This window comes from Paroedura picta, chromosome 7 (assembly GCF_049243985.1).
Source record: "Paroedura picta isolate Pp20150507F chromosome 7, Ppicta_v3.0, whole genome shotgun sequence".
Classification (NCBI taxonomy): Eukaryota; Metazoa; Chordata; class Lepidosauria; order Squamata; family Gekkonidae; genus Paroedura; species Paroedura picta.
Genome location: NC_135375.1, coordinates 110,545,772 through 111,699,204, shown reverse-complemented (window position 1 = coordinate 111,699,204; position 1,153,433 = coordinate 110,545,772). Strand labels below are relative to the sequence as shown.

General features: G+C 47.0%; 5 protein-coding genes across 21 annotated transcripts in view; 2 read left to right on the top strand and 3 right to left on the bottom strand.

Moving 5' to 3' along the window:
• Nucleotides 1–41,492, top strand: part of LRMDA (leucine rich melanocyte differentiation associated) — a 941,975-nt gene extending 900,483 nt beyond the window's left edge. For all 3 annotated transcript variants that reach the window (XM_077345966.1, XM_077345968.1, XM_077345967.1), the window contains one exon: nt 40,540–41,492. In XM_077345966.1, the coding sequence (XP_077202081.1) occupies nt 40,540–40,619 (80 nt within the window). In that variant the 3' untranslated portion in view covers nt 40,620–41,492. The remainder of the gene's footprint in view (nt 1–40,539) is intronic.
• Nucleotides 41,493–184,402: 142,910 nt separating this feature from the next.
• Nucleotides 184,403–766,353, bottom strand: KCNMA1 (potassium calcium-activated channel subfamily M alpha 1). 9 transcript variants are annotated; one of them, XM_077345959.1, is made up of 32 exons: nt 765,998–766,353; nt 629,154–629,321; nt 504,506–504,567; nt 442,307–442,400; nt 440,680–440,791; nt 419,704–419,779; nt 412,706–412,781; nt 409,362–409,532; nt 407,159–407,250; nt 377,112–377,222; nt 374,679–374,784; nt 373,326–373,408; nt 365,652–365,721; nt 364,202–364,357; nt 353,332–353,441; nt 347,773–347,841; nt 338,289–338,300; nt 331,172–331,258; nt 329,034–329,110; nt 323,563–323,571; nt 314,618–314,791; nt 279,796–279,889; nt 262,899–263,022; nt 257,522–257,746; nt 251,688–251,880; nt 229,019–229,132; nt 221,808–221,938; nt 213,002–213,196; nt 211,462–211,580; nt 210,377–210,601; nt 207,413–207,441; nt 184,403–193,986 (listed from the first exon to the last, which is right to left on the bottom strand). In XM_077345959.1, exons 1-32 carry the CDS (start codon nt 766,349–766,351, stop codon nt 193,835–193,837), a joined length of 3,870 nt encoding a protein of 1,289 aa, XP_077202074.1. In that variant the 5' UTR covers nt 766,352–766,353; the 3' UTR covers nt 184,403–193,834. The 9 variants fall into 9 exon arrangements, 8 of the variants coding, with proteins under 8 accessions (XP_077202074.1, XP_077202068.1, XP_077202069.1 ...); XM_077345953.1 differs by lacking the exons at nt 314,618–314,791; nt 323,563–323,571 and having other exon boundaries at nt 184,403–193,989; XM_077345954.1 differs by lacking the exons at nt 314,618–314,791; nt 323,563–323,571.
• On the top strand, nt 718,638–1,042,930 carry RPS24 (ribosomal protein S24). 3 transcript variants are annotated; one of them, XM_077345963.1, is made up of 7 exons: nt 718,638–718,644; nt 1,033,932–1,033,998; nt 1,035,661–1,035,870; nt 1,037,784–1,037,894; nt 1,038,495–1,038,513; nt 1,041,489–1,041,512; nt 1,042,856–1,042,930. In XM_077345963.1, coding segments are annotated over exons 1-5 (396 nt in total). In that variant the 5' UTR covers nt 718,638–718,642; the 3' UTR covers nt 1,038,501–1,038,513; nt 1,041,489–1,041,512; nt 1,042,856–1,042,930. The 3 variants fall into 3 exon arrangements, with proteins under 3 accessions (XP_077202078.1, XP_077202077.1, XP_077202079.1); XM_077345962.1 differs by lacking the exon at nt 718,638–718,644 and adding an exon at nt 1,033,456–1,033,590 and having other exon boundaries at nt 1,033,933–1,033,998; XM_077345964.1 differs by lacking the exons at nt 718,638–718,644; nt 1,038,495–1,038,513 and adding an exon at nt 1,033,456–1,033,590 and having other exon boundaries at nt 1,033,933–1,033,998.
• DLG5 (discs large MAGUK scaffold protein 5) lies at nt 845,409–969,800 on the bottom strand. 4 transcript variants are annotated; one of them, XM_077345946.1, is made up of 34 exons: nt 969,395–969,800; nt 935,632–935,700; nt 930,622–930,790; nt 922,597–922,740; nt 917,230–917,413; nt 903,072–903,331; nt 901,288–901,600; nt 899,458–899,688; nt 898,911–899,095; nt 897,441–897,566; nt 895,210–895,342; nt 894,215–894,342; nt 893,814–893,989; nt 892,036–892,139; nt 890,197–890,289; nt 887,955–888,980; nt 882,741–882,879; nt 881,117–881,261; nt 880,337–880,458; nt 877,626–877,718; nt 874,968–875,136; nt 869,451–869,528; nt 868,628–868,790; nt 867,293–867,426; nt 866,399–866,563; nt 865,158–865,341; nt 864,737–864,885; nt 862,797–862,967; nt 860,919–861,115; nt 858,931–859,074; nt 858,095–858,222; nt 856,563–856,672; nt 855,091–855,200; nt 845,409–847,121 (listed from the first exon to the last, which is right to left on the bottom strand). In XM_077345946.1, the coding sequence occupies exons 1-34, from the start codon at nt 969,798–969,800 to the stop codon at nt 847,018–847,020; spliced, it is 6,252 nt and encodes a 2,083-aa protein (XP_077202061.1). In that variant the 3' UTR covers nt 845,409–847,017. The 4 variants fall into 4 exon arrangements, with proteins under 4 accessions (XP_077202061.1, XP_077202062.1, XP_077202063.1 ...); XM_077345947.1 differs by having other exon boundaries at nt 877,626–877,715; XM_077345948.1 differs by lacking the exon at nt 869,451–869,528.
• Nucleotides 979,323–1,033,303, bottom strand: POLR3A (RNA polymerase III subunit A). Of its 2 annotated transcripts, none has more exons than XM_077345951.1 (31): nt 1,033,134–1,033,303; nt 1,031,582–1,031,717; nt 1,031,203–1,031,340; nt 1,028,336–1,028,507; nt 1,025,332–1,025,486; nt 1,022,118–1,022,357; nt 1,020,837–1,020,999; nt 1,018,762–1,018,898; nt 1,017,778–1,017,881; nt 1,015,893–1,016,034; nt 1,013,911–1,014,051; nt 1,013,140–1,013,209; nt 1,011,655–1,011,782; nt 1,009,698–1,009,836; nt 1,006,881–1,007,045; nt 1,005,710–1,005,882; nt 1,004,796–1,004,907; nt 1,003,038–1,003,156; nt 1,001,538–1,001,675; nt 1,000,023–1,000,193; nt 999,224–999,337; nt 994,621–994,707; nt 993,376–993,458; nt 991,696–991,866; nt 989,216–989,309; nt 988,439–988,531; nt 985,908–986,072; nt 984,175–984,339; nt 983,868–983,999; nt 981,683–981,815; nt 979,323–979,954 (listed from the first exon to the last, which is right to left on the bottom strand). In XM_077345951.1, exons 2-31 carry the CDS (start codon nt 1,031,696–1,031,698, stop codon nt 979,806–979,808), a joined length of 4,110 nt encoding a protein of 1,369 aa, XP_077202066.1. In that variant the 5' UTR covers nt 1,031,699–1,031,717; nt 1,033,134–1,033,303; the 3' UTR covers nt 979,323–979,805. The 2 variants fall into 2 exon arrangements, with proteins under 2 accessions (XP_077202066.1, XP_077202065.1); XM_077345950.1 differs by lacking the exon at nt 1,033,134–1,033,303 and adding an exon at nt 1,032,345–1,032,518.
• Nucleotides 1,042,931–1,153,433: the final 110,503 nt, after the last annotated feature.

The following is a 1,153,433-nucleotide window of genomic DNA, read 5'->3' as shown; positions in this document are numbered from 1 at the left end:
GAGCAAAGCACATGTAGTTACCTCCCCACACCCCCGGCAAAGATACTGGAAATTACAAGCCAGGAAAATGTGAATTTGGGGAAGCCCCTGGTTTAACACTGCTGCTCTGTCCTTATAGCCCAGTCCTGTCTGTGTTGGATTGCCCTGACTCCACCTGGTCTTTGTCCCAAGCTAGGTATTTTTCCTTACCTTGTTTTATTTCTTGCCTGGCATCATTTTTAAATTCCATTAGCCAAAAGCAATGCATCACACCATGTATTTTTTTTTCCCCTGCAGAAACTTTTAACTATCACATCTTGGCAGTTGCGCCCCAGTTTGCATTTAAATTGTTAGTGCAAGTAACACAATATTGTAAATTGCCCATTGAATGAGAACAGTGGGTTTAAAAACAAAAAGAAATCTCAGGAAAGTGCTGAAAATACAAATAATGATTAGGATACTGAACACCAGGGTGTAGCTATTCTCCTTCCAGAGAGAATACTGAACTTAATTTTTTTGGCATGCAGAAATGTTTGTCGCTAATTTGAAGCGGCTTCTCGTGAATGGCAGCTTGAATTGGGAGCTGAAAAATGAACCCGCTGAAGTTGTCAAACTCGCCTAATGAGCCCTTCTTTCTTTCTTTCTTGGTTTTGTTTTTGGAAGGTTAAAATGCTCAACAACTCCCATTATTCAGATTCCAAACCATCTTGAGATGATGCTCCATTTGCGGCCGTCCACCCAAGTTCTCGCAGGCTTGCTTCTGCTCTTCTCTGCGGGACTTCTCATTCCATTTAAGCTCTTTACATTCAACTTTTCAACTAACTGCCCTCCCCCCCCACCCCCCAGCCTCAGTCCTTTGCCAAAGCACTTTTTATTTGGAGTTGCCAGAAGAAGTGAGCGATAATGTTATCTTGATTAGAAAAGTGCATGGAGGGGTGGCGACTCTGGAGCCCACTCTTAAAAATCAGATTTCGGCCTCCTCTGCTTTCTGCAGTGATGATTGCCTTATCCCATTTCTTTGTTCTCTGTCGCTTAAGGTTTTGGCGTAGCTTCTTGTTGGAGTCCCCTCCCCTGAGAGAAGACCTTTTCTTCAGACTCTTTAGCTCCGCCCCCTTGCTCTCTGCTCTCCGCCTCAGAACGTACTAGTCACGTTTGGAACATAATCGAATGAACGCTGGACAATAAAACAACACCATTTTCGACCCTGTGTTTAAAAGCACTACGGATGATGTTCCCATTTTCAGTGGCATAAACTATTTACTAGCCACCTTGGTCCTTCTGGAAGTCCTGGCAGCTTACAATATAAATGAAACAACGATTAAAAACACAAAAAGACATCCTTATCCATTGTTGCTCCTCTCTATATTTATGAAACAGCCTAGGGAGTGGGACGTGACCTGCTGTCCAGGTTGGAATAGGGCCAATCAGGGTGCCGCCAGCTTTGTCCTGATTGGCCCTGCCCCTGCAGCTTCTGCCCTCCGTCCCTGGACTTTAGCCTCTTTGCTCTCAGATGCCTCAGTGCCTGGAGCCAGCAGCAGGAAAGGGGAGAGGGCCCTGGGCAAAGGGTCATGATGGAGGGCTTGCTAACGAGGGCCTCCCGGCCTGCTGACTGACAGCTAAGGAGCTCTGTCTTGGGCCTGCTAACGAACTGCCCAGCCCCCACCCGCCCCACTTGATTTGGCTGCGAGCTGCGGCCCAAACCCCCCTTAAGCTGCCTGGCCAGGGGCCAGGGGAGGTGACCCGTGCAGGGCCCGTTTTTAGGAACGGGCTTTGAAGCTAGTTATGAATAAAACATTAATCACTAAAACACATAAAAGGAACCAGTTTTAAAACTCCCGTCAGAACTGCCAATAAACAAAAGCCAAATCAGATAAAAACCCTCTTCACTTGCCTCCTGAAGATCAACCATGGAGGAGCTAGGCCCACGTTCCTGGGATCTGTAACCTATAATCCATAATAACACTCACATTTCAAAAAAACCTTTAATGGCATATAAAAACATCATGAAAATAGGGATAGAATAATAACACTCTATAAGTAAAGCTTTAGGAAAATGAGTTTATTATCCCTGATTCACCTTTCTTCTTTCTGCTGTGAAAACAACTCTGGGCTTTAAATAATGCTGGGTAAATTTCATTTCTTCTGGATTAAGGTCCAAACTACCAGTAACCGTGGGGTCAGCAGGGGGACTTTGAAGCAGGAGGCAAGCTGCAGGTTCTCAGCGGACACTCCCACTTAGGAGTTTGCAGGGGCCTCAGTTGGATTGGGACCTCAGCAGGGGGGGTTGGGGAGAGGGGGGAGGGGCTCCTGCATTCCTTTGCACAGTTTTCCCACCCAAAATGGACTTGGGAAAATTTTGGTGCCGAGCACGGAAGGGAATGCTGCATATGTGTTGAACGTGCAGAAAGGTGCCTGATACCCAGCAGGTCTTTTCAGATTGGGAACAGGGCAAGGGACCCTTTGCCCCCTACACCACAGTCCCAATACAAATTGGGCTCCTGCACCACATCTCGATTTGGTTCCCATGGGGAACTCAAATTAAGTACTCTGCTGCGAATCCCCTTGGTGGTCACATGGTCTTTGTAATGTGTGGTGTGGCCCTCACATGCCGCCTTTTGTGGTTGTGTGCAAAACCCCTTGGGAATTTTACTGATCTTAATAAAATGGATTCAAAAGGGTAGCCGTGTTGGTCTGAAGCAGCACAACAAAACACAATCAGAGTCCAGTGGCAACTTTAAGACCAACGAAGATTTATTCAAGGCGTGAGCTTATGAGTGCAAGCACTCTTCCTCAGGATTCAACTTCCTTAAGAAATGTCTCAGGTGATTTGCCTGAAAGACAAACCTGCCCACTGACACCCAATTTCACTTGAGGCAACATCTGGTCATATGACCAGAAACCCCTTGTGAGATTTTGCTGGGGTTTCTCTTCTCTTTTAATTTCCCTCAGAATCCTTGCAGATGGCCTTCCTGAAGAGAATGGGCTTGCTTTGAATCTCGTTCTCATGAAAGTTGGCAACGTCTCCAGCTGCAGATGTGCAGAGAACCCCTATTAGGACATTTCACTTGTCCCAGTAAAATGTTACTTCCTTAACATTTCTCCATGGTTTTGCTTTGGGAAAGACTATCCAAATCAGTCTTTCCTTGTAGATAAAATTCAGTTGTGTTTTAAGGATGGATGATCCCGAGATTTAATCTATCTAATAAAATGGTAATTCCACAAATCTTTGCAAAATTCTTTTAGTGTCTATCGAGGGTCCTCAGGTTTCGTTTCAGGAGGAAAGTTCAAATTTGTGTCAAAAAAATAAATAAATACAACTTGTTTTGCAGGGGAGAAAAAAATATATTTTAATTGTCTGAGAGAGATCATTTCATCAGGAAAAGGTATATATTTAAAGACAAATGAATTATCTTCTGAGACTATAATTTCCAGGAACATCTTAGAGACCCACATGACTTGTGGGGTGGCAGGAGTTTTCAAGAGTCAAATCTCTCTGATGAAATCTTGTCAATTTCTGGGGTGTTCCTGGACTTGAATCTCACCATCTGTCTTCTACAGGGACATTTTCAGAAGGTCACTGTGTAGGTCTTCATGAGAACAGCTATGTTTGATTTCAGAAGCACCTGAGAAAACACCAAGATTTATGGAGTATATGCTTTTGAGAATCAAAGCTCTCTGATCAATGAAACTTTGACTTTTAATTTCTAAGCTCCTTCTGGACTTGAATCTCACTACCAAACTTCTGCGGCTCTTCTCCCCAACTTCTTATTCTGCTGCCCAATATAGAGTTCCTTGGCAATCCTTTCCTCCTGTCCCTAAAGCTGGGGTGGGCTGGAGGTCCAATCAAAGCTGGTGCCACAATAGCCAATGAGGTATAGGGAGTCAGCTATCGCACAGACAGAAGTAGTAAGACTCTGTGTCCCTTCAGATCTCAAGGTCTACAGGGTGTCCTGGCCTGGTTAGTCTAGGCTACCTCAAGCTCGTCAAGATCATAGAAGCTAGGCCAGGGTCAGCCCTGGCTAGACCTCCAAGAATACGCGGGTTGTGATGCAGAGACAGGCAAGGGCAACCCACCTCTGGGTGTCTCTTGACTTGAGAACCCTACTTGGTCACCCTAAGTCAACGGCAACCTGGTAGCACTTCCCACCATGCCTTACAGGTAGACAAGATTCCTTCTCCTGCATGCATTCCTTAGGAATGTTATGCCTATCTTTCCCATCACTTTGAAGCCCAGCTATGATATCCTTTGTATGAAGAGAGATAAAGTAAGGGAAGAGAGGTTCCTTTTTACTGTGTTTATAGCAGGGGAAGGAGTATTAAAAATCGGGGCACTGATTTATTAAAAGATTTGGTGGGGGGATAGTGAACTAAATCACTTTAAAACTTGGTTCAAAGGGGCTGCTTAGTCCAAGGAAATAAGACCAAGCGTGCGCTTTATATACTATAGAATCATCGCATGGAAAAAATATTATAACAATAATTTTGTGGGGAGAAGGTTAAGCACATCTTTATGGGAAAAAAAGGGGGGGGGGACAGTGTTGTACAAACAGCCCCTTTTCTGGTCCTTATTGTTTTGTGGTGCTTGCAATTCTAGGTCATAGCTAGTGCAAACCAGACAAACGTAAGCCGTGATGAGTGATATCAAGCGGGGCGTAGGGGGGGGGGTTGCTTGTGCATATCTGGGTTGTCTCAAGTAATGACCCCAAGCAGAGATCTAGGCTGTCAAGGATGTTGTAGGCCTGCAGGGAGGCGATCTGCAGTGAACGTCTGCAGGGATTGTGAGTGATCAGTTCCAGACAGGGCCACCTTGACAAAGGTATTAGGTGCAGCAGGACATGCTGGTGTGGGGAACGCGCCGGCAGTTATGAGCTTTTAAAGGCAAATGTTTCTCATTTCTCTTTGTCCCCCCCCCCCCACCGCCCCTCGGCCTTTCTCTTTGTTTGTTAAATTGGGTTGGGTGGCTGGTGCTGAAACAATTTAATCCACGTCTGCAGAGCAAAGCAAAGAGGAACCATTATTGCGTTCCTTCATCGCTGATTGCTTTATTGTTCTTGGCGGGGGCCTGCCTTTCTCTCCCCCCCCCCACCTCCACCGAAGTTTCATTTTGCATCCAGAGCCGTAATATTTTACATGTGTTACACATGCCTTTCATTGCAAAAGCACTTTGCAGACAAGATAGCAAGGAAGAGGCGACCCTGCTGCCCCCGTGACAGAGGGGTGGCTTTCTGTTCCGGATCGCCCATCCGGCCTTTCTTGGTATGGTTGCGGCTGTCAGAATTCCAGACTTGTAGACAAGAAAACATCTTTGTGGAAAGTTTCTTGATTTGCAACCTGCAGCGTCTAGCATGGCATCGACAGAACGGGAAATCACAGGCAAAGAATGACAATATGAAACCCAATCAACCCTCCCTTGGGCAGCTGGTAACTCAGGTGTCAGGGTGAGACGTAACATGGAGCTATCTCCCTGTCAGGTGTGGCTTCTGGGAATAATGCCAAAGTGCGATGTTTTGAGAAGCAGGGGCACTAACTAGAGACATGGCCTTGAAGCTGTGAGCAGGACCTAAAAGCAAGAAGCTGGCTAAGCAGGGAAAATGGATGACTGATGCAGGGTTAGGGTTAGGGTTAGGGTTAGGCCAAAGTGAACAAATATGGCAGAAGACACAGGATTCGGACAACGGCCACATCCATGAGCATCTTTCTCTACTTTTCCATTTAATTTTCTCAGAACACATAGCATGTTGATCAGTGCTATTACTCAGTGCTTTGAAAGTTCAGTCGCAATGAAACAGGGATGCCACCCTGTTATCTGAAACCTCCAGGGGGATTTTGGTGTGGGAACAGGCATACCATTGTCATGGCAGTGTATATCTCTTCTGGTGCAAAACAGGAATTGATGTCATGATGCTGGGGTCACGCCTCCTCTCCCTACCCCACCTCCTTTTACCATCAGGTCACAGCTAACCTCCAGGGATGTAACGGGGATTTCAAGGCAAGACACGGTTAGAGGTGGTTTGCTGTTGTCTGCTTCCAAATCCCGACATTGCTATTCCTTGGCAGTCTCCCTTCCAAATACTGATTGAAGCCTGCCCTGCTTAGCTGTTGAGATATGATAAGGCTAGGCTTTTGTTTTTGTTGTTCTCAGCCATTCATAGAATCATAGAATCAAAGAATCATAGAATCATAGAGTTGGAAGGGACCTCATGGGTCATTCAGTTGGATCCGTCTCTTGATAATCCCGTGACTCAGCTGTAGACATGATCTCCAATCCCGCACCGCCTCCCTCATCCGTGCAATGCTCTGGCTTGTGTCCACCTCAATCGCATCCAACCACCGTGCCCTTTGTTGGCCTGCTTTCCTTTTTCCATTGAACCAATCCTAGCACAATTGTTCTATCCAATGAGTTGGATCGCATGATACGGCCAAAGAAAGTGAGCCGGAGTATCGTGATTTTGCCTTCCGGTGATGGATCAGGCTTTATGCGCTGCAGTATTTCCTCGTTTGTGACTTTTGCTGTCTTTGGAACCCGCAGAAGCCTTCTCCGACAACAGAGTTCAAACGAATCGATTCTTCTCTTGTCTGATTTTGTCATCATCCAACTTTCACCGCCATAAGTGGCTACTGGAAATATGATAGATCTAACTAATCTGCATTTGGAAGTCAGGCTTGCTTTTCTGTGTCCGGTTAAAGCTTGTCGTTGCTGAGCGGCCCAGAGCAATTTGACATTTTATTTCCATATGCAATGGATTCTAGCCTGAGCCAGAGGTCTGGGTGCTGACCCTTGAGAACTCCCTTAAACTCATGGCTCGCTTCCGCCTTTGTTTCTCTCCCTGAGCCCTTTGAGATGCCAGTGGGCAAGGCAGAGGATGCCCAGCAGGTCTTGTGCTGAAACAGGAGATCTGGGATCCCTATAATGCAAACAGGGTATCCCCCACCTCCCTGAAGATTAAAGGTAAAGGGTAAAGGTATCCCCTGTGCAAGCACCGAGTCATGTCTGACCCTTGGGGTGACGCCCTCTAGCGTTTTCATGGCAGACTCAATACGGGGTGGTTTGCCAGTGCCCCAGTCATGACCGTTTACCCCCCAGCAGCAAGCTGGGTACTCATTTTACCGACCTCGGAAGGAGGGAAGGCTGAGTCAACCTTGAGCCGGCTGCCGGGATTGAACTCCCAGCCTCATGGGCAAAGCTTTCAGGCGGCTGCCTTACCACTCTGCGCCACAAGAGGCTCCCTGAAGATTGCCCATCTTCAAACATATCAATTAAATGTAGAAAAGTATATGTTCATTTTATAAACAGTGAGGAAAGGTAGTGACCGGGTGCAACCTGTGAGTCCTAGGCCTAGTTTGCACACATAAGATAATGCACTTTCAATGTGCTTTGGCAGCTGGATTCTCCTGTGCAGAACAGGAAAATCTACTACGAAAGTGCATTGAAAGTGCATTATCTGTTGTGTGCAGACTAGTCCGCAGATCAGTGATAATTCCAGGAGAACTCCAGACCACACCTGGAGGCTGACAGACCCAGTAACATTTCGCTAATGGAATTGGGTCTCTTGACATAGTTTACCACCTTAATCCATCACTGTCTGCCACTCAAAGCAGATTGGCCCTTGATGTTACCCAGGAATCTCACACATCCTTTCTGGGGCTGAAGATGATTCTAGGTATATCATGTCCCCAGCAGGATGGATTTCCTGAGGAGGTCAGGAAGACTCCCACTTGCATGGCTTTCCTTAACTATGCAACGCTGAATTACTCAAGGGGACTCTTCTGCACTGTCTTGTAGAGGACTAAACAAATGACTAGAGATTGTGGTCTGTTATTGTTAGTTGCGAAGTCGTGTCCGACCGATCGTGGCCCCAATGGACAATGATCCTCCAGGCCTTCCTGTCCTCTACCATTCCCCGGAGTCCATTTAAGCTCACACCAACAGCTTCAGTGACTCCATCCAGCCACCTCCTTCTCTGTCGTCCCCTTCTTCTTTTGCCCTCAATCACTCCCAGCATTAGGCTCTTCTCCAGGGAGTCCTTCCTTCTCATGAGGTGGCCAAAGTATTTGAGTTTCATCTTCAGGATCTGGCCTTCTAAGGAGCAGTCAGGGCTGATCTCTTCTAGGACTGCCCGGTTTGTTCTCCTTGCAGTCCAAGGGACTCACAAGAGTCTTCTCCAGCACCAGAGTTCAAAAGCCTCAATTCTTTGACACTCGGCCTTCCTTATGGTCCAACTTTCACAGCCATGCATTACAACTGGGAAGATCATAGCCTTGACTAGACGCACATTTGTTGGCAGGGTGATGTCTCTGCTTTTTAGGATGCTGTCTAGATTTACCATAGCTTTCCTCCCCAGGAGCAAGCGTCTTTTAATTTCTTTGCTGCAATCCCCATCTGCAGTGATCTTGGAACCCAGGAAAATAAAATCTGTCACTACCTCCATTTCTTCTCCATCTATTTGCCAGGAATTGAGAGGGCCAGGTGCCATTTTAGTTTTCTTGATGTTGAGTTTCAAGCCAACTTTTGCACTCTTCTTCACTTGCATCAGGAGGCTCTTTAGTTCCTCTTCAACAAGCTATACATGGTAGTCTATACTACTATGTATAGCTTGTTGAAACTAGAGCACCACCATGGAATTTTGCTCCATTTTGTGAGTGATGTTAATTGTTATGCTTTATTTCAATTCTGCTTTCAGACCTCTAGTTGGTACCATGACCAGGACCATGTCCTACTGGATTGTTTATGGACCGTCCCATCTGTTGATTGTGTTGACTGGGAATGGGCACAAGTGCCATTGTTGTAGTTTGATTTGTGGCTCATCGCTGAACCATGAACCAGTATGCTGGTTCACCAACTGAACCAGTTCATATCAGTTGGTGAGTCATTTAAAGTTTAAGCCCCTGCTTTCTGCTCCCTGTGGCTTTTCTCGGGGAGCAGAAAGCAGTGGTTCAAATGGTTCCATGCCATTTAAGCAGCTGAGAGTCATTCCCTAGCACTTAACTCTCCCGCAATCCCTGTATCCTGCATCCAAATTTGTGGAAGTTAAGGACAGATCACTTCATGAACTGTGAACCAGTTAAAATTCATGACACACTTTTAGTTTGTCCCATAATTAGTTTGTCATCCGATTCATACTCACCCTGCGTAATCCACTTTGAGTTCAAGTGAGAAGGCTAGGTTAGGCACCAGGATCCCAGTTCAAGCCTTAGATTCCCTGTTAATCTGAAGAGAAGTTATCAGAATTCATTTTCACATTTCATGGAAACCTTTTGACAATGATTGTGAACTGGTTTAAAGTGGCAATGGTCAGGGTTATGTTGTAGGATGCTTATGTATGAGTTTATTAAGAGATGTCGCAATAGAAATTCAAAGCCATAGTTACAGCAAGATTGCATTTTCTTTTTTTCTCCTTTATGTAATGCATTAAAAAAAAGCATGCAAGGTAAATTATGTAACATTTCCAAACCCTTTCTTACAGACCCATTATTGTGTTTGAAGCCCAGAGGAATAGGTCCTGCTGTCTTAGGGCATCAATAATTCAATGTAAACAAAATAATTTTAATGTCATTTAAAGGTCTGATTCAAACTGACAAAAGGCAGGACTGGTAAAGTTGAAGGGAAATGATATCCTCTCGCTGAGCAAAAACTCACTGCAAACTAGTGTAAAGAGAAATCCAGAAGAAAGATAGATATCCAGGTTTGCTGGAACGAAAAGCCGATGGTGAGCATTCAGGCCCATTCCGCACAAGGTTCAATGAGGCAAATTGCTTTCGGAAAGAAAAAACGGAATTTTAAATAGTGGAATTCGGCGTAACGCATACCTGCCTTTGTAGTGGAATCCAGTTGCGTTTCAATCGTTTCCCACAGGTTTCCGGTCTAGAAAGGAAGCGATTTTTAACGTGCTTCGTTCTGCCCCTGGCCGTCAATCAAACGAGCAGCCAATGGGCAGTTGTTACCATGCTCCAGAAAAGCCCCCTTGCCTTTAAGAACAGGTTTTTTTAAAAAAAGAAAAACACATGTTGCAACGAATATGCCTTGATTCCTTGATTCCTTGCTTCCTCCTAACATAGAGACTCATCTAGCTGGCAGCTGGCCTGTGAGCTGTCGATTCCTCGTTGCCACGCTCTGATCAGGTTCTAGGTTAATGGGTCCCCTTTTAGGGTTCTACCTGTCCCACTTTTATAAGAAAGGAATGTCAAATAATTGTATTCTTCTCAAGATTTGGAATAGAAGAAAAAGTGGGACCCACAACATAGGTGCAATTTATTAATGTTAAGTGTTGGGAATGCAGCTGGTACAGGAAGAGCAGACAGTTTTGACTGCTGGTGGTCTTAACTGGGAGGAATGGAGCATGATGGAAAGAGTGTCTTGAAACAAACTGCGGCAATAACTGGGCATATTCTTTACTACGATGTCGCTGGGATTTCTGGCCACTGTTGTATGACATAAGGATGTAGAACTAATCATGGTGATTGTAAGTGGCGCACAGGTTGAGAGGGCTTCTTAATGGGAGATCAGGGAAATCAGATGTCTGAATTAATACTTTTATGGAAAATCTGGAAGATAGTAGACATTATAAAATTGGCTTATGTTGGAAATAAGAACTGGAAAAATGATAAAGGCACAAGGATGGGTAGTAAAGGAAGTAGTAAGAATTAACAACTTTCAGTTGCGTTGGATAAAGGTAAAGGTAAAGGTAAAGGTAAAGGTAAAGGTATCCCCTGTGCAAGCACCGAGTCATGTCTGACCCTTGGGGTGACGCCCTCTAGCGTTTTCATGGCAGACTCAATACGGGGTGGTTTGCCAGTGCCTTCCCCAGTCATTACCATTTACCCCCCAGTAGCAAGCTGGGTACTCATTTTACCGACCTCGGAAGGATGGAAGGCTGAGTCGACCTTGAGCCGGCTGCTGGGATTGAACTCCCAGCCCCATGGGCAAAGCTTTCAGACGGCTGCCTTACCACTCTGCGCCACAAGAGGCTCTTTGCGTTGGATACATTTAGTCAATATTGTTGTTCAAGATTTCATATTGTTGTTCAAGATTTCACCTCCTTGAATATTCACAGAATCAGCCTCTCTGCCAGCCTCTGTTTAAAAATTTCCAAAGACGGAGAATCCACCACCTCCCGAGAAAGCCTGTTCCACTGAGAAACCACTCTAACTGTCAGGAACTTCTTCCAGATGTTTAGAAGGAATTTCTTTTGAATTAATTTCATCCCATTGGTTCTGGTCCGTCTCTCAGGGGCAAGAAAGAACAACTCTACTCCATCCTCTATATGGCAGCCTTTTAAATACTTGAAGATGGTTATGAGATCCCCTCTCAGTCGTCTCCAGGCTAAACAGACCAAGCTCTCCTCATATGCCTTGGTCTCCAAACCCCTCACCATCTTAGTTGCTGTCCTTTGGACATTCTCCAGTTTGTCTAAATCCCTCTTCAACAGGGGTGCCCAAAACTGAACACAGTACTCCAAGTCAGGCCGAACTGAACACAGTACTCCAAGTCAGAGTAAAGCGGTACCGTCACCTCCTATGATCATGGACACAATACTCGGTTTGATACAGCCCAAAATCCCATTTGTCTTTGTAGTCACCGAGTCACACTGCTGACTCATGTTCAATGTGTAGTCTACTAAGACTCCTAGATCCTTTTCACACATACTAATGCCAAGACAAGTCTCTCCCATCTTATATTGGTGTATTTGGGTTTTCCTACCTAAATGCAGAACTTTACATTTGTCCTTATTGAACTTCATTTTATTCAGTTTAGCCCAGTTCTCGAGCCTATCAAGATCATCCTGTATTCTGATTCTATCTTCTGTAGTGGTTGCTACTCCTGCCAGTTTAGTATCATCTGCAAACTTAATAAGTATCCCCTCTAATCCCTCATCCAAATCATTTAAAACTATGTTGAACAACACAGGACCCAGGACAGATCCCTGGGACACTCCACTAGTCACTCTTCTCCAAGAGTAGTGATCCCCAACCTGTGGAGGTAGGCCACGAAGGACGCCTTATCCCCCCCCCAGCCCTTTACTTCATCCCCTCCAGCCCTTTACAACACACTTCGGGTGTCATTGTCTCCCATCACTCCCAGATGGGACTATCTCGTTGCAGAGAAACAAGCTCAGGGTTCCCATTGATTTGTCATTGTCGTGAGTTAAAATTTCCATGAAAATAAAATGTTCCTTATGTTCAATGTTGTGGCGTGTCTGTATCTTATTTTGAAGGGATGTTTAAACATTACCATAGCAATCAGAGAGCGTTAGGGCAGTGGTTGAGAGTAGAGGAGTAAACTACCCCCCCCAATCGGGTCTCAGTAAAAGGTGTTGAGTGGTCCCCGGTGAGTGGTCCCTGGCGTTGAGTGGTCCCCGGTGATAAAAAGGTTGGGGACCACTGTCCAAGAGGATGCTGAGCCATTAACTGCCCTGTTTCCAAGAAAAGAAAAGAAAACCTTCAATGTTTTTGTGGGATATAATGGAATTAAGAAAGAAAAAAAAAGACTAGGAGATACGTAGGGCTAGACCGCTTTCTCCGAAGGTTCACCAAACAAAACTTCCCCCCAAATTAGAATATTGAAACCATTTTATCCATGTATTATTTTGTTTGATGTTACATCCTCATATTTCAGCTGAGAAATCAGGCAGGTACTTTGCCTCCACCCCATATACCATCTCAAAAGGGGACATACCGATACTCTGATGAATTCTATGGTTATATGCAAATTCTGCAAAAGGGAGATACTCTGCCTAGTCATCCTGTTTATAATTGGTAAAACAGCTCAAATACTGTTCCAATGCCTGATTGACTATTTCGGATTGACCGTTAGTCTCTTGATGATAACCTAAGCTTAGACCTTGCTCTACTCTCAACAGCTTTAGAAACTAGCTAGCTGCCATGATTGGAAATTATCCTTGTGGGAGCAGAATGCAAAGAATAGCTATGATGAACAGAGATGCCAGCTTCTGAGCAGTGGGCTTGTTAAGAAAATAAGTCCACCACCACGCAAACAATTGGCTTTCCATGACTAGGGGGCGGGTGAGTGATAAAGTCCATGAAAATTACTGACAAAGTAAGAGGGGAGTCTATAGAGGCTGCAACAAGCCACATGGCTTTCCCCCACTCTGTTTTGCCATGACACAAGTAACACAGCCCTGGACATAAGTTCCAATGTATTTCCTTAAAGTTAATGACAAAAATTGCCATCAAGCCAAATGCAAATGCTGTGACATAACTGCAGGGCCTGTTTTCATGACCCTGCAAGGACATACAAGTGGTTCCTCTTATAATATAGTCCACTAATCTCTTGTATATCCCCCTTCAAATCTTTGAATTCCTGGAACACTTGAAGAGTCTCCTCCCAGTCTTTTGCCTGTGCAGTTTTTTGCTTGGTTGTAACTGTCATGAGTCCCATCTGTTGGGAGGTAAACGAAGACTCAGTGACCTCTTCTCAGCTACTTTCATGTTGGGGAATTTGCCAATCCTAAAAAGCTGTAACTGCCTTCAGGTGCAGTGTGGTGTGGGGCAGAATGGGGGCAGCAGCCTCCAACCTAAAACATTCTTTACTTTGGTGCCAGTTGCGTTAGTTTTGTGACCTGGACTTCTACTGTTAGGGAAGCATCCAGGATCATGCCCAGGTTCCTGGCAGAGTGAGCTGTTGAGAGCTGCACACCATCCAGGGTGAGCAGATGCATTTACTCACATGGATCCTTCCTACCCAGCTACAGGACCTCCGTCTTTGAAGGATTGAGCTCCAGGCAACTCTGCTTGAGTCATCTCATCACTGCTTCCAGGCAGCTGGCTAATGTTTCTCGGGGGGGGGGGGTCAGGGCAGCCATCCATCTGGAGGAAGAGCTGGGTGTCATCTGCATATTGATGACAACCAAGCCTGAACCTCCATGCCAGTTGTGCAAGAAGGCTCATGATGTTGAATAAAATAGGAGAGAGGATTGCTCCCTGTGGGACTTCACAAGTTAGTTGTCAGCAGTTTGATGTTCTTTCTCCTATTGCAACCCTCTGTCTATGACTGTGGAGGAAGGAGATCAGCCATTAAAGGTCTGTCCCCCATATTCTGGAGTCGGGAAGGTGGCGAGCTAAATGTTTGTGGTTGACTGTGTCAAGCACTGCCGAGAGGTCTAGTAATATCAACGGCGCCAACCTGCCTCAATCCAACTGGCGACAGAGGTCGTCCGTCAGGGAAATTAGCACTGTCTCTCTCCTATGGCCAGGTCGGAAACTTGACTGAGATGGGTCTAGGACTGAAGCATCTTCCAGAAATGTCCATAGTTTATCCATTCGAAAAATATAGACGCACTGGGAAACCAATATGGCAATAAAATATCCAAATTGGACTTATATAGAGTCTTCTCTCTTCAGTGATTCTTTATTCTTATTATTTCACACAAGTCCTGACGCGTTTCACGTTTTCAAGGGACAATGATTCTTGGAAAATACAAAGGTAACATTAGTAGTTGTCCAACATTGATATTAACAAATTAACAAGTAATGGTCATGAATACATACTTTACATTTAAGGACCAACTTCAACTTATTAAGGAATCTCTTGATAGAGTATCTAAAACAGAAATACAATATTCAAATTATTCTGAAAACAGGAGTAAGTATATTTTTTTCAATAATTATAAATATATATATAGTTTATCCATGACAGCTCTTTCCACCATCTTCCCCAGAAACACTAGATGCAAGACGGGTTGGTAGCTGTCCGGCTCTCATGGATCTAAAGATGTTTTTTTTTTCAGTAGTGGGCATACCCACTGCCTCTTTCAGTCCGAGAAATCTCCCATTGTGAGAGATAGATTATCTCCTGAAGGGGGGCCCTTATTCTTATATCAGGTGTTTTTAGGATCCATGATGGGCCAGGGTCTAGTGGACATGTAGCTAGCCTCGCTGCTGTTAGCATCCTGTCCACTTCAGTCAGCATGAGTCATCTGAAGTCAATCAGCATATTCTCCAAAGACAGCCAAGGGTCCTCTAGTTTACTTCTGTGTCTAAGGTTGGAGGGAGTTTATGGCCGAGTATCGAGAAATGATTTGCGAATGCCTCACAGCTGATATCCAATTGACTACTGTTTTGTTGCCCTCCTGTCAGTGCAGTGAGAGATCAAACTGTCCTAAATAATTGTGCCGGGCATGAGTCTGCAGATGCAATGGCAGCCGAGTAAAAACTGTGTTTTACTGAATTCACCATCATCTCATAGGCCTTCATCTTCATTCTATAAGATGCTCTTGAGGCTTTGTCGTGAGTCTTCTTCCAAACTTGCTCAAGCCATCTCAGTTCCCATTTCTCACTGCGAAGCTCTTTGGTGTACCAAAGGGGGCGGAGAGGGCATCAGGGAGCTATCTCGTCAATGGTGGCCAGAATTCTGTCATGCCAGTCTCTGACTAGGCCATTGAGAGAAATGCCAGGATGCATTGGTTCCCACAGAGTATTCAGGAATCCCATAAGACTCAGCAGGCAAGCTGAAATTTGCTCGGCGCCCAACTGAGGAGGGGTACCTTCAGAGTATAGTGGTCTGACCATGGCCTGGCATATTCCGTGCCCAGACCCATGGCGAAAATGAGAACCAGGGAGTGGCCTGCTTGGTGGTTGGGGCCAACAACAAATTGCAAGAGCCCTAATGTTGCCATGGTTGACACCAAGTCTGCCCATTTCTGGAGAATGGCTGCTCAGCATGGATGGGGAACTGTAGTGTCCAGGCCACCACCACATCCAGCAGGGCTGGCAAGGCATATGGGAGTTCATTGGGCGTAGTACACTAACCAGATGGCAATGGTCTCAGTTGATCCTCTTCCAAGGCCAACACATTCAGTGCCTGGGATTGATGGCACGGGAAGGGCTCTAAAGGAGAAACCCTCCTGGGTTAGGATTGCCACCCCTCCTCTTCACCCAACAGTCTATGACTGGTGGAGGACAAAGAACCCGGCACGGGCTAGTTCTTTAAGGGCAACTGGTTCGCCCTCTCTGGCCCAGGTTTCTGTCATATACACCAGGTCTGCTCTTTGTTCTTCAAAATAGTTTTGCAGGGTAGGGGTTTTGTTGTTTATTGATCTGACATTGCACAGCACCAGTGCCAGAGGTGAGTTGTTCACCTTTGCCTCCACCCTAGTGTTGCAAGGGATGGGGCAGAGTTTGAAGGAGGCTCAGGTGTGATTGAGTTTCGAGCCCCTTGATTTGTCCTGTCTCCACTGTCCACTGTCTCTGCCTCTTCCCCTTATTATTGGGATCCCTGACCCTTTTGTGCCCCATTCTTTTGCTTCTCCCTCTGTTCCTTTAAGAATAGGTGGGCTATCCATAGTTGATGGTTTGTTGTTGGCCGTTCTGTGTCCCAATGGAACTCTATTGGTTTTAGTTAGTCTTAGTTATTTTGATTTTGGCTAGGGTTGTTATTGACCCTGGTTCTGTGCTTGTTAGGATATTGGTTTCTGATTGGTATGTATTGGGATTGTGTGATTGTCTACTTTTGGAAGGTTAGTCCTGATCGCTATTTATGGTATCTCAGTGTTGTCCAGTTCCAGCTGTTTATTTTGTGTAGGGTGTGATTTGTTGTGTGACGTTTGTTTGCATCTGGAGGGGTGGGCCCCCATCACCAGCTGTGGCATCTTAGGTTGGCCAGTCCAGATGTGTATAGTGTGTATATAATCAAGTGTTAGCTTATGTTGGGGTTTTGGATTAGAGTAGGTTTGTGGGCCAGAGAGGGGCAAGAAGGATAAAGAGGGCTCAGCCTCAGAGGTCTGGGAGAATAAGTGGGCAAAGCTCACTCTTTCTTGGAAGCAAGACATGGACCACGGGACTAGGAAGAAAGTGGAATTAAATCTCTCCCTTCCCAAATCTGAGACCTCCTCCATGCTTCTATGTTAAGAAGCGGTGGCTGAGAGAGGGAAGGGCAGGTGGTGGTGGGGAGACAGGGAGAAATGTAAGTCTTGTGCTGTTTATCTCCCTGAACTCTATGGAAGAACCATGCATGTTTAGCATTTTCTCTACACCTGTATTTGTTCCCATTTTTGGTCTTCAATATGCACTTCCTATCACTAGAAGGGTCAGCAGGGCAAAGTTAGCAGCCAGATGGCTTACCTCTATCCAAAGGAAACATAGTGATAGTTGGGCATTGTACCAAATAAAGCCCAGATCAGAAATTTGCAGTAAATGGGAGAGTCGGTTTATATATTTAAAAAAATACTTGCATTTTCTTGCATTTACAAGCCCTTTAAGGCAAAAGGAGATTCCCTCTGTCACTCTTTATAGCTCCCCTCTCCCCATAACTGCATCTAGAAGAAATTGGGAGGGGGGAACTGGGGAATTTGTGTGACTCATTTTATTTATGGTCCTTCGCTCCAAAACAAGTTTCAGTTATTTTAATCTAAATGAAATAAGAAACCGTAATCCATAGATGAAAAGACAGCGGACAAACTTGGTTAAATCATCATGAGTGCCCGAAGGACATATACTTTGCCCACCCACCCCCGGTCTTTATGCCCCTTTCTCTCCCCCCCCCTTCCCTGCCACCCTTACTCCCAACTTTAACTTTTGAAAAGCCAAGCAGTTTAAGAGGCCGGGCCTGGGGAACTGATTGGTATGCAGCACCAATTTCAGGATCTGTTCCCAAGCCTGTGCAGAGTGAAAAATGGCCTGCATTTTCTTGATAGCCCATGTGGTTGTAAAGAATAAATGGCTAATGAATTACAGATGAACATTGACGCAAATTAATCTTCCTGATGTCCCTGGGTTATATGGCAGCCATTTAAAAGTTTAATCAATACACTAAAGTTGAAAACATGCGGGCTCTGCAGTTGTTTGGATGTAATAAACATCAGAGGGAAACGGGAGGCTCGTACCCAGTCCATGTATCATAATGACAGGTATTTATGTTTAATGGACTAAATATTTTTTATTGGAAGAGAGCAAATGTCAGCCTAACTTTGTAAGCCCTGCATTCAACTTTCCTTTGTGGTCTGTGAAAGACGGCTGACATAGCACTGGAAATGGAGGGGGGGGGAGTGCTAATACGGACAAAGCCAAGGATAAGGAGCCCCATTTGCAAGAGAGAGAGAGAGAGGGAGAGAGAGCACTGAACTTTTTTTTTTTTTAGCGCTCTGCAACCGTTCATTAAATAAAAATGTTAACTCCATTTCTAGCCTTGCTGTAAACCGCTTTACTGGGGGAAAGGCTTTTAATGGTTATTAAGGAAAATGAGAACCGACGGCTGCCAGAGGTCCTTTATTTTCTCACAAGAGGATCGTTTCCAGGGTCTTCTTGCAAGTTTCAGGTTTGGAAAGGGTTATAATTGGTGCCCCATCCAGCCAAGTGAGACAAGAAGAACCAAGGAAATGACTTTGGAACTTGCATATCCACAGTCGTGGCCTTTGGAGCTGAGTCATCACCAGTATGCATCCATCCCCAAAGAGTCAGATATTAATTACACTTATCCGTGCATTTCTGAACTGTCAGCGTTCTTCTTCTTCTTCTTCTTCTTCTTCTTCTTTTTTGCTGTAAGCAGAAGAAGGGAGTGTGGTACAGACAGGCTTGTGTATAAGTTCCTCTTATCCTGTCATAAATGTTCAATTGCAGGGTGCTGCAAAGTTAATTATGAGAACAGTCCACTCCTACATGAGTGTGTGATGGAACAGAGTCATGGAGTTGGAAAGATCAGCCTCAAGGTTCCATGATAAGGTTCTGTCCAACCACTGCTTGAAGACTGCCAGTGAGGGGAGCTCCCCACCTCCTTAGGCAGCCCATTCCAATGCTGAACTAGATTCATAGAATCCTAGAGTGGGAAGGGGCCCTCCAGGCCATTTAGTCCCACCCCCTGCTCAATGCAGGATCAGCCTCAAGCATCCAGGATAAGGATCTGCTTGAAGACTGCCAGCGAGGGGGAGCTCCCCACCTCCTGAGGCAGCCTATTCCACTGCTGAACTATTCTGACGGTGAATTTCCCCCTGATATCTAGCTGATATTGTTCTCCACGTACCCATTACTTCTTGTCCTATCCTTTGCTGACCTCCTCTAAGTGACATCCTTTAAAACACTTAAAGAGAGCCATCATGTCCCCTCCCAGCCTCCTCTTCTCCAGGGTGAACAATCCCAAGGACCCTGGCACTGGATCATCCTTGTTGCCTTCCCTTTAAATCTCCCCATCAAAGCCCATCCAGAGGAGAATTAGAGCATGGGAAATGTTTCATTTACAGGAATTTTTCTAAATATACATAGAAGCGGAGGATGACAAACTCATGTGCTTGTCATTTGTTGGGACGCTTTTCTTCTACCGCATCTATCCCGGATTTCTGTGAAGGTAGCTCAGAAGAGAAATCGGGTTGAGAACCGTATTGGTTTCAGACCCATGGCATTTGGACCCCTATTCTTGTCAGCCAAGTCAGGAATCAAGTACCGTCTGTTGCTTTTGAGGCTCCATAATGAGAATATTCCAAACATGGAGGCAATCTTTGACACTCACCCTGCAGATTTAACTTTGCTGTCACGCCAAATCATACAAGATTTTATTTGGACAGGGAGAGAGTGCTAGAAAGGGGAGGGACATCCATCCTCTTCACAAAGGTTTAGCAACGGAACAAAAGCCCACCCTTTCTCAAGGAACTGTTTTGTACGGCTGGTTGTTTGCGGTAGTTCAAAGGGCAATGAGAAAACGCAAAGGCCCCCGGTCGCAATATGTTTTAATAACGATTGGGTCTGCCTAGCATCCAGGCCTCCCCATGCAGCCCATGAATAATGCATAAAGGACAGTGTTGAAAGAGCAGGGACGCTCACACGTCATTTGAAATCTAACATAACCCCATCGCCGGCAGACTCAAGCACGCAGCAGGCTGAGCTCCAGCCGATAGGCGCCCAAGGAAGTCCCCGCACATTGAAACTTATTAATTACATCCCTTGCAGATTAAGATGGGGGGGAGTCCCATGCTGCCCCTAACGCTGATCTTCAAAAAAAGTTCATCGGGGGGAGGGGGGTGGGGAGGGACTATATGATGGTTCCAAAAAAACAAAGAATAAAAATGGTGAAAATTGCTGAAGATTGTCTCGGCATAATCCTGCCTTGATAACATGCTTTGTATCCGAATCCAACAGCATGGGGTGGTAACAGAGGACGAAACCCAAAGAGAAATAAGAACTGAGGAAACGGGTAGAGAAAGAGAGAGAGATTTGCAGGGCCCAAGCAAGCCTGCCTCTTCACCATACATGCGCTAATTGCAAAAATGCAGCTGTTATGTGCTTAAGGGACTGGGAAGAGTAGCTTTGCAACATTCTACTATCTAGAGACATAATAAAGATAATCCAGAGGACACTGTCTGTGGTTATTGTGTGTGTGTGTGTGTGTGTGCACGCACACGTGCATGCATGCAGAGGAAGCGTCTGTTGTGTTGTTTTGTGCTAATGTTTGGAATCCAGATGAGGAGATGAAACAGAACATCTCAAATGGATTTCTCCTTCCTCAAATGCTTTTTGTAGGTTTATCGTCTTTTACTTTTAACCTCTTTGCTGCACAGTGTGGGGGGAAAAGTAAAAAAAAAAAAAGGTTTTAGATGAAGCAGCCTAATTCTTTTCTGGTATTTCCCTTTCTGATGCCTGCAGGAGCACTCAAATATTAGCTTAAGTCGAGGTGTGTTTGAACACTGATCTCTCCTCTACACCGGGAGCCAAATCACTGTGGGGCTTCTTCTTCCGACCTTTCACTGCTCTGTACAGAATCTCAGAAAATCTCTTTGAGCACAAAGGGGTTAATGTTTGTTATTTTGATGCTCTTTTAAAATCCTGGCTCCGGGGAACAGTATTTCAGTGAGAGCTGAGTGTAATTGCTCAATAATACAGTCGCTCTTGTCTTATTTTAAATGAGTAATTCTTGAGTCGTAACTGATGCTACCGTAGATGTGTAAACCAGGACTATTCTTTTCACAGTGTTTGCTGGTGCCAGAGATGTAGGCGTTTACAGATTTAAGTCTCTAGATTTTCAAAATGTTTCTCTGCAGCCTTTTTTTTTTTTTTTTTGGCTCCTTGAGAGACGCTCCAGATTATGTATAATTGATGGCCTGCATTTACTGACACGGGTGGTATACAGATGTAAATGTTATTATAGCGTTTATATTTTATGTTCTTCCTGAAATATCGCTTTGTCTTTGAATAATATTCCTGTTCAGGTTTTTTCCTGGGGGGTGTTAAGTGTGGAAGCAGGCACGGACACTCTATACATGTGCCTTATCTCTAAAATGGAAATATGCATTGGATATCACCCGTCATATATTTCTTAAAAGTAATTTGGAATTTTTAGGGTATAAGATTGGCGGTGACTGATAGGCTGCCCGGATGAGCTATACCCTGTTGAAAATAACCGTCGCCAGAACATGCCTACATCTGTCTAACCTCATAATTCACTTTCACATTGGGTTATGGATGCTTGCATTCAAAGAGTCTATCTCCCCTTCAGGTATTATTTCAGCCCTTTGAGATAATAAGGAAAGTTTAATTGCGTTGTTAATTGATTTTTTGCACAACATTATTACCTTGATTGATTGCCGAGTTGATGAAAATGTTAGACACGGGCGGGGTAATTCGGCGGCTCCGGTAAGCAGTGGAAGCCTTGCGGAGAATAGATAACCTTGGATGTTAAGAGCTATATCCTTCAGATATGTCTTCCCCTGACATATTGATGGCCCTTGAAAAGGGAAAAGCTGATTGTATGCAGAATGCAATCATTAAACCCACTTCAGCCAGCTCTTGATTAATTTGTTTTTTTTTCCTGAAGGATCTCTAGTTAAAGAGAAGGCCTCCCGAGGAACAACAGAAGCCGTTCCCCAGCTCACCATCAGAGGAGTCTTTAACCCTCTGTGCGTGGAAATGGAGGGGAGGAGATGGTGGGGCAGGGCCTTCCTCTTGTCTCAGGACATTTCAAAAATGTTACGGTGCTTCAGGCAATTAACAAGTTACTTGGGCCTGGAGTTCTCCTGGAATCAGGGACCCGGAGACCAAGCCCCCTAGGAGGGACTCGGACCTGTTCAGCCTGGAGTAGAGGGGGCAGGATTGCTCTCCTTCAGGATCTGAAAGGTGGTCACTTAGACCAGAGGTAGTCAATCTGTGGTCCTCCAGATGTCCATAGACTACAATCCCCATGAGCCCTTGCCAGCGTTTGTAGTCCATGAACATCTGGAGGACCACAGGTTAACTACCTCTGACTTAGACTATTTCTGCATTGGAGGCTTTGTTGCCGGGCTGGAGTTTGAGTTGGGGCAGATTGCTCCGCCTCTTCTTGCTCCTGCACAGGGGAGCATTTGACCCGGTGTTCCTCATCCGCCCCGGATTTGTGCTCCTGCACAGGAACAAAGGCAGTGCAAAAACAGACAGGAGAGCAGGGAGTAGTTCCCCTTGGCAGCAATGGGCAGGATCTGCAAAAATGTGCTCATATTACAGGCAAAATGGTCCTGGCTAGGATTCTTTTAATATAGAGAGTTGTTCAGCAGTGGGACCAACTCCTTGGGGAGCAGGCATTGGTGATCTTCAAGCAGCAGCTGGACAGGTACTTATCCTGGAAGCTTGAGGCTGATCCTCCATTGAACAGAGGGTCGGACTGGATGGCTTGTGTGGCCCCTTCCAACCCTATGATTCTATAATTACAACTGGTTTCCAGAGATCAGTTCCCCTGGGGAAAAAATGGCTTCTTTGTAGGGTGGACTCTGTGGCATTACACTCTGCTGAGGTCCCTGCTCTCTTCTGCCCCAAACTCTGCCCTCCCCAGGCTCCGTCCTCAAGTCTACAGGGATTTCCTACTGGAAATGCAACTAACCAGGGCCCATTTTGCACAGATAGAATAATGCCCTTTCAATGTGCTTTGGCAGCTGGATTTTCCTGTGCAGAACAGGAAAATCTACTTCTAAAGTGCATTGAAAGTGCATTATCCTGTGTGCAGAATAGGCCCAGGAGGGAAGCTGGACCGGTTGGTCTCCTGCCCTGGCCCCTCTCATGGTGTCTCAAGTGCCATTGTCACAGCTGATTGGAGGGACTGCACCACTGTGTTGGTGATACAAAATGGGCGTGAAAAGGCACTGTAAGACTTCCTACACCCTCAGGTCTCTTTCACAAGAAGGCCCACAGAGTTGACCTGTCTACTGAAGCTTGCTGGTAGAGGTTAGTGTACTTTGCCATGCATTTACATGGGATTTTCATTTTTTCTATCTTATTTGACAGCATTTATAACGTTGAGCTGCCTCTTCCTGGTGCAGCATGCACGTCAAACCTTATACTTGGCTTTCTTGGTCTTAAAGGTGCCACTGGACCCAAAATTTATTTTATTGCTTCAAACCAACACAGCTACCCACCTGAACCGATCTGCAGACTACAGCTTATTTATTAATTTATTTATTTATCTAAAATAATATTTCCTCATGTCTCTGGTAAAACCGGTTGCTTTGGAAGGTGGATTGCATGGCAGAATCCCTCCCTTCCCTAACCCCCCTCCCCAGACCACAGCCTCAAATCTCCAAGTGTCAGCAACTCTGCTGTACTGTCAGATGGCCAGGCTGACCCTCCTTCACTGAGATGAGAGAATCTTCACTGCAGTCTTTGGTTCCCATCACGCCCTACACGGACACAGTCCCCTTCTTGACTTTTGCCTCTTCTTCCCCTCCGGTTATGAAAAGCCAACTTTTGGGATGACAACTCTGGGTTTGGACATTCCTGGATATTTGGGTGTGGAACATGGGGATGGTGGTGGTGAGGGTCCTAAGTAAGTTGTGACCCCATGGACACCACCTTCCAAAGCAGCCATCTTTTCCAAGGAGACTATCTCTGTGGTCTTGAGGGCAGTTGTCCTCTCAGAAGGAGCGTTCCATGGCCTCACCGGGAGGGTGGCAGCCCCGTCTTCACTCCCTGGTTGATGTTAGCAGCACAGGTTGTCTCTCTATATCCCCCACCCCACCCCAGTCTTCTGGAGAGTCAAATGGTTCCACAACACAGGGCAGTTTTCTGATTGCTCTTTTGTTTGTGGTGTTTTGTTTTGGAAAGGTTCTATTTTCAGAGCACCCATTTATTCTGTTTGACTTCCCACATTCAAAAGACAGCTGTTTAAATTCTTATCACAGTCACAGCATCTGATCTTTACTCCTGAGAGAGTAGGGGAAGGCCACCATGGAGAACAGGTTGGTTTTTAGCAAGGCCCATGTCCACATGCATACTAGGGATGGCAGTCAATACTCTGGTTTAGTCCATGCACACCTAGACATTAGCAACTAGATGAAAATCCCATAGGAGATCAACAAGGCCTTCCCTCTCAGCCCCCTACTTCCTTCTGCTTGGATTGGAAGGCCTCAGAGCTCTCCAGTCCCAATTAGGATTTCTCTCTTGAAAGCCCCCCCCCCCCCAATCTTGCTCGACTCTCTCCTGGGTTGACTCTGCACTCCTATTTTTTCCTGCTGTTGATCCTGTTGAATTCTGATCAATCCGAAGCCGGATCTTCCAACAGATCTGTAAGCTTCCTCTTTCTCCCAACCTGAAACGTGTCCCACTAAGTCTGTCCCTTCTGCACTGAATTTTGTCCCAATTGCCAATCTAATAGAATCCTAGAATCATAGAGTTGGAAGGGGCCATACAGGTCATCTAGTCCAACCCCCTGCTCAATGCAAGATCAGCCCAATATCCTGTCTCCTTCTTGCTTGATTGGGGAAGCTAGAGTGTGGAGAAGGAAAAAGTGGCGGTTGCATGAAACTCCAGCCAAATTTTTCTGCTTTTTGTCTCCCGATTCTACAACCAGAACAAGCCGGGGGGGGGGGGGGTAGAGGAGAAGTGGAGCATGAGGCTCCTTGTTTGTTTATTTATTTTATTTCCATTTGTGTGAGGGTGTGTGTGGAGCATCAGTATCAGGAGAGAACCAGGGGAAAGGGGGGGGGGAGAAATGGTAGTGTCACCATGGACTTGATCATTGATGTTGCAAAGTGTACGATATCAAAATGGAAATCAAATAAGGTGTGTGTGTGTGTGTGGGGTGGGAGGGGGGTATTCAGACTGAGAGAGGGAAAAAAGCCCAGTGCAGAAAAAGCCCTGGGCTCAAATCTAGCTGCTCTGCTGCATGCCTGCATGGCTTCCTGTGGATCTGTGTAAACTTGAGTTTTCTTTAAACAGGTGTTGAATAATTCTTGTATCATATTCAATGCATAATACGGGAACTTGAGGGCAACCTGTGAAGCTGATGGGCAATAGGTTTGGGTCAGACAAAAGGAAATATTGCTTTACTCAGAAAGTGGTTACTCAGAAAGTGGAATTTACTACCACAGCATGTAGTGACGGCCACAGGAATGAACAGCTTTAAAGGGGGATTGGAGAGAATAAGTCTGGCAAAAGAAGATAGAACTATAGAGGATAAGTCAGCCAGGATGACTGAGAGGAAACTCCACATTCTGAGGCACTAAATCTCTGAATCCCACGAGGCAACATCCAGAATCATAGAATTGGAAGGTACCTCCAGAGTGATCTAGTCCAGAAAATTCAAAGCTACTTACCCACCCACGGTGACCCCTATTCCATGCTCAGATGATGCCCCCACCAAAAAAACAGAATCCCTGGCTTGTCTGTCCTGGAGGCCAGCAGGTGCGGAGGGGAGGGGAGGGGAGGGGTGTTGACAGTGCCCACATGGGCAGTGGCTGGTGCACTGCCACCACCCCTCCTCTCTGCACTGCGGTGCTGGCTGCCTCGGGCATCAGTGCTCTCCGGAGCGTGCCGGAGTGTGCAACCCTAATTCCAGTGTTATTTGGGAATACAGTTATTTGGGGGGCTGCTGGAAGCAGCAGAGAGACCAGGGAATGAGCTTTCAAGAGTCGGCACTCCCTTCACCCCTGAAAAACTTGTTGGTGTCTCTCAGCTGCCACTGGACTAGGCTCTGGCCATTCTACCAACACGACTACCTCCTTGAATTATTTTCAGGGCAGTGGTCCATGGAACGGAGTCTTCCTGTGGAGTGACAAAAGATGACATTGCAGTGTCAGGCTCATTGACAAAGTATAAACTAACAAGTCACCGGATCTGACTGGCACAGGCCCAAGAGGTCTTAATCGACTCCAACATGAAATCCCTGATCTTCTCATGAAACTAAAAATCATTTGTCACTAAAAATCAACCGGAGGACTGGAGGGTAGGAAATGTGATGCTAATCGGTTTTATAATATGAGCTTGGAAATTACAGGCTAATGGTTGTTCCGGGTAAACCGGGAGCAGGTTTTCATAGAATTATTTCACATGCAGAGGGGCAAGACGTGCTGAGGAACTCCTGGTACGGATTCTGCAGAGGGAGATCTTGGGGAACAAACTTTTTGGCGGCCCCTGCGGGTTAAGCATATAAGAATGTACTGCCGACATTTTTTGACCCGGTTCTTCATGAAAGGGTAGTAAATGCAAAAATAAGTGATTGTGGCTAGGGAGAACTCTCGCCCATCACTTATGGGTCTCTCCGATTGACAAATTAATGCTGCCCTCTAGTGGCCAAGGCCCTTACTACAGAGGCATCACGATGCGGAGCGGTGGGAATTCATCTCCCAAGTCCTTTGGGAAGGCAGCTTGCCTTTCGGAAATGCATATCCGTGGGGTTTCTTCCTAAGCTGTGTGTTTGGGATGAGGGGTGTTAATGATGAATGGCAAATCTGGATCCTACACAGGAGCATCAATCCAGTGTGAAATATTATCATGTCCAACTACAGCTGTGTATGTTAAACTTTTTAACATTAAAGGACTGCCTTCTGATCATTTGAACTAAGTTTGTGCACTTTGATTCGGTTGGGCCATCTCGGTGATCACCGACACCCGAGTCGGCCAGCACAGCAGCACACAGAGGAGGGGCGGCCGCAGCACGCCAACTGGTGCCTATGTGTGCCCACCGGCTGGCATGCTGCCACTGCCCCTCCTCTCCAAGCCGCAGCGCTGGCCTCCTACGCGCTTCTTCGGGCTTAATAGATTGCCGAAGCAGCCGAACTGAGCCGAAGCGCACAACCCTAAGAGCCTTTCTAAGGGATGGCAGAACTTGGACAGATTTTAGTTGATGGAAGGGTTACCACATAGGGAGGCCAGCATCTATGGCATTCTTTACTGGCCTTAACCAAAGGCCTGGTGGAACGGCCTTCCGGAACTGTTTAAGAGTGAATCCTGCAGTACAGAACCCACTTTTTGTGTTTTAAGTGTGGGTTTTCCTTCTACTCCTCTCTCTTTCTTTCTGAAAAAAAATGAGGGCACAGTATCTTACTGAGAGGCAGCTTGGCATAGTGGTTGAGCGTGGTATTCATTGCCTTCCGCTGCAGAGCCTTCCAAGACTTATGCCCACCTCAGCAAGGGGCTTTCAAGGCATGTGGGTTGCATTCCCTCCCAAGTGGCTACTTACCACTGGGAAAATGGTCCTCAGTCATCCCCCTTTCCCACCAATGTCAGTTTAAAAGGGTCTGTTCTTAATAAGAAAAAGAAAGAATGTAAAGCAATATGCTCCTTCTCTCCGGAGAGTGGATCTGTAGGCAGCAGGTGCCAAGATCAAAGATCGCCATGTCACTGTCATTTAAGGAGGAAGAGACTCTTTGTCTCTTGGTTTCCCTTTCCAAACTCAGCATGACTCTAGAGAAGTGGGTGTTGTTGGTTCCACTGCCCGTGTTTGCTTTGGTTCGGAGACCCACCCCCTTTTTCAGACTCCTTAACACATTATAAGCCAGGGGTAGTCAAACTGCGGCCCTCCAGATGTCCGTGGACTACAATTCCCAGGAGCCCCTGCCAGCGAATGCTGGCAGGGGCTCCTGGGAATTGTAGTCCACAGACATCTGGAGGGCCGCAGTTTGACTACCCCTGTTATAAGCCCTCAAGAAGGATCTCACCCTGGGGGACGAATCAAGTAAGCTATTGTTTGTAGCCCAGTTTAGATTGGAGTCCTGGCACAATGCGACGACATACTAGTCAATATCAGCTGGGCTAATTTCCAGGTATTTGGATAAATGCCTCAATAATTGATGTGGGAAATGTGTTTAGAAATAATCTTGAAGCATACCTCCATCCCATTTCCCCACTTTAGAAAGAGAAGGCATGCTTGACCTGTGACTCAGGCGGGAACTCTGAAATACATTGCTTTGCAAAATTTATGATTCTGCTCTTATTGCTTTCCATTGCAGATTTTTCCAACCGGGACTCTCTGTCGTTCCACAAAATACACAGAATGGAAAGCTTTGGGAGGGAATTCTTATAATGCAACTAGAATTGTAGAATGGAACTGCTCAGAAGAGCACCTTCATCTGGGAATAAGGTCCATAGTCCACTGAAGTAATTGTTCTTGGTACCAGCTGTTCTTGCAGGGGTCATCTGGCATTTCCTGCATTACCCTATACCAGGGATGGCCAAACTGTGGCTCTCCAGATGTCCACGGACTACAATTCCCATGAGCCCCTACCAGAATCATGGCAGTTGTAGTCCATGGAGATCTGGAGAGTCACAGTTTGGCCTTATACCTTGCTTTATACCTTGTGACCCCCCCTGGTGCCTCATACACATGATACTTGGCCTCAGGCAGTTTCCCTTCTCTGTATTTCTTACCTTGTCTGTGAATGTTGTGTCCCTGGCCATGTCACTCTATCCCTGGGATGGCTTAGGCTTCATGAGGACATCTTCTTTTCTCTTCCTGGACTCTGTAATCCAGTGGGTTGCCAGCTCTGGGTTGGGAAAGGCCTGGAGATTTTGGGGGTGGAGCCTGGGGAGGACAGAGTTTGGGGTGGGGAGGGACCTTTGCAAATTATAATTATTATTCATATTCGTTACTTACCCTTTCTCCACAGACTCAGGGTGGGCTACATCACACAACATGACTATTTAAAATAAAAATACAATCTACAATAAATGATTAAAATGTCAACAGCCAAAACAATTCTGCCCTTAACTGCATATTTCTCATCTTTCAGAGGCAGGTGGGGAAGAGGGCAGAGAAATGTTTTATCCGCTCCAGATGGAATGAATGGGCCAGTTTTATTCATTGGTGTTTATTGGGGCTCAACCATTGGCCTGGTGGAAGAGCTCCATCTTGCAGGTCCTGTGGAATCATTCAAGGTCCCACAGGGTTCTGATCTCACCTGGGAGAGCATTCCAGCAAGCTGGGGCCAGGGCTGAAAAGACCCTGACTCTAGTTGAGGCCAGTTTGCTTTCCCTGGAACCAGGGACCCTAAGTAAATTCTGTTGGCTCAATCTTAATGCCCTTTGGGGGTTATAGGGGAAGAAGTGGCCCTACAGATATGATGCCATGCAGCCCACTCTCCAAAGCAGCTAATTTCTCCCGGGGAACTGATCTTTATTTTTTTACATTTATTTTTAGATTTCGCCATTCCCTACAGAGCTCAAGGTTGCTGTGGAGATCAATTATAATAGTGGGAGATCTCCAGTTACCAGCTGGAGATTGCAAACAAAGAAAAGGAACAGTGAACTACTGTACAATAAAGGTCTTTTAATGAATAGCAAACTCCTAGTGTCTGTTATAAATAAACAGAAATGGAAGCTCAGCCAGAACGAGGCCCAGAGTTCACTTGCATTTTCACAATCAATAGTTTTGGTCAGTATCCTAGCTATTCCAACACTGTGATATATGTCAAGTTCATAGACTTCTTGTGCGTGTGTATGTGTATACACACACCCACATATATATGTGGAGGATCCCATTTCTTCTCTCAATTTTTTAGAACGGAGGCCCCATTCTAAAAAAAGGACACCATTCTAAAAAAATAAATACATTGATAGAACAAATGGTATTCTCCATTTTATATTGAGCTTGTAGTCAAATAGATACTTGAAGGAGTATATCTACAAGACATATATTACAGGGTTGGAAGAGCTAAGCTTCTGACGAAAGGTATTGTTCGTGAAAAGAAGAGTGAACTCTGGACCTCATTCTGGCTGAGCTTCCGTTTGTGTTTATTTATAATAGAAGAAGAGGAGTTGGCTCTTATATGCTGCTTTTCTCTACCCAAAGGAGTCTCAAAGTGGCTTACAATCGCCTTCCCTTTCCTCTCCCCACAACAGACACCCTGCGAGGGTTGTGAGACTGAGAGAGCTCTGACCTGAGAGAGCTCTGACCTGGAAACCTTGTATAAATGTTGCCAAGAAAATGCTACGCAACAGCTCTCAAATGATTTTGATAGGTTGTCCAATGCTAAGTCCCTCAGGCCAAAAGGTCCCCAACAAGTGACTGGGGAGAAGCAAGGACCTGGAACAAGTAACCCTGGATTTTATGACTTGCCTGGGTCAAATCCAGTGGGAACCCCAGGTGCTGATGCGGACTGACTCAAGGAAAATTGGGGATTGTTTGGCTATTTTGACAAAGGATTATCATTGGCTGTATTTGGTTGTGACACAGTTTACTGATGTGACAGAATTGATTTTTGCTATATATTCCCTATCATGTAAGAATATCATAGTCTGAGGGATAGTGCCTGAGGGATAGTGCCTGCACTCGAAAGCTCATGCCCTGAATAAATTTTTCTTGGTCTTAAAGTGCTACTGGAAAATTTGAAATTGTCAAAAGAAAAATGTTCAGGCTGGACATCAACCTCATTGGCATTAGTGAATTACATTGGACTGATGACAGTTTCAGTCGGAGGATTTCACCATCCACTATTCAGGATGCAACTCCATAAGAAGGAACAGCATGGCTTTCATTGCAAGCAACAAAATTTTCTCAAGCAGTGGAAAGTTTTTCAACCATTAATGATTGAATCATGACAATTCGGATTTGTGCCAAGCCAATAAATATCACAGCTGCCCAAGTATGCACTCCAACAACTGATGCAACAGAGGTGGAAATTGAAGACTTCTATACTTCTATACTGCCATTCAAGACACTTTAAAACAAGTACCCAAGAAGGATGTCATTTACATAATGGGTGACTTTAATGCAAAAGTTGGCACACAAGCAGAGAGAGGCATTACTGGCAACTTTGGACTTGGAGAAAGGAATGATGCAGAATGTTGTCATGAAAATCAGTTTTGCATCATAAACACTTAGTTCAGACAGCAAAAACGTCACCTATGCAGATGGACATCACCAAATGGACTACACCAGAAGCTGATCAACAATATCTTATGCAGCTGATGATGGACCAGTTTGATTGGTGCGTGTAAAGACATATCCAGCTACTGATTGTGGCTCAGATCATGAATTGCTATTGACTAAAATTAAAACAAAACTCCGCAATATCAAAAAGACGTCAGGGTTAAGGAAGTTCTATGTAAATAAAATTCCACTCACATATGCAGTGGAGGTGAAAAATCAATGTAAACTATTGGACATAACGGAGAAGATCCCCGATGAACTGTGGCAAGAAATTCAATCAACTGTTGTTGAAACAGCTGTTAAACACATACTGTACAAGAAGAAAAGATTGCAATGGCTCTCAGATGAAACCATAAGAATAGCTGAATGTAGAAAAGCAGCAAAAGCTGCAGGTAAATGAGAGGAAGCAAGAAAATTAAATGCAGATTTTCAAAGAGCAGCAAGAATAGACAGTGAAGCTTACTGGAATCAGAAATGCAAGCAGTTAAAAGAAGATTACAAAAAAGGACACGAGAAATGCTTTTGCACAAGTCAAGAGGTTCCGAATGCAATATACTGATCGCAAAAGCATTATCAAAGATAAAGAAGAAAAGTAACTGACTGACCAATAGAGCATCAAAACCAGGTGGTGGGAATACACAGAAGAACTTTACACATGCAGAAAGGAAGTTCATTCTCTAAAACATGATAAATAGAAATAGAACTTCAACCAGCTATTCTTGAGAATGAAGTTGAACAGACTTTGAATCATCTGCCAAACAATAAAGCCCCAGGCATTGGCATCATACCTGTGGAACTGCTGAGATGTGTACTAATCAAAACCATTACAGCTTTTTGCCAGAAAATCTGGAAAACTAATAACTAGCCAAAGGAGTGGAAATGATCTGTGTTTATCCCACTACTGAAAAAGGGCGACTCAAAAAATCTGTTCCAATTACCATACAATAGCCCTCATTTCCGATGCTAGTAAGATCCTGCTTAAAATCATACAACAATGCATATCGACAATCACTTAAAGGGAATTACCAGATGTTCAAGTTGGCTTTTGACAGGGGCACGGCACTTATGACCACATAGCAAATCTGTGCTGGATTTTGGAAAAGTCATTGGAATATCAATAGGATGTCTACTTCTGCTTTATTGACTAAATGAAAGCTTTTAATTGTGTGGATCAAAACATTTTGTGGAAAGCCCTGCAAAATTTGGGGGTGCTAATGCATTTGATCAAACTGATGCAATCCCTCGATATGAACCAAGAAGCTATTGTACGTACACCATTTGGTGATACTGACTGGTTCAAAATCGAGAAAGGGTGCTCCAAGATTCTATCCTTTCCCCCTTCATGTTTAACTTGTATGTTGAGATCATTATGAGAGAGATTGAATTCAAAGAATCCAACACTTGAATTAAGATCAGAGGAAGGAATAGAAATCATCTTTGGTATGCTGATGTCAGAAACTAAGGAAGGCCTCGAACACCTGATTACAAAGGTCAATGAAGTAAGCAAGAAATTTGGCCTTTTCTTAAACACTAAAAAGGCAAAAATAATGACCACTTCAAAGAACAGACAGGTTAGAATAACAGTTGATGGTGAAGAGATCAAATGCATTCAAGAATTCATTTTTCTTGGATCACAAATTGACATGACTGGTTATTGCAGTATGGAAATAAAATGTCAAATTGCGCTGTCCACTCAGCAATGAAGAGCTTGAACTGAACATGGAAAATCAAAGACATAAGCTTTATTACCAAATGTAGATCTTTCATATTTCCAATAGCCACTTATGGTTGTGAAAGTTGGATGATGAAAAAATCAGACAAGAGGAGAATTGATTTGTTTGAACTCTGGTGTTGGGGAAGGCTTCTGCTGTTTCCAAGGACAGCAACAAAGAAATACTACAGCGCATATATCACTGGTAGGCAAACTCACAAAACTCTGGCTCACTTACTTTGGCCATATCATGCGATCCAACTCCCTGGGGAAAGCAATTATGCTAGGTCAGTGCAAAAAGGATACCAAACTGAAAAAGAGCACTGTGGCTAGATACAATCAAAATGGACATTGGCCAGAACATTACAAAACTAAAAGAAGTGGTGCAAGATTGAACTTCAGGGCAACAGCTGAGCTATAGGACTGCCAAAAGTTGGACTCAACTGAATGGCTATCATCACCAGGTTCATGCCTTGATTTGTACAGGAGTTGGTGTGAATATGGGCTCAGATGTGCTTGTTAGCTCAGTGGGTTGGCTTCAAACCTCTCTGGCAATTCTCACCCATTCTCCCTTCCAGCCGCAGACCTATATCCTGCCCTCTCCTCAACAACCTTTGAAGCCATTTCCCAGCACAAACGAGCCTGAGAACATCATGTGATCCAAAGACCACCACAGAACCAAAGAAGCAGGCCACAGAAACAGGCCAATGCAAAAGATGAAACAACAAAAGAGGGAACAAAGCAACCCAACCTGTCTACACAAGCTTGGAACCTAAAAGGTTGAGCAGCAGCCAAATAAGTATTAAATATTAAAACACAAATATTTATTGCAATACATGTGCACGTATAAAACTTTACAACATCAACGTCTATCATGCACTACTGCACCAATCCAAAACCTTTTGGCACAGGGATAAATGACAAGAAACACGTTTCAACCCCTCTTGGGATCTTCTTCAGTGGTCTAATATTGAAATACAAACATGTGATGTAATAATAGGGACTCTAAGGCGGCGAACAATATGTAAAAGCCTGTATTCTCATGTGTCTCATGGAATGTAGTTCAGGGGTAGTTAACCTGTGGTGCTCCAGATGTCCATGGACTACAATTCCCATGAGCTTATGGGAATTGTAGTCCATGGACATCTGGAGGACCACAGGTTGACCACCCCTGATGTAGTTGACACATGAGAATACACTCAGGCTCAGAGAGGACTCCTACAAGGATGACATTTTGAAGAATAGTTATTCTAATTGGCGGGCTCCCAGAGATATATTTGGATCCTTTTCACTAATGTGGGAGCCTCTCCTTTCACAGAGGAGGTTTCCCTAGCAAGGGAAAAATATCCAGGTCTATTGCTTCTGGCATCCAGTAGGGCTGGGAAGCCAACCAGACTGGAGAAGAGCACTCTTGGCCATTATGAATCCAACCGATGGGATTTCCAGTTTACGAACATGCTCTTCTAAGGGAGAAAGTGACTTGGCCTTCATGGTATTTTTGCTTGATGAAGCATTGCTCATCCAAGGCATGAAGGAACCCTTAACCGGGAATTGTTTTGGAAGCACACATGTGAAAAGTAAGAACAGGAGAGTCCCATAACTTTAGGGCGGCCGTTCCAAGTTGGGAAATAACTAGAGATCGTGTAGGGGGGAGGATGGAGCCTGTTGAGGGTGAAGTTTGGGGAGGGACTTCAGTACCAGAGAGCCAACCTTCCAAAGCAGCTGCTTTCTCTAGAGCAGGGGTAGTCAAACTGCAGCCCTCCAGATGTCCATGGACTACAATTCCCAGGAGCCCCTGCCAGCGAATGCTGGCAGGGGCTCCTGGGAATTGTAGTCCATGGACATCTGGAGGGCTGCAGTTTGACTACCCCTGCTCTAGAGGAACAGGTCTCAGTGACCTGAAGATTAATCATAATCCCAGGAGATCTCCAGCTGCTACCTGGAGGCTGGTTTGACCACATAATCTTAAATATTATATTTTGAATGAAGCTTGGCATAATCTCACCTCTTGAAAAAGTGCCCCGTTTTCTTACTAGAAAGAGACCCAGAATTTTTACTATCGGAGCAATTCATGCTTGAAAGTGGAGGGGAGGGGGGACACACGCATATCCTTTAAAAAAAATCCAGTATGCATGCACCTTTATTTGTGTGGACAACTGGGCCTCCCACCCTCTGCACCGCGGCCCTGAGAGGTCTGTCATGCTGACATTACAATGTAAGCTTGGAGCGGAGACCGATTCCTCTATGCATGGGAGCGATTGCGAGATTGTTACTTACCCGGTATAATTAGAACATCCATTCCGCAGAGGGAAAACATTTAAAAGATAAAGAGTGTATTTAAAAATGAATCTTCCCAATGCAATTTTTTCATAATTATAGTTTTAACAGCTTATGGTGATGGTGGAAGCGGCTACTTAAGAAAAATTAGGAGCCTCATTTGGGGGAAGATGATCCCTCAAGAGACCCTCTGGGGCCATTTTTCAAGAGCTTGAACAGATAGCTCGTTCCAAATGGCACTCACGGCTTTTGATGCATTGGAAGTATACTTAGCTTATTATGACCAGTGCTGGATATTTTAATTAAAAATGCCACATGTGTCGTGAAATGTGGCGGCCTCGTTCTCTCCCGGCACACGCATTTTGGGGATTATTTTCTGAGGAAGCAACTGATGTGAACGCGTCGCTAACCCATGCGGCTATGCAGAGTGGGGGAGCGGCGTTCCCCATGGAGATAAAAGGGGCATGTGTCTTAGGTGTGTGCGCATGGTGTATCCAATCAAGCGCTCTTTTACAGAACCCCCTATAATTTTCACAGTTTCTGCAATTGCTGTGTGTGTGTGGGAGGAGGGAGATGTGTGTATGTGGACAAAATGAGGGTGAATTGCTGTCGCCTCATTTGAATGATAAGGAGGCCTGTTGTTTCCCAAATCCCCTTCACGATCAAGTCGCCAGGCACTGTTTTTGGCTGTGCTTTCATCAGGGCCCTGCAAGGAGGGGAAACGGGTCCGCAAATCCACCCAGCAATCGAATCGCAGCGGCGGGCCTTGGTAGAGATCCTCGGTGTTTGTTAATTTTAAGCAATTGTCGGCTGCGGGAGCTCAAAAAGGAACAAAAAGCCCAGCTGACTTTAAGTGTCACCAGCCCCAGCACCTTCGTCCTGAGGCGAGCCGCGGCAGCAGCTGGATCCCCTTCCTGGCTGCCAGACTGCCCACCATCTTGGCGGAACGTCCGGGTAACGGCGCCCCTTCCCGCTCCGGATTGTGATTCAAGGCGACAGCTCCTCACACTTAAGCGTTCAGATCACCTCAAGTAGCTGCGGTCGCCGTGAAAACGAGAGCGCTTCCGCCGCAAACGCCAAATTTGGATTGACGGAGGTTGCCCGTGGGCCTCCAGGACCCGGCGTCCCTGACAGAAGAGGCCTGCCAGGAACTTTAAAACTACCGCGGAGTTTGTAATGATGTCTGGGGAGAAATCTTCCGCGGGAAACCGCAGAAAATACGATAAGTGATAGGAAAGGATGTCAGGTTGCGTTAGGGCTGGCGACAGTGTTAGAATATACGTGGCATAATATGGCACCGGTATCTCTGTCAGCATCTCTGTTTTCTGTCACCACACACAATCCCGGGCCTGTCTGGAGCCCTGACAGTGTCTTTTCATATCAGGTTACTGCCAGCCCAAAGACTCGCTCCATGCGCTGCCAGAGAGCCCCCTTTGTCTGAAGCCTGCCCTTTCTGTCATTAGCGCACTTGATGTCTATTTAAAAGCGGAGGGGGAAAGCCGTATCTGTTTTCCTGTCAAGAGATCATTGACAATATTAATACCCCATGTCCTTGCCTCCTTTTCCGAACGCTGACACCCTGCTGCAGTCTTCGGCATTCTTTCTCTATGAACAGGGTTGTGCGCTTCGGCCGCCGAAGCGCACAACCCTAGTTGCCAGTGTCGAGACACATGGCGGCCCTCCCATGCAGTTCTTAGAATCAAAGAATCATAGAGCCACAGAGCTGGAAGGGGCAATAGAGGCCATCTAGTCCACCCGCTGCTAAAGGCAACATCGGCCTAAACCAGGGGTAGTCAAACTGCGGCCCTCCAGATGTCCATGGACTACAATTCCCAGGAGCCCCTGCCAGCGAATGCTGGCAGGGGCTCCTGGGAATTGTAGTCCATGGACATCTGGAGGGCCGCAGTTTGACTACCCCTGGCCTAAACTGACCAGACTCTGGTGCTCCAGATGTCCAAGGACTACATTTCCCATGGAGCCTTGTCAGCATGGTGCTGGAAGGGGCTTGTGGGAATTGTAGTCCCTGGACACCTGGAGAGCTGCAGTTCCGCCACCCCTGACCTAAAGCATCCAGGATATCTGTCCAGCTGCTGCTTGAAGACTGCCAGTGAGGGGGAGCTCACCACCTCCTTAGGCAGCCCATTCTACTGCTGAACTATTGAATGAATTTTATTTTCCTGACACCTAGCCAGTCCCATTCTACATGTACGCTATGGGGCCTATCCTCTGCAGCTAATAGGAACCCTTCCCTGTACCGTCCTCCAAGTGAAAGCCTTTCAGATACTTCAAGAGAGCAGTCATGTGCCTCTCAACCTCCTCTTCTCCAGGCTGAACATTCCCAAGTCCCTCAGCCTTTCCAGACAGGACTTGGTCCCCAGGCCCTGGATCATCCTCATCGCTCTCCTCTGCACCCTCTCCATTTTGTCCATGCCCTTTTTGAAATGAGGCCTCCAGAACGGCACACAGGATTCCAGTTGGAGTATGTGTAATGTGAAACACAGAGGGGAATGAATGGGCAATGAGAACTCGTAATAAGAATAGATTGCCATCTGATTATTGTAATGTAAGGGGTGTCTTTAGGAGGTTTTCACTTGCTGGAAACAAGGGTTTGGAATCCTTTCATTAAAATTATCTGGCATAATTGTGGATCCCCTTGACCCTTTCTTTCTTGCCTAGTTTAGGATGTTTCACTTGCAGAAATCAGAAGAACTATTTTTAGCCATTTTTAGATATTTTAACGTTTTTTCTTTCCACTGCAGATTTCCCCTTGACTCTGTACTCAGTTCCCAGGGGTCCACTGACTCCCAAGCATATGATTTGTGTGGTCCAGGGGAGTGGAGGAAATTCCCTATCTAGTGCACCTCAATTGATGCTAGATTGGATCCACTGTTGTACAATCTTTGGATATGAATGGAAGTGTAGAGCAGTAAGAATGGATATGCATTTTGAAAATTTATTTGCTGATTTATCTGGACCAGGATTCTGTTTACAAAGGCCGCCAACCCAAACTTTGACTAAGGTCATAAGGGAAACCTGTACTTATGCAGGTGGTTTGTAGGGTACATGATGGTATTCCGAGCTTGTCTATATAGTCCTAATTTCATTGTGAAGATGAGTTGGTTTTTATACCCCACCCAAAGGAGTCACAAAATGGCTGACAATCAGCTTCCCTTCCTCTCCCCACAACAGACGCCCTGTGAGGTAGGTGGGGCTGAGAGAGCTCTGACAGGACTGCTGTTCGAACAGCTCTAACAGGAGTGTGACTAGCACAAGGTCACCCCGCTGGCTGCAAGTGGAGGAGGAATGGGGAATCAAACCCAGCTCTCCATAGTCGAAGCCACCAGTCTTCTACACCAAGCTGTGTGGATTGTTGTAACACAGAGATTTACATAAATGATCACCCTTACATAAATGACCTTAATGTGACCTATGTCACAAGGTTGTTGTGGGGATAATTGGGGGGACAGCCACATACACCTCCCTAAGTGGATCAATGTGTTGTAATGGTTAAGAGTGGTGGACTCTAACCTGAAGGGCTGAGGGGTTTGATTTCCTACTCATCCTCCACACCAGGGGTAGTCAAACTGCGGCCCTCCAGATGTCCATGGACTACAATTCCCAGGAGCCCCTGCCAGCATTCGCTGGCGAATGCTGGCAAGGGCTCCTGGGAATTGTAGTCCATGGACATCTGGAGGGCCGCAGTTTGACTACCCCTGCTCCACACGAAGACTGTTGGGTTCCCTTGGACCAGTCACTGTCCTTTCTGAACTCTCTCAGCCCCACCAAACCTCACAAGGTGCCTCTGGGGTGGAGAGAAAGGGCAGGTGATTGTTAGTCTCTCTCGGACTCCTCATGGTAAAGTGGGGTTTCAAAACCTACTCTTCTTCTTCAAGTTCCTTGGAGAAAAGCCAAGATAAAGAATAAATCAATCTCTACAATAGTGATGGCCATCCTTTTGGTTTTTGTTCCCAGTATTTGTTCCCAGTATTCAGGAGAGCTAAAACAAATTTATTTTTGGAAATTCTTCATAAGTCTGTGAATTGTGATACCAGGTATGGGTGAAAAATGCTAAGAACGCTCAAATATTTAGGAAGGGGGGCTCCATCCATTTACCTGTGACAACCTATAATATTCGAGAGATGATATTAGACAATTTTTAGAAGTTGTTCATTTAGCATTTAATATTATTAACCGGCATATCATATCTGACAGGGATTGATAGATGACATGCAAAGATCTCTTCTGTCTGGGCTTGATGACTGGCACCCAACAGTATTTAATATTGATTGTTTTTATACTGGATGTGAATTATTATTTAATAAATAACAACATTTGATAGACGGCAGTGATCCACGTGAGCTTCCCCATTCGATACTTGCCAAAACTATGGAAGTATAAATCTCAAAGTCTAAATGATTTGAATAATGAATGGACAGTCTCACACTAAAAATTCAATGGGGGGGATCAGAATTTGTGTTGAGTGTGTTTAATTTCATCTCTGGCATCAAACCCACTGCCTCCAGACACAGAAATCTCATTGAGCTCCTTGGCAAAGGCCATTTATTCACCCATCCTCCATTCATTCCGTCCTTGCAGACTTGGATCTGTTTTGCTTTGGTCGAAAGAAGCTGCAGATGAAAGGCCCAGCTTGGAGGATGCATCTCCCCAGCTCTTGCCATCCTATGAGAGGGGGACCAAATATAAGAACATCAGAAGAGCCCTGCCGGATTAGACCAGGGAGGGTCCATCTAGTCCACCATCTTGCCTCACACAGTGGCCTCTGGAGGGCCAGCAAGAAGGCATAGAGGCCAAGGCCTTTCTCTGATGTTGCCTCCTGGCCAGAGCATTCCGAGGCTTAGTACCTCTGAATATGGAGATTCCCTTTAGCTCTCATGGCTAGTACTCATTACTGGAATAATTCTCTGTCTAATCCCCTTTTTATGCCACCTGTGCCTGCAACCGTCACTACATCTTCTGGCGGTGACTTCCACATTTTGATTGCACACTGCGTGAAAAACTGTTGCATTTTCTCCATTCCTGCAGAAGCATAACACACAACTAGGGGGTGAAGAGAGGATGCCTGATAAGCACAATCATGGATAAAGCACTGGAATCAACTTCCATCGTTTAAGATGATTACTGGAATTTTCCCATATCTAATCAGTATTCTTCTAATTTGATGTCTCTCATAGAATCATAGGATCATAGAGTTGGAAGGGACCTCCTGGGTCATCTAGTCCAACCCCCTGCACTATGCAGGACTCTCACAACCCTATCGCTCATCCACTGTCACCTGCCACCCCCTTAAGCCTTCACAGAATCTCATTGGGTGCCGAAAAGGACTGGCGCCCCCAGTGGCCAGAGTGGGGAGGCTCTGCATTGCCTTGCCCAGGCCCAGGGCTAAATTTCCACGCAAAAGATTTCTGACCATCCTGAATCCCCAGCTTTCTTCTCCAGCCCCTTTGCAGTACGTTCTCATCCATCCCCAATGCTCAATGTTGCCTCTTTTCTCTCTTTTGTGCTGCAGGTGTTCTAGGGAAATGCCGCTACGTCTATTACGGGAAACATTCGGAGGGCAATCGGTTCATCCGTGACGACCAGCTCTGAGACGGCCAGCCGGGCTTTGGAGTCCTCCGCGAGGGCACCCGTACCACACACAAAAGCACAAACTGCATCTTATCTTCTTCTTCTTTTTTTTTTCAAAGCCACATGTAAACCAAAGTCCTCCAGTACCTTCTGCTGACTTTGCTAGACCTGTCAAAATCATCCTTCTGCTTTAGCCTGAGTAGTCACACAGAGATTGACATGATTGCCTCTAAGCAGGTCCCATCCAACAACGTGACAGACAGCTGCGGCGGAGCACGGGCCCTGACAGGAAGAGCACCAGGATGATGGATGGCTGAGGCCCCGTTTCTTCTCTCAGAGAAGAGCAGAGGTCACACCTGGGGCCTCACTGGGCATGCTCAGCTGCTTTTAACAAAAACAATCTCCCCCATCCTTTTATCTGCAGCCTGTCGAGTGAGAAAGCACCGTGTTTATCAAAAGAATTGACGGCAGTTTTGAGATTTTGTCTGATACCACCATTTTCGTATCCATCTTTGGGAGTTAGGTGGATTTCAGTAGCTACATGGCAAGCAGATTGTTGTAGCTTTAGTCTTCTTTTCTGGGGGAAACCCATCAGGTGTCTTATATAAATGCTGCAGAGGGGAAAAAAATTACTTGATAAACCTTGGGGACGTTTAGAGTTATCCCTGGCTTCGTTGGGCAGAGGTACTGCTAATTTCTTTTCTGTAAGTATTAGGTTCCAAAATGGGGGGGGGGGGGGAGAAGAGATATATACAGGGATATGGGAAGAATAGAAGGGCTATGCAAAGATTAATTTTAGGAATGGGAAAGAGGCTTCACGAGTCCTTCATGGAAATCTGAGCCATGTAGATCAGTTAGAGCAGGGGTAGTCAAACTGCGGCCCTCCAGATGTCCATGGACTACAATTCCCAGGAGCCCTTGCCAGCATTCGCCAGCGAATGCTGGCAAGGGCTCCTGGAAATTGTAGTCCATGGACATCTGGAGGGCCGCAGTTTGACTAACCCTGAGTTAGAGCATCCTTAAGTCCTATGGGTGGCCATGCTATATTCATCGCTCATTGGTATGCATGCCAATGAAACAGATATTCCTTTTTTTTGGAAAGCTGTTCAGAAAAGACTCTCTGGGCTCTAATTGCAGAAGGAACTGAGCACTCTTTTAGATATCCCACCACCAGCAACCTGTGTTTGCACTGATGAAAGCCATTTACCTTCTTAGGAGCATACAAGGCATTTCCAGAAGCTGTTAACAGGAGCCACATGGCAACCACCAAAAAGAGCAGACCCATGTTTACTCCTCCTCCTCCTCCTACTCCTACTTCTCCCTTCTGTAATATCAACACCAATGCCTGCCATGCTGAATTTTGTGACTCTGCCACTTGCAAAAGAATTTGATGACAAAAGAAAGAAGGGAAGCAGGGCTGCCATTTTCAGTGGCCACCTGCAAGCGCTTTAACATCGATCTTCAGGATTAATTCTGTTCCCAGGTGAAGGACAAGCTCACAGTGTGGAAGAGCTGATCATGTGCCATAACATGAGGGACAGACCATATACTCAGCCTTGGCTTAACTTTTATATTGAAAAACAATGTTTATATACACACAACGTTGATCAGTATTTGGTGACCAAGATTTTCTTTACTTATTCAGTTGTGGCCACCGCATAGTACATCTTGTCTGCACTTTTCCTAAGTATATAAATCTGTACACAATTTAAACTGTGAACATGGAGTTCATTGTGCAGAAGTGAGCCATAACTATCATGGCCTTCTGATAAAGTTAATGTTGTGGCATGATTTTCCTTCATCCCTTCCACAGTAAATTACTTGCCCACAATGTGGATCAAGGCCAAAATTATGTGCTCATGATGTGACCAACCATTCATGTATTCACTTTATTCATTCTTCAAAATGTGTCAATGTGGCTCTCAACATAGGGGACCATGGAGGTGAGAATTGCCCATCAAGAGAGGATGGGAAAGGATCTGACATGTGATGGGTTCAGAAAAAGCCATGGGAATATGTTCTGTTAGGCAGTTATGAAATGGAATTACAGTGAAAACAAGAGGACAGAAGGGGTGGGGGGTGGGGGAGTCATGTCCTAATCTGTTTGCCCCAAATAACCACACTCTGTGCTTGTTTACATTCTGAATGGAAAGAGCTGGCCGCAGAAGTGTTTGGAATAACCTTGTGTCACATTCAGTCTGGTTGCATCTCTTGTCTTGTCTACATCAAGGGCTTTGTAACCCTGCCTCAAACAATAAAACGCACTTGCAAACTGACCGCATGACTTTTTGTGGTTCCCCCCCCTTCACTTGTTTATGTATGGTTTTTTTCCCACTGTCAAAAACATATGCATCATTCTCAGAAATATTTCCTCCCCACAACCCGTGTTCTTTAGAGTCAAACCTGTATTAGGAAGTATTTGTGTCTGCGGTTCAGCATCATTCTCAGCTTAATTTACTGGGCGTTTTGTTTCTTGCAATGTTGCACATAGCAATTTTAATTCAAATATGCATAATTAACTGTGCTGTTCGGTTACACGGTGAGTTAGATCCTGGGTTTTTTTGGTCGCGACAGATTAAAAATCTGTCTACAGTTTTCCTGCTTTGGTCCCTTGCCGTGAAATGGTAATTCAAAGTCTGTATAGGAGGCATACTTCTTTGACCAACTCTTGTTTAGTTATTTCTCCCCTGTCTCAGAGTACATACAAGACCACAGATTTCAAAATGAATCAATATTCATTCATTCATTCATTCATTCATTCATTCATTCATTCATTCATTCATTCATTCATTCATATTCCGCCCTCCCGTGAGGCTCGGGGCGGTTTACACGGAACTGGAAAAAAACAGTACAAATAACATGATAAATTGAACTATAATGATACAGTCATAGCAAGAGAACACTTAAATAATGGAACAAACATGGTGAGAACGTCCATTTAACTGTAACATACTGACAGCCCCATGGGATGGACATATTGGTGGTAGTTTTCATGGGAGGGGGGCTCAGGGGCCAATGGGAGGTGATTGAATTCAGGTCGACCTCAACCAAAAGCCTGGCGGAAGAGCTCCCTTTTGCAGGTGCTACGGAACTGTTTAATCTCTGCTAGGGCTCTGATCTCCTCTGGAAGCTCATTCCGCCAGGTGGGAGCCAGGATGGAAAAAGCTCTGGCCCTGGTTGAGGTCAAGCAAGCTTCCTTGGGGCCAGGGATCACTAGGCAGTTGGTAGTATCAGATCATAAGGCTCTTGAGGAGTATAGGCAGGGAGGCAGTCCCTCAGGTACACTGGGCCCAGACCACAGATGGCCTTAAAGGTGATTAAGCCTGATCTGGAATTTGACTGGAAGCCAGTGCAGTTGTTGAAGGATGGGCTGAATGTGGGACCTACATGGTGTTGCTGTGAGGACCCAGGCCATAACGTTCTGGACCAGTTGTAGTTTCAAGATCAAGGTTAAGGGCAGGCCTGCACAGAGCAAGTTACAGAAGTCTAGTCTAGAGGTGACCATTGCATAGATCACTGGCTAGGTGTTCTGGGGCCAAGCAGGGAGCTAGTAGTTTGGCTTGGCAAAGGTGGTAAAATGCCATAGTGAGGCATCTAAAACAACACCCAGGTTCCTGGCAGTGTGAACCACTGATAGCTGCACTCCCACCAGGTTGGGTAGGCACACTTCCTCACTTGGGCCCTTCCTGCCCAGCCACAGGATCTCCATCTTTGAAGGTTAAGCTTCAGATGACTCTGCTTGAGCCACCTAGTCACTACTTCCAGGCAGCTGGCTAATGCTTCTGGGGGAGAGTCAAGGCAGCCATCCATCAGGAGGAAGAGCTGGGTATTATCAGCATATTGGTGGCAATCCAGCCTGAACCTCCACACCATTTGGGTAAGAGGGCGCATAAAGATGTTGGATAGAACTGGAGAGAGAACTGCTCCCTGAGGGACTCCACATACAAGCTGGTGACGGCTTGAGGAGCTCTCTGGCCACAATCCCGGAGGCTTGAGGAGCTCTCTCTGAGGGACTCCACATACAAGCTGGTGACGGCTTGAGGAGCTCTCTGGCCACGATCCCGGAGGCTTGAGGAGCTCTCCCTGAGGGACTCCACATACAAGCTGGTGACGGCTTGAGGAGCATCTCTGGCCACGATCCTGGAAAAAGGAAATCAGCCACTGAAGGGCAGTCCCTCTGATCCCAGCGTTGACGAGGTGGTGAGCTAAAAGCTCATGGTTGACTGCTGGGAGGTCTAACAGTATGAACTGGCAACAGTCATCCATCAGGGAGACTAGCGCTGTCTCTATCCCATGGCCAGGCCAGAAACCTGACTGGGATGGGTCTAAGACTGAACCTTCTTCCAAGAATGCTGATAGTTGGATCACTACAGCATTGGCATAACATTCCAATTGCCCCTAATCCTAACCTACCAAAACCTAAAAATTATGGGGCTCTTCCCAGCCAAGATCGGATCTCGAATGACTTCATGAAAGTGGTGGGTGGAGTCGACTAGCACTAAGATTAGAGTTACCAGCCTTCAGATGGGTCAGCTCAACAAACAAGACAGGAATAGAGAAGTACGTTCCAGAAGTATACAAAAAGCGGAGACTCTTCTTCAAAACACACAGAATGCATTAACAAATCATGTTGCATTACATTAACAGTCGTCAATAATAACCCCTGAAATCCTTAGCTCACACACTGCACAAAAAGCCTTGATTAAATTCTTTCTTTGAGAGTTATCTTTTCTTTCCTGGTGGAATTTTCCCACAGAGTCATAATCTCTGGCTGCCGAAACAAATGCTCCAAAGGATACGAGACCAACAGAACTCCCAGGCATGTTTACTGCTTCGAATATCTTCTTCCAGGGTCAATTGCAAACACATCTTGTTGTTTTTATAACACTGACAAACAATAACAGTATCAAAACGTTAAGAGGCGTTACAAAAGCACCTCACACACCGTGAGAAGAGAGCTCAGTACTCACATCCAGGGCTACATGTGCTATCTCGTCTCAGCATTCAAACCCCAAAGTGATGTAGATACTGTAGCTTGGTTGTACGGTGTAAATCCAGGAGTGGAGCCTGCCTGTCACTAGTAGCCTTCAGACGGGGCCTGGGAACCTCCTGGAATTGCAGCTGGTCTCCAAATGGAGAAAAGGGCTGCTCTGGAGACAACCGCAATGGCCAGTCAGTCAGTTCACCTCCACTGGCATTCTAAAGGTCCAACACGAATATCATTAGCCTCAACAACCCACCGACAGAGTTCCATATAATCATCAAGTAGGACCAAATTGAAAACAACAGAATTCACACAACCCAACCCCAAGTTATAAAAATGACTTTCACCAACATAAGGGATCGTGGGAATTGTAGTCCATGGGCATCTGCTGAGCCAGTTTGATCACTCCTGTACTATAATAAGGATTACGTTTGGTCCATTTTAGTGGCCCAATGACAGTATAGTGGAACCTGCCAGTGACTAGTGTCATGCTTCTGATGTTCTACCTTAAGGTCTTCTTGGTGGCATCATAGAGTCCATTCCGGAAGTTTAACTATGTTGTTGCTGTTTTAAGAGTCGCAGAGAGTGATTGGTTCTGTCCAAGTTTGGGTTGCCAGGCCCAGGCTGGGCAGGGTGGAGACTGAGGAGGGCAGGGTTGGAGGACTTTGAAGAGGTATAATGCCATGGTAAAGGTAAAGGCATCCCCTGCAGACTCAGTACGGGGTGGTTTGCCAGTGCCTTCCCCAGTCATTACCGTTTTACCTCCCAGTAAGCTGGGTACTCATTTACCGACCTCAGAAGGATGGAAGGCTGAGTCAACCTTGAGCCGGCTGCTGGGATCGAACTCCCAGCCTCATGGTCAGAGCTTCAGACAGCATGTTGGCTGCCTCACCACCCTGCACCACAAGAGGCTCATGGAGCTCCCTGCAAAAATGGGAATTTTCTCCAGGAATGCTGATCCCTGTTGTCTGGAGATAAGTTGTAATCCCAGATCTCCAACCAACATCTGGAGGTTGGCAGTCCTAGCCCAGGGTTGCCAGGGACACACCCAGCCCTTAGTTGTTGGCTCCGGGAGGGCAAGAAGGGTCTGCTGCCCAACCACTATGCCACTGCTGCTCCTTGCCCTCTGTAGACTAGGGTTGGGCACTTCGGCAGCCGAAGCAGCTGAAGCGCCCAACTGTGCCAGTGTAGACCTTTTGGGTGAAGGGTGGCAACACCGGTGGCTGGATTATAGCTGACACAAGGTTCCAGCATTGAATCCTCCATCTTCCTCTTCAGCCAAGCACCCTCACGAGAGACCAGGGCTGAATCTGCACTTACTTTATTTAGTCCTGTTGAATTCAGATCCATTTGAGCTCGGGTCTTCCTGGGCTGAATCTGCACTTACTTTATTTAGTCCTGTTGAATTCAGATCCATTTGAGCTCGGGTCTTCCTGGGCTGAATCTGCACTTACTTTATTTAGTCCTGTTGAATTCAGATCCATTTGAGCTCGGGTCTTCCTGGACTGAATCTGCACTTACTTTATTTAATCCTGTTGAATTCAGATTCATTTGAGCTCGGGTCTTCCTGATTATTTCCCCCCGATTGGAAACAGAAAGTGCTCTGCACTTGATTCGGGGAGGGCGGAGGATTTCTCCTCTGTTTGACTGCCCATGGAGAATCAGCTGGAGGCTCCGTGCGGGGGGGGGGGGAGCCGGGAGCCGGGAGCCAGGAGCCGGGAGCCGGCTCCTTGTGCTTTCTCTCTCACTCTGGGACTTACAGGGAATTTGATCCATCTCACAGGGAAAGCTTGCAGCCGTCCTTTTGAAATAGGAGGCTTGTCTAAATTGCAGATACTGGAAGGTAAACACCACCGGCTCCCTTCCCCTCCCCTTCCCTCCCCGAGTTTGCAATAACGTTCATTAAAAAAGAAAAATGAAAGCCAGCTAGCCAGCAGCTTCTCAGAGAAGAGGCAAATCCAGAGGGAAACACATTCCAGAGGGAAACAAAGAGAAACAATACATCTTGGGAGGAAAGTTTCGTAACTGGAAGCATTTGAACGGACTCCCTGACCAATTGGAGGCTCGGCAGCTTTTAGTTCGGGGAAACGCAAACAGCTGCATGTTTTCGGAATGCGATTTTTAATTTATCCAGGGTTAAAAGCACTCCAGGAAATCGCGAAGAAAAGGTAGAGTCACTCCGGATCAATCATTTCTGTTGCAGAGGGAATATTTAAATCGCCCCAACTCAAAACGGAAATCGCATTCCGTGTAGAAGGCAGGGACTGAATCGACCTGGAAGTGCAATAAAAGCTCCATGCAGCTTACACCCAGGAAACCTCTGGAGGGCAGGATGACTGGCTTAGGGTCTTTCTCATATAGCAGGGGTAGATCAATCCCCTCCCCAGATTGGGAGCCCTGGTTCCCAATTCCACCCTCCCATGCCTCACAGATCTATTGTTTTATTTTGAGCTGAACTGTTGGAATGTTTGAATAGCAGGTGATAAATTTGACAAAGCAAGGAAATGACCTGAATGCACGAAGCTTGCACAAAACTCTGTGAATGCCCTTCTTCTTTTAAAGACCTGATAAGATCAAGTGTCGTAAAAGGCCATTTTCAAAATAACAGTGAAGGTCTGGGTGAAGGTTTGGATTTTGGATTTTAGTAGTGAGAAAGGAGGGCTTTCCACTACAAAACCAGTTGGGGGACGGGTGTCCAGCAAAACGGACTCATGCTTTTGTTTGAAAGATAAATTACAGTCTCACAATCAGAGTTTTATGACCTTGGATTCCCAAACCTGTTTCCTTTTTTTTTATCCACAATTTCCCCTTGGGGGAAAAAAAATGTTCTCTCTTTCCCTTCTGTTCCCCTTTGTATACTTAGCAGATTCCTATGACAACAGGTGAGGGGGATATTTCTGACACTTCTGGGGTTGGTGAAAGAGTGTTTATGGCCTAGGCTTGCCCGTGAAATTGTCACTTCCCCAGCTCCTCCAAACTCAGTTGGTCCAGGGAGAATCAGTCCTCTGTTGCATTCCCAGCCCCTCTGTATAACCAATTAGGACTGCTGTGTCTGGAAAGCTGAGCCTTACAAACTGGGCTTGCAGTTCCATTCCAAGCTCAGGAGAATGAGGGACACTGAGTGGCATTCAAGGAGTCAAAAAATCATCCAACAAGGATTCTCACCCCTTATGTGGAACATCTATACAAGGGGTGAGACTCCTTGTCCCCTGGCCCCTCCCTCCTCCCCTCCTCCCCGTCCTTAACCGCTGGCATGGCTCGCTGGGCTGGCCCCACCCCTGCCAGTCTACCAAGCCTTCCCCCACTTTCCAGAGGGTGGGAGAGGCCTTGGAAGGCCAGCGGAGGCAGCGCCAGCCCAGTGAGCCCTAGCGCTGAGACACGCCTTCTGCCACTACCCCCACCAGTCTTCCAAGGCTGCTCCTGCTCTGCGCAGGGCGGGAGCGGCCTCGGAAGACTGGCAGTGGTGGTGATGCCAGAGCAATGAGAGTGCCTCACTGCTCTGGCATCACCTCCGCCGCTGTGGTCCATCTAGTGGCGTGATCCCTAAGGCGGGTTGACGGACATCATGTCCGGCTACATTTCCGTTTGACGGAGCGCACCAGTAGATGTTCCATATTAATAACCAGTTTTTAAAGGGTCTGAGCAATGACTAGCTTCATATGCCATCCTGGTTCTAGGCCTTGTACTCTGGAGGCCTTGTATAGATGTTCCTGATGTGCCTGTGCATGTGTGGAGGGAGAGAGGAAAGCACCATGCTGCCTCCTGACACCTTTCCTGGTGCTCATCCAGTGCTTTTTAGAGAGGAGGTGGGACAGGGTAGGGCTTGTGCCCAGCAAGGTTTCTGATTGGCTGTTATTGATTAGTGGTGTAGTTAAAAAAACACACAGCTTTGGCAGCAGTTGCCACCACAGAAGAAAGATCTTAACTGTGTAACTGAACATAAGCTGTGGCAGCTGTTTTGTGGCTGACTTCATCTCGAGTAGGCATGCTGGATTGGGGATGTTGTCCCCCACTCCCAAGCCCCCTCTCCACTGCTGATCAACTGACTGGCAATGGGGGGGTGCCACAAAAGAACAGCTGACATTTTCGCAACATGCCTCTGTGACATCAGTGTAACCCAGAAGTGACATAGGCATGTCAGGGATTTGGGGGCAGAAGCTGTTGTGTATGTTCTTCTGCTGAGGACCGAGCTTGAGGTCCAAGGCAGAATCTAGGCAGATGCGAAACCAGCCAATGCACTGCAAGGACCCCTTCTGCAGGATCCAATCAGTTTAAATTAATCATGTTCAATCCAGCCAATCGTGTGCATCCGCGGGTGATTCTTCTGTCTGCTTTGTGTATTTAAGTTGGGAGTTTCTCAGTCTTCTTGTTGCCTGCTATAATATGCACTCACTTCTGAAATCACTAATAAAGAGCTGTTTGTTTGCCCAGTAGCCTGGTGTGCCACCCATGAACCCACAAATTTAACACTGGCATCGAGCATGGGATTATGATGCTAAGTATGGAACCTTGGTAAGCAACCACATCCACCATTACCTCGTGGCCAATGCTATCACCTATGGTAACCAAAAAAGGTAGGTGATCCTGAGCCCTTATGGGCCAGCCAGCTATGACCTCACACATGATCTCTTTTCTCCAAATGACATAGACATCATGGACCTGGAAGATATTCTCTGGCAACTGCGGGAACACTAAAGCCCCAACTGGGAGAAATCGCTTGCTGCCATGTGTTCCAACAATACGTCCAAAAAGAAGCTGAAGCCATTGCTAATTTCATCAACACACAGCAGCTGGATTCTGCCTCTTCACAAACCTTGGGGAGGTTCTTCAAGCCGGACTTGTCTGAGTTCTCCAAAACAAGTGGTTCCAGTGCCAACTCTTTGCCAGGAGAGTACGTGCTGTAGGACATTCCCAGGAAGCCCACTCCCCATCCCCCCCCCCCAGCTGCCCTGAGGGACCTTGCAACCCTAGCCTCCTGTGGTCACCATTTTGTGTCTGTGCTCACCCGACATTGAAGTCTCTCCTCTCCACAAGCCCCACCTTCCCCAGGCTCCACCCTCAATTCCCCAGCTATTCTCCAAGCGTAGCTCAAGGGGTTTCCAGGCCTGCTTCAGCCACAAGCTTCTTTTATTCTTCTAAGTAGTGTGGCGGATAAGCAGCTTGCTTACCTCAGAATCTCGGAGTTCAATTTGAGTTCTCCAAGCGTGCCAAGAGTTAAGAGTCTTCCGTCACAAGCAATAACTGGCCATCCTTTTGTCAAATTGCTCCAACCCTACAGCAGCCATACGCACAGTACAAAACGTGCCTTTGTGGGGATCTTGGTCGATTTGCAGCCACTCAAAGCTTTTATTCCTTGGCAGCCTCCCGAAACAAAATAAGGCCATGTCCTGCCAAGTACCTGACAACGGGTGGATCTGAGGCATTCCACTGTCCGACAGAAAGGCCAGGCTGGAAGATCAAAGGCCCAGCCAGCCACCTTAATGGAAAACACAACAAGGCAGATTCAGAAGCCAAAAAAAAAGGGAGAGTTCCTCAGTTTTGTTGGAAGTGTGGGGTGAGTCTTATGAAGGGCCAGTTGACTTATGTGAGTTGCCAACCACCAGGTGGTACCTGGAGTTCTCCCACTAATTGTTCTTTGAAGAAAATGGCTGCTTTGGAATGTAGACTCTGTGTCACCATACTTCTCTGAGGTCCCCAAACCCTGCCCTCTCCAAAATCTCCAGGTATTTCCCAACCCGAGTCTGCTTTGCACCCAGTGAAGAAGGAAAAGCACCACACTCTCACAGGCCCCACTTAGGATGCATCCACACCCCACTGGCTGTTATCCCATAGCCAGCTCTCCTGGAAGGCAAGACAGGGCCCCGCAAAGGATTTTCCCTTTTTGTCACAACTGCAATTACCCACCTATCCCAGCAGGAAATTAAAAAGAAGAATATAATCCACATCCTAGTTAGATCCAGACCCCAGTAAAAACCTACCCAATCTGGAGCTAAAACTGACAAGCACAAGATAGGTTAGATTCAGTTCCAACAAGATTTTCGGGGTTTGATATTTCTGGAGTCACAACTCCTTTTATCAGATACTCCTTTCATGAAGCTGCCTTATATGGAATCAGACCACCGGTCCCTCAAGTTTAGTATTGTCTAGTCAGACAGACGAGGGTCAGTCCTGAGACCTCCTGCGTGAACCTGAGACCTCCTGCATGCCAAGCCAAAGGTTCATACCCCTAAAATGTTGCAGGTCCTACTGGACCGTATCTAGCTACCCTCTGAAGTTGGGCACAAGGTGATTAAACTGAGTAAAAATAAAGCTTACCTAAGGAAAATGCACAAATGGTACATAAATGAGTGATTTATTTAGTCTCAAGATTTATTTAGTCTCCCCCCTAAATAATCTCCCCCACCAGTAACAGCCTAACCCCCCCCGCAAGGCTTCTGATTGGCCGCTAGAGACTTGATTGATGCGCACATTCTTAAAAACATTGCTTTAACTGTAGCTACCACAACAACATAAGGATCCTCATGTGAGACTGAAGGTAAGCTGTGTCTTGTTGTAATAGAGTTGCTGTCACGTTCCAGTCAAATTCTCCAATAAGCAGACTCTTTGATGAAGAAATCTCTTTATTGAAGGGCTAATGAAGCAGGCACATGAAAACTCTTTGCCAAATCTGAGGATAGCAAAAACCTGCCTGGATTTAATTATTAATTTTTATTATTATTTATTAGGTTTGTAGCCTTCCCCCCCCCCTTTCCTGGCAACAGTCCTGGGGCAGCTGACAACATAAAAAGCTCATACATTCAGCAATTTAAAAACAAATTAAAACAAGTTTTATACTTAAATATAAGGTGCTCTGTGGCAAAGTGCCCCCTCTTCTGCTTGCTATTTCAAGCAGGGAGGGGCAGCTAATCCCTTGCTCACCCCCTTTCAAATGTTAATTGGCCTGGGAAGGAAATAGGCACCTGCAGGGTGGAGAGGTTTCTTATTCCTGGACTTCCCTAAAAGAAAGGACTTCTTGAGGGAGGGAACAGGGAGGTAGTTTTGCTGCTGACCAGAGGAAGAAGAGATCTTTCACCTGCTGACCATGAAAGTACAAGCTTGCTCGTAGCAGAAGAGGTGAGCAGCCGTCTTGGACAGGTATGAGACAGGTTGGTAGTTGGCGGGCTCTCGCAGATCCAGATGTTTTCTTTCAGCAATGAGCATACTATAGCCTCTTTCAGCCCTGTTGAGAAGGAGAACCTAGAGGGAAGCCTGGGGACAGCAGGGCATGGGCTTCTTTGGGGCATAATTTACTTATTTTATTTATTATTGAATTTCTTACCTGCCACTCTCAGCAAGGCGGCTCATGGTGGGTGACAGCACAAAACCCCACAACAACAAAAAAGCCCATTAAAATAATACAAAGCATTCCAAAAGAACCTGGTGGAAAAACCCAACCCATGCCATACGGTCCTCCTGCCACCAGGGGGCTATGTCAACCAGTCATAGAGTCCACCTTCCAAAGCAGCCATTTTCTCAGGGCAACTGATCGTTATAGCTGGAAGATCGGTTATAATTCTGGGAGATCCGTGGCCACCACCTAGAGATTGGCAAACCCATGTGGCAGGCATTCTGGAGTTGTGTCATACAGACTGAAAGATGTGGGGATGTTTGGAAGTGGGGCTCAGTGAATGAATGTGGCCAATGCATAGCAGAGTGGGAACTCAGCTCATACAATCTCTTTCTCTCTCTTTCTCTCTCTCTCTCTCTCTCCCCTCCCCCCCTGGTCAGGGTTAGCCCTGGTCTGCACTGGAATGGGAAGTCCAGGGTCCCTACTATCCAGAGGCAGGCAATGGCAAGCTACCTTGGAACTTCTCACGCTAGGAAAAAGTAGCCACAGCCCCCCTCCTGCACCCAAATTCCTCTCTGCCCCCCTGGAACCCCCGGGGGGAGTGTACTGCCCAATTTGGGAACCCCTGCTGTAGCCTTTCCTTTTCCTCCTCCTTAAAGGTAAAGGTAAAGGTATCTCCTGTGCAAGCACCAAGTCATGTCTGACCCTTGGGGTGACGCCCTCCAGCGTTTTCATGGCAGACTCAATACGGGGTGGTTTGCCAGTGCCTTCCCCAGTCATTACCGTTTACCCCCCAGCAAGCTGGGTACTCATTTTACCGACCTCGGAAGGATGGAAGGCTGAGTCAACCTTGAGCCGGCTGCTGGGATTGAACCCCCAGCCTCATGGGCAAAGCTTTCAGACGGCTGCCTTACCACTCTGCGCCACAAGAGGCTCATCCTCCTCCTTACTGTAGCACAATTATTATTTTTTGCAACTCTTCAAACAACAAGGGTTCGCGTAGCCTGCCTCTCTCCACGGTCCTCCAGAAAGAGCTGAGCTGTTTATCCGCAGAAGATTAATCCCGTTTTCATACTGGTGACTTTGAGGAGCTGTTGGAAATAAGAAACCCCACTCAGTCATGTATGGAATTAGCACATGTTCTCGTTAAGTTCACAAGGTAAGTTCACGGTTCGGGTATTAAGCACAGCACATCTTTCTGAAGGCACGGTTTGACACGCTGGCAGGAACACTGGAGCTGATTTCCAGGACTCGCTACGGACACGGAATGCATCATGCACCACTCCTGCCAGGACAACTCCTGCATCTACGATGTGATTTCTCCCCCCTCCCCTGCTGCCGAATTTGGCATGAGCTTTATGCATCTGAAGCTCTGTTCTCATTTCTCTAGCATTCCAGAAGCTCCTGGCCAAGGAGTCAGGGAGCTTCCTGGGAGGGGGGGACACAAATAAATGATACCTGTAGTGATTCTTCCCCACTGCTTTATCTGACAAAGGTTCAGGCATTTTAATATTATTCTTAAAATGTTTTATATTACATAGTTTGTGTTTGTCTTATCTAAGAATGACTGGCATTATGCCATATCTGATTCATTCATTCATCCATCCGTTCGTTCCTCCATTAATTTGCCCATTTGTCTGTTTGTTCGTCTGTTTGTCTGTTCGTCTGGCCGGCCGGCCAGCCATTCGTTCGTTCGTTCGTTCGTTCATTCATGCAGCATCTCTGTTGATAGCTTTCCTCCATGGCTGGCTCCAACAGACTCTGATTCTCAGACTCCCTCAAGGCATCCTGAAATCCAGCTGAATCCAGTAATCTCTGTTGGTGGAGCAATCCTGACTACTCTGCCATGAATCAGCAAAACATCAGTTCATAGATGACACCATATGTATTTCTTTAAACCAGTCTCTGGAAGCAGCCATCTCTGTTCTTGACCATGGGTGCCAAGCTGTAGAGTGACCAAAGGATGATGAGTTGTCTAGACACGGTGGAGATTGGCAGTGAGGGACATTTTTCCCTCTGGGTGGTATGAGCCTCTTATTTTTTGACTCCATTAGGATTGTGGTGGTGGTGTAAAGTGCTATCAAGTCCAGCTGACTTCTGAAGACCCTATATGGAAGAAGAGGAAGAGTTGGTTCTTATATGCCGCTTTTCTCTACCTGAAGGAGGCTCAGAACGGCTTACAGTTGCCTTCCCTTTCCTCTCCCCACGACAGATACCCTGTGAGGTATGTGAGGCTGAGAGAGCCCTGATATCACTGCTCAGTCAGAACAGCTTTATCAGGGCCGTGGGGAGCCCAAGGTCACCCAGCTGGCTGCATATGAGGGAGTGCAGAATTGAACCCGGCATGTCAAATTAGAAGTCCACACCCCTAACCACTACACCAAAATGGCTTCCAAGGCAAGAGACCAACGGAGGTTATTTGCTTTTGCCTGCCTGTACATAGCAACCCTGGCCTTCCTTGGTGATTTTCCATCTAAGTTCTAACCAGGACTGACTCTGTTTAGCTTCTGGGATCTGATGAGATCAGACTGGTCCATGCCACCCGGGTCAAGTCATAGACTTACAAATAATGGCCTGCCATTTCCTGCCTCTGTGTTATGACCCTGGACTTCCTAGGTAGTCTCCCATCCAAGTACTAACCAGAGCCAAACCTGGGCTGATTCTGCACTTACTTTGTTTATACCGTTGTGGATACTGCTGAATTCTTTTGAATTTGATTTGAACTTGAGTCTTCCTCCTCCCCAGCCCTCCGAATTGAAACAGAAAGCATTCTGTACTTGATTAAGCAAGCTTAGAATGGAGGAGGGAGACATGCACAGCAGGAGCCTCTTTCTTCCTTTTCTTGAAGGGGGAGTGAGAGAGAGGATTGGAGTCAGCAGAGGAGGGGGAATAAATCCACAAGGAAAATATCTGCCAAGAGAAGTTAGGGATTCTCCTCTAAGAGAAGCTTGCAGCCTGGGAACGAGAAAGCCTTTGAACTGACGCCCTGCCCAATCAGGGTTTTTCCACAGTGTCGAAGGCTCGGCAACAAGTTAGTTCGAAACAAGCATACAGCTGCATGCTTTCTCATGCCGATTTTTCAAATATTGAGTGTTATCTCCACTCCAGGATATCACGGGGAAAAGGCAGGGTCATTCCGGATCAATCATGCTTGTTGCAGAGGGAACATTTAAATCGAAGGAAATCAAAATGGAAATCACATTCAGTGTGGATGGCAGGGACTGAATCAATCTAGGATTGGAATAAAAGCTCCATGCAGATTGAGCCCTGCTTAGCTTCCAACTGTGAGAGTTCAGACACTTGCCCCCAATAAGCAGACTTTGACGAAGAAAGGATACAATGATACTTACATCTCAAAACCCTAAGAATAACTACCCAGAATCCATTACTCTGGTCTCTCACACACAGCTTCCCAAAACTGACTTTCCCATCCAGTAGGCATGCTTCTCATTGTTGCGACCCAGATGTAGAATTCTGCACTTCTCCTTCTTGAATTGCATCTTGTTCCTATTTGCCCACTTTTCCAGCATGGTCAGATCTCCCTGATCTCTATCTCTGTGTTCTGGAGTGCTGACTACTCTGCAAATTTACTGAGGAGTGCCCCACCTGCTCATCCAGATCATTGATAAATATGTTGAAAAGTACCGGACCCGGTACTGAGTCCTGGGGCACCCTGCTGCTCACCTCCCCCCAATCCGATGAAACATCATTGACAACTATACATTCTACGCCTTCCTGCCCAAAACAGGCCATGCAGGAGCTTATCTCCCCCACCCCCATTCTGTCCTTAAGGCACTAGGCAGCCGTTTGGAGAGCTCAGAAAATGACCCCTGTACCCCTCAGAAAGGAGCCGGTTGCCGGTGTGATGTGAAGTGCATCAAGAATGACAAACTCAAGGATTTTATTCCATTCCCCGAGATTATTGCTCTTGCCATTTCTCATCTCCTGCCTCCAGGCAGTTCACTCTGATTCATGCGAGGGAGGGAACGAAGGACCCTTGAAGCTTTGGTGATCCGGTTGTCCTTATCCCATCGCCCTGAGCTGCACATGCTAGCATGGGATCATAAATTTACCCTCACCTCCTTTAATAACCTCGCTGCTTTATTTAGCCCTCTGACCCGCCACTGCAGTGAATTCTGGGCCTGCCTGGGATGGAGCAGGATTTCTTTGCATTATGCTGCTGCTGCTGCTCCCCACCTGCTAGTATTTCTCCTGCCTTCCTGGGATGGAAAGGGGCTGGAAAGAACAGAGGGAGCTGAATTCCAAGGCCATGTCGTTTCTGTCTGTGACCTCGGCTTCTCCAAGCAGGCCACTTTGGAGTGGGAGTGCTGAGGGGAAAGGCACAAAAGACAACATGTGAGCCAAATGACACTATCAAGGAAGCCAAGACCTCATTGTGAGGCTCCTGTGATACTTCCCAGGGCAGTTGGTAACCCAAACAAAGCGGGGCATTTGCACATTGCAGAGAATACACAATTGAAATCTGTCCCCAGCTATACTGAACAGAAATACAAACTGTGTCCAATGTACACTTGATTGTGCATTGTATGTGCACGAATTCTCATGTTACATGGAATCATAGAATTATAGAGTTGGAAGGGACATCCAGGGTCATCTAGTCCAACCCCCGGCACAATGCAGGAACTCCCAACTACCTGCCCACCCACGGTGACCCCAATTTCATGCCCAAGTGATCCCTCCATTCCACACATGTCCAGTTGAACATGTAATTTAAATCCCACATTTATCCAGGCACTAGTTCCTGGTTTAATTTGAAAGTTGAATGCACATTGGGAGCAGGAAGATCTGAACACGCTGGAAAAGTGGGCAAATGAGAACAAGATGCAATTCAATAAGGAGAAGTGCAGAGTTCTACATCTGGGTCGCAAAGATGAGAAGCTTGCAGTGTGTGGGGTCCTTGTGGACTGGAAGCTAAACATGAGCAGACAGTGTGATGTGGCAGTAAAGAAGGCAAATGCAGCCTTGGGCTGTATCAACAGGTGCATCACATCAAAATCCGAAGATGTCTTAGTCGTGCTGTATATCGCATTGGTCAGACCCCACCTGGAGTACTTTCTGGAGGCCTCACTTCAAAAATAGTGTGGACTAAATTGAGATGGTTCAGAGGAGAGCGATGAGGATGATCTAAGGGGACTGGGGACCAAGCCCTGTGAGGAAAGGCTGAGGGATGTGGGAACATTAAGCCTGAAGAAGGGGAGGCTGAGAGGGGACAAGATGGCTCCCTTTAAGTATTTGAAATCTGATGAGCTGAATGCCTTGTCAATTTCTTTTGGGTATCCAAGACTAGTGTTCAACTCATAACACTAGACTTCTCCCGTTTTGGGAGAGGGGAGAATGGAATAGATTTTCTAAACAGATTGGGGGGGGGCATGATTTTAGGGTTAGCAGTTCCTAGCGTTAATGCTCTCAGGGTGATAAACTGTGTTGCTGAATTCCTTTTTTAGGCATGGCCACTGAAAACTCTTGAACTGGGGTGGCAGTGAGGGGGGAAGGGGCAGAGCCCACTGCCACTGTAGGTGAGGCTGAGAGAGCTCTGAGAGAATGGTGACTGGTCCAAGGTGTCCCAGCTCACTGCCTGTGGAGGAGGAGGAGTGGGGAATTAACCCCTAGAGCAGGGGTGGCCGAATTGTGGCTCTCCAGATGTCCATGTCTATGTGGAGGCCATATTTTTCTCTTTTTACTTTCTTTATTCCTCAGGATTGGGAATTTGGAGCTGGGAGTAGGCAATTCCCTGACCCAGGTGACCAAATGGAAGGCCTAAGAACCTGGAGGAAACCCAACCTAGTGTTCCTGTCTGAAATGGAACAAAACTGCACTTTGTTTGAAAGCCTTGTATTTTCTTTTAAATAAGAATTCCAAAATCTTTCCTCTTGAATGATTTCAGTTTTCCTGAATCTGAAAATCATGGCATTCCAGAGTTGCAGGACGGGGAACACGGTAAATTTACACAGCCACCCTTTTCCCCCTTTTCTGCTTTTCTGGGAATATACTGATTCTGCCACTCAAATAGCTTTCCTTGACACAGAGAAGGCCTGTTTGTGTGTTCCCCCCTGCCCACTGGTTGATTTATCACCCTGTCTAGGTAGTCAAATGATTTAAGTGGAAACCAGCTTCAATAGCCTGTAGGAATCACTGACTTTTTAATAAGAGGGAATTTTGTAAAAATGCCGCTTGCCAGAGGAGTCACATTATCACAGCCTGATTGTATTTGGAGCATGCGAAAATTAAATCCACAGAATTTCACCTCCCAGGCCATTAGGTATTTTATAGAAAAGTGTTGTCCCTATGAAACTGGAAGTTCGGCAAAGATCACAGCCTCGTTGTCTGAAATCAAGGACAGACTAATTGTTCACTGTCTCTTGAGCAGAGTCTGCCCATATGCTCTGTGCTCTGCAAGCAGCTCACTTTAACTTTCAAAACACCCACCAGCATGGTTTTGGCTGCAAAACAGATCCCTTTCAGCAACTACACTGGCTCCGCAATAATAACCGTTGATCCTTGGACTGGCAAGCAAACGTTCAGCTTCTGAATTTTGTTACCTATATTGTAACAAGAAGGCCAGATCCTGAAGATGAAACTCAAATACTCAAATACTTTGGCCACCTCATGAGAAGGAAGGAGCAAGTTTGGTGTAGTGGTTAGGAGTGCGGACTTCTAATCTGGCATGTCAGGTTTGATTCTGCGCTCCTCCACATGCAACCAGCTGGGTGACCCTGGGTTCGTCACGGCACTGATAAAACTGTTCTGACCGGGCAGTGATATCAGGGCTCTCTCAGCCTCACCCTCCTCACAGGGTGTCTGTTGTGGAGAGAGGAATGGGAAGATGACTGTAAGCCGCTTTGAGCCTCCTTTGGGTAGGGAAAAGTGTCATATAAGAACCAACTCTTCTTCTTCTTCTTCTTCTTCTTCTTCTTCTTCTTCTTCTTCTTCCCTGGGGAAGAGCTTAATGCTGGGAGCGATCGAGGGCAAAAGAAGAAGGGGACGACAGAGAATGAGGTGGCTGGATGGAGTCACTGAAGCAGTCGGTGCGAACTCAAATGGACTCCAGGGAATGGTAGAGGACAGGAAGGCCTGGAGGATCATTGTCCATGGGGTCGTGATGGGACGGACGCAACTTTGCACATAACAACAACAATGTAACAAATATTTACAAGCTAGTGACTTGAACTTGAATCCCTGGGGCAATTATACTATCAGCAGATCTGGATAGCCCCGTCTGGCCTGATTTGATCATATCTCAGAAGCTAAACCATACTTGGATGGGAGACCTCTAAGGAAGTCCTGGCTGCTACACAGAGGCAGGTGATGGCAAACCAACTCCCAGTGTCTCTTGCCTTGAAAACCTTTCAGAGCTGACATAAATCGGCTGCAACTTGACAGCACTTCCCATCACCTGACTTGGAAATCTGGTGGAGATCCAGATCTTGTAACACAGATCCCTGCTGTTCAACAGCAATGTGGGAAAGCAGAGAAGTGGGAAACACTTCTCTTAACTCTTTCCCACCCCCCACCATTTCCACCTGGAAGTTCTCCTCCTATCTACTGTCCCCCCCCCCCCCCCCGCCCCAGTATGATTCCCGAGCCATTGGGAACCTGTTACTTGAAGCAGACTTGTCTTCTGAATCTGTGATTAGTCAATTAGTGATTCTAGGAGACATGCCAATTGAGCTGGGTAGCAAGTCAGAATTCTCCACTTGGGTGTACAGAGGGAGCATCCCAGCCAGAAACCTCAGGCAGAGGCAAACTTTGAAATTAAGGATTTTATTGCAAAACAAAAAAAAGGTCCCTAACGCATTTTGTGCAAGCATATAAGAAAGTAATGAGTTGAAATAGTGCAAAACAGGATTGATATTTTGTGCCAGGAAAAGAGCAACATGGAAAAACAGCAAGGCAACCCAGCATGCCAGCGGGATGTGTGTTGTGGATCCAGAAACAGCACTTACAAGACCTGTACCGATTCCGCACAGGCAGAGAAAACCGGGCCAGTGCCTGTATGTCAGCGGGGCTAATCTCTGTGGCCCTCTTCTAGGCCTGGCATGCGTAAGGCACTCCATTGCCTCATGGCACTGGAACACGTGCAAATAAATAATGCTCAACTTTACCCCCATAGCACTGCAAAGTGCTGTGGAGCTGAGTGGGGCATTTTCTGTCCCTTCCAAGGTGCGACCCCATCTTGGTGTAAATAGCCCCCTGCTGCCCCACTGGGAGGCCGAACTATTCTGCCCTGGCTTCATCTATGAGGAGGCAGTAATCTGGGGCAGATCTTGTCCCCTGTGGGGACGCAGGAAGCAGCAGAGTTTGTGGCTCCACCACAACGCAAGGCCAAGCTTGAGGTCCGAAGTAGGATCCAAGCAGACCTGTAATTGACCAATGCACCACTCAATCCTGTCTACTGGATCCAATCAGTTTAAACCTGAAAACTGACCAATAGAGCTCACTGGCGGGAAGATCCATTGTCTGCCCTGTGTATATATGTTGGGGTTTTTTTGTGGTGAGGGGTTCAGTTTGGGTCTTGTACCATTACGCTAAGGTCTGATCGAACTCCTAGTGTCCTGGTGTCTTTTGAACCCACGGATCTAACACATATATTGACATATATTTTGATATAAAAGGTAAAGGTAAAGGTATCCCCTGTGCAAGCACCGAATCATGTCTGACCCTTGGGGTGATGCCCTCTAGCGTTTTCATGGCAGACACAATACGGGGTGGTTTGCCAGTGCCTTCCCCAGTCATTACTGTTTACCCCCCAGCAAGCTGGGTACTCATTTTACCGACCTCGGAAGGATGGAAGGCTGAGTCAACCTTGAGCCGGCTGCTGGAGTCGAACTCCCAGCCTCAAGGGCAGAGCTTCAGACTGCATGTCTGCTGCCTTACCACTCTGCGCCACAAGAGGCTCATATATTTTGATATACAATATACCAAATATTTTACCAATTACCAGAGAATTCTGAGGTGCCAATGATGCCAGCCTAATATGCCAGCTGAGCAATACCATTGCTGGGGGTAAATTCCCCACCAACTGGGGATGCCAGTGGTCCTGGGATGCCATGTTCCTTTCCCACTAAGCCGCAGCTCCTCCTTGACAGGTAGGCCTCAAACCAGAGGTGGAAGAAAATGTGGCTAATTTGGTTAAGGGCAACTGAGCAGTCAGTTCCTTGCAAGCCACCGAATGAGTATGACTCTGCTAGGACTTCCACGGGGCTAAATGTTCAACTCTGCAGCTGAAATGCTCCACCTGCTGTCGAAGAGCTGTCCTGAGTAGAAACCTTGAATGACAAATAACCAGGCGAATCTAGACTGTGCTTTGATCAGAACAAAAATCTGCCACCTGAGGGCCAGGCAGGAAGAAGATACAGACCTCCTAGTCCATGGTATGACAGCCTCCCTCTCGAGGCATGAGAAGTCAGGTGACTCATCTGGGATACACAAGCATGGCATCGCTTGGGAGCAGCTGAGGCACGGGCTGAGGCCTGGGCAAGACGGACCATTTCTTACAGGGAAACAGTATTTCTGGGATGCAAAAGGGGTCGAGGGCTTGACAAATTACCGTCTGTGACTTGGAGGAATTAAGCCAGAAAAGCAAGAAGAAGAAAAAAATCTTCCCTGACCTTCTGCGAACACAGATTGTGGGTGCTCTGCTCAGCATTCTGGCTGCTTCATAAGATCAATTAGACGAGGAGGCGTTGTTTTAAGTTTCCAAAACACGGCTATGGCCTCCGTCCATTTATCTGTGTTTCTTCCCGCTCCACCCTGCTTTCTCTAATGTGGTGTGACGAGGATTCGATGTGACACCCACCAAACTTTGAATGTCCCGCAGCTAGCTTCGGTGGCTCGGGTGCTGTCATTTCGAGCCACATCAGAAGCACTGGCTCAATGGCTGCCTCGATGACACATGTCAGAAACTTTTAAACGTCTGCTCTTTTTTCTCTCGTCAGGCTGCTCCTCCATCCTTGTGAGGGAAGAGCTGACATTTTCTGTTTGGCTGGACGGTGCGGCAGTCCCCTCTCTTCCTGCCTCCTCTAACTGTCAGCCCAAGTTTCCCCTCAGCATGTCAAAACGCAGCCAAATAAACCTTGTCATTTAGAAATGTATTCAGTAGTAACCAGACTTTTACAACCGTGTGTGTGTGTGTGTGTGTTGGGGGAAAAAAAAGAAAAAGAGAAACAACTTGGGCACATTTTGTCTTATAGAACAGATGCACTCCATGAAACAGCACCAGGCTATCTGTGACCTTTCTAATGTGCTGTGCTCCGAGACTGATGTTCAGAGAACTCAGCTACACATGGGTTCCTTAACATTTATGGAGTCCCCCCCCACACACACACACACTCTATTAGTGGAACAATTTTACATATGCAGCACACAATATAGTAGAGGTGTTCCATGCCCGATCTTTTTTCAATAGTTGGAGGAACCAACATTTTGATTAAAAGCCTTTCATTTAAGTATAGAAAAAGAGGGAGGGGCGAACTAGTCTGCATATAAATACTGGAAATTAAGGGATGACTTATTGTAAACCCTCCACAGTCTCCACAGTTGGCATTGTGTTCTGTTTAGAGACTTGAAAGGCCCCGGTTCAGATTCTCAGTAGATGACTCTTAGCGCAAACGGCCTCACAGAGGTAGCAAGCTTTTTCACAGTACATTGCAAACAAAATAAATTCAATACAATTTTATCGTTTAACGCAGGGGTAGTCAAACTGCGGCCCTCCAGATGCCCATGGACTACAATTCCCATGAGCCCCTGCCAGCAAATGCTGGCAGTGGCTCATGGGAATTGTAGTCCATGGACATCTGGAGGGCCGCAGTTTGACTACCCATGGTTTAAGGGAACATGCTTATGTTGGGAGTGGGTGGCAGCAACGACCTTTGCACATTTATTTATTAATTTTTTATTGGGAGTACACGGACAGATAGGAAGGGGGGACTGGATTTGGGAGACCTATCGTCCGTTGCTGTGCGTCTGCGTTATGGGGGTATTTTCCCCGTGCTTAGAATATGCAAAAAGAAAATGGCCATAGAAATGTGTACGTATTGCTCTGCCACTTCATGAAACGGTTGGCAGACAAGAAAGAAATTTCCAATCTGGCGATGGGAGTATTTTTTATTGGGAGTACACGGACGGGTCTATTAATATCAAAGGCCCTTCCAACCACGATGCCATGAAGTCAGTTGGTAGAAGCAGAGATGACCCGTCAGCCAAAGATGAGTAGACGAGAAAGAAATTTCCAAGCTGGCGGTGGCAAAAACTTTATTCAAACAATAAAATGAGTTCCTAGGTATAAAGCCTTGGTTTTGTATTTTACTTCGTCGGTGAAATTATTTCTTAATTGGTTTTTTTTTCAGGGATACTAACAAAGTCTTCCACAAACTATTTTATACTTTATACCTTATATTTTATATTTTAAGCCATATAACTTGGGTCTATTAATATCAAAGGTCCATGAAGATAACTATTTGTTACTTTTTTATTGGGAATACACAGATGGATCGGAAAGGGGGCTGTATTTGGGAGACCTATCGTCCATTGCTGTGCATCTGTGTTATGGGGGTATTTTCCCCATGCTTAGAATTCATAATTTTTTTCACTTTAATGGCCATGGAAATGTGTACGTATTGCTTTGCCACTTCATGAAATGGTGGCAGCCTTGTGCTCCTTGGAAGAGAGAAACGTTGCTAGGGATAACTCAAGCCAACTCATGATCTTCGTAGTCAATTGACTTGGCTGGCGAGGCTCTCAAACTAATCAGGAGATGAGAATCCACTTGGGTGGCACAAGGCGGGAAGAAAGAAGAGGCAACCAGCTCTGTTTTCCAGCCATTTTCTGTGAGCAGCTGTACAGATGGGCCAGATTCAAGCTCCCAGGCACCATCCAATCCATCAACATCACAGGTGACCTCCTTCCTCCACCTCTCAGGCATCCTGCAGGGGACCAACATGGAGGGGCATCGAGGTTAGAGATCTCCTGGCCATCTTCTCCAATGAGAAGGTCCAGGGGGCTCTCAATGCCTCTCATTGTAACCAGGATGCCTTCAAGAAGGTGGCATGCCAAATGAAGGCTCTCAGGCGCAACAAGACTGGGCTTGAGTGCCACTCCAAGAACAATTCCCTGTGTCATGAGTACTTCCATTGTGTGAACCACAACAAGGGCTCCAGAGCCACACCTGTGACTTGCCCCTACTTTCCCATCCTTAGGGTCATCCATGGATGGGGGGGTTGGCACCAGCTGAAGTTAAATTTAGTGCAGCATTGCTCCCACGTCTGCTGGAAGCCCCTGTTGTCTAGCTTTCTGGCCACCACATATGCACATCTGGTGTGCCTGAGGGCGCTGGCCATGAGACGTTGGAGGCTCCTGGAACACAGGACCATGTTCAGAAGAGCCTCTATCTCTGACCTCTGCCAGAAGGCTCTTCTATGTTGTCCTGGCATGATGGCAAATGGCAATTTTACAGGAGAGCAACGCATAAACTTAATTTTTTTAATCTCTCCGCCCCTCCACCCCTCCACCTACCCCTCCATCCATCCAACGTATCAGCAAATGTGTAGAAAAATGAATTTTATCTAGTGATTTCTGAAGTAATAGAGTTCAGAATACCACCCAGCCGTTTCCTTTCTTGGATTTACTATTTTAAAAAAGGATCCTTAATGGACCTCACTATTAGAGGACTTCCAAAAATCAACTTCAAACAAAGAAATAGTTTTTTTTTAATGTGCTCAAGCATTTCAAATTTTACATCACAAAAAGTTTGTACTTTGTGTTATTATATTATTAAGTTTTATTTTAGGTCTGTTTTCAGATTTTTCTGCAACCCTGTAGCTTTTCTTGGGTTCGTAGCAAGCTCTGTCTTGCTTTCTACAGCCTCAGTCTCCATCTGGATTGTATAATTCCAGGTGGTGCTGCGGTGAAAATTATATATACCATCAAGTGGGAACTAGGGTTGGCTCTTCGGCTGCCGAAGTGGCCATTCCAGCTCATGGGAATTGTAGTCCATGGACATCTGGAGGGCCGCAGTTTGACTACCCCTGGTTTAAGGGAACATGCTTATGTTGGGAGTGGGTGGCCATTCCAGCCCATGGGAATTGTAGTCCATGGACATCTGGAGGGCCGCAGTTTGACTACCCCTGGTTTAAGGGAACATGCTTATGTTGGGATGTCCATGGACTACAATTCTCAAGAGCCCTGCAGCATGGGGTGGGAGGGGCAGTGCTGGTGCCAGCTTCTCTGGGAGAAGCTGGAGGGGTGTGGAGGGATTCTACCTTCTGTAAATGTGGCCTCAATTTGTAGATTTAAGTATCCACAGACGAGGCAACAGTTGAGGATTAGGTATACTGTTGCTTGGGAATCATTACACACTTTTGACAAAGACTTTATTTTGTAAGAAGAGTAGGGAGGGCCTAGACTATGACTGAAAGCAACCTATACATATTATAGGGGACTGCTCAAGGCAGTCCCCTCTTTTAAAAATCCCCCAGAAGACAGAGGCGCTACTATGGCTACCTCTGTGGGGTGCTTCTAAGGTACAGCAGCTGCCCATCCAAAATATCTTTCACTGCTCATGTAGCTACCTGTACAACTGAATGGAAGTGCGGCAGAGCTTCATGAATCACAGCAAATTAATTGTCAGGCAATCACAGTAGATTAATGGCTCAGTTTAAATTAAAATTTTCAAAAGCCTGCAAGAGCTTTTAAATAAAGAAATCCTTGATCCCGCTGGTCCCCTGACATCCAAACCGGCTGCGGAGAGAAACGCAGTTTTCAAGAGACGTGAAGACAGACCCTGCCCCACCCTCCTGCCGGAACTGCCCCCTTCTGCTCTGGCTCCATTCCCAACCCCTATGCTGCCGGGAGGCTGGCTGGGAGAAGTTTGGAAGGCAAATACCAGTGCCGACAATGGAGGAGAGATGTGGATCTCGTAATTCAGTTGTGAGATGATGTTTCATAGAATCATAGAATCATAGAGTTGGAAGGGGCCATACAGGCCATCTAGTCCAACCCCCGGCTCAACGCAGGATCAGCCCTAAGCATCCTAAAGCATCCAAGAAAAGTGTGTATCCAACCTTTGCTTGAAGACTGCCAGTGAGGGGGAGCTCACCACCTCCTTAGGCAGCCTATTCCACTGCTGAACTACTCTGACTGTGAAAATTTTTTTCCTGATATCTAGCCTATATCATTGTACTTGAAGTTTAAACCCATTACTGCATGTCCTCTCCTCTGCAGCCAACAGAAACAGCATCCTGCCCTCCTCCAAGTGACAACCTTTCAAATACTTAAAGAGGGCTATCATGTCCCCTCTCAACCTCCTTTTCTCCAGGCTGAACATTCCCAAGTCCCTCAACCTATCTTCATAGGGCTTGGTCCCTTGGCCCCAGATCATCTTCGTCGCTCTCCTCTGTACCCTTTCAATTTTATCGACGTCCTTCTTGAAGTGAGGACTCCAGAACTGCACACAGTACTCCAGGTGTGGTCGGACCAGTGCCGTTTACAATGGGACTATGACATCTTGTGATTTTGATATGAAGCCCCTGTTGATACAGTCCAAATGTTTCTGCCTGTGGAATGACGAGCACATTTTGCTTTGCTGCTCCTGTTAAAAGGTCCTTTAAATCAGGGGTAGTCAAACTGCGGCCCTCCAGATGTCCATGGACTACAATTCCCAAGAGCCCCCTGCCAGCGAATGCTGGCAGGGGGCTCATGGGAATTGCAGTCCATGGACATCTGGAGGGCCGCAGTTTGACTACCCCTGCTTTAAATATTATTACATCATTCTCACTGGGGCAGGCCTTTAGGGACTCCCTGACAGCTGGAATGAAGCCACCAAGGCACATGTTCAATGCTGAGCTTAATGCCTCTTTCCATTTTAGTCATTTTCTTCAGGCCTCCATTTGACGCCCTGCTGAGGGAAAGAGAAAGAGAGAGAGAGAGAGAGAGAGAGAGAATGCCAGAAGATTTAATAGAAGTAAGATGTATTTGTTTTTGGCTTTCTAATTAATCAAGATAACATCTCTTTCAGCCATTAGACAGTAAAATCAATAGGCCGGGGCAGCTTGACTGTCATTTAGACTTATATACGAACACCTATTATTGGCAAAATAGTGATGCATTTAACCATTTCATTGTTCATTATATTTCAAATAAGGATCAGTCTCCACAAGAAGGAGATGAACCGAGCACCTCGGGAGGGGTTGTCGTGCTAGCAACCAGACCCTCTGTGTGCTTTCCAAGGTAGGTTTCTCTTAGAGATTCCTTTAAAACAAACAAACAAACCCGAAACAACAAATGCAATCAGTCAGAGTTGCCACTTATTTCTGCTTCATCTGAAATGCAAGGCAGAGTGTAGGAGGTGGACAACACACTGGAATTTCTAGGGTAGCTAAAACAAGGAGGATCCTGCTGAGCGGAACACACCTGACTTGTGCAGACGTTTCGAAATGTCAATTCAATACCCTGCTTCAGCCTCTCTGTAATACAGATCCTTTTGTCTTCTTCCGAAGCCACAGATGCCTTCTAGGAAGCAAAGATGCTAGATCCAAAAGTTCACGGCACTGCTGTGCAGCTGGCATAATTTGATGCAAATAAAATATATCCATTTATCCTATGCTATATTCGAGGAGTGGAGAGCAGTATCGATATTTTCCCTTTCTTTGTTAATACCCTTGAGGCTCCTGGGGGGGTGGGTTAAATTGAAGACAAGTGACTGATACAAGACTGAAAGGTGGCATCCGCACAGGTGCTTCTACCTGGAATTAAGTGTGGTTGAACTTAAAGGTGCCACTAGACTCAAATATGGTTCTTTTGCTTCAGAGTTCCACCTGAATCTAACTCCAAGGTTATCTGGTGACTTTATAGAATCCTAGACAGAGAAGGAGCCATCCAGGCCATCTAGTCCCACCCCCTGCTCAGTGCAGGATCAGCCTAGAGCATCCAGGATAAGGATCTGTCCAGACTCTGCTTGAAGACTGCCAGTGAGGGGGAGCTTCCCACCTCCTTAAGCAACCCATTCCACTGCTGAACTACTCTGACTATGTAAATTCTTTCCTGATATTTAGCCAATATTTTCCTTGTAATTCAAACCCATTACTGTGGGTCCTACCCTCTGCTGCCAACAGGAAGCTTCCCTTGCCCTCCTCCAATGACAACCTTTCAAAGACTTCATCATTTCCCTCTCAACTTCAACTTCTTCAGGCTGAACATTCACAGGTCCCTCAGCCTTTCCTCATAGGGCTTGGTCCCTAGGCCCTGGATCATCCTCATTGCTTTCCTCTGCATCCTCTCAATTTTTTCCACGGCCTTCAGAACCGCACATGGTCTGACCAATGCGATATAAATTGGGACTCTGGCATCTTGTGTTTTTGATGTGATGCCTGTGTTGATAAAGCCCAGGACAGGCAGCGGGGGAAGATCAGAACTTAGATCCTCAAAATTCTTCTCCAACAGTCTAATCTTTATGCCAAAAATGGCCCAGGAGTATTTTTCTTGGTTTTCCACCAATGTCAGAAGAGCTCTGATCATCATTCTTTGCACCATCCCTCTAGCTTACCTTCTACGGTGGCTAGTTAGGTATCCTGCAATTTCTGCCATCTTTGTTTCCATGATCAAGGTTCCATTGGCCAGTCACATCTACTGCTGACAAATCTCATCTTTCAAAAACGACCAGCATTTCATAGCAGTCAGCAAACATTTGTCAAACTTTGGGGTTTGGAGAAGGAAGGAGTGGCAAAGGGGTTTAGCAGAGAGTATTATATTCCTCAGTTTGGATTTTTGGGTTAAAAACTAGCAATTCCATTCCTTTAAAAACCACTTATAGAATAAAAAGAACAGCACAGTCTTGATTGTGAACCAATTTATTCCTACATAGGTCAAACCCTTTAGATTTCCTGAGGACCTCTAAGACGAGTTCACCCTTTTCCAGGTGAACTTGATGTGTTCTCCCATTTTCCTTTTGGCTGTTGTCCTCACAGATCCCATCAAATCAGAAAGACGCTAGTCAATGTCTCATCAAACTGCAGAGCCAACTGGATTTGGCCACATCAGCAAGCAGGGCGATTCAGAGTGAGGACAAAATAAGATGAAAAAAGATTTTGGGCCTCCCTGAAATGTTGATGAAAAGCCGTGAGGAGTTTTGGCTCAGCTTTCCCATATAGATTCTTCTGGGGACCCTCACTACCCCCATTCTCCTCTTCACTCCTTAATGTAAATTAATGAGAACAATATTTTCCTTCTGAATAGGTTAGACAAATGCTAAATTATACACAGGCTGTATCAGTAACTAACAGCCAAATGTGAGTTATTCTCAGGGCACTGTAACAGCCGATGATGGAGCAGCCTCATTTTAGCAAATCTCCAAGGCTTAAGGCCTGTGTGTGTGTGTGTAGAACTTGTGTGCAGATGTAGGAAGCTGCATAATATGTTGGAGAGGTCTGTAATTTTAAGTAGGTCACTACTTTGCAACTGGGCTTACCAATCTCTAGATGGGACCATGACTACGACTGATCTCCAGGTAAGAGTCATTGGTTCTCCTGGAAAAATTGACTGCTTTGGAGGGAGGATTCTGTGGCATGCTCCCATCCATTTAAGGCTTATTCAAAAAAAAATACCCATCTGTGATCGTTTATGCATCTGCCAGGATGGGAGCATTGAGACATCTGAACATGTATTACTCCAATGTAGGCTATACGATCAATTCAGGGGAGAACTTATACCTTCCCTACAGAATAAGCCCAACTCAGAGGCAATCACAGACATGTTGTCAGACAAAAGCACAGAAATAACTTCTGTTGTGGCCAGATTTGTTTGGAGAGCAATCAAAACAAGGAAGAGCTGGTTGGATTCGGAGCAACTTAGGTAGAGATAGTCTCAATTGCTTGAGACAATGGTTGTGAGTTTTAAAACCAGAATGATTCTTATAGCTGGAATGTTTTTATCTTTTATAATATTTAAGTTATCAATGATTCTTTTATCTTGTTAATGCCAGATGTTTTTATGTACCTTGTAATTTGACTACTGGACTAGTACCATAACAATAAAGACTTGACCTGTGGCATTGTATGCTGCTGAAGTCCCACTCCTCACCAAACCTCTCCCTTGCATGTTCCACCCCCAAAATCTCCAGTTATTTTCCCACCCAGGACAGGCTACCCCATCCTCAACATTCCCAAAGACCTCGTGCCTAAGCTTGTATTTTGCTTAGCATACGGCCACAGAATTGCATTCTTTGAGCTTTGCGAGCCACCTTCCCACCCACTAATGCAGGAGTAGTCAAACTGCGGCCCTCAAGATGTCCATGGACTACAATTCCCAGGAGCTCCTGGGAATTGTAGTCCATGGACATCTGGAGGGCCGCAGTTTGACTACCCCTGCACTAACGCATCGACTAGATAATTGGCAAGACATATCCACTGCTTTAATGGCTCCCAATCCAAGGACTGTGGTTCATTTGCTTGGCATAAGAAGGTTCCAGGTTCAATCAGCAGTTAAAAGCATCAGGGAGGAGGTGATGTGAAAGCATGAAGAACTTGGGTAGGCTGGTGTGGCTCAGTGGAAGAGCCTCTGCCTTTCATGCAGGAGGTCCCAGGTTCAATCCCCAACAGCATCTCTAGTTCAAAGGAACCAAACAGGAGGTCAAACCCTGGAGAGCCACTGACAGACTGAGTCAACCCGGCTTTCTCAGCCAGGGTTTCATGAAACCCTGGGGCTTCTTGACAGCCCTGGATGGGTCTCTTAAATGGGTTGGGAGTTAATTAATTTTTTTAAAAATTTTTAAACATTTATCATGTGATATGACCATCTGTAAAACAACAAAAGGGGGAACAAAGTAACCCAACCTGTCTACACAAACTAGGAACCTAAAAGGTTGATCAGCAGCAGAATTATTAAACACAAGTATTACTTGTGTTTTAAGTATTAAATATTGAAACACAAATATTTATTGCAATACATGTGCACATATCAAACTTAAAAACATCAACATACATCACACACTGCTGCACAAATCCAAAACATTTTGACATATGGATAAATGACAAAAAACCAGAAAACCAAATGTGTTTCAGTCCCTTTGGGGTCTTCTTCATACACTCATGTGATATAATAATGGGGGCTATTACATTCCATGAGACACACGAGAATATACTCAGCCCACTCAGATATAGAGAGGGCTCCTACAAGGGTGGCACTTTGAAGAATAAATACTCTACTTGGGGGCCTCCAGGAGATATATTTGGAGAGCCAGTTTGGGGTAGTGGTTAGGAGGGCAGACTTCTAATCTGGCATGCCGGGTTCGATTGCGCTTTGAGACTCCTTCGGGAAGAGAAAAGTGGCGTCTAAAAACCATCTCTTCTTCTTCTTCTTCTTCTTCTTCTTCTTCTTCTTCTTCTTCTTCTTCTTCTTCTTCTTCTTCTTCTTCTTCTTCTTCTTCTTCTTCTTCTTCTTCTTCTTCTGCTACTGTTACTGCTACTGCTACTGCTACTGCTACTGCTACTGCTACTGCTACTGCTACTGCTACTGCTACTGCTACTGCTACTGCTACTTTTCATTAGTATAGGAGTCTCTCCATTCATATTGATGACCATATATGGTCCTGTTGACCCTTCCCCTCCTCCCCAAATGGCCAATGATGGGCCTGGAGGGGGTGGGAAGGGGAAGGGCCCTGGGTGGGCGTGTCTATGGCTCTGCTTCCCAACCACATTCTGCACGACGATGCCACTTCTGGGGTTTCTTGAAGCCTGAAGGATGTTTCAGTGGTTCCTCAATGGTGAAAAGGTTGAGAACGGCTGGAGCAGACAATAGTAGCCTTGATGGACCAGAGGTCTCATCCAGCAGAAGGCCTTTTCATAGGTTCAGGTGAGGCTGTTCCATGGACATGCACAAGCTCAAGGGATATCAACGGACAGTCTCAAGGCCTTCTACTTGAGTTTGTCACCCCACCCGGACATGCTTCCGAGACATGCTCACGTCCTGCCTTTTTTGTTGCATGCCTTATTCCTGTTCTTCGGTGTGGTTCTTCTGAGTCTCTAATATTAATAACTCAGTATATTTCTTGCTTGAGCTGGAGGATTTCAGAAAACAGGCCTTTATTTGACGTGATTCCAAATTAGCAAGCTCCTCTTTCGGCCGCACCATCTCTTCTGCATCCAGACTCGGTCCTCTTGCTTTCCTGACTCCTTGGCCATATTTTAATATGCAGTCAATACATTTCCAGGTATAATAGGGGTTTGGTTCTCTCCTGGATTCTTGTTGTCTTGCTTCATGAAAGAACAATGGCCATCGAAAGAGGGCCTCCAGCAGTGTGCAATTTATAGGTATGGAGTGGTTTAAATAGCCAATTTGTAAAAGCTTCAGACTCAATTTATGTGCTTGGCTTTTTTTTCCCCCCATGGCGTTTACTTTGAAAAAAGTGTGCCAGACTTTGATTCTGTTGACTCCTCTTGTACCTCATCAGCTCACACATGGGGGAGGAGGGCCTGCTCAGTGCCGGCTGAAAGTCCATTTTGTCACCCAAAATGATCAATTACAAAAAATGCTATTAAAGCCATAAACTGAAGCACTTACTGAGCCATTGCTGAGCTGCTCCAGAACCTACTACAATTTTGATCTTGGGGGCAGAAAGTACAATTTAGATAAGGGGTAGCCATTCTTCTCGAAAATATTGCCTGTGGTTGGCGCTCCTTTCCCTTCCACTGCCATGGGTGGCAGAAAAGTCCTGGGATCTCTCCCAGCCCTGTTTTGTTCAACATATTCATCAATGATTTGGATGAAGGAATAGTGGGGGTGATTGTTAAATTTGCAGATGATACTAAACTGGGAGGGGTAGCAACCACAACCGAAGACAGAATCAGAATGCAGGATGATCTTGACAGGCTGGAAAACTGGGTGAAAATGAACAAAATGAATTTCACTAGTGAAAAATATAAAGTTCTGCATTTAGGTAGGAGAAATCAAATTATAGGATGGGGGAGACCTGTCTTGGCAGTAGTATGTGTGAAAAGGACATAGGGGCCATAGGAGACCATACACTGAACATGAGTCGGCAGTGTGACTCAGTGGCTAAAAAGGCAAATGGGATTTGGGGCTGTATCAAACAGAGTATAGTGTCCATATCACACAAGGTGATGAAACGGCTTTTCTCTACTCTGGCTAGACCTCGCATACAGTATTGTGTTCAGTTTTGGGCACCACAATTGAAGATGGATGTAGACAAACTGGAGCAGAGGAGGGCAACAGAAATGGAGAGGGGTTTGGAGACCAAGAAGTACGAGGAAAAGTTGAGGGAGCTTGCTCTGTTTAGCCTGCAGAGAAGGTGACTAAGAGTTGATATGATTACCATCTTCAAGTACTCGAAGGGCTGTCACATAGAGGATGGAGCAGACTTGTTTGGTGCCACCCCAGAGGGTTGGATGAAACTATTTCAAAAGAAATTCCATCTAAACATACGGAAGAAGTTCCTAACAGAGCAGTTCCTCGGTGGAACAGGCTTCCTCGGGAGGTGGTAGATTCTCCTTCCTTGGAAATATTTTTAAAAACAGATGCTAGTTAGCCACCTTACAGAAATGTGATTCTGTGGATTTAGGCAGATTGGGCCATGTCCCATGGAGGGAAGTCCGGCAGCTGCCCTCAGAACCAGCAGAGAAGAGTCCCAGTCAAGGGGACTGTAGCAAAAGTTAGTCTTTATTAAAGGCACTTTGCAGGAATAAGGAGGAGGTACACACAGAGCAAGGAAACTCGCAAAGATGGAGCACAAAGAGAAAACAATGTGCAGGGGGTGGGAACCAGTTCCAAAGACAGAACTGTTTGATCCACCAACAGTGTTAAACTTGGAGACCAGCCACCTAACCACCATGGCCAGATTGCCTCAGCTACCTCTCACAGCTAGTCCTTGACACCCCCCCTAAAAAAAAATCCATGTCCAGTCTGGCCATGGTTTTTTTGGGTGGGGGAGGACACTCTTCAGATTGCATAAATTTTTTTGCCTTTTTTGGGGGGGCATCATCTGGGCATGGAATTGGGGTCTCTGTGGTGGGCAGGTGGTTGTGAATTTCCTGCATTCTTCAGGGGGGTGGACAAGATGTCTTCCAACTCTGAGACTCTATGATTCTAAAGTCAGGTTGGCCCATGTTTATCCACTCTTATCAGGGTCTAGTTCTTGGATAGGAAACTGCCAAGGAAATACAGGGTCGCTATGCAGAGGTAGGTCATGGCAATCCACCTCTGAACACCTCTTCCCCTAAATTAGATGATACAAACTAGCCTGATCATGCCAGATATTGGAAGTTAAACAAGGTCTGCCCTGGTTACTATTTGGATGAGAGACCACCAAGGAAATCCAGGGTCACTCTGCAGAGGCAGGCAACAGCAAACAACCTCTGAACCTCTCTTACTCTGACCTGGATGTTCTTTGCTATCCTGATCTCATCAGATCCCAGAAGCTAAGCAGGGTGGCCCTGGCCAGGGCCTGGAGGGGACACCAGGCAGGCCATTGCAAGCCACCTCTGTACGTCTCTTGCTTTGAAAACTCCATGGCAGTGGCGGCCAAAGTGTGACTTTCCAGATGTCCATAGACTACCATTCACCCCTGTCCTACAGGGATGCCATAAGTCAGCTGCAGCTGCTTTGATCTTCTCGGAGGCATTCTGTCACAAGAAGCCATAACTGAATCAGGATCATCGGAACTTGGAAGTGAAGCAGGGTCAGCTCTGGTGAGCACTTAGATGGGAAATCACCAAGGAACTCCAGGGTTGCTAGGCAGACGCAGTAGCCTCTCTTGACTTGAAAACCCTGCAGGGATGCCATTAGCCAACTGTATCTTGATGGCATTTCCCATCATCACATGCCCCTTGGCCTCCTTATCTGTCCCCTTCTGAAATGGAATGCCCAAAATGTCACCTACGACGCCTATGTCTCCACCGCATTCTCCACCCAGCCTCCCCTCCATGGTTTTGGTTTTGCAAGATGGAAGAGCATGCAACCCCCCAACAGTACTGCCCCTGCCCGTTTAAGTGCATCAGATGCCAAAAAAGTCTCAGGGGCTGTGTCCTGGTATCGCCGTCCGCATCCCGACTGTCCCCGTCCCTTTCAATCCGGCTGCTCCTCCTGCCACGGCTTTGAGTGACGTGCATGGCCCAGTGCATATTCCCTGAAAACTGGTATCAGGAAATGACATACAGTTTGATAACATAAGATGCTTAGAGGGTTTTTTGGCTCAAGTGAGATGTTCAGAGCTAATAGCGCCGGTGAGCGGAGTTTCAGCTGCGATCTGTACCTTGAGATATCGGCTCTGTCTAGCTCAGGGAAAAAGGGGGAAGAATGAAAGCTTATTTCTAGAAAAGGCTTCCGATGAGCCGCATTTGTCATTGAAGGGGAGATGGGTATAATTAGCTTGTCAGTCTCGTTTGGGCTGACTTGGCTTTCTGCGCTAAGAAAGATGGACTAACTGCCAGAGCTGCTGACAGGTAGTCGATAATGCAGCAATTAATGTCATAAATAATTCTGGAACCAATTATATCAAAATGGACTCTGAGCTTTGAAAAAGATCAGAATTCCCTTCTTCTTCTTCCCTGCTCACAGCAAACCTGAGCTTTTCATTTTTCTCCGTAATTACTTTTCATTGTGCGTCGCCGTATAGTAGGGCCTTTTTCCTTTTTCTCCATATTTTTAACACCCCTTGCAATCCTGGGCCCCCCTCCCCCCTTGTTGCCCCTCTTCACCCCCTTCCCTCCCAGAGGATTCGGTTGTTACAGGAGATCTTGAGTGTGAGCACCGTAATCTTTTAGCCTGGCTGCTTGCAGGATAACTCCCGCCACACTGGAATGATTAAGAGCCACATTTTCTCAAATGTCACGAGCAATGACAGCAAAGAACAGCAAAACAATGGCATTTGGAAATGAAGACGTTTGTGGAATCAATTGATTTGTCTTATTATTTTAAAGGTTGTTCTGATTTTGCTTACACGGAACCTATCGATTCGGGGGTTGGCCCCCTCCACTGTCTGTACGGTTGAAACCAGCAAACGTGAACCTAGCTTATTCCCCCCTCTTTGCCACAAACACAATTTACTGCAAGTCGAAGGGCTCTTCTGTAGCCATTTGCAGTTCCTCCAGCCTGCGAGAAAGGGGACGGCAGGACAGGGGATGCCTTGTTTTGTGGGAAATGGCAGCCTTTGCTTTGTATTTTTGTCTCAACGCATGCTTCCCAGGTCTCCTCTGGCCAATGGCGGAGTGCTAGAGCCAGGCTAGAAAACTTCTAGAGATTTGAGGATCAATCCTGGGAAGGGCAGAGACCTTAGTGGGGCGCACTGCCTATGGTTCACCCTCCAAAGCATCCATTTTCTCCAGGGGAATTTGATCTTTTTAGTCTGGAGCTGTAATTCCAGGGAATCCCCAGGTCCCACCTGGAGGCTGGCATCCCCAGCACTAATTGTACTGCAGGGTCGGGTGTTGTACTAAAGCAATCCCACTACCATGTTGGTTTGTTGGGAAACCTTTATAAGCTCACGGTTTCCTCTGGGATAACTGGGACCCTCGATCAGGAAAACGGTGAAGGGAGAACAGCTATAGCCCCTCCCCCCTTATGCCACAGTCCCAATCAGAATCGGGCCCCTGCAGCATTGCAGAAGTAGGTTCCCACAGAGAACTTGCAAGCTGCTATCTGTCGGCAAGTCCCTGTGGTAGCCGCTCTTTTAGAGGTCACAATCAGGAGATTTTCTGTTGAAGGGGAAGAAGCTGGAGATCACCAAGCTGGAAAAAGCTGGAAATAAAGCAGAGTTCTCTTCTTCTTTCGTTATTAGGCTCCTCAGATAAAGATAAAATAGAAAGCAGTCAGCACTAAAATCCAGCATACCTGTAATGCCAAAAATTTAGCAAAAGAATTTGTTGTGTCTGGATGGGTGCCTGACACCCAAAGAAGAGATCGTATGAGTGTCAAGTAGGGAAATGCTTGGAAATTTGGAACTTGGGGTTCAGGAAGAGGAAGGACTTCCATGGAATATCATGCCATAGAGTTCACTACCAATGCAGCAATTTTTTCCAGGGAACTAATATTGGATGTCCGGAGATCTCCAGGAGTCACTGCCCTGCCCTGAGGAATAATTACAGCCAGTAGTTAGCAGATTCTTGCAGAATAATCTGCCTTTGCCAGCAAATGCATGGCTACTGAGGTTTACTGTATTTTTCAAAAAAGATACATGTCTCGAGGTATCTGTTACGTTGTCTAAGTAGGTATCCACAAGAGGCACAGCTGGTTCGATCAAACTTGTGAAGCAACAAAGACGGTCCAGATTTTTTAATTTTGGTTTTAGAAAATCCAGACGCCTGCTCTGTCAAGAGGGCTGAGCATTCTTCTTGAAAACAAAGCAGGGAGGTGATGCGGCATCTGCTTGGCATGTAGGTTCAATCCTCGGCATCTCCAGTAAAAGGGTAGGAAAGACCTCTGCCTGAGCCTCTAGAGAACTGCGGCCTGTCTAAAGGGTCAATAGTGACTTTGAAGGACCCAGAGTCCGATGCAGTAGGGCAGCTTCATGTTGGAGGGACTGTGGCTCAGTGGGAGAGCATCTTTTTGGTTTAGAAGGTCCCAGTTTCAATCTCTTGCGAGCCTGGATAGCCACTGCCAGCCGAAGAAACCAATACTAAATTTGGTGGACAGATACACATGGAGGAATGAATACAAGCAGAGAAAAAGCGGTGACTATTTCTGCACCAAGGATATTGTTTGAGCTTCCATTTTTAAGGGCTTGAGGTTTTCATCCATTTCTGCACGGAAATCTCCCTCTTCGGGTGCAGACCTGAATTGACCCCTCACGTGCCCTGCAGCAAAGGAATCCACAGAAAACCAGTTTTCCTTTTTAAAAGTGGGGACTAACAGGGTCTAATTCAGGGCTGCCAAATATGGAAATGCATGCAATCAGGTTTTTCATGCACCCACCAATTTGAGTTGCTTGGGAATGCTCCTTTCCTCATTGCTGTCTTCCCTCCCCCTTCCCTCCCTCCCCCTTCCAATTTGCCAAAAAAATCTGCCTTAAAAAAGTGAGATCACATTACTACACTGTTTCTAAGTTTTTTTTAAAAAAGCAGGTTTGCAGTCTTGCACAACAGTGTTATGATGTTATAACTCAGTTTTTTTTTTTAAAGGATTACATTCAGGACATTTTAGGAGAAGGGGGAGGCAATCAAGGGCACAGAATGGTGAGATTAAGGGGCGCAGTGAAAACAAAGATGCAAGCAGGCACCATTTTGCAAAAAAAAATCATGTTTCTTGGAAAGGGGAAGGGAGCAAAGCATGATGGGAGGCTGCCTCTGTCAGACTCAGTGTGGAAAGCATGTCACGAATTTCAGCCTAGGAAATAAGGGAGGGAAAGCCCATTTATGGAAAGGCTACAGTCGACACACAGTAGCCAACGAAAATTCAAAGCAAGGCTAAAACAAGGTATGTCTCCTAATGCGGAAATGGTCAGAGTGGCTCAGCTGACTGATAAATTCCTATGTTTCTACTAGAGGTTAACATTAAGCATGAAGAGAAGTTCTTGTCTTCAGAGTCTTTAACAAGACTACACTCCCACGTAATGTGGGAAACTTTTCCAGCTTTATAATGATTACACGCGACCAAAAAATTCAAACCGCGTACGACTCTTGGAAACAGAATAGAGATTGACCTCTAAATCTGTTTCCACAAGTCGCTGTGCTCTGCTTGAATTTTTTGGTCAAATGCAATCATGAATATGGAGGCTCCTTTGAGTCACCCTGGCTAATTGCTACTGAGTAATTTGGTGTAGTGGTTAGGAGTTTGGACTTGTAATCTGGGTCAAGTCTGCACATAATAGATAATGCACTTTCAGTGCACTTTAGAAGTAGATTTTCCTGTTCTGCACAGATCCTATGTGTGCGGAATGGGCCCTGGCGAGCCAGGTTTGATTTCCTGCTCCTCCTCCACATGCATCCAGCTGGGTGACCTTGGGCTCGCCACGGCACTGATAAAGCTGTTCTGACTAATCTCAGGGCTCTCTCATCCTCACTTCCCTCACAGGGTGTCTGTTGTGGGGAGAGGAAAGGGAAGGTGACTGTAAGCCACTTTGAGCCTCCTTCGGGTAGGGAAAAGCGGCATATAAGAACCAACTCTTCTTCTTCCATGAAGCTGCCCCATTTCAAACCATTTCTGTGTTTGTGGAAATCACTGTACGTTCCCTAGGAAGCACCATTTTAAGATTAACTTTTTAAAAAGTTTCCATTTTTTTATTCCAAATCCCTTTGAGGAGGGTTGAGTTTAGAATTTTCAACGCGCCCACTTGATCAGCAATTTCTCCTGGGTGTCTAAAGCAAAGTGTCTTCCTTGCTACAATTTGAATAACCGTTCTTGTTCCCTCTGCTGCTTTAGTTCATCATCCAACAATTACTAGCTGGTATGTTCTCTTTCTTTCTGCCCTTCCCATTTTTTTTTAAAACCCCCAAAGTCAGCTGCGATCCAACACATAAGAAACAATAAGGCGGATATATGAGTAATCACCAATGAAAAGTCATAACTCCTATGGTTGTAAATCACACCGGAACAATGCACTTTTCTCTCTGAAATACCTTTTCCCACATCAGATCCGCAAACATACTTACTAGGCAGATAATGAATAACTTATTCTTGGACGGAGTGGCTGAGGTTTGATTTATCTCTCTGTATAAATAAATAAGAAAAGGCTGTCAGATCCGGGTCCATAAATCTCGCCTCTCCTGTAAGGCTCGGGTATTAGGGTGAAAGGGAGGCGAATCAGTGAACAGGTGCTTTTAATCTAATTGGAGATGTGGGATGGGATTAACCCTGTGTGGGATGGAGGGGGGGGGGACTCATGAGCTTGTACAAGTGTCTGGAGATTTTAAAGGGCCAAACAATCTTATTTTAAGTGACAGTTTGATCCAATTTTCCTTAGGGCAGACTTTAAGATGCTCGAACAACCTTCCTGGGGGACCCGTGGAGCGAAGATGTTGGAACCGTCCTTGAGAAACTGAGTGTTGTTGCAGCGTTAGGTTTTCTCACCCAAATTCCTTGGCTAGTCTGCCTGAGCAAGAATCTGCATAGTGCACTTCATGCTCTGCTTGATGCAAAATATGACCAGAGCAAGTGCTCACTGGGGACCATGGCTCAGGGGTGAAGCGTATGTTCTCCATGTAGAAGGTCCCAGGTTCTCCCGGTAAAGCTTCTCCAGGTGAAAAGGATCATGCAGTTGGTGATGTCAAAGGCCTGTTCCCAATCAGAGTAGACAGGGTGTTGCTTATATGCTGGAAGTCACTTCTGACCCTGGTGACCCTATGAATCCATGTCCTCCAACATGTCCTCTTGATAACAGTCTTGCAAGCTGAAGGCTCTCATGGCTTCCTTGGCTAAGGCCATCCATCTCAGGTTGGGTCTCCCTCTTCTTCTGTTCCTTCAACTTTTCTTGGCATTATTGTCTTTTCCAGTGAGTCTCCTCTTCTCTAATATTACTGTTTTGTCATTTAGTTCCTGGGAGAAATTTAGGTTGATTTGATCTTGAACCCACCAGGAGAGGGATGCTATAAACACAACACTATGCCCTTGATAAACCAAGGCTGTAAGTGTAAGACAGCCATCTGCCAGTTCATTCATTGTTCATCATCTGGAATGAAAGAACATCTCCTTTAGCCATGCCAGGTTCCCACATTGTTGGGGATTCATTCAAGCAAGACGCAGGAGTAACACTGGAAGAAATAACTCCAGTGCATTTCCAGTTATCTTTGTGATCAGTTTCCAGCAAAAAGAAAAGAAAAAAAGGCTGGGCTTGTTTAGGAGGACTGGGTGGCCTGCGGTGGACGACAGAAGGTCATTTCACCCAACAGAAGAGGCTGGTAAAGATGGGGAGTTCGTCCCAGACATTGAAGGGAGAAAGTGCCCCTGCAGGGGCTGGAGGAGGGTCAGCAAATGAACCTTTCATTTAGGAAGTTAACCCTGCAACAAAGGAGAACAACATGGTGGTGATCAAATGGGCACAATCTTTGCAGTCATCTCAATGAATCTTCTCACTGCTTCTCCTGGAAGGCGCAAAGGGATGAAGGAAGAGGCAGTCTTTGGTGTGAAGGACAAAGCCATCATGATCTGAAAGTCACATGTCTTGGGTGACTTCCTTGTTTAATTCTCTTAAGCCTAGGGCTGAGTTGGGGAAGAAATTAAGAAGCAGACCCTCAAAAAAACCAAAAAAAAATTATCCAAACTGAATTTCTACCCCACATGCTACAAAGGAGGAACTGGGCAAGGAGGACTAAGGGGGAAGATTGAAGGCCATTGGACTAATGCTTGACAGTGTGCTGCCCTCCTCCCTCTTATTCCCTGGCCTTTTCTCCTGCAAGATGGACCCTGGCAGCAGTGGAAAGGGCAGCTGGCTTAAGGAGAGCAAGGCAAGAGAGGTTCAGAGGTGGTTGGCCATTGCCCATGTCTGTGTAGAGAGCCTGTCTTTCTCGGTGGTCTCCCATCCAAGGACTAAAAAGGGCTGACCCTGCTTAACTTCCAAGCTCTGACAAGATCAGAGTCACCTGGGCCAGCCAGGTCAGAGTGAATTGTGCCTAGCACTTGTTAAGGCCCCAGAACAGCGTTTTCTTTTTAATAACTTCCTTCCTTAATGGTTTATATAAAAATAGGATGGCATCAATGCAATGCTCAACATAAAAAAAAATATAGCTAGACAATTCCCCCAGCCCTGGACATTGTTGCTTGGTTGTATTACAGCAGACTGTTGCATGCAGCTGTGGGCTCTGCTTTGTGAGATGTACACCAGGGAGGCTGCATTTTGCAGACTATCCTCCTGCAGGGGAAATATTAGCTGTGACGATCCAGGTGAGCCTTCTGCAAGGCCCAAGTTAAATCCCCGGCTGTTGTCTCACCAAGAAGAAGAAGAAGAAGAAGAAGAAGAAGAAGAAGAAGAGTTGGTTCTTATATGCACTTTTCCCTATCCGAAGGAGTCTCAAAGTGGCTTACATTCACCTTCCCTTTCCTCTCCCCACAACAGACACCCTGTGAGGTGGGTGAGGCTGAGTGAGCCCTGATATTCCTGCTTGGTCAGAGCAGTTTTCTCGCTGGTTGCATGCGGGGGGAACGCAGATTCAAACCTGGCTCGCCAGATTAGAAGTCCGCACTCCTAACCACTACACCAAGCTGGCTCTCACCCACCAAAGACACCTACTCCATGGGCAAAAGGTAGGACAGACAACTGCATAAAGTGAGGTTTTCAGTGAGAATCTCTCTAAACTGACACTGCCACCACCTCCCCCCCCTCCCCAATCTGTCTGCGTCTGTCCTCTCTGATAGATGAGCCTTAGTCAGAAGAACTAGCATAAAGGATGCAACAATCCTGGAACGCAACGAAAAAAAGTCACACTGATTGGAAGGGGAAGCTGGGATTGGCTTTCTCTGGCCTAAGTTCAGCTGCTTATGTATACAACGTTGGCAGCAGTATGGATGGGGGAAGCATATGTTGAATACCTCTTGAGTGTCTTGGGTCTCTGAAGGTCACTCTGAGAAAGTAATATATGGTGCCAAGATTGGTAGCTCAAGGTCAAGTCAGCTTGCCGTTTCATACTGCTTAAACCTGAAGCTCTCTCAGACACCAATCATCTGACCTGCAGCCTTGGAACAAATATTTTACTAAGTAAATCAGAGGCCAGGCTGGCATTTCTATTAACCTTCAATGCACTGGTGACAGGAAATGAATAATGATAAATAATAACTCAGGCTTGTAAATCATACTTAACATCACAGGCTGGAGGGGGGGGGGGGGTTGATCTCGGTAGACGACCATCTGCGAAGAGGAAAGCCAGAAGGGCTTGCTCAGAGGAAACAAAGGGGAGGGGGGAGCGACTTTGCCCTCTTTCCCAAAGATTTCCCAAGGTGTCCTTACAAAGGCAGGGATGGAAACAGTGACTGGGATCTATCTAAATTCCTGAATGGGACTGAAAGTAGATCCAGGAAGGAAACTTTTGCATGTAACATTTGTACTAAATGAGGGTCATTGGCCACTTCCTTGAGCATGAGCCATGTCTGTGATGTGGGGTTTCCAGTCTCCAGAGAGCCTGGAAGTTTCCCGGAATTCCAACCTAGCTCGAGAGTACAGAGACCAGCTCCCCTGGAGAAAAGGCAGCTTTTTATTATTATTATTATTATTATTATTATTATTATTATTATTATTATTATTATTATTATTATTATTAGATTTATTTCCCGCCTCTCCCAATAGGCTCGAGGCGGGTCACAACAACTAATCCCATTAAAATTCCCATTAAAACATCACTCTACTAACATGGCGGCTAAAAATCCCATCCCTCTCCCAATTATTAAGAGGTGAGGAGGAAAGGATAGGGGAGTAGTGTACACTCCGACTCCTAGGGGGGGAGCGATGTCCCTGATTTGCTGACCCCAGCCTCAACCATAGACCTGGTGGAAGAGCTCCGTTTTACAAGCCCTGCGGAAAGCTGACAAATCCCGCAGGGCCCGCAGATCACCCGGGAGCTCATTCCACCAGGTAGGGGCCAGGACTGAAAAAGCCCTGGCCCTGGTCGAGGCTAGGCGCGCTTCCTTCGGGCCGGGGACGACCAACAGGTTCTCACCCGCAGAGCGTAAGGCTTTGGAGGTGGACTCTTAGGCATTATAGCATGCTGAGGTTCTGCCCTCCCTAGGCTCCACCCTCAAATCTCCTGGAATTGCCCTGCCCTGGATTTGGCAACCCTGTATGCAAATGAATCAAGCCCTTCAACCACACCGAGCTGCTGCCAGCGTGTAGCTGCATGCTCCGCAGCTTTTTGTGTCCCCCCATGGGACGCAGCTGCGGTGGAGAGGTTCCGCTGTGCCGGGGGCGGGGGTAAAAATGTTGTAGGGAGGTGGGACTGCATGAGAATGTGATCCCACCTTCCTGCAAAAGCTCCAGCCCACCCCACGGCACCAAGAAGCACCACAAAATGGACTGGGGTATTTCTGCCTCCTCCCGCCCTCTGTAGGGCAGGGAGGAGCCAGGAGGATTTGTGGCAGGCCCTGGAGGGGGCTGAAATGGCAGGGACATCATGTGGAGATGGGGATTAGCTTGGTGTCCATACTGATGCTGCCCCAGCCTTTTCTGCCTGTGTGCAGTTGGCTCCTAAAAACCTTACTGCTACTGCTACTGCTACTGCTGCTGCTGCTGCTGCTGCTACTACTACTACTACTACTACTACTACTACTACTACTAGTAGTAGTAGTAGTAGTAGTAGTAGTAGTAGTAGTAGTAGCAGCAGCAGCAGCAGCAGCAGCAGCAGTAGTAATGTTTGCAAACCTGGCTAGGCCCAAATTTGGTCAGGTCTTGCCTTTGGCTGTAGGCTGACATAATTCCCGGAAGGCTGTGGGAGATGTCTTTAGTCCTGCCCTCCCCTGCTCTGGTTCTCCCGAGTGTAGTGCAGGTACATAGTCATCTCATTGCATGTTTTGCCTGAGCGACTGGCTCAGTGTTTATGTTAATCCCGGGGACTGTGAGAACTGTGGGTTGGTGTAAGCTTGAAACATTGTTTAGAGTTCAGTTGTTCAAGGTTCAGTCAAACACCTTTTATATGCCTTAATCTTTCGCATTAAATTGTTTTTGGATAATTATGGAGGTTTGTCTTTCAAGGAAGGCAACAGTTTTGGCCAGAGTGTTTTGGGTTGGTTAATAATCCAGTCTTCTCGGTTGGCTGAGGGAAGCGTATTGAGTTCAAGAGATGCTGCCGTGTTATGCTAATGCTGTTAAAGGCTGATTCCGCACGGTGGCAGCTGTACTGGGCTGCCACCGGTATATTGCTGTGGAGCTGCATGCTCCGCACCAGTCTGCGTCCACATGCGGGACACGGCAGAGGCAGATTAGTTCCATCACACGAGGGGGGGTGTGGGGTTGCGTGGAATGATCTGCTCTGTAGCACAGCAAAATGCCACAAAGCCAACCAGGTCAGTTTTTGCCCTCTCTGGGACAGGGAGGAGTGGGGCCTTGAAAGCCTGGCTCTTCCCCATCCATGCAGGACAGGCCCTGTTGGCCTCCACAGTGGGCTAAGGGAACTCAGAAGAGTACATGTTCCCTTAGCCCAGGGCTTCTGGGGCCTGATCTGCCCCAGGCAGGAGAATGGCAGCCTGGTGGCAACATCATATAATTTTTTTCTGCTTCCATATGACTATCTTGTCCTTTTCTGCCCGTGTAGAATCACCTTTAAGTGCCTCTAGAGATTCAGTGTTAATGAAGATGCCTTAAGCTTTAGAATAATTAGATAATTGTGTTCTTGCTTTTGAATTGAGCCTCACTGAAGTCCACTACTTAATTGACCATCTGTTCCACATTTGTTCCACATAATATATTTCTGGTAAGGCCTAGGAGGAGGAGCGTGTCTCATGGCTCAAGTGCCACTCAGTGCTTAACACCCACTCAGGGCGGCTGTCCCGCCCCTGAATGCCTCTCCTCCTTCCACTCAGAGGCTGCAGATCCCTGCCACGTGAGAGCTGCCCCTGCAGGTGAGTTTCCTGCCCAGGGACCTCCAGATTGCAGCCTTTCCAGGTCCTGGGAGGAGGTGGAGGCCTTCTGCAGAGTTCTTCCACTCCATCCCCCCCCCCCAAGCTAGCACCCATTGTATTCCTGAATGCAATCGGCTTGGCCACTAGTTTGAGAATAATCTGCAATTCGTTCTTGGAGATTCCTGGAGATGTCTGAATTTCATGTCAGGTGCAATTGCCTTTGGTTAAGGCAGCCTTTCTTAAACTTTTTACCATTGAGAAACCTCAGAACCATTCTTCAGGCTTCAAGAAACCCCAGAAGTGGTGCAATAGTGAAGATTATGGTTGGGAAACATACCTGTGGACATGCCCACCTGAAGCCCCTCCCCACCCCCTCTAGGCCCATCATTGGCCACTGGGGGGGGGTCAACGTGACTATATATGGAAGCCTTTTCCAACTTTTTTTATCTTTAAGAAACCCCTGAAATATTCTTCTGGCTTCCATAAACCCCAGAAATGGCACAATCAGGCAGAGTATGGTGGGGAAGCATACATGCCCATCTGGGGCCCTTCCCCTCCAGGCCCTTCATTGGCCATTGGGGTGGGGCGGGTAGACATGACCATATATGATGATATCACCCAATAAATGTTTAACAAATTTTTAAAATATATACAAAATTGACTCTCACCCATTCGGGATACTCTTCCAGGGCCCTCAAGAAACTCCAGGATGACATGAAACCCTGCTAGAGAAAGGCTGTGTTAGAGATCTTTAAACCACGTTCCTGAAGCTGTTTTAAAAGTGATTTTCTGTTGCCAATGTGTGCAGTGCCTGTTTGTGCTTTTATAGCATTGTTTGTGTATAAGCCCAGCTGCAATGATAGTTCTCCTTGGGAACTGAAATATAGTCTCTTCCTTCTGGAATCAAGCCATCAGTTTTAGATCTCGTTTGGTCTGGACTGACTGGGAAGGAGTTCAGCTCTTTTCACTTGGATGGGTCCAGGATGTTTCAGTTAATAGTGAGTAATTTTTTAGAGCTGCCTAGTTAGTGAGGTGGCTGTTAGGTAGCCCTGATGTGCGCAGTTGACAAATTATGCTTTGTAAAGGCATGATTAGTAGCCTATATCAATACATGTTTGTTCACAGTAAATGGTCTTGGACGATCTAAGCCAGGAATAAACCTGATGTTCATGCTATATCTTCAGTAAACTCTCTTGAATACCTGTGGAATAGCAGAAGCAGATATTGGGCTACATCAGCTGAAGGTACAAGGTGGACATTGGCTAGATATGAGGGGGGGAAAAACATTTTCACAGTCTGAGTAGTTCAGCAGTGGAATGGGCTGCCTCAGGAGGTGGTGAACTCCCCCTCACTGGCAGTCTTCAAGCAGTGGCTGGACAGATCTCCTGGATGCTTGAGGCTGATCCTGCATTGAGCAGGGGGTGGGATTAAATGGCCTGTATGACTTCTTCCCACTCTAGGATTATATTATTCTAGTTCAGCAGTGGAATGGGATGCCTAAGGAGGTGGTGAGCTCCCCCTCACTGGCGGTCTTCAAGCAGTGGCTGGACAGATCCTTCTCCTGGATGCTTTAGGTTAATTCTGCATTGAGCAGGGAGTGGGACTAGATAGCCTGGATGGGCCCTTCTCACTCTAGGATTCTGTGAGTCTAGTTCAGCCATGGAATGGGCTGCCTAAGGAGGTGGTGAGCACCCCCCCCCCCCCGCCCACTGATGGTCTTCAATGAACAGTTGGGCAGATACTTCTCCTGGATGTTTGAGGCTGATCCTACATTGAGCAAGGGGTGGGACTAGATGGTCTATATGGCCCACTCTAGGATTCTAATACTAGCAGAAGTAAATGAGTTACACATGGTCAGGGACAGCTTTCATATACCACTGATCTCCTACACTCCTTGCTGCTGGTGCCATCCCATCCCCAAGCCATCCCTACTGTTTCCAGGGCAATTTGGGGGCAACATTATAGGATTCGAACCTGGATCTCCCAGATCCCAGTTTGAGACTCTCTAACCACCACATAATTCTCTCCAAACACAAAGTGGGGGTGGGGAGATGAGGGGCAATTCAATTATTGGAATTGTTGGAATTTTATGCTGCGTGGAATAAGTGGAATAATTTAATATTCTTCATTTTTAAAAAAGCAAATAATAACATTACCTAGGATTGAGTGTGCGGGTTGTCAGGAGGCCTTGAATTCTGTAATTTTAACAATTTTGAATTGCAAGAAGCAGCTCAGGTAACTCTCAGCAAGTTTCTTTTGAATACATTTGTTAAATTGCAGAAAAGAAGTCTCCATATCTCATAATAACTATAGTTTTGTCATTCATACTGGTGAAACCTGTCTTTACTCCTTTCATGTGCATCCTTAGTACATAAAAACTTGCTCGACTGTTTATCAGAGTCATTCTGTGTCTCTATAACCAGTCATTTCGTGGAAATCGGAGGTGTTCCTGAGGAGTAATGGCCTGGAGACTGATCCGAGGGCTGCCAGCTCCCTCCTGGCAACTGGTGGGGGATGGGGGGCTTACTGGAAGCATCAACTAGGCTCATCCAATGTACACTGACATGTCCACATCACTGCCTATGTGACCCCAGCCTGGGTTTTCTTTTTCACAGCAGTCCTGTCTACCCCCCCCCCCCCCAAAGTAGCCAATTCTGCCCATATAGTCTGGAGATGAGATGTAATTCCAGGAGATCTCCAGGCCCCACCTGGAGGTTGGCTACTCCTGGATTAGAAATATTCCTTGAGGTTTGGAGGTGGGGCCTCAAAACAGCAGAATAGTCCATCTTCCAAAGTAGCCATTTTTGCCTGCAGAGCTGATCATTATAACTGAAAGATGAGCAGCGATACTAGAGATGATGGTAGAGAGGCTTGCAGGCTGAGGTTGGGGTGAAGTAGTGCAGGTGTGTCCCTCCTGGGCTATGGGCTTTGGACAGCCTTTACCAGCAACTGGACAGCCTTTACCAACAAACAGACAGAGAGATGCGCATGAGTCCTGAGATTCTGGATAGTGCAGGAAGATCTAAATAAAGAATACTTACAGTCTGAAACTATAAATGGTGAACAAGTAGATGGCTGGAGAGACATGGGAACTGAAGTGAATTTTCTCAAGCTTGGCCTGGTAAATAAAAATACGTATTTGCCAGGAAGGTCCTACAAAATCAAAGGCATAAGTAGGCCAGAATTTCAAGTGGAGTTAGCTTTACAGGAAAGTAGACAGTGAGACTTTGCGGGGAACGAGGTGATCCACTTTCATTAGGCAATGACTTGGCCTTGTGGACAACAATAGGGACTGCAGTTGCCGGCAATAGGCCTCAGGCTTCAGAAGGACAGACATCACCAGCCAAGCAACAAACTGTGATAGCCAAGGGGTGTCTGTGGTCTTTTGAAGGAGTGCATATGAGGGGAGAGAGCTTTCACTTCAGCCTATCTGCCTGGAAATGAGCTGTACTTCCAGGGGATTCTCAGACCCCACCATGGCTGGAATCCCTAAACCTCAGTGGGATACAGTGCTACAGAATCATCCCTCCAAAGCTGCCATTTTTGCCTGGGGAGCTGATTTTTATAGCCTGGAGATGAGCAGCAATTCCAGGAGATCTCCAGGTCCCACCTGGAGCTTGACTGACCCTGGTCTCTAAATACTCCTTGAAGTTTGGAAGTGGGGCCTTAAAAGTGTGTAATGCCTTCTCAGCCACCTAACCAGTCACATAGCACTCCCTGACCTATTTCTGGCCAAGAAAGCATTGCAAAGAGGAGGTGAGGTTGCCAGATTGGTGTAGGTTTATGTTATTGGAATTCCATGCTACCTAGGTATGCATAAACCTGACTAGGGTCAAGACTGTTGTGCACAGAGAGACCTCCTCGTAGGGTTGCCAGCTTCCAAGTGAGACAGTAAACCCACACCAAAACAAGAGCTAGCGCCCATTGCATTACTGTATGCAACGGGCTTTACTACTAGTTTTAAATAAAAACCGAGGGTTAATGTGTAGCTGAGGATGCTTATAGCAAACCTACAAATGCATGGAAGAAAATTCACCTGTTTAATTACCAAAAATGTTTCATAGGGCCTAAAGGAACCTTAGTTTCTTTACCTGTGAGGGGTGTGGTAGTGAAAAATGTCATTAAATTGCAGACAAGTGATAGTTTTTTTTATAGGTGAACATCTTGTCAGTGACCACTTACCTCTGATTATGACTGTTAATCTCTCTACCTCTTCAAGGTCAATTCTACCTATCTACCCCCCAACTCCTAGTGAGGATTTAGATATTCAACCAAAAACATTTCATTTATTGACTCAATACAAATGACTCACTAATTATTTAAAACCAAAACTTTTTTGGCACTCAGATCTACCATAATTGACTTAGATAATCCTCTACTAATTATTAAAGAATCTGAGAGCCAGTTTGGTGTAGTGATTAGGAGTGCGGACTTCTAATCTGGCATGCCAGGTTCGATTCTGCGCTCCCCCACATGCAACCAGTTGGGTGACCTTGGGCTCGCCACAGCACAGATAAAACTGTTCTGACCGGGCAGTGATATCAGGGCTCTCTCAGCCTTACCTACCCCACAGGGTGTCTGTTGTGTGGAGAGGAATGAGAAGGCGACTGTAAGCCGCTTTGAGCCTCCTTCGGGTAGGGAAAAGCAGCATATAAGAACCAACTCTTCTTCTTCTTCTTCTTCTTCTTCTTCTTCTTCTTTTCTATGTCAGCTATCCCCTCCTATACTTGGCATGAATATTTTTAAAACATGTTATGAGGGAGGGACTGATACCTTTCAACCCTCTGAACTGTCTTTAGAAAATGTTTCTGATTGCCCCCTAGTGACTGAGGAAATTAAGATATTAATTGACCAGTTAAAATCAGGTAAAGCCCCTGGTCAGGATGCAGTTCCCTCTGAGTTATTTCAATCATTCTGGAATTGGTGGTTCCCTGCGTTGGCCGCTCTTTTTACAATGGTAGACAGGACTGGCTTTATGCCAGCTGTTTGGGTAAATGCAACTTTAGTTTCTATATTCAAAAAGGGTGACCATTTGTCACCTACAAACTATAGACCCATAAGTCTTCTGACTGTAGCAGGGAAGCTATATGCTAAACATTAGGCAAACCTCCTGGATGTCGCAATATAGGATCCTGGGCCCTGAACAAATCGGGTTTTGTCAGGAGAAATCTACATTGGATTACTGTGATGGCTCTAAATTAAAACTGCCTTTCTAGATCTGAAACGGGCTTTTGATTCAATCCCTAGAAATTTACTCTGGGACAAATGAGCAAAAACAAATATTGATAGGAGGTTGGTGTTTCTAATTAGGACATCATATACATCTACAAGTTATCAAGCTAAATGCACCTAATCAGGGAAACTTACCCCTAATATCCCAGGAAACAAAGGAGTTAAACTGGGTTACATTCTGGCACCTATTTTATTCAATATTTTCTTGGTGATCTTGCTCCAACGTTGCTTAATACTGATGTCCATAGCCCTAGACTAGGTTCTAGTAATGTTCCCCTACTCTTATATGCAGATGACACAGCTCTCTTGTCCTTCTTGAAGCACCTTTTGAACTGGTTCCATGAATATTGTACAAAGAACAGCCTTGCCTTGAATCATGCAAAATCTAAAGTTCTTGTTTTCTCACAAACTTGGATTCCTTCTAGTAGAAAATCAATGTTTAATGCTAAAGTAAGCTCACAATTGTTATATGAAGTACCAATTTGGATTAACACAGTTGGTTGCTCATTGGAAGGCATTCAATCTAGATTACTGTGTAAAATCTTTACTATGCCCAATTGTTTACCATATGCTGCTATATCTTTAGAAGCTGGGCAAAGAATATTTGAATCCAAGGCATGGCTTATAACTGCCAAATATTGGCTACAATTACATTTTGACTCTGATATTTCCAGCCTTGTCATACAATTGCTTACAGAATCTATGTCTTCCAACTGCTTTGCCTATACTGAATATGAAATTAAAATGCTGGGTTAATCTTCAGACTTGTTGCATATGTTATCAGCAGCATTTTAGGTAATAAAATGCAGATTTTTGAAATTAAATTAAATTTATTTTATTTTATTTTTGTTTATATTTGGAGAAGAGCCTAATGCTGGGAGCGATTGAGGGCAAAAGAAGAAGGGGACGACAGAGAATGAGGTGGCTGGATGGAGTCACTGAAGCAGTCGGTGCAAACTTAAATGGACTTTGAGGAATGGTAGAGGACAGAAAGGCCTGGAGGGTCATTGTCCATGGGATCATGATGGGTTGGACACGACTTTGCACCTAACAACAACGACAATATTTTTATGCCCCAAGATTTGTATGCCCCATTAAACAAATTAGCAACATAACATAATATCAAAATGGTGGACAATACAATACATACTCACTCCCCTCTCCATTCAGCATGGGTCTATCACTCTCTATCTGGGAGTGAGGGACTTAGTTGATTTCAGCTTGAGATCCTCAGCTGACCATGCCATGTCTCACTCTGGCCTGAACCAAATGCCTGGCGGAAGAGCTCTGTCTTGCAGACCCTGTAGGAAGCTGGCAAATCCCACAGGGCCCATAAATCTTCTGGGAACTCATTCCACCAGGTTGGGGCCAGGGCTGAAAAAGCCCTGGCCTTGGGGCTAGGCATATGACCCAAGGGCTCGGGACAACCAGTAAATTCATACCAGCAGAGCAAAGAGCTCTGTGGGAGGTATAAGCAGATACACGGTCCCGCAGATAAGTAGGACCCAGGCCACGTAAAGCCTTCAAGGTTAAAACCAGAACCTTAAATTTGATCCAGACAGGTAACCTTTGCAGATGGCGTAGCATCAGCAGTATATGGGCCCTCCATGGTGTTCCAGTGAGGACCCTTGCAGCCGCATTTCATAAACTTAGGAGTGCAGCAATTAAAACCTGCCCCTCTAGAATTGGGAATTCCATTAAATGCAAACCACATGGCCTTTTATCTGAATTAAGTATACCACATCAATGAATAGTATTTTCTCTTGCCAGATTCAATGTATTGTCATCAGCCATTTTGTCAGAGAGATTCGAAAAAATCCCACATTTAGATAGGCAGTGCCCTTGTACAGGAAAGTGTGTTGAAACTATATTGCATGTCCATCAATAAGGTGGTAATCTTTTTGCAGTGTGCTCTAAGGCTGCACCATCAAAAGGTTACGGGATGAGTTCTTCTTTTGTCTTATCTTGTTTTATCATTTTATTCCCCAACTAACCTATTATGTATCAACTAACTACATTTATATACTTTTAGTACTTTATCTGATTAATATTATAATGTTTTACATGCCAATATAGGATGATAGTGATGAATACTTGAAGCACTAGTGAGCACTTAGGTACAGCTCAGCTAGCAAGAGCAGCCAGTCAAGACTCCCTATTAGGGTGGAGAGAAATTAATGAATCACTAGTTTTAACCCCACTTAAAAAAACAACAACAAGGAAAACTTTAAATGCCTAAGCAATACCTGCTAAGTCTCCTGCTAAAGGTAAAGGTAAAGGTATCCCCTGTGCAAGCACCGGGCCATGTCTGACCCTTGGGATGACGCCCTCTAGCGTTTCCATGGCAGACTCAATATGGGGTGGTTTGCCAGTGCCTTCCCCAGTCATTACTGTTTACCCCCCCAACCTCATGGACAGTCAGCTTCAGACAGCATATCTGCTGCTTTACCACTCTAAACCACAAGAGGCTCTTAAGTCTCCTGCTACCCTACAGTAAACACTTCTGGGAGAATCTCTTCCTATAAGTTTAAAAAACACACCCATCTGAAACTGACCGACCACAAGAGACCAACTAGGGGGCACAACAAAAACAACAATCCGGTGCTGGACACTATCTTCCTTTTCTCTTTGCAGAACACATAATCTGAGATTTAAAAGCATGAAAAAGGCAAGGTGGGAGAGGGAAGGCAGTCACAGAATCCAAATTAAAGCTATCCTGATGCCCGTTCAGTGATAACCTGAAGGAAGCTGTGTGTGCAGAACGGGTGTGGGTCTCCCATTGCTGAATGTCCCCTCGGAAAGCCCCTAGAGAATCCCAGCTTCCCCCAGTTGGAAAACTGCTTCCATTTTCCACTCCAGGGTTTTGGGGACATGCCAGTTAGTTGCCACGTTCCTATCCACACTCTGTTATTGTTCCTCATGGGGGAGGGTGAATCTTGACCTCCAGGGACCTCTGCAGTTGCTGATTTATTCTCTCCATTTCTCAGTCCCGGTTCTCCCCAGAGAAGACCTTTCCAATTAAGCAAAAATAAGCCCAACGGTCTATTGTGCTCTGTGATGGAGATTGGCCTTTATGCAAGGCAGACAAATTAATTTTCAAGACTTAAACATCTGTAACCAGTTCCTGAACAGAAAGCTCAGCATTTTGTCCCCTTAATCTCTAACTTCCACTTTTTCAAATACAAATGAAATCATTTAACCGTGATTTCATAAGCACTAGAAAGTGTAATGAAGTGGGTAATGAATAGGAGCTCATATTTTCTAAATCCACTTGGGACCCAATCCATGATGCCCTCCTTACTTTCAATGGGGTTCCCACAAGTTGACTTCTCTCACTGAGTTCGGCCTTTATTTGTGTACAGTTCTTGTTCTTTGGAAACACATAAGGATAACTCACGACGATAGATAATGAGTTGGACTCATACTTGGCTGCAGCATGGGTATCGAAAGCACCACAAAAGCACATCCCTGCCCTAGATGGCCCAGGTTAGGCTGATCTCCTCAGATCTCAGAAGCTAAGCATCTCAGGGACCCCTGTGATGGATCCCCCCCTCATTTTAAATCTGTTTGGGTTATGTTCAGCCTATGACCGTTTACACACTGGAGGTTTCATGCTGGGCTGCAGGCTGGAATTTTGCCCCACCTCTTTCTGCACCCACACGTAGGAGCATTTGGCCCCGTGCGCCTCATCCGCCCCCAATCTGTGCTCCTGCACGGGAGCTGGGGCAGTGAAGCTCCCAGTGCGTAAATGGTCTATGGGAGTTCTTTGTAAGTGAGTTCTGTTCCCCAGGCATGGGAACCTTTGAGGGAGGCGGTGAGCACTTGGAAGACAGGCTCTCTGAGGAAAGGCTAGCTCTGCTGTGGAGTGAGGGAGGAAGAGTAAAAGGGGAAGAAAGTCTTCAGGAGCCTGGTTCAAGGCAGAACAGCCTGGTTATTTTCTTTCTCTCAGGTAAAAGTTGCAATTACTCTGCCCATTCATGTTACCCTTTCCTTTTCAGACTGGATGCCCCTTTTTGTAGTTTAATAGATCGATTGTAGTTCGGTTGTTGTTGTTGTTTGATCTTGTGCTTTTGTTACTTTGTTGAGTGACAGGATTAACTTTTGCTTATATATTCCCACTGTCATGATGGTCAGTTCATAGTCTGAGGAAGAGTGCTTGCACTCGAAAGCTCACGCCTTGAAGAAATCTTTGTTGGTCTTAAAGGTGCTTCTGGACTCTGATTTTATGAAACCAAGGAAGTATCTCTTCCAGGGGTCAGTTGACTGTCCAGGCCATTCCACAGCCAGCTGGACAACTAGGGCAAAGGAAAAATAAACAAAAATAAATAAATCCCAGCCCTTAAACCAGGGCCCATTCCGCACACATAGGATAATGCACTTTCAGTGTGTTTTGGCAGCTGGATTTTCCTGTGCGGAACAGGAAAATCTACTTCTAAAGTACATCGAAAGAGCATTATCTATTGTGTGCAGAATAGGCCCAGGACTCCTCCTGGTGGCAGCAACCAGAGAGGGAACTGCAGGGTGGGGTGTGAGTGAGGGGCTGAGAGTGGCAACCAGGGGATGGCACTCACCCCCAGTTCACCACCTGAATGAGAGATCACCAAGGAAGGTCAGGGTTGCTACACTGACACAGGCAATGGGAAGAATAATTTGTTTTTATACCCAGGTTCTCTCTACCCTGAGGAGTTTCAGAGAGTAGTCCTTGAACAACTGGAGGGCCACAGTTGCCCACCCATGTTCTAGAGCAGTGGTCCCCAACCTTTTTATCAACGGGGACCGGTCAATGCTTGACAATTTTACTAAGGCCCGGGGGGGGGGGACTCTTTTGCCGAGGGATGTTGCCACTGCCTGAGCCACTGCTCCACTTGCTTTCCTGCTGGTGCCCCTGATTTCCCATCACCTGCTGGGGGACGCTGCCAGCAGCAGCTGCGTAGTGCCACGCCAAGAGGGAGCCCCAGCCATGGCGGCCTCTGGAGAGCACCAAAGGTGAGCCAGCGGCAGAGTGGCAGGGCAGCCTCCGAGGCAGCAGCCGGGGAGGAGGACGAGGAGGAGCTGCATCCAGGTACCAACTGATCTATGGACCAGTACTAGTCCCCGGACCGGGGGTTGGGGACCACTGTTCTAGAGCATTGTGATATAACTTCTGGGTGCAAACTAGATTCAGCATCACTCCCCATCCCAGCTTCTTGCTCCCACTGGAGTGAAGTTTACCAGAAGGGTCTGGAGTCAAGAGCTGGGCCTATACTAGAATGACATGGTCCTGATGACCCATTCCAGTCAACACAGTGGCCGCAGCATTCTGTGCCAATTACAGCTTCCAGACAATCTTCAAGGACAAATCGACATAGATTACCATACTATACTGGTTGCAGGTAGGACTGACCCCACTGCATAAAAAACAGTTACTTTTTGCTGGCATAAAGCAAGGCTTAAAGGCTGCCAGTAATATTGTGGTTGTCTAGCAACAACTACAAAGAACATTCATTTCTTAGTTACTGGCTGTGCTTCTATTGTTTACAGGGGCTTTTCCAGATTTTTCTACAAACCTGGGACATTTCCCAAGTTTGTAGAAAGATCCACCTTGTTTGTTCATGGCTCAATCTCTGGATTTAAGTAACACCTTGAGAATTCATTCGTTCATTATGTTTATGCCGTCAGTTGACCTATATAAATGATACATCTACATAAAACAGCAATTAATAATAAAATTAATAATCATGACATAAAAAATACAAGAATATTGCTACATGAAATATTAAAATAGTAAAAAAAAAACAATGTTAAAATACTGAATTGTTGGGAACAACCTTGAGAATTAAATATGCTACAATTGTGAAAGAACCCTGTTGGGAAATGCCCTCTATTCAATTAACAAATTAAATATTCAATTAACAAAAAGGATGTGGACAAAACTGAGAAGGTGACAAAGATGATATGGGGCCTGGAGACTGTGAGGAAAGGCTGAAGGACTTGGGACTGTTCAGGCTCGAGAAGAGGAGGTTGAGAGGGGACAGGAGTGCTTGCTTTAAGTATTTGAAAGGTTGTTACTTAGAGGAGGGCAGGGAAAGTTTCTTGTTGGCAGAACCAGCAGTAATGGCTTAAAGCTACATGTAGAATGTTACTGGCTGGATATCAGGGGGGGAAATCCAGAATCTGCATAGTTCAGCAGTGAAATGGGCTGTCTAAGGAGTTGGTGAGCTCCGTTCACTGGTGAACTTTAAGCAGCAGCAGCTGGACAGATACTTATCATGGGTGCTTTAAGCTGCATTGAACAGGGGGTTGGACTAGATGGCCTATACGGACCCTTCCAACTCTATGATTCTATAACATTTTTTGCAAAATTGTTCTCCCCCCCCCCAGCTTAGTAGTACAAACAGCAGTTAGTTGTTACCGTTAGTTGTTAGTATGAGCTCTATTAAGGAGAAGAAAATTGCTGCTGCTGGTTTTTAATCGGCCAAACCCAGGGGTGGGGGGGAAGCAAAGTTTAAGAAGTAATGCTGAGAGGACTGGCTCATTCATACATTCTCTCTCCAAAAATCATGCTGTGAATTCCGAGCCCCACCCCACAGACCCAAGCATCATATAAATGCAAAAATGCAAGACCAGGCGACTTCATGTGCAGGCACAATCCACCTCCCCCCCCCCCACACACACATGAACCCTCCTTATGACACCAGAGTCGACTAGAATGAATCTTCAGATTAATTAAAACGAAACTGCGGATATTCATTTTGCGCTGAAGAGCCCGTGATGAATAGCTCTGAAACCCACGTCACTGCTAAATAAATGGCCCTTCATTTATTCCGGGTGCCCATCTTGACACCTTGATGTATTGCCTCCATAGATATCTCAATGAATGTAATCACTTGATCATAATAGATCATGTTGCATTAGGATCTGTCCAGAGCCGTAATTTACTATCCAAAGTGTGAGGCATTAGCATAGCTGGAATCATCTCTCCGTGGAACAGAGTGCTCCGAATGCATTATGCACAGGCTTTGGACTTTAAAACGTTAATAATATTGTAAACTAAAGGTACACTTTGTGTACCATAAATCTAAGTGTCGACTCATCCTTTGCGCTCAATAAATATACTTCTCATCAACTTTTAATTATGCTGTTTACATTATTCTGTCCTGAAGAGGATAACGCTCCGTAAATCACCAGCTTCTAGTGTATATTGCAGCATAAGTTTAGTTAATTAAACCATATATTTTATCAGTTCTTGCACTTCCTTCTTATAAACATAGACAGTGCTCTTCCGGGGAGGGGGAATTAGAGAGGTCTTTATTTATGCCGGAGTCAGAGACAGTGACAGAGAAACTGTATGTCGTCTGCGATGAAGGCAACCTTGTGGCTTTCTTCTGAGTTCTCAGCCATAGCAAACTCCTCTCAACCAACAGAGGGCACCAAAGAGCAAAACAAGCAGGGGTCACGGTTGTAGCTGCCACAAAGTGTGAGAAGGCGCCATGACAGTTGCAAGGTGGGTGGGACCAGACGCCAAATCAGAAGGCATCCTCATAGTTCAAGGTGTCTTTGTTTGTAACATTTCTTTTCTAGGGCCTAGTCTGCACACACAGGAAAATGTACTTTTAATGTGCTTTGGCAGCTGGATTATCCTGTGCAGAACAGGAAAATCTACTAAAGTGCACTGAAAGTGTGCAGATCTTATTGTGTGCAGACTAGGTCCAGGTCCTCCTCCGGTAGTAAGTTGTAGTTATAAAAATTTTAGTGTCTACAGCCAAGGCTACTATGTACAATTCAAATGTTAACAAAGAAGGGGGGGAGGGACCCACAACAGAAAAAAAAACAATTAGATAAAAATTAATAGGAAGATTTGGATAGGACTCAAAATTGTGATTTAATCAGCTAGGCAGACCATCTCCCTGTTCTGCTGGATATATCAAAGGAAGATAACACACACCAATGCTATGCACACTGCAATATAAATGAGAAATTGTGCAGAAATGTGAAAGTGGGGGGTGTCATTTCTTTAAATAAAGAGTTCTGACAGCCTGACTTTCACAGGTATGTGGAACATATACCTGTTCCAGAGTTGTTTGGCCCCTCCTCCTCTCCCCTCCCTCCCTCACACACACACACATGACAACTCCTCCCTCCCATCTCCACCTCCCCACTCCCTCCTTCTTGCTAGCTTCCTCGACCTCCTCCCTGGTCATGGGGCAGCCCCAGCAGCATCGGGGGGGGGGGGTACCCCGCCCAGCAGCAGTTGCATGGCTTGTGGGGCAGCCCCAGCAGGCTTCAGGGGTGGTGCCATCCAGCGCCACCTTGGTCCCAGCCATGAACACAGCTTTGAATAGCTACTCTGAACGTGGGATGTGTCATCCCAGACTCTGCCATGGAGCTTCAGTGGATCCTTATCTGTTCCAGAATTGGTACAGAGGTCCTTATCCTGATCTGGCCTCCCAAAGACTGTAAAGAAGGGTGGTGGTGGGAATGCCTATCTTCATTACCTGCAAAACAGAGGTAAGGTGGCTGATGCATGACCCTGATGGTGTCCCTGGAAGAATATCTAGCAAGTGGTCATGAAAACCCCTTCATCAGATGTTTGGTGAGAGTTCAAAGTGGGGAGAAGATCATTTCCCCCTTGGGAGGGAATGTCAGACATGATTGCGTTCTGAGGCTTGTTTTGACATTTTTATCGGTGGCCTGGGAAATGTCAGCCTTCACCAGAAGCTGATAGGAAAGAGGATAAAATTTGGAACGCTCTTTCCATCGAGGCAGCTCTCCGCTCATCCTGCTTGGCTTTTTAGACAGTTGGTCAAAACAGTTTTCCTTCTCAGAGCATTTGGGGTAAATGGATTTTGAGTTCTGTTTGTATCCTGTAACTGCTACTGGTTCCCCACCACCACCACCACCACCACCACAATATTTTGAGCTTCTCTCTGTTTCACGTTTGCTACTACACATTTATCTGTGTTAATTCAGATGGGTTCTTTGCTGCTTAATTAGGATTTAGTCTTGCTGTTTTATTAGGGTTGCCAGCCTCCAGGTTATGGCTGGAGATTTCCTGGGATAACAACTGATGCCCAGGCAACAGAGATCAAGCTTAAGGTCTTCGCAATCACCTTTAAGGCCATAAGTGGGCTGGGCACAGTATACCTGAGGGGCCACTTCGCTATCTATACCCCCCAAAGAGCTCTGTGCTCTGATACTTCCAACTGGCTGGTGATCTCTGTCTCCAAAGAAGAACATCTGACCTCAACCAGGGCCACATCTTTCTCTGTCCTGGCCCTCACCTGGTGGAATGAGCTCCCAGAAGAGATCAGGGGCCTGCCGGAGCTTGTTCAGTTCTGCAGCTCCTGCAAAATGGAACTTTTCCCCAAGGCATTTGGTTAAAGTCAACCGAATCTACTGGGTCTCCCAGAACCCCTCCCCCTGAACTATTGTTAATGTTGCTACCGTTAGTTTTGAATTATTATGAAACCATTGTTGTTCAGTTGATGTTATTCTGAATTATAATGCATCTTAATGTTCTCCTATGTTCTATGTAAACCGCCCTGAGCCACAGGGGAGGGCGGTATATGAATGAATGAATTCATAAATGAATGAAAGGAGACAATCTTATCTCAAAATAATTTAAAGGAGAATTTCTCCTTACTCTGCTATTCTTTCTTTCTTTCTTTCTTTCTTTCTTTCTTTCTTTCTTTCTTTCTTTCTTTCTTTCTTTCTTTCTTTCTTTCTTTCTTTCTTTCTTTCTTTCTTTCTTTCTTTCTTTCTTTCTTCCTTCCTTCCTTCCTTCCTTCCTTCCTTCCTTCCTTCCCTTGCTCTCTCATTCTTTCTTCCCTCTCTCTTTATCTATTTGTTTGTTTATTTCCTTCCTTCCTTTCCCCCCCCCTTTCTCTCTCTCTTTATTTCCCCCCCTCTCTCTATTTATTTATTTATTTCTCCCCCCCCAGGCAGGAAAAATGAGCCCTGGTCAAATGCAGGCACAAAGTGGCCTCTGGTGCAACCTCTCCAGTCAACCATGCCCTGAGAGCCCTTTCCAGAATGCTTATTCACTTTTAAAAATAACCGTTGCCCTCAATCAATCTGCTCTTTGTTTTAATCCTGTGTTTAAGCCCTAAATAGGTATCAGACAATGCAAAGAGCCATGAGCGCTGCTTATTCTCCCCATTCCTCGGCCTCCCTCCTTGCGGGTGATTGTGGATTTATCGACGGAGCGCAGTCTCTCCCTAACCCCGCTGCTGACTGCTCTGTAGTTAATACAGAATTGGCCCGGAGCTCTCAGTCTGTATGCTTGACTTTAAACGCAAACAGCAGAAATGAAACCTCACTGAAACACAATGGCATTTATTCCATATTGCTCGCACCAGACAGAGAGGGGTCACCAGAGGAGTAGCCGCTCTCTCGAAAGACACACACGCACACCCCCCGCAGGAAGAAGTTGTCTCTGTAATGGATCCCGCCTGACTGGAGCTGTGCCTTGATATTCCCCAGTTGAAGAGCATCTCCAGTTTGCATGGGGTAGGGATGGGGGGGGGGAGTGCGTGACAGACGTGAGCTGAATTGACAGACGTGAGCTGAATTCGGCCCTGAGTGCTGGTTTCAAAGAAAGACACACCCTGTGTGGTCGTGTCTCCTCTCTGTCCCTCTCCCAGATAGCTTTCCTCTCTTGCTTTTCATTACAGGCCCTCACATGTACCTCTAAAAGCCTTTGCTTGCTACCGGTTGAGATTAATTAAACGCCTCCCGCAGGAATGAGACACATTCCCATCGAGCGTCTGGGCTGACTCAGACACTGTGCGGTTCTGTTCGGGACGTTAATTGACAGCAGCAATCGTGGTGAAAGCATCCAACAGGAAGGAGTGGTCCATGGAGCCAAAGTTTGGCCACTGCTGGACTAGGCCAAGGATGGCCAACATCTGTGCCTATTAGAGCCGCCGTGTTCTCCAAAGAGTAGATGTGGTGCTAGGAGTGGACATCCCAGCACAGAGTTGTCAGACTTCACAACAAAGTCATTCCTCTTGAGCCAGGCTGGCAAACAGAAGTCGATATATGTTTGTACAATAGATCAGGGTCCCCTATATGGTGCCCATCGGTGCCACAGGGTCTGCTGATACCTTTCCTGTTGTCTACCAAGTGTTTATAGAAAGGGGGCAGGACCACGTGGGAATTTTGCCCAGCAAGTTTTGGACATTTGATGGGCTGTGCAGATTTTTTAAAAACTGGTTCGGCAGCAGCTGTCACCACAGGATCTTCATTTTGTAAAGAAGGAGAGTTGGTTTTTATACCTCACTTTTCATTACCCAAAGCAGGGGTCTTCAACCCCCGGTCTGCGGCCCGGTACCAGACCGCTAAGGCCTGCCTTCCCCCCCCCCCCACAGCAAGAGGGGGAGAAGAGGCAGGCGCAGCAGCGACGCAAACGCGCACGCGCAGAGCCGCCGCACATGCGTGTTTGCGCCCCCTGCTGGCAAAAACGCGCACGTGCGGCTGTTGTGCGCATGCGCGTTAGCGCCACCTAGTGGCGAAAACGCGCATGCACGGCAACTGCGTGTGCGCGTTTACATGCAGCTGCTGTGGCCGGGCTGCCAGCTCTCTCCCACCCTCGGAGGCGGTCCCCGACTACAAGAAGGTTGGGGACCGCTAACCCAAAGGATTCTCAACTCACCTTACAATCGCTTTCCCTTCCTCTCCCCACAACAGACACCCTGTGAGGCAGGACTGCCCTGTGAGAATTGCACTATCAGGACTGTGACTAGCCCAAAGTTGCCCAGCTGGCTGCATGTGGAGGAGCAGGGAACCAAACCCAGCTCACCAGATTAAGAACTGTTGCTCTTAAATCACTACATCAATCTGGCTCTCAAGGGAACATGAAAGAACATAAAGAACAGTCGGAGTAATTGAACAGTGGAATGGGCTGCCTAGGGGGGGTGATGAGCTCTTCTTTACTGGTTGTCTTCAAGCAGCAGCTGGACAGATACTTATCCTGGGTGCTTTAGGCTGAACCTACATTGAACAGCGGGTAGGACTAGATGGCCTGTATGGCCCTTTCCAGCTCTGTGATTCTATGATATGATTCGATGATTCTATAAACTGAAGTAGCCATTTTGTGACTGGCTGTGCCTCATGAGGCAGCCATTTTGTGTCAGAATTCCAAAGGTGTCCACAAGCTCAAAAAGGCAGTAGGTACACAATCTGAAAAAAGAGGTGTAAATATAAAAGTGCCATATCTCCATGTCTCCTTTTTTCTGTAATGAAACTGAATCTAAGCTTCTTTCTACATCTTGACTAAAAATAGGTAGGGTTGGAACTAGCTTGCAAGTCAGTTGACCATCCATGATCCAGATGTCTAAAATGACACTTTTCTGGTAGAGGACAGGTAATCAAGCTGACCCTCTGACATATTCTCTTATCATCCTCTTCAGTGGGTGATGGTTCATGTGGTGAGCAAAACTGGACCCCATGGCCTTTGAATAGCTCCTTCTCAAATACAATTCTGCTTTCTTGGGAAATGTACACTCATAGCCCTGACCTGGATGGCCCAAGCTAGCCAGATCTCATTAGATCTCAGAAGCTAGGCAGGGTCAGCCCTGTTCGTCCTGGTTAGTAGAGACCTGTTCAAAGGAGCTCACAACAACAACAATTCAATAAAACCATATCACTATTTAAAAAGAAGCCAGAGCATAAAAAACAATCCATTAAATATAGAACACAATCCTCAGGCAAGAGCAGACTATAAAAACCATTTTAAAAGATCAAGCCCTTAACGAAAGACCTGAAATGCCTTCATGTCAGCAGAAAAATCTGATTTAAAAAAAATGAAATTGTGATGTTCAAGAATCTCTGGAGCTGGAGGATCGAGTGGTGGTGAACGAGGAAGTGCAGAAGAAAGAACCTATGGCATCTGAACAGTATTTTTGGTCGCACTAACAATGTGAAAATGTGGTGGCTGGCAATTGCTACGTGGATCAGGTAAGGAAGGGAAGCTGGTGCATGTCCCTGATCCCAGCCACTGTCTTCTGAGGTGAGTGGCAGGTGGCCTCCTAGGAGGACGGGCGTGTGCTGAACCTGGAATGGGCAAGGCTAGGAAAGAAGAGAGAATGAATGAAAGGGCAGGCAGGTGATATGGAGAGGAACTGGTTAGTACTGAGGAACCGGTTACTGAGGAACTGGTTAGTACTGGTTAGCAACAGAGTCAGTGGTGAGTGGCTGGCCACCGCTGTTCACATCCCCTTGGGAGGTTGCTGCTGGCGGGTTGTGACTTGATGTTATTTTCCACTGCCAAATGCATGACCTACCCAATGGCTTACATTTTGATTGGAAAGAGCACTTTCTGAGACGTGAGGAGGGTTTCGCTAGAAGAGATTATGGAAGACCCATGTATGACTCTACTGCATGGTTCATCTTAGTCAGTAGACCTGGGGAACCCACACTCAGTTCAGGTAGGATGTGCAGTATGGAGATGGTGCTGTTTTCCTAATCGCAACCCTTCCTTCTCTAGAAGTGGTATTTTCTCTTTTGTCGTTGTTGGGGGTGGCGCCAATAACAGCTCTGGGGAACCATTTAAGCCACTAATAATGGTACAAATGAGAAGTGCTATCTTCTTTCAAGCGCATTTTGTCCCCACATAGAATCATAAAATGGGAAAGTCGTCTAATCCAGCCCCCTGCTCAGGCAGGATCAGCCTAAAATTAATTAGGTCCTCTTACAGCTGCTGTTAGTGAGGGGAAATGCGCTGGAGAGCTCTCCCCCGCAGAATGTTCGTCTCTTCATCTTGTTCAGCCCTAAGAAGCATATTGGCAGAGCCAGCAAATGATAATGGTGAAGCAAGGTTGATCTATCCATTTTTGTTTTGTTTTGTCTTCAAAGCCTATTTAAAACAGTCTGAATAGAAAGGCAGTCCTCCACACAGAGAATCACTCCTCACCCGAAACTGTCAGGGAATTCTTCCCACAAACACAGCCCAATGTACAATTGCCTACTTGGAAATGGCTCACGATGGCAAACTGAAAGACTTCGAAGTGCTTCATGCTGTGTAAAATTGTCCGCATGCTGTAATTCCAAATGATTTTGGCCAACACAGTTCAAGATCCTGAAAATTCACTGCTCTTCAAGCGTTTACAAATAAGAGGCCGGTGTCAACCAAAAGACTAGCTGTCTCCAAATGATGTCCAGCAGTCCAGCATGGTGAGACATCTTCATCTGGAATGGTTACAATTTGCTGATGTAACTCAAAGCAGGCAGAAAAGGGTAGGAAGGAATGGAAACATTCTTCTCGCCAGATGTATCATCTATACAGGAAAATAAATATTTTAAACTGTTTGGCTGAAGGAAATAATAAGTTCATGATGGCCAGGGATGTGAAAGCTCACCCCTTTAGAGAGCCAGTTTGGTGTAGTGGTTAGGAGTGCAGACTTCTAATCTGGCATGCCAAGTTCGATTCTGCGCTCCCCCACATGCAGCCAGCTGGGTGACCTTGGGCTCGCCATGGCACTGATAAAACTGTTCTGACCGGGCAGTGATATCAGCGCTCTCTCAGCCTCACCCACCTCACAGGGTGTCGGTTGTGGGGAGAGGAATGGGAAGGCGACTGTAAGTCGCTTTGAGCCTCCTTCAGGTAGGGAAAAGCGGCATATAAGAACCAACTCTTCTTCTTCTTCTTCTTCTTCTTCTTCTTCTTCTTCTTCTTCTTCTTCTTCTTCTTCTTCTTCTTCTTCTTCTTCTTCTTCTTCTTAAGGAACACTATACCTTTTTGGGGTCTGGGTTGACTATCCATGAAAAATTCAGGCACTGTAAAGTGCTGGCACAAATAGGGTGCATACCCAGAGGTAGATGATTCCCTTTACGTTCAATGGGAGGTGCATTGCAAGATGCTCATCTTCATCTGGCTTGGGCAGGAGGACAACCATGAAATAAGGAGCCTGAGGCTGGGAAGGGCAGCCATAATGGAGCTAGATAAGGTTCTTAAATGAAAGGATGGGTTGCTAGTGACCATAGTATTTTCCATTATCATGTATGGGCATGAAAGTTGAAGAAAGCAGATTGAAAGTTAATTCATTTGAAGGTTGGTTTTGGATAAGACTTTTATGAATACTGTAGACCACCCAAAAGATGAACAAGTGGCCCAAATCAAACCTGAATTCTGCCTAAAAGTTGAAATGACGGAACGGTGGCTCCTGTACTTTGGTCACATTCCAAGAAAAAGACAAGAATGCTTGGAAAAGTTGATTGCAGTGATTTGTGACATTCATGTTGTGGTAGAATGGCCCTTTAGTGTGCTAAAGACAATAAACTTGCAGGGGATCTCTGGCCACCTCTTCTCTACTTGCCTCCAAGTTTGGTGAGTATTGGATTTACAGAGTTCGAATTATATTCCCCCAAAGAAGGTACCACTATCCTCCATTGTTTCCTATGGAGAGGGGAAGCAAAAATGTAAGGGAAATAGAAGCCCAGCAGAACAAAATCAAAGTCCCAGAAAAGCTCTCCATCTGAAACTGAAGATTGGGGGGGGGGCATTTTTGCAAGCCCAGTAGAACCAGTGCAATATGTGGGGTGCTCAGTAGTACCACTGCAATCAAAGAGTGACCAATGTAATTGTGGCTATGCCAGCTTAACAAAACTGGTGTGATGTACAGAATTGTGATCCTAACCGAGGGCAGGGGGATTGGAAACCCAGCACAAACAGTTCAGTCGACAGAATGCCCAGCAGAACCCAGTGCCACTGTAACAATGCAAGTAAAAGTTGAATGATGTCAACATAGAGGATCAAACTAAAGAGGGGCATTTTTTCAAGCCCAGCACAACCAGTTCAGTGTACAGAATGCTCAGCAGAACCCAGTGCCACTATGGCACTGCAATCGTAAAAGGACTTATCTCAAAGCAGAGTCACAAAAAATCCAAGCAAGGGGGTGGATTTTGCAAGTCTACCACAACCAGTTACAATATGCAAAATATCATAGAATCCAATTCCCCAGGCATTGCAAGATTTAAAGAACTGTTCTCAAAGCACTAAGTCAAACATCCAAGCAACCATCTGTCTGGAAACTTATCCATTCACAAACCAGCATGGACCTCCCTGAAAGTTTGTGGAAAGTTCGTCCTGTTTGACCTGCTCAAACTTCAGTTTGCACATCATGAATATCTCATTAATTTTTGTTCATGAGCCAGTTTGTGCCCATCTCCTAAATGACATAGATTGACTCAATCAAGAAAGCCATGGACCAAAGTTTGCAAGACATAAGCAAGACTGTTGATGATAGGATGTTCTGATTACCATAAGTCACAAATGGCCTGAGGACACTGACACACACCTCCACATATTGATATATTCCCCCCCCCGAATTTTGTAAAAAAAAAATGACAAAATTTGGAAGGAGATTGGCTAGCTTCTCTTCCACAAGCAGCAATCAGTTGGTTCTTTGGAAATTTGGATCTGTCTGATGATGTTCTAATTCAAATTAGTCCCTTTATCTGACATTTGCTTTAGGTTATGGGAGACAACTGTGCAGGAACTAAGTGTAGACTGCCTCTTTTATTTAATTGGAGGGTCTTAGTCCAAGAGGAGAAAGACCCAATTTCTTTGTTCGCTTGTTTAAATCTGAAATGCTTGTCAGGTTTTCTTCTTGGTTTTATTAACGCAACTGCCAGAGGCTGGTCAGAGAATTATTTCTCACTTCTTTAAAATGGCAAATATTTTAGCTGTGACTTCAATCTATTATGTGTTTTAGGAAAAATTACTTGTGGGGAAAGAATGGCCATATTGTCAGAGCTGGGCTTAGAGTTTCACAGTGCGAGAAATCCAGGTAGAAAATGTTATCCAGACAAATCCTGTCCTATCCTGGACATCTGTAATGGAGGACAAGTCCAGTAGAACCTTAAAGGCTAACAGAATTTGTGGTGCAATCTGACTTTTTGTGAGTGATTTTTTCACGTAAGAAGTGACTCACAAGAGCTCATACCCTGCTACAGATTGTGTTAGTCTTTAAGTTGCTCCTGGATTCTTGCCCTTTTCTGTTGCTGCAGACAGACTAACCTGGCTATTCTTCTTGATCTATAACAGAGGATAGTTGCTATGGTCTGTTTCACATTACCATTCTAAAGCTGATGATATGAATAAAGGTTTCATACGCTGAATTTCTTCCCTTATTGAGCCATCTCTGAAGCAATCTGGCCATTTCAAGCAGTGCTGTACTTTTCCCCTGCCCTTTCATACCACGCAAGCTTCCTTGATAGTTTTAATTTTGTATCTCGATGATTCCATGGCATTGTAATTGTGCTGCTGTAGCAGTGAAATGCTCTATTGGTCTAGCACTATAGCACTCAACTTTGGAACATTTTTTTTTTTAAGTGCGAGGAAGATTGCGTGCTGAAAAAGGGCAGGGTGGGAGTGTGACACTATTGGAGGTGCTGCTGCAGACATTTTATACAGCACTACAGCAATTCAGAAGCGCAAAGAAGAGGTGAAAATGGAAGTAAGCAGTTTTCTCAAGAACGGCTCAACTGCACCGCTAAGCGGCTTTGTATGAAAAGGTAAATAAAATCTGTTAGCAGCAGGTTGCTAAAACAGTTGTGTCTGAAATGTCACAAAAAATCCATTTGCAACTGGTACAAAAAGGGAATAACAAGGCTGCCTGAAAGGGACCATCATTCTTGATTTGGCAGAGGTATTTGTCATCAGGAAGCCATCGTAAAGGTGTCCCCCATGTGGTGCCCATTGACATCATTTCGGGCACCCACCAAACACCACAAAAGAGACAAACTAATTTGGGAAACCCCAGCCATGAAATGACAGGGCTCAAAACGACAAAGGGCAAAACCAAAAAGAAAATAAAAGGGACAGGTGGGGATATCCCAAAGGCCATGTTTTATCTAGCCATTTGTCTCTCCTTCCAAGGGTGCCCTAGATCTTATATCCTAAACCTCATCCCTGATTTATAGAAAGTGCGCATTACCCTGGATAGTACCATCTTTTGAGTTATACATCAACAGGGTGACTCATTCTGATGATGTATTCTAGAAATTCATCACCAAAGCACCTTGTTCAGCGGCTGCACTAATGACATGTTACTGTAATAGATCACTGGAGTGAACTGCACTGAAGACATCTGACTTCAATGTGGATGGCATTAGATGAGTAAAGGGTGAGAGATCAGGTACAACTTTGCACACAACCAAAGAGAGAGAAAAAACCCAGTCCTCTCTGAGCATGAGCACTTTCCTGGTAGTCTGGCTGGTTCTTATTGAACAGGACAACCATGGTCCACAAACTTGGGAGTTGTGAACAAATTAGGTTTGTCATGCTCTTCCTATAATGGCTCCCATGCAGCCTCTGCAGAACATTTGCTGTTCATGGTCTATTGTCATGCTAGAGCAGAGGTCCCCAGCATGGTGCCCATAGGTGCCAGGGTCCCCATCTAGGCCTTTCCTGGCACCTGACAAGTCTTTCAGAAAGTGGATGGGACCAGATGGGGCTTTCCTCAGCCAGATTTGAGGTTCCAGGTGATATTCCCAATAAGGAGACTTTGGAGAAGAACATCTCTTTATTCAGGAACAAGCAAAACAGGACATCTCCAATTCCTTGCTAAGACTAAAGTATGGCTACACAAGCACCCCTTTATCTCCAAACTCCTGTCCTTCCCCCCAGTTCCAGCTTCAGACATGAAACTCCTGATGACACTACCTCCCATTGCTTCTCAGGCTGAAACAAAGCTAGCCCCCGGACAAAGCATCCCTCTCCGGTTCCAAGGTCACAGAGATAACCTGGGCCCAGGCACCAACAGACTTCCTATCTGCCCTTCCTGATGGAACGGCAGAGGCAGCAAATACCAGCTCCACACCTCACACATTCTTAACACATCCCAGCCATGACAGATCTAAGCAGGCACTACCATCAAGGAAAGACACAACCGTCACAACACCCAAGGCAAAAGCCAGCCCATCCTTCTATGTCCCAAGAGTGTTGATGCCAGTTGGATGTCAGTAGATAGAATCATAGAATCATAGAGTTGGAAGGGACCATACAGGCCATCTAATCCAACCCCCTGATCTACGCAGGTTCAGCCCTAAGCATCCTAAAGATATGTAAGTTTGGAAAGTAGTAAAGGTTAGAAATGACAGCGGTCTAAAATTTGGTGAAACAAAGTTGCAGTTTAAAATAAAAGAATTCATATGAGAAGGATGTGGAGTCCCTGAACTCAAAATGCATTGGGTTTGGAATTCCTAGAGTTCTTATTTCTTTGATACTGACGCTCATAATGGAAAGTACATAATTTGGTGTATGCCCTTGCTTGGATGACCCAACCTGATCTCATCAGAACTTGGAAACTAAAGAGGGTCAGCCCTGGTTAGTACTTGGATGGGTGACCTCCAAGGAAGCAAATACCACTGAACACGGAGAGTGATTGAAGTGTGGTATTTCATAGAATCATAGAATCATAGAGTTGGAAGGGGCCATACAGGCCATCTAGTCCAACGCTGGATCAGCCCAAAGCATCCAAGAAATTTGCCGCTAGAAGATGTGGTGATGACCACTAGAATATCCTGAAAAGTGAATTAGATAGATCCTCAGAAAAAAATGTCTATCAGTGGCTACTAGCTATGGTGGCTGCGGGAATCCCAGAGCCAGAAGGCAACATCAGGGGAAGGCCTCAGCCTCTATGCCTTGTTGTTGGCCATCCAGAGAAACTGGCTGACCAGGAAGAATGCTGTTCTAGATGGTTTGTTCCTGTAGGGCTCTTCTTATGTTCTTAAGAAATGCCAAGGTTGCTATGCAGAGGTAAGGAATAGCAAACCACCCCTGAACAACTCTTGCCTTGAGAGGTTGCCATGAGTCGGCTGCAACTGGATGGCACTTCCCACTCTTGCATGGTGCCATGAAATTCCTCATCGGACTTCATCAGCACACTGGACTTTTCAAGGCGGTAGTTGTGTTCACTATTCAGCATGCATGCCTCTTGCCCTTCAGTAGTACTCTTAATGGCTTCTACTCAGCAAAGTACTCATAGTCAATATGAATCTAATTAGCATTTCTTTTCCTGGCAGATCCATACTGGCCCATTAGCACTGGTTTAACCTTTATATTTCGACCAAATTAAATGGAGAAGTGAGACTTTGTTTGTTTTCAAGAAGGAAATTTTGGAGGAGCTGTGGAGGAGAAATTACCATATAGGCTGCCTCTCAACCTCCTAGAACTCAGGAAAATTGACAAAATATCTCCCTGGTCTATTTCCAAAGTAATATGTCAACAGATGGCAGTTCTGTATCCTGAGAATGACCCCTGGTAGATCATTGCTGTCTAGGATTGCCAGCTATGGGAAATTCCTTGATATTTGGTGGGTAGAACCTGGGGAGGGTGGAATTTGGGGAGGAGAGTATATAAAGGTTTGAAGTGTACATTGTTGGACCACCTTCTCCACCGCATTTGGAAGTGCGCATATTTTTTTCCACCATGTTGGGGGCATTAAAATTCTTTTAATGGGAGTTTTAATGGGGTTTAAAGACAATTGTTACCCACCACGAGCCTGTCTAGGGAGTGGCAGGAAATAAATAGAAAAATAATAATAATAAAAAATAATAAGGTAAGGAGTCCACCCTACAAAGCAACCATGTTTTTCTGGAGAAACTGATCTCTACTAGCTGGAGATCAGTTATAATTCAGGGAGCTGTCCAGACTACATAATGAGCTGCAACAACAATATTATTTTTATTTTACAAATATTTATTAAACAAAGTTCACTGATTCAATGTATTTAAAACAACACATATCTAATTGCACATGGCAAAATGGACCAAATGCTTTTCGACCCTTGGAGGTCTTCCTCATTGTTCAAATTATTGTATGCAATGCTCTTTTGTACAAGATCAAAGTTTAAACGCTTGCTGGGTGTTGCTGCAACTAGTCTTTCTAAAGTATCTGATTTGGAGCCCACCTTCTAAAAGATGTACTATCTGAGGCCAACACTCTTGGCTTTTACCCAGCTCTACATCAAGAGTACATTCCCATGTGTGCCAGAAAAAGTTCTGTCATTCAGGATAAAATAGATAAGGCAATGGTCTTATGCATGAATCCACTATCGGGTAGTTTCACATCACAGGATCACAGTGTAAAAACTGGAAACAGACAATCACTGTGATTAATGGCTCCTGTGTTTATAATAATTGCAAAGAAATTGGACAAATAACGAGGATAGCAGAACAGTCAATGTGATCCTGTAGCATAAACTTAAGAAAGTCCTAATTTTATGATACTGCAGAAAAGTTGCTATAATGAGCTGAAAAAAGCAGACAAGAATCCCAGTGTAATAATCCTGTAGACAAGCAATAATCCTGAAGACAATCAAAGAAGGTGATTTTATTCATACTAGGTGTTCCTAGAATTAACCAGGATCATTACAACTTAAAAAAAAATCACACAGCTGAATGGAATTGAGGTATTCTACTGTAATATAAACTTGCAATGATTATAATGCAGAGGAGCCATGAATCACAGTGATTGTTTGTGTCAAGGATTTCCTTATAGCAGCTGGATGTTTGAAAACATAGTACCAAAAATTCAGTCTGGATTTCTGGCATGGTTTGAACATCCAAAATTGCAGTGGCATGGTCAAGTATGGGCAGGAAAGCAGGGAGCTGTTCCCTTGGTTGAGTAGCAGGCTGCTCAGGGAGTTGTGGTGTAGCCTGGTTGGAAGGGCCAGTTTTGCTGCAAAGCAAAATGGAACTTGGCACAGTCATCCTGGATTCTGTGATCTTTCGTTATATTAGGGCTGATGAGATTTCCAAGCCCCTGAAGGATATAAGGAGTGTAAAGACACCAAGCTTTGACTGCATCCATAATGAGTTCATAATCAACAGCAGCACATTCACGAAGAAGTGGCTCACAAAGTTTCTCACTGATATCATGAAAACAGGAAGACTCCAAGAAGAATTATAGAGAGCAAATACGGTGTTCTTCTGCAACCTGGAAAACCAAAGTATCTGTAAATATTATGTATGTATTCATATTACATTCATTCATGCTTAAAAATCAGATTAAGGGTTTCTTCAAACTATGCTTATTAATTTATGTGCAGTGTCCAAAAGACTGGCCCAAATAGTGTGCTCTGTACCATTTCATAGCAATATTTTGGTAGTATCACTGCACATGATTCTTGCTTTAGCACAATTATTTTATCATTAGGGAGATTTTGCAGTATCCATTTGTCAACCACCTATGACAACTTTGCTGATACCTTGGCTCATTTACATTGTATAGGAAATACTTTAGAATCACACAGAGCTGTAAGAGACCACAAACAGCCATCTAGTCCAGCATCCCACCTTCTAAGAGACTTTAAAATCACACATTTCTCACAGGTGCTCATCTAATATCCTCTTAAGAACTTGCAAAGAAGGAGACTCTACCATCCTCTAAGACAGGACATTCCATCTACAAACAGCCCTCAATATCAGAAAATGTTTTCTAATATTTAAGTGGAACCTCCTTTCTGTAATTGGCTCCTAGTCTTTGTCTCTAAAGTTATGGTAAACAGGTTGGCCCCCTCTTCAACATGTAGTTAAAGACATCTATCATATTACCCCTTGCCCTCCTCTCCTCCAAGCTCCACATACCCCACTCTCAACTTTTCCTCATACGGCATGGATTCCAACCCCTCAACCATCCTAGTCACCCTTCCCTGAACACTTTCCTCATGTCTGTGTTTTGCATAACTACACAAAATAGACACACATGAACAAATGTGCACGCATTTCTTACATGGTGGTCTTAGAATTTACATTTCCTCTGTGAGACTGCTGCTGTAGCATGAACTTCCCATTAATGTAAGTAATCACATGTTATTAGTTTTGATATATGTGACTTAAACACTTTCTCATAAATTACTTAAAAGGTTGTGTAGACAGATCCACAGTCTCTCCCCTCCCTCCCTTCCCGCTGCCACCCCATAGATATATTGTTAGTGCTGTCTGACAGTACCTGCTAGGAAGCTGACAAAGTACCGGCAGTGCCATCCTAGGTCCCTCTGGGCAGATGTGGTAATAGGTATTGAAATCCATGCTGTCCAGTAGAAAGAATTAAAAAGTGTTAAGTTCCTTCATTTGGGAAATGACTTAATTGGGGGCTGTTAATCAACCTGACTGGCTTTCACTAATCTTGATTTACTTTCCACTGATCTTGATTTACTTTCCATTCTGAGAGGGAGGGTAGGAAAAAATTCTCTCTTACACACACACACACACACACACACAGAGAGAGAGAGAGAGAGAGAGAGAGAGAGAGAGCAAGATTCTGAGATCTACATAAAGGCTTCCATATTCTCAAACATAATACAAAATCCTACTGGATACTAGCCAAGAGTATAAACTGTAATCCTTTTTTTATTATTCCAATGGCACCTTTAAGTGCAACAAAGTTTTATTCAAGGTGTGAGCTTTTGTGTGCATGCCCACCTCCTTAGACAATGAAATATGAAAGCTCATACTGTAAATAAAACTTTCTTGGTCTTAAAGGCACCATTGGACTCAAATGTTATTCTTTTACTTCAGACCAACATGCCTACCTGAACCAAACTGTAATCTAGTTATTTTAGAATTAACAGGATGTGCTAGCATAAGAGCACCAAGCTTTCCAAGTAAAATTGGGATTGGGGTCTTACACCTACACACCCAATCATACAGGCAACCAATCAAACCAATCCCACCCCCACCCCACCAACAACAAGCCCTATCCAGCCTATTGGCAGTTTTGTAGCTTCTCATGCTAAATTCCCAAAATTAGGGAGGATGGTGTGTGCTCTCTCTTCTGCCTCCTGCAGACAAGTCATGCAATATATCATATTCTCAATCTGGGATGTGAAATGGGGGTCAGTTTGGCTATTTGGCTAAGTACATAGCTGATGTACTAGCTAACTAATGCACCAGCTGCTAGCCTGTTGGGCCTGCTCAAGACAGCCACCACCAGGGCATTGCAGTACCCAAAATTTATTATACTCATATGTCATCAGTTCTCTAGCAGCTACATCAGGATTAAGGTGTTGGTAATAACCTTTAAGGCTATTCACGGTCTGGGTCCAGCCTATTTTAAGGTACCTTGAGTATACCCCCTGAAGGGTAATCCCCAGCCCCAAAGAAGTGCATTTTGTCTTGACCAGGGCCAGGGCCTTTTCAGCCTTCACCCCAGCTTGGTGGAATGAGCTCCCAAGTGAGATCAGGGCCTTGTCGGAACTCCAGCCATTCCATAGGGCCTGTAAAATGCAGCTCTTCTGCCAAGCCTTGGTTGAGGCCAGCACAACCACATTGCAGATATTGATAGGCCACCCCCTATGCAAACACAACCCAGGAGTTGACCATTACATGGATCACTGTTGCCAGGTGATCCCAGGACATATAGGGCACTAGTAGCTAAGCTTCATGGAGGTGGGAAAATGTCAAGTGGGCCACTTTAGTGTCCTGGGTCTCCATTGATAGGGAGGCATCCAGAATCACACCCAAATTTCTGGCCTTAGGTGAGATGCCAAGCTGCACGCTGTCCAGGATGGGAAACCATGCTGGCTGACCTGGACCCTTCCTGCCCGGGCACAGGAGGGATTGAGTTTCAGGTGACTCTGCTCTAACCATCCAGCTATGGCTTCCAAACATCTGGCAAATGTATCCATGGGAAAGTCCAGGTGGCTATCCATTAGGAGATAGAGCTGGGTGTCATCTGCATATCGGTGACAACCCAACCAGTAACTCTGGGCCATACATTCCCTAACCTATTTAGAGCGAGCTACAGGAGAGCAACCAGCAGGCAACCAGCAAAGGGAATGTATGGAGGCTCAAACGCACTAAAGGCACCTGCCCTCACACCCGCCTCCCTCTTCCTTGTTCCCAGGGATGGGAGTCTCTTTTTAAAAATGTCTAACATCCTGGAGCAACAAATAGGCGGACAACTATGTTGGCAATGCCTGAAATATTTTTTCCCAAAGTAGTAACACAAAGCATTCCTCTCTCAAAAATCAGGAACTAGATTAATTTTAAAAAATATTTTAAACAAAACTCTCCATGACTGCTGCAAATCGATGGAAACCAGCAACCCATCTCCGGAGGCAAAACTCCCTACAAGGATTTCGTTACAGAAAGGCAAAAAGGTGTTGGATTTGGTTTGCAACCCCCCCCCCCTTCACAGCTGCAGTGACAGAAGGGTTAACAACAGCGGGTATATTTTTAAGTGACTGTGACAAAGGCAAATTTGCCTGCCAGCCCGCCAACCAGCGCACATGCATGCACAGCCCAATCACCATATCTTGAACCAGGGTATCAAATAGTGCTCTTAGGAAGTTAGATTGAACAAGTTGTAATGCCCACATTCCATAGCACATCTAAGGTAGCACTTTTGCTCTATAAAGTTTTAATGCAGCAGGCACAAAACGGGTACCTTCCCTCCTAAAATAGGCCAAGATGGCAAAGGCACTTCTTTCCGTGAGACAGGCTGCAGCATGAATGTGATTAACTGAGCTACCATTGTAAGTAAAGGTTACCCCAAGATACTTATAATTTTGACTTGCTCAATGTCATGGCCATTAATTCTCCAGTTGTATTTCATTAATCTTTTGTGAAAATGCATGACCTTTGTTTTGTCAAAATGTATAGATGGCCCTTCTTCTTCACATTGATTGGCAAATGTCAGAACTGCTTTGTTTAAACCAACTCTAGACACCAAAAGAAAGAAGGCATCATCAGCATATAGCATTGGTAGTTTTTTCTCTGTGGCTAACTTTGAGACATGCACATTAATATTCTGCAAATTAGTTATCAAGCAGTTCACAGAAATTAAACAGGAAGGGGGCAAGTAGGCAGCCTTGTGTGACTCCCCTTTGAGTCTGAATTGATTTGGAAAATTTACCTTCAGATGAATATTTTACCTGCAAAAAGGTGTTTTCATGCAATCTATACATTAGAAAGAGAAGTCTTGTATCTATTGTTGTGATTGCCAATTTTGCCCACAATCTTACCTAGTTGACTGAATCGAAGGCTGCCTTCAGATCCACAAAGGCAGCATATAAGGCGCCCTTTGCTTGACATGCATATTTTTGTATTAAATAATCTAGAACAAGGGAATGATCCAAGGCATATACAAATCCTCCTTGCTCAGCTTATAGTATTTGCTCTTGATTTAACCAGTGGCTTAGCTTAATACATAAATGCTTGGTGTACAATTTGCAGATTGTGTTTATAAGACTAATGGGCTTATAATTATTTGGATCAGAGCTACTATTTTTCTTATAAACCGGTATTATTATGGCAAGCCCCCACTCCTCTGGAATTACTCCTGTCTGGTCGATGTAAGTGAACAAGTTCACCAACAATGGAGCCTGCCAATCTAGATTTGATTTTAGAAGCTCTGCTGTGACATAATCGCTTCCAGGTGCTTTCTCATTTTTCAAGTTATTAATTAGAGACACTACCTCTTGTATTGAAACCTGATTCCATTGTGGGGAAAAAGCTTAAGCTTAAGGGTAAAGGTAAAGGTATCCCCTGTGCAAGCACCGAGTCATGTCTGACCCTTGGGGTGACACCCTCTAGCGTTTTCATGGCAGACTCAATACGGGGTGGTTTGCCAGTGCCTTCCCCAGTCATTAACGTTTACCCCCCAGCAAGCTGGGTACTCATTTTACCAACCTCAGAAGGATGGAAGGCTGAGTCGACCTTGAGCCGGCTGCTGGGATTGAACTCTCAGCCTCATGGGCATCAAATACAACATCAAATTTGGCTAGGTAATCCCCAAAAGGTTTATGGATAGGAGAAAGAGATTGTGTGATAAAAATGACAATTGCATTTGACTTCTTTATTCCAAATCCTTGAAATTGAATTAAGAATTATAATGTGTCAAATAAATATTCACCGTATTTCAGTTTCTGTAGTCAGTCCATGAACTTTCTATCATTCATTTGGTGCTTTTTGGTTACGCGTTCATGAATTTTCACTTTGGGTATTTTGCTTTCCCCTCTTTTTTTATCAAAGGTGATTGTTCTTTGGGCTTTTATGTATTTGTCTATTATGTTTTCAGCAACATAAAAACAACAATGGGGCTACATTCTCCATGATGTCCTTGTGGAAATTCTGTCACAAGGGTTATGGCCAGCAGTCAGAGGTGTGAATAAAATAATTCTCACTGTGGAAAGAAACAGACAGACAGAAATAATAATTGACAGGATTGAAAGTGAGTTTCTTTTAGCTTTGGCAAAATGTATTTTAGCTCCAGAGGGAAATTGTGCTGGTCTGCAGTAGAACAATTCATATTCGGTAGCTCTTTAGAAACCAGCAAGATTTTCAGGATATAAGGTTGGGTTTTCATCCCCTTTTTGGTTTTGCATCCCAAGTCACTCAAGACAGGGTGGGATATACATTTAAGAAATAAAATAAACAAATAAACAATCTGTTCTCCATCTATGGGACTGAACATCTTGCCCTTATCTGATGTTATGCTGGGGAGTATTTTTTTTTAATGACAATGTTCAGCAACAAGCAAAGAAACCTTGTATGCCCTGAGTTGGCTTGCGCAGAGGGTGGTCCAAAAATCTAAAGAAAGAAAGAAAGAAAGAAAGAAAGAAAGAAAGAAAGAAAGAAAGAAAGAAAGAAAGAAAGAAAGAAAGAAATGCCCTTTTTGAGAACTAGGGGAAGCTTTAAAGTGGGGTAATAAGGTTCAGTCATTTGGAGGAAGGATTCAGGACTCACTGCCTTTCCTTAATTAATGACATCACAGTGTCATCATGTTAATTGATTCCTGACTGGTTGGGATCACTCAAGGAAAAGAATGCAAGCACAAATGGGGAGAAGAAATGTTGTTGAAGCAACAGGAGAGAGATGAATTGAATGGCAGCTTACAGCAAGTGCCATGTGAAAGGGTGGGGCTGAGCGAGCTCTCTGACTAGCCCAGGGTCACCCAGTTGGCTGCATATGGAAGAATGGAGAATCAAACCCGGCACTCCAGATTAGAGTCCACTGCTCTTAACCATGACATCACTGATGTGTCGGTCCTCCTGTCAGCCAGAAGTGCTGGCAGATGCAGATTTTCTGCCTCCTCCCAGGAGTCCCATTTGACCCAAAGATAGTGACCCCTTAGAGTCGTGAGACTCATGCAAATGACCACATAAGTGGGGCATGCCTCATATAAACCATTTGTCCTTTCCTCTAAGAATCCAGAAATTGCTGGATACAAGCTAGTTGGTTCATCCCCTAATAACAGGCAGTAACTTAGGCCCAACCATCACTTTAGCTTTAGTTCCCTAACTCAAGCCAACCTGTCTGTGGACAGAGTATAACTGGCAATTATTATTATTATTATTATTATTATTATTATTATTATTATTATTATTATTATTATTATTATTATTATTATTGAATTTGTTACCCGCTGCTCCCAACAAGCCTGATCCGGAACGCAATTGGTAGCCAATGCAGCTGCCTCAACACCGGCTGGATATGGACCATCCAAGGTGTTCCAGTGGGGACCCTAGCAGCTGCATTCTGCACCAGCTGTAATTTCCTGGTCAAGGACAAGGCTAGGCCCGTGTAGAGCGAGTTACAGAAGTCAAGGCTGGAGATTGACTGTTGCATGGATCACTGTGGCCAGGTGCTCAGAGGGCTTGTTGGGCTAGTTTTGTGACCTGGGCCTCCAGATAAGTAGGCATCCAAGGTCACACTCGAGTTCTGGGCGGATGATTCCATGTTGGGTAAATTCCAGGCTGGGTAAATGCGCTTCCTGATCTGTGGGAACAAAATGCCAGGAAAGCCTCATAACAATGCATTACAGACTTCCTGGCTGAGTACCACATCCCAAGCTGAACACTGAATTCAAGAGAGGCAAGTCCATAAGCAACAGGAAGGGGATTTCTATTTGATAAGAAGTGAAAATAAGAAATGTAATTCTGGAGGAATCTAGTGTTGGTTACTGCTTATTTTAGTTTCTTTTGTTTATCTAGACTATGTAATTTTATCAATTAATTATAATTATGAATTACCCTTGTTCTTATAATGTTTTATATGCCATTAAAGGTTTTTTGAATTTGAATTTGAATTTGAATTTGAAATGTAATGGGCCCAGAGCAGTGGTCACAAACCTTCTCATGGCCAATCTGAAAGTTTCTTCTTTCTGCCAACTTCATGGATCTCACAGAGCTGGGATCAAAAGGCGCCCTGTTTGGCTTAAAGGTATCTCAAGGTTTGACATTGGATGTTAAAGATAAAAGTTGGCTTGCTGATTTAGCCTCCCCTCCACTGCATTTCTTAAAACACCAAGCAGATGATCTACCACCGAGTCTCGGCATTGCATTACTCAGAAAGGGACTGAAAACTTTGATGTCTATCTCAGCAATAACAGCAACCCTTAATGCTGTTTTGATTGTAGATTTCCTTTAATGCTTCTTGTATCATTTATCTATTTACAGAATGCGTATCCTGCCTTTCTTCCCTAACAATGCATACATGATAAAATTACATTTTAAAACCATTCAAGTCAACCCAAGAACACACACCATTAAACATTTTTAAAACAGGCTTTACCTGCTGGCAGAAGAATGCAACAGAGGGGGACAGATGAATTTCCCTTGGAAGAGAGTTCAAGAGCTTGGGTGCCAGAACTGAGAAGACCCTGTGCTGGATTGCTACTTGCCTCATCTCAGAAGGTGGGGTCTCCCAAACTATGACTGTCCTTCTTGGATGTTGGCCCCATGACAGTGGAAAGAACAGAAAAAAGTCACTAAGGAATTCCAAGGTCGGTAGGCAGAGATAGGCAATGACAAAGCTCCTCTGATAATATTTTGCCTTGAAAACACTACACAATTCAGGCAGATGTTCAAAAGGCACATTTTTGAAATGGTCCATTGAGAAGCTTCTTCGGGTCCCAGTTGCTACTTCTTTATACATCCACCCCTTTCCGTATTGTTATTTATTTGCTCCTAGCTGTAATGGTCATAAGCATTTCCCCATTAATTTCCCCTTTCACATATTGCCACAGAGCAGCTGTCATGGAGGCAGAATTGAAAGGGGTGAAAGACTCTGTAATCCATCAACGCACACTTCTAAAAGAGCTCTTAAATGTGGGAGGCCAGAAATAAAAATGCTACAGAGTTGTAGCGTACATCGGGTGTGTTAGAATGGTTACCATATGCAAACGCTGGAAAGTCAGCATCAATCTACGAGCAGAACAAAAGTGCAACCTCTTCTTGGGCAGTGATTTATTACATGTGAAATAACTTTTATCTCCAGGGCCGTCTAGGAATCGTAGTATGTAAAATCATCAGCCCTTCCTTTAATGACAATTATCCTGGCAGGGTGAAAATGGTCGTTATCCACAAATGACCAAATTTGGTAATTAATCCTGTCAGTGTGTATTGAGACTTGGTGAAGATGTTAGTGTATGAGGATCTCTGGATCTTTTTTTTTGTTTGTTTTTTCCTAAAACAGATATTAATCCTGTTGAAAAAGTCCTATTTTATGGATTAGTCAATGTAAATTCATTAACTTCATGTCATGTCTACAATACAAGCTGCCCTAACCCTGCCAACTGGATGGGATTGCATTAATTATATTTATGCAAGACCAAATACACATAAAAGGCCAAATACACATAAATCCTGGCCTCCGGTTGACCGAATGGAAGCTATTTAGCATCAAAATGGAAACTGCAGTCTGCTGCCTGAGACCCAAGACAGCAGACATTGCTGAGTCTGGCTCAAATGAGTGGCTCCATAAGTAGACAAAAGCACAAGATGCATTTTTCTCCGGCCACGAAAGTAGTCACTGTGATCCTTCTCATGTCTTCCTCTCAAGATTAATTGACACATTGAGACAGGCAACCCATTCTTTCAAAAATAATGTCAGTTTCTACATCGCTTTTAATATCTTACATGAAGGATGGAATACCAATGATTTTAAGAATCCGAATTAATCCAAGAGTTAATGTGAACTTCAAAGTGAAGATTCTTCTGACTTCTGAACATGGGCAGAACATCGACATAACTCTGAGCACAGGGACTTCCCAGGTGATGTACAGTAAATCACATACTGCATTATTAAAGATGATTTGAGGGAAAATATTTCAATTTCAGTCCTCCGTTCTGTAAATCAGACCATGATTATTGGGGTTTTTTAGTATATACTTTTATTTATTTAGAAAGATATGAAGAAAGGAAAAAATAAATACTGCATATTGTTATATACTATAAAACTACTGCTTAGAAGAAAAAATATTCATATAGCTTACATTTAACAATACATAACCTATTTTTTTACATTACCTTTAAGTTACAACCCACATACTACATCGTTCCCATAGTTTACATATAAAATCTGAGGATTGCTTTTTTCCTTTCAGTTTAGATTCTTCTGTTCAATATAGTCGAATATTGGCCTCCATTTTCTTCTGAATTCCAATGTTGACTTGTGTATCAAATACATAGACTTTGCCATTGCCCCGTAATTCATCAATTTATTTAACCAATCTAGTGATGATTCTTTTTTCCATCCTGATGATCTTAGCAGCTGTTAGCATATATTTTACAATGTCATTATACATTTTAACATTATTTTGTACCATATTTAATAACCACATTTTGGATTCAGCACAAATTTAATTTTCAATATCTTTTGCATCTCATCATGGATCATAACCCAATATTTCCTCACTATCTGGCAGGTCCAGAACATATAACAGAATGACACATTTATATTTCCAGCATTTGTCATATTTTCCTTAGGTAGCCCCTTCCACTGCTGAACTAGACTCACAGAATCCTAGAGTGGGAAAGAGCCATCCAGGCCATCTAGTCCCACTCCCTGCTCAATGCAGGATCACCCTCAAGCATCCAGGCTAAGAATCTGTCCAGCTGCTGCTTGAAGACAGCCAGGGCCATTCCTCTGGAATACCAACCCACCTGAATTTTACCACACACACACACACACACACACACACACACAAATCAATCCACCTGAAATTGAAAAAAAAACCCAAAGGTAACAGAACCAAATAAGAATCAGAACCAGGGCAAAAAAAAAAAAAGAAAATACCTGGAAATCAATCAGTTGACAATTCAGGGAGAAAACATCAGCCATGGCTAGCTCCCAAACACCAAGCTCTTCTAAGGATACAAAAACACCAAAAGGGAACCCGGGGGTCGGGGATCCCAATAATAAGGGGAAGAGGCAGAGAAAGCGGTGGGGGGAGGCTGGACAATAGAAGGGGCTTGAGTTCACCAAACTTGAACCCCTTCTAACCTCTGCCCCATCTCTTGAGCCACTAGGGTGGAGGCAAGGGTGAACAACCCACCTCCAACAGTGATGCGGTGCAATGCCAGGTCCATCAACAACAAAGTCTCCACTCTGCAAGCGTATTTCGCAGAACAGGGGGTAGACCTGGCACGTGTGACAGAAACCTGGTCCAGAAATGGCAAAACAGTCACTCTCAAAGAGCTGGCCCCTGCCGGGTTCTCTGTCCTCCATCAGTTACGGATCATGGGGCGGGGAGAAGGAGTGGCAATCCTGATCTGTAATAATATCTCCTTCAGGGTGTGGACAATCCCAGAAATTGAGTGTTGCCTCAGGTGGGGCACACCTGGCCTCAGGTGGGGCACAACCAAGAGCATGGCCATGTGGCTGCTGTATCACGCACCCAATGCACCTCCAGATGCCTTGCCTGCCCTGCTAGAGGTGGGGGACTTTAATGTCCACGTGGAATTGCCATCTTCTGGCAACGGGGTGGACCTTGTGTCAGCCATGGTGATGCTAGGGCTCTCACAATTTGTTTTTGGCCCTACCCACCAAGCAGATGACACCCTGGACTTGATTTTCAGTGCAGGGTTGAGTATGGATCCGGTCACGACTACTGCCGTGCCATGGTCGGATCACTATACCTTGAAGACTTGGCTTAGGTTGCCACCTCCCCCTCAATTGGGTGCCGAGCACATTTCAGCTCGCCTGTGGAGACTTATGGATCCATTTGGATTCCTGAATGCTCTGCGGGACCCAGTGCCTCCCGGCACTTCTCTAGATGGACTGGTCAGCGACTGGCATGACAGAATGCTGGCAGCCATTGATGAGATAGGTCTCAAACGGCCTCTCCGACCCCGTCTCAAGCGGGCTCCATGGTATATGGAGGAGCTCTGCCAGAAGAAACGGGAACTGAGACGGCTAGAGAGAGTTTGGAGGAAGACTTGCGACGAAGAATCGAGAGCATCTTATAGAATGCAGTTAAAAGCCTATGAGGTGGTGGTGAAGTCAGTGAAACGAAACTTTTACTTGACTAGCATCGTGTCTGTGCACTCATGTCCGGCACAATTATTTAGGATAGTCTGATCTCTCACCGCCCTCAATGAAGGGCACCAAAAGAATAGCCAATTGGAGATTAGCTGTGAGACATTTGCGAGTCACTTCGCAGACAAAATCTCATGGCTTCGTCGTGACCTTCCTTCAACTTTAGAAAGTGAACTAGAGGCCCCTTGGCCATCTTTGGAGAGAACGAGTCACTTCAGACGACTCTCACAAACTGAAGTGGACAGGATGTAGCAGCAATGACGCCAACCACTTGCCCACTAGACCCATTCCTATCATGGCTCCTAAAAACAACAGACAGAAGAATAGGAGCCCCCGTCTGGGAAATAATTAAACTCTCCCTCTGAACAGGAGAATTCCTGGAGGGATTAAAAGAGGCAGTGGTATGCCCATTACTCAAGAAACCATCTCTGGCCACACAAGACCCTGACAACTATTGCCCTGTTTCGCACTTAGCGTTTCTGGGGAAGTTAGTTGAAAGGGTTCCTGCGGACCAAATATCAGCATTCCTAGAGGAAACTTCAGCCCTTGACCCATTTCAGTTGGGCTTCCAACCTGGACATGGGTTGGAGACAGTGCTAGTCACCCTGACGGACCACCTCCAATGCCAGCTAGCCCGAGGCAGGTCAGCACTGCTCATATTATTAGACCAATCAGCAGCGTTTGGCACAGTAGATCATGAGCTTCTAGCTCACCACCTCGCTGACACCGGAATACGGGGAACAGCCCTCAAATGGCTGAATTCCTTCTTCTGGGGCCGTGGACAGAGGGTAGTGATAGGAGAGAGAATATCTAACTAACACCAGCTCAAATGTGGAGTCCCACAAGGAGAAGTCCTCTCTCCTATCTTATTTAACATCTTTATGCACCCTATGGCTCAGGGGGTGTGGAGGTTTGGGCTGGGTTGCCACAAATATGCGAATGACACCCAGCTCTTCCTCCTGATGGATGACCACCCTAACTCCCCCCCCCCCCCAGAATCCTTAGCCAGATGTCTGGAAGCAGTGACAAAATGGATCAAGCAGAGTCGCCTGAAACGCAACCCTACAAAGATGGAGGTCCTATGGTTGGGTAGGAAGGTACCATGGGAGGAAACATGTCTGCCCACCCTGGACAGTGTGCAGCTCTCACCAACACACTCCACCAGGAACCTGGGTGTGATCCTGGATGCTTCACTTACAATGGAAGCCCAAGTCACAAAGGTAGCACGGCTGGCATTCTACCACCTCCACCAAGCCAAGCTACTAGCACCCTACCTGGACCCAGAACACCTAGCCACAGTGATCCATGCAACAGTCACCTCTAGGCTGGACTTCTGCAACTCGCTCTATGCAGGCCTACCCTCATCCTTGATCCGGAAACTACAATTGGTGCAGAATGCTGCGGCCAGGATTCTCACTAAAACATCATGGAGATCCCACATCTGGCTGACACTCCAACAACTTGGCTGGCTCCCAGATGAATTCCGGATTAAGCTTAAGGTTCTGGTAATCACCTTTAAGGCCATACCCGGTTTGGGCCCAGTGTATTTGAGAGACCGCCTCCCTGCCTATACACCCAAAAGAGTCTTACACTCCAGCATCTCCAACTGGCTGCAGATTCCTGGCCCCAGAGAAGCGCATCGGACCTCAACAAGGGCCAGAGCCTTCTCGGTCCTGCCCCCCCCCACCTGGTGGAAGGAGCTCCCTGAGGAGATCAGAGCCCTGCCCGAACTTCCACAGTTCCGCAGGACCTGCAAGAGAGAGCTCTTCCACCAGGCTTGAGGCCGACCGACTCAGAACATCTGCTGGTCCCCCCAGACGCCTGCCCACGACTCTCCCAATGTTACTGTTAATTGTTATTTATATTATAAATGTGGTTTTGTAATCTTTTAATGCTTTATTGAAAGTTGTTTTGATGTTATATTATGTTCCATGTAAGTTATATAATGTTCAGTGTAAACCGCCCAGAGGTGCAAAGAAATGGGCGGTATAGAAATCTAAATAAATAAATAATAATAAAAAAATAAGTGAGGGGGAGCTCACCACCTCCTTAGGCTGCCCATTCCATTGCTGAACTAGACTCATATCCTAGAGTGGGAAGGGGCCATACAGGCCATCTTGTCCAATCCTCTGCTCAATATTGGATCGGCAAATGTAAATAAGACACACGAAAGGTAGGTGGGTACATGGAGGGAAATAGCAAAAGCTTGTGATAGCAGGCAATAAACCTTCAGAGGTGGTTGGTCACTGCTTGCATCCAAATCATGACCCTAGTTTTCCTTAGAGGTCTCCCCTCCACATCCTAACCAAGGTCAGCCCATCTTAACCAAGGCCAAACCTGATGAGGTGAGCATGCCTGGACTTTAGAAAGTCAACTAGAACTACCTCCACTTCCATCTATGTCTTGTGGCTAATAGCCATTGATAGACCTCTGCACCATGTAAGAGAAGCCATGTTGAATGAGGCCTGTGGTCCAACCTAGTGCAACTCTCTGTCCCTCAGACTGTTTCCGCACTGGGAAATTTGCTGCCCCGGATCCCATATGGGAGCACAAATCCAGGGTGGACGAGGTGCACTGGGCCAAATGGTCTCCTGTTCAGAAGTAGGAAGAGGCAGGGCAGCCTTCCCTACCTCAAGCACCAGCCTGCAGCCCAACACAAAGCCTCCAGTGTGGAAATGGTCTCAATGGTTAAAACCCAGGTACCCTCAGGAGGCCCACCAGCAGGGCCAGAACTCCAGAAGCCCTCCCACTGTTATCTCCAGCACCAAGAATACAGAGCATTCCTGCCCCCAACAGTGCTCCATTTAGTCCTTGTTGCTAATAGCTCGATGCAAGCCCCTGCAGGTTCCTTGCTTGCAAAAATAATTACTTGCAGAATCTTTGCTAGCAAAACAAATGGTGATACTCTTGGTTATCACTACCCAGGCTAATTCATAATTTTAGCAAATGACTTTTGGTTTCCCTTACTCTGGGAAACTCCCTTACCTGCCAGCCACTTGGTTGACTCTTAGGCATTTCACTGACTTTGCTTTGATCTTCCGTCACAAACTTTTAAAGCAGACCACTGCTGTCTAGGAGTTTCCTTTCTGACTGATTGCTGTGATTCTAATGTAACTTCTTCTCTTTTTCAGAGGTTTCCCTTTTGGATGATTGCCTTCAACCCCAGCTGTATTATTCTCCCACAAATATTTTGCCGTTTATATTGGCAATTGTCACACAATTCAGTTTTAACTGGTGATTCATGTGGAGTTTTGCCCAGGATTGTTGAGAAACTACCAGCCCTGGAACTTTCATCTTCTTTCATGGTTTATTTTGCCTTCAGGAAAAAAAAGGGAACATTGAAATCCAAAATAATTAACTCTCTTAATTCGCTATCCTGGCCTAGCTTGCCTGTTTCCAGTATTCTCACAGATGCAAAATGATTAGTCATATTATTGAGCCCTGTATGTTTTAACTTCAAGCCACAGTACATTAGTCCAAAAGTTAGCTGCAAAGTAAATTTCCTGATAAACATTTTTTTGGAGTGAGCAACTAAACATTCCTGGACAATAGGGGGTGCTACATCACTCTGTGTGTGTCATCTCCTTTTGGGGGAGCTTCCCTCTAACTCCTACTTTTACTCTCTTTGTGTCTTGGTGTAGTGGTTAGGAGTGCCGACTTCTAATCTGGCAAGCTGAGTTCGATTCCCCGCTCCTCCACATGCAGCCCGCTGGGTCACCTTGGGCTCGCCACTGCACTGATAAAGCTGTTCTGACTGAGCAGTGATATCAGGGCTCTCTCAGCCTCACTTCCCTCACAGGGTGTCTGTTGTGGGGAGGGGAATGGGAAGGTGACTGTAAGCCGCTTTGAGCCTCCTTCAGGTAGGGAAAAGCGGCATATAAGAACCAACTCCTCTTCTTCTTCTCTTCTACTGTTCTCCTGTTCTGCACTTGACATCAAATGATGGTTGGTGTCCACCACTAGTTATAAGCTTGGCAACTAACCCGGAGAGTCCAAATGTTGCAAAATGTGTAGGACCTTAGGGGAACCAGTGCTTGCCCAACTGCCTTGGCGTCATATGGGAGACCAGATTAGATTTAAGTTTGGGTACTGACCTGCAAAGCCCTAAATGTCTGGGACCAACGTATCTGCAGGACCACCTCTCCCAGTATGTCCCCCAAAGAGCATTATGGTCAGCAGTCCAAATTCTGCCCAGGGTCCCTGACCCCAAAGAAGTAAGTCTGGCCTTAACCAGAGCCAGGACCTTTTTAGGCCTGGTCATTCCCTGGTAGATTGCTATTCCAAATGAGATAAAGGCGGAAATCAGCACAAACAACATGGAAGATCATTCCCTTAATAAGACCCAGTTCAGAGTATTGCATGTTTCTCTGGTCCCTAAATTGTCCCTTAGCTAGGTTTCCCCACCCCCAGGAAGCACGATTGGCCCCAATCAGGGCCAGGGCCTTTTTGGTCCTGGCCCCTACCTGGTGGAATGAGTTCTCAGAAGAACTAAGGGCCCTGCAGGAGCTTTCAGCATTCCGCAGGTCCTGCAAGATGGAGCTCTTCTGCCAGGTCTATGGTTGAGGCCAGGCTGCCAGGAGAGAATGGGGACCCCCCTGGGACATCTAGTCAGTGGCTGGGTACTATTGACCCCTCCTCTTGCCTCCCTGGGGAGCTAGTTTTTCTAGAACCAGGTAAATTGGGTTTAATCGCCGTTGTTCTTTTTATCTGTTATTGGTTATTGTGTTGTTGTGCTTTTAGGGGACGGTTTTATGGGGGTTTTAAGCACATACTGTAACCCGCTGTGAGCCTTGTGGGAGTGGTGGGTAAGAAATAAAGAAATAAGAAATAAAACAAGTAAGTGGTCTTCTTTGGGGCATTATAGAGAGATGCAAGAAAGATCTGACAATATATTCATGATTGAGAAAGGGCAGCAGGGGAAAGGAGATTTAGTTTCCTCAGCATCTCTGATATTTCTCGTTAGCTGCCATGAAGATGAAGAGCTGTCAGCTCACAGTTCCCTTTTTCTTCTCGTATCATTCTCCCTTCTTGTTTGATTGAGTAGGTCAGTAATGCAACCTGAAAAACTGGAGGGAAACATGATGTGGACATGAAGAGTTTAATCAAGCTCATCATTTTGGAATAGTCCTCAAGTTAAAAGGAGGGGGGGGGACTGTGGTGTGTGCTGTACTAAGTCAGAAAAGTTGTGACTTTTACAGCATACATGCATAAGGCACATGAGTCCATGTGAAATGTCTAACCTTCTCCAAAGGAAAGCTTGCCGCTATTTTTTATAGCCTTTCCACTTGTCACTGTGAAATTCAGTCCATAACTTTCATGTTTGTTTAACATTGGTGTTTTTTTTTAATTCCTACCTTCATGGAACCCGTTTCACATTCACTAATTTGCTGTTTATCTCTTGACAATGTTCTGAGGCACATCCCAACATCTCTTGTCAATTCACAAAGAGCCCCAGCCAAACTAGACCTACTGGAGATGCTGTTCTTCTTTCTACGTTCCTTTCGCTGTCCTCATGGGCAGACAGCTTCAGACAGCATATCGCTGCCTTACCACTCTGCGCCACAAGAAGCTGGTAAAGTCTGACATTAGACAGCCCATTTACCAGCTCAGTGAATCCAAGGTGATGTCATGACCCCAAAATATTCAAAATGGTCCCTGTATGCCTATAGTGAAATATATTGAAATGGCATTGCTGTTAACATGGCAGAGTTGGGTAAAAAGTATCACTTAGGGGGAATATCAATTCCTTGAGGTTCACTGGCAAATTTCATTCAGATATTGATTTCCCACTCACCCACCCCCAGGATTTTTTCTTAATCCTGCCATTTCCTGACTCACAGATAGTTGATTGTTTGAAATATTCCAGGAGGAGCTTCTGTTTCTCATGACATCCCTTTAGTGATCATTTGTTCTGCTTTTTAAAAATAGCCATCAGATTTGCGCCCATTTAGCACAGATCTTTACATTTTGGCATGAGGTGTATGTCTATCATTTACCTAGCATCTATATCTATCTATCTATCTATCTATCTATCTATCTATCTATCTATCTATCTATCTATCTATCTATCTATCTATCTATCTATCTATCTATCTATCTATCTATCTATCTATCTATCTATCTATCTATCTATCTATCCATCCATCCATCCATCCATCCATCCATCCATCCATCCATCCATCCATCCATCCATCCATCCATCTATCTATCTTGGTGTAGCTGTTAGGAGTCAGCTTGGTGTAGTGGTTAGGAGCACCAACTTCTAATCTGGGTAACCATAGGCTCGTCACAGCACTGATTAAGCTGTTCTGTCTGAGGAGTAATATCAGGGCTCTCTCAGCCTCACCTCCAGCATAGGGTGTCTGTTGTGGGGAGAAGAAGGCAAAGGCGAATGTAAGCCACTTTGAGACTCCTTCAGGTAGAGAAAAGTGGCAGATAAGAACCAACTTTTCTTCTTCTTCTTCTTCTTCTTCTTCTTCTTCTTCTTCTTCTTCTTCTTCTTCTTCTTCTTCTTCTTCTTCTTCTTCTTCTTCTTCTTCCTCCTATGTATCTATCACAGATTTACCTCACACCTGATTAAAAAGAAATGCACCCTCGCTAGATTGGGAAACATTTCTCAAACCCAGAAGAGAAACTAAGAAACCCTTGTGTCTATTTCTTGTTGTGCTTTAATTCTGTTAATCGCCCTGGGTAAAGATTAGCTGCTGTTGTCAATTTAATTCAGCCTCAAACAAAGCAACAAGGTCACTTCTTTCCTTTTCTCCTTTTTTCGCAAACAGGATTGAGTTGTCATGTAGTCCTAATAGGCAGCATGGGGAATCATTAGTCCTCCTCGACTTCCTGACTGATGGGCATTTCATTTCAATCATCTGACGAAGCTGGAGTGGGCCAGTACTATTGACACCATGTCAGGGCTCAGAGCTAGAAGCCTTAATCGCCTTAGACACTCTCTGCATTGATTTGACAAGTTGCCGTAATGACCTTCTTGGTGTTTCCCCCCCCCCCACCACCACCCTCCTTCGGTTTCCTGAAAGATTACTGTTTACCCAAGGAGTTGGCTGGAACTAAATGCACCACATTGTCATGGAAACTATTATTGTTACATCTCAACCCCATTAACGCCGTGGTATGTGACACTGATATGAAACCCTGAATATTTCAGCATGCAGGCTGCCTTCAATATCACTAATCTCTCCCCATTAATCAGGCTTTTGCACCATTCGTGAGGAGGTTTTCCCTACAGCTGAGCCAAGATGCCATATGGTGTCTTTTTTCATGGCAGGGTTAAATCTGTTTTTGGTTTTTCCCACATCCTTACACTCAATTCAGGTTTTCATGCAGTGGAGTGGACTGTACTCTTATGCACGGAAACATGAATTCCCCCAGTTCCAGCAACTGGAACAAGCAGTGCAGTGTGTATATGGATTATTCATTTTCACTATTATTAATATTAATTGATTTTTAATTATTATTTGTATGCATTGGGGTTGGCACCAGATCTTTGTAGGCTCTAGGTAAGAGAGTAAGAGAGGGATTGCTTGGATGGTTTACTAGAAAACTGGGGGGGGATTATCATTTGGGGCACCCCAGTTGAAGAGGGTGCCAACAAAAGTGCGTCTAGTCAAGGCTATGGTATTCCCAGTTGCAATGTATGGCTGTGAAAGTTGGACCATAAGGAAGGCCGAGCGTCAAAGAATTGAGGCTTTTGAACTCTGGTGCTGGAGAAGACTCTTGCGAGTCCCTTGGATTGCAAGGTGAACAAACCGGTCAGTCCTAGAGGAGATCAGCCCTGCCTGCTCCTTAGAAGGCCAGATCCTGAAGATGAAATTCAAATACTTTGGCCACCTCATGAGAAGGAAGGACTCCCTGGAGAAGAGCCTAATGCTGGGAGCGACTGAGGGCAAAAGAAGAAGGGGACGACAGAGAATGAGGTGGCTGGATGGAGTCACTGAAGCAGTCAGTGCAAACTTAAATGGACTCCGGGGAAAGGTAGAGGACAGGAAGGCCTAGAGGATCATTGTCCATGGGGTCGCGATGGGTCGGACACGACTTCGTACCTAACAACAACAAGTTGAAGAGGGATGTAGACAAACTGGAGCATGTCCAGAGGAAGGCAACAAAGATGGTGAGGGATTTGGAGACCAAGACGTATGAAGAAAGGGTGGGGGGACTTGGTCTGTTTAGCCTGGAGAGGAGACAACTGAGAGGGGATGAAATTAATTCAAAAGAAATTCCGTCTAAACATCAGGAATAAGTTCCTGACAGTTAGAGCGGTTTCTTAGTGGAACAGGCTTCCTCGGGAGGTGGTGGCTTCTTCATCTTTGGAAATTTTTAAGCAGAGGCTGGATAGCCATATGACGGAGAGGCTGATTCTGTGAAGGCAAAGGGGTGGCAGGTTACAGTAGATGAGCGATAGGGTTGTGAGTGTCCTGCATAGTGCAGGGGGTTGGACTAGATGACCCATGAGATACCTTCCAACTCTATTATTCTATGATTCTATTATTCTATGACACACTATGATGGATCACTGTCTGCATCCTTCCCCAAACTGAAGTAAGTTTCCTTCAAAACAAAGCTCTCTGTCCCACCCCATCACTGTCTGATCTCGGTAGCTTTGTCCAGCCATGGGAGCATCTGGGAAGGGGTAGAGCTGTCTTTTTCACTGAGGCGATTTAGAAGCCAACCAGTAAAAGATTTTATTTACAAAGAGGGAAGGGTGGCTGGAATCAAGCTTTTCTTTATACAATTCCATTCTTATTCAGTTAGAAGTTCTTAAGTTACAGGTTATACATTCAGATGTCAAGGTTTCTTTTTAATGGAGAGGTTTCCTTAGTGTGTTTCCCCACACAAACCTTTGTTTTAGTTTGATCTTGGATGGCTCCATTGAACCATCCTCTGCTTCTTAGAAAGTCTGCACTCTGATCCTGAGCCACAACTTCCCCACTTCCTGGATGAACCACACCTTTCTCCCTTCTTGAGATGAATAGAGCTCTACCTCACAAAAACGTACCTTTGGAAATACACCCCTGATTTCCCGTTTTAACTAAGCTGGTTCCACCTTCTCTTTCCTAGATTTCATCTCATACTTTCGCCTAATTTGGGAGTGTTCTCCTGATGCCCCCAAAATCTCTCTGCCTAATGATTGCTCTAGTTGCCAGACATTGTGTGGATTAACTCTCTATCAAAAACGCAGTGCTTTCAATAGAGTTTCTCCTCAGAGGAGTGTTTTGAACCTGAGCTCTCCCTGCCAGTCTCAGACTGAACTGAACTTCCCTCCAGCCTGCAGCCAATAATATTCACTCCCTCTCAGCTGTGGCTGGACAAGCAGACCCCATATGTAGCCCTGGCTCATACACTCTAGGCCAGGGGTAGTCAAACTGCGGCCCTCCAGATGTCCATGGACTACAATTCCCAGGAGCCCCCTGCCAGCGAACGCTGGCAGGGGGCTCCTGGGAATTGTAGTCCATGGACATCTGGAGGGCCGCAGTTTGACTACCCCTGCTCTAGGGAGTATTTTTAACCCCAGAGCTGTTGTTACAGACCTCAGAACTTTTAAGCTTGTGCGCTTCGGCATGCTTTAGCCACTTTGGTGGCCATTCAAGCCTGAGACACACACAAGCCTACTAGCCCACAAACCAAGAAAAAAACCTTTACAGCAGAACTGTAGGGCCGTTCCTAGATACATCAAACTCAATGCCCTAGATGACAAGTCATGGGTCTAAAAGCCCTTTGGGTCCTGCTCTTCAGGGCAGACTCCTGGCTGCTCCCTGACTGATACCTGCAGTTCAGATTAGAAAGCTCAACTATTATTATGAAATCTTTCTGGAACTAGCCTCCAGGTAGCAGCTGGAAACTTCGAGGGTTTACAATTGACCACCAGGTGAGATCAGTTCACCAGGACCAATTCTACACGGGTGGAAAGGGCCAGGCTAGCACTGTTATGTGTGGCTGGAACCTGCTCAATAGACTGGAATGCTGTCCCCAGCAACCAGTGGCTCCCCTCAACCATCTAGGCTTACGCAAAGCTAGACATTGTGTTCATAGTCTGCCAAGACCCAGTTGGGCCAGACTCCATCTTCTCTTTAGCTCGTTCTAAGCCACAGATTCAACATGATAGCTACAGCCTGAGATACGTCTTGCCTTCCTCTCCCCCTGCCCCCAATGTATTGCTGATCAAGTGGCCGGCAGATCAAGTTTGCCTACAGGCTTCTAGGCAACTTCCTTTGTCTTTTCACCTCTGACTCAACCACAATCTTCTAGGGGAAATCACTCCCCCACCCCAAAAGCTAGACCTATTGAGACATGATGATTCCCTTTCTTTGATCTCATTAGCACCCATCTCCAGACCCAGTCAGGCCATTTCCCAACTTCTCACCCATGGAAAATCCCATCATGCACTCAGCTTGGCCCTATCACTCCCCCATCATGAGCCAAGCATGACCTCCTCCTCTGCTCAAAAAGATATAAAAATTCTGGCTTTACTAAGCCAAATGGTGCATCTGATCAGGATCCATTCAGGTCACCCTTCATGCTGCTGGCTGGTTGTATCACTTCTCTTGACTTCCCGCTCTTCAGGACTGGTAAATATACTTGTTGCAATCCTTGTTCCCCTTAAATTCCCTATCTGTGTTAGTGTGCCTGATATATGTTTGTCAATTTCTTTTTATTATTTCCTTACAAATAAAGATTGCTTGCCATTTTGCTATTACTACCTGTTGTCTGCCTTGAGTTCTAAAGGGTTCAATTACTTTGTAAAGGTTGGCAAAAGATCCATTCACTATGTTACCAACCTCTCGCAAGCCATTCTATAAATATACAAGTGTCTTGGACATGTGTGCATTTTTGGTATCAACGTCCATATGGCATCAGGGATAATCCCCAAACAACATCAGCACCGGTGGCACACTTTAGCCCTCTGCTGCTCTGTGGGGGTCAAGTGCTATGAAGGCCAATGGGGCCTATCCAGCTGCAGGCCCATATGGATGCAGGCCCTCCTATGGTGTCCCAGAAGCTATGAAAAATGCCCCACTTAGCTCCACGGCCCTTCACAGACAGTTTGGTTTAGTGGTAAGAATGGTGGCTTCTAATCTGGTGTGCCAGGTTTGATTCCCCACTCCTCCATAGCCAGCTGGGTTACCTTGGGCTCACCATAGCACTGATACAGCTGTTCTGACAGAGCAATAATATCGGAGTTCTCTCAGCTTCGGCTACCTCACAAGGTGTCTGTTGTGTGGAGAGGAAAGGGAAGGTGCTTGTAAGCAGCTTTGAGACTCCTTCGGGTAGAGAAAAATGGCATATAAGAACCAACTCTTCTTTTAAAATTTACATGAAGGTGGGATTGCATTGGCACGCAATCTCACCTATGTGCAAATAAAAACAGTCCCGCCCCACAAGTGGCAGAACCATTCCGCCCCAATTTCTAGTTCAGTCTAGTTCTAGTCTGGAATGAGCTGCCTAAGGAGGTAGGGAGCAGGGGGTTGGACTAGATGGCCTGCATGGCCCCTTCCAACTCTATGTTTCTATGATTCTCTCCCTCACTGGCAGTCTTCAAGCAGTGGCTGGACAGATCCTTCTTCTGGATGCTTGATGGCCTGGGTAGCCCCTTCCCACTCTATGATTCTATGAGTCTAGTTCAGCAGTGGTTTGGGCTTCCTAAGGAGGTGGGGAGCTCCCCCTCACTGGCAGTCTTCAAGCGGCAGTTGGACAGATCCTTCTCCTGGATGCTTGAGGCTGATCCTGCATTGAGCATGGGGTGGAACTAGATGGCCTGGATGGACCCTTCCCAAGCTATGATTTTATTATTCCCTTCTATGAAGTATTCAGAATCTGGTATTCATCTTGAGGTGAAAAATATGGCAGAAGTGATACACTTGCTGGCTTAATACCCAAAGGCCTCCAAATGTAGTTCATACGGGTGCACATGATCCCAACCATGGAAGCAGCATAAATTCTATTTTATCCTCTTTTTTTTGGCATATTCTGTTTGACAGGGATTCAAGAGCTGATTTTTTGATGGAATTTTCATCCTTTATTTAACTGGTGCATGAATAGGTGACAGGGCCATAGCCAGAAAAGTTTTGTTAGAGGGGAAATTTTTTGGGTGAGGATATTTTGGGTTAGAGCAAAGTGGATAGCAGCCCATTATGTGTCTATACATTTATTTGTATATAGCCATAGGCCTTTACAAAATATAAAATACAAATTTACTAACAGTAAAATAGAATAAAAGGAACTGTATAAAAATATAAAATTTAAGACCAAAAAACTGAAACAGCATACAAAGTGCAAGAGTGTTAAGAGGCTGCCTTAGTGGTTGTAACATTGGCCCTTATTTTCCTTGCAGCCAAGGCAAATAGGGCGGTTTTATATGTTACATCATCAACCTGGTCAGATAAAAGATAGATTATCTTTTCAGCAACGGAGTGAAGGTTAGAACCCCGTAAGGTCTCATTGAGGAATTTGGCTCTGGGTTGGGCATAAAGTAAGCAGTCAAAGATGTAGTGGGGTAAATCCTCCAGAGCTTGTGCACCACAAATACAGAAACGCTGGTTTTTTGGCGTACAGCTAAATCGACCAGCCAGTACCTCTGTAGGCATCGTTTCGAATCGAAGTGATGTAAAAGCTACTCTGAGATTATGGTTACTGATTTTCATTAGATAAGAGGATCTACGATGGTTATATTTAAACCGCTTAAACCATGTTGCTGTCTTAATTTCCAAAATTTGCATTCTGTCTAACTGGGCATCACTTTTGAAGATCCAGTCTCTAAGGTGAGAGTTATTAGCTGAAGGATTTAGGAGGTCATAGGGGATGGAGTAGCGTGCAATAAGGCTATTAATAAGGCAATGCCGTGCTGGATCCTTAGATAACATTATATTAAAGGACTGATGACTAAATTTGTTTATGTTGGCTAACCTGAGGTTTTTCCACTGTTTTAAAATTGCCAAATGTACTCGGGCACTAAGAGAAGGCAGACCTGTTTCTGCCCTCATCAGAACAGCCAGAGTTCCCCTAGGTAGGGCTAGAATTCGCCTTAAGAATATATTTTGAACAGATTCTAGCCTAGGTATGAACTTTTCCTTCCATCCCCAGACCTCTACTCCATACAAAAGATGGGGGATAACCTTGCACTTGTATAATTTGAGGGCTGGATCGATGAGGAAGCCTCCTGTTGTATAATAAAACTTCAGAATAGTGCCCACTAGGCGTGTTGCAGAGGCTCTAATGGTGTCCAGATGAAGTTTCCAATTCAACCTCTCACTAAATGTGATACCCAGATATTTAAATGAGTTGCACTGGCTAACAGAATTTCCAGATATGCTCCAAGAGAACTTTGTGTCTATACAGTACTATCATGCTTATACGTCTACCCCAGTTTGGTGTAGTGGTTAGGAGTGTGGACTTCTAATCTGGCATGCCGGGTTCGATTCTGCACTCCCTCACATGCAGCCAGCTGGGTGACCTTGGGCTTGTCACTGCACTGATAAAGCTGTTCTGACCGAGCAGTAACATAAGGGCTCTCTCAGCCTCACCTCCCTCACAGGGTGTCTGTTGTGGGGAGAGAAAAGGGAAGGCAACTGTAAGCCACTTTGGGCCTCCTTCAGGTAGAGAAAAGCAGCATATAAGAACCAGCTCTTCTTCTTCTACTACTTCTTCTTCTTCTAAACAATAGGGACCGTCTGCATCAGCCTACTCGCTTTTTATTAGACTTACTGGACATAGCCCTAGAACATAATTGCTTTGAGAACTGAGGGGAACAATATTTACAGACTTCCAGGTTAGCAATGGGAGCTGCCACCGTGCCCATAGTAGTAAACCTATTCTGATGCATCTACCAGTTTTAAAAAGTGCAGGTTCGTTTTAACCTATTATGAGGAGAGATCCAAATTATCCACAATGCCAGATAATTCTTTCAAAATACCATTTAAATAGCTGCAGCATTAAAGGGGATGGCACTGTGTCATGTCTAAAATCCAGCATCAACCCAGAGATACACTGGGTACAGTTTTTTATATAGTCGGAATAACACACCCAAATTATGTCATTATCTAATTAATCACTCTAAACAACGTTAAATAAATATTTGTCTAATCAATGCTGGCCAGCTTACCTGAGTACCTTCCCTGTCCTGGCCAGCTTCCAGGGACTTCCTTTAGGCAAGCTGCCAAGACACCTTGCAATTATCTTGGTCTGTACAAAGTTCACTCTCTATTTCTAATGGCAAGAGGGAAAACCCTGGTGGTTACTCCATCAGTATTCATGCTTGAAATTGAGCAAGCCTAGTTATGTAATGCATCTGTAACTCCTTTTTTTCCAATCTATAATTTTCTATGCCGGATATGTGGATGACATTTAATGATTTTTTTTGTTTTGTTTCAGATAAATTAGTGAACTCCTGTACATGGGTAAATACATGCGTGCACACACACACACACTATGCTGTCTCCAAGCAGGCAGGAGTGGGGGCTGGGAAGGAAGGCAACGAGTGTGTGTTGCAGGAACAAAGGCTGATGCTCCTGGAACCTTCCACACATAGCAACAACAAGGCCAAGAATCCCTACTTCCAGCTCCCGCATCCAAACTCCAACCTACAGTCTGGCACAAAGCCTCCAGTGCGGAAATGGATAGTAGAGGAGATATATTATCCTGGATATTTAACTTTCAGAATTCATCAAAAGGTCCTTTGGGCCATCCTTGAGGAGGGCTAGCAGGAACTGAATAATAACTGGGCCTTGCTGGATGAAATTTTCAATAAAACTAAAATTTTCAATAAAACTTCCCAAACAGTTCATTCCTCTTAGTGGGTGATTTTAGCACAAGAATAGGGTTCTTGTGTTTATTCAGAACAAATCTGCCCCTGTCCCCTAGGTCAGAGCAGTACAGTAGCACATATCCTTCTGGAGTGGCCTTTGCACATTCATCTCAAGAGGCACTATATTGTACTGTTGTTTGCAAGTTCATTCAGACATATATTCCTACTAGGTTCAAAGCCCATTCCTAAGAATGGGACTTGAAAGGGTCCCCTCCCTTGGACCCCAGCCAGGCAGCTTCAGGTGGCTTTGGGTGGCAGCTCGCAGCCAGATCAAGTGGGGTGGGTGGGGGCTGGGCAGCTCGTTAACAGGGCTGGGACAGAGCTCCTTAGCAGTCTGCTAGTCAGCTCCTTAGCAGTCCTTAATGAGCAATCAGCAGGCTGTGAGGTCCTCGTCAGCAGGCCCAGCCTAGCAGGCCAAAAGGCCCTCATTAGGAGGCCCTCCACCACAACCCTTTGCCCAGGGCCCTCTCCCCTTATCTGCTGCTGGCTCCAGGCACTGAGGCGTCTGAGAGCAAAGAGCCTAGAGTCCAGGGACGGAGGACGGGAGCTGCAAGGGCAGGGCCAATCAGGGCAAAGCTGGCTGCACCCTGATTGGCCCTATTCCAACTTGGACAGCCGGACACATCCCATCCCTGAGGCTGTTCAATAAATATATAGAGGAACAACAATGGATAAGAATGACTTAATTATATTTTTACTTCCTGACAGGGATCAAAAAACGACTAAAAGTTGCAAGAGTTGTTTATTCCGTTTGACAATTGGGCGATAAAGTAATTAGCAATGACTGCTTGAAATTGATGTATCATAGAGTTTTTATTGGGTAAAAGAAAAGGGGGGGGGGAGTTACATTTGACCGCCAAAAGCATTCCATGGGAAATTCATGGCGTCCTGAGGAATAATACACAGAATAATAAACTTCCCCCAAACCCTAAGTACCATTTCATGCTTTTCATGCCTGATTATGCACTTAAAAGCTTATTAAAAATACAGCCCTGCAGTTGCACAGGAAAAAAAAACAAAACAAAACACCACAGTATAAGCATAAATAAATATAATTAACAGCACGATGCATTCACTCAACTCTTCCGGGGCTACCCTCATACATTAAAAAATATGTCTGTGTACATATTGCATAGACAAGGCAAGATTGTCTACAAATACACATTTGTACACATGATGTTGGAACGGAAATGACAGGAATATGTGCAGTGTTCAAATAGATCATAGAGGGGCTTGGTTAAGTATAGATTAAGATGACAAGACTCCAACTGCTATCCAGCTGGAAACTGCTAATAGTATGTGGTTTCCGTGGCGCATTACCAGTGATTCAGATTAAGGATGGAACAAATGCGGGCTTATGGTGCGTCACTTTCAATCGTTGCTCACTTTGGCCATGGACAAGGGCATCAGTGAAGAATACTTATCTGGCATCAACTCACAGCGCAGAGAACAACAGGCACAAATGACATCAAAATTAGGGGAGAATGAGCCTAATTCCTTGAATGGAGGCCCTCGGGGCCGGCATGGAAAATGCAGGCTGAGTTTGTTCTTTGCCTTGGCCCTGTCCTTTTCAGTTTGCTATTTGCCTCCTACTAGAATGGAACTTCACCTAACGACGCTCAGTAGCAAGCCACACTGGGTCTGATTAAAATGGATTTTACTCTAGGGCTGCTAATGCAGCCATAGACTGAGGCATGCTCGCTAAGTTCCAGGGATCCAGCAGACAACTGAGATCATAGAATCATAGAATCATAGAGTTGGAAGGAGCTATTCAGGCCAAGGAGCTAGTCCAACCCCCTGCTCTATGCAGGATCAGCCCTGAGATCCATTTAATCTTTGCTTCCCCTTGGGAGTTTAGGTTCCCACATCCAGCCTATGTCTGGAAATAAGGCTGCCCACCTCCAGGTGGTAGCTGGAGCCCTCCTGCCATTACAATGGACCTTCAGGCAATTAGTTCTCCTGTAGAAAACAGCCACTTTGGAAGGTGGAATCAACTGCATTAGACTTCACTGAAGTACCAACTCCAAACCCTCCACTCTGAAAATCTCCACTGGTTTTCCAAGCTGGAGCAGGTAGCCCAGATGGAGAAGAGGCCTTTATGCAAGCAAAGCATAGGATTGATGGAGATTTCTCAGCTTTCATGCAGTGGTGGAGGCTGGAGCCCTCCTGCCATTACAGCTGATCTTCAGCCCCTTCTCTGTCACGGTAGCCAAACTCTGGAACTTCTTCCTCAGGGAGGTTAATCTATTGTCCTCTATTGGAGACTTTTGCCAGCAAGTGAAGAGCCTTTTTTTTCTTGGCATCCCCCCGATAATGCTTACTGGAACTTCTTCTATTGTTGTTTATGCATTTTTATTTGCATTATTTAACATTTTTAATCACTCAAGTGTGGTAACATGTTTGGAATAAGGCTGGAGTCTGGCAAATACTCCAGAAGACAGAGACAGAGTTCAATGAGATCTGAACACAATGGAAAAATGGGCAAATGAGAACAAGATGCAATTTAATAAAGATAAGTGTAAAGTTCTGCATCTGGGTCAGAAAAATGAAAAGCATGCCTACTGGATGGGGGATACGCTTCTAGGTAGCACTGTGTGTGAACGAGACCTTGGGGTACTTGTGGATTGTAAACTAAACATGAGCAGGCAGTGTGATGCAGCGGTAAAAAAGGCAAATGCCATTTTGGGCTGTATCAACAGGGGCATCACATCAAAATTACAAGATGTCATAGTCCCATTGTATACGGCACTGGTCAGACCACACCTGGAGTACTGTGTGCAGTTCTGGAGGCCTCACTTCAAGAAGGACGTAGATAAAATTGAAAGGGTACAGAGGAGAGCGACAAAGATGATCTGGGGCCAAGGGACCAATGAAGATAGGTTGAGGGACTTGGGAATTGAGAAAAGGAGGTTGAGAGGGGTCATGATAGCCCTCTTTAAGTATTTGAAAGGTTGTCACTTGGAGGAGGGCAGGATGCTGTTTCCGTTGGCTGCAGAGGAAAGGACGTGCAGTAATGGGTTTAAACTACAAGTACAACGATATAGGCTAGATATCAGGAAAATAATGTTCACAGAGTAGTTCAGCAGTGGAACAGGCTGCCTAAGGAGGTGGTGAGCTCCCCCTCACTGGCAGTCTTCAAGCAAAGGTTGGATGCACACTTTTCTTGGATGCTTTAGGATGCTTAGGGCTGATCCTGTGTTGAGCAGGGGGTTGGACTAGATGGCCTGTATGGCCCCTTCCAACTCTGATTCTATGATTCTATTCTATGATTCTATGATTCTGAGTGAGTAAGATGGATTAACTAATTCAGGTCAAACTTTGGCTTTGGCATTGTTCTGATAAGAAATAAGTAAGTGAAAGTCAAATATTATCTGTCTGTCTGTCTGTCATCGTCATCGTCATCGTCATCGTCATCGTCATCCTCATCGTCATCCTCATCCTCATCCTCATCCTCATCCTCATCCTCATCCTCATCCTCATCCTCATCCTCATCATCATGGAGAGCCAGTTTGGTGTAGTGGTTAGGAGTGCAGACTTCTAATCTGGCATGCCAGGTTCGATTCTGCACTCCCCCACATGTAGCCAGCTGGGTGACCTTGGGCTTGCCACAGCACTGAGAAAGCTGTTCTGGCCAAGCAATAATATAGGGCTCTGTCAGCCCCACCCACCTCACAGGGTGTCTGTTGTGGGGAGAGGTAAGGGAAGGCAACTGTAAGCCGCTCTGAGCCTCCTTCAGGTAGAGAAAAGTGGCATTTAAGAACCAACTCCATCAGGGCCCTCAGCTCTTCCAGGAGTTCATTCCACCAGGCTGGGGCCAGGGTTGGAAGATCCTGGCCCTGGTTAAGGCCAGGCAAACTGCACAAGAACTAGGGATCTCCAGTCTGTTAGTGACCACAGAAAGCCCTGCAGGGGGTAGGGGGGGGGCTTAATGGTCCCTCAAATACATTGAGCCCATACCACCTAAGCCTTGAAGGTTAATACCAAAACCGTGAATTTGATTCTGTGTTCAACTGGTAGCCAAGCAGTTGCCTCAGCACAGGCCAGACATGGGTGTCTATCTTACCAGCTCTGGGTTAGGAAATACCAGAAGATTCTACAGGTGCAGCCTGGGGAGGGCAAGGTTTGTGGAGGGAAGGGACCTCAGTGGGGTATAATGTCATAGAATCCATTGTCCAAACCAGCAGTTTTCTCACAGGGAAGTGGATCTTTGCCATCTAGAGATCAACTGTGATACTGGGAGATATCCAGGCCCCAACTGGGGGCTGGCTGCCTTAAGGGAGAGACCATCTAATGATGGCATTCAAGTTAGAAAGTTGGCCGGAATGCTGGCCTCACTTAGAGGGCAACCTGCGACTTCTAAAAATTGGCAATAGGCTCACAGCTTGATATGAAATAAATGCTTGTGTTTCTTACCTTCATTCTGTGAGAGAAACTGTTGACTTCCTGCAGCCCTGCAGAAGCTTAGACTTGTGAATTGGTTCTGGATTTAATGCCTTCACTTGTGGACTGAATGGGGAAACAACCAGTCTCCTGAGTCTGCACTAAAGGGCCACACACCTTGCTCAGCTGATCAACCACTTGGCATATCCCATCACTGCCTTGGGAAATTCTTGGAGATTTGGGGGCACAACCTGGGGAAGGGAATGTGGTGTGTTTCTTTCTCGAATGAGCCAAGAGTAATTTATTCCCTTTCCTCCTAATATTTCCTTTGCTTTTTGCCAACACAGTTTCTTAATTGTCCACATGTACAAATGGGTTAAGTTACAAACTCGGTTGCCTTTGACCAAGAAAGTCTGCCTGCCCTTCTCTTCCCCACCGCCTTAATGAATGCCCCCTTAATGAATGCCAAAATCGTCAGGCAAGCACAGCCCATGAATAATGCATTGTGGTCCAATTAAATGTGGTGGCTACTCTCGTTCCTCGCAAGAGCTCTTTGATGCCAACAGCTACCCAGGAGTCAGTGGCACCCTCTTGACAGACAAACTGACAACTTGTAAACACCTAACCGCGTTGGGGCTCTATGCATTCAAACGGCTCCTTGCTTTCAAATCTTTCCGATGGAAACCATTTCGCCTTTTAAAATAAACTGTAACGCTTAGCTGGAAAAGAGGATTTGTTTATGCTAGCAGGGCATGCAAAGCCAAAGGCTCCCCGTTTCAACTGACATTACTCTGCAATTACCATGATTAAGAATGCTCACAATAGAACCTTCAGCCTTCTGGAGCCCTGATGCTCTATAGCAGGGGTAGTCAAACTGCGGCCCTCCAGATGTCCATGGACTACAATTCCCAGGAGCCCCCTGCCAGCATTCGCTGGCAGGGGGCTCCTGGGAATTGTAGTCCATGGACATCTGGAGGGCCGCAGTTTGACTACCCCTGCTCTATAGTAACAGAGGAAGGACGCATAGCTGACACCTCTAGCTGAGAGAGGGAGGGAAGGTGGCTTGATACTGCCTGATCTTCTTGGAGCTTGTAACCTAAACAGGGTTCGTACTTGAAATGGAGACCCCCAAGGAAGACTGTCCAGAGGAAGGCAACGGGAAAATACCTCTCTTCTTTCTCGCCTGGGAAGCTCCTTGCTAGAGTCAACACAAGTTGGTTGCCACTTGCCAGCAGTTTACACATACTAGGCATGTGCAAAATAAATAAATAAATGAATAAAAATTCTGACTGTTTGGGGTTCAGCCAAATCCGAAATGGATGAATACTCCTTCATCTTTTGGGATTTGGTCCAATTGATTTGGTGGAGTCTGGAAAGTTTTTTTTGGGTCTAGCTGATCAGTGCGCTGGCCACTTCCTTCTGCAGCCAGCACACTGATCATCTATTGAGGATAGACACCCCATCTGCTTGTCAGCCCACCCCTCACGGGCGAATTGGGCGGTGTGCAAAGCGTACCTTCCAATTCTGACCTCGGACCCGCCATTGCCATCGCGTCACCACTCACCCAGGGGTCAGGCCCTACTTTGCGCCCGTGGCACTCTCCCACCTCCTTCAATCCCCTTCCCCTTTGGTTCAGTCTAGCTCCATATATGAACCTGCTTCAAACTGTGACCTATTCAACGTCTGGAGTTTTGTTACTGGGGGCATCAGATATCCCATAGTGCACCATCTATTCCAATCTGGTCACATTGCTTTATATGCCACTTTCCCACAAATCCAATACATCTCAAGGCTGTCAAACAATTATGACCTATCTAATTATGTAACCTTCCTCTATACCCATCTGAGACCAGCACCTGCTCCCGGGCAAATTTTCCCAGTCCATGTACCTCCATCCTAAAATATGACATTCTGACAATATGCAGCAAGTATAAACCCCAAACAAGAACCTGTTCCCTCAAACATAAAAGCAAACAAACAACATGAGGAGATTTGTCCTGCACTTCGTAAATGGGCATTCTTTTAACTTCCAGAATAACTTCCAGAAATCAAAATGGCTTATTTGATCATGCTCATTCCTAATCCATGTGGAGGAAGCTGCTAAGTGCAGATAATGGAAGTACATGGAATTGCCTATGTCTCTAAACAATGGTGGGATGCCTGACTGCAAAGCCAACAATGTCTAAGACTGGCTTCTGGACTGGTCCTAAAAGAGAAGTGCAGAAAAGCTCCTGAATGATGGACTCTAGAATCAGGAGAACCCAGAAGCAAGGCATTGTTGGCTCTTGTCCTCATTGTTGGCTCTTGTCCCCTGTGTGATTGAGAAAGGAGGTTGAGACTCAATCCCCAAGGGCCAAATTGCATGGTACTCAGCACTCCCAAATTGGTGTTTGTGCAGGCCACAAAAAGTGCCGATACCTAGAGAAGGGGACAAGGTTCTAACAACCAAGAACCATTAAGCAATTCAGGCTCTTGCAATTCACCCAATTACTTCTATTAGCAATATCGAATCAAGAATGTGTTCAAATTCAAGGTTGAGATGAACGGTAACATTTGTAGGCTTGTGATTATCCATCTACTTTGTAATGTTCACACCAATGCCCTGGGGAAAAAGAGAGAGCTTTGATAGTTCTTGAAAATCATGCACCAAACTGTTATGGGTCATCACAAGTAAGACAGTAAAATTATAATATTTATTTGTGTGATTGTGCTTTGTTCTCTCTCTCTCTCTCTCTCTCTCTCTCTCTCTCCCTGACCACTTCCTGGTCAGGCTTGTGGCGGGTAACAACAGTCCTAAAATCCCATTAAAACCACCATTAAAAGATTTTAAAACTCCCAACATGGTGGAAAAATATCCCACTCCCACTCCCCCTACCAAGGCAATGAGAAAATGGAGAGGAGATATGTGCACTTCAGCCACCCCAGGGAAGGTGTAGTAGGCTTTAAAACAAATGAAAGAACAGAGCTCTCGTGGGACTAATAGTCCTAAACAGGGGACCCAGTCACACAAACCATTGAACTCTGGGATGTCTTCATACCCAACTATGAAATATTAATCCTTTCCCCAAAGTCCATTGCAGTTTTCAATATTTGAACCATGTATTTAATAGGGGGGATTTCCTAGTTGTTCAAAGATAGGGTAAGTACTTGGTCTTTTTCAAAAAGTTATTCTCAGGCAATGTTGGGCATTTCATCTTTACTTTCATCAATTGCCCTTTATTTATAGTTCTGGAAAATTGGTACAAGATTGGGATCTTCTTTGAAATGACCTCACCATCTTGTTCTTCCCACAAGCTGTTCAAAGAGGGATATTCTGTGCTATCCAAAACCTCCTAAAGTTTGCTTGTTAAATTTATCTGCTGTCCTTCTCCAAAGGCTCAGGGGGTTTACAGCATATACAATACATTTTCAGACCTTAAATTATTGCAATTGCTAAAATTATTAAGATTATAAATTATGTCAACAAATTTCAGACATTTCATCTTCCTACTGTCCCTTAGAGCAGTGGTCCCCAATCTTTTTATCACCGGGGACCACTCTTGACAATTTTACTGAGGCCCGGTGGGGGGGGGGTAGTGTACTCCTCTACTCTCAACCACTGCCCTAACGCTCTCTGATTGCTATGGTAATGTTTAAACATCCCTTCAAAATAAGATACAGACACGCCACAACAATGAACATAAGGAACATTTTATTTTCATGGAAATTTTAACTCATGACAATGACAAATCAATGGGAACCCTGAGCTTGTTTCTCTGCAACTGGGAGTGATGGGAGACAATGACACCCGAAGTGTGTCGTAAAGGGCTGGGGGGGGGATGAAGTAAAGGGGGGGAGAAGGCGTCCTTCGTGGCCCACCTCCAGTTAGTCAACGGACCACATGTGGTCTGCAGCCCACAGGTTGGGGATCGCTACCTTAGAGTCCTTTTCAAAAAAGGACTCTGGGGCTTTGTCTGACGCTACATCTGCTTCTCTTCCTGGTTCGCTGGCAAGAATCCAAAAGGGAGCAAGGTTCTCTTTTCACCCTAGAGTGCTGCAAACATATGTTGCCTCCTACTTTGAGAGCAGAACTTGCTCTGGGCCTTTCCAGTCGTGTTTCAACACCATATGGTTCCAAGTTTTCACATGGGCCCAATCTGCAGGTTAATGTTGGTGGACAGAGATATCAAGAAGGATTGGTTGTCTCACCACTGCACAACTGGAGAGGAAAGACAAACAAGACTGCAAGTCAATAACATCACCCATTACAAAATTTAATTTATAAAGTGACTTCTATAGTCTGAATTTATAGTTTCTGGATGAGGAAATCTTGGAATTATTTCATTAAGGAGATGTTTGGCCACATTGCTGGAGGTGGGTGCTGTGCATGGGCCAGCCAGTCAGCTGGCTTATCCCCACCAAAAAGTATTTAAATCCATTCTTCTTTGGCATCTCTGTGTAGCTAAATGCAAATTTCTTAAGAGAAATAAAAGACAAGGATCAATCTAGAATTCTGCAGGTTTGTCCCAGTTTATCTCTGGGGATGGAATCAAAGGACATCTTTAGATCTATGAATGCCACAAACAATTTTCCAGCCTTTGGTCAGGAATACTTCTCACTACAAAATGACAATATGGCACATGGGTCAGCCAGTCAGCTGACTTACCCCCACCAAAAAGTATTTGAATCCATTCTTCTTTGGCATCTCTGTATTTGTTGTTGTTGTTAGGTGCAAAGTCATGTCCAACCCATTGCGACCCCATGGACAATCATCCTCCAGGCCTTCCTGTCCTCTACCATTCCCCAGAGTCCATTTAACCTTGCTCTGACTGCTTCAGTGACTCCATCCAGCCACCCCATTCTCTGTCGTCCCCTTCTTCTTTTGCCCTCAGTCGCTCCCAGCATTAGGCTCTTCTCCAGGGAGTCCTTCCTTCTCATAAGGTGGCCAAAGTATTTGAGTTTCATATCTGTATAGTGCACTTGAATGCTTTGGAAGAGTCAGGATACCCAATCTCTTGCTGTGCTGGTCAATTTCCTTTTCCTGCCATGCCCCCTTACTCACATTCCCCATGCTCTTTCAGTTGTGGCCTTTTCTTACACAGAGGAAATGGGTTATGGTCTTCACAATTTCACAATGGCTTCTATCCTACTAAGATATTTTCATGGGGGCTTTTTGCACGCCTTCAAAATCGCACAATGGTTGCCAATTGGAAACGCTATTGATTTGCCATAACGCACAACGTCGTAGACAATCTGCCACACACCTGAAACCAATCTGCAAAAAGCGCTTCCTTGTAGCGCTTTCAGGGGAATCCCAAAAAGTGGATTCACCCTCCGGAAAGCGCTACACTCTTGCAACCAATCTGCAACACTAGCGAAAAAGACCTGTGCGTTAACATTGTTGCGGTTTCTTCAAAGTCCCTCCTCCTGAGCCTGTCCGCCAAACTTCCGGCGAAGCGATCGCCATTTTTTTTTCTCCGAGCGAGCGGGGATAAACGCACCAGCGAGCCTCTTTCTGTTTAGAGGCTTCCCTGGCTTCAGTCCTTCACCTTTAGTCACTAAGCACAAACCACAGAAAAGCCCGTTTGCTGAAATAAAGTCCCTTTATTTTTTACACATTAATTCAGCCGAAAATCGGGCCCGTGAGGGGGGGGGGATTTTTTTTTCACTCGAGGCAGCGTGGCAACGATCATACGATCAAACGACAGCTCACATTAGGCAGCTGGATGGGTCTCTCCGTTGCAACGAATCTACACAGATTCGTTACAATGGGTCTGTTTTTTTTTAAAAAAAACTTTTCTTAAAGGGAAAGGGGCTGTTTGGGAGCATGCTAACGGCTGCCCATTGGCTGCTTGATGGCCAGGGGCGGGACGAGCTTGGCAATAGTGCTTCCTTTCTAGCGATTTCTGCCGAGACCGGAAGCTGTGGGAAATGCTACAAAACGCAACTGGATTCCACTACAAAGGCAGGTATGCATAACGACGAATTCCACTATTTTAAATGGCGATTTTTCATTCAGTGACCAATTTGCAACAAAGATCCCGGTGCGTAAAGCCCCATGGAGTTTACTCAACTGACTTCCATCTTAGTTTGCATCAGTTGTTAATTAATTCTTCAGCAAAGCTTTCAAAATATTGATGACAGATCATTCTTGACATCTACATGCAACATTAATTTTTCAAGCTCTTGTGCAAACATTGCTTCACAGGCCAGAAAGATTAGAAGAGCAACTCTCCCATAATAAGTGAGCACGGTGTCATTGAAGACCATTTCTATGGTTTTCTGAAATGTTGTGGGGAGAAGAGCCCCTCTATAGGTAAAGTGCACATGACAATGTACAAGTAAGCCTAGACTGTTATATAAACTGCAGGCGGGAGGGAGGGATGACCTTGGGCTGGCCATAGCACTGATTAAGCTGTTTTGAAAGTGCAGGAATATCAGGGCTCTCTCAGCCTCACCTCCCTCACAGGGGGTCTGTTGTAGGACCGGTCCGTGAGGTGGGGGGAGAGGGAGGAGTGAGTTCCAGTGTGCCAGCGGGAGCAAATGCGCATGGGTGCTCACGTTTGTGCCTGCCGGACCTAGACTTGAGCAAATCACCTGCTTCGTCAGCCGATTGCTCCCAGCGCAGCGAGTGCTGCACTGTGGGGGGGGGGAGAGGGAGGCACCTCCCTCCCCCCGCCATGGCCCGATACCGGTCCACAGCCCAGGGGTTGGGGACCCCTGGACTAGATGACCCAGGAGGTCACTTCCAACTCTATGATTCTATGATTCTATGATTCTATGTTAAATGTTTGCCTATCTTTCTAGATGTTGAGGAGGGTTCTCCCATTTTCCATTTTGTCTCCACAATCAGCCTTTGAGGGAAATCAGACTGAGAGTCTGACACTGATCCATGATTCCTCAATGAGCTCTATAGCAGCTATATTGGGTCAGCTCAGTGGTCCTTCTGTTCTAGTGTCCTGTTTCCTATGGTGGCCACCTACATATTTCCAGAAATCACTCTTTGGGTGAAGCATAGTGCAGCAGTCCAATCTCATTTTTACGTTCCAACTTCATAGCAGGAAGTATCAAGAACAAGGGTTTCCATAAGCCAACCAATCAGGGATCAACTCAAATCCCCACGGTCCAACTCCAACCTTGTGTTCAAGCTAGCTGTGCCCCATCATGGCTGTTCCTATGCCAACTGCCAGGAAGGGCAGGTGTCAAGGGCATGACCTTTGCATTCCCCGAAACCTTTTCTGATCCTTCTAATCCAACCGGGCAATGCTTACAGTCAGCATGATGAACGGCTCCCAACCTCCCCTCCTTGCCTGCCTGATCCGTTGCTTCCGTTAAATCACCCACCTTATCTTGAAGAAACACATCTTGTTCTGTATCCGAACCAGGTTGCTTATCTCACATCCAGGAGCTGCCCGTGAACAGAGAGGGTGCGTAGCAAAATGACTTTGCCGGCTATCGGGCTCAATTTGCGGCAGCAAGCACCCCCCATCTCAAGACCAACACATAATTCAGTTGGCTTTGGCAGATGGTTAAAAGGAAGGCTAGACTTGCGCAGCCAGGGTGACTGAATTATATCAGCCTGAAATCGGCAGGTCAGGATTTGAGGACACAAGAAGAGGCTTGTATTTGGAAGGAGCGACTGTTTTGGAAAGTGGACATTTGATACAAAGGGGGGCAGCCTTTGATTACCAATTTCCTCCCCGTAACTGTTAGATGAAATACGAATGCCATGGGGCACTATTTATAGTTCTCTTATAGCAGGGGTAGTCAAACTGCGGCCCCCCAGATGTCCATGGACTACAATTCCCAGGAGCCCCCTGCCAGCGAACACTGGCCGGGGGCTCCTGGGAATTGTAGTCCATGGACATCTGGAGGGCCGCAGTTTGACTACCCCTGGGCCAAACGAGGTAAGATTCAGGAGATTAAGCCATACTACCACAGCTACAACTCTTTGGTGCTGGAGATGCAAGCAAAGGTGACACTCGCCTCACTAGGGACCGGGACTCTCAAAAACACAAATATGCTGAACATATTTGCTCTGACTTTTTCAGCATGCCTTATTGTAGTGCCACGGATACACTTCTCCTGAGATATTTTAAATTTTGGCCTGTGAACCCATTCTTTTCCCCCTAATTGTCCCTTTTTCACCGTTATAACTTATGCTCTACTAACCTTATAGAAACATCAGTTCATGCATGTCTGTGGGTCTGTTTGTTAGTCATAGATTCATAGATTCATCATAGATTCTATGTACGTGCATGCTTTGATTTATTGGGACCCCCCCCCCCTTCCAAATCCTCACAGAAGATTCTTGCAATATTATTAGCAATGGTTGGCCAAAGAACTGGTGTTATCTATCTTCTGCAAGGAAAATGTAGGCCAAGATAACACATACTCAGATTCTGACCTGAGTCTAAACCATAATAGGATAAATTGATGATGTTATCCTTTCAGTCATGTCCGACCCTCGTGATTCTATAGGAAAGTCTTCGCCATGCGTCCCTGTCTCTGACTGCTTCTTTTAGTTGGTTCATGGTCATCCCTGTGTCGGCTTTGATCGTGTCGAGCCAGCGGATCCTTTGGCGACCACGTTTCCTTTTTCCTTTTCCTTTTTGTCTCTGTGTATGAAGATACCCTAGAGCAGGGGTAGTCAACCTGTGGTCCTCCATATGTCCATGGACTACAATTCCCATGAGCCCCTGCCAGCTTTTGTTGACTACACCTGCCCTAGAGTTTAAAAGCCTGGACTAACCCAATCTTGTCAGATTTTGAGTTGTCCCTCCATCAGTACTTGAAGCCCAGGCTGAGGCAGATGGTGACCATCTCCTGCCTTGAAAACCACATGCGGTTTCCATACGACAGCTATAACCTGATGGCAAAAAGAGAGAGAGAGAGAGAGAGAGAGAGAGAGAGAGGGAGGGACAGACAAGAAAGGGCAGAATGTGTCTATTTGGGACATTTGGAGTCATGGAGTTATCCTGTTGGAACAGGTCAAAAGGCTGTGATTCCCCCAGCTGAGTGTTCATGTGTCATAACCACAAAGACCGTTTATGCACTGGGCACTTCACTGCCCCAGCTCTCATGCAGGAGCACAAATCGGGGGCAGAAGAGGTACACTGGGCCAAATGCTCCTTCATGTGGGTGCCGGAAGAGGTGGATAACTTGCCACGACTAAAACTCCAGCCTGCAGCCCAGCATGAAACCTCCAATGCGTAAACGGTCAAAGTGATTTTCTTTCTCTCCCACATCCTTTTGCGAATATCACAAAGCCGTTCTGTTCACAAGGCTCTTCCCCCCCTCTCCCCCCCCCATCGTTCCACCATCCCTTTAAGTTACCTGCCTCCCTACTGATGGGGAACAGGATAACTAGAACAAGCTAATTTGTAAATCCCAGATAGAAAATGATGGCTCGACGGTTTCCGTCATTGAGCGCACGGCCGCCTTAAACAGCTGATAGTCAGCTTCTGTGGAATCGACCTGCATCCGTTCCACCTGCGTGCTCCCACCAGGAGTCACTTTATTGTAGATCAATCATTCTGAAAACAACTCACAAAGGGGCCGGTCTTCCCTAACAAGCCATCAATTTAACCTGTCTGTCTGGAGCACACTGCCAATTAGGAGTGCAGCAAACATTTATTCAAAAAATTATGGGCAAGTTTATGCTGTTTATTTTCGTCCTCTTCCTATAACGGTATCTTTTTCTGTACCCCGTTTATTGAAAAGCTTACATGGGGAGGGGGGTTGTCAGTTTCTGGAATCGAGCTTTGGTCATGTTTGTGACAAAGGAAACCCGTTCAGAATTTTAACAAAGCGAAGGAACAGATAGCCCCTGGAAGGGAAAGCCAACGTTAACAGGAACGCTGAAGTTTTATGTCTTGCCCTGGTGCCTCTGGGGTGTTAAGATCAATCTGGGAAGGGAAAAAAGTTCTCCTCATTCTTCGGCGGACAAATTGCTAACTTTCAGCCGGGATCGTGCTAGTTAGTTCCAAATGGGCAGGACGAGGAAAAGTCACCCAAAAACGTCTCTGATTTAAGACATTTCAAACTATCCCTAAATAAGGGGGAATGGAAACAGTTTTTTTCTAGCGATTCTCCCTTTCCTGTTTTTAATTGGCCTGTCTAGGTGTTTCCTTGCAGGTAAGGAGAATACCATTTGGAAGCTCTGCTTAGCAGTCACTTCTAATGGGGTGAAGTGGGACTGGCAGAGGTCAGAACAGCCACATGACTGCTTTAAAGCATGGGCTGAGTAGCTTGAAATCAGCTCTGTTGGAATCTGCTCTCCCTCTAACACACAATGAAGGCTTTTAAAGGACTTAACACCACATCCCGAGGCAGCTTGGCAGGCAATCCAGCCACGCAACGCACGTGAAGGAAGGACGCCCATACCTTTCACCCCTCCCCAACAGCTGAAAATGTGGGAGGATATAAAATATGGGTCCTCAGCCAAGGCACCCAGGAGCAAAGTCCATCTGTCCAGAGTAAGCAGAAAGACATGGTGGCTCAGAGCTGCAAAGTTTCTGCAAACTGCGCCAATAACGAATCCTTCTTGGTATAAAAGATTGATTTATTGAAAGTGTGCAAGCAAACCAAATCAATACATTGTCAGAACTGGCCAGTAACAATAAAGTTTCAGTTTTTTTCCTAGTATTCCACCACCACCCTATTGGAATCCAGGTTTCGGTGGGAGAACATCAAAGTCAAAACAAATGGAGCAGTGTGGAATCAACAGGTTCTTATCAAGGTCACTATCCTGTTCGGTCCAGAACATGTAGAAGACAGATGGGAGATAGTGTGAAAGAAATTGAGCCTCCTTTGTCTCAGGCCACCAATCATCTCTCATGGAAACTCACCGGACTTTTCTAAGATGGCTGAGCAGGTGGGCTGGCCGTGGACTTCAAAGGGGCTACAAAATGGAGGAAGGATGGCCAAGGGAACTGGGCTATACAGTCAAGATTTGCAACGCTAATCAGGAGCAATTTTCAATTGCCTTGGGCATGCAGCCTAAAAGCAGAGAAGGAAATTATCTGATTTTGTCTTCACCTCCGATAGTCACCAGAGACTCAAGCCGGAAATTGCCCATTCCAATGGAGAGGGACCCTGTCTCCTTCCTTCATACTGCTTTATTACTGCTGCAGTCAGCCCATTCTTCAGAAATGCTAGAGGAGTGCAGTGGGAAAAAAAATAAATGGTTTCTTTAGCCTCTGCTTGTCTTGCCAACTGATCCTTGGAATGCCTTTTGCTATAACTCACCGACGCTCTCCCTTGAAATTATGGAGGCTCAATGCTCAGAAGCGACACCAAGGGCTTTGTATTTACTGTTTCAGCGCCAGGCAGTGACACACAGTTTGCAGAAAAGAAATATAGACACAGGCCAGAATGGAGCAGGGAAGGATTCACAACTGGGAACAGCACCCACCGGAAGCGGGCGCTGAGATGTTGTGACGCCACTGTGATCCTTTTGGGCTGGCGTTTGCAGACTGTGCCGGGGACGGTCTCAGACCCATCACCTGCATGGACCCCACCTGGCTGTGGTGGACTCTTGGCCCATGTTGGGCTCCCCTCCACCTCCAGTTCCCACGCCTGCAGAACAGAGGAGGTGAACACGGACAGTTCCTCGCTACCTCCAGGACTTTGTGTGCGACTGGTTAAGTGGCTGTCTTAGGGGGGAGGAGTGTTGTGTATGCAAACCCGGCCGGGGACCGAGATGAGGTCTGGGGCAGTGTTGAGATTCATGGCCTCTGATTGGCTCATGTCTAGTTGGCTTCCCTGCAGGAACCAGTGGATTCAAACGGTCTTGTCACAGCCTGTATGGTCGGCTCACGGCAGGATCCTCCAGGGATCAGTTGGTTTAAACCTTAGTGAGTCTAACCCCCTGCAGCCAAGGGTGCTCTATTGTTCTGTACTGTATCTATTGTTGGGGGATTTCTCAGTGAAGCCTTGGTGCTACTTGAATTCTGTGGGACCTCCATTGCCTCTACTAGCTCATGCCCAGCGCAATTGTTTAAAGCAATCCAATTTCCGACATCTTTGCCCAAAGGACCATCCAATCAAAACCTGAACGTAGTCAGGGGCTATGTATAGCGGAATGCTTTTACTATACTTATACCGGCTTTAAAGATTTCATTGTTCTTGTTACCCACCCTGAGCATGGGAAGGGTGAGATATTAAAAAGTGGTTATTATTATGCTATTACTGTTATCTTTAGGAATTGCCGGAAACTCTATTGTAAAATTGGGAATTCTCACCATCCAGTTGCTGGTATGGCCTGACAGGGTGGTAGAGGAATCTAAATAGAATCACAGAATCACAGAATCATAGAGTTGGAAGGGGCCATACAGGCCATCCAGTCCAACCCCCTGCTCAACGCAGGATTAGCCCAAAGCATCCTAAAGCATCCAAGAAAAGTGTGTATCCAACCTTTGCTTGAAGACTGCCAGTGAGGGGGAGCTCACCACCTCCTTAGGCAGCCTATTCCACTGCTGAACTACTCTGACTGTGAAAAACTTTTTCCTGATATTTTCCTGATATTTTCCTGATATTTTCCTGATAAATAAATAAATAGATGGATAGATGGATGGATGGTGGGTGGGTGGGTGGATGGATGAGGAAGAAGTTCCTGACAGTTAGTGGCTTCTCAGTGGAACAGAGTGGTATAAGAATCTAAATAAATAAAGAGAGAGAAATTTAAAACAGCAGCAGGAGCAGGAGCTGCTGCAGAGCATGCTGAAGCAGCCCTGAGTGTCTTTTTAAACATGTGGGTACCAGAAATTTCAAAGACCATCCGTTTGGGTTTTCTTGGGGGCGGGGGTGGAGGGTGAATGTGTGACAACAAAAACTTCTCAGCCATGCAGTCAAAGGTTACATTTTTCAGAAGGCCTCCACTTAATTATGAAACGAACTGTTCTCTACAACAGTGGTCCCCAACCTTTTTATCACCGGGGACCACTCAACGCCTTTTACTGAGGCCCGGTGTGGGGGGGTAGTTTACTCCTCTACTCTCAACCACTGCCCTAACGCTCTCTGATCGCTATGGTAAATAAGATACAGACACGCCACAACAATGAAGTGTGTTGTAAAGGGCTGGGGGGGGATGAAGTAAAGGGCTGGGGGGGGGAGAAGGCGTCCTTCGGGGCCCACCTCCAATTAGTCCAAGGACCACATGTGGTCCGCAGCCCACAGGTTGGGGATCGCTACTCTAAAAGACAAGTAGAACTGCTCCAGCAGCTTCCGTGGCACAAAGCCAAAGTGCAGCCAGGGACCAAACAACAGCAATTGGTTCTGGGCCTTGGAAGAGCTGTGATGACATTAAGAAGCGAATCAAGCAAGCTGCCCCAGGCTTCGCAAGTAGTTGCAACAAGGCCCTTCCGGAGCAGCCGTTCTCTCCAGGGATTCGGTTGTCCGTAGATCTGTTGCAATTCCAGGAGATCTACAGCTGCCACCTGGTGGTTAGCAACCTTGGGGTTTGGTCTCGATGTGTGCTGGGCAAGTGCAAAGTCCAAGCTGAGAAAAGGGCCGGCCCGGCTCAAGAGGGCAGAACACAGAGATGGCAAAATCTCTGATTTGTTCTGGAGCCCCCAACAGACTCTCTGATGGGGAACGGGGAGCTTATGTAATCACAATAACTGTTTATGCACTGGAGGTTTAATGCCAGGATGCAGGCTGGAGTTTTAGTTGTAGCTGATTGCCCCACTTCTTCCTGTACCCACATGGGAGAGCATTTGGCTTGGTGCACCTCATCTGCCCCCGATTTGTGCTCCTGCACAGGAGCTGGGGCAGTGAAGTTCCCAGTGCATAAACGGTCAATGAAAATCCACTCTGAATGAAAATCCACTCCGATTTTCTCAAGATCTCTATTGTTGTTGGTAAACTTACCCTTCCTAGGTAGGTAGTCTGGCCCCATCCTCAACTTCCCAGGACTTCCTCAGCCTGGATCTGGCAGCCCTCCTGAATGTCGATCCTGCTGCAACTGTTCCTGGGATGATCCCTTTTGAATGGATCCCATTTAGGCTTGTGTGCTTCGCCCGTTTCGGCCACCGAATGGTCACCGAAGAAGCCGAAGTGCACAAGCCTAATTTCCTATTCAGAACTCTGTTCTCTGATTCTCTCTCTCCCTCTCCCCCCCCCCCTGTATTCTTGAGGCTCTCTTGAAATCCTCGGATGGATCCCCGCACCCCCCATCGAGCTGCTGTACTCCCAACCAAAAAGCTCTGCATGTTCCCCCACCAGCTGCTCGTATTGGAATGGATCCTCCAGGGTTACCTCTGGAGCCAGATGGCTCGCCCTTGATTGACTCCTCAGATGTCAACTTACATTGAGATATCAGAGCCGGCCTCCCTCCCCTCTGTCTTGTATATATGTAAAGACATGGTTTTGCCACTCCCCCCCCCCCCGAAATGACAAGGATTTCTGGTTTCATTCCAGGTATTATTCAATAAAGGCAGCTCAGGAATGGCAAGGAGCCAAACTGTTTTGCATGTTGACTGAGCTGCCTTGTCACCCTACCGGGGGGTGACGGACATCTCCCAGGATTAGAAGAAGAGTTGGGTTTAAAACCCTGCTTGTTTACTAACTGAAAGACTCTTGAAGGGGTTGACAATCGCCTTCCCATCCTCCCCCCACAACTGACACCCTGTGAGATTGGGTGGGACTGAGAGAGCTCAGAGAGAACTGTGACTGGTCCAAAATCACCCCGCTGGACGCATGTGCTCGTTGGAAGGCTCTTAGGAATACCTGAAGTGTCTAGAGCAGGGGTGGGCAAACTGTGGCCCTCCAGATGTCCATGGACTACAATCCCCATGAGCCCCTGCCAGCTGGCAGGGGCTCATGGGAATTGTAGTCCATGGACATCTGGAGGGCCACAGTTTGCACACCCCTGCTCTAGAGGATTGTGTCTGGGAAGACTGAGAGTCCAGCATGTTCATCAGTGCACCAAGATTCAAACTGAGAGGAAGGATTGCCAGGGTAGCATACAAATCTGCTTGTAGTTTTTCCTTTAGTTCCAGCAAGCTCCATTTCCATCAAGAACGAGATTTCTTGTGTACCACAGATATGCTTATTGGGAACCTGAGCGAGGCTTTTCCATGATGCGTGCAGCCCAGCAGTACGATTCACCAGGCTTGACCGTGGGCTGAGAACCACTGGCCTAGAGGCTAGAATGGCCACATTGAGGTTGGTTGCTTTGGTCGCATTACTACGTGGTAAGTCTCACTGGAAAAGACAATAATGCTAAGAAAAGTTGAAAGACGCAAGCCATGGCTTGCAAGGCCTGAGCAGGGCTGTTAATGATAGGATGTTTATTCGTGGCATCACAATGAGCTGGAAGTGGGTTGGCAAAACTTCAGAGAGAGAGAGACAGACAGACAGACAGACAGACAGACACAGAGACAGACAGAGACAGAGAAAGAGAGAATTCTGCCATGTAACCCATTATTTGATGCTGAATATTGATGAGTGGCGCAGAGTGGTAAGGCAGCCGCCTGAAAGCTTTGTCCATGAGGCTGGGAGTTCAATCCCAGCAGCCGGCTCAAGGTTGACTCAGCCTTCCATCCTTCCGAGGTCGGTAAAATGAGTACCCAGCTTGCCTGGGGGGTAAAAGACTGGGGAAGGCACTGGCAAACCACCCCGTATTGAGTCTGCCAAGAAAACGCTAGAGGGCGTCACCCCAAGGGTCAGACATGACTCGGTGCTTGCACAGGGGATACCTTTACCTTTACCTTTATTGATGAGTGGCCCAGATATGCAAAGCTATCGACACAGCTCCTATTAAAGATGCATTTTTAAAGGGTACACATGCCTGCTATCGTGTGGTGGGAGCAATCTGACTCCCCCTGACTACCACGAAGCTTTGTTTGAGCGTTTCCCTAAAAACAGATTCCCCCCCCCCCCCTCCCAGCCTTCTGAAGCAGGAGTGTCAGTAACTGAGCAAGTCAGGTGCCGGTGAGGGACACTTTCCAGGGCTTGCCTGTCTGGCATAATCTTAAATTGGTCCCCTCCAAGCAGCCAAAGAGTATGTCCTTCAAATATCAGCTCGTTCCCCAGGCACTGGAGATGGTTTCTAACATTGAGCGGTAACACTTCAGTCCTAGGGAAATTAAAGCCAATTTCTGGACAACCCAGTTCGGGTTTTTTTTTTATTCATGCGTCGAGACAGCGTGGAGACTGCCTTGCCATGTACTGACACAAAGGACAAATAGACCTAGTTATTATCTGTGACACAGCGAGAACCCGGCTGACATGCTCCGACAGTGTCTGAAAACAGCAAAATAGAGATGTTGAAAGGGACTGGTGTTAGGAAGCCCCGGGGACTGTGGCAGGAGGGTGGCAGAAGGAGGTCTAGCGCTCCTTAAAGCAGCCTGTTTTGGGCCCTCAGGTCACCACAGACGTGTGGTGACCCCGTAGGCTTTTCAAGGAAAGAGACGTTCAGGGGTGGCATGCCAGGGCCGGCCTGTGGACTTGCTGGTCTCTCTTGCAAATACTAACCAGGACCGACCCTGCTGAAACGGATGGGGGCAGGACAAGCAAGTCACAAGCGACATGAGCTGAATTGCTCCCTTGAGCAGATGTATTTTCTTCATTTCATAGAATCATAGAATCATAGAGTTGGAAGGGACCTCCTGGGCCATCTAGTCCAACCCCCTGCACTATGCAGGACACTCACAACCCTATGGCATTAGACTCAAGTGGCCGATTTCTAATCTGCCTTTTCTCCCCAATGGATCCAGAGCAGCTTGCAGCATTCTGCCCTCCTCCGTTCTACCCTCACAACGACCCTGTGAAGTAGGCCTGGCCAAGAGTGTGCATCTGGTTCGAGAAGAAGAAGAAGAAGAAGAAGAGTTGGTCTTTATACCCTGCTTTTGACTACCCGGAGGAGTCTCCAGGTGGCTTAAAAACATCTTTCCCTTCCTCTTTCCATGACAGACACCCATGGGAGGCAGGGTGGGGCTGAGAGAACAGTTCTGTGAGAGCAGAACAGTTCTGTGAGAGCAGCTCTTACAAGGCATCCTTGGCAGCATGGAGATCTGAACCTGGGTCACCCAGACCCTATCTGGACGCCCTGCTACACCACAGTAGCTTACATGAGAGCTCAGCACAGCACAAACTGAAGCGCACTCTTTCTGGAGGCTTCTGCCGGTTCATGAATCTCCAGGCTCCAAGCCCTGCCAGTGAGATGTGATGAGACCATGGTGGTGAAATTAGTAGACCGGGCTCCTCAGGGTACTCCTGGATCCTAACACTAGGATTGATCATAAGACCCCCTGTCATTGCTGTTCTTGTGGCCTGCTGACCTTCCTGCAGGGTTGCCAGCCTCCAGGTGGGGCCTGAAGACCTCTCAGAACAACTGTTATCCAGTTTCCTTGGAGAAGATGGCTGCTTAGGAGGGCTGGACCTATGGCATTAGACTCAAGTGGCCGATTCTGCACCAGGACCGACGTCAGTGCGATGTTGCAAAGCTGCATGCTCTGCAGCGTGCTATGTCCCCACAAACTGCACCAGGCCTGGGAGGGCAGCACGCTGACAATCACATCGTATGGACACAGGGATTAGCCAATGCCGCCCCGGCCTTTCCTGCCCATGTGGAATCAGCAAAGTGAGAGATGTCTCCCCCTTCCCAAACCCCACCCTCCCCAGGCTCCAGGAATTTCCCAACCAACAGCTGGCAACTCTAGCCATGTGTGAATAAAAACGAACCAATGAAGACGATAAAGGGAATTTTAAAAGATGAGGATGCGGTGGTGTGTGTGTGTGTGTGTGCATGTGCGTGTGAGCGTGCGTGGGGAAGAGATTTCTCGTGCATCAGTCAATCAAATTCAGCCGCCTGCGGAGATGGGAAAGATGCATAATGGGAGAAAGCTTGGTAGCTGAAACACGTGCGGTGGAACCAACCAATGAGGAGATAGCCCCGGATAGCTTTACAGCTCGGAAAGCTCTTAGCCAAGTGGCTGTCCCCTTCATCATTTTTAATTTTAGTTTTACTGCCCTTCATTTACTTTGACGGGTTGATGTTGCCATGGTGCGGCTGAAATTCTCATAAAAGTGCTGTTACCCTTTTCAAGACGGCTATTTTTTTCCTAGGGTTTATGCCACATTTTATGGCTATGTCAGAAGGTTTACTCGGTTTATGAATTCTGCTAGCGCCATGATTGCTGTGAAAACACGGATTTGCTTTTGGACCGTCGCCATTTCACGGTTTAAACTTTACATTGCCTCCCTATCAATGTGTTATGTCCTCAAATAATTAGAAAGCCCATTTCTAAATATGGGAGGGGGAGCTTAATAGGGGCATAGAAAATGATTTATCCATACACTATCTGTTTCATATGGAAAAAAGATTGCTGCAAAGAAGTTTCTCATGGGGTGTTTTTCGGGGAGAGGAGCTGTCCTGTGTCCTTAAAATCTTTTTAAAAGGCTGCTGGTGTAGTCTGCACGGGGATTTTTATCCACTGCCAGCTTGAATAAATACCTGCCATCTACACTGAATTCGCTTTCCACTTTGATTTGGGGTGCTTTAAATTTTCCCTCTGCAACTTGCATGATTGATCCGGAGTGACTCTACCTTTCCCCTGCAATATCCAGAAGTGGATATAACCCTTGATATTTGAAAAGTAAATGTGCAGATCTGTTTTTAGTGAATTAGTTTCCTGCCTCGTGCATCCAATGCTGACGTAGTGAAGCACTCTTCCTCGATTGGCCAGTTCAAAGACTTTCTGGCTCCCAGTTGCAAGGCTTGTCTTAAAGTGACTGCGCTCCAGAAGCCCTAACAGCAGAGATTTGCCTCTTGGATTTATTCCCCCTCTTCTGCTGTCTCCAATCCTCTTCCTCCTCACCCCCCATTCAAGAAAAGAAAGAAAAAGAGTCCTGCTGCAGTTGACTCCCCTCCCCACTCTGAACTTTTCCAATAGAGTGCAGAACACTTTCTGTTTCAATGGGGGGGGGGGGGTGGATAGAGGAAGATCTGAGATCAAATTGATCTGAATTCAGCAGAATCCACAATGGAAAAAACAGTCAGTGCAGAATCAGACATTGGCCAGCAAGGCTTTGGAAAGTATCAGATGACAATGCCACTGGACACAAACCTTCATCGGACCAAAATGACTCCCTACCTGTTCTCCTGCAGGCCGATGTGGCTGCCTTCTGAAACTTTTACAGTTATGCTTAGATTTAGCAAACAGTTAGCTGTTATAAAATACGTATCGATAATGTTCCTGGCTTCAACGAGATCCCTTCTAGAAGCATCTGGGTATGCACTTGCATAGGTTCGTGGGACGGCAGCTGCGTTGCCTCTGAAATGTATTTTTGTGAAGCCTGTGAAGTCTCTACCCATTGGCCAAGTCATGGATCCATCTCTGCTTCAAATATTCACAAACCTGTCCACAGTACACAGAATAGCCACAATCTCCCCTAACCTGGCCAGATGACTAAGGCTTCAGTGTAGTTCAGTGGTTATAACAGCTAATTTTAATGTTTCGCCATGTTCCTATATTTCCTTATTGTTATCTTTTTTCAATCTGTTGTATGTAGTTATGTCAATAAAGGTGTCTTGAGTCTGTTGTATGTTAATCATCACATGCATTCGGTTGGCTGGTCTTTGATCCTATTAATAAATCTGATCTGATCTGTGGTTTGGGGTAGTGGTTAGAAGCGTGGACTTCTAATCTGGCATGCCAGGTTTGATTCCACGCTCCCCCACATGCAACCAGCTGGGTGACTTTGGGCTCGCCATGGCACTGATAAAGCTGTTCTGACCAAGCAGTGATATCAGGGCTCTCTCAGCCTCACCCACCCCACAGGGTGTCTGTTGTGGGGAGAGGAAAGGGAAGGCGACTGTAAGCCACTTTGAGACTCCTTCAGGTAGAGAAAAGCAGCATATAAGAACCAACCCTCCTCCTCCTCCTCCTTCTTCTTCATAATGTGGGGCATAAGCCTGGGTAAAGTGAGCTTCAGTCTGCCATGAAATTCACTGGGTAACCGGGTGGGCCAGTTACTCTTTCCCGGCCTAATTCTCAGCCAGCATTACTAGTAACTCCAAGCTTACTCAAGTTGGGGAGTATAGAAAACTAACCCAGGGAGGAGCCAGGAGGACAGAGTGGCTTTGTGCTCATCAGTCTGGTCTGTGGTGGCATTGTTGAATGGAATTGGAAAAGGAATGGGAGGGAAGAGCTGAATCTGCTGCACTACCCCCCATTGGCCCACCCTCCCCTCAAATTGTTTCTCAGAGCCTCAACAGCAGAAAATGGCTGGAGGAAAGCAGTTGCAAGCAAAGGGATTCAAATAGTCAAGCAGGAGAGGATTGTGTTCAGTCTGCCCTCCGAAACAGCCATTTTCTGCAGGAAAACTGATCTCTATAGTCTTGAGATGAGCTGTAATTCCAGATTCCACCTGGAGGCTGGCATCCCTAGTTGAGAGCTACTACACCTGGATCCAGTGGATCCAGTACAAGGAGTGTGCACAGCCTGCACAAGAATCCCTTTCTTCCCAGGTTTCCCCTTGCCCTGACAGCCATTTCCACCCCTAGGAAAATAGATTCTCAGGTCTTGCTAGGGCTGCCAACCTCCTGATGGTGCCTGGAGAGCTCCCAAAGTTGCAAGTGATCTCAAAATTGCACTGATCATTTCCCCTGAGGAGAACTGCTGCTATGCATGGTGGGCTTTATGACAGCTAAGAGTAATGCTTCTTTGTTTTGCACAGGCAAGTTACTGCACACACAAAAAATGAAACTAACTTCTTATTTAACTAACATTTTATTTCATGAGCAGTGCCATGCACACTATTAAATATGTGACTTCTGGGGACGTGGAAGGGAAGTGTATCCAGCTGACTCATTTCAGGGTTTACTTCATGGGCAAATGGTTGAGAAATGCTGGCCTAGTCCAAAAGCTCGTGTAGTGGTTGAAGTGTCAGACGAGAATCTGGAAAACCCAGATCTGAAACCCCATTCTGATGTGGAAGCTTGACCTACTCACACTCCCTCCCAGCCTGCTGTGAGGGGAAGAGGGAGGAGTGGAGAACCACGGAATCTGCTTTTGGTCCCCACGGGGGAGAAAGGCAGGAGATGAGCAAGTAAATGAATGAAATAATCTTTCTCAGAGGGTTGCTTTGAGAGTGGAGTGGGGAAAAGGAAGTGGGTGTGCGTACGAGCCCCTTGGACAGCCACATGTGGTGGACAAATATCTAAAAATAGCTGGTCCATTTGTTTCGTATCAGATTTAATGTAGGGTCTTCAAACAGTAGGCGAGACTCCAAATGGGCGGGGCCTTTTGAAATAGTCCATTCAAAATACAAATTTCACTCCAGCTCATAAGGCGCACAGAGAGACGTGGCCATTTCGTACACTGTTATTTCAGGTCATCAACATTTCAGAAATGATTCTGGGTGATTGAGTATTGTCATAATGCTACACTGTCTGTTCCTTCAGCTTAAAAAAACAAAACTGCCTATTACTCCAAGCACATTTAAAATGTTTGTTTCCCCCTGTAAATCCTTAGAATCTTGCCCCCAAGTGAAACCCACTCAAGAATGAATATCCTCCTAGATCAGGGCTCCCTTTTCCAGTCTGTGAGCTGTTTTGGCATTTTGACACAGTGTGGCGGGGGCAGCCACAAAATGGCTACCTCAGGCGGCTGGACCAGCCACAAAATGGCTGCAATGGCTGACCTTCAGGTACACAGGGAAGAAGAAGAAGAAGAAGAAGGTTCTTAGATGCAATTATGTTCTAGGGCTATGTCTAGTAAGTCTAATAAAAAGTGAGTAGGCTGATGCAGATGGTCCCCATTGTTTAGAAGAAGAAGAAGAAGAAGAAGAAGAAGAAGAAGAAGAAGAAGAAGAAGAAGAAGAAGAAGAAGAAGAAGAAGAAGGTTCTTAGATGCAATTATGTTCTAGGGCTATGTCTAGTAAGTCTAATAAAAAGTGAGTAGGCTGATGCAGATGGTCCCCATTGTTAAGAAGAAGAAGAAGAAGAAGAAGAAGAAGAAGAAGAAGAAGAAGAAGAAGAAGAAGAAGAAGAAGAAGAAGAAGAAGAAGAAGAAGAAGAACAAGGTTCTTAGATGCAATTATGTTCTAGGGCTATGTCTAGTAAGTCTAATAAAAAGTGAGTAGGCTGATGCAGATGGTCCCCATTGTTTAGAAGAAGAAGAAGAAGAAGAAGAAGAAGAAGAAGAAGAAGAAGAAGAAGAAGAAGAAGAAGAAGAAGAAGAAGAAGAAGAAGAAGAAGAAGAAGAAGAAGAAGAAGAAGGTTCTTAGATGCAATTATGTTCTAGGGCTATGTCTAGTAAGTCTAATAAAAAGTGAGTAGGCTGATGCAGGTGGTCCCCATTGTTTAGAAGAAGAAGAAGAAGAAGAAGAAGAAGAAGAAGAAGAAGAAGAAGAAGAAGAAGAAGAAGAAGAAGAAGAAGAAGAAGAAGAAGAACTGGTTCTTATATGCCGCTTTTCTCTACCCAAAGGAGTCTGAAAGCGGCTCCCAATCACCTTCCCTTTCCTCTCCCCACAACAGAACCCCTGTGAGGCAGGTGAGGCTGAGAGAGATATTACTTTACCAGTGCTGTGGTAAGCCCAAGGTCACCCAGCTGGCTGCATGTGGGGGAGTGCAGAAACAAACCCGGCATGCCAGATTAGAAGTCCACAGTCCTAACCACTACACTAAACTGGCTCTCATAAGGTAGATCCATGTGCTGTGGTGGCAGCTACGATGAGAGCCGTTTTCAAAAATCATCTGCAAATTTAATGTGGCTTCCCTCTGCCCACTAATTCAGATCACTGATAAAAATGTTGAAAAGTACCAAATACATTACCGAGCCCTGCGGCGCCCCACTGCTCACCTCCCTCCAACCTGATGAAATGCCATTTACAACCACACCTTAGGTGTGATTTCCTAACCAGTTTCCTACCCTCCTAACCATCCAAAAGTCTGCAGTCCTCCAGTTTCCCCATGAAAACATTATGGAGAACCTTGGAAAAATCCTTGCTGAAATCCAGGTAAACAATATCCAGTGAGTTTCCACAATATAGTAAACCTGTCACTCGGTCAAAGAAAGAAACCAGGTTAGTCCGTTGGAGACAAATGCATGCAGATTTCCCTGGATCAGCTAATTGTTCTTCAGATGTTGAAAACCTGCTCCATTATCTTTCCTGCAACTGAGGTTGGACTTACTGGCCTGTAGTATCCTGGGTAATCTCTCCTCCCTTTTTTGAAGATTGGGATAGCATTTGTTCTCTTCCAGTCCTCTGGCACCTCTCCAGTCCTCCAAGAGGTCCTAAAGATGTTGGGTGGTTTCCGCAAGCTCTCCCGAAAGTTCTTTCAGTGCTCTTGGGTGCATACCATCTGACCCAGGAGATTTGAACTCATCCAGTACAGCCAGGTGCCTCCAGACAACCTCTCTGTCCTCTCTGGCCATGTCAACCCACCACCCAGACAGTGTACCTTGCCTACGACCATCGCTAGATGTGTCCATATTCTTCTGGGAAAACACAGGCAAAATACCTACTGGGCCTTTTTGCTTTGTCTTCTTTCAGTCTCTCCATCTTCACCCAACAGCAGCCCTATTCCTTCACTCACCTTACATTTGCTCCTCAGATAGCTGAAGAAGCTTTTCTAATTATAGTGGGCTTCCCTGGCCAATCTCAGCTCACTCCTTGGAGGTCTGTCCTCCTCTCCATTTCTTGAACATTTCTTTCTCCTTCCTTGGCTCCTCCTGAAGTTCTCTGTTCATCTAAATAGGCTTCTTAGAACCCCTACCATATTTCCAACTTGCTGGAATCGTCATGACTTCAGCATGCAATAGCTCTAGTTTGAACAAGTAACTTTTATTGTAGCTTTATAGCGGCACTTATTGCTTAACAAACAGTGAGCCGTCATTGGTCTCCACCTTGCTCAATATTTCCTTCCTTAATTGCCTTCCCATTCAAGCCAGAGAAGCAGACAGCCTCCCTCCTTCCCTCATTGGTTCATTCATGGTCATCGGTTTTGAGTGTCCTAGAGGAGCCCCTTAGTAAGAAACGATCCACAGAAGGCGTAAGACGGATGGTGCTCATCGTTGGAACATCATTTGAACAAGAGCACCTGACTGACAGCAAATCTATCCGAGGGAATGTTATAGAATTCTATTTTATCTTTAAGGAACAGTGCTTTAGAAAGTAAGATATTTAGTCCTGTTGCGGTAAAGAATTTAAGTAGAAAAATTCACTTCAATGCTTGTTTGACTCATAGTAGAATGATGAGGCAAGGCCAACGCATAGATCAAGCAACTAGAGTGGGAAAAGGAGCGGTGGTTTATATAGTTTGAGCTGAGCAGAGAAATGAGTTGTGCGGTTGCCGGCCATGTCTGTTGTTGTTGTTGTTAACTGGCACACCTAATGTCAGTAGACTATTCACTGCGTATACTTTGCTAGCTTCCTTTGATATGTGGGCCTGTCAGTGTTCCTCATAACCATCCCAGCCATTCTCCTTTTTGTATGAACAGACTATACGCTGGTGACTTTACAACAATGAATCACTTGAGTATAAGTAGCCCCATAATACTCTGCACAGTTGTGTTTTTGTGGGTTGCAATTGTGGGATGACCTTGAGGAGACATTCACCACTGGATAGTTGCAGAGGGTAGCCATGTTGGCCTCCAAGAGAACAGCTAGATAGCAGCCTGGAAGCACCTAAGAGACTGACAAGATTTTTGCCGTAGGAGCTTTTGGGTGTCAACGCTTTCTTTGTCAGAGACAACTCTCGATGCTTCTCCCCTGAAAAATCTGCTTCTCAAAAGCTCACCCCCACCAAATCTTGTTTGTCTCCTAGGTGCTACTGGGCTCTCAGATTGCTGTTGTCCCTCCTGGATATCATTCTGGGGCAGAAAGGACATAGCCCTGGGGTCTCAGGGCTATGTTCAGAAAGGTCAGCTTGGTTCAGGGACCATCGCCATTTGGCCTACTGTCGAGCCATGACTTGCCCATTAGCCAATCAATTTTTAGTCCCACCTTTCCTGCAAAGATCTCAGGGTGCCGAACTTCCCCTGTTTCATTGACTCAACAGCTTTGTGAGGTAGTGAGTCAGGTGCCACCCAGTGAGCTTCATGACAGAACAGGGCTTCAAACCTAGACCTCCTGAATCCAAGCCCAGTGATGTGATTGCTTCCACACACTGCTTCTGTCCCCATGACGCGGACTGTGACAGTTCTTATATCACTGATAGGACTTCACGTCTTGGTTTCTGGGAGATCCCTACTTTCCCAGTCATAAAGGTGTCTGAAAGGGTGCTCAGGTTGTCCAGAAGTGAGGGGACTGAGACATTGGGGAGGCCAGGGGAATTATGGGGTGGGGGGGAGTCCAGGGGGCCTTAGGAGATCAGTAGATGGAACATATACAGACAGGGCAGGCATGACTCAGGAGTAGAGCAGGAGGACAGGGAAGGATGGGAGAAATACCCTTTCCTTCATGAGGGGCAGTCGAGGGAGGGAGGGAGGGAGGGATGAAATTGGGATCTCCAGTCCACCTGAGGAATAATCAGCCAGAGATAAATTGAGGGCTCTGACACCTCAAAGGTTACACAAGGGCATCAAACTTGAGCTTTCCCACTCTTTCTGACACAACTGACAGGGGGAAAGAAGCCATTTTGAGCCAGGAGTAAAGCCACCGTGAGGCATAGCTGTCAAGGTGACTCTACTGCAGCAGGACTGAGATTCAGGGATGAAGGCAGTTTGGACCTGAACAGTTTTATTGATGAATTACATTTTTTCCTGGGCCTATATCAGGTCAAAACATGTCTCTGGCTGGTGCTTTATCCTACAGGGGGAGAAAAAAATTCTGATGTGTAGTAAAGCATTTGAAGGAGTGTCCGGATACGAGGCCAGGAACACAGCTTCCGTGATGATGGCTCTGCACAGCAAGCAGATCGCAAATCATTCTGCCTGCAGAAGCGGAGCAGAACGGAGGCCACCGCTGCTGCCGCTTAATGCGCTTTCCCAGCCAACCCCTCATAAAATTCATGGCATCCACCGACCCCAGTTACCGGGCCCTTCCCTCGCTGTCTCTCGTTTAGAGGCCAATGACCTGCCTCCGAAAGACCAGTGTGGTGAAGAGTGACGTGGAGAGACTCGTGTTCTCTTCAGCAAAAGATACAGGAGGTGAGGACACAGTCAAACAGTTGATTAAATGTCACGGTGCATTGCGCCGTCTCCGAGACCCCTGACAGGATTTATTTCATCCTGTCTCCACAAAAAGAACCTGACCTGACTCTACTCTCACAGCAGAGGTACCTCTAAAATAGGGGTAGTCAAACTGCGGCCCTCCAGATGTCTATGGACTACAATTTGCCGGCAGGGGCTCATGGGAATTGTAGTCCATGGTCATCTGGAGGGCCGCAGTTTGACTACCCCTGGTCTAAAATGTTGCTCTGAGATGCCCCGCACTTTCTGCTGAGGAGACATTTCGAATGACGCCAAAAGAGTTTTCATGAGCCTTGAGAAAGGACGTCTCAAGCCCTTTGCATTTGTTCCTTGTCTGCCACGGTGTGCAGATACACATTAGAACGAGGGGCGTAGGGAGTCCTCCACAGGTATTAAATACACCTGAAGGCACTTTGTGCTGATTCGAACTCTTGTTCCAGCAAAGTCAGCATTTATTGGCTGAAGCTGGCACAGTAGCTCTCTGTCAGGTCCCAGGCGAACTTCCCACAAGCAGGCTCTTTATCGAGAAGGGACAACTGAGAGCAAGGTTTCTCTCACTGACACTGACTGGCAAGTAAGATGGCATATCTGTATGGCTGCCCGCAGCCCCTTCCCCCCATTTGAATCCTGGCACGCTAATTAATTGGCGGGTTCAAACGATCTGTCCAGCCACGTCCCCACACGAGAGCCCACGTGAGTGATACTAGCTGGTACAACATTCCAAGCAAACTACCTCAAGGTCCAGGCAAGGAGATGTCACCGGGGGAAATTTCTGTGAGAATTTACCTCACAGTTAATTGAGGTCAGCGGAACAAAAGAACATAAAGTGATCGCGTGACAGAACCAAAGGAGCAGGCGAAGGTCTACAGGTTAATAAAACATCAGCACAATGCATGATAAACCTTACCTGATGAGAACTTGCAAACATATCTTGACGCTTTCCAAGGTCTCAGCGAGAGATATCTTCACATCGCCTCCTACCTGGCCCTTTCACTTGAAGAAGCCGGGATTGAACCTGGGACTTCTGGATGCCAAGCAGATTGTTGTGAGATTTACCCAGGTTCTGTAAGCCTGGATAGGCTCGAGTTCATCTGGGTCTTGCCGTTGAGGCTTGGCTGCCTCAGAGAGCTCCCAGAGTGCGTCCCATCTTCTTCTGTTCTCTCATAAATAAGAAATAAAACAATAAATTGCAGTGCAGGTGGCATGTTTTGCCTGGGCATCTAGCTCAGTGCTCTCTTAGTTCCTGGAAGTGAGTGTGGAGACCCTGTTTGTCTTGCAATCCCAAAGCCTTGAAGTGTGTCTAGTGAAGAATTGTATGAACAAAAATCTTATATAGGATTAAAATGTTGATTATTTATTTTACTGACTTAAATACCACCCCTCTTGGTCTTGCCATCTTGGGGCAGCAAACAACAGATTGGAGCTACGTCAACAGTGAAATTACATTAACAGTAATTAGTATTGCAAAACTTTAAAAACAGTGAATTAAAAGCAACAGCACCAGTAGTTACTTACATTGTTGGAAATTTGCTAAGCATAGATGCCAACATCACCCTGCCAACAAAAGTGCGTCTAATCAAGGCTATGGTCTTCCCAGTTGCAATGTATGGCTGTGAAAGTTGGACCATAAGGAAGGCCAAGCGTCAAAGAATTGAGGCTTTTGAACTCTGGTGCTGGAGAAGACTCTTGCGAGTCCCTTGGACTGCAAGGCGAACAAACCGGTCAGTCCTAGAGGAGATCAGCCCTGACTGCTCCTTAGAAGGCCAGATCCTGAAGATGAAACTCAAATACTTCATGAAAAGGAAGGACTCCCTGGAGAAGAGCCTAATGCTGAAGAAGGGGATGACAGAGAATGAGGTGGCTGGATGGAGCCACTGAAGCAGTCGGTGCGAACTTAAATGGACTCCGGGGAATGGTAGAGGGCAGGAAGGCCTGGAGGATCATGGTCCATGGGGTCACGATGGGTCAAATACGACTTTGCACCTAACAACAACAAGATGCCAATGGAGGTAGAAGTTGGAGGGGAGGGAGGGAAGAGACAGGGGGAGGCCTGATTATTGAAGGATGCCTTTCTAACCGTCCTCAGCCATAAGCCCAGTGGAAGAGGTCCATCTTGCAGTCCCTGCAGAACTTGGCCATTTCCATCAGGGCCCGGATCTTGCTGGGGAGCTCATTCCACCAGGGCTCAACCAGGGCTCTGGTTGAGGCCAGGAGTATTTCTTTAGGTTCAGGGATCCTAACTGGTTGGTATTGCTAGATCAAAGTGCTCTCTGGGAAATATATTCAGATGCTTGAGGCCCTGACCGTGTATGGCCTTAAATGTTAGAACCATGAACCAGATCCAGAACTCAACCCGGAGCCAATACGGCTGCTACAAAACAGGTCTTATGTGGAATCTCCATGGTGTCTGTTTGAGGACCCAGGCAGCTGCATTTTGGACCAGCTGTAATATGTGGAGAAGGGTCAAGGGTAGGCCTGTGAAACTCATGACCTTGCTAGTGACTTACTGATAGTCCCACCAATCAAAGAAACACATGGACATACGAATCTGCCTTATATAATCAGAGGCTTGTTCCATCGAAGTGTATCTTGTCTAACTGGATTGTCAGTCGCTCTCCAGGGTCTCAGGAGGAGGTCTTTCATGTCAGGGGTAGTCAACCTGTGGTCCTCCAGATGTCCATGCTTATCCCTGATTCAGTCCCTGACATCTCTACTTAAAAGGATTAGGTAGGAGGCTTCATGAAACAGGGGTAGTCAACCTGTGGTTCTCCAGATGTTCATGGACTACAATTCCCATGAGCTATGGGCGTATGGAAGTATGACTAAATAAAGTATGGAAGTATGCCTAAATAAAAATATGTCTGTTGACACATATCCATATCTATAGCTATGTCTATGTCTATGTCTATGTCTATGTCTATGTCTATGTCTATGTCTATGTCTATGTCTATGTCTATGTCTATCTATCTGCAGGTAAAGGTAAAGGTATCCCCTGTGCAAGCACCTAGTCATGTCTGATCCTTGGGGTGACGCCCTCTAGCGTTTTCATGGCAGACTCAATACGGGGTGGTTTGCCAGTGCCTTCCCTAGTCATTACCGTTTACCCCCCAGCAAGCTGGGTACTCATTTTACTGACCTCAGAAGGATGGAAGGCTGAGTCAACCTTGAGCCGGCTGCTGGGATTGAACTCCCAGCCTCATGGGCAGAGCTTTCAGAATGCATGTCTGCTGCCTTACCACTCTGCGCCACAAGAGGCTCTTACATCTATCTATCTATCTATCTATCTATCTATCTATCTATCTATCTATCTATCTATCTATCTATCTATCTATCTATCTATCTATCTATCTATCTATCTATCTATCTATCTATCTATCTATATCTATCTATCCTTAGTGGATCTGGCCAAGCATGGTGGATGTCTTTGAATATACTGGCTCCCGTAGGGAGACCAGCCAGGCACAAGCCAATCAACAGCACAGGATCCTGCCTCGGACCTCAAGTTCTGGGGTTTTAGCAGATCCACATTTTTCACATCACCTGGTCCTTTTAACTGAAAACCCTGGGGATTGAACCTGGGGCCTTCTGCATGCAAAGCAGAAGCTCTACCATTGAGCCACTGCCCCCCTCAAAACTATGTATACTGCATCATACCATCAGTCTATCAATGCCAGTATTGTCTACTCTGATTTGCAGCAGCTCTCCAGGGTCTCAGGGTCCTTTTTAACGGAGATGCTGAGGATTCAACCTGGGACCTTCTGCATGTCGAGCAGATGATCGGCCACTGAGTCACGACCTCTCTCCTCAGTAGAGTTGCCGTACTGTCGCATACAGTGGCCAACTTCCTGTCTCTTGCTTCCTGTCTGGAAGTGCAGAAATAGAGCACCGGAAGACTTCCATCCTTGAACACCGGGCTGCAGTTAGCTTGGTGGGTCATGTTGTGCTTCCGTAGTAGAATGTTATGGTCAGGAGAGGTGACTTCAATGCAGGTGGTGGTAAGATCTCAATCCACAGGAAAAAAAGATGTTCCGGATGGTAAAGGCATGAGCCCGTAGGCAGGTTTCTTGCAGGGCAGTAAAGTCTCTCCTTGGTCATTTGTAAACTGTCGTCATAGTCCTGAGACTGACCACAAGGGCAAACTGAAGGAGCATCGCCTCTGGATACATTCCATTCATCAAACTAGAAATAGAATGCGGCACGAATTGGCTCTTCAGACATCGTCTTCATCCCAGACCACATAAATGTGTTGGTGCTTAAATGTCTTCGTTTATATGTGAGGATACGAAAGATTGGTCTTTAATTATTTCTGGCACATGTCCTTTAAATTCAAAGCTGGAGAATCGCAGCGGGCAAAGGGTAATACTTCTTAACAGGTTACACTTCCCTCAGGATTTCTTGATTGACATCAAAATTGGTTTTTTTCCCCCTCCCTCTCTCGCTGAGATTGACAGGATGGCAGGTGTGAAGTGATCGTAGAGTGCTGTAATAATGTGTCAAAAGACCTTAAATCAAGACTAATGTGGCTTCAGTGATGGGTTCCCCACATGCCTCACATGGAATTAAAGGGACCCAATCATCCGGGGGAGATGAATATTTAGATTGCTTAATACCGCATCCCTTTAGGAGAATTTGGAGAGAGGTTTAAAGGGAAAAGGCATTTTGGAATCTAATTGAGAAACACTCCAATTGCAAAAGCTCCCACATTAAAAACTCCCATTGCAAATGGAGGATTCCACAATGAAGTGGAAACCAATCAGTCAGATATATGGGAATACACAGATCCTCTTTTAGACATTTGAGCCACTTTGATCCAAGGTATATTTATTATTTTTATGACGAATCGTCACATCTCCCTTGCAATTTCCGGTTAGGTTAAGGGACACTATCTCTTTTTTTGGTTTTTGGATAACGATTTTATGTATACAAAACCGAGTCACGTTAGAATTACAGATTCATGAGAAATACAAATATGAAAAGAAAAAGGAAGACATGAAAGGCGATGCTCTTATCCAGTTTGCCCCTTGTACATTTCACAAGCCCCGAACTCCCAGAATTCATGGCTGGTTAAAAGCTGATGGTCATACAGTAAAGCAGGGGTAATCAAACTGCGGCCCTCCAGATGTCCATGGACTACAATTCCCATGAGCCCCTGCCAGCGAACACTGGCAGGGGCTCATGGGAATTGTAGTCCATGGACATCTGGAGGGCCGCAGTTTGACTACCCCTGCAGTAAAGTTTTGACTATCAAGCCACAGGAATGGTTATGGGGGTGGGGTGGGGGGTGGTTCCAGGCATGTTGCTGCTTTAATCCAAGTTCTTTTAGGGAACACTTGGTACCTTCAGAAATTTTGCTCAAGTAATAATCTTAAAATTTATTCTGATGCTCGCTCACAATGTCCTTTTCTCATCTTTGATTCCTCGCCCCACCATGACTATCTTTTTTTTTTTAACCCTCAGTTTTGTCATCTTTGGAATGGTGCCCAGGGGTGCTGTTCTATCCGGGGGTTTCAGGGATGGAAAACTGGATACCGGGCAAATGAACCGCTCCTTATTAATGATCTCAGCCGTGAGTCCATGTTGTAGCAGGTGATAACAAGAACCCCCCAGGAAACCCCAACATATACACCACAAGGCCCCTTGGCTACGCATGATTGGCTAGATCAAGCACGATTGATTTAAACCTATTGTATCCTGAAGATGGGGATCCTTGCAGCGCATTGGATGGTTTTATTTTATTTTCATATATATTCATATTTGTTCATCGCCACTCCCGGACCCCGCTGGCTCGTGATAATTTACAATAAATATTTAAAACCCTCATAAAATGCACATCAGTACAGTATAAACAGTAAAACAATACGGGCTGCAAAAAAAGGAGAGGAAAGGACACGCAGTAATGGGTTTAAACTACAAGAACAACGATATAGGCTAGATATCAGGAAAAAAATTTTCAGTCAGAGTAATTCAGCAGTGGAATAGGCTGCCTAAGGAGGTGGTGAGCTCCCCCTCACTGGCAGTCTTCAAGCAAAGGTTGGATACACACTTTTCTTGGATGCTTTAGGATGCTTAGGGCTGATCCTGCGTTGAGCAGGGGGTTGGACTAGATGGCCTGTATGTCCCCTTCCAACTCTATGATTCTATGATTCTAAAACAAAAAACCAAAAAAAGACTATAAACCTCCCTCCTCCCGCCCATCCATACCCTGTGGTAACAAGCACCAACCATGCCCCAGGGGAAGGCATTTCCTGGTGATGACCTGCCTATGGGGCCTATACCGGGAGGGACCCGATCTTCCTCTCTTTTGTATCTGCCTGGATCCTGCCTCAGAACTCAAGCTTGGTCCTCAGCAGATTCATATACACAACAATTTCCACAATTCCGCAGGGCCTGCAAAAGGGAGCTCCTCCACCAGGCGTTCGCTTGAGGCTGACAGACTTAGAACATCTGCTGGTTCCCCCCTCCCCCCCCCCAGACGTCCCTTCCATGACTGAACAATTTGATCTCCTCAGGGGTATGCCAGTGTTGTTATTCATGTTGTTTTGTGATTGTTACCTGATAGATTGTTGTGATGTTGTATGAATTTTTGTGCAACTTTCCATGTAAACCGCCCAGAGCCATAGGGAAGGGCGGTATAAAAATCCAAATAAATACATAAATAAATACATAAATAAACAACAGGTTCTATGGCACTATTGGGTTAAATATAAATATAAATACATACATATAGTATTCGACTTGGAAGCACAGAAGGTTAACTCAGCATTCCCGATCTTCCATATTTCACAGTAAAGGGAAAAATGGTCAAACAAATTACAAAGATGATCCAAGAGAAGAGAAAGACATTTTTCTTACAACACATCTTACATGTCATATTCATGTAGGTACATTTAACTTATTGTGAACAGGTTAAATTCAGAAAGGTTAACTTGCCACAATTCCAAGCCCAGGTAAGAGAGAAGAGTCAATGAAAGTCCAAATCAGATGTGGAGAATTCAAGATCTTATCATCAAGTAGGCAGCTGTTCAAGTGGTCCACACGTTTCTCCAGTGTAGTGAATAACGGAGTGATATAGGATCAATCTGCTTCTGCATAGATAGCTCCTTAGGGACTGGCCAGAATCCTGTGGAATTTCACTCACTGGAGGAAGTTTCAGATAATTTGTTGCATCACCTCTTAAGTTGGTAATAGAATCTAGAGAAGCATTATAGCCTCTTGTGGTGCAGGGTGGTAAAGCAGCCGACATGCTGTCTGAAGCTCTGACCATGAGGCTGGGAGTTCGATCCCAGCAGCTGGCTCAAGGTTGACTCAGCCTTCCATCCTTTCGAGGTCGGTAAAATGAATACCCAGCTTGCTTGGGGGTAAACGGTAATGACTGGGGAAGGCACTGGCAAACCACCCCGTATTGTGTCTGCCAAGAAAACCCTAGAGGGCGTCACCCCAAGGGTCAGACATGACTCGGTGTTTGCAGAGGGGATACCTTTTAATATCAGTTAGGGGGGGTAGAAAGCCTGTCCATGGCCTCTGCGTCCCCTCTTTTGTGACCCACTTCTCCCTTGGGATGATTTTTGTTAAAATTAGAATGAGCTACCTTTTTCACAAAAGTGGCTATATCTACTCATTCTTAAATACTCAAACAGGAAAAATCCCCTTTAAAACTAGGAAGGGTTTGCCTTGCAAAAGCTGAGCAGGTACATTTGGATCTTTGAACGCAAGAAGCACTTTTAGAGTCTGGTTGAAATCATTCAAAACTTCTACTGCTTTTAGGTCAACATGGAATCTCGACAGACTCTGTAGCACACTCAGATGCAAGGTCACCACATACATAGTAGTCCATGAGATATATTTACCTTTATAGTAACAAATAGTGAGGCAAATCTTGGAGGGAACAAACACCAGCTGAAAGTTGGACTTGGTATGCATGGGCAGCTCACGAAAGATTGTAGAAATTAAACTCAGAAGACCAGCAACCGTTAAAGAGGTTCAACTGCTTACTGTACCCAAGGAGGAGAATTGTCTTCACTCTTTCCCTCCCAGAGTTGTGTGCAGAGTTACAGTATCCAACATCCCTTCTTAACATCGCATACAAAAGTTCTCAACTTGCAGTTTATCTTGTGGCTTTTCAAATCTCTTAATAGAGTTTGGGTCAGGATGTAAGCAACCATCTCTTCTGTCGAACAGTCCTCTATCTCTATGATGGCCTTCTCAGGTCACACACTGAAGTGAAACTTCACACTAATGTGCCTCTGACTGGGAAATCTGAATGCAGCTTTAGTTGTCTTTCTTTTTGCTCATCAACTCCAACGTCCTTTAGTCACTGGTCTAGTCCAAGTAGTTTTAAGCATGCGTCTGCAGATGCTATATATTCAGTCTCCGTGGAAGACAAGCTTACTGATGTTTGCTCTTTACTGGCTCAGGCGACTGGCCCACCTCTGTACAGGAACTAGTACCCACTTGTGGACTTACCGTCTAAGATGGCTCCTGCCCTATGGTGGATGGCAATTTCAGTTTCAGAGTTAAAGTTCTTTTTAGATAACTAGCCACCCTTTTTACTTCAGTAACAACAAAAGGGTGCAGTGACTACCATGATCACATGGGAACCCGCACTTTTGGGACACTGAGGATCTGCAGGCACTTGTGCATGTTATTTCATATAAAGACTTTTGACTGGGGTGAAGAATTGCAGAAGACTGGTTGATCGAAACATCGACAATTTCTTTATTATTAAAACCAAAGATTCTCCAGGCAATCAGTCCTGGTTTTTATTAAGGATATTAATAATAAAGTTATACGAATACTTTATTTTATAGTTAATGTAGTGACTCCGGTCCCTCACACAGGATTTTATTTTTGTGTAACCCTTTTTACTTCAACCTATTCTTTTTTTACTAGGTGTACCTGTCTTTCTACTAAGTATGCCAAGACTGGTTGCAATATTGGGTCTGCTAGTGGTGCTTAGGTATAGAAGTTTACCTGTGGTGTTTCTGTAGTGATTGTTTTTAGATGAAGGCTCGCTTATTTTGGTGTTTTTAAGAAAATCAGTTTCCATTGGTGTCGCTGCTCTGCTAGCATTTTCAAACCTACCATCTCTAATAGTTCAATTATATTCTGTTTCTACTTTAGGAGAAATGAACCATCTGCCTCCTTTTCCATTTACCTCCCCAGATATTAATGGACACCCCCTAGCACCTTAAGTTCTACTTCTCTGTTTAGGCAGTCTACCACACTGTTATAGTTCATTTGCCAAGTCATCAACATACACAAGAATAAAAGTACAATGTCAATCTTTGTGTACAGTGTACAGGAATCAATATGCTTCTCCTTGCACTATAAATGCTGTATAATTTTTTTTCATTGCAGGCACATGCTGCCTGATTTAGTCCATATTTTTGTGAGACACCTTTAGCAATTAATCTTGCTTTGTAGCATTCCACATTTCCATCTGCATTTTGTTTGACCTTAAACACCTTCTTGAATTCCATAATATTATTTTCTGATGGCGGCGTCATCAAGGTATATATTATATTTTTTGTTTAGAGCATCCATCGTCAATTGTGCTGCCATCTCCCACCAATGGCTTCACTTGATGGCATTTGTTTTACTTCCTTTCAGGTAGAAGGTTCACATGGTAACACCAACCTTGTGAGGTAGGAAAAGCACAATGCTGTCATGCCTTCCTTTTCCTATGTGTTACTACTCTGAATCTATGGCACAAATGCTTCAGAGTCTGCCTTATCAGGTTGTGCATCTTCTTCTGATGTTTCACCATTAACACTAGTTTAAGGTCCAAAAGCTGGTACTGGTGGTCAGCCTTTTCTGATTCACATGACTCAGTGCCTTTGCTGCTTTCATCAAAGTGAATCCAATACCTAGCATAGAGTTTACTTCTTTCTGGGCACTGCTTTATGCCTTACTACCACAATCATATCCCACAAAAAACTTTCTCTTTTGACCTAGTTTTTATCTTTTCTTCTTGGGTTCAAATGCAAAGGCCTAGCTGCTGAATATTTTAATGTGTCCTATGTCTGGCACCATTCCGTGCTCTATTTGCTCAGGTGTATGTGCTCCCTTTTGTGGCCAGTCTCTTTTGGAGATGGTTTGCAGTCAGGAGTGCTTCACCCCACTATTTGTTGTATAGGCCTGCACCCATGGGTATGCATTTGCTCGTCTCCAATAAAGATTTCAATTCAATTCTCCTCAGGTGTAAAGCTCACTGACTTCCCATGCAACCAGTTTTGTGTGTGATGTTATATAAACTCACCACCATTATCCTTCCAGGGGATATGAGTTTTCTTCCATGCTTGTTAGAAACCACTTGGGGAGAGCTCTTATATAAAATGGAACAGACAAAAAAGCTCAGCATGTAACCAGTGAGAGGATGGGGCCAACTGCCAAGTGTACCTGAGTGAGAGAATTCTCTTAATCCCAACACTCCCAAAATCCTCATGCAAGAAGAGTTAAAATAGGCAAAAGGCACTGACCAACACTTTTCCTGGTGCCCACCAAACGTTTTTAGAAAGTGGGTTGACTCAGGCTCTCACCCAGTAAGGCTTCTGATTGGCTATTAGAGGTCTGATTTGCTGTGCAGCAAAAAAGAATGTTGCTTGGGTAGCAGCTACCAGTACAGTGGTGAGATTGTTCCCTCACACAATCCCAGTGTATTTTTTAAAAACTACTTCTCCTATTCTCTGCATGTGGACTTTGTGCATGTGTGTGTGTACACACACATACATCTGCAGCCATTTTGTGGTTGTGCCCACCACCCATAGCAAAAGTGCTCTCAGCTCAAAAAGTTGTAAAGACTAGAGAAAAGATATGAGAGGGATAATGTCTATTTGAGAGAAATTATGTTTATTCTACTGATACAGTCACATTCTAAATTTATACCCTTTTCATGATATTCTACAATGGGGAGCTTCTCTGAAATTTGTAACTTTAGAACCACAAGAAATTTCAACAAATAAGCCATCTTGGCCAATACTGCATTTTTGGAATCTTTAACCTCCTTCATTTCATCATCTATCAACTCAGGATATTTTGTTCCATTGTGTTCATTAACTTGATTCCTCTTCTGTTTATTGAATCCAGCAAAAGTCTATTTCTGGAAGCTTTTTACCCAGTTTATGCTGATTAAGATAGTTATGTCATGACACCAGGAACATGGCATAATTGTGCAAATCACAATGGTTTAATGTCACCAATTTCAATTTTTAAAACAAGCAAGCAGTCTGGAGGTTGACAATTGGCTTTAATTTCCCCATGTGTTTCAAAGTGCACATCTTGAGAACATGTTGAAATAGTAGCCAAAGGAATACCCACGCACGTCAGAGACTATGCTTCAATTCTGTGCAACACAAAGCAAGAAAGAAAAAAGAAAAGGGAACGGGAAAAAAGAAGCAAAAAAAGAAGAAGAGGAAGCCCTTTCCCCCAAAAAAGAGTTTTTTTGTGGGGAGGGGAACCAAACAGGACCAGCAAAGAAATGGGAGAACTGTGAATTCACGAGTTTCCAGTTCTTCATTTGGGGGCGGGGGGGCGGGGGGGCTGATCCTGGGAAAGGTGGGGTTTGCGGATGGGAGGGATCTCAGTAGGGCATAATGCCATAAAGTCTGCCCCCCAAAGCAATCATTTTCTCCAGGGGAACTCGGCTTTGTCTTCTGGGATCAGCTATAGTAGCAGATCTCCAGGTGCCACCTGAAGGATGACAAACCTAATGTGATGTTGTCTGGTATTCCTGTTGTAACTGCATGTATAAAGGATTTCATTGGTCTGGAAGCCCCTGTTAAGAGAAATATACACATGGACATCTCTACCTAAAAAATAATTATCATTAAGAAAATATAATACAATAATTGCTTGTGGGTCATAGGTTGTGATTCGAACTAGTTGGAGGTACTGGAGGTGCTATGGCTCAGTGGCAGAGCCTCTGCTTGGCATGCAGGAAGTCCCAGGTTCAATCCATGGCAGCATCTAACCTAGCAAGAAGTGATGAGAAAGACTGTTCAGCCCGAGACCCTGAAGAGTCCTGCCAAATACTCCATTCTGCTGTTGTGGTCAGTTGCCCTGGGTCTGGTTTTTGTCCTGTTGCATCTGATGCACATCCATGAGATCAATTTGTTTCATGATTTTCTTGCTTGGCACCAGAAATTTGTGCATCTCCAGATATTTTTTACACAAGTGGATCTGAACACAGGATAGAGTAAGATACAAAGTCATTCCACATTCAGAAAATATAGTGAGATACACTCAGCATGGTGAGAAACTCAATGTAGACTCTAGGAACCATTGGTCTGATTGAGCATGGCTACCCTGATGTTCTTAGAAGAAGAAGAAGAAGAGTTGGTTCTTATATGCCGCTTTTCCCTACCCGAAGGAGGCTCAAAGCGGCTTACAGTCGCCTTCCCATTCCTCTCCCTACAACAGACACCCTGTGAGGTTGGTGAGGCTGAGAGAGCCCTGATATCACTGCTCGGTCAGAACAGTTTCATCAGTGCCTTGGTGAGCCCAAGGTCACCCAGCTGGCTGCATGTGGGGGAGCGCAGAATCGAACCTGGCATGCCAGATTAGAAATCCGCACTCCTGTCCACTACACCAAACTGGCTCTTATGCTCTTAAACCTTCCTGCTGACTACTCCTTTTCTTCCTCCCTCTCTTGACTTGCATTTCCCCCAAGACTGTTTCCAAATCTGAATAAATCTGAATGTCAAGCAAGGCACACTTCCTTCTTCAAATCCTGATCTGAATCTGAATGTCAGGGCCCTGCACAGGCTTAGTTACTCATAGGAGCGTTTCTCGCCTCTCTGGAGGAGTGATTCGGTTTCTCTGTATTGCATTAGACCGCTGTCATTAAGGAGAGGGGTGTCATTTTGATGCGATCGGCGAGGCAGCCAAGTCTTTTGATGTTGAAAGATAGAACGGACATGGGCAAATTGTGCTCAGAGTGCGCTGCTATTGCAACCATTATTGCTGGCAATTATTTCGCCAAGTGACACATCTGATAAGAAGTCATCTGGGTTTTTGCAAAACACACAGACAGAGAGAGAGTTCGTGGCAGAAATGTGGTAGATTGGTTGAGTCTTTCTTGTAAGCAAACGGCTAACAAAATCCCATCAGTTTGAACTGCCTTTGTTCTTTCTTATGCTGTTTTCCATTGGTCTTTACACAATGTGTCTAAAGGTCAAGATTCTGTCTTTCCAGCAATGGATGACCTAACTTACCTGCACGTCATGAAGGGGAGGAAGATAAGCCAGCAGGAGAGATGAAGATGGCCAGGTGAAGCCTAGAGTATGCCTATGGTGTGGCAGCCAAAGCACCCTGGGCAACTTGGAGGATGCTGGTCAGCCAGCTTTTGACCCTCCTTTAGGTCCCTCAGTGGCAGGCAGATTCAGGAGGTTTGGGGCTTGCCAGGGTCACCCAGGGTTCAAGTGGCTCTAGTGCCACCTATTTGCCTGGCTACCATGCCCTGCCTGGCCTAACCCATGGGAACAGCAGCAACGGTATGAAACAGAAGCTCCTCCCCCGACACAAAGGTTGTTCATCTTGAAGGGGCTTCTGGGCTCTGCCTCTTTTCTGCTGCTACAGACTGACTAACATGGCTGCCCATCTTGATGTATCTCTAGGGATACTGCTGTGGGAGAGCTTCTACAATATGAAATATATCCTGAGACACAGGGTTGTTGTAAAGATTTCTGAAGAAATATATGTGATGCTCTTGGAACTCTTCCCAGAGTCCCAAACATTGGAATGGCTGCACCCGACTGAGATGTGATTAATTGTTCCATTCAATTGGCATCGATTTGGCCCTGATCTCATGCAACGAGGAGAGGGAGGGAAGGGGGGAACCCAAGGTCAAGGACAGAAAGCCAAGACAGAAAGGGTGAAGTTGTTGAAGGCCAAGGTCAAGGAGAGAAAGCCAAGACAGAAAGGGTGAAGTTGTTGAAGGCCAAGGTCAAGGACAGAAAGCCAAGATGGAAAGGGGAAGTTGTTGAAGGCCAAGGTCAAGGACATAAGGGGAAGTTGTTGAAGGCCAAGGACTAGGACAGAAAGCCAAGGGGAAGTTGTTGAAGAAGATGGGGGCACACAGAAATGGAAGGAAGCAATGGAAAGAGTGTTGATGGAAGTCCCTGTTCCCCAGATTCTCTGTCTTGGGATGTGTTTTGCACAGGGACACATAATGGAGGAAAAAAGAACACAAATCCACACCGCTCTCTCTCCTTGGTTTTTAGGACACAAATACATAAATTTTTAATCTGAGAAAAATACAAAATGAAACCATGTACAAGTTTATGTACAAACCCTTTTTACAAGACAATATATTTATCACTGGATATTACAGATGACAGAGTCAGGTAGATCATTTCTGAGCACCAGCTTTTGCTTTTGCTCTTTCCCTCGCCAGTCTTTGATCAAACAAAAGGAAACGGAAATGTTGACGCCACACTCCTTTTTCTTGATGAACTTTCGCCTTAATGTCCCAGGCTCTCAGCTGGCTCAGATCCCTTGAGAAGGGACACCCCCTTGTTTGTGTCACTGGCAGGTGAAGGGTGGGAACAGGCAGGCCACATTGGACCAGTCCAACAACCTCAACACTTTTGCCACTGAATTTTTACAAGTTGGTATTCTGAATCCTATCCCTGCTTTGGTTGCCTCCTAGATGGGTGGTGGCAACCTGAGAAAGGGCTTTCTCAGTCATGTCATGGCACCAAAACTTTGGAACTCTCTACTCAGGGAAATTCATCTGTTTCTAATAATTGATGCCCCCCCCAGCTAGTGGAGACTTCTTCGTTTTGCTTGGCATCCTACCCCCCACCAATGGTTATCATCCCACCTCCCTGGTGCTGGGGTTGTTTGTTCATGTGTTTGTTTTGAGTTATTTTATCATTTACAATTTAGTTTTATTGTTCAAATGTTTTAATTTTTTTTAATGTTCACTGTCAGGGGACCCTGGTTAGGTGGGGAAAGGCGAAAAAAGAAAAAAGAAAGAAAGAAAAGAGAGAGAGAGATGTTTTGAATAAATACATACAATGTGCTATTGCTATTTCAAGTGGGCCCGGGTTGCATTACAGAAGATAAAATGCTTAAAATCGCATTTTAAAGCCACCAAACATCGCCTTCGGAATATCTGGAAGAGTTACTGTTTGTGATCTAGTACTCTTGTTTAAAATTGTATTTCTAATTAGATGTGTTTCTATATGTTTCTTTCCCCTCCCTCCCCTGGCTTGGTTCGAAAAGCTTCTAGATGAGAAACTAATTGGGAATGGAAATTAACACAAGACAGGCAGCACATGAAGTGATAGCTGTAAAAAAATTCCTTTGCTTCACCAACCTGCTAGACACATGGATAAAGCATGCATTCCTATCAGGTTGTGATGTTTATGACTGCCCCAGGCCATAATAAGCAAATAAACAAAAGGCCCTACCAAAGGTCATGCAGCAGAAGCTGTCTAGTGAGGTCTTAGTGGGAGAATGCAAGCAACACTGCCAGAACAGATTTCATAAAAACGGGATATTTTGGGACTCTGTGATTTAAGGGTAGGTGCTTATGGAATGTATGGAAGCATGAACCCAATCTGGAAAGAAGGCTCTATGTATGGAAGCTAGATCATGCATCATTTGCATGAAGTCACCTGGACCTATTGATTGAATGTGAATTTTTGTTTCCAGGAATTCTGCAGTCAACTTATTGCCTGTGATTATGACTGGGTTAGAGATGTTGGGCTTTTCTGTACTCTTGTTTTCCTCACTTGTAAATTCCTCTTTCTTCAGGGAGAGGGTGTCCTATTCTCCCTATGTTTTGTTCCCTCAAGTGGTCAATTCATTATTACACCAGCTTATGTCCCAAAAATTACCCTGCAGATTTAACCTGAAGGTTTTTATGCCAGACATTCATCGATGTAATTTCAAATTGACCACTAGAGGGAGCAAAACACGTATAGAACAAACCCACCCCTGTCAAAGAAACAGGAATTTACAAGTGAGGAAAATGAGGTCGTGGAAAAGTCCATTAAGTTCTGTGTAACTACACAGTTCTGGCAACCTTGACCATGGTATGCCACAAAACGGAGCCCTTATCAAATGCTACTGTAGTAAGTTTTGCTAGAGGCAGTGCCTAGCTGTGGACTGTCCTGGGAAAGAATGGATAATGGATCACTGCAAATTTTTTGCTCATACCATATGATGATTTCTGCTGCATATTATTATTTTTTAAGCAGGGAAAGGAATTGACATGACTCCCCGATCCCCTTTGGCTTTTCCCCTTGGTTCCTCTAGAACAGTGGTTCCCAAACTTTTTCAGGCTGCCACCCTCTTGTCTCCCAAGCCACATCCCTTGTGTCCCCCCACACACATGAACACACACCTCTTTCCTGGCATTTGGTATACTGCCAATTCAAAACACATTATATTTTTGACACTTCTTTTTTGGTTGTTGTTCAATATATGGAAAAATATATAAATACTTTCTAAAAGTCATTTGTAAACGCCACTTTGGATCCTCACTGGGGAGAAAGATAGATGGAGGGGGGGGGAGAGAGAGAGAGAGAGGGGGGGCAATGGAAAATAAAATGGCCAGGAGCAAGCAAGAGAAGGCTTTTCCAGCCTCTCAAAGATGGAGGATTTTTGGTTAGGGTTGCTAATCCTGGTTTAAATCTTGGGTGGAACATGGGAAGGACAGAGACTGAGGAGGCAAAGGAGCTCAGCAGGAATGTGAAACCATTCAGCCCACCCTCTGAAGCAGTCATTTTCTTCAGGAAACTAAGTAGGTTTGGCCCTACTCAGGACTGGGATAGGAGATTACCAAGGAGGTTCAGGGTCACTACTAGACAGAGGCAGGCAATGGCAAGCCACTGTGGAATGTGTCTCACTGCTATTGGAACAATGACACTTGCTAGCCTTATGTCCTCAGATGAGTCTGTGAGCTTTTCTGCATCCTCATTTTCCTTGCTTGTGTATTCTTGCTGCGTAGTGGTTTTTCCCCTAGTCTGCACATGTTTTGCTCCCTCTAAATGTTGACCTTGTATTGCATCACTTTGTATTCGACATAAAAACCTGCAGTTTAAATCTGCAGGGAGACTTGCTGAATATAAGCTGGTGTAATAGTGAATCAAACACTAGAGGCAGCAAAACACATGCTGAATGGAGCCCTTCCCATCAAAGAAACTGGAATGCACATGTAAGGTAAATGAAAATGTGGAAAAGCCATATGATATGAAAATGTAATGTAAAGATCCTGAGGATTTAACTGGTGGTATTATAAGTGGTCCACTGACAGAATAAGATCCAGCTTGGAGTGCTGGGTTTGATTCTGTGCTCCCCCACATTCAGCCATCTGGGTGACCTTGGACTTGCTACAGCACTGATAAAGCTGTTCTAACCAGGCAGTAATATCAGGGCACTCTCAGCCCCACCTCCCTCACAGGGTGTCTGTTGTGGGGAGAGGAAGGTGATGTAAGATGCTTTGAGAATCCTTCTGGTAGAGAAAAGTGGCATATAAGAACCAACTCTTCTTCTATTTGACCAGTCAGTTAATTGGCATCCCAAGATGCCTATCATTCTAGCCTTAATTAATGCCCCATCTTTCTCCCTAGTGTGGATCCCAACAAGGTGTCCATAATTCTCCCCACCTATGTTTCCTCCTCATAACAATCCTGTGATGTAGGTTTTGCTGTATGCATTTAACTGGCCGCGCCCCCCCCCCACCCCCTCATAGAGCTTCCATGGCAAAATGGAGATTTGAAGCTCCCATATCCTAATCTGAAAATCTAACCACCACCACCACCCCACAGTTCTTTGACTGGAATTAGTTCTCTGGTTGGAATTAACACAGTGTAGGGTAAGAGTTTAGGATGGAAGAATCAATGTTTTGTGGACACACGGGTGGTTATTGTGACTGCATTTACATCACTGCAATTCTGAATAAAGACTCCACTAAACTCTTCAGATGTTAAGGTTTCAGCAGCATCTATGTTTCTCTAATTCTTTAAAATGGTATGGGAAAGGGGTTCCTTCCCCATGGCATGGCTTTTTTTAAAAGCACTTTTCCTTAGCTTAGTCTCGTTTAATTTATGGCCAACTTATTCATACTTTTACACTTTAAATCTACCTGGGAATATACAACACTGAATGCAGAGGGTCTTGTTTCTGATTGCACACACATACAATTGCATTGGTTCAATACTGGATTCATGGTGAACCCATGCTGGTTAATTGGTTGGAAATATACGGAAGCTTTAACACATCCTAGGGACAGCTTACAGAGCACAAAAGTGGCTCAGAGCATGAGGAATCAGTTCACAAGCCCTGGTTCCATCCATCCCATGGATTATCCCTCAACATCAGGGAAGGAAAAAATCACACCAGACTTGTGAATGTATGCTTTGCTATAGTTCGTGGTCAACAAAGGGCTCTCATAGCTTCCTTTTTGTCACTTGTGTGTCCCTATTACTTCAAGGTTGTTCATGCCGGGCATCATCTCAAACTGACCGCTAAAGAGAAGAGCCCTTCCCCAAAGCAGCAGGGACACACAAGTGATGAAAGTAAGATGGCTGCCTTTTGGTTACTCCTTTCGCTCAAAGGTAGTGTCTTCGTGGATGTGGCGTTCCTGATACTTTATATTACCTATTGGTGGAGTGCCCCAGATTTCTCCACTTGCAAAAACCACTAGTCAAATATTGGAAAAAAACCTAGAATTTTAGATTAAAGGGATCCAGAGATCATTGAAGTACTGGCTAAGGTATTATAAACAATATTAAGGGTAAATCGCTGATCTGAACCCATATTGGCTAAAAAGCAAACTACTGTGAACTTCATTGCAAACTTCACATCATAATATGACCACCTCATAATTTAGCACCTACCACTTTATAAATTACTGGAGTATATATTGCTTTAGGAGGCTTTGGGCTGATCCTGCATTGAGCAGGGGGTTAGACTAGATGGCCTGTATGGCCCCTTCCAACTCTATGATTCTATGATTCTATGATTATTTTCTTGTACTATTCTTGTTCTGTATTTGGTTGTGACACCGTCTACTGATGTAACAGAATAGATTTTTGCTATATATTCCCTGTCATGTAAGAAGATCATAGTCTGATGAAGAGTGCTTGCACTCGAAAGCTCATGCCCTGAATAAATTTTTATTGGTCTTAATGGTGCTCCTGGATTCTGATTTTATTGTATTTTTGTTCTACTGTTTCATTGTGTATTATGCCGATAAAATTATTCTGTATTCTGTTCTGAGAAGGTGAAAAGGCCCTAAGTGTGCTTGATGTTTCACTAAAGGGAAATTCATAATCATAGGTGCCTCCCCAGGAGCAACACTGGACCCCCACTGTGGTAATAGCAGCAAATAGAGCAGGAGGGACTGGAACAAGATCCACAAGTGCCTGGTTCTGTACCACTTGCTGCTGCTCAAAGGACTTCTTCCCTTCCCCTGCATCAAAGGCAAACACAGCAGGCCCTCCTCCCCCTGAATGCTGAACCCCCCCCCTCCTCTTTCCCCATGGAGCCATACTCTAATGCTCCAGCTGGTCTTGGCAAGGAAAGGGAAGAAGCCCTCCTGGCTCTCTGTGTGAATGAACCAATTGTGGATTTGACTGACAGCAATTCCTATGCTTGACCAGGGAACTGGAGGAGGTATTGTTCTGACTATCAGATGGGGATGGCTGTGGGTTTGATTTGGTTCTCTTCCCCAGGGCTACTTTGAACTTCATAAATTAAGATTCTTTGTCCAAGCAATCTTTACAATGTCATCATATGCAAGTTAATTCAGCCAGTACTAGACAGATATCCTTTCCTTTTTTCAAAGGAAAAGGTTAAGAAATTTCTAAATGATGAAAGCAGACAAATAACTCCACTGCCAAATTCTGTGATGCTGATATTAAATTGTGAAGTTTATATACAGCTCAGGAAGTATAACCCTCAATCTAAACTGAATTCTGTAATGAGCTGATGTTTTGGAAATGTTGTTTTAATGTTGTATTTTAACAACAATTAGGTTTTATATTTGATAATTTAAAGTTTTAAGTTTTTGTACCCAAATATTTTTGTATATTCCTGACATTCAAAATGTATGACCATAATTAAAATTGCTTGTTTGTTTGTCCAAGCAATCTAAATTCTGCACTAGAAAAGGCTGAAATTCACAATGTGCATCAGTTATACAAAGTGGGCCAAGTAGACCATTTCTCTTTCTCTTAGGCCAAGGATTCAAGAGTGTTTCCTTTCTTGCATAATTGACTTCCCCCCTCTCTTGATGAACAAGGAGCTATGCAGGGTGGTAACATTCTAATGATGAATTTTTGGAATTTTGCACATTCTTATTTTCCTCACTTGTAATTTCCTGTTTCTTGGGTGGGAGAGTTCTCTTCTCCTCATGTTTTTCTCCCTCTAGTGGCCAGTTCAATATTAAACCAGTTTATGTCCAGCATATCTCCCTGAAGATTTAACCTGCTGGTTTTTATGCTAGACATAAACATTGACCATCAGAGAAATCAAAACACTTGGGGAACAGAATCTACTCCCCCAAAAAACAGGAACTTAAAAGCAAGGGGGTGCAGAATGCATAAAGGCACCTGGGGAAGCAACTTTCTGCCCACTTTATTGACAGGTGAAATCTCAGCAGGTTTTGAACAGGATCTGGTAGAACAGTCCTTATATCACTGGAATAGCAGTTCTGTTGCCAAAGACGTGGACAATGTTGATCCCACCCCTTTGGAAAACTGTGACTTTTGTCCCTCCACTGCTCATGAGGATCCTTTTACCCATGGGAGAAAAATTTCAGTGGTCTGCAGAAGAGGAAAGGGCAGGAAATCTACACTTACGAAGGTCACTCTGTTAGTAGTATTTCAGATTCAATTCAGAGACCTTCTAGGCCATCTCTGCAGCCATAAGGCTTTGCCTTAGAAGTTAAATGAAAGCTTGGACTCTCAGGAAGTTGGGCATTTAACAGAGCATTCACTTCCCCATTTTGTTGCACCCAAAAGTTATGGCAGACACACAGTTCAGTCTTTACTGAATGCACTATCAAAAGAGGAGAGCAGTAAGAAACCACCCATTACAATTCCAATATGGAATCCTCTATGCATGAATGTATTAGTTAGCTATAGTATATATCTGGACTGCCCCCATACACATTTCTCAATTAAGAAATTGCAAGGAAGCATCACCTACTATTTAAGTGCAATATTTTAGCTTTACTGTTCAAAAATTGTTTTTGTTTTGTTTTATCTAAATGTGGCCTTTGAATGCAGTAGGATGAACTTCAAAAGAAAAGAGAGTTTCTTACTCTGTAGTAACTTCCTGTCCATTTTAGCTGAAATTAAATCAATTCCTTTAGCCCTGAGGCAGATGGGACTTTTGCATCTTGCAGTTCATGAATGAAAAAGGAGCGCAGACTGGGTAAAACCCACATTTCTCCCCACCCCCCGCCGCTAGTGAGGCTGCATCAGATATTCTCAGTGGATTGTGCCCTGTGAAGAAAGTTAAACAATCAAATACAAACTTCCCCAAAACTCCCGTTGGGTTGTCAGCAGTGATATCTTTCTATGGCTCACCATTGTTTTAGGTATTGTGATATGGCTAAACAAAACAGATTTGCTCTCTCTCTCTCTTTTAGGAAATTGGTGAAATAAGTACTTCTGAGAAACAATCCAATTTTTCCAAACTTTATATTCACATTTCTCTTTTTCCCCCCTCCTTGGTTTTGAATAGCTAATTCTACAAAACATTATGACAAAGTAGTCACAGTCCAAGAAGTCACTCTGCAGTAAAGCCTATTAGTTGTGAATATGAATATATTTGTTAACTGCAGCCTGTAGACAAACATTAAAGCTGAGATAAGTTTGAGCTTAAAATATTGGGTTATATAGTGGACACCTTTTATTTGCTCAGTGCTCATTTGATTCACTGATAGTACTCTAATGATAACAGTATCACAGAATGTTGAGATTTCAGCATTTGTACAACTTTGCACAATTACAAAGCCTGAAATTAGCTTGTGTGGTGGGACCCAAAGCCAACCATTTGCCTCTGCCCTGTTTTAGGAGACATCAGCCCCAGCGTGATAGAGACACAGTCGATCCTTTAAACCCAATAGGATATTTGCTCCATGGCGTTAGCTCCTCAGATGCTGGGGTGATGATATACTGTAGCAGAGATACGAAACATCACCTCCCCACCCCACCCACCCACCCCATAGCTAGGAAGCCTGATGGCCATTTTGTGAAAAACCTCTGACTGAGCAGGAGGCGGTCCTTCAAAAGGCCTTTTGTACATCACATGAAATACATTCATTGTTCTTGGTTTCCAAGTTGATGCTTTGTTTCGATGTTTCCTTTTTTGGTGGAGTCCCAAAAGCTTGGCAAATAAAAAGCAGATTTCTATCACATCAGAGAGAGAGAAAAAAACAAACAAATGGGAGAGACAGACATTAGGTGGCTATCGGACGGCACGAGCAGAGGCTGGACCAGACTTAGTTATTTGCATCACAGTTAGAGCTCACCTAAGATGCACTCGTCTTACGAACGAGGTGCTGGATTCAGCCTTCCATAGCACGAGGGCCAATGGTGCAAAGGGATGTGCAACTCCCTTTAGCACCTCTCAGAGCATTGTGGGAGAGGAATCCAGGCCTAACTCCAGCCATTTAAAAAAAATTGCATAAAATATCCTGATTATTTATTTTTTAGTGGTCTGAATCAAAGCCCTCTAAAGTCGGGTGCGGAACTTGGTGCTTTCACGGGTGACCTCTTTCCATTGTGCCTTGCTGCTGTCAACAGGAAGCAGAACATAAAAATAGCCTCAAATGTCTTTTTGGAAGGATCCAGGATTAGACCGTGGTCTAGGTGCTGCATTTGTTTTCTGCTAGTCTTTTACTACCTTGTTTTTGACGTTATATTTGTGACAAAGATGTTCGGTATGAACATCTGTAGCAGCGATGGTGGAAAACAGATAATTTGAAAGAATGTTAAATCTACAAAAATATGAATTTTCCCCACTTCTTTTTTTTTTTCTTTTCAAAATAAATATGCTTCAGTTTATTAAGAGCTGGTGTCAATGCTAAACAAAATACACATCTTCCAGGAAAGAAACATTCTATTAAACTCTTCTTTGTTTCTTCTGCTTCTTTGATTTACTAAAAATACATGGTGGACCTTCTAAAATACATTTTTAAATGTTTCTCTTAATTACATTTTTGTCCTTTGAGTTGTGACCATCATTCTCCTCAGACAAGGCAAGAAGGAGCAAGAATATATAACTTTTCTTCTTTTTTGTACCCCTCCCCCCCCTTTTTTTTTTTGCTGGAGTCTGGCCACATTTGCAGCTGTGCTGTTAAGGGAAAATACTTGACAATAAAATAAAGAAAAAATATATTTTCTTTCTAATAAATAAAAATAATTTAAAACGCTAGAGGCTATACATGACTGCTTGGATTATGTTCTTCTTCTTCTTTTAATCAGTGAGACAGTTTTCCAAAATACATGGAAGCCAAATATTAAAGGCAGACAAACAAAGATCTGTCTACTTTGCTCTCCAGCAAATTCCATCAGTGGTTGAGCATGAAAAGAATAATAAGTGTCATGTCACCATTCATGAGTCTGTCAGGCTTATTAAAAATATATATATATATAAGTTCTGGCCTTCCGTAAGTCAACATTCATCTTCAACTTCTCTGATTGGTGGTATCAGGCTGCTTGTAGACTTATACTGGTTGATCTGATTGGCCATGTGGGTACTCATTGGCTTGATTTGAATGTTTCTGGGATAGGCATTGTCCGGCTCATCTGTAAACCATTTCTTTTCTGCTGAAGAGCAAAAATGGGTGGAGAGAGAGAGAGAGACACAAGAAGGGAGGAGGGAAACAAAAAGTTTAATTAGTGTCCAGCCAAAAGCAGCGGAGAGAAGCGGGGTGGGGTGCAGGGACAACAACAGAGCAATCAATAGAAAGTGACTTGGAATGATGGCTTGCAGTGAAGGATAATAGATTCAATAGACCTGAAAATACTGATTTAGAAGAAGGTTGGACAAGTTTGGAGGAAAGGGGTTAAAGAGAACTTGGCTTGTGACTGATTGGTTAGTGAAAGACCCTTGAGAGGGGGGTGGCCAAAGAGCTCCTCTCAACATTGGAGTGGTTAGTGAAGCAATTAGTGATGAGGACATTTCAGAAGGTCCTGTTAGAGTTCAAATTAGAGCTCAAATGAATTTGCTGCCATGCATTCTCCTTGGGAATTAACATGATGACTGCTAGTCTTCCCTGAAAAATTGACAGCGGGGTGGTCTGCAGATCAGATCTTTATAGGCTGCCAACTGTGGGTTGGGAAATTCCTGGAAATTTGGGAGAGGAGCCTGGGGAAGGCAGGGCTTGGAGAGGGGAGGGACAGTTGCCATAGGTCTTACCCTCCAAGCAATAATTTCCTGCTCTGGTAGCCTGTAGATCAGTTGTAATTCTGGAAGATTTCCAAGTCATACCTGGAGGGTGGCAACCATTGATCTTTTCCCACAGCTGGAATCCAATATCTATGGTTGACATTTGATAGGGGGCACGTCATCGTGTCTAACAGTTGCTGGGTTTAGTTAGCTGTTTTGAAGTATTTTCATCTGTACTTGGCCCATAGCGTGCAAAGGTTTTTGAGAGATGAGAGATGATGGAGTGACACTAGGAAAGCACTGAGCACTGAACGGGGACAGTTCATGAGATTAGGAAGGGAGGACTGCCAAAGCCCAAAGCACACAAACCTTGCATCATAAGAAGGAAAGCTCTTTATGCCAATAAAGGTACTTTGAATCTGAATCTGAATAAGAAGGAAAGCACATTAAAAATATAAATTCAAATGGGAAATTTTGATTCAGCCTCTGAATGGCAACTCTGGAAAAAAGTATACTCGATAGTTTCAGCACATTCCGGATAACCTGGCTTTCATATTCCACCATTTCCTCCTGGAATAAGGTCATCATATTTTGAAGATCTGTTGCCAACTGTCCAGATACTTCCTCAAGGCCAGGGGGCAGCCGAGCTCCTCACCACAGAAGATGTTGGAACTATTCCCTTCCCATCTATTCAAACGTATCTTCAGGTCATTATTGATTGATTGATGTGGAACACATCTTATGCTGCATTTGGGGCTGGGGTGCAATGGAAGTCATAACGGGCATGACATCAGTCTGTCCCGCCCCCTGCCTGAGTGCGGCATAAGAGGCAGGGAGGTGGCCAATAGCAGTGGCCGCAGCAGTGCCACTGCCGCTGGCAGTGGCAGCTGTGGAAGCAGAGGCGGCACCCACAGTGGCAGTGGTCATGGCAAAAGAGGCAGCTGAGCGAGCAGGGCTCATTGCTAGGCCTGGACAGCCACCGCCCTGTCCATCCCACATCCACCCACACTTCTGGTAGGTGGTGACAGCAGTGGAGCAAGCCCTGGCCAGCTGCCACTTGTCTACTGATGTCATAGGAGGAATGGGTGCTGTGGCGGGCACGGCAAGGTGCTTAGCTCTGCTCACACAGCTGCCACTGCCACCCATCTTCTGCGGTCCTCCTGGCACGGCAGCCACCAACGACAGCCAGCTTCTTTCAGATTATGTGTTTCACGTAAATCTTTTAAAATCTGCTTATCAGATTATTTAATTATTTAATTTCTAATCAGCCACTCCTAGCCAGCTAGCCAGACCAGAACGTGATCTCCTTTTTCTCAGGTCTCTGTTTTATGTTCTACAGAGGTTTGGACACGGGAAAATGGGTAGGCCCCATTGTTTATGTGATGACCAAGTATGGCTGGGAGAGAATTCCTGTCGGTATCTAGCCCTGAGGAGGTTCTCGGTGCTCACAATAATTTTGCCGGTGTGGGATTCATCTGAATGACATGACTGGTTTGTAGAGGAAATTTGGCCAGGTTCTTCTGTAGATTAATTCAGAATTCTCTGTGAATATGTTGTTGTGGCAAATGCAACAGAGGGTTGGATCCATTTAGCTTTTCCACTGGTGAAAATGGGAGGAGGGAGACCCCTTTTGACAGATCAAAATGGCTATGTTGGTCTTAATGAGACCTACATAGACAAGGTGTATCTGTGTGGGATGGAAGGGGTGGGGGAGAAGCTCTCTAGACCTAACTTAGAGGCATGTTTGTGTTTCCTTGGCTGCCCCAGGAACACCCTGAGCCTCATCAGTGATTTGGCCAATGAACTAGACCCCAGAGATTCAGTCTTACTTTTCGTAGGCATTCTACTTTCATTTGTGTGCTCAAAAGAGCTAGGGCCCTAGGGGGATTTACTATTTCTTTTGGAAGCTATCTTATTAAACAAACTCTTAACTCAATATTTTGTATCTATTTATCTACCCTTGAGCCAAGTCTATATTCTTCCACTAGACATGATTTTGGGAGTAGCTCCTACTACGCTTGCTAACGAAGTTTGCCCTGATTTGAACAGATTGGCCGGTTGGAATTCATAACATTAAATCCTGCATAGCAAAGCTAACTGATTAAGTGCCTTAAATTATTCTTCCTGACAAAATGATAAAGTTACAATCTGTTCTGAGATGATCTATAGTTTGCCAGACTCCTACAGCTTTTTTTCTATATTCATTTATCTTCTCTCTCTCTCTCTCTCTCTCTCTCTCTCTCACACACACACACACACACACACACACACACACAGAGGGAGAGAGAGAGAGAGAGAGAGAGAGACTCCATCTATAGATCTTTTAAAGTCATCAGAATTCTTAATGAGGCTCTAAGGGAAAAGTCCCTTTTGGGCCAGTTTCAAAAAGCTTGTAGAGAAGATGGGGGAAGAAAATCTGGGAAATGTGTACACATCAAAATAATTTCAGCTCCATTTAAAAACCATTTAGCTCAAGTGTGACACCTGAACCATTATGCATTTGTGGAAACCAATTTTGTATGATCTACGATTAAGCTAACCTTTCAGGGAGGCATTAAAGTGTGATGGCTCTCTCATGATTTAAAAGCCTTGTGAGATCACACAAACAATTTCAACCCAGCGTTTACCCCCTTCAAATGCTTAGTATTTTAAATAATTTTGAGAGGAATCAAGAACTGTGAACTCCTAATCTCTGTCTCTTTGCTCGTGATCATTTGTCTGCCATGCCACCTTCTAAACTTCCCTTAACACCTGAGGAGAACTTGGGATGAGAGACACCAGAAGAGTCTGAAGAAGGAAATGCTGCCTCCCAAGCCAACAGGTGGAATCCAGAGTGTAAGAACCCCTAAACCGGCTCCATGGCACTGGCCATTTTAAGCTAGCCTATGAAAATTGACTCATCAGCTACATTTGTAGCCTAGGGAAAATGTGCATTTGGGGTCGGAGACCAGTGAAGATCTGCTTCCCAAGTCCTGCTCTCTGTGCCTTGACCTGTGAGGGTTGCCAGCTTTGAGTTGAGAAAACCTGGAGGTTTTGGGAGTGGAGTTGGGAGTGGGTGGGAATTGGAGTGGGGAGCGACCTCAGTAAAGTAAAATACTATGGTGTCCACCCTCCAAAGCAGACATTTCTCCAGGGGAACGGATCCCTTTAGCCTGAAGATGACCTGTCATTCTGGGGGGATCCCCTGGTCCCACCTAGGGACTGGCATCCGTAGCAGGGCGGGAAGTTGGGTTGCCAGCTATGGGTGAGAGTCTGACGACATACGTGCCTGTGAAGAACTCTGAGACATAATTGGAATTCTGATGAAGATTTATAATCTGAAAGCAGTGTTAACCGGAAGCTGTTTAATTCTAGACAAGCTAGTCATAAGGGAGTTATTGAGAAGCAGATGTCAAGAAAGAAACTTCTACTTAAACTCTTACTACTACAAAATAAACTTGGAACTTTCATTATACATTTGCCTCTCCTGGACTTCATGCTTAGCTATCCACCTGGAGGCTGGCAACCCTAACAGGGAGCAACCAGCGAGGGCCTTTTCCATCGTGGCCCCTCACCTGTGGAATTCTCTCCTCCTTGAGGCTTGCCTGACACCTATTTTACCTTCTCTTTAGTGCTAGGCCCACACATGTGGCTTTTCATTAAGGGGACTTTGAATTAAGCAGCAGAAATGCTGTCTGAAGCTGCCTGTCCATGAGGTTGGGAGTTCGATTCCAGCAGCCGGCTCAAGGTCGACTCAGCCTTCCATCCTTCCGAGGTCGGTAAAATGAGTACCCAGCTTGCTGGGGGGTAAACGGTAATGACTGGGGAAGGCACTAGCAAACCACCCCGTATTGAGTCTGCCATGAAAACGCTAGAGGGCGTCACCCCAAGGGTCAGACATGACTCGGTGCTTGCACAGGGGATACCTTTACCTATAAATATCCATGTTTTTATACCCTAGCTGTTTTTCGCCGGGTTTTAGTAGTATTTGATGGTTTATTCTGTTTTCTTGTGTAAGCTGCCTTGCTAGTGAGTAGGCTTGTGCGCTTTAGCCTACTAGGGAGTCCGCTAGGGAGATGGCAAGAGGGAAAACCCTCTAAAGAAATGCATCCCCCAAAGTGCTGCAGCAAGTCTTGTAGGGATACTATTAACCGCTCTTCCCTTCAAGGAAAAAATGAAATAATTTGCTCAAAGGAGTTGAACTTTAGGGACGCTCAAATCCTTCCAGGGACATCTTCCCTTGTATTTGATGCACAGTTTTTCCTGAGCAAGAACTATACCAGGGGTAGTCAAACTGCGGCCCTCCAGATGTCCATGGACTACAATTCCCAGGAGCCCCTGCCAGCGAATGCTGGCAGGGGCTCCTGGGAATTGTAGTCCATGGACATCTGGAGGGCCGCAGTTTGACTACCCCTGAACTATACAATCCACCACAAACTTTTCTACCACATTAACCCATTGGTCTGGAGATCGTCCCTTGCGTGGGATACACCCCTCAGAATTTTCCTTCCACTGGCTAACATTTTTCTTAGAAATCAGTGGCCTGCATAGTCCAACTAGCCCAATCCTGGCAAAGCTTTAATACATAATCCCCAAAATTCCTAGGGGCTACCTTTACTGTGTCCTCGTCTAGATAGCACAGGCTAGTTTGACCTTGCCTGATCTTAAAAGCTAAGTCTGGCTAGTGATTGGATGGGAGACCAGCAAGGAAGTCTAGGGTTGCTCCACAGAGGCAGGCAAGGGCAAGCCCCCTTTCCATGTCTTCTTTCCTGAATAGCTGAGCAGGGTTGGCATGATTAGCCCTCAGATGGGAGACCACTGAGGAAGTCCAGGGTGGCTATGCAGGGGCAAACCAGCTCTCTTGCCTTGCAAAACCCATTCTCCGAGGGCCGCCATGAATCTGCTGCAACATGACAGCACACCATGATTAAGAAACCAAAAAGCTGTTTTAGACCATCACAGCACTGGAGCCCAGGACTTTTAACAGTTACTTCGTAGAGAGACTTTTGAGTTGGGCCCTGAGTGATGCCCTCTGGCCCCAAAGTGCTGAGGGATGGTTTGCCAATGCCAGATGTCACTGCATTGTTGAAGCAGAGGGATTCACTCAACAAGCTGGGAAGGGGAACAGGAAGGAGACTCAGTGGGGATTAAAGCTTGGCTGGATAGTGCCCCTCTCAGTTCTAGAGGAATGAGTCAAGTGTGCATGGAACAGAACTGAAGAAGAGTTGGTTCTTATATGCCACTTTTCTCTACCCAAAGGAGTCTCAAAGTGGCTTACAGCCTCCTTCCCTTTCTTCTCCCCATAATAGACACCCTGTGAGGTGTGTGTGGCTGAGAGAGCGCTGATATCACTGCCCGGTCAGAACAGTTTTATCAGTGCCGTGGCGAGCCCAAGGTCACCCAGCTGGCTGCATGTGGGGGAGTGCAGAATCGAACCCGGCATGCCAGATTAGAAGTCCGCACTCCTAACCACTACACCAAACTGGAGACCAATCCAGAAGTGCTGTGTGACCAGAAATTATATCACCACCCACTTTAATAAGCAGACTCAAGGAGAACTGGGGGGGGGGGGAGAGGAGGTGGTTTAAGGTGGGACTAGGTGTGCAAGCTCCGTGGCCTCCCAGGCACAGAATCCATGAGAGAACTCACGCTCGAGAGGGGGAAGGGGGAAGCAAGGAAGCAGCCATCTCCCTGATTTGTGGCTGAGTCAATTAAGGAAGAAGGGGACAACTGCAGATCCCCTCTGGAGCTCCGATGCCCCCCTTCCTGGGATCCTTGGAGCCCTGGTTGGGAATTCCTGCTCCAAGGAGTTCAGATCTCCCTCCACTCGAGTTTATCCTCACAGCATCCCTGTGAGGGAGGTTAGGCTGAGAGGGAGGTTTGTCCAAGATCACCCAAGGAGCTTCACGTCTGGGTAAGGACCTGAAGGGGGGCTGGCTTTCCTAGTTCTGGTCCCTACTGTGTGTTACTGGCTTTCTTCAACACCGTGGTTTCCGAAAGGATGTTTTTGTCATGACAACAAAAAAATCTGTGTTTTTCTTTTTAAAAAATCTGCTGTGATCCCCATCAAGACAACTGATTACTTCGTAGGAGTCTTGTTTTAAATTAAAATGGCAGTGTTGTGGTGGGAGGGCACGCACAGTTAGCTTGCCTCCAATTCCCCCCTCCTGGCAAATATTAAACATCCCACCACCCCCACGCCTGTTTGTTTGGCAGGGAGTAGTTTTCTTGCAGTTGTTGGAACTCAAACTGCAGGGAGGTGAAATGGGTCTCATTATCTCTGAACTTCTGTGACTGTTCCCAACATGATTCCCCCCCCACCCCCCGCAAACATATTTTGCGGCATGAAATATTACCAGCTGGAGTTACATGCGGCTGCTAAATAAAGTTTCCAGCGTCCACAAAAGAGGAAATAGATACCTGCTCCCCTAGTTTGAGGCCCTCGGTTTTCTGGGGAGAGGGGAATGAGATGGCAAAGCTGTGTCACTGGCTTTCTTTTCACAAGTCTGGACTCTTTGCACAGAAAGTTGGGTGAGATGAGAGGGTTGCTTTTTACATCAAAAACAAGTTGATTTTAACATCCCAGATGTACAGAAAGAGGAATCATGGAGTTGGAAGGGACCTCCACGGCCATCTAGTCCAACCCCCTGCACAATGCAAGAAATTCAGAATTCAGAGAGCCAGTTTGGTGTAGTGGTTAGGAGTGCGGACTTCTAATCTGGCGTGCCGGGTTCGATTCTGTGCTCCCCCACATGCAGCCAGCTGGGTGACCTTGGGCTCGCCACGGCACTGATAAAACTGTTCTGACCGAGCAGTGATATCAGGGCTCTCTCAGCCTCACCCACCCCACAGGGTGTCTGTTGTGGGGAGAGGAATGGGAAGGCGACTGTAAGCCGCTTTGAGCCTCCTTCGGGTAGAGAAAAGCGGCATATAAGAACCAACTCTTCTTCTTCTTCTTCTACTTGCCCACCCACAGGGACCCCAATTTCATGCCAAGATGATGCCCCCCCCCCAAAAAAAAAAACAGAATTTCTGGCCAGTCTGGCCTGGAGAAAATTCATCTCCCAATTGGCATTCCCTGGGCATGCAAGAAAGGGCCACAAGAGCCAAGCACCGACAAAACCCTTCCTGCCCACCAACCCACTGTCATGTGCCATGTCAATCTCTCCTGTGTTTTCCTGGGCTGGAGTTCAGTTCCTCCCCTCCACCCCTCCCTCCTGTTTTCTTTGTATTTTCCCCACAGGCATAGTTCTGCTGATTCCTATGAAACACATATCACTATTTATGTCCTTGCTTTGAGGTGTAAACATCTGAGCTAGCTGCTAGGGGCAGCTGGGGCAATCTGGCTATGATGGGCAGACTGTTTGTCTCCAAGTATCCAAGTTTCACACCTTTGTTGATCAAACGTTTCTGTCTTGGGAACAGGTTTCCCTGGTGGGAACCCAAGTCTATGTAAGTCCCATTCTTTCCCTCACCCCCCATCTTCAGCAATTCCTGATTCTGTGAGTCCCGACTGATGCTTATTCCTAGAAAGTGCCTTCAATAAAGACTAACTTTAGCTGTATTCCGACCACCCGGGACTCTGCTGTGTTGGAATTGAGAGACTGTGCCTGGACTACATTTCTCAGTTTGTCAAAGACAGTTCAATACCCCGTAAACCCCTCTATATCCATTCACCTCTCAACCATGGAAGTGGTGATGGAGGTGGGTTCAGGGGAACAACTTTCCTATTCTAGTGATGGCTGAATCTCCCAGTGGCTCAAGGAGGAGCAGAAGGACTTCACATTGCCAAGAATTGGACGCAGTCAGGCCTCAGGTTGGCAGTCCACCATGCCAGTCAGCAGCCAGACTGGACTGGAAGTTCACCTGGTATTGGACAGTGTTGTAGCTCCCAGGCCAGAGGTCTCAGTGCCCATGGGAGATGGGTTGATTGCCCTCTGAGGGGGCTACATACAATTGTGGACCTAGGCCCCATGTAAGGGGCATGGCAGGGGAGTGGAACATGACCATGACTCATGAGGTCATGGCTCTCCAGAGTGGATATGCACTGTCCAGGGGGTTGGCCCCGTCCGAGTCCTGGTCAGAGAAAAACGTGTACTGGTGAGTGGCGTGATAGAGGACCCCCGGTGCATAGAGGCTGCGGGATTTGCAGCAGTTCTGTGCCATGGTGCCACCGGCCCAGGGTTATGTCCTGGGGATGGCAGCAGGGGGGTGACCAGCTGCGAATTCCACCCCAATTCTGATGGGTCTGTGGACAGACTGCCTTATTTCCTGGTCCAGGTGCCCAGTTTCATGCAGGACTGGGGGGCCATCTTTCACAATGAGGCCAAGGTGGTATGCATGCTGGGATATAACCTAAAGGGGGAAGCCAGAACCTCCATGAGTTGCAGGGGCCTGAACTTGTGAGCGTCCAACAGTTCCAGGATGCCCTGCAAGGACGCTTTCCATGAGCAGAAAGCCCGAGCTGAGCTGCAGCAGATGAGCCAACAAGGTTGCATCCTGGCACAATAGATCAGCATTCTCCACACCTTGTTCACCCAAGTCCGAGCGTCAACAAGGAAGGCAGGGGGCCAGAGTGGGTTCCAGTCACTACTCCTGCATGTCAAATGCAAACTGCTTTCGATCTCTTGCATTAAATACAAAATAAAGCAGATACTTCATCTTTCAAGTGCTGCTGCTTTAGCTCTAAAAGCATATGTTTACCAGCACTGGAATTTTCCTGTAGAACCCATTTCCATATCTAAGCCTGGTTTTCTCATTTTATTTACTGTTGAGAAAGCCCTGGAACATTCTTCAGGCTTTGATAAACCCCTGGAGGGGCACCATCATGCAAAATATGGTTGGGAAGCAGAGCTGTGTGCATGGCCACCTGGGGACCCTCCCCTTCCCACCCCCTCCAGGCCCACCATTGGCCATTTTGAGAGGGGGGAGCAGGTTGACATGATCGTATATGGTCATTGTTGTTGTTAGGTGCTAAGTCGTGTCCAGCTGTCATCGAAGCAACATTAAAAAAAAAATCTGCACGGCCAATCAAATCTTCATTAGTCAATCAGAAGTCCTACCTGGCCCCGCCCACTTCCTAAAAATACTTGGTGAGCACCAGAAAAGATGTTGGTGGATGCCAGCCGCTGTGCCCATGGGCATCGTTTTGCCATTTTTCAATGCCTGATTTAGGTATAAAACATTCCAGACTGGTCAACAGCATGAGCCGACCCCTAGTCGTTCCACAGGTGAATATGGCAGTTAATGAAGAATGAAAGAGAAGCTGGGCAAAGATTAGGCGTGCCCTAAGTTTGCTTTGACTTCTGCTGATGATGTTGGTCAAACTGGGGGTTGGAAGCATTTGTTTTTAGTTGCGAAGTCGTGTCTGACCCATCGCGACCCCATGGACAGTGATCCTTCAGGCCTTCCTGTCCTCTGCCATTCCCCGGAGCCCATTTAAGCTCGCACTGACTGCTTCAGTGACTCCATCCAGCCACCTCATTCTCTGTCATCCCCTTCTTCTTTTGCCCTCAATCGCTCCCAGCATTAGGCTCTTCTCCAGGGAGTCCTTCCTTCTCATGAGTATTTCAGTTTCATCTTCAGGATCTGGCCTTCTAAGGAGCAGTCAGGGCTGATCTCCTCTAGGACTGACCAGTTTGTTCGCCTTGCAGTCCAAGGGACTCGCACGAGTCTTCTTCAGCACCAGAGTTCAAAAGCCTCAGTTCTTTGACAATTCTTTGTATATGGTCATATCACCTGGTAACTATTTAACAAATTAAATATATAGATTTTGAAAAATTAACTCCCACCCATTCAGGAAACCCGCCCAGGGTTATCAAGGAACCCCAGGGTTTCACAAAACCCTGGTTGAGAAAGTCTGATCTAAGCAATAGAGAGCACTTTGTTCTTATTGTAGGTCATGCTATTTGCTCAGCTGTCAATAAATATTCAAACTGAGAAATGAATCCTGGCACTCTTGTAGTACAAGCTAGTTGTTAGTGGGTGGAATTTAGTTGGGGCATGGGGGGGAGGAAGCTCCAGGACACTCGCTAGAAATTCAAGGATCACCCCATTAAAAATAACACATGCTCCATCTCTAGCCTTTGTGGTTCTCCACCAGTCCATGGACCTTCCTTTCTAAGCCGGTAGCATTTTATGCAATCACATTTTCAAAATAATATACAGCTGGGAACACATCTGCCAGCCACAGTTCAGCTATCATTCACGGGGGGAGAATATGCATGAAAGATTAATGCTGAATTATGCCGTGCAGCTGTGCCCATCTGGCTCCTCATGGCAGAAGTCTGTCTAGAACAGGGGTAGTCAAACTGCGGCCCTCCAGATGTCCGTAGACGACAATTCCCACGAGCCCCTGCCAGCATTAGCTGGCAGGGGCTCATGGGAATTGTAGTCCACGGACATCTGGAGGGCCACAGTTTGACTACCCCTGGTCTAGAAGGTGGGACCATTTGCCTGCTTCCAACAGAAGTGGAAATGCCCCCAGCTAGCAAGGACAGCTCTAGGCTGGGAAATAGAAGAAGAGTTGGGAGGTCAGGGCATGGGAAGGGGAGGGGATTCAGAATGTTGAGAAAAGAAAGGGGTGGGAACAGCAGTGGTGCATGTCAAGAAGCAGACTTGCCCTGGAGTTCCGGAGCCACCAACATATGCCACTTTGACCTTCTTCATGTGTGTGTGTGGAGGTACTTCTCATGCTTGCAAACACTTTGAGTGAAGAGCATTCCTTCCCATTCAAGACTGCTCCTTCTTGAACCAAGTGTAGATAACTACATGTGCTTGTTAGGCCAGTTTTCAAGATATCATTGGTGTACCATTGCTACTGAGTGACTGTTAAAGATGGGCTAGCAGACTGGTTTTCTTATCCCTCCAATGCATTTGAATCTGGTCCTCCTTCCATCATGGAAGTCCGGTCAGTGTATGTCAGGCTCCAAGAAGGCCTCTCATCTAGATGCTCACAATACACATCTGCTTTGGTAAGACTGGGTTCTCTTGTATCCTCCAGCTTTGTCATGAGACCTTCTGAAGTCCATAATGACACATATGCACCCCTGACGGTCAACCCAATGGAAACCAATGACATTTGCTTCCAAGGACACGTGATCAGGGCAGGTTGGCTGGTGCAGGGGAAGGCAACAGGTATGAAACAGCACTGTTGCCTAGTTAGATCAGTACACAGAGCTGGAGGTAGCAGGTGGCAAACAACAGAAGGATAATCTGTAAAGCATATAGAAGCAACCATCCAGAGGCAACAGTAAGCGCCCAGTGAAACCCTTTCTGGCTGAATTTGGGACCCAAAAAGTCCCCCTATGCTAATTCCATATACTCATGATGTGGCCCCGTGGCCAGATATTCATACTAATTGTGAGAAGCACCATGTGTTTGAGAGGCTTTCACTTGGACGAGGGCAGGGAGCTGTTCCTGTTGGCAGCAGAGTACTCACAAGAATGGGTTTAAATTACAGGTGGGAAGGTACCAGCTGGATATAGGTAAAATCTTTTTTTACAGTCAGAATAGTTCAGCAGTGGAATGGACGGCCAAGGGAGATGGTGACCTCCCCCACACTAGCAGTCTTCAAGCAGTGGCTGGACAGATACTTATCCTGGATGCTTTAGGCTGATCCTGTATTGAGCAGGGGGTGAGACAAGATGGCCTGCATGGCCCTTTCCAGCTCTATGGTTCTAGCGAACCACATCTCAAATGTACAAAGTGCTACCTAAACCAAAGAGTTTTAATAATTACGGTTTGGGTGAGATACCACCAGAACAGGGGGCAGGAGGAGGGGAGGAAAGCATAGGTTTCCTATTCTTTTCTTTTGCACACAGTCTTCACATGTAGTTCACCTTGGCAGAGCTTTCAGGAATTATTTGCACTTGGACCCTGATCCAAAACCCAAGAATTTTCATATCAGTCAACACAGCCAGGACCACGCATACAATTTTTCCTTAAAGCAATCTACTAGTATACTGAAAACAGTGAAAAGATAGAAGATAGAACAGGGTAGAGTCCAGCAAGCTGTGCAGTGTTTCTCAGAAATATCTAGGAGGTTCCTGTGGCCAGAGTCCCACTGGAAATGGGAGCAAAGGGGTTTTCTAGACTGGGCCCTTAGGGGCTGAATTTTGGGGTAGCTTTCACTGAAAATTTCATTTAGGGACAGCATTTTCTACTCTGTCCCCCCTTCCCAACACCAAGGAATTGTCTTCTGTTGTATCTACCGCAACAAACAAATTATTGATTGTTCTCCCACGGCTCTCAAATTCAGGCAACAGCTGCTTTCCTATGGATATCCCTTCCTCGGTCAGAGGAAAAGAGGATATGGCAGTCACAGAAAAGCAGTTCTGGTGGCAAAGCAGCAGGTCTTCTCCTCCAGGCCCTCCTCAGAAAGGGTCTTTCTCTAAACAAATCGGCAGCGTGAAGTCAAGTCATTATCACTGTTATTGAGGAGACAACCGGGGATGGGTGTACAAAGACTGGGAGGAGAGGGGAAAGACGTGGTGGCCACAGCAGGAGAACAATTCCACTCAAGAGTGAACACGGAGATGTTCAGGAGGAGAAGGAGGGGGGGGGAGAACACTCATGCAATGGGGAACGCAAGCAGATGAAGAAAGGGTTCAAAACCAAAACGAACAAATCACAAGGGGGGGGGGGAAATCAGCAACAGCAGCAGCAGCAGCCACAGCAAAGTTTCCTCTGGGTTTAGAAATGAAGCAAAAAAATTAAAATTACGACAAGTTTGAAATCAAAATAAACAAATCGGATAACTGAATCAAGTTTGGTAACTTGGTTTTTTTTTAATGTGTCACGAGTTTTCACAAGGACAAAAGTTATAGAAGGAAACCCCACAGCAGTGTTTCTAAGCTCATGCACAACCATCGATTGTCATACCTTGGCCCATTCTATTCATCCTTGTCGCACTTTAGAAAGAGAAGTAAGCTAGGTAAGTTTTACAAAAGGCTTTTTTTTTTTTGCAACTCTCACATGTCCTGTTGAGCACTTTAACTGGCACATCCTTGGCAGGAGTCGGGAAAGGCCTCATGGCAAAACATTGGGGACTTTCTTTCTCAAACAAAGCTCAAGAAATTGGTCTCTGTGATCAAGGGCTATGCCGGGGAGGCAAGGGGGGGCAGCAGTGCTGCTGGGGGGGATTGGTTGATATGGGGGGGAGGGAGTGGAATGGGACAGTCGAAAGCAAGCTAAGTTCAAAATACTTTTCAGTGATAACCAACTTACAGTCACCCTTCGGGCAAGGAGATGTTTTGGGTGCCTCCTACATTGTACCAAACCAGAGGTTGTCAGTAAAAGTGCTTGGCTTCATTGTGAATTCACACAGCAAGCTTCTGTAATCATCATGCTTTTAGGGGGCGGGGGAAGGGGTGGAAGGAAGGAAAGGCAACACTGACCATAAAAACCACTTTCTTATACCCAGAACTACCTGTCTGCTTAGCAACTACCCTGTCCCCAGTATAAAGTAGGAAACATACAACTTATATTTGTTAAGTAAATGGCTAGCTACCTAATGAAAATAAAGGTGGGGCAAGGGAAAGAGGGGTGCAAGAACAGTGTGGTTCTGAGGGAGGCACCTGAAATGCATGAATAAGGCTGTGCAAGAAGTCAAGGCATCATCCAGCTAGGTTGAAAAGCTCAGCGTTTTCTATGGATGTCCAGTTCTTCAGACTGTATGCCTTCAAGCATAGCTTGGCTAGCTCTACATGGTTACGCGCTCCTACTTTCATCTAGCTAAGATGTAGGGTTTCCTTGCAAGTAAATGAGTTTTCCGTCAGGACACGTTACTGATCGGGACAGACAATGTCGAGGCAGAAATACCTCCTCTGTCCTCAGTGTCGTGATGCCCAAGCCATAGGCTGGATCAAATGAGGAGGCGGTGGGGTGGTTGGGTAGAGGCATGCCTTAACCAAGGAAGTTGCTCTCTCGGTGGTTGTTCCCACTGCTTCATTCATGTTATAGTGGGGAGATGCCTCATGGCACCAATTCACTCTCTTGCCAAAATACAGGTAAAGAGAGAGCCCCCTCCACTGCAGAATCCAGGTGCAGGATCCTGCACTACATTTGGCACGTATAAGGCATTGCCAGTATCCAGAAAATAATGTCCTCTCAGTCCTCGTGAGCTGGGTGGTTAAAGGTACTGGGAGACAAAGTGATCTGGGATTCTGTTTATAAGAATAGAAGGAGATCCCTGTTGGATCCTACCAGTGGTCTGTCCAGTCCAGCTTCCTTTCTCCTACAGTGGACCATCAAGTACGATAGAGGGTCAAATGAACAGGGCATAGACCTGAGGCCTTCCCCTGCTGTTGCCACCGGGTGCTGAGAGTCAGAGTTTTACTGCCTCTGAACTTGGAGGTTCCCTTTAGTCATCGCGGCTAGTAGCCACTGACTGGCCTATCGGCCATGACTCCCTCTTCCTGAATCTGATCCACAAATAGGCTGCACCTCAATCATGGTTTGAGACTTATGGTTCAATAGTTCCAAGGCAGCCCCATCCGAGGCTGCTATTCTACTTTCTAAGGCCAGCTGATCCTTTCCTTGGAATTTCTGAAGTGAATGGGGACAATTCAATTAATGCCCACAGATGTTAAGCAAGGAACTCTCTGGCTGTACACTTTTGGCAAACCCGTCAGCTTATATATGAGCCTCGCTTTTCTGAAAAAGACAAGAAGTACTTTCTGGAGGTTTTAATGTCACAAAATTAAGCTATCAGAGGGGAAGAAAGAGTTCTCTTGGGACTGATACTTAAGCATGGAAAAATACTTGCTCTCCCCCTCCCTGAACATTATGAGCATGATCCTCTGCCGCACATGGGAGAGATCGCACCCCATTTGTTCCGTACACAAGGTGACTAATTCACCTTCTAATAGACATAAATCCTCAGGAAGGAAGATTCTAATGAGTTGCATTCAATATTGATGATACACGTGGCTTTTCATCTCAAATGTCGAAAATGAGAGGAGAATATAGTTATTCGAGCGGCAGTATCAGTTAGACAAGAATTTAATATGCAATTAGACTCTTCAAAAAAAAAAGTTAAACCATTAGAGCTGCAGAACTCCATCCCTGGTCATCTTTTAGTATTTTAGCATTAAAACAAAAAAAAGGCATTCATCCTTCAAGAAACGATGTGTTTAATTTTTTTAAAGAGTCTGTCGGTGTAATGGAGAATCTGTGACACTTTAGTACAGGGGTAGTCAACCTGTGGTCCTCCAGATGTTCATGGACTACAATTCCCATGAGCCCCTGCCAGCAAATGCTTGTAGTCCATGAACATCTGGAGGACCGCAGGTTGACTACCCCTTCTTTAGTATACAAAAGATTAAAGATTTGTGTTGTTTTTCACTCCCAAACATGAAACTCCTCTCTCCCTGCGTACCCATGGGAATTGGGACTCTTTATATGTGCAAATGTTAACATCCGTATCCCTTTAACAACAACACCTTTGTGCTCCATAACTATCTTCCTCTAACTGACATCACAAATGGATCATATTCATGCTGCACATGCTCTGAGCACCGATATGCAAAGTAGCTAGTTACAGCAGTATTAGACACATCTGCTCTCCCCCACCGTAAATAACTTTTTTTGGTCCGTCTGCTTTGTTGCTGTTGTTTTGAAGGGTTTTATGGTATTGAAATAAAAATGACAATCACATGCACACTGTTCTACGTACGCAAAATATGTGTATAAAAATGGGGATTCCATGGGAGCGTAAGGTGGGGTTGGAGAGAATGGGGAAAGCGACTCTCAGACACACCGATGGGGAGGGCATGGGTGGTGGCTACAGCGGCACACATGGTGGGAAGTGGGGACACATATCAGAGTCTGTCTTCTTGCACATACTTCTGCTTTTCCCGTGAGTCCCTGGTCTTTGCGCGGTTCTGTCGGTTTGTGGTGGACGGGATGGAGTGAATCGACGAGCTCTTCTTGCTGGAAGCATAGGAAGAATGGGAAGAGTGGGAGAGGCTGGCCCGGGACTGGCCAGCGTTGTGGTCGAACTGCATCAAACAGAAAATCAAGTCCGTCGGCACGAGCTCAAACTCATAAGGTGGGTTGGCTATAACAAAACTGAAAGAAAAACAGAGAAGAAGGGTGTTACTTCCCTCCAGTTGGATTGGTTCCTGCAATCTTCCAGTCAACCTGTAAGAACATCTTACTGAAATCCAGGAAAACTACATCCTCTGAGTTTCTAATTAACCAATCTTTTTGTCCAGGACCAGTTTCAAATACCTAAACTTTCTTGTCTTTTGACATTTGGATTCAGAATAATACCTAAAACAATATTAGAACTTTCCCCCTCTAAAAATCACCACCATTGTAAATGCTTCCCAAGTTTAATTGTTTTAACCTATTTTAAATATTTTTTTCTATTTAATTTAAAATAGTTGTCAAGCTTTCTTATCTTCTTTTTTAAACTTCATTTTAGTAAATTTCTAGCATATAATTTCAGAATATTACAGTGTTGAGGCCGGGACGAGGCACATCTGCTGGGTCCCTCCTCTCAGCACCCCCCTCCTTGTGACATGGGGGGCCTGATGGAGGGCCATTGAGCGGACAGGAGGGAAGGGGGTTGGGTTGGTTAGGGTTGGGGAATTCGGGTTTCATATTTTAAAGCACAAGCCACGAGTCAGCTGGACTGGGGGTGGCTGTCAACAAATACAATAAATTAAGACAAAAATACATCAACGTTAATACTATTATTTTTTTTCATATGAGAAAAACTATCACCATCAGAGGTACCTGTTATAAGCAAACTATTTCTCTACTTTCTAATATAATTTTGCAACCCATGGCTTGAGATCCTAAATCTTATTGCTTCATAGGTTATCCTGAGGTGTCTTTGACTTATTGTTCCAGGTGGGGGCCAGAACCCTTCTGGGAGATCATCTGCCCAAGGACGGGTCCAGACAACCCAAGGTGCAACGTACCGCTTTGTGCACTGACTAGGGCTGTTTTGATGGAAATCCCTCAATCGGTATATTCCAAAGCAGAGCATATTGTAGGTTTTCAGAGCTTTACAAAACAGATCTCCATAACAACCACCATCCTAGGAGACAAAACAGAACATAAATGAAGCGTCTTTTCAAAAATCTTCACCCGCCCCAAAATCTGACAATGACAAAGAGGGGGAAGGAGATATTTTAAGCTAGTAGTTCTGTGCCAAGGGGACAAGGTGTTAGACAATCTGTTGTTTACTTGTCGCAAGTGAGAAACAATTAGTGAGGAAGCTGTCCCATTTAAAGGCTGGAATCTTGAAAGTAGCTAACAAGTGAGTGCATGGGAATGTTCTCTCCCGGTGACTTTATTAGCAAAAAAAAGAAAAAAAGAAAAAGTGATTGACTTGCATTTTAATTGAGCATGCACGCTTTGGGGACCAGCAAACAGCTTATTCCACAAATTAAGAGCAATGTAGTCTTGAAGAACTAGATAATTAAGAAGGTGTGACTTTTCTTTTCTTGCGCCAGTCTTGGAAATTATTGTGTCATATGGCTCAGCTTCCTTAACTGGGTTGTCAATTTTCAGCAAGATGGTTTGGAGTTCTCAAGGGAGAAGAACACATTGACACTTAGTAGGTCTGATTTCCCCTTGAACCTGCCTCCCCCCCCCCAATTTCCACTCCTGAAAACAAATCCCAGAATTTAAAAAGGAAGAAGAGGAAAACACATGTTTGTCTCTAAGAAATGCTGCCACCTATCAGGATTGTGTTTGGTCTATATGCCAAGCATTTGCTTTGAGTAGGGGACTCAATCGGCATTCAGTGTGGTAGCAGCAGGAACTGATTCTTGTGTATAATGCTTCCTCATGATTCTTGTGCGTAATGCTTCCTCATGAGGCCACCTCATGAGAAGGAAGGACTCCCTGGAGAAGAGCCTAATGCTGGGAGCGATTGAGGGCAAAAGAAGAAGGGGACGACAGAGAACGAGGTGGCTGGATGGAGATGTGAACTTAAATGGACTCCGGGGAATGGTAGAGGACAGGAAGGCTTCTGCTGATACTCGCATGCTACCTCTAGAGCAGGGGTAGTCAAACTGCGGCCCTCCAGATGTCCATGGACTACAATTCCCAGGAGCCCCCTGCCAGCATTCGCTGGCAGGGGGCTCCTGGGAATTGTAGTCCATGGACATCTGGAGGGCCGCAGTTTGACTACCCCTGCTCTTAACTGAAGTTAAGCTGTGGCAGCCGTCTTGTTGCTGCGGCCACCATGGCGGAATTCCAAATGTGTCTGCAGGCTCAAAAAGGTGTAAAGGAACATCAGGACAGCCTTTCAGCTTCACTCCATATAGAAAATGCAAAATGTGATGCTGGTGCTTACACGCGTGTACACAGATACACATATGCGAGCTTTCCCATTCGAAAAGGGAACGGAAGAAACAGATGGTACGGGTGCGGATCCAACTCATTCTATTCTATGCCTGTTCCAGGAGTCCTAAAGCGTCCCTCAACCTCCTTTTCCTGTCTCAGCCTTACCCCAAGGTCTGCAAATGGCCCATCTAGCAATGCCAGCTGAGCCACCCGACACCGGTCCCTGTTGGCCAGGGTCTGGGGTGTGCTGTAGCCCCCCCTCAGGGCGTTCTCCTCGGCAATCAGCGCTTCTAGCTCCGGCGTGGCTCCTCCCGTTACCAGCGTACGTATCAGCGTGAGAATATTGTCGTTGAAGTATGTCTGCAAAGATAAAAGAGAGCTCTTTAAGCAAACACCATTAAAGTCACAAGTGAAGACATCCAAATTACAACTTTTCGAGCTTTCTGCTGTTTAAAGTTCTTGGCTGTCTCTTCAAATAATTTCCCATCGGAAGTGAAAAGACAGCATCCCCCAATTACTCTATTTTCTTCTGTCCCATTAGGCTCCTGCACTCGATCCTTCGCCTGCCCGGCCCCCCTAAAAACACACACACGCACAGACCGATTCAGGGTTGATTGGTATTAAAGAACAAAAAATGTGAATCATTTATATTTCCTATAATTGGTGTTATTGGCGAAGAAATGAAGTACTGCCTTCCTTCTCGTTGCCTTCATGTCTAATAACGGCTTTTAGGACGGGTAATTGTAAAATCCAGACCACATTTAAAGCTTACAGTGGCTAGATTGCCTTTTTATACTTGTCACCAATCCGCTGGGGAGCCGCCTCTGCGCTTCAGATGTCATTACTTATTACAGCGGCTGGGCCCTCGCAGCCTTCCCAGTGCATTGTACTAAACATCTTATTACGAAGGCTGACAGTGTTCAGACACAAGCAGGTATCAATTAAACATCTTGAGTTCGTTCCAGATAAATGTATGATGAGTTTAGGATCCTGCCGCGTCCTTTTAAAAAACTCTAGGGTATAGGGTAAGTGTAGTTTATTAGGAAAGATTTCCTCCGCAGTGACATTTCGCCAGTGCCAGAAGCTGCACTGGCCTGTCAAGCAAACAATGGGCATTCTAAAATATTAATTTAATGCCAACAAAAGGGAGTTCATTTAAAAGTGTTGGAAAAGGCAATGCCTGGTGTACAAAGAAGAAGAGAAGAAGACCCTGCAGGAGGCAGCAAGAAGACAATTGGATAGGATAGTGAAGTTAGCGACTTCTCTCCTTTAAAGTGACATTCCTTGTCTGTCACCAGATTGCTACTCTCAGGGAAATTTCCCCCTTATTGTCGGAAGTGCCACACTCAGCCTTACCCTCTCTCTCTGCTAGTAATCTATCTCTATCTCCTGTCTTTCCTATCAAGTATGTTAATTCCTAAAGAAACGTTTATCTACTCTTTAATCAGATTGTATACTGTTGTTGTGTTAATTACTATGCCATCAGGGGTTATGGGCCCAGATTAAGCACATCTCTTGTTAAAGGTAGAAAGATCACTAGAGGTTCTTGGCACAAGCGGATGAGAGCAAAGGGACAAAGATTGTGACCTCCAGAGGTGCACAGCATGGTCACAGTGAACAATTAGGCAATGGCAAACCACCTCTAAATGTCTCTCACCTTGAAAACCCTATGAGGGGTCACCGTAAAAAGAAGAAAAGGGGTTTTTTTTTGTCTCTCACTTTTTACTTATCTTTTTTATACACATAGAGCCTCTTGTGGCGCAGAGTGGTAAGGCAGCAGACATGCTCTGACCACGATGCTGGGATTGAACTCCCAGCATGGCTCAAGGTTGACTCAGCCTTCCATCCTTCCAAGGTCGGTAAAATGAGTACCCAGCTTGCTGGGGAGGTAAAACAGTAATGACTGGGGAAGGCACTGGCAAACCACCCCGTATTGAGTCTGCCATGACAGCGCTAGAGGGCATCACCCCAAGGGTCAGGAATGACCCGGTGCTTGCACAGGGGATACCTTTACCTTTACCTTTATTATACACATATAAACAAAAACCAAAACCGGAAAACACAACAGATTAAACCTTCCAATAAGAGCTATAGGAATAAACCATCATGAAACAGTACTGTTCTGTCCAGTAAAGAAGGACACACAAGACGTAAAAATATATAATGAAAAAAAAAAAAAAGAAACGAAACCATTAAACCAAAGAATCTAGGTGGGAGGGGGATTTCAAGTTGGTATTCTTTTTACATAAAGTCATTGAATCCAATTTTGAACAATATTATATACATAATTGTAATCCAATATCAAATGGAAAAATAAGGCCTCCATCTGATTAAAGAACGAAATAGATTCTGAAAATTCCATCAAATATTTTATAAAACCATTCCAGTTAATCATAAAGTCATCTTCCTTTTTTCTCTCCAGAATTAATTTTACTTGTCAGTTTCTCAAGTCCTTTATTTTTGCACATCATCTTTTAAAAGTAATCCCTACAGCATTCTTCCAACATTGGCTAATAAGCAATCTAGCTGTGACTAAATGATAATTAATCAGCATTTTTGTTTACATTGGGAGTTTTATTAAGATATATATGATGAACAGGGCCAATTCAGCAGTAGGTTTTATATGTTCCTGGGTGATTTTAATAATCTTTATAAATACTGATTTCCAAAATTTGTTTAAACTTGGACAAGACCACCACATATGCATAAATGTTCCTACTTCATCACAACCTCCGCAACAGTTTTTATTCTCTATTTTCATCATGTGGGCTATCCTTACTGGAATCATGGAATCATAAAGTTGGAATGAGGTTGTTTGAGCCAATTCACCATGGCTTCCAGACAGGTGGCCAAGGTGTCTGGGGGTATGGATGGCTAGCCACCCATCAACAGGAATAGCTGGGTTTCATACCCTTGCCAAGCCCCAAACCCTGGACCACCTTGAAAGGGGGTGCATGTATATGTTAAACAACATTTGGGAAGAGAATAGCTTCCTGCAGGACCCCACACAGTAGAGTTTGTCACCAAGAGGTTCTTTCCTCTAGTGCTATCCTCTGTCTCCAGTCCTGGAGAAAAACTGCAGCCATTATAAGGCTGTACCTTGAATCCCCACATGAGCTAGGTGTTGGGCTAGTAGTGCATGGTCTACAATGGGGATTCCCAACCAGAGTCCATGGACCCCAGGGGTTCATACCCTTTCCCCTCCTGCCTTAATGGACTTCGCCACAAGCTAGGGAACTACATGCGTCTGCCCAGAGTGCTTGGTGGGTAGGCCATGGGTGTAAAAATCAAAGGGGGAGAGTTGGTATGGGGGGTGGCTGTTTGGGCTATCCTCTTGGTTCCTGTCCTTCTTTCCATCCTACACAAGGTGGAGCCACCACAGTATTAGTAAAGGTGGGGGAAGAGAGCAAAAGGAAGGAAAAGGATGTGGGTGGTTATGGCAAGGCTTTGAGGACATCACTTCAGGGGTCCTCAAAGCCTGAAAGCATACTTCAGAGGCTCCTCAACAGTCAAAAGATTGACAAAAGTTGGTCTAGAGTGTCAAATGCTGCTGTCAAATCCAAGTAAAACAGCAGCACCAACTCAACTAGATCCAGTTGCCTCTGGAGGTCATCTGTGAGGACAACCAGAACCATCTCCACCCCATGGACTGATCAGAAACCAAACAAGAAAGGATCAAGAGTTGAACTTTCATCCAAGAAACTTCACAGCTGTCCCATGAACATCTTGTTCAACCATCTTATCCAGAAATGGCGGATGTAAGACTGGGCAATAGTTGGCTGGGTCAGAAGGGTCCAGGCCTATTTTTTCAGAAGTGACCTAACCACAATATCCTTTAATCTCATTAAGAAGGTCCTTCAGACCACGGATAGGTTAATAATCTCCTAGAGAGGGACTTGACTCTCATCACTGCTGGCTTTCACCCACCATTTGAGGGACATAGATCTAGGGGGCATGTGGTTGGCTGGATAACTGCCAAAGTTCTGTCTATTTTGGCCAAAGAAAGCAGACTGAATTGGTCCAAAGTAGGACCTTGAGACAGCCAAGGGGCCCCCAGATCACTAACTGTATGAAGCTCAGCAGATAGGTCATGGCAGAGTGACAAGAGTTATCTGCAAAAAAAACCTCATAAAAGCCTCACAGCTAATGTTCAATTGAGCAATTTTGGATGATCCATTAGATACGGATATGAGAGACTGAATTTTTTGAATAATTCAGCTGGGTGTGAGCTAGTGGAGGCAAAAGATGTTACAAAATCTTTTATAACCTTCAGTGAAATCCTTCATAAGCGTCTTATAAAATGTTCTTGATACCTCGTTATGAATTTTCCACCAAACTCGCTCTAGCTGTCTCAGTTCCTGTTTCTGTTTGAACAGATCCCACAGAGCTGGCTTGGCAAGGGAACGGAGAAGGCATCAAGGAGCAATCTCATCAGTGACTTAGGAGAGATGACTGTGCCAGTCTTCAATTAAGACTTTTGATAAGGTTCCCAATGATATTCGTATTGGCAAATTGATAAAATGCAGTATGGATCCTATTACTGTTAGGTGGATCAAGAACTGGTTGACAGATTGCACCCAAAGGGTGCTTATAAATGGTTATCTTCTTGGAGAGGAGTGATCAGCAGAGTGCCTCAGGGATCTGTCCTGATTTGGATGAAGGAATAGAGGGGGTGCTTATTAAATTTGCAGGTGATACTAAACTGGGAGGGGTAGAGAACAGCAGAAGACAGAATCAGGATACAGGATGATCTTGACAGGCTGGAAAACTGGGCTAAAATGAATAAAATGAATTTTAATAGTGAAAAATGTAAAGTTCTTTATTTTGGTAGGAAAAATCAAATGTATCACTATAGGATGGTTGAAACTTGTCTTGGCAGTAATACGTGTGAAAAGATCTGGGGGTCTTAGTAGGCAATACACTGAACATGAGTCAGCCATGTAACTCGGTAGCTAAAAAGGCAATTGGCATCTGGGGCTGTATAAGAAGAAGTATAGTGTCCAGATCACGCAAGGTGATGTTACCACTTTACTCTGCTCTGGTTACTTGGAGTACTATGTTCAGTTTTGGGCACCACAACTGAAGAAAGATGTAGAAAAAACTGGAGGGTATCCAGAGCAGGGCTACAAAGATGGTAGGGGGTTTGGAGACCAAGTCGTATGAGGAAAGGTTGAGGGAGCTTGGTCTGTTTTGCCTGGAGAGAAGGTGACTTAAGAGGTGACATGATAACCATCTTCAAATGCTTGAGGGGCTGTCATATAGAAGATGGAGCAGAATTGTTTTCAGTTGCCCAAGAGAGTTGGACCAGAACCAATGGGTCAAAATTAATTCAAAATATTTTTCGACTAAACATCTGGAAGAAGTTCCTGGCAGTTAGAACGGCTCCTCAGTTGAACAGGCTTCCTTGGCTGGTGGTGAGTTCTACTTTGGAAGTTTTTAAGGAGAGGCTAGATAGTAATCTCACAGAAATGTCAATTTTATGAACTTAGGCAGAAAGTGGGTGGGCAAGAAGGGATGTGCCAGTGTGTGTCTCTTGTGGGCCTTCCTCGCATCCCCAGGGAATTGCTGATCACCACTGTGGGATGGTAGGTGAATTTCCTCCAGGCCAGGCTAAATTCTGAAGATTTTTGGTGGCGGGGCAGAGGGGAACACTTGGGCATGAAATTGGGGCCACTGTAAGTGGGCAAGTAGTTATGAGTTCCTGCATTTTGCAGGGGGTTGGACTAGATGACCCTTGAGATCCCTTCCAACTCTATGATTCTACGATTCTATTCTATGAACATATCAACCAAGTCACTGGGAGGCATTGGATTTCATAATAAATTGTGGAAACCATTTGAGTCATAAGTCTCCTTAGGAGAGCATACATCAACTCTCTGCCTATCCAGAGAGACAGCAGAGTATTGATCCAAGCTGCACTTGACCAATATTTATCCTTATCCCAAACATCCAATCCTGGATGTGAACTACTTGGCGTATGGGACCAGTACAAATTGGAAGAGTCCCAGTGTTTCTATGCCATACACAAGGTCCCAGTTCAAGGAGTAGTCAGTCATCTCCCCATGGACACTGAAGTCTCCCAGAACAAATAGTCTGAGGAACCTGGCCAATTGCCCTAAGAAATGTGGCAGGGCAATGGCAGGAGTGTTAGGCGGTCGGTATGGCAAACAGATGGCCAAACTCTCTACTGCAGGGGTAGCTCCCAGGAGCCCTTGCCAGCATTGTAGTCCATGGACATCTAGAGGGCCGCAGTTTCACTACCTCTGCTCTACTGCATCCCATGCTAGGCCCACACATTCAATTCCTGGGATTGCTGTAATAGGGAGTGCCCGAAAGGTAAAATATTCTCATGCCAGTTTCACAACCCCCACCCCCCAATCTTTTGTCTGGGATTGGTAGAGGGCTGAGAACCCAGGCGGAGCCTTTGAGGACAACTGTTTTGCCTTCTCATGTCCTTCGAAAAGAAGGAGAATATGGTTGATGCAGTGGCAGGTGGGATTCCTTTACGAAGTATCAGATTCTGTATTTGTCTGATGCTGGGTAAAGGCATTTAAAACCATGCTCTCCTTGTTCTGTGAGAGAGGGCAGCGTGGCCCAGATGTTCTCACAGTGGTAGTTTAACACAATCCCTTTCAAAGGAAAGCACCAAATTCCTGTGGTTAGGTGTGTTGATGTTATTAAGGGTGTGAAAAAGATTCTTGACTTGGCTGTCGCTAATGAGCTTCCAGCATTCCAGCATGGAAAAAAGACGATACGGAAGGGACAAAGATGACGACGACCTCAGCAAAAAAAGGCTGCCGCTTCTGAGCCCCATCTTTGAGCCTGCAGTGCCCCCTAGCCCATTTCCCTGAATTGCAGCTCTTGTGGATGGTAGTTATTGGGATACTGCTTTCCAGGCCTCTCCCTGCACTGTTTAATATAGGTGAGTGAGTGTGTGTGTGTGTATATAAGGAGAGAGAATTACATGATTGTATAGTTCACTATTAATGCTGTCCTGTCTGGTCTTTTACGGAAAATTGAACTGAAAATTAACAGATTTTTAAAATACTTTCTAATGACATTTTGCCTTTCAAGAATCATTAGTATTGTTTTCTGCCCAAGGTTCTATTTCCACAATATTTGCTTGTGTGCACAGATTATAAAGAGCAAACTCCAGGGCCCTTTCAACGGCACGGTATTTTTTACAATATGTACTTCAAGGCAATCATCATGTCTGAATACACACGCCGCATTCAATTTAAGAGCCTGAACCACTAAATGTGGACAATCCAGAGCTGAGATCGCTACCTGGAGTCTCCTGACATCACAGAGGCTGAACACAGCCAAAAATCAAGCATTCATTAACTTATTATATTGCAGATTCAAATGGGTAGCCGTTTTTGGTCTGAAGTAGCACTGATTTTATTATTATTAGCTTAGGGCTAATCCTGCGTTGAGCAGGGGGTTGGACTAGATGGCCTGTATGGCCCCTTCCAACTCTATGATTCTATGATTCTATGATTCTATGATTATATTGCAAATGTACAAGACAGGCTCCTCAGGTTTTCTATGATGCTTTCATAAGATTCAATCGGGGAGTGGCCTTATTGCTTGTTAACAATACTTCTGAACAGCAGGGAACAAACAGTTTAAGATTTGTGATTTTATTGTAGTTGTCAGCTAACATAGAACAAAAACAAAGATTTTGTCTAGGTAGCCTTGTTTTTGATGGTTGGCTACCTTAAATAAATCTACATTGTACAGTATCTTGTTTAGGATCTAAAGGACAGAGTCATTTCTTTACTGTAGCTCAGGGGTAGTCAAACTGGCCCTCCAGATGTCTGTGGACTACAATTCCCATGGGCCCCTGCCAGCGAATGCTGGCAGGGGCTCATGGGAATTGTAGTCCACGGACATCTAGAGGATCACAGTTTGACAACCCCTGCTGTAGCTCTTTACAGGGCCTTTTGCTTCCCCTGCAGTGGTTATCCTTGGTTATCCCCCCCCCCAGACCTTGTTTGCTAGGCTTCTCAATCATCCATTTCCTCCTTCCCTTTACCCCAAACAGCTATTCCCTATTGGTCTAGCTCCATCTCAGGTCTAGGCCTCTTCCTCAGCTTTAACCCACATCAATTATAACCCCCAAGGAATTGCAGGGAAGAGAGAGGTGAACCCTTGTGTAACAAGCAGAATTCTCTAATTTTGGAGTGAAACCCCAAAGAAAATGTTTGTTCCCCACATCATATACAATATGTGTCTCTGCTTCCCAAAGACCCGTTAAGTCAACCAGGCATGGAACCATCTTTTCTCCATGTGGGTTGCTAACCAATAGGGAGGGTGGGAGGGTTTGTGGAGGAGGGCAGTGTCCTGGGTGATAAATTCAACAGAAAAATAAGGCCACATCTACTTACAGGAAGTTTTTACCATAGAGTTCCTACTGACTCCTAGAGCTACTTGGAAGTGACAAGTGGTAGATCTAAGAAGCATCGAAAACTCTATGGAAAGAACTTCTTTTTTGAATTTCCCCCCATTGCCACTTGCAGCAGTGATGTGCATTGGGACTTGGGGGGAGGGAATTCCTGCCAGGAGTTTGGCAGCTCTACTAGTCAGCCTTCTGAACTACTAGTAGAGACCAGATGGTACCTGTTCAATGTTAAGGTCTTTGTACTCATGAAGTTGTACAGAAAGGCTCAGTTAAAGAGCAACCAGTGCTGAGCCCACCTTCCCCCTTACACTTGAGTATTCCCATTCCATCAGCCTGGGCAGAGAGGCATCTGGGGGTGCTTACTCCTAGCTGGAAAGTTTGCAAATTCCTTCATCCATGCCAAAGGAAAGGCACACATGCAGAGCATGACATTATATAAATAAGAATGCAAGAAATACCTTTGCCCAACTTGACCACGGGATGAATGTGGAACTGTAATAGCAACTGGGGGGGGGGGGGTTCTAACCCATTACAAAGACACAGAAAACAGGGGGAGGGGGGGCTTACTGCGCTCATGAGAGAGTCCAGTACGCTGACCGCAAATGCAGTTCCACACGCAAAGGGCTGTGTGAGATACAGTTCGGTGTCGGGGTCGTCGTCATCGTCTTGGTCCAAAAACTGAACATTTGAATCATTCACTAAAAAGATAATAATTAAATATATATACACATTAATACTTATACACAAAGATCTTTCCAAGCACCAGCAGATGGCCTTTACATACTACATGCGAAAGAAATCACAGATTGGCTATGTCTAGAAACACAGGCGTGTCTTGAACTTGAAACAGATGGGAAATGTGCATTTGAAGAAACTGAGTGGACCATTACGAAATGTGAATATCCCCGAGGGCCAGAAATGATTTCCTCCGGTGGGGGCTTTGTGACACTCTCTGGACAACACAGAAATCCCACCAAACCCACTCTGAGCATTTGTCTGGGGCAGTGTGCTTAAAGCATGTGTTGTGCTGGAATCTGTGCTGTACAACACAACTCAGGAAACACAATATAGCGGCGGGGCGGACACATACAGATCCGGGCGGACCTTCCATTTTCTGTTCCTGTTTTAGTTGTTGTGATTGCAAAGGCAAGACCTAAGGGGGGGAATCATAGTTTGTTGCTAGAAGAAGAAGAAGAAGAAGAAGAAGAAGAAGAAGAAGAAGAAGAAGAAGAAGAAGAGGAAGAGGAAGAGGAAGAGGAAGAGGAAGAGGAAGAGGAAGAGGAAGAGGAAGAAGAAGAAGAAGAAGAAGAGGAGGAGGAGGAAGAGGAGGAGGAGGAGGAGGAGGAAGAAGAAGAAGAAGAAGAAGAGGAGGAGGAGGAGGAGGAGGAGGAAGAAGGAGAAGAAGAAGAAGAGGAGGAGGAGGAGGAGGAAGAAGAAGAAGAAGAAGAAGAAGAGTTGGTTCTTATAGTCACAACACACCAAAAATATTTTTTTAAATATGTAAATAAATCATGTCAGACTAGATGACTGGAATGAGGAGCTGAGGGCAGCAAAGCATATTAAGACTGCCATATGACCTCTGGGGGTTGGGCACCATCGACCCCAAGGTCCTGTAGCCTGCTGCAGTAAACAATCTAAAATTCACTGGTGAGTAACAGCATCAGTTCTGGGGGGGACTCATAAGTGATGCCACTCCTCTGAACGAATCATGGGTACTCTATGGTTTTATAGCGTTAATTCTTGACATTGGTGCTTCTCTAGGATGCTGATTTTAATTTCAAAAACAAGTCTACACAACACAAACTTTGTTATGAGTATCTCTTTATATCATGAACATTCTGGCAAGCCCTTGCCACAGATTAGGCCTCACTAAAGCAGTTTATCTGTGTCTTGTGGGGTTGCAATCTCTGGGTTAGGAAATATCTAGAGCCCAGGGGGGTGGAGCCTGGGGAGGGTGAGGTTTAGAGAGGGGAGGGGCTTCAGCAGGGTACAACGCCATAAACCCCACCCTCCAAAGCAGCCTTTCCCCCCAGGGGACCTTATCTTGATCCGCTGGAGATCAACTGCAATCGCAGGAGATCTCAAGGTGCCACCTGGAGGTTGGCATCACTAGTGCAGGCTATATGATTTTAAATTGCAGATGGGAAGGTAGGCAACTGTATGATCTTTTACATACACACATACACAATCACATTGTATAACAAAGTAGCATGTCGGAGAGATAGCTCGCCCAGAACAACTTTCTCCTGAGACCTAATTTCCTTTGGAAAAGAGGCGTGGGATTTTGGATTTGTTTTGCTTTTGGTATGGATAAGTACATGTCAGGCCTTAGAATACTACAGGCAAGGATTTCACTGACTCTGTTCCAATGACTATATTACTTATTTTATTGACTGATTCTTTGGACTTCTATGCTGCCACTCCTGAGGTCGCCGGCTCGTGGAGGCTCCCACCATGCAAGTATACAATAAAGTTAATACATTAAAACCACCCATAAAATAATCCAACAGCAACATAAGGCAGAATATAATAACAGGAGTATAAACTGCAGTTAAACCAAGCTGTGGACTTCCAGCAGTGTGAGGCATCCCAGATTTTGAGATTTGTGTGTGTGTGGGGGGGGGAGGAAAGATGGAAGATGTCGCTATCCTGGCCTCAACTAAATCCATGGCGGAAGAGCTTCGTCTTGCAGGCTCTGTGGAACTGAGTCAGAGCCCTCAGCTCTTCCGGGAGCTCATTCCACCAGGTAGGGGCCAGGACTGAAAAGGCCCTGGCCCTGGTCGAGGCCAGGCAGACTTCTCTTGGACAGGGGACAACCAATCTATTGGTGTTAGAAGAGCAAAGAGCACTCCGGAGGGCACAGACAGACAAGTGGTTCCTCAGATATGCAGGATCCAGACCACGTATGGCCTTAAAGGTCAAAAACAATACCTTGAATTGGATCTGGAATTCAATTGGCAACCAATGCAGCTGCCTCAGCACCGGCTGGATATGACCTCTCCAAGGTGTTCGAGTGAGAACCCCAGGAGCTGCATTTTGTACCAGTTGCAATTTCCGGGTCAGGGACAAGGGTAGGCCCATATAGAGCAAGTTAAAGAAGTCTAATCTGGACGTTACCATCATATGGATCACTGTGGCCAAGTGCTCCAGGGCCGGATAGGGTGCTAGTAGTGTTGCGTATGTCTAAATAACCAAATCAGTCATTATACCCATTGAAAAATGAGACACAACAGGTTTACAACAACTGTTTCTGACATGAAAGGGGTGTGCTAAGAACTCTTCTTCCTTTTGTGGTGCTAACTAATGCAGAATCTGTTCCACATCAAATTTTATTTATATTTTGTTTTATTGACTGCCATTCCCGGTCCAGCTGGCTCCAGTGTTTCCTTCCATCTTCCAACTAGGAATCCTTTTTAACTGGTTCTGGTTCCTGTGCTTTTGAACTTTCCCTTTCCAAAGCAATTTGCTATGAGTTGGAGAGGAGGGACCTTGCTTGGGAAATGGAAATATAAAGGCCTTTGACTCAGGGAAACACTTCAGTATTTTGGGGATCTTGACCTTAGCTTTCTTCTTCTAAAGCTTGTATTTTCAATTCACAACGAAAAACTGATGACCTGGTTATTTAACTAAGGGAACCCCCGTAGTGACACAAAACCAAGAACATAAAAAGCGCCCCTCTTGAACAACCAGCGGTTCATCTAGTCAAGCATCGTGTCTCATACAGTGGACAACTAAGTCTTCGGGAGAGCCATCAACAGGGCACAGAGGCCGAGGCCTTCCCCAGTTTTTTGCTTCTGAATGTTGTCACCACCTTTAGTCACCATGGCTAGTAGCCACCAATGGACCTCTCCTTCATTAATTGATCTAATCTCTTTTTAAAGCCATCTCTGCCCTCTGTACAAAAGAGGGCTGTCTGAATGTCTGCTTGTCTCCATCCACTGGCAACAAATGACTTATTTTAATCGTTCGTTGTGTAAAGGACCAAGGCAAACTAGGCAGGGTCACCCATGCCAGTGGGTCATTTCTCTCTCTGTGATCCCAGTTTTGATCCACAGGGACTGCAGTGTATGAGAAAGCATGCCTGTGGAAGCATCAACCACAGCACGTGGTGGCTGCAGCAGTTTTTTTTGGGGGGGGATTTGGCAGTGTGCTTTAGCCCACGTAACCAAAGCCATGGCAGACTTGAGACCAGAGCAAGTCGCTTTAGTTCTGTCTCCCTCTCCGTTTCCTTGTGCTCCAGATTGTGCCTCCTGATGGACCATCGCTGTAGAAGAGCAGCTTAATTTGAACAGTTCCACATCCGATAAACCAGTGGTCCCCAACCTTTTTATCACCAGGGACCAGTCAACACTTGACAATTTTACTGAGGCCCGGGGGGAGTAGTCTTTTGCCGAGGGATGTCGCCGCCGCCTGAGCCCTTGCTCCACTTGTTTTCCTGCCAGCGACTTCCCGCCACCCGCTGAGCCAGCAGCAGCTGTGCAGTGCCACGCTGAGGAGGAGTCCCAGCCATGGCGACAGCTGGAGAGCACCAAAGGTGAGCTGGCGGCAGAGTGTCAGGGCAGCCCCCGAGGCAGCAGCCGGGGAGGAGGATGCGGAGGAGGACGCGGAGGAGCCGCGGCCCGGTACCAAAGGATCACCGGACCAGTCCCAGTCTCCAGACTGGGGGTTGGGGACCACTGTGATAAATGACTATTTGAAAGAGTGCCTCGCCCTTCAAAGTTTACCTCAGGGAAAGGCCTTTTTGTAAATGGTAAAATCAACTGAGGCAACCGTCTTCAGGGGCACCGAGCAGGCTACCTGTGACTTCAAAGTTTACCTCAGGGAAAGGCCTTTTTGTAAATGGTAAAATCAACTGAGGCAACCGTCTTCAGGGGCACCGAGCAGTCTACCTGTGACTTCAAAATTTACCTCAGGGAAAGACCTTTTTGTAAATGGTAAAATCAACTGAGGCAACCGTCTTCAGGGGCACCGAGCAGGCTACCTGTGACTTCAAAATTTACCTCAGGGAAAGGCCTTTTTGTAAATGGTAAAATCAACTGAGGCAACCGTCTAAAGGGGCACCGAGCAGGCTACCTGTGACTTCAAAATTTACCTCAGGGAAAGGCCTTTTTGTAAATGGTAAAATCAACTGAGGCTACCATCTTCAGGGGCACCGAGCAGGCTACCTGTGACTGGCAGACTTGTAAGAAGGATGGATATCTCACACAAGCCTAATACCTGACACAAAATCTTCTCCCTATCTGTTTAGTGGGTGACAATTTCTGAGTCACCGCAAAATCCCGGGAAACTCTTGCCCATGGATGCCCTTAGCCTCAAGCTTCCCTCAAGAGCTTTATCTTTTATGGCCTCTGTTGTCCTTGCGATGCTTTGGTTGATAGATCTCTGGGTTAAGAGGGGGGGGAACGATGGCAGGTGGCAGCACCACTTTTAAGAGTGAAGCACTTTGCAGAAGCAGCTTAACCAATTTTAGAAGCTTTGGAATCTGAGCTCCCCAAATGAACAAACAGTTTATGGAAAGGTATGGTGCTGGGACTCCTTTCTTATTCTCTCACCCCCCCCCCCGAAAAAAAAAGCTTTTATTTCTTCTTCTTTGACTCCTGCAACAGCGGTTAAGACATGTCAGTCACACTGCTGACAGGTGGCTGGAGTTTTCAGAAAGGAAAGAAAAGAAAGCCAAGCCAAGGGGTGAAAAAGAAGAGAAGGTCTAGACCAAAGAAAAAGGAATTGGTGTGAAGGTGCTATGAAAACAGCCGGCAGGTTGGATGGGTGTGATCAAAGATTTGCTGATGCTGCGGGTGGAAAAGGGGGGAATCATTAAGAAACACCGGAGACAGACAGCTGACTTCAACTGGAATCACAACATAAAAACACTCTCGGAGCGGTGCTGTGAGGGCTGCCCCTTCTGTTACAGACAGGGAAATAAAAAGAGAAAGCCGACCACGGTTGGAGCAGCAATAACGCAAACAGGGCGGCCGAGGCAAAGGAAAAAGGCGCGTCTTACCCAGTTCGGTTATCATTAGAATGTGAGTCCCACTGTTTTTGTCCTGACTGATTGAAACCAAAGGCAGAAGTTTGCCCGGCTTAGCTAATAAGCGAAGTGTTTAGGAGGAGGGAGGGAGAGGGGACGGGGATGGGGGAGGAAGGAAAGAAGACATAGAGAAAGCAAACTGTCAGGGACTGAGACAGGTCAGGTCTGAAACTGAAAGGACAGAGAGGGCGACAAATCTAGCTGGCCTTTGGTTCGCACACGCCTTCCGCAACCGTCTCCTCTATAGTGCTGCAGACAGAAGGAAGCCGGGCAGTCCCTCAGCTCATCCTAAACGCGCCACCCCGTGGGTCCCCAGCACCTTTGGGGGCTTTAGAGGGCCGAGTGAGCACCACCCCAAAATAAGAGCTGTCAAAGCCAAAATGGCTGACTTAGGAAGTGCAGCTGAAGGGAACACCTCCCAGCTCCTGGGAAGAAGGAAGGCCTGAAGGGGGAATGGAACACAGGTTGGTTCAGGAAGGCTCAGGAGCTTAGCAATCAGTAATAAGCCTTGCCTGAGAGCACCTTCACCCACTTTCTGGAAAGCTCAGTGGGCACCAAGGGAAGTACTTGTGTAGGTGCCAAGGTGCCCACGGGCACCCTGTTGGGGAACAGTGCCCGCACACCATTCAAGTGCAATTTTGTCATGGATTTGTTTGCAGGAGCAGGAAACCGAGAAGGCCAGCTGTGAGGTCAGTGGTGAGGCTCCTGGACCAGGTTGCCTGGGATAACAAACAGCCCACCCACTGCAAGCAACCCAAACCCAGATCTGCCTGCAGGAGCACCAGCGCTGTAATGCAACGGGAGGCCACATTCACGATTCAGTTTCGCAGAATGACCATGCTGCATGGGGGAGGGGGCTGCAGAGAGTGTCTGCATGGCAGGCCAAAGGGTCTCGCTGACAGTCTTAGACAGAGCTGCCCTTAAGGGGCCAGGCTGCCATTAAGGGGCCAGGCTGCTTCATGTGTTTGGGGGGTTGAACCACACGGCTTTGGACATGACCCTATCCCTGAGCTAGAGCTGTCATTTGCAACTGGATTCCCTGGGCAAGGACAAGGCAGTCCAGTGGCAAATGACTGCTAGAACACCAAGATAGTGCAGTAACCAAGGAGGTGTGCAATACACTCCTGCACAGATGCAATTTCCAAGGAAAGTTTGCTGTTTCTCTTCTAGGCAGAGGAGCAATACTGAAAATGAGGAGATAGTATTGACCTGAGTGTATCATATCCCAGGGGTGGCCAAACTGTGCCTCACCTGAGGTCCATGGGAAACAGAGTCCGTGGACATCTGGAGAGCCACAGTATGGCTACCCTTGCCATATACCATAGCTAGGTTGAGGTGCCCACTTACCATAGGCCAGAAATGCTACAAATCTATGCCACTATCTCCTTCAGCATCCGTTCTGCAGGTCAGCCATTCATGTCCTTATGCCAACAGAATCTCATGTAGGAAACCTTTCCGCTCTATGTATAAGCATTATTTTTTCCCCCACAGGCAGCAGTTCTGTTTCTTATGGGCTACATTCTGATGTATTATGCCCGGCAAGCACGGAAGGAAATAAGCAAACTCATGCTAATGCTTCCAAAGGAGATCCTGCATAACCATTGCTTTGTTTGGCCCTTCACAAAAGGCATTCTGCGCCAGTGGGTCAGTGAAGAAATACATTTCCCGACACCTGCCGTCACGGAAAGAAAGCAAGGACAGAAAGGCAGAAAAAAAAGGAGGCGGGCAGATCACCTTTTGTTTTACTTACCTAACTCAGTTATAATTGGGATATTAACCCCCGTTGTGATGGAGGGCTGGCGGAGGAGGCCATGGACGGGACTGTTGTCTGGGGATGACCTGTCCATTCCTGGTGGAGTAAACCCTGAGAAGGCAAAAAAGCATACAGTGAAACATTACATCTTGCAAGTTACAACTTAAAAAAATTTTTTTTAACACCCTCTTGAAATATTGGAGACATATTTTAGAGCACAAACAGATATTTTTCCTAATTCCCAATCAGAATGACTTTGAAACTGAACCAAGCTTAGTTATTTATTTATGTGGCATACGTGTTTAAGGTAAGATATAATGAACTTTGCACTTCATTCTGTAGGTATAAGAGGAGAGATGGAAGCATGCTTTGTTAGGGATTTCCAGCATTCTCATTTTCCTCCCTTGTAAGTTCCCATTTCCTCAGGTTTCTTTTTTGTTCTGTATGTCCTTGGCTCCCTCTAGTGGTTGACCTGATATTACATCAAGTTATGTCCATCATATATCCGTGCAGATTTAAACTGCAGGTGTTTATGTTGGACATAAGCTGATGCAATAGCATATGGACCACTGGAGGTAGGAAAAAATGTGTAACCCCCCCCCTGAAAGATAGCGTATATCTCAAGGAACCATTCTGTGAGGTTTCTACCAATTGCCTCAATCATGTACTTTGACGGTGCACATTGGGGTTATGCTTTTTTAACCAGTCCAACATCAGCATAAATGGGAAAGCTGCACTGCATGCCACCACTGGCTGTACTTCTTCCCAGCACCCCCTAGCATCCAAGCTCAGCAGGGCAGTGTGGTGGGTGTTTATGAACCTGATGAGGTACTCCATGATCTGCTGCATAAGGGAGTCTTGGCAATCTGTGAGGTTTCTACCAATTGCCACAATAACAGACTTTGACCTGGATCAAAGATTGATGTTTTGGGAGAATACAAGTAGACCTGATCAATATGTTGGCAAGATTAAGAAACAATAGCAATGGAGTGCTTATATCAGTTTCCCCATGCCCACCCCCCTTAGTTCCAGTTTTTGGTGGGAAACAGGCTTTGTGGGATGAGAAACTAAAATAAAGGCAGAGAGAGAGAGAGAGAGAGAGAGAGAGAGAGAGAGAGAGAGAGAGAGAGAGAGAGAGAGAGAGAGAGAGAGAGAATAAAGGACACCTAGCCCAGCCCGCATTGCCCCCAGCTGTCCAGCAGTAACACTTAGCAAGAGAATGGGGACCTGAGCCTGGACCAGATCAAAGGGTACCAACTGGCTAGGTACATATCAAAGGAAAGGAAATACTATCGGGATGCATAAAGGAATACATGACAGCTGAATGAATACATGGCAGAATCGACCACTTCTGATATTTATTTTTGTAACTTTAGCAAATGTTCAAGGATAGAAAGAAACACAAACGATTGCAGAGCAAAATCAGAAGCTTCTTGAGACCTTTGTAATGGATAAGCAACTTGTCCGAGTAAGCAAATGGCACCAAGAGTGTAAATCCAGTTCTGAAGATTTGTGGGGACTGAATCTAGGGGTGGGCTGATCCATGCTGAAGCTTTCCGAGTGAATCAGCCTTCTGGTGGGCATTCCATCTTAATACATGGATGGGAGACCATCATGGACAATTGAGGCCACTACACAGAGACCATCCATGGCAATTCATCTCTGTCTCTTGTCTTGAAAACCTTGCAGCTGTCAAGACTGTGTCAAGACCCATGCAAGTGCACGCTCCTGCCATGACTACTGTGAGTCCATTTTGTCTGTCTGTGCTTTTAGTGCTTGTTTAGGTCTGTAGTGGCTGGGATGAGTTCAACTAGGATTCAGAAGACTGGGAGGGGCAGGTAGTGAATCTGCTGGGTGCCTGGGCCTGGATCATCTCGTGTCCTTGGAACCCAAAGAGGGATGCTGAGTCTGGTGGCAAGTTTTGCTTTTTGGGAAGCATGAGAAGATACAAGAGGTGTGTCATCAGGAGTTCTTGCTCCTGAATTTGGAATCTGGAGGAGGACAGGAGTTTGGAATTCTAAGGGCACTTGTATAGCCATGCTCTACTCATAGCAAGAAACTGTAGATATCCTGCTTCACTTGTTCCTGAATAAAGAGATTTTCTTCACCAAAGTCTACGTATTGGGAATATCAACCGCAACCTCTCAGCAGCATTGTCATGAATCAGTTGTGATTAGAGATGTGCAAATTTTTGAACGGTACTTTTCGGTTTGGATCTACGCCCCCCCCCCCAAATTGTTTGGGGGGGGATTCCCCCAAAATCCCAGATCCAAATATCAATATGGAATTTGGATCCAGGATGTATTGGAGATCCTGAATTTTTTCACATCCAATGACCTGGACCGAAGAATGCCAGTCAAATATATCAGCTTTATCCTGCGGCTGGCTTGGCTTGTCCTGCCATCCAATATGAACTAAGTTGCAGGAGAAGGCACCCCAGTGCTATTGGCTGCCTGCAGGTACAGCGATCCCAGCTGAGTTTCCCTCTCTTGCAGCCCACCTAGTTTAAATTGGCTGGCAGAAGGCAAAGCACAGTGGCATGGGGGAGGAGCAAGGGTGGAGTTCTTTACTCCTCATCAACCAAGCTAACCTGAGACCAACTTCTCTTGTAGCCAAAAATCAAAATTTTCAGCATGGCACTCTTGACTAAAGCCTAGTAGATGCTTCAGTGTGTGTGCATGTGTGTGTGTATTCTAGCCAGGCCACTCCCTCTAAATTTTAGGATGGAGGTTACAAAACGGACTTCCCTTATAGGGTTGCTAGGGATTAGCACAAGATCATGTGTGCAGCAGAAATGCTAATTTGTGATGATTTCCATATCTAAGGGAAGAAGAGAAACAAGTGGCAGGTCCTTATTATAACCTCCCAGATGCATCCTTCCTGCGGCTTGTTTTCAGGTCCACAAGCATGAATTTTAGATGCTGTCTATTTTCTTCCCTCCCAGGGAAAAAAAAAATAGTGACGGAAACTTAAACTGTTTTATCGCAACTTTCATTTGAAAGCATGAAAAACGGCAATTGACAGCTGTGTGAATTCAGTGAATGTGAAGTTTTTGAATTTCTTCCACTTGACAAGTAAACACCTTAAATCGGTAATGCTATATGCATAATACATGGCCTGTATTTTGACATCCATCATCAAATGCTGACTTGAGAAAATACAGATTTGTTCGTCAAGAAATAGCACCCATAAAGCAGGCAGAAATTCGGGTCGCAGGGTATTAGGAAAACAGTATTTCATTCTGGCATTGGAAAGAGGCTTGGCGGGGAGCTATTTGATGCCGCAAAAAAAGAATGCCCTTCTTCCACATGGGGCCTTATTTTATTCAGACCCACAGACTCATAGAGTTGGACGGGCTGATCTCCTTTCTCCGGGGTCACGGACAAAGAGTAGCAATAGGAGAGAGACAATCAAGCTGCTACCAGCTCATATGTGGAATCCCAAAGGGACGGATCCTCTCTTCAATCCTATTTACCATCTTCATGTGCCCTCTTGCTCAACTGGTGTGGACATTTGGGCTGGGATGCCATCAGTATGTTGATGACATCCAGCTCTTTCTCCTGGTGGATGACTGCCCTGATTCTCCCCCAGAAGCTTTAGCCAGATGTCTGGAAGCAGTGAAGAGGTGGTTCAGGCAGAGTCACCTAAAGCTCAGCCCTTCAAAGACGGAGATCCTGTGGCTGGGCAGGAAGGATCCAAGTAACCTGGATGGCGTACAGCTATCAGTGGCTCACTCCGTGGCCAGGAGCCTGGGTGCGATCCTCGATGCCTCCCTATCTAAGGGGGCTCATGTCACAAGAGTAGCGTGGCTGGCATTCTTCCACCTGTGCCAAGCCAAACTACGAGCACCCTGCTTGGCCCCGGAATACCTAACCACATGTGATGATCACCTCTAGACTGGACTTCTGCAACTCACTTTATTTAGCCCTACCCTTAGCCTTGATCTGGAAACTACAACTGGTTCAGAATGCAGTGCCAAAGTCCTCACAAAAACACCATGGTGGTCTCACATCTGGCCTGCTCTCCAGCAACTGTACTGGTTACCAGTTGAATTCCAGATCAGACTTATGGTCTGGCCCAAACAAGGACTGGACCCAGTATATCCAAGGGACTGCCTCACTGTCTATACCCCCTGAAAGAGCTCTACGCTCTGCTACTTCCTACTGGCTGGTGATCCCTGGCCCCAAGGAAGTACGTCTGACCTCAACCAGGGCCAAAGCTCCCAGAGGAGTTCAGGGCCCTGCCAGAGCTAGAACAATTCCGCAGGGCCTGCAACTGGGAGCTTTTCCACCAGGGATTTGGTTGAGATGGACTGGACCGACAACATCTACTGGGCCCCCCAGAACCCCTCCCCATGAAGTAAGCATCCTGAACTGATCAACCCTGAGACTGTTAACATATTAATGTTGTTCAAGCAATTACTGTTATTACTGTTATTTATTCAGTGCTGTTACTGACTTATATGGTATTGTTCCATGTTCTCCCATGTTCCATTTAAACTGCCCTGACTCGCAGGGGAGGGCGGTATATAAATATAAGAAATAAATATAATAAATCTAGTCCAACCCCCTACTCAATGCAGGATCAACTGAAAGCATCCATGCCGCTGCTTGAAGACCATCAGTGAGGGGGAGCTCACCATCTCCTTAGGCAGCTAATTCTACTGCTGAAGTACTCTGACTGTGGAACATTTCCCCCCCTGATATCTACCATTCTACATGTAGTTTAAACCCAGTACTACAGGTCCTATTCTCTGCTGCCAAAAGGAACTGCTCCCTGCCCTCCTCCAAATGACAGCCTTTCAAATACTAAAAGCGAGCAATCCTGTCTCCTCTCAGCCAGTTTGGTGTAGTGGTTAGGAGTGCGGACTTGTAATCTGGCATGCCGGGTTCGATTCTGCACTCCTCCATATGCAACCAGCTGGGTGACCTTGGGCTCGCCACTGCACTGATAAAGCTGTTCTGACCAAGCAGTGATATCAGGGCTCTCTCAGCCTCACCCACCCCACAGGGTGTCTGTTGTGGGGAGAGGAATGGGAAGGCGACTGTAAGCCGCTTTGAGCCTCCTTCGGGTAGGGAAAAGCGGCATATAAGAACCAACTCTTCTTCTTCTTCTTCTTCTTCTTCTTCTTCTTCTTCTTCTTCTTCTTCTTCTTCTTCTTCTCCAGGCGGAATATTCCCAAGTCCATCAGCCCTTCCTCAGAGGGCTTGGTCCCCAGGACCTGGATCATCCTCATCGCTCTTCTCTGTACCCTCTTAATTTTTTGAAGTGAGGCCTCCAGAACTGCACCCAGGACTCCAGGACTCCAGGTGGGGTCTGACCAATATGGTGTACAGCAGGACTATGACATTTTGTGATTTTGATGGGATGCCTCTGTTGATACTGCTCAAGACTGGGTGATCTCAACAGGATGGAGCACTACAACAGAATATTTAAGAACCTTCATGACCATTGATCTGCCATCTTTGTTTCATATGTTTCTTACAGCAAATTTTGGTCTTTTGAAGGTCTGTTATTAATTATTCCTCCTTGCAGAACATTGTAAGAGCCTGGAGAACTCTTCTGAGTCCTTCCTTGGAATGGGACAAATCAACTGCATTTAGTAAAGCAGGTATGGTCCTGTTTGCCAGCTTTGGTGGATGGAATTTCACTTTAAAATTGCAAACCATATTACTAGAGCTCACCTGTAGTGGACAATCACAGACTCTCCTTTTTATATGATGGCCCGTGGATGACGGCTACAGTTAATTTGCAGTTTTAGATATTTTAGAGGGAGGCAAATAGATGGTGATGCATAGATTGGGAGAGACGTTGAAGGTCTCTCTTCAACCATAAAGCCATCCTCTATGGATTTCCTTCATCACTTTTTAAACTTATCTCAGCATTTGTAGCGCATCCACAACTCTTGTTTCTGCGGTGTGCTTGCTTTTAACAAAGTTCTGAGTATAAAACGGTGGTTATCTAAGCTCCCTTTGTTTTAATGATACAAGTCATTGTTAGATTGGATATCAGAGCCCAAAAGAGTGGCTGGAGCCAACCAAGTCCAATAAATTCAGCTCCATCATGAGGTCTGTTGAGACAGAAACTCAATAAGCTGTAAATGGGACGTTCACCGTTAAAAATGGATCTTTAAAGACTAGTTAAGGGGAAGATTCTGCATCCGCCTGCCTTCTCAGCAGAGGGAGGCGCAAGAGAAAAGGAGAATAATAAAGTGGGGAAAAGAGCTATGCAAACAAAAATATTTTGCTAAGCACATGTAGCTGGTGCGGTTGAACACGTGATTGTCAACTACTGGTATATTAATTATAAAAATTTCCCATTGCCACTTATGGGGAAATTATGCAGATTAGAATTTGATTAGGCTTATTTCAGGAGACTCAATTTGAACTTTTAATCTGTTAAGAGCCAATAAATGAGGCATCTGAATAGGTCCCCTGAGCAGCTGCTGTAATAACCTCTGCAGTCATTTTTTTTAAGGGGGGCAATCTGTATTCCAACCGTTTCTTTAGCAGATGAAGTTTAAGAACATTCCGGGCCTTTGAGTACAATTACGTCTTAACTAGAATGTAAATGTCAGGTGTGCCTGGAAAGAATGGAAGCCTTCGAATATGCTTAAGTGGCTTTTCGGAAACAAAAATCAGCCATGACTTCAGCCACCTTTGCGCGAGGGGTGGCGTGGCGGGGAGGACTATTTCCCCCTTTCGGTTCTGGTTTGCTTCCTGGGTGGGTTCAGCAGACCTGAAAATGTCTAGGACTGCAACTAAGCGGCAATTAAAAGGAGAAAAACACTCCTGCTGTTATGGCTGGGCAATGCTTCTAGAGGGTTTCTGTGTGTGGAGGCTGGACCAACTAGGGCTACCAGCCCCAGGTTGGGAAATTCCTGGAGATTCAGGGGGTGAAGTCTGGGGGGGGGGTGGAGTTTTGGAGGGGGAGCAGGTTATAATGCCATTAAGTCCATCTTCCAAAGCAACCCTTTTCTCCTGGAGAACTAATCTTTGCCCACTTGGAAACAGCTGAACAGCAGTGGCACCCCTACTGAGCCATCCATGGTGCAGAAATGCCCTACATCACAGTATTCATGTCACAGTTACAGTAATTGGGGCTGCACCTTTTACGTACTCAAAGTGCCTCTACAGATTAGCAGCTAGCAACTGGAAGCTATGTGAGTGCATTTAAAGGGAGCAAGAAGAGGGAGGGGTGGTGTCAAAAATAAATATGTAAATAGAAGCAAAATTAATATTTCCCCTGACCTCTGTTGGAATATGCAAAAATTATTGTGTGCATGATACATATATGGAGAATATCCTACACAGGACATTGGAGGAGATGGGTAATTAGCAGATTTAGATCAGTAACTTCCTGGTATTTTTCAAATAATCTCCTGATTGGCTCAATTAAAGACTGCCTGCCACTTTGTGCACACTTCCTTCCTTTCTATTCTCAATGAAAAGCTATTTATTCTTTATGCAGCTGGTTCTTCACAACTTTGCATGTTTAAACTCTGCTGCCACCGTCACCACCCTCCCAGGAACTCAGAGCAGCATACATTATTCCCCCTTCTCCATTTTATCTTCACAACAACTCTGTGAGGTGGATTAGGCTTACAACGGATCTTACAATAAATGTAAAAAGTGGGCAATATTGGGAAGCATGGCAGAAGGTGCACATTTGACCATGAGGCAAACGGCCAAGCCAGGAGGAAGACTGGCTCACATTACAGGTGAAGGATATGCTGCAGCGGCTCAGAGTTGGATGGTACCTCCAGGGTCATCTAGTCCAACCCATTGCACAATGCAGGAACTCACAATGACCCCAATTTCATGCCCAAGTGATACCCCCCTTCATAGACCTTAAGGCAGCATTTGACTCTATCTCACATGTTAAGCTTTGGGAGAAACTAGATTCTTCTAATGTTGACTTATGCAGCATTTGATCCAAGCATTTCATGCAAAAACTTGAGAGTTAGATGAAAGAGACAAGGCCACCTCTCAGAAGAAATAAGGACACAAAAGGGGGTGAGACAATGGTTTTTGTTGGCTCCCCTATTGTTCATTTATTATATAAACGACATATTAAAGTTGAACACCTCCTGCCAAAGTCAGCTGATAGTCATCTATCTGTTCTCCTTTACGCTGATGACACCGGCGGGGGGGGGGGGGTGCCGATCAACACCCGTTCTTATGAACAGGCTTTGTACCCTAGTTATTCTATGATTCTATGATTCTCATCTCCAGACCACAGACTATAGGATTCAGACTATAGGTGATTCTGTAAAGGCTCAAGGGGTGGCAGGTTACAGTGGAGGAGCGATAGGTTTGTGAGTGTCCTGCATAGTGCAGGGGGTTGGACTAGATGACCCAGGAGGCCCCTTCCAACTCTGATTCTATGATTCAATGAAGTATTTACTTTTGTCCATCCTGACTAGAGCTCATCTGCTTCATGGGATGCTTTGGGCTGATCCTGCATTGAGCAGGGGGTTGGACTAGATGGCCTGTATGGCCCCTTCCATGATTCTATGATTCTTTGCCATTGAGTTGTTTTTTTTTAAGTAATTGACTCAAATTCACAATGTGAAATGTCACCTGTCCTATCCAAATTCTTTCTGCTCTCTTCATCTTTGCTCAGTTTTTTCTCTCAAGTAAGCCTCTCCTGATTGTTCTCAGAAATGTGGTGGGACTGCTGGTCCAGAATCTTATCTACTATTCACCCTCTACAGAAAGGAGCTTCACCAGCTCTAGACACTGAAAGGGTTTCCAGTGCTGGCAAGAGAGAGATATTATCCATGACACAGATTGTAATGATGGTTTCCGAGGACATTGGGAGCCATGTCCACCTTCTCCCATGGTGGTGGTGGTGGAAAGTGCCATCAAGGTACATATTTTGTCCTTCTTCCTCCGGTGACATTTTAGAAGGAATTATGGATGAGTATTCCCCCACAAAGAGTTCCTTCTGAAGTAAAGAGAAAGCCATGCAAAACATGGCCTGGGAATTCATGGACTTTCCTAAAACAATTGCTCAGCTGCACATAAATAACTATTTATTAAACAAACAATATGTGCTAGAGCAAGGAAAGGTAACGGAATTATGCTCAGGAGGTTGACTGGGAGGCACAGTAATTTAAACCACACTCATCAACTAACAATATATTATCGGTATGTCCCATTCTGACGAAGCCTTCTTCATAATCAAGACACTCTCACAGCTGCTCTGGGCATTGAAACTATTTTTAATTTTAATTTAAAGAGCAATTAAAGAAAGACAATGGATACACAAGACAATAAAGTAAGTGATTAGAGGCATGCAAACGACACCGGCTAACGATAATCCCCTGCTCTATTCTCCAAAGGGCCTGTGGAGAGACCCCCTCCTACTCAGGGGCTGTTCGGCTAATGCGCCTCAACCTACAATTACAACATTGCTGACACGATTAACCACTGAAACAACATCTCCTCCTCAAAGCCCTTGTTGTCTCATTAAAATGTAAAGGGTCAGGTAATTTACCAGCGTTGTATGCCTAGTTTGGTTGTTGATAATTAGTAAGCATTACCCAGAATAGGCTCCCTGTGGGAGCTACTGGAACTTTGTGAAATATTCAGGAGGAAACTCTTTACATTTTTTCCCCTGTAAATTGAAAAAGGATTTGCGGTGGCCTGGAAAAGAGTCTACATGCCAGAAAATGGGGTTTTGCTCCTGGACGCAAGGACAAACCGGGGGAAAAGGGAACTGAATGCCTGTTTTCATTTGGATGAACATGATTTTGATGAAGAGTGGAGTCTAAACATGGTTGTTTCGCTCAGTTGGCCAGGAACGTCGTGTGCAGAAGGGCCCCTGAATCAGAGGAACAGAGCAAGGGCAGAAACACGGAGGCCCTTGGAAGTCACTTCCACTGAATCCAGTAGACTGACTGACTGAGTAGGATTAGATTTACAGGCCCCAAACCATAGCATGATTTATTTACAGCAGGCGATTGAGAGAATCCGTCTCAGAATTCCCATTCCTCCTTTTAATATAAGTTTCCTTCCATAATTTTACGGCGGCTCCGATAACATTTACCATCCAACATTTACCACCAAGTGGTGTCCCGCTCTATTTAAATAGATCTTTTGCAGGCATAAACTACATTCTAATAAAAAAAAAATAGTGAAGAGAAAATTATGAATTCATTAAACCACTTTGGTATCTTTGGCGCTACATAGAATATTTATATTCCAAATCCCGTAAAAATATGCTTTAATATCTTTAGGCAACTATAAGGGCTTAAATATTTATAAAATGGCTAAAGATAATGCATGGCCCTCTTATCCTGACATACAGATGATGTAGGACATGCAATCAAAGACAATAACGGATCCCACCCATTTGTCATCTTAAAGGAGCCTTTCGAATCGGGCTCCCTTGTGTGCCATCTGCAGGAGAGCTGCTGCCTTCACAGGGTACTCCGGAGGAGTTCGCTCCTTAAAAACTACCAAGAGTCCTATACTTCACATAAAAACAGGGGTTTCGGAAAACGGAGACTGCCCCATAAATCTACAGACCAAACGGCTCCGAGTGGGGCTTCAAAATACTGCTGTATTTATCTCTGGGACATCTGGGAAACAGGAAGCATTTTTGATTTAATATTTCATAACACAGAGGCAATTGCTTCCTTGCCTGGTGTATAATTAATGCTCATAAAGAGAGAGCTTGTGTGTGTGTGTGTGTGTGTTTAAATTTTGTTCCTCCATGTCAGAAATAAAAAAAAATGCACCTGCATATTAAAAGATTTTGTTTTAAGATGCAAAACAAGAGATAGTAATAAAAAGGAGATGCCACTTACATTGCTGGGGCTATTTAAATGTTTGAGACTGCATTCTCTCTCTCCTCTGTGCATTTTTTCCCGTTCTCAGTTGCTCATTTGGCCAGGACTGGTTTGCCTCTGGGGCTGCCAGTTCTGTGTTGGGAAACACATGGCGATTTGGGGGGAGAGACTGGAGAGGGCGGGGTTTGGGGAAGGATGTGACCTCAGCATGGTCCAGTGCCATAGAGCCTACCCTACAAAGCAGTCATTTCCTCTGGGGAAGCTAAGCTCTGTAGTCTAGAGATGAGAATCATAAAATCATAGAATAATAGAGTTGGAAAGGTCCTCATGGGTCATCTAGTCCAACCCCCTGCACTATTCAGGACACTCACTTCCCTATCGCTCATCCACTGTAACCTGCCACCTCCTTAAGCCTTCACAGAGCCTCTCCGTCATATGGCTATCCAGCCTCTGTTTAAAAATCTCCAAAGATGGACAACTCACCACCTCCCAAGGAAGCCCATTCCACTGAGAAACTGCTCTAACTGTCGGGAACTTCTTCCTGATGTTTAGACAGAATTTCTTTTGAATTAATTTCATCCCATTCATTCTAGTCTGTCCCTCTGGGGCAAGAGAGAACAATTCTGCTCCATCCTCTATATGGCAGCCTTTTAAATACTCAAAGATAGCTATCAGATCCCCTCTTAGTAGTCTCCTCTCTAGGATAAACAGACCAAGCTCCCCCAACCTTTCCTCATACGTCTTGATCTCCAAACCCCTCACCATCTTTGTTGCCCTCCTCTGGACACGTTCCAGTTTGTCTACCTCCCTCTTCAACTGGGGTGCCCAAAACCAAGAAGTAAAAGCAGAAGTCATCCAGGACCCAGGAGGCTGGTAACATGAGTGACTGGACTTGCCTTGAGATCTACTCTAAAATGAGAAAAGAGAAGCAGTGGTGGAACCACATCTAAACGGTAAGCAGGAGTACAAAGTACCTGGACCCAGTAGTCATTAATGTACAATAAAATCAGAGTCCAGTAGCACCTTGACAGGTGGGCTATCTTTACGCAAGAGTTATTGCATGCTCAAGCCATGGCTATTCCAATAAGATGGAAACGGGGCATTAGGCCTGCTGTTGCGTGAAGACGGAGAAACTCTGACAGAGGACAGAGAAAAAGCAGAAAAGCTACCTATTTTGCCTCTGTATTTTCCCAGAAGAATATGGACACTTCTAGGGATGGTAGTAGGCAAGGTATAGTTTCTGGGTGGCAAGTTGACATGGAAAGGTTCCTGTTGGCAGCAGAAGTAAGGACCTGTAGTAATGGGTTTAAACTACTTGGAGAATGATTATCACCTGGATATCAGGAAAAAAAATTTCCACAGTCCGAGTAGTTCAGCAGTGGAATGGGCTGCCTAAGAAGGTGGTGAGCTCCCCCTCACTGGCAGTCTTCAAGCAGTGGCTGGACAGATCCTTCTCCTGGATGCTTTTTAGACTCATCCTGCATTGAGCAGGGGTTTGGATTAAATCGCCTGGATGGTCTCTTCTCACTCTAGGATTCTGTGAGTCTAGTTCAGCAGTGGAATGGGCTGCCTAAGGAGGTGGGGAGCTCCCACTCACTGGTGGTCTTCAAGCAGAGGCTGGACAGATCCTTATCCTGGATGCTTTAGGCTCATCCTGCATTGAGCAGGGGGTTGGATTAGGTGCCTGTATCACACCTTCCCACTCTTATGATTCCATGACATTTTCACTTCTGCCATTATTATCATTACGGTGGTCAGTTCAGCATCCCCCCCTTGGGGGGATTCACACCTTCCTCCCTGCCTGTGTCCCCCCCCCTCCCCACAGGTTGCTTCATTATTCAATTTAAAGTGGGACCAATTTGTGTCTGGGTACCCAGGAGAACCCTACATCATGATGCCAATAGTTGCAAGTGCTGAGGGATGATCTGATGGTTCCACTCAAAGCTTGCTTTCCCTGGGCCATCCATTGCCCTCTGTCTTATTGCAGGGCCCATTACAAGGACTGTAAATTGAGCTCGCAAAACGACTCCTCGTGTGGTTGAAATGCAGGTCCCTGGGAAAACAGGAGAAGTCATTCAGAAACGGTTCTCTGAATGCTCTCAGTGCTGAACTACATCTGAACTGCTACACTGTGATCTGTCTTGGGAGGCCTTTGAGAAACACACACTCATACAAAAACAAAAAACGTTACTCAGCAAATCCCTCTTTCGGCCCCCAACCCCGGTTCAGACCTACTAGAAGCTGGCCTTTTAATGTTCAGTGAGCCATTTCAGTGCAAGATATTGCCCTTATCGCTCAGGTTTCAAAATAACAGCTAAATCATTAGATGATAAAGTAAAATTATTCGGCTGGATATCCAAACGCTCTACCCAGGAGCGTTACTCTGCAGTAAATATAAATCTCGCCACAGTTAAGTATAATTGTCTTTATGTATTTGCGAAAGAAGCTGCCAAGCCGTTTCCATTACAAAGAGAGAGAAAATATTTTGTATCAGGTGCTTTTCAGCACGAATCAGCAGGTTTCCGTGGAAGAAATACGAAGAGAGCATATTAAAAGAAATGGGATGCTGTATCTCTACAGTTGTGAGTGTGGCTTGGCAGCGTGTCTCTGCAGCCCTGAAGTATACAAGGTGGCAGGGGACAAGAAGAGCAAAAGGGTCCACGCATCCACAATACCTCCTCCTCAATCTTGTAGGGAGTTCTTAGGGGCTTTTTGCACGCCTTCAAAATAGCACAATGGTTGCCAATTGAAAACGCTACTGATTTGCTGTTTTGCACAACGTCGTCGACAATCTGCCACACACCTGAAACCAATCTGCAAAAAGCGCTTCCTTGTAGCGCTTTCAGGGAAATCCCCAAAAGTGGATTCACCCTCCGGAAAGCGATCCACTCCTGCAACCAATCTGCAACACTAGCGAAAAAGACCTGTGCGTTAACATTGTTGCGGTTTCTACAAAGTCCCTCCCCCTGGCTCTCTTCTCTGATCTTCTGGCGAAGCGATCGCCATTTTTTTTTCTCCGAGCGAGCGGGGATAAACGCACCAGCGAGCCTCTTTCTGTTTAGAGGCTTCCCTGGTTTCAGTCCCTCCCCTTTAGTCACTAAGCACAAACCACAGAAAAGCCCGTTTGCTGATGTATTTTCCCTTTATTTTTTACACATTCATTCAGCCGAAAATCGGGCCCGTGAGAGGGGGGGGGGATTTTTTTTTTCACTCGGAGGAAGCGTGGCAACGATCAAACGATCAAACGACAGCTCAAACACACTAGGCAGCTGGATGGGTCTCTCCGTTGCAACGAATCTACACAGATTCGTTGCAATGGGTCTGTTTTTTTTTTTAAAAAACCTGTCTTAAAGGGAAAGGGGCTGTTTGGGAGCATGCTAACGGCTGCCCATTGGCTGCTTGACGGCCAGGGGCGGGACGAGCTTGGCAATAGCGCTTCCTTTCTAGTGATTTCTGCTGAGACCGGAAGCCTGTGGGAAACGCTACAAAACGCAACTGCACTCCACTACAAAGGCAGGTATGCATAACGACGAATTCCACTATTTTAAATGGCGATTTTTCATTCAGTGACCAATTTGCTACAAAGATCCCGGTGCGTAAAGTCCCTTAGTCTGAGGAAGAGTGCTTGCATAAATCTCTGTTGGTCTTAAAGGTGCTACTGGGCTCTGATTTTATTGTCCTCCTCAACCTTGTTCACCATGCTAGTTCACACACGTGTGTGTAAACCAGGGAGCCCCAAGCTTTTTGAGTCTGTGGGTGCCCTTGGGATTTTTAGATGGGGTGGTGCTTACAGAAAGTTTACACAGGAAGTGGAGGCCACTCCAACTGGATGCCTCAAGAGGTGGCGTCAGATGGAATTACCCCTCTACTCACACTTCCTGGAAAGCAGGACATCTTGAAGGGAGAACGGACTCTGGAAGCCCAGCTGCTCACCAGTCCTCCACAACCGTCAAGCCCTGTCTCAAAAATGGCCCCGCTCATTTCCCAAGAAGCTCAGTGGGTGCTGGGGGAAGGACCAGTGGGTGCCATGGGGGCCATGTGAACCACACTGGGGCACCCTGGCACCAGACAGCAGATATAAACTAAGCAAGATATGGTTATGTTGGCTTTAATTCTTTTCGGCAGCAGCCATGGGGTTGGGGGGGGGGCTTATATGACCAAACTGTGTCACTCTTTTTTCTTTTCTGCTCATGTCCTGGCCCTTTTCACATTCTCAATTCTGCTGCTTCTGTGCCCCTATAGCTTTGTTTGTTTACTTTTCCATATGTTTTACTCCTTCTAGTGGCTGCCCCAGTATTTCCTCACTGCCTCTCCAGGTTATTTCAACCACTTTGCAAGATACTTGCGGAAGGAATCTCTGACTCTCAAAAGCTTACCCTGCCCCCAATCTTGTCAGCTCTAAGATTTTGTGGGACTTGGATTTTGCGCTTCTCCTGGCCGAGAACGTTTATCATGTAAAGTAATCTTTGAGAAATCTTGAAAAAACCCGAAAAGATTCCAGCAAACCAGAGAGAGGCTTAGAGAAAGAAAGAAAAACGAATGAATCACGATCAACCGAGAAATACACACCAAACAGGAATCATACTTCTGCTCCACAATCCTCAAACACAATTTGAACAGGGAGGGAGGGGGGAATGAGCGGAAACTTGATCATTAGTTCTGCAAAAGGCCGGCACACTGGGACGAGGTTCAGGCAGCAGAGATCACAGGTTTGCAATCCGAAACAGCATTAATGAATGGTGTTGGACTGAAAAAAATGGAATTCAACCAGGAGAAATGACAAATGCTACATGCGGGAAAGATAAATCAATTGTTGAAAGGGAAACCAGGGCGTCGCCTAGCTATACTATTGTTGGGAGAAAACCAAGCTGTGAAGAGAAAACGCATAAGCCAAGAACATACAAAGGGAGCTCTTCCACCAGGCATTGGGTTGAGGCCAGGCACAACCAACAATATCAGCAGGGCCCCTGCCCCCCTCCCTCCCCCCCCAGAAATCCATCAAGACTCCTAGACCTGTTTGTATTATTATTATTTAATGTTATACTGTTATCCTGTTATTATTAGTTAATAATATTAATGCTATAGTTATTTGTATGTATGGCTTCTTGTATAGTTTTCAGTTCAGGGTGGTACATAAATGTAAATATACAAACAAACAAACAGAAATGTAATATACAAGCTTCAAGGGGGGGAAAATGTAAGCTTCAGAAAAGTCCTACTTTGTATTGATGGAGCATACGAAGTGACCCATTGTGTCTCGCCCAAATACCAAAGCCTCCTGTGTCACTGGCAACACAATGACATCATTCCTGGGGCGTACCAGAGGTGATGCTCTGATAGTGCCACTTTAGACCTCCCCTGCTGTGGGTAAGGACCACCAGGGTCTGCTGGTGGCCAGGAGGAACCCGGCTACCCCACAGCCAAGAAGGTTTACCTGGTTCTCACCCGCTGGAGGGGAGGCAATTTTTCATCCTTAGTGCAGCCGAACCCCATAGAATGCGGATTTTGGGAGGGAAAGGACATTTAGAAATGGTGTGGACGTCAACCTCCTCCATTAGCAGAAAAGGACCTTTGAGATCCATCAACACATTTTGAGAGGGGCGTCAGATGAAAGCAGATGATGAAAAAGACAGCAGAATATAGGATTTTGTTGTTGCTTTTGGAAGCATAATCCAAAGAAAACAGGCAAAAAAAAAGTACGTAGAACCTTTGATCTTAGTCAAAGGCCCCTCTGGAATTATGTAGATAGAGCTGTCACTAGATTTCACCCGGAACAAGATAATGAGGCCACTCCAGACTTTCCTCCTCAGGGCCACACAGAATTCACAACACACACAATTCCTTGACTATGTTGCTCAGTGTCATAGGCTTTCCCCAAAAAGAAATTCTTTGAGGTGGTCGGCGACATGGCTGGATCTTCTATCGCAAAATGACTTCAGACCATATTAGTTATCTAACAACAGAAGGGGCTCTTTCACATTCTCATTTTTGCTGCTTGTGTTTCCCTATTGCTTTGTTTACTTTTCCATATGTGTTTTACTCCACCTAGTGGCTTATTTTATATTACATTGCTGTGTGACCAACTTATTTCCCGGCACTATAAATCTGCCAGACATACACTTACAGGAGGGCAGAAAAAGGTTCTTGCTGGCAGCAGAGGATAGGTCCCAGAGTAATGGGCTTAAACTACGTGTAGAACGTAGCGACTAGATATCGGGGGGGGGGGAATCACAATTAGAGTAGTTCAGTGGTAGAATGGGCTGCCTAAGGCAGTCTTCATGCAGCGGCTGGACAGATACTTATGCAGAAGAGTTGGTTCTTATATGCAGCCTTTATCTACCCAAAGGAGTCTCAAAGCGGCTTACATTCGCCTTCTCTTTCCTCTCCCCACAACATACACCCTGTGAGGGAGGTGAGGCTGAGAGAGCCCTGATATTCCTGCTCGGTCAGAACACCTTTCTCAGTGCTGTGGCAAGCCCAAGGTAACCCAGCTGGCTGAATGTGGAGGAGGAACACGCTTTGGATTGTGTTCTAATATGTCAATAGTTAGATATATATAAAGTTTATATATATAAAGAGATCTATATTGAATGTCTTTTAACCATTTCAACATAGACTGTTTTTTTTTTAAGTGCTTTAAGAGATGTTTCCTGAGCAGGAAGACTGGAACCCCTCTTTTTCATAAAATTGTACAGAAAAAGATTCTAAAGGATTTCTTTCCATATGAAATGAGCCTAAAAGGGAGACAAAAGTGTCTCTTTACAGTTGCTTATTTGAACCTGTCACTTTCAGAGTTGTCCCTTAGCATTCCTTTGAAATTGCCCATTAAAGTACAGAATTTTGAAAGAATTATTGTCTGGAATGGCTGTTTGGCTCCAGGAATGATTTACAGCCCCAGAATAAACTGTCCAGATCGCAAACAGCTGTTGGGACCCTTGACAGCTGCCCAGCTTCGCTTGTTGCTCCTTTTTCCAGGAGGTGACACAGAAATGTGCTTGGGCACGGGCCCTACAAGTACAGCTGGCCTCTGTCGGTATGCACATGTGCGGGGGAACGGCCCTGACGCCACTCCTCGCTCCCCACACAGGGCCTCTGAGCCACGTGATTTTATTTAAAAGTGTTGTCATGTCAAACAAGTGTCCTGGCGGGGGACAAGTCAAAAAGGAAAGGACTAAGCAGTTTTCCCAACTTGGATTCAGTAGAAGAACAAACCATCAGGTGGCTCCTTAGAAATTTTTCTCTCAGGCTAGGCTCCTCAAGGTGTTGCATGGGGGTGTCTTGGCACCCACCAGTATTCCCCCTGATGCCCACCATGCTTGAAAGAGTGTGGGTGGAGCTCCTCTTACTGGCGTCTCTCATTCAATTGAAAGAGTTTTCCACTAGACTAGAGGATGAGAGGTCAAATGGGCTTTCTTTTGTCCGAGAATGGTGCCATTCCCCTTTCACGATTTCCTTCTTCCCAGGAGGTGCCTGGAGAGAGATTTTCCATTTGGCTCTGTGGCCATTTTCCAGTGGCAATAAACAGCCCCTCTCAAAATTCCAAAGGAGCCCACAGCCTCAAAAAAGGTTGTGATGCATGCACTAAGAATGCCCTGTTTTGGCCTTAGATGGTAGGAAATTGGCAGCGGTGTCTGTGTGTGTCTCTGTGTGTGTGTGTGTGTGGGGGGGGTAACTAAGGCCTGGAAGAGGGGAGCTGGCAATGAAGGGCAGGAGTAGTATTATGGCACAGTTGGGAGGGAGCAAAATGACGAAAGGTAGCTCTTTAGGATGAGAAGGTGAGGGGGAGCTTTTGTCAGGAATTAAGCCTGCTCCTGCCCATCAACACCTGGACATTTTCAGTGAAAAGTCTGGGTGTGACCTCTGGCATCTTCTAGCCAAGAAACAAGGCCCTCCAAATCGGTTTTTGGTTTTTCTGTCAAATAGAAGTTGACATGGTGACCCCCTGGTGGGGTTTCCAAGACAAGAGACATCCAGAGGCAGTTTGTCATGGCCTCCCTATGTCTAGCAATTCTGAACATCTTCCTTGGTGGTCTCCTATCCAAGTACTAAGCAGGATTGACCCTGCTTAACTTCTGAGATCTGACCAGCCTGGGCTAGCCTGGTCCAACGAGGCCAGGGCTCCAAACCATCGGCCACCTTTATTTCTGGCTCTGCCTTAAATTGTGGATCAGGAGTTGGTGGCATTTGTGAACCACATGGCTCCATATCTGTGACCAATTCTGGGTGTTGGACAACTGTTAAAGGCACAGAGCAGGGGAAATGGCAACTAGTTTTATGGTTGGGGGTGACCACAACATGAGGAACTGTATTAAAGGGTCTCAGCATTAGTTGAGAACCTGTTTTAGAGGGAGAGGGGCTTGCGCACGAGACTTTCCCTCACTGGACGGCTCCAACCACATCTCACAGACACAACTGTCACTCCGAATCCTGTTTCCACCAAAGCTGACGCCACCCCCTTTGATCTAATTGCTTCTGACAACGTGAATCATGGTATTTAACATCCTTCAAGGAAATCTCCTGCTGTGTCGGCAAAGTGCCATGACAAGATTGGAAGTGGTGTCCGAGGAAGAGGCTCCGTCCTCTACAAGGCTAGGTTTGCTCTTCTGAGGAGATCCAAAGAGTCGACCCTCAGCAACGTGTGGCTTCTCCTCCCAATCGAGAGCTCACGTTTCTGATCAGGCCCTGGTTACTCAAGCCTCTGCTGAAACGCCAGCTCTAGAGACTGGATCTGTTTGGGATTTTTTTCAGAGTGGCTTTTGTAGCAGCCAGTCGCTCAGGGACTGAATGCATGGGCCTTGTTCCATGCATCAACCATTGGCCAATAAGACAATGTATTTAAAACAACAGTGGTTGCTTGAACAGATCATAGGGGACCGAAAAATGGCAGCACAAAAATGCTTTGTTGAGAAGACAAAGTATTGTAAGCCAACCACTAGTCCCTTCAGCCTGGGAGCTGCCAGTAATTGTGGGCCTGAGCTCTGGAGAACTATTGTAGGTCCCTGGACACAAGCCCTTCAGACTGCCCAGATCCAAACCCATCTCTCCTGAAAACAAACCCATGAGGCAACAGGGTGATCCAGAGACCTTGTGTCCCCTTCGGTCCACCCCTCTCGTTGGCCTTGCTCCCCCTTTCTGCAGCCTTCTATTTTCTTTCATATTCCATCTTCCCTTAACAAAATTTAAACGCTAACTGAAGGGACTGGTTCAGGTGCCAGGGGGGTGACCCTCCTTAGACATTGTTCACAACCCAACAGCTAATCAGCCACCTCCAGTCCTTAAAACGGTTAGTCACAGGTCCTTAATTCGCTTCGATTTGCATGAAATGAGCAGCTGAAAAGGTGACACAGGGTATTTATAAAGGTAAAGGTAAAGGTATCCCCTGTGCAAGCACCGAGTCATGTCTGACCCTTGGGGTGACGCCCTCTAGCATTTTCATGGCAGACTCAATACGGGGTGGTTTGCCAGTGCCTTCCCCAGTCATGACCGTTTACCCCCCAGCAAGCTGGGTACTCATTTTACCGACCTCGGAAGGATGGAAGGCTGAGTCAACCTTGAGCCGGCTGCTGGGATTGAACTCCCAGCCTCATGGGCAAAGCTTTCAGACAGCTGCCTTACCACTCTGCGCCACAAGAGGCTCCCTTGGGTATTTATAGAAGCTATAAACAACAACTTTCTTTAGCAGGGCATGCTGGGATGAGCGAATCCCTGTTCATGGAAATGCTGAGTAGTCAGCTTGTGAAAACGCAGGCTTATTCAAAGTCAGTGCTCAGTAATACACTGTCCCTTTTGCATTTTTGGTGCACAGAATTCGGTAGGTTTCATTTCTTTCTAAAACAGAGGCCCTGCATGGTTTGAAATGGGAGACTTTGGAAGAGCTTCCTGCCTGGGAATTAAGAGGGCAGGGAGGGGCCCTCCTGACTGTCCCATCAATCAAAGAAGCTCACCTGGTGGGTACATGAAAGAAGGGCCTTTTCAGTGGTGGCCCCAGTGAGGTGTGCCAGGCCATGACATTTCCGCTCTTTAGAAGGCTGGTGGAGACAGTTTTATGCATTTGCTTATGTTGACTAGCAGTCCCGAGTTGTGATTTTAAATTTTGGCTTGCGTGTATTTTATCTATGCTGCAAACTGCCTTGACCTCTGTAAGGGGAACCAAGGGTGGCTGATTATTGGTTTCAACAAACAAAAAAATCCAAGTTTCCTAACATCACAATTATGCAACACAGCCTGGGAGAAGGAACGTCCGAATGCCAGTGTGCACCCAGTTCCGCCCTGGGCTAAGTCAGCATCCCAGTGGGATCACTGGCTTGAACAGCTCTCCTAATGTCAGAAAGCTTTGCGCTGCCACCCAAGCATCTGGGCCCGACTGGCCAAGCAGTGGCTCTCCAGAGGTCCATGGACTGCAATTCCCATGTGCAATCGGAGACCCAAGTGATGTCAGCCTTTGTAGGCCTGGGGGGAACCAGAAGCCATGTACAAACATTCGAAAGGAACAATTTGGGGTGGAAAACTGCAAAATGACAGCAGCAGCAGCAAGAACAAAACCCCATGATCAGCAATGTCTGCTAGAACTAGAGGCTGGGGCAGGATTCAGTGGTGTCTTCTCTCAGGATTTCCACTTAAATCTTGTTGCCTGAGCAGAGTTTGAGAGCATCAGCAAAAGATGTGAGCACTGATTGTATTTTGTTTAGTGGCGGGGGGGGGGCGTGTTTGGTTGCTGTTGCAACTCTTTGTAATGCAGTGCGATATAAAGGAATATACAGACATATTACTTGTCATTGGATTTACCACTGCTGTACTGGATGTGCATGGTCCCAGCTGTGGCATTCTGTTTTCCACACTGCAGTGCTGGGATTGGTGGCAAGCATGCTGGAAGCACACAGCCTCGTCTATGGATTACCATTTTACAAGATTTTTAAAGATTTTATCCCCCCTCCCCAAATTGCTTTGTCGTTTTGTTTGTTTTAACCCTCCCCATGATCTTGATACAGCATTGATGAAAAAGAAAAATGACATAAGGTCACAACGGAGCCCTCTGTTAATTCCTTTATTGGTTCCAACCGAGAAATCACTGAAAAACCTCAAGAGACCATGTGAGAGCTTCGAAGGAGATTTTTGTATAACTGCCCTCTTTACAAGTCCTTCCTTCCTTCCTTCCTTCCTTCCTTCCTTCCTTCCTTCCTTCCTTCCTTCCTTCCTTCCTTCCTTCCTTCTTCCCTCCCTCCCTCCCTCCCTAATTACCCCCTTTCCTTCCTTCCTTCCTTCCTTCCTTCCTTCCTTCCTTCCTTCCTTCCTTCCTTCCTTCCTTCCTTCCTTCCTTCCTTCCTTCCTTCCTTCCTTCCTTCCACTATTCTCTACATTGCATCTCCCTCCCTCCCTCCCTCCCTTCTTTTTCTTGCAAGGTGTTCTCAATACGAGCATGATGATTGTGCTGCATGGCATTTGGCTGCAAACACCCTTGTCAGGCGGAATGTGCAATTATCCCATTTTGCATCCTGCAGGAGGACGACTCACCTCCGGCCGTGTGACATGTACCATTGTGACTTTAACAGCAATGAACCAGCGGGCTGTGGAACGGTGCAGGTTATGCCCTTGCCTCTCTGAGCGCAAAACAAAATATTCTCTGCTTGGTCCTTTCTCACTCCCCCTGCTCAGATCCCCCAAACTGGCTTGTGTGTGTGTGTGTACGGCAGAGAGGTGTTGCGACCGTCCCTTTAAACACCCCTCCCCCCCTACCCATACCAATCAGCAGGTTTAACTGTCAGGCGAGCTGATGTAAGGTCCCTTTGAATTACTGAGTGAGGGATATTCTTCTTGCCAGGTCCTGTCCCCCACAGGCACCATCGAGAAGTATTATAGGGCAGTCCTTACCTTGGGAATTAGCCTGCAAGACCCCGATGCTGTCATCAAACTGCATAGACTTGATGTTGAGTGACGCCAAGATGCATTCCTTGTCCTGCAGTGAGGAATCATCAATATTATTCTGATTGGCTGACAGGATTACGCACATGTCGCAGAGGTTGATGTTGACAGCCCTTAAATCAGCTCGGCTTAATGGTGTACCCTTTGGCAGAGAGAGCGAGAGGGAGAAAGAGAGAGACAGGGAGGGAGGGAGGGAGGGAGAAAGGGGAAAAAAACAAATTAAATACCGAGAAGGAGCTTTGGGAAATTATTTAACAAGTATTCTTTTTATGCTCTGACATTAAGCTGGTCTAACTATGTGCCAGGGAATAGGACGGATGTGCTAATCTAAAGGGTAGCGGGTGCTGACGGCCGCGTTTTCGCGGGAAGTCTCATACTTGGTCAACCGTTTACGAACAAACAAGGAAGAGGGACGAGGGTGCCAGCTTGCAGCATCTCGCCTGCAAACTCGGAGCCGTCTCGATTTCCACGGCCCTTGTTCAGTGAGCTCAGCTATTTGGGGCGTTCGAGACGGGAAGGTTGAGAAATTGAGTCAACTAAGCTCTGGCCAGAAGAATCACCATGGGAGTCAGGGTTGGCTTCGTGAGCCTCAATGCCAGCAAGGGAAAGCCATTTGTCTAAATATCACAAACACGGACTACCCGAAGGGATCTGCAGGGAAGGTTCATCGTTTCCTAGTAATCCCCGCCCCTGCCATGTGATTCAACTAACAGTCAGATATTGAAAAACCTTGGAGAGCGGAAGAGGACACCAAGTCAGTATGGACCACTGCTGTCCTCTGTGTTGCTGAGTAGACAATGCAGGGATGCCCGTGGAGGTGGTGGTGGGGGGGGGGGAGGGGACACCTGCCTAGCCAGCCAGATCAGCTGAATCAGCCCTAGCAATCAATGGAGCAGCCAGATCATCCTCACATTGGCGCACTCGGGGGAAGAGAACGACCATTTCAGATAGGAAGAGTGTAGCATGTTTTGGCCAAGGGGACACGAGAGCTGCACTCCCCTGCTAGAACCTGCAAGCAAGCTCAAGGACAATGCAGCACTTACTTTAAAATGCTGTGATGCTCCCTTGGTTTCTTTTGTTTGTTTTGCTCCTAGCCCTTCAATCCTAAAATACGTTTTGTTGGAAGAAAAGGGGGACCTGAGCACAAGGTGATGGTTAGACCTCACTTGGAGTACTGTGTTCAGTTTGTGGCACCACAACTAAAGAAGGATGCAGACAAACTGGAGCATGCCCAGAGGAGGGCAACAGGTGAGCAGGTGAGGAGTTTGGAGACCAAGATGTATGAGGAAAGGTTGGGGGAGCTTGGTCGGTTTAGCCTGGAGAGGAGACAACTAAAAGGTGATACGATAGCCATCTTCAAATACTTAAGGGGCTGTCCTATAGAAGATGGAGCAGAGTTGTTTTCTGTTGCCCCAGAGACTCTGTCCAGAACCAGTGGATTCCGGAAGAAATACACTTCCGGAAGAAATTCCTAACAGTTAGAGCATTTCCTCAGTGGAACAGGCTTCCTCAGGAGTTCTCCTTCTTTGGAAGTTTTTAAGCAAATTCTAGATAGTCATCTGAAAGAAATGCTGATTTTATGAACTTAGATAGATAGTGAGTGGGTGGGCAGGAAGGGATGTGCCAGTGTTTGTCTCTTGTGGCCCTTCTTTGCATACTCAAGGAATTGCTAATCACCAGTGTGGAATGGGAGGTGAATTTCCTCCAGGACAGGCTGGCCAGGGATTCGGGAGGATATGGGGGGAGGGGCACCATCCTGGTATGAAATTGGGGTCCCTGTGGGTGGACAGCTAGTTGTGAATTTCCTGCATTCTGCAGAGGGTTGGACTAGATGGACTAGAGATCCCTTCCAACTCTATGATTCTACCACTTATATGTTGCAGCCCTTCTGGACAGAAGGCTTCCCTACAGAGAAGTGAATTTTTTTTTTAAAGTTCCGGTCTCCCTGCCATTGTGCTTCCATAGTCCTTGGGCTGGAGCGAAAAGCCTGAAGAATATTATGCAAGGAATCCGGAGCACCTGTGCCAGGCGTCCTTAACCTTTTGAAGCCTGCAAACACCTTTGAAAATCTGCAACAGCATGATGGGGGCATCCTCCAGATGGCTGCTGCAAATATCTGCCACAGCATAACTTCAGTTACGCATGACAGCTCCTTGTGCTGAGGTGACCGCTGCTGCCAAAGCAAGGACTATAACCATCTGCACAGCCAATCATCTCTCGTGGCCAATCAGAAGCCCCACTGAACAAACTTTATAGCCACTTTATAGTGTCAGTGAGCACTTGTGGGCACCTCATTGGGGACCCTTGGTCCAAACAGCACAGCAACTTATGAGAATTCCATTTGGCCACGTAAACACGGTGCAATGTGAAAAGGAGAGCAATCTTTGCAGAGCAGTAGCCCCTCAACTGGAGAACTGGGTTTGATGCCCCAGTCCTCTTCCACCTGCAGCCTGCTGGGTGACCTTGGGCCAGTGATAGTTCTCTCAGTGCTCTCCCCGCCTCACCTCCCTCACAGGATGTCTGCTGTGGGGAGAGGAAGGGAGAGGGGTTTGTAAGCTGCTCTGAGACTCCTTACAGTCGTAAGAAGCGGGGTACAAAAAACAACGCTTCTCTTTCTTCTCGAATGGTGGGGAAGTAAACCAGGAGCTGGGGGGAGATGCTAATGCAGGGGTAGTCAAACTGCGGCCCTCCAGATGTCCATGGACTACAATTCCCATGAGCCCCTGCCAGCATTCGCTGGCAGGGGCTCCTGGGAATTGTAGTCCATGGACATCTGGAGGGCCGCAGTTTGACTACCCCTGTGCTAATGACATCTCCCTGGCATGTGCCCTTGAAGGTGCCAAGGTTCCACTTCATGTTGCATATGTTTAGCGCTACAAACACGAATATGTACACAGCCAGCCAGCCCCAAGAGGAGATGTTGGAATTTGAGTCATCTGATCCTAAGCAGAGGACATTCCTTTTACATCCCCTGACTTAGAAGAGGATAAGTCTACTTAGGGTTCCTTCGTGAGTGGCTCAGGGCCAAACTGAAGTGACCTGGTAGATGTGCAGAAGTAGGGTTGGGCGCTTCGGAGCGCCTTGGCCGCTTCGGCAATCGTGGAAGTGCCTGAGGTGAGCCGAAGCGCCCAACCCCGTGCAGAAGGCACTCTCACCTGTGGCCTGGTGATGCACCAAAAGGGCTGTCTCTTTCTCCATGCCCTGTGCCTGCACATCAGCATGGTTTCCCCCTGGGCACACACAGCCTGCATGAGCTGGCCTAAGTGCCCCAAATAATAAACCTGGAAAACGGAGCCTGCCTGGGCCACGTGGAACTGATTGTGAATGACCGCCTTATGCGTGGCCAGAACCTTGAGGAAACAGGGTGTCAAAGCCAGGGACATGGGCAGCAATTCCGCTATGTTATTTTAAAATTTGGGGACAAAAGGTGCCGCGTAAAAAGCTGCAGCTTTCTTTCACATTCCAGGTGGGTTTTTTTTTTAAAGAGCTGTTGATTTTCATGAAGGAAAAAGCAAAATGGTACAACCCCCCCCCCCCACACACACACACACACACAAATGCACAGCATCTCATGTGGAAATCACTGCCATTCTCTTTGCTGCACTGCGCCTTGTTCACTGAACATGAACAGCACTGCAACCGAAATCTGCACTCCGGTTAGCAGTCAGGCATAAATGGCAACCACACCGATTGAAGGATTGGGGCTCTTTGCATTTGGGGGCTCGCCGCATTAGAAGAAACTCCGCTCGTCCAACCGCCTGAATCGCCTTAAAAAGATAAAATGCCACTGTCAGGCTGTTAAATAAAGCAAAGCCAGCAGGCCGGCATTTCGAAGGCCCTTTACGGATACAGACAGATGAGGTAGATAGACAAATAATACAAAATGCTTTCAAAGGGTTCAGAGGCATAAATAATGCCATAAGTAAAGTCTGTCATTCTTGTCAGGAAAAATCATAACATCAAAATTGGCGGCACGCAGGGCGTCTTGAGTCGGCGCTCAATAGATAACGGGCTAATATATTTGATAGCCGCTGAAATTCATCCCTGATGAGGGACCAGGCGGGCCGGCAAATTCCTCCTAATAAGGTCTCCCTGGGCTGAGCTCTCACAGATGCAGCAGGCGGGGAAAAGGCCAAGTCCTCGGGCCGAGAACTGGAGAAAAGTTAAAAGGAAGAACAAAAGTCCAAGATCAAAGCCATGGTGTCGCCACCCAGCTGATCGTTTCGGAAGGGAGCCGGGCTGGTCTGCAGGAGATGGATTTGAGCCAGGAGGCCCTCTGAGACCTTCGGGGGAGGAGATTCCAAGAATCAAAGCTGTCCTTGTCAGATATCTGACAAACCTTAAGCTCCAAACATCTTGCGAGTCCCTATTTTGCTCCTGGACGCAAATCTCACTGTCCTGCTGGAGAGCTACACAGCTCCCCTCTGAAGCCAACCAGAGGTGTTTTCTGGCTACGCCCGCCAAGAGCTTTCCATAAAAAGCCTGACATGAGGAAGTCGATTTTGCCCAAAGTACCCACTAGTTTAAGCACATCAGCCTTCCCTGTCAGTTAGTTTCAGAGGGTAGCTGTGTATAGATGGCAGGAGAAGAACTGATTTTTCATATCCCACTTTTCACTACCTGAAGGAGCCCCCAAATCAGCTTACAATCACCTTCCCTTCCTCTCCCCACAACAGATACCCAGATCTTTTCTGCACCAGGAATTTGCCCTGACTCACCGCTTGTTCGGTGATGGGGCAAATTCCCGGTTCTGCTTGATATTGACGGCCCAACTCAGACCCTAAGCTGCTCCTGGGCAAGGGAATGTGGATATATCCGCATTCCGTTTTTTGCCCCTAGGTGGCAACAGGGTCTATGTCGGGCCTGGGCCATCTGGAAGGGAAGAATCATGCCATCCTGGCCAAGCTCCTTTTCACCCATGGCTGCAAGTATGGTGTTATGGAAGGGACAAAATGCCCTAGGTGGCTCCGCTGCACAGTCTGACACAGCTGCTCAGGGCATTTTTATATTTTTTTAAGAATGCAGCATGGCATTGGCATGTAATACCACATTCTCTCTGCAGTACAACAGAACTCGCCATCCCAGCTCCAAAGTGGGAGCACAAATCCAGGGCAAATAAGCTGCACCGGGCTAACTCATTGGCAGCAACTGAACAGATATTTATCCTCAATGGACTAGATGACCTCTATTGAGCCTTCCAACTCCATGAATCATAGTTGGAAGGGACCTCCAGGGTCATCTAGCTCAACCACCTGCAGAATACAGGAAATACACAACTACCTGAGCACCCACAGTTACCTCAATTCCATGCCCAGATGATCCCCCCCCCCCAAAAAAGCCAGAATACCTGGCCAGTAGCCTGGAGAAAATTCACCTCCCAACCCCAAGTCTGGCATGACTTGTTCTTGAGAAAGCCATGCTGACTCTTAGTAATCACAGCCATCTGCTCTAGCTGCTCAAGGACCGACCGTTTGATGATTTGTTAGACATTTTTGCCAGCTATAGATGTCAAGCTCATGGGTCAGGAATTAACCAGATCCTCCTTTTCCCCATTCTTGAAGATGGGGACAGTATTTGCCCACCTCCAATCTTCCGGCACTTCACCTGATTTCCAAGAACCGGTTCTATGGTTCTACGAGTTGACTCTTAAAAACTCCTAACCTGAGTACCTTGTTGGTCTCCAAGATGCTCCCAGATTCAACTCCAGCTGCTCGATCCCACTGGTGTCTTTATAAAAGGGGATGGGGAAGAAAAGCACAAAAAATGCAGCTTTGGGGACTTACAGGCAAGATGGAGACCTTGGGGAAATTATGCAGCGTCTCCCATTCTCTCCTCAGATATTCGAGCGAGCCCACAAACACAATGTGCTTGAGCTCGTGGTAGTGGAAGTTGCTGGCTCGCAGCGGCATCACGAAGTTGCGCAACCCGATCAGCGCCGATGTCACATCCCCAAATATGCAAACAACCACGTGTCCGCTTAACACCGTCATGGCTGCTTCACTTCGGGTCTGGTAAAGCAAAACAAATTGGGAGGGGAGGACAACACAGGGGGGATCAGAGAGAATTTTCTTTTTCTTTACGACATGAATGCCGATGCCACCAAAACCTAGAGTCCGTTCCATGTTGACAGACGTCACTGGAATACCCAGGAGAAGAAACAGCACATGCTATGTGCACAATGTGGTCCTGTAGTCCAAGTTTAGTGGAGCACATTGTGTTCATCAGACAGATGGGAATGACCTTTCCAAGGATCGCTAGACACATAGATCCCTCAAAGGACTGGCCGTACAACAGAAATATCTGTACCCGCCCTAATAAGATGGTTATCAGTTCAATGGAATCCCATTGATTTTGATGGTGGCATGTTACATGGAGCCCTGTTGCTTCAGTGGACACCTACCTCCTGATCCCTTTAGCCATGTCTAAAGGAGTATGGAAGTGAGAACAGAAGGAAGAAGGCCAGTAAGTACCCAAATCGCCCTGCCTAAAGCTGGGCCATTGCAAGAAACCAGCTAGAACGATGGTATTACAGACACACGTGGTGTAGCTGTTTATTTTATGCAAGGGTCAGGGTTACTACAGCACACCCACCGATGTTAGCATCATTTCTCTGACATCAACTACAGTACAAACAGCAGATGCAGCCCTAACGGCACATGAAACCACTGTACATTGGAGCAACCTTAAACAGAGACACTGCTTTCTAACTGCTTTGACTTGAATGGACAGAAGGATACAGCTTGTGAAACAAGAGATGTTTCCATGAAAAGAACAGACGCTCCAGCATAGTGTAAATTGTACCTTTTGAAATAAAAAGTAGAGTGCAACTCTGTTCAGGATAGCACTGCAAGTGGATGACTTGTTTGGATCATGCTCTCCCCAGATTTGGGGGAGGGGAATTCTTGGTCTGACTATGCACTCAGCTTCCTCACAATAACACTGTCCTCTTCTAAGACCAACATTTGTTTGTTTGTTTGTTTAGTTATTTGGATTTTACCACCCATTCTTTACGACATCAAAGCCCAGTCATGCATTTCTCACTGAAGACAGCAGACATGAGCTCTGGAAGGAAATGGAGGGTGGCCAACACCCTTCTTAGTCCCTGCCTAGTGTTTTTAGAAGGTGGTCAAGGTCAGGTGGGGCGTTTGCCCATCAAGGCCTCTGATTGGCCTCTGGAGATTTGATCAGCTGTACAGGTTTTTCTTTTTAATGTTGTTTGGCAACAGCTTGACATCTACAAGATGAGGATAGTCACAATGTGATTTCAGGGAAGTTGTGGCAGCCATTTTGCAGTTGGCCCCACCTCCTCCAGCAGCCATTTTGTGCCGGCACCCACCACCCAGTATCAAAATTGCAAAGGTCTTTACAGGCAGCCCCAGTTTAAGGTTTCAGGGTCTGTAGCAACCAGAATCAGTTTAGCGATCTGCGGGACCTTAGCAGAGCACACTTGGCCCTGTTGTTATGATTATTTATTAAATTTCTATACAGCCCTCCCAGAACCGGCTCAGGGTGGTGTACATCATACAGCTACAAATAGTTAAAATGAGATAACATAATAAAACATTAAACCAGTTTAAAACGTATCAGCAGCATCTACAACCAGTGGCAACATCATTTATTGTCATTCAACCCAGCCACTGGTCACGATCATAAGATCATCCAGTTTAAGATGTAACAATTGGGGTCTTTTTTTAACTTGTGCTCTAACAACAGGGCACCCTTCCCAGGGGTAGTTGGAGCTTTGGAAGCAACCGACAGCTTCTTTCCCACATTACTGCAGACCACAACCTGCAGAAGTCTGAAGACCCCCTAAGAATCACAGTGTGAAGACCCCCTAACTGTGGAGCCCCTGGAACTGTGGAGCCCTTGCTACAAATGCTACTAGGATCAATGGCCTCTGCTTATGGGCTCCAAAAGGTTGGGGGATCCCTGGGAATATAATTTAGCCCAGGGACAGATCAAATTAGCCTTGGGGTGAGAGGCGGAAGGTGAAATTGTTCCAACCAATATTACCGAAGTTGTGAATACCCCCTGCTTTTTTGGGCCAAGTCAAAAATATCGCTTTGTTCAGAGCCGCTCTTAGCAACAGGGAAGCTGACTCCCGGCAACTGAGTTGATCCGACAGCTCCCACGGGGTGTTTACATTGTCCACCTTGCCCCCTACCCACATTTTCCATGCAAATACAGGAAATTAATGTTAAGTCACAATCAGACAAGGAGGGCGCTCCCAATGTCATTTTTTTTTAAACATGCAAACTTTTAGCAGCGGAGCATTAAGGTCATTAGTGTCGTATCTGTTTGAGATATATTTAAAATATCCTAGTTGACATCTGTCGCCCTCAGTTATTAAGCAATGCATGGGAGAGTTGTCTCCAGCGGTCTAGTGCAAACGGCGGGATGCGTATCAATTTAAGCACTTTGGAATCAAACTCGTAACAATTTACTCAGCGGAATTGACTGGCGCATCGATTCCTTAAATGCCGATATTGCAATTGCAGACAATGCCATGGTTATTATACCCACTCCCCGAGGGATGCGAGGAATGAGGTTTTGTCTCCTGATTGTGAGAGTAAACCAGAGCTGTCACCATTACTGGCCACACCATTTGTGGGCTACAGTGGAATTTTGAGAGAGCGGACGCTGGGGAAACATCATCCACTGCAGCCACCCCACCAGGGAGCTCATTCCGCATCACTTCCGTTTTGTCTCGGAGTTGAAGAGCTGGTTCCTTGCTACTCTTTGAGTCGAGAACATGAGCATAAATGACACCACCTTCCACTGAACTTAACCAAGTAAGAGAGGCCTTCCCATTATAGTTAATTAGTGGAGTTAGTTAGATGGTCGACCCGCACTTAAAGCATAAAAGGAACACGGAAAGAGCCCAAAACAAAGATGTGAAGATCAAAGGCAGCCTCATGCTACAGCTGACGGGTTTGAAATGGGAACTCCAAGTTTTGAGGCTGCAGTTGGAAATGGAAGGGGCAGAACTCCATTGCAGGGATGCCATTTTTGACGGCAGGACTGTGTCTCGTGTATCTAGGTCTTCCTTGAAAATGCCTCAAAGGGAAGGCAGTTATGGCCGGGGAAAATGGATGAATGCTGATGGTTGCGACCTGCAAGGGTCGTTTTTCCTCCTGCATTGCAAGTTTGTTCTAAAACACCAACTGACGGGCGTAAAACTAAACGTTGTCCCCACCCCACCCCCATTTAGATATTTCTACCTTGCTTCTTCCCCTGAAGCATTGTTCTCCTCTCCTCCGATTCTTCCTTACAGCAACCCAGTCAGGTAGATGAATCTAGCGAGCTTCCCTGACATCCTAGCATGTCCAGCAGGAGCACTAGGTTGTCAGAGGTGAGGCCACACTGAGGCAACAGAAACCACTGGTCTCAGGGGGAACCCGCTGACCCCCAGAAGGCTGTCTTTCCGGGGCCCAAGTGGAAACTGTGGCTCTCTCTGCACTCCTGGGGCAATGGGCACTTGGGCAGCCATGGTTTCAAGATGTTTAGGGTTCCAATCTCATGACATTTGAGAACTGCTTCTCAGTGCTGTAAATGCACAAACTGCCTTTAATACTCAAAGCAGAGCCCAGCAGAAAAAGGCCTAAACGGCCACCTGTGGAGGTTCCCAACTGCAAAGATTAACCAGCTCGCTCATAAATCAGGTTTAAAATGTTGCTTTTAAAAATTGGACTTGATTATTAAACTGTAAGGTCTGCTCAGTCGTGTTGACGGCACCGTTATGGATGATCTCTTGTGGAAGATGAATGGAAAGGATCACACGTTTCCCGTACCGGGTTATAGATTCTCTGCAGGATGGATGGCTTGTTTGTAGGTGTTCGATCAAGAAAATTAATGTCTTCCTGTTCAAATTATCATTTATACTGTAGAGTTTTACTGTATTATGTTAACTTGATGATTAAGGGAACTTCAGAACCCTGGACCAATCTGCACATCTGCAGTTATTTATTTATTACTTGAATTTCTATACCGCCGTTCCCATTCGGGCGCATGGCGGTTTACACAATAAAAGAATAAAATGCAATAAACCCATTAAATACCCCAATTACATTGTTAAAATTATTAAGACTCAAAGATGGCGGCAAAACTAATAAATCAGTTTATGCCCTTGACCAGCCAGGCCAAAGTCCTGCTATCCTAGGCTGAACCTGCGCAAGAAGGTGAGGGATAAGCTCCAAGAAGGTGAGGGATAAGACAATCTAGCCTGAGAGTCCCCAACTAGGATTGGGTGCTTTGGCATGCTTCAGCCACTTCGGTGATCGCAGAAGCCCAAGTCAACCAGCACCACAGCACAGAGGGGAGAAGCGGCTGCCTCGGTCTTCCATGATCACCAAAGCGCCCAACCCTATCCCCAACTTTTTGAGTTTGCAGATAGCCTTGGATTTCTGCCACAAGGTGGGGAGGTGCAGGCACAAAATGGCGACAGCGGGAGGTGGATCCAGCCCCAAAATAGCTGAACAATTGACCTTCAGGGACATCGTGAAGATCCTTGTGGGGTAGTAGCAGCAGCAGCTGCCAAAGCAGTGTTTTAAGAAATTAGCACAGTCAACCAAATCTCCAATGGCCAGTCAGAAGCACTGCTGAGCACAAGCTCCCATCAGGCCCTGCTTTCTAAAACACTTGGCAAGTGTGGGGACAGATGCTGACCGGCACCATGCTGGGATCCCCTGGCTTGCTCCACTGAAGACACAGTAGTGAGAAAGGCGTGTCTCTAGGATTTAGAATTGCACCATTGCCCAGCAGTTTCACGTGAAGCAAGGACTACTTGTGCTGTGAGAGGGAGTGGCACCATGCCATGCACGGGCACCCTATTGGGCACCCCTGGCCTAAGCCATGGTAAATGAGGACTTGGTGAACAATGAGAGGTAGAACTTGGTCCCAAATGGACAAGGCCGTCGTTCCTACTCCAAGGAATTGGTGGCCTTTCCAAAACGGTCTGGCACGCCACCATTTGCTCCTTAGTCCATGCGTTACTCACCCTTGGACTGTTAATCAGTTCACTTGGCTATAAGCAAGATAACCAACCAGTGGTTAACAACAAACTAAACACAGGTGGTTGGAGCCCATGTATCTGCCAGGAAAGAATATTTGCCCTGGGGGGAAGAGATTTGAGTCAACAAGGTGTTCCTTTCAGATACCCACCAGAATAACCTTTTCAATATCCTTGGCTATACACCAGTGAAACATGCCCGTGGAGTCATACTTTTTCACACTGCAGTCCATGTTGTCCACTTGTTCATTGCCAGGTATTAACAAGGGGTCATGTCTGGAGAAGGAAGCACAACAAGGTTAATACGGGAGGGAGTCGCAGCAGACAGCGTGCAGGGAGCAGCAGGGCAGGGGGCACGGGACACCCCCCACTTTACAGCCACTCATAAAACCAACACAGACGTGTGTTTTTTAAGCACAGGGAACTGAAGGGTGGAGAAAGAAGCTGGACATTACCTTTCACCCTTAATCTCTCCGGCTAAACTCACAGTTCCGACCCCTTAAGGCTCGTGGAGATTTCCCTTCTCCTCCCATCCTCAAAAGAAGAATTTCAGGAGGCTCCCTTAGCCCGGCGACAGAGGGGGAGCGAGAGGGGCAGAGCCCCCATGCTGACTGCCTCGCAAGGAGATGGGAAGCCCATCTCTGGCTTTCTCAGCAGACCACATCTGACGCGACGCCCTTCGCATTAAAAGCTTTAACAGGCAGCATTTTAAATATTTCAGCAATTTGCCCAATCGCATTTTGCATTCCAAAACTGAAGGCCTTTAAAGATTCAGCAGTGTGTCACTTTACAGCAAGCTGACTAACAAATGCCCACATCAGGAATACATGATTTTAATATTAAGCAACAGTGTCCATTTCCCCTCCGACTGCTATAGCATTCACGTCAGCCTTCAGAGCCACTAATAATAATACCACCAGTACTTTTACTTCTGCTATGAAAGGGGTAGTCAAACTGCGGCCCTCCAGATGTCCATGGACTACAATTCCCAGGAGCCCCCTGCCAGCATTCGCTGGCAGGGGGCTCCTGGGAATTGTAGTCCATGGACATCTGGAGGGCCGCAGTTTGACTACCCCTGTGCTACGAGCACCTCCAGGTCAGCTCCAGGCAGCAGCGTTTGCCTGTAACAGCCAAAGTCTACGCCTCCAGATCCCGAGGACTTGGCTAAATCTCAAAATGCAGAACAGCATCTACCAGTCAAGTAGCTGGCTGGGACAATCCATAACATCAGCAACAACAATCCATAAAGACTTTTGTCATCACACTTGGTTGAGATATCAGGAGGCAAACCTACTAACCAATCTAAACTTCTTCTCCTTGACTATGCCCCCCAAAGAGCTCTACACTCCACCACCCCCAACCGGCTAATGATCCCTGGCCCTAAAGAAGCTTGCTTGGCCTCGACCAGGGCCAGAGCCTTCTCTGTCCTGGCCCCCTCCTGGTGGAACGAGCTCCCAGAGGAGATCAGGGCCCTGACGGAACTAAAACAGTTCCACAGGGCCTGCAAAAGGGAGCTCTTCCACCAGGCATTTGGCTGAGACCAGGCATAACCAACAGCGACTGAAGGGCCCCTGCTCCCTCCCTCCCAAAAATCCATCAATGTGTTCTGTTCCTGGACCTGTTTGTAATGTTTTACTGTTTGAATTGTTGTACTGTTACCACTGTTCTAATTATAAATTAGTAATATTAATGTTATGGTTATTTATATGTTATGGATTGTTTCTTGCATAGTTTCTATGTTCTATGTAAACTAAACCTCTGGGGGGAGTGGTATATAAATATAATAAACAAACAAATAAATAGTTTCTGAATTTTGTTTTATGCATTTTCTCCCTGTTGCAAGTCACTTTGAACTACGTAAGGAAGAAAGGCAGAGTGTGAATATATATTTTAAATTTTAAATAAATAAATAAAACCCTTTCTTTTGCCATCATCTCCTCTTGAGCTTGTCCACAATTCCGTCCTTCCACCAATTTGACCTTCTCTTATTCCTTAACTGCAACATATGGTCAACGGAGAAGACAGTTAAAGGCAGAAGAGCTAGATCTGAGTCCAGTAGCCCCTTCGAGACCAACAAGATTTGGGGAGGATAGAGCTCCCTTTGACTCTGGAGAGCTCATACCCTAAATCTTGTTGCTCTTCAAGGGACTACTGGACTTGAATCTAGCTCTCCTAATGCATGCCAGCACAGTTCTCCTCTGAGAACTCCTCTCCAGAACGACACTCTAGTGCTCTGATTACAAGGCCTCCCATTATCTGAGATCCAGGAGGCTGGAATTGTAGATCAAAGGGGTGGGGGTACCATGTTTTCCAAATGGCATTCCAGTTGGGGGTTCCTCGGAAGGTGACAAAGTGATCAGTGGTGGTGGAAATGTCCCTGGAATGTGCATGGCCCACAATGACCCATCTTCTCCTGCAGTAGACTGCAACTGGGGACCCCAGTTCACATGAGGTGATGCTGGAGTCTCCCAGGGATGTCTCAAGTCCCAAGCAAGCCAGGCTGTTGCAGGACCCGGGGGGAAAGTCCCCCACCCAAACTGATATATCCTGTGGAAGCAAACCACATGACCTGCCTGGTTCTTTGGGCTAAGCTGGAATTTGGCCCTGCTTGCCATTTGAACATGCACTGGAGTCCATGTCTCAGAAGCTAGTACATTGTGCTGTGGCTCCATGGCTGAAGGTTAGGGGTTCCTTAGTGGTGGCAGCAAGTGTGGCCAAGTTGCTGTGGACTTAGGGAAACCCCACATGGGATTTTCAAGGCCAGCATCCAGGTCAGGGCAGAAACAAGCAGAGGCGTAGCTTCTGTGTAGCAACCCTAGACTTCCTTGGTGGTCTCCCATCCAAGTAGTGCCAATCCTACTTAGCTTCTAAGATCAAGCAAGACTGGGCTAGCTTGGGCCAACCTGGCCAGGGCATGCAATGGTTTTCCTTGGCCTGCCTCTGCATAGTGACCCTGCATCTCCTTGGTGGCCTCCCATTCAAGTTCTAATCAGGACTGAACCCATTTAGCTTCTGAGATCTCATAGGATTGGGCTAGCCTGGCCCATCCAGGGAAGAGCATGGGTTCCTTAGCAAACATGAAAACTGTTTCCCCAAAGTGGGAAGTTTGAAACCCACTTGGTCACTGAATAACACCTACATTTCCACTTAAGAGGTTGTCTTCAATTAACCTTTATGGCCTCCCATCCCACATGCCTGCAGTGCAGTCTTGCACATACTTTAGACTGAATAAAGTAATGTGCTCCCTTTCCCCTCCATCTAACTTGCCCTCAGCTTATCAGAGAAGCTCAGGGACGCGTGCATTACTGCAAAGGCATGAACTGAGAGTCTGTGGAAACCTTTAACAGAGAGGAAAGGAACTCTACCAGTTCAAAATTAAGAGCATTATTTTAAGCTTGCTAGCCAGAGGCTGTAAGTTCTCAATGTGCAGCAATAACCACAATTTTTGTGCTGGGAAAATAAATAGAGACCAATTGTACGTGCTTCAGAAAAGCTACCGAGCCTCATTTCTCACATCTCTCTCTCTCTCTCTGACCATATAAATAGCCTCCACTTTTCTTATGGCAAAAATTATGTGCGCCTGAGTTAAAGCGAAGAGGAAAGCACAATCTTTTTCAGGGTTTTTGCAGAGCATATAATGCCACTTAGCGTCAATTAAACTCAAGAGAGACACTAAACACCACGCTGCAGTCACAGCCCCAAAAAGCCTGCCTGGAAGACAACAGCCTGGAGCAAAACTGCAAATCCCTTTCTCAGAAAACGGGCGGTGGGAGAGCCAGCATTCAAAAGAGCCTGGCTCCTAGTTCAGGCATTTTGTAAGGATGCTAACATATCTCGTTGGCATTTTAAGGTCCATAACATCTTCTGACTGACCTGGAAATGACAGGGAAAAGTCAAGAGTAGTTAACATCTCATGGTCCCTTTTCAAGTTCTCTCCAATGTGGGCCTTCTGAACATTCTGGGAGTTCTGCTCCTTCTAACATAGATAGATTGCTCACACAAACACACATGAACACATGTGAAGCTGCTTCTACTGAATCAGATGGTTGGTCCACCAAGGTGTCATAAAAACATCAGAAGAGTGCTTCTGGATCAGACCATCTTCCTAAACCACTGGCCAACCAGTTTCTCTGGAGGACCAACAACACAGCAGAGAGGCTGAGGCCTTCTCCAGATGTTACTTCTCAACTATGGGATTCAGAATGTCATTGCCCGCTGTATACTGCATTGGCCAGACCATATCTGGAGTGCTTTATGCAGTTCTGGAGCCCTCACTTCAAAAAGGATGTGGACAAAATTGAGAAGGTGCAGAGGAGACCAATAAGGATGATTCAGGGCCTGTGGACCAAGGCCTATGAGGAAATGCTGAGGGGAATGTTCAGCCTGGAGGAAGTTGAGAGGGGACATTGCTGTCTTTAAGTATCTGAAAGATTGTCACTTGGAGGAGGATAGGGAATGGTTTCTGTGGCAGCAGTAGATAGGACCCACAGTAATAGAACTGTGTGTAGAACTGTACTGGCTAGATATCCAGAAAAACATGTTCACAGTCAGAGTAGTTTAATAGTAGAATATGTTTCCTTAAGGAGGTGATGAGGTTCCCCTCATTTGTGGTCTTTAAACAGTGGTTAGTCAGATATGTACCATGGATCCTTTAGGCTGATTCTTCATTGAGCAAGGGGGTCAGACTAGATGGCCTGTATGGCCATTTCCAACTCTATGACTCTATGATTCTACACTGACTGCCTCTGACCGTGCAGGTTAAGGACATCAGAAGAGCCCTGTTGGATCAGACCAGTGGTCCATCTAGCCCAGCATCCAATCTTAGCTCCTACTCCAACTCCCTCTTTTTTGGAAAAGGAGGTGGGTCTCACTGTGTCTCCATGTGCAGTTTTCCATTCCTGCTAAATGTGATGACCCTATTTGCATGGGCTTTTGGGGAAGGGGGCCAGCGCCTGCCAACGGGCCCTCGCCTTTCGAGAGGCAGTGGGTAACATCTCACGCCTTCCCCACTTCCTCTTACAACCGCCCTAACAAATTGTGGCAATTAACATGCTGTTAGTGTTAGATGTCGGCAGCAAATGCAGGTGCTAATAATTGAAAAAGCATTTAGAGCTTTTACACCCCGGCTGAATATTTCATCATGCGCTGGATGTTTCACTCTCCGCTCAGTGGGTCTCTGTCACTTCAATCTTCCCTGACCGCTTTGACTGGCGCTCCAAAGCTCCGCCAAGACAAGAGTGACGGCTCATCACAGGACGGGCTCCGTCGACAAGTGTGGCGGCTCGCTGGGACCGGCTGCAGAGGTTGTCACGCGGCTCTGATGGAACTCTGCAAATGTTTTGTGACTAATACACCCAACATTTGTCAGCTAGCATTAGCCGTTCCCGGTGACCCTTTTCAGTCTGCACCGACGGCATTAAGTTGTAATGAGAATTTGTCACCAGCGCGTGCGCGTGCGTTGCACTAATGACACTCTCCGGCTGACCTTTACTTTCACAAACTTAATCAGCAGCGAAATTTCCAAGGGGATTCAGAGCACGGACGAAAGGAGCCGTCTTAGGTAGGAAGCGCACAGCAAGAAGGAGAGAAACGGCCACACTTCCAGTGGGGCTCTGGTGGGAGCAGCCTTCCTCCGGAGATTCCAGCTGGGCTCTGATATCCCCAACTCACAGGACAGTTCTTGATAACCCAGATCTGACGTCAGTGTGCAGCGGGGACATTCGGATCCTTTCACTCCTGGTCTAGCCACAGCATCGCACTGTCTGCTAATCGGTTTTCAGGCCTGAAATATGGACACTTAGAAGAAGTGTAACAAGGTTGTCCATATTGGTGAAATTTGTTTCCACTGCTTTCCGACAGGATAGCTTAGAAGGGGGTGCTATGAAAACAACAACCGTCTCCTGGATGGACCAGGCTAATCCTGAACCGGTCAGAAGATAAGCAGAGTTGACCCTGGTTAATACTTGGATGGGAGACCACCAAGGAAGCCAAGGGTCACTACGTAGAGGCAGGTGCTATTTCCTGCCTTGAAAACCCCAGGAGGGCTTGCCGGGAGCCAGCAGCAGTTTCTTGGTAGTTCCCAGCTCCAGTAGGAGAACAACATGGCCATATTTGACCTATGGGCTCTCTTTTCAATCCTCTTGTAGCTCTATTGATTGCAGTAATCTGGGTGTATGTTCCTGTGGGTGGTATGTGTGGGGCAGCCCCTAGCAAAACCAGCCTGCTCAACGAACCATTTGATCTTAAGATTGCCCTTAAAAATCCTTTAAAGGCAACATGTACCCCTGCTTAGGATACTTCGTATGACTAAGAACCATCACCAGATAAGTCATCGCCCTGATGAGTTACTTGACTTTCCATGTGAATGGAATATGCAAATCTTCTGTCATTGGTTGTTCAGCATGCACTAACTAGGAGGGAATCAAGCAGTCAGCTTCCGACTGCGGTGAGCTGGCTGTGTGGAACATGGCTCAAGGTTAAGCATCAGTGAATTCCAGAATTCGATCCATGGTGACTTCAGCACCTGATGTTGGACTGGATACTACTGGTCTGAATTTACACAGAAGAATTGCATCGGTGTGCATTGGGGCTCCCTCCCCACCCCCCAGATGATGATGGTTTGATTCCTTTTCAGCCAAAGACTGAACATTGAGCCAGTGTGGATTAAAGGCTGAGGTAGAGAAATGGACAGGCAAACAGCTCCGCGATTGCTTCAGCCTCCGATTTAAAGTTCTACAAGTGATGCCTTACTGGGCACCAAAGTCTGGGATGGCATTTCCTTTCTCCTCCTGCTTGTTTCCCCTTCTCTGTCCAACAAACTCAGTACAATGCAGAGCAATATACTGATGGAGACATTTGCACTTTACAATTCGGCTTGAAACAGAAAAAGAGGGCACGCTTTTGTGTGGTAGAAGCAAAGCCTCCAAAGCAACGTGAGCCATTCAGAGGGTAGCCGTTGGTCTGCCTCTTGGGGACAAGCACTGTCAGGGAGGGATGCTTTGTCTCTTCACATCTTCTACCCCCTACATCTTGTTGGTCTCTTAGACTTACACTGAGTTGAGCAAAACCTGCCATGGAGAATGCCATTGCAGCCTTCCTCTTACGATTGCATTTCTGTATTTATACGTAAGTACGCCTCACAATATTTTTTTGCAAAGTTTGCCAAATGGCTTCCCCTTAATCTGACAGTCCACGCCAATCTCCTATGTCCAGCTTGGGTTGACGTGGGCTGAGGGTGGTCAGATTGGAGGGACATCCTCAAGGTTATGAGATTCTCCTTGGTAACCAAGAGGAACCTTGGTAGCCCTCCTGCCTCTGTAATTTTTGCGTGCAATCAGGGACACAAGCGATAATGACCCTTCCCTGAGAATACTGTTTGTCTAGAGGCCAATGTCAAGTGTCCCATTCAGCTGGAAGTGGACACGGACAAACTATTTGTTTGTTCCTCAGGCCCCTGGGCCCTGTCACAAGCCATTTGCTTCTGCATTAAGAGCCATTGTCTCAGCGGCTCTGGCATTTCCTCCTAACTCTGAGCGGTGGATTCATGCAACTGCAGCTCCCAAAGCACCAAGGACTCAAGGGACAATTCCCCAGGAACTCCTTCTGGAGCAGAAGCTCACAAGAAGAGAGGGAGATAACAGCTGGTACCTGCTCTAAATAAACCCCACCTATTTTAACCCTCTGGACAATTGTCCTCTTCAACCTTGCCAGCAACCAATGACAAGTGGAATCAGTGTGGAGTTACAGAGCTGGAAGGGATCATAGAGGCCATCTAGCTCAATGCCCTGCTCAGTGCAGGACCTGCCTAAAACATGCCTTTCAAGTGTGCATCCAGCTGCTGCTTGAAGACAGTGAGGGGGAGCTCAACACTTCCTTAGGCAGCCCATTCCACTGCTGAATTTATATTTTTATTTATTTTTAAATTTATTGATTGCCACTCCCAGACCACATGGGCTTGTGGCAGTTTATAGTAAACCTGATAAAACAACAGTAAAATTACAGTCTCTAAGAAGCAAAATCCAATCTATTCCCACCCAGCTCACCAGTCCACTCCCAGTACATAATGCCCACCAACCTCGGGAGGGGGCATTGCATGCCCTAGATCAGGGATAGTCAAACTGTGGCCCTCCAGATGTCCATGGACTACAAATCCAATGTACTAGAAATCATGGGAATTGTAGTCCATTGACATCTGGAGGGCCGCAGTTTGACTACCCCTGCCCTAGATGGTCAAGGCACCTGAAGGGTGTCTGGAGGAGGGATCCATATCTTCCATAGCCTGGCTTCAACCAAATGCCTGGTGGAAGAGCTCTGTCTTGCAGGCCCTGAGGAAATGAGATAGCTGTGTCAGGGCCCTTAGCGCTTCTGGGAGCTCACTGCACCAGGTCGAGGCCAGAACCAAAAAGGACTCTAGTAGCCTTATTTTGCACCAACTGTAATTTCCTCGTCAAAGGCAAGGGAAGGCCCAAGTAGAGCGAGTTACAGGTCTAGTCTAGAAGTGACCATTGCATGGATCATTGTGGCTAGGTACTCTGGGGACAGGGAGGGCGCTAGTAAGCTCACTTGGCCCAGATGGAAAAATGCCAGCTGGGTTACTCTGGTGATCTCTGCCTCCATAGACAAGGAGGCATTGAAGATCACCCTCAAATTCCTTGCAGTAGGCACAGCCACAAGCTGCACCCCATCCAGAGAGGGAGGCGTAGTTCCTGATCCTGCCCCCTTCTGCCCAGCCACAAATCCTCTGACTTGGAGGGGTTAAGTTTCAGGTGACTCTGCCTGAGCCATCCAGACACCACTTCCAAACATCTGGCAAATGTTTCCGGAGGGGGGGGGAGTCCGACTGGCCATCAAGAGATAGAGCAGGGTGTCATCCACATATTGGTGACAGGCCATTCCTAAACTCTGGACCAGTTGTGTCAGAGGGCGCATATAGATGTTGAAGAGCATAGGAGCACAAATGGGTGTGGTGACTCTTTATAGCCACCCACTTTGTCCAGTTTGTCTGGGCTATTAGACTGGGTCTCCCTCTACCCCTGGCTGCTGGGTCTGGTATTAGATTAGTCCTGGATGATGGTAAACTATTCCCGGTCTTCCATCAAGAGCATTATGTTTGGACCCATGCTAGAAACCATTATTATGAATTGTCGGGGAAAGGAATTTTATATTGTATTATCCCTGTCTTGGGTGTATATATTTTTTGGGTATTAATGATTGTATTGTAATATGTTTTTAATTTATGTTTTATATAATGCTTTTCTGTGAACTGCCATGAGCCAGCTTGCTACGTGTGGCGTATACAAGTCTAAGTAATAAATAAATAAACAAACAAACAAACAAATAAACAAATAAACAAACAAATAAAATGGTTGAGAAGCATAGGTGTGTACACACCCACCCAAGAGCCATCATTGGCCATTTTGGGAGGGGGAGAAGGTCAACATGTCTATATATAAATATAATAAATCAATAGTCATATCATCTGATAAATGTTTAACAGTTTTTTAAATATATATAAAATGAATTAACTCCCACCTATTTGGGAAACCCCTCCAGGGCTGTCAAAAAACCCCAAGGTTTAATGAAAGCCTTTTGGCTAAGATCAAGTGTGTGTAGAAACCCTGGTTGAGAATGCCTGCCCTATATGTTCAGCTTTGACCACTTAAAGCATATTATTGTTTTGTCACTTACTGGTCATCATTAAATGTGAATAGGTACATATTCAAAAAAATTGTATGTGTGTTTCTTTTCTCTGCCCTTTTGTTTTTAGGTTTCATTTCCTATTTATAATTATATTAATATATTTGTTGCAGTTGCTCCCTTTTTTTTTTTTGGTTTGGTAGTTGTTGCCATGTTCTTCAGAACGATTCTCTTGTGTTCATCAGTCCTAGTTCTACTAAACACATCTGCATCCATGGGTTGGCTGCTTCGGCTGCCGAAGCGCCCAACCCTATGACCACTAAAATTAGCCCATGGGAACCATGGCTTTGTTCTGAGGCACAACAAAGTTGGTTTTCTGGATCCCAGCAATGCTGTAGGACATTTATTTTCATCACTCACTGGATGCAACATGGTGGCAAAGTTAACATTGTCAATGGGCAAGCCATATATTATTTCAGAATCTGTCATGCATCTTTAGATATAGAACTCTTTACTTTGTTCAGGAAATGGTTTTCTAAAAAAGAAAACCCAAGTTTGCCATATTCACAATTTTGCTTAAGTTCATCTTCAACTATCTTATGCCACTGCTGGCTACTTGAAGGGAAACTACTTTGATCACATCTTCTAATGTATGCAGAGAATAACCACAATCATTTAATCTGTGCCCCTGTTCTGTATCCATAAAATCAGTGGTTCTCAACCAGGGAGTTGGGACAATTTGGGGGGTCGAACAATCCTTTCACAGGGGCCGAAAAAACAATTTATATACAATTACGAACAATGGATCTTCATACCATTGGTCAGTTTCGGTTTAATTTCTGTGAAAGAACACTTGAATAATTTTATGGTTGGTGTCACCACAACATAAGGATCTGTATTAAAGGGGTGCGGCATTAGAAGGGTTGAGAACCACTGCATTAAATGTTTTCAAAAACCCTGGGGGTTGACTGAAATTGTTGCATGTTAATAACTATTTACTTCTTGGTTGAAGTCTGATTCTGGAACTGAACTTTCTACAGAATCTCCTCCTCCTCCTCCTCTTTCTGGTCCTGTGCAGTATAACAAAACCTCTGAAACAATGGTCTCCACTCTTCAGTTCTTTTCCCTCAATTTGCGACTGGTTGTGGTTTATTTTGTTTTTTCTTCCCATAACTGTTTGTGAGAGCAGCTCCACAAATATACTGATGACTAGTTCCATCCAAAGACAACATGGAATACGTTAGAAGGGAAATGGTTCCTGATTACATCATTTTTAATTTAAAAAAAATGTGCCTGAACCATTGTTGAATCGCCTGTCATCATATGTCAACAGTTTACACTGGAGGAAGTGAGGGAAATTACTATTATTAATGGCTAGAGTGATGTATCCCTTCAAGGCCTGCTTGGTTCTGTGAATTGAAACTGGGCCCCTGATGTTGTTGCTAGCATTTGGAAAAGAAAAAACATGAAAGTGTGGTCTCTCAGAACCCATAATTTTTCATTTAAAGTGCTATTTGTAAGAACATAAGAAGAGCCCTGCTGGATCAGACCAGTGGAGGTCCATCTAGTCCAACATCCTGTCTCAAAGAATGGCCAACCACAAGGCATAGAGGTTGATGTTGCCTCCAGGCACTGGTATCAAAACAGTTAGTAAGATGGAGGCTGGATCCCTACTCTATGCACTGTGGAACAGTCAGACAAGAACTATGGGTTCTCCATTATGTCTGAGTGCAATTCAGATGTGGCAGATGTGGAAAAGGGGCTTCAAACCTCTCCGTTGTATACATCATTTTAAAATTTAATTTATTTGTTTGTTTATTTATATGCCACCCTTCCCGAAGGCTCAGGGTGGTTCACATAAAACAGAAAAAATACAGATAATTTAGATTAACAACAATGAAGTGATAACAAGAAGCAACATAACAGTAGAAAAATATGGAAAACATTAAATTGACGCATACTGATAGCCCAGTGGGTTGGGGGGAATTGTAGTGGATGCCATGGGAGGGAGGCTCAGGAGAAGGGCCCATGGGAAGCGGTGGTTCAGGTTGAACTCTACCAATGTTTTCTGATACAAAACCATTCAGAGGCACTATTAGGCCCAAAGAGGGCCCCACATGTGTATGCATGGGTGGTTATTGTAAGCAGACTTTAAAAAAAAGACAGTACAAAAGTTTTAAACAGCTTTTGTAAAGTGAATATTGTTTAGCATACCCTTTCAAGAAGAAGTACCAGAAACTGAAGAGCAGAGAAGCCTTAACAATAAATAAATAAATGAATGAATGAATAAATAATATTTCCCTTAAAATGAAATTTGAGGTGTCTGTGAAGGCTTCCTGTCTGTATAAAAGTGTAGGGGCAGTCACAGAGGGATGTTTCACCCATTCCTAATTTGACACCCTGAAGGTCAAAGGAAAATAAATTTGGAGATTGGTACTCAGGTAAACATATGTGGAACTTCGAATGAAGAAAATATTTCAGTCAGGCTACAACATATCTGAGGGCATGCCCATGCACCTTCATCTTAGGCTTAATAGGCCCTCACACAAATAATTATGTAGAAGAACAGTCCTGTTTCTGTCATTCTCTCTGAGAGCCAGTGTGGTATGGTTAAGAGCAGCGGATTCTCATCTGGAGAACCGGGTATGAATCCCCAGTCTCCTCCACATCCTGCCAGCTGGGTGACCTTGGGCTAGTCACAGTTCTCTTAGAGTTATTCTCTTACAGCTCTCTCAGCCTGACCTATCTCACAGGGTGCATGCCATGGAGAGAGAAAGGGAAAGCAGTTTGTAGGAAAGCCAGCTTGGTGTGGAGAGTTTGGAGTAGTGGTTAGAAGTGCAGACATCTAATCTGATGAGCCGGGTTTTAATCTGTGCTTCCTCCATATGCAGCCAGCTGGGTGACCTTGGACTCGCCACGTCATTGAGAAAACTGCTCTAATCAAGCAGTCATATCAGGGCTCTCTCAGCCTCACCCACCTCAAGGGTGTCTGTTGTGGGGAGAGGAAAGAGAAGGCGACTGTAAGCCGCTTTGTGACTCCTTCGGGCAGAGAAAGTGGCATATAAAAACCAACCCTTCTTCAGTAATATCAAGGCTCTCTCAGCCTCACCCACCTCACAGGGTGTCTGTTGTGGGGAGAGGAAAGGGAAGGCGACTGTAAGCCGCTTTGTGACTCCTTTGGGTAGAGAAAAGTGGCATATAAAAACCAACTCTTCTTCTTCATCTTCTAGGCTGCTTTTAGGCTTCTTCAGGTAGTGCTAAGCGGCGTATAAAACAAAGCAATTCTCCTTTTTAAATCAAAAAGGTGATATCTCTGGTTAAGAGACTATGATGAAAGTGGAGAAAATCGGCTTGCCAAATGGAAGATTAGCAAGTCTTCTTTTAGACTGGATCTGGGCTATCAAATGACAAGGGGCGGTTGGGCGTGGCAGGGGGAAAGGCCGAGGCTGGCCACCAAGGAAAGGTGAATCCTGTCCTGGGAAGGAGGACGCAAGACAAGCAGTCTGGTTCTGGCAATACACCCCCCCACACACACACACACACACACATGCACACTCCTTGCCCTACCGATGATTAGCAATTCTGATGTGTTCCTGAGCAGACAGCTCCAGCTCTGGATGAGTAATCTCCCCGAGTCCCTCTTCAGCAGGCCATGAAAGCCAGCTCCCCTTTGAAAATTCTCCCCCCATCATGCAAGCTGACACAGGCATGCTTTTCAAAAACCCACAGCCAATCTGTTGATCATTACTTATTTACAAAGGCCTTCGGGCAGAAAGTCCTGTAAAAACCATCCTTGATACCGTATACACTGGCTTTTTCGGCTTGTGGAAGAGGGGAGGGGGGAGTCTCCCCCTTAGGCTACCTCAAACCATCACTTTCTATTGCGCATAAAATGTACCGCGGAACACTAAAGTATTTAATATATATGGTATAATATATCTACAGGAAAGGCATTTGTGTAGAAGTACGTTAGCCTGCATTTGGTAATTTGATGTTTTGCTGAAGGCGATGAATTGAAGAACGGCTGCACCTCGTGCACAGGACCTGTCATCGCGGTACCCAAGAGCCAGCAGAATAAAGAAGTACCCTAAAGCGGCAAAACTTTGACACAGCTTTGAAGCATATGAAAACAGTATAACTCTCTAGAATTATTATGACTCCCGATCAAAGGAACGAGGCGTACTTTACATAGCAAACAGGGGCAGGGCACTTCCCTCCGAATGCTGCTGTGCTCCCAACCCTTTCCCCCCCCCCTGGTTTCTTTTCTTTCACTTTTATACTACGTTGATCAGATGATGGAGGAAGAAGCGTGCATTTGTGTGTAAGGAGGAGAATACCACCCCCCCCTTCCCCAATTTCAGCTGGGTAAACCTAGTGGTTTGGGCCAGGGGAGATGAATTGGAGGGCAAGAAAACTGAAAATGAGGGCTTAAAGGCAAGAGGCATCATGAAAATTTTGAAGTTGGTGGTGCGTCCATTTTACCCTTTCTCCTGTGGATGGCCATAGAAACAGAGGCTTGGATGAGCTGCCAAGAAGCCAGGGCATTTCACCCCTGAATAATCTTGTTTGGCGTTTAGGATCGCTGGACCAAAAGGGTGCAGAGGACCCTTGGTGAATCAATTTGGGCCTTTTGGCCCAGTGATCCTAAACATCAAACAAGACGATCTGGAGAAATACAGGTGCACATACATCTCACCCTAGTTTGCAGGGGCAATAAAGAAGAAATGGATCACTTCCTAAGCCTAACCTGGATCCAGGTGGGTCGTTGTGTTGTTCTGGAGCAGCAAGACAAGGTTTGAGTCCAGGGGCACCTTGAAGAACCACCAAGTTTTGTTCAAGGTACTAGTAGTAAAGTCTGTTGCACCCTGCTTTGGAAGGTGGACTGTGAGGCATTGTACCATTTTGGGCCCCCACCTCCAAACTACAACCTAGGCAGCTCCCAGAATCACAATTGATCTCCAGGTTACAGAAATCAGTTCCCCTGGAGAGGATTGCTGCTTTGAAAGGGGGCTCCTTGACATCATATACACAGATGCCAGCCTCCAGTTGGAACCTGGGAATCGTGCAGTTTTGAAATTGGCTGCTTTGAAGGGGGGACCTCATAGCACTAAACCCCACTGAGGTTCCTCCCTGCCCCAAAACCTGCCAACTCCCAGCTCTTGCAGCAAAACTCCAGCAACTGTCCAACTCAGGGCTGGCAACCTCCTCCCTAAAGCAGTCTGATTGATGGTGGCTCTCCAGGGCACTGGCCAATCCACCCCACCAGTGTGACTGCGGCCGTAGGAAGGTGCAATCCAGGCCCAGCTGAGTGAAATATGCTTCCAGAGGCATTTTTTTTAAATTCCAAAAATCTGCCATAGACGATTGCCAAAGATAAATTATGATTTTGGGGCCTCGTTCCGGAAGGGAAGCAGTACGATAATGAAGGAAGATGACAATGATTCGCTACATTTCTTAGGTGTGGTGTGTTTGTGGGTATCTAAATAGCTGGATGGCTCGAGCAGAGTCGCCTGAAACTCAACCCCTCCAAGACGGAGGTTCTGTGGTTGGGCCGTAGGGGGGCAGATCAGGAAGCGCGCTTACCCTTTCGGGCCGGGACGCAACTTAATATCGCATCTCAGGCCAGGAATTTAGGGGTGACCATTGATGCCTCACTAACACTCGAGGCACAGGTTAAACAGGTAGCTAGCCGGGCATTTTTCCATCTTCGCCAGGCTCGGCTACTAGCGCCCTATCTGTCCTCCGAACACCTGGCCACAGTGATCCATGCGACGGTCACCTCTAGACTAGATTTCTGTAACTCGCTCTACACCGGCCTGCCTCTGGGCTTGATCCGGAAACTGCAACTCGTCCAAAATGCGGCTGCTAGAGTCCTCACAGCTACACCATGGAGGGCTCACATCCCGCCAGTTCTGAGGCAGCTGCATTGGTTACCGGTCGCCTTCCGGATCAGGTTCAAGGTTTTGGTTTTGACCTTCAAGGCCATCCGTGGTCTAGGCCCAGCATATATGAGGGACCGCCTTTTGCCCTATATCCCCCGCAGGGCTTTACGCTCTGCGGGGGCTAACCTACTGGTCGTTCCCGGCCCCAAGGAAGCCCGCCTGGCCTCGACTAGGGCCAGGGCCTTTTCGGTCCTGGCCCCAACCTGGTGGAATGAGCTCCCGGAAGAGCTGAGGGCCCTGCGGGAATTACCAGCATTCCGCAGGGCCTGTAAGACAGAGCTCTTCCGCCAGGCTTATAGCTGAGGCCGGGCGGAAAGAAGATCAGCCCCCCCCTCACAAACTGGCGGTAGAGAGCATCACCCCCCGCCGTAGATGAGGATGCGGAGAGCAAATGAGTAGATTACGCCATCGCTGTTACAATTACTGTAAATTATTGGTTTTTATTGTCATTTTATGGTTTTAGGGGACGGGGTTATGTAAGCCGCCTCGAGCCTTTGGGGGGAGGCGGGGTATAAATATAATAATAATAAATAATAATAAATTGTGATGACCAGATTTTGCCAAAAGTGGCATTTATCTGAGGATTTAACAGTGTTCCCAGCACACCTACAGCCTTATATAACTAATATCCATCTACAAAAGGGTCCTCTTCAGGATCTGCCCTAGAAATTTTGCTTTTGATCTGTCTTACAAAAATCAATCATATGAGAGTGAACCTGATTGGACCGCCCCGCACCAAACGAAACATGGGGATGGGGGGGGGGGAGAGAGAGAATCACCCACCAAATGTACTTGTCTTTCCAGGATCTAGGCTCCTTTTTAAAAACCCTCTTCTTTTCATAATTAATATGGCTTTCATCCCCGGTAAAACCGCGTTCGTTCTGAACTTTGCTTAAGAACCACATAGATTATCAGGTCTTTTTTTTTTATTTTTTAAATAATCAGTCAAAATCAATGAGAGGAAATTTGATTTCAATCGACAGGATAAAAGGAAGGTAATATTCAGGTTCATTTTTGATTGTGATGATACATCTCACATATGGCCTTAAGTACAGAAAACAGTCCTCGGAGGGATTCCGACAAAAAGAGAACCGCCTCGGGCAAACTAACCACACGAGTTCTTCTGATTGGTTGCCACTATCATTAGTGCCACTGCTGTTTAAGAACTACACACGGACAGGCCCCGGTGACAGCCCTGACTTTAAAGCCTATGTATTTTTCAAACGGCTTTTCAAACTGTTTTTCGTGACAGATTTTTTTTTCCAGCTCTATCATTAACTGCTGACAAGCTGACAGAATAAATACTTCAGCTTTTCAGAAAGCATCTAACAATCTTCTTCGTTCCCCACCACCTTGCCATGACCCCCTCCCCAATTCCCCCCCCCCTTCTACTCAGGGAGGAGGGAGGGTTGGGGGGAGAGGACGGAGATAGAGAGAAGGAGATAAAGATATGAGTCGTGTCGAGGCTCACCTCATCATCTTGGGCGAGGAGTTGGGCGAATTCCTCATGCCTCCATTTCGCTGTTTCTTTTTGGGTGACAGCGTCGAGGGCTGCTCGTCTTCAACTGGAAATACAGGCAACTCGTGAGGTTACGGACCCCTCCCAATCGACACATTTCACAAAAGAAAAGAGCATGGGGAAATATCCAAGGACACACACGCAGATCCCATTCACACACTTTTACTCAGTCGCTACCTCGTCTCTAAGTTCAAGGACCAAATCGGTGTTAGTCAAAGAGGTCAATTCAAAAGGGGACGGGAAGGCAGGGAGAGCAGAGCAGTGGCTGAAGAAATTTAGAATATAGCCTCGTAGTTTAGTGAAGTCTTATTGTCAGTTAAGCGGTATCTTTGGGGGACGGAAATACGTATTCTGCAGGGTATGCAAACAGATAAAATACTACTCAGAACCCAAACATAGACGGCTGGCCTGCACTGGTTACCCCTCCTTAAATGCCACATCACAGTCTTCCCAGAGAGATGTAAAAGCCTTCAATGCTTTGATACGCAATGCTGCAATTTAATCAAAACTACGCCTTCGTATCCAGATCTCCAGTAAAACTCAGAACTCATTGATTCAGCCTTTCTCGCAAATGGGGGGGGGGGGGACGCGATCTCAGGAGCAAGCCGCATGATACCGAATGACAGGAGAATGCCCTGCATAACGAAGAAGGGAAATTGTCGAAGATATTCTTTTAATGAGGATAAAGTTCACATTGAGTTGAAGACCATTTTCTTAATAGTAAACAAAAGGTTGCTAAAGAGAGTAGATTCCCTCCGACAAACTTTCGGCCACGAAGAGTTTACCGTAACCGCAATTACAGCGAAGCTTCTAACAAGCTACCAGCTACAATTTAATCACTGTTACTTATGCACGGAACGGTACCCTTCAAGGCTGTTTGGAGATGGACATTGTGACTGTCGTAAAAAAGCTGCTCCGTGCCAATATTTGTCCTGGTAAATTCATTTGCAGACCACCAGCGCCACAACAAGAACACACACATAATAGGCTGTCATCCTATAACTAACAAACCCCCCCCCCAAGGTCTAACTAATAAAGTATCTAAGAACTAGGTGATAGTTACTTTCAGGGTCAAAGGAAATAATATTTGCATTCATGTACAAAAAGAAGAATGGGGGGAAATCTATTTGCAGCGGGGAAAGAAATCCTCCTGGGTCAGTTTCTTTGGTAAGTTTTATTTATTAAACTGTAAGGTTTTAAATGCCATTGTATGTAAGTCCTTTGGAGTCAGAGATCTTTATATAGACAAAGAATATCAGGGAAGACAAGCCTATTCAGTTACTAATTACTCCAGATCCCACTGAGAACGAAGTAAACAATCTTTTCTGGCCCCACTCCTCAGCAGAAACTAATTTAAGTCCTACTGATTTTGACCAGGGATGTGAAGTCACGGGGTAGATAATTCAAAGCCTGGATCAATTCGGCCCTCTTTTTATTCTAACTAATCTGAATCAAAATAATAATGGCACTTGAAATCACTGGGGAAAATATTAATCCTTGTTGCTACGCCACGAACGTTCGAAACACATGCATTAAGAATGCTTCCCAGGAGCAAATGGCCCAATCAGGACCATGAGGCATCAGGAAAGGGGCTTCATCTTCTTCCCCCTTCCCTGATGCCATTTTCCAGGCCTGAAATGGTCTGGAGAGCAAGTAGCTGCTCCTTCCCATCTCTGAAAGCTGTTTTAGGCCAAGGGGAAGGCAGGAGGGGAAGCTGAGACCCCATCTCCATGTGCGCCCCAGTCCTAATCCAAATCAGAAACTTCCCGGAAAGCAGAGAACTCCCAGTACATTAATCACACAAAGTCCTCGTGGTAGCCAGAAGGATTACGTAAGTGTGTGAATTGGTCTAAAGAGTTATAGAAGATCAGAAAGAGAGGTGTGAGCAATCAACATACATGTAAGGGCATATATGTATGCCAATCATCAGAATCACACACAAATTCTGCGACAAAAAGGTTAGCACTCACAGATGTGCCTTTCCAAAGTGGCATTTCCACCAGTCACAATTACTAGCTGAGAAGGAGGTATTTTATTTTGATTCCATAAACACAAATGCTTCCTGTTTTCTTTCTATTCTTTTCCCTCTTGGGGCTGGGTCTGCTGTGCCAAGGTTTTGCTTGCATACGCTGGCAGGCAGCACAGCAGATGTGCATGGGATAGAAAATGCCACATTAGCTCTCCTTGGTAACAAGCACACCTCCTGCTAGGCAGACCTGACAACAGAAACATGTGGGCAGTGCTGCAGACTGGGGAGAGGGGAGGACGACTCAGTCCCCCACCCTTGATTGCTCTACTGAAACGGAGCCTATAGGATACCCAATGAGCAGACAAGGAAAGGTTCTTTGTAGAGCATCTTAAATCTCCCCGCTTTTCTCTGTGGTCCTGGTAGGTAATGGGGTTATTTTTCTTTAAAGTCCCATACATGTGCACCTCTATCCCTGTGAGATCCAGGGGTATCAGGAAAAAGACAATTATGCGCTGCAAAAGAGAAACAAACAACTGAAAAAGATAATCAGAAAGACCCATCTTTAGGCAAGTAAAGGTTTAAACGGTGAAGAACTGCAATAATAATAATAATAATAATAATAATAATAATAATAATAATAATAATAATAATAATAATAATAATAATAATAATTTGTTCCTATGACCATTTTCCCCAATACTGCTGGTTTTTCAGGAGCAGCTCAGGTCCCTGCTCTGGTTGCTTTACAGAAGATCCTGCTTCCAGTAATACATGAGGCCTCTATCCTTGTCACCCAACAGAAGAGCCTCTGTCTTTCAAGAAAGGTCCAGGAACCTCAGTCTCTGACCCAGGTGATGACCAAGCTGGTATAGAGTTTGCACTCAGTTTTCGCACCATATTGAATGGGGTTTTGGAATGCATTTGCCTGACTGCTTAGCAGAGGCCTGTCTACCAGGGGAGATCCACTTGGCAGCTCTGCTGCTGATAGCCTAGTCCTCTCCTTCACTGGAACATAGAAGACCCACCAGCACAGGAAGCTGGCATCCCACGGGGGGGGTTGAAGCATATGAAGCAGTGGCAGCACAACAAAAACTGCAATTAAATCCACACTTGCATGGGCAATATTTGAAAGAGAATAAAGTTGATAACAAAAACACCTGGAAGTGGCTCCAAAAATGGGCAACTGAAGAAAGAAAGATTTTTTTCTATCTACACCAGAGCAGGCACTGGAAACATAATATGGAAGTCGAAAGCCAGAAAACCTGTGATGACAGGAAAATCTCAGCTCTGCAAGGCCAAAGCTGTTACAGTTGACCACATGGTAAAACAGCTCAAACCGACACTAAAGAACATCACCGTAGAGTTGCAGCTTTGCAAGAAGAATGGCTCACCGTCAGCCAGAAATTCACGGGAACACAAACCAGATGCTTTGGGACTTCCCTGGCAAACCCCTGGCACATAACACTCCTGATACCGCAATTGTAGGGGGGGGAATTAAGAAATAGGGTTTCGATCATTGACACTGCGATCCCAGGAGACAGCAGAATAGAAAAGAAAGAACAGGAGAAGTTCTTAAATGAATAGACCAGGGGTAGTCAATCTGCGGCCCTCCAGATGTCCATGGACTACAATTCCCAGGATCCCCTGCCAGCGAATGCTGGCAGGGGCTCCTGGGAATTGTAGTCCATGGACATCTGGAGGGCCGCAGTTTGACTAGCCCTGGAATAGACCTTCAAATAGAGTTAGAGAAGAAGGTGAACATTGTGCCAGTTGTCACTGGAGCCTCAAGGAACACCTGAACATTGTGGGCACCGGACAAGTAACCCCAGCTCAGCTCCAGAAGACGCTGCTGCCTGGAACAGCAAGCATCCTGCAACGAGACACTGCCAATTCCCCAGAACCTGGCTACAATAATATAATAATATATAATAATTGTTTATTTTAAACCCACCTTTCCGAAACTCTCAGAAAAACTACATAAAAAGTTTTAAAGACGTAAAACAATTACAATATACAAATGACCACCTCTAAAATTTCCAGACAGGGGAGTCTTCTAGCAGGGAGCAGATCTTATGACCTCCTCCTCCTCGTCCTGGCGATGGGGCCAGCTGTTCCGGAGGATGTTCTTGTGGGCCTTGACCATAAGCCCCATCGGAACAGCCCCGTCTTACAGGCCCTATGAAATTGATTAAGGTCCTGCCAGGGCCCTGATCTCTCCCGAGAGCTCTTTCCACCAGGCTGGGGCCAGGGCCAAAAAGCCCTTTGTCTTGGTCGTGGCCAGTTTCACTTCCTTCAGGCCATGGACCCTGAGCCGATATTGATCCACAGATCGTAAAGCTCGTCGGGGCTTATAAGTGAAGAGGGGTTCCTCCAAGCACACTGGCCCCAGACCGTTTGGGGGTTTTAAAAGCTAGCCCCAGCACCTTGAACCGGATTTGGTCTCCAGTCTGATCTTGAATTGCAGAGCACCACCCACCAGTCACATACTTGAATATGACAATGCCTCGTCCCCATCATGTGACATCCACCTGAGGTGCCAAAGGATGCTGAAAGACTGTGACAATAAGCCCTGCAGCACTTACTGCAAAGCACTCTAAGCCTTTCATCGTGTATTTACTGACTGCCCCAAAAACCAGGTGACCTTGCAAGAGCCTACTGTCTCTGGGTGTCCACGGCCACATCACTAACACTCTATCTCTCCCCAGAGACTCACACAGCCTGGCAGAACAGGCAGGTTTAACTAAGAGGGTGAAGGTCAGCAAAGAAGATGTGTGGTGGGTTTCTCTAGGCAACAGATCCCATAGTGGCAGTATCACCAAAGAAAAGATCTTCAAAAAGGAGGCGGACAAAATGGAGGGTGCAGAGGAAAGGGATGAGGATGATTGGGGCCTGGGGACCAAGTCCTGTTGGGAAAGATGAGGGACTTGGGAATGATCAGCCTGGAAAAGAGGAGGTTGAAAGGGGACAGGATTGCTCCCTTTAAGTATTTGAAAGGTTGTCCCTTGGAGGAGGGCAGGGAGTGGTCCCTGTTGGCAGCAGAAGATAGGACCTGCAGTAATGGCTTTAAACTACACGTAGAATAGTACCGGCTAGATATTGGGGGGGGGGGACATTCAGTCAGAGTAGTTCAGCAGTGGTATGGGCTGCCTAAGGAGGTGGTGAGCTCCCCCTCACTGGTGGTCTTCAAGCAGCGCTTGGACAGAAACTTCTCCTGGATGCTTGAGGCTGATCTGACATTGGGACTAGATGGGTGAGACTAGATGGGCTAGATGGCCCCTTCCCACTCTAGGATTCTATGAGTCTAGTTCAGCAGTGGAATGGGCTGCCTCAGGAGGTGGGGAGCTCCCCCTCACTGGCGATCTTCAAGCAGCGTCTGAACAGATATTGATCCTGGATGCTTGAGGCTGATCCTGCACTGAGCAGTAGGCTGAATTAGATGGCCTGCCTGACCACTTCCACTCTATGATTCTATGAACTTGTGCTAGAGTCCACACCTTTCTCGCGGATGGCCTTGGAGCACAGCCTCATCAGATGCAATCTCACCAAGGTCATCCATGATTTGTGAATGTCTAAATTAGATGAGTGCTTTGTGTGACTGCCCTTGAAAAGGATTCCAAAGATGACACCGGGTTGAGAACAGGAATTTGGAGGGCATTTTAGGCTGCTGCAGGACAGGGAGACAAGACAGTTGTCTTCTCTGACTCTGTATCCCTCTGCCTGTGGAAATGCTTTGTGGGATCTAAGCCATGGTGGATGCTATATGATCTGGGCATATCATACCCAGAGTTCGAAGACTGACTTGGGGTACAGTTCAAAGAGCTTGAAGTTGACCTCTATAATGCTAACTTTTCTGGGATTGTGGAGTCTCAAGTGCCATTGTCTACTGTATGAACATCGGTGTTCACTTAGCTCATCGCTGGAGGCCATGCTCCATGTGCTTTCACCAATGATAAGAGAAGGGCAACCAAGGACAGCCTTCAGTCTTCGGAACACCCTCTCCTGGGCAGTTCACCTTGGTATCGACACTTCTTCCTTTTTGGCACCATGCGGAAATGGTTCTGGGCAAGGTGCCCTGAGCCAAGAGAAATGGCTGATAATAAATATTTTCCTCATGTAATAAGGCATAAGGTGGAGGAAGAGTACAAACCCTTCTGAATGACATCTGATGTTCTATAGAAAGGCCTGGGGAAAAACATCAATCCTGAACTTACTTTCTTTCTTTCTTTCTTTCTTTCTTTCTTTCTTTCTTTCTTTCTTTCTTTCTTTCTTTCTTTCTTTCTTTCTTTCTTTCTTTCTTTCTTTCTTTCTTTCTATTGCCACTCTTGGCCAGTCAGCTCAAGGCAGTTCCAAACAAAAACAGAATACAATTTAAAACAGTAAAACCAACCCACTCCCACCAAACCCCATCTGGAGGGCAATGGGCTGCCGATGCCACCTTGTGCCTCCGGGTGGGGTATTTAGGTGGGTGGCATTAGGTGCTCCAACTACCCAGACTCAACCAAATTCCCGATGAAAGAGCTCCATTTGGTTTGCTGGATATCTTTAATTGTAACGTATAATGTACAATCCTTGCATCAACCTAGCACTCACTTTAGTTTAATAGGGACAACATCTAAGGGTTTTATATGGAGAGGTAGACGGTGTAGGGAAAGTGACAGACGACAGCTAATGAGACTTCAGACACTTCAGTTCCAACTGCCGTTTAATTTAAAAGTCACCCGGATGTTTTAAAATCCGAATAAAAAAGAACTCATTATTTCAATGACATAAGCCCGAGACAATGTTCTGCGAATTGATTTAAGATGTGCTGGTAATGTGAATGGCCTTTGCACAAAGATGAACATCTGAAACAACATCTTACTTGGCTTCACTCCCTGATCCTTCCTTTAAGCACAATCAAGGAAACGTCTTCAAAGGAACGGCGGTCAAGATCTTGAGCTGTTTGGATTATTTTTTAAAGCTTATAAAAATAAATCTAGCCTCTTCATTGCCTCGTCTATGTCACCAACAAGACACGCTAATGCAGGTTTTTAACAAAACCCAGGGTTTTTTTTTTTTACTGCCCCCTCCCAATGCAGTTATCAAATGTGATTAATGAAACGTTAATGCTGACTTGCCAGGCCTGTTAAATGGAGAAGGTAAAGCTTTCCAAGCCACCACACAGAACACACAAAGCCAACCAGAAACTGCTTTAGTTGACGATCCATCTCGATTAAAGTATTAATCACTACATCCGGAGAAGGCCATCTGCAAGGACTTAGTGGAGCACTAGTGAATTCATTTTCACGTTGAAAACTCTCAGGCTGCACAAGCCATGCAACAAAACACAACACAACGAAACACCAGTCTCTGTTGCCAGATGCATTTGGTTATGGGGCTACCTACGGAGCTCTTGGTCCAAACCCAGATTTTGGTTTTGCTCAGGGAGACTCAGAGCCCTTTGCAGTCTACAATAGGAAGTGTCCCCTTGGTCTACTGAGCCCAACCAGTTAAGGTGCGGCAGTGAAGGTCTGTTGGGTAGGAGAAGGCTTCCTTTACGATTATTAACAAGCGGGATCGATTCTGGGATTCCATCAGTGGACTTGGTGCCAGCTACTGCATAGGTACTTGCCCTCTTGCACTGAACTGAGCGGATGGGATAACTTGATTTAGCTTCGTTCTTTACTTCTAAATAATGAGAAAAAGTGCATATTAATGCTTTCTGTGTTTTAAAAAATCCTCATACTATCTCAAAAATCGGTTGCAGTATTATACAACACTGTTGCAGTAACGTTGGCTGCCTTGAAAATCACAATTCACATGGTATCCCTAGAGAAAGGGAAACTCTTGCGTGAATTTATCAATCTCCTTCTTGAACTGCAGTGCCCAAAACTGGACACAATATTGCAAATAAGGTCTAACCAATGCAGAATAGAGTGGTGTTCTAACTTCCCTTGCTCTAGATTCTTTGCTCCTAACAATGCAGCCTAATAACGCATTAGCATTCTTAGCTGACATATCACACAGCTGGCTCACATTCAACTTATTGTCCACCACCAACACTCCTAAGTCCCTCTCATAGGCTCTTCCACCATTGGCCAGGCAGATCAGAAAGTTGCATGTGTCTTGACACTTAGCAGAGTTTATGTCCCAACACACATCAGGGAAATTGAAGTCACACATAATTACAAGCATCTGTTGCTTTGATATTCTATCAAGCTGCTCAAGGAGGGCAGCACCCATGTCCTCACCCTGGTCAAGTGGCCTGTAGCAGATGCCTCCCTTATCTTCACCCAGATACTTTCCACCAGAGTGTCACTCTCCTCCTCTATTTTTTTTTTGTCAGGCAAGCCCTCTCCTTCAATACAGCGCCATTCAACCTCCTCTTCAATCTTTTCTGGGTTTTTTAACAACTCCTATCCATCCACTACTGCATTCCAGTCATGAGAATCATTCCACCGCATCCCAACTGAGCACCACCAATGCTGCCAGTGGTTCATCTCCATTATGTTCTGCTCTCCATTCTTATTCCTTGTATCCCCACTGAAGTAATGGTGAAGTAATCACTGGAGTGTTGTCACAATACACTCAGGAGGTCCCCCAAATCCCCAGCTTTCATTTTTTAAAAGTAACTCTCGAGTCCTTCCCTCACCAAGATATGTTTTATTCCTTAGAGCTCCATAACAGTGGCTAGAAGCTTTCTTTAAAAAAATAAAAAAGGAAGGAACCCGGGGAACCAAAGAAGCTCCTCAGCCCATTGTTGCAAAACTTCCCCAATATACCAATATTTTAGTGCCACTTCAGGGTGGGGTTAGGGGAGGGAGTGGCTTGACCATGACAATACAATTCTCAAGCAGTGGCCTGAGGGGGAGTGGTCTCAAGTGGAATGGGAAAGGAGGGGGGCGGAATTCAGGGGAATAAACTGAAGTTGGATGTGGGGCCAGAACTGATGAAAAACCGCATGAGGAAAAGCCAGGCCAAGAATGCAGAGGTGCGAGGAAGGGTCCTGCCAGGCAGAGATCAGATGCAATGGCATTCCTCCCAAAGGGTGTTTGTGTGTGTGGGGGGGGGGGGTCTGGATGCTGCTGATTCTTCCACCCATAGGGCAGAGCAAAGAACATGGTATCCAGCATATTTGATGAACCAGCACCTGCCTCTGTCTGTGAGGGCTGGATAAGGAAGCATTACCATGGCAAGGGAGGGGGGAGATAAAATGTGAAGCTGCTGGTTTCATCAGCAACTTCACATCTTGCAAAAAGAGATTTTCAGACGATAGCCTGTAGGAACACTTATATGCATACGGATGCCGTCCTTTAGGGGGAGTGTTTGCTGGAGATCTCCACGAATTACTGAATCTTCAGACTACATACATCACTTATTAATTATTTATTTAAAATATTGATTCTTCTACTGGAAAAAAAGACTGCTTTGGAAGGTGGACTGCAGGACATTTGACCCCTCCCCTCCCTAAACTCGACCCTCAAATCTCCAGGTATTTCTGTACCTGGAGCTGGCAACCCTATGTTGGGTGTGATCACACCCACACCACTCCAACAGAGCTCTTATTTCAGCAGTATCCTGGGAAAGAACGTTGTGCTGAAAGTTTGAATGATATCAAGATAATCCAGTATGTCCCTCAGTTTCTTTGTTTCCCCTCTTGGTATCTATTTGCAGTATTTGGGTTAATCAGAATGATAATTGAGTCTCAAAGTATTTCTTTAAAGCAATCTTTGTGGATAATAAGAGTATTTCTACGCCTGTGGCAGTCTCTCCTATATTCCCTTTGAATGTGCAAAAGTTTTTAAAAAAAACAACAACAAGAACAACACAACACTGGCTTTACATAGCTTCAATTTAAATGCAACCAGGCAGAATACCAGCACAGCATTTGGGAAGAAATGGCTCTGGAGTAATTTGCCTGGAAGCAGCAGCAAGCATGCATTTACCGAAAAGAAAAGAGAAAGGTAATTAAAAGAAGACCCAGCCCCCCCAGTGTCACAGCTACTCTAGTTTGGAATGGCTGAATATTCAATAATCCTGTTTCCCCATATGCCAGCAAAAGCACAAATAGTTCTTAATGGTGGAACAATCATATTTATCTCTCTTTTTTCACCCTCAGATCTCCTTAATCTCCATGAGCAGTTCTGCCACTGTGTTTCTTCCATAACCTCATTTCTTTCTTTTATAACCTGGCTCTCATTTTAGAAGCGATGTTAACTCCCCCCCCCCCATTGACATGGTATTAAATAACATCCCGAAAGTGACCCGTTTCCACTCTCCTGTCACCTGGCAACTGCAGGGCCGAAATGGGTTGCCCATTCTCAAACGAAACAATTAGCAGATTAAGCATCTGGTGGCCGACGCTCTCTTTGATCTGGTTGTTGTTAAGCAATGAGCAATTCCTCGTCCTTCCGGGACGGGTGATGGCGATTTTGGGCTCATCAGCTTCCCCCTCTGAAAACACCCACAGACGGTCCCTTTAAACTGTCAGCTACGGCTGTGATCCCACCCAGCAGCCCCTTTACAAGACAACAGATTAACCATTAGACGAGATATGTTGAAAATACACAGCTTCAACCTTTCCCCAGCTAGCTCAGAGCGATGTATAGATGATTATTTCAACCGTCAGCTGCCGCATAGACTTAAATTCCTGCACAATAACTCCTGGATTCATCTGCCCCTTGTCAAGCTCCCGCAAACTTACTTTGAGGAGACAGGGGATGGCAGTTTCACGGCGGATCTCGAATAATCCAGACGGCCACTGTCTCTTTGTGAACAGGAAGCTCGGATGATGAGTTTCTAATGCATTCCTTATCAAAGGTAGTTGCACAAAAAAAAAAACAGACTCCGTCCGTTTGGGTTGGAGTTTATCATATACTCAAATGGAAAGTCAAAAGTGTTTGAGTTTAGTCGAGGGAGATGGAGGAATCCTCGAGAGAGCATCTTTAATCTCTCCCCCACACACGAAGATTTAATTACATACTGGCCATCATTACTTTATTTTCTCTAAAAAAGATTTCTAAGCCCAAGACGGATAAAATTATTGACGAGAACCTACACAACAACGGTGTAAAGCAGGGGTAGTCAAACTGCGGCCCTCCAGATGTCCATGGACTACAATTCCCAGGAGCCCCTGCCAGCATTCGCTGGCAGGGGCTCCTGGGAATTGTAGTCCATGGACATCTGGAGGGCCGCAGTTTGACAACCCCTGGTGTAAAGGTTTCATTCCTGAAAACTGCAGAGGTCGATGGAAGGAAAGGCTTGCTTGGAGGTGAAACAAATATCTGTCATTTCTTGCTCCAGACAAGAACATCTGGGGATCCTTTCTTGCTACCAATAAATGCCCCTCAGAGGGGCTGTCCAGAAGGCCAAAGGTGGACACAATGTCGTAAACTCAGACAATGCTAATCAATAGGCTGGAGAGAGTCTGCGTCTTCCCCAACCCCATTCTTGATTGTGGCTGAGTTCTGAATAAGAAACAGAAAGCTGCAAAACTCACACCGGGGATGGAAATGGCAGCAGAACCCCAGAATGACAGCTCATCTCCAGAATCTAAAGATCAATTCTCCTGGAGAAAATGACTGCTCTGGAGGATGGCACTTGGATCCCTCTGAGGTCCCTGTCATCCCCAAGCTCCAGCCCCAAATCTCCAAAGGTTTCCTGGCCTGGAACTGGCCATTGCACCCCTTCATCCATGGGGGGATCTGGCAACCCTACAGACAAATGCCTGTCTTCCCCTTGGCTGGGCTGCACTGAACATGGTGGAATTCTGTCTAGGGAGACAGAACTGAAGCTACAAACATTCACATTTGTCCCCACCCCCCACCCCCACCATGGATACATTCAGTGTTAATTCCTGAAAATTAAAATTATAATTTCCTTTCCCTTGTCCTTCTGGTATTATTGAGCTAGGCATAATTTGGAATCCCTCCCTCCCCAGATGCTACCTTGACTTTCCAGCCCTCTACCTTGTGCTTCCTTCCCCATTTATGAATTGCTATCTGTTTATTCAAGCCATTGTAGTATTATTGGCAAACTGTCAAATGGAGATAGCAGTGGATACTTTTTTCCTGTCAATATGAACATCCATAAACGTTCATGCAGCTGTGATAGAAAAAAGTTATGACTAAATTCTGTGGAAAGAGAAGGGGGAGGGGAAGATGCACCAAGGCAAAATGAAAAGGAAAAACAAAATGGTGTCAGAGGAAAGGAACTTTTAAACTTCGTAGAGGCCATCTGCTATGTTTCACCCTGTGTATGTATGGGGATGGAATTATAAAGAATCTGAAAGAAGACCCCCCCCCCGACAAATCTGCAATTATAAAAGATTATTTTCCTTCTGCAGCATTTTGTTTTTTTATTTAAGTTCTGTAGGGGCTAGGCTTTCCCCCACTATCACTAAGAAAACACAGTGAGAATATATTTTGATGATGGCTCCAAATGCCTAGAATCATGGAAGAACATCCTTGTATTCAACTCAAGAAAAGCTTGGTGAAGCTTTGAGAGGACATGCTTGGCATGCAGAAGGTCCCATGTTCAATCCCCAGCATCTCCCAGTAAAATGACTTCTGCCTGAGACCCCGGAGAGCAGCTACTGGTCTGTGTAGACAAGGGGTGGGCAAATTGTGGCCCTTCAGATGTCCATGGACAACAGTTCCCATGAGCCTCTGACAGCGCTGACCTAGATGAACTGGTTGTCTGATTCAGTATGGCACCCTCATATGTGTAAGCTTCAAAAAAAGAACAATGCAGCATAAAAACTGCCTATGCTAAATCCATTCCCCATCAAATATATTTCTGACAATTCTGTAGTCATTCAGAATCTCCTTTTATATCTACAGAAAGAAATTCTGTTCAGGCAATATAAGTAACAAAGGTACTAGGCCAAACTGTAGTTTTCTGGATGTCCATGGACTAAAATTCCCATGAGCCTCTGCCAGTTTGGCCACCCCTGCCCCACGCCCACTGTAGGGAAACACAGTGGGCTGATTGATCATGCAGCTGGCAATTTGGTGGATCAGTTGGGAGCTGAGGGATTCAATATGGATGAGGTGCATCATATACCCTGGCAGCTGAGCTGGGGTATGTTGACGTTTACATCAGCAGTTTCTCACCTGGTTCATGACACCTGGGAAAAAGAACCTGCATATCTAACAGACAACAGTGTGTGTGTGTGATGCTGTCAAGTTGCAGCTAACTTATGTCAATCCAAAAGGGTTTTCAGGGGGAGTGACAATCAGAGTTGGTTTGCAATCCAGGGCCCATTCTGCACATATTGGATAATGCACTTTTAATGTGCTTTTGCAGCTGGATTTCCCCATGCAGAACAGGATAATCTACTTTTAAAGTACATTGAAAGTGCATTATCCAATATGTGCAGAATGGGTCCTGGACTTCCTCAGGGGTCTCCCATCTGAGTATGAACCAGGGACAACCCTGCTAGCCTACACCAGTGAGGTGAAGGCAATGGTGTCATCAGGTTGCAGCCAAATCGAAAGAAAGATAATAACTTATGATGACCCCATAGGGCAGCGGTGGCCAAACTGTGGCTCTCCAGATTTCCATGGACTATGATTTCCATGGATGACAATTTGGACCTCCCCTGCCATAGGGTTCTCAAGGCAAGAGATGAGCAGAGGTGGTCTGCCATCGCCTGTCTCTGTGCGGCAACCCCGGACTTCTTCCTTGGTTGTCTCCCATCCAAGTGCTAACCCAGGATGATCCTGTTCAGGTACTGAGTTCTGAGGAGCCAATTCTTCCTCGGGCCATTCAGGTTGGGACATCTGTGTGCATGTTTGATTTCAACTGTGTCACTGCATCCTTCCCTTTTTGGTACTTTTATTTATGTTTTACAAATGAATTTTCTCTAAAATTCCCAGGAGAGTATATATCTTAGAAGAAGAAGAAGAAGAAGAGTTGGTTCTTATATGCCTCTTTTCTCTACCCAAAGGAGTCTCAAAGCAGCTTACATTTGGCTTCCCTTTCCTCTCCCCACAACAGACACCCTGTGGGTGGGTGAGGCTGAGAGAGCCCTGAGATTACTGCTTGGTCAGAACAATTTTATTAGTGCTGTGGCAAGCCCAAGGTCACCCAGCTGGCTGGATGTGAGGGAGGAACAGGGAATCAAACCCAGCTCACCAGATTAGAAGTCCGCACTTAAACACTACACCAAACTCGCTCAGAGACAAAAAGTGAAGGACAATTTAAAAAACTGAAAAATTGCTCTTGGTTGATGCCCCCCCCGTCCCCCTCCTGCTGGTGGCTGGGCCAGCCCTGGCAAGCTCTAACTGGACCAGGCCTGGCAAGTTCTAACACCACCTGTACCATTTGTTCTTTTGCCCAAGAGAACGTCAGCCACCATGGGCAAGGACTGGCATCTTCCCCACCATCTTCCCCACCGTTAGCTGTAATCATGCTGACCTATACTAGGGATCTGTCCTACTATGGTTGAGCTCCAAGCACTACCAGAGGTTGACCTGTTGTGGCCAGACAGAACCAGTGCTCAGGTCAAGGAAGTTGCCTCAATGGTCCACAAGCAGAGAGGAGAGGGGTTCCAAATTTCATCCAAATTGCATCATCCCAAATGTGCTCATACTTGTGCCTGGGATGCCAGTAACTGTTCCTGCTCATCTGGCCTTGCTACGAACATAAACAAAGAAAGATACAAGCACTAAGAGAAAAAGAGAGCGAGAGCAGGGCCCTTGGTGATAGTTCTGTTCATCTGGATGTAGACGGCTTCTTTATTGCAAACAATGCATTTGACAAGAAACTAAAGTTATTGAGTACGGAGGGAAAGGGGTCTCCAATACACGTACGGCTACTTCTCCCTAGCACTTGGCTATAAATCTGGACTCCAGGCTCAAACTTTCTTTCCTATTATCAGATAGCCTGGCAATAGCACAGGTAAAATTCTACCCCAGACAATGGAATTGGCTTGTCATGAAGGTTCATCTTCAGCTGGCTCAGGAGACACCTTGCCAACAAAAATTGAGCTGTGTTCTTTAAGCCAGATGCCTTCAACTTTTTCAGACTCACCCAATTTTACCATGGGACCCATTTTAGAGGTCTACCACATTTCCCCACCTTTCTCCTTCGCTCTTCTCTCTCATGAAGATACGGAGTCGGTCAAAGTCAGTCTTGTCTACTCAGACCAGCAGTGGATTGCCAGGGATTCAGCTAGAGATCCCTTCACATCACCTCCTACCTGGGCCTTTCACCTGGAGAGGCTAGGTTTGAACCTGGGACCTTTTGCATGCTAGGCAGATCTTCCACCTCTGAGCCACATCCCCACCACCACCTGAAGTCCTTCCACTTTCTCATAGAATCATAGAATCATAGAGTTGGAAGGGGCCACACAGGCCATCTAGTCCAACCCCCTGCTCAACGCAGGATCAGCCCAAAGCATCTCCCACTTTCCAAAACTCTAAAACAACAACCAAGAAAGGAAAGGACAGAAGAGCTGCTCCTGAGCCCCAACCGAGGTCGGTCTCCACCCACCTGCCCGAGACTAACGTTCTAAGTGGTAGCGCGGCATTGATTCCTCTCAGCTTCCTTTGCAAAGAAGTTATCGAAAGAGTTGGGCCTTTGGAGAAGGGGGAAGTGAGGAGAACAGCAAGATTCATCATTAACAAATGCCAGGAGACAGTCCAATTATAGCAGTCTATTGGTGCTCCCGGGCACAATCTATACCCCTTTCAAGTAAATGGCAATGTTGCCATTGATTTTGCTTTTTGAGCCGCATGGTACCCACCGCTCATGAATAATATTCCATAATATTTTTGCCAAGGGTTGTCTTAAACAACTTTGTTGTTTATGAGATTATAGACGTTACAGTTTTGGTGTACGTCTAATCCTAAAAAATTCAAAGTGCAATAACAGTGAAGGCATGTGTGATCACTGGGGAGCTGGGATTGACTGTAGCTCCCGGTCAAGACTCAAGGTAACTGCTGTATAGTGTGCAAAATGCCCAGTGATTTCCCGAAATTGCAAGTACCTCTCCCAAGCTTAACCTTTAAAAGCTCTTAAAAGACTCATCGACTGCTGATAACCTTGATTCTCCCTACTCATGGAACCCTGTCATGGTCCCCTGAGTCCTGTAGTTTATGGAAATTCCTTCCAAGGGATGCCTGGACACCTTCTAAAAAGCGTTGTTAAAGTACTTTGTTTAGACAGCTTCCTATGAGAAATTTCAAGCAGCATAACTAAGTGCTGACTTCTGTGTACAAAAACAACGCAAAGTTTGAGTCCGGTTTAATGCTGGATATAAGCTTTTGTGAGCATGTAAACAAGAGCTTACACTCGGGATTCAACTTTGTGGGTCTTCAGACGGCCACTGGACTCAAACTCGGTTCTGTTGCTTCAGGGGTAGTCAAACTGCGGCCCTCCAGATGTCCATGAACTACAATTCCCTTGAGCCCCTGCCAGCGAATGTTCTCATACTTCTGCCTGGGATGCCAGCGAATGCTGGCAGGGGCTCATGGGAATTGTAGTCCATGGACATCTGGAGGGCCGCAATTTGACCACCCCTGCTTCAGACCAACATCACGACCCACTTGAAAAACTAAGCAAAGTATGGATCTATAAGGCAGCTTCCTTTACAAGACTTCAACTTCTCTCCCAAAAGGGCATTGCAGAGATGGAAAAGGTACAGAAGAGGCCAACTGGGATGATTAGGGGGTCAGAGCCCCATCCCTATGGGAAAAGGCTGAAGTGTTTGGGGCTTTTCATTCGACATTTTAAAAAAGGCCACTAAGACAGGACATGAGAGAAGCTTATAAATTAATGCATGGGGTGGAAAGCGCTGACAAGTCCTAGAACTCAAAGGCATCCCATGAAGCAGATGAGCTCTAGAGTCAGGATGGACAAAAGGAAATACTTCTTAGAATCATAGAATAATAGAGTTGGAAGGGACCTCCGAGGTCCTCTAGTCTAACCCCCTGCACTATGCAGGACACTCACAACCCTATCGCTCATCCAATGCCACCTGCCACCCTCTTGAACCTTCACAGAATCAGCCTCTCCGTCAGATAGCTATCCAGCCTCTGTTTAAAAATTTCCAAAGATGGAGAACCCACCACCTCCCGAGGAAGCCTGTTCCACTGAGAAACCGCTCTAAATGTCAGGAAATTCTTCCGGATGTTTAGACGGAATTCCTTTTGAATTAATTTCATCCCGTTGGTTCTGGTCCGTCCCTCCAGGGCAAGAGAGAACAACTCTGCTCCATCCTCTATATCATGGGTAGTCAACCTGTGGCAAAGCTGGCAGGGGCTCCTGGGAATTGTAGTCCATGAACATCTGGAGGACCACAGATTGACTACCCCTGCTCTATATGACAACCTTTTAAATACTTGAAGATGGCTATCAGATCCCCTCTCAGTTATCTCCTCTCCAGGCTAAACAGACCAAGCTCCCCCAACCTTTCTTCATATGTCTTGGTCTCCAAACCCCTCGCCATCTTTGTTGCCCTCCTCTGGATGAGTTCCAGTTTGTCTACACCCCTCTTCAACTGGGGTGCCCAAAACTAAACACAGTACTCCAAGTGAGGCCGACCCAGAGCAGTGTTTGCATGCCCATGTAGGCGCATGATTACAGATATGTCCTAATATATCCAAAGGTGTGCTTACTACAATTAAAACCAACCAACCAACCAACCAACCAACCAACCAACCAACCAACCAACCAACAAAACCCCCATGTCTTGGACAGCCTTACCGGGGTTACTTGATTCCTAAGATGTGAGCACCATCTACTGGTAATAACGAGTTTTAAGCTACTTCTGCAATTTTATATAGTTTTTTTTTTAACACTGTCGTTCAGGAAATGTACACTAAAATGCCTAGTCATATTTCTAGGCCCCTGTTAACGGTAGCAATTTTATGATCAGTCTTTGGGCATGTAGGTTATTGTTTAATAATACTCTATTACCTGCATAAGGTCTTCCATAAAGACAGGGAAAATGTAATTGCACCGCAATTAATTCTTGTATGTAAACAGTATAAGACACCACGCAAAATCCCAAATAAATGGGGGGAGGGGTGGGGGGGGGAGAGGACAATTTTGTTGCAGCGACAGTTTGAAACTAAAGATCCCATAAGATAATTTAAGAAAATTAGATACAGTTCATGACACTGAGAGAAGAGGAAAAATATCCACCAGGCATTCCCCTGAGACTGACCAACCCCTCAGACACCTCCTCCATGGCCTACACCAGACTGACCTCTCTGGGGGTTTATCTGTCATTCCTGTTATACTACTGTTGATCAAATTAGTTGATATTATGTTAATTTAAGTCACTGTTGGATTATTGTTGATATTATTTTTGACTATGTTCTACGCTTAGGTTGTTCCATGTATTACCTCACAATGTTATATGTAAACCGCCCTGAGCTGTATGAGAGGCCAGCATAAAAATCTAAATAAATAAATAAATAAATTGTGTGTGTGTATATGTATATGTATATGTATATGTATATGTATATGTATATGTATATGTATATGTATATGTATATGTATATGTATATGTATATGTATATGTATATGTATATGTATATGTATATGTATGGAACACAAATACCTCTCCTTTGTCACAGTGAAATGCCTGTTATTTTTTTTGGGGGGGGGGGGAGGAAAGGTTGGAATTGGAGAAAGAAGAAGAAAAAGAAGAGTTGGTTCTTCTATGCCGCTTTTCTCTACCCGAAGGAGTCTCAAAGCGGCTTACAATCCCCTTCCCTTTCCTCTCCCCACAACAGTCACCCTGTGAGGTGGGTGAGGCTGAGAGAGCCCTGATATCACTGAAGAAGAAGAAGTGTTGATTCTTATATGCTGCTTTTCTTTACCCAAAGGAGTCTCTAAGCAGCTTCCAATCTCCTTCCCTTTCCTCTCCCCAATACAGACACCCTGTGAGGGAGGGGAGGATGGGAGAGCCCTGATATTACTGAAGAAGAAGTGTTGGTTCTTAGATGCTGCTTTTCTCTGCCCGAAGGAGTCTCTAAGCGGATTACAGTTGCCTTCCCTTTCCTCTCCCACAACAAATACCCTGAGAGGTGGGTGAGGCTGAGAGAGCCCTGATATTCCTACTCGGTCAGAACAGCTTTATCAGTGCTGTGGCGAGCCCAAAGTCACCCAGCTGGCTGCATGTGGAGGAGGAGCGAGGAATCAAACCTGGCTCGCCAGATCAGAAACCCGAACTCCTAACCATTACACCAACCTACAGATCACCATAAAGCCATATTTTCATCCCCAAAATTGAGAGCGATGGACCAGTTCTGTGCCCCTGACATTTTCACAATGAGCTTGACTTTATCATTCCCACCTAAATGAACAGCAGCTTTCCCATAAGAGAGAGAGTCAAGAGGTCTTAGGGACATAGCCGCATGTTAAAATTTGTATCGCCCAGGGGTCTTGCCTAATTTCAGAGATATTGGCAGATGTTATGCTCCACTAGAAAATAACTGAATAAAGGACTTTCACTTTATGCTGTACTGAGGAATTCTTATGTTACATGGAGGAGCAATAATATTGTACCAGATGTAGTAACACTTCACTTTGTATACGAGAAATAATAGGCCTTGTTACACACAATACTTTGTTTTCAGTTTGTTGTGCAGCCCCTATGAGCAGGATGGTGAGCCAGCGGGGTGTTGTGGTTAAGAGTAGAACATCTAACCTGGGTTGGATTCTCCGCTCCTCCTCCACATGCAGGCAGCTGGGTGACCTTGGGCTAGTCGCAGTTCTCTTAGAGCTGTTCTGGCTGGGCAGTTTTCCTAGAGGTCTCTCAGCCACATCTCCCTCACAGGGTGTCTGTTGTGGGGGAGAGTAGGGGAAGGCGATAGTACGCCACTTTGAGATTCCCTTGGGAAGAGAAAAGTGGCATATAAAAACCAACTCTTCTTCTTCTGCTCTGACCGAGCAGTAATATCAGGGCTCTCTCAGGCTCATCCACCTCACAGGGTGTCTTGTTGGGGGGAGAGGAAAGGGAAGGCGACTGTAAGCCACTTTGAGACTCCTTTGGGTAGAGAAAGAACCAACTATTCTTCTTCTTCAGTAATATCAGGGCTCTCTCAGCCTCATCCATCTCACAAGGTGACTGTTGTGGGGAGAGGAAAGGGAAGGCGACTGTAAGCCACTTTGAGACTCCTTTGGGTAGAGAAAGAACCAAGTCTTCTTCTTCTTCTTCAGTAATATCAGGGCTCTCTCAGCCTCACCCACCGCACAGGGTGTCTGTTGTGGGGAGAGGAAAGGGAAGGCGAATGTAAGCCGCTTGGAGATTCCTTTGGGTAGTGAAAAGCAGGGTATAAAAGCCAACTCTTCTTCTAACCTAATTTCAGATATATATCCCAGAGTGCATGTTTATTTGCTCTCTCCTCCAGAATTCAGCTGGAGCCAACCACCATCCAGGGCCCATTCTGCACACATAGGATAATGCACTTTCAATGTGCTTTGGCAGCTGTATTTTACAGTGTGGAACAGGAAAATCTGCTTCTAAAGTGCATTGAAAGCGCAATATCCTATGTGTGCGGAATAGGCCCAGGTAGCCAACACCTGCACAGCTCCAACCATTCTTTTCTCGGCATGACACGAGCGACACAATGTACCTTGGGGAAATGGCTTCTGCAGCTGCTGATGCCAGCTGTATCTTTTACAGACTTCAGTATCTGTTGGGACGATTTCATTCTTAGTAAGCCCTGCCCCGACCCAAAGACCGCTGTCTCTTGGCATATGCATGAAGGCAACAAATAACTCAAATTATAAATAGCAAAGACTGCATCCTTAAAACATAATAGCAAAATCACGGTGACCGAGGATGGCAGAGCTGAAGCCGGTTTCAGCAATATGGAGCAGGAAGTCAGGGGTGGCTGGTCATGTCTGGGTTAACAGAGAAGAGGCCAAGCCCCACAAAAAAAATGGAACAACACATATACAGCAGCCAGACTATATTGGATTACCTTTGCAAACCAACAAACAGAAGACCTCTTCCTCAAAGAATATATATTAGAGCAGGGGTAGTCAACCCGTGGTCCTCCAGATGTCCATGGACTACAATTCCCATGAGCCCCTGCCAGCAAATGCTGGCAGGGGCTCATGGGAATTGTAGTCCATGGACATCTGGAGGACCACAGGTTGACTACCCCTGTATTAGAGCATCCAACAAAGCATGCGGCACTTTGGCTGGTAATGGATGAACTCAGACTGGCAATTCCGCAAGAGGCAAAAAAAACGTGCGCTGCAAAATCTACCCGTGATAAGTAACGGCTGCATGGCTTACAACAGCGATCTGATCTCTAACAGAGAAAGTCTGCCGAAGGATGGATGCATGTGGGCCAGGTCATTTGTTCACAGGAAAACAAAACAGGAGCGAGATGCTTCTGCAGAACAACAGAGGGCCGTTCTGGGCCCCTCCTGATTCGATCGCTAACAAACATGCTACACCGATAACACGGGCTCCAGAGGGTAGCTAAGAAGACTTATCGGTGGTGACACGGAGGGGAAGTCGCGTCTCATACAGCCGCCGAATGGGAGGACGTCTTTTCAAAGTTATGGAAATCCCTCTCCCCTCCGCCGGTGTCACCAGACCTCCGAGTCACTCACACGTCACACGTCAAAGGAGCTAAACGTCAAGGCTTGGCTTGTTATGCTGGTGACAGGAATGAAAGCAGACCCCCATTACGCTGCGTGACGTGGCCTCTGACTTATGGCGACCCTGTGGATTAACATCCTCCAAAATGTCCTCTCCTTTAACAGCCTTGCAAGGGGGGGGGGCTCCTTCCTCTCAAGTTTGTGCTCCCTCTTTTTCTGCTGCCTTCAACTTTTCCTTTGCTGATTGTCTTTCCTAGCGACTCTGGTCTTCTCATCATGGAACCAAAGAACGCTGGCCTCGGTTTAGTTGTTTCAGCTGGGAGGATTCAGGCCCGATCCCTAAAAGCTGATTCATGTGCCAGTAGGCTGTAAAGCAGGGGTAGTCAAACTGCGGCCCTCCAGATGTCCATGGACTACAACTCCCATGAGCCCCTGCCAGCGAATGCTGGCAGGAGCTCATGGGTATTGTAGTCCATGGACATCTGGAGGGCCGCAGTTTGACTACCCCTGCTGCAAAGCATTGGATGCCACAAATTTCCCTCCCCTCTTTTTTGGGCTGGTCAAGGTGATGGGTTTCAGTGGCAGCTCTACTGTTCCTTAAAGTTTGAGTCCAGGGGCACCTTTAAGACCAATAAAGTTTAATTCTGGGTATAAGCTTTCAAAACAAAATTTGTGCATGCACATGAAAGCCCGCTGGATGTAGTGGTTCAGAGCGGAGGCCTCTAATCTGGAGAACTGAGTTCAATTCCCTCTCCTCCTCTAGATGCGACCAGTGAGGTGACCTTGGTCTAGTCACAGCTCTCTTTCAATTGTCCTGGCAGAGCAGTTCTCTTGGAGCTCTCTCAACCCCATCTACCCCTCAGGGCATCTGTTGTGGGGAGAGGAAGGGAAGGCAACTCTCAGCTGCTTTGAGACTCCATTGGGAATTAAAAAAGCAGGGTTTTACACACACACAAACAGCTCTCCCCTGAATTGATCTTAAGGTGCCCCTGGACTCAAATGTTCTTCCATTGCTTCAGACCAACATGGCGGCCCACCTGAAAGTTTCTTATAGTGTGTAGTTTTGCCCTGACATATTTTTTCAAGCTATCTTTTTCATCAAAGCTTTGATAAAAAAACAAAACATGGCTTTTGCTGGGACTGAACTCCTTGAGTTGTTATTCTAGAGGGCACTGATGGGAAGAAAATTGTTTTGTTCTGTTTGCTACATAAGGGAATTTAGGCCCAGCAAATGAAGAGACTGTTCGGCATGCCGCAGAAGAGGGAGAGGGCCATCGAATGCAACCCACGGCTTTTACGCAAGAGCAGACAAGGGGAATTATACCCGGCTGGCCCGGCAAGGCTGTACCATTTCAAAGCTCTCCTGCAAAAGTTTTGGCCCCCTCCTCCCTATCTGTCACAGGCCCCTTTGGGGGCTTCTATTAAAAACTAGAGATTAAAACTTGATGAAAATTCTACAGGATTTGTCTGTTTATTTCAAGCTCATGTTTCCCAGCAACAACATGATGGGGGGGGGGGGGATGTTTCTGAATCAAAACATCTGGAAAATTGGTTTTTGCCATTTGCTCCAGTGAAGCCAGTGTGAAGTACGGGCCCCGGCAAAGCAAAAAGGGAGACGGAGAAGCATGTCTATGAAAAACATCCTCCACAGGTCATATTCAAGGAACCAATTTCTTCCATGTCACATGATGTCTAGTGCTTTAGGATAGGGGTAGTCAAACTGCGGCCCTCCAGATGTCCATGGACTACAATTCCCAGGAGCCCCTGCCAGCGAATGCTGGCAGGGGCTCCTGGGAATTGTAGTCCATGGACATCTGGAGGGCCGCAGTTTGACTATCCCTGGTCTAGGATCTTGCAGGCCTGGGTTCAAATCCCCAGTGGCCATGGAAATGTCACACTGGGTGCCTTTGTGCCAGTCACCCTCTCTCCATGTGACCTGCCACAGTACATTGATGGGGAGGGGGAGAGGGGGGAGAAGGAGTACGTGGGAGAGAAAGAGGGAAATCAGTCTGCCAGATGCTGATGGACTGAGGGGAAAACCAGTTCTCCAGGTCTCCACATTAGAGGACCCAGCGTGGTATTGGGGTAAAGAGCGGCAGCCTCTCATCTAGAGAGCTGAGTCTGATTCCCCACTCCTCCTCCACATGCAGCCAGCTGGGTGACCTTGGGCTAGTCACAGTCCTGATAGAGCTGTTCTCACAGAGCAGTCCTTCCAAGGCTCTCTCAGCCTCACCTCCCTCACAGGGTGTCTGCTGTGGGGAGAGGAAGGGAAGGCAAACGCAAGACAGTTTGAGACTCCTTCGGGTAGCGAAAAAGGGGGTATAAAAAACAACTCTTCTTCTTCTAATTCACCTCAGAGGCACACTATCAAGTTTGCTAAAACGCTCAATGCGGTGCAGTCCGTTATGAACTAGACCCCATCAGTTTGCCCAGTTCCATAAGCAACCGAAAGGAGTGGCAAACGGCGAAAACAGTGACTCATTGCAGCCTAGGCAACGGCCCCCTAAACAGTACAAGGCCTGCGGGAAACCGTTTTTAGCAGGCCTCCGCCTACCGTTTTCAAGTAACTGCCAAATTCAAATGAGCGCTTGAGCTCTTCTTCAGCATCTTACCCATTCAGCCTTCTCCTAAGAGTGCATGACCCTGGAGTTGATTTGAGCCAAGTGCCCAATCGCAGCCCTACAAATTAGCTCCAGACACCAAACAGTATTCAATTTGGAGCTGGCGGAATCTATCCTGCAAATTGGCACCGGGGACTTTCCCCGAACACTCGATGTGCCTTCTCAACCCTGCCGCAGTTTCCGCAATCTCCCTCCCGAAGGCCCATTTAGGACCAAATTAAATGTAACTTTGACTTAATTAACATTCTAAAGGATAATGAGCACAGTGTAGCTTCATAGGAAACATTTGTATTGTAAAAATGGATAAAAATTTAATAACTCTTTGTTAATAAGGGCCGTCTCTCCAGACCAGTAAAGCCTCGGGCGTTCCGAGGCTCTCCTCTGAGGTCTAATCCGGGTTCCCTAATGCAGGTGGAAGAAGAAGAGTTGACATTTGCTCTAAGCCTCCTCTGGATCAAGGCTCTGCTTCTTCATAAGGACTTTATTTCATCGAAGTAAAGGTCAGAATTGGGGCTCAAGGCAGGGCGACGACAGGAGCGCTCAAGAGGGAAGGGAGCCCGTCCTGGCATCTGTCGCTTGAGATTGCTCAAGAGGAGGAGAGACGGAGAGCTAACTGGCTAGCATCTGTCCTACACCGAGGAGGTAACACGCAGAATCTGCTGCCTGGTGGTAAAGAACTGTCAGGGTGAGTTTTGTGACAACCAGCCACACTCAGGAAATAAAAATGCAAACATAATTTCCATGTCGCCTTGCATAAAGCCCTCTCTGGAAACCCGTTCCATGGGCTGAAGACAGATCCCCCCCCCCTCCTCCTTCTAGCCTGTCCCCATCAAGGCAATCCACTCCCTAGTCACTTTCCCATGACCCTACTAAGAAACACTACCCCAAGTAGGGGGCCAAAGGGTTTTCTGAAAAAGACTTCACTCAGCCTCCTCTCCTGCTTCCCTCCCCTGCAAAGATAGGGCCGCTGAACTTGGGACTGCTGGCTTCTTGTAGGTAAATTCCCAGATACAAGATTCCGGGGTTTGCAGATGTCAGGAATCAGCCCAGCCCTACGGTGCACTACAAGAGAAACCATCAACTTCCTTCCTCACATGGCTTAGCAATCGGAAACGACCAATCCTATCGATGTGTAGCATCCACCATTCTACTGGAGGTGAATTTCTCCATACCCACAAAAGAAGAAGAAGAGTTGGTTTCTATGCCCTTCACTGCCTGAAGGAGTGTCAAAGCAGCCTACGACCGCCTTCCCTTCCTCTCCCCACAACAGACACCCTGTGAGGTAGATGAGGCTGAGAGAGCCCTGAGATTACTGCTTATAGAATCATAGAATCATAGAGTTTGAAGGGGCCATACAGGCCATCTAGTCCAACCCCCTGCTCAACGCAGGATTAGCCCTAAGCATCCTAAAGCAATTAGTCAGAACTGAAGAAGAAGAGCTGGTTCTTACATGCCGCTTTTCTCTACCCGAACGAATCTCAAAGCGACTTACAATCGCCTTCCCTTTCCTCTCCCCACAACAGACACCCTTTGAGGGAGGAGGGTCTGAGAGAGCTTTGAAAGGACTGTGGCTGGCCCAAGGTCACCCAGCTGGCTGCATGTGGAGGAGGAGGAGGAGTGGGGAATCAAACCTGGCCCTTCAGATTAGAGGCCACCACTCTTAACTGCGACACTATGCTGGCAGGGGCTCATGGTCATTGTAGTCCATGGACATCTGGAGAGCCACAGTTTGGACACCCAACAGTACCCAGATAAATGTTTCATGTCTCCTTGGCACCCTTGTCCCTTTTAAAAGAATTAAAAGAATTAAAAGCATTAAACTCTTGTTTTCTTTTCCTAAACAGAAGCAGTATGTTTTTGGACTTCTACCGCCATTTGGACACCCAGCCCTTGTCTCAATAATGGCCATTTACTTTCAAAACTTCCAAATATTTCCCTAATCCGGAAGTCTAAACCAGAATTAATATAAGTGCACTGTTTTTGTTGCGTTTGACTTGCTTCCTTTCTTAGCCATGGTCTAAATTTAGACTGCCAGCACTTGAGGGGAGTGGCTTGCAGGGTCCGGTCATGTCCTGTTCCCAAACTATAAGTCAATAAAGATGGTTGTGGTTCTTGTTTTATCATATTTTGGAGGCATGGTGCTGGAATTTCTTTTGAATTAATTTCATCCCATTGGTTCTGGTCTGTCTCTCCAGGGCAAAAGAGAACAACTCTGTTCCATCCTCCATATGGCAGCCTTTTAAATACTTGAAGATGGTTATCAGATCCCCCCCCCCCTCAGTCATCTCCTCTCCAGGCTAAACAGACCAAGCTCCCCCAAGCTTTCCTCATACATCTTGGTCTCCAAACTCCTCACCATATTTGTTTAGAAAGTTAGATGGTTTAAATGGACAAATTGTTTTCCTTCTGAAGTTTTGCCATAGACCTTTCCCATCAAATTATTTCCAAATTACGTCAAATCAACTATTATTTTCCATTTCAGACCCTGTCCTGTGGTCAGCAAAGAGTGAGCAGGAATCTTTTTCTACGGCAGCCAATTCTGATGTGGTGTGGTGGTTAAGAGTGGCAGCTTCTAATCTGGTGACCCAGGTTTGATTCCCTGCTCCCCCACATCCAGCCAGCTGGGTCACCTTGGGCTCATCACAGTCCTGATAGTGCTCACAGAGTAGGAATATCTGAGCTCTCTCAGCCTCACCTCCCTCACAGGGTGTCTGTTGTGGGGAGAGGAAGGGAAGGCGATGGTAAGCTGCTTTGAGACTCCTTTGGGAGATGAAAAAGCAGGGTTTAAAAACCTACTCTTCTTCTGAATTGTACCAAACTTCTCTTCACGCCGTTGAAAGAAAGGAAAGTATTCCTTGCAACCTTTTACGACTGTCCATTATGGAGTTGCAGCTTACAAAATTGTGCATGACAGGATTGTTCGTTACAGAATGGCTCCAACCTTCCAGATGGAGGGCATATCTGGCCCTGGAACTGTCAGGGACAGCACTGTTTGCCTGGTCTAGTTGCCGGACCACTGGGCCAGGTCGAGTCCCCGCTCAGCCACGGAAGCTGACTACGTGCCTTGGGGTCAGCCCTTCCCTGGCAGCTTAGCCTCCCTTGCAGGGCCGTTGAGAGGATAAACTGGAAGAGAGGAGAGGGACACCTGCTGCTTTGGGTCCCCATGGGGGAGAAAGGCAAGGCCTAAGCAAAGCAAAGCAGTGAATACAACTCTGCCCCAAGAAAACCTTTTCCCTCCCCCTGTAATTTGAAAGATGAGGAATTGGATGGTGCTCTGCTATACCCCGTCTCCGTGCAGACGACTGCCCCACCGAAATCAGGGGGGCAAATACGCACAAGATCACGATCCAGCACAGCTCCAACCATCCCTTTATTCGGTGGCCGACAGATCTGTGGGAAGGCATGCTTCAAAAAGAACCGAGCTCAAACATTAGCACTGCTTCTTCTTCTTCTTCTTCGCAACAGTGCTTACACCACCAGCAAAGCACACGTGGGGTCATGCGGAAAAAAACAGCCGACGTGCTGCCCCCTAAGCCTCGATTTGCTAGTGCAGCCGGTCTGAGGCTGAGGATCCGTCCGTCTCCTTCACGGGCATGACAACCTGGCTTCCTTTTAAAAGGCTGGGTATTTGTGACATGCCCCCCTGTGTGATTAGTCATCTCTGTAGGCTGGAATTAATACGATTTTTACTGTGTCACTCTGCCCTTGGTTTAATTGTCTTTTTATATTAGTCTCGCCGACAGAATGTCAGGTCCCAGCAACGCTGATGCTCTCCAACCGAGACCGGCCGGCTTGTTTCATAAAATCTGGGTTAGGGAAACACAGCTGTCTGGTTACGATCCCTTGCATCGCCCTCTAACAAGATTTTCCCGGAGGAGTTACAGTCATCTCCCCACACCCTTCCCCACAACAGTTCCCAATCCATATCAAGTAAAAACCATTTCTCCTTATTTACAATAAAATCAGAATCCAGTATCACCTTTAAGACCAACAGAGCTTTATTCAAGGCGTGGGCTTTCGACTTGAATACATCTCTGTTGATCTTAAAGGTTCTACTGGACTCTGATTTTATTGGGCTCCTTCAGACTGAAATGGCTACTCATTTGAAGCTATCCTTATTCACAGATTGGGTTTCTTCCATTCTGCTAAAGTCCTGCTCTCTTGCCTCTACGCCAGAGGTAGTCAAATTGTGGCCCTCCAGATGTCCATGGACTACAATTCCCAGGAGCCCCTGCCAGCAAATGCTGGCATGGGCTCCTGGGAATTGTAGTCCATGGACATCTGGAGGGCCGCAGTTTGATTACCCCTGCTCTACGCAATATGAAAATAACAATAGTCAAAGGGCTGGAGACATTTCACGACTCTCTAACGGTGACAATACCCCAACCACAAAGAAGTCCTCCAGCACGGGCACTGCTGAAAAGAATGTCCCAAATAATTGGGGGGTCCTGCTTTAAAAAAAAAAATTAATTCTTGATGCAGTTTGCCATCCTGTTTCATTATTATGGCATGTTTGTTTCTCTTATTCTTGAAAATGAAGAAAGTAGAAGGGGAGAGAGAGAGAGAGAGAGAGATGAGAACCACATTAAGCGATCTTAGAAACACACTCTGAGTCAACTGGAAAGGGGAGGGGGAGCCATGACCAAAGCCAGCCCTGTAATAGTATAATGACCTTTAATGAGCGTCTTGGGAAACAATACAGGCCTACCATAAAAGACAAAGGGCAAAACCAATCAAGGCCTGGCTGACACTAATTCGAAATGATTTTCAGAACAACTGAAGAATGTCAGGGAGGTAATCGGATCCACCAATCTGACCCCACTTTGATTCCAGGGCCTTCTTGCTGCCATTCCTAATTGCCACGCACTCTACATTTCACATCTGCTCATATTTAATGAAAAGCTGACTTTCACCACTGTTCTTTGAGCTAACCAGCGCTTGTCAAAATGGGCATCGTCTGACCTCTCCTCGCCGGGAAAGGACATAATGATGGCTATTGAAGCCTTGCCAATGAGATTTTCCAGGGGGTGGGAGTGTGAAAATGTAGATATTACAATTGGGGATACCACCAGCTAATCAGCAAGCTTTGGCTCATGAGGGGCCTGAATCAATGTTGTCTTTATTTGCCTGTTTCTGATGATTAACCATCAAAGGTGAGTTGGTCACTCGCAGGAAAGGATGGGAATTTGTTTCTGGCACGATGAGGGATGGGAAGAGGAAGAAAGGACCGCTAAAGACCTCTGGAGCTGTCAATGTGAGTTTCAGGCCTGAAAGCAGGGGGTGACGAATGTGTTTTTCAAAAACTAAGCGGGCGTGTGTGTGTGGGGGGGGGGAGTGATATCACAAGCAGGATGGTTTGGGGCTGAACGGTAACACAAAACCCAGCCTATGTGCTTCTTCCACAGCCAACCGAGCCCTGCCTAATGCTACAATTTCTCTCTGCGTACCACAGATGCAAACATACTCATTTGTGGTGAAACGGATTCACTGAACTCTGTTGCTCTAAGCATCCTGATTACACAGTTCTATGTAAATTGTTCTGTCCAATGCTTAAGAGCAGCCCTGGGATGATGGCTGCTGAATGCCTCTGGGGAGACAGAGTTTGGGGCCTCTTGCCACCAAAATCCCACACTCTGCTCTCTGTCTACTAGAGTCAAGCAGCCCATAAAGGAACTCCTAGCATGGCATCTTCGCCAGAGCCAGAGGGAACATCTTCTCACTTGGCCTCCCGCTGTCCAAAGAGTAGAAGAAGCTCTTCCTTGGGAGGAGTGGGCCTCAATCCGAGCCTTTGGGTGTAGGGGAGGTTGCCCAGGGAAGGTTGCCAGGCCTGGGCTGAGGGTGGAGCCTGGAGAGGGGAGGGGAGGGGGCTTTGGGGAGGGGAAGGGCCTCAACAGGGCATCCTGCTATACAATCCACTTTCCAAAGTGGCCATTTTACCCAAGCAAATGGATCTCTGTGGGCCGAAGATCAGTTGTAATCCTGGGAGATCCCCAGCCCCCCCTGGAAGCGGGGGAGGGTGGCATTTCTGTTCTATTTCACTTCTTAATGCTCTCAATGCCTCTCGTTGAGATGGGGAAGTAGGTTGGGAGGTTATCCGCCATGTTATGGGTTTTTAAGTCTTTTAATGGGGGGGGGTTTAATGGGGTTTTAAGACTATGTTACCCGCCATGAGCCCATTGGGGAGTGGCGGGATACAAATTAAATTAAGTAATTAATTAATTAATTAACCCTGCAAGTCTTGACCTGTTTACCCATCCTGCTACCTGATCTTTTTTTAGTATCATTTTACTAGAGTAAGTCTCTAAAACTGACCTTGGTTCCCTTCTGGCCTCTAATTTAATCAACAGTTACACGTTTTGATCTAGCTGTAAAAATGCTGAGCTTCCGTGACTCCCACGGAGCATCCAAAGCAGGTTCCCTGGCATGAGTCTTCTACTCCACAAGGCATCGGCTTGCATTTGGTTTGCTGACCTTTCCAACATCCTGGTTGCATATCTAATGAAAAGTACACACCCCTAAGCCCAACTGTTGAGAACTAGCCCCGCCCTCTTGGAGAGTGGCAGAGAACGCTAGAAGCACGACTAAACGGACACAAATTGCTAGCCTCTGTTCCCTATCAATCTGTTTGTTAATCTTCTCTTTTCCTTACCAGCTAATCTCCCTAGGAATCAGGACGTAACAGAGCAAGATCCTAAAGAGGCTATGATAGAAAAGTGGGATACAGTTTAATTAAATCGATAAATGAATTAAAAACAATTAGCCACTAAGGAGAGAAAAACATCAATCAATGAGTGACAAAGAAAGTAGCCCTACAATCTCCACTAGATTTCTCCGGTCACTTCTGAGACGCCTTCAGGATCCTCCATAGTCAGAGACTGGCTGCTTTCCACAAGATGGGTGCCAAACACAGTCGAGTTCTCAGGATTAGTTCAGGTATATGCTCAGCCCCAGCACAGGCCTGTGTTCAGCACGGAAATGGGTTTTGGGGCTTTTCTGCAAGTTCCCATTTTCCTCACTTGTGTTTTCTGCCTCTAGTGGCCAGTTTGATATTACACCGGTTTATGTCCGGCATAACCACCTGCTGTTTACATTTGCAGTGAGAGAATGCTGGATGGAAACCAGTGTAATATCAAATGGACCACTAGAAGGAGCAAAACACATGCTTCAGCAGAAAAATCAAGCCACTGAAGAAGCAGCAACTTACAAGCAAGGGAAATGAGAACAGGGAAAGTCACTTTTCTACAATAAGAGAACTTGGTAACAGCACACATTATTGCTCTTGCCTGGCCACAACTTCTTGATTTGCCATTGGGAGCTGCCTCCTTGAACGAGATGCTGCCCAAGGATTGTCCTGCTGTTAGCCAAGGCAGTTAGGCTGGCATTCTTATGACAATATACTCGTGCACGAGAAAATCTTAAACCTCAACACAAACATTCTCAGCACGCGTTGCCATCTAAATACCAACTTGAATCTTGGCCTCCAGCTCCTTCACACATCAAGGACAACTGGAAGAGATCACGGTGGTAGAGTTTTCAGAAAGGGGGCCTGGGTTTTAAATACTTCAATGGAGCATCCTTCCGGGAACACCGCTCTCCCTTTCGGCTGTGCAGCTGCCAAGGACACTGCTCACTGGGACTTAAGAACTCGCCCAGCTCTTACCGTAGTGCCAGCTGCTGCCTTTCTTAGGCTAAACCATAGAAGGGAAGGCCAGAAAACTGGAGGCTGGCGTACTCAAGAAAGTATGTGCTGCGAACTATTTTATGATGTCAAGGAGGCACAAGGAAATGTGGCCTAGTTTTGCTTCCGTGGTAATTCAGCGGATTACATCTTGTGTTTGAAGACTCTCCACCAGGCATTTGGTTGGGGTCGGTCTGTACGATGGCTTCCAAAGGGCCCTCCTCCTGAGCTCCCTCCTACGGGCTATCAGGATGAGTTGCTTTAATGTTTAATTTTTCTACGGTTCCTTGTTGCTTGTTGTTTCATTTCATTCATCATTGTTAATCTAAGTTATCTGTACTGTTTCTGTTCTGTTTCATGTGAACCGCCCTGAGCCTTCGGGGAGGGTGGTATACAAATATAATAAGTAAGTCAGTAAGTCAGTAAGTCAGTAAGTCAGTAAGTAAATAAATGTTCTATATGTTGCAATTGTTGAAGTTACTGTTCATAACTACACTGCGATTGGCTGAATTTGTTTAACTTGGAAATTGTGAATAATATAGAAGAGATTCACAAACTAATTTGCACCACATTCTTTACTGAGTAAGCTGGATTCCAGTTTTCCAGCATCCTTGCTACGGACTTTCTATGGTGCTCCCCCCCCCCCGCCCCCCAGCTTTGGCCTTTCTTAGACTGGCAGGACTTGGCTGAGGTTGTACATTGATCTCATATCATTGTGTCCTGCACTCTCAATACAAAACATCTCTTACGGGGGGGCTTATGACATTCATTATAGCAAGACAAATCCAATAATGTAAGAACAAATCAGCATAACAATCCATGAGAATGGCACCAGCCATTGAGTGCAGCTGGCATGGGGGGAAGCCATGACTGAGAGCAGAAATCCACCGGCGTTTAAAACTAGCTGTGAACCAGGGTCCCTTCAGGGTACTGCCTCCCCCCCCGATGTTTTGGTTCTTTTATCACAAAACTATTCCCAAGCATACCCAGGGAAACGTTAGTATAACGAGGTAATTGATACAGTCAAGCACTGATGCATTACATTTCCACACAAAAAAGGATACTGAGTGAGGAAAAATAAGAAAAATGCAACACTAACTTCATTTCCTCTCTACTTCTGTCCCGCTTGCACTGAGTGAATATCCTTGGCTGCTGCCTTGAGACTAAGGCTTTCTTGCTCCCATTTTGTTAAGAGCCACTCCTTCACTGCCTTCTCTTCTCTGGTGCTCGTTGCTTTTCATCGTCTCTAAAACAACCTTAGGATTGCCCAAGTTCTACTAGTCAGGTGTCCCGTTTCCCAACCTGGCCCCAGCTAGCTTTGTAAGCAGGCAACCAGGGCTAAAGAGAGCATCTCCTCAGAGGCAGGTGTGGTGGCTGGCAGATCCCACAGCTGTCATTGGGTGAGTTTTGAGCAACCCCATGCAGAAATCAGTGGCCTAACGCTGCATAACATTACTCCCGGGTCTCCAACCTTTTGGAGTCTGTGGCCACAGCTATGGTGGACCCAGCCACAAAATGGCTGCTGCAGCTTACTTTCAATCACACACTGAAGACCCTCGTTGTGGCTACTACTGCCAAAATATGCTTTTAAGAGTCTGCACGGCCAATCAAATCCCCATGGCCAATCAGAAGCCTTGCTAGGCAAAGGCCCCTCCTGGCCACACCCACTTTCCAAGTGGTGAGCATTCACACCATTGAGCTATCTTAGTACCTCAGGGCCTGGAATACAGAGCTCTTCTGCCAGGTCTTTGGTTGAGGCAGGGTTTCAGGGACAGCTGGGGCCCTTCGTCTGGCCAACACTATGCCACTCTGCGAACCTATGCCTGTGATGGTTGACTGTAGATCAGGGAGGATTGGGGGTTATGCCGCCATTTTATGGGTTTTTACAGGTTTTTATGGTATTGGGGGATTTAGGATTGATTTTACTGGGGTTTTAATCTATTTTTGTGTAACCCACCATGAGTCCACTGAGAGTGGGGGGATATAAGTCAAAGTAATAAATATAAATAAATTAGAAAAGATATCTGTGGGCAACATGGCAGACACAGAGACCATGTCAGAGATTCCGGCATCACCCCTATTGTATAGGGTGACCAGATTGTCCCGCTTTTGGAGGGACATCTGGGGGTACCTGGCAAATTGTACTTAGGTTGAAATTAAATATATATATATATATTACAATACTATTTTTGTGTTCTATGCATTCTATGAAACTTTTTGTTGCTCCATATAGACCAAATTTTTAATCAAGAATGCCCCCCTCCCCCGGTCAATGGTGTCCCACTTTACTAGTGTTGAAATCTGGTCACCTTACCAATGGGCCACACATGTATCTCCCTATGCGGCTTGTCTCTTATTCACTAACCGACCGATGGAGATTCGAATGCACAGAGGGCACCTGCATCTTTCCAGAAGGCATGGGAAAACCTCTGCTACATTAACTACAGGTGATCCATACCTCCATACTTGATTGAAACAAAAGGCGAGCACATTGCCGGCCTCCCAAGGTAGCCTCAAGGTTAAACACCATGCACTCCGTACCACATACTACCCAACCCATGGACAATCTTTCTGGACCCTCTTATAGCATTCTCCCCAATCTGTTGGCTATCCATCCAGGACAGGAATGAAGCATTAATTGCACATCATCAACAACTGTTCACAGTGTGTGTCTCAATCAGAAGCAAGATGCCGGTCAACGGCCAACTCAAAAAAGCTCACAAGCGTGCACGTGTAAGCAAACGTGAATATTCTTTTTTAAAAACGAAGTACATTCCAGAATATACAAAATACATAACAGTACCAGCCAGGATCCATAAAGAAAGAAAAAAATGTGCCAGTACAATTTATTTGGGGGGAAAATCAATAGGACCACAACGTACGACACAGGACAGAGATGAGAACCACAGACACCACAGACACGGAACAGCGTGCACTGGCGATCCAACTTACAGGCACGAAAAGTAGTGGAGCAATCATTTACAGAGACAGAAGAGAGTGGGAAGGCGCTCTCAAGGGTGTCCACGTGACTAGGCACGCGACCTGGCATGCAAGGGCCCTCACGCTCAGAGCGTCCACCACCAAAACAACATGCCAGTTTGAGTCTCTTGCAGATGGACATCTGGGCTATAACCACGGTTGGGATGGGGAGGAGAGGAAGAGGAGCAGGTTAATGGAAAGGTCAGAGATCACAATGCAGCTCTGGAAGGTCATTCCAGGGGTTTAACAGACAGGCCTTAGTTTATGACAATCTTGACCCAGGGGCAAAGAATAATCTGTAGTATTATTTTTTTTAAAAAAAACAGTTCAAACCATAAGGGGTTGACATTGCATCAAAGGGGGGGAGGGGAATCACAGGACAAGCGTTATTATTCACGTGGGGGTGCGGGAGGGTTGGTGAGCGAAGGGGAAAAATCAGAGGAACCAGGTAAAGTCAGGAGCCTGTGAAGACTCACCAGTACATATACAGTCTAAAGGGAGAATTGTTGAGGAGAAGGAGTAGGGGGAAAGTGCCAATCAAATAAATCACTTTCAACAGCTTGCTTGTTTGGTAGCTGTTGGCCTTGTGAAAATAAACGTTTTCAGTGTTAAACAATGTCTGAGATCAACGTGATCGTTACTGAGTTCACCTTCTAGACCTTTTTTGAGGGGATAAAAAGACTTTGAGAGGATAAGCAAAGGCTCTCCCTGTGAGAGATGCTCCTTCCCGGAAGGAATGCCGGGGACATCAGAGGCAGCTCACTTCGCAGGGGTCACCAGTAGCAAAGCCAGGAAAGGTCCCCTGGAACCCGGCGGGCCAGCAGTCACAAGCCCAGCCTCATCCTGTTTCTGCAGTGGATTTCAGCGTTGCAAACACTGCGAGAAATCGATTTGGAAAGCCATCAAATGTCATCAAGCCATTGATTTCTCCCTTTTCAGCAGGGCTGACAAAAAGTAGGGTTGGGCGCTTCGGCCCTCAAAGCAGCTGTTCCAGCCCGAAGCAGCCGGCGCGATGGCTGAAGCACCCAACCCTAAATTACTCAACAGTTATTGACAGGCCTACAGCTTGCTTTTATACGGAAGCATGGCCAGGAAAGCTTCTTTGGTCTGATTCTCCTAAAATGATTTCATACACACACACAAATGTGAAAAACCAAAGCATCTCTTGTCATTGTTTCCCATGCTGCAATGGGCCGTACTTATTGGTAAGGGCTGAGCATAAACAAATTTAATTTCAGTGACATTGAAACAGATTGCAGGCAGCCAAAAAGCACAACCGTTAAGAGCAGATGTTCCCAAAAAGTTTTTTTTTGGTTAAAAAAATTGGCTCGTCATAACCTTACATAGAAACAGTCGTTATTCCACATTAATTTAAAACATTTCCCAGGGTGGTACAATTCTTTTTTTTTTTAACAAGAAAGGAGGACGTAAATCTACCCAAATGGGTCAAGCCCTGTTCTAAGGCCTATAAAACCTGCCATACACAGTATATTTGTCAAGCATAGGGTAACGTCACAGGTGTGGGAAAACAGGTACTGATGGGGACGAATGAGCAATCTCTTCTGCAGGGACTTGGTTCCTCTAGAACAGGGGTAGTCAAACTGCGGCCCTCCAGACGTCCATGGACTACAATTCCCATGAGCCCCTGCCAGCGAATGCTGGCAGGGGCTCATGGGAATTGTAGTCCATGGACGTCTGGAGGGCCGCAGTTTGACTACCCCTGCTCTAGAACTCTGCTTGCCTTTCTTGTGGCAGGGACTCTTAGCATTCCCTTCACATTATCTTGCAGCTGTTCAGAAATGTCAACCAGCCATGTCAAGCCTGATCAGCACGCCATGCATCATTCCCCGCAGCCCGGGTTTTAGAATAAAGGCGGGATCACACTACAGTTTTTGACAGGCAGCCAGTTCGGCTAGTAAGAGAAATTTGGAGACAGGAATATGTTTCCCAGAGTTCCGCGTCTCCCTCTCTACAGATCATTTAAGAGTTGCGGAGAAGCGGGGCCAAAAACCATGATCATTTTAAAAGATTACGTTTGTCTATGTGTATTTTTTTTTAAGATTGTTCCTTGTTTAAGGGGAGAAAATTAAGATTTTGGGTCTGAAATACACTCCCAGTTGGGGAGAGGAACCAGAAAGTTTGTCTTTGTTTGACAAACACCTGGCGTCAAAGAACCTTCTTGTAATCCAGGGCAGTCACAAAACTGAAGAAAACACCCGTGGGATAATGTTTTGATACTGGTTAATAACAGTCCCCGGTTTTCATTCCTGTCTAAAGTGGTATTTTGTCAAAAGCCGATAATAGAAGAAGCCACAAAGGGGGAAAAAAAAAAAAAACAGGAGAGGCAAGCATTTGAAGAACCAGCTTCTTCATCACTTTTATGCAGCAATGGAATTGGCCTAAATTAAGACTCAGTGAATTTTGAGTACTGTTTCTTTCCCCAAAAAAACTATTAATATATTAATGATTCTGAGGCCATGCATCATTTCTTCTTCATTGACTTTGTCAACATGCAGGGAAGCATCTTAGATCTGATAACAAACACATCAAAGTGGACTTGTTTTTAATCCATCCATATGCGAGCCATCGTATCATCAGAGAAACACACTTTGGTAAGCCATTGTGCTCATTACTCCTCATTCCTGTGGACACAGTCATTTGGCACTCACACTAACGGAAGGACAAAATAAATATTTTGAAATGCATCTGAACAGGCAACAGGATGGAGTCATCACGAAGAAACGGTGGCCGGGCAGATTACCGGGGTGATGGAATGATTTAAAACGGCACATCCACACACGGACGGTTTCCCATTAAACCACCATAAACGTTAATTAAATAAGGCAATCAGCAAAGAAAGACAGGAGACTCTTCCATGGTGGCTTCATTAATCAGTGCTTCACAGTTCTCCCAACACCTCAGAAATCTCTTTAAAAGCCAAGCCTTCTCTGGACCACCCTTGGGAGAAGTCGCCCAGGTATCCAGCAAGCTTCCGAGTTTGAGAGGGGAAACAAAGAGGTGTAAAGGCCTTCTCCTTCTCTGCTGATTACCCATTTTTTGTTACCATTGTCTCTGCAAGTCCACCACTCCCCTAGTCTCCTTGGAATAACAGCAATGGTAACAAAAAGTTGATCTAGGAGGACATCTAGTGGATCTCCACCAGACAGCAGCTGCCTAAAGAGATCTGGGACTCCTTGTCAGTCCGCTGAGGGGTGAATAAAAAGAGAGAGAGAGAGAGAGATGGACTCCCTTTAAGAATTGAAATGGATACGACGTCATTTCAATTCCACTCCTCTTATGATCCACAGCAAGAGGTAAATGACAACAAAGAGAAACTTCACAAAGGAATTACGCTCACAAAAGGGGACTGTGGTGTTACAAGAACAGCTAGGCTTGATTTAATTTTGCCCAATGGCGATGCTGGATAACATCATCGGACTAAAGAACTGCAAAGGGTTCCTCGCGGTATGGTTTCAGGTTTTGGATTTTGGGTAAAAAAAATACAGCAGTGCGTCTTAAAACGAGTTGTGACCATTAATTTCCCCCGTCTTTATGCGCCATGCTTACTGTGCCGTTGGCTTGAAGGCAACGAATCACAGCCTGCGTAGACGTTAAATTTTTTTGGCTGTTTCTCCCTTTCGGAAAGTTCTGATGTTAAGAAACGTCAGTGGAAGGGAACTGTGTTTGCTGCTTCCCCTAATCAGTTAGCAACCATCAAAATTCCTTAATTGTGGGTTCCAGCAGACAGTATCAGGCGCCTCTTCCACGTTCAGCTGCATGATGGTCTCCCGTAACGTTTCCTACCACTGAAGTTTAACAAACTGTTGGGTTTTATGTTTCTCGCTTCTCTTTCATTATACATGATGAGACAGAAGAATGCTTCCTCAGAGGCAAATATTTTATTCCCCCTTTTTTAAAGCAGAGAATTAAAACACCAACCAAACTGTTTTGTTTCTACTCCGAGCGAAGAATTGTGCTATGCGCCAGTGGAGAATGCTTATTTAACATGCCTGGCTCTCTGCAGCCCATTTTTTCTCCCACACAACTGAAGCAAGGGCGTGTACAAAGGGGGTGGGGCAGGGGTTTCACTCCCCCTCCCAAAAGAAACAATACAAAAAGCTACTCATTGAAAAAAGGAAAACCTATTGAAAATGGTACGAGAGAAAAATAATAGAAAAAGAGTTCAAAAATTTAAGGAAAAAGTGAGAAAGTACTAATTAAGAAGTTTCATGAAGGTTCTGGAATATATTGTAAACCCAGACCCCCACTTAAACTCCTTCTTCGTGGGCCTGGACTGATGGTCATTTCTGAGCCAAAACTGTTTTTCATGAGCACTTCGGCCAGTTTGGTGACTTCCAAGGAGGGTTCCTCCAGTCCATCTGTCCACCACCCATCATTCAACACATGGCAGATTCCCTGCCATACCAATGGATCCTTGCCAGGGTCATCTTTCTGAAATGGGCCTTTGCCTGCCTCAGAAAATTCAAAACCCCAAGTGACCCTGCGGGGCCTCCTGAATTACTCATCAACATGTGCACACCTGTGCTCATTTATTTGGGGGAGTGGTGATGCCTTGTTAAAATTCAACTTGGTTTAGTTAGTTTTGTTTTTGTGTCAAACACTGTTCCAAGCTTAGCCTAGTCTGGTGTGGCCAAACTGTAGCTCTCCAGATGTCCATGGACTACTGCCAGAGGCTCATGGGAACTGTAGTCCATGGACACCTGGAGAGCTACAGTTTGGCCACCTGGCATAGAGTTTAGAATTTGGGCACAGCTAGTTTCCGCAAGCTATGCTGTAATTTTCTTAAACCCAGAGGCGCATTGGTATGTTTGCTTCCTACTCTGCCTCCTGGTGGTTGTTTTCTTAATGTGGACAGGCAGTGAATGGGAATAATCATTTACATCCATGTTAATAACACAGGAGGAATTAGAACAAGGTGATTTTTTATAGGGACATAGGACCATAGAGTTGGAAGGGACCTCCAGGGTCATCTAGTCCAACCCCCTGCTGAATGGAGGAAATTCACAATGAAATTCTCCATAAAAACGGCAGCAAAACTCTGGCTCAGATCTCGTAATTCAGAGGCAGGTTCCATAAATTGCGTTACAGCAGTTCTTTTTTGCACTAGATCTCGCGCAACAACATTCAGCTCTTTCTTCCCTTGCTCTAGCGCAGGCAGAAAAAATTGGGCTCTTTCTCTTTAACAGTTCTAGATTTTACCTTTAATCGCCCATTCGTTCACTAGGTGCCCTACTTCTAAAGAAATCCTGGACCCATCCAGAGCCCTCCTTGCTCCATCTGTGAACCACGTGTGTGGATGCCAAAGACAGAGCAAGTGAGATCTGACTCTTTGATCTTTTATGACGTTGGCTGCGCCTACTGCATAGGAGATGGAAATCGACTTCACAAGACAATAAGGAATTGTCCATTTCCTGACCGTCTTCAGAATAGCCTTCCTAGTTGCAGCCTCATCTCCTCCCCCCCTCCCAGGATTTCAGATGCTGCTAAATTTACATCTATAAGTCAGATATCATTCTTTACAGGTTGTGGCTAACAGGACATGTGTTTGAATGGGGTGTTTATTTATTTTTTTATTAGATTTATATACCGCCGCTCCCCAGCAGGTCTCGCGGCGGTTTACATAATAAAATATTAAAAATACAATAAAACCCCCATAATTTGCCCAATTAACAGTAAAAAACAATATAACAGGCAGCAGTGGACATCCTCTGTAACAGGGGTAGTCAACCTGTGGTCCTCCAGATGTCCATGGACTACAATTCCCATGAGCCCCTGCCAGCATTTGCTGGCAGGGGCTCCTGGGAATTGTAGTCCATGGACATCTGGAGGACCACAGGTTGACTACCCCCGCTCTATAATCTATTCTAATCCCATCTTGTTCAGCCTGAGGCCCTACCATCCCTCCAGTGAGAGGGGGAGCTGGTCTGATAGACCCTGGGATCCAAGTTGGAAACCTGGGACTCCACCCTGGCCTCAACCATACGCCTGGCAGAATGGCTCCATCTTGCAGGCCCTGCGGAAAGCTGGTAATTCCCTCAGAGCCCTCAGCTCTTCCGGGAGCTCATTCCACCAGGTTGGGGCCAGGACCAAAAAGACCCTGACACTGATCGAGGCCAGGTGAATGTCCCAAGGGTCCAGGACAACCAGTAAATTCCTACCCCCAGGACAAAGGGCTCTGCGGGGAGCATAAGCAACCAAGCAGTCCCACAGGTAGGCAGGACCCAGGCCGCGTATGGCCTTAAAGATTAATACCAATACCTTAAACTTGACCCAGAAACAGACTGGTAACCAAGTGCAGATGATGGAGCACCGGCTGAATATGGCCCCTCCAAGGTGTCCTAGTGAGGACCCTGGCAGCCGCATTTTGTACCAGCTGTAATTTCCGGATCAGAGTCAAGGGTAGGTCCGCGTAGTCTAGTCTAGAAGTGACTAGACTATGGGGGAAAGTTCACATTTAGTCTAGATAGAAATGTAACTAGAACTTCTGCAGGTAACTGATAAGATTGCAAATGGTTTTGAGAGACCAGACTGGCTCCCATTTTCCTGACCAAAGCTCTTTGCTTATAATGACTGCACAACCACCAGAACTGAGCAACTTTCATAATCTAATGGTTATTTTGGTATCATTTTGCTTGTTCTTTCCTCTTGTTGGTCAACAACCGCAGTTAATGGTGCCACACAACTTTAGGATTTTCTTTGCAAATCCAGTCATGTGTAAAGTTGGAAGAAGACATTTGAAAAGGGAGAATCTGGCAGGGGTTGCTATTTCCTCCTCTCCTTTGCCATAATGACAGGGCAAATGCCTGCACACCTCAATGTCTATAACAAAGTCTGTAGGCAAAAGGAGAAACGGCTGGAGGAGTCATGTGTTTTTAAGTGCATGGTCACCCTCTCTAACATGGGAAAGGGGGGCTGTTTAAAATACAAAACCAAAAATGGAGCCAGCAGGTGAGGGGAGGTCCATCCCACCCTACAGCCCACCTGACTATGCCCCCCTTTGTTGCCTTTAGTGGTTTCCTTTCAGCTCAGTTAACGACTGTGCCCAGAGAGATGGAGCTAGCTTTCCCAAACCAAGCTTAATCTCCTGAGAAGTTCTAATCTAGCAAGCAATGCAGATAACTTTCATCCAGAATCCTGACCTGTCATGCGCTGGTTTTCTGATGAAGGTTATGCTGTGAGTACTCAGTGAGAGGCCAAATGAGCAAGAGGGAGAAGATTATTTGGAAAAGTACCGATGCAAACTTCATCACCTCAACTGTTCTCAGCTTTCTTAACATTGAGGCTTCTAGAACCCCAGAAGTGGTGCGATTGTGTAGGATATGGGTGGGAAGCAGAGCTTACATGCCCCTCCTGAGGCTCCTCCTCTTCCCATCCCCTCCAGGCCCACCACCGGCCATTTTGGGAGGGGTGGATGGGTTGACATGACCATATACATTCATATTGTCCAATAAATGTTTAGCAAATTTAAAAATATGTTCAAAATTAATTAACTACCACCCATTCAGGAAACCCTTCCGGAGCAATCAAGAAACTCCCGGGTCTCCCAAGACCCTGGTTGAGAAAGCCTGTGTTAGACAGGACCTACTGTGTTGCAGACTGGTTATGGAGGCCCCTTTGTAATATCTGAAAGCATTCTTTTCTACACTGTGATCTCCTAACTCAAAAGCTTAAAGTAAGAGGGGACAGAGTGACAAGGGGCCCAAAAGCTGAATGCCCAATTTCAAGGGAGCTCTCATGGTTCAGGTAACATGGAGAAGACCCAAGACTATGGGTGGTGTCCCACCATAAGTGTCCTGAGTAAAAACCCAATGGGTGGGTGTGGCTAGATCTCTGGGAAAACCCACACAATTAGTCCCATCACAGCCTGGGCATGTAAAATTCTCCCAGCCACATGGGATCCACTCCCAGATAAGTGGCTCCCCCTGGCTTGGGAAAACATAGAAAGATCTCCTAACTGTGTTCAGTAAGACTGCTCTTTGCTCCAGGGTTGGGGATAATGGACCAGGGAAATGAGCTAGGATTAAACTATTGTTTTCTTGATTCACACAACATGATAAACCAGTTAACCGCAGTTAATACCACAGAAACCATGGTTTCAGATAGAATCATAGAGTTGGAAGGGGCCATACAGGCCACCTTGTCCAACACCCAGCTCCTGGTGTGATTGATACTAGCTAAACATACTGGCTTTATATCTCTTGACATCTCTTTAATCCTAAGATTCCAACATGTAAAACCATAGTGAAGGCACTATATGAAACCACGGTTTCAGATCGTAGTGTGATGGTCCCTAACCAACAGAATTGGCTTTATAACTCTTTAACAGGTATGGCTCCTCCCCACCTGCCCTGAATCCTGAAAATGGTAGATGGGAGAAGGTGCTGAGAATTCTCTGCTAGCAGCCCTAAGCCTTTACCTCCCATGAAATATGGTTTCCCGAGGTCCTTGGAAAGAGGGAATACTAAATCTCCTTATGGTATGCCTATGCCCCAAGCATGAGATTAGAAATATGTCCAGAGACGACTCTGCTTCACATGGACAGGCAGTGAATGGAAATAGTAACTTACCTCCACGTAATAACGCAGGAGGAATTAGAAAAGGGTGATGTTTTATATAGACGATATCTCATTAGGAAGAATGAAAATACAATTTAGAGGGCGGGGCAAGGCCGAGAAGAAAAAGGGCAGGAGAAGACAAGCTGAAAGACTGCTGTATTTTCTTCAACGTCATTCCTAACCCAGATGGCTATACAGAATGAGATGGGGGTTGGACACCACTGCTAACATGCAACACTAAAGAAAAGAACCAGAATACTGAACAAAACAAAGAATACTCTCTACTGGAAGGAAGACAGGTTGGAGTGCACTCAGGGCTACAGGGAACCCGTTTTTACTCACAATAGATCACTACCAGTGTGCGGTTAAAATAGAGTAGGGGGCCGTGCCGTGTCCCAAGGCAGCAAGAGGAAAAACAAATCAAAACATTGTCAATGATCAACGGTTAACGCAATTCCCATTAAGCGCATCAGCATACCCAAGAAATGGCCTTGGATGGGGATAGGATGGGGGGTGGGGAGTGGGGGGTGGGGGACCCACCCTGTTCCGAAGGAGGCATCATGGCTGAAAAAAGAATTGTTACAAGTATATAACAGAATTGGTTAATACAACAGTGCAGGAAGACTATCCGCTGCCGGAATTTCCATCCCAGAATGACCGTGGCTGGTGGGAAGATAAGGGAGGTTTATGTAAATCATAGCTGATGAACCATATTTTCAGTCTGTTTTAAGCCTGCATACATTTACTTATGAATAAAACAATAATTCCGATAAAGAAGCATATGCTTTTTGTTTTCAGATGATGCGTGCATTTGGCAGGGGACAGAGTCTGAGAACAAGTCCTCTCTCTCGTGCAAGAGAGATGGAAGAACGGATGCCTCTTTGAGACTGGTGCCTGCCACTCATGCTTTTTGGCATGAAAACAAATCCCTCAGAAGTAATCTGCTGCTGACTCATCTCCAGGCATCCTAGTTCAATTGATCTATGAAGCAAAGTGATTCATTGACTAAACATTGCAGTTCTGATAAAGATCTATGCATGTAACTGCCATCTCTTCACGTGTATTAATTCTGGCTCTTGCCTGGGAAGTCTGCGATGAAATTAACAGGATAACAAGTCTGAAAGCATGATACACCACGAGGGGCCCATAATCCTGTGGTGTGCAGAATTTTCGCACCAGAATTTCATTCTGGACAACGTGACATGAAAATCTGCAAATTGTACAAAGGATGGGGGAAGAAAATGAATGGAAGGTGGTGGTGGGGAGGAATCTATGAAAGGAAAGCACGGTTACTCTAATTATCTCTGGCTCTGTGAAGCCGCGGAGCTCTGTGCTGAATTATTAATATTAGGCCTAACAGGTTTGGACAAATAGCTATGTGGGTCAGGATCACTTTTAGACCCTGACAATGCTGAAGCTAATGTTCAGACAGCATCTGAAGGGACGGGAAACCTCAGATGCATTATTAAAGAACGTAGCTTTCAACTGTCCCAGGAAACTGCATGTAATTAATGCCGCCATAATTAAGATTTCCTTGCAAGGAAGACATTTTCTTTCCTGTTTCATTCACCTGGATGCACGGGTTTATCCCCATGCCTTTGTTTCATCTTATGCATTCCATCTGCACCCACAACTGTTTCTGTTTTTTGTCATGGTGCTCATTAATTAGCAAAAGGAAAGGTGAGTCCTTCTCAGCATCCACCGAAATAAAGTGGCCAAAAATATGTGCTAGGGATGCCCCCAAGTCCAGCCTCCAAGAGACCGGGTTGTCATTCCACAGCAGAGAGGTCCATGTGGCAAAGAGGGCCAGCACAGGTTGAGCAAATGGATATGCTTCTAGGCTAATATGTTTCCCATTCCATGCCCCCCAAGAAATCCCACTAAAATCAGTGGCTCTACACCTGGAAAGCACTGCAGGTGGATGGTGGTCCCAAGTTTAGACTCTGATGAGGGGACACAGAAGACTGAAAAGACCCCTGTCGAGCTCTACAATGGCTGGATTCAAGACTTGTTACCAGTAAGAGGACATCAGTGGCTTTCCTGCCTGGAACCCTGAAAGATTACTCAGTGGGACCATCTCTACTGGCAAACAGCCCTCTTCAGAAGAGAAACTGGCCAGTGCTACCAATTCCCCCCACCCCCGGAGTGCACAGACTGAGAGGCATGCTGGGTATGCTCTAAGGTAGGGGTGGCCACACTGTGGCTCTCCAGATGTCCATGGACCACATCCCATGAGCTTCATGGGAACTGTCATCCATGGACATCTGAAAAGCCACCATTTGGCCAGTATCTAGGGGATGCTCAGTTCATGTAGGCTGGGTGAAGTCACGGAGCACAAGGTACATGCTAGATATGGTACCCAGAGTTCTCTGCAAGATATAGTGGTCTTGTGCTGATACACAGAAGGGAGACTGATGTGGTCTAGGTGGACCAGTCCTCTGAATAAAGATTAGGAAAATCCTTAGAAGCTTATTTCAACACAAGTTCTGTTTGTTTCTAATTTGACTTAAGTGAAAGGCTGGGAAGTAATAAATTGAAAAAGTTGGGGGCATATTTTAATTGTACTTAGGAATCAAACATAACATAGTCCACGTAATATATTTTATGATGATGGTGAGTATTATTGGCCCCCAAATCACAGCTGACTTATGGTAGACTGTGTAGGGTTTCCAAGACAACAGACTTTCAGGGGTGGTTGGCCATTGGCTGCTTCTGCATAATGACCCTCAACTTCCTCCATCGTCTCCCATCCAAGTGCTAACCAGTATCAGAGCTTCTGAGTTCTGGTGACATCACACTAGCATGGACCATCCAAGGCAGGGCAGTCCTTCTTATTAGCACCGGACTCATGATACAACTGGGCAATCTCACAGTTGCATCTTGTAAGGTTGGTCCTAATAAAAGATATTTTGGGGATTGGGTTCTGGGTTTTCAGATTTGTTTCCTTTTGGACCAGCATGGCTGACAAGAAGGGCAGCCCAGGAAAAAAAAATACCAGTCCATGAAAAAGCTTTACAATTGAATTTTTCTGACTATATAAAGCAGAACAACATAAATCCCATCCCACTTAAATGAAAACTTCTACTGCTAGCCCTGGTATGGTGGTGATAAAGGAGATAATTGCAACCTTCTAATTGGCCATGCATGAGCCTCTTGTGGCGCAGAGTGGTAAGGCAGCAGACATGCAGTCTGAAAGCTCCGCCCATAAGGCTGGGAGTTCAATCCCAGCAGCCGGCTCAAGGTCAACTCAGCCTTCCATCCTTCTGAGGTCGGTAAAATGAGTACCCAGCTTGCTGGGGGGTAAAGGGTAATGACTGGGGAAGGCACTGGCAAACCACCCCGTATTGAGTCTGCCATGAAAACGCTAGAGGGCGTCACCCCAATGATCAGACATGACCCGGTGCTTGCACAGGGGATACCTTTACCTTTACCTTTACCTTTAATTGGCCATGCAACTATTGGGAATTGGTTTTGGTTCCATAGTGGAGGATCTGATCTCTCTTTCTGTATTAAGATACACTTTTCACCTACAGTGAAATGGTTTATGCTAAAGGTTATGTTTTGATGAAGATTCTCTGCCTTCCAGATAGGGCTGTGCCTTGAAACAATTGCTTAGGGAACAAGTTCTGTTTATTATAAGCTTGAATTGAGAAGTGCTGACTCAGTGACCCCCGTGCTATGTCAGAAGCTCCAGTTCTGGCCTGGAGACTTTGGGGGCGGTCCCAGAGATGCATTGGTCCACGTCTGAACCAGCCCTATGCGACAGACATATACAATTCTGCAAAACCCTAAAGATGCATTTTAAAGTTTTCCGGTTACACTAGGCAAGGGCCCTTGGGTCAGGATCTATAGCCCTGATGATTTCATCATGTGTACATGCGGAGGAGGTGCATTGATAAGAACATGTGATCATGGAAGCTGCACAAGAATTCTGATCTTATTGCAGGTTTGTCCTCATACAAAGATAGTAGCTGAGTGCACCCAAAAATGTGCTTTCCCACAAATTCCATGTATCATTAGATGATTTTCTTTCTCGGATATCTCACATTAGTCAAAACAAAACTGGGTCGCCAGGTAAGCTTCAACTGACACAGATGTCAGTTTTGCATGGATTCCCAGACATTAGGACAGCCCGCCCCGACCTTTTTGAGCCTGTGGACACCTTTGGATTGAATCCTGACGCAGCATGGCTACAAAATGGCTGCTGTAGAATAGCTCCCCGAGGAGGAAGTGCTAGACTCAAAATGGTTCCTGCAGTTCATCCTTATGTGAACAGTGAAGTTTCTTGTGCTATGGTGGCAGCATAGCGTTTTTTTAAAAAGCTACTCAACCAATCAGAAGTCTCACTGGGCAAAACCTCTACCTGGCCCCACCCATGGGGGCTGCCAGGAGAGGTGTTGGTGGGCACACGAGAATCACACAGGGACACAATGGTGTGGTCAGAGGAAGTGACTTTTAACACACTGCTGGTGGAAGGGCTTCCAGAGGACTTTCAGTCCTTCAGGGAAAGTCTGTGTGCAACCATTCTGCACATGCCGACAGCACATGGCGCCAGGAAGAGCTGTGGCCACCATGGTAAATCTCTGGAACAGCTGGTGTGGACAGCACACACAGAGCATGTCAGCATTAGCAGGAAAGGATGAAGGGCCCTGTCATGTGCCCAGAACAGGGAGCTTTCCCATGCTTTGTCATAGTGAACAGGTTCCCAAAAACTAAGAATGGGGAAAATAATTTGCATATATGTTTGCCAAAAGAAACAAAACCCTTTATTTTATTCCAGATAGGTAATTACGCTAGTCTGTTGTGGGAAAAATAATCAGCAATATTGAGGGACTAACAAATGATCTGGCCCTCCAGCACTTCTAAAGTTTCTTATTTAAACAATAAGTAAAATCAGAAGCACAGGGAAAAGTGGGGCTCAAGAGCAAATGGCTGACTTTGGAAAGGAGCATGGCTCAAGCACAGTGCTGTATGTCATGGCTACCACCATTAACAGGCTGAAGGCTGTTTTTTCCTGTGGGAACGAGTGAGATGGACCCCCATTTAGTCTTTGGCAGAAGAGGCAAAGATGGATTTTCACGCAGGGTAACTTGGGGCGGGGTTTGATTCAACACTGCTAAATGTCTATAAATGCTAGGGTGTGAGTGTGGGTGTGTGTGTGTGTAACCATCAAGCGCATTAAATGTCGGAATTTGTACCGTGCACATGTAATGTTACAGAGCCATTTCAAGTACAGTAGCACCTCAGGGACCAGCAAGATTTGGGATTATGCGATTATCACAGTTCCCTTCATGGTCTGCAAGATTTTGGGGGGTAGGAACTACTGAGCTGCAAGATTTTCGGGGTATTAGCTGTTAAAGAGTCAAAGCTCCATTTTTTTATCTGCAAGATTTTCGGGGTATGAGATTTCGAGAACCAAAGCTCCCTTTTTGTCATCTGCCGACTAGAGCTTTCACCGTCCAAATCTCATGCCTTAAAATTGGTCTCTTGAGTGCTGCAAGTCTCAAATCAAGCTCTTCTACCACGACAAACATGGCTACCCTTGAAAATATAACATGACAATTATCGGAACTTTGTTACCTTGAGTGCCCAATGATGGTGAAAGTGCAAACAAAACATGCAAAAGTGAATTTTTAGAATATGGGTTTGTCACAGTAACCAGCAACACTTAACTGATCAGATCGGTATGTAAAGATTTCCTGGTCTCTCCCTACAACTGTGCAAAAACCTTAAGGCTGAACAGTTCTTTCATTGTGTGTGTGAGTGTGTGTGTGTGTGTATGGGGGGCAGGGGGGGTGTTTGACATTACTTACGTCGTTTGCAGCCGCACTTTTTTATCCTTTTGGGATCTGTGATGTCATCGTGACAGGCCTTGCAGTAAAAAAATGCCCTAGAGAGGGAGAGAGAATGGAAAAACTGACACATTTCTTAATCCATACAAATGAAATTAGTCCCACATTTCCTGCCTTGCTACAAGTGCCAAATTAATGAAACATGCCAGCCCTAATTTCCTTTAATCTTTTGAAAGGTTTAGACATTTAAAGAAGGCAGTGTTTGCTACGAGACAATTAATTTCAAACACAAGGCTGGGTGATTTAAGTCCGTGGTTCTTTTAATAAATTTAACTCAAAAATAATTGGGGGAATGGTTAATAAATATGACACGGCGGATCAGATCGTGCGGCTTTCATCTTGGGAAAGTAGCATCCAAAGTGTCTTTATTATCCAAACACAGAAGTGATGAAGAACCTTTGGCTTGGCAGGAGAATCGCTGTCTCAAAGACTTCTTTATTTTGGAGAAAGGGTCAGTAAAAGATGTGGAAAGGCCATTTGCTCCACTTAGTTCACTCAGTTTCGTGTTCTGGAGGGATTTAGACGTCCTCATGAAATGAATGCAGGGCACTTATGCAGATTCCTGCAACTACAGAACTAGGGTAACTCTGGCGTTCTCAAAAGTTGCTTTGGCTTCAAAGAACCCAGTGATGCCAACGGAAGCTCTTCTGCCTGCTATACTCCTCCAGTGCCCACCCACCCTGTTTTCAACTAGCTCTCTGCTATAAGGATCATAGAGTTGGAAGGGATATAAGGACCAACTCTTCTTCTTCTTCTTCTTCTTCTTCTTCTTCTTCTTCTTCTTCTTCTTCTTCTTCTTCTTCTTCTTCTTCTTCTTCTTCTTCTTCTTCTATCACTATAAGGGAATTGATCTGCCAGTCTCTTCTTTCACTCTCTTCTGTTGACTGTTCTACAGAGGAAGTCAACCTTGTATTTTATATTGCATATTTTTTGCACTTATTTTATACTGCTAATGATTTCTATTGTTATGGCCCATGGCCAAACACAATAAATTCAACTCCTACTCTTCAAAGATGGGGCAAGTCCAAAGTCAGCTGGACCCAAGAGGTGAGGCTTCGTTTGGATGTCTGATATCACATCTCCAGCAGCATGCCAATGGGGACTGTGCACGCAAAGGCAAGAATAAGACTCAATCCACTGAGACGCACGATTCTGTGGTGGCTCGTCATGAGGTTTTCAAGACTAGAGACCTTAAGAAATTGTTTGGTATGGCCCATCTCTATGTAGCAGCTTTAGGCTTCTTTTGCAGTCTCCCATTGGAAGACTAACAAGGCCCAACCCTCCTTAGCTTCTCAGATCTGATGGGACCGGGCAGGCTTAAGAGGGGTATGAAAATGACAGAATCATAAATAGTGTGGAGAAAGTAGGCAGAAAGAGATCTTATCCCTCTCCCAGCATTCTAGAACACGATGAAATTGATTGGCACCAAGTCCAGAAAAAAAAGGAAAGGAAGGATTGTTTCACAAGGTGCATATTAACTGAATGGTGATGGCCATAGCCCACTGTCTGGCCAGAAAGATAATACTGTATGGCTTAAAAGTGGACTTGACAGTTTGAGAAGCTTATATAAGAACGGTGTAAAAGGGAAAGAAATACCCAAATGTAAATGAGAGGAAAGGACATGAAGAAGCTTGATTTCTATTGGTTACTAAGTACCAAATTAAAAGGCACTGACAGGATTCAGTGGAATTTCTCTGGCAGGAATGGATGATGAAGAAGAAGAGTTGGTTCTTATATGCCAAAGGAGACTCAGTGGTTTACATTCGCCTTCCCTTTCTTCTCCCCACAACAGACACCCTGTGAGGTGGGTGAGGCTGAGAGAGCCCTGATATTACTGAAAAAGAAGAAGAGTTGGTTCCTATATGCTGCTATTCTCTACCCAAAGGAGTCTCAAAGTGGCTTACGTTTGCCTCTCCCTTTCCTCTCCCCATATCTAGCCGGCACTATTCTACATGTCGTTTATATCACACATTTTGAAGCATGTTTTAAGAATTTGCTTGCAAGGTCAATACAGATTAGCTTTTAAGTTACACAGTAAACCAAAGGTCAACCAAAGTAGAGAAGGCATAATTAGTATTCAAACCCTAGCAAAGACCTACCTTTTTACTTCTTTGGCATCGCTTGCAATGAAGAATCCTAAGGTACCCTCTTGAATCTTCACCTGGTTTCCAGGATTGATTAATATACTGTCCGATGAAACAAACAAACAAAAACACCCAATTTTTAAAAATAAAAAGACCCCAAGGACACGCCATTAGACCATGCTTTTTTGTTTGTTTGTTTTAATTACTAACCTGAAGAAATCATTTCATCTTTGTTTCATTATAGGGGGCCCATTAGTCAAAAATGGATTGGTTGTTTTCGAAATTTAAAAACAATTTGAATGGGAAGTTTCAAATCTGACCAGGGCTTCAACATTTTTTTAAAAGAAGGTATTTAATTAATCTAAATCATAATCTATGGCAGGTGTTATATCATTGACTTTCACGTCTTATATAAAATCATTAGTTGTTTTGCATTAGGGGACGGAAAATCTGGAAAAGTTTTGATTTCTTGCTTTGTATTGAAGATTGGGGGGGGGGGACATTGTGATTAATGAAAAGTGAAAGAGTTTCTGAGGAAGAGTTGCTTAGCAAAGCCCTCTTCTCGTATTTAATGTCCTGTGTCCCCTTGATACCAGTTTTTGTTACCAAAAAAATCATACTTATTAATGGGCTCCCTATTAGTATACATTCCATTGTTTATGGCAGGGGTAGTCAAACTGCGGCCCTCCAGATGTCCATGGACTACAATTCCCAGGAGCCCCCTGCCAGCATTCGCTGGCAGGGGGCTCCTGGGAATTGTAGTCCATGGACATCTGGAGGGCCGCAGTTTGACTACCCCTGGTTTATGGTATAGTACACACCCACACCCACACACGCACACACACATATATATTTACTCAAGGGGAATGGTACAAGCAACTGGTTACCATTGCTAAAGAGAATGTACAATGATTATGATCATATAGTGGTTAATAACTCCCAGGTCCCCAGAACCCCTTTTCAACGTGTGGCTGATGGATAAAAATAAATTACTCATCATTCTTGAAAAATTGCAAGGGATACATTATAACTAGCTGCATCAGGAGGAGCTGAATTTCTGTGAATTTGGTATACGGGCATCAAATCTGGTTTGGGGATATGGTTGTAGTTTAGGCAATAATCAGAATAATCCTGAAACCTTTCACAACCAGCGTGAGAAATAGGACTCTAAAGGTTTTAATGATTCTTAAAATAATTTTTAAAACGTTCTCCCATATCGCTTGCCTTCCTTCTTCGAGGCAACTCTACGACTTTTAAGAAACATCTCCCTAGCCACTTAGATAGGCCAATAGAATGGAACATGTGATCTATTTGGGATCCTTTTTATTTTTTGACCCTCTGGCCGTTAGTCTTCTAGAAAAGGTGTTGATCGGTTAAATCAGAGGAGAGTCAACATCCATGCACAATTTGTAAGTGAGGCAAAGACTGGAATCGGTTTGGACTTAACAGAAAATATGTTTTCAAGGAATGAGGTTGATAAAAGGACAGTCCAGGAACATACGAATGAACAAATGGCACGCAACAGTGCAGCTTTACACACAGTACAGCCTTCTAGCTCTAGACTTTCATAATACATGAAGCCTTTCTATTAAAAAGTGTTCTCATATTTACTGCTCAACGGGTCATCTGGAATATTTTGAAATGCATGCGGTTCCATGAATGTGGTATAAGACTGCTATCAGATATCCTACAATGCCCCCTATTGCCACGTTCTGTAGGAACAAGATGACTGCTATAATTGACACGGAAGGGATGTGCAGATATATGCCCCCTTCTCCTTTATAGGTCAATACACTCAATGGAGAGTAATGAGGCATGATATCATTGCTTCCTTTTCCTGTCAATCATACCAGTACTTTTGCACTAATTTGCTAGAATACTGGAATCAGTGACAGGAACAAAGTCATTTGATAGACATCCCCAAAGCCACAGGGCGTTATATGAACAATTAGTATCTATGATGGGAGGGGGGAGAGTGACTTGTTGGTTGACCATCTGCTTTATTCTGTTTGTTTTAAAAGCTCCCTGATTACCCCTGGCCCCATTGTGTGGATTTTTGATACATACTACAAGGCCTGATTTAGAGTAAGACACAATGATAGAACTGGTTTGTGACCATTCTCTGATGCATTTCCAAAATAGTAGATCCATTCACGTATTAAATGCTGTTTTGCATTCTCATTATCATGGCTTGTAAATTACTGGGGGGATGTTGGGGGGTTGTTCTGCATGTGTTTTTGCTCCATCTGGTGGTCAATTTAATATTACACTGTATTATGTCCAACATAAAAATGTGCAGTTTAAACCTGCAGGGAGATGTGCGGGACATAACCAGGTGTAAAATAAAATCAATCACTAGAGGGAGCAAAACATACCTGGCACCGAATCCCCACCCCTCAAAGAAACAAGAACTTACAAGCCAAGAATACGGGAATGTGGAAAAGACTATTTTTTTCAGATTGCATTTAAGAAAAAAAAATCTTATATATATTTGCATATGAAATTCAATATGTGAAGGAAGCTTCAGCTGTTCTTGTAATTTCCATTAGGGGGGAGTGCTTCAGCATGGTTCATCTGCCTCGGTACTCACCGAACCCCAAGACAGCCTGCGTCATGGATGGGAGGGGTGGTGCTGGCGCGCCAGTCAGTGCCCGCACGCAGGTGCAGAGCTCTGCACCTGCTTGAGGCTGGCAACTGGCGCACTGATGCCGACGCCACCTCTCCCCTCCCTGCCATGGTGCTGGCCACCTCATGCTTCGGTGAGCACCCAGGTGGCCGAACTGTGTCAAAGCACTCATCCCTAATTTCCATGCTGTTAGCTGCTTGATTCCTGAACATGTTTCTAGAATCACACAGTTTTTAAGTTGGAATCTGAGTACTTGTTTATAATGCAGGCCATAATGCATCTCTATTAACTGCTTCCAGCTTCTAAATGAAATATTGATAGCCTATGGCATTTCCTACTTGGAGAAAGGAGGAATCATGTTACAGGAGACTACAGGGTTAAGTTTAATGAAATGACGGACAATCCACACAGCATGCTTCCCCCCCCCCCCACCTTGAATTACATTCTTTGTCAATATCCATTTGGAAATGGTGTCTTCAGAAAGAATTTCATTTACACCAGGGTCCCAAGTAATTGCAAAATGAACATGTGGTGAGTGGTAACAAAATTCAGCTGGTAGCGGGTATCTCAGAAGACCCAGTTCCATAAGGATGTCTAAATAAAATGGCTGTGGTGGTGTAGAACTGACTGTGAAGAGGAAATTCAAAACTACCCTCAGCCATTCAGAATCACATGATAAACATTGTCATGTGCATGGTACATCTGCATGAACCAAATAATCTAAGAATATCACAGATTAGACACTACCATTAGGAGTGGGAGCATGTATGTGTGTGTGTGTGTGTATATATGTATGTATGTATGTATGTATGCATGTGTGTGTGTGTGTGTGTGTGTTTGTGTGTGTGTGTATATGTGTGTGTGTAGGTTTTAAATATGGATATTTCCATTCAAACCACTCAACAATTGTTGAGGTTTTTGTAACTGTAGGTCAGACTTTCTCTATCATCATCATCATCATCATCATCATTACCTGCCAGTCACAGACGACCAGCTCATGATGGGGGTTAAAATAAGAACCAGGGTTTCCTGAAAGTCTGGGGTTTCTTGACAGCCCTGAATACGTGGGAGTTAATTATTTTGTCTATATTTTTAAATTTGTTAAATATTAATCAGGTGATATGACCATATATGGTCATGTTGATCTACCTCCCCCCCTCCCAGAATGGCCATTGATGTGCATGGAGGGGGTGGGAAGGGGAGTGGCCCCTGGTGGGCTTGTCCACAGCTCTGCTTCCCAACCATTTTCTGCATAATCATGCCACTTCTGGGGCTTCTTGAAGCCTGAAGAATGTTATTATTATTATTATTATTATTATTATTATTATTATTATTATTATTATTATTATTATTATTATTATTAGTATTAGTATTAGTATTAGTATTTAGATTTATTTCCCGCCACTCCCCGTAGGCTCGTGGCGGGTCACAATATTATCCCAATTAAAATACCCATTAAAAGACTTTAAAAACAATCCCAACATGGCAGAAGTTTCAGGGGATTCTCAATGGTAAAAAAGTTGAGAAAGGCTGCTGTAGGTACTCAATGAAAATAAAAATGACTAATGTCTTCTTAATGAAGCGAAGAACTTGTGGACCTCATTTCTGTCTGGCCAGGACACTACTGGGAGCCAGGATACTACTGGAGCCTCCCATGGCATGGTAGGTAGGAACTGCATAGAGGGAGGACGTTTCTGGTAAACATCTTTTTGAGTCAAAGGGAGCAGTTCCTCAGTGGAACAGGTCTCCTCAGGAGGTGGCAAGTTCTCCCTCTTTGTACGTTTTTAAGCAGAGGCTAGTCATCTCACAGAAATGTTGATTTTATAAACTTAGGCAGATTGAGAGTGGGTGGGCAGGAAGGGATGTGTCCGTGTTTGTCTCTTGTGGCCCTTCCTTGCATACCCAGGGAACTGCTAATTGCCACTGTGGGATGGTAGGTGAATTCCCTCCAGGCCACGCTGGATTCTGGAGATTTTCTTTGGGGGGGATCACTCAGCCACGAAATTGGGGTCACTGTGGTTGGGCAGGTAGTTATGAGTTCCTACATTGTGCTGGGGGTTGGACTAGATTAACCCGGAGGTACCTTCCAACTCTATGATTCTTTTCTAGGGTAGCATCTCCAACAGAAGGAATGGTTAGTGTGAAATGCCCACATAGCTGTTAAGTCTACATGCATGAGTTGCAGGTTCATGCATGTGAAGTGCACGGAGAGTTGCAGGTACAGGCATGTGAAGTGTGCCACATCTACTACCTATGCATGTCTATTCTGAATCCATGTGTAGGACAAAAGCCAAATATCTGACTGGATGAGTGGCAAAAGAAATTCTATGACACATGACTTCCATGGCACGGTAGATGTGCTGTACCATTCCCCATTCAATTAAGATCACAACAAAATATATTATTCACCACTGTATTGTAATAGCCATATATAATTGAGCAAACATGGGATATTCTTGATCAGTTATCACAAAAAAAATGGTTTGGTTTGGTTTTTCTATCCGTGCTGCGCCCAAATGTCAAGGCCTGTTGTAATGTGGCAAACAGCTCCTTAAAAACAAAAAATTTGGTCACTATGGCAACTATGAATTATTGATGTACTTAAAAAAATCTTCGTGGATTTTTTGCAGGGCATATTGACAAACAACGTGGGAGGTGAGCACACACATCTCGCTGGGGAGCTGTGTGTCTCCCGGCTATCGCTTCTTTCTTCTTGGCTCCCTCTGACTGATGTTAATATAGATTCCACATATTTATATTACACAGAAATAATTCCACTACAGACACAAAAAGAGAATGCAGACAACAGGCAAGGCAGCTCCATCAAAGTTACAGAATACTGAAAGCTCCCGTTGCACCAAAGCAGACACATCACAAAGAGATTGCTTGCTCCCAGGAGTAAAAGCCTTTGGTTCAAAAAAAGAAAGCGAAAGAGGAAAAGAAAGCCCGCCGCTAATGGATTGCAGCATTGGCCTAAACTTTAGGCAAGCAAAATGGCGGAGAAAGTGCCAAACGTTTGCAAGCGGTTGAATTGTCTGTTACTCGTGGCCGTGAAGCAACTCATGGTCATGTTAGCAACATGTGAATCAGCCAAATGCTAGTACCTGTTTATTCCGGGAGCAAGCCAGTGCATTTAGTTATAAACCACACACGTTTCTCACACTGCTCAGCATGCCTTTACCACTGGGTTAAACATTACAGGAAAACGGGAAGCCAAACAAGAGGAGTGCAACAACTGCAGATCCATGAAGATGCCAAGTGTTGCAGTAACTTCTCTGCAGTTGGATCATATGAATAATGCCAAACTGACAGGAAGCTACCTCTCTTTATTTGCATATCTACTCCAAATCCAGAGGCGAGGATTCAAAAAGAAAGGAGGGCAACACACTATGCAGAGGAGCGTGATGAAAAAATGGGAGGGAGGGGAGGAGAACCAATGAAGGCAGAGAGATGCCGTTCAGGAGGAAAGAAGAACATATTGAGAATGAGGAAGGACCCAGGATGGACGCCCTGAGGAGGTCAGGAGAAGGTTAAAAGGACAACGACGGAGAAACAGAGGGAGAAAGGGGATTTGGTAGTTCATGCCTTACTTAGTTCAAATCCAAAACAGCAGGATGGCACGTAAGCTAGAAATACCGCTGAAGATCAGCGTGGGAAAGTAATATGCCAAACATGCCGCTGCAAGCTGGGGGTGGGGAAGAAGCCAACTCATCCAAAGGTTCCAATCAATGGCGGCCTAGTCTGGAATGAATATGAACATGGAGTACAAAGAGCTACCCGGAGCGTGAGGAGAAGAGATTATGGCAGCCTCCGACACATGCCCCCTGAGTCGATGCTCTGTCTAAAACTTAAAAAACGAAACAAACCGACCAAAGCGAAGGGCGACGGAGATAATCGTCTGCTATTAATGAAAGGCAAAATGGAGGGGGATGGGTGGGGAAGAGAACATGAAGTGTTGTGCAGGACATGGATGCTGAAGGGGGGACCTGGGGATCTCCCCATACAGAAATGAAGGCTAAGAGACAGGGGAGCAGATGTTGTTTTAACGCAAGGCAAGTAAATAAAACGGGGAGGGGAAGAGCGTTGAACAGGCGAGACAATTTTCCTAAGGAAATTAGCTGGTGCACCCAGGACGTATTGCAGTCTAAAGCTCGTATCTCAATTTTGTTTGCACATCCATAATACATATTTATAATATAACTACTTCCTGCAAAGAAGTTAGTGCATGAGAACCGACAATGAAACAAACTGTTGCTATAGAGTTCTCTCTCCTCTTTGGAACTGTGGGGAGGGGGGCTCATATATAAATATACATATATATGTATATGCGTGTAACCATGGGCATGTATATATGGGGGACGATATAAGTATATATGTATATATATTGAGAGAAAGATAGACAAAGGTGTTATCTTCCTGAGTTCTTGGCAAGGGGTAAAATCCTGAAGCTGGAAGGAGTGGAGGTAGGGCGGAGGTTGGAAGGAAAGGTAACGTAGGAGGGCGTACCGCTTTCGGCTTCTGCAAACGACAAGAAAAAAATGGCAAATCAAACACTTTGATCAAAAACCAACCGACACCAAAAAACAAAGGCAAAAAAAACCCTTTTATTTCAAATCCTCCGAAGACAGCGACATTTTTGTTTGTTTGCTTTTTTTAGGGGAGGGGGGAAGGTTTTTCTGCAGGAAATGGGGAACGACAAATAAAACGGAGAGACAGGGAGAGCGTGTCACAGAGGAGTAAAACACGGGGGGGGGGGACGACATGAAAGAAGGGAGGATCGTCTTTCCATTTTCTTTTCTCCGGTGGGGGAAAAAAGGACATGGTAAAACTGTAACCTGAGGAAAGGGGGTTTGGCTTTGGGCATCCCAATCAGGAAACAGGGAGTTTTTCACTGATCCAAGTGTTGGTCTGAAGTCGCAGAGCAAAGTTTGAGTCCAGGGTCACCTTTGATGACGTTTTATTCAAGGTGGAAGCTTGTTGTGCAGAGCACACAGACTCGGTGGAATGGGGATTACAAGACCACGTAAATATAAGGCCATGGAGGAATGCACGGGATAATGAAGATGTTTTCCAGTTACCTTACAGTAGGTTCTCTCAGTCAGGGTTTCGTGAAGCCCTGGGGTTTCTTGAGGACCCTGAAAGGGTTTCCCAAATCATAGAATCATAGAGTTGGAAGGGATCTCATGGGTCATCTAGTCCAACCCCCTGCACTCTGCAGGACACTAACATCCCAATCGCTCATCTACTGTAACCTGCCACTCCCTTGAATCTTTGCAGAATTAAGCTCTCTGTCAGATGGCTCTCCAGCCTCCATTTAGAAACTTCCAAAGATGGAGAACCCACCACCTCCTGAGAAAGTCTGTTCCACTGAGAAACCACTCTGTCAGGACAGTTGGGTGGCAGTTACTTATTTTTTAAATATATCTTTAAATTTATTAAACGTTTATCAGGCAATATGACCATATACGGTCATGTTTTGAAGAGCTGGAGCTTTTTGCTACCAGAAGAAGTCATGGCTTACAATCCAGATACGGTCATGTTGACCTGCCCTCCCCTCCCAAAATGGCCAATAATGAACCTGGAGGGAGTGAGAAGGGGAGGGGCCCTGGGTGGGCGTGTACACAGTTCTGCTTCCCAACCATATTCTGCACAGTCCACAATAATACAACATCTAATTTGAACATGAACAGAGCTTGCAACAAACCCAGATCCGATTTTGCTGCCACAAAGGCACCAGATCCTGATGGCCTATTTTGGGATGGCCTCCCATTTTGTTACAGGTTATGGACCAAATCACAGAATCTTCAGACAAGGAAATTCCGATTTCATGGGAACAAGCTTCAATTGCGCTCATACCAAAAGAAGTAATGGACTTATCATTACCACAATCTTATAGACCCGTTTCACTTTTGAGTGTTGATTATCAAATTTTTGTTAAAATTTTGATAAAGGTAAAGGTAAAGGTATCCCCTGTGCAAGCACCGAGTCATGTCTGACCCTTGGGGTGACGCCCTCTAGCGTTTTCTTGGCAGACTCAATACGGGGTGGTTTGCCAGTGCCTTCCCCAGTTATTACTGTTTACCCCCCAGCAAGCTGGGTACTCATTTTACCGACCTCGGAAGGATGGAAGGCTGAGTCAACCTTGAGCCGGCTGCTGGGATTGAACTCCCAGCCTCATGGGCAAAGCTTTCAGATGGCTGCCTTACCACTCTGCGCCACAAGAGGCTCAAAATTTTGATAGAAAGGCTGAAAAGGTGTATCTCGGAGGTGGTGCATGAGGATCAAACAGGCTTCATGCCCAAAAGACTCATGAGAAACAATATATGTTGGATCATAACCGCTATGGACTATGTTCGAAGAACACAGCGACAAACAGCTTTTATTTATTTAGACACAGAGAAAGCATTTGATAATGTACAATGGGATTTTTTGTTCGCTACCTTACAAAAAAGAAAGGAAAAAAAAAACATTTGCTGCCATAGACACCCAATCACTGGACCAAACAGCATCAACGACACCATCAAAAATTATTTGCATGCTCGTCTTCTTAAAATTGTATATGCAATTAAATACTAATGATGCCCTTCTGTTCTCTACTTGCACAGCAAGCTGGGCCTAGTATGCACACAATAAATAATGCACTTTCGACCTAGATTTTCCTGTTCTGCACAGGAAAGTCCAACTGCCAAAGCACATTGGAAGTGCATTATCCTATGTGTGCGGAATGGGCCCTAGTCAAACCCTCCACCAAAGGATAAATGAACACAAATCTGGCATCAGGAATCACAAGTCTGAGAAACCTGTAGATCAGCCTTTCTCAATTTTTTTACCATTGAGAAACTCCAAACAAACCATCAATTCCATTGAGAAACCCTTGAAACATTCTTCAGGCTTTCAGAAACTCCAGAAGTGGCGCGTTCATGCAGAATATGGTTGGAAAACATAGCTGCCCACCTTCCCACCCCCTCCAAGCCCTCCAGAGGAGATCAGGGCCCTGACAGATCTAAAGCAGTTCCACAGGGCCTGCAAAAGGAAGCTCCTCCGCCAGGCATTTGGTTGAGGTTGACCTGTACATCGCTTCCAATTGTCCCCAGGCCCTCCCCTCCTACCATGACTGTAAAAAAATCCACCCAACACCTGGGCCTCAGTATGAGTTGAGCTAAGGCTCTTGCAGTTGCAGTTTCACCTTCCTTTAATGTTATTGTTGTTATTGTTATTATGTAAATGTTGTTGTTGTTGTTACCACCTCACTGTTACTTGAATGATATTACCTGTACTATTTTGTTGTTTCCTGTAAACCGCCCTGAGCCTTCGGGGAGGGCGGTATAGAAATACAATAAATAAATAAATAAATAAATGTCAACATTTTAATTTCTTTTCCTAGTCCCCCCCCTCAACCCTGAGTTGCCCAAATGAATGATGATGACCTAATAAATTTAGCGTGTTATTTCCGCGAGGCTCTTGTATCAGGTAAACCTCTTCATTGTGCTGTGTGCCCATCCCTGGCCCTCTCTCTGCTTAGGTACGCGGTCCTGTAATTTCCATTTCATTGTGTCTGTCAATGTATGCCATGCACACGAAAGCTTCCCCCTTGAAAAAAAAAATTTGCTGGCCATAAAGGTGACCCCAGACTCAAACATGGTTCTAGTTTCCCACAAACATTTTGAGCATCTTTCCCTTGAGGATGCTCTGAGATGGGAAGTTTCGGGAACCTTTTGGCTATGAACGTCCTTGAGCCATCATTGAAGCTTCAGAACTTCTGGAAATGGCACACACCCCTTTGACAAGCTCAGCAAAGTAGGCCCAGGTGACGCAGCCTGAAGTGTACCCTTAGGTACCATTGGGGAAGCCTGGGAAATTCCCACAGTGCAAAATCCTCGTGTCCTCCATGCATCACAAGTTCACTGTGTGTTACCCAGGACCATGCAGCCCAATTCAGAGAAGGACTATGGCATGGCCGTGGCCGAGACTCCTACAACCAGGCCATTTGGCTGACTTGAAGCAGCTGCTTATGTGTAATGACAGCTACATGTACATTCCCAGAGCCCTTTCAGGCAGGAAAAGGGTGGGGGAGAGCAATGCCCCTTCTCCATGCGCCCAAAGGTCCCAATCCCAATACGGCCTGGAAATGCTTGGGAAGTGCAGAACTCCCAGTGTTCTCCTTAGCCAAAGGGCACACCTTATACTCCACACTCTGTGCACTGGCCCTGGAAATAGAATTGAAATCTTGCTCCTAAATACATACTCTGGTCATCATCCCACCGATTTTAAGCGTGTAGATGGTAAGCTTTGCGAGCCCTGGTGATTGTTGCTCAGGACACACACCCACACATACAGTTTTTTGATTGGTCCTGTTTCAAAACCCTACAAACCTCTTTGAACAGAGCACAAAGGGATGTGAAAGAAATCAAGATGTGTACTGACACTAAAACGCTAGGGGAGGGGGGGACATCAGTGGACTGGGCCTTATCAGCTTTCCCACATGGTGGAGGGGGCTCTTTGGCATCCATGAGGGCTATGCTGGGGCCTGTATGGACCAGACCCGCCTGAGATGATGGTTACAGCAACAAAAGGAATCAGAAGCAGCTGAGCAAACTGCAATCGCATTGGCTAACAGAAACATTAGTGACCAGTTACGACACTGATAAATGTTCTCATAGTTCAATGTAAGGCATTCTTCTCGAAGACTAACTTGTGGAGATTTAGGATAGCACTTGTGAACACAAGAGGTATGCCCATAATCTGTGGGCAATGGTGAGGAGAAGAAAGATTTTATTGGTCCTGATATGTGGTTAATCCACATTGTTAACTCTTTCAAGCTTTTGAATGATGTTTAGACATAAGTCATGAAATCCGAAGGCATTTTATAAGGATTAATAGTCTAAAATGGCTAGATTTTGGTCCAGGAACAACTTAGGAGACAACAAGATTTTCTCAGAGTAATCTTTCACGAGGCAAAGGGAGCCTTGATTCTCAAAAGATTTTTGCCCCCAAACCTAGTTGGTCTTTAAGGTGCTTCTGGACTTCCGTCCAGCACTTCTGGCTCCCCTTTGAAAGGGTCCGAAACTGATTCCTTTGTTGACAATCACATTTTGTTAGATGCCCCGATTCTCTGGCTGTCATGCTGCTTTTCAAATTCCGTGGGTCATGTGAGAATTCGAAACAACTAGGCTCGAATTCAAACATCCTCACAGAGCTATCTTGGAAATGAATTCTGTCAAGGCCTCAGACTTCTTGTGCAGTTTCACGTTTGAGAGGAAAATGGATGCCAGATGCTGGCAAAGGAGGGGAAATAGTGTCAGGAACGGCCAGGGGAGGATGATGCCTTGTAGCAAAGCATCATGGGATGGGCCAGTTCTTTCAGAAATATTAGCAGACACTCTGAAGACAAATTATTTGGACAATGACCCCATTCGGAAGCGAGACTCACCTATAGCTACTTTGGATCCAGCATAATTCTAAACGGTTACATCTTTTTAAGACATGAGTTTTATACAGGGGTTATCTCTGCTTAGGGCTGCGTTGGAGATAGTTTCTACAACACAACTAAAATTGGTGTATTTTCAGTACTGTTTTCTGACTAAGGCTTTCTCTTAGTCCCCTCCGAATTTTATAAAACCATTCCCATTAATTTGAAAGGAAGACAGATTATGAAGTCATTTGTTAATCCGGGGGGGGGGGGGGAGAATGCGTGATAATCCACTTTTTAAAAATGTATGTTAGTCAACGGCAATACAAAATTTTACAGCAAACGATTGGAGCTGAGGTTCTTCAGTAGAAACATTTTTGGATGCACCACTGAAGAATACTGAACATTCCTTTTCCCGGAAGATAACTTTAAAATATACAAGTCTTAGTATTTGACAACAGAAGACATCCATCTGGAATCACACACCCCCTTTTGACCTCACACATCAGCTGAGGGTACAGGAGACAGGCAGGACCCAACATATACATGGATTTGGTCCAACCTGAAGTCTCAAATGTTCTCAATGAAATGGTGACCCATTTGACAAGATCGTCATATAATGACCATCCTATGTTTTCTCTGAGACGGGTGCAGCACAGAAGAGCTGCCTTAAAACCCTGCCCGGTGGTTGGACACAGGGCAGAAGAGACACAGTGGTGCCATGGTTAGAGTATCAGGGTCAGGCTGGGAGGACGCGGGGATCTCAGTTATATTCTGCCGCTGTGGGACCTCGGGTCAGTCACTCTCTCTCATTCTAGCAGAACCCGTGACAATCGAATGAAAGGGAGGGACAACTATCTCTTACCCTGAAAGTGAGAGAGAAGTGTGAGGAAATGAGGCCAAAGGCTATGAAGCAGGAAAAGAGTACCAGGAAACAATGGCTGACCAGGGCCTATTCTGCACACAATAGATACTGCACTTTCAACGCACTTTACAAGTAGATTTTCCTGTTCTGCACAGGAAAATCCAGCTGCCAAAGCACATTGAAAGTGCATTATCCTATGTGTGTGGAATGGGCCCTGGAGACAAAAGGACACTTCTGAACACACAGCAATATTTGGTGAACTGAAGTTGGCCAGATTTGCTTGGACTCTGTGAAACAGTTTGCTTTCAAGGAGAATATTGAAAACAGGCACCATGGTGGTGTAGTTGGAAGTGAATACTTGCATGTTAGCAAAGACTTCCACAAGATTAATTCAGAGAAGTAACTTTATTTATTCATTTACTCAATTTTTACCCAAGGTTGTGACCTGTCTTTGGAGAGGCTGTCGTGGGCGTGGTTTAGAGCAGTGGTCCTCAACCTGCGGGCCGCAAAGGCCATGGCGCCGGGCCGCAGTTCCCTCTCCCCTGCCCCCCCACAGTAAAAAACTTCCCAGGCCGCAAGCTTGGTCAGTTTCGATTTAATTTCTGTGAAAGAACACCTGCATGATGTTATGGTTGGGGGTCACCACAACATGAGGAACTGTATTAAAGGGTCGCAGCATTAGGAAGGTTGAGAACCACTGATCCTGAGGGGAGCATGGGTTTTAGCCTCCATGTGACACAGAGTGTTGGACTGGATGGGCCATTGGACTGCTCCAAGATGGCTTCTTTGATGTTCTTATGTACTTCTTGATCTCTTTAATCTTCCTCAAAAGCAACCATGAAGGAGGGCCCAATTAGGACTTAGGCTACAGTAGAATGCCCAGAGGGTTGGCTGTTTTCTCGTTACCTCAACTCTGACAAATCCCCCTAGTTTGACACACTGCCCATTTGCCCGTTTACTTGAATTCCCAAAGACCTCTCTCTGAAAGCCAAGACTTTCATTGCCTATAAAATGTGGATAATTTTTCTGTCTGAAATTTGGCAGGGCAAATCCTTTGGGGGGGGGGAGGAGGACATTCTGTGGCCATTCCAATTCAAACAGAAAAGAGGGAAATAAACAGGAATGTGTTTCTCTTTGAGTCTAACGGACACACACAAAAAACCTGAATGATAAAAAAATAATGAATCTATTTAATGATGAATTTCAAGAGAGCAAATCAGGGTTTCAAAAGTAAAGAAACTACAAATAACAGCCAAACAAACAAACAAAAACCTCCACCATGCACAAGTGGAGAGTGAAAAATGGGTATTTTCTCATTTTGGAAATAAAAATAGTCTGGAAGAATAAGAGGGGAGGGGAGGGAGAAGGAAAATATGTACATTTTGCTTTTACTAGCACTCCTCTGTCAATAGGGTTGCCAACCTCCAGATGGGGCCTGGAGTTTCGTCAGCATTACAGCTCATCTCCAGGTAACATAAATCAGATCCCCTGGAGAAAATGGTTGTTTTGGGGGGTGGGTTGAATGGCACTCTAGCCTGTTTTGGCCCCTCCCCTCCTCAGGCTCCATCCCCAAATCTCCAGGAATTTTCCAACCTAGAGTTGGCAACTCTCCCTGGTAAAGGCCACTATGGCCCTTCAGACCTCTTGACCAGGTCTGGAAAAGGCTTCTTCTTCTCTTGGCTTCTCCCCACTGTTCCCTGATGAGTTGGGTTTCCAATTATAGCTTGGAAGACACCTGGAAATTTGCGGGTGTGGCACCTGGGAGGGTTGCCGGTACCATACCAGAAAGCCCACCTGGCAAAGCTGCCATTTCCTCCTGATATTTATCATCTGGAGATCACTTGTGACAACAGGAGATCTCCAGCCGCTACCTGGAGGTCGGCAACCCTAGTTGTCCCGCACATCTGTAGACAGCCACAGGGCCTTTGGGGTTCTAGAAGGCCACTATCACATGTCCTTCCCTAGGCAGAGGGGTAGGGCCTTTCCAGTGCACGCTGCTCATCGTACCCTTTTGTGCATTTAATGTTCTCTCTGTGCATGCAGCCCTGGCCCGAGCACTACAAAAAATAGAATAAATTCACCTTCCGACTGTCACAAAGAGCAAGAGGGAAAAGTATTTACTGGCAACAGTCTTCACTAGCACAAAATCTGATTCTGACTTGCTGGCAGCATTTCACCCATACGTTGGCTGATATTTACTTAAAAAGTTACCTTTCTTTCAACGAAAGTGGAGAGTTTCACAGGCCCATTTGGGCAGCTCACATGGGATAAACCCCTTTCAGCAAATCAGCCTGATTTTCAGAGCTCATTATTAGTATTAGTACCTGTCCGTACCATTGTCAGGGAATATGAATACAGATGTAACGTCTACAGAGTTCACACCTAGCTTTCCCTCCTTGTCTGCTTTGCCTTTGGGCGTCAGGGAAAGGCCTGGATCCTACCACTATCCTCAGCAAGGCCCTTCCTACGACCCAAGGCACCTTCTTCCGGTTGAAGAGGCTCCGCTGCCTTCTGGCTTTGGGCAAGAGTCTCCAGATTGACAGTCAAAGGGCAAAACAGGCCTTGGAGAAAGCTCATGCTGGTTCAATAAAGAACAAACATAGAAAGACCATGTAATATGTGATTCTAAGACGTGGTGGGGAAACAATTATCATCATTAGCATTATTATTACACCGTCAGTGTCCACGGGGCATTCGCGGCAGCTTTGCACCTCTCTGTTGCTGCTATATTCCTACATAGGGATTAAAACCTACGTCCTTAAGGGATGGGGCAGACTGACCGTTTAACTCACAGGACATTTCCCCAGAAGGCTGCTGGTGACCCCATGAAAGCACGGCCAGCCCCAGCAACCCAGCCAGAATCCCAGGAGCCACTTGGCCAGAGCCATCTTTAGGGTTGCCAGCCTCCAGGGAGGATCCAGGGATCCCCTGGAATTTCAGCCCACCTCCAGACTACAGAGAACCGTTCCCCTGGAGAAAATGGGTGCTTTGGAGGGCAGATGCAATGGTGTAGCACCCCACTGAGGTCCCTGTCCTCCCCAGGCCCTTCCCCTAATCTTCAGGAGTTTCCTAACATGGAGCATTCAGCCTGAGTCATCTTTGTCAGATCTTCTGTACTGGCACCAGTTGGAAGGAGAAGCCAAGGGGCGAGTTGATGCCCATTGCCACCACGGTTGGGCTAAGAGGCCCTGCAGCCCTGGTCCAGAGAGCTACCATGGCTGTTCACTGGGTTTGTTTCGGGGGCCATTTGCGCCTCCTTCTCCGTATCCCTCCCCCTGCATCCCCCCCCTTCCCTGTTTTCTGCTGGCTCCTCTCATGGCAGCTCCTGGAGCCACAGAGCTGCGTTCCTGCCGAGCACGAGATGAATAATAATGGTAATCATAATAAATGAGCAAAAGAATTTGGAGCCTCTGACAGCCAAGTCCCAGGATTTCAAGGGAAGGAATTGCTTATCAAGGTGAAAAGAGGGGAACCATCCCTGAAGTTTTTTGACAAAACCAAGAGTTCAAAGCAGTAGAAATCAAAACCTCCTTTTGACCCACTTCATGGGCCTTTGGTTCAGGAGGAGAATGGTAAGGCCATTGGACTGGGCTAATTCAGCTGGTGGAAGAGATATCGCAATGGCTTAGGACAGAGGTAGAAAAAACCATTTGGGGGAAGGCCGGAGAGACATCCAAGGTGCCCAAACCAGTCCATGCTTGTAGAATGTTACGTACCTGCTTTCCCGTTTTTCCGACTTATATTCTATGGCTATCATTAAGAGCCTCAACTTCGCAAAGACAAGTCTGTCAGAAAATGGGGGGGGGGGGAGAGACAAACAGACATTTGTCAACACAGTGAAGGTGTAAACAGAACATTTTTATTATTATTATTATTTATTATTATTATTTAATTTTTAGACCGCCCTTCTCCCAATAGGTCTCAGGGCGGTTCACAACATAAATAGTTAAAACACAATAAAATCCCCATAAAAACCCTAATTAAAAGTTACATATAACATATCACATAACATATAGCGGCAGTGGTCACAATTCTGATCTTAGTTCAGCCTGGTGGAGAGAATAATGTTCAGAAGAGGGTGGCACCAATACAATACATCTAACCATGATCTCGGTGTTAGAGATCTCAATATTTATCATTACAAATGCTGTCAACACCACCATTTCTGCAGAAAACAGGCAGTCACTTTGTCCCTGTTACAATTCACAGGATCGCCAACTTCCAGATGGTGGATGGAGATCACCTGAGATTTGGGGGCAGGGCTTCGGGAGCCTGAGAAGGGCAGGGCTTGATTAGGGGAGGGACCTAGGGTCCGCCTTCTGAGGCAGCCATTTTTTCCAGATGATCTTTGTGGTGGGAGATCCCCAGCTACCACTTGGAGGTTGGCAATTGTAAGACCCATGAATGACTCCTTCATAGCACCATCAATGGTTGTGGTCTGTTAATACAATAACTTTAGGGACAATGCCCAGAGGCTGTAGAAGGAGGAGGTTCAGGTCTTGTGACCACAGCTGGTAGAGGAGATAAGAGTTCCTGAGGTCTAGCAGTTGCCTATTCTGTTAGCTGACTCTTCTGTTGCAATAAATGCAGTTCTTGTAGCTACAACTTCCTCCAGGAGGCATCCATTCCCTCCTTAAAGGCCTACCAATTGGGATTCCAGAGAGCTGCATTTCCCAAGTCTGTCAATGGCCTTGAGAGCCAGATGCTGCTTGTGCCAACAGGCAGGGATTGGTGCCTAGCAGGGACACAAACCTTGCACCTGAACAAAGAAATTACACTGGCTGAAGAGTTCCCCATTTATTATTAAATCCATTTCTCTTTCCCATCAAAGCTGAATAAGAGAGCAGACATAGGTATAACTTAAAGGACAAAAGGCCTGAAAAAAGTTTGGCTACTGCTAATGTAATTTTAACATGTAAATTTAACTTTCTAGATCTGCCCGTCCTTTGGTGGGGGTGGGGGAATCCCCAGGTTTGGAGCCCCTCCCTCCGCTTCAGAGCTATCAGGAAGGGAGGGGAATTATCCCCCAAACAGGCAAGAAGCCGGAAATAAATGTCACGTGCCTACAACACCGGGGACTGATGTGGCCCTCCAGAGAATATGGTTGGCCACTGTGTGAGTCAGGAGGCTGGACAAGATGGACCACTGGTCTGATCCAGCAGGACTCTTCTGATGTTCTTATGAAGGCCTTGACCTCCAGACAGGATGTTGGACTAGATCAGGGGTAGTCAAACTGCGGCCCTCCAGATGTCCATGGACTACAATTCCCATGAGCCCCTGCCAGCATTTGCTGGCAGGGGCTCATGGGAATTGTAGTCCATGGACATCTGGAGGGCCACAGTTTGACTACCCCTGGACTAGATGGACCACTGGTCTGATCTAGCAGGGCTCTCCTGAGGTTCTTATGAAGGCCTTGTCTTCTCTGTTCTGTTGTGGGCCCTCCAGAGAATCTGGTTGGCCCGTGTGAGACCGGATACTGAGCTAGATGGGTCTTTACTGGTCTCATTCAGCAGGGCTTTTCTATAGTTCTACATTCTATAGTTCCACATTCAATGGTTTAACAGAAACTTTCTCTTCCCAGGGATCCTTGGAAGCATTCTACTTAGGAAAAACTCATGATTTGAATTCAATATATAAGGTTGTATTATAATCAGGATGTGAGGGAAAGGCTTTGTACTAGCAACAGAATGACTGTAAACCAGCTGGATTGCTTCCCGCCTTATGTTAAGTACCATGTTGAGATCAACAAAAAAGTGACAATGACATTATAGGGAGTTTTAATCTCTTTCCCTCAATTTTAACTACCAACATCATTTATTAACAGGAGCCATCTGAACACAGATGTTCCTGAACAAAAGCTCCAAAGGAGCTGGGGCCAACTGTGCCAATCTGCCTGCCCAGAGGGAAATAAATTCTTCTCCTAATTAAATCAGGATTTTTGAGTGGCTGAGATCCTCACTCGCATAAATTAGCAAGGAAACCTTCTATATTGTTGCTTTGCTAAAACATCCGGACAAGAAACCAGGGACGCATCTATTATCTCTGCGTTCTATCACCTGCTGTCACCACAGAATGGGCAGACGCAAATCTGCCTTGACGTGGGTTATCTTTTGAAAATTAATGTAGGAGAACAAAAAGGAGAGTCACCATTTTACATTCACTTTGCCAAGGGTCAGTGGGTGGGAGAATGTAATGGTCAAAAAGCGAGGATTTAGAGGCGAGAGCAATAAATGCCTTTGCAGAGCCATTAACCCCATACACAGGTACACTCGGGAGCTATGCAAGAAGAAACAAGAACTGAGATGGCCAGAGGGAGTCTGGAGGAAGAGGCACAATGAAGCTCCAAGAACGTCTTGTAGGACACATATGAGGGCCTATGAGATGGCAGTAAAGGGTGGAAAGAGATAATTTTACATGACCTCCATTGCATCCGCAAGCTCACACCCAGCACAATTATTTAGGGTTGTTCGGTCCTTCATTGTCCTTGAAGAAGGGTATTCAGATGATAGGCAATTGGAAGTTAGCTGTGAAGTATTTGCAATCCATTTTGAGGATAAAATTTCAATGGTCTGCCATGACCTTCCCCCAACAGGTAATACAGAAAGGGAACTGAAGGCCCCTTGGCCACCTCCAGTTTCGACAGCTTCAGGTACTTTATTCAAACCGAAGTGGATGGGTTGCTGGCAGCAGTGAGACCAACCACTTGCCTCCTAGACCCCTGCCCATTGTGGCTTGTGAAAGCAGGTGGTGATAGGGTTAGGGGACCCCTCAGAGAGATAATAAATCTGTCCCTAACATCAGACACCATTCCGTGGGGCGTAAAGAAGATAATGATTAGGCCTCTGCCATCTTTGAATCCATGGGATCCTGCCATCTACCGTCCTGCCTCACACCTTGCATTTTTGGATAGGGCAGGGGTAGTCAAACTATGGCCCTCCAGATGTCCATGGACTACAATTCCCAGAAGCCCCTGCCAGTGAATGCTGGCAGGGGCTTCTGGGAATTGTAGTTCATGGACATCTGGAGGGCCGCAGTTTGACTACCCCTGGGATAGGGGGACTGAGCAGACAGCTGCGTACCAACTGCAAGCATGCCTGGTGGAATGAGCTCCCAGAAAACATCATGACCCTGTTGAAGCTCACCGAGTTCTGCAGGGCCTATAAAATAAAGCTCTTCCACCAGGCCTATGGTTGAGGCCAAGTGCCCTCGAATTTCCTCAGATTTCTCACCCAAGAAGGGACACCCTTTCCCCAGAAAGTTGTTCTGGATTTTCCTTGGTAGTTTCAGATAATCTTTTCTTTAAAGATTATCGACCAATATGGAGCAGCAGTAGCCACTTCAAAGGGTGCTGAAGCATCTACAGATGGTTTGCCATTTCAGCTACTCCGATGGGGTATAGTTTTTAAGATGGATGATTGCTTTAGGGTGCTTAGGGCTGATCCTGCGTTGAGCAGGGGGTTGGACTAGATGGCCTGTATGGCCCCTTCCAACTCTATGATTCTATGATTATTATTGCTGTTCTATCTGGCCCAATTCTATAGTGACCAAATTACTTCCCTTTCCAGGAAGAAAACAGAAAGCTCATCTTGATATCTTCCGTTATCGTGGAAACAAACAGCTATCCCTTACTGCAATGGAAACGTTGACACACTGATCATGGCACTGCGGAACTGCCACATTCTAATTGCTACTGAGCTTTAATTAATTTGAACGGAGGAGTGACATAATCATTAACGTGTTGGTTAGGCTTGACTTACGGCCTCTCTTTAATCTAAACCCGAAAGCAGATAATTAAGCCTCCAGATAATCAAATGCTTCAAGAGCATGCCAATGTTGTGAGGCACGTCCTAAAACTCATCCACAGCACCTTCTTTATGGCTGGCTGTGCCTTCGCTGCACTAGCGTGCCATGTGAGAAATAGCTGTGGATTCAGCACAGGCACATCGGGACACGTTTCCAAGGGCCATATGGACATGCAGCTGTTTTGACAGTGGAAAGGGCTTGGAGGCCCAGCTCCCAGGGGTCTGCTTCACATCGATCCCGCCCGAGGGGCCACAATCAGCAATAATGCAAAACGATACGAGAAGCATTGGAGATTGCGTGCTTAAGCAGGTGCTCTTTTCTGCCCGGATTCATACAGGAAAGGCATAAGTAACACTAACACTGACTCAACAAAAATAGCACCTTTAAGACCAACAAAGATTGATTCAAGGCGTGAGCTTAAAACTAACTAACCCACCAGAACCTGCTGGCAAGGTCTGTGCAAGGTCTGTGCATGGAAACCATTGATGTTTGAGCATTAAAACTGAAGGCATGTTATGGATGCTGCCATCAAAACACCAAGGAGAAGGTGAAGAGGTAGGAGGTCAACCGTGTGTGTGTGTGTGTGTGTGTGTGTGTGTTGGGGGGAGGACCAATTATGAGAAGGGTGAAGATGGTCCACCCTGGTAATTCTTCATGCTGCCATTTGTTTGTTCATAATGACATTACATGAACTCTTCGGGGTCTTCCGCACTCGTTCAAAATAGCACAATGGTTACAAATTGAAATCGCTACTGTTTTGCTGTTATGCACAACGTCGTTGACAATCTGCAACACTCCTGAAACCGATCCGCAAAAAGCGCTTCGTTGTAGCGCTTTCAGGGAAATCCCCAAAAGTGGATTCACCCTCTGGAAAGCACTACACTCTTGCAACCAATCTGCAACACTAGCGGGAAAGTTCTGTACGTTACTTTGCAAAGTCCCTCCCCCTAGCTCTCTCCTCTGATCTTCTGGCGAAGCGATCAACCAAGATACTGTGGGATTTGCACATCATGCATGCTTCTTCTGGGCCCTGGCTTGCCACAAAGCCTGGAGAGTAAAATGTTCTGCTACTTTAATAGAGACATAATGCATGGACATGGGCAGCTGGTTGCATGAAGGTAAGTTACATCACCTAGTAAATAACATCTTATTAAGCCTCTGTTAAAGGGGCAGGGCATTTTATCTCCTGGCAGGTGACAACCCTGAATGCAGCTTAGGAAGAATAGCCACAAGAACAATATCAAAATATTTCCTAGCTATGTTGTTAATGTATTTCACGTTCTGATTCAACACATTTCCATGGAAAGAATTTGCATTTGAGGATGCATGTTCTATAATGCTATACACTTGAAATTTAATTCCTTCCCCTAGCTATGTTTTGGATTTCGGAATCCGAAATGGGTCTTCTCCGTCCGCTATCTGACTTGGGTTTAAAAGAAGGACTGGGTGTTCATTGTGCCGTGACTACTTACTCACAAACAGCAGGGAAGGACAAACCAACAAAGGCACTAGAAAGATACTCTGTATACATTTCATTTGCAACTCCTTCCAGGTAGTATTTCTGCCACGTATCCTCCTCAATCTAGAAAGAGGGAGACACAGAGACACACACACACACAAACAAAAAAAAAAACATTGCAGATTTTGAAAATCACATTCTGTAAAAATTAATCGAGGTGATTAAGCCCAAATCAATGCTTAGGTAATTGGACGCAGTATCTCAGATAATTGTTTTATTGGTTAATAATCGCTGATAAGTTTTTTATGGGATAATACTCTTTCCATAATCACCAGCAAACCCCCACCCCCCCGGCCGACTTTCAGAAGTCATACAGATAACAGTCAGAGATTAGTACTGTTTGGCCTACGGCAAGGAAAGAAGTTTTATGGGATTGCTGAAAGGTATGTTTACCGTTGGGGGAAAATGACTAAAAGATTAGATTTATGAACAGTACCACCTTAAAGAAAAACAAGATTTGGGGAATAGGTTCCAGTGGGTAGTCGTGTTAGTCTGAAGAAGCAGAACAAAGCTTGAGCCTAGGTGCACCTTTCAGATCAATGAAGTTTAATTCTGGGTAGAAGCATGCATATGACCCAACATGAGACGGATGGATGGACTCCGTCAAGGACACCTCCTATCTCCATTTGCAAGACCTGAGCAGGGTTGTTGAAGAAGAAGAAGAAGAAGAAGATTTGGTTCTTATATGCCGCTTTTCCCTACCCAAAGGAGTCTCAAAGCCAGTTTGGTGTAGTGGTTAGGAGTGCGGACTTCTAATCTGGCGAGCCGGGTTCGATTCTGCGCTCCCCCACATGCATCCAGCTGGGTGACCTTGGGCTCGCCACGGCACTGATAAAATTGTTCTGACCGAGCAGTGATATCAGGGCTCTCTCAACCTCATCCACCTCACAGGGGGTCTGTTGTGGGGAGAGGAAAGGGAAGGCGACTGTAAGCCGCTTTGAGCCTCCTTCGGGTAGGGAAAAGCGGCATATAAGAACCAACTCTTCTTCTTCTTCAAAGCGGCTTACAGTCACCTTCCCTTTACTCTCCCCACAACAGACACCCTGTGAGGTGGGTGAGGCTGAGAGAGCCCTGATATTACTGCTTGATCAGAACAACTGTGGCAAGTCCAAGGTAGTTGTATGTGGGGGGAGGGGGGGCGCAGATTCAAACCCGGCTCGCCAAATTAGAAGTCCGCACTCCTAACCACTACACCAAGCTGGGTCTCAGGAGAGGAAGTTCTGGAGAACATTAATTCATAGGGATCCCATCAGCCATCAGACTTGACAGCTCTTGGCATATACGTACAATTAATGTTACATCTATCTATTGTGTGTGTGCGCGCATATACACTACGCACACACACACAGAGTGTGCATTTGGCTAATCCGAGCTGGGGAAAAAACACCTGGAAAATAGTCAAGCTTGAAAACCCCTGAATATATATATTGGGACCACCAGAGAGCTGCGGTTAAAGGGTGCCACTGAAGTTCCTACCACCACAGCTTGCAAAAGGCTTTTAAATTTTAAAGGGACCATGTGTCCTTTAAAGCTTAAATGCCTTTCCTCCCTCCATTGGAAACAATGCAGGATGGAGCACATTCAAGTGTTTGGCCAGAGAGACCTTGGGAAAGGGGCCAAAATTGATTATTTGGGCCACTCAGAAATCAATCAGAACTATCCTGAGAACCACTTCTTTGTTTCTGTCCTGCTCCAAGGCAGTGGTTTTGGAAAGGACTCAAACCATGTCAGCAAAACACAATACTTCTCATCAAAGAATCAGCTATGTGTTGGATGGCCAGGGCTGGGGGGAGGGGGGGCACATACCTTTCGGCTTGTATTGTCTGTCTTCCTGCCAACTGAACCCTGTTGTTCCATCCAAGAGTGGAGTGGCCTGTGATAACAGGGGAACTACCAGGGAAAGTGTTCCTGATCTTGGGCTCCGTACCCCTCATCTTCTTTCCCCTTCTCTTCATCCCATTCCTAGGGTCTCAGGGAACCTTCCTAGGGCCTAGTCTGCACACACGGGATAATGCACTTCCAATGTGCTTTGGCAGCTGGGTTTTCCTGTGCGGAACAGGAAAATCTACTTCGAAAGTGCATTGAAAGTGCATTATCGATTGTGTGCAGATTAGGTCTAGGTCTAGGTCTTCCTGTGCATGTCCACCATGATATCTCACCATGGTACTCTTTCCCCCAGATTTATACTTAGTTAACCTGAAATTGGAATCCTTCCCCCACCCCCGCAAAAAAAAAAATCTTATGCCTCATTGTTCCTTCTGCCATTTGCTAGAATTTAAGGGATGGACTGTTCTCACCAGTCCCAGTCCTTCAAAGTCAACAGCAAAAAAGAAGTGACTTCCAGGTGGTCTGACAGAGAAGAGCTGGATTCAAGTCCAGCAGCACCTCAGAGACCCAAAGAGATTTTGGAGGACACAAGGTTTTGAGAGCCAGAGCTCCCTTTGCCAGTCATGCATTGGAGTGAAGGTCCTGGGAGGGAGAGAAGAGACCTCTGCTTGTACTTGCAGCTGACAACTGGTGCTTGGCCTCCTGGAAGCTAATAACCCAGGACACACATCTGTTAGAAAAGGAGACTCCCAGAGGTGGTCAGACATCCGAACAAATCATGCTTCTGATGATGGGTGGCCAAGGAGAATCATAGAATTGGAAGGAATCTTGAGGGCCATCTAGTCCAACCCCCTGCAAAATGCAGGAAATTCACAGGTACCTGCCCACCCACAGCGACTCCAACTCCATGCCCAAATGATGTTCCAAAGAACCCAACCTGAAAAGAACATGTGGGCTGCTGGGAGCAAGTCCAGTTCTCCCAAAGCAATGGGTTGCAAAGATTCAAAGAGAAATTCTTTTTTTCCAGAAAGGTATACTTGCATCCCCTAAATGCATAAGTTACTCCAAAAGGTGACAACATTTGCTTAAGGGGTACGCATGTAGACAAACTCCAGCGTGTACTTTTATCCATACCAGAGTCAGAGTACCTATACCCACTCTGACTCTTTATCCAACAAACCGTCTCAGCTCATGGGAATGGCAGGGCCAGCTGAGTGGAATAACGGGATTTTTCCTTGAAAAGACTGGAAAATACTCAGCGCCATGTGGCAAGATGCATTGCCAGTCCATGCCATTTCAAGAGCAGTTTTCCATTCATTTATCTGTAGTCCGCTTCTCTTACGGCAGGGATAGTCAACCTGTGGCCTTCCAGATGTTCATGGACTACAATTCACATGAAGGCCTGCCAGTTTGTTAGGACTTTCAAAGGGGTCTGCATTGGCAGACATCTTTTAAAGTGGGGGCAAAGAGGAGAGAATTAGGGTTTTCGGTTTCATGTTTGGTTTTAGCTGGAGATGTCTATTGTTGTAAGCTGCTGGGTATAAAGGCAGTGGGTTTTATATCCTACTTTTCACTACCCAAAGGAGTCTCCAAGTCTCCTTACTCTCCTCACAACAGACTCCCTGAGAGGTTGGTGGGGCTGAGAGAGCTCTGACAGAATTGCTCCAACAGGACAATGACTAGCACAAGGTCACCTGCTGACTGCATGTGGAGAAGGAGTGGGGAATCCAACACAGCTCTTCAGATTAGAGGCCATGGCTCTTAACTACTATGCCAAGCTGGCTCTCTAAAGCGAGAGAGAGAGAGATGATAGCTAGGTAGATGATGCTAAGCTATCAGTGCAGCCTAGAAATTCCTTAGAAATGTAATCCATTTTCATGATTGAAGTCACCACAGGAAACATTTCAAAAGTGGCTCACACATTCAGGTCTTTTTCTTTAAATTTTACTCAACCTCACTCCTGCCCCTTGTCATTTCGCAAGTAAAGATCCATCTTCTGACGCCAGCAAAAGCCCCTGAGGCACATCTAGAGCCTCGGCTCTTAAAATGAGCCCAACACATCGGCAGAAACCACAATGGAGCGGGTGATAAACCCCTGAAGTCCTCAGTCTGGCATATCTGAGGGAAAGTAACACATCCATCTTCTTGAACTCTCCAATACTTAATAAAGAGAGATTTATAACCGGTATCTGAATGAGTTTATTCAGCAAAACAAACAAAGGTTTTATGGCGGCAACCTTTGCTCTGAAATGGAATCCATTCTCGCTGGTTCGACTTTATTGTCCCCCATTGGACGGGAGGTGGATGATTTAAGGTGCCAAAATCTGCTGCCGTGAGGGCTGGAAACGACGAGAGCTCCAGCAATGCTTCGATTGACAAGATGGTGTCTTGATAAAGGAAGACAAAAAGCTGCCTCTTGCATCACCCTGGGCAGACATATACGATTTCACTTAAAGCCTTGCTGATGGAGTTCAGCTGTGGAGCTGGTTTTCCTGCACAGTCACAGGAGATGGCATTGGGCACATCCCTTGGCATGCAGCGAGCTGTTCATACATCTAATGGGATAAGGTCCCTGTATGCCACACGTGTTCCTGTTGGGAAGGCGAGACAGCCCAGAATCTAGGAAGCCACCAAGCTTTCCAGTTACCTCGGTGGTTAGCCTTTAGCCAACCAGAAAATGGGGAGAATCCATTATTAGGATGATTCTTCTGAAGAATAAGAAAACAAGAGATCCAAAGCATTGTGCACTTTTTGTTTTTTGTCCTCATTATAGGTGCACTTATTTTCAGGCTCTCTGACCTCCTAATTGATTCCGCCTCCTCTTCTAAGCTAAAAGTCCATGAACACTTTCCACAAAGAGAGATTCAAGTGGCTAGCCGTGTTGATCTGAAGTAGCACAACAAAATCAGAGTCCAGTGGCAGAGTCCAGAGTCCAGCTCCCTTCAGACAGAGACAGTGTGACCTCCAGAAAATCCACATTCTGAGCAGGGCAGCCATGAAGGAGATAGAAAAGATCCTTAAGTGCCAGGCTGTGTCGTTGGTGACCAGGAGCAAAATAACTTCTGTTATCTTGCTTGTTATCTGAAAGAAGTTCCTGACAGAGGGGTTCCTCAGTGGAACAGGCGTCCTATGCTGCCCCTATCTGGCTGCACCCAGTGGCAGCTGGGCAGGAGGTGCCTGGGCTGCAGAGTCTAGCCTGAATCCACACCAGAGCAAGGTCAATGTCCAGTCCGGGTCGTTACATTCCGAAGCAAGCAGAGTTAGGGGCGAGGTGAAGAGTAGTCGAGGGACAGCCAAGGTCAGAATCCAGATATGCATATAGTCATCAAAGCCAGTCCAACTATCGTGAGGGTATTCAAGAGCCGTATGCCAGAAGTCAGGAAAGCTGATATGGAGTCACAGGAGTTCACAGAGCCAAAGGAAACCAAGCCGGATGGGAGGGTTTCTGCATAGATTGCACCCACGTCGAAACGCTGCTGCAGCCCTGCCTAAAAGCAGCCCTGCTAATGAGCTGAGTGATTCCAGCTCAGTCATCAATCACTATCCTCCGAAGCTGCATCAGCTGTGTCTGGTCTATGCTGACATCGAGCCAGCAGCCTTGCCCTTCTACGTCTTTCCATTGCCATTGCTCATCCCCTCTGTCTCAAGCACCCAATCAGCTCCTCTGGGTTGTCATCTGACTCTGGCTGTGCTGGGACTGAATCTGGGCACATGACCAGCTCCTTCCTTTCGCTCCCTGCTTGCTCTGCATTGGGTTTGAAGGACTCTTCAGCTGACACTGGCTGCCCAGATGATGGATGTGGAACAGCTGGCTCTGGTTGCTGTGGCAATGCCTCAGAGGGCCGAGGAGGCATTGGTGGGTGCATGACACCTCCTTGGGAAATGGCGGCTTCTCCTTCTTTGGTAGTTTGTAAGCAGAGGCTAGCAAGTCATCTGACAGAAATGCCAATTCTGTGAATTTAGGCAGATTGTAAATTGGTGGGTAGAGGGGATTGTTTTCATGCTTGGCTCTTATGGCCCTTTCTTGCATGCCCAGGAAATGCTGATTGCCACTTGGGGGTCAAGAGGTGAATTTCCTCCAGGCCAGACTGGGGCATCATCTGTACATGGAATTGGGGTCACTGTTGGTGGGCAAATAGTTGCGAATTTCCTGCATTCTGCAGGAAAATTGGACTCGGTGATCCTGGAGGTCCCTTCCAACTCTATGATTCTAACTCCTACCACAGTATTCCACATTACTATGCTCAGGGGTGAAAGCTGGGCAGTGAAGAGAGCTGGCAGGAAGAAAGTTGATTCATTTGAAAGACATTGCTGGAGGAGAGTTTTACGGATGCTGTGGCTCGCCAAGAAGACAAATCAGGTAGTGGTTGATGAAATCAATGGCCAATCTGAGGTCATCATTTTTTGGTCCCATGATGAGAAGGCCAGGGTCACTGGAAAAGGCTGTCAGGCAAGAAAATGCTGAAGGTGGCAGTCGAGAAGAGGGAGACCCAGCCTGAGATGGGCAGGCTCAGTTCAGGAGAGCCTCCCCTTGGCAAGACCTGACCGATTCTGATCATGAGAGGCTGTTTTAGAGGCCATTCATTCATTTGTAGGGTCACCATAAGCTGGAAGTGACTGGATGGCACAGGACTAGGGACGTGTGCTTTGGCTCGGCCACCTTGGCAATCACCGGAGCCCGAGGAGGTGCGTAGGAGGCCAGCGCCATGGTACAGAGAGGAGGGGCGGCCTCCTATGTTCCGCCTCGGGCTCCGGTGATCGCCGAAGCGCACAGGACACATACTAAGCAAGTGTCACCAGACAGCTTCAAAGACTTCTTACGCTGTTTAAACTCTTCCTTTCCTTTTAGACAGTATTTCCAGAACTTGTTCAAATCACGCACTTGGGCTGCACTTATTTGCCCTGGGTCTGATTTGATGCCAAAATAAGAGTTTCCATATGGAGAAGGTCTTTATGAAAGGAAAAAGGAAAATATCAGCCTGCAAAACCAATGTTTTGAATCTCCCAAGTTTGTTTTACTGCTTACGTTGGGCAAAAGGTTTGCGCAAACAATTCGGATGCAAAGTTAAATGGTAATCAGTTAAACGTGCGCTCTGTCGCATGTAATCCCATGCAATCGTCCTTGATGGACCAAATATTTATGATGTACTCGACCGCTTTGTAATCAGGCAAGGGAGAACGAAGAGGCGGAAACTTTCAGCTTCAATCGCTTCTTTGAGAATGACAAGGCTTCCGCTAACATTTTTGTTGGCAATCTTCTAAGCACGTGTCTTCCCCCTAATATTATTTGCCGGGAGCATTTTATACACAACCTGGGACCAACTGAGAAATAGTGTTCAGTCAAGGGAAACGTTTCCCCTTCTGCACCCTTTCAGTGCTAACTTAGTAGTTCCGAGATGCTTACGAACTTTACACATTAGCAGCTTCTGAGGTCAAAGAGAATGGCGGAAGAAATGCTGCTTCTGTTTGAAGGCACTCCGCTGTTGACAGTGCAACTCCTATAGCAGCCTGCAATGCGCAAGGGTCTTTCTCACATGCCACCTTACTTTGTGTCATGAGCCAGATAGCCAAGGCTGGGGGGTATGCTGTTTCACTCAAGGAGAATTGCCTTCCCAGGAAAGAAGGGGTTAAGGGTGGCGGTGCAAAGTGCCAACACACCACAATGGACTTACGGCAACCCCTTGTGGGGTGTTCCAGGCAAGAGACATTCAGAAGCGGTTTGTCATTGTGTGCCTTTGTGCGGTGACCCTGGCATTCCTTGGCTTGGAAACCCTACCCTACAGGGGGGCCATAAGACAGCTGCAACTTGACGGCCAAGAAAAGGAAAGGAAAGAAAAGACTAACAGGCAAGCCTTCTTGTTCCCTTATAAGTTCTCTCCCCTTGTTTCTTCACGTGGTCCAAGGACTACATTTTCCAATTGCCAGCAAGCCTGATTTCAGGACTAAGTGAAGGGGCTGCAAACAGGTAACTGTGGCACCCCTGCACGAGACTGGAATATACCAAAGAGTTACAAATTGACTACTGCATAACAGTTGATGTACTAGAGCATTTCTCAGTGGGACAGGCTTCCTCAAGAGATGGTGGATTCTTCTTCTTTGGAAGTTTTTAAGCAGAGGCTAGATAGCCATTTGACAGAAATGCTGATTCTGTAAACTTAGGTAGATTGTGAGTGGGTGGGCAGGAGGAACGGTGTCCATGCTGGGCTCTTGGGGCCCTTTCTTGCATACCCAGGGAAATGCTGATCACCTCTTTTGGATCAAAAGGCGAATTTCCTCCAGATCAGACTGACCAGGGATTCTGCAGTTTGTTTGTTTTTGGTGGGGGGGCATCATCTGGACATGGAAATGGGGTGTGAGGACAGTTGAGTAGTTGTCCTCTACATAAGCACATGGGAGAGGGGGGGAGAAGGCAACTCCTGGCAATATATCTTTATCTGCCTGGTGACATCTCAGCCGAATTTCTGATGCCATCAAGATTGCTCTGCATGTGGCACCTGGAAGTTATTGCGGCCATCTGGCCCTTGAATTGCCTGGACTTTGCTTCATCAGAGTTTTTCGTTATTACATCTGGTGGGGTGGTTCTTTGTTCGTCAGCCTCATCGCGAGCCTTACTCCCAACAGCAAGGGCTCCTTGAGTTTGGACTCTGAGTTGGGAACATTTTCTAGAGAAGACAGAAGCCCTAGATCCCCCAGACGTGGGGTGGGGGGGATGAGAAACAGTTAGGATTTTTTTCTTTGAACTCAGGCACATTGTTTTATTTTTTTTTACCTGGCTTTCTACCTTATACTGTTGTAGTATTAGTATAACTTTTTCTATACCTTTCTACAAACACTTGTGTGATTCCTTTCATTCTCAGGATCCTGTGTGACCCACAAAGGGGGCAGTTTGAGTTTAGGTTCTCCTCCTGGGGTAAGAGGGTAACCCAAACTACTTTCGCATAGGGTCACTGTAGTTGTGAATTTCCCACATTCTGCCGGGGCTTGAACTAGATGACCCTGGTGGTCCCTTCCAACTCTATGATTCTATGAATCTACTATTTCTTCTACCCCCTTGGTTTCAGGAGACAGCCTGCTTCCCCCTCAAACAATGTGAAGTCCAAATTTGGGGAAAGCAATAACTTCCCGGACCTCTGTCAAGGGCAGTGGATTCCTAATTGGTGGCCCGCCATCTGAACCATTCAGCGGACAAGAGGGGGGACTTACCAGTAGTAAACTGCAGCCTAGTCCTTTGCCACTGCTGATGTGGTGACATCAGTTCCAGCATGCACCAGAAGTGACATCATCACCTCTACAGCAACATGTGGACACTGGCATTTGGACAGAAACAGCAGCCCAAGCAAAGTGAGGACAAATTAACACTGCAGGCTCAAGGGAGGATCTAGTTGGGTATTCCAGTACACCTGTTTCCTTCTTTGTGATTATTATCATAATTATTATTGCCACATAAACCTTAAAGGTCTACTTCAGGGGTAGTCAAACTGCGGCCCTCCAGATGTCCATGGACTACAATTCCCAGGAGCCCCCTGCCAGCGAATGCTGGCAGGGGCTTCTGGGAATTGTAGTCCATGGACATCTGGAGGGCCGCAGTTTGACTACCCTGGTCTACTTGATTGAGCGGGAATAAATAAAGGAAGGAATTAGTGGTGTTAAAAGGTTGAGCTTTGGTAGAAACATGTGGCTCCTATTTATCCTTTCAGAGAGAGATCCACTGGCCACTCGGTAGGGAGGGGAAAAATGTAAAAAGGCAAAGGCCAAGAAGAGAAGCAACCAGCCAATTTCTATCAACTTTTCATTATCACGCAGAATGGACAGAGATAGTTTTTTCTATTCTTTTATTTTTTTTACTCAAAAGCTTTTCCACATTGTTAAACATATGGTTGATCTGAAATAAGTTAGAACGTTGAAAGCTTGCATTTTGAACAATATTTAATAGCTGTGGACGTGCCAAGTGAAAACAAAAACATAATTTTGAGGGGGATCTGGCTTCGGGCCCAATTTCTAATAGGCTGTGGGGTCCTTTCCCCCCTGCCCTAATTTTTGAAAATGTTGTTTTATGTTTTATCTAACAGGACGTCATGGAACAGCCAGGCCCTGGAGACAGCTCTGTCTCCTCTGATGAAGAACAGCTGGATCTCATGCCTAGCAGCAACCAGCCACCAGCAGCCAAGCAATCAGATGAGGGAGCGCAGTTGTGGTGTGCGTTTCATTCCCCCATCCGGAGCTGACAGTTCAGGATCAGGCAGCTGCCCTCTCTCCTCCAGGATCCCCAGGTCTTCAAAACCAACGTTGGCGCAGGTGTAAGGCGACCAGATTGTCCCACTTTTGGAGGGACATCTGGGGGCACCTGGCAAATTGTACTTATGTTGAAATTAAAAATATATATATTGCAATACTATTTTTGCATTCTATGTGTTCTATGAAACTTTTTGTTGCTCCATATAGACCAAATGTTTAATCAAGACCCCCCCCCCCCGGGTCAATGGTGTCCCGCTTTACCAGTGTTAAAATCTGGTCACCTCATGCAGGTATAAAGCGGATTTATAGTCCTGACGCAGATCAGCTTGCCTCAGAGCTCCGCACTGGCAATCAGTTGCAGAGGAAGAAGAAAAATCACAAGAGGAGGAATGGTGGCCGCTATAGGTGTGGCATAGGGCTCAAATCATATACAAGTACGGGGGAGGAGTCCTTCAATGTGGCTTCAACAAGTACCTTTAGACACCACTGCTGCAACAGTCTTGCTTTTTAGAAAACTGAACTTCGTCTGCTTAGACAACTATTATACAGTTCACAGGTTCTGTTTATTAAACTCTTAGATCCTGCCTCTGAGAACCTGCTCCTGTCACCTGTCTGAATTGACTCTGCATATGCCGGAACCTGCCTGAAGCAGAAAACAGGGCTGTGTCCTCTCTGTTTTGAGTTTAGATCATGCTCTCTGCTCAGCCTCCTGACAAATGGAATTCCCCTTGTTAGCCTCCTCTAAGGAGCTGAGACCTTACCTTTATGAACGACCTCATGGAGAAGAGGTTGGCCAACATGGTGGATAGGCCTGGGGCCAGGCAGCTCTGGGCAATGAAGCCCAGCTTCAGCTCTGCAAGGCAAATTGCATCGTCCCCTTCTTTCCAGTTCCAGCTCGGGATATTGAGCAGATGGGCCTGCAGAGAGGGAAACGATGGTAAATGGACTCCCCTCAAGTCAAATAAGACGTGCACCTGTCTTTGGCCAACACAGGGTAGGTCTCCTTAACAAAGCGGTCCGTGCTTCATTTAAACCAGGGGTAGTCAAACTGCGGCCCTCCAGATGTCCATGGACTACAATTCCCAGGAGCCCCCTGCCAGCATTCGCTGGCAGGGGGCTCCTGGGAATTGTAGTCCACGGACATCTGGAGGGCCGCAGTTTGACTACCCCTGATTTAAACCATTTTGATGCTATGTCTTATGCCTGTCAAACAAGCAAAAGAACATTTCGTGCGTTCCCTACGTTAAGCGAACGGGCTACCGTTTCACACATTAATTAATTTATTGGCATTATTTATAATCCGCGTTTCTGACTCAATGGAAATTAGCACAATCAATACGTCGAATAAACAATGCAAGAGGACTAGGAATTGCAGCCATCAGTAGGAGCACAGTGGACCAATTAGTTATGACATGTTATGATGTGGCCCTATTTCCTTTAAAAAATGCTCCCCTGAACAGTTATAATTTACAAAGTTTGCATTACTAACTAACCAACTAACCAACTAACCAACTAACCAACCAACTAACCAACTAACCAACTAACCAACTAACCAACTAACCAACAAACTAACTAACTAACTAACTAACTAACTAACTAACTAACTAAATAAATAAATAAATAAATAAATAAATAAATAAATAAATAAATAAATAAATAAATAAATGGACTGAATACCCCTGAGCAGGTCTTCATACTTCCTCGAAGAATACATTCTTGGGCAAGTTTGTTTTAAACACATATTACCGAATGCTGAGAAAGAGGAATGTAAAAAAGTTTTTCTTGCCACTGAAGGATGTTAGCCTACATTGGATTCCATTGGTATCGTGAACAAATACCACTCCAATATATAATACATGACATCATAGGCAGAGTGGGAAAGCCAGGTTAGACTCCGCCTCTTTGGAAGATCGGCCAGTGGGAGCTGTTGGAACGTTGGTAAGAGAAAGTTACAGAGAACTTTTGGTTCAGTCGGGAGGGAGGTGGACTGAGAGAACCTGTAGAAGGGCAGCTTCTTGCTGACAGGAGAAAAGGTCAAAATGCTATGAAGAAATCCAGATGCCTAAACAGGGAGATAGTTCAGTGGTTCAACGGAGTAGAAACTGTATAACCTCATCTGGCATTTCTCCAGTGCTGTATTCAAATCTCACATAAAAGTTAACTTCTTGTGTTACAACACAGTTGGGAGGGGCTTGTTCCCCTTTCTATTACCTTGTTGTGATACTGCAGCATCTGGGTGATTATTCTTATTTTTGGATGGTAGTTCTTGATGGAAATTACTCTGAAAAGAAAGCAAAGAAAGCAGTGTTGACTATTTTTGTTCAAGTTGACGAGGGCCCTCCTGGTGACGCTATCACAATTAGCGTTATGCGCTTCGGCACTGTTTGGCTGCCTCGGAGATCACTGAAGCCCGAGGCGGCCAGCACCACGGCACGAAGAAGAGGGGTGGCGCATCAGCCGGTGGCCACATGCAGCCGCAGAGTTATGTGCCTGCGTGCGGCCGCCAGCTGGTGCGCTGCCACCACCGCCGCCACACCTCTCCGCGCTGCAGCACTGGCCTCCTATGCGCCGCTTCGGGCTTCAGTGATCGCCAGAATGGCCCAATTGTGCTAAAGCACACAACCCTAAGTGCAATCAAATACAATGAGGCTGCATGACTAAGTGACATCATCTGCTCATTATGTGGATCTACAACTGGGTGGAACAATCCACATGGCTACTGCCTGGAGATATTTACTCTCAGGTTGGTTTTGTTGAGCTCAAGTGATAGAGAGTGTATGAGATTCCTCCTACCCACAATGCAATTTAATGACTGAAATCCCCCACCACTTTCAGCCCCAACTCCAGACGGTTTACAAACAGCAGGAAAGCAAGTTACTGTTGGAGTGAGCAATTCAGCTTGCCTGGACATTGGCCGTGGGCAGGGCACTACACACACTGTAAGGGAAAATAGATGAAAATCCCTCTGAATGGGATGCCTCTCTGGGCTCCTGTAGGCATTGGTTATATATACTGGCTAGGGTGTGGCCCATAAGGCCTTGCAGAGTCTGGTTCACCCAATGGCCTTGCCTGTGCCTTGGCCGATCTCCCAGTGTGCCTTGCCATAGATGGGAAGCTGTCTTTGGGTAGTGTGCTCTGTTCCCAGGAATGGAGCAGATGGCCAGTGATTTCCCATGTCTTTTTGACTAGGTCCTGGCCCTAGTGATATCTTTACACTCCCATGGTCAGACAGGGACATGGAAATGTGGTGTCTTGAAGGTGGGATGGGAATATCAGTCCAAAGGATTTGAATTGGCATCCTGGAGGGAGGGAAGGCTGAACCCATTGATTTAGCTTCTATTATTCTTTAAGCCTTTTATATTAATGTAGTTGTACAAAGTATTGGTTAGCATATTCATCAGCTTGAACTGTCTCTTACTGTCTATATGATTGCAAAAGTCCCCAAGATGGGAGGAAGGCAAAAACTTATCTCACTAGCAATGAAGATGGTATATGGATTCTACCCATTGCTTGGAAAGGACTCTTAAAGTTTTCTGATTCTTTAGAAAAACAAGCAGGCCATTAAACCATATCACTGACTGGATAATTTTACGACAATGCAGAAGCAAATAAGTCTTGGATGAATGCCAAAGTGGAGTCAGACTTCTTTCAAAATGTGATTCTTCACATTCTTTCCCCCCTTGCATAATATTCTCCCAAAGCATCCATGCAAGGGAATATTTTAGTAGCAAATGAGAATTTCCAAGGAAGGTGGAAGAAAATATATCACTCGTTCATTCCACAGTCAAGCATGAACTCACATAGCTTGCTTTGGCAAGCAGGATTTATTGATTTTGATTTTTTTAATTTATTATTTGATTTCTATCCCGCCACTTCTCCAAGGACTTGTGGCGGTTACAAGATAAAAACATAACACCATAATTTGTGATATATCTTTATCCCAGTCTAATTCTCCATTTAATTTTTTTTCTGGTGAAGCATTTAATTAAGCATTCAATTTTATTGAATCAACTTGTTTGTTCTGCAAATACACAGGAGAATTCTGTTTGCCCTCCCCCCCCCTTTTTTTAAATTAAGTATGTAGGATCTATTTAAAAGCCTGCAAATTTGCATCTGATTTTCTCTCTAATTTATTTATGTAATTTAAAATCAAAGCAAGCATTCTCTCGGCAGAGTAAAATGTTGGTTTCAAAAAGAAATGTTTTGGGGCAAAATCTAGAATCTGCCACAGATCACAACATATTATTAATGGTCTTTTGACCTTCTGAAGCTAGGGTGGCCAACCCAGTGCTGGAACCCAGCAGAATCTGGGGCTGTGGGGACCTTCTTGATCAGGGGTAGTCAAACTGCGGCCCTCCAGATGCCCATGGACTACAATTCCCAGGAGCCCCTGCCAGCGAAGCTGGCAGGGGCTCCTGGGAATTGTAGTCCATGGACATCTGGAGGGCCGCAGTTTGACTACCCCTGTTCTTGTTCAATACCTTGCCAATACTGTGACATCACTTCCAGTGAGAACCAAAAGTGACATCATGGCACTGGTGCAATGTCAAATCTTGTCCCCCTTAGGGAATCTAGATGATCTGACCTCACTGTCTATAGCCCTCTCCCCAAATTAATAATACCTAGGATTCTGAAATCACACAGTCCTGCTGAACTGCTGCTTATGATGACACTATCTAAACAATGTAATTTTTGTTCGAAAAGGACAATTATACGGACATGTACTGGGATTGTTCATAATACTGGGGCTGTATTCATTATTATTTTAAAAACTGAATTATGCCAATAAAAGGTATTCTATCCATCTATCACTAAGCCAGGAGGGAAAGGAAAAGACTGCTAGAGCAGCCAGGTCTCTTAGATTACTGGAAGACCTCACCATGGCAACTTTACTAGTAGCGTTCTGTGCCTACAGTCTCGGGAAATGAGTCTGCCCAATTGTATTAGCTGTGAGTAAGAAGGAGGATTTGTGGATCACTCCAGTAGATTGATGGCCAGGACAGGGGCAGATCCACAGACCAACTGGAAGGTATGCTCCCCAATCTGGAGAGGTCAGTTGCTTGAGCAAGGGAGTTGTTGTTGTTATGTGCGAAGTCGTGTCCGACCCATCGCGACCCCATGGACAATGATCCTCCAGGCCTTCCTGTCCTCTACCATTCCCCGGAGTCCATTTAAGTTTGCACCTACTGCTTCAGTGACTCCATCCATCCACCTCATTCTCTGTCGTCCCCTTCTTCTTTTGCCCTCGATCGCTCCCAGCATTAGGCTCTTCTCCAGGGAGTCCTTCCTTCTCATGAGGTGGCCAAAATATTTGAGTTTCATCTTCAGGATCTGGCCTTCTAAGGAGCAGTCAGGGCTGATCTCCTCTAAGACTGACTGGTTTGTTCGCCTTGCAGTCCAAGGGACTCGCAAGAGTCTTCTCCAGCACCAGAGTTCAAAAGCCTCAATTCTTTGACGCTCGGCCTTCCTTATGGTCCAACTTTCGCAGCCATACATTGCAACTGGGAAGACCATAGCCTTGACTAAACGCACTTTTGTTGGCAGGGTGATGTCTCTGCTTTTTAGGATGCTGTCTAGATTTGCCATAGCTTTCCTCCCCAGGAGCAAACGTCTTTTAATTTCTTTGCTGCAGTCCCCATCTGCAGTGATCTTGGAGCCCAGGAAAATAAAATCTGTCACTATCTCCATTTCTTCCCCTTCTATTTGCCAGGAATTGAGAGGGCCGGATGCCATGATCTTTGTTTTCTTGATGTTGAGTTTCAAGCCAACTTTGGCACTCTCCTCCTTCACCCGCATCAACAGGCTCTTTAGTTCCTCTTCACTTTCTGCCATTAGAGTGGTATCATCTGCATATCTGAGGTTGTTGATATTTCTCCCTGCAATCTTGATCCCAATTTGTGACTCCTCTAATCCCGCATTTCTCATGATGTGCTCTGCATACAAGTTAAATAGGCAAGGCGACAGTATACAGCCTTGCCGAACTCCTTTCTCAATTTTGAACCAGTCAGTGATTCCATGTTCAGTTCTCACTGTTGCTTCTTGACCTGCATATAAATTTCTCAAGAGACAAATAAGATGCTCTGGTATTCCCATCTCTTTAAGAACTTGCCACAATTTGTTGTGCTCCACACAATCAAAGGCTTTAGCATAGTCAATGAAGCAGAAGTAGACGTTCTTCTGGTACTCCCTAGCTTTCTCCATGATCCAGCGTATGTTGGCAATTTGATCTCTAGTTCCTCTGCCTCTTCGAAATCCTGCCTGTACTTCTGGAAGTTCTCGGTCCACATATTGCTGGAGCCTAGCTTGTAGGATTTTGAGCATAACTTTGCTAGCATGAGAAATTAGTGCAATGGTGCGGTAGTTTGAACATTCTTTGGCATTGCCCTTCTTTGGGATTGGAATGTAAACTGACCTTTTCCAATCCTGTGGCCATTGTTGAGTTTTCCAAATTTGCTGGCATATTGAGTGTAGCACTTTTACTGCATCGTCCTTTAAGATTTTGAATAGTTCAACTGGAATGCTGTCACTACCACTAGCTTTATTGTTGCTCAGACTTCCTAAGGCCCATTTGACTTCTGGCTCCAGGTCAGTAACTACCCCATTGTGGTCATCAGGGATGTTAAGCTCGCTCTTGTATAGTTCTTCTGTATAATTTTGCCACCTTTGTTTGATCTCTTCTGCTTCTGTGAGGTCCCTACCATTTTGGTCCCTTATCATACCCATCTTTGCATGAAACGTTCTCTTCATATCTCCAATTTTCTTGAAAAGATCTCTGGTCCTCCCCATTCTATTGTTTTCTTCTATTTGTTTGCACTGTTCATTTAAGAAGGCATTCTTATCTCTTCTAGCTTTTCTCTGGAATTCTGCATTCAATTGGGTGTATCTTTCTCTTTCTCCCTTGCCTTTCACTTCCCTTCTCTCCTTAGCTATTTGTAAAGCTTCCTCAGACAGCCATTTTGATTTCTTGCATTTCTTTTTCTTTGGGATGGTTTTAGTTGCTACCTCTTGTACAATGTTGCGAACCTCCGTCCATAGTTCTTCAGGCACTCTGTCTATCAGATCTAATTCCTTAAATCTATTTGTCACCTCCACTGTGTATTCGTCAGGGATATGATTTAGTTCATACCTGAGTGGCCTAGTGCTTTTCCCTACTTTCTTCAATTTAAGCCTAAATTTTGCAACAAGAAGCTCATGATCTGAACCACAATCAGCTCCTGGTCTTGTTTTTATTGACTGGATAGAACTTTTCCATCTTTAGCTGCAGAGCACATAATCAATCTGATTTCTGTGTTGACCGTCTGGTGATGTCCATGTGTAGAGTCGTCTCTTGGGTTGCTGGAAAAGAGTGTTTGCTATGACCATTGTATTCTCTTGACAAAATTCTACCAGCCTGTGCCCTGCTTCATTTTGTACTCCAAGGCCAAACTTGCCTGTTATCCCGGTTATCTTTTGGCTTCCTACTTTAGCATTCCAATCCCCCATGATGATAAGCACATCATTTTTGGGCGTTGCTTCTAGAAGGTGTTGTAGGGCTTCATAGAACTGATCAACTTCATCCTCTTCAGCAGCAGTGGTTGGGGCGTAGACCTGGATCACTGTGATGTTGAATGGTTTGCCTTGGATTCGAACTGAGATCATTCTGTCATTTTGGGGATTGTATCCCAAGACTGCTTTTCCTACTCTCTTATTGATTATGAATGCTACTCCATTTCTTCTGCGAGATTCTTGTCCACAGTAGTATACCTGATGGTCATCTGAATTAAATTCACCCATTCCTGTCCATTTTAGTTCACTGATTCCTAAAATGTCGATGTTCAGTCTTCTCATTTCTTGTTTAACCACGTCCAGCTTGCCTTGATTCATGGATCTGACGTTCCAGGTTCCTATGGAATAAAAATCTTTACAGCATCGGACTGTCTTTTCGCCACCAGTTACTTCCACAACTGAGCGTCCTTTCGGCTTTGGCCCAGCCGCTTCATTCATTCTGGCGCTACTCGTACTAGCCGTCTGCTCATCCCCAGTAGCATATTGGACACCTTCCGACCTGAGGGGCTCATCTTCCAGCGTCATATCGTTATGCCTATTGGAACTGTCCATAGAGTTTTCATGGCAAAGATACTGGAGTGGTTTGCCATTGCCTTCTCCAGTGGATCACCTTTTGTCAGAGCTCTCAGCTATGACCTGTCCGTCTTGGGTGGCCCTGCACGGCATAGTTCATAGCTTCACTGAACTACGCAAGCCCCCTTGCCACAACAAGGCAGCGATCCTTGAAGGGGGTGAGCAAGGGAGTAGACCCTAAAATTGCAGCAGGCAGAATATATCCTTTGTGATAAAGCAAGGGTATAAGTCCCAAAGTCTGTGAAAGTTGGACAGTGAAAAAATCAGACAAGAGAAGAAACTATTTGTTTGAACTCTGGTGTTGGAGAAGGCTTCCGCGGGTTCCATAGGAAGCAAAAGTCACAGACGAGGAAATACTACAGCGCATAAAGCCTGATATATCATTGGTAGGCAAAATCACAAAACTCCAGCTCACTTACTTTGGCCATGTCATGTGATCCAACTCAACAGAGAAAGCAATCATGCTAGGACTTAGGCTTCACATCCCGCTCATAAGAGCGGGCTTTGAAAGGGGGGGGCGTGGCAGCGCCCCCCCCTCCCCGCGCCTTCAAGTTATGTTTGAAGGAAAGATGCTAACAAATAGGCTCTTTTTAAGCAATGTGCATACAAGATTTAAAGATATCCTGGCCTAGTTTTAAAACTTTTTCCTATGTAAACATCACAGAGGAAGTACCTAATGTAGGGGAAAGTACTGTGTGTTTTAACCTTTTCATTATACCCTTGCTATCCAAAAAGACTTGAACAGATTGTTTGTGATCTTTTTATTTAATGTTTATTTAATTGGCCATTTTTTGGGGGGGGGGAGGTTGACATGATGATATATGGTCATATCACCCCATAAAATAAAACAAAATTAAAATATATTAAAGATTTAATTATTGTCACCTCCCTATCTGCCTCTGGGTTGCTCCCCCTAGACAAGTTGGGGTCCTTGTGGTTTTCGGTCTATAGCCAGTGACCCCTAGCTTCTCAGAAAGCATGTCACACCCACTGAGGCAGTGTCAGCCATGCTGGTGGGGCTATGTAAAATTGGTTTTGTCTGTTTACATGCGGGAAGATCCTCCCTCAATTCTAAAGATTCCAACATGGCTCAAAGTGAAGACGACGAAGATGCTTCATCTCAGGGGAAGAAAGATAGCCAAAACACTAATGTAATGAAATGGCAAGTTTTCGTTTTATTTGCATTTTGCTCAAATGCCATGTGCAGAAATAAGAACAACATCATTTGGGGCAAAAAAATTTTGTGGTTCCCTGCCATGCATAATACACCCAAGAGAGGTAATCATGAATTCTGTTCATCATAATATAGACCCAGGGTATTTATTGGCAGTGTACCTTTATCTCACTGGCTGTAAACAGGTGTTTATTTTTTTGAGGGGGGTGTTGTATAAGGATATTTTTGTATGTGTGGGTTGACTGACCTTCATTGACCTATGAAGAAGATCCAATTTGATCAAGATGCGTCGCATCGTTTTGTTATCTGTGGCTTATTTGGGGGCATTATGCGCGTTGTTCAAAGCAGAAATAAGAAAACTGAAATCTTCCAAAACCAGGAAAGCTTTCCAAAAGGGAGGCAGAGGGTACCCACGGCAAGAGGCCCTTCCCCTCAAGCCACAGTTTCCTTGTGACATCTGAATTCAGAGACTGAAATCTGTCGTACATGAGGCAGCAAAATGATCACTGGCATTCACTACCAGTCTTAAAGTAGTTCCTTACACAGGGGCACTTTTTGAGCTTCATGAACGAAAATGAAATTTTTAAAAGTACCTCATAATATTGGAGGCATCCTCTGCGTCTGGATCCGGGCAGTATTTGTTGGCAAGGATTAGGCACGCGTCTGCTGACTCTATCTGAGACACCAAAGGAGACAATCGACATAAGGAGCACTCCGACATCTGGAGAATTATTTCCCCACCACCCGGAGCTTCTTGGAAGGGCGATATAAAAATGCAGTAATAAATAAATAAATAAAACCAAAAGGACTTCCCCACCTCCCCTAGAACGTGCTCATCTCGGTATTTCTCCGGAGGAAAGGAAGAGGTCTTCTCTGGGAGCCGCCCCGAGGCTGGGACTGCCTCTTGCGTCATCACTACATCTTAAAATTGTCATTGTGACCCTCTTTATTTCCCCCTAGAGATTTTTTTTGGGGGGGAGGAGGTTGGGGAAGTTTTACTGCCATGTTGATATTTTTATTGTAATTCTTGCTGTCTACTTTAATGGGGTTTTATTGGGGTTTTAATGGAGACTTGTAACCCGCCACGAGCTGTTTCTGGGAGTGGTGGGCAATAAATTTAATAATAATAATAGCAGTAGCAGCAGCAGCAGCAGCAGCAGCAGCAGTAGTAGTGGTAGTAGTGGTAGTAGTGGTAGTAGTGTATGCTTGGGGTGAGAGATTCCAACCCCCCCAAAACTCTGTTAGAAGCTATTTTTACCATAGAGAGTTTGCCCAAATACCAGAGCACTGCTGTGCTGTGATGATGTCACTCCTGGTGTCCACCAGAAGTGATGTCACTGCATTGTTGATGATAATGGACACTCCTAATGAGTTCTGGCAACTGTACATTAGAAGCAGAAGATTTGTGCCTTACATTTCCTGTATGAACCTATATTAGCTTTATACCAGTTTAACCGTTATGGCTTTTTACTAAGCATTACTGGAGTTGTAGTCTGGTGACGAGTCCAGCCTCCCTAACAGAACATCAATGTCCAGGTTCCCCTGAGACATGGAACACTTATCTATATCAGTTTAAACTTTAAAGGTAAAGGTAAAGGTATCCCCTGTGCAAGCACCGGGTCATGTCTGACCCTTGGGGTGACGCCCTCCAGTGTTTTCATGGCAGACTCATTACGGGGTGGTTTGCCAGTGCCTTCCCCAGTCATTACCGTTTACCCCCCAGCAGCAAGCAGGGTACTCATTTTACCAACCTTGGAAGGATGGAAGGCTGAGTCAACCTTGAGCCGGCTGCTGGGATTGAACTCCCAGCCTCATGGGCAGACAGCTTCAGAAAGCATCTCTGCCGCTTACCACTCTGCAGCACAAGCAGCTCGTAAGTTTAAACTTTAAGCACAGGTAAATGTAAGCAGCAAACGAAGAGCTAGAAAACAAGAGGGAGCTATTACCTTTACTCTCGCCAGGTCATGCGGATTAAGAACTGAACCCTGAAAAAATTCCACCTGAGTGAAGTGCCGTTTAAAAAGAGCTTCCAACTCAAGGTTAGGGGAGATACTAAATTGGGAAAGAGAAGACAAAACACAGGAGCATCAAGTAGTGAACATCACCCTTTCTTTTATCCAGGCAAGGCACAAAATAAAATCCTGTCATGCAAGCTAGCACTTTTTGAGGAGTCATCAGTTGTTTATGTTTAGGGTTTTTTTTTAAACTTTTCTTTTCCTTCCCTCTTCTTATGTGCTTTATGATTGCCCAAGGAAACAAAAACCCTGTTGGACGGTCACCATACCAGCAACATTCAGCGCCAGGAAAAGAGCGTTTTCATTTATTTCTCCACATTCAGCAAGAAGACATTTGAAAAATGAAAAAAAGAAAAGAAGAAGCAGCAAGGTATCCTTCAGAGGCATTGTGTCCAGATAAGGAATGCACCAAAAGCCGGACTCCTCTCCTTTCAGTTGCAAGGATAATTGGGGCACATGCCTTGCTTTACGTTCCCTTATTTTTTATTTTTAAATTTATTCTGACAATCCTGTGTTTGGCTAGAGAGGTAGTGGCGGGGCCATTCTGAAGATGGGCTGATACACTTTTCAATGCACAAAATACTTCCTTACAAACAGAAGCAAACCTAGCTGCTTGGGTTGCCTCCTTTGGGTTGAGAAATATCTGGAAAATTGGGGGGGAGGGGGGCTTGGTGTAAAAGGGTTTGGGAAAGGGAGGGACTTCAGTAGGGGACCATGCTGTGGAGTCCACCCTCCAAAGCTGCCACCTTCTCCAGGGGAACTGATCTTGGTTGCCAAGAGATCAACAGCAATACTGGGAGATCTCCAGGTGCCATCTGGAAGTTGGCAACCCTACTAACCCTTCACATGTCTTGGCGTCCATTATGCTGCTCTTCCCCCCCCCCCCCTTTCTCTGTTATGTCCCCGCCTTCCGATCCTGCCATGTCATTTGCTGATCACTGATCTCTTTCTTCTGGAAACCAGCCCCAGCTCTCCTTGCAAACAACTCCCTGCTTTGTCGCAAATGCCGATTCAGACACGGAATATTAAGGACATGCCCATGATAAAGAGCAATGCCTCCAGGCTTTCACAACTATTGGCATCGACTTTCCTAGACACCTTGGAGGGCCCATGTCCAGTTGGTGCTGAGGCAGCTGCATTGGTTGCCAATTGCAGCCCAGACCAATTTCAAAGTTTTGGTATTAACTTTCAAGGCCATCTGCAGTCTGTGGGACTGCCTATCTCCTGATGCCCCCTATAGGCTCTTTGCTCTGCGGGTGCGAATCTGTTGAAAATCCCTGGCCTGAAAGCAATTCACCTGGCCTTGACCAGGGCCAGGGCCTTTTTGGTCCTGGCACCGACTTGGTGAAATGAGCTCCCAGGAGAGCTCAGGGCCCTGCTGGAGCTTTCACAGTAAAATGCAGCATTTAAGATCTAGGGCCCCTCCCTGCCAGTACATCGGAACTCCTTTGTCATTAGCTCCTCTATGGCACAGGAATACAGTCTGAGATCGGGGTTGGTGGGCAGTTTTCATGCTACTTCAGGGGGCTGTTATAATAATTGTATGGGTTTATGGGGTTTTGTATTGTTACCCGCCATGAGCCACTTGTGGGAGTGGCAGGATATCAAACAATTAATTAAATAACATTTGCTCCCACCACCGAATGAGCAGTAAGGTGGGGCAAATTTCCGGTGTGAAAATGATCCCAGTGACTAAGGGGAACCTCCATGTTCAGGGGCAGTCAACTGCTGAATCCCAGTGCCAGGAGACAACACAGAGCTTCTGTCTTTATACCCTGCTGTTGGACTTCCAATGGAACTGGTTGGCCACTTTATGAGACAGGATGCTAGACTAGAATGGAATACTGATCTATTCTGGCAGGACTCTTCTAATCTTCTTATGAAGGCTTTGGCCTTTTGTTGGCCTGCAAGAGGAACTGGTTGTCACTGTGTAAGAAAATATGCTGGACTAGATGGACCTTCACTGGTCTGATCCAGCAAGGATCTTCTGATGTTCTTGGAAGGCTTCTATGCCTTGTTGGCCCTTCAGAGGAACTGGCTGGTCACTGTGTGCAACAACATATTGGATTAGATGGACCACTTGTGTGATCCAACAGGGTTCTTCTTATGTTCTTTTGAAGGCCTGGCCTATTGCTGGCCATCCAGAACCGGATGGCCACTGTGTGAGACTAGATGGTCCACTGGTCTGATCCAGCAGGGTTCTTCTTGTGTTCTTATGATGTCCTTGGCCACTGTGCCCTGTTGCTGGCTGTTTATAAGTGGTTGTCCACTGTATGAGATGGAATGCTGGATGAGGTGGACCACTGGCCTGATCCAGCAGAGCTCTTCTCAGGTTCTTATATTCTAGTCTGAAAGGCTACTTACTTATGCAGAAAGACGATCTCTACGTTGACATCATCCCTGTCCTTGTGTAGGAAGTCCTTCAGGAAGTTGGAGACACTTTCCAATGTGATGTGACCACAGACAACTATGTGCCTGGGACAGAAGAAAGGGCACAATTAGGTTTTCTGAGAAAAACAGGGAGGAGCCAAACACAAACAAGAGTGCCATATAATTACAGAAGAAGGAATTTGCCGTGAGTGTCTTAAAGGGAGAGAAAAAAACAATTAAGGTGAAGATTCTCCACTGCATTCCTGGGGGGGAAAGACAGGAAAACACGAACATCATGAAATATTGTAGAGACCAAAGTACTCCTGGGATTCCTCATCAGTTGCAGAAAATGGCTCTTATAAACTGAGGCCCAACAACTTTAAATAATGAGGCTGGGGTATCTTCAGGTAGGCCTCTTGGGGGTCAAAGTGGGGGAGGCAGCAACATTGAGGGAAAGGGAGCAGTGGGTTGGTACCTCTGGGTTGCAAGGGAGTTGAAGCTGGAAGAAGGTGAGCTTTGGGGATGGGAGGGGAGGTACCTCAGTAGGGTATAATGTTCTCTAAAGAAGCCATTTTCTTCAGAGGAAATAATCTTGGTTGTCTGGAGTTCCATTGTAATAGTTAGGAGGTCTCCAGATTGCCACTTGGAGGCTGCCAACCCCACTCCCCCCCTCCATATTGGCCCACCAGCTCACCCATCCCCATTGTAGAGCTGGCCGTTCCTTCCCAGGAGTCAGCTGTGGCCCTTCTCTAAGCAGCCCCGCCTGGCACAATGATGCTCCTTCCATTAATATCATTCTAATAGGAAGCATCATCTGCAAGAGGGCTTGACCAGGCCCCCAAAGCACTCTGCATTCATTGGCTCAGTTCAGGCAGGAAAACGAAACCATCGTTCCTTTCAAGTTGTCTTGTTGTCGGAGACCATCCAAAAGCCATGGGTGGGAAAAGGTTCAGGATGTCCACATTTGTACAGCACAAAAAGACGGACTGGTCAATGAGCCAGCTTGAGGTCCTCTTTTTGGATAACAGCCTGTGACCCTGAGGAGCCCTTCTTTGAACAATCTCCCCTAATCCCAGTTAATTGAATTTAAACCACGGTTTCTCCTTTGGTCTGAATTGAGCCCGTGTCTTGTACGGTCCTTCAAAACAGGGCCCACCAGAATGCAGAGAGCAGAGTGGAGGGATGCCAATGGTCTAATTTACAGATCATGCAGAATCCCCCAGCTTGGGGACTCCGAAACTTTTCATCCCTCCTCACCTCTGTATTCAGATTTACTGTTTTTTACACCATTGGCTGTTATACAACAGTACCTAAAAGGAGAATGCAAGTAGCCTTGTATATAATAGATAGAGGACATAAAGCTCGACTCGTTCATATCGCTGGAACCAAGTTGCAGCATGTTGCTCAATATAAGGCAAATAGGTGGCTCTACTAGATGGTAGAAGATCCCCAACCTTTTTATCACCGGGGACCGGTCAACGCTTGACAATTTTACTGAGGCCCGGTAAGGGGGGGTAGTCTTTTGCCGAGGGACATCGTTGCTACCTGAGCCCCTGCTCTACTTGCTTTCCCACCGACCCCCCTGACTTCCCGCCAACCCACTCAGGAAACCTTTCCAGAGCTATCAAGAAACCCCAGGATTTCACAAATCCCTGGTTGATAAAACCTGTATTAGAGCATGTCACATGGTAAACTAGGTTAATATCATTGAGCGTACATGATGCTGCCTTATGCTGGGTTAGATCCATCAAGATCAGTATTATATGCTGTGACTGGCAGAGGCTCACCACACCCTCAGGTAGAGGCCTTTCACATCATCTATGTCCTGACTTAAAAAAAAAAAAAACCACACACACAGATGTGCAAGATCAAACTTGGGACCTTTTGCATGCCAAGAAATCCCTGTGGGATTTGCCATGTTTAATGGGATCCGGTTTGGTTGATTTTCTCGCCTCTATGATGGGTACCATGTTGCAATGTTTGTTGTACTGTTTAAACCCCTTTTGTTTAATGTAAGTCAGCAGTCATTCTGTCCTGGGATTCTCAGACGTAGCTCACATCTCTTAGTCAGTTACCTTCCTCCCCACTGCTGGGTTCCTTGCCTTTTACACCGGGGGTAGTCAACCTGTGGTCCTCCAGATGTCCATGGACGACAATTCCCATGAGCCCCTGCCAGCAAACGCTGGCAGGGGGCTCATGGAAATTGTAGTCCATGGACATCTGGAGGACCACAGGTTGACTACCCCTGTTTTACACCATTTGTAACGTCCCCTCAAGGCAGCCCTCAGCTGTTGCTACTATCTTCTTCACTTTCTCTTCTGATAAGTGACCAGCCCCCATCACTACCATGCCAACCATCTGGAACTGAAGGCGAACCATTGCCTTGTGGGAGGAGTGAGGGTGGTATTCCAAAAGCAATCTAGGATCCGAACTGAGGATCCATTCTCAGTTCCTGCAGAAGTGTGAATGTTGCTGCTCCAAAGCCACCTAATTAAGAAGTCTGATTTTACAATCAAGAGTCTTGTTGGTGTCTACGGGGGGCAATCCTCACTGTCATGAGAAAAAAGTGACAGATACATGATGGACAAGCAGAAATACTCCTTTACGTAAGAGATTTAAATGTGGAATTTGCTGCCAGAGGTATAGATGGTTTTATTTTTTTGGGGGGGGGTTTGACAGATTCATGAAGGACACGTCTATCAGAGGTTACTATCCATGGTGACTAAAGGAACACCCACTTTCAGAGGCAGTCATTTTCTGAATCCCAGAGCCAGGAGGCAACATCAGGGAAAGGTCTTGGACTCTGCACCCTATTGATGGATGTGTGAGACAGGAGGCTGGACTAGATGGACCCTCACTGGTCTGGTACAGCAGGGCTCTTCCGAGGTTCTTATGTTATGCTATGATATGCACACTGTAGCAAGTCACCACTTGGTCAAGGCTCATCAGTATTCACCTACGAAGGTACAAAGAAGCACTGTTCATGGTATCAGGGCAATCGCCCCAGCAAGCTGCTCAGTATTCTGAGTTCATAAAGCGGCAGCCAAGCCCCCTTCTCAGGTCAGGCAATATGGGCATTCTTGTTGGCTGGCAACCGAAGAGACGGCAGGTGGCAGATAATAAGCAGAGCCCTTTCCAACGTAACGTTTAGACGGCTCAGGTCACTCCTACTCCGTAATTGTTCTGAGCGCATTCCAATAACCATGGGAGGAAAAAAAAAAGCTGGATGGAAGCGATGAGAGATGGGGAGGGGAGCGATGCAATCACTAACCATGTAATTTGCCATTAGGGCCCATTAGGCATGCTTGCCCTCATCTCATAATTCCATGCTTGACTACGAATGTGAGGAATAATGGTCTGGGTCATGTTGGGGGAAGGATAGTGATGCAGAACAATGGTGAGATCAATAACAGGCACAAAGGCATTATGAAAATCACCACCCGACGCAGGAGAACTTGCGGTGGTGTCATTAGTGGTAGAGAAAGTGCAGCAGGATTGAAATGCCACACATCTAAACGATAATAAGTCTAAATAATAATCTTATACAACATTGTGCGATTCAATGGGCCAGAAAGAGCTTGTCGTGTGGTGGTTTTTTAAACATATACCTCTCGTTAAAAATATCCCTGTATTGTATTGTCAACTTTATGACAGTATGTGTAAATACAATCACAAGATCTAAGGTAGAGGCTAAGGTGCAGAGCGGAGGGAGTTGAATTGGTGGGGCCTTCCTGGTCCCCTCCCCCTGGAGTGTGGGGTGGGCAGGACTGCAGAAATCGGCATTGTGTAATGCCATAACATCATTTTCAGGTTTGAACTCAGACATGGCATCACAGTGTCATGCAACAGTCTAGGGATTCCCAAAATCTTGATGGTTTTTACCACAGATATTTGGGGACTAGAGTGTTGCATTTTGCGGCTGTCCCCCCATTTTGCTTTCACTGGTCTATCAAACTGCAGCAGAGCCCTGACACCAGAAGGCTGCTCACTATAGAAGGCATACTGGCATCCATAGAGGCAAAATCGAGAGATGGAAATGCAATAGGAGCTGCATTGAAAGGAAAAAGTAATCCAGAAGGAGGAAATGGGAAAGAAACAAACAGTACATAAGAAGAAAACAGAGATGGTAGCTTTAGAGAACAGAAGTGCAAAGCATCAGGGCTGATTCTCACCACAAGAGGAACTCCTCCTAGAGTTAGCTGAGTGAGCTTCACTATTTGTTCCATCCTTGTTCCACCATCCCTCCCCAGCAAAAGAGTACTTTGCTAAGGATGAGAAAATACCTTGAACTAATCCCATCAATGGTCAGAAGGTGTCAAGAAGGAGTGCTGATGCTTTAGATCCTCCCTCCAAAAGCTACTTCTGCTCTCCTTTTATGGGGGGAAATCTACTACTGCCCAGTGGAACTCCCCATCATCCAATAAGACAAAAAGAGTGACCCCCCCCCCACACACACATTGAGCAGCTGCAACAGCAGCCATGGGATGGGCCATCGGAGTCATCTTGAGATGATCATCTCTAACCTTCTCCTCAAAACTTCTTTAACATAAGCCCTTAGGAACTGCACGATCAAACATTAAATTGTGATTTAGCAGAAACAATGAAAGGACATCTGTCGATATCAAAATATGCCTTGTAATGCTTCAGAAGTGCTGTAACCAGACACGGGCGGTTGGCTCGGATAAGACTAAAAGTACCCAAATCAGTGCTGAACTGCCCATTCCATGCATTCAAATAATCTAAATCAGGGTGGCTGAAATGGTTCATGGCTGAAATGGCTGAAATGGTGGCTGAAATGGCCATGATTCAGCCCATCTGAATGAGCCCCACACTTTCTCAGGCAGTACTTGAGAAGGTGGTGGAGATGTCAGCATACTGGCCTGTCCCTTTAAATGTTTGTCCCATCTTCAGAAGCAAAACTGCTTGCAAAGTTGAGGCAAGCATTTAAAGGGAGTGGCCAGTGTGCCATAAAGCTGATAATGACAGGCACCCCACCCGCTCCCTTTAAATCCTTTCCAAGTTGGGGAGGAATTTAATAAGAATGGCCCACCTGTCATTATCAGCGGTTTGGTGGGCACACTCCCTGCCTCCCAGGCAGCACAGATGCTCTCTGCTGCTTGGGGGGTGGGTGGGAAACATGTGCACAATCCCCCCACTCCAAAACTTCTTGAATTTGGGTTAATTGATTTGGCTGAATCTGACAAGGTGAAGGGGTAATTTTGCGACTCGGATTCTGTCCAGATAGTTTCCGGCCAAATCTGAAATTATATGATTTTTGGGGGGGTGCACATCCCTAGCTGTAACATTCTTACAACTATATATTTATGAACATCTTTGAATGTGGTGTATTCCTTTTAAAATACATTGTTTAAGATATAGCTCCCTTGCCTACCACACTGTGTTCCCATTTTGTTATCAAACTGGTTGCAGTTGCCAAGTTAATCAAGGAAAATGAGAGACAGAAGTGCAGGGAAGGCACGATAGATTTTTAAAAGCATTTTCGAATGTGTTTTTTTTTAATGTAATGGAACGTGCAATGAAATTCCAGCACGAGGCACCTCAAGCAAGTTCTAAACTGCATTCCAAGAACAACTGTACACAGAAACACTATTCAAGACTCAACGGAACACACAAAATTCAGTTCCAGGTGATGCCCATCCCTGCCATCACCACAGCAAAGCAAAGTCAGATTCCAGATGAACCAAAAAAGGCAAAGATTTATTAATACAGAAACCAAAGCAAAATGATGGCCTCAGACATAGAAAAATGTTATCAGCAGCCTTATTGAACCTGTAATATGACCTGGATAGCCCAGGCTCATCTGATTTCATCAGACCTCATAAGCTAAGCAGGGTCAGTCCTGGTCAATATTTGTACGGGAGACCACCAAGAAAGTTCAAGATCCCTTTGCCAAGGCAGGTAATGGCAAACCACCTCTGTTTGTCTGACTTGACGGGAGTCCCAAGTTAGGCCAATCTCATCAGATCCTGGAAGATAAGTGCACAACCCCGGGTAGAACATGGATGGGAGACCACCAAGGAAGTCCATGGATGCCACATCCAGGCCAGCCATGGCAAACCACCTCTGAACATCTCTTGCTTTAAAAACCCCAGGAGGGATTGCCATGAGCCAATTGTGACTTGACAATTGTTTCTACCACCCGGTTTGCTATTAGTATAGATCTACTATTATCTATTTGGTCAGGAGCTTCTTGTGAGCTTGAATTTATATGCAATGGAGCGTTGTGCTTCTTCTTTTTGCTTCGCCCTACCTGCTCCTCTGCTCTGCTTTCACCAGACTCTCACCTACACGAAACTCACTGCTTATTTGTCAACACCTCTCCTAACACCTATCCCCTAGTGCTGTGCTCACTACTTTTACAATGCATGTGAAAATACATCCTGAGCAGCAAGACCAAGAAAAATGAATGTCCCACAGCAACTTAACCAAGGGGACACGGATGAGTTGCACACAGAAGCCACATGTGGGCTCTGAAGATTTTGACAACAGGGAAGTAGGCCTTAAGGTTTATGGCAGCCATCAAGACACCTATCCTTCTATCCTCCCTATGTGTGTTACCCATTCTTTGTTTTGCTCATAAGGAGAGGGGCCAAGAGCCACATCCTGAGCCCTCTGAGGAAGAAACCTCTCCCAGGACAGAACTATTTTCTTGATTTATACTTGCCAAAACTTCAACCAAATGAAGTCCAATTACCACACAGCATAACTAAATCACCCCAAGTTAACCAAATGTAAGGGCTTCTATTCTACCACTCTTCCCAGTCAACTATGAAGCCTTCCTTAAGTTCAAGAAGGCTTCCTTGGATGGAAGAGATGGGTCAAAGGGAGACTTCCAGTTTGGCTGAGCAGAGTAGTGTGGTGTGGAAGAAGAAGACTGCCAAAAGCTGTAGGAACATGGTACTCCAATTCTGGAGCCTACCTAACCACTTCTTCACATCCTCTCTCTTGCTTGCAGCCTGAGTTTCATCCTTGTTTTGTTCCAAGTTTTCATCTTTGCAACCAAAATCTATAATAACCTCTCTCTGCAGCTCAGTCATCACTGTGCCATTGGTGTGGCTCTAATGCCAAAGGGAAAGGTGAAGAAAAGACAGCATTTTGAACAGCAGACATCTATTGGTCTCTGTGTGCCACTTGGCACAATTCAAGGGTGTGGACAGAAGGTCAACCTCCCCATTAAGTAGAAACTTGCTTGCCTGCCCACCTTCATTCTCCAGCTGTCTCCCCACATATACCTTCTACCTGTTCTTGACTATATTCAACACAACCTGTTGTCCTTGGCAGATCACATCTATTATCATCCTATCATCTCCTTTGGCCTGGTTTCCTTCCCCCACAATCCACCACCATCTGCCTAGATCATCTGCTTCGGTCCAAAGCTGTTTTCCTTTGAACAATCCCACATATTCTTCTGATTTAACGCTATGCATCAAACCTGGTGACTTTCCTGTGACCCTCTTTCCAGAATTCAGCACTTAAATAGTAAGCTGTGAGCCAATGATTTTTACATGAGGGGCTGGTGGGCTGGTTGCCCTCCTTTAACAGTGCAAATATCCTGTGCAGTAAAAATGGGTAGACAACCACAATAGGAAGTTCTTCAGTGTCTGCCTATTAGTTAAGAAGTAGGGAGGAATCATGTTCTTGCTACTTCTCTTGGTGCTGGTTTTTCATATTTGAAATTATATTTAGATTTCTGCCAACCTGCCCTGGCATGTCTTTTCTCTAAACATTTGCACAGCCAATCAGTTCTCTAGTGGACTATCTTAAGCCCCACGTAGTCCATACACCTTTCTAAAAATGCTTGGTGGATGCCACTGGGAACCCCAATCCACTTTCTGCCATTTTTGTCCTCTGCTTGTGGCTACTCCACTCCAAAGCAGAGAGAGGCATCCTTCCCTCAGGGGTTTCTGGCCCCCAGAACTTTAGCTGTGCAGACAAGTCGTGACAAGAAATCAGCCGTTTCTCAACTTTCCTCTTGGACTGAAAAAGATTACTGCCCCCTTCCTTACTGGGATCAAATTTAGGCTATAGGTAAGATTAAAACCAGGCTTTGCATGCTGAATGAAAACGATTAGGTACACTCTTTTAGAATCTTTGGAGGAACCATAATGTTCTAATCATCTGATCTGAAGATTTACAGGTTCCTTTGTCCCATGCCAAAAAAAATCTCTACATTATGCTTATTTGTTTTTTTCCAGGAGCCATCATAATGACAATTTTAAAAGGCCAAATAATAAAGCACTGGAGTGGTAATTTTGGAGGCAAGGTAGACGTTTCCGTAGGAGCATATTTTATAATGCATGGTTGTAGTTAATAAAGATATGCCCTTGGGAGGAAACTAATTAAAACCCCAACCAAATACACTCTGCTTGACAACATTATGCCAAATCCAAATTCAAACCAATGGTGGTCTTCCGAAACAATTAGGTAACGTCGCTGCTCTTTGGTATTCTCTTGGGCCTTGCTAATGTCGTTTGGGTTCAACAAGACCAGGGGGAATAAGAATAAGGGGTGGAGTCAATGCAAGCGACAGGCATGTTGGCCTATCAGCAGAGTGTGGATCAACCTCAGAGCTGCCATGAAAAAGACTGTGCTTGTAGGCTCCTCTGGACTATGGTACAGGATCTGGTACAGGCAGCAGCAGGACTGCCACTTGGGAGACTATGTGTTAATTCAGCCTTTTTCAAACTTTTGACCGTGGAGGATTCCCTGAAATATCTTTCAGACTTCAAGGACCCCCAGAAGTGGTGACCTGCCCTTTCAGAGAAGTGAACATGAACCAGGAGGGGTAGGAGCCAGTGAAGGACCAGACAGAGTAGCTGTTTATAGAACTGTGATCATAGTCTTATTCTCTTTTAAGAGACTGTTTCTCTAAATTGAAGTTTCCAGTTGAAAACATTTTGAAATTGATATTTTATTTATTTATTTATTTATTTGTTTGTTTGTTTATTTATTTAAATTTATCCCTTGATAAAGCCACTCAGTGAAACGGGATTTATTTAGGATTCTGGATATTAACGAATCAACTGGATCTTGAAGACTCCCTGGAAGTCTGCTTATTATCTGTTCCACATAATATATTTCTGGTAAGGCCTTGGAGGAGGAGTGTGTCTCATGGCTTAAGTGCCACTCAGTGCTTAACACCCACTCAGGGCGGCTGTCCTGCTTCTGAGTGCCTCCTCCTCCAACTGGCTTGCCTGTCTGTCCAAAAGCCAGCCAACCGCCTACCGTCCCCCACCCCACCCCTCCTCCTCCCACTTCCCTCTGAGGCTCAGAGGCTGTAGATCCCTGCCGCATGAGAGCTGCCCATGCCGGTGAGTTCCCTTCCCGGGGGCCTCTAGCCTGCAGCCTTTCCAGGTCCTGGGGGAGGGAAAGGCCATCTGCGGAGTTCTTACGCCCTCCCCCCAATCTAGTGCCCATTGTATTCCTGAATGAAACAGGCTTTGCCCCTAGTATTGTAATATTTGATGAACCATATTGTAATCCCAGTGCCCTATTGCTTGCTTACTTTCAGAGAAGTGGGCACGATAGTAAGATGTGGGAGCCAGCTCATCTATAAATCATTTACCATTTCCATTGTGGCCTGTAGATCAACAGGGAGAGTGAACTCCACGAACATCTAGTGATGTCAGAGGCCATCCAAACTTCTGGGAAAGTCCGTGTTATCTCTGGGGAGCTCTCACCTAACCCTCAAGTTTCCTGAAGCCCTGGTTGGGAATCTCTGTGTTTATAGGAGTTCAGTAGCACTTTAAAGATTAAAGAATAATTTTGCCAGGCCAAGAAAAAGTCCCAGGCTATCAGTTGTTTCCCCTACCAGAAGGGCAACCAATATGTGCCAGTGGTTCTTCGGGTTTTTTATGCCCTTTGGGATCCCCTTGTGGATCCATTCTCTTAATAAAGACGCTGATGGTATGGCTGCAGCTTTCTTTTGCGGGAGTTCAGGCTTACCTAATTCTGTAACCTCCTCTACTCTACATGCTGAGCTGGGCCTCCATACTATAGAACTCGAGCTTGGACTATATCCATTAAATACACGCTGCCTCCATCTATTTTTTAGACATCCTTTAAAAGCTTCCTTATAGTCTCAGATATTGTCTTTAAAATTAAATCTAAACCTAGATTCCTTAGCCAACTCTGGAGAGGACCATATATTCCAAACGGTCCAAAGAAGAATCCAGGATATTGACCTCCAGGTCATTTATGCTGGTGCAGGGGGTCTCTCCTAAAATCCCTCTTGGTCTCTCCTAAAATCCCAAACTTTATGGCACTTTATATCTCCATCCTAATAATACCATTGTGTTGCAGAGTGTTTATGTTAGCTAGACTACATGTATTTTCCTCTGCAGTAGTCGAAGGCAGATATGGGAGAATTCTCTGTAAAGAATCTGTCATATCATGTGTATAACCGACAACGTCATGATTTGATTTCCTTGTTTTTATCTCCCCCTAATGTTGCAGATGTAAGGTCTTTTACTTACAGCTGATAAATGCTTAAAGACTGCTAGACTGGTAGCCAAGTTTTTTATCTATAGTCATGGCCCACAGGCTAAAGTAGTAATGAAAAAAGCTTTTGAAGACTTTTGTACCTATTGTTTACTGGTTGAGCTTACATCATCAAGTGTACAAATTGCACATTAGATAGTGTCCAAGTTTGGAGAAAAATCTGTCTTATATCAACGTGGATCTCATTTGGTGGATATAAGTATCTGCAATTAACCCAAGATTTAATATTAATATTAGACTATAAGATAGTTATCCTTGAAGGTACCTGTACCAGAAAGCCAGGAAAAGAAAATAATTTGAGGAGTGGCCAAAGAGAAATAAATCACTCCGAGCGAATGCGGTCCACTTACAAACATGGATGTATAAGTAAAATTGGATTAATATGATAGCTAATCCAGGGAAGCACAGAGTGAGACTCAATCAGAAAAGGATAGGGACCATATACAGGCTAGGAGGGTGCATTAATACCTGTAGGTCAATTTAAGATCCGGTAAATAAGAAAGTTAAAATCCTTGTTCAAATTTGAACTTCTTAACGAGACTCCTTAAGATATCTATTAGAATATCCCTTTGAAGTTGTTTTGCAGGAGAATTCCATCAGCCACAGATGGCCCTGGAGTCTTAAAATGTATATCCATGGGTTTCTGAACATTATGGTTTTAAATGTCAGAGTTGTAACAATTCACTCTTTTGTACAAGTCCTGCTTGTTCAGCATGGACCAAAGGAAGGAAATGTTCCTCTGCGCATTTATGAGTCTTGCTGTCACTCAATGGTATGTTTTGCTCTTTTCTGGAGAACAAACTTGAGTAATAATAAAAATAAAGATAACAAAGGACATATTATAAAGCAGGGGTAGTCAACCTGTGGTCCTCCAGATGTCCATGGACTACAATTCCCACGAGCCCCTGCCAGCATTTGCTGGCAGGGGCTCGTGGGAATTGTAGTCCATGGACATCTGGAGGACCACAGGTTGACTATCCCTGTTATAAAGAAGAAAACACACTTGAAACTACCATCCATCCCATTTTTCTTAGGTAGGGCAGGTGCTGTGGGATGGCCAACTCTTGTCAGATCTTGGAAGCAAAGCAAGTGTCAGTCCTTGGAAGAGGCCCACCAAGGAAGACTCTGAAGAGGAAGGCAAGGAGGCTGCCAGAAATCAGCCGCGACTCGACTGGAACTTGACCCAACAATTGCATCATCTTATTTCAACCAAAGGTCTGCATGTTCCCTCCCTTGCAAATTTACTCGCAGGATCCATTATCAACGCTATTCTACGACACGATTCCTAAATCCACTTTCTGCAAACACCAAACCAAAAGCTTCCGTTTCGATGAATTGCAGCTGTGCGCGCAGACACAAAGGTCTGCTTGAGCAAAATAAGGGATGATGTTCTGCTATTTAAAATAAAATTAAAAAAAAAAAACAGCAACGGGCAATTAGGAACCCAAAGTCAAGCGTTTCATAAGGGGCCTCAACACTGCATCTGCACTGCATCTATTTAGCACTGCATAAAGAGCCTGCTTAATTTTCAGCAAGCTGCCTGCGGTTTATTATGATTTTATATTCTCTTCTTTAAAAAAAAAAAAAAACCCAGAAAAGCTCCTTCCAAATCCTTATAAATTTCACACTTAGGCAAAGGTTTAATCACTGCAGGAAATTGTCTCTTAATGCCGCTGGGCCTTCCACTTCCCCCCTTGTCATTACAGCAAGGGCAGGCATAGCTGCCAACTCTATGGCACTGGTTGTTTCAGGCTCGAATGGCCGCTTCGGCAAAGAGCACAACCTTAGTTTCCAGCAAGAAAGAGACAAATTACTTCTCCCAGAACTTTTCCCCTGCTCAGTTCCCTGGTGGACGGGTCATCGCTGCTGATTCTGTCCTGCAGATCTGAGACACCCACCCCCAAACACACACCCCAGTCTACTGCAGAGCAGTCACCGGATACATTTTCTACTCTTCGACGTTAATCAAAACACTACTGTACAACCAACCTTCTTACCTTCGCAATTATACGCCTGGTGTGATTAATGCAGAGAGGGGACAGAAAGTATTATTCGTAGCAGTGATATTAGTCATTGTTATATTTTTATATTTATTAACCTCTCTGCATCCAGGCTCCCCCGAGAATGGGTGTGTCCCTACTGAGGGATCCATTGGGAACTTTTAACTTCTCTCTGGAACCACCACTGGAGCTAAATGCATAGGACTCCGAAGGGCTTCATATAATCCCTGTGTAATGATGGGTCTCTAACAATCTAATTGTATGTTGGACAACGGGGATAGGCCTGCAACAGGAGGGTGCATTTGTGGCAAGTATGGGGTGTGGCCCCCTGGATGGAAGACCACTGAGGAAGTCCCTGGCTGCTTCACAGAGGCAGGCATTAACAAGCCACTGCTGAATGTCTCTTGCCTTGAAAGCCAGATGGGGTCACTAGTGGTGTTCCCTCTAAGCCAGTGGTTCTCAACCATGGGGTCCCGGCCCCACATGGGGTTGCCTGGCCTCTTCCGCGGGGTTACCAGTTTGGTGGCCGCTATTGCGGCTGGCAGCAGCTGACGATGGTGGCCGACAGCGGCAGTAGCAGGTGGCGGCAGGTGGCACCAGGTTGTGGCAGCGGTAGCAGGCAGTGGCAGGCAACAGGTGGTGGTGGGCGGCGGCAGGCAGAAGCAGCGGGCAGCAGGGGGTGGTGGCAGAGGCTGGCAGTGGCCGGCAGTGGCGGAGCCATGGCAATGGCCGCCTCCATGCTGCCTCCATATTTTTCTGCACTTGCGTGCCCACCCCCATGCACCTGCACACCCCGCACGTCTGCGCACTGCTTCCGCCACACTTGGTGTCACGGCCATAAGGAGGTTGAGAACCGCTGCTCTAAGCTCTATGCATGAGCAGGTGCTCATGAAAACAGGAAGCCCTGTTCAGCTGTGATCTGGAGCCGCACAGGGTCTTGCACTGCCCATTGCTCAGGTTAAGAGAACGATAATTATCTGCTGCTCAGGATGTGAATTGCTCCACAGTAGTGGGGGAGGGGTAATTAGAGGGGACATTGGTCGCTGTAGTCATCTGTGCCTTGACGGCACATTCCAGCACCCATCATGCATCTGCATTTCATAATATTATATTGATGATTCATGATATTTTGTTATTGGGGGGTTGTTCCTTGTAAGCTGTTTTGAGCAAGACCTGGACAAGTGGCATACAAAATTCTAAAATAAATTAACATAAATCTCAAGAAGGCAAAACTAGAGCAAGGCTTTATCCTTAGATGCAACAACCAGAATCTTCTGCAGCTCAGTAGGTTTGGATGTATTTCAGCCTTTAATTTAATCCACATTTGAGGCCATGGGCACCTTTAAGACCAACAAAGATTTATTCAAGGTGTGAGTTTTTGTTTGCATGCCCATGAAAGCTCACGCCTTGAATAATTATTTGATGGTCTTAAAGGTGCTGTTGGACTCACATTTTGTTGTGCTTCTTCAGATTACTTCAGACTCGAATTAATGTACATTTGGATCTCTGTGGTAGCCTGATCATCAACCTCAGTGGTCAGTCAGTTTAGAAATACTTATGAAGAAGAAGAAGAAGAAGAAGAAGAAGAAGAAGAAGAAGAAGAAGAAGAAGAAGAAGAAGAAGAAGAAGAAGAGTTGGTTCCTAGATGCCGCTTTCCTCTACCCAAAGGAGGCTCAAAGCAGCTTACAGTCGCCTTCCCTTTCCTCTCCCCACAACAGACACCCTGTGGGGTGGGTGAGGCTGAGAGAGCTCTGATATTCCTGCTCAGTCAGAGCAGTTTTATCAGTGCTATGGTGAGCCCAAGGTCATCCAGCTGGCTGCATGTGGGTGAGTGCAGAATCGAACCCAGCATGCCAGATTAGAAGTCCGCACTCCTAACCACTACACAAAACTATGAGGAGAAGACCCTGGGTGGATGGGGTCTGCTTGCACAAAAGGTGAACTTTCTTTTTCCTATATGAGGATACTTGCCAACAACAATTGCCAAATTAGCTCTATCACCAAAGGAGATTTGAGACCACGCTAAGGAATGCCTTTGGGGAAATTACACTGAAGACCCAAGTCAACTATCCTGTGGATAAAACAACATCAGCCACAGTATAATCCTCGAGGTGGGATCTGGACTTTCTGTCCACTTGTAGGGAAACGACGACACGAAACTCTCTGGGCTGTTTATTTTCCAAGAAAATCACATCCATTCCATTGGAACAAATATAAAGAGCCTCTTCAAAAAAACCCCCAAAAAAACGAAACAGAAAACAAAAAAAACCCACCCGTGCCAACCCATCACAGTAAATTACAGAGAGTAAATCGCAAATTCTGTTCCACATTCACTGACTACATTGTATTTTTTTCGTCAAGCAAGTAAATGAATTGTGACATATATTGATCTAGATGTCTCTGGGTAACTATAATATTTATATCAAATACATATGCTGGGTTTTTCTCTTTTCTCCCTCTCCCTTCTTAAGCTTTCCAATCAGGCTTTCGTCTGCCGGCTGCCCATCATCTCTGCCCTCCCTCGCCCTTCCCTTCGCTCTGCCCTCGAGTTCTGAGTGGGCCATCCTGAAGAGCACTCCAGGTGCGATAAGATGGGGATGGGCGGAGGTGGTGGCTAAGATCAATTCCCATGAAGGCCATGATGACAGAGAGAAGGCCGCAAAGCAAAGCTTGATCTCGTCAGATCTAATAACCTAAGCAGGGAGATCACCCAGGAAGGCAATGGTCAACCACCTCTGCTTCCTACCTGCCTGGAAAGCCTCTTGTTGGGGTGGCCATAAGCCAGCTGCTAGGGTTGGGTGCTCTGGCGGCCGAGGCACCCAACCCTAGCTGTGACACTTGACACACTCATCCTCATCCTCTTCAGAGGCTAGGAAATGCCTTTCCTATTAAATCTCTCCGAATAACGCTCCTGTCAATGATGACTTCACGCAGATTAAAGGCATTATATATTTTGGGTTTTAGATTCCAGGAAATCGCAGGGGGAGGGGGTTGTTATTTCCTTCTTCAGCAAAAGCCACATCACTGATTGCTTCGCCCCGGCTCCCATAGACTTTGTGCTGATTTCACTTATTCAGACCAAATTTTTACAACCCACATAAGCGACCTCAGATAAACATTTTGGTTTTGATTTGATTTTTTTGAGTTAGAAATGAGAGAGACCCACAAGGCCTTGCAGGGGGCACCTCGTTTCCCCCTCCCACCTCACGGCATCTTTGGATTCCCTGGTAGCACTTCTCGCTTCTTCCACCCCCCTGCTTTCCTTCCTCCTTCCTGCTCACCAGCAAGCCTACTTTTATTGGCTTCCCGGTTTCCATCTTTTGCTCCTCTTCCCCCTCCCCCAACTCCCCAGCAGCTTCTCCCTGGAAGATTGTCTACCTGCTGATCTGGGCCCTCTTGCACTGCAGAAAAGCTACAAGGCCCTGAGGTGTGTGGGGGGGGGGGACATCATATTCTTCCCTGAAGCTTCTTCCCTGGATGGTTTTCTCTTTTCCTCAGCATGGCAGCCCATCTCCTCCCCTTCCCCAGCTCCTCCCCATTCACCAACCGGCATGTCACAAACATTTGGCTGACAGTATGGAACGAGCCCAAAGTCACCTGGGAAGCATCCAGGCAGACTGGGGATTTGAACCTGGGACTCACGGATCCTAGCCTGCAACTCTAGTAACCCCTACACCACAGTAGCTTTTGTGGGGCATCTGCTTTTGAATGGAATCAAGCATCCCTTGGGCAAGTCATGCAAACCGGGAGGCAGCCAGCCGCTTGGCGGTAGCTGGTGGGTTCGGCCCCAATGAGTCCTCCCTCAAAGGCCAGAACAGTCCACGAAAGGGCCTTGCCCCCTTTCCCTGATTTTACTGATAGAAACCATGGTTAGAAATGGCTCATAATGCCTAACAGGGTATTTCTTTCTTAAAGCTACAGGCACTGTTTCTTTAATTTGGGGGGATTAACCCACCCATGTTTTTTTTTGGGGGGGGGTATTATTTTTTTGTTTTAGATTTCAGACTTTTCTGCAAAGCTTGCTGGGACTTTTCTCAGGTTTGCAGAAAGACCGGACTTGACTATGCATGGCTCCAATCTCCATATTTAAGGATCAACAGATGGGGCCACACTGAGAATTTCATATGCTGATGACGTTGAGGAATTGAGACAGAAAAACATACATTACCTTAAGGTATCAACGGTGCTTGGAGTTGCCCAATGCAGATGTGGGGTGTAGGAACAGGAGCACCCTTGCAAAACTGGAAGTGACATCATTGCATCAGAACAATGCTCTAAGTTTTGCCCCAAGCTCTATGGTTTAACCCATAGAGTTTTGGGTGACTCCTAAAGCACTGTCCCAATGCAATGACATCACTCCCAGTTTTACACAAAAAGTGATGGCAACCCCCACTGCCCGCCCCCACTGGCCAGTGCAGCAGCACAGGGGCAAATGCTGGGAGGATGCCTGTCCCCCCCTACCATCAAAGGTATTTCTGGAGCAAATCACTAGCAGCATCCAGAAACACCAGCCTCTGTTAGGTGGCAGCCCCACCAGGAAGAAGGAGTGGTTCTCCTTGAAGCCAGAAGCATGGGTGAACCCTTCAGCCCTTCTAGAGTCCTCCGGCTGTACAGCCTGAGGTGTTTCTTGGTCTTAAACTTGCCTTAATCAGGGCTTGGCATATTCCAGGCTCCATATGACCAAGGAGTCTAGAAAAGTCATGGGAGTGCCTAGTCTGTTCAGGATGTATTGTGCAACAGTATCTCCTGGCAATCTGTAGCAGAAGGACCCAGTTTATTACACTTTCAGGGCTGAATGGTTTCTTGGATGACATGACAATGTCTGGGCAGGAACTTCCTCCTGACGTGCCTTCCTTTGGATGTCAGATTAGGGGTTCCTAACATGGTGCCAGGGGGTGATGGCATTCGCCAGATGTTTTTAGCCAGTGCATGAGGCAAGATGGTGCTTTCGCCCAGAAAGGCTTCCGATTAGATCAGCTGTGCCAACTTATTAAATTACTGTTTTGACAACAGCAGCATAGCAAAAAGAACTGAGGTGATGGCAGCCCTTCTGACGTTGCACCCACCATCCTGCGTCAGAATTCCAAAAAAAATCCTCCAAGCTCCAAAAGGTTGGGGACCACTGGGTTAAATGAATCCATCTCCTTAACCGGTTGCTTTTTTAAATACCAGTTCCAATTGCAATTAAATGGCAAGTTGAAAAGTGATAAGGAAATGACAAGAAATTGGGGGAAAATTAGGCTAGGGGCTAGAGCAGGGGTAGTCAAACTGCGGCCCTCCAGATGTCCATGGACTACAATTCCCAGGAGCCCTTGCCAGCATTCGCCAACGAATGCTGGCAAGGGCTCCTGGGAATTGTAGTCCATGGACATCTGGAGGGCCGCAGTTTAACTACCCCTGGGCTAGAGATTGGCCTCTCGTTATGGTGATGACAGTCATTTCACACTTTGATGGGAGAGAAAATGGTGGCAACTCTCTGAGATGTGTTTTGCACCAAACTATAATCTTTCCCCCCAAAAAGCGAACCAAGAAACAACTACAGGGTCTGTGAATAACCCCCTTTTCAGCTGCTGCCAACCACATGGAGATCTGTCTCCACCACAAATATTTTGTACGGCCCATTGTGATGACACGGAGAAACAAATTCTAGATTAGGGTTGCGCACTCCGGCTGCTTCGGCAAGCACTGAAGTCCAAGGCGGCCAGCACCATGACGCGGAGGGGAGGGGTGGCACCGGTGCACCAGCTGGCGCTCCTCCTCTCCCCTCCATGTTGTGTCGCTGGCTCCTTCGGGCTTCAGTGCTCGCCGAAGCACGCCGGAGCGTGTAACCCTGGTCTAGATCTTCATTGGCTAAAACCTTTGACTGAAACCAAAAGACAAAGATGTTAAGTGTGTGGTCATGCAGTCCGAAGGGCATGCTAAGTCAGCGGGTTTTCAGGACACCAGAGGAAGTCCCACGCTTCTAGCGCCAGCACACCAGTATCAACCAGCCTTTAATTTACTGCTCTAATCCTTTGAAACCCCAGAAATTCTCAAGCTCCAGGAAACAACAGTTAGGACCAAACAAAAGACACCCTGCTATTATTGGGCAATCAACTCAAACTATAAGGAATCTATTGTGCTCCAGCAGTCTGCATAGAAAAAGTGAAATTCCACGGAATCATCAGAGCCAACCGCAATACAGATTTGAAGTTATAATTGACCTTCCTGCCATGGAGAAGGACTCTTTTCTAGCTCTGCAGTCTTTCCTCCATTTATTTGGGAATCTACTAGAGCTTGTTGATTAATCCATGGAAATAAACTGTATTATGAAATTGTTTCTTTAGTTCACTGGGGCTCAAAGTGAGGAGGCAGATTTCTGTTATAACCTAATGTGGTCCTGGTGAATTTCTGTAATGGCATATTCAAAGTTAAAAGGAAGAAGTTAAAGACGGCCTTCTAAACAAAAAGAAGTGTGACATTCTAAGTTATGCACTGTAAAAAAAAAAACAGTTGGTTTTCCTATCCCACTTTTCTCTACCCTGAGGAGGCTCAGTGGCTTAGAATCATAGACTCATAGAATCATAGAGTTGGAAGGGGCCATACAGGCCATCTAGTCCAACCCCCTGCTCAACGCAGGATCAGCCCTAAGCATCCTAAAGCATCCAAGAAAAGTGTGTATCTAACCTTTGCTTGAAGACTGCCAGTGAAGACTGCTTCTAATCACCTTCCCTTTCTCTCCCAACAACAAACACCCTGTGAGGGAGGTGAGGCTGCGAGAGCTCTGAGAGTATTGTGACTGACTCAAGGTCACCCAGATGGTTGCATGTGCAGAAGGAGTGGGGAATACAACTAACTCGTCCAGATGAGAGTCCACCACACTTAACCACTGCACCATGCAGGTATCCCAAAAGGTATTGAAGTTGTGGTAATGTGCAAAGCTCATTCCGTGCAAGTATTTAAGTTAAAAGCAGGGATCAGTTGAAGCACTTCAGCTGATGGACAACCTTAGTGTTTCCATGTGGCTTTTAGGAGATAGTCTTGATCTAGTAAATAAGCACGGAGAGTTCATGCTCCTGCCTTGATTGTCCAAATCAAGGGACTAACACCTGTGACAAATGCAGGTTTTTAAATAGTTAATTAGGGATAGCTAGGTTCACTCCACTTTGCTTCAGATCTCCTTTGACTACTGGCATCCTGTCCGACTCCCCAGTTCCATACACATGACAACTGGACAGAGGGGGTAGGTGCTACCCACGCTGATGGATCTCATGGTAGCATTCACGGTTTGTCATGAGCTTCTTGCTCATTGACTCACTGAAGTACAAAGGACAATAGCTTTCCTCCAGTAGCCTTCCACCAGGGTTGTGAACAGAGGGCTGCAATGAGAGGCACATGCTACCTCCATGTGGAGTACCAGAGGGCACAATTCTCTTTCCTACTTCATTTAACATCTTTATGCATCTCCTAGCCCAGCTAGGTATGGGATTTGGACCAGCATGTCATCAATATACAGATAACACCAAGCTCTACTTCCTAATATACAGCTGGCCAAACCCTCCCAAAGTCATATCATTAGACTGGTGTGATCATAGAAAGTAATCTAAGTGGCATTTCAAAAACAAAAAAGATTTTATTCCATCACAAATTTTCATGGCCTAAATGCCTCTTTGTCAGATGTAAGTGGATTCCAGACCATGAATGGCTGAGGGAATGAAACCATGTTAACCTTGAAGATAAAAGGTAAAGGTAAAGGTATCCCCTGTGCAAGCACCGAGTCATGTCTGACCCTTGGGGTGACGCCCTCTAGCGTTTTCATGGCAGACTCAATACGGGGTGGTTTGCCAGTGCCTTCCCCAGTCATGACCGTTTACCCCCCAGCAGCAAGCTGGGTACTCATTTTACCGACCTCGGAAGGATGGAAGGCTGAGTCAACCTTGAGCCGGCTGCTGGGATCGAACTCCCAACCTCATGGGCAAAGCTTTCAGGCGGCTGCCTTACCACTCTGCGCCACAAGAGGCTCATTCCCTTGAAGTACCTTGAAGATACTCATGACTATTTTTGTTGCGACAGACTCAAATGGCTACTTTTCTAGAATTATTATGATAATAAGAAATCAAGAGTTGAAGACCACATCAGTGACAAAGGTGAGACCTCAACCTGGCTTTCCAAGTCCTCAATATAGCCCTTTGTCAATTATGTGGCAGTTCTTATTTTATTTAAACAAAATGGAGGCAGAAAGGGTCATCAAGTTGCAGCTGACTTACAGCAACCCCTAATGGGGTTTTCAAGGCAAGAGATGTTCAGAGGTGGTTTGCCATGGCCTACCTCCCTGTAGCAACCCTGGACTTCCCTGGTGGTCTCCCATCAAAGTACTAATCAGGACTGACCCTGATGAAATTAGGCCAGCCTACGGCATCCAAGACTAGGGGTGCACAATTCAGTTTAGCCAAGCGAAAACAAAAACCCAACCAGTGTGGATTCTTGTTTTGTTTTGTTTTCTTTGCTATCTGCTCAACCAAACTTTGATTCTCTCATACGATTCTCTCATTTGATTCTCTAAACGCCAAGCCATTTTGTCTTTCAGTTCGGATGACTTGGGTTTCCCAAATAGATGCTCTGCCATTCCAGTGCTCATTTTTGCTTCCTTCTTTTTGGAAGGCAGGGGAAGCGAAAGGGAGACCTGAAATGGCTGGCAGGCGTTTACATTTAACAGCTCAACTAACCTGCCAGTCAGAAGTTAAGCTGAAATGTCCAGAAGTCATTTAAACCCTCCCTTTCACTCCCGCCCACCCCCCTTCCAATGGAAGGAAAGAGAAAAGGACTGCTGGTTGCCAGGCAGTGCTCCCCGCGGTGGGAGAGTACAAGCCACCCTTCCCCACATAGCTCAAGGTGATCATGCATGGATCAGCTGTTTGCCAGGCTGTGCAGAGGGGGGCAGTATGAATTGCCCCCCACACACAGCCGAACAAACAGCTGATCCATGCAGAAAAGTCTCTCTGCAGAATCGGCTTGGCCTGTGAAGGGGGGGATGGTTTGACTCGCCCCTCCCCCTCCCCAGAATTCAATAGCAGTGAGTAGTCCCTTTCGTTTTCTGCCCTTTGGAAGGGGGGTAAATGAAAGGGGCAGTTAAAATGGCTGATGGCCATTTTAACTTAACAGCTGACTAGCAGTTCAGTTCAAAACAGCCCTCCCCATACAGCTTCACAAACAGTTGTCCCATGGAATGGCTTCTCTCCCTGGGAACAGCTTTGGCTGTGCGGGGTGCGCCTGTTCAAACCACCACCACTCCAAAGCTCGATAAACAACTGATCTGTAGAGGGACTTCTCTCCTTAGAAATGATTTGGGCTGTGTGGGGAGAACCAGTTCCACCTACCCCACCCCCAGCCAGACAAACAGCTGACCCATGAGGAGAAGCTACCCCCCCCACACCAGATCAGCTGTTAGTTGAGCTGTGCCGGGAGTGTGTGTTTAAACCGGCCACCCATGCAAAGTCTAAGCCGATCCCACTGAAAGGCATTTAAATGGACATTTAGGTAATCAGCTTGAACTGAGCAGAGGGAAAATATTCAGGCACAAAATATCAGCATCGTATGTCTCTATTCCAGGGGTAGTCAACCTGCGGCCCTCCAGATGTCCATGGACTACAATTCCCATGAGCCCCTGCCAGCGAATGCTGGCAGGGGCTCATGGGAATTGTAGTCCATGGACATCTGGAGGGCCGCAGGTTGACTACCCCTGCTCTATTCAGCCTGGGGGAGGGAGTCCAATGTTCTAAACATGCATGTAAGTTCTCAGCAAGCTGGGATATAACGCAAACATGTCCAACTCCTGCTCTTAACTCTTAAACAACCCTCAGAGTCAACATAGCATTAGTCTCGGATCTGGAAACCTGGGCTGGAATCCTTACTTTGCTATGGAAGCAATATCATCGGAGAGCAGGTTAGCTGCAGTCAACCTGTCTTTCCCATGAAAAAAATATATTAATTTCTATGCCGTAGGGCTATCTGTAGCGTGTTACAGCTATGCGAGACCCAGAGAAAATTGACTAAAGATTAGGGTTAAAGGGGGGGGGGTCAAGTCATTCTGTATTTCAGAATCAAACCAGGATGTCTAATGGATCCAAGGTGGCCTGTCCATTTGCATTATCTGTTTGTCTTTCTGTTTACTTTGTCTCTTTGTGGTCTCTTTTTTATGTCTGGGAAATATAGCTGTTCGGGATCACGTTTCCTTCTGAAAGGGATCTCTAGCAGATTATCCTTCCTGATGATATGTTGATTATTTGCTGGTTTATGGCACATAAATTAAAGAAATCTGAAGACACGTCTATGAACTGGAGAGAATCCTGAGCAAAGAGAAACTAGAGAGCTTTAACTATTTTTTAAAAGTTCAGAAATGAGGCTTGGTTAAAACACAGAGCTTTCAGGCATATGCTTAAAGTTGCCACATGCACAAAGCACACGGAGTGTTTTGCCGTGGCCCAGAAGTCAAGAGGACCCAGTTGGCATCACCCCAGTGTGGTCAGGTGACATTTTTAGAAGATTTCTAAAGATTTCTTGGCCCTGGGAGATTTCTAGGCCCTACCTGGTGGGTGGCGGTCAATAATGACCACAAAGTATTTTACAGTTTCATTTATTCCAGTGGGAAATGTTTAGGGACATACTCCAGTCTCAAAATTAATGAGCCTTAACAGCAATTAAAGTCATGTCCGTTCATATCCTTCCAGTCAGCAAATATTGTACATCCCAAAAAATACGAGAAAGAGAGATTTTTGGATATTCTGTTATGGTCTTCTTCTTCACTTCTAAATCTTTTCACAAATTTCTGCCCAAACTTTAAATATGTTCTTTATAAAAAGTTTGGAAATGGCTAATCGCTAAACCTGTTATTCCATATTCTTTTATCTTACAAAGGAACACACGCTCCATGAAATATCACACTACACCCTTACATATCTGAAAGAACCGCAGACAGCCAAAATAATTCAGTCAAGCAAAAAACATTCAGACAACTCCTCAAACAAGGTTACAGCCACGTGGGACTTTGTGTGTGTCTGTGTGGTAAAAGGTAAAGGTCAAGGTATCCCCTGTGCAAGCACCGAGTCATGTCTGACCCTTGGGGTGACGCCCTCCAGCGTTTTCATGGCAGACTCAATACGGGGTGGTTTGCCAGTGCCTTCCCCAGTCATGACCGTTTACCCCCCAGACAGCTGGGTACTCATTTTACCAACCTCGGAAGGATGGAAGGCTGAGTCGACCTTGAGCCGGCTGCTGGGATTGAACTCCCAGCCTCATGGGCAGAGCTTTCAGACTGCATGTCTGCTGCCTTACCACCCTGCGCCACAAGAGGCTCTTATGTCTGTGTGGAGGGGAGGCTAAATTGACTTGGATGACCGAGCGGTAGTTCTGCTTTTATTTCCATCTATATTTTCATCTGTAAATCAACCCTAGTCCATCGCCTATTGAAAGTCAAAGTTCTGTGTCCTTATATCCAGTAAGAAAGTGGGAAAGGCTGCAGAGAAGGGGGTAAGGATGCAAAGGTCCAGTGCACATTGCGACCGGCTTGATTATGGCAGAGGAAAAATGCTTACAACGGCCTTTCTCAACTTGCTGACCATTGAGGAACCCCTGAAACATTATTCAGGCTTTGAGAAACCCTGGAAGTGATGCAAATCATGCAGAATATGTTGGGAAGCAGAGCTGTGGACATGCCCACCCAGGGCCCCTCCCCTTTCCACCCCCTCCAGGCCCATTGTGGCCATTTTGGGAGAGGGGGGCACATATTATTATTACGGACAAGCCATCTTGTGGCATGTTACATAAAAATACCCCACAAAAATACATAAGTTGTCCCTGAGGCACAGGGAGGGGAAATACTCCAAAGGTATATTACTGTTTCCTATCAATGGCTTGGAAACAGCGATTCTTCCACTAGTCTTACAAGGACTGATTGGACAGTACTTGGAGAGAGAGAGATGGAGATGGTGGCAGTGCTGGAAGTCTTTCCACTGCTTTATTTTTTCATGGATCCCCCCCCCCTCTCTGGAATCCCATCCAAGTATTAACCAGGACTAACCCTACTTAGCTTCTGAGATCTGATGAGGTCTGACCTGGGCTATCCAGGTCAAGAGACAGGACATTGACTAAGGACATTGGCTAAGGGAATTTTCCCAGTTGACCTTAAAGGTCATTGCAGATCACAAGGAATCTTTAAGGCATGCCTAGAAAGCCTATGGCTCACCTGCTCGCATCTTTGAAAGCCTGTCCAGCTTGCTTTGTCCAGCTTGCTTTGTATTGACCAATAAGGTTGTTCGGCATATGGAAGGCCAGAACACGAGGCTGGTGGCCTGTACTTGGCCTGATGGATTGTATGTATTGCAAGCCTATTCTTGGGGCTTGTTTACTTAGAGCCGGTGTACCTGATGGCATCTTTGGACTCTAATGTGGTGAGCTCATGCACAAGATAGCTGCGATCCCTGACCTTCAGGCAACCAGAGAAGAGCCTGGTATGGCATTGCTGGCTTCTGCCAAAGCAACATTTAAAAAAATCTGCACAGCCAATCTGATCTCCAGTGACCAATCAGAAACAATACAGGGCAAGATCCACATCTGGCCCACTTTCTTTAAACACCTTGACCTCAGGGAGGTGTTGGTGGGTGCTGTGGGCACCATGTTGACTTATGGCAATAAAACTTTTGTTGTTGTAAGTGTGCACAGGATCTGCTCATTCTGGAGGGTGCCCATGGGTTCCATGTTGCAGACACATGACTTTGAGATATGCCAACAGAACGTTCACTGTTAAAAGTGTGCACAGGATATGGTATTCCCCCCCCCCTATCTCCTTGCACGTCTGTATCTCTGCACCATCACATCAGGATTCTATTCAAGCCTTTACTTATTTATTTACTTATTATATTTGTTCTCCACCCTATCTCTGAGGACTCAGGGTAAATTATATCACAAGTAATAGAATATACAATACAGATAAAATATACAGATAATTTTTTAAAAATCAATAAATTAAATCAATTTTAAAGTCTTAAACATAAAATCAGCCAGTTGCCTAGTTCTTTATATTGACTGGAAAGGTGAGGAGGGCAGGGGGTAAGAGTCAAGCCTGCCCTAGCTGGATGGGGAGGCCAGCACATTTCTGAGGTTGTTGACGTGAAACATCTATTGGTGCAGTCCCTCCAACAGAAGCCTATGGACATGACGTCCGTAGTCCCGCCCCCGGGGACTGCACCCATAGATGGACTGAGGCAGCGGCACCCGAGCACTGAGCTCAATGTCTGGTGATGCCGCCACTGCCAGTCTTCTAAGGCTGTTCCCATCCTCCAGAGAGTGGGGGCATCCTCAGGAGACTGGCAGGGACGGGGCCAGCACATAAACGCACAACGCTGGCCCTGCCCCATCCTACAGACATCCCAGCAGGTAGGCAGGGGGGAGGAGTGGAGGCAGGAAGCAAGGATTCTCACCCCCTATGTGGATGATCCACATAAGGGGCGAGAATTCTTGTTGGTTGATTTTTTTTAGACCACAACTGTAGGCCCGGTGGAAGAATTCTGTCTTGCAAGTCCTGCAGAACTGCTCAAGGTTCCACAGGGCTCTGATGTCACTCAGGAGAGCATTTCCCCACATTGGACCCAGGGCTAAAAATTTGAATAATGCATTCCTGTTTCATTCATGCACTTGTTCAATCTCTGCAAATACATCCCTCTTTTAATTTTTTTTATCTATTGCTGTTTGATTTATAGAATAGGCAAAAGTAGGCTGAAATATTAAAAGATGTGATCTGAAAATACGGCAAGCTCACACATCAAATTCCAAAATTGATTTTAGAAAAGTCTCCAGTTTAATCTGGAAGGTGAGCAAAGCACAACAACAAAGAGGAAAGCAGAAAAGGGAAATTCAGCTATCCCTATTTGTCCTTCAACGACATGACAATTTAAATATATTATTTAAATAATTATGGATGCCCAAAAAAGATCTTAATGTACGCTGCTTCCTGGGAGAGGGAAACACAAACCGTATTTTAAGATTCTGAGCAATGTCTGTCGACAAAACTTCAGCGGCTCCAGCATTTGCAAATGCATTCAACTTTATCTGGAAACTTTTTGACATCAGCAATCGCAGAACTGTACTTTCTCATTATGTTTCCTGCCAGGATCTTTGTGGAGTCACTCAGCTAAAGACCTTCCCTGGCTAATTACTACCACATGCCTCCTATCCCAAGCAATAGAAAAATTATTGGTCCTGACAACCCGTCCTCTCAATGCTGAATTCCAAAGGAAAACTCAAATTTTGGCCAAACATAACATTTCATCAATCTTGTTCTACTGACTATAAAACCAATATCAAACATTGCATGCTAATGGTTTTTTACTTTGCCATTCCCAAGTTTATGCGCCCTGATGAAAGATGTACGTGAGTAAAGGGCTCCTCCAAAGTACTTAAAAATTAGCTTTCTGAACCAGGAAACAAGGCATAAAGTTAAATCGAACAGGCTGTGTTCTGGTGACAGAGCTCAGCTTCAGCCAAAATAAGGTACAGGCAAGCAGAAACAAACGGACAGATGCAAAGTTCATTAAATAAAAGATCTAAAGCTTCCAGAAATTGAATAACATTAAGCAAGCAAGCCTAAAAGCTCGCGGGAAAGCCTGATATTTAGGGGCTGGGGTCATCCTGGACTGGGAACGTGGTCGATCAAGTGTAGAGAGTAGAGAGCAATGCTGGCTAACAGGGACAATGGGGACCAAAACCTCTATGACGTATTTCTCTAATCCTGCTGCAACAAAATTACTTCATTGACTAGGTTCAGGTGGGTAGCCAGGCTAGTCTGAAGTAGCAGAACAAAGTATGAGTGAGAGAAAAGCAGAGAGAGGAAGGGAGAGAAGGAGACAGAAAAGCAAGAGAGAGAGAGAGAGAAAGGGAGATGGTGACAGACAAAAGAAGAGGTGGACAGTGAGTAGGGAGTCCCATGAGGGACTGGGGATCCCTGTTACTGGGGGTTGAGGGAGGCATGGCAGTGGGAGAAGATAGTTTAAATGAAGGGAGGGGAGATATGGAGATACTTGCATCCCTTCTAATCTTCATCCCATCCCAAGAGACAAATTTAGAAGGCCGAGGAGAAACAGTGTCTCTCTGACATTGGCATTGCATAATAATTCACCAGACAGTGGCTCAGAGAAACATGTGGACCAGGCCAATATGACTTAGACTGGGTATGAGAAGGTGAGACGGTAACCTTGAAAGAACTGATCCCACCTGTTTTCTCAGACATTCTCCCTTAGGATGTTGTCCACCCCAACAATTCCAGGCATTGAATAGATGAGTCTGGAATGGGACACAGTGGAGAGTTTTGCCAAATGTCTGGAGTACCAACCGCCTAATGCACCAGCAGAAGCCCTGGCATCTTTTCTGGAGCTGGTGGCTGGGTGGGCCTTGCAGTTCCTCAGGCCCATGTCCCCAGGGGCACTTCAATCCATGCAGGGAAGTCCACCCAGGCTACATCCCAGAATTAATCTCTTGGGCAGAGATTCAATCTACATGAGTACCACAGTTAGGACATTTTGCCTTAAGGGATCGATTCCAGGTCTCCCTCCCTGTCCAGTCAGAGAGCAGATTTATGCTCACCCAAAGAGACCAATGGATTCAACTGGTTTCCAGAAGGCTCTATGGGAACCAAAGCCCCTGGCAACTCGGCTGATGAACTAGTGGAAGTCTGGTTACTAACTGGGTTTCCAAAGCCATCTGTCCCAAGCCAGCTCCATGGTATACATAGAAACAGGAATTGAGCTGGAGAGAGCGGGTTTGGAAGAAAACTTGTGACGCGGCCTCAAAAACATCTCATAAAATGTGTGTGAATGCTTATGAGATGGTAGCGAAGACCACAAAAAGGTAGCATTTTGCAGCCCTTTCACCTCCACTAACTCACATCTGGCACGATTATTTTAAAACCATTCAGTCCCTGGCATCCACAATTACTGGGGTGTCCAAAATTTCCGGATTGGATATTCACTATGAAACTTCAGCACACAAGCCTACTCCAGACCAACCTCTAGAGATTGGAATTCAACATGTTGTCGGGGGGGGGGGGTTGATATCAAAGATGTCTGAATAAAATATTAGGGTGCTAAGAGATCTGAATCTGAGAATGGATTGCCTCTGGCAAAACTTTTATTAACCTCTGATGAGATGGGGATCTAATCACCCCGCCCCAACATAGCCTTCCTTCAACCTAAGGAGGACACCCAGGCCAACTTCAGCGGCTCTCTATCCAACTGAGCAACTCTCCTTAGATTTTAATGTATGGCTTTAATAATGTTTAATAAATACATATGCAAACTCCTCTCAGTGTAGTAGAAGGACATCCCATTAGTTATACATTGGGCATCTGCACACTGATTTCTGTCAATGCCACTAAAACAACACTTGCTTGTCGAATGCCCAGGACAGAGATTTCATCTACGCCATTGGCTAATGACATTGACTGAGGGTTGGCTCACACTCTAGCAGGTCACATGGACCCTTGAAGCTGCCTTATACTGAATCAGATCCTCGGTCCCTCAAGTTCAGTACTGTCCTGGCAGACTGTCAGCAGCTCTCCAGGGATTCAGGCAGAGGTCTTGCCCACCACCTCCTTTCTAATCTTTGCAACTGGAGCTGGTGGATATTGAACCTGTGACCTTCTGAGTGTCAAGCAGATGCTCCACGAGTGAGCCACAGCCCCTCTCTAAGAATGGGGATGGCATCGCACGGTATGAATTCTCTACCATGGTGAACCAGCACCACCCTATGGGAACCATACGCACGTTAATGTGGGTAAGTGCTGTAGACTCCTTGATGGGGTGGGGGGCTCTGATCACACAATCATGGCGGTGAGAAGGTCGAGATGCACTGGAAAGTCAAGACTGACTAAAGAAAGCAGCTACAGAAGTATACACGCACCAAATCAGCTACAGAAGTATACACGCACCAAATCAGCTACAGAAGTATACACACACACAAAACCCCTTTGATATGCCAACTAAATGAGTACCATAAAGTAACTGCAAGTCAATAATAGCAGGGTTGTCTTCTGGATTGTACCAACTGCGTTCGAGAGCTGTCCCCAGAGAACAAGGAAAACCCTTGTACTTCAGCCTCATGAGCGGTGTGATCATTTGCTGTTCTTGAGGAGGAAACATCTGAGGTCAACAGGACACACCCACACCCACATATACCTGCAGCTCAAGAGGGTGTGTCCGCGAGTTCAAATGCCACCCCCTTAGGGACCTGATTTCAGGCCACACAACTGTCCCTGGGACTTACTTTTGCTTCCCATGTTTTTTTTTTTTTTTTTTGGTTTTTTTTTTTTTAACTTACTTTCTGCCTCGGGTTGCGTTAAAAGTCCCGCCGTATTTCTTCCGATTAAGGATGAGAGCAGCAATTTCTGGCACGTAGCGCGCAAACATTGCCTACATGCACGAAACAAAACAAAACAAAAAACAAAACAAAAAAAAAGAAAATGGCATGCAGGGAGAGCTCGGCTGGGATACTTACTTTCTTCCACTAACCGCGCTATAGGACCCACCATATTTCTTGCGGTTTCCTATTAACTCTATGATTTCGGGGACGTAGCTGGCAAACATGGCCTAAGGGAGAAGATAGAAGACAGAAGAAAAGACTAAAAAGAGAGGCCAAAGAAAGGGTGAGTGATGAATGTTTTTTAAAGGAGATATATCGGCTTCAAGATCCGAAAACGTAAAAGGCTTAGATCGATAAAGTTTGCTTTCTTTTTCTTTTTCTTCTTTTTTTTTTTTTCAAAAAGGGGATGAATTTCTAAAAAGGGTTGATAAAAACCAAGAGGAGAAAGTGGAGACAAAAGGTGGTCTTGAAAGAGGCACACACCCGGGCCAAGTCGTGGGGGAAAGAAAAGGGACGCAAAACAAAACAGATTTTTTATTTTTTTTTAAAGAGCAAAATGAGATCCAGGGGGGGTATCTAAAGCAATAAAGCTCGTGGCTCCTGACAGGGGGCGAGTGGATATATTGTACGACGACAGGCCGCCAAAGTAAAACAAAAACAAAAACAAAAACAAAACAAAAAAACAAAAAAAACATACCAAAGACGAAGCAAGCCAAAACCTTGAGATATATCAAGAGGGTGAGTGTGAAATTAATTTTTAAAAAGACGAGGGGGTTTTACATCATCATCACCAAAGATAAAAACGTGACCATATCAAGGGGCTTTTCTCTCTGTACATCAGAATGAACATGGTACTACTATGATTATATATATATATATACACACACACATATATATATATATCCACACACACATATATATTAACATATGTATATGTATACACTCGTCCATATATACATATACCTTTTTAAAAGTTGACCTTTCACAAAAGTTGATAAGGACATGTAGGGACATGTAAAAGAAAAGGGTGATGAGGAGAAAACAATATATATAAATCTGCCATGTTTTGTCCAACAAACATTTGCCAGGGGCTGGATGCTTCTAAGAGCCGCTGCTGGTCAACCTAGTGTTTTGTGTTAACACGCAGATGTTGCACCCGAACATGCAATTGACCTATGACACAGGGCATCCCTATAGAAAGGAACATGAGAGAGAGAGAGAGAGATAAATCCGTCAGCCCTCATTCCGCCTACAGATGTACATGGACTGGGGATCAGCACTTACCTTACAGAGGGGAAATGCTGGCACTAAAGATCTGTCCTTTTTAAAAGTCAGGCAAAAGTGACAGGTGCTGTGCTGTCTTTGGCTCGAATAGAAAACGAAGATTCGATTCTAAGGTTACTCCCCCTCCCCTCCCAGAATGTATGTGTGGGTGTTCTTGCTTCGCTGGAGAAGCATGGCAGGGGGACCCCTTGCTGACGGGCTAGGAAACCTGCACCTACGTGGGTCCGCACCCCGCTGTCTTGCGTGGCTGCCCCGGTCTGGAAGGAAAGCGGGCCCAGCTTGGCCACGGCCCGGGACGTGCAAGCGGCTCTTGAAAGGTGATCCGAAGCCACGGTGTTTGTTGGAATGTTGGGAACGGAACACAGAAGGGTTGGGAGGGTTCTTGAAACCGCAGTTGCCTTTTAGACTTCACCGTTCACTTAACGCACAACTACCAATTGTTGGCTTGAAAAGTAGCGGCTTATGAACCTGCAAATTCCTAGGGCCCTATTTCCGGATCGGCATGCATGGCTATTGATCAATGGATGCTTATTTTGCGCCAAAGCCAAATGCTTTAACTTTCACACAACTTAACTTTACACAAACGGTTTTAAAGGGACTATCGTTAAGGCCGCTACTTAGGGTTGCCAGCCCCCTGGTTGAGAAATTCCGGGAGATTTGGGGGGTGAGTCCTGGAGAGGGCCGGGTCGGGGGTGGGGAAGGTAGAAAGTCATGAAGTTCTCCTCCCAAAACAGATACTTTCTCCAAGGGAACCGATGGCTGCTGGCTGGGCTTCAGCCATAATTAGGGTTGTCATCTCTGATGGGAAAGGCCCGAAGGTTTGGGCGGTGGAGCCTGGGTGGTAGGGTTTGGGGAGGGGCCTCCGGAAGGTACAATGTCATTGAGTTTCCCTTCCAGGGCAGCCGTTGTCTGATCTCTGTATTTTGGAGGAGGTTGGCAACCCTAGCTGTAGTTCTGGGAGATCCCCAGTCCCCACCAGGAGGTTGGCAAGCCTAGCCACTATGCTGCAGCTTAAGAAAACAAGTCCACTGGGGAAACAACGTAAGCATTTTACCAATCCACCGAGGATGAAGAAGACCATGAAAAGGCGACCGAGGGTGGTTTTTGCATAAACGTCTCCGTAACCGACCGTGGACATTGTAACCATCAGTAAATAAACACATTCCCAATATGTAAGGGCTTGGTTGTTTCTGAAGTCTTCCCACGGATCCCCTGAGTTCTCCACCTGCAAGAAAAGGACGGAAGATGAAGAGAACCTGAAGCACGCAACAGAGGGATGTCAGGACCTCCGCAGGGCTCAAAGGCTGCCACTCAAGAATGATCACTTAAGGACTGCCGACTCCCATTCGAACCGACCCCCATCAGACTGGTCTCCTTTGGATCCCCTCTTTCAAATGCCCCTGTTATTAAAGGCCAAACAGGTGGCAACGCAAAGAAGGTCTTCTCGGTCATTGCCCTAGCACAGGGGTAGTCAAACTGCGGCCCTCCAGATGTCCATGGACTACAATTCCCACGAGCCCCTGCCAGTGAATGCTGGCAGGGGCTCGTGGGAATTGTAGTCCATGGACATCTGGAGGGCCACAGTTTGACTACCCCTGCCCTAGCATGATGGAATTCCCTCCCCAGTGAGATTCGTCTGTTCCTTTCCATCCCTGTCTTCCGCTAAAAGTTGAAGCCTTACCTCTTTTCCCTTGGCTTCTCTCCTTCCCATTCATGTCCTTTTAATTGTTCTTGCTTTTCAATTGTACAGCTCTGGATTTAGTTTCCTTGGGTCATTTGACACAGAGGTCCTCCCCCCTTCCGCCCCCTACAAAGGACTAGGAATGACCCGTTACCTTGCTCATGGGATGAGGCCAGCCCAGCCACTGCCGGGGCTGGATCAGGGGGGATTTGGCCCTTGGCTACTGCCACGGACACACCGCCATATGCATCAGGGGTTGGAACAAGAAAAGGTAAACCCCAAAACGGGGGGGGGGGGAGTGAATCTGGGTGAAACCCAATGTTCTTCCACTGTAAGAATGTTAAGGGGGAATGCTCCATTTTCCTTCTGTTCACAGCCCTTCCTTGCTTCTTTCACATGCTTGCTGCTCTGAGGGACAGCGCATACAGAGCCGAACATGGATCCACATTGCCATTTGGATGCAGAGAACACTGATCCATACAATTGGGAACTGCCAACTCTGGGGTGATTCCTGGAGATTTTGGGGGTGGAGCCTTGGGAGACAAAGGGCCTCAGCAGGGTTTTGGGCCAGAGACCCCCACCTTCCAAAGCACTCTAGGGTGGGGGCAAAATGGAGCTCTTCCGCCAAGCTTTTGGCTGCCAGCAATGGGGCCTCCCTACAACGCGGTCCAATCCCTGCGAAGCAACTTACAGATATACCCTGTGTCTGTAAGTCTATGATCACTGGTCCTTGACAGTTATGATTTCTCTCTTATATCTGTGGCAAACGCTCCCATGTACAATGTTTCTAAGTTTATAATTGCTGTTTTGACTGTTATAATTCTTACTGTGGCTGTTCTATGTTTGCTGCTCCGAGCTATTATGGTGAAGGGTGGTACACAAATTAATTGAATAAATAAATAAATAACATTTATGGAGATCACTTGTAATCCTGGGGGATCTCCTGGCCACACCTGGAGGCTGGCAATCCTAGCACTGTCTCCCTCTGGTTGGGGGGTCTTCATTTTAGCCTGCACAGGGAAGTCCGTCCTGGCTTCCCAGTGATAGGGAGGTGCCCCCCTCCTCCCCCTAGCACCATAAGATTTAATTATGATTAATTATGCATTTGTGACATTTCTGAGCTTCCCTTCCACCAAAACAGGGTCCCAAAGTGGCCAATATCAAACATAAAAAAACAGTTCACTGTTACAACCACATTTAAAATACAGGATATAAAAATATCATAAAAACACAAGACCTGAACCAGGGAGAAGGGCCAGTAATGCGGATTGGGGTTTGCCAAATGAAACAGAGCTGGCAGAAGAAGAGAGACCCATAGAACAGGGGTAGTCAACCTGTGGTCCTCCAGATGTTCATGGACTACAATTCCCATGAGCCCCTGCCAGCAAACGCTCCAGGGGAGCTGAGCTCTGTAGTTTGGGAGTCAGTTATAAGGCCAGGAGACTGGCCACCCTACTGGGACTCCACTGCCGGGCAACCAGGACTGTGCCCCTGGTTCATGGGCTGTGGCCAAGACATACAAAACTAAACCAACAGACCACAGACTCCATATTCTTCCTGTGCTTACTGTTCTGGATAATGCTTCCCCATGCTAAGATGGTGATTTCAATCAAACCTTCAATAATTCTGGTGTAGTTTGGATTTTTTATACCTACAGATGAAAGTTTCAGCCAACAGAGTTGTAAACGTACCCCACCTCAAATAGTTGGTGGGGGTAGGGAGGGCAGAAAGAATGATGGGAAGAAACTAAAACGTTATCTGATGTAACAATTAAGGATCCCTTTGAAGAGTTTTTAATCTTACAGTATTAACAGGATGCAGCTGTTTGTTCTTATAAGGCAGGGGTAGTCAAACTGCTGCCCTCCAGATGTCCATGGACTACAATTCCCATGAGCCCCTGCCAGCGTTCGCTGGCAGGGGCTCATGGGAATTGTAGTCCATGGACATCTGGAGGGCCGCAATTTGACTACCCCTGTTATAAGGTATGGTATCCTTACTTCATACTGGAAGTATGGTCTCCTTACTTCATATTATTAAGGAAATATTGCCACCTTGTGGCCACTATAGAAATCTCAGACTGCGCCTGAATTATGTACCAGTGTACTAATGATCAGAATTGTTGAGAGCATGTGGAAAGATGTGGCTCTATTGGCTGCCCCTGAAGCGGCAGCACTGCTCATCTGCATTTTGATGGCGACAGATGCGTCCCAGATGTTCCGGGGCACACAACTGATAATTGCTTGACCTGCTTGTCCCAGGGCAGACACACAAATACGAACGAGAACCGCATATTCCCATGCATGTAATTCATCATGTGCCAGAGCCCGGCTCCCCGTCACCGTTTATCCGTTGGCTTCTATAGAGATGGCAAAGCTGCCTTGGGAAACTTTAAAAGACAAAAAAACACACACACACACACAACTCCCTCTAATCTACTGAAATTTGAAGCAGCAACAGATGGCAGCAGCTGATCATTAGGGTACCAACTCTGGGTGGGGAAATACCTGGACATTTGGGGGTACAGCCTGGAGAGGGTGGAACTTGGAAGGGGAAGGGTCCTTTGTGGTGTATCCTCCCCTCAAAGCTACAGGGGAGGATCTCTGTCGTCTCCAGGGGGATTTGATCTCTGTCGTCTCCAGGCTCCACCTGGAGGTTGGCAGCCATATATCATAAAATATCTCCCCCCCCCCCCTCAGACCAACCCGAAGCACACTTACCAAATGTATAAATCCAGCCGCAGTCAGCCATGTGCTGATAAATATAGAGCACAGATTCACCAACTTGATGGAATTGCTGGGGAAAGGACAGAAACAGACAGGTGTTCTCAGAGGTTTCTCTCTGCCAGGCAGCCCCTCCCTCCCTGGCCACCCTCCCGGAGCCTTCAGGAGGACCAGGTGGCAGAAGTCCAAATACCCTGAATTAAGCTTTGTGGGTCACAGAGGTGTCACCGGTCTCAAAACTTTCATCAGGCATTGCTTACAAACGCTGCACCATTGAAAACGCCACACAGACAATTAGAAGAAGAAGAAGGAGAGTCCTTTTCTCTGCTCGAAGAAGTTTTCTCTGCCCGAAGAAGCTTAGGGCTGATTCTGCGTAGAGCAGGGGGTTGGACTAGATGGCCTGCATGGCCCCTTCCAACTCTATGGTTCTATGATTCTAAGTCTCAAAGCGGCTTACATTCGCCTTCCCTTTCCTCTCCCACAAAAGACACCCTGTGAGGTGGGTGAGGCTGAGAGAGCCCTGATATCACTGCTCAGTTAGAATAGCTTTATCAGTGTTATGGCGAGCCCAGGGTCACCCAGCTGGCTGCATGTGGGGGAGTGCAGAATCGAACCCAGCTCACAAGATTAGAAGTCCGCACTCCTAACCACTATACCAAATTGGTTCACAAGTCTACATATGAGAAATCAAGTCATAGAAGTAGCACAGAGATGCTCATTCAGAAGAAGCCCACAGATCATCGTGTGAGGAAGTCAAGCCGCATCCAACTCTATTATTCTATGATTCTATGAAGCTGCATTTACAGGGTCAATTGTACAAACTCTTATTAAAGTCTGACACTGAGTCTGAGCAAGTTAAACATTGTATGGTGAAACGGATGATGAACTTGAATCGTACAAAACTGTGAAACGGACAAAATGTCAGCTATTAAGAGAAAATCGGTACAAGATGTTTTATAGTTGGTACGTGACTCCTAAGCAGTTCGGTAAAATTTCTGGAAACTTTGAAATAAAATGCTGGAAATGTAGGGGAAAGGTTGGTTCCTTTTATCATATGTGGTGGACATGTCAAAAAGTTCAAAAATTCTGGGGGGGTAATCATCCCGCCTTGGCTGCTCAACTTGAGCAACCGGCGGATAGACATTCCCCTGAAAGATATTTTGAACCTCTCCCTGTCATCCAGGGAGTTCTCTCAGTGGCTCAAGGTGACAGTGGTCTACCCTCTCCTGAAAAAACCATCTTTGGACCCACAGCATCCTGCCAGCTACCGCCCAGTATCACATTTGGTGTTCCTGGGTAAGGTAGTTGAAAGGGCTGCAGCAGACCAACTTTTATTGTTTTTGGATGAAACCTCAGTCCTGGATCCATACCAGTCGGGCTTCTGTCCTGGCCACGGGGTGGGGTGGGGGAGACTATGCTGGTTGCCCTGTTGGATGATCTCTGGCACCAACAGGAATGAGGTGGGTTGGCCATTCTCATGTTCTTTGACCTATCGGATGCATTTGATATAGTTGATCACGAGCTCTTAGTCCACCGCCTTGCTGACACGGGGATAGGGGCAATGGCCCTTAAGTGTCTGGCCTCCTTTCCTGAGAACAGGTCACAGAGGGTTGCAGTGGGAAATGACCCCTTTGCAGTACTGTGCGGGGTGCCACAGGGGGTGCTCTCTCCCACCTTATTTAATATCTACTAACAAGAAAGGCCATTGCAACCAGGGCGCTAGGACCCAGGGGACTCTGGCAGGCACAAATCTCTTTCTCTCTCACACACACATAAGAGGTAATCAGGGCTCCTTCTAGCAGGGATGCAAGGGTCGTTTGCAGTTTGGGGCTCCTTTGCAGTTTGTTTCTGTCTGTCTGCCTGTGTCTGTCTGTCTCTCCCTCACAGCAGGAGCCATAGCAGATAATCAGGGGTCGCTGGCAGTTTGGCAGGGCTCTCTGTGTCTCTGTGTGTGTCTCTCAGGTGTCTGAGAGAAGGAGGGCGGGAGCTGGAGAGGGAGGGCCAATCAGGTTGTGGCCAGCAAAGCTGGCTGCATGCCCTGATTGGCCCTATTCCATCACGGACAGCCAGGAAGCTCTCCACCCCCAAGGCTTTTTCACAAATATTAAGAGGAGGAACAACGGATAAGGATATGCACCCTCTTGCTCAGTTGGTCTGCAGTTACAAGCTGGGATGTCACCAGTATGCAGATGATACCCAGCTCTATCTCCTGATGGATGGCCGGCTGGATAGCCCCCAGAAACATTTGCCAATTGCTTGGAAGCTGTAACTGGATGGATCAGGAAGAGTTGCCTAAAACTCAACCCCTCCAAAATGGTGGTCCTGTGGCTGGGTCAGAAGGGACAGGAAAAGAAAGCCAGGAATCTGGGAGTGATTTTTGATGCCTCTTTTTCTATGGAGGCACAGGTCACCAAGGTAACTAGGACAGCATTTTTCCATCGACGCCAAGCCCAGCTACTAGCACCCTACCTGACCTCAGAACACCTGGCCACTGTGATCCATGCAATAGTCACTTCCAGATTAGACTTCTATAACTTGCTCTCCTATCCCTGACCCGGAAATTGCAGCTGGTACAGAATGCAGCTGCACAGGTCCTTACCAAGTCTTCTTGGAGGGCCCACATTCTGCCTTTAATGAAACAACTTCATTGGTTACCAGTTTGCTTCCAGATCAGGTATAAGGCAGCTGTCCCCAGCCCCCGGTCCAGGGACCGGTCCCGGTCCATGGATCAGTCTGTACTGGGACGCGGCTCCTCCTCGCCCTCTTCCCCAGCTGCTGCCTCGGGGGCTGCCCTGCCACTCTGCTGCCGGCTCACCTTTGGTGCTCTCCGGTGGCCACCATGGCTGGGGCTCCCCATTGGTGTGGCATTGTGCAGCAGCTGCTAGCAGTGCCCCCCAATGGGCAGCGGGAAGTCAGGGCACCAACGGGAAAGCAAGTGGAGCAGGTGCTCAGGCGACGGCGACGTCCCTCAGCAAAAGACTAACCCCCCTCGGGCCTCAGTAAAATTGTCTAGTGTTGATTGGTCCCCAGTGATAAAAAGGTATTGGTTTTAACCTTTAAGGCTTTACGCGGCTTGGGCCCTACTTACCTACAGGACTGCCTATGTTCTTATGGGTATGAATCTTCTGACAGTCCAAGGCCCCCGGGAGGTATTCCTGGCCTCAACCTGGTGGAACAAGCTTCTGGAGTTGCTGCAAGCCCACCATTTTATTTGTTGTTGTTGGGGGGGGGGGATTACAAACTTTTATTAATCAGGTTGTATAATTTTTATATTGTATTTTATGACACTGTTGTAAACTTTCGTGAGACAGTTCACTGGGTGTGGTGGGATAAAAATTCCACAAATAAATAAAATTTAAAAAGGAGCTGACCTCTGTCCTCTGGAAATCAGTTGCAATACCAGGAGATCTCCAGGCACGACCTGGAGACTGGCAACCCTTCTGGCCTACTGCAATACCTTCGTTGCCCCAGAAGGGGAACCTGAGCCAAGATCTCATCTCTCCACAAGACTTTAATGCAAATTAAACAAACTCTTCTCTCCCACTCCACCCCCACCTCTGACTCTCCCCCCTCAAACGTAAGTGGCCCTCCACTGGTCAGACCTTCACCTGCCCCTCCCCCCCTCCAGCTGGCTGTTCTCACCGGCTCCTGGTCTGCCAGGATGCATTTCTGTGATCTACTCTATGATTCTCTCCATATCAAAGTGTGGAGTATGTGAACAGTTGCTGGGCATTTTATTTTATTTTTTGGGCGTGAGGTGGGGGTATAATGCATCACATTCCTGCCTTACCTAGGAGACTCCCAGGGGACGGATAGGAACCTGGAAGTACGTTTCCTGTGTCAGGGTGGAATTCATTAGTAAGTCCATTAGGAAGTGTTTTTTGTGGCTGGGTGTTCATTAGAAAGTCCATTCGTTAAGGTCATATCTGATGTATTTTGAGTCCCTAACAAAAAAATTCTGGTGTTTTTTAGGGCTGGTAACTAGGCTTTCCATATAGTAATTGAAGGACTTCTGTCTTACAGATTTGTTGATGCATGTTGGGGTGAAGTGAGGAATTCCTGATCAGTAATGATTTTGCTGGTTGGAGAATTTGCTCCCTGCTCCCCTATGAAATGCCCCTGTCTTTTCAGTCCAGGTTCTAAATATAGAGGCAGGATTAGTCACCATCATTTCCTACTGTTTAAGCTCTTTGAAACAGCTGTGCTGTTCCTAATTCTGACCCAGCCCAGCCTAAGCTGCTATAGTTTCATTGAAACATCATAGAAATCGGAGGGGCGGGGGTGGGTGGGGATATTAACAACAATAATTTGAATAGGTTTCCTTGACTCGATTTACTAGAAGAATGGAAAATAAATACGACAGTTCAAGTCAGTCTGTTCAGCCACATGTACGTGACGCTTGGCTTCCTTTGCACTTAGCTACCTATCAGGGTGCTACATTAGCAGTTCCCTGTTCCTGCCTGACTAGGAGAGGTCTGCCCACATGCAAATCCCTGTTTTATCTTGCCCACACTGCTCCGAACAGTTGGGGTTTTAGGAAAGTGTTTATCAAAAGTGGGCGGGGCTTCTGATTCCCCAGTGGAGGTTTGGTTGACTGCGCAGATTTTCAACAAAGGTTCATTTGGCAGAAGCCACCGCCATTAAGGATCTTCACCATGTCTTGAAGCAGCCGCCATTGGGGACTGGTATTTGCAGATGCACCCACCGTATTGCACCAGGACCCCCTGCCCTAGCAGCTCAGAAAGGGAGGCACCCCCTGCCCTAGAATAACAGGACAGCCGTTCTGCACATCAATAAGATGAACATCAATAAGATCACTCTGCACATCAATAAGAAATTCTGGGTGGCTTTTTTCTTCCTTTCCTCCCCTGTGCTATTGATTGGTTGGTTTCCTCCAGGATCAGCCCCTCTCACTCCCAGTGGCTCCATTTTAGTCCCGCCTTCATTTTGTCTTTGCTTTTATGCAGTGAAGGCATTTCTCCCTGCCTTATAAACTCCCTTAAGTAATGCAATAAGCATATCAGGCATTAAAAATGAGCCCATCTTTCCCTCAGTTTCCTTCTCTGTTCTCCCAGTCTTGACCCATGCTTCATACAGGGGGCGGGGGGGGGGGCGCTCACCAGGGCTGACTTATCACTGTTTTTACCTCCTTCCCGTTCCATCCCAGCCTAGCAAATCTTAATTCTTTCCTCTCTTTTTTAAACTTTTGAATAGTTCATGTTTTTAAAATGGACAATTTTTAACTTTGAAGCTCATGCTTCACAAATGGTCCATTTACTTTTCAAAAGTAAAAATAAAGGGATAAAAACTACGTGGGAAAAGATCTCATGGATTTTGACGGCACCACTAATCTCCAATTGAGCTTCTGCCCAGCATCCTGACCATTACATCCGAGCCAGGCACAGCAGCGAATGTGTCTGCTTTCTATTTGTGAGCTGTTGCAACTGATTCACAGATGATCACGGTCTTACGAATTGCCTTTGCAAAGAGGGCATGAATGAAACTGGATTGGCTCTCTAGTCCAAACACTTTGCTTCCTCTATCCACTGAGCTTCTCCCTCCCTTTGACTTTGTGCAATCCGAAATTCTGGTTTTTATAGGCTGTAATCTGAAGGACAAGGGAGGGAGAGGCCAAGCAGAAAGCCTGATCGGTTTTCCCCCTTTGTTATATTGGGTGGTCTCTCTGTACAAGAGGAAATCGGTGACCATTTAGTAGCCGGTTACAGAGTGCTGGAAAGGGGGGGGGGATAAAAGAATGATGCACATGACTGCCAATGTCTATTTTAGGTTATAGACTAATTCAGCCTGGGATCCATCTATTTTAGCTAACCATGCATATTGACTGTGCTGTACAAATTTTAAAAGAGATTAACTTAGATATAGGCAGACAGATATCCTGCAGTTCCAGATAAGGCACAATTGAAGATCACACGAAATTGCAGATCTCTGACTCCTGAAAGTTCATATCCTAAATATCTTGGTGGTCTCCAAAGGGCTTTTGGACTCAGATCAATCGTTTCAACATAACGTGTCGATGCAGACATCCCGTTTTCATTCTAGTTGGTTCTACAGCAGCATACTTGAGCAGCCTCCAGACAAAAGCAGAGTTTACGAAGGCTGACCAGAATTGGAGTGATTACGTGCATTTAGAATTCATTCTTAAAAGATATCATGGATTGGTGTGGTTTGTGAATGGAGCCAATAAGCAACAAGAAACAAAAAAGGGGTTCTGATTCTGTTCACTATGGCTAGCACCCCTCCGGAGCCATTATTGCTGGCCCTTGTGTGAGATGGGAAGCTGTGTGAACCTTGGGGCTCAGATTGTTGCCAGACAAAGACTGTCAGCAGGTTCTGGAAGGCTGGCCTAATGACTGTAGGCTGTACCCAGGATGTGTATGTGTGTGTGTGTGGGGGGGGGTAGAGACCCCAGGCTATTGGCCCATCCTGCTAGAGCATCATCTTTCCCAGCCTCCAAAGAAAGGGTATTTAACACCATGTAATTCTATTGTTCAGCATGCAGATTTGGGAACTCCCCTGGGTCTATTTTTGCTGCAGTAAAAAATATATTAAAAAGGCTTCCCTCTCAGTGTGATAATTGGGGGCATTGCACTGGGCAGAAGGGCCCTGATTGGACTGCGAGGCCATCAGCTCCGCAAATGTCAAAGAGACTCCCTCAACTCCCCCAAAGACTGTTTACGCACTGGGAACTTCAATGCAGGAGCACAAATCAGGGGCAGATGAGGCGCACAGGGCCAAATGCTCCCCCGTGTGGATGCAGGAAGAGATGGGGCAACCTGCCACGACTAAAACTCCAGCCTGCAGCCCGGCATGAAACCTCCAGTGCATAAACAGTCATAGAGACTCCCTCAATGCTATCTAAATCGAGGACTCACAGAGCAAGTGCATCAAAAGAGGGAAAGTACCGACTAAATTGGTCCTTCCATGTCCCCCAGAACCCAAAAAGTCAACAGAACCCAAAAAGTCAACAGCCTTACCTTGTTTTAAGGATATTCAGAAACTGCAAAATTTCTGAGAATTGAATCAGCCTAAGCGCTCGTAAAAATCTTAAGCCTGCAATCACAAAAGAACAAACAAACAAAAAGAGAGAGAAAAAAATTAGGTTATGTTTAGCCTTTTAAGACTTTCACATGAACACATGAAGCTGCTTTATACGGACTCAGCCCCAAGCATCGGCTCTGCTCCCTTCTCAAAATACTGAAATCCTATCTATTTTTTAAACTCTTGGTCACCAGGAAAAGTGTAGGGGGGTGTCACAGCCCCCTCGGGCACCATGTCCAGGACTCCAACTGGCTGACCTTTGAAAGGGCCATCCACAGTGAGCACCCCAAAGCATCAGTCACCTCCTAAGCCTGATGGACAAAGACAATGTGCTATCCGGGAACTTAAAGCCTTTGAATTCCAAAAGCTCCAAAAGGAGAGCCCTTGCTTCGGAGATGCAATCATGAAAGTGTGGAGTACCTTGCCCCTCCCAGGAATCTCCCTAAAAAGAGAAATGGTGTGAAAACCTGATTTTAAAGAGGACCCCTCAGAAGACATGTGCAATTTCAGGTGATAATTCCGTGTGAGGCAATTAATTTGTTAAAATACTCCACTCTCTCTCAAAGCCCCAATGCTTAAGCTGGATCTCCAAGCTAGAAAGCTGGAAACGTGTGACAATTAAGACTACAAGGTAAATGAGAGTAGGCAAGAAATGTGTTTTTTTTTGGGGGGGGACGGGTTCCTGGATGTCCCCCATGCCATGCCCTGATCTACATGGGCCTGGCTAGCCCAGTTCAGTAACTCAAAGGCTGAGCAAAAAAATATATTAAAATTAAAATACAAGTATTTATTATTACGTGCACATTAAGATTAAAAATCATATGAAGACGTGCATTCAGGATTGAACCCCGGCCTTGGACAGAGTGGTGGATCTTGGCCATTTTGATTCTTTTATTGTGAGCTCCGCATCTGGGATTAAGACTATACTAATTCAATGCGCATTCAAAATGGGCTGTAGAAGGCAGGGATGAATCTGCATGGAGCTTTTATTCCAATCCCAGGTCGATTCAGTCCCTGCCATCTACACGGAATGTGATTTCCCTCTGCAACAAACATGATTGATCCGGAGTGACCCTACCTTTTCCCCACAATATCCTAGAGTGGATATACCCCTTAATATTTGAAAAATCGGCATGAGAACGCATGCAGAGTTCTGCCTGTTCCAAATTTGCTGCTGGACTCTGTGGTAGAGAAGCCCTGATTGGCCAAGCTTCAGTTCCTCGTTCACAGGCTACAAGCTTGCCTTAAAGGGGAAGCCCTAACTTCTCTCAGCAGAGTTTTGCCTCAGAGGAGGTTTTTTTCTCCCTCCTCTGCTGTCTCCAATCCTCCCTCCCCCCCCCCTGTTCAAGAAGAGAAAGAAAGAGGCTCACCCCTCCCCTTCTGACCTTCCCATGTGCAGAACTTTTCTGTTTCAATGGAGAAGGGGGGGAAAAGGAAGACCCGAATTCAAATCGATCTGGATTCAGCAGAATCCACAACGGAATAAACAAAGTAAGTGCAGACTCTGCCCAGGAGGGTCAGGAGCGAGATGATGCTGAGTTTTCTGTACTGAGAAAGAGTCTCTACCCAGTTTCAACAGGGGTCAGATTGGGACTGAGTCAATGAGGGGTAGGAAGTGAGGCTTGGGGTGGTCAAACTGTGGTTCTCTCCTGGTCTATGGTAACCAACCTCCAGGTGGGACCTGGAGTTCTCCCAGAATTATAACTCAAAGAGACCTGAACAACGGAAACATTGCCATCAGGCAGCATGTGTTGTGCAGTGGCTGACATGTTGAACTATTTGTTTCTATAAACAACACAGAAACTGGAATGACGATATAAAAAACCATGCAGTGAAAGCCAGTGATGATGACAATAACTGCTGCAGTGGTCTGCCATTCTATTCCATGCTCAAGATGCCCCACCATCCCTGTTCCACTCCTCTACCGTTCCAGTCTCTTTATAAAAACGCCCTTCTTGCAGATATTGCCGGATGACAGCCACACCTGTGGTTCTGGGGCTCAGAGGTTCAGTGCCCTTGAATGTGGTGGTTCCCCTCAGTCAATGCTAGCAGATGCAGATAGATTTATTTTCCCTGAGTCTATCTAATCCCCTTTGGAAGCTGCTTATTCCTGTGGCCATCACTACATCCTCTGGCACCAAATTTTCGATCACTCTCTGTGTGAAGTATTACATCCCCCAGTCTGTCCTCAGCCTACTGCCCCCCCCCCCAGTTTTATTGGATACCCTCAAGTTCAGGTATTTTGGGACAGGGAGAAAAACTTCCCTCTCCTATCAGGCTGCCTTCTACTGAATCCGACGTGGGCTCATCCAGGTCAGTTCAGTCTGTTCAGAATGGCAGGGGCTCTCCAGGGTCTTCCCCATCACCCTTAAACGGGAGATGCTGCTAAGGATTGAACCTGGGACTTCCTGCAAGCCATGGCCCCTCTCCATCCCACGCAAAAAGCCCCCCCCCCTGAGCCATCTCTTCGGGGTCAATTATAATTTCGGGAGCCCTCCAGGGCCCAGCTGGAGGCTGGCGGTCCGGGCTACCGGGCTGGCCTGATTAATTTGTAAATCACTTGTCAGTAGAGAGCTGATTGGCTGGGAAGTCAGAGAGATTTCTCTATTTGGCGCAGGGAACTGCTTTGAAGCAGACTCCTAGTTCTTTCAAATCAGCCAGATTCTTTGGGACGTGAGAAAGTAGCCAGGATTGAGGAGTCACCCCCGAATGGGCATGTTAGTCCAACAAAGGACTTTCTTCGGGCTTGGATTCTGCCTGGATTTTCTTCCTTTCCTTTTTTAAAATTTGTTTTTATCATTCTTGAACATTTGGTGCAACAACAGAAAAGACACAAAACCTATGAAACACTATTACCAACATCCCACAATAGCCTCCCCCAATATACAAAAACATACAATGACACAAAAAAAACCCATTTAGAAAAGACCTCTGACCATCTACAAATCAGGTTCTTTCGTTTTCTAGTACCACATGCCCAAAAAAGGTTATTAGAAATCAAAATTTCACAATTACATCTTTCATTCATAATTATAGTAAAGTTAAAGGTAAAGGTATCCCCTGTGCAAGCACCGGGTCATGTCTGACCCTTGGGGTGACGCCCTCTAGCGTTTTCATGGCAGACTCAATACGGGGTGGTTTGCCAGTGCCTTCCCCAGTCATTACCATTTACCCCCCAGCAGCAAGCTGGGTACTCATTTTACCGACCTCGGAAGGATGGAAGGCTGAGTCAACCTTGAGCCGGCTGCTGGGGTCGAACTTCCAGCCTCATGGGCAGAGCTTCAGACTGCATGCCTGCTGCCTTACCACTCTGCGCCACAAGAGGCTCGTATAATTATAGTACATGTCCTTTAAAAAAATTATATATATATGAAATACATATTTGCATCTATTAATTCTTCACTTTAGAATACATTTTACTCTCTTCTTTCTGATAAATACTCCATCCTAGTCTTAACTAATTTGATTCTGCCTGGATTTTCTCAGGCACAAGGATGGAGGAAAGTTTATCTGATTGCCCCCTCTTGCAAGAGACCTCAGAGCCCCCCCCCTTTATGCCCCATGCAGGAATAGCACTGGGGGGGGATGTGGGGCTTTTCTGAGATCTGAGTTACCGAGCATAAATGTGGACAGATCACTTCTACAGTGGCATCATGCTTGATCACAGGATAGGTTTGTGATGTAGGTAGGGGCTGCCAACCTCCAGGTGGTGGCTGGAGATCTGCCACAATTAAAACTGACAGAGATCCACTCCCTTGGTGTAAATGGCTGCTGCGGAGGGTGGCCTTGATGGCATGGTGCCCGCCCCCAGCACCACCCTCCTCAGGCTCCACCCCCAAAATCTCCAGGTGTTTCCCAAGAAAACACAATCCGGAGATTTATCCAGCCACAATTTGTCTTCGGGAGGTGCAAGAACAAGAGGAGGGTTCCATCCTGCAACCTTCACTCAGTACTGCTAACCAAAGTCAGCTCTTCATTCATTCATTCATTCATTCATTCATTCATTCATTCATTCAATTTACATACCGCCCTCCCCGGAGGCTCAGGGCAGTTTACATGGAACACATGAACAACACATGAAACAATCTATAACATATGAAAAACCATACAATAATATTAATAACGGATAGTTGTAACATTAGCATTTGAATGGAGAAAAGAGCTCAACACGTTCTTTTCTCCTTTCAATTATCAACCTAAAAGGTAGGAGAATGATGAGACCAAATGGTTCGCCCGACTCTTTGACCAGCTTGTCTGTTTGAGCCCGAAGCCAATCACGTGCCAATGAACATGCATTGGGACCTTCCGGGAGTGCCCTGGGGGATGCCAACTCCGACTTGAGAAATTCCTGGAAATGTGGGGGAGGTCCCTGAGGAGGGGAGGCTTTGGGCAGGAGAGGAGTGTGGCTGGCGAAGGGACTGCACTCCAAGATTCCTGTTTCTCTCAGACTGAGACCCTGCAAGTGGCCATTTCCTTCTAGGGAAATGATCTTTGGAGTCTGGAGGTCCGTTGTCAGTCTCCAGGCCTTCGTCTCCTTCAGTGTTATAGCCTGCCCCTCCCATTTGGCCCATCTGGAGGGCCAAATGGGAGAAGGAGAATGAGTTGGGCAGAAGGAGAAATAAGACAAATGCAACATTTCTGACACACATGTCCTACTGAAGAAGAAGAAGAAGAAGAAGAAGAAGAAGAAGAAGAAGAAGAAGAAGAAGAAGAAGAAGAAGAAGAAGAAGAAGAAGAAGAAGAAGAAGAAGAGTTGGTTCTTAGATGCCGCTTTTCTCTACCCGAAGGAGGCTCAAAGCAGCTTACAGTCGCCTTCCCATTCCTCTCCCCACAACAGACACCCTGTGGGGTGGGTGAGGCTGAGAGAGCCCTGATATTCCTGCTTGGTCAGAACAATCTTATCAGTGCAGAATCGAACCCGGCTCACCAGATTAGAAGTCCACACTCCTAACCACTACACCAAGCTGGAGAAAAGCTGGAGTCCAGTGGTATCTCTAAGAATAACAAAGTTTGTCCAAGGTATGAGCTTTCGTGTGCGCGTGAAACGCCATCTATGCCAAATTTTCCCATCCTGTAAAAGATAATGAGGGTGTCTAAGACAGCCCTGAACATGGGAAGTGCTACAGAATACTGGCAATGGGGATGCCAACCTCCAGTTGTGGCCTGGAGATCTCCTGGAATTACTGCCTGTCTTCACACTACAGATATCCATTTCTCTGGAGAAATGGCACAGCCTTCTAGCCTTTCCCAAGACCCCCTCCTAAGCTCTAGGAATGCCCCAGACTCTCAGTGATATCCATCCACGACTTATTTAGGGACTGGGGCTTTCACCCCAAATGCCTTTGGATTTATGGGAAAGCAGCAAACATAATCTAGGTCATGGAAACTCATAAATCTCAGGGAAACAGCATTGAAGATTTTAGCCAGACATTTCTGAGCCATTACAATCTACTTGGCTAAATGCACGTTTTTGATAGGATTAGCCAGCCCAAGAGCTGGCAGAGCTTCCCATAGGCGCTAAGTCACATCGCGAGGAACTCCTACGCAAAATAATCAGAACATCAAAAAAAAAAAGTGTGTGTGTGTTGGGGGGTGAGGAGACCAGGCAGTTCCCAGAGATAAACTGCCCTGTGGCTTAGAAGGCGTTTTTGGAAAAGCAAAAAAGAGGAGCTGTTTGATCCCAACCAGTGATCCCTGGGCCAAATCTCACGTTAAATCCCCCTCCTATGGATGCTGTGATATTTGCTACCCACTAGGAATGTTTCTAACCTTCCAACACAAAAAGAGGTCCATTTTTTTTAAAGGAGCCCCAAAGAGTATGGACACCAACAAAAGAGGACGCGTCCTCTAAGGAGGGGAGATCTGGCCACCCTGCTCTCAGCCTCAGATAAGGGGCAGGCCTCCTGCCCCTTCACGATCCCCACTGCTTACGGCAAAGCAAAGGGTTACCTTAAAACAAATTTCCCAAAGAAAGCTGCTAGAGATGCTTCCCTGACTAAGGTTGTCAACCTCCAGGTGTTAACTGGAAATTTCCTAGGACTGTAACTGTCTCCAGTGCACCTACCTGGCAAGGATGATGTAAAGATTAAATCAATAGGAGTGTGGGCCAGTGAGACTTTGGGGAGGAAATTCCCTCCTCCTTTCACCACACCCAGCACAGCTTTTGAGATTTTCTGACAACCACTAAAGATAGGTGTATTCCTCACGCTTTTGCAGAAAATTCTATTTTACTTTTGAGCCAATTACCAACCCTCCCTGCATTGCTGTTGTTGTTGTTTTTAAGATTTCAGATGTTTCTGCAAACCTGGGGGGGGGGGGTCAGCCATGTTTGCAGAAGAATCTGATATAGGTAAGTGTGGTCTCAATTCATGGATTTATGCATCCAGAGGCAGGGGCCACACTTGAGAAAAAGATACTAAGATAATGATATGAAACGATAATAATGCTTCTTCAGACATATGAGGAGCAAACTTAAGGTAAACAAGGCCAAAGGCCTGCTGTTGGGGGAAGATGGAGAGATGCAGACAGAGTACAGAGAGGAAGCAGAAAGGCTCAGTATGTATTTGGCCTCTGTGTTTTCCCAGAAGAACATGGACAGCTCCAGAGTTGGTGGTAGGCAAGGGATAGTGTCTGAGTGGCAGGTTGACATGGACAGAGAGGTTGTCCAGAGGCAACTGGCTGCACTGGTCAGATGGTGTGCACCTGAAAGTGCTCAAAGAAGTTTCTGGAGAGCTTGTGGAACCTTTGTCCATTGTATTTCAGACCTCTTGGAGGGCTGGAGAAGTGCCAGAACAAATGTTATCCCAATACTCAAAGAAGAGAGGACAGTGACTCTGATCTCAGTTGCAGGTAAGATAAAGATTTTAAAGGAGGCAATCTGCAAACATCTGAAGGACATTAGTCGATCCAGGGAACTCAGCATGGATTTGTCTCCAACAGGTCCTTCCAGATGAGTCTGGTTTCCTTCTTTGGACAAGTGATGGGCTTACTAGATCATGGAAACTCAGTTGATTACCTGGATTTCAGTAAGGCTTTGGACAAAGTTCCCCATGATGTCCTGATGGATCAACTGGAGGACTGCAGACTGGATTTTTGGATGGTTATATGGATAGGGAACTGGCTAGAAAACCACACCCAAGGAGCGGTTGTCAAAGGTACTTCTTCAGATGGGAAGGACCTGAGCAGTGGCTTGGTAGTAGGTCATGTACTTTTCAATATTTTTATCAATGATCTGGAAGAGGGGGTGGAGGGAATCCTCATTACATTTGCAGATGTAATTGGGAGGAGCAGTGAACACCCCAGAAGATGGAGATAGAGTCCAATGAGATTTGAATACTCTGGAAAAGTGGGCGAATGAGAACAAGATGCAATTCAATAAGGAGAAGTGCAGAGTTCTACATCCGGGTCATAAAAATGGGAAGCATGCATACTGGATGGGAAACACACTTCTGGGTAGCAGTGTATGTGAACGAGATCTTGGGGTAGTTGTGGACTGCAGGCTAAATATGAGCAGACAGTGTGATGTAGTAGTAAAGAAGGCAAATGCAGTCTTGGGTTGTATCAACAGAGGCATCACATCAAAATAGCAAGATGTCATTGTCCCATTGTATACCACATTGGTCAGATCACACCTGGAATACTGTGTAAAGTTCTGGGAGCCTCACTTAAAAATGCACATGGACAAAATCGAGTTGGTGCAGAGGAGAGCAAGAAGGATGATCCGAGGACTGGGAACCAAACCCTATGCGGACAGGGTGAGGGACTTGGGAATGTTCAACCTGGAGAAGAGGAGGTTGAGAGGGGACAGGATTGCTCTCTTGAAGCTCTTGAAAGGTTGTCACTTGGAGGAGGGCAGGGAAAGGGTCCTGTTGGCAGAAGAGGGTTGGACCCACAGCAATGGATTTAAACTATGTGGAATGGGCTGCCATGTGTGGTGAACTGTCCTTCACTGGAGGTCTTCAAGCAGAAGCTGGACAGATCCTTCTCCTGGATGCTTGAGGCTGATGCTGCCATAAGCAGGGGATGGGACTAGATGGCCTGCATTGCCCCTTCCATGATTCTATTATTCTAATGTCAGCCCTAATTAGTAATGGCCACAGGTCTGTCATTCATAGATTACGAATAATTTGAAGATCTGCTATCCAGCAGCTTTTAAGTTGGGACTTATTCTTGCAAGGTCAAAGTAGTTCACACCCAAAATCTGATAGAATTAAGCCAATTAAACGATGAGGTGAGATCAGAATATAATGTGACTACTTTAGGCTGATTTGGCACTGCAACTGTGTTGGATCAGCAAGAGGGGGTCTCATTGATCTTCACATGGGAATCTAAAATGCAATTTAAAAGGTTTTATTTTCCTAGCCAATGAAATGATCCCCAAACCCCCTACAGAGAATGGAAAGTAAAAACATGGAAAGATCCAAAAAAAAAATACAGGGTTGCCAGGCCCCGGTTGTGAAAGTCCTGGAGATTTGAGGAGGACAGAGATACAATGCCAGTGAGTCCCTCTTCCAAAGCAGCCATTTCCTCCAGGAGAGCTGACCTCCTTCACCTGGAGATCAATGGCATTTCCACACGGTTGGCAACCTGAACTTCACAAAGGGAAGAGGGAAGCTCCATGCTTTACTATCAATCAAACTGAGGAGCGATCTTGGAAGCAACCATGGGCAGGGGGAAAGTCCACCAAGACTGTGATATTTGCAGTGCCATCCTCAACAGTTTTGCCCATCTAAGGCCAATGACCTCCATGGATTTAGTAGATACAAGTCTACCTAGGATTGCACTGCGAAGAAATACTTATTTTTAGAAGTCATCAATGAAGTCATGAAGGAAAAGGCTTTCTTGAGACAGGAAACACATACGAAACTGACAATCCATCATCCAGAATTTTGTGGTTTCTCTGACTACTTCAGACTGCTTGGGTTTTTTTTTGGGGGGGGGCAGTCATCACCTGGGCATGGAAATAGGGCCACTATGGGTGAGCAGGTAGTTGTGAGTTTCCTGCATTCTGCAGGGGGTTGGACTAGATGACCCTGGAGAACCCTTTCAGCTCTCTGATTCTATGATTCTATAGTGTCTTAGAAGCCCATAGTTATAAGAGGTTTTTAATGTTACAAAACAATTTAAAGTCTCCCCTCCTGGAATACAAAACAAGATTATGATTTTAAAAAAACTAAATAAAGTCAATAAAACAAAAACGGAGTGAAGCACACACAGACTGTGAGATTGATCACCAGGATTACCTTTTTATGTTTATTATAAGGCAAATTTTCTCAATAAAAAATCCAGCTTCCATTAAAGCAACAACAACAACAACAACAACAACAACAGTATAATCATCTGGAAAAGTACTTTTACTAAATGAAAGTTTCCTAAGGAATCTCCTGGAAGTATTGACACCCAATTCTAAGCTGCGCCCGCAAATGCAATCTTGTCACCATGATACAAATCTTGTTGGAAATCAATTAACATTAGTACCAGAACTACTACAACAAAGAAATCACACTGGGCCCTGCATCAGGAAACAAAACCCTTTAGAAGCTCCTTACCCCAGTAGGAACCGACCCTATAACAAGACACCAACGTCTGTCGAAAAGTATGTTGATCTTCTTTGTCTCGATGGCCACGCCCAGTCCTGATTCGGTATCCATTTTTGAATAAGTCCCCGTGAGACTTCTTCCGACGTCGGGGAGCCGTGTAGGTCTCCGTCCGCGTGCCCCCAGGGGGGTTGTGATACACCAAAATCTTGCTGGGAATCATCCCGTCAGGGCAAAAAAGCAAGGGCAAAATGGGTTTGGCCTAAACTTTAGGCCACATCAGAATAAGGATCCCTTTAAACCAACCAACCAATCCTGCAGCACATGCGAGGGCTCTGGGCACTCGGGACTTATGAAGAGAGCAGGAAAACAAAAGATTACGTAGTCACTAAGTAGCCTGAGGGAGAGCAAAAGATTATTATTTCTATAAAAATAGAGTCAGTGCCTACTTCCTCCTTCACTCAGGCTTTCTAAAGCAGAATGTCTCCAAAATACGGAGACAAATTGCTGAGAGCTAAAAGCCAGCAGTACAGACACTCTTCTGATTTGTGTTGTGTACCCCAGCTTAAAAGCCATCTTCTAGCCGGATATTACTACATAAGCCTCTTTTATGCCCTCCCCCGGGCTCCCCCACCCCCCAGCTACAGGAAAGAGGACAGATGACTCTTTCTGCAGAAAGGAGATGCTCTGAGCCACTTGCTCACTCTCCTGCAAAATGCTGCTGCCAGCTGTGAAAACTGCCCCTTTCACAGCACAGTACTGACCCCCAGTAAAACGGGGGAGACTGCGGGCAAAAATCACATCTGACTTTTGCACATGTAATCCATGTGAAGGAGTGGGTGGGGACACTGTGGCACCTTCAAGGAATTCTCAGTTAAGAGGAACATTCAGGTGCAGAGGAGTAGGTAGAAACAAGCTACATTCAATACTCCCTAGCTATGGGTGACACCAATAAAACCTGTTGTTTCCAACTAGGGTCTTATTCAGATGAAGAAAACGATAATTCAGTGAATTCGATTTTGTTAAAACAACTATTTCACAAAAGAAAGAAAACAAGCTAAGCCTTCACGCACGTCAGGAATGATGACTTATACAATCCATAATAAATGCAGATGTCTGTTCCTTTTTAAGCAGGTAGGCCCAGACATGATACAGTGATGCCATCACATTTGGGACATTGGATCAACATCCTGGTATTTGAGCAAAAACTCTATGGTAAATTTGGCTTCTACTATAGAGGTTTTGCCCAAATACCACAGCATTGCCCCAATGTCCAGGATGTGATGACACCACTTTCTGGTCATGTGGTCAAATGGGTCCTCTTTTGGGGATAAGTCCCCCACAACAGCCAGCTGATCATCAGCAGGCAAGTGAGGCATACCAGCAGGTGACACTCCCCCCCATCAGGGGTCTGGTTACTGAATTTATACCTACAGCAGAGGATACAAGCCTTGTTCTCTGCTATGGAGGAAGCAGGCGACGTGGGGAAAGGTTATAGGTGCCACACATGCACAATCCTATTCACTGATATACCTTCTAAGTACCGTTATTTATTCTAGTAGGACTCTACAGTAAAGAATTTCATCTAAGTACGGCGACTGAATAGTGACAAAGAAGTGTAGTTTGGTGCCTATCCTTTTATTTAATTCATTGATAATGTGGAAACACATCTACTGGTTTGGTCAGGGAAACGGAAGTGAATGCAGGCCAGAAAACAAACGCTGCAGAAGACAGGCACCAGCGCTGGTGCAAGGGTTGATTAACTCCTCTCAGATGCTTTCTTACTACAAGGTAACTTGGCCGGGGCCCTCCCAAATGATGCTGAGACCTCTGATGTCTTTCCTTCTCTATCCCAGATCCTGGCAATGCACTGCTTTCCTCACCTTGAAAATTAGCCATGTGCAAGTTAGGTTCTGCAGGCTTATCGTGGCCTTGGCTCATTCCCCTCTCAGCTCCAAGGGACTACAAGGAGAGCCAAGATAAACAGTAGAGGGGTGTGGAAAAGCAGACAGATGCTCTGCTCACTTCTCCAGTTTGCTTTGCTATTCTCGGGGGGGGGTGTAAGATGGAGCTCTTCCACCAAGCATTTGATGATTCCAATAACATCAAATGGGCCTCCTTTAATAACCTTCTGTGCTGAATGTCTCCTGAGATTTTGAAATTTTCAATACTGTGTTATATTTATTGCTTTATGGTTTTTAATACAATATTTACGTTTTTGGAATGATTGTTGTACAGTGCCCTGAGCCGCAAGGAAGGGCAGCATGTAAATATAATAATAACAATAACAATAGTAATAATAGTAATAATATTAGTATCAGCAGCCTTGAAAACCCCTTGTTGGGGTGGCCAGAAGTCAGCTGCGACATGAAGGCACTTTATGCTTACAGCAAATACGTTTTGTTAAAATGAAAATTGTATCTTTCACGGAATATGTTGGAAGTTTCAATAAGAGCGTGTATCGAATAACAAGGTGATTCAGCTCTGTTATTAATCATAAATCTTCCGTTAGCCAAAGATGTCTCTTCCCCAGAGTACCAGCTCTCTTTCTCGGACTCTACCTCAGCTGTTATTGAAACTGGCAGTTGTCCCTTCCAGGGCAGCCATCAAGACCACCAGCACATTTCAGATTTCTCCAGGGATACGCTTTTGAGAGTCAGAGCTACCTTCATCAGGTGACTCTCGCAAGCTCATCCCCCCCAGTGCCCCCCCCAATCTGGTTGGTCTCAAAAATGCTCCTGGACTAGAATCCACCTCTGAAACTGTGGTGTATACTCTATACCATTTGTTGAAGGGTATATTCGGTTATTTCTGTACATTATCGTAATGCCACCAGGAACGTGTGTTTGTAATGCTACATGCAAAAGACGAATGAAATGGAAACAAAGGAAGCAATCAGTTTGGGAAAGGTGGGTCTCACCCCCACTTATTCTGGCCTCCCCATCTCCTCCCACATGCAAGTAATGTTCAAAGCATTTCTTATGCCCCAGCCGCATTCAGTTTGAAAAGGACATTTCTCTTTGTGAGGAAGGGGAGAGGGAGAGTGCGCCCTTCCGAAATCCCCACCGGCATTCCCAGGACTCGTTCAGCTGTTTGGCGGCAGCGTCTGTCCAAGGCCTGCACTTCTGTGGATTACAGGATTGTATAACAGCTCTTTTAAAAAATGTTCTCTAAAACCACGCCTTGCATTTATTATCCCCTCATGCTTTCTTGGGGGAGAAGTTACAAATCGTCGGCATACCTGAAGAACATTAAATAATATATTTCATTTTCATAGCCTGCCCGTAAATGCTCAGGGTGGGCAACAACACGGGATAACATCAACAAAATATTTTTAAAATCACAAAATATAACGCAGTAAAACCTTTTATAATTCAGTTTGTCCCTCGCTGGTTTTAATGGGGGGGGGACCTCCTTGGAGACAGCCCTTCCCTCAGTTTCCAGGGGGGGATCACCATTTCTTGGTGGCCCATCAGGGCCTTAACCGTAGGCCTGGTGGAACAGCTGTCTTGTAGGCCCTGCGGAGCTGGTTAAGGATCCACAGGGCTGTAATCTCTCTTGGCAGAGCATTCCATCAGGATGGGATCAAGGCCAAAAAGGCCCTGGCCCTGGCTGAAGCTAATCTCACCTCCTGTGGGCCGGGGATCCTAAGCAGATTTCCATCAGATGATCTTAATGTCCAATGGGGGGGCATAGGAGAAAAGGCAGTCCCATAGATCCATTACTGGAGATCCCCAGCCCCAGGGAAGTGCGCCTGGCCTTAATCCGGTCCTGGTCCCGACCTGGTGGAATGAGTTCCCGGGTGAGCTGAGGGCTCTACGGAGCTGGTACAGTTCCACAGGGCCAGCAAGCTTGAGCTCTTATGCCAGGCCTTTGGATGAGGCCAGAGCAATGTGAGATCAAAGGCCCCTCCACAGGGTGGACCAGCTCAACAGAGTACGGTAACTCATCGGGTGAGTTGCCACTCCCTCCCTATGACAGGTGGTAGGCTGCTGGGCTGGGGTGGATGGTTACTATTTGCCGCTAAGCTTGTGGGTTGATCTGCTGAATTTTAATAGGAGTTTTATTGGGTGTTATCTGATTTTTGTTCCCCGCTATGAGCCATCCTGGGAGTGGCAGGCTAGAAGTCCAGTCAATCAATCAATCAACCAATCAATCAATCCCAGGCTGTTTAGGACTTTGAAACCTAATACCAAAACCTTCAGCCTTATCCAGTCTCCAATCTGGAGCCAATGCAACTGGGAGACCACTGGTTGTCATGTGTGCCCTTTACTGGGTTCCCATGAAGTCCCGCGCCATCACATTTTAAACCAGCTGGGGTTTCCAGAGCAGCCTCAAGGGAAACCCGGCACCGAGGGGGTTGTCGTGTATGCGGACCTGCCGAGGACCACAGCTTGAGGTCCGAGGCACGATCATAATACATCCCTGGCTCCAACCAGATGGAAAGAGCTGCCAGTGGAGATCCGGGCCTATTGGAACTATCAAAGTTCCTCTAACGGGCCTGTAAAACACGCTCTTCCACGGGGCATACGGCTTAGGCCAAATGAGTAAACAGAACATCATATCAGGCCCCCTCCCCTCCTCTCCCCTTCCTCACTAAAGGAAATAGTAGATTTAAACTGAACAACCCTATTAACTTATTTACAGGAGCCCCACTCTTATCAGTCGAATTAATTACTTATTGAATAGTTTCAAACTGTGTTTTTACGTGTTAACTGTGTATAAACTCTGATGTAAATGGCCCCAAGTCGCCTGTGTAGGGAAGAATGGACTAAAAAACAAATCAACAAAATAAATATGGATAGGATGTCCCTCAGAGACATCAGCATCCTGGTGGAGACGGGAGATTTCCTGGGATTACAATCAATTTCAAGGCAGCAGAGATCAATTCCCAGGAGAAAATGGCTGCTTTTCTAAGGTGCTCCCTGGCATTGTAACCCCCTGAAGTCCTTCCCTTCCCAAACCCCGCCTCTCCTTTCCAAACCCCGCCCTCCTCAGGCTCCACCACCCCCAAATCCCAGAGCAGGCACCTCTACGGATGACCCTTGCCCAATCTCTTGTCTGTTGGCAGACGCCAATCTGGAAGGGACACGTCCTGCTGCCAAATTCTTGTGGCTTCTTGAATCTGCCATGGTGTATTTTAACATCTATTGCACTGTGTTTTATTTGGGATCTGTGTTGACTTTGCTATGGGAAGGTGACCCAAGGGAATGTTTTTGCCAAGAGACAGCGAGGCAGTCTGTCATGTGGGTTAAGTATTATTCTTTCATCTCTCCATCATTTGAGGTGATGAGCCACTTTATCTCCATAAGAGATTGGCAGGAAAAGGGGGGCTTCCAGCCAAGTGCTGGCGGAGACATTTTCCCATCCAGTTCGCTGATGGGGCTGAAGAACAAGCAGGTGGGAGGAGAAAACGTCAGGGCTCTCCTGGCGCTAGGCCAGGCCTTCTCAACCGCGAATGGTGAAACCCTGGGGTTTCCTGACAGCCCTGGAAGGGTTTCCCAAATTGGTGGGAGTTAATTTAATACATTTTTAGTTAAAAAAATTATTGGGTTATATGATCATAAGGAAAGCCGAGCATCAAAGTTGAGGCTTTTGAACTCTGGTGCTGGAGAAGACTCTTGCAAGTCCCTTGGACTGCAAGGCGAACAAACTGGTCAGTCCTACAGGAGATCAGCCCTGACTGCTCCTTAGAAGGCCAGATCCTGAAGATGAAATTCAGATATTTTGGCCACCTCATGAGAAGAAAGGACTCCCTGGAGAAGAGCCTAATGTTGGGAGCGATCGAGGGCAAAAGAAGAAGGGGACGACAGAGAATGAGGTGGCTGGATGAAGTCACTGAAGCAGTCGGTGCAAACTTAAATGGACTCAGAGGAATGGTAGAGGACAGGAAGGCCTGGAGGATCATTGTCCATGGGGACGCGATGGGTCGGACACAACTTCGCACCTAACAACAACAAGACAACCCCTCTCCTACCTCCCAAAATGGCCAATGATGGCCTTGGAAGGGGTGAGAAGGTGAGGGGTTATGCTTCCCAACCATCTTCTGCACAATGTCAACACTTCTGGGGTTTCTGGAAGCCTGAAGAAGGTTTCAGGGGTTTCTCAACGGTAAAAAAGCTTGAAAAAGGCTGCACTAGGCAGAGGCCAACAAGGACTGGGAGAAGAGGACAGGATGGCTCTCTTGAAGAAGAATCTGAAAGTTTGTCACTTGGAAGAGGGCAAGGAGCGGTTCGTGTTGATGGCAGAAGAGAGGACCTGCATTAATGGGCTTAAATTCCATGGAGAACAGCACCAGATGTCGGAATCCTGTAGTTTCTGCCATGATATTATATTGTTTATTTAGGTCACTAGCTATGTAGGGTCTGTAGTGGATTGGACCTGTTGGCCATTTTATTGTCCTAATGTTCATTTATTATGGTGTGCTTTCCTGCATTCCTACCAACCCACCCCCCTTGTATCTCTCACCGCTTCCCTATCCATCGCCATTCCCTTCCGGAATGGAACCTTGGGATCTCCCTGTCTGGTTCTTATTTGAAGCCATCCTGCCTTCCTTGGGTTCCCATGGGGGGGGGGGGGTGTGTCTGGAGTTACATGTTGTATGCCATGTATTTTGCCTCCATTTCAACAATGCATGGCTGAGTGTACTTGCTTCCCTCACTTCAAGCAGTGGCTGAACAGATCCATCTTCTGAGGCCGATCCTGCCTTGAGCAGGGGGTGGGACTAGCCTGCATGGCCCCTTCCCACTCTAGGATCCTATGAGACTTGTTTAGCAGTGGAATGGGCTGCCTAAGGAGGTGTGGGGCTCCCCCTCACTGGCGGTCTTCTAGTAGCAGATGGACAGATCCTTACCCTGGATGCACTTCAGGATATGTCTACCCTTCTACTTGCCTTTTTTTTCTCCTTTACTCCCATTTATATTTCATGGGGTGGGGGCATATTGCCAGATCAACTAGTTTTTTTAAAGAATAAGAATTTTGTTCAAAGGTTTCTTAAACTATAACATCTTCCTCAAACCACTCATGGATCTTGCTGGCTAGCAGGCAAAACTTTCCTGTGTAACACACTGCAGCCCAGGACTCTTGGTTCAGGTACTGCAGCTGGGTCCTCAAAACACTCACAAAGGATCTGCATGAACATATCAAAGTCTTCCACCTTCAAGGTACCCAAGTCATACAGAGCCACCAAATTTGAATTAATTTCATCCCACTGGTTCTGGTCCATCCCTCTGGGACAAGAGAGAATAATTCTCCTCCATCCTCTATATGGCACCCTTTAAAATACTTGAAGATGGTTATCAGATCCCCTCTCAGTCATCTCCTCTCCAGGCTAAACAGACCAAGCTCCCCCAACCTTTCCTCATATGTCTTGGTCTCCAAACCCCTCACTATCTTTGTTGCCCTCCTCTGGACACGCTCCAGTTTGTCTACATCTCTCTCCAACTGGGGTGCACAAAACTAAACACAGTACCAGAGCAGAGTAAAGCAGTACCATCACCTCCCATGATCTGAACACAATACTCCATTTTATACAGCCCAAAATCCCTCAGGTACAATGTCGTGGAATGAAAAATAATCAGCTCAGACTTCTAGATGAAGTCAGAGGGCAAATTAACATACGGCATAATGAAATTGCCCAGGTTCTGGAGATACACAGGAAAAGATAGTAATTAGGATTTGTTTGCATTCACCTGGGATTGAATTGCATGGGAAACATTTGGCCACAATAAAAAAAAAATGCAAATCTCTGCATAAAGAGAACAATGGGCAAACAGATGGTCCCTTTTACCACCTGCCTGGCCTCTAAAATATAGAAGCAGCTAGGTGTTTCATATTCCTTGAACCTGGGCAATTTCATTAGGCCTTATGTTAATTTGTCCTCTCCCTCCATCTAGAGGTCTGAGCAGATTATTTTCATTCCGTGACATTCATCTGAGGAGGTGCACGTGCCCACGAAAGCTCATCCCTTGAATCTTCGTTGGGCTCTAAATTTGTTCTGCTGCTTCAGACCAACACGGCGACCCACTTGAATCTATGTGCGACGAAGTCACTTCCAACTTCTGCCCACCCTATGAATTAATGCTCTCCAAAACCATCATCGGCCCAAAGGGAGAACGCAACCAAGGGATCAGGAGACTGGTCAGCATGGGAAGGGCTGGCATGCAAAAGCCAGAGAAGAGTCTTAAACAGAAGGGACATGTTGCAACCACAATCAAGATGATTCATGCCATGATAGTCCCAATTCATGCAACGAAAATAAATTCAAGCAGAGCTCAGGGGCAGCCAAACGGTAGCTCTCCAGATGTCCATGGACTACAATTCTCCAGATGTCCATGGAACTGTAGTCCATGGACATTTGGAGAGCTACGGTTTGGCCACCCCTGTGTCTAGAGTAACAGAAAAGAGGTTGCTGGCAAGCCACAAGTCAACAAGAAATCATTATAAACAGGTGTTAAGGGCAAGGACTGAAGTGTCTAAATCAGCCACTAGATGGTGCCATTGTAGCAAAAGCAGTTTTATTCAATCCTTATCCATGGTTCCTCTTAATATTTGTGAAACAGCCTGGGGGGGGGGGGGGTTTGAATGTGTCCGGCTGTCCAAGTTGGAATAGGGCTAATCAGGGTGCAGCCAGCAAAGCTGGCTGCTCGCTGATTGGCCCTGCCCCATGCAGCTCCCGCCCTCGGTCCCTGAACTCTATCCTCTTTGCTCTCAGACGTGCCTCAGTGCCTGGAGCCAGCAGCAGGTAAGGGGAGAGGGCCCTGGGCAAAAGGTCGTGGTGGAGGGCCTGCTATCGAGGGCCTCTTGTCCTGCTAAGCAGAGCCTGCTAACGAGGGCCTCCCGGCCTGCTGACTGCCTGCTAAGGAGCTCTGTCCTGGGCCTGCTAACAAGCCTGCCCCACTAGATCCGGCTGCGAGTTGCAGCCCAAAGCCACCTTAAGCTGCCTGGCCAGGGGCCAGAGGAGAGGACCTAGTATGATAACATAATAACAAAACAGTCCAGTGGCACCTTTAAGACCAACTTATTCAAGGCAAGCACTCTTCCTCAGACTATAAACTACCATCATGACAGTGGGAATATAAAGAAAAAAATAATTCTGTTAATTTAGTAAACTTTGTCACAAAATCTAAATACAGCCATATGGTAATTCTTTGCCAAAACAGCCCATCAGTCCCCTTGAATTCAGCTGTAGTATGTTTTTGTGAACTGAATTTGAGGGGACTGATTGGCTGTTTGGGCAAAGAATTACCATATGGCTGTATTTGGATGTATAACACAGCTTACTAATTTAACAGCCAAGTATCGAGGATTGCCAACTCCGGTTTGGGAAATCCCGGGAGATTTTGGGGTGCAGCCTGGGGAAATCAGGGCTGTGGGAGAAGAAGGACCCCAGCAGGAAATAAGGTCACTGACCCTGCTCTCCGAGGCAGCCATTTCCTGCAGCTCTGGAGGCCAGCAGGAAGTCCAGGAGAGCGTTCAGCCACAGCTGCAAGGGGGGAAGCCCTACAAGTGACTCAGATCACTATAAGCCAAACTAGCACAACGAAGTCAGGTTTCATGTCCAGCCTAGACTCTTTAAAGGTAAAGGTATCCCCTGTGCAAGCACCGAGTCATGTCTGACCCTTGGGGTGACGCCCTCTAGCATTTTCATGGCAGACTCAATACGGGGTGGTTTGCCAGTGCCTTCCCCAGTCATTACTGTTTACCCCCCAGCAAGCTGGGTACTCATTTTACTGACCTCGGAAGGATTGAAGGCTGAGTCAACCTTGAGCCAGCTGCTGGGATTGAACTCCCAGCCTCATGGTCAGAGCTTCAGACACCATGTCGGCTGCCTTACCACCCTGCACCACAAGAGGCTCATCTAGGCTCTTTACACACCACCAATTTCACACACTCGGTTATGCAGCAGAAAACAGGCATCATCTCTAACTCCTGGCAGAACATTGTGTGTCTTTTATTCAATCGTGTGGGATGCCACCCTCCAGATGGGGCCTGGGGATCCCCCGGAATTACAGCTCCTCTTGAGGCTACAGAAACTAGTTCTTCTGTGGGAAAATGACCACATTGGAGGGGGGGACTCTCTGACACTGTACCCCACAGAAGCCCCTCCCCAAACCCCACCCCCAAATTCCCAGGTATTTCCCAACACAGAGACAGCAACTCTATCTGGTTGGCATGATACAAACCCTAGGACAGGGGTAGTTAAACTGCGGCCCTCCAGATGCTGGCAGGGGGCTCCTGGGAATTGTAGTCCATGGACATCTGGAGGGCCGCAGTTTGACTACCCCTGCCCTAGGATGAGCCCCACATGCTGAGAAAATGGTTTGCAGAAGGACGTTCCAGTTGACCAGCAGCACAGTAAGGGCAGCTCCTTGCCTGCATTACTGGGCACTTTTCGGAACTGAAGCATCAGGCTTGGCCTATTGATAAGCGCTCTCCATTTCCAAAGAGGACGTCATGCCTCATGCTGACCAGCAGATGGCAGGAACAGGCTGTCGTTTAAGCCCCATGGCGGGGAAGCCCAGCCGAGAACTCTCTGGCGGCTTCCTCTTCAGTCAAAATTAAAGTTTCGAAGCTCAGCGTCCGGCTCACAGACCTCCGGCCATCCCCCTCCCAACATGGGATGCAGCACCTTTCCCTTCTGAACCGCCACACACAAACGTTGTGGCTGAGAAAGCCACGGGGCAAGGGGCTTGTGGACAAAGCTGGAGGTGACTGCCGGCCTGCTCTGAGAGGCCTCCCGGAGGCCAGTTCTACCCACAGGGATGATGGAGAGGCAGAAGCCCCCTGCAGTGAGAGAGTTCGGCCAGAGATGGCAGCATGCCGGAAGGAAGGAAGGTAGTCTGGTACCCACCTGAGGCAGCTCCGGCAGGGCAAAGGAGCAAGGGGTCAAGGCAGCAGCTAAGCAAGAACCAGCCCACACACATGCACTGGGGGTGTGGGTGGGGGGATGGGGGTGGTAAGTGATTTCAAGTCACAGCTGACCTCTGGCAACCCTGCAGGGTCAGCGAGGCAGAGGCGTTCAGGGGTGGTTTGCGATTGCTTGCCTCTGTGTAGCAACCCTGGATTTCCTCACTGGTGTTCAGGTACGGAGCCTGGATGCTTGAGGCTGATCCTGCATTGAGTGGGGAGGGGGGGGACAACTAGGTGGTCTGGCCCTTTCCAACTCTATGATTCTCTGATCCTATGAATTCTGGCGGACCCTGATAGCTTCCGAGATCATCTAATGAGACAGGGCTAGCCTGGACCCTCCCGGTTTGCCATGGCCTGCCTCCTTGTAACCACCCTGGCCTGCCTCAGGGGTCCTTCATCCCAAACCGGGCTAGCAGGTACCAGCCAGGGCAAATAATAGATGTCAGAGGAGAGATGGTGACTTACCCAGCCAACTTCTGTTTAAATACACGGAAACGAATACAGGCGGGACTGTGAAGAAATCGACCACTGAGTTGACTTCCAGCCAGAACCACAGCTTGTCGTTGGCCGCTATGAACTGGGGGAAGAGGAGATGGGAGAGAAATGGGAGGAAAAAACATTAAAAGGGTGATGATCAAGCTTTCGTTAGCAAATGTATAGATCCACCTCCTGCCGCGGACACAGATTCTATGTCAGCATTTAGAGAACAAGAGGATGGAGCAGTGCCTTCCTGAGGATGGACCACAAACAAAATCCGTAGGAGTCTCCACCGGGGGAGGAAGGGCTCGAAGGCATAGTGTGTGGGAAGTGCAGTTAGCCTGCACCTGACTCACAGCAACCCCAGCAAGGCTTTCCAGACAGGCGATTGGCCATTGCCTCCTTCTGCAGACCCTCCCTTGGTGGCCTTCCGATCAATCACCAGATCCTGCTTAGCTTCCAAGATCTGATGAGATCAGGCTCTACCATAATACCGTTCCACATCTTGTAGGGCAGCAGTGGGCAAACTGTAGCTCTCCAGATGTCCATAGACTACAATGCCCATGAGCCCCTCTCCAGGTGTCCATGGACTATAGTGCCCATGAGCCCCACTCCAGCTGTCTTTGGACTACAATTCCCATCAGCCCCTCTCCACATGTCTGTGGACTACAATACCCATGAGCCCTTCACCAGATATCTGTGGACTACAATGCCCATGAGCCCTGCTCCAGATGTCCATGGACTACAATTCCCATCAGCCCCTCTCCAGATGTCTGTGGACTACAATGCCCATAAGCCCATCTCCAGATGTCCGTGAAATACAATTCCCATCAGCCCCTCTCCAGATGTTCATGGACTACAATTCACAGACTATATCCCCCTGCTATAGGGCATATCCTGGGCTGATCCTTTGGGCTGATCCTGCATTGAGCAGGGGTTTGGACTAGATGGCCTGTATGGCCCCTTCCAACTCTATGATTCTATGATTCTATATGACCATAACTAGGTGGTTTGGGATTGGCATACCTTCAGGGCCATCTATCCCCATATAGACAGGTGACACCCTCACAGTCATCTTTTGAGATTCTGACTGGGGTGCGCCCACCCGCAGAGTCCACCCAAGAGATGATAGCCCTCTTCTCAGTCATGCAGCCATGACGATGGCATGATCGTCCTGAAGCCAGACAGTCAGAAAGACCTTTGCTTCCTTTGGGCCTGCCCTCAGTGGCCTCTCCTTCCTGTCTGCTGAAAGAACTTGGGAAGACCCTTAATAGGAAGACCCTATAGGAGTGATCGGAGGAGCAGTAGTGAATGCCAACAGCGCCCTCTATCTCCCTCCCCTCTAGAATGGTTTCTTTGGGGTGGGCTGTAGTTAGCTATTGTTTTTACCGCCACATCTTTGTACTGTGTTTTATTGTGTATATAGAGCTTTTTTATTGTGGCTTTAGCATTGTAACTCGAATCAAGCCTTTGGGGAGAGGTGAATAATACATTTAATAAATAACAATAATAACAACAATATAATCATAATCGTAATCGCAATCAGTCACCATCACCATCACCAACTTTATTCTTATTTCCAAACCCGCTCCCCCAGAGGCCAGTGGGCACTTACCCGCAAGCCAAAGTAGAGCAGGAAGAACACGTTGAAAGCCATGTCGATCTGTAACGTGAAATCTTTATAGAAATTCTGGCAAGATTCTATTGGGCTGTTAGGAGGAAGAAGAGGCAGGAGTCAGTGGGGGGAACCAATCTGCATATGCAAATGTAGCATTGCCCACCCCTCCCCCAGCTGCCCACTGTCCTCTTGATAAGGCCCCAGGCCGAACCCCCCCCAAACTCCGCCCAAACCACCCAGGCGCTTGTTGGAAGGGACCTGGATGACCAGGCGGTCTTCCCCTTTCCCCCGTTCAAGGAACAGCGGAGGCACCTGCATACAGGTGCCCTAAAGGGAGGCCAAGCAGGAGAACCTCCCCCAAAGTAGTCGACCCTTACAGAACTGGCTCCAGATGCCCGGGGCCATTTTGTCACAGGTTCCAGTGATGGTTGCCAGATTTTCTGACCAGCTACCGGCCTGTTCTGCTGCGTCTGGACAAAATCAGGCAGCCGTCCTCCTGCTGGGAAAAGCTTCACTGGCTAATTGTCCCAGCACTCAGGTTACCAGCCCTGGAGAATTGGGGGGGGGGGCATAGCCTGGGAAATGCTGAGGCTTGGGGCGAGAGGCAACTTCATTGGGATATACACCGGAGAGTCCAGCCTCCAAGGCATCCACTTTCTCCAGAGGACCTCGTCTCAGTTGTAATTTCTGGAGATCTCCAGGCCCCACTTGGAGGCTGGCAACCAGATCACTCCCCATTTCTTCCCCATGATCAGCCGGCAACCCTAGGTCTCACACCTGCGACTGGATCTCAAGATGATATTTTTATAGATTCTAAACAGAAAAAGGCTTTGAAATTTTTTTTTACAAATATTACTACAGGGAGTCTTATAGCAAAGTTACCAAATAACAAAACCAGGACATCCTTTTGGCCCTGGGATAGAATCTTTTATTCCCTCTTTCTCCTGTGACAGGGGTGCTGCGACAGGTTTTTCTTACGTACCAACTGTGAGGTTTTGTATTGGGCAAGACACTTGTCACGCTTAATATCCCAAAGATCCCTGGGAACGGCAGGATCGGAAGCAGTCTGCATGCAACAGCTGTCTCCACGTCCCCTCCTCCAGCCTCTCCAAGGGCCATCCCATGGTTTATGTTCATTTTGCTCACAATGTAATGCAACCCTGTAGCCCTGGCCATACAAACTGGTAATGCAGCCGAGGCTCAAGCTACTGAGACCACTGTCCGCTGAAGGAAGTATATCTGGGGACTAGGTTGAGACATTCCCAGAAGAGGACGGGGGAGATTTTGGGCTACTCTGCCACCCACTCCCCCCAGGTAAAGGAGCATAAGCCCACAGGCAAACCAAATTTCAAATCCATCAGCATCACCAGCAGGAAAAATACTTTCTTGGGATCCGGAATCTCTGAAAGGGTGGGTGAGGGGATACTCTTGAAGAAACAAAACCAGACAAACAAAAATCCCTCAACTTTACTGGCACAAATGGAGCACCAGGTAACATAACAGTTAGTAGCGCTGGAAAGGTCAGGCAAAATGGCTTGGTTGCCACTCTTTAAGACAGGGGTAGTCAAACTGCGGCCCTCCAGATGTCCATGGACTACAATTCCCATGAGCCCGGGGCTCATGGGAATTGTAGTCCATGGACATCTGGAAGGCCGCAGTTTGACTACCCCTCCTTTAAAGTAACAGTGGTGACCTAATCAACGGCAGCAAAGGAAATGAGGTGACCCATGTTCTGAGCAGGCAGCCAGGCTCCTGTGGACTTGTGGACATCACAGTTCCAACACAATCACAGTGCACCCATTTGGGGTCCACAGACTTCTTGTCCTGGCCTGAAAATGTCTCTTTGAAGAATGGTGGACTCCTAAGAGTGCAGTCCTGTGCAGAGTCAGTCCTTCAGCCGAGCCCACTAAATGAATGCCCTTGGGTTGGGTTGACTTGGCAAAGGATTGCACCCTCAGCCCCATGCACAGCCATGTTTGACGAGCTTTCCGAAATACCCAAACACACTCACGCATCAAGTTGTTCAAAGCTGTGGCATAGTTACTAGAATTTCATGCTCGACTGCCCAGAAAAAAACATAATGTGATTTCCACCCACCCTGAAAACATCTCCAGGTCCCACCCAGGAGTCACCCACCCAACCCCTGGACAACACAGATGACAGCCATCATTACTCCTCATGTGTTTCTCTAACCCGCTCTTCCATTCTTCTCAACTAGGGACCATCCCCACATCATGAGCCAGGGAGCGTCATGAAAGTTATTCAAGAGTTGTACATAACAGGATTTCCACTTGTCTGTTCTAAGCCAACCCCAATTGACTAATTGGATTTCCCTGTCAGTGCTCCCACCTGCCCCCAAAAGGCTTGCCACAGCCTGCAAGCCCATCAGTGGGGCTTTTGGGGGAGGCAGGGAGAGAGGAGGGACTGCCTGCTGCCACCTCCTCACATTGGCCCCAGAAAGCCCCGCCGAGGCCTACGCATCAGTCAACGGGGCTTTTGCGAGTAGAAGGGAGGAAGAAAGGCCTGCCTGCCTGCCACCGCCTCCCCCCTGCCACGGAAAGCCCAGCCACAGCCTGCGCAGCCCTTTGGGGGGCAGGGGGGAAGGCTGCTCAACAACGCCTCCCTCCACCCACCCCTAGCCCAACCAATGCCTCTCCAGTCCTTGGCTGGCCTGCCCAGTGTGGGGGTGCCTAGAGCCCGTTGTATTCCTGAATACAACGGACATTGCCTCTAGTAGATATATAAAACTGCTTCCATGTCCAGCCCTAACTAATGATCAATGAGGAGAACAATGATGACTGAGGCTTTTTTGGTGCCTCACTGCCAGAATCCACCCACCGCGAACACGATCAGGAAGATCAGCTCATGGGAATTGTAGTCCATGAACATCTGGAGGACCACAGGTTGACTACCCCTGCTATACAGGACACACACCCACACCCCCAGAAGTACTAATCTTGTGTTTGTGGGATGGTGCCAAATGGACCTCAATGTAATATATAAAAGCCAGAAGGCGAATAATCTCATGAAGTTGTAAGAGATGAAAAACAAAACCTTAGCTGCTTTCTCCACTTCTTAGAGGGTCAAATGGACCCCTTTACCTGTTGGGGGTTAGGGCAAGGAACAGATTGGAAAATGTAGATGGAAAATGAGGTGAGTGGGTGTGGCAGGGTTGGTCTTAGCCTAACAAAGCTGGGGCTTATTAACCCAATGGGCACTGACATCAGTATTGGGTGGGCAGTGGGATTCTCTGGTGTCCTGGCCCTGGAATCCCCTACTGACACTTTCCCTGCAGATAAGATGCACTTCACGTGGCTATTTTTCAAGGACCAGTTCAGGTCTGGGAGCTGAGGAGCTATTTTAGACATACCCTGGAGTCTGGGCATGGCCTCTCGAACTTTTGTCATCTTCTTTTATATGGAAAGCCTTCATGGAAAACCTCCTTAATTTATAGGGGGCTTAAGGGCCACTGTAGCAAGAATCCCAAGATGTAAATGTGGAATTAGGTTCTAGTTCTCTGTGGCCCACATGCAGTAAACGTGGGGGGGGGGGAGTGTCCCAATGAGCAAACAGCTTTCCCTAAAATCCTTTAAAATAGTAGAACAAATGTCTCCAGGAGGAAGTGACTAGATCTGCAGGAGAGATGGAGCACTCTACCTATCTGGATATATTGCAGAGAAAGATCCATAGCATATATTGAGTTTTGCAGAAAAGATGAGAGATTTATGAGCCTGAACAGCAAATCTCAGTGATTTCTTATGGGCTGAAGGCTGGTTTTGCCGAACTAGATGGACGTTTTCTTTTCTCTTTCTTGCTAGCCAGTTTATTTTCCTTAGCAGACTGAATTCAGGGCTCACATTAAGAACTCCGCTATAACCAAGCCAGTGATTAAATCTAGCCTTATGCCACTTCAGGACTGTACATCATTCGATGGTGTTGGGGAAATAGTAATTCTTCAGCTCCGCGTGCTGTTTGGTATTATCACTCTAGCATGTCCATAAAGCTCTATCTTATCTGCTAGGATACACACACATCTCTGGGATGCATACCTAATAAATAATGATAAAAATAATAAAGAATTTAGAGTACTTAACATTATCATCAGGAAAGCAATTAAGTTGTGATTGCCATCCTCTTCAAGGAACAATGATATGAACCTCTCTCTCTTTTTAATTGGAAGTATACATTTGTAATCATGATTCTTGAAGGGTGACCGACTGCAGGGAAACATAAATATGTGTAAAAGCATTTGCTACAATTAATTTAGTTATTTTCTGGCTCCCCTCTCACCATGTAGCATATACCTCTCTCTACTGTCAAACCTCCTAGGGTACATTAATGATCATATTGGTCAGCCTTCTGTGCCTTAGTCACAAATAAGCATTGTCTGCAGCACCCAGTTGCCAAACAAAGGCATTTCCGCATTGTCACTTCCCTCTGTTCCTTTGGGAAGAAGGGGCATGCACTGTTACACATATGCTGTGTGATCCCTATGGTGGTCCATTCTATATTACATCACTTTGTGTTTGGGATTTCTTCCTGCAGATTTAAACTGCAGGAATTTAGGCTGGACGTAGATGGAATATTGAATTGGCGACAAAAGGGTCCAAAACATGTGCAGAATAGAAACACACACACACACACCAAAGCAACAGGAACTTACAAGAGTTGAAAATCAGAATGGAGAACAGCCCCAAGAGGCCGAAGAAGGATAAGGAACAGTATCTGTATCAAAAGGATAAGCAAGCAGGGAACCCTGGAGAGAAGATGTTGTGGTCCTTGGCCAGCCGTGACTCTCTCTGCCTCTCCCCCCTTCCCACAACCTTCCCATTTCACAGGAGTATCTGCTGTGGGTCCGTCAAACAAAACATGAGTTGGTCTGTTCTGGGATGAAATTTCCTTGGGCCAGTATATTTACAAAACGTTTTCTTTCTCGGAACATGACTGTGCCACCTTCTGTGAAGGAACACCAACATTTAAGCAATTCAGAGCGCCCACCCTAAAGTATGCATAACATACTGGCACTGCCATGAATGCCAGGCCACATGGGCAATGAACATGAATTGAAAAGCAGCAACTTGAAAATGCATATCACTTCTCCACCGAAGACCAAGAATGCTGGGCAGGCTCTCTCTCTTTGTATGGTTGCAAGGTCAGAATTCTTCACAGAAGAAACTCTAACGTGAGGGTCCTCAACATGTTGCCTGTGGGTACCATGGCACTCACTGTTAGTTTTTCTGGTGCTCACCAAGTGTTTTTGGACAGTTTATGGGGACAGGTTTGGCCTGGCAAGACTTCAGACTGGACCTCAGAAATCTGACTGATGGTGCAGATTTTTTTTAAGTGTTGTTTCAACAATGGATGTCACCTGGGGATGCCCGACCCCTACTGGGGCTTTGGGATCATCCACTTTGGCACCACTCCCCCCCCACACACATTTCAGGCTCAAGAAAGCAGGGGAAATCGCCCAATCCCGGCCACCCAAAACTTTCAGAGCCTCTGCCTGTGGATCCCCGGCCATCATGCCCACCACCCTCCAAAATGTGCAACGTCGCTAACTGTGGCTCCTCCACAGAGATCTCAAACCAACCACAGACCTGCAACTTTTGAGGAGAGCAGGTGCAACAGTGGCAGGGGGCATCCATGGACAGTGGATCCAGAAGGAGAGGCTCTACAACTTTTTTTGCAGTGGAGCTGCAAATGGAGGCACCATAAGTTTTTGGGGGAGCACGCATGATGGTGATGGGTGGCATAGCCACAAATGGAGGCTCTGCAGTTTTTGGGTAGGGGTAGGGGAGTGGCTGCAAGACACAGTAGCTTCTCTGTTGCTGTTACTTCAGCCTTTGTTGTTGTTGTTTGCTCACTAGATGCAGTGAAGAGAGAAAGGTCAACGGAAATGAAGTCCTCATCCCATTTCCCGATTGTGAACGATAAAAGGTAGCATGGGGCCATTTCTAGCTCTACCTCCACGGGTTTCATCTAATCCACAAAGCATTTTTAAACCCCCATCTTGCTGCCAAGAGAGAAAGTTCACCTGCCTGGACTAAGCCTCACTGGTGGCTGATCAGACTCTTTTCCTAAGTGCAGAGGAGCAGCTCAGCTCCTGACCATGGTTGTCACCTGGAGGAGGGTCCTAGACAAACCGCGGTTCAGCAGTAAAAACAATTCAGGAACTGAGGCTGTTTGAGATATTTTTGATGAGAATAAAACAATGCTGACAAACAAACCTAGAGGTTCTTCCGCGTCCCACGCTGAAAAGGAAGTTGTTTTTTATACCCCGCTTTTCACTACCCAAAGGAGTCTCAAAGTGGCTTACAATCACCTTTCCCTTCCTCTCCCCTCAACAGACATCCTGGGAGGGAGGTGAGGCTGAGAGAGCTCTGGGGAGCTCCTCTTCCTCATGCCATGCTCTTTACTCCCCCTTTGAGGAATGAGCCAGAGCCCAGAACCAGCTCAGGGTGGGTCAGGATGAAGTTGTGAGTTAATGTTCAAATATTAAAAGCAAGCCAGCAGATAAGATGACACAATTTAATACAATTGCAAAATCTGAATTCTTGTAAATGCCGGCATCTTAACCTTTAGCTTTAGGTCTGTATACCTCTCCTGCTGCATAATATTATACTGTTACCTGCTCAGTACTACCCAGGATGCAAGGGAACGAGGGAGGGAAATTGAAGTGTGGTGCTGAAAACAGACACACACAAAAACACCAGTGTGTGTGTGCTGATTTCTCAGACTGGCCCCTGCCAGTCACTTCCTCAGATGCATATCCTGTACAGATTAGGAGTGTGCAATTTTTTCCAAAGCTGTTTTTTTTGGTTCAGGTCTACTGAACCCCCCAAAATGTCAGGAACCCTGGGGGGGGGGGGGGAAAAACAAGTTCCAATACCAGTAAAGTATGTGGATGCCCCCCCCCAGAAATCCTGAATTTTCTTTTAGTTCAGTAGACCCAAAGTGAAAAACACCGAGAGGGGGAAAAAGCAGCCGCAAAGCCTCTAACAGCAGCTGACCCACGGCTCAGCCGGGCCTCCTTTGGGCCCCTTTAAACCGGCAAACAGCAGATTCTGTAAGGAGGCTGGGCTGGGGCTCTGCTGGGAAGCCTTGTTGGGGACAGACAGCCCAAAAGATCCTGCCAAGGAGCTAGTCCAGTGTGGAGAATTCCCCCCCTCCTCCCCAACTGTGGTCTCTCCCCACCGTTTTCAGCCCTGGCTGGGAGTTTTCAGCATTCGTGGCCCCAGCCAAAGAGGCTTGGAGCTCAGCTACTCTGCCCCAACTGATCGGGACCGCTGAATGTCCCCAACTAGAAGCCCCCCCACAAAAAGTGGGCTTTTATTTGGGCTCAGCTATACTGGTAGCTCAACAGATCCTCTGATCTGTAATTGGCTTAAATAAAACCCCTGCATTCTGCCTCGGGTTGGACTAGGTGACCCTTCTGACTCTATGATTCTAAGACTCCAATACCCCCCACCACAAATACTGATAAATTATTTTGGGGGTATTTTTTTTTTAAGCTCAGATTAACCAAAAGCACACCCCTAGTGCAGAACCATCCCAATGGAGACTGAGACATGGCCCAGATGATGAGATTTCAGCATTTGGACAGCGTCCAGGAGAAAGCAGGGAAGTTCCTAGGCCTGCATTTAGGGGGTAGGCAAGGTGAAGGTTTAACTTGCCTTCGTCTTCACTAAGGTTTAACCTGCCTTCATCTTCACCAAGAACTGAGCTGAATTGTCTTACAATTTGCAAGCTGTGGTCCTGTGTCTTCATCAGCAAGCCTGGGGCTTAGAAACTCAATGAGTGAAGTCTTTCCTAGAATAGTAGTCAATCAATGGGGAGATTCTTGCTTTCGAAATGTTGCGTGCTGGGCTTATGGCTGCCGCCAAAATGGAAATGTTGGCAGTTCTGACACTGAAGGAAGGCACAAGCGCCCACTTCCCTGTCTCAATATTGTTCTCAAAGGACCAGCTCTAAAACCATAAGAACAGCCCTGCTGGATCAGACCAGGGAGGGTCCCTCTTGTCCAGCCTCCTGTCTCACACATTGGCCAACTGGTTCCAATGGGGAGCCAGCCACAGGGCATAGAAGACAAGGGCTTTATAAGAACATGAGCCATGCTGGATCAGACCAATGAGTCGATCTAGTCCAGCATCTGGTCTCACACACTGGCCAACTGGTTCCTTTGGAGGGCCAACTACAGGGCCTAGAAGCCCTCAATGAGCCCTGATGGATCAGACCAATGAGTCCATCTAGTCAAGAATCTGGTCTCACACACTGCCTAATCAGGTCCTCTGGAGGGCCAACCACAGGGCATGGAAGCCAACCAGCCTCCTCTTCATTTACCTCTTCCTTCATGACAGATGCTGCCTCCCTAATTTCTCCAGGCATCAAGGCCCTTGCCCTGCACTCTCTTTTGATTCCCATGCCCCACTGAATAATAGGGCCACTGTTCAATGTAGAACACTAAAAAGGATGACACTGCTGACAGGTATCCTCCAGGGAGGGGAACCCCCCCCCCCGAGGGACTGGCTGCTTCATCACTCTGCTCTCAGCAATAGGAAGACCCTCCCCATAGTTAACAGATCTCTCCCCTGCTGTGACTGATGCCCATTCTTGCCCCTGACAGTCTGCATAGAGTCAAGTGGGCAGGCAGAAAGATCTCAGTCACAGTGGCTGCCCTGGACATCCTTATCATCAGGAGCATTATGCATACAGTACCAACATTGTAATGCAATCAAAGGGATGGGCCCTTCCCTTCAAGTGTGCTCTTCCCTTTCCCCATCCCCAGCTAAATGCTGGTGCTATCCCGGGCAGGTAGGAGGATTTCGACCAGGCAAAGGAAAGTGAGGCGAATTAGGTGCAGTGATGCAGCCTGGAATAAAGCAGCGGCTTCAGGTGTGGATTGGGGCTGTTATTGGCCTCACTCTGGCCATCAGGGATCACAGTTGTCCTTGTGAATCCACTAAGTCAGCATTCGCTGGCAGGGGGCTCCTGGGAATTGTAGTCCATGGACATCTGGAGGGCCGCAGTTTGACTACCCCTGCACTAAGTAGCCAAACAGCAGCCAAAAGGCAAAAAGACTCAGCACAGGCTGCCTCTCGCCCACACTGCAGGGCGGCCGTCAGCTCAAAGCATCGCGTACCCCCGGTCTCCGCTCCCCATTCGTGCACTCAATGCTTCGATGGCATCCCAGCAGGCTGGCATGCACCAAGCAGAGTCTGCATTCCTCCCAGGGCAACCAGCAGGGGCAGGGAGGGGGAAAGGCAAGGCTGCACCATGCAGAGGAAGCCAGCCGCCTGGCCTCGGCTGCCACATGCAGAAAGGAAACCGACATCACTGAGTCTGCCGAGCAGCTCCTAGGCGAGAGTCGATACGGCAGAGGTGGGCTATTTCAGCAATGACGAAACACATGCAAAGTTTTATACTGCTGTAAAAAGACACTGTACAGAGCACAAGGGCAGAAGTCCATTTTACTGAGAGCATATTCAAACTTGTGTGTGTGTGTGTGTGGGGGGGGGAGACACACACCTAAAAGCTGTGGGTTAAATGGGGATATATGCTGGTTCCCGGAACAGCCACGCTGCAAGGTAACTGGGGGAGTTCCAACTGGTTGGAACATGTTGAAGGGGCTTCTCTGCCTTGAAAAGGGTGTCCTTTCCTTAGATGCCAATTCTGGCATGGAATGAAAGGGGAAGGCACCTTAATTTTCTATTTTGCTTCACAGGTGATACTGGACAAGAGTCACCCTGTGGGGACAGTACCACGTGCTCCACCGCCTTCATCCATTCAGAACCACACAACTCAGCATTCTCCAGAAATCTACATTGTGGAGATGTACCAAAACAGAGCAGGGGGATGGGGACTGAATGCGCCAAAACCTGACAGCAAAACAGCTGACTTTGCAGAGAGAAGGCGCAGCTACCACCCTGTCCCCCAAAATCCAGTTTTACACACCCAGGGCATTTCACGAGGCCACACCCCAAAATCTGATCAGCAACCTATCCTCTCTTCTGCTGGAGTGGTACAGCCCAGTAAACAACACCTCTGATAAAGCCACTAATGTAGCTTTAAGGTTCCTCAGGGAATATTTTGTGTCTGAATCAAACGACAAGTGCAAAACCATCCTACATGAAGATGTCAGTTGGATACAAAGACTAATCTAGAGCTTAAAGTTTTCCTACCATAGATATTAAAAAAGCTAATGCTGGCATCTGGCTGTAATCGATACAAGGTGCCCACTGCATGGGTTGTTTCAGACTAAGTTGTCTGTCGGCTTCCAGATCAAGTTTAAAGTTTTGGTTTTGACCTTTAAGGTTATACACCACCTGGGTCCCACTTATCTGAGGGACTGCTTATCTGCTTATGCCCCCCGCACAGCTCTTCACTCTGCAGGTATGGACTTGATGGTATTCCCGGGCCCCCAGGACATTCACCTGGCCTTGGCCAGGGCCAGGGTCATTTTGGCCCTGGCCCCAACCTGGTGGAATGAGGTCCCGGAAGAGCTAAGGGCCCCGACAGAGCTTGCTGGGTTCTGCAGGTCCTCCAAGATGGAGCTCTTCCCTCAGGCGTTTGGTTGAGGCCATGGTGATGTCCAGAAATTACATCTGTGGATCCCTCCCCATATGTATGATTCTTCCCGGATGGACAGAATTATAGGAACATCCATGCTGATCTGGTTGGAACAGTTACTGGGCTGTAGAAATTAGGCTGTCATCTTTCTCTTGGTGTTTTTTAGTTTTGTATAAATAAGGGTTTTATGGGCTTTTATGCTGTATTTTTATTGGTTTTACTTGCAAGAAATCCCATTGCAACCAGGAATGCAATGGGAGCTAAGACCCAGGGGACACCGGGAGGTGCAGATCTCTCTCTGTGTATCTTACTCTACCTCTCGCTGCATGTCTCTCAGTATGCCTCGCAGCAAGAGGCAGAGCAGGTAATTAGGGCTGGTTTGTAGGAGGGAAAGAGGGCTGGTGTGCAGTTTGCGGCAGCTCTCTGTCTCTGTCTCTGTCTCTGTCTCTGTCTCTGTCTCTGTCTCTGTCTCCCTCCATCACAGCAGGGGCAGCTCTCACTGTGGCCCTCCCTCCGTGGCAGCAGGAGCCATGGTAGGTAATTAGGGCTTGTTCTTAGAAGGGAAGCAGGGCTGGTCAGCAGCTGGGGGCAGCTCTCTCTGTGTCTCTCTCTGCCTCCCTCACAGCAGGAGCGATAGGAGGGAATGAGGGCTCTTGTTCGGTCTGGCAGGGCTCTGTGTGTCTCTCTCTGTCTCTGGCACATCTGAGATGAATGTGGCTAGCGTCCAGGGAGGGAGGGCAGAAGCTGTAGGGGCACGGCCAATGATTCATTTCAGGATTCACATCTCAGGCAGAGATTTAAAGTCCAATTTAGATTGCATGTGGAAGCAAAGGTGAGCCTCTCTTGAGTTGTGAATCAGTCACCGATCCGCTGCTGGCAGAATCCCTCCAAGGAAGCTTCTGGTGTGAAAAATTAAATTGTATGGTCTAACTGTCCAAAAGCACAAATCCACAGGTTTTCCCGCTTTCTCATTTTCCTCACCTGCCTGTTTCTCTTGCTTTGTTGCTGTTTTTTAAAACGTTTTGCTCCCCCTAGTGGCCAACATCAAGTCCTGCCCAGCAGAAAAAAATCTGTAGAATATCGAATTGACCACTAGAGGGAGCAAAATATGTGTGAAATGGGGGAGCAAACCCAAAGGAACAGGAACACATAAGCAAGGAAAATGAGAATGCAAAAAAGCACCCCTCCTGAGGCAGGAGACAGAACCTCCTGAGGAAACCTCACTGAAATGAACACAGCGGCAAAACAATGTAGCGACAGAATTAAACGAGATGTGTAAGATGTTAGGGTCATTTCCTATCATGCACTGTTGTGACACAGGGATTCTCTTCTGCATAAATTGCCCTGTAGGGAGTTTCCTACTGCTCTCCAAGGAAGACAAAGGGGCACAATTAGGCACCCAAGTCCTAGATCCTGAGCATGCCTTTGTCTTTTCTTTGTTTTTTTAAAGGAAACAAGGAACAATTCCCTCCATGTGGTGTTGTCAGAGATAGTGGCTGCAATTTGAAGGGACCTCTCCTTGGCCCAGTATCATAAAGGAAAACTGAGGTTTAAAGTAAGAATCCTATGATTTGACCCTAGTGAGCTACTCAGAAGACCTGTAGTGTGCACTCAGATTTGACAGAAGTCCCGGACTAGGGAAGAACAGAGCCCAACACGGTCACACAACAATCCCCTCCCAAATCTTCTGTGTTCACATTCTGTTTTATTAACATTTAGCATTCTGACTTGAAACTTTTCCTGCAACCTAGATTCAAATGCAGATGTCAGCTGAACCTACTTTATTTAGCTCCCAGCCTTTCTGCCACTGCTTTGAAAATCTTGGTGGAGATCCCTTTGAGACACCTCTCATTTTTTACAACCGCAAGAAAACAAAAGCCCAGGACAACATGTTTTTCACCCTTAACTGAAAGACGAAAACCCGACATTGACAACTGAACATGCCCTCCAGAAGTCAGATGTCATCTTATAACATTCCTCTGCTTTTAGGGATTTTCTCTCTCAGCCTTATATCCACTTCTTGTTATTCGTTCAGCAGGATCCCACATTTTCTGCATCCACCACTTCCCAACACGCTGCGTAACTGGCAATACAACACTCAAGATCATAGAATAAGAGAGTTGGAAGGGACCTCCTGGGTCATCTAGCCCAACCCCCTGCACCATGCAGGCTATCTAGCCTCTGTTTAAAAATTTCCAAAGATGGAGAACCCACCACCTCCCAAGGAAGCCTGTTCCACTGAGAAACTGCTCAAACTTTCAGCAGAAGTGATGATTGTCAGTACTTTTCCTGGTGCTCACCAAGTAGGTAGGACCATGGATGACTCTGGCCCAGCAGGGCTTCTAAGGGCTACTGAAGACCCAATTGGCTGGGCAGATTAAAATAGTAGTAGCATCTGCCACCACAATACCTGTTTTATTCTCTTTCACTTCTCTTTCTCAATGTATTCTTAAAAAAATATTCCTGCCTTCCCCCTTTCCTTAGTCTCTTTGTCTCTGTATGGGTTCACCTCTTACAGCAACCACAGGAAATCTTATTCCATGAAGCTCCAAAGTCCGGAGTCAATGAATCAGTGACAACTGCAACCACTATCAGGGGCTTGGGCAAGATCAGGGACCCCACATTGTCTATGGAGGCCCAGGTTACAAATACTACACACCAAACATTTTACCTTCTGAGCCAGCTACGACAGTGAGCACCCTATCCATCAACACCCAAACTAATCACCGTGATCCATGGAACGGTTACCTCCAGACTGGACTACTGCAACTCGTTCTATGCAGGGCTACCATTGTATCTGATCTGGACCGTTCAGCTGGTCCCAAATGTAGCGGCCTGACTCCTCAGGGGAATGGGATGAAGAGATCGATTTGACCAGTGCTCTCCCAACTGCATTGGCTCCTAGTTGAAGACCAAATCGGGTTCAAGGTAACTATGGGACTGCCCTCTCTACTATGCGCCTCAAAGGTGCCTTTGCTCCAGCTCACAAAATCTGTTGAAGATACTGGACCAAGAGAGATAAAGATGACCTCAATCAGAACCAGGGCCTGCTCAGCTCTGGCACCAGCATGGTGGAACGCTCTTCCGAGTGAGATCAGGGCCCTGAGGGATAAGGTGACCAGATTGTCCCACTTTTGGAGGGACATCTGGGGACACCTGGCAAATTGTACTTATGTTGAAATTTAAAAATATAGATTACAATACTATTTTTGCGTTCTATGCGTTGTATGAAAATATTTGTTGCTCCATATAGACCAAATTTTTAATCAAGAACCCCCCCCCCCCGGTCAATGGTGTCCCACCTTACCAATGTTAAATTCTGGTCACCTTACTGTGGGATTTAAAGTGCTCTGCAGGGTCTGTAAGATAGAGATGTTCTGCCAGGCCTACAGTTGAAGCCCATAAAATGCTAAAGGTACTGGCTTCGTGATACATGCGAGTAGAGAAGATTATCACAGGCACTTGACCATCTTCCACTTCTCCTATTCCCGGGGAAGGCACATGTTCCTAAGCAAATGTGAGCTAGCACCAGTATTACAAAACAAGATTTTAGAACAATCATAATTTTAACAATTGCAACTTGTTGTTTTTAGGATCATAATCCTGTTTGATTATATATGCTGTAAACTGCCCTGAGCCCACGAGGGAAGGGCGGTATGAAAATTTCATAACTAAATGAACTAAAAAGGATCCCTGTGGAAGCAGAACGTTGTCTGCATTAACAATGCTGTACTGGTGAGGAGGAAAGACAAATACAACAACAAAAATATCAGGTCATTTTCAGAGTGAACTGCAGAAATAAAACTGGAAGCTAGAGGGGGGTCTCTAAGATTTTTTTATGCTTCTTATACACGATGTGTAAGTTTAAACCGTTTCGTGACCTTAAATTGGATGTGATACCTTTAAGAAATGCACGTTCTATTGTAAAAGTATTCTCATCTGGGTACCTTTAAGCAACTTTAGTGCTTTACTAGAAGAGTTTCACCTGCATTCTATTGTTTGAGGCCTATAAACACAGTTTGTAGCACAACTTACCACTGACTTTAGTCGGGAGTCAGAAGACCTTGTTGCTTGGTAAATTTATTTAAATTGGTTCTGTAGGGTTGCTTCACTGATTGTACATTGGTTTTAATCTACATGATGTTTAATATTTTACAGCAAACCTGAGGAAGGGCTCTGGAGGTCCAAAACGGTACGGACGGCCCTTCTGTCTTGTTTTTCTTCACCAGGATTATTTCCCTTTACCTATACTATTTTGCTTCACCTGCACTGTGTTTTCACCACTTGATTATCATCTGTGCTTTGAACTTTGATGTACAGGCCTTGGGGCAACACAGAAGAAGATAAAAACGTCAAGTAAAAATGAGATTGAGACATTATCGACTCAGATATTATTTGTGTCATCACACAGTCTTCCTGGTCAGAAGAACGCCAAAGGTGCCCGCAGTCTCAAAAAAAGCTGGAAACCCCTGTGCTCAAACTAAAAGGATGGCATCTGCCAAGTAGGCAAGAAGAAAGGTATAGGAATCAATTTTAGAGAAGCCAGTCCCATGAGACAGGTTGAGAACCTACTGTATTTCATTAGAAAACAATTTTGGGAGTTTTTTTCCTGCTTTTCCTTTCAAGGGTGAACAGGATCATGCAGAAATCCTCTGCAGGCACAACTATCTAAGCACCCGGTCACTGGTTTAAAAAAATAAGACAAGAAAACCGGAATATATGTTGTTAAGTCTACGTCCTGAAGTATTACCCCCTCAAGCCAGAACTTTCTTTTTCTATGCCTCAACTGCAGTGAGGTTAATACTGGCTAAGATTTGGAAATCCACGGAGACACCATTTTGGATAAAGTGGCTGAGCTATCAAATATGGAGAAATGCACCACAATAGTTAACAGAAAACTACTGGAAGAATACCAAGAAGAATGGCATTTCTACATGGATGATCTTCACAACTGATCTCCTAAAATCAGACTCAGAGAGGGGGAAGGATGGAGGGATCTGTTATTATGTGTAATTGCTTTTATTCTTTATGTAACTTTCCGAAATAAATTAAAAATATTAGATAGATAGATAGATAGATAGATAGATAGATAGATAGATAGATAGATAGATAGATAGATAGATAGATAGATAGATAGATAGATAGATAGATAGATAGATAGATAGATAGATAGATAGATAGATAGATAGACAGACAGACAGACAGACAGACAGACAGACAGACAGACAGACAGACAGACAGACAGACAGACAGACTCTTCTGGCAAGGAAGCAAGAAGTGAAGGGCCACGGGAACTTAGAAGTCATGCCTGCAAACTGCTAAGGTGTACAAGCCAAAGGGGCCATACATACATATAATATAAATTACATCCCTGTATTATATATGCAAGTGCCCTCCACGTATTTTTTAAAATACTAGGATTTTATACATTCAATTTTTTTAAAAAAGCAAAACGTTCTTAGAAAATCTATAGGTATGGATCTGCTGAGGAAAGGCTGTTTTCATTTATTTAAAAAATACCGGTTGTGCTCATCAAAAATAAGTCACTTTCTAGAGTTTTTCTAACCTAGAAAACGTCATAGTGACCCAGGACCTGACTCTGAGCAGGGGGACCATAGTGACCATCTGGATTTGTAGTCATGCAGCTCCATGTACAGAAGATCCAGGTATTGACACGAATAATGAAGAGATGGCCCCTTCCCTCCTGGAGATGTCAAACTGCAGCAAAGCCCAGAGCCGGTCCCTGTCTCCGCCCCCACCAGCCCAGAGCATCACTGCCTGGCCCACAGTGGCTCCAGGACTCCTCCTGGACAGACCCCTCCAATACACTTCCAGCTTTTTAAAGTTTTCAGATTCTTTGGGAAACTTGGGTGGTTTCCCACAAGTTTGCAGAACAGTTTCCTGCCAGTGTGGGCCCAATCCATGAATGTAAGTACCTATAGGCCAGCCCACCCTTGACTAATAAATATATAATTATTAATTTCATTTATATAGACACCCCATCACCTACAAAAGAGTATTCCTGGAGTATATCAAAAGAGTATTCCTGAATGGTATAGCAAATCACAATCAAGTCATTCAAATAATATGAAAGGGGGAAGGAGACATTAATATTCTAAAAGAGAAACAACACAGAGCCTGCCCCCTATCCCCTTCAGAACGTGCCTGACCCCCTGGAGAGACACTCCTGCATCCCCTTGAGATCTCTAACTTGGAGGGACATGCTAAAGGAAGAAGGGGGGAGGATCACACATCTGTACTATACTGGAAGGCCATTCAGCTCCCAAGCCAAATCTTCAGGGCTTCACTAGAGTAAGTTGACCAGATTGTCCCACTTTGGGAGGGACATCTGGGGGCACCTGGCAATATATCAATACTATTTTTGCATTCTATGCATTCTATGAAAAATTTTGTTGCTCCATATAGCCCAAATTTTAATCAAGAACCCCCCTCCCCCGGTCAATGGTGTCCCACTTTACCAATGTTGAAATCTGGTCACCTTACACTAGAGCAGGGGTAGTCAAACTGCAGCCCTCCAGATGTCCATGGACTACAATTCCCATGAGCCCCTGCCAGCATTCGCTGGCAGGGGCTCATGGGAATTGTAGTCCATGGACATCTGGAGGGCCACAGTTTGACTACCCCTGCTCTAGAGAGACCTCAAGGGAAAACAGAGTAACAGGGCTCTGAACTGAGTGAGTCAGCGCCTCCTAAAAGCTCAGGCTGAATATGTCCCTGTAGTCTCCCCCCCCCCCAATTCTCTCTCTATGGGATTAGCACACTGTTTGACATCTTCACATTGAGGGAGGCACACCACTCCTCCTCCTCCTCTACTAATCAGTGTCAAAACTCAAATTGGTTTTAATAGAGCAAGATGTCACCCGAAGTCTGCCAAAGCGTGAAGAGAACTATCCTTAGTCCCTATGGAATCCCCTTCCCTCTGGACCGTTGCCAAAGCCCCAAGCTGAGTGTTCGACAAAACACTGAGAATTTGATGGGGATTCCAGAAATGGCAAAGACATACAGAAAAGAGAGAGATTTTTTTTTTCAGGGGCAAAGGGAGGGGAAACCAGCCAGCCAACCAGACATACAAAGACTAGAGAAAAGGTACATTCTCTACCAATAGGGATGCTCCCTTGCTGACCTTGGGAGGACATCAAGGGCACAAAAACCCACCGGGGAAAGAGGTCAGGAGCCGGTCTCTCCCCACAATACAACCAGAGCTTCCAAAACTGCAGTGAGACTCTGCAAGCACAAGAAAACAGAATCAGAGTCCAGTGGACCCTTTAAGACCAACAAAGATTCATTCAAGGTGTGAGCTTTCGAGTGCAAGCACTCTTAAAGGTGCCGCTGGACTCTGATTTTGTTTTCTTGTGCTGCTTCTGACCAACAGGGCTACCCACTTGAATCTACTCTGAAAGCAGTTAGCTTCAGAAAGGCCAGTCTTCCATCCAAGTTTGATAGCACAATTGAACTAAGTTCATAGAACCATAGAGTTGGAAGGGGCCATACAGGCCATCTAGTCAGCTGGATTACAGTGGCCCCTTAAAGACCAACAATATTTAATTCCGGGTATAAACATTTGTGTCCATGATTGCAACACATTTCTGGTTCCTTTCCTCCGCATCTTCGTTTGTTCTCTCTGCACTCATGAACACATCCAGGTATCCTTGCTTTGACTTTTGCTGCCTGCAGGCTCCTGTCCGAAAGCTGAGGCGAAACCCTGGAAGTGCAGCTACTGCTCTAGAAACACATTTCAGAAACGGGACATTCCCTGCAGAACCCAAGTTCAAAATGCTTCCACCATTCATTCCACCTTCACCTTCCAAGAGCGTCTTGTGGCGCAGACTGGTAAGGCAGCAGACATGCAGTCTGAAGCTCTGCCCATGAGGCTGGGGGTTCAATCCCAGCAGCCGGCTCAGGGTTGACTCAGCCTTCCATCTTTCCAAGGTCAGTCAAATGAGTACCCAGCTTGCTGGGGGGTAAACAATAATGACTGGGGAAGGCACTGGCAAACCACCCCGTATTGAGACTGCCATGAAAACGCTAGAGGGCGTCACCCCAAAGGTCAGACATGACTCGGTGCTTGCACAGTGGATACCTTTACCTTTACCTTTACACCTTCCAAGTGCATCTTTAGCTGAAAATGTGAGGTTTGCGGCATAACCGTAGAAACCTAAAGAATTTTCAGATATCATCTCATGTGAATCGATGGCAAAGAAATCATGGGGAAATTGTGGGAAATGCTCTTAAACAGCCTTGCCAATCTGAATATCTTCTTTTGGCTGTTGGTTTTTCACCACTGTACATCTTGGATATTCTGTGTATGAATTGTTGTGCATTTTATGGTGTCGTTTTTTGTATTGTTCTTAGGGGTGATTTTACTGGGGATTTTATGCATGTTTTGTAACCTGCCACGTGCCTTATTGGGAGTGGCGGGCTAGAAATCTAAATAATAATAATAATAATAATAATAATAATAATAATAATAATAATAATAATAATAATAATAATAATAATAATAGATGTTTCACTGATATGTTCCCACAAACAGTGACCCAAACTGGATGCCCTAGGCTAGCTTAATCCTGTCAGATTTTGAAAGCTAAGAATGGTTAGCCCTGATTAGTATTTGGGTCATACACCGAGGCAATCTATAGTAAACCACTTCTGTTATTCTAATAATCATATTTGATGTGTAGCCTGCCCTTCCTGGTAGTCTTTTGACAGGACCTAGAAGATAAGCAAACTTCTATTTGTTCGGAATTAAGATGGGTGACCACTCAGGGAGTCTAGGGTCTCAACCCAGAGGAAAGCAACAGCAAACCCCCTCTGAATGTCTCTTACAGGGGTAGTCAAACTGCGGCCCTCCAGATGTCCACGGACTACAATTCACAGAAGCCCCTGCCAGCATTCGCTGGCAGGGGCTCCTGGGAATTGTAGTCCGTGGACATCTGGAGGGCCGCAGTTTGACTACCCCTCTTACCTTGAAACCCCTAATTGGCTGTAATGTAACAACGCTCCCATGCGCTCACATACAAAGCAGGAGCCAGAACTGAAATTAATTGTGCTGGGCATGCAATATCCCCTACTTACTGAAATATGGGTACCGGGCACAGATCATTTGACCTTTAAAAAAATCCCTCATTTTTGTCTTAGCAAAGTCGTTAACAGGTATCCAAGTCTGTTGAATCATTAGCAGAGATTTAAATGCATGTGGAAAGAAGGAACGGCTCCCTTTCCCCCGTGGCATGCCCTGACAAATGAGACAAGCACAAAAGTCTAGCATACTAATAACTTCTTTCTCTGGTTAAAATGCACCAGCCTGGCAGGAGAAAATGAAATTTTGCCACGATGGTAAATGAGAAATGAGAAATTTTAGCTCTTCAGTACAAAAACAACCATTTGTCATCGTAATGGTTGAATGTAATTCTCTGATAGAACGTCGGTGGGCATGATCCAGCCACAACGCATCCTACATGTGGTCCACTGATTGCAGAAGAATAAGAAGGTGTATTCTGGCCATCTAGGGTTCCTAGACCCTGGCCAGAGTTGGCCTTGGGAGACCACCAAGGAAGTCCAGGGTTGCATTTGTCTGATCCGACCGGGAAGGCCCAGGTTAGCCTGATCTCCTCAGATTTCGGAAGCTAATCAGGGTCGGCCCTGATTAGTACTTGGATGGGAGATCACCAAAAGTAGGCTATGCAGAAGCAGGCAATGGCAAACCAACTCTCTGCCTTGCTTCCCTTGAAAACCATGCAAGGTTGTCAAAAACTGGCTGCAACTTGGAGGCACTTTCTGGCCCCACCACAGAGTGACCAACCAGATCCAGGCCAGCGCTAAGCAGGGTCAGCACTGGGAAGAGAGATGATGACCGTGATGGGATGGGAGAGGAAAACTGCTATGCTTTTCAGCTTTCTCCACCCCCACCGGAGGGGCTACTCCTAGGTCCAGGCTCTGTAGTTGGGTTCCTTGGAACTATCTCACAGGGTGCCTGTTGTTGGGAGACAAAGGGTAGGTGCTTGTTAGCTGCTTTGAGACTCCTTCAGGTAGTAAAAAGGAGGGTCTAAAAACCCAACTCAGGGGAGAGCAGTATATAAATATAATCAAGCAATCTTGCTCTCTCTTTGGTGTTGTTGACTAAATGAATGTATTCATAGGTGGCATCATCAAGTTACATATTGCAGTAACAAAGCATACAGGAAGCCTGAAAAATGTCTTGTCCATTCAGTTGCATCTAGGTCCCTTCTACTTCTTCCAAGGAACTCAGCACCGAATACTGTGTAGCTTGGTTGGGCCTTTTGATGTGGGTACTCTCATCCAAGAAGCAACTCTCTGTAAGTGGTTCACAAATGAGTCCCTTCTGGAATCTTCCAACTGACTTTGGAAAGGTTCATTCAGCCTTAGATTTGCAGCCTGAGCCCAAATTCAATTCAAGGCGTGTGGGTCTAAAGAAGCAATCTCGCAGGCACTGAGGTGTTCAAAAACCTGTGCATAGGCACAGCTGCTCCATTCTGTCGGCCAGAACCCACAATCTGTGGATACAAACTTCTTTTTTTAACAAGGAGGCTGAGGCAAGCATTTACATATCATGAAACGCTGCTAAGCTCATCAACCTGCTATGCTTTCATGTCTCTCCCTCTATTTCTTCTGTATTCCCCCCCGCTTCCCACTTCATTCCTTCTCCTCCCTAGAAATGCCTGAGAGCTAAAACATACTTGATAGTAGAACATAACTGCGCTGTCATTTATGCCATCTTGTGCTTTCATTTCTACAGTAGGGCTTAAACACGATTAACCAGGCAAAGTGAGGGTGGTTGAAGTCACCCAGGGTAGTTGAAGTCATTTGAGTCATGTTATCTGCCTGAGTTGCCTCCCTTGTTTCTTCCACCATCCCAGGATCAACCTTGAGTGATAGTATACCCCCACTTTTAAGCAACTTTTAGGGCCTGGTGTCTCCACAAATATTGCTTCTGTTGAGATGTTCATTCCCTTAATATTTTCTAACTTGCTTGACTCTATAACCTCTTTGATATACAGTGCAACTTGTCCTTCCCTGCCCGGCCTATAAAACTTATGTCCAGGGATGACTGTGTCCCATTCATTTTCCCCTTTCCACCATGTTTCTGAGACACCCAGGGGCTTTCCGCACCGGGATCATTGTAGCAAATTGGTTGCTGAATGAAAAATCGCCATTTAAAATAGTGGAATTCATCGTTATGCATACCTGCCTTTGTAGTGGAATCCAGTTATGTTTTGTAGCGTTTCCCACAGGCTTCCGGTCTCGGCAAAAATCGCTAGAAAGGAAGCGCTATTGCCAAGCTCGTCCCGCCCCTGGCCGTCAAGCAGCCAATGGGCAGCCGTTAGCATGCTCCCAAACAGCCCCTTTCCCTTTAAGAAAGGTTTTTTAAAAAAAACACCCATTGCAACGAATCTGTGTTGATTCGTTGCAACGGAGAGACCCATCCAGCTGCCTGGTGTGTTTGAGCTGTCGTTTCATCGTTGCCACGCTCCCTCCGAGTGAAAAAAAAATCCCCCCCCCCTCTCACGGGCCCGATTTTCGGCCGAAAACAGTGTAAAAAATAAAGGGAAAATACATCAGCAAACGGGCTTCTCTGTGTTTGTGCTTAGTGACTCTGGGGAGGGACTGAAGCCGGGGAAGCCTCTAAATAGAAAGAGGCTCACTGGTGCGTTTATCCTCGCTCGCTCGGAGAAAAAAAAAATGGCGATCGCTTCGCCGGAAGATCAGAGGAGAGAGCCAGGGGGAGGGACTTTGTAGAAACCGCAACAATGTTAACGCACAGGTCTTTTTCGCTACTGTTGCAGATTGGTTGCAGGAGTGTATCGCTTTCCGGAGGGTGAATCCACTTTTGGAGATTTCCCTGAAAGCGCTACAACGAAGCGCTTTTTGCGGATCGGTTTCAGGTGTGTGGCAGATTGTCAACGACGTTGTGCATAACGGCAAATCAATAGCGTTTTCAATTGGCAACCATTGTGCAATTTTGAAGGCGTGCGAAAAGCCCCCCAATATATCTAAATTTTGATTTAAGACCAAGCACTCCAGGTCCTCCACACTGACCCGGAGACTTCTAACATTGGCATATCAACAGCTGAAATATGTTTCCCTCTCTAGCAATCTTTGCCTCCCTTTCCTCTTTGGCTCTCTTTTGCCATCCTACTCACACCCCCAAGTTCTACTGTTTACATTATCATTCCTTCGAACTGAGTTGTCTCAGACCGGAAGCTCCACAGTTCCTGTTGCCTTTCTCCCTGGGATTAGTTTAAACTGTTTCTATATCCACGACTCTGGGAAACCTGATTGGGTGAAAAGGTGATCTAAACACATTTTTAATTAATTGACTGATTGATTAACTCATTCAAGCCGTCTTGCCATCTTTTTGATCTTATGCACCGGCAGCATACTCCCCATCTGTTTTATTATCTTCAGTGTGTCCCACAAAGATCCCCAGTGCCTAACGAACCCAAATCCTTCCTCCCAACCCCACCTTCTCAGCCCCACATTGAGATTCCTGATCTGCATCTGTCTCTGCAGGGAACCAGCAGCACTTCTGAGGCCTTAACATTGGCCTTGTAGCCTAAATTCTCCTCCCAGGACTGTGCATTCTTCATACCACCCCCACACCTCCAAATGGCACCTTGAGGTACACAGAAACAAGCGCAGGGAAGAGTCCAGTCTTCCCACTAGATACAGTGTGTCTGATCACATGGGGCGATTGCCACAGTGGCTGGACTACGCAGTGCATCCTCGACAGCCATATTATGAAAAACAGCTATCAGTGCCAGGGGGAGGGACCGATCAGGAATACAAATGCCTTTCCAAATGGCTTCTACTTTAGATGCAAGGCCTTCGCAACGGGCCGTTTCTTGTTTTTCATCCAGTGTCTTCTGCCAGACCTGTAGATTTCCCTGAAGTTTAAAAAAAAAAGGGGGGGGATGCGTTTATCACTAGGAGCAGCAGCAGTCACAAATTGAAGGTTATAAATTATTTCCCATCCTTCCACAGAGGTGGTTTTCTACAGGCGTGCACACATGCAGTCTGGCGGAGAATTATGGCCTCAGGAAACGTAAGCCAACTGAGAGATCCCTCCTTGTCAGGGCCGACATGAAAAATGTGCCAGGCATCCATTTTAAAAGGGCAAAAACCCTCCTAGATTCATTTCTTACCACCTCTGGAAACCTGCAGCTTTCGGCCCCCGGGTCGAGATTCCCATCTTTCGAAGGCCCCGGAACCACCATTTAAATATATATATATATATATATATTTCTATATCTAAGGCCAGGGAAACAGCTGCCTTTACACCCTCCCTGGAATTCACTGAGGGTGCCTTCCATGTCCTGCTTATTTGCAAAATGAAATACTGATTCGTTGTTTAAAGGAGAGAACAATAAGGTATTTTAAAAATTAAAGTGAGTATGGATGCACTAGAAATAACAAATGCAATCCTGCCTGAAGGGGACGCCAAAGTCACCATAATGGTGGAGGTCACCACCGAGTAGCCATAGACCGGGGGGAATGGCCACTGTGGTGTGCTGGTCCAGAGCGGAAACCTCTGAAATGGAGAGCAGGGCTTGATTCCCCATTCCTCCTCCTCACACAGAGAGCTGAGTGACCTTGGGCTAGTCACCACCAGGTTCCCTACCCTCTCTCCCTCCAAATGTGAAGATGGGGGCAGTGAGGAATGGTGAGTGTGGGGCAATTTGGAAACCCGTCCCCCCAAAACATCTTCCCCTCCAGGATTCTCAGCGGCTTGGCCAAGATGTGTTCTCCTTCCTCTTTAGAGCCAGTGTGGTACAACAGCTAGGGTGCTGGACTAGGATCTGGGAGATCCGAGTTCGAATCCCAGCTTTGCCATGGAAACTCACTAAGTCAAGTCACAAGCTAGGTCAGCCATGTTGTAATCCGTGACTTCTTCACTCATACTCTAACCTACCTCACAGGGTTGTTGTGAGGAAATAATGGAGAGAAGGAGAGGAATGTAAGCCATTTTGGGGTTCACTGGGGAGAAAAGGGGATATAGATGAAAGCAAAGTAAGTCAATGAAATGTTAACTTTTTTGCCCATGTCTCCTGTTTCTGTTTTCACTTCCTATGTTTCTGAGTTTGTCATCCTCATTCCATTATTTCATCTTCAAAGATATTTGGCAAGCTATTTTGTCAGCTCTTGAAAGTTTGAAAGACTTTGAGCCAGTTTCCAAGGCAGTAGAAATCAACATAGTGGGGCAAAATTATATGAAAGGGCCAAATTACCATTTCTAAGTACTGCTGGAAAGTTCTGAATGTTTCAGAAAAATAGTGAATCCAGAAGCACCTTTAAGACCAACAAAGTTCTATTCAAGGTGTGAGCTTTTGTGTGCAGGACCCCGCTTGAATCTATCAGAAAAAACAACAGACTTATACTTCGTATGCAACCGCTTGAATCTATCAGAATTCATATTATGTAGAAAAACATGATTTCTTTGAGATTAATATTACACCTTATTTGGATGGCATGATTAATTCTGTTAGATAAATTAATCAGGGCTGCAGCCTAAAGCCCTTTTCCTCACATTTTGCTTTCTTTTTTTAATAATGCTATCGATTGCAGAAGGTCCACGGCTTTTCCTTCCTTCCTTCCTTCCTTCCTTCCTTCCTTCCTTCCTTCCTTCCTTCCTTCCTTCCTTCCATCCATCCATAGTGCACTCTGATTTTTGCAAATGAGATGGAGTAATGTTTCATCTCAGGGGAGGGGGGGAGTGAAATAATGAAAAACTGAACAGTTAATATTCTTAACCAGAAAATATTAACTTATTTCGATGAACAACGGACACAGAGCCATCAATTACCCGTCCTTTCACACTTTGCCGCTATTTGTATCTGGAAGAATGATGCCCTTTCCCCAAATCTCACAGCACCTGTTGGTATCAGCCTCCTGTTTCATGGCCCAGCTTTGTCATGTTTTGTGGCCTCACCTTCCTTCTCAGCGCTGTTGGCCCATTTTGGTTGATGTGTCCCAGTTAGGGATGTGCCCTTCGAATTGGCTTGGCCTCCTTGGCGATCACCGATGCCCGAGGTGGTTTACTAATGTAACAGAATTAACTTTTGCTTTATATTCCCACTGTCATGATGGTAGTTCACAGTCTGAGGAAGAGTGCTTGCACTCGAAAGCTCACACCTTGAATAAATCTTTGTTGGTTTTAAAGGTGCCACCAGACTCTGATTTTGTTTTATTCCACAAGTGAAACTAAAAGCGAGAAAGCTAAGGCATGTGGCAGGGGGATTTTCAGAGGCCAAGTGTGTTAACTCTAATTAAAAATGCTCCAGAAAGTTCTCAGGCTTCTAATCCTTCGTATGACTGGAGCCCAAGGGAGGGGTGCTTTTGGCAAACAAATGTGCGGCACAGACTCCCTCTTTTCGTGGCCTTTCAGGATGAAAATGATTGCTCCTTAAGAGTGAGGCTAACCCTGGTTCAGAAACAGCTGCACTCTTGCTGTCATAATCAGGCACTCAAAACCTCCTCAGCTCTGTGGGGCTGCAATACCATCATAAATAAAGGTTTCCCAATTGGCTGGGATCAGCATTTCCAGGAAGATAAGATCCAACTTTATTTCCGTTGATTTTTGAGTTAACAGGGTTCCCAACACCCAGGTGGTGGGTGGAGTTCCCCTGGGATTACACCTGGTCTCCAAGAGATCAGTCACCTGGAGAATATGGCTGCTTTGGGAGACTCCAGGATGGGAAACCCCACTGAAGCTCCTCCTCTTCCCAAAACCCACCCTCTTCAGGCTCTACCCCAATGTCTCCAGATATTTCTGGCTGCAGAGCTAGCAAAGCTTATGCAGCATCAGAACAGGGAACTAAGAGGTCCCCCATTACAGAAGAAGAAGAAGAAGAAGAAGAAGAAGAAGAAGAAGAAGAAGAAGAAGAAGAAGAAGAAGAAGAAGAAGAAAGAGTTGGTTCTTATATGTTGCATTTCCCTACCAGAAGGAGTCTCAAAGCAGCTTACATTCACCTTCCCTTTCCTCTCCCCACAATAGACACCCTGTGAGGGAGGTGAGGCTGAGAGAGCCCTGATATTACTGAAGAAGAAGTAGAGTTGGTTCTTAAATGCCGCTTTTCTCTACCCAAAGGAATCTCAAAGCGGCTTACAGTCACCTTCCCTTTCCTCTTCCACAACAGACACCCGGTGAGGTGGATGAGGCTGAGAGAGCCCTGATATTCCTGCTCAGTCAGAACAGTTTTATCAGTGCTGTGGCAAGCCCAAGGTCACCCAGCTGGCTGCATGTGGGGGAGCGCAGAATCGAACCCAGCATGGCTGATTAGAAGTCCGCACTCCTAACCACGACACCAAACTGAGCCCATTCCAACAGGCACCATGAAACCTGCCTAGAGTTTTACTGGAGAGCGTCTGGCAGGGGGAAGGAAAGAGGAAAACTGGTAATCAAGGGGGCAGGTGAAGGTTCATTGGTTGATGGGTGGGAAGGACAGAAAGAGGCAGGATGACAAGCTGTGGAGCCTTTCAGAGAAAAGAAAGAAGAAAAAGTGCAGGCACATGCAAGTGAGGGGAGGGGCGAATTTCAGGAAATGCTTTTATCTCCCTTCCAAAGCAGTCAATAAACAAAAACAACGGAGACTAAACCTTCAGCACAATCCGGAAGGCTCTGGCGCTGATTGAGGCAGCAAGGTGTGGGCCGTGCTTGGGGTTGAGCTCCATTTAACAGCAAGATCCACAAGATGGCAGCCTTCTATGATTTCCTGGGTCTCTTTCGAGTTTGAAGGCAGACGGGTAGATTATGAAACAGGCTGATTGATTTGTGCACTGCAAAAGCTTATTAATATTACTCACAGGCTCTTCTCATCTCATTAAGGCCACCAACAGCCATAAATGAGCTATTATTTTCTAAGTGCTATCATCCTGCCGAGGACTATGACGGCTGTGATCGACAACAGTGGTATTAGCTGGTAATTCTCCGAGGTCTTAAGCAGACCAGACCCGGAAGCCAGTCCTTTCCTTAAAAAACAAAAATGGAGGGAAGTGAGACTCTTTTGGCAATAACAGAAGGCAGCCATCATGGTCTGCAGCAGAACAATCCGATGTGAGTCCAGCAGCACCTTCAAGACCAATAAGATTTTGGGAGGTGTAAACTTTTGAGAAGAGAGTGATGATGCTTGAGAGCTTACCTTACCAGCATTCTATAAGGCAGGGGTAGTCAACCTGTGGTCCTCCAGATGTCCATGGACTACAATTCCCATTCCCGTTTGCTGGCAAGGGCTCATAGGAATTGTAGTCCATGGACATCTGGAGGACCACAGGTTGACTACCCCTGCTCTAAGGTGCTACTGGCATTTAAGGGGTCTTCTGCTTACCAGAAACACCCATTCATTTAGCACACTCACAAATCCCGCAAAGTTGCTTTTGTGTCCAAAATCCAACGCATATTTGGGACTGCAGCCTAATGCCATGCATATTTACTTAAAGTTCTTTGGGGCTCCCAGGAAACTATGTCCAGGGCTATAAGGGCAGGCTCAAGGGCCAGATCCCGATCCTACAATGATAAACAACACAATGACCACGACTTCAATGCTGCAAGATGAGGTCCCATGCTTCAGAATTTGTCCTCCCTCTGAATGAACAATTGCAATGCAGTTCTTTGGCATAACACTTCAGATTCCCCATGTCAAAAAGCACATGGAAAGACGAACAAGCCCTCCTGGCCCTGTCCACCTGGAAGGCAGGAGGGAAGGTGTGGGCAGGTGCCATGACACCCAAGAACACCACCTGGAGAAGCCCTTACCGAGAACCATGAAGTGTGAAGATGGCCCTTGACTACCACCACCTCCCCCAAATATTTTTTAAGCATCAGTTACAATTCTTCTCCATCCAAACAGGGGACTGCAAAAGTAGATTAAAAAAAAAAAACACCAAGACTGCTTGACAATGTCTAGAGAGGGAGCGTTTGAACTGTCAAAAATGGAGCATGGTGTGTTTACTTCCCAAAAGAGCCAGCTCGGCTACGCATCTGGCGGACAGTCGGATATGGGAATTGGGTTGCTCTTTCAGCCTCTGAGGAAATACTTCCAGCCCCGGCCGAGGTCACACAGCTAAGCTTTCAAAAGGCAGGCTTCATTGACTAGTAGAAAAATAACCAAGCAAGAGAGATTCGAAACCATCTTGTTAAAAATATGAGTGCATTTTGCTGTTCAGAGTCTGGCAATTCAGCCTCCACCTCTTCATTGATTTTTTTCTTTTTAAACTCACTACTCTTTTTTAAAACTAATCCTGGCTAAATAAACTGACAAAACGTTACCCTTGTATTGCTGTCCATCGCGGTTTCACTGTGGTTAAAAGGCAGGCATTGTGTTTACCCATCTGGATGTCTTTGGCCAAGGCAGGTCTGTAATTTTTCTTTAAATATCCAGGTACCACGTGTTTAAATTGCACCCGCAGGACCAAATTTATGTTCTGCGTGGGAGGCTTTTTGCAAGGCTGAGAAAAAATATCACCGGCCACTTTGCTATTCAGCACATCTACGGTTCTGTTCTATATACTGTGGTATCTGGTGCCCCAAAATATTTCACACCCAGGCTCTAAATGCAGAAAACAGTCTTTTGCTTTCCAGAAACCTACTGCATTCCATTCTATGAATATAGCTAATTCTCAATACGGCCATATCTGTTCCAGGTTTGCAGAAGAAATTGAATTTCTTTTTTATATGGGGTAAAAGAAGGTAAAGGTATCCCCTGTGCAAGCGCCGAGTCATGCCTGACCCTTGGGGTGATGCCCTCTAGCATTTTCAGACTCAATACGAGGTGGTTTGCCAGTGCCTTCCCTAGTCATTACCATTTACTCCCCAGCAAGCTGGATACTCATTTTACCGACCTCGGAAGGATGGAAGGCTGAGTCAACCTTGAGCCGGCTGCTGGGATCGAACTCCCAGCCTCATGGGCAGAGCTTCAGACTGCATGACTGCTACCTTACCACTCTGCACCACAAGAGGCTCTTAAATGGGGAAGGAGGTTAAATCAAACCCTTCCAAGTGATAAATGCCTGTAGCTTTACAAAAGCTCTCAGTGGCTCTTGCTGGGCAACCACAATAGTCTTCCAGACTGTCAAGATCATCCTGTATCCTGATTCTGTCTTCTGGTGTGTTTGCTACCCCTCCCAGTTTAGTATACTTTGCAAATTTAATGTACGCCCCCTCTAGTCCTTCATCGAGATCATTTATAAATATGTTGAACAACACAGGGCCCAGGACAGATCCCTGAGGCACTCCACTCATCGCTACTCTCCAAGAGGATGACGAACCATTTACAAGCGCCCTTTGGGTGCTATCTGTTAACCAATTCTCGATCCACCTAACAGGAACAGGATCCACACTGCATTTTACCAACTCGTCAATATGAATATCATGTGGAATCTTATCAAAAGCCTCACTCAAATCAACATACACCTCTGACTACGAACTTCTTTGTCCCCCCCCCCCATCTCAAAAGGAATTCTGGGAGGAAATGGTCACTGCCCCCCCCCAAGGTCCTCACCTCCCTCACCCCATCTACCGGTTCTTGCCTTTCGGCCAGTTGTTAGCCTTTAAGGCGCCTAGGTCTTTAGACAGGTGCAGCGGGCTGTGTACAGTGACACCCATACAGTTTTAGGATGCACAACTTTAAGTGTTCCAGCTACTGTGACCAGAGCAAAGTTTAGGCAGCCATGATGATAATGGCTAGAAGCAAGATTTTCTTGTGAAGCATTTCTCTTTCCCTCCCTCGCAAGCCAGAAACGGGATGAAATGCGTCTCCGTGATCCATTTGTCCATGTTTTTAAGTTTGCTCCATCAAAGCGGCGAAAATTGAATCATGCCGTCTATTTTGAAAAGGGCAAAACTTCAGCAATTTGGCAAACAGAATAAAATAAACTCTCCCAGAAGCAAACTTCAGTTCCTTTCTGCCGGTCTGTTGTGTTATTGTTAATGTTACTGGCATCATTGGTACCATGCTATTTCTATGCATGGAATGTAACACACAAATCATCAGACAGATGGGAATGGTAACTGTGTTCAGCACTGATTCATGGGCATCAACATATGGCTCAGAGGACTTCTGTTTATCCCAGCACATTGCACCAAGTAAGAAAACAAGACTTTCACATCCCTTGGCCAAGTCAGAAAGGTGTATCTATAAAAATATATTTAAGACCTCAAGTTAGTAATTTGCATGGCATGAGATCCTGTCCACATTTTATGCCATTTGGGTCCGCATGGCTAAGAATTGCGTTTGGCTCCCTCACACCATTGCAGAGGTCCCCAGTGGGTGCCCAGGATGCCATGGCCCCCACTGACAACTTTCCAGGTGCCAACCATGTGTTTTAGAAAGCTAGGGAGGGGGCTTTCCCCAAGCAGAGCCAGGTTGGTGTAGTGGTTAGTAGTGCAGACTTCTAATCTGGCATGCTGGGTGCGATTCTGCACTCCCCAACATGTGGCCAGCTGGGTAACTTTGGGCTCACTATAAAACTGCTTTGACTGAGCAGGAATATCAGGGCTCTCTCAGCCTCACCCACCTCACAGGGTGTCTGTTGTGGGGAGAGGAAAGGGAAGGCGACTGTAAGCCGCATTGAGATTCCTTTGGGTAGAGAAAAGCGGCATTTAAGAACTAACTCTTCTTCTTCTGCAGTAATAACAGGACTCTCTCAGCCTCACCTCCCTCACAGGGTGTCTGTTGCGGGGAGAGGAAAGGGAAAGCTAATGTAAACTGCTTTGAGATTCCTTTGAGTAGAGAAAAGTGGCATATAAGAACCAACTCTTCTTCTTTTGCAGTAATATCAGGGCTCTCTCAGCCTCACCTCCCTTGCAGGGTGTCTGTTGGGGAGAGAGGAAAGGGAAGCTGCTTTGAGACTCCTTTGGGTAGAGAAAAACGGCATATAAGAACCAACTCTTCTTCTTCTTCTTCTTCTTCTTCTTCTTCTTCTTCTTCTTCTTCTTCTTCTTCTTCTTCTTCTTCTTGTGTCAGGATGCCAAAGGTTCCTGCAGACTCAAAAAAGTTGGGGAGCCCCAGCTCTGTCCCATTCCTGTGGTCATTTCTAGCCCAGCAGTACAACCCTCTGGTAGCACCACTTAGAAGAATATTCCACTGTGCAGAGGGATGCAACCGAAGCATCTTTCTCCTGTGTCCACATGCAAAAGGCCACTTCACTCAGAATATGTGGGTGAGAGCTGCCTGATCCGACCCAGCTTGACTCGGTCCTCCTTTCTCCAAAGAAGCCTTTCTCAGCCTTTTTACTTTTGATAAGCCCCTGAGACGTTCTTCAGGCTTCCAGAAACCCTGAGAATGATGTCATCAGGTCATGTCTCCCTGCCACACCTCGGGAAGTTACATGTTTCCAGCATGCATGGCATCCCTAATAAAATAAAATGCTTGTTAAGTAAGAAGTTAATTTGATTTTTGTGTGTGCAGTATGCTAAATAGCAAACCTTGCCTGAGCAGAACAAGGAAGCATTCATCTCAGCTGTCATAAAGCCCACCATGCAAAGCAGCAGTTCTCCTCAGGGTAAATTATCTGAGTGATTTGGAGATCACTAGCAATTTTGGGAACTCTCCAGGCACCACTAGGAGGTTGGCAGTCCTAGCAAGACCTGAGAATCTATTTTCCCAGGGGTGGAAATGGCTTCCGGGGCAAGGGGAAACCTGGGAAGAAAGGGATTCTTGTGCAGGCTGTGCACAGTCCTTGCTCTGGATCCAGGTATAGGAGCTCTCAGCTAGGGATGACAGCCTCGAAGCGGGGGGGGGGGTAGTGATCCTCTGAGCCAGGGGTAGTCAACCTGTGGTCCTCCAGATGTCCATGGACTACAATTCCCCATGAGCCCCTGCCAGCATTTTCTGGCAGGGGCTCATGGGAATTGTAGTCCATGGACATCTGGAGGACCACAGGTTGACTACCCCTGCTCTGAGCTACATCCAGGAAGAGAAGGAGGTTTTCCTACTCCTGCATTTGATAAGAGGCCATAGGCGGTAAAAGCAAAAGCCCTTCCTTCCCAAGAAAAATGTTTTGCAATGGTTTCCATTTAAGCCGCTCCCTCTTTTTCTTGTCTTGCCTAAAAATGTTTGAACAGAATAAAGGAGACTGAGTTTTAAAATGAACATTTAAAAGAATTCCAGTGTAAGATTGTGTGGATTACAGCCAAGGATCTTAAAGATGTTTACCCACGGACCATGGCAAATTATTGTGTTTTCAGAGCAATCGGCTGATAACAGTGTGCTGTAGTAGTTTGGGAACTGGAAAGAGAGAATGGCATCTCCCCTCTCTTCACAAAACTTCCGTTTCCGCACTGGAGCTTCATGCTGGGCTGCAGGCTGGATTTTGAGTCAGGGCAGACTGCCCTGCCTCTTCCTGCTCCCACAAGGGGGAGCATTTGGCCCGGTGCATATTGTCTACCCCAGATTTGTGCTCCCACACAGGAGCCAGGGCGGCAAGGTTCCCAGTGCGGACCTTTTCCCTCTCCCTCAGAATAACTTCAGCTCAGCCCAGTCTTAACTTTCTCGGGGTTGCTATGAGGAGAAGAACGATAGATGCTGCTCAGAGCACACCTCAGAATATGGAAGAGGTAAAAGCATAACAACTATCATATCTCCACCCTCTGTTGCTAAAACCAGGCGGAGCACTTCGTAACAAGCCAATTTTTCATATGAGTTCTACTTTAATCTGAGCAAGAGCTGGGAGTAGGGTTGTTAGCCAGGGCCTAGAAACCAGTTTGGGGAGGAGGGCAGTGCTTTCAGATTAAAAAGTCAAAGAAAAATAAGGCCCTTGGGAACTTTCAGAAGTTCTAACCATAGAGTTCTTGATTCCTAGAGCTACACCTTCTCACGTTTGAGTAGGTATTGGAATTGCCAGGAACTCTATGGTCAGCTTTCATGTACATGGACACGTCATCTGATGAACTGTGCATGCACATGACAGTTTATACCCCAAATTAAACTTTGTTGGTCTTAAACATGCCATTTGGAATCAAACTTTGTGTTGTTACTACTACTACTACTACTACTACTACTACTACTACTACTACTACTACTACTACTACTGTTGCTTCTGCCACTAAAGTGAGTAAATGCAGAAGGCTCATTTAGAAGCCCAGTATGGCATTCTCATTAAAACACTCAGGCACGCATACAAAAATATTAGGGATGTGTGTTTCTGCAAAGTTAAAACTCGGATTCTGGTTTAACGGCCAGCCTAATGGCCAGCGTAATAAAGGAAAGAACAGGATTTCCACATCTCTCCTAATTCTCAAAGTCTCCTGACAGATTTAGGAAAGCTTTATTCTTTCCACTGAAATAAGGGCTAAGTAAGACTGCCTTGTATTTGGATAGGCGACCGATGAGCATGTCCGGCATCAGTACAGAAAGGAAGGCAATGGCAAACCACCTGTGGATGTCTCTTGCCTTCGAAACCATATCGGATCACCATGAGTCAGATGTGACTTGCTGGCCGTTTCCACAACCAAGAAGGCTGGCCTGCCTTGCAAAGCCGCAGTAAGGTCTGTGCAAAGAAGTTACAACAAGCGCTGTGCAAATGCAATCTAGTGCCAAACACGAAGGCACAGATTTGCAGTGCCCCGAGCAAAATCTGCAGCTGGCTCTTTGAAGCTAAATGTTTTATCCTGCCAGAATGGCGTGTCCCAATGCACAGTTGTTCCAGTGCAAGCCTACAGAAGTGAGCTGAAGTGAACTCTGCACACAACTGCACACAACTGCACTGCTAATAATCCCCGCCTTTCTTTACTTCTGGAAGGAACCACCTGGTGAAATTGAGACCAGGAGGGTAGTATTGAGATTCTTGAGGCCTGCACCACACCGAACCCAATTTTTGCAAGCTGCCAAAAGTTTTCCTCTAACAACAGCTGATAGTGGAGGATACTCACTGCAGCCAACCTGTGGGACCCACATAGCCATAATAAATTGGCCAATCTACTCCACACAGGGGATAGCATCTGTAACCTGTAAATCAACCTTTGCAAATGTAATTCAGTTGAGTGGATCCTAAACATGGATTGGTATTAAACCTTTACATGGAATGATGTATCAGTTTTCAATGCAGTCAGTTCGCCAACCCTTTTAAATTGTCCTTTTTAAACACATGGTTTAAACATTCCCATTTATGCATGAGCTGTGATCCTGCATTGGTTTCCCCCCAGCGATTATGCAACTTAAAATGTTCCGGGGGGGGGGGGAGTGAGGAGGGAATTCCGTTGCTAGGCAACGTCATTCACATTCCAACTGATGTTGTCCGCAATTGCATTTCAATTGCAGCCAGTATCTTTAAGACAGAGAGCCTTGGTCTGAGAAAATCAAGCTAGGAAGGACAGATTTCTGGGGAACGTCACTCTAAACTGGCTACCAGAGAGCCACCCGGAGTAAAAGCAAAACCCCTTCCTTCCCAAGAAAAAGCCATGCAGAACGCCCAAGCTGTCCTCGGGCTAATACGGATCAATTTGCATGTTCACCTGATTTCTGAAGTAGAAATCAGCAGCAGGCACCTCAAGCGCACCCGCCCCCATAGTCACTGATCAGAGGTAGAGCTTTGTAGTCACAGCAGCGTTTGTAGAAGGCTGTGTAGGAAATGCATAACACAGGGTAATTTCTACTAATTTACATAGCAATAAAGTTGGCTGGGTTGCTAGGGCAAATGGCATGTTCACGGGATCACTGACAAAGGCAGAGTATCAGCAGCAGGTGCTCGAGCTCCCATTGGTAGACAAGGGACTATGAGCAGAAATGGGGAGAGACCAAAAACATGCTGACATTTATGCATCAAAAATACCATTCTCAGTGCTGCAACATAAGAAAAGTTTCCGTAATGCTAGTTTCAGAAGCCTCACTGATATAACGCTGCCGGAACTTTATTATTATTATTATTATTATTATTATTATTATTATTATTATTATTATTATTATTATTATTATTATTATTATTATTATTATTATTATTTAATTTTGGAACTGTGGCCAGCATTTGCAGTGACAATAACACAATGGGTTTTGTGCTGCGAAAATGGTGCCATGTTAAGAATTAAAAAAATAAGACGTCATTTTTGGCAGTCTTTTTGCGATGCATAATACACTGTAGTATCTGCCAACACTTAACAGGGCCTGCTACATAGAAACGTGAACAAATCAATACATCGGTTGGATAGAACTACTCTGAAGTCTCTGGAGTAGTTTATTAGAAATGGCATGGCTCCAGAGCTTTTGATGTCAGGAGGTGCTGTGAGTGAATCAATACCCATCAGTCATATTATTGGGCTAATATACCATTGGAAACACCCATCAATAAGAAATAACAAGAGGGCTTCGTACCCTGTATCTCCCTCCTTCTGGCCTCTCAGCAGATATTGCAACCTGTTTTGCTCTTGAAATATCTCTAGCTAGATGAACTGTTTTACAGTTGCATTTTCCCCCTCACGGATATAACTTCAGGAGGAACAGAAGAGGAGGCATCCACAGAGGGTGATCAACTTGACTGCTTCTCTGGGGGGGAGGGGAGTTTTGAGAATCAGATTGTCACATAAGATATATGTGAAAATATCAAACATTATTAAAACACCATACTTTTTTGACAAAAACTTATTGCATTATGTTTTCATAACATTTTCAGTTTGCGGTAAACAAATTAAAGGTCTCAACAAGGCAAAACTGTCGGGTTTTAACATTTTGAAATTGTTTGGAAAATAACAGAGGTATCGCAATGCGATGTTGGAGCGCCATGCTTGCTGCCTGCAGCCGGACCATGCAGAATATGGCTCACTTGTGAAATGCGCACCTTGTGCCTTGCCCCTCGGATGGTTGCAGCTTGTGCCTCCGTGTCCTTTTGCCGGTAGACAATCACTTCCATAATAGATTTCCATTACATATCTTAAAGCCTTTCCCTATGGCTGCCGTATAAAATGTTTTCACATACAAAAAAAAAAACTTGTTTGAAATATCACTTGGTATAGCTTCTTGGGGGAAATCTTGCCTGAAGTGAAATCTGAAGCAGGATTAGCAGGTTTGGTCTTCAGATAAACTACTTAAGGAAGGAGAAATCAGCTTGTCTTGAAGGCCCTGACAGCCCACCTCAGGAAACCTTTGGTTAGGGGTGCTGCTGCACTATGGCCTATAGCTGGCAAAGCCCAGTGTGGTCACCTCTCCTCTACCATTCAATGCAGTGCCCACCATCCCACTTCAATGCACATGTTATTTGTCAATATTAACTGCTCCAAGGTCTCTCCATGTGTTTACACTGGCTGGAATTAATATGCTACCATCCACATTCCCAGGAGGAAGATGCAAAGAAGGAAGAAGAGCCAGTTTGGTGTATTGCTTAGGAGTGCAGATTTCTAATCTGTCATGCCGGGTTGGATTCTGCACTCCCCCACATGCAGCCAGCTGGGTGACCTTGGGCTCGCCATGGCACTGATAAAGCTGTTCTGACCAAGCAGAGATATCAGGGCTCTCTCAGCCTCACCCACCCCACAGGGTGTCTGTTGTGGGGAGAGGAAAAGGAAGGTGACTGTAAGCCGCTCTGAGATTCTTCGGGTACAGAGAAGCGGCATATAAGAACCAACTCTTCAATAATCTCAGGGCTCTCTCAGCCTCACCTCCCTCAAAGGGTGTCTGTTGTGGGGAGAGGAAAGGGAAGGTGACTGTAAGCTGCTTTGAGACTCCTTCGGGTACAGAAAAGCAGAATATAAGAACCAACTCTTCTTCTTCAAAACCATTCCTTATAATTGTAGATTTTGTCCTTGTACTTTTAACCTAATAGAAACAATTAGCTCATCTGTTTCTTCACTGCAGATTCTATCGACCTGCATGCTGGGATTTATTGGGTCCCGTGATGGCTAATAAAAATGTAGAAGAGTCTCAAAATCTTATTGGTGGTGGTTGACGAAAGGACTACTGTATCTGTGGCTAAGATTCTTTTCCCTGCGATGATAAGATGGGCCAAGATGATGTATAATCAGAGACTACCTCTTAAAGTCTAAGATATACAAGAATGAATGATGGATACTGACATTTTATGTTAGTAATTAACTCTATAATAGTGTTACTGGACTGGTCCATCCATTTGTTCTAGATGGGGGGGGGGGAGATGTTTCTGCCTAAGATTCCCCAATGAAGCTTATTGTGAAATCCACTGGGGTCAAAAAGGACAATTCAACAGCTTTCCCTTGCACCATTATTTTTTCTTTTCTCCTACCTACCTTCCCCCCCCCCCAAAAAAAAAAAAAACTTGGTGTAATGGTTAAGAGTGGCGAGCTGGGTTTGATTCCATGCTCCTCCCCCACATGCAGCCAGCTGGTTGACCTTGGGCCAGTCACAGCCCTGATAAAGCTCTCTGATGGAGTAGTAATCTCAGGGCTCTCTTCGCCTCACCCACCTCACAGGGTGTCTTGTTGTGAAGAGAGGAAAGGGAAGGCAATTGTAAGCCACTTTGAAACTCCTTCAGGTAGAGAAAAGTGGAATATAAGAACCAACTCTTCTTCAGTAATATTCGGGCTCTCTCAGCCTCCCCTACCTCAAAGGGCATCTGTTGTGATGAGAGGAAAGGGAAGGTGAGTGTAAGCCACTTTGAGACTCCTCGAGTAGAGATAAGCAGCATATATGAACCAACTCTTCTTCTTCTACCTCCCAGTATAATCTTATTTTCATCCTATTCTTTGGAAAGCATGATCAGGCAAAAGCATTTCATGCTTGATTTATATTTGGGTTAGATTATTGTAATGCACCCTGTGGAGTGAGTAATGCCTTTGAAAACAGCCTGGAAACTTCAGCTCTTTCCAAATGCAGCAGGTCACACTATTGTCAGAGGTGTGGCACAGGGATCATATTAGGCCATGGTGTTGAAAGACCTGTGCTCATTGCCCATTTGTTTCCAGGGACAATTCAAAGTCCTGGTTCTTACATTTAAAGCCCTAAATGATTGGTGGCAACAAGGGGAGGGCATCTGGAGCTCTGGTGAACCACCTGATAGGACCTGGGATTTGGCCACTGTGCAACACCGAGTGTTTGACTGGCTGGGTCACTGGCCTGAGCCAGCATGGCTTCTCTTATGTTCTTATGACCAGCTCCTTCCAAATTGTCCAGCCTGTTAAGTTCTGCTTCATGGGCTCAGGTCACTATTCCTCCACTTGCATAGTTAAGGTAGGGCTTTTTCAGTTGTGGACCTCTCTTAGGATATGCTTATGAGGTTCACCTGGTATCTACCTTGCTTTCTTTTAGGTGCCAAGCCAAAATGTTTCTGTTCACCCAGGCTTTTTTTAAATTGTCAGTGGTCTCCATGTATGGCCTGTGTTTTTTTACACTGAGTTGGAGTTCTTTGATGCTAGATTTTACTGAATTTTATTTTATTTATTTTATCAGCTCTCTTGGTAAAGTTCCAGGAGAGGAGGCATAAATAAGTAAATAAAGAAACGGAGGGGAATTTTGAGAGAAGGAAAAACATTTTCCCCAAACTAGACAAATTTGCTTGGGAAAGGAAGTTGCATATTCTAAGATGAAACTCAGAGCAAATTGGGAGTTTCCACTTCTGGTGAAATGGCGAAGACCTGTTTCAGCCAAGGGAGTGAAAAATCAAGAAACAATTGGTGCATTCTAACATACTCTGAGACTCCTATGAATATTGCATATGCTCTTAGAATAAATTAAAACTAATTTTCTCACTGCACCAATTTATCTCTTGGGAGTTTTTTTTAGCTCCATGCTTGGTAGGATCCTCCTTTTCCTGCTAATTCTTAGCCAAGGGAAGCCAAAACCCTTTCAGGAGATTTCTTGGTTGTGCCTTTCTCATAAAATGGAAGTGAGGCAAATCCAAAACCAGAACAGATGCCCTCAGGTGAATAAGAACTTTCGTCAGTGATGCCCATGTCAAGCACAATCTATGGAGAGGGAGGTGAAGGCAGCCTGTTTCAAATAATCCCATTTCTGTCAATTTGACAAGGGAAAAGAAGTGACACCTGATGGGAAGAAATATGTGATCCCCCCTCCCCCAGTGAAGGAGGGGTGTCATTAATCTCAAAAAATCCCCAGAGGCTTAAAGCATTATGATGATGAAAGAAATAATAGATCACAGTTTTCATTAAGGGAACTGACTGAGGCAAATAAAAGAATGAAAATTCACATTGTGAATTCACAGGTTTCTTCACTCCAGCTTTCACCTTTGCAAGATAGATCACAAAGATGTTCATCCTGCCTGTAGGGCCAGATGTGTGTTTGTAAGAAAAAGCCAACATGCGTTCAGTTTAGAAACCAAAGTGGCAATCACTACCGGGATAAATGTAAAGGTTACACCACACATGCCCTTGAAGATGTGTTGCCTGGAACAAGAGAATTAGTCATGGAATTTCCGCACATCAGAAAAAATAGCATTACGCCAGCTGAATGGCATAACGCTAAATATTATTGGTAGTAAGCAGGGTTGCCAGCCTCCCTAACTGGAGATTCCCCCATGATTACAGTTGATCTCTGGACGAACAAGATCATTTCCCCTTGAGGAAATGGCAGCTTTGGAGGGAGGAGCTCTATGGCATTCTACCCTTATGAGATCCCACCTCTCCCCCACTCCAGCCCTCTCCAAATCTCCGGGAGTCTCCCAGCTCACACAAGCTGCATCTCTGGGGAGTGTGAGGGTGCTGAGCAGCTTCCAGCTTACGATGCGCCTATGACGGAATGAATGACCTCCAAAATATCCAGTCTTAACAGCCATGCTCTGGTCTCACAACCTGAGGTCCGTGGCTTCCTTTGCTGAGTCAATCCATCTCTTTCTTGTTGGCTCTTCCTCTTTTCCTGCTGCCTTCCACTTTATTGTCTTTTCTAGTGACTTTTTCCTCATAATGTGACCCAAAGTCCTAGAGCCTCAGTTAAGGAATATTAGTTTATAGGAAGGATTCCGGCTTGATTGGACCTACAGCCCACTTTTTTTGTGTCCTCAGTCCGCAGTGACACCCCTGCCTGTCCAAATGCTGACCAATCAAATGGATGAGGGAAGAGAAACAGAATGCCTGACAATCAGCTATAAAGGACAACCTGGCCTGCCAGGGTCTTGCTGCAGCCAAGAAGTTTAATTTCACTATCTACCTATTTACAGGACCATTGAATCCGTTCTCTATTAAATATCTGGGAGTTTGCTTGACACATAAGGACACTCTAAAGACTAATTGCATAACAGAAACTGGGAGAGATTAAACATTAATTTGGAAGACCGGCGGTTGTGACTGGAGTGGGGATTGCAATAAGGTGGCTGCCTTGCTCAGATTGTTAAGCTTTATTTCGGAACGCTCGTCAGATACATTTGGAACCTGATGGAAACAGGTTAAGCACATCCCCCCTGCCCAAGTTCCTCTTGCAGCTCTTGTGGTAGAAGAAGTCTTTGTGCAGTGGTGGACAAACTGTGGCTCTCCAGATGTCCATGGACTACAATTCCCATGAGCCCCCACTCCACTGACAAGGGCTCATGGAAATTGTAGTCCATGGACATGGCTTCCTTTGTCCCATCAAAAACGATAAAGCTAGAAAGAGAAACGATCACAGCAGCCACAGCATTAACAATGATTAATCTTTCGTATTTGTGGGAAGAAAGTAACAAATCATTCCCAAATAGAATGTAATGTTATGCGTCGAGTTCAGTGGCAATATTAATTCTTAATTTAGCCATAAAAATACATTTTCAGGTTTCCTAAAAGAATACGGGGGGGGGGGGAGGGTTAAGAATATAAAACATAAGGATCCCATGGGCAGACAAAATAAATCAGCCATAAAAGGGACTTCAATTAACAGTAAAGAAATGGCCTATAATCGTATAATTGTATTTGCTTTAGTATAAAGCAGGGATACTCAAACTGCGGCCCTCCAGATGTCCATGGACTACAATTCCCAGGAGCCCCCTGCCAGCATCTCCTGGGAATTGTAGTCCATGGACATCTGGAGGGCCGCAGTTTGACTACCCCTTGTATAAAGTATATTCCGCAGTCTCTGTGACTTCTTCATCAATGTGCAAACTTATTTTGGCAGTTCTGTTGACTGGGAAAATGATGTAGAATGAGATTTATAGACTATTACTAGCCTGAAAGCCCATTGCATCCAGGAATGCAATGGTTGCTAGTGGTGGGCGCCCCCAGAGGGGGCCACCACCGCCACAGCTCTGCAGGTGGGCAGCGTGGCATGTGGCAATCAAGCGGAGTGTCTCACTGCCAGCTGGGATGATGGCCCCAAAGCTGGTTGGGCTGGCACACGGTGGTTGAACTGGTAGCCCTGCTGACAGGTGGGGCGATGGCTGCACTGCCCGTTGACCCGTCACGGATCAGTGGCAAAGGGACGGTGCCACAGGAACGCCCTCCTTGTCAGCCAGGCAGAGTCTAGCCACAAGGCTGGCTGAGCATCTTGTGGCCAGCTTCTGGAGGCGGGCGCTCCAGGGGCCAGCGCACCCATTTTGGCCCATGTAGGCAGAAGTGCAGGCCAGACACCCGGATGTGTCCCTGACAGCACTCTGCCCATAGTGGCTTTTCAGAAATATTAGAGCCACCAATGGTAAGGATATGTATACGCTCAAATATCAAATTCAAATTATATATCTGGTTAGATAAAACAGGGTTAACTATTTAATATCAGGATCCTATTTAGGATGAGCTGTGCATCTCAATAAACCATGAGTTGACTGGCCTAAGGTCACCTGTCTGATCTCATTGGACCTTGGAAGCCAAGCACGGCAGGCCCTGGTAAGAACTCTAATGAGAGGCCATCAAGGACGTCCAGGATGGTTGGCATGGCAAGCCACCTTTCTTTCTCTGACCTAACCCAGAAGGTCATGGGTAGCCAGATCTCAGATCCATGAATCTGATCAGGGTCGGCCATGATTAGCATTTGGATGGCATTAACCTGTGTTTTAGACCAGGCTATCCCTTGTATTGAGGGAAAGGATCCTTTATCAAATTATGGGTAAAGTTGCCTCTTAGAAAACTGAGAAACACAAAGCCTTTGAGAAGTTTATGAGTTTTATTCAAGCATGAGGGGCAAAGCCCGGGCGCTAGGACACAGGCTTGCAGTGTGTCCTTCCAAGGTGCCCCCCCCCCAATCCCACTCAATCTTGACATCCACCATGGTGAAATGGGTAAAGATTAGCAGACTCAAATAGCAAGAGCCAGGTTGGATCCACCCACTCCTCCTCAATGCGCAGCCAGCTGGTTTGCCAACCTCCAGGTTGGGGGGGGGGAGGGAGGGAGGGAGGGAGGAAGGATTTGTTTGTTTGTTTTCTAAAGGATGTGCCAGGCCTGGGACCACCCCAGATTAGCCCCAACATCCTCAGGAAATAGGAAATTGCCCTGATCCGAAACAAGCAGTGAGGTGGACCAAATTCACCCATCTGACTTCCCATGTTTTCCCTTCCATGTTTTATACTCTTCCTGGGCCTCTTCTGCATGATGGATAAGCTGATGAAAACTCACTAAATACATCGTTGTTTTTCTGATCTCTGCACAGAAGAGTGAATTTACTCCACAAAACTGATTTTGCTCTGCATGGTGAACAGCCTCTTCAGTGCATTGTTTCTGAAAGATGCTTTTCACCGATTCATTTCTCTCCTGTCTGCCTATTAGTCATGCAGAGAAGCTCCTTAGTTATGCAGATTAGTGACTGCATTAGAGAACAAAGCGGAGTTGGCAAAACTGCAGGGGGCAGGACTATGAACTGTTTCATGCAGAGAGCATTGCAACGTAGTTTTTCAACAGACTATATTCAATGCAGCACAACAATTGTAATATAATAAAGCGGTCTAAACTGGTTGTTTATTAAACTGTTTTATTTGGCTCCATGCAGAATACCTCCTGGATCTATCTGCCCATCTGTTTGGTCCAACTGGATACTGACAAGCATCCTTGGGTATTTACCAAATGATATCACAACATATCTGGCACAAAGTCCCTTCTGACTCTGCACGTTTTGTCAGATTTCTACTTTTCCAAGAATTTCCTAACTTCTCGTCAGGTTTCCCTGACCGAATTTGACTTGGTGACTGTCATTTGCTGATGTGGCCTATTTGTATGACCTATTTCTCAGTGGCCCTCTTAGCATTGACTTTCTCATGGCCATTGTCCGTAATGCCTTAATGATCCTCCTTTTCTCTACAAATACCAGATTTGTGTAACCGTTCAACATATATGAATTCTACTTAAGCATGCCCTATCATTCTTTTAACATATCCACAGAGTGTGTAGTTGATGATTTCTCAGATCTCATTCGTACCTAAGACTGAGATTTCAATTTGGACAATCCTTATTCCTTGTATGGCTGTGTAATTATATGTTACTTGCAAAACACAACTTCATAACTCTTTTTGTATCTACTAAGTGGTTTGAAATATGACTGAGTGTAGACATATGGATGTGGCCTACACACATAAGCTCATGTATCCTGTGCATCTGTGAGTCCATTATGTCCTGTGATTAGCACATGGCACATGAGAGTCCGGTGTTTTTTGAACACAGGAAAAGATCTGTGTATTCATTTGATTCTTTCATTCTGTAAGACTTCTTTTTCTCTTTCTCCTTCTGTTAGAATGCCTTCTCTTCCTACAAGGAAAAATCTAAAAGAATACTAAAGAAATACAACTCTAACGAAAAGGGAATCTTTTTATTCCTTATTTCTGAAAATCAAAAGAAAATCCTTTACAATTCAAATGGACTTTCTCTCTAAATCGGTCTTCTACAGCAGGGGTAGTCAACCTGTGGTCCTCCAGATGTCCATGGACTACAATTCCCACGAGCCCCTGGTTGACTACCCCTGTTCTACAGCTTGTCGCCTTTCCTCCAGCTGAAGTTACCGGGGCTTTTGGATCAGATTCCAGTTTACAAAAACAATGTATTGACCAACTTTCACGGTAACGTGTTGACCAGGGTAAGTTTCATCATGGTCAGTGCCTGGGAAAAAGCTATCCATCAGCTGCTCTGAGCCTCCCAATGGAAAACCTGCAGCACCATCCATTATTAAATATCGCCATGATCTCTGGATGTTACAGAGGGACTCTAAATCCCAAAAGCTGACCTCAGGAGCAACTGCTGTAAAATTAAACAAGGTGAGTAGAGCTCTTCTGCTATGGGGTTTCAAATGAATACTGTATACTGACTGCATGGTTCCACGCTCTCTCAAGGGGCAGCAAGAAAACATTTCCTGCTTGCAAGGCATGATGAGGATTTGAATGTTTAAGGAAGGAGAGGGGAAAAAACACACATGACTTTAGCAGAAGAATTCTGGCTCTAAATTTGTTGGTGGCAGATCAGATGCCCATTACTTCATGTTGGGGAAAGCCCTGTGCCCCTCCCTACTTAGTCAGCTGGTTTTCGAAGGCATAGAGCAGAGGTGGTCAAACTGTGACTCTCCAGACAATTCCCAAGCAGGCTGGCAGAATTGTCATCCATGGATACCTGGAGAGTCACAGTTTGGCCACCCCTGGTATACAGTGTTCCGCATTGATGAGGGGGTTGAACTAGATGGTCTCTATGGCCCCTTTCAGCTCTAGGATTCTATGAGTCTAGTTCAGCAGTGGAATGGGCTGCCTAAGGAGGTGGGGAGCTCCCCCTCACTGGCGGTCTTCAAGCAGCAGCTGGACAGATCCTTCTCCTGGGTGCTTTATGCTGATCCTGCATTGAGCAGGGTGTGGGACTAGATGGCCTGGGTGGCCCCTTCCCCCTCTAGGATTCTATGAGTCTAGTTCAGCAGTGGAATGGGCTGCCGCAGGAGGTGTTGAGCTCTCTCCCTCACTGGCACTCTTTAAGCAGAGGCTGGACAGATCTTTATCCTGGGTGCTTTAGGCTGATCCTGCATTGAGCAATGGGTTGGGCTAGATGGCCTGTAGGGCCTCTTCCAACTCTAGGATTCTACGAAAAGTGTAAAATATGCCTAATAAAACAACCCACTGAAGTATGTTCAAACTATGCAGCACGTTTTGGAAGCTATAAACCAGCTTCAGTTTTATGACTCAGCCTAGGCTTGCCAGCTCTGGGTTGCAGAATTTCTGGAGATTTCAGGGTGAGCCTGTAGAGGGTGGGATTTGCGGAGGGCAGGGACATCAGTGGGGCTTTAATGCCACAGAGTCTCCCCTCTACCGCACCCATTTCACCAGGGGAATTGATGTTAGTTGTCTGAAGATCCACTGTAGCAGCAGGACATCTCCAGGCCCCACCTGGAGGTTAGTAACCCCAATGAAGCCCCACCCAACTATATCTCCAGTCTGTTCTGACACACTAGACCAGGGGTAGTCAAACTGCGGCCCTCCAGATGTCCATGGACTACAATTCCCAGGAGCCCCTGCCAGCGAATGCTGGCAGGGGCTCCTGGGAATTGTAGTCCATGGACATCTGGAGGGCCGCAGTTTGACTACCCCTGCACTAGACCAACAAGTCCCCAAAACGCATGCTGCCCACTCCCACAATAGGTCTGGTTTCACTGATGGTTAGCTGCCACTTTCTTTTTTTCTGCAGGGAATGATCCGTTGATCCAGCTGCGTCAGGCTGCTTGCCTATTGGAGTCGGCTAAACAAATCCAGTGATTGAGAAGTCAGTGATCTTCCCTTGAACGGGTGGAAGCCCTACCTTTATCCCTGAACACCTTTCACTTTTTTCTGCCTGGTCTCCCACATCCATAAACATTTCCTAGCCTGCCTCAGATACCCTGGCTTGTAGAAATAAATGTTTGGTTGTAAATCAGGAGTATTCAGATGTGCGCCCCAGTTCACGTCCCAGTGCTTATGCCGTCCCTTCAGCTCAATTCATGCTCAGATGTGCATTCCATATACACTTCACTGTTCTCATGCCGGTAGCTAGCCTGATTTCTCCTGACAGTCTTATCGGAAGTACACTGGATGCAACCAGAAGGAGGGCTACGGATAATGGTTGTACGAGGGGAACCCGAAACATCTGCATCCCAAACAGAATCTGATAGGTAAGCACAACATCCCAAATCCTCACAGCACAGAGCTCTTCACTTCACTGTGCAACATGACCAAGATGATGGTGTGCCAGCCTTTCAAAAAACACAACAAGGGAGAAGGGATCTTGTCCACTTAAGCCAGTGAGAGAGATTTTAAAAATTATGTGTAGGACTAGCAAGAAAGCCCATTGCAACCAGGAATGCAATGGGCGCTAGGACCCAGGGGACACCAGGAGGTGCTTTTTGTTTCTGCTGTGTGGAGCTGTGAAAGGCTCCTACAGGGTTTTTTTTTTTCTGCTGCTTGGAGCTGGGAAAGGCTCCTACAGGGTTTTGTTTTCTGCTGCTTGGATCTGCGAAAGGCTCCTACAGGGTTTTTTTTTCTGCTGCTTGGAGCTGTGAAAGGCTCCTGCAGGGTTTTTTTTTCCTGCTAGCTCTCGTGGGCTTGGAGCTCCTACAGGGGTTTTTTTTCCTGCTGCTTGGAGCTGGGAAAGGCTCCTTCAGGGTTTTGTTTTCTGCTGCTTGGATCTGCGAAAGGCTCCTACAGGGTTTTTTTTCTGCTGCTTGGATCTGCGAAAGGCTCCTACAGGGTTTTTTTTTCTGCTGCTTGGAGCTGTGAAAGGCTCCTGCAGGGTTTTTTTTTTCTGCTAGCTCTCGTGGGCGTGCCGGCTTGGAGCTCCTACAGGGGTTTTTTTTCCTGCTGCTTGGAGCTGGGAAAGGCTCCTTCAGGGTTTTGTTTTCTGCTGCTTGGATCTGCGAAAGGCTCCTACAGGGTTTTTTTTTCTGCTGCTTGGAGCTGTGAAAGGCTCCTGCAGGGTTTTTTTTTTCTGCTAGCTCTCGTGGGCGTGCCGGCTTGGAGCTCCTACAGGGGTTTTTTTTCCTGCTGCTTGGAGCTGGGAAAGGCTCCTTCAGGGTTTTGTTTTCTGCTGCTTGGATCTGCGAAAGGCTCCTACAGGGTTTTTTTTTCTGCTGCGTGGAGCTGCGAAAGGCTCCTACAGGGTTTTTTTTTTTCTGCTGCCTCTCGTGGGCTTGGAGCTCCTACAGGGTTTTTTTTTCCTGCTGCTTGGATCTGCGAAAGGCTCCTACAGGGGTTTTTTTTTCTGCTGCTTGGATCTGCGAAAGGCTCCTACAGGGTTTTTTTTTTCTGCTGCCTCTCGTCGGCGCGGCGGCTTGGAGCTCCTACAGGGTTTTTTTTTCTGCTGCTTGGATCTGCGAAAGGCTCCTACAGGGGTTTTTTTTTCTGCTGCTTGGATCTGCGAAAGGCTCCTACAGGGTTTTTTTTTTCTGCTGCCTCTCGTCGGCGCGGCGGCTTGGAGCTCCTACAGGGGTTTTTTTTTCTGCTGCCTCTCATCGCGCTAGCGGCGAAAGGCTCCTCCGGGGGTGTTTCTTTTTTTTCTGCAGCTTCTCGGCGGCTGGAGTCTTGTGTTGTGTTTGCGGCGGGGGCTTCCTTGGGGCCGGCCTGACGCGGTGAGAGACGCTTCGCGCCTCTCACCACGTCAGGCCGGGAGCAACTGCGAGCCGCGCTGAGCGCGGCTCGCAGTTGCTGGGGCTGGGAATCGGAGGGACCAATCGGCAGGCGCTTTGCGCCTGCCGTTTGGTCCCTCCGGTTGTCTGTCATGAGGAAGGGTCCAATTCGGACCCTTCCTCATCCCGGACACATCCCGCCCCAGAACCCCTTACTGTTTTATTTAGTCCGTGGCGCCCGCGGCGCCACGGGCGGTGTACAGATGGAGAGAGAGGACAGAGATTTTTTTTCTCCCTTTCCCAAAATACCTCTAAATTCCAGAGCCAGGAGGCAACATCAAGGGAAGGTCTTAACCACTCTGTCCTGCTGTTGGCCCTCCACAGGAACTGGTTGGCCACTGTGTGAGACAGGAGGCATGACTAGATGAACCTTCACTGGTCTGATCCAGCAGGGCTCTTCTGAGGTTCTTCTCAGGGGAAGGCCTCGGCCTTTCTTCCCTGCTGCTGGCTCTGCAGAGGAACTGGTTGGCCACTGTGTGAGACAGGATCCTGAACTAGATGGACCTTCACTGGTCTGATCCAGCAGGGCTCTTCTGAAGTTCTTATGAATATCAGCCTCTCTGCCTTTCTGTTGGCCCTCCAGAGGAACTGGCTGGCCACTGTGTGAGAAGACAGGATGCTGGACTAAAGGGACCTTCACTGGTCTGTCCCCAGTAGGGGTCTTCTAAGGTTGGCCCTCCAGATACAGAAGATTTGCTCCACTGACAAGTAGAATCCCTCTCCGTGGGAGCGGGAAGCATGACAGCCCAACTCCACCTCACCACCACACACACAGAATTACAGCATCTCCCACCTATCTACATTTGGTTGCAAAATTGCTTCTGATTCTCTCTCACACACTCCTATGTGGTGGGAAGCACTGTCAAGCTCCAGCCAACCCTGTGGTGACCCCTTTGGGCAGGGGTAGTCAACATGTGGTCCTCCAGATGTTCATGGACTATAATTCCCATGAGCCCCTGCCAGCAAATGCCTCTCTCAACTTTCTCTACTTTTCCACTCTCTGAAACATTTTTCAGGCTTCGAGAAACTCCAGAAATGGCACAATCGTGCAGAATTCCACCCATTCAGTAAATCCTTCCAGGGCCATCAAGCAACCCCAGGGTTTCATGAAACTCTGGTTGAGAAAGCCTGCCAGAGAGATTCAAAGGCGGGCAACTCTGACAGTCTCTCATCCAAAGTATAAACCAAGGCCGGACCTGCTTAGCTTCTGAGATCTGGCGAGATCACACCAGCCAGCCTGGGCAAATCTACGTTGTGAAAGCGGTGGAGAAAGTACAATATTTAGGTATTTATTGCTTGTTTGCTTGCATTTATAAACAGCCCTCCCTTGAGGTTCAAGGCGGTTTACATAGCACATAGTCAAGTAAAGCACAATAGTAACAGTGGTTTCAATAACAGGGGATAACAATTCCTGTAACATTTCCATATAACAATTCCCAATACTAATGGTAACAATGTCGATTTATAAAGAGATGGAGGAAGGAAAAGTACACCAGGCTTGACACCCAAAGACTATCAGAATCTCAGATTCGTAACTGGACAACACAACACTGGAGTGAAAATGCTACAGCCGAGGGGCTGAGCTGGAAGAGACCACAGGGGAAAGCATCTTCAAGCTGCAGACAACTTGACCCTGTAGCATTTTCAAGGCAAGAAACCTTCAGAGGTGGTTTCCCATTGCCTGCCTCTGCCTGAACTTCCTTGATGGTCTTCCATCCATGTACTGATGAGGGCCAACCCTGCTTAGCTTCCGAGATCTGACGAGCTCAGGCTAGCCTGGGCCACACAGGGTAGGGCAGAAGAAATACTGTCAAATGAACAGGGAGACATGTCTGCCTCTGCCTGGACTTCCTGGGAGGTGCCCCACCCAAGCACTGACCAGGGCAGACCCTCCTTAGCTTCCAAGGTCGGATGAGATCAGACTCTCCCGGGCCATGCAGGGCAGGACCCAGCTAAACTGGGAGCAGGAAGTGCTGGCCACCAAGCCACCATCCACTGAGGGCCACCTGTAGGGTTCTCATGGAAGAGATGTTCAGAGAAGGTTTGCCATGGCCTTTGTGTCAGGACCAGCTTTTCCTCAGTGGTCTCCCATCCGAGTACCATCCAGGATTGATCCTGCTTAGCTTCCAGGATCTGGCAAGACTGGACTAGTTTGGGCCATCCTGGTCAGGACCTCATCCTGGTGAGGGGGGTGAGGCAAAGCATCTGTGACTTGCCCACGGTGACCCAGTGAGCTTGCACTGCAGAGGAGAGATTCGAACCTGGGTCTCCCAGATCCTAGTCTAACTCTTCAGCCACTAAACCATGCTGGCTCTTAAGGAAAAGAGCAGGTGACCAGGCTATAGAAAACACATCCATGAATCATCAGACAATAAATAACTATAGCCAGTGACTGCAGATCATGTGCATATGGAACAGAGTAGCCCCAATCAATTTCCCACTGAGCACACAGCTTTTACTGCACTATTACAAAGCTTGTCCAACATATGGCACCCCTAAAGGCCCTTGCACAAATCGTAACAGCATTTCCACCAAGGGTGATGCCATCTGTCCACAAGTTAGTTGAAAGGTAAGCTGAAATGGCCCACATGGAGTTACTCTAAATGAACTGGAAGGTCAAACTGAACAAAGGAAGAACTGAGCACACACACACACCACCCACAAACACACACACACACTCCCATCCTCACAGCAGTCTAACTGAACTTAGGGTAAGTTGATGCTGAGGTCCTAGGACACAGGTGGGTATGGCAGGGTTGCCAACTTCCTGGAGGATGGGGAATGGACATCTCCTGGAAGTTCAACTGATCTCCACATTGCAGAGAGAGAGAAACTATGGTTACTTTGGAGGGTGGACTCCATGACATTCTACCTAGGGTTGTCAGCTCTGGGCTGGGAAATACCTGGAAATGTTGAGGGGGGTTGAGCTTTGGAAGAGCAGAGTTTGGGAAGGAGAAGAGTCTCAAGCAGAATTTAGGGTGAAAACACAGAAATTAGAACTCAGGACAAATTGAATTGTGCTAGGCCTTGACAGATCAAAATGTGGAACCTAAACTAGATGAAGTGAAAGGGTCAGACACCAAAGGGGTCAGGGATCCCAACAATCAGAGGGAATGGTGGGTAGGAGGAGATTGGACAAAAGAAGCCATATGAGATATACTGATGTTCACACATCTTCTAATCTCCATCCCATTCCTTGACACGGGTGACAAGGATTATGCTCTGACTTCTACACTGGTGTTGTGTAATGCCATTAACAACAAAACCTTAACTCTGCAGAGCATGGGATAGAACTGGCATGTGTGACCAAGACCTGGGTGAAGGAAGGTGAAACCATGGCCTTGAAAGAACTAGCCTCATCTGGGTTCTTGGTCCTCCATCGGTCTCAGGCCTCATGCCAATGGGTGGGGAGGATGACAGATGACTGAGGATTACTCCTTCGGGGCTCTAGTTTCTGACAGGCCACTGCAGATTTTTTTTTAAATGTTGCTCTAGATTTTGCGGGCACAAAGCAGCTTCGTACCCTCACCCTGGGGCAGCAGGAGGTTTTGAGCTCCCAACAGGGAAAGGGCAGAACTTGACTTCTTGAGAGGGAGATGGGGTGCAGCTGGAGTGGGCCACTTTAGGCTAGTCTGAAGGACAGTGAGGTTGATCCCAGATCCCTTCCATTCTGTCAAAGCAGCGGTGGAGCTCCAGGGAAGGGAATGTATGGGGGTGGAGCCAATCTCCCACCTGAGGCCTTGAGCAGCCAGATGGGACCACTGACATTATCTTGGGGGAGGGGGAGAGCCGGCATCCCCATGCTTCCTTCAATTGCATCTTCCCCTTTGGAAAGCAAGACAGTTCCAACTGGATCGGTTTTGCAGGAGTTTTGGAGAGAGTAAAGAAATGCCTCATCTCTCTAGCACCTCCCCCCAAATCTCCCACCCCACCCTGAAATTGCTGACTCTTCCAAATGCCTGGTGGAAGAGTTCCATTTTAGTGTAGAGGTTAGGAATGCAGACTTCTAATCTGGCAAGCCAGGTTTGATTCCCCTCATGCAACCAGCTGAGTGACCTTGGGCTCGCCACAGCACTGATGAAGCTGTTCTGACAGAGCAGTAAAATCGGGGCTCTCTCAGCCTCACCTCCCTCACAGGGTGACTGCTGTGGGGAGAGGAAAGGGAAGGCGAATGTAAGCCGCTTTGAGACTCCTTCGGGTAGAGAAAAGCGGCATATAAGAACCAGCTCTTCTTCTTACAGCCCCTGCAGAACTGGTTCAGTTCTGTCAGGGCCTTAGCTCTTCCTGGAGCTCATTCTACTAGGCCGGGACCAGGATGGAAAAGGTTGGTGTGCACCACTCCAAAATGGCTGCCAAAGAAGGAGGAGTCAAATTCAAAAATGGCGGCAGCGCCAAACAGAATATCTCCCTTTTCCCAACTCCTGGGATGAAGGAAATCCTGAGGGGGGAATGGAACTCCACAGTGGCTAAGGAAAGCCCATGTACTTACCAGTCCCCCTTAACCTTCAGGGGAAAGCCTTTTCATCTGAATGAGAGTAGCCAATAATACATCCTGCCATGGGCACCATGTTGAGGAATCCTGTTCTAAGGGAACATTTTATGTAGCCTATTATTGAAGAAGGCTTATGAGACAATAAAGTTTGAAGATGCCATGACATGACTGTTGTTTTTGAAACAACAGACTAACAGCTTTTCAGAATCCAAGCAAACTTTGCATGGTATATTTATTATGAGGATAGCAGATGACAAAAATAACTGTGCTAATTCATTTTGTTTTTATGGGTTTCTCATTGCAAAATATCAACCACAAAGTGAACAGATGTCTACACATGCCAAATATTTGTTTTTGCTTCTGCTTTTAGGTAACTTCTGTGTCCAAAATAATGTTTTGTTCTGATGCAGCTCCAGAAATAGACCACATGGGAAGTTTTAAATCTGGGTCCCTTCTAGCCACCGGATTAACTGTTATGTAGCTTGACAGTGTACAAAATCAAGGAAGCCTTAGGATACTTCCTTGCCTTGGACCCCACATCTTCAAGCTAATATTTCACAATGGCCTGACCTAGACAGTCAGATTGGCCTAGCCCAATCTCAGCGTATCTCAGAAGTTAAGCACAACCAGCCCTGGTTAGCACCCGGACAATAGACCTAAAATCATTTTCCCCAAATATCTGAACGCTGCAGGATGCATCAGAATCTCATTATCCCATGATGTTCTGATGGATAAATTGAAGGACTGCAATCTGGATTTTCAGATACTTAGGTGAATAGGGAATTGGTTAGAGAACCGCACTCAAAGAGTTGTTGTCAATGGTGTTTCATCAGACTGTAGGGAGGTGAGTAGCGGGGTACCTCAGGGCTCGGTGCTCGGCCCGGTACTTTTTAACATACTTATTAATGATCTAGATGAGGGGGTGGAGGACTACTCATCATGTTTGCAGATGACACCAAATTGGGAGGACTGGCAAATACTTCGGAAGATAGAGACAGAGTTCAACGAGATCTGAACACAATGGAAAAATGGGCAAATGAGAACAAGATGCAATTTTTAAAAGATAAGTGTAAAGTTCTGCATCTGGCTCAGAAACGCTTCTAGGTAACACTGTGTGTGAACGAGACCTTGGGGGACTTGTGGATTGTAAACTAAACATGAGCAGGCAATGTGATGCAGCGGTAAAAAAGGCGAATGCCATTTTGGGCTGTATCAAAAGGGGCATCACATCAAAATCACAAGATGTCATAGTCCCATTGTATACGGCACTAGTCAGACCACACCTGGAGGACTGTGTGCAGTTCTGGAGGCCTCACTTCAAGAAGGACGTAGATAAAATTGAAAGGGTACAGAGGAGACCGATGAAGATGATCTTGGGCCAAGGGACCAAGCCTTATGAAGATAGGTTGAGGGACTTGGGAATGTTCAGCCTGGAGAAAAGGCGGTTGAGAGGGGACATGACAGCCCTCTAAGTATTTGAAAGGTTGTCACTTGGAGGAGGGCAGGATGCTGTTTCCGTTGGCTGCAGAGGAGAGGACACGCAGTAATGGGTTTAAACTACAACGATATAGGCTAGATATCAGGAAAAAAATTTCACAGTCAGAGTAGTTCAGCAGTGGAATAGGCCGCCTAAGGAGGTGGTGAACTCCCCCTCACTGGCAGTCTTCAAGCAAAGGTTGGATACACACTTTTCTTGGATGCTTTAGGATGCTTAGGGCTGATCCTGCGTTGAGCAGGGGGTTGGACTAGATGGCCTGTATGGCCCCTTTCAACTCTTTAATCTATGATTCTAAGGAAGGTGACATGTCTGGAATCCTAAACCTGGAGCTTCCTATCCAAGCCTCTGTGATATGGGGTCAGGCTCAAAAATCCAGACACCAAGCAGTGCTGAAGCCACCAGGGGGTGCATAACGGCACTGCCTCCCCCTTAACTGTGCCCTTCCCTACCCATCAGTGTTCTGCCTGCCACAGGCGGGGAGGGGGGGTAGCTGGGGTGTCATGTGTCACCCTTTGCTCCAGCCTGCCCAATCTGTAGAGCTAGAGACAGGAGGCCAGGCCTCCATCCTCACTCCTCCCCCAGTAATGCTGCTTTGGGCTGAGGATCTAGATGTCTCTAGCAATCCAAACTTGACTCAACCCTGGGGTTTCAGTACCACCAGAAGGCATCTGATTCCCTGCTCTGCAAGCAGTTCAGCCAGGCATGTTGGAAGTGTTTACACTGTAGCTCTGATTCCAACCACTCTCCCCTCTTCAGGTGATGGAACATCACTGTCACCACCAAATGTGCTTGACTTTCCCTTGGATGCCCTTTTGTGACACTTGTGATCTCAACATCTGGTCAAATACTGTCACCAGTTAATAATAATAATAATAATAATAATAATAATAATAATAATAATAATAATAATAATAATAATAATAAACCTTTATTGGCAGCCGTGTCATTGGTTATTTAATTCCATCACTGAGTACTCAGTGATACACCATCTCTGGACATGGAGACTCCATCTCCCTACCCTGGCTAGAATCATTCATGTGTACATCCTTTGTGCTCACCCTCTTCTTAATTGCTCCTGCCAATCTTTTGACAGGAAATGTCCTAAAGAAAACATAAAGTCCATGAAAGGGCACTTCTTAGGCTCCCCAATCCTAGGTTGAGAAAGAGCTGGAGTGTATCCAGGAGAGGGTGGGGAGGGACCTCAGTGCGGAACGGTCCCACAGAGTTCAACTCCCAAGGTGTCCATTTTATCCAGGAGAACTGCAGACCAGTTGTCACAGTGAGGGATCTCCTGCAGACTGGCATTTCCTGTCATTCTCCACCTGCTGCTGGGTGATTTCAGTCCCTGAGTGGCAACCTCATGAATGGGGGAAATGTCATCCCACCCACTTCCACCAGCTCTTAATTAATTGTTTAAACCTTTATTGTGTCCTCTTTTTATTATTTTATTCCAAAGGAAAAGAAAATCCAAAATGCTGGCTGCAGCTCAAATAGCGCTGCCACCACCCTCCTTCCTGTGGGGTCATTTAAAATATATATATGATTTTTACGTTTCTGTAATGGATCAAAGATCCTGACCAGAATGGCCCAGACTAGCCCAACCTCATCTGATTTTGGAAGTTAAGCAGGATCAACCCTGGTTAGTCCATGGATGGAAGTCCACCAAGCATGTCCAGGGTTGCTACACAGAGGTGGGTAATGGCAAACCACCTCTTTTAATTTGCCCTGGCCTGGGTAGTCCTGGCCAGCCCAATCTCATCAGCTCTTAGAAGCTAAGTAGCATTTGGACCCAATTAGTCCTTGAATGGGGGTCCACTATGGAAGTCCAGGGTCACTATGCAGAGGAAGGCAACAATGACCCAGTGATCAAAGGGATTCTCTCTTGGCTAGAAAACCCAAGACATTTACCGTTAGTCACCCGTGACTTGACCACCTTTTCCACCACCATCAGTGGAACAAGCAGCTGCTGTTGGTTTGTTTTTCTTGTTATGCTTTTAAATTCAAAACAAATCAAACCAAACATTCCTGTCTTTTGTGGGGATTTGGCAAATTTCTTTGTGTTTCACCCGCAGAACTGTGCTCCTGCTCTCAATAAACTGACCAGATCTGTGTTCAATTTCTGAAACTTAAAAAGAAATGTAGACCTCTGGCTTGCATATTGAGCATTCCATTTGGCATTGCTTTAACAAATCTGCTGTTCTCTTGTCAGAAAAATGGACGGGTTTGTAATTAGAACTTGACACCAACAACTGCTTGATTCCAAGTGTAGAAGGGATAAAGGGTTTGCAGAGGAATGAACCAACCTGTCTCCGTGATCTTGGCACAGAAAATCCTTCATGGCCTCTGTTTTCAAGTTAGGCTAAAGAATACTGGGATGCACTAGGCAGAGTTTAGCTGTAGATGGTACAATGGCCAGTCTTTGTTGGAATACTCACTTAAAAGGAACAGAAAATTTGCAAAGGACAAAGACCAAGAGGGGTCAGATGGGGGCACCTTCTTTGGGTGCCCAGAAAACTGAATCCCTTGGTCCAATCCTTTTGAAATTTGGGGGTTATTTTCAGGAGAGGCTCCAGTAGCTATGCTGCAAATTTGGGGTATCTGATTCAAACCACCACCCCTAAGCCCACAGAACAGAAAAAAAACAACATTTCCCATTTACTTGAATGGCACCAGAAGTTATAATTGTGCTGAATTAATTTAACCAAAATTGATTCCTGGAATGAGAATCGGTGATTCGGGTGATGCAGATTCAGCTGCATCAATTCAGCCTGAATCAAAAAAGTGACATTTCCCACCCCCCAATGTGTTAATTACGAATTAAATGATTTAATAGTATAATGCTGAAATTTTAATGGGAATGATTTTTAGTAAAAATTATATTCTTGTATTGTCTAATTTGGATATACATTGTCCTAAGCTGTCTGGGGGGGTGTATATAAATTTAATTATAAAATAATAATAATAATTCCTAGATGTGAGCAGTGACAATACCCAATATGTGAAGAAGTGAGCAATAACTCAAAAAAACTCATACCCTGCCACAAACGTTGTTAGTCTATAGGGCACTCCTAGATTCTTCTTATTTTCTACTGCTACAGATCGACTAACTAGGTTTATGCACTTAGGGTCCGATCCGGACCGATTCGGCTTTGGATGAAGCTGCCTTGAACCGATTCGGCTTCATCCAAATCTGCTTCGGACCACCTCAACTTTGGCCAATGCAGATGAAGCGCTTTGACGCCCTTTCAAGTCAATGGTACCATTGACTTTAGTAGAAATTTTGGTTTTTCTGTCTTTCGTGCGGCCTGGGGGAGTGGCAGGTAAAGTTACAGCCTTCAAACTTTCAGGGTAGCTCTGGGAGGCTCTTCCCTGACACCCCTCCAAATTTCAAAAAGATTGCACCAGGGGGACCCATCGTAGGGGCTCCCAAAGAGGATGCCCTATCTCCATTATATCCAGTGGAGAGTCTGTCCATTTGGATATAATGGAGCGGATGGGGACATCCTCTTCCCAATAGGAAGTTCATACCTCCAAGCTGATCCCAGACTCGAATTGAACAGTACACTCACATGACTAGCAGCCCACTTGGTAAGGAATATTTTCCACTGACTGCGGCCTTACGTTGGGGCCTTTGACTAAACACCCAAGGCAGGATTTTCTTCCTTCTTGAGAATGACTGCAAAGTCAATCAGCTCTGTGCAGGCTGATCCTACCATCTATCCACACTTTTTTTTTTTTGCTAGCATTAGTCATGAAGCTTTCCTCACTATCATGGAGGCTCCAGCAAGAACAAATGACTCATCCTTTCCTGAAACCTCTTCCCATTCGAGAGAATGTCCTTGTCAGGGTCAGCCATACGTGCCCTTCAGCCACAGACCTTCAAGAAGCTGGGGCAAGGATTGCTCCTTTAAGCAACAGCATCCCTTTGGATGAAGGGTCCCCAACATGTTGCCCATGGGCACCATGGCACCTGCAGACACCTTTCTTGGCACGTGATGAGTGTTTTTAGGAAGCAGGAGGGGGGCGGGCAGAGTTATTTGCCATTGAAGCTTTGATTGGCTGTCTGGATTTTCAAAGGCATTGCTTGGACTGTAGCTATCACCACCATGTTGTTTTTAGTTGCTAAGTCATGTCTGACCCATCATGGCCCCATGGACAATGATCCTCCAGGCCTTCCTGTCCTCTACCATTCCCCAGAGTCCATTTAGGTTTGCACCGACTGATTCAGTAGCTCTATCCAGCCACCTCATTCTCTGTCATCCCCTACTTCTTTTGCCCTCCATTGCTCCCAGCAGTAGCTCTTCTCCAGGGAGTCCTTCCTTCTCATAAGGTGGCCAAAGTATCTGAGTTTCATCTTCAGGATCTGGCCTTCTAAGGAGCAGGCAGGGCTGATCTCCTCTAGGACTGACCGGTTTGTTTGCCTTGCAGTCCAAGGGACTCGCAAGAGTTTTCTCCAGCACCAGAGTTCAAAAGCATCAATTCTTTGACGATCGGCCCTCCTTATGGTCCAAATTTCACAGCCATACCAACCATAAATACATGGATATTTACGGTACACCTGAAGGTCATTTGGTATCTGGCTCCATGTAATGCTGCAGCTATTTTGTGGCTGCACTCATCACATTGTGTCAAAATTCCCAAGGTGCATACAGGCTCAAAAAGACCCCTCCTTTGGACAATGGCAGCTTTTGGGGGGTCCAAATTGCCCCGATTGGCAGCCTCTTTGGCTCTGCCTCTCAATTTGTGGACTGGGACTTTAGGGTTTACCTCACAGGCTATGTCCCCCAAAGAGCACTCCGCTCTGCAAATTCCAAGCAGCTGGTGGTCCCTGGCCCCAAGGAAGTATGTTTGGCATCAACCAGGGTCAAAATGCTTTCTGTCCTGGCACCTACTTGGTGAAATGAGCTCCCAGAGGATATCTGGGCCTTGTTGGAGCTGGCACAGTTCTGCAGGGTCGGCAAGACAGAGCTCCCCCACCCAGCTTTTGGTTGGGGCAAATGACTCCCTTACTAAACATCCCTGCTGAATGACACCAGGGCCTATTCTGCACACAAAAGATAATGCATTTTCAATGCACTTTAGAAGTAGATTTTCCTGTTCCGCACAAGAAAATTCAGCAGCCAAAGCACATTGAAAGTGCATTGTCCTAGGTGTGTGCGGAATGGGCCCTGGTGTCATGAGACTTATGGGCAGTGAATTTCTGGCTCAGTACTGCTATTATGTTTTTATTTGTTTAATTTTTTTCAGACCTGTTGATGTATTTTCTTGGTTCAAGGCCTGCCGAGCTCAGTGGGTAACTTGGGACCCATCACTGCCACCAATCCTGATCAAGCTCACAAGTAAAGAGAAATAGAGACTGGAGCCATGCATAGTGAGTGCTCTATGCTCTTGAAGGAAAGGCAAAGACATGGATATAGAAGTTCTCAGGGGGTCTTTCCAAACATCCAAGTTCCAAGGTGCTTCATGATCCTTCAAAAAACCACAACATAAAAAAACCAGCTACAAAAAAAGACCTGGATGGCCAACACAGTCTGCTCTGGTCAGATTTCAGAATCTACGCAGGCTCGACCTTGGTAGGGATGGGCAATTCAGTTTGGATAAGCCAAGAAATACCCAAATCGATACCGATTCTGGCAGTTTTTGGACGTATCCTAGCCAAATTGCCCACTCGTGTACTATAAACCAGATAAATCAGGGGGTTCTAAATTGAGTTTTGGCAAATCAGCCAAGATTCAACCAATTTAAACTTCTCCCCCCCCCCCCCCGGAGCCGAACCCTTTCCAGGTGCTTTCAGCAGTCTAGAAAAGGCCGGGGAGGGGGGGTGTTTTTATCAGCTGCTTGATACTCCCTTTAAATGCCTCTCTCCCAGCCTTCTCAAACAGCAGAGATGGAGAACTGGCTTTCTGCTGCCAGAGAAGGCTGGCTAGGTACTTTTCAGATTTGGCCGAATCAATTTGGCTGAATTCAAACCAGTGATTGGCGATTCGGGTGTTTTGGATTCGGCCGAATTGATTCAACCGAATCCAAAAAGTAATGTTTTGTTTTGTTTTCCCTGTGCACATACACAGTCCTGGTTAGTAATTTGAATGGGAAATTACCCTGGAGTCACCATGCAGGCACAAGCAAACAATCTCTGGTCTTGTCCTCCCTTGAAATCCCCCCAGAGGTCACCATAAGTCAGCTGCGACTTAACATAAAGAGGACAGCTGGTGACTGAACTAAATACACCTTGAAAATTTGCAGGAGAAAGCTGAGTAACAAGAGTGAAGGTTTCTCTCCTTCAGAATAAAGCAACAGGGCCTGCTTGAAGGAAGTTGGCCCATCGCCCTGATACAGACCAGGACCTATAAAAAGATGACCAAAGTACCTCTCTCCAAAGATCTTGGAGGGTAACAACAACAACAGTCTTAAAGAAACCATTAAAACCCCTATTAAAAGACTCAAGACTCCCAGCGCTAGACAACAATTTTCTGCGGATTTTAAAACTTTTCTGATTTCTATTTCTATTTCAGCACTGTTGTCCCAGTGAACTCCTAGGCATCAACTGCAGAGATGAACATCAGTTGTTTTTTTGGTTTGTTTGTTTTTTGAGGGGGCATCATCTGGACATGGGGCTACTGTGGTAGGCAGGTAGTTATGAATGTCCTGCATTTTGCAGGGGGTGGACTAGATGGCCTTGGGGTACCTTCCAACTCTATGATTCTATATATCTATACAGGAACCCCACAATATTGGCCATTTTATTTCCAGTCCCTTTGTTAATAAATCCTTACACAGAGTTTGCCTTTTATACTGCTGCAGCTCACTGGGTAGACACTTCAACTGAGCCATCCATTATGATCCCAAGCTCTCTCCCCCTCTCTGTCTCAGCAAGTTCAGACCCCGTGAGCCTCTACTTGCAGGTACCAATGTGATACAGATATATTTTTTGTACCAATGTGATACAGACATGCGATGATTGTGCATTATATGGATTATTATTAGACCACTCAAAGCAGCACCCTCCATGAAATCCAGACAAAAATATTTGCTTATTTTCAGGATCCTACATCCTGCCCCACTCCTTGATTATCAGGGGTAAAGCAAATACAAAAATATCCACAGAAAGTGACCCTCCTCCCTTGCCAAGGGGATCTAGAGCAGCCTTTCTCCATCTTTTGACCATGGAGGAGTCCCTGAAATATTTTTTCAGGCTTCGAGGATCCCTGGAAGTGATGTCAGCTGGCCACACCTCCCTGCCATGCCCCACCTGAAAGTGACATGTCCCTGGAAGTGACATCACCGCCCATATTAAGAGGCAGGCTTGAGGAGGACTGAATGGGGGGAGAAACAGGAGGGGGGTTCAACCAGGGAAGAAGCATACAGGCTCTGCCCCCTCCTAAGAGCAGAAACCATGACAGAACTCATCCTTGGGGGGGGGGGAGCAATGGAAGCGTCTGGTTCCCTAGCTTATGGCTGAGTGCATTAAGGCAGGAGAGGAAAGGTCACGGACCCCTTCCAGAACTTCCGCAGAACCCTGCGGGTCCATAGACCCACCTGGGAATTCCTGATCTAGAGTATTGGTATGAAGACTACCGGCTCTTGTTCCACATGCCTGGCAGAGAAACGTGGAAAGTTCTGCTATCACAAGGTGATGTTGTGAAGTGGTACAAAATGCTTCAAATTAAAAAAGGAGGGGGAAACCAATGCAGCTGGAGCAGAGCATTTTAGGGTTGTGCGTGGCGGCGTCCGAATCGGCCTTGAACGGCCAATTCGGCCGCCGCCGCACACAACCCTAGAGCATTTACATGATGTCTGGGTTGGTTTTCCAGAAAGACATGATACGATTCATAAAAGAACTCTAATTCACATAAATTAGATTCTCTCTCCCTAAGCTATTCCGTGTTTCCCTCCTTTAATATGGAGAGGAATCTACCCAAATGCTTATTGCAAGAACAGAATTTACCCATACTTCTGAAACACAGGAATTATTCCCCTCCCTTTCCCATCTCATTCTGGAAAAGCTCTGCTATATTTTACAGACACCTCCTCCCCCTCCCCAGCAACCCGATCTCCCATCTCTTATTGCAAACAGGTGACAAGTACAAAGCTTGGAGCCGAAATAGATGAATGAAGCAATTTAAAGTCCCATAATTGCTTGGGAGGGGGGGGGGGAGAAAGAGGAAATGATTCAGAATACTCACTTTGACGAATCTATGAAGTATATTACAAGAGCACCAATACTAAGAGCGAAGACTAAGACAACCTGCAAGAGAAAAAGGAGGGGGGGGGGACAAGAAAGGCAGTCACTTCACAAGGAACATTTACTGTTCAACTTTAAAAAAAAACAGAGCATGACAGTCTGCAAACCTACAACATAATTCTGACCCCCCTGGAGGCACCAGGTGGGTCATCTGGGTATACCCGGGGTCAGCCCAGGATGTTCCACACCCAAGGCCACAAAATCCAGACGACAAACCATTCGGCGGTAAAAATGGAGTATCTGAAGAGATAATTGGCAATATGCTGTTCTTTAATAATCTGCCTCGCTCAGGCTGTCACCGTATCGAATTCCCAGAGTCCCTGAAATCTTGGGGAATGACTTTGCTGTCAAACCTCATTTTCCAAGAGTAGATCTTGCGTTATTGGTTGGCTTGCCAAACTCCAGGTGGTCAAAAAAGAGGAGAAGCTATCAAGCTGACAGTGGCTGTTTTTTATTCAGTTTCCAGTGGGTGTCAAAATGAGGTCCTGGGTTTTCACAAGCTTCAGTAACACTGTGTCATTTTTTTTTTAAACTTGTTCTCCCAATTTCAAACATTTTAGATGAAAATACCTGATCAAAGTTAGGTCTGAATTCTAATTTCAAATAATCTTCCGCATTTTTTTCTGTCAGGGTCTACTAGTATCGAGGTCACCGCAGTGTGATCCATTTCAGTGTCACAGAGTGACTGAATGGACCCAGTCTTCTCATTGACTAACCTCCAGGTGGTGGCAGGAGATCACTTGGAAGTACCAGTTACAGGAAACCATCTGGAGAACATGGCTGCTTAGGAAGGTGGACTCTACAGCATCCTACTCCACTGAAGTCCCTCCCCTCTCCAAGCCCTGCACTCCTCAGGCTCCACCCCCAAATCTCCAGGTATTTCCCAACCTGGAGCTAGCAACCCTGGGTATCAGCAATGGGGCCTTCTCAGACCTTATTGTTGGTTGGCTGAAAGATGGGTTTTGCTGTGTAGCTTGAAAGGCAGAACGCATCCATTTTGTGGAACAAATAAGTCTACACCAAATCAGGCAGCTTTTAATTTAAAAAAAAATGGATTCAAAAGAGACCAAATAGATCCCCTGATCCCTGGCAGTGACTAGTGAGATAGTTCCTGATGACTAGGGATTGGGAATTCCCTGAAGATTTGGGGCAGACCCTGGGGAGGGCAAAGCTAGGGGAACTGCAGGACTTCATCCTTGTATAATACCATAGATCAGGGGTAGTCAAACTGCGGCCCTCCAGATGTCCATGGATTACAATTCCCAGGAGCCCCCTGCCAGCAAACGCTGGCAGGGGGCTCCTGGGAATTGTAGTCCATGGACATCTGGAGGGCCGCAGTTTGACTACCCCTGCCATAGATTCTGCCCTCTAGAGAAGCCATGTTGTCCCCAGAGAGCTGATCTCAGTCATCTGATGATCAAGTATACTTCCAGGAGTTCTCCAGGTCCCAACTGGTGGTTGGCAAACTTAACGTTCACCCCCTGGGTTACAGCAGAACAGATCTGGCAAATTATAAGCAAGCCTTGGTGACATGATGGATGAACATACGCTTCCTGGCAACCCTCTCTGGATATTTCCTCTCACTGGTGGACGTAGAGCCCTATTGTGCTACAGTTAGCATTCACAACTGGGCAAGAGGAATCCAAGAGCTCTCCCTATCCAAATGAAATCGGAATTTTCTCCTCAGGAACCGTAGCCTGAGAAATGAAGGTTAATTCTCAACAGCGTTATAGTGGCAATAAACATATCTTTTTAAAGTCCCAAGTACACTTGCTGTTCCTAGGTGGCCCGGAGGTTGCAAGGAAGATGAGAAATCGTGCTAATTACGAGACAGAAGTTCCAGGGCTATTCTCGCACAGCACTGATTGTGCTTGCAAAGCACACAGTGAGCCAAACAAAATCACAACCAATCAACTCTGGGGGGAAACAGGAGTACCACATGAGCCGATAATGCACGGGATGGGTGTGCCAGGCCAGCGCTCACACGTCAATGGAGCAAATTCCTGCAAACACATGACATTGCCAGCAGCCCAGTCCCCTCCCGGCCCTAGCCCGCATTAGAGTCTCCGATGCCTTGCAGGAAGGGACTGCTGATCTCCCAGCATTCCCTTATTAACTGAGGGTGCCATGCTGGCCTGTGCATACGGTGTCCCTGAAGGGACACAAAATGCCCATTTGGCTTTGCGGTACCATGGAGCCACACAGGGTGTTTGTACTCCCCCAATGGTGGGAGAGCGGCATGCCACTCTCCCACCATCTTGTCGCGAGATCCCCATGCCACCCCCCATCCCTTATACTGCCACCACTGCTGTGAGGCACAGCAGCACCTTCCTGCCCCAGAGTTGTATATGCACACAGACAACTCCAGGATGGACCAACAGTGGCTTGGGGACAGGATACTTGATGGCTTCAGGCCAGGATACTTGAATGCTGTGGCTCAGTGGCAGGGCATCTGCTTAGCATACAGATTGTCATAGAATCATAGAATCATAGAGTTGGAAGGGGCCATACAGGCCATCTAGTCCAACCCCCTGCTCAACGCAGGATCAGCCCAAAGCATGCTTTTCATTTTTCTGACCCAGATGCAGCACTTATCTTTATTAAATTGCATCTTGTCCCAGGTTCAATCTGTGATATCTCCAGTTAATACACCTGGCAATAAGTGATGCAAAAGACCTCAGTCTGAGACCCTGGAGAGCCCCTGCAGGTCTGAGTAGCAGCAGATCTATTGAATAATATAAGCCTCTTGTGGCTCAGTGGTAAGGCAGCCAACATGCAGTCTGAAGCTCTGCCCATGAGGCTGGGAGTTCGATGGCAGCAGCCAGCTCAAGGTTGACTCAGCCTTCCATCCTTCCAAGGTCGGTAAAATGAGTACCCAGCTTGCTGGGGGGTAAAACGGTAATGACTGGGGAAGGCACTGGCAAACCACCCCGTATTGAGTCTGCCATGAAAACGCTAGAGGGCGTCACCCCAAGGGTCAGACATGACTCGGTGCTTGCACAGGGGATACCTTTAACTTTACTCTGAATAAACAACCCAGAAGAAACATCAGTGATTTGTGCCCGCTCTCCCTAGTGGAAGAGAAGCAAGTTTCCACGTGAGGGGAAATGCTGCTTTCTGTTTCAACATCTACCTGAGGGAGAATGCACCTTTCTCTGCCTTTCAGAGAAAAGCCAGCAGGATGCTGAGTGGAAGGGAAAATCACTCCCGTTTCAGTTCTCCCTCATTACCTGGAACATCAAGAGGTGAACTGTGAAAGTCAGGCTATGTGACGGCGATTATTGTAGTCAGTGGATTCGGGGTTTCCCCATTTCGCTTTTACTGTAATCGTAGGCAAAAAGATCAGGGACTCCTCGAACCAGTTTCATAAACCTTGCAGGTATTCAGTGAAACAATTTTAAATCAGAGGAATTCAAGAGGAATTCATACACCTGAGGACTCTTCCCTCTACCATCCCCGGTAGATTTTCCTTGCTTAACAAAATGGTTTCCTGTCTGACTCATCCAAAGGTACAACAGCACGTGGAATAAATGGTCCCCCATGTTTTTGACAAGCTACAGTTTAACAATCGACAATGGCTTCTGCCACACCTGTACAGCCCCCCCAGGGGATGGGGCTAACTGAAAACGCTGTGACCATGTGAGGGAAACAGCTTCCCACAATGAAGAAGAACTCCCATGGCTTCTGTTTTCAAGCAATTACCACACCAGTATTGAGATATCCCGATCCAGGTTTGAAGTTCTGAAACCAAAACAGATACAAGGCCCCACACCAATTTGGCCAAATCTCTCTGTTCAATAAGTACCCTTCCTTGATACAGTTGCGTGTGATCATTCTGTGCATACAAGCCAAATTTTGTTTATGACCGAGCATCATCTACGGGGCTATTCATTTTATCCTTCCAACAGAAGGCCATAGCAGAAGGAGCTGAATACAGACAAGACAGGGGGCTTGCTGGCGAGGAAAGCCACTTGCCCTAGATGGAGTGTCTTTGGGTTTGTTTTTTTTTCAAAACAGCTTGAGGGTATTCATAGGACCTGCTTTGCTGTCTGAGAAGCTGGTGGATACGGTGTCTAGGAACACATTTTATCAGCAGCATGGGAGCCATCGTCTTCCTCGTTACCCACACTTGGCTGAACTGGCCATGCTGACCAATGCTGCTGTAACATCACAGCTAGATTACTGCAACATGCTCTCCATGGGGCACCCCTTGAAGAAAACCCAAGAACTATTACCGGTTCAGAATGCAGCTGTCTAGCTATTGTCAGGGGGCTACATCGTCTGCTTATCTGTTTCCTAGTTCCATTCAAGGTGCTGGTTAGGACCTCTAAAGCCTTTCACAATTGGGACCCACATCTGAAGACCCATCTTCTTCCATATGTCCCTGTGTGCCAACTACGCCCCTTGGGCACCCCTCTGTTGGCATCTTGGGCAACCCACTGTCCCACTTGGGCACCCTAGCTACGACCCTTGGGCACCCCACTGGCAGCCTCTTGAATAACTTTTACTGGAAAGAAAAGAACCATTGACTTCAGCCCAGCAGACTTGAAGATCTGAGCAATGAGGGCTTACAGAATTCTGGCCAGATGGTCAGAAAGCAAGCAGTTTTACCAAGAAATGGCCAGCCAAGCTCTCAAAGGAAACCAAAAGCCGGGAAGCTCTGTTCTCTGCACCAGCCTTCCGCTGTGGAATAGCACTTTCTGAAGTATGGATAACAGTTATTATATATGATACAGTGAAGCCCTGTGGAGGCACAGTCCACTGAAAAGCTAATTAGGTCTTCCATTATTTTGCTTTTGTCTCACAAGAGAAAAAAACTCTCATTCTTTGGTGTGCAAATTTTCTGCACTCCACACCTCGGCTGGCTTGAAATGAGTTATGAGGGTGCTCGTAAAATCCAAATCACCAACAGACTCAGCTGTCTTCGTATCAAGATTTGTAATCTCATTAGAGCCCTTTCACTCTAATTCTATGCCCTCCCCCCCCTTGAATAATGTTTTACTAATCATTTAGGCAGGAAAGGCTGTTCTTGCGAAATCTAAAGCAGCCATGCGGTCTTAAAGAACAAGCTATAGAAAGGGGGGGGATGCATCTCTCTCACAGAAATCTTTCTGTCCTTTGATGGCTCAACGGTCACACTGCTGGTCCAGTTCAAATGAGATACTGGAAGTATCTAAACTGACATTAATGCAGCTGGTTTGAAGTCATTAAGGTGACCTAGAACACACCTGCTCTGACCTGGATGGCTCAAGCCCAATCTCAGAAGCTAGCCAGGGTTGGCCATGGTTAGGACTTGGATGAGAACCCACCAAGAAAGACCAGGGTTACTCTAAAGATGCAGCCAATGGCCAATGTTCATCTCCTTGAAAACCCTATGGGAATAGAATAGAATAGAATAGAATAGAATAGAATAGAATAGAATAGAATAGAATAGAATAGAATAGAATAGAATAGAATAGAATCATAGAGTTGGAAGGGGCCATACAGGCCATCTAGTCCAACCCCCTGCTCAACGCAGGATCAGCCCAAAGCATCCTAAAGCATCCAAGAAAAGTGTACATCCAACGTTTGCTTGAAGACTGCCAGTGAGGGGGAGCTCACTACCTCCTTAGGCAGCCTATTCCACTGCTGAACTACTCTGACTGTGAATTTTTTTCCCTGATATCTAGCCTATATCGTTGTACTTGTAGTTTAAACCCATTACTGCATGTCCTTTCCTCTGCAGCCAATGGGAACAGCATCCCAGCCAATGTGAACAGCATCCCGACAACCTTTCAAATACTTAAAGAGGGCTATCATGTCCCCTCTCAACCTCCTTTTCTCCAGGCTGAACATTCCCAAGTCCCTCAACCTATCTTCATAGGGCTTGGTCCCTTGGCCCCAGATCATCCTCGTCACTCTCCTCTGTACCCTTTCAATTTTATCTACGTCCTTCTTGAAGTGAGGCCTCCAGAACTGCACACAGTACTCCAGGTATGGTCTGACCAGTTCCGTATACAATGGGACTATGACATCTTGTGATTTTGATGTGATGCCCCTGTTGACACAGCCCAAAATGGCATTTGCCTTTTTTACCGCTGCATCACACTGCCTGCTCATGTTTAGTTTACAATCCACAAGTACCCCAAGGTCTCGTTCACACACAGTGTTACCTAGAAGTATATCCCCCATCCAGTAGGTATGCTTTTCATTTTTCTGACCCAGATAATAGAATAGAATAGAATAGAATAGAATAGAATAGAATAGAATAGAATAGAATAGAATAGAATAGAATAGAATAGAATAGAATAGAATAGAATAGAATAGAATACCTTTATTGGCGTAAAGAATCAACAAAACCATAACATTTAGAATATCATTAACATTTTATGCAGTTACAAAGCTCAATGTCAAAAAGTTATCTCTTAGAATGGCCGACAGGATCGAAGCAATTGTCATAATAGATTCTATTCTATTGGAATACCCTATGGGGTCACCCTACATTAGCTGCAACTTGAGGGCATTTTCCACCACCATCACACATCTGACAATGTAATTAATAAGGCGGCTTCAATGGTTACAAAGCACATGGCAAGAGGGTCTATTATCTGGCACGGCATTTTGGGAGCAACTCTGTGAAAGGTTCCTCTGGCCACGGAGATCCCTTCCCAAGTCAGCCTTGGCATTGCTATCCTGCCATTTGAAAAAGGATGGCCTTACCATGGGTTTATTGTGGGCGTGAAGAGTTACACCCTCCTGAATCCATGGGTTTAGCTGGACATAGCTCTCCTTAGGACTGCACTGTAAAGTACATTGTAACCAAAATGTAATCAAAACTCATATTAATTTACAAGGTATGTTCTTATTTGGCCTTGCTAGATGTGTGTTCAGTAGGACCTTAGAGACATTTTGGGGACATGAGCTTTCAAGATATCTGATGAAGGGAGCTTCAAGTCTTGAAAGAACCTACCCCCCCCCCCAATTAATGGCAGATTATGAGATTTCACGAGTCACTAATCACTTTTTCAGAAAAGCTTCCGATGTTTGAAGAAGTCAGCAGTGACTCACAAAAGCTCCTACCCTGCCAAGGACTTAACTTAGATTCTGTATGTGTTCCAAAATTTTTAAAAGTCATAATCACCTGCTTTGAATATCCTTAAAAGTGGTCAAAGACCACAGTAGAACATGTCTGAGAACCAAGGTGGAGTAAGAGAAAGAGGGTAGCCAGGAAGACCTCCGTTAAAATCTCAACTCAACAGATTGATTTCAATCAATTAGAACAACTCTCTTGTCCACTAAGATAAGAAGGGAAGAGGATTGTATTCAATGTTTATTTGCATGATGCTGCTCTTTCTTGACATACCATGTCTGATAATTATAGCCATGTTTATTGGATGTCCCAAGGGTACTTCTGAGTGTCATCTCACACCATGTGAAATGCCCTATGTCTTAGTGAGGAGAGGGGCTTTAGGTAATTAAAAATAATAAAATGGATTTCATTTCTGCTGGGGGGAACCATTCACCCCAATCATGTCTTTCCCACATTTTCATTTTCTTTGCTTGTGTGTTCCTGTTGGCTGGGGGTGGTGGGGAGTGGTGTTCCACAATGGTTTTGCTCCTTTTAGGGGTTCATTTGATATTACATCATCTTAAGCCCAACATCTCTCCTTTGCAGATTTAAACAGCAGGTTTTTCATGTTGGACATAAAAGGATGTAATATCGAATCGACCACTAGAGGGAGCAAAACACATGCAGAAGAAGAAAAAGCCCAAAGAAACAGGAACGAAGGATAGAGGAAACTGTGATTGTGGAAGAGCCCTCCGTGCAAGCCTCTGTGCAAGGACCACAACTACAGGAAGCTATTTAAAACAGACATGATAAAATCATTTCAAAACCATTAAAACAACGCCCCCCCCTAACATTCATCATTAAACCAATTTTAAGAAGCAAAGTTAAAATATATACAAAACATAAACACAGCGATTAACACCTTGGTTGGGAAGGAGGGACCACTGAGTCAATACCAAACGTAGAAGGGGGAAACAGAACAAGGCAGGCCAATTGCTCTGGGGAGAGAGTTCAAGGGTCTTGATGCCACAACACTGCAGGGGCCATCTCACGTGCACCCTAACAGACTGCTTTGTGTCCTTCAGAGACAATAAAACAGGTCTGGGAATCAGCTTCCCTGAACCGTCCACTTTTGAATTCAGAAACCCAGTCCAGGAGCATTCAGAACTGTCGTTCTGTTTTTCACCTACATACACTAAGAATGAAAGCAGGGCCGTAAAGTGCGTTAAGGGGCATATCTTAATTCAGTCCCAGATGTGCACAGACATCTTCCTACCCCATCTTTTCCAGACAACACTATATATTTCCTACTTATTTACTTACAGCATGTATTAGCTGCCTGTTGGGGTTTTCAAGACAAGAGATGTTTTCCACCAATACGGTCCTCAATTGCCTCCTAAAGATAGAAATTGATGGCAAAGTAAAATCAGAGATGTTTTGGGTTTCCTAATGTTTAGCACTTCCTAGTCAGTGAGAGATTTATGAGAAAGTGGTCTCTCTGCTGGCGGTTTGCATCTTCCAGTGCAATGGCGTCATCACCAGAACCTGGGCAATATCCAAAACACAGGCATGGATAGGCAGCTCCCAAGCGGGTGCTTCTTCATGACTCCGACTCTGGGTTTTGTCAGTGTAATGAAAAGGGAAACCAGATGACACTCTTAGCTTTTGTTTTAAAACCGGAATGGCTGAACAGATGGGGTTTTCCCGAGACCAGGCCCTCAAGTAGAGGACCTGGTTAGCTTAAACAGGACAACAGAATATGGCAGCTTGTTCCAGCTAGGTTAACCACTACTGGTAAGTACTGAATGGGCTGGTATTCCAGCCTGATCCTAAGATGTAACAAGGAAAAGTCTCCTCTTGTTTAACAGGCACAAATATCCTTCAGCCTTGGACAGCTCCTGCCTCCTAGACTAGATACCAGGAGACACAAGGAATTTAAAAGGATAATTGGCCAGCTGTGTAACTATTCTGCAAGAAGAATACGGCTCTCCATTTTCACCAAGGGATACTTAGGTAATTCTTCCCTGGGGCTATGAAATGGTGGGAAGAAAAAGCACACAGCCATGTCCACCTTGGCAACAGAAGATAAGAGGGAGGGTCTTGCCTACCCCCCCCCCCAGCCCCTGGGTCACACGAGCTTCGGAGGGAAGCTGCATTGGTCTACAGTCGAGTCCAGAAGCACCTTAGAGCAGTGGTAGTCAACCTGTGGTCCTCCAGATGTCCATGGACTACAATTCCCATGAGCCCCTGACAGCTTTTGCTTTGACAGGTTGACTACGCCTGCCTTAGAGGCCAGTAAGGCTTTCAGAATAAAATCTCTTGAGTCTCAACGCTCCTGGAGAATTTCTATCCTGCTCTTGGATTCCAAACGAATTGGTTCACACTCCTTTCTCGCATAGACTGAAGTCAAAGTGGATTAATTCTTCAGCTGATATGAAACGGTCGGGTCCAACTGATCCCATGGATGTTCTGGCAGGTCATTGCTCACTCCATGGTGAACCTCACTTGACAAATGAATGGCTGCGCAGGGTATTTATTGTCTGGACACAAAAGGAAGAGTCTCAAAGACCAGGTCAAAACCTCCCTTGCCCTGGACTTCCACAAGACATGCTGACAGCCTCTGTCCTTGACCCACATGGCAGTTCGTGAATCGGCTTTGAAAATAATGGATAGAAGTAGACATTCTACAAGTGTTTTTTATTGGCCGGCCAATCCCCATGCAACTCGGGCTGAGAGGAGTTGTTTTCACAGCACCCCAAAACTGAATTGTGAGGCCAGGAGTCCACTGTTCCCAACAGCCTCCAGAAACCCAGAAACCCAGCACATTTAGAACATGTATCAGCAGCATGCACAGGATGGGCGATACGCTCTGAACTCCGCTTATTCCAATGCATGAGCAAACCATCAATGCAAGCCAAGCATATGGGGTGATCAACCGCAAATAAGAAATGTATGCTCCACACAGCAAAGTTTGGTTTTCAAGGACATCATCTGCAAAAACCACGTTGTCATGTAAAACCTTTGTTTACAGGCAGCTATTTCTATATTTTGTACCATCATTTATGGCTGCTGCTTCCTAAAGATTTTATAAAAGGCCAATTGCATCTTTCTGCTCTCGAAAACATTTCTTCCCCTGCAACTCTCCAACAGCTGGATTTCCCCTCCCTAACTCGAAATCATTTGTGAGCCAAGTGATATGTGAAGGACACAAATCTCTACAGGAAAGAAAACTGGAGAAATTAACTGCAGGAGAGATGATTGCCAGCTAAGGCTGCGCTGGTTTCCTTTGCAAAGCCAAGTGATTAAGCATATTTAGATTCCTTTCCAAGGATCAAAAGAGGCACATTTTAAGCCTTCAAAGAGCAGGATCGCTAGGGAGGCATGAAGATCCTCCGCAGCCATCAAACAGAAAAATCAATTCAGGAGAATCGACTGAAAAACAAGAAGGGGCCAGAGAACAAAAAATGGCAGAACAGGAGATCTGCAACCCACCCCACCCTCCGCAAGTCCAGAATTTGTCCCTTTGGAATATGAAGGGCATTCAACTGAGAAACGGAAAAATTAAGACCATAACTGAACCTGGATATGCAAAGCCAATCTTCATATTTCCAAACTAGGTGTAGAATATTCGCGCCCCTTCTCTGCGCTAAGCAATATTCAAAGAGTCCTTTTCTCTTTTGTTTCCAAAGAGCACTTTTTGTGAAATGGCCAGAGCAGCGGTGTCAAACATCGGCCTGTCCAGGGCTTTTTTTCAGCCTGGGAATAAAGGTCATGACTTTAATGGCCAGATGACAGAGGCCGTGCATGATGTCCCTGTATTCTGTCCTAGTGCGAATGCATAACGGGGATGGGTGGGGGTGGGGGGGCATTGGGGATATGATAAAGGAAATACAATAAGAGCATTAATGTTTCAAGCATGTTTGTAGTTTGAGGGAAAATATATTGTTAGTTGGGTTTACCTGTGTCCTTTATACAGGTTATTACAGGGGTAGTAAAAATGCAGCCCTCCAGATGTCCATGGACTACAATTCCCAGGAGCCCCCTGCCAGTGAATGCTGGAAGGGGGCTCCTGGGAATTGTAGTCCATGGTCATCTGGAGGGCCGCAGTTTGACTACCCCTGGCTTATTATGTCTCTAGTACTTGCCAGGCCAGGTCATATGCGCTGTCTGCGGTTCTGAAAGCATCACTTCAGAAAGGAAGTGGACAAAACTGAGAAGGTGCTGAGGAGAGCAAAAAGGATGATCCGGGGCCTGGGGACCAAGCCCTGTGAGGAAAGGCTGAGGGACTTGGGAATGCTCAGCCTGGAGAAGAGGAGGTTGAGATGAGATGTGATTGCTCTCTTGAAGGATTTGGAAGGTTGTCACTTCAAGGAGGGCAGGGAGAGGTTCCTGTTGGCAGCAGAGGGTAGGACCCACAGTAATGGGTTTGAACTAAAATGAGGATGATAGAAGAAGAAGAAGAAGAAGAAGAAGAAGAAGAAGAAGAAGAACAAGAAGAAGAACAAGAAGAAGAACAAGAAGAAGAACAAGAAGAAGAACAAGAAGAAGAACAAGAAGAAGAATTGGTTCTTATATGCCGCTTTTCCCTACCCGAAGGAAGCTCAAAGCGGCTTACAGTCGCCTTCCCATTCCTCTCCCCACAACAGACACCCTGTGGGGTGGGTGAGGCTGAGAGAGCCCTGATATCACTGCCTGGTCAGAACAGTTTTATCAGTGCCATGGCGAGCCCAAGGTCACCCAGCTGGATGCATGTGGAGGAGTGCAGAATCGAACCTGGCATGCCAGATTAGAAATCCACACTCCTTTCCAGAGAACTTGCACAGCCCTTGTCCATCATCTTTGGAACCTCTTTAAGGACTGGAGATGTCCCGGAGGACTGGAAGAGAGCAAAAGTTATTCAGATCTTCAAAAAAAAGGGAGGAAGGATGACCCGAGAAACTACAGACCAGTGAGTCTGACCTCTGTTGTGGGGAAGATAATGGAGCAGATATTAAAGGGAGCGATCTGCAAACACCTGGAGGACAATTTGGTGATCCAAAGAAGTCAGCATGGATTTGTCTCCAACAGGGCCTGCCAGACCAACCTAGTTTCCTTTTTTTACCAAGTAACAGGGGAAATTCGGTTGATGTCATTTACTTGGATTTTAGTAAATCTTTTGACAAGGTTCCCCATGATGTTCTGATGGATACGTTGAAGGTCTGCAATCTGGATTTTCAGATAGTTAGGTGGATAGAGAATTGGTTAGAGAACCACACTCAAAGAGTTGTTGTCAATGGTGTTTCATCAGACTGGAGAGAGGTGAGTAGCGGGGTACCTCAGGGCTCGGTGCTCGGCCCGGTACTTTTTAACATATTTATTAATGATCTAGATAGATGAGGGGGTGGAGGGACTACTCAGCAAGTTTGCAGATGACACCAAATTGGGAGGACTGGCACATACTCCGGAAGATAGAGACAGAGTTCAACGAGATCTGAACACAATGGAAAAATGGGCAAATGAGAACAAGATGCAATTTAATAAAGATAAGTGTAAAGTTCTGCATCTGGGTCAGAAAAATGAAAAGCATGCCTACTGGATGGGGGATACGCTTCTAGGTAACGCTGTGTGTGAACGAGACCTTGGGGTACTTGTGGATTGTAAACTAAACATGAGCAGGCAGTGTGATGCAGCGGTAAAAAAAGGCAAATGCCATTTTGGGCTGTATCAGCAGAGGCATCACATCAAAATCACAAGATGTCATAGTCCCATTGTATACGGTACTGGTCAGACCACACCTGGAGTACTGTGTGCAGTTCTGGAGGCCTCACTTCAAGAAGGAGGTCAATAAAATTGAAAGGGTACAGAGGAGAGCGACGAAGATGATCTGGGGCCAAGGGACCAAGCCCTATGAAGATAGGTTGAGGGACTTGGGAATGTTCAGCCTGGAGAAAAGGAGGTTGAGAGGGGACATGATAGCCCTCTTTAAGTATTTGAAAGGTTGTCACTTGGAGGAGGGCAGGATGCTGTTTCTGTTGGCTGCAGAGGAGAGGACACGCAGTAATGGGTTTAAACTTCAAGTACAACGATATAGGCTAGATATCAGGAAAAAAATTTTCACAGTCAGAGTAGTTCAGCAGTGGAATAGGCTGCCTAAGGAGGTGGTGAGCTCCCCCTCACTGGAAGTCTTCAAGCAAAGGTTGGATACACACTTTTCTTGGATGCTTTAGGATGCTTAGGGCTGATCCTGCGTTGAGCAGGGGGTTGGACTAGATGGCCTGTATGGCCCCTTCCAACTCTATGATTCTAACCACTACAACAAATTAGCTAGATATTGTGAAGGGGGAGTTCCCAATTGGAGGCTAGCCCAATCTCATCAGATTGTGGAAGCTAAGCAGGATCCCCTCTGGTATATTCTTGGATGGGAGACCACCAGGGAGATCCAGGATTGATACCTGGAGCCAGGCAATGGCAAACTTCCTTTGCTCTTTCCCATTTCCATACCCACTACATTAAAATATCACTTTTTGGAGAGCCAGTTTGGTGTAGTGGTTAGGAGGGTGGACTTCTAATCTGGCAAACTGGGTTTGATTCCCCACTCCTTCACATGTAGCCAGCTGGGTGACCTTGGGCTCACCACGGCACTGATAAAGCTGTTCAGACCGAGCAGTGATATCAGGGCTCTCTCAGCGTCACCCACTTCACAGGGTGTCTGTTGTGGGGACAGGAAAGGGAAAGCAATGGTCAGCTGCTTTGAGACTCCTTTGAGTAGTAAAAAGCAAGGTATAAAAACCAGCTCTTTGTCTTCTTCTTCTAAAGATAGCACTGAACTCAAACTTTGTTCTAGTGCTTTGGCTTGCTCCTCACCTGAATCTCCTTCTGGAAAAGGTTGACTGAAGTCCATGGGCTTAGTAGTGGTGCTCCTAATCGTTGCTCATGTGTGCATGCTGCGAGGCTTGGCTACTGCTTTTTCCTCCCCGGGCATTTCACACACCATGGCCCCTGAACCAAAGGCACAAAAACCCTTCTCACCATCTCGGAATAGCCTTTTTATAGTAAGGAATCTTTGCATATAAGCATTGGAGGAGATCCTTTGCCTCCACCCTGGGTAAAGGAGCTGTGAATGATGGCAGGGTGCCGGTGACCCCTCGGAACCGAAATTGCCCACGCTCGATTGCTACATCACTGCCCTAATCAGCGGAAAGGAGGGGGGCTCATTAAGGTTAGCAATGATGCCAGCACAGCAGTTAAATCCAAGGACTCCTAAGGTCAGGACAAGAAGGCTGTTCTGCTCCTTTTGTCTGCTGTGACTCGAGCCACAGCAGAAGAGAATTGTGAGGCTTCGGTGGGTCCTGGCAGGCGGCCACCTTCCCAGTGGGAATCATCCCGAAGAAGAAAACCAATCGAGCCCACAAAGTGAAAGACAAAGATCAGGCTCGACTATAACGCTGAACGACCAGGTTTTCTTATTCCAAAGTCTCTTTATTCCAGTTTTCAAATACTATTGCAAATGGACTTGCGCAAACGGAGTCTGCCAGAACGAGATCCCGGATTTTACTCTCATTTTCAACGTTAAGCACTTTCGTCAGTGGCGCTGCTCAAAAATACTGCACTGTCATCTATGTAGAAGAAGAAGAAGAAGAAGAAGAAGAAGAAGAAGAAGAAGAAGAAGAAGAAGAAGAAGAAGAAGAAGAAGAAGAAGAAGAAGAAGAAGAAGAAGAAGAAGAAGAGAGCTGGTTCTTATATGCCGCTTTTCTATACCTGAAGGAGTCTCAAAGCAGCTTAGAGTCGCCTTCCCTTTCCTCTCCCCACAACAGACACCCTGTGAGGTGGGTGAGGCTCAGAGTGCCCTGATATTATTGCTCGGCTTTATCAGCACCATGGCGAGCCCAAGGTCACCCAGCTGGCTGCATGTGAGGGAGCACAGAATAGAACCCAGTTTGCCAGATTAGAAATCCACACTCCTAACCACTACACCAAACTGGTTATGGGTTATGACCATCCTAGAAAAGTTCTCATCAGGTTGGCCAACAGCTCCCAACATCAATCAGTCATAAAGAATCCCGTGTAGAAATGTTACCATCAACAGAGGACCTACTTTGGAAGGTGGGCCCTATGGCTCCAGACCTCCCGGAGGCCCCTTTCTTAGAAGCAAAATGTCTTTCCTTCGAGTGTAACTCGTGGCAGGTTCTGCCAGATTCTGGTAGTGGAGAGACTTTGCTTGCATGGGGGTGATGTCCCTCAAGTTATTCTGGTTTGTCCTGCATTTTCTGGTCAGCGTAGCTTAACTCAGGATTATATACAACAAAAACAGAGTCTGATAGCCCCTTGAAACAATCTGTATTGTTCTTAAAGGTGCTATTGGACCCTCTTGACTCTATCAGGATTACATAGTTAAGCTTGAACTGCAGGAATGAACTACGAATTATCAAAGCCCCGCTTGGTGAGAAGGATCATGATCTCCTGTCTAAAGTTGGCAATGTACTCTGTTCCGTGTGAAGATATAATACTCTCTTTGCAAATTGTTACGATCTAATACTCTCTTCTCGTGAAAATCGGAAATTGCACATATTTTCTTTGAGTCTCTATTTGAGTTGTGCTCATTTGCATGTACGTTTTTTCCTACCATTAAAGGTAATCTATAATCCGTCTACGATCGGCTTCAAAGGCGTTGGGTGCCCTTCCTCACCCTCACAGCCATGTTCAAAGGCTTTTGACATTTGCAGGCGGCTGGAGGAAAGCTACTAAAGTCGAAGGCAGGGTCTGGTAAGGAATGACCTCATTCACAACATTTAAATAATTGCCTCTGGCAGAACTCTGAAATGTCTTTTTCCCCCTCCTTGTGAATCTCAGGGAAGACAAGTGGATTTATAATGTGTTCAGCATTGCTGTGGATAAATTCCAGCACCACCGGCCCATAATCCCTTAACAGGGGTTAAGAAGAGGAAGAAGCTGAAATGCCCAAGAGTTGAGAAGAACAAATTCAGAATCCAGGGGCACCTTGAAGACCAACAAAATGTTAGTCAAGGTATGAGCTTTTGTGTGCATGCACACTTTCTCATAGGAAGTGCATGTGTACATGAAATTTCATTTCCTGAATAAAGATTTGTTGGTCTTCAAGGTTCCACAGGACTCTAAATTTGTTCTGCTGCTTTAGACCAACACAGCTACCCACTTAAACATATCTTCATGGAAGAGTTGTGCTGAAAGCCCCAGCGTGCTTTGGGGCACTGGGGTTGGCAGCTTTGGGTTGGGAAATTTCTGGAGATTTGCTGGTTGAGCCTGGAGAGGTCTGAGTTTGAGGGCGTACCTCAGCAGGTTATAAAGCCACAGTGCCCATTCTCCAAAACAGCTCATTATTATGAGCCCAAATTTTCCCTTATCATAAAAGGAGCAATTTCAGGATGACAAAACCTCTTATAGACTGAAAGCTGGTTAAATCAAGGAAACCGAGGAGAGGGAGACATTTCATAGAATGATTCCGCACAGCAGCAACCACACCAGGCCGCTAGTGGTGGACTGCTGCGGAGTGGCATACTCCGCAGCAGTCTGTGTCCACATGGGGGACCCATTTCTATGTGTCCCCTCAGGAAAAAAAACAGCAGCAGCTTAGTTCTACTGCGTGGGAGGGTGTCTTTATTTTGCAGGAAGGTGGGATTGCATGGAATGCAAAGGGAGAATAAGTGCCCCGATCAGCTCACAGCACAGTGCCGCAAAGCCGACTGGGGCATTGTTTGCCCCCTCTGGGCCACACAGGCCTACTGTGGGCTCCCAGTGGCCTGAAGGAACGTGGAAACTGATTCATGGCTGGCCCAGGAGAATGGTGACCTGGTGGCAATATCATAAGGAAGTATGGATTTGCCCCACCATATGGCTGCCCTCTCAGTGCTTTCCGGCCGTGCGGAATCGGCCGTACAGGGAGAAGCTGTGGGAAAAGAAGCTGAAGAGGTGAGAAGTATTTGTAGTAGAAGTACTGCTAATTAATTTTCGCAAATTATCTTTAGTCACAGAAACACTGAGGTAGCAAAGTTTGCAGATGGCAACCCATTATTTGGGGAGACTGCCAACTGCCTAGCCTTCCTTTAAACCAAACATTCCCCGTCCCTTTCCTTCCTGAAGCGTCAATCATCTCCCAAAATGACCGTAAAGCTTTGCCGTACCTCCTGACCATTAACACCCATGGAGAAACATCAAGATGCCATCCTGGATCATCAACACAACAATGGCATGAGCAGCTAGCAATGCTGCAGGTTAGAAACAAGCTACGGTGATTGAATCCCAAAACCTTATTAAAAGTTCATTCCTAATTCAAAAATGCTCCCCGGCTATATTTTAGCTCAGGGGTAGTCAACCTGTGGTCCTCCAGATGCCAGCAAACGCTGGCAGGGGCTTATGGGAATTGTAGGCCATGGACATCTGGAGGACCACAGGTTGACTATCCCTGTTTTAGCCCACAACTCAACAGGGAGCAAGCCAGTTCTTGGGCATCCTTTAGTAAGATGCTGTATTTTGTACCAGCCCTTCTTCTTGTTTTAGGGTAGCCTTAGAAGCAACTCACACCATTGTCCTGAATTCAGCGGGTTTAGAAGGGGTGCAGCTCTGCTGAAGGCGTCCTCCTGCAGGTGCCATTTTGGCAACACAGAAGGTCGTATTGTCCCAGAAGGAGACAGGGTGGCTTTTCCTCTCTTTTTTCTTCACCCTTCTATGATGTTCTATTCCTTTTGCTTCATTAACAACCGAAAGTGAATGACAAGCAGGAGCCAACGTTCTGTTTGATAATGTTTGGACAGATGCTGCCAGAAAAGATTGTACCTGCTAAAATGAACTATTCCTGAAGAGAACACCACCGACATAGGAAATGAGGCTGTGCACCTTCTTCAGGAAGCGCTTCCCGGTAGCACATCGCACACAGCTGTCACGTCCACACGGATTCCTGACTGTACTGCTTCACATGCATAACTGTTGTGCAATAAAAGCACTCTGGGTACAAGCAGCAGTCATCTTTTCTGGCTCGAACTGCATATTGGCTTTCTCACTTCTGTCCTCCTGCTCACCTGTGGCTACTTCTGGGGCTGGCAGGGCTGGTGCCCAACCAGCCAGCCCACAGGTAGGAAGAGAGTTTGCTTTTAGAATCATAGAATCATAGAGTCGGAAGGGACCTCCTGGGTCATCTAGTCCAGTGGTCCCCAGCGTTTTTATTACCGGGGACTGGTCAACGCTTGACAATTTTACAGAGGCCCGGGGGAGGGGGTACTCTTTTGCTGGGGGATGTCACCGCCTGAGCCCCTGCTCCGCTTGCTTTCCTGCTGGTGCCCCTGACTTCCCACCCCCCGCTGGAGGGTGCTGCCAGCAGCAGCTGTGCAGTGTCATGCCGAGGGGGAGCCCCAGCCATGGTGGCCGCCGGAGAGCACCAAAGGTGAGCCGGCGGCAGAGTGGTAGGGCAGCCCCCAAAGGCAGCAGCTGGGGAGGAGAACAAGGAGGAGCTGTGGCCCAGTATGGACTGATCCACAGACCGATACCAGTGTCTGGACCAGGGGTTGGGGACAGCTGACTGCCATATGCAGGACAGTCACAACTATGGTTGCAATTCGGCTGCTTCAGTGAGGACTGAAGCCCAAGGTAGCCAGCACTGTAGTGCGGAGGGGAGGGGTGGTGGCGTGTCAGCCGGCTCCTGCATGCAGGCACAGAGCTCTACGCCTGAGTGTGGGCGCCGGCTGCCGCACCACCACCAGCACCGCCCCTCCGCACTGTGCCACTGGCCATCACAGGCTTCGGGGCTTGCCAAAGTGGTCGAAGCACACAACCCTACTCACAACCCGATCGCTCATCCACTGTAACCTGCCACCATTGTATCTCAAACAGCGTCACTGTATATTCCAGCCAGAAGCTTGGATGTTTCCCCAGCAACATCTGGGACTTTCCTTGTCCTGGTCGGTTTAAGCCAGGACCTCACTCCTTAGCTTCACTCAATGAATGAGTTTCCAGGAAGTGAGATGGTAATAATAATAAGAGAAAGAAGAACTGTTTTTAAAACCCCACTGTGCACTATCCAAGTGCGCCCCCCACCCCCAGAAAAAAAACAGACTTATGGAACAAAAGGATGGATGCTTTGGGCTGACCCTGCATCGAGCAGAGGGTTGAACAAGATGGCCTATATGGCCCCTTCACTACAGAGCAATTTGCAGACCATTATCCTTTATGTAATAGAATAAAATATGGATTACTAGAAATCTAGAGTATCCCCTTCTCCTCTTCAAATTCTTAACATAATTCACACTGTCTCCCTCTCAACTGAATCTATTTATTTATTTACTTATTTAGATTTATATCATGTCACTCACAGCAGGTTACAATGCTAAAATATTATAAAACCACAAATCTTAACGTCATTTAATATTAATTCATTGCGATATTATCACTTTGCCAATGCTTTAATTATTACAACTTATCTTTAACTGCTCCTGCGGTATTAAATAAAAGAGTAAGGCCACCTGGGGAGGAGTTAGGACGGGCCCTGTTCAGGATAAAAACTCAGAGTGTCCATCCGAGTGTCCATCTGAGTGTCCTTCCGAGTGTCCCAACCGTATTCTGCACGATCGCACAAATTCTTGAATGTTTCAGGGGTTTTTCAACAGTAAAAGAGTTGAGAAATGCTGTCTCACAGTCTCTACAAATCTATATTGACATTTGAATAAGAACATTCTTTTACTATAATTCAAATTGACAATTCAGCCTAATTCAAATATCAGAAGGGAAACATTGAAGAAAATGTCATGGTATAAATTCGAATTCTATATTATTTAGTTTTTTTAAAAAATGTTTGTCACTACAGATTTAGCTATTGTTCCTCAAACTTAGAAATTGATCTGTTTTTCAAATATGACGTTAGTCCACCATAACTACATATTCAATTATGTTAGCATTCCAGTCTCCTCAACTTGGACAAATAGTGCTTTTCCATTTTGCTACAGTCACCATGTATTCAGATCTCTTCAAATACCTTTGGTAGTTTGCTAGGTAATATTCCCAATAGCATATTTGTAGGGTCTAGGAATTCTGAATGTTAATATATTTTGCATTCTTTCATGCATTTTCTTCCAGAATTTATTACTTTCTTACAAGTTCACAACATACGATAAAAAGTTCCATCTATTTCTTGATATTTCCAATATTTTCCACAATAACTTTTATCCATTTTCTCAATAATCATGTAAAAACAGTTTATACCAATTTTCTCCTGAAGTCTGACTGGCTGTAAACTTGATCTGTTTATCTCACAACTGTTCCCATTATGAAAGATGTATTTGCTCTCTAAAATTTTGCATCCATTTAATCATATATTTTTTTCACTTGTTCTTCTTTTGCTTCAAATTTAAGAAGTAACCTATATAACCACCAGCAAATAATATTTTTGTTCACTGATTGTCTTTCAAATTAAGTCTTTTTCTCTAAAGGCTCTGCCATCTTTTATTCATTGTGTCTTTTAATCCTGAAACTGATTGATAACATCTTATTTATTATTTATTTATTTTTCACATTTAGCCATTGAACACTGAATCCTTCATCTTTAATACCTTGCCAAGACTTAGATTTCCCTTGAACATTTAGCATATTACCATAGGTTATAAAACCATTTTTGTTTCTCATAAACTTATCATGCTAGGCTTCTGCTGGAGACATCAGTGGGGAGTTTGGAAGACTCAATAAATTCATATTCCCAGGAATCCATCTCTAATTATATGACTTTTTTTTGTGCTGTAGCCATTTTGATTGACTTCTTTATTGATAAATGATTATGTAAGCCTTCTTCTAATTCTCCTGATTCCAATTTCACTATATTTTGTTTAGGATGCTTGATCCAATCTATAATCCAGACCAAGCAAGGCACTTGATAATATAACTGCAACTGCCAATCCTCATCTTTTTTTTCTCACCTTGGAGTAACCTTGGTTTCTTGCTACTCCAAGTAAAGTTGTTTATCTGTCTTTGCCATTCTGACAAAAATCCTCTTATATATACTTGCAGCATGTGAAATAAAAAGTTTAACTTTGGAAGTAAATTCATTTTTATCGCTGGAATTCTGCCCAACAAAGAGATTTTGAACTTTATCCATCAAGGTAAGTCTGCTCGTATCAATTTCCAGGGTCTTCTAGAATAAATTAATCTCCATCTTCCCCTTGTTATGATGGTGGTGGTGGTTTTGTTCCAAGTACCTCTAGTGGGTTATGCTCTGCAACTATTTGTGATTGGATTTCTGCTTTAACTAAATTAGGCTTTTTGTTATCCATATCGATTCTTGAATGTTTGTTTGTCCATCCTGAAAAATCTGGACCTCTTCTGCTGTCATCAATGGAGATTCCCTTTGCTTCTTTAAAATAGCATCTCACATTTTCTTATGTGAGAAATGGATCAACAGGTCTCGTGGAAACCAATTCCTTTATATACTTCTTGAATTTACCTGGGAGACGTTTATCAATATCTGGGAATTTCCCTTACATCTTCATATAAACGTGAAATTCTGAGAAGAGTGGTGCAATTTCTCTGTGTAGTTTCCCACAATGAACTCCTGTTCACAAAAACAATTGCTAGCAATAATAGGGGGCAGTGATGTTCAGGCAGCGAGCAACCCTTCAGCATAGATGAGCAAGTGGGAAATCCCCAGTCTGTTGACTGAGGAAACCCCATGTCAGCATGCAGAGGGCACAGAGGCCCAGCAGCAGAGGCATCCCAGGAATGACTTCTCAGCAATGAAACTGGTTTTGCCACCAGTGACACAGTTGCTGAGTGAGCGTGTCCTTGGCTGCATTGCTAGGATGAGAGGAAGTCATCATTTAGTATGATGCGCTTGGCTGAGGATCTACCCTCCAGCCACTTTGCATTCCTCCCCTGGAGAAGCCTTTTGATTTGTCAGTCTTAGTAGCCAGGAGGATTTACAGCATTTTGGAACTGGCTTTTCCCCACAGAATTTTGCCGTGATTTTGTACAGATCCACTGCAAAATCATTACTTTGCTCGATTTCCTACAGTCTTTGGTGTGTTTTTGTGTTCTAATACTGATACTTATATGAAACCAAGTTCCAGTTGTAAGACTTTAGCCTCCCATTTACACAGGCCAGTACACACACACACACACACCCCTCCACTCGCTCTACTTGGTTCTCGGGCAACTGATGACTATCAGATGAATAATAATACATATTATGTCTCAAACAAGCACTTCAACTGGGCATTATACAAAAGTTAACAAAAAGGATAGCACCAAAACCTGAAATCGTACAGCCTAAAGTATGCAGGCCAAATCCACTGAACGCACACTGGATTGGAGGAGCTCTTTAAGTTCTAGCTTTAGCAATGGAGATTTCCCAGGATTGGAACTGATCTCGAGGCAACAGAGGTCAGTTTCCCAGGATGAAATGGCCACTTTGGAAGGTTGACTACATGGCATTCAAGTTCACTGACGTCCCCCCATCACCCCCCCCCCCAATTTTCATACCCCGCCTATTAAGTCTGCGCGTTCAGTGATCACAGACTCCAAGTCTTCAGAACAGCTCTTTTTATTTAGCAACTCCAGTAACAGACTACAACTACTGAACAGAGAAAAACAGGCAAACTCATGCACTTTTATACCATCCAGGCAACCAGCTGCTGACTCTGATTGGCCCTAAACAGAGCAATCCGACTGGCCCTAAACAGAGCAATCCAATTGGCCCTAAGCAGAGCAATCGGATTGGCTCTAAGCAGAGCAACCAGGTTCCTTTGATTGGTCAGTTCCTTGGCTGGCAGAAGCCCTCATTTGCATCAGTGGCCAAATGCCCACAGACATTACCCCGCCCTCAAAATCTCCAGGTGTTTCCCAGCCCAGAGAGGGGAGCCCTAACAGCCATGCATGTGCGAATGAGGAATTCAGTCCTGAAAAGATCCCTCTGAGGGATGGCTAAAGCCCTATTAATAGCGATGTGATAGAAGCGGAGAGCTCTTCCCTCTCGGCTTCTAAAGCTGAGAAAACTCACATGGGAAATGGAGACCAAATATGGCATAAGCAACACCAGTTTTAAAAATAAAATCTGCGGTTTAGAAAAATATCACGTTCATTAATATATGTTCTCACGGTTACATAAGGTAGCCATCTGCTTAAATAAAATCCTGTTCTAAAACATAAATATCATCGATGCCTAAAGACCGCATTTCAAATTTATGTCAGTCCAAGTGGAAGAGAGCGGAATGAATCAAGGGAGAGTCTTGAAGAAAGCCCTTGATTGGTGGATGATTTCCCCGGATCTGGGACTGACTTTAAAGTCCATTGACTGAGGAAGTATGCCTGCACACAAAAGCTCACCCCTGGAATAAATCTTTGTTGGTCTTAAACGGGCCCCTGGACTCAAATTTTGTTGTCATTTTAGTGCGCTTGCTGATGGTCTTTCCAACCACTTCTGGCACAGAAATGGTGTGACGCCAGATGCCAACTGGTATGACAGCCAACACTTGGTGGGGCAAAAGGAATTTGCACGTTTATAATTCTGTTGTTCTTTTGCAGTCTCAAAACAGCAGACAAGCCCATATCTGCACAGTTATCCAGCAGAGAACTAACTGAAATCCCTCTGAAACTTCCATTACAGCATTATTAGCAGCCGTATAGTACTGTTGAATGTTCAAAGTACTTAGCATTAATTATTGCGGTAATCCTTATAATGGCTCCGCATGTTGGGTAAATGTTATTCTTCTTCTATACGGCACATGGGAAGAGATCGGGCAGATAGAGAACAGCAATTACGATGCGGAAGGGCAGGGTTTGCCAGGGGCACCCAAAGTTGCAAACCCATGGTGTCCTGACCCCAGCAGCACTGTCTGGGTCACTAGGACAGCTGGCAGGCAGCTCTGCGTACACCTGCCCAAGTGGGCAGAAGAAGGGCATCCCAGGGCTACCTGTACTGGCCATTTCTTCAGCTAGCCTCAAGGCAGAAGGGTTGCATGCTCCAGGCTGCTTCGGCCACTTTGGCGCTTGCTTTGGTGCTCACCAAAGTGGTTAAAGCGTGCTGGAGCACACAACCCTAAAAGCCAGGACTTCTTGCTTCACCCGTTTCTCTTGGGCACCAATTATGCATGGTACTGAGAGATCGGAGGTGAATCTCTGGACTTTCCTCTGAGAGCAATGCAAGCAGTTGGATCACAGCAAAAGTAGTGTGGCAAGGAGTGATGGTCTGATCAAAACTATCACTCTCAGGGCTGCGTGTGGGGATAGAAGGGAACATAAATCCCTGTGTATTGTTTTCCTGCACCGCTTTCAATTAGGCTTGTGCGATTCGGCCGTTTCGGCAGCACCCGGAAGGAACGGCCGCCAAAGCGGCCGAATCGCACAAGCCTACTTTCAATCTCCAAAATGTCCTGTGCGGAAATAAAACTTTGTTGGTCTTGAAGGTGCCACTGGGCTCTAAATTTGTCCTGCCTGCTTCAGACCAACACGGCGACCCGTTTGAACCCGGGGGAAAATATTTAAGCATCCCATCTGCTAGGCCAGTGGTTCTCCACCTTCCTAATTCTGCGACCCTTTAATACAGTTCCTCATGTCGTGGTGACCCCCAATCATAGAATTCTGCAAGGGTTCTTTCACAGAAATTAAACCGGAACTGACCAAGGGCGTGAAGATCCATTGCTCATGATTGCATATAAACTGGGTTTTTTTTCCCCGGGGTTTCTCAGTTCAGTTCTGCCTCTTGTGCCGCTGAGCTGCCACCTGGAGCACCTGGTGTGGGCGCCTGCAGGAGGAGAAGCAACAATGGCCATGCCCCCCCCCCAGCCAAGCTGCTCTCCCTGCTGCCTGCCCTGTGAGAGTCATTCGACCCCAAAAGGGGTCCCCGACACAGGTGGCATTCCCCAGAGAGAAAAAGGAAATCTGGACATCATGCATCATTTGAGCCTTGAATTCCACTACATTTTGCAGTTTCTTTGGTGTTTATTCACATGACGCCCCCTCCTCTAGGACCTCTGCTTCAAGGAGGAGAACATCAAGAGGGAGACCTTTTCTGCAGTGGAGGCTTCATGCTGGGCTGCAGGCTAGAGTTTTAGCCGAAACAGGTTGCCTTGCCTCTTCCTGCTCTTACGCAGGGGAGCATTTGGCCTAGCGCACCTTGTCCGTCCTGGATTTGTGCTCCTACACAGGAACTGGGGCAGTGAAGTTCCCAGTGTGGAAACTTCCATCTCTAAACTGGAGGGAAATTGCCTACCCCTAATTCTCCCCAGCAGTGAGGGTAGCCGGTGATGTGATTCAATAACGGAAGGCTATCTATAGAGGTGTTAGGGAAGGATGCCAGCTATGGAGATTTGGGAGGGGGATGGAACCTGGGAGGGACCTCAGCATGACATAGGCACATAAAATCTATCCTCCAAAGCAGCTGTTTTCTGCAGGGAACTGACCTTGGTCCTCTGGAGGTCTACTGTAACAGAGAGAACACTCCAGGTACCAGCCTTCTGCCTCCAAGCCCAGCTCTGACTGAAGCGCTCAGGAAAGACGTTCCAGGATGGCTTTTTCCAAGAACACTGAAAATGTTCTTTCTCTCCTGACGCCTGGCACTCTTGACTCTCAAAAGCTCATATTCTACAAACCTTATTGGCCTCTAAGGTGCTACTGAACTTGAAATGAACTTCCTCTCCCATAAAAAAGCAATTTTGGCACCTACGTTTTCAGAAGTAACCCGCCATTTAAGGGAAACGTAGACAAACCTATAAGCCCTATAATTGGCTTCAAAGAAGATTTGACTTTCTACTGAACCTTGAGAGATCACACGAAGCAGAATGTATGGAGTGCCTGTCGGTGGAAAAGGCAGGATGCAGCTAAAAGTACCACCAAAACTAATGAGCCTATCATGAGCCAATAGCCATGGTTCCAGGCCCACACCCACGCTCTGGGAGTTTGCCCATGCTTGCCTGTGGTAAGGGGGAAATAATTTTTGTGAACTTTTGTGCAGTAAAAATGCTGTCCATGGCAGGTCAGTGATCCACATGGAGCTAAGGATCACAGCCAGTTTGTTTAAGGCCAGTGCGTCAAAAAAAGGTTAAATAATGTCATTGATGTTATTGTAAATGCACAGCAGAGCTTCCAAAAGGTAAAGGAAAGATCTCTCTCTCTCTCTCTCTCTCTCTCTCTCTCTCTCTCTCTCTCTCTCTCTCTCTCTCTCTCTCTCTCTCTCTCTGTCCCCTTCATCACTGTGGTGAAGTATCCATTGACTCGTACTGTACGATGACATTTTCCTTACAAATTTACTTTTAGCAGCATTCAGTTTTTCCCGTAAAATACCAGCTTGGAAATTACTTAACCTTTCACCAACTACAATATTCAGCGCAGGAACATAAAAAGGAATGTACAGTTTACAACTAAACTGGGGACCTTTTTAGGAAGTTGCCTATAAGATGTCTTATAATAGTAACTGGTTCTATATTCTCTCTCAGAATAAAATGTGCCACTTAACATTTCATCCACTTGAAAACCCCATGAGTGAGGGTGATGGCGGTTGCTTTAATTCTTCTGAAAGAAACAAAATGCCAATTGAAAATTCAGTCACATCTCTCCCAAATGGATATTTTGGGCAGATACCTAATACCTTTGCATAAGCCTTGAGAACTCTTCACAATGTATGGTTCATTCACTTGCTCATCTTCTAATGCAGGGGTAGTCAAACTGCGGCCCTCCAGATGTCCATGGACTACAATTCCCATGAGCTCCTGACAGCGTTTGTAGTAGTAGTAGTAGTAGTAGTAGTAGTAGTAGTAGTAGTGGTGGTGGTGGTGGTGATAGCAGTTAACAGTAGTAGTGGTAATAGTAGTTAATTCCAAATCTTTTTCCTGTGCAACAAGTAGATGTAAATCCAAAAATGGTTTGGCCTTCAGTCTTTCATACAGTGAAGGAATAGTGGAATCTTATTAGCTGGCCAGCTGCAGTCTTCTTTATTTTGGAAAGCATGATTCACTCACACACACACACACACAATGTGGCAGGCACGTGAAAGGGATAAACAGATGGAATATTTTGTGAGGATGGCAAGAAGACCCTCTTAGCAGAGACGAGGCTTAATAATGCAACCCTCGCTTCCTTTTGCTATAATCAACGGGAAGGTTTTTGCAGTTTCCCACCCAACGGAACCAAGTCAATCAAAATTCTACAGACATAAAAATAAAATCTCATCTGTTTCAAAAGGAAACCGCACCAGCTTTAAGACCCGAACTGGAATTAACACTGGCAGCATTGCATTTTTTCTACTTTCTAGAGGATGTTCATCCAACAGTATCTGACTATTGTTATTGACGTTAGATTAACTCCATTTCCTCCACTGTCCCGCGGACAAGTATGTTGCAGAAAAAGTGGTTGAGGCAGATTTATGGGCAGGTATTCCACAGAATCAGAATGAAGCCTCTCTCAGGGGGGGGGGGCGTGCACAGACATCTTCTACCTTAGAGTTTAGCTCAGTGGAAACTTTTTCTTCTGGTTTTCCACAAAAATCAGATTTGCACAGAGTTGACTTGTGTCATTCACAAAAATCCTCCACAACCCATGGCTGTACACAGTGCAGAGTGCTAGAGGGCTAAAAAAAAGTGAGTAAATTCACTGCTATAAGAAATCAAGATTTCCGCTTGGTTTTGAAAAGGGATTGGACAAGTCATAGAATCCTAGAGTGGGAAGGGGTCATCCAGGCCATCAGCCCCCTGCTCAAAGCAGGATCAGCCCCAAGAATCCAGGATCAGTATCTGTCCAGCCACTGCTTGATGTCTGCCAGTGAGAGGGAGCTTACCATCTCCTTAGTTAGCCTATTCAACTGCTGAAACACTCAGACTATGAAATTTTTTTTCCTGATATCTAGCCAATACACGTAGTTTAAACCCATTACTGTGGGTTCTGTCCTCTGCTGCTAACAGGAACCTTTTCCTGCCCTCCTCCAAGTGACAACCTTTCATATACTGAAAGGCAGCAATCATGTTTCTACTCAACCCCCTCTTCTCCAGGCTGAACATTCCGAAGTCCCTCAACCTTTCCTCATAGGCCTAGGTCCCCAGGCCCTGGATCATTCTCGTCGCTTTCCTCTCCATTTTGTCCAAGTCCTTTTCGAATTCCTGGTGGACAGACCTATGAAGAGTTATGAGCCATGATAACTCAATAGAACTTTGTGCTTAGAGAAGTATTGCCCCCCTGGTCAAGATACCCAATCAGCTGCTTGCAATGAGGAAGATACCAATTCTGCAGGGTCTCAGCAGGTTTTCCTCCATCAGTGGCTTGGGAGAAGACCACCATACTCACTGGGAATGGTGCCACCACTGGCCAGATCCAAGCTTGGACCTCTCTGGTGAGGCCAAGACATGGGGAAGTGTGCATTCCTCAGTGCAACAAAATAACTTGAAGGCACTAAACCTCTGGTCACAGGTCTCCATTAGACCTCCAACCTTTCTCACTCTCGAGAAACTTAGGAGCAGAAGAAGAAATGCACAGAAAATAGTCTCCAGAATGATACTCTAGGGATTTCCCCATATCTTTGTGGTCTATACCAGAGAGATTTGAGGAAATTCCTAGAGTGTTATCTGGAAGGGAAATCACATCCTCCTCAACTCTATACTCCCCAGGCGTTGCTCTCAAAATCTCCTGACATTTTCCAAAACAGTTGTGGGAACTTTCTCTGAATTTCACATGCTGAGATCAAGGAACATGGGAAGGTAAGCTTTTAATGACTTCCGAAGGCAACGGGAGGGCTACGGTTGGAAATGTGATACTGAACTACATGGATTTTAGTCAAATCCTGCAAAGCGTCTCTATTCTCATATGTTCATTTGTATTCCATTAGTTTCCTCCAGTCCGTGTTTAGAAGGAGTCCCTCAGTTGCCTGCAGATAAGGTCGGGGGGAAAGGGGGTGCAGCAAAATATAATAAAATAAATAAATCACAGAAAAACAATATACTTGGGCTCGTGGCTCGTTAGGTGGATTGCATTCTAGAACTCGCTCCAACACAAAAGGTTCTAAAGCCTTAATAACATCGAGCATCATAAAGAAAGGACTCTGTTGCCACTGCTGTCGCTTAAAAACACTCAGCCATTTCGAAATACTGGTGTTTATATACTGGCAAGGACAAGCCATCCAAAGCAACCTTCTTTTCAAAGAGCAAGCACCACCGGATCACACATATGCACAAACACTCAACCCTCTTATTTCCTCTGCAAGTTTCCATTTTGCAAAGGGACTTACTAGAATTTACTTTTGAAAACATTTGGTTCATTATTCCAAAGTGCAGAAGAGGAAGAACTGGAAGGGTTGGAGAGGGTGTACAAAGAGAAGGAAGGAAGAAGAAAACAGAAGTGTGGGGCCCATTCTGCACACATAGGATAATGCACTTTCAATGTGCTTTGGCAGCTGGATTGTCCTGTGCGGAACAGGAAAATCAACTTCTAAAGTGCATTGAAATTGCATTATCTGTTGCATGCAGAATAGGCCTAGGTCTGTCACAAAAGTAACTCAACAATGGACATATTTGCAGAGGTTGTACTTATTGTTCCCATGTGCAATATGGTAGAGTGTCCCGGCATCGAGAACATGGCCCCATGGACATGGGTGCATTCCCCATTCATTTCCTCATGCAGCATTTTTTTTTTTTTTTTTTTTTTTTTTTTTAATTCAGTTTTTATTGTTATTTGTTCTTATAAAAAGCATTTACAGAAAAGCAAAAAACAAAAACAGAAAAGTAAAAAACAGAGAAAGCGACCAGCTGATAAGTGTCATCAATACACGTATATCATACTTGATGTAGTCTGATATTATCTCAAGAGATATATAGTCAGTTCCCATTACATATTGGTCCTACTCTAACAGTTGCTGCTGTCTTTCTTAAGAAAGTCCAAATAATCACTCCACTGTTCATCATATTCTTTCGGAGATCTCTTCTTAACCATGTTGGTGAGTCTTGCCATTTTTGCTAAGTCCGCTAATTTATCAAGCCATGTAGAAATAGTTGGAGTCTCAGTCGCCTTCCAGTGCTTCGCCCACACCAACCGTGCCGCCGTAGTTGCATGGAAGAAGAAGATTCTAGAAGAAGTAGGTAAAGCACTTGGGTGGAAGCTTAGCAGCATAGATTCAGGCTTCATTGGGTATCGCATTTTAAATATTTCCTGTAACACCATATGTATTTTAACCCAATACTTTTTTGCTTTTTCACAATTCCACCACATGTGATAAAAAGAACCTACTGCTTTATGACATTTCCAACATTTATTATCAAACCTATCTGAGATTTTTGCAATGACCTTTGGAGTAATATACCATCTATAAAACATCTTATACCAATTTTCCCTTAAAATTTGGCTGTTAGTTTGTTTAGGAATTTTGGTCCAAACTCGCTCCCATTCCTCCATACCAATTATGGAGCCCAGGTTTTGCATCCATTTAATCATACAATTCTTTACTTGTTCTGACTCAGTCTCGTATTTCAAAAGAAGTTTATAGATCTGGCCCTGTAGGTGTGGTTTTTTGAGCAATAACATGTTTTCAAAATCACTAAGAGGTGAGTTTTTGTCCACTCGAATCTCAAAGTCTGTTTTTAGTCTGGCTTTCAGTTGGTTATACTCCATCCATCGTAGCTCATATCCTTCTTTGTTTAATTCTTGCAGACTCTTGAGCTCACCTGTTCTCGTTAACAAGTCCTTGTACATTGGGCATGTTATTCTTCTTTGCTGTTGTCTGGAAAAATACGCCTCTATTGGCGATTTCAGTAAATATGATGAGGAGCAAAGTCTTGTTTTGTATTTATTCCAGATCTTTAGTAGGGATCTTGTCCAAAAGCTGACCTTGGGTTTTTCCTTTCCTTTTGTTTTCAAAGAGGGCCAGAGCATTTCATGGAAGCTTTGCTTACTATCTGCCTTTTCCAACACCAAATCTCTTGTCATTGGATCAATTATCCAGTCTGCCACTGCTGTCAGTGTTGCCGCATGTAGGTATAATTTTAGATTTGGAACGCCCTGTCCCCCTCTCTTCTTGTCATCTTGTAGAATTCTAAAGGCAATTCTTGGCCTCTTATAGTTCCAAATGAACTTATTTATTTCAGACTGCCATTTATTTACCACAGAGTCATTAATATCTATTGGCAGAGTTTGAAAGAGGAAGTTAAATTTTGGTAATATTGACATTTTTACTGTGGCCATTCTTGCTGACCACGAAAGGTTCAGGCTGTTCCACTTCTTAATGTCCTGTTGGATTTGTGACCAGAGCTCCCCGTAGTTGTTAGCAAACAAGGTATCAGAGCGATTTCCAATTTGTACTCCTAGATATTTGACCTTTTTAGGGTTGATCTCACACCTTAGTGCCCTTTTGACTATCTCTATGTTCAAGTCTGATATGCCAAATAGCATAATCTTGGTTTTAGAGAGATTTATCTTGTATCCAGAGTGTTTCCCAAAGGTGTTTATCTCTTCAAACAACAATTCTAAAGTGGTGCTTGGATTGGTTAATACACAAACAACATCATCAGCATAGCTTTTAAGTTTAAATTCTTCTCCCGCAATCATAAGTCCCGAGAGCTTTGCGTTTGCTCGAATTTTACGAGCTAGTGACTCCAATACCAGGTTAAATAGTAGGGGGGATAGCGGGCATCCTTGTCTAGTTCCCTTCCCAATTTGAATAGGGTCTTTAGTTAACATTCCATTAACCAAGATTCTTGCCTCTTGTTTTGAGTATACATGCTTGATTAGGTTCCAAAAATTGTCCCCACATTTTAGTTGGGTAAGCGTGGCCAGTAGGAACTTCCATTGCACCTTGTCAAAAGCTTTTTCAGCGTCCAAAAACACAAAAGCCGCTTGAATTCCTTTGGTGCGGACCACCTCCATTGCATTAAGGACAAATCTGACGTTGTTTTTCATGTACCTTTTGGGCATGAATCCTGTTTGGTCTGGATGGATGATTTCATTAAGGCATTTCTTCAGTCTTTCTGCTAAAGCCTTTGCAAAAATTTTGTAGTCCACATTAAGTAGTGATATTGGTCTATAAGCATTTGGTGATAGTGAGTCCATACCTTCTTTATGTATGAGTGTTATCGACGCTTGCTGCCACGATTTGGGGAGTGATTTTCCAGAATTGTCCACTACCTCATTCACCATCTGTGTCAGGACTGGTAGTAATATATGATTTAATTTCTTATAATAAGTTGCGGAGAGTCCATCTGGGCCTGGGGCCTTATTTAATTTCATAGCTGTTACCGCTTCGGCCAGTTCCTGAGCTGAGAATCTCTGATTTAATATCTTTCGTTGCTCATCTGTGAAGGTTAAGGATGGGGTACCTCCAAGATATTCCATGCTGTCAGGTATGGTTTCTTCGTCTGTTTGGTATAGCTTTTGGAAAAAGTTTGAGAGACATTGTTGTATTTCCTGATCTGTACGAAAGTGTTTGTCTCCATATTTAAGGCTGGATATAACACTTTTGTTATGATTTCTTTTTAGTTTATATGCCAGCCATCTTCCAGGTTTATCAGCATGTTCAAAATTCTTTTGTTTTATCCAATCCAGTTTTTTCCTCATATCTTCGGTTTCCAATGCATCTCTTTTTAGTCTTAAGAGCGTTATTTGTTTGGCTGTCTTCTTAGACAGATGGGCTTGGTGCTGGATTTCTAATTGTCTGATTGACCAGACAATTTCGTTCAGCTCTTTTTCTTTCTTTTTCCTTTTGGCGGTGTTCAGGCTTATCAATCTTCCTCTTATGTACGCTTTACTCGTATCCCAGACCGTGGATAATGGAATCTCTTTTGTGCAGTTAAGTTTGAAAAATTCTTTTAAGTCAGCTTCGCACAGATTCAAATTCTCTTTGTCTTCTAGGATGTATTCATTCATTCTCCATCTTCGCATACCAGCTCTGCAGAAGGAAAATTCTGCCCATATTGGGTTGTGATCTGCAAAGGTGTTGGGGAGAATTTCCATATTTGTCACTTTTGGTAATAACGATTTTGAGCACCAGCATTGGTCTATTCTGGAATATGAGGAGTGTCGAGAGGAATAGAAGGTATACTGTTTGCTTTTGGGGTGGAGTTCTCTCCAGAGATCTATTAATGAATTGAGATGGATATTGCGTTTGGCCGATTTCGGAAAATGTGCTCCCTGTCGGTTATGTGATTTGTCCAACGATGGGTTCATTACCGCATTAAAGTCTCCGATTATGATCCACTGTTCAGTAATAGTTTCTGTGTGCTTCTGAAAGAATTCTTCAAAAAACTTATCCTTCGCATTGTTGGGAGCATATATGTTTGTCAATGTATATTTCTGACCATCTGGTAGTTGTATTTCAAGTGTCAAAAATCGGCCGTCATTATCTTGGATTTTCTGCTCAACCTTAATGTTGGGGTTTGCAATGTAAGTAATCACCCCTCTTTTTTTCACTGTGGCAGAGGCTGCAAATTCTCTTCCTAGTTTTCTTGTTGACAATATATTTAGATTTTTTTTCCTCACATGTGTTTCCTGTATACAGTAGATATCTGCTCTCAATTTTTTCAGTTGATTGAAGAATTTGGTGCGTTTGGCCGGTGAATTCAAGCCATTAGCGTTTACGGATAGCACCTTTAGCTTCTCCATTTTTCCGTGTTGGGGCGGTTGCTCCTTGTTCTGCTTGAGAAGGGGTGGCTTGTGTTCCCGTTGCTTGTGTTAGGTAGGATGATCTATCGTCACAGAGTTGAACTAATCGACGCGTAGTTTCCGCTCTTGTTGGGGAGGTCCTAGGTGATCCTGCCCCTGAAGTGCCTTGAGATAAGCTGTCAGCAAGCTCTTGAGCCTGTTGGAGCGTTCGGATAGTTTTTCTTCCCGATGGTAATATCACTTCCAGGGCGAATGGGATTCTCCAAAAGTATCTTATCTCTTTGGCAATTAGGATCTGTCTCAAAAAATGAAATTGTGCTCTTTTCCGTAGTGTGTCTGCTGGCAGATCTTGAAAGATTTGTATTTCTTGGCCTGCCAATTTCAATGGCGTCTCCCGATGCTTTTGGAACAAGTTATTTCTTACTACTTTGCTATCAAAACTTACAAGAATATCTCTTGGTTGTTTCTTGCGTACGGCAGCCTTTGAGTATACTCTATATACTTTGTCAATCCGGATTTCTTCCTCCTCCAGGTACTCTTCAAGGCTTTCGGTAATTTCCTTCCTCAGGTCTGTTTTCCCAAATTCTTCCGATACGCCTTTAAATTTCACGTTCCTGGCTTTAGATTCTACTTCCAGGACTTCAAACTTGTCATCTGCTACTTTTTCCCGCTCCTGCTGATTATCTTCCACGCGTTGGATTCTCGCTTGGTGTGTTACCAGCTGGTTTATGTTTTTGCCTACTACTTTCTCCAGACCATCAATTCTGTCTGAAAGTTCTTTCTTAATGTCTTGCACCTCCTTATCAACCTTTTTAACTGCTTCTAGTATTTCTGAATTAGCCTTACATAATAGGCGGTACATCTGTGCATTGGTTAGGTTTTCAATATCACTTTCCTTCTCTTCTGCTTCTGTTCCCCCAATCTGTTTCTTTTTTTTTTCTGCTTCTGCCTCCTTTCTTGCTTCAGCCATCTCCTTTTTCCTCTTCCAAAAATTGGTTATAGTGACTTCTGATTTAGGGGATCTGATTTGCTTTGGGCGAGGTCTTAATCTGTCTGTCATCAAAAAAAATTTTTTTTGTTTTGTTTTGCTCAAAACCAACACTATAGTTTGACTTTATGACCGCTTTCACAATGCCAGTACAGTAATTAGAGTTTTAAATACAGAGTTATAGATTAATATATGTTGCTATTACTTCTTCAACTTTAGGTGCTTGCTTTATCACCTTACAGTAATCATTGAACCAATACTCTAACAGAATAACAACCTGAACATTCACACTCTCTGTTAATCTATTATCTGTGCAATACTAATTTTTTATGTCAATATAATAGGCCTAGATTGTTGATTTCTTCCAACCTGGTTGGTGGGGCTGACTCTCTCTTTAGATCCTGCAGATAACAGAACAAAACAACAAAAAAGCATAGGAGGAAAGGGGGGGGGGATAAGGGGGGATAGAAAGATATGTCCTTCCAGAATCAGCTATAGCTCCAAAAATAACTTGTAGAGGGGTGTTGAAATTTTTTTTTTTTTTTAAAAAAAAAAGAAGAGCCGTTGTAGAAATAATAACCACAAATAAGCAGGAGCTTTGTCTCAGAACAAAAGCCAAAAAGTGTTACAAAAGGTGAGGGGGGGCCAGGGCTATAAAAATATCAATAGGAGTGTATATAGAAAATGTCCCCCCCCCCAAAAAAAAAGAAAAAATAAAAAGCCACCAGGAGAGAGGGAAAAAAAAAGAAAAAAGCAGAATCGGCAAATTATAATCCACTCAGACAGGCGCAGGTTAGACGTCTAAAATGGGTCCTTCCTCCATTGCAATCTTCGTTAACTCCACTGCGTAGATCCACCGCAAATCCCAAACAGGCGTCTCGCGAGAGTTGAAAAGCCTGGTAGTTATCAACCAAGCGATCTCCGTGAATTGTAAACAATCCCTGCCGCTTTCTCTGTCGGTAAGGATTTAAGCTTTTCCTTCTCTCTGTTCTGCCCAGTGAATTTCGCTAATTTCCCTCCCGTCTGTGAAGAGCATTTCCATGCAAATTGATTAGATGAGGGGGGAGGGAGGGAGTGTTGGGCTAATGCCTAGCTTTGAAGTAATAGAGCAGACAGAGAAACTCACAGTCTTTATGCTAATGATTCCGTTCCGTTCCTTTTGTCAGTCGAGAGGTGGAGAGAGTCGGCAGGAGAGATGCAGAGTTTCATACAGCTGGTCGTCTCAAGCTTAAAGATTCACTTTCAGTTTTGGCTAACGGCTGGCTACTGTCCGGGCCTCTGACACAAACTGCGGAGATCCGGAGAAATTGTTCTCCACGGATCTGTAGGACCCTCTGGGTGCCGTTCCCGGCTCCCGGGGCGACCACGAGCAAGGTTTGCGCACCTCGCTCAAGTCTGACAGGAGTTGCTGCCCCTGCCCCTCAGTTAGGTCTGAGAGACCATAAGATATGGTCTGCTACAGTGCCATCTTTCCGAAGCTCCTCCTCCATTTCCTCATGCAGCATTGAATAGAGAAAATAGTTTTGTACCATGTATATAAAGGACATGATTCAGAGACTAAACAGCCTATCCAAATTAATTCTCAGGGCTCTCCCCCAAATGCCAAATGGAAGCCGAATCCTGGCCTTTGCCCTTGCATGGACTACCCTACTGTGAAGGGCTACTGAGAGGAATCAAACCATTGCTGCACATTCCAAGAGCCCTGCAACAGATGCCCTTCTCCCCTCTACTCAAAGAATCATAGAATAACAGGGTTAGAAGGGACGTCCTGGGTCATCTAGTCCAACCCCCTGCAAAATGCAGGACACTCACAACCCTATTGCTTATCCACTGTAAACTGTAAACTGCCACCCCCTTGAACCTTCACAGAATCAGCCTCCCCGTCAGATGGCTCTCCAGCCTCTGTTTATAAATCTCCAAAGGTAGAGAACCCGCCACCTTCCGAGGAAGCCTGTTCCACTGAGAAACCACCCTGTTAGGAACTTCTTCCAGATGTTTAGACGGAATTTCTCTTGCATTAGAATAATAGAATCATAGAGTTGGAAGGGGCCATACAGGCCATCTAGTCCATCCCCCTGCTCAATGCAGGATCAGCCCAAAGCATCCTAAAGCATCCAAGAAAAGTGTGTATCCAACCTTTGCTTGAAGACTGCCATTAATTTAATCCCATTGGTTCTGTTCCGTCCCTCTGGGGCAAGAGAGAATAACTCTGCTCCATCTTCTACCTGGAAACCTTTTAAATACTTGAAGATGGTTATCAGATCCCCTCTCAGTCATCTCCTCTCCAGGCTAAACAGACCAAGCTCCCCCAACCTTTCTTCATACATCTTGGTCTCCAAACCCTTCACCATCTTTGTTGCCCTCCTCTGGAAACGTTCCAGTTTGTCTACCTCCCTCTTCAATTGTGGTGCCCAAAACTGAACACAGTCCTCCAAGTGAGGCCAAAACACAGAAGCTGCAACGACCCCAACTAATTGGGAAAGAGGAGGGGACCCCAAATATTGGATGTTTCTTGGATGATTGAAGTCTGTCAAGTTAATTCTAATTGTTTTAAATGTATTTAAATTGTCGCAATCCAATTTAATTTTTAATTGTATCAATATGCCATGTTGCACACCGCCCCAGCCAGGTTAACAGGATGGGCGATATAAAAATCTAATCTAATTCTAATAAATAAATAAATTAAATAAAGCAAATGGGAGAAATATCGAGTCTTTCGTGTAGGAGGCGGAAAGAAAGCCGGGATAAAGGTGGTGTTATGAAGATAAACACAGACTTTCTTAGTCTGAGGCAGCCAATTTCTGAAGCAACCTAATGCATTTCCTATCATATGCTGTTCTCTAAAAATGAATTAGAGCCTCTTGTGGCGCAGAGTGGTAAGGCAGCCATCTGAAAGCTTTGCCCATTAGGCTGGGAGTTCAATCCCAGCAGACGGCTCAAGGTTGACTCAGCCTTCCATCCTTCCGAGGTTGGTAAAATGAGTACCCAGCTTGCTGGGGGGTAAACAGTAATGACTGGGGAAGGCACTGGCAAACCACCCCGTATTGAGTCTGCCATGAAAACGCTGGAGGGCGTCACCCCAAGGGTCAGACATGACTCGGTGCTTGCACAGGGGATACCTTTACCTAAAAATGGATTCTTTTAGAAATGACTACAGACATGGTTTTTGAAGACAAAACTATGAGTTCTCACTGAAAAAGCCCACAAGATCATCTGCCTGGCATTGTGGTCTATTGTTTTTAGAAACTCCATCAAGAATATCAAACACGATCCAATAGTTTGTTAGATAACGTGAACTACCGTTCACACACACACGTTCCTGGACAGGAATAATCATAATAGCACCATATCTAATGAAGTGTAGATATAAAAGCTGACATGAATGGTGAAGCCAGCCAACAGGAGAAGCAGCCTCTATATCTGACCACATGCAGAGTTTCTACTGGTTAACCATGATAGGAAACCAAAAATGCCCACAGATCTACTCAAAAGCCTATTCAGGCCCACTCGGTGGGGCTCCCTACAACTATTTCCGTGGACTGGATGATTGGGCTTGACTGCCAAGGTCCATGAATTTCTCAAGCAGAAATTTCAATATTTTAAATGCAGTGCTTCCGCGCCGGCTCACAGAGGTCCGGCTGCCCTTTTCCATTGATGGATGCAGGTCTCTAAAGGCTTGCAAGCTTTCATCTGTGATAGGAATCCTGGTTGTCACACTTTGAGGGGTCCCAGCAAAGATAGAATCATGGAATCATAGAGTTGGAAGGAACCTCCTGGGTCATCCAGTCCAACCCCCTGCACTATGCAGGACACTCACATCCCAATCGCTCATCCACTGTCACCTGCCACCCCCTTGAGCCTTCACAGAATCAGCCTCTGTCAGATGGCTATCTAGCCTCTGTTTAAAAATTTCCAAAGATGGAGAGCCCACTACCTCCCAAGGAAGCCTGGAGGAAGTCCCAAGGAAGGACTTGATCTCTCAGGATTACAGCGGGTCTCCAGATGACAATGATCATTTCCCCTGGAGAAAATGGCTGCTTTTGAGGGGGGTCCCGATGGCGTTAAACGCCAACCTCTGACAGGATCCACCATGGTGTAAAAACCTATGACTGTAATGTTGCTTATTTGAATGGGTAATGATAGTTCTAACACTATAGATGGAATCTTCTTATCCCCGTCCACTTATGCATCCCTCTGTGAACTCTTTCACTGCTCTCTATATTTGGAATCGGAGAAGGAGGCCAGGGTAATGGCCAGGTGCTTTCTGGGTAATAGTGTTGGACTAGATGACCCTGGAAGTTCCTTCCAACTCTATGATTCTATGATTCTATTGGCCAGACCCTCCTGCCTGCCGCCCCTTTCAAAGCCTGCTTTGATACTAGTTTTACCCAATTTGCAGCCATAGATATTACACGTGTTATTTCATTTTACCAACTGGAAGAGTTTCTGACTGTCCCCCCCCCCCCATCTCACAGATGAGCACAGGTTCCAATTAAATGCCCCGTGTTTCTATATGAATATTTGATTGGAACGGAAACCAGGTTATTACCTGCACATCAAAACCTCTTCCAAAGTTATGCCAATCAAAGTAGCTTAATTATAGGAACATTCTGCTGACTTGATTAAAAAATCATGGCCACATATGGCTAAAAGAGCACCCTCGGTGGGTTTTTTGGGTGGGAGGACAGGTACTTAATTGCTTTTTAAATGTCATCCCCTACAATACAAAACTCCAAATTACACAACCCCCCCCCCCCAATAAAAAACTCCACCAAAAACTGGAACATCCAGTGGTGAACCTTTTACATTGCTACACTTGCAGGCTTCTTCTTTTTTCAAGTTTCTTTAAAGGTTCTGCTTATACACATCGACACTTCTGACTGTCAGCCCCAGGCCACCTCCCTCTGGAAGATTTCAAGGTCAGGGAAGAATAGACACCGTGTGAATGGAAACATGGGCAGGCCTATGGAGCTGGTGCTCTGTGGTGGTGGAGTATTTCTCTGCTATTTATGCATCTCTGGATTTTCTGGTAATCGTTCTGCTTTGTGATTTTCCTGTCTGGACCACAGTAGAGCAATATCCAAAGATGTGTGGACCCTGCCCAGTTCCAATCTCCTCTGCACCAGCAACTCCTTAAGTTCGTGGTAAATTATTTGCTACAACCTTATGTTCAACAATGAGAATGATGTTATCGATCTCTCTTATGGAGTTGCTGAAACGGTTACAAGGTATGTGACAGCCAAATGTGTGAGACCATCTCTTCACGGCCCAGTTCTTCTATTCCTCTCTCTCACTCTCGTTTCTGTCTTCCTGTCAGGGCGGGGGGGGGGGGGGGGGAGCTTGGTCTGTTTCTTGAATCAGTTTATCCAAGTCCCAGTGCCACCATCTTCAGAACAGCTGAATCAGGGGTTCCCAACATGGAACCTATAGTCTCCAGGGTACTTTCCTGATGCCCACTGAGAGTTTTTAGAAAGTGGGCAGGGGCAGCTTCTGCCTGCCCCTTAAAGATTTAATGGCCTATGCAGATTTTTTTGAATTTTATTTTGGCAGCAGTGGCCACCACACAAGGATCATCACAGGACGAGTGAAGTTAAGCTGTGGCCGCCATTTTGTGGCTGGCTCCACCTTCCACAGCAGCCATTTTGATGCGATGCTCAGCACACTGTATTAAATTCCCAAGGATACCTGCAGGTTCAAAAGGCTGGGGACCCCAGCTCTGAAACTTCCATGACGTTATTTTGAAATCCTGCAGAATTATCATTAGAATAGCTGTGCTCTTCCACTGGAGGGGGGGGGGTCCCCTTTGGTCACCAGAAAGAATATTCTGGGCATCTTGCTCCCTGCATGGGCAGACACCACATGGGGTGGCAGCTCTAAAAGAGATGAAAATGAGACAAGACTCATCCAACATAATCTGTGCCTAATAGCCAGTATCTCTTTGTCTCATCTGGCACAGACAATAAACATACCTGTGGGCTACTGAAGAGACACATGTTGCCCTCTTCTCTCTGACTCACCAAGATAAATCAGAAGGGCCAAGGAGGACCGGAAACCACCTCCTCCCTCTCTCCAGCCCCCAACAACAAACATTAACATCTCCCATTGCATGCAGAATTTTGTGTACTATGTAGCCAAACTGTGGCTCTCCAGATGTCCACGGACTACAATTCCCATGAGCCCCTGCCGCTGGCAGCGGCAGGGGCTCATGGGAATTGTAGTCCATGGACATCTGGAGAGCCACGGTTTGGCCACCCCTGCGTAAGATGACATGGAATAAAACTGCGTGGCATTGTGGGGTTTATAAAAGAAAATAGCCCAGCATTAAGAACAGTGACTGTTTTACAGCTTGTCTCTTTTATTGCATTTTGATTTTTTTTTTTTAACTAATGACTAAGGTGTTATTCTTAAGGAAAGTGAAGGTTACAGAAGACATGCCATCAGGGCCCTTCTTTTAAAATCAAACTCACTTGGACGGCAAATGAACACTGAGCTGTCTCTTCAATCACAAGTCCGCTCTTCTGGCTGGAGTGGAAGCCCCTTTGCGGCAGTTTTTATAAATAGAGCTTGACCTAGTTAGTAATCGGGGAGAGCAGGAAAGCCCTTTCAGAGAGCCAGCCAGAAAGCATTTACCTGCCTGCCTGCGGATGAGGGCAAACAAGGAAGCATGTTTCATCCCCAGCAACTGTGGTCGTCATCTAATGCAAATACCACCTTCGCTTTGAAAAGCATCTCAACAAAACAAGCAGCTCTTGGTAGACAACGCCATTTCCTTCGAAGCACAAAGCTCAGCCCCACCAAGGCACCTCTGCCACGAAAGCTGAACCGAAGGGTTCTGGCTCCTTCTGCTATGTCCCTGAACCCCAAGGGAGCCTCCAACACCCTCCCCCCACCAAGCCCCTTCCTTGTGTAGTGCCACAATGCAGCAGCAGCAGCAGCAGCAGAGAGGGCAGCTTGGGGAGCAAAACACGGACCGTGGCTGCCACTAAAGGGGCCGAGCAAAGCAGCCGCAAGGGATGGATGGGAATCCTGGGGTTGTTTCTGGCAGCCTGCTGGAACTTTCCCTGTAAGTCAAATGGCCTGTCTACCCCTGGCTAGTGGAGGGATGCTGAATGGAAGGAAGACTACAGGCGGGGTGGGTTCCAGATTCTAGAGGGTCCTGGGCAGGGGGCGCCCCATCTCCTCCTCTGACCCCCTCCTTCTTCCACTCTTCCAGCCCACTTGGATTCCCCCCCTCCTGTGTGCCCAGCCTCCCCCTGCCAGTCTGTGAGCGTTCCCATCTGCCCTTTCTCTCGTGGGGCTGCCTGGACAGGAAACCGTCCACCCACCACCGTGCCCGCTCGCAGTGCCTCCACTGCACCCAACCCCGCCTGCCCTTCCCTGGCGGCATGCAGTGAGGGGAGTCTGCAGTAGAAATACTGGGGCCCAGCAGACGCCCCACCTCAGAGAGTTTTGACAACAGCAGAGAAACACACAGGGCCTCCCGTCTAGGTTTCCTTTCCTTTTCGGCACCCGATCAGAAGCCAGGAGGCCCAGAATGGCTGAAAAAGAAGAGCACACGGCAGGATCCCGAAACCCCATTTTAATGGGAGCTGGTTTATTCAAATCTTCCATCCCCACTGAGCCGCTTCCTCATGTTTTTAAGTGCAAACTGGCCTTTTTTTGTTTGTTTTTTGTTATTTAGGATGCTGCCATGAACACTAAAAGCATTTAAGAGTTCCCCATGCGTTTCCATGCCAATGGCTGCTTCCTCTCAGAATTAAAAATTTAGCAGCAGATGAAAGTTTTCTAGCAGGAATACAGCAGAATGGTCCATTTCCCCACGGGGATCCATTGTGGTATAGTTGGAGGTAACAGTTCCCCCTTAATTTGCCAGAGAGGGTACTTTGTTACCAGAAAAGAAAAGAAAATTTCTGTTTGCTGATTAGTGGTGGTCTCTAATCTGGAGAACCGGGTTTGATTCCCCTCTCCTCATCCAAGAGCAACCATGTTATGGGGAGAGGAAGGGAAGGCAAATGTAACCCACTTTGAGACTCCTTCAGGTAGAGAAAAGCAGCATAGAAGATCCAACTCTTCTTCTTCAGAAATATCAGGGCTTTCTTAGCCTCACCTCCCTCACAGGGTGTCTGTTGTGGGGAGAGGAAAGGGAAGGCGAATATAAGCCACTTTGAGACTCCTTCAGGTAGAGAAAAGCAGCATATAAGAACCAACTCTTCTTCTTCTTCAGTAATCTCAGGGCTCTCTCAGCCTCACCTCCCTCACAGGGTGTCTGTTGTAGGGAAAGGCAAATGTAAGCCACTTTGAGACTTCTTCGGGTAGAGAAAAGCAGCATATAAGAACCAACTTTTCTTCTTGTTGTTGACTTACAGTGAACAATGACTGGAATTTTTATTCTGCAACAAATTACCCCCTGGATTGAACTCCTTAGCCTTCCCAGTGGTCATCAGATGCAAATCCCCACCACCGTAAACTCTGTGGAGGAAGCAAAGGCAGCAATGTATGGGATGTGGACACCCCTCAGCAGACAGAAGGAAATCTCCCTCCAAAGATGCAGGGGAATAAGACAGGCTAAGAAGATCCTCCACCTCAAGACCCCGGACCAGAGGCCCCTCGCCTTTTTGGCATTCTGAAACAGGGTGGAGGGCCCAGCCACAAAATGGCTGCCGCAGGAGGTGGTGTCAACCTCAGGATGTCAAGAGTGAGGCTGTGCATAAGGCTAAGAGTAACTCTTCAACGCTTCCTTTTAAAATGAATATCCTGTTTCCTTTCAGTGACGCAGAGAAGGTCGTTGGGCTTTGTTGGCAGCTGCTGCTGAAGCCCCTTTTTAAACATCTGCCCAGCCAATCAGGGGCCTAGCTGGGCAAAGGGTAATGATAGTTCTAACACTATAGATGGAATCCACCACTTCCCAGAAACCTCTGGTGGGCATCATGAAAGGGTGACAGTAAGGATCCCTGCTCCAGACTCACACCTTTTGGATAACTGTTTTGGGGGACTGCCAATGCAAACTCCCATGTAGAAATCACAAGTTCACTTTTGCTAAGCTTGTGCATGGAAACAGGAATGGAAAGAAGTTTACATCTGGAAGCAGGAATTCATGCTCTCAGAGACCCTGGCAGGAGCACCCAGAGGTACCACCCCAGAGGAAGGAGAGAGATCCTCCAATGATACTACCTACACTTCAGCAATGACCCAATGCAGAGAGCAAGAGGCTGGCAATGCACTGCCCGGCTCTGAAAGGTGACTTGAGGCTAACAAGCTTGAACAAAAGCCAGTCCAGGGCTTGCTTGGCCGGACAGCCACAGCTGACTTATGCTGAGCCCTTGTGGGATCTTCAAGGCAGGGGACTTTCAGAGGTGCTGGCCCTTGCCTGCCTCTTCGAAGAAACCCTGGACCTTCACAATGGTCTCTCAGCCAAATACAATCCAGGGCTGATCAGGTTACATTCCAAGAGGTGGGGAGATCAGTTCTCCCGGGACATCCAGATCAGGGCACCAGGGGACGAACTGTTATTTATAAGCACCTCGGTTGATTGAATTAGCATCAGTTCCTGGGTGGGGATGGGGAAGTTCTGTTGTTGTATACCACTGATTATAATCAGATGCTCATTTCCCCTTTGTGCAAGACCCAGAGAGAGAAAGAGAGAGAGAGAGAGAGAGAGAGAGAGAGAGAGAGAGAGAGAGAGAGAGAGAGAGAAGAGCCCAGATTTATTCATGAGAGTCGAATCTTCAGCTTCTCATTAAAAGTCACTGCATCTGCGAGACACAGACCATCAGATCTCCACAGCCAAATGCATGGTGTCAGCTGCTGTGTCCGGATGCCGAAGAAGAATACAAAACATCCTGGTGTTGTATTTAAATTGACAAGGGTTACTATATTGGGAGTTTCTGCTGCCCAACTGGGAGCCCGGGGGCCAGGCTGTCAAGCCAAGAGGCCAGGAACATCCCTGCAAAATGAACCCTGTCAGACCCCTTTCACGTCTGCAAAAGTAACTTTCCTCTGCTGCTGTTCTTTCTCCACCTCTCCGCGCAACGGCATCTAGAAATCAGGCTCCCAGCCTGCGTGATGTCATTCATCCAAGACGGATAGATCAGGGTCAAGAGACCTGCCTGGTGCAGGGCCAGTGCGGATGGATTCTCTATAACCCAAGAAGAGCTCTATGCTCCGCCACCTCCAACTGGCTGCAGATCCCTGGCCCTAAAGAGACATGTCGGACCTCAACAAGGGCCAGGGCCTTTTCAGTCCTGGCCCCCACCTGGTGGAATGAGCTCCCCGAAGAGATCAGGGCCCTGGCTGAACTTCCACAATACCGCAGGGCCTGCAAAAGGGAGCTCCTCCACCAGGCATTTGCTGGAGGCCGACTGACTTAAAACATCTACAGGTCCCCCCCTTCCCTCAGACTGAGAGGTCAAACCTACCGAGGGCTTGTCAAAGTTGTTTGTTGAAATGCTGTTCTAGCTGATATGTTACTGTTATTTGTTATACTGATATCTGTTATTGTTCTATGTAAATGTTCTGTATGTTTTATGTAAACCGCCCAGAGCTGAGGGAAGGGCGGTATAAAAATCTAAACAAACACCATCTGGGAACTCATGCCATAACCAGTGTGAGTTTCTGTATAGAAACAGAACTCCATCTTTGCTACAGGCTGAGCCCTCAGTTGCTTTGAGTTTTACGAGGGGACGGCTGTCAGGCCATTCCCAAGAGAATTCTCTTATCCCTCATACTGGGGAGCAGCTCTGACCTTCAAAGTTTCCTCTTACCACTGGACATCTGGCTCATCCTAATGTTTGGAATGGCTTCACTGATGATTTCTTGACTGGTAACCAGTAATGAGCCTTTTGTGTTAAGGCAGCAGGAAGCTGTCTGCCCATGAAGCTGGGAGTTCAATCCCAGCAGCCGGCTCAAGATCGACTCAGCCTTCCATCCTTCCAAGGTCGGTAAAATGAGTGCCCAGCTTGCTTGCTGGGGGGTAAATGGTAATGACTGGGAAAGGCACTGGCAAACCACCCCATATTGAGCCATGAAAACGCTGGAGGGCGTCACCCCAAGGGTCAGACATGACCTGGTGCTTGCACAGGGGATACCTTCACCTTCAACCAGTATTTAGAGCAGGCTCCCTCAACAGGGGTTTGGGGAAACCCTGGGGTTTCTCAATGGCCCCGGAAGAGTTTGGACAATTGAGTGGGAGTTAATTAAGGTTTTATATCTTCTTTTTGGGGGGGGGTTAAATTACCAGGTGATAAGACCGTATATGGTTATGTTAACCTGCCCCCTCTCCCCAAATGGCTAATGAAGGGCCTGGATGGGGAAGGAATGGGAGGGACCCCTGTCAAAAAATCCCTGCCTGCTGAGACTCATCGCACGTGGTAGTGACTGGTGTACAGAGAGGGAACTACTAGGGTTGTACTCTTCGTTGTGGTTCGGCCGCCTCGTGATCACCGAATCCCGAAGCAGCATGTAGGAGGCCAGCACCACGGAGAGAGGGGGGGGTGGCGGCACGCCCGCAACTTCAGACCGACATGGCTATCCACTTGAATCTATCAAAATGTTCCTTGTAATGTATACTGCCCTGAGCCGCAGGGGAGGACAGTATATAAATATAATAAAATAAAATAACAAAATTAATGAAATGGACTCACAACAGTCCTGGCAACAACATGAAGGGGCATGATTTTGACACAGGAGAGACGTTCTAATTCTGTGGCTAAGTTCAAAGCATGATGCCATTTGGGAGAGCTAATCATGTTCCAAACAGGCTCCACAGATCGAGCATGGCTGCATCATCTTCAAACGCAGATGACTGAACCTTATTCTAGAATAAATTTTGGGGGGGGGGGGGGGTTCCGTGATATACTATAAATCTGCCATGAGTTCTCACTGAGGGTCCTGAAAAGAGTGAAGGCATTGCTTAAGAACCCTTGTCTGGATCAGGCCGTGAGCCTTCTAACGTGGCTCTTGCTGTAACAAACCCAGTGGGCTAAGGTGCTGCCATAAATAAGGCAAGAAGAAGAAGAAGAAGAAGAAGAAGAAGAAGAAGAAGAAGAAGAAGAAGAAGAAGAAGAAGAAGAAGAAGAAGAAGAAGAAGAAGAAGAAGAGTTTGTTCTTATATGCCGCTTTTCCCTACCCGAAGGAGGCTCAAAGCGGCATACAGTCGCCTACCCTTTCCTCTCCCCACAAAACAGACACCCTGTGGAGTGGGTGAGCGCTGATATTACTGCTTGGTCAGAACAGTTTTATCAGTGCTGTGGTGAGCCCAAGGTCACCCAGCTGGCTGCATGTGGGGGAGCGCAGAATTGAACCCGGCATGCCAGATTAGAAGTCCTAAACACTCCTAACCACTACACCAAACTGGCACCGCATAAGAAATTGTCATGGAGGCAGACCGTATGTATCAGGAATAGCAGAGAATTTATTAATGCAAGATGGTCTTCCCTTCCCCCCCAAGTTATGCCTTTAAAGGGGAGGGGGTCATCTTACATTTAAATACAAGCTGCAGTTATGTCTAGTGATTTTATTTTTGCATCTATAACATTTATAAGGGGTTCGTCTTATATTCAGGGTCATCTTCTTTTCTAGTAAACAGGATATCCCTCTAATTTCCCACCAAGAAAAGGAGCTGGTTTCTTATCTCCGTACCCCCAATTCCCAGACCTAATTCCTGCATGTACCCATTTTGAGGCTTTGACTTTTTAAAGGCTGGATTTATCCCCCCCCCCCCAATCTTTTCAAAAGGCTGCGTTACAGAACGGAAGAAAGCCATCAAAACCCTTATCTGCATTTATATTTCCCTGCACTGAAAAAAAACCCAGCATCCTCTTTCTCTCTTTCTAATAACCGAGCACGGTAAATAACACCAGCAAAACACATCTGCATAAAACCAAGGAGAAGGTACCCTCAAACATAATTTGATACATTATTTAAAACACTTTATATAACACTCGATAACTTGCTTTGCCTACAAAACAAACAAAACCTAACAAAGAGAAAAATCCTGACCTAGGGGAGGGAGGCATAAGGATCTCTGGGAGAGAAAGGAAGTCACGTTTCAGCTGGACAAAAAAGAAGCTTCTATGAAGATGCTTACTAACCCCACCATTACCTATTATGCACGGTGGCACCTACACTGGGCTCCCGCCGTTCTGTTGCGGCAGGGCAGAAAGCCCCACTATTCCCCGCATATGCACAGGGGAGGGGCTCCCCTGGCGCACCCTGGTTGCCCCAACGCAATGGCCCCATGTACACAACGCAGGGCCGGAAGTGCCAGAAGTGCTCCGCTGCCACGGTAGCAGCAGCAGGGGGGATTGGGGGCATGGGCCCCCCACTGCACAATGGTGAGGAGCAGCATGCTGCTCTCCCACCAGGGTGGGGTGGGGGGATGCCCCTGTCAGCTCAGCAGAGCTGTGGAGCTGGCAGGGGTAAGAGGCGTCCCTGCAGAGACGCCATATGTAGGGGGAGGAGCCCAAAAAGCCGAGCCCAAAAGCTCGGCTCCGCTGCTTATGCACTGGGCTAGCCCAACCTAGCCCTCGCCTGTGCCCACGGCGAACCCAGGACCATGGAGGAATCCATGTTTCCTTAATGCGGGTCTTCCAAGGGCCTGGGTCGGGCCAGAGCTGGGATGGCCGCGATATCGAGCATAATCGGGGATTTTCCCCGAAGCCCAGTCGCCACCATCTTGGGCATTCCGGCCAGTGCATAATCGGTCCATGTGTCTCAGTAGAATTTCCAAAATCTCCATGCATATACCAATTCAATTCTTTTTTCAGTGACCCCAGTTGTAATTTCAGGATGACAGGAGGGGAGATGTGAAAGAAAATAATGTCGCAAACTATTATCAAGTTGAATCTGTTCTGTCCCAGTAATTCTGTCCCACCCCCCAATCATCCATCAGGAAAAAGGCTCCGGGGGACAGAGGAATGCTCCCCCATTAGCAGAACAGATCCATGGGATGCTACGCAGTTTATTCATCTTAAAAGTTTATCAACAAGATAAACTTTATTATGTACGTACAGGGGGAAAAAGAACAAAGAAACTGTACATGGCAATTTTGGAACTGTTATTCATTGTACGATACATTAAAATATAGATTAATACTCTACATTATTCATCTTTCTCTATTTCTTCAAATTCTATCACGGGGCTCCTCATCTTCTCTTCCAAATACTAACATTATTCATTCAATAAAATGTGTTGCTGTATTACAGTCATGCCATTAAATTCATTATTAGTACTTATTCTGATATATATCTTTTTAACAACTCTGCGTTAACATTTAAATAAAATCTTCATTTTACTATAATTCAGAGTAACAGTTCTGCATAGATTAAGAATCAAAAGGGAAACACTGAAAATAGTAAAAAAAAATATGAAACTGTTGTGAGATGACCTCTAATTCTATAAATAATTGTACTGTTTTTGTAAACATGTTTCTCCCTGTTGATTTAGAGACCCAGCATGGTGTAGTGGTTAAGAGCAGTGACCTCTAATCTGGGTTTGATTCCCCGCTCTTCCACATGCAGCCAGCCAGGTAACCTTGAGCCAATCATGGTCTCTCAACCCCACCTACCTCCCAGGAAGGGAAGGTTAATGTAAACCAGTTTTGAGACTCCTTCAGGTAGAGAAAAGTGGGATATAAAACCATGTGGTACCACAAAGTCCCATCAATTATATCGTGGTGTGTGTGGGGGGGGGGGTCAAAATGGTAGCTGAGAAGAGCCCTCCCACCCTGTGAAAGAAAATGTTTTGTTCAAAACATTCTACCCTTATTTAGGCAGGTTGACACACCCTCTCCCAAAGTGGTCAATGATGAGTTTGGAGAGGGTGGAAAGAGGAGGGGACATTTGAACCTTTGCTACGCAAGGCTCCTCTCACTTCTGGGGGGGGGGAAGGAATGGTAGGGAGGTGTGGCCAGCTGACATAACTTCCTGGTACCTCGAAGAGTACTTTGATATTTCAGTGATACCCCCATGGTCAAAAGGTTGAAAATGGCTGATCTAGGCCTATTCTGCACACAACAGATAATGCACTTTCAATGCACTGTAGAAGTAGATTATCCTGTTCTGCACAGGAAAATCCAGCTGCATTATCATTGAAAGTGCATTATCCTATCTGTGCGGAATGGGTCCTAGATTGTTTTGTCTTGTGATTAAAGAGAGCCTCACTAGATGACTAGGTCAAAATAGCCTTCATTCAACACCATTACAGAATTCAGGGAAATTCACTGCTATACACACTGCTATAGGTAGAGATTGGAACCTTAGATGGGTAAATGCCATCCTAAGTGTTAAAGATGGCAAACTCTCCAGATATGAGGATCTGCAGTGGATTCTCTTGAAATATTTGACTAGTATAATGCAATGCAGTTTGGAATGGTATACTGATATGTTTTTCTCTGGTCTGCAGAGGAGCCAGCCAAATGCTCTCCTTCAGAGAAGATAATACCCTTCCATGCTTGAGAGGACAGTACAGGGTCACAGCTAACCACTGTCAGCAATTGATTTGCTGTTTGCTCATTATTCCCTCAATTGATTATCTATTTGTTTATTATTCTCTTAATGTGAATATCTTTATTGCACACAAAGCGTTTCCCATTCGTGAACGCAAACAAATCCAAATTGCCGTTTTCCCCCATTTATCTCTGGAATTTGTTACCCGATTTCATTAAACAGTGTTTAAATTTACTCTGAACTGACTAGGGGCCAAGCCCGTTGCATTCAGGAATACAAGGGGTGCTAGACTGGGGGGGGGGGGGAGGTGGAAGAACTCTTCGGACAGCCTTCCCCTCCCCCCAGGACCTGGAAAGGCGGCAGGCGACTGTTCTCTGGATGGCCTCTCCCTCTCCCCAGGACCTGGAAAGGCTGCAGGAACAGATTACTTCCATCCCATGACATTGTATCTGTGGAAGCTCATACCTTGAATAAAGCTTTGCTGGTCTTAAAGGTGCCCCTGGGCTCTCAGTTTATTCTGCTACTTCAGACCAACACAGCTACCCACAGGAACAAGCATTCAGGGGGTGAGCTTGCAGTCAAAAAAACATGGGGGGGGGGGGAGAAGTGTTGCGGTATAGCAAGAATAATGTAGGAACATTTGCCAAATAAACTTTGTTTCTATTCCTACTGAGACTGTTTTCTTAAATAAATAAACCACCCTGAGCCTTCGGGGAGAGGAAGGAAGGAAGGAAGGGAGGGAGGGAGGGAGGGAGGGAGGGAGGGAGGGAGGGAAAGAAAGAAAGAAAGAAAGAAAGAAAGAAAGAAAGAAAGAAAGAAAGAAAGAAAGAAAGAAAGAAAGAAAGAAAGAAAGAAAGAAAGAAATCTGTTTATGTACAAACTTGTTGTTGAGCCATACTGAATCCTGCATGTTCAGGTGTGTTGCAGTTCATCAAAGGGCAGCATTCACTGCTGAGCACACAAATGCATAATTCAATGCAACCCCGGCCTCCTCTCTCTATTCTGCTGACCCAGCGGCCTCCTTTAAAGCTACCCTGCTGCCTCTCAAGCAGACCTGCGCACCTTACGTTCTGATCAGCAACACTGGCACGGCAGCAACTGCTAACAGGAGCGTACATAAAATGCTATCTGGTCCCAGCCGACTCAGGAGACCCCAGCAAGGGGCTTCCAAGGCCGGGGACTCTACACATTCTTCCTTGGTGCCTCCCTTCCAAAGTACCAAATAGGGATGGGCTGGGAGGGGGGGGGACTGGGAATGGGGACAGAAGGTGGGGTGGGTTTCTTTCACTGCTGAGCTATTGTCGGTTTTAATATTTTTATCTTTTATGTGGGGTTTATGTTTTTATGCTTGTAACCCGCCACAAGACGGTCTTCCGATAGCGGCGGGAAATAAATCTAAATAATAAATAAATAATAGAGAATGATTTTTTCTAAAATGTAATAGTCTGAAAGTCCATCCCACCCCAGGGGTGGGGGGGCAGATGCTGGTGTGACTTCCACGAAGTTCTTTGAGGGTCTTCATCAGGAAATATGAGACCTTCCACATTGATTCACCCTCATACCCAATCATACAAATGAAAATCAGCAGCAGGGACCCAATTGACTTTCAAAACCTGACAGGGGAAATATCGGCAAATATTAATCGATAGTGCTAATTCTGAAGACACGGCCTCATGTCTTTGTGTGATGGAAAAGAGCCATGTCAAACCCCGGAATTATTCATCTCCACCTCATTAAATGCTCCCGCAGCCCAACTGTTCTGGCTCGTTTTGACTGTTTCAATTCTGTCGCTCAAAACACAGGCCCTCTCGAGGAAGAGGCGGAGGTCTGGGTTTTCTTTCCCCCCTTTTCAATCGAAGAAAATTCACAGACACTTCACAACAGAGCTGGGGCATCTTAATTAAGTCTGGTGAGATAAGCAATCAAGGCGGCCATTGTAGTATTTCTTTACTCGCGGGAATCCAGAATGAAATGAAAGAAAATTTTCCAGCGACCCCTTTTTTCATTAAAATGAGGTGCAGGAAGGAACAATCAATGAAGCCTTTCTGAGGCATCAGAAAAACGAAGCAAGTGTCTCCTTTTTGTGGCTGCTGGGTAGGTGGGCACAGGTGCCCAGTGCAACCAGGCGGATTTGGGCTCTGCAGCTTCAAAAGCTAGACAAGAATGCAAATTCCATTTTCGGGTCTATCGACAGGAGCGTAGCATCTCAGTCATGAGATACAATAGTAGCATTGTATACTGCAGAACTCCAGCAAGACTGTGGGTTCTCCGACCCTAGAGACATTTAAGCAAAGACGGGAAATCGCTTTGCCGTTTCTTAGTGTTTCTTCATCAGGAAACACAAGACCCCCATTAAGCCCTCCCGACTTCACTCATCCTCGGAGTTTCTAACGCACGGAGCTTCACACGCCAAATTACACAAATGAAAAACGTTTTATCAGCAGCAGGGACCAAATTGCCTTTCAAAATTCAAGTCATCCTTCGTGCTGCAAGATGCTGACTGGATGGTTTTCAGGCCCCTTCCAGCCTTTTCATTCTATGATTCTAGCCACTTCTTTCACCTTTTTAGGAATTTGGAGTCAACTTCTCATCAAATCCATCTTAACCAAAGAGAAAGCCAAAGAGAAGGAGGGGCAGGGAGGCAGGTTCTGCCAAACTGCAGGATTTCACTTCATGAGATGCTCCAAGGCAGGAAATGCCTTACCGGGTCTTCTACTCCTCCTGAGATAAGTAACACAAAGGCTGAAGGGAGCAGTGGTTTCTCTTCAAAGAAAAACAAAACAAAACCGATGTTCCTCTTTTTAAAAGGACAGTAAGAAGAATCATACCCATTAAAGAAAAATTAATTTTCGAAAGGCTGAGACACTGGATGGCCTGTATGCCCACCTCCCCAACTCTATGATTCTTGGCCACTTGGCCACGGTGATCCATGCGACAGTCACCTCCAGAATAGATTTCTGTAACTCGCTCTACGTAGGCCTACCCTTGTCCCCGACCCGGAAATTACAGCTGGTGCAAAATGCAGCTGCCAGGGTCCTCACTGGAACATCTTGGAGGGCCCACATCCAGCCGGTGCTGAGGCAGCTGCATTGGCTGCCAATTGCTGCCCGGATCCGGTTCAAAGTTTTGGTTTTAACCTTCAAGGCCATACGCGGGTTGGGACCCACATACCTGAGGGACCGCCTACTGCTCTATGCCCCCCGCAGGGCCTTACGCTCTGCGGGTGAGAACCTGTTGGTCGTCCCCAGCCCCAGGAAGCGCGCCCAGCCTCGACCAGGGCCAGGGCCTTTTCAATCCTCCTGGCCCCTACCTGGTGGAATGAGCTCCCGGGTGATCTGCGGGCCCTGCGGGATTTGTCAGCTTTCCGCAGGGCCTGTAAAACGGAGCTCTTCCACCAGGTCTATGGTTGAGGCTGGGGTCAGCCAATCAGGGACATCGCTCCCCCCCACCTAGGAGTTGGAGTGTACGCTACTCCCCTATCCTTTCCTCTTCACCTCTTTGATAATTGGGGGAGGGATGGGATTTTTAGCCATCATGTTAGTAGATTGATGTTTTAATGGGAATTTTAATGGGTTTAGTTGTTGTGACCCGCCTCGAGCCTGTCGGGAGAGGCAGGAAATAATAATAATAATAATAATAATAATAATAATAATAATAATAATAATGATGATGATGATGATGATGATGATGATTCTTTGATTCCCAATCCAATCGTCTAACCATTATATTACACTGATTCTCAGCCATGCCCCTATGGCTTCAGGTTCTGAAGGTCCATGCAGAAATAGCAATGTGAAGATGTAGCTTGTTTGGACCAACAAATGTCTCAGTTTTTCTAAGGTATAGCTGGATCTGGCCAATGGCTCATGGATCCACACTGGTTACATCCCCAGCTGCCTCTAGAAACCAAGAAGAAGAAGAAGAAGAGTTGGTTCTTATATGCCACTTTTCTCTACCTGAAGGAGTCTCAAAGCGGCTTACAGTCGCCTTCCCTTTCCTCTCCCCACAACAGACACCCTGTGAGGTGGGTGAGGCTGAGAGAGCCCTGATATCACTGCTCGGTCAGAACAGCTTTATCAGTGCTGTGGCAAGCCCAAGGTCACCCAGATGGCTGCATGTGGGGGAGTGCAGAATCAAACCCAGCTTGCCAGATTAGAAATCCACACTCCTAACCACTACACCAAGCTGGCTCTACACAAACTGGATGAGTGCAACATTACCCTCTTGCCTGGGCAACCCTGCTTCAAAAACCTGATGAAATCATGCTAGCCTGGGTCCTTCAAGTCAGGGAGAGAGTCAACTGAGGTCTAACCCTACATATAAAAAACCCCTCAACTCCCAGTTTAAATTAGTTGGTGGTAAGATCCATTATAGATAGACTGATGCAGCCCATGAGCACAAAAACTCTTTTTCATGGGGAAATGGAATGTTACCTCTCTGAAAGAAACAATCAAGCTGCCTGATGAAGCTGGAGGGCTCAGCAGACCCAAATTTCGGGCTAATTGCTTATGCAAAACACAGGCAGAAGCGCTATATTTGCCATTAATTAATTGGAAAGCGGATGATGTCAGATTTTTAATTTATCTGCCTTGGAAGCTGGATTGCAAAGGAGTGCCTCCCCCCCCCCCATTGGGCCCACGCAACTGATGACCCAATCCAAACTCTGCCCACTGACCAGGCATTCAGGTGGGCCAGCGCTTGGCTGACCCCTCATTGGTGCAGAGGGGAGATCTAGGCAACCAGGCCTGCCTAGTGGGGACAGGGTCACACATGGGCATGCGGCCATATTTAGCCAAGTGGCTTAGCTGCCACGCAACAGGGAATGCAGCAGTGCTCTGAAACATCCTGAGCATGATCCCATAGGCCAGGGGTAGTCGACCTGTGGTCCTCCAGATGTCCATGGACTACATTTCCCATGAGCCCCTGCCAGCATTGGCTGGCAGGGGCTCATGGGAATTGTAGTCCATGGACATCTGGGGGACCACAGGTTGACTACCCCTGCCATAGGCCACACCTGAAGGTGTGCGCCGCTGAACATCCCCCTCTCCTGTGAATCTCCTCTGCAAAGGCAATCTCCTTTCAGCGTCACAGTAAGTCGGGGTCCCCAACAGGGTGCCTGTGGGCACCAAGGCTTCTGATTGGCTATGCAAATTTAAAAACAAACAAACATCGTTCCGGCAGCAGCTGCCACCAAAACATAAGCACCTTCACTGACGAACATTTCGGTGGAGTCCTAGTTCTCAACAGTCTTTCAACCCCAAACAATTGCCTGTCCAGGTTCTCTCTTGAAGGAAATGTCTCCTTCTCATGGCAACAAGGGAGAAAGATTGAGCAGAAATAAAACTACATGGGATAACATTCCGGTGATGATGATGATGATGATGATGATGATGATGATGATGATGATGATGATGATGATGATGATGATATCCGTTCAGTCGTGTCCGACCCTTGGCGATTCTATAGGAAAGTCTCTGCCGTGTGCCTCTGTCTCCAACTGCTTCTTTTAGTTGGTTCATGGTCATTCCTGTATCGGCTTTGATCGTGTCGAGCCAGTGGATCCTTTGGTGACCACATTTCCTTTTGCCACTGACCATGCCAAGCATTAATGATTTTTCTAGCAAGTCTGATTGCGTGATGTGTCCAAAGTAAGTGAGCTTTAGCCATAATATCTTGCCTTCTAATGACATAGTTGGTTTGCTCCTCTCTAAAACTATCTTGTTGATAACTTTGGCTGTCCCCTAAAAGCAGGCACTATCGTTATTCCAGATTCCCATTGTAACGCAAGCCTGTTCTAAATTTTAAAGAATGTATGGTGGTGTGAGGGGGTGTTAGGCGGGACGAGTGATGGGAAGTAGGTGCAATTAAGACATGTCTGTGATGACACCACTGGAGGGGGAAGGCAGACTCCCATCCTGAGGTTTCTCATGGGATAACCATGAACTGCCATACGTGGAGGGGTGTGGAATTGCAGCTGGTACAAAATGGGTCCTCACGGGAACACCTTGGAGGGCTCACATCCAGACGATGCTGAAGCAGCTGCATTGGTTGCCGGTTGCGGCCTGGATCAGAGTCAAGGTTTTGGTTTTGACCTCAAAGGCCCTACGCGGTTTGGGTCCCACATATTTGTGGGACCGCCTGTCACCCTATGCCCCTATCGCTCTGCAGGTACCGACTTGTTGGTTGTTCCTGGCCCCAGAAAAGCTTGTCTGGCCTCAACCAAGGACAAGGCCTTTTCCGTCCTGGCCCCTACCTGGTGGAATGAGTTCTCGGAAGACCTACAGTCCTTGCGGGAGCTTCCGTCATTCCGCAAGAAGGAGCTCTTCCGCCAAGTCTACAGTTGAGGCCAGTGCAGGGACGAGATCTGATGGGCCCCCATCAGTGGTGGTCAGCAGATGTTCTTCTGCTGCCCTGGTGGGGGGAGGTGTCCCGCTGTGGGAGAGGGCTTAATTTTATCACCATGTGTGCATGTATTTGTTAATGCTAATTTTAATTGGTTTTAATGGGAGTTATATTTTATGGGGTTTTATTCTGTAACCCGTAATGAGCCAACATGCCAAGAGTGATGGTGGTGGGGAAATCCAATATAATAAACAAACAAACAAACAAACAAACAAATAACAGAACAGAACATATTTTGAAGATTCACAGACCCTGGGCAAGCAGAGTTTTGGGTAGAATTTTTGTTTTCCTCTAGGACTTCAAGAATGCTGAAACAGAATTTGACTTGACTGCAGGAAAAGTTTTGCTTCATCACCTGCTGGGTCTTCCTCTTCTCCTGCTGCTGCTTTCAACTTTCCCTAGCATTCTCTTTTCCAGTGCCTGCTGTCATCATGACCAAAATATTGAGCTCCTCAAAGCCTTATAGGGTTGCTGAGTGCTTTCAGTGGGGGAGGGGATGCTCTGAACCCAGAAGATGCTGGCATCCCCTGGAAGCGATGCTGGCACATCGGAGATGTTGGGAGCAACATTCTGGCTCTTGGGAAACCTCTATGGTAAAAACGGCCATTAAACCAAAGAGTTTTACCCAAAACCCAGAGTGTCAACCCCGGACGACCCTGCATGCTGACATCACTTCCAGGTTACATCAGCACGTTGAGAAGTTCTTCCTGGTTCCAGTGAGTGGGGAGGGGGTCCAGAGGCTGTTTGGGGGGATTTCACCCCACTTTCCAAAACTCCCAAAGTGGAGGGAGCAATGTCAAAGCAGGGATTCCCCCAGCCCCAGCAGGGTCTTGCATCCCTAAAGCCCGATGGGTGGAGTCTGTCCAGCAGTCCGTTCCAGACTCCATATTCTGATCCCACAAGGCCCCTCCCAGGCCCAGCCCATTGATCTCCCAGGAATGTTGCTCCGGGGGTCATGACAATGAAATTGGGGGTCCGCAGCAGGAAAAGGTGATTGGTGGAAATGACCCCTAGCTAACAAGGTAAGGAAATCACTATCCACCAGGTAAGGAAATCACTATCCAATTGGGTCAAACTTCTGGCTTTCCGAACCCAAAACCGTGTTCCTGGCAGAAAGAGGCACTGGCTATTTCCGGTGAGTTGCAGCACCACTCCTAGCTCACCGATTCAGATCTGCACGCAGAATTGGATGGTCATTCCCTAATCTGGAGCAATGTGTTATTGAGTCTCTGGTGGTGTAGTCAGCACAGTGAGTGACGCTATCAAGATGCAAGAGGGCAGCAGGAGAGCCCTCATTGCTCTGTGTGGGAAGCCGTCTTCATCTACAGTGTTTGTAGCAGAGAGACAGAGAGAGACAGAGAGGATGCTTCTAGAATCTGGGAAAGGCCTGATGCCTCCTTCTCAGTGTTGGGAAAGGCACTGTGTACAAAGAAGACCCTGCAGGGGGCAGCAGGAAGCCAATTAGAAGGATAGTGAGGTCAGCACCTTCACTCCTGTAAGGGTCCTTCCCTGTCTGTCTCCACTTGGGGCAATTTCCTGCTTCTTCTCCGAAATCCCACACTCAGTCCGACCCTCTCGGTCTCAGCCGCAGATGCATTGAGGACCCTTGCTGTGTCTCTCCCCTTTCCTATCAAGTGTGTTACTTCCTGAACAAACCTTGTGTGCCGTGGCTGTGTTAACGATGCTGCCAACATTCAGAAAGCCTCTGCCCGCCTTTGTGTGCCCCCTTTGTCGTCTCCCCCTTCCCTCCCAGAGCAGACGTGGATTCCGCAACAGCTGTGGCTTTCATAAAGGAGTCTCTCTCCCAGGCGCTGATTAAACGGCACACAGCGGCACAGACAATTTACTGCTCCGTTGCTTTCAGCCTCCGACTTCCTCTGCCCACAATCAAGGGCTGACGCTTGCCTGGCAGATGCAGCACAATCACGGCAGTAGGCTATATGGGGGGAGGGACGAGTTAGGTGAAACCCAACAAGAGCCGTGGAAAGGATGGACGGAAGGGCCTCTGCATGACGAGAATGATGGGCTCCCAAAGCAGGCTGGCCTTTCTTTCAGCCTAGCCAGAGGAGGAGAGGAAGATGAGCTCGGCCCATTCCGCACACGTTGGATAATGCACTTTCAACGCACTTTAGAAGTAGATTATCCTGTTCTGCACAGGAAAATCCAGCGGCCAAAGCGCATTGAAAGTGCATTATCCAATGTGTGCGGAATGGGCCCTGGTCTTCAAACAGCATCTGGACAGATACTTCTCCCACAGTCCCGGAGTCTGCAGCCACATCCAGAAAAAAAAGTGGCCCAGCAAATTAGAGACTGAGAAAAGAGGAGACCCTCTTGCTTCCAGACCCTTGGGCCTCCACAGAGGTGCCTGAGAAGGCAGTGGTGGTTGTTTTTTAGGTAGAAAATGTTGCCCTCTGGAGGAGCCCTGGAGATTACATCGTACTGCCTAGAGGAGGGCCAAAGGCTGGGGTTGTTGGGAGAAGCCCCTCCCCTATCAGAAATTGCAATACTTCAGTGGCCCTGCCTGTCAAGAGGAGGAGCTCAGACTGCCCCACCTAGGACTTCTGGAGAAACATTCATTCTAGATTTCTCTTTTTTCTCTCTAGGGAAGATATATGTGTGTGTTTGTGTGCGCATGCATCTAAGTCATAGTTTGCCAAGGTTGTTGGGAAAAAACCTTTCACACTAAAATCTCCTGATTCAGGCACAGCCCCGACTGCTCTCCCTGTTTGCCGCATGTTTTGTGAATCCTGAGAAAACAGGGTGTAGTCTGCACTGGGCTTTTTACCCAGTCCCAGTTCAAATGAATCCCTCCCATTTGATTTGTATTCTTATTTTGGGCGCTTTAAATTTTCCCTCTGCAACAAGCCTGATTGATTCGTGGTGATCCTACCTTTCCCCCGTGATATCCTGGAGTGGACATAAGCCTCAATATTTCAAAAACCGCCATGACTAAATGTGCAGCTCACTGCTCTTTGCAAATTAACTTTGCCTATGCCTCGTGCCTCCAATGCTGTAACAAAGCAGTCTTCCCAGATTGGCCAGGATGTCAGTTCAAAGTCTTCCTGGTTCCTGGTTGCAAGGCTTGTCTTAAAGTGACTGTGCTCCAGAAGTCCTAACTTCTCTCAGCAGAGATTTACCTCTTGGTTTTTTTCCCATCCTCTGCTGTCTCCAATCCTCCCCAACTCCATACAAGAAAAGAAAGAGGCTCCTCCTACATTTGGCTTCCCTCCCCCCCCCCATTCTGAGCTTTCCCAATCAAGTGCAGAACATTTTCTATTTCAATGGGGGGAGGGGTAGAGGAAGACCCAAGTTCAAATTGATCTGAATTCAGCAGGATCCTCAACGGAATAAACAAAGTAAGTGCAGAATCAGCCCAGGAGTTTCTCCCCTCCCCTGGGAGGGAATTCGAGGTAACATAAATTGGAACTCAAAAGTCGAATTGGCTTCCTCCACTGTTTCCCATCTCTGACCAATGCTATTTCTCTGCCTGCCTTCCTCCACTCCCCACTGTATGTTTTAAAAAATATGAACAGGATTACGTTACATCGTAGATCCAAAGCAGCAAAAGTACAATACTGCCTTCCCGTCTCCCCCTCCAGCAAGATTGAACATTATTTATCAATTTCATTATATATCAATTTCATGAAGAGAAATCGAGCCATGGTCAGTTTCAGGCAGGGAGGCTACAAATATTGTTCATTTCACCAAGCAGCCTCCCACGGCCCTCCCAAAGTACAAAAAAAAGCAGCTTCTTTCTTATACAACATTGGAGTGACCTAATGTAATTATTGTTTTTTAAAAAGTAATAATAATATGCACTATATATGGGCAGGAAGGTGGGGAGAACGGTGACGACTAAGGATGATTGCCTGAAGTGGCACACTTAAAACAAAGGTGCAAGCAGGTACCATGTTCCCCAAGCTGACTTCCAAGAATGCTTGGGGGGAGGGGGAATGAGCCACAGAGCATGTGGAAAAGGGGAGCATTCCAGCACTTTCCCCACAGGAGGGGGAGGAAGGGAGGGGCGAGGGAGGTTTGTGATAAGAGCAAATAAAAAAACAAAGAAGCCACCTGTGACTCGGAAAAAGCACAAGAGGCAGGACCAGTTGCCAGCGCCTCTGAAGTAAATGTGAATGGCATGACGCACAACCAATCCTCAGTATTGTCGTTCGAAGACGACATGTGCGGAGAGCCAGGAACAAATTCAATGTCAGCTTCCAGAGACCAATACGAAGGAAACCCGGAGAATACAAACCCTCCAATGTCTAAGCAGCTCAGGGAAATCTGTTCAGAGTGCTGTATGCAAGCCCAGCTTTCAATGAAGCACGCAGCTGCAAAGACTCACTTGGTATATTTTTTTCTTCAAGGAAGAGCCACCATTTTATAAATCAGGGTTTAACCAAATGGGATTTTAATAACAAAAACAATAACAATAAGCAAAAACAGCATTTATGCACAGCTTTTATACACACTTGAAAAGAGAGATGACTCCTTCCAACAATCCTTCTGTGTAGGTCAGCATTATAGCACTAGTCTTCCCATATCGCAGACGGGAACAGGTCTTTGCTAAGAGGGGGAAATGTGCCCCCTCTCTTCACCCCAGTCTCTGACAACACAACACAGACTCCATTTGAACAGGTGCACTTCCCAGCCCATAGCTGCTTCTGCGTTTTGATAAACGGAAAAAGTGTTTGAACATTTAACAAGCTTAGGAAGACAGCTTCCTGGATCCTGTTGACATACAAAGGTTTGAAGACTCCTGGGAGTGTGCCATTCTCGAAAACCAGGACAAGAAGATTAACAGATCTGGGGAGATCACCTTGATTTATTAGCAAAAGGAACATCGGCATTCGAAGACAAATATGCTAAAAGCTCGTCTGAGAAACCTATCAGAAATTCCAAATTCCAATTAAGATCTGCACATCTGTCTTTCTGGCTCCTACAGGGGAAAAATACAGTTATCTTTAGAACACAGTCAACTGCAGCAATTTCTCTGCCTTTTCAAAATACCCCCTTGAGGTCAGTTCCTTGGAATTCCCTTTGCTGGTTATGCAACAGCTAATACATTACTTAGAGATGTTCTGCCTTGGAAAATTTCACCTGACAGCTCTACCCACGTTTCTCCAGCTAATTCATTTGTGTGTTTGTTTGTTACTCCTAAGCTTACAGTGCAAACGGGTCCATTTAGTAGAGTTTTCATTTAGAGGAGAGTGTAAGAGAGAGAAAGAGGAAGACTAAACTACACAGTGGGTAGCCAGTAGGTGTTCCAGGCTAGCCAGATTTTGTGAGATCTCAGAAACTAAGCAGGACTAGTGCTTGAATGGGAGACCACCAAGGAAGTCTAGGGTTGCTACGCAAAGGCAGGCCATGCCAAACCACCTCTGTTTGTCTCATGCCTTGAAAACTCTATGGGGCCAGTATTAGGGACTTGAGAGCATTTTTCAGAACCAACCACTGGGGTGAAGACATGGGGATAAATATGAGTGATATTGGTAGATCCCAGCTACATTTGTAGGGGTCTTTCTTTGGTCTTGGACTTCCATATCTAGTGGCTGGGCGTTTTAAGTGGTCCATTTTACCCAGATGGTACCTATAGACCTTAGAAGACAGCTGGACAAAGCTGGATCAGTACTGCTCGCAATGTTAGATCTCTCGGCAGTGTTTGATGTTGCCCATCACAAGCTGCTAGCTCACTGCCTTGTTGATGATGGGATTTGGGGGTCAGCACGGAAGTGGCTAGTTTCCTGTCTCCAGGGTCGAAGACAGAGATCATCTCCACGCAGAGGGATACAATGCAAGTGGCTTCCTGCTTACAAATGTGGGATGGTAAATTTCACATTTGCAGCCCTCCTCATAGGAAGACCCCTCCCAAATTGTCCCTCTGCCCCATCACAGCTTTTTGCCTCCTGACGAGGCTACAAGGGAAAGCAACAGAAACATCTCCCTCTGCTCCTTGGCTTGTCAATCACAGCAAGCCACCAATCACAGCACAGCAGTTATCTCGTGGACGGAAACTTTCTCCCACCCCCAGTCCTGAAATTAATTTTTAAAAAAAGGCATGTCTGTGTTGCTTTGCAGTAATGCCACAACAGAGACGCATTTTAAATAAAAATCAACAGTGCCACGTTCCTATGGAGAAACTCCAGAATGATACAGCATTCATCCCCCCTTTTTTGGAATTTGTATTTTTTTTTAATCTTATTTCTGTCTGAGTGGATTTCTGAGACACTGAACATGGTCCCTGGAGCCAAAAAAGACATTTTGTGCTAATGTTTGGCTTTAAAACAGAGCGCTCAGACCCCTGTATGATCAGGAAAAGGCAGCCCAATCACCCCCCCCCCTTTCTCAGCTTATTTCCCACCTCCAGAAAACACAAATGGGGCTGTTTTTGCCAACCCAAGTTGCAAGAAGGCTGGACAGGTAACTGAAGCTCAAAAAACAGAAAACAGAAAAGGGGCTGTGTTTTACCTACCTGATCCCAAAAAGACTGTGGACACTTTAAAGAAATTTTATTTCAACTTTAACAAGGTAGGTTTGAGGTCACGCTGCAACACGAACTGCGCCATTAAAAAAAATTACTCAGAGCAGGAAATGGAGAGTAGAGGGCAGGTACAAAGGCGGGACAATGCTGCTGAGACTATCCCGCTTTCCCGCTCCATACGGTCTTATCCCTGGTTGCTCACTGCTTGCTCACCAATGGGACGCATGATTTAGGGTGATAAATCCAGTTTTGGCAATTCCCGAAATCAGATTTAAAAATGGCCAAATTGCGACCCGGCTACTGGATGGTGGGTTGCACTCAGGAAGGACCAATCCCATTGCTGGATGATCCAATGTGGAGGTCCTTTCCCCATTGGTCTGAAAGTTTGGGGTTGGTTGTCATGATATGCAGAGAACACTCAGCTCTACTTTCTAAGGGGCACCAGCCGGAATCTCCCCCCACACCCCAGAACAACTTGCCAGGCGTTATCTATAAAGCACAATGGCCCTTGGTTTCATTGGGGCACTTTTATATTGAACATTTTACATTTCAAATTTCATAACAGATCAATTTCACAACTACATTACTAGTTTGTTTGTTTGTTTGTTTGTTTATATCCTGCCACTCCCATACAATGCCTCGTGGCGGGTCACAAGGCCCTCGTTAAAAATCCCATTAAAACCCCCATTAAAGGGACATACTGATACAATATAAATTAAAATACAAAGCAACAGGTGATAAATAAAACAAGCCCTGCACCCAAGACTGATGGCCACTATTGGGGAGGAGAGGGGGCCTAACTGGCAATGCCCAGGTGCTAACACCAGCCTGGGGGGGGGGGGGCGCTGATCTTCCAGTGATATTCCAAACTGCCCTGGCCTCAACCAAAGACCTGGCAGAAGAGCTCCATTTTGCAAGCCCTGCAGAACGCGGAAAGTTCACCATTACTACATAGTCAGTATTATACATTTTGCCACTTCTGCCCGCTCACAATAACTTTTAATATAATCAACATCCCAAAGAAAGTCTATTATATATCTCATAATAAGAAAATTAAAGATTACTGCACAAAATCCACTTCTTCATGCGTGTGTATCCAGCATTTGTTCTCATTCTGTTTCTACATTGCTATTGCTACATTCTGTTTCTACATTCTACACTGGCAGTCTTCAAGCAAAGGTTGGATACACACTTTTCTTGGATGCTTTAGGATGCTTAGGGCTAATCCTGCGTTGAGCAGGGGGTTCGACTAGATGGCCTGTGTGCCCCTTCCAACTCTATGGTTCTATGATTCTTATAAGAGAACTAGTAATCAAGCCCGCTGTACTTACAAGACAGCGGGCGCTAGATCAGGAGCTCGTGGCTGGCGAGTCAGCAGGCCGCCAGCACGCGGGACATGGTGGCCTGATGCGTCGGAGGCGCTTCGTGCCTCTCGACGTGTCAGGCCGCCGGCCAGGGAGCACCCGCCAGCCGCGCTGTGCGCGGCTGGCGGGTGCTCCCTTGGCGGCGGGGCAGCAATCGGTGAGGCCAATCGGCAGGCGCAAAGCGCCTGCCGATTGGCCCCGCCGATGGTCTGTCCAGAGGAAGGGGCCAATCAGCACCCTTCCTCATCCCGGACATAGCCCGCCCTAACTCCTCCCCGCGGGGCCGCGGGCGGGGGTTAAGATGTCCACCTCATTTCTCAGCCCTAAAATCCAGAACAAAATGCCTATCACTTCCACCCGCATTTATGGGAAGGGAGACCCTATCCATGCGCAAGGGGTGGGGAAACCATCTGTCTCCCTCTCCACCAGTCAAATCATTTTCAACTCCAGGGTATTCAATTAAAAACTTATCTCCGTGTTGGGGGAAGGGAGGGGCAATATTGCAAAGTAATACTGGAAATCAGTCTTGCCTGACACTATTTAAATGGAATCGCTGTGAGTACGACCCACAATTTGCAGCGGGAGTCAAAGCTATTAAAAAGTCTCTGCCCAAGATTGAAATTTAGAGTGCTGTTTTCATAATACAGAATTTCTGCCATGGATTCACAGGACTGTCATTTTCCAAGCTCAACCTCTTTGACAGATAATATATAGCATTCAGAGTAATTGCAGCTCTAATTTCCTGTCTTAACCATTCTAACAGGAGAAAGATATTGTTCCAAGGCAGAGATTAATTGGTGCAGAAGGAAAAAGAAAGAGAGAAGGAACAAACACAACTGCTCCTCCTTCAGACTTCAGCTCCTGCTGCTTCCGGTGGGGATGAAAAGAAGCAGCTGGCACACCTTTCCAGCTGGATGGGCTGGCCTCATGGTTAACGTCAGCAGCACATGAGCTGCTATGGAGAGGTTGCAGTGTCATACAGAGGTATGGTTGACATGCCCTAAGTTGAATGGCCCAGGCTAGCCAGATCTCATCAGCTAGGCAGGGCCACACTCTGTAGTACCAAGGTTCTGACCGAGCAGTGATACCAGGGCTCTCTCAGCCTCACCTCCCTCACAGGGTGTCTGTTGTGGGGAGAGGAAAGGGAAGGCGAACGTAAGCCGCTTTGAGACTCCTTCTGGCAGAGAAAAGCGGCATATAAGAACTAACTCTTCTTCTTCTTCAGTAATCTCAGGGCTCTCTCAGCCTCACCTCCCTCACAGGGTGTCTGTTGTGGGGAGAGGAAAGGGAAGGCGAACGTAAGCCGCTTTGAGACTCCTTCTGGCAGAGAAAAGCGGCATATAAGAACTAACTCTTCTTCTTCTTCAGTAATCTCAGGGCTCTCTCAGCCTCACCTCCCTCACAGGGTGTCTGTTGTGGGGAGAGGAAAGGGAAGGCGAACGTAAGCCGCTTTGAGACTCCTTCTGGCAGAGAAAAGCGGCATATAAGAACTAACTCTTCTTCTTCTTCAGTAATCTCAGGGCTCTCTCAGCCTCACCTCCCTCACAGGGTGTCTGTTGTGGGGAGAGGAAAGGGAAGGCGAACGTAAGCCGCTTTGAGACTCCTTCTGGCAGAGAAAAGCGGCATATAAGAACTAACTCTTCTTCTTCTTCAGTAATCTCAGGGCTCTCTCAGCCTCACCTCCCTCACAGGGTGTCTGTTGTGGGGAGAGGAAAGGGAAGGCGAACGTAAGCCGCTTTGAGACTCCTTCTGGCAGAGAAAAGCGGCATATAAGAACTAACTCTTCTTCTTCTTCAGTAATCTCAGGGCTCTCTCAGCCTCACCTCCCTCACAGGGTGACTGTTGTGGGGAGAGGAAAGGGAAGGTGATTGGAAGCTGCTTTGGGACTCCTTTGGGTAGAGAAAAGTGGCATGTAAAAACCAACTCTTCGTCTTCTAAACCAAAGGGGTACCTCAAAATTAGTTTGGTGACTGCGGGAAACATACTTTGGCCCGGTAGGTAGGTGTAGTCTTGAGCACACTTTGAACTTCAGGTCTCTGAACCAACAAAGCAAGCAGGGTCTTTTTCTTCTAAGGCATGAAGCTTCTTGTATAGAAACTGCAAACAGGCTTGGCTGGAGAACAGAATATCCCAACAGGGAGCTAGCCACATTTCCCTCGGTTGTGCGCAACAGATAAAAAAGCAGATGCTCCATTCTTACCGGCTCCCCAATGAGGATGTGGAGATGTCTACACTTCCGTTTGCTTAAACACATCTCTATTTGCTGCAGCTCAGAATGGAGGGCATTTTCACTGATTGGAGACTTTCCCACACAACACACATTGCGAGTGTGTGTGTTTCTCCAAGGCTTCTCTGGTTTCAGGGCCAAGAGGGCTATTACTTGCCAGCAGGTTGCCCTGCACTTTCCGGCTCCCCCCATACACCAAGGCCAGAATGTGCTTTTGCTTTAAATCTGTTTTGGGTTCAAATGGCAGGCACTAAGCTAAGGGTGACTTTTAGGGCTCTAGAAAAGCATGATCCAGTATCAGAAAGTCTGGCAGTTGGGGGGAGGGGGAGAACGGCTGTGTAATCCACGGTTGCCGATTCCAGGGTGGGAAATTCCAGGAGATTTCGGGTGTGCAGCCTGAGGAGGGTGGCGTTTCAGGAGGGGAAGGAGTTCAGTGGGGCAGGGATCCTCAACCTGTGGTCCTCCAGATGTTCATGGACTACAATTCCCATGAGCCCCTGCGAGCGTTTGCTGGCAGGGGCTCATGGGAATTGTAGTCCATGAACATCTGGAGGACCACAGGTTGAGGATCCCTGCAGTGGGGCATGCTGCCATAGAAATGCCTATGCAGATAGCAGCTCGAGGTATAAATAATTTCTACAAATGCTGTTGTCCAAAGTCTTTTGCTTCAATTTATCGCTTGGAGTGTTCGCAGGAAAATCACGACGACCGTTTCTGTCTATATGACTTTTCTCAGTGGGTAATCCATGTAAAACTAAGTTTTTCATACTCTCCAAAAAGAGCTTTCCAAAGTGCATGAAAAGTTACATTCAGCTCAAGAGTCGCAGAAGCCCGAGGGGTAAATGTCAGCAGAGCTGAAAATGAAATGTTTCATGTACTTTGGAATGCTCTTTTTTGAATATATGAAAAACTTAGTTTTATGTGAATTATATCAACTGAGAAAAGTCATATTGACAGAAACGACTGTTGTGACTTTCCTGTGAACACTTAAAGCAATAAACTCAGGTAAAAGGCTTTGGACAACTGCATTTGTAGACATTACTGCACCTCCAGCCATTATGTGCGCAGGCATTTCTTTTGGAGTTCATTTATTTCTCCGCAAACCCTTATTCTAACTGTCTGCCACCTCTGAGCAGCCATTTTCTCCAGGGGAACAAATCTCTGCAGTTAAGAGATCAGTTGTAATTCTGAGAAGTCTCCAGGCCCTATCTGGTGGTTGGCAACCCCAGTGCCCCCTCTGTGATTGGCTGCCCGAGTGTGAGGGAATCTCCTGTAACTCAGATAGCCCACCATTTTCCAGAGGCTTGATCATTACCTTTTCTGTTCTTCCCCACCCTCCACCCCAGCCTTTCCTTCCTGGGCAATGAAAGTAGATCAGTGCTTCCCCCAGAAACCTGGGAGCAGCCCCGATCCTCACTTACATGGGTGGGAGGGTCTAAGTAAAGGCAAGCCGGGAGGGGGGGAGGTCAGAACTACCCCAGCACATGAACATAGGGACACATGAAGAAGTTGCCTTATGCGCAATCAGACCCTTGTTCCATCAAAGCCAATACCTTCCGCCGAGACAGGCAGGAGTTGCCCGGGGAAAGGTCTTCCCCATCCTCTTCGACCTCATTCTTTTAACGGCAGTCGAACCTAGGACCTTCTGCTGGACAAACAGATGCTCAGCCACTGAGCCCCAGCCCCTGATCCATGACGCAGAGATCGTCTATCCCACAGCCTGCACTCAATCAATAATATTTGTATAGCATTAACAAATAAATGCCAACCGGAAGCTCCACACAGGGAAGGAGCTAATATTTGCTCACAATTTCTGCCTGTTAGCCAATGGATTACAGGATTGGGGGGAGGGGGAACTTCCTTGCTGGATCCAGCACTGGACGTGCTTGGCTTTACATGCTTTTGACTCATTCGTGTCCTTTTCCACGGCGAAGGATGTGACCCTCTTCTGATGAACGCACCCTGAAGTCGAAAGTTAGGCTAGTACTAAAAGAGCTCAAGGTGAAGAGGCATCGACAGAGAAATGTTTGTGGCTTCCAGAGGGAAGTCAGAAAATGCACTCCTTCCACCTTGAAACTGCCACTTGGCAACGCTCCACTAAACCATCACAACACCTCAGGGGTCTCCATGATTTCGAGAGGACCACTGACTACGAGGCCTTCTAACGCTACTAAGTTAGTTGGAGAAGATGTCATCTTCCCCGTCAACAGCAGATGAGTATCACTTTTGCAGTGCTCTCTTAGAAGACTTTGTAGAAGCAACATTATTTTTATAATAGTCATTATTTTTTTGTTATTTAGTTGTTTTATCATGTAAAAAAAAGGTAAAGGTATCTCCTGTGCAAGCACCAGGTCATGTCTGACCCTTGGGGTGACGCCCTCTAGCGTTTTCATGGCAGACTCAATACGGGGTGGTTTGCCAGTGCCTTCCCCAATCATTACCATTTACCCCCCAGCAACCTGGGTGCTCATTTTACCGACCTCGGAAGGATGGAAGGCTGAGTCAACCTTGAGCTGGGATCGAACTCCCAGCCTCATGGGCAAAGCTTTCAGATGGCTGCCTTACCACTCTGCGCCACAAGTGGCTCTGTTTTATCATGTGGACCTCCCTTTACTCCTTTCTGGTCCCCCCCCCCCTTCTATCCTTGCTCGGTATCTGTTCCCTTGCTTACAGTCAATTCTACAGGCCATACTGAAGAGGGCTGGAGAGGGGAAGGTTTCTATTGTTGTTTTATAAATTGTTCTATTCCAATGCTGTATACTGCCCTGAACCTGCTTGTGGAGAGGGGCGGTATATGTAAAATAATATATAATTTCTAATCCAATTTAATACGCTGACATTTGAAATAAAGGTGACATAAATCATTTTGCAGGTGACATCTCCCTTTTGAATTCCTGCCGTGCCCAATTCTATTAGACTGCTTATTCAGCGGATCATTCTGCTGACCCCACTGGTCTACCTTGCGTGAGCTGACCGTTTCCATATTGGAGGTTGCCTGCAGGGCTGCAGGCTGGAATCTGAACTGGGGCAGGTTGCCCCCACCTCTTCCTGCTGCTTCATGGGGGAGCATTTGGCCCGGTGCACCTTGTCCACCCTGGATTTGTGCTCCCACATGGGGCAGCCGAGTTCCCGGTAACCACAGCAGATGATCAATAGAGTCAATCAGGGATCCGCAGCCGTGCTTGAGCCTGTGAGCTCCTCTGGGACGGGTGCAGCCACAAAAGCAAGGCTGCCCCAAATCTGCAGCTACAGGAGGCAGAGCCAACCCCACCCCAAGGAAAGGGCCCCTGCAGCCTCCCTTCACGCACACAATGAAGACCCTCGTGCTGGGCTGCCTGGCAGCTGCTGCCACAACGAAACAACTCTCCAACGGCCCATTAGGAGCCGTGCTCTTCCGACTTCCATGCTTACTTTCTAAAAAAAACTCATCGGGCAACAGCCGTGCCCCAGAGCCAGCTGGGGACCCCTGATGTGAATATAAATAAAATAAGCTGAGGCCTATCTCCGTACCAGATCTCTTCCGTGACGAGGCTCCATGAGTTGGCACTGAGCATGATTTGTACTGCACTCCGGACTGCTGCAGAACAAGCCAAAGGGCAATTTGACACAAGCTATCAATGCCTGTTTCCACTGCCTACCATGATCACTCTGGACACACACATGACATTGGTGTGTATTTTAACGACTGAACACAGTTCATGTTCCTTTCCCCGTGAAAACTGTGCTATAAGTAGAAGTCCTTGACAGGGCACATCATCGGATAACACCCAAGAAAAACAACCGAGTGGCCTCCAGCTTTGCTTTGAGAACGCATTTCCCCCAATTTTTAGGCATAATTTTATCCGTGTTGTTGGATGCTCTCATTTAATTCTATTTTGGTTTTGCCTCTACAGAGCTGGTCCCTTTTATCAGACTGACGTTTTTTTTCCCCCCTCTCAAGGAAAAAAAAAGAAGCTGCTGTTGAGCTGTATTCTCTTGCCTGGAGTGAAGTTGTTTTCTTCCCGTTAGGGTATCATGTCCCTTTAACAACAGGCCTCTGGAAAGCATCTTCTGCTAGCGGAAGATCAGAGTCGAGTCATCCCTTTGCAATAATAAGTGACTCACATGGCAGGAAGAGGAGAGCCAGAGCTTACACTAATGAGAAAACGCATCTTTCACTCCCAAGTACCGATTTGCATCTTCACAACATCAACTGGAGATAACTTCTGCCATATTTGGGTGGTGTTTTCTCTCGCTACACCAAAAATAGGAAATGTATTTTTATTTATTTTATTTATCTTTTGATTTATACCCCACCACCCGCACTGAGTGGCTCGTGACGGGTCACAATCTAAAATCCTCTTACAAACCCCATAACGGTCTAAAAATCCTGACCCCCATTAGAACTCAATAAACCCAACCCCGGTGGTGTCCAAGTTCCCACCCCTTGGCTCACACTCGTTCACACCCACACCCCCGGAGGGCTGCCTAAGCAGGCTAGTGTTCCGGCTAACTCAGGGAGGGCCCAGATCTTACACGCCCTGGCCTCGTGCAAAGACCTGGCGGAAGAGCTCTGTTTTGCAGCCCCTGCAGAACTGTGGACCCTTGTTCTTCCTTCCCCCGCCCCCCAGCCGACATTGTTCTTTTGAAACCGAGGGTCCAACAAGGTACAGAAAGTTGTTGCCACTCATCACGACCAAAATCTTGCGTTGGTCCTAAGTCTATCCAGTGTTCATTTATTTCTCTACGGTTTACCATTTCTTAATGACACTGGCGCAGGGTGGTAAGGCAGCAGATATGCTGTTTGAAGCTGTCTGCCCATGAGGCTGGGAGTTCAATCCCAGCAGCCGGCTCAAGGTTGACTCAGCCTTCCATCCTTCCGAGGTCGGTAAAATGAGTACCCAGCTTGCTTGCTGGGGGGTAAACGGTCATGACTGGGAAGGCACTGGCAAACCACCGCGTATTGAGTCTGCCATGAAAACGCTGGAGGGCGTCACCCCAAGGGTCAGACATGACCCAGTGCTTGCACAGGGGATACTTTTACCTTTACCTTTTTAATGATACTTCTTCAGTTAAATCCAATGCAAACAGTCAGAAGAGTTCCATGATCCAGACCAAGTGTCGTGGTTCGGTCCTTGGTGGCTGGGGAACCGGACCGAACCCCGCCATCAGAGGCGCCCGCGATCACGGAGGTAGGGCATGGTGATCATAGGCAAGCCGGCAGCTGGGCGCCCCACCCGATCGTTGAGGTGGCAATGGCCGCTAAAGAACCTCAATGTCCCCCTCCACCTTTTGACAAGGGCCCGGAGATGGCCCTTTGTTCCAGGAAAATGGGCCATCAGGAACCCCGGAAAACCTCGCATATGTGCATGAGTCATGATTGTATCAGCATGTTCCCTCCGCAAGTACTGGGTGGGGCAATACAGCCTAAGGAGGTGGGTTTTGTATAAAAGGGAGCTTCCACCTGGAGTTCGGTGGAAGCTCTTACTCCATACCAGCGGACTCCACGTTGCTGAAATAAAGCTTGTTCCTGTTGTATCGTTCACCAGGCCTGGCGTGACGTTTTCTTCAAAGGGGCACCCTGGTTTTTCAGTTAGCAAGCGGGTCCCCGACATCGTAAGAGCTTCCCACCGAACTCCAGGGTCGGCATCGCATCCGAGCGCTTATCGGGACGGATCCAGAGATGGCGTTTTCAAGCAACGGGGCGGTCTCGACCCCCACGAACCCCGGGAACATGAGTTTAATGTCCCCGGGAGATTTCCTCCGAAAATCGGGGGGCCAGGAGCAGCTGTCCGGGACCCCGAGACCCTCGGCAGCGGCGGCCAAGGGAAGGCGCCGGGCCATGGGGTTCCCAAGCACGGCGGGGAGCGCGCCGAGGTCTGGGGGGTTGGCCCCAACCTGGGACACCCAGCTGAGGCAGGCGCTTCGCCCGGTAGGACCTGAGGAATCCCTAGAGGACCTGCGGCGGGCCATGGCGGACTTGGCCAGGCGCTTGCAGGCAGCTGAAGCCCGTGAGCAAGCTCGGGCCGGGCCCGGAGGGACTGGTAATACAACGGCGGAGGGGATCGCGTCGAGTGAGGACGTCTCCAGCGACGAGGACGAGCCCGGCACTGGTGAGCGGGCCCCGGACCCCGACCCGGAGCAGTTTTCAGTCCCGAGTAGGCGAGACGGCCAGCGGAGAGGCGAGACAGCAGAGGATCTCGGGGGAGCGGGTGAGCCGACGGGGCGGCGAGAGCCGGACCAACGCAGGAGCGACGTGCAAGGCAGGGAGCGGCACGGCGTCGTTGGGCAAGTTGGTAGCCGGTGGAGCGGAGCAGGACGAGACGGCGGACGCCGAGAATCCCGGATCCGGAGGGGGTCGGACTACTCTCCAAAACGTTCCCCCCCAGAGCTTAAGGCGCGTTTCGACGGGACGCCGGACGACCTCCCGCAGTTCCTCCTCCACGCGCTGACGCATGCCCGGAGGTATGGAGACCGGTATGAGGACTCCGAGGACTTGGTCTGGGGGGTGGCCTCGTGTCTCCAGGGCAAGGCGGGTCAGTGGTACCTAGGGTTGGCCGAGCGCGGCGACCCGGCAACTCGGGACCTGCAGGACTTCGTGGTCGCGCTCCGCCGACGATTCCAGGACCCCCAGGCTGAGGACAAGGCAAAGAGTCGGATCAAGGGACTTCGACAGGGTACTAGGGGGGTTATGGACTATATAGACATTTTCCGGAGGGAAGCAGGCAAGGTGTTCTCCTGGAACGAGGAGACCCAAATCGAGTACTTCCGGGAGGGCCTTAACCCGAAGCTTAGGGAATGGGCCGTGATCAAGGGGACGGAAGAAGATCTGTCTACACTGGAGGGGTGGTGTTTTGTGGTCGCCAAGCTGGAAGCCAGCCTGGGTTGGGCCGCCGCACCCCCCCGGGAGGCCAAAGGCGGGTCAGCCGAGGCGCCGAGACCGGGCCCCGACAACTCTCGCCCCAAACGACCCCCGAACCCCGAGCGGGAAAGGAGACGCCGGGAAGGTCTGTGCCTGAAATGCGGGGGGTCAGGACATTTCGCAGCAGCGTGCCAACGGCAAGGGGGGGAGGACCGCGGGCTCTCCCAGGGGGGAGGTGCGACACGCCCCCAGCAGGCACACCGGGCGGAGGACCTCCGCAACGAACCGGGAAGCGCCCAGGCGACGGGAAACGGCCAGGACCTGCTGTAGACGGCGCCGGGCAGCAGGTCCCGCGGTGCGAGGGAAAACCCCTACAGCATGAGGCGCGACCTCCGAACGTGGTAATTTTAGAGCTCCGGAACCCGGAGAACGGACTAAGTTGGGTGGGGGAGGCTCTTTTGGACTCTGGATGCGACCACAGCATGGTCCACCCCCAGATAGCCCGGGCTTTGGGGCTACCGAAGCGCATTCGGAAGGTTCCCCTGGTTTTCGTCCAGATGGACGGCAGCCCGATTCAGGGGGGACCTTTCGGGGAGGAGGTGGGTCCTATCGCCATCCACATAGGGGACCACCAAGAGCTGCGGTGGCTGATCCAGGTCCCCGTAGCGGGATATCGGGCGGTGTTGGGCCTGGATTGGCTGAAGGAACACAACCCCGTGGTGGACTGGCGGGCGGGGACCCTGAAGTTCGACTTGACGGTGGGTGCACGGCATCGGGTCCCCCACGAGAATTCCAGCCACAAGAGGACGGCGGCGCGTCCCAGGGGAGCGGCGGCGGCGCAGCAGGAGATACCAGAGCCCGAGGTCCCGCCAGAGTACCGAGACCTCGCAGCCGTTTTCAGCGAGCGGGAAGCGGACGAGCTACCCCCACACCGCCGCACGGACTGCGCTATCAACATCCCAGAGGGGGCGGTACTACCCAAAGGGCGCATCTACAAGATGAGTGAGGGTGAGCTCAAGGACCTCCGGGAGTTTTTGGGTAAAAATCTGGCCCGAGGTTTCATCCGGCCCGCTTCCAGTCCCATGGGAGCTCCAGTCTTGTTCGTCCGGAAAAAGGATGGGTCCCGACGGCTGTGCCAGGACTACCGGGGCCTCAACGCCATCGCAGCGGGGAACGCTTACCCCCTCCCGCTGATCCCGGATTTGCTGGCCCGGCTGGGCAAAGGGACTCTGTTCACTAAGCTGGACCTAAGGGAGGCGTACTACCGGGTACGCATCCGGGAGGGGGATGAGTGGAAAACAGCGTTTAACTGTCAATTGGGACAATTCGAATTTAAAGTGATGCCGTTCGGTTTAAGCGGGGCACCTGGGGTTTTCATGAGTCTAATTAATGAGGTGTTGCAGGACCTTCTGTTTCAGGGGGTGGTTGTTTATTTGGATGACGTCCTGATCTACAGCCAAGATCCCCAAGAGCACGTGACCCTGGTGAGGGAGGTGTTAAAGCGCCTGCTGGCAAACCACCTATACGTGAAGCTGGCTAAGTGCGAATTCCACCGTCCCTCCCTGGACTATTTGGGCTACCGCATCTCAGCCCAGGGCATAGCTATGGACCCCGAGAAGGTGCAGGCGGTGCTGGCCTGGGAAAGGCCCCGCACCCGGAAACAGCTACAAAGCTTCCTGGGGTTTGCTAACTTTTTTAGAGGCTTCATCCCCAGATACTCCTCCGTAGTGGCTCCCCTCACGGACTTGCTAGGTACCAAGGGGAGAGGTCCTCGCGCCACGCGGCCCAGCGCAGCGCTCGGCTGGAATGAGAAATCGGAGGCAGCGTTCCTGGCCCTCAAGCAAGCTTTCGCGTCTGAGCCCACGCTACTGCACGTCGACCCAACCCAGCCGATGGTGGTACAAGTCGACGCCAGCGACGCAGCAGCCGGGGCGGTTCTCCTGCAGCGAGACAAGGCGGGACAGCTGAGGCCGGCGGCCTACCTCTCACGAAAATTCGCCGAAACGGAGCGGAACTGGTCTACCTGGGAGAAGGAGGCGTTTGCGATTAAGTTCGCCCTCACCGAATGGCGGCATTGGCTGGAGGAAACAGAGGAGCCGTTCGAGGTCTGGACAGATCACAAGAATCTGGAGGCGCTCCGGCAACCGCGATCCCTGAACGCCAAACAGATGAGGTGGGCGGAGTTCTTTTCGCGGTACAATTTCAAGCTTGGTCACATCCCCGGCAAAGAGAATTTCCTCGCGGACGCCCTCTCCCGTCTGCCGCATTATGGGGAGGGGTACGCTCCCTGCACCAGGTCCGTGTTTGGTGAGGAGCAGCTGGGACGGGGGGTCGTCACTAGGCGTCGGGCCAGGGAGGAATGGGAGCCCGACCCGGCGACCGCCCCGCCCCGAGACCGCCTAGTAGCAGCCTACGGGACAGACGAGGAGCTGGCTGAGCTCCGGGACTCTTTGATTTTGGACTCCGGTCTCTGGCGGAGGGGGGAGGCTGTCTACGTCCCGGAAGGGCTACGACGGGAAGCCCTCAGCCTCTGCCACGATGCTAAGACCGCCGGGCACTTCGGTTTCGTAAAATCCTGGAAGTTGGCCCGGCGGCGGTTTTGGTGGCCCAGTCTGCGGCGGGACACAAAAGCTTACGTCAGTGGTTGTCCTGTCTGCCTGACCTGCAAGCCGGGGGTTGGCAAGCCGAAAGGTCTGCTGCACCCGCTCGAGGTCCCGACCCGGCCGTGGTCAGTGATCTCCATGGACTTTATAACAGACTTGCCTCCCAGCAAGGGGAAAACGGTGATCTGGGTGGTGGTAGATCTATTTTCCAAACAGGCCCATTTCATTCCTTGCGCCAGTGTCCCCAGTGCTTCACAGTTGGCTCGGATGTTCCTGGATCACGTGTTCCGACTGCACGGGCTGCCGGACAAGGTGATTTCCGATCGGGGCTCACAATTCGTGTCCCGGTTTTGGCAAGCTTTCCTGCGCCTGTTAGACATCGAGCAAGGGCTGAGCTCCGCTTACCACCCCCAGACGGACGGGCAGACCGAGCGGGTTAATCAAGTACTGGAGCAGTACTTGCGGTGTTTCGGTTCCTATCATCAAGACACCTGGGTGCCCCTGCTCCCCCTGGCCGAGTTCGCGTACAACAACGCAGACCACAGCAGCACGGAGATGTCGCCTTTTGCCGTCGTCTACGGGACAGACCTGAGACACTTCCCGGAGCTTGGAGAGGTCCCCGCCCGGGAATCGGCCGACCTTCGCGAGTGGGGGAAGCGTGCCGGGAGCTGCTGGAAGTCGCTGCAGGAGCAGCTCCACAAAGTCAAGGCAGCGCAGAAAGAGGACGCCGACCGGAAGAGACGACCAGCTGAAGAGATCCGACCGGGGGATCGAGTTTACCTTTCCACCCGGAACCTACGGTTGAATTTGCCCAGCAAGAAGCTAGGCCCTCGGTTTTTGGGGCCTTTCGAGGTCTTGGCCCCGATCAACGAAGTTTCGGTCAAGCTCAAGCTCCCCAAGAACCTCCGGCACATCCATCCCGTCTTTCACGTGAGCCTTCTAAAAAAAACTCCGGACGGTGACGTTTGGCACCCCGTGTTTTCCCCGCCAGCGCCCGAGGTCCTGCCGGGGGGGAGCACCACGAGGTGGCGGATATCCTGGACTCTAGACTCCACAGGGGGAAGTTGCAGTACCTCGTGGAATGGAAGGACTTCGCTTTGGGGGACCGGGAATGGGTCTGGGCAGCGGACGTCCTTGCGCCCCGACTCACTGAACGTTTCCACAAGCGGTATCCTGGCCGTCCCGGGGGGTTGGAGAATGGACCTTTGGGGGGGCAGAATGTCGTGGTTCGGTCCTTGGTGGCTGGGGAACCGGACCGAACCCCGCCATCAGAGGCGCCCGCGATCACGGAGGTAGGGCATGGTGATCATAGGCAAGCCGGCAGCTGGGCGCCCCACCCGATCGTTGAGGTGGCAATGGCCGCTAAAGAACCTCAATGTCCCCCTCCACCTTTTGACAAGGGCCCGGAGATGGCCCTTTGTTCCAGGAAAATGGGCCATCAGGAACCCCGGAAAACCTCGCATATGTGCATGAGTCATGATTGTATCAGCATGTTCCCTCCGCAAGTACTGGGTGGGGCAATACAGCCTAAGGAGGTGGGTTTTGTATAAAAGGGAGCTTCCACCTGGAGTTCGGTGGAAGCTCTTACTCCATACCAGCGGACTCCACGTTGCTGAAATAAAGCTTGTTCCTGTTGTATCGTTCACCAGGCCTGGCGTGACGTTTTCTTCAAAGGGGCACCCTGGTTTTTCAGTTAGCAAGCGGGTCCCCGACACCAAGCCCTTTGCCCTTCCTGGACCCAAAAGGTGATGAAGAATTTCTGATCCCACTTCAGAATCCTAGAGCAAAGTCTGAGTCCAGGCGTACTTTTAAGACCCTCAAAGTTTAATACTGGGTATCGGAAGAAAGAACTAGGGTGGGCATTCTGCAGGGTTGGCCTGAAGCAGCAGAACAAAATTTGAGTCCATCAGTGGCACCTTCAGGACCAACTAAGTTCCATTCTGGGTCGTAAGCCTTTGCGTGCATGGACCCTTTGCTTCAGATGAACATGGCTACCCAACTTACCCAGAACCCTAAAGAAGCTTACAAACTCTTCCTTTATGTTACAATCCAATGACCCAGAGGTCTTGGGTGGAACTAGTCTTACCAAGACCATCCTTTCTCCCCCATCTTCACACTCTGCCAGAAATTTAGCCACTGCCAAAGTAATACCAGGGTCAGTATCGGCTAACAGAAACAAGGAAAACCTTTGGAACAACCACTGGGTGTCTCTATTATCTCTGGCTGTCTTTATTATTGCTTGGGTTGCTGGGTCCCCCCGGCTGCCTGAGGGGGGGAAGGGTTGCCAGCTGCAGGTTGGGGAACTCCAGGAGATTTGCGGGTAGAGCCAGGAGTGGGGGAAGGACCTCAATGGGGTAAAAAAGGTAAAGGTATCCCCTGTGCAAGCACCGAGTCTTGTCTGACCCTTGGGGTGACACCCTCTAGCGTTTTCTTGGCAGACTCAATACGGGGTGGTTTGCCAGTGCCTTCCCCAGTCATTACCGTTTACCCCCCAGCAAGCTGGGTACTCATTTTACCGACCTCGGAAGGATGGAAGGCTGAGTCAACCTCGAGCCGGCTGCTGGGATTGAACTCCCAACCTCATGGGCAGACAGATTCAGACAGCATATCGCTGCCTTACCACTCTGCGCCACATGGGGTACAAGGCTCCAAAATCCACCCTCCAAAGGATCCATTTTCTTAAGGGAGGAACTGGTCTCTTAGTCTGGAGACGAGCTGGAATTCTGGGGGATTCCCAGGACCCACTTGAAGGCTGCCTTCCCTAATGACTGCTCTGTCCGATAATGAAACCGGTTGTTGATTTCCAGCCGCTATCCAAGCAGCAGATTGCTTTCAGGCAAAAACAAAGCAAAACAAGAGCCTATTACAGCTTACTGTGCATCAAACACTTGCTTTTTCTGACATGAGGGACCTCTCCGCTTTTTTTTTCAAAAAAGCATATCGGGGCTGGGGATGTTCTGAGCAATTTTTTAAGTGCACTCATGCAAACTTGGTGCTGTTAGCCTGTCACCAGAACAATTATCCAGCACACAAAAATCAATATTTTGCTAACGTTCCGTTCCATCTACCTCCCTCGCAAGGCAAATGCTGATTAAAACACTACAAACACACCGGCCTTTCGTAATTCTCAGCTTGGCTTCATCAACAAGGCTTCCCGCAGCATACAGAACCCCCTCCGTCTCTGCCCCGGCATCCTTTTTTCCTGCCAGTGCATGTCGCATCGCCAGACATCCACATGAAATGTCATTCCCGGGGATTGCCTGAAAAATGAGCTCAACAGACGGGGCAGCCATCTTTCAGCAACAGCCAGCTGAACACACTGGAGGAGGGCTCTGGAGCTGCACTCAGGGAGGGGAAGCGAAAGGCCTCCCTTGCTATGGGAAGCAGAGAGGAAGAGAGAAATGCAGGGGGCTCGCCAGACTGGATGCCACAGGACCCCTGAATCCCCTGAATTCAAACCAGGTGCCAGGGTTTCCCGTTCTGTTTCTCTTTTGCCCACTTAGGCAGAAGATGCTCAGGTAACCAAGAGCCTTGCCACCTGATTGGCAAGTGGAATAGGGGCCAAATTGGGGGGAGGGGGGAATTATCTTCCTGGGGAAATAATTTTTTAAAAGAGAAACAAAGCTGCACCTCCTTATAGGCAGTTCTGGCCATAGAGCTCCTGGTGATTCCTAGAGCGACTTGGAAAGAGGAAAGTTAGCTCTAGGAATCGCCAAGAATTCAGCGGTCAGGATTTCCTATAAGTGGATGCAGGCTTTAAAACATAAAAGGTTTTCTGTAATCTTAAATCAATCACACACAAAATGTGTTCAACTACTAAGGGGGGCAGAACACGCCAAGAGTTTTTCATGCAGGAAACTGGTACTGAAGGGCTAAAGTCATGAAGCAGTGTGTTCCACAGTTCCCCTTCCTTCTCTCCCAGACCCCCAGGAGAGAGAGAGACCAAAGAGGGCTAAGGAACATCCTAGATGCTTCCCAGGATGACTGCACTGTGCTTCTTGGCTGCAAAAAAGCACCACTATAAGAGCTGGAAACCAGTGTTCAGCGATGGTGGGCAGGGCTGTCTTCACCCATGGGCACGCTGGACAGTTACCCAGGATCCCACAAGCACAGGGGCCCCATGCTAATCTATGTCAGTATTGATAGTTTGCAAAATGTGAATGGCCAAGTGGTTTATATAAGACTAGATTTAGAGCCCGTTGTATATGTAAATGCAACAGGTGCTAGCATGCCCTGTGCTCCCTCCCTCCAGCCAACCCTTCCCCCCTGCCCCTAAAATGCCTGCCACGGCCTGTCCAAGCCTTGGCGGGGGTTTTCAGGGCACGGAACTCCCTTCCCTCCCCCCAGCCAGCCCCACCAATCTCCTCTCCCGGCAGCGGTCAGAGGCAGACTGGCGATGGTTGTGCTAGACTGCCCCTTGCCAGGTTCATTGGGGGGGCGGCCCGGCCCCTGTTTCCAGTCCTGATTGGCCTGGGAACTGGAAGCAGAGGGTGGACGGTCCACCCAGGAGGACTCTGCTCAAATATTAAAGGTAGCTCAGTGTTAAAGATGTGAAAACTGCTGAATGTAGATTGAGACAGAAATGAGGCCTCCCAGTGTTGTGAATCAGCCTGCAGTAGAGAGCCTGGAGTAAGGATAAGCCATTTTTCCTGTTCAAGGGTCATGTTATATTGTCCGAACATTTGTGTCGCTGATTTTATCGACGCTTTACGCTTTCACTCCCATGAGTGGTTGTGTTGGCAGAGCTTTGCCTGGATACCTGGAAGGCTGTTAAGAGGGCCCTGATGGTGGTGAGTCATGCTGTGCCATCCTCCCTTAGAGGAGTTCTGGACTAGCTCATGGTCACACCGTGAATTCAAAAGCTGTGCAAAGGTTTCAAACAAGGACCCCTGATATTTTTGAGCCTGGAACAGCCACAAAATGGCTGCCACAAAGAGTTGTCAACTCTGGAAGGGGATCGAAGGGTACAGAGGAGAGTGACGAAGAAGATCTGGGGCCAAGGGACCAAGCCCTATGAAGATAGGTTGAGGGACTTGGGAATGTTCAGCCTGGAGAAAAGGAGGTTGAGCCTCTTTAAGTATTTGAAAGGTTGTCACTTGGAGGAGGACAGGATGCTGTTCCCGTTGGCTGCAGAGGAAAGGACACGCAGTAATGGGTTTAAACTACAAGTACAACGATATAGGCTAGATATCAGGAAAACATTTTTCACAGTCAGAGTAGTTCAGCAGTGGAATAGGCTGCCTAAGGAGGTGGTGAGCTCCCCCTCACTGGCAGTCTTCAAGCAAAGGCTGGATACACACTTTTCTTGGATGCTTTAGGATGCTTTGGGCTGATCCTGCGTTGAGCAGGGGGTTGGACTAGATGGCCTGTATGGCCCCTTCCAACTCTATGATTCTATGATTTTATGATTCTAATCTGAGGAGGGGGGAGTTTGGGGAAGGGAGGGACTTCAGTGGGGCATGATGCCAATAGAGGACATCCAACAAAGCAGCCATTTTCTCCAGGGGAACTAACCTCTGTCACCTGAAGATCACTTGAAATAGTGGGAGATCTCCACCCACCACCTGGTGGTTGGCAACCCTTCCGCCACAGAATGGCTGCCACTGCTTCTTGTCCACAGGAGAGAAAGCGTGATGGCAGGTGGGAAACCTAAAAGCCCTGGTCTTAGATGGGCACCACAAAGAATGCTGTTCCAGTGTGAAAGCCTTTATTACTTTCATGCTGAACCAGAACTGGAAAGCTCATAACAAAACTCCAATAGCCATAATTTCCTTATGGGTTTCCATGGTGAAGAATGAGGCCTACTCATGGGTTGGAGAATTCAGGGGTGTTTTTAAAAGGAAGAGTCTCTTGTGGCGCAGAGTGGTAAGACAGCAGACATGCGGTCTGAAAGCTCTGCCCACGAGGCTGGGAGTTCAATCCCAGCAGCCGGCTCAAGGTTGACTCAGCCTTCCATCCTTCCGAGGTCGGTAAAATGAGTACCCAGCTTGCTGGGGGGTAAAACGGTAATGACTGGGGAAGGCACTGGCAAACCACCCCGTATTGAGTCTGCCATGAAAACGCTAGAGGGCGTCACCCCAAGGGTCAGACATGACCCGATGCTTGCGCAGGGGATAGCTTTACCTTTACCTTAAAAGGCAAGGGATGAAGTGTCACGCTGTGCAGTTCTTCCCCTGCTAGAGGGAGGGGATGAAATGTTTGGGAAGGCTAGAGGGCCACACCCTGAGGCAGCCCCACAGGGACACATGTGCTGGGCTTTGGAGACGAAACCTAAGATTAGCCCAAGTTTCAGCTAATACACGGAGGCCTTTCTGAAGTAGTTATTTGCCGGAGTATTCTCGCTGCATTGACTTCTGGATGCCGACCAATTTTGCTCTTGGCATTCTACAATTGTGGGTTTCTCCAGCACCGTCCAGGAGCCCATTCACAGCTTGCATTTTGCACTTCTGTCAGGTGAGTAAACATTTCAGGCTCCTGCCCTGTCTCCCTTCCCTTTAAAATCTGAGCATGCACAATAACGTGACCAACACCACACTTGTTCTCATGTCTTGCTCTCACCACCAACCTCCCTCCCTTCCTCTACATCCCATGGAAAAAGTGCCCGAGCTCTCTCCTTTTCCAAATGCTATGCCGCTCATCTCCCTACCACGACCCAAGCCTTCTCAGGAGCAATGTAAATTAAGAAGAAGAAGAAGAAGAAGAAGAAGAAGAAGAAGAAGAAGAAGAAGAAGAAGAAGAAGAAGAAGAAGAAGAAGAGTTGGTTCTTCTATGCCGCTTTTCTCTATCCAAAGTAGTCTCAAAGTGGCTTACATTCGCCTTCCCTTTCCTCACCCCACAACAGAAACCTTGTGAGGGAGGAGAAGCTGAGAGAGCCCTGATAGTAATGCTCAGTCAGAACAGTTTTATCAGTGCCGTGGCAAACCCAAGGTCACCCAGCTGGCTGCATGTGGGGGAGCACAGAAACAAATCCAGCTCACCAGATTAAAAGTCTGCACTCCTAACCACTACACCAAGCTGACAGCTTGGTAAAAATGGTGCCTGTTTGTGCCTGTTTTAAATGTAAGACAAATAAGATATTTTTCTGTACTTAGGGGAAGCCATGGAAGGTTACTAGATGAAATTAACAAAGTTCCTAATCACCCTGCATGAAATTGACCAAGGCTCTGTTTTCCTGCACGAAACTGACAAAAGAGTGTTTTGTTGAATGCTCAGTCTAGCTCTAGGGGGAGACAGGAAGGTGGTGTGTGTGTGTTGTGCTTGTGCTACTTTCAAAGTATGTTGTTGTTATTGTTGTTGTTAGTTGCGAAGTTGTGTCTGACCCATGGACAATGATCCTCCAGGCCTTCCTGTCCTCTACCATTCCTCAGAGTCCATTTAAGTTTGCACCTACTGCTTCAGGGACTCCATCCAGCCACCTCATTCTCTGTCGTCTCCTTCTTCTTTTGCCCTCAATCGCTCCCAGCATTAGGCTCTTCTCCAGGGAGTCCTTCCTTCTCATGAGGTGGCCAAAATATTTGAGTTTCATCTTCAGGATCTGGCCTTCTAAGGAGCAGTCAGGGCTGATCTCCTCTAGGACTGACCAGTTTGTTCACCTTGCAGTCCAAGGGACTCGCAAGCATCGTCTCCAGCACCAGAGTTCAAAAGCCTGAATTCTTTGACGCTTGGCCTTCCTTACAGTCCAACTTTTACAGCCATACATTGCAACTGTGAAGACCATAGCCTTGGTGTAAACTGCACGGAGCTTTTATTCCAGCCCCAGGTCGATTCCGTCCCTGCCCTCTACACAGAATGCTATTTCTGTTTTGATTTGGGGCGATTTAAAATTTCCAAAATTTTTCAACAGAGGCTGGATATTTGCTTTGTGGGGGAGGGTGGCCTCATGTTCCCCCCCCCCCCACTAGACCAAAGCGAAGCTTTGCACAACCATTTTAGGACTGAGGGGGGGAAAGCACAGTCAAAAAAATAAATCCAACTTGATCTTCTGTAATTATGAACCCTAGCTGGCCTGCATTTCCATTCAAAAAAAATGTTCTGTTTTGCTTTTTTGAGGATTCAGCAAAACCCCTGAAACCATACTGATAGTATACCTGAGGGACTGCTTCTCCGCCTACACCCCTCAAAGAGCCTTACGCTCTGCTACCTCCAACCTCCTGGTGGTCCCTGGCTCCAGGGAAGCTCGCTTGACCTCAACCAGGGCCAGAGCTTTCTCCATTCTGGCCCCCACCTGGTGGAACGAGCTCCCGGAGGAGACCAGGGCCCTGACGGAACCTAAACAGTTCCGCAGGGCCTCCAAAAGGGAGCTCCTCTGCCAGGCATTTGGTTGGGGTCGACCCAAGCCATTGCTTCCAATTGGCCCCCAAGCCCCCTCTCCTCCTCCTGCTGTGACTGCTCTAAATCTTCACAACTTACTGGGTCTCAGTAAGAGTTGAGCTGAGGCTCCTTTGCAGTTCTGCTATTCTCTCATGTTATTGTTATTATCATGTTAATGGTTATTGTTGTTATAATGTTATAATGTTATTGTTATCACCTGTTACCATGTGTTATTTGTATTTTTTTCCTGTTTCCTGTAAACAGCCCTGAGCCTTCGGAGAGGGCGGTATATAAATTTAACAAATAAAATAAATAAAAATAGATTTAGGTCGGCAGCTGTATTGGCCTGAAGCAACAGAACGAAATCTGAGTCCAGGGCCTAGTCTGCACACAATAGATAATGCACTTTCAATGCACTTTAGAAGTAGATTTTCCTGGGCCTAGTCTGCACACAATAGATAATGCACTATCAATGCACTTTAGAAGTAGATTTTCCTGGGCCTAGTCTGCACACAATAGATAATGCACTATCAATGCACTTTAGAAGTAGATTTTCCTGGGCCTAGTCTGCACACAATAGATAATGCACTATCAATGCACTTTAGAAGTAGATTTTCCTGTTCCGCACAGGAAAATCCAGCTGCCAGAGCACATTGAAAGTGCATTATCCTACGTGTGCAGGGGTAAGGACACAAAGCATCTACCCAGAATTACCCTTGGTTGGTCTTAAAGGTGCCTCTGGACTCAGGCTTTGTTCCAAAAACATGCTGTCATTTTTGTGGAAAAGTACAAAGAGAAGGAGCAGTCCAGAACAAAATGAGGAAATAAATCGGGGAGGTCTCAAGCTAGAAAGCGACAATGCTCTCCCTCAAACAGGAAGGCTGGCCTGACAAAGCCGGGCAAACACCCTACAGCAGAGCCAACTCCTAATGCAAACATTTATCTATTTATGCTAAACATCCAGTCTGAGGAAGTTTATTCTGCAATTTGAAAACCTGCCCAGTTGTTGAAGGGGGGGGCAGGTAACAAAGGAATGGCACCGCATGATCTTGTCACTTGGACGATTAGACATGTCCTCCATGAATAGAGATCAAGATGGGGAGCAGTGTTAATCTGCCTGGAGCAGCAGAAAAGACTCACGAAAGCTCCTCCCTGCCACAATTTCTTAAAGTCTTTTTTGGCATGGTACTCCTGAACTGTTGCGCTTTCCCACTGCTCCATGAATGAGTCTGGCTTGTGTCCCTAAACGTCACTATTAGGGTGGCGCGCTCCGGCCGGAGCACACAACTCTAGTCACTGTTGTCTATTTGGACCAGAGGCAGATCCCAATGGATGTTCTCTGGTCTTTCACATCACCAACTAGCTGGTCCTTTTCACTGAGAGAGCCTCGATATCGCACAGTTTTATCAGTGCCGTGTTGAGCCCAAGGTCACCCAGCTGGCTGCATGTGGGGGAGTGCAGAATTGAACCCGGCTTGCCAGATTAGAAATCCACACCCCTAACCACTACACCAAACTGGCACCAAGCGTAGAGCCTGGAGCTGTCCTAGAATCACAACTCCTTTTCAGAGGACACAAATCCATTGCCCATCCGTTGCCCATAAGGAAACAGCCGCTTTGGAAGACAGAAATCGAAGGCATTTATGTGGGCAGAGTTTAAATTTGCAAACAGCTTAAAAGAACAAAATAGTTTTATCAAGAAGAGAAACAAACTTTGTACAGGATGAGAGGAGAGAAGAGAGCTCTAGCTACCTTAACTATTGTCTGCAGATGTTCTGCAGTGCTCGGTCTGGAGGCAAGCAGTGCTCAAAGGAGCAGGAAGTCTCCAGAGAGCCAATCAGGACACAGGAGGAGATGATTTGAAAAATGCCAGTTTGTTCCTGATCTAACAATGCACTGCCCTTGGAGCTCCAGGCATTTTCTAGGCCAGAATTGGCAACCCTTCTAGAGAGCAGGAGCTCCATGTTGGTCACGGATAAAGACTCATTTCTGAAACTGCAGCACAGACAGTGTCTCATGAAGACCACCCAGCTGACTGAATGTCGGCTATGTTCCCAATTTCAAGGGAAACCAAAAGAGGGATCAGTAGACTCCTCTGGCATTTCTTTAGCGTGTTCCAGGCTCATTTACTTAAATATACTTCCTTTTTCATAGATTTTGACTGGGTACATGAGGCTTTCCTTTGCAATCCCATTTGAATTGTCAAGGATCGATTCAAGAATTAATGCTTGTTTGTTTTAGGGCTCCTGCAGCTTGTTTGAAAGAACTCTGAAGGGCACAAAATGGCTCCCAACTTGATGCTTAAGTGCTACAACCACGAGCTACAGTTTTCAGAGGAGCTGAACTGTACTAAAAAGTATTGCCAATTATAATGCTATGATGCATGCATTTATTGCTCTCCGATTTGATAGACAATCTCTCTCTTCCTCTTAGGAAAAGTAATAGGAAGTTTTGTCAATGAGCTTTTTTAAACCCTCATTCTCCTTGGTGGTAAGTTCCTGTATCTGTAGATGGGGGAGGGGTTCTGTTCCACATGGGTTTTGCTCAAAAGAATCGATTCATAAAAAAGACTCATTTAGGAAATGGAAGGAGAGCCTTATAACCAAGGAGGAATATCAACAAATAACCAAGGCTCGTAGGGAGAGTGTTAGAAAAGCTAAAGCCCGGTATGAACTTAGGCTAGCAAGAGGTGCTAGCCAAAAAAAGGGCTCTTTCATTATGTTCAGTCCAGTCACACGCCTTCTCAGACCTTCTTGGAGCACCCAAACAAGGGGAGCACAATGACGGAAGGCGGAGTCAATCCGGGCAAATTCAGCAGACCTGACCCTCCTCTCTACGGGAGCCAATTTCTTTATCATAGACGCTCTAGAAATAAAATGCACGAGCTGATCCAAAGCCACAGGAATGAAGCAGAGGGCTTTTCAACATGCCAGTCCTGGACATAATTGCATTTTCCTCAATACAAAGAAAGCACTCTGGGCATCCGTGCGGAGTACCTAAGCCCTGACAGCTCCAGCTGGGGAGAGGGGATGTCAAAGGAGTGGCGTGGCCCAAATTAAGAAGTCCGGCTGCAATAAAACACAGCGGAGCTCAGCCACTTCGCTGCAACAAAGGCTCCCTTTATGTCCAGACAATGGAAGCCGAAGCCACCAACTAAGCAGGACACCGAATCCCCTCTAAGGGGACTCATTTCCTTCTGGGAGGAACAAATGAAGACATCTTCGGCATCCTCCCAGCCCATCAGACAACTCTCTCATTTCTCTCCCCTGAGGGAGGGGCTGTTATTGCAAATAATTTGTAGAAAGGAATATCTCTGGAGGGATTTTATTCAACCTCAAGAGGCTGCAAAGGGGAGAGAAAACCCTTCCTCGTGTGCATGGGAGAGGGGGGGGATACAGCAACCCTATTCAGAACAGAAGGGAGCCATGTGGCTCCCTTAGACACCCTGTGGACCAGCCACACTACTCAGGCCATGAAACCCTTGCTGTTGTTGCAAAGCCATTGGCTTCTCTGAAGCTCCCGTCACACACGGAGAAAGCAACCTGGGCCTAGTCTGCACACAATAGATAATGCACCTTCAATGCACTTTAGAAGTAGATTTTCCTGTTCTGCACAGGAAAATCCAGCAGCCAAAGCACATTGAAAGTGCATTATCCTACGTGTGCAGACTAGGCCCTGGTTTCCTAAACTAGTTGGCCTTTGCCCCACTCTCAGGCCAGGAACACACACACACATCTTGGGGGTGGGTAATCCAGGATTAAGGATAGCTGTCTGTAAAGCTGAGTTTACAGTCAGGTTTGGGGGGGGGGGAGCTAAAAAAATTAGAAAGCGTTAGAGCAATGAGATCTCAGTCACTATTTCGGGTTTCCTAGGCAACCACAAGAAATTCTTTCGGAGCGGCAGCCAAAGGGGAGAGTGGCGGGGCTGAAGGGGGGGGGGATTTCCCCTTCCACACAAGTCCTCATACCCTCCTCCCCTGGCATGCTCGCATATCTCCAAAGATGTAACTCCTTTGACCTCTTCTCTCCAATGTATGAAGGAGCAGTCCAGCAGAGATTGCAGCACTGTGACCAACGCATCCCATCCGCCAATCATTCCGCTTAATCAATGCTTTCAGGAGCACGCTAATGCCGAATTATGTCATTGGATTTCTGCAAGCCTCCACAAAATCTTTAATTTCGACGCGGCTGCTCAAGGGAGCTTGCTCTCGCCACTCGCTCCTGGAGGGTCACAAGCAAGGGTTTCACATCCCCTTCGCATCCCCGTGCCTAGTTCCTCTTGGAGCTCTCCGGATGACAGAAACTGAGGCAGATCTCCAAAGTGCAAAGGGGGAAAAGGGCACCAGCAATCCTTAGAATCACAGAATAATAGAGTTGGAAGGGACCTCCTGGGTCATCTAGTCCAACCCCCTGCACTATGCCGGACTCTCACAACCCTATTGCTCATCCACTGTCACCTGCCCCCTTGCCTCCCCTTGCCTCAGCTTCCCACACAACTCACCAGGGGTTTAATGTTTAGGGGCAGAATCCACAATGTTTGGCCCAGTACGCTTTGAGAGAAAAGAAATTCTGGTTTAATAAACTGAGTGTTCATTTTTAAAAAATACCTCGGTTGTTATTTTATGCCAGGGTAGCTGTGTATTTGTTCGTATGTCCGATATGATGACATTTCCAACACTTACAATCTAATCGCTTTGAAATCTTTGCAGTTACCTTAGGTATTATATGCCATCTACTATGGAAAAGTATAGAGAAAAAGAATAGAGAAGAAATTTCAAACACCGTATTCCCCCTTCCAACCCTCCTTGCCTCCCTCAATCTTCTTAAGGGGTCTCATACCCCCCCCGCCCAGTCTTTTCTTCCTTGCTTCAAGCCATAATCCAAATAGAAGCTCCAGTGCTCCTGACTTTCTATCTGCCATAAGTGTAAATTTAGTGTCCAAAATATCAGAAAATTCCATTTATTCCTTTTTAAGGGGGTCTCATATCGAGGCTTGCTACATCTTGTTCTTCCCCTTGTGCCAAGGCATATCCTGGACCTCAGAAATCAACTCTCTCCTGCATTTTTTGCAGCGTTTTGATGGTTTTCCTTCCTGTTGGTAAAATTAGCTTTTATGGCTCATTTTATCATTGTAAAATAGTCATCGGCAGTTAATGCTTCTAGAAGTTGGCTTTTATGGTGGAGAAGTTTTAAGTTTTACTGTTGATGCATTTTTAACATTTTAATGTATTACCCTCTCTTGTACAAACTGCTATTGTATAGTAGTGCATATAAAATTTTGGTCTAAATGACCGTAAATAAAGAGGTAAGGTAAAGGTAAAGGTAAAGGTATCCCCTGTGCAAGCACCGAGTCATGTCTGACCCTTGGGGTGACGCCCTCCAGCGTTTTCATGGCTGACCCAATATGGGGTGGTTTGCCAGTGCCTTCCCCAGTCATTACTGTTTACCCCCCAGCAAGCTGGGTATTCATTTTACCGACCTCGGAAGGATGGAAGGCTGAGTCAACCTTGAGCCGGCTGCTGGGATCGAACTCCCAACCTCAAGGGCAGACAGCTTCAGACAGCATGCTGCTGCCTTACCACTCTGCACCACAAGAGGCTCTAAAAATAAAGAGGTAGGTAGGTAAAAATAAAGAGGTAGGTAGGTAAAATTAGTTGCCAGAAAATACTGTCAGCTGCTTGGGGAAAACATGCCTCCAAGGTGTCAACTATATCCTAATGAAAACTCTGATTTGAAAAAAGACAATCCTGAATTGAAGGAGACTGTGCCTACTGATTCTCACCCGGGAAACTGGGCAGATTTTAAGTTGTCCCTGGAGAGGCATTGCAGCTCAGAGCTGGACCAGCCCAGAGCCTGGAATGCCACTGCCAGTTCAAGTAGACTCTCTAGAGCAAGGGTAGTCAAACTGTGGCCCTCCAGATGTCCATGGACTACAATTCCCATGAGCCACTGCCAGCAGGGGCTCATGGGAATTGTAGTCAATGGACATCTGGAGGGCTGCAGTTTGACTACCCTTGCTCTAGACCTCAGTGAACCAATAATCTGCTTCAGTATAAGGCTGTCCTACTTGGAGGAGGGCAGGAAGCTGTTCCTATTGGCAGCAAAGGGCAGAACTCACAAGAACGAGTTTAAATTATGGGCTTTAAAGTGCCGGCTGGATGTTAGGGACTGGTTTCTTTTTTAAAACGGTAAGAGTCGTTCAGCAGTGGAACGGGCTGCCTAGGGAGGTGGTGGGCCCCCCTCACCGGCGGTCTTCAAGCAGCAGCTGGACGAACACTTGCCAGGGATGCTCTGAGCTGATCGTGCATTGAGCAGAGGGTGGGACGAGATGGCCCTTCCCACTATGATTCTATGTGCCTTAATGTATCTAGCGTGAAGTTAGGCTCCGGTCAACTCAGAGGGATTCAAGAACAGCTGCAAAAGCACACAGTCAGCCACGTCATAGGGCCGCATGGGAACTCTGCAGGGCCAGAACCTGGAGGATCAGTCTTGGGTCTCATTTTCTTCAGCTTTCAAGCAGCCAGGAGGTTTGGTGGACTAAGGCAGGGGTAGTCAACGTGTGGTCCTCCAGAAGTCCATGGACTACAATTCCCATGAGCCCCTGCCAGCAAATGGGAATTGTAGTCCATGGATATCTGGAGGACCACACGTTGACTACCCCTGGACTAAGGTAACTAAACCACCATCGTAGCCCCCTGGAACACTGCACAGGCTTTGCTCTGGAGAAGAGGTCACTGTGGGTATTGACTGATTTAACAACAGACACAGGAGAACCTGACGCTGCCTTATCCTGAAACACAGTTATTATAGTGAATGAATAAGAGATAACCACAACAATAATAAACAGAGAAATAACATTTTAAAATAGCAAACAATCTAACAGGCCCATAGTTGGTCATATCTGTCATGTGGGTTCAAGGGAGAGAGGCTCAGGGGCCCAGCAGATGTTGTTTAGATTTGGTTAACCTCAACCAAATGCCTGGTGGAGGAGCTCCCTTTTGCAGGCCCTGGGAAACAGTATTATAGAATGCAGTTTCTATATTGTATTCTATATAGGGACCTCTTTGGTCATCTAGTCCAACCCCTGCACTATGCAGGATACTCACATCCCAATCGCTCATCTACTGTAATCTGCCACCCCCTTGAGCCTTCACAGAATCAGCCATCAGGTGGCTATCCAGCCTCTGTTCCTCGGGTGGTGATGGGTTCTCCAACTTTGGAGATTTTTAAACAGAGGCTGGATAGCCATCTGACGGAGAGGCTGATTCTGTGAAGGCTCAAGGGGGTGGCAGGTTACAGTGGATGAGTGATAGGGTTGTGAGTGACCTGCATAGTGCAGGGGATTGGACTGGATGACCCAGGAGATCCCTTCAAATTTTGTTATTCTATGATTCTAGCTCCACTTACCTCAGAGGGTATCTGTTGTAGGGAGAAAAAGGGGAGGCACTTCTACACTACTTTGAGACTCTTTCAGGTACTGAAAAGCAGGGTATAAAACCAACTCTTCTTCTTCTAGAGATGGAGCTTTTGTGGTTGATGTCCCCGCTCCTCAGGGCCATTCCGCACCAGGATCAATGTTGCAAATTGGTTTCGGAACGAAAAAACGCCATTTTAAATAGTGGAATTCATTGTTATACATACCTGCCTTTGTAGTGGAATCCAGTTGCGTTTCTATCGTTTCCCACGGGTTTCCGGTCTCGGCAAAAATCGCTATCCAGGAAGCGATATTGCCGAGCTTTGTCCCACCCCTGGCCGTCAATCAAACGGCCAAAAATAAAGGGAAAATAAACTAGCAAACGGGGCTGTATGGTGCTTGGTGACTTAAAACAGAGGGACTGCAGCCGGGGAAGCCTTGCTGGGTGAATGAAGGCTCGCCGGTTCGTTGTGCATAACCGCATTTTTGTAGCGATTACAATTTGCCACATTCCTGCTACAAAAAAACTGTGCGGAATGGAATATCCTCCTCTTTCTGGTCACCTTGACACTGATCCTCTTTGTATTTTGGCGCCAGACTAACATTTCTTGTTCTCCGAGGCTTTTAATCGAGGCTTGATCCCACCTTGTAGTTGTCTGTTTTAGTATCTTTTACTATCTCATGGCCTCTATCCCATCTGTCGGCTGTTTTTATAACTTATGGTTTATGCGGCTGAGTCACAGCTGGTTTTTTGGCTATGTGTTTAATGATTTTTAGATTGGTATGTTCTTTCTTTATTACGGCTGAGATTATTTTAGCTGCTTCATTCACTATTTTATTGATCTGGGGTTTTCATGTTTTTAATCGTCATCATTAGTAGGTTCCTATGGTAATGACTGGGGAAGGCACTGGCAAACCACCCCGTATTGAGTCTGCCATGAAAACGCTAGAGGGCGTCACCCCAAGGGTCAGACATGACCCGGTGCTTGCACAGGGGATACCTTTACCTTTACCTTTTACCCTTACACAGAGCAGACCTATATCCAGCCATCCAAAGGAAGCCGACTGAGAATATGCGAATCACACTAACAAATTCAGCATATACAATTTGAGGAATATCCAAAAGCTGATGGGAGGGTAACAACCCATATGGGGAATAATGCCATTCATCTGTGACTTATTCTAAATGCAGATTAGATGTCCTTCTTCCTTACAGGGGAGTTCATGCAAAGCCCTTTGGATAAGAGTGACAGATAAATACCAAAACAAAATCAGAGTCACATGGCCCCTTTAAGACCAACAGAGATTTATTCAAGGCGTGAGCTTTCGAGTGCAAGCACTCTTCCTCAGATCGCCATTTTTGTAAATACCAAGTTACTTTCGCCCGATCAACAAGTTTTACAAACGCAAGAAATGCCAAAGAGGTTTTGTTTTTGCTCCGTGAGTTGTGGTCCTGGATATGAAGACGCGGTCCTTCTTCAGGGGCACCGAACGGGAAGGACTGAAGCACAGCAGAAGAGGCTCTGCTGCTTCCGAAGCCGAAGGTCCCAGGTTCAATCCCAGGCATCTCCAGTTAAAAGGGATCAGACTGTAGGTCAGGGGTAGTCAAACTGCGGCCCTCCAGATGTCCATGGACTACAATTCCCAGGAGCCCCTGCCAGCGAATGCTGGCAGGGGCTTCTGGGAATTGTAGTCCATGGACATCTGGAGGGCCGCAGTTTGACTACCCCTGCCGTAGGTGATGGGAGAGACCACCTGAGACCTTGGGGGACCGCTGCAAGTCTGAGTAAACAAGACTGACCTCGATGGACTTAATGTATGTTCATGCTTCTTAAAAATGCTGCACTGCACACCCTTTATCTGTGGTGGCATTCACCCAACCAGGTGGAAAGCCATGGCCATACCTTCGGCTGTTGCTCTTGGTCGCAGCCCCAAAGGAAACTCTCCGTGTCATCCTGAGCAGAGCGGCACCCTCTCAAGCCCAATGATTTCACCAGAGGGCAGAAGGGTGTAACTTTGCTTAGATCTGGCCCCGTTTGCAGTCCTGAACCCACCCTGAAGCCAGGGACCTCAGCCAGATGGCCAGAGCACAGTCTGCATTTGCACGCGGCAGTTCAGATAAGAATCAGCTTGAGTAGCTCAGAGACTGGCCTTTGAGATCAACCCCTGCTGTTTTAAAATGCCCTCAAATGGCTTTTCCATCTCTGCGCTTCTCTGACCCTAGTTAACTGTAAAAGAATAATGATTTTTTTTTAAAAAAACTATAAATCACACAGTGTTCTTCCCACTGCTGGAAAGTTTAACGGGCTTTTTCTCCCCCGTAGAGCAAATATTTAATATACCTGTGATCCTCTGGGCTTGTAAAAAAAAAACTCCCTTTACACTCTAGCCTTCATTCACCAAGCAAGCAGGCTCATTTCTTCTGGGCCCTATGGCTAGGTTTATAGCCCACCATCTATGGTCAGTTTAGAAGTTCTTCTGTGATGGGTAAAGCGCTCCATATTTAGAAATGGTGGCTCTCGGGTCATGGCTGACTTACAGCAACCCTGTCAGGGTTCAGGGCAAGAGATGAACAAGAGGGGGGTTGCCTCTGTGTAGCCCAGGGGTTACAGATGGACTACAATTCCCTCCTGCGGCCCTCCAGATGGACTACAATTCCCGTGAGCCCCTGCCAGCACACTATGGCAGGGGCTCATGGGAATTGTAGTCCATAGACATCTGGAGGACCGCAGTTTGACTACCCCTGGCTCTTTGTAGCAACCGAAGACTTCCTTGGTGGTCTTCCATTCAAGTATTAACCAGGGTCCACCCTGCTTAATTTCCAAGCTGTGATGAAATTGGGCTAACCTGGGCCGTCAAGGTCAGGACATTTAGAAATGCGAGTGTGTGTGAATGGCTTTGGGCAGGCGGGCAGACATGTATAATACCAAAAACGCATTTCCATCCATTTTGTGCCTCATGCGATCGCATCACGTGTCAGAACCAGGAAAGGCCAGGCTGCCCTCAAATCCATTCACCTGATGCAGAAAGTGTGCCTGTAGGAAGTTGCATACAGACCTGGGAACGATGGCCTCAAATAAATAATTTTTAAAAGTCAAATCCAGATTCGGACACACTCACTCACCTCCCACTTCCTCCCACTGTGACAATCAGCCAGTCTGTCAAGCCTAAGAAAAGGAGGCAGGTCAATGTAACCATATAAACTCGTATCATCTGATAATATTTATGTGTTAGTTTGATGCATTTTTGTTAGCAATACCATTCTGTTGTATAGGTCAGGGGTAGTCAACCTGTGGTCCTCCAGATGTCCATGGACTACAATTCCCATGAGCCCCTGCCAGCAAATGCTGGCAGGGGCTCATGGGAATTGTAGTCCATGGACATCTGGAGGACCACAGGTTGACTACCCCTGGTATAGGTCATAAATCTATTCATGCATGTTAAGAGTTTTGTATGTGCGGGGGGGGGGTGAGATTTGAATAAACTGATAATTAAGGAGACAAACAGGAGGTTTATAAAAAGCCATAAATAAGTGGAGCTATGAATGAAATGTAGCTATGAATAAACTCAATTCTGTTCCTTCCACGCCACCTTAATGAGAATGAACCTCTATGGACTGGTGCACATGGGAAGGTTCTCGAGGGATTGGGGGATGATGTCCTGCCCCTCCCCAAACCCTGCCCTCCCCAGGCTCCGCCTCCCAAATCACTGGACATTTCCCAAATGCAGTGTTTGTAACCCCAAACTCCCAGTCATTTCAATGCAATTTGCACAGCAGATTTACCCTCAGAAGTTGCTGAATCTCTGAAACTGAGGTACAGTTCTTGGTCGTGGTGTGTATGAACGAGATCTTGGGGTACTTGTAGACTGTAAGCCAAGCATGAGAAGACAGTATGATGCACTGATTAAAAATGCAAATGACAGATCAGCTGCTTGGCATCTACTCGTCCCTCTTCTCGTTTGAGCACGTCCCTTTGTCAGCCTTGGCTTCGTGACCACGAGATGCAGGTCCTTCTTGATGTTGGGGCCCCAGTTATCCTCCTCTATCCTCTATCCTCCTCTGCCTAGTGCCCCATTGTCACCTAATAAGGATTTTACCCCTGCACACTTGTCAGAGGAGCTTAACTTTCAAATTGTTCTGCATTGCCCTCAATGCCTCCGTTGAAAATGGTTAATTACTAAATATAATGGGATTTAATTATTTAGCTGATGCTGCGCTACTGCTGTTTAATATTTTAATATATGAAATGGTTTTTTATTTAACCCGAGGCTGGCTTTGTCGGGACACTTTTCAAATGTACTTATTGTTATTTGCATTTGTGTGGGGCTTATATATATATATATATAATGGAATTGTTCAAGGCGGGATGCTACGGTAAGGCAAACCACCTGATAATTTGCTTTTTAAATTAAGAGTGTGCAGTGTACATGCATTAAATAAATAAATATCTATAGATCCAGTTAAGTGCCTGGAGCATAGCAACGTGCTCTTGAATTGCAAATCCACAGAAACGAGGGAGGGGAGTTATTTATCAGGTCACAGGTTTGCATAACAAGGCCCATTTCATGGTTTGAAAAGGAGCCTGCCAGGGAGCTAAGGCAGCTGCCCCAACTGTCTTCATAGAGGATTCTCTGCTCATCCTGAACCCTTTGGATGTTCCCGCCTATGCAAAGCTTCTGCCTCCCTGCAACTTCACAGCTGACTCCTGAAAGAATGGTTTGCTCACCTGGTTGATGGAAAATGCAAAACTGAATTAGTCAGGAAGGCTTTCCCACCCAGGTAACAGGATTATATAGAAATTACCCCCCCCGACCCCAAATCTATGTTTTAGTAAAGGAATAGGGATTGCAGTCTATACTACGGTGTCTAATAAACATACTGTCTGTTGCTGTAGGAAAGAACCGAAATCTAGGAGCACTTTACAGCAGCTGTCCCCAACCACCAGTCCGCAGACCCGTACCGGTCCATGGATCAGTCGATACCAGGCCGCGGATCCTCCACGTCCTCCTCCCTGGCTGCTGCCTTGGGGGCTGCCCTGCCACTCTGCTACCAGCTCACCTTTGGTGCTCTCCGGTGGCCACCATAGCTGGGGCTCCCCCTCAGTGTGGCACTGCGCAGCTGCTGCGGGCGGCAGGAAATCAGGGCACCGGCAGGAAAAGCAAGTAGAGCAGGGGCTCAGGCAGCGGTGACGTCCCTCAACAAAAGACTACCCCCCCCCCCAGGCCTCAGTAAAATTGTCAAGCGTTGACCAGTCCCCCATTATAAAAAGTGCATTGGAATACCCATTCTAAAGTGCATTGGAATGCCATTAACCATGGGTCCATTCCGCACACATTGGTTAATGGAGTTCCAATGCACTTTAGAAGTCAATTTTCCTGTTCTGCACAGGAAAATCCAGCTGCAAAAGCACGCTCAATGTGCTGGACTCTGGCTTCCTTGTTGCTCAAAAGTACGGTCCCACAATGTAATTCTTGCACTGTTGAGCCTGTCATGTCCAATTTCTGCTCATTTTCTGATTTTTGCAATCCAAATCTGTTGTAATGTTCGCTGAATATCCATCCCACGGCCATAGATTTAAATTAAATCAGCCTTGGATCCCAGTTAGAAAGGCTGACTGTAAATAACATTAACAAATTAATAAAAGCTAAGGTCACCCTGAAACGATTTTTGGTCTCCGGGTTCATTTGACAGACCTTCTTTCTATCCATCTCTTTTACCAGTTATCACAAACAAGAAATCTGAAGAGAGAGTCAGGTGGGTACCGGTGATGGTCTGAAGCAAAGGAACAAAGTTTGAGTCCAAGGGCACCTTTAACACCAACAAAGTTTAATTCTGGGTAGAAGCTTTCTCCTGTGCGCACAGGACAGCTTACATCCAAAATTAAACCATTGTTCTTAAAGAAACCTGAAGCAACTGCTGACATGTGAACAGAATTAGCCCTTCTGTAAGCTTAAGTACATGTGGCTTTCCCACTTATTCATTAGGCTGAGTAATTCCACTCTCTAAAGCAGTTGACACCAAAAATAACTTTAGATGGCCATTAACATACATAACCAGGCATTCTTCTGTAGTGATGCAAGTCCTAAGAAAAGTGGAAACTGTTAGTCCAGTACAGACCTCTTTCTGATTCACCTCTGCCTGGAATGAAGTATAATTTAAAAAATGTATAGCATGGTTGCCAGCTTTGGTCGTGGTCCTCTGCTTTTGATAGCCAGTATAATAAGATTTATTAGGGGATACTTTTACTGGAATGGAAGAAAAGAGGGAAGAAAATCATTTGCCTAATCTTCCCACATGTCATCCAGCAGCCATTAAAGTCGCAGGGGTGACAAGACGATTCCGTTTGAGCTGGCAGGGGTCCCTGGCATTTTTGAGTCTGCAGGAACCTTAGGAATCCTGACGCATCCGAGTGGGCACAGCTACAAAATGACGGTCTGGGGAGGCAGAGACCACCACAAAATGGCTGCTGCAGGAGGTGGAGCCATCCACAAAAATGGCCGCTGCAACTGACCAACTATGACACAGAAGATCCTTGTGCTATGGCAGCAGTAGCTGTTGCCAAAGCAATGTTTGCAAAAAATCTGGAAAGCCAATCAAAAGCCTTACTGGGGGGGGGGGGGAACCTGTCTGGCCCTGATATCTAGCCTATATTGTTGTAGTTTAAACCCATTACTGTGCGTCCTTTAATCTGCAGCCAAGAGAAGGCAGATTTCTCTGGACCCTTGGTCAACCGGGGGCCTGCATTGTGCCATGCCTGGGACAGCCTGGGATCGGCCCCTATGCCATCAGGAAGTGGGAATTTGACCCAATCCAAAATACACAGTGAGGCGGGCCAAACTGCTCCCCTTTTCTTCCCATGAATACAACACCAGTGGGAGGGCAGGAAGTATTATGCTCACTTTGGTGTGGTTTTGCACATGGACATGGAAGGTTATGGACATGGAGAGCCAATTTGGTGTAGTGGACAGGAGTGCGGACTTCTAATCTGGCCAGCCGGGTTTGATTCTGCACTCCCCCACATGCAGCCAGCTGGGTGACCTTGGGCTCGCCACGGCACTGATAAAAGTGTTCTGACCAAGCAGTGATATCAGGGCTCTCTCAGCCTCACCCACCTCACAGGGTGTCTGTTGTGAGGAGAGGAAAGGGAAGGCGACTGTAAGCTGCTTTGAGTCTCCTTTGGTTAGAGAAACGCAGCATATAAGAACCAACTCTTCTTCTTCTTCGGTAATATCATGGCTCTCTCAGCCTCACCCACCTCACAGGGTGTCTCTTGTGGGGAGAGGATAGAGAAGGCGACTGTAAGCCGCTTTGAGACTCCTTCGGGTAGAGAAAAGCATCATATAAGAACCAACTCTTCCTCTTCTTCAGTAATATCAGGGCTCTCTCAGCCCCACCTCCCTCACAGGGTGTCTGTTGTGGGGAGAGGAAAGGGAAGGCGACTGTAACCCACTTTGAGACTCCTTCGGGTAGAGAAAAGTGGCATATAAGAACCAACTCTTCTTCTTATACTCAGAATTCAAGTTTGTTGGTCTTCAAGGTACCCCTGGGCTCAAACTCTGTTCTATCCTCTATCCTAGTCTGGCTCCCCAATGGCAAGGACTTCCTGGATTCACAACTCAAGAGAGCAACATGCAAAACAAGGAGGGAGCTGTTTCGGACAACATGGACCTGTGAGGTGTGCAGTGCGCAGAATCGAGGCTCCGATCAGGAACATCCTTGCTGATGGAAGCTGCTGGACAGCTTAAGCTCTTGCCTTTTTCTCAAGGCAGCTGGCCAGCATCAGGACTCCAGAGGACCGAGAAGATTGCCTGTGAGGGGCTGCTTAGCCTTCTAGGGATGCAGAGATTCCTCATTTGAGGTCTTGTTTACCCACAGCTTAATTAGACGTCTGGGCTCAGCCCCAGAACCCATCTGCAATGCCAAGACAGATTGCCAGTAAACGTAAAGTAATCAAGAAGGTGAAAGAGCTTCTAAAAATAGATCGCAGTTTCCACACCACTGAGTTACCATGGCCACCAAATGGACACCTGGGATTAGGGGAAAGATTTGCAACCATTTCCAGGGCCATCTTGCTCGTTTGGCTCCTGCACGGACGTGCCACGTGTTTGGGCACCTGGGTTGCTCTGCTCTGTGCCCTGCCTTGCCGCAGCTGATAACCCGCTTTGTTCTCACCAACCTCTGGAAATGACCCAATTCTGGGCTTTGAAATGTGCAAGTGGCACAAAAGGCACGGGGTTTTGGGGAGAGAGCCGCTGCAGTTCTCTAATGCAAGGCATGCAAAATTTGTATTTTGTTCACTAATATGAAAAGCAGAGGGGGGCAGGGGCTCAGGGGACGAGCATCTACTTTGCATTCAGAAGGTCCCCGGTTCCATCCCTGGCATCTCCAGTTAACAAGGGCCAGGCAGTAGGTCACGCGAAAGACCTCCGCTGGAGACTCCGGACAGCCAATCTGAGGAGACAAGACTGAACTTCATGGCCAAGAGCCTGATTTAGCATCAGGCACCTTCCTGGACATTCAAGAGAGCGATAATAATGTGAAAAGTAAAGGTAAATAAGTAGGCCAAAAAGTTGAAGGGAGGGACAGTGCCAGAGTCCACCCTCCAAAGCAGCCATTTTCTCCTGGTGAACTGATCCTGGGAGATCACAAGGATCTGGATGGAAGTTGGCAATCCGAACAAGCCTCTTGTGTGACTTATGAACAGCACACTCTTCTGCAGCAGGGCTGTCAAATTCAAATTTTCTCCCCTTCTATGGAGGCTTCTAAATGTAGGAGTGTGCACATTCTTCTCTGTGTGTGTGTGCATGTCTGTGTTGTAGTGGCTTGCGCTACCCGTGCAAATTACAACCACATACCACTGAGCTGTTCCCAAATTTCTTTTTTAGAAAAGCCCCGTAACCGTCTTTGCAGATCAGCCTTGTCTTCCAGAAGCCCTCTTCCTAAACCTCAGGAAGGAAAACAGAGTTCCCATTATCTGAATCCAGTCATCCTTGTCTCCTCTTGGTCCTAGACATGAGCAGTTACCAGCCCATTTGTCACAACTCCCCTGACAACCAGTGTTAAGGGAGCAGGATGCATGTGACTAAGAGAATCGCACCTGACATTTGCCACCTTCCATTTACGGAATATGGGAGAATTAAGCCGAGTGTTGCTACAGAAAGCTCAAAGCTCCTTCCTGCCCCCTCCCTCTCAGTGTATTAGAGGGCTGCTCTGCCTCATGGGGAAGCCATCTGTGAGGATTTGTTTTAAAATGATAATTTGTGGGAAAGGAAGCAACAGTTTTTCGGCCTCTCCCCACACTTCATTCAGTGCTTAAATATTACTGCCAGTTGGAAAATAACGATAGCTAGAAAAGACAGTGTTACCTAGTTGTAAGTTGGGGGGGGGGGGGGGGAGAGTCCGAATTTGTTTTAAAAGCAATTAGTCACATTCTAGTAAATTTATTGGGAGAGGGGGGTTTCTCCGCCTCCCTCAAACCCATTTATTCTCCCGCGACTGCAATCAAAGAGTGCCACAGTCTCAAAGTATGCAAAAACTCCAAGGCGCATTTATGAGCATAAAACAATTTGCGCATAAAACAAATAATGCAATCTGTGTGTTCAGGATGAATGCAGAAGTTCACATTTAAAATATAACATTCCGGGCCTTATGACTGTATAGTATGTGAAAACAGAACAGAAAAAATACCAACTTTTCAAAAAGCACCCAAGAGTAGAATTTCTAACAGTAAGGTCTGACCTGAAGATTTGGGGTTTTATTAGAGGAGGAAAAAGGTCAGGTGCCTTTTTCTTTGGCTTGGTGAGAGTTCATTCAGATTCCTTCTGCTCCACAATCTGTCGAGCTCCACCCCGATCTGGCTGCACCACCCTGAGGCCAGAGAGATCTGACAACCTTAATCCATTTTGCAATTATGCATTTCTTAGCATTATTCAAAATATGCCAAAGGCTGGTTTCAATTTTTGCAACCGTCTTATCCAAAATAATACACCTACTACAGTTTGGAAACCATGATTGTGAGTATTCAGGACACAACCCTGTCAAGAAGAAACAAGTTGCAGCGCAGACTTGTGTATTTACTACACCTACCCTGCCTTTCTCCCTCCCTCATGGGGTCCCAGATGGATTCCAGCATTCTCTTCGTTTTATTTGCACAACAACCCTGCGGAGTAGGCTAGGCTGAGAGAGTGTGGCTGGTCCAAGGTCCCCCAGCCAGCTTCAATGACACGAGTGGGGGATTCGAACCTGGGTTTCCCAGGCTGATTCTGCACTTGCTTTGTCTATTCCATTGTGGATCCTGCTGAAATCAGATCGATTTGAACTCGGGTCATCCTCTATCCCCTCCCCCCCTCAGCATTGAAACAGAAATGTATTCTGCACCTGACTAGGGAAGCTCACCATTGGAGGAGGGTGGCAGCCAAGTGCAGCTGGAGCCTCTTTCTTTCTTTTCTAGAAGGGGAGGAGGAGAGGACTGGAGACAGTAAAGGGGGGGATAAATCCAAGAGACAAATCACTTTAAGGGAAGCCTTGCAACCTGGGAACGAGGAAGCCTTTGAACTGATGCCCAGTCAGTCAGGGCTTTTCTACAGTGTTGGAGGCTCAAGGCAGCAAGTTAGTTCGGGAAAAGCAGAGAGCTGTACCTTTACTCATGCCAATATTTCAAATGTCAAAGGTTATATCCACTCCAGGATATCGTGGGGCAAAGGTAGGGTCACTCCGGATCAATCTGGATTGTTGCAGAGGGAAATTTTAAATCGGACAAAATCAAAATGGAAATCCCATTCAGTGTAGATGGCAGGTACTGAATTGACCTTGTGTTGGAATAAAAGTTCTGTGCAGATTCAGCCCCAGATCCTAGTCCAGCATGACTGGCTCTCCATATGATACAGAAAAAGGGGGAAAAGATAACATGCAGCTCTTCACTGAATAACTCCTGGTGTTATAAAGAGAATGCCCGTGGCCATCGCAGTAATACAGTCCACACCAAAGGAATTTTAAAAATCTGAAATATACCTGTTAATGGTCTGGATGTACACAAAGGCCTTCACAGGCTGTGTGGTGGTGACAGGATCCCTCCAGCCTGCCTTATGCCACCCTGTTGACCCTAAGGCCGCCCTTCCAGTAGGCCTCGTTTTAATAAAGGCCTTGTATGTTGGCAGAAGTTCTCCATCACAGGAAGTTTGGGTGGAAAAGACTACCTGGACCCAACTTGATAAAAGGGATTGTTGGATCCAATCCACAGTTCTATGAAGAGAAAGTTTCTGAATGTCCCCCAAGGAAAAAGGGAAGGAGGTCTGAGATAATGGTTGGCTATTGATGGAATTACAGCGACTAACATAAAGGCACACCTTCTCCCTGCTATTTGCACACCTAGGAACCATGGTAAGTTCACGTAGCCAGCTCTGGGTAAGAAATACCTGGAGATTGGGGGGGGGGGGTGGAGCCTGAGGAGGGTGAGGTTCAGGGAGGGGAGGGACCTCATTGGGATACAATGCTAGAGAGGCCACCCTCCAAAGCGGCCATTTTCTCCAAGGGAACTGATCTTGGTTGTCTGGAGATTCATTGTAATAGTGGGGGGTTTCCAGGTGCCATCTGGACCATGGCACCAATACAGTAGGTTCACCTTAATGTGGCTGAAGGAAAGAGAAACAGGGTGCTAGTTTTATACAGGCTGGGGGTTCTTTGCATGAAAGCTTATTCCACCCAAATGCAGGTTTGCCATCTTGCTGAGAACCAGACTCATGATATGAGCAGAGAATGGCCTATCCAACACATTTCCTTAAACTCATGCCAGAATTGTTAAGAAACATTATGAAAGTCTTTGCTTTTCTGTAAGAAACAGATTTATCCAGAGTGTCCCACGTAGTCCCTATAAAATATCACGCATTAAGTAAGTGTGATTTTATATTTTTGTGTGTTTTTTTATACTTTATTATAAGATTTTCCTCTTTCCATTATATGGCAAAGGCCCAAATTATTCTCATAAAGCCTACTTGGGAATAAGGTAGAATTACAGTAAAAGTATCCCTTGTGCAAGCACCGGGTCATGTCTGACCCTTGGGGTGACGCCCTCTAGCGTTTTCATGGCAGGCTCAATACAGGGTGGTTTGCCAGTGCCCTCCCCAGTCATTACCGTTTACCCCCAGCAAGCTGGGTACTCATTTTACCGACCTCGGAAGGATGGAAGGCTGAGTCAACCTTGAGCCGGCTGCTGGGATTGAACTCCCAGCCTCATGGGCAAAGCTTCAGACTGCACGTCTGCTACCTTACCACTCTGCGCCACAAGAGGCTCTTAGAATTACTGTATCATCTGCATATAATAAGGTGGAGACATTCTGAATCAAACCAGGATTCTAATTTGAAAAAGTAGAACAGAAGAGCTGGGGTTTTTTGTACCCCACTTTTTACCACCTGAAGGAGTCTCAGAGCAGCTTACAAATCTTCTTCCTCTCCCCCCAACAGATTCCATGTGGGATAGGGGAAACTGAGAGAGCTATGAGAGAACTGTGACTGGCCCTAGGCCACCAGCTGGCTGCACGTGGAAGGGAAGTGGGGAGTCAAACCAGATTCTCCAGATGAGGGCCTGCTGTTCCTAACCCCGACACCAAGCTGAGCATGAGGACAAAATGAGAATGAGATCTTTTGAATAGGAATTCTGTCAATCCTTGAATTAAGGATAGGTAAGATTGTACTGCCAGCTCAGCAGAGCTAGCTGCAATCTCACTGCTGTGAAGCTAAAGTGATTGGTCTGAGCCAAGATGCTCTTGACCCTGTTGTTCTATTTTCCTGATCCATGCAATTCTACTATAGGGCAGAGTCTGCACTTACTTTGTTTATTCCATTGTCAACCCTGTGGAATTCAGATTGCTTTGAACTCGAGTCTTCCTTTCCCGCCCCCCTTCCCCATTGAAACAGGAAAGTCTTCTGCACGTGGTTAGGGAGGCTCAGAAGGTGGAGGGGAGGCAAATGGAGACTCGTTCTCTGTTTTCTTGAAGGGGGGAGAGGATCCAAGAAGTCAGAGGAGGGAGGAAAAAATCCTTTCTTTTCTTGAAGAGGGGGGGCGTAAGAGGATCGAAGAAGGCAGAAAAAAAATCCAAGACCAACAGAAGTTGAGAGAAATTAGGAGCTTCTCCTTTAAGGCAGGCTTATCACATGACCACCTGTGGCCAGTCATGGGTTCCCTACCATGGAAGAGAGCCCAGATTCAAAACAATGCGATTTTAAAATATATTGAGCGTTAAAAGCACTTCAAGATATCGCACAATAAAGGTAGGGTCACTCCGGATCAATCCTTCTTGCTGCAGAAGGAAAATTTAAATCACCCCAAATCCAAATGGAAATCGCATTCTTTGTAGAAGGCAGGGACTGAATCAATCTGGGGTTGGAATGAAAGCTCCGTGCAGTTTACACCCAGCTTAGTTGGGGTTCTGGGTCAGCCTTAACATCTTCAGACATGTGTGTGTTGATCGGTTCTGAGCGTTTATACCCAAGATGACTGGCGCAAGTTCACCTTATACCCAAGGTCACTGTCCTGTCATATATGGCCAAATGGGACAGATTGAGACTGTAGCATACACTGTTGAGCTGGTACTACTGCATAACATTTGCTTACAATATCTCACACCAGTATTAGCAAACTCCCCAGGAAGTTTCTCTCGGAGCTTTCTTCAGAAATGACTCACCCTCTTCCAAAATTTTGTATGGGGACATGGAGTGACGTTCCTAAACACAGCTGGATTATAATGACACCTTCCAATACATTTGTTGATTTTTAGCAGGGTCTGTGGAAAGGTTTTTAAGATGCTTTTTATGTCAAAATAAACTGAACTGGAACGGAACAGAACGATAAAAACATCTTCCTACAGGTGGTTCAAATGGAACAGACGCACACATTGCATCTCTCTGTCAGAAAGGCTCCCTTTCAAAATTAACACTTTGGCTTTTATCGTTTTGAGGCAAGCCATGGTCATAAATCATAAGTCATTCTGGTGTTCATATTTATTGGTCTTTTTTAAAACAATCCATTTCAAAGTTTTGTGCCATAAGCTTCAGTTTCTTCCTTCCTTTCTTGTATTTCATATTCATGCAAAAAAAAAAAAAAAAAGCAGGCTGTGCCAAAAGGAAGTAATGTTCTGTCCCTGTGAATGGAATTTAAAGTATTTTAAGGGGGGGGTAAGGATGAGTGTTTCTCTCTTGACTGACAACAGGAGTTGGAATAGGTGGTTCCACAGCTTGCTTTTCGCAGACGGACAGATCAATGAACCAGTGCTTGTCAAAGATGGGGTGTGGAAGAAAAAAAAATATTGCTTTGTTGTTTCTGGTAATATTGGACCGGATATATATGGATTTTACTGCAAACTGCCTTGAACCAGCATGCCCAGGAGGGGCAGTTAATAAATTTAAATACAAATTTTAAAGATAGATAGATAGATAGATAGATAGATAGATAGATAGATAGATAGATAGATAGATAGATAGATAGATAGATAGATAGATAGATAGATAGATAGACAGACAGACAGACAGACAGACAGACAGACAGACAGACAGACAGACAGATAGGCTCCAGCAATATGTGGACCGAGAACTTCCAGAAGTACAGGATAGAGACAGAGACAGAGACAGAGACAGAGACAGATTATTGGTATTTCCTGGTATTCCCAAATCCCAACACTTGTATGTTATTTGGATCTGGTAAGTATTTGGGAATTGTGTGTTTGTTTTTCCTGGGTCCATTCTTCCCAATGGGGAACATCAAAGTCAATGGCAAATCTATGCTAGGGAACATTCAATAGGGTGGGGAAGAAGACTGAGGGAGAGGCGCCAAATTTGCAGAATCGTTCCTCAAAAGAACCCCCACGTTTCGAAATGGTTGGACTAGGGGGCCACCCAAAGAAGGTGCCCCATCCTCCATTGTTTCCAGGGGGAGGGGAATAGCAACGCAATACAAGCCCTGTAGAATGTCCCCGAGAATCTCTGCAGTCAAAAAATGGGGTGGGGGATTTTTGCAAGGTCAGTAGCAGAACCCATGCAACGTGTTAGGACCAAGGTCAAATCTGAAAATCTCTCACATAGAACCAGAGGGGAGGAAGCATTTCTGCAACGACAAAATAACCAATATAGCAGAACCCAGTGCCAACCTACTAATGTCCAACAGCCAAACCCAAGGCAAATGCCAGTTCAACAGGACTGACATCAAGCACAGATTCACAATTCAAGCACGGGGGAGCGAGGTGGCAAGGACAACAGAACCAGTGCAATACTGTCCACCAGCACAACCCAGCGCCAGTGTGACAGCAGCGCAAGCCCAACAGAACTAACCAGTGTCACACCAGAGAATCCAAGCAAGGATTGTTGTTGGTTTTTTTTAAGTAAGGGCAATAAAAGCCCAGCAGAACACTCAAGAGTGCAGGGTAGGTGGGCATTTTTATTTATTTTATTTTATTCCATTTTTATACTGCCCTCCCTTGCAGCTCAGGGCGGTTTACAATGAGAATTCACAGTATAGTATAGAAAATGTATTATAATTATGAATTTATGAACTAATAACATTACTAACATTACAACATTATAACTTTAACCGTATAACTGGTAATTGCACAACAGTAGTGCAGCTTTTGAGTGTGTTGCTGAATCAGGAGTCGCCTTGTGCTGTTCTCTGATTTGCCGCAGTTGGTGATAGGAGGGGCTTCTGGGGGGCTCTAGTTGGTGGTGTTGTTTCATTGGCCTCTCGACTGAAAGCTTCTGGGAGATCATTTCACCAAGTGGGGGCCAGAACAGAGAAGGCCCTGGCTCTGGTCAAGACCAGACATGCCTCCCTGGGTAGCCCACCTGAACCAAGGGCAGCCCAATTCACAAAAGCTCAGTAATGTTTTGTTTTCTTCCAAAACCAAACTCACAGAATCCTTATGCACTATGCCTCAGAAATTGAGAGGGAGGGGGTTGCATCTACTCTGATCCTCCTCTCTCAGCTGGAACAGTACGCACTAGGAGTGTGCAAAAAACAACAACATGTTTTTCTTTTTGTTCAAGTCTATTGGACTCCTTCAAAATTTAGACATTTTCAAAAAAAAATCCCTGGTCCAAATACCAGTATAGTGTCCAGATCTGAGACTTTTTTTAAATCCTGGATTTTTTGCAGTCCAATGAACCTGAGAAGAATAAAACACAGACATGAGAGCTGGGGTGGCAGGAGCTGAGAAATCCTGGAGCCCAAGGTGGAGGGTATGGGAGAGGGGATGATGCTAGGATGACAGATCTTGAAACATCTCTGGCTTTATATTACCATGACAGTCCCAAGCACTAAACCTGAGTGAAAGAGCTCTTCTGCAGTCCCATGACAACCCATTCAATTACCATAAGTGTACTACTTATTTTATGCCAAAACCTTGATCCCAAGTTCCCTAGTTCTGTACTTGTGCTCATTAACATACATGAAGACAGGCAGCTGCTGGCCTTTTTTCTCACAAGCATTCCTGGAAAAGAATCCGACAGCCTTTGCATACTGCTCCATCCATCCCTAAAATGTGCTATAACCAGGAAACTGTATCTTTTGTTGAACCTCAAACACCCTGTCCCTATATATTTTCAGCCATGCTCGCCCTACGGCAGAGCTGAACTACTGGGAAAGTGACCAAGGGCACCTTTAAGTCCACATAAGTAAACAACAACATGAAGGTATCCAACAAATAGATCTTAGGACAGGAAACCAAAGTCAGCCTGGCTTGCCACTTTGGGGGATGCTTCCATGCTTGGGTGGAGATGGATGCGGCTAGCAACAGGTCTCTTTTAATTACTCCTTTTCACAACTGGGAGAGCATCTGCCATTAATCACTAACCTTAACTTTTTAATACCCCTTATGTTTTGGTGAATGGGAATTGAACCCAAAGGACTGATGAACTCAGTCTGTTTTTCTAGGGCAGCCTTTGATTATGCTGGACATTGGTTGGATGTCTTCATGATGCCGCTTACTAATTTACTGCTAATTTACTTTCTCCTGATAGATTACTGCTGATTCACTTTCTCCTGATAGATGTGCGTTCTCCTTATTTCTGTTTTGTTGTCTGAGGAAGCATGCATGCACACAAAAGCTCTCACTTAACATGGACTTAACAGGGGCCATTAAACTCCAATTTTGTTCTGCTACTTTGGACCAACATGGCTACCCACCTGAATCTATCTTTAGTGGGCAAGTGTGTACAGGAGGCCTAGTCTCTGGCATCATCAAGGGATGCTCCACACATAAAAGAACAGCACTTAGCCCTCCTAGTCCCGCATCCTGACAGAGGCCTGCCCTGCTCCCAAGCAAGGCCCAATGGCATTACCACCAAGCCTCCTAGATTTCAGGGATTACCAATTCCATCCAGGAAGAATACTGCCCATCAGACAACATCCCTTTCAAATGGGATTAATTTGAGATCTGGACTCTAGAGGGAGTCATTTGCTACAGATATAATAGTGGGAAAGGAGACCTGATAGGAGAGATCTTTCCCTCATTTTGAATTAGAGTTCCATTTGTTTGTTTTTAAAATAAGGTTTTCTAAAGAAGAACGACCTAGGCTTGATGGTTTTGTTTTCACTGTCATCCCAATTAAAAATATTCTTACTGCTGCTTAGTTATATAGCATTTTTTTAAAAAATTATGGTAACAGCCAGTATTTCCTTATTTTTCTTTTCTTTTTGGTAAGTAAATCTGTATTAGGTACAGTCAGCTTTGATACTCAGAAAAACCTCCCCCATCAAAGATAGGATTCATTTAATGCTGAAGTTCTGAATCAAAAAGAAAGGACAAGAACAAAAATGATTTAAAAAATTATGACAGTATCTGGCACAACACAGTTCTGCAGCAAAATGTAAAAACAGTATGGCAGCCCAGCTAGATCAGGACAAGCAATCCTTTCATGCAGCACCCAGTCCACAAAAATGGCCATCCAGATATTTCTAAGAATCTCACCTGGAGGGCATACACACACACAAACAGCTGGTATTACCTCTGAATCTGGGAGATGAATCTGAATGTATTGGTGCTACTTATTTTAAATCCCTGCAACTGTATTTTTATGTTTCATATTATTTATATACTGTGTGGTGTGTATTTTAACCCTTTGAGCCCCCCTGATCCATTAGGGGTGGCACATGAATGAAATAAATAATAATAAATTAAATTCATAAGAAAACAGAAGCCTGGAAGAGACAGATAAAAGAGGTTGGTGGATGGGAAGTGGGGAAAGGGGAGAAGGTATGGGGGACTGCTGGAGGGAAAGAGAGGAAATATTTTGGCGAAAGGAATACAGAAGAAATGTCCTTGCAGGTTTCCCACTTGTTATAGCTAATGTATCTGTTGATAGATAGAACCCACATGAATCGGTTAAGTCTCCTTTCAAATCTTCTGATGGTGAATTCCATCACTTGGTTGTATATTACATTAAAAAGTCCTTTATTTTGCGTGCTTAAAGATCTGAGCTGCCCTGTGGGGAGACTCGAAAAACAGTGAGATGACTCAGTGGTTATAGCTACAGATCAGTAAAAGGGGATGAGTTCCTAATCCAGGGGTGGCTAATTCGGAGGCCACATCTGGGCACTGCTGTGGTATCGCAGACCATGGACCATTCTCATTCAAAGAGGAGCCAGTCATTGGCAGCCCAGCATTATAAACATTTCATTAAGCTGGAGAAGATTGGCCACCGTCCAGAGGCTGCCTTGGGCTGCCGGTGGAGAACAGCCGGACCCCTGATGGTAAAACTGGTGAAACTCAAAGCCACTGAAACGGTTCTCGCAAGCATCAACACAAAATGGGCACGTGTGGCTCTGTTGCCATGGTAGCAGGACTGCTTTAGGTGGGTTCACGAAACCCCTCTGGAGAGACAGAGAGAGAGAGAGAGAGAGAGAGGCCACACCCTTGTTGCCGGAACCTGTTGAAAGCTGGAGCATCAAGGGGAGACGAAGAAGCAGCTGCTGACTCCAAGGCGGGATGCAGAGTTCTCCAAGTGACTCCTCTCACGGCCTGAGGACCTGCAGGGGCCTTCTGGGAGGCTTAAAGGAGAGGTTTCTCAGCCCCTTCCCTAGCCCCGTCCCATTTAGAATGGGGGAAGGGAATAGGGCCTGTTCCTATAGTGCAGGGGTAGTCAAACTGCGGCTCTCCAGATGTCCATGGACTACAATTCCCAGGAGCCCCTGCCAGCGTTTGCTGGCAGGGGCTCCTGGGAATTGTAGTCCATGGACATCTGGAGGGCCGCAGTTTGACTACCCCTGCTATAGTGGGATTGTTAATTCAGGGGTTCCAGGAGCACTTCTGAAACCCGGCCCAACTCCACAGCCGAATTCTGCGTGCTAAGAACGCTGGAGCAGGCCAGCTCCACAGCACCCAGAAATGACAGTTCTGGAAGCGCATTAAAATTCATGGCTTCCTGGTCTCCATCTAGTTCCCCCCCCCCCCTTTCTGTTTCACTACACTCAATAAAGACACGGGGAGGATCATTTCTGGGACTCGTGTTTTGTTCATTCATATGGCATCTCTCTCTCAGGTCTGTGTGTGTGTGTGTGTTGAATTCAAAACGGGTTTGGAGCTTCTCACGTCCTGGCATTAGACAAAGATGCGAGTCGAGCGCATAAAAATGCCGATAGCCAATTAAAAATTTGGGGCAGATGGTAGTCCTGACAGTCTGACAGCGATTCGCTTTTTTTTCCCAATTATTTTGAGAGTGTAAGGGAATAGATACCAAAGAGAGGGGGGGAGGGAGAGAGAGGGAGATGTGCCATAAATATATTTGTCCTTCAATTTCCCTAGAATGATGCCTGGGAGTGCCAAAAAGCAAGCCAGAAAGGAATTACCACTAACGCACCATGGGTTTAGCATTAATAGCAGGGCAGAACCAAAGGGGTGGGGTGTGTGGGGGGGAGACACATATGTAGAGAGAGGGGAAGGGGGATGGATTAAGGGAAATGGTCCGTTGCCACGGAAACCAGCGCACCCATTGCAGCACTGTGTGCTTAGCAGCCTCGTCGTCCTGTGGCTGATGAACCCCAACGGGAAGCATTGTTCCTGTCCCTATGGAAACCTAGGAAAGAGCCCACACGGCAGTCACGGGAGACGCAAGCAAACTGGAGCACCGTGAGCAATCTCTCGTAGGGGGGAGCAACTGCAGATTAGCACAGAGAGAGAGAGGGAGGGAGGGAGGGAGGGAGGGAGGGAGGGAGGGAGAGGGCATGGAAACCTTTGCTCCTCAACAGCACGCCTAGGACAATGCAGGGCACCATTGATGAATTACAGGCAAGGAGGAAGAAGTGTTCACATGAGTTAATCTGCTTATGAGAGCCTAGGAAGGGCATTTACAGCCGTGGCTCCCCCCCCCCCCCAAAGAGCAACCCATGACAAGGTTTCTCCATCTCTCAGCAATTGTTGCGCATAATCGGTTTTCGAATGTTCACTACTGCCCTGGACTGCCTTTCATGTTTCCTTCATGTAGACCCCAGCATTCCCTCCGAAGTGGCTCACACTGTTCTCTCCTCTGTTTTATCCTCACAACAACGCTGAGGTGCAGGTTGGGATGAGAGTTTGTGACTAGCCCAAGGTAGGGTTGCCAAATTCCAGATGGGCCTGGGGCTCTCTGAGAATCACGACTTTTCTCCAGGCTCCAGAGAACGGCTCCCCTGGAGGAGGGGCTCGGGGGCATTCTGTTCATTGGCAGCCCCTCCACAACCCAAGCCTCACCCTCCCCAGGCTCCATGCCCAAAAGGTCCAGCTGGAAGCCCAAACCTTCCTTCCTTTCCTTTGGCTTTAAGCCTTGAGCCATTAAATCTTATCACAGGGGAAATCACAAATGTTGATTAATTTTAATTTTATGTTGTGGCGCCAGGTGAAGCATTTGCCCAGGACGGTTCCTGAGTGGCCACTAGATAGCCAATTGGCCAGTCAGCTTAAAATGCCATTGTTCTAATGACAGGGACCACCATGCAATTTAAGCCCATTGCTCCTCTATTCTGCTGCTAACAGGAACTTTTCCTTGCCCTCCTCCAAGTGACAACCTTTCAAATCCTTCAAGAGAGCCATCATGTCCCCTCTCAGCCTCCTCTTCTCTGATCAGTCCCAAGTCCCTCAGCCTTTCCTCACAGGACTTGGTCCCCAGACCCTGGATCATCCTCATCGCTCTCCTCTGCACCATCTCCATTTTGTCGACATCCTGTTAGAAGTGAGGCCTCCAGAACTGCACACAAGACTCCAGGACTCTGTATACAATGCAGTATACAGTGGGACTCTGACATCTTCCAGTTTTGATGTGATGCCTCTGTTGATACAGCTCAAGGCTGCATTAGCCTTCTTTACCACCGCATCACTGTCTGCTCATCTTTAGCTTACAGTCCAGAAGTACCCCAAGATCACGTCACGCCCATCTACATTTCCATTTGACGAGGCGCGCAAGAAGTTGTGTCCCACATCAAAAATAATCGGGTGATATGACCACATATTTCTGTCATGTGATTTCTGGTGATGTGACTTCTGGGGTGTGGCAGGAAGGTGTGTCCTGGTGATATAATTTCTGGAGTTTCTTGAAACCTGAAGAATGTTTCAGGGGGTTCCTGATGGTAAAAAGTTTGAGAAAGGCTGGCTTGGGCAAAGGCAAGCCAGGCCAACAGCACAAGGCTCTCTAAAGAGAACAGTGGCCATGCTATGACCAACTGAACTTGTTCATGGACTCTACCTCCCTGCAGGTATGCATCTTCAATCAAGGCAAAGAGCATCCTCCTTCTGGACATCCTTCCCCATCCCAACCATTGTACTGCTACAGTAGTAAACAGCAGACTCCTTAGAAATGCTTTGTTCCCCCAGAAACCGCTTTCCTGTCCCAACCGTCATGCCAACCTGCCAAGAGTTGTATTACTCTCATCCACTAGATATTAGAATTTCAACCCAGATCCAGAACCTTTGTGAAGCTTGCCCTTTCTCTCTAAATATCCCTCTTTGTTCACTGTAATCCTCGTCATCCTAGAGCGATTAAATCTTTTGTCAGACTGATCAGACAGCAATCACACCTTTTGTCTACCTTTTGCCCACTTCAGTCTTTTCAGAATGTACCTGGCTAGGAAAGGGATATAAATCCCTCCACCTGGGCATCCAAAATCACTTCACTGGTGAACTCGGGTCCCACCAGATGCCCAAGTAGAATGCCAGCTGCTCCTTCTCCCTGCGCTGCCCACGTCCAGATTGGCACTTATATACCCTTGCTGCCCATTTCTCCATTTCCTTTTTCATTTCTCTCTGCATGCATGTGTTAATGTAACTGCATACAGTCTACTATTTGTCTTATGTGTCTTTCTTTAATAAAATCACATTCTTTATTTTTAATACTTGTTGTCTGCCTCGGATTCCTAAAACGGGACAATAACCTTGCAAACATTGGCAAAAGGTTCTCATTAGATTACCCTCCTCTTGCATAGCTAAATTCCCCGCCATAGACAGAGAGCATTTGGGGCAACAAGATCCCTTCCCTCTCCAACACGCCTCCCCCCCTGCGCAGGCTCCACCCACAAAATCTCCCAGCCCAGAGCTGGTGTCCCTCCCTGATGGGCAGGAACCCAGCAAGTCCTGACTGGGGATTAAGTTCCATAAACATGAAAAGTACTCTGCTGACAGATCCCTTCTCTGCACAATGGATTTCCTAGTTGATTTTCTGGCAGAGTGGCTAAGTGACAGCGGTTTATGGGGGACAACACTGAAAGACAGAACTTTATTGTTCAGGAGATTTCGCAGCACGATTTCACACCTATCGCGGTCTCTCCCCCACAAAAGTGGTAGCAAAGCAAAGAGCAAAAGTCCATGCTTCTCAGACTAAACCCTTCTTGGAAGGGGGGGGGGTCCTTAGGTGCTGCCTGCATTAGGGAGGTAGAAACAAACTGCCCAATGGTATTTCTTTCATATGGAGGGTGACAAAGTGATGCTTTGCAGAAGGGACCCAGTCCGTAGCTACTTCACATTGCTGGTTGGGACAGGGTGGGGCTAATGCAGGCAGCACCTACGGAGTCAAGTAGGGCTCTTGGCCAGTAGAGTTCCGTATTGGCCACTGACAATAGAACTGCCCATGTAGACTAAAATAATGTTGCCACCATAAAGCTTTATTCTCTCTCACTCCTCTTTCCCAGTGTGTCTTTAAAATTACCCCTCTTCTCCTCTGTACTTCCTTTGTGTATTTGGGTCCACCCCCTATGGCTGCCATGTTATGGCTGGCTCCACCTCTTGTGGCAGCCATTTTGGAGTTGCAATCACCACCCTGTATCAGAATGCCAAAGGTGTCCACAGGATCATAAAAGGATGGGGACTACTGCTCTGGAAGGTGAAGATCTATTATCAAATCAAGCAAGAAGCTTTGGGGCATCATTTATTCTGTTCTTTCTCTCTGCCTTTCCTCAGGATGTCACTTGGGACTTTCAATAGCTGACTCTAACCTGCTGTCTGTGAATTGGCTGCTATGCAATTGGTTGGACTAGATGACCCTGGAGGTCCCTTCCAACTCTATGATTCTATGAACTCTATATCCCAGGGACCTATTCCTGGGATGCTGTTTAGATTCTGCACTCCCCCACATGCAGCCAGCTGGGTGACCTTGGGTTCGCCATGGCACTGATAAAACTATTCTGACCGAGCAGTGATATCAGGGCTCCCTCAGCCTCACCCACCTCACAGGGTGTCTGTTGTGGAGAGAGGAAAGGGAAGGTGACTGTAAGCCTCTTTGAGCCTACTTCAGGTAGAGAAAACCAACTCTTCTTCTTCTTCTTCTTCTTCTGTTGTAGATCACCCTGAGAATGGTTGCCCTCAACCCTTGTCTAGGATCTCAAGGGTTCTTAAATCCCAGCTGGAAGAACACAGCTGGCAATATCTGCACACTGTGTGACTTCCTGTGTGACTTCCAACTCTATGATTCTATGATTCTATATGGAATAAAAGCACCAGTAACCCTACAAGGACAGAGAAAGATGACAACAGAGCCCCACCCTCAATGGTCAGCATTGAGGAAAGTCAAGGCAGACAACTAGGGCTTTGGGGAGGGGTCCTTCCCGGTTAATGCACCCCCAAAACCAACAGTTCTCTTCTTCAAGCCCTGCAACCTGGCATGTGAGGGAAGCTTGGCAGACCCTGGGTGGACAGAACAAGGCTTATGAAAGAACTCTGCCCTCCCTCCTCATATGTCGATCTTCAGGATTTACATAAGAGTAGCCCATTGGCTTGAGTACATTTGTGACAATCACAGGCTGTTCTCAAAATCAACTTTGCTAAATCAGAAGCTGGTTTTTATACTGTGTTTTTTACTACCCAAAGGAATCTCAAAGCGGCTTACAGCTTCCCTCCTTCTCCCCACAACAGACACAGAGTGGGGCAGGTGGGGATGAGAGAGCTCTGAGAGAACTGTGACTGGTCCAGTATCACCCAGCTGGTTGCATGTGGAGGAAAGGGGAATCAAACACGGTTCTCCAGATTAGAGGCCACCGCTCTTAACCACGGCACCAAACTAGCTCTCATTTGGCCACTGACACTTTTAAGCTGCCTACGAGCGCTCACCATACCAGGGGTCTCACTTCACAGGACCCAGGTGGGCCTGGCCACCCTATGAAGGACCCTGGGTTTACCCTACCCTCCGGATCACCCTCTGGATCACCCCCACCCACCCACCAAGAATCACAATAGCAGGGCCCCCACATCCTAAATAGTTTTCACACATTCACTTGCTAATAATCTTTGCAATGTTCAGAAAGGTGGGAATGAAAGACATTAGAGAGATGAGTGGATATCCCCTCTTCCTGCTGTGGGAAGGAAAGGGTGGGAGGCATTGTGTCAGGGGCCGGTATTCCGTGAAGATGGCCACCAGAGCATCAACCAAAAATAGTTTGAAGGAGAAGCTGCCTTCATGAGAAATGACAATCACAAACTGGAGCAATCAGGGACTTTATGCAAAGCGACATTTCCACCAACCCACCAAATGGTCGCCCACAATCGCCTTCGCCTTTGATTTGTTGCAGAAAAATTACACCAATGAGGCTACAAAGAAAACAGCTTGGTGCAGAACTGAGAGGCATAAAACACTCCAAGTAAATGCACTCAAATGAAGAGAAACCCTGAACTGACCTTTGAAAGCAGAAAGAGTTGAAGAATTGGCACTTGTGGATCCTCTGCAGCACCACAAACTGTATCTCAGTGCCAACAGATAGCCGAGATACACAGGGGTAGTCAAACTGCGGCCCTCCAGATGTCCATGGACTACAATTCCCAGAAGCCCCCTGCCAGCGAATGCTGGCAGGGGCTTCTGGGAATTGTAGTCCATGGACATCTGGAGGGCCGCAGTTTGACTACCCTTGGCATAAGGCATCTGACAAAGCTGACCCTTGAAAGGCTATGCTCTGAAAATCTCTAAGATGCCACTCAATGTGAATCTAGAATCTCTCTGGCACACACAAAAGACACACACACACAAAGTAGTCTGCCCTTGCTAACCATTGTATTATTTTTTAAAGTATCATTTTGTTTTCCATGGACAGTGCTATTTTTGGATGCATTCACAAGTAACTGAGAAACGAGTTAGCTTTTACAAACCGCTCCTGATTTTGACGGCTGCCCAGGCAGAAGCTGTGTCACATCCTAAATAGTTTTCGCGCATTCGCTTGCTAACAAGCTTTGTGATTTTCAGAAAGGTGGGAATGAAAGACATTAAGAGAGGTGAGTGGATGTCCCCTCTTCCATTACCGTTCCCCAGGTTGGCTGATTAGCTTCAGCTTAATAATAATAATGATGATGATTTATTTATTTATGTATTTTCTATACTACCCTTCCTTATGGCTCAGGGTGGTTTACATACAACATCATGGGGGGATACATAAAACTAATTAACGTATAACAGGGTTTGTGACAGGTTCTAAATAACACAATTTCAGTGATCTTAAACAACAATATAACAGGAACAGGAACTTAACTAAGGTCCTTGGAGAGGACAGACTGGTTCAGGCCATGAAGGGGCTTCCTGCGGGGGACCTGTGGTCGGTCCCAGGCAGACGCCTGGTGGAAGAGCTCCCTTTTGCAGGCCCTGCAGAATTTTGGAATTCAGACAGGGCCCTGATCTCTTCATGGAGCTCATTCCACCAGGTGGGGGCCAGGACAGAAAAAGCTCTGGCCCTCGTTGAGGACCGACATGCTTCTTTTGGGCCAGGAATCACCAGACAACGGTACAAGTGCCGTTTGTTGGCTTTTTCAAGTTCATATGTTCCCCTCCCTCTTTCCGGGTTATGTGCATGAGCCCAAATACGCAGTAATTGGAACTCTACATTCAAAGGAGCAGCATTTGAGATCTAAAACTCCTATTCTGCAAATGACACTTCTATATTTCTACACAGGTAAGAAAACAGCACAAGCACACCGGTCCGAATCCAGAAATCAAAGATGGCGAAAACTGGCCCATCACAACTTCTTCGGTCCAGCTTCACAAGCGAGACCGGGCCAGTCAGACCCCTGAAAGCTACAAGAAATGCCGAAGCAGAAAAACGGCATTAAAGGCGCTCCTGAACAGAAATGGGGTTAACAGACTGGTGCACAGATGACAATATAATAAATTATGAGCCTCTATAAGGAGAAGTAAGCACCTGAGCATTGGGGAACAGATTAGCTTCACAGTAATTAAGTGCTAGATGTGGGTTTAACTCTCCAATGCCTTAGAAAGATGAGGTTAAGTCAAACTGGCAATTAGGGTGTCAGGAGTTAAGCAGCCAGGGGGACAAATCAATCTATCATGCTTGATCTATATTTCCTTGCACTCCTTTCTCTGTCAATCCACATTTGGCTCCTGAGTTACAGTTACAATATAAAGTCATTTGTGGACTGTTTTGTTACCGCTTGTGCTTATTCAGGGCCTGATTTTAGACAGTCCTAGTCCCATGGGACAATACTGTATTGGTAAACACATCTGGAGTACAATTTACAGCACGACTGAATGAAATAATTCTACCGAAGCTGCCATCTAGGAAATCCGGGGTTGCCACTAATACCTATGTCCTGGTGCATGTAATCGTGCATGACCACAGGCCCTTGTATCCAGTCCAAAGTTTATATAGTACTTTGGAGAGTACTTTGGAGAGGTGCAAGCACTTTATATACATGAGGTTGATCCCAGTCATTTCCAGTAACAGAAGGGGGGGGGGATTTTCACCAGTTCCCTCCTGCTGCTATTGCATGTCTCCATGGTACCCTTCCTGCTGAAATGGGAGGGGGGATTCTCCTCCCCCACTGAAGCCACATATTAGGCCAGGGGTAGTCAAACTGCGGCCCTCCAGATGTCCATGGACTACAATTCCCAGGAGCCCCCTGCCAGCATTCGCTGGCAGGGGGCTCCTGGGAATTGTAGTCCATGGACATCTGGAGGGCCGCAGTTTGACTACCCTTGTATTAGGCAGACCCGTGGACTGCAGAAATTGGGGGGGGGAGCTTAGAATTCTTTCCCTGCTCATGGAAATCTCAATTGCTAATGGATGTGATCCACAGAAGTTCCCAACCCACAGCTGGCAACTCCGCCTGCTCCCCAGACGACAGAGATCACACGGCCCTGAGCAAATGGAAGCTTTGGAAGGAGGCTTGATGTCCCCACAGAGCTCCCTCCCCTCCCCAAATCATCTCCCAAAATCTCCCAAGCTGGAATTGTCAGCCTTGCCGGGAATTATGCACCGCAGGAGGCGAGCCCAGCAGTCCATGAAATATGCTCCGGCTCCGGGCCCAAGTTGCCAATGACCAGGGCGGGCCTGGAGACCCCTCGGAATTCCAGGGATCTCCAGATGACAGAGGAAGGTGGACTCTGTGGAACTGCACCCCACACAGGTCCCTGCCCTGACCAAACGCCACCTTCCCCAGTAGGGATATAGAACCCTACAGTTGGAAGGGTCCATGCAGGCCATCTAGCTCAACCCCCTGCTCAGTGCAGGATCAGCCTCAAGCATCCAGGAGAAGGATCTGTCCAACTGCTGATTGAAGACCGCCAGTGGGATGGGGACAGCTCACCACCTCCTTAGGCAGCTCATTCCACTGCTGAACTAGACTCACAGAATCCTAGAGTGGGAAGGGGCCATCCAGGCCATCTAGCCCCCCCCCCCCCCGCTCAATGCAGGATCAGCCTCAAGCATCCAGGAGAAAGATCTGCCCAGCAGCTGCTTGAAGACTGCCAGTGAGGGGGAGCTCCCCACCTCCTTAGGAAGCCCACTCCACTGCTCAACCACACCATGTCATTGCAATCAGGCCAAATTCCTGCTTCCACTTGACATTGGCGCACGTCCCTGGCCTGGCCCAATTCAAGCCCTCATTTGCCCCATGGCAAGGGAAATCCACATTCCCCCTTTGCCCTTGCCATCAGCGGGGCCTATGTTGGGCCTTGGCCGTGCAGCTGCGGAAGAATCAGGCCACCGTGGCCCAGCTCCTCTCCACCGATGCCTGACTTCAGCATTCTGGAAGGGACAAAAAAATGTCCCAAGAGGCTCTGCTGTGCTGTATGGCAGAGCCAAGGGAAGCAATTCTTTTAATTTTAAGAACACAGTAGTGTATTAAAAAAATTATTTCTTTTAAAGGCCCACGCCACCCCGCTGCACAGCAGAACCTCAGTGCCCTGGGTGCCATGCAGGAGCACAAATCCGGGGGGGACAGGGGACAGGGGGCCTAATGCTCCCAATCCAGGAACAGAAAGGGGCGTGGCAACCTGCCCCAGCCCAAACACCAGGCAGCAGCCTGGTACGATGTCCTCAGTGTGGTAAATTTCCCCCCACCCCGACCCCGATATCTACCTGACAGCATTCTCCCCATAGTTTAAAGCCATTGCTGTGGGTCCTGTCCTCCGCTGCCAACAAGAACCTTTCCCTGCCCTCTTCTAAGTGACAACCTTTCAAATACTCAAAGGCAGCGATCCTGACCCCTCTCATACCCTCTCCTCTCCACCGCCTCGGGCTCTCCTGCCATGAAGTCGTGAACAGCTTGAAAACTGGGGTTGCCAGCCTCCAGGCAGAGCCTCACACTCACTTGGAAATGCAGGTGATCTCCAGAGATGACAGAGATCAGCTCCCCACTCTCACCCCGGAGAAAGTGGATGCTCTGGATGATGGACTCTACTGTGGCATGGGACCCCCCACTGAGGACTCTGTCCTCCCCAGGTTCCACCTCCCCCCCCCCCAAAAAAAATATCCAGGTGTTTCCGAACCCAGAGCGAGCAACCGTCTCCATGCCACAGGGTCAAAGGGGGGAAATTCTGACTATTAAAGAAAAGAGAGCAATGAGTTGGAGGAAGAGAAGCCAGCACAATGCCATTCTCTTCCCCACTAATGTGCGGAGAGGCTGATCCTGTGAAGGCTCAAGAGGGTGGCAGGTTACAGTGGATGAGCGATAGGGTTGTGAGTGTCTTGCATAGTGCAGGGGGTTGGACTAGATGACCCATGAGGTACCTTCCAATTCTATGATGTTCACACCACACCTGAACAACTTTTCTTCTGAGCAAAGCCAACCAGTCTATGAGCCGGGAGTTGTACACAACTCTCTTTGTGTGCACACATAACCAAAGAAACAGCTGCTACTATGTGCCCCCCACTCTCCACTCCTGTACCCAGAGCTCCCTGCCAGGGGCTCAACAAACTATTTCCTAAAGGTTATTTAATAGTGGTGGCAAAGGATTGATTTTTATTTTAAACTGCGGCTTCCTCTACAAAAAGGTACTGTAATTTCTTCATCTGTCACTCTCCCCAATCTAATTTTGATCTGCGACTGACCTACAAAAAGCCGTAATCTTTTACTCAATAAAACTGAATTTTCTGCCATTGGGTGGGAGAGGGTGGGGAGAGAGAACAGCCAGGCCTTTCAGGAATAAGAGGCTGTGCTAAATCTCCAAGAATCAGAGGCTAAATATCTTTCAAAGCGTTTCCAATAACTATGCCTTCTGTTTCCACGGTGGGTTTTCCCCGTGAGAGATCCACAGCACATAAAGTCAATGACAAAACTTTCCATAGAAACGACAAAGACGATAGGAAAGGCTAACTGAAGGGGGAGCTGGGGTTGCCATCTCCGGGTTGGGAAATAACAGGAGATTTTGGGGGCAGCAGCCTGGAACGGGCGAGGCTTGGGGAGAGAAGGATGTGATGTCATAGACGCCGCCCTACAAAGCATCCTTTTTTTCCCCAGGAGAGCTGCTTTCTGCCTCCTGGAGATCAGTTGTAATCCAAGGATATCTCCAGCTACAAACTGGAGGTTAAGAGGGCAGAACATACATACATATATACATTTTGGCTGCATTAAATTCTACAAAGAAAGGGAAACATATCAAAACTGGAACCAGGAGAATGCATTATCCTTTAATCCAGGGGTAGTTAACCTGTGGTCCTCCAGATTATTCATGGACTACAATTCCCATGAGACCCTGCCAGCATGGGAATTGTAGTCCATGGACATCTGGAGGACCACAGGTTGACTACCCCTGCTTTAATCTCTTAAAAACAAAAATGCAATGATCAGTGTGGTTTCTAGTTTATGATAAACGATTCTAAGATCCCTTACTGGTTTGTCTGACTTTGAAACGCAGCCTTAACCCTAATACCTTCTAATGAAGCACAATTCCAACTGGCTGGTGATCCTTGGCCCCAAAGAAGCATGTCTGACCTCAATCAGGGCTGATTCTGCACTTTGTTTATTCTGTTGTGCATCCTACTGAATTCAGATCGATTTGAACTCGGGTCTTCCTCTATCCCCCACCTGCCAAGCACAGCAGGAGCCTCTTTCATTTCTTGAAGGGTTGGGGAGAGGATGGGAGACAGCAAAGGAGGAGGGGAAATCCAAAAGGAATATCTCTGCCGAGAGAAGTTAGAGTTTCTGGAACTTCTGCTAAGAGAAGTTAGGGCTTCCTCTTTAAGGGAAGCTTGTAGCCTGGAAACCAGGAACTGACACCCTGGCCAATCAGGGCTTTTCTACAGCATTGGAAACTTGGCAGCAAGCTGCACACTTACTGATGAGATTTTTCAAATATCTAGGGTTATATCCACTCCAGGATATTGCAGGGGGAAGGTAGGGTCACTCCAGATCAATCATGTTTGTTGCAGAGGGAAAATTTAAATTGGCCAAAATCAAAATGGAAATCAGATTCAATGGAGACAGCAGGGACTGAATCAACCTGGGATTGGAATAAAAGCTCTGTGCAAATTCAGCCCAGGGCCAGATCTTTGTCCTGGCCCCCACCTGGTAGAATGAGCTCCCTGACAAGATCAGGACCCTGCCAGAGCTAGAACAGTCCTGCAGGGCCTGAAAAAGGGGGCTCTTCCACCAATCTTTTGGTTGAGGTCGACCAAACCTATGAATCAACAACATCTACTGGGGCCCCCAGAACCCCTTCCCCTGAACTGAATCCTGAATTGACCAACCTTTATGGTAATAGTTATATGTTAATCATTGTTACCACTAATTATGAGACGTCATGTAACCATTTTTATTACTGTTGCTTATTATGATTTTATTGAATTATGAGTCGCAAGGAAGGGCAACACTGTGATTTTGGGGGGGGGGAGATAAAACTCATACTACCAAAACTTTTGATCCAAACTCGCCAATATAAGCCTCTAAATCTCAATTTAAACCAGGTAATTAAGCTGAATTGGCCACAACAGATACCACATCTCTCTTACCCCCTACTAAATGCATGGCCTTAACAAATCAAGAGTGTTCTTTTTCCTGGAGACCAGCAGCTTTCAAAATAGGTTCCACATCTCAACCTTAACAGCCTTTCTGTAGCTCACATTTGTTTTCATTTTTTCCAATCCATAGCTTAATATCCACAGTGGGATCACGCCATTGAGTATTTCCTCTGAGCTACTGTCCATTGGTGTTACACAGAGCTAAGAACAGAATCCAAAACAGTCAAAATCCCAGTTCTCTTGCAACTGAAAGAGTCTACTTTGCACGTGAGCCTCTGAATCTTTTGTAAGGCCAACCCTGTCCATTATGAAAACAGTCACGGTTTTGTATTCACCATATAATTCATAAGGGAGACACAATTGTAAAGCAAGAAGTAAAAGCTAAGGAGCCTAGAGGCAGGTACAAAAGCATTATTATAAAACCAGTGGCCTTTTCTGAAGATTGTATCCCCCTGAAACTGGTTAATTTTCACAACCTCAGGTGTTCAGAATCAACACATTTCCCTGTCCTGGAAAAGAACCTACCCTGCTAATTTTCACCAAAGAAAAACAAAGCTCAGTGGAAATGATTCCCTCAAAGAAGTCCTGCAAGGATCCAGTGGAGTTGTATAACCTGGGATTCTGCTAACTTGGAAGGCAAGTCCCACAGAGTTCATTAGAACAGGGTTCCCCAACATGGAGCCTGTGGGCATCATGTGAACACCTTTCCTGGTGCCCCTCGAGAACTTTGAGAAACCGTGTGGGGCTAGATGGTCCTGATTGACTGGGGATTTGATTGGTTGTGCAGATTTTTTAAAAAATGCTTTCGCAGCAGCATCACACACCCACACTACAAAGATCTTTACCGTGTGACTGAAAGCAATCCACAGCAGCCATTTTGTGGCTGGCGGCCATTTTGTGGCTATGTCCACCATACTGTGCCAACATTCCAAAGGTGCCCACAGTCTCAAAAAGATTGGGGATTCCTGAACTGGAACTTCCTTCCAAATGAGTCTGTGTAAGAATACAGACCCAGGGTAGGTCCACGTGGCCACATTTTCTAACCAGTGTAGTCTGGTTGTCTGGCAGTCCCATGATGTCTCAGTTCCTCCTCCCCCCAGGAGCTATTTTTTTGCCATACAGGGAGGATAAGCTATCAGTATGGAGGCTACCCACTCTAGCAACAAGGGTATTAGATGGCCATGTGCATTCACCCTTAAGGAAAACTGAAGCTGCTTTAAACGAAGGAGGAAGCAACTCACAAGCACTCTGCCAGTTAAGGTCTGGGCCGAAATCATCACCCCTGCCCAGTCTTTAACGGAAGTCATCCATCCCACTTCGACTGCTGGCACGGCTTCTTCTTTCTCATCTGTGGGTTTTAAGTCTCCATCAGCTTGGGGCTCTGGAGGGGCAGTTATCTTCTGGACCTCCTGCAAAGTAGAGAACAAGAAGTCATTAGAACAGCAGCGGCTACGAGCCACCCAATAAAAATGGAGTGATCTTCACGATACATGCTCAAGTGGGGTTCCCAGCACTGGGTCGAAAAATACCTGGAAGTCTTGAGGACTGAGACAGAGGAGAATAGGGTTTGGGGAGAGGAGGTTCCAAGTGGCCAATTTCTCCAGGGGAAGTGATCTCTGTCATCTGAAGATGAGTTGTAATTAGGGTTGTGCGCTTCAACGTCCAAAGCAAGCATTCTAGACTGAAGCAGCCAGCACAGCGGCCCGGGGGGGGGGGGCAGAGGGGTGGTGCCGGCACGCCAGTCGGGGCACACACACAGGCACAGCCAGCACTGGACGCTGAAGCGCACAACCCTAGTTGTAATCCCAGCCACCAGCCACCGCCAGGACATTGGCAACCCACGGACTGGATAAGATCCCTGGTCAGGCCTGTTCCTGTCCTAGGCCGTATGGTTGACTCTCCTGCCTTACGGGGTTGCCGAGAAGTCATTTGATGTCACTGGACATCAGCCGTCCTCAACCTTTTCTTGGCTATGACCCTTTCAGGAGGCTGCCGACTTGTGCAATGGGCTAGGCTAAAAAAGGCCTAAGCAAAAACTGAGTTAACTATAAAAATGGGCTAGGCTAAAAAAAGGCCTAATCTAAGAGTGAGTTAACGATACTCAACGTACCTTATCTTATATAGGCACGAGACAAATTTCTAGAATATCATTCATTCATTCATTAGATTTCTTGCCCGCCATTCCCAAGGCCGCCGATCCCATAATGACAGTATCTTTTCGTCCTGAGTGGGGTCATACAGATCTTGCTTAGCGTGCTGGCCTCAACCGCAGACCTGGTGGAAGAGCTCCGTCTTACAGGTCCTGAGAAATGCTGGAAGCTCCTGCAGCGTGTGAGTTCTTTTTCTCCCCTTGAACATGTTAATTTAAGCACAAAGGAATGGATCACATGGTTTCTTTACCTCTCCCTTGATGAAAGTCAAACTTTCTAGCAATTAATGATGTTATGCGTGACAAAAAGGGTATTTAATCAGCTCGGTAACCAGGGCCCCCCACCCATAAACCCTTTGGGCTCCCCTTCTCGGAATTTTTCATCCTTTGGCCCGCTTCAAATATGCCATGGTCCCTCAGGGAGGCCATATGGCCCCTGATGAAAATGGGGGCTACCCCACCTCATCCCGGAGGAATTCTCCCTAGAAGCAATAAGAGGCTATTTGGCTGCTGCCATGACTGGAAAAGTCAAAGGCAGCTGAAACGAAGGAAGACCCAATGCATGGCCAAATGGACTCATTCCAAGCAGCCATGGCCCTCCGTTGGTAGGGGACATTTTGGAGGCCATTTATTCATAGGGTCGGCTTGACAGCACACAAGAGGGACCCACGAATGCACGCAAGACAAAATTGGCCTACACCAGAGGTAGTCGAACTGCGGCCCTCCAGATGTCCATGAACTACAATTCCCAGAAGCCCCTGCCAGCGAATGCATTCGCTGGCAGGGGCTCCTGGGAATTGTAGTTCATGGACATCTGGAGGGCCGCAGTTTGACTACCCCTGGCCTACACTATCCAGCAAGGAATGTGAACCTATCATTTTAAAGACAGATTTCTAGAATGAGGATTTCTCCCTTCCCAGCATGCCTGAACGGAGGAGTACATAAACATGAAGATCTTAAATTGAAAAAGCAGAGCTGACAATCTCCCCGAAAGCCGCTGGATTGTCAAGGAACACCTCTTACAAAGGCAGCGGGTGTGTGATTAATGCAAGGATCTCCTCTCTGTCTGCAGGCACTGGCCGGGGCTGAGTCACTGGAGGAAGGGAGGAAGTAGCAAATTAAAGAGGAGCATTTTACCAGCGCTAAGCTGGCTGGTGAGTCACTCCTGGCCACTCAGCCTAGCGGACGCTGCTACAAGGACGGCAGCCAGGCTGCGGCCTGGACCAAGTTCAGGGTCCTTCCGTCGTGGATGGCACAGAAGAATCAGAGGCACACCGAGACGCTGCAGCTAGAGAAGGGCTTGCTTTGTTCAGATTCACTGGGTGACATTCCACAGACCCAAACACACCTCCTCTCACTGGTTCTTTATCATACTCTGCCTTGCCTCCATCCCACCACGTTCTCTTTTCTCCGCCTGTTTGTCTCCTTTGCGCCTTTTCTTCCACCCTTGGCCTGTGGTCCCCACGAGCGCACGAAGTTCCTATTCTCTGGACCCTCTCCCCCCTCATCGTGCCATAGATCCTGTCTGCATTTTTTTTACCTTGGCCAAATGGATAACTTGCCCTTCACTTTCAGAAGCCGGTTTGCAGGCATCTTTAATTCCCTGCTGTTTTGCCTGCTCAGCCAACCATTCTGAGAGGCTTCACCACCCACAAGTACGGTATAATTCGATTTGGACTGGACAGCGTTCGCCTGGTTGGCTCGCCGTTCTTTGAAAATGTATCTGAAACATGGACAGAGCAATCCCAAGCAGGGTTTGGGGGTAACTCTGCTTCAGGGCTGCCCTGGGAGCTTTCTGAGAAGGTGTGAACATGGAAATGGTATGGATAGAGTAATCAGGCAAACATTGCTTCAGTCTTTTTCCACCTTTTGACCATGGAGAAACCCTTGAAATGTTTTTCGGGCTTTGAGGAACACTGGAACTGGTGACAGAGAAGTGGCCATAGAAGTGAGCTGCAGGACTCAGACAGCCCATCAATCAATCATTTCATAAAATTATAGAATTGTAGAATCATCTATTCCAACCCCCTGAACAATGCAGGAACTCTACCTGCCCGCCCACCGTAACCCCAATTCAATGCCCAGATGACGCCTCCAAAAAGCAACCAGAAATCCCTGGGTGGGCTGGCCTGGAAAAAATTCATCTCCGAACCCCAAATTGGCATTTCCCAGGGCATAAAAGAAAGGTCCCAGCACCATCACAATCCCTTCTGCCCACCCACTCACCGTCTTCCCAAGTTCACAGGATCAGCATTTCTGTCAGAGGGCTATCTATCCTCTGCCTAAAAACTTCCAAAGAAGGAGAATCCACCACCTCCCAAGGAAGCCTGTTCCACTGAGGAACCGCTCTAGCTGTCAGGAACTTCTTCCGGATGTTTAGCCGGAAATTCTTTTGAATTAATTTTAAGCCACTGGTTCTGGTCTGACTCTTTGTGGCAACAGAAAACAATCCTGCTCCAGCCGCTCTATGACAGCCCTGCAAGTACTTGAAGATGCCTCTCATATCACCTGTTAGTTATCTTTACTCCAGGCTAAACAGGCCAAGCCCCCTTAGTTTTAATTTATCTTTTAGCAGATTTATGGTCTAAGCTGTTTGATATATTGTTATTTTATGAGTAAATCTATGTTTCTGGCTATATTATTTGTTTTTTGTACCAGTCTACCCCACTCACCTTCTTGCGGCATGTGAAGAGCAGGATTTTTACACCGCACTGTTCTCTACCCAAAGGAGTCTCAAAGTGGCTTACATTCACCTTCCCTTTCCTCTCCCCACAACAGACACCCTGTGAGGTAGGTGGGGCTGTGAGAGCTCTAAGAGAACTGCGACTAACCCAAGGCCACCCAGGTGGCTGCATGTGGAAGAGTACGGACTCAAACCCTGTTCCCCAGATTAGCGTCCGCTGCTCTTAACCGCTACACCATGCGGGTTCTCAATGGTACATAAACTGTGGTTTTATTGTACAGCTTCAGGCTGCTGGTCAAAGGCGCTTACTGTTGACAAAGGAAAGTCATTCCAAGTGGTCTCCAGCCCCCACCCAGAGGTCAATGACAACTCTAGTTACAAAGTTCAAAAAAAAACACCCTAATTCACTTCCTCTAAGCAATTCAAACCAGCTTTTTTGAGCTTGACAAACAAGTGGCAACACCAAAATTAAAATTCCCGTACGGCTGAAAGCCTTTTCAGACATATCAAAATGATGTGACTTAAGATCAAGTTAAATATGTATTTAACATGGTAAGATAAGTGTACATCTGGTTTAGACCCCATGGAAACTGCATTTTAATTAAACTAACAGGACGCAATGCAAGTCTACTAACTATGATTAGCCAGGGGCCCATCAACCAGGGGTCTCAAACTACAGTTTGAAGTTGGTTTATTTAACTACAGTTAGTCTTAGCTATGGTTCTGTGGTTTATGAATGCAGACATCATTGCTTAAACCTGGCTTATTGCTTAGTGCCACCCACCGAAGCAACAGGGTAAGGCAGGGGTGTTCAAACTGCGGCCCTCCAGATGTCCATGGACATCTGGAGGGCCGCAGTTTGAACACCCCTGGGGTAAGGTGTCAAAACCAGCATCAGTTTAGGAAAGCCAGTTTAATCTCAGTTTCACAAAAGAAGCATAATTAAAACAGGGATGTGCCTTACATATATGAACCAACCTGCTATGTGAAAAGAAGCACATCCAATACTTCGAAAACAAATTTCTTAGAACACCCCCTTTAGAACGTACTTCTGTCTTTGTGCTCCATCTCAAAATACTAACGGCAGATATCTAGACAAGCAGTTCTCAACCTGGGGGTCGGGACTCCTTTGGGGGTCAAATGACCCTTTCACAGGGGTTGCAGCAGGCCAAGCAGCTTGGCTGGGGGGGGACACCATCCACACAACCACCTTGCAGGGTAGATCGAGATAGAGTGTTCGTCTGTCTGGGGCAGCGGCAAAGAGCGAGATGGGCATGGTGGGACAAGAGGCAGAACTGAACTGAGAAACCAACGTATATACAATCATGAACCATGGATCTTCACACCATTGGTCAGTTTTGGTTTAATTTCTGGGAAAGAACACTTGCATAATTTTATGGTTGGGGGTTATATTCCACAACATGAGGAACTGTATTAAAGGCATTAGGAAGCTTGAGAACCACTGATCTGGACCAGGGGTAGTCAACCTGTGGTCCTCCAGATGTCCATGGACTACAATTCCCATGAGCCCCTGCCAGCATTTGCTGGCAGGGGCTCATGGGAATTGTAGTCCATGGACATCTGGAGGACCACAGGTTGACTACCCCTGATCTAGACCATCAACGAAAAAGGTTTCAGCCCCACACCACGAGTGGATTGCAGTTTGGAACAGAACCTCATCCCCCCTGAAGAATCATTTGTGGTAAGACTGAAAAGTCACTGTTTCTACTGCAATTATGCATGGGCTCTGATAAATATGGTTATGATGAATCAGACACTTGGCATTCCACATTCACGAGTGACACATCCCACCAAAGCCAGCCCACCAATTTTGAGCAAATGCTGTCTTTGAATCAAGTACAATTTCCCAAAAGGTTAATTTGAAAGAAGGGATTGTGAGCGTAAAGACATTATAAGAGCCCATCTGGAAAAGACCATAGTTCTATTGTCTAACCACAGGCAACTAAGTCAGGGTTCTCCAAGGTGGCACCCACGGGCCCCATGGCATCTGCTGTGTTTCTCAGGAAGTGGGGAGAGGCATCATAAGGCATTAACCAGTGTGGGGTTCCATCCCCCCTTCAAACTTTTCTTCTTCCCAGAAGGTGTGAGGAAGACAATGCTCCTTTGCGGCAGCCATTTGGGGTCTGGCCCCGCCTCTTGACAGTAACCATTTTTGCCCAAACTATTTTATGCTTCTGCCATGTGTTGCCTGTATTGCTTGTCCTGCCTTGCTATGAGCTGCATTCGCTGGCAGGGGCTCCTGGGAATTGTAGTCCATGGACATCTGGAGGGCTGCAGTTTGACTACCCCTGCATACTGTTACCTTTTATTGCTTGTATCATTTGACCTGCCTTGCCGTGGGTTCTACCTGCATGTCACTATGGTCTTTGATCCTGTATGAGCATTTGATCCATTAGCATAGGTGTGAATGTAGCTAGCCAGGCTGGGGTTTTGTGAAGAGACCCCATGTTTGAAGTTGTGGGAGCAACCATCTTTCCCACCATCTTTGGGGCTTTGCTGGTGCCTGCATCTGTCCTGGTCATGTGATCAGGAAAATGGCTTCGCGCCAAAACCATTGGGTGGAGGGCAGATAAGAGGCCTGTAAAGGTAGGAGCTTTAGTCTTAGCAAGAGCCCGGTGATAATCAGTTCACTATTCTTTCAGTAAAGAGATTTTCCTTCAATGAAGTCTGCTCATTGGGAGCATTCGACAATAATCTCACAATTTTGTAAAAGCAATATTTTCTTGCAATGCTCCAAAAGGCTGGGGACCCTCAAATGAGATGCTCTTGCAAAGCTCCTTCTGACTTCTTTCTCTCAGCTACTAAGTATAATTGGAGGGTCTATTTCACCCTGACATTTGACCAGGAGGCAAGGTGACACAGTATGGCCCAATCTTGGAAGCTATGTAAGATTGGGACCCAGAAGGAAGAGCAACAAGGAAGACTCTGCCATGGAAGGCAAGCACTTGATTGACTGATTGAGTGGATTTTTATCCCGCCAATCTCGGAAACAACTCATGGCGAGTAACAATACACATGTGGCATTTGAACAAAGTTTGAGTCCCAATTCTGGGTACAGGCAAGCATGCATCCACATGAAAGCTTATACCTTGAATTAAAGTGTGTTGGCCTTAAAGGTATCCCTGGACTCAAACTCTGTTCTACAGAATAAGGAGAAGCTGAAGTCGTTCCCCAGTGACTGCCCTTAGAGTCTCCGGAATTTCCCAAGCCAATGCTGTCAGCTCTACAACTCATCTGGACCCAGCTGAGAAACAAATAAAACCACAGAGACAGAATAATTGGGGATTAGGTAAAATCTCAGGGTTTCTTCATTGCAGTGGGCCAAATGATTACACACGGAGATTCCAAGAGAATTCCCTCCTTATCGATGGCATCGGTCTGCCCTGTTCTTCCAACACTTTACCGGTGAATTAGCCAAATAATACTGCAGGCGTCTGCCATCCATGAAAATGAACATTTAATAAAGCCTAGGGTGATGATGTTTTAATTGGTGCCTTATTTAAATGCATGATAGGCACCTTTTCAAGCAAGGACTATCTTTATGCAGATGCTTACCTGTTGTTTTGTAAAGCATTAATTATTTTAATTGCTCGGTGACAGGAACGTATAAACAGAGTGAAGCAGGAGGGTGTATGTAGCACATGTTGAGATGCTATCGCTGGGATTTATAAATGGTGGAGACACAACACCGTATTCTCGGCAGAGGAGAGGGCTGGGAATGCAATTACCGCCCTGTTAAGAATGTATAGCTTGAGCTTAGAGGCGAAATCAGAGTCTGGTGGCAGCTTTAAGACCAACAAAGATTTATCCAAGGCATGAGCTTTCGAGTGCAGGCACTCTTCTTCAGACTTGCTTGCACGCGAAAGCTCACACCTTGAATAAATCTTCGTTGGTCTTAAAGGTGCTACTGGACTCTGATTTTGTTGTGCTACTTCAGACCGACACGGCCACCTACCCATTTGAATCTATCCTTATAGGCAAAGTTGAACTTTGGCTGGCTTCAGCTACTACGTTAAGGTCTTTGGCACAAAGTAGGATGTCGTAAAGTGGCGTCAGAGAGTAAGATGTCAAGCAAAGCCTGGGTTATGACTGTGAAAGGAGCTGAGTAAGTAGAACTCTTGATGAAGGGAGATTAGGGGTTGCTATTTTTGTGAAGCTTGTTTCGCTAAGCCTACAGAAACCCATACATTGGTCATAGAAGGGCAAGATATATTTATGCTTGATACTTGACAAAATGTGCTTATACAGATGTGAGAACATATGTATGCAGTAATCAAAAGACATCTGTGCATGCCTCGAAAGTTGTTTCTCACATTGTATGAAAGGCTATCATTACAAATTGACAGCCTTACTAATGGAATTCCTCTTTCTTTGCCACTGAGTTCCCGTTTTTTGCGAAAAAGTTCTGTCTACTTTTGAGATCTCCCTGATGTGCTCTTCACTGAGCATGAGCACATCAGGCAAACAATCCCATTTGGGTAACAATGTTACTGTAGGAGCAACAAGGGAGACTCTGCCATGGAAGGCAAGCACTTGATTGACTGATTCTTTAACTGGTCTACTTTAACTGGTCTACTTGGAAATGACCCCCATTATATTCAATGGGATTTATCCCCAGGAAAGTATTCTAGGGTCTGTGCAGCCTAGTATTGGGTTTGAGTCTTCACCAAACCATTCAGGGTATTTGCTTTTGGCTGGCTGCTCATTGATCCCATTTCATCAGAGGAGGGAAGGGGAGGATGGGAGGGGAGCATCAAAGGTAGGTTTGCTGGCAGGTGGGAAGGAGAGAAATAGCAGGGAAAGTGGACCTACTACAGGGGTCTTCAAGGAACAGAAAGAGGAAACAGTAAAGGTGAAATGATATATTTCTGCTTGCCAAACTCTAATTCGCTGGTACCAATGTATTTATTATGGCATAGATCTGTTCTCCTAATGGTAATTCCTTGAAGAGAGGCAGATCCAACTCCTACTGTGCCGTCCAGTTAAGTGTAGATAAGGTAGTTATCCAACCAAGTCCCCACACTAACCCTGCAAAGCAATTGAAATGAATAGTGTAACTTTGTTTTTAGACTGGATGCTGAATTCATAGGTCCATTCCGCACGACTTCAATGTTGCAAAAGGCTTCCAAATTGTAAACGTTACTAATTTGCAGTTATGCACGGTCGCACACAATCTGCCACACTCCTGAAACAGTCCCGCAAAAATCGATTCGTTGTAGCACTTAAAGGGGAATCCAGAAAAGTGGATTCACCCTCCGAAAAGCGCTACACTCTTGCAAACAATCTGCAACACTAGCGAAAAAGACCTGTGTGTTCCCATTGTTGCGGTTCCAGCCAAGTCCCTCTCCCTGGCTCTCTCCTCCGAACTTCCGGCAAAGCGATGGCCATTTCTTTTTTCTCGGAGCGAGCAGAAAGCAACAAACCGGTGAGCCTTCATTCACCCAGCGAGGCTTCTCCGGCTGCAGTCCCTCCACATAAGTGCTTCGAAGCTCCCTTCAAGTCACCAAGCACAACACAGCCCCGTTTGCAAGTTCCCTTTATTTTTGGCCGAAAATCACGCTTTTGCACAGGGGGGGGGGATTTTTTTTTTCACTCGGGGGTGCGTGGTAACGATGAATCGGCAGCTCACACGCCAGCTGCCAGCTAGATGGGTCTCTACGTTAGGAGGAATCAAGGAATCAAGGCATATTCGTTGCAACGTGTGTTTTTCTTTTTTTTTAAACCTGTGCTTAAAGGGAAAGGGGCTTTTCGGGAGCATGATAACAGCCGCCCATTGGCTGCTCGTTTGATTGACGGCCAGGGGCGGGACAAAGCACAGAATAAATCGCTTTCTGGATATGATTTTTGGCGAGAACGGAAACCTGTGGGAAACAATTGAAACGCTACTGGATTCCCCTACAAAGGGAAGTATGCATAACGCCAAATAGCACTTTTAAAAATAGCGTTTCCGCTTGCAGGAACCAATTGGTAACATTGGTCCTGGTGCTGAATGGGCTATAGTCAGGTAAACAGGGTTTCCTTGCTGGATCACACCATTGTGTGATCCAACTAGTTCAGCATCATGTCTCATACAGTGGCCAACTGCTTCCTCTTGAGAACCAACAACAGGGCACGGAGGTCAAGACTTTCTCCTGATGTTGCCCCCAGATACTGAGATTCACGATCCCTCGACAATACTGCACTTTCTCTTATTGGATCAAAACTGTCAAATAACTGAAGCTATAGCAAAATTCATAGAATTTTCTTCAAACAAATTGAAATACCTTGTCTTTTAACATAAATGCTTTTGTTATGCCAATAAAGGTATTCTGTGATCTACTGAGATTCAAAGGTTGAGTGCCTCTGAATATGCCTCTGAAGTACTACAAGCATTACATCTCTCCAAGGCAGCAATCCTAAAAACACTTTCTTGGGAGTAAGTCCCATTGAAATAAATGAGTAGACCTGTTTGGGATTGCTCCCCCAAGTCCAAGCATCAGTACAGTACAAGCTCAGACTCATCAATCTGTATTGTTAATTCTTGTCTGCATTCCCAGTTATCATCTTACTACTGAAAGGTTTAGAGCTTACTTTGGTTGTGCTTCAACACACACTGAATAAATGCACTTTAGTATCATTTGCAAGTGGATTTTGGCTGCTACACACAGTTCAGTCGAGGCCTTTTCTGCTGTTCCCATTGGCTGCAGAGGAGAGGACACACAGTAATGGGTTTAAACTACAACGAATAGGCTAGATATGGGGGGGGGGGAAAATTCACAGTCAGAGTGGTTCAGCAGTGGAATAGGCTGCCTAAGGAGGTGGTGAGCTCCCCCTCACTGGCAGTCTTCAAGCAAAGGTTGGATACACACTTTTCTTGGATGCTTTAGGATGCTTAGGGCTAATCCTGCGTTGAGCAGGGGGTTGGACTAGATGGCCTGTATGGCCCCTACCAACTCTATGATTCTATGATTCTATGAAACTGACTCTCTTCAACATCCATGTGGAGGAGCCTGCTTCTGGTCCTGGCCCAGACCTAATGTCATCCATGGAGACACTAGGGCTGTTGCACCCACCAAGCAGGCTACACCTAATGTGTGATCTTTGGTGCAGGGCTGGAAGCAGAACTGATAGTGAGGAATTCTTCCAGGCTGGGGAAGAATGTGTCTGACAGGAACCTGGGAAGATTCATCAGGCGAGCTTTAAACTGAAGTCACAATGGGAAGGATATGTCCAACATAGGGATTCTAATGCAGGATAGCAAATACCAATGGGTCAAAGGATGGGTCAAACAGAACCAAGGGTAAGAGGCTTCAAGTACCTCTATATTAAAGAATGGGCAATAGAAAGGAAGTGCTCGAGCTTCTCATGCAGAGACAGAGACATATGATTTAGTAGGCATTACAGAAACTTGGCGGAATTATTCCCATGACTGCAACGCAGTAGTGGATGGATATGAGTTGTTCAAAAGAAACAGAAAAGGTTGAAGAGGAGTTAGAGTGGAGCTATATGTGAGAAGAGAGGTTGCGTGTCAAGAGATGCTAGAGGAGGAGAGTGACACTTCATTGTAAATTATCTGGGTGAAGATAAAGGAGGGAAAAACAAAGAGTTGAGTGGTTGGCGTCTGCTACAGACCACCTAACCAGGGTGAAGGTATGGATGCTGCCCTCCTTAAGCAGTTTGATAGACTATCCACGCAACAGGACTTTTTAATTATGGGTGACTTCAATTTCCCTGATGTGTGCTGGGAAACAAACTCTCCTAAGCATCCTCAGTTGGGCAACTTTCTGACCTGCTTGGCTGACAATTTCATTTATCTAATGTTGGAAGAACCTATGAGAGGCTTGGCCATACTCAATACTGACCGACAGGCAAAAGCTTGTGGATTGGGGGGGGAAGGAGAGGGGAGTGACCATGTCCTCCTAGAAGCCCACAATGGCAAGATATTACTGTAACTCACTGTGTGCAGGCCTACCCTTGGCTCTAATCTGGAAGTTACAACTGATCCAAAACGTGGCTTTCTAGGTCCTCACAAGGACATCATGGAGAACCCATGTAAGACCAATATTGTAGCAGTTGCATTGTTTGCCAGTCAATTTCCAGGTTCAGTTCAAGGTTTTGGTGTTAACATTCAGGGCCATATGCAGTCTGGGACCTGTGTATTTGGGGGATTGCCTATCTATATACGTCTCCCTGAGAATGCTTCCATCAACTACAGCGGACCCTGGCCCCTGCCTGGTGGAATGAGCTCCCAGAGGACATTAGGGCCCTGATAGAACTAGCACCATTCCGCAGGGCCTGTAAGACAGATCTCTTCCACCAGGCTTACGGGTGAAGCCAGCACACGTGAAAAAAACAATAGCATCATATGGGCCTCTCTTGCAGGCACGCCATCTCCCGCTGGTCCCTCCCTTGACGGAGAGACCGACCAGGTAATTAGCTCTGTATAAACACTAATTAATGACTGTGAGATGCCAGTCAAACTGCTGAATATATCGGAATGTTTTACAAAATTTTAAACTGTTTATTGTTTGTTTTTATACAGTATTGTTATGGCCATTATATACTCTGCTCCGATGCGGCAGGACCAAGACGGGCAGGCTATAGATACAATTATAAATAAATATAAATTGCACAGTTTACAATTCAGTTGAAATAGGGTTAACAAGTCCCACCAGGAGCAGCAGCAACAGGCCAGATGCAGTTTGGGAAACTCCTGGAGATTTGGGGATAGAGCACGGGGAAGACAGGAAACTCAGTGAGGCACAAGGCCAGAGAGTCCACTTCCCAGAGGATCTGTTTGGCCTCTGTAGTCTGAAGTTGAGCTATTATTCTGGGGCATATAGCAATGCCCCAGTCAAATCTGGAGATTGTCCTCCATAAAATTGAAAGTACTGGTTATACACGGGGGGGGGGGGTGTCCCCGCCAGAGCCAATCCAGTTCCATAACTGAGATGAGTTTTGAATGTCTGCTGCAGAATCCACACTTTGAGCTTTACATCATACTATTTTTAAAACAGTGAAATCACTTTGGCAGCTTTACCAGCTTTTGGAAAGAGCATTTAAGCTAACAAATGTTTCCCCACTCCCCAATTGGTTCTGAAATGCAAGCTCTCCTTTTTATCAAAATCTTTCCAGCCTAAGAATTGGGAGAGGCATTCCGTATACAGAACAGCTGCAGTTGCCTACAGGTTAGTGGGCTATTTTTAGGCCTCCTCCTTAGCCTGTGCAAACAGTTAAATGGGATTCTGAATTATTCATCTTCCCAGTGCAATTGCATCTTTGGGCACCAGAATGACATCATTCGGAAACAGAAAGCTCCAGTTTAAGCCACAGCTGAGAAATAAGATCTCGGTGTTGGATGGCACCATAACAATTTGTTTTTAAGATGCCACCGCCGAAAGCCACTAGGTAACGCGGCGTATCCTGGGAGTCGTCACCGAATGCACCGTTTGCACATCCTTCGAAACACACAGCAGATGTTATATGGAAGTCATCCAAGTAGATGCCCACTGAGCTCATGGGGGATAAAACAAAATCTGGATGTGTCTGTCCAGGGTCCCAAGAGCCAAAGAGAAAAGAGGGCAGAAGGGAGGAAGCCCTCTTCAGAACACTTTAGGCTGGAGATAGGTGGTATTGGTGGCGAAAACTGATTTCACGTCACGTAATAGAAACGGCGGCTGCCAAGCTACCAGCATCTTTGCCCTGATTAGGTTGCATTGGCATCAGGGATGGCATTGTGCCCTTGGCTTCGATAGTTTAAAAGGAATTAATTATGCATGGCAAGGGGGGGAGGTAATTTTTTTTTTCCAGCGAAGAAAGAGAAACAGAGAGCAGGGTGGAAAACACATCTGATAAAGCAACCCGACGTTGTTTTGCTTATGAAATATTCACAAATGATGTAATGGGCTAGCTGCAAATTTGGCAGCGTAAGAAAACCTGCATCCAAAGATGGTCTCCAGATGCACGTGCCAATCCTATGAAAGGAAACAGGGTTGACTGCCAAGGGGACATAAATTTGCTCCCTCAATCCTCTGAGACATCTGAGACAGTCCACTATTCCATTAGCCATGATGGATAATATGCTTAAAGGCAGTATACCTTGAAAACCAATTGCTGGGGGCAAACCATAGGGAAGGGCTGTTGACTTCATGCCCTGCTTAGGGGTTTCCCATAACCAGGTGACAGATCCATGTTGAAAACAGGATGCTAACAAAGCATATGCATCTCCCTTTCCCTGTTCTTACAGTCCACAAGCCGCGTAACTATGAAGACCGACTAACAATCACAGTATGAAGGCCCCCTAACCATACAGCCCCATGGGTAGTGCCACATGGTTCTCAAAAAGTGCCTCCAGAACGTGGCTTCCTTATCTGTTCCAGTCCCACAGTATCCTGGATGGTCCTTGAGGAGAACGCCCTGAAAGGGTCCCTCACAGACCTAACTAGGGCTGATACCTTCTTCAGGGGCTCTAAAGGTACGAAGAAAAATATTAGGCTTAAAGAAAGGACTCCTCCGCCACTGCCGGACAAAACCTAGGCCGATTCTGCGCTTACTTTGTTTTTTTCCATTGCGGATTCTGCTGAATTCAGATCGATTTGAACTCGGGTCTTCTTCTACCCCCCTTCCCTCAAATTGAAACAGAAAGTGTTCTGAACTCGATTGGAAAAGCTCAGAGTGGGGAGGGAAGCAAAGTGCAGCAGTAGTTTCTTTCTTTCTTTTCTTGAAGGGGGCAGGGACAGGACTGGAGACATCAAAGGAGGGGGAATAAATCCAAGAGGCAAATCTCTGCTGAGAGAAGTTAGAGCTTCTGCAGCCCAGTCACTTTAAGACAAGCCTTGCAACCGGGAACCAGGAAGCCTTTGAGCTGACACCCTGGCCAATCAGGGAAGGTGTCTGTAAATGAGATCAAGGCACTGATTTTGTCACTCCTTCTAGTACAGGGGTAGTCAAACTGCGGCCCTCCAGATGTCCATGGACTACAATTCCCAGGAGCCCCCTGCCAGCATTCGCTGGCAGGGGGCTCCTGGGAATTGTAGTCCATAGACATCTGGAGGGCCGCAGTTTGACTACCCCTGTTCTAGTAAGTCCCCTGGAGAAGATGGGATCCTGCCCGAATGTTGGAAAGCTTTCTCTGAGTGGTGAGCCCCTCTGCTTTCGAGATGGTTCTCTCCAATCAATGTTACTGGCAAAATTCCCCAGGGATGGACAATGAGTTTTATTGTCCCCCATCGACAAAAAGGCCACTTACACATTGCTGTCAAACTTTATGGGAATTTCCAGAAACTTGAACTTGAGGAATGGGTGGAATTCAATAACATGTTACATCCATGTCAACTAGGCCATCAAACTTTTCAATAGTAAAGTGATCTCCTCCCTGCTATATGGAGCAGAAATATGGGTCCGGGGGGGGGGGGGAGAGACCCATACTGACTATCTCAGAAAGGGTCCAAAACCTATTCATGGGAAGAATTTTGGCTTTCCGAATGGGGTCACCAGCAGCTCTTATGAGAGCTGAGCTAGGACTACCTTCCCAGGGTGCTCAGGCAAATATTAAACTATTGGACAAAACTTTCTTGCAGCAATATAGATTCTCTCGGTGATAAGAGTTTGCTGATATCCTTGGAATTTGATAAAGCCTTCTCTAAATTTCTTTATCATATTCAAGCACAACACCCTATCTCCGAAGATCTTCTAGGATCCAGAAACTATCTTAGTGAATGGATTTTTATATTGACGCAGTAATTGGCCACGGTGCAATCTAAAGCAGCACCTTTCTTTAAACCAATTAAAAGAGATCAGCACAGATCCCCATACCTAGTGACCATACCACCTTTAACTCGAAAAAAGGCATTTACCTGTTTGAGGTTTCATGCCATGCCAACTACAGTTCACAGTGGTCAGTTCCACCATATCCTTAAGTCTGATCATCTTTGTATTTGTGGTATGGAGGTAATTGAGGACTTTATTCATTATAATCTGGACTGTCCTCTGTACGACGACCCAAGAACTAAATACATCAAGAAACTTTTGCCCACTGCCTGGGCCATAGCGAAATCTGAGTATTTAAGCCAGCTGTTATCAGATACCGATCTGCATATTTCCAACAGAGTTGCCCTATTTCCTCTTGCCGCCCAGAAGGTTGGGTCAAATGGCGTTGTCCTAATAATTTTAACTCTGACTCTGCATCTATTAGTTTTAGAATCTTTTATTTTATCTCATGTTTTTGTATACTCTGTAGATTTGACAGCACTGTGGTGGCTAATAAAATTTATCTATCTATCTAGAAAGAATCAGTAGGAGGTGGAGAAAGAGAATTAACTTCCCTCCTTCTCCCTTTTGTGGCAGCTTTCTTCTTTGCTAACACATCGTATAGTGGTTAAAGTGTCGACTCAGATCTGAGAGACCCAGGTTCCAGTCTCTGCTCTGCCCTGTAGGCTTGTTGGGTGACCCTGGGACAGTGATGGACACTCAGCCTAACCTACCTCACAGGGGGTTTGTGAGGAGAGGCTGCTCAGGGACCCCACTGAAGAGAAAGGCGTGTCAGGATATAAATAAAGCAAGCAAGTAAAACGATAAATGTCATTGCTAAATGAAGCGAGCGGGCATTCAAACCACGGGCGTGGAGAAACCCCAGAGTTTGGGCACAGCTGAGACTCATGGAAAAAAAAATACCCAGAGTGCCTGACCAATGTCTCTGCTAAAAACCCTGCCATGCTTCTGAGTCATAAAGCCTCCTTCACGGAACAAGTTCAAAATTACAGGAGATGGAGAACCTTTCATTCCTGACTTTGGAAAAACGCAGCCTTAAAAATAGCAGCCTGGTTGCCAACGGCTGCACTGAAAGAGTTGACTGATACAACTCTGACCCAAACCTAACCATTTTATTTGCCAAGGAACTGGTTGTAGCTGAAGCATTCCTCGCCAGGAAAGGGTGGGAAAAGTTTCACTGGACTTCAGTTTACTCTTATGGGCAGAGAAGCCATAAAATAAATAAATCCTTCTCCCTTGCAATAAATTCAGGATTATGCTCTCTTCTGGCCAATCTCTATGAATTCAGGGGTGGCTGAATTGCGGCTCTCCCGATGTTCATGGGCAACAATTACCAGGAGCCCCTGCCAGGATGAGACTCAGAGGAGGGCGGCAGATAGATAGGTAGATGGATGGATCCTAAAAACTGGTCAGACAACACCTGGAGTACTGTGTGCAGTTCTGGAGGCCTCACTTCAAGAAGGACGTAGATAAAATTGAAAGGGTACAGAGGAGAGCGACAAGGATGATCTGGGGCCAAGGGACCAAGCCCTATGAAGATAGGTTGAGGGACTTGGGAATGTTCAGCCTGGAGAAAAGAAGGTTGAGAGGGGACATGATAGCCCTCTAAGTATTTGAAAGGTTGTCATTTGGAGGAGGGCAGGATGCTGTTCCCATTGGCTGCAGAGGAAAGGACATGCAGTAATGGGTTTAAACTACAAGTACAACAATATAGGCTAGATATCAGGAAAAAAATTTTCACAGTCAGAGTAGTTCAGCAGTGGAAAAGGCTGCCTAAGGAGGTGGTGAGCTCCCCCTCACTGGCAGTCTTCAAGCAAAGGTTGGATACACACTTTTCTTGCATGCTTTAGGATGCTTTAGGCCGATCCTGCATTGAGCAGGGGGTTGGACTGCTCCAACTCTTATGATTCTATGATTCTATGATTCTATGGTTCTATGATTCGATGGATAGATGGAGGGATGGAGGGATGGAGGGATGGATGGGTGGATGGGTGGATGGATGGAGGGAGGGAGGGAGGGAGGGGGGAGGGGCGGGTGGGTGGGTGGGTGGTGAGGCCACCCTGCTTTTCTCAAGTGGGAAAGACGAGCTCAGAGTTGGAGAAGGACATGGCTGCAGAATCTCAGATCATGATTCCTCTGCTGCAGGGTCTGTTAGGCTGGGGGTCGTATTAGATGCCATAATGATTTTCTGTCATCCCTCGCTGTACCACCATCGACCAACAGCCTGCAGAAAACCAGTGCCGCTTTCATTTGGGATTGTACGTGCTGTTTCAGCAGGAAGGATCTCAAGTTCCAATCCCACTTTTGATAGAAGCACACTTTGTGCCACTTCAAAGGCTCGTCTTTCAGCGTTCCCATCTCGAAAAGAAAGAAAGCAGTCTAGTCCCGTTGCACCCCATGCCATCCGTTCCCTCTCCCCAGATCCTTATATGGCCTGGAGGCCTGCTTAATGTTTGCAAAGGTTGCTTTGGGGGAGTGACTTTGTGGCCCAGAACAGGGGAAAGCAAATGTCTCTGGCACCTAAGATTATCAGGACAGAGTCAGGGATTTCTTGTAAACATCCCCAAGCCAGCTGAAGAACGAGAGCTTTATGTCCAGTTTAAGGGCCTGGCCGTTGCAATGAAAACCAGAGAGATTATTTATCTTTCTAGGGTTGTCGCTCTATATTCATATTACTGCATGCTGCTTTCACTGTAAGGAAACATCAGCCAGTCAGACCCAAAGCATCACAGCCTAGGAAGGGCCAGTTCAAGCTATTTCGCCACGCCAAGCTGCTGCTGCTGCTGCTGCACTGCTAGCTGGCTTCCTTCCAGCCAAGCCTCTGGCCTCACATCAATCCAGGGAGCAGCAAGACAGGCCCAGGAGAGGTGATAACGAGGAGCACGCGAAATCGCTGCAGAGCACGGGCACGCTGAGGCCTCAAGCAGTGGCTTGGCTGGAGAACCAGCCCTGAAACTAGAGTGGTTTTGATGCCAGCTCCCACCCCTGAGAGCCCCATGGGCTGCAGAGCTCTGACTGGCAGAGGCCTCTCCCTTTACCCAGTTTGGTGTAGTGGTTAGGAGCATGGACTTCTAATCTGGCATGCCAGGCTTGATTCTGCACTCCCCCACATGCAGCCAGCTGGGTGACCTTGGGCTCGCCACGGCACTGAGAAAGCTGTTCTGACCAAGCAGGAATATCAGGGCTCTCTCAGCCTCACCCACCCCACAGGTTGTCTGTTGTTGGGAGAGGAAAGGGAAGGTGATTGGAAGCCGCTTTGAGCCTCCTTCGGGTAGAGAAAAGTGGCATATAAGAACCAACTTCTTCTTCTTCTTCTTCTTCTTCTTCTTCTTCTTCTTCTTCTTCTTCTTCTTCTTCTTCTTCTTCTTCTTCTTCTTCTTCCAGTTTAAGGGCCTGGTTGTTGTATTTTTAGGTAACAAAGCAGAAACCTGGCCCTGGAGTCCCTCAAGTCCACTGGGCATGGTATGGAATGGGTTGGGCGCTTTGGCCACCAAAGAAGCTGTTCCAGCCTGAAGCAGCCAACACCAAGGCACGGGGGGAGGGGCGGCTAAAATATCTAGTTTGGAAGTGAAAACGTAGACCCTGCCGCTTCTCGGGCCTATCCTCACTGGCCATCGCTATGAAAAAGGGCGGGCCTTCACAGCTCTTGATTCACCCTCATGTTTAGGGATATCAGATGAACTTGAGGGCTACCGTTCCTCTCTCGAGTGGCAAAATCTGTCCCTTGCAAATGCTGTTCCACATTTTAAAGCCAACCACGTATCTTTGCACAGAACAAACCACCCTGGAGCATATATCACTGTTTCCAAATAATGAATCTCTTCTTTGTTACTCAAAGGCTCTGGATCTCTATGTCTCGTTTTTTAATTTGCAGATAAATTTGCTCAGTGATGAGTAATTTGCAGTGACAGGAAGATAATTTGCTTGTTTTTCAGATGAATGTAAACTCCACCATGACAGAGCTATTACTTCCCTTGTGCTTTCCAAACTGTGCCAATGCTGCTGCCCAATTTTATAGGCTCAGTTTAGACTGACAAATGGATGTTTTGTAGCGCAGACAAGATTTAAGTGACTATATAGGTCTGTTCTGTAATATAAACCATATATATATCTATATCTCCACCAGCATTACAGTATTGAACCAGACTGCTAATGTCAGTTATAGATCAACTTCCTTGATTCAGAAAATGAACCTTGATGTTCCCAATGGAATGATTGTAAAATTTTTATGAGCATTTCAGTAGAGTAGTGCACAGATGAACCATCTAGGACAGAGGTCCCCAACATGGTGCCCCTGAGTGCCCCTGCCTCTATGAACACTTTTCCCGGTACTTTAGAAAGTGGGCAGGGCTAGATAGGGCTTTTGCCTAGCAGGGCTTCTGATTGGCCGGGCACATGAAAAAGCATCCTGTTAACCAGCGCTCCTGCCTGAAATGTTGAAGAGGTACTATTTGTGTTATATCTTTCCTCACTCCCTGACATTTTGTGGCTGGCTCCACCTCTTGCAGCAGCCATTTTGTGATTGTGCCCACCATCCTGAGCGAGGACATCAGCAGAGGGGCCAGCTGTGCATTTAAACCAGTCCTTCAAATATGTTCAGCAGCTGCTTTAAACTCACAGCTTAGGAGCATCTCCGAAGGCCGGGGAAACCTTCATTCCCTCCCCCCAGTCCTGCAGGAAGCCAGGAGAGGCAGCAAAGGGTTACAGTGCCAGATTAGGGTCTGAGAGACACACCCCCCCCTCTCAGGTTAAAAACTGTTCTGGCGTGGAAGCTCGCTGGATGACCAATCAGTCACTTTTTGCCCAGCCTGCCTGGTAGAGCTGTTGTGAGGATAAAATGGAATGAATGAATGTCTTATCTTCTGCTGTCAAACCGATCCCTCTTCATCCTCCTTTCAAGTACTTCAAGAGAGCAATCCTGTTCCCTCTCATCCTCCTCTTCTGCAGGCTGAGCATTCCCAGCTCCCTCAGCCTTTCCTTATAGGACTTGGTCCCCAGGCCCTGGATCACCCTCGTTGCTCTCCTCTGCACCCTCTCAGTTTTGTCCACTTCCTTCCTGAAGTGAGGCCTCCAGAACTGTACGCAGGACTCCAGGTGCTCCAGCCAAAAGGTGAGCTCACCAACACCAAATTTAACTTTCTCTTAGGCTGACAGAGCCGAGTTTGTTTAAGCAGAGCACCATATCTCATCACAAGCTATTAATCATGCATCTAATTTCCATTACGGTCCCAGTCCATGAGACATTTCAGGAAACCAGGGTGAATCTCCAGGCTTCCAGAAAATATCTCCCAAAACTAAAAAGAAGGCTTCAGGAACAACATCTCAGCCTCTCCCAACCCCCCCCCCCCAAAAAAAAATTGGATTCTGTGCACATGCAGATTCCATGGCCTTTGATTTCCTAACACTCAGCAGCCATAATCAGGAGGAGAGATGGATGGAGGGGCTGGAGGGAGAGCAAGGACTGCAAGTGAGTGGGCTGCAGGCAGCAAGCAGCCAACAATGCTGACTGGAAACAAATGAGGAGGGGAGCTGTGCCCTTCCCCATTGGGCCTGGTATGTCCCACACTGGCCGAATTCTAAAGAGCTTGTTGAGGAGGACATCCTATGAAAAGGGGCCACCTACCTGACTCCCCCAAATGTAGAAAGGAAGAATTGACTCTCCCCAGGAGCTGGATCAGACCCTGACGTCTGCCGTGAAACTCCTCTCAGGGGGTGATGGGAGGAAAAGTTTGCCTTGGGGAGTGTCTGTTAGGCACAGCTACTAAGAGCAGGCTAATTCTAACCTGAGAAAAGACACCATCAGGCGATTTATTATTTGTCCCTGCCACTTATCGCATGATAAATGAGAAGACAATTGGTGAGAGAACCATTAGTCTTCGACCAAAGGAGTTTTTTTGTTCCTCAAGCATATAACAAGTGACTAAAATATCATTATTAATCAGGTGTCATCATCTGTAGGAGTTTAAGCACTGTCCACAAGAATTCCTGACAACTTTGACTTTCTTCGACAGTGCGGTAATTTTTGCCTAGGTGAAGGCCGTTCGTCTTGTTTGCTATGTGTCAAATGGATGACCAAAATGAGTGTATTTATATGCATGTTCTAGGGAAAGGTTATTTGTGACACTCTCTTTGTAAAAGTGTATGCTTCCCCATAACAAGCTATGGATGCGAAAGCTGGACCCTGAAGAAGGAAGACAGGAGGAGAATAGATGCTTTCGAATTATGGTGTTGGAGACGAATGCTGCAAATACCATGAATAATAAAGTTACCAACAAGATAGTTTTAGAGAGGAGCAACCAACTATGTCATTAGAAGGCAAGATGTTACGGCTAAAGCTCACTTACTTTGGACACGTCATGCGATCAAACTCGCTAGAAATTTCATTAATGCTCGGCATGGTCAGTGGCAAAAGGAAACGTGGTAACCAAAGGATCCGCTGGCTCGACATGATCAAAGTTGATACAAGGATGACCATGAACCAACTAAAAGAAGCAGTCATTGACAGAAACGTATGGCGAAAACAGAAAGTCACAAGCTAGAAATATAATTGAATGAATGAATGAATGAATGAATGAATGAATGAATGAATGAATGAATGAATGAATGAATGAATGAATGAATGAATGAAGGTCTTATCTTCTGTTGTCAAACCAATCCCTCTTCATCCTCCTTTCAACATGAAGTTGATACAGGGATGACCATGAACCAACTAAAAGAAGCAGTCATTGACAGAAACGTATGGCGAAAACTTTCCTATAGGATCGCCAAGGGTCAGACACGTCTGAACGGATAACTTCATCATCATCATGCTTCCAAGGAGAGTCATTTCCCACTTTCCATCCGGGCTTAAGCTTTCATCTAAAATGTATTTACTTCATTTATGCCCCGCTTTTCTGCTCCATGAGGGTTCAAGGGGGCTTACATCATTGTCCACGCATCCATATTATCCTCACAACAATCCTGCAAGGTAGGTTAGGCTAAGAATATTTGACAGGCCTAGCAATCTTCCATGACAGAGTAGGGATCCGAACTGGTTCTCCCAGAAGCTAGTCCAGCACTACAACCACTACCTCATGGTGGCTCTCAAGCGGAACTCCTCTCTTCACAGGCAAATCTGCCTTCCTGTCAGCCGCCATTAAACCCTCTCGCTCCAATAGGGGAAAAAATAGGTGGGAAAAGCAAAACAGCCCCCAGAGGAGGCAGATTTCGGTGGCCATTCAAGGCATCAGAGTAGCTCAAGGAGAAATTGAATCTGTGGGGCACAAGAATCCACCAGTAAATTATACCGACTGAATACCAAAAACTAAACTTTTTATGCTGGGTTGTTCTGCATAATAAAAACCACTACCTGGTTGTTAATATTAATGACTTTACATCACATACATCTGCAAAGCGTTCTGGGCATTATAAAGTAGCTATGCAAGCAAGGACTTCATGGAAGATTAAATAAAGCTTCTAAATAAAACCCAAATGCACAAGAGAAACTGAGTCGCAATAAGAAAACAACAATTCAGTAGGATTTAATGGATGTCAAAGGTTTTTTAAAAAATATATATGCAGGGTCCTTTTAAAACCCTATAAATAAAGCAGTTCTTTTTCTAAACAATCTAGAAATTGTAGAGCTGAAGCAGAGAAAACCTTGATGAATAGAGACATGGTCCATTCTTTTCCATTTAGAGTGGCTAGCCCCAACTCGGAAAAATATCAGATCATTCATTCATTCATTCATTCATTCATTCATTCATTCATTCATTCATTGAGGGGGTGGAGGTGGGGTCTGATGAGGGTGGGGTCTGAGGAGCGGAGGGATTTGAGTGGGCTATTAAGCCATAGAACTGCCATTTTCTCCAAGAAAGAGTAAGAAAAAAATTATTTCTGGCTGGGATGTATGAAGGATAATTTTTAAAACCCTTCAAAGAGCAGGATAATTTTTAAAACCCTTCAAAATTAACCCTGTGGGCCAAAAAAGATGCATTTCTGTTTTGGAAATTCTTTTATTTTGTGCTGCTATGTTTCAGAAAAACAAAACAAAAATCTGTCAAAATAACCAATTGTTTTTCAAAAGCCCAGACAGCAAATTAATTTTTCTCAGTTGTTTTGTTACATAGCTCATAGAAAAATTAATTTTCTGTCTGACATTTAAGTTTTAAGAGATTTAGTTTTATTTTTTTTCTAAAAGTCCATACACTGTCACAGAAAGTACATACGCTTTCACGTACAATGGGTACATTTTCAAAGTCGCACTGAAAGAGCCTCCCAACATTATGAACGCCGCTCAGGTGAATATTTCTAACAACAGGGAACACCAGAATCTGGGGAGAAGTGTAACAGGAAGATTTGATCAGCACTGCTACTCCTTCTGTTTTGTAGCTTGGTGTATTGGTTAGGAGTGAGGATTTCTAATCTGGCAGGTGGAGGAGGAGAGGGGTTTGATTCCCCTCTCCTCCTCCACATGCAGCCAGCTGGGTGACCTTGGGCTCGCCACAGCACTGATAAAGCTGTTCTGACCGAGCAGGAATATCAGGGCTCTCTCAGCCTCACCTCCCTCACAAGGTGCCTGTTGTGGGGAGAGGAAAGGGAACACGAATGTAAGCCCCTTTGAGACTCCTTCGGGTAGAGAAAAGTGGCATCAAAGAACAAACTCTTCTTCAGTAATATCAGGGCTCTCTCAGCCTCACCCACAGGGTGTCTGTGTTGTGGGGGAGAGGAAAGGGAAGGTGACTGTAAGCCGCTTTCGGGTAGAGAAAAGCGGCATATAAGAACCAACTCTTCTTCTTCTTCTTCTTCTTCTTCTTCTTCTTCTTCTTCTTCTTCTTCTTCTTCTTCTTTATAGCAGACCGAGAGCATCCGGAGGTTGAATTCTGCAGTCCCTGGTCAGCCAGCTCCTAGTCTGCACTGAGGAGGATCCATGCATCACCGTGTTCTTTTGGCACTTCCATTGCACTGGTGAACAGGAAAGCTGCTTTTCCAATTCATTTTTTTTAATGTACATGTAATAGAAAGTACCTTTCCTTTTCAGCAAGCAGCAGAACAGCAGATGTGGCTCTTCTTGCTTCCTGGCTTCTCTGTCGGTCTCTCTAGTCCAGGGGTAGTCAAACTGCGGCCCTCCAGATGTCCATGGACTACAATTCCCAGGAGCCCCCTGCCAGCTGGCAGGGGGCTTCTGGGAATTGTAGTCCATGGACATCTGGAGGGCCGCAGTTTGACTACCCCTGCTCTAGTCTCTCTATTATCTATCTATCATTGATCTACCTATTCTATTCTATCTAAAACCTATCTTCCTCACAGAGATCAAGGCAGCTTACACATAAAAGAGAGTACATAAGAAAAATCCATAGACTCTCCAAAATCTGATGCTCCAGAAGCCTCTTGAAAGAGTCTGAAGCCCAAGTCATTCATTTAACACAATCCAAGATCAGCCATGACTTAGATAGTTCAGGTGAGCCCAATTTTTCAGAAGCTAAATATAGTCAGCCCTGGGCCCATTCCACACACATAGGATAATGCGCGTTCAATGTGCTTTGGCAGCTGGCAGCGAATGCTGGCAGGGGCTTCTGGGAATTGTAGTCCATGGACATCTGGAGAGCTGCAGTTTGACTACCCCTGGTCAAGAGGATGAAGAGCTGCTGGTTTTTGTACCCTGCTTTTCACTAACCAAAGGAGTCTCAAAGCAGTTTACAATTGCCTTGCCTTCCTCTTTTGATGCCAGACAGCCTGAGAGTAAGGTGACCACCTTGTCCCACTTTTGGAGGGACATCTGGGGGCATCTGGCAAATTGTACCTATGTTGAAATTTAAAAATATATGTTACAATACTGTTTTTGCATTCTATGTGTTCTATGCACATTTTTGTTGCTCCGTATTGACCAAATTTTTAATCAAGAACCCCCCACCCCCCGGTCAATGGCGTCCTGCCAATGTTAAAGTCTGGTCACCTTACCTGAGAGAGCACTGACAGAACTGCTCTGGGAGAACAGCTCTGGCAGGAGAACCAAACAGGCCAGCAAACCAGAGCAGAACAATATTACCCACAGTTGGCAACCTACTACAACAAGTACAACAGCTACCAAACTGGGGGCTACACTGCCCTCCAGAACAAAACTCTGAAATAAAGAACTGTACAAGTGAAAACTGAAAGAAAGAACGGTAAAAATCAACTTTTAAAAGAAACACGACCCCAAGAAGAAAAGGCAAACAATGCTGCCCCTCAGATAAAAGAAGAAAGAAAAACTGAAGAAACAGTAAATCCCCTGACTAGGTGGAAAGACAGATAAAATAAATAAAAGGTCTACTTGGGGACATGTCAACAATGGTCTTCTGCCACTTACATGGGCCAAAAGAACGTACAGTTTAGAGATGGCCCCTTACACTTAATAGTGCTGTGGAACTGGTTATTTGTGAACTTGCCATAATCTCTCATGACTTTAGTCCTAGGAAAAGACTTAGTGATTACAGAACAACCTGTTTTAGTGGATGTTCAAGTGAAAATTGTTCTAAAAGCCATTCCCTGTTCTGCTAAGTCTCTGTCTGCAGACACAGAAATATTACAACTCTGATCTTAAAATGGAAAGCCCAGTGGGGAACCACTTCAGCCTCACTGGACATTCTGCTCCAGATTTTAAAGCCACGGAACATCGACACACAACTCAAAGAGAATATTCCAGCCCAAAGCTGCCAAGGTAAGATTCAGAAGGAAGTTTTAAAACGGTGATATTCGGTCTCAAGAAATCCTGAGAAAGTCTGCTTCCTGCTCTAGTGTGCTTATTTACTCTCTTGAGGTTGCTATGCTTATTTGACCCCTACTTGGCAACTGGGACGTAATCCACTTCATTCGATTGTGTATTCTCCTACGTATTCATATTCCTTCCTGTTGTCTCGGCAAATACATCAGATACACTTTCCCAGGCAGGCAACCAATGCATGCCCCTGATGACGTGGACCCCAGTCCTCACAATACACTGCAGATTTCTTAGCTATTTGGCTTCTTTTGACATTGTCTTCCTTCCCTGGCCACAGCAGAAGAGAGCTGTGAGGAAAGAAAAACCAGATGACCCCATGTGCATCGGGCCGAGTTTACTGGATGGAATGCAAATATCAAACAAACAACCCAACAAACAAATGAAATGTGTGAGAATAATCCACACCTGCATTTAGTTTATTCCTGGTGAAATAAAAAAATATTGTGATCCTCTGAATGTAAACTCATATGCATGTTTACTCTGGAGCAAGCACCACTGAACGTGGTGGGATTTACTTTTGAGTACACATGTACAGGCTCATCCTGAGAAAAGGGTTGCCAGGGAGAATTCAATAACCAGCAGAAGGGTGTGGCAGGAAAAAAAGGCCACTTGTACACACAGGGAGTTCTTCCCACAGAGTTCTTGGTGATTCCTAGAGCTCCCCTAAAGTGATCCAAGGAACAGCCAGAAACTGCACGGTCATACCAGGAGTTCTTATCACAGAGTTTCCAGTGATGCCTAGAGCTACCCTTTGACTCTTCCAGGTAGCTCTGCAAATTACCAGGAAATCTATAGGAAGAACTTCCTGCAAGTAGGCAAGGCCTTATTTTTTTCATAATTCTTTCACTTCTACTAGCGGTACTGGATGATAAAACCTGGCAACCCTGCCTGAACTCTGCCCTGAAAATGTCCCTATAAAAAAGGGGTTTATTAAGCACTAACCTCCCAAGATAAGGAGCCATCCCAAAAGAGAACCAGTCAGGCATGCCAGGACTTCCACCATTCCGCAGGGCCTGCAAAAGGGAGCTCTTCCACCAGGCATTTGCTTGAGGCCAATTGACTTAAAACACCTACAGGTCCCCCCTGCCCAGACAGAGAGGTCGAACCTACCGAGAGATTGTCAAAGTTGTTTTTTGGAATGCTGTTCAAGTTGAGATGTTATTGTTATTTGTTATACTGATATTGTTCTATGTAAATGTTCTACAATGTTTTATGTAAACTGCCCAGAGCCTTAGGGAAGGGGGTATAAAAATATGAATGAATTAATGAATGAATGAATGAATGAATGAATGAATGAATGAATGAATGAATGAATGAATGAATGAATGAACGAACATTTCCCTGTACATCGTGGGGGGCAGTTTGCAAAACAAGACTCTGTTCCAGCTCCTGAGTAAGTCACGGTGGATATGCCCTTTGGCAGCAGAGTTGCACTCTGTTTGCGATGGCACTGTTTCTCCAAGTAAGACCGGGTAGACAGCTTTGGCATCCAGGCTTCCAATTTTGAGAAGAAACCCAAGGCTCTGCTATTACCCAGCTCGAGAGCTGTCTCACTGATCTTGGATAATGTAAAGGGAGCAGCTGCCAAGGATCCTAGAGTCGGTTTTGTTTCCATTTCATTGAGCATAAGTGGCTAGACAACTCTGAATTGCCAAAACAGGAGAAGTCTGCACATACCGCTCCCCACCCTTGTCAAACTGAAAGACGGAACACCTCAGCAGTAATCTCTTTAGCAATACATGAGTCCCCGGAGAGCCATAGGTTAAGCTGAGACATCCATAAAGAGAAAGGCCTTCAGATTGTTTTCCAAACATCCATCATAACAGTTTGGGTAGGGCGGGCTCAGTTTACTCCAGGTAGAGGTTTTGCTGACATGCTTCAAGAAAAGGAGGAAAGGTAGTCGCTTGCAAACTCTACACGGTTGTTGTTATAGATGCAGCCCTTTGTGAAGGGTTGAGTGGAGCATAGATTTTAAATCCAGGTTTACTGTAATTTCGCAATACTTTTTTTTTGCTTTGCACTTGCATGTTATCATTGGAGACACCATTCTCCAGGAAGGGCCTACATCATGCAACCATTAAGAAAGAGGGGATACACACAGTATCTACAATGGGGGGGAGGGAAGGCAAAGTCACGTGTATTAACACAATCAGGTTATTCAGGTATGAGTGAGGCTACATACAATAATTAAGGAACTTTCTATAAGAAACCTAGGAGGGGGCCTGCTGGTTAAGGACATTTCCCAGTTATTGTGGGGCTGATTAACAAAGCTTTCACAGTACACTTCTTCCACATCAACAACAAAAGAAGGAAATTCAAAATTCCAGAATCCTGGGAGAAACAGAGGTGAGACCATAATCATGCTACTTATTTTTTTTCTCACAGCTCTTTATTATTTCAAGTATAATCCTTTTCGGAGAGGTATGCTCACAATTTCAGTTGGGTGCTGAGTAGTTATGAGAAATTGAACCATGTACCTACAAGGGTCAGCCCATGAACCCATGGCAGGCTTTGTGATCTTCGTGGCAGGAGAAAAAAGAATGTTGGAGGAGAGGGCTATTCAACTGTTTTATCAAATGACTGCGACCAGGGAACAGAGCACAATAAATCAGAAACCAGAAGAGGGATTAATTCAATCATTGTGGTAGAGATACAAGGCAAAAAAAAAATTAATATAGCACAGGCATGTCTTCTTCATTCCTTCCCCCATCACCAGATAGATCAGCTGACAAGATACAACAAATGTCCATATGCTGAAAAAGGCAGAGGTCTTTCAATTCACCTACTGCTTGGCCCTTTAAACCGGGGCCTGAAGAAGGAGAAGGAGAAGGAGAAGGAGAAGGAGAAGGAGAAGGAGAAGGAGAAGAAGAAGAAGAAGAAGAAGAAGAAGAAGAAGAAGAAGAAGAAGAGTTGGTTCTTATATGCCGCTTTTCTCTACCTGAAGGAGTCTCAAAGCGGCTTACGTTCGTCTTCCCTTTCCTTTCCCACAAGAGATACCTGGGGAGGTGGGTGAGGCTGAGAGAGCCCTGGCATCACTGCTCGGTCAGAACAGCTTTATCAGTACTGTGGCAAGCCCAAGGTCACCTAACTGGCCGCATGTGGGGGAGTGCAGAATCAAACCCAGCTTGCCAGATTAGAAATCCGCACTCCTAACCACTACACCAAACTGTACCTAAGTCCTTCTGTATGCCAAGCAGATGTTCCAGCATTCAGTCCTACATCCTCCCTGCAGGGAACCGAGGGACCAAACAACTCTGGTCAGATTGTCTACAAGCCTTGTAGATGGCCAAACAACCTCTGCTGGTCCATGACGTTTGGAGAAGTCCCAGCCATGTACACCCTGGTGTCCTCCCTGCATCAGAAGAAGAAAGCCACCTGCGGAAGTGGTAGGACCTTTCAAAAGCAATAGTGGTGACAGGAGGACAGGGAGACCGCAGCTCTGTCAAAGGATCCCTTTGGACCAGAATTCACTGTGGAAGAGGTTGGAGAGAGAGCCCGGTCTGAGCCCCTTCTCTTGGGGATGGTCAGCCAGGAGGCGTCCAGGCTCAGAGCAAGGGTCCTCAACCTCCCTTAGCCAGTGGGCACCTCTAGGGTTGTGGGCGTAACCACAAAGTGGCTGCCACAGGAGGGAGTGTCAAACCAAGTGCAGGGGAGGAAGGGGATGATTTAGAAAATATCCTGGGGAAGAGGAGTGAGGCAGAATAGTCCAGCATTGTGGTGGCAGCAGCCAGCATAACAGCATCACCTAAATCTGCATAGACAATTGGATCTATAACGGCCAATCAGAAGCCCTGCTGGGCAAGAGTCGCATGTGGCCTTCATCCACCTTCTGAAAACAACTGCTGGCTGCCAAGGAAGGTCTCAGTGCATTCTGAGGAGCCCACAGGCACCTCGTTGGGGATCCCTGAGATCCATCATCCCTACAAAAGTGTGAGTCCGAAAGTGCAGACAGGAGCCATCACCTGCTTTGCCCACAAACGGTCCTTGACCTGAACCCCACCCCCCACCCCCACCCCACTTCCATGGCAAATGGTCTTATGTAACAGGCTGGGGAAAGACCTTGGCTGCAACAGCCCGTCCGAGAAGATCACATTGGCCTAGATGCGACAGTGCAGTGACTCATTATATAAGAAAAGTTCATCCATTCATCCAGGGTTTTTTCCTCCAACAGAAGGGATAAGATTATGTCTTGGGGCTGAGAGCTCTGAGGTTTCTCCGGTAATGTGTGAGCTTGTTGCATAGATTACTTTGAAGTTCTCAAGATGAAAGAGTTGCCAGAAGCTTGCACAGGTATTAAAGTTGCAGAAGAACTCGCTCTGTCTGTCTTCCTTTCTTCTTTTTGCTGTTCCCCACCTCCACCCCTTCATTCTCTCCTTTGTGAACTGCAAAACTAAATGGTTCCAAAATCTCTGCAGTTCCTTGCCAGAGCTAAGGGCTGGTTTCCACTATACCAACATATGGAGACCTTAGAAGTTAAATACAAACTTCGGCGAGGAGGCCTGTAAATATATACATGATGCATTAAAATACAGAGACACACATGAGGCACCCAATGTTCATATGGGTTGCAGGTATTGTTAAAAGACCAAATTCACTGTATTGCTATAGGAGCTTTCATGGTGTAGAGCAGGGGTAGTCAAACTTCGGCCCTCCAGATGTCCATGGACTACAATTCCCAGGAGCCCCCTGCCAGCGAATGCTGGCAGGGGGCTCCTGGGAATTGTAGTTCATGGACATTTGGAGGGCCGCAGTTTGACTACCCCTGGTGTAGAGTGACCTCTAATCTGGAGAGTCGGGTTTGATTTCCCCCTCTTCCGTAATGTGCAGCCTTCTTACAGAGCTCTCTCAGCCCCACCTCCCTCACAGGGTATCTGTTGTGGGGAGAGGAACGGAAGGCAAATGGAACCCACTTTGAGACTCCTTCAGGTAGTATAAACATGAACTGTTCTTCAACACTGTAGCAATATCGCCCAGGGAAATGCTGATGGCCAGTTTGGGGTCAGGAGGCAAATTTCCTCCAGGCCACACTTGCCAGGGATTGTGTTTTTGGGAAGGGCATCATCTGGGCCTGGAATCGGGGTCACTCTGGCTGGCCAGGTAGTGGTGAATTTCCTGCATTCTGCAGGGGGTTGGACTAGATGACCCTGGAGGTCCCTTCCAACTTTTTCGTTCTATGATCCTATAATTTTGTTTGTCCACCCCTCTGCAGAGTCTTCATGCTGGCAAGAATGTGTTCACTCATCTCAAACATCCTAGTGGGAAAATAACAACATGTCCCTAGGAGGGAAAGATTGTACCCACACTCTGTAAAGTCTGTTGATTCAAGCCAGCATATTATTTGGGACTGTGAGTTTCACACGGCCCCTCACAGAGAAATATTTTCTTCCCTATTTTTCTCTCTGGAATACACTTCCATTTCTGCTAAACAATCATTCTGCAAAGACCACTCTATGCGTGGCTGAATTTTTAACAGTTGTACATCGAGCTAGATCCAAGACATTTTAAATCAATTTTTATTACTGTACCTGACTCTCACTTGTCTTATGCCAATAAAGGTATAATTAAATGTAATAAATAAATAAATTATCTTATCAAGACAAGAAACAGGTTGGATTTTGCTACGGGGGACCTTATACCCGAAAGGATTAAATGACAGTATTACATGGCCGTCAGTCCTATAGATCAGTGGTCCCCAACCTTTTTATCACCAGGGACCAGTCAACACTTGACAATTTTACTGAGGCCCTGGGGGGGGGAGCATTTTGCTGAGGGACATCATTGCTGCCTGAGCCCCTGCTCCACTTGCTTTCCTCCCAGTGCCCCTGTCTTCCCACCACCCACTGGGGGCGCTGCCAGCAGCAGATGCGCAGTGCCGTGCTGAGGGGGAGCCAGTGACAGAGAGGCAGGGCAGCCCCCGAGGCAGCAGCCGGGGAGGAGGACGAGAAGGAGCTGCGGCCCGGTACCGACTGATATACGGACCGGTTCCGGTCTCTGGACCGGGGGTAGGGGACCGCTGCATTGGCAGTTCCCGGAGTTTAAGACTTATAGAAGGAAAAGTCATGCTTTAGACCTATAATTATTTGTAATTGAGTAATATTCTAATATATAACCAAGTTCTTTTATCTGGTTCATCTGTGCATCTGTTCTATAGATTTGGATATTTTGATCCCCATGTGGATCCATGCAGGTGATTCTGAAGTGGACAGATTAGCTTCTTTTTTCTTCTGTCACATCCTGGGCCTTCCAAGTGTGATTGGACTCTTCCCCCTCTATTAAGAACTCGGCTTGCACTTGCTGGCAACTAGATCTTGGACGATGACTATTAAATATTGGCTCAAACTTCACTTCCGTCCCCAACCTAGAAGCCTACCTCGAGACCTGCTAATGGATTCTTATGCTTTAAAGTCGTCTTGGAAAATACACCATAAGATCAACACCCTTGGTATTAACCTGGAGTCCTTGACTCATTATGGTGAGGCCCAAGTATACCATATTATTTGGCAAAGAATCTGGGACACTGAAATCCAGGTCATTGAGGCAGGGATAAACCGGATTTGTTCACCCTGTTTTCTTTTGGCCTGTCCCCTAGTTCATGATATCAGACCCAGTATTTCTCAAACCTTATTAACCCATCTCACTGCCGGGCATCTATGCTTGCCGGGTTAAACATTTTTTTCCCATCCGCGGTGCTATCAGGGAGATATAAAGGTGTTCCTTTACACCAGGGGAGGTCAAACTGTGGCCCTCCGGATGTCCATGGATTACAATTCCCATGAGGCTCATGGGAATTGTAGTCCTTGGACATCTGGAGGGCCACAGTTTGACCTCTCCTGCTGTAGACAAAGGACAGATTATGCAAGTTCTGCTCTGATTCTGTTTCTCACATTCTATTGCACTGCCCGTCGAGTTCTGAGTGCCATCACCGACTGATTGACCCAATCTTGACTGATTCTGTCCATTTTCCCACTAAGGATATTCCAGTTTTTACTAGAAGACAAGCTTCCCATTGTAACCTGCATTGTAACAGGTTATGCTAGCTTCCCATTGTAACAGAAAAAGGTGGCTGAATTTTTGGCCACATTTCTGCAAGACAAAACTTGCACCTGCACAGAATGATTTGTCTCTTATATTCCTTTAAGATGGAGTCTGCATAACGATTATTCCCTCCAGTTGATTTTATTAGCAACTAATTTTTCATTCTTATTTTAAATGTCCTATAAATGTTTCATTTCATTTCATTCATATTCTAGCTTTATCTTGTTATATACATCCTTCCAGGTTTAGGTTTTATTATTACTATACTATCACAAATACGTGTTTGTTCCAAGTCATTTGAATATACCTTATTATTATTATTATTATTATTATTATTATTATTATTATTATTATTATTATTATTATTATTATTATTACACACTTTATTACTCTTTGATTATTACTCTGCCATTAAAGGTTTTTGAAATTTGAATTTTTATAATGATATCCTCTTGAAAAAGCTTGGTGCAGGTTTCAGAAATATTAAAGAATTCTTTCCCTGCAAGCACCAATTGTGTTTTCTTTCTCTTTTCTTCATTGGGGTGACCCTTATTCTTCTTTCAGTCACACAGCAACCAAGTTCCTCTGGGTGATTAGGCTGCTTGTATTTCATTAATAGCCTTGACCTGGAGGGCCCAGGCTAGCCTAAGTAGCCTATGTCATATCTTGGAAGCTATGTCAGATCTTGGAAGCTAAACAGGGTCAGCCCTGGTTATAACTTGGATGGGAGACCACCAAGGAAGAGGTCCAGGGTTGGTATGCAATGAAAAGGACAGTCACGCTGGGGCAGGGTGGCCACCCTCCAGGGGGAGGATTCTTGGTGTGTGTGTGCGTATGCGTGTGTCTGTGTGTCTGGGAGGGAGGGACCATTGAGTAAGTCGGAGATGGAAGAGGGAAGGAGAAGGGAGGGGAAGTGGGGTACGAAGGAGTTTGCATGTGTTTGTGAGAGAGAGTGGGGAGGGAAGCAGAAGGGGACAGTGGCTGTAGGCTATTTCATTTGTAACATCCAAAATTACTTGTAATTGGGCGGGGCATGGATTAAAGAGCTTTGGAGCAGGTATGTGTCCCACACCTAGGTTGAGAGCCTAGATGTCACTACTTTTATGTAATGTCATGATTGGTTATTTTCTGTTGGAAGCTGCCATGAGCGTTGGAGAGGTACCATGAAACTATTTTAGTCAAATACAAAAGGAAATGATTTCCTCCTCCTTGTCTGTAATAAAAATGAGCCCCCATGAAGTTTCAAATCCCAAGGAGTAGTTCCATGAGAGAGTTTCCTGCCTCTCTCTCTCACACACGTGTTTGTTTGTGCTCTCTCTCTCTCTCTCTCTCTCCCTCCTTCTCTCTCTCCTCCCAGCATCTTTTTAATACAAAGGAAAGCTTAATCTGAGCAGGACCCATCATCAGTAAAAGAACCCTGGGTAGTCCGTGTGCCCCCCTTGTCCAGATAAACAAGGCCAAATGGCAGGCAGGAAAGCAACTCAGGAGAGGTTTAATTGGCATACCGCTGGGATCTTGGGATTCAATGATTCACAACCTTATCTTTTTTTATTTTAAAAAGAGGGTTTTTTTTTCTCTTTCGCATAAATATTTGAAGAGAGACAAGATCAAAGCTCTTTCCGTTTTGCAGGTACCTCTGAAACTTCCTTCCAATTAAGCAAGCAAGAACGGCATTCAGAGGAGAGGCCTGAAAGCGCAACCTGAAGGATTTATACTCTCTCTTCGGCCTTTGGACTAATAAAGCTGGCCCTCCAGGCAAGCCACGTTTCACCCTCCCAAGCAGGCATAATGCCACCCTGATAATACTGAATGGACTGTGCACTCCATCCCTCATGGCCGGCCCCACCCATCATTCCCCCGGCCCAGTTTAGTTCTGGGAGCCCTGGGTGCTGTGCAAGTGTGGATGGGAAAGCTACTGTCACCCTGTGTCAAGGACTGAGGTATCTTCTACCCGTGGGTTACACAGTCTCGCCTGCAAGCACACTGAGAACAATCCTCTTTGTTTCGCTGCATTTTGGAAGGATCTCTGGAGAGGCCCATGATCTGCCTGCCTGTCTTTGGAGCATTGGCACAGTGAGGAGAGGACTCTTTTCCATGGCTCCCAGCCCTTGGTTTGCTCCTTCGGCTCTTGGAGCAAAGCGTTTCTTCCCCCATCTCCTTGGCTGCCTCAGTCCGCTGTCCATGGTCCTGACCTAGACACTGATAGTCAGAACTCTGTGCCCTCCTCTTCCTGTCACATGTCCTGAAATGTGACTCCCATACTGCCTAAGGTGGCATTTATTTACTTATTTATTTGAACATTTCTATCCCCGCTTTCCTCTGCACTCAAGACAGCTTAAAATAAGAGTTAAAACATCCCCAGCTAAAACCAACGGCCAAATAACAAGCCCCAAATCTCTTCCTGCCCATTCAATCCCCTTCCAACTCTAGGATTCCAACTCTAGAATTGAAATTATTCCCTCATTAGCGAAATTATGTTAACTTGTCATTGGTAAGGCAAGAAAGATTTGTAGAACAGAGGTCCTCTGGCAGGATCAGCATGCCTTAAATGGGCTGCTACAACTCCTGACCCCTGGCAGTGTCCCATTAACCCCATTGACAACTGCCTGGAGTCTGGGTACCTCCTTGTCCATAGAGGGCCAGGTCATAAATGTTACACCCGTGGCTTTCTACCATCTCCACCAGGTGTGCCTGACCTAGCCACAGTGGTCCATGCAACAGTCACCTCCAGACTAAATTATTGCAACTCACTCTCTGTGGGGCTACCGTTGAGGCTGCTCCAGAAACTACATCTGGCCTAGAATGAGTCTCTATGGGGATGCTGTGGGCACATATTCTACTTCAGCTCTCCCAGCCACACTGGCTCCAGATTGGAGACCAATCTGTCTGAAGCAGAAGGAAAGAGCTAAAGAGCTAAAGCAGCACCTGGAAGACTCACAACATTTGTGGCGGGAAAAGAACTTTTGTGAGCCAGAACTCACTTCTTCAGATCATTCCTATACCATACTGACTCTCCCTTTCTAAAAGGAGGCCAGAGAGAACCAGGAAATTACAAGCCACAACACAACATTCAGTCCCAGGCAAATGAGTAGGAACTGTCATCAAAGACAGAATGATTAGGCCTTCGATTTGAGGGTCTTTTCTGCAACCTGAAAAGAGCCAGATTCCATCAGCCCCTTTAAGACTAACAACAGTTGCTCTTTTCTATTCATCCGCAAATAGATCCATCATTTGGAAGCAGAAACAGAAGTACATGGATAGGGTGTTCCCAGATGGGTCAACTTCCCTTGGTTCTCAATTCAGCACCTATCTAATTAATTTGCTCCAGTCCCTAACAGAAGTTCAAAAAAGGGAACTAAAAAAAAAGAGCAGAAGTCAGTCAGCAGAGACTGACATTTTAATTTGTTTTTAATTGGATGTGCCATTAATGATGCATCAAAAATATCTTTCAAGCCACATTCCCCCGCCTTTCATTAGCTGGTGGTCTAACAAAGAAAACGACACGGCTAAATTCAGGCTTCTCCGGGAGACTCAATACATCACTCAGCGAATGAGGAGTTTAAACTATGATTTCTCACTTTGTAAACTTGTGGGTTCATTACAAAAGCTAACAGATAGAAGGAAGACCAGCTTGGGCCAGTGGCACTAAATGATAGATAACGCCCCTAGAAGGGCAAGTTTTTACTAGTCCCCTACTGTAACAAAGAATCATAGAATCATAGAGTTGGAAGGGGCCATACAGGCCATCTAGTCCAACCCCCTGCTCAACGCAGGATCAGCCGAAAGCATCCTAAAGCATCCAAGAAAAGTGTGTATCCAACCTTTGCTTGAAGACTGCCAGTGAGGGGGAGCTCACCACCTCCTTAGGCAGCCTGTTCCACTGCTGAACTACTCTGACTGTGAACATTTTTACTGATATCTAGCCTATATCATTGTACTTGTAGTTTAAACCCATTACTGCATGTCCTTTCCTCTGCAGCCAATGGGAACAGCATCCGGCCCTCCTCCAAATGACAACCTTTCAAATACTTAAATACTTTCTCCAGGCTGAACATTCCCAAGTCACTCAACCTATCTTCATAGGGCTTGGTCCCTTGGTCCCAACTTCTCTTGGTCCCTCCCCTCTCCTTTTCCCGCAGGGCTAATCCACTCCATCTTCCCAACCACCCAATAAGGTAGGGAAGGCCTATGAGAGAGTGTCCCACATCTCATAGGTCCCAGAGCTGGACAGGGATTTTGACCCCACATCTCTGCGGCTACAGCCATACCACCTTGCCTGTTCCTGGGTGTGCATTTAAAAATATAAATCAAACATGCTGGGAGGTCTAGTGGCTGGAATGCTGGACTGGAGAGGGAAGGCCCAAATTAAAATCTCTGTTCCATCCCAAAGTCCATTTGGTGACCTCTCCCTGCACAATCACTGGGTGTGCTGCCCGCAGAAGGGCAGGGCAAAATGCACTGAGACTTTTCGAGGGGAGGTGGTAAGTCCATTATTAAAGGAATATGATACATAAATACTTTAAGAATCATGGTGATGGAAGTGGTAAGTTTCCTAAGCTTACTCCATTTCTAGCCTGCCTTTCTCCCCAGTGGGAACCCAAATGAGCTCACGTCATTCCCCTCACCACCATTTTATCCTCACAACAACCTTGCAGGGTAGCTTGGATTAGGAGTATATGACTGGCCCCAAGTCTCCCCAAGAGCCAATTCCGGGTGATCCAGTGAGAGTTTTCAAGGCAAGAGATGTTCAGAGGTGGTTTGCCTGGACTTCACAGAATCATAGAATCATAGAGTTGGAAGGGACCTCCTGGGTCATCTAGTCCAACCCCCTGCACTATGCAGGACACTCACCACCCAATCGCTCATCCACTGTAACCTGCCACACCTTTGAGCACAGAATCAGCCTCTCCGTCAGATGGCTACCCAGCCTCTGTTTAAAAATCTCCAAAGATGGAGAACCCACCACCTCCAGAGGAAGCCTGTTCCACTGAGAAACCACTCTGACTTTCAGGAACTTCTTCCAGATGTTTAGATGGAATTTCTTTTGAATTAATTTCATCCCATTGGTTCTGGTCTCCTCTTCCTTGGAGGTCTCTCATGCAAGTGCTGACCAGGCCCAAACTGGCACAGCTTCCAACATCTGACAAGACGAGGCCAGCCGGCCCATCCAGGGCAGGGTGAATGCAGATCTGGGACTAGGTTAATTTCTTTCTTGGGCTAGCTGCTGGGAGCTGAGCGCTGCATTCACTGTTCTCAGTATCATACCCAGAAGTATTTTAGACCTTGTTCCTCTGCAGTTTCGGCCTAACACGGTTTCTTAAACTGGGCCATCTTTCAGGGCAGCCAATTAATTGAATTAAGGAGCTGTCCTGGTTTTTAAAAGGTACCTCTGAAAAGCAACCTGAAACAAATCTAAAATTAATTTGACTGCATGCCGACTTTTATTTCTTCCTCTTATTGCTGTCCATTGACCAGTGTGGTGTGAAAGAGCCTGCTTACCCCCTGGGCAAAGTCCTACACCGGGCCCGGCCAGCAGCAGAAGCATTTCTGAGTCCATGAGCACTAGGAACAGGCAATTCCTTTTCTCTTCGTATTTTTCAATTCGGAGCTAAACATTTTGGGGCTCCCAGGGGAAAAAACAGGCCCCAATACCAGTAAAGTATTTGGATGCGAGATTTTTCGGAAATCCCAATTCTCCCCGGCCCGATACACCAACACTAAAAATACAGAGGAGGGAAAAGCAGCAGGAAAGCCACAAAAAAAACAACATCTGGGGCTTTTTCAGGCAGTCCCCGAACTGTCAACACGGCCCACCAAGAACTCTCGCTGCTGGCTCCACTGGTGCCCCCTTTGGCAGTTTGGCAGAACAGCCCAAAAGAGAACCAGCTGAGCCAGCACATCATGGGAGCAGCAGAGGAGAGCTTGCTCAGAAGTGGCTACTGCTCTCTCCTGGGGGGAGGGGGCACATCCCTCACAGGGCTTCTGGTGGGAAGGGAGCCAGGGGACATGCTCTTAGTCTGGGGAGGGCCTTCCAAAGGCTTGGGTGAAGAGGCTACCCAGCTGAGGTTCCTAACTCAGAAGGGAGTAGAGAGCTAGACGAAAGGTCTCTTTTGTTTTGCTTCCAAAATTTTCCAGTCATTATTTCCATTTCAAGAATGGACAAGTCATGGAGTCTACTCAGGCGTCATGGCTCAGTAGTCAAGCATCTGCTTGGCAGGCAGAAAGTCCCAGGTTCAATCCTTGGCCTCTCCTCTTAAAATGACCACGCAGGAGGGAATAGGGAAGACCTCCGCCTGAGACCTCTGAGGGCTGCAGGCGGTCGAGTGGACCCGGGCTCTGATTCCTTAGCAGGCGGCTTCATGCGTCTCTGACTAAGGCAGAATTTGAATCCCAGAAATGGAGCATGCAGGTTCTCAGCCTTTGCGTATCTCGCACGGAAGGTGCACGGCCCCCCTGGCCAATCCATTCAGGTTATGCTCGCTGTGATATTCTAGAGCAGGGGTAGTCAAACTGCGGCCCTCCAGATGTCCATGGACTACAATTCCCAAGAGCCCCCTGCCAGAATTCGCTGGCAGGGGGCTCATGGGAATTGTAGTTCATGGACATCTGGAGGGCCGCAGTTTGACTACCCCTGTTCTAGAGTCTTCCAGATGATAAAGAGGACAGGCTTATGGTGATAACATTAAGAGCGGTATCACAGGCCTCTGGATGTATTCCTACAAATGTGCTGCTGTGAGCAGCTCAGATAAATATGCCAGCGCTTCTTATTTGTTAAGAGCTACTGTGAACTCCTGGTTTGGATATCAGCCTCGTAAACACAAGACATGTTTCACAGGCAACTGTAATTGTGTTAGGTGTTTGTGAACAAGAATACCAGCGCCCAAGATTAGTCGTTTGCCATCCCCGTGAACACAAGCAGTCACACTTCAAAGTAGTAAAAGGGATTTGCCTGTCTGAGTTTTAACAAATCTCTTAAACAATTCAAGGAGGACACAAGAGAAAGCGGGGTTTGTGAGCATTTTTTTTATCTGACTGGTTAAATTCAAGTTCTGGGCCAACCATGTAAATAAACAGAGAAAGAGACTCTAATTAAGCTAAAAGAGATATAAAGACAATGAATGACCTTCTTTCCCTTTAGCACGAGTTATGAGAAACTTCTCTTAAAATCCTAAAGGAACAGACTGCTCTTCTAAAATTATCTTGTCAATGATTGGAGAAAATTAAAGTCAAGGGAACATGCAGGCCTCTGGTGGCCAGAATCTCATTTGAAAGACGAAGGCTTCGGGGAATGCTTACTGAAGATTCCAGGCAAGCAGGGCCATGAGTCAATAAGGCAATTTTCTTCCCATAATTTTGTTTCTGGTAGAAGAGGAAGCCATGGCTCCTAGGATCCAGAGCAATTATATTATTAAGGGCAGGCTGAAGGACATATTGAACTGGATGCTGGAGAAGAATAGTCCCTGATGCCAAATATCTTGAAGTTCCATCTTTGGAAACAATGCCACCCCACAATGCATTTAAGACATGTCCATCTCCCCACTTTGGGATCCTGACATGCAATGTCTGTTTTACAGCAACTGAAAAGTCCATGGGCTTTTCCGCACAGTGGGCATTATAGCGTGAAGCCTGCTGAATGGCAAAGCACTAGAATTAATTGCGACTCACTGACACTCCACACCTCTCAAGCTGTCTTGCATGTTTCTGGCTGCTTTTCACGCACCTTGCACTCCTCACTTGCTTCCGGAAAAGCGAGAAGAGAGAGCAACGCGCTTTAGGCTTGTTGCAATTTGGCCTGCCTACGACTGTCAGTCACTCTGGGCAACCAATCCCCTTCCAGCACTTCCAGCAAATGCTGAATTTTTAAAAATATATATACTTATTCATTTATACGCCTATTCACATATTCATAGAGGCTCAGACAATTTTTGGGGAGGGGGGTTCCGGGCACAGAATGAGAATCTAACGTTGGTAGGCTGTGCTAAATTGTAATGTGTGTGAAATGGGAACCTGATTATAAAGTGCTTCTGTGTATCTGCAGGCTCAACGAGACGCTTGTCCACCTATTCAGTGCTCCAGGCAGTTCGCCTTAAACAAAAATAAGAAATTCCAATCCCCAGGAAGAAGGGAGAGGGTGTAAGGGTGGGACACTGGAGGCAGAGATAGCGCTTCTTCGTCTCTTCGGCTGGTGGCCTGCTGGTTGTCCGTCAGGTGATAACACTTTCTAGGTTGGTGAGTCCACTTTCTGCCATTCCCCAACTAGCGCTTTAAGATGATGGATTTAGCAAGCAGTTTACTGGCCAGATGCAAGAGGTTGGCGACGTCATGCAGAGCGGCTGGAATATACTGTCTTCATGGGGCAACCATGATGCTACATTAATATTGTGCAGAAAAGCCCCATGTTTTCTCATTTCTACCTGTAGTGAAATGTTCAGCTTTTGAAAAGATTGCACTAACCTATGCCAGCCAGCATGACTCAGTAGTAAGAGTGAACAGGGCCTCCAACATGGGCCCACCAGAAATCTTTTGGGCACCCAGAAAATGTTTTAAGAATGTATAGGGGAGCATTTGGGACCTCTAGCTCTGCAGGACTTCTGAGTGGCCGCTGGTTCAGATAAAACGACATGGTTTCAGCTGGTGGCACAAGTTTGGCTTTATTCTCTCTCAATCCTTCTTCCCAGGGTCTTCTTCCAATTACCTCTCCTCTCTGCTTTGGGCGCCACCTATGCGTATGGTTCCATTTCATGCCAAAGCCATTTTCTGGTCAGCCGCTTTGTACTTGTGCCCCTCACCTGATGTCAGGTTTCCAAAGGCGGCCACAACAGGTGGAGGACCTTTGGAGCACGAGCCGGAAGAGACCACTTTGGACCCCCATTTGATCATGAAGGTCATTGGGTGACCTTGAGCCACTTGCAATGTAATCCTAGGAGCGCTTTCCTGGGAGTAAGCTCCATTGACTAGACCTGAGCAGGATTCTGAGGAGACCTCCTTGGCTTGCACTTTTTGTCTCTCAACTGAATTCACCTCACAAGGCAGAGAGAAGAATGAAATGCAGAAAGGAACATCATTAATTTTGCATTACTCTGGGCTTGTTGGAGAATTGGGAGGATCAGAATGTATTATTATATTGGTTCTAGGGAGTTATCTCAGTAATTAATTCAATAAATATTTACCACACTATACTAGGATAAATCAAGGGCCTCCTGCAGCCCCATAAATTAACCTGTGTCTGAGGAGGCCAGGTTACAGCACTTGTGCAAACTAAGGACATGGAGAAGCCCCCCAGAATTCCACTCCCAGCCCCTCCTTCTGAAGTGGGGCTTACAGCTTTGCAAGGGAGGGGCACGAGGAGATGCTGCTTTGTCCCCTTAGAATCATAGAATCATAGAGTTGGAAGGGGCCATACAGGCCATCTAGTCCAACCCCCTGCTCGACGCAGGATCAGCCCTAGGATCAGGTTCTTCCAGCCCTGAAGACAACCTTTCTAAGCTGCCACAGAGAATCAGCATGGGCTATGATCCAGTTTAACACCACCACCCCAACCTTGGTCCTGCCCCAGGCTCTCAGCCTAAGCTACTTCACAGGGTTGTTGGGAGAAGGGTCACTTTGGGTCCCTATGGCCAGTGAGACCCAGTGGTTAGAGTTTTACTAGGATCTGGATGATCCAGGTTCAAATTCCTGCGCTTTCATGGAAGCGTGCAGGGCGACCTTTGGCCAGTCAGGCATTCTCAGCTGAGCCTACCTCACAGGACTGTTGGGAGGATAAAACAGAGGCGAATGCTGTAAGCCACTTTAGGGGGGGAAATGGGGAAGTGAATACGTGAAGTCAATAAAAATGAAGAAATAAAAATTTACGGGGGAGAAAAGTGGAGTGCTGCCCGAGAAAGTTTGTATCAGCAAGGCATCGCCAATGGGACGCAAACCCTGCCTGAATATCACAGCTTTCAATTAGGGTTGCGCACTCCGGCGCCCTTCGGCCACTTCAGCAAGCACCGACGCCCGAGGCAGCCGGAGCACACAACCCTACTTGTGATGTCAGCAGGGACAGACAAACAAACTACAGATAGTGTCCCCCCCCCCCACACACACACACAAACACTGCAACAAGGAGCATCCTAGCAGAAAGCAAGGAGGCAACAGGTGGGGCTGCCCTTGGGTGGCCTGAGGGTCCTTTCATCTTCTAGACACCAATGGCCCCGTGAAAGGGCTTGAGAGGTGGGGCCAGCCTGCCGTTTATCACACCATGGGCACCATCCATCAACAAGGACTCCATGGCTCTCGTTCACCAGAGCAGTTCAGCTGCCTGACAGGAAACACGGCAGAGGAGCAAACACGGGGGGAAGGGGGCCGTATTATCGCCCCGGAGTGTTGACAATGTCTTCCCAGGGACAAAAGGCCCGGTGTCTGGAGCCCTTGCACGTGATAAGCGACACAGAGGGATCTGTCAGCAAACTTCACAGCCCTGCACAATCACCAGTCACCATCTGGTCTGGGAATCAGGCTTCATTTCCAAGTGCTGAGAGGCCCAATTACCACCCGCCCCCTCCCCTTGCTCATTCCGCTTTCTCTCTCGAAATCAAAAAATTGGAGCTTTCTTTTTGTGAGCAGTGCTGGCTGGTGACTATAACCGAGCCTGCTATTTGCCATTGACTTATTTTGATGACTTGCACCTGATGGATGGTTTGAAATGGCGACAAAGGCGTTTTACCAGGGCAGTTTCACCCCACCTCTTCAAAGGGGAACAATGCCATCTGATTCACCCCACCCCTGGGGACAGAAGCCTCCAATAGGCCTGCAGAGGTCATGCTGAGAAGGTCTAAAGAACTTCATATCACAGGAGAATCGGCACTTTTTCGGTACCCTTCCAAATTCAACCTCACATACTCAGAGGCCCCCACAAAGTTCAGGATCGCAACTGAGACATGCCCCCCATGTACTGACATCCAGAAATTATCACAGAATTTGGATTAGTTCCTTTCACAAGTTGCTTAGAAATGAAAAGATGGCTTACAAGTATGCTGACCTTTAGGGATGCCAGCCTTCATGGGAGACCTGGAGATCCCCTGGAACTGCAGCTTAACTCTAGACTACAGAGATCAGTCCCCTGGAGAATACTGGCAATTCGGAGGGTGGGCTCTAGGGCACTGGATTCCAGTGAATCCCAGTCCTCACCAGGCTCTAGACCTGGCAACCCCACTGCCCCCCATCCTCCCATCCCCCACACTTGAGGTATCTGGCAGCTGTAATTCAGAGCTGGATCTGCATATTTGAGGACTTCACATGGAATTCAGATCTGTAGCTAATCTTCCTTTCTCCAATCCCTGACCTGGTCCTATTCTGCACACAATAGATAATGCACTTTCAATGCACTTTAGAAGTAGATTTTCCTGTTCCGCTCAGGAAAATCCAGCTGCCAAAGCACATTGAAAGTGCATTATCCTATGTGTGCGGAATGGGCCCTGGCTAAGCAGGGTCAAACTTTGTTAGTATTCAGATAGGAGACCTCCAAGGAAAACTAGGCGGGCAGTGGCAAACCACCTTCTAACATCTCTTGCCGGACAATCTGACAATTGTAGGATCTCCTGACTATACTACACCCCTGCCATGCAATAAATCATAAATAATCCCACAATAAGTACGATTCTGCATTACGTTGGCTTATTCTCCCTCAGAGGCGGGGGACATCTTGGTGACCAATTCCCGCCATCCATTCAGGGAGGTAGGAACTACTTTTCACTGTTTTCTGTCTCCTCATAAATAAATACATATATAAATATCTACTTTTCTAGCCTGCCCTTCCAATACTGCTCAGGGCAGGTAAACATCATAAAACAACAATTAGTTTAAAAGCATAACTCTGCTTTTCCACCCAACTAAAACCTATCAGCTAAGAAGGTTTTAGTTTTAAGGAGCCAATCTCTCCATCTCCCAGAGTGGAGGTCAGCATTTCTTGGTGGTTATTTTGGGCCCTGGCCATAAGCCTGATGGAACAGCTCTGTCTTGTGGGCCCTGTGGAACGGATCTAGGTCCTGCAGGGCCCTGATCTCCCTCAGGTGAGCGTTCCCCATGACTGGGGCCAGGGCCAAAAAAGGTTGAGGCCAGAGTTGAGGAGACTCCCACTTCCTTTGGGCCATGGACCCTGCTGAGATGTTGTTCTCACAATCTTAATGCTCTTGGGGAGATATAAGGGAAGAGGCAGTCCTGGAGATATGCCGGTCCCAGACTGTTAAAGGTTAACATCAAAACCTTGACTGTGAGTGTGAGTCCCCCTCCCTTCAGTTCTTTTCCTGCCTCAACAGGGAGAGCTGTTTATTCTAACAGGCTGTCCTACTTCTCCGTTCTCTTCTACTCACTTATTGCTTTCTTATTACTTCCTTATACTTTATTCTGCTAGATTTTCACCTTGTCCTTTCCTGCATACATCTTTAACTCTTCCCTGTGGACTTCCCCTCCCCTGCTCCTTAGGCTCACAGCAGAGAGAGAAGGCAAGCTCTGATTTGGCGTGGCGGCCATGTTAGGCAAGCTTGCAAAGCGTACCCTGCAGGACACTCAAGCAATGGATAGGAGAGAGAGAGACAGAGACAGAGAGAGAGACCAGTGATGGTTTTCCCTCTGCCTGCTAAAGCCCACTTTCCAAATCTGCATGGAAGCCGAGTTCTCTCTGCTCTTGCAGTAAAGATGTGTGAACATCTCTTAGCAACCACTGGTCACGAGGCAGCAAGGAAATGCAACCACCATCCCACTTAAGGCATCTAAAGGGATAACGCCACCAGTGAAGAGGGGGGGGGGGGCATTCACTTCAGGCCCTGCCTTAACAATAAAATGTATCTGATGAAAACACCTCCAGAGAAGCAAGAAGAAGTAAAGACAACATTTGTCTTGAGATCTCCATTCGTACAGCTAAACCTTGTTTGCCAGTGCTTAATCAGAATAGGCCAAAGTTGCTCACCAAGAGATCCCCCAGATTTGCAGGGCTGGCAGCCTCCGGGGGGGGGGGGGGGATGGCGATCTACCAAAATTATAACTCCAGACAACGGGGATTAGTTCTCCTGAAGAAAATGGTTGCTTTGGAGGGTAAACTCTCTGCCGTGATACCCTGCTGAGCTCCCATCCCCAAATGCCACCCTCTCTGGGCTCCACCTCCTAAAATCTCCAGGTATTTCCCATCCCGCTGATGGCAACCCTACAGATTGTTATTGGCTCAGGCCTGCTGCAAAAGAAAACAGAGGGGAGAAAGAGAGGCTGTGTTCCTGGCCTGGCTGCTGCTCTGGGTCTTCAGCTTCCCTTGGCACACCAGTAAGCTCTCTCTTGGGAAATTCGTGGAGATTTCGGACAGAACCTGGAGAAGGTGGAGTCTGGGGAGAGGGTGGAGCTCAGTGGGGGTGTGAAGCCGTGGAGTCTTACCCACTCACCCAAACTGCCATTTCCTCCAGGGGAACTGATCCCTGGAGCCCAGAAACTGGTTCTAACTCCAGGCCCCACCTGGAAGATGGCAACTCCAATGGTCAGTTTGCATCAAGACAACTGGAAGCTTGTTGATCTCCTTTGCTGTATGTTTGAAACATCGATGTCCCTCAGCATTTGAGTTTTTGTAGTTAAACACAAAACACACCTTTTGCCTCCTGAGTATGATTTCGAGGTTTCGGGGGGGGGGGGGGGTACGACCCAAGATGGAATATGTCACTATCCTGGCCTCAACCAAACACCTGGCAGAAGAGCTCTGTCTTGAAGGACCTGAGTCAGTTCCATCAGGGCCCTCAGCTCTTCCAGGAGCTCATTCCACCAGGTAGGGGCCAAGACCAAAAAGGCCCCGGTCGAGGCAAGGCAGGCTTCTTTCAGGCCATTGAGGTTAAAAGAGTAAAGAGCTTTCTGGGGGGCATAGGCAGACAGGTGGTCCCTCAGATACGCAGGTCTCAAACAGTGTTTGGACTTAAAGGTCAAAACCAACACCTTGAAATAGATCTGGAATTCAACTGGCAACCAATGGAGCTGCCTCAGCACTGGCTGGATGTGGGCTTTCCAAGGTGTTCTAGTGAGAACCCCAGCTGACGCCTTCTGCACCAGACACAGTTTCTGGTTCAGGGACAAGGGTAGGCCTGCATACAGCGAGTTACCTCCAGTCCAATCTGCAGGTGACGGTCGCATGGATCACTGTAGCCAGGTGCTCTAGGGACAGGTAGGGCGCTAGAAGCCTCACTTGGTGAACATGGAAAAACACCGACTGAGCTACTCTGGTGACCTGAGCCTCCACAGAAAGGGAAGCCTCAAAGATCACCCCCCAGGTTCCTGGCAGACTGTGCAACCTGAAGCTGCAGGCCGTCCAGTCTGGGTAGTGGCAATTCCTGATCATAAACTTTCCTACGCAGCCACAGGACCTGTGTCTTGGAAGGGTTGAGTTTCAGGCTACTCTGCTTGAGCAAAACAGTCACTGCTTCCAAACATCTGGCAAATGTTTCTGGGGGGGAGTCGGGTCGGCCATCCATCAGGAGGCAGAGGTGGGTGCCATCGGCATGTTGATGACAGCCCAGCCCATGACTCATTCTCCTCCACTGCAAACCTCTGTTTGTGGTTCTGGAGAAAGGAGACCAGCCACTGCAAGGCTGTCCTTCAGATTCCAGATCCAGCGAGGTGATCAGCAAGAGGCTCATGATCTACTAGATCGAATAAAGCAGCACTTGCAGCACCGATCCACCCTGATCCAACTGGCGCCGGGGAGCATCCGCCAGGGAGACCAATGTCATTTCCAGCCCATGGCCAGGACTGGTAAGGATCAAGGACCACAGGCTCATTCAAGACTGCTGAGGGCTGGTCCACGACAGCCCTTTCAATTACCTGCCTTGGAAACACCAGATGGGAAACAGGGTGGTAATTGGCCGGGTCCCAGAGATCCAGTGATGGCTTTTTTAGCAGTGAATGGGGCTTATTTTGACTCCTCCACAAGCCTAAGATTCCTCTCTGAGTAGTGCTTTAATGAATGGCCACAGCATGGCGTTTGCCATAAATCTCCCTCGTGGTAGAACACCAAAGCAGGAAATACTGAGCATGGATCTGTATATAGATTGATGTGCATGATGTGATGTGCGTTCGGGGAGCTGCATTAAGTTATAAATAAGGATTAGCATAACACAAGGGAGATTAATGTGTTCTAACCTGGTATTTCTCCATGGGGGGGTGGGAGGCGCAGGGGAACTATTCCAAACCATTGACTATAAAAGAGGTGGGAGGATTTAAGACTGTGAGGGAAGCACGAGGAATCGCCACCATATTGAAAGCGGGAAGCACACAGTTAATGACACTGTATGCATATTGGTCTTTGATCCTTACCAAAGCTTAAGTTCTTCAAGCAGAAGAAGGGCAGGAGGGGAGAAACCAGGGACCAGCTGGCAAACCTTTGGAAATGCTGGGGACGGCTCACACCTGAGATGGAATTAGACACCTAGAAGTTGATACAGAGACTTGGGGGTACAAGAACCTGAAATGTAATCTCCTAGAGTTGCCAACCTCCTGGAGGTGGCTGGAAATCTTGTGGGATTGCAGTGGATCTCCAGGCAACGGAGTGAATGGAAGGCAGACTTCATGGCAGTATATCCCTCTGAAGTCCTCCCCCTCCCTAATCCCACTTCCTTAGGCTCGACTCCCCAAATCTCCTATAAACAAGGAGGAGGACACTTTTGCATGGGATACACACAGGAAGGCAGATCTCTGATCTCTAAGGACTAAGGCCAGCAGCCACTCAACATGTGCTCTTCTGTGGAGCTATGCACCCCAGCAGGGCAATGACAACCCACTAGAACGGTGTAGTTTCCTAAGATACTGGAGCCTGCCTTACATTTAACATCAGGTAGGGCATGTTTAGAGAAGGGCAGGGGCTTTTGTGATTTCCTTTCATTCCTTGCTAAAGCTGTGCTGAAAATATACTTCTAAGTGTTTTCTTCTTAATAAATCCTTCTATCGTTCTGGATGCTGATAGTGGTTCTCTGTCCCACATTGAACCCCATAGAATCATAGAATCATAGGGTTGGAAGGGATCTCCTGGGTCATCTAGTTCAACCCCCTGCACTACGCAGGACACTCACATCCCAATCGCTCATCTGCTTTGTAGCAAGGTACAGGCTTTGTAGCAAGGTACCTGGAGAGAAAGATTGCAAAGCCCCTCCAGGAGTTGGCAACCTTTGCAGAAGGGGCAGCCTGTACTAGCGCTTATCGAGGTGAAGCAAACCTGTTCCACCACAGCCCCCATCATGTCACCCTATTGTTTTTTTTTTCATTATGGACTTTGAAAGCTGGCTGCTCCAGTGTTTATACACATGAGATATGCCAAGTAGAATTCCTGGGTATCAAAGCAGAATATTTATTGAGAACGGGGTTTCAGTTGATTTTGCAAGACAAGAATCATAGATCATAGAATCATAGAGTTGGAAGAGACCTCCTTGGTCATCTAGTCCAACCCCCTGCACTATGCAAAAGATACAAGACATTTAAGTTCAAAATGTACCATATATAGCATAAATGTACAGCTGAAAATTATCCAAGAAGCATGCCAATGAAATAATAATAATAATAATAATAATAATAATAATAATAAACAAAATAATAATAATAAACAAAATAATAATAATAAACAAAATAATAAAAAGTAAAAACATTTTCAATTTTTTAAAAGATATAAAATGATTTTTGAAAGAATTTAAGATTCTGTTAAATTTAAAATACTGGTGGGCATCTAAAACCTTGTCTAAAATAGGAATGTTTATTTACCCTTAAAAGGAACGGCACATCTTAATAGCGGCAGCACAGAATTTGGCAATGTAAACAGTTGTATGGCTTTCCCCATCATTTAGCAGCATCTTTATCTTTTCCCTTGATGACAGCCCTGAATATTTGCCTAGAATAGGTTGTAATAATTAGCTTCAGATTGTATTATAAAAGGGGCAATAGAGGAAGAAATGCACTCTAATCTGCCCACTGTTACAAGGACACAGTCTCTCGAGCAGGGGAAATTTCCTGTAACGCCCTTCCAAAACAGCCGTGGGCAGGGCAGAGCACCTGGCCAGTGTTAAAGCTCCTCTTTGGTGATTATTCTCCACAATAAAAAGGTAAGTAGCTGACTTAAGCAGGTATTTATTTCTGTCTGGAGCCAGAAAACCTGGGTCTTTATTTACATCCACTTGCTGGCCAATATCCTGGATCCTTTGTTTGATGATGACTTTGGCCTGATGCAGGGTCAGTTTTAATAAAATGTTTGTTGACATCCCCAGTTTTTGTACACTGGCTCCAAGTGATTTAAGCCACGATGACTGAAGTCTCTCTTTTAAAAGAAGTACTGCCAAGGCTGTTAGGATGATGGTTTAATTTCAGCCACAAAATAATAGAGAACACAGTGACCCTTGTCTTCAACTTTCAACATGCCTGTTTCCAAATGCATTAAAGCATTTGACATGCAATGTGGGAACTGAAGAATGACCCTGAGAAATTTGGATTGGACCCTTTCTATACAGGCTACGCCTGTTCCCAGGGGGCCAATAGAGGTACCATATAGGAATTGAGGCAGGGTCCTGGCACCTAGCACAAAGTACCTATCTTTAGTAGGGAAACATTTTATAATATTATTTGCAGATCTTTGACCAAGCTCTGCTACATATTTAGAGTGAGCATTTCTTGCTCTTGAAGTTTGGATGATTACCCATAAGTATTTAAACTTCTTAACATGTTCTAACTTATACCCATTCAGTTTCCATGCTATTGCTTTTGGGCATTATCCAAACACCATGACCTTAGTTTTCTGATAATTAACTTCCAGATGTTCTTCAGAGCAATAGTTGGAGAGCTTCCTTGGCATTCTCCTAAGACCTACAGGTGTTCTAGAAAGGAGAACAACATCATTGGCATATAAAAAAAATGGGAATGGGTCAATGAGCCAGGGGGGGGGGGGTTACAGATCGCTGCCCTGAAAATGTTGGATTATGTTCTTTATACAGAAAATAAACAAAGTGGGTGCTAAAATACAACCCTGTTTTAACCTCTTGGCGGTATCAATACATTCTGTAAGATGTCCCTGGATATTACATCTAACCTTTAAGGCAGTTCCTTGATATAGTGCTTTTAATGAGGGCTAGCAGCCTCCAATCAACTGAAGTATTCTCTAATTTCTCCCCAAGTCTAACCCTGGAGATGGAATCGAAAGCAGCTCTACAATCAACAAAAGCAGCATAAAGAGAGGCAGGGCTGGTAGAGGTATATTTTATTGCAAGATGTTGAATAATCATACAATGATTAACTGTGGAAGCACCTTCCCTGCCTGTTCAATCCGTATTAGCACTTCCTGTTCTAGCCAAGACTGAATAATCAGAGCTACCCTGAGCTCATCAGCTCTCAGGAACTAAGCCGAACCGGCCCTGGTTAGTCCTCAGAAGGGAGACGGCCAAGGGCGTCCAAGGCCACCACACAGACGCAGGCCACAGAGAACGGACTCCGTCAGTCCCTTGCCTGGAAAACCTTGTGGGGTCGCCATCCTGCGGCTGTGAGTCAAGGACACTTTCCACTACCAGATAGGATGTGCCACAGTTAATGTGTTGAAGAAGCTGCAGCTATCACTTCATTGCTCTTCAGGAGCAGAAATAGTTCTTCATCCTTTGCACAGGAGGAAAAAATGGATATGTTTTACCCATCCCTGAGTCTTCCAGGCTAGTTCTTTATTCTGCAGGTCTGAAACGACTCAGCAACGATAGTGTTCTCCCTTCTCTATTTTCAGGAGTAAGTATGAAAATGCTACCTTGAATATACACACCTATGATAGCAAATCACTGTAAATCAGAGGCGAGCTAATGAAGTATCTTCCACTGCTGTCTATGAACGTCATTCATGCAGCACAATCAATTAACACCGAACTTCCTACTGCTCTACAGAAATACTGGAGTAACTCAGCTTCCTTTTTGTTACATCGGACTTCCACAAGACCCCTTCTATTCTACCAAACTTTCCTACTCCCCACAACAACACTACAATCCCCTTCCCAGTCTATACTTGTTGCAGTATTTGCAAACCAAGTGTTAGTACAACCAAGAGGAGCATTAGAAGAAGTCATAAGAGACCTTCATCTGAGGAGGGGGGGGGAGGAGGGACTGCCCATAATCAATGAAATCCTGAACAAGGGAAAGTGGGCAAATGAGAAGAAGATGGAATTCGTTAAGGAGAAGTGTAGAGCACTACATCTGGGTCGCAAAAATGAGAGGCATGCATACTGGAGGGGTGATATCCATCTGGGTAGCAGTGTATGTGAATGTGATCTTGGGGTCCTTGTTGACTGTAAGCTAAATATGAGCAGACAATGTGATGCGGCAGTAGAGAAAGCAAATGCTGTACCGACACAGGCATCACATTGAAATCTCAAGACATCATAATCCTACTGTATACAACATTGGTCAGACCCTACCTGGAGTACTGTTCAAAAAGGACGTGGATAAAATTGAGAGAGTGTGGAAGAGAGTGATGCACATGATCCGGGGTCTGGGGACGAAGTCCTATGAAGAATGGCTGAGGAACTTGGGAATGTTTAGCCTGGAGAAGAGAAGGTTGGGAGGGGACAGGATGGCTGTCTTTCATTATCTGAAAATTTGTCATTTGGACGAGGGCAGGGAAAGATTCCTGTTGGCAGCAGAGGAAGGAATCCACAGTAATGTCTTTAAACTACATGTGGAACGGTACCAGCTAGATATTTTTAAAAAATATATTCAAGGCCTGAGCTTTCGAGTGCAAGTACTCTTCCTCAGAGAGGAATAAATCTTGAATAAATCTTTGTTGGTCTTAAAGGTGCTACCGGACTCTGATTTTATTGTGCTACTTCAGACCAATACAGCTACCCATTTGAATCTAAAAAAAAAAAAATGTTTGACAGCGCGAGTAGTTCAGCAGTGGAATAGGCTACCTCAGGAGGTGGGGAGCTCCCCCTCACTGACAATCTTCAAGCAGTGGCTGGACAGATTCTTCTCCTGGATGCTTGAGGCTGATCCTACCTTGAACAGGGGGTGGGACTAGATGGCCTGCATGGCCCTTCCCACTCTAGGATTCTATGAAATAAGTTTGTCATTACTCATGATGGGAAGGAATCCTTCCACTTCATTAAGCAAGTTATGGACTCTGTCTTCACCCAAACAAGAGAACCACCGTAGTGTAGTACTTAAAGAGTGGAAAACCACTTAAGTTGGAGAACTGCTTCTCAGAGGGTGGCTGGATCCGATGCATTCAATACAGAAATCTGTTCACTATGAGAAAGATCTATCCTCTCTGCTAGGCATGAGAAGTCCACATTTCCTTCTTTGTCTTTGAGTTACACAGAGAGCTGAAGACTTCTCAGTTGTGCCTGGACTTCTGAGATTCCCCAGGAAGGCCCTGTGTGCAGGGATCACCACAATGTTCAGCAAGAGGTCTACGATTTGTGCCTTGCTGCGCTTTGGCCCTGAATTCTGCAAGACATTAGACTAGTATGCACCCCTCCTCACCTTGAGGGAAGGGCAAGATCCTGGTGACCACAAAATCTGGTGGCCTTTTGAGGCCCAACGATTTGTGGATACCTGATTTAAGATAAGCGGAAATCTAGCTAAACCTGTGCCTGGAAACACACATGGCATAAAGGTAGAGTCACCAAGGAGCCAAGATTGGTAGCACATGCTACAAACTACAATTACGCTGCTCCATCATGTGTGAAGAGTCACCCATTCTAACCCCACTGGTTTCCATAGACTGTGAAGGGGATGACTCTGCTTCGATCTGCGCTTTCCGTCAGAGAGTTATTTATTGGCCGTCACAGACCAGGAGTCAAAGGAAAGACAGAATACAGGTTACAAACCGGTAAAATTTGCAAATTGGAGCTATCTAAGCATGCCATCATGAAACATAGCACTTACATAGCATTAATAAAAATGACTAAATGGTTCCGGATGGTATAAAATAACATCTTCCGGTCTTACCAATCATAGCCTAAAAACAACACAATTGCTAAAAGGATCTGTTTTAAGTTGTTACGGATATTTCTTGTTTCAGTGCTTACAGATTAATAAGCCATTTCTTCCTGATTATAGTAGCTGGTCAGGCAAATCTAGCAATATTTAACGTAAGACAGTGAAAGGTGAAGGCGTTGTCTCCTCAAGGACGCTCAGAAAGTCTCGCAACTAAGACTCCTGTTTGGCTATATAGCCTTTGGCTAATAATTTCCACTTGAACAAGACATGCTCCGTGGTCTCTCTTTGGCCCTCTTTACAAGCCTGCAGTTTGTAGTAGGGTTGTGTGCTTCGGTAGCCCATTGTTTCCTTCTCAGATAAGCCAGGAGAAGGACATGATGTCGGACAAGGCGGGTACAAGATCCTCTGTATTCCGGGTTCGTAAAGTCACACTTTCAAAGGGCCAAGGGCAGCTGTCGACATGCAGGAATGTCTCCATTGGAGATGTGTGAGTCGACCGGAATGTCCCGCACAAGCTGTTCCATGGCTGCCTCGTCGCACTTCAGGATGGATAAGGAAGGTGCCCTGGGGAAGCTCATGCTTTTGCTCCTTTGTTTAAGCAGGAGCAGAGGAGACCGAGGGAGAGAAGACAGCCTGGGAGAGCCTGATCTCAGGTGATCTCGGAAACAAAGCAAGGTCACAACTTGGAGTGGAGACTGCCAAAGAAGACTCTGGGGAGGCAGGCCACGGCAAACCGGTCTGCTTAATCTCTGGCCTGGAAAGCCCCTGGCTGGGGTCACCAAAGGTCATCTTCGAGGGAGAGACAACCGGCAACAGGTACTCCCGCGTTCAGTGTACAGGTTGGTTCATGAAACCCCCTTGTCTCGTGTAAGCGTTTGTGATGTCCTCTGCTCATCTCCAGCTATGTCCCAATCCTACCACTTGAACTGGGAATCTCGGGGTACTGCCCTACACACATGTGGAGGGAGAGGGCAGAATGTCAAAACTCTTTAGCCCTGCTGGAAATGCTCCTTGATTGCCAGGCATTAGTGGGGAGGATAAACTCTGACCCTATGCTAGGAAATGGCCCTTCCCAGATCGGCTCTCATTGCCTCCCAGGTGTACCGGTACCCAGAGCTTGCCACTGACTCAAATCATCCAGTGCCTGGGGTTGCCAGCTCCTGCCCCTGCAGAGGTCTGGTTGGTTCTGGGGGCTGTAGAGCTCAGCACGTGAGGCTTTCCAAAGATATCACTTTCTCCAGGGAAACAGACCTCAAGTCTGGTGCTCAGCTATAAGCGCCTGGTGGGGCCTGGAATCTTCTCAGGGTTACAAGAGGCCGCCAGATCCTGGAGATCAATTCCCCAGATAAAATGGCAGCTTTGGAAGTTGGACTCTCCAGCATCTTATTCCTGCTGAGCACCTTTCCTTTCCCCTGCCCAGGCTCAGCCCCCCAAACCTCCAGGCATTTCCCTTTAGTCTGTGCCTGCCATCATCTTCTGCCCAGGAGGGATGACCTCTTGGTTTGTCTCGCAGGCCTCCAAGGTCCTCTTCCCAAGCTGGAGTGTTATGCACGTTTATATGATCTTCTGGAATTATTTCATATCGACTTTGTTAAATGTGGTGTTAATGTTGAAATGTTTTCATGCTTGCCCTCTTAGGACCCTTTTTTTTTTGGGGGGGGGGTAGAAGGAAGTAGCATATTTTAAATGTTAAATAAAACTCCAGCCCAGTCCCCAAGATGTATTTTGCAAGGTCCATAGGCAAGACCAGGGCCCATTATGCACACATTGGATAATGCACTTTCAATGCACTTTAGAAGTAGATTATCCTATTCTGCACAGGAAACTCCAGCTGCAGAAACACATTGAAAGTGCATTATCCATAGGTGCATAATTGGCCCAGGTCCCTCGTCTCTCCTTACACCCAGCAACCAAGTCCTTGTCCAAACCACAATCTGTGCTCTCTAGACATACCTGGCCGAAGCAGGGGGTGAATAATCCAGCCAGTTCAGGGGAAGGTGGGGGGCTTCGTAGATTTTTGTTCTGATACAACAAGCCATAAAGGAGTGAGAAACCATTCCACAATAATCCCAGGTAGAACTAATTTAAAAAGCTAAGAATAAGAGTTTTTTGTGATCAAACACGTGGGGTTTAAATGTTTTAAGAACCATGGGGTGCTGTAAATGGATATAAATGGAATGGAATCAAATGACTAAGAATAAAAACAGAAGAAAGTATAGGCAAGCGATGCAGGAAGACTATGCTGGAACACAGTTCAGACTTCAACATATGATTAAATGTCGCCCCTCAAAATCAGCGGGACTTTGCCAGCGGAATCCTATGCAGAGGGGCACGGTTTGAGTCCAGCGGTACCTTTAAGGCCAACAAATTTCAGTTGTTCTTCATGCACAATGAAACAACAGCTCAAGCCTTACATATAGGTGGGGTGGGGAGTTATTTGCCAGGGTGGGCAAGTTATACTCAAGATGCATAAGTAAATGAGCCATCAGTGCAGTTAAGACTGGTAAAACCTATGAATAGCAGCAAATTACCCCACAAGAAAGAGTTAACAACTTAAGGAACTGCTATGAGATCTGAGTTCGAGTCCAGTGGCACCGTTAAGACCACCAGTGTTGCATTCTGGGTATAAGCAAGACCTGAGTGACTCGGACTTAGTTCTTCTGATTCCCACTCAGTTGGTTGCCCAGGTGGTCTCATGGATTAAGTGCCACTCATGGCAGCTGTCCCGCCCCTGAGTGCCTCCTCCTCCTTGAAGTGGCTTGCCAGCCAATCACCTTCCATCCCCCACCCCTGACCACCCCCTCCTCCTTCCACTTCCCTCCAAGGCTCGGAGGCTGCAGATCCCTGCTGCTTGAGAGCTGCCCCTGCCAGGGAGTTCCCTGCCTTGGGGCCTCCAGCCCCTGGGTATTGGGGCTTTCCGGGAGGGCGCCTCTCCCCTAGACAACCGAGACACACGGCCGTGGCCTCGGCTGGTGACATGTCACTCTAACACTTGCCTGCAGCCTTTCCAGGTCCCGGGGGGAGGGAGAGGCCATTCATCTTCCACCACTACCGCCCCCTCCTAGTGCCTGTTGTATTCCTGAATGCAACGGGCTTGGCCGCTATGTCATACATATTTAGCATATCCAAAACAAAAACTTTCATCCCCTATTGTAATCCTAACATGCTGTGCAAACCACTTATGCCATTCCATTAATGCCAAATTTTATCACTAGCCACAGATAAAAGCTGCAGGAACCGGACAGGATTAGTCAGGACAGGAGGGACCCATCTCCTCGTGAGGAGATAGATCTCCTGATTTTGTCTGACAGCTGTATGTTTGGCACACACAAAAAAGGTTGTTTACATGCCCCTTGGAGCTCCCAGAAATTAAATCAATGAGAAATATGTAACTGCAAAATATAGTTCCCTTGGCCCTGCAGACCCAATTTGTTGCTTCCTTGGAACAAGATGAATGAAATGCTAGTGCTATAATTTAAGAAGTATTCTGTCTTGCCAGGTGCAAAGAATCTTCACGTCATCATTGAGCTACTGTGCAAAACGAAGAGAAAAGCAAGAGGCAGCAGAATTCCTGTATTCTGTCATTGTTTTTAACAACGCCCCCAAATTCTATTCTGTTCTAGTACAGTGTTGTCATGGTTAGAGCCTAGGTCATAGGAGGGCCAGGGATCTTCACTCAATGAGGCCCATGAGATGACCCTGGGCCCATTGTAGCTCTCAGCCTTGCCTACCACACAGGATTGTTGTGAGGATAAAACAGAGAACGATGTGAACCAGTTTCATAAACAAATAAATATTTTCGAGCCATCACTGCTAGCATTCTAGCATGATTTCATATTTCTTGAGGGAGGAGGAGGAGGAGGAGGAGGAGAAGAAGAAGAAGAAGGAGATGGTTTTTTGCACTCCACTTTTCCCTCCCCCAAGGAGTTTCAAGGTGGCTTACAAATGCCTGCCCTTTGCTGTCCCCACAACAGACACCTTGGGAGGTAGGTGGGGCTCAGAGAGCTCAAATGGAACTGCTCTGCAAGAACAGCTCTGAAAAGAACTGTGACTGGCACAGGGTCACCCAGCTGGCTGCCTGTGGCGGAGGCGGGGCAATCAAACCCACTTATTCCAATCAGAATCTGCCGCTCCTCACCACCACTGCTCAGTTCCCTGGGAAGAAATGGCAGACTCTGAGGCAGCTCCCCACTGGGCTACCTTCCCTCTCCAAACACCACCCCGAATCACCAGGGATCTCCCTACCCAGACTTAGGATTTAGATGCCAACCATCACTAAATGATACTAGCCTGGGAGGGAGGGATGCCAGTCCCCACCCCAACATCCAGTTCATCACTGATAATAATGTAGATAAATACCGGACCTAATCCAAGCCTTGTGGTACCCCACTGCTCCCGTCCCTCCAATCTGATGAAATACCATTGACAACCCCTCTTTGGGTGTGGTTTTCTAACCAGTTCTTTATCCACTTAACCATCTGAAAATCCAGTCTGCAGTCCTCCAGCTTACCCATCAGAACATCATGGGGAACCATGTCCAAAGCCTTACTGAAATCCAGGTAATCTAGTAAACCCATCATTCATTCAAAGAAGGAAACTAGGTTGGTCTGGTATCGGGATGTGTGCTTCGGCTCAGCTCGCCTCGGCTGCCTTGGTGATCACTGAAGCCTGAGGCAGCGTGTAGGAGGCCTGTGCCTGGGCTTCAGTGATCACCAGGGTGGCCGAGCTGAGCTGAAGCACACATCCCAAGTCTGGTAGGACCTGTTGAGTTCTACCTGCTTCAAAACAGTAGTCTGTCACAGGTTCTGACCTTCAAAACAAAGGGTTTAATGAGATATCCCATACTAATTTTTCCCCCTAAAATCCCTAAGGATCTATCACCTAATCCAAAATAAACGGTACGGGTCTCTCTTTCTAGTGTCATCCACAGAACTCCAACATGCAAAATATAATTTCACACAAAAGCGATCCATCCGTCAGTCTGCAAAAATATCTTTCTCCAATCCATGGCTCATAGTTTAAACATGTTTGCTAATGTCTCCGTATGATACAGGAAATTATGTATTCAGAAAGCAGGAAAAATGTCAACAGCCCAGGAGCAGAGCATGGCTACCCACCAGTCAGATCACAAAATACAAACCCATAAACAAGACCGGATGTTAAAATGGTGGAAAGGAATTTAAAGCCACTTTGACGGGCCTTATTTACAACTTGTTTGTGTACCAAAGGAAATAGATATATTGTATTTGTTAAGGGGCTGCTTAAGATGTGAAGGAGAAAATAAATCCAGGATTATTTATGGCCTGCTTCTTGAACTGGATGCCATAAATTCAAATCGATGCGATTATCGTCCAGCCCATCCCTCCTCACTTCCTCCTCAGCGCACCATTTTTTAATCTTCTTGATGCCTGTCCTGAAGTTATTTTAAGATAATGTATTATCATCCGGGGATGTCTGGAAGAGGAGGCCAAGTGGGCAGAATGCGCTTGTGGTGCAATTTAACCAAGAGGCACATGGACGATTTGTGGAGCTGGAGAGGGTCGGGCCTCTTAAATCTTCTCTGCTCCCCACCCAACCCCGCCCCCAAATACACATCGCTTTCCCCAAACTTCCTCATCTACCTGCTCCCAATAATCCAAGTCATGCATTTTATCACAGCAGAGTTGACTCTGTTGATGGCCAGGAACTGGACCTCATACTAGACAAGAATGATATCAAAAGTGGCCGTTGTCTCCTTGTCCCAACTATGACACCGAACTCCGGGATACTTGGAAATCTACTCTGTACTGTGACATTCGCCTACCTGCTTCTTTGTGAGACTAAGAACATCCTCACTAGGGTCGGGCACTTCGGCCACTGAAGCTTGCCATTCGAGCTCAAAGCAGCCAGCGCCGCAGCGCGAGGGGGAGGGGTGGCGCTAGGGCCGGTGTGCCAATCAGCGCATGCACGCAGGCACAGCTGTGTGAGATTCCCCACTGTCTATCGCTACAGCTGATGCCTTCCTTAAAAACCCTGTCCAAAAGAGGGTTAACTTCGTAATGTTCCTTGCTGCGTATTTGCAAATCTGCAGGGTGCAGGGGTCTTCCGTGGTTGTTGGCTGTGCTACAGACACTCCCCTGGCACATGAGACAAGGCTGTTTTCCTTTGATACATGGAAATGGCCGCCAGGCAGGCCGAGCACCCACGCACACTGTCTCCACAGCAGGTGTTTGCCATGAACAAGTCTGGGGTCTTTCCAAGACCCCTGAAAAAAATGCCAAAACAGCAGTAAGAAGGGAATCACAAACATCAGCTCCTTCTGGCTTCTGTTAGGCTCTAAGAGATTAAAGAGCCTCTTGTGGCGCAGGGTGGTAAGGCAGCAGAAATGTTGTCTGAAAGCTCTGCCCATGAGGTTGGGAGTTCAGTCCCAGCAGCTGGCTCAAGGTTGACTCAGCCTTCCATCCTTCCGAGGTCGGTAAAATGAGTACCCAGCTTGCTGGGGGGTAAACGGTAATGACTGGGGAAGGCACTGGCAAACCACCCCGTATTGAGTCTGCCATGAAAACGCTGGAGGGCGTCACCCCAAGGGTCAGACATGACTCGGTGCTTGCACAGGGGATACCTTTACCTTTACCTTAAGAGATTATAGTCAAGGCCAGTGGGGCAAGAAAAGTCTATTATTATTGTTATTGTTATTGTTATTGTTATTGTTATTGAGCTAAACATTTCCCACATGTTTTGCCAACAGACCAAGTGTTTCCAGCTCCCTGGTGAATTTATTTTTATACTTCATTTTATTTATCTGCCCTCCTCTGAGGGCTCAGGGTGGCCCACAACAATCGTAATACCCGAGTAGACAAAATGCACGTTAAAATTTAGAACCAAACATTAAAACAGTCAACTTCAAAAACTTTGGCACTTGTTGAATTTATTCCCGTCCCTAAGGCCAATGGGGCATGGGAATAACCTGCTGGGTACTTGTAGCAGTTTCCTATTTTTATTTGTATCTCTGGAATTACGACTGGTCCGCAGACCACAGAGACCAGCTTCCTTGGTGAACATGATGGCTTCAGAGGGTGAACTCTGCAGAGATCCTGCCCCTCCCCAAACAACACCATCCCCCGGTTCCATTCCCAAATTCCCAGGACCCCTCCCTTACTTGGCACCACTAGCTTGGGGTCCTGTTTTTTCCTTGTCACAGGTTGCAGTCCCTGTATTTTCTTGTCACAATTACATTTTAGGAATGACTCTAAGTTGACATCATGCAGGGGTAGTCAAACTGTGGCCCTCCAGATGTCCATGGACTACAATTCCCAGGAGCCCCTGCCAGCGATTGCTGGCAGGGGCTCCTGGGAACTGTAGTCCATGGACATCTGGAGGGCCGCAGTTTGACTACCCCTGTGCTACAGCGCGGCTTTTGTTAATCAGCTTGGCACAATGAGTATCTTAAGAGAAAGAATGCAGCCAAGACGCTTATGAAGGCATACAGATTACATATGCCGTAAAAACTACTCTGACTCTATAGTTCAAGGCAGATTACATTTGAAATATACGGAAATGGTTAAAGCCAGAACAACAAAAGTTACTATTAAAGAGCTATTTGAAAATTAAGAAATAAGTCCCCTCTTGGCAAACTTAATTATGAATCACCAACAGCGCAGTCCTAAGCAGAGATACACTCTCCTAAATCCACCAAAACATAGAAGAGGGTGATGTTGCTGAGGATAAAAAAGACTCTTGTCTCCGTAATATTCAGGGCCATCCTTCTGCAGGCACCTCCAAGCCTCCTTCTGCTTCCTCATCCCGTTTCTTCTGCAAGGGCGGTAATGCAAAGGGAAAGCAACTGGTCCAAGGTCATCCAGAGAACTGGGCAGCAAAGCAGGGGTTCAAACCCGAGCTTCCAGCCTACGTTACCCTGTCCAACTTCTTAACAAAGGCATACTCAATAAGCTGTCCTAAAGCGCATCGAGTAATTACTTCACACCTCCCTCCGCCTGAAGTGTTCAGTTAAATTTAAGATGCCATTAAATTCCAGAACCAAACCGCTCTGAATAACACTGATCGATTTCTGCAGAGCGGTGTGACTGCCTTTCAAAAAAGCGCGTAAAATTTATTTCAAGAACACTCCTCTGGAAACACCTAGCAGGGTGCCAAATAAAGCACATGCAATTTAATTAATTCACTGTGCAAGGGGGGGCACCCTTTAGAAAAGCCCCGCACCAAAAAATGGCAGAAGGGGGTGGAACACCCGGCACTCAAGAAAGAGAGGCAGCCGCTTTGCACAAAGCCGGGATGGCTCGTTTTCTTCACAGCTATTTACCATCAGACGGCTCAGTGGAAACCAGGAGAGCAGGAAGGGGTCCTCGTGTCCTGCTTGGGAATTTTACGAATCCTCTGGTTGACTTCTGATAGTGACAGAACAGGAGCTCACATGGATCGGAGTTTGTTAGAGTGTCACACTAGCATCTGGAGAAACAGATTAGAATCTCCAGACTACCCTGGAAGCCTGCTGGGTGACCTTAGGCCAGTCAAACACTCTCAGCCTAACCTACCGTGCAGGGTTCTGGGCTGGTTCTGCACTTACTTCCCCCCCCCCCCGTTGTTGATCCTGCTTAATTCAGATTGCTTTGAACCTGAGTGTTCCTTTCCCCCCGAATCGAAATAGAGTTCTACATTTGATTGGGGAAGCTCAGAGGGGGGCGGGGAGCAGTGGTCACAAAGCTGCTTGTTTATTTTTCTTTTCCTGAATGAGCAGGGTGGGTGAAGCTGCAGCCAGCATTAAAGGAGCATAAGGCTGGAGAGTGTTTTATTTCCTGCCTTTTGACTAGTCCCGAGTCTACAGCCATCGTAAGCCAGGGGAGGGAGCAAGTGCAGCATGAGGCTGCTTGTTTCTCTTTCTTTTCCTGAACTGGGGGGATTGGAAGCAGCAGCCTCACAGAGAACAAAGGAGCGGAAATAAATCCAAGAGGAAAATCTCTGCTCATAGAAATGTGGGCTTTTGCAGTATAGTCACTTTTTAAAAGATCCCAAATTGAGGACAAAAGTAAGTCTTGCGAGGGGATGGCAAGCGGGAACCAGGCAGTCTTTGAACTGGCACCCTGACCAATCAGTGACAGACTGCTTCACTATGTCAGCATGACCGTTTACGCACTGGGAACTTCACTCCCCCAGCTCCAATGAAGGAGCAAAAATCGGGGGGGGGGGGTATGAGGTACACGGGCCAAATGCTTCCCCATGTGGATGCAGAAAGAGGTGGGGCAACCTGCCACAACTAAAACTCCAGCCTGCAGCCTGGCAGGAATCCTCAAGTGCATAAACGGCCCATTAGAGGCACTGGGGAGGTAGTTAATCCAGTAAAGGGCAGAACATCTACACTTAATACTAGGTTCAATAAAATCAGAGTCCAGTAGCACCTTTAAGACCAACAAAGATTTATTCAAGGCGTGAGAGTTCGAGTGCAAGCACTCTTCGTCAGACTATGAACTGGCCATCATAACAGTAGGAATATATAAGCAAACGTTAATCCTGTTACATTAGTCAACTGTGTCACAGCATACTAGGGACTCTCAAAGCTGGTTCCTCAAATATAGCGACTTATTTCCACTCCTGGATATCGTGGAGGAAAGGCAGGGTCACCGTGGATCAATCACAGACATTGCAGAGGGAAAATTTAAAGTGCTAAATATCAGAATGGAAATCGAATAACGTGTAGATGAGTTTCTTTAAATAGGGGTCACCAAGGATTAAAAAACCCAGTGCAGATTCACACCAAGTAAATGTCAAGTAATGCTACACTCTGAAAAGCTTCAGATGTGCATTCCTGGCCTGGCTAAAGGGACAGGACATTTTTCTCCAGGCAACTTAGGAGGGCCTCCCCCTCCCACACACACACTCTTCCTGAAGATCACACAGGAGGTCTTCCTGCATTGCAGTCACTCTAAACTCCGTTTCAGTCTCCACACTTTTGGTTCTCAGAGGTCAACACGCAAGACACCTTGACCTTGAGCGGGCTCATCCCACAAACTATGTTCTGTGTCCTATTGAGAAGGGGACTCAGACAACACTCTCTTCCACAGCTGCAGGAAATGTCACAGAAACAGCCCAAGTCCAGCCTGCGGCTAGACCTAGGTTTGCCCAAGAACTAAAGGTGGAGCTGCGTGTGCATTGATGCTGCCTGTCTCTAGGGCGCACAAGGTGGCATGCACGATTCTCGCTTTCCTGGTTTTTTTCTCAAAAGAACCTTCCAAGGTGGGCAAGGATGACCCCGTGGCAAGTTTTAAGGCATTTGAACCAGGACATCACAGGTCCTCGCCTGATATTCTAACTGGGATACCACACTGGCTCTATTTAGCAAAGTCAAAGCAGAAAAGAAAAGTGCCCTTCTTGGAATATTCCAGTGTAAGTCCCTGCAAGAAGAAAGATGTAGTCTTTATATAATGTCGCACATGGTATTTACTTAGAAGAGGCCTGGTGTACCAGAATTTTAATTTGCTAAAAAAATTTCCTTGTGTGATGCGGTTTCTTACTGGCCCCTCTGCTTTAATGGCAGCTTAATGGGAAGATATTGACCTCCAAGCCTTGAAAAGCTCCAGGTGCCCATTTCCTCCCATTAACCTCCCATTAAAGGGACAGAATGTGTGTGTGTCCCCCCCCCCCAAGCTCTTTGCCACCCTAGATCCACTCCAGAGGGTCTGCCTCTGACAGGAGAGTTCAAGGAGAACTCAGACTCCATGCCTTCCTTTTAAAAACTAGCTGTGATTTGATGGTTGTTTTTGTAAACGGCTCATTTTGTCTTTGTGGACATAGAAAAGAGAGGTTGTTTAGACTGTTCCGGGCCTGCAGCATTCATCTAATAATTCAAAGCAAAAAGCTTTTCTTGAATGAGGGTTTTTTCTGTCCAGGGCACTCACCCATGGGCTAATTTCCTGCAGAAGGCTGAATCCGGTTGTGCTCCTGTCTTTTCTGACACGAGCACAAAACACAGTTGCAGTACAAGAGACGCCAATGATGGTTGAGGGGTAAATAAGAGGCAAGCCGATGCATGAGTGGGAAGGGGCCCAAGAGCCTTCGGAGCAGGAACAGGGATGCCAGTCCCCAGGTGGGGCCTGGAGATCCCCTGGAATTGCAGCTCATCTCCAGACTACAGAGATCAGGTCCCCTGGAGAAAATGCATGCTTTAGAGCAGTAGTTCTCAACCTTCCTAATTCTGCGACCCTTTAATACAATTCCTCATGCTGTGGTGACCCCCAAGCATAAAATTACGCAAGTGTTCTTTCACAGAAATTAAACCGAAACTGACCAAGGGCGTGAAGATCCATTGTTCATGATTGTATATAAATTGGTTTTTCTGCCGGCATTTCTCAGTTCAGTTCTGCCTCTTTTTCCACAATGCCGATCTCACTCTTTTCCGCTGCTCCAGACAGACGAACGCTCTATCTCGATCTACCCCACAAGTCTGTTATGTGGATGCCCCCCTCCCCGGCCAAGCTGCTTGTCCCACCGTGACCCCCCCTGTGAACGGGTTGACCTCCAAGGGGGTCCTGACCCCCAGGTTGAGAGCCACTGCTTTAGAGGGTGGTCTCCAGGGCACTGTACCCCACTGAGCAACCTGTCCTCCCCAGGGTCCATATCCATATTTCCTCCACCCATCCCCGGCAAACTTCCATAAAGCATTAGGACACAATTGTGCTATTGCACATGCTCAAACCCAAAAAAGGGAGGGAAGCAAGATAGAAGGCAGGAATGCCCCTCCCCGAACTAAATGCCACACAGGTTCACCTGGCCAGTGGTGGAGAAAACCACAGATGCAGAATGCCAGGCGCAAATTCAGAGTCTGCATTCAGAATCCAATGCAGTGAGAATGTGCCAGGAAATCACAAGTGCGGAAACGGACCAGGAGTTTCCCAACCTGGATCTGGCACCCCGACCCTCCCACTGGTGGCCACTACAGACCTGGCCACCCTAAACAGGAAATGAAAGTGTTTTGATGGGACCATGTTTGTCCTCCTTAAAGCTAGAAGGCAGGAGATCCAAAGGGGAGAGGTGCATGATTCTGGCACATTTCCAGAGACCGCCAAACAGGAGAATGAAAGGAAGGTTTGGGTTTCATGCCACTTCCCCAGATTTCTTTGCAGAGGAAAAAAAATAAAAGAGCACTGCTGGTGGGGAGGGTTGAAAGGAGAAAGGGCAAGGAGAGACAGGAGAGCCAGGACTGGAGAGGGAGGGAAGAGGTGATGCAAAATACGGTTTTATCCTTGACATTTAAAGGCCAAGAAAATCCCTGAGAATATAATCACTTGTAAATCAGATAGGAAACTTGTTCAAGATATCCCTGACCTGGGCCACACAGAGGGTCTTGTTCCAAGCATACTGAGCCCACTGACACCTGTTGTTTTTTTCTAAACATTTTCAGTTAAGGGGGCTTACCATCATTTTAATTCAGTGTCCTAAGCAGACCTTAGCATCATGACCTGGAATGTATTTCTCTCCTCCACCCCCGTTTTCTTGTTTTTAACGTTCATAAAATCATAGAATCATAGAGTTGGAAGGGACCTCCTGGGTCATCTAGTCCAACCCCCTGCACTATGCAAGACACTCACATCTCTATCGCTCATCCACTGTAACCTGATACCACCTCCAGGGCAGGGCAGCATTCCAGGAGCCCTTGTTATTCCATCCATCCCATTCAGCTGTCTCAGCCATCTCTAGCAACAGTATTAGTATCCCCATTTTGCAAGGGCCTGGAGGTCAGCTGAGCTTGCCAACTGCTGGCTGGAAAGTTCCTTGGGGTGCTGAAGGGTTTGTGGAGAACAGTGATCAACAGATCTATTCAGAATCTTCCCTGCCAATTCAAGGGAATAGACCAGCCTTTCTCAACTTTTTTACCATTGGGAACCCCCTGAAACATTCCTCAGACTTCAGGAAAACCCAGAGGTGGTGTAACCTGAGTTCCGCAGGGCCTGCAAGTCGGAGGTCTTCCACCAGGCATTTGCCTGAGGCCAGGTGGCGGCCCGGGGGCTAAGATCAGGCCCCCCTCTCCCCTAGGGACAGAAGCCAGCACTAGACTGGTCCGGATTCCCAGATCGATCCTTCCGATGTCCAATTATCCATCGGCCTGCTTTTTTGGACCATCCAGTGAGCATGAATGTGAAACAGTTGTTAACATTGTAACGCCATTGTTATTATTAAATTATTGTTATTTGGGTTTTAAATGGGGAATTTTAATGTTTTATTATATTGATTTGCATATGAAGTATTGTAAACCACCGCGAGCTGGTTCTCCGAGAGCAGCGTTCATACAAATCAAAATAATAATAATAATAATAATAATAATAATAATAATAATAATGCAGAATACATCTGGGAAGCATACTTGTCTACAGGGCCACCCAGGGCCCCACCAGGCCCATCACTGGCCATGGGGGGGGGGAGGTTGACATGATCATATATCGTCATAGCACCTGATGAAGGTTTAGCAAATTTTTAAAAATATATTAAAAATCAATTAACTTCCACCCATTCAGGGAACCCTTCCAGGGCTGTTAAGAAACTGCAAGGTTTCTCAAAACTCTGGTTGAGAAAGCCTGGAACACACTCACAGGAAAAGATTGTTTAGGGATGGACTGTTCCTCTAGCCGACCTCACAGGGCTGTCACAAGGAGGAATGGCAAACCACACAGACCACCCCACGCACCTCAGAGGAAGGAAAACAGAACAAAAATGTGCCTATTTTCGGGACTATTCAGGCTCTTTGATGTTTGCTCTCATGATATGTCCCAATGCCAGTCCACAAAAATGCGACCCTGAGAATTTTCTCAGGACTACTTGAAGCACACAATGTTGACCACTCTGCCCGTCTGCACCATCTTGTGACTTCTGAAGCATCGCCTCTGAATTATTTACCTGCGCTGCCTCGTGCGAGTGCGTACCTGGCATTTTTTCTCCGTGAAGCATTTCTCTTGCCCGCCATCAAATCAACATGCAACAAACACCTCAGCTTGCGCCAGAAGAAAGGCTTCCCTGGGGCCCTGAGGCCAAGGGCCGCGTTACCAAACAGCCATGTTGGAGCAGACAGCTCTCTACATCCCAACCAAAGCGAAACCAGACAGCCACATCTGTAGCCGATGGGGAAATAAATTGCTGGGTGTGTCCCGCCAGTAGGGCTGATTGCATGACTAACTGACTCTGTGGGTACCAGCAGGCTGCACGTGGAGAGAGAGATGGGATCGCCAAATGTCTGCTTTGTAACGGAACAGAATCAAAGGCTCCCGCAACCCGAGCCTTGTATTTCTGTTTCTTCTTTCAAAAACAACATGCAGGGAAATAATCTAGTTTTATCTCCCAGTTCAAAGAGACTACATATTAGGGGGGGGGAAGCAAATCTGTGTTGTATGGAGTCATTACTCAAGAGCCAACCCAACTAAGGTTGCCAGCTCCAGGCTGGGAAACTGCTGGAGCTTTCGGAGGTATAGGGAGGGTAAGAACCTCAGTGGGGTACTGTGCCATGGAGTCTACCCTCCAAAGCAGCCATTTTCCCCAGGAGGACCTATCTCAGTGGTCTGGAGACCACTTGAACTTCTGGAAGGTCTTCAGCCACTACACAATGTTTAGGAACCCAACAATCCAAATCGCACCTCTTTTTGGTGATTCTCCAACAAAACGGTTTGCTTTAATCTGTCTGCGCCCTCATGCTCAACCATTCCCCTGAGTCTGGAATGTCCACAGGTAGGAAGGATAATCTTGACCCTCTGTTCTTGGAGATCCCAGACCAGAGTGTCAGCAGGGCTTTCCAGCTTCAGGGCAGGAGGTAAAGGGGGACCTGGTGGACTAGAGCAGGGGTAGTCAAACTGCGGCCCTCCAGATGTCCATGGACTACAATTCCCAGGAGCCCCTGCCAGCAAATGCTGGCAGGGGCTTCTGGGAATTGTAGTCCATGGACATCTGGAGGGCCGCAGTTTGACTACCCCTGGACTAGAGGATACCTGGGAGGGGTGCCCACCTTGCATGATCCCCCCCCAGATGATCCCCCCCTCACATGTGGGGTGCACCAGGGTGCAGCGGTTCTCCAAGGAGCACTAATTCATCCCACCTACAAAAAATTAAAATGTTTCCGCTTGGATTTAAAGCACGAGAGCTTGCTTTTGAAACTGGGGGCTTTCAGTTTCAGGAAGAGAAGAGGAGGGGGAGGGGGCAAGTCCCCTTCAAAATGAAAACAGCTCCAAACGTCATCCCTCCAAACAGCTCTGCCTGTTCAAGAACCACCCCCCACCCACCACCCAGAGGTCTTTATGCTAAAAATTACTGGGGGGGGGGAGGAATTACCCACCACTTTGTTAACTTTTTCTAACAGTGTGAAAGGTGCCTAAACATGATAAGAAGTAACTTAAGGGCTCTTTGTTTAAGGACGTGCTTATTATTCCCTATAAACAGGCAAACGGATTTGGAAACGAAGGCTTGCTCTCATTCGGTTAACATGCACAGCATCACCAAGATATTGTACAAACGGGTTCTAGAAGCTCCTGTTGATATGAGGATTTTTTGCCGCTTCGTGTTTTTAAAACCTCACCTGGAAATGTAGCAGCCCACCCCTGACCCAGGTTCTGTAGCCCTGTTTCGACTCTGCCATTCCCCCTTGATGGCTGGCCTTCAGCCCCAATTTTACAACTTCGAGGGATGCCAGCTTTCAGGTGTGTCCTTGACATCCGTAGGCATGACAGCTCCTCTCCAGACTACAGAGATCAGTTCCCCTGGAGAAAACAGACACTTTGGAGGATGGACCCTCTAGCACAGGGCTAGGCAAATTGTGGCCCTCCAGATGTCCATGGGCTACAATTCCCATGAGCCCCAATTCCCATGAGCCAGCATTTGTTGGCAGGGGCTCATGGGAGTTGTAGTCCATGGACATCTGGAGAGCCACAGTTTGCCTACCCCTGCAGCATGACACCCCACTGAGATCCCCGTCGTCTCCTGGCTCCACTCCCAAATATCCAGGAGCCCCCCAACCTGAAGCTGGCAACGCTACCCCTTCATCACCACCCCACTGGTGGCTGGGGGGACCAGGCAACCCTTCCCACATCCACAGCCACTATGCAAGCAACTGCTCCATGCTACAATCCCTACATCCACATGGACAGTGGGAAAAGCTTGTATACACCAGGGAATCAAATTTCCGGAGCCCAAAGGTCACGTATGCATTGAGATGTTGCTACTGGAGTGATGAAAAGCATGCCTTAGGTTCTCAGCTCATGTTCTTGACAGTGGGGGCTTTCACACTCAATGGATCATGTGTCTTCTTGGTTCTATTCTACCATCTCCCTTCCCCCTCCCCCCCCCCTGTCCTTGGCGCAGTTCCTTTCCCATCACAGCAGTCCTGCGAATAGCTCAGGAAGATTCCGCCAGCACAGCTCTGCGAGTCACCTCAGGGTTCTTTCTTTTCCTCTCCCGTGTCCTTCTGGCACACAGATTGTGTACTGGGCCTAGGAGGCCTGCAAGATCTTCCTCTACGGTCTTAAGACCAAAACAGACATGAGGGGAGCTTCCACATGTGCTAAAGAATGCACTTTCAATCCACTTCCCTTGCACTTTGCAAAGAGATTGTAGAGTGTGAAACGGCAAAGCCTGCTTGCAAACAGTCACTGAAGTGAATTGAAACTGTACTATTTAGCATCATTAGAGCCAGCGTGGTGTAGTGGTTAGGAGCACGGACTTCTACGGTCCCCCACATGCAGCCACCTGAGTGACCTTGGGCTCGCCACAGCACTGATAAAGCTGTTCTGACTGAGCAGGAATATCAGGGCTCTCTCAGCCTCGCCTTCCTCATAGGTTGTCTATTGTGGGGAAAGGAAAGGGAAGGAGATTGTAAGCCGCTTTGAGACTCCTTCGGGTAGAGAAAAGCAGCATATAAAAACCAACTCTTCTTTGTCAGAAATATCAGGGCTCTCTCAGCCTCACCTACCTCACAAGGTGTCGTCTGTTGTGGGGAGAGGAAAGGGAAGGAGATTATAAGCCACTTTGAGACTCCTTCGGGTAGAGAAAAGTGGTATATAAGAACCAACTCCTCTTCTTCTGTTCTTTCATATGTTACTTCATATGTCCATCTATACATGTCCATTTGTGCATAGAGAGGCCAGTTTCTTTGGTGGTCTGTGAGTCTCAATCATAGGCCTGGTGGAACAACCCTGTCTTGTAGGACTTGTGGAACTGCTATAAGTCCTACAGTGCCCTGATCTTCCTCAGCAGAGTTCCACCAGGCCAGAACCAGGGCTGAGAAGTCCTGGTTCAAGTTGAAGCCAACTTTATCTCTCTGGATACCTTTAACAGGACTGTTAGCAGATTTTGTGAGCTGGAGTGTAGGCTCCTTTGAGGGGCATAGGGCAGTCCCATAGGTACAAAGGTCTCTGACTGTTTACAGCTTTAAATTTAAGTACCAGCACTTAGAACCTGATTTGGTCCTCAATATTGGAGCCAGTGCAGTTGAAAAAGCATTGGTCAATAATGCTCTCTCCATCTGAACAAAATTTGAGTCCAATGGCACCTTTAAGACCAACAAAGATTTATTCAAGGTGTGAGCTTTCGTGTGCATGCACACTTCCTCAGACAATGGAACAGGGAGAACAAATTAGTAAACAGCATCATAGAGACATCCACATAGAGACATCCACAATCCAGAAATGTGCAGCATAATTCTTTGCTAGAATAACAAATCAGTGCTTTGGGTTTAATTGTCCTTCACAAAAACATAGGGGGAATTAAAAAAATTAAGGTTAGTGATTAATGGCAGATACTTTCCCAGTTGTGAAAAGAAGTAATTAAAAGAGATTTATTGCTAACCCCATCCGCCTCCACCCAAGCATGGAAGCATCCCCACAACTGACAAGCCATGCTGAGTATGTTCTCCTGTCCTAAGACCAGAAAGTTAGATTCTAAATTATTTTCCATACTTATTGACATCACATGACAGTCTCATTGTCCCAAATAAAATAAAATGAATTGGGGATTGTAAGGAATGTAGATGTTAAGAGTTCAATGAGGTTAGCATTTGTAGTGAGATAAGAAACCAATATTCCTGTTGAGTCCTGGGGTGCCATTGTTTTGAGTGTTGTAATAACTTGCATCTCCACAGGCTCCCTTTCTAGTCTGTTCTTGATGTTCCTTTGCAACAAAACAGCTACTTTGAGGTCCCTCATTGAATGTCCTGGAAGGTTGAAGTGATCCCCTACTGGCTTCTCAGCCCTGGCATTTTTGATGTCAGACTTGTGTCCATTTGTTCTTAGGTGGGGGGGGGGAGGTTGACCTGTTTGTCCTATGTAGAGAACAGAGGGGCGTTGTTGGCATTTAATGGCATATACAATGTTAGATGATGAGCATGCTCTTCCATTTTCTTCTTCCATGACAAGCAGATCTCGTAGTGTGAACATCGGTCTTAATTCCTATAGATATCCAGGCTCCACCCTGTCTCCCCCAAAGTTATGGCAACTTCCCAAAGTATCCCCCACCGAGAAAATTAAAAGAAGGCATTCATTATCCTGCGAGCCACTGAGTTGATTAAAACAGGCTGCGCAAACTGTCCTTCCAACGGCCCAGCTGGACTTCAAGCGGGAGCTAAGGATTGCAGGCTGCAGCGGATCAATAAACCCATAAAACTGGCAGTGAGCATCCAGGCTGCCTGCCAAGGGGCTGTAGCCACTGCCTTCCTTCAATGCCAGATCCCAGGCTCTTCGCCTCTGTTCCGTTTCAAATTAGTGCAGAGCAAGTAATGTAGAAGGATTTGCCAAGTGAGTCAGCAAAAAGAGATGGGAAATAGTGCCCGCCTGGGTGGGGTGGGCCTGTCTGGGCAGAGTAACTGAATCAGGGCCAATTACAAATGACTGGCAGGTCAGCTCTGGCCCCGGATTGCAGCTCAGAAGCGAATGGCTTAAGCCTTACACAATGCCTCACCATCCTCATAACTGCAGGGGTAAAGAATTTCAGCTGAGCTCCAGATGGCAGAGAGCAGCTCCCCTGGAGAAAATGGCTGCCTTGAGGGCAGACCCTGTGGCCTTCTACCCCACTGGGGTCCCTGTTCTCCCCAGGTTCAACCCCCAAATCTCCAGGCGTCTCCCAAACTGGAGCTGGCAGCCTCACCCCCCCATCTCATGCTGATTGCCAGGGGGGCCTGTTAACTGTACCCCATCTTCCTTTCCCACCCCTTCTCATCGGCTGAAGGCCAGTGAGGCAGTCAAAAGCACCGGCCTCCATATTTATATGTATGGTTCTTTGTATAGTTCTCAGTTCCACGTGAACCACCCTGAGCCTTTGGGGAGGGCAGTATATAAATGTGATAGATAGATAGATAGATAGATAGATAGATAGATAGATAGATAGATAGATAGATAGATAGATAGATAGATAGATAGATAGATAGATAGATAGATAGATAGATAGACAGACAGACAGACAGACAGACAGACAGACAGACAGACAGACAGACAGACAGACAGACAGACAGACAGACAGATCGATCATTGGCCATTTTGAGAGCCCAACAAATGTCTAATGAATTTAAAAGATACATAACAATGAATTAACTCCCACTTTCCAGGGCCATCTAGAAACCCCAGGGTTTCACCAAACCCTGGTTGAGGCAGACAGAGCAGAGTTGGATCGCGGCAGAGAGTGACACACAGCCTTTAAAGAAAGCTTCATCCTTGCCTGCGGGGAGAAGAATATTTTCATCCTTGCCTGTGGGGGGAAGAATATTTTCATCCTTTCCCCCATCTAATCCTTATTCCAGTCATCACCTACCAACAAAGCCTGAAGGAGCACCATACATTCTTTACAGGATCTGGAGCTCCCCCCCCCCCCGCATTTGACTGTGCAGGGAAAGATATGGAATGGCACAACAGACAAAACCTTTTTCTGCTGAAGCCCTCCGAATGCCACCCCAGAACAGCCTCTCTCAAACCTTGACGCTCTTCTGCGCTTAAAAGGAAGAAGAAGAAGAAGAAGAAGAAGAAGAAGAAGAAGAAGAGGAAGAGGAAGAGGAAGAGGAAGAGGAAGAGGAAGAGGAAGAGGAAGAGGAAGAGGAAGAGGAAGAGGAAGAAGAAGAAGAATCGGTTCAAGTATGCCGTTTTTCTCTACCCAAAGGTAGAGATTCGCCAGGATGGCCACACTCCTAACCACAACACCAAGCTGGCTCTTCATTTTTTTAAAAAGGACACAAACTAATAATGACCACACAGCACCACGGGGGCCCTGGACCTGCACATGCCAAACTGTGCTACTAGGATAAACCACTTCTTGGTGTGGGAGGAAAATAACAAGATAAAGATTTAAATCCAACACAGAACACGAAGCTGCCTTGTGCTGAATCAGGGCCTGGGTGCATTAAAGTCAAGTGTTGCTTTCTCAGTTGCCATGCAATAACCGTGTGCTCAGACAGGCAGTGGCTTTCCAATCCCCTCCTGTCAGATCATTTCAACTGGCGGTGCTGCCAGGGACTGAAATTGGGACCTCCTGCATGCCAAGCCCCCTCTTCCCTCATGCATAAATCTCATTTCCATGAGGCTCCCCACCCCTGCTAAGAAAAGTCAGCATTTAGCATTGTCATCCATGCTCCTTCTTCCCACTCCCCTATATAGATTTTGGGGGATTATTGGGTGGAAGACTGCCATGGCTCCCAGGAGTCGTTTTATTGTATGTATGTCCGGTATTGTTTTAATGGGGTTTTTACTGGGTTTTTATATGGACAGATTTTAACCCACCATGAGCCGGTTCGGGAGGGATGGGGAATGTCTAAATAATAAAATAAATAATAATAAATACTGGATTATCCCCTTGGCTAGTGTGGTGGGCTGGTTAAAGTGTCAGACTAGGATTGGGGAAATCCAGGGTCAAATTCGTGCCTGTGCCATTGGGTGTCCTGGGGCCTGTCACACACTCTCAGCCTGACCTACCTCTCAGGGCTGTTGTGAACGTAAAATGGAGGAGAGGACATGATGCAAGCCACTTTGGGCCCCCGTGTGGAATATAAATGAAAGAAATAAACACTATGCATGGACAGACCATCTCATGAACAGAGGGCAAACATCTACACGTGTTTGATTTCATAAGGCCAAGGGCGGTAAGAGTGAGAGAAAAAGGCTGGCCAGGAAACAGCCGGAGGGATGTGCTTTCATGGTGAAAAGGTCTGGCCCCCTTTACAGTTGCTGGCCCCCGTTATAAAAAGGGACCTTGACTTCATCTCGCTGGCACGGTCTCTCTTCTCCCGGCCACGCAGGCATCCTCGAGCTCCCTTGTGCTGGAGGTTTTATGTAATGAAGCAGCTTCAATGAAACGTTACTCCATTGTGTCTGCCTGCGGTAAATAAAGAACGGATCTATTAGCTCGCAGGCCCTGCGACATGCTTCTCTACTGCAACTTTAGGCAGCGAGCCAAGCTCAGGCCTCGGACGCGGGCACGTGACGGCTGCTAATAAGCTCAACGCGATCTCTTCTGCGCTTTGCCCCCAAGACGCAAGTCGCCTCCCTGCTTCTTAAAGCCAAATGGAACAGCAATAATCAAATGATTAGGGGCTGTTTTTAGAAGCCTGGGCTAATCTGGGCCCTGCCTTTTGTATCACTAAAATACGGCATAAATAATACAAACGGGCAAGCAGAGGCAGAATTTTCCAATGCGCAGTGCCCGAATTCAAGTATCGGTTACACTGAAAATAAATTAGGACTACCTTTGCTGTCACGGCCGCATCTCTGACAATACAGCCCCACTGTGAACAAGAGTTTTCTATCTTTTAACCCCTTAATCTGGGTTTGATTCCTCACTCCTCCTCCACAGGCAGCCGGCCGGGCAACCTTGGACTAGTCATGGTCCTGATAGACTTGTTCTCTCATAGAAGTTCTCCCGGAGCTCTCTCGACCCTACCTACCTGACAGGGTGTCTGTTGTGGGGAGAAGAAGGCTACCCCTGCCCTACTTTGAGACTCCTTTGAGAAGTGGAAAGCGGGGTATGAAAACAAACTTTTGACACTGTGTGAGATAGAATGCTGGACTAGATGGGCCTTCACTGGTCTGATCCAGTAGGGATCTTCTGAGGTTCTTAAACCTGCTCGAAGTTTCCTAGTTTATGCTCAATGAATACTGAAATACCAAGATAATCCAGTACTTCCGTGCAATTCACCTGCACAGAAGTGTCATCTGCTGGATTGTATCCGATGTACAGAATGGGGGAACTAAGACATTCATGACTGAGCCCTGGGACCCTACACAGTATGGCAGGGGTAGTCAAACTGCGGCCCTCCAGATGTCCATGGACTACAATTCCCATGAGCCCCTGCCAGCAAATGCTGGCAGGGGCTCATGGGAATTGTAGTCCATGGACATCTGGAGGGCCGCAGTTTGACTACCCCTGCAGCAGGGAATGGCAAAGATCTGAATGGCATGGGGGGGGGGGGTGCAGTGTTTTTGCCTGTCTGGAGAAATGTAACATCGAAAACGATCCAGCCTTTGGTGGATACTGTTGCAATATCTAATTGATGAAATTAATCATTAATGCTGCTGTTTACAGGGATGCTGGTGACTATTCACTGCAAATCACCACGGGCACATTGTCGCTGCGTGTCGTTAACGTGACATAAAGGGCAACGCTGCGGCTGTCAGCTTCCACCTCGGTGCACGAATCACCATTTCGGCCATCGATTTTGTAAATAAATATGTATTCGGCTATTCAACACCTAACAGCCCCTAAAGGAATTATTGGAGTATAAAGCTAGAATTAGCCCTGATTAATTTATGGGAACTAATTTAATTAAATGAATAATAGGCAACTCAGTTTCCCAAATGAGGAAGCAACAGAAAACAAAATTTCTGGTTCAACCGGGGGGGAGTGGCCATCAAGGTAGCATCCAGAGCAATCCTCGGCAGACTTTGATGGGAGTAGCTGGGTGTGAGCTCTGCTTTCGGCTGCTCAGCGAACACCATACTTTTGTAAGACATCTGAATGATTGCGCATAGAAAGTAATATATGTGCTAATGAATACACAAATTGAAATGATTTATAAATGATTTAGATTTGGATGAGGGATTAGAGGGTATACATTAAATTTACAGACGATACTAAACTGGGAGGGGTAGCAAACACAACTGAAGACAGAATCAGAATACAGGATGATCTTGATAGGCTCAAGAGGTGGGCTAAACTGAATAAAATGAAGTTCAATAGGGACAAATGTAAAGTTCTGCATTTAGGAAGGGGAAATGAAATAGACAATATAAGATGGGGGGAGACTTGTCTTGGCAGTAGCATGTGTGAAAAGGATCTAGGAGTCATAGTAAACCACACCCTGAACTAAGGTGACCACATTGTCCCACTTTTGGAGGGACATCTGGGGGTACCTGGCAAATTGTACTTATGTTGAAATTAAAATATATATATTACAATACTATTTTTGCATTCTATGTGTTCTATGAAACTTTTTGTTGCTCCATATAGACCAAATTTTTAATCAAGAACCCCCCCCCCCCCCGGGTCAATGGTGTCCCGCTTTACCAATGTTGAAATCTGGTCACCTTACACTGAACATGAGTCAGCAGTGTGACTCAGTGGCTAAAAAGGCAAACGGGATTTTGGGCTGTATCAAATGGAGCATCGTGTCCAGATCATGGTGGTAATGGTGGGTTCTCCATCTTTGGAAATTTTTAAAGAGAGGCTGGATAGCCATCTGACGGAGAGGCTGATTCTGTGAAGGCTCAAGGGGGTGGCAGTTTACAGTGGATGAGCGATAGGGATGTGAGTGTCCTGCATAGTGCAGGGGGTTGGACTAGATGACCCATGAGGTTCCTTCCAACTCTATGATCCTATGATTCTATGACTCTATGATTCTATGAAATGGCGTCAGAATTCATGCCTCTGAAAATCAGGTTTTGTGCCAGAATAAATTGGTCATAGCAAAATCCTAAAGCCGCTTGCGATGCTGTGTAGACTTGCGTAGGATTCGGAGTAGACCTGCTTGTTATTCTTCAAAGTGCGACTCTGCTCATCGCTACGTGAAACCAACACAGCCGTTCCCTTTGGACGGAGGCAGGATGGAGCTTTCTGGCAGGGCTTTTCTGGGACTGACGAGGTGGACGCCTTATCTCAGCTTCCGCCTGGAAGGTTTTGCATCTGTCAGAGTCTGGCGGGGCTTGAGCAAGTCTTCCTTGCTCTTGCTTCCCATGGCTCTCGTATGTGCTTGACCTGCTGCACGCTCTGGGAATTCCTCCTGAATTGCAAGTGGCAAATTAACTGAGCCCACTTTCAAACCCCAGTAGCTCAAGCAGAGTGTCAAATGTATGGAGCTTTGAGCGTTACGCAGGGCCTGCAAGACGGAGCTCTTCCGCCAGGTCTATGGTTGAGGCCGGCACACTAGGGAAGATCTGTTTGACCCCCTCTGGACAAAGACATCGCTATCTGAATGGCAGACTTGGGGTCATCTGCCCTTCCTTGCCCTCTCTATGGGACAGAATTGGGAATTCAATGTTGTGGCTGCATCTTGTTTTTATCTGACGTATTTTTGTGGTTTTAAGGGGTATTTTATTGGGGTTTTTATACAGACATTTGTAACCCACCATGAGCCATTTGGGAGTGGCAGGTAAGAAGTCTAATCAATCAATCAATCAATGGAAATCCCTTACTTCTGTGGCTGGTGTTATGCTGACATCTTGGGAACCCCACCCACAATCCATTGGGAAAGTCCCCCTTAATCCTAACGAGGCAAGTGCATTTAAAAAAAAACAGACCATTTCTGTGATCTGAGACATGCATTTCAGTCAGGATCTTTGCTTCTCCATCTAAGAACACGCACACCACTAAGGTTGCAGGGACTTACGGCAGGCTGTCCAAAGAACTCAAATGAAACTCAAAGACTTTAGCCACCTCCTGAGAAGGACTCCCTGGAGAAGAGCCTAATGCTGGGAGCGATGGAGGGCAAAAGAAGAAGGGGACGACAGAGAATGAGGTGGCTGGATGGAGTCACTGAAGCAGTAGGTGCAAACTTAAATGGACTCCGGGGAACGGCAGAGGACAGGAAGGCCTGGAGGATCATGGTCCATGGGGTCGCGATGGGTCGGACACGACTTTGCAACTAACAACAACAACAAGTCCAAAGAGCAATACATGAAGCAGCCATGAGAAGATGGGTAAAGCGATGACAGATTATAATCCATTTTCAAGAAGGACCAGGATTCCGAATGTCAATCTGGGAAATAGCAGGAGATTAGAGGGGGTGGAGCCAAAAGAGGGCAGGGGAGGAACTTCAGTGGGACATAATGTCATAGGTCCACCTTCCAAAGTGGCCAGTGAATCCAGGTGAACTGATCTCTGTAGCCTGGAGATCAGTTTCAATTCCAGGAGATAACCTGGAGGTTACCAACCCTAATCCCTAGAGACACATTCCAAATTTTGGCAGGAGGATTCCTGTAGTATGTTAGAATGAAACTAAATGTGATCCTTAAGAGTGGGCCACTTCTGAAAACAGGGATCCCATGATCTCTGGGCTCTCTGTGTGACCATCAGTCAAGAGTCACCAGTGATGCAAGACGACACCACAGGAAAGCCTAACTATGGGTCACAGAGAGAGAGAGGAGGAGAGCTCGACCCTGATGGGCCACATTCCCTTCTTACACCTCATCTAGCCTCCACAAGTTCCTTTGCAAGATGCCTTGCCCAGAAAACCTGGATCCCCTTTGGTAGAAACCCAAAATGGATGAGGAATAATCAACGCGTTTTGTGTTTCCTCGGGCTGTAGAGCAGTGTGGTGGATCCGCGCCATGAATCAAGTGAGCAATTCCCAATTAAGGCTCTTCGCACAAATCCCAGGCCCTATTAACGAGGAACCCAAAATAAATGACGGATAATAAAGAGCAATTCCTCTTGTTTCGCCATTCGTATGGAAGCATCGCGACTTCCCCCCAGGAACCAAATTAGCCGAGCGGAGAAAGAACAGGCCAGGTAAGGCATCACAATCCCTGCCAAGGCATCCTGTTTATAGCCCCTCTCCCATTAGCAAGGCCACATTCACAACCCAGCTATGTTAAGCTGCAAGAGTTAAAAGGAGCATCGCAAACCTTTCTACCTGAAGGACCTTTGAGATTCAAGAAAGCGTTGACCTAATCAGCCCAGACGTAACAATGTTTTCAAAGGCTGCTTGGACTTCCCTTCAGGGAGGCCGGCTAATGTCCCATGCAAGGTTACAAAAATTCCTGGATCAGGACCAGCAAGGCAGCACTTCTGGCTGACGTAGGAGACATTCCTCATTCTGCAGGAGTCCTGGAGGTTTCAAGCTGGGCTGTAGGCCGGAGATTTAGTCATGGCAAGTTGCCCCACCTCTTCCTGCACCCACACGGGGGAGCATTTGGCCCGGTGCGCCTCATCTGCCCCCGATCTGTGCTCCTGCATGGGAGCTGGGGCAGTGAAGTTCCCAGTGCGTAAAGGGTCATTCTGGGGGAAAACTTCCATCCAGAATTAAAGGTTGTTGGTGTTAAAGGCACCAGTGGGCTAAGACTAGGGTTGGCGGTTTCGGTCACTGAAGCACCCAACCCTAGCTCAGACTTTGTTCTGTTGCACCCGCCACCCCACCGACATGGATACCCACCTAAATGCATGTTGTATGTTTATAGGCTGAACTCCCCTTGTTAACAACACAGAGGCTACAATTCTGTTCCTTCAGGGTAGGAGGAGCCTTTGACATCCTCGAAGAAGAAGAAGAAGAAGAAGAAGAAGAAGAAGAAGAAGAAGAAGAAGAAGAAGAAGAAGAAGAAGAAGAAGAAGAAGAAGAGTTGGTTCTTAGATGCCGCTTTTCTCTGCCCGAAGGAGGCTCAAAGCGGCTTACAGTCGCCTTCCCATTCCTCTCCCCACAACAGACAACCTGTGGGGTTGGTGAGGCTGAGAGAGCGCTGATATCACTGCTCGGTCAGAACAGCTTTATCAGTGCCGTGGGGAGCCCAAGGTCACCCAACTGGCTGCATGTGGGAGAGCGCAGAATCGAACCTGGCATGCCAGATTAGAAGTCCGCACTCTTAACCACGACACCAAACTGGCTCTCTTAAGGAGCAAACTTGTTTCAAGGTGAGGCAGGAGACCAGGGTGTGAATTATTTCCCTTTCCCCAGACTGCTGTGTAACCGTTCTAATTACCAGTGGCAGCAAGGAGACAGCCGCTCCACCGGAAGCGTCTATTTTGTGGAATTTTACAGAGAGCGAGTGACAGAAGCGAAGAGTTCGAGCAATAACAGAGGGAAACGTGTCACCTTGTCTTCTTAGGGGCCTGAACTGCCTTCTTTTCATAATGGCCATCAAATCCTGCCAGATTCAGGACGTGTGGCACAGTTATGGTTCAACCGGCTGTGATTTGAGGAAAAAGAAAAAGGAAGAAAATAGAAATTCAGACTTTGGATTCCTCTCGTTCTCTCCCTCCCCTTTCTCTCCAGTGGCTTATAAAACCAGGCCTGAATTGCAGAAGGGGCACCGAGAAAATTCTACCCCTCTCCCTGGAACAATCAAACTCATTGTAACAGGAGGAGAGAGAGCGGGGGAGAGAGAGCAAACGCTGGCAGGGGCTCATGGGAATTGTAGGCCATGAACATCTGGAGGACCACAGGTTGACTACCCCTACTCTAGAGAACGTATTCAGATAGGTGGTCCCTCAGGTTAGAACCAGGACCTTAAACTGGACCCAGAATACAACCAGAAGCCAATACAGCTGCCACAGTACTGTTCTATGTGGGCTCTCCACAGGGTCTGCGTGAGGAGACGGGCAGCCGCATTTTGCACCAGTTGTGGTTTCCAGAGCAGGTTCCATGGTCGGCCCACCTACAAAGAGTTACAGTAATCAAGCCTGAAGGTGATTGTTGCATGGATGACAGTGACTAGGTGCTCCAGAGCCAGGTCGGGCGCTAGCAGCCCAACCTGGCCACGGTGGAAAACCGCCTGCTGAGCTAGTTTTGTGACTTGCGCCTCCATCGTTAAGGAGGCATCAAAGATCACACCCATGTTCGTGGCCAAGCACGCAGTTGAAAGCCATACACCATCCAGCGCTTCCTGTTCTGGTCCCTTTCTACCCAGCCAGAGGACTTCAGTCACTGAAAGGTTCAGTTTGAGATGCCTTGCTTTAACCCATTCTGTCTGTCTTCAAGCACTGGACCAATGTAGCCAGAGGGAGATCTGGCCAATCATCCATCAGGAGAGATAGCTGGGTGTCATCTGCATACTGATGACACCGAAGCCCTAAGCTCCAAACTAGCTGGACAAGAGGGGGGATGAAGATGTTAAATAATGTCAGGGAGAGAATCGCCCCTTGCGGTACCCACAAGGGAGTTGGCCATAGTGTGAATACTCCTCCCCAATTGTAACCCTCTAACCTTGACCACAGAGAAAGGAGGTAGCAAGTCTTTTAGGAAGTGTTTTTCCTGTATCTGGATGGAGTTCATTAGAAAGTCCTTTAGCCAAAGTCTTGCAAGTCTTATCTAATGAACCGTCACAAGGTGTTTTTAGAGCCCCATGTTTTGTTTTGTTTTATTCTGGTACTAGATTCAAAGCCCATTCCTATGAACAGGCCTTGAAAGGGCCCCCTCCCCTGGCCCCTGACCAGGCAGCTTAAGGTGGCTTTGGGCGGCAGCTGGCAGCCAGATCAAGTGGGGCAGGCGGGGGCCGGGACAGAGCTCCTTAGCAGGCACTCAGCAGGCCAGGAGGCCCTTGTCAGCACGCCCAGCCTAGCAGGCCAAGAGGCCCCCGTTAGCAAGTCCTCCACCACAACCCTTTGCCCAGGGCCCTCTCCCCTTCCCTGCGCTGGCTCCAGGCACTGAGGCGTCTGGGGCAGGGCCAATCAGGGCAAAACTGGCTGCACCCTGATTAGCCCTATTCTAACTTGGACAGCCGGACACGTCCCGCCCCCCAGGCTGTTTCATAAATATATAGAGGAGCAACAATAGATAAGGATTTTATAGAACTGGTAATCAAGATTTTACTGATTTTTTCAGAGTCTCTTATTTTTTGTTGAAACTGTGTCAGTGTTTGTGAATTTCCCTTTACATTTTCCCCTGAATACAGGCTAACAGGGTGGCCTGTACATCCTCTTCTCTCCCCCCCCCCCCCCCCCCGAGAGAGATCTATTATTTGCAAAGCTTCAACTTCCAATCCATGGAGAAGCCCTGCTGGGGAGATCTGAACTAGAGAGAAACGGAGATCCATGCTGGAAGTCATGCTGTACAGCAGAGAGGCCTCTCATGAGCCCGCCTTTGCCGCCATTTTCTTCCCGCCTTCTTCGCCTTTCCCACCTGATCTTACTTGGGAGCAGATAATTGGCAGTTCAAGAAGCAGCTTTCTCTGTTGAAGTGACCAAGCCTTGTCCAGGAAGGAAGGAGCAGGCACCTTTTGGAGTTGTGCGTAGGGCCCAGGCACTCCGGCATGATTGGCCACCATCCGGCATGATGGGCCACTTAGTCCTAGGGAGTGGAGCGAGGGGCTGTCCTAGGAAGCGAAGGTTTCCAATAAACAAGGTAATGAAACTTGGGTTGTAGAACCAACCAGAAGCAAAACATGAGTACTAACAGAAAATTAAAGCATGCAAACCAAGACCAAACCATAAAGAGCAGTATTGACCACAGTTCCTAATAATCTGCCCAAATAGCTTTGGAAATTATTTTTTGCAGGGCTACCCGATCTCCTGCATAGAAAAGCCCCCCTCAAATAATTCAGTTCTGCTTCATTTGCAGAAAGCCAGGAGAGGGAAAGACTTTGTGACCTCTTTGGTGGGGGCTACTACCAAGAAGAAGGCCTGGCTTTTTATACCTTTCGCTCTCCAAAGGAGTCCCGAGGTGACTTACAAACACCTTTGGGGCTGAGAGAGCTCTGAGAGAACTGCACTGTGAGAACAGCTCTAAGAGAACCATGATGAGCTGGCTGCAAGTGGAGTAGGGAATCAAACCTGGTTCTCCAGTCCACCACTCTTCAACCACAACACCATGCTGGCTATCAAGGAAGCACATATATGGGCATTTATTAATTTTACCCATTTGCAGGGTGGCAGTTGCAGAAGGTCCTGCTGGGAGGAGCCCAGCTGTCAAGACAGGGAGGGAGAGAGATGGTCTCACAGATATGAAGGTCCCGGGCCAAGAAGAGCTTTATGTGTGATAGCCAGCACCTTAAATCGAGTCCAGCAAGTGTAGGAATAATATGGATGCTCCATCTAGCTCCTGATAACAGCCAAGCTGCAGCATTCTGCTTCTGAACTGATTCTGATGGAAGTCTAGGTCTAAGGAGACACGACTTTAAATTGCTACTTGCCGTGAAAATCCCTGGATGGACTCAGGCCAATCACTTGGGCTTAGATTTGTTGTGATGACTACACAGTGGAAGGGAGAACAATATATGTGACCCTGGGCTCCACTGAGGAAGGCGAGGATTAAAATGTGCCAAAGAAATAAGGAACAGACTAATATCACCAAGCCTTCCAAAAATGAAACCAAGTAAAGGCACAGATATATATTCACTACGCTCTCTCTCTCTCTCTCTCTCTCTCTCTCTCTCTCTCTCTCTCTCTCTCTCTCTCTCTCTCTCTGAATGGTTGCTCTCTGGCAGAAACTGCTTGTACTAACATTACCAGACATCTTATGCCTCTTGTGTGTGTGTGTGTTTTTAACAAACTGCATTTGAGAGTTTTTTACAAAATAAACAACAAATAAAAGAGAAGCATAAATACAAGAAGGCTGTAATTGTATATTATCTTTATAGACTGTGAACTATAATGGAGTGACGTACTATCGTCTCTAGACATGTAGGGGGTAGTGTTAAAGCAGCATAAGATAATGCTTCATGTATTGCGTTCCTTACTTTGAAACTCTCTCACACACACACTCACACACACACAAAACACACTATCACAGCTCAAACCACTTGCATGACTGTCCAAAGAGAATCATCAACCAGTCTAAGGTCTCCACCTTCATTTAGATGAACTACCACCATGATTACACAGTGATAATAATGAGAAGCCCACTCCAGCTGACTGGGGATTCCCCCTAAATCCCAATGACTGCTAGAAATAGTTCCAGAGGACAGCCATGTTGGCCTGCAGTAGAAGAGCCCAGTAGCACCTTTGGGACCAACAAGCTTTCTCCAGGCATACTGGCAAGAAGTCAGAATTTCATTTATTATGATCCAGGACCAACCAACATAAGTCTGCAAGCTAGACCCAAATCAAACTGGAAATGCCTCCGAATTCTTTAGCCTTTCCACTTAGAGACTGTGCAACTCAAACATATCAGTGTAATCAGCATAAAGCAAAACTCGAATACTGCAACTGGTCAAATAGGCTGGATGACAAAGTTCATTAAAGTTGCAAGATCATTCATATCGAGATTGAACAAAAATGGGGCCAAAAGGCAGCCCTGCCTGACCTCTTCATTGAGGTTAAATGGCCCAGTCAGCTTGCCACCACAGTCACGGCACACCTGAGCTACAATGTCCATGTGAAATTGCTGCATGAGCCATAGCTGCCTTTTATCAATCATCTTGGGTCACAGTTTTCCCCAGATCAATAAATCCTATGCAAAGGGTGCCATTTGGGAAACGGTTGTTCAAAAATAATAAATCACTGTATAAAAGGAACATACTTAACAAATGACATGACTCCATACTCAAATTATTTTCAACTGAAAACTTCAATTTAGAAGAACAATCTCTTAACAGAGAATCTAAAGCAAAGCAAGATAACTGTGATTACATAGCATGAATATAAACCTCTGTAGTATAAAAAGAAAAATCTACCTGGTTTAGATGGTTCTTAACCTGAATACCATTAGAGCCAACCACTGTAAAATTAAACAAATTATGTTACAAAAGAAAAAGAAAAATGCAAACACAAATTACAATAGAGACTTGCAAAACGATTGTACAAAATTCTATAAGCAGCTAGTCCCAGCTTAAGGCATTCCAGACGCATCTGATCAGGGTGAACAGAATGTGATCATGTGCAATTAGCTATGTTTTTTTGCACTTGCATGCAGATTTCCCGTACCCTTTTTTTAATGCCAAAAGGAGCTACAGATGCTGCAGATACTTGTATCTTCTCCTATACAGGGCAAAAGCTTTCCACTCAGGGTTTATGCCTGTAGAGCTGCTTTTGTTTTGTTTTCTTTAAAAGGAGAGAAACAATGGAACTGAATGCCCTGTGCCGTTTCCAGAGGAGGGATAAGAAATCCTTGAATCCTGGATTTCCATAAATGGCCTTCCCTGAGCAAAATGATCAGGATGGGGTAGCTGTCTGTCTGTAGCAAGTCCATTTGCACCTTTGAGACTAGCAAAATTTATGACGGAAGGAACTTTTGTGACTCATTGCTTGCTTCTTCAGATACAGACGTCATATTAGTATCTGAATCTGAAGAAGTGAGCAGTGACTCACAAAAACTAACCTGCCAGAAACATGGCTCGGTCTTTAAGGTGCAAATGGACTCTAGACCAGCCTTTCTCAACTTTTTTGACACTGAGAAACCCCTGAAATATTATTCAGGCTTCGAGAAACCCCAGAAGTTGTGGGATGGTGCAGAATATGGTCGGGAAGTCTTTTCACGAAACCCTGGTTGAGAAAGCCTACTCTAGCCTGACAAAGTTAACCACTATACCATATTGGCTCTCTCTTTTAAAAGGGGGGCTAGAGGGACACAAGGAAATGACAGGCCAGTTAACCTAACTTTCTGTCCAAGGCAAATGCGCAAAGGCAGGATGGTTAGGATCTCAGGCAGAGGGGCTTTCCTGCTACCTGAAAAGAGTCCAGCAGCCCCTTAAAGACCAGCAAAATCTGTGGCAGGGGAGGAGACATTCATATTGGGGATCTGGTTCTCATTAGCCTACTCACTTTCCTCCAGATGGGTAAATAAAGGACAGGCTGTTCTGTGGTGGAGTATCTGATGACTCACCTCTGGAGGCCCATTCATTTTGAACTTCATCCAGCTGCCAAGAAAGCGGACGGCATTTTCCATTAGGGTAATTTTTTTAAAAAACGTCATCATCTAACCATAAATTATTATAACCCTGGAATTCTACTGACTTTCAGAGGTTATTAATTTAGAAAGCAGAGAACACTGTGCCGCTGTTTTTTAATTTGGAACAGAAAACCAAACAGGAGATGGACATTGCCATCCCAAGCAGAATTTTCCCCTCTTTTAGGTCCACTGACTTCAGTGGCTTTTGAAGGGTGTAATTCTCCCTGGGCTGGCACTGCCAGGGCATTATATGGTTTTCTACATGACTAACTATAGGACAAAACAGTGGCTGTCTGCCTGATGGTACTATATTATAGATTCACAAAAATAAGTAGAGAGATCGTTTAAGTCTTGCACCTTAAAGGTAAAGGTATCCCCTGTGCAAGCACTGGGTCATGTCTGACCCTTGGGGTGACGCTCTCTAGCGTTTTCATGGCAGACTCAATACGGGGTGGTTTGCCAGTGCCTTCCCCAGTCATTACCGTTTACCCCCCAGCAAGCTGGGCACTCATTTTACCGACCTCAGAAGGATAGAAGGCTGAGTCAACCTTGAGCCGGCTGCTGGGATTGAACTCCCAGCCTCATGGGCAAAGCTTTCAGACGGCTGCCTTACCACTCTGCGCCGCACCTTACAGCCCAACAAATTGGTGGGGTTGATCTTGTGGCGATTCACAAAAAGATCTAAAAACATAAGACGACAAGATACTCTCTCGACGATAACATACAATACAAACAAAAAACAAAAAAAACTAATCCAGTTATCCCAATTTAAATAACAAGACAGCAGTCATAAAACCCTAACTAGACCCATATTCTTCAACTTCTCCGTTCCCGGCAGTGTCAGTCACAAAGCTGGGCGATGGCAGGCCCCAGGGGATCTAGATGTCACAAGGGTGGGGGAGGACCAGATCTTATTGGCCCAATGATCAGCTCAGCCTCAACCAAAAGCCTGGTGGAAGAGCTCCATCTTGCAGGCCCTACAGCAGGGGTAGTCAAACTGCGGCCCTCCAGATGTCCATGGACTACAATTCCCAGGAACCCCTGCCAGCGAATGCTGGCAGGGGTTCCCGGGAATTGTAGTCCATGGACATCTGGAGGGCCGCAGTTTGACTACCCCTGCCCTACAGAATCAAAGCTGTTGGAGTGAATGACTCAGCATTCTTGGACATGGGGGCGCGATATTCCTCTTTTAAGTGTGTATAGATGTTCTCCTTGAAGGGGATGCCTCGCTTTGTCTTAAACTGAGAGCTGACCTCTCCTCTCTCTCCAGTTTTGTCATCTCATTCCCTCCACCTGGCCTTCCATGGAGACACACGTCTCTGCAGGTCTCTCCCATAAAGAAATGCCCTCATCCTCCCACCCACATGATGCTGGAGAAGCGGGCCGTTTGTGATAGGGGAAGTACTATTTAGATTAGGTTTCTTTCTCTCCTCCTGACTGAACCCGAATGTGAACTGGATCTACCTCCATAAATATAAGCTTACCTTTTGCAATATACTTCTTGGGAGATTTATTTACTGCACTCAATATGACACTTCTATGACTGAGCAAAACTCTGCGATAATAACCGGATGTCCTAATAAACACTCCCTTCATCAGATCTGGCAAAGGGAGTTTTGACTCTGGAAAGCATAGCCCCAAAATCTTGTGCATTCCAACACGGCTACCTTCTGAAGGTCTTATTGGCCATTGTACTACAGGACCTGCCAGTCTTCTTTACACATTGCACAAGTGCTGCTCATTTCTGAATGGTGTTTCTTGAGAGGAGATCTGCTGAGATGAAACAAGCAGAGAGGGCAGAGGCCTGAAAGAGCATCTGGCTGACGATGGTCCCGGGAAAATGTTTATGGCAGTTACTGATAGTGAGTCGGCTTGAGCTGACTTTGGAGGTCATTGGAGTTATTGTTGGAGGTTATTGCCACAGTTTTCCAAGACGTGAGAAGCACATGGGTTTGCTGTTGGGTCCCTTTGCAGAACCTTCCCTGTTGGTTTCCCATCCAAGTACGAACCCTGTTTACCTCAAAAGACACCCTCAACTGCATTTATACCCCAGTGTAGGCTCAACGGCATGAAGCCTTCTTGGTGGCATCCACATGACAGGCGTAGACTTTGTGTGGACCCTGATGCTTCATTCAGAAGTCAATTTAAAGTGACCGTTACAATGAAAAGCACAAACCTGGTTTGTCGTCATGCCTAGATACCCTCCCCCCCCTCCCTGACTCCCATATTGAAATCTTGGTTAGAATTTTTAATTTTATTTGTTAAAATATTTATACTCCACCTTTCTTCTTGGTTCACGGCAGTAAAAAGGTGATGTGTAAAAACAAGCACTTGGGCTAACTGGAATGAGTTTCCCAGGGACAAACCAGGATTGTGACGAATTACATGTCAGGATCCACACAGGGTCCCAGTTAATCAGAGTTAGTTTGTCGCCAAGATTCTTCACATGAGAAGGAAGGAAATGACTGGCGCACAAATCCAGCCACATGAGCCAGTTTGGTGTAGTGGTTAGGAGTGCGGACTTCTAATCTAAAGAGCTGGGTTCGATTCTGCACTCCCCCACATGCAGCCAGGATGATCTTGGGCTCCCCACAGCACTGAGAAAGCTGTTCTGACTGAGCAGTAATATCAGGGCTGTCTGTTGTGGGGAGAGGAATGGGAAGGCGACTGTAAGCCACTTTGAGACTCCTTTGGGTAGAGAAAGAACCAACTCTTCTTCTTCTTCAGTAATCTCAGGACTCTCTCAGCCTCACCTCCCTCACAGGGTGTCTGTTGTGGGGACAGGAAAGGGAAGGCGACTGTAAGCTGCTTTGAGACTCCTTTGAGTAGAGAAAAGTGGCATATAAGAACCAACTCTTCTTCTTCTTCTTCTTCTTCTTCTTCTCTGACATGAAATCTGGATGCAGCTTTAATAGAAAGATTCCAACAACTTTAACCTTAACCCTCTCCAGTTTTGCTTTGTTTGGTGAAATTGTTACTGGCAGGCAAAGAGTTATGAATTTCCTAACCATTACCAGAAGTAGGAAGGAAAGTGAACTCTGGAAGAACCAGAAAGACACAGCAGTGCTCGGCGAGCTCGCACAGAGAAGGCAAAATCTATTATACTTCTGTCCGCTAATCGCCAAGACAGCTACATTACAAATGACGCTTAAGATAATCCACTCAGAACTGCCCTATTCCAAAGTGACATTTTTCTATGAATATATAAATGAGAGATAGAATTGTTCATTTCTTAATTTCTTGTTCCAGTGAAAGGGAAAAAGCCATTGTTCAGGCATGCATTCAATATCAAGGCCCATGTATCTCAGCACCTGACAAGATACGTTCAGGCCTAGGCAAAAGATGTAGCAGTCCTGGGCCTAGTCTGCACACAATAGATAATGCACTTTCAATGCACTTCAGAAGTAGATTTTCCTGTTCTGCACAGGAAAATCCAGCTGCCAAAGCACATTGAAAGTGCATTATCCTATGTGTGCAGACTAGGCCCTGGCCTCACTCCTCCTTTGCCCTGGAACCTGCAGGTGGTAATAGTTCCCTCCCCCCAAGACAATTTCTACCTTCTCTGAGCTGGGACGCTGATCCTGCTTCAGTCTTTGCCTGGCACACTGACATATAGGATGGTCAAAATGCTCATTTGAGGCAGGCACCCAGAGAAAGTGCCCCATTGTCCTCTAAGGAGAAAATAAAAGGTCACACCAGTCAAGGAGAGCTATAAAAAAATTAGACCACAGCAGAAATATATTATTATTCAGTTAAAACTTTTCTATGCATTTCACCAGCAATCCTCTTCAAAGGAATCTGTAATATCATATACAAATACAATACTGAGTTCTCATCATCATAAAATATAATTTAAAAAAAGGATATACCCAAATGACTCACAGCCTACCTGATTGGCTCTAGAGAGAGTCACACGCCTTGGAGGACCAATCAGTAGGCTATGTGTTGCCTCTGCCCACCTCCGCCTCCTCCTCGGGGCATCACTCACCCCAGAGGACCAATAACGTAGGGGGTGCCCCACCCCTGACCGCCTCCACTGCCTCCTTCCACCCATAGGAAGCACAGGTGGTGTGGATGGGAGGGAGAGGCTGACCCACAGGCCAGCCCCATGGTGGTCAGTACGGCCTCTAAGGCCGCATGCCTTCCAGGGATCCTGGAGGGGAGAGACTGGGAAATGGCAACCCACCAGTAAAACAGGAGGCCTCCAAATGCGAATCCCCTGGCCTGACCTGCCACCTTGGCCCATCCTCTGCATCCTGAGTTCAGAAGGGCCAGGAAGACCTGGCTAATGCCTGCCGGTCCAAATGGTCCCGCTGTGGCCTCCCTGTGGGCCGAGGAGCATCGACAGGGATGCTGCCTCCTCCCAGCTCTGTGTGGTCTAAGCTGCCACACAAGGTGTGGGGAGGCTTCTGTGTGGCTTCCCACTCCTACGCAGGGTTGGTGTCACCAGAAGCCTCCCCACCTGGCTGCCCACCTCTCCATGGGCCGAGGAGCGGTGCTAGGACAGTGGCAGGGACGTTGCTCCTCTCCCAAGTGGGAGGCGGGGAGGAGGGCAGGCAGCTGGTGTGGAGGCTTTTGCTGGCCACGGGGCCACGCTGTTTGCCACCTTCTTCCTGCCCGCTTTTAAAGTGGGCTTTACAATTAGTACTTACATAAGAATACTCAGGTTACCATATTTTGAAAGGCAAAAAAGAGGACATGTTTCCCAACTGACACCTTCAAGTCAGTGATCCCCGTGACAAATCCCATTTTAAATACCCTCCTATTTAAGCTGTGATAATTGCTACTTAACTAGGGATATTCTTAACCTTCCAGTACAAAAAGAGGACATTTGCATCAGTTTTTAAAGAGCCCCACAGAGAACGGACAGACACAAAAAAGAGGAGTTCTCTAAAAATAGAATATCTGGTAATCCTAACCATCCTTCTTTAGTTGAAATTATGTAAATAAACAGATTAAAATTTGTTTCAAAAACCAAACTGCAATTTGTACAATGTTGATATAATACTAGAGACAAAACCATTAAGTATAACTTTTAGAGCTTATTATGCCTGTTGGCATGAAAGGAAAAGAGAGAAAAGACCCCTGAAGAAGCCTGTTAATGAAATAAGTATTTTTTTGCTGAGTAATAGTTTTAAAAATTCCTATCACTCGCTCTATCAGCCTTGGCTTCTAATTTATCTCCTGTTGTCCAATGAAGGATACCTACTTCAATCCTGGAAGTGTTCAACCACCGTAATTCCTCAGGTGCTTATAAGGTACATTCTTCTCAGTTTGGGTCAGGGCCAACAAATCACAGCTGACTTAGGCAATCCATCATAGGGTTATCAAGGCAAGAGACAAACAGAGGTGGCTTTTGCCACTGCATGCCTCTGCATAGAGACCCTGGCCTTCCTTGGAGGTCCCCCATCTAAGTACTAATCAGAGCTGACCCTGCTTAGCTTCTGAGATCTGACAAAGTTTGGCTAGCATGGGCCCTTCGGGTCAGGGCAATTACTCAACTTCATGCTTCAGGGCTAAATCCTGCAAACACTGAAAGCAAGGTCTAGAGCTCCCTTCCAATGCAAGTTTTTCTTTGGATCCAGTTGCTGCCAGCAATCAGCTGAGCGTCAGCAGGCAAAAGCCACAGTTGGCTGAGAGTCTCTCACCGTAAGCGGACAAATGGGAATCCTACACACAGAATCACAGGAAAAGCTTTATCATTAACTATTTCCATGCAACATACTGATTGCATCAGTAGACCAATGTTCTCAAAGTAATTCTTTAGGGCAAACCTGGGTATTTCAGCTTTTCTTGGAGTAAGTTTCTCTCCACACACCTAGCCCCCCCCCCAGCCTGAAAAATGTAAAGTGTGACAATTATTGTTTCCAAATGTTTAGCATACCCAGCCTTAGACCTTGTCAGAGTGTTGCAGATTGTGTACGACGTCGTGTGTAACGTAAAAAAAAATAGCGTTAGACAATGGTAAGACTTCAGCAACATTAGCACTGTGCAGAATGGCCCCTGGTTTGGCAAGCCAGTGCCTCCTCTAATCCTGACACGGCTCAATTTGCATCTTGGTGTCCACAGAAAAATCTCTGCTCTCGGCCAGCAGGCGTACAAAAAAAAATCCCCCTTCATCTTCATAAATTCAGAGCATGAAAAGCTGCCCTTTTCCCCCCTCTTTTTAAAAAGACAAGTGCTTTCCATCTTTCCCTCTTTTAATAATTTAACAGGTGCTACAATTTACCGGCCCAAAAATATGATCCTGAGCTTCAGCGGGGAAACCACAATATTTCATTTACAACTCTGTCATTAAAGTCTGTGCGTGAGCATAAAGCACTGTCTGCCATGAACATCTGGAGACCTTGCATAAAGCGAAGGTTGTGACAGGGCCGGATCCTGCTGCTGCATTCTGCTGGTGTTTCACACCAGCCGTTCTGTTCCAACCCACATCTTGCTCCTCCTGCTGTAGGGAAAGCTGCCCCACTACCCGAACCAATGCACTGGATCCTGCCTCTTTCTTATCACTTATTGCCTGCTCAATTAACTGGAGATGCCAGGAATTGAATGTGGGACCTTCTGCACACCAATCAGAGGCTCCACCAGTGAGCCACAGTTCTGAAATGTGCACAGCCCACATTAGCTTGGGTTTTGTTTGCATAACTGGAATCGTCAACTTTCTGGAAGGCCTGTAAGATGGAGCTCTTCCGCCAGGCATATGGCTGAGGCCAGGGCATGGTCCCGTATTCAGTCTGGGATCCCCCCATGTCCATCGTGTCCTCCTATGTTCTACCTCCCGCTCCCATCAGTAAGACAGCAAGGATTTTGGCCCAGCTGGCGGTAGTTAGTGGTTGTTTCTGCCTCTTGTTTTATTGATTAATAATGTAACCAGGGTTAATATGAGGTTGTATTATGTTTTTATCTTCTTATTATGTCAACCGCCATGAGCCCAATTGGGAATGGTGGTATACAAGTTCAATGAATGAATGAATGAATGAATGAATGAATGAATGAATGAATGAATGAATGAATGAATGAATGAATGAATGAATGAATGAATGAATGAATGAATGACTCTCTGAACTGTGGGGTGAGTCTGGCATTCAGACCAAGGATAGGCTCCAATGTAAAGCAGAGACATTTGCCCACATAGAGACCAGAATGCCACTTAACAGCTTCACACTCACAATGCTGTGTTTTTGCATGTGGAGAGGGAGCATAGCTTGCCTGGATAGAAGGGATGCTCGTTTCATAATGCATCTGATCATGACGGAGCTGAATAGATTTCCATCCATCAAAGCAGGTAACAATGAACTTTGAAGACATGACCAATTCCATGGGGCCAGCCCGCATCTGGCAGAAACAATGCTTGGAACAATGGGATATCAAAAACGTTAATGCATTTCCATGTGAACTTATATGTTCAAGTTCAAGTCAGATTTTATTGCATGTAGCCATAGGCCATTACAATACAAAAGGAAAATACAAAAGGATTTAAAACATTTCAAATCAGTAATAAAAAAGTAAATAAGAGAATGTGCAATCTCAAATAATAATTACTTAACAGCATAAAAACATTTCCAAATGACATATGTCCACCTGTCCTATAGCTGTTCTAGGTATTTGCTCTCTGCAGTGTGAGCTTATATGATCAAATGTGATACCTCTGTTATCAAATCCAACTAAGGCATCTCTACTCCTGTTCCTCAAAATAGGAAACACAACACATTTTGCAAAACCGTGAAAGTAGTTTGCACACAGCCCAGAAAACGGATTCAAGCGGGGAGCCGAGTTGCTCTGAAGCAGCAGAACAAATTTAGAGTCCAGTGGCACCTTTCAGACCAATAAAGTTTTATTCAAGGTAAGAGCTTTCGAAAGCTCATGCCTTGGATAAAGCTTCGCTGGCCTTAAAGGTGCCCCTAGACACTGAATATGTTCTGCCCAGAAAACTGACATTCATTATCAGCATATCCCGAGAGACCCGTATTTTTAGCAAAAGACAAAGAGGACACTGGTACGTCTCTGCCACACTAAGTGAAAGCCCAACCAGGGCATTACTGCTAGAAAGCCGAAATATCATGCACTTCAAAAAAACCAAGAGTGGGCTATGACTGAGTTCGTGTCAAAACAGAAGAACAAAGTTTAAATCCGGCTGCACCTTTGAGACCAACAAAGTTTGATTCTGGGAATAAATTTCCGTGTTGATGAAGTTAGCTTTCCACTCCCAAGCAACGCACTACACAAAATGCTGGGCTAAGGGAGCATTGCTTGAATCAGGCCTGGAGAATGAGAGTACAAGCCTATGTTTGTAAAATGCAAGACTGATGTGTACCTTAGAACTGTGCTGAATAAGAGCCAGCAAATGCACACCGCTGACTACTGTCTTGTTCCTTTGGGCAGAATACTGTCCTTGTCACTTGGGAAATACCAAAGTCACAGTTTAGCATTCGCCCACAACCTTTTTCTTACGCTGTGGACAGTCAGTTCAGCTGGAGTGGAATTTTCCTGCAATGTAGAATATTAGTCACGGGCATGCCGAGAGGAACAAGCAACCTCATCATCTTTGCACCAAGATAATTTTTTGAGATGGCAACAGTTCACGCATTTGGCTTAAGTGACTGCAGCGTCACACAGCTCCAAGAACGTAACATTAGAGGCGCTGTCTCCCTCCTACTGCAGCCTGTGACTTCGAGCTAACAGCCATCATGGACCGCGTTAAATTTCTGTGTGCTGGAAACACTGATGAATTCGTTTTTCAGGTTGTTCTAAAGGTTATTTATTTGTTTACTTATTACTTACCTAGGGGCCAAACTCTGCTTAGCTTCCGAGTTCAAACGAGTTGAGCTCACCAGCCCAGGCCACCCAAGTCAAGACTTGTCTATTGTACCTATACAAAATATGTGTTCCCGCTTTACACTTTTAGCACATCTTTAAAGCAAACTAGGTGCACATCTAAAAGGAAATTCTGTGTGTAAAGAGACCTGACAGGGATTACATAACAAAAAAGCACTCCTTTGCACATTGAGTACATATTTGGGGGGGGGGGGGAGATCACTTGCTAGAAATTTTCAATTTTCTTTATCCCAAATCATAGGATCTCCAGGTGGCATCACTTTTGACCTTTCTGAAAATTGCTTTCTTATTTCTCTACTGGATGGGTAACACTTCGGCGGGAAAAGAATGAAACAAGGCTGACTTTGAAAAAGCTGGGACAAAAAAAAAAAACCTACAGGATTCTAGCATCCTATAATCCCTTTTCTCGCTTCCAGGCTTCTTATGGGGCTAAAAATAAAACTGAGTTACAGAGTCTGTAGTGATGTGGAACATGCAAGGCCTCTTCGAGGGACATTCCAAAGCTTGGGTAATGGTGTTTTGTCCTTTTTAGATATTTATTTGGGGGAGGGGAGTCCCAATATTCCCCCTCCCGCCTTAGTCCTAAGCATCGTTACAGCTGCCGTCTAGAGGCAGACACTGACTCAAAAAGTCCTTAAAGCACTGAATGAAGTCCCAGAAGGATAGAGTTAACAGGAGCTCAGCCCTGGCCCTGGAATAATGGCTGCAGGCCAGGACCCCACAGCTCGGGGGTGAGGGAGGCAGATTGCCTTGTGGCCTGTACCAGGAACAAGAAGTGAGCCTTCAGTGCAAAGCTATGTGCCGGATCCGGATCTACGAGCGCTTTCTCTCTTGCACAACATCCCCGACCTATTTCTGGCAGACTACTGGACCGCAGCTTCGCTGGGCGGAGTGGCTCGTTGGCTGACCAGCTGCAGCCCGGGGACTGAAAGGACAAATGGGGCCTGAGCAGACTGACACCTGGCTCACGAATAAAAACAGCTAGCAGGTGGCTCTCAAGAACGGAGACCTTGAACATTCTTGGCACTGCAAAGAGCCGGCAGGAACTGGAGGCAGTACGGGAAGGGAGGCTGATCTTCCCCCATGTGAAATGTACAAGCAACACCCCCTTCAAATAAAGGCCTCTTGCTCACGGTTGCCAACTCCAAGTTGGGAAATTTCTGGAGACTTGGGGGAACGGAGCCTGTGGATGGCGGGGCGCAGGGAGGGGAGAGATTTCAGCAGGGCTTAATGCCATAAAGCCCACCTTCCAATAAAGTTACTTCCTCCAGGGCAGGAGTCCCCAGCCTGAGACCCACAGGCCGCATGCAGCAACCAACCTCTTTCTGGTTGGCCCTTCAACCTGCTTCTGCTGCTATCACCCCCAGGGCATTTTCCTTCAGACCCACACTGTTTCTCCTCCCTCAAGAGGCACCATCTACTGCTGTCCATCCTGTCCCTTTCTTGCAAAAAAGACAATAGCAACATTGTTTGTTTTGGTCTCCATGATTCCCTCTGTCAGCCCCCTCTTTTTCTTACCCTCCATAATAGCATTTTGGCCATTCTGGATGCTTTGCTAGCCAGCAAAGCTCAGGTACCCATACCACTCAGCTTTTTAACTCCCCCTCTCCATGAATTGCCATGTTGAAGCTACGTATGTATATAAGGAAGGTAAACTTGCTATGCGAATGCATTGAGGAAATGTCAGGTCTGCTTTTGCACACAAAAAAAAAGGGGGGGGGAAGGACAGTAAAAGGCCTGGTATTTTTGCAAAAAAAGGATACAAAGTGTTTTGCATAATGAACATTTCTAGAGGCTCCACCCAACAAAGCAAGTGGCTTCCAAAGTTCCTGGTGAGGTTGCTGCTGTAAGCAAAAGCAATGCTTCCTTCCACAAGAGCTGGTTGCTCTGTCTTCTGGCCTTGCTTGCTTCTGCCTCTCCTCCCTTCCTCACTCCAGCAAGGAGTCTTCTTATACATCTGTGACTGCAGGAGCCGGTGAGTGGCCCTGTGAGTACCTACTCTCTTAGCAGAGAAGCTTATGGCATTCCCCTTCTCACATCTTCCTCTTTTTTTGGAGGGCCTCCAATAATTAGTGTATTAAAATTAAAATGTATTAGCAGGTGTATACTTAAAATTCAAGGAACTGTGTTTATTAAAAAAATAAATCTAATAGTATTCAATGTACTTAGGATTGCAACTCTACCATCTGGTAGACCAAATTCACAATCCATTTTTTAAAAAATTGTTCCTGGCCTGTATATATAGCCCAGTGCTTCTGAAAACTGTAGTGGATAGGGAGGGCAGGGATCTCTTCTTTGCCATGGTCAAATTGAAAATCCCCAGCTAATAGCAACTAGAGTGCATTTCATGGGAAAGGAAGGAGTTGGGCCCCTGAAATTATACTAGTCATATTTTTATTTATTCAAGGATAACATTGAAACTCTGCAACTGTTGCTTTGCTAAAAACCCTGTAAGATGTTTGCAAAAGGAAGTTCTGTTTCAAAGAAACAAAAAATTATAGATGGGCACTGTGTCTTTAATGACAAATGGACTACTGTGTAATTCTTAGTTTTAAATAAATATAAATATAAATACTGAGAGTTTCATGATGTCATGAAACTCTCAGTATTAAAGAGTATAATACTAAAAGGCACTTTGAATCCTGTCACAAGAGCTACTCAATATATCAAGGAAAGGTGAGAGTGAACAAGATAAACTCTCTTAAAAATCAATGTTTTTACAGCAAAATCGTTTTAGAAAACATGTTGAAGAGAACTTGTCTACTGTGAGGGCCAGCTATCATGTTGCTAAATGTATTGCTGACAGTGGTAGACCATTCTCTGATGCTGACTTTCTTAAAAAGTGCATGATTAAAGTAATGGTGGAAATGTGCCCCGAGGAGGTATCTTGTGTTAGTTGTGTCAGTTTATCCGCATCTGCAATCACCAAGCATGTTGAAGAACTAGGAGAAGAGCTGCATATGTACAAGGCAAAAAGTTTTGATTTTTTTTTCCTTTGGCATTAGATAAGAGCAATGACATTATAGACGCTGCTTAACTCCTAATTTTTATCAGGGGGAAAGATTCCAACTTCAGAATTACAGAAGAGTTGTGTGCACTGCAGAGTTTGAAAGGGGCCACATCTGCAGAAAACATATTCTTGAAGGTGTATATGTAGAAAATCTTGGTCTGAGTTGGGATAAATTGAAAAGCATCACAACTGATGGTGCAAGAAATATGGTGGGAAGTAAAACTGGTGTAGTTGCAAAAATCAATGAAGCAATACTGAAATTCGCCGGTACACTTCCCATGCAATTTCTCTGCATTATCCATTGGCAAGCCTTGTGTAGTAAGATTCTTCAGTGAGAAAGTGTGATGTATATTGTTGTTGTTGTTGTTGTTGTTTTTAGGTGCGAAGTTGTGTCCGACCCATCGCGACCCCATGGGCAATGGGGTATATTGTTGTATTCAGCATTAATTACACCAGGCATCATGGCCTTGCTTGTCAGTTTCAAATTTTTCTCTCAGAGATAGATGCAAAATACGGGGATGTATTGTACTATGTAGAAGTCTGGTGGCTCAGCAGAGGCAAAGTCCTTAAATGTTTTTTTTTCATTCTTCATCATGAAATTTCTTAAGGAGAAAGGAAAATGTCAAGAATCACTTTCTGCCCCTGAATGGATTTTTGATTTGGTTTTCTTAACAGATATCAGAGCACCTGAACACATTAAATCTAAGGCTGCAGGGGAAAGGAAAGCTTGTGCGTGACATGCATACTGAATTGAAAGCTTTTGAAGCAAAACTAAATATATTTGTGAAGCAAGTTAGTGAGGGCAACTTTTCAAACTTCTCTTGCTGCAATGGACTAAAATTTGAGAAGAATGAGAATTTACAATTCAATGCTGAAAGCATTGAACCTATTGTAAGTGGAATTTCAGAACAAATTCACTAATTGCCATAAGCTTGGAAAAGAAATAAGAATGTTTCAGAATCCATTTCAAGTAGCATCAGAAGATGCAAGCAACTTTTTTCAGATGGAATTAATGGGTGTGCAAGCCAGTGATCATCTCAGAGACATTTACAAAAAAAAATAGTCTGTTAGAATTCTATTCTGGTCTACCTGATATATTTATCAGCCTAAAGAAATTTGCTGCAGGCATATTCACAGTCTTTGGCACCACATACATCTATGAACAAACCTTTTCCATGTTGAAAATTGTAAAATCAAAGTGTAGGTCAAAGCTTACAGATGAACATTTGCACAGCATTTTAAGAGTGTCTGTCACAAACCTTGACTTGGACATCAGTGCCTTGGCTACCAGAAAACAGCCACAAAAATCACACTGACCAGGTAAGCATGTGTAGCTAAATAAAAGGATTCCACAGTAAAATATTGTTCCAAAATGGATTGCATGAAAGCTAACTTTTCTTCATTTATTTTTGAATATTTACTTTTGATCTAAATAAGTAGGTTAATAATTGTATTAAATTTTGGTTTAAGATGTGGCCCTCTTTAGGCACTGGACACTCGAATGTGACCCCCATTTGCCAAAAGGTTGGAGACCCCTCCTCCAGGGGAAGCTTCAGTTCCCCTATTTATTTGTTTGTTTGTTTGTTTGTTTGTTTAGATAAACAAACGAATAAGCAATTAATAAATTTGGAGTATCGGTAACAGCAATGTATCATGAACAGCCAAAGGTTTATCCTGTCAAGTTTATCCCAGACCGAGTATTACTAAGTTGTAGGTGTGTATGTGTGTGTGTGTGTGTGTTATTCTCGGGGAGGCCCGTGTGTGTTATTCTCAGGGAGGCCCATAGATGTTATAGTGTCAGAAGGTGGGAGAACTGCATTCTCACTGTATTGCACACAAAAATGGCAATCGAGCTATCTACCAAGGAACCTTGGCAATCCTTTGCAGTTTATCAAGGGCAAGGCAGTTCCCATGCCACTGCTGGGCTTCCCCCTTCCATGTGCAGCTGCATAAACACTATCAGAGTACTTATCAGAGGACTAATGAACTTAGGCAGATGGTGAGTGGGTGGGCAGGAAGGGACGTGCCAGTGTTTGTCTCTTATTTTTTATTTATTTTATTTTATTAGATTTTATACTGCCTTTCCATACGGCCCAGAACGGTTTACAGGGAACGCTTTGGGAAACATAGAACATCATATTATATCATATGTATTTAATAACAGTCACAACATAACATATCAGTAACACTTCTAACAATAAATATAGGTTTAACAGCTTACTATAATTCATTGAACAATTTCAATAGAATAACCCCCAGGGAGGTCAGAATACTTCAAATTAGGGGGACTGCCAGATGTTTTTAGGTCAGATGTTTTGAGGTCTGATTAACCTCAGTCAAATGCCTGGTGGAGGAGCTCCCTTTTGCACCCCCTGCGGAATTATGAGAGCTCGTCCTGGACCCTGATCTCCTCAGTGAGCTCGTTCCACCAGGTGGGGGCCAGTACAGAGAAGGTTCTGGTCCTTGTTGAGGTCCGACATACTTCTTTGGGGCCAAGGATTAATAGCCAGTTGGCAGTGCCAGAGCGTAGTGCTCTTTTGGGGTATAGGCAGAGAGACGGTCTCTCACGTACACTGGGCCCAGACCGTGTACAGCAGGGGTAGTCAAACTGCGGCCCTCCAGATGTCCATGGACTACAATTCCCAGGAGCCCCCTGCCAGCATTCGCTGGCAGGGGGCTCCTGGGAATTGTAGTCCATGGACATCTGGAGGGCCGCAGTTTGACTACCCTTGGTGTACAGCCTTGAAGGTAATTACCATAACTTTAAGCTTACTCTATAATTCAATTGGAAGCCAGTTTTCTTGGAGTACCAGCTGGATGTGGGATCTCCATGGTGTATTTGTGAGGATCCTGGTTGCGGCATTCTGAACCAATTGTAGTTTCCAGACTGCAGATAACGGTAGGCCTGTATAGAGTGACTTGCAGAAATCCAGTCTAGAGGTGACCATCGCATGGATCACTGTGGCTAAATATTCTGGGGCCAAGTAGGGTGCTAGTAGCTTGGCTTGGCGTAGGTGGTAGAAGTCCTGCCACACAACTCTCATGACCTGGACCTCCATAGAGAGGGAAGAATCGAGGATCACACCCAGGTTTCTGCTGGAATGGGCTACTGCTAGTCACACAACGTCCAGGCTGAGTGAGCACGCTTAGTCCCTTCTTACCCTTCTTGTGGACCTTCCTTGCATACCCAGGGAACTGCTGATCACAACTATGGGATGGTAGGTGAATTTCTTCCAGACCAGGCTGGATTCTGGAGATTTTTGGTGGAGGGGTCACTGTGAGTGGGCAGATAGTTGTAAGTTCCTATATTGTGCAGGGGGTGGACTAGATGAGCCTGGAGGTCCCTTCGAACTCTATGATTATATAATTCTATGACTTTTAAGGCGTGCCAAGAAAGCATTTTATTTGGTGGTTTGGGTTTGAGCCGAGTTTTACTGAGGTTTTAAAGGCTTTTCTCCTAGCTGAAGACACACAGAAAGGGGGAAGCCAATTGCATTCAAGCATTGACACATATCCACCCTTAAAGCTTAGGAAATGGTAATGGCCTTCCTGGCTGGAGACAGTAAAATGGTCACAGCAGCCTTGGCTGAATCCATCTGAAGGAAGGAACTCCCGCACCTGAGCTCCATCCTGACAGCCACGGGAAGCTGCCATGCCAAGGACTCCAAGCTCTTTGTAGTGTAGACTAAGGCCAGCTGGGACATGTGCAGAGGAAGGGACAGAGGCATTGTCTGCTAACACCTCTCTTTTGAATTCCATGCTCAGCTCATTGCTGTTCAGGAGAATGTGTGGACTTTTTCCTTTTAATATTTTGTTTTTACTCTTTTAAATCGGCTGGCAGTTGTTCACCCTACCAGACAGACCTCTGCTATTTGAACACGTTTTTCAAAACTGGTGCCAAGAAAAGGGGTGGGGGTGGGCATTTAGTAAACTACTGTTTCCTCTCTAGAGTATGTAACTGTGGTAAGCCGTCCCAGTGCTAACCAGTTGCTGGGTGGAGCCTTAAAATGGCAATGCAGGAAGGAAAGCTCGGAGCACTGACCCTCGCAGAGGGCAATTCCAAACTGGTCAGTTGAGCAAAAGAAATCCCCTTTGATGAGTGGACAGGCCAGAAGAGTGGCACATCACCAGGCAGAGAGTCAGTGGACTATGCATGCCTAGACACCACCATGGCCAAGCAGGACGGTGCTCCCAAGTCAGCAGAGCCCTTTGGTCCCAAGGCACACTGCTGAGTTATTTGGAATGATGATGATAAGACAGGCCCCAGAGACCCAGTCTGTTTCCACTAGAATATGCCCCAGTGCCCTCCGCAAAACCCTTGACAGACAAATCAACTTGGAAAGTGTTCCACAACAACTTGACTTGACTTTAATTATACCGTTAAAAGCCGCACGGACTATAGCAGAACAAAGATGCATTCGATACAGGGCTGCAAAAAAACTCTGTCATGCAGAAGGTGACATTGCAATCAGAATCTAAAAGAAGCCAGCTAATCTTAGATTTGATTGTCATACTAGATTCCAGAACTAGAGAAAACGAAGGCGAAGACATTTCTTTCTAGCTTCAGCTCTCAATGAACAGTCAAATGCAATATGCGTTATGGTCCCAGTTCCTCCTACAAATTCTGTCAGAATAGGGAAACCTTAAATAACATCCAGTTAGCACCACTAATGGTACAGTGTCCATTTGGACCACCATAAAGGCTTGTCATACTTGAGAACTGTGAATATCTTTAACAGTGTTTCGCTCTTAAAATAACAGCCTAAGGGGTGGATGGGCGGAGACTGGGCATGGCCTGTCCAAGGCAGGGTCCAATTGGACAGGCCACCTTGGACAGGCCACTCCCACTCAGGACTTTAGCCCAATCATTGGGCCAAAGTCCTGCCTGCCTGATTGCCTTTCTCTCTTTCTGCCTGTCTTTCTTTCTGTCATTCTTTCTGTCTGTCTGTCTGTCTCCCCCCTCCAGTACCCCACCAGTGCCCACTGCATTCCTGACTGCAGTGGGTTTTTTTACTAGTGTATAAATATTTTGTTATTTGGGGCTTAAAAAGTTGCCCTTGTGCAACAGGAAAACAAAATATGTACTATGATGATTTGGAAATTGCTGTGATGGAAGAATTACCTTCCCTAGGCTGAAGCAATATACCAACTTCATCATACACATGGGTTTTAGTAACTTCCATGGGACTTTCTTCCAAGTCAGAATACTGAATATATTTTTAGGATGTGATCCATCCCAATGTTGAGCTGAGGCTCTTGCAATTTCTATTTTCTAATGTTATTGTTATGATCGTGTTAAGTTATTATTGTTATAATGTTATTACTGTTATCACCTGTTACCGTATGTTATCTGTATCTTTTCCTGTTTCCTGTAAACCGCGCTGAGCCCTCGGGTAGAAACAGAGACCTTCTTCCTAAGCCTCCTGACCTCTGCAACCGGAATTTGGTTTTTCTCAGCCCAGCTCTTCCTCCTTTTCAATTGGAGCCATGCAGCTAAGAACCCCACAGAAACCCAAAATGGGAAGAAGCAACAGATCCTCTGCACGCAAAGGCCCTGGGGCATGCTGGCCTACCATCTGGTCCCTAATGGCAGCACTTTGCTTTCAAAGACAGAAGGGCAGGGAGAACTCACGCTAAATGGAAGCACCCTGGATGATAGAAATGGAAGCTCTTTCCACAATGATGCACAACAACCAAAGACATTCGCTTGCACATCACAAAGCCATAGGGGGAAATGGATTAGATGCACTCCTTTATGTAAGCCACCCGGATGGAGTGTACTCTCCAACGGACTTGAATGCAATACATAAGGAGGCATTTGGGCCAAGATAACCCAGATTCTATGAAGCTGATTTCATCAACCAGTATAAATTAGGATGAATCAAGTGTTTGTGATTAATCCTCTGATTTTTTTTTCCCCATACAACTTCTATATTTTATGAGTGTATTATTTATTCTGGTTTAGCGTGACCTTGGGACTGGCTGGCAAACCGCAGTGACAAAATCTGAGCATCAGCAATCTTATTCAGCTATGTCTCTGACTTCTGAAACTTTGCCAGGCACCACCCACACGCCTTTTCAATTGTACTCTGCAAATAAATGGACAGACTATCATACTGCATTGTCTGAGGGAATTCTCACCTCATCAATGTATCTCCCAACATAGCCAAATCTGTGGAGACTTCAATGGTATTTTAATTAATATTGAATTACAATTTTATCGTGATTTTATATGTTCAGTGCTGTATGTGAACCGCTCCAAGCCTGCCTTGCAGGGAGGACTGCTATACAAAATGAATGAATGAATGAATGAATGAATGAATGAATGAATGAATGAATGAATGAATGAATGAATGAATGAAATCCAGAGATCAGGGACTTGAATAGACAAGTCAGATTTTTATACAACCTTGAGAAAAGCCCCAAGTTTGCATAAAAATCTGAAATGTAACAATTATAATGCCCCCCCATAAAAGAAATGCCCTTAGTGCCTGTTGCTAGGCATCAAAGAAGTATTGCTTGTTGAAGTCTTGGCTTCTGCCAGTGAAAGGTGTATGGAAAGGGAAAGCCCTTTCCAGGACTGTTTTAGTCTTTCAAGGAGAATCTGGGTCATGCCCAGGACAAGATACTCCTGAAAATCCCGAACCCACCCGTGCCTGGCTGCTCACAACAGTTCAACAGTAACCACCTCTTGAAGCCAATGTTGTATAATGGCTAGAGTTCCAGACCACAGTCTTGGAGACCCAGGTTCAAACCCCCACTCTACCATGGAATAAAGCTGCATGGCCTTGGACCAGCCACTCATTCTCAGCCTAACCATTGCCAGAGCCTCGACTCTCGAAAGCTCATTACCCTCCCCCCCCCGCCATCTTGTTGGCCTCTACTGGACTCAAAATAAACATGTGGAACATGTCACCCTCTCTCACTCCACTTTTGAACTCTGTGTGCTCAAAGGTCATGTGTGGACAGAGTTGACACGAAACCTGTGGATTTCATGTCCCTGGTGTATTTATCATGCACAAACCCTGTACATGTGGGATATGTAAAGGGTGAAGATGGGGAACACAATCTATGTAGTCTGTGCTTCGATTTCAGTTCTTTCCTCCATCCTATCCTTACAACAATCCTTTGTTGTAATAGGTTATTCTGAAGATGTGTAATTTGGGTTTCTGAAATCCTAAAACAACACCCTAACCACCACACCCTTCTGGCAGTCCATTACTGCAATCCCACAATGCTTTACACAGACCAACAGAGCTCACAATACTCCCCAAGCCAAGCAATCTCCCCAGATAATGTATCCATTATGGTTTGTGCACTTATGCCACAAGCTGCGCATTATTTAGTTGTGAGAAGACATTCAGGCACTAGTCCCTATGAAATCAAGAGAATGGCGCTCCTGAGAAAAACAGGGAGAGGAAATGGATCTATAACTTCATTGCCACTTGGATACACAAATTAGAGAGCTTTCAGGGCCTGGACAACCTCAGTATTTAACTGGAAATTGAATCAATCCTTGTTTTAAAAAAATTGTTGTGCCAGTAGGATGGCAAAAGTTATAGCGGTTACTTAAGTGATGTGCAGAGGCAATATGCTTATTTTTATATGGTGATTTAGATGGAGCATATCAGCTTACTCTACGGAGCCATGTATCAAAGGAAGCCTCTGATGAAATCAAGCTCCTTCCTTCCTAATTCCCATTTCCTAACGCACTCGATAAAACTAATGCTGTTTCTTCAAACCAACCCAAGACCTCTGGGTGTCCCAGGCAGGAGATCCAAAGAGCATCATTTTTTAAAATTCAGTCAAGATCCTTGTGCCAAATGGCTTCCTGACAGGCAGAAACGTTACAGTTTTATCCCCTGGAAGAGCAATGATGGGAAATGGCAGCTAAAGAATGTCTGTCTGTCAGTCAGAAAACAAACTTGTCCTTACCTGTAATGACTTCATTGAGTATCTTCCATGCAGGCAAACATGGGGCTGTGCATGAGCAAGCCTGCCATAGGAGAAATCCTTGCAGTTAAAAACCTCCAGGGGATGTTGAGAGACGGAGCCAGAAACTTGCCCTGACCCAGGACCATCTGCTGCTACGTAGCAGCATCCCCACACCAGAGCACCACCAAAGCCAGAGCATGCAATGTAGCAGGAGGGAGGGTATATGTACCTGCACAGAAGATACTCAATGAACAAGTTACAGGTAAGCCCAACTTTGTTTTCCCCACTGATCTTTCGTCACTGATATCACCAGGTGGTGGGGCATGCTCTCCTCGCTTGAACAGAAGCACTGCCTTCCCCACTCGAGCTTCTCACCTCGTCTGAGGGTACAAAGTGGAGTGGCATACAAACATGGCTGCCGACAACCAAGTAGCAGCTCAGCAGATCTCCGTAAATGGTACTCCATCAAAGACAGCTGCCAAATAAGCTATAGCTAGAGCAGAATGGGTGTAAATCTTTAGTGGGCACCGTAACCTGGCCAAACCATAGCATTCCCTTGATATGCCCTTCACTGTGCAAGGAGCGAAAGCAGCTACAAGCCTCCTTTTTTTTTCTGGTTCACTATAAGCAACATAGGTCAAGCCAAGCATACTGGCTACCCATAACACTTTGCATGACAGAAATAGATCAACTGGCAGACTCTGTGTGAATTCAAGATCCTTAACAAGAGATCTCCTGACTATCACAGGGGTAATGCAATGTTTTGCACAGAAGGGCACAGCAGTATGTTCTTCCCCATCCAAGCACAACTGGAACAAAGGAATGGGACCACACCTGGACCAGTGGCAGATCTAATTAACTATTCTGTACTCTTCTCTCTGAACGTCTCAAGTTAATCTTCTAGCAGCTTCCTTCTGCCTTTAATAACTGAAACATCAAAATCCTGTTTACAGTGGGTCCTGCCCAAAGCCTTTCACTACCTCCAGAGGTACTCCTAATGGCCCATTGGAGTAATTTTACCAACTGGTAGTTTGCCCATTAAGAAACCTCTGTTTCTTTGACATTGCCTTCCTGGTCATATCAAGGCCTCGTTTTAGGGCTTCTATGCCCTGCTCCTAAACTTCAAGTTACAAGTTTGCTATAAAGACAAAGGTGAAGCAAGCATTCTTCGTTCTCTGCTTTGGCTCTATCTTACATAAGACCCAGCTAGCTGGATGGGCTGCTTCTTCTGGAACCCTCCCCCTTGGTGTGTCGGATGGGAAAGTATGCTTTTCATATGACCCAATTCTCCCTCTTTTGTACACAATCATTTCTGTGTTTTCTCTGTGATCTAGATTAAATTGTATGTATATTGTTAGGGAGATTTGGATTTGTTTTCGATAAAATTCCTTTTTATTAATTTTTAGAACCACCTCTGTCTTTTCTTGCCAGATTCTCTCTTTGTGTACACAGGTGGAGTATCTCACCTGTTGCCACCTCTTGTCTCCTAGAATTGCTGATTCCTCCATCATAAATTCAGGTGACAGGTCATTCCCCAACAACACCCTGATGGCTGATACAACCCATCAGGGCAAAGTTTGAGATGAGGCCCTCTTTCCTCTATCATGGCCAGTGAAACAGACAAACAGGGCTCTATGCCTGTGGACCTTCAGGCTTGTAGTCCATGAACATCTGGAGGACCACAGGTTGACTACCCCTGCAGTTCATGATGTGCCACTGAGGTTAACGCCTCTCAGATGATGCCATGTATGGGCCGGGCTGGAAAGGCATTTAGCATGATGTTTGTTATTGATTCACGTCTTCGGCAGTTCTCATGTCTTCGAACGCTGTTGTAACCGTTCTGAAAGGTCTCAATAAACCTTCATATGTGGGAAATGGGGATGGGCCAGCGGTCGACTCTGACAGCAGGCAGTAGGTGATAGGGTTGTGCGATTCGGCAGCCAACATACCTTCATGCGCATGTGGCAAGGGGTTCAAAAGATTTAACCATCAACTGTGTCTAAACAACAGACAGAGGCCCCTGGAGAAATAATGGCTCCTGAGGTGGGCAAAGATAATCCCTTAAGAGATCTTTTGGGTGAATGTGGGGAGAAAACTCCCCTAAGGAGTTAACAAGAGCTGGCAGCCCAGGGGAGTTTTAGTGAAGAAAAAGCCAAAACCTGGTTTCTCAGGAGCCATAGATATATTTTCCAATATAACTTGCAACAAGGCACTACCCATAGAAATCTTTCTCTCACTACACCAGAGAGAGGAAATTGTTTCCAGTTATACATATAAGAAATTCTACTATTAGGTTTGCATGAATAAAGGAGTACTCTGTCTGGAAGCAGAAAGCACTTTCCAGCCACAGAATCCCAAGTGGACCCTCTAAGGCAGGGGTAGTGAAACTGCGGCCCTCCAGATGTCCATGGACTACAATTCCCACGGGCCCCTGCCAGTATTTGCTGGCAGGGGCCCATGGGAATTGTAGTCCATGGACATCTGGAGGGACGCAGTTTGACTATTCCTGCTCTAAATTGTAGCCTCTGGGACAGAATTAAACAAGACTTCTCCCGATTCAGCCAGTTTTCCTACCAGAGTGGCTCCCATTTGACTGAGATTTAAATTCAGAGTATCGTTTTCCGTAGGCAAAGGCCTCCCTTTTGAATATCTGCACATGTTGTGTGCCTTGTACCCCCCCCCCAAAGGGTGCTATGTAACTAAAGCCATTCCCATTCCTCTTCAGAAACATTGTCTTTGGAAAAAAGACATCTAACCTTTCAACTCCAATTCATTCTGTAGGCTTGCACAGCAGCACTTCCCGATATAAAGACGGAGCCAGCTGCGTTTTTGTAATATAGGAAATGATTTAATTTTTAAAGAAATTATATAATATTGTGCCTTTCTCCTCAATGAGGAAACCAAGGCAGCCTAGATCGTTCTCTTGTCCTCTGTTTAGGTCAGGTTGAACATATGTGACTGGCTCAAGGTCACTCAGCAAGCTGCTATGGGGCAGGATACTTCAACCAATAGGCCACATTGGAGAGATCCAGGTTCAAGGCCTTACTGGCTACAAAGTTATTTGCTGACTGCAGGACTCTCTCTCTCTCTCTCTCTCTCTCTCTCTCTCTCTCTCAGCCTAGTCTACCTCGCAAGATTATTGTGAGGGAGAAATGGGGGGGAGGGTTTGAATTGTTGATACTAGCTAGTTCCTAGGAGTAAGGGTGAGCTAAAAATGTCATAGAGAGCAGCTAAGGAGCTCAAGATGGACAGAAGAGGGAAGACCCAATGGGCAACAGCCAGTCACTTGCGGTTGGAGCTCAGGGCTGCGGAAGAGGATGAGGGAGGGCACCCAAAAGGACTGCTGCTTCAGAGATTCAATTCCTAATCCAGGTCTGATGCCATGAGATCCTGTGCCTGCTTCCCAGCCACGCGGGGCAGCTAATTCTCTCTTCCACGCTTGCTCTCATGTCACTGTTATCTTGCTTGCATTTCAATGCCGAACAGCAGCAGCCCACGGTCCCCAGGGCTCCTAATTCAGTAAGTATAACAATTATCTTACAATTTATGCACACGCAGATGCTGTAACAGCTACTTCAACACAGAAGCCATCCCAAAAAAAAAAAATCCTTAAGAGGAAAGATCGGCATGCTTGGCAGGTTCCGAAGAAAGGCCCGCTAGAGTCCAAATGGAAGACTGGAATTACAGAACGGCATAAGCAATGACAGAGAGCGCAGGTATCATAATGTTTACTCGGAAGCAAACCCCAGTGAATTCAGAAGAGTCCCTCTCTAGCATGTGTTTAGTATCGCAGCCTTGGAAAGAAAAGGGACAGTTTTATCACCTGACATTTTTCAGCAGAGTAGGAACGGTAGCAAAGGAAACAGCAGATGTAAACCTTCCCAAAAAGGCAATTAAAGTCAAGTGTTTCTGCTATGGTTCCTGCAATGTATCATGAAGCAAAGGCCTAAGGAAGGTGCAGAACCAACGGCTGACTTTACTGTAACCATAAGGAGACATCAGGAGAATTCAAGAGTAGTTATCAAGTGTTGCTCCGGACAGGAACGTAGAAAAATTCAGGTGGGCGGAACAAAGCTGGAATCCAGAGGGACCTCTAAGACCAGCCCAAAAGTTTTAATCAAGGCAGAAGCATTCCTGTGCAAAGTGAGTGTTTCTCCAAAGGGCTCCAAAGGTCTCCGTCAGTCCCTCCTTTGGCCAGCTGAGAGGACCAAGACTCAACCATGGCAGCACAATGGAAAGAACCTCATGTTCTCTCAAGCTCTCCTAACACAATTGGCCACCTACAAGCTGCTGGGGAGCACTGGTGCTTTCCAGCCCAATGGTGAGCTGTCAGGGCAGGATGCCTGCTCATAGCCACCATGCGGGAAGTGAGAACAATGCCAAAGCCCCTGAGCCATGGAAGTGAGGATTCTTTCAATGAGGGTGTGAGTACAGTGCTGCCAAATCACAGGGGACTTATGGTGATCTCAGCAAGGAGCTTGCAAGGCAGGTAGAAAGCAGAAGCGGTTTGCCATTTCTCTGCAGATTCTTCCTTGGTGGGTCTCGCTTGGAAGTGCTCATAGAATAGGGTCATAGAAGCATAGAGTTGGAAGGGCCTATCCAGGCCATCTAGTCCAACCTCCTGCTCAAGGCAAGACCATGATATTTGTCCAGCCTCTGCATGAAGACCGCCAGTGAGAGGGAGCTCACCTCCTACTTAGGCAGCCTATTCCTCTGCTGAACTGTTCTGACTGAATCCCCCCCGCCCCTGAAATCTAGCCAGTACCGTGCGACATGTAGTTTAAAGCCCTTACTGTGAGTTCTCTCCTCTGCTGCCAACAGGAACTGCTCCCTGCCCTCCTCCAAGTGACAACCGTTCGAATCCTTCAAGAGAGCAATTATGTCTCATCTCAACCTCCTCTTCGCCAGGCAGAACATTCCCAAGCTCTTCAGCCAAGTCCTTACTGTCCCTGCTTAGCTCCTGAGATCTGATGAGTTTAGGCTATACCATGCTGCCTTCCCTTGGATTCTCTTAATGTATGCGCTCTAACCGGGTAATACTCCCAGGCATGGCTGTCCTAGGAACACACACAGCTGCCTTCCACTGAATCAGATCATCGGTCTATAAAGGTCACAACAGTGCACTCTGATTGACAGCCGCTCCTCAGGGTCTCAGGCAGAAAAGGGTCTTTCACATAGGGTTATGCGATTCGGCCACCGAAGCAGCCGTTCCCACCCATAGCAGCAGCGATGGCTGCTACAGGCAGGAACGGCCGGTTCGGCAGCCGAATCGCACAACCCTATCACCTACTGCCTGCTGTCAGAGTCAACCGCTGGCCCATCCCCATTTCCCACATATGAAGGTTTATTGAGACTTTTCAGAACGGTTGCAACAGCGTTCGAAGACATGAGAACTGCCGAAGACGTGAATCAATAACAAACATCATGCTAAATGCCTTTCCAGCCCGGACCATACATGGCATCATCTGAGAGGCGTAAACCTCAGTGGCACATCATGCACTGCAGGGGTAGTCAACCTGTGGTCCCCCAGATGTCCATGGACTACAATTCCCATGAGCCCCTGCCAGCAAATGCTGGCAGGGGCTCATGGGAATTGTAATCCATGGACATCTGGAGGACCACAGATTGACTATCCCTGACTGGACAGGTTGGGGATTGAACCTGAGACCTTCTGCATGCCAAGAAGCTGCTCTTCCACTGAGCTGCAGTCCAATCCCACTCCTTTTGCCTCGGTTCATAATTATCTCGTTCCCTTTATAAGCCGGTGTCCAAGGGCTTCAGACAGACTTTTAAAGATCTCATTTGTTTTGTAGACGTTGCTTTGACATGTTAAATAAGAATCAATCTACCCTGTGTTGCAACAAGGACATTTAAGGAAATCTAAAAGGACGTGGAGCTTGTTTTGGATCGGAGCACCTCACCTGTGTTATCTTCCCTCTCTTAGCACCACTAGGCACCCGGGTCCACATAAAAGAGACGTCGCAGAATGTATTCATTTTGACTAATGGCAATTGGTTTCAGTCCAGCCGTCCACAGAGAGCTTGCTTGCTGCTTTCCTTTCTTGGTTATAGCAAGAGAACCAAGGATGCTACATAGAAGATTCTCCTTTTAAGAACAGAATACTACATTCGCAGGAGATAGCTGCAGACAGCTTGTGTTGCTTCGACGAGCTAAGAATAGCTCGGCATTTTACTGGAAACTCTCCTAAAACCAAGCTTATGTTTTATTTATTTCTGTGCATTTTAACGTTTAAAGGCTTGAAGGTCTTAAACACAAACCATGCATGTGTCATTACTAAGCGTTGTTACAAAATTTAAAGGTACAGGAAGGACTCTGGGAAATTTGGGGGGGCTGTGAAAAGTGAGGATGAACCGCAGATGAAGATGAAGGGTTTTGTATTTATAGCCTGCTTTTCACTGCATAAATGAATCTCAAGGGGGCTTACAATTGCCTTCCCTTCCTCTCTCCACAACAGATGCCCTGTGAGTTAGGTGGGGCTGAGAGAGCTCTGAGAGAACTGTGACTGGCCCAAGGTCACCCAGCTGGCTGCATGTGGAGGAGGAGTGGGGAAACAAATCATGGCCCTAGGAAGGTTGAAAACCACTGATTTAGAGGGAGGAAAACATGATCAGAAGAACTGGAATTAATCATGTAGCCAATCCTTCAGACCTTGAGACCAGGCACAGACTGGGCTAGGGATGATTCAGGGAGGGTGTATTGATCGCAGATCTGTCTTGCTGTTCTGGAAAGGATCTCATGGCAGAGTGAGCGGCATTTTCCCGTTTTCTCCTCTCTGCAGTCTTTCGAAGCAGACAGAACAACCGCGTCTGTTCTAGATCGCTCTGCAAGCTGCACAGATGAGCAGGGTCTGGGGCCCAGACGTGGCCGTTTCCAGTGAAACCTTCTGTCCACCATATCAGAGTTGCATTTCGGACACATGCTATAAACAAGAGCAGGGGTCCCCAACCTTTTTATCACACTTGACAATTTTACTGAGGCCCGGGGGGGGTAGTCTTTTGCCGAGGGACGTTGCCACCGCTGCCTGAGCCCCTGCTCCACTTGCTTTCTCGCCGGTGTCCCTGACTTCCTGCCAACCACAGGGGGCGCTGCCAGCAGCAGCTGTGCAGTGCCACGCTGAGGGGAGCCCCAACCATGGCGGCCACCGGAGAGCACCAAAGGTGAGCCGGCGGCAGAGTGGCAGGGCAGCCCCCGAGGCAGCTGCTGGGGAGGAGGACGAGGAAAAGCCGCAGCCCGGTACTGACTGATCCACGAACTGGTACCGGTCCTCATGCCAGGGGTTGGGGACCACAGAACAAGAGAACATTACCGCAATTTGTATTCTCCCTTGCTGAAGTACTGCATGATGCACGCATGCACGGGCAAAGAGTCATCAAGCTGCAGCTAATTTATGGTGAAGCCCTGGGGCTTTCAAGGCAGGAGTCACTGAGGGGTGGCTTGTCATTGCCTGCCTCTAGACCTCTTTGGTGGTCTCCCATCCAAATATTGACCAGAGCTGACCCTGCTTGGCTTCCAAGATTGGGCTAGCCTGGGCAATACATGAAGCAGTTGCTCATATTACGCACTACAGCCAGTATGGTGTAGTGATTAGGAGTGCAGACTTCTAATCCGGCATGCCGGGTTCAATTCTACACTCCCCAACATGCTCGCCACAGCACTGATAATGAAAGCCCCTTGGAGACTCCTTCAGATAGAGAAAAGTGGCATGTACGAACCAACTCTTCTTCTTCTTCTTCTTCTTCTTCTTCTTCTTCTTCTTCTTCTTCTTCTTCTTCTTCTTCAATTCAGCTTTCTTTGCAGTTGGGCCATTTACAACTGCTGGTTGGCGACACACATACAGAGAAGTACTGGAAATGCAGATCGGGGGTGACACCGATGAAGAAGATTGTGGAAGGGCAGTCTGACATGGAAGAGCCTGTTGTAGGGATGTATATTAAGCCACATCATACAAGAGAAATCAATTAGGATTAGTTAGGATTAATATATAATATTCTTTGGATGAGTTTCTCCTGAACAAGTCTGTATTTTTGACTACTGAGGAAGGCCCTAGAGACCAAAATGTGTATCATCTTAGGTTGGTCATTTGATACGTTCATCAATTTTTTATAAGAAATGTTTATATTTTATGTCAAGTAGGCATATGCAAAATATCTCCTGCAAATGGGTATTTCCCCCCCAAAAAAGAGTCAGCTTTGCTGAATATCATGCCGGTATTGGGATTCAGAAAATATTCAGGAAATCCAAATATTTTTGGCTCTCGGGCTTTTAAAGAGGTCAAGATTCATTTAAATGTTCACCAAACCAAAATGCTCTCCCAGGTTGGACTTGGGGTCTGCTAGGGTCCCCAGTTTGAATCCCCCCCCCCGCAGAAGTCTCTCTGCGGGATCAGCTGAGGCAGTGTTGGAAGGCCTAGCTTGAAACCACACACCCACAGAGCCCCCTGGCTGGCAGCCATTCCAACAGTTCCTCTTGCTTCCCACCCTTTGGAAGAGGGGGAGGAAAAGGGAGAATTTAAATGGCTAGCAGGCATTAACAGCTGACTGACAAACTGGTCAAGCTGTTAAGTTTAAATGGCTAGCAGCCATTTCAGTGGTATAATTACTGGCTATGACTAAATAAGAACCAATAAACAATACAAAGAGGATGCACAATATCAAAAGTCAGAACTAAATGCAAAATACAAAACTGTGTATAGAGCAGGCTGTGCCGTAAAGTATTCAAAAGAATAATCTCAAAAATTATTAAAGTACTAGGGACAAAGCCCGTTGTATCCAAGAATACAATGGGCGCTAGAGCTTGGCAGTGGGAAGAGAAAGGGGAGGAGATGTCCAGTCTGTAAGGGTATGGGGTTGAATGTGTGTGTTGTGTGGGAGGTTGTGGTGGCATGGTGGCAAATGAGGGTATGGGTGTGGAGATATGGGTGTCAAGAACCTGTGGTGTGGAATGTTCGTTGAGTGTGGGAGAGGACTGACCTTTGGGAAGTGTGGCATAGTGGTTACAGATGACTTTTCCAGAGCCATGTCCTCAGATATGTGAAGGGAAAATCAGACTGGAGACTCTTCTTAGGGGAAGATTACATGGCAACCAATTCCTCCCAGTTCTGCGTCATTTCCCTTCTTCTGTGAATTAGGCCACATTCACCGAAATGCCCCTCTGCCCTAATACACATGGGGTAGTCACAGTACACAGGTGTCCACCCTGTTCCTTCTGTCTCCCATGTTTTCACTGTTGGTAAAATGTTATGTGCCCACATGCTTTTTTCATGGTTGCTCCTTAGAAGAACGGATTTTTGTACCCTATTGCTTACTACCCAAAGCGGTTTACAAACACCTTTTCCATTTGTCTCTCCATAATAGTCAACCTGTGAGGTATGTGGGGTTGCGAGAGATCTGAGAGAACTGGGAATGGGCCGCAGTGACCCAGCAGGCCTCAGGTGTCTCAAAGCATTTTCCAGTTGTCTTCCCTTTCTCTCCCCATAGCAGACTCCACATGAGGGAGGTGGGGTAGCGAGCCTTACAGGGAAGTTGGCAACCCTAAGAGGAAGAATCTCTGTGCACAGCAGTCTTGACTTTAGTAAGGTTTTTTATACCATTTTTTTTATTTGCCAGGCCAATAAGTCATTTAGTTACTATGTGTCTCCAGACATTTACTTCTTCTCTATTTACAGTTTCAGGCTGTAAATATTTATTTAGATCTTCCTGCACTTTCCAGACTCACAGGACTGATGCTGGTCTGTCTGTCTGTGCCCCAGAATACAAACAGTTGCTGGTAAGGGCTGGCCATAACCCATAGGCCAGGAGGTCCACTCCTGCACCACTCCCTACGAACTGCAGGCAAAAATGGCTCATTTGAAGGCTGGACTGAGGCATTGTATGATTTTGAAGTCCCACCTCCAAACCTCCAGGAGTATTTCCAACCCAGGGATAGCCAACCTACAGGTGTGGCCTGGAGAGCTCCTGGAATTACAGCTCACATGCAGAGTATAAAGATCAGCTCCCCAGGCAGAAAGAGCTACTTTGGGCAGGGTTGTGGTAGAGAAGAAACATTTAAGGCTTCCCACACGGGTTGTTGTTGAATTGAAAGACTTGAGGCCTACTGCACAGTGTTGTTGTGCAGATGAAACAGGAGACAAAAGAGCCAGTTTCCTCTGCAGAATAATGCTGTGCAGTGGCCTCAAAACTGCAGAGAGTTGCAAAGAAGAAAGACACATGGCTTGGCTGTGTCTAACCTCTGGGCAGAGCAGTATTTTAAGTGAGAAGGGGCTTTTCTGTGGCCTCCCTGTCAGGCAACTGTTTGGCAGAAGGGGAAAGTCCCCCCCCCTCAAAAGGAAGGCCCTCAGGCTCCCCTGCGTTGCTCTTGGAAACGCCTCCCTCCCCTCAGTCAGGGGCTGTAAGAGGGTCCTTCACATCAGGCCTGAAGGGGGGAGCGCACTCACCAGCCTCCTGCCAGCTCTGTCAGGGTTCTGAGGTAATTTGCAGTTGGACATGACAGTTAGGACAGCCTTGGGGTGAAAAGGTCTGGTGCAGCCTCTCTTCTCATCCCCCTTGGCAGCCCTGCTGACCTCCTCTCCCAGTGGTGGTCAGGAGCAGACTGGCAGCCATTTCTCCAGATTGCCCCTGGCTGGATGGAATTTTGGTCTGTCCTGGTGAGGGGCCAATAGGTAGGCGTTTTGCGCCCCCCCCCCCATTGGCTGCTTGGCCCAGGATGGACACTTGGAGGGCCCAATCAGGAGCTGCAATTGGGCCCTCTGAGTTTTTATCCTGGACAGGGCCCGCCCTAGCTCCTCCCCAGGTGGCCTTACCCTTTTATTTAACTGCAGGAGAGATCAAAGATATCTTCTCACTCTAGACCTAAGTCTTATACAGCCTTCAATTTCAGTACAGTACAAAGAAAAAATATCAAAACCTTATACAATCCAGAATCATGGTCTACAATTTAAACATCAAAGTTAAAAGGAAGAGACCTGTTTATCTTATCTCCAACCTACAGCATTTCTCTAACGATCTAACTACAAAAGTGTTCCAAGTCCATCACCAAGTGTCAGCAGGATTATATTGATAGCAACACAATTCTAATCAGGCAAGTTACCTACACCAGGCTCCAACTGAGATTTACAGACTCAGCTCTATGCTGCAACAATTAACAGGTAGCCTAGTCCGCAACAGAGGCTTGCACATTCTTTACTGCATCAAATCATCCAGCAAAACAAATGAAGCGAAACCTTCTGAAAGTCATTCACATGTATAATCTGTTATTGAACTGAGGCCCTATGGAGTGCATGATCTCTACCAGTGTATCATCCTGGCTTCTTTATATAATAATAACCTAGAAATATGAAGAAGAAGAAGAAGAAGAAGAAGAAGAAGAAGAAGAAGAAGAAGAAGAAGAAGAAGAAGAAGGAGGAGGAGGAGGAGGAGCAGGAGGAGGAGCAGGAGGAGGAGCAGGAGCAGGAGCAGGAGCAGGAGCAGGAGCAGGAGCAGGAGCAGGAGCAGGAGCAGGAGCAGGAGCAGGAGCAGGAGCAGGAGGATGCTGAGAAATTGCAGCTAGGCCTAGACCATCCAGTAAGCTTCCTGCCAAAGCCGTGTTCTGAGCCTTCCGTCTCAGTCTGACATTCTCATCCTGGCTGTCCTCAAAAAGGCCCCATTTGCAGCATTTGTTTCTGCACCACCTCTGGTGGCCATAAAATGAACTGTGATCTAGGCTTTGGGTCCAGAGACTGGCAGAGGGCAAATCAGAATGTACAAATTAGAGACCCCCCCCCTAGAATATTTTGTTCCTTGTAAACAAGGTGCCATGTGGCAGTGGCTTTTTCAGGAGGTGTGAGCCAGTTTGGGTTGCGCCCAAGTATTTTCACACTGCAGACATGCACACTGGAACAGCCAGGGCCCTAATACTTCAACAGCCTAATTTGCTCCACGCATTCAAACCACAGCGCAGCCAGTGAGGACAAGGGCAGCCTAAGTTATTGTGAGATGAAAACAGGAACCTGCCTCAGTCCCCTTGGTCCATCAAGGTCAGTATGGTCTCCTCTTACTGGCTCTCCAGGGCCTTGGGAGGAGGTCCTTCATATCCCCTCCAAAGAGCAAATGTCAGAAGAGGAATGAAACCGGTTCAGGACACTAGTGTAAAATAAGCTTCCCAGGTTTCTAGTTACAGGTGACAACAGCCTCATCTGACTGGGTATACAGAGAAAGAAATTTCCGATCACCAACAGCTGACTCAGTGTTGGGTTTTGATGTCAGCCCAGGCAACAGCAGAGAAATAGCCAGCCCCTTCCCTCTCTCAGAGATAAAGCTGCCAGGGCTCCCTGAGGAAACAGAACAAATGTGAAATTCCACTTGAGCCTGTAATGCGGATACTCCCAGGGCCAGGGTCGCCAGCTCTAGACTGAGAAAGAGGGTGGGGTCTGGGCAGAATAGGGCTGGGGGAAGGATCTCATGCAGACCACCCTCCAAGATAGGCATTTTCTCCAAGGGAACTGACATCTAGGTCCTACCTGGAGGTTCTCGGTTAACTCAAACCAAGAAGAAAAGACCTATCCTTGTAGCATTAAACAATAATAAAGAATGTTTTTAAACAATGTCCTTTCTTGAGTTCACTTTTAGTTTATTTTGTTCAAAGGACGTCAGCCAGAGTGGTTTTCCAGATAAAATCCGTTTTCTATTATCTTTTCGTCAGTGGCAAGTCCTCTCTTCTTCTAAATGCAATAAATCTAAGCAGTGTTTCTTCCACAACCTCAAAAGTAGTAATATAAATTGACCAATGGCTCATAATAGTATGGACATCCCAGTCCAAAAAGACAAGGTCTGGCTGACGTCCTTGGAAAGAAAGGACATTGTTTAAAAATATTCTTTATTATTGTTTAATTGTTTAATGCTATAAGGATAGGTCTTTTCTTCTTGGTTTGACCCACCTGGAGGTTAGCAACCTTATCATAAGCCCTTTTATCATCACCACCACCGCCAAAAGAACCAAGTGCAATGAAGCCCCTTGGATCCAGAGTCACTGTTCCAACCATCGTGAGTTGGGACCGTTGTGAAATCCAAACTTCATCCCCCCCCCCCCAGGACATCATCTGCCTCCCTACATGGTTTTATTCGGCCTTCAGAATCTCTGGAGGGGCAAAGAACAAAGGAAGAGATGGTGAGTCCAGATCAGCAGGAGCCCAGCGGCAGGGCAGCCAGAAGTTCTGCCACCTGTGATAGGGCTGGATGTAGGGCAATGGGCTTCCCTCCAGAATCACCAGCCTCGCCCTCCTCTGCCAGCCAGCTGGCTGCAAGCTTCCATCAGCAACACTCATCCAGCCAGTTGCAAAGGGGCAATTCCAGAAATTATGCCAACCATGTCAGCATTCCGTGCCCTCTGCGAGCATTTCATTTTGCCTTTCAACAAGGGTGTGCGCAAACCAAGAGCACATGGATTCAAAACACATCCCATTCTCTTCCAGCTATGAATGGAGACAGGACGTGAATTGTAACACTTGCTGGGTAACACACTTCCATCCCACTTTCGTTGCCCTTCGGGAATTGTTTGCAAGTAGATTTTGCTATTCCACACAGTAAAATCCAGCTGCAAAGTGTGCAAGTAGTGGATCAAAAGCACCTTATTCAGTGTGAGAGAAAGCAGGAGTCACAGACATCCCCTCGCACTGCCCAGCCTGAATGGGACCTCTTGGCCAAGGTATCAGACAAAGGTCTTTCCCAGCTTCACTATGGTGATGTCAAGGATGTGAGGTTCCCGACACTGCCTTGGCAAATGCTGGAAGATTTGGGGGCTGGTACCTGGGGAGAGTGGAGTGTGGGGAGGAGGGGCTATCGCTTGCATAAGGCGGAATTTCCCCTCACCTCTATCAGACCTTCATAGAATGTCAAGAGGGAGGCCATTACCCCCCCACCCACCCCACACAGATTCTTCTGTTTCCCAAAGGGAGAGGATGGGGGCAGGGATGAGAATCCCCTAGCAGGCCTGGCAGCCAGGAAGCCAAAAGGGGTGCCTCCTGTGTGCAAAGCTCTTTTACAACAAAGTCTTGGGTTTTGTTCTCCATATTTCTTCTCTGCAATTGGGTTTCATACAGAACCATAGAATCTTAGAGTCCCACCCCCTGGCAGGATCAGCCTCAAGCATCCAGGAGAAGGATCTGTCCAACTGCTGATTGAAGACTGCCAGTGGGATGGGGAGAGCTCACCACCTCCTTAGGCAGCTCATTCCACTGCTGAACTAGACCCACAGAATCCTAGAGTGGGAAGAGGCCACACAGGCCATCTAGCCCCCCCCCCCCCCCCGCTCAATGCAGGATCAGCCTCAAGCATCCAGGAGAAGGATCTGTCCAGCTGCTGCTTGAAGACTGTCAGTGAGGAGGAGCTCACCACCTCCTAAGGCAGCCCATTCCACTGCTGAACCACTGTATGAAAAAAAATCCTGATATCCAGCCAGTACCATTCTACATGTGGTTTAAACCCATTCTATCCTCTGCTGCCCTCCTCCAAGTGACAACCTTTCAAATACTTCAAGAGAGCTATCATGTCCCCTCTCAACCTCTTCTTCTCCAGGCTGAACATTCCCAAGTCCAACAAAAATAGAATCCAATAGCACCTTTAAGACCAACAAAGATTTATTCAAGGCATGAGCTTTTGAGTGTGCGGACCTTATTTTTGTTGTGCTACTTCAGACCAACACAGCTACCCACGTGAATCTATTCCCAAGTCCCCCAGTCTTTCCTCACAGGGCTTGGTCCCTAGGCCCCAGGCCACCCTTGTCTCTCTCTTCTGCACCCTCTCCATTTTGTCCACCTCCTTTTTGAAGTTAGGCCTCCAGAACTGCACGCAGGACTCCAGGTGGAGTCTGCTTATATTTAGCTTACAGTCCAGAAGTACCCCAAGACCTCTTTCCCACACACTGCTACCCAGAAGTATCTCCCCACCCAGTTTGCATGCTTCTCATTTTTGTGACCCAGATATAGAACTCTGCACTTCTCCTTACTGAATTGCATCTTGTTCCTATTTGCCCACTTTTCCAGCATGTTCAGATCTCCCTGAACTCTCTCTGTGTGTTCTGGGGTGTTCGCTACTCCTCCCAATTCGGTGTCATCTGGAAATTTAATGAGGAATCCTTCAACCCCCTCATCCAGATCACCGATCAAAATGTTGAAATGTTCTGGCCCCAGTACCAAGTCCTGTGGCTCATGTCCCACTGACAATCACTCTTTGGGTGAGGCTTCCTAGCCAGTCCCCTACCTCAATCATGGGGCAATTGTTGATAAACCTGTAAATGCCCTCTGAAATGTTGTTGATAAACCCGTAAATGCCCAGTTGTTGATAAACCTGTAAATGCCCAGCCCCAACAAGAAGTCTCCATCAGCCAAAAAGATAATCTCATCCCTTGGAAGTATGACTGGGAAGCTACATGTGGTGGAATATCATAAGTCATTAAAATAAAACTTCTGAATCAAAAGGAGGGATGCAGCAATCCATGGGCCTACTCAAGGTATGTAAAGAGGCATTTACAGAACCCGGGCTACAGTTTCCAAAACTGTTTTAAACATGCAGGTCTCTCATTATCCAATGACAAAACAATAAAGTTTCTAGTCCTTGGGTTTATGGAGAACTAGACATCACAAGAGACGTTCATCCTCACCACACTTTCTCCTTCCTTGTAATCTTCAGCTTCAGGATGTGCATAACAACAGCATGTCATTGTGCTGCATGAACCCCTCCACCGTGCTCCGCTTCAGTGGCAAGCCATATTCCGCAAAGGAAGCTGTCGCCACCCCTCACTGCCATGCTGGGGGGGGGGGAAGCTTCACCTGTTGAATTTATGTCTCCTGCACAGCTGTTAAGCCTTGAGCAGTCCTGGGCGAGGGCAGGGGAACAGCAACTAACATTTCAGTATATATTTATTCCAGTTAAAGAACTCATGACAGGCTGGGGAAGGGACCATCTGCTGCCGATGCATTAGTACCCTGCACATGCAAAGATTATAAGGAATGGGCGCGCGCATGTGTATTTCTGTGACTGTCGTTTGTTTAAATCAATTGCTTCCTAACACGCTCCAATGGCCAATGACTTCAGAGCTGGATGAAGATGTTCTCTCTGCAGCCGTGGATCTACAGGGGGAATCTTGCTTCGGTGACCACTGATGTCTGGAGCTACCAAGTTTATTTATTTTCTTCCTGTGCACCCTGCCTCTCTCTGCAATGGGGACCCATACATTCTTCTCCCCTCCTCCATTTTTATCCCCACGACAGGTAAACCTGAGAGGTAGGTCAGGCTGCAGTGCATGATTGGCCCAAGGTCTGGGTCTGCCTGGGCCTAGTCTGACACTGGCAGGGGCATTCGCTGGCAGGGGCTCGTGGGAATTGTAGTCCATGGACATCTGGAGGGCCGCAGTTTGACTACCCCTGCCTGAAAACATCCCTGCAAGAATGTTTGTATCATTCTTCAGGAAAGGGGTCCTCAACCTTCGTCAGCCTGCGAGCACCTTTGTTTTGGGGGGGGAGGGGCTGAGCACCGCTCTGAAATGGCTGCCACAGGAGGTGGTGTGAAATGCTACAGGGCTTCAAGGTAAAACAGGGGAACAGATGTGCGCTGCTCTCTTCTTCCTTGCCAAACTTCACACCTGATGCCTCCGGGCCCCATGGGAACCGTGCCAGTCCTCCCGCTGGCAGTGGCTACTCTGAACAAGGTGGCAGGATCAACAACTGGTGGCACAACCCTCATCAGCACCGTGCCCTGTCTGGTGGCACTGTGACAGGGGCTGGGAGGGGGGGTCTCTTCTGCCCAAACAAAGATCCCCCAAATTCCCTGCCAAGCCACTCAAATTCTGCAGTAAGAAAAGCTGGATTCTGCAATCTCAGTGAGCCGTACAAACCAAGTGCATCCACCACAGAGCACAAAAAACGATTTTCGTTCCACAAGTAACTGGAAGTTGTGGCGAGCTGAGAGCCACGCAGGGAATTGGAACTGCCCAGCCTCTTTTCTTGATGCACTTCACGAGATGCAGCCATCCACCTTCCCTGTGAGGCAGAAGGGAGAGGCGTTTTATTGAATCCAGTTTATAGTCCACCTTTCTTGCTAGATGCTGGGAAATCCCAGGGACAGCGAAATAAGGTTTGGACTACAGGCCTCTGAAATTATGATGAAATCTAAAGCAGAGATGAAACAAGCATCTGTATTGCTACATGATATGTTAAAAGGTGTCGGAGCTATGTACCTGGAGCACACTAGCAGCAATATGTAGCAACACAGCAATACAAACCTTGACCGGTGAAGCCTCCTGAACTATTTCATTACAGCACAGCCCTACTGAACCTGCAAAAAACCCCTTCCTGAGTAATTTCATTTTGTGTAGCTTGTGGAAAGCCAAGAGGCCGAGCACCTTCCAAAGCACATCAGACCAGCAGTTCTGCCAGGAGGGTGGCACAGCACAGCACACATGAGTAGGGGGCAGATATTGATTTTGTTGTTGTTGATACTGATTTTGCCTATTTGCAGAGATAGCAAAGAAAGAGGGGGCTGGTTGCCGATGGACCACAGGCCAAGAGAGGCGTAAATGCAGTTGTTTCAGCTCTGCTGGACTGTTCACCCAGGACTCACAGAGAGATGCAGTCACCTGTCACTGACTGTCAATTTGGGAGCTAACTCCGTGTTGGGACATTCCTGGAGAGGAGGGTGGGGTCTGTGGAGGGCAGGCTTTGGGGAGGACAGGGAGCTCCGGATCAGTCCACATTGTCTAAGGCAGGGGTAGTCAAACTGCAGCCCTCCAGATGTTCATGGACTACAATTCCCAGGAGCCCCTGCCAGCAAACGCTGGCAGGGGCTCCTGGGAATTGTAGTCCATGGACATCTGGAGGGCTGCAGTTTGACTACCCCTGGTCTAAGATGTAAATGCATCATCTCTGATTTGAACATTCATATTTAGTGGTATGCATGTGCCTGTGTGAGCTGTCCCCAAGGTTCATGTCTCCCCAAAGCCAGAGTAAATAATGGAAAGCGTACAGAATGGCACTTGTTTATACCTGTTACGGAATTCAGCTTTGGTTTGGTGCAGGATCCAAATTCACTCGGGGCAAAATCTTTATATCTAGAGCACAGAGAGCACTTTGTCCGGCTAAAGTGCGATGCTTAAAAAACAAAAGAAGCAAAAGGAAAGCAGTCTCTAAACCCCAGCAAATTTTGGTAATCCATCTAAAATGTACATTCGACAAGCTGACCGGGGGTCAAGGAATATCAGTGCTTGTTCACACGCACACGCATTCCTCTTTTGAGGGACGCAACATCTACTGACGGATGACTCAGCTGAAAACAGTCACCACGGATCATAACACTCCGAAGCCTTGTATCGGCCCATCTGATGCAGAATTCTTTTCTTCAATGGAGGCGATTCACACTGAGTCATTCAGAAATGAGGCAATGGGCAACATCTATATGTATGTGGGAATCAGTTCTCGGTCAGCCGTTCTGAAAGCCAGAGCCCCTCAAACACAGAACACCACAAAAATCTCAGCCGAGCTAGGAACGCCCTTGAAATGATCCCAGGTCCCATTGGATGCTCCTGGAAAATGCTGGTGCATTTATAGAGAAGCACAGACATAAAAAGAAATGTATGTTAAATATTCCTGATGAAGACTCAGGTGGAAATCGACTCTATCTGGGATGACGCTTGTGGGGAATTTTGTCGATATATAATTTGGAGGACATTTTGTTTAGATATAGTTTTCTTTGACAAATTTATGATGTGTTGAAGTAGATTTCTCCTTTTGTGACGGGCTTGTTGAGAAAAGGATACATTTAAAGAGACAGATTTGTACCCAGTAGGAATATAAAATTAAAATTATTTTTGCTTCTTGCCTGCATTGGTTTTCTAACTATTTTTTAACCTCCAGGTGGTGGGTGAAGATCTCCAGGGATTACAAGTTCTAGGGTTGTGCGTGGTGGCGTCCAGATCGGCCTGGAATGGCCGATTCGGACGCCGCCAAGCACAACCCTAATTATAACTGATCTCCAGGGAACAGAAATCTGCTGGTCACCTAGACCAGGGGTAGTCAACCTGTGGTCCTCAAGATGTCCATGGACTACAATTCCCATGAGCCCCTGCCAGCATTTGCTGGCAGGGGCTCATGGGAATTGTAGTCCATGGACATCTGGAAGACCACAGGTTGACTACCCCTGACCTAGACTGCTTTGAAAACTAGGATTATACTCTGCCAAAGCCCCTCCCCTCCCTAAATCCCACCCTCCTCAGTCTCCACCTCCCAAAATCTCCACCCAGAGCTGATAGCCCTGAGTCTAGAGGACTCCATGTTTTCCAGAACCTGGCCCTAACTTTACCCAGCAGAAGAAACCAAGAGATTTCCCGAGCCACAAGCAGGGTGGCCAACCTCCAGAGACCTTTCAGAATTACACCCGACCTCCAGATGGATCCTGCAAACGATGTGTCTGAGCTCCCACAGCCCCCCAAAGAACACCGAAAAGAGTTTTCAGAAATATCCCAGTCTTTATTAAAAGCCTTTGCTTGAAATAAACGGGTTGGACAGTTTTACCCAGCTGCAGTAGGTTACATATTTCTGCCAGGGCCCATCTGTAATTACAATGATGGGCAGGTCAAGATGACTCTCCAAAACATCTGTTTTCACAGAGATGGCTGCAGCGTGGTTAAGATGGGTTTTGGCAAACATGCGCTCTGACATCTGGGATTTGGGGGGGGGGGGTCCACAGGCACAGAGAAGGACAAGAGAGGCCTACTGAGTTCAGGCTGTAGATACAAGGGCTCCTTTGGGGTTACAGTGTATTGTAATGTAAATAAAAGATACTTTTTTCATAGGGAAAGCACTACTCAAAAACAACAGTGAATCAGGACTGTAGCCCAATTCATACTGCCATCCTAAAGAGAGCCATATCCTTCTAAGTCAGCTGGGCTGCACTGCAAATCTTGATTTGGCTGAAATGAAGGCAAAGTCTCCACTGGGACACCCCATTTCATCTGTACGCTGAATGAAGATTTCCTTTCACAAACACTGCTGAAGATGCCCCCATAAACACACCAGGAGAGCAGCCATGGAAAGACCATGAGAGATCTGGTGGGGCTGACTGTCACCAGACGGAAGCAGTTTAAAGTGATTCTGCGGCTATTAACTTTCGTGTGGCTGTTTTCCAGCATGATCTACTTCCAATTTGCTATGATCCATTCCTAGCTCTTTATGAAGTATGTCAAGTATTCAAGGGGACTGGAATGTAGTCTGCACTGCCAGCTGGAATAAATCCCTGCCATCTACACTGAATTCGATTTCCACTTTGATTTTGGGCGCTTTAAATTTTCCCTCTGCAACATGCATGATTGATCTGGAATGACCCCATGATATCCAGAAGTGGATATAAGCCTTGACATTTCAAAAATCGTCATCAGTAAATGTGCAGAGTTCTGCTTTTTGTGAATTAACTTGCTGCCTAATACCTCCAACACTGACTAACAAAGCAGTCTTCCTTGATTAGCCAGGGTGTCAGTTCAAAGGCTTCCTGGTTCCTGGTTGCAAGGCTTGTCTTAAAGTGACTGCACTGCAGAAACACTAACTTCTCAGCAGAATTTTGCCTCTTGGATTTACTCCCCCTCCTCTGCTGTCTCCAATCCTCTCCCACCACCACTCCATTCAAGAAAAGAGACTCCTGCTGCGCTTCATTCCCCACCCCAGCCCCTTCTAAGCTTCCCCAATTGAAAGCAGAACACTTTCTGTTTCAATGGAGGGGGAAAATAGAGGAAGACCCGAGTTCAAATCGATCTGAATTCAGCAGGATCCACAACGGAAATAACAAAGTAAGCGCAGAATCAGCCCAGGACAGGAGAGACCCCAGTTGCAAAACCCCATTCTAGAAAAGAACCAGAGTCCAGGAGCTCCTTAAAAACTAATAAAATTTGCGGCAGGCAAGGAACTTTGCCCTCCAAAGCTGGAGGCCTGCCAAACCGCTGGTTGGCTCCCAGATGCGGATGGCGATTCATGGGTCACACAGCCCTGTTATATCAGAGATTCTGAAGAAATGAGCTCCTCCCCTGACACCAACATTGTTAGTCCTGAAGGTACTCCTGGACTCTGGCTGTTTTCTGCTGCTACAGACTGACTCAACAACTACCCATCGTGATCTGAAGCTGCTCTATGGATTGACGTCTGATCTGTAAACCATGCTTCCTTAGATCTAAAACGGATGACCGTATCTGCCATCTGAGGTCTAGTTCTCCGGGAGGTGGTAAATTTCCATCTGGACTGCTGCCCTTCAGACTCCGGGTGCAGATGGGATGAACAAGTAATGTCTCACACAGAAAATGAGCGTGCCAGGACAGGGAAAGAGCTACGTAAGTCAGAATCCTTCCAGAGCTGTTTTCTGTGTGCAAGGAAATTTCCATTCCACGCTCCTTTTTTTAATTCTTGGTAAGAATGAATATTTTTGTCCTGTCCTTTCCTATCTACGGTCTGAACCAATGCAGGTTTGCCTCTTCAATGAAAGCCCAGTCTCGGGGTTTAAATGCTGCCGTTTTCAAACATACAGTTTTTAAAACCCAGCATAGCAAGGAATTGGCAAGCCTGCCAATTTGTAAGTGCAGAGAGAATATTGAGAGGGGGGATTTCATTAGAGATCTCTTCCCACATAGATCCTCGCATCACAAGCCAACCGCAGCTTCACCGTGTGGGCCTTTCTCCCTGTTTGTCTGTAAGAATTCACCTCCAAGACATTTTCCCCTACAGCTTCCGATCTAAGGTATTCTGCTTTTACACTTTGTGGCTGTGTGGAAAAGGGATGCAATCCAGCCCGGAGTTACAAGTGCTTAAAGGGGCTGGTTTTAAGTATTTTGAAGGGTGGGAGGATCAGACCCTGCGTTTGTTCTGCAGCCAATGGGACGATTCAGCAACCAAGATTAAAAGCCCGTTATTCCTTCTTCTCTCTCGCTGCCATGCCAGGCACTGAAATTGACTTTGCAAATTACTCCCTCTATGGAGAGTCCTTTAGGATCTGTAGGTCTGTGTGGAACAGGAACTGAACTGCCAGACGAGGACTGGGCAGAGCCAGGTTTGACATTCCGCTTTGCCGTGAAGCTATTCTCACAGGATAATTCCAGTGGGTAGCCATGTTGGTCTGAAGTAGCACAATAAAATCAGAGTCCTGTAGCACCTTTAAGACCAACAAAGATTTATTCAAGGTGTGAGCTTTCGAGTGCAAGAACTCTTCCTCAGACTTGCACTCGAAAGCTCAAACTTTAAATAAATCTTTGTTGGTCTTAAAGGTGCTACTGGACTCTGATTTCAAAAGATAATAGTGAGCATAGCAGAGCAAAGGAATAAGGGCCCCTCGGGAGAAGGGGATGGTTTTTGTTGTTGTTAGGTGCGAAGTCATGTCCGACCCATCGCGACCCCATGGACAATGATCCTCCAGGCCTTCCTGTCCTCTACCATTCCCCAGAGTCCATTTATGTTTGCACCGACTGCTTCAGTGACTCCATCCAGCCACCTCATTCTCTGTCGTCCCCTTCTTCTTTTGCCCTCGATCGCTCCCAGCATTAGGCTCTTCTCCAGGGAGTCCCTTCCTTCTCATGAGGTGGCCGAAGTATTTGAGTTTCATCTTCAGGATCTGGCCTTCTAAGGAGCAGGCAGGGCTGATCTCCTCTAGGACTGACCGGTTTGGTTTTAAAAAACCCTAAATCCTATTTGACTGAGAGAGTAGTTTGTGAAGCCAGGTCCTCCTCAGCACCCCAAACACAATTCCCTGCTCTTCCTTCAGGGAAGCCATGACAGACAGGCGACTGTAAAACTAACACAAAGCTGGTTGTGTGGATCCAGTCTGAGGAGGACATTTTTTTCCCCACCCTGCAAAAGAGAGCCAGTTTGATATGGTGCTTAGAGTGTCAGCCTAGGCCAAGGGGAGTCAAACTGTGGGCATGGACTACAGTTCCCATGAGCCCCTGCCAGCGTTTGCTGGCAGGGGCTCATGGGAATTGTAGTCAATGTACATCTAGAGAGCCGCAGTTTGACTACCCCTGGCCTCGGATCTGGAAAATGGGGTTTGAATCCCCACTCTGCCCCAACTGCCCTGACCACTACCCTGGGGCCAGCCACACTCTCTCAACCCCCCCCCCCACACACACACCTCACAGAGCTGTTCTGAGGATAAAAGAGAGAAGCATGGAGGTCCCTTTGGGTCCACACTGTGGGGGCCAAGGGGAGTAACAAGAATTCCCAATATTCAACCCTGGGAATTTAGAATATCTACAGTTCCTCAGAAAACCATTAATGTGTGTATGTTTTTTTTTCCCCAGTTTTTCTTCCTGACAAACAACCATAGAGCTGACTTTGTTTGCTCCCAAGCGTAAAAATACTCTTCCTCACAGAAGCCAACCCTCGCATAACTTAGATCTGTCAGATTGCAGGCAGGGTGTCTGCCAGGAGTGTGTGACCTCGTTTTGGGTTTCAGCTACTTTCTAAATCTTACACACACACACACACACACACACACACACAGAGTGGTGGTCCGACTGCTCATAAATGCACTGTGATTTGTCGTTGGTTTGCTTTTCTGAGAAACCCCCCACACACACACTGCCTTTTTATTCCTTGAGACTGGAGAGGTACCAGTGTTTCCATGTTGCAGCCAAAGAAGTCTTGGGATGCCTTGAGGTTTTATTCTAGCCAAGGCCACCGAGGCAGGGCTGCTGCCATAGCTGTAGATTCTGGTGGGGCCGTCTGCTGCTCCCTACTCGCATGTCGCCTCTGATACCTGTACTCACACCCTTCCATTGCCTGTGATTGCTTCCTCACCTGTGCTCTGCCTAGCAGCCCGGGAGAAGGGGAAGTGGGGCTGGTACACAAAGCACTGCTAGCTGCACTCACCGTCTGGTGTCCTTGCAGAAAGGGCAGTCAGTCGGTGTGGACTGCTGTGATTGCACGGGGTGGGAGTGCTTGCAGGAGGACGCAGGCTGGTGGGTGGGCAAGGGAAGGCTAGCAGTGGTTTTGGGGAGTCCTCTGAGCACTCCCTGCTCAAGGCCTCCCAAAACCTGGAACCAACTCTAGTCCCGGCATAGACTTCCATGGACTAGAACCTGCCTCGTCAGATGGGCAGGAGCTCTCCAGGGCTCAAGTGTCACATCCCATGCTCCCTGATCTTTTTGACTGGAGATGCTGAGGATTGAACCTGGCACCTTTTGTGTGCTGAGCAGAGCCTCTGCCCTGACCACTACCCAATCAGAAGAGGGATTCTGTTAGGTTTATGGGGACAGACCACTAGTGTATTTTTGAGATGGTCATTGGCTTTTATGAACCAAAATGCTATTCCCAATTTGTAGACGTTGCTTGAATAATGCTGATGATGTACTGAGTTTGTAATTGGTGATTTTTTTCTCTCTCTCTTTCTGAGCCACCTCAGAAACGACTTGGCTTTTATTATGCAAGAAGATACACCCCCCTTATGAAATAACCCCCAAACAAATAATATATATGTCAGTGCCCAGCATCTTTAAAGAGGTAGGAGTCACACGCCCATCTCCCTAGGAAGACAAGGAAGGGGGGTTACCTATGGTGACCCCATGGGGTTTTCAAGGGAAGAGATGTTTGGAGGTGATCTAGCACTGCCTGCCTCTGTGCAGCAATCCAGGACTTTGTTGGGGGTTTCCCATCCAAATATTAATCAGGGCTGACGTTGTTTAGCTTCCAAGACCGGGTTAGCCTGGGCTATCCAGCTAGGGGCAGATTATTTACTTGGCAAGTATCTAACAGAATTCTAGAGTTCTGATCCACCCCACTGCCTCTGCCCATCACTTTTTGAGCCAGCTTGGTATAGTGGTTAGGAGTGCGGACTTCTAATCTGGCGAGCTGGGTTTGAATCTGCGCTCCCCCACATGCAGCCAGCTGGGTGACCTTGGGCTCACCACAGCACTGATAAAGCTATTCTGACCGGGCAGTGATATCAGGGCTCTCTCAGCCTCACCTCCCTCACAGGGTGGCTGTTGTGGGGAGAGGAAAGGGAAGGCAAATGTAAGCCGCTTTGAGCCTCCTTTGGGTAGAGAAAAGCGGCATATAAGTACCAACTCTTCTTCTTCTTCAGTAATATCAGGGCTCTCTCAGCCTCACCTCCCTTACAGGGTGCCTGTTGTGGGGAGAGGAAAGGGAAGGCGAATGTAAGCCGCTTTGAGATTCCTTCGGGTAGAGAAAAGCGGCATGTAAGAACCAACTCTTCATCTTCTTCTTTCCCCAGCAAAAACCTTGTTCGATTTAATAGAAATACATCTAGGCAACACTTTTAGGAAATACTGATTACACTGTGCCCTATTTTAAAAAACTAACTGTAAAAGGAAATCAGCAAACAACATGAGGTTCAGTCCATCGATTGTGCACATGCCCAAGTTACAGTCCAGAGGGGTAGTCAAACTGTGGCCCTCCCAGATGTCCATGGACTACAATTCCCAGGAGCCCCTGCCAGCATTCGCTGGCAGGGGCTCATGGGAATTGTAGTCCATGGACATCTGGAGGGCCGCAGTTTGACTACCCCTGGTCCAGAACATGAGTTTCCCCCAGATTTCAGCAAGACTCATTCATGGTTTCCTTCACAATTCTCAGCATAATGCCTCATTGCAGTGTTATTTCCACGGCTGCCACCTTCTCTCCCCCTCCCAAATTAAAGGGAAAAAAATGAATCCATGTTGTACAGCCAGGTTGTGCCATATCTCGAGGGAAGCGGGGAGAGCCGAGGGCTGAATGTCAGATCACGACAGCAGCCTAGCAACCACATATATTTTTAAAAGGTTTGTGTGTTTTATGCGTATCTGAGGGCCAGGAATAGCTGAAGCAGATCTATTCTTCCCTTCGTAATCCGAAAAATGCAGAAAGGAAAAGGGAGAAACTCCAGCTGCTGATCTATTTTGGAGGGTCCAAATTGCCTGTCAGAGGCCGCGTTAGCCTGAACCATTTTTAAATATGTATCTATGTATTGTGGCTTTCAAAACACAATCACATTTTAAGCACATTCTACGTTCCTCATAGCTATATGTAAAGCCTTAAGGGCCGGGGGAGGGGGCTCAGTAAATAACACAGCCGTAACCTACCGAACAAATACCTCAGAGTAAGTCCTACTAGAAAAAGTGGGGTCTATTCTAGAAGAAAACCTGACTTTGCTAGATCTTGCCAGCTAGGCAGGGTCTGCCCTAGTTAGTACTTGAATGGGAAACCACCAAGGAGAAAGTCCCAGATTGCTCTGCAGCGAGCAGAGGCAAAGTGGCTCTGAATATCACCTGCCGTGAAAGCTTAACCTGCTTGCCCCAAGCCCACTGAGGCCTCCTCGCCTAGAAGAAGCTACTGGAAGCTTTAGTGAGAAATCACCTGAAGCTCGATTTGAGTCCAGGAGCACCTCAGAGCCCAACGAGAGTTTCAGGGTATAAACTTTCAAGACTCAAAGTATAGAAACGGTGATCGCAGAACTTTTAACTGTAGTCGGAAGGTCGGATAATGCTTGTAATCAGCTTGATTAGAGCAGAGGAGGAATGCTTAAGGCAGGGGTAGTCAAACTGCGGCCCTCCAGATGTCCATGGACTACAATTCCCAGGAGCCCCCTGCCAGCGAATGCTGGCAGGGGGCTCTTGGGAATTGTAGTCCATGGACATCTGGAGGGCCGCAGTTTGACTACCCCTGGCTTAAGGGAATAAAATGAAGTGCCATGGCCCTTGTCAGCCTGTGAATGAATTCAGCTTAAGGTGCTGATACTCAACTCAAATCCAGCTCTTCTGTTTCAGCCCAACATGGCTACCCTCGGAAACTACCACTTGAAATCAGCACCCAATGTTTTCCTGCCTCTCCCTTTTCAACATTTCCTCAAATGTTATTGAAACCAGTATATTTCTGGTCTCAGGAGACTACAAAATGAAGCCAAGGCCCACCTCTTGCGTAGCACAAGAGAGTTAGTACTGCCCACATTCAGAAGAGCAGTACACACAGGTACACACTCATCCCTTGATAATGAAGGCACCAACAGAAGCTGAATTTTCACACAGCCTCAAAAGCATGGCAGACAGCGCACGCATTCAGCCGGGAGTCTTCTGAGTAGGTGGGCAAGTAGGTGTGAGTGTCCTGCATTGTACATGGGGTTGGACTAGATGACCCTGGAGGTCCCTTCCAACTCTATGATTCTATGATTCTTCAAGTGCCGAGTTGAACACCCCAAGTGACTGATACGTGCCTCAAGAACTGGCACCCAGGTCAAGAGACCCACGCAACTGGCACAGCCAATGTATGTACAAAGGTTCAGGCATTTAAATCATCTTCTCAGAGGTGATTTCCTCTCTCCATCGAGGCGCAATTGACGAGCTGTGCTTTGACTCTCCAAAATTCATAGCCTGAAAATTGTTGGTCTCTAAGTTGCTACTGGACTCGAATGTTGCAGGGCAATGTTAAGAACACTTTACTGGGAGGAGACTTCAGATGGACGATAAATTTGGCTTGTTCAGGACTGCAATAAAGTCCATAAATAAAATGCCTTGACACTTCAATTTCTTGGTCCCCCGTGCAGGAGAACTTCCACTGGGATGTGCCTATGTGCTTTTTGTTTATTTAAGATGGCTAGAATCCCAGCAGAAAAGAAGGGGGAAAAATACTGATGACTGGGAGTTAACCATGCTTACGTCTCACCCTCTGCTATGCTCCTGGGAGGCTCAATCCTGCTTGCTTCCTTTGGTGTCTGTGGAGTCCGCACAAAACAAACCACACACCTCCGCAAGGGAAAGAGAGCCATCCCGATTGGCTCGGTGTGAATTCTAACTAGCTGATCTTGCTGGGAAGAGGCGAAGGAGAAAGGAGAAGGAAGGAGAGTGACCTATCAAGCTAGGGGAAGGCTGACTCTTGGAAAAGGAGTCCGATGGGTAGGCAGGCTGGAGTGAAGCAGCAGAACAAGCGTTTAAGTCTAGTGGTACCTTTAAGACCAACAACACTTTATTCAAGATATGAGCGTTCATGTGCATGCACATTTCTTCAGAAAGTGGAGTCACTTTTGCTTCTGAAAGCCTAGACCAGGGGTGGCCAAACTGTGGCTCTCCGGATGTCCATGGACTACAGTTCCCATGAGCCCCTGCAGGGGCTCATGGGAACTGTAGTCCATGGACATCCGGAGAGCCACAGTTTGGCCACCCCTGGCTAGACCTACACCGAGAAGCACAAGGAGACAATGACATTGGTTGGTTTCAGTTATTTTGTGGGGCTCCGTTTATACGCTCTCTGAGATCACCCTGCCTTGCTGTTTAAACCACTTCCCTTTTACAGAGATTAAGGGAAATGAACACCAAGTTTGAGTTCCCATGTATACCTTTTATAAACAGCCCCCCCCCCGGAAAAAAAATGCTTTCTCTTACGTTTATGGATCTGCCTAGGACCGAGCTTGAGGTCTGAGGCAGGACTCAAGCAGACATGAAATTGACCAATGCGCCTCCAGATCCTGTCTGCCAGATCCAGTCGGTTGAAAGCTCGATCTAACCAATTGTGCGCACGGGAGGGAAGATCCGTTGTCTGATGTGCGTGACAGTTGGGGTTTTCTTGGGGAGCTTCAATCTTGTTGCTGACTGGCAACTTGTGCTCATGCTGAGATCACAATAAAAAGAAGCTGCTCAAAGGCCCAGTTTGCCGTCGCTTCCTCTGAACCCACGGATTTAGTGCATTCCCGTTTACAAAACCCAACACGTCTGATTGTCCATCTGGTTGAAAGGGATGCTATTCCCTTACTGGATGATAGGTACCGTTTTTCCTGGCTGCTACGCCCAATTTGTTTACTGATCCTTACAAGCTCGTCTGCAACTCTGTGAGCAGCCTACAGCCAGCGCAAATAAAAATTTTATTTCAACATTATCAAGTCAACAACAGATTGCCTTTGGCCTGTCTGGCTAAAAGAGCTGAACTCCAGACAGATGTGGCAGGGATCACGGTGCGAACAAACTAACTGGAAAGTTTATCGTTACCATGCCAACATTTCCTCTGTAGCTCGGGTCAGGGTGATAGCGATGAGAAAGAAAGGCACTGTGCAACGCAGAAAAGACCAACAATCGTCACAAGCACCGGCTAGCTCCTGTTGGCTATTTCTCCCCAGAGAAAGGTCACCCTTTCCGTGCCCCGGCAGAACCACAGTTCTGCTCCTCCTTCCTCTGAAACTGATGTCCTGCAAGCAGTCATGACCTTCGGAACATGAGAATTTACTTAGCAACGCCCGAGGCATCAAGATCATGCCCGATAGCCTATCATACCCGATTACCAAAGAAGTCCAGGCAGCTGCAACAGGCAAATCTGGTGAAACCGGCACTGCTGGGAAACCAAAGAATAGCCAGCAGTTGAAACAACACCAAACCCTCCAACCTTCGTCTATTTCAGGTGGATGTTGAAAACATCTTCAGGGTACAAAGAGCCCATCAGAGGATGACACCAAGTGATAAGAGGGGAAAGCGGAAATGTCAGTTAGGCAAGAGGGAGGGAAGAGAGACGGGAGAGACCAGAGCTGCAACTCTAGGCCTAAATCTCAGAGCCTTCAAATGCGTTGATTCACTAGTCAACGGGCCCAAGACCGGGGCCTAGGAACCGGCCGAGGAATCCCTGGACTCAGTGGACCTCTTTCTGCATAAACACACGCTGGATCCAGTTGCACACCTGCAATCTGACACCCTTTCCTTGCACATAAGTTGTATTGAAGTTGCGGGGGAGGTTGTATTCCATAGCAAAAACATCACAGAACCAAGGTTGACGGGGCCATCTCATGCGCTCGCCCTTCTGGGCTGGCTCCCCACTCCCAGAATGGTCCAGGGCTCCTGGAGGTGGTGGGTGGGCTGGTGGGAAGACGCCCTTCCCAAGGTCTGGGGTCACCTGGCGGGAACGCTGCCAGGTGAGGGACATGCCCCATGTGCCTGGCAGGGGCTGTCCAGGAAGGGGGTGGGGGTGACCGAAGCATTGAGCCCCCCAAGGCTCCCCGGGCCCACCGGGGGGGGGGAGGGGGGTCTTACCTTCTCCTTGGCGCCGCAGTGGCAGCAGACAGTCCACAGGTACTTGAGGGTCCTCCAGAGCAGGATGATGAAGAGGCCGCCGAAGAAGGTGACCATGGACGAGGCCAGGAAGGCCCACCACATGCGCTGCCCGGTGTCGCACGGCACCTCCATGGTCATGGGGATGATGAGCGCCTTGGCCGGCGCCGACGACGAGTCCGCGCTCAGGCTGCCCCCGCCGCCACCGCCGGGGCCCAGCGGGCTGCTCATCCTCCCGCCGCTCCCGCCGCTCCCGCCGCCCGAGTAGTAGTTGCTGCTGCTGCTGCTGCTGCCGCCGCCGCCACCGCCGCCGCCGCCGCCGCTGCCATTGGCCATGGCTAACAGCGGGCAAGGCGCGCCGCCGCCGCCGCCGCCGTCGCCGGGGCTCCGGAGCGCCGCTGGAGCAGGAGCTGGAGCTGTCGCCGTCGCCAGCGCCCGTCGCCGCCGTCGTCGCCGCCGCCGCCGAGCCCATGCCCGGCCATCCCGCCGCGCGCGCCGCCGCCGGGCCGCCTCAGCGGGCCCCCATCCCGGCCCCGGCCCCGGCCTCGGCTCCGCAGGCCCCCCCGGATGGACGACGACGACGACGACGAGCCGGAGGACCGAGAGGGTGAGCACCGGGAGGACGGCAAGAGCCTAAGGCTGCTGCTGCTGCTGCCGCCGCTGCTCCTGCCGCCGCGCGCCCGCCCGCCTCGCCGCCTCCGCCGCCCGCCTGCCCATCCCGCCCGCGCCGCCCTCTCTCGCCGCGGCTCCTCCCGCCGCTGCTGGTGCCGCTGCTGCTGCTGCTGCTGCCGCCGCTGTCCACCGGCCCTTGGCGGAGGCGGCGCGGCTGGCCGGGCGAGGCGAGGCGAGAGAGCGGAGCGGAGCGCGCTTCGCAGGTGGCGCTGGCGCTGGCTGTGGCTGAGGCGGCGACGGCGCGCTTCAGGCGGACCGGGCGAGCGGGCGGGAGGGCGGAGCCAAGGCGCAGCCGCCGCTCCAACAGGTCCTGCTCCTCCTCCTCCTCCACCGCCTCCCTCAGGCGCCTCAGTCCGAGCGCTGGACCCAGCGCGGCAGGCAGGCAGGCGCGCGCGGAGGAAGGAGGGCGCCTTTGGCGACCGGCGTGACGCACCGCTGTCAGTCTAACTCACCGCCCCCCTCCTCCCCCCCCACCTCTGGTTAATCCGCCTGGACTCCCGTCAGACTCCTCTCTTCCCAGCCCCAGATTGACCGGGGGGGGGAGGGGGGAGACGAAGGGAGGGGCGGCCCGCTGCGCGCGCCCCCTCCCCCTCCGTGGGGGCGGGGCGAGGGCGGCGGTCTTGAGCTGCGGGAACAGGTGTGCTTCGCCGGGCGGGGGGGGGGGCGGAGCGGGGAGGGAGGTCAGATTCAGGCTGGTCAGCCGCAAAGGACTGAGACCCCTTCCCCGCGGGCAAAGAGGACCAAGGGGTTGTTTCAGGACCACTCCTTTGGCTTGGCGCAGGTGGGAGAACGCTGGCCGTGCCACTTCCGGACCTGGGCCCATTCTGCGCCCAAAGGTCAATGCGCCTTCAGTGTAGATTTTCCTCTTCTGCCCAGGAGAATCCAGCTGCAAAAGCACATTGAAAGTGCATTACCCTCCATGTGCAGAATTTAAGGAGGAAGCCAGGGTCACTCCCTGTCAGGACTGGGGAAGCACACTTCCTTGGCGGGCCCATGCCGTCTTCACCCCAGGACCTCTGTCTTGGAAGGTGACATCACCGGAGCTGTTCTGTCCAAATCTCTAGACACCTGGTCAGTGATGGGGGGGCTACCTGGCCAGCCATTCATGGACAGTTGCGTGTCATCTTCCTATTGCTTATCCCCAAGCCCACATTCCCAAACCAGCGGGGCTAGAGGGCACTAAGATGTTAAATAGCATTGGGGAGAGGATCACCCCTGTGGGATCCCACAGGGAAGGCAGCAGAGGTGGCTAGGGTTGGGCGCTTCGGTGGCCGAAGTGCCCAGCCCTAGTGGTGGCATCCTTCCTCCCCAACAGCTACCCTCTGTCCTCTTCAACCTTGGAGAAAGGAGCTCAGCCACTGCAAAGCAAGCCCCCATATCCCCATGTCAACAAGGCGGTGATCCAAAACCTCCTGATCTACATTATCAAGCACTGGCTGCCCTAAGGTCCAGCAGTATGAGCGGTGCTGACCCGCCTCAGTCTAGCTGGCGTCAGAGGTCATCTATGAGATCAGCCAAGGCTGTTTCCACCCTGTGGCCAGGTCAAAAGCTGGACTGGAATGGGTCCAGGTCCAAAGCATCCTCAAGGTATGTTAGCAATTGGTCCGCGGTTGCCTGCTTGATCAACTTACCCAGAAATGCAATGTGTGACACAGGACATCGATGGCAGGATCCAGAGATGGCTTCTTCGGCAGAGGCCTAACCACTCCCTCCTTTAGGCCCTCCAAGAAGGTCCCCAATATTAAAGACAGATTTATTATCTCTTGGAATGGTCCCCCAACCCTCTCACCGCCTGCTTTGGCAAGCCATGAGAGGTGGGGGTTGGCCTCACAGTTGTTGCTAGCCACCCATCCACTCTGGTATGTATAAGGCACCTCCAAAGGCAGGTTGAACTACCCCTCCAAAGGCAGACCATGAGCCTCCAGTTCCCTGCCTGTATTAACTGTTGAAGGAAGGTTGAGGGAGAGCATCAAGAGTTTTATTTCTTAATTTTATTTATTCAATTTCTATAACTGCCCCTCTCAGCACAACCGCCTAGTGCCGGTTTGCAAAACCTCATTCATCGATGCATTTCAGTAGTAAAAAAATGACTCACAAATGCCTCACAGCTAATGGCCAATTCCCTATCATTTGTATGTTCTTCAAGGGTGATCAGGGTCCGAATCACCCTAAATAATTGCACTGGTCATGCAGAAGTCTCTCTTTGCAACCTTCACTGTAGGAGGAAGCCTCCCAGATCAGTATAGCAACCCTTCACCCCCAACCCATGGTCTGCAACTGATGTAGGACCAGAAACCCGGTGGGGCCAGTTCTTTTAGGGCAGTGGTTCCCAAACTTATCTGGCCTACCGCCCCCTTTCCAGAAAAAATATTACTCAGCGTCCCCTGGAAATTAATTTTTTTAAATCTTCTCTCCTTTTTTTATGCTTTCACTGCCCCCTTACAGTTATTCATTGCCCCCAAATGCACCTGTGGCCCATCACTGCCCCCCTGGATCGCTGCAGCACCCACCAGGAGGCGGTAGCGCCCACTTTGGAAATCACTGTTTTAGGGCAACCATCTCACCCTCCCTCACCCAAGTCTCAGTCACCAAGCCAGGTCTACATATTTTTTCCATCTCTGTGTCAAATCACATAAACTTATGGCGTGCACAAAAGCCCTTTGTGTTTGGAGAAGAAAAAGAAGTCTGAAAGGGGCAAGATCAGGGCTATAGGGCATATCGGCTAGGATTTCCCAACAAAATTCTCATAGCACTACCCTTAGCACAAAGAATGGAAGTCCAAAAGAGAAAATCAGTCACTCCCACAAGAGTATCCATGAAGAAAAGGAATGACAATGGTTCAATAGTAAGGTACTTTTACCCCAAAACATTCAAAGACTCATTCATCCATAAATAATTGGTGGCTTTGCCAGAATGAGGTCCAGAATGTCACTCTTGGTTTCATGTACAAAGCTCCTTCCTTGTAACGTTACCAATTAACATTGACAGAGCAGTACCACAGTGGAACAGGCTTCCTCGGGAGGTGGTGGGTTCTTCTTTGGAAGTTTTTAAACAGAGGCTAGTCATCTGGCAGAAATGCTGATTTTATGAACTTAGGCAGATTTTGAATGGGTGGGCAGGAAGGGACGTGCCAGTGTTTGTCTCTTGTGACCCTTCCTCACATACCCAGGGAATTTCTGATCACCACTTTGAGAAGGTAGGTGAATTCCCTCCAGGACAAGCTGAATTCTGGAGATTCTTGGTGGAGGGATCACTTGGGCATGAAATTGGGGGTCACTGTGGGTAGGCAGGTAGTTTTGAGTGTCCTGCATATTGCAGGGGGTTGGATTACATGACCCTGGAGGCCCCTTACAACAGAGGAAGCCCAAGCGCAAATAAGAGGGGTGATTTTTTTTAATACACTGAGAAAGAGGAGTGAGAGGAGCCTGAGAAAGAGGAATGTTGTGTCTGCTGGTGCCAAAACAGCCAGTCAGGCCACCTAAGGCCAATCAGAAGCCCAGCTCGGCAGGAGCCCCCCCCCCCAGACCACCCACTTTCTAGAAACACTCGGGTGGGATCCAGAAAAGGTGTTGGTGGGTGCCAAGGAGCCCAACTTTTGCGACAGCCGCAGCAGGATCTGGCTCCAAAAAACTGAAGCCACCATAAATATATCAGACTTTAAGATGCCACAAGGCACCATCTTCACTATAGTCCTTGCATGGGGTTGTCTGTCCACTTTTAACTATCCACTTTCCAGATTTTTCCCTTGTCTAGTATTTTGGGAGAGGGGGGGAAAGTTCTCTTTGTCAGCCCACTCTATCCCATGCATGTTCTTGTAAACCTCGAATATGTCGGTCCTCCCCCCGCCTTAGTTTTCCCAGTCTCTGCAGCCTTTACTCCCAGGAAAGGTGCTCCGCCTCCCTTTCATCTGTCTAGAGAAGAGCTGCCCATCACGGACACCAAGTCCAGCTCCATATAAGGCAACTTCACAAGTTCAGACTGAACACAAAGGTTTCATTCTTGTAAGGAGCTTTGATGCATGTTGCTGTTTAAGGGGGGTCTTTTTTTTTTCAGTTCCCCGGGAGAATTTAGCAAGAGCTCAGAGGACTCATGGACAAGCATTGTGTAATAGATAAAATGTACAACAGATTACGGGAAGAACAGGGCTCTCTAGAGCAGGGGTCACTAATGGTGCAATGGCACCTGCCGTCAAGTGCTTTTAAGAAATGCTTACTTACTTACTTGCTTACTTACTTACTTATTACATTTCTAGCTCGCCACTCCCACGAAGGCTCGTGGTGGGTTACAATATACATACAATCCCCAATAAAATTACCCCTAAAACACTATAAGATACAACATAAACCAACACAAAACCAAGATGTACAGCAGCCAAAAACATCTAAAAAGTCCCACCCACTACCACCTCTGGGATGGACACCACCAGGATCGGCGAGTGCCGATCTTATTCCGCCGACAAGGTAACCTAGAAATGAGTGGGGCTGGGTGGGGATTTTTTTAAAGCAGAGCCTGTTCTCAGCTGTGCTGTGCAAATTAAATGATGTCTTCTTATAGAGAGCTTCTTCTAGAAATGCCAAATAATTACTATTAGATTTGCATGGGACCTCCATCCCCGACATTTTGTGTTGGGCTGTACTTCCTGCGGCAGCCATTTTGTGGTGGGCTCCACCTCTTGCAGCTGCCATTTTGTGATTATACCCACCATGCTTGGGAGAATTTCAAAGGTGCCAACAGGCACAAAATGGTTGGGGGCCGCTGCTCTAAAGATGCCAAGAGACCCACAGGTTCAGCACAGATCATGCTCACCAGCCAAGCACAGGGAGCCAGTTTTTCAGGGAATTGTTTGTTGGCTCCATTTGTCCATTTGGCAGGTGGCTTGATGTTGGCACCCTCCTTAGCTGTGCTGTACAAGTGACGGACACCACCAGCTTTTGGCCCATGCACCCGCTGGAGCAGCACCCGCCTGACCCCCCCCCCCCGCTTCCTAAGGCCTTGCTGTGCTGCAGCCCTGCAGGAGAGGCAACTGTTTCATAAATAGTTAAATCAGTTGCAGATCGATGGCCAATAAACTGCATGTTTCATAAACACTCTCACTGCGTGGTACTTGTACAAGTTGTCCTCAGCAAGGTTAATGGCTGCCAGTCTGTTGAGCATGGCAGCATTTTCATGTGTGTGCGGTTCTGAAGAAAAGCGAAAGAAAGTTTGTCAGGTACTCAAGGCAGCTGGCTTTGAGCTAGGGTTTCCAACCTCCAGGTGGAGCCTGGAGTACTCTTAGCATGAGGACTGAACTCCACACTGCAGAGACCAGGAGAAAATGGCTGCCTTGGAGGAGGGCGGGAGATCTGTGCCATTGTTGATGTTCCTCTCTCCCCCAAACCCCACCTTCCTCAGGGTCTTCCTACAAATCTCCAGGAAACTCCCAAGCCAGGGCTGATGATTTTGTGTCAATCAGCACAGGTCCAACCATCCACTCACAAAGCTGAGCCCAGCAAGTTCACCTGTTGCAAATACCTCTGGTGCAAAATTCATGACAACCTTTCAGATCTCCACTCAATGGATTAGAGCCCCGACCTCCGGATAACTCTGCGGGGTCATGGTGCCAGCTGCATGGAGTGTTTCCTGCCCCTTCTCAGTTTCTTGTGGAAAGGCCAGGATGCAAAATGTGGGGAAACATTCACACACGTTTTGGCTGCTTTTGGGCACGGTTTTACGGGATTATTCATTGCCAATTAAAGCAGTGGCTAAATTATGTACACATACAAAAGATCTTGTAAAATGTGTGTCGAGCACACCCAAGAGACGTATATAGCTGATAACTGGAAAAAACATTTTCCCCGTATGAAGTCTTCACTGCCATAAAACCTTAAGCCATGACATGTTGACAAGAGAGCCCCACAAACGCCATAAAACGACCTCCCCGTTGTTCTTTTAAATCCGCACAGAGATTTGCTGAAGTGTTTCAGGCCTTTTCCCCCTCAGCAATTGAAGAACAGAACTATTCTCATGTCTGAGTCTTCGGGTGAACACGGGGGAAAGATTCTTTTTTATACTTCAGTGTTACAATGTTCCAACAACCTATTGAATGTTTGAATGCGGTTCCTCGGTTGAGTGGCTGATTTTAAGAACAGTAAATGTGAAGAAAAATCATTCGCAGAATTAGACAGCAGAGGCAAGGACACCCCTGAAAACATTTCAGTTTATTACTCTCTGAACATTTTCTATATTTATTTTATATATTTTAAATTCATATTCCGCCTTTCCTAGCGGCTCAGGGCAGTGTACAACAGCAATAAGAACAATAATAGGTACAGTAACGTTGCATATAAACATTAATAAAACTACAAAATATTAAACAATAGCCATCGCAATAAAAGCATTAAAAGCATTAACCCATCCCAGTGCACCAATGTAATCTCCAGGTGCAGGCTGGCTGCTGCATTTGTCATTGAGGTTTTTCCCAGAGGAGGCCCAATTAATTTCAAAGTCAGCATACATGCCTTGGATCATTCTAAAAACAGCAGAAGAGCCTTGCTGGATCAGCCCACTGGTCACTCTAGCATCTGTCTCACACAGTGGCCAACCAGTTCCTCTGGAGAGCCAACCACAGGGCAGAGAGGCTGAGGCTTTCGTAAGAACCTCAGAAGAGCCCTGCTGGAACAGCCCACTGGTCCCTCCAGTCCAGCATTTGTCTCGCACAGTGGCCAACCAGTTCCTCTGGAGAGCCAGCAACAGGACAGAGAGACTGAGGCCTTCATAAAACATCAGAAGAGCCCTGCTGGATCAGACCAGGGGTCCATCTAGTCCAAAAACCTGTCTTCTCACACAGTGGCCAACCAGTTCCTCTGGAGAGCCAGCAACAGGGCAGAGAGGCCAAGGCATTTCCTTGATGTTGCCTCTTGGCTCTGAATGTGAAGGTTTCTCTCAGTCGTCATGGCTAGTAGACCCTGACAGATCTATCCACCATGGATCTGTCTAGTCCAGGGGTAACCCAAATTGCAGCCCTCCAGATGTCCATGGACTACAATTCCCAAGGGAATTGTAGCTCCCAAGGGAATTGTAGTCTATGGACATCTGGAGGGCCGCAGTTTGACTACCCCTGGACTAGTCTCTTTACATTCCATAAAAGCATATAGCCAGTACTTACTCTGCCAGCTATTTTGGTGAGAAAAGGGGGGGGTGATTTTGACATGAATCAGCAGAGCTTGCATGACAGGTTAAAAACTGATTCAAAAGAGTAGCCGTGTTGGTCTGAAGTAGCACAATAAAATCAGAGTCCAGTAGCACCTTTAAGACCAACAAAGATTTATTCAAGCCATGAGCTTTCGAATGCAAGCGAAGAGTGCTTGCACTCGAAAGCTCACGCCTTGAATAAATCTTTGTTGGTCTTAAAGATGCTACTAGACTCAGGTTAAAAACTGTTTTTTGCAGGAAAGGAAACAAGTAGTCTTTAGAGCCCCCTCTTGTGGAGAATCTGGGCACAGCACACTATTATACTGCCACTTTTTTTCTAGCAAACACCGAATTATAAAAACCCAAGAATCCAGTAGCACCTTAAAATTTGGGAAGTGAGTCACTGCTCACTTCTCCAGTGATTCGTGAAAGCTCAGACCCTGCTACAAATGTTGCTAGTCTTGAAGGTGCTCCTGGACTCTTACGTATGAGGGGAAGTCCTCGCTGCTTCTGAAAACAGGAATATAAACATCTAGAAAATCCTGGCTTGATTGCAAAGTAAGTGATCATATAACCTGGATAAGTAAGCATATATTTCTGCTTTCCCAAGGTAGGAAAGTGCCAGACACTCTCTGGGACAAAATGAAGGCCGAGCTAACCACATTGGGAAAGAGACTCGGGGGGGGGGGGGGTTAAAGGGTCAGAAAGCCCAGTGTGAATGCCCACTTGCAACATAATGAACTGGGGCCACTCATGTACACCCATTCTAGCCCACCTCACTGGGTTGTTGTGAGGATAAAAAGGAGGGGAGGAGAACGATGTAAGCTCCTACAGGGGAGGATGATGGGACACGACATTAATAAAAATCCCAAATTATATCCTCATGGGTAGACAATCCCAAGGACAGTGTTGTCTGGGGCCCAGAAGGATGGTCAAAAAGCGTCAGCTGTTTTAGGAGGTTATTCAACAGAGGATTATATGGATCTATTTAGTTCAAGTCATGTCAAACTTTATTGCACTAGGCCATTGGAAGATGGAACACACAGTAAAATTGTTTGATACAGTAGATTAGTTCAAAACAAACACAGATCTATCATGGTTATCAACGGAACAGAGTAAAAATTACATACACCCTGCTCATCAGCTACTTAGAAAGTCCTCCGTATTTGCTACAAGGCCAGCTTGACTCTTTCTTGTGGCCGAAATGGATCTTGTGTGTCAAAAATGGATCAGAAAGGTAGGTCAGAAAGCAAAGAATTTATCATGAGCTGAAGAAAATGCCCCTCGGATAATTGTATTTAGAGATTTCCTCCTTGGATCTGGGTAAAGTGGACATTCCAACAGATAGTGTGGAAGATTATTATTATTATTATTATTATTATTATTATTAGTATTAGTATTAGTATTAGTATTAGTATTAGTATTAGTATTATTATCATCAACATCATCATCATTATCATTATTACTATTATTAGATTTATTTCTCACCTCTCTCGACAGGCTCGAGGCGGGTCACAACAACTAACCCCATTAAAATTCCCATTAAAACATCAATCTACTAACATGACGGCTAAAAATCCCATCCCTCCCCCAGTTATTAAAGAGGTGAAGAGGAAAGGATAGGGGAATAGCGTACACTCCAACTCCTAGACTCTTCAACTATTGGGTTCCCGCAGATACAGAGATGTTAAAGAGGAATTTGATAATACCCCCCAGTCAAGACAGAAGAGGGCGTTGACTCAAGAGGGCATTGACCCGTAGCTTGCTCGCGTTTATATTAACCAGATAAACGGCTCTTGGGGCTACTTAGTTAATAGAGCAGTTTTATCCCATCATAGAAGTCTGATACTGAGTGCCATAAATAACCTCTCAAGAAGTAGATTGCAAAATAGGTGAACTTATTTTTATTTGAGTCGCTCCAGTTCACCTCCAGTTCACACTCAAAAGAAGAGAGGGATGCCTAAGAGTCCTTTCCCTATCGCAAATGGCCAGAGGGTCCAGCATCACATGTGTGGAAGGATGAGGACATTGTCTCTACAGGAGAAGCCAGCAGAGACACGTGCCTCCATGGAAGGCCATGGGGAGAAAGTGAGAGGACAAAGCAAGAGAGAGGAGTGGGTCAGAGGACATCCCATTCAAGGAGATAACACCTATATATACCCGAGTGATGTAGCGCCCCCAGTGTGCAGGCATACTGAGTTGCTCAGCATGCAGATTAAGCCAAGATAAATATATTTGGAAAAGTTCATTTCAGAGGCTGTGTAACAGAAGAGCTAGATTTGAACCCAGTTTCACCTCACAGACCCACAATATGTTCAGGGCATGAGCTTTTAAGAGGCAAAGCTCTGACTCTGAAGCAAAGAGAACTTGGGATCCTAGACTTGCATATATTTGAAAAGTTACCAAGTGGCTTTGGGTATGGGGATGAAAACCACATCTTGTTCAAATGAATGAAAATGATGATGCCAAGTCTCGATTGAAGAGAGTCTTCCAGTGGTTTTGTGAAATGGCCCCATCTCTAGGCCGATGCCATTGATTAGCCTAATTTCATCATGAAGAACAAAATTGGATTCCAATGGCACCTTTAAGATCAACAAAGATCTTAGGTGTGCAGGCACCCTTCCTCAGTTCCTCAGACAATGGAACTGGGATCATAAGAGTATAGATATAAGGACAAAGTAAATTAGTAGCAAATTAGTAAATAGCTTCATAATGTCCAAAATATGCATTATGGTCATTTTTTGCTAGAAAAGCAAATCAGTACTTTGGGTTCAATTGTTCCCAAAAACATTAGGGAAATAAAAATGTCACGGTTAGTAATTAATGGCAGATACTTTCCCTATTGTACTATTGTGCACCAGATTGTACACCATAGCAAGGCAGTAGCATCTAGAGAAGTAATTTGCAACATGTAATCAAAAAGGCCTCAGAAAATGAAACAAAAAGTAATGTAGATTTAAGAGTCTTCATTAATCCATTAACTCAGGGGTCATCAACCCCCAGTCTGTGGCCCAGTATCGGGCAGCAAAAGCCTCAGTAACAGGCCATCGGCAGCTGCGCCTGCCTCTGCACCCCAGCAGCAAGAAGCTCACCAGGCCGCGAGTAAGCGCGGCCGCCGGCACACTGGTGGACCCAAATGTGCATGTGCGGAGCTGCCACACATGTGTTAGCACCCCCTGGTGGCTAAAATGTGCATGCGTGGCAATTCTGCGCATGTGCATTTGCGCCACCTGGTGGCGGAAACATGCATGCGCGGCGCCCAGGCCGCCGGCTCTTCTCCACCCCTGGAGGCAATCCTCAACCGTGAAAAGGTTGGGGACCGCTGCATTAATTAACAAAAGAGCAGTAGATAAAAGCAAAAACAGAAAGATTAATCACTTAGGTTCTCAATCTGGGGGTCATGACCCTCAGGGGGGTCGATCAACCTTTTCAGGGGGGTCACCAAGACTGCCACCATAGTGGCAGCAGCGGTGGTGGCAGCCTCAACGACCCAAAGGGGAAGGTTGAGAATGGCTGGTTTACGTGCTTCTGCGGAGGTGGTTTCGGCCTCAGCCTTCCATGATCGCCAGTGTGCTAGAGTGCACAACCCTACGACCCCCTTTGGTTCGCAGCGGTAGTGGGGGGGGGGTTGCAGCAGCAGGAAGGTTGAGAACCGCTGACTTTAAGGCTTGAAGGGATAGCTGTAAGGAGGTGAAAACTGCCGTGATTTGAGCGAAGACCCTTTCAAAACTATAGCTGGAGGTACCAAAGAGACTCTTTAGCACAGCACCATGCTGGCGCTGTAGAGCCATCAAAATGAAATATAGGGCTCATAAATTGAAATACCGAAGAACCGAAATATTTAAACATTGTTAAAAAATGTCTCTGAGAAATTACATTACCAGCATGGCGAGAAACCTTTATCTTGTCGCATATTCAAGCTAAGCCATTAAAACTATATCCAAGAACACCAAGTAAATCCAAGAAAGTAAAGGATCCGAAGTTACACTCCTTGAGACCTTGGGTAGCCCACTGAAGATTGGGAAATTCTTAAAGATTTGGAGGTAGACTCTGGGATGATGGGGCTAGCGGAAAGACCTCAGTGGGCATAATATCCACCATAAGGATGGGTATGAACTGGAAAGTTCTGGTTCCATTTGGAATTTGGGGTGTTCTCAAACTGAACACTTGGGCTGAATCTGCATGGAGCTTTTACTCCAAACCCGGCTGAATTCAGTCCCTGCTGTCTCCACTGAATGTGATTTCCATTTTGATTTTGGGTGATTTAAATTTTTCATCTGCAACAAGCATGATTGATATGGAGTGACCCTATCTTCCCCCCGCAATATCCTGGAGTGATTATAACCCACGATATTTGCCTCTCTCCTCTGCTCTCACATGCCACACATCACAGACCAGATGCACTAGCATGTCTGCTGCCGCCTTCTCTGCCTTTGTGCATGCACATGCCATGTGTCTCTCTTCCTCTCCTGCTCCCTGGTTGTACCACTTTGGCCTTTGTTCTGTGCGCCTGAGGCTTCACCAGACTGTCGTCCAACAGCCACAGCACCAGAAGTGAGCGGGCTCTGGGGAGCAGAGGCTGAGCGCATTGCCACACCCCATCAGCCACTGGATGGCCAGACCCCTGTTGTGTAGGCTGTCCTGCCAAGCTTGAGGTCCAAGGCAGGATCGAGATTCAGAGACGCTGATCAGCTCGTGGCTGGCTGGCTTCCCCATGGGAGCCAGTAGATTCATATCAGGTAGCAGCAGCCTAACCGGTCAGCTCGTGGCAGGATCCTCTGTGCATCCAATCGGTTTAAACCACTGAAGGTGGATTTATTAAGAATCATAGAATCATAGAATCATAGAGTTGGAAGGGGCCATACAGGCCATCTAGTCCAACCCCCTGCTCAACGCAGGATCAGCCCTAAGCATCCTAAAGCAAATGCTTATTGTTCCATGCTCGTATATTTTGTGGAGTTTGTTTGGGGAGGGGGGGTCGGTGAAGTCTTGGTACTACCTTGTATCATGTGCTGTCATCAAGGAAGAGCTGCAACAATTCCAGGGTCTGTGCATTCTCCACCCATAGATCCTTCACTCTCTGGCCCTAAATGGAGCATGGGAACCAGTGGAGCCCTCAAGCCGTCAGGCAGCTGCTGCCGTGACCTTCTGCCGCCCTACCCTCAGCATGTGTGGATTTGGGAAGAGGGATGAAATGCAACAGTTGTCAACAGACAATTATGCAACGGTCAACTGACCAGCAAAGCAAAGCAAAACAAGCCATTTCCTTCAGAGGGCCACATCCAGAATTAATTTTGTGCAGCCCCCATTTCATGCCCCCCCCCAGTCCAACATCAAACATCTCAGACTGGTTCCTCTGTGATAGTTAGGACCTACCAAGGTTGAATGTCTGTATTGTTGTTTAAATTGTATTACTTTTATTGTGCACAATTCTTGAAAACAAATATGGAATTTAAAACATGCATCCAGGCTATTGCAAACCAGTCAGCTATGCACCCTGTGAACCAAAGGACTGGCATGTTTCAGCCCTTGTAGGGCCTTCTTCAAAGGTCTGGTTTTAGCACACACCAGTTCTTAACACATATACAATGTGTACAGCAGCCAATAAAAGCTCCAACCCACAACAGACACCCTGCGAGGGAGGTGAGGCTGAGAGAGCCCTGAGATTGCTGAAGAAGAAGAGTTGGTATTTATATGCCGCTTTTCTCTACCAGATGGCGTCTCAAAGCAGCTTACAATCGCCTTCCCTTTCCTCTCCCCACAACAGACACCCTGTGAGGTGAGTGAGACTGAGAGAGCCCTGAGATTACTGAAGAACTTGGTTCTTATATGCCGCTTTTCTCTACCCGGAGGAGGCTCAAAGCGGCTTACAGTCGCCTTCCCATTCCTCTCCCCACAACAGACACCCTGTGAGGTGGGTGAGGCTGAGAGAGCCCTGAGATTACTGAAGAACTTGGTTCTTATATGCCGCTTTTCTCTACCCGGAGGAGGCTCAAAGCGGCTTACAGTCGCCTTCCCATTCCTCTCCCCACAACAGACACCCTGTGAGGTGGGTGAGGCTGAGAGAGCTCTGATATCACTGCTCGGTCAGAACAGTTTTCTCAGTGTTGTGGCGAGCCCAGGGTCACCCAGCTGGCTGCATGTGGGGGAGTGCAGAATCGAACCTGGCTCACCAGATTAGAAGTCTGTGCTCCTAACCACTACACCAAACTGGCTCTCGGTCAGCAGACTCAGCAAGTCTTTCTTAGAGGTAGTCAACCTATGGTCTTGCAGATGTCCAACCTATGGTCCTCCAGATGTTTGCTGGCAGGGGCTCATGGGAATTGTAGTCCATGGACATCTGGAAGACCACAGGCTGACTGGCCCTGCAGAGGATGAAGATACTATATCTCCTATCAAATATGTTTCGAAATAAACCTTGTGCACCCTTGCTGTGTTAATTACATCCGCTCTGGCTGCTCAAGGACTGATTGAAATTCTGGGAGAACTTCCAGGCCCCACCTGGACATTGGCAAGCCCAGCTAGATGACCACAGCAGTGGAAGAACTTGGCCTCTATACTCTGTTTGTCTGCCCTTCACTCCAACTGGTTGGATTAGCCCAAAACTTTCTTCATGAGCAAGTTCAAGGCAATCTTTTAAAATTCCAGTGGTTTGGCCATTTTGACTGGCCAGATGACTCTCTTCTCCTGAGTCAAATTTCAGACTGCTGCGACTAAATTGCCTGGATTTCAGGATGAACAGAATGGGCGTGCCTCACAATGACAGAAGACTGTTCCCTCCATGTGGCAATAATTAACAACTGACAGCAGCTTATTAACTTGGAATTCAAAGGATCATCTGATGGCTACAGGCGACTATTCCTGTCCTGGGCCTTAAGTCTGCACATTACGCAATGTAGCAAGTCAGCAACGACAAACATATTGAAGTTATGTGGAATAATAGATAATATAATTAATAATAACGCACCATCATTCAAAGATCTTTAAGCTCATGAGTTATGCAATTAAATCAAGCAGAAGAATGGCTCATGATTCTAAAACCAGGGGAAAGAGCTAGTCAGAGTGCTAACGCCTCAGTTACATAAACATAGGATCGAAGGGGTGAATTGTTAATGTTTCTAGCCCACAGGAAAAGATGATCATGCTAGGAAAAGTGGAAGGCAGCAGGGAAAGAAGAAGGCCCAACATGAGATGGGTTGATTCTGTAAACTAAAGATGAGCAGGCAGTGTGATGCAGCAGTAAAGAAGGCAAATGCAGTCTTGGGTTGGATCGACAGGGGCATCACATCAAAATCGCAATATGTCATAGTCCTGCTGTATATGGCATTGGTCAGACCCCACCTGGAGTCCATTTCTGGAGGCCTCACTTCAACAAGGTTGTGGACAAAATTGAGAGGGTACAGAGGAGAGCAATGAGGAGGATCTGGGGCCTGGGGACCAAGCCCTAGGAGGAAAGGTTGAGGGACCTGGAAACGTTCAGCCCAGAGAAGAGGAGATTGAGAAGGGACAGGATTGCTATCTTGAAGTAAAATTGTCAAGCATTGACTGGTCCTTTTTATGCCTTAATGTGTACATTCCATCTGCACTCTAGGAAGTAGGAAATTACTGGGAATGCCTATCTGAAACCTAGGAACAATCCAACACCCAAACTCACATATAATTCTGTGTGGGGACTTTAATGCTAGACTCAGCATCATCTGCTGGGTCCTGACTTCCCTCCTCTGTCCTGAACCCAACTCACCTCCCTGAGGGTTCTTGTCTAGAAAATTATTATTGTACTGTTAACTGTGATAATATTGTTACTCAGTTTTGTTTCCCACTGTTAAGGTTGTTGTTATTATGATTGTAATGTATATACCTATGTTTTATGTAAACCACCCTGAACCTTATTGGAGGGTGATATAGAAATACAATCAATCAATATAGAAATACAATTCAATCAATATAGAATTGGATCGGGTGAAGTAGGGTCAAGAGATTTTTAAGTTTTTGTACTGCTGTCTACATCCAGCTTTTAGAGTATTTTGCAAAGAACGTATATAGTAAATAAGTCCGGTCTTAAATTCTTGGGAATGCTTTCTTTAACTAATTTAAAGAGGTAAGAGAGCTAGGGTTGGAAAGGCAACATGATCTTCATCTGATTCCCGATCCCCTTTTGGGGAAAGAACTTAACAGAAATATCATGATGCGTTCCCTTTTCAATATCACTAATTCTGAACACAGAAGATCTTTCACCTTGCCACACTATTGTGCTTTAACCTCTACACCCGGGGTAGTCAGGGGCTCATGGGAATTGTAGCCCATGGACATCTGGAGGGCCGCAGTTTGACTACCCCTGCTCTACACATTTGGAAGCAAAATATAATAGATCCTTAACAAAAGAGCGGAATTGTATTTGTAATGAAGCTCAAACAGAATCAAGTGAACACGTACGATCTGAGTGTAAATAGTACAATATCATTCGAGTAGGACCATTAGCTTCAATTCTCAAAGCATCCTCTAAAACTGGTCTTGCCAGATACCAACAGTGAGCTAACAAGATCGCCAAATATGCTTGAGTGGCTACCAGAATTAGGAAAAGCCAGCCAAATATTTCATATCGGGACTGAAATAAGAATAGCACTTGGCATAGGCATATAACCTTAGCGGTCCAGTTTGAAATGAACTTGTAATTGTTAAAAGCTAATTTTAATTTTAACTTTGTAACCTAACAGCTATTTTTGTATCGTTTTCCTTGTTCTTTCTTATTGCTGGTCAATGACTGTAATTAAAGATGTGAATCTGAATTTGAACTAATTTAGTGGTTCTGCATGGTACTGATTATGAAACATCTGGACCGTTTCTGCACTGGGAATTTGCCCGCCTTCCCCCTTGACCGGTGATGGGGCAAATTTCTGGTTCCACTTGAGGTTGACACTGGGCTGGGGCCATCCCAAGTGTGGCCCGAATCACGCCCTCCATTGCTCCATGACAAGGGAAGGTGATATATCCACATTACCTTTTTCGTCCAATGGGTCCTGTGTTGGGGCAAGCCTGTGCAACAGGGGAAGAGTCGAACTGTACAGGCTCATGCTGCCCTGCAGCACGGTGGAACCTCACTGCCCCAGGCCCTGTGTGGGAGCACAAATCCAAAGCGGATGAAGTGCACAGGGCCTAACGTTTCCCCGTGCAGGAGCAGAAAGAGGTGGGGTCACCTGCTCTGTCTCAACTAGCAGGCTGCAGCCAGGACCACTGGTGTCCATGTGGTAAACATCCTGGAGGATATTTGCATATTGGTCTACCTGTAGGGCTACAACAATAAACCATATCTCCTATATAGATATATCACCCACTTGGAGAACATCTGCTGCTCCCTAAAACTCTAAAAACTGGCCATCCGTACCATAAACAACTCCAGTCCAGACTTTAATCTGAGATGGCATTTGGGGGTCATGATAAAGCAAGCTGGATTTCAGCTTCATTCATTCATTCATTCATTCATTCATTCATTCATTCACTCACTCACTCACTCACTCATTCATTCATTCATTCATTCATTCATTCATTCATTCATTCATTCATTCATTCATAGCCCGCCACTCCCAGACAAGCTGGCTTGTGGCAGGTCACACATTTAAAACCCCCATAATAAAACCTCAGTAAAATAAAATTATCCCTCCCTGACAACAGAAATAACCTCCCTCCCCCTCTGCTCCACAACTTCCCGAAACCCCCTGCCTCAGGGGATAGATGGTAATCAGATGGTAATTGAGGAGTAGCAGATTTGGGAGGGGATGGGCGAAGACATGCTCTTAGCACCCAACTCTCTAGCCAATTTGGGTGGGGGGACACATGCTATTTTGAAGACATGCTATTAGCACCTTCATGACAGGTCCAAAATCCCTTGATGGTTATGACTTTGTCCAGTTCTAAAATTCTGCTCTCATCAACCAGTCGAAAACAGCTGCTTCTGCTTACCCTCCCTGTGCTACCAGATCATTGAAATGTTTGCAAGGCTTATATTAGGTCACCTTTCCAGTATAGCCTGAATGCCAGCGTAAGATTAAGGAAGAGTGGAAGCCAGTAGATTCTGTTACACTGAAGCTGTAACATAAGAGACATTCAACGAGAGGGTGGTGTTTGATTATGCTACAAACAACCACTCGAGTTGATCCCATGGAAAATTACTCTTCAAGATTTTCCGCTTGGATAATGCAACTGGGGAAAATCAGCGAGAGTCAGGGGGGACTGAAAAGTCAGGCCACATATTCATGCAAGGCAACTTAATGGTGATTTCACAGGAAGATGGACCAGCCTGTGCAAATACAAAGGTTTTTATTATATATTATTAGAAAGAAGAATAAGAGTTGGTTCTTATATGCTGCTTTTCTCTACCCGAAGGAGTCTCAAAGCGGCTTACATTCACCTTAGCTTTCCTCTCCCTACAACAGGTACCCTGTGAGGTGGGTGAGGCTGAGAGAGCCCTGATATTACTGAAGAAGAGTTGGTTCTTATATGCCGCTTTTCTCTACCCAAAGGAGGCTCAAAATGGCTTACAATCCCCTTTCCTTTCCTCTCCCCACAACAGACACCCTGTGAGGGAGGTGAGGCTGAGAGAGCCCTGATATTACTGAAGAAGAAGAAGAGTTGGTTCTTATATGCCGCTTTTCTCTACCTGAAGGAGTCTCAAAATGGCTTACAGTCACCTTCCCTTTCCTTTCCCCAGCACGGACACCCTGTGAGGTGGGTGAGGCTGAGAGAGCCCTGATATCACTGCTTGGCCAGAACAGCTTTATCAGTGACATGGCGAGCCCAAGGTCACCCAGCTGGCTGCATGTGGGGGAGCGCAGAATCGAACCTGGCATGCCAGATTAGAAGTCCGCACTCCTAACCACTACACCAAACTGGCTCTCACACCAAACTGGCTCTCTCAGAAGTTTTATTTATGACTAACAAGCAATTTTCTTATACTCTCAAAAGTACAGCTCTGAACTGAATTGGCGGCTCTCAAGAGCCAAGCCATGTCTGAAACGGAAGCTGTTCTTCCTTTGTGGCTGAATCCCAGAATTTGCAATACATGATAGCTTTAATATGAGCCTAATATATTTTAGGAATGAAAAACAGTAAGGGAGTAATCTAAATGACGTTTTCTGGCAGAAGCACCATTGAAATAGTTCTGATCCTACACAGGTCTCATTCATTGAACGGGAGCTCAGGCAGGGGAATGACCTGTTGGATTTTGCAGCCAATAATTAGCTGTATTTTGCAGTGTCTGCTATTGTTAGTCTTATTCTGTCCTCAAATGCCTCAACTTGCCTCGGGGCCAGGCTGGGAATGAAGTGAGATTGGTTAACTAGATCGCCTCCTTTTAAAAGGCATGTCATCTTTTTAAATGTCCATCCTTTTTTTGTTTGTTTTTTTGAGCTCTTTTTAAAAAGTGGATGAAAATGTCCTCTTTTAAGGGGTTGGAAGATTAGGAATGTTCCCAGTTAGTAGCAATTACCACATCTTAAACAGGAGTATTTAAAATGAGATTTGTCATAGCGATTACCTGTTTGAAGTAGTCAGTCGGGAAAGATACCCTCTTTTTTGCTTTTCGAAATATGGTAACCTTAGATTAACTGTTCAGTCTCTGCTTTGCTCTGAGCCAGGTTTCCTGTCTTGCTGTGCGCATTTTAATTGGGGAGCAACTAATCCTTTAAAACACGGGTATTCAATCTGTGGTCCTCCAGATTTTCATGAACTACAATTCCCATGAGCCCCTGCCAGCGTTCGCTGGCAGGGGCTCATGGGAATTGTAGTTCATGAACATCTGGAGGACCACAGGTTGACTACCCCTGCTTTAAAACACACATTTTTGATCGCTCTTCTCCCCAGGGAAACTTGCAAGCTGTAATTGCACAAGGTGAGTGAGGGGCTCGGGGGTCCCTAACAGAGGACTTCTCTGCACCATCGCTAAATTGTAATTCCTGAGGTTACCTCTGACATAAAACGGCTGTCAGAGCAAAATGAAAGCACAATTTAGATATGCCGGATGTACGGTAGTCACCCTGTTACACTGACACAACCTGCACTTGCAAAATCAGTCCTATGAACGTTTACACAGATGTGTTGTTGTTGTTGTTAGGTGCGAAGTCGTGTCCGACCCATCACGACCCCATGGACAATGATCCTCCAGGCCTTCCTGTCCTCCACCATTCCCTGGAGTCCATTTAAGTTTGCACCGACTGCTTCAGGGACCCCATCCAGCCACCTCATTCTCTGTCGTCCCCTTCTTCTTTTGCCCTCGATCGCTCCCAGCATTAGGCTCCTCTCCAGGGAGTCCTTCCTTCTCATGAGGTGGCCAAAGTATTTGAGTTTCACCTTCAGGATCTGGCCTTCTAAGGAGCAGTCCGGGCTGATCTCCTGTAGGACTGACCGGTTTGTTCGCCTTGCAGTCCAAGGGACTCGCAAGAGTCTTCTCCAGCACCAGAGTTCAAAAGCCTCAATTCTTTGACGCTCGGCCTTCCTTATGGTCCAACTTTCGCAGCCATACATTGCAACTGGGAATACCATAGCATTGACTCAACGCACTTTTGTTGACAGGGTGATGTCTCTGCTTTTTAGGATGCTGTCTAGATTTGCCATAGCTTTCCTCCCCAGGAGCAAGCATCTTTTAATTTCTTTGCTGCAGTCCCCATCTGCAGTGATCTTGGAGCCCAGGAAAATAAAATCTGTCACTATCTCCATTTCTTCCCCATCTATTTGCCAGGGATTGAGAGGGCCGGATGCCATGATCTTCGTTTTCTTAATGTTCAGTTTCAAGCCAACTATTGCACTCTCCTCCTTCACCCGCATCAACAGGCTCTTTAGTTCCTCTTCACTTTCTGCCATTAGAGTGGTATCATCTGCATATCTGAGGTTGTTGATATTTCTCCTTGCAATCTTGATCCCAATTAGTGACTCCTCCAATCCCGCCTTTCTCATGATGTGCTCCGCATACAAGTTAAATAGGCAAGGCGACAGTATACAGCCTTGCCGAACTCCTTTCTCAATTTTGAACCAATCAGTGATTCCATATTCAATTCTCACTGTTGCTTCTTGACCTGCATATAGGTTTCTCAAGAGAAAAATAAGATGCTGGTATTCCCATCTCTTTAAGAACTTGCCACAGTTTGTTGTGCTCCACACAATCAAAGGCTTTAGCATAGTCAATGAAGCAGAAGTTGATGTTCTTCTGGAACTCCCTAGCTTTCTCCATGATCCAGCATATGTTGGCAATTTGATTTCTAGTTCCTCTGCCTCTTCGAAATCCTGCCTGTACTTCTGGAAGTTCTCGGTCTACATATTGCTGGAGCCTAGCTTGTAAAATTTTACAGATGTGTGCTCCCCCAAATTCAATGGGCCCTGTTTGCAGATAGTCATACCGAAATTCCTCAGCCTTGATCTGTTCGGGGGGCTCAAGAATTTTAACCCAAGGATTTCCTCCTGGGTTGTTTTGCATCCAGCATCTTTTCTATGTGCCAACGTTTAAAATTTATTCAGGACGTCGTTCTCCGAAGCGTATTGCCAAGTTTCAGTCAGCTCTTCAGCATGAAGATTCTAATGCACAGATTAAGAACGGTGACTGCCTAATAGGCATTTACGTAAAAACTGGAATTTTAAAGAGCCCCAATCTTTCAGCCAGGCATTAGAGAAGAAAAACAAACAAACAAAGAGAAAGAGGAAGCTCACAAGGGAGGATAAAACTTTTATCTGATAGATGACAGACAGGAATAACCATCGGAAGACAAGCCTGGGGGAATCAGTTGCAAAGAATTAGGACACTTATTGGAGAGATCTCCTCACAGCTCTTCAGAGGAAGGCTGTTTGAGCCAGCCAGCTTCTCTCCTGGCTGACAAGTTATGACAACAGGGAGTCTTTCAGAATCAAAGCAAACACCTATGAGACACTCAGGCCCAAATCCTTTAGGTCAGGGGTAGTCAAACTGCGGCCCTCCAGATGTCCATGGACTACAATTCCCAGAAGCCCCTGCCAGCGAATGCTGGCAGGGGCTTCTGGGAATTGTAGTCCATGGACATCTGGAGGGCCGCAGTTTGACTACCCCTGCTTTAGGTCAATATCTTGCCGCACATTTAGCATGCTGTCCAATAACAAAAATAGAGAAATGTGCAAAGTGTTGTCAACAAATGAAAAAGCTGGGCAGCTGCAGAAGAAGAAGAAGAAGAAGAAGAAGAAGAAGAAGAAGAGTTAGTTCTTATATGCCGCTTTTCTCTACCCAAAGCGGCTTACAGTCGCCTTCCCTTTCCTCTCCCCGCAACAGACACTGAGGTGGGTGAGGCTGAGAGAGCCCTGATATCACTGCTTAGTCAGGACAGCTTTATCAGTGCTGTGGCGAGCCCAGGATCACCCAGTTGGTTGCATGTAGGAAAGCGTAGATGCAAACTCAGATTGCCAGTTTAGAAGTCTGCACACCTAACCATTACACCAATCTGGCTCTCTCAGCCTCGCCCATGGGGCACGGAGCAGGACTCCAAGCAATCCAATCCACTGTGTGGCAGGATGCTCTTAGGCTGGCTTTGGCACCCCTAGGAAGGAGAATAAAAATAATGTAAAACTTGTTAATTATTTATTATAGTGCACAATTAAAAACAGAATAAAAACTTGACGTGACCCCAAGCGGCTGACTTCCAGTTGCATCCTGGGTATAGGCCTGGTTCATGCAGAGGGTGCTCAGAGGCAATATATGAAAAGGGGTAATACCTATACGGAAAGGCTGAGGGAAGCAGAAAAATTCCAGCCCTGCATAAGCTGAACAGCAGAGTCCAAAGCATTCCCTGCCCTCCCACCACCCTTCTGATGGCCTTTATAGGACAATCCTATAAACAAGAACTTTCAAAGCAAGCGTTGCAAGAACCCAAGGCATACCCAGGCATTCACTTGAGGCTGACCGACTAAAAACATCTGCTGGTCCCCCCCCCATGACTGAACAATTTGATCTCCCCAGGGATATGTCACTGTTGTTGTTCCCGTTATGTTATGTTATGATTGTTACCTGACAGATTGTTATAATGTTCTATGTCATTTTGTACAACGTTCTATGTAAACCGCCCAGAGCCATAGGGAAGGGCGGTATAGAAATCCAAATGAATGAATGAATGGATGGATGAATGAATGAATGAATGAAGCTGCCTTATAGCGAATCATCCAATTGGTTTATCAAGGTAGTGTTGTATATTCAGACTGACAGCTGTTTTCCAGGGTGTCAAGAAGAGGTCTTTCCCATCACCTTCCACCTGGTCCTGTTAAGTGGAGATGTTGGGAATTGAACCTGGGACTTTCTGCATGTCAAGCAGATGTTTTCCCACTGAGTGATAGCACCTCCAGTACAAGCTGTAGTAAGCTTCACTTAAGCTGGCAGATAAGCAGCACACATGCAGGTTGCACCAGTTCTAAAGCAGCATCACACACACACACATACACACACAGCATCATACACACACACACATACACACACAGGGGGCACTTTTGGGGGATCTTACTGTTACACTGGATGGAGTCACTGAAGCAGCCAGGGAATGGCAGAGGACAGGAAGGCCTGGAGGATCATTGTCCATGGGGTCGCAATGGGTCGGACATGACTTAGCAACTAACAACAGTAACAACAACTGCTACACTGAGGGTATTAACACTAGGATTATCCTGTGCATCAAGCGGTTCCCAGGCCAGACTATTGTGTGGATTTGCCTGTCTGCACTCCTGAGCCAGAATGATCGTTCTTCACTGATGTATTCAGGTGGGTATTAAAGTGGGAACCTTGAGATCTTCAAATACCAACACGTTGGTAGGTCCTGGCCCGAGAGAAGTTTGCTTGGCCTCTTCCGGGGCCAGGGTCTTTCTTGCTGTGGCCCCAGCCTGGTGGAACAAGCTGCTAATTCAAATTCAGGCCCTGATGGAACTACCCAAGTTCCGCAGGGCCTTGTAAACTGGTGCTCTTTTGCCAAGCTTACAATCGAAGCCAGAACAAGCTAGCACAGCCACTAAAACCTACAGGCCTCCATCCGTTTATCTCTGGGGTATTCCCACCACAATCCGAAAGATAAACTCAGAGGGAAAATCAGAGCACTACAAGGTTTCATTGACGTTTTAATTGTAATTTTAACCGTACGCATATATAAACATTGCATGATGTGAACCACAACCAGTCTGCTTGCAGGGAGGGGCAGTCTATAAAGCCAATAAATAAATAAACAGCCCTGTTGGTCTGAAGCAGCAGAACAAGGTTTGAAGTCAGCTTGCGTGCACGTGAAAAGTCTTAGAGGTGTCCCTGAACTCAAACTTCCGTCACTGATGTTCTTGTTGGAAAAGAATTGATGCAGTTATGTCGCACCCCTTACTTAAGCTGACCATCTTTCCCGCCTTTGGTGGGGCAGTCCCGCATTTGAGGGCATTTGACCCATGTTCCGCGGTGTTTTCCAAATTGTCCCATGGTATTCGTTGTTTATTTATTTTAATTAATTTTAAAAATTAAAAAAAAAAATTTTGCCCATGCGGCAGGCAGCCCAGTAGACAGCCTGGGCTCAGGAGGCCCCAGCGCAGGCATCTGGGCTCAGGAGGCCCCCGCGCAGGCACCTGGGCTCTGGGGTGGGGCTTCCTGGCCAGCTCTGCTGCCGCCTTTTCCTCCGGGCCTCCCTGCCTCCTCCAGGACCAGGCCATGACGCAGGCCACCACCGCTGCCCTAAGGCCAGTCGGGGAGGGAAGGGGGAGGGGGAAGGAGAGAGGGCCCGCCGCCGCCATTGTTGCTGCTGCCCCGCCACCGCCCTTCTAAGGGTCGGGGAGAGGGAGAAGGAGGAGGAGGGAGAAGGAGGAGGGAGGGGGAGGGAGGAAGGGGTGAGGGAGGTGAGGGGGGCCCGCTTGCCACTACCACCACCGCGGCAGCACATCCCACTTTGTAGGGCCAGATATCTGGTCACCTTACCCTTACTTCTGCCAGTGTCCAAGACTCCTTGCTTCCTGGACAAACGATTTGGGTGTACTATATGAACTGGGGAGGTACTGTGGTTCAAGAGCCAGACGATGGCCTGGGAGACCCAAGTTTGAAGCCCCACACTGCCATGGAAGCAAGGTGTATTCCTTAGGACCGATCACTCTTTTCTCAGCATCACCGAACCTCATAGGGTTGCTCTGGAGAGGGCAGGAAGATGCTGTAAGCCACTTTGGGTTCCCATTGCGGTGAAAGGCAGGGCGGAGAAGAAGTAAATAATGCTGTGTTGGGAATAGAGCTCTAGAGAGCCTTGAAATCACATAAATCTGGGTCAGTCCCTTGGGATGTTTGGTTTTCGTAGAGCAGAGGTTTGCCCCGTCATAGAAACTTGAAACTGAGCACAGTAAATGAATCTCCCAAAACGTATACTGCAGAAAAGGTAGACTCAAAGAACCTGTTGAAAGGAGAGAGAAAAACACTGATGCCTGCCCTTTCTTTATTCCAAATGGTCAGCTTGTGCTGCATCCTGTGTGGGGGAATATGAGGGCATTGTCTCTACGGAAGAGACTTGCAGAGACATGTGTCTCCATGGAAGGCCATGTGCCGAGAGAGAGAGAGGAAGGGTCAGAGGGCAGCTCCCAGATTAAGACAAGGGGAGGCATCCCATTCAAGGAGAGAACCCCTAGGTACACTTAGACTGATGAAGTGACCCCTCCCCATGTCCAGGCACACCGATTCCCTCACTGCAACACACACAATGGTGAACCTGAGCATCATCGGCATCTCTTTGGGAGAGAAATCGCATGCCATTTGTGCATGGCAATGTTGGTTCCATACAGTCATCGAATCATAGAATCATAGAATAATGGAGTTGGAAGGGACCTCATGGGTCATCTAATCCAACCCCCTGCACTATGCAGGACACTCACATCCCAATTGCTCATCTACTGTAACCTGCCACCCCCTTGAGCCTTCACAGAATCAGCCTCTCCGTCAGATGGCTATCTAGCCTCAGTTAAAACATTTCCAAAGATGGAGAACCCACCACCTCCCGAGGAAGCCTATTCCACTGAGAAACCACTCTAACTGTCAGGAACTTCTTCTGGATGTTTAGACGGAATTTCTTTTGAATTGATTTCACCCCATTAGTTCTGGTCTGTCCCTCCGGGGCAAGAGAGAACAACTCTGTTCCATCCTCTATATGGCAGCCTTTTAAATACTTGAAGATCATTATCAGATCCCCTCTCAGTCGTCTCCACTCCAGGCTAAACAGACCAAGCTCCCCCAACCTTTCCTCATACGTCTTGGTCTCTAAACCCCTCACCATCTTTGCTGCCCTCCTCTGGACACGCTCCAGTTTGTCAACATCCTTCTTCAACTGGGGTGCCCAAAACTGAACACAGGACTCCCAGTGAGGCCGAACCAGAGCAGAGTAAATCTTAAGGCCTGATTGAAACAGGATGCTAGCAAGGCCAAAGACGTTGCCTGTGCAGCGTCACCCTTGCAGAGCATCCCCTTGGAAATCAGGTGGCTGCTTGTGCAGTCACAGACTCCTTTGTTAGCATGCCTGTGCGACCCTTGCTTATGCTCCAGACCTCTTTGGTGCTTCTTGGGCGGACAGAGCCGCTGTGCGGGGATAGCAGTCCAATATAAACAAGAATGGAAAGCCGCACAGCCGAGGCCGCCTCTCTCTCAAGGCCTAAGGCTTGCACAGAAGGGTCCAATGACAACACGGAAGAAAGAGATCAGCAGCACCTGGGAGTGTGAACCAGCTCTACAGGTTCTCAGCGCTGGCACGGAACCCCTTCTAAGTTAAGCATTCAAGAAGCTGGTGTGCCCAAAATCTGGGGTACTATGACCAGTACAACCCCAGTGTAGGAATGATACGGGGGGGGGGGGACTTTGTTGTGGCAATATTGTCATTGTTAGCAGAGTGATTAACAGAGCAAGGGTGCACAAGGTTTATTTCAGAACATATTTGATAGGAGACGTAGTATCTTCATTCCTTGCAGGGGTAGTTAACCTGTGGTCCAGCAAACGATGGCAAGGGCTCATGGGAATTGTAGTCCATGGACATCTGGAGGACCACAGGTTGACTACCCCTAAGAAAGCCCTTAGTATCAGACTTGCTGAGTTTGCTGACCGAGAGCCAGTTTGGTGTAGTGGTTAGGAGCGTGGACTTCTAATCTGGCATGCTGGGTTCGATTCTGTGCTCCCCCACATGCAACCATCTGGGTGGCCTTGGGCTCACCATGGCACTGATAAAGCTGCTCTGACCGAGCAGGAATATCAGGGCTCTCTCAGCCTCACCCACCTCACAGGGTGTCTACTCCTATGGGTAGAGAAAAGCGGCATATAAGAACCAACTCTTCGAAGTTAAGATATCCGCATCTGGGTGAGGCCAGAGTGTTTCTGTTAACCGTGAGAAATGTTTTAGAACTGCCTAGTTGGTGATGTGCTTGTGAGGCAGCCCTGATGCATGCATTTGCATGTTTGTTTTCAGCAAACAGTCTTTGAGAACCTAAACCAGGGCTAATCCTGACCTTCCTCTATTGAAACCCCAGAACATTTAGGGAAGACACATCTGCTCCCCAAACAGTCTACTCTTTAACATTGAATAGCTAATGTTTAACCAGTTCGATTTTGAACTGCTTTTAATGCCAGCGATGATTTTAACATTTCATGTATTTTATGAATTGCTGTCGAGCCTTACAGGAAGGGCAGGTTAGAAAAATAAAGATTTGACGGGTTTGTTTGTTCTAATCTAAGCCTTCAATAAACGGCCTCAAAGCCCGTGGAATGCCTGGAGCTGTGATTGAACTATGCTCAGGGAGGTTTTCACGGGAAACCTGACAACTACATCTCCAGCTGAGAGAGAGAGAGAGAGAGAGAGAGAGAGAGAGAGAGAGAGGAGACCGAGGGTGGTACTTCCGAAGAGGGATACAAATTGCTCTAACAGTAGTAGTCTGGAGACCCTTAACAGGAGAGAAAGGGCTGTTCTTCTCACCATCCTACCTAATTGTCTTCTTACTGCCCACTCCAGAGCCCCATTAGAGCAAAGGAGCCCCAGCAGAGATTTAGAGAGAGGCGACTACAGAGTATTCAGCTACAGGCTCCCTATCACAGGGTGTCGGAAGAAGAAGGGAGATCATCCCAGGCTGAAGGCAGGGACCTAGTTGCTGGAAGTCATTCCAGGATCAGGACTTGGGGATTGCCCTGCCCTGTATAGGTGGTTTGTAACAACAGGTCAGTGGGGGTGCAACGTGTGTGAGTTCTGGGTCACCTGGACCCACCTGGCCTGCTCTGAAACACTGACCGGGACCTGTTGGGCCTTTGCACTGCTTCTGGACCATGCCTTGACCCTCTGCCTGCCTGCCAGCCTTGATATTCAGCCCGGTCTCTGGTGCTGCTTCTGATTGCTGCCTGCCTTGACCTTGGGCTGGATTCTGACTCTGCTCCTGACTGTTGCTTGCCTGAACTTGGACTGCAGCTCCGACTTCAGACTGGAACACCTGCTAAGACTCTAGATTCTTAGGCCCTTTCTGCATGCACAATTTACTGCCGAAGATCACTGGATTTTAGTCGGTACACTTTTCGTTTGAATCCTGTGCTTGCCCTCTGCACCTGAAAAACCTGACTTGCTCCTTGGAATTGTGATGTGTGCTGCACACCATTAAGGAAAGGTCTTGCAGCACCGAGAGGATTTTTATATTTAGGGGGTGGGGGTTGGTCTTTCCTTATTGGCCTTTGTGGAGGACAGTTATGGAATTGACAGATCAGCTGTTTTGGAGGGGGCTTTAAATACCTCTCCCTTTGCTCTCTCAGGCAACAGAGAAAGCTGGGGGAGGCATTTAAAGGACCCCAAGTAGTTGTTGCTGTCATATCAGCTGCTTAGTGTGCCCTTTAAATGCTCCCCCCCCAGACAGTGCCTGAGAAGGGGGGGGAGAACACATGCCAAACAGCTAATGTGACAGCACCAGCTGCTTCGTGGGCCCTCTAAATGCCTCTCCCCTGGTCTTCTGTGCCTTCATTTCTCTCCTCCGTTTATGCCCATCCAACGATCCCATTTTATACTGTTGTGTAAACAAGGCCTTCCCTTCATATTAAAGTAATCGTAGTCTCACAGATGTACCGCTAAAGTTAGCCATGCAGAAACAAACAACAAACAAATTAGTCATAATTGCTCCCACCAACAAAACGCAAAGCAAAACAACACAGTGTTTTCCAAGAAAACCATCCCGGGTGTAGCTCATCCAGGAAGCCAGGGCCATAATACACGGAATATTCTTCAAGTAGATAAGAAGGATCTGACAGAGGGGACATGGCAGTCTAATTGCAAATGCTCTTCAAACTGGAGATAGCTGTTCAGTTAGAGCAGGGGTAGCCAAACTGTGGCTCTCTAGACGTGCAGGAGCTGCAGGAGCGAAAGGAAATGGATGCTTCAGAGCATCCATTCTTGGCATTACGTCCTTCCTGGACTCTCTCCCCAAACACGGCCCTCTTCTGGTGTTGTTCCCCAGACTGCAGGGATTTTCTCTCTGTGGGGTGGGCAAGCAATCAAAGAAAAGGAGGAAGATGGAGGCAAGAGTGAATGTGCGGAATGTGTAACCAAGGGGGCTCAAGGGGATGGCAGGTTACAGTGGATGAGCGATAGGGCTGTGAGGTTCCTGCATAATGCAGGGGGGTGGACTAGATTAGCGATCCCCAACCTGTGGGCCGCAGACCACATGTGGTCCTTCGACTAATTGGAGGTGGGCTGTGAAGGACGCCTTCTCCCCCCCCCCCCCGGCCCTTTACTTCATCCCCCCCGGCCCTTTACAACACACTTCGGGTGTCATTGTCTCCCATCACTCCCAGATGGGACTATCTCGTTGCAGAGAAACAAGCTCAGGGTTCCCATTGATTTGTCTTTGTCATGAGTTAAAATTTCCATGAAAATAAAATGTTCCTCATGTTCATTGTTGTGGCGTGTCTGTATCTTATTTTGAAGGGATGTTTAAACATTACCGTAGTGATCAGAGAGCGTTAGGGCAGTGGTTGAGAGTAGAGGAGTAAATTACCCCCCCCCACCGGGCCTCAGTAAAATTGTCAAGCGTTGAGTGGTCCCCGGTGATAAAAAGGTTGGGGACCACTGGACTAGATGACCCAGGAGGTCCCTTCCAACTCTGATTCTGTGATTCACTTTAGTGAACTAAACCTTCGTGTGAGTGGGGAATGAGAAGAGAGGGGTTGAGCCTAACTCGTCATTAGAAAGTGATCACCTTACACCTGGCTCCGTTACGCTAGCATCCTCCAAAGTCCTTTCCCACACAAACATTAGTTATAACTGCAGGAGAAAAGAGAAAAAAAAGACTTTGAGAGTCAGTCGTTCATCCCATGTCCTGTTCCTCCCTACACAGCCTGTCCTGTGCCAGATACAAAATGGAGTTCCTTTCTCCCTTGGCCATGCCCCTCCTAACTACTTTGCTGTGATCTTTTTTGGCCTGGTGCATATGGACTTTTAGAGACGAAACTAATATTAAGGCCCACAAGTGTAATGACACACCAGCTTTGCTGTCCATTCACTGCTTTGCTATTTGTCAGGCTTTGGATACAGCATTCCCAAGCATTCATGAAACAGGAGTGTACACATCTCCAAAGGACTGTATTGAATGCAAAAAGGATATAACCAGGTAAGGGAGAGTTGGGGGGAAATGGGAGCATGAAGGGCTGAAAATGGGAGTTTGAAGGGTTAAAAAAGATCTGAAGCGAAAATGAATCTTGTATCAAATTCTTTCGCTTTACTTGAAGTCGGTTGTCTTGTGCTGGTAGATTTATTATGTGGCATTTTCGGGTTATTCACATTTACTGATAAGCAAATGCAATGGATGTTATCGTGACCCTCAGCTAATCGAGGTTAGATTTGCACCATTTCCCACATTTCCATGCGCAGAGCATGCCTCACATGCCAAGCCAGCTTTGGTTTTCTATATATTAGACGTTAACATCAGACTATGGCTGACTATGGGGTGTTAGAAGGGCTTTTCTCTTCATCCCACTGAGCCGTGCCATGGTTTTAAAAGGCAGCTCAGCAGAGAAAGGGCCAACGAGGGAGATTCTGGGCCTCAGGGGATCCTGGCAGAATCACCCTCACTTCTGCGCTTGACACAGGTGCAAGAGGAAGGGAAGCAGCAGGGAGGCGCAAGAGGATCAGCAAGCAAGCAGGAATAGGTCACGGCACTCGGGACACACTCCATTGCTTGATATGATCAGGGGAGAGGTTTGTGTTAGTCCCCATGTGTGTGTTAGATGCTAGATCCGTGGGTTCAGGAATGCACAGACCCTGAATCGTTGCAGCTCTTTATTGGTGAAGACACGTGAGACAAGTAGCACCAAGACTTCACTGAACACCCCCCCCCATAAAACCCACAATATACAAGGTAGTAAAACAATGGATCTACCCATGGAGGCAGGTGATTGGACATGCTACGCACAAGCCTTCATTTCATATTAAAAGGCCTTTGGCAGTAAGCTTGCCAACCTCCAGGGGGTGCCTGGAGAACTCCCGGAATTACAACCGATCCTCAGACCGTTGAGATCTGTTCCCCTGGACAGAATGGCTGCTCTGGAGGGTGGATTCTGTGGCCTTGTTCCGTGCTGAGGCCCCTCCCCTTCCCCAAACCCGGCCATCTCTAGACTTCACTCCCAAATTTCTAGGAACTTCCCAAACTGAAGTTGCCAATCTTGTTTGGCAGCAAGGTCCTCAGTCCCCGCAGGCTACCAGTGGGGCATTGGGGGGGGGTCAGAAATGCCAGATCCAGGCTGGGAAACCCCTGGAGATTTGGAGGAGACAGGGATCTCCCTCTAATTGGCACCCTCTGATTGGCACCTCCCTCTTTGGTCTCTAGTCCCAGGGAGCAATGTTCCTCTTCCACGTCTCCTTCTGACTTTTGCCCTCCTAACATCTTTCTTCGCAGGGCCCTTGCCAGGGCTGTTATAAGTGCTTTAGAAACATGGAACGGTGACAATAAGCCTTGTTTATATCAAGCCTCCGTCCTGTCTCTTGTGTGTTTGCGCTCAACACTGTAATCAAACAAACCGTGGGCAATATCAAACGGTATAATCATATGTCAACAGTGGTTGAACGGTACCATGGATGCTGTTTCCTGTCTGCAGCTGGAACTGCCCCTTGTCTCTGATCCAAGCATAAGAACATAAGCAAAGCCATGTTGGAGTCAGAATACGCAAGAATTGTAGTGTGTGTGATTCAAAGACATATAAAGAATATCCTACAGGGGGTTATCAGAAAGAAATGCATTTTTAACATGGTTAGAAAAGGCACTTTGTGATATTTTTCAAATGATCTCCTCTTGTGTTCATTTGGAGACTTCCTGCTCCTTTTGGCATATATCTCCCCTGCTTGCCTCCAGGACAGACTGAATGAATGAAGAACAGCAGTTAGACGGTTAGTTAGGACTTTCTCTCTCTCTCTCCTCTCTTTCTATACAAAGTTGTTTCTATTCTTTCTAAATAAAACTATTTTATGCTTTTAAGCAACTTGGTGCTTTGCTCTTTTTTCACATTTAAATTCTGCCAACAATTGGATCAGGCCAATTGACCCATCCAGTCACACAGGGACCAAAAAACCAGGTGCCCTCAGGAGGTCTACCTGTGGGGTCAGAACTCCAGAAGACCTACCACTGTTGTTGTCCCCCCCCACAAGCACCAAGAATGCATCCCTGCCCCCACACAGAGTGCTCCATCTAGACCTTGTGGCTAAGAGCCACTCCTGGAGTCTGTTGTGAGAAGATGAACTGCTTTGAGACTCCTTCAGGTAGTGAAAAGCAAGGTATAAAAACCATCTTCTTTTAGCCATCTTGTGGCCAAGACCTTCGTGCATTTTCACCACCACCACCACCACCCTGTGCTGTTTTCTTGGCTCAAAATATTCAGGGCATATGCAGCTCCCCCCGTCCCGTGGGACAAATAACACCTTCCCTTCTCCATGTTGGGTCAGAAAGCGGCACTGAGAGAATACCGAAAGCCCTCCTTTTCCCCACACAAGGGTCCCGATCTGAATTGAGCCCCTGAAGCAGTTAGAATTCAGTCCCACAAGGAACTCACACGTTGCTGCACCACCGCAAGTCCCCGTGAGGATCTTATGTGTCGTTTGGACTTTTGCTGCCCTCACCTGGATAGCCCAGGCACACCCGGCCCCATCAGCTCTCAGAAGTTCAGCAGGGCAGAGCCTGACTAGTATTTGGATGGGAAGCTTGCAGGAACACTCTTGCAGGGGCCATGATGCAGAAACACGCTTGCAGGAAGCTTGCAGGGGCCATGATGCAGGAACATGCTTGCAGGAAGCTTGCAGGGGCCATGATGCAGGGGCAGGCCATGGCAGACCACCTCCCAACCTCCCTTTCCTCCCAGACAATCCTTGGGTCTCCTAGATACATGACACCCACCATACGATAAACAACTAAGATGGAAGGGAGGAAGGGAGGACCTTTGCTAATGTGAGAGTTGTGCAACCATTATGGGCAGGGGTAGTCAACCTGTAGTCCTCCAGATGTTCATGGACTACAATTCCCATGAGCCCCTGACAGCGAATGCTGGCAGGGGTTCATGGGAATTGTAGTCCATGAGCATCTGGAGGACCACAGGTTCATTACTCCTGATTATGGGTACCCTGTTAATCTTGTTTCAAGGGACAGATGTACAAATGGTCCCCACCCCATGGAGATTCCCCCCTAACCACCAGGATGTCTTGGGTTGTATGAATTTGTGGTTCCTGGCCCCAGGGAAGCTCATCTGGCCTCAACCAGGGCCAGGGCCTTTTTGGTCCTGGCCCCAACCTAGTGGAATGAGTTTCCGGGAAAGCTGAGGGCCCTGTGGGAGTTTTCGGCGTTCTACAGGGCCTGTAAGATGGAGCTCTTCTGCAAGGTGTATGGTTGAGGCCAGGGCATGGAAGATCGGACGGCCCCCTAGGGAGGCACTGCCACCATGTTCTTAGATCATCAGTTGGTGGTAGTTGGCTTAGGCATCCCCCGGTCACCCCGGGTAGCCTCACCGGTTGGGCGAGAGGGTGTCTGTTAGCGCCATGAATTGTAAACTGTATGGATGATGGTTTGAATGGGTTTTTAATGGGGATTGTATTTTATGTGGCTTTATTATGTAACCCGCCACAAGATGGCTTCCTGTGGGTGGCAGGATATGTCAAATAATAATAATAATTCATTTGCAGTTCTCTTCTTTGAGAGAGATAAGTACGTATCTCTTGTTTTAAGATGTTCCCAATACTCCCACAGTATGGCCACACACAAAACAAAGCCATAGCACCTGAGTTTCCTAGCCAAAAGGATCATTCACCAAAGACCGTGTGAAAAAAATCTCTCACATGCTTTAAAAATGTGAAATATGTTCCTGATGTTAGCTATTCTCCACAGCATTTATAACATTCAATTGCTTCTTTCAGAGTCCCGAAGAATATTTACAGCACGACCAGAAATACAATGTAGATTATGTCAAAAAATCAAGTGTTTATTCCTATAGAGATTTTGATATATTTTGATGGTTTTCCTCTTCCCCTTTGGCAGTGTGATAAGCTATAGGGCTTTTTAAGTAGCAGGACATGGTGGGAACATGAGCTTCGTAGCACATTTCCTACTAAATCTGTCCAAATGAGAAATACTCAGGAGATGCATCTCATTGCTGAAACTAGATGCCCTATATCAGACCTAGAATTAACTGAAAATGGGAGCAAGATGAATGAGGCAGAAGGGTTTTTCTCTCCCAAGGCTGAAATATTGTGTGTCAAATCGCATTTTTATAGGATTCCATTTCGTTCATTCATAACGATAAAGCTGTGCTGTAATGACTAGCAGAGGAAGACATATATAATAAATATCACCGATTAAAAGATGATAAGGAACAGGAATTGGGCTTGAGGATGGCTGTGAAATTCTTTCCTTCCGTTGGCCAGTTTGGGGGACACACCACCCAACTATTCTTGCCCATGGCTGAAAGGGTCTTATTAACATTCTAAAATCAGGGCCATTTCGCACGGCTTCAAAATAGCACAATGGTTGCTAATTGGAAACGCTACTAATTTGCCATAACCCACGACGTCGTAGACAATCTGCAACAATCCTGAAACCGACCCGCCAAAAGCGCTTCGTTGTGGCGCTTTCAGGGGAATCCAGAAAAGTGGATTCACCCTCCGGATAGCGATACACTCCTGCAACCAATCTGCAACAGTAGCGCTAAAGACCTGTGCGTTACCATTGTTGCTGGTTCTTCAAAGTCCCTCCCCCTGGCTCTCTCCTCCAAACTTCCGGCGAAGCGATCGCCATTTTTTTTTCTCCGAGCGAGCGGGGATAAACGCACCGGCGAGCCTCTTTCTGTTTAGAGGCTTCCCTGGCTTCAGTCCTTCACCTTTAGTCACTAAGCACAAACCACTTAAAAGCCCGTTTGCTGAAATAAAGTCCCTTTATTTTTTACACATAAATTCAGCCGAAAATCGGGCCCGTGAGAGGGGGGGGGAATTTTTTTTTATCACTCGAGGCAGCGTGCAAACGATCATACAATCAAACGACAGCTCACATTAGGCAGCTGGATGGGTCTCTCCGTAGCAACGAATCTACCTAGATTCGTTGCTATGGGTCGGTTTTTTTTAAAAAAAAACCTTTCTTAAAGGGAAAGGGGCTGTTTGGGAGCATGCTAACGGCTGCCCATTGGCTGCTTGACGGCCAGGGGCGGGACGAGCTTGGCAATAGCGCTTCCTTTCTAGCGATTTCTGCCGAGACCGGAAGCCTGTGGGAAACGCTAAAAAACGCAACTGATTCCACTACAAAGGCAGGTATGTATAACGACGAATTCCACTATTTTAAATGGCGATTTTTCATTCCGCAAACAATTTGCAACAAAGATCCCCGTGCAAAAAGGCCCCCAGAGTCCAGTGGCAACTTTAAGACCAACAAAGATAGCAAGCCCAAGTTCACAGCAGACCGTGGTTACAATTCTCACACCTCTGCAGCTTACCTGTAGCTTTCCCTTTGGTGTGTGTGCCTGCAGGCTTGGTCACTTGCAGAGTTCTACCCTCCAAAGCTGTTCACAGGTTTAAAAGGGTGTGACTCTGATTAGGATTGGAAGCTGAGGTTGAGTAGGAGAAAGCCCTTAGAGCTGAGAATTTGACCGCTCCGATGCAGTCTGCTTGGATTTGTACTTGGGGGACATAGGGTTGCCAGCCTCCAGGTAATGGCTGGAGAACTCGGATGTCTACCAATATCCAGGCAACGGCCTGGAGAAACTGGTTGCTTTGGAAGATGGCTTCTGTGGCTTTATACCCCCCAAGTATTTACTTAAACTCCTTTTTGTTATTTCTCACTGGACCAAGCAGAGGCTCAGACATCCGAGGTTCAACCAGTTTGGATGCATGCAGGTGGGGGGTTGCATGCCTACAACCGACAAGGGGGTCATGTACCAGAGATGCCAAAAGGCCATCCATCCAGGCACAAAGACTACCCAAACTCTCCCTGGCACTATCACGCTAGCTGCACTCAAGAGGATAATTAGATTTGCTGCCTAAGTGGGAGGCAATGACCTGGCCAAAGCAAGAGGCAACGCCCTGCACTGGGAACGGGCTTTAACAGGGCATCTCTGTCATGTTTGTTTTGCTTGTCTTTGCTCCAGGATTCAATTAAGCCTTCGATCAACTTCAGCATGAGGAAACAGAGCAACTTCTTCAAAGCACCCAGCCAATTGCTGGCAGATTCCACAGAACTGATTACCAGCTATTCCTTGGTGCCCAAAGAGCAGTCTTGAGCTAGGGATGCCAGCCACCAAGTGGGGCCGGGGGACCCCTCCCCCCCTGATTTACAGGTCATCCCTAGGCCTATTCTGCACACAATGGATAATGCACTTTCAAAGTGCTTTTGCAGCTGGATTTTCATGTGCAGAACAGGATAATCTACTTTGAAAGTGTATTGAAAGTGCATTATCTGACGTGTGCAGAATGGGCCCCAGACTATGAAGAATGGTTCTCCTGGAGCAAAAGGCTGCTTTGGAGGCTGGACTTAGCATGGTTTCTTTGTGGCAAAATAATGATGCTGGCTGTCCCACCCTGCTGCTGACAGATAATTTGGCCTTTCTCTCAGCCCTATTCATTAATTTTGAAATTAATATCATTTTTATACTGCCCTCCCTTGTGGCTCAGGGTGGTTCACAACATAGCCCAGTCTAGTACACAGAATATAGGGTGCTTTCAAAATTAATCTCAATTGAGTTACATCAAGAATGAGAAACATTTAAAATGTTAAAAAATATTTAAAACGTTTAACCATAACGTAACAGATTGGCTGGACCATAAATTGGCTTACAATGTACCCACTGGGCATTTCTAATGGGGGAGTTCCGGAGGTAGATGTTATCAGCTCACTGGCCCCAACCAAAAGCTTGGTGGAAGAGGCCATGCAGAATGGTGCTAGGTCTGGCAGGGCCCAGATCTCCTCTGGGAGCTCATGCCACCAAGTGGGGGCCAGGACAAAGAATATCTTGGCCTGGTTGAGGCCAGATGTACTTCCTTGGGGCCAGGGATCACCAGCCGGTTGAAATTGGCTGAGCATGGTGTATAGGCAGAGAGGCGGTCCCTAGAACAACTAACAGTTGGAGGTTGGCTAATTTGGAGTAGGCTTACCCCAAAATAGTCCCTGCAGGTAAAATAGATTTGCAGAGCTGCAGAGTGTTGGCAGTTATTGGTTACCATTTGTGGATTAGGGACAGATCCAAGCTCAAAGCATAAGGTTTAAAAGGAATAATCTTTACTAGGAAAGATTATACTTAAATATGTATTATATTCGTCTGCTTTAGTCTCCTCATTGAAATAGAGTGCATAAACTTAGAAAAATTGTTACAAAGAAATACACTGCAAGCCCCTCCAGCTGCCTTGCCTGCAGGACTACAAGCCAAACATGAGCAGATAGAGAACTTTGATACAAGTGGAGGAGCCTTCCTCCTTCCAAGGCAAAAATCCTTATCTTCCTGGAAAGCAGGAAGTGGGCAGTGGCCCCAGTTTAAACAAACAAAAAAAAATTCCTAACCACGTGGAGTGAAAAATTCCAAATGCATGTATTGAAATTTGGCTGCTATCCCATCAGTGACCACCTGGTGTCTCTAATGAGCACACAGGTATGTTTTTGCAGCTTAACAACAGCCCTTTAAAGTTGACTTCACCAAATTACTTGCTCATTGCAACGCCAACAGAAATGATAATGTAGGAGCCCTCTTTACTAAAACTTTTCTAGAATGGTACTGGAGACAGTGTTAAATTCCAACAGAAGAAGTTTGCAAACCCGGTTTTTCACTACCTGAAGGAGTCGCAAAAAGGCTTACAATCACCTTCCCATCCTCTCCTGCACAACAGCCAGCCTGTGAGGTAGGTAGAGCTGAGATAACTGTTCTTAGAGAACAGGGCACGGTTCCTGTTGACAGCAGAGGATAGGACCTCCAGTAATGGCTTTAAACTATATGTAGAGTTCTACCAACTAGATATCAGGAAAAAAGATTCACAGTCAGAATAGTGCAGCAGTGGAATGGGCTGCCTAAGGAGGGGGTGACCTCTCCCTCATTGGCGGTCTTTAAGCAGAGGCTGGACAGATCCTTATCCTGGATGCTTGAGGCTGATCCTTCCTTGAGCAGGGGGTGGGAGTAGATGGCCTGGATGGCCCTTTCCATCTCTATGATTCTCTGAGCATATAACCTGTGTTTGAGATGAACCACTTCCAGCTGCAGGTCATCTCCTCTGCTGCCAACTGGACCCACTCTTTGTTGTCCTCCAAGTGACAAGAGGAGAACTGGGCGAGAGGAGAATCGATTAATTTGAACTCTGGAGTTGGAGAAGGCATCTACAGATTCTATGGATAGCCAAAGTCACAAACAAGGAAATGCTACAGCTCATAAAGCCTGATCTATCACTGGCAAGCAAAATCACGAAACTCCGGCTCACTTCCTTTAGCCAGATCATGCGATCCAACTCAGTGGAGAAAGCAATTATGTAAGATTGGTCAGTGGAAAAAGGAAACCAGGCTGACAAAGAACACAGTGGTTAGATACGATCAAAATGGACACTGGCCAGAGCATTATTCAACCCAAAGAAGCTGTGGAAAATTGAAAAACGTGGCCACAACTGAGCCATAGGATCGTCAGTAGTCAGACTCAACTGAACGGCTAACACCATCATCATCAAGTGACAATCTTTCAAGTACTTGAAGAGAGCAATCCTGTCCCCTCCCAACTTCCTCTTCTCCAGGCTGACTATTCCCATGTCTTTCAGCCTTTCCTCACAGGGCTTGGTCCCCAGACCCCACATCATCCACGTCATTCTCCTCTGAACCCTCTGAACCCTCTCCATTTTGTCCACATCCTTTTGGAAGTGAGGCCTCCAGAACTGCACACAGGACTCCAGGTGCAATCTGACAAGTGCAGAATACAGCCGCTGCTCTCCTCCCAGGGTGGTGGTAAGCTCCCAAGTACCTCACAGGTATTCTCACTGGAGGAAGATCGTGGCGAACGACAGTCTGTCTCTTGCCTTGATAAATCAATGGGATGACCACCAGTGGGGTGCAACCTGAGGGCACTTTCTACCAGCAGCCACTGGCATTTCCGGTTGGGAAGACAGGCTGACTTCAGGCAGAGGAGCTGGCCTCTTGCTTCTGGAGAGCACTAAGACCAGCCTGCTTCCTCCCTGTCTGGTCTCCATTGGCTCGCCTCTTCTGAGAAATGCCTGGCATGCCTTGCTCAGGACATAACAGCCATCAATTATCTCAAGCGCGAGTTTCTCTTGAAGGAGAACACAGGACAGTGAATGCTTTTTGGCCTCCAGTCCAGATTCTTTTGCCAGCTGCCCACTACTGGATTACCGAACTGGATGGCCAACCGATGGGAGAATCACCGGCTTTGAAATGCACAACTGTTGTGTCTCTGACATGCCAAAGAGCTCTGGCATTGCTTCTCTGTGGCCAAGACAAAAAAGAAACGGTTCCTAGGGGTTGCGTTCAAGGGCTTTCATTGGACCACCCGGTTGCTAGGCGGGGTGCTCTGCAGTTCAAGACGAGGAGGAAGGGGCATGGAAGTCTCAAAGGATGTCCCCTGCACATTCATCAGATGCGCCATCAGCATGTCCTCACAGACAGAATGACAGCCAAGGCCAGCAGCTAATCCAGGGTGGTTCAGTCTGTCAGTCGTGTCTTTCATCACGGCTTCCCATGCCGGGGGTGTGGGGGATTAACGTGCATTAATGGGTCAGTGGCTGAGATAAAAGTGGCTGAGTTTGAGAAGAATTCATATGGGACTGCAATTCCTTCCCTTGATCACAGGGCAGGCTATGTGCAGCGTGGAAAAGTACCATTGATGTAATAAATTAGTTCACTTGTTGGAGAATTCTTCTGAGTTAATTTGTTGGGTCTACTGTAGAAACCACCCTGTAAAACGAGGGACTACCGGATCCTCGTTTGGACTTCAGTCAGAACTAACCTGTTGGATTGTTGCCTGAATTATTTTTTGTATTACACTTGTTGTATTATTGTACATACATTTACAGTATTGTTTGGTTTTGACTTATGATTGTCTTGATGACACTTTATAAATGCACTTCTGGAAACATTATTGACTATAGTTTCAGAGTTACAATTATACAGCCCCCTCGTTTTCCCCTGGTATTTTCCATTTACTGTGCACCCCGGTTTTTGTTTGTTGTATGCTCATCTGGAGGTTGACAAGCCTGGATCCCAGCCTTTTACAGACAACAGCACTGAGACTTCCAGCCAGACACTTGTCTACGCTGCAAAAAAAGGGACGTTCATTATCACAAGCAGTCATTTGTCAACATGACACCCTTCCTTATCTTATCTCACCACAGATTGCGTGTCAAGCTCATGCATCAGTCCTATATTTTATTTACTTTACTGACTTTGGGACAACTTTTTCAACAAATTCATCTTTGCTATGAAAAGTCATTTGTCTGCCTCAGATCTCTTCTCTACTTTCACATACAGGATGAACAAGAGGCGAAGATTATAATTCACATATCGCCTGAAAACACCAAGGAAACCTTGAGTAACAATGCAGAATAGACCCTGTTGTGTCTTCTTAATAACTTCAAAGAAATGCCAAAGCCAGCAGCCAGGAAGGTATATTTTCTTTAAACTTCCAGAGTGGTGTCACTCACCATTATCCTGAGGGATGTGTTATCCTGCTGTTACTACAGTTTATAATGCAAACAAGTCTAAAAGTGGTACATAAATTTTCTGACTCCATCATGTTTTGAAGGTGATAAAGCTTATATGTGGTCAAAACTGAAGAGGGGATGGGATGGGACTTACACTGCCAATAAAAGAAAGTTTGACTTGTGCAGAAAACAGGAAGGAGAAGATAGAAGAAGGGTAATCTCATATCAGCAAGGGAGACACACACACACATGTAAGGTAACTTGAGAACATCAGCAGAGCCCCGATGGATCATAATAGTGGTCCATCTAGTCCAGCATCCTGTCTTCTCAGAATGTGGCCAACCAGTTCCTCTGGAGGACCAACAACAGGGCATAAAGGCCAAGGCCTCCTTAAGAACATCAGAAGAGCCCTGCTGGATCAGACCAGGGGTCCACTAGTCTAACATCTCGTCTTACACAGTGGCCAACAAATTCCTTTGGAAAACTAGCAACAGGCCATAAACGCTGAGGCCTTCTTCTGGGGTTGCCTCCAAGCACTGAAGGTTCAGAGGTTTACTGCCTCTATGAGAGGAGGTTCCCATAGTGGGGGTATCGGCTGCTTACCCACATCATTGTGATGCATTCACATATATCCTGGGATTTTCCCAGGTTTTCTCCAATCCTTCTCAAACTTCCTTAGGCATCTGGAACGCCATTAGCTAGGAGTAGCTGCAGTTAATACGACCTTATACCCTGTCCAAGAGACAAGTATTTGCTTATATGAAGTTTGTCTGAAACACTAATAATTTGTCCCTTGACAAAGCCAGCAGGCGAAGCATGTCGGGACTTATATGAAGTAAGAATTAAAAAACATCTGGAACTGAAGAGAGATGACTCTATTTGGATTTATTATTGCCATATTGGTGTCCCAGTGCATCTGTACTATTTCATACCCCTGTTCTATGGCATTAAGCCCCACTGAGGTCCCTCCATTCCCCACCCCCACCCCAGACTTTTGCTTTGACCTGGATGGCCCAGGCTAGCTCTGTCTTGTCAGTTTTTGGAAGACCAGCAGGGTTGGCCCTGACTATTGCTTGGTTGGGAGACCACCAAGGAAGTCCGGAGTTGCTATGCAGATGTTTGTTTTTAGAACCAGCAAAAAAAGAAGAAGAAAACAGTTTTACATAAGCTTTCCGTTCTTGTTGTAGAACTATTTTGAGACCAGGGAAGCGTAAGACTGCATAGAACTGAGAAATCAATACAAAAATGTTCCTTTATTATTGGCTGATAGATGACTGGACATTTTCATGTAAAATTATACCCAGTGGGCACTATTAGACTCTGTATAACATGCGGCTAGCTTCCAGATCATTAACAATCCAGTGCTCTACCCATGCAGAGGCAGAGAGCTAGTTCATGCATTCCCCAGAATGAAGTGGTGCAAAATGTTTTCTAGGCATGTGTCTTCTCACACGGCACACTGGAATGCTGCTTCACCCCTGGCTGAGTGAAAGCTTCAGTGAGCAAGCAATTATTTATAGACGGCTAAATAAGGGATAAATAAATTCTGTATTTCAAAAATACTAACATACCATGTTTGTCTAAGAAGTTCAACATGGTGCCCGTGGGTGCCATGGTACTATGGACAGGCTCCCAGCAAGTCTTTTGAGGAATTTTGTGGACTTAGGCAGATGGTGAGCGGGTGAGCACCAGTGTTCCTCTCTTGTGGCCCTTCCTTGCATACTCAGGGAATTGCTAATTGCTGCTGTAGGATGGTAGGTGAATTCCCTCCAGGTCAGGCTGGATTCTGGAGATTTGTAGTGGGGAGAATCACTTGGGCATGAAATTTGGGTTTGTGAGTTCCTGCATTGTGCAGGGGGTTGGACTAGATGACCCTGGAGATATCTCCCAATTCTATGATTCTATCTATGAATTGGTTGGGGCTAGGTGGGACTCATTCTCTCACACATTGCAGCTGGGTCTCCTTCTTGTGGCAGCCCTCTTGTGGCTCTTGGTCTCAGTAGTCATTTTGACAGGCACAAATAAGTATATAGCAAGGATTTTGTGCAAGCTAGGGGCACCAAACCTGGAGGGCCAGCAGAAGAGAGTCAGCCAGAGGTCTCTGGGAGCTTGATGTCTTTAGCTTGCCAAAGATCCATTCTATATACTGCTGAATATATACCTATATACCTGTCAAAATGACTGCCTGCCATTTTGAGGGACACAAGTACAGGACCACATAAAACAGAGACTGTGCAAGCGAGAGACACCAAACTGAGCTCAGATTTCTGACTGACTCTCCTTTACCTGTCTTCCAAGTTTTAGGAGGATTGAATTTGCGGGATCCACGTTACAGCCCCAGAAGTAAGTCCCTCCAGAAAAGAGCTTTCTGGGGAAATGACAAGCAGAGATCTCAGACAGAGAGGTCTTTCACATCTCACCCAATCCTTCTGACTGGAAGTGCCAGGAATTGAACCTGGGACCTTCTGCATGCCAGTCAAGTGTTCTGCCACTGAAACACAATGTTCTTGCATCAGGAGACAGTGTTGATTATTAGAACACTTCAGGGCTGTGCATATAAACTAGGGATTTGCGCTTGGGCTCGGCTCAGCAGCCTTGGCGATCACCGAAGCCCAACGTGGCGCATAGGAGGCCACGGTGGGGCAGAGTTAGTGGCAGTCATGGGTGGGAAAATGCAATCCATAGGGGTGAAAGTATGGGATTTCCCCTTCTCCTCAAGTCCTCCTGGGTCTCCATTTGTTCAGTTCTGTTCCTTTGCTCTTCTGCCTGATGTCCTGTAAGGCCTGCCTGCTCTGTCCTGGGCTGAACCAATAAAAGCTTTCATTTTTCCTACTTTGTATTCTCTGTCCAGTAGTGAGCACATCTCTCATAATACACGGAGAACCTTCAAAGGAAGCTTGCCGTCCTTAGATTGCCTTTCTGCTGAAGAAGCTGAAGTCATTCGGATTCTGCAGGCAGCCTTCCCAAAGCCTTAAAAAGTGAGATCTTAGACTGGAATACCTGCCAGAAAACTAGATCAAATAAAACAAAAATATGCAAGGGAAGAGTCCATTCCGAAGGGAAGGTTGCAAAGCATTAAGGCCCCAAGCAATTGAATAGTGTATATCTTTGTTTCCATTATCTTGCACAGTGAAAGTCAAGGGCTGATACTGGACTTACTTTGTTTTTTTCCATTGTGGATCCTGCTGCATTCGGATTGATTTGCACTCAGGTCTTCCTCTATCCCTGCCCACAATTGAAACAGAAAGTGTTCTGCACTTCATTGGGGAAGCTCAGAACAGGTTGAGGAGCCAAGTGCAGAAGGAGTCTCTTTCTTGTCTTGAACGGGTTGGGGAGGGAGAAGGAATTGAAGACAGCAGAGGAGGGGGAATAAATCCAATAAATCCAACTTCTCTTCTGCTGAGAGAAGTTAGGACTTTTGGAGCGCAGAAACAAGCCTTGCAACTGGGAACCAGGAAGTCTTTGAACTGATGCCCTGGCCAATCAGGGAAGACTGCTTTGCTACATCAGTGTTGGAGGCATGGGGCAGGAAGTTAATTCGCAAGAAGCAGAGATCTGCACATTTACTGATGCCGATTTTTCAAATATCGAAGGTTATATCCACTTCTGGATATTGTGGAGGAAAGTATGTTGCAGAGGGAAAATTTAAAGTGCCCCAAATCAAAGTGGAAATTGAATTCAGCGTTGACGGCAGGGATTTATTTGACCTGGCAGTGGGTAAAAAGCCCCATGCAGACTACACTCAGATAACAGAGCAGCACCATCCTGAATATTAGCATGAAATGAAACCAGTGTCATCCAGCCTATTGAAATCGAAGCAAGTATGGATGTTGGCATTCTGTTTTGCAATTTGTGGGCCAAAGCAGCTACAACATCCCCTCCCCCCCCCACACACACACACATTTTATTTATCATAGAACAAACTTTGAATCTTGTGGCACCTTTAAGACCAACAAAGTTTAATTCTGGGTAGAAGATTTTGTGGGCCTGCACTTGAAAGCTCATAGCCAGACTTAAACTTTGTTTTACTGCTTCAGACCAACAGGCCTGCCCACCTGAATCTATTTTGATCCTAATTTTAAAACAGCAGATCAAAGCACAACATTCACTGAAGGTTTCCAGGAAAAATAACAATGCAGCATTAATAGGAAATAGGAAAGAAAGAAATCCAACATGAAGGGGTTGGATGTAGCTCCAAAAGAGTGATGCCACCGAGCAAGACTTCCTTACTGACCCCTCAGAAATAGGAGGGGATATTTCCAAAGGGCAACCACATTGGTGTGCATTACAGCAGCTAGATTCGAGCCCCGAAGCAATAAAATACTTAAAGTCTGAGCTCCACCGATGGAGGTTGGGGAAAGAGCAGTCTAACACAGGGCCTAAAATGGCGATAAGAGAATAAACTCATAAACCTTTCAGTCTAAACACAGGCTAATTTATAGCTCACATGACGTTAAATAAACTTGTTAGTAGACAGAGATAACATCTCTTAAACAGCTTTTTAGCCAGATAACCTCCATGCGTGACCTAAAGATTTCTTGGCAATTCTTCCACAGTCAGAATCCCAAGAACCACATACCCAATTGTGATTATCCAGGGATTGACAGACATTATTGATTTATTGATTTATTGATGCAGTGATGCATTGATTTATTAGATTTCTTATCCGTTGCTCCCAACAAGCTGGCTTGCGACAGGTTACAAAAAATTAAAACCCCACAATAAAACAGTAAAACAATTTCATGAGAATCAGATTATGACAGCGTCTGTGGAAACACACCCCATCCTCCTGCCATTTGAGTTTAATGGGGGAAACATAGAAAAGGGGGGGAAAGGTATTTAAGTTAGTTAATTTAGAGGTCATATCTCTTCCCTGCTAGCTGAGGGCCTGTGGTGGGTGCCATCTTGTGATGGGGGGGGGGGGCGGGGTGGGATGGACATACATAATGTTCGTAGTCATTTCCATTTCACTGCAGCCTCTGAATGTGGCATAAGATGTGTTTCCACATCAACAATCCCCAGCTTAAATTCCTAACCCTCCCAAATAAAAAAGATAAAGGTATCCCCTGTGTAAGCACCGAGTCATGTGCAGACTCAATACAGGGTGGTTCTGCCATTCCCTTCCCCAGTCATTACTATTTTACCCCCCAGCAAGCTGGGTACTCATTTTACCGACCTTGGGAGGATGGAAGGCTGAGTCAACCTTGAGCCGGCTGCTGGGATAAAATTCCCAGCTTCATGGTCAGAGCTTCAGACAGCACGTTGGCTGCTTTACCACCCTGCACCACAAGAGCCTCCCAAATGGCAAACCCTAATACCTGACCTACCCTCTCTTGCTCAACATCCTCCCAACCTAGGGGCTGACTCTGGGGGGTGTTGATAGGGGAAGAGCCTGCTGAGGGAGAGCCCTTGATCTTAATTGCCCTTGATCTTAGCTGCCCTAGACTCCACTCAATGCCTGGTGGAGGAGCTCCATCTTGCAGGCCCTGTGGAACTGCAACAGCTGAGCTTTCCAGACAGTGAGCACAGCTGTTGTAAGGCAGGACTTAGTACTGGCTGCCTTCATTCAAAGGGAGGGGTTTTCTATGAGCCACACTAGCAGCTCCAACCACTGAATCATTAGAATGACTTTAGAACAGTTGAGCTTGTGATTCCTTTCCCTTCTTTCCTTCTTTGTATTCCCCATTCTCTTCCACCCTCCCTCTCCCTTCTTTTTATTTCCCTTCTATAATTCTTTTTGCAATGCGAGAAGGGTGGTTTTGCATTGACTCTGCCTCTTGCAACAGCCATTTTGGAATGGCACTCAGCATCCCCCTTCAAAATGACTCAGGATTCTGCAGTTTCAGAAAGTCTTAGAGCATCCCTCTGTGGAGGCCATTTTAAATTTTGCTCCTTAATGGGGGAAGGCAGGAAACTGGGGCTGGGGACAGGTAATAATTTTGCCCAGGGCAGATAAATGGGAGCTGTCTTGGAGATCAGCTGTAATTCCAGGAGAACCGAAGACCCACCTATTTAGAATGTGGTATCAAGGGCACTTCATCATCCTGTTGAATCAGCTTATTTTTGAAACCAGCTCTAGGGAGCAGCTCAATAGGTTGTCAGCTCAGGCTTGGGAAAGACCTGGAGATTTCAGGGGTAAAACACGAGGGCAGGGTTAGAAGAAGAAGGAGGAGGAGGAGGAGGAGGAGGTTCTTATATGCCACTATTTTCTACTCGAAGAAGTCTCAAAGCAGCTTACAATCGCCTTCACTTTCCTCTCCCCCCAACAGACACCCTGTGAGAGGGGAGAGGCTGAGAGAACCCTGATATTACTGAAGAAGAGTTGGTTCTTATATGCCGCTTTTCTCTACCAAAGGAGACTCAAAGTGGCCTTCCCTTTCCTCTCCCCAGCAACAGACACCCTGTGAGGGAGGTGAGTCTGAGAGAGCCCTGATATTACTAAAGAAGAAGAATTGGTTCTTATATGCCGCTTTTCTCTACCCGAAGGAATCTCAAAGCGGCTTAGTCACCTTCCCTTTCCTCTCCCCACAACAGACACCGTGTGAGGTGGGTGAGGCTGAGAGAGCCCTGATATCACTGCTCAGTCAGAACAGCTTTATCAGTGCTGTGGTGAGCCCAAGGTCACCCAGCTGGCTGCATGTGGGGGAGCGCAGAATCAAATCCGTCTCACCAGATTACAAGTTTGCACTCCTAACCACTACACCAAACTGGAGAAGGGAGGGACTTAATCCAGGACAACGCCATAGAATCCACTTCCCAAAGCAAGTATTTTCTTCAGGGGAATGGATCTCTGTCATCTGGGGATCAATTGAAATCCCAGGAGATCTCTGGTCACCACCTGGAGGTTGGCAACCACACTGATGTACCTGTTGCGTGGGGGGGGGAGGGAGGGGTTAAAGTGCAAAGAATGCAAGGGCTATAAAATCCTGAATCCTCTTTTAAGGAATTAAAACGTGTTGGAAAGGAAGGGGAAAACAATTCACCCAGATATTGACTTCAGAGGGACCAAAGGCTGGCAGGCAATAAAGATGGTTTGTCATTGTTTGATTGGCTTTAATGCACGAACCGTTCGTCTTTGGGAAAAGAAGCAAAGGCCAATGTAGGATGTGAACATCAGGAAGCAAATTGTCGCTGTTGCAGCTGCTGACGTTCTAGCCCCATGCAACAAATCAGTGGGCAACCATTAATGCTGGAACATTCTGCCAGGCACCCCAGGAGGCCCCGGAACACTCCTGCTGTGGGGAATGTCGTGGGCACACGCAGAGGGAAAGGGGAATCTGTGGCAATAGGAAATCACTGTATGTTTTTTGCCTCTACGTGTGCCCACTGGGTTGGACACAGCAGGGGTGTTTTGGAGAGTCCTGGGAACAGCAGAACGACAAATCTTTCCCCGACTTCCAGCGGGATTGGCAAGGTGCAAAGTCTCCAGGAGTGTTGAAAAGAGTCACCTACACAAGGGGCTGTTCTTTGCATGGTGTGCAAAAGGAACGCTGCGTAGGCAGCAGGGTGTGCGGTAACAATGACATCCATCCTCACTGCTCCAGCCCCGAACAGGCATACCTCTCCATTACATAGCAAAAGAGGCAGATCCCCACTTCCCTGAATGGGAATGTTGGGTTGTAGACGCATGATACTGAGTGCAGTCAATAAATCTCCCAAGAGGTATATTGCAAAAAAAAGGTAAATTCACATTTATTCAAGTATATCCCCTTCAGAGTCAGATTGGCGTCAAAAGAAGAGCGAGATGCCTAATCTAAAGGGTTCTTTCCCTGTTACAAATGGCCAGATTGTCTGGCATCACATCTGTGAGAGTATGAGGCTATTATTTCTACAAGAGCAACCTGCAGGAACAGGTGCCTCCATGGAAGGCTATGTGCAGCAAGCGAGAAGACAAAGGGAGATCGTTGAGGACAAAGAGCAGGTCCCAGCTTAAGACAAAGACTGTTTACGCACAACTGATTCGGCTCAGATCACGATTTGTTCACATCTGCTTTTTCTCCCGGTCCCACATGGAAACGGGGTCCCCGAGCTTGCCCCCTGGCCCGCATCAAGGGGCTGCTGAGAGAATGCAGAGAGATCCGCATTCCATTTTTTGCAGCAGGATCCAACGTGTGGGGGCTGGGCCATGCAGAAGCAGGAAAACTCAGGCCATCCGCAGTTGTGCTTTCCCCACTAAGGTTGCACGCTTCGGCCACTTAGGCCAGGGGTAGTCAAACTGCGGCCCTCCAGATGTCCATGGACTGCAATTCCCATGAGCCCCTGCCATGGAGGGCCGCAGTTTGACTACCCCTGACTTAGGCAATCACCAAAGCCCGAGCTGGCCAGCGCCAAGGCTTGGAGAGGAGGGGCAGCAGAAACACCCTTCCTGTCCACGCCGCAGTGCTGGCCGCCTCAGCCTTCAGGGATCGCCAAAGCGGCCGAAAAGGGCCAGAGCCACAACTCTATTCCCCACCGTTGCGCCCACCCTTGAGCGTCACTTCCACCATCTACCCTGCCACCTCCCCGCATTACAACATGATTCAGCATAATGAGAATTTTCGTTGGAACAGTAGAACTGGGCAAGCCTCGCCCCCTTCCCCCCCCCCCTGTTTTTGTTTTGCGTTTTTATACTGCGTTGTTGCATTATGATGCTGCGGTGTTTTATCAAGCAAGTCCTTTTTTAAAAAATGCCTTATACATTAAGAGCAACAGGCATTCCAGAGTGCCTTTCCAGGAGTCCTGAAAGCTAAATAGAGAATGCCAGGGGCAATCCGACAAAGTGGTCTACAGTTTTGCCCCTTGTGTTCTCTAGGCAGCTTGCAGGACATCTTCTGGAACAGCACTCCGGTTTTGGGGAGGGGGGAATGGATGAGAGGATCTGATTCCACAGAAAATCTATGTGGGAACATTTTGGCTTGGGGGTGGATGGGGATTTGGGCAGCTGGGTTGCCAAGGAAAAGTAAGCAAGCAGGAAGGAAAGAGAGAGAGAGAAGAAAAGCAAGTAAGCAAGTAAGGGGAAGGGATGAGGCATGGATCAGGATGAGTAAGGCGGCAGTGACAGGATGCTATTGGGGACGATGGCCATTGCTGCTGTCCTTCTATGGAGAAGGGCAAAGAAATGCACCCTGTTGTGGGCAGCGGTAGGAGAGCCTGCGTCTAGGGCCAGCAATCTCTCTCTCCTCCCCTCTGTTCTCTTCTATTATACGCAAAGCAGACAGGACAGGACAGGTGAGTCCGGAGTGACTCTCCATCCTTGTCATTGTCACTGAGTCAGGGAAGGAGGTGGGCAGGTGGCTAAGAGGAGGAAGGTTCTACAGGGCCTGGTTTTGCGACTGAGCTGGCTCCTCTTCCTCTGTTCTATTCGATCCCTGCATCACCCCCATGGCTGAAGAACTGTGCAAGGAGGATGAGGAGGCTGTTTCGGGCCTTTGTCTGAAGCCAGGTATGAGAGGGGGCATGGCCACCCCATAGACACTGGCCCAGTGGAAAAGGTAAAGAGGAGGAGGCAGCAAGCATCGGCCTCCTGCCTGCCAGGCAGTTGCCTGTTCTCTTGGCACGCCTGGAAGGCTGCCCAGAAGGCAGGGCATTGCCAGGAAGTTGCCTCAGGTGAGGTGGAAATGGCATAGTGGGGATGCCAGTCACTGCTGCTGGTGGTTTTGCCAATGTGAGTATCAGCAGTGGCAAGCAAACCCCTCACTCAGTGACATGGCGCTTGGGGCTGGCTGCCTCTTTCAGTCCCCGGTCCCTGGACTCAGCTTGGCGGGGGGGGGGGGTGCAGCGCTTCCTCCATCCTCCTCTTTACCTCTTCCCCTCTGCCAGGGTGGGCAACAGCTGCTGCAAGAAGCCAGAAGGATAGTGGAATGAGAGTTTCTGTAAATGTGTAACTCCCCTCTTTAATTATCGGAGCCAGAAGAAAAGAGGCCAGCTCACCAAGCTCATGAAATTGCGCAGCGTGATTTATGCAGGTCAAAGACTCCAGTCTGGCTTGATGCAGAATTTTAATTCTTTTTAGAGCAAAGCCCTGACCCTTGGAACAATGGTGTGTTCTATGCCTCAGTCCTTATTGGGAGATAAATGGTGCATGCATATAACTCCCATCAGTGGCTGGTCTTAGTTCATGGGACTGGCTGCCACATACTAAGCCCTGCAAGGCCTTGGACCTTCACCCTTGTGAGACCCTCTTGCCTCCTTTGCTAGGCAACAACAGCTTCACCTGTCCAAGCAGGGCATTCTGCAGGTGACATCCTGCAAATGGGTAAAATCAACAGCTGTCTTCTCTGTTGTAGCCCCCACCTTTTGAAATGCCCTGCCCACAGTGGTCAGAACAGCTGCCACTCATGGCTTTCCATGAACAATGAAAACCTAGGCTGAATCTGCATTCACATTTTTTTTCTGCTGTCGATCCTGCTGAATTCTGATCGATCTGAACCTGGATCTTCCAACACAGTGGTCCCCAACCTTTCTGAGGCTGGGGACCGGCAGGGCATCGGCCCGTGCCCGCGCATCGTCCCGCGCCCGCACATTGCGCGTCGCGCATCGCGCATGGCACATTCGCGCATGCGCAGCCCGGCCCTGATTCCCTCTCCCCGCCCTCCCGCAGTAAGAAGGTTCCCGGGCCGCAAGCTTGCGGCCTGGGAAGTTTTTTACTGCGGGGGGGGGGTGGGGAGAGGGAGCTGCGGCCCGGCACCAGGCCGCGGCCCGCAGGTTGGGGACCACTGTTCCAACAGATCTACGACCTTCCTTTTTCCCGAATTGAAACAGGTCTCACTAAGATAATGCCTTCTGCACTTGAATTGTTTCAATTGTTGGTCTCCTCTCTCCTTCTCACTTGATTGGGAAAGCTATAGTGCAGTGGGAGGGGGTGAGAAATGTGGGTAACAGGAAGCTCCAGCTGGCATTGAAGGAGCACAAGGCTGGAGAGGGCTTTATTTCCTGCCTTTTGTCTCCTGACTCTACAGCCATAGCAAGCTGGGGGAGGGGCAAGGGGAGCACAACTCTGCTTGTTTATTTTTCTTTTCTTGTAGCCTGAGTGAATGGGGGGTGGGTGGTGATGGCAGCCTCAGGTAGAATGGGAGGGGGGGAGAGAAAATCTAAAATGAAAATGCCTGCACCTAGAAAAGTGGGCTTTTGTAGCAGTCACTTAAAAACGGATCCCAAAAATGAGGGCAAAAATCAAACTTGCAAATGAATGGTGACTAGGAACCAGTTTTCCTGCAGTCAATCAGCGAAAGACTACCATGTTATGTCAGTGTTGAAGGCGCAGAGAAGGGGATGGAAATTAATCCATAAAGATGCTGATATCTACACTTGCAATATTGGGGCTTTCGGAGTGCTTTTCTCGGATATAGTGAGTAATATCTATCCTGGATATCATGGAGAAAAGGTGGTATCACTGTGGACTCAATCAGCATCAAAATGGAAATCAAATACAGTGTAGATTGGGTTTTTTTTAAATTCTGGCTGAGAAAGCCCAGTGCAGATTCTGCCCTAGGCAGAAGACTGTTCTATGTAGAGACTAGAGTAGCTCTGTATTAAGTTATTTACAAGGCTTTTTAGACAAGTTGCCAGGGACTGTGGTCTGTGTTTAGATTATTAAAATGAGGATCCTACTAGGTAGTTTTTGTATTATTTATTGTATTATTTAATTACTTAATCTGGATAGTTACACATGGCTTCAGATCTGTTCCTAGATTTCTGAATGATCCTACAAGGCTAATCTTATTGTATTGTTCATTGAATGTCCCATCTAGTCAATTGTATCAACTCAGTTGGTGTAATGTGCCCTTAGGGAGGAGCCATGGCTCCTCCACTTGGCATGCAGAAGGTAAGGTTCAATCCCTGGTGGCATCTCCTGCTGAATAGGACCAGGCAGGAGGGATTGAGACATTGAAGAGCTGCTGCAAGTCCAAGTAAGCAATACTGAGAGAAGTTCCTCCAGCCACTTCTCACCTTCTGGCTCTCTCGCCTTCATCTGCTGCCTTCTCGCGCTTCTTGGCACTGTGCATACCTGCTTGAAATGGCATAAGAGAGCAATGCACTTTACACGCAACTCTCCTCCGCCTGTCAATAAAGCCAGGCAGCCAATCCCCTTTCTCCATGTTCTAAAGGGCCTGCAATGGCAGCTATTTTTTTTAAATAAAACTTCTCTATTGAAATGCCTATGCATCTAATCATAGATGCATAGTGTTTTTTATAATGCCACCCCTTATGGAATCTTGAATCTTTTAAAAATTAATCTCGTTCCTGATTTGGAAGCATGCTTTGTGTTTTAACTAGGGGGGGAATTGTTTTGCTTAGCCTGCATGATTTAACACCTATTTGTTGCTCCAGACAGTTTGCTTTTTAAAAAAACATCCCCAGGAGAAGGGAGGTGGGTGCGCGGGCGGGAATTGGAGGTGGCGATAGCGCTACTTTGGCTCCACATACTTCCTTAGCATGTGGTTTACTGGGTGCTCTCCTCTAGCTGGCACTTTTTAGTTGGAAGAATCCACTTTATGTGATTCCCCAGCTCGCTCTTTAAAATGGAGGATATAGCTACCAGTTTGCTGCTTGGATGCTGGATGTTGGCAATGTCATGCAGAACACCAAAAATATGGCGTCTTCATAAGGTGAGTATTTCACTATATTTATCAGGTGCGGAATGGCCCTGACTTTGATAGAACAAGAGTCTGATTCAGTGGAAGGCACCTTCACATGTGTTCATGTGTGAGTCCCATTGAGAAAGACAGACAATAAATGATTTAAATAAAATAATTCCAAACAGGCACCCTTGCTCCTCTACTGTAGCAAACCCAAATGGAAGTTCCGAGGCACCTTAAAGATCTAACAGATTTTGCGATAGATTTTGTCAATAGCAAGAGTCAGCAACTGACTGTGAGGAAAGGGTTAACTGTTAGCCATTGTTGACAGCGGGGACAGGCAGAACACATCATGTGATTTGATTCTAACTGCCATTAATGGTTCCTTCTTAGGGTCTCAGCATGCAACTACTAAATGTAAGAGCTCTTGCATGAGCTATGGGAATATATGTATTTTTTTGTTTAATATCCCAGTTTCCCTGGTAATCTAGTGAAATACTTTATTATGCTTTAACACTGCCTTGGTTGGTCTCATCATTATCAACTCTGCTACTTTTAAATACAAAATACCCAACAGTGTGATCTTTTTAATTAGGTGGGACTTACTTCTTCAGACACAGATGGAAGGAAAGAAAAACACCTGACTCATTTTAAGAAACTTGCCAAAATGGGGAAGAGGAGTTGAGCAAAGGGAGACCTGGAGTCATAAATCAGGTCTTTTTGTCCAGTCAAGCATAACAGATGAGGAGAGGGGTCAGAGGTTCTTGCTACTCTGTCATGTGGTGAAAATAAACATGAATGTAAGAACAACGGAACACAAGGACATCAGGAGAGCTTTTCTGGATCACACTAGTGGTCCATGCAGTCAATAATGTGATTCTTCTTCCCAGCAGTTTGAAGAGCCAGGGTCCAGCCTTCCATCCCTTTGACATTTCATTCTCCAGCTGGAACCTGAGAACATCAGAAGAGCCCTGCTGGATTACACCAGTGGTCCATCTAATCCAGCATCCGGTCCTACACAGTGGCCAACCAGTTTGTCTAGACAGCCAACAACAGGGCACAGAGACCAAGGCTTTCATAAGAACATCAGAAGAGCCCTGCTAGATTAGGCCAGTGGTCCATCTAGTCCGGCATCCTGTCTCACACAGTGGCCAACCAGTTTGTCTGGACAGCCAACAACAGGACAGAGAGACCAAGGCTTTCCCTTGATGTTGCCTCCTGGCTCTGGGATTCTGAGGCTTAGTGCCTCTAGATGTGGAGGTTCCCCTCAACTACCGTGGCTTGGAGCCACGGATAGACCCCTCTTTCATGTATCTGCCTAATTCCCTTTTAATAAACAGAAAGAAATTTCCAAGCTGACGATGGCAAAATATTTTTATTCAGAATGAGTTCCTAGGTATAAAATCTCATTTTCGTATTTTACTTCCTCAGTAAACATATTTCTGAATTGGTTTTTTCAGGGATACAAACAAAGTCTTCAACCCTCTGCCTAATTCTTATATTTTATATACCTTATATTTTATATTTTAAGTCACATAAATTGGGTCTATTAGTATCAAAGATCCATAAAGGTAACATCTTATAAATGACCCCACTCTCCCCACTTCTTTCCTCACCCCTCTTCTTCCTCTCACCTCTCCTTGTGAGGGAGGTGAGGCTGAGAGAGCCCTGATATTACTGAAGAAGAAGAGTTGGTTCTTATATGCCACTTTTCTCTACCCGAAGGAGTCTCAAGGTGGCTTACAACCTCCTTCCCTTTCCTCTCCCCACAAAAGACACCCTGTGAGGGAGGTGAGGCTGAGAGAGCCCTGATATCACTGCTCGGTCAGAACAGCCTTATCAGTGCTGTGACTAGCCCAAGGTCACCCAGCTGGTTGCATGTGGAGAAGGAGTAGAGCAGGGGTAGTCAACCTGTGGTCCTCCAGGTGTTCATGGACTACAATTGCCATGAACCCCTGCCAGCAAATGCTGGCAGGGGCTCGTGGGAACTGTAGTCCATGGACATCTGGAGGACCACAGGTTGACTATCCCTGGAGTAGGGAATCAAACCTGGCTCACCAGATTTGTAGTCCACACTTCTAAACACTACACCAAACTGGCTCTCGTCATAAGGACTTCACTAGCCAAGCTCACAAAAGTGACCTAGCTACACAGAAATGTCAGACGTACTCTCAAAGCATAAAATGAAGTGTTGCCAACTAACCAGGGGGGAAAACATGCCCTCTTCTGCTCTTGTGCATTTAGCAGATGTGTGATATGCAGAAATCAGCAAAAGAGATACTTCCTTCCATGCACTTTCTCCTGTGTATTGCCACAATCCGAACAGCTGTTAAAGGAATAGCTCCAGGGGAGGATGGGAAAGTTGACACCCTAAGGTTTACCATGGGCCTGGATGCTGCCCCATTTGATTCTGCTCTGTTTCTTCAGAAAGCAATGCTCACCATCTCCTCTAGACAGACTGCCTGACAATGTCTGATATTTTGTTCAACTTTCTGGCCGCTGAAAGATGAATAACCCTGTCTGGAAAATTCCAAACTATAAATCACCCCCCTCTATAGGCAGCCTCGTTTCTTTCCCCCTTTTTTTAAAAAGCGTAAAGGTTGCTCATAGCCAATAAATCTGCCAGGGCAGCAGGGCAGGCATCCCTTGCTTTGGCACCAAGGTCAGAGACAGATGGAGTGCTGATAAAGGCACAAGAGAAGGAATGGGTGGGCAGGCTCAGACAGATTCTAGACAAGGCAAGCCAACAACACACAGTGGAAATGTGGTAGAGGGACATTTGGATCTGCCCTAACAGCACACTCGGTTTCGCATCAAGGAATTCCACTCCTCACTTTGTTGTAACAAAGAACATTCTAGAAGAAGAAGAAGAAGAAGAAGAAGAAGAAGAAGAAGAAGAAGAAGAAGAAGAAGAAGAAGAAGAATTGGTTCTTATATGCCGGTTTTCTCTACCCGAAAGAGTCTCTACCCGGCTTACAGTCACCTTCGCTTTCCTCTCCCCACAACAGACAGCCTGTGAGGTGGGTGAGGCTGAAAGAGCCCTGATAGTACTGAAGAAGAAGAAGAGTTGGTTCTTAGATGCCACTTTTCCCTACCCAATTTTGGGTGGAAAGTCCCGTTCCCCCATTATTTTAATTTGATCTGCTACACTGTGAAAATAGGAGACCGTTTGTCTAGGTTCTGAGAAAGTAGTGAGGAACTAGCGGAATTGTTATGCATTCCACAATGGTACATACAATAATAATAATAATAATAATAATAATAATAATAATAATAATAATAATAATAAGAGTTGGTTCTTATATGCCACTTTTCTCTATCCAAAAGAGTCTCATTTTGCCAACTTGTCAACGAGAATATCCTGTGGAACCTTATCAAAACCATTACTGAAAGCTTTACTCAAAAACTTTACTCTATGTCTGTTCTCACCCCGTTTTTGTCCATGCAATGTATCTCCTGTAGGGATTGACAAATGGTTTCTCTCCTGGCGTGAAAGTTTAAATGAAGTGTCAGTCTAGTCAAACATGACGGAGAGTAACAGTCATAAGTGCAGGCTAATTTTCTCCTCTCCTCTGTCTAGAGAAAGATAGAATGAAAAGTGCAAAGGGGATCACTTCCTGCAGATCTGTGATCTAGTGCAACAGTTGTTTGCAGTTTTGCCCGAACTGAGTCATTGCCTGCTAGAGATGGATTGGTCAGCATCTTGAAGTACTTTGTGGAGGTTTTAAGATTCCTTTATATGGTGAAGAACTATTCCCTGTGGGGGACATAAATCATATTTTGTCGAATGGCAAAGTTGCTGCAGATGCCAGCCCTTGAGACTTCAGCCTGACGACAGCCAAGAAATTTGCTAGAAGTGGAACGGGAGAAAAGGTACAGTGCAGGATGATGGGGGCCATGGATGGATTCGAAGAAGAGTTGGGTTCTATGCTCCACTTCTCCCTACCAGGAGGAGTCTCAAAGTGGATCATAATCAGCTTCCCTTCCTCTCCCTACAACAGACACCCTGTGAGGGAGGTGGGGCTGAGGGCTCTGCAAGAACATCTCTGAGAGAACAGCACTGTCAGTACCATGTGGGCACTGTCAGCCCAATCCCGTAGCTAGGTCACCCTGCTCCCAGAATTGTGACTAGCTCAAGGTCACCCAGTTGGCACATGTGTAGGAGCGTGGAATCAAACCCGGTTCTCCGGATTAGAAGCTGCCATTCTTACCCAATACAATAGCAATTAAACAAAGGATAGGCAACTCTGAGCACCAAGTAGATCTTGCTTGTACCTTGCTCCACACAACTCTAGATATGTACCAGCCCTGGCAGAGTATCTTTCTTCAGAACATTGGTTCTCAACCTGGGGATCGGGACCCCTTTGGGGGTCGAACGACCCTTTCACAGGGGGCGTGGCAGGGCAAGCAGCTTGGCTGGGGGAGGGGCGCCATCCACACAGCAGCCTTGCGGGGTAGATCAAGATAGAGTGTTCATCTGTCTGGAGCAGCGGAAAAGAGCGAGATCAGCATGGTGGGACAAGATGCAGAACTGAACTGAGGAACCCTGGGAAAAAATGATTTATATACAATTATGAACAATGGATCTTCATACCATTTGTCAGAGAATAATCACAGAGAATAATCAACCCTACCTTGAGGGTGGTTCCCTCCCCCTTGGAGTTACCTAGTCTTTCTTGGCAACCAGCAGAGGGTTGGGCACTTCGGCGTATTTTGGCCGCTCCAGCGATTGTGGAAGTGGCCGAAGCGCACCAAAGCACCCAACCTTAGAAGGGCATGATTAGCAGACCGAGATTGGGAGACTCCTGGGGATTTGGGAGTGGAGTCTAAGTAGACAGAGACCTCCATGCACTACGGTGCCATGGCAGAGTCCCCCCTCTAAAGCCCTCAGTTCTCCAGGGGAGCTGATTGCTTAAGTCTGGAGATGGGCTGTAGCTCCAAGGGATCCCCCAGGTCCCACCTGGAGGCTAGCATCCTAACCCCCCCACACACACACACACACACATACATCTTTCCCTCAGGTACTATGCAAATAATAACAAAGATCAGAGAAAAAAACTGGCAAATTACAGAGTTGGGATTCTGGACAGGGGAAGTCATTTTTTCCCAATCAACTTAATGTACGGGGAACTGTGAAGGCATCCAATAAATCTAGGAACCCTGTTTGCACTTTGGTGGTAATTCCGAGAGTGAGCGTTGGCTGGTAGCCTTGGCAACAACAAGCATAATTTAGAATTATGGCATTAAAAAAATGTTAAGAACAGAAAAGGCAGTTGCAGTCCTGGAAGATGAGGTTCGACAAGCCTTGACCAGTGCTAGATCTACGTGGGCCTGTTTTGTCCCTCTTCTAGAAATGACAGCTGGTCCAGAACGCAGCTGCCTGGCTTCTCCCACAAACCCCATGGAGAGCCAGTCCTTCAGCAACTACCCTGGCTCCCAGTTGAATTCTGGGTCAAGGTATTGGTATTGACCTCCAAGGCCATACACGGTCCAGGCCCTGCATTTTTGAGGGACCACCAATCTCCATATGTCCCATGGAGACCGGCCCTGACCCCGGCTTGGAGGAATGAGCTCCCAGATGAGATCTGGTCCCTGATGGAATTTGCTAAGTTCTATGGGGCCTACAAGATGGAGCTCTTCTGCCAGACCTACGGATAAGGCCAGTGAAAAACCTGTCCGTTCACTCTAGTTGGGCGTCCTTCATCCCACCCTCCCCCCTGTCTCTTTCCCCCTACTCTCCAAAAGAGCTCTTACAAATAATTCGGTAGTTCATTAGAGTGGATGTTTAAAAGGTTTTAAAGTACATTTTCTTGAGTAAAACTATGTGGATCAATTCTGCACATGTTGGACTTTAAAAGCAGATTTTCCTGTTCCGCACAGGAAAATTCAGCTGTAAAAGCACATTGAAAGTGCATTATCCAATGTGGGTGGAAAGAGCCCTGGTTTTATCGCTTATGACTACGACAACGATGTATGTTTTGAAGATTGCCTAGTCCCACAGCCCCCGCCACCAACTTTGCCCCCCCACGGGTCTTGTATCCCTACACAAGGTTGCAGAGGCCCTTCTCACCCTCTCCGTCCTTGCATGGGGTAAAAGATGTGGGGGGGGGGCTGTCCAAAAGCAGTGCAGGATGGCTGTGCCTGGGTCGGCCACCCTGTTGCTAGAGGGGGCAGTTTTGTCTCCCTGGGCAGAGATCAAAAGTAGCCTTTGGCTAGGGGAGGGACACGCAAGGCCCTGGAGAGCTGCTGCTCATCGGAGTAGACAAGACCGACTTTGATGAACCGAAGGCCTGATTCAGTGTTCATCTGGTCATGTGCATTCTCAGTACGGTTCACCTCCAGGACCCATTATGCACGGGGGTTTTAGCGCACATTCGGGGTGGAATGGCGGCGACTAAAATCACCGATAACGCACGGAGCCGGCTGCAACCAGCTGCAGCTTCGGTGCATGCCGCCGAAAAAGCCACGTCAGTGAAACGCGGAAGAAAGCGCAGCTTCTGGGTGACCGGGGCGCAACCAGAAGCGGCGCCTGGATCGCCGTGTGCATAATCGGTTACTCTGGGTTTTGCCTCCGTCGCGCCCCGCCCCGTGCATAACCGGTGTGCGTCGCGTCTTCCCCCTCCGCGTTTTCCATGTGACCCGAAATCGCCGTTTCGGTGGCCGTGCATAATGGGCCCAGGCGAGACTATTGTTATGTTGTTTTTATGGGCGTGCCCTTAAAGAACCCGGAAATTCTGAGTGGCACAGAACGCTGTAGGTTGGCTGCTATTGCGGGAGAAGTGGATGCTGCATAGCTCTCTCCTTCTGAAAGCCCTCCTTCTGTGACTGGTCAGGTATTGTACTCATTTTAAGGTTACAAAGCCCTTCCTAGCACTGGGCCCATGGGCTTGCAGGACTGCATCCAGAAGCGCTGCATCCCAGTAGCACATAGTGCTGGATGGTTAGAGGGCCTTCACACTGTGATTGTGATGTGGCTTGCAGACCGCACAAATGAAAAAAGGGTGATGTGCATGGTCTGTTAGTAACTGAGAATGTGTATTGCTCACTGAGCATGCGTGCACACCACAAGATGCATATGCGAGAAGGTCCCCTTAGATATTGGGGCATTGCACTTGCACATCCTGCAAAGATTTGAGAAACAGAGAGGATGAATGTGAGGACCACAACCATACTGTCCTTCCTCAAGTTTCTCAGAACAAAAGGGATTTTCTAGGTAATCATGGCTGACTTTTTGTATTCATAAGCCTTGTTTGATTATTTTATAGTCTCATGGAGTGAGCTATTGAACATTGTATTTGTGCTACCATGTTTCGTGTGTTATCGTTATATTGTACACTTTCAAGCCTTCGGGGAGGGTGGTATATAAATGTGAATGAATGAATGAATGAATGAATGAATGAATGAATGAATGAATGAATGAATGAATGAATGAATGAATGAATGAATGAGATAGAAATTGTTCAATGAGTCTATAACCTTAGTGTAGGTATTTATTTTGTTTTGTTAGGCATGTAACCTTTTTTACTATTACAGATTAACATGACAAGTCATGAGCAAGATACTGGGTGCTATTACCCTTCAGGCAGTGCAAAACAAAAAGCTAGGGAGGAAAAATTGAAGGAATTAGTGACATGTCCAAAATTCCAAAGCTGAAAGCTTTCTTCCAGAAGCCAGAATCAGAACCCACCCTCCACCTCAGCTGTTGAGATCAACATAATTTTTAACAAAGCTAAGAAAAAGATACCTACCAGTCCCAAGTATGACAACAAAGACTCTCCAGAAGCTGAGAATTTGAAACTGAAACAATGTTGCGAGGCAGAACAGAAGCAAAAGATACAACAGTAACAACTGACTGTGTCAAAAGATGTGGAAGTAAATGATAAGAACAAAAGCATCTTTTCCGCTGATCTAGGAGATCGACTGGCCTTCAATGTTAGACGGAAGTGACAAAGAATATTAGATTGTGAAAAGGAAGCCAGGACTGTCAGAATGTGAACTGTGGCCTCATTTCTCCCAGAAGGCACTCCAAAAGTGAATATAAAATGGGGTTTTTGTCAGAAGGCTTACTTTACTAGGAAAGGAATTGGCTCTGCTATTCACCAAGCTGAGCTCGCCTGTTTTGCTTCCCTTGCGCAGTCATGAGACTGGAGTTCCCAAGTAAATTTTCTGAGCAAGGCTTTGATGACTGGAAGGATGCTAACGTTGGGGTGACGCGAGATGAAGAAAGTATTTTGCATTAGAAAGCTATAGTTGCCTTGTTTGTTCCGAAAAAGAAGAGTGAAGCTTTAAGTAAAAGTCTTTATTTGGAGGAACAGGACAAAGACCAGCACATCGCATAAGCTCTTAGGCAGGAATCTTGACAGAGACACTGGGGGAGGTATTTGCATAGAATATATACCTTGGCTTGGGGAGGAGGCATAGAGATAGCTTTTGGCCAGAACAAGGATTCACACAGAAAAGGGCAGTAATGTTCTCTGATTTACAAGGTGCCAAAACAGCCACCTGGCCATCTGGTGTTTAGACTGAGGCTCCTGGGAAGCCAGCCTTGGGCTAGGAGAAAGCTTTAGGATGCTTAGGGCTAATCCTGCGTTGAGCAGGGGGTTGGACTAGATGGCCTGTATGGCCCCTTCCAACTCTATGATTCTATGATTCTATGATTCTATGATTCTAAACGTGGGATGAGCCTTTGAAATGTAAGGAAGAAATGGGAGGGGCACCGGCTAAAGGCCTAGAGCAGGGGTAGTCAAACTGCGGCCCTCCAGATGTCCGTGGACTACAATTCCCAGGAGCCTCTGCCAGCGAATGCTGGCAGGGGCTCCTGGGAATTGTAGTCCACTGACATCTGGAGGGCCGCAGTTTGACTACCCCTGGCCTAGAGAGGTGCCATAACTCAGTGGGGGATCCGGGAGAACAAGAACTGAAATGAACCTTAAAGAGGATGAAAACCACAGGTCAGGAACAAGGGCTCATGACACCTGATGGCCTCCCTTGCTATATTCCACTGTGGTGGTTTTGCTCATCAGAGGAAGCCTTTGAAAGTTGCTCTCTTTCCAACAGGTAAACTTGGCAACAGGAAAACTGGCAAAACTCTGCAGCAGTTCCCACATTATGCAGTGGCCTACTGGAGACTACCAGGAGCCCCTGTCATTTCCCAAAGTTGGGACCCCATTCCCCTGTCATTTCCCAAAGGTGTGTGAAATGAAATTGTTCAGGGAGGCTTAATTATAGAGCTTAGGTCTGTGGGTTTGGCAAACCCAGACTCCAAATTCTTCAAAAACAACAGCCCTTTATTCAATCCAACACTAACTCCAAACACCAAACAGGCAACATAGGAACAATACAGACTTATATACAGTTTAACTAGCCTGCCAAAGAACCTGATTGGTCCTTAACGGGAGCAGTTAATTGGTTCAAGGCATAATAGTCTCTGATTGGCCAAGGTACAATCCTTCACTTGCATAAGGACTAAAAGCAGCACTGTTGAGTCCGCATACCTTACAATCCAGGTGGAAACAGGAATGTACACTGTCCAGACCAGAATATTGATATGTACATCTATGTCCTGGTTAAAATTGCTTTTTTCTTCAACAAGTTTGCCTTATCTGGTGATGTCAGACTCATTGGCTGCACTGTGGATATCCAGTCGAGAAAAACCTTTGCAGATATGGTCTTTCAAAACAGTTAATTCTGTCTTTTGGCTCTATTTACGCAAAGGAGAAAATAAAACAAAGAACTTTGGATAGTCACTGTCAACATGACTTTAATGAAATAAGCAATCCACTTTTTGCAATGCCTTCACTAAACGATCTGAGGCCATTACCCTGTTTATCTAGTTTAACTAGCTCTGAACACAGGAGAATTGTACACTCCTTTTCTATAATGTGTTACCATCTGCCTTTAAAGGCGGCTTATTTTTACAAAAACCTATTCATAATTGATTATGCATTTGTGAGGATGGGAGCATGGAAACATCAGAACACGTACTCCTTGAATGTCAGCGGCATGATCAGATTAGAAGAGAATTTGCTGCCGCATTCCCACAAATTAGGCTTAATTCCGAGACGTTTAACATCATGCTGTCAGACAAAAACTCTGAACTAACGTCCGCCGTAGCTTAATTTGTATGGAAGGTGACCAAAATAAGGAAGGTCTGGGTGAAGCCGAAGCAACCTTGACAAAGTTGTGTTAATTACTAGCTGGAACGTATTTGAATTCAAACTGTAACTCTATTGATTCTCATGGGCCGATTCCACACGGGCAGAAAAAGCTGGGAGGGCACTCATATGGAAGTAGGGCTAACCCCGTTTCCACATGATGTTGCTGCCGGGCCAGCCCCCTCCTGGGCCTGGTGTGCATTAGGCTGCCGTTGCCCTGCTTTATAAGGGAACATATGCTGCTCCACCACAACACAGCAGCAGCAGCCTGGAGTTGCACCATGGCTGGAATCTTTTCCCATTTTAACTTTTAGTGTATTTTATTTTATTTGTATTGCTGTTTCTGGTCTAGTACCGCATTAATAAACTGTTTAGATAACAATAGAAGAGCAGAGTTGCAGTGTGATGAATCAACTTGGGATGTGATCTCAGTTAGGAATAATGGGCTATTCCCTTCCAGTTCTTCAGTCCTGGCCTCAACGCTTGATATTGTTTTCCCAGGAATCCTTGTTGTTAGACTCAGATGTTATTGCATTTTGCTGATCGACTGAATAGCTTTGTTTGACCAGGAATTTAAACATCATTATCACTCAAGTGTTATCGTATTTTTGTAATCGGCTTATTGATTGACTGAATAGTTCTATTGTACCTGTAATCTGCCTCAGGGAGAAAGACAGACTGTCAATGAAAATAAAATTTGAAAGTTGTGATGTCACTGAAAAACAACAGGCCACAAGCAGACTGCCTCCTGGTTGTATTCAACTTTCACTCTAAAATTCTGCTAATTTTCCTCGTCAGTTTTCTACCTGCTGCACATGAGATCTTTGTCAGCTTTCATCAAGACACTTACCCTAATAGCTCAGGCTGTACAGCTCTGAAATGCCATAAGTTTTGTGCAATCAGCCATTTTTTGACTGGCCCCATCCCTTGAGCCGGGTTTGCTCCCAAGGCTCTCAAAAACAATGAAGTGTTTCCCAGGAACATGAAGTCTTCCCTTCCATGCTGCAGCGATTAGAGCAGGGGTAGTCAAACTGCGGCCCTCCAGATGTCCATGGACTACAATTCCCAGGAGCCCCTGCCAGCATCCGCTGGCAGGGGCTCATGGGAATTGTAGTCCATGGACATCTGGAGGGCCGCAGTTTGACTACCCCTGGATTAGATGTCAAAGTTGGATCCAAGACTAGGATCCAAGAGATAAATGAGTCAAATCCTCACTTGGACTTGCAGTTCACTGGGTCTCCTGTGGCCAATCACCCTCGTTCCACCTTATCCACCTCCAAGGGGTGTCACAAAGATAAGACAGAGAGGGGAGACCAGCATGCACCATCCACAGCTCCATTGAGGAAGGGCAGCATTCGAAAAGGTGCTTTGAGATTTCCGCTCATGTGAGATTCAAGTGAGAGTTTTCTCTAGCTGCCAACCTGACCGTTCCCTCCAGATCTGGCCTGTGCTGCCTATTCCTTGGTAAAGCAGGCTGGAAGGAGCTTGCCAGCAGGAAAAGTCTACAGCCAAAGATGCATTGCCCACCTACCCCCAAGGAGAAGGCTGCAGAGGGGGTGGGACTAAAGTCCTCTGTGCATTAGACTGCGACTCAAGGAGGGGGAATTCCTGGAGATCCGGGGCATGGAGCTTGGAGAAGATGAGGTTGGGGGCAAGGAGGGACTTCAATGGGGTGCAATGCCACAGTCCCCCTTCTAAAGCAGCCATTTTTTCCAGGAGAACAGATCTCCCTAACCCGGTGACCAGTGCAATCCCAGGAGATCGCCAACCTCAAGCTGTGGACTGGGCAGCCCCATACTCAGGACACCCAATCTCCAGTAAGAAGGAGCAGCTGTTCCCCTTTTACCAGCCTTGAGGAGTCTTTCCTGAACTGGCTTCCCAAGCAACTATTAATTTGGCCAAGCAAGGCTTCATTTATTGAGTCTGAGCTTGGGCTGCTTTAGCCTTTTATTCTTGATTAACTTCTTTTGTTTTCCAGAGAGAAAATGCTATTTATTTGATTAGAAAACCGGGGAAGTCTATCAGCAATTTTCATGCCATTAATATATAGTTCTGGGTTTGTTTTTTTAACCAGGTCCAAGAAAGAGTGAGAGAGCAATGGCTAACTAATTGTCTTGAGTGCTAGGAATTTCCCACTAAACGTATTAGGTATATTTCATTAGACAGTTTTCTGGAGTTCAGTCATCGAAAACTTTTATGTCCTTGCAGGGGAAATCATAGAATCACAGTTGGAAGATACCTCCTGGGTCATCTAGTCCAACCCCCTGCACTATGCAGGACACTCACATCCCAATCGCTCATCCACTGTAACCTGCCAACCCCTTGAGCCTTCACAGAAACAGCCTCTCCATCTGATGGCTATCCAGCCTCTGCTTTAAAATTTCCAAAGATGGAGAACTCACCACCTCCCGACGAAGCCTGTTCCACTGAGAAACTGCTCTGTCAGGAACTTCTTCCGGATGTTGAGACGGAATTTCTTTTGAATTAATTTCATCCCATTGGTCCATCCCTCCAGGGCAAGAGAGAACAACTCTGCTCCATCCTCTATATGGCATAGAACGTCTGGATATGTTTCTTTTAACCTTTATGAAGTAACTAGGAATCAAGCCCATTTTAAAAGAGGATAAAATTGGCGCTAGGGCGGCCGGGAGAAGGCGGTGCAGCCTCCCCCCTCCCCCCTCCCCCCCACCGGCAGCTTTCAGGAGGCTTCTCCCGGCCGCTCCAGTGGCCAGGAGAAGGCAGCACGGCCCCCCACAGGACTTACTGCATTGGCTGCCAGTCAGTCGATGTGGTGATTCCGTGGCCGGGCAAAGCAGGCAACCCCGTTGGCTGCTTGGGGCGGGATGGACACTCGGAGGGGCCAATCAGGTTTTTATCCCAGACAGGGCCTGCCCTAACTCCTCCCACACAGCCCTTAGTTCATTATTAAGTCCGCAGTGCGTGGCGCCGCAGGAGGGTTTACAGATGACGGACACAAGGCTTGCTTCTCTCTCTGTGCTAGCTTGCTCTGAAGAAGCTTGGTCTGAGCGTGGTTTGAGCGTAGCTTGAAGCTTCTTTCGTTCTCGAGCAGGCTAGCCTTTTATTTTCTCTTCAGCCCAGGAAAGCAGACTTTGCAATATATATTTTAATCATGAAAGTTTACGGAAGATTTTTGGTTGTGTTCACATTACATTGTTATCAGAGTGCAAGACATGGCTTAATTTTCACCCAGGAAGGTTTCTCGAGATTAGCAATTTACAGAAATCCTGTCTTTCTGATGATTACACAGAGACCAGAGACTGACCTTTTCTGACCCTGGCCCAGCCTGGGTGTGCCCAACAGCTAGGAGCAGAGACAAAATTAGACAAATCTCTACACTGTTTGAAAAAATGCCAGTTTCCACCCAACTGTGGTAATGGAAAGCAATGTCAAATTGCATCAAATCTGTGGCAAATCCCCTGGGGCTTTCGAGGGAAGAGGCTACTGAAGGTAGTTTGCCACTGCCTGCCTCTGCCTTGGGTAGGGGTAGTCAAACTGCGGCCCTCCAGATGTCCATGGACTACAATTCCCAGGAGCCCCTGCCAGCGAATGCTGGCAGGGGCTCCTGGGAATTGTAGTCCATGGACATCTGGAGGGCCGCAGTTTGACTACCCCTGGCCTAGGGCAACGGTTCTCAACCTGGGGGTTGCGACCCCTTTGGGGGTCAATCGACCCTTTTCCCAGGGGTCGCTGAGGCCGCTGCCACCTTCCTAATGGCGCGAGGGTTGCACACTCTGCCGCGCTCTGGCTGCTTCGGCAATCATGGAAGCCTGAGGCGGCCAGCGCCGCGGCGTGGAGGCGAGGGGCGCCAGTGCTGGTGGTACACCAGCCAGTGCCCACACGCAAGCACAGAGCTCTGTGCCTGCATGCAGGTGCCAGCTCCACGCCACTCCGCGCCATGGAGCTGGCCGCCTCAGGCTTCTGTAATCTCCAGCGGCCGGATCATGCAACCCTATGACTCCCTTTGGGTTGCTGAGGCTGCTTGCCGCTGCACCGCCGCCACCATGGTGGCGGCGGTGCAGCGGCAGGAGCCTCAGCAACCCAAAGAGGGTCGCACCACCAGGTAGGTTGAGAACCACTGGCCTGGGGACTCTGGATTTCCTCTGTGGCCTCCCATCTGAGTACTGACCAGAACCAACCAGAGCCAACCTGCTTAGCTTTTGAGACTGGTCAATACTGGGCTAGTCTGAGATGTCCCAGTCGGGGTGGATTAAAGAGGTGGTTTGCTATTGTAGCAACCCTGGACTTCCTCAGTTGTCTCCCACCCAAGTAGTGACCAAGGCCAACACTGCTTAGCTGCCGAAATCTGACAGGATCAGACTGGCAAGGGCCCTTCGGGTCAGGGTGGAAGAACGGAGGTGTTTGCCACTCCCTGCCTCTGTGTAACACACTGGACTTCCTTGGTGGACTCAAGGACTATACAAAGTGTGGGCTCCATGCCTAGATTGCCTAGATTAGTCAGAGCAGCACCATATAGTAAGTAGCCATCACTTTTATTCAATTAATAAAAAATAAAAACATATATAAGACAATTTTCATAAATCCTCATTCTAAGACCTCAGGGTGAGGTCTTTCACAGGACCAGCTGACTGGGAGGAGTAGGGGATTAAATTTGGGACCTTCTGCATACTGAACAGATGTTCCACCACTGACCCACGCTCTGCACACCCCCTCCAGCGTTTGGCTTCCCGTCTCAAGAAATCAACTTCGTTCTCTTTCTTTTTTTGATATTGAAGGTTAAATTTGTGCTGGATTCAAAATGTATGTTCTGAAATACGGTACCAAATAACATTAATATGTATAATGAGCTTGTTAGATATATGGTAATACCATCTAGGATCCTTTCTGCATCAAGATGGAAAAATTATTCTTACCTGACATTACGGCCTGGTTAAATATGGGACAGGGGCAAAACTTATATGTTTGATGCATGATAAATCAGCATTGGGATTCAGAAGAAAATAGGGTCCAATATGAGATTATGCAAGAGCCTCTTGTGGCGCAGAGTGGTAAGGCAGCCATCTGAAAGCTTTGCCCATGAGGCTGGGAGTTCGATCCCAGCAGCCGGCCCAAGGTTGACTCAGCCTTCCATCCTTCCGAGGTCGGTAAAATGAGGACCCAGCTTGCTGGGGGGTAAACGGTCATGACTGGGGAAGGCACTGGCAAACCACCCCGTATTGAGTCTGCCATGAAAACGCTGGAGGGCGTCACCCCGGTGCTTGCACTCGGTGCTTGCACAGGGGATACCTTTACCTTTACCTTTATGAGATTATGCTGAACAGTAAAAACTGAGATGAAAAGAAATAATCATTTTTTAGACTGTATATGTTAATTGGAGAAAATGCAAACTCTGGGGAAGAAATACATGATATGTGATTTAGTGTGTATTGTCAAATGTCAACTAGGCATGTAAAAAAAAATTGTATCATTTCAGCTTTGGCTGAAAATGATCCAGCTGAATCTGAAACACGAATACGACATTGAGCTGTGAAGAAACCCCAATGAAGATTGTGAGTCTTCGGGACAAGAAATACTTGAAGAATATTAATAGTAACATTTGAAGATCACATTGAATTACTTATTTCTAGACCAGCAGCCACTGAGGAAGAAAAATTGAAAACGGGATATTGCTAAATATATTGTGCATATCTGGACTATGTTTTGGCTTTTGTTTTGTTCTATTTAGCTATAATATACAATGTATAGGTAAAGGTAAAGGTATCCCCTGTGCAAGCACCGAATCATGTCTGACCCTTGGGGTGACACCCTGTAGCGTTTTCATGGCAGACTCAATATGGGGTGGTTTGTCAGTTCCTTCCCCAGTCATTACTGTTTACCCCCCAGCAAGCTGGGTACTCATTTTACCGACCTCGGAAGGATGGAAGGCTGAGTCAACCTTGAGCCGGCTGCTGGGATTGAACTCCCAGCCTCATGGGCAAAGCTTTCAGACGGCTGCCTTACCACTCTGCTCCACAAGAGGCTCTTACATACAATGTATAATTAGAGATACAATGTATAATCATCTCTAATTAGTTTACTGTGACTTTACACAGATTAGTTATTTAATATACACAGGCAATAAAGAAGAGTCATGTTTAAGACAACAAGTTGGGTTTTTTGTTCTCTGGTATTTTCATTCGACAAGTCTTCTATCTCACCTGCGAACCGACTCCTGGCATACCTACATGAAGCTTTGGACCTGCATCAATTCCAGCCTGGCCACTGGGCAGAAAAAGTGTTAGTTGCCGTAATGGACAAGGAGACAGCTGGATTAGAGCAGATTGGCATAATGTAGTATTAAGAGCAGTGGTTATAATCTGATTCCCCACTCCTCCATGTGTAGCCATCTGGGTGACCTTGGGCTCGCCACAGCACTGATAAAGCTGTTCTGACCGAGCAGTGATATCAGGGCTCTTTCAGCCTCACTGTCTGTTCTGGGGCAGCGGAAAAGAGCAAGATCAGCATGGTGGGACAAGAGGCAGAAATGAACTGAGAAACCCCGGGAGAAAAAACAATTTCTATACAATCATGAACAATGGATCTTCACGCCATTGGCCAGTTTTGGTTTAATTCTGTGAAAGAACACTTGCATGATGTTATGGTTGGGAGGTCACCACAACATGAGGAACTGTATTAAAGGGTCACAGCATTAGGAAGGTTGAGAACCACTGGGTTAGTAGTTGGTGGTTTGTTTACTTTGCCAGTTCCAGCTTCGGATACTCTTGGAAATTTAGGTGCGGACCCCGGGGAGGGCAGGGACCTTGGTGGGACACAATGCTGTAGCATCTACCCTCCAGAGCAGCCATGTTCCCCAGGAGTCTGGAAACGAGCTGTAATGCTGGTGGGTTCGCAGGTCTCACCTGGAGGGTGGCATCCCGAGCTCCAGATAATGTCTCTTTCTCAAGTGAAACTCTGTTTTTGCCACACTGTTATAAATACATACGGACCCCTTTCAGGCCATGGGGAGCTTGCAATATAAGTTCAGATCAGCTGGCCTCCTATGAGCTGCCTCAGGCTTCAGTGATCGCTGAGCCGAAGTGCACATCCCTAGTTCAGATCTCCATCAAGCCCAATGGTTGTCCTAATGCTGCCCAGCTGGGGAACCCAATGGAATATACCATTGCTTGGTGGAAGGGACTGGACACGAAGGTGAAAATCCCAGTAAACTCTCCCAGCAAGTGGTTAAGTGGTGCATGAAATTCCGACCACTGTTTATAAAAAACGCCCGTTCTTTTCAAGTGCTGCTGGTCAAGCAAAGGCTAGATGGGGGCTGTTTTAAATCCCAGAAACCTAAAAGGCAAAACAAAAGAGGGAGAGGGACAAGGAGGAAGGCAGAGCAAACACAGATTTGGTCGTCCTTATATGGCCAAAGTCTTCAGCCCAAATCCTCACAGGCCATCATGGAAGGATGCCAGAACCCTCCCAGCATCAACGGACTGGAGGTGAACTTCCATTCCCATGAGGCTATGACTGTAAAAGGAAATCATAGGGTGGCAAAGACTCTTCTTGTGTTTATGGCTGGCTGGCTTGTTTTCCATCACAAGAGATCTGCCATGGAGACCTATGAATCTTCTGAAGGCCGGTGTGTTACTGCTCCGTGTTCGGACCACGGCGTGCCCTGCCCAAGTGTTTTCTCTCCACAATGGCTGATTTGTAGGGGGTGGATGGTAACCATACAAGGGGCCAGATAAAAAACAGACTGGAGAAGGCAGAGGGCAAAAGAACAATAAGAAGAGCCTTGCTGGATCCGATCCAAGGCCCACCGAGTCCAGCATCCTCTCTTGCACAGTGACCAATCGGCTGCCTCTAGGAGGCCCACAAACAGGAAGAGAATAACAACTAATTCAAAGAGGGACATTGTCTCTGATATAGAGGAAGCAGAGAGCCTCCAGGACTAGCAGCCATTGATATTCCCATTCTCCATAAATCTGCCCTCTCCCCTTTTACAGCCTTCCAAGCTGATGGAGGCGACCACATCCTGTGGCAGTGAGTTCCACAGATTAGCTATCTTCTGTGTGAAGAAGTACTTCGGGCTGTCTTGAATCTAGGAGTGCAACTCTGGTTTTCAGGGGCTATTGTGCCTATCTGATCCTTTATTTAGAGACTGCATTTGGTGCCTCTCCAGAAACCTGCTGGAGGAAGCTTACAACTAAAACTATTTTAAAAATAAAATAAAACTAGGGTTGCCAGTTCTTGTAAGGAAATACCTGGAGATTTGGGGAGGTCAGGATTTGGGAAGGAGAGGGCCTTCTGCAGGATATAATTCCATAGAGGCTGCCCTTCAAAGCTGGTGTTTTCTCCAGTGAAGATGATCTCTGTAGTTTGGAGATCAACTGTAATTCTGGAGGAGCTCCAGGTGCCACCCGGAAGTTGGCAACCTTAGGGAGCCAGTTTGGTGTACTGGTTAGGAGCATTGATTTCTAATCTGGCGAGCCCCGTTTGATTCCCCGCTTCTCCCCCACATGCAACCAGCTGGGTGACCTGGGGCTCAACACGGCACTGATAAAGCTGTTCTAACTGAGCAGTAATCTCAGGGCTCTCTCAGCCTTACCTACCTCACAGGGTGTCTGTTGTGGGGAGAGGAAAGGGAAGGCGACTGTAAGCCGCTTTGAGACTCCTTCGGGTAGAGAAAAGCGGCACATAAGAACCAACTCTTCTTCTCCTTCTCCTTCTCCTTCTCCTTCTCCTTCTCCTTCTCCTTCTCCTTCTCCTTCTCCTTCTCCTTCTCCTTCTTCTGTAATATCAGGGCTCTCTCAGTCTCACCCACTTCACAGGGTGTCTGTTGTGGGGAGAGGAATGGGAAGGCTACTGTAAGCCGCTTTGAGACTCCTTTGAGTAGAGAAAAGCGGCACATAAGAACCAACTCTTCTTCTTCTTCTTTTCTTCTCCTTCTCCTTCTCCTTCTCCTTCTCCTTCTCCTTCTCCTTCTCCTTCTCCTTCTCCTTCTTCTGTAATATCAAGGCTCTCTCAGCCTCCCCTACCTCACAGGGTGTCTGTTGTGGGGAGAGGAATGGGAAGGCTACTGTAAGCCGCTTTGAGACTCCTTTGAGTAGAGAAAAGCGGCACATAAGAACCAACTCTTCTTCTTCTTCTTTTCTTCTCCTTCTCCTTCTCCTTCTCCTTCTCCTGTAATATCAAGGCTCTCTCAGCCTCCCCTACCTCACAGGGTGTCTGTTGTGGGGAGAGGAATGGGAAGGCTACTGTAAGCCGCTTTGAGACTCCTTTGAGTACAGAAAAGCAGCATATAAGAACCAACTCTTCTTCTTCTGTTCTGATCGAGCAGTAATATGAGGGCTCTCTCAGCCTCACTTTCCTTCCAGGTTTTTCTGTTGGGGTGAGAGAGAAGGGAAAGTGCATGTGGTTGATTGTCCTGCTTTCACCAGTTTCACATGGTCCTCATAAAATATATGTACATGATCAAGTTAAACCATCACCCCCTTAAACCAAAACTCATGGAGGACCTCATTGACCAAATTCATGAATACTCCAACTAAAGAGCAAGACCAAGTATTCAAATTGTCCCAAGGAGGTATTAAACACCATTTTCCATTCATCCTCCTGAACCTGAACCCTATAATATGCATCCCTAAAGTCCAGCTAGATGAAGATTTCACCCTTTCCCAAATCCTTAATTGAGGGGAGCAAATAAGCATTGGTCATTAAAATGGCATTCAAGGCGCATTAGTCAGTGCACAACTGCAAGATGCCATCTCTCTCTCTCTCTCTTTCTTTCTTTCTTTTTGTTTGTTTGTTTGTTTATATGCCACCCTCCCTGAAGGCTCAGGGTGGTTTACACAGAACAAGAAAATGATACAGGTAACATCATTTATAGTAACAACAAGGTGATAGCAATGATAACATTAACACAATAATAACAACAACAACATTAAAGAATGGTGGAAACTGTAAGAAGCCTCAGCTCCACTCTTACTGAGACCCAGTGGGTTGGGCAGATTCGTAGCAGTCATAGTAGGAGGGGGGGAGGCTTGGGGCCAATGGGAAGCGATGCTTTAGGTCGTCCTCAACCAAATGCCTGGCGGAGGAGCTCCCTTTTGCAGGCCCTGCGGAACTGTTCAGGTTCTTCTTGGTTCAGGTTCTTCTTGGCAAACAACCCAGCGGCCCTCTGGGAAGAAGTGAGCTGGATAAGGCCCCACTTTAAATTTTCATCAACAAATTTCCTGAACTTCGCCATCTCTTTCAAACTCATGGGGTATGGGTGGCCCTTGAGCAATGGCTCCCCAGGCTTCAGTGCAATGGCACAGTCTCTTTCAGTGAGGAGGAAGTTTGTTGCAGTCCTTCTCCGTGAAAACATCCCTCAGCCCTCAGTATTCCTTGGGAAAACTCTCCTCACCTTCCAGCGCCATGCAGGTCTAGGTAGTTCCCAGTGGCAAGGGAGGGAGGATCTCAGCAATCTGATATTTCTCATTAGTGGGCAGAGTTAAACTCTGCGATTTGGAGGAGAAAATCCAAGAAAGGAGGTGCAGAGCTAAGGAACAGATGCGAACAGGATGTGGATTAAAGAGATACCGATTCAATTCAGTAAGAACCGAAATTGAACCGTGAATGCAGACAGCACCCAGGCTAGACACCCAGGTTAGACTTCGATGAGAGAGACTACCAAGGAAATCTAGGGTGGCTACACAGAGGCAGCCAATGGCAAACCACCTCTGGACATCTCTTGCTTAGGATCTCCCTTAAGTCCCCTGTGACTTGACAAAATAAAAAATCAAAGTAATTACTGCCTTAAATGGGCTTTTATTCTGTAAGCTGCCCCGAGCTGACTTGTCGGGAGGGGCAGGATAAAAATCTAATACTAAAATAAAGAAACATATGAAATAAATGCAATGCTATTGAGAGCACTGAGGCAGGAACTGGCACCGTCTCAAGGCTACGAAACGCTTTGGTGAGTGGCAGCCGTTGGTGGTGGCTCTGGCCTTGGCCCAGCCTGTTTACAGTCACGCTCCTCTTATTACACTTCGGGCTGTGAGGCTCACGTGCACCTCTTGGGCTGTGCCAGCACAACCCAGCCGAAGCTGCTTTCTCTTTTCCTTCCCCATCTCTAATGCTTTCCCCTTGCACACCAAGAGCACCTCATTAATTCCCCACCCAAATGTGAGAGCTGTGCTTCCTGGAAGCATTTTGCTCTGCTCTGCAGCCCTGGCGCCTAATTGCTATCATTAGAGATGCTTTCTGCACCACAACATGCGGCAGTCATTCACTGCCATATCCGCGCAGGTGGGGGGGGGCTTTGGAAACGGGGGCGGGAGAGAGCTCCCTCCCAGCCAAGTTGTTTTTCATAACTCCTCGAGTTTAATCACTCAGAGCCTCCAACACCCAATCTATGGGGGAAGGCGAGGAAATGCAGAGCTTTCCCCAGGAAGGCACCCCACCAGCACAATCTTCTTTTGCTGTTGAATTGTGGTCCATGGACATCTGGAGGACCACAGGTTGACTACCCCTGGACTAGAGGACCCATCCAGCCCCTTCTAGCCTCAAGATTTTGTGATTCTATGAAATCCACAAAAAGACGCTGACAAACTGGCAAAGGGATGCAAACCCTCTCCATCCTTCCCTCTGGCAGGCCGTTCCTGTGGCTGTACCAGTCCCTTGCCTCCTGAGCTGGGATCACATGTTTTGGGGGGGGTGGCACCAGACCAGTATGCTGGGGGACCTTTACCCACTCTCACCCTCTGCCTGGCGAGGGCAGAAGTGAGGAGAGGAGCACGAGGGCAGCCACTTTGGGTCCTCACAGGGGAGAAAGGTAGGGTGCAATTCAAACAAAAGAAGCCAATAAATTAAATGGGGTCTCCAGCTGTGGTGTCATCGGGCTGCCTCAATTCCTGATTCTGCTGGCAAAAATGGCCTGGGAGGGAAGGCCAAAGCCCCCTCTCACACCACAAGCAAAATCCTCACCCCCGTCTCTTTGAAGGTAAGCCCCCCCATTGCAAAGCTGACAGTCTGTGGGGTTATGGAATCTCGGGTTGACTTGAGTCAGGGGTCCTGCACAATGGGAGCCTGACTCGCATAACTTCTTACTTGGAAAGTTGCTCCTTCTAGGTAGTCATCTGACAGGAAAGCTCATTTTATGAACAGGCAGATGGTGAGTGGGCGGGCAGGAAGGGATGTGCCAGGGTTCGTCTCTTGTGGCTCTTCCTTGCCTACCCAGGTGACTGCTGATCGCCACTGTGGGATGGTAGGTGAATTCCCTCCAGGCCAGGCTGGATTCTGGATATTTTTTGGTAGTGGGGGTAGGGGATCACTCGGGCATGAAATTGGGGTGACTGTGGGTGGGCAGGTAGTTGTGAGTGTCCTGCATAGTGCAGGGGGTTGGACTAGATGACCCCGGAGGTCCCTTCCAGCTCTATGATTCCATGATTCTAAGAGTAGCTATTTGGGGTCAGTTTCCAAAGAAAGGAGCAGGACAGGGCGATGCGCACCCTGCATTTTGCTAGTTTGTCATTTGGGGAGAGAGACTCCACAGTATCCCTGGCTTTTTTCAGCCCCATTCCAGAGGAACTGGGTTTCATTCCCAACATGCAAGATCAGGGGTAGTCAAACTGCGGCCCTCCAGATGTCCATGGACTACAATTCCCAGGAGCCCCTGCCAGCATTCGCTGGCAGGGGCTCCTGGGAATTGTGGTCCATGGACATCTGGAGGGCCGCAGTTTGACTACCCCTGTGCAAGATAGTGCCATAAAACTCACTGGCATGTACCATGAACTGCAGAACGAGGACACGGGTCCTGTCTGGTGTGCTTGCAGGAGCAACTTCTTGTCAAAAGTGTCTGTCGACCAGAAATGAAAGCAGCTGTGAGAGAAAAATTAAAAGGAAAAATTAGGCTCATCGACTTAAGAGGAAGTTACCATAGAGCTCCTGGCAACTCCTGGCGCTGTCCTTTTCACTTCTGAGTTCTCGGAATCATCTATGGTTAGAATCGTCCTCTAAGTCAATGAGGACATCTTTGTCTTTTTAAAAAATTTCTCCTCCCACTGGCTGCCAGGCACTGCCTTATTAGCGGAAAGCTTCCATATTCCCATGATGCTCTCTGGCACTCTCCTTTCCTCAAGATGCCGTTCTTAGTGCTCCAAAACTCAGCCCGATGAAATGCACAAAAGAGTCACAGAAGCAGGAAGGAACGAGATAACGGTACAGATGGACCAAAGACCAAAGGGGATAAAAATGCTTTTGTCCTCGCATCCCACCACAAGAACCACTCCATTGGTTTACAGGAAAGTAAGTGCATGAACCTTCAGGCAGTGGCTTAGGACTGCACACGTTCAGGAGATGATGAAAACTCACCATTTGCCATCCCGAGAGGGGGCAATAAAGAACCGGCTACGAGAGTTTTAATTGGGAGAAGAGGCTTTGGTGATTTTGAATTACATTTTTAAAACTGTATTCTGTAAACTGCCCGGAAGAAAACGGTCATATATTTGTTACAGCGGGTCTTAATCTGGTGAGTGGAAGGGGGAAATGTTTGATAGGTACCTGCCGCTTCAATATTTAACCATTGAAGCCACATGAATCATAGAGTTGGAAGGGACCTCCTGGGTCATCTAGTCCAACCCTCTGCACTATGCAGGACACTCACATCCCTATCGCTCACCCACTGTAACCTGCCACCCCCTTGAACCTTCACAGAATCAGCCATGAAGCTGCCTAATATGGAACTATCAAAGTCGGCTTATCGACCCAGACTGGCAGCTGAGGTTGCCACTTGCTCCCCGGCCCCTGGTGTGTGTGGGGGGGAGGGGGAGGGCTGCCAGACCCAGGTGGGGACATTCTGGCAGATTTGGGGAAAGGGACCTGGCATCTCCGTGTGTTCCTTTGGATTTTTGAGTTGTCATCCATCATTACATTGGCTGAATGAGGGGGAGCCACAGAGTCTGCCCTCGCAAACATCCTTTTCCTCCAGGGGAACTGATCTCTGTCGTCTGGAGGTGAGCTGGAATTCCAGGGGATGTACAATGAATGGCTTCATATACAGAGGGACAGGATGTTGCCTTGCGACAAATGGGATCTTTGGACCATCTAGCCGAAGACTGACAAGGTGCCTGAGGGTCAGTTGGAGAAATTGGATTCAGTGAACTCCCACCTCCTACCATCCCTCAGGGACAACTAGGTTTGCCCTTCTGCAAGTCGTGCCTGGAGATATCCAGAAATGATGCCTAAATTCCAGGTTACCTAGATCAGTTCCCTTGAAAAGAAATGGCTGCCTATGGCATTGTATTCCAGTTGTGTGTCCCCCTCCCTAGCCTCCACCCCCCCCCCCAAATCTCCAGGTTTTTCCCAAGCCAGAACTGGCAACTCTTGGGATAACTCATGAAGTCAACAGACAGTTGATTCAGGACACAAAAGAAAAACAAGGGGTAGTGTGTCATAGTGGTTAAGAGCAATGGAATCTAATCTGGAGATTCCCTGCTCCGCCACATGCAGCTAGCTGGGCGACCTTGGGCTAGTCACAATCCCATTAGAGCTGTTCTCACAGCAGTTCTGTCAGAGCTCCCTTTGCCTCACCTACCTCACAGGATGTCTGTGGTGGGGAGAGAGAGGGAAGACAATTATAAGCTGCACATGCTATGGGTCCCGTGCTTCCAGGTGCCCCACGCAATGCCTTCCCCCCATGGATCAGGGTTGTAGCCTCTCCCCCCTTCCCTCTTTAAGGACACTTGAAGTGACATCCCTTTCCACTGTGGGGGAATTCTTTGCCCCCAGTCTGGCTGCTCCTGCTGCAATTGTACTCCTCTAGAGCCCCGCAAATCCCTAAACTGGCTCTGTTGCTACGGGCCCCACAAATCCTTAAACCACCCCTGGCCTTGAGTCTTCTTTGGGTAGTGAAAAACAGGGCATGAAAACCAACTCCTCCTCCACTTACCTCAAACTGTTGTCCATTGACATCTTCTGCGTAGACACACAACAGGATGGTGCATGCATAGGCCAGCTCTGCAGCTCTACCTTTGGAAGAGTTCCTTGGCAGAGTGTGGCCACCCCATAAGATGGGCTCTGTTTCAGTCGTCCTTGGAGGACATTGTTCCTGCTCTTGGGAGCGGAACCGACTTTGTACAATGCATGTCTTCTGGGACAAGTTTGTCTTCTTCCTACTTGCAAAATGTTTGAGTAGTCCATTCAGAACTAATTTGTTAAATGGACAAAATTAATCTCCTGCCCAAAGTGGGGTGTCTGCTGACATTAGAAGAATCAGGCAGCTTTAAGTAAAGGCTGCTTGTCTGGCCATCAGAAGCAAAGGTTTGTTCTGTTGTGTCTACAAGAAGCAATTGCCAGAAGGGATGGGTGGAAATTTTTGTGTTACCCTCAAAAGAATGCTTCCCTCCTTTCCCTCCTCCCTTGGCCTTCCCATCTCAATCTCCAGCTATGGCCACTTTTGCACAGAGGGCTTCGTGGATAGGCCATGGTTGTAAAACTCAAGGGGGGGAAAGTTGGTTGTGGTATGTTACGGAGGTAATTGTCTGGGCTGTCTTCTCAGCTCCTACTCTTCTTTCAGGTCTACATGAGGTGGAGCCCTCATGGTAGTAATAAAGACCAGGAGGATAGTGCCAAAGGACGGCTAAGGATAATGATGCCACCTCTGGGGGTCTTCCACAGTCAAAAGTTTGACAGGCGGTGGAATAGAGCAAGAAACCGAACTTGGGCAATCTCTAATATTTCCATGCAAGTCAAGTTATAGAAATTGACCTTTATTTAAACACAATAATCAGTTTCTTTAACCTTTTTGTTTTGATACAAAGTGACTTTTTTTTTTAGTATAGAAAAATCCATGTTTGCAACAGTGCCGGTCTGTTTCAAGCGGACCACTGAAGTCCAACCCTGGCCTCTCTCTTTAAAAAAATATATAACTGCTGTCCCTCAACTTATAAACAGTACTTCAACTAAGAATTTATCAATAGGCTTTCTACATTTCCCCCCTCTCCTTCTTTTCTTTCTGTATTTTGAACTATAAAACAGTATCTGCAAAACAGAGGTTAAAAGTTCCAACCAATTTTTGTCCTTGAACAACTGTGCAAGAAGAATCCCTTTTTCTTTTTAAATTAACGCAAATAAAAGCAAAAACTAAAAAAACTGAAGGGTAAAAACCGAAAAGGGGGGGGGGGATATCTTTCTACATTATGAAATGTTAGGAACGGGTTATCACAATGAAAAGGTAACTCGAACACCGACAATAAAGTTACAGTACCTACAAAACACTGACATGCAATCTTCTTTTTTTTAAAAAAATGAAGGAAAAATAAATGCACACTGCTGGAAAAACAAGATTAGAAGTGCAAAGAGACACGTAGAATGGAATTTGGTACAATCAGGAAATAAGTATTGTAACAAATTTTTTTTACATTATATTTGTTGACAGTGGCAAAAACTAACAGTTATAAGACCACACTAGAGGTTATCAGATCCCTAAAAACTGAAGACTGTGCTTCTACTTAAATTAAAATCTCTAGGACTACGACACTCCAAAGTATGAGCGATGTAAGTTTCGAATTAAGCGGGCTATACCTACACTAAGCCATGAAATACTGCAGTCTGGGGCCGGTTCTTAGCCTTCCCGCTCTGCTTCTTAAACCCAGGTCCAACAAGCCAAGATGTACTGTTCCTGAATATGCAACGAGCACCGTTCAATCGGACATGTCATGGCCTTACGCAGCAGATCCGTGCATAAAAGCAAGCCCAGGAACGTTTGACGGACAAAGGCTTTGCAAAATGAGAACAGTGGCCTGACCCCTCTGTTCAGAATCTGCCTGCACTCACTCCCCAAAACAGGGGCCTATGCAGAAGCTCGTCAACCATTTGTGCCGTCATTCTGACGTGAAAAGTTTGCCGCTGAACGACAGCCTCACACCGTGGAAAGGTCAGCTTCACGCAGCATGAGGGAAACTCTGCTCTCGCTTGCCATATCGGGAAGCAGGGAACAAAACAGAAACAAAACAGAAACTAAACAACTTTGAACCGAGTGTTACAAAAAAAAATTCAAGTAAACGTAAACCTCCAAGTACTTTTTTTTTGGGGGGGGTGGGGGGTTGTAAACGTATCTTTAAGGGGTTCTTTCACTTTTTTTTCTGTAACCTTGCAAAGTCTTTAATGGAAAAAAGGAATTCTGTATTAGTCCATTCCTATAGAAGCAGGCTTCTGAGAATTCTGCCAACGTAAGGAGGACCGGCCTTCCAAGCCAGTCTGCCGCATCATGTCGCTCACGGGCCCACCATGCAGGCCATTATCGACGGGCTGCCCTACCCTTCAGTGTCCATTTAGAGGCTGGTCCGTTTTGGAGGAGGTATCTATAAAGGGCCGGCTGGAATCCACAGGACCTTGTTTTGCTCTTGATCCACAGTCGTCATGATCTGAGTGCAAATGGTTGGGAGAGGCCCACCTTGAACAACGCCTATAAGAAAAGGAGAACCAGACAGGGCAAGTCAATTCCCCCCTAAAAGTAAAGCACAAGGCAATCACATTTATTTCTTTATTCATTTCCTTTACTGAGATCCCACTCTCCTGTTAATTGGTCACCAATTAAGTGGCCATCTTGTGCACCAGCAGATGTCCTGCCAAATCTACCGGAGGCAGCCACCGCCCGGGCATTGCAGTACCCTATGACACTCGTTCATGGGGACTTCAACATCCATGTGGACACACCTGCCCCTGGTCTGAATCTGAACCTGAGGTTCCCCATGGCAGCATTGGGGTTTACTCATTTTGTCACTGGTTCCACCCGTCAAGCAGGACACACCCTGGGCTTGATCTTGGGGTGGGGGTGGATGTGGATCTGAGGTCCATAAACAGAGTGCCACGATCTCTTGCATTGAGCAGAGGGTAGGGCTAGATGGCCTGGATGGCCCCTTCCAACTCAAGAATTCTAGATCATTTTACCTTGAAGGCCCGATTCTGCACTCCACCCCCACCCTGTATACGTAGTGGGCATAATTATACCTCCCCCCCGCAGAGACTCAGAGATCCTACTGGTTTCCTCAGTGCTCTGTGGGACCCCAGGCCTCTCAGTGAGAACCTCTGAGTTAGTCGATGGCTGGGAATGGTGAATATCAACTCTAATCCAGATCGCACCCAACGCTGTCTCAAGTCCTGGGTAGCAGTGTGAAGAGAAGCTGGAGTTCTCTGACTAGAGTGGGTTTGGAGGAAGACTCATGATGAGGCATCAAAACATCTCATAGGACACTTATGATGGCTTATGAGAGGGCCATGAAAGCTGCAGAGAAGGAGTACTTCACAGCCTCAACTGCACTCTCCTGCTCACTCCTGGTTCTATTATTTAGAATAATTTGATTGCTTATGGCCCTGGGGCAATCAAATTGTACACAATTGACTCTTCTGCAATGCTTTTGCAAGCTCTTCTGTAAATAAAATCTCGGTGCTCTGCTGCAATTCTCTTTCAAGTGTTTAGACAGGAAATGAATGGAAGCCCCTTGGCCATCTCAGGGCTGGGTTTTGAGTGTTTCAGGAGTCTCACCAGCCTGATGAGGAAAAGATACTAGCTTTGGTGAGGCCAACCGCATGACCCCTAGATCCCTGTCCCTCATGGCTCGTGAAAGTGGCCAATGAGAGGCTTGGGAAGTCTTCTCCAGGAGACTGTAAATCGGTCCCTGTCTTTGTCCTCACAGATGACCTCCGGAGGCAGCTGGACTAAGGCCAGCCAGGGCTGCTTGTGGTACCAGATACGGCAGCAAAATGGACAAGGTTGGAGGCAAAGGGTAGCTATCGGGAGAGAGCAATCACACCACTGTCCACTCCCCAGAGCTGTCTACTCTGCCATCCACACCCCTAAAGTGAGGCTAGGCTGCAACTCCCATGGCTCATCATGTGATATGATTTTGTCACGTTGAGCACGATTTCCCTCATGAGACTGAGAAATAGGAATTAAGCAGTTCAGCCTTCTCTTCATCACTTGTTACAATGTCACTTTCTTGGCATCATGTCCTTTCTCTCTTTCTTGCTTTGAACACAACTAAATAACCCTTTTTTGTTGTTGTTGTCTCTAGCATCTCTCGCTATCCTAACCTCATACTGAGCGTTGGCTTTTCTAACACCCTCCCTAAGCATTCGTTATTTGTTTATATTCATCCTTGGTAATAAGGCCCTCCTTCCATTTCCTAAATGAGCCTATTTTATTACGCAAATCTTTTGAAAGCTATTTGCAGAGCCACCCGAGCTTCTTTAAGGCTCCTCCCATTTTTCCTTCTCAAGGGAATTGTTTGTGGTTGTTCCATCAGCATATTATTTTTAAGAAATTCCCATCCCCTTAAGTTTTTCTGACCATGAGACTGTCCGCAGCATAACTTTAAGTGTGTTCAAATTTGCTTTCCTGTGGTCCAGCCTATATGTCTATACGTACAGCTTTTCTCTTCCCCAAGATTGTGAATTCCAAAAGCAAATGGTCACCACTTCCAAGTGTTCCCACCTCATCAAACAGTTCTTCCCGATTGGTGAGAAACAGATCTATAATCGCTGATCTCCTAGTTGCCCACCTCGATTTCTGGGAAATTAAGTTGCCAGCAAGACAGGATCTTATTGGACTTTGCATTTTTAGCAGAGCTGGTCTTTCAACAGATAGCTGGATAACTGACATCTCCCATGACCACTGTGTCCCGCCTCTTTGAGAACTTTGTTATCTGATCTAGGAGCATCTCAACCAAGTCCTCTGCCTGGCCTGGTGGTCTATATTAGACATCCTGGTAATACCTCTTTGATTTGAATCCAGTAACACATTAGAGACCAACAAGATTTTTGAGGTGGAAGTTTTCAATAGTCAGTGCTCCCTTTGCCAAATTCAGGTGTGCCTGGGCTTTGAGCCGATCCTGCCTTGAGCGGAGCATTGGGCTAGACAGATGGCCTGTGAATCTAGCTGCTCTACCGCAGACACTCAAATTATCATCATCATCATCATCATCATTATTATATTTATTTCCCGCCTCTCCCAACAGGCTCGAGGCGGGTCACAACAACTAACCCCATTAAAATTCCCATTAAAACATCGAACTACTAACATGTCAGCTAAAAATCCCATCCCTCCCCCATTATCAAAGAGGTGAAGAGGAAAGGATGGGGGAAGTAGCGTACACTCCGACTCCTGAGGAGGGGGCAGCCATGACAACTAGATGGACAACCATACATTGATACAGGGATTCCTGAACTCACTTGGGGCACACCTGAAAGGATTTCGCAGGAACTGACACACCTGCTCTCCACAAGGATAATTATCCTGCCCAGGTACAGGAGAAATGTAGCAGCCAAGGGAGCTCCGACTCCCGTAAGCTCATACCCTGAAGACTTTCTTGGTCTCTAAGGGGCTCCTGGACTCGAATCAGCACAGAAACATCCAGCCTTTCCTCCTTAGTCCAAAAAGGAGAGTCCTGATGCTGGTTGTCTCAGACTTCTATTTTTCATTGTAGTGATTTTGGTACTAATGCACCGAAAATGCAGTGAAAAGCCTGTGCCAGCAGCTCTTCAAGCTCTCAGAGAGGGGTGGTGGTGGAGCGAATGTCAGATTTCAGGCATAAGGAGATGGCAGGAGACTTGGAGAAAATAGCTGGGCGCATAGATGGTCTTAACTGAGAAAATACCAGCAAGAAGAAGCAGGCTGGCCGCACAACTCTGATCTCCTAAGACAACTGCGTTGTCACTGAGCCCACCCAAAAGCTATTTTCAGTGGAATCAAGTGACAGCGTTTACACATGGAATCTAAATTTGGTCAGAGGGACCCTGTTATAGCATAATAAAGCCTCACATCTGAGCAGTGGGGCTAAGTTTAGCACGAAGATGTCATCCTTAGCAACAGGCCACTAGTTACAAATATTAGAACAAGTCACAAACCATCAGGCCCTTTATGGGTTTACTTAATGAAACAAACACAGCTGAAAATGGAAATATTTTTAGGGTGATGAATTCAGGGGATGGAAGGGAGAATAAACACACATGTTAATGAATGGTGAAATTAATGACTGAAAAAACATATTCAGGGTAGTTTTGGCAGGTAGCTGTGCTGGCCAACAGTAGAAGAGCTAGAGTCGCATTCAGTAGGACAAGATTTTGGGGGTGATAGCTTTCAAGAGCCTAAGTTCCCTTTGTCAAGTATCTGAGCTTTGACTCTTGAAAGTTCTTAACCTAAATACCTTGTTGGGCTCTACAGTTCTTCTGGACTCGAATCTAGATATTCTTGGTAAGTGATGCTCTGTATTCTGGGGTGCCTGTTTGCAAACTAGTATATAGCTCAAACACTTTTTTAAATAGTCCATGACCTCCATTTCAAGAGGTAGAAAAGAGCAAGTCCAGAGTAGCACCCTGAAGAATATCAAAATTTGCGGCAAGTCATGGAGCTCCTAGATTCTTGCTCTTTTCTGCTGCTACAGACTCACAGGTCTACCTGTCTTGATCTATCGCCATTTCAACTGACTTTCATCTCGGACAGTTACGGCAAAAGGTTAGATTAATTGCTTTTTAAATAGTGACTAAAAGCTGAGATTGGCCTTCTTATCCTTCTTTACCAAATGCATTTTACATGCACCTGCAGATTAGCTTTTATGTTGCTTACCGCTTGTTTGGTTATGAACCAATCAGTCATCCAAATAATATCACGATTGTCTTAAACAGGATTAATAGATTAGAAGAAGATACTACAGATAAGAAGTGATAAAATATGCACTCCTGGACAAGTGAAACAGATTTCTCTGGATAGAATTCTCATAAGATGAAGAAGAAGTGAGATTTCTTTTTTTTTTCGGGGGGGGGGGTAGTACCTTGTGCAATTTGATTATGCCTAAAAGCTGTCAGATAAACAGCTGAAACCTGGTTTGTCTTTAAAGCTATTACTTGCAAAAAGCGATGCTAGGTTCTTTGATAATTTCAGTATTTATTTTCACATTAATTGCAGGGTTAACTTTTTCATGCTTCTATTTTTTTCCCCCCCCAATCATGCTCATTCAAGAAAATAGCTTCTCGTGTCCATAAAAGATAAACATTTCTGCAGGTTTTCTGTCTGATTTGCTGGTTACATTCAAAGAACCGTACTCACCCCTTTATTCTTTTGCATTATCAGAATTGATTAAATGTATTGGACTACCCCTCTCAGCACAGCCGTCTCAGGACGGTGTACAACGGTTTAAAATCAGTAATACGGTAAAACAGTAAAATACGTAAAAATATTGCAGAACAGCAGTTGGCATTCTTTCCCTTCCCAAATCTGATCCAAATACTTGTCTATCCAGGGAGTTATGGGGGGGGGCAGCTCCTAGGTGTTCCTTATAGCCTGGCCTCAACCAAATGTCTAGTGGAAGAGTTCTGTTCCGCAAGCCCTGCAGAACTCAATGAGCTCCATCTCCTCTGGGAGCCTGTTCCACAAGTTAGGGGCCAGAACTAAGAAGGCCAGTCAAACCTCTTTTGGGCCAGGGATTACTAGCTTGTTAGAAGTGGCAGAGCACAATGTTCTTTGGGGATGTATTTGCAGAGGCTGTCCCTCAGGTATGCAAGGCCCAAGCTGTAAATGGCCCTGAAGGTCAAAACGAACACCTTGAACCTAATCCGGCACTCCACTGGATACCATGCAGCTGTCTGAGAACAGGACGTATATGAGCTCTCCACGGTGTTCTTGTGAGAACTCTGGACACTGCATTTTGGACCAGCTGTAACTTCTGCAGTAGGGACAAGGGAAGGGCCATGTTGAGTCTAATATGGAGGTGACTATTGTGTGGATGACTGTGGCTAAGTGATCTGGGTCCAGGTAGGGCACTAGCAGGTAAGCCTGGTGCAGGTGAAAGAACGCCTGCTGAGCTGTAGTGACTTGAGCCTCCATAGCCAAGGAGGCTTCAAATATTGCTCCCAGATTCCTGGCCATATGTGCAGCAGTGTCCAAACTTTCCAGGCTGGGTAGACATGCTTCCTCCACTAGGCCCTTCTTGCTGTGCCACAGAACCTCTGTCTTGGAAGAGTTCAGCTTCAGGCGACTGTACTTTAACCATTCAGCAATAGCTTCCAGACATCTGGCAAGTTGTTGGGGAATTTAACCAGCTGCTCATCAGGAGGTAGAGTTGAGTGTCACCTGCATATTGATGACACCCAGGGCCAAATCCTTGGACCAGCTGGGTAAGAAGGAGCATGAAGATGCTAAATCAGGTTGGGGAAACAACCGCCCGCTGTGAAACAATGGAGCATCCAGCAACGACATTGGTCCTCCCTAACCGCAACTCTCTGTCCTCAACCCTGGAGAAAGGAGACTAGTCACTGCAGCACTGACCCCCGTATTCTAGAGCTGACGAGGCAGTGAACTAAAAGCTACAACATCGAATGCTGCTGTGAGATCTAACATCATGAGCAGCATCAATCTGCCTCAGTCCAGCTGCCTCCAAAGGTTAACTGTCAGGGTGATCAATGCTGTATCCAAATCATGGCCTGGCCAGAAGCTTCTTCTAGGTACGCCAACAGCTTGTCTGCAGCAGCCCACATCACCACCTTCCTCAAATACGCCAAGTGTGAGATGGAGGGTGGGGTAGTTGGTTGGGTCCCATGGATCCAATGATGGTATCTTCAGAATAGGCCTTACCATAGCCCCTTTCAGCTCCTCTAGGAATGTCCCGAAAGATAGGGAGAGATTAATAATCTCCCAGAGAGGTCCACCCACTTGCTCATCAGCTGTTTTTAAGAGCCATGTGGTTGGCTTCTCTGTGATTAGCAATCTTGTTGACAATCACCCTTTAATAAGACAAATCCAGAAGAACTCTGTTGCTAAGCATTTCTTGTAGAGGCAAACCATTGAAAGTGTTAAGTGCAGGCTCTCTGATGCAGGAGGGAATCTCTTGTTACAAAGGAAGGCAAAAGTCACACACAGAGAAGAAGCCCAAATGCAAGGAAGAAAAGGAGTCATTAAAAATACTCTGGGAAAGTGGAGGCAGAAGGAATAAAACAAAGACTGTGGGGGCCACTCCCCCTAAAATAATCCTTCATTGAGCAAGCGGTTGGACTAGATGGCCTGTATGACCCGTACCCAATCTAGGATTCAATGATGCTAAGTCTTGAGCTGATAACACAACATATGAGGGTTTCCGTGAATGGGTTCTTTTAAATGAAAACAACAGCACTGCAATGTCTGTATTTAAAAAAAAAAACGAACCAGGAATCCAACTGTACTGATTTTTTTTTAATTGAGAGGCTGGCATGGGAGGGGGGAAAAGGGCAGATGGCAACCCTTGAGAGCATTTTTCAACACACACACACACACGCACTATGTGATGCATATGTTGGGAGGAAGAAGGGGGGAGTGGTTGGAGAAGATCCACAAGAAAGCCTTGTTCTGAGATGCTGAACCCCAATTCTTGCAAGACTTAAGAGAGGTTTATAAAAAAAATTAAATGCTTAAGCAGTACTGTGTCAAAACCATACTTGATGTTTTGCCATGTAATCTGGTTTTCATCACTTGCATACTCCTGTCAGTTAATAGTGCCTGTATTCCCTGCTACCTCTTTGATCCTTTAGCTGGCCAGCTTGCCTTAGCTCCTGCCTGCCTCTTCCTCCCCTTCCACTGGGCATTGCCTGGAAAACATTGCCTGAAGATATTGGGTAGATATGGGGTGTTGTTTTGAATCCCCAGTATTAGTAAGGACCCTGTTATGATATGATCATGGTTCCTTCAATAAAGAGCTTTCTTTCTCCAAATAAATCGAGGTTAGTTGGGGGTAATTGGGGATTCTCACATACTGGAGCTATGACAAAATGAAAGTGGGAAAACCTTTCACTAAGATGGCTACCCTGGAGTCAAAACAGCTTAGGGGATCTCTTCTTAGCATTTCAAAAAGCTCCCTTTGCCTGAAACTGACCAATGAACACAAAATGTGTGGCTGTCTGGGGTGCGGAATCCAATGGAGTCCTGCTTGTGAATTTCCTTTGCCTTGGGAGCCAAGAAGGGGGGGAAATTGGGGCAATATGACTTAAAGAAAAAAACAGATATAGCAAACAGAAAACTGAGCTCTGAAGTGGCAAAACTTGTGCAAAGTGAAAGGGAATTAGAATGCAGAAGGGAAAAATACACCCGAGGGGAATGCAGGGTAAAAACCACCAGTGCATAAAAGCCAAAAAAGCACATGAAGAGGAAATGTTTTGCAGCAACTAAGGTTAGTATACATGAAATCTCAGGACAGAAACAGAGATTTAAGACCATATGTACCAAAAACGTGATTTGAAATCATAATGCATTAAACTCTCATAAAGATCCACTACAAAGCTTCTGGTTGATAAGGACAAAAATATTTTAAGGAGGCCAAAATTGTTCAAAAACTTGCCAAGGTGAACACCCAAAGCCAGATGCCATCTTTATAATTTTGCAGAGTTTCTTACAACTGGAATTAAAAACAAACCTGTAAAGTATTTGCTATACTCCTGTTCTATTTTTTGAGCAGTCTCAAACTGTTCTTTGGAATGTTTCTGGGTCACTTTGTCCCGTAGAAAGATGGGGTCTTTTTGCTCCCTGTAAACACATTAAAAAAAATATTTTTAGCAAACTGTAAAAATGTGAGAGCTAACTTTCCCCAGCGAAACGTGAGAGGAAACGGAATGCGTTTGCACCCAAGCCTCCTTTCTGTAACGATACAACCATGTGCAAAGGGCGCCATCTGCTGCGTGGCTTAGAAAGGTCAGTCCTGAGAGATCCTGCAGCACCACCCACAGTTAATCCTTTAGGATGCTACACTTGAAAAAGCATTCTGCTCTCAGCAGAGGGGAATCGTGCGGGGCCAATCCGATCAAGTGTGGCAAGCAAACTTAGATCTGATTCTGCTGTGTCTGGCTGTCCAACCTTCTTTTATGTTCTGTGCTTCACTGCTCAATTTTTTTTTTTTTTTTAAGAATCATGAAATGCAAAACAAGTTTTCTGAAAGAAGGGATAAAAGGTCATGGAATGGCAGTTTCCTGTGCTGCCCCACTGATCTTGGGCCTTAGCTTGCGCCCCTTCCCCAGACCTGGCTTGCTACTGCAAGCACAGACATCCATAAGGATTCAGCCCACAAAGATGGGCTGTGATGTACGCTGCAGGCACAAAGTGGCTATCCGTTTTGTTTATTTAAAACCTTTTAAGCCCACCTTCCCATCCAATCAGGGTGTACAACACAGCAGGCAAAAAAAAAAATTAAAACAATTGAGCCATTAAAAATGCAGTTAAAATTATAAAATACTTCAGGGAAAGACAGACAAAACATATGAAACAAAGAACACTGGAGAGAGCACCAGGAACTGTTACTGGGGGTATGTCAAAAAAAGTCTCCACCTGCTGGCGAAAGACCAGGACAGATGAATCTCCCTGGGAAGGGACTTCCAAAGCTTTTGGTGCCCTTTCTTGGGTTGCTAGAGGTCTATCTTCAGATGCTGGGGAGCAACTGAAACAGGGCCTCCAAAGTTGACTGCAGCATGCAGGAAGGTTCATATGGGAGGCATCTTGACTAGGGTTGGGTGCTTCGGACGATGAAACGGCCAACCCTAATCTTGACCCCAACTTGCACGGGGCTGTCAAGGACCATGTTTTATAGCAGGGGTGGCCAAACGGTGGCTGTCCAGATGGCCATGGACTACTATTGCCGTGAACCCCTGCTAGCAGCATACTGTTGTAGCCCATGGCCCTCTGGAGAGCCACCGTTTGGCCATCCCACTTGATAAGGCGGAGGCCTCATTTACACGTCATGACCAGGTCACAGAAACCAGGATCACCGGAGCATTTTCTTTTTAAAAACTGAAACAAAAATCTGTGTGGGAGAGAGCAGAGATTGGTGGGCACAGGAATCTCTCGTGGTGGACCTTAATCCCTTTAAAAAAGGGGAGGGAGGCTTTAAAATCTTACTTGATTTGCTTGGCGTTTTTGAAGCGAATGAAGACGACGATTGGGTAGATGTGAATACTGTGGAGCCGTTCGATAGCGTGAGGAGCAATATCCAAGAGGCAGTGGCAGTCCTAAGAATCAAACAGCAGCAAGATGGGGTTGTTGGGCGTTCCAACCATTTCACAGACATGAGCTCAGGAATCCAAATTGTCCTCCCAATTCAACTCCAACAACAGCGGTCCCTGACATGACGCCCATGGCACCCACTGACACTTCTCCAGGGGCCCACAAAGTGCTCTTAGAAAGGGGCTGTGACCAGGCGGAGGGTTGGCCTGCGTAGATTAGTCCACCCCTTAGTCCACCCAAGTTAGTCTTGCTTGCTCTGACCGACAGGGGCTCTCCAGGGCTCTCTTCTACCGGGTCCTTTTAATTGGAGATGTCAGGGATCGAACCTGGGACCTTCTGCATGTTAAGCAGAGGCTCTGCCAGTGGGCCACAGCCCCTCCCAAGCCAATGCCATCACAGCACAAGGATCTTCACTGCTGCTTGAAGACCACCAATGAGGGGGAACTCATTGTCTCCTTAGGCAGCCGATCCACTGGTGAACTACTCTGATTGTGAAAAAATAATTCCTGATATCTAGCCGGTACTGGTTTACACATAGTTTAAAGGCATTACCTCTCTTCTGCTGCCAACTGGAATTGCTCCCTGCCTTCCTCCAAGTAACAACATTTCAAATACTTCAAAAGAGACATCCTGTCCCCTCATCCTCCTGAACATTCCCAAATCTTCCCTCACAGGGCTTTGGTCCCCAGGCCCCAGATCATCCTTGTCACTCTCCTCTGCACCCTCTCTATTTTGGCCATGTCCTTTTTGAAGTGAGGACTTCAGGTGTGGTCTGACCAGTAGAAGAAAAAGAAGAGTTGGTTCTTATATGCCACTTTTATCTACCCGAAGGAGGCTCAAAGCGGCTTACACTTGCATTCCCTTTCCTCTTCCCACAACAGGCACCCTGTGAGGTAGATGAGGCTGAGAGAGCCCTGATATTACTGCTCGGTCAGAACAGCCTTATCAGCGCCGTGGCGAGCCCAAGGTCACCCAGCTGGTTGCATGTGGGGGAGTGCAGAATCGAACCCGGCATGCCAGATTAGAAGTCCACACTCCTAACCACTACACCAAACTGGCTCTCCCGTGTACAGTGCGCAGCAGGACTATGACATCTTATGACATCTTATGTTTCTGACGTGAAGCCTCTGCCGATACACCCAAGGCTGTACACCTGACCATCTTAGCTAAAACATGTTGATTCAGTCTAGAGATAAGCAATGTGGAAGAAGGAGAGTTCCACAGGAGAACAGCTGGATTCCAGTCTGGTGGCCCCTGAGAGACCGGGCAGGGGGGACCTCGTGAGAGGCAAAGCGCCTCGGAATGTGGCGAAAGCAACTTTGACTCTTGAAGCTGCTAGCTCTCTATTTGCGTGCCTATTCTGAAAGAGTCCAGAGGAGCTGAGAAAAATCCCAGAGGATAAAAGCTACCCCAAAAAAGACAAGCACCTTTTCAGTAATTTCCTTGATGGAGGCCACCGTTGTCACATCGAAGTGCCCGCTCCGGCGCTTGTAGTCTATGAAGAGACAGTCTTTCACGCCCCGCTCAATGGCTTGCTGAGAAGCTTTCATCACCTCTGTTGGGGAAGAAGAACAAAAGCATGCAACCCTTTATTTCAGCAGTAGTCAAACTGCGGCCCTCCGGATGTCCATGGACTACAATTCCCAGGAGCCCCTGCCAGCATTCGCTGGCAGGGGCTCCTGGGAATTGTAGTCCATGGACATCCGGAGGGCCGCAGTTTGACTACCCTTGCTTTATTAGATTTTAAAGCACAAATTAATTTAGGAGGAAGCCGGTGTGCTGCTGCTTCACACCCCTCCCTTTTTTGGGGTGGGGTGGGGTGGAGTGCATTATTGTTAAAACGAGTTCAATGCAATTTTGGGGTATTATTAACATGAGGTAACACAGGAATTAAAGGGTTCCTTTTAAAAAAAATACAGCAGAAATGCAGGAGAGCGGTCTGCATTTGTCTTCCTGTATACTGAAATCTGAGAGCTGGAAAAACGTGGTTTCCCCAGAGCAGAAATGCCCTCTTGAACAAAGACTGTATGCCAACCACTGTGTTCTAACTGCTCTGTCTAGATCAGGGGTAGCCAAACTGCGGCCCTCCAGATGTCCATGAACTACAATTCCCATGAGCCCCTGCCAGCAAATGCCAGCAAATGCTGGTAGGGGCTCATGGGAATCGTAGTCCATGGACATCTGGAGGGCCGCAGTTTGACTACCCCTGGTCTAGATGAACCTCGGTGAGTCGACTTACCTCCTCGCACAGGGGGGGACTTACCAAGAGGACACCTGCAAAATTTTCCGGGCGATTCCTTCACGAGCATGTCCTTCACTGCATCCAGCAGTGGCCCCAGGATAAGAACCGGCCTGGGAGATGTGCAGTCTACTTTCTGGACTCTCTGGTAAGCCAAGCTGACCGCATCTGGAAAGAGAAGGATAGATGATGTCGCCTTCTCAGATTTCTAGAAGCAGCATCATGCGCTCCAGGCTTGGCTTGGCGTGAACTGACTTTGAACCCCACAACAGCAGACAAAGGGCACCACGGCACCCACGGACCCTTTTCCTGGCTGCCAAGTGCTCTCAGAAGGTGGGTGGGGGCAGGAGAGGCTCAAGGCTGAAAGGCTGTGGAGAGATACGACACCCACCGTATCTTGGGGAAAAAGCCACGGCAGCCTTCTTGTGGCTGACTCCGCCTCACGAAGCAGCCATTTTGATGCTGCACCCACCACACTGTATCAGAATTCCTAAAGTGCTCCAAAAGGTTGGTGGATCCCTGGTATGAAACACAGACAAAGCCCCCCACCATATTTGGGAGCGGACCCTACCTGTATCGTGCCCCGCCACTAAGGAAATCCTGAAGCTTCCAACCAACCTAAGGTGCTTTCTTGCAACTTAAGTGGCTCTTCCTGGGAAAGGAGAGTCACTGAGGCAGGAGGAAGGCTTCTTGGATGATGGGTGGATCCAGCCCATTCTAATCTTTAAAAGTGACAAGCCGTTTTATAGCCTGTGGCCCCAAACCTTTGCTTCTTGGCACAAGGAAGAAAAGAAAAAGTCTTGGAATGTTCTGTTAGGTTCAGCCTTTTAAAAATATTAATTTTCAAACAGATCTTTTTGTAAAGCCACAGATTCCACTCACGGTGCCTTCCAGGCACAGGGGACACCGCGATCCTTCTGAATGTCTGTTTCCCTGAATGTGTCTCGCACAACAAAACAGGCTGCTTGCCACTGTGGGCTTGTTCTGCAAAAACTGGCTGCATCAGAGAAAACCAGCTTGCGTTGACAGGGATCGTACAAAAACTTCCTCACTCAAGATTTTGTTTGATCTCTTAAAAAGATCGGCAAAAATAAGTCACAGGATCTTCAGGACATCTTTGCAAAAGAACCCTCGTGGATTTGTGTACATTGATGTAAAACACTGTCAAGTCATAGCTAACATATGGCAACCCTGTAGGTTTTTTAAGGCACGAGACTTTCAGTGGGGTCTGACACTGCCTGCCAGTTTGGTCGTAGTTAGGAGCAGCAGCCTGGAATCCGGAGAACTGGGATTGATTCCCTGCTCCTCCTCCACATGCAGCCAGCTGGGTGACCTTGGGCCAGTCACAGTTCTCTCAGAGCTCTCTCAGCCCCACCTACCTCACAGGGTGTCTGTTGTGGGGAGAGGAAGGGAAGGCGATTGTCAGCCGCTTTGAGACTCCTTTGGGTAGTGAACAGGGGGTACAAAAGGACAGCTTCTCTCTGTGTGTAATGACCCTGGATCTCTTCAGTGGTTTTCCCTCCAAGTACCTACCAGGGCCTACTTCACTCCCAAGAGCTGATGAGATCAGGCTATTCAGGTTAGGGCCTGTGAAGGAACAGATCATTTTGCAATACAGCCGATCTACAGGGCAAGAATACACACTTCAAAATACTGCCAGGAACCAGCATGACTAGATGCTCCCTTTGACCGTTTACGCACTGGGAACTTCACTGCCCCAGCTTCCATGCAGGAACACAAATCAGGAGCGGATGAGGTGCACTGGGCCAAATGCTCCCCCGTGTGGGTGCAGGAAGAGGTGGGGCAACCTGCCACGACTAAAACTCCAGCCTGCAGCCCGGCATGAAACCCCCAGTGCATAAACAGTCTCTGTCTAGTGGGAAACTAGCATGTCAAGACAAATACACAGACGATTTGGGTAGCCCAGTGGAGCAGTCTTCTCAAGCCGGGATGAAGCATGAATGAGATCATTTTGCAGCATATTAAGTACACTCCGTCACAGAGCCACTTGCCATCCAAGAAAGGAATGGAGTCCGTGCTGATGGTATCGAGGGCCTGTAAGTCCTTTCCGTCTTTGGACCCGCTGCGCTTGTGTTTATGTCTCCTCCGAAAGAACGACCTCCGAGCCGCGGCCGACGACGTCTTTGTGGAGCTGTTCTCGTCCTTTGTCTCAGACATGCTGTGCCTCCTGCAGAACTCCTGCTCCATCCTGCAAGGAAGGGGGCCGGGTGACTGAACGGAAATGGACCAAGAGGCTTCCTGAACAAAAGATTGGGCTGTCTGGGGAGAAAGCCCCCACTGTGTGACCGCAGTTCCACAGGGCCTGTAAAATGGAGCTCTTCTACCAAGCCTTTGGCTGAGGACAGCACAGACATAAGTAAGTAATTACGGGCCTCCCCCTACTCACACTCCCCCTTTTCAGTGTTACATCGGGAACCGTCCTGATAGGAACCGGGCTGATCCATGATTACGGGCAACTGCTGATTAGGGGGGTCATTAGTACTAGTTTTATTGATTCTGTATACTTTACATTTTATGGTCTTAAAGTGGTATTTAGTGTACTTTAAGTTGTATTTTATTTATGGTGGGGTGGGAGCCATTGATCACCGACATAGTTTTATTTCTCCTATGTTTTTGTGAACTACAACTGAATTTGAGGGGACTGATTGGCTGTTTTGGCAAAGAATTATCATGTGGCTGTATTTGGATGTGTGACACAGTTTACTAATTCAACAGATTTAATTTTTGCTTTATATTCCCATTGTCGTGATGGAAGTTCATAGTCTGACGAAGAGTGTTGACACTCGAAAGCTCACACCTTCAATAAATCTTTGTTGGTCTTAAAGGTGCCACTGGAGACTCTGATTTTATTCATGCTGTTAGCCGCCTTGAGATGCTGAGTGAGGGACAGGCTATAATAAATTATTTAAATAAATAAATAAGTAAACTACATCTGAATTCAGCACCCCTTTGAAGACCAACATAGTTTAATTCTGGTGAGACATTTCCGTGTGCATACCCAGAATTAAACTGTGCTGGTCTTAAAAGTGCCAAAGGACTCAAGAACTTGTTGTAAGAACTTTACCTGGCATTTTGTTCATTTTACCTAGTGCCCCCATATGCTGTCCTCTGCACTGCCCCTGACTTTGTGCCTCAAGAGTCTGCCCAAGTCCTTCCACCCCCTGCCTGCCCACATGGGAGGCCAGAGAGAGACACCTTTGGGAGGCTACCTCCAGGCAACTCACACGAGGAGGACTGGATTGTACCCAAACTGGTGGCAGTCAGCATGAAGGGGCTCATCTCATCTCACAAACATGGCACAGACCATGACCGATGGCCATTCTTCATGGGGGATAGATCTAGCCAACGGAATCTTTGCGACTCCCTTGCCAGATCAAGGCCTTTAATAATGGCCTGGGGCTCCATTCTGTCTGTTGCTCTTGCTCTCCTTGATCCCAATGATAAAGAGAAAGCTAATTCAGTGGCTTTAAAGGAAGGAACGCTGGGCCTTCCAGTGTCCCAACCCAAGGACCAAAATTAAGTTTGGATGATGCCCGTGTCTAAAAACTCTCACTGCATGACAATGATAAGCTATTTAGGCTACTGTGTTAATCAAAACCCTAAGAGTCCTTTCCCTTTTTAGGAGGGTGGGCACTGACAAGCAGTCTTAAAAATGGGTCTGCTGAAATAGCTGGTCTAATTGGGTGTTATTAGGAAACAATGCTGTCTCTCGCAAGTAACTCTCCTGAGAAACATAAGCCTCCTTACTCTTAGCCGCAAAAGCTTTGAAGAGTAAACCCATGGCTTTAATTCCCCTTTTTGCTGTTCTTCTCAACTGCCCGCTTTTAGCAATGCTATAAAATGATCTATCAATCAGAGATTTAATTTACATGTATTTGCTTGGGATCTGTCCTCTGTCCAACTTCTGAGCATTCTCATCTAGCTGCCACGCCATCCAGCAACCAAAGTTCCCCTGCGGAAGAGTGTCGTCAACATACAAGATGTCGTCTTTCTTAAAGCTCAGGTCCTGTTCTACTTCCGCAAGCCGGTCATAAAGTGCTCTGCAAAGGTAAAAAGACAAAATGTGTTACTTCAGGTCAGGGACTCCCGAATCCACCTGGACTGAGGCAGGGACCTGATCCGGTTGTCGTGGGCCGTGCCTGGCTCGTGTCAATTGGGTTATCTTCTCCCATCTGCAATTGTACTCCTCCGGGGTGCTCCTCCCGGCCTGACACATCTGGCTCCTACCAGTTCTCTGCGTTTCAGAAGCTCTTAGTAGTCCAAATCCCAGTTTGGTGTAGTTAGGAATGCAGACTTCTAATCTGGCATGCCGGGTTTGATTCTGCACTCCTTCACATGCAGCCAGCTGGGTGACCTTGGGCTTGCCACTGCACTGATAAAACTGTTCTGACCGAGCAATGAGATCAGGGCTCTCTCAGCCTCACCCACCCCACAGGGTGTCTGTTGTGGGGAGAGGAAAGGGAAGGAGACTGTAAGCTGCTTTGAGCCTCCTTCGGATAGAGAAAAGCAGTATATAAGAACCAACTATTATTATTATTATTATTATTATTATTATTATTATTATTATTATTATTATTATTATTATTATTATTATTATATGTACCATTGTGGAATGCATAACAATTCCGCTAGTTCCTCACTTCTTTCCCAGAACCTAGACAAACGGTCTCCTACTTTCACAGTGTAGCAGATCAAATGAAAATAATGGGGGAACAGGACTTTGCACCCAAAATCTTGTGTGAGGGGGGGACATAACGGGGTTCGAAGGTAACTAGCTTGGTTCTGTAACTTGTCTTCGACAATGCTTGCTTGTCTAAGCTCTTCCTTTGAATACTGCCTGTTTCCTAAATCAAGACTAACTTCAGTTTATTCCACTGCCTGAGATTCCTTCGTGTTTTGTCTGAAGGGAACTTTTGGACTGCACTCCCTGGGTTGTGACACTGGCAAGGTAGCAGGACAACATGTGGGGAGACTTATCTTGGCAGTAGCATGTGCAAAAAGGATCTAGGAGTCTTAGTAGACCATAAATTGAACATGAGTCAGCAGTGTAACTCGGTGACTAAAAAGGACAATGGGATTTTGGGCTGTATCAAACGGAGTATCGTGTCCAGATCTTGGGGGAGATGGTACCGCTTTACACTGCTCGGATTTGGCCTCAATTGGAGTACTGTGTTCCGTTTTGGGCACCTCAGTTGAAGAGGGATGTGGACAAACTGGAGCATGTCCAGAGAAGGGCAACAAAGATGGTGAGGGGTTTGGAGACCAACACATATGAAGAAAGGTTGGGGGAGCGTGGTCTGTTTAGCTTGGAGAAGAGACGACTGAGAGGGGATCTGATAGCCATCTTCAAGTATTTAAAAGGGTGCCGTACTGGAATAAGAGCAGGAAAACACAAGTTCCGCTTCCTACTACACCAGGAAGCTCACGAGATTATTGAGCCATTCATCCCCCCTCTCCTAGCCTACTCTAAGGTCATAAGGACGGAAGGACCACACCCACCACTGAGGCTCCTTGATGGGATGAATGCAAACATACATAAAAGAAGGTAATATGCTTCCATGCACTTGATCTGAAAAGGCAGGCAATTCACACATGCAAACATCAGCAGTTATTAATTGTATTATCAAGTGACAAACAACCATCATAACCTTAATACTCTCCTGTTGCCAACTCAACCACAGCACCTATCAGCCCTGCTCACGGCACAATCAGAAGGACGGAGCACTTAAAGGGTGTTCAGACGGGCGTCAACTAGCCTGCGGAGGTTGTTGATTCATATCCTGGATGGCTGAATGAACAATGGGAATACCTGATGTAGAAGCCATCTCCGGGTAACTCTTTGATCCTGTTGAATTCTTGCATTCTGTACTGCGCTTTGATTCTGATGCTTTCTCCTGGTTTCAGCATTTCAAGGTAAGCCTCCTCAGCAGTTTTATTCTGCATGTCAACTGAGCCGTACTGTTTAGAAACGTAACATGAGAGAGAGAAGCAACCGGATCAGCGGCAGGATCAAGTGTAAAGCTACAAAGGGGTCCTGAAACCCAACGGGGAAAAAGGCACAAAGACAGAACTCTGCAAAGACCAGGTTTAAAATGGAACTACAGAGGGACTTTATAAGGGCCACACACCGCCCACCTAAGATGTTGAATATATTTCTTACACACTCAAGCATGTTTTGGGCCCATTAATTACAAAGTGAATTACACCTTCAATTCCGATCTACTATTTACCTCAAGAATCATGTCTCCTGGCACGAGCCCATCTGGGCCTCTGGCAGGACTGTCTTCTTCCAGCTCAGACACAAATATTCCATACAGGTTCCCCCCACAGATCTGGATTCCAAGTTCCACTTGGGACTTTTTGATGACCACCGTTCTCGGTTCAGGGGTCTTCTTGCTCGTGTCCATGGAACTCCTGTCAAGAGCAAGAAACCAGTAAGACCAAGGTAGCCTGGTCTCTCCTTATGCCATTCAGAGCCAAATTGTGATGCTTTCCCCAGGTAATTAATTGGTGTGTGTTGTATTTCAAGGTTTTGATGTGGAACTCTAGGGAGATTGCTGTGGTTTACAACGCAGGCCTTTAGAGTAACGGGGAGAAGGGCAATATATAACTGTAATAAACTAAACTAAAAACGATTGAGGACAGTTATGATCAAATGGGAGCTGGACTTGAAGGAATGAAATGGTCTTGCAAAGAGACAGTCATTTGGGGGAGTGTGTGAAGAACGAGAGGGGAGGGGGTGGCAAAGAGGCACACTGTGAGAGAAAACGGTGTTCTGTGTGAAAGTTATGAGCCTCAGTTGCAAGGGAGAAAATAAGTCTTTGTGAGTATGAAACTTTGGAGAACCTATCTGAAATTATTACGATTACTGGAAACCATCAAGCTTATTAGCAATATTTACAAACTCTATTCTTGTTGAAGAAAAACAACTGTTTACTTTAGAGTATATGATTCCCATTTACTTCAAAGTGCCTATACAGAGGTTATAGATATAAATGGGTCTCACCAAAAAAAAAAGCGTAAAAACATGGCATAATCATGATGTGAAAAGAAATTATTTGACTTGCTCCTGTAATTAATGCACAAATAATACATAAACTGTGGTGAGGTCAGCCTCTCCCAGCCACAAAGAAGAAACAGCAAACACCCGTTTCTCTCTTGTCTTCTATAAGCCGATGGGAACCATGGGTTCTCTCAAACATGCACCAGGAAAGAGTCTAAATCAAGGTTCTCAAACATGGTGCCCATGGGTGCTCATAGGTGTCATCAGACCCACCTTTGCTTCCCTTCATGCCTGTGAAACTTCTCCCTTGAGTTTTGTCCCCCCCTGGTTCCCAGCACTCTTGGCCATCTTGAATCTGGACCAGGGGCAGGGCCAAGACTCCCACATCCATCTGAAGCTAGAGTATAGGTGGACTAGTGCCACTAAAAAAATAAAAAGAGACTCAAGCAAGGCTGGAAGCCAACCCACCGGATTGAATTGCAGGGACTGGTTGTGGGCGTGGTCTGCTTGGAGGGGGGTGTCATCGTCCCTTCGTCCTGTTCACTCACGGTATCAATCACCGAATGGCTGTCAGGAGTGGCGGCCCCGCTCCCTTGTGGCGTGGAATGGCTGCTTACAGGTTCAAGGCGGGAGCTCAAATTAAATGAAAAACACAGGATTTTAAAGCACAGGGTCTGGTAATTTCCAAAACACTTCCACTGTCTCATGCATTACGGAGAGTTCAAGGACACATTAAGGCCCAAGTTTGAAACCAAGTTCTCTACTGCCGGGTTCCCCCACCCAGCCGAGGCCATCCTGAGATGCTGTTGAGGGAGCCATGGTGACAGGCAGAAGCCAGCCTCTCCCTTCCAACCCTGAAGAGGAAATAGCAGAATAAACCATGGCCAAGCACATCTTAACTGAGCCACATGGACACACTACAGACCTGGAAAGGTTCCCCGACACGGTGCCCATGGGCACCATCATTCCTGGCAGGACTTTCCTTGACGCCAGCAGAGCTTTTCAAAAAATGGGCGGGGCTAGTGTAAGGCAGGGCTTGTTACTGGCTCCCCTCATTCAAATGAAAGGGTTCTCTGCTAGAGGATGGGGAGGGCTGGCAGGCACCGGGGCTTTCCCGAGTCTGGGTGTGGCTCCATTTCCCCTGCTGCGAAGGTTTGAAGAGGGTGGCCATTAGGGTTGGGCACTTTGGTCGCCGAAGCAGCCGTTCCAGCCCGAAGCAGCTGCTTCGGCCGCCAAAGCGCCCAACCCTAGTGGTCGTTACTCCCCCCTCTCAAAATTTCAGAAGTGCCCCCAGATGCTCAAAAATGCATCTTTGTGTGTGGGTGGGGGAGGGGAGGTGTCTCTGGTTTCAATGCATCTTACCTGGAACGTGAGTGGTTCCCAAGCTGGAACATGTGTGGATTATACTGCGCCAAAATCGTTATGGTGTCACACTGCTGTCCAATGATCAGCCGGGCTTGTTGTTCGGTGGCGTTCCGTAGATTGATCCCGTTAAACTGGGGGGGAGAGAGGCACTCAGCAGCCCATTCTCCCATTCAATCCCACCCTGCTTCTTGAAACGTGGTACACAGCACTGCCAGTAAATCAGGGAATGAGGTGCATAGCGCCCATCCTCCAAAAACACTTGCAACATAAAGCAACCATGCAGACATGCATGTGCTCAGTGTGATGCAATGTGGATGTGGGATGGTTGGTTTGGACACCGCAGAAAAGGCAGAACCTGAGAGTAGTACAGGAGGGTTGTCATGTTGTCACCCCACTCCACTACTGCTGGCACCTGGGAAACACGGGCCCCACAGGCGCAGGCATAGCCATCTTTCTCTCTGTGTTTGTGTTTCTCTGTGGCAAATGCTTCTCTGCCTTGGAGCATGGGGGTTCTCTTGGAAAGAAGCAGGTCCCTCGCCCCTTGCTTCTTGGGGATATGGGAGATTTGCTTCAGTGCATTTTCTATGTTTCTCAATAAGCTGTGCTTCAGCTGTGAATCTGTCTCTGTGTTTACTGGGCAGAAGACAGCCCAGTGGGACCACTTCAATCATGCACAGTCTTGCCTGCTCCTGGGCACGAGGACTGGCGCCCCACCATTCCCTACTGTCTTTCTACCTTGGGGAACTCAGGATAGCTTACAATGCAAATGAAACAGAGATTATAAAAGCACCTTAAAGACCTCAATAACAATCGCTACAGCTGCTGAAGTGCTTGGACCTTTGATAGCAAAAAGCCTAGAGGGTTTTTACTGGTTCTGAGTGACAGACCCTCACAGATTGCCCCCAAGAGCTTGCGTTCTGGAGAAATGACAGGCAGTCATTTTGATAGGTGGAGGTTCAGAAGTGTATAGAATGGATTCAGTGCAAGCTAGAAACATTAAGGTCACAGGGGACCTCCCTGTATGCGTCTCTACATGCCTTTCAAGTTCTGACCCCTATTGTTTTGAAGTTTTAATGAACATTTAGATTGAGCAGAAACAGTCTTTCTGGAACTGTATCCATCCACAAACTGGTATGAACCTCCACAACCAGCTTGAAAGTTAATGCCGCTTGACCTGCCATGAACTGGAGCTCGCAAACCACAACCAGCCACCATGTCCATCCCTCGTTATCACAGACCACATTTTCACATTATGCCCAAACCAGACCAATAAGTGTCCCATCCCAGTTTAGATGGAAAACAACAGCTAAGCAGTTGGACGCTGGTTTTTACCTCCAACAACTGATCCCCATATTCGAGGCCAGCCTGATGGGCAATGCTCCCACCAGTTACTTTCGACACAAAGATGCCACCGTTTTCGCCACAGACAATGGAGATCCCGAGAGGCTCTGCGCCCTTCTGCACTTTGACGTGCCGTGGTTCTTCCATGTATGGCCTTTGGAAGCAGAGAAGAAGAAAGCCACACATTTGAAACACTGACCAAAGCAGAGAGAGATGTTGAGAGAGAACCCAAAGGACGTGAATCATGTGCATTACTGCCCACCCACCTTAACCTGCAGAATTAAATGTTAAAGTTACTAAAACGCTCCGAGTAACATTCCTTTCACATGACCATGCAACGTTTAATGACTGACTCAAGCGCAAATCAGACAGGGAACGGAGCAGGAAAACACAACTCTCATCCATATTATATATGCCAGCAAATATATATAATATGCAATTCAGAAAACCATTCTGGAGGAAAGCCTTACGCCGAAACATACAAAAAAGACTGGGAGACTTAAGTAGCCGATGAGCATAAATATAGAGCTGTGAATCAAAGGCAAGGAAGACCCATTTCCATATTTAATATTTGTGCGCAGAGGGGGAAAAAACACAACGTTAGTCAATGAAATTAAGCCAATTAAAACAAAAAACCAAAACACAAAACAACTCAAGATGCCGACTTGCATGGTAGCATGTCCATTACCATGCAAGTTCTCCCCACCGTTGCGGTGGGGGGGGGGGGTTAGGGAATTATCCGAACATGTAAAATAGCACAAGGAAAGGGCGCAAAGGACTGCTTGAGAAGGACAACCTTTATAATCAAGCCAACCTCAAACTCCTTAGGGAACAGAACCTTGGCCTAGGCACCACAGGGAGTCTCAGAAAAGACCTATTACGGAACAAGTATCTGAAAGATGCAGACGGGATGCAGAAAAGAAAAGAAAAAAGAAACACACTTAGAAGGAAAGAGAGAGAGATAGAGAAGTAAACACAGAGACTACACAGCTACAGGGAGGCTGGACGTTTCGTCCCCAAATGCTCGAGCTCCGCGAGAGTTTACTTAACTCTTGCTGAGTACAGAGCATAACCTACTCTCTTATATGTGGCGCTATAGAAATACTGCCGCATTAGGGACCCCGTCTCAACAGAGACAGTATTTCTATAGCACCACATATAAGTCTCTGCGGGCCCCAAAAGGTTGGGGACCCCTGGGTTAAGATACAAAACCATAATTTCATTTGCATGATTGTCTGCAGGTAGCCTACCCTGCCAGCTAGGGTCCCCCAGGCCAGGATCTGAAGACATGGCTGGAAGCTGGTTTATTAACCAAAGTTTGGCTTAGTTTTGGTTTTGAATGATGTACAAAACACAGGTATTGGAGCTTCAGCCTGGTTTGATCCACACTGGCCTCTCCAGTCCAAGCAACAGGAATAGAAGTCGTATTTGCTGTGGCAAACAAAGATTTGTTTATCTGTCAATCCAGGGTTCAGCTTGCAGACAAACTAACCACAGGGATAATATCCCCAATTTTTGCAGGTATGTCTGAACTGGACAGAAAAAACAAGGCAAAAGCCATTGTGCCTCATTGGATACATTCTGTATACCAGGGGTAGCCAAACCGCGGCCCTCCAGATGTCCATGAACTACAATTCCCATGAGCCCCTGACAGCAAACGCTTCTCAGTTCTTAGCTGGGGGTGGTGTTGGGCCTTAGAGTTCCTGGTCTAGGCTATCAATGTCCAACGTAGGTGACAAAGCAAGACATCACCTCCATAAATTCTGCCTGAGAAGCTTCACTCCTGGAACAAGAGCCTCTTGTTCAGCGGAAAAACATGGGAAGGACGGAGGAAACCCAAACTCTGAGGAAAACCTTCCGTCTGCTGCCTGCCCAAGATGCCGTTTAAGGCAAGAAAGTGGAACGTGGGTTCTGCAGACTCATCTCCAGAGCACTGAACACCAACCCCTGCCTCAAGGACACACAAGGGCACACTATAATGGAGTGACGGTGGCATCTTTGGTGAGATCGCCAGATGCGGAGCCATGCAAGGATTTATTTGGAGATCCTGGGGAGCTGGGCTTCAGGTGCCTGGCTAACCCAGGTGGACAGCATCAATACACTGACGCTGCTGAAGGCCTATTCATGGAAGGCAGGAGGGTGCTGTTATGTTACCAGGATCAAACAGAGACATCAAGCAAGCAGGTGCTCTATTTCTGACTAAGTGGGAACCTGGGGATTTGCTTTCTTTATGAACGGCCTTCAGGTCCTCAAAGGTGTACAAGCCTCATAGCACATAGAAGCTCTTAAGATGAGGGTGACTTCAAGTCCAGTAGCACCAAGATTTGGGGCATATAAGCTTTTGAAAGCCAGAACTCCCTTCATTGAATTCATGAAACATATACCTTGTTAGTTTCTGTACCTAACTGTTCTACTGCAGAACAACCCATTGACCCTCTATCTTCAGGTAATAAATACTGAGTCCCACTGAAACCTGTCAATACTAATCAAAGGTGATCTTAAGAGGGCAAATATCTATCGACCAGAGGATTATCCCAGGTTGGTTTGGTTCATTGCCCCAAACATCAAGCAGAACTTCAATCAAATCAGTAAATAATGCAATATAATGAAATTAGAGTCCAATAGCGCCTTTAAGACCAACAAAGATTCATTCAGTTGGTCTTAAAGGTGCATTTGGACTCTATTTTTGTTGCGCTACTTAAGACCAACTTGAATCTAACAATACAATGAAGTAAGTCTAAATTTAACATTCACTTAGTAAGGGACCCCTGGGTACACCTGCAACTTGATTTGACTTCTCCTACCAATAAAACAGGATTGTTGAAAAATAACACATGGGAAAACCAATCAAGAGGAGCTTGGGGTGGAGGGGGAGAGATCCACACACACGTCACTCAAGCTCATCAGCAGATACGAATCTGGGGCAGGAGGGGGGATTACTGATCTGCAAGCAACTCTCATCCCTTCAAACTCTACCTGAGCCTCTGTCTTTTTGGGTTGAAAATGATTTCGCTAGCAAACTGCTGAGAAGAAATACAAGTCCCATTACTTTTTTAAAAAATATTATCTTTAGTTTGCATGGTTTCTTCTCTGCTTTTAGCTTGTGTCAAACTCTACCTGGAAGAGAAACTGGACAGGTCTGATCAAACATAAGAAGGGGGCAGAACCAAGTTTTGTCCTGACCAAAAGTCCTTGTTTCCCCTTCCATGTTGTCAAGGGCCCATTCCGCACACACTGGATAATGCACTTTCAGTGTGCTTTGGCAGCTGGATTTTCCTGTGCAGAACAGGAAAATCTACTTCTACAGTGCATTGAAAGTGCATTATATATTGTGTGCAGAATAGGCCAAGGAAACAATGAGACCCTTTGGAAAACCATGAAACAGGGTTTTAGTTGAGGGGCATCTCAATGCTCATGTCTTGCAATTAAAACTCTTTACTGCAGGGGTAGTCAACCTGTGGTCCTCCAGATGCCCATGGACTACAATTCCCATGAGCCCCTGCCAGCAACTGCTGGCAGGGGCTAATGGGAATTGTAGTCCATGAACATCTGGAGGACCGCAGGTTGACTACCCCTGCTTTACTGAACAGAGAAGTGGATGGGACTCCAGCAGGCATATAAAATGAGGTGTGGCTTCCCTCTTGGCATTGGGGTGTACGTTCAGTCCTGTGGCTCGGTCTTTTCCCCCCTCATTCAGTCGGCTTTCTAAACATTCCTCGGAGACTTCTCAACATTTCTTTCCTTATGAGTAGACTAGGGGCTAGGCCTCCATGGGCTGCATTGACCAGAGAGGTGGTGAAAACTGACCGTAGCCAGGCCTGGCCAGATTATGTTTCTGTATGATGCAAACAAGTAACCGTGGCTTGTCCTTTACACTTGTGGAAAGCATTGTGTAACTTGGGTGTGTGAACTGCCATCCACTCGCTTCCTGCTGCAAGAAGAAAGTGGATGCTCCCAAGAACAACCAAGGAAAAAAGAATCTGTCCAATGGCTTAATCGAAGTATAAAAGTCTCTGTTATGTCTTTATTTCCATCTGGACTCTGCCAAAACGGCCTCTAGATTATTCTCCGTTTTCAGTGCTTTCATCGGTGGCAAAATGAGTCCTCCACAAAGCTGTCGTTAATAAATTCAATATATTCACTGAAAGTGCTGTCGTTTTTGATTATCACTTGAAAATATAATTGGGTCGAAAAACGCTCTCTTCGTGTGCAGAATCAAGGCTATAAGCTCAATTCACTTCCGGCTTCTGGCGACCCTATGAACAAATGACCTCGTGGCTCCCTGGAGTGAGTCCATCCCTCTCGTGCTGGGCCTTCCTCTTTCCTTAGCATTATTGTCTTTTCCAGGGAGTCCTGTCTTCTCATGATGCGACCAAAGTATGATAGCCTCCATTTGGTCCCTTTAATCTTCAATTCAGCCTTCTAGGAAGAGGGCGTTGACCCAATTAAACATGTATCTTCTGTCTGCCATTGACAATTTGTGTGGCAAATCTCCAAGCCTATTGGTTCTTTCCCACAGTCAAGTATGCCTCTGTGCAACTCTAGCCTACAGCCCAGAGGAATAGGAGAGGTCTCTCTGTGGCTACTAGCCACATGGTGACTAAGGGGAACCTCCCCATTCAGACGCAGTAACTCTTTGAACCCCAGAGCCAGGAGGCAATGTCAGGGGAAGGCCTCCGCCTCTGTGCCCTGTAATTGCCCCTGCCGAGGAATTGGTTGGCCCCTGTGTGAGACAGGATGCTGGGCTAGATGGACCCTCACTGGTCTGATCCACCAGGGCTCTTCTGAGGTTCTTGTGAAGGCCTTGGCCTCTCCACCCTGTTGTTGGCCCTCCAGAGGAACTGGTGTGAGCTGGAATGATAGATCTGATAGACCAGTGCTCTGATCCAGCAGGGCTTGGCTGGTGTCCTTATCCATTGGCTTTCAAGGGCCTCCAGTGCCCCAGTCCTCAGGTCCGCACATGCACATACTTATCTGGCAATGAGACATACCCCTCCTTAAAGTTCCCTCCAGGGAGTTCCTCCTCTCTCAGCTAAGCCCCCTCCTAGCAACCATGTGATGTTAACTGCACACATCTTGGAACCGGAACTGGATTCCAGGGAAGCAGGCCAGAGTCAACTATTGCGGGCCAGAGTCAACACAAGTCAACCATTGTATTGTGGCATCATTCACAAGTGGCAAGGACTGCTACAGAGTCCCTTGTGTCAACTGTGGGGCTTCACTGTGACCTGGCCATAGCAATGTACTCTTAAGATCCCAGTGGAAACGGCCTCTGTTCTTCTAGACCAGTGGTTCTCAACCTTCCTAATGCGCTGATAAGAACATAAAATGATTCACAAATTTACTTGGAGAAATTATTTACTTGAATAAATTATGATCTATGCCAGTGGTTCTCAACCTTCCTATTGCCATGACCCTTTAATGCAGTTCCTCATGTTGTGGTGACCCCCAATCATAAAATTATGCAAAGGTTCTTTCACAGAAATTAAACCAAAGCTGACCAATGGCATGAAGATCCATTGTTCATGATGGTATCTAAATTGGTTTTTTTCCGGGATTTCTCAGTTCACTTCTGCCTCTTGTCCCACCATGCCGATCTCGCTCTTTTCTGCTGCTCCAAACAGGCAAGCTGCTCACCCTGCCGCGCCCCCTCTGAAAGGGTAATTCGACTCCCAAAGGGGTCCCGACCCCCAGGTTGAGAACCACTGTTCTAGAAGCCTTTGTCATTTGGGTAGCTCTGGAGGTCTTGACAGGACCTCCAGCAAATTATCCAACTGCATGACCAATATTTAACCAGCTGATCAACAGAGCTGAACTAAACTTAAACATGGCTGGCACCAGTTCTCCATTGTCATTCTAAATTCATTTTAAAATGCTGTTTAGGTGGTGTGGGGCTCCCCCCACCCCCTGCACCTTTTAAAGAGCCAAATGAACCATCTCCCCCCCCCCCCCCAACAGCTATTTTGACACTTAAAAAGGTACGGGGGAGAGCTCCATATCACAGACTTTAAAATGGTGATGGGAAATGCCCTTTGTCGTACTTAATGTGGCTCTTTAGGTAGGACCCAAAACAAAACGACCAGAGTGAACTTCTGCTCCTCCCTAGCCTGTTGAAGCCCACTGAGGTCACTGAAATTCTGCTGGGGTGGTGGGGGTGGTGAGGGACCCTCACAAATGCCTGGGAAACAAGGGGAAGTGAAAAAAGACATACCCTTCCCACCTCCACCCACAGACATGCTACTACACCCTCACCTTTAGATCCAGCCTCCAAACTACTATTTTTCCGAGCAACCGCGACAAAAGTGCCCAAGTATTAAGGATCGCCACTTACTTGTCTTTCCGTCGCTGCCCGACGGATACTGGACTAACGGAGATCCTGGGCAAGGTGGTGAGGGAATTTTGTGACTGGCTGCTGGCGAAGGACGAGGTCTCCAAATTCAGTGGCGACTGGGGAGGAGTTATCAGGCTGGGGCTGCTGCACTCGGAATGTGACAAGGAACCTGCCAAGAATGCAACAGCAGCCATGGAATCTTTGCCCAGGGCCAAATGCCAAAGCTCTCTCAGCCATGGGTCCCCAGCGTGGGGCCTATCAGGGCCATAGTGAACCATAGAATCATAGCGTTGGAAGGGATGATATGGGTCATCTAGTCCAACCCACTGTACTATGCAGGACACTCACCACCCTATCATTCACCCACTGTAACCAGCCACCCTCTTGAGCCTTCACAGAATCAGCCTCTCCGTCAGATGGCGATCCAGCCTCTGTTTAAAATTCTCCAAGGAAGGAGAACCCACCACCTCCGGAGGAATTCTGTTCTACTGAGGAACCGCTCTAACTGTCAGGAACTTCTTCCGGATGTTTAGATGGAATTTCTTTTGAATTAATTTCATCCCATTGGTTCTGGTCCATTCCTCCAGGGCAAGAGAGAACAATTCTGCTCCATCCTCTATATGGCACCCTTTTAAATACTTGAAGATGGTTATCAGTTGTCTCCTCTCCAGGCTAAACGGACCAAACTCCCCCAACCTTTCCTCATAGGTCTTGGTCTCCAAACCCCTCTCCATCTTTGTTGCCCTCCTCTGAACACACTCCAGTGCTTACTGACTCCTTTCCTGCTGCCTGCCAACTCTGTTGGAGAAAGTGGATGGGACTATTGGCCACTGCGGTGCCATCAATTGTTACCTTGGGTGAAATTTGCTTCCAGTTTGGAGATCGTTTCTTAGACCAAACAACTATTAACAAAATCTCTTTTAAAAAAAAGATTTGCAATAATAGTTGTGATTCTTCTCAACAGGGTTTCATGCTCAACCAGTTAATGTTCCCCTCTGCAAACAGCTGTAACGTGCAGCTGTTTCCTTTTGTCTTTTGGCTCAGCATGATGCAGTGATTGAAGAGTGCCAGACTCTAATCCAGGATTTCTGAACCAGGGTTTTGCCAGCTACAGTTCTCTTAGAGCTTTCTCATCCCAACCTACATCACAGGGTACTTGTGGAGAAAGGAAGGGAGGGCACTTGTAAGCCACCTTCCAGGTAGTGAAAAACAGGGTATCAAAAGACAACTCCTTTTCTTCATCTTATCAAGTGTGGAGGCTGAAAGATTTATTTACTTCATTTATTTACTTCCTTTACCTTTCTCCCTAACAGGGACCCAAAGCACCTTACATCATTTTTCCTTCCTCCGCTTTATTCTCCCAGCAATCCTGTGAGGTAGGTTAAACTGAGAGAGTGTGACTGGCCCAAGGCACATGTGGGGATTTGAACCTGGTTCTTCCAAATACTAGTACAGCACTCTGGACCACGACACCACACGGTGACCAAGGAACAGAGGGCTCCAACACATATTAACCCAGCACACTGTTAAATGTGGACCCAACATAGCCAACCCAGAATACGGATAGACAGCGTAGGCTGCAGTAACTTAAAGGAGGCTGAGCTGGTCTCAGGCTGGCTGTGCTTGGATGAGAGGCCTCCCGGGAGCAGACATAGACCTCCTTCAGTTTCATGATTCTCTGGCTATTTATTTAATTAAAACATCTCTACTGTGCCTCTTGATAGGCCTGGTGGAATGAGCTCCCGGCTGAGTTACAGGCCCTGCGGGAGCTTTCAACTTTCCGCTGGGCCTGCAAAATGGAGCTCTTCCGCCAGGTCTATGGTTGAGGCCAATGGGGCAAGGAAGAGCTGACGGGATTCCCCCCCCCCCCAGTGTTAAGAGCATGCACTTATTTGGAGATCTGGGTTCCTCCTCCCACTCCTATATTAGTTTTTCTTGGAGGGGTTAGAAGGGTATTCTCTGCTATGGTTTTTATTGTTGGAGTCTGTTGGGTTTATTGACATGTCCGGTATGGTTTTAAATGGGATTTTAACGAGGTTTTAATTTTGGACAAATCTGTAACCCGCCACGAGTCAGACATGAGAGTGGCAGGCAATAAGTCCAATAATAATAATAATAATAATAATAATAATAATAATAATAATAATAATAATAATAATAATAATAATACTTGGGACAGCTCACTCGACTGGAATAAAGTGGGCAGCAGGATTTGAGAGACTGAGTGAAGCTTAACGTAGGGGGTCCTTTCTCCAATAAGACGGAAGGTACGCAACTTGGCAAGTGATCCAAACAATTTAAAATGAATACTGTGATTCTTAAGACTTTAACAGGAGGAAAAGGGTCTCCAGTACAAATCTGCTATTCCTGTTCACAGCAGAGAAGACGTTATGGGTTTACTGCATCGCTCTAACTCAGGGGTAGTCAAACTGCGGCCCTCCAGATGTCCATGGACCACAATTCCCAGAAGCCCCTACCAGCGAATGCTGGCAGGGGCTTCTGGGAATTGTGGTCCATGGACATCTGGAGGGCCGCAGTTTGACTACCCCTGCTCTAACTTGTTTGTACTGCAAACAAAAGGACAACAGAATGCAATGCTCTATTCATCCAGGGAAGCAAGAAGGTGAGGGGGAGAGGAGGTATTTTGGATGTTCTTACCCCTGTCAGAGCCGATGATGGACCTCGGGTACCTTGGCGTCAAAGGTATTTTTATTCGTTCCGTTCTATACTGCAAGTTGCTGGAAGAACCTACTTTAAACAAAGAAGGGGAAAGTCAGGCTTTATAACAAGAAGATACCAGCAAAAAGTCCTCCATCTATATTTTGATCTGAGTCCAGGAGCATCAGGGAAACAAATGACCACTTGGTCTCTAAGGTGCCACCAGAGTCGTACTTTTGTACTGCATACCTGATTTTTTTTTTTGTCTCAATGGGTGGTTTCTTACTAGTGTGATGTTTTTTTCTCCAGTTTTGACTTTTTGTGGTAACGGGTATGAGCAAGATACATTTTGATGTATCAGACATGATTACATTCAGTTTACTTTTTTAAAGAGAGCCAGTTTGGTGTAGTGCAGACTAATCTGGCATGCCGTGTTCAATTCTGCGCTCCCCCACGTGCAGCCAGCTCAGTGACCTTGGGCACACCACAGTATTGATAAAGCTGTTCTGACCAAGCAGTGATATCAGGACTCTCTCAGCCTCACCCACCTCACATGGTGTCTGTTGTGAGGAGAGGAAAGGGAAGGTGACTGTAAGCCAGGTAGAGACTCTTTCGGGTAGAGAAAACCGGCATATAAGAACCAACTCTATTTCTTCAGTAATATCAGGGCTCTCTCAGCCTCACCCACCTCACAGGGTGCCTGTTGTGGGGAGAGGAAAGGGAAGGCGACTGTAAGCCGCTTTGAGCCTCCTTTGGGTAGAGAAAAACGGCATATAAGAACCGACTCTTCTTTTTCTTCTAATGCCTTTGATGTTTGTAAACTAAGGATCCTAAGAGGCTGATTCAATGGGGATCCTAAGAGGCTGACATCATTTTTCAATCTTCCATGTGAATTATGACCAAGTTAGAAATGACAGCAGCAGACGTACAAAGAAAGAACTTCAAGAGTCCGATTTTAAATGCCTGGAAGGACTATAGCCCCTTCTCTGTCCTCAGCTGAGCTCCAATGAAGGACGCAGGGCTGCAATAGAAGTGATTGGGGAAGGACTTCTGGGAGAGGAACACTCAAAAGCCAAGAGGCAGCTCTCCAAACCTCAACATGCGAACAATCATGCACCTCTTTTCCCTTCTACAGGGAAGAACCCCATTCAACGGCACAGTCACCATTCCTTTTTCAGTCATGTGCCTTGGCTGTAAAGGATGTATCAGAACTGTCCATCTAGTTTTACAATGCTTTGTTTTTGGAAACCACCACATCTCCTGTCTAGGGACGGACGAACTGAGCAAAGAAGCAAAATTCATGATGAATTGTACCCTGTTCAGGGTTCATAAACAGAAGTTCGTGATGGGTTCCCTGTCACAAACTTGTGTGAACTTTCAGAGTGGTTCATGCATGGAGCAGAAAATGGGGATTTAAAGGGAAAAAAGTCTCACTCAGATGTTTCAAGCTGTCCTGTGCAGCTCCTTTAAAATTAAAAAAGCAGAAGACAGCCCAAAAAACAACTGTGGGGTGGGGTGCTGTTCCGACCACACAGCTCTTTTGGGCTGTCTTCTGAAATCCTTTTAAACTTTAAAAGGACTGCAGAAGACAGCCCCCAAAATGGCTCCACAACTGGAATCCACTCCCCACTGTTCAAATATTTTAGGCTATCTTTTTGCAGTCTCTTTAAACTTTAAAGAGACTGCACAAGAAAGCCTGAAACAGCTAAGCAACGGGAAGCAATCTTCTCCCCACTGCTCAGCTGCTCTTTGGATTTACCGCAAGCCCCCATTTAAAGGTTTCAATGGGATTTGCATCTTAATTATGCCCAAAAGATCTGGTGGCAGTTATGGCTTCACAAGTGAATTGGCATCAACAAGTGAATTAGGATTAGGTTTCACTCCAGAGTGCTGCCTATGTTGGACATGCATCATGGGGTGAAGGAGTGACCCTCACCAATACATCCTTGCCTTACATGCAGAGCAAGTTGCAACAGGGAACATTCCTATTCCAAATCCAAAGACACCTACGCTACCCCAAAATGAACACGTGAATCATCCTTAAACTGAATCAGACCACTGCTCCATCAAAGTCAGAACTGTGTACTCTGATTGGTCCTGGCTCTTCAGGGTCTCAAGTGGAAAAGTCTTTCACCTCACCTGGGTCTTTTAACTGGAGATGCTGGGGACTGAACCTGGGACCTTCTACCTACCAAGCAGATGCTCTACCACAGTCCCTTCCAGTGGATTACAGAGACAAGCTGTACAACCCAATCAAACGGCATGTTCTCCACTGAAGGCAAAATGGCGATCCCTGTGCCCTAGGACAGGGGGTAGTCAACCTGTGGTCCTCCAGATGTTCATGGACTACAATTTCCATGAGCCCCTGCCAGTGTTTGCATTTGCTGGCAGGGGCTCATGGGAATTGTAGGCCATGACCATCTGGAGGACCACAGGTTGACTACCCCTGCCCTAGGATATCTAATGTGTGAACTGAGTCTTAAAAAGTTAAGAATCGGCACAATATTTTTGACCCGATTTTTCTACAATTTTTGAACCAGGGTTTTACTAGTTCAAGCGCATCTTTTGAAAATATGCCTCCTGGTAACCGCTCAGGATCTGGACCACAGATTGAATATACATGTGGGGAGAGGGGGAAATCTCTATGTAAGTTACAGGCTCCTCCGTGGTAAAGGAATTCCCTGCATAGCCCAGCACGAAACGTCACTTACCGAGTCTTGCGCTGGATGGAAGTGAATTCGACCCGTGTGACGATCGTGTGCGAGAATTTTCTGAACACTCGCCGGAGTGCTTGTGACTCAGGTCCAAGCTCAAGCGCCCTTGATGCTGAGTGCTACAACACACAAGAAAGACATCGTTTCTGTTTTTATTGATTTGAAACATTCGTTAACCGCCTTTCTCCTCTGCAGAACTCAAGGTGGCTTACAATATCAATAAATATTTTAAAATCCACATAAATATTAAACCTCCCCCCCAAAAAACAGCAGCTATGAAAACCACATCAATTTAAAAACTCTAATCCAGATTGCCAATAAACAAAAGTTAAATAAGTCAAATGCGGTCCTAAATGAACTGCCTTCAACTACTTCCTGAAGGTCAACAGTGAGGGGGCCAGGGACACCTCCCTGGAGAGGCTGTTCCATGATTGGGGAGCTGCCACCAAAAAGGCCCTCTCGCGTGTGTCTACCAGCGTCTTTGATTGGTGGGACAGTCAGAAGGGCCTCTTCCTGCTATCTTAATTCAAATGTACAGAAGCAAAATGGCATATTAAATGGCATACAAGACTCAATCCCTGACCACTGGACAAGACCTAAACAAATAACATACAATCACAGAACACAGAAATTGGGGGGGGGGGCACAGAAGGGAAGAGTTATGGCTTCTACCCCACTCCTGAGAAGCACCTGCATGGCCAACTGTTGGGGAGGGGGAGATGCTGAGCTACAAGGATTAATGGTCCAACTGAGCAAGACTCGTCTCATGCTCCATACCTGGGGTGCAGATGCTGATGACAGAACTGGCTGGCAACAGATGGACAGTTGGTGGTGTTAACTCTGTGACTCCAAGCCGTGTAAATAGGGTTCCTCATCACAGCAGTGACTGCCGGACAAGGCGCTATGTTTCTTGGTACGGTACCTATTGAGGAAGTGAACAAAGCAGCTAAATGGTATGCACAGTTGTTGGGAGAATGGCTAGTGGAACAGTAACACTGCTGGAAGGTTCCTGATCCAATCTCAACTCCCTGCCAAGCTTCCCAGCTACTCCCTTGATGTTCTAGACCAGAGGTACACAGCCATTTAAAGCCTGAGGGCACCTCTGGAGTCCTGGCATTCATTCATTCATTCATTCATTCATTCATTCATTCATTCATTCATTCATTCATCCATCCATCCATCCATCCATCCATCACCAATCTTGGCCAGCCGGCTTGAGGTGGTTCACATCAAATAAAACACAAAGAAAGATTAAAAACCAAACCCAAAACACCAACCAACCCACCCTACCCTTCCTTTCCTCTCCTGTAATGTGAAGGACTGTCCATGCTGACACCCACCTACGGTGGGGTAAGGAGAAAGGTCCCAGTCGATGTTCTTCTACCCAGCCTCAACCAAACGCCTGGTGGAAGAGCTCCGTTTTACAGGCTCTGCAGAACTGTGAGAGCTCCAACAGGGCCCTTAGCTCTCCTGGGAGCTCATTCTATCAACCACCAACCTCCAACTGAAAAGGCCCTGGTCCTAGTTGAGGCCAGGCAAACCTCTTGTGGGTCGGGACATGGTGGGCACAGCAACCAAGTGGCTCCAACAGGTAGCAACATCAACCACAAAATGGCTGCCACAGCTTCCCTTCAGTCCTACTGTGAAGATCCTAGTGCTGTGGTGGCAGCTACAGCCAATGTAAAGTTCCTTGAAATCATCACAGACCATCCAATCTCCAACAACTGACCAGAAGGCTTCCCACTTGGCTCTGCCCACTTTCCAAAAACACTTGGAGGGTACCAGGAAGTGCTGTTGGGCCCCATGGCACCAATGGCAGATTGCTGGGGACCCCTGCCCTGGGTACACAATACCTCCTTCTTGTTGCAACCCTAAACCTGGGATTCCCAAGCCACTGTGGAGCTCTTCAGATGACTGAGCTTGTACCCCAGCCACGCCCCAGTTCTGTGAAGCTGCAATCTCCTTTGGCTGGTCCTGACCTCCTCCGTACCCCCATTGCATCTGTCCCAAGAGAGGCTATGGAGGAGCCCAGGCAAAGATACACACCACAGAAAACATCTGGGAAGTCAATGCATACCACAGGCAAAGGGGTGGCAGGTTATAGTAGATGACGTTAGGGATGTGAGTGTCCTGCATAGTGCAGGGGGTTGGACTAGATGACCCACGAGGTCCCTTCTAACTCTACTGTTCTATGATTCTACAGATTCAAGTGTTGGTCTGAAGTAGCACGACAAAAATAGAGTCCAATAGAACCTTTAAGACCAACAAAGATTGATTCAAGGCGTGAGCTTTCGAGTGCAGGCACTCTTCCTCAGTCTGAGGAAGAGCACAACACAGTTCATTGCTGAACCACAGTGGGGCACTGTCATGGCTTCCCACTTACCGAGTAAGAGCTACCCACCTGCTGAGAGGCTTCCAGAGTAGAGTGGCGGAGGCATAAACCCATCGCTGTGCCTACTGGACCGTTTGGGTGAATACAGTGGCCACTCCTGGAGCTCAGGAGAAAGGTGCTCTTCGCTTGCCGGAGTGTATTTTTGTACCTGCGGGGGAAAGGCCAGAGCAAGACTAAAGGCCCAATAAAGGTGGTCCATTCTGAGGGGGGCAGCCCTCTTCTGGATTCTCGAGGGACATAAAAAACACATTTTCCTGCACAAAACGATTCTGCCTGATGTGCCAACAGTTCTATCTGGTGGTAAGGACTTCTGCGGCTATCAAACTGCAGAAAGGAATGTACAGCACGATACCGAAATAAGCACACCCGTGTAATGCAAAGACATTGCAAAAAAACTGCAAAACCAGATAGACTCATAGCCAGGAATACGTCGGCCGAATTCTCCCCTGGTTTGACAATATTCCCTCGCACAGAGAGCAGCCCTGGCAAACAGAAGACTCACTGAGGTAGGGCCATGCTCTGTGCATGCGTGAGCTCCTACAGAATACAATTTTCAAAGTATTTCCTGAAGCATAATTTTCACGTCAGACAAGTGTTCTATTTAGATTTGAGTCCAGGAGCAACTTCAAGAGTCTAGTGCAGGGGTAGCAAACTGCGGCCCTCCAGATGTCCATGGACTACAATTCCCAGGAGCCCCTGCCAGCATTCGCTGGCAGGGGCTTCTGGGAATTGAAGTCCATGGACATCTGGAGGGCCGCAGTTTGACTACCCCTGGTCTAGTGAGATTTTCAGGGTATGGGCTGTTGAGAGTTAATGCTCCCTTTCTCAGAGACGAGTCGGACTGGAAATCCCGGAGGCAGAAAGTGAGAGAAGTACTGATTTCTTAGATTTATAGAACCACTCCTCTCGGCACTGCCATTGCGGGGTGGTGTACAACAATTAAAAAAACAGTAGGACAATAAACCCAATTACTAAAACAACCAAAGAACAGTAATCGACATCCATTGCAATTCCCAGATTTGATCCAATACTCATTCCCAGGGGTATTTCAAAGGGGAAGGGGGTTCCCAAATGTTCCTGGTTGCCCAGCTTCAACTGAATGCCTCGTGGAAGAGTCCCTTTTTTAGGCCCCGCAGAACTTGGGGTGCCCCAACAGGGCCCATTTCAGCCATGCCAGCTTGGTATAGTGGTTAGGAGCACCGACTTCCAATCTGGCGGGCTGGGTTTGATTCCCCGCTCCTCCACATGCAGCCAGTTGTGTGACCTTGGGCTCACCACAGAACTGATGAAGCTGTTCTAACCAAGCAGGAAAACCAGGGCTCTCTCAGCCTCCCCTCCCTCACAGGGTGTCTGCTCTGGGGAGAGGACAGGGAAGGTGATTGGAAGCTGCTTTGAGACTTCTTTGGGTTGAGAAAAGCGGCATATAAGAACCAGCTCTTCTTCTCCTTCTCTGGGAGGTCATTCCACCAAGTGGGGGGCAGGATTGAGAAAGCCCTTGCTGTGCTCAAGGCCAGACAAACCTCGCTTGGGCCAGGGATCACTAGTCTGTGGAATCCGGTAGAGCATACTCTTCTTCAGTGGCCATATTGCAAAGCAGCAAATCAGGATGTAGAGTATGGATTCTCAATCTGTGCCACTGATGCACCCAAGGTGCACCGTGACATGTTGGGATTTTTAATTTTTTTTTAACCCTTATATAAGAAAGTTGACCCATCTCCTCTCAAAGTGCCCAATGATGGGTCTGGAGGGGGTGAGAAGGGGACAATCCCCAGTCACTCAAGCCTTTACCAGACGAGGCTTCTACCAGTTGACCTGTGTTGTTGGTGGTGGATGGAGTCGACCATGGTGAGTCCTTCCTTGGGGTTGGGTGGGTTGGGGGTGTCCTTTGGGTTTGTTTGTTTTAAATTGAGGGGGTAGTTGAGGGGCCTTCCTCGAGCTCTGAACACTGGATGGTGAGGAGAAGGGCCTTCTGTGGCCTAGTGCCCACCTTTACCAGGTGCTAAGCAACTGAAGGCTCCTGGTGAGCCCCAGGCCTTGGGTGGCAGGAAGAGGGGTCTTCTGTGGACTAGCACCCCCCCTGGTGAGTGCCAGGCCTTGGGTGGTAGGGAGAAGAACATTCTGCTACTCAAAAACACCTGTTTTTACAGAGAAAGCTACTTATCAATGGGTTTTGCATAGACTCATGATCCTGTTCCATTGTGCCTCAACTATGGCAGAAAATTCACTAATGAAGCAATGGTTCCATCTGAGTGACATCACTTCCAGGTGGCATGTCACTTCCTGGAGGTGTGACAGGGAGGTGTGGCCAGCTGACAGCTCTTCTGGTATGCCTTGAAGCATGGTTGAGAAAGTCTGATGTAAAGATACAATGCAAAATCCAAATGGCTCCATTAGAGTAGAGGAGAAATGCTCAAGGGCTCTAATTAGTCTGATTACCAAGGGCACTGGAGCTCTCCATCTTCAGTGTGGGATTTTTATTCTGCCTCTTATCTGAGGGAGGGAGCTCTGACCCTCGGGAGGACATTCCTCCAAAATCTTGTTGGTCTTGAAGGTGCTGCTGGCCTCTAATTGAGCTGTTCTACCCCAGACCGACATGGATGCTCTCTCAAGCTGACATTGCACTTAGTGAAGCTAACTGGATACCATGCGCACTTTTCCTTAAAAATTCTTCCTCAAATGTAACATCTTTACCCTAGTGGGAGTGGGGATCCGCACCATTATCTGCACATACTTCATCCCTTTTGTTTTTTTAAACACAACCAGGACTTTGGCAGAACTTTCTTCTTCTTTTGGCCTTCATATAGCCAACATGATGATCCCATAGTTTTCAAGGCAAGAGATGTTCAGAGGTGGTTTGCCCTTGCCTGACTCCCTGTAGCGACCCTGGACTTCCTTGGTGGTCAACCCTGCTTAGCTTCCTGAGCTGTGTTAGGTTCAAGTTTTCAAAAGGCTACTCAAGGCCAGATAAAAACAGGATGTGACTTGTGGGCTAACCAATGGCCTCTCCTGTATTACAGAACTGTACTTGCTACACATTTACTGAGTCTGTACTATTTCTATCCCTGCTTCCTTGCACTCCCCATCTTTCTTTCTTCCCTTCTTCCTTCCTTTCTTTCTTTCTTCCTTCCTTTCTTTCTTCCTTCCTTCCTTCCTTTCCCACACTCACAAAGGGCCATGGTGGCAAGCTAGGACTGTGAGCGCTCACTGAGATTTCCTTGGTCATCTAGCAAGCCAAGATGCAGCAGCATCACCACCACTGTCTTGGCCTTGGCAGGCGACAGATGGAAGGAGGTTGACAGCTTGCAGACACAGGTTGCATCTTCCTTCAGAGTACAACAGCGAAGAAAGCCTCTATGGAACTGTGTTTCTCATAAGGTTCCCCATGATGTTCTGACGGGTAAACTGGAGGGGCGTTTCTGATGATTAGGTGGTTAGGGAACTGGTTAGAAAGCCACTCCCAAAGAGTCAATGGTGTTTCATTGGACTGGAGGGTCATGAGCAGCAGAGTGTTCCAGGGTTTGGTACTGGGTCTGGTACTTTTCAACATTGTTATCAATAACCTGGATGGATGAGGGGATGGAGGGACTCAGTAAAATTTGCAGATGACACCAAACTGGGAGGAGTAGTGAACACCCCAGAAGTTAGAGCTAGAGTTCAACAAGATCTGAATGCACTGGAAACATGGGTAAATGAGAACAAGATTCTCAACAAGGAGAAGCACCAAGTTCTACATCTGGGTCACAATAATGAGAGGCATGCACATTGGATAGGAGATACACTAATGGGGAGCAGTGTGCACGAACAAGATCCTGGAGTACTTGTGGACTGAAGCGAAATATGAGCAGACAATGTGATGCAGCGGTAGAAAAGGCAAATGCAGTCTTGGGCTGTATCAACGGAGGCATCACATTGAAATCGCAAGATGTCGTAGTCCCACTGCATACCACATTGGTTAAGAACATAGTACTATGTGCAATTCTGGAAGCCTCATATCCAACTGGACATGGACAAAATGGAGAGGGTGCAGAGGAGAGCGAGGAGAATGATCCAGGGCTTGGGGCAACCTGTAATGAAAGGCTGAGGGTCTTGGGACTGTTCAGCCTGGAGAAGAGGAGGCTGAGAGGAACATGATTGCTCTCTTCAAGTATCTGAAAGGTTGTCACTTGGAGGAAGGCAGGGAGGATAGGACCCACAGTAGTGGGTAGTGGGTAGCATTTGCTGGCAGGGGCTCATGGGAATTGTAGTCCATGGACATCTGGAGGACCGCAGTTTGACTACCCCTGGTTTAAACTATGTGTAGAACGGTTCCAGCTAGATATCGGGGGGTGGAAATTCCACAGCCTGAGTAGTTCAGCAGTGGAATCAACTGCCTAAGGAGGCGATGAGCTCCTCCTCAAGGGGAGTTTTCAAGCAACGGCTGGACGGATACTTATTATGAATTCTTTAGACTGATCCCCAATCCCCACATTGGCTAGGCACTGAATTAGTATCTCATGGTTGACTGTGCTGAAAGCCACTGTCAGGTCTAGCAAGAACAGCAGCACCGACTCACCTAGGTCCACCTGTCTCTGGAGATTGTCTGTGAAGGCGAACAGAGCCATCTCCATCTGACAGAAGCCAGACTAGAAAGGGTCAAGGGCTGATGTCTCTTCCAGGAAGCTCTGCAGCTGCCCCTCAACCACCCGCTCAATCCCCTCGCCCAGAAATGACAAATACGAGGCTGGGGCGGTAGATGGCAAGGTCAGGTTGGTCCGGCCCCGTTTTTTTCCAGCCATGATTTGACGCCCACCTTTTTGAGAACCAGATGGCCTGTATGGCCCCTTCCAACCCTATGCGTCTAGGATTCTATAACTGGATAAAGCCACTTGTTGGGAAATGCAAGCCAAAGCTACACTTGCACTCAAGGAGCCTACGCAGTAGGTTGTTTCTGTTTTGTGACACTAGAGATTGCTTGATTTTAAGTGACGCTATGTTGGACTGCTTGGGATGAACCTGTTTATGGAGAGATTCCTGCCAACAGTTCCCGAATTGTCAGATTCTGCGATAGGTAGGTTGTGATCCTTCTGTACAAAACAGCCAAACAACTTACCAGACGACGTACTCTGGGATATTAACAAGTGTAGTGATTCCCATCTAACCCTTCTGTTGCGTGCCCTTTGGTCTAGGTAAAGCACACAACAATTTTCAGAGGACGGGCCAGATTCCCTTTCTTCTCATAGATACCTGATGAGACGGGTTAGGAATGGGCACAGGCGTGAGTTTCTGTCTCAAGGCAGGAGCAGATTTGGGTCTTGGTCTTTTGATCTCAGGCTCTTCCACTCTTTGAAAGCCAATGTCATCTTCACAGGATTTCCTCGATGGCAAGTGGGCGGAGTCAAGCCCCTCTTCCCTGTAATAGTGACTGGAGGGCCTGCCTCGCCCTTTGTGGACACCACAGTCTGGTTTGAGGTCGACGGACATTGGGGGCTGGAGAGTCACTGGGCTGGGAGGAGGGGACCCTGTCGTCACAGTGGAGTCCGAAGTGGAACTCGCTTGCTGTTTGTGTTTAAACTTGATGGAGTCACTTCTCTTGGGAGGCGTGGGAGGGGTTGAAAGGGCTTCAGTTTTGGAGGGTTGGGGTGAGTGTCCTATCACCTGATCCGGAGACAGATAGTCCATTTTGGGAGGGGTCAGAGGTCTTTTGAAAGTATCAGGATCAAAGATGGACTTCCTCTGTTTCGGCTTTTTGTAGACGGAAAACTTTTCGGTCTCGGCGGCGGCGATGTTGACCATGACTTTCGGCCAGGTGCCGCCACTGTGTTTCCCGCCATGCTCTTTGTCAAAAGTGCTCTCCACCATCATGCAGTCCGTGACCGGGGGCTCAAACGGTAGCCTTCTGTTGTCCAGGTTAACAATCCTGTAGCTCGTCTCCCCGTACACGTCTGAATTAAAGGAGCCCAGGCTGTGTTCCGAGTTACTGTGGCACCCGTGGACCGAGCTACGGTGAGAGTCTGTGTGTAAAACACTATTGGAGAAGGGCTTCAGGTCACAATACAAGCCCCCTCCTTGGTCACTCTGGTCCTTCTTGACATCCATTATGTCCGGGCTGAAAATGTCCGTCTGGGTGGAGCTGTTGTGTTTCAGATTCCGTTTATTCTGAGCCTGCACCTCCGACGTATGGACCCTGCAGTTGGATATCTTCTCCGAATCCTTAAGGTTTTCGAATATGTTCTGACCGCTCCAAGACGAACTTGAACTCTGAGGAAACACCTAAGTGGGAGGAGAGGACGGCGTCAACAAAAAAGGCCTTCAGTTGAACATGAAAACTACAGAGTGGGTTCATTTAGACACACGGGAAAGGCTTCATCATGGGGCAGGAACCCAAACGTTGAACTGCAAAACAATATTTTAAAAAAAATCAATACAAAAACAGGCTTCCTCGGGAGGTGGTGGGTTCTCCATCTTTGGAGATTTTTAAACAGAGGCTGGATAGCCATCTGACAGAGAGGCTGAATCTGTGAAGGCTCAAGGGGTGGCAGGTGACAGTGGATGAGTGAGAGGGTTGTGAGTGTCCTGCATAGTGCAGGGGGTTGGACTAGATGACCCATGAGGTCCCTTCCAACTCTATGATTCTATGATTCTAAATATTTATTAAACAAAGTGGACCAATAATATATTAGAACCAAAGTAAAAACAACACATATCTAACTGCACATGACAAAACAGTCCAAACATGTTTCGACCCACAGGGGTCTTCTTCAGTGGTCAATTTATTATATGAAATGCTCTCTTGTATAAGATCAAAATCTAAAGGCTTGCTGGGTGGCAAAGAAAAATCTGCTTTGCAAAGATTCCCTAAATCAAGAAGTTTTCCATCTCAGCTCAGAGGGCAACAACAGGAGACAGGAAGAAGCTTCATGCTGTACAGGAAGGGCGGGCTATTTAAAAAAATGCACTTATTTATTATTTATTTATGTGTGAGTAAAACAGGCCAGAGTTCACCAGAGAGCTCTGAAGAGTGCTAAGGACTCTCTGGAAGCAATCCTGGCTGAGCACAAGACTGGAGACAGGACGAAGGAGCAATTGGGGATGGGCATAGAGCATGAGAGCAGCGGCAACACAGAAGGAGGAGGAAAGACCTGGAGAACTTCCCCTGTACCCCTCCCTTGGTCAGAACTGCAGGTGGGTCGCTAGGATATCTGTGCCCTGATCTAGATAGCCCAAGTTAGCCCGATCCCATCAGAAGGCTCTGCAGGGGTGGGTTCTGGATAGGACTTGGATGGGATACCTCCAAGGCAGGGTAGGATTGCAACTTAGAGGCAGTCCAAAGCAAACCACCTCTGCTCTTCTCTCACACAGTTGACAGAAGTCACCAGCAACAGGACGGCTGAGTCTCCCACCAGCTCAGGTGCCTGGCCACTAGACAGCAGATGCTTTGAACCAGGAGGCGGACTCCCCTCCCCTCCCCACCCCTTCTGCTGCTCACCTTCATCAGTGAAAGCGTCAGAGACTCCCTGCAGTTCCGCAGCAAGGCTTCACATTCAGTCAGTGACTTATTATCTAGTGCAATGCCATTTATCTGCAACAAAAGAGGGACATAGCGAAGCGTGAATGCTGGGGCTGGGGAAGCACTTTGACTAGCTTCTCTTCACGAAGGTGGGGAGGACCATGTGTCAACATTCCCTCGCCCACTCAGGTCCTGTCTCGTTCTGCAGTGGCCTCGAGGCCCCTCCTTGGCCTCCTTTCAGAAACCAACCCAATTTTTTTTTTGCTGGATTTCCAGGATCTACTTTGCCAGTCTGAAAGAACTGTTTGCATTCACCGATTTCCACTGTTTTTATCTTAACATCTGCAAACTGCTTTCCAAAGATCTATTGAAATAGGGTGTTTTTACTACATTTATTTATAACTTTAACTAGTTCAAAAAGCAGGACTCTGCTCTTGGCATGGGTGCTCATGCCCTCTGGCCCCTACTCCCCAAGGTGAATAACTACCTCTTGCTCAAGATGGGGGTCCATGTCAGTCTGTCTGCAACAGTAGGAATGAGCCAGAGTCCAAGACAGGGGTTGTCAAACTGTGGCCCTCCAGATGTCCATGGACTACAATTCCCGTGAGCACCTTCAAGACTAGCAACAGGGAGGTGTTTTCAGGAGCCGCAGTGATTCACAAAAATTCCTCCCCAGCCACCAATTTTGTTAGCGTTTCAGATGCTCCTGCACACTTACTTCTCCGGCGCCTCTACAGAGAGAGTAACCTAGACGACCAATGCTTATTATTATGGTTCCCTTGGAAAAATAGATTTTAAAGTTGCTTTTTTGGGGATTTGCAATTGTCCCACAAGAATCTCATTTCTCTTGTCAAGAAAATGAGTGTAGAAAACAGTCCCTCAATTCTCAAATTATCAGTTGTGGGGAGTCAGAGCTCTATCATATAGCAGATCACAAAATCAGAAAAGAAAGTACACACAAAACACTTAACAAAAAAAGATTTCCAAAAGGCCTGGCTTCAGCTCCTGGCCCAGCCACTGATATTTATGTGGGCATTTTTTGCATTTATATATTTAATATCTGGCATTTCTAGTCATTTCAGACTCAACCTATGCAGTTGTCTATGTAGTTCTGAATGTGCCACCAGAAAAAATAAATTAAAATATCATGGCTACAGTCAGCCTTCGCCCTGCATCATGGCCAAGGAAGAGAAGCCTGCCCAGCAAAGAAGCTTTGGAAACCACAGACTGTGCTAGACATGCGGCATGATGCATGAACATTCATTCATTCGGATTTATTGCCCACTCCCAGGCAACATGGCTCACAGCGGGTTACAGTCAGGCTAAAATATAGTAAGAATTTACATGGATAAAACTCTAAAAACCCCAGGTTAACCAATACCCAGCAAAGAAAAGCCACATTTCCTTCTGACACTTCAATCTCCCTGGTAGCAGACCCCGTGCTTCATTAAGAAAGATGGTGGAATCAGATGTTTGAATAATCAGACCTCTAGAGAGAAAGAGGGTGGGGAAGGGCAAACCCAGGATCTTCCAGCCCTAGCCAAATGCCTTGTGAAAGAACTCCATCTTGCAGGCCCTGCAGAGCTGTGATAGTTAGGGCTGCTGCATCATTTTCAGGAGCACGTTGGTGAAAGGGGATCACTGAGAAGATGGGACAAGGAAGCAGAAAAATGGCTTTAACCAAGGTGTGATTGGATGTGTGGAAGCTCCAGGTCTAAATCATGATGTGCACAAGACATGGTTTTGGTGTGATCTCTGAACTGAGCTTATCTATCAAACCTTACCCAAGAAATCTTTTAAAAAGAAAAAAAGACTTACAGCAATTATCCTGTCTCCCACCGAGAGGGATCCCTCTTTGGCAGCTGGGCTACCAGCCAGTACCGCAGCGACAAACACTCCGTTTTCTAGACTAATCCCACTATCTGAAAGCAAGAAGAAGAAACGTGACACTAATTTCACAAAGGCAGAGCACCTAGTATGTTTGAAGCATACAGAAGTTGCTGTGCCACACCCATTATGGGTGGGAAGGAAGAATGCCCACTCACAACAAGGACTCATAGAGAGATGCTCCAATCACTCCTGATGTAGAGGGGCTGACCAGACTGGGATGGGAGGCTCTGGGGAAGACCCTGCTTGTGAGCCGCAGTTGAAGAGCTGCCTGCAGACAGGCCTTGAAGGCCTGGGCAGGCCCAGATGCACGAAGCCAAGGGCAAGAGCCAAGGGGACCTTGTTCTCAGGTCCTTCAGGCCAGGTGGAAGGAAGATGGTCCTCTCCCTCTTTGTTAGTTGCTTTGGGTGTCCTCCCCCACAGGGAAAAACAGCAGAATACAAACGTGCCAAACAATAAGCAAACAGATAAATAAAATACAGGAGAGGACAATGCAGAGATGAAGCAAGAAGGACATCCTCCTGATGCCTTGGACACCGAAGGCTGCATGCTCCAAAGCACTGTACAAATCGATCCCTGCAGCACATTTAACTGCTTGCATTCAATGCAGCCCTTTCAGCACGCTGACATGGACCCACAAGTCCAAATGTACTGGGAAAGGTGACCCATCCACAGCTGGCTCAAGCTTTTTGGCACCCAGGTGAACTATGACCCAGGTGAACTATGGCACGCATCTAGATCAGTGTTCCATGTCCTACAGCAGCTAACTAGATAGTTTAGAGCAGGGGCAGTCAAACTGCGGCCCTCCAGATGTCCATGGACTACAATTCCCAGGAGCCCCTGCCAGCGAATGCTGGCAGGGGCTCGTGGGAATTGTAGTCCATGAACATCTGGAGGGCCGCAGTTTGACTACCCCTGGTTTAGAGGGACCAGCCAATCTCACACCAAGGGCGTAGCTCACTCCATTCTGAATCCAAAGGAAGTGGCCTTTCCATGGAGAACCCACGTTCCAGTCTTGGACTGCCCTCCTTTCCTCCATTCCTCCCTCTGATCCCCCTAAGAAACTCACTCAAGTCACCCTTGGGAAATATTTCTTTGACGAACATGTATACACAGTGCAGAAACCAAAACGGCTAATCTAGAACGGTTTCCAGGGTCAGGGCCTAGGTTCCCAAAAAGCAATAGAGTGTGATGGGAAAGGCAGGGGTGAGGGGAGGTGGTGAGTTCTCCTTCTTTGGAAGTTTTTAAGTAGAGATTAGACAGTCATTTGACAGGAATGCTGATTTTATGAACTTAGGCAGATTGTGAGTGGCTGGGCAGGAAGGGATGTACCAATGTTTGTCTCTTGTGACCTTTCCTTGCATGCCCAAGGAATTGTTGATCACCACTGTGGGATGGTAGGAGAATTCCCTCCAGGCCAGCCTGGATTCTGGAGTTTTTTGGTGGGGGGGGGAGCACTTGGGCATGAAACTGGGGTCACTTTAGGAGGGCTGGTAATTGTGAGTTCCAGCATTGTGCAGGGGGTTGGACTAGATGACCCTGGAGGTCTGTCTCAAATGACTCAGAGGTCCCTTCCAACTCTATGATTTGGCCCATGGCCCACTTTCAGAGACTTTGCAACCCACCTGGGGGTCCTGAACCACGGGCTGGGAAACACTGAGACAGGCGGGAACAGAAATTTAATCATCATAACAACTACACCACTTTACCTTTATGGCCAGAGAGACTGATGTGCAGAGGCGTTATCACCTTTCCTCCTAAGGACTTCCTTCTGCGAACAACCATATTAATAACTCCCCCGCCGTTCAGCACGGCCTTAATTACTTGCTTCCTGTCCTTGTTGGTGAGGTCCATATCATTTATCTTCAGCAGCCAATCATTCACTCTGATGGAGAAAAACAACAGCAAGGGAATACTTAGGGGTGGGGGGTAAACTTATTAAGTCTGTTCTGGGTAGTTCTGGTCCTCCAAGGTGTTCACATTAGCAGAATCCTCAGCCAGCCAATATTTCTTGTTCCACCCCTGGCTATTGGAGAATCCTGCTGTGTGCCTCTCATTTTGGACCGGTCTTCAGGCCCAAACCAATTCACGCCAAGCACCGATTCCTTACCGTAAGCGCCCATCTGCTACACTTCCTTTGTCCACCTTAGTAACGAAGATTCCACAGTCCCCGGGGAGATACGGCTCATTCACGCCTTCGGCCACGTCGAAACCGAGCGCTTTCAAATCCATATCGTCCTAATTAAATTAAAATTTAAAAACGACACTTGCTGTCTGCGGCGAATTTTGTGCAGAAGAGCAGTGTCGCCGCAAGAACTTTGTTGTACCTTTTTTTCCGGCACGGAAGAAATCTCCAGTAATTCATGCTTTGCCTCGAAAGGCTCTTTCCCTCTGTTTTATTTTAAATATATATTGATTTTGTCTAACCCAGGGGTACTCATGGCACGAGGAGAGCCATGTTTGTAGGTACCATCCATCAAAGCAGCTACATGGTGACTGACTACTCTGGGCACCACCCTACCACCTTCATCCATACAATAACAAAATATATAACTATCAAATAAAATATATCTGTAACTTTTAAAATTACAGGCTACCTTCTGCGCATGCAGGGCTCTCTCTCCCTTAGCTGCTCTCTCTTGACAAGGAGCTCAGCTGAGAGATTGGGGGGAGGGGAGTCCGTGTTCCTAAAGGACAAGAAGCTGGCTGTGGAGAAAGGGGAGTACCCCCCAGCCACCATAACCAGCTGGCACCAGCCTGCAAGTGTGCAATTAACCACTGCTGCCCATGCATCTGCATTCTCTGTTTTAGCCCCCACCTTATGGAATCGCCTGCCTTTCCTCAAACTATGCAAAACTGAATTATTCATAGGCAATACGCCCACAGAGTCCTACTTCCAGGAGGCAACATCAGGGAAAGGCCTCGGCCTCTGAGCCCTGTTATTGGTCTTCTAAAGTAACTGGTTGGCCCCTGTGTGAGACAGGATGTTGGACGGACCTTCACTGGTCTGATCCAGCAGGGCTCTTTTAATGTTCTTAAGCCTCCAATAGGTGGCGCTCTCTCATTGTGAAGAACAGCAGAGACTGGCAGAGTTCCTAGACATACCCTGTCCTTCTCAAACTCCACAACTTCCGTTTCCCATTCCAGAGAATCGGTATCGATGGCTGAATCATGAGAGTTGTGGGCCATCAACTGCCGAAACCTCGCTTCCTTTTCCAACTGATTCTCCATCTTCTCTCTGGAAGAAGAGACAGGTTTGAGCATTTCAGTGAAGGAATGTGGATATTATATATTTAAACTCTTCAATTCTCTTGATTTGCATGCATGTAGTACTGATGTCTCTTAATTGACATGGACCAAGAATATATAGCCTGCAATCTCTTTTTGAAAGTAAAGTCTTTGCAAATTTCTGATACATCTTTGAATACGACCGCTCAGAAGGGAACCTGCCAACCCCTAGTTCAGCTGGCTCAGGCTAAATTCCATCTAAGCTCACTGCTGCCAACTGAGACCTCCCTCGCCTGGAAGAACCAGGAAAGCAACTCCTCCCTTAAAAAATTCCAGTGGGATAATTGGAAACTTGGGGACGTACTAAAACACCCCTATGAATTCTTTTTCTTTTCTTTTTTTGAATGAGTGAAAAGTTTTTAAGACAAGGTTTTAATCTCTCAGATCATGTTGTAAGTAAGATAACATACAACACTAGGGAATGGAAACTCTAGAGCGTATTGTGTAGACAGAGCGGAAAACTTTTCAACAGGTAGCTTTGAATCCAGGAGCTTCGGCTCTCGAAAACTCATACCCCCAAAATCCTGTTCATCTTGAAGATGCTCCTGGACACAAAGTTAGCTGTGATACTGCAGGTCAAACACCTACTCTGCCCATAGAAAAGTTCTTTGTTGTTCTAGGTTGTTTCTCTTACTCTGACTGTGTGAGCCCGGCTGTTAGCTGCTCACTCTCTGCCATTGGCTACACTGACAATTCTGTTCACAGAAAACTAAGGCACGTATACTTTCAAATGTCATAAATATAACAAGCAGTACAACTGTATATTCTAACTAAACTGCAAACAAGGTTAATTATGCTGTTCAAAGTGGTAAAATAAGTGTCTCGGGGGGGGGGTATCGCTTATAGCTCAGTTCCCCCCCCCCAAGTTTTCCCCACTGCCTCAACATCTCCACAAGCTGCACATCTCTACCTCTTATACTGTCATAAATAACCATGTGGCCCTTTGGTGCTATTAGGAGGGAGAAAGATATGCATCATGCTCTATTTTTCCCATTAGCAACTCTGCAGATGGCAATTTGGCCGAAAAACTGTCAAAACAAGTTTGAATGATCAGAGCATTATGCTACTTGCGGGGGGCAGCAGGCAGGGACTCCTGATGACATGAGCACAAGCCCCTGAGCCTCCTTCGAACACAAGTACTTCTTATGTCCTTGTTATGAAATGGAGCACTGACCCCATGCACCTGTCCCCCGACTCCTGCGTAAGCACCTACTCAAGCTAGCAGGATATGTGTGATGGCTTTTAAAAATAAACCATTGTATAGGTAAGTTGTCCCAGGCTAGCCTTGTTCCAAAAAGCTAAATAGGGTGGGCCTGCTTAGCACTAGGATGGGAGACCACCGAGGAAGTCCAGGGTCTCTATGCCGAGGCAGGCAGTGGCAAATCCCTTCTGAACACCTCTTGCCCTGACCAGGATAGCTCAGGCTAGCCATTTCTCGTCAGCTCCCAAAAGCTAAGCAGGGTCAGCCCTGGTTAATACTTGGATGAGAGACCACCAAGAAAGCCCAGGGTTGTTCTGCAGAGGCAGGGAATGACTAACCACCTCTGGACATCCTTTGCCCTGACCCGGATGGTCCAGGGGAGCCTGAACTTCTCAGCTCTGGAAAGCTAAGCGGGATCAGCCCTGGTTAATACTTGGATGAAAGACCACCAAGGAAGCCCAGGGTTGTTCTGCAGAGGCAGGGAATGACTAACCACCTCTGGACATCCTTTGTCCTGACCCGGATGGTCCAGGGGAGCCTGAACTTCTCAGCTCTGGAAAGCTAAGCGGGATCAGCCCTGGTTAATACTTGGATGAGAGACCACCAAGGAAGCCCAGGGTCGCTAGGCAGAGGCAAGCAATGGGAAGCCACCTCTATCTGTTTGTGTCTCGCCTTGAAAACTCCAACAGGGGTCGCCACAGGTTGGCTGTGACCCGACAACACCTAACACATGCACATGCAGGTAAGTATTGAGATCCAAGCCTGCCCCAAGGGCTTGGCCAACACTTGCTAACAGACAACGTCAAGACGGAAAGTTGCAGCACGGAAGGAGGTCTCCAGAACGCACTTCAGCTCCTTCAGTTCACGCACAGCATCGTTCTTTTGCTTCCTCATATCGTCCAGGTTGCGAAGGGCCTCTGCCAAGTCGCTGACCGCTCTGTCCCTTTCCCTCCTCAGGTTGTCGCACAGAGTCCTGGGAAAGGGAAGGGGTTTAAATAGGTTAGCTAGACACAATAAAGGGAGGGAATAAAGGTCTTCTGATTCTAAAGAGGGGGAAAGAGATTAACTGCGAAGGGACGGGCCGTGGCTCAGTGACAGAGCATGTGATTGGCATGCAGAAGGTCCCGGGTTCAATTCCTGGCAGCATCTCCAGCTAGAAACAAGGACCAGGAAGCAGGAAAAGAACTCTGTATCAGATCCTGGAGCAGGGGTAGTCAAACTGCGGCCCTCCAGATGTCGATGGACTACAATTCCCATGAGCCCCTGCCAGCGTTTGCTGGCAGAGGCTTATGGGAATTGTAGTCCATTGACATCTGGAGGGCCGCAGTTTGAGCCGCTGCCAATCTGAGGAGACAATACTGACTTGGATGGGCCAGAGGTCTGATTCAGGATAAGGCAACTTATGGGAGGGTGTGAGGGGCTGTCTTCTCCTGAGCTCTCGCTCCCCTCTCTGCTGTCTTGCTCAGCCTGGTCCCCCCCCCCTTTTGACCATGGGAAACCTTCCAGCCTCTCCTTATTCCCCTGGTGTCCCTTCCTTCCAGTCTTGTCCATTCCCATTCCCACTGTATCAGTTCCTCTTGTTGTCTCCATCCTCTCCACTTTCCGTGGTTGCTGTCCTCCTCCCTATTCTTCCGCTCACTTCCTCCTTCTCCCAGCTTCCAACCCGTTTCCTGGCGTCTGTTCCTCCGTGTATTACTCCTTCCCTTCCACGCTCCTCCTGTGGCTCTTTTTCCCCCAAGCCTTCAAAAAATCTGCTCTTGGACTGGGAGATGGGCAGCTGTGTCATTCTTTAGGGCCACGGGGTTGACCCAGCCCAGGCAGCATGGCACAGTGCTCCGGCAGCTGCTCCATGCTGGCTGGTCACATGGTGGTGGCTTCAGCCGGTTCCTGGACATCTCCGCCAGTGGACCCAGGCTACCTGGGTATGGAAGGGCCCTCACACCCGTTCTCTGAGGCTGTTGGGGGGGGAGCATGGCAGTGCCGTGTCCTGTGGCAGCCACAGGGGTGGGGCAGTGAAGTTTGGGCTCCTGGAGAACTGCGCCACAATCTACTGTATGAATCCTCTGACACGGCATCAATTGATAAATGAATTTTTTTAAGTAATATGAACCTGCCATATTTGTTTGTAATTTAAAGAAAAGGCTTCCCTTACTGATATCTTCAATACTGTTTTCCCAGCAAACCCTCACCCCCAAAAACCTTGCCGAAACTTTTTAAAAACTACCAAAAAGTCCTCGTGAAGCCCCCAATCCACTTTGCTCCTAAGCGCCGCAGCTCTGAGCGGGCCGCTGCCCACCCAGCCCTCCTGGCTTGTTACCGAATGCTCTCTCTTTCCGCCACGATCTTGTCGCGCTCCTGGAAGGCCCAGTCCCGCCGGCACTTGGCCACTTCCGCTTCCTGGGCCGCTTCCTTCAGCTCCTGAGACATGGCCTCGTACTGCTTCCGGAGCATGTCGATCTCCTTGTTAGCTCTTTCGATGTCCAGCGTCGCCGAATCTTGTATCTGAGAAAGGCAGAATCAGGCACAGTTTATGCAACCACAGTTTGGGGCTAATGTGAGTTTTGGGGAGTCATGAGATTTTTTTTTTTAATGTATAACCCTTAAAAGAACTTGGCTTTTCAAAAGGTGCTGTTCTGACTCTCGAAAGATCATACCCACAATGGTCCCTTTGATTTTTCTCCCTACTGAGCAGAACGGAACGGCTCAGCTTAGAGGGAGCGCTGCATGCCCTCAAAACCCTGTTGGTCTGGATTCGAATCCAGCTCTTCTACTACAGACTGGACACAGCCACCCTCTGGAACTGAGGACCCGATGCTATTCTAATGGATCTGGAAGCTGCTCAAATGTGCCGGCCCTGAGCCTACCTGGCGAGCCTGATAGTACTCTCTCAGCAGGTGGTCCCTCTGGATGATGGCTTCCGTCCTCTCCTTCCGGGCCACGTCTCTCTCTTCCTTCACCGTCTCAATGTCCTTGCACGCCTGGTCGAGCTCCTTCTGGGCCTCGGCCTTGTCCTTCACTTCGTGACAGTACTTTTCCAAGAGCTCGTTCCTCTCGCAGATGGCTCGATCGCGTTCCACGAGGGCCGAGTTGAGCTCCTGAAACAAGATGGACCTTTCTTTTGAAGGGTGCCCAGTGATATTTTGAAAGCTCAGATGTGGTTGAGGGGACCACAGTCAGCTTGGCGTAGCGGTTAAGAGTGGCAGCTTCTAATCTGGTAAGCTGGGTTTGATTCCCTGCTCCTCCACATGCAGCCAGCCAGGCGGCCTTTGACTAGCCACAGTCCTGATAGTGCCGTTTTCACAGAGCTCTCTCAGCCTCACCTCCCTCACAGGGCGTTTGTTGTGGGGAGAGGAAGGGAAGAGGACTGCAAGCTGCTTTCAGACTCTTTCAGGGAGTGAAAAGTGGGATATAATAACCAGCTTCTTTTTCCTCATCTACACTAGCTTCCAATTTGCTTCTGGCCTCAATTGAAGCTGCTGCTATGGACCTTTAGAGTCCTGCATGGCCTGGGGACCAACATACCTTCAGGACTGCCTCCTCCCATACAAGCCTACTTTGTACTCCAGTCAATACTGGAGGCCCCCACCGTATGAAGCTAAAAGTTACAGGAATATGTCTTCTCCCACTGCCCCAGCCTTGTGCCATGTAGATTTCCAAAAAGCCAAAAACAAACAAACCCATAAGCCATGAATTTAATTCACAGACAACCAATACATCCTGGTTCAGCCAATCATTTCAGCTGCACGAAAAATTAATGGGGGTCTGTTTTTATGGACATTTGGCCACAAAATATTTCATATTTCCTCAAGCCCTTAAGCCCATCCCATCGGAACTCAATATATTTGGGGGGCACTCAGGAAACATTCTGCAACCTGTCGTATTCCGGCCCGTCTTTGCATTTTTGGAAGAGGCCCAGCAGTGCCTGCCCTGCCCTGGATGGGCCAAGCTAGCCTGATCTCTCGGAAGCCCAGCAGGGTCAGCCCTGACCAGTCTGGGGATGGGAGTATTTAAAAAGGAGCCATATAGAGGATGGAGCAGAGTTGTTCTCCCTTGCCCCGGAGGGACGGACTAGAACCAATGGGATGAAATTAACTCAAAAGAAATTCCATCTAAACATCAGGAAGAAGTTCCTGATAGTCAGAGCGGTTTCTCAGTGGAACAGGCTTCCTTGGGAGGTGGTGGGTTCTCCATCTTTGGAAATTTTAAACAGAGGCTAGATAGCTATCTGACGGCTGATTCTGTGAAGGCTCAAGGGGGTGGCAGGTGACAGTGGATGAGCGATAGAGTTGTGAGTGTCCTGCATAGTGCAGGGGTTGGACTAGATGACCCATGAGATCCCTTCCAACTCTATGATTCTATGATTCTATGGGAGGCCTCCAAGGAAGCCGAGGGTTGCAACGCAGAGACAGGCAATGGCAAAGCACCTCTTCTTTTCTCTGGCCTTGGAAACCCCATCGGGCGTGGCTGTAAGGCAGCTGGGACTTCACGGCAAGGAACTAAACAAGCCAACGGTGCTTAGTGTAAGAACAGCTGGAGTGACAGTGCAGGGAGCCCTATGTTCTACGGCAGGTCACAGTGTCCTCCAAGGTTGGCTCTGGCTACCTAGACTAGCTGTGCCTCTCCCAGGTCTCCCACCCTCTGTGGCTCCTTTCAACGGAAGAACCCTTCCTCCCCCCCCAAAGCCCGTATCCCACCTGTCTGAGCGCTTCCATCTCCTCGCTGGCCACCCTCTTCTCCGAGGAGGTGTTTTTCAGCTTGGATTCTGCCAGCTCCAGCTCGGTCTGCAGCTTGTCCACTTCCTTGATGACCTGGTCCCTCTCGCTCATGATGAGGCGGTACTCGCTGAAGACCGAGTCCCTCTCCTCCTTGTGCTTCTCCGCGTCCTTCAGCGCCTTCAGCTGCATCGTCTTAAACCGCGTCACCTCCGACTGCAGCCGCTCCATCTCTCTCTGCAGCTCCTTATTCTGGGCGGTGGCTTTGCTCAGCTCCTGCTGCACGGTGTCAAACCTAAGGAGGAGGAAAAGGCAGGCCTATGGGTCTACTCGTATGGGTCTACTCACGTGCTTTCAAATATGTTCAACAGCTTGCCCCTTCTTTTGCTACGCCACTCCGCTAAACAATTTGAAGTCAAACCAGGTGACTAAGAAGCAGAGATTAACTGACTCAGAACGCCAACTGGATCTAGCTAATAACTCATCTTTCATTGTGAGTGAACTCATTAGATGCTCATCTTTCCCAATGTCATATTTGGCCAAGCTTGAGGTACCTAGCCATAGGAGGGCCTTCACTTTGGCACGCTGTGACGCCTTCCCTTCTGCTGTATTAGAAGGAAGATATAGGAAAATACCCTATATCGAAAGGAAGTGTACCTGCGGCTCTGGACATATAGAAACCGTGGAACATGTTCTCCTTCAATGTCGATATTATAATGACATTCGAATTAGTCTAATTCTTCCACTGTTAGGCAGATTCCCAGGGTGTTCAAGAGAATTTTACATTTCTCTGCTGCTTGCAGATATAATGATACAACCTATAGAATTGCCAAGTTCTGCGCAGGAGCGATTGAAATTCGTAATAGAATGGTCTGTTTCAAGTGAACTGGACAGCTGTGTTTAGGTACCTTCTTATTATTCTATTTTGTATTGCTATGTTTTAGGAGGTTTTAATTTCTGGTTTTAATGGATGTCTTCGCATCATCTTGTGCTGCTCTATGACCGTAATACAACTAACTGGTGTTTGAGCAGGCATGTTCAGGTGTGCTGGACCCAACTCTCTGTGCTTCTTTGGGACAATTTTAAAAAATTGGGGGAGTGGAGGGGATCAATAAGGGGGAGAGGCAGACTCCACACAGGGTGCTCCAAAAACTCCTTTTCAGTGAGGAAGGAGGAACTACACAAAGGCGGCTGGGAATTTCTCCACAGCCCACACCCACCAGACACACATATTAGCCCCTCTGTCCAGGCTCAGCTTTCTTTCTGGTGCTTCCTACTTGTGTTTTTCTGGCCTGGCTAAGGGGGTGGTACCTGGGGTGCTTTGTGCCTAAATGGGCAGGTGGGGGAAGCCAAGAGGGAATGCTGGAGTTAAGACAGAATAACGATTCCTGGGTGTTTAGTCTTAACCAAGGATTTAGAGATGTGAGCAGTCAGCCCGACTCTCCCAGGGGCCAGTAGGTGGAGTGGTTAAGAGTCTCAGGGAGTCCCAGGTTCAAATCTTCATGCGTGCCATCAAAACTTGCTGGGTGATCTTGGGCTAGCCACACTCCCTCAGCCTAACCTACCTCACAGGGCTGGTGTGAGGCTAAAGCAGAGGAGAGTCCCAGTTGGGGAGAAAGGTGGGGTGGATAAAAATAAGTGGGGGGGGACAGGGAGAGGGACTCCACAGTGAGGCTGTGTGACCAAAACAGGACATCCCGAGCAGTGGGCCTAGGGAACCGATTGCCACCCAGCAGGACAAGCTCCCCGGACGCCCCCCCCTGCACCTTCTCAGGGAGGAGGAGTACTGCTGCTGGAAGTGGATGGCCGTCTCCCGTTGCTTCGCCAGCACGTCCATCTGCTTCTGGAGGCGCCGGTTCTCTTCCTCGGCCTGCTCCAGCCGGCTCAGGTCGGTGTTGTGGCTGGCTATCTTCTCGTTGTACCGCTTCCGCAGTGCATCGTAGTCCTTCTTCACACCCTCCAGCTTGTCCATCGCCGTGTCGTACAGCTTGTTCAGGATCTCCGATGACCCGTTCTGCTTCATGACCTGGAAAGCGATGAAAGCGGAGTCTGAGTACAAAACTCCCAGACGGTCATGTACGAGTCACAGGGGGCAGCAGCCATGCTTGGCCTACCTTCCAGCCAGGAATCACAGGATATGATCAGCCCTGTTTAATGACAAGCATGGTCCACACCAACGATGCCCACCTTCTCTCTCCCTCCTTCCAGCTTGGCAGCTTTTCAACCTCTCTGTCCCTCTTCCTCCTGCCGCTCCCCTTGACCCTTGACTTCTCCCTCTTCTTCCACTTTCCCTCACTGCTTCCATTGCTCCCTTATGGCACTTTCCCCCTTCTCTGAGTCCCACACAAGGGCCTCCCATGTCCCTTTTTTGAGGCCAGGTGGATCCTCCCACTGTCCACAGCCATCCTGCTGCCCCCCCCCCCGGCAAAAGCAAACTTGGCCTTCCTCCCTGCTGGACCATGGTCAAGGTTTGGTGCTCCAATGCTGGAATTGACAGACACAACCTTTGCCAAATAGCTAAGGGGAAGGTATGTTTTTAAATGTTGTTTTTTAAATCAGGAGGGAAAACAAGAAGGGGGAAAACTCAGGAAGGAAGGAAGGAAGGAAGGAAGGAAGGAAGGAAGGAAGGAAGGAAGGAAGGAAGGAAGGAAGGAAGGAAGGAAGGAAGGAAGGAAGGAAGGAAGGAAGGAAGGAAGGAAGGAAGGAAGGAAGGAAGGAAAGAAGGAAGGAAGGAAGGAAGGAAGGAAGGAAGGAAATATTTAAAAATTATAACAGTGGTGGCAGGTCTATACTTAAGTTTCTATACATTTCCAAATATCTAAAAATAAATCCATGCACAATTGTTGCCAATATGCCACGAATTCAAACACTGAGAAAGGTCTAAGGTCCTCAACCCATAATTTATGGGAGGCAGCCACATCCAGTGTTGTAGCATGAGCAGAGGAAGTTGTAGTAAGGGCAGAGGAAGAACATGCAGAGGGGTAGACACAGTGATGCCTGGCCTGGCTGGCCCAGGCTAGCCTTATCTCACCAGATCTCAGAAGCTAAGCAAGGTCAGCCCTGGTTAGCATTTGGACGGGAGACCACCAAGGAACACGGGGCTCACATCACGAGGCAGGAAATGTCAAACCATGTCTGAACATCTCTTGCCTTGAAAACCCTACGGGGTTGCCACAAGTTAGGTACAACTTGATATAGCTTCCCTTTTGTTTCATGCAAGGCCTCTGTCATGACTCCCTTTGAGCTGGCTCTGTACTCTGACTCAGAAGCCGCCCAGAATCTGAAACACAGCTTGAGGGAGAGCAGGAAACTTCACAAGACCTCTGGCCCATCTGAGGAACCTGGCATGGGCGAGAGACCCTCCAGAACTCCCCCCTCCTCTGAGACTACTAAGCCCCACTCCTGAACAACAGTCCACAAGCCCACCAGCATCTGCCTGCACCCAACAGGAGCAGCTAAGGCAGAGGGCTCAAGCCGAGTCCACCCAGAGAAGGCCCAGTGACAGGCCGATGGCCCCTGCTCCATCTTCTGGGCCATAACACGATGGGTATAACCCTTGGTAGGACTCCACCCCCAGTTAAGCCTGGACAAGATGAGGCCCTGATGCTGCTTCCAGAGCAGGTGGAGCGGCAGTCCTTTCAGCCTATTTAAGCCTTAGCCAGGGAGGGGAGGGGAAACTGGCCAGATCAACAGGTCCAGGCGTAAGCCTGTGTCTCTGTTCCACCTCCTTGCTTCCAGTTCCTGTTGATGCCTCAAGACTTGGTACCAAGGCTGAGGGAACTGCCACTGAAGACCTAAGAATAGACATGGTAGCATGAGATAATAAGGGAAATGTATTAGCTGTTGTCTGTTGTTCTTCCTGTATTATTTTCATATTGGTTGAAGACAAAATAGGGTCCGGATATTCTATAACAAAAATAGAAAATAGAAAACCAGCATCTGAATATAAACTAATTACTACTCCAGAGAGAAAGTTTCTTCATTTTTGTATTAGAGCGGTGGTCCCCAACCACCGGGCCGCGGCCTAATAAAGGTTGCGGACCACTGTATTAGAGAACAACCTGGATAAAGTCAGGTATCTTGGAGTCTATTTTGATAAAGATCCGGACTGTTTGTTTGAAAACAATTACAAAATAGAAAGGAAGAAGGTACAAGAAAATCTACAAAAATGGTCAAAAATGAATTTTCATGGTCTGCAAGGATAGCAACTATTAAAATGAATGCGTTATCCAAGCTGAATATTCTATTTCAAACTTTGCCCATAGACATTAAAGATAAAACCCTACACAACTGGCAAAGTTCTTTGAATAAATTCATCTGGAATTACAAGAGACCAAGAATAGCCTTTAGAATCCTCCAGGATAAGATGAGGGGAGGTCAGGGTGTACCAGCTTTAAAACTATATTATCACGCAGCTGTTTTAACATGGATAACTGAATGGATTATGAATCCTACATCAAGAGACTTGGCTTTTGAAAAGCATGGACTAGATGGAGGTCTACACAGGTTGTTATGGCCTAGGATAGGAATAAAAAAACACAACAGAGGCCCAACAACACAACAGACACCCGCTTTTGGAAAAGTGTTTTGTTGAAAATATGGCTGAAATACAAAGCTAGAATAAGTTCTACAGTCTCAATCCTGAAATCCCCAGAAGCCTGTCTGAATAAGTCCAACAAAAGAGAACAGATTGTTTAAGATATAGATATTTATTAACTAGTGTTGGACATATTAAAAGTTGGGAGCAACTAGAAGAAGAAGAAGAAGAAGAAGAAGAGTTGGTTCTTATATGCCGCTTTTCCCTACCCGAAGGAGGCTCAAAGTGGCTTACAGTCGCCTTCCCTTTCCTCTCCCCACAACAGACACCCTGTGGGGTGGGTGAGGCTGAGAGAACGCTGATATCACTGCCCGGTCAGAACAGCTTTATCAGTGCCGTGGCGAGCCCAAGGTCACCCAGCTGGCTGCATGTGGGGGAGCGCAGAATCGAACCCGGCATGCCAGATTAGAAGTCCACACTCCTAACCACTACACAAAACTGGCTCTCACTGATATGACTAAAAAAAAGAAGGAAAAGATTATTCATTAGTTTGAATATTTACAAATAACCGTGAAGCTGAAATCTGAACTGAGAGATTTAGTGATCCCAGCTGGTGGAATAACAGAGTTCAAAACTACAGAAGCACAAGGCAAGCCTCAAAATGCAAGCTCACATAAATGTTATTAATTATTAAAATTTGACACAGAGTGAACAGAGCAAAAACTGTATAATTAAGTGGATGCAAAATTTGAATCACAATGCATCTCTTGATGAATGAGAACAATTATGGAGGGGATATGAGACTGGTACAGAATGTTTTATAGATGGCATGTAACACCTAAAGGAATCAGTAGAATTATGGTGCAATTGGTTCTTCTTGTCATATGTGGTGGCAATGTAAGAAAAAACTGGATTAGTATTATTGTTACATTAGAAAAAATGTTAGCTACCAAATGTCCTATGTATTCTGACTATATGTTGTTTAGTGTTTTTCCTGGAAAGCTGCCAGCAAATGCCAAAGAATTCCTTTTTTATGCTACAGCAGCGGCGAGAATGTTAATTGCTCAGCTTTGGAAAAGATGAAAGGCTGGTTGGACAAAATCGATGAGCTCTGTGAAATGGCCAACCTAACAAGTTTGGCAAGCAGAAGACTCCTGGAAGAGTTTCAAGACAATCGGCACTTCTATCTGGACTATATGAATAAGTAGCTTTCTTGACTCGTGTTAGATCAGGTGGTTAACCGGAGAGTGCAATAAGTTGAGGTTTACTTTTTGATTTCTGTATCCTTATCTTAAAATTTAAAAAATGATTTAAAAAAGAAATACTAGGCTCGAAAGGTCTAAATCAGGGGTAGTCAAACTGCGGCCCTCCAGATGTCCATGGACTACAATTCCCAGGAGCCCCCTGCCAGCATTCGCTGGCAGGGGGCTCCTGGGAATTGTAGTCCATGGACATTTGGAGGGCCGCAGTTTGACTACCCCTGGTCTAAATACTAATAGGGGCCTTATTTGCTTCTGAAGAACTGGCCCTTTAAGCTGCAGTGCGAGGTGCCCCTGTCATTTAGCGACAAAATTGAAAAGTGCTGATTCGGCACTCGATCATCAGGGAACCAAGCTACTACGTTCTTAGGGTCCTCCATACATGATTTGACTCCATGGCCAATTTATAAAGGTAAAGGTAAAGGTATCCCCTGTGCAAGCACCGGGTCATGTCTGACCCTTGGGGTGACGCCCTCTAGCGTTTTCATGGCAGACTCAATACGGGGTGGTTTGCCAGTGCCTTCCCCAGTCATGACCGTTTACCCCCCAGCAAGCTGGGCACTCATTTTACCGACCTCGGAAGGATGGAAGGCTGAGTCAACCTTGAGCCGGCTGCTGGGATCGAACTCCCAGCCTCATGGGCAAAGCTTTCAGACTGCATGTCTGTTGCCTTACCACTCTGCGCCACAAGAGGCTCATATTTATGTGAGCCAATTTATACTGGCATTCTTTGGCATTTGCTGGCAGTTTTCCAGGAAAAACACTAAACAACATATAGTCAGAATACATAAGAAATGTATATAAGAGGCCAATTTATACTTGAAGGTATATTAGTAGTTTGCTACTTTTTGTAATTTTTGGCTTATTTATTTATGATTTTCAATGTTTTATAATGAAACTAGGGGCCAAGCCCGTTGCATTCAGGAATACAACGGGTGCTAGATTGGGGGATATGGGGTGGAAAATGGCCTCTCCCTCCCTCCAGGACCTGGAAAGGCTGCAGGGCTGGAGGCCCCCAGGGAAGGGAACTCCCCGGCAGGGACAGCTCTCACGCAGCACGGATCTGCAGCCTCTGAGCCTCAGAGGGCAGTGGAAGGAGGTGGGAGTGGTCAGGGGTGGGGGCTGGAAGGTGATTGGCTGGCTGCTGGACAGAAAGACAAGCCGGTTGGAGGAGGCGGCACTCAGGGGCGGAACAACTGACCTGAGTGGGCATTAAATGCTGAGTGGCGCTTAAGCCATGAGACCAGCTCCTCCTCCAAGCCCATACCAGAAATATATTATGTGGAACAGTTGTTTGGTGACTGTCTTTACACAGACGAATGTTTAGTACCACAGTGAACACTAACTGAATACGGACTGAAATTCTGTTAGACATGAAGAGGTGGGAATCAAGTTGTATATCGCAGATTTAATGTTTGGTTTACAAACCAACATTTCTAGTTCTTAAAATAATTTCAGTTTAATTTTGATTGACAGAATTTAGCCACTAATGAAAGGCTTAGGTGGTAGAATATCAGGACCCCGTTTTGGCTTCACCCAACATGGAAATAATGTAGAAATAACAATAGACAACAGTTAATACATTTCTTGCATTATTTCACACCACCACGTCAATTCTTTTTTCTTCTTTGCTATTTGGAGAACTGACTGGCCCTCTTCTCTCACTCAGGAAGACCTGATTGGGCCTGCTTGCAGAAAACAGAAGAGGTGGCTTTTTATGCCCTGCTTTTCACTATCCAAAGGATTTCTAAGCGGCTTGCAAACTCTGTTCCGTTCCTCCCCCTGCAACAGACACCCTGGGAAGTGCGTGAGCTGAGATAGCTCTGAGAGAACTGTGACTGGCCCAAGATGGCTGCAGGTGGAAGAGGAGGGGGGAATCAAACCCAGTTCTCCAGATTAGAGCCTGCCACTCTTCACCCTAACACCAGGTTGGCTTTCCACGACAGCCTCTTATGTGCAGAAGGTATTTTACGCATGCAGAAGGGCACTGCTGGAACCAACGCAGTGTCACAATACACACCTGTGGGCCCATCGATCCCCAAAAGCAAAACACCTGGTGGAATGAGCTCTCAGAAGAGCTGCGGGCCCTGCGGGATTTACCAGAAGGATTTACCAGATTTCTGCAGGGCCTGCAAGATGGAGCTCTTCCGCCAGGCTTATGGTTGAGGCCGGCGCCTCAATGGTAGATCGGACCCCCCTCCAGGGCTATTTGACACTGATTTGCTATTCCTCCTCGATATACTGGGCTGTAGTGCTGCCGCCGCTTGGATTGGTTGGGTTGGTTGGGGGCTGTTGGGTGTTAGATGAGTTTTATTGTACTAGGGGTTTTAAGGAGGTTTTTATTCATTGTGACTCACCACGAGCCTTACGGGAGTGGCAGGATATAAATCCAATAAAATAAATAAAATAAATAAAATAAATCTCGGTTGGCCGTGAAGAGTACAGTGCGGTAGAAGAGAAGAGCAAGAAGATTAGTCAAACATTTTTTTTAATGGGAAAATTCACATGGCCACACATTTGGACTCTTGTGTGCAGGAACAGCCTCTTCCTTCACTGGTGTGGAGAAGCGGTGCTTCAGTCCTACTTCTCTAGACCCAACCTTTGTCCTCACCTGGTCAACAGTAAGGCCAAGCCTTGGGTTCACTCAAAAAACAGTTGAAATGGCAAACCTGAGAAATGCCCACTTCAGATTGCAGGAAGCAGCCGTCATATGACCGAATGCACCATCATCAATCATCCGTAAACAAAATCTGACTTCCCGGAGAAGGGCTGGAGGCACACACAGGAAGTTTCTCTACGTGCAGGTAGCATGATTTCATGGGACAGCCATGCATTACAAATGCCTCTTTCTACAGAGGAAGTCTAGGCAAGCGCTCTAACACCTCCTCTGCTGTTTGCAAGAATTCACGTCTGCAGAATAGCCTGTTCTGCTATCTATCTGGAGACTTTGATGACGGAAAGAGGCCGCTTTTTAAAAATCAAAACAAATGAACAAGGAATCCCTTTTAAACAAGGCCATGCAGTTCTAGTCAAGTTTAAAATCGACCACAAGGTGGCACACCAATCACAGAAGTCCCCATTATAGTCCCACCAGATATGTACACAGTTCAAAACTTAACATTTAAAAACAGAATTAAAAAAAAATACAAAGCACCAGCACAGTTCTATCACAGAAACATAGAGTTGGAAGGGACCTCCTGGGTCATCTAGTCCAACCCCCTGCACTATGCAGGTTACTCCCATCCCAATCACTCATCCACTGTAACTTGCCACCCCTTTGCCTTCATGGTTTCTTTCCTCACAAAAACACTTGATTGTATGATAGAGAGTCTAGGGTTGTGTGCAGCGGCGTCCAAATTGGCCATTCCAGGGCAACCCGGCCAGTGCCGGCCTGGAACGGCCAATTTGGACACCACCGCACACAATGCTAGACACCTTGTTTTAATAGATCTACATACCTTGCACACACAAAACATATAATCTATCGCTAATCTACCCTCAGAACATGGTTGCGGCATATCAGAGGCGTGCCACACTCTTCCCCATGACTCACGAGGAGTACCAAATTGAAATCTCTTGCATAGTAACTATGCAGATTATCGATCCGGGATGTTTTGCTTCCTGCATACGACTTAAGAAAGGGCACCATTGTCTCCCTTATTGTTTCCAACAAGATTCAATTTAAAAGGAGGGCTTTCAACATGGGAAATAGAGTTGCAGTGGATTAAACAAGAACCTCAGAAGAGTCCCGCTGGATCAGACCAGTGGAAGTCCATCTAGTCCCACTTCTTGTCCCACTCAGGCCCATTATGCACGGCCGCCGAAATGGCGATTTCGGGTCACATGGAAAACGCGGAGGGGGAAGACGCGACGCACACCGGTTATGCACGGGCCGGGGCGTGACGGCGGCAAAACCCAGAGTAACTGATTATGCACGCGGCGATCCGGGCGCCGCTTCTGGTTGCGCCCCGGTCACCCGGAAGCTGCGCTTTCTTCCGCGTTTCACTGACGCGGCTTTTTCGGCGGCATGCACCGAAGCTGCAGCCGGTTGCAGCTGGCTCCGTGCGTTATTGGTGATTTTAGTCGCCGCCATTCCACCCCGAATGTGCGCTAAAACCCCCGTGCATAATGGGTCTCAGTGGCCAACCAGTTCCTCTGGAGTAGGGAAAGTCAAACTGCGGCCCTCCAGATGTCCATGGACTACAATTCGCACGAGCCCCTGCCAGCGAATGCTGGCAGGGGCTCCTGGGAATTGTAGTCCATGGACATCTGGAGGGCCGCAGTTTGACTACCCCTGCTCTGGAGGGTCAACAGTAGGGTAGAGAGGCCAAGACCCTCTCCTGAATTTGCCTCCAATCCTCTGGGATTCGGATGTTTGGTGCCTCTGAATGCAGAGCTTCCCCTCAGTCACCATGACTAGTAGCCATAGATAGATTTATCCTCCGGGAATCTCTCAAATACTATTTTGAAGCTGATAAGAACATAAAATGATTCACAACTTTACTTGGATAAATTATTTTCTTGAATAAACTATGATCTATGCCAGTGGTTCTCAACCTTCCTATTGCCGCAACCCTTGAATCCAGTTCCTCATGTTGGGGTGACCCCCAGCCATAAAATTATGCAAGGGTTCTTTCACAGAAATTAAACAGAAACTGACCAATGGCATGAAGATCCAGTGTTCATGATTGTATATACATTGTTTTTTCCTGGGGTTTCTCAGTTCAGTTCTGCCTCTTGTCCCACCATAACCATCTCGCTCTTTTCCACTGCTCCAGACAGACAAACGCTCTGTCTTGATCTACCCTGCAAGGCTGTTGTGTGGATGGCACATCCCCTGGCCAAGTTGCTTGCCCTGCCGCGACCCCGTGAAAGGGTCATTTGACCCCCAAAGAAGTCCCGACCCCCACGTTGAAAACCACTGATCTATTCCAGGGGTAGTCAACCTATGGTCCTCCAGATGTTCATGGACTACAATTCCCATGAGCCCCTGCCAGCATTTGCTGGCAGGGGCTCATGGGCATTGTAGTCCATGAACATCTGGAGGACCACAGGTTGACTACCCCTGATCTATTCTATGCCATTATGTTTAGCTTACTGCAACTAGAATCCTAGTGTATGATTTTTGCATGTTTTGCTTCAGCTCACATTTTTGGACTTCTGGTTAGTTCTACAACCCTCATCCTGTTGATTCTATTGACTTGCTCTATGTAATCCACCATAAATCCGACAGAGAAAAAAGGACAATATGTAATGTAAATAATAACAAAATAATAATAATTGTTTCACAGGAGAATTTTTATATTTTTGGCTGATGCAAAGCATGGAGTTTTATTGATTGATTGTTACAAATGAAAGAAAAGGACACAGAGGCCAGGAACACACAAGAAAGCCCAAGGAGAAGGGGATTGTGGCCTGGTCTGTGGTGACAACCTAACTAATGATTCGGGGGCTGAAAGAACAGCCACGACAAAAGGATATACTGAGTATAGGCACGAAGAAGAAGAAGAAGAAAGAAGAAAGAAGAAAGAAGAAAGAAGAAAGAAGAAAGAAGAAAGAAGAAAGAAGAAGAAAGAAGAAAGAAGAAGAAAGAAGAAAGAAGAAGAAGAGTTGGTTCTTATATGCCGCTTTTCTCTACTCGAAGAAGGCTCAAAGTGGCTTACATTCGCGGTCCCTCATCTCTCCCCAGAACAGAACACCCTGTGAGGGAGGTGGGGCTGAGAGTGCCCTGACAAGAAGTTTAAAATTGTGTCTATGGTTTCCTGATGTGCAGTTTAGAAGAAAACCATAAAGGTGCAGGGGCCTTTCTTTGCCTGATTATGCCAGTGAACAGCATGGATATTTGTGTACAGTCCCGGGGAGAACCAGGAGACAGCGCAGTGTAATGGTGAAAGTGTCAGATTAAGATCTGGGAAACCTCAGTCTAACCTCAGTCTAACCTCTCTCTCAGGTGCAGATGGGTGGCTGTGTTGGTCTAAAGCAAAGGAACAAAGTTGGAGTCCAAGTTGGGGCACTTTGAAGACAATAAAGTTTAGTTCTAGGCAGAAGCTTTCATGTCCCTGCACGCTTCGTCAGATGCCTCACAGGGTTGTTGTGATGATAACAGAAGGGAGAGGAGAATGATAGTAGCCACTTTGGGTCCCCACTGGGGAGAAAGGCCTATTGAAAATAGAGTCAATTAAATTTAAACTTTATTCTCCTGGGAATCAAGGCAACGGAAAAACAGCAGAGAGTCAAAAGCGAAGGAAGAGCACCTGGTTATACCAAGAACCAGTGGAAAAATATGTGAGTTTAAATTCCATTATTGGGGGAGGGGAGTGCTGTCAGGTCACAGCCAACTGATGGTGAAGCTGCAGAGTTTAAAAGACAAGATCTTGTCTTGTTATTTGCCTCAGCGCAGGCAATCTAACAAGGACTTGCTCTTCCTTCTGAGTCTTTACTGGCCAGAGCCAACTCTGTTTAGCATCTGAGGTCTGATGAGGTTGGCCCATCAAGGTCAGGGGTGGTTTGCCCTTGCCTGCCTCCGGGAGGAACCCTGGACTTCCTTGGTGGTCTCTCATCCAAGCACTAGCCGGGGCCAACTGGCTCAGCTTTCAAGATCTAAAGAGAACAGGCTAGCCCAGGGGTAGTCAAACTGCAGCTCTCCAGATGTCCATGGACTACAATTCCCAGGAGCCCCCTGCCAGCAAATGCTGGCAGGGGGCTCCTGGGAATTGTAGTCCATGGACATCTGGAGGGCCGCAGTTTGACTACCCCTGGGCTAGCCAGAGCAATCCAAGTGAGGGCATACGTTAGGGTGAGTTTAATTAGCATCGTGCACACACACAAAAAAAACAAGCAGTATCTCATGGATTGGGCTTTTAAAATTACTCCCTTTCAAGCTGTGCCATAAGGATAAGCCATAGGGTGCTGGAGAAATCAGCATAACAAGAAGAGGAGGAGTTGGTTTTTATACCCCACTTTTCACTGCCTGAAGGAGTCTCAAAGCAGTTTACAATCTCCTTACCTTCCTCTGCCCACAACAGAACCCCTGTCAGATAGGTGGGGCTGAGATTGCTCTTTGTTGGAGGAAGTCATGTGACCCAAACCTGCTGTCCTTCCAAGTAGTCAGTGGCTCTGCTTTTGGATCCCGTTTGAGTTGCCAATGGTCAGCGTGACCTCCAACGCCTGCCTAACAAAAATCACTGTGGCCTCTGACTCCCCTTCCTTCGGAATAATCCAGAAGTGACCAAGGCGTAGAGGAAAACAACTTGATTCACTCTGACATGCTGGGGAGAAGAACCACGACTCTTTCGCTCTCCTGAGCACAGCAAGAGGAAACTGAATGGCCGGGGGAGTAAAATGTGCACAGGCCCAAAGGTGAAGATTATTCATCCCTCCTGCTGAACACTGAAACAGAGTGACAGAACTCGGCCCTCGGATCCACTGATTTTGGTATTCGGATTCATTTTAAATACACACACACGCAACCCTTAAGGCCTGGGTCTCGCAAGCAGCAGCCAAGGGGGTAAACCAGAGGACAGATGAATTTCCAAAAGCCTGCTCCACATGGCTTGCAAGACAGAATGCTCCTGAACCTTCCCAATGATGCACACTAAGGATAAGCAGAGGCATATCTCTTGGCATCCCCACCAAACAACAGAAAGGCATTCTGTGTGAACCTGGCAAACTGATCTTGGAAGTAATGGATATTCTGGGCCTTTTCTACATGCAGCAATGACTTATTTCTCACAGCATGTGCACACTGTTGTGGGCACTGTGACAGCCAGGGGTCATAGGAACATACAATGCTGCCTGGCTCTTTTGAGTACAGCTCAAAGACATCAACAGTCCCTTCCTCCCAGTAGCTAACATCTTCCCAAAGACATTTCATGTCTCTAAATTCACAGGGCTGCCAGCAAATGAGCAAATTTTAATTTTTGTAGCGGAAGCCAGGTGAGATAAAAAGAAGCTGAAGCTCTAATTAAGGAGCCAGCAATTACCAGAATTAGTACTGGGAAAAATGACTATTTATTTTAATTTACACCACTAGAGCTACGTTATTTTTAATTGGAAGAAAACTCTTTGTAGTCCCTTTTTCTGTTATGTACAGAAAGTAATAACTAAATGTAGTAAAGGGGAAAGTATGGAAGAGATACCCTGTAGGACATTCAAGAGAAAGAAAGTCAGTCCTTGAGCAGCTAGAGCAGATGGCTGTGATTACTATGAATCAGCATGGCTTTCTCAAGAAGTCACGTCAGACTAACTTAATCTCTTTTTTAAAGAAAGTTACTACCTTGCTGGATCATAGGAAGGCTGTGGAAATAGTTTATCTCAACTTCAGTAAAGCTTTGGATACAGTTCCGCATGGTATTGTTGACAAGTTGGAAAAATGTGGTATGGATCCTATTACTGTTAGGTAGATCGATAACTGCTTGAGATAACTTTTTGTATTTTTTCTTTATTGCACCCAAAGGGTACTTGTTGATTATCTGTCACCCTTGTGGAGAGGAGTGACAAGTGGGCTGCCTCAGGAACCTGTCCTGGGCCCTTTGCTGTCCAACATATGTATAAATGATTTAAATGAAGGAATGAAAGGCGTGCTTATTAAATTTGCTGATGATATTAAACTGAGTGGGGTAGCAAACACAGCAGAATCAGGATACAGGATGATCTTGACAGGCTGGAAAACTGGGCCATGTCCGGCTCATGCCAACTTGGCTGTTTCTCCCATCCTGGAGTTGAGCCAGCCCATCTGAGGCCACTTCTTCTAAGCACCCCCTCCTCCTTGCTTTACACAACAAAGAGACTCTGTGTTCTTATCTGTATTCCTTTGTGGTATGCATAACAATCCTCTCATGGGTGTTAGATAGGCAAGCTGTCTCCTATTTTGGCACCTTGTTAGATCAAACATGGTTACCATGGGGAAGAGGACTTCCTGCCTGAATTTGGGTTCAGGGGGGTGCAGCATCCGAGGGTGAATGTAAAATGTAAAGTTCTGCATTTAGGTAGGAAAAATCAAATGCATCATTATAGGATGGGGGACTCTTATCTTAACAGTGGTGCAAAAAGGATCTAGGGGTCCTAGTAGACTATACACTGAACATGAGTCAGCAGTGTGACTCAGTTCCTAAAAAGGGAAAGGGGATTTTGGGCTGCATTTAAAGTGTCCAAATTGTACAGGGTGATGGTACCACTTTACAACAGTCAGACCTCACTTGGAGTACTGTGTTCAGTTTTGGGCATGACAATCAAAGAAGGATGCAGACAAACTGGACCACATCCAGAGGACAGCAATGAAGATGATGAGGGGTTTGGAGTCCAAGACATATGTGGAAAGGTTGAAGGAGCTTGGTCTGTTCAGCCCTGAGAGGAGACAACTGAGAGGGGATCTGATAACCATCTTCAAATACTTGAAGGGCTGTTACATAGAGGATGGAAGAGAGTTGTTTTCTGTTGCCCCAGAGGGTCAGATCAGAACCAATGGGTTGAAATCAATTCAAAAGAATTTTCAGCTAAACATCTGGAAGACGTTCCTGACAGAGCGGTTCCTCAGTGGAACAGGCTTCCTCAGGAGGTGGTACGTTCTCCTTCTTTGGAAGTTTTTAAACAGAGGCTGGATAGCCATTTGACAGAAATGCTGATTCTGTGAACTGAGGTAGATTGTAAGTGGATGGGCAGAAGGGATTGTGTTGGTGCTTTGTTCTTGGGCTCTTTCTTGCATGCCCAGGGAAATTCCGTTGCCACTTTGGGGTCAGGAGGTGAATTTCCTCCAGGCCAGACTGGCCAGGGATTCTGTTTTTTTCGGGGAGGGGGGATCATCTGGGCATGGAATTGGGATCACTGCGGGCAGGTTGGAGTAGATGATCCTGGAGTTCCTTCCAACTCTATGATTCAGAGGGAGGGAGGGAGGGAGGGAGGGAGGGAGGGAGGGAGGGAGGAAGGAAGGAAGGAAGGAAGGAAGGAAGGAAGGAAGGAAGGAAGGAAGGAAGGAAGGAAGGAAGGAAGGAAGGAAGGAAGGAAGGAAGGAAGGAAGGAAGGAAGGAAGGAAGGAAGGAAGGAAGGAAGTATCCATCCATCCATCCGTAATTCGACCACCATAGGTGCGCACACAAGCATACATGCACATTGGTAAAGATTACACAATACCTGCTGTTGCTGACTGCGCAGATCTGTGATCTCTTTCTGATCCTCATCGTGAAGCCTCTTCATTTCCTCGCATGACTGCTGGAGGTGGTTGTGTTCTCGTACCAACTGGCTGTTCTTCCGCTTCAAGGTGTCCATGTCCTCCTTCAGCTGGGACTGATCACTTAGCAGACGGCTGTGCAAGGTGCTGTAACATTAGGTAAGTAAACAAGGTAAGGTACTGTAACATAATTTCATCATGGCAAGCTATCAGGACCATGTGACCCCAACATTACAGCAAAACCCACTCTCGAGCCCCATACAAGGTGGTGGTTTTGACATTTGAAGTCCTACACAGCTAGACAACTGAGTATCTTACGGACTATCTCCTCACGGACATTTCTGTCTGGGAATTAAGATCAACATGAGTGGTCCTCTTGACTGCTCCATCAATCCAAGGTGCTTATTTGGTGGTTACACAAAAGTGGGTCTTTCTCAGTGACAGCCCCACAATTGTGGAACAGCCTAACAAGGGAGGTGTTTTATTTAAGACCACACTCTCTTAAATTCCACAACAGTCACTGTATTGTGAATTGTATAACTGTGTAAATTTGGATTTTTTTTAAAAGGTATTGTATTTGATGCAGTTTGGTTTACGCCAGTTTGGTGTAGTGGTTAGGAGTGCGGACTTCTAATCTGGCATGGCAGGTTCGATTCTGCACTCCCCCACATGCAGCCAGCTGGGTGACCTTGGGCTCACCACGGCGCTGATAAAACTGTTCTGACTGGGCAGTGATATCAGGGCTCTCTCAGCCTCACCCACCTCGCAGGGTGTCTGTTGGGGGAAAGGAAAGGGAAGGCGACTGTAAGCCACTTTGAGCCTCCTTCGGGTAGAGAAAAGCGGCATATAAGAACCAACTCTTCTTCTTCTCCTATTCATATTTTAAGCAGTCTTGAGCTCCGTGAGGAGCAAGTTTTTGTTAAAAGACATTTAAAGACTGAGGATTTACAGTGAAAATACATCACAGGCAAAAACTAATTCATGGTAACACTCCAATAAATGTCTGTTTAAAATTCTGTCTTTGTCACAAGCGTCCCAGTGCTCCAGGTGGGCAAGCGCCACATTAAGATCACTACTAAAACTATTGGACAATACAGATATTTAAAAACCAATCAAAGAACAATTTTCACCCTTCTGTCCAAACTCAGAACGCCCCACACTGCCTTGGGAAGAACTACGTTAAGCAGCCTCACCAGACAGCTGCAAGACAGACGAACATTTCCAAATGCATATAAAAATAAAAGCCCACAAATTGTGTCACGAAGCAGTCAAATCAAGGAATTACAAAGCAGTGAGAGTGGAACACTCCTTGGGGGGGCTGCTGAGTCCTTGAGCAGTGATTGATTGATGTGAAACATTTTTATGCTGCTTTTCCGCCCAATCGAGATCCACAAAGCAGCCAACATTTAAAAAGCAATAAAGCATTTGAGCAATTAAAACTACACTTAAAAATTACAAAGTAGTTCAATGAAAAACACATAGACATGAGAAGTGGAGACAGCAGTTGTTGTTGGGGGGTTGCCAAGTGAGCCAAACACTCTGTGTGGTTAAATCATAGAATCATAGAATCATAGAGTTGGAGGGGGTCATAAAGGCCATCTAGTCGAACCCCCTGCTCAACGCAGGATCAGCCCTAAGCATCCTAAAGCATCCAAGAAAAGTGTGTATCCAACCTTTGCTTGAAGACTGCCAGTGAGGGAGAGCTCACCACCTCCTTAGGCAGCCTATTCCACTGCTGAACTACTCTGACTACTCTAAATCTCAAAGATGATGGTGGGGCCAGGCTCCCTCCACCCCCGCCCCCCAACAAAAGGATTTCAGATCACACCTGGATATGGACTGAGTCACAATGTACCTGCTTCACTCAAACTGTTATTCCTGATCTCTGGCTCCTGACTGTCTTGCCCCTGTGGCTGTTAACAAATCCACACCAGGGCCAGACATTCAAAACAGTCTTAAAGCAGATTCAAACTAAGAGCCATCAGTCTGCATGGCCTAGTTGTAAGCTGCCTCAGGCAGGAATCTGAAAAGTCAGCATAGAAACACTTTAAACCAAGCGTAGTCAAACTGCGGCCCTCCAGATGTCCATGGACTACAATTCCCATGAGCCCCTGCCAGCAAATGCTGGCAGGGGCTCCTGGGAATTGTAGTCTATCGACATCTGCAGGGCCGCAGTTTGACTACCCCTGCTTTAAACAAAGAAATATGATGGGTAGATAGAGTGGATGAGTTAGACAGATCAACAGACTGTATGATCAGCGTAAACTGGGCTTTATACGGCAACGTGAGCAACATATAAATTCAATGCATCAAGGAGTTTAAAATCCAGATTTAGTCTGGGGAAGTATGTCTGTAACAAGAAAGGTATAAATGTTTTTTAATCTGCCAGCCTGAACATCTCCCGCTTTCTCATAGTGCTAGAACTCAGGAGCACCTGAAAAAGCTTCCGCTGAATGAACTTTCGGAGAAACAAAGGAAAAAAAACTATTTTAATCAAGGAATAATTACATCTTGCAGCTGCACTGGCAGCAGATGCCGTGCTGGCCCCCAGCAAGGATGACTTTCAAAGGGGGTTCCAGGGCTAGTCAACCCGTGGTCCTCCAGATGGTCATGGACTACAATTCCCATGAGCCCCTGCCAGCGTTTGCTGGCAGGGGCTCATGGGAATTGTAGTCCATGGACATCTGGAGGACCACAGGTTGACTACCCCTGGGTTAGACCATCACAGAGGAGAGGTCTGTCAGGGGTTACACCATGATGGCCACAGGGAACCTCTGTATCCAGAGGTGATCAACCAAGGAACCAGGGTTTCAGAGACAGTCAATCCCTGAACAGCAGTGCTAGGACAGAATCTCAGGGGAAAGGCCTTGGCCTCTGGTTCCTGTTGGCAGCCCTCCAGGGCAAGGGGCTGGCCAATGCATGGATGCCGAACTAGACAGTCCACGGGTCTGACCCAACAGGGCTCTTCTTACATTCTGAGCTGATATTCCAAAACCAAAAGCTGTGTAACACCAGAAACGTCACAATGCAGGCTACGCAGCTTGTGAGGTCTTTAGTATTCTTCATCCAACTGCATGTTCAGTACAAAACAAAACAAAGACCCAAAATGGGTGGGGAAGTAAGTTGTTTCAGAGAAGGGTGGCAAAATCCCAAGACAGTTGTTGTCTCGAAACTGAATACAGGATGTGCTCCAGACTAAACTGAATTAAATTGGAGGGTGGAGGGGGGCAAACAGAGCTGTTCAAGTTGTACCAGTGACAGCAAACAGAAAAGGAAGACCAAAAGAAAAGAAAAGAAAATGGCACTGTGCCTTTGGGGATGTAAAAGGCAGCAATTAGTCAAATGTCTCTCTAGTATGCACAGGCCTCTTAGAAAGCAGAGAACAGAATTAATCCCTTTTTAACGTTGAGAAACCCCTGAAATAGTCTTCAGGCATCGAAAAACCCTAGAAGTGGCATACGGTCATGCAGAATATGGTTGGGAAGCAGAGCTGTGGACACGCCCACATGGGGCCCCTCCCCTTCCCACCCCCTCCAGGCCCATCATTGGCCACTGGGGAGCGTGTGAACATGACTGTATATGGGAGCCTTTCTCAACTTTTTATCTTTAAGAAACCCCAGAAATGGCACAATCAGGCAGAATATGGTTGGGAAGCATAGCCAGGTACTTGCCCATCTGGGGTCCTTCCCCTTCCTACCCCGTCCAGGCCCATCATTGGCCATTTTGGGAGGGGGGTCAAGATGACCATACATGGTCCTATCACCTGATAAATGTTTGACAAGTTTTAAAAATATGTAGTGGAGGCTCTCACCACTCTTTCCTAGATTATTAGTATTTATTAAGGAGTTTTATTATATTAAGGAGTTTTCGCTCTTCCATTATTGATGTGAATTCCTATTCTAACACAGTTTTGTGCTGTAAGTTTGCTTCGAGTTCTTACCCAGACAATGAGACAGATAGGCTAAAGGTATATCCTGTGCAAGCACCGAGTCATGTCTGACCCTTGGGGTGATGCCCTCCAGCGTTTTCATGGCAGACTCAATACGGGGTGGTTTGCCAGTGCCTTCCCCAGTCATTACCGTTTACCCCCCAGCAAGCTGGGTACTCATTTGACCGACCTTGGAAGGATGGAAGGCTGAGTCAACCTTGAGCCGGCTGCTGGGATCGAACTCCCAGCCTCATGGGCAGAGCTTTCAGACTGCATGTCTGCTGCCTTACCACTCTGCACCACAAGAGGCTATTAAATGGATAAATAAAACCTTTAAAGGGTTGGTGGGGAGCTGCCTTCTCCCTGCTCAATAGGCAACTTTGGTGCTTTCCCTGGAGAGAAAGAACTGCTACTCATCTCAGGTCCCTGACAAATTACAAGAGTGGATTTTGGTGTGTGGTCAGTATGCTGGCGACTGCATGGAAATTATTATTCAACTTAATTCCCAACACTTCCGAGTGAAGTCTGCTGAAGGCAGTCTGCAAATAATAAGCTGCACTCAGATCCAATCAACCTTTTGTATGGGACTAGAAAGCAATAAAGGAAAGGGATGTTCGCTTTGAGACCTAATTGCTCTTAGGGGAATCCTCATTAATGTTGCCATTTCCTTCTAGTGCCTCCAATCTCGACTAACTGAGGCCTTTGAAAGTTATTTGCGGGGGGAGAATTGCATCCTTCACGTTCAGACAGGACAAAGTCACAGAATAGTCAGTCACCAGCTCAAACTAAGATAGGGCGACCAGATTGTCCCACTTTTGGAGGGACATCTGGGGGTACCTGGCAAATTGTACTTTAATTTTAAAAATATATATATTACAATACTATTTTTGTGTTCTATGAACTTTTTGTTGCTCCATATAGACCAAATTTTTAATCAAGAACCCCCCCCCGATGAATGGTGCCCCGCTTTACCAATGTTAAAATCTGTTCACCTTAAACTAAGCTGATGCTCTCTCTCTCCCTATCCTTGCAAAGATTAAAAATCTAATCCTTAATCTGCTTCCCCAAAGCTTTTAACTCTGACCCTCTATCAATGTTTCAAGTCATGACGTAAATGTGTCCGCTGGAGACAAGGACAGAACAGCTGTTATGTAACGGCTGTCAAGATAGATGGGCACCCACTGAATGTGTTTTATGGTCCAAGGGAAAACCCATAAGGCAGGGGTAGTCAAACTGCGGCCCTCCAGATGTCCATGGACTACAATTCCCAGGAGCCCCTGCCAGCATTCGCTGGCAGGGGCTCCTGGGAATTGTAGTCCATGGACATCTGGAGGGCCGCAGTTTGACTACCCCTGCCATAAGGCATCTTCAAATTGCACTTGTGTCTGTTGCATTTACTTACTGATAAAAATCAGCCTCCTTGGCCGCCTCTTCACATCGCTTCAGCGTCTTGGTGTGCTGGTTCTGGAGAGACTGCAGGTCCGACATGGCCTTCATACACTGCACCTTCAACCTTTCGTAATCATGGTTTGGTTTGGGGCTCGGCCTGCCAAGAAGGAACACTTTTCAGGGTCAGATGGCATAACAAGGCCGCAACGTGGACGCAAAACAACGTTACAAAAGTTTTATAACTATTATAATGTACATAAAATGGCTACAAGCAGCAAGTAGGAATAGCTTTAAGGCATCTTACAGGGCAGTGACAAAACAAGAGATGCACTGAACCAGTCCGTTTAAAGGTGAATTTGGCCAATTGAGCAATTCAGGCTTCCACAACATGGTGCCCACTGGTGACACGGCAACTGCCAACATGTCCCTTGGCACCTGCCAAGCCGTTGATTGTGAGGCACGGAGTATTACTGGCTTGTTACTCATTCAAATGCAAGGGATTACCCCTGGATGATTAGAAGAGGTGTTAAAAACTGAGGATCTCCTTAGTCAGCATGTTGTTCCAATCTCTATTTCAGGCTTCCCTTCTTTCCAGCAGGTGTGACAGGTGGGGTATTGTTTGGCTCCACCTCCTGCAGAAGCTATTTTAGGTTTGGCTCCACCTCCCACGGGAGCAGTTTCTGGGGCGGTGCTCACCACCAACTCTCAAGATTTCCAACAAGCCCACACATGCAAAAAGACTGGGGACTCCTGAGCCAACTCACTGAATGCCATTGATACATCAGTGCTTAACTTGTGTGCGGGTGTATGTTGGAAAGAGCATCTATGGGCATCCAGCACAACTGGCAATGTTTCTGAGGAGGCAGGCTGTTACACATACAAAAATCTTGAACAAATGCACAAACTGGTCTTGCAAACATTCTATAGCAAAAACTTGAGCAAAACTAGTCCCCGAGCAAAATTACATATGAAGCAACCCGAAAACTTATCATGATATGAACCAGCTGACAAACTAAAGTTCGCCACATATTTTGGCTGGCTCGGGTTCATGAAGCAAAGTTTGCGAACTGGAGAACTTCCATGAACTTTCGTGAATTTTGAAGCAATTTGTGGCAGCTGGTGAAGAGCAGCTCAGCTGCTTGGTTTAAATGGCTTGGCTATTTAAACCACTTTTTCCTCCCCATGAAAAGCAGCAGAAAGCAAGGGGTGAACTGGCTGGGAACCACTTAACCCCCTGCTCTCTGCTCCCTGCAGAAAGCAGTGTTTTAAGCAAATGTCTGGTGGGCCCAGATGTTGGTTTAGGTGGACCCCTGCTTTCTGCTTCCCATTGCTTTTCGCAGAGTTTGGTTGGGTTTAAATCAGTGGGAACAGTGGGAAGCCTGAAACCATTTAAGCCCCTTCTTTCTCCTTCCCACAAAAACCAACAGAGAGCAGAGAGCAGGGGGTTAAACTTCAAATGGATCACAAATTCTAATGAAACAATTCAGTTCAGCCTCAAACCATGAACCAAACTGCAAAAAATGCTTTTTGTGCCCATCCCTAATCCTGATTCTTGTTTCCACTGCAGCAGAATGGGCATGTTCCTGTTCCTCCTCCACCCCACTGTCAGGCACCAAACAAGGAAGGCCAGCAGTACAAAGAGCAGACCCGCCCCAGATCCCAGAAGGCAATCAGAAATAGGGCTGCAGGCAAATCCCCAACAGCTACAAGCAAGGAGTAATCCAGGCCAAGGGGGATTGGACAACTTTGGAAATGGAGCTCCAATGGACCAGAGGGCTGCCAATGAAAGCACATTTTAAGAGGAAACACAAGGCAGCCAGCTTTTTCAACTAAAAATGATCACCTCCATTTAAAATTAACAGATGTAAGCAACTTTCAGCAGACAGTCAGGAAAGGTCCTATATGAATCAGATAGTTAAAGCATCCAATGAATTCAATTATCAAGAATAGCGACAGCAGGTGCTTCTGCATGCATTGAACGATGCACTTCCAGTCCACTTTGCAACTGGATTTTTACTGTGCGGAATGGCAAAATCCACTTGCACAAGAAGGTGCACTGGAGGGTCTGTGTTAGTGGCGATACAGGAACACTCCAGGGCCCACACACTGTCGACAAGAAACACAGCGGGCCAAAGCAGCTCAGTGGCTGAGAGACCATGGTGGTGAACCAAGAATTAGAAATCAGCAGGAGAGGTGGGAAAGGTTAAGCTCAGGGTCACCATTTTCTGGGTTATCAAAGGAAAAAGGGGGCCCATGTCAACTAACCAGAGCGCTGGTGAGGCAATTAAGGTACAGTTACCATTTTATGAGTCTTCTGTGGCACAGAGTGGAAAGGCAGCAGACATGCAGTCTGAAAGCTCTGCCCATGAGGCTGGGAGTTCAATCCCAGCAGCCAGCTCAAGGTTGACTCAGCCTTCCATTCTTCCGAGGTTGGTAAAATGAGTACCCAGCTTGCTGGGGGGTAAACGGTAATGACTGGGGAAGGCACTGGCAAACCACCCCGTATTGAGTCTGCCATGAAAACGCTAGAGGGCGTCACACCAAGGGTCAGACATGACCCGGTGCTTGCACCGGGGATACCTTTACCTTTACCATTTTGTGGCTGATTTCTAGTGCATTTTACCATTGGGGTTCTTTATTTGTTTGTTTTATTATTCTTAATAATAATAATTATTGCATGAAGTGTCCAAAGTAAGTGAGCTTTAGCTGCAATATCTTGCCTTCTAGTGACATAGTTGGTTTGCTCCTCTCTAAAACTATCTTGTTGGTAACTTTGGCTGTCCATGGTATTCACAGCATTCGTCTCCAACACCGTAATTCGAAAGCATCTATTCTCCAAACATAACCCAACACAAAAGGCAGCTAAATCCCTCCTCCCACCCACAGCCATTCCCCAGGGGGGTTCGCTCAATGGTAGCCTGAAGGGGACCCAGAGATCTTAGTCCCGGCCTCAACCAAAGCCCTGGTGGAAGAGCTCTGTTTTACAGGCCTTGTGGAACTCTGACATTAACTAAACAATAAGCTGCACCTCCCTGTAATGTAACAGAAGATGCAAGCAGACAGTTCCAGAAATGATGCCTGGTTCAGAACACAGCAGAACACACAACTGTTCTCAAACAGTTACACTGGCTATTGGTCTGTTTCCAAATTCAATGCAAGGTGCTGGTTATGACCTTGAAAGCCATTCAAGAGCTGGGACCCATGAGATTTAAAAGGCCATCCTCCTTCCATAGATGTCCCTGTGCACCAGCTATCATCAACACGCAGCCGTTGGGGGGGCTAACCCACTGTTGAGGGTAGCCTGTCTGACATTAACTAGAACATCGACGGGCTTCTTCTGTCATGGAGCTCCCTGAAGCGATCAGGGCCCTGTCTGAACTCCCCAAATTCCGCAGGGCCTGCAAAAAGGAGCTCCTCCACCAGGCATTTGCCTGAGACCGACAACAGGCCCTCCCTCAGACATCCCCTCCATGGCCTGAACCAGTCTGTCCTCTCTAAGGGCCTTAGCTAAGTTCCTGTTCCTGTTATATTGTTGTTTAAGATCACTGGAGTTGTGTTATTTAGATTACTGTTGTTGTTGTATTTGTTTATGTTATCTATTAATTCCTCCCATGTTGTATGTAAACCTCCCTGAGACATATGGAAGGGCAGTATAGAAATCAAATAAATAAATATGTCTCCAGCTCTGTAGAATGGGGTCCCAGGAGAGGGAGGGGGGGTTGAATGGCAATCATCTTGCAGGGGGGAGGTAGGGATTTGGGGCTTGGCATTCTTCACCCCCTCACAGTGCCAATTTCAGAGCTAGAAACTGAGTGAGCAGAGGGGGCAAACAAGAGTACTTGGACTTGCACTGCACAGCTGATAGATGGGGCCCCCGCAGCACACAATCAGCTTTGAAACAGCAGTGGGGCCCCCTGGGACACCATAATGTCCGGTTGTGCAGAGAGATAGAAAGAGGGGGAGAGAGAAGCTGCTTCCGCCAACAAGAATGCCATGATGGAGAGGCTGCAGGTGTAGCTGTCATTGAATACAATCAGCCCAGCCTTGCCTGTTTCTGTTTACAGGGAGGCCTGTCTTACGTAGCATGATGCCCAGATTCACCCCAAGGAAGTGAGGAAGTCTGTTCTCAGCTCCAGCCCTACCTAAAAATGGCAGGAGCAGACAGGGATTACTGAGGTAAGGTATGTGAAGTGCTCTGAGCACCCTGCAGCAATGCAAAAAAATGATTATGATTTCTGGTTAACATGCACCACCCTGCAAGCTAACATTTGTCTGCCTTGTTTACTATTTGGTTATAAGGAGAAGTCAATTTAGAAGCACGTCGTCCTCCCTTCAAGTTTAATTCCCAAGCATGGAGAGCCATTTGTTTCTGACAAGTAACAAATTCAAATCAGTGGAACTTCCCCACAGACAGACAGACAGACAGACAGACAAGATCTAGCCTACTGATTTTAGTTACAGTTTCAGAGGGAAGCCATGAGCACCCACAGCAGAAGATCCACATCCAAGTCCAGTCGCTTCTTAGAAGACCAGCGGGAGATGAGTGTTCAAGAGTCAATGCTCCCTTTGTCAGGTACAGTTCATATCTGAGGAAGGGAGCATTGCCTCTTGAAAGTTCACAACCAAAAAATCTTGTTAGTCTTTAAGGCGCTGCTGAGCATCACGGCTGTGATGATTTATCTCAACTAGCAAACATCGGTGAAGGAAAATCTCTTTATTGAAAATACAATGAACTCAGCATCTTGAAATCCTTGCTAAAACTAAGACACTTTGGACCCTTATCAAACCTTTCCTCCAGCATCTCCCCACCCACCCCCGAGAAAACCTCCAGCACAAACGGGATGATCGATGGCCACACACAAAAGGGGGTAGGGGTGGTGGTGGGAGGTGGAAGCCACGTACCAGATTGCCCCAAAGAAACAAAAATTAAAAGAATAAACTTTAAATCCAAAAAAATTGGACTTACGGATCGTGTTGCTCTCCAAGAACAAAAAACGCATCCTGCTGCTAGGGCAGGGCCGAAAAACCTGAGGCTCACTGGGACAAGCCCCTCTCCAGTAGGGATTGCAAAGCTGCTTGTCCCTGCCATCCAGGGGAGGAGCTGAGTCCCAGGCATGAGACTGCCCTGCCAGAGGACCACTGGAGAAACTGGAACTGGTGCAGAATGCAGCAGCTCAACTGCTGACGGAAGTCTCTGGCTGGATCCACATTACGTCTTGAAAGATGTGCACTGGCTACCAAGCCCAAATTCAAAGTGCTGATGTTAATATAAAAAAACGTATTCAGTTCCACAGGGCCTGTAAGACAGAGCTCTTCCGCCAGGCTTTTGGTTGAGGCCAGGCCGAGAGAAGATCTTGTCCCTCCTCTGATACTTCCTATCTGTAACATCAGCCTTGAGGATTTGGCAGACGGGGCGGCAGGTGCGTGGGGGTCAAAGGTCTGGGGGCTGAAGTTTTTATATATTTTCTTTCCTTTTTTATATGTTTCATGCATGTTGCTAGCCTCCGCGAGACAGCAGTCCAGGAGTGGTGGCCTACAAGTATAATTAATACCATAAAAGAATCTTTACACCGCCCGTGGCGCCGCGGGCGCCACGGACTAAATAAAACAGTAAGCCCTTGGAAGGCGGGCTGTGTCCGGGATGAGGAAGGGTGCCGATTGGCCCCTTCCCGCGGACAGACTATCGGAGGGACCAATCGGCAGGCGCTTCGCGCCTGCCGATTGGTGCCTCCGATTCCTTGCCGGAGCAACTGCGAACCGCGGATAGCGCGGCTCGCAGTTGCTCCTTGGCCGGCGGCCTGACGCCTCGGGAGGCGCGAAGCGCCTCCCGAGGCGTCAGGCCGCCGCCTACGGAGTCCCCGCCAGTCCCCGGGAAACGGCCATGGGAAGAAACTTGTGAGGGGATCCAGAGGCGTTGGGGGGGGGGCTTCGCCGAAGAGGTTCCCTGCAGCACGGCACCGGCCCCCGCTCCCGCTCCCGCCGCGCCTTCCTCCGCCAGCCCCAGAGGAAGCTTCCCCACACACGCACAGCCAACGCGCCCAGCCGTTCCCCCCTTTCGCTCCTTCTTTCTTACCTGTTTGCCTCCCCAGCAAGCGGCGGCGGCGGCGAGAGCAGCCCTGCCTTGGCCGGGCCATAACGCTGTGGCTCCCACGCTCCTGCTATTCATAGTCCGCCGCTTGCAGCCACCTCCGGCCGAGTGCGAGAGAGGAGCTGCGAGCAGCGAGCAGCCGCCACGGGCAAAGACGCTGCCGAAGCCCCCCTGCCGCTGCGCCGGGTCCAATTTGGCCGGCTTGCTGCAGCTGCCCCCGCCGCGCACAAGCCAGAAGCACAAAGCAATTCGCGCGCCCCGCCCTCAGCGCCACCTCCTTCCAGCCCAGTCTCCTCCTCCTCCGCCCCACAATGCATGCGGCTGCCGGGGACTCCCGTCCCTTATTAACAGTGGTCCCCAACCTTTATTAGGCTGGGGACCGGCAGGCCATCGGGCCGCGCCCGCGAATCGGGCCGCGCCCGTGAGCCGCGCCCGCGAATCGGGCCGCACCAGCGAGCCACGCCTGCACGGCTGCAGCCCGGCCCTGACGGCACCCACGACGGGACCGCTTCGTGGCCGAGGATGCCCTGCCGCCGCCGCCCGCCCTCAACAACGGATCCTGTAAGGTTACCTCCCTTACTGCCTGCTGCCCTGTCCTTCCCATTCTAGCGCCCATTGTATTTGGGTTACAATGGGCTCTTTTCCTAGTAAATAAATAAAAGCCCTAAATGGTTTGAGCCCTGATTACTTGAAAGAGAGCCTTCTTACATAGAGAGCTGCCCAAACACTGAGATCGCAAGGAGAGAGCCTTCTTGATCTCTCAGAAGCAAAAGTAACAGTGACATGAGGAAGGGCCTTTTCTGTGGTGGCTCCCAGCCAAGCGCTCAAGGTTGACTCAGCCTTCCATCCTTCCGAGGTCGGTAAATTGAGTACCCAGTTTGCTGGGGGGGGGGGTAAATGGTAATGACTGGGGAAGGCACTGGCAAACCACCCCGTATTGAGTCTGCCATGAAAACGCTGGAGGGTGTCACCCCAAGGGTCAGACATGACTCAGTGCTTGCACAGGGGATACCTTTACCTTTAGGCACATAAATTATATGGTTTTCAGGGCCAGCTGAAAACACATCTATTCACCAAGGCCTTTGAAATCTAGTGTCCTCTGTATGATGTCCTGCCAGGGAGGGTGATATGTTTTTAAATATCTTATGCATTTTAGATTATTTTCTTCTGCATTTGTGACCCACCCTGGCATGAAGTAAAGTTGACGGTCTGAGATATAAATCCCTTTATTAAAAATAAATAAATAAATACATTTTGAGAAGAGTTTTGTCCTTACTAGGATTTTTGCTGGAACTGCAGATTCTGGCAGGACTGGAATAATTTCCAGCCAGCCACCCAGAGTGTCGGAAAAGTTCTCAGCCTGCCTGAATAAAAAACCCAGCATCTCCCTGGAAGGGCAGGGATCACCACCGACTCATTTCGCCCAGTTCTTTGTGTTTGTTTTAAGAACTGTATTTACAGGTTTATTGCTGCATTACTGGTTTACAATGTTTTGCCACCCATTTTGGGTCCCACGCTGATGTGGCTAAAGGCAGAGGAAAAGACCTACCTAAATACAGTTAGATTCAAGTCCAAGAGCACCTGACAGACCAATACAATTCTTCAGGAGTCCTGACTCTCAAAAATGTATACCCAGAAAATTGTGTTCTACTGCAGACTGACATGACTGTCCTCTGAACCGAGCTGAAATAAATTTGCCACTGCAGGCTGGGCAATGGGAATTTCCTGTAGAATTCTTCCTGTGCCCAAGTCTCTTAACTTTTTTTTTTTTTGGGGGGGGGGGGGACAGGCTGCAAGATGCACATCTACTAAACAGGAAGGGCTTTGTCATGTTTTTCAAATTAAGTTCACAAAAGGAGGGTGAGGTGATTTGCAAAAGCCCAGGCCCAAGGAAGCCATGCTGATGAAGGCCATTCCGCAAAAGAAACTTAACATGTTTTTTTCTTGTACCTGCAATCATCGAAGGTGGAACCAGGAGAGGAAAGTGCCAGGCGCTTCCGCAATTCGTCCCGTTCGCGGGTCACCTGGCGAAGCTGAAACAACACCGTTTCCAGCTTCTCGTTCATCTGCCTCACGTCTACGACTACAGGTGGAGGTGATGAAGTTTTGCCAGTGGTACCTGTGCAAAAATACAAGTTAACAAAAAAGAATCGTAAAGGCTCCAGAAAACTTTTAAACTGTTTCTTTTCCAGTGGAGTTGGCGGCATGAATGAGCTATCAAATTGTAGGGTTCGCACTTGCACACTTATGGGAGGAGACTTCCAAGGAATGGCAGACCTGCCACCCACCCATTCTTGGCTAACTGGTGGGCGAAAACTGAGGCCCAAGGGGGAGGGGCTGGACCTCTGGTCTGCTGGAGCTGGCTTGGCTAAACAGCACTGTTACTCTGCTTGCACAAATGTAAGACTAGGTTTTTCCCATGCCTTCAAGCTAAAAAAGAGGATGTGGATATCGTCTTGCATTCACATCATAATTACAGCTATTGTCAAAAAGCTTGGAGAGCTGACCAGGGAACCTACAGGCCAGTGAGTCTGACCTCAACTGCAGGGAAGATAATGGAGCATATTTTAAACGGGACGATCTGCAAACATCTGAAGGACAACCTGATGATCCAGGGATGTCAGCAGGGATTTGTCTTCAGCAGAAGGGGCAGGCTTACTAGATTGTAGAAACTCAGTTGATGTTGTTTAACTGGTCTAAATTGAGTGCTATAACTAGACCAAAATAGTAGCTTGGCAACCCAATGGTTCCACTAAAGCACGGAAATGCTGCCTTGGTCTGGTGCTACAGCACTCAACTAAGAATGATTTTTTAAAAGATGTTCTAGAAAGACCACATGGTGGAAAAGAGCAAGGAAAAAAGGGGACGCCATTGGAAGCGCCGCAGGGAGGCGAGGGGCACCACTGGAAACACTGCAGGCATTTTAAAGGTGAAAACGGGAGAAAGCAATTCCCCTCAAAATGGCTCAATCCCACTTTGCAAACGGAGGGCAAGCAGCAGCAGCCAGCTGCTAAAGCAGATTACAAAGGGATTACAAATGGGTGAAAGGAAATGAGAGGAAGCAGAGAACAGGAATAAATGGGCGCTTCTCACAACGGGAGGAGTGAGCCCACACAGCCGCCCACCCCAAGGTGCCATTTCCCCATGGGGAGTGGGGGAGAGAAAGTGGGTAAAATCTACAATCCTTGCAGAAGCAGATTGCTCAATCCAAACCAAGGTCAGCATTTCTCCAAATCTTACTGCACATCCACCCACCCATCTTTAGATACTCTGGGGAAATGGGGAAAGGAAACGGATTCCCTAATAATGCACCCCTCCTCGTGTTTTCATGGGTCACACAAGCAGTATAAACCCACGTGAGCTGGGAGAGACAGTGTAATCAAGGGCAAAGTGCAACAAAGCAAAGAATGTACCATAATCTTGCACCAAAGCAAGGAAATTATCATCGTCCCTGGAGGTTTTGCACAGACATAACGACTCGGCTACTCTCAAATGCATCAGGACCAGCTTCTCCAACAGTTGCCAATCTTATGGATCTGACAGTGCCAAATGCTCCCCCATATTTGGCCCAAGCTCTTGCAGAACTCCTTCCTGCTAATCATCAGGGGCCCAAATGTTTCAAGAAAGCATCAAGTACTAGGCAGTGGCTTTATCTCTCAGATTATACTCAGGGCTACAGCTGAAAAGCAGGGTGGCAATCCAGGAGTGAAAAACCAGGACCTTGTACAGTGAACATGCCCTTTGCAAGCTTCTTGACAAGGCTGGTTTGTCCTTCATGTCCTGAAGCCACCAATAGAGCAGGAACCCACGATGAGAAGACTTCCGTCTGAATATCGGATTTTCCCATCCAAAGGAAGGAAACACAAATGTTGTGAGCTCATCTTCCCATAACAAGGTTCCTCTCCCAACGGCGGTTTCACTCCGTGGCAGTACAGGAGATCTTAATCAGTAAAAAAGGCAATCCTGATGTCATCTAGGGTGACTCCTGGCTCAGCACAACAATTATACAGGTGAGAAGATGACACTAATAAAAGGAAGTGTCTAGTTATGGGCAATTATTTTGTTTCCAACCGGGTGTGGTGAGAAAGAACACAGAAGGAAAACAGGGCTAGGCCTTAATGCACTTGCTGGGACCCAGAAATGTTTTTAAATGAAGATCTCAGCTGAGACCAGATGGGAGACTCCTGGGGCAAGCAGAAAGCTGAAAATCCATGGGGAAGAAGAAGCTGTTTGCAAAGACAAGATATTTTGGAGAGTGACCCCCCCCCCCCATTCTCTCTGCCAAGTGGAGGGAGTATATTCAACCAGCTCTCCCAACTGCACCGGCTCCAGACGGTGCACTGAATAAGGTTCAAGGTGTTGGTTCTTACCTTTAAAGCCCTAAATGATCTGAGACCATCATACCTGCGGGACTGCCTCCCCCTCTATGCTACTCAGAGAAGTCCACAATCAAGAATACAAAACCTGCTCAAGATCCCTGACCCCAGAGAAATTAAACTGGCCTCAACTGGAGGCGGGGCCATTTCAGCTCTGACACGGGCCTGGTGGAATGTTTTTCCAGGTGAGATTAGGGGCCTGCAGAGTTTTAAATAGTTCCACGGGGCCTGTAGGACAAGACTGGGCCTATGGTTGAAGCCTACCACCAATAGCTGGCCTCCCCATGAACACAACAAATATACAGTTATGGAAAGGTGACCATCTATATGCCATGAAATGAACAACTGCAGCACTCTATCCCCTGACGCTCCTAGGATTTTAGATGTTTTAGGTTTTTCAATTTTAAAATTCAACTACATTTTAATTGTAGCTGTCGTAAGCCGCCCTGAGCCTCTGGGGAAAGGTGGTATATACATTAGATATATGAAATAAATAAGTACGCTGTTGTGTGGCATTTCAAACAGCATTCGTTCAAGGGGTTAATAAAAAGCCATCTAACCCAGAGGTAGTCAACCTGTGGTCCTCCAGATGTTCATGAACTACAATTCCCATGAGCCCCTGCCAGGAAATGGATGCAAGTCCAATGCAGCAAGCCTTCAGAGAAAAGGGTCAGTACTATAATGCATTTTGTATCTCCTTACCTGTATTGTTCTTTATGCCAATAAAGGCTTTTGTATCTCTCTTATAATGCATTCTACTGTCCTCCTTGTCACAGTGAGCAAGGTTGCTGGGGTTTATCACATCTAACCCCCCCCCAAAAAAAAAACAGCTGGCTCTACCAGACTATGCCTACAATAGCCACTGTGTGTAGATGGAAAATGGTTCCTCAGGATTAGCCCTCAAAGTTGTATGAAGCACACCGTTCTGCACACCAGATCTGAAATTTTCACCCAAAGTCAGCTTCAGGGCGTTGACACATAACAGCAAAAGCCTGTCATCCAGCAAATCGGTGTTCAAAAAGCCTTGGCTGAAAATCCAGCACCTGAAGGCCTGGAATTCTGTGCTAAACCATCTCATACCTGTCATCTTGCGCTACCTGAACTGTCTCACCAATATTAAATTTACCAGTTGAAGAATCCTACCACATTGCTGTTAACACGGGGGGGGGGGGGGTGACAGGAAAAGTATCCAGGACAAATAAGCAAAAACTCCACTTAATGCTAAATGACATAACCCTTCACGTACACAAGTGGTGTATTTTTAAGGACAAAGAATCCATATTTAATGTGAAAGCTGTTAAGGGTTATGTTTGGTATTTGAAGCAAGATATCAGATATTTTAGAATGGTAAATTAAACATAAGACAGGAGGGGTTTTCCTAAATTAAATGCTTCATCATTTTGTTTTTATTTTTCCTTTTTAGACATAAGAGCCCTGCTGAATCAGACCTGGGGTCCATCTAATCCAGCATCCTGTACCACACAGCAGTCAACCAGTTCTTTTGGATGGCCAACAACAGGGCACAGAGGCTAAGACCTTCCCCTAAAGTTGCCCCCTGGCACTGGGTTTCAGAGGTTTACCATCTCTAGTCACCGCAACTAGTAGCCTGCCACTGAGAGGCCTATCCTCCATGACAAATATAAAAGGTTTTGCTCCAGGATTCAAAGCATATCTAACAAGGAACATGTCTAAATGGAGAGAACCCTTGCCATGTTTCTCATCTGCCAGGAAAACCTTCAAGACAGCCATGACCACCCCTAATCCGTGTGACAGCCCCTAGTCTGGCTAATTTTTAGCCCACATTCTGACTTCATCTGTGACTCTGGCAAACCCCACTGGGCCTCAGCTTCACCCCACGAGACCTCATTGTGCCCTAGAAGAACCTCACTCCACTGTAGATTCTTACTGCAAGGAGACGTTGACTGGAGTCAGCTGTCCTTCAAGGACCTATTTGCTATTCGCATTCTCATTGAAGGCTGTTGCCTAGTAAGCTTCAGATGAAATGCAGAGCTGAAAAACACTACGTATCAGAATCTTTCCACCCCAGTTGTGGATGCATAGAGCAAATAAAATGACTGTATGGGAAGATGTGTGACTTATGATCATAGGAACTTTCCAAGCAGGGCACATCCAATGATTATGAAGGAGCTATGTATGCATTGTTCAATGAATTATAATAACCTGTTACACTTACATTTATTATTAGAATTGTTATGTTCTGTTGTGTTGTTTTGTGACTATGATTTAATACATATGATGTTCTATGTCTCCCATTACGTTCCATGTAAACCGCCCTGGGCCATTTGGGAGGGCGGTATAAAAATCTAAGAGAATGGATGGATGGATGGATGGATGGATGGATGGATGGATGGATGGATGGATGGATGGATGGATGGATGGATGGATGGATGGATGTTCAAAGAATGTTTGCTTTTTGTGATTCCAACAAGCCATTCTTACACAACTACACAGGAGTGAGTGAGTGAGTGAGTGAGTGAGTGAGTGAGTGAGTGAGTGAGTGAGTGAGTCAAGCTGCTCAAAGCAAACCCCCAAAACCACTCCACAAACCCAGAGCATCACTTACCGGTACTGCTTAAAGAACTGCTACTTTCCGAGTCTGATGGCATTATGGAGAGGACACTGTAAGTTGACCCTGGAATGAAGGATGGGAAAAATTAGCTGCTTGATTTCTGACTCGGTTCTCCAAGGACCAGCGTTTTCCAAACAGCCGTGGTAAGAGGAGACTCTTCCAACACCCCCATCTCCATCTCCTCTTCTGTGGCTCAGAATGCAATGGAATCCCAATACAGGCAAATGAAATAGCACAAGGACCCCCATCATGGTGCCTCTGGGTGCCAAGGGGCTCGCCAGCACCTTCCCTGGAGCCCATCAAGTGCTTTTAGAAAGTGGGAAGGCTGGACACAGCTTTTGTCAAGCAAGGCTTCTGACTGGATGTGCACATTAAAAGGGAGTCTGCTTAAACAGAGTTACTTCCTGAAAGGCTGAGGACTTGCTATTAGAGGTAGGTATAACCTCGCTCCCTGGCGTTTTCTGGTTGGCAGCCATTTTGTGGTTGTGCCTGCTACACTGCGTTGGAATCAGAGTTGTGCGCTTCGGCGCAGTTCAGCAGCCTTGGCGATCACCGAAACCCAAAGTGGCACAGAGGAGGCCAGTGCTATGGAGAGGAGGGGCAGTGGTGGTGCCAGCTGGCATGCCGCCACCACCCCTCCCCTCCATGCCACGGCACTGGCGACCTCGGGCTTCGGTGATTGCCAAGGCGGCCGAACTGTGCCGAAGTGCACAACCCTAGTTGGAATTCCAAAAGTGCCCACTGGCTCCAAAGTTCACATAAAGACAACTTTTCTATTGAAAGCAGAGTCACCCCAAAGAGGAAAGCATGCATCTGTTCTTTGTTCAGCTGCGATTTGTGCCAGGCACTGGTTTGGATAATTTTCCGAAACTCACTCCCCACCCCAAGGCTTCCGTTTCTTTTTAAAGCTCCAGAGCCCTGGGGTATGGAACCCCTGAGGTTGTCTGGCCCATCTGCAAAAAGAACCCTGCCCCTGTGGTAACCCCCAGGGTTGGCTTTAGCAAAGCATCTGCATTTCCTCTCTGGGTGCCTCCCTGACAATGTCTGTTTTCATTATTTATCTAACTTACTGTGCTGTCAAATACATCTCTTGCCAAAGCAAGAGATTAAATGAATATCAGATTTTTTTTAAAAAACCTATACCTTCAATAATAGAACAATTCAATTTGCATTTAACACCAAGACTTTGGTAAGAACATCTTGGGTATCACTAAACACTGAAGCAGAAGACTCTAGCCTTTTTGAGCCTGTGAATACTTTTCGAATTCTGGCACACTGTGGTGGGTGCAGACACAAAATGGCTGCTGCAGGAGGTGGAGCTGATCACAAAACGGGAGGGAGGGAGATGACGCTTATGTTTAATAGTAACTCTTCAACATTCCAGGCTTAACAAGGTGCCTTTTAAAAAGAATATATTGAGTGAAGATCCCTGTGTTATGGTTGCAGCTCTCCTGAAGCATGATTTCCCCCCCCAGCAAATCAGGTCTCCAACAGCCAATCAGAAGCCCTACTAGGCAAAATCCACATGTAGAAGAAGAAGTTGGCTTTTCTATGCCGATTTTCTCTATCAGAAGGTGTCTCAAGGCAACTTACAATCACCTTCCGTTTCTTCTTCCCACAACAGACCCCCTGTGAGGAAGGTGAGGCTGCTTGGTAAGAACAGCTCTATTAATGTTGTGACGAGCCCAAGGTCACTCAGCTGGCTGCATGTGGAGGAGCAGGGAAGCAAACCCGACTTGCCAGATTAGAAACCGCCACTCGTAACCTCTACACCAAGTTGGCTCTCCCGCCCACTTTCTGAAAACACTTGGCAGGCACCATTGTGCCCATGGCATCTTTGTTGGGGACCCCCAAGCGAAGGACATCTATAAAAGCCATCTTAGAGGGATGTTCACAAGGAGGCAATTCAGCAGCAGAGCCTTCAAAGACAGAGGTTCTGTGGCTCAAAAGAAAAGGACCCAGCAAGGAAGCTCAACTGCCCTACCTGGATGGGATGCAACTACTAGTAGCACAGTCAGCCAGGAACCTGGGCATGATCTTCAACACCTCCCTCTCCATGGAGGAACAGGTCATAAGTGTAGTGCTCTTCCACCTTCACCAAGCAAAGCTAAGCTACTAGTGCCCTACCTGGCCCCAGAAAACCTAGCCACAATGATCCAAGCGACGATCACCTCTAGGCTACATTTCTGCAACTATGCGGGCCTGTCCTTATCCCTGATCCAGAAGCTACAACTGGTACAGAATGCAGCAGCTAGGGTTCTCAAGGGAACGTTTGGGAGGGCCCACATCTGGCCCATCCTCCAACAGCTGCACTGGTTACCAGTCGAATACTGGATCAGGCTAAAGATTCTGGTAATCCCCTCCAAGGCTATACATGGTCTGGGACCTGAGTACCTCAGGGGCCGCCTCTTTGCCTAAGCTCCCCGAAGAGTGCTACACTCCACAAACACCAACAAGCTAGTGATCCCTGGCCCACTTGGTGGAATGAGCTCCCAGAAGAGATCAGGGCAATTCCACACAGAGCTTGTAAATTGGAGCTCCTCCACCAAGCCTTCAGTCAAGGACAATGAAAGTCACCAGAGGCCCCTCCCACCACCAACTGCACCCAACACAGACTAAGGCGACTCCTGATCGGAAAACACTCCTAGAAGAACTAAACTACAGTTGTACAGTTAAAAAAATAATAAATTAGTTGCAGAGTTGTAAAGTTTTAAAGATTCTACCGTTTAAATTGTTAAGTTCTGTTAAAAACGTTACAAGTTCATTTATTTTATTTATTTTATTTATCATACTTCTATACTTCATGACGCTCTCTTTGTATTGTTCCACAAATCTTTCATTGTAAATCGCTCTGAGCTGGAAGAGAGGATGGTATATAAATGTAAATAAATAAATAAATAAACTTTTATGGAGCGTTCCCTAAAGCAGGGTCCCCGACCTTTTTGAGCCTGCACGCACTTTTCAAAATCCTGCACTGCGTTGTAGGTGCAGCCACAAAATGGCTACTACAAGATGGCTGCCTCGGGAGGTGGAGTCAGCCACAAAATGACGGCTGCAGCTTACCTTCAGTCACACAGTGAAGGCCTTCTGATGGGGTGGCAGCTGCTGCCAAAGCAATGTTTTTCTCTTTTTAAAAAATCTGCACAGCCAATCAAAACTCCAGTGACCAATCAGAAGCCTGGATGGGCAAAAGCATCACTTGGCTCCACCCTCTTTCTAAAAATCACTAGGCAGGCACCAGGAAAGGAGTCAGCAAGCACCAGGGTACTCTCAGGTACCACCTTGGGTACCAGTGGACTAAGTTATTACCAGCTCTGCTGTCTGCTAACCTGCATGATGGCTGTGGGCAAATTCAGCCCAAAGGTTCCAACCCAGTCTCCACTATGACAAGACACCTGAAGTTCTACTGTGCAGGACATCTGGACTTTGGAAATGGGGATGTCCATCTCAGCTACAGCATGGATTGCTCCTTTGTCAAGATTAGAGCCCGCACCCTTGATGACACACATGCCAGAAGCTGATGAAATACATTATGCATGGCAAATATTTTGACTGACTCTCTGCTCGGTTAACAATTCTGAATGATAGTTATCATCTGGACATGCAGCATTAAAGCGAAGGAAGGCACAGCTAAAACCTGACACAGCAAGAACCATCACTGGCAGTAAAGAAGCACTGAGAACCGGGGTACATAAGCACAGGGCTTCTGTTTTCATATCCAAATGGCATATGAGGGCAAGGAATAATCTTTATACATGTTGACAGTTTGCTTGTACCACTCTGAAAAACAAGTTATCGTATTAGGTCTTGCAAAAAACAGGCAACAGAGGACAGCCTGACACATTAAATTACAATTAAATCCCCAAGGGTGCAAGTTGTCTTTATTCCAAGGTTAATTGATACACAGAGAGGGGGACAGGATCTTGCCCACTGGGCACACATCCAGCTGCCATGCTTTGCGCCTTCTATAGGGCCCATCCACATACAAGTTTACTCAAGTTCTCATCTATGGGTTCTTGTGTAAGCAGCTTCTCTCCATCTAGACCATGGGTAGTCAAACTGCGGCCCTCCAAATGTCCATGAACTACAGTTCCCATGAGCCCCTGCCAGCGTTTGCTGGCAGGGGCTCGTGGGAATTGTAGTCCATGGACATCTGGAGGGCCACAGTTTGACTACCCCTGATCTAGACTGACCAAAGATAGTCATCAGCCTGATGAAGTTGGAGTGGGGCCAATGGCTCCAATCCAGTCTCAGTTACTTCCAGGAGGATTCATTCATAAAAGTCGTTTGTACAGGCCTTCAGACATCATGTCAAACAATTCCCAGCAGCCCTATGTCAGAATACAAACCATAAGACCATATAACAAGAGTGGTACTATGTCCTGTCTTTTATTTCCCCCATACACTCAGCTTCTTAAATTCTTAAACATACACCAATCTCTGTGGATGCTGTGGCACCCTGGGGCATAGAGACAGAGCCATAATTATGGTCTGTTAACTCAACGACATCCATATCAAGCCTAGGTTAATCTTCCATAGACACAGTTCAGGCTCAGGTGAGCTATCATGCTACTGTGAAAGGAGTCCCAGTGATTGAAGAAGTCATCTACCCCCACGCGATGCATTTCGGAAGTTGAGGGTTAATCCTCCTCGCCTACTCAGTCAAGGATTTGCTCCTGACAACAAATTTTGCGCTCAATTTATCGAAACAGCCAATGCCACTTGCCTGGCCATGTGCTAGCAGAAGTTATTTTCTTCAAAGCTTTTTTTAAAGGGAGGGTCACATGTTACATAACACAATGTCTCAAAAACCATTTTGTTGTTTGGTGAATAATGTTTGAGCTGCCAAAGGCAAGAAAGGGAGAGGAAGGAAAATGTGCTCCTTTAAGCTCTAGGATTTTATATTTTTTTTGCCAACCTACACTGTCATGAATCCAAATGATAAAGTTGCAACACAAAATAAGCTGACATAATTTTACTAGAACAAGAACAAGCTCCTCCCAAGACTTTGGCAGTTTTCCGTCAGAGATCCCAAGTCACGAGTGAGTTGACACATGCGCACTCATTCAGTGACAATGTACAACAATTTCCATTTGCAAGACAAGCACTGCACAATCCAGTTTTTGCATCACCTCACTTCATGTTTCTTATTTCATCTCAGAGTTGGAAGGGATCACCAGTTTCATCTTGTCCAACTCCCTGCCAATGCAGGAACTGTAGATGTAATATCGCCAACAAATAGGTATCCAGTCACCTCTTTAACACCATTAATGATATAGAATTCATCACCTCATGGGGAAGATTAGGCCAATGTCAAACTCACTATCAGGAATTTCTTCCCCAAAGATAGATAAAGTACCCTCAGCTGTAGTTTATATCAATTTGTCCAAGTTCTGTTCTTCAAAACCAATAAAATATATTTGCTCCATCTTCTGCATGGTATCCCTGTAGGTACCAGAAAGTGGCCTTCATACCATCTCACAACTGTCTTCTCCAGTTCCATCAACCTCTCTTAATAAGACAAGTTCTCTAAACCCTTTACTTTGCCCTGAACTGAACTAGTTCCATGTTACTAACATCCTTCCTAAACTCTAGTACCTAAAACTAAACAAGACACTGCATGTGAAGTCTACAATGTACAGCAGCATCAATACCACATGTAACCCTGATCCTGCTAATGCAGCCTAAAATCACATTTTTTTTACTGCCACAACAGCTTATGGTCCACGAGAAGCACCAAATCCTTTACACAAGTGGTACTATTGAGCCAGGTTTCACCCATCCAATAGCTATATAACTGATTTCTATTACTCAAGTGCAATACTTTACACTTGTCCCTATTAAACTTAATCTCATTTGCCTGCCCGAATCCTCCATCTCTCACTCCAACTGTATCCTATTTCTGTCATCCAAGATATTAAATACTCCACCTTGTTTAGTATCCAATTCCAGCCCCTAGCTACACTAAGCCTTTTGATGGTGTCATGTGGCTCTTTGGGGTGATTATAAGGAAACCATGTTCCTGTAAAATTCCTGCAGTCATTTCTATGGATTTCCTTGCTGTTGTCTTGTGTTTTGCCTTTGTCAAGATGTCATCTAAGTAGGGATAGACATGGAGTCCCTTCTATCTTATATTCTCCACCAGGGCTACCGTAAGACTGGTAAATACTAGTGAGGCTGATGAGAGGCCAAAAGACAAGGCTCTGTACTGGAAATGGGATTTCTGGTGGAAGAATCAAAGGAAGTCTGGAATCCGGGTGCCTGACTGCCACTTTCAGTGGTACTGTCTCAGGGTGGTTCAACAAACCAATACTATTAACAAATCAAAATTAAAATACTAAAATAATTTAAAACCAAAATTATTATTGTCGCATCAGCAAGCAATAATGCCTCATAGCCAGTCAGATGTTAAGCTGGAGAAATCAAAGGGAAAAGGAGGGCAGAAGGGGCAGGAGGGAGGGCCAAGATTTGCATATAATGTTATTTATTATCCAGCCGGCCTCAACCACTGTCTGAGTAGAAGAGCTCCGGCTTGCAGGCTCTGCAGAACTCAGAGACTTCTCACAGGGCCCTGATCTCTCCTGGGAGCTCATTTCACCACGCAGGAGCCAGGGCCGAGAAGGTTGAAGCTAGGCAGATTTTCTTAGGGCCAGGAATTCTTAGCTGATTTGCAGTGCTTGATCAAAGAACTCTCTGGGAAACGCATTCAGAGAGGTAGTCCCTCAGATATGCAAGGCCAAGATGGTGTAAGGTCTTAAAGGTTCAGACCAAAACCTTGAATTGCATCCAGAATTATAGTTCCCCAACTAAGGTTATCCAAACTGGAGGGTTATCTATGGTCACTCAAGAAAGAAACCATGCAAAAATTTGCACAGCCCTACCTGAGGGAGCAAAGATATGATCTAACCAGGTTCGATGACACCCCACACAGACTGAAGGAGGAGCTATATTCACCTTTTCTCCTAATATTCATGTACTTCCCTCATATTGCAAGATTTTTCAAAAATTAAAGTGAGCAGTTCCAAGACGACATCTGCCAACCCCTTCAACACTTGATTGATTGATTGATTGATTGATTGATTGGATTTGTAGCCTGCCACTCCCAAAACAGCTCATGGAGGGTTAAAATCCCCCAGTAAAACCTGAGCTAAGACCAGCATACAATTAAAAAACTGATGGCCAATGTTAACTATCCTGGTCCCCCCAAACAGAACTATTTTGGGGGTGGAAGTTCGCCTGAAGAGGGGTCTCCAATCTTACTGTCTTGGCCTCAACTAAAGACCTGGTGGAAGAGCTCCGTCTTGCAGGCCCTAAAGAATTGTGATTGTTCCATCAGGGCCCTCAGCTCTGCTAGGGTTCATCCCACCAGGTCAAGGCCAGGACTGAAAAGGCCCTGTCCCAGGTCGAGACCAGGTGAACTTCTCTGGAGCTGGGGACCAGCAGTCAATTAGCTCCCACAGAGCGAAGCAGATAGCCTTGAAGGTTAGTACCAAAAGTTGAACCTATTCCGGGCTGCAACTGGTAACCCATGCAGCTGCTTCAGCACAGACTAGATGTGGAGCCTCCAAGGTGTACTAGTGAGGACCCTAGCCGCCACATTCTGCACCAGCTGCAATTTCTGGGTCAGAACTATCTCTACAAACTTAGTCCTCCTACAAAACTAATGATAATCTGTCATAGAAGATTTTATCGCATTCCTACGTCTGACTTGGTGATCTATAATAAAAACCCAGAACAATATCACCATCCCAACTGTCTCCTTTTATTCCCATCCAAACTCTTTCAACCAACTCTTTCCGCCTCTGAACGATGAGCTTCTTCACAGGCATAAGAACACGAGAGAGATCACGTTAAGACATGAAGGTCACTCCATCTTCTTTCCAACCAATTCTATTCTTTTAAAAAATTTTATCCTTCAGTTACGTCTTACCCAAACACAAGTTATTCCGATAAGCTCATAATTTTCTTCTCTTATTATGATTTCCGGCTCCTCTTGTTTTTTCCCCAAACTGTACTTTAACAGGAACACAAGACAGTCTAGTCCATGCTTCCACCGCCCCCATCCATCCGCCCATCACAACATTCTGGACCCCACAATTTTGCAGCAGTTTCTACCCCCAGTCCAACAGTTCAAAATCTTCTTCATCAGACCCACACCAAATAGACTCCCACCAACAGCCATAAGATGCGGCCCATCACATGCCAAAAGATGATTAAATATTTACATTTAATCAAAATATTATTCTCCCTCTTATTTCTCTAGACCATCGTGGTACTCTGTAGCTCACAGGCAGAAGAACGGCAGCTTAAAAATGAACACATTGCCATTCAGAAGGCCTAGAACTGTGCCAGGCAAAAACCATAATTTAAGAAGAGCTATTAACAAAAGGGCTGGATTCAGTAGCTCACTAAATACTGGGAAGCTGGGGATTTCCCAATGAAAACATGTCAGAGGACAAGTCTGTAACTGCTGGCAGCAAGAACTTTGTCACATGTGTGGCTCAAGCTGTTTTCTAGTAAATCAGACCTGAACAGCTCGGAAAGGAACATAAATGTTGCAACTCCTCCAGCACGTTCGTGCAGAACCCTGAGCTCAGAGCTTCCTATCTACAAACCTGTACCCATTATTAAAACACTAGCAAAAATGACAACTGCTTTGGCAGGTGAGATGGGGGCACACAGACAGAGGTGGTACATGCTTGTTTAGATATGCCATGCATCTCTGTGTACTGTAGGTAGGGTCCCCATTGGCCCGCTTATGGTGGGAGACCTCCAGGCAATTGGCTCAGCCAATTGGCCAATGGAGGCCCACAATCATTCTGGAAAGGAAAAATGAAAAGAAAAATAAGGCATTGGCTACTTACAGGAAGTTCTGACCATGGAGTCTCTGGTGATTCCTAGAGCTACCTAAAAGTGACCAAGGTAGCCAAGGGCCTATCTTTATTTTTAATCTTTAATGTTGACTTCCCCGACCAGTCGCCAGGCAAGCCTAACTACAGGCCCAGGGGCATACTGAACCCAATCTCTAGCATGACCAGAGTCATGAACAGGAAGTAAAGTTTTTTTACCACCACAAAATCTCCAGACATAGCACTTCCCTATTCCTCCCACGCAACCAACAGGCAACGCTTTGCACCTATAAAGAAGCAAATAAAGAGAAGAAAAGTAAATCCAAGACTTCCTGTCAGGAGTTAACATGACTGGGGAAAACCAAAAGAGAAAAAAACCCAACCTAAAGATCAAGAAGGAACCTAAAGGTTAAAACAGAATGCAGCTTTTTAATACACAGTGCACATAACAATAGAATTAAAAATGACATACAAAGGAACCACTAAAAACTCAAATCAAACAAGATGAAGTTGCACACTCAATTCCGAAGAATCACAATAATAGTTATAGCCAGTGACCCAACATGTTTTGACTCTGAGGGCCTTCTTCAGTGGTCAAAACTGTATTAACACACACATAAACTTTAACTATATTGACATAAAATAGCTTTTTAATGCCAAGAAGACTGCATATGAGCCAAAAAATGTAAGCCCCAAATAATGGTTGTAAATCAATTCTGCATAAACTAAAGTGCCCACATTGATCAGGCATGGTAACTAAAAAACACCATTCTGTCCTGGACCTTAGTTAAGTTCCCAGTGTGTGTTTATCTTGATCACCGTTTTTATTTATTTATTATTATTATTATTATTATTATTATTATTATTATTATTATTATTATTATTATATTTATTACCTGCCACTCCCAAGCAGGCTCATGGCGGGTTACAGGTGTCCATTTAAAACTCTTATTAAAATGTACAAGAAGATACCGATACAATAAAAACCAACAACCCAGCAACATGGTAGAGAACACCCCCTATCTCAAACTCCTATTACTACTTCCAGGGGGAGGCGGCAGGAGAGACAACCAAGTTGCAGCTAGACACCAAGGGGCCCATCAATCCTCCCTCGCTGCCCCAGCTTCAGCCGTAGATCCAACCAAAGAGCTCCATTTTGCAGGCCCTGCAGAATTCTGGAAGATCCTGCAGGGCCCACAGCTCACCCGGGAGTCCATTCCACCAGGTAGGGGCCAAGACTGAAAAGGCCCTGGCCCTGGTTGAGGCCAGGTGTGCTTCTTTGGGGCCAGGAATGACCAGTAAATTATCACCCGCAGAGCATAAGGCCCTGCGGAGGGCACAGGGTGATAGGCGGTTCCTCAGGTATATAGACCCCAACCCACGTAAGGCCGTGAAGGTGCACATGAACACACACTGGGAATTTAACCACTAGGCTTTGCTTTTCATTGTACTTTTTAATGTGCTAGCATGGCATCACGTGAATTGTCAAAATGGGAGCCTACCCTGGAAGGTTGGAGGAAGGATGAAACACATTTTTTTTATTATTATAATGTATTTGGAACAAAATATTTCAGTAAAAAACACATTTGAACAAAAGACTAAATAGGACAGTAGAAGAACAAAGGTTAGAATTGTTTGATAGCATCAATGTGCTTACATATACAAGGCCTAATTAGGAATCCCCCAAGTTTGTAGAAGAACCTTCCTTTTGTGCAAATGGTCCTGACTGCCTGATTTATGTAACCGCTGATAGACGCCCCCCTTCACCATTAAAGAACTCCCCTCCCCCCCCCAAAAAATACAACGAAGAAAACTGCAAGCTACCTCGCCAATAATGTGCCATTTTATCAAGCTTGTCTCACTTATTTAATAACATGTCCCAAAGATTAAAGGGGTTCTGGAAACACAGGCACTTAGACTAACAACCTGTAACTAGAAAGACAGGTAGATGCCTTGTTAGATTCAGCCCCGCTGCACATAGCTCATGCCATGATTTTAACAAGGTTGTCTGTACATAACTTAATTTTCCCGAGGATAAACTGAGGGCAAATCCCACATGGCAACTGGCTTTCCTGCTTTGATAAAGCAGGGCATGAAGTATTACGTAGATTGCTAGTATTGCTTGCACTGATGTTACATAAACATCTTTACACAAATACAAACGTGATGTCTTCCTATGTCAAACACATGTAACCACAACTGTTTGCCATGTTTTTTTGCATTCATACATTTGCACCTGGATTGGGCTGCGTTTATTTTTTGACTGTCATTTTTCAGTTAGGGTGTATTGGACCCAAAAAACTTCAGGATTCCCCAAAACTTCCTCATCTGAATGCCTTACCGGTATTTGGATACAGTATTTTGGAAGGAACCCCCCCCCCCCAAAAAAATTTCAGGTCCAGTACACCTGGTTTAAAAAAATGCAAAAGAAACTAAGTCTACCATAGAGGTTTTGTCCCCAAACCAGAGCATCCCTGATGTCACTAATGTACCTATATCACTTCCGGGTGATGTAACAACGTCATGTTTACTTCCTGTCCTTCTGTCCCTCCTCCTGGTTGGTCCCCCCCCCATTCCCCGCTGGCTGGTCTGACCACCCAGGCAACTGTTACTGTAAAACGGAGGTCTTGCACCTGCTCCATTGAGCTCCTCATTCTGGAGCATCTGGACTTTGAGGGGAAACAAGCAAAGGATTCCAACATGACAAAAGAAGCCTTTCAGATGTTTTGAACTGAGCCAATCCTATTTTTTAAATCTGAATTTTGAAGTCTTAGAAAGTCTGAGGGCAACATTGCAAGTAATGCATTGGAACCTTTTGAAATAACGAAACTCCAGACTTCTGATTAAGAGAGTAAACATGCTTATTTGCTTGCTCTGAGAGGCTGAAATAAAAGCCAAGCAAAATCCTCATTTTCAACATGATCCAATAAAGTTTGCACTCTTGCATTTCTTGTTCACAACCCATGTATTTGTTTCATGTATGGAAATGATACGGGGAAATTACTGCTTAATAAAGTAATTCCAAAGGGTATGCTGAGTTTTGGAGCAGTCTTATCCGTGAAAACAAGATTACTCCAAAGGAGTAAGCAACATTTAAGATTGGCAGCTTCTCTATCTAGCAAAGCCGTCTTGGCACACAATCTCTAAAAATCCATTGTTTATATAGCAAACGCTTTCCCTGCAGGTATTGGGTCACAAATTCTGATCTGGGTCAAAAATTAATTTTTTTAAGAATGACAGCTCTTATGCTTTCAAAGCAACTGCTACAGGAAGTCCGTGTGGTCAGAATGTAAACCATAAAGGAGAAGTTGTCTGTATACCACAAAAAGAGCAATGACTTAGAAAACCACAAGAAAGTTCTGATTTTGAAAAAGATTTTCAATTTTCACTGCAATACCATCTAGAACAGCATGAAATTAAAGGCAAGGTTTGAAATATCTTTTTTTGCTGTTTATAGAGAACATGGGTCACAAACACGAACTTTCACACATTACACCATTAACCACCATGCTTGTGTGTGTATCAAGTCACTTCCAACCTATGGTGACCCTATGCATAAATTACCTCCCAAAAATCCTCTCGTTAACAGCCTTGCTCAGGTCTAACCAAGTTAAGGCCATGGTTTCCTTGACCGAGTCAATCTATCTCCAGTTTAGTCTTCCTCTTCTCATGCCGCCTTCAACTCTTCCTAGTGATATTGTCTTTTCCAGGAACTCCCATCGTCTCGTGATGTGATTGAAATACCACAGCCTCAGTTCAGTCCAGCCTTTTTGAAAATATTTCTCAGGCTCTGAGGAACCCTGAAAGTGGTAACATGACCCTTCAGAGAAGTGGGTGCAGAAGTAAAGTGTGGGAGCCAGCCAATCCATCAGCCCATGGTTGACGGCTTCCATTGTGGAGAAAAAGATGAGGCCTGTAGAGCAGGGGTAGCCAACCTGTGGTCCTCCAGATGTCCATGGACTACAATTCCCATGAGCCCCTGCCAGCAAATGCCTTTTGTGGATATTGAGGTGTGCAGAGAAATAATAAGTTAGCCATTTGAACATTAAACCACCTATAATTCATTGTTTCATTATTTCTCACTTCTCCATTAAACGCTCCATAGCAATCCATTTTACCAAAAGTGTATTTAAAATGAAGGAAAAGAATGAGACCACAATATCCCTTTGCATGTGGTACCCAAGCCACACAATCTAACTATTTAAAAACACAACTAAGAACTGGTCCCCATACTGCCCTAACAATGGCCGGTGTTTTGTAGTCGCAGCCACCACTCAGGATCCAAAAAGTTGGGGGCCCCTTATGTTAGTGCTGTGCCCATGTTCATGCAAATATTCATAGGCAGGGCCCTGGCCCCTCCACCGGATGGTTCATTCCTCCACAGGTCATGGTTATCAGAAGCTACACACTCTGCCAATCATAGTCTACAGCTGAAAACTCAGCATACGAGGGCAGAACTGCAAGATGGATCGAGCAATTTTCGACTCTCAGACCTAAGCTTACTAAGGTGAATCCAAGGAAGGGAACCATTTCAAGGAGAAAATCTGCAGGTGACAGTAGGGACATCAGCCCCCCCCCCCCCCCACTCCTAGGCCCCAGCTCTCCCCCGCCAATCAGCTGGCTGGCGAAGGGAAACACTGCAAAAAAAGGAGCAAATAGACAACATTTTAGCAAGTTGCCTATGTGACTCGTAAACAATGTAGGCACGTCGGGACAAAGCTTATTCTACCATAGAGTTTTTGTCCAAAAACCAGGGCTTGGCCCTGAAGTCACATGGGGTCATCACAGCAGGGGAGATTCCCCGCTCCAGGGATACTTGCCCAGGGATACTCCAAGCAAACTTCATAGCTGCTGAGGGATTTGGATCCAAATCTATCACACAGAGAAAACACTATTCCAGAGCTCATCCAAACAGTTCAAGGGGGCACATGAGCCCTCTGAAGTAAAGAGACAAACCACTAAGACTAAAGCTGGCTTACAAATATGAACGGTATAGGCTGGGCCAACTCAGAACGCCTCTGTCGTTCTAAGGTGATCTTCATCCTCTTAAAAAGTTGGGACGCAAAACAGATGCAGACTCTTCGATTCAAAAGCCATTTTTAAAAAATCATTTGATTAATCCTAACCGTGGCATTCATGATGAGATGACAAGTAAAAGGAAACCCGGATTATTCATGCGATCATTAACCCTGGAGGGGCTGAAAAAAATGGAGAATGCAGGGGGGGGAGAATATGCAAAAATACAAACCACTCGCCAGGCTCCTATGGAAGGTATGCAAGCCAGAGCCATCGAATGGCCTGCTTGATTTCTAATTACGAACCCACAGTGTAATGAAGCTCAAGTCGCCGAGATCCCAACTGACGGGCTCCAACAAAAAAAAAAAATCGTTCAGACACAGCAACCTGCTGACAATGCACTTTGGACAGCCAAGCACAAAACAAAAGGCCTTTTGTTCCACACTAGCGGGGACACACAGTGGCTGAACCAGTTGGCCTGCTGCTCTACGCTGTCCCCGCTGTTACGGCACAAGAAGGATTCGCTGTGACCTTAGCAGAAAACTAGTAAATTGGCGTAGAGTTGCAGAGAGCTCTAATAGGTCACTGAGAAACCGTAGCAAAGCTGATTCAAAAGGGTAGCCGTGTTGGTCTGAAGTAGCACAAGAAAATCAGAGTCCAGTAGCACCTTTAAGACCATGCATGTGCTTTGTTGGAGGCAGTGGTAAGGGGATGGGGTGGAGGGAGAATCTTTCCAATAAAAGCTGGTTTTCAAGCTTTCTACTCTCACAGAATTCTTCCAGATAGGCCAGAGAATGCTGGCACCAAAGCCCAGCAGTGAGAGTATGCCAGTATGCCATATCAGCAAAGTATGCCTCACCTAGTAAATGTGAGGAGATTTGGTGTACTGGGGGGGGGACTTCCCCACCCCTTCCCCACGATCCCTCCGCGCACCTAGAAATTCAAAATATTTGTCAGCCAGCTTGTGCGCAGCAGTAACTGGTGGCAGCTTGCAGGGTGTGGTCTATACCCTGGTAACACGGACACAGCCCAAATGGAAAACTTGTGAAGAGCAGCTAGTAGGCACAAGAACATCAGAAAAGCCCTGCTAGATCAGACTGGAGGTCCATTGAGTCCAGCCTCCTGTCACACAGTGGCCAACCAGTTCCCCCAGATGGCCAAATGAACAGGGCAGAGAGGCCAAGGCCTTCCCCTTATGTTGCCTTCTAGCTCTGAGAATCAGGGGTTTACAGCCTCCAATCATGGAGGTTAAGAACATCAGAAACGCCCTGCTGGATCAGACCCATGAAGGTCCATCTAGTCCAACATCCTATCTCATGCATGGGCCAACATGGGTCATAAACACCAGGGCTCTCTCCTGATATCACTTCCTGGAACTATGACTTGGAGACTGTCTACCTCTGAATGTGGAACACTCTAGGCCTTCAGAGGCAAAGAGGGAAGGCCTTATTTTCTTTTCTATCATTCTGTCAGGAAGGCACGAACCAGAGCCTTCTTCTTCCTGTCTCCTTTGGTAGTAGTAACCCAAGCCTCAGTTCATGTAACTCCAACAACTATGTTCCATACAAGACTAAGAAACAGACCATGTAGCCACTCTGCACACTTCCTCTCAAGGCCGTATTAGTAGCTGCACTCCTAAGCGAGTAAGCCACAATTCCTTGCTGAATACGTAATTTTTGAATTCTATAAGCCTCAATGATACAGGATCTCAGGTACCTGCTAACAGTTGCTGTGGATGTTTTTGTACCCAGGTTAAGTGGACTGATCGAAACAACCTCTCTGCCTTCCTGATACTCTGTCCTATTGAGGTACATTTAAAGTGTCCTCTGGGCATCTAATTTGTGCCATTCCTTCTCCTTGGAATTTGGGGAGGAAGGATAGAAAGACAGTAAGGAAATTTTCTTGCTAGGATTGTTCAGCGGAAAAAGGAGAACAAGCCAACAAAGAACACAAACAAAATGGACACCGGTCAGAACACTGCATGACTGAGGAAGGCGGTTTGGGATCATGACAACAGCCATGCCATGCGATCCCCAAGAGCCGGACATGACTGAATGGATGACAACAACAACAACAAAATTTTCTTACAAAATGTGGAAAGATGACCTGACCTGAAGGTTGGGTCAGTCTTGGGGACCACCCTATCTTTCTGAAAAATGCAGAGATCTTCTCTGACTGATAAGGCTCCCGGTTCTGGAACCCATCTAGTGGACCTAATTGCAACTAAAAATAGAGTTTTCATTCTTCATGTTTGCAATGGTACCTGTTTGAATGGTTCAAAAGGTGGCTGAGTTAGGGATGTGAGGCTCAACCTCCACGAGAGTAACCTATAAACCTGGTGAGGAGCTAGCTGCTGCCCCCTTCAGGAACCTCACTTTGTAAGGGTACAAAGATAGGAACCCATTGGATTGTTGGAATGATAACTGCTATGGCTGCTTTAAGGCCAACAAAGTTTTACCTTGATGAGCTTTTGCGTACAATGCCATAGAATGAAATTGGTAGTCCTGAGCTTTAAAAAAATCACTGAGATGTTCAGGGACTTGGACCTCCTGAACCTCTTCCTTGTCAATGAGAAACTCCCCCGTCATCCCTGTCTTGGGATTCCCTAGCTGAAGAATCCACCTCAGAGGATGGATGCACCTGGAGCATTTCCTGAAGGCCTCAGTAAGCCAAGAGTGTCCAGCGCCCATGTCTGGGACCCTAAGTATAAGAGAAAAATATTATGGGGGATAATAACGAACATAGCCCCCATCCCCTTTGTGGAAGTTACAAATCTCCTCGCATGTAGTTGGCCTGATTAAGTTCTAAAGGACTCTGGAATCCACAAGGTACCCAGTTCATTTACGCATCCCATCCTGAGATCAAGCACCGAAAATGGCGATAGGGACAGATGGCAAGAAATAGCTGTCAAGAAAGGTTTTTTTAACCTGAATTGAAGCATTAGCTTTCAGCTCAGAAAGGATAAGGAGACAGGCTGTGGGAAAGAAGTACGAAAGGTAGGTTGAGATAAGGAAAAGAATGCAGAACTTTCTAGCCAGCTTCCCTTAAGGCAGGAGGGAAAACTGGAGAAAGGTCAATTCCTGCCGGGAAACCAGAAGTCAAAGAAAAAGAATTTGCCTCCTGTCTCCCTAGCAACAGGCGAGAATCAACCTGACACAGATGTCCCCCCCCCTCCCCGAGAGAACATCCCACCTACCATGACGTATTGACTTAAAGCACTGGGTTAAAAACTGCTTTGCTAAACCAATTTTGTGAGGAAATGAAGGTGGGCACGAGAAATAAGCAAAAGGCATAATGAGGAACTGAACCATCTCTTCTGGCAAGGAAAGCAGCTGGAAAAGGCATCTCAGGGAGCGGGGGAGAGGGACAGCTTGTAGTTAAGATCAAATAGGCAATTAGAAATAAGTGACAATATGTGACCAAAAGAAAGCCAGCCTAGGACTTTTTTTCAGCAACTAAATTAATCTGTTCACTGCAACTTCCAAATATTCAGTTATGAGCATGTCTTTCGGGAAACCCAATACGCCAGGGGTGGCCAAACTGAGTCTCTCCAGGTGCCATGGACTACAATTGCCATGAGCCCCTGCCACCATAATCTGTTAGTAGGGGCTCACTGTAATTGTAGTCCATGGACATCTGGAGAACCACAATTTGGCCACACTGGCAATAGGCATTGCCCTGAAATATCATGCTATCTTAAAGCAAGATGGTTGAACTCAAAGCATCACACTATTTGCTCTTGTACATCTGACTTGACGCTAATAGTAGTAGTAGTAGTAGTAGTAGTAGTAGTAGTAGTAGTAGTAGTAGTAGTAGTAGTAGTAGTAGTAGTAGTAGTACACCAAGCCAGGTTCAGACAACACACTGACGCTCACACAGTCAGATGTTTTCATCTTCTGCAGTCCTCTTAGAATGGCTTCTGACTACAGAATTCTGATCAGAAAATTGTGATGCGGAGTTCAGTCCACCCATGGAGACTTATGGATCCTGAGGGCTTCCCTGAATGCTCTGCAGGACCCGATGCCTCCCGGCGACTCATTGATGGTCTTGGTGACAAATTGGCACTCCGGCTCGTTGGCCGCTTTTGACAAGATTGCTCCCCGATGGTCTCTCCACTCTCGCCTCAAATAGGCTCTGGGGTGTACAGCAAAGCCTTGGGAGAGGAAGAGGGAGGTGAGACGCCTTGAGCAAGTGTGGAGGAAGACTCATGATGAAGTAAAGAGAACATCCTATTTCGTGCTTATGAAGGCACATGAGTTGGTGGTGAAGTTTGCAAAATGTGAGTTCTACATGACATCCATCATATCCACAAGCTTTCACCCAGCCTAATATCAGGCCCAGTTGATCGGGAGTTATGGACTGGGCTATCATCAATATGCCGATGACTCCCAGCTCTATCTCCTAATACACAGCCAGCCCAGCCCGCTCCCCGCTATTTGGAAGTGCTGACAGGCTGGCTCAAGCAGAACCACCTGAGACTCAACCCTTCCAAGGCAGAGGCAGAGGTCCTAGGCAGGAGAGGTCCAGACCAGGAAGCTTGTGTCCCTTGCCTGGACGGGGTTCAGTAGGAGATCTCAACCCGGGCCAGGAATTTAGGGATGCTAATCCTGCTTAGCTTCTGAGATTTCGTGAGATCTGGCTTTCCTGGATCATTCAGAATCAGGGCCCTACCAAGCCATCTTGTTTCCAAAAAAGAGTCTAAGACTCTTTCACCTTTTTCTCCAACCCTTGATTATCCTGGTAGCACTGCTGCATGTTTTTATCAAATGTTTTTATCAAACTACCTACTATGACTCCAAGATCTCTCAGTCTATGCCAGTTCAAACCTAATCAAAATGTATTTATATAATGTTAGGACTCCCTAGTCTCACCCAGCATGTATCACTTTATACTTACCTATAGTGAATTAAATTTGCTATACTGTTGTCCACTTTTTTGCCTAGAGCTCTTCATGGTCCATCCTGGTTCTGACCTCTTCAATGATTTGGTAACATCCAAGTAAACAATATCAACTGAATTTCCATTATGTAGTAAGCCTGTCATTCTGTCAAAGAAGAAAACCAGGTTGGTCCGGCAGGACCTGTCAGAGACAAATCTCGGCTGACTTCCCCAGTTCAACAAATTGTCCTTCAGATGTTTGCATCTGGTCCATTAGCTTCCCTGCAACTGAAGTCAGACTCACTGGCCTGTAGTTTCCCGGGACTAAGGTTCCACAAGCTCACCAAAGACTTCTTTGAGCACTCTCAGGTGCACCCCATCTGGCCCTGGGGACCTGAACTCACCCAGTGCAGCCAGGTGTCTCTGAACAACCTCTCTGTCCATGTCAACCTGCCACTCAGACACTATCCCTTGCCTACCACCATCCCTGGAGCTGTCCATGTTCTTCTGGGAAAACACAGAGGCCAAATACATACTGAGCCTTTCTGCTTCCTCTCTGTCCTCTGTCAGAGTCTCTCCGTTCTCACCCAACAGCGGGCCTGTTGCCTCATTCACCTACATTTGCTCCTCACATAACTGAAGAAGCTTTTCTTGTGATAGTGGGCTTCCTTGGCTAGTTTCAGCTCACTCCCAGCTTTGGCTTCTCTGATGGCTGACCTGCAGTGCCTAGTAAGCTGCAGATATTCTTCTTTAGAGGTCTGTCCTCCTCTGCATCTCTTGAACATTTCCTTTTTCTTCCTTAGCTCCTCCTGAAGTTCTCTGTTCATCCAAATAAGCTCCTTGGATCCCCTACCGTGTTTCTATCTTGCTGAAATAGTCTGATATATTTCTGTCTTTGCTTGTCTGGTAATTTGCACTTCTCCCTTCTGCTTGCTGAAGTAAATGTTCCACGCTTTAAATGGAGCATCCATACCTATTAAGGCTTTCTTAACTTGGGTCATTAACCACACAGTCATCCTTTTAAACTTGGTAGTACCATTGGGATGCATTCTCTCTGGGCCTCAACTGGTAGATCTGAAATACTTTCCAAACATCTTGGAAGAATCTGACACAATTATGCTTTTCAGCTTCCTTCTTATTTCCCCTCATTTTTGCAATGTTACGTCTTTTGCAATAAAATGTTTTGGACTTTGGGGACAACATTTGATTCACGTGAACACTGAACATTTGTCAATGGAAAAATGTGAAAATGTTATCTAATTATCTTAACCCCGCCCGCGGCACCGACTAAATAAAGCCGTAAGGGCTTGGGGGGAGGAGTTATGGCGGGCTCTGTACGGGATGAGGAAGGGTGCCGATTGGCCCCTTCCTCCGGACAGACCATTGGCGGGGCCAATCGGCAGGCGCGAAGCGTCAGGCCGCCATGTCCTGCGTGCCGGCAGCATGCCGACATGCTGGCTGCAAGTACCTGATCTAGCGCCCGCTGTACTGTAAGTACAGCGGGCTTGATTCCTAGTATGTATATATTACCCTCCCTTGCAGCTCAGAGCGGTTTACATAGAACACAGGGTAAGTACTGATTGGCCCGGCCCCAACAGCACCGCCTTCCCTTGTTAGCTGCTTGCCCCTCAACTCACAGACGCCTTCAACGCACGCCTTGAACACAACAGCCCAGTCGGTGGCACCGACAACAACCAGCCTGCCCAGCACTCCAATGAACTCAACAAGGTGCCACGGCAGGAGGGGGAAATGCCCGGCACCTTCCCCAACTTCAAAAGCCCACCGTTGCCTCCGAGCTGCTCCGATAGCCTCTGAAGTGTCACGTGGACTGCTGCCACCCCAACTCCCAAAGCCCCACTAGTGGCTCTGAGCAGTCCTTCACTCTCCGCAGGCTGAAAATATGCCCCCAACGGAGAGAGAACCACCCAGTGCATTCCCATCCCGTGCTGCCCAACGTTCGCCAGCTCTCTCAGCCCACGCAGAAGCCCAGCTCCCCCACCAAGTGACAGCCTGCGTGGCTGATGCCCAGCTGGCCCAGCCCCTGTGCACTTGTGCTACAGTTAGACGATGCGCCCCCACCACGGCTTACGTGCTGGGTGCCGGGCCCAGGGCACTCTGCTCACCACTGCACCAGCCCTCCTGCCGCCTCACAACAGAGCAGACAACTCAGCCGGGGAGAACTGCTGCCCTCCCCTGACCCCCCCTCACGAATCCAGCTTCACTCTGACAGGTGCCCATAGCCACCGCATCCCAGGGCCCCGTGCATGCCTCCCTGCCACCACGCAAGTCTCTGGATGGGCCCCAAGAGGGCAGGGAGAATGCATATATAATTATAATACGTAGAGAGCTAATTTGTCCTAAAAAGCAATACAGAATTTACTGGACAGTCTGTCAGGACAAGCAGCTTTTTTCAAATTTAATTTATATCTGCATATTTCCCTCAATGTTGTTCCTTCTTTTTTTTTTCTTTGAAAAGATCATTCCTGTATCTTCTGCTATTCTACCTAATATATTTCTGAAATTCTAAATTCTTCAATAATTGATTCTTCTATTCTAAAAATTTCCCCTGTACCAACTGTTAATTGCAAGATTGCTTTCTCTGACAATTTCTTGGCTAATAATTGGCCCTATTGTTTACCCGATTTTCCCCCAAATTAAAACACAGTTTACTTTTTTAAAGTACTTTGGCTGCTATATGTGCATCAAATAATTTATCCTTACTGTTTAAAGCATCTAATTATTTTAAATCACTCCCGGTTTGATAATATGTAGGAGGATCTAATTTCTCGATTGTGATAAGTTTCACTTCTCATTTGATTGTTATATTTATTTATATTAAGAGGCTTGCAATTCTTAAAACTACTAAATAAAACGTACAAAATGTCAGATATCATTTGCAAAAGAGGGTACAAATCGTCTGAAAGATCTGAAAAGATCAGATGAACCCATTTCTAGAGGCCATCTTTGGAAATTTGCTGCGAAAATAGTATGATGAATTCATAGAATCATAGAGTTGGAAGGAACCTCCTGGGTCATCTAGTCCAGTGGTCCCCCACCTTTTGATGGTTCAGGATCACCTCCAGGGGTGGGGAAGAGCCAGCAGCCCGCATGTGCGTTAGCGCCCCCTGGTGGTGAAAACATACATGTGCGGCACCTCCGCGCATGCGCGTTTTCACCACCAGGGAGCGCTAACACGCATGCATGGCAGCTTCGCGCATGCACGTTTTTGTCCGCCGGCGTGCCAGTGCTTTGGCGGCTGCTTCTCTCACTGCAGGGGGGAGGCAGGTGTGGCCGCCGGCAGCCCATTACTGAAGCCTTCACGGCCCGGTACCGGGCCACCGACTGGGTGTTGACGTCCCCCGATCTAGTCCAACCCCCAGAATTATGCAGAATACTCACAACACTATCGCTGATCCACTGTAACCTGCCACCCCTTTAAGTCTTCACAGAATCAGCCTCTCTATCAGATGGCTATCCAGCCTCTCTGTTTAAAAATGTCCAAAGATGGAGAACCCACCACCTCCCGAGGAAGCCTGTTCCACTGAGAAACCACTCTGTCAGGAACTTCTTCTGGATGTTTAGATGGAATTTCTTTTGAATTAATTTCATCCCATTGGTTCTGGTCCATCCCTCCAGGAAGTATCCAAAACTGAAGTATCCTATAGCAAATCTACTACACTATTAAAGTCCTCAGGAAGCAGAGTTGCCATCTTTAAGTTCCCTGTGAATTTGGACAAAACAGTCTTTTTATTATTGGATACCAACCCCCTAATTAGTTATAATGTTTCACTATTTGCATTAGCAGCAAGGAAAATTCAAGCCAAACTTATGCCACCGGAGAGCTAGAAACCTGAATTCTTATTGTCTTTTATTATCTATGGACTACCGCATGTATTGTCCTAATTCTTTTACTGTTTTTATATCAACTGATATGATATTGATTGCATTGTAATGGCCTATGGCTGGAAACAATAAAGTCTTATACATTATACATCTTTAAGTTGGAAAATGCCTACAGGATTTGGGGGCAGAGCCTGAGGAAGGTGTGGTTTAGCCTTTCATTAAGAAAGAACCTGCTAAAGATGGTTCACAGATGGCATCTGACACCCTTAAGGTTAGGCAAAATTCATAAAAAATAATAACACCAGATGTTGGCACTGCAGCGAGAAGAAGGCAGACTTCCTTCACATGTGGTGGAAATGTGATCGTGCTTACAACTTCTGGGTACAAATAGTCCCGATAATGACAGCTGGCCTAGAGATAGAAATTCCACGTCGTCCAGAGACAGTGGTATTAAATTCTCTTCCTACTACTTCAGGTGAATATAGGATCATTGCTTTGCATATGATCACAGCTGCCAGACTAGTATAGGCTAGACAATGGAAAGGAAATATCACTCCTAAAATCCAAGAGTGGTTATCGAAAATACAGGAAATGTATACCTTAATTAAATTAACTGCATACCGAAACAATAAAGATACAGATAAACTGGATTCTATATGGTCTAAAGCAGTGGTCCCCAACCTTTTTATCACTGGGGACCAGTCAACACTTGACAATTTTACTGAGGCCCGGGGTGGGGGTAGTCTTTTGTCAAGGAACATTGCCGCCGCCTAAGCCCCTGCTCCATTTGCTTTCCCACTGGCGCCCCTGACTTCCCGCCACCCGCTGGGGGGCACTGCCAGCAGCATCTGCACAGTGGTGGCCGCTGCAGAGCACCAAAGGTGAACTGGAGAGCCAAAGTTGAGCCAAGTACCAAAGATTGGCAGGGCAGCAGTATGAGGAGGAGGCGCCGCGGCCTGGTACCGACTGATCCACGGACCAGGTACCGGTCTTTGGACCGGGGGTTAGGGACCACTGCTCTAAAGCAATACAAAAAATGTCAACACTAATATTTTAGGATGTAATTTTAGGATTTTTTATTATTTGCATAATAGAGTCTTGTATAGTGTACTTTTAATTATTTTCCAACTCTGAGTTGGAAAATGCCTGGAGGATTTGGGGCTGGAGCCTGGGGAAAGCGGGGTTTAGGGCAGGATGGGACCTCAGCATATAGTCCACTCTCTAATTTCAGGAAATGAAACTAATTTTTCCCTGAGCAATTCTCAGAAAACGTTTTTTCAAAATTATACCAGTACCAGTTTCAGCATCTGATCCAAATCAGGCTGAGAATAAATCTGTAAAATAATTCCTTAAATAATAACCACACACACACACACACACACACACACTCCTCCTTCCAAACAACATCCGAAGCTTGCTGGATCCTATCCCCTGTGGAGAAATTGCTTCAAAAGCCAGAAGGGGAATGCTTTATTTAGATCACACTGGACCACTACACTGATTTATCAAATCTGACAACTGCCTCGAGAGGGGCAGGAGAAAAATCAAAATCAAAATAAAGCCACAAATAAATATTAATGTGGGGAAAATTAACTTTAGGGATTACATTCTTATATTTGCTAATAATTCCAGTTTAAGGAATATGAGTCAGGTACTTCGTGCCGGATATTGCATTGTACTACAACAGCAATTTCTGTTCAAAGTAATTAAGAATCCCCTCCCCCCAATATGTGGCTCGGTGGTCTAAGAGTTAGAGGAGGACCAAGAACAAACCATAAAGGTCTCCTTTGCTACAATGTCCACAAAAAACTAACAAAACTGCATCTGCCACCCATTCAAAGCCATCCGAAGTTCAGCCTGCAGCAAGGCAGACCAATCCCATGACCCATGAACAACCTTGGCAAGAACATCTCTTCACACATGCCCTATTTCCCCAGGCATCTATGAAGCTTCAAAACAAGCAACGCCTTTTAAAAACTTCCATCTGCATTCAAATCCACTGCTCCATAATGAGGTGTACATCAGTGTGTACATCTGACACCAACGCAACTCCTTTTCATCACTACCCAAAGGAGAGAGTCAGCTGACATCACAAAGCTCGGGAGGCTGGGACACATCTCTACGACGTTTCCCTAAACTGAACTACATAAGGGCTAAGAATTACATTGCCATGAGAACCTGGCAGCCCAAGAACTTGGAGCAACACACGTTCCACCCCCTCCCACACTGCCAAACACGGTTTTCTGTCACTATCATGCCACTCAACATGGTTACAGTACAGTACATGGTTACATACAAGTTCCGGTTGAGCACGGAAGATTGCCACGTATCCCTTTGGCCAAGAATTTCTCTCTCAGCTGAAACTTCCTGTAAGGGTTGCTTCAAGGGGGGGAAATAAATGAGGCAGCAGGAAAAGGCAGCACGAAGACCCAATATGAGACAGGGGACTCAATCAAGGGAGCCACAAGGGCCCCGGTTGCAAGATGTGAGCAAGGTTGCTAGTGAAAGGCCATTGAGAAGGTCACAGATTGATGGGCACTGAACACGCACCCAATTCTCAGCTGTAGGAAGAAAGGGAGCATTTGATCATCCATTGTCAAGGACATCACACTGTAAAGTTAACAAAGTTTGATCCCCTCTTCCCATCCTTGAGTTCCCATCCCATTAGTTGAGTAGTTATTTTTTGCTTCCAGACACTGTAAGTGACGGAATCGCAGGGCAGATCTGCAGATATACTAAATTGTGTGAAAGCTAAAAATTAATCCATACAGTGAAAAAAGTACAGTGTGATTAGTGAAAACAGTCCCTATATAAAGTGTGTAGTACACCGGGGGTCATCAACCCCCGGTCTACGGACCGCTGCCGGGCCGCTAAGGCCTCCGTAACGGGCCGCCACGCCTGTCTCTCCCCCCCCCTTGCAGCGAGAAGCTCACCAGGCCGTGAGAGAAGCAGCCACTTCGCTTGCGGCCCGGCTAGCATCTTGCTGCTACAGGGAGGGGGAAGAGGCAGGCGTAGCCACCTGCACACCAGCGGACACAAATGTGCATGCGTGGAGCTGCACAGCATCTCCACGCATGCGCATTTTCACCACTAGAGGGCGCTAACGCACATGCGCGGCGCCCGGGCCACAGGCTCTTCCCCACCCCCCGGAGGCGGTCCACAACCCTAAAAAGGTTGGAGACCGCTATAGTACACTGAATTCTGACCACTGAAAAATCAGTAATACAATACATAATACAGCGAGCTATGACAATTAGAAAGATATAGGAACGGATGGTCTGCCAGCTACTTAAGACCCGCATCTTCTTCAGAATTGTTTCTGCTACAGAATTGGTTTTAGACAGGCGTGCATTGTATAATAATATTGACCACTGAGGAAGACCCATGAGGGTCAAAACGCATTTGGTCTATCCATGTGCAGTTAGATCTCTATAGTTTTTACTTTGTTTTAAACATTATATTGGTGCACTTTAATAAATATTTGTTATAATTTTTTAATATTATTCCACAGCTCAACTTTTGAGTTCCTTCCTTCTGCTACAATTCCTTCACAGAACGGACCTGAACGGTTTTTGTACATCGTTATTTATCAGCTAAGTAGAAGATTAACACGAGCCTCTTGTGGCGGAGAGTGGTAAGGCAGCAGACATGCAGTCTGAAAGCTCTGCCCATGAGGATGGGAGTTCGATCTCAGCAGCCGGCTCAAGGTTGACTCAGCCTTCCATCCATCCGAGGTCGGTAAAATGAGTACCCAGCTTGCTGGGGGGTAAACGGTAATGACTGGGGAAGGCAAACCACCCCGTATTGAGTCTGCCATGAAAACGCTGGAGGGCGTCACCCCAAGGGTCAGACATGACTCGGTGCTTGCACAGGGGATAATTTTACCTTTACCATGAGAAGATTAAGAAGTGTATTTTAATAGTGTATTTAAATCACATATCTGTGATCCAATTTCTCATGTATAATTCTGAAAACCTTGCATATACTGGCCTAATACTAAAGAGGCCAAGAGAGAGTAATTAAGTCCTGTTTGGGACTGACTGAACTAACAGGGAGACCGCTTCAGTCTTGCTGCAGTTGAATGCCACATGTGCGCCTTAACTCTATGACAGCGTACAGCCACGATTCACACAGACACTGCCTACAGGCACTGAGAAGTGGTGACATTCAACTGAACTGCTGTCACTGGAGACGGTAAAAATGTCTCACATCTTCAACGTAATAGCCATTGGCCTCCAGTAATACAAAAATTTGTCAGAATTGCTCAAGATTGTCCAAGCTTACCAGATTTTTATATCAGTCTTTCGCATCATGTGCCGCACATGGAAGGAAGACCCAGACAAGGGGCCAGTTTGGATGAAGGGCATGATAATGGAGCACCTGCCCTAAGGAATATAACGTTGCATTCCCACCGTGGAGCCAGAGGTAAGGGGTACGGTTCCACCATCCTCCCCAAGAGCGATCGAGTTGCAGTCAACTTATGGCCACCCCTGCTGGGGTTTTCAAGGTAAGAGATGCTCAGGACTGGTCTGCGATTGCTTGGCTCATGGTAGGAACCCTAGACGTCCTCAGGGGCCTCCCATCCCATCTCCAACCCAAATGCTAATCAGGTACAACCCCACTTAGCTCCCAAAATCTGAGGAGATCAGCCTAGCCTGAGTCATTCAGGTCAAGGCATGAGATGTTTAGACTTTCCTAATGGTCTCCCATCCAAGTGCTAATCAGGGTCAGCCCTGCTTAGATTCCAAGATCCAACAAGATTGGGCTGGGCTGGGCTGGCTCATCTAGGTCAGGGCACCATCCCCTGGGCGGATTTATTGCGCAGATACGTTAATTTTTGAAAACTTGCGGAACAAGACTGCTAAAACAATACGCGAGCGACTCTCATTTCCAAATTCGCCCTTAAATCTTGCAAGGACGCACAATGATTCACAACAAGCCAGTTTTGGGCTTTCATGCTTCGGAGCTCCCGATTTTTAATTTAGGGATGCGGCAGCAACTGCAATGCAACACCGCCATGACTCAGCACAACAAAGAGTTGTCGGGAGTTATTTGGGGCCAATACCTTGCTCGGTCATCCAATATTATTTCCTGTTGGCTTTCACAGCTGCCCTAGCTGTCAGACACAGGGCCCTAAATTTAGTTACATTGCTCTACCTTTGACTCTGCTACAGCGATTAAGACATCCTGTGTAAACTCATGAGGGAGTAAGTGAAATAAAGCAGTAAGTGCAACATATTTCTAATAGGGCATATCTCAAAACAGGCTGTAATAGTCCCACCACCCTTGCTGTTTCTTTTGTTTGTGTGTCATTCGTAATCTGTCTAGCAAGGGGTGGCCACACTGTGGCTTTCCAGATGTCCATGGATTACCATTCCCATGAGCTCCTGGCAGCCACCCTTGATCAGTTTGGCCACCCCTGATCTATAATTACTGCCAAAGGATAGTTGCTACAACCATTAATTACACTGGCTTCCAATCCACTCCCAAACACCATTCAACGTATTTGTTTTGACTTTTAAACAAAGTTGAGGCCTAGTGGCATGCACAAAAAGCTTATACTCGGAATTAAACTCTGTGGGTCTTAAATGTGCCACTGGAATTTGTTCTGTTGCTTCAGACCAAGACTGTACTCACCTCAAAGTCCTACATAGCTTGGGATTAGGGTATCTGAAGGCCCGTCTTCTCCCATGTTTTCCTGCCCAGGAATTAAGATTACATGGGAAGCCCTCCTGACTGTTCCATCAATCAAAGAAACTTGTCTAGGGAGTACAAGAGAGACAGGGCCTTTTCAGTGGGCAAAAGGGAGAGGGGGCAGAGGAGAGTGATCTAGGGCCTGGGGACCAAACTTTCTGAGGAAAGGCTGAAGGACTTGGGAATGTTCAACCGGGAGAAAAGGAGGCTGAGAGGGGACAGGATGGCTCTCTAAGTATCTGAAAGGTTCTCACTTGGAGGAGGGCAGGGAAAGGTTCCTGTTGGCAGCAGAGGACAGAACCCGCAGCGATGGGTACATGTAGAACAATATCAGCTAGGTATCAGGAAAACCATTTTCACAGTCAGAGTAGTTCAGCAGTGGAATGGGCTGCCAAAGGAGTTGCTGAGCTCCCCATCACTGGCAGTCTTCAAGCAGCACCTGGACAGCTACTTCTCCTGGATGCTTGAGGCAGGGGGTGGGACTAGATGGCCTGTATGTCTCCCCCAACTCTATGATTCTATGTTCCTAGAAAGCTTCAATTTTAAGAGGATAAGAGGAGCCCAAGTGAAAAATGCCACACAACACTCTCGGTCTTCAATCCTCATTCAAACTATACTCTTGTTTGAAAACTTTCCTAATTTCTGTGCATCTCTTAATGTCACATTTTCCCACATTTGAGTTCTTATGCAGGAAGTTGCGTGGGGGCTGCAGCTATCAGCAAGCAAAGAAAGGTTTAACAATCTTCACCTGTGCGCCTCTTTTGTTTTTAGAAACAGATTGCCGGTCTGTTTTCTATACGAATATGGTGGATCCCAAAGAACATCATAAATGTGCTAAATGCACACTCAAGACTCCCTTTTCTTGGAAACCCCATTCCAGCTGCAGCTGTCCTCATATAAGGCGAGCAGAACTGCTTTGTTTCCCAAGGAACTCTCCTGGACCCCCATGCTCACAAGCCTCTCTCTTTGCACTACTTTATAGGATGTCACTGCCATAACCCACTACACCAGGGGTAGTCAAACTGCGGCCGTCCAGATATCCATGGACTACAATTACCATGAGCCCCTGCCAGCATTCACTCATGGGAATTGTAGTCCATGTACATCTGGAGGGCCGCAGTTTGACTAACCCGGCTCTAAGCACATAACAAGCCAGAGGTATCAGTCCAGTGGTCCATCCAGTCCAGCACCTCAGTTGCAGCCACCACCGGATGGGGGATTAAGAGCGTAGCACCTGCCATGTGATTTGTGCTCCCTCCTCCCACTCGCACATTAGATTTCTGAATGAATGAATGAATGAATGAATGAATGAATGAATGAATGAATGAATGAATGAATGAATGAATGCCTCACAGAAGCCTGTTCACCTGGCTTCTGGCAAAGTATGCAAAATGGATTTATTCAGGGGCCGTCAGCCTCTGAGGCAAGGAAATGGTTCAGGAAGTAGCACTGGTAAGGTACTGTGGCCTATTCCACTGTGTTGTTATCCAGCACTGTACGTATTCTCCAGACTAGGTAGCTTCCACACCACTTGACATTTCCTGTTTTAAAGTTCATGCTTCGTTTCAGCTCTGCTTGAGACTTCGGTTTGTTTTCAGTTTTCTGTAGTCCAAACCCTATTCCACTGTTCCCTGCATGCCCCAGTCTGTTGATTTTACTTGACTTAACATGATATAATCCACCTGGAGCCTCAGTCAAAAGGCAGGTTATAAATAACCAAAATAAAACAAAACAGATTGGCGCCCAGAAGCACCTAAGAGGCCAACACAAGATCCAGGGTATGAACTTCTGAGAGCCAAAGCGCCCTTCGGCCATGGGCCATCACAACCCTCAAAGTCTTGTTGGCCTTTGAGGTGCCACGCTAGCTCATCTACTGCATTCCAACAGGGCTGCCTCTAAAACAAATAAAATAAAGGGAAGAGGTAGACCAAGCTGGGTGGCCGTGTTTGTCTGTCTGTAGTGGAAGAAAAGAGACAGAGTCCAGGAACACGTTCAAAACTAACAACATTGGTGGTCAGGGGAGGAGCTTTCAGGAGTCACGACTCCCTTCCACAGACATGAGAGGGCTGTGTGACCCGTGACCCACCAGGCACATCTGGCAGTGAAACGGCGGTTTAGCAAGCCTCCAATGCTGGAGGGCAATGCTCCTTCCCTGCCACAAATTTTGTTAGTCTTCAAAGTGCTCCTGCACTCTGGCTCTTTTCTAGGGATGTGCGCTCCGGCCGCCTCGGGGATCACCAAAGCCAGAGGCTGCCAACACCGCGGAGAGGAGGGCCAGTGGCATGCAGCCACAGAGGCGGCCGAACTGTCCCAAAGCGCACAAACCTACACTGCTAAAGGGAAGAAGGAAACAACATTACCAGCATTTGTGGCAGCCCCCACTGCCTCGTTTACTCTCATGCTGTTTCTCCACCCTTGCATCCAGCGCTGTTGAATGACTTATTCGGGGTCTCCTCCTGCTCCCATTGCACTGTTTGCAGGTTCATAAGCCAGCTCGAGTCCCAGTGCTAAAGGAAAACTATTTTTTAAGTAAGATAAATGACTTCATAATGAGTCTGACAGATAGCTGGACGTTAGTTTTCAGGCACATTCTGAGTCCAAACTCTTCCCTCCTATCCCAACCTCTCCTCTCCACTGAGCGCAGGAGTTGTCGGAACACAAGGAAGCATGGAAAGCATGAAAGAAGATGGGGTGTCCTGCCGAGGGCAGGCCAAACCCCTGGGGGGCAGGACAATGTCGTTCCAAAATGCAGTCGGGAGTCAGAGTATGTCCCCCTCCCTTTCCCAAGAACCTGAATTTTCCAAAACATCTTCATTATTGCATTTCTCAAAAACCAGCTCAATAAAGCATAAAATCTGTCCAGAGCAATGTTTGGTTAGCATCTTCCCTCCCAACAAGAGGGCACTAACATCCCTAGCAGATCTGCTTTTCTCTGCAGTCTCCCCCACAGGATCATGATAATGCAGGGGGCACCTCGGGGCAAACCCTGTCGACCACAAAATCACCTGGTTTCAAGCCATAGAATAGAATCATAGAATCATAGAGTTGGAAGGGAACTCATGGGTCATCTAGAGCAGGGGTAAAGGCAGGGGCTCATGGGAATTGTAGTCCATGAACATCTGGAGGACCACAGGTTGACTACCCCTGATCTAGACCAACCCCCTGCACTCACAACCCTATCGCTCATCCACTGTCACCTGCCACCCCTTAATCCTTCATAGAATCAGCCTCTCCGTCAGATGGCTACCCGGCCTCTGTTTAAAAATATCCAAAGATGGAGAACCCACCACCTCCCAAGGAAGTCTGTTCCACTGAGAAACCACTCTAACTGCCAGGAACTTCTTCCTGATGTTTAGATGGAATTTCTTTTGAATTAATTTCAACCCATTGGTTCTGGTCTGTCCCTCTGGGGCAAGAGAGAACAACTCTGCTCCATCCTGTATATGGCAGCCTTTTAAATACTTGAAGATGGTTATCAGATCTCCTCTCAGTCGTCTCCTCGAATGGCTGCAGCTTTCTCCTGGTTGCAGGTCGCTCTACCCAAACTGCAAGTCACACGGAGCACATATTGCTGTATTGACACCCTCCCACATAGTGAAACACACAGGTTTTGATCGTCAAGACACACCAAAGAACCTAACCATGGGCAACAGTTTGATTAAGGTCCCTAAAAGAGCAAGGTCAGAAAAAGATGGTCAAAAGAGTCACACCTCCTCCTTCACTGCTGGAAACTTATTTATTAAAACATTTATATCCCACCTTCCCCCGTGGTTCAACTTTGACCTACTCCTGAGAAATAACTGAGGCAATTGAGACCTTCCTTCTATTCATTAACCTGACCTGGTTGAAAACTCCTCCAATACGCAAACCCTTGTACAGACGTAACCTGAAAGTCATGTTCCAAAGCAAAAAGGAAAAGGCCATACTAGCATACAGTTGATACAGCTTTCTATTTTCACGTTTCAGAACATCAGAAGGGCCCCGCTGGATCAGCTGAGTGGCCCATCTAGTCCCGCACCCTGCCTCACACAGTGGCCAACGAAATACTCTTGAGGGCCCACAACAGGGCAGAGAGACTGAGGTCTTCAAACATTAGAAGGGCCCTGCTGGATCAGCCCAATGGCCCATCTAGTCCAGCACCCTGCCTCACACAGTGGCTCCAAATTGGCAAGGAGGCCGAGGCCTGCCCCTGACAGAGGGCCAAGGCCTGCCCCTACTAGCCATTTAATACAGGGGTAGTCAACCTGTGGTCCTCCAGATGTTCATGGACTACAATCCCCATGATCCCCTGCCAGCATTTGCTGGCAGGGGCTCATGGGAATTGTAGTCCGTGAACATCTGGAGGACCACAGGTTGACTACCCCTGGTTTAATACATAATGTCCTTTATAATCATTTTGGTTACAGCTGTTTGGGGAAAGGGGGAGGCAGGAATGCCTAGCCATGTTGGTTTTTTAAATACTTTCCTACAGTTGTTTTCGTACACTAAGTAAATTCTCAGTTGGTAAATTGTGGAAATTGGGAGGATGGCGCTAGGGAGGGGCAGGGGTGGGATGCCAACCATCAGTCGGGAGGTTCCAGGAGCCTGGAAAGAGCAACTTTTGAGGAGGAGAGGGGCCAACAGCAAGAGGTAATGCCATGGCGGCCACGCTCCACAGCAACAGCCATTTTCTCCAGGGGAATTACTTGGAATCTGGGGGATCTCAAGGCACCATGGGGAAAGGGGATCAGACATCTCCCTCTGAAGCTGCAATTTTCCCCATCTGTCTCTGTTGTCTGGGTGATGCCGGCAGGGGTGATGCAGGCAGATCAACAGGCCCCAGAAATCAGGGGTAGTCAAACTGCGTCCTTCCAGATTTTCCAGCGTTTGCTGGCAGGGGCTCATGGGATCTGTAGTCCATGGACATCTGGAAGGCCACAGTTTGACTACCCCTGTTTTAATCCTTCCCTCAATACCACTGACAGACCCCCAGGTGGATTCTAAGAGCATAAGAGGGTCCATGCTGGCTCAGGCCATTCTGTGTCACAAGGAGGCCAACCCCGAGGTGCCTTCCAGAGGAATCCTTCCGGGCCCAGAAGCCCCCCCCCTCCCTTCGGAACCAAAAAGTCGCCCCCACACACACTGTCATCCCCCCAAACACCAGGAAGGCTGCCCATCCCTGCCCCAGACAGAACAACCTAAGGCAGGGGTAGTCAAACTGCGGCCCTGCAGATGTCCATGGACTACAATTCCCATGAGCCCCTGCCAGCGAAAGCTGGCAGGGGCTCATGGGAATTGTAGTCCATGGACATCTGCAGGGCCGCAGTTTGACTACCCCTGACCTAAGGGAAGCCCTGTTGGGTTTCCAGTCCAACACTCCGTGTCACAGGAAGGCCAAGCCCCAGGTGCCCTCGGGGATCCCCCCGCGGGCCAGAACTCCAGAAGCCCCACTGCCCCAGACCCCAGCGCGGCCCTCCCTCCTTCCCTCCCTCACTCACCGGCCGCGTCGGCGGGCTGGGCGGCGCCGTGGTTGAGGTAGAGGATGGCGAGCAGGTGGGGCTGCGTCTTCTCGAGGGCCACGCGCAGGTCCTGGAAGTGGTCGCGCTCCTTGGCCAGCAGCAGCTGCAGGAGCAGCTCGGCCTTGCGCGCGCTGGCGGAGGCGCTGGCGCTGGCGGCGACCCGGGCCCTTCCTCCCGCCGGCGGGGCTGCGGCTTCGTGGGCGGCCCCTTCTTCGGCGGGCCCCGCTGGGGCGGCGGCGGCGGCGGCGTCGCGCAGCTGGCGCAGGTCGTGGGGCCCCAGCGCGCCCGCCGCCTCCAGCAGCTCCACCACCCGGTCCACCTCGCTCATGGCCTGCGCCAGGCTCGGCCGGCACTGCGCCAGCAGCTCCTTGTGCTTGGGCTCCATGGCCCCGCCGCGCCCGCCCGGAGGAAGCCTCGGCTCGGCTCGGCTAGGCTGGGCAAGCTCGGCAGGCAGGCGGCTCTCCCCGCTCCGGCCCCGCCTTCCCGCCGCCCGCCCGCCCGCAGACAATGGGAGCAGCCCCGACGCCGCGCTCCTGGCGAGCCGGGCTGCTCCGACGCCGCTCCGGGGGAGTGTGGCGCTGCGTCCGGGCCGCCTCTGCCTGCGCTTGCCGGCCCCGGTCAGCGTCCCCTCGCGGCCTTCAGCCTCGCCCGGCGCCCCCGCTCAGCCGCCCCCAAGGCGGCCGCGCGCAGCCATGTTGCCCGCCCTGCGCTCCGGAGGAGGAGGCGGCGGCGGCAGCGGCAGCCCGGCCACTCGGCCGCGCCTGCAGGAAGCGCATCGCCGCGCCGGGCCGGAGGCGGGAGCGAAGAGGAGGTGGAAGAAGAGGAGGAGGCGCCTGGCCCGGCCTGGCCTGAGCTGAGCTGGCCGGGGATGGGGGGGGGGTCCCTGCACGGCGCCGAGGCGGCCCTTCCTCCAGGCGGGGCCACTTGGGGCTCCGCTGCTCCCCGCCGCCTCCGCCCTGGCTGGCCGGGCTGGCGATCGGGGGCGGGGAGGAGCCGGCCGACGGCGCGCGGCAGGTCGAGGCTTGGGCGGAGGCGGGGCGGCAGGCGGGCCGGGCCAGGGAAGGGGCACCGAGCTCCGCCTCCTTCCCTCCTTCCTTCCTTCTCCGGGGGCGCGTCCAGCCGGGCCCTTCCAGGCTCTGAGCGAGCCTGACTGGGACGCGGCCGGCCGCCGCTCGGACGAGCCTTCTGGGAGCGGAGGCGGCCTCGGAGGGCGACCCACCGGGGCAGGTGCCTGGCCTCGCCTTCCCCCAAAGCCGGGCATCATCTAGTTCGCCCGAGCGCCCTGACGGAAGGGCAGCCCGGGCCTGGCGCCCGCCCTGGGGTTTGTGGCCCAGAGGTCAGCGCTTGTGTCTTAATGGCTGCGCCAGCCCAGTTCCTGGCGGACATTGCACAACCCAGAAGGCACAAGTCCTCCCACATCCCTACCTGGCTGTGCAGCTGGCTGGCTGACTGGACCAGTCATAGAGTTAGAAGGGGCCTCCAGGGTCATCTAGTCCAACCCCCTGCAGAATGCAGGAAGTTCGCAGCTACTTGCCCAACGGCCGCCCCACATTGGCCACAGCCAGCACAATACGATCCATCGAGATAGAGGTGGCCAGGCCTCAGAATGGTAAGATGCCCCTTTGGCTTCCTCTGATCCCCGGCCTCGCTTCTGCCTAGAGTGGGAAGGGGCCCAAGAGGCCATGTAGCTCAAGTCAGGATCCAACAAAAGCATCACCAACAAGTGGCCATCTGCTTGCTGACTGCTCAAGGCCATCCCACGGCTGAACTCGCAAAAATATTTTTCTTAATATCCAGCCAGTACCTTCATGCCTGTTATTGAGACCCATTCCTACAGGTTCTGCCGCCAGGAACGGCTTCCTGCCCTCCTCCAAGAGGCAGCCTCCCTGTTGGGAGCCTCATCTGGACACAGAACCACTGGGAGAAACTGCCTGAGCATTGACCAAGCCCCGACCCTCAGAAGGTTTTTAACTATACGGAGACAGCTTTTAATTTATTTAGTCATTTTTAAAACCCCAATTACTAGTTCTTGTTTATTATTATTTCAAACCCTTCAAGAGTGTAATCCTGTCTGTCATCCGCTGTCCCCCAGTTACCACCTCTTCTCCAGCCTAAACATGTTCAAGTCCCATGGCTTTCCCCGGAAGGCCCAAAGAAAGGACATTGCAGAGCATCTCAGCTCACCAAGTGACTCCAGAAAATGAAGACGACTGGGGTCCCTGTTAGTGAATCAATCTATTTTTATATAGAAACAGTGAGTGGCAGCATTTCTCACTGAACAGAAGTTCAAAAGATACTCTGGATCTAAAAGAACAACATTTGCAGTGGAGATATTATACACAAAAAAGCAAAAAATAAAGTTCTGAAACCAATTAGTTTTCAGCTAATATAGAAGCTTAGAAATATGTCCGGTTTACTCAGTCTTATTTCTGCTATTAATCCAGTGTCCTGGGAAGCATAATTAAAACTTCCAGTTACTACTTGGCTAATATTCAGGCATTTAAGACAATTAATTGTCTTTGCTCTTGAGATGTAGATTAGAAGATGAGGTTGTTCAAAACAAGGTCTGGAGTGAAGATAGTATAAAGTGGGCAGGCTGATGGTAAACAGCTCGCTCTAAGTAGCTAGGACTTCTTTCCATTCTAGCCGAGGTGTTTTCAGAAAATTGGGAAGGAAAGATTAAAAGAAAAACATCTCCTGACTTGCTCTTGTCGTTGTAGGTCCTTCCTTTCTGGCAGGAGATCCTGAGGTATTTCCTTATCTCTGTCTGAAGCAAAAAATCTCCCTTAATTTGTTGCTGTGCTATACAGCATCTTTCTGTGCAGAGGGAGGCAGGGGAATTCAGGAGAGATCTGTTGATGCAGGCTTCATCTCAATCCTGCCTGCACAGCTGCCAAATAACTGGGAAAGGAGCTGCCAACCAGGGCCTATTCTGCACACAATAGATAATGCATTTTTGTTTCACTTTAGAAGTAGATTTTCCTGTTCCGCACAGGAAAATCTAGCTGCCAAAGCACATTGAAGGTGCATTATCCCATGTGTGTGGAATGGGCCAAGGTCGCAGAGGAAGAGAGAATAGGGACTCTGACCCCAAGGTGACATTGATGTTCTACCAGAACATTTCCTACTGCACTGTGACTTATAAAATTTATTCATTCGTATTTTGTTTATAATTGCATATATTCATTGCCACTCCCAGTCAGCTGGCTCAAGGCGGTTTTATTTATTGTTTGTATATACCACCTTTCCCCCCTAAAACAAACCTCAATAAAACATCATTACCAAAACAATGAAACCACCATAAACCCATAAGTAGTACTTGAATATACACCCCCGCCCCTTACCGATCACTGTCAGGTTGGTCATCCATTGGTCCCTTGGAGGGGAAAGAGCATGGGATGGAAATTTGAAGGAGGGGCCTGGATCTCAACTGGCAACTCATTCCACCAGACTGGGGCCAGGACCAAAAAAGATCATGACCAAGCGGACCTTTCTAGGGACAGGGATCACCAGCATGTTGGCATGCACTGAGTGTAATGCCCTCCAGGGAACAAAATGGGAGAGGTGGTCCCTCAAGTACACAGGGCCCAGACTTTGTAGGGCTTTAACACCAAAACCTTGAACCTGATTCAGAACTCAACTGGCAACTAGTGTAGTCATTGGAGGGCAGGTTGGATATGGGCCCTCCGTGGAGTCCCTGTAAGGACCAGGCGCATTCTGTACCAGCTGTAATTTCTCGATTGGGGTCAAGGGTAGCCCCTTGTGGAGCACGTTACAGTAATCTAATCTGGAGGTGATCGTTGCATGGATAACTAAGTGTTCTGGGCCTGATAGGGCACTAGTAGCTTCGCCTGATAAACAGTAAAATGCCTGGCGAGTGATGGCAGCGGCCTGTGCCTCCATAGAAAGGGTGGCCTCAAGAATCGCACCCAAACTCTTGACTGCATGCAACCTGGTAAATGGGATGTGTTTTTATAGAGGAGGTGGTGTTAGTGCCCACACTTATTGACTTGGCCTCTGTCAGTGGAAGACTCCTTGGAGATCTGAGGTGGACAGCCACATTCAAGTCAAAAGCAGCTCAAGAGACTAACCAGATTTTCGAGAGATGAGCTTCCAAGAGGCACAGTTGGCAGTCTTACTCCAAAACACGTGTTGGTCCCTCAATGCTGCTGGACTCAAATCCAGCTGTTCTACTACAGACCTCTGAAGCTACCTTGAGAGGAACGGTCATCTAAGCACCGTGGTTCATGGTGGCAAAGTTAAAGCTTCAGAGGAAGATTTCAATATATTTGAGCTTGGGGACTCTAGAGAGGTTACAAATCAAAATTAAGACTTCTTGGGGAAGTTATCTTGGGGGAGCAAGGACATGTTTACATGTTAATTTCCTTTATTTATATCCCACCATTCTCTCCTAATGGGATTCCAAGACAACTTCTACTGTTGTCCATTGTAATGTCAAAACAACCCTGTGACAAGAAGAAGAGTTGGTTTTTATATGCCACTTTTCTCTACCTGAAGGAGTCTCAAAGCGGCTTACAGTCGCCTTCTCTTTCCTCTCTGCATGTGGGGGAGTGGGGAATCGAACCTGGCTCGCCAGATTAGAAGTCCGCACTCCTAACCACTACACCAAACTGGCCCTGATCCTTGAACATTCCGTCTAATGAAGAGTTCTGTTCAGGGTTTTGTGCTTTGGGTCTGTCTGGCAAGTTCTTCCCATTCCTCCAGATATATTCAGCAGTGGGAGTGGGAGACCACCCTGCATGGTAGTGGTGAGGTTCTCTTGAGTCCTAGCCAACTTAGGGTGACCCCATAGGTTTCAGATTCTAACTTTATTACAGTCGTTCAGACCAAGTTATATGAAGTTAATACATAAGAGACCAAAAGAATATGGTCATTTAATAAAATACAATTTAGAACAGATCATAAAATCGAACTTAAAATGGTATTTTAGAGCATCGGATTTTTATGGCGGTGGCACAAAACTTAGCCAGCTGAGTTGTCACCTGGGGGGACTCATAACTTAGCAGCCTCTTTGCTCGATCTACATCGTGATGTTCTGGCAACTTTTAAAGGAGTGGTTCAATCAAGTTGCTACAAATGTCTACATAAGCAGGGCAGTGGAACAGTATATGCTCTCTTGTATCAGTTTCGCCACTGCCACTAAAACATTGTCTCACTGTAAGGGGAATGTTCTTATAGCAACCTCAAGAGCTGAAGGTGACCCCATAGGCGTTTCAAGGCAAACCACAAAACAGAAATAAGAACCGTGGACTCTTTGGTGGCCTCTCCTCCACATCTAGTCAGGGCTGACTTGCTTAGCTTCTGAGATCTAACGGATTGCACTAGCAAGGGCCATCCAGGTTAGGGTGCCTGCCTAGGGCTACTATGGCATTTAAAATCTTATTCTTATGAATTTAATATTCTTAGCACCATGCTGCATGCATGTGCTCTGCCTGGTGGGACCCAGTAGCCATGTTGCTATTGGCTTATGGTAATAGGAACCACAGTTCTCTGACTGCCCCGCCAATGAATGTGACCACAGTGCCTTTTCCTCTTTGCTCTGAGAACGTTGTCAGGTCTCTTTCATATTCCAGGGCAGGGTTGGGAAGATGCAGCAAAGCGTCACAGAGCAGAGGATCAGGTCTCTTCTCATCTTTGTCACCAAATGTGCAAATTCTGTTCCCTGCACAGTTGGTCAGCTGCCACCAGAACCCACTCCAGTCAGAAATCATCGCCGGGATGACAATCAAGTTGGGAGCCTGCGATGCACAAGAAATTTGTTCTCCCCGACTTGAGCGGTTATGTTGCCCCGGAGGGAAAGAGTTCCACGCAAAGCTGCATCGCTGCATGACACTCAGCCCGTGGGTTCATGTGACTCTGCTCTAGGGGGACGTTAGCTCTACCCATAACAGCCGCTCCAAGGCCAGAGGGTAGACAAGTTATTTGCAAGAGACAAAGAGACTAAATACAGCAGGAAGCTGTAGGGTAGGGGTATGCAAAGATTTAAATAAAAATACATCTCCAAGAACAGGTTATACAAGCTAGTCAGGAAGGATTAATTATGCAGAGGACAAAAACGCTTTAGTATTGATGTGCAAGTTAAGGGAGTCCAGCAAATTTGTACCTGAGGCCAGGGGGTGAGGATGTCAGTTTAGGCCCCAGTGACAGATCAGATTCAGCTTACTTTCAGCTCAGGCTAGGAGGTTTCACATAGCATCTTGATTAAACCTCGATATTTACAAAAGCAAAATCAGAATAGCGTATTGCCGAATAGCGCAATGAGTAGCTGGTTCCCAAATAGAGCGACAAATGCTGAATTACTAAATCGGGAGTCCCCACTTTCCCAGCGTGTTCTGATCTTGTTGAACTGTCTTCTGGGGGGTTCACTTCTCCTCCCAATTTGGTGCCATCTGCAAATTTAATGAGGAGCCCCTCCAACCGCTCATCCAGATAAAATTGCTGCAATTTCCGGATCAGGGGAAAAGGGCAGGCCCGCGTAGAGTGAATTACAGAAGTCTAACCTAGAGGTAACCATCACATGGATCACTGTGGCTAGGTGTTCCTGGGCCAGATAAAGCACTAGTAGCCACCCCTGGCGGAGGTGGAAGAATGTCAATGGAAATGGGCAAAACCTGAAGATCCTTGGATTGCCACATGGTAAGCAGCAATACCCATGAGGTGTATCCATACAGAGGAAACTGACAGCCCACCCTCAGCATGCACTAGAACAGGGGTAGTCAAACTGCGGCCCTCCAGATGCCCATGGACTACAATTCCCAGGAGCCCCCTGCCAGCGAATGTAGTTCATGGACATCTGGAGGGCCGCAGTTTGACTACCCCTGCACTAGAAGGTAAGTCCAAGACAATGCAGAGGACAAGCAAAGGGACACAAGCCGTCATGCTTGCACCAATTTTCCAAACAAACCCACTTGCCGGCATAACTGCACCTGATGGAATCTTTACAGGAATATAAGAAGACACGATGAACCCCTAAGGGGAGCAAGAGGACTGAGGACAGATCCAGCATGCTTTCAAATGGGGATGTCCCAAATCTGGACCCATGAGAGAGCCTATGGACAGTAGGTGGAGCTCCACAGGGAGCCTGATATAACAACCCTGGTTTGTGAACCAGAACTGAAAGGGCAGAAAGGGGTTGTGACAGGGTTGTGAGTGTCCGGCATAGTGCAGGGGGTTGGACTAGATGGCCCAGGAGGCACCTTCCAACATTGATTCTATGATTCTAATATCACCTCTGTCCATTCCATTTCCATGTGGCCCTATGTTGCCGCCTAGGGCAGGGGTAGTCAAACTGCGGCCCTCCAAATCTCCATGGACTAGAATTCCCATGAGCCCCTGCCACAGAACGCTGGCAGGGGCTCATGGGAATTGTAGTCCATGGACATCTGGAGGGCCGCAGTTTGACTACCCCTGGCCTAGGGTAACAGTATATTCTAGGTGAAATCAGCTGAAGATTCCCTGAAAAACCACAACCCATTGTGGTCAATGAGACAATTGGCAAGTGAAACAAATGCAGTAATCAAAAGGTGCAAAATGTTTCTGTAAACAGTGCACGACTTACAGGTCTTGACTTCTACTCACCAGTCAGGAATTGTGCTGCTTGATAATCTTGTGTGGCTGTAATGCTGGTGTGGAAATGCAGCTACTCCATGGTTTAGGACTGAGCTCTAAGCATTCAGAAGGGAATCACACCAGGATTCAGGACGAGGCAGGGGTGTTTATAAACCATAGCTGACTCACAACAGTGGTGTCGTATAGTGTTGTGGTTAAGTGCGTTGGCCTAGTAGCTTGAAGACCCGGTTTTAAGTCACCACTAATGAACATATATTCATCTTCTCTCTTGTCAAGCCCCCCACATGCAGACTGCGCATGTGCAGGCCTGCCACAGAGAACTCTTTTTAAGCTAAGCTCCATTAGAGCAGGGGTAGTCAACCTGTGGTCCTCCAGATGTCCATGGACTACAATTCCCATGAGCCCCTGCCAGCATTTGCTGGCAGGGGCTCATGGGAATTGTAGTCCATGGACATCTGGAAGGCCGCAGTTTGACTACCCCTGACCTAGGATTTGTTCTCAGAGTTTTCAACCCTCACAATCAACACAACTGCCCAGTGTGTTCTATATTAGCTAGTACATTTCACTGGGCTGTTCTCTACCTGTGGGAAATATTTGGGTCGAGAAAAAATGACAACGTCTTGGATTCTCGGGAGCTAAGAAATGCTTCAAGAACAAACTTGGAACACAGCCTTTCAAGCGGATAGTGCTTGGGCACCCCTCTGTTTGCAACAGAGAACCACAGCTGAAACTTTGTCCTGGTGAACTCTCTTTTCACTCTAGAGTTCCCCAAATACCACACAGCTTTGACCTGGGCCACTTTAATCGCCAGCCCTCAGCACTACTGGAAGGGAGACACAATCCCTACCCCCAACTTCATGTGCTCCTGCCAACTTAGCGCAGTCACAACAATGGAACATGTGTTATTATACTGCCCATTTCAAAAGGACATTAGTGCCACGTACCTATATTCCCAGGAAGAATCTGGTAAGTTCCATTTGTCTCTCCTTCTTGGTGATCGAAGTAATGAGGCCACCTCTAAAGTGGCCAAATTCTGCACTGAGGCTCTGACCACAAGGAAGCAGATAGTCTAAATCTTTTAATAACTTTGTAATCTATAATCAGCTATATCAGGGGTGGCCAAACTGTGGCTCTCCAGATGTCCGTGGACTAGGGTTGTACGCTCCAGCGTGCTTTGGCAATCACCAGCATTGCAATGCAGAGGGGAGGGGCGCCGGTGCCCCTCCCCTCTACGCTGGCCGCTTCGGGCTTCAGTGATTGCCAAAGCGCACAACCCTACATGAGCCCATGGTAAATATAGTCCATAGACGTTGGCAGAGCCGCAATTTGGCCATCTCCGAACTACATCTATAAGGCTATGAATCTTAACCCTTCTGTTTTAATTTTCTATTTGGGTGTAAACTACGCTAGCAAACTAGTTGGGTGATTTTCCATTAAAATGCATATTGAAATGAATATCTGGTGGCGTACGTTTATACCCCCAACGTCTACTACTTGTGAGAGTTTATTTTTTCCTTTGGAGACCTCTCCCTATCCTCACCGGGAAAAGGTGGGTGGGATCCCAATAACAGAACCGCCACTTAACCTGAAAGCAGCCGCCCTGTGATCAAGGAAGGAGGACTAACTTTAGGTCACTGTTAAATCAAGTCCCAAAAGAGGATTGCAAAGGACTCAAATGCTCTCCCACACACGATGAGCGGAGCACCTGTAGAACAGGCCTGCACATGTAAGACTACCGAGGAAGCCTGAAACTTTTAAGCCTTCTTCATTTAAAGAGTGGGGTGTGGTCTTCATACATACCCTCATATCTGTTTTCCCCACTATGAAATTATTTGTGGGTTCCAAGTACCTTCCGCTAATTTAAATACTTGCCCGGATCAAGATTACAATGCAACAAAGTTTGGGGAGGGGGGGAGATTCCTGGGCACAACCCAGCTCTCCAGAAACAGCTACTGAAATGGTGGCTGGCGTGAGAAAGAGCTCCCACTTAACTTCTGCTCATTTCAATACAGCTGTGTTGAAGCAGCTGTGATTGTCGACATGTATTTATGCTAGAGAAATCGGTTCCCAGAATAGTCGATGCCCGAAAGTGTACATTTTAGCATCCTCCGGACCCTTGTTTCAACAGCCAATGTTGGCTGTCATGGTCTTGTTCCAGCCAGTGTTCTGAAAGGGGCAGAGCTCCTTTTTTCTGGCCACCATTTTGGACCAATTCAGATTCTGATCCAGGTAGATTGCGTATATGCATTTTTGGTCAACTGCTCTGTGGTGGAATCTATACCAAGATCTTTAGACACACACAAGCTTTGGCATCAAATCGTTAAAAGATTACCACACAGAGGGAAACTTTATTGCCCGCATTTAAAACACAGAGGTGATGAATCGCACAAGCGTTTGTGTGTGTCTCATTCGTCCCCAGTACGCTACACTGATGAAACTCGAAATCGGTTTGGATGCTCCCAACCAACAAGGAGGCAGGTGAAGCTTTTCCCATCATTGCTGGACCTTCCCACCAAAATCCCAGTCCATATATCCTGCCCATTCTCCACCGTAAATGTACAACTTACGATTTGCCAACATAGTAGAAAACTCTTGCATTTTTTTTAAGTCACTACTTGAAGTTCACTGTAAACTCAACGGACAAAAGAAAACACCGGCATCTTTTTTCTGGGGCCGGGGGTGGAACCCTTGCCCACCCTGTGCTTTCTCCCCTGACTCCAGACTCTTAAATTCGACTCAGAGAGGTGCACGATAAATGTCGTCCAGCTCCAACACACCATCTGCATGCTGCTGTCCGCTGCTACGTAGCAAGGGCGATATGGCAATCGGGGTTATCGAATATCAGAGGCCTCTTTGCGGGGCTGGCTTCCTTGTCCGCTTTATGCAGCAGCTTGAAAAGTCCCGTCCCGATGTTCATGGGGATGCCCATTATGATGCACTCGGAGACTCCTAGAAGAGACCAGGCAAGAATTATCCTAAGGTCTTGATTCTATCTCAGGGCTGCCCTCCCTGGGCCCCCGCCGGGCTTTAGGATCCTCTTCCAGGGAGGGCTCAGCTGTTCAAGAGGCACCACCCTACTGCAGAGAGATGGGCCACTATCAGCCAGGATTGCGGGAGAAGAGACTGCAGACAATCAGGTCACACTATGCTGAGAATCAGCTTGCAGTTGGGCTAGGACCCTGGCGGACCCAGGTTCATATCCCAATCACGGGCACTGACGGACTGACCGTGGGGCTGCCACAGACTCTCAGCCTAGACTTCAGCATAGGGTTGTTGTTGTGAGAAAACGGAGCAGGGGTGAATAATGTTCCAGAACTGTTCTGAGTCCCTACTTGGAAGAGAAATGTGGCACATACTGCATGCATTCCTCTTCTTAAGCACTCTCCCAAACCTGAGAAAGGGCTCTGAACGCACCTCTAACCTTCAGGCTGGCTCTGCCTATGAATACAGAAGGCTGGCTTTCGCTGGTTTCCACCTCTGGTCTACAAAGCCTGTGCCATCTACTCCAGGATGCCCCAGTCTTTTTGAGCCTGTGTGTACCTTTGGAACCCTGACACAGCGTGATGGGCACTGCCACAAGATGGCTGCCCCAGGAGGTGCAGCTGGCCATAAAATGGCTGCCATAGCTGACCCTTCAGATGCACAGAGAAGATCTGTGACTCCTTTTAAGGAGTTTTTAGGAGTTTTAGAGGGGTCATAGGGGTTTGAGAGGATTGTATTGTTTTATTTGTAACCTGCCATGAGCCGGCTTGCCGAGAGTGGCGGGTAATAAATCTAAATCTAAATCAATAATAATAATAATAATAATAATAATAATAATAATAATAATAATAATAATAATAATAATAATAATAATAATAATAATAATAATAATAAAAATAAAGGCTGAGCGTCAAATAATTGAGGCTTTTGAACTCTGGTGCTGGAGAAGACTCTTGCGAGTCCCTTGGACTGCAAGGCAAACAAACCGGTCAGTCCTAGAGGAGATCAGCCCTGACTGCTCTTTAGAAGGCCAGATCCTGAAGATGAAACTCAAATACTTTGGCCACCTCATGAGAAGGAAGGACTCCCTGGAGAAGAGTCTAATGCTGGGAGCGATTGAGGGCAATAGAAGAAGGGGGCGACAGAGAATGAGGTGGCTGGATGGAGCCACTGAAGCAATAGGTGCAAACTTAAATGGACTCCGGGGAATGGTAGAGGACAGGAAGGCCTGGAGGATCATTGTCCATGGGGTTGCGATGGGTCGGACATGACTTCGCAACTAACAACATCAATAAAGCAATGTCAATAAAAATCTGGACAGCCAACCAAGCTGTCAAGAGTCAGTCAGGGGCCTTCCTGGGCTTTCTACCACATTTGGCGGACATTTGCTGGCCAGTGCCATGGGACCCGTGTTGGAGGCCCCCGGCCTAGTCTGTCTGGTCCCCTTCTTCCCCTTCTATTCCCGGTTCCACTCCTTTTTCATCGGATCAGTTTAGTGAGCTCCAGAAACGCAATTAAAAAAACTAAAGTGGAAGGAAGAAGTAAGCCCTATAATATGGGTTTTGACAAGGAAAAAGAGAGAACTCTGTATTCCCCTTCCCTGGGGCAACAGCAGAGAAGGCCTTGCTCCATTTTCCCAGCCAGAGGCAAATCATGCATTCCGGGTTTCACTCTGAACGGAGACAGATTACGCACCACACACTGAGTCCTTCTGCCCAAAGTAAGCAGCATCGAAGAGATGGTCCGCTGTTTTTTCAAAAGACGCAAGCATCAGGACGCTCTCCTTCATTTTGGCTAGTCCAAATCGAGTGATGCCCAGAACTTCTCCCTGGTCCAGAAGGAGAAAGAAGAGCAACCTGGTGAGGAAGCAAGAGAGCGACTTTCCCAGAGAACAGGCTGTTGGCGGGGGTGCTGATGTCCAGGCTCCGTATGACAGTGTGTCAGCATGCTGGGAAACCAGAGCAGCTCTGAGCTCTGGAAGCAAGACAGAAGTGTGTGGGTGGGTGGGTGGGGGAATGGCCAGTGCCTGATGGTTTTTCAGAGTTCTGCAACTGGGACTGTGGTGGGACCATGCAGGCAAGCAACTTGCAGGTGTTTACATCTCCAAGGGTGGGCATCTGACCCAAAAGGAATTACAATGGGGAGAGGGGTCTGAAGAGGATAAGAAGGTATACAATCAGGGGGGAACTTTGCTTTGGATGAACCAAGAGATGTTCAGACTCGGGCTACCAGGCTTAATCCTCCATCCTGGCAAGGAGGTTGCCAGCTACGTTGCATAGGAATCGAGAGCTCACAAAGCAGCAGGCCTCAGCCCTTTTTAGCTTGGGAGCACCCTGGGAATTCTGACACAGAGTGGGGAGGCACAAGCACAAAATGGCTGCTGCAGGAGGTGGGGCCAGCTACAAAATGGCGGCTGCAGTAAACACAGCCACATGCACAAAGGAAGCCAAGACTAAGGGAAGGAGGGGAGGCTAATTTTAAAAATACACTGGGATCACCTTTAGACTGGGCTACTGCAATTTGCAAAGAGCCTCTTGTGGCGCAGAGTGGTAAGGCAGCAACATGTTGTCTGAAAGCTCTGCCCATGAGGCTGGGAGTTCGATCCCAGCAGCCGGCTCAAGGTCGACTCAGCCTTCCATCCTTCCGAGGTCGGTAAAATGAGTACCTAGCTTGCTGGGGGGTAAACGGTAATGACTGGGGAAGGCACTGGCAAACCATCCCGTATTGAGTCTGCCATGAAAACGCTGGAGGGGGTCACCCCAAGGGTCAGACATGACCCAGTGCTTGCACAGGGGACACCTTTACCTTTACCTTTTACTGCAATTTGCTCTATGCAGGCCTTCCCTTATCCCTGCTCCAGAAACTACAGTTGGTTCCAAATGCGGCTTTCCCAGGTGCTCACCCAAACACCATGGAAAGCCCATATTACACGAGTTCTCCAGCAACTGCACTGGCTACCAACTGAATACCGGATCAGGTTTAAAGTGCTGGTGCTTGCCTTCAAGGTCAGGGTACTGCCTACCTGAAGAATCATCTGTTTGTCTCTACTCCCCAAAGAGCAACTCATTCTATACCTTCCAACAACCTAGTATGTAAGGTTTCTTCAGATGGCCCCAATAACAAATCCTTGATGTAAGAGGTCAATTTGTTAAGGGTAGTGCAAGGAAACCCAATCAATACATTGCCAGAACTGGCCTGTAACCATCTTCACACCCCCTCCCAATGGAATCCAGGTTTCAGGGGGAGAACACCAAAGGCAAAACAAATGGAGCAGCGTGAAATCAATAGGGTCTTTTCAAGGACACTGGCGTGTTCTCCGTAGAGCAGTGGTTCTCAACCTTCCTAATGCCATGACCCTTTAATACAGTTCCACATGTTGTGATGACCCCCAACCATTAAATTATGCAAGGGTTCTTTCACAGAAATTAAACCAAAAACTGACCAAAAGCATGACGATCCATTGTTTTTTTCCAGGGTTTCTCAATTCAGCTCTGCCTCTTATCCCACAATGCTGATCTCGCTCTTTTCCGCTGCTCCAGACAGATTAATATTCTATCTCAATCTACCCCGCAAGGCTTTTGTGTGGATGGCACCCCTCCCCCCGGCCAAGCTGCTTGCCCTGCCGAGTAGTTCAACCCCCAAAGGGGTCCCGACCCCCAGGTTGAGAACCACGGCCCTAGAGCATATAGAAGGCAGATGGGGGGGGGGGGGGGTTGTGTGAAAGCAGAGCAAAGAAGGCGATTGGAAGCAGCCTTGAGACTCCCTTCGGGTAGAGAAAAGCAGGTATAAAAACCGACTCTTCTTCCTCTGTTCATTCTGGAGGGAAGCAGGTGGGCAGTGAGGACAAAACTGAAGGACTACCACGGTGACGAGGACCAACCTTGTACGTCATCAGGTCAGAGAGCAACATCACGTGCCTCCGGTCAATGCTCATCCCATGGTTGACCATTGTGTACTGGATCTCGTTAATAATGGTGGTACGGGCAGCCTCAATGCCCAGGGTTCTCTCGACCTAAAAGATGGGAGTTATTCCAGATTAGCACATGGGCAAGCGGACTCTCTCATTGGTGCGGGGCATCCCCATCCCTCCGAGCCACATTCCCCCACAGCCCGTCTTCACCCTTCCTTGGCTTGCACCAAGAACACGGACTTTCCAAATGCGCCCCTCTCTTTTTTGAACCGCGTACCTCGTAAGTGTTGTTGGAAGTCGTCCTCGTCCCTTTGACCCCGTGCGTGGCCATGACGGCGCGCAGGTTGTCCCCCTCGACCAGCAGTTTGTACTTCTCTTTCCCGCTCTGCTCGTCGATGTGAATGACGGCTCGGGACACTTCGGGGATCCCTTGTACCACCACCTTCGTGTTTGATGGGGGGGAAAGGAACAAAGGAGGCACTCCTGTGAGCATTTATTTCGGGGCAGCAAGAAGATGCTTTATATTCTGCTTTTTTGGTGGGCTTATGAACACCGGCCTCTGTCCTCAACATGTTTGCTTGGAAGCCCTTAAAAAATACATTCCAAGGAAGAGCTAGATTGGAGTCCCGCAGCACCGTCGAGAACGACGAGATTTTCTTTGGCCGTACATAGAATTATCTAGGAATTCTGTTCAGTGAAACATTCTCTTGGAAAGTGCATCTGGCAATGGTTAAAGTGATAGCATAAAAAGCTACTGGCAGTCTTCAAGCAAAGGTTGGATGCACACTTTTCTTGGATGCTTTAGGATGCTTAGGGCTGATCCTGCGTTGAGCAGGGGGTTGGACTAGATGGCCTGTATGGCCCCTTCCAACTCTATGATTCTACGGGGACCATAGCAAAGTCTTTCTATGCAAAGGGTGGATGTTGGATAGATCCTGCCCTGAAACTTTTCATCAGCCAAGTTATATCCCTTCTCTGTGGGGGAGAAATATGGGGATGGAGAGATCAAGCCCTAGACAAGATTGAAAAATTACAAACCTCTTTATGAGATGGATCCAAATTACAAACCTCTTTATGAGATGGATCCTGGCATTACTTAAAGGGACGCCAGGAAGACCTTATGAGGTCTTTCTCAACTCCCTGTCGCTCTTTCTCAACTCCCTCTGAAATATCTTTCTAAAAGAACTGCTACTCTTAGGTCAGCGACTGAATGCCTTTGGAAGGTTTAAAGATCCCCTTGCTGCTTCTTAAATGTTCTGCCAGCACAGCTTGTCACTTGCAGGGCTGTTTCCGCACTTGGGTAGAGATCGATGGGGCCAGCCACAACTGGGAAAGTGTCAGCCATTATTTACTAACGTAGACCGTTTTATTTCTCCAATGTTTTTGTGAACCGCAACCGAACTCAAGGGGATTGATTGGCTGTTTTAGCAAAGAATTATCATACGGCACCATAGGGCTTAATGTGGATGATGTGACACAGTTGACTAATTTACCATAATTAGCTTCTGCTTTATAAAATCAGAGTCCAGATCTTCTTACATGACAGGGAATATATAGCACAAAACAGATTTTTGCTATATATTCCCTGTCATGTAAGACGAACATAGTCTGACGAAGGGTGCTTGCACTCGAACGCTCACGCCTTGAATAAAGCTTTGTTGGTCTTAAAGGTGCTACTGGACTCTATTCCTGTTGTGCTTTCTAATGTCAGACTTATGTCCATTAATTCTTTGTCGTAGGGACAGGCCTGTTTGCCCAGAGCAGAGGGTGGAAGGGCACTAAATTGCTGTTGTCATTTGCCGGCTGATGGCATTCAGCACCTGAAATCACTCCGGTCTCCAGGACAGACGGACTCCTCACATCCTACTTGTATCTGAAGCAATGAGCCATGGCTCACAGAAGCTCCTCCCCTGCCACAAATGGTGTTAGTCTTGACTCTTCCTCTTTTCTACTGATAGGGAAGAGATTTCAGCTTGTAAGAGCAAATGACACCCAAGGGAGCCTCCTTACTTTCGGTAGCTCCTCCTTCAGGTACTGCAAGACGTAGTACATGGAGCTCTTGCTGTTCTCCCGAGGAGTAACGCACACGACAGCCTCTCCGTGCACAGCCACATCTCCCGGCTTCACCCGCAGCTTGGAGACACAAATGGAATAGCGCACCGTCTCTGCATTCACCTGGGGACGGAAAACGGCACCCGGACATTTGCAGGATTCCTGAAGCCCAGGTGTGCAGGCAACGAGGTGGCCCAGAATGTTAGTTGGGTCAAACACCTGCAGCAGATCACACGAGGACTAGGGCAAGATGTTGGCTAGGTCCGCTGTTGTCCAGGATCCCTCCTCCCCCCCCAAAGAGAACGAGCAACATCTGAAAGGAACAGACAGACTTAGCACTTGCAATGCATCAAGTCCATCTGTCCTATATATTGGGAAGTGGATTGGACTGAAGGCATTTGGGCATTACAAGATGGCAAGAGAACTGCCCACCCTTTAAGCCAGGGGTAGTCAAACTGCGGCCCTCCAGATGTCCATGAACTACAATTCCCAGGAGCCCCCTGCCAGCGAATGCTGGCAGGGGGCTCATGGGAATTGTAGTTCATGGACATCTGGAGGGCCGCAGTTTGACTATCCCTGCTTTAAGCATCCAGCAGAACATATGAAATAGGAATTCCCGTGTCCCCCTTCCCGTCAGGTGCATGGCTCAGAGGCATTCCCAACTAGGGGTCTCTAACCTTTCTGAGCCTGCAGGCACCTTTGGAATTCTAACACAGCATGGTGGGAGTAGCCACAAAATGGCTGCTACTGGAGGTGGAGCCAGCCGCAGAATGGCTGCCACGGCTCAGTCACGTGGTGAAGCTCCTCGTGTGTGTTGGCAGCTGCCGCCAAAGCAGCCTTTAAACATTTTTTCATGGCCAATCAAACTCTCCAATGGCCAATTAGAAACCTTGCTGGGCTGAAGCCCCACCCACTTGTTAAAAACCCTTGACAGGCACCAGGAAAGGAGTTGATGGGCACCACGTTGGGGACCCCTGCTATGCTTGTTCTGCAGAGACAGAAAGCTGGACTGCGGTGAGGGAAGATTGCAGGGCACCAATAATTTTTCGGAAAACAGTTCATGCAGTTACTCAGGATATTTGCAACGACCATCTTCCAATGAATCCTGAAGGGTTTTTTTTAAAAATCTTAATAGCACTGAAATTTTTCCTGTTGCTCATAGAGAACTGCTGCTACATTTTACTAACAGTTCCAAGAAAGTATTCTTGTTAGGTATTGGGAGAAACCAATTTGTGTGTATCCATATGCAATAATACAATAAATTGTTCATCGACAATTATGAGTCCTGCTATTATCCAATCCTTGGCAAGCCAGAGGAAAACTTCTCAGTCGTGCATGCTGAACAGGATTCCGGCACAAAGAAAGCCTCTTTCATTTCTTTCTTCAGCAGCCTTAGCAGAATATCAGGACAGAAGCTCCCGGTGGAATCTGGCTCAGAGTGGTTTGAGTCTCAATTCTTATGGCCTCGTTTATGCATAAACAAAACTCACTAAAATATCAGGATGTAAGTTCTCAATTAACGAGCTATGGATGCGAAAGCTGGAGCCTAAAGAAAGAAGACAGGAGGAAAATAGATGCTTTCGAATGATGGTGTTGGAGACGAATGCTGCGAATCCCATGGACAGCCAAAGTTACCAACAAGACAGTTTTAGAGAGGAGCAAACCAACTATGTCATTAGAAGGGAAGATGTTACGGCTAAAGCTCACTTACTTTGGACACGTCATGCGATCAGACTTGTCATTAATGCTTGGCATGGTCAGCAGCAAAAGGAAACGTGGTCACCAAAGGATCTGCTGGCTCGACACGATCAAAGCCGATACAGGGATGACCATGAACCAACTAAAAGAATTGCCGAGTGTCGGACACGACTGAGCGGATGACATCATCATCGAGCTCTCGATGAAACCTGACTCGGAGTGGCTTAAGTATTTTCCGTAGCACAGAAAGTATTTTACAAAAATTATTAAATTTATTCTTAGAAGATAGATGGCAATTTTATCCAACCTTGGTTATAGGTTAAGTATTGAGACTCAAGCCACTCTGAGCCTGGTTGCACCGAGAGCTTCTGTCCTGAGATTCTGCTAAGGCTGCTGAAGAAAGAAACAAAAGCAGCTTTCTTTGTGCCAGAATCCTGTTCAGCATGCATTATTGAGAATTTTTCCTCTGGCTTGCCGAGGGTTGGATAATAAGCTGGACTCATAATTCTTGATGAACAATTTATTGTAACATTGTGTATGCGTACACACAAAACATTTTTTTGCTGCTAAGCACATTTGGAGGGCAACCTTGGGGCAGAAATCATCGAAAGACAGACAGACCTTCCACTTGCCTTTGAAAAGGTCAGCTCAGATTTTACCCATCTCATTTTACAGCACATGTAGACCCAAGCACACACAGCACCGTGTCAGAAATGCTATTTCTGGAGATGTTCATTTGGCCCTCCGGCAAGCGGCAAAACCAGGCGACAAAACAGGGGATGACCACTCACTTCCAGTCTTAGCAGCCGAATTCGCTCCAAGGAAAGCTTGACGAGAATAAAGCAGTCGTCGGGAAGGAACACTTCTTCAATATACTCCGAAATCTGCAGGGACAGGGTTTAAAACGGATCGCCATGTTAGTCTGCCCATAGCAGGAGAAAAGAGTCCAGGAGCAGTTTAAAGACTAACAACTTTTGTGGCAGGGGGAGGAGCTTCCGGGAGTTACTGCTCATTTCTTCAGCTACCTCAAGATCTCTGAAGTGAGCAGTGACTCACAAAAGCTCATCTCCTACCACAAAAGTTGTTAGTTGTTGTTAGTCTTTAATTAATCAAGTCACTCATTCATTCCCTTTATTAGGTAGGTCCCTGGAGCACCTCTGGGGCTGCGCCACCCTCCGCTGTCCAGGCAAACTCCATACTCCCATGTAGAGGCTCCAGAGGTCTCAGAATCCACTTGACTCAACTGTCACTTGATGCCTTTGCCCCGGCAGCAAGGGAGTTGACATCACTACCTCCCCTGCCCAGTTCTTCCTTGATCTCCTTTCAGAAGCCTCCTTTAACCTCTTCCCCCCTCGCTGGCTTTACCCTTCAAAGCCCCTTGCTTGCCCCGCCTTCTCTGTTTTGGGAGCCTTCCACCCCTCTCTGGGTCTCCTCAGGACAGCCCTTCCCTCCTCTCCACGGCCTTGGCCGTCTCCGGCTTCGGTGATCACTGAGGTGGCCAAACAGCGCCAAGGTGCACAACTCTACTTGAGAGCAATATTGGGGGAAGGGGGTGGGAGACATCCTACCTCTCCCAACAAAGTCTTCTCAATTCGCCCTTTCACCAGCCGGGCAAAGTCCGGATCCTCATCCGTGTCGAGGTGCGCGGTGATAATCGGGGTGCTGCGCTCAAGCAGTGAGAACAGGGTCAGAAGAGCCTCCCCGAGATAGCCTCTCTACAGGGATGCACAACGCCTGCCTAGGTGGTATCACACAGCCAGATTTGAGACTAGGAATACTTTAGAGACCCACGAGATTTCCAGGAGAAGAGCTTTCAGGGTGCCCTGCAAATCTGGCTGGCCTCTCAGATGCTCCGGGACTTGGATCTCGCTGTTCTACAGCAGACTAACATGGCTGCCCTCTGGAACTAGTTCCACCCAACCCTTGAAAACAAGAGCAAAACTACAGCGTCGCACAATGTGTTCAAGCACTCAACAGCTGACTGCCAACGTCAAAAAAGAGTGCATGACTGGCATGCTTCATACTCATTGGCAGGCTACTAGAAAAAAGCAAAAAAAATCACCCTTTGGTAAGCAGAGCGCAATCTGAAACCAAACACAAAATTTGAAGAACAACAATTCTAAATCTTGCTTGAAAGGGGTGGGGGTGGGACAATAACAAAACAGTTGTTTAAAACAACTTGTGTGGTTGACTCCCATCTAATACTGGCTGATGGGTGGTTGCAGAAGCAAGAAAAATGTGCTATTCAATTAGCTGGCCTGAATGTCTTCCATTGGTGCTGCAGATAGAGAAAGCTGAGGAGAAGCGGCTCGTCAAATTCACATACTTTGTGATTGCATTTCATCAACCAGATGGTCTCCCACGGGGGCCCCCAACTGTGCCGAGCCTGTGGGAACCTCGGGCATCGCAAGAGGGGATGGTGAGCACCAATCCAAAATGGCTGCCACAGGAGGCTGAGAGAGCTCTAACCGAAATGCTCTGAAGGAACTGCTCCAACAAGACTGCAACTAGTCCAAGGTTACCCGGCTGGCTGCTTGGGGAGGAAGAGTGGGGAATCAGACCTGGCTCATCATATTAGAAGCTGCTGCACCACAACACCAAGCTGGCAGCAAGGGCCAAACCGGATGCCTCCCTCCTCACACCAACTGAGAAAAAGGCCTGCCCTTAGCCTTGACCCGGAAACTACAGCTGGTCCAAAACGCAGCGGCCAGGATCCTCACAGCAACACCGTGGAGGTCCCACATCCGGCCCATTCTCCACCAACTGCAGTGGTTGCCAGTTGAATTCCGGATCAGACTAAAGGTTCTGGTAATTACCTTCAAGGCCATTCGCGGTCAGGGCCCAGTGTACCTGAGGGACCGCCTCCCTGCCTATGCCCCTAAAAGAGCTCTGCGCTCCACCGCCACCAACCGGCTAATGGTCCCTGGCCCTAAAGAAGTCCGCCTGGTCTTGACCAGGGCCAGAGCATTCTCTGTCCTGGCCCCCACCTGGTGAAACAAGCTCCCGGAGGAGATCAGGGCCCTGACGGAGCTTAAACAGTTCCGCAGAGCCTGCAAAAAGGAGCTCTTCTGCCAGGCATTTAGTTGAGACCAGGCACAACCAACAGCGAATGAAGGGCCCCCGCTCCCCCCCCCCGCTCCTCCCCCTTCCTCCCAGAACTCCACCAGAGCGCTCTGGACCTGTTGTGGTATTGTACCGTTGCATCGTTATATTATTTTATTATATTGTTATACTGTTACATTCTGTTATATGGTTACAACCACTGTTATTAATTACTGTATGTTTTAACGAAGACTGTTTCATGTATCGTTGACTAGTTTTAATGTAAACCGCCCTGAGCCTTCGGGGAGGGCAGTATATAAATCTAAATAAATAAATAAATAAATAAATAAATAAATAAATAAATAAATAAATAAATAAATAAATAAATAAATAAATAAATAAATAAATAAATAAATAAATAAATAAATAAATAAATAAAAAGGGAAGACTGAAGGGGGGAATGCCCTAAAGCTCCAATAGTTGCCTGTTACTGCTTTCTGGAAACCATCTGGATTTGACGGAGGGCAGCCAATAATAAGCTGTGCCTCGCAGTGGCCTCGCCCACTTTTTGATAAGCCCAGCGGCACCATGTTGGGGAACCTTGGTCTATTACAACAGAACTTCGGAGACTTATGTGCACAGTGCAGTCCTAAGCAGAATTGCATTATGGACTTAGAAGGTTGTAACTCTGCCGAGGCAGCGCTGAAGTTGCCACTTTGTTGGGCCAATTGAGCAGCAGCAGTTTCCACTATCATGGAAACGAGAGAATGTACCAGCCACACTAGCTTTGGTGCAATCTACAAAGCAACTCACATTCGGCAATCAAGTTACGGCCCATTTCCTTTCAGAGGTATGAAATTAATGCTCGGGTCCTTAGCGAGAGTTGGAACGTGGCCCAAATGTTGTCAATGATCTTATGCTGAACATTCTATTAAGGAGAGAAAGATCCACAATCTTGGCCCCTCGTTCCTGTGATGAAGAGTTTCCTGAACTTGGTGAAGCATACCTGATGGCTTTGGAGGCGTTGATGATCTCTTTGATCCTCGGCACCCCCAGCGTGATGTTCATGGAGGCGACGCCAGCAAAGTGGAAGGTCTTCAGTGTCATTTGTGTGCCAGGCTCACCAATGCTCTGGGCGCACAGAGCTCCCACTGCAGAGCCGGGCTCCATCTGTGCCCTGCGATGCAGAAACAAGGAAGCTTTTAGACTGAGGCTTTTCACAGCTGCTTAGATTTATTGCGCTTAAAAGAAAAAAGGCATGGTATGGGCATGGATGAATTATTTTATTTTATTTCTAACAAAATATAAATGATACTAGACATTAAGCCCGCTGTAGTTAAATACAGCGGGCGCTAGGAATGTGGGTGGGGGGAGGGGTAGAAGGAAGGGAGAAATAGATGAATGGAGAAAGATAGAAAGGAAGAAAGGGATGAAGAGAGAAAGGGAGGAAGGAAGAGTGAGAGAAGAAGGAAGGGATGAAGGAGTTAGGAAGGAAGGGAGGGTCACGAGAATGGTGGGAGGGAGGAAGGGAGGAAGGGAAGGGGGGAGGTGGAGGAAAAGGTGGAGGGTTAGGGGGAAGGCTGGGGAGGGGGAGGGTGCAGTAACGATGGGTGGCCGGGTGGCTGGTTGTGGGGAGGGAAGCGGCAGTGTTGGGGGGGGTGGAGAAGGCGGGTGAACCGATTAATTCGGTTCAGAAACGAAGGTGGCCTCCTTTCCAGCTGACGTTTTGACCATAACAATCCGACACCTCCACCCTGCCATTCCGCACCAGAGTCTGGAGCAGAGATTGCCTCCTCTGAAATATCATCAGGGCCACGCTGGATTCTCATGCAGCAGCAGCAAAACACAGAAGTACTGGATGGGATGGCTTGCCATTGTTTTGGCATTGTGCCTTTCGTCTCTGGCACGCCATCAGTGTTTCCTAGCTGCCCCACAGCCAAACACCCATCAGATCCAGACCCACTGAGCTTCAGCAAGGTGGATCCATCACGTGCCTCCCTGCTAGGCAACTTTTCCTCTGCTGCTCTGCTGTTTTGTACTATCTTATCACTGTTGCTTCCGATCTTTGTCGTCCTGTCGCTGCTGTAAGCTGTAGAGCAGCACAGGAATATTAAGGTTGTGCGCTAAGCTGGGAGGGGCACCGAGACAGCTGGCTTTTCAGGCCCCCTCCCACTCCTCCCTCCTTATATTAAGCTCAGCTGAGATTTTCCAACCTGACACAAAGCCAAGTTTCCCTATGGTGGTGGAACACAGGCACCCCATGGAGGGCTTCCCCACACTATTTCCTGGCTTTTACTTTCCTGGTGCTTTTTTTTTGGGGGGGGGGGGCATCCTGTTCTGTTCTGCATGTGTTTTCCTCCCTCTAGTGGTGAATGTTATATTGCAGCATTTCATGGCAGGCACAAAACCCGCAACTGTGATGTCAAACTGGCAAACAGAGGGAGCAAAATGCACATGGAACAGGGAAATAAACCTCCAGGAACAGGAACGCAGAAGTAAGGGAAAGGAGAATGCGGAAAAGCCCCTTTCAGGAAGGGGAGACATGTTCCCTTGCTTCCATCCTTCCCTTATATTCATATTTGGTCAATCAAGTCAAGCCCCTACTTCCCAAAAGGTTGTTCCCTCGGGGGGAGGGTTACAGGGGAGAGAAGAGGGCAAAAGCCTACAGGCCAGAAGAGTTTCATACCTCATGTACTTCTCCCGACATGTCTCCAGAAACTTCTCCAGCTGGGTTGGAGTGATCCGGTCCAACTGGTACAAGACGCGTGGCTAAACCAATACAGAACCAGAACTGTCACAAACAGCAATGCAGGAGAGCAGCTCTAGAATGGAAGTTTGTTACTATGGAATTATCACTTCCCCTTATACTTTGGCCTATGTAAGGACAAACAGAGGAGATCTAATCAACCTTCAGAGTGTTTTGAGATTCTTTTTGCCATCAAGTCACGGGTGCACGCAGCTCGGATCAAGTTCAAGGTTCTGGTATTAACCTTGAAGGCCATCTCCGTGGTCTGGGCCCCTCATATCTGCAGGACCACCTATTTCCTTATCCCCCCTCCCCACAGCCCTCTGCAGGTATGAATCTGTTGGAGGTTCCCAGCCAGAGGGAGGTTTGCCTGGCCTTGAACAGGGCCAGGTCTCCTACCTGCTAGAATAAACTCCCGAGAGAGCTGTGGGCGCTGTTAAAGCTTTCTCAGTTCTACAGGGCCTGCAAAATGGAGCTCTTCCACCAAGTTTTTGGATAAGGCCAGGGCATGGAAGATCTAGCCCAGGGGTAGTCAAACTGCAGCCCTCCAGATGTCCATGTCCCATGAGCCTCATGGGAATTGAAGTCCATGGACATCTGGAGGGCCGCAGTTTGACTACCCCAGATCTGGCCCCTCTCAGAAGATCAGGCTCCCCCTGAGATGGTCCCCCTGAGACACTGGTAATAGAAGGTCTCTTGAGCCAGGGAGGGTGGGGAGAGTTTGCTGCTGTCATGGGGTGGTTACATCTGGGGTTTTAATGATTGTAATTGGAGATTTAATTATTGTTTTATGGGGTTTTATAGTGGAGAGAGTCTTGTAAACCTCCACGAACTACTTGGGAATGGCGGTATAGAAATATGAATGAATGAATGAATGAATGAATGAATGAATGAATGAATGAATCAATCAATCAATCAATCAATCAATCAATCAATCAATCAAACTATGGTCAGTTTCCACCTAAACCAGCTTCCGAAGCCAGAGAAGACGCATTATTGCAGAATAAAGACAAACGTACAGGTGGAGCAGAAGGGCCTTCAGAAATGTCAGGTGGAAAGGGGAAACCTCTGGAAGTTCTCACCCTTCGTGAGAAGGCAAAGAATGTGTTATGTTATGGACACACACAAAGTCCCAGCTTTCACCTGCAAAACGTTCCTGCCAGACGGCCTAGGGAGGGGATTTACCTCCGTGGTGCCCTTGTCGTTGATGCCGTACTTGTCTCTGGTTTTCTTGATCTTTTCAGACATACTTTTGATGAATTCCTTTATTTCCTGAAATGATGGATACACGTTTTAAGGCCAGGTCTCATATTCTGCAGCTCTGCTATTATCAGCGCCAGCCGTGAGACAGCACTTTAGATAAGTTTTAAAAAATGAAAAAAAAAACAGTAAGGAAGTAAAAAAGGGGAGGGTGCTTCAAAGAACACAGTTCAGATTCAAAGGGATCTCCATGAGACATTTTGAGAAAGAAACCAAACTGCAGTCTTGAAATGGCCACTTACCGACAGGAAACAAAGGGATGGATCCAGATAAAATTTCCCAATGGCCAAACAGAACTTTCTGGCCTCCCCCCTCCCAGTGACCTGCATCATATTCCTGGGGCATGTAGGGGGCTGCAGCAGGAAGGGGGTGGGAGTTCAGTGGAAATTACCACTCAGTCTGCCTCCAACGCATAACATAACTGCTGTCTTTATGGCCTGCATCCTGCAAATTCTGCACTCCTGTTTCCAAAAAGATATAAGCCTTGCTGTCAAATCCTCAAAACTGTGACTGATGTTTTGCCATCTCACCTGGTTCTCATCCCATAGAATCATAGTTTAGTATCATCTGCAAATTTAATAAGCACCCCTTCTATTCCTTCATCCAAAACATTTATGACTATGTTGAACAACACAGGGCCCAGGACAGATCCCTGAGGCACTCCGTTTGTCACTCCTCTCCGAGAGGATGACAAATCATTAACAAGCAACCAGTTATTGATCCACCTGACAGAATTAGGATCCGTACTTCATTTTACCAACTTCTCAACAGGAATATCATGTGGAACCTTATCAAAAGCTTGACTGAAATCGAGATAAATTATACCCACAGCATTCTCCTGATCAAGCAAGGTAGTAACTTTATTTTAAAAAGAGACGTTAGTCTGACATGGCTTGTTTTTGAGAAAGCTGTGCTGACTTCTTAGTAATCACAGCCATCTGCTCTAGCTGCTCAAAGACCGACTGATGATTTGCTCTAAAACTGCCAGCTATAGATGTCAAATTAACAGGTCAGCAGTTACCCGGATGAGCCTCTTGTGAGCCTCTTGTGGCGCAGAGTGGTAAGGCAGCTGTCTGAAAGCTTTGCCCATGAGGCTGGGAGTTCAATCCCAGCAGCCGGCTCAAGGTTGACTCAGCCTTCCATCCTTCCGAGGTCGGTAAAATGAGTACCCAGCTTGCTGGGGGGTAAACGGTCATGACTGGGGAAGGCACTGGCAAACCACCCTGTATTGAGTCTGCCACGAAAACGCTAGAGGGCGTCACCCCAAGGGTCAGACATGACTCGGTGCTTGCACAGGGGATACCTTTACCTTTACCTTTAGTTACCCGGATCCTCCTTTTCCCCCTTCTTGAAGATGGGAACAATGTTTGCCCACCTCCAAACTTCTGGCACTTCACCTGTTCTCCGAGAATTGTCAAAAATAATGGACAGAGGTTCAGAAATTACATCCACCAGTTCTTTTAGTACGCTTGGATGCAATTCATCTGGCCTAGAGGACTTAGTTCCATTTAAAGAAACTAGGTGTTTATGGACTAGCTCTACAGTGAGGCTAGGCTGCAACTCCCATCCCTTACCACATGATATGATTTTGACACGTTGAGCATGATTTCCCTCATGAGAAGAATGAGAAATAGGAATTGAGCAGTTCAACCCTCTTATGACGTATTACAATGTCACTTGCTTGTCCCCACAGTGGTCCTACCATGTCCTTACTCTTGTTCTTGCTTTGAACATAACTTAAGAACACTTTTTTGTTGTCTTTAGCATTTCTCACTAGCCTATGCTAGTGTTAGCTTTTCTAACACTCCCTACAAGCATTGGTTATTCGTATACATTCATACTTGGTTATAAGGCCCTCCTTCAATTTCCTAAAAGAGTCTTTTTTATTACTAAAATCTTTTGAATGCTTATGGAACCACCCTGGCTTCTTTAGACTCCTCCTGTTTTTCCTTCTCGAGGGAATTGTTTGTGATTGTGCCTTCAGTATTTCACTTTTAAGAAACTTTCACTGCATACTCCTGCCAGTTTATAGTGCTTGTATTCCCTACTTACCCTTTGATCTAGCCATCCTGCCTTAGATCTTAGGTCCTTCCTGTCTCATCCCCGCCAAAGGTATCTCAAAGACCTTGAATGCCAACAAGGACTGTTCGTGCCCAAACTGTTACATACTGGGAGGGGCTACAGGCATTGAGTAGAAAAGAGGGTGTCAATCTTAGATCCCCAGTCTTAGCAAGGATCCCGTGATGATCTGTAATATCTTCAATAAAGAGCTTTCCTCCTCCAAATGAAACCTGATTACTGGGAGTATTTGGAAATTCTCACACATGCATGCTCTGAAATATTGCCATTGATCCAGGTCTCTAACATTCAAAGATCCAGGATCCTGCAAGAACCAAATTCACAAAATGCTACAGAACCTGAAGGAACTTTGCTTTGGGGGCAAATCTGAATTATGAAATTTGTTTAATAATAGTTTCATTTATACCCTCCCTCTCCTCTAAGTGGGGATCTAAAACAGCTTACTTTCTTCTCTTCTTCTCCATTTTATCCTGGATAAATTTGTGCAATTCAATGCACCAGCTACATAGCTACAGTATTTCCCATTTCAATGGGAAACAAAGCATTTGCATTTCCTCAAACGTCCACGCCTGAAGCCAGCCAGCGGCCTAAACAACCAGGCAGTTAGAGGGGCAAGTACAATTAAAACACATACAGTCAAAGACTTAATTTTAAAGACGTAGAATGGTTAGTTCTGAGATTCTAGTCTGAGAAAAGCATAGCTATTTAGCCCAGCTTCAAAACTTCACCAAAAAAGCCACATGGGGCACTGGGAAAGTTGCTTTCAGGGGAACTACTGAGTTGAAAGTGCTTGGACAAAGGCAAGATGGGGGGGGCCAAGCATTCAAATAGTGTGTGGGGGGGGAGCAGCACACGAAGGTCGCTCACCTCTGCAGGTTACATGTGGCAAGAGCCAGGCATCCCATGGCTTGCAGTTTATTAGCTTGGCTGACTAAGAACACCAAAAGAGCCCTACTGCATCATCCCCGTGGTCCATGCAGTCTATCAGCCCACCACATACCAACCAGTTCCTCTGGACAGCCAACAACAGGGCAGAGAGGCCAAGGCTTAGATAAGAAGAGCCCTGCTGGATCAGACCAGTGAAGGTCCATCTAGACCAGCATCCTGTCTCATACAGTGGCCAATCAGTTCCTCTGAAGGCCAACAGCAGGGCATACAGCCTTTCCTTGATGTTACTTCCTGGCATTGGTATTCAAAAGTTTACTGCCTCTGAATGTGGAGGTTATTTTTAATCACCATGGCTAGCAGCCGCTGACAGACCTACATATAGATTGAGCAGACATCAAGCTTCTGTGATCTCCTCTTCTTCCTGAAACATCTGAGGAGATGGGGGAAAGAACTGGCTGTTGGCATGGAACATCTGGCTCATGTGAGCTGTGACATGCATGGAAGGGTCATGGGCAAGCAGTTCACACTGCTTGCCCATGACACAGAATGCACATACAAAGGACTGGCTTTCAAGAAATTTCAAGTCCCATTAATGGTGCTATTGTAAAGGCCGATGCAATGCCTCACACACACACAAACACATTTACATGCTAAAATTACCTCGTTATATTTTTCATAACCTGTTTCAGTCAATGCCTTCAAGAAAGAATGAGACGGTGAAGGGAACAGATCTTTCCTTGTTATGGAAATAAACTCAAGGAGAAGGACGGGCCTTGCACCTCAGCTTGCTGTTTCAAGTAAACTTCCACTGTCACACACAAGCAGCACACAATGATGGCAGAACACAGACGCACTGGAGTCCGAGCCCATCTTTACCCATGTGGATTTGAGAAATGAGCTACATTTGGGGTCAGCAGCACCTTAGAGACCAACAAGATTCTCAGAGTAAAGACTCCCTGGGGCCTTCGAGAGTAAAGACTCCCTGGGGTCAATTTAAGAAAAGATTTATGAACTTCCTGCATTGCTAACTGGCCAGCATGGGCCATTCTGCCTTCCATCAAAATGCCTGAAATCCTATCCCAGCCTCTCCAAGGAATTGTAAACTTCAGATACCAACACCAGCAAACTGCTGAGAAGGCAAAAATAAAAGTCAAACCCAAGGAAGGTGCCTTGAATTACAGAAGGAGAAGCTTCAGCAGGGCTGCCAGCCTTTTCACACCTGCGGGCACATTCAGAATTCTGACACAGCAACACAATCCCTGAGGAGGAGGCGGGGCCAGCCACAAAGTGACTTTCACAGATTAGCTTCACTAATACAGCACAGATCCTTCCGCTGTGGTGACGGCTGCTGCCAAAGCAACATTTAAAATAATCCACACAGCCAATTAAATCTCCAGTGGCCAATCGGAAGCCTTGACCCATCAAGCCCTCCCTGGCCCTGGCCCCTTTCTAAAAACACTCAGGGGCTTCCAGTAAAGGCATTGGCGGGCAGCACATCGGGGACCTCTGAGTTAAAATTATGAGCCGCCGGGCAGAAAAAGAATTGAAGTGGAGGCCTCACCTGTAGGAAGCTGTCTTGGCAGCACAGGAATTCATTCTTCTTCATGATGGATTCGGCGGTCAGGACCAATTCATTTTTACTAAGGGCTGGTTCACTTCGGCTGGGATACACGGCCTTCAGCGACAAAGCAGGGTACAGAGAAACCAGGGATACATTGAGAACACAGTGCTCCTTGAGACCATTCAGTACAACATCGAAATGGCTAAAGCCCACGCATACCTGATGTCCTATACAGCAGGGGTAGTCAACCTGTAGTCCTCCAGATGTTCATGGACTACAATTACCATGAGCCCCTGCCAGCATTTGCTCCCTTGCCAGCCCCTGCCCCTGCCAGCCCCTGCTATACAGAACATCTAGAGTTTGGTGCCACATTGTTAGAAGTCTTACAGTGTAAAGTATTTGCACAGAATAGTTAGAGTGGTTTATCAGTGGAACAGGCTTCCTTGGGAGGTGATGGGTTCTCCATCTTTGGAGATTTTTAAACAGAGGCTGGATAGCCATCTGACAGAGAGGCTGATTCTGTGAAGGTTCAAGGTTACAGTGGAGGAGTGATAGGGTTGTGAGTGTCCTGCATAGTGCAGAGGGTTAGACTAGATGACCCAGGAGGTCCCTTCCAACTCTAGGATACTATGAGACGTTAAGGCAAGCCTTGCAAGACCGAACATGCAATGGAATTCTTAAATCTGTACACAGTGAAGATATGGCTGGAAGAGCCAGGAAATCCAAGGGCAAGGACTTCATTAATCAAGTCAGCGTAGACAACCAGATGCAGAATCTGAACAGATACTCTCATACATACTCTGATGTTATCCAGGACTCTCTTGAATTCCAGAGGTTCATCTTTCCCTTCCATGGCTGCAGGATCCAAACCATCGCCTCCGTAAATGAACTGGATAATGTCCCCAGTGGAACTCCTAACAGTCAAGTCGTACTGGGAACACAGGTCTTCCAGTGACTTCACCAGTCGTCTCTAAGAGGGGGGAAAGAACCTCTTTTAGAGGATATACCTCATAATGTCATTTATGAAAGCCTACAGAACCTGGATGGTGACCAATCGGGCCCATATGGTGTGGGAGAAGGGATGCCAGTTGTGGACTAGGCAATGTCTGGAGGTTTTGGGGGTGGAGCCAGGGGAAGGCGGGGTTTGGGGAAGGGAGGGGCCCGCCCCAGCCTATGACCCAATATTGCCTAGGCCAAGTTAATGGAGAGCAACCATGATGCGCTGCTACACACCTGCTTTGGAAACATCTATCAGTGACTCTGGCTTCTGAAGAGAGGTGGATGCAGCCTATTAAAAGGCATGACACCAACAGTATGAAATCTACATGGCACTGGTGACTAACCCTTCCATATATTATTCCCAATTTGGCAGGAGAATGATGCCAGTGATGCAACATTTTAAAGGCATCCCTCCCCCCCAACTTAAACGTGCAGAGAAAATCGGACCCATGGATACAAGAGATGTCCAAACTCTGTTATCCAACCCATACTGTAATTCTTTATGTCCTTTTATGAAGTCTGTCCATAAGTCCTCACCAACTTATAGAAAACAGGAAGAAAAGTTTACCATTGGAGAGAACCATCACATCAAAAGCGATCCGTTTGCTTCCCTTGTATGGATTCTTAAGTGAAATTTCTCTGCTACTCCTCTCAAATACAGAATTATAACCAATCATTTCCTGAAGTTTTCCTACAGGGATCCCCGAGTGTTTTTGACAAGTGCGTGGGGCCAGGTAGGGCTTTTGCCATGTAGATTTTTTGCTTTGGCAGCAGCAGCCACCACAACACAAGGATCTACATTGTGTGACTCAAGTTACACTGTGGCGATTATTTTGTCGCTGGCCCCAACTCCTGCAGCAGTCAATTTTTTTGCTGCACTCACCGTGTCGTGTCAGACTTCCAAATGTGCATGCAGGCTTAAAAAGCTTGGGGATCCCTGTTTTATTAGATCATAATGGAAATTAATCCTGGGGAAATCCCACCTAATGCAATTCCTAATATTCCAACCAGTCCCTCTAATATTAATGTTAATATTAAATTTATTACCCGCCACTCCCAAGTAGGCTCGTGGTGGGTTACAGATGTCCAGTTAAAAACCTCATTAAAACTGTATTAAAAAGGACAAAAAAATACAGATATAGACCAAAAACCCAACAACATGGTGGAATCCCCCACCCCACACCGAACCCCTACCCCTGATGTAAAGTGAGAAAACCTGGGGGTCACTTTCTGCTATATTTAGGGCACATATCTGTTACGGAGTTAATTTTAAAAAGAATTATTCTGTCTATGGCACGGAAGTGTTCCCCATTACCTGCATGTATCCAGTTTCGGCTGTTTTCACAGCTGTGTCGACTAGACCCTCACGACCAGCCATCGTATGGAAGAAAAATTCCGTGGGCGTTAAGCCAGAATAAAAGCTATTGGCGACAAAACCTTTAGCTGCTGGGAGCTGCAATGGAAGAGAGAGATTGTCTGAAAGGCATATTTTCTTAACAAATCCTTGGACGCCGTGACATAACCACAAGCCCAAATTCCTGAAGTGTCCAGCCTTCGCTGAAGACGAAGGTGTGCAAAAGATCTCCAAATGCGGGGAAAGGAGGGGAAAAACCCACTTGGGATGAAAAATAGGACAGACAGCGAAGACAGGACAATCAACAACAGAGTGAATGCTGGGAGCTTCCTAATGATCCAGCAGTGAAAAAAGAACCGAAGGGTCAGCCCACCCTTGGAGCATATGACACTATTGGCAGGGAAGCCCACAGGCATGCACCCGCTCCACCCAGGGTGGGGCGCCCCCATTATAGGAGCTTTTGAGCTAGAAATAAAATGTCCGTTGGCCAGCCTGGGCAAGCACACACTGCAATGTGGGGCTGTATCAGAAGACGGAAGGTAAATTATTGCTCTTTCTGGGACTCACTTTTAACATAATGGCTACTCTCCACCATGTAAAACACAAGATTCTTCCATCAGTTGACAATTAACAAGCCCATTAATATACAGTGGACTGTATTTTTGGGGCTGAGAGGGAAGGTGGCATGGTAAAGACTCAGAAGTAGGGTTGTGTGCTTCGGTGCACTTCGACCACTTCAGCAGCCATGCAACCCCAAGGCAGCCATTGGCCGCCTCGGGTTTGGATGGCTGCCAAAGCAGCCGAAGTGCACAACCCTACTCAGAAGCTAAGCAGGATCAGTAGGTGGAAGGGAGAGCGCCACGGAAGTCTCTGCAGAGGAAGGCAACGGCAAACCACCTCTCCTCTAGCTGGAGCTGCCATGAGGCAGCTGGCATGATAGCACTTTATACCCCCCATGTTTTCATGGAGTAGTAGTTCTGGTTGTTTCTTTCTGCCCAGCTGCCCTTCAAATGCCTTCTAGAGCAGGGGTAGTCAACCTGTGGTCCTCCAGATGTTCATGGACTACAATTCCCATGAGCCCCTGCCAGCAAACGCTGGCAGCGGCTCATGGGAATTGTAGTCCATGGACAGCTGGAGGACCACAGGTTGACTGCCCCTGTTTTAGAGACTCCCAGCCCACTTTGGGATTCTCTGCCACAGTTTGAGAACCAATGAATTAGGGAAGAAGGCTCTCGAGAGTTTACTACATCAGTAGCTTGGCTTCTTTATTCAATGTGCTTATCCTCCACTTTAGCCGTAATTTGCACTCAATCTCTATCACAACGCCCAAGAAATCTCACTGTTGCCTTGTTCCATATTGCAGCCCCAGCTTTCACGAAATGGCTGCATGGAAAGGCTGTGCTCTGAAAGCCGCATTTTATTTAAATGTAACCTCCCTCTCAAAAATGCAACATTCTTCACCTTGGAATGCTTCTCGAAGTGGGGCAAGGACCGGTTCTCGAAGCCATCTGGCACGCGGGAGCCACTGATGGCCTGCTGCCCCACACAGGCGATCATCTGGGATATGTTGATGAAGGAGCCTATGGGAAAAAACAAACGGCAATAAAGGCCTAGCTAAGTCGGGTCACTGCCACAGATCCCAAAACAGCTTTCCTGATTCGGCTTGGTCAGTACTGGGGCATTCCCAAAGCACCTCAAAGAAAAGTGTTCTATCCCCGCAGGAACATGAACAGGTGTTTCTTAAGAATCCAGGCTAGGACTTGGATGGGAGACCACCAAGGAAGTCCAGCATTGCTACCCAGAGATGGACAGTGGCAAGCCACCTCGGAACGTGTCTTGCCTTGAAAACCCTCCTGCAGAAGTGTTAACCAAGATGCAATTCAATAAGGAGCAGTGCCAAGTTCGAAATCTGGGCCACAAAAAAGAGAAGCATGCATACTGGATTCTGGATAGCAGCGTAGGTGAACAAGATCTTGGGGCACTTGTGAACTGCAAGCTAAATACGAGCAGACAGTGTGATGCGGTGGTAAAGAAGGTGAATGCAGCCTTGGGCTGTATCAATAGAGGCATCGTATCAAAATAGCAAGATGTCATAGTCCCACTGTATACCGCATTGCTCACACTGCACCAGGAATAATGTGTGCTGTTCTAGAGGTCTCACTTCAAAAAAGATGCTGATAGAATTGAGAGGGTAGAGAGGAGAGCAAAAAAGGTGATCCGGGGCCTGGGGACCAAGCCTTATAAAGAAAGGCTGAGGGATGCTTTAGGGTGATCCTGCATTGAGCAGGGGGTAGGACTAGATGGCCTGTAGGACCCCTTCCAAACTCTAGGATTCTATCAGCTCCCACTCCCATGCAAAAACACCAGATGCCACTGCCCTCTCCCCCTCCCCTCCCCGGGACATGCAGGACAATATCCCCAGAGCTGCCAGCCAAGCAGAAAGGCATGCAACCTTTCCTTGGATCCTGATCAGGAGCTCTTCCGCCAGGCATTTGGTTGAGACCAGACATAACCAACAGCGACCAAAGGGCCCCTGCTCCTCCCTGCCCCCCCCCCAGTACACCACCTATATACTCTGGACCTGTTTGTATTGTTGCATTGTTGTATTGTTTATTGGTTATACTATACAGTTATATGTTTACAATTATCAGTTATTATTGCACAGTTATTCAAATGTTTTATAGACGGTTCCGTGTATTGTTCTTATGTTATTATGTAAACCGCCCTGAGCCCCCGGGGGAAGGCGGGATATAAATATAATAAATAAATACAAATAAATAAATAAATGAATACAGCTATGGTGGCTCCCAGTGAGGCTGCAGATGAAGCTGTACTGCCATGTTGAAACCACAATTGGAAGGGCCTCCTAATGCCCAGTGACAGCCCACCAACTGCTTTAGCAAGCCTTGCCCAGCAAGGCTTCCGATGGGCTGGGCAGCTGTTTAAAGCCCTTGCCAACACAGCACAAGGCTCTCCGTGGGGAGCCGGAAGGTGAACAGCTCCAGCCACTTTGTGGCCGGTGCCACTGCGTGCAGAGCTCACTTTGTGGCATCACAATTCCCAGTCAAAGAGGCTGGGCAGCCCTGCTCTGGAAGAGAGAAAAGGGAGTCTTTTGCAATCACTGTCCCCTTGCCGGAAGGGCGGTCAACTCACATGGCATTTATCAGCAACAGGCAGCAGGCAAGTGAGACGGCAGAGGCTGGTTAGCCAGGCACTCACCTTTGGAACCGCAGAGAGCCATGATGAGGGGGCTGTTACTCTTATCCAGTTCTCGGAGGCAGGCACTGCCGGCGTGGTCTCGAATCACGGACAGCTCCTTCAGGATCAGGGCCTAGGAGGGGAGCATCCGGTAAGAAGCAAGCGTAACAAGGCCTCACTTAACAGCGATCAGCCAAAAGCAGGCCTTTTTCCTTGGAAAGGAATCGGTTCAAATGTACTTTGGGGTGTCACACTTATAGGTTGAGGCCAAACCTACCCTTTGCAAGTGCTGCCAATTAATACAGGAAGTCACCTTCCAGGAACGCACCTTGCCGTGGGGATTTGCCCAGGCCTGGACCCTCCCCCCAGTCGGACACTAGCCCCTGGTGGCCAGAGAGCCCTCACGACTCACTTTTGCCCTCTTGGACTTTTCATTAGCCACCTAAGGCTTGCTTCCGCTCCCCAGGCCCTGCACAGTAAGGGCTTGCCCCGTCTACTGGCCCTGGCCCTCACAGGCCCCGTGCCTCACACCCTCCCTAAGAAGAGCCCTGCTGGATCCGACCAGTGGCTCCAGCATCCAGTCTCACACAGCAATCAACGAATCTCACTGGAGAGCCAACAACAGAAAAAAAGCTGTTTTTTTTATATACCAAAGCAACTTTTTCTTCCTCTCCTGTCAGGTCGATGGAGCTGAGAGAGCTCCGACAGAGCTGCTCTGTGAGAACATCTCTGCAAGAACTGTGTCAAGGCCAAGGTCACCCAGCTAGCTGCATGTGGAGGAGCGGGGAATCAAACCCGGTTCTCCAGGTCAGAGCCGGCTGCTCTTTAAACTATATCACGCTGGCATAGAGGGCCAAGGCCTTCTCTTGATGTTGCCTCCTTTGATTCGGAAGTTGACTGTCTCTGGACAAGGAAGTTCCCTCTAGTCAACTTACCTCCAGCGTCTCTTCCGCTGTGCAGCCGGGCTGCTGCTGCAGCTTGCCAGTGTTCAGAGCTTCGATGTAGTCATCACATTTCTTGTAGCCGGCATTCAGGAGTTCGTATTTTGCCTTCAGCAGCCCCTGCCCTGGGGTGACGTCGCCAATCCCAATAGAGAAACCTCGGTTGGCTAACATGTCCAAAGGAAGATCAAACATGTCAGTAGAAGCCATGCAGTGAACACAATCGTGTCTTTTCCTGAACACAATTGGTGTCCTTTTCTGCACATCAGTGCAAGACAATATTTCAGTAGGTATTGAGAAATAAGTTAACTGGAACACTCTATTTATAGCAAGGAGTCCTGCTACTGAACATTACATTTTAGGCATTTTTCCCCTCCTAGGACAGAACATTGGTAAAATAGAAGAAGAGTTGGTTCTTCTATGCCGCTTTTCTCTACCAGAAGGAGTCTCAAAGCGGCTTACAGCCGCCTTCCCTTTCCTCTCCCCACAACAGACACCCTGTGAGGTGGGTGAGGCTGAGAAAGCCCTGATATCACAGCTCGGGCAGAGCAGTTTTATCAGTGCTGTGGCAAGCCCAAGGTCACCCAGCTGGCTGCATGTGGGGGAGCACAGAACCGAACCCGGCATGCCAGATTAGAAGCCCACACTCCTAACCACTACACCAAGCTGGCTCTCAACATTATTTCCTGGAAATTGGCATAAACACTGCCACAACTTCAGATCCCAGAGGTTAGCAGGGCTGGCTCTGACTAGTACTTGTATGAGAGACCACTGAAGAGGACTAGGCTTCCTACAGGTAATGGCAAGCCACCTCGATTTGTCGCTTTCCTTGAAAACCACATAAGGGGTCACCATAGCTCAGCTGTGACTTGATGGCACCTTCTACCACCATAGCAAGAAATGCATTGCTGCAATCCAATTAGGGATCAGCCAAAAGGAAGACGTTTCCCATCATGGAAGCTGGGATGCTTCAGGAACCCCGTGGAGCACCTATCGGCCCCTTTAACATCTCCTTCACTCAGCCAGCACGATCGCAGGACTAGAGCTGGAAGGGGCCATGCAGGTCATCTAGCCCAACCCCCTGCTCAAGGCAGGATCCCACCTTATTCACTGTTTGGGGTGGGATGGGGGCTGATCTGGAAAGGTTGCTTCACAAGGCACTTACACAGGTAGACAGGAGCCAGCCTGGCGAGACGGGACATGGCATCGGCAGCTTCTACTTGCCCCCAGTCTCTCAGCAAAATGTAGAAGATGTTGTTTTTGGACCCGGATCCTAAGGTGCCTTTGTCCATGCTGCCAGACATCAGTTCACTGTTATGGATTGTAACATCTGAAAGAAGCACCAATAAGACTTAAGGCTTGGTAATCCCGACCTTCGAATGCAGCTGGCTTATCCCTATTACATTGGGTCTATCTACATAGGTCCTGTTGGGCTGTAACATTTTAGACCAGGGGGGGGGGGGAGGTATGTCTTCCATATTAAAAAAACAAACAAAACAAAAACCCTGCATGAAGAACAAGCTAGCTTTTGAGGGGAAAGGGTTCTACAGTTCCCTACCTCTAGTGCTATATTTTATGAGCCAATACTTTTTTCTGTAAAGAGACGTTCCATTGTGTGAATCCCTTCCAGTGGCTCAGCTCAGCAACAGTGCAACAGTATTTAAAGGACATCATGGAGGGATAAGCTTCCTCTTGCCTAACTATTTAAGAACCTCCATTTTCTGTCAAGTATATCATGTACCTTGAGAATACTAGGAAACAGCATGCATGAGGGCTATGAAAATCCTAGCCTGCCGCCTGGAAAAGGTTATGTAGTCAACTTAGAAATTCTTACAAACTTGAGCCATAAAATGAGCTGGGGGTGGTAGAGATGACAAAATATATTTGATCAAAAGTGGGTTGCATACCATCTTGGAATTACTCTGTTCTAGTGTAGGCCTTGGGTTTTATGCCCTGTTGTGGATTGTCCAGAGGAACTGGTTGGCCACTAAGGTGGGATGCTGGACTATATGGATCTTCAGTGGTCTGATCCAGCAGGGCTGATGTTCTTATGAAGACCTTGGCCTCTGTGCCTTGCTGTTGGCCATCCAGAGGAACTGGTTGGCCACTGTGTGAGAAGACAGGATGCTGGACTAGATGGACCTTTACTGGCCTGATCCAGCAGGGCTCATTTGATGCTCTTATGAAGGCCTTGGCCTCTGTGCCCTGCTGTTGGCTGCCCACTGTGTGAGATGAGAGGCTGGACTAGATGGTCTGATCCAGCAAGGCTCTTCTGAGGTTCTTATGACAGTAACAAATAATGTACAATCTAAATGACTAACAGAAATCAGGAGAAATATGGAACATTATCTGGGCAAGAGGGTTGCAATGTAAAAGTTGGAGATGGTATTGCTCTTCCCACTGACAGTGCATCACAGTGGCCCTTCCTGCTTCTCAAAAAAAGAAACCTTCCATTCCCAGATGTGCAGTTACATATTACAGCACACAACCCACACACACACAGTTTTAACTTCTCTGGTCAGCATTTTGCTTCTTGACCAATTTGATGCCCTACTGGGCCCATTTTCCTCTTCTGCAGATAGAGGAGGACCCATCTTCTCACAGAACGTTTTCCCCACAACTGTTTGCTTTCCCCTCCTTCCATCGCTCACTTTTCCCTGTCCAGAAAGAGCCTAAACGTTTCTGGCTTCAACAAGAAAAAGCCCTTTTGATGATCAGCACCTCTCCTACTGCAAAGTTCTGTGTGGCTGCATGGAAAATTCACCACCTTATGACAGGTTGATTTTTGTAAAATTCTGTATTTTCTAAATTGGGATTTGTTCTATGTCAACCTGTCCCAAGGAAGATGGTCTTATTCCCTCTTATCTCTATTGTACCGGTTTTTGCGTCCTACTCATAGAAAATATCTATGACTGTTTGAATAAAGAACGGATCAGCCTCTCCAAGCATACTGTTTAAGTCTACCCAAGGTCACGTTTTCTGCAAAGACTTCAGCTCAAGCCTTTAGATCAGGCTTTCTCAATGAGGAATCATGAAATCCTGGGGTTTCTTGATGGCCCTGGAAGGGTTTCCCAAAAGGGTGGGAGTTAATTAATTTCATACGAGTTTTTTAAATTTATTAAACATTTATCAGGTGATATGACCATGTATGGTCGTGTCAGCTTTTCCCCACCCCCCTCCTCAAATGGCCAATGTTGGGCCTGGAGGAGGTGGGGCCCGGGGTAGGCATGTATGCAGTCATGCTTCCTAACTGCATTCTGCACGATTGCGCCATTTCTGGGGTTTCTCGAAACCTGAAGAATGTTTCAGAGGTTTCTCAATGATAAAAAAGTTGAGAGAGACTGCTTTAGACACATTTTCTAAAGAAATGAAACTTAGATCCCCTCCTCGTCTCTGCCTCTGCTAACAGTTTAGATGGTTTCCTTAGGGCAGAGCTTCATGTATATTTAATGTATATTTAATGTATATTTAAGCTTCATGTATATTTAATATTCACAGCACCATATAGCTGGCTGCTTCAGTAATCACATCAGACCTCCAAAGCCATGGATGGGAGACCCCCGGGAAGAGTAGAGCTGCCCTAAAGAGGCAGGCCAAGGCAAAACCCTTGCCTTGGAAACCTGGCAGAAGCCAGCTGCAACTGGATGGCGCTTCCCACCATTGTGACCTCTTTCCAATACTCTGGCATGACGACTCCTGCTCTGACCAAGCCTGGCAGTTCTCGGAAGCTGAGCCAGATTGGCCCTGGTGAATCCTCGGAGGGGAGACCACCAAGGACGTCCAGGTAGAGGCAAGGCAATGGCTAAACATGTCCGAATGAACATCTCTAAGCTTAGAAAAGTCCACAGGTCACCATCAATTTGCTACGACCAGGCAGCACGTTCCACCCCCACCCCACTCCCTTGAATGGCAACTCCTTCAACAAATCCCTCAGCAGGTTGGCTTGCTGGCCAGGACAGGCCGGGCAGCCCGTTCTACTCACAGGAGTCATTGCTGCAGAGGTCTTCCCCCTTGCCACAGTACTGCTTGCCCTTGGTGCGGAGGTTGGCCTTGACGGGGCAGCTGTCGCTGGGCCGGAGGATGATGCTGAAGACCTGTTTCCCCGTCCACAGGGTTACCGGCTGCAAAGACAAGATGATCAGACACGGAAGAAACATGAGCTCAGTATGGAGGTCCTCGGCCTTGGTGAGCCTGGGGGCACGTCTGGAATTCTGACAGGGTGAGCTAAACACGCTTCCAAAATGGCTGCTGCAGGAAGCAGAACTCACACCTCCTGGGAAGAAGGGAAGCCTGAAGGGGAAATGGTGCTTACTACTCCTGCTGATCCTTTCCTCTGAATGGGGGTGGCTTTACAATGGCCTCATCCCCTTTCTGAAGGGAAACCTGGCAGTCGCCGCAGGCAGTACTAGCAGGTCCCACGGAACCCACGGGCAATGCAGCGGGGAACCCCGAACTAGAATGCTCAACCTGGAGCTTTATAAAGTAGGCTGATGATTTGCACTCCTGTTCAACAGCTGTGGGTACAAACAACAGCATGTCTGCAGAAGGAAATGGAACCGGAACAGGACAGCAAGTCACTGAATTCTCAGTGGAATATACAGCTCCTGCGCTTTCTTGCCTGATCTTAGACTCTTTTAATAATTGTCGGCTGAAGGGGTGGAGAAGAGACACTTCCGTTTCTTCCCAGTCTGCAAGTTACAAAAATATTGTCTTCTACTGAGAAAGATTTGGAAACCAACAACGCCGCAAGAATTAAATGGGACTCACTGTTTGGACAGCGAGCCCTCGCTCCCCAAAAGAGTGCTTCTGCTAGCACAACAGATCCACAGGATCCGATGGATCCCCCGGAACCATCTCCAAGCTGTGCTTCCGTGGCAGGCTTCCAAACTCTTTGAGCCGAGGAGATCCTTACAATTCTGACACAGCACGGCAAGCACAGCCATAAAATGGCTCCTTTGGGAAACAGCGCCAGCCACAAAATGGCTGCCACAGCTTCCCTTCCTTGTGCTGTGAGGGCAGCAGCTTCCAAAGCAACGTTTTGAGAAATCTGAAGTTAATCAGGAGTCTTGCTGGGGAAAAGCCCCACCTAGCCCTGGCCACTTTTAAAAACACCGGGAAAAGCGTTGGTGTGTGCCATGGATCTCAGAGCTGGGGGAGGAACCCTGTTCTACGAGAGAGGGGACGCTGGACTATGACTCCTGTGGCTTCCAAAGCACTAACTGGCCTATATGGGGCTCTTTTCCATTATGTAAGAAACTGGTTGTAAGCTTTACTCCTGTCCCTATGCGATGCATAAGGGGTGGTGGGAGTGGGAGGGTGGGCAAATCCTTTAAGGACATCCTGTAAGAGTGCTAATGTTTTAAGCATGTTTGTGTTTTAAGCAAGAAATAAGTGGGTTTGCCTGTGTCCTTTATACAATTTGTATCTCTGGTTCTTGGCATCACATTTTATGGCACACATGGCTTGGTCCAACGAAGTCTTATTGAACCGTCAATTCCTTGGGCTGTCACGGTCCCATGAAAAATGGGAATTATCCAGGTTATTGAAAACCCAATAAAGAATTCTTTAATTTCTTCTTATAGTTATCCAAACAATAGTAATTATTCTTAATAATCCAAAATAATTACACACAATCAAAACGGGTTCCCAGGTTTTTGATTGTGTGTAATTATTTTGGATTATTAAGAATATATTAAAGAAGTCTTTATTGGTTTCTCAATAGTCTGGATAATTCCTATTTTTTCATTGGCCCGACTAAGTGACATTTAAGTCTGAGTTCGACGCCCCTGGTAGGTATGGCATTTGCTGCTCTTTCTTATGTGCTTCCGCTTCTGGCTTGTCTCAAATCTCAACCCCACCCAGCTCCATCCTATTGCAAAAGAGCATCAGCCCCTAGAAGCCCGACCCACAGCGGCTAAACTGAAGTGCTGGCTAAATACCCGTAGAATGGCTGGAGGTGGAAGGCGGACTTTGATTTTTTCATCCTTGCCCACCAGGACAGAGGCGATGATCTGGCAAGCTTTAGCCCGGTCGAAGAAAGTATCTTTCAGAGTGAGGAGGTAGGCACCTAGAACGGTGGAGAACACAAATGGAATGAAGACTTCAGTACCAGAGTCACTCAGAGCATTTTGACCATTTTTAATGCAACATCAACAGACCAAAAAAAAAAAAAATCCAAGCAAAACAGGAACAACCCTTCACGCTTTTCTAGCCAGTTCCCTGCTCACCTAACCATCTGAAAATCCAGGCTACAGCCCTCATTAGAACATCATGGGGAACCTTGTCCAAAAGCCTTACTGAAATTCTGCGTATAAACCTCCATGTGTATGCCACTTAGCCACTGGATTCAAACTTTGTTCTTTCACACACAAAAAAGCATTTTAAAAGCCACAGAAGAGAGGCTTAAAGAGACCATTGTAAAAGGGAATTATGACGGCAAGCCAAATTTGTAGCAGAATGAGGCTCAGATTATGGCCCTATCAGTGCTAGGCAATTTTCAGGACTTCTGTGAAGAAGATCCAATGCTGACAGGACTCTGTGGCCAACACAGCACAAGCCTTCACTGAGCAGTAACCTCATCCACCTGGACCGAAAACCAGAGCAACCATGGTCTTCCGTACCAATGATAACACGGAAGCCAGGGCGGTCCCTGCACTTTTGAACCTGCGGACACCTTTGGAATTCTGACACAGGACGGTGGGCACAATCAGAAAATGGCGGTCACAAGAGGTGGAGCCAATCACATGGTCATGTATAATGCTAGTAGTATTTCTTTCACATTTCAGGCAGAAGCTTTGCTTAACTCAGTGGTTCTCAATCTTCCTATTGCCGCGACCCTTTAATACACTTCCTCATGTTTTGGTGACCCCCAACCATGCAAGTGTTCTTCCACAGAAATTAAACCAAAACTGACCAATGGCACGATGACCCATTGTTCGTGATTGTATATAAATTTTTCCCCAGGGTTTCTCAGTTCAGCTCTGCCTCTTGTCCCACCATGCCGATCTCGCTCTTTTCCGCTGCTCCAGACAGATGAACACTCTATCTCGATCTACCCCGCAAGGCTGTTGTGTGGATGGTGCCCCCCCAGCCAAGCTGCTTGCCCTGTTACGACCCCTGTGAAAAGGTCGTTTGACCCCCAAAAGGATCCCAACCTCCACTGGCTTACCTGAATGTCATTCTGTCTACACAGCCAATCAGAAGCCCTATTGGGCAAAGGCCTCACCCACTTTATAAAAGCTCTTAGAAAAAATGTTGGTGGCTGCCACGGTACCCAGTGGCACCCCGATGGGACTAAGAGACCCAGTTTCTTGCCTGGATGCTTCTACTAAGTGTAACCAGGATGGCCTAAGCAGGCTTCCATACGGAACATTTCAGAATCCCTCAGAAGCTAATGAGCTACTAAACGGACTTCAGTTACTGACCTGTAAGGAAATCCTGAATGGCAGCAATAAGAGGCTCTCCATTCCTTGGTGTTACCAAGTTTGCTTTGGTCTGGATACCATGGAAGTTAGGGGAGGAAGGAGAAAAGGGAGAGTTTTTTAAAGTATTTGTCAACTGAGCAAACTGACAGCCCACATTTTGTTATCTGTGCTTTTTTCTGTATGTCCCTGTAAGGAATGCCTTGCAAGGTTATGTTGAACATCTCAGCTGATCTGCCTATTGCAAACAAGGAAAATGTCAGCAGAAAAGAGCCAGAGTCCAGGAGCACCTTCAAGACTCACAAAATTTGTGGCAGCGGAGGAGATTTCATGAGTCACTGCTCGCTTCCTCAGATATCATCTACTCTTGCTCTTTTCTACTGCTACAAACTGGCATGGCTGTCCACTGTGATCAAGGGAAAATGTCAGAAATGTAAAGGATTTTCGCAACTGTTCTGTATGGGCATAAACAGGACAGTGGGGTAAGAGGGTCAGATATTGAAGATTATAACTAGGGGTGGGGCAGAAAGGAGATCTCACTCCCATTATAACTCCACCATTTTTAACCCTTCCTTAGTCACGTTTCTCCAGTTCTGTTGCAGCCTTTCTTGCCCTTATGCAGAGGTTTACAGTGGAAACACATAGGAAGACAGAAGCACGCTACAGACCCAATTTTGTGCTACTGCATACAATCTTTGCGACAGAAACCACAAGGCTCCCCATGCATCCAGCCCACGTTCGCCTGCTGAGCAGCAGAAGCACAATTTGGCTTACTCCCATCAACACGAGCGCTTCCGCTTTGGCCTCTTCGGTTTGAGGAAGATGAAGGTTCATCTCGTCGCCATCAAAATCGGCATTGTACGGCGTACAGACGCACTCGTTAAATCGGAATGTCCGGTGAGGTTTCACTCTAGCCTTAAAAGCAAACAAAAACAAAACGCCCTCAAAAGTGATCAGATCAAGAAGACGAAGAAGAAGACGAAGAAGAAGAAGAAGATGATGAAGAAGAAGAAGACGAAGAAGAAGAAGACGACGAAGAAGAAGAAGACGACGAAGACGAAGAAGACGACGAAGAAGACGAAGAAGACGAAGAAGAAGAAGAAGAAGAAGAGTTGGTTCTTATATGCCGCTTTTCTCTACCCGAAGGAGGCTCAAAGCGGCTTACAGTCGCCTTCCCTTATCTCTCCCCACAACAGACACCCTGTGAGGGAAGTGAAGCTGAGAGAGCCCTGATATCACTGAAGAAGAAGAAGAGTTGGTTCTCATATGCCACTTTTCTCTACCCGAAGGAGTCTCCAAGCAGCCTTCCCTTCCTCTCCCCACATCAGAAGCTCTGTGGGGGAGGTGAGGCTGGGAAAGCTCTGTGAGAGCAACTCCAAGAGAACTGTGAGTAGCCCAAGGCTGCATGTGGAGGAGGGAAAGGAAGGGAAAGCTCTGAGGGAGCTGCCTTTTAGACTACACCACTGTGGCCATTAAACTCCAGCTGCCCACATTCAAATGAAAAGGCGGAGACAAGCTTTCAAGACTGGTTGCATGTAAGCTTTTGTGTTTCCTCAAGGCCTCTTTGCTCTGTTCTGGGCAGGTCAAGCTAGCCCGGGAAGCTGAGCAGGTTTGTCCTGCCTAGGACTTGGATGGGAGGCCACCAACGGCGTCCAGGGTTGCTGCACAGAGGCAGGCAATGGCAAACCGCCGCTGAACCTCTCTTGCCTTGAGAACCCTCCAGGGCCATCGTAAGCCAGTCGGGACATGACGGCAATTTCCACCACCACTAAAGGTCTCCTGTTTGGGATCCTGCTAGACCGAGGTTGTCATTCTTTGCGAAGTAAAGAGAAATCCCTTTTTCCTTTATATTTTAATAGACAGAAGACCCAGATAGAGGGATACTGGCTTAGTTAGCAGAGCATGGAAGCATTTAACTGGGTCAAAGCTTTGCATGAGTAGCTTCAGTTTATGCAGTAATACCCCTGGGTCTTGGTACGAGTTGAGCTAAGGCTCTTTGCAGTTCCACCTTCCTTTAATGTTATTGTTATTATGTTGATGTTATTGTTGTTACCACCTTACTGTTAGCAGAATGATGTTCCCTGCACCATTTTGTTGTTTCATGTAAACCGCCCTGAGCGGTTTTTTTATAATAAAAACTGGCTCTCAGCTTCACCCCTCCTCAAGGGGTACAGACTCTTCCTTAAAGACGATGATTGCTTTGTAGATTTAAATGGGTCGCCGTGTTGGTCTGAAGTAGCACAATAAAACCAGAGTCCAGTAGCACCTTTAAGACCAACAAAGATTTATTCAGGGTGTGAGCTTTCGAGTGCAAGCACTCTTTGTTGATGTAAGAAGATCAGAGTCTGAGGAAGAGTGCTTGCACTCGAAAGCTCACGCCCTGAATAAATCTTTGTTGGTCTTAAAGGTGCTACTGGACTCTGGTTTTATTGAATGCTTTGTAGATGAGCTAGGACTTTTGAGGATAACAAAGAAACCAAAGTCCCATCTAAAGCTTACCAGCACTTGCCAATCACAGTTATTTATTTTATTCATTCATTTATTTAGATTAGATTTAGATTTCTTCCATATGGCTCTGGCCGGTTTCCATAAAACATCATAGGATAATTACATGGAACGTTGTAACGAATATAACAATCATAACATATCGAGACCAATATTTCAACAGTTAGATTCTGCTTGCTCATTCTCCCCTCCAGGATCATGCAGGCACTCCCTTGGGGGGGGAGACTGCAGGCAAAGGTTGCAATACTCACGATATGTGCCATGATGCTCAGCTTGTGCAGAGAGGGCTGTCGGTTGAACAGGACTATGTCCCCGTCTATGAGATGCCGCTCGACAATGTCGCCATACTTCAGCTCCTGCGCCATCTTTTCTCGGTTTCCATACTTCAAAAACCTGTGGGGCAGAGGCAACAGGTGGGTGGGGATCTCAGGGGTGCTTCTCTCACATTTTTCATGAACAGCCTGCACATTTGGAATGCGACAGGTGAGGACCCGCCAGCCATAATTCAGCAGAAGAAAGAAGTCTCAAGCTGGCGATGGATTCCCAGGTATAGTCCGTTTCGATATCATCATCATCAGTAATAATTGGTCATGTAATATCCAAATGCATAGGGGTCTACTGCTGTAGAGTAATTACACATTGTGATATTTATATTAGTAGACCCCTAAAAATTTGGATATTTCTTCAGCAGCTCCCCAAGGTCTCAGGCTGAGCTCTTCCACATCTCCTTCAAACTGGAGGTCCCACGAATTGAATCCAAGACATTCCTCATGCCAAGCGAAAGTCCCCCCCCCAAGCCATGGCCCCTCCCCTGTACAGAGAAGCAGGCTTTTCCCTCCAAGAGGTGTTGCTTCCAAGGTGCCCCACCCCAGTCCCTAGGGAATCCTCTATTAGAAAGCATCAATTGGGTTAACGAAATGTTGTGAAGAGAAGGGCTGGAGTCCCCATCCCCAACAGCTGCCCAGCCGTTATTAGATTTTTTTTGGAGAGGCTTCTTTGTGCTGAGCCTTCACAACTGCACATGATGATAGTGGAGTGGACTTTCCGAATTTGTACTAGAACTCAGTCCCAAGCTGTGTGCATCTCCACCCAGCAACACAGAACTTGTGCTAACACCGCAGCAATAACTTTTGGAAGAAGAGAGATTCCCCGACAGCTTTTAACTGTCTTCAGGACGAGAACCGAGAGGGCATCTCCAAAATCCAAGAGGAGGCTGTTACAGATGCCACACTACTGTCAGGAACTAAGTGGGTGAGACCCAGAAGATTCACTTGACAGACCTCACTCTCGGGCTTCAGGATGAAGCTTTAAGCAAAAGCCTTTATTAGGAGAATCAGGACAAGGATCCACACATCGCATCAGCTTACAGACAGGAATATTGACAGAGACGCCGAGGGAGAGGGGCTACCTAGAATATATACCTGGGACTAAGAGAGGGGGGCATGGAATAGGTTTTTGGCGGAACTGGATTCACACAAGAAAAGGGCAATAGTGTTCTCGGTCTCGAGGTGCCAAAATAGCTCGGCAGGCCATCTGTTGTGGGATGTATCCGGCTGTCCAAGTTGGAATAGGGCCAATCAGGGTCCAGCAACGCTGGCTGCACCCTGATTGGCCCTGTCCCGACAACTCGCACCCTCCCTCCCTGGAAGCTACCTACGTTCCTCTCAGATGCACCAGAGACAGAGAGAGACACACAGAGCCCTGCCAGACCGAACACGAGTCCTCATTCCCTCCTATCACTCCTGCTGCGAGGGAGGCAGAGAGAGACACAGAGAGAGCTGCCCCAAGCTGCTGACAGCAACAGAGAGCCGCCCCTGCTGTGACAGAGGCAGAGAGAGACAGAGAGACAGAGAGAGCTGCCCCAAACTGCACACCAGCCCTCCTTCCCTCCTAAGAACAAGCCCTAATTACCTGCTATGCCTCCTGCTGCGAGGCACACTGAGAGACACGCAGGGAGAGGTAGAGAGAGAGAGACACACACACACACACACACAGCTGCACCTCCTGGTGCCCCCTGGGTGCTAGCACCCATTGCATTCCTGCTTGCAATGGGCTTTCTTGCTAGTAGAGAAATAAAAATACATCAAGGAAGACCAAAATTGTGGGTCAGGAACTAGGGGTTCGTGACAACTGCACCTTTTCATCTGGGTGTGCCTCTGTTGAATGAAGTTGGCCCCAGGATGGAGCTCTGGACCACTTCGAACCAGTTTCCTCATGAGATCAATGTTAGCTTTGTTCACCTGAAAGAGGATTACTCTAGTTAGAAGTGGGGGAGGAACTAAAAGCACTGCCGATACTTCTTTCACAGGACTGCCCTACAGCTTTTGATCCTTAGATGCATGAAAACATCTTATGTTAAATGGCATGACACACGATAAAAGCGTTGATTGAGATAATCTTTTCATGTTTAAGGGTCACTTGTGAAATCTCACTCTTTGCAACAGTTTTGACTCCCCAGCTCATTGTTAAGTTAATTCTCTGCTTGCAGTGGGGAGGGGGGAAATGAGTTTAAGCTATGGGTGAACATAACATGCTAATTTCTAAACAGATCTAAGGAACTGATCATAGTTCAGGCAAACTCTTATCGACAGGTCAGTTTTACAACTAAGAGAAGTCTACTCATGTAACATGTATAACAAAATGGAAAACTCCAAAACATACAGTAGCAGTGGTGTATTTCCCTTGCTTCAAGCTGTTTACTACGCACTCAAATTGGTAGCCGTGTTACTCTGAAGTAGCACAATAAAATCAGAGTCCAGCAGCACCTTTAAGACCAACAAAGATTTATTCAGGGCGTGAGCTTTCGAGTGCACTCGAAAGCTCACGCCCTGAATAAATCTTTGTTGGTCTTAAAGGTACTACTGATTTTATTGTGCACTGTGGACCTCAACAATCATGAGCACCTCCAAATTATGCTACCATGCCCAGGAACAACTGGCCAGGAGGGGATCTGGAGAGAACTGCGTAGGGTGAAAGTGTGGTTTTCAATTTTGTGATTTCAAATATTTTAATGTCATCTATTTTCTCTAATTATATTTATATACTGTAAGCCACTTTTGAGTTCTGCAAGGGAGGTGGGCCAATAAACGTTTGAAATAAATACATCAATGAAGAACCAACCTTCTCAGGAAATGTTAATATCTTGGCAACGTGAACGGGTACGGCCACCTCGTCAATTCGCAGGTTTGGGTCAGGTGAAATCACCGTTCTGCCGGAGAAATCGACTCGCTTTCCGGACAAGTTTCCTCTGAACCGGCCTTAAAAAAACACACACACAAACGAGTTAACTGAAAACAGCCAAATGAAAACCAGCTGATGTTGGACAGAACATCCAAAAAAGTAACAGATAAAAGTTTTCTTTAATAATTTAACACATAAATAATTAAAACAGAAATGATAACAACCACCAGAAGGAATATAATCAGCGAGCAGAAGGCTTTCCCAAATGGGAAGTTGTGCACAGCCTTGAAGTTTACCATATAAAACCTGCCATAGGCCAGTAATGTGGACTCCCTGGCTCAGGAGCCTTCGGCAGTGTTCCCCAACATGGCATCGGCCCCAGGCTCCACAAGAGCAAGGAGGGATTGCACAGGAGGGATTGCACCCTGCAACCAGCCACTCCTGCAGGCACAGGACAATGGGGGGGGGACTGCAAAGCACCCTGAGCAGCAGGCCTTGGGCCAGACAGAAGCAAGCACTGCCCTTCTTGGCAGCCTCTGCCCTCTCCTCAACATGGCTGCCAGGGTCACAGAGAAGAAAGGAACACTCACTACTACGGCAGTTGTTACCCCCTTCTGCCATCCATGGTCAGCAGGATCCTCCTCTGAGGGCCTGGCAAACTTCCTCTCATGCCCAACCTGCCAAACCTCGTGCTGGAGAGATGGCAGGAAGTCACTCCCCTCACTCCACATAGCCAGGGTTCAAGCAGAGGTGGGGAGAGACAATTCTACATATGCTTTATATATTAAACTTGGCCCCATCTGCGGATACTTAAAATTGGAGACTGGAACCATGAATGGACAGGTCAGATATTTCTGTGGACCTGAGAAAAGCTCCTGGAGCTTTTAAGAAGGGATGCTCTCTGTGTAGCCATTGTGGAGGTTGCTAAGCAACCACGACACTATTGTCAGACTTCTAGCTTCTGTCAGTCAGAAGCAGGGAGATGGGGATTCTTGTGGAGATTGTTTTATTGTTGTGAGCCACCGTGGGCCAGCCAGTACTGGGAGCAGCAGCATATAAACATAATAAATAAATGTTAAGGAAAGGGGGGGAGCACTTGTAGCTTTAGGAAATAAAGGAAATAAATCTCTCCTGTCTGAGAGATTATCAACTTGTCTGTGACTTCAGGGACACTCCTGGAGAAACTAAGGAGGCTGTGGTTAGGTCACTTTTGAAAAAACCTACGTCTGGACTCCTCCGACCCAGCCAACTAACCAATCAGTTTCACACCTGCAGTTCCTGGGCAAGGTGACTGAGCAAGCGGATGCCGAACACCTACAGAGTTTTCTGGATGAAACATTGGGCCTTGATTCCTTGCAATCTGGCTCCCGGTAATCTAGTTGCCCTTATGAACAATCTCTGGAGACAGCTGGATTTAGGCAGGTCAGTGCTGCTGTTTCTAACAGATCTGTTAGCAGCATTCGACACTGTCAATTGTGGGCTACCTAGCCAACCTGAGGATATGAGGCTCAGCCCTTCAATGGCTGCAGTATTTTCTCCAAGGTCTGGGACAGAGGGGGCCACCGCAACACAAGGACTTTATCTGTGTTACTGAAGGTGAGCTGTGGCAGCCATTTTGTGGCTGGCTCCGCCTCCAATGACAGCCATTTTAGGGCTGCACCCACATGTTGGAATTCAAACTGTGCCTATCTTCTCAAAAAGTTTGGGAGCCCCTGGTTTAGCACAGGTGTCCCATTAATATGGGGTACGATGCTCGACGATTCAGTGGGGGGGAGGCTTTCTTTGCTGGACGTCCACAGCAGCTACTGGTGACGGACCTCCTCGACACTGCTTCAGAAGTTCCAGTTCAGAAACAGGAGAGTGATCCAAGTGACCAGCCAAGAAACGTCAACAAACCTGATGTTCTCGGTGTAAAGGATCTCATACAACAGGGCTGAGAAGGCTTCTGCCCAGAGGCCCTCTGAGGGTGCTACAGTCGGGGTCAAGAATCGCAGAGATTCTGCTGAGACACTCACCTTGCTTTCCCTTCAGCCTCTGGACAAAGCCTCTTGTCCACTTCTTGGGCGCCATGTTGAGAGGAATGCCGGAGAGCTCGCTGTTGATGTAGAGCGCGCACTGGAGCTGCAGGAAGTCCCAGTCCTCCATGATCATCTGCGTTTTGGCTCCCGAAATCCTATGCTGGCAAAAACAATGAGCAGAGTCAACGGAAGCACCAACTCATGAAGATTTGCAGCGTCAGAAAAGGTTCAGCTGTTCAATGGAAAGAAAAACCACCATTTACAAACTGAAGTTCATTATTTATTGCATTGTGAATTCCACATGAAATAAAACTTCTTGCCATGTTTGCTCAGCAATCTGTATGTCTTCTTCCTTTAGAAATGTTGTCCATTGAACACTTGTTCCATTGAACACAATGTACACTTGTACAGTAGACTTTTAACATCTACAAAACAATCTTTGTTTGTCTTAAATGTGCTATTGGACTCTATTTTTGTTGTGCTACTTCAGTCTAACACGGCGACCCATTCAAATCTATCATCTACAAAAGTTCTCCTTCTATTTCCACACTTCAGCCAGAGTCAATCTAGCAGCAATAATGGCATACGGAGACATTACCCTATATTTTTTAGGAATCGTTTACATTTAATTCGATTAAAACAGATCTGGTATAATGCCAATATTCTAATTCCTTTTAAGAGCATTACTGCTACCACCCTTTTCCACTTCCACCACATGGGTGGTTCCGCATGACATTCATTACAGTATCAGCAGTAATTACTGAGGCCTGCATATAGAATCACAGAGTTGAAAGGGGCCTTGCAGCCCGTCCAGTCCACTCCCCCTGCTCAGTGCAGGATCATCCTAAAATATCTCTGATAAGTGCTTGTCCAGCTGCTGTTTTAAGACCACCACATAGTCTTACTACTCTAGCCCAGGGGTAGTCAACCTGTGGTCCTCCAGATGTTCATGGACTACAATTCCCATGAGCCCCTGCCAGCATTTGCTGGCAGGGGCTCGTGGGAATTGTTGTCCATGAACATCTGGAGGACCACAGGTTGACTACCCCTGCTCTAGCCGATGAAAGAGACCAATGATGTGGCACCTTGACAGCATTTTCCTTTAAACCTCGACTTGCAGAAGATGACTGAGGAGTAGACAGAAAACTGGTCCAAACTCTGCTGTTCACTTCCTACTGCGGCGCCTGCAGCCCTTTCTTTACAAATTTTTGCTGAAAACCCCAAATGGAAAGAATAGAGCAAATTGCGCAAAAATTGTGGGAGAGGGACTACCATCACCTTTTTGATCACATCGTTGAGGAATATGATTTCCGTCAGCTTCATGGTCAGGTCGTCTTCATTAGTGCCAGACTTCAAGTCGCTCACCACGGAGGGCCGAATGCACAGCGGGGGGACCAGCAGCCGGGTCAGGACCAGGTCGGAAGGCTTGCCCGATTCTGGGTTCATCAGAAGCAGCGGGGTGTCTTCGGCAGGTATTCGCTTGAAGAGATTCAGGACCACCAGTGGGTTCAAGTTCTCCTACAGGATCATAGAATTACAGTGATTGTTTTGCAAAAGGCCAAGAAAGTTCTTCTCAGGGGAGAGACGCTAACTGGGCTCAGTGGTTAGGAGTGCAGAATTCTAATCTGGCAAGCTGGGTTTGATTCTCTGCTCCTCCTCTGCATTCAGCCAGCTGGGTAACCTTGGGCTCTTCACAGCACTGAGAAAACTGCTCTGACCGAACAGTGATAGCAGGGCTCTCTTAGCCTCACCGACCTCCCAGGGTGTCTGTTGTGGGGAGAGGAAAGGGAAGGTGACTGTAAACCTCTCTTAGACTCCTTCTGGGAGAGAAAAGCAGCATGTAAGAACGAACTCTTCTTCTTCTTCAGTACTCTCAGGGCTCTCTCAGTCTCACCCACCTCCCAGGGTGCCTGTTGTGGGGAGAGGAAAGGGAAAGCGATTGTAAGCTACTTTAAGACTCCTTCGGGTAAAGCAGTGGTTTTCATCCTGGGGGTCGGGACCCCTTTGTGGCTCGAACGACCCTTTCACAGGGGTTGCGGCAGGGCAAGCAGCTTGGGGGGGGGGGGGTGCCGCCACTGTTGCCATTACTCCTGAAGGCGCCTGCCAGTTTATAACCAATTTATAACCAATTTATAACCAATTTATAACCAATTTATAACCAATTTATAACCAATTTATATATACCATCACGAACAATGGATCCTTACGCCATTAGTCAGTTTCAGTTTAATTTCTGTGGAAGAACACTGGCATAATTTTAGGGTTGGGGGTCACCACAACATGAGGAACTGGATTAAAAGGTCGCGGCATTAGGAAGGTTGGGAACCACTGGGGTAGAGGAAAGCGGCGTATAAGAACCAACTTCTTCTAACCTCCAGGTTTGGGGCCTGGGAAGCTCCTCCTAATACAATGGATCTCCAGACAACAGAGATCAGTTCCTCTGCAAAAAAAAATGGCTGCTTTGGAGGGTAGCCTCTCTGGCATCATATTCCCTCCGTTCTCCAAACCCTGCCCTCCTCAAGCTCCAGCCCCCCAAATCTAAAGGCAGAAGAAGAAGAGTCAGATTTTGTTCCCCTCTTTTCACTACCTGAAGGACTCTCAAAGTGACTTCCAATCGTCTTCCACTCCCCACAACAGACACCCTGGGAGGTACGTGAGGCTGAGACAGCTCTGACCGAACTGCTGTCTGAGAACAGCTCTAACAGGACTGCAACTAACCCAAGGTCACCTAGCTGACAGCATGTGGGGGAGTCAGGAGACCAACCCGGCTCTCCAGCTTAAATGCTGCCACTCTTAACTACTACACCAAGTTGGTAGTTTCCCACCCAGAGCTGACGGCCCCATCTCCCTAAAGGTAAACATTTGTCCCAGCACTGCAGGAATGCTTTTGGACATAAATATTTAAAACCACAATGTAAGGAGAGAACATTCATATGGACATTTCCATCCTTTCAATCCATGGTCATGCCATTTGCAACTGGATTTTCATGTGAAATTTTTATTTATTTAAAACACTTTTAATGCTGTCTTTGCACTCATCCAGGATCCACAAGGCAGCAAACGGGGGGGGGGGGGGATATTAAAACATCAGCATCATCAGCGGTTGTTGGGCAGATCCCTCAGACCGCAGGGCATGCTGGGTAACTGGTGAGTTGTCCTTGACCGCAAGTTCCCTTTTACGTGATGATGATTACCATGAAAATGTATTGGATTCTTCACCATGCCCCAACACTGACACAATGGTTCTCAGAAGCACAAAGGCAAACGCTTGACGGAGGTCCAGGCAGTTGCCAGAGGAGGCTCCGAAACGGCTGCCCAGTCTTTTCCGTATGGCAACCCACATGTCCCAATTCACTTGGCATACTGACCCACTGAAGGGGTTTTTGGCACCTTACCTGAACTAGGACCATGGTGCCCACCTAGTTCAGCATTCCATTTATACAGTGACCAAACAGACGTTTTTGAGAAACCAACAACGATTAGGCTTGTGCACTCTGGCATGCTCCAGCTGCTTCAGCGGCCAGTTAAAGCCTGAGGTGGTCAGCACCGCTACGGCGCTGGCCGCCTCAGGCTTGACTGACCGCCAAAGCGCACAAGCCTAACAGCAATCATGCAAAGGGTGCACTTTGAACCCTGACTACGTGACATTCTGACATACCCAGCCTTTGCCTATGAGATTAGCCCACCCCACCTGCTCCTTCTCCATCCCCCCTCCAATCCCCCCTAAAAAACTCACTCTAGTAACTATTAGGGTTCATTTTGCAATCAACATGTATACAGTAACTGCTGCTAGGATCCTTTATGCATCAAGATGGAAAAAAGAATCATCACCAGATTAAGGATTGGTTAAATAAATTGATGGAATGTGGGACCATGACAAAGCTTATAGATGACACACAACAAACCAGCTTTGGAATTCAGAAGAAAATGGAGGCCAATATTAGACTATATTGAACAGTCGAATTCCAGGTGAAAAGAAAAAAATGATTTTCATGTTAACTATGGGGACAAAGCAGTATCTGGTTTGGAACTCCAAGGTGATGTAAAAAAGCCATGTATTCTTAAATGTTAGCTCTATAAATAATTTTATTTCTTCTGAATAGTTTAGTTGTATGTAATCATACGCAGTACTTTCTCTTCCTTTCTTCGTATCTTTCTAAATAAATTATATATTTAAAAAACATTTATATGGAAGAGAAGAAAAATGCCAACTAATGTACGACATGAAAGATACTGTTTCCAGGGTCAGATCTCCTTTTCCAACTAACAAAAGCGAGCAAGAGAAAGGGCAGGGCAGCCATTACGGAGGGCTGGCCCAGGTCACACTTTCAGAGGCTTTCCTTTAGAAGAGACATCCTTGCCCTTCATCTGCTCTAAACACATACATAAAGGAAATCAGCATAAAGCTCCCTGGGTAATCTAATAGAAATTTCTGTTTCTAAAGGAAGAGAAAAACTGAATCAGTACAAGGTTGTTTAGGTTTCTCACTCACCTGGGCTCTTCCCAGCAAGGATTCAATTTCTTTATTATGTTCTGTGGCAGTGTCGAAAGACTGTATGAAGTTAGACACAACAGGATCCACGATTTTCTTAGTAGCCTTGTATTTCTCATGAATTATCTTCAGCAAGCCGCACTTCTTTACTGTACCTATAGGATGACAAGTTAGCACAAATGAACATTTTATTTTAAGAACTGATTTAAGTCCTTATTAATCAAGCATCCGGTTCCCCCATGGTTGTTCCCAAGGCATTTTTTAATCAAAAGGTTTGCTGAGCTGGGGGGAGGAGGGAGCTTTCGCCATCAAGGGTTAGGTTTTATTATGGGAAATTGCTGATTGTTTTATGGGGGAATATTGTTACCCACCAGGAGCCACCGTGTGGGAGTGGTGGGATATAAACTGAAATATAAATAAACTAGCAAGAAAGCCCATTGCAACCAGGAATGTAATGGGCACTAGGACCCAGGGGGACACCAGCAGGCACAGATCTCTCTCTCCCCACCCTCTTGCAGTAAGAGCCATAGGAGGTAATCAGGGCTCTTTTGCAGTTTGGGGTGGCTGTCTCTGTGTGTGTGTGTGTCTCTCTCTCTCCCTCGCAGCAGGAGCCATAGCAGGTAATCAGGGTTTCTTTGCGGTTTGGCAAGGCTCTCTGTGTCTCTCTCACAGGCGTCTGAGAGCAAAGTGGCTAATGTCCAGGGAAGGAGGGTGGGAGCTGTAGACACCCCAGACACATTCCAACCCTCCCCAGGCTGTTTTTTTATTATTATTATTATTATTATTATTATTATTATTATTATTATTATTATATAAAGCGTTTACAGAAAAATGAATTAAAAAAAAACCAGCTAGCAAAGTAATTATTGATACATATGAGAGTACAGTCTGTTATTATCTTAAGAAGTATATAGTCAGTTCTTATCACATATTAGTCCTAACCTAAAAGTTACTGCTGTCTTTCTTAGCAAAGTAATTATTGATACGTATGAGAATATAGTCTGTTATTATCTTAAGAAGTATAAAGTTAGTTCCCATCGCATATTAACCCTGACCTAAAAGTTACTGCTGTCTTTCTTTAAAAAGTCCAGGTAATTGCTCCACTGGCTGTTTCACAAATATTAAGAGGAACAATTGATAAGGATAAACGAATAAATAAAATAAAGCAGAATCTCAAAAAAGACAGCCTGTGCGCTGACATGAATCAGCAGCCAAGGAAAGCAACTAAAATTCAGTTCACATCATCACCAAGACTAAGAATGTCCCGATTAAATTTGTTTCAGAGGGTACGCATATCAGTCTGCAATAGAAGAGCTAGATTTGAGGTATGACTGGACTCGCATCTAGCCGTTCAAGTTTGTCTGTCTTGACCCCTTACAAAACAGCAACCAAAGAAACGGAAACTATGAACTTCAGACAAGAAATGTTGAGAATTCAGGATGACTGTCCATATGTCAAAGTTCTATAACAGAAAACATAAGGACAAAGCTTCTTCTGACCCACGTGGGAATGCACTGGGGATTGACAGTGGGCAAAGGCAGAGTGTGGTGGCCTCTGGAAGTATCTTTTAAATGGTGGGCTCCAAAGCAGATACTTTTATATTAGAAAGATTAGTTGGAGCAGCAGCAAACAGATTTTTCTTTGCCACCAAGCAAGCACCTTTGAATTTCTCATAATTTCACCACTGAGGAAGACCCCTCGGGGGCAAAACACAATTGGTCTATTCTATGTCTGTCTATTCCATGGACAGTTACGAGCATGAAAACATTTACTAGCATTATCCTGAACTTAAACTTCCTGTCACTGCATTGTTCTGGAACAGTGGTTCTCAACCTTCCTAATATCATGCCCCTTTGATACAGTTCCACCTGTTGTGGTGACCCCCCAACCATAAAATGATGCCAGTGTCCTTTCACAGAAATTAAACCAAAACTGACCAATGGTGTGAAGGTCCATTGTTCATGATTGTATATAAATTGGTTTTTTCCCCAGGGTTTCTCAGTTCAGTTCTGCCTTTTGTCCCACTATGCCGATCTTGTGGCCAGTAGCACCCCCTCCCCCCAGCCAAGCTGCTCGCCCTGCCACGACCCCTGTGAAAGGGTTGTTCAACCCCCAAAGGGGTCCCGACCCCTAGGTTGAGAACCACTGTTCTGGAAGGAAGCAGAACCACAGAACCACAGTTAGAAGGGGCCATGCAGGCCATCTAGTCCAACCCCCAACTGAATGTGGGATCAGCCTCAAGCATCCAGGATAAGTATCTGTCTCGCTGCTGCTTGAAGACCAACAATGAGGGGGAGCTCACAACTTCCTTAGGCAGTTTATTACACTCCTAAATTAATCTGTGGAATTTTTTCCCGTGATAGCCAGTTGATATTGTTCTACATGTAGTTTGAACCCATGACTGTGGGTCCTCTCCTCTGCTGCCAACAGGAACCTTTCCCTGCCCTACTCTAAGTGACAACCTTCCAAATTCCAAATATATACTGCTATAAAATAATCACACGACACTTATCAATACGAAGTGTCAGCTGCGGCCACTCACTGTGGTTCAGGGGGTTCCCTCCCACCTCATCAGAACAGGTACCCCAATTCCAGAGACCTTCAGTACATTCTGGGGCTGCTATTCCAGCCCCAGAGCCTGTCTGCTACTCGGGAGTCTGTCTTCCCAGGCACATAACAAACACTTTTACTGCTCCCAAGGTCTGCCGTTCCAGGTCTCTGTGTGTGACTGACAAAAGCTTCTCCCCTGCCACAAATTGAGCAAGTCCTTAAGATGCTACTGGACTCCTGTTCTTTTCTACTGCTACAGACATGGCTATCAATCGATCGGTAGACTAGCACTACACACTGTGCCATTGTGGCAATCAGGAGCCCAGACTGAGTTGTATATACTACCGTCGCAGGCAAGGTACACCGCTGGCAACACAGAAGCTTTGGCCCACCAGTCGGAACAGTTACGGACTCGGCGCAGACAAGGGTGTCGCAGAACAGAACGTACACTCACCGTTAAAGGACCCACAATAAGGACAGGTGTTCTTTTTCCTGCACTTTTCAGAGACCTTTTTCTTCAAACCGCGCTTCTGGAGGTAAGTCAAGCTGGGTCTCTTCAGGTAATCTAAGAACTGCTTCCGTTCTTCGGGGCTCAGCATGATGCGACAACAAGTCTTGCAAATCATCTTCGCGGGAGGCAGAAAAAAACATTTTAATAAAGAGGGCTATTTAAAATATATATATAATCCCACCACTGCACTATAAAGTTCCCAGCGGCCTGAGATGAGGGCCTCCTAAGAAATACTACCATGTGGCTTTACCCCTCGCTGTTCTGGTTGTCCTGAGCTTCGGAGGTAAAGCTGTGATGAAGAGGAGTTCTTCAATGATAACCTGGTGCTGGTATTGACCTTGAAACCCCCGTATGGCTGGGACCAGCATATCTTAAGGACCACCTTCTCCCACGTCAACGCACCCATACCCTTCAGAGGTCCTGCGTTGGTTGCCCCTGCCATCTGAGGCTACATGGGTGCTGATCCCCCAAAAAGGGCTTTCTTGGTCATGGCACAAAAACTTTCAAACTTCTTCCCCACGGAAATTCTTCTGTCTCCCTCTTGTTTAACAGAACCTTATTTATTTATTTATTACATTTATATACCCCTGCTCCCTGCAAAAGCAGGCTCGAGGTGGTTCACAATATATAAGACAATAAAACATCAACCACACCTATATGATTATTGGCCCTCCTTCCTTGTTCTGATGTTGTTCATTGGTGGTTTTTATTGAACTCTTTGATTATTTTAAGCGTGTTTTTAATTGTTCAAACATTTTAATAGTAGAAAAGAGCAAGAGACCAGGAGCACCCTGAAGACTTAACAATATTTGTGGCAGGGGATGAGTTATGAGAGTCACTCAAGCTCCTTCCTTGCCACAAACCTTGAGTCTTTCAGGTGCTCCTGGACTCTGGCTCTTTTCTACTGCTACAAACAAACTAACACAGCGGCCCATCTTGAAGCAGTTTAATGTTTATGTCCGCCACTTAGGGTGCCCAGATTATGTGGAAAGGCAGCATAACAATGTTTTAAATAACAAATACAAATAATTACTAAATGTCACAGATTCCACTCCAGTTATTTGTTTATTCCTCTGGTGATTATTCTGTGTTCCTGTTGGGAGGGCAGGCAGGCATTCTCACTGCAAGCAGAGAGTTCATTGTATATCTTCTTTATCTATTCTACTTACTGTTGTTATTTCTCTAGCCTTTTTAATTATCTTTTTGACTTATTAGTTGCTAAGCTATTATCACAGCAGTGAAGAATTTTGGGAGTAGGTAAGGGAAAGTGATGAGTTGCTGAGGCATTGTCTCCCTCTCATTCAGCTTCACTATTTTTGATATTTAAATAGCTACCTTTCTTTGATAACGAAAAAGGCAGAATCCCCTGAGCTGTGTCACATTCCTAAAGCACCAGGAAGATGCTCTTCCCTTCCTATCCCATTTCCAACTTCAGCTTTATCAGAGCAATATACGGTGGCTGCCCTCCTTCAGAAGAGGGACCGTGCATTGCTCACAGGGACTGTGGCTGCCCTCCTTCAGAAGAGCAGAGGGACTGTGCATTGCTCATGTAGGATGACAGCCACTGACAACAGCTTAGAGTGTTATAGGCAGGGGTAGTCAACCTGTGGTCCTCCAGATATCCAGCTGGTAGGGGCTCATGGGAATTGTAGTCCATGGACATCTGGAGGACCACAGGTTGACTACCCCTGTTATAAAGGTAAAGGTAAAGGTATCCCCTGTGCAAGCACCGAGTCATGTCTGACCCTTGGGGTGACGCCCTCCAGCGTTTTCTTGGCAGACTCAATACGGGGTGGTTTGCCAGTGCCTTCCCCAGTCATGACCGTTTACCCCCCAGCAAGCAAGCTGGGTACTCATTTTACCGACCTCGGAAGGATGGAAGGCTGAGTCAACCTTGAGCCGGCTGCTGGGATTGAACTCCCAGCCTCATGAGCAAAGCTTTCAGACGGCTGCCTTACCACTCTGCGCCACAAGAGGCTCTACCCCTGTTATAGGGATTATACTTTGTGATAGTTGTTTATGTATTTTCAAATTTCTATCGCGTTCCCAAGAGCTCAAGGTGGATTACAACACATATATCATAATATATCATAATATATAAATAAATACACACACACACACACACACACACACACACACATATATATATATAATTATATATAATTATATATATTAAAATAATATAAAATATGTAAACATTTTAAAACAGTCAGGTTTACATTTAAAAAGTCAGAGCCTTCCCTCCAACAAGGAGGGAGAGAGTAGCGGGGTACGTGCTGTTAGCTATAGGGTCGGGGTGTAGATGTTATCCTTTATGTTGAGGCATTTCTTTTCTTTTTAAATTCATGTTACAGAGATTTGCCCCATAGTGACCCTTAGTCACTGTTCCAATTTAGAACAAAGTCCGAGTCCACTGGGACTACTGAGATAAAAAGAAAAAATTATATTCTGAGTGCAAGCGGTACGACGGTACGGCCTCGGACAGAAGAAGGTGGGGTTGGAGGGGTTAGAACGCCATTGTTGTTGTTACCGTAAATGGATACAGGAATTGTGGGGCTTTTATTGTGATTTTAATGTTTTACTGTGATCTGCCATGAAACCTTCCAGGGAACGGCGGTATACAAGTCCAAACATTAATAAATAAAAATAAGCGTTACTGTGCATGCACAGAAGGCGACAGAATTTTCTCGCCCCATTCATTGGATAACGATGCTATTTTGTCCCCTGCTGTGGATTCTAATTTGAACGTCCGTGCGAACTAGTGTAAGAAAACTGCATTTGGACCCTGAGATTAAAACACACCGCTTTACCTGTAAAATGCTGATCACAGCTTTGAAGTACCCCACATGGAAACAGGGCAGCTCTAGATCGATGTAGCCATAATGTCCCAAGCACTCGGCCAGATTCTTTCCACAGGTTTCACACGGGCGATCCTTTTCGCTTGTGCCCTGGAGAAAGGAGATGAATGAACAGTGATGGCCACAAGCAGATTCACGGAAGAAAGGTTCCTCACCGGCTACTAGGCGAGGCACCTGGTCAGCTGCTCTGTGAGAAGAGATGCTGCACTAGACAGACCACAAGCCTGATCCAGTAGAGCTCTTCCCATGTCCTTACATGTTTATTTCTTATATATATTGCCTAACTTACAAACCTGTACTAGAATACACACCCTGCAGTGAGCAGTCTTACCATACGATGGTCCAATACACCGTAGAGCAGAGGAGAGTGGTTGTTGTCTTGGCTGTAAAGGTTTTTGCTGACCACCTGGATGTGAGCCTGCTGCCTCATCTCTTCAGCCGATTTCATCCCAAAGCAGATGTGGCTGCTGCAATGGGAAACAATAACACAGAGGATCATCTGAAGGGCACTGATTACCTCGGGACTGTTCCACGATGCCAAGTGCTGAGGACTGGGCTGACCTCTCCTTCCCGCAAACCACACCACAGGCCCTCTCGGCCTAACCCACCTCACGGTAGAAAAGAGCAAGCGTCAAGTTGCACCTTAAAGACTACCCACATTTGGGGCTAGCTTTCACGCATCTCCACTCACTGCTTCTAATGCAGCTAGGAAGTTGCCGGACCTTAAGGTGCCAGAGGGCTCTGGCTGGTTTCTACCGCCCCAGACAGACTGAGATTGCTACCCATCTGGGTCTACCTCACAGGGTTGTTGCAAGGACAAAATGGAGGGAGACGGCATAAGCCGCTTTGCATTCCAACTGGGAGATAAACCAGGATATAAAGAACATAAAGCCGCCATAATAATAATAATAATAAACGATGAATAATGCCCGAAGGGGCATCTGGCTATTCAGAGAGCGTCTTTCTTCCCTCCAGCCCTGCTGTCAACCACGACTAAGCCCCGCCCCACCACCTGCCAAGCCCCGCCCCCTGCTCTCCCGCTCCTGCCAATCAAACAGGAGAGCCGCCCCTTCACAAGGCCCGGCTGCCCTCACATTTTCTTGGCCACGTCCGTCTCGCGGAACTGCTCCTTCACCATGGCGGCGGCGAAGGGGAGGACGAGGCCGGCGGAGTCGGCGTCGTTCCTGCCTGAGAGGCTGCGGAGGCACCGCACGCCTGCTCTACGAGAGCCGGCCCAGGCCACGCCCCCCTGCTCGTGACGTCACGGAGGAGGCCAGCGCGGCCGAGTTCCCGCAGCCTCTCTCGCCGCCGCAGCGCCGCCTGCAGGGCTGGAGGGGAAGCGCAGCCCCTTTCCCTTGAGCGCGCCTTGGCCCGGCAGGCGGGACTGAATCGCATCCTCCCTTGCTGTGGGCTGGGCGCTGCGGCCTCAGTCGGTCGCCGATGCTCGGCCCGTTCAACCCCAGACGCAGGCTTAAGTTGAGGAAAAGCTCTTTATTGAAGGAAGGACGGATATAAGGACACAGTAAATTAGTAGCAAATTAGTAAACAACAGTGTAAGTCCAAATATGCAGCATGAGAATTCTTTGCTAGAAAAGCCAATCAGTTCTTTGGGTTCAATTGTCGTTCACAAAAACATTGGGGCAATAAAAATGTAAAGTTGGTGATTAATGGCAGACACTTTCCCAGCTGTGAAAAGAAGTCATTCAAAGCAACTTCTTGTTTTCCCTATAAATCTCCAGAAAAGTCATGCTGAGTTTGTTATCTTATGATCTCAGTTCTCAGAGGAACTATGCCGGCACATGAAAGCTCACACCTAGAATAAATCTTTCTTGGTCTTAATGGTGTCATTGCACTCAAATTTTGCTGTGCTGCTTCAGACCAACCTGGCTATCCACTAGAATCCAGGGAAACTGATCTGTCTACTCTGGAGATCGGCTGTCATTCCGGGAGATCCCCAGGCCCCACCTGGCGGTTGGCAACGGCATACTACCCTCACTGTGGGCCAGGCAAGAGAGGGAGAGGAGACTGGGACAGCGGGTCCTTCACATTTTTTTTACACCGACGGTGCCCAGACACCTTCGTCTCCGTCCGCTCCTCTGCCCGTCTTTCCATTCCGTCTCTATAGACTTCCCCCGAGGGGCGTCGCATAGAAATAGCGTCTCATCGCCAGGCTTCTCCCGCAGCAGCCTCTCTGACGTCATCACCCGTCCCCTCCCTCCCGCGCTAGTGAGGACCCCGCCCTCCTTCCGCCTGCCACGTGCGAAAGCGGGTATATGATTGGCTGCTGCGCGGCGCTTCCGCCTTTCCCTCCTTCTCTGCCTCTGAGGTGCCGCCAAGATGGTAGGCGGCGGCCGAGGCCTTCTTCTCCATCCAGGCCGGTGCGGCGCCATCCTCGGCCCGGCGCCCGCCGAGTCACCCGGTCCTTTCGGGGCTGGGGCGGCTGCTGCCTCCAGGCCGGTTATTGGCGGGGGCGCCGCCTGGGGGTCGCCCGTCCCGCGCCTCTCTTTCCCGGGCCCGCCTGGAGCGCTGCTGCTGCCCCCTGGCAGGGATTCCCTGGGGAAGAGTTGGCGCGGGGCAGGCGCGCGTCTCCCGGGGAGGTGGGGAGGGTGCGGGGTCGCGGCTACACGTGCGGCCTGGTGGGTGTGGGGCTGACTCTCTCTCTCTCTCTGACGGCTCTTGCAGAACGACACGGTGACCATCCGGACGAGGAAGTTCATGACGAACAGGCTGCTGCAGCGCAAGCAGATGGTGAGTGGAGTCGCCTGGTCCGCCTCTCGCCGGCCGGAGGCTTCCAGGCTGTGAGCGGGGACAACGTCTGGGTCTTGGGACCTGCAGGTTGAAGGAGCAGCAGTTGGGCTCGTAGATCCAGCCCTGAAGCAGCAGAGTTGGAGTCTTGGGACACTTTGCAGACCAACAGTTTTATTCTGGGGGTAAACGTGTGTGCATTTGTGCATCTATATGTATCAAAGGGACTGGAATCACAGGCCGCTCCATAGAGGCAGAGGTTGGAGAGAGTGTTGGGCTGGAAGGTACCGGTGGGTTCAAGCTCTGCTCAGTTAGTAGCCTGGTGCTGCCTGGTTTATGCTGAGAACTTTTGCAGGGTTAGCTGGTAGAATGGATGCTGACAGTGTATTGGAGAAGAATTTGATTGAAAATATGTAGTTGAACCTTTTCCCAAAGCTAACTTAATGGCTGTGGAATAATTAGAAGAATAATCTATGCAGGGGTGAACTTTTTGAAGCTTTCTGTGCAGTGAAACTAATGAAGTGTTGTCTCTCGACTTGCCTACTTGTTCTGTTCAGAGGGGTTTGCTAGAGGTTGCCTGTATTTTGGAGGTCCTTTCTGTGTTTCTGAAAGGATTAGATTTCTCTGCAGTTTGTTGCACTTATCAGAATATGAAGAGCTTCATAAAGGTGCTGAGGATTAGTGCTGAAAGATGGTGGGCTGCTGTTTGAATTTGATGGCGATAGTTGTTTTGAATGTTAAACTAGAATATCTGGCTTGTTGGTGAGTTTTGAGCTGAGCTTTATTGGTGTGGTTGTTCAATAGTGTTTCTCTTTGCCCCTGAATGGGACTGGTAGCTGTTACAGATGTCGAGAGAAACAGACTGTAAAAATTCAAATGGATTCGTGTCTAGCGTTATATTTATGGAGTGTAAACGGCGACATAAAGCATTTGTATGGATGGTCATTGTTATAGTTATTGCTGAAGTTCAGATTTGATGTTGCCCTGAAGCCCTAAGAGAGAATAGGGTACAGGCAGAATACAGTAACTCCAGCAAAGTCTGCAACTAATGCTTCTCTGGTCTTGTTATCACGCCTCCGTCTTTCCATCTTTGTCATGCAAGTCCTTCATCTTCCACTGTTCAGATTGTGTGTTGCTTCATTATATCTCCAGGGCTGTCAAACTGTAGTCCATGGACAGCTGCAGGTGAGCCACCCTGGTCTAGACTTTCTTACTCTCAGATCCAGTCCACAGTTTCTTGCTTTCACCCTGGTTGACATCATTTCATGGGTGCTTTCTCAGGATCTTCGCTTCTACACCATCCTCTATTCAGAGCCCTCCACCTCTCCCAAAGGCCCTTCCTTGCCCTTCTACCTGGAATTCCTTTCCTGAACACCTGCCTGATGGCTGGCGCTTCGCAAAGCTTGCCTTTCTGTGACACCGGCGGAGGCCAAGCAAGCTGGCAGTCACCTGTGTTTCCCTACTGTTTTTCCTTCACCTTTTGCCCCGTGTTGCTTTATTGTGTCCTAATATTACATGTTAGTTTGCAAGTATCTCTGGAGCACTGCTCAGTTTAAGTACACGCCATGCATATTGATGGTGCTGTATATCTTTCTGAGTCTGTGCCTTCATGTAGCTACAGTCCTTTTAAAAATGTGACTTACTCATGCTGTGATCTGTCTACAGGTGATTGACGTCCTTCATCCTGGAAAAGCCACAGTCCCCAAAACGGAGATCCGTGAGAAACTGGCCAAAATGTACAAGACGACCCCGGATGTAATTTTTGTCTTCGGCTTCCGGACTCATTTTGGTGGCGGGAAGACGACCGGTTTCGGCATGATCTACGATTCCCTGGACTACGCCAAGAAAAATGAGCCCAAGCACAGACTGGCTCGGGTAGGCACTCTGATTGGTATATCTGGCACAGAGAGGCTGGTTGGTTGCACTAAAAGAGCTGTAACTCTTGCTTGCAGAAGCTCAGTTTTGTTCACCAAGGTTTGGAAATCTTTGTCAGAGGTGCACTGCAGAGATCTTTTATTTAAAATATATATATTTCTTTTTGCATGTTCTTTTTTAAAGTTGATTGGGCTTATAAAAGTTCGTTAATAGTTTTGAAAGCCAAGAGGGGTCTTAACCCCAGAGAGTTGTTGGGGAGGGGCTGTGGCTCATGACAGAGCATCTGCTTGGCATGCAGATGGTCCCAGTGGTCCTTGGCATCTTCACTGTTAAAAGGCTCAGGTAGGAGGCAATGTGAAAGACCTCTGCCTGAGGCCCTGGGGAGCCACAGCCCGTCTGAGGAGATCATACTGACCTTGATGGACCATGCACCCTGTTCTGTACAAGGCACTTTTATTTCTGCTTCAAATGGTGTATAGGAGTTTCAGCTGTCGGTCAGGGAAAGGCCAGTCTCTGGAGCACCCCTACCTTTTTTTTGTTAAACGTGAGAGGATGAAGAACCTTTGAAGAGGATCTTGGCCAGAGGGTGGCCTAGTCATGTCCTAGTCCTGTGCAGTGTGTGGCTTTTAAACTGAAAATAAATCAGCACTTTGAGCTGGGAAGCCAGAGGAGATTTTTTGGAAACTGGTGAGATGCAGTCCTTGTAACTAAATCCCCAAAGCTATCTTGGCACTCTTGTTTTGAAATGTATGGTGGTTTGAGGCAGTTTTCAATAGTGTGGTAGCATGCAGAAAAGATAGCTGTGTATTCTGATATGGATTGAAACCGTTACGTATGACTGGTCTGGTGGTCATGCTGCTAAGCGGAAGTAAAGATAGCAAGGTAGAAATTGAAGATGGTTCTTATATGCTGCTTTTCTCTACCTAAAAGCGTCTCAAAACGGCTTCCGATTGCCTTTCCCCACAATAGACACCTGCTCTCTCAGAACAGTTGGTTCACATATGCCGCTTTTCTCTCCTTGTAGGAGTGTCAAAGCGGCTTACATTTGCCTTCCCTTTCCTCTCCCCACAACAGACACCCTGTGAGGCGGGTGAGGCTGAGAGCCCTGATATTACAGAACAGAGCAGCTTTTTATCAGTACTGTGACTAGCCCAAGGTCACCCAGTTGGTTGCATGTGGGGGAGTGTGGAGTCCACGCTCCTAACCACTACACCAGCGGCAGTCAAACTGCGGCCCTCCTGATGTCCATGGACTACAATTCTCATTAGCCCCTGCCAGCGAATGCTGGCTGGGGCTCATGGGAATTGTAGTCCATGGACATCTGGAGGGCCGCAGTTTGACTGCCCATGCACTAAACCAACCAAATACACATAGGAGGATCTGCACAGACAAGGGGGAGAAATGTGTGGCCTTACTAAATCCTGTAAGTTTCTGAATAAATCTTATATTTCAACTGCAGTAATATTGTTGAAATATAACTATATTTCAACGAGTGGTTAACATTAAGCCAAGCAGGATGAAAAGTGTCCTCAGAATCTGTAGCCATCAATTACAACCAGACTACCATCCTAGATATTAATTAGTTTAGTTGGACTTCCTCAGTTGTGTGCTAATTGCCCACGACCAAAATAAATCCAGGCAGAGCTCAGTCCGTTGAATGACAAAGAAGAAGTAATTGGCAAGTCACAAGGCAACAAGAAATTTATACCGCCAGGCCTCTTTTCTGCCACTTTCCAGCTCTGTCTCCTGGCTGCTAGTTCCGTGCACTCAGCCCCTACCCTCCATGTCCAAAAACAACGCAGAGAATCCTGCTGCAGTTATCCAGGCTTAAGAAGCAAATAGGGTCAGCATTTAGAAGCATCTCCAAGCAGAGCTATTAAGCGTGCTTGTTGTCTGCCGCCTCTTTTCCCCAGCACGGCCTGTACGAAAAGAAGAAAACTTCTAGGAAGCAGCGCAAAGAGCGTAAGAACAGGATGAAGAAAGTCCGGGGCACGGCTAAAGCAAACGTTGGAGCTGGCAAGAAGGTGAGTTCACCTGCCGGGATCTCCGAACACGTTCTATAAACTGCATTGAGACTGTTTCACCAGCAGAATGTTTCTTTTTTTCTTTCATTCCCCCCCCCCCCCCCACTTCTGGATTGCAGAAGGTAACTCTGAGACGCTACATAGTTCTTAGCTCCTTTCTTTGTACACCTCCTTAGTTCATAGCTGATCAAGTTGGCTTGGGCCCTTAGAACCTTCCCCTTGAGATGGAATGTCTGGATCTTCTTTGGTTTGCAGAAGTAGTGCTTCCCACCCACCCCACCCCCTGGTTTGCCTCCCAGTTTGGGAGTGAGCCTTTGGCAGTTAAGATGAGTGGTACATATTCCCATGAGCTTGGATAGCAGTCAGAAAAAAAGGCCAGACGTTTGTGCACAGGGATTTAATAGTATTGGAAGTAAGAACGTTCAAGTAGCTTAGAAAAGTACTTCAGAGTACTCTTTTAACCCTAGCATCCTTTGGATTAGCTTGTAGTCCGGTTCCTTTAGAAGGGTGGTTAAAAAGAAGTGTGTTTTTACATCCGTTCTCGGTTAGCTAGTAACCCTTCTTTTCTCTCCTACTTCCTTGGGCTTCTTTGTGGTTCAGAAATGAAGTGTTCTGGCAGGTACAGAGAATAAGCATGGATGTGATTGCATGAACAATGCAACACTTGTTTGACTTTTTCCAATGCTCTCTTGCTTTCTGTATGTGCTGTGGCTTTCCTGGCCCTTCTGTCCCTTGTTTACTTTGAGAGAGAACCTTAGCGTGGTGGCGGGGATCTTGATCACTGAGGCAAGAAAGCCGGGCCTGCATCGCCAAAGCGTTTATGGCATATTTCTGGAGCGTGTGCAGCCTTAAGACTGGCCTGAGTGCATATTCTGCATATTAAATGCTGCGAGGAAATATATCCATGTTCATAGCTGTGCGTGCTGGCTGCTCAGTCTCAAGATCTGTTTCTGGGTATAGTGTTTTCTTTAGCGTTGCTTGCAGGTGACACAAAACACAAATTCACGTTTGTTGCATTGATGCCTATCCGACAAGCACACCCAGTCACTTTGGTAATATGTGGTTGTGCTTCCTTGCTTGAGCTTGCAGTTTGCCTGTTCCTCTCTCCTGCACCCATCACCCCTGCGACCCTGGATAAAAAAAACACTTTATCCAAGTAATTCCCCCATGGGAGAGTCTGCTGGTGCATTTGGAGCAGTTTATGCTCATTCTAAACAATAATATTCAATGTATAGGTGGAGTATTAACATGATTTTCTTATTAATGCTTTGAAATGTACTGTTAGAAACAAAAACAAGCTGGGATCATATAATAATAGGTAGAGTTTTCTGAGTATCTCCAGTTTCTTAGCATGGCCCTTGAGTTTTCTCTGGCTTTGACAACGTTGAGGAGCCAGACGCGTTTGTCAGCCGTCATTTTTTATTTTGATGAAAGTTTTCTGATTATGGCTGCCAGTTTTCTAATTATGGCTCTTTGTACTTTGATGAGGAAGAGATGGTTCTTATATGCCGCTTTTCTCTACCTGAAGGAGTCTCAAAGTGGCTTCCGATTGCCTTCCCTTTCCTCTCCCTACAACAGATACTCTGGGGTGGGTGAGGCTGACAGAGCCTTGATATTACTGCTCGGTCAGAACAGCTTTATCAGTGCTGTGGTTAGCCCAAGGTCACCCAGCTAATTGCATGTCGGAGAGCAGGGAATCAAACCCGGCTTGCCAGATTAGAAGTCTAACTCCCTAACCACTGCACCAAGCTGGCTCTCAAACAATTCCGCTACTTGGCACAACCACCCGTTCAATTTGACTTTTGTCCACGTTGGTCCCATGATCCAAAACGGTCTTTTTGATGGCAAAAAGGTGGAAACTCTTCTCTTTTTTTCACCGGCAGAAAAACTGGTTGCCCCTCCCCCTGCCAATAGCTGGGGGATACAACAGTGAAATTACTGAAAATGGGGTCTGCAGTGAAACTTCGAGGAACCGTGGCAGCTCAGCGCATGGCATTTCTCGAGCTCTGCTTTAGAGGGTCGTCAAGTGGTTAGCATTGGTCCCCACCCTCTCCTCAATAAACCCTTCAGAGGAATATTTTTTTCATGTGTGGTAAATGGGGAAAGTGGAACCAACCCTTGGTGGGCCTGTGGACATACCTGTTAAAAGCTGTATGCTTCCACGCATAGTGTCCGGAACTCATCACATTTTGCCCCAAAGATTATGTGTATGGACGAGGTCCATGCACATAAGCGAAGATGGATAGAGTGTCGGCTCACAGTGGATTCAGGATTCACTGCTGTCCCGAGGACACAGGCTTTGGCCATGCCTTTGGCCCAAGGGTCCCCAACTTTCTGGGACCCACAAGCGCAGTTATAATTCTGGCATGGAGTCCTGGGCCACAGACACAGAATGGCTGCCATCGCTTACCTTCACTCACCCAGTGACTGCCAAAGCAAACAGTCAAAAGCACTGCTGGCAAAAGTCGCACATGGCTCTGGACAGATTCGGGAAGCATTTGGTGGTTACCAGCAAAGCTATATGCAGGAGCCGTGGGGCCCACAGTTGTTACATTGGGGACCCCTGTTCTAGCAAGCCTTAACGTCACACCTAGAATCATAGAGTTGGAAGAGAACTCCCGGGCCATTTAGTCCAGCCTCCTACACAGTGCAGGAACTCACAACTACCTGCCCACCCACAGTGACCCCAGGTTCATGCCCGAGTAATCCCCCCCCCCCAAAAAAAAACTCCAGAATCTTGTCTGGCCTGGAGGAAATTCACCTACCATCCCACAGTGGCAATCAGCAATTCCCTGGAGGCTGGTGCAGTGCTTACTGGGCGAGAGTCTATGTTTTTGAGTATCTGTACTAAGAGAACGATCCATTCTGATGTAATTCAGGTACATAACTATGTTAGTTTGTAGTGGCCAGTAGGATGGGTGGTCTAGGGGCACCTTGAAAGGTAAGTACAGTTTATTCCAGCATAAGCTCCTGTGGCTTATTTTGTTTTATTATTGGGATGGAGGCAGCTTTGACTTGCAGACCAGCCCTGGCTGAAGCCTGAAGGCTTGCTAGCTTGCCCAGTTCACCACACAAGCTGTTTTCCCTGTCTCCTAAACCAGCTGCAGATGGCTGTGTCTGAGTCTCTGGAAGGCAAAGTCTTCCATACCTAACTTTGGTCACCAGCATGCTTGTAAAGAGCCAGACGTGAGATTTGGTCCTCAAGACATCTGGCCAGAGAGGACTTGGGGGGTGGGGGCTGTGGCCCAGTGGAAGGGCAGAGAGATTGGCTCAGGACCGATCCTGGGCTGCATTCCCAGTTAGAAAAGACCAGCCGGGAGGGGATACGAAAGAGTGCAAACTCCAGGGAGATAGCTGCTGCCACTTCTCAGGTGACAAGGCTGATGTTGGTGTCCCAGCGGTCCGCTTGGGTCTGAGGTGGCTCCATGCACCCACCTCTAGGGCAGCTGGCACACCTCAGCCCTTTGGAGCTGGGCCTTTTGCAACCGGTGAAAATCGAGTGGAATAAGACGCATGGGGCAGGATTTGTATGAGGTGTAAGGCAACATGTGCAGCATAAGTTGTGACGCTCTTCTTTTCTTTCTTTCCATTCAGTGAGCCACCCGGCAGAATTCACAGGTATGACTGTTTTTGTTGCTTTTCGGTCTGCTCTTGCAATCCCCCCGGTCTCTTGGCTGCTTAGAAGGAAAGGTCGGTCTGCAGCGATATGGGCTTTCTGAATAATGTTAGCAGAAGGCAGAATCCATCATGTACAAGCACTGGAGCTTGTCCTTGCTTCATCCGCTGCATTTAGCCACTCTGCCATGATTCATTTGGCGCATAACAGCCGAGAGAGCTGTACAGGAAGAGGTTTGTTGACGTGTTCTGGAGACATTTTCCCCCCTAGAAAATACTCTTTCTGATCTGAAATTTTTTCATGAGCCACATCATCATAATATTTATTTTTATGTCCCACCACCCTTCCTTGTAGCTCAGGGTGAGTAGCGACATAACATAAGCCTTTTTGACTGTTGGACATGAATATTCCCAGTTTTGTCTCCAGGGAATTTCTCCTTGCTTGGGGTTACTGAGAAACCACTCTTGCAGTTCCATGAGCTCCAGGTTTTGGCCAGGCTAGGATTTCCATCCTTTCTGCCAATAAACCTTGAATTCAGTGACCTGGGACTCAAATGCATTTGTTGGAGGGTGGCAATTTGACCTTCTGGCCTCTGCCACAATCCCCCGGCTCCATCCACCAAAGAGGGTAGAACAGTATTACACATTCTGTCACTTCCTGTGAGCCACCTTTGCAGTGAACCATCCATGAAAAGAGCCATGTTGACTTCCACCTGTGGCATTCAGCTGGTGGGAACAAACTGCCATCCGTGAGCCCTACAGTGGTGGTCCCCAATCACTGGACCGTGGCACCCTCTCCCCGCCCTGCCCCCCCCCCAGTAAGAAACCTCCCAGGCCGCAAGCTTCTTTTTGTAGGGGGGGAGCAGGGCTGTGCATGCGTGGCACTCCTGCGCCTGCGTGGGAGTACCGCACATGTGCGTTTGCGGCCGCATGTGCACAGCTGGGTGGTCACCCTCCCCGCCGCCGCCAGTCCGCAGCCTCAAGAAGATTGCGGACCACTGCCCTACAGGACAAAGACCTTGTCTGCTTTCAGGGAACATGGGATATGTACTAGTGGTCCCTGGCCCTAGAGAAATTTGGCTTGCCTCGTTATTTCCATTAATAGGTTTGTTAGAAATGCGCTACATCAAGGTTGCTACTTTTTGGCATTACTGATGTACTCAGATGTTTTATGTGTGCCAAATAGATATTTTATGGCTTTTTAAACATTTGAACTCTTATCATAAGTGGTTTCTATTTTTTCTAAAATTGTGCCCCTAACCTTTTTGTTTATAGTTTCTAAACTTGGTTCAGCAAAGTTCATTGCATGCCCATCGGACAGATGCTCTCTTGTCTTTCTCTTACAGATCAGCTGAATTATCTTGGTGGAAAATACATGCTGTGTTAGCAGCAGGTTTTCAAATAAACTTTATAAAAACTGAGATTATGTGTGGTTTGATTGCGTATTTATTTCTTCGGGTTCCCTGGACAACGAAAGACAGAAACATGGAAACACTCATCGCATAAAGTCTGAGATCTCATGGGTGGGCAAAATGGCGAAACTCCGGGTCACTTACTTTGGCCATATCGTGCAATCCAACTTGATGGAGAGAGCAGTGATGCCTGGATTGGTGAGTGGTAAAAGGAAACGAGGCAGGCAAGGGGTGCGGTGATTAGACATGCTCAAAATGGACACTGGCCAGAACACTGCACAGCGGAGGGAGGCAGTGCAGGATCAGGGATCGTGGTACCAGCTGTGCTGTGGGATCACCAAACATTGGGCACGGCTGAAGGCCTGACAACAAATACATTTTACAGTCCATGCCTCTGCCAATTAATATAATTGTCATGGAGGCTTTCTTTCTTGGGGTGGGCGGATCAGTTCTATCTGATGTTATGGGTGCTCTATTCCTGCCTTCAGCCTTTGCTCCATTCTACAGGCCTCTTTTGAGGAAGATACCAAGTGGAAATTGTGCGAAATTTCCCACTGCAAAGTTGGATGAGATGGGTTTGGGACAAGATCCAATGGCAGCTGTAAGATCAACAAAACTTAAATCTGGGTTGAAGCTCTGATGTGCATGCCTGCAGAGGGAAGCCTGCAGTCCAGCCACGCAAAGGGAATTGCAGGCTTGTGTCTTCCCTGAATCCTTTCTCCACCAGCATGGTGTCCTTTTCTTGGGCTCCTGTTCTCATGACCCTGCTGGGCTTTTAGAACACTCAGAAGCTTCAGTTTCTGAACACCATCTGCGATGTCAAGAGCTTCATCAAATTCCGGCTTATTCCATCCCATATTGATTGTGGTTGAGCTGTCAGATGTTGCCAGGCCTGTGATGCTTCCTAGTTCCTATTTCTGCTTTGTACCTCAAGGCTGAATTCCTTAGTCTTGTGTATTCTGACTTTAGGTTCTCACACCAAAGCTTCACTGGGCTATCTCCCTCCTTTTTTGCTCCCAACCCAATTGTGCACCCAGGATCTGACTCATTTCTGCTGGGGAGGACAGGGAACTCAGTTGGGAGTGAGGCCATAAAGTCCCTCTCCCCCTTGAAGCAGCCGCTTTCTCCAGCAGAACTGCTCTGTGGCCTGCAGAGGAGCTGGAATTCCAGGGGTTCTCCAGGCCCCACCTGTAGGCTGGCATGCCAAGAAAGCAGCCCTTTTATCCAGGTTAACTGCTCTCTGTGGCCTGCAGAGGAGCTATGATTCCAGGGGATCCCCAGGCCCCACCTGGAGGCTGGCATCCCAAGAAAGGAGCCCTATTCTGCAGCAGGAACTGCTCTCCGTGGCCTGCAGAGGAACTGTGATTCCAGGGGATCCCCAGGCCCCACCTGGAGGCTGGCATCCCGAGAAAGTAGCCATATATTCCAGGGGGATTAATCTCTGGTTTTAAGTTGAGTTGTTATTCCAAGGGGATCCCCAGGGCCCACCTGGAGGCTGGCATCCGGAGAAAGCAGCCATATTCTCCAGGCAAGACCAGGCTAAAGGATTACAATGATAAAAATGATATTGTTGGGGGTCACCACAACATGAGGAACTGTATTAATAGGTCATGGTATTAGGAAGGTTGAGAACCACTGCTCTAGATTATAAGTTTAATGATTAGCTCTGCAAGCAAAAATGGCTGCTTTGGAGGCCAGACTCTGAGGCATTGTACCATTTTGAAGTCCCACCTCTAAGAATATTTCCAACCCAGGGGTAGCCAACCTCCAGGTGGGGCCTGGAGAGCTGAAATTACAGCTCATCTACAAAGTATAAAGATCAGCTCCCCAGGCAGAAAGGGCTACTTTGGACAGAGTTGCGATGGAGAAGAAACATTTAAGGCCTCTCATACAAGTTGTTGTTGAGGCCTACTGCACAGGGTTGTTATGCAGATGAAACAGGAGGCAAAAGGACCTCCACAACAGCATCCAGTTACATTGGCACAACAATCCTGTGTGGTAGGCCTCACCTCTACAGAGTTGCTTAGCTGCATTTTCCCTCCAGCAGCATGGCTGGCCAACTGTTTCTGTCAGCCAACTATTTGGCAGAAGGGGAAAGCTTCCCCCCACCCCAAAGAAAAGCACAGACTCCTCTGCATTGCTCTCGGAAATGCCTCCCTCCGCTCAGTCAGGTGCTGGTAGAAGCTTCCTTCTAAGCAGTCCTGAAAGGGTGGGTGAGAAGCGCACTCAGCCACCTGCCAGGCAGCGTGGGTTGGGGGGGGGAGTGCTGCAGGGTCGGCAGCGACACAGCGAAAGCCATTGGGGGGTGGTGAGGAGGGAAGGAAAGGTCTCTCCTCGGAGGCCACAGTCCCTGGGCAGTGCGGCATGGACGGGGAAGGACTCAGGCGCGACACGGGTGAGCGGTTTGCGGGGCAAGCAGCGGTGGAAAGGGCGGGCCAACCACGTTCTCATCTGGGGAGCTCGCGCTTTGGCGGGCGGCCTGAGCGCGGGGGATGGCGGGAGTCGGCAAAGTGCCCCCCTTGGCAGCCAGGAGCCTTCTAGTGGCCAGAATGTGGCCGCAAGGCTGGGCGAGTGGCTCTCGGTCGGCTCCTGGAGGCTGGCCCAGATTGCCCCACTGACTTGGACAGGGTCGGCCGCATGGCCCTTTGCAACTTGGACAGGGCTGCCTACGTGACAGTTTCCCAATTATAAAGAGGAACGTATGGTAAGGATGCAGCCCTCCCTTGCGGATCAAGGTGGCTTACAATGAAAAATAAGTACAATTTGGCAGGTGCCCCCAGACGTCCCTCCAAAAGTGGGACAATCTGGTCACCTTAACCAAGCTGTTAGGTGTCCTCAGGACACCTAGGAGTGGTTGCAGCCCCCCCAATTCCACATCTGGGGCTGGGGGAGCTCCACAGTCAGCCCCAAGTCCTCCTTTTCCCTCTTCTGTCAAGGAGCCAGTGTCCCTCTTCTGCATCTCTGGCTAAGGGGCTTCCCACCATCCCCATCCCTGCCTGGAGAGGAGCGAGCTCTCCAGAACCCCTTCAGCCAGAACAGTGACAGGGAGTAGGGCAAAAGGCAGAGAGAACCTGGGGAGGGAGTGGAGGGGGAGCAGGATGGTGGGCAAGGAACCCCTTCTTGGCCATCTTTGGGGCCAGATTGGATCCTGCCCTCCTGAGGTTCCCTTAGTCCAATGCTGCAACCTACCCCTTCCAGGGTAAGAAAATCCGCCTTGGAAGAGAGACTTGGTGCGAAAGGAGACCCAGGCATTCTGAGAAGAGCAAGGAAGTGCCCTCTGAGGCTCCTGTTCTCCGAGGCCTTCTGTTTCCCTGGCGACACCTCTGGGGGCAACAAGCGCCTTGGTGGAGGACAGAGGGAGGTCTCTCTGTGCATTTGAGGCACATGTTGCTGAGGACAGACAAGCAGACTTGCTTCTGGCAACTCTGATCCAGTTTTCCCTTGCCCTTTAAAAATCCCCACCCTCCCTTCGGAGAGGACCAAAGGGCTGAGGAGGCCAGGAAGATGCCTGGTTCCAAAGCCATATCCCGAATCTGAAAGCATGCAGACGTCTCCAGTTTGAACCAACCCAAAGGAGGCACAACCACGTGTAAAGTTTCATGTCCCCCAAAAGTACTCATTATACAGAATGGTTAATTGGAGTCTGGACTCGATCTTAAGGTCTTCTAACTGTCCACCGCCACCCTATCCCATAATAGTGCTTGCATAATCCTGGTTCAAATGCCCATGCTGGCATGCCCACCGCTGCCAAGGCAGCAAGGCAGCTTCGCGCCTCCGGACGCGTCAGGCCGCCGGCAAGGGAGCAACCACAATTGCTGCCTTGGCGGCGGCGGGCCAATCGGAGGGCCCAATCGGCAGGCGCTTTGTCAGTCCAGAGGAGGGGCCAATCGGCACCCTTCCTCATCCCGGACACAGCCCGCCCTAACTCCTCCCACCCGCCCTTACAGCATTATTTAGTCCGTGGCGTCGCGGGCGGTGTTAAGATTGTTAGCCGCCTTGAGGTGACAAAGGTCGTGAGTGGCATGATATAAAACCCAGCAATAAATAAAAAAAAAATGCTTCACAAGGGCCGAGTTATATGAAGAAGAAAGGAAGGTGATTGTGAGACTCTGGGAGCCTCACTGGAGGAATGAGGGGACTGATAAGATACATTTATTTGTATATAGCCATAGGCCTTTACAAAATATAAAATACAAATTTACAAACAGTAAAATAGAATAAAAGGAACTGTATAAAAATATAAAATTTAAGACCAAAAAACTGAAACAGCATACAAAGTGCAAGAGTGTTAAGAGGCTGCCTTAGTGGTTGTAACATTGGCCCTTATTTTCCTTGCAGCCAAGGCAAATAGGGCGGTTTTATATGTTACATCATCAACCTGGTCAGATAAAAGATAGATTATCTTTTCAGCAACGGAGTGAAGGTTAGAACCCCGTAAGGTCTCATTGAGGAATTTGGCTCTGGGTTGGGCATAAAGTAAGCAGTCAAAGATATAGTGGGGTAAATCCTCCAGAGCTTGTGCACCACAAATACAGAAACGCTGGTTTTTTGGCGTACAGCTAAATCGACCCGCCAGTACCTCTGTAGGCATTGTTTCGAATCGAAGTGATGTAAAAGCTACTCTGAGATTATGGTTACTGATTTTCATTAGATAAGAGGATCTACGATGGTCATATTTAAACCGCTTAAACCATGTTGCTGTCTTAATTTCCAAAATTTGCATTCTGTCTAACTGGGCATCACTTTTGAAGATCCAGTCTCTAAGGTGAGAGTTATTAGCTGAAGGATTTAGGAGGTCATCGGGGATGGAGTAGCGTGCAATAAGGCTATTAATAAGGCAATGCCGTGCTGGATCCTTAGATAACATTATATTAAAGGACTGATGACTAAATTTGTTTATGTTGGCTAACCTGAGGTTTTTCCACTGTTTTAAAATTGCCAAATGTACTCGGGCACTAAGAGAAGGCAGACCTGTTTCTGCCCTCATCAAAACAGCCGGAGTTCCCCTAGGTAGGGCTAGAATTCGCCTTAAGAATATATTTTGAACAGATTCTAGCCTAGGTATGAAGTTTTCCTTCCATCCCCAGACCTCTACTCCATACAAAAGATGGAGGATAACCTTGCACTTGTATAATTTGAGGGCTGGATCGATGAGGAAGCCTCCTGTTGTATAATAAAACTTCAGAATAGTGCCCACTAGGCGTGTTGCAGAGGCTCTAATGGTGTCCAGATGAAGTTTCCAATTCAGCCTCTCACTAAATGTGATACCCAGATATTTAAATGAGTTGCACTGGCTAACAGAATTTCCAGATATGCTCCAAGAGAACTTTTTGGCCCTTTTTCTAAAGACCATTACTTTTGTCTTATCGTAGTTTATTTTAAGACCTTCTTCTTTACAATAAGCACCAAGTTGTTGTAGTAGTCTTTGCATCCCAATTTTTGTGAGGGAAATTAGGGCCATGTCATCTGCATAAAGTAAAATAGATATTTTTTGACCTCCTAGTATGGGAGAAACAAATTGTGGGCCAGAGAGTCTTTCTACAATGTTGTTAATGTATAAATTAAACAGCAGGGGAGCCAACTCACATCCCTGCTTGACGCCCTTGCATGTTGAAATTTTGTTGGTTAGGGAGCCAGAAATTCCCACTCTAATTTGAGCATAAGTGTCAAAGTGCAACTCCCGCAGCAGAAATAGGAGCCGCCTATCAATGTTCAAGTCTGCTAATTTTTGCCATAGGCGCTGCCTGTCTATAGAATCAAAAGCTGCGGCCAAGTCAACGAATGCAACGTACAACACTTTCTTAGGGCCATTTATCCCTGAATAGACCAGTTGCTGAAGTATCTGACATTGGTCAATAGTACTAAAGCCCTTTCTGAATCCAGCTTGATGTGGGTATAAAATATGATTTTCATCTGCTCATTCCTCCAGCTTAATCAGTAAGTACTTACTGTACAGTTTTGCTGCTATGTCTAACAAACTAATAGGCCTGTAGTTATTTGGAGCTGATTTGTCCCCTTTTTTGTAAATGGGCACAACAATGCTAAGTTTCCATCCAGGGGGGATTTGGCCTGTATTGTTAATTTGCGAGAAGGTTTTTGCTAATATAGGAGACCACCATGATGGAAAGGCTTTATAAAGATCTGTAGGGATCAGATCTTCCCCTGGGGACTTACCAGATGTCAATGAGGAGATTAGGCCTTTGATTTCAGCCTCTGAAACTGTGGGCCAAACTGGGAAATCTGTTAGATCAGGAGGGATATGTTGTAAATGTGACATGTCTGTTGGGGGTGAAGCCAAATGGGCTCCAAAGACCTTGCTAAAATGCAGGGCCCAATCTTTAGCTGGTATTTGAGCCTCCAGATGATGGGACCAGGTGTTTAAACTATTGGAGACTAGTGCCCAAAAACGTGAGTCATTTTTCTCAGAAACCGCCCGATCTAATTCTTTCCATAAGGATTTGGCATGTTCGAGCTTTTTTTGTTTAATTAATTTTTTGTATTGTGATCTTAAATACAAACGTTGGGGCATCCAGAACTCATTAGTATTTCTCCTTGCTTTCCTCATGGTGTGAGTTATATATTTTTTGAGAGTTTTACACTCTTGGTCAAACCAACCATTATTTGAATATGGTGAAAGTTTGATTGGTCTGTTATTAACAAGAAACGGCTTTAGGAGAGTAGTAATAGCTTCCCAGATTTGGATAGCATCATTATCTGACTGAAGGATAGCATGCCTCAAAGATTCTGTTTCTGGGTTTGCAAAAAATTGGGAGAATTTGGATTGAAGCTGATCAGACCATTTGAGTCTCCTAGAACATGGTAAACCTGCTAATTCAGAAACTGGTTTCAAGATTTTACTGCCAGTAGTTTTAAGTGTTAGTCTCAGTGGGCAGTGGTCACTTAACAAGCTATCAACAACCTCAAACTTGGCTACTAGGTTAAGTAAATCAGATGAGACTGTGATGTAATCAATCATGCTAGCTCGATAAGTTGATAGGTAAGTATAAGCACCTCCTGATATATCCAAGCTGGTACCATGCAAAATGTGTAGATTGGCCAAAGAGAGCAGTTTTAAAAGTTTGAGGCCAAATTTGTTGACAATCCTGTCCTTTGAGGAACGATCCGAGAGATAGGCATGGGTGGCTATTTGAGTACTCTTATTACCTCCTACATCAACTGCCCCAGAGCCTATTCTTGCATTGAAATCACCACCCATTATAATATAGGAATTTGGATAGTGAAGGAGCAAGGATTCTATGGTATCAGCCAGGGAGTCCCAGAGATCGTCTCCTTGGCTCTTACTACTATTAGGTGGAATGTATACATTAATACATATTAATCTTCTGGGGGAAAGTCCCTTAACTAATAGGACCTGGAAGTTATTGTACTGACTATTTTCTAAGATTAAAACATCAACCGTTAAATCAACTGAAACAAAGGTAACCAGGCCTCCACGCCCCCGTCCCTTTGTATGTATCTTGGTTGCTGGGACTGAGAAGGCCTTGTAGCCCTGAATAGAAAGGAAATCCTGTTCCTGGATCCATGTTTCCTGCAGGAGAATAATGTCATGAATTTGCAAAAACTTTAAAAAATCAGTGTCGTGGAGCTTGTTCTTCCACCCCCCAATATTCCAGGACAAACACTTTAATTGTCAGGGCTCATTTGTGATCTTATTCAGATCTCCCTCCGGATCCAGGACTACACAGCCATTATTACATGATGGTGCAAGTGTAGTGCTTTCCTCTCTCGGTTTTTTGGATTTTTCGTTGGGCAGAGTGCCCTCTAAGATCTCCCGATTGGTGCTGGTAGTGGGTTCGTTTTGCTTCCCTCTACTTGTTAAAATTGAGGTTGGGATCAGCGGCTGAGATGACCCAGATGTACTTGCTGGCGGTACATTGTTTTGATGAGGAGATTCTGTGCTTTGTGAGTGCATGCCTTTTGAAGTACTCAAAAGCTTAAGCCTTAGATGTTCCAATCTGGTAGTGATCTCTTTTTGCTCTGTAGGTGGAAGATCAGAGTAGGAGTTCAATAGTTCTTCTTCTATTGTGTTTTCAGGTTCAAAATGAGTTGGATCCAAGCATGGTTGAGTGGGTGGATCAGTCCACTGTATCAAATCTTGCTGGCGAGCATCCGTTGATGGTTCTTCAGAGTGACTACCCAATTTCATCAGGGGATTAGTATGCTGCTTCGGCAATAAAGGTTTTAGAATAGTGTTTTCAAAAATGCGAACTGGGAAAATCCCTTTTGAGCGAAGAAATAACTTCTTACGGAGTAGTAGGGAAGGAAACCTGGGGCTATGAAATTCCAGTAAGATTCTTTGCGTTTGATTCAGATTGTAGAGGGGCTGTACTTGAACTAAGTCAAGTGAAGAAGTATTCACACCGAGGATATTACTTAGATGACGTATCACCAGTTGTTTTGTCTTCCAAGGAATGAGATGGTCTCCATACTTGCAAACAACCAGACAAACTTTGCATGGCAGAAGCTTAAGTTGGTAATTTAAACTCTCCTCTGAAGACTGCAGATGTGTGCTAGCCTTTATAGACTCTCCATTATTTGTAACAAATGGCTTCTTGTCAAAATTAAGTATTTTAGGAGGTTGATTACATACCTCTTTCCCACTGAAGCCTAGGTTAGGGCCGAAGTGTTGTGCAAACAATTGTGTCATATTGTCAATCTTATCCTCAATAAGCTTTATTCTTTCAAATAAGGCGTTCACAGTTTTGGCAGTCAGATGTGAGAGTTCACTTAGGATGTTATCGGAGGTTCTGCAATTGGCTTCAGCCTGGCCTTCTAACAGCCAAGCAGTTGAGTCATCTCCCTCTTTTCTTTCTTCTTCACACTGAGTCTTAATTATACAATTTTCCAGTGGAGCAAATCGGTTTGAGGTTGAGGCAGCATATTTTGAGATACCACTTGCCATAATAAAATCGTCTATCTTTGTCTGCTTGCTGGCAGGGGGTGGGGTAACATCGCCATCACCTTCACGCACCCTCTTACTCACCCTTTTACCACCTCCCATTGCAAAAGTCCTAAAGCTCACAAGTGCTTAAAGCTCACAAGTGAGAGGCTGTTATTGTCACAAATAGGCAATGAAAGGAACAGTCAGGAGGACAGGATATTCAAATAAACAAATGATGTTCAGGGGAGAAGAGAGACATAAAAGCTCGCTGCAATCCCGTCCACTGAGCTTATTAGTGTTAAGGCGTGTTGAAGCAAAACAAACTAAATACAGCAGACAAGGAAGAATTCCAGACAGGAAAAAAATGAAACAAGAGTTGCTAACTATAGATAATTGGCTTCTTATCTTCAGTATAGTTAACTCCCCCGGTGAGCTCCAAGGTAAAGACTCTCTTAGTTGACGGCACTCTGTTCTCGAAACACAGCAGAATTTAAGTATAAATGAGTCCTACCAGGTGTTTAGAGTTCCAAGCTCGGATGTAAAAGGGTAAATCAGGTGGCACCGACGATAATACAAGCAACTCAAACAAGCTCCAGGAGTTAATTAGAAAAGAAAATGCGTAGGAGAGCCTCTAGAAACGCTGCTACTGCTCCGTCGCCATCTTGGTTTCGTCCGAATGAGGGGACTGAAAACATTCTGTTCTCCTTATGGGGGGAAGGGAGACTGACACCTGGAGCTCCGTGCAAGTTAGGGGGTGGGGATGGACATGTGCCAGATATACAGGAGGACAGAGGGTTCAGGGCTGTCTCACTGAGGGCCCTCCCCGCATCTTCTCCAAGACTGGCACCCATCTATGCTTGGGGGGAGAACCTGGGGCCAAGTGGAGCTATCTAAGAGGATCATCAGAGGCCCTGGGAGGAGGAGACTGTCACCATCCTGGCCACATTTCAAGACATTAGAGAAGGTGAGCACCCATAGCTCAGCCTCTCTTGTTCCCTAGCCCCCGAGATCCACCAACACCTTCCACATCTCTGAGATGTCCCCTAATAGAAGACTTTCTTTCCCAGGAGCTGAAACTCAGGCCATGGAGAGGGCAGCCTTGAACTCGGTCCACTCCTTCGTCCACTGCCAGCGACAGGTACCTGCCTTCTCCTGCCCTGGATGTCGTGGGGTGGGCTGGGATGGGGGACTGTGGAAGAAGCCATCTCAGAATCCCCAAGCATCCCCTCCATCCTGGGGTCCTTTTCTCGACCTCCTGTCTTCATGCCCTTGCTGGGCCTTTAGGACACTTACATTTCTGGAGGACGTGAACACCATCTGCAATGCCAAGAGCCGTGTTTGCTTAACAAAGCTCAGCCGTCTCCTCCAAACCAGAGGGAGGGGCCCCGACAGCAAGTGGATCCTTCTTCCCACTCCCTGCCATCTCAGAGGCAGACCTCGCCAAACCTGCCACTTCACAGCATTGATGGAAGGATTCCTGGAAGACCTTCCACACAACCCTGCTCCACCCACTCTTTCCTGGTTCTCCTCCTGTGTCCTGTCCCCATCCCTCATGGCTTTTGCCCATTCGAGCCCCGGCAAGGGGCAGGGGGGGCTCCTGGTCCACTAAGGGCTTGGGGTGCTTGGCAAGACAGGCCTGGTCTTCTCCTCCGCACGTCCTCATCCCTTAGATGTCATCCCGGAACCTCCTCGCGTGGGAGAAGGCCATAGAAGAGCTTGCGTGGATCTGTCATGGACTGAGAACTCGCTGTGGCTACAAAGTGAGAGTTCTCCTGCACCCCCTATTCCGCCCACACAGCATTCCTTAACATCCCCCTCCATGTTAATGGCTGCCTTTAATGGTGGGGGGAAACCTCTTCAGCTGCCCCCAATGTGTTTCATCTGTCTGTCAGGCTCTATGCAACGGGTGATGCCCCCTCTGCTCACAGCCTACCTGCAATAGTCAGGGCATTTCGCTAAAGTGTGTGTGTGTCAAGCGTATTCCCTGGACTGGGCCTGCCAAGTGTATTCCCTGGACTGGGTGGGCTGTGGCTATGGCTCTCTGCTGGCCCCAAGAACCTGGGCTCTGGGGTCAATGGAATCCAGGGTTGACGGGCCCCCAGCAGTCGTTGGCAGGAGAGAGGGGGCAGGGAGACCAGATCCAGGTTGAGAAACATTGGCATTTGGGGGATGGAGCCCGGGGAATATGGGAAAGACCTGGCCGGGCACTGTAGGAGTAGCAAGGTCTCCTGGGGGTGATTGTCCCCTGCTGCTTCTGGGGGCCCTGCCTCCACCCCTCCTTCCATTCCTGATCTGGCTTCTGGTCTCTTCCTCTAGAAAACATCCTCATTTCCTGTGCTGGGCCTGTTGGTGGGCACTTTCCTCCTGGGCCACTTGGACAGCAGTAAGCTGGTCGCCCAGCTGGCAGCAGAAGGCCTCCTCCATGTGTATGACTTCACTGCCCATTGTAAGGGTAAGAGAGCTCTTCCGAGCCCATCCTGCTCACGAGGCAGGCCCGACTAGGCTTTCACCCCTGCATCTTCTAAACTCTAATCCCTATTTATTTTTTAAAAACAGGTGTGTTGGGATTAAGGTGGAGGAATGATTGTACATGGCTGTTTCCCTTCCAGGAAATATTCTTATCTCTGTGAAGGGAAGAGGGGGTAGTATGTGCTGTGAATTCAGCGAGGGGGATGCTTTGTGGAGACCTTTCCCCTCAAATATCCAGGAGCAATTGTGATTCTATTTTTACTTTACAGTTGAGGCTTCAGAGGAGGAGGAAGAGGAGGAGGAAGAGGAGGAGGAAGTGCCAGCACAGCAGATGGCTGCCCAAGATCAGGTCCAAAGAGGAGACATGTCAGCAGAGGAAAGGCTGGCCCGTGAGCTGAGGAGACAGAGATATGTCTCCCTGCTTACTAACATTGGACAAAGGCTCCTTGAGCAGGCAGAGGAGGTGATGAGGCAGTCCCGTGCACTCGGGGAGGCCAGGATGTGCTGAGAACGTGAACGGGGATAAAGAAAGGTTCTCCTTTCCTGCATATAGGAGAATTCTGCAATTCTTAGGGGGACCGTGGACTTGATGAATCATATCGGAGACCTGGTGGTGAGAGTGGTTGTCTTCACGGAGGCCAGAGAGGCTGGGGAATGTCAAAACCCACCCTATCATGCCATCTTACAGACCCCTCCAGCTCTACGGCAGCCCCCCCACAAACACCTTCAAGTAGTCAGGCAAACCAGACAAGGTGGAGGCTGCTAAAAGGGAAGAGGAAAGTTAAACCAAGAAAACCTTATTCACCTTCCTAGGTCTCTCTGTACATGCCACCACCCACCGTTTTTTTATCCAGAAAGTTTTGATTTGGATTTGAAATAGCAATATTTGAACTTCCCTGCTCTAGCTCATGCAAAGAGGGCTTCCCAAACAGTACATAGGAAACTTATCCGTACAAAAATCTCTATTAATGTATCTAATCTTTTACAAGTCAATTCATGTGAAAAAAATATTTATACATCCCATGGCCATTCCCAACCATGTCAGTTTTTTCCCTACAGGTCTAACAATTCCGAATAACCAACAGAATACCCACCCTGAACAATATATAAAGCAACCAGAGACTTAAATAAGGAATGCAACCGATGAAAATCCCTATTAATTAACCTACTTTTTACAAAAAAACAATGTGAAAAAAATGTTTCTACATCACATGGCCTTTCCGAACCAAAAAAACAAAACAAAAGAACTTCCGAAAAACCAAAAGAACTTCCACCCTGAACAATATATAAAACATCCAGAACTGGACATAGGGAACTTAACTGTGCAAAAATTCCTATTCTATTACCTAATTTTTACAAGAAAAAATATGTGAAAAAATATTTATACATCCCATGGGCATTCCCAACCATGTCAAATTTCCCCCCACAGGTCTAACACTTAGAAAAAACCCACAGAATAGCCACCCTGAACAATAAGGGCCATTCCGCACCAGGATCTATGTAGCAAATTGGTTGCGGAACGAAAAAATGCCATTTTAAATAGTGGAATTTGTCGTTATGCATACCTGCCTTTGTAGTGGAATCCAATTGCATTTCTATCATTTCTCACAGGTTTCTGGTCTCGGCAAAAATCGCTAGCCAGGAAGTGATATTGCCATTTGGCCCGCCCCTGGCCATCAAGCAGCCAATGGGCAGCCGTTATCATGCTCCCAAAAAGCCCCTTTCCCTTTAAGGTAGGTTTAAAAAAAACACACACACGTTGCAACGAATCTGCGGGAGAGACCCATCTAACTAGCAGGTGGTGTTTGAGCTGCCGTTTCATTATTGTCACGCTCCTCCCGACTGAAAAAAAAATACCACCCCCTGCACGGGTGTGATTTTCAGCCGAAAAAAGAGTGAAAAATAAAGGGAATATAAACCAGCAAACAGGGCTGCGTGTTGGTGCTTGGTGACTTAAAAGAGCTCTGGGGAGGGACTGCAGCCAGGGAAGCCTCGCTGGGTAAATGAAGGCTTGCCGGTGCGTTAATCTCTGCTCGCTCCGAGAAATAAAATGTTGATCGCTTTGCCGGAAGATCAGAGGAGAGAGCTAAGGGGAGGGACTTTGCAGAAACAGAAACAATGGTAACGCACAGAACTTTCCCACTAGTCTTGCAGATTGGTTGCAAGAGTGTAGCACTTTCCAGTGGGTGAATCCACTTTTAGGATTTCCCTGAAAGCGCTACAATGAAGCGCTTTTGGCGGATCAGTTTCAGTAGTGTTGCAGATTGTCAAAGACTGAAAATCCCTATTAATTTACCAAATTAGGGTTAGGTTTAGGTTAAGGGTTAGGGTTAGGGAAGTAAAAAAATGTGAAAAAAATACTCATACATCCCATGGACTATCCCAATCATGTCAATTTTTCTCCCACAGGTTTAACACTTCCTAATAGGAGGAGAGGAGTCAGTTACAAAATGGTTGCCTAGGGAAGAGAGGAGTCAGCTACAAAATGGCTGTCTAGGGAAGGCGAACAGGCAGCTACAAAATGGCTGACTAGGGAATGCGAGGAGTCAGCTACAAAATGGCTGCCAAGAGTAAGTTATAACATGGCTGCCATGAGAAGGGGAGGAATCTACTACTAAATAGCTACCAATAGAAGGCGAGGAGTCAGGTAAGAAACGGCTGCCCATGGAAGGGGTGGAGTCAGCTACAAAATGGCTGACAATAGAAGGGGAGGAGTCAGCTCCAAAATGTCTGGATAGGGGACAAGTCAGCTCCAAAATAGCTACCTAGGGAAGGGGAGTAGTCAGCTAAAAAATGTCTGCCAATAGAAGGGGGAAGAGTCAGCTACAAAATGGCTGCCTTGAGAATGCAAGGATTCAGCTACAAAATGGCTGCCTAGGGAAGGCGAGTAGTCAGCTACAAAATGGCTGCCATGAGTAAATAATAAAATGGCTGCCATGAGGAGAGTAGTCAGCTATGAAATTTCTGCCAACAGAAGGGGAGGAGCCAGGTACAAAATGGCGGCTTTACAAAATGTCTCCCATAGAAAGGGGAGGAGTCAGTTACAAAATTGCTGCCTAGGGAAGGGGAGGAGTCATCTACAAAAAGGCTGCTATACAAAGGGGCGGAGTATGCTACAAAATGGCTGCCATGAGAAGGGGAGGAGTCAGCTACAAAATGGTTGCCTAGGGAAGGGGAGGAGTCAGCTACAAAATGTCTCCCATAGAAAGGGGAGGAGTCAGCTACAAAATTGCTGCCTAGGGAAGGGGAGGAGTCAGCTACAAAATGGCTGCCTAGGGAATGGGAGGAGTCTTCTACAAAATGGCTGCCATGAGAAGGGGAGGAGTCAGCAACAAAATGGCTGCCTAGGGAGGGGGAGGAGTCATCTACATATTGGCTGCTATACAAAGGGGTGGAGTATGCTACAAAATGGCTGCCATGAGAAGGGGAGGAGTCAGCTACAAAATGTCTCCCATAGAAAGGGGAGGAGTCAGCTACAGAATGGCTGCCTAGGGAAGGGGAGGAGTCTTCTACAAAATGGCTGCCATGAGAAGGGGAAGTGTCAGCTACAAAATGGCTGCCTAGGGAGGGGGAGGAGTCAGCTACAAAATGGCTGCCAAGGGAAGGGGAGGAGTCAGCTACAAAATGTCTCCCATAGAAAGGGGAGGAGTCAGCTACAAAATGGCTGCCTAGGGAAGGGGAGGAGTCAGCTACAAAATGGCTGCTATACAAAGGGGTGGAGTATGCTACAAAATGGCTGCCATGAGTAGGGGAGGAGTCAGCTACAAAATGGCTGCCATGAGAAGGGGAGGTGTCAGCTACAAAATGGCTGCCTAGGGAGGGGGAGGAGTCAGCTACAAAAAGGCTGCCTAAGGAAGGGAGGAGTCAGCTACAAAACGTCTCCCATAGAAAGGGGAGGAGTCAGCTACAAAATGGCTGCCTAGGGAAGGGGAGGAGTCAGCTACAAAATGGCTGCCTAGGGAAGGGGAGGAGTCAGCTACAAAATGTTTCCCATAGAAAGGGGAGGAGTCAGCTACAAAATTGCTGCCTAGGGAAGGGGAGGAGTCAGCTACAAAATTGCTGCCTAGGGAAGGGGAGGAGTCAGCTACAAAATGGCTGCCTATGGAAGGGGAGGAGTCTTCTACAAAATGGCTGCCACGAGAAGGGGAGAAGTTAGCTACAAAATGGCTGCCTAGGGAAGGGGACAGTCAGCTACAAAATGGTTGCCATGTGTCAGCTACAAAATGTCTACCATAGAAAGGGGAGGATTCAGCTACAAAATGGCTGCCTAGGGGAGGGGAGGAGTCAGCTACAAAATGGCTGCCTAGGTAAAGGGGAGGAGTCAGCTACAAAATGGCTGCCTAGGTAAAGGGGAGGAGTCAGCTACAAAATGTCTCCCATAGAAAGGGGAGGAGTCAGCTACAAAATTGCTGCCTAGGGAAGGGGAGGAGTCAGCTACAAAATGGCTGCCTAGGGAAGGGGAGGAGTCAGCTACAAAATGTCTCCCATAGAAAGGGGAGGAGTCAGCTACAAAATGGCTGCCTAGGGCAGGGGAGGAGTCAGCTACAAAATGTCTCCCATAGGAAGGGGAGGAGTCAGCTACAAAATGGCTGCCTAGGGAAGGGGAGGAGACTTCTACAAAATGGCTGCCTTGAGAAGGGGTGGAGTCAGCTACAAAATGGCTGCCTAGGGAAGGGGACAGTCAGCTACAAAATGGTTGCCACGTGTCACCTACAAAATGGCTGCCTATGGAAGGGGAGGAGTCAGCTACAAAATGGCTGCCTAGGTAAAGGGGAGGAGTCAGGCACAAAATGGCTGCCTAGGGAGGGGGAGGAGTCAGCTACAAAATGTCTCCCATAGAAAGGGGAGGAGTCAGCTATAAAATGGCTGCCTAGGGAAGGGGAGGAGTCAGCTACAAAATGGCTGCTATACAAAGGGGTTGAGTATGCTACAAAATGGCTGCCTTGAGTAGGGAAGGAGTCAGCTACAAAATGGCTGCTATACAAAGAGGTGGAGTATGCTACAAAATGGCTGCCATGAGTAGGGGAGGAGTCAGCTACAAAATGGCTGCCATGAGAAGGGGAGGTGTCAGCTACAAAATGGCTGCCTAGGGAGGGGGAGGAGTCAGCTACAAAATGGCTGCCTAAGGAAGGGAGGAGTCAGCTACAAAACGTCTCCCATAGAAAGGGGAGGAGTCAGCTACAAAATGGCTGCCTAGGGAAGGGGAGGAGTCAGCTACAAAATGGCTGCCTAGGGAAGGGGAGGAGTCAGCTACAAAATGTTTCCCATAGAAAGCGGAGGAGTCAGCTACAAAATTGCTGCCTAGGGAAGGGGAGGAGTCAGCTACAAAATGGCTGACTATTGAAGGGGAGGAGTCTTCTACAAAATGATTGCCATGAGAAGGGGAGAAGTTAGCTACAAAATGGCTGCCTAGGGAAGGGGACAGTCAGCTACAAAATGGTTGCCATGTGTCAGCTACAAAATGTCTACCATAGAAAGGGGAGGATTCAGCTACAAAATGGCTGCCTAGGGGAGGGGAGGAGTCATCTACAAATTGGCTGCTATACAAAGGGGTGGAGTATGCTACAAAATGGCTGCCATGAGAAGGAGAGGTGTCAGCTACAAAATGGCTGCCTAAAGAGGGGGAGGATTGAGCTACAAAATGGCTGCCTAGGGAAGGGGAGGAGTCAGCTACAAAATGTCTCCCATAGAAAGGGGAGGAGTCAGCTACAGAATGGCTGCCTAGGGAAGGGGAGGAGTCTTCTACAAAATGGCTGCGATGAGAAGGGGAGGTGTCAGCTACAAAATGGCTGCCTAAAGAGGGGGAGGATTGAGCTACAAAATGGCTGCCTAGGGAAGGGGAGGAGTCAGCTACAAAATGTCTCCCATAGAAAGGGGAGGTCAGCTACAAAATGGCTGCCTAGGGAAGGGGAGGATTCAGCTACAAAATGGCTGCTATACAAAGGGGTGGAGTATGCTACAAAATGGCTGCCATGAGTAGGGGAGGAGTCAGCTACAAAATGGCTGCCATGAGAAGGGGAGGTGTCAGCTACAAAATGGCTGCCTAGGGAGGGGGAGGAGTCAGCTACAAAATGGCTGCCTAAGGAAGGGGAGGAGTCAGCTACAAAATGTCTCCCATAGAAAGGGGAGGAGTCAGCTACAAAATGGGTGCCTAGGGAAGGGGAGGAGTCAGCTTCAAAATGGCTGCCTAGGGAAGGGGAGGAGTCAGCTACAAAATGGGTGCCTAGGGAAGGGGAGGAGTCTTCTACAAAATGGCTGCCATGAGAAGGGGAGGAGTCAGCTACAAAATGGCTGCCTAGGGAGGGGGAGGGGTCAGCTACAAAATGGCTACCTAGGGAAGGGGAGGAGTCAGCTACAAAATGGCTGCCTAGGGAGGGGGAGCAGTCAGCTACAAAATGGCTGCCTAGAGAAGTGGAGGAGTCAGCTACAAATTGGATGCTATACAAAGGGGTGGATTATGCTACAAAATTGCTGTCTAGGGAAGGGGAAGAGTCAGCTACAAAATGGCTGCCATGAGAAGGGGAGGTGTCAGCTACAAAATGGCTGCCTAGGGAGGGGGAGGAGTCAGCTACAAAATGGCTGCCTAAGGAAGGGGAGGAGTCAGCTACAAAATGGATGCTATACAAAGGGGTGGAGTATGCTACAAAATGGCTGCCATGAGTAGGGGAGGAGTCAGCTACAAAATTGCTGCCATGAGAAGGGGAGGTGGCAGCTACAAAATGGCGGCCTAGGGAGGGGGAGGAGTCAGCTACAAAATGGCTGCCTAAGGAAGGGGAGGAGTTAGCTACAAAATGTCTCCCATAGAAAGGGGAGGAGTCAGCTACAAAATGGCTGCCTAGGGAAGGGGAGGAGTCAGCTTCAAAATGGCTGCCTAGGGAAGGGGAGGAGTCAGCTACAAAATGTTTCCCATAGAAAGGGGAGGAGTCAGCTACAAAATTGCTGCCTAGGGAAGGGGAGGAGTCAGCTACAAAATGGCTGCATATGGAAGGGGAGGAGTCTTCTACAAAATGGCTGCCATGAGAATGGGAGGAGTCTTCTACAAAATGGCTGCCATGAGAATGGGAGGAGTCAGCTACAAAATGGCTGCCTAGGGAGGGGGAGGGGTTAGCTACAAAATGGCTACCTAGGGAAGGGGAGGAGTCAGCTACAAAATGGCTGCCTAGGGAGGGGGAGCAGTCAGCTACAAAATGGCTGCCTAGAGAAGTGGAGGAGTCAGCTACAAAATGGATGCTATACAAAGGGGTGTAGTATGCTACAAAATTGCTGTCTAGGGAAGGGGAAGAGTCAGCTACAAAATGGCTGCCTAGGGCAGGGGAGGAGTCAGCTACAAAATGGCTGCCTAGGGAAGGGGAGGAGTCATCTACAAATTGGCTGCTATACAAAGGGGTGGAGTATGCTACAAAATGGCTGCCATGAGAAGGAGAGGTGTCAGCTACAAAATGGCTGCCTAAAGAGGGGGAGGATTGAGCTACAAAATGGCTGCCTAGGGAAGGGGAGGAGTCAGCTACAAAATGTCTCCCATAGAAAGGGGAGGAGTCAGCTACAGAATGGCTGCCTAGGGAAGGGGAGGAGTCTTCTACAAAATGGCTGCCATGAGAAGGGGAGGTGTCAGCTACAAAATGGCTGCCTAAAGAGGGGGAGGATTGAGCTACAAAATGGCTGCCTAGGGAAGGGGAGGAGTCAGCTACAAAATGTCTCCCATAGAAAGGGGAGGAGTCAGCTACAAAATGGCTGCCTAGGGAAGGGGAGGAGTCAGCTTCAAAATGGCTGCCTAGGGAAGGGGAGGAGTCAGCTACAAAATGTTTCCCATAGAAAGGGGAGGAGTCAGCTACAAAATTGCTGCCTAGGGAAGGGGAGGAGTCAGCTACAAAATGGCTGCATATGGAAGGGGAGGAGTCTTCTACAAAATGGCTGCCATGAGAATGGGAGGAGTCAGCTACAAAATGGCTGCATATGGAAGGGGAGGAGTCTTCTACAAAATGGCTGCCATGAGAATGGGAGGAGTCAGCTACAAAATGGCTGCCTAGGGAGGGGGAGCAGTCAGCTACAAAATGGCTGCCTAGAGAAGTGGAGGAGTCAGCTACAAAATGGATGCTATACAAAGGGGTGTAGTATGCTACAAAATTGCTGTCTAGGGAAGGGGAAGAGTCAGCTACAAAATGGCTGCCTAGGGCAGGGGAGGAGTCAGCTACAAAATGGCTGCCTAGGGAAGGGGAGGAGTCATCTACAAATTGGCTGCTATACAAAGGGGTGGAGTATGCTACAAAATGGCTGCCATGAGAAGGAGAGGTGTCAGCTACAAAATGGCTACCTAGGGAAGGGGAGGAGTCAGCTACAAAATGGCTGCCTAGGGAGGGGGAGCAGTCAGCTACAAAATGGCTGCCTAGAGAAGTGGAGGAGTCAGCTACAAAATGGATGCTATACAAAGGGGTGTAGTATGCTACAAAATTGCTGTCTAGGGAAGGGGAAGAGTCAGCTACAAAATGGCTGCCTAGGGCAGGGGAGGAGTCAGCTACAAAATGGCTGCCTAGGGAAGGGGAGGAGTCATCTACATATTGGCTGCTATACAAAGGGGTGGAGTATGCTACAAAATGGCTGCCATGAGAAGGGGAGGAGTCAGCTACAAAATGTCTCCCATAGAAAGGGGAGGAGTCAGCTACAGAATGGCTGCCTAGGGAAGGGGAGGAGTCTTCTACAAAATGGCTGCCATGAGAAGGGGAAGTGTCAGCTACAAAATGGCTGCCTAGGGAGGGGGAGGAGTCAGCTACAAAATGGCTGCCAAGGGAAGGGGAGGAGTCAGCTACAAAATGTCTCCCATAGAAAGGGGAGGAGTCAGCTACAAAATGGCTGCCTAGGGAAGGGGAGGAGTCAGCTACAAAATGGCTGCTATACAAAGGGGTGGAGTATGCTACAAAATGGCTGCCATGAGTAGGGGAGGAGTCAGCTACAAAATGGCTGCCATGAGAAGGGGAGGTGTCAGCTACAAAATGGCTGCCTAGGGAGGGGGAGGAGTCAGCTACAAAAAGGCTGCCTAAGGAAGGGAGGAGTCAGCTACAAAACGTCTCCCATAGAAAGGGGAGGAGTCAGCTACAAAATGGCTGCCTAGGGAAGGGGAGGAGTCAGCTACAAAATGGCTGCCTAGGGAAGGGGAGGAGTCAGCTACAAAATGTTTCCCATAGAAAGGGGAGGAGTCAGCTACAAAATTGCTGCCTAGGGAAGGGGAGGAGTCAGCTACAAAATTGCTGCCTAGGGAAGGGGAGGAGTCAGCTACAAAATGGCTGCCTATGGAAGGGGAGGAGTCTTCTACAAAATGGCTGCCACGAGAAGGGGAGAAGTTAGCTACAAAATGGCTGCCTAGGGAAGGGGACAGTCAGCTACAAAATGGTTGCCATGTGTCAGCTACAAAATGTCTACCATAGAAAGGGGAGGATTCAGCTACAAAATGGCTGCCTAGGGGAGGGGAGGAGTCAGCTACAAAATGGCTGCCTAGGTAAAGGGGAGGAGTCAGCTACAAAATGGCTGCCTAGGTAAAGGGGAGGAGTCAGCTACAAAATGTCTCCCATAGAAAGGGGAGGAGTCAGCTACAAAATTGCTGCCTAGGGAAGGGGAGGAGTCAGCTACAAAATGGCTGCCTAGGGAAGGGGAGGAGTCAGCTACAAAATGTCTCCCATAGAAAGGGGAGGAGTCAGCTACAAAATGGCTGCCTAGGGCAGGGGAGGAGTCAGCTACAAAATGTCTCCCATAGGAAGGGGAGGAGTCAGCTACAAAATGGCTGCCTAGGGAAGGGGAGGAGACTTCTACAAAATGGCTGCCTTGAGAAGGGGTGGAGTCAGCTACAAAATGGCTGCCTAGGGAAGGGGACAGTCAGCTACAAAATGGTTGCCACGTGTCACCTACAAAATGGCTGCCTATGGAAGGGGAGGAGTCAGCTACAAAATGGCTGCCTAGGTAAAGGGGAGGAGTCAGGCACAAAATGGCTGCCTAGGGAGGGGGAGGAGTCAGCTACAAAATGTCTCCCATAGAAAGGGGAGGAGTCAGCTATAAAATGGCTGCCTAGGGAAGGGGAGGAGTCAGCTACAAAATGGCTGCTATACAAAGGGGTTGAGTATGCTACAAAATGGCTGCCTTGAGTAGGGAAGGAGTCAGCTACAAAATGGCTGCTATACAAAGAGGTGGAGTATGCTACAAAATGGCTGCCATGAGTAGGGGAGGAGTCAGCTACAAAATGGCTGCCATGAGAAGGGGAGGTGTCAGCTACAAAATGGCTGCCTAGGGAGGGGGAGGAGTCAGCTACAAAATGGCTGCCTAAGGAAGGGAGGAGTCAGCTACAAAACGTCTCCCATAGAAAGGGGAGGAGTCAGCTACAAAATGGCTGCCTAGGGAAGGGGAGGAGTCAGCTACAAAATGGCTGCCTAGGGAAGGGGAGGAGTCAGCTACAAAATGTTTCCCATAGAAAGCGGAGGAGTCAGCTACAAAATTGCTGCCTAGGGAAGGGGAGGAGTCAGCTACAAAATGGCTGACTATTGAAGGGGAGGAGTCTTCTACAAAATGATTGCCATGAGAAGGGGAGAAGTTAGCTACAAAATGGCTGCCTAGGGAAGGGGACAGTCAGCTACAAAATGGTTGCCATGTGTCAGCTACAAAATGTCTACCATAGAAAGGGGAGGATTCAGCTACAAAATGGCTGCCTAGGGGAGGGGAGGAGTCATCTACAAATTGGCTGCTATACAAAGGGGTGGAGTATGCTACAAAATGGCTGCCATGAGAAGGAGAGGTGTCAGCTACAAAATGGCTGCCTAAAGAGGGGTAGGATTGAGCTACAAAATGGCTGCCTAGGGAAGGGGAGGAGTCAGCTACAAAATGTCTCCCATAGAAACGGGAGGAATCAGCTACAGAATGGCTGCCTAGGGAAGGGGAGGAGTCTTCTACAAAATGGCTGCGATGAGAAGGGGAGGTGTCAGCTACAAAATGGCTGCCTAAAGAGGGGGAGGATTGAGCTACAAAATGGCTGCCTAGGGAAGGGGAGGAGTCAGCTACAAAATGTCTCCCATAGAAAGGGGAGGTCAGCTACAAAATGGCTGCCTAGGGAAGGGGAGGATTCAGCTACAAAATGGCTGCTATACAAAGGGGTGGAGTATGCTACAAAATGGCTGCCATGAGTAGGGGAGGAGTCAGCTACAAAATGGCTGCCATGAGAAGGGGAGGTGTCAGCTACAAAATGGCTGCCTAGGGAGGGGGAGGAGTCAGCTACAAAATGGCTGCCTAAGGAAGGGGAGGAGTCAGCTACAAAATGTCTCCCATAGAAAGGGGAGGAGTCAGCTACAAAATGGGTGCCTAGGGAAGGGGAGGAGTCAGCTTCAAAATGGCTGCCTAGGGAAGGGGAGGAGTCAGCTACAAAATGGGTGCCTAGGGAAGGGGAGGAGTCTTCTACAAAATGGCTGCCATGAGAAGGGGAGGAGTCAGCTACAAAATGGCTGCCTAGGGAGGGGGAGGGGTCAGCTACAAAATGGCTACCTAGGGAAGGGGAGGAGTCAGCTACAAAATGGCTGCCTAGGGAGGGGGAGCAGTCAGCTACAAAATGGCTGCCTAGAGAAGTGGAGGAGTCAGCTACAAATTGGATGCTATACAAAGGGGTGGATTATGCTACAAAATTGCTGTCTAGGGAAGGGGAAGAGTCAGCTACAAAATGGCTGCCATGAGAAGGGGAGGTGTCAGCTACAAAATGGCTGCCTAGGGAGGGGGAGGAGTCAGCTACAAAATGGCTGCCTAAGGAAGGGGAGGAGTCAGCTACAAAATGGATGCTATACAAAGGGGTGGAGTATGCTACAAAATGGCTGCCATGAGTAGGGGAGGAGTCAGCTACAAAATTGCTGCCATGAGAAGGGGAGGTGGCAGCTACAAAATGGCGGCCTAGGGAGGGGGAGGAGTCAGCTACAAAATGGCTGCCTAAGGAAGGGGAGGAGTTAGCTACAAAATGTCTCCCATAGAAAGGGGAGGAGTCAGCTACAAAATGGCTGCCTAGGGAAGGGGAGGAGTCAGCTTCAAAATGGCTGCCTAGGGAAGGGGAGGAGTCAGCTACAAAATGTTTCCCATAGAAAGGGGAGGAGTCAGCTACAAAATTGCTGCCTAGGGAAGGGGAGGAGTCAGCTACAAAATGGCTGCATATGGAAGGGGAGGAGTCTTCTACAAAATGGCTGCCATGAGAATGGGAGGAGTCAGCTACAAAATGGCTGCCTAGGGAGGGGGAGGGGTTAGCTACAAAATGGCTACCTAGGGAAGGGGAGGAGTCAGCTACAAAATGGCTGCCTAGGGAGGGGGAGCAGTCAGCTACAAAATGGCTGCCTAGAGAAGTGGAGGAGTCAGCTACAAAATGGATGCTATACAAAGGGGTGTAGTATGCTACAAAATTGCTGTCTAGGGAAGGGGAAGAGTCAGCTACAAAATGGCTGCCTAGGGCAGTGGAGGAGTCAGCTACAAAATGGCTGCCTAGGGAAGGGGAGGAGTCATCTACAAATTGGCTGCTATACAAAGGGGTGGAGTATGCTACAAAATGGCTGCCATGAGAAGGAGAGGTGTCAGCTACAAAATGGCTGCCTAAAGAGGGGGAGGATTGAGCTACAAAATGGCTGCCTAGGGAAGGGGAGGAGTCAGCTACAAAATGTCTCCCATAGAAAGGGGAGGAGTCAGCTACAGAATGGCTGCCTAGGGAAGGGGAGGAGTCTTCTACAAAATGGCTGCCATGAGAAGGGGAGGTGTCAGCTACAAAATGGCTGCCTAAAGAGGGGGAGGATTGAGCTACAAAATGGCTGCCTAGGGAAGGGGAGGAGTCAGCTACAAAATGTCTCCCATAGAAAGGGGAGGAGTCAGCTACAAAATGGCTGCCTAGGGAAGGGGAGGAGTCAGCTTCAAAATGGCTGCCTAGGGAAGGGGAGGAGTCAGCTACAAAATGTTTCCCATAGAAAGGGGAGGAGTCAGCTACAAAATTGCTGCCTAGGGAAGGGGAGGAGTCAGCTACAAAATGGCTGCATATGGAAGGGGAGGAGTCTTCTACAAAATGGCTGCCATGAGAATGGGAGGAGTCAGCTACAAAATGGCTGCCTAGGGAGGGGGAGCAGTCAGCTACAAAATGGCTGCCTAGAGAAGTGGAGGAGTCAGCTACAAAATGGATGCTATACAAAGGGGTGTAGTATGCTACAAAATTGCTGTCTAGGGAAGGGGAAGAGTCAGCTACAAAATGGCTGCCTAGGGCAGGGGAGGAGTCAGCTACAAAATGGCTGCCTAGGGAAGGGGAGGAGTCATCTACAAATTGGCTGCTATACAAAGGGGTGGAGTATGCTACAAAATGGCTGCCATGAGAAGGAGAGGTGTCAGCTACAAAATGGCTACCTAGGGAAGGGGAGGAGTCAGCTACAAAATGGCTGCCTAGGGAGGGGGAGCAGTCAGCTACAAAATGGCTGCCTAGAGAAGTGGAGGAGTCAGCTACAAAATGGATGCTATACAAAGGGGTGTAGTATGCTACAAAATTGCTGTCTAGGGAAGGGGAAGAGTCAGCTACAAAATGGCTGCCTAGGGCAGGGGAGGAGTCAGCTACAAAATGGCTGCCTAGGGAAGGGGAGGAGTCATCTACAAATTGGCTGCTATACAAAGGCGTGGAGTATGCTACAAAATGGCTGCCATGAGAAGGAGAGGTGTCAGCTACAAAATGGCTGCCTAAAGAGGGGGAGGATTGAGCTACAAAATGGCTGCCTAGGGAAGGGGAGGAGTTAGCTACAAAATGTCTCCCATAGAAAGGGGAGGAGTCAGCTACAGAATGGCTGCCTAGGGAAGGGGAGGAGTCTTCTACAAAATGGCTGCCATGAGAAGGGGAGGTGTCAGCTACAAAATGGCTGCCTAAAGAGGGGGAGGATTGAGCTACAAAATGGCTGCCTAGGGAAGGGGAGGAGTCAGCTACAAAATGTCTCCCATAGAAAGGGGAGGTGTCAGCTACAAAATGGCTGCCTAGGGAAGGGGAGGAGTCAGCTACAAAATGGCTGCTATACAAAGGGGTGGAGTATGCTACAAAATGGCTGCCATGAGTAGGGGAGGAGTCAGCTACAAAATGGCTGCCATGAGAAGGGGAGGTGTCAGCTAAAAAATGGCTGCCTAGGGAGGGGTAGGAGTCAGCTACAAAATGGCTGCCTAAGGAAGGGGAGGAGTCAGCTACAAAATGTCTCCCATAGAAAGGGGAGGAGTCAGCTACAAAATGGCTGCCTAGGGAAGGGGAGGAGTCAGCTTCAAAATGGCTGCCTAGGGAAGGGGAGGAGTCAGCTACAAAATGTTTCCCATAGAAAGGGGAGGAGTCAGCTACAAAATTGCTGCCTAGGGAAGGGGAGGAGTCAGCTACAAAATGGCTGCCATGAGAAGGGGAGAAGTTAGCTACAAAATGGCTGCCTAGGGAAGGGGACAGTCAGCTACAAAATGGTTGCCATGTGTCAGCTACAAAATGTCTGCCATAGAAAGGGGAGGGGTCAGCTACAAAATGGCTACCTAGGGGAGGGGAGGAGTCAGCTACAAAATGGCTGCCTAGGTAAAGGGGAGGAGTCACCTACAAAATGTCTCACATAGAAAGGGGAGGAGTCAGCTACAAAATTGCTGCCTAGGGAAGGGGAGGAGTCAGCTACAAAATGGCTGCCTAGGGAAGGGGAGGAGTCAGCTACAAAATGTCTCCCATAGAAAGGGGAGGAGTCAGCTACAAAATGGCTGCCTAGGGCAGGGGAGGAGTCAGCTACAAAATGTCTCCCATAGGAAGGGGAGGAGTCAGCTACAAAATGGCTGCCTAGGGAAGGGGAGGAGTCTTCTACAAAATGGCTGCCTGGAGAAGGGGTGGAGTCAGCTACAAAATGGCTGCCTAGGGAAGGGTACAGTCAGGTACAAAATATTTGCCACGTGTCACCTACAAAATGGCTACCTAGGGAAGGGGAGGAGTCAGCTACAAAATGGCTGCCTAGGTAAAGGGGAGGAGTCCGGTACAAAATGGCTGCCTAGGGAGGGGGAGGAGTCAGCTACAAAATGTCTCCCATAGAAAGGGGAGGAGTCAGCTACAAAATGGCTGCCTAGGGAAGGGGAGGAGTCAGCTACAAAATGGATGCTATACAAAGGGGTGGAGTATGCTACAAAATTGCTGTCTAGGGAAGGGGAATAGTCAGCTACAAAATGGCTGCCTAGGGCACGGGAGGAGTCAGCTACAAAATGTGTCCCATAGGAAGGGGATGAGTCAGCTACAAAATTGCTGCCTAGGGAAGGGGAGGAGTCAGCTGCAAAATGGCTGCTATACAAAGGGGTGGAGTATGCTACAAAATGGCTGCCATGAGTAGGGGAGGAGTCCGCTACAAAATGGCTGCCATGAGAAGGGGAGGTGTCAGCTACAAAATGGCTGCCTAGGGAGGGGGTGGGGTCAGCTACAAAATGGCTACCTAGGGAAGGGGAGGAGTCAGCTACAAAATGTGTCCCACAGGAAGGGGAAGAGTCAGCTACAAAATTGCTGCCTAGGGAACGGGAGGAGTCAGCTACAAAATGGCTGCCTAGGGAAGGGGAGGAGTCAGCTACAAAATGGCTGCCTAGGGAAGGGGAGGAGTCAGCTACAAAATTGCTGCCTAGGGAAGGGGAGGAGTCAGCTACAAAATGGCTGCCTAGGGAGGGGGAGGAGTCAGCTACAAAATGGCTGCCTAAGGAAGGGGAGGAGTCAGCTACAAAATGTCTCCCATAGAAAGGGGAGGAGTCAGCTACAAAATGGGAGCCTAGGGAAGGGGAGGAGTCAGCTTCAAAATGGCTGCCTAGGGAAGGGGAGGAGTCAGCTACAAAATGGGTGCCTAGGGAAGGGGAGGAGTCTTCTACAAAATGGCTGCCATGAGAAGGGGAGGAGTCAGCTACAAAATGGCTGCCTAGGGAGGGGGAGGGGTCAGCTACAAAATGGCTACCTAGGAAAGGGGAGGAGTCAGCTACAAAATGGCTGCCTAGGGAGGGGGAGCAGTCAGCTACAAAATGGCTGCCTAGAGAAGTGGAGGAGTCAGCTACAAATTGGATGCTATACAAAGGGGTGGATTATGCTACAAAATTGCTGTCTAGGGAAGGGGAAGAGTCAGCTACAAAATGGCTGCCATGAGAAGGGGAGGTGTCAGCTACAAAATGGCTGCCTAGGGAGGGGGAGGAGTCAGCTACAAAATGGCTGCCTAAGGAAGGGGAGGAGTCAGCTACAAAATGGATGCTATACAAAGGGGTGGAGTATGCTACAAAATGGCTGCCATGAGTAGGGGAGGAGTCAGCTACAAAATGGCTGCCATGAGAAGGGGAGGTGGCAGCTACAAAATGGCGGCCTAGGGAGGGGGAGGAGTCAGCTACAAAATGGCTGCCTAAGGAAGGGGAGGAGTTAGCTACAAAATGTCTCCCATAGAAAGGGGAGGAGTCAGCTACAAAATGGCTGCCTAGGGAAGGGGAGGAGTCATCTTCAAAATGGCTGCCTAGGGAAGGGGAGGAGTCAGCTACAAAATGTTTCCCATAGAAAGGTGAGGAGTCAGCTACAAAATTGCTGCCTAGGGAAGGGGAGGAGTCAGCTACAAAATGGCTGCATATGGAAGGGGAGGAGTCTTCTACAAAATGGCTGCCATGAGAATGGGAGGAGTCAGCTACAAAATGGCTGCCTAGGGAGGGGGAGGGGTTAGCTACAAAATGGCTACCTAGGGAAGGGGAGGAGTCAGCTACAAAATGGCTGCCTAGGGAGGGGGAGCAGTCAGCTACAAAATGGCTGCCTAGAGAAGTGGAGGAGTCAGCTACAAAATGGATGCTATACAAAGGGGTGTAGTATGCTACAAAATTGCTGTCTAGGGAAGGGGAAGAGTCAGCTACAAAATGGCTGCCTAGGGCAGGGGAGGAGTCAGCTACAAAATGGCTGCCTAGGGAAGGGGAGGAGTCATCTACAAATTGGCTGCTATACAAAGGGGTGGAGTATGCTACAAAATGGCTGCCATGAGAAGGAGAGGTGTCAGCTACAAAATGGCTGCCTAAAGAGGGGGAGGATTGAGCTACAAAATGGCTGCCTAGGGAAGGGGAGGAGTCAGCTACAAAATGTCTCCCATAGAAAGGGGAGGAGTCAGCTACAGAATGGCTGCCTAGGGAAGGGGAGGAGTCTTCTACAAAATGGCTGCCATGAGAAGGGGAGGTGTCAGCTACAAAATGGCTGCCTAAAGAGGGGGAGGATTGAGCTACAAAATGGCTGCCTAGGGAAGGGGAGGAGTCAGCTACAAAATGTCTCCCATAGAAAGGGGAGGAGTCAGCTACAAAATGGCTGCCTAGGGAAGGGGAGGAGTCAGCTTCAAAATGGCTGCCTAGGGAAGGGGAGGAGTCAGCTACAAAATGTTTCCCATAGAAAGGGGAGGAGTCAGCTACAAAATTGCTGCCTAGGGAAGGGGAGGAGTCAGCTACAAAATGGCTGCATATGGAAGGGGAGGAGTCTTCTACAAAATGGCTGCCATGAGAATGGGAGGAGTCAGCTACAAAATGGCTGCCTAGGGAGGGGGAGCAGTCAGCTACAAAATGGCTGCCTAGAGAAGTGGAGGAGTCAGCTACAAAATGGATGCTATACAAAGGGGTGTAGTATGCTACAAAATTGCTGTCTAGGGAAGGGGAAGAGTCAGCTACAAAATGGCTGCCTAGGGCAGGGGAGGAGTCAGCTACAAAATGGCTGCCTAGGGAAGGGGAGGAGTCATCTACAAATTGGCTGCTATACAAAGGGGTGGAGTATGCTACAAAATGGCTGCCATGAGAAGGAGAGGTGTCAGCTACAAAATGGCTACCTAGGGAAGGGGAGGAGTCAGCTACAAAATGGCTGCCTAGGGAGGGGGAGCAGTCAGCTACAAAATGGCTGCCTAGAGAAGTGGAGGAGTCAGCTACAAAATGGATGCTATACAAAGGGGTGTAGTATGCTACAAAATTGCTGTCTAGGGAAGGGGAAGAGTCAGCTACAAAATGGCTGCCTAGGGCAGGGGAGGAGTCAGCTACAAAATGGCTGCCTAGGGAAGGGGAGGAGTCATCTACAAATTGGCTGCTATACAAAGGCGTGGAGTATGCTACAAAATGGCTGCCATGAGAAGGAGAGGTGTCAGCTACAAAATGGCTGCCTAAAGAGGTGGAGGATTGAGCTACAAAATGGCTGCCTAGGGAAGGGGAGGAGTCAGCTACAAAATGTCTCCCATAGAAAGGGGAGGAGTCAGCTACAGAATGGCTGCCTAGGGAAGGGGAGGAGTCTTCTACAAAATGGCTGCCATGAGAAGGGGAGGTGTCAGCTACAAAATGGCTGCCTAAAGAGGGGGAGGATTGAGCTACAAAATGGCTGCCTAGGGAAGGGGAGGAGTCAGCTACAAAATGTCTCCCATAGAAAGGGGAGGTGTCAGCTACAAAATGGCTGCCTAGGGAAGGGGAGGAGTCAGCTACAAAATGGCTGCTATACAAAGGGGTGGAGTATGCTACAAAATGGCTGCCATGAGTAGGGGAGGAGTCAGCTACAAAATGGCTGCCATGAGAAGGGGAGGTGTCAGCTAAAAAATGGCTGCCTAGGGAGGGGGAGGAGTCAGCTACAAAATGGCTGCCTAAGGAAGGGGAGGAGTCAGCTACAAAATGTCTCCCATAGAAAGGGGAGGAGTCAGCTACAAAATGGCTGCCTAGGGAAGGGGAGGAGTCAGCTTCAAAATGGCTGCCTAGGGAAGGGGAGGAGTCAGCTACAAAATGTTTCCCATAGAAAGGGGAGGAGTCAGCTACAAAATTGCTGCCTAGGGAAGGGGAGGAGTCAGCTACAAAATGGCTGCCATGAGAAGGGGAGAAGTTAGCTACAAAATGGCTGCCTAGGGAAGGGGACAGTCAGCTACAAAATGGTTGCCATGTGTCAGCTACAAAATGTCTGCCATAGAAAGGGGAGGGGTCAGCTACAAAATGGCTACCTAGGGGAGGGGAGGAGTCAGCTACAAAATGGCTGCCTAGGTAAAGGGGAGGAGTCACCTACAAAATGTCTCACATAGAAAGGGGAGGAGTCAGCTACAAAATTGCTGCCTAGGGAAGGGGAGGAGTCAGCTACAAAATGGCTGCCTAGGGAAGGGGAGGAGTCAGCTACAAAATGTCTCCCATAGAAAGGGGAGGAGTCAGCTACAAAATGGCTGCCTAGGGCAGGGGAGGAGTCAGCTACAAAATGGCTGCCTAGGGAAGGGGACAGTCAGCTACAAAATATTTGCCACGTGTCAGCTACAAAATGGCTGCCTAGGGAAGGGGAGGAGTCTTCTACAAAATGGCTGCCTGGAGAAGGGGTGGAGTCAGCTACAAAATGGCTGCCTAGGGAAGGGGACAGTCAGCTACAAAATATTTGCCACGTGTCACCTACAAAATGGCTACCTAGGGAAGGGGAGGAGTCAGCTACAAAATGGCTGCCTAGGTAAAGGGGAGGAGTCCGGTACAAAATGGCTGCCTAGGGAGGGGGAGGAGTCAGCTACAAAATGTCTCCCATAGAAAGGGGAGGAGTCAGCTACAAAATGGCTGCCTAGGGAAGGGGAGGAGTCAGCTACAAAATGGATGCTATACAAAGGGGTGGAGTATGCTACAAAATTGCTGTCTAGGGAAGGGGAATAGTCAGCTACAAAATGGCTGCCTAGGGCACGGGAGGAGTCAGCTACAAAATGTGTCCCATAGGAAGGGGATGAGTCAGCTACAAAATTGCTGCCTAGGGAAGGGGAGGAGTCAGCTGCAAAATGGCTGCTATACAAAGGGGTGGAGTATGCTACAAAATGGCTGCCATGAGTAGGGGAGGAGTCCGCTACAAAATGGCTGCCATGAGAAGGGGAGGTGTCAGCTACAAAATGGCTGCCTAGGGAGGGGGTGGGGTCAGCTACAAAATGGCTACCTAGGGAAGGGGAGGAGTCTTCTATAAAATGGCTGCCATGAGAAGGGGTGGAGTCAGCTACAAAATGGCTGCCTAGGGAAGGGGAAAGTCAGCTACAAAATGGTTGCCATGTGTCAGCTACAAAATGTCTGCCATAGAAAGGGGAGGGGTCAGTTACAAAATGGCTACCTAGGGGAGGGGAGGAGTCAGCTACAAAATGGCTGCCTAGCGAAGGGGACGAGTCAGCTACAAAATGGCTGCCTAGGGAGGGGGAGGAGTCAGCTACAAAATGGATGCTATACAAAGGGGTGGAGTATGCTACAAAATTGCTGTCTAGGGAAGGGGAATAGTCAGCTACAAAATGGCTGCCTAGGGCATGGGAGGAGTCAGCTACAAAATGTGTCCCATAGGAAGGGGAAGAGTCAGCTACAAAATTGCTGCCTAGGGAAGGGGAGGAGTCAGCTACAAAATGGCTGCCTAGGGAAGGGGAGGAGTCAGCTACAAAATGGCTGCCTAGGGAAGGGGGAGGAGTCTTCTACAAAATGGCTGCCATGAGAAGGGGAGGAGTCAGCTACAAAATGGCTGCCATGAGAAGGGGAGGTGTCAGCTACAAAATGGCTCCCATAAGAAGGGGAGGTGTCAGCTACAAAATGGCTGCCATAAGAAGGGGAGGTGTCAGCTACAAAATGGCTGCCTAGGGAAGGGGGAGGAGTCTTCTACAAAATGGCTGCCATGAGAAGTGGAGGAGTCTTCTACAAAATGGCTGCCATGGGAAGGGGAGGAGTCAGCTACAAAATGGCTGCCATGAGAAGGGGAGGTGACAGCTACAAAATGGCTGCCTAGGGAAGGGGAGGAGTCAGCTACAAAATGGCTGCCTATGGAAGTGGAGGAGTCTTCTACAAAATGGCTGCCATGAGAAGGGGAGGAGTCAGCTACAAAATGGTTGCCATGTGTCAGCTACAAAATGTCTGCCATAGAAAGGGGAGGGGTCAGCTACAAAATGGCTACCTAGGGGAGGGGAGGACTCAGCTACAAAATGGCTGCCTAGGTAAAGGGGAGGAGTCAGCTACAAAATGGCTGCCTGGGGAGGGGGAGCAGTCAGCTACAAAATGGCTGCCTAGGGAAGGGGAGGAGTCAGCTACAAAATGGCTGCCTGGGGAGGGGGAGCAGTCAGCTACAAAATGGCTGCCTAGGTAAAGGGGAGGAGTCAGCTACAAAATGGCTGCCTGGGGAGGGGGAGCAGTCAGCTACAAAATTGCTGTCTAGGGAAGGGGAAGAGTCAGCTACAAAATGGCTGCCTAGGGAAGGGGAGGAGTCTTCTATAAAATGGCTGCCATGAGAAGGGGTGGAGTCAGCTACAAAATGGCTGCCTAGGGAAGGGGAGGAGTCAGCTACAAAATTGCTGCCTAGGGAAGGGGAGGAGTCAGCTACAAAATGGCTGCCTAGGGAAGGGGGAGGAGTCTTCTACAAAATGGCTGCCATGAGAAGGGGAGGAGTCAGCTACAAAATGGCTGCCATGAGAAGGGGAGGTGTCAGCTACAAAATGGCTCCCATAAGAAGGGGAGGTGTCAGCTACAAAATGGCTGCCATAAGAAGGGGAGGTGTCAGCTACAAAATGGCTGCCTAGGGAAGGGGGAGGAGTCTTCTACAAAATGGCTGCCATGAGAAGTGGAGGAGTCTTCTACAAAATGGCTGCCATGAGAAGGGGAGGAGTCAGCTACAAAATGGCTGCCATGAGAAGGGGAGGTGACAGCTACAAAATGGCTGCCTAGGGAAGGGGAGGAGTCAGCTACAAAATGGCTGCCTATGGAAGTGGAGGAGTCTTCTACAAAATGGCTGCCATGAGAAGGGGAGGAGTCAGCTACAAAATGGTTGCCATGTGTCAGCTACAAAATGTCTGCCATAGAAAGGGGAGGGGTCAGCTACAAAATGGCTACCTAGGGGAGGGGAGGACTCAGCTACAAAATGGCTGCCTAGGTAAAGGGGAGGAGTCAGCTACAAAATGGCTGCCTGGGGAGGGGGAGCAGTCAGCTACAAAATGGCTGCCTAGGGAAGGGGAGGAGTCAACTACAAAATGGCTGCCTGGGGAGGGGGAGCAGTCAGCTACAAAATGGCTGCCTAGGTAAAGGGGAGGAGTCAGCTACAAAATGGCTGCCTGGGGAGGGGGAGCAGTCAGCTACAAAATTGCTGTCTAGGGAAGGGGAAGAGTCAGCTACAAAATGGCTGCCTAGGGAAGGGGAGGAGTCTTCTATAAAATGGCTGCCATGAGAAGGGGTGGAGTCAGCTACAAAATGGCTGCCTAGGGAAGGGGAAAGTCAGCTACAAAATGGTTGCCATGTGTCAGCTACAAAATGTCTGCCATAGAAAGGGGAGGGGTCAGTTACAAAATGGCTACCTAGGGGAGGGGAGGAGTCAGGCACAAAATGTCTCCCATAGAAAGGGGAGGAGTCAGCTATAAAATGGCTGCCTAGGGAAGGGGAGGAGTCAGCTACAAAATGGCTGCTATACAAAGAGGTGGAGTATGCTACAAAATGGCTGCCATGAGTAGGGGAGGAGTCAGCTACAAAATGGCTGCCATGAGAAGGGGAGGTGTCAGCTACAAAATGGCTGCCTAGGGAGGGGGAGGAGTCAGCTACAAAATGGCTGCCTAAGGAAGGGAGGAGTCAGCTACAAAACGTCTCCCATAGAAAGGGGAGGAGTCAGCTACAAAATGGCTGCCTAGGGAAGGGGAGGAGTCAGCTACAAAATGGCTGCCTAGGGAAGGGGAGGAGTCAGCTACAAAATGTTTCCCATAGAAAGCGGAGGAGTCAGCTACAAAATTGCTGACTATTGAAGGGGAGGAGTCTTCTACAAAATGATTGCCATGAGAAGGGGAGAAGTTAGCTACAAAATGGCTGCCTAGGGAAGGGGACAGTCAGCTACAAAATGGTTGCCATGTGTCAGCTACAAAATGTCTACCATAGAAAGGGGAGGATTCAGCTACAAAATGGCTGCCTAGGGGAGGGGAGGAGTCATCTACAAATTGGCTGCTATACAAAGGGGTGGAGTATGCTACAAAATGGCTGCCATGAGAAGGAGAGGTGTCAGCTACAAAATGGCTGCCTAAAGAGGGGGAGGATTGAGCTACAAAATGGCTGCCTAGGGAAGGGGAGGAGTCAGCTACAAAATGTCTCCCATAGAAAGGGGAGGAGTCAGCTACAGAATGGCTGCCTAGGGAAGGGGAGGAGTCTTCTACAAAATGGCTGCGATGAGAAGGGGAGGTGTCAGCTACAAAATGGCTGCCTAAAGAGGGGGAGGATTGAGCTACAAAATGGCTGCCTAGGGAAGGGGAGGAGTCAGCTACAAAATGTCTCCCATAGAAAGGGGAGGTCAGCTACAAAATGGCTGCCTAGGGAAGGGGAGGATTCAGCTACAAAATGGCTGCTATACAAAGGGGTGGAGTATGCTACAAAATGGCTGCCATGAGTAGGGGAGGAGTCAGCTACAAAATGGCTGCCATGAGAAGGGGAGGTGTCAGCTACAAAATGGCTGCCTAGGGAGGGGGAGGAGTCAACTACAAAATGGCTGCCTAAGGAAGGGGAGGAGTCAGCTACAAAATGTCTCCCATAGAAAGGGGAGGAGTCAGCTACAAAATGGGTGCCTAGGGAAGGGGAGGAGTCAGCTTCAAAATGGCTGCCTAGGGAAGGGGAGGAGTCAGCTACAAAATGGGTGCCTAGGGAAGGGGAGGAGTCTTCTACAAAATGGCTGCCATGAGAAGGGGAGGAGTCAGCTACAAAATGGCTGCCTAGGGAGGGGGAGGGGTCAGCTACAAAATGGCTACCTAGGGAAGGGGAGGAGTCAGCTACAAAATGGCTGCCTAGGGAGGGGGAGCAGTCAGCTACAAAATGGCTGCCTAGAGAAGTGGAGGAGTCAGCTACAAATTGGATGCTATACAAAGGGGTGGATTATGCTACAAAATTGCTGTCTAGGGAAGGGGAAGAGTCAGCTACAAAATGGCTGCCATGAGAAGGGGAGGTGTCAGCTACAAAATGGCTGCCTAGGGAGGGGGAGGAGTCAGCTACAAAATGGCTGCCTAAGGAAGGGGAGGAGTCAGCTACAAAATGGATGCTATACAAAGGGGTGGAGTATGCTACAAAATGGCTGCCATGAGTAGGGGAGGAGTCAGCTACAAAATTGCTGCCATGAGAAGGGGAGGTGGCAGCTACAAAATGGCGGCCTAGGGAGGGGGAGGAGTCAGCTACAAAATGGCTGCCTAAGGAAGGGGAGGAGTTAGCTACAAAATGTCTCCCATAGAAAGGGGAGGAGTCAGCTACAAAATGGCTGCCTAGGGAAGGGGAGGAGTCAGCTTCAAAATGGCTGCCTAGGGAAGGGGAGGAGTCAGCTACAAAATGTTTCCCATAGAAAGGGGAGGAGTCAGCTACAAAATTGCTGCCTAGGGAAGGGGAGGAGTCAGCTACAAAATGGCTGCATATGGAAGGGGAGGAGTCTTCTACAAAATGGCTGCCATGAGAATGGGAGGAGTCAGCTACAAAATGGCTGCCTAGGGAGGGGGAGGGGTTAGCTACAAAATGGCTACCTAGGGAAGGGGAGGAGTCAGCTACAAAATGGCTGCCTAGGGAGGGGGAGCAGTCAGCTACAAAATGGCTGCCTAGAGAAGTGGAGGAGTCAGCTACAAAATGGATGCTATACAAAGGGGTGTAGTATGCTACAAAATTGCTGTCTAGGGAAGGGGAAGAGTCAGCTACAAAATGGCTGCCTAGGGCAGTGGAGGAGTCAGCTACAAAATGGCTGCCTAGGGAAGGGGAGGAGTCATCTACAAATTGGCTGCTATACAAAGGGGTGGAGTATGCTACAAAATGGCTGCCATGAGAAGGAGAGGTGTCAGCTACAAAATGGCTGCCTAAAGAGGGGGAGGATTGAGCTACAAAATGGCTGCCTAGGGAAGGGGAGGAGTCAGCTACAAAATGTCTCCCATAGAAAGGGGAGGAGTCAGCTACAGAATGGCTGCCTAGGGAAGGGGAGGAGTCTTCTACAAAATGGCTGCCTTGAGAAGGGGAGGTGTCAGCTACAAAATGGCTGCCTAAAGAGGGGGAGGATTGAGCTACAAAATGGCTGCCTAGGGAAGGGGAGGAGTCAGCTACAAAATGTCTCCCATAGAAAGGGGAGGAGTCAGCTACAAAATGGCTGCCTAGGGAAGTGGAGGAGTCAGCTTCAAAATGGCTGCCTAGGGAAGGGGAGGAGTCAGCTACAAAATGTTTCCCATAGAAAGGGGAGGAGTCAGCTACAAAATTGCTGCCTAGGGAAGGGGAGGAGTCAGCTACAAAATGGCTGCATATGGAAGGGGAGGAGTCTTCTACAAAATGGCTGCCATGAGAATGGGAGGAGTCAGCTACAAAATGGCTGCCTAGGGAGGGGGAGCAGTCAGCTACAAAATGGCTGCCTAGAGAAGTGGAGGAGTCAGCTACAAAATGGATGCTATACAAAGGGGTGTAGTATGCTACAAAATTGCTGTCTAGGGAAGGGGAAGAGTCAGCTACAAAATGGCTGCCTAGGGCAGGGGAGGAGTCAGCTACAAAATGGCTGCCTAGGGAAGGGGAGGAGTCATCTACAAATTGGCTGCTATACAAAGGGGTGGAGTATGCTACAAAATGGCTGCCATGAGAAGGAGAGGTGTCAGCTACAAAATGGCTACCTAGGGAAGGGGAGGAGTCAGCTACAAAATGGCTGCCTAGGGAGGGGGAGCAGTCAGCTACAAAATGGCTGCCTAGAGAAGTGGAGGAGTCAGCTACAAAATGGATGCTATACAAAGGGGTGTAGTATGCTACAAAATTGCTGTCTAGGGAAGGGGAAGAGTCAGCTACAAAATGGCTGCCTAGGGCAGGGGAGGAGTCAGCTACAAAATGGCTGCCTAGGGAAGGGGAGGAGTCATCTACAAATTGGCTGCTATACAAAGGCGTGGAGTATGCTACAAAATGGCTGCCATGAGAAGGAGAGGTGTCAGCTACAAAATGGCTGCCTAAAGAGGGGGAGGATTGAGCTACAAAATGGCTGCCTAGGGAAGGGGAGGAGTCAGCTACAAAATGTCTCCCATAGAAAGGGGAGGAGTCAGCTACAGAATGGCTGCCTAGGGAAGGGGAGGAGTCTTCTACAAAATGGCTGCCATGAGAAGGGGAGGTGTCAGCTACAAAATGGCTGCCTAAAGAGGGGGAGGATTGAGCTACAAAATGGCTGCCTAGGGAAGGGGAGGAGTCAGCTACAAAATGTCTCCCATAGAAAGGGGAGGTGTCAGCTACAAAATGGCTGCCTAGGGAAGGGGAGGAGTCAGCTACAAAATGGCTGCTATACAAAGGGGTGGAGTATGCTACAAAATGGCTGCCATGAGTAGGGGAGGAGTCAGCTACAAAATGGCTGCCATGAGAAGGGGAGGTGTCAGCTAAAAAATGGCTGCCTAGGGAGGGGGAGGAGTCAGCTACAAAATGGCTGCCTAAGGAAGGGGAGGAGTCAGCTACAAAATGTCTCCCATAGAAAGGGGAGGAGTCAGCTACAAAATGGCTGCCTAGGGAAGGGGAGGAGTCAGCTTCAAAATGGCTGCCTAGGGAAGGGGAGGAGTCAGCTACAAAATGTTTCCCATAGAAAGGGGAGGAGTCAGCTACAAAATTGCTGCCTAGGGAAGGGGAGGAGTCAGCTACAAAATGGCTGCCATGAGAAGGGGAGAAGTTAGCTACAAAATGGCTGCCTAGGGAAGGGGACAGTCAGCTACAAAATGGTTGCCATGTGTCAGCTACAAAATGTCTGCCATAGAAAGGGGAGGGGTCAGCTACAAAATGGCTACCTAGGGGAGGGGAGGAGTCAGCTACAAAATGGCTGCCTAGGTAAAGGGGAGGAGTCACCTACAAAATGTCTCACATAGAAAGGGGAGGAGTCAGCTACAAAATTGCTGCCTAGGGAAGGGGAGGAGTCAGCTACAAAATGGCTGCCTAGGGAAGGGGAGGAGTCAGCTACAAAATGTCTCCCATAGAAAGGGGAGGAGTCAGCTACAAAATGGCTGCCTAGGGCAGGGGAGGAGTCAGCTACAAAATGTCTCCCATAGGAAGGGGAGGAGTCAGCTACAAAATGGCTGCCTAGGGAAGGGGAGGAGTCTTCTACAAAATGGCTGCCTGGAGAAGGGGTGGAGTCAGCTACAAAATGGCTGCCTAGGGAAGGGTACAGTCAGCTACAAAATATTTGCCACGTGTCACCTACAAAATGGCTACCTAGGGAAGGGGAGGAGTCAGCTACAAAATGGCTGCCTAGGTAAAGGGGAGGAGTCCGGTACAAAATGGCTGCCTAGGGAGGGGGAGGAGTCAGCTACAAAATGTCTCCCATAGAAAGGGGAGGAGTCAGCTACAAAATGGCTGCCTAGGGAAGGGGAGGAGTCAGCTACAAAATGGATGCTATACAAAGGGGTGGAGTATGCTACAAAATTGCTGTCTAGGGAAGGGGAATAGTCAGCTACAAAATGGCTGCCTAGGGCATGGGAGGAGTCAGCTACAAAATGTGTCCCATAGGAAGGGGATGAGTCAGCTACAAAATTGCTGCCTAGGGAAGGGGAGGAGTCAGCTGCAAAATGGCTGCTATACAAAGGGGTGGAGTATGCTACAAAATGGCTGCCATGAGTAGGGGAGGAGTCCGCTACAAAATGGCTGCCATGAGAAGGGGAGGTGTCAGCTACAAAATGGCTGCCTAGGGAGGGGGTGGGGTCAGCTACAAAATGGCTACCTAGGGAAGGGGAGGAGTCAGCTACAAAATGTGTCCCACAGGAAGGGGAAGAGTCAGCTACAAAATTGCTGCCTAGGGAACGGGAGGAGTCAGCTACAAAATGGCTGCCTAGGGAAGGGGAGGAGTCAGCTACAAAATGGCTGCCTAGGGAAGGGGAGGAGTCAGCTACAAAATTGCTGCCTAGGGAAGGGGAGGAGTCAGCTACAAAATGGCTGCCTAGGGTAGGGGGAGGAGTCTTCTACAAAATGGCTGCCATGAGAAGGGGAGGAGTCAGCTACAAAATGGCTGCCTAGGGAGGGGGAGGAGTCAGCTACAAAATGGCTGCCTAAGGAAGGGGAGGAGTCAGCTACAAAATGTCTCCCATAGAAAGGGGAGGAGTCAGCTACAAAATGGGAGCCTAGGGAAGGGGAGGAGTCAGCTTCAAAATGGCTGCCTAGGGAAGGGGAGGAGTCAGCTACAAAATGGGTGCCTAGGGAAGGGGAGGAGTCTTCTACAAAATGGCTGCCATGAGAAGGGGAGGAGTCAGCTACAAAATGGCTGCCTAGGGAGGGGGAGGGGTCAGCTACAAAATGGCTACCTAGGGAAGGGGAGGAGTCAGCTACAAAATGGCTGCCTAGGGAGGGGGAGCAGTCAGCTACAAAATGGCTGCCTAGAGAAGTGGAGGAGTCAGCTACAAATTGGATGCTATACAAAGGGGTGGATTATGCTACAAAATTGCTGTCTAGGGAAGGGGAAGAGTCAGCTACAAAATGGCTGCCATGAGAAGGGGAGGTGTCAGCTACAAAATGGCTGCCTAGGGAGGGGGAGGAGTCAGCTACAAAATGGCTGCCTAAGGAAGGGGAGGAGTCAGCTACAAAATGGATGCTATACAAAGGGGTGGAGTATGCTACAAAATGGCTGCCATGAGTAGGGGAGGAGTCAGCTACAAAATGGCTGCCATGAGAAGGGGAGGTGGCAGCTACAAAATGGCGGCCTAGGGAGGGGGAGGAGTCAGCTACAAAATGGCTGCCTAAGGAAGGGGAGGAGTTAGCTACAAAATGTCTCCCATAGAAAGGGGAGGAGTCAGCTACAAAATGGCTGCCTAGGGAAGGGGAGGAGTCATCTTCAAAATGGCTGCCTAGGGAAGGGGAGGAGTCAGCTACAAAATGTTTCCCATAGAAAGGTGAGGAGTCAGCTACAAAATTGCTGCCTAGGGAAGGGGAGGAGTCAGCTACAAAATGGCTGCATATGGAAGGGGAGGAGTCTTCTACAAAATGGCTGCCATGAGAATGGGAGGAGTCAGCTACAAAATGGCTGCCTAGGGAGGGGGAGGGGTTAGCTACAAAATGGCTACCTAGGGAAGGGGAGGAGTCAGCTACAAAATGGCTGCCTAGGGAGGGGGAGCAGTCAGCTACAAAATGGCTGCCTAGAGAAGTGGAGGAGTCAGCTACAAAATGGATGCTATACAAAGGGGTGTAGTATGCTACAAAATTGCTGTCTAGGGAAGGGGAAGAGTCAGCTACAAAATGGCTGCCTAGGGCAGGGGAGGAGTCAGCTACAAAATGGCTGCCTAGGGAAGGGGAGGAGTCATCTACAAATTGGCTGCTATACAAAGGGGTGGAGTATGCTACAAAATGGCTGCCATGAGAAGGAGAGGTGTCAGCTACAAAATGGCTGCCTAAAGAGGGGGAGGATTGAGCTACAAAATGGCTGCCTAGGGAAGGGGAGGAGTCAGCTACAAAATGTCTCCCATAGAAAGGGGAGGAGTCAGCTACAGAATGGCTGCCTAGGGAAGGGGAGGAGTCTTCTACAAAATGGCTGCCATGAGAAGGGGAGGTGTCAGCTACAAAATGGCTGCCTAAAGAGGGGGAGGATTGAGCTACAAAATGGCTGCCTAGGGAAGGGGAGGAGTCAGCTACAAAATGTCTCCCATAGAAAGGGGAGGAGTCAGCTACAAAATGGCTGCCTAGGGAAGGGGAGGAGTCAGCTTCAAAATGGCTGCCTAGGGAAGGGGAGGAGTCAGCTACAAAATGTTTCCCATAGAAAGGGGAGGAGTCAGCTACAAAATTGCTGCCTAGGGAAGGGGAGGAGTCAGCTACAAAATGGCTGCATATGGAAGGGGAGGAGTCTTCTACAAAATGGCTGCCATGAGAATGGGAGGAGTCAGCTACAAAATGGCTGCCTAGGGAGGGGGAGCAGTCAGCTACAAAATGGCTGCCTAGAGAAGTGGAGGAGTCAGCTACAAAATGGATGCTATACAAAGGGGTGTAGTATGCTACAAAATTGCTGTCTAGGGAAGGGGAAGAGTCAGCTACAAAATGGCTGCCTAGGGCAGGGGAGGAGTCAGCTACAAAATGGCTGCCTAGGGAAGGGGAGGAGTCATCTACAAATTGGCTGCTATACAAAGGGGTGGAGTATGCTACAAAATGGCTGCCATGAGAAGGAGAGGTGTCAGCTACAAAATGGCTACCTAGGGAAGGGGAGGAGTCAGCTACAAAATGGCTGCCTAGGGAGGGGGAGCAGTCAGCTACAAAATGGCTGCCTAGAGAAGTGGAGGAGTCAGCTACAAAATGGATGCTATACAAAGGGGTGTAGTATGCTACAAAATTGCTGTCTAGGGAAGGGGAAGAGTCAGCTACAAAATGGCTGCCTAGGGCAGGGGAGGAGTCAGCTACAAAATGGCTGCCTAGGGAAGGGGAGGAGTCATCTACAAATTGGCTGCTATACAAAGGCGTGGAGTATGCTACAAAATGGCTGCCATGAGAAGGAGAGGTGTCAGCTACAAAATGGCTGCCTAAAGAGGTGGAGGATTGAGCTACAAAATGGCTGCCTAGGGAAGGGGAGGAGTCAGCTACAAAATGTCTCCCATAGAAAGGGGAGGAGTCAGCTACAGAATGGCTGCCTAGGGAAGGGGAGGAGTCTTCTACAAAATGGCTGCCATGAGAAGGGGAGGTGTCAGCTACAAAATGGCTGCCTAAAGAGGGGGAGGATTGAGCTACAAAATGGCTGCCTAGGGAAGGGGAGGAGTCAGCTACAAAATGTCTCCCATAGAAAGGGGAGGTGTCAGCTACAAAATGGCTGCCTAGGGAAGGGGAGGAGTCAGCTACAAAATGGCTGCTATACAAAGGGGTGGAGTATGCTACAAAATGGCTGCCATGAGTAGGGGAGGAGTCAGCTACAAAATGGCTGCCATGAGAAGGGGAGGTGTCAGCTAAAAAATGGCTGCCTAGGGAGGGGGAGGAGTCAGCTACAAAATGGCTGCCTAAGGAAGGGGAGGAGTCAGCTACAAAATGTCTCCCATAGAAAGGGGAGGAGTCAGCTACAAAATGGCTGCCTAGGGAAGGGGAGGAGTCAGCTTCAAAATGGCTGCCTAGGGAAGGGGAGGAGTCAGCTACAAAATGTTTCCCATAGAAAGGGGAGGAGTCAGCTACAAAATTGCTGCCTAGGGAAGGGGAGGAGTCAGCTACAAAATGGCTGCCATGAGAAGGGGAGAAGTTAGCTACAAAATGGCTGCCTAGGGAAGGGGACAGTCAGCTACAAAATGGTTGCCATGTGTCAGCTACAAAATGTCTGCCATAGAAAGGGGAGGGGTCAGCTACAAAATGGCTACCTAGGGGAGGGGAGGAGTCAGCTACAAAATGGCTGCCTAGGTAAAGGGGAGGAGTCACCTACAAAATGTCTCACATAGAAAGGGGAGGAGTCAGCTACAAAATTGCTGCCTAGGGAAGGGGAGGAGTCAGCTACAAAATGGCTGCCTAGGGAAGGGGAGGAGTCAGCTACAAAATGTCTCCCATAGAAAGGGGAGGAGTCAGCTACAAAATGGCTGCCTAGGGCAGGGGAGGAGTCAGCTACAAAATGGCTGCCTAGGGAAGGGGACAGTCAGCTACAAAATATTTGCCACGTGTCAGCTACAAAATGGCTGCCTAGGGAAGGGGAGGAGTCTTCTACAAAATGGCTGCCTGGAGAAGGGGTGGAGTCAGCTACAAAATGGCTGCCTAGGGAAGGGGACAGTCAGCTACAAAATATTTGCCACGTGTCACCTACAAAATGGCTACCTAGGGAAGGGGAGGAGTCAGCTACAAAATGGCTGCCTAGGTAAAGGGGAGGAGTCCGGTACAAAATGGCTGCCTAGGGAAGGGGAGGAGTCAGCTACAAAATGTCTCCCATAGAAAGGGGAGGTGTCAGCTACAAAATGGCTGCCTAGGGAAGGGGAGGAGTCAGCTACAAAATGGCTGCTATACAAAGGGGTGGAGTATGCTACAAAATGGCTGCCATGAGTAGGGGAGGAGTCCGCTACAAAATGGCTGCCATGAGAAGGGGAGGTGTCAGCTACAAAATGGCTGCCTAGGGAGGGGGTGGGGTCAGCTACAAAATGGCTACCTAGGGAAGGGGAGGAGTCTTCTATAAAATGGCTGCCATGAGAAGGGGTGGAGTCAGCTACAAAATGGCTGCCTAGGGAAGGGGAAAGTCAGCTACAAAATGGTTGCCATGTGTCAGCTACAAAATGTCTGCCATAGAAAGTGGAGGGGTCAGTTACAAAATGGCTACCTAGGGGAGGGGAGGAGTCAGCTACAAAATGGCTGCCTAGGGAAGGGGACGAGTCAGCTACAAAATGGCTGCCTAGGGAGGGGGAGCAGTCAGCTACAAAATGGCTGCCTAGGGAAGGGGAGGAGTCAGCTACAAAATGGATGCTATACAAAGGGGTGGAGTATGCTACAAAATTGCTGTCTAGGGAAGGGGAATAGTCAGCTACAAAATGGCTGCCTAGGGCATGGGAGGAGTCAGCTACAAAATGTGTCCCATAGGAAGGGGAAGAGTCAGCTACAAAATTGCTGCCTAGGGAAGGGGAGGAGTCAGCTACAAAATGGCTGCCTAGGGAAGGGGAGGAGTCAGCTACAAAATGGCTGCCTAGGGAAGGGGGAGGAGTCTTCTACAAAATGGCTGCCATGAGAAGGGGAGGAGTCAGCTACAAAATGGCTGCCATGAGAAGGGGAGGTGTCAGCTACAAAATGGCTCCCATAAGAAGGGGAGGTGTCAGCTACAAAATGGCTGCCATAAGAAGGGGAGGTGTCAGCTACAAAATGGCTGCCTAGGGAAGGGGGAGGAGTCTTCTACAAAATGGCTGCCATGAGAAGTGGAGGAGTCTTCTACAAAATGGCTGCCATGAGAAGGGGAGGAGTCAGCTACAAAATGGCTGCCATGAGAAGGGGAGGTGACAGCTACAAAATGGCTGCCTAGGGAAGGGGAGGAGTCAGCTACAAAATGGCTGCCTATGGAAGTGGAGGAGTCTTCTACAAAATGGCTGCCATGAGAAGGGGAGGAGTCAGCTACAAAATGGTTGCCATGTGTCAGCTACAAAATGTCTGCCATAGAAAGGGGAGGGGTCAGCTACAAAATGGCTACCTAGGGGAGGGGAGGACTCAGCTACAAAATGGCTGCCTAGGTAAAGGGGAGGAGTCAGCTACAAAATGGCTGCCTGGGGAGGGGGAGCAGTCAGCTACAAAATGGCTGCCTAGGGAAGGGGAGGAGTCAGCTACAAAATGGCTGCCTGGGGAGGGGGAGCAGTCAGCTACAAAATGGCTGCCTAGGTAAAGGGGAGGAGTCAGCTACAAAATGGCTGCCTGGGGAGGGGGAGCAGTCAGCTACAAAATTGCTGTCTAGGGAAGGGGAAGAGTCAGCTACAAAATGGCTGCCTAGGGAAGGGGAGGAGTCTTCTATAAAATGGCTGCCATGAGAAGGGGTGGAGTCAGCTACAAAATGGCTGCCTAGGGAAGGGGAAAGTCAGCTACAAAATGGTTGCCATGTGTCAGCTACAAAATGTCTGCCATAGAAAGGGGAGGGGTCAGTTACAAAATGGCTACCTAGGGGAGGGGAGGAGTCAGCTACAAAATGGCTGCCTAGGGAAGGGGACGAGTCAGCTACAAAATGGCTGCCTAGGGAGGGGGAGCAGTCAGCTACAAAATGGCTGCCTAGGGAAGGGGAGGAGTCAGCTACAAAATGGATGCTATACAAAGGGGTGGAGTATGCTACAAAATTGCTGTCTAGGGAAGGGGAATAGTCAGCTACAAAATGGCTGCCTAGGGCACGGGAGGAGTCAGCTACAAAATGTGTCCCATAGGAAGGGGAAGAGTCAGCTACAAAATTGCTGCCTAGGGAAGGGGAGGAGTCAGCTACAAAATGGCTGCCTAGGGAAGGGGAGGAGTCAGCTACAAAATGGCTGCCTAGGGAAGGGGGAGGAGTCTTCTACAAAATGGCTGCCATGAGAAGGGGAGGAGTCAGCTACAAAATGGCTGCCATGAGAAGGGGAGGTGTCAGCTACAAAATGGCTCCCATAAGAAGGGGAGGTGTCAGCTACAAAATGGCTGCCATAAGAAGGGGAGGTGTCAGCTACAAAATGGCTGCCTAGGGAAGGGGGAGGAGTCTTCTACAAAATGGCTGCCATGAGAAGTGGAGGAGTCTTCTACAAAATGGCTGCCATGAGAAGGGGAGGAGTCAGCTACAAAATGGCTGCCATGAGAAGGGGAGGTGACAGCTACAAAATGGCTGCCTAGGGAAGGGGAGGAGTCAGCTACAAAATGGCTGCCTATGGAAGTGGAGGAGTCTTCTACAAAATGGCTGCCATGAGAAGGGGAGGAGTCAGCTACAAAATGGTTGCCATGTGTCAGCTACAAAATGTCTGCCATAGAAAGGGGAGGGGTCAGCTACAAAATGGCTACCTAGGGGAGGGGAGGACTCAGCTACAAAATGGCTGCCTAGGTAAAGGGGAGGAGTCAGCTACAAAATGGCTGCCTGGGGAGGGGGAGCAGTCAGCTACAAAATGGCTGCCTAGGGAAGGGGAGGAGTCAGCTACAAAATGGCTGCCTGGGGAGGGGGAGCAGTCAGCTACAAAATGGCTGCCTAGGTAAAGGGGAGGAGTCAGCTACAAAATGGCTGCCTGGGGAGGGGGAGGAGTCAGCTACAAAATTGCTGTCTAGGGAAGGGGAAGAGTCAGCTACAAAATGGCTGCCTAGGGAAGGGGAGGAGTCTTCTATAAAATGGCTGCCATGAGAAGGGGTGGAGTCAGCTACAAAATGGCTGCCTAGGGAAGGGGAAAGTCAGCTACAAAATGGTTGCCATGTGTCAGCTACAAAATGTCTGCCATAGAAACGGGAGGGGTCAGTTACAAAATGGCTACCTAGGGGAGGGGAGGAGTCAGCTACAAAATGGCTGCCTAGGGAAGGGGACGAGTCAGCTACAAAATGGCTGCCTAGGGAGGGGGAGCAGTCAGCTACAAAATGGCTGCCTAGGGAAGGGGAGGAGTCAGCTACAAAATGGATGCTATACAAAGGGGTGGAGTATGCTACAAAATTGCTGTCTAGGGAAGGGGAATAGTCAGCTACAAAATGGCTGCCTAGGGCACGGGAGGAGTCAGCTACAAAATGTGTCCCATAGGAAGGGGAAGAGTCAGCTACAAAATTGCTGCCTAGGGAAGGGGAGGAGTCAGCTACAAAATGGCTGCCTAGGGAAGGGGAGGAGTCAGCTACAAAATGGCTGCCTAGGGAAGGGGAGGAGTCAGCTACAAAATTGCTGCCTAGGGAAGGGGAGGAGTCAGCTACAAAATGGCTGCCTAGGGAAGGGGGAGGAGTCTTCTACAAAATGGCTGCCATGAGAAGGGGAGGAGTCAGCTACAAAATGGCTGCCATGAGAAGGGGAGGTGTCAGCTACAAAATGGCTGCCATGAGAAGGGTAGGTGTCAGCTACAAAATGGCTGCCTAGGGAAGGGGGAGGAGTCTTCTACAAAATGGCTGCCATGAGAAGTGGAGGAGTCTTCTACAAAATGGCTGCCATGAGAAGGGGAGGAGTCAGCTACAAAATGGTAGCCATGTGTCAGCTACAAAATGTCTGCCATAGAAAGGGGAGGGGTCAGCTACAAAATGGCTACCTAGGGGAGGGGAGGACTCAGCTACAAAATGGCTGCCTAGGTAAAGGGGAGGAGTCAGCTACAAAATGGCTGCCTGGGGAGGGGGAGCAGTCAGCTACAAAATGGCTGCCTAGGGAAGGGGAGGAGTCAGCTACAAAATGGCTGCCTGGGGAGGGGGAGCAGTCAGCTACAAAATGGCTGCCTAGGTAAAGGGGAGGAGTCAGCTACAAAATGGCTGCCTGGGGAGGGGGAGCAGTCAGCTACAAAATGGCAGCCTAGGTAAAGGGGAGGAGTCAGCTACAAAATGGCTGCCTGGGGAGGGGGAGCAGTCAGCTACAAAATTGCTGTCTAGGGAAGGGGAGCAGTCAGCTACAAAATGGCTGCCTAGGGAAGGGGAGGAGTCAGCTACAAAATGGATGCTATACAAAGGGGTGGAGTATGCTACAAAATTGCTGTCTAGGGAAGGGGAATAGTCAGCTACAAAATGGCTGCCATGAGAAGGGGAGGAGTCAGCTACAAAATGGCTGCCTAGGGAGGGGTGGAGCCAGCTATAAAATGGCTGCCTAGGGAAGGGGAGGAGTCAGCTACAAAATGGCTGCCTAGGGAAGGGGAGGAGTCTTCTACAAAATGGCTGCCATGAGAAGGGGAGGTGTCAGCTACAAAATGGCTGCCTAAAGAGGGGGAGGATTGAGCTACAAAATGGCTGCCTAGGGAAGGGGAGGAGTCAGCTACAAAATGTCTCCCATAGAAAGGGGAGGAGTCAGCTACAAAATGGCTGCCTGGGGAGGGGGAGCAGTCAGCTACAAAATGGCTGCCTAGGTAAAGGGGAGGAGTCAGCTACAAAATGGCTGCCTGGGGAGGGGGAGCAGTCAGCTACAAAATTGCTGTCTAGGGAAGGGGAAGAGTCAGCTACAAAATGGCTGCCTAGGGAAGGGGAGGAGTCTTCTATAAAATGGCTGCCATGAGAAGGGGTGGAGTCAGCTACAAAATGGCTGCCTAGGGAAGGGGAAAGTCAGCTACAAAATGGTTGCCATGTGTCAGCTACAAAATGTCTGCCATAGAAAGGGGAGGGGTCAGTTACAAAATGGCTACCTAGGGGAGGGGAGGAGTCAGCTACAAAATGGCTGCCTAGGGAAGGGGACGAGTCAGCTACAAAATGGCTGCCTAGGGAGGGGGAGCAGTCAGCTACAAAATGGCTGCCTAGGGAAGGGGAGGAGTCAGCTACAAAATTGCTGTCTAGGGAAGGGGAGCAGTCAGCTACAAAATGGCTGCCTAGGGAAGGGGAGGAGTCAGCTACAAAATGGATGCTATACAAAGGGGTGGAGTATGCTACAAAATTGCTGTCTAGGGAAGGGGAATAGTCAGCTACAAAATGGCTGCCATGAGAAGGGGAGGAGTCAGCTACAAAATGGCTGCCTAGGGAGGGGTGGAGCCAGCTATAAAATGGCTGCCTAGGGAAGGGGAGGAGTCAGCTACAAAATGGCTGCCTAGGGAAGGGGAGGAGTCTTCTACAAAATGGCTGCCATGAGAAGGGGAGGTGTCAGCTACAAAATGGCTGCCTAAAGAGGGGGAGGATTGAGCTACAAAATGGCTGCCTAGGGAAGGGGAGGAGTCAGCTACAAAATGTCTCCCATAGAAAGGGGAGGAGTCAGCTACAAAATGGCTGCCTGGGGAGGGGGAGCAGTCAGCTACAAAATGGCTGCCTAGGTAAAGGGGAGGAGTCAGCTACAAAATGGCTGCCTGGGGAGGGGGAGCAGTCAGCTACAAAATTGCTGTCTAGGGAAGGGGAAGAGTCAGCTACAAAATGGCTGCCTAGGGAAGGGGAGGAGTCTTCTATAAAATGGCTGCCATGAGAAGGGGTGGAGTCAGCTACAAAATGGCTGCCTAGGGAAGGGGAAAGTCAGCTACAAAATGGTTGCCATGTGTCAGCTACAAAATGTCTGCCATAGAAAGGGGAGGGGTCAGTTACAAAATGGCTACCTAGGGGAGGGGAGGAGTCAGCTACAAAATGGCTGCCTAGGGAAGGGGACGAGTCAGCTACAAAATGGCTGCCTAGGGAGGGGGAGCAGTCAGCTACAAAATGGCTGCCTAGGGAAGGGGAGGAGTCAGCTACAAAATGGATGCTATACAAAGGGGTGGAGTATGCTACAAAATTGCTGTCTAGGGAAGGGGAATAGTCAGCTACAAAATGGCTGCCTAGGGCACGGGAGGAGTCAGCTACAAAATGTGTCCCATAGGAAGGGGAAGAGTCAGCTACAAAATTGCTGCCTAGGGAAGGGGAGGAGTCAGCTACAAAATGGCTGCCTAGGGAAGGGGGAGGAGTCAGCTACAAAATGGCTGCCATGAGAAGGGGAGGAGTCAGCTACAAAATGGCTGCCATGAGAAGGGGAGGTGTCAGCTACAAAATGGCTCCCATAAGAAGGGGAGGTGTCAGCTACAAAATGGCTGCCATAAGAAGGGGAGGTGTCAGCTACAAAATGGCTGCCTAGGGAAGGGGGAGGAGTCTTCTACAAAATGGCTGCCATGAGAAGTGGAGGAGTCTTCTACAAAATGGCTGCCATGAGAAGGGGAGGAGTCAGCTACAAAATGGCTGCCATGAGAAGGGGAGGTGACAGCTACAAAATGGCTGCCTAGGGAAGGGGAAAGTCAGCTACAAAATGGTTGCCATGTGTCAGCTACAAAATGTCTGCCATAGAAAGGGGAGGGGTCAGTTACAAAATGGCTACCTAGGGGAGGGGAGGAGTCAGCTACAAAATGGCTGCCTAGGGAAGGGGACGAGTCAGCTACAAAATGGCTGCCTAGGGAGGGGGAGCAGTCAGCTACAAAATGGCTGCCTAGGGAAGGGGAGGAGTCAGCTACAAAATGGATGCTATACAAAGGGGTGGAGTATGCTACAAAATTGCTGTCTAGGGAAGGGGAATAGTCAGCTACAAAATGGCTGCCTAGGGCACGGGAGGAGTCAGCTACAAAATGTGTCCCATAGGAAGGGGAAGAGTCAGCTACAAAATTGCTGCCTAGGGAAGGGGAGGAGTCAGCTACAAAATGGCTGCCTAGGGAAGGGGGAGGAGTCAGCTACAAAATGGCTGCCATGAGAAGGGGAGGAGTCAGCTACAAAATGGCTGCCATGAGAAGGGGAGGTGTCAGCTACAAAATGGCTCCCATAAGAAGGGGAGGTGTCAGCTACAAAATGGCTGCCATAAGAAGGGGAGGTGTCAGCTACAAAATGGCTGCCTAGGGAAGGGGGAGGAGTCTTCTACAAAATGGCTGCCATGAGAAGTGGAGGAGTCTTCTACAAAATGGCTGCCATGAGAAGGGGAGGAGTCAGCTACAAAATGGCTGCCATGAGAAGGGGAGGTGACAGCTACAAAATGGCTGCCTAGGGAAGGGGAGGAGTCAGCTACAAAATGGCTGCCTATGGAAGTGGAGGAGTCTTCTACAAAATGGCTGCCATGAGAAGGGGAGGAGTCAGCTACAAAATGGTTGCCATGTGTCAGCTACAAAATGTCTGCCATAGAAAGGGGAGGGGTCAGCTACAAAATGGCTACCTAGGGGAGGGGAGGACTCAGCTACAAAATGGCTGCCTAGGTAAAGGGGAGGAGTCAGCTACAAAATGGCTGCCTGGGGAGGGGGAGCAGTCAGCTACAAAATGGCTGCCTAGGGAAGGGGAGGAGTCAGCTACAAAATGGCTGCCTGGGGAGGGGGAGCAGTCAGCTACAAAATGGCTGCCTAGGTAAAGGGGAGGAGTCAGCTACAAAATGGCTGCCTGGGGAGGGGGAGGAGTCAGCTACAAAATTGCTGTCTAGGGAAGGGGAAGAGTCAGCTACAAAATGGCTGCCTAGGGAAGGGGAGGAGTCTTCTATAAAATGGCTGCCATGAGAAGGGGTGGAGTCAGCTACAAAATGGCTGCCTAGGGAAGGGGAAAGTCAGCTACAAAATGGTTGCCATGTGTCAGCTACAAAATGTCTGCCATAGAAACGGGAGGGGTCAGTTACAAAATGGCTACCTAGGGGAGGGGAGGAGTCAGCTACAAAATGGCTGCCTAGGGAAGGGGACGAGTCAGCTACAAAATGGCTGCCTAGGGAGGGGGAGCAGTCAGATACAAAATGGCTGCCTAGGGAAGGGGAGGAGTCAGCTACAAAATGGATGCTATACAAAGGGGTGGAGTATGCTACAAAATTGCTGTCTAGGGAAGGGGAATAGTCAGCTACAAAATGGCTGCCTAGGGCACGGGAGGAGTCAGCTACAAAATGTGTCCCATAGGAAGGGGAAGAGTCAGCTACAAAATTGCTGCCTAGGGAAGGGGAGGAGTCAGCTACAAAATGGCTGCCTAGGGAAGGGGAGGAGTCAGCTACAAAATGGCTGCCTAGGGAAGGGGAGGAGTCAGCTACAAAATTGCTGCCTAGGGAAGGGGAGGAGTCAGCTACAAAATGGCTGCCTAGGGAAGGGGGAGGAGTCTTCTACAAAATGGCTGCCATGAGAAGGGGAGGAGTCAGCTACAAAATGGCTGCCATGAGAAGGGGAGGTGTCAGCTACAAAATGGCTGCCATGAGAAGGGTAGGTGTCAGCTACAAAATGGCTGCCTAGGGAAGGGGGAGGAGTCTTCTACAAAATGGCTGCCATGAGAAGTGGAGGAGTCTTCTACAAAATGGCTGCCATGAGAAGGGGAGGAGTCAGCTACAAAATGGTAGCCATGTGTCAGCTACAAAATGTCTGCCATAGAAAGGGGAGGGGTCAGCTACAAAATGGCTACCTAGGGGAGGGGAGGACTCAGCTACAAAATGGCTGCCTAGGTAAAGGGGAGGAGTCAGCTACAAAATGGCTGCCTGGGGAGGGGGAGCAGTCAGCTACAAAATGGCTGCCTAGGGAAGGGGAGGAGTCAGCTACAAAATGGCTGCCTGGGGAGGGGGAGCAGTCAGCTACAAAATGGCTGCCTAGGTAAAGGGGAGGAGTCAGCTACAAAATGGCTGCCTGGGGAGGGGGAGCAGTCAGCTACAAAATGGCAGCCTAGGTAAAGGGGAGGAGTCAGCTACAAAATGGCTGCCTGGGGAGGGGGAGCAGTCAGCTACAAAATTGCTGTCTAGGGAAGGGGAGCAGTCAGCTACAAAATGGCTGCCTAGGGAAGGGGAGGAGTCAGCTACAAAATGGATGCTATACAAAGGGGTGGAGTATGCTACAAAATTGCTGTCTAGGGAAGGGGAATAGTCAGCTACAAAATGGCTGCCATGAGAAGGGGAGGAGTCAGCTACAAAATGGCTGCCTAGGGAGGGGTGGAGCCAGCTATAAAATGGCTGCCTAGGGAAGGGGAGGAGTCAGCTACAAAATGGCTGCCTAGGGAAGGGGAGGAGTCTTCTACAAAATGGCTGCCATGAGAAGGGGAGGTGTCAGCTACAAAATGGCTGCCTAAAGAGGGGGAGGATTGAGCTACAAAATGGCTGCCTAGGGAAGGGGAGGAGTCAGCTACAAAATGTCTCCCATAGAAAGGGGAGGAGTCAGCTACAAAATGGCTGCCTAGGGAAGGGGAGGAGTCAGCTACAAAATGGCTGCCTAGGGAAGGGGGAGGTGTCTTCTACAAAATGGCTGCCATGAGAAGGGGAGGAGTCAGCTACAAAATGGCTGCCATGAGAAGGGGAGGTGTCAGCTACAAAATGGCTCCCATAAGAAGGGGAGGTGTCAGCTACAAAATGGCTGCCATAAGAAGGGGAGGTGTCAGCTACAAAATGGCTGCCTAAGGAAGGGGGAGGAGTCTTCTACAAAATGGCTGCCATGAGAAGTGGAGGAGTCTTCTACAAAATGGCTGCCATGAGAAGGGGAGGAGTCAGCTACAAAATGGCTGCCATGAGAAGGGGAGGTGTCAGCTACAAAATGGCTGCCTAGGGAAGGGGAGGAGTCAGCTACAAAATGGCTGCCTATGGAAGTGGAGGAGTCTTCTACAAAATGGCTGCCATGAGAAGGAGAGGAGTCAGCTACAAAATGGTTGCCATGTGTCAGCTACAAAATGTCTGCCATAGAAAGGGGAGGGGTCAGCTACAAAATGGCTACCTAGGGGAGGGGAGGACTCAGCTACAAAATGGCTGCCTAGGTAAAGGGGAGGAGTCAGCTACAAAATGGCTGCCTGGGGAGGGGGAGCAGTCAGCTACAAAATGGCTGCCTAGGGAAGGGGAGGAGTCAGCTACAAAATGGCTGCCTGGGGAGGGGGAGCAGTCAGCTACAAAATGGCTGCCTAGGTAAAGGGGAGGAGTCAGCTACAAAATGGCTGCCTGGGGAGGGGGAGCAGTCAGCTACAAAATTGCTGTCTAGGGAAGGGGAAGAGTCAGCTACAAAATGGCTGCCTAGGGAAGGGGAGGAGTCTTCTATAAAATGGCTGCCATGAGAAGGGGTGGAGTCAGCTACAAAATGGCTGCCTAGGGAAGGGGAAAGTCAGCTACAAAATGGTTGCCATGTGTCAGCTACAAAATGTCTGCCATAGAAAGGGGAGGGGTCAGTTACAAAATGGCTACCTAGGGGAGGGGAGGAGTCAGCTACAAAATGGCTGCCTAGGTAAAGGGGAGGAGTCAGCTACAAAATGGCTGCCTAGTGAAGGGGAGGAGTCTTCTACAAAATAGCTGCCATGAGAAGGTGTGGAGTCAGCTACAAAATGGCTGCCATGAGAAGTGGAGGAGTCTTCTACAAAATGGCTGCCATGAGAAGTGGAGGAGTCTTCTACAAAATGGCTGCCATGAGAAGGGGAGGAGTCAGCTACAAAATGGCTGCCATGAGAAGGGGAGGTGTCAGCTACAAAATGGCTGCCTAGGGAAGGGGAGGAGTCAGCTACAAAATGGCTGCCTATGGAAGTGGAGGAGTCTTCTACAAAATGGCTGCCATGAGAAGGAGAGGAGTCAGCTACAAAATGGTTGCCATGTGTCAGCTACAAAATGTCTGCCATAGAAAGGGGAGGGGTCAGCTACAAAATGGCTACCTAGGGGAGGGGAGGACTCAGCTACAAAATGGCTGCCTAGGTAAAGGGGAGGAGTCAGCTACAAAATGGCTGCCTGGGGAGGGGGAGCAGTCAGCTACAAAATGGCTGCCTAGGGAAGGGGAGGAGTCAGCTACAAAATGGCTGCCTGGGGAGGGGGAGCAGTCAGCTACAAAATGGCTGCCTAGGTAAAGGGGAGGAGTCAGCTACAAAATGGCTGCCTGGGGAGGGGGAGCAGTCAGCTACAAAATTGCTGTCTAGGGAAGGGGAAGAGTCAGCTACAAAATGGCTGCCTAGGGAAGGGGAGGAGTCTTCTATAAAATGGCTGCCATGAGAAGGGGTGGAGTCAGCTACAAAATGGCTGCCTAGGGAAGGGGAAAGTCAGCTACAAAATGGTTGCCATGTGTCAGCTACAAAATGTCTGCCATAGAAAGGGGAGGGGTCAGTTACAAAATGGCTACCTAGGGGAGGGGAGGAGTCAGCTACAAAATGGCTGCCTAGGTAAAGGGGAGGAGTCAGCTACAAAATGGCTGCCTAGTGAAGGGGAGGAGTCTTCTACAAAATAGCTGCCATGAGAAGGTGTGGAGTCAGCTACAAAATGGCTGCCTAGAGAAGGGGAGGAGTCAGCTACAAAATGGCTGCCTAGGGCAGGGGAGGAGTCAGCTACAAAATGTGTCCCACAGGAAGGGGAAGAGTCAGCTACAAAATTGCTGCCTAGGGAACGGGAGGAGTCAGCTACAAAATGGCTGCCTAGGGAAGGGGAGGAGTCAGCTACAAAATGGCTGCCTAGGGAAGGGGAGGAGTCAGCTACAAAATTGCTGCCTAGGGAAGGGGAGGAGTCAGCTACAAAATGGCTGCCTAGGGAAGGGGAGGAGTCTTCTACAAAATGGCTGCCATGAGAAGGGGTGGAGTATGCTACAAAATGGCTGCCTAGGGAAGGGGAGGAGTCAGCTACAAAATGGCTGCTATACAAAGGGGTGGAGTATGCTACAAAATGGCTGCCATGAGAAGGGGAGGTGTCAGCTACAAAATGGCTGCCTAGGGAATGGGGAGGAGTCAGCTACAAAATGGCTGCCTAGGGAAGGGGAGGAGTCAGCTACAAAATGTCTCCCATAGAAAGGGGAGGAGTCAGCTACAAAATGGCTGCCTAGGGAAGGGGAGGAGTCAGCTACAAAATGGCTGCTATACAAAGGGGTGGAGTATGCTACAAAATGGCTGCCATGAGTAGGGGAGGAGTCAGCTACAAAATGGCTGCCATGAGAAGGGGAGGTGTCAGCTACAAAATGGATGCTATACAAAGGGGTGGAGTATGCTACAAAATTGCTGTCTAGGGAAGGGGACAGTCAGCTACAAAATGGTTGCCATGTGTCAGCTACAAAATGTCTGCCATAGAAAGGGGAGGGGTCAGCTACAAAATGGCTACCTAGGGGAGGGGAGCTACAAAATGTCTCCCATAGAAAGGGGAGGAGTCAGCTACAAAATTGCTGCCTAGGAAAGGGGAGGAGTCTTCTACAAAATGGCTGCCATGAGAAGGGGTGGAGTCAGCTACAAAATGGCTGCCTAGGGAAGGGGACAGTCAGCTACAAAATGGTTGCCATGTGTCAGCTACAAAATGTCTGCCATAGAAAGGGGAGGGGTCAGCTACAAAATGGCTACCTAGGGGAGGGGAGGAGTCAGCTACAAAATGGCTGCCTAGGTAAAGGGGAGGAGTCAGCTACAAAATGGCTGCCTAGGTAAAGGGGAGGAGTCAGCTACAAAATGGCTGCCTAGGGAAGGGGAGGAGTCTTCTACAAAATGGCTGCCTAGGGAAGGGGAGGAGTCTTCTACAAAATGGCTGCCATGAGAAGGGGAGGAGTCAGCTACAAAATGGCTGCCATGAGAAGGGGTGGAGTATGCTACAAAATGGCTGCCATGCGAAGGGGAGGAGTCAGCTACAAAATGTCTGCCATAGAAAGGGGAGGGGTCAGTTACAAAATGGCTACCTAGGGGAGGGGAGGAGTCAGCTACAAAATGTCTGCCTAGGTAAAGGGGAGGAGTCAGCTACAAAATGGCTGCCTAGTGAAGGGGAGGAGTCTTCTACAAAATAGCTGCCATGAGAAGGTGTGGAGTCAGCTACAAAATGGCTGCCTAGGGCAGGGGAGGAGTCAGCTACAAAATGTGTCCCACAGGAAGGGGAAGAGTCAGCTACAAAATTGCTGCCTAGGGAACGGGAGGAGTCAGCTACAAAATGGCTGCCTAGGGAAGGGGAGGAGTCAGCTACAAAATGGCTGCCTAGGGAAGGGGAGGAGTCAGCTACAAAATTGCTGCCTAGGGAAGGGGAGGAGTCAGCTACAAAATGGCTGCCTAGGGAAGGGGAGGAGTCTTCTACAAAATGGCTGCCATGAGAAGGAGAGGTGTCAGCTACAAAATGGCTGCCTAAAGAGGGGGAGGATTGAGCTACAAAATGGCTGCCTAGGGAAGGGGAGGAGTCAGCTACAAAATGTCTCCCATAGAAAGGGGAGGAGTCAGCTACAAAATGGCTGCCTATGGAAGGGGAGGAGTCTTCTACAAAATGGCTGCTATGAGAAGGGGAGAAGTTAGCTACAAAATGGCTGCCTAGGGAAGGGGACAGTCAGCTACAAAATGGTTGCCATGTGTCAGCTACAAAATGTCTGCCATAGAAAGGGGAGGGGTCAGCTACAAAATGGCTACCTAGGGGAGGGGAGGAGTCAGCTACAAAATGGCTGCCTAGGTAAAGGGGAGGAGTCAGCTACAAAATGTCTCCCATATGAAGGGGAGGAGTCAGCTACAAAATTGCTGCCTAGGGAAGGGGAGGAGTCAGCTACAAAATGGCTGCCTAGGGAAGCGGAGGAGTCAGCTACAAAATGGCTGCCTAGGGAAGGGGAGGAGTCAGCTACAAAATGGCTGCTATACAAAGGGGTGGAGTATGCTACAAAATGGCTGCCATGAGTAGGGGAGGAGTCAGCTACAAAATGGCTGCCATGAGAAGGGGAGGTGTCAGCTACAAAATGGATGCTATACAAAGGGGTGGAGTATGCTACAAAATTGCTGTCTAGGGAAGGGGAAGAGTCAGCTACAAAATGGCTGCCTAGGGCAGGGGAGGAGTCAGCTACAAAATGGCTGCCTAGGGAAGGGGAGGAGTCATCTACAAATTGGCTGCTATACAAAGGGGTGGAGTATGCTACAAAATGGCTGCCATGAGAAGGAGAGGTGTCAGCTACAAAATGGCTGCCTAAAGAGGGGGAGGATTGAGCTACAAAATGGCTGCCTAGGGAAGGGGAGGAGTCAGCTACAAAATGTCTCCCATAGAAAGGGGAGGAGTCAGCTACAGAATGGCTGCCTAGGGAAGGGGAGGAGTCTTCTACAAAATGGCTGCCATGAGAAGGGGAGGTGTCAGCTACAAAATGGCTGCCTAAAGAGGGGGAGGATTGAGCTACAAAATGGCTGCCTAGGGAAGGGGAGGAGTCAGCTACAAAATGTCTCCCATAGAAAGGGGAGGAGTCAGCTACAAAATGGCTGCCTATGGAAGGGGAGGAGTCTTCTACAAAATGGCTGCCATGAGAAGGGGAGAAGTTAGCTACAAAATGGCTGCCTAGGGAAGGGGACAGTCAGCTACAAAATGGTTGCCATGTGTCAGCTACAAAATGTCTGCCATAGAAAGGGGAGGGGTCAGCTACAAAATGGCTACCTAGGGGAGGGGAGGAGTCAGCTACAAAATGGCTGCCTAGGTAAAGGGGAGGAGTCAGCTACAAAATGTCTCCCATATGAAGGGGAGGAGTCAGCTACAAAATTGCTGCCTAGGGAAGGGGAGGAGTCAGCTACAAAATGGCTGCCTAGGGAAGCGGAGTAGTCAGCTACAAAATGGCTGCCTAGGGAAGGGGAGGAGTCAGCTACAAAATGGCTGCCTAGGTAAAGGGGAGGAGTCAGCTACAAAATGGCTGCCTATGGAAGTGGAGGAGTCTTCTACAAAATGGCTGCCATGAGAAGGGGAGGAGTCAGCTACAAAATGGTTGCCATGTGTCAGCTACAAAATGTCTGCCATAGAAAGGGGAGGGGTCAGCTACAAAATGGCTACCTAGGGGAGGGGAGGACTCAGCTACAAAATGGCTGCCTAGGTAAAGGGGAGGAGTCAGCTACAAAATGGCTGCCTGGGGAGGGGGAGCAGTCAGCTACAAAATGGCTGCCTAGGGAAGGGGAGGAGTCAGCTACAAAATGGCTGCCTGGGGAGGGGGAGCAGTCAGCTACAAAATGGCTGCCTAGGTAAAGGGGAGGAGTCAGCTACAAAATGGCTGCCTGGGGAGGGGGAGCAGTCAGCTACAAAATTGCTGTCTAGGGAAGGGGAAGAGTCAGCTACAAAATGGCTGCCTAGGGAAGGGGAGGAGTCTTCTATAAAATGGCTGCCATGAGAAGGGGTGGAGTCAGCTACAAAATGGCTGCCTAGGGAAGGGGAGGAGTCAGCTACAAAATTGCTGCCTAGGGAAGGGGAGGAGTCAGCTACAAAATGGCTGCCTAGGGAAGGGGGAGGAGTCTTCTACAAAATGGCTGCCATGAGAAGGGGAGGAGTCAGCTACAAAATGGCTGCCATGAGAAGGGGAGGAGTCAGCTACAAAATGGCTGCCTTGAGAAGGGGAGGTGTCAGCTACAAAATGGCTCCCATAAGAAGGGGAGGTGTCAGCTACAAAATGGCTGCCATAAGAAGGGGAGGTGTCAGCTACAAAATGGCTGCCTAGGGAAGGGGGAGGAGTCTTCTACAAAATGGCTGCCATGAGAAGTGGAGGAGTCTTCTACAAAATGGCTGCCATGAGAAGGGGAGGAGTCAGCTACAAAATGGCTGCCATGAGAAGGGGAGGTGTCAGCTACAAAATGGCTGCCTAGGGAAGGGGAGGAGTCAGCTACAAAATGGCTGCCTATGGAAGTGGAGGAGTCTTCTACAAAATGGCTGCCATGAGAAGGGGAGGAGTCAGCTACAAAATGGTTGCCATGTGTCAGCTACAAAATGTCTGCCATAGAAAGTGGAGGGGTCAGCTACAAAATGGCTACCTAGGGGAGGGGAGGACTCAGCTACAAAATGGCTGCCTAGGTAAAGGGGAGGAGGCAGCTACAAAATGGCTGCCTGGGGAGGGGGAGCAGTCAGCTACAAAATGGCTGCCTAGGGAAGGGGAGGAGTCAGCTACAAAATGGCTGCCTGGGGAGGGGGAGCAGTCAGCTACAAAATGGCTGCCTAGGTAAAGGGGAGGAGTCAGCTACAAAATGGCTGCCTGGGGAGGGGGAGCAGTCAGCTACAAAATGGCTGCCTAGGGAAGGGGAGGAGTCTTCTATAAAATGGCTGCCAAGAGAAGGGGTGGAGTCAGCTACAAAATGGCTGCCTAGGGAAGGGGAAAGTCAGCTACAAAATGGTTGCCATGTGTCAGCTACAAAATGTCTGCCATAGAAAGGGGAGGGGTCAGTTACAAAATGGCTACCTAGGGGAGGGGAGGAGTCAGCTACAAAATGGCAGCCTAGGTAAAGGGGAGGAGTCAGCTACAAAATGGCTGCCTAGTGAAGGGGAGGAGTCTTCTACAAAATAGCTGCCATGAGAAGGTGTGGAGTCAGCTACAAAATGGCTGCCTAGAGAAGGGGAGGAGTCAGCTACAAAATGGCTGCCTAGGGAAGGGGAGGAGTCTTCTACAAAATGGCTGCCATGAGAAGGGGTGGAGTATGCTACAAAATGGCTGCCATGCAAAGGGGAGGAGTCAGCTACAAAATGTCTCCCATAGAAAGGGGAGGAGTCAGCTACAAAATGGCTGCCTAGGGAAGGGGAGGAGTCTTCTATAAAATGGCTGCCATGAGAAGGGGTGGAGTCAGCTACAAAATGGCTGCCTAGGGAAGGGGAAAGTCAGCTACAAAATGGTTGCCATGTGTCAGCTACAAAATGTCTGCCATAGAAAGGGGAGGGGTCAGTTACAAAATGGCTACCTAGGGGAGGGGAGGAGTCAGCTACAAAATTGCTGCCTAGGTAAAGGGGAGGAGTCAGCTACAAAATGGCTGCCTAGTGAAGGGGAGGAGTCTTCTACAAAATAGCTGCCATGAGAAGGGGAGGTGGCAGCTACAAAATGGCGGCCTAGGGAGGGAGAGGAGTCAGCTACAAAATGGCTGCCTAAGGAAGGGGAGGAGTTAGCTACAAAATGTCTCCCATAGAAAGGGGAGGAGTCAGCTACAAAATGGCTGCCTAGGGAAGGGGAGGAGTCAGCTTCAAAATGGCTGCCTAGGGAAGGGGAGGAGTCAGCTACAAAATGTTTCCCATAGAAAGGGGAGGAGTCAGCTACAAAATTGCTGCCTAGGGAAGGGGAGGAGTCAGCTACAAAATGGCTGCATATGGAAGGGGAGGAGTCTTCTACAAAATGGCTGCCATGAGAATGGGAGGAGTCAGCTACAAAATGGCTGCCTAGGGAGGGGGAGGGGTTAGCTACAAAATGGCTACCTAGGGAAGGGGAGGAGTCAGCTACAAAATGGCTGCCTAGGGAGGGGGAGCAGTCAGCTACAAAATGGCTGCCTAGAGAAGTGGAGGAGTCAGCTACAAAATGGATGCTATACAAAGGGGTGTAGTATGCTACAAAATTGCTGTCTAGGGAAGGGGAAGAGTCAGCTACAAAATGGCTGCCTAGGGCAGTGGAGGAGTCAGCTACAAAATGGCTGCCTAGGGAAGGGGAGGAGTCATCTACAAATTGGCTGCTATACAAAGGGGTGGAGTATGCTACAAAATGGCTGCCATGAGAAGGAGAGGTGTCAGCTACAAAATGGCTGCCTAAAGAGGGGGAGGATTGAGCTACAAAATGGCTGCCTAGGGAAGGGGAGGAGTCAGCTACAAAATGTCTCCCATAGAAAGGGGAGGAGTCAGCTACAGAATGGCTGCCTAGGGAAGGGGAGGAGTCTTCTACAAAATGGCTGCCTTGAGAAGGGGAGGTGTCAGCTACAAAATGGCTGCCTAAAGAGGGGGAGGATTGAGCTACAAAATGGCTGCCTAGGGAAGGGGAGGAGTCAGCTACAAAATGTCTCCCATAGAAAGGGGAGGAGTCAGCTACAAAATGGCTGCCTAGGGAAGTGGAGGAGTCAGCTTCAAAATGGCTGCCTAGGGAAGGGGAGGAGTCAGCTACAAAATGTTTCCCATAGAAAGGGGAGGAGTCAGCTACAAAATTGCTGCCTAGGGAAGGGGAGGAGTCAGCTACAAAATGGCTGCATATGGAAGGGGAGGAGTCTTCTACAAAATGGCTGCCATGAGAATGGGAGGAGTCAGCTACAAAATGGCTGCCTAGGGAGGGGGAGCAGTCAGCTACAAAATGGCTGCCTAGAGAAGTGGAGGAGTCAGCTACAAAATGGATGCTATACAAAGGGGTGTAGTATGCTACAAAATTGCTGTCTAGGGAAGGGGAAGAGTCAGCTACAAAATGGCTGCCTAGGGCAGGGGAGGAGTCAGCTACAAAATGGCTGCCTAGGGAAGGGGAGGAGTCATCTACAAATTGGCTGCTATACAAAGGGGTGGAGTATGCTACAAAATGGCTGCCATGAGAAGGAGAGGTGTCAGCTACAAAATGGCTACCTAGGGAAGGGGAGGAGTCAGCTACAAAATGGCTGCCTAGGGAGGGGGAGCAGTCAGCTACAAAATGGCTGCCTAGAGAAGTGGAGGAGTCAGCTACAAAATGGATGCTATACAAAGGGGTGTAGTATGCTACAAAATTGCTGTCTAGGGAAGGGGAAGAGTCAGCTACAAAATGGCTGCCTAGGGCAGGGGAGGAGTCAGCTACAAAATGGCTGCCTAGGGAAGGGGAGGAGTCATCTACAAATTGGCTGCTATACAAAGGCGTGGAGTATGCTACAAAATGGCTGCCATGAGAAGGAGAGGTGTCAGCTACAAAATGGCTGCCTAAAGAGGGGGAGGATTGAGCTACAAAATGGCTGCCTAGGGAAGGGGAGGAGTCAGCTACAAAATGTCTCCCATAGAAAGGGGAGGAGTCAGCTACAGAATGGCTGCCTAGGGAAGGGGAGGAGTCTTCTACAAAATGGCTGCCATGAGAAGGGGAGGTGTCAGCTACAAAATGGCTGCCTAAAGAGGGGGAGGATTGAGCTACAAAATGGCTGCCTAGGGAAGGGGAGGAGTCAGCTACAAAATGTCTCCCATAGAAAGGGGAGGTGTCAGCTACAAAATGGCTGCCTAGGGAAGGGGAGGAGTCAGCTACAAAATGGCTGCTATACAAAGGGGTGGAGTATGCTACAAAATGGCTGCCATGAGTAGGGGAGGAGTCAGCTACAAAATGGCTGCCATGAGAAGGGGAGGTGTCAGCTAAAAAATGGCTGCCTAGGGAGGGGGAGGAGTCAGCTACAAAATGGCTGCCTAAGGAAGGGGAGGAGTCAGCTACAAAATGTCTCCCATAGAAAGGGGAGGAGTCAGCTACAAAATGGCTGCCTAGGGAAGGGGAGGAGTCAGCTTCAAAATGGCTGCCTAGGGAAGGGGAGGAGTCAGCTACAAAATGTTTCCCATAGAAAGGGGAGGAGTCAGCTACAAAATTGCTGCCTAGGGAAGGGGAGGAGTCAGCTACAAAATGGCTGCCATGAGAAGGGGAGAAGTTAGCTACAAAATGGCTGCCTAGGGAAGGGGACAGTCAGCTACAAAATGGTTGCCATGTGTCAGCTACAAAATGTCTGCCATAGAAAGGGGAGGGGTCAGCTACAAAATGGCTACCTAGGGGAGGGGAGGAGTCAGCTACAAAATGGCTGCCTAGGTAAAGGGGAGGAGTCACCTACAAAATGTCTCACATAGAAAGGGGAGGAGTCAGCTACAAAATTGCTGCCTAGGGAAGGGGAGGAGTCAGCTACAAAATGGCTGCCTAGGGAAGGGGAGGAGTCAGCTACAAAATGTCTCCCATAGAAAGGGGAGGAGTCAGCTACAAAATGGCTGCCTAGGGCAGGGGAGGAGTCAGCTACAAAATGTCTCCCATAGGAAGGGGAGGAGTCAGCTACAAAATGGCTGCCTAGGGAAGGGGAGGAGTCTTCTACAAAATGGCTGCCTGGAGAAGGGGTGGAGTCAGCTACAAAATGGCTGCCTAGGGAAGGGTACAGTCAGCTACAAAATATTTGCCACGTGTCACCTACAAAATGGCTACCTAGGGAAGGGGAGGAGTCAGCTACAAAATGGCTGCCTAGGTAAAGGGGAGGAGTCCGGTACAAAATGGCTGCCTAGGGAGGGGGAGGAGTCAGCTACAAAATGTCTCCCATAGAAAGGGGAGGAGTCAGCTACAAAATGGCTGCCTAGGGAAGGGGAGGAGTCAGCTACAAAATGGATGCTATACAAAGGGGTGGAGTATGCTACAAAATTGCTGTCTAGGGAAGGGGAATAGTCAGCTACAAAATGGCTGCCTAGGGCATGGGAGGAGTCAGCTACAAAATGTGTCCCATAGGAAGGGGATGAGTCAGCTACAAAATTGCTGCCTAGGGAAGGGGAGGAGTCAGCTGCAAAATGGCTGCTATACAAAGGGGTGGAGTATGCTACAAAATGGCTGCCATGAGTAGGGGAGGAGTCCGCTACAAAATGGCTGCCATGAGAAGGGGAGGTGTCAGCTACAAAATGGCTGCCTAGGGAGGGGGTGGGGTCAGCTACAAAATGGCTACCTAGAGAAGGGGAGGAGTCAGCTACAAAATGTGTCCCACAGGAAGGGGAAGAGTCAGCTACAAAATTGCTGCCTAGGGAACGGGAGGAGTCAGCTACAAAATGGCTGCCTAGGGAAGGGGAGGAGTCAGCTACAAAATGGCTGCCTAGGGAAGGGGAGGAGTCAGCTACAAAATTGCTGCCTAGGGAAGGGGAGGAGTCAGCTACAAAATGGGTGCCTAGGGTAGGGGGAGGAGTCTTCTACAAAATGGCTGCCATGAGAAGGGGAGGAGTCAGCTACAAAATGGCTGCCTAGGGAGGGGGAGGAGTCAGCTACAAAATGGCTGCCTAAGGAAGGGGAGGAGTCAGCTACAAAATGTCTCCCATAGAAAGGGGAGGAGTCAGCTACAAAATGGGAGCCTAGGGAAGGGGAGGAGTCAGCTTCAAAATGGCTGCCTAGGGAAGGGGAGGAGTCAGCTACAAAATGGGTGCCTAGGGAAGGGGAGGAGTCTTCTACAAAATGGCTGCCATGAGAAGGGGAGGAGTCAGCTACAAAATGGCTGCCTAGGGAGGGGGAGGGGTCAGCTACAAAATGGCTACCTAGGGAAGGGGAGGAGTCAGCTACAAAATGGCTGCCTAGGGAGGGGGAGCAGTCAGCTACAAAATGGCTGCCTAGAGAAGTGGAGGAGTCAGCTACAAATTGGATGCTATACAAAGGGGTGGATTATGCTACAAAATTGCTGTCTAGGGAAGGGGAAGAGTCAGCTACAAAATGGCTGCCATGAGAAGGGGAGGTGTCAGCTACAAAATGGCTGCCTAGGGAGGGGGAGGAGTCAGCTACAAAATGGCTGCCTAAGGAAGGGGAGGAGTCAGCTACAAAATGGATGCTATACAAAGGGGTGGAGTATGCTACAAAATGGCTGCCATGAGTAGGGGAGGAGTCAGCTACAAAATGGCTGCCATGAGAAGGGGAGGTGGCAGCTACAAAATGGCGGCCTAGGGAGGGGGAGGAGTCAGCTACAAAATGGCTGCCTAAGGAAGGGGAGGAGTTAGCTACAAAATGTCTCCCATAGAAAGGGGAGGAGTCAGCTACAAAATGGCTGCCTAGGGAAGGGGAGGAGTCATCTTCAAAATGGCTGCCTAGGGAAGGGGAGGAGTCAGCTACAAAATGTTTCCCATAGAAAGGTGAGGAGTCAGCTACAAAATTGCTGCCTAGGGAAGGGGAGGAGTCAGCTACAAAATGGCTGCATATGGAAGGGGAGGAGTCTTCTACAAAATGGCTGCCATGAGAATGGGAGGAGTCAGCTACAAAATGGCTGCCTAGGGAGGGGGAGGGGTTAGCTACAAAATGGCTACCTAGGGAAGGGGAGGAGTCAGCTACAAAATGGCTGCCTAGGGAGGGGGAGCAGTCAGCTACAAAATGGCTGCCTAGAGAAGTGGAGGAGTCAGCTACAAAATGGATGCTATACAAAGGGGTGTAGTATGCTACAAAATTGCTGTCTAGGGAAGGGGAAGAGTCAGCTACAAAATGGCTGCCTAGGGCAGGGGAGGAGTCAGCTACAAAATGGCTGCCTAGGGAAGGGGAGGAGTCATCTACAAATTGGCTGCTATACAAAGGGGTGGAGTATGCTACAAAATGGCTGCCATGAGAAGGAGAGGTGTCAGCTACAAAATGGCTGCCTAAAGAGGGGGAGGATTGAGCTACAAAATGGCTGCCTAGGGAAGGGGAGGAGTCAGCTACAAAATGTCTCCCATAGAAAGGGGAGGAGTCAGCTACAGAATGGCTGCCTAGGGAAGGGGAGGAGTCTTCTACAAAATGGCTGCCATGAGAAGGGGAGGTGTCAGCTACAAAATGGCTGCCTAAAGAGGGGGAGGATTGAGCTACAAAATGGCTGCCTAGGGAAGGGGAGGAGTCAGCTACAAAATGTCTCCCATAGAAAGGGGAGGAGTCAGCTACAAAATGGCTGCCTAGGGAAGGGGAGGAGTCAGCTTCAAAATGGCTGCCTAGGGAAGGGGAGGAGTCAGCTACAAAATGTTTCCCATAGAAAGGGGAGGAGTCAGCTACAAAATTGCTGCCTAGGGAAGGGGAGGAGTCAGCTACAAAATGGCTGCATATGGAAGGGGAGGAGTCTTCTACAAAATGGCTGCCATGAGAATGGGAGGAGTCAGCTACAAAATGGCTGCCTAGGGAGGGGGAGCAGTCAGCTACAAAATGGCTGCCTAGAGAAGTGGAGGAGTCAGCTACAAAATGGATGCTATACAAAGGGGTGTAGTATGCTACAAAATTGCTGTCTAGGGAAGGGGAAGAGTCAGCTACAAAATGGCTGCCTAGGGCAGGGGAGGAGTCAGCTACAAAATGGCTGCCTAGGGAAGGGGAGGAGTCATCTACAAATTGGCTGCTATACAAAGGGGTGGAGTATGCTACAAAATGGCTGCCATGAGAAGGAGAGGTGTCAGCTACAAAATGGCTACCTAGGGAAGGGGAGGAGTCAGCTACAAAATGGCTGCCTAGGGAGGGGGAGCAGTCAGCTACAAAATGGCTGCCTAGAGAAGTGGAGGAGTCAGCTACAAAATGGATGCTATACAAAGGGGTGTAGTATGCTACAAAATTGCTGTCTAGGGAAGGGGAAGAGTCAGCTACAAAATGGCTGCCTAGGGCAGGGGAGGAGTCAGCTACAAAATGGCTGCCTAGGGAAGGGGAGGAGTCATCTACAAATTGGCTGCTATACAAAGGCGTGGAGTATGCTACAAAATGGCTGCCATGAGAAGGAGAGGTGTCAGCTACAAAATGGCTGCCTAAAGAGGTGGAGGATTGAGCTACAAAATGGCTGCCTAGGGAAGGGGAGGAGTCAGCTACAAAATGTCTCCCATAGAAAGGGGAGGAGTCAGCTACAGAATGGCTGCCTAGGGAAGGGGAGGAGTCTTCTACAAAATGGCTGCCATGAGAAGGGGAGGTGTCAGCTACAAAATGGCTGCCTAAAGAGGGGGAGGATTGAGCTACAAAATGGCTGCCTAGGGAAGGGGAGGAGTCAGCTACAAAATGTCTCCCATAGAAAGGGGAGGTGTCAGCTACAAAATGGCTGCCTAGGGAAGGGGAGGAGTCAGCTACAAAATGGCTGCTATACAAAGGGGTGGAGTATGCTACAAAATGGCTGCCATGAGTAGGGGAGGAGTCAGCTACAAAATGGCTGCCATGAGAAGGGGAGGTGTCAGCTAAAAAATGGCTGCCTAGGGAGGGGGAGGAGTCAGCTACAAAATGGCTGCCTAAGGAAGGGGAGGAGTCAGCTACAAAATGTCTCCCATAGAAAGGGGAGGAGTCAGCTACAAAATGGCTGCCTAGGGAAGGGGAGGATTCAGCTTCAAAATGGCTGCCTAGGGAAGGGGAGGAGTCAGCTACAAAATGTTTCCCATAGAAAGGGGAGGAGTCAGCTACAAAATTGCTGCCTAGGGAAGGGGAGGAGTCAGCTACAAAATGGCTGCCATGAGAAGGGGAGAAGTTAGCTACAAAATGGCTGCCTAGGGAAGGGGACAGTCAGCTACAAAATGGTTGCCATGTGTCAGCTACAAAATGTCTGCCATAGAAAGGGGAGGGGTCAGCTACAAAATGGCTACCTAGGGGAGGGGAGGAGTCAGCTACAAAATGGCTGCCTAGGTAAAGGGGAGGAGTCACCTACAAAATGTCTCACATAGAAAGGGGAGGAGTCAGCTACAAAATTGCTGCCTAGGGAAGGGGAGGAGTCAGCTACAAAATGGCTGCCTAGGGAAGGGGAGGAGTCAGCTACAAAATGTCTCCCATAGAAAGGGGAGGAGTCAGCTACAAAATGGCTGCCTAGGGCAGGGGAGGAGTCAGCTACAAAATGGCTGCCTAGGGAAGGGGACAGTCAGCTACAAAATATTTGCCACGTGTCAGCTACAAAATGGCTGCCTAGGGAAGGGGAGGAGTCTTCTACAAAATGGCTGCCTGGAGAAGGGGTGGAGTCAGCTACAAAATGGCTGCCTAGGGAAGGGGACAGTCAGCTACAAAATATTTGCCACGTGTCACCTACAAAATGGCTACCTAGGGAAGGGGAGGAGTCAGCTACAAAATGGCTGCCTAGGTAAAGGGGAGGAGTCCGGTACAAAATGGCTGCCTAGGGAAGGGGAGGAGTCAGCTACAAAATGTCTCCCATAGAAAGGGGAGGTGTCAGCTACAAAATGGCTGCCTAGGGAAGGGGAGGAGTCAGCTACAAAATGGCTGCTATACAAAGGGGTGGAGTATGCTACAAAATGGCTGCCATGAGTAGGGGAGGAGTCCGCTACAAAATGGCTGCCATGAGAAGGGGAGGTGTCAGCTACAAAATGGCTGCCTAGGGAGGGGGTGGGGTCAGCTACAAAATGGCTACCTAGGGAAGGGGAGGAGTCTTCTATAAAATGGCTGCCATGAGAAGGGGTGGAGTCAGCTACAAAATGGCTGCCTAGGGAAGGGGAAAGTCAGCTACAAAATGGTTGCCATGTGTCAGCTACAAAATGTCTGCCATAGAAAGTGGAGGGGTCAGTTACAAAATGGCTACCTAGGGGAGGGGAGGAGTCAGCTACAAAATGGCTGCCTAGGGAAGGGGACGAGTCAGCTACAAAATGGCTGCCTAGGGAGGGGGAGCAGTCAGCTACAAAATGGCTGCCTAGGGAAGGGGAGGAGTCAGCTACAAAATGGATGCTATACAAAGGGGTGGAGTATGCTACAAAATTGCTGTCTAGGGAAGGGGAATAGTCAGCTACAAAATGGCTGCCTAGGGCATGGGAGGAGTCAGCTACAAAATGTGTCCCATAGGAAGGGGAAGAGTCAGCTACAAAATTGCTGCCTAGGGAAGGGGAGGAGTCAGCTACAAAATGGCTGCCTAGGGAAGGGGAGGAGTCAGCTACAAAATGGCTGCCTAGGGAAGGGGGAGGAGTCTTCTACAAAATGGCTGCCATGAGAAGGGGAGGAGTCAGCTACAAAATGGCTGCCATGAGAAGGGGAGGTGTCAGCTACAAAATGGCTCCCATAAGAAGGGGAGGTGTCAGCTACAAAATGGCTGCCATAAGAAGGGGAGGTGTCAGCTACAAAATGGCTGCCTAGGGAAGGGGGAGGAGTCTTCTACAAAATGGCTGCCATGAGAAGTGGAGGAGTCTTCTACAAAATGGCTGCCATGAGAAGGGGAGGAGTCAGCTACAAAATGGCTGCCATGAGAAGGGGAGGTGACAGCTACAAAATGGCTGCCTAGGGAAGGGGAGGAGTCAGCTACAAAATGGCTGCCTATGGAAGTGGAGGAGTCTTCTACAAAATGGCTGCCATGAGAAGGGGAGGAGTCAGCTACAAAATGGTTGCCATGTGTCAGCTACAAAATGTCTGCCATAGAAAGGGGAGGGGTCAGCTACAAAATGGCTACCTAGGGGAGGGGAGGACTCAGCTACAAAATGGCTGCCTAGGTAAAGGGGAGGAGTCAGCTACAAAATGGCTGCCTGGGGAGGGGGAGCAGTCAGCTACAAAATGGCTGCCTAGGGAAGGGGAGGAGTCAGCTACAAAATGGCTGCCTGGGGAGGGGGAGCAGTCAGCTACAAAATGGCTGCCTAGGTAAAGGGGAGGAGTCAGCTACAAAATGGCTGCCTGGGGAGGGGGAGCAGTCAGCTACAAAATTGCTGTCTAGGGAAGGGGAAGAGTCAGCTACAAAATGGCTGCCTAGGGAAGGGGAGGAGTCTTCTATAAAATGGCTGCCATGAGAAGGGGTGGAGTCAGCTACAAAATGGCTGCCTAGGGAAGGGGAAAGTCAGCTACAAAATGGTTGCCATGTGTCAGCTACAAAATGTCTGCCATAGAAAGGGGAGGGGTCAGTTACAAAATGGCTACCTAGGGGAGGGGAGGAGTCAGCTACAAAATGGCTGCCTAGGGAAGGGGACGAGTCAGCTACAAAATGGCTGCCTAGGGAGGGGGAGCAGTCAGCTACAAAATGGCTGCCTAGGGAAGGGGAGGAGTCAGCTACAAAATGGATGCTATACAAAGGGGTGGAGTATGCTACAAAATTGCTGTCTAGGGAAGGGGAATAGTCAGCTACAAAATGGCTGCCTAGGGCACGGGAGGAGTCAGCTACAAAATGTGTCCCATAGGAAGGGGAAGAGTCAGCTACAAAATTGCTGCCTAGGGAAGGGGAGGAGTCAGCTACAAAATGGCTGCCTAGGGAAGGGGAGGAGTCAGCTACAAAATGGCTGCCTAGGGAAGGGGGAGGAGTCTTCTACAAAATGGCTGCCATGAGAAGGGGAGGAGTCAGCTACAAAATGGCTGCCATGAGAAGGGGAGGTGTCAGCTACAAAATGGCTCCCATAAGAAGGGGAGGTGTCAGCTACAAAATGGCTGCCATAAGAAGGGGAGGTGTCAGCTACAAAATGGCTGCCTAGGGAAGGGGGAGGAGTCTTCTACAAAATGGCTGCCATGAGAAGTGGAGGAGTCTTCTACAAAATGGCTGCCATGAGAAGGGGAGGAGTCAGCTACAAAATGGCTGCCATGAGAAGGGGAGGTGACAGCTACAAAATGGCTGCCTAGGGAAGGGGAGGAGTCAGCTACAAAATGGCTGCCTATGGAAGTGGAGGAGTCTTCTACAAAATGGCTGCCATGAGAAGGGGAGGAGTCAGCTACAAAATGGTTGCCATGTGTCAGCTACAAAATGTCTGCCATAGAAAGGGGAGGGGTCAGCTACAAAATGGCTACCTAGGGGAGGGGAGGACTCAGCTACAAAATGGCTGCCTAGGTAAAGGGGAGGAGTCAGCTACAAAATGGCTGCCTGGGGAGGGGGAGCAGTCAGCTACAAAATGGCTGCCTAGGGAAGGGGAGGAGTCAGCTACAAAATGGCTGCCTGGGGAGGGGGAGCAGTCAGCTACAAAATGGCTGCCTAGGTAAAGGGGAGGAGTCAGCTACAAAATGGCTGCCTGGGGAGGGGGAGGAGTCAGCTACAAAATTGCTGTCTAGGGAAGGGGAAGAGTCAGCTACAAAATGGCTGCCTAGGGAAGGGGAGGAGTCTTCTATAAAATGGCTGCCATGAGAAGGGGTGGAGTCAGCTACAAAATGGCTGCCTAGGGAAGGGGAAAGTCAGCTACAAAATGGTTGCCATGTGTCAGCTACAAAATGTCTGCCATAGAAACGGGAGGGGTCAGTTACAAAATGGCTACCTAGGGGAGGGGAGGAGTCAGCTACAAAATGGCTGCCTAGGGAAGGGGACGAGTCAGCTACAAAATGGCTGCCTAGGGAGGGGGAGCAGTCAGCTACAAAATGGCTGCCTAGGGAAGGGGAGGAGTCAGCTACAAAATGGATGCTATACAAAGGGGTGGAGTATGCTACAAAATTGCTGTCTAGGGAAGGGGAATAGTCAGCTACAAAATGGCTGCCTAGGGCACGGGAGGAGTCAGCTACAAAATGTGTCCCATAGGAAGGGGAAGAGTCAGCTACAAAATTGCTGCCTAGGGAAGGGGAGGAGTCAGCTACAAAATGGCTGCCTAGGGAAGGGGAGGAGTCAGCTACAAAATGGCTGCCTAGGGAAGGGGAGGAGTCAGCTACAAAATTGCTGCCTAGGGAAGGGGAGGAGTCAGCTACAAAATGGCTGCCTAGGGAAGGGGGAGGAGTCTTCTACAAAATGGCTGCCATGAGAAGGGGAGGAGTCAGCTACAAAATGGCTGCCATGAGAAGGGGAGGTGTCAGCTACAAAATGGCTGCCATGAGAAGGGTAGGTGTCAGCTACAAAATGGCTGCCTAGGGAAGGGGGAGGAGTCTTCTACAAAATGGCTGCCATGAGAAGTGGAGGAGTCTTCTACAAAATGGCTGCCATGAGAAGGGGAGGAGTCAGCTACAAAATGGTAGCCATGTGTCAGCTACAAAATGTCTGCCATAGAAAGGGGAGGGGTCAGCTACAAAATGGCTACCTAGGGGAGGGGAGGACTCAGCTACAAAATGGCTGCCTAGGTAAAGGGGAGGAGTCAGCTACAAAATGGCTGCCTGGGGAGGGGGAGCAGTCAGCTACAAAATGGCTGCCTAGGGAAGGGGAGGAGTCAGCTACAAAATGGCTGCCTGGGGAGGGGGAGCAGTCAGCTACAAAATGGCTGCCTAGGTAAAGGGGAGGAGTCAGCTACAAAATGGCTGCCTGGGGAGGGGGAGCAGTCAGCTACAAAATGGCAGCCTAGGTAAAGGGGAGGAGTCAGCTACAAAATGGCTGCCTGGGGAGGGGGAGCAGTCAGCTACAAAATTGCTGTCTAGGGAAGGGGAGCAGTCAGCTACAAAATGGCTGCCTAGGGAAGGGGAGGAGTCAGCTACAAAATGGATGCTATACAAAGGGGTGGAGTATGCTACAAAATTGCTGTCTAGGGAAGGGGAATAGTCAGCTACAAAATGGCTGCCATGAGAAGGGGAGGAGTCAGCTACAAAATGGCTGCCTAGGGAGGGGTGGAGCCAGCTATAAAATGGCTGCCTAGGGAAGGGGAGGAGTCAGCTACAAAATGGCTGCCTAGGGAAGGGGAGGAGTCTTCTACAAAATGGCTGCCATGAGAAGGGGAGGTGTCAGCTACAAAATGGCTGCCTAAAGAGGGGGAGGATTGAGCTACAAAATGGCTGCCTAGGGAAGGGGAGGAGTCAGCTACAAAATGTCTCCCATAGAAAGGGGAGGAGTCAGCTACAAAATGGCTGCCTGGGGAGGGGGAGCAGTCAGCTACAAAATGGCTGCCTAGGTAAAGGGGAGGAGTCAGCTACAAAATGGCTGCCTGGGGAGGGGGAGCAGTCAGCTACAAAATTGCTGTCTAGGGAAGGGGAAGAGTCAGCTACAAAATGGCTGCCTAGGGAAGGGGAGGAGTCTTCTATAAAATGGCTGCCATGAGAAGGGGTGGAGTCAGCTACAAAATGGCTGCCTAGGGAAGGGGAAAGTCAGCTACAAAATGGTTGCCATGTGTCAGCTACAAAATGTCTGCCATAGAAAGGGGAGGGGTCAGTTACAAAATGGCTACCTAGGGGAGGGGAGGAGTCAGCTACAAAATGGCTGCCTAGGGAAGGGGACGAGTCAGCTACAAAATGGCTGCCTAGGGAGGGGGAGCAGTCAGCTACAAAATGGCTGCCTAGGGAAGGGGAGGAGTCAGCTACAAAATGGATGCTATACAAAGGGGTGGAGTATGCTACAAAATTGCTGTCTAGGGAAGGGGAATAGTCAGCTACAAAATGGCTGCCTAGGGCACGGGAGGAGTCAGCTACAAAATGTGTCCCATAGGAAGGGGAAGAGTCAGCTACAAAATTGCTGCCTAGGGAAGGGGAGGAGTCAGCTACAAAATGGCTGCCTAGGGAAGGGGGAGGAGTCAGCTACAAAATGGCTGCCATGAGAAGGGGAGGAGTCAGCTACAAAATGGCTGCCATGAGAAGGGGAGGTGTCAGCTACAAAATGGCTCCCATAAGAAGGGGAGGTGTCAGCTACAAAATGGCTGCCATAAGAAGGGGAGGTGTCAGCTACAAAATGGCTGCCTAGGGAAGGGGGAGGAGTCTTCTACAAAATGGCTGCCATGAGAAGTGGAGGAGTCTTCTACAAAATGGCTGCCATGAGAAGGGGAGGAGTCAGCTACAAAATGGCTGCCATGAGAAGGGGAGGTGACAGCTACAAAATGGCTGCCTAGGGAAGGGGAAAGTCAGCTACAAAATGGTTGCCATGTGTCAGCTACAAAATGTCTGCCATAGAAAGGGGAGGGGTCAGTTACAAAATGGCTACCTAGGGGAGGGGAGGAGTCAGCTACAAAATGGCTGCCTAGGGAAGGGGACGAGTCAGCTACAAAATGGCTGCCTAGGGAGGGGGAGCAGTCAGCTACAAAATGGCTGCCTAGGGAAGGGGAGGAGTCAGCTACAAAATGGATGCTATACAAAGGGGTGGAGTATGCTACAAAATTGCTGTCTAGGGAAGGGGAATAGTCAGCTACAAAATGGCTGCCTAGGGCACGGGAGGAGTCAGCTACAAAATGTGTCCCATAGGAAGGGGAAGAGTCAGCTACAAAATTGCTGCCTAGGGAAGGGGAGGAGTCAGCTACAAAATGGCTGCCTAGGGAAGGGGGAGGAGTCAGCTACAAAATGGCTGCCATGAGAAGGGGAGGAGTCAGCTACAAAATGGCTGCCATGAGAAGGGGAGGTGTCAGCTACAAAATGGCTCCCATAAGAAGGGGAGGTGTCAGCTACAAAATGGCTGCCATAAGAAGGGGAGGTGTCAGCTACAAAATGGCTGCCTAGGGAAGGGGGAGGAGTCTTCTACAAAATGGCTGCCATGAGAAGTGGAGGAGTCTTCTACAAAATGGCTGCCATGAGAAGGGGAGGAGTCAGCTACAAAATGGCTGCCATGAGAAGGGGAGGTGACAGCTACAAAATGGCTGCCTAGGGAAGGGGAGGAGTCAGCTACAAAATGGCTGCCTATGGAAGTGGAGGAGTCTTCTACAAAATGGCTGCCATGAGAAGGGGAGGAGTCAGCTACAAAATGGTTGCCATGTGTCAGCTACAAAATGTCTGCCATAGAAAGGGGAGGGGTCAGCTACAAAATGGCTACCTAGGGGAGGGGAGGACTCAGCTACAAAATGGCTGCCTAGGTAAAGGGGAGGAGTCAGCTACAAAATGGCTGCCTGGGGAGGGGGAGCAGTCAGCTACAAAATGGCTGCCTAGGGAAGGGGAGGAGTCAGCTACAAAATGGCTGCCTGGGGAGGGGGAGCAGTCAGCTACAAAATGGCTGCCTAGGTAAAGGGGAGGAGTCAGCTACAAAATGGCTGCCTGGGGAGGGGGAGGAGTCAGCTACAAAATTGCTGTCTAGGGAAGGGGAAGAGTCAGCTACAAAATGGCTGCCTAGGGAAGGGGAGGAGTCTTCTATAAAATGGCTGCCATGAGAAGGGGTGGAGTCAGCTACAAAATGGCTGCCTAGGGAAGGGGAAAGTCAGCTACAAAATGGTTGCCATGTGTCAGCTACAAAATGTCTGCCATAGAAACGGGAGGGGTCAGTTACAAAATGGCTACCTAGGGGAGGGGAGGAGTCAGCTACAAAATGGCTGCCTAGGGAAGGGGACGAGTCAGCTACAAAATGGCTGCCTAGGGAGGGGGAGCAGTCAGATACAAAATGGCTGCCTAGGGAAGGGGAGGAGTCAGCTACAAAATGGATGCTATACAAAGGGGTGGAGTATGCTACAAAATTGCTGTCTAGGGAAGGGGAATAGTCAGCTACAAAATGGCTGCCTAGGGCACGGGAGGAGTCAGCTACAAAATGTGTCCCATAGGAAGGGGAAGAGTCAGCTACAAAATTGCTGCCTAGGGAAGGGGAGGAGTCAGCTACAAAATGGCTGCCTAGGGAAGGGGAGGAGTCAGCTACAAAATGGCTGCCTAGGGAAGGGGAGGAGTCAGCTACAAAATTGCTGCCTAGGGAAGGGGAGGAGTCAGCTACAAAATGGCTGCCTAGGGAAGGGGGAGGAGTCTTCTACAAAATGGCTGCCATGAGAAGGGGAGGAGTCAGCTACAAAATGGCTGCCATGAGAAGGGGAGGTGTCAGCTACAAAATGGCTGCCATGAGAAGGGTAGGTGTCAGCTACAAAATGGCTGCCTAGGGAAGGGGGAGGAGTCTTCTACAAAATGGCTGCCATGAGAAGTGGAGGAGTCTTCTACAAAATGGCTGCCATGAGAAGGGGAGGAGTCAGCTACAAAATGGTAGCCATGTGTCAGCTACAAAATGTCTGCCATAGAAAGGGGAGGGGTCAGCTACAAAATGGCTACCTAGGGGAGGGGAGGACTCAGCTACAAAATGGCTGCCTAGGTAAAGGGGAGGAGTCAGCTACAAAATGGCTGCCTGGGGAGGGGGAGCAGTCAGCTACAAAATGGCTGCCTAGGGAAGGGGAGGAGTCAGCTACAAAATGGCTGCCTGGGGAGGGGGAGCAGTCAGCTACAAAATGGCTGCCTAGGTAAAGGGGAGGAGTCAGCTACAAAATGGCTGCCTGGGGAGGGGGAGCAGTCAGCTACAAAATGGCAGCCTAGGTAAAGGGGAGGAGTCAGCTACAAAATGGCTGCCTGGGGAGGGGGAGCAGTCAGCTACAAAATTGCTGTCTAGGGAAGGGGAGCAGTCAGCTACAAAATGGCTGCCTAGGGAAGGGGAGGAGTCAGCTACAAAATGGATGCTATACAAAGGGGTGGAGTATGCTACAAAATTGCTGTCTAGGGAAGGGGAATAGTCAGCTACAAAATGGCTGCCATGAGAAGGGGAGGAGTCAGCTACAAAATGGCTGCCTAGGGAGGGGTGGAGCCAGCTATAAAATGGCTGCCTAGGGAAGGGGAGGAGTCAGCTACAAAATGGCTGCCTAGGGAAGGGGAGGAGTCTTCTACAAAATGGCTGCCATGAGAAGGGGAGGTGTCAGCTACAAAATGGCTGCCTAAAGAGGGGGAGGATTGAGCTACAAAATGGCTGCCTAGGGAAGGGGAGGAGTCAGCTACAAAATGTCTCCCATAGAAAGGGGAGGAGTCAGCTACAAAATGGCTGCCTAGGGAAGGGGAGGAGTCAGCTACAAAATGGCTGCCTAGGGAAGGGGGAGGTGTCTTCTACAAAATGGCTGCCATGAGAAGGGGAGGAGTCAGCTACAAAATGGCTGCCATGAGAAGGGGAGGTGTCAGCTACAAAATGGCTCCCATAAGAAGGGGAGGTGTCAGCTACAAAATGGCTGCCATAAGAAGGGGAGGTGTCAGCTACAAAATGGCTGCCTAAGGAAGGGGGAGGAGTCTTCTACAAAATGGCTGCCATGAGAAGTGGAGGAGTCTTCTACAAAATGGCTGCCATGAGAAGGGGAGGAGTCAGCTACAAAATGGCTGCCATGAGAAGGGGAGGTGTCAGCTACAAAATGGCTGCCTAGGGAAGGGGAGGAGTCAGCTACAAAATGGCTGCCTATGGAAGTGGAGGAGTCTTCTACAAAATGGCTGCCATGAGAAGGAGAGGAGTCAGCTACAAAATGGTTGCCATGTGTCAGCTACAAAATGTCTGCCATAGAAAGGGGAGGGGTCAGCTACAAAATGGCTACCTAGGGGAGGGGAGGACTCAGCTACAAAATGGCTGCCTAGGTAAAGGGGAGGAGTCAGCTACAAAATGGCTGCCTGGGGAGGGGGAGCAGTCAGCTACAAAATGGCTGCCTAGGGAAGGGGAGGAGTCAGCTACAAAATGGCTGCCTGGGGAGGGGGAGCAGTCAGCTACAAAATGGCTGCCTAGGTAAAGGGGAGGAGTCAGCTACAAAATGGCTGCCTGGGGAGGGGGAGCAGTCAGCTACAAAATTGCTGTCTAGGGAAGGGGAAGAGTCAGCTACAAAATGGCTGCCTAGGGAAGGGGAGGAGTCTTCTATAAAATGGCTGCCATGAGAAGGGGTGGAGTCAGCTACAAAATGGCTGCCTAGGGAAGGGGAAAGTCAGCTACAAAATGGTTGCCATGTGTCAGCTACAAAATGTCTGCCATAGAAAGGGGAGGGGTCAGTTACAAAATGGCTACCTAGGGGAGGGGAGGAGTCAGCTACAAAATGGCTGCCTAGGTAAAGGGGAGGAGTCAGCTACAAAATGGCTGCCTAGTGAAGGGGAGGAGTCTTCTACAAAATAGCTGCCATGAGAAGGTGTGGAGTCAGCTACAAAATGGCTGCCATGAGAAGTGGAGGAGTCTTCTACAAAATGGCTGCCATGAGAAGTGGAGGAGTCTTCTACAAAATGGCTGCCATGAGAAGGGGAGGAGTCAGCTACAAAATGGCTGCCATGAGAAGGGGAGGTGTCAGCTACAAAATGGCTGCCTAGGGAAGGGGAGGAGTCAGCTACAAAATGGCTGCCTATGGAAGTGGAGGAGTCTTCTACAAAATGGCTGCCATGAGAAGGAGAGGAGTCAGCTACAAAATGGTTGCCATGTGTCAGCTACAAAATGTCTGCCATAGAAAGGGGAGGGGTCAGCTACAAAATGGCTACCTAGGGGAGGGGAGGACTCAGCTACAAAATGGCTGCCTAGGTAAAGGGGAGGAGTCAGCTACAAAATGGCTGCCTGGGGAGGGGGAGCAGTCAGCTACAAAATGGCTGCCTAGGGAAGGGGAGGAGTCAGCTACAAAATGGCTGCCTGGGGAGGGGGAGCAGTCAGCTACAAAATGGCTGCCTAGGTAAAGGGGAGGAGTCAGCTACAAAATGGCTGCCTGGGGAGGGGGAGCAGTCAGCTACAAAATTGCTGTCTAGGGAAGGGGAAGAGTCAGCTACAAAATGGCTGCCTAGGGAAGGGGAGGAGTCTTCTATAAAATGGCTGCCATGAGAAGGGGTGGAGTCAGCTACAAAATGGCTGCCTAGGGAAGGGGAAAGTCAGCTACAAAATGGTTGCCATGTGTCAGCTACAAAATGTCTGCCATAGAAAGGGGAGGGGTCAGTTACAAAATGGCTACCTAGGGGAGGGGAGGAGTCAGCTACAAAATGGCTGCCTAGGTAAAGGGGAGGAGTCAGCTACAAAATGGCTGCCTAGTGAAGGGGAGGAGTCTTCTACAAAATAGCTGCCATGAGAAGGTGTGGAGTCAGCTACAAAATGGCTGCCTAGAGAAGGGGAGGAGTCAGCTATAAAATGGCTGCCTAGGGCAGGGGAGGAGTCAGCTACAAAATGTGTCCCACAGGAAGGGGAAGAGTCAGCTACAAAATTGCTGCCTAGGGAACGGGAGGAGTCAGCTACAAAATGGCTGCCTAGGGAAGGGGAGGAGTCAGCTACAAAATGGCTGCCTAGGGAAGGGGAGGAGTCAGCTACAAAATTGCTGCCTAGGGAAGGGGAGGAGTCAGCTACAAAATGGCTGCCTAGGGAAGGGGAGGAGTCTTCTACAAAATGGCTGCCATGAGAAGGGGTGGAGTATGCTACAAAATGGCTGCCTAGGGAAGGGGAGGAGTCAGCTACAAAATGGCTGCTATACAAAGGGGTGGAGTATGCTACAAAATGGCTGCCATGAGAAGGGGAGGTGTCAGCTACAAAATGGCTGCCTAGGGAATGGGGAGGAGTCAGCTACAAAATGGCTGCCTAGGGAAGGGGAGGAGTCAGCTACAAAATGTCTCCCATAGAAAGGGGAGGAGTCAGCTACAAAATGGCTGCCTAGGGAAGGGGAGGAGTCAGCTACAAAATGGCTGCTATACAAAGGGGTGGAGTATGCTACAAAATGGCTGCCATGAGTAGGGGAGGAGTCAGCTACAAAATGGCTGCCATGAGAAGGGGAGGTGTCAGCTACAAAATGGATGCTATACAAAGGGGTGGAGTATGCTACAAAATTGCTGTCTAGGGAAGGGGACAGTCAGCTACAAAATGGTTGCCATGTGTCAGCTACAAAATGTCTGCCATAGAAAGGGGAGGGGTCAGCTACAAAATGGCTACCTAGGGGAGGGGAGCTACAAAATGTCTCCCATAGAAAGGGGAGGAGTCAGCTACAAAATTGCTGCCTAGGAAAGGGGAGGAGTCTTCTACAAAATGGCTGCCATGAGAAGGGGTGGAGTCAGCTACAAAATGGCTGCCTAGGGAAGGGGACAGTCAGCTACAAAATGGTTGCCATGTGTCAGCTACAAAATGTCTGCCATAGAAAGGGGAGGGGTCAGCTACAAAATGGCTACCTAGGGGAGGGGAGGAGTCAGCTACAAAATGGCTGCCTAGGTAAAGGGGAGGAGTCAGCTACAAAATGGCTGCCTAGGTAAAGGGGAGGAGTCAGCTACAAAATGGCTGCCTAGGGAAGGGGAGGAGTCTTCTACAAAATGGCTGCCTAGGGAAGGGGAGGAGTCTTCTACAAAATGGCTGCCATGAGAAGGGGAGGAGTCAGCTACAAAATGGCTGCCATGAGAAGGGGTGGAGTATGCTACAAAATGGCTGCCATGCGAAGGGGAGGAGTCAGCTACAAAATGTCTGCCATAGAAAGGGGAGGGGTCAGTTACAAAATGGCTACCTAGGGGAGGGGAGGAGTCAGCTACAAAATGTCTGCCTAGGTAAAGGGGAGGAGTCAGCTACAAAATGGCTGCCTAGTGAAGGGGAGGAGTCTTCTACAAAATAGCTGCCATGAGAAGGTGTGGAGTCAGCTACAAAATGGCTGCCTAGGGCAGGGGAGGAGTCAGCTACAAAATGTGTCCCACAGGAAGGGGAAGAGTCAGCTACAAAATTGCTGCCTAGGGAACGGGAGGAGTCAGCTACAAAATGGCTGCCTAGGGAAGGGGAGGAGTCAGCTACAAAATGGCTGCCTAGGGAAGGGGAGGAGTCAGCTACAAAATTGCTGCCTAGGGAAGGGGAGGAGTCAGCTACAAAATGGCTGCCTAGGGAAGGGGAGGAGTCTTCTACAAAATGGCTGCCATGAGAAGGAGAGGTGTCAGCTACAAAATGGCTGCCTAAAGAGGGGGAGGATTGAGCTACAAAATGGCTGCCTAGGGAAGGGGAGGAGTCAGCTACAAAATGTCTCCCATAGAAAGGGGAGGAGTCAGCTACAAAATGGCTGCCTATGGAAGGGGAGGAGTCTTCTACAAAATGGCTGCTATGAGAAGGGGAGAAGTTAGCTACAAAATGGCTGCCTAGGGAAGGGGACAGTCAGCTACAAAATGGTTGCCATGTGTCAGCTACAAAATGTCTGCCATAGAAAGGGGAGGGGTCAGCTACAAAATGGCTACCTAGGGGAGGGGAGGAGTCAGCTACAAAATGGCTGCCTAGGTAAAGGGGAGGAGTCAGCTACAAAATGTCTCCCATATGAAGGGGAGGAGTCAGCTACAAAATTGCTGCCTAGGGAAGGGGAGGAGTCAGCTACAAAATGGCTGCCTAGGGAAGCGGAGGAGTCAGCTACAAAATGGCTGCCTAGGGAAGGGGAGGAGTCAGCTACAAAATGGCTGCTATACAAAGGGGTGGAGTATGCTACAAAATGGCTGCCATGAGTAGGGGAGGAGTCAGCTACAAAATGGCTGCCATGAGAAGGGGAGGTGTCAGCTACAAAATGGATGCTATACAAAGGGGTGGAGTATGCTACAAAATTGCTGTCTAGGGAAGGGGAAGAGTCAGCTACAAAATGGCTGCCTAGGGCAGGGGAGGAGTCAGCTACAAAATGGCTGCCTAGGGAAGGGGAGGAGTCATCTACAAATTGGCTGCTATACAAAGGGGTGGAGTATGCTACAAAATGGCTGCCATGAGAAGGAGAGGTGTCAGCTACAAAATGGCTGCCTAAAGAGGGGGAGGATTGAGCTACAAAATGGCTGCCTAGGGAAGGGGAGGAGTCAGCTACAAAATGTCTCCCATAGAAAGGGGAGGAGTCAGCTACAGAATGGCTGCCTAGGGAAGGGGAGGAGTCTTCTACAAAATGGCTGCCATGAGAAGGGGAGGTGTCAGCTACAAAATGGCTGCCTAAAGAGGGGGAGGATTGAGCTACAAAATGGCTGCCTAGGGAAGGGGAGGAGTCAGCTACAAAATGTCTCCCATAGAAAGGGGAGGAGTCAGCTACAAAATGGCTGCCTATGGAAGGGGAGGAGTCTTCTACAAAATGGCTGCCATGAGAAGGGGAGAAGTTAGCTACAAAATGGCTGCCTAGGGAAGGGGACAGTCAGCTACAAAATGGTTGCCATGTGTCAGCTACAAAATGTCTGCCATAGAAAGGGGAGGGGTCAGCTACAAAATGGCTACCTAGGGGAGGGGAGGAGTCAGCTACAAAATGGCTGCCTAGGTAAAGGGGAGGAGTCAGCTACAAAATGTCTCCCATATGAAGGGGAGGAGTCAGCTACAAAATTGCTGCCTAGGGAAGGGGAGGAGTCAGCTACAAAATGGCTGCCTAGGGAAGCGGAGTAGTCAGCTACAAAATGGCTGCCTAGGGAAGGGGAGGAGTCAGCTACAAAATGGCTGCCTAGGTAAAGGGGAGGAGTCAGCTACAAAATGGCTGCCTATGGAAGTGGAGGAGTCTTCTACAAAATGGCTGCCATGAGAAGGGGAGGAGTCAGCTACAAAATGGTTGCCATGTGTCAGCTACAAAATGTCTGCCATAGAAAGGGGAGGGGTCAGCTACAAAATGGCTACCTAGGGGAGGGGAGGACTCAGCTACAAAATGGCTGCCTAGGTAAAGGGGAGGAGTCAGCTACAAAATGGCTGCCTGGGGAGGGGGAGCAGTCAGCTACAAAATGGCTGCCTAGGGAAGGGGAGGAGTCAGCTACAAAATGGCTGCCTGGGGAGGGGGAGCAGTCAGCTACAAAATGGCTGCCTAGGTAAAGGGGAGGAGTCAGCTACAAAATGGCTGCCTGGGGAGGGGGAGCAGTCAGCTACAAAATTGCTGTCTAGGGAAGGGGAAGAGTCAGCTACAAAATGGCTGCCTAGGGAAGGGGAGGAGTCTTCTATAAAATGGCTGCCATGAGAAGGGGTGGAGTCAGCTACAAAATGGCTGCCTAGGGAAGGGGAGGAGTCAGCTACAAAATTGCTGCCTAGGGAAGGGGAGGAGTCAGCTACAAAATGGCTGCCTAGGGAAGGGGGAGGAGTCTTCTACAAAATGGCTGCCATGAGAAGGGGAGGAGTCAGCTACAAAATGGCTGCCATGAGAAGGGGAGGAGTCAGCTACAAAATGGCTGCCTTGAGAAGGGGAGGTGTCAGCTACAAAATGGCTCCCATAAGAAGGGGAGGTGTCAGCTACAAAATGGCTGCCATAAGAAGGGGAGGTGTCAGCTACAAAATGGCTGCCTAGGGAAGGGGGAGGAGTCTTCTACAAAATGGCTGCCATGAGAAGTGGAGGAGTCTTCTACAAAATGGCTGCCATGAGAAGGGGAGGAGTCAGCTACAAAATGGCTGCCATGAGAAGGGGAGGTGTCAGCTACAAAATGGCTGCCTAGGGAAGGGGAGGAGTCAGCTACAAAATGGCTGCCTATGGAAGTGGAGGAGTCTTCTACAAAATGGCTGCCATGAGAAGGGGAGGAGTCAGCTACAAAATGGTTGCCATGTGTCAGCTACAAAATGTCTGCCATAGAAAGTGGAGGGGTCAGCTACAAAATGGCTACCTAGGGGAGGGGAGGACTCAGCTACAAAATGGCTGCCTAGGTAAAGGGGAGGAGGCAGCTACAAAATGGCTGCCTGGGGAGGGGGAGCAGTCAGCTACAAAATGGCTGCCTAGGGAAGGGGAGGAGTCAGCTACAAAATGGCTGCCTGGGGAGGGGGAGCAGTCAGCTACAAAATGGCTGCCTAGGTAAAGGGGAGGAGTCAGCTACAAAATGGCTGCCTGGGGAGGGGGAGCAGTCAGCTACAAAATGGCTGCCTAGGGAAGGGGAGGAGTCTTCTATAAAATGGCTGCCAAGAGAAGGGGTGGAGTCAGCTACAAAATGGCTGCCTAGGGAAGGGGAAAGTCAGCTACAAAATGGTTGCCATGTGTCAGCTACAAAATGTCTGCCATAGAAAGGGGAGGGGTCAGTTACAAAATGGCTACCTAGGGGAGGGGAGGAGTCAGCTACAAAATGGCAGCCTAGGTAAAGGGGAGGAGTCAGCTACAAAATGGCTGCCTAGTGAAGGGGAGGAGTCTTCTACAAAATAGCTGCCATGAGAAGGTGTGGAGTCAGCTACAAAATGGCTGCCTAGAGAAGGGGAGGAGTCAGCTACAAAATGGCTGCCTAGGGAAGGGGAGGAGTCTTCTACAAAATGGCTGCCATGAGAAGGGGTGGAGTATGCTACAAAATGGCTGCCATGCAAAGGGGAGGAGTCAGCTACAAAATGTCTCCCATAGAAAGGGGAGGAGTCAGCTACAAAATGGCTGCCTAGGGAAGGGGAGGAGTCTTCTATAAAATGGCTGCCATGAGAAGGGGTGGAGTCAGCTACAAAATGGCTGCCTAGGGAAGGGGAAAGTCAGCTACAAAATGGTTGCCATGTGTCAGCTACAAAATGTCTGCCATAGAAAGGGGAGGGGTCAGTTACAAAATGGCTACCTAGGGGAGGGGAGGAGTCAGCTACAAAATTGCTGCCTAGGTAAAGGGGAGGAGTCAGCTACAAAATGGCTGCCTAGTGAAGGGGAGGAGTCTTCTACAAAATAGCTGCCATGAGAAGGTGTGGAGTCAGCTACAAAATGGCTGCCTAGAGAAGGGGAGGAGTCAGCTACAAAATGGCTGCCTAGGGAAGGGGAGGAGTCTTCTACAAAATGGCTGCCATGAGAAGGGGTGGAGTATGCTACAAAATGGCTGCCATGCGAAGGGGAGGAGTCAGCTACAAAATGTCTCCCATAGAAAGGGGAGGAGTCAGCTACAGAATGGCAGCCTAGGGAAGGGTAGGAGTCTTCTACAAAATGGCTGCCATGAGAAGGGGAGGTGTCAGCTACAAAATGGCTGCCTAGGGAGGGGGAGCAGTCAGCTACAAAATGGCTGCCTAGAGAAGTGGAGGAGTCAGCTACAAAATGGCTGCCTAGTGAAGGGGAGGAGTCTTCTACAAAATAGCTGCCATGAGAAGGTGTGGAGTCAGCTACAAAATGGCTGCCTAGAGAAGGGGAGGAGTCAGCTACAAAATGGCTGCCTAGGGAAGGGGAGGAGTCTTCTACAAAATGGCTGCCATGAGAAGGGGTGGAGTATGCTACAAAATGGCTGCCATGCGAAGGGGTGGAGTCAGCTACAAAATGTCTCCCATAGAAAGGGGAGGAGTCAGCTACAGAATGGCAGCCTAGGGAAGGGTAGGAGTCTTCTACAAAATGGCTGCCATGAGAAGGGGAGGTGTCAGCTACAAAATGGCTGCCTAGGGAGGGGGAGCAGTCAGCTACAAAATGGCTGCCTAGAGAAGTGGAGGAGTCAGCTACAAAATGGATGCTATACAAAGGGGTGGAGTATGCTACAAAATTGCTGTCTAGGGAAGGGGAAGAGTCAGCTACAAAATGGCTGCCTAGGGCAGGGGAGGAGTCAGCTACAAAAAGGCTGCCTAGGGAAGGGGAGGAGTCATCTACAAATTGGCTGCTATACAAAGGGGTGGAGTATGCTACAAAATGGCTGCCATGAGAAGGAGAGGTGTCAGCTACAAAATGGCTGCCTAAAGAGGGGGAGGAGTCAGCTACAAAATGGCTGCCTAGGGAAGGGGAGGAGTCAGCTACAAAATGGCTGCCTAGGGAAGGGGGAGGAGTCTTCTACAAAATGGCTGCCATGAGAAGGGGAGGAGTCAGCTACAAAATGGCTGCCATGAGAAGGGGAGGTATCAGCTACAAAATGGCTCCCATAAGAAGGGGAGGTGTCAGCTACAAAATGGCTGCCATAAGAAGGGGAGGTGTCAGCTACAAAATGGCTGCCTAGGGAAGGGGGAGGAGTCTTCTACAAAATGGCTGCCATGAGAAGTGGAGGAGTCTTCTACAAAATGGCTGCCATGAGAAGGGGAGGAGTCAGCTACAAAATGGCTGCCATGAGAAGGGGAGGTGTCAGCTACAAAATGGCTGCCTAGGGAAGGGGAGGAGTCAGCTACAAAATGGCTGCCTATGGAAGTGGAGGAGTCTTCTACAAAATGGCTGCCTAGGGAAGGGGAGGAGTCAGCAACAAAATGGATGCTATACAAAGGGGTGGAGTATGCTACAAAATTGCTGTCTAGGGAAGGGGAATAGTCAGCTACAAAATGGCTGCCTAGGGCAGGGGAGGGGTCAGCTACAAAATGTGTCCCACAGGAAGGGGAAGAGTCAGCTACAAAATTGCTGCCTAGGGAACGGGAGGAGTCAGCTACAAAATGTGTCCCATAGGAAGGGGAAGAGTCAGCTACAAAATTGCTGCCTAGGGAAGGGGAGGAGTCAGCTACAAAATGGCTGCCTAGGTAAAGGGGAGGAGTCAGCTACAAAATGGCTGCCTGGGGAGGGGGAGCAGTCAGCTACAAAATGGCTGCCTAGGGAAGGGGAGGAGTCAGCTACAAAATGGCTGCCTGGGGAGGGGGAGCAGTCAGCTACAAAATGGCTTCCTAGGTAAAGGGGAGGAGTCAGCTACAAAATGGCTGCCTGGGGAGGGGGAGCAGTCAGCTACAAAATGGCTGCCTAGGTAAAGGGGAGGAGTCAGCTACAAAATGGCTGCCTGGGGAGGGGGAGCAGTCAGCTACAAAATTGCTGTCTAGGGAAGGGGAGCAGTCAGCTACAAAATGGCTGCCTAGGGAAGGGGAGGAGTCAGCTACAAAATGGATGCTATACAAAGGGGTGGAGTATGCTACAAAATTGCTGTCTAGGGAAGGGGAATAGTCAGCTACAAAATGGCTGCCTAGGGCAGGGGAGGAGTCAGCTACAAAATGTGTCCCACAGGAAGGGGAAGAGTCAGCTACAAAATTGCTGCCTAGGGAACGGGAGGAGTCAGCTACAAAATGGCTGCCTAGGGAAGGGGAGGAGTCAGCTACAAAATGGCTGCCTAGGGAAGGGGAGGAGTCAGCTACAAAATTGCTGCCTAGGGAAGGGGAGGAGTCAGCTACAAAATGGCTGCCTAGGGAAGGGGGAGGAGTCTTCTACAAAATGGCTGCCATGAGAAGGGGAGGAGTCAGCTACAAAATGGCTGCCTTGAGAAGGGGAGGTGTCAGCTACAAAATGGCTCCCATAAGAAGGGGAGGTGTCAGCTACAAAATGGCTGCCATAAGAAGGGGAGGTGTCAGCTACAAAATGGCTGCCTAGGGAAGGGGGAGGAGTCTTCTACAAAATGGCTGCCATGAGAAGTGGAGGAGTCTTCTACAAAATGGCTGCCATGAGAAGGGGAGGAGTCAGCTACAAAATGGCTGCCATGAGAAGGGGAGGTGTCAGCTACAAAATGGCTGCCTAGGGAAGGGGAGGAGTCAGCTACAAAATGGCTGCCTATGGAAGTGGAGGAGTCTTCTACAAAATGGCTGCCATGAGAAGGGGAGGAGTCAGCTACAAAATGGTTGCCATGTGTCAGCTACAAAATGTCTGCCATAGAAAGGGGAGGGGTCAGCTACAAAATGGCTACCTAGGGGAGGGGAGGACTCAGCTACAAAATGGCTGCCTAGGTAAAGGGGAGGAGGCAGCTACAAAATGGCTGCCTGGGGAGGGGGAGCAGTCAGCTACAAAATGGCTGCCTAGGGAAGGGGAGGAGTCAGCTACAAAATGGCTGCCTGGGGTGGGGGAGCAGTCAGCTACAAAATGGCTGCCTAGGTAAAGGGGAGGAGTCAGCTACAAAATGGCTGCCTGGGGAGGGGGAGCAGTCAGCTACAAAATTGCTGTCTAGGGAAGGGGAAGAGTCAGCTACAAAATGGCTGCCTAGGGAAGGGGAGGAGTCTTCTATAAAATGGCTGCCATGAGAAGGGGTGGAGTCAGCTACAAAATGGCTGCCTAGGGAAGGGGAAAGTCAGCTACAAAATGGTTGCCATGTGTCAGCTACAAAATGTCTGCCATAGAAAGGGGAGGGGTCAGTTACAAAATGGCTACCTAGGGGAGGGGAGGAGTCAGCTACAAAATGGCTGCCTAGGTAAAGGGGAGGAGTCAGCTACAAAATGGCTGCCTAGTGAAGGGGAGGAGTCTTCTACAAAATAGCTGCCATGAGAAGGTGTAGAGTCAGCTACAAAATGGCTGCCTAGAGAAGGGGAGGAGTCAGCTACAAAATGGCTGCCTAGGGAAGTGGAGGAGTCTTCTACAAAATGGCTGCCATGAGAAGGGGTGGAGTATGCTACAAAATGGCTGCCATGCAAAGGGGAGGAGTCAGCTACAAAATGTCTCCCATAGAAAGGGGAGGAGTCAGCTACAAAATGGCTGCCTAGGGAAGGGGAGGAGTCTTCTATAAAATGGCTGCCATGAGAAGGGGTGGAGTCAGCTACAAAATGGCTGCCTAGGGAAGGGGAAAGTCAGCTACAAAATGGTTGCCATGTGTCAGCTACAAAATGTCTGCCATAGAAAGGGGAGGGGTCAGTTACAAAATGGCTACCTAGGGGAGGGGAGGAGTCAGCTACAAAATGGCTGCCTAGGTAAAGGGGAGGAGTCAGCTACAAAATGGCTGCCTAGTGAAGGGGAGGAGTCTTCTACAAAATAGCTGCCATGAGAAGGTGTGGAGTCAGCTACAAAATGGCTGCCTAGAGAAGGGGAGGAGTCAGCTACAAAATGGCTGCCTAGGGAAGGGGAGGAGTCTTCTACAAAATGGCTGCCATGAGAAGGGGTGGAGTATGCTACAAAATGGCTGCCATGCGAAGGGGAGGAGTCAGCTACAAAATGTCTCCCATAGAAAGGGGAGGAGTCAGCTTCAAAATGGCTGCCTAGGGAAGGGGAGGAGTCAGCTACAAAATGTTTCCCATAGAAAGGGGAGGAGTCAGCTACAAAATTGCTGCCTAGGGAAGGGGAGGAGTCAGCTACAAAATGGCTGCCTATGGAAGGGGAGGAGTCTTCTACAAAATGGCTGCCATGAGAAGGGGAGAAGTTAGCTACAAAATGGCTGCCTAGGGAAGGGGACAGTCAGCTACAAAATGGTTGCCATGTGTCAGCTACAAAATGTCTGCCATAGAAAGGGGAGGGGTCAGCTACAAAATGGCTACCTAGGGGAGGGGAGGAGTCAGCTACAAAATGGCTGCCTAGGTAAAGGGGAAGAGTCAGCTACAAAATGTCTCCCATATGAAGGGGAGGAGTCAGCTACAAAATTGCTGCCTAGGGAAGGGGAGGAGTCAGCTACAAAATGGCTGCCTAGGGAAGGGGAGGAGTCAGCTACAAAATGTCTCCCATAGAAAGGGGAGGAGTCAGCTACAAAATGGCTGCCTAGGGCAGGGGAGGAGTCAGCTACAAAATGTCTCCCATAGGAAGGGGAGGAGTCAGCTACAAAATGGCTGCCTAGGGAAGGGGAGGAGTCTTCTACAAAATGGCTGCCTTGAGAAGGGGTGGTGTCAGCTACAAAATGGCTGCCTAGGGAAGGGGACAGTCAGCTACAATATATTTGCCACGTGTCACCTACAAAATGGCTACCTAGGGAAGGGGAGGAGTCAGCTACAAAATGGCTGCCTAGGTAAAGGGGAGGAGTCAGGTACAAAATGGCTGCCTAGGGAGGGGGAGGAGTCAGCTACAAAATGTCTCCCATAGAAAGGGGAGGAGTCAGCTACAAAATGGCTGCCTAGGGAAGGGGAGGAGTCAGCTACAAAATGGATGCTATACAATGGTGTGGAGTATGCTACAAAATTGCTGTCTAGGGAAGGGGAAGAGTCAGCTACAAAATGGCTGCCTAGGGAAGGGGAGGAGTCTTCTATAAAATGGCTGCCATGAGAAGGGGTGGAGTCAGCTACAAAATGGCTGCCTAGGGAAGGGGAAAGTCAGCTACAAAATGGTTGCCATGTGTCAGCTACAAAATGTCTGCCATAGAAAGGGGAGGGGTCAGTTACAAAATGGCTACCTAGGGGAGGGGAGGAGTCAGCTACAAAATGGCTGCCTAGGTAAAGGGGAGGAGTCAGCTACAAAATGGCTGCCTAGTGAAGGGGAGGAGTCTTCTACAAAATAGCTGCCATGAGAAGGTGTGGAGTCAGCTACAAAATGGCTGCCTAGAGAAGGGGAGGAGTCAGCTACAAAATGGCTGCCTAGGGAAGGGGAGGAGTCTTCTACAAAATGGCTGCCATGAGAAGGGGTGGAGTATGCTACAAAATGGCTGCCTAGGGAAGGGGAGGAGTCAGCTACAAAATGGCTGCTATACAAAGGGGTGGAGTATGCTACAAAATGGCTGCCATGAGAAGGGGAGGTGTCAGCTACAAAATGGCTGCCTAGGGAATGGGGAGGAGTCAGCTACAAAATGGCTGCCTAGGGAAGGGGAGGAGTCAGCTACGAAATGTCTCCCATAGAAAGGGGAGGAGTCAGCTACAAAATGGCTGCCTAGGGAAGGGGAGGAGTCAGCTACAAAATGGCTGCTATACAAAGGGGTGGAGTATGCTACAAAATGGCTGCCATGAGTAGGGGAGGAGTCAGCTACAAAATGGCTGCCATGAGAAGGGGAGGTGTCAGCTACAAAATGGCTGCCTAGGGAGGGGGAGGAGTCAGCTACAAAATGGCTGCCTAAGGAAGGGGAGGAGTCAGCAACAAAATGGCTGCCTAGGGAAGGGGAAGAGTTAGCTACAAAATTGCTGCCTAGGGAAGGGGAGGAGTCAGCTACAAAATGGCTGCCTAGGGAAGGGGAGGAGTCAGCTACAAAATGGCTGCCTAGGGAAGGGGAGGAGTCAGCTACAAAATGGCTGCCTAGGGAAGGGGAGGATTCAGCTACAAAATGGCTGCCATGAGAAGGGGTGGAGTCAGCTACAAAATGGCTGCCTACGGAAGGGGAAAGTCAGCTACAAAATGGTTGCCATGTCTCAGCTACAAAATGTCTGCCATAGAAAGGGGAGGGGTCAGCTACAAAATGGCTACCTAGGGGAGGGGAGGAGTCAGCTACAAAATGGCTGCCTTGAGAAGGGGTGGAGTCAGCTACAAAATGGCTGCCTAGGGAAGGGGACAGTCAGCTACAAAATATTTGCCACGCCATATTTGCCAAAATTGTAGCTGACTCCTCCCCTTCCCTAGGCAGCCATTTTGTAGCTGACACCTCCCCTTCTCATGGCAGCCATTTTGTAGCTGACTCCTCCCCTACTCATGGCAGCCATTTTGTAGCATACTCCACCCCTTTGTATAGCAGCTATTTTGTAGCTGACTCCTCCACTTCCCTAGGCAGCCATTTTGTAGCTGACTCCTCCCCTTTCTATGGGAGACATTTTGTAGCTGACTCCTCCCCCTACCTAGGCAGCCATTTTGTAGCTGACACCTCCCCTTCTCATGGCAGCCATTTTGTAGAAGACTCCTCCCCTTCCCTAGGCAGCCATTTTGTAGCTGACTCCTCCCCTCCCCTAGGTAGCCATTTTGTAGCTGACCCCTCCCCTTTCTATGGCAGACATTTTGTAGCTGAGACATGGCAACCATTTTGTAGCTGACTTTCCCCTTCCGTAGGCAGCCATTTTGTAGCTGACTCCACCCCTTCTCATGGCAGCCATTTTGTAGAAGACTCCTCCCCTTCCCTAGGCAGCCATTTTGTAGCTGACTCCTCCCCTTCCTATGGGAGACATTTTGTAGCTGACCCCTCCCCTGCCCTAGGCAGCCATTTTGCAGCTGACTCCTCCCCTTTCTATGGGAGACATTTTGTAGCTGACTCCTCCCCTTTCTATGGCAGACATTTTGTAGCTGACACATGGCAACCATTTTGTAGCTGACTGTCCCCTTCCCTAGGCAGCCATTTTGTAGCTGACTCCTCCCCTTCTCATGGCAGCCATTTTGTAGAAGTCTCCTCCCCTTCCATAGGCAGCCATTTTGTAGCTTAATCCTCCCCTTCCCTAGGCAGCAATTTTGTAGCTGACTCCTCCCCTTTCTATGGGAAACATTTTGTAGCTGACTCCTCCCCTTCCCTAGGCAGCCATTTTGTAGCTGACTCCTCCCCTTCCCTAGGCAGCCATTTTGTAGCTGACTCCTCCGCTTTGTATGGCATCCATTTTGTAGATGACTCCTCCGCTTTTTATGGCAGCCATTTTCTAGATGACTCCTCCCCTTTGTATAGCTGCCATTTTGTAGATGACTCCTCCCCTTCCCTAGGCAGCAATTTTGTAGCTGACTCCTCCCCTTTCTATGGGAGACATTTTGTAGCTGACTGTCCCCTTCCCTAGGCAGCCATTTTGTAGTTGACTCCTCCCCTTTACCTAGGCAGCCATTTTGTAGCTGACTCCTCCCCTCCCCTAGGTAGCCATTTTGTAGCTGACCCCTCCCCTTTCTACCGCAGACATTTTGTAGAAGACTCCTCCCCTTCCCTAGGCAGCCATTTTGTAGCTGACTCCTCCCTTTCTATGGGAGACATTTTGTAGCTGACTCCTCCCCTTCTCATGGCAGCCATTTTGTAGCATACTCCAGCCCTTCTCATGGCAGCCATTTTGTAGAAGACTCCTCCCCTTCCCTAGGCAGCCATTTTGTAGCTGACTCCTCCCCTTCCCTAGGCAGCAATTTTGTAGCTGACTCCTCACCTTTCTATGGGAGACATTTTGTAGCTGACTCCTCCCCTTCCCTAGGCAGCCATTTTGTAGCTGACTCCTCCCCTTCCCTAGGCAGCCATTTTGTAGCTGACTCCTCCCCTTCCCTAGGCAGCAATTTTGTAGCTGACTCCTCCACCTTGTATGGCAGCCATTTTGTAGATGACTCCTCCCCTTTGTATAGCTGCCATTTTGTAGATGACTCCTCCCCTTCCCTAGGCAGCAATTTTGTAGCTGACTCCTCCCCTTTCTATGGGAAACATTTTGTAGCTGACTCCTTCCCTTCTCATGGCAGCCATTTTGTAGCTGACCCTTCCGCTTTGTATGGCATCCATTTTGTAGATGACTCTTCCACTTTGTATAGCTGCCATTTTGTAGATGACTCCTCCCCTTCCCTAGGCAGCCATTTTGTAGCTGACTCCTCCCCTTTCTATGGGAGACATTTTGTAGCTGACTCCTCCCCTTCCTTAGGCAGCCATTTTGTAGCTGACTCCTCCCCTTCCTTAGGCAGCTAGTTTGTAGCTGACTCCTCCCCCTCCCTAGGCAGCCATTTTGTAGCTGACACCTCCCCTTCTCATGGCAGCCATTTTGTAGCTGACTCCTCCCCTACTCATGGCAGCCATTTTGTAGCATACTCCACCTCTTTGTATAGCAGCTATTTTGTAGCTGACTCCTCCACTTCCCTAGGCAGCCATTTTGTAGCTGACTCCTCCCCTTTCTATGGGAGACATTTTGTAGCTGACTCCTCCCCCTACCTAGGCAGCCATTTTGTAGCTGACACCTCCCCTTCTCATGGCAGCCATTTTGTAGAAGACTCCTCCCCTTTCTATGGGAGACATTTTGTAGCTGACTCCTCCGCCTACCTAGGCAGCCATTTTGTAGCTGACACCTCCCCTTCTCATGGCAGCCATTTTGTAGAAGACTCCTCCCCTTCCCTAGGCAGCGATTTTGTAGCTGACTCCTCCCCTTTACCTAGGCAGCCATTTTGTAGCTGACTCCTCCCCTCCCCTAGGTAGCCATTTTGTAGCTGACCCCTCCCCTTTCTATGGCAGACATTTTGTAGCTGACACATGGCAACCATTTTGTAGCTGACTTTCCCCTTCCCTAGGCAGCCATTTTGTAGCTGACTCCACCCCTTCTCATGGCAGCCATTTTGTAGCTGACTTCTCCCCTTCCCTAGGCAGCCATTTTTTAGCTGACTCCCGCCCTTTCTATGGGAGAAATTTTGTCGCTGACTCCTCCCCTTCTCTAGGCAGCAATTTTGTAGCTGACCCCTCCCCTTTCTATGGGAGACATTTTGTAGCTGACTCCTCCCCTTCCCTAGCAACCATTTTGGAGCTGACTCCTCCCCCTCCCTAGGCAGCCATTTTGTTCCTGACTCCTCCCCTTTACCTAGGCAGCCATTTTGTAGCTGACTCCTCCCCTTCCCTAGGCAGCCATTTTGTAGCTGACTGCTCCCCCGCCCTAGGCAGCCATTTTGTAGCTGACTGCTCCCCCTCCCTAGGCAGCAATTTTGTAGCTGACTCCTCCCCTTCCCTAGGCAGACATTTTGGAGCTGACTCCTCCCCCTCCCTAGGCAGCCATTTTGTTCCTGACTCCTCCCCTTTACCTAGGCAGCCATTTTGTAGCTGACTCCTCCACTTCCCTAGGTAGCCATTTTGTAGCTGACACATGGCAACCATTTTGTAGCTGACTGTCCCCTTCCCTAGGCAGCCATTTTGTAGCTGACTCCACCCCTTCTCATGGCAGCCATTTTGTAGAAGACTCCTCCCCTTCCCTAGGCAGCCATTTTGTAGCTGACTCCTCCGCTTCCCTAGGCAGCAATTTTGTAGCTGACTCCTCCCCTTTCTAAGGGAGACATTTTGTAGCTGACTGTCCCCTTCCCTAGGCAGCCATTTTGTAGTTGACTCCACCCCTTCTCATGGCAGCCATTTTGTAGCTGACTCTTCCCCTTCCCTAGACAGCAATTTTGTAGCATAATCCACCCCTTTTTTATAGCATCCATTTTGTAGCTGACTCCTCCCCTTCCCTAGGCAGCCATTTTGTAGCTGACTGCTCCCCCTCCCTAGGCAGCCATTTTGTAGCTGACTCCTCCCCTTTACCTAGGCAGCCATTTTGTAGCTGACTACTCCCCTCCCCTAGGTAGCCATTTTGTAGCTGACCCCTCCCCTTTCTATGGCAGACATTTTGTAGCTGACACATGGCAACCATTTTGTAGCTGACTGTCCCCTTCCCTAGGCAGCCATTTTGTAGCTGACTCCTCCCCTTCCCTACGCAGCCATTTTGTAGCTGACTCCTCCCCTTCCCTAGGGAGCAATTTTGTAGCTGACCCCTCCCCCTCCTTAGGCAGCCATTTTGTAGCTGACACCTCCCCTTCTCATGGCAGCCATTTTGTAGCTGACTCCTCCCCTTCTCATGGCAGCCATTTTGTAGAAGACTCCTCCCCTTCCCTAGGCAGCCATTTAGTAGCTGACTCCTCCCCTTCCCTAGGCAGCCATTTTGTATCTGACTCCACCCCTTCTCATGTCAGCCATTTTGTAGCTGACTCCTCCCCTTCCCTAGGCAGCCATTTTTGTAGCTGACTCCTCCCCTTTACCTAGGCAGCCATTTTGTAGCTGACTCCTCCCCTCCCCTAGGTAGCCATTTTGTAGCTGACTCCTCCACTTTCTATGGGAGACATTTTGTAGCTGACTCCTCCCCTTCCGTAGGCAGCCATTTTCTAGCTGACTCCTCCCTCTCCCTAGGCAGCCATTTTGTAGCTGACTCCTCCACTTTCTATGGGAGACGTTTTGTAGCTGACTCCTCCCCTTCCCTAGGCAGCCATTTTCTAGCTGACTCCTCCCCCTCCCTAGGCAGCCATTTTGTAGCTGACACCTCCCCTTCTCATGGCAGCCATTTTGTAGAAGACTCCTCCCCTTCCCTAGGCAGCCATTTTGTAGCTGACTCCTCCCCTTCCCTAGGCAACAATTTTGTAGCTGACTCCTCGCCTTTCTATGGGAGACATTTTGTAGCTGACTCCTCCCCTTCCCTAGGCAGCCATTTTGTACCTGACTCCTCCCCTTCCCTAGGCAGCAATTTTGTAGCTGACTCCTCCGCTTTGTATGGCAGCCATTTTGTAGCTGACTCCTCCCCTACTCATGGCAGCCATTTTGTAGCATACTCCACCCCTTTGTATAGCAGCCATTTTGTAGCTGACTCCTCCCCTTCACTAGGCAGCCATTTTGTAGCTGACTTCTCCACTTTCTATGGGAGACATTTTGTAGCTGACTCCTCCGCTTCCCTAAGCAGCCATTTTGTAGAAGACTCCTACCCTTCCCTAGGCAGCCATTTAGTAGCTGACTCCTCCCCTTCCCTAGGGAGCAATTTTGTAGCTGACCCCTCCCCCTCCTTAGGCAGCCATTTTGTAGCTGACACCTCCCATTCTCATGGCAGCCATTTTGTAGCTGACACCTCCCCTTCTCATGGCAGCCATTTTGTAGCTGACTCCTCCCCTTCTCATCGCAGCCATTTTGTAGAAGACTCCTCCCCTTCCCTAGGCAGCCATTTAGTAGCTGACTCCTCCCCTTCCCTAGGCAGCCATTTTGTATCTGACTCCACCCCTTCTCATGTCAGCCATTTTGTAGCTGACTCCTCCCCTTCCCTAGGCATCCATTTTTGTAGCTGACTCCTCCCCTTTACCTAGGCAGCCATTTTGTAGCTGACTCCTCCCCTTTCTATGGCAGACATTTTGTAGCTGACCCCTCCCCTTTCTATGGCAGACATTTTGTAGCTGACACATGGCAACCATTTTGTAGCTGACTTTCCCCTTCCCTAGGCAGCCATTTTGTAGCTGACTCCACCCCTTCTCATGGCAGCCATTTTTAGAAGACTCCTCCCCTTCCCTAGGCAGCCATTTTGTAGCTGACTTCTCCCCTTCCCTAGGCAGCCATTTTGTAGCTGACTCCTCCACTTTCTATGGGAGACATTTTGTAGCTGACTCCTCCCCTTCCCTAGGCAGCCATTTTCTAGCTGACTCCTCCCCCTCCCTAGGCAGCCATTTTGTAGCTGACTCCTCCACTTTCTATGGGAGACGTTTTGTAGCTGACTCCTCCCCTTCCCTAGGCAGCCATTTTCTAGCTGACTCCTCCCCCTCCCTAGGCAGCCATTTTGTAGCTGACACCTCCCCTTCTCATGGCAGCCATTTTGTAGAAGACTCCTCCCCTTCCCTAGGCAGCCATTTTGTAGCTGACTCCTCCCCTTCCCTAGGCAACAATTTTGTAGCTGACTCCTCGCCTTTCTATGGGAGACATTTTGTAGCTGACTCCTCCCCTTCCCTAGGCAGCCATTTTGTACCTGACTCCTCCCCTTCCCTAGGCAGCAATTTTGTAGCTGACTCCTCCGCTTTGTATGGCAGCCATTTTGTAGCTGACTCCTCCCCTACTCATGGCAGCCATTTTGTAGCATACTCCACCCCTTTGTATAGCAGCCATTTTGTAGCTGACTCCTCCCCTTCACTAGGCAGCCATTTTGTAGCTGACTTCTCCACTTTCTATGGGAGACATTTTCTAGCTGACTCCTCCGCTTCCCTAGGCAGCCATTTTGTAGCTGACTCCTCCCCCTCCCTAGGCAGCCATTTTGTAGCTGACACCTCCCCTTCTCATGGCAGCCATTTTGTAGAAGACTCCTCCCCTTCCCTAGGCAGCCATTCTGTAGCTGACTCCCCCCCTTTCTATGGGAGACATTTTGTAGCTGACTCCTCCCCTTCTCATGGCAGCCGTTTTGTAGCATACTCCACCCCTTTGTATAGCAGCCAATTTGTAGATGACTCCTCCCCTTCCCTAGGCAGCCATTTTGTAGCTGACCCCTCCCCTTCCCTAGGCAGCCATTTTGGAGCTGACTCCTCCCCCTCCCTAGGCAGCCATTTTGTTCCTGACTCCTCCCCTTTACCAAGGCAGCCATTTTGTAGCTGACTCCTCCCCTTTACCTAGGCAGCCATTTTGTAGCTGACTCCTCCCCTCCCCTAGGTAGCCATTTTGTAGCTGACCCCTCCCCTTTCTATGGCAGACATTTTGTAGCTGACACATGGCAACCATTTTGTAGCTGACTGTCCCCTTCCCTAGGCAGCCATTTTGTAGAAGACTCCTCCCCTTCCATAGGCAGCCATTTTGTAGCTGACTCCTCCCCTTCCCTAGGCAGCAATTTTGTGGCTGACTCCTCCCCTTTCTATGGGAAACATTTTGTAGCTGACTCCTCCCCTTCCCTAGGCAGCCATATTATAGCTGACTCCTCCCCTTCCCTAGGGCGCAATTTTGTAGCTGACCCCTCCCCTTTCTATGGGAGACATTTTGTAGCTGACTCCTCCCCTTCCCTAGGCAACCACTTTGTAGCTGACTCCTCCCCCTCCCTAGGCAGCCATTTTGTAGCTGACACCTCCCCTTCTCATGGCAGCCATTTTGTAGCTGACTCCTCCCCTTCTCATGGCAGCCATTTTGTAGAAGACTCCTCCCCTTCCCTAGGCAGCCATTTAGTAGCTGAATCCTCCCCTTCCCTAGGCAGCCATTTTGTATCTTACTCCACCCCTTCTCATGTCAGCCATTTTGTAGCTGACTCCTCCCCTTCCCTAGGCAGCCATTTTTGTAGCTGACTCCTCCCCTTTACCTAGGCAGCCATTTTGTAGCTGACTTCTCCCCTCCCCTAGGTAGCCATTTTGTAGCTGACCCCTCCCCTTTCTATGGCAGACATTTTGTAGCTGACACATGGCAACCATTTTGTAGCTGACTTTCCCCTTCCCTAGGCAGCCATTTTGTAGCTGACTCCACCCCTTCTCATGGCAGCCATTTTGTAGAAGACTCCTCCCCTTCCCTAGGCAGCCATTTTGTAGCTGACTCCTCCCCTTCCCTCGGCAGAAATTTTGTAGCTGACTCCTCCCCTTTCTATGGGAGACATTTTGTAGCTGACTCCTCCCCTTCCCTAGGCAGCCATTTTGTAGCTGACTCCTCCCCTTCCCTAGGCAGCAATTTTGTAGCTGACTCTTCCCCTTCCTATGGAAGACATTTTGTAGCTGACTCCTCCCCTGCCCTAGGCAGCCATTTTGTAGCTGATTCCTCCCCTTCCCTAGGCAGCAATTTTGTAGCTGACTCCTCCCCTTTCTATGGGAAACATTTTGTAGCTGACTCCTTCCCTTCTCATGGCAGCCATTTTGTAGCTGACCCCTCCGCTTTGTATGGCATCCATTTTGTAGATGACTCCTCCCCTTTGTATTCCTGCCATTTTGTAGATGACTCCTCCCCTTCCCTAGGCAGCCATTTTGTAGCTGACTCCTCCCCTTCCCTAGGCAGCCATTTTGTAGCTGACTCCAGCCCTTTCTATGGGAGACATTTTGTAGCTGACTCCTCCCCTTCTCTAGGCAGCAATTTTGTAGCGGACTCCTCCCCTTTCTATAGGAGACATTTTGTAGCTGACTCCTCCCCTTCCCTAGGCAGCCATTTTGTAGCTGACTCCTCCCCCTCCCTAGGCAGCCATTTTGTTCCTGACTCCTCCCCTATACCTAGGCAGCCATTTTTAGCTGACTCCACCCCTTCTCATGGCAGCCATTTTGTAGAAGACTCCTCCCCTTCCATAGGCAGCCATTTTGTAGCTGACTCCTCCCCTTCCCTAGGCAGCAATTTTGTGGCTGACTCCTCCCCTTTCTATGGGAAACATTTTGTAGCTGACTCCTCCCCTTCCCTAGGCAGCCATATTATAGCTGACTCCTCCCCTTCCCTAGGGCGCAATTTTGTAGCTGACCCCTCCCCTTTCTATGGGAGACATTTTGTAGCTGACTCCTCCCCTTCCCTAGGCAACCACTTTGTAGCTGACTCCTCCCCCTCCCTAGGCAGCCATTTTGTAGCTGACACCTCCCCTTCTCATGGCAGCCATTTTGTAGCTGACTCCTCCCCTTCTCATGGCAGCCATTTTGTAGAAGACTCCTCCCCTTCCCTAGGCAGCCATTTAGTAGCTGAATCCTCCCCTTCCCTAGGCAGCCATTTTGTATCTTACTCCACCCCTTCTCATGTCAGCCATTTTGTAGCTGACTCCTCCCCTTCCCTAGGCAGCCATTTTTGTATCTGACTCCTCCCCTTTACCTAGGCAGCCATTTTGTAGCTGACTTCTCCCCTCCCCTAGGTAGCCATTTTGTAGCTGACCCCTCCCCTTTCTATGGCAGACATTTTGTAGCTGACACATGGCAACCATTTTGTAGCTGACTTTCCCCTTCCCTAGGCAGCCATTTTGTAGCTGACTCCACCCCTTCTCATGGCAGCCATTTTGTAGAAGACTCCTCCCCTTCCCTAGGCAGCCATTTTGTAGCTGACTCCTCCCCTTCCCTCGGCAGAAATTTTGTAGCTGACTCCTCCCCTTTCTATGGGAGACATTTTGTAGCTGACTCCTCCCCTTCCCTAGGCAGCCATTTTGTAGCTGACTCCTCCCCTTCCCTAGGCAGCAATTTTGTAGCTGACTCTTCCCCTTCCTATGGAAGACATTTTGTAGCTGACTCCTCCCCTGCCCTAGGCAGCCATTTTGTAGCTGATTCCTCCCCTTCCCTAGGCAGCAATTTTGTAGCTGACTCCTCCCCTTTCTATGGGAAACATTTTGTAGCTGACTCCTTCCCTTCTCATGGCAGCCATTTTGTAGCTGACCCCTCCGCTTTGTATGGCATCCATTTTGTAGATGACTCCTCCCCTTTGTATTCCTGCCATTTTGTAGATGACTCCTCCCCTTCCCTAGGCAGCCATTTTGTAGCTGACTCCTCCCCTTCCCTAGGCAGCCATTTTGTAGCTGACTCCAGCCCTTTCTATGGGAGACATTTTGTAGCTGACTCCTCCCCTTCTCTAGGCAGCAATTTTGTAGCGGACTCCTCCCCTTTCTATAGGAGACATTTTGTAGCTGACTCCTCCCCTTCCCTAGGCAGCCATTTTGTAGCTGACTCCTCCCCCTCCCTAGGCAGCCATTTTGTTCCTGACTCCTCCCCTATACCTAGGCAGCCATTTTTAGCTGACTCCACCCCTTCTCATGGCAGCCATTTTGTAGAAGACTCCTCCCCTTCCCTAGGCAGCCATTTTGTAGCTGACTCCTCCCCTTCTCTAGGCAGTAATTTTGTAGCTGACTCCTCCCATTTCTATGGGAGACATTTTGTAGCTGACTGTTCCCTTCCCTAGGCAGCCATTTTGTAGTTGACTCCACCCATTCTCATGGCAGCCATTTTGTAGCTGACTCTTCCCCTTCCCTAGACAGCAATTTTGTAGCATACTCCACCCCTTTGTATAGCATCCATTTTGTAGCTGACTCCTCCCCTTCCCTAGGCAGCCATTTTGTAGCTGACTGCTCCCCCTCCCTAGGCAGCCATTTTGTAGCTGACTCCTCCCCTTTAAGTAGGCAGCCATTTTGTAGCTGACCCCTCCCCTCCCCTAGGCAGCCATTTTGTAGCTGACTCCTCCCCTTCACTAGGCAGCAATTTTGTAGCTGACTCCTCCGCTTTGTATGGCAGCCATATTGTAGATTACTCCTCCCCTTTGTATAGCTGCCATTTTGTAGATGACTCCTCCCCCTCCCTAGGCAGCCATTTTGTACCTGACTCCTCCCCTTTACCTAGGCAGCCATTTTGTAGCTGATTCCTCCCCTTCCCTAGGCAGCCATTTTGTAGCTGACTCCTCCCCCTCCCTAGGCAGCCATTTTGTTCCTGACTCCTCCCCTTTACCTAGGCAGCCATTTTGTAGCTGACTCCACCCCTTCTCATGGCAGCCATTTTGTAGAAGACTCCTCCCCTTCCCTAGGCAGCCATTTTGTAGCTGACTCCTCCCCTTCCCTAGGCAGCAATTTTGTAGCTGACTCCTCCCCTTTCTATGGGAGACATTTTGTAGCTGACTGTTCCCTTCCCTAGGCAGCCATTTTGTAGCTGACCCTTCCGCTTTGTATGGCAGCCATTTTGTAGATGACTCAACCCCTTTGTATAGCTGCCATTTTGTAGATGACTCCTCCCCTTCCCTAGGCAGCAATTTTGTAGCTGACTCCTCCCGTTTCTATGGGAAACATTTTGTAGCTGACTCCTTCCCTTCTCATGGCAGCCATTTTGTAGCTGACCCCTCCGCTTTGTATGGCATCCATTTTGTAGATGACTCCTCCCCTTTGTATAGCTGCCATTTTGTAGATGACTCCTCCCCTTCCCTAGGCAGCCATTTTGTAGCTGACTCCTCCCCTTCCCTAGGCAGCAATTTTATAGCTGACTCCAGCCCTTTCTATGGGAGACATTTTGTCGCTGACTCCTCCCCTTCTCTAGGCAGCAATTTTGTAGCTGACTCCTCCCCTTTCTATGGGAGACATTTTGTAGCTGACTCCTCCCCTTCCCTAGGCAGCCATTTTGAAGCTGACTCCTCCCCCTCCCTAGGCAGCCATTTTGTTCTGACTCCTCCCCTTTACCTAGGCAGCCATTTTGTAGCTGACTCCACCCCTTCTCATGGCAGCCATTTTGTAGAAGACTCCTCCCCTTCCCTAGGCAGCCATTTTGTAGCTGACTCCTCCCCTTCCCTAGGCAGCAATTTTGTAGCTGACTCCTCCCCTTTCTATGGGAGACATTTTGTAGCTGACTGTTCCCTTCCCTAGGCAGCCATTTTGTAGTTGACTCCACCCCTTCTCATGGCAGCCATTTTGTAGCTGACTCTTCCCCTTCCCTAGACAGCAATTTTGTAGCATACTCCACCCCTTTGTATAGCATCCATTTTGTAGCTGACTCCTCCCCTTCCCTAGGCAGCCATTTTGTAGCTAACTGCTCCCCCTCCCTAGGCAGCCATTTTGTAGCTGACTCCTCCCCTTTACCTAGGCAGCCATTTTGTAGCTGACTCCTCCCCTCCCCTAGGTAGCCATTTTGTAGCTGACCCCTCCCCTTTCTATGGCAGACATTTTGTAGCTGACACATGGCAACCATTTTTTGGCTGACTGTCCCCTTCCCTAGGCAGCCATTTTGTAGAAGACTCCTCCCCTTCCATAGGCAGCCATTTTGTAGCTGACTCCTCCCCTTCCCTAGGCAGCAATTTTGTAGCTGACTCCTCCCCTTTCTATGGGTAACATTTTGTAGCTGACTCCTCCCCTTCCCTAGGCAGCCATTTAGTAGCTGACTCCTCCCCTTCCCTAGGGAGCAATTTTGTAGCTGACCCCTCCCCCTCCTTAGGCAGCCATTTTGTAGCTGACACCTCCCATTCTCATGGCAGCCATTTTGTAGCTGACACCTCCCCTTCTCATGGCAGCCATTTTGTAGCTGACTCCTCCCCTTCTCATCGCAGCCATTTTGTAGAAGACTCCTCCCCTTCCCTAGGCAGCCATTTAGTAGCTGACTCCTCCCCTTCCCTAGGCAGCCATTTTGTATCTGACTCCACCCCTTCTCATGTCAGCCATTTTGTAGCTGACTCCTCCCCTTCCCTAGGCATCCATTTTTGTAGCTGACTCCTCCCCTTTACCTAGGCAGCCATTTTGTAGCTGACTCCTCCCCTTTCTATGGCAGACATTTTGTAGCTGACCCCTCCCCTTTCTATGGCAGACATTTTGTAGCTGACACATGGCAACCATTTTGTAGCTGACTTTCCCCTTCCCTAGGCAGCCATTTTGTAGCTGACTCCACCCCTTCTCATGGCAGCCATTTTTAGAAGACTCCTCCCCTTCCCTAGGCAGCCATTTTGTAGCTGACTTCTCCCCTTCCCTAGGCAGCCATTTTGTAGCTGACTCCTCCACTTTCTATGGGAGACATTTTGTAGCTGACTCCTCCCCTTCCCTAGGCAGCCATTTTCTAGCTGACTCCTCCCCCTCCCTAGGCAGCCATTTTGTAGCTGACTCCTCCACTTTCTATGGGAGACGTTTTGTAGCTGACTCCTCCCCTTCCCTAGGCAGCCATTTTCTAGCTGACTCCTCCCCCTCCCTAGGCAGCCATTTTGTAGCTGACACCTCCCCTTCTCATGGCAGCCATTTTGTAGAAGACTCCTCCCCTTCCCTAGGCAGCCATTTTGTAGCTGACTCCTCCCCTTCCCTAGGCAACAATTTTGTAGCTGACTCCTCGCCTTTCTATGGGAGACATTTTGTAGCTGACTCCTCCCCTTCCCTAGGCAGCCATTTTGTACCTGACTCCTCCCCTTCCCTAGGCAGCAATTTTGTAGCTGACTCCTCCGCTTTGTATGGCAGCCATTTTGTAGCTGACTCCTCCCCTACTCATGGCAGCCATTTTGTAGCATACTCCACCCCTTTGTATAGCAGCCATTTTGTAGCTGACTCCTCCCCTTCACTAGGCAGCCATTTTGTAGCTGACTTCTCCACTTTCTATGGGAGACATTTTCTAGCTGACTCCTCCGCTTCCCTAGGCAGCCATTTTGTAGCTGACTCCTCCCCCTCCCTAGGCAGCCATTTTGTAGCTGACACCTCCCCTTCTCATGGCAGCCATTTTGTAGAAGACTCCTCCCCTTCCCTAGGCAGCCATTCTGTAGCTGACTCCCCCCCTTTCTATGGGAGACATTTTGTAGCTGACTCCTCCCCTTCTCATGGCAGCCGTTTTGTAGCATACTCCACCCCTTTGTATAGCAGCCAATTTGTAGATGACTCCTCCCCTTCCCTAGGCAGCCATTTTGTAGCTGACCCCTCCCCTTCCCTAGGCAGCCATTTTGGAGCTGACTCCTCCCCCTCCCTAGGCAGCCATTTTGTTCCTGACTCCTCCCCTTTACCAAGGCAGCCATTTTGTAGCTGACTCCTCCCCTTTACCTAGGCAGCCATTTTGTAGCTGACTCCTCCCCTCCCCTAGGTAGCCATTTTGTAGCTGACCCCTCCCCTTTCTATGGCAGACATTTTGTAGCTGACACATGGCAACCATTTTGTAGCTGACTGTCCCCTTCCCTAGGCAGCCATTTTGTAGAAGACTCCTCCCCTTCCATAGGCAGCCATTTTGTAGCTGACTCCTCCCCTTCCCTAGGCAGCAATTTTGTGGCTGACTCCTCCCCTTTCTATGGGAAACATTTTGTAGCTGACTCCTCCCCTTCCCTAGGCAGCCATATTATAGCTGACTCCTCCCCTTCCCTAGGGCGCAATTTTGTAGCTGACCCCTCCCCTTTCTATGGGAGACATTTTGTAGCTGACTCCTCCCCTTCCCTAGGCAACCACTTTGTAGCTGACTCCTCCCCCTCCCTAGGCAGCCATTTTGTAGCTGACACCTCCCCTTCTCATGGCAGCCATTTTGTAGCTGACTCCTCCCCTTCTCATGGCAGCCATTTTGTAGAAGACTCCTCCCCTTCCCTAGGCAGCCATTTTGTATCTTACTCCACCCCTTCTCATGTCAGCCATTTTGTAGCTGACTCCTCCCCTTCCCTAGGCAGCCATTTTTGTAGCTGACTCCTCCCCTTTACCTAGGCAGCCATTTTGTAGCTGACTTCTCCCCTCCCCTAGGTAGCCATTTTGTAGCTGACCCCTCCCCTTTCTATGGCAGACATTTTGTAGCTGACACATGGCAACCATTTTGTAGCTGACTTTCCCCTTCCCTAGGCAGCCATTTTGTAGCTGACTCCACCCCTTCTCATGGCAGCCATTTTGTAGAAGACTCCTCCCCTTCCCTAGGCAGCCATTTTGTAGCTGACTCCTCCCCTTATCTCGGCAGAAATTTTGTAGCTGACTCCTCCCCTTTCTATGGGAGACATTTTGTAGCTGACTCCTCCCCTTCCCTAGGCAGCCATTTTGTAGCTGACTCCTCCCCTTCCCTAGGCAGCAATTTTGTAGCTGACTCTTCCCCTTCCTATGGAAGACATTTTGTAGCTGACTCCTCCCCTGCCCTAGGCAGCCATTTTGTAGCTGATTCCTCCCCTTCCCTAGGCAGCAATTTTGTAGCTGACTCCTCCCCTTTCTATGGGAAACATTTTGTAGCTGACTCCTTCCCTTCTCATGGCAGCCATTTTGTAGCTGACCCCTCCGCTTTGTATGGCATCCATTTTGTAGATGACTCCTCCCCTTTGTATTCCTGCCATTTTGTAGATGACTCCTCCCCTTCCCTAGGCAGCCATTTTGTAGCTGACTCCTCCCCTTCCCTAGGCAGCCATTTTGTAGCTGACTCCAGCCCTTTCTATGGGAGACATTTTGTAGCTGACTCCTCCCCTTCTCTAGGCAGCAATTTTGTAGCGGACTCCTCCCCTTTCTATAGGAGACATTTTGTAGCTGACTCCTCCCCTTCCCTAGGCAGCCATTTTGTAGCTGACTCCTCCCCCTCCCTAGGCAGCCATTTTGTTCCTGACTCCTCCCCTATACCTAGGCAGCCATTTTTAGCTGACTCCACCCCTTCTCATGGCAGCCATTTTGTAGAAGACTCCTCCCCTTCCCTAGGCAGCCATTTTGTAGCTGACTCCTCCCCTTCTCTAGGCAGTAATTTTGTAGCTGACTCCTCCCATTTCTATGGGAGACATTTTGTAGCTGACTGTTCCCTTCCCTAGGCAGCCATTTTGTAGTTGACTCCACCCATTCTCATGGCAGCCATTTTGTAGCTGACTCTTCCCCTTCCCTAGACAGCAATTTTGTAGCATACTCCACCCCTTTGTATAGCATCCATTTTGTAGCTGACTCCTCCCCTTCCCTAGGCAGCCATTTTGTAGCTGACTGCTCCCCCTCCCTAGGCAGCCATTTTGTAGCTGACTCCTCCCCTTTAAGTAGGCAGCCATTTTGTAGCTGACCCCTCCCCTCCCCTAGGCAGCCATTTTGTAGCTGACTCCTCCCCTTCACTAGGCAGCAATTTTGTAGCTGACTCCTCCGCTTTGTATGGCAGCCATATTGTAGATTACTCCTCCCCTTTGTATAGCTGCCATTTTGTAGATGACTCCTCCCCCTCCCTAGGCAGCCATTTTGTACCTGACTCCTCCCCTTTACCTAGGCAGCCATTTTGTAGCTGATTCCTCCCCTTCCCTAGGCAGCCATTTTGTAGCTGACTCCTCCCCCTCCCTAGGCAGCCATTTTGTTCCTGACTCCTCCCCTTTACCTAGGCAGCCATTTTGTAGCTGACTCCACCCCTTCTCATGGCAGCCATTTTGTAGAAGACTCCTCCCCTTCCCTAGGCAGCCATTTTGTAGCTGACTCCTCCCCTTCCCTAGGCAGCAATTTTGTAGCTGACTCCTCCCCTTTCTATGGGAGACATTTTGTAGCTGACTGTTCCCTTCCCTAGGCAGCCATTTTGTAGCTGACCCTTCCGCTTTGTATGGCAGCCATTTTGTAGATGACTCAACCCCTTTGTATAGCTGCCATTTTGTAGATGACTCCTCCCCTTCCCTAGGCAGCAATTTTGTAGCTGACTCCTCCCGTTTCTATGGGAAACATTTTGTAGCTGACTCCTTCCCTTCTCATGGCAGCCATTTTGTAGCTGACCCCTCCGCTTTGTATGGCATCCATTTTGTAGATGACTCCTCCCCTTTGTATAGCTGCCATTTTGTAGATGACTCCTCCCCTTCCCTAGGCAGCCATTTTGTAGCTGACTCCTCCCCTTCCCTAGGCAGCAATTTTATAGCTGACTCCAGCCCTTTCTATGGGAGACATTTTGTCGCTGACTCCTCCCCTTCTCTAGGCAGCAATTTTGTAGCTGACTCCTCCCCTTTCTATGGGAGACATTTTGTAGCTGACTCCTCCCCTTCCCTAGGCAGCCATTTTGAAGCTGACTCCTCCCCCTCCCTAGGCAGCCATTTTGTTCTGACTCCTCCCCTTTACCTAGGCAGCCATTTTGTAGCTGACTCCACCCCTTCTCATGGCAGCCATTTTGTAGAAGACTCCTCCCCTTCCCTAGGCAGCCATTTTGTAGCTGACTCCTCCCCTTCCCTAGGCAGCAATTTTGTAGCTGACTCCTCCCCTTTCTATGGGAGACATTTTGTAGCTGACTGTTCCCTTCCCTAGGCAGCCATTTTGTAGTTGACTCCACCCCTTCTCATGGCAGCCATTTTGTAGCTGACTCTTCCCCTTCCCTAGACAGCAATTTTGTAGCATACTCCACCCCTTTGTATAGCATCCATTTTGTAGCTGACTCCTCCCCTTCCCTAGGCAGCCATTTTGTAGCTAACTGCTCCCCCTCCCTAGGCAGCCATTTTGTAGCTGACTCCTCCCCTTTACCTAGGCAGCCATTTTGTAGCTGACTCCTCCCCTCCCCTAGGTAGCCATTTTGTAGCTGACCCCTCCCCTTTCTATGGCAGACATTTTGTAGCTGACACATGGCAACCATTTTTTGGCTGACTGTCCCCTTCCCTAGGCAGCCATTTTGTAGAAGACTCCTCCCCTTCCATAGGCAGCCATTTTGTAGCTGACTCCTCCCCTTCCCTAGGCAGCAATTTTGTAGCTGACTCCTCCCCTTTCTATGGGTAACATTTTGTAGCTGACTCCTCCCCTTCCCTAGGCAGCCATTTTGTAGCTGACTCCTCCCCTTCCCTAGGGAGCAATTTTGTAGCTGACCCCTCCCCTTTCTATGGCAGACATTTTGTAGCTGACACATGGCAACCATTTTGTAGCTGACTTTCCCCTTCCCTAGGCAGCCATTTTGTAGCTGACTCCACCCCTTCTCATGGCAGCCATTTTGTAGAAGACTCCTCCCCTTCCCTAGGCAGCCATTTTGTAGCTGACTTCTCCCCTTCCCTAGGCAGCCATTTTGTAGCTGACTCCGCCACTTTCTATGGGAGACATTTTGTAGCTGACTCCTCCCCTTCCCTAGGCAGCCATTTTCTAGCTGACTCCTCCCGCTCCCTAGGCAGCCATTTTGTAGCTGACACCTCCCCTTCTCATGGCAGCCATTTTGTAGAAGACTCCTCCCCTTCCCTAGGCAGCCATTCTGTAGCTGACTCCCCCCTTTCTATGGGAGACATTTTGTAGCTGACTCCTCCCCTTCTCATGGCAGCCATTTTGTAGCATACTCCACCCCTTTGTATAGCAGCCAATTTGTAGATGACTCCTCCGCTTCCCTAGGCAGCCATTTTGTAGCTGACTCCTCCCCTTCTCATGGCAGCCATTTTGTAGAAGACTCCTCCCCTTCCCTAGGCAGCCATTTTGTAGCTGACTCCTCCCCTTCCCTAGGCAGCAATTTTGTAGCTGACTCCTCCCCTTGCTATGGGAGACATTTTGTAGCTGACTCCTCCCCTTCCCTAGGCAGCAATTTTGTAGCGGATTCCTCCCCTTTCTATGGGAGACATTTTGTAGCTGACTCCTCCCCTTCCTTAGGCAGCCATTTTGTAGCTGACTCCTCCCCTTCCTTAGGCAGCCAGTTTGTAGCTGACTCCTCCCCCTCCCTAGGCAGCCATTTTGTAGCTGACACCTCCCCTTCTCATGGCAGCCATTTTGTAGCTGACTCCTCCCCTACTCATGGCAGCCATTTTGTAGCATACTCCACCCCTTTGTATAGCAGCTATTTTGTAGCTGACTCCTCCACTTCCCTAGGCAGCCATTTTGTAGCTGACTCCTCCCCTTTCTATGGGAGACATTTTGTAGCTGACTCCTCCCCCTACCTAGGCAGCCATTTTGTAGCTGACCCCTCCCCTTCTCATGGCAGCCATTTTGTAGAAGACTCCTCCCCTTCCCTAGGCAGCCATTTTGTAGCTGACTCCTCCCCTTTACCTAGGCAGCCATTTTGTAGCTGACTCCTCCCCTCCCCTAGGTAGCCATTTTGTAGCTGACCCCTCCCCTTTCTATGGCAGACATTTTGTAGCTGACACATGGCAACCATTTTGTAGCTGACTTTCCCCTTCCCTAGGCAGCCATTTTGTAGCTGACTCCACCCCTTCTCATGGCAGCCATTTTGTAGAAGACTCCTCCCCTTCCCTAGGCAGCCATTTTGTAGCTGACTTCTCCCCTTCCCTAGGCAGCCATTTTGTAGCTGACTCCTCCACTTTCTATGGGAGACATTTTGTAGCTGACTCCTCCCCTTCCCTAGGCAGCCATTTTCTAGCTGACTCCTCCCCCTCCCTAGGCAGCCATTTTGTAGCTGACACCTCCCCTTCTCATGGCAGCCATTTTGTAGAAGACTCCTCCCCTTCCCTAGGCAGCCATTCTGTAGCTGACTCCCCCCTTTCTATGGGAGACATTTTGTAGCTGAGTCCTCCCCTTCTCATGGCAGCCATTTTGTAGCATACTCCACCCCTTTGTATAACAGCCAATTTGTAGATGACTCCTCTCCTTCCCTAGGCAGCCATTTTGTAGCTGACTCCTCCCCTTCTCATGGCAGCCATTTTGTAGAAGACTCCTCCCCTTCCCTAGGCAGCCATTTTGTAGCTGACTCCTCCCCTTCCCTAGGCAGCCATTTTGTAGCTGACTCCTCCCCTTCCCTAGGCAACAATTTTGTAGCTGACTCCTCGCCTTTCTATGGGAGACATTTTGTAGCTGACTCCTCCCCTTCCCTAGGCAGCAATTTTGTAGCTGAATCCTCCGCTTTGTATGGCAGCCATTTTGTAGATGACTCCTCCCCTTTGTATAGCTGCCATTTTGTAGATGACTCCTCCCCTTCCCTAGGCAGCAATTTTGTAGCTGACTCCTCCCCTTTCTATGGGAAACATTTTGTAGCTGACTCCTCCCCTTCTCATGGCAGCCATTTTGTAGCATACTCCACCCCTTCTCATGGCAGCCATTTTGTAGAAGACTCCTCCCCTCCCTTAGGTAGCCATTTGGTAGCTGACTTTCCCCTTCCCTAAGCAGCCATTTTGTAGCTGACTCCACCCCTTCTCATGGCAGCCATTTTGTAGAAGACTCCTCCCCTTCCCTAGGCAACCATTTTGTAGCTGACTCTTCCCCTTCCCTAGACAGCAATTTTGTAGCTTACTCCACCCCTTTGTATAGCATCCATTTTGTAGCTGACTCCTCCCCTTCCCTAGGCAGCCATTTTGTAGCTGACTGCTCCCCCTCCCCAGGCAGCCATTTTGTAGCTGACTCCTCCACTTTACCTAGGCAGCCATTTTGTAGCTGACTCCTCCCCTCCCCTAGGTAGCCATTTTGTAGCTGACCCCTCCCCTTTCTATGGCAGACATTTTGTAGCTGACACATGGCAACCATTTTGTAGCTGACTGTCCCCTTCCCTAGGCAGCCATTTTGTAGCTCACTCCTCCCCTTCTCATGGCAGCCATTTTGTAGAAGACTCCTCCAATTCCAAAGGCAGCCATTTTGTAGCTGACTCCTCCCCTTCCCTAGGCAGCAATTTTGTAGCTGACTCCTCCCCTTTCTATGGGAAACATTTTGTAGCTGACTCCTCCCCTTCCCTAGGCAGCCATTTTGTAGCTGACTCCTCCCCTTCCCTAGGCAGCCATTTTGTAGCTGACCCCTCCCCTTTCTATGGGAGACATTTTGTAGCTGACTCATCCCCTTCTCATGGCAGCCATTTTGTAGAAGACTCCTCCCCTTCCCTAGGCAGCCATTTTGTAGCTGACTCCTCCCCTTCCCTAGGCAGCCAGTTTATAGCTGATTCCACCCCTTCTCATGTCAGCCATTTTGTAGAAGACTCCTCCCCTTCCCTAGGCAGCCATTTTGTAGCTGACTCCTCCCCTTCTCTAGGCAGCCATTTTGTAGCTAACTCCACCCCTTCTCATGGCAGCCATTTTGTAGCTGACACATGGCAACCATTTTGTAGCTGACTGTCCCCTTCCCTAGGCAGCCATTTTGTAGCTCACTCCTCCCCTTCTCATGGCAGCCATTTTGTAGAAGACTCCTCCAATTCCATAGGCAGCCATTTTGTAGCTGACTCCTCCCCTTCCCTAGGCAGCAATTTTGTAGCTGACTCCTCCCCTTTCTATGGGAAACATTTTGTAGCTGACTCCTACCCTTCCCTAGGCAGCCATTTTGTAGCTGACTCCTCCCCTTCCCTAGGCAGCAATTTTGTAAAGTTTACATTCTTCTCTCCTCGTTAAGCGATGACTACAACGTGCTTATCACTTCCTTGGAAAGTCTCGACGCAGACAAGCTGACTCTTGTTTATGTGACGGGTCGTTTGCTCGAGGAACAAGCACGGCAGGACGAGTTAAGAACGGTTTCCCCTGGCGCCGGAGGTGTTAAAAGCGAGCAGCAAAGAATCAGCGGCTGCGACAGCGTTCCAGAGTTTAGCTCTGGGAGAAAACAACGGCAGAGCCAGGA

What these genes read in the sequence shown, in the direction of transcription:
- RPS24 (XM_077345963.1), top strand. An exon ending in TGCTGCAGCGCAAGCAGATG is followed by an intron (nt 1,033,999 to 1,035,660) that starts GTGAGTGGAGTC and finishes ATCTGTCTACAG; the next exon opens with GTGATTGACGTCCTTCATCC. An exon ending in CCAAGCACAGACTGGCTCGG is followed by an intron (nt 1,035,871 to 1,037,783) that starts GTAGGCACTCTG and finishes TCTTTTCCCCAG; the next exon opens with CACGGCCTGTACGAAAAGAA.
- KCNMA1 (XM_077345959.1), bottom strand. Translation starts at nt 766,351, where the DNA reads ATGGCCAATGGCAGCGGCGGCGGCGGCGGCGGTGGCGGCGGCGGCAGC. An exon ending in ATATTGAAAAGGTTATTCTG is followed by an intron (nt 257,747 to 262,898) that starts GTGGGTATCTGA and finishes TTGCTTTACCAG; the next exon opens with ACCCGAAGTGAAGCAGCCAT. An exon ending in CCAAGGTCTCCATCTTGCCT is followed by an intron (nt 251,881 to 257,521) that starts GTAAGTCCCCAA and finishes TCTCTGCCAAAG; the next exon opens with GGTACACCATTAAGCCGAGC.
- DLG5 (XM_077345946.1), bottom strand. Translation starts at nt 969,800, where the DNA reads ATGGAGCCCAAGCACAAGGAGCTGCTGGCGCAGTGCCGGCCGAGCCTG. An exon ending in AAGGAGGCTGATTTTTATCA is followed by an intron (nt 917,414 to 922,596) that starts GTAAGTAAATGC and finishes CTAATGTTACAG; the next exon opens with CACCTTGCACAGCCGTCTGC. An exon ending in TGTTCCCTAAGGAGTTTGAG is followed by an intron (nt 868,791 to 869,450) that starts GTTGGCTTGATT and finishes CTGCTTCCAAAG; the next exon opens with GCCATACATGGAAGAACCAC.
- POLR3A (XM_077345950.1), bottom strand. Translation starts at nt 1,032,388, where the DNA reads ATGGTGAAGGAGCAGTTCCGCGAGACGGACGTGGCCAAGAAAAT. An exon ending in GAGGCTGAAGGGAAAGCAAG is followed by an intron (nt 1,018,899 to 1,020,836) that starts GTGAGTGTCTCA and finishes TGTTTTTTTAAG; the next exon opens with GCCGGTTCAGAGGAAACTTG. An exon ending in TATTAACATTTCCTGAGAAG is followed by an intron (nt 1,017,882 to 1,018,761) that starts GTTGGTTCTTCA and finishes ATCCTCTTTCAG; the next exon opens with GTGAACAAAGCTAACATTGA.